This window comes from Ambystoma mexicanum, chromosome 4p (genome assembly GCF_040938575.1).
Source record: "Ambystoma mexicanum isolate Mex_15411 chromosome 4p, UKY_AmexF1_1, whole genome shotgun sequence".
Classification (NCBI taxonomy): Eukaryota; Metazoa; Chordata; class Amphibia; order Caudata; family Ambystomatidae; genus Ambystoma; species Ambystoma mexicanum.
In genome coordinates, this window is record NC_090927.1 from 1,053,035,149 (window position 1) to 1,054,039,627 (window position 1,004,479).

At 46.7% G+C, this 1,004,479-nt stretch overlaps 1 protein-coding gene and 1 non-coding gene across 3 annotated transcripts; both read left to right on the forward strand.

Moving 5' to 3' along the window:
* The first annotated feature begins 201,331 nt into the window (after positions 1–201,331).
* Positions 201,332–201,403, forward strand: TRNAC-GCA (transfer RNA cysteine (anticodon GCA)). The gene has a single exon. It is a non-coding gene; the product is annotated as a tRNA-Cys (tRNA).
* A 139,760-nt stretch (positions 201,404–341,163) lies between these two features.
* On the forward strand, positions 341,164–935,836 carry GOPC (golgi associated PDZ and coiled-coil motif containing). Of its 2 annotated transcripts, XM_069606625.1 has the most exons (9): positions 341,164–341,557; positions 526,331–526,495; positions 587,335–587,358; positions 645,284–645,459; positions 752,554–752,719; positions 761,152–761,247; positions 795,520–795,684; positions 850,538–850,718; positions 931,747–935,836. In XM_069606625.1, exons 1-9 carry the CDS (start codon positions 341,291–341,293, stop codon positions 931,854–931,856), a joined length of 1,350 nt encoding a protein of 449 aa, XP_069462726.1. In that variant the 5' UTR covers positions 341,164–341,290; the 3' UTR covers positions 931,857–935,836. The 2 variants fall into 2 exon arrangements, with proteins under 2 accessions (XP_069462726.1, XP_069462727.1); XM_069606626.1 differs by lacking the exon at positions 587,335–587,358 and having other exon boundaries at positions 341,165–341,557.
* The last annotated feature ends 68,643 nt before the right edge of the window (positions 935,837–1,004,479 follow it).

Consider the following 1,004,479-nt stretch of genomic DNA (forward strand, 5'->3'; position numbering starts at 1 on the left):
GTGCACGGCACTTTTGAATGTCATGTAACTGATATCACTGAAAAATGCCAAGAAACAAATTTAAAAATAAAATTAACAAAGTAATTCAAGGGCCAGGAGAACATGCTTCTAATAATTTGTGTAAGGATGATAATTGCATCAGAATAACTGCACCTTGGAATATGATGATCCAAAATTCCTGTGCCTCTGGTTGCTATCCACATTACATTCTCCTGTGGGTAGTGATAACACCAGCCTTAGAGCTAAGAGACATATGCACCATGCATTTTTACTCCCTAAAAAAGGAAAATGTGCCCAACAAAAATGAAAAACAATGAACATATCATTGCTTCAACCCACAAAGCTCCACTGATATTTTCTCGAATTAATGACCAGTAAAGCAGTAGCATAGGAAGGAAGTAACTCTAATAATATGAATGCCTGATCTCAAAAGGAGTTTTAAGGGGAAAGAACATCTTTTAATAAGCAGAAAGTATCCCTATTGGCAAAGCAATTACATTTTTAATCCCTGAAAAATCATTTGACTCCAAGTAGGGAGCAAAATCTGATTAGAGCCCTGCTTGTACCCCTGACATAGGGAGTGAAATGACAGGGCACATAATAAAGTGTATAGTTCTGCCCACCCTTGCGCACCACAGCCTAGATAAAATTAAACAAGAGCCTTACTGAGGTTTATTATGGAGCCCTGTTGAAGAAAATCACACATATATGCCTTTTAAGTTAATTGCATCAATTCATCAGAGATCCAACTGATTTAGTGCCTTCTTCTGTAACTATGGATCCCTTGTCTGTAAGATGCAGGGAGGTGCTAGTGCACACACAGAACACATCGTTATATTGAAAAGCCCTCAGCAGTTGAGCATAGAAAGAAAAGGTGATGTTGTCTAGATTGGTACTAGAATATCTGATCCTTTAGCAAACACGCTAAACATTTCCTTCAGTGTACAGCCGAAACGTCTGACTTGGTCTATGAAATTTGCTGCTTCGTTAATCACCCACAAAGAGTGATGCTACCACACATATCCTTCCCTGGCCCCTGTGCTTGCCTCCAATACTAGTTGACGGAGCACTGTAAAAAGTGAGGGATTGTATTAGTAAACACTCACTGTATATTTGCAGACCCACAATACTTTTCTCACATCTTTGGGTAACTGGCGGCTTTGGAACCGATGGAAACGACATCCTCCATTGCTGTTTCCATCACGTTCTGTGCAACGCAGGGTGCCGGTCTAGTCTTTTCATTGCAGCACGTCCAACGCCGGTTGTTTTCTTTCGGCACTTCCGGCATTCGGGCGCGTGGCAACGTCCTGAGTTCCAGTTCGTCTGCGTTAGCCTGCGTTTTTCTTGCTATTCCATAGCACCCTCATTTCCCCTCCTTTGCTTACTTTTCGGTCTTTTTTCTCGACCACTCTCTCTGTTTTCTCTGCTGCCCCATCCCGGCTTGACTCATTCCTCCTCGCTTTGTTCTTTCCTTTCCGCCCGTCTACCGTTTATTCTGTCTGCTCCCTCTCTTTTGCCATTCTTATTCTTCCTTTCCCCCGTTCTTCTGATTGACTTCCCGTGTACCGACCTTGCCTGCCTTTGGATTGCTCGCCCTCACCCTTTGTCTTGGTATTGCTCCCAGTATACCTGACCTACGCCTGTCCCTGGACTACTTCTTCTTGTCCCTGTGTTGCTCGCTGAGGCTCCTTTTACTACTTACCTTCCTGAGGAGTTCGCACGGGGCCTCCACACTACATCCCGTTCTGCTGCCGGACCAGGCCACAGAATATACATCCCGGATCTACTTCAAGAACTCCTGGATATCGTTCTCGCCTAACCGCTCTGTGTGGACTTCCTTGGGGTTTTTTGTGCCACCGGCTTTTTCCCCACATTCAGGCGGCCGCGGAGGACAGCCACAGGTTACCTTTAACGTGACACTGTGGCATCCTTCCACGGTCGCCCCTATCTACATAAAAAAAAAGGAGAAGACCAGACCCAAAGGAAGACAAAACCCAGTACTCCGGTGGAAAGACAGAGGTGCTGTGGAAGGGGAGGTGGGAGAGACGGAATCTTCGGCGGAGGAAGAAGACATTACCGACCATTCTGACAACTTTGCAAGCAGGGCATTTTTAAATGCCTCAACATATGATGTGCATTTTAAGAATGTCATTACTCTGCACATACACAATTCTTTTGCAGTGCATACAAGATTGATTGCAATATACCCTACCCTTATATCATTGCGTAGGATTACACAAGTGCTCAGTGAAACTGTTTTGTATAGAAGCGAGTTATCATACAATGTGTGAAGGTCTATGCCCACAGGAACTCTGAACACTTGGAAACGATGCAGATTGTGTGAAAAGCATTCTCCTGTCTGAATATCCGGTGCCCTGATACTATGGACACGTAATCGCAGGCATAGTCTATACCCATTATCCCTTGTAGGTTAAGTAAATGATATTGCAATGTTGCTCTCCACTTATATGGTAATGTTAGTAATGCTAAAGTAGGAGACGCTGAGCATCACATTTGTCTTTTCAAAATCTTTAGAGGGCAAATTAATATTTGCGATTTATAATGCGTTAACTTACAATGGGGCCGCTTCAAAGCACTTGCGTGACATATGTACAAAGAAGAGGAAGTGTGGGATTTGGTTACACATCCCAGTAGCCTGCTTATCTACAGTCAGTATCCGATATTTGAGCTTGTAGTTAGATTATATAGTGTGGGTGACGCTTTTGGTAAGGCACAATGAGCAACAGAAATTCTGGCTTGTGAACGTTATTCATGTTACAACAAATATAAAAACAAGTGGAGTATGTACACGTTTGCTAACCTTTCGCAGAGACAAGAGAGGAAGAGTCAAGGTTGTCCGGTAGCATCTTCATGTACTCATAAGGTAAAAGTGTGGTAGAGTGAGGTTTAGGAGTTATGGGTGGGGAGGGAACATTTTTTATTGTGTGCAGGCATATCTTGGTTAGATTCTTCTGTTCATGGAGGCAGTTTTTCATATTCGTTTTTAACCTCTTGTGTTGTATTTTGCTGTTAGGGATTTTAGGTGCATAGTAGTGCAATACAAATTAGCAGAATATCAAGACAAGGTGCTTATTTTAAGAGAAGGAAAATGTCAGGTATTTGCTGTGGCTTGTGCCTTATTGAATAATTTTTAATAGGTGAGTATTGTCTGTGTGCGCTGCTAAAGATCTTCTGAGCGGCACCCAGAAGGAAGCTGGGCAAGCGCACATGCACATAGCTTAGAGAGAACATTGGCCCTAACAATCAATGGACCCCGGTCAACAAAGCTCTCTAGTGCTTGTCCCTTGGTTGCACCCTATCTAAGGCCCCATGAGCATTGCCCCTGCCTTTAAGCACCCCCTGTAGCTTTGGACATCTTTGCTTGACCTCTACTTATAGAATGCGTTTACCTCTCTGTCCTCTGACTCCTCTTCCTTTCTGAAGCGTCTTCATCTCCATGCTCTCCTAGCTTACAATGTTCTCTTCCTTCTTCCCTCCACCTATATGTAATGTAATGGATCTATGTCCACAAGTCATGCACAAATAGTCACACCCGTGGATTTAGCACAAAGGCTTTTCTGCGGGGCCCTCTCCCAGTCCCTGCCGGGGGTCCCCCCTGAATCCCCAGCCACTACGCAGCACCCTCAGCCCCACTCCACCTACTCCCACCTTCTCCCCCACGTAACTGCTACAGGCTCCGGCCTCCGGCTGCCTGCTTCTTTTGTCCCCTGCATTTTGCGGCACAGGAATGGGCCACAGGACAGTGCTTTTGTGCGCAACCTTTTGTGCCTCAGTCTTCCGCGTTTCGGTATGTAGACTACATACCAATGTAATGCAAAGTGGTCTCATACAGCGCCCTGCTGCCAATAATATTGGTCTTGCTGCTCATGGCTCTGTAAAAAAGGAGGACAGGGTGTATTAGTCAGATAGCGGCAAGGCAAATGCAACTTGTGGTGTTGATGGATGCAGGCCTGAAGTACCCGTCACCTGTGCGCTGATATGAAAATCTCTGTGTTGTTTATTGTTAGTACTGCGACGATCCATCAGATGGCGTCACTTCTAACCGGGAAGGCCCTTTCTATAAGGCTATCGAGGTGCGGCCACTAAACAATAGTCTCCCTAGGGGTGATAATATGTGGCAGGACCTCATGCAGAGGACTTCCCCTCCCGGGGACAAGGATGTGAGTCAGGGACACGGCCCCTTTAACTCCCAACCCCATAGGGTAACACCAAAACCTTCTCTACCTATGATACAGTCTTAAACAATGTTTTATGGTAAAATTTCAGACAATCTTGCTGTAATGAATACAGGGACAAAGACGAGCCCAAGCACATTGAAATCAAGTACGAAGAGTGCTCGACCAGCTGTTGTCAATGGAACTGACATTACGGTGGGAATGTCCCTGCTCTTTAAACTCAACAGTAAAGAAGGACTTTGGTCTGTTCTGAATCCAGAAGGAGAGAGAACCAGAGACAGATGATGTCTCAAGAAAGAAATAGAAGAAAATTACGAGAAAGCCCTTAGAAGGAGACCTGTGTGCAGAGTGTGGTTTGTCTGAACACACGAGCACTGGTGAAGATTGACAGGGTGTCGGCAGTAGCAATAACAGGAGTAGAAAGTGGAAAGGTCATCTTGCAAGTTGGCAGGATGTCTACATTAGTAGTAATAGTAGTAGAAGAAGAAGGTGGAAACTGGAGGGCGAGCTAGGGACCAGGGAAAGGCGAGACCGGTCCAGCACCCCATCAGCCTGAAAGAAGGAGACCGGGCGATGCAAAGGTGAACCTATCGAGAAGAGTTTGAGTGAAGCGGAAAAGACTGAGCGTGGGACGTCCACAGAGAGTGTCTTGATAGTCGAACTAGGGCCAACTTAGTGAAAGCCAAGAGAAAGTTTGTTGGTGGCGTGACCTGTGGTGGGTGGACTGTGCGGTCCGAGAATGGTCCAAAACCTCCAGCAATGGCCTACCGCAGAGTGGCATAGTCAACTGTACGAGAAACATCCAAAAGTGCAAACAATACACTACCTGTAAAGGCTGGGAGGGGGGGTCCACAACGAATATCCAAATCGCCTATAGCCAAGGGCTGTGAAACCAAATGTGCCGCAACAAAAGAAAAACAAAGAAATGTAACATCACGGAACAGCCCCAGGCAGAACCAGTGAAACTTTCCCCATCCAGAACAGGTAACAGGAATGGGAAAAAGTTTGTGAGGGAGTCATGGAATCTGTACGTGAAAATGGAAACATCTATGGAGTGAAGTTAGAAGAAAAGGCAAGCAGAGTCATAATGCAGTACAGTGGGACAAGTTAAAGAAATGATAAAGAGACTTACTTTGAACCTGGGGCTGGCACTTAAAAACGTGTCCCTCACCCCCAAAGGTCAAAGCCACAAAGCTGTTCAACGCCTTGACCAAGGGGTCTTCATGGGCATTATTGGCAGGAACCGTATCCTCCTGGCGTACAGCCCCGAAACTGTAAGCCTTCTAGGCATGTGCCTGTGAAACAGGGGATACCTTTTGCGACACTCGACAGTGACGCAAGAGATTTACTTTTGTTTTATTTTACTGTTACGTCAACACCGGATCCCGCAAGAGTCAGTGCCCCTTTAAAACCAACAGGACACACGTCTTCTCTAAAAACCAAAGAAGAGAATTCTTTGTTCCAACCCGCTACCAGAGACACTAGATTTGGAGCACTAAAGAGCTTTCGACAAACCTCTTCCTCGTCCCAGTTGGGTGGGTTAAAAGAAAGTAGAGGAAGTAGAAGGCAGAGCAAACCCTTGCAGGGAAATACAAGAACTGTTAGAATTAAGATAGTCTGGAAGAGGCTTACAAAGAACGGGGTATGAGCTAGGAGAAGGGAGTCCTTCTCCTAGCCCCACTGGAGTATTGTGAAACTTTGTCTTCTTTTGTGACGCTTGGAACATTGGCAGAAGTTGATAATGCTGCACCCGGAGGGGCCCATACCCAGGATAAGGGATTCATTCTCCTGGGCTGTAGAAAGAACATTTCTTAGGTTAGAATGTGGGTTTAAGTGGTAGGGATAGATTAGGAGTTTGGACTACGATGGTGAACTTTTAATTTGGAATACATGGACTTCCTGATTGCCGAAGGTTTCGTTTCTTTGAGGTAGTGAAACCACCTGCAGTTAGGGATACATAGGCTTTGTTGGTTGTTAATAAATTTGTATAGAAATCCCCATACTACCGTTTGGTCATACTCCTCATTCCATGCTGCCACAAACGGTGTCAGCAGTGTGATCCTGCCCAACCGATACAGTCACTGGGGATCCACCATAAAGTGAATTGTAAAGAAAAGCCTTCAGACATAGTGGTTTATGGATAGAGCCAAAACCAGAAAACCAATGGGAAATCTAGGGATTAAACCTGGTTTAAAACGTCCATCAGGAAAGTTACCACCATCACCTCTGTTAGATTCCTCCCTACCTGAAAGTGGGAGTAATGAAGAAGTATCTGGGGTGGTAGAAGAACAGCCAGTGTTAATAAAGGAACCCATGGAAGTTGTCACAATGAATTCCATGGAAATATTATTAGAACGCCTGTTTGAACATCAGATCTAGACAGACAAAAGATTCCAAAAGGGGTTAGATAACATCACAGCCACACAACATTGCCACGTTTTACCCCCTACCAGGATGGAGAAGATTTGAGATTTTATTTTCTCAATTTTGAAAGGTTGGCACAGCAGTTCGAGTGGACAGAGGGACTGTAAACATGCTATTGAGCACCCCTGCCACAAGGAGAACAGCAGCTGTCCTATCAGACATTAAATCCATTGGGCATGACATTGTTTGATGAAATAAAACAAGGGCTTCTCCACCAGGTAGGCCAGACTGAAAGTTTGTATTGCCAAATATTAAGTGAAATTCATCTGGGCCCAAACGAGACCTTGTTTGTTTGTTTGTTTATTTGTTGATTTATTTTTTGTGCGTGCCAGACCCAAAGGTATCAGGGCGCAGACGGCAAGAAGGCGTACAGCTTGGTTACAAAGGTTAAGGAACATAATTAAACAAGTTTATCTCATGGTTACAGTAGTTGAGGATAAGAGCAAGTGGACATGCAAAAAATGACATCAAATCATAGATAACATACATACCAGGTAAATATCGTGACTGTAGCACAGCATAGAAAATAGGATACATATATACAAACATGTATTTATACATGTGGAAGATAACTTGGTAAGGCATTTGGGGAGTTACTTATCCTTCTCTATGAGCCATTTGATCAGATTCTGCCTGAATTCGGTGAAAGTTTGCTCCATTCTTAGTGTGGGAGGTAGGGAGTTCCACAGTTGTGCCAATCTGACTGGGAAGCTAGAACCTCCAATAGTGGATAGTTTGAAGTGTGGCACTTGAAGGCAGTTGGAATTGGCTAATCTCGAAGGTCTGATTGAGGTCTTTCTGGAGAATCTTTCTATTAGGTAGCAAGGAGCTTTATTATTTAGGCATTTATGGATGAGGGAGGCAGTTTTTAGGCAGGTGTTTCCTGTATAGATAGCCATTTATGTTTCCTTCTTATTTCAGATATATGTTCTTTTCTTGGAATGCTTAGGGCCGCTCTGAGTACATTATTTTGGAGTATCTGTATTTTATTCATGATGTATAAGGCATTGCAATAATCGAGTTTTGATAAAATAAGGGCTCTAGCTAGGATCAGGCACCTGTTAGATGATAGGAATTGTTTTCCAGCTCTTATTAGTTTGCATGTGTATGCTGTAGATGAGGCCAGTGAGTTCACCTGTTTGGTAAATGTTAGGGTTGAGTCTAAGTAAAAACCTAGGGTTTTTACTTCTTTGGCGACTTTAATAGTGTTTCCGTCGATGATGAAAAAAGAGTAGTCAGGGCTGAGTTTGGTCAGGTGAGATTCAGTGCCCAGGATGATGAGCTCTGTTTTATCATCGTTCAGGCAAAGGCAGTGATTGTCTATCCATGCCTGAACGATGCTGTAGACTCTGTTCACCAATGCCAGATCCCTTTCATAATCCCCAGTGAGTGGTAAGAGGATCTGGGTATCATCTGCGTAATTTCTGTAGTTGATACCAAGATGATCAGGATCATCAAAAAGGGGCTTGGTGAAAATGTTATACAGAGTTGGAGAGACACATGATCCCTGGGGTACCCCGCAAGTAATAGTCATGGGGTCTTCTGCTGCCGATGGTGAGAAGACCCTCATGGTGCTATCGCTGAGGAATGACTGTATCCATACCATAGCTTCTTTAGAGAAGTGGACTGCTGGGTCCAGGTGGCTGCATAAAACTTTATGGTCCACCAAGTCAAAAGCAGCGAGAGGTCGAGTAGGAGGAGAAGTGCTAATTTTCCCTTATCTCTTAGTGTGTCTATTTGGGCCTTGAGATCAATAAGTGCTGTTTCTGTGCCATGTTGTGGCCAGAAACCAGATTGGCGCGAACCTAGGAGTTGGTTAAGCTCTAGGAAGTTTTGAATTTGGGTGTATGCTACCTTCTCTAAGATTTTCAGTAGGAATGGCACTTTGGTGACAGGGCTGTAATTGGTGGGTATATTGGGATCTAATGTTTGTTTTTTCAGAAGTGGGAGTACCCATGATTCTTTTAGATTGCAGGGGATGGTGCCAGAAGTGAAGAAGGCATTGATGAGTTTAGCGATGAATGAAGCTATATCTCTGGCAGCATCCTTGATTAGTTGAGCTGGGCATTGGTCACCCTTGCAATTTGACGGTTTGAGATCAAGAATAACTTTCTCAACCTCAATAATGGAGACTCTAGAGAAGTTTAATTGGGTATAGTCTTTAGTCTTGGGCAGAGGTATTTTATTCGGGGGTGTCTGAGAAGTTAGTAAGGCTTTATTATGAGCTATTTTATTCTGAAGTTTGGTGACTTTGTTAATGAATGCATGCTGGATGTCCGAACACCATGTTTTATCTTTGACAGAATCATCTTGTGCTAGGATAGGGGTTTCTAATTCTCTTAGAATGGTAAAGAGCTCCTTCGTGCAGAGTTGGCTTGAGTGATTCTATTGTTGTAGGTTTCTTGTTTGGCCATGAGGATATCCTTCTTATATTGAGTTGAGATGTTGATTAAGTTTATTTTTTTTTCTACGGTACGATGTAGTTTCCAAGCAGTTTCACATCTTCCTTTCTCTAATCTTAGGTTTTTCAGGTGGGGAGTGAACCAGGAGTTAAGGTGATTTTTTGGTTTGCTATTCCTGAGTTTTAGAGTGGCAATACTATCAAGAGCAGTAGGGAAGGGAGTTTTTCTTGTTTCTAGTTAGTGTGGGGGGGGCAGGTGGAGGTGAATGTCAAGTGGGTCTTTTAGTATCTAGTGTGAAGGATATAAGATGGTGGTCAGTCCTGATTTAGGATAGGATTAGGGGCTTGCATACAAAACACCCTTTCATAATGGCTAGGGAAGAAGACTTTGCGGGAGGTAATGGGGGCGCTGGCATTTGAACAGCTAGCAAGGGGCCTACCCACCTTCTTCCAAAGGGCTGTGCTGCAGATTAGTAAACCAACTCTAAATATAGCCATTGAGATAGCCCAAGCACACGCCGATGCCTCAGATAAGGGTCCCACATAAAATAGATGATCCTAGAAGAGGGCCAAAACCTCCCCCAAAAATCCCTATAGTTAAGAAGTCTGGAAAATCTAGTCAACCCATAGGGAAAGAAGGCAAAAAAGAGGAGAGGAAGTATCCTCCCTTTAAACCCTTGGCCAAACCAGATGTGAGTAAGACCATTTCCACCCCAGTAATAACATGCTTTTCATGCAAGGAAAAAGGGCACTTCGCCTGACACTGCTCTTGCAACATTAAGGAAGAGCCAGTGGAAGTTGGGTGGATGGCAGGGGAAACCTGGGAAGAGAATAACCAGCAGGATGACTTTGATTTAAAGTCAACCACAAGTTGTGTCTGCATGGATACCCCATTTAAAACAAACAAGAGGGTAGAGGTCAACAGAGTACCGGTTTCCACCCTTGTAGATTCTGGGAGCAAACAAACCACTATTAGATCCAATTAAATTTATCCGCAGAACATCGGTAGTGTCACAGCAATATGAAAAATGTGTGTACATGGTGACCAGGAGGTGTATCCCAGAACGCCTATCACCTTAAAAGTACAGGTTAAAGGGGGCGCTCTTGAACAACCAAGCCAGATGGCCGCCTAAACGAGGAGCTCCAGCCCGGTAAGATCTGTATGTTAAATTATTCATTCTCTGCCCAACGCTAAGAGAAACTGATACTTGCTGTGACCTGGTGAATGATCTGAGCGCAAGTGGGCTCAGTGCAGTGAAGATTCGGAGCGTATTGAGGGAGAGGCACCTGATTGAAGATGCCGCGCAGCGTCCTCAGAGCCTTGCCGGCGACTCGAGGGCTGCCGCACGCATCAAAGTGGGAGCAGATCAGTGACCTGCAGTCGGGAAGACATCTGGTGCCTTACTATTAAGAGTGCGCCTGGGGGTGCGGGCAACTGCTGAGCCAGGATAGACGTTTGGGTCCCTGGCCCCCTACGACGATCGACAGTCTCCCGTGGGGCCTGGTCATCTTGAGCCCCCCACTATCCTGCTGCAGGATCCGGAAGAGACCCGGAGACATCCGTGACCAGGGACTGTGCAACGGATCAGACGAAACACCAAGTGGACGCCAGCGGCCACCCGTGTGGAGGTGGAGGCTGCAGCGACACAAGGACATGCGCACTGCTGAACACTGGGGGTGTTGGGCGTGAGGACGACACACCTGCATCCACAGCCCAGAGCCAATCCTCGTTCAGTGTTGGAGACTGAAATATATTGCCAACACAGTGGCTGGTGCACGGGACTGCGGACACCACTCAGGGAGCTTTGCAGATGACTACGGCCCCCGGCCCGGTAGGTGCAGCGTGGTCGCAGTGGTGGCCAACTCCAGGCCCAACCGCAGATAACCCCACATAAAGTGGGTCCTTGCTGACTGCCAGCTATCACGCGGCTGACCTGCCCTGGAGCAGCAACGCTAAAGGAAGCATTGCCCTGTTGGGGGTACCCTGTCTCCCAATTCCAGGAACGCGATGACACGATGAAGCAGCTGGGAGCTTGGAAGACATCACAGGAAGGTTAGTGAAACCGGAGGCGCTGCTCCCAGCTCGGCCATGTTCATGGACCAGACATAGACGGGGTGCTGGGCTTGGGGTGATCCCTTTGGCATCCTAGGCTGTCCCCCACTCCAGAAGAGTGGCTACCCTGGAGCAATACTTGCGTTCAACGGGTCACAGCCACAGGAGAAATCAGAGAGATAGGAAAACATCCCCACCTGAGTGAATCCCGCTGCAGTGTACTAGACGGGCGTACACGGACACGCCCCTGATACAAGGGGTCTGTTGACCGTGACCATATTAGCCCATCAGGGATACAGCAGGGCACCACCATCAGGACGCAGTCATCCTTGTACATACTCATCTCTGGGTGGCATGTTAGGCCTGCGTGGCAAGGGCACACAACTTTGGAATCTTGCATGAGACAAACACGCTGCTGAGAAATAACGTGGCCATACGGGCACAACACTATAGGTGATCCAAAGCCAAAGATAACACTTCTGCTTCCCGTAATTTGCCCTGGCCTGGTGACCGCTTGCAAGGTGGAGAGTATCCCTCAAGCTCCCCGGAATACTACACCTGACCGACATCATGGCAGTGATCCGCTGCGGGCGCACATAGGACCCCGCTATCGCTGAGGCAACATCACATGCCCAATAAGCTTGACCCGTCACTGGTGATAAGCTGTTTGCGCCAAGCTAGAAAGAACAATCCAAACAAGACTGCAGCAGCTGAGATAACCCTGCTACGGAGTAAATAGTGGCTAACTGCCCAATCCTGCTGGCGCATAGGGCCCTGGCTCCTGTTCCTAAACCGGAGGCTCCCCCGCACTACCTTGGCTAAACTCCTCAACTACCGCGACAGGAACTTAATTATACGCATGGCCAGGGAAAAAAGGGGCACTACAATACGAATCATCCGTTATACACATATACCCGGACTTTTCCGCAAATGTGCTGGCAAAACTTAAGTCATACGATGCAGTTAAAAAACTTCTACGCCTTCGGCAAGTCCAATATGCATTACTGTATCCAGCAAAGCTGAGGATACAACTGGAGGAAGGGCACAATTCTTTGAGAATCCGACTGCAGCAACTGCATACATTGAGTCCACAATCTCCATACCGCTCATGAGGAGGGACCGGGACAGGGGGGAGCTCCCCTGCAGGCAACAATGAGCTGGACAACATGGAAAACGACTGACAACCCTGTGTGGTGGAGCCTTTCATTTCACATTTGGTCATGGGCACAGATAACTCATGGTTTGGGGCTGGTGGTAAGAGGGCAGCCATCTAAGTAACACTGCCGACTGCACGCACTGCACCCCAAGGTATATCTAGTTGCGCTCCACTTTATTTGGGGTTTCATCGTCAAGTTGGGGGTGATGATGAGGGAGGGAGGTAGGGACAACGTTAGTGTGAACTATGGATGCTGGTTTGCCATAGGCTTTGTTCTTAAGGTTGTTATGTTTAATAAAATAAAACAGTGCAAGACACTCCTCGACTACACGACAAAAACACATTTCAGGCTCCGCTCGGCATATACCGGGCTTCGGTTAACTATGATCCACTCTGCTAGTTAGGCCACCAGAACTTTAAGATTTGTTTTTAAAAAAGTGTATTTTAGGTCGCTGCTTGTTTTAGTAATTAGTTGTGTGTTTAATTGACTCTAATTCCTTTTCTCAGAGGGGGTCACAGAATTGTTTTTAAATTGTCCTCTTGCTTGCAAGGGCCTGCTAAATTCAATTGTTGTACTCTAGTAGGGAAACGAGCATTTCAAAAAGCTACGTTCCGTCTTTTCCTGCAACTGGGCTGTTGCTAGGCAGACTAGCTTGCAGCAAACTAGAACTCCCAGAGTTATTGTAGTTCACATGCATACTTATTGACACATCAGGCGCGTAAGCGCCGGAGCGCAGGGGCCGGTTAACTCCGGTTATAAATACGAGTAGAATCCTTTGAGGTTAGTTACTCTGCTAGTTAGGCCACCAGAATTTTAAGATTTGTTTTAAAAAAAGTGTATTGTAGGTCGCTGCTTGTTTTGGTAATTAGTTGTGTGTTTAATTGACTCTAATTCCTTTTCTCAGAGGGGGTAACAGAATTGTTTTTAAATTGTCATCTTACTTGTAAAGGCCTGCTAAATTCAATTGTTGTACTCTAGTAGGGAAACAAGCATTTCAAAAAGCTATTTTTCGTCTTTTCCTGCAACTGGGCTGTTGCTAGGCAGACTAGCTTGCAGCAAACTACACCTCCCAGAGTTATTGTAGTTCGCGTGCATATTTATTGAGACGTCAGGCGCGTAAGCGCGGCGCGTAGGGGCTGGGTAACTCCGGTTATAAATACGAGTAGAATCCTTTGAGGTTAGTTACTCTGCTAGTTAGGCCACCAGAACTTTAAGATTTGTTTTAAAAAAAAGTGTATTGTAGGTCGCTGCTTGTTTTAGTAATTAGTTGTGTGTTTAATTGACTCTAATTCCATTTCTCAGAGGGGGTCACAGAATTGTTTTTAAATTGTCATCTTACTTGCAGGGGCCTGTTAAATTCAATTGTTGTATTCTGGTAGGGAAACGAGCATTTCAAAAAGCTACGTTTCGTCTTTTCCTGAAACTGGGCTGTTGCTAGGCAGACTAGCTTGCAGCGAACTACAACTCCCAGAGTTATTGTAGTTCGCGTGCATATTTATTGACACGTCAGGGATGTAAGCGCCGGCACGTAGGGGCCGGTTAACTCCGGTTTGCTTCGGGTGGGCTCTGCTCTGCCATTCCTCTTTTCATCGTCTCCTACTCCCCTCAGGTAACGGCCACCTTTATTGTGATTTGCAGCATTGGGTGAGTTAGCAAGCTGCCTGTGCCTACTGGAGAGATGGAAGGGTTGTTGAAGGGGGTGGAGGCATTGGGAATCACACAATAAACAATATAGAACCAGAATTGCCGCCTACGCCTTCTGAATCCTGTATCCTGTAAATACACGCTCTATCGTTAAACACGCGATCAATATTAACAAACTAATTCTTGAGAAAAGATTTGATCTTTTTTGTGTGACAGAAACATGGCTTAAAGACCCTATGGGGCCTATATGTGATTTGGCAGTACCCGAGAGTTCCATTATCTATAATGTCAGAGAGGAAAGTTTTGGCGGTGGGTTGGCAATTATTGCCAAGGAAAACCTTAAACTCTTTAAGGTTAATTTCAGTTGCAATGGTTGTGAATCCATCCAAATGAAGTTGGTATTCTCTCCTAATAACTGCTTTAATCTTATTGTACTATACAGACCCCGGTCACTGGTCTCAGATTTCCCAAATGAACTTTGTTCACAACTGGCTAGCTTGCGATCCACTAATGGGTCCACCCTGGTGGTTGGGGATTTCAACTACTGCCGTGGGAACAAGAAAGATAAGGAAGCAATCTTGCTAGAAAAAGCATTAAATAACCTTGACGTCCATGTTTTAAACAAGGAGCCTACAACCCCATAAGGAAATCAATTGGATTGGCTGCTCTCTTATAATCTATTGACCCAGGACTGCAATACTGCAGCTTGCATCTGGAGCAATCACCACTTAGTTTCTCTGGACTTAGAACTGCAATCACCTCCCTCACAACACAACCCCCATGTGAAGATGGACTGCAGAAACATTAAAAATTTGAACAACGCCCAACTTCAGCCATGTCTTGATAAAATTCTACTCTCCTTTCAGGAGCAAGACAGCTGTGTAACTTTAAATATACCACGTGTATTCAAGAGCTAGTGGAGAAAGTGGCGCCACTTAAAACCAAACTAGTTAGGAAAGATAACAACCACCAGAAATGGTTTACTGCTGAGCTACGGACTATCAAAATTGAAAAAAGGGCCCTTGAAAGAAAGTGGAGACAAGAAAAGTCAGCTGAAAACAAGGCAAAATGGAAGATCGAGAATAAGAAGTATAAAGAAATGATAAAAACAGCTAAGGCCAACTTTTTTAATGCTGAAATGGAAAGTGCTGCCAATAGGACTAGTAAACTCTTTCACATCTTAAAGAGTATAGAGAAACCTAAGAAACTCACTCCACCGTTTCTTCCTACTAAGGCAGACTGTGATATTGTACAAAATGCTTTCATAGCTAAAATCGATAAAGCCAGACAAAATATTATCAAAGCCAGACTAACATCGAATCAGATAATAGTGCCCGAAGCGAACAATCTTCGTCCTGGACATGAGAATTTCAGGTATGACCCCATTACTGAAGCAGAACTGTTAGAGGTGATGGTGCTCATGAAACCAACATCATGTGCAGAAAATGTGCTACCCTCTAACATTATTCTCCAACATAAGGAACTCTTTGCTCCCATATTACTGAAAATAGTCAAGGCCTCCTTTAAGGAGTGCTTGGTTCCTAAGGAGCTCAAGAAGGTCACTATTACTCCGCTGGTCAAAAAAGCAGGATTAGACCCTAAGGACCCGACCAATCTCCGCCCCATCGCTAATTCCAACTTTGTCCTTAAAATTTTGGATAGAATAGCCACACAGCAACTGCAGAATTATGTGGAAAAACATTCGACCCTACATCAACAACAGTCTGGTTTCAGAGCCTCACACAGCACGGAGACGGCTATGTTGGACATCCAGAATCACATGTTCAGTCTGGTGGATAAGGGTAAAGTAGGGATTTTAATGCTGCTAGATTTAAGTGCGGCTTTCGACTTGGTTGATAACCAACTCTTAATCAAAGCATTGAGAAATAACGTGGGCTGCTCCGATATGGCAATTAAGTGGCTGGTCTCATTTCTATCTGACCGCCAAGCCAGAGTACACTAGGGTAACAGCTTTTCCGACACTTTGTCAAAGGTTTCCCCCCGGCTCACCTGAGTTCTCTTCTTGTGGCGTTCCACGGAGGACTCCTTCTCCCGGCCGGACCGGGACTTGTATAAGTGCGCGCGAGTCGAGTCTGACTCCAGCGCGAGCGTTCAAAGTTCCAGAAAGTCGCGTATTCCAGGACATCCAGGAAGAGGATCGAAGAAAGGTAAGAGATACTGTAACAGGGGAAAAGGGAAGAAGAATAAGGGAGTTGGCATGGAACTTGGAAGGGTAACGCCGAGCAGCACACACACGTCGAGACACTACCTAGAGATAGCATTGAGACGCGCGGAGGCGCGGGGGCGTGGCCCATTTATAGAACGTGCCGTGTCCGACGTACAGGCTAGTACGGAACACGGCACTGGGCACGGCCATGTTGGAAGTATCAAGGAGCACACTCTCCGTCTGGACCAGGACCAGGAAGACCAGAAGGGGCTATGTCCATGGTTCATGACAGCATGCCTCCTCCGAAACCTCGTCCCACCAGGCTTGCCAGGGTATATGAGATGGAATCTTCTCAGCAATCGAGGGGTGTTTAGGTTGGATAGTGGTTCCCATGTTCTCTCGCTAGGAGGATAGCCTTTCCACTCGACCAGGTATTGAAGCCGACCCCGCTTGTACCTGGAGTCACATATTTTGGATACTTCATATTCCAGCTGATTGTCCACAATCACAGGACTGGGTCTGTCGGTTTTCCGGGTGGAGTGGATGTAGGGTTTGAGTAGAGAAGTGTGAAAAACTGGATGTATTCTCTTCCAGGAGTCTGGTAGCTTGAGCCGATAAGAAACAGGATTGATGATTTCTTTTATGGAAAATGGACCATAATATCGGGGGGCTAACTTGTTAGGGCATAGATGTCGTGGTAATAGTTTCGAGGACAACCAGACCTGGTCACCAATAGAATAGGAGGGTGCTGGTCTTCTTTTGGAATTAGCATATCGCTTAGTGCGAATCTGGGCCTTTCCCAATTGTTCCTTGGCTTCCTTGTGGATGTTGAGGAGAGTTTCAATCCAGGAATCAAGTGAAGGTACTGGAGTTGGATGTGGTAGAACTGAAGGTAACACGGAGGGATGAAAACCTTGACTGCAATAGAAGGGGCTAACGTTGATCGCTGAGTGATCTGAATTGTTATAGGCAAATTCGGCCAAGGGTATAAGGAGGGACCAATCATCCTGTACCTTGGTTGCGAAACAACGAATATATTGCTCCAGGGTTTGATTAACACGTTCTGTGGCCCCGTTGGTCTGTGGGTGATATCCAGATGAAAGAGCGCGTTGAATCCCTAGAACACGACAGAGATGTTTCCAGAATTGTGAAATATATTGCGGTCCTCGGTCCGATATTATCTTTGAAGGGAGTCCATGAAGATGGAAAATGTGTTCTAGGAAAATTCCTGCGAGCTCTGAAGAGGAAGGACGTTTATAGAGAGGCGTGAAATGTGCCATATGAGTAAACAAGTCTATGGTTACCATGATGGTTGTGTAACCCCGGGAAGGTAGTAATTCCACGATGAAGTCTGTAGCTATACATTCCCATGGTCTTGTTGGCAGTGTAGGTTGCAATAGAAGGCCCGCCGGTCTCTTATTGTCGTGCTTATTCTGACTGCAGACAGTACAGGTCTTGATGTACTCTTGTACCTTGCATTTCATTTCCGGCCACCAAAACTGTCTTTGTATAAGATGGAGCGTGTTGGTTACACCACGATGTCCAGAATGAAAAGTATCATGGTAGAGAGTTATTATTTTATGTTGAAGTTTCGGTGTGGGAATGACCAAGGCATTGACCTTGAATAAGTATCCTTCCTTGATTCTTAAGTTCCAGGGATTCTTCCTAGAGACGTCCTTCCAGAGGTCAGAGGACTGGGTTTTGGCTTGAATCTCTTCCAAGAGGTTGATCGCTTGAGCTATAAAGATTGTGTTGGGAAACATTGTAGGATAGGTCCTATCTTCAGTGGTTAAATAGTCAGGACGCCGGGACAAGGCGTCCGCAATCACGTTTTGTGATCCAGGAACATGAGTGATTTGGAATTGGTACTGGGGGAAGAAGTAGGCCCAACGTGCCTGACGACTGTTCCTGCACTCCATAGATTGGAGAATTTGTAGATTTCGGTGGTCCGTACGGATCTGGACTGGATATCTAGCACCCAGGAGTAAATGTCGCCATTCTGTGAAGGCTTGGCGGATTGCCAACAGCTCCTTTTCCAGGACGGAGTAATGGGTTTCGCTGGTTGTTAGGGTTCTAGAGAGGTAAGCCACTGGGTGGTCCATCTTGTCCTCAAGCACCTGTTTCAAGACTGCTCCTATGGCATGGTTGGAGGGATCCGTTTCCACTATGAAAGGGCGATCTAAGTCAGGCTGAGCCAGGACGGGGGCTTGCGTGAATCTTGTCTTCAAGCGTTGAAAAGCCTTCTCTTGCGAGGAAGACCAGATGAAGGGAACATCCTTCTTCAGCAGAGCAACGATCGGTTGGACGAGCTCAGAAAAGGTAGGAATGAACTTTCGATAAAAGTTAGCAGGTCCCAAGAAAGACTGAACCTGTTTCACCAATGTAGGAGCAGGCCAGGCCAGTATGGCCTTTACCTTTGAAGGGTCCATTCCAACTCCTTCTGGGCTGAGGATGAATCCAAGGTAATGAACTGAAGTCACGTGAAAAAGATATTTCTCAGGTTTGACCAAGAGCTTGTTTTCACAGAGCCGTTGTAGTACCGCCATGACATGTTCTTCATGTTTCAAGGGATCCTTGGAATAAATCAAAATGTCGTCTAGATAGACAATGACAAAGAGAAAAAGCATGTCAGAAAACACCCTATCCATGAAACGTTGAAAAACTGCAGGGGCATTAGCTAATCCAAAGGGCATGACTAGATATTCAAAGTGACCAAAGGGCGTTCTAAAGGCGGTCTACCATTCGTCCCCTTCCCGGATACGGATTAAGTGATAGGCACCCCGGAGGTCCAACTTCTTGAATATTACGGCGCCTCTGACAGCTTCCAGGATATCTGAAATCAGAGGCAGAGGGTACCGATCTTTGAGGGTGCATTGATTTAGACCACGGTAGTCGAGGCAGGGTCTGAGTTCCTTGGAATCCTTCTTAGGAACGAAGAACAATGAGGCACCCGATGGAGATTTTGAGGGTCTTATGGTGCCATTTTCCAAATTGATGTCCAGGTATTCTCGGAGGGCCTTTTTTGCTCAGGTTCTGAAAGGATAACCATTCTGCCAAAGGGAATTACTGCGGAGGGATCTGTCTCAATGGCACAATCTTCGGGTCTGTGAGGGGGTAAAGCCTGGACTATGACAGTCAAAAAGACATCAGTATATCCTTGGTAGACCTCTGGGACTTGTACAATGTTGGAAACCATGAGTGAGGTTTTTTGCTCTCCTGAATGTTCAATAGCTGGTGTTAATGAGAGATACAGAGATAAACAGTGGGACATACAAAACTCAGAGCCCAGAAACAATGACCCTGCTGTCCAATTAATGTACGGATTATGTCTTTGAAGCCAGGGCATACCCAGAACCATAGGGTAATGGGCTGATTTGATGATGTCGAATGTAATCTGCTCTTGGTGGTGGTTTATGGAGAGACGGACCTCTTTTGTCTGTAGGGTTATGGTTCCTGAAGAGAGAGGTCTCCCATCAATTGCTTCTACCGGCTGTTTAATGTTCCGTGACTCATATGGTATTTTATGTCTGATAACCCAGTCTTGATCAATGAAAATTCCCATAGCTCCACAGTCCACCAGGGCCAGTATGGGATAGGTTGTCAGATATCCTGAAGCACGGTTCCGTGTTGACCCGTCGTGAAGAATATATTTCTTCCTACCAATGTGATTCTCAGGAGTACGAAAGGACAGGCTGAGAAACTAATTGATCGGAAGATGGTGTAGAGTCGTTGGGATCGGTAGAGTTGAGCGGACCGCAAACTTCACGATAGATGGAGAATCCAGGTTCCTTTCAACGACTGCAGAATATTACACTGATTAACAATCAAATACACCCCTTTCTGGATAAACGTTTAACAAATAATTAACCGACTAACCTGCAGAAAACGGGTTTTAACCAGAAGTGTTTCATGCAAGAATGTCCTCAATACTGGGGAAATCTGGAGACCATAAGAAGAGAAAATACAATCAGTACCAGATAGTGAGTTGTAGAGAATGGTAAGGAAAGTTAAGTTTCTTACCCTGGTTTCCCTGGAAGTGGTCGTCTCTGGCAAATCTCCTTCTCCTTTTCTGTACGAACTGTGTGATGGTATCTGCCCCCTGTCCGACGAACCAAATAATCCAATGGTGCAAGGAAGTCACTAGTCCAGCAACAACCTATTCCCGCCGGCACGAGGACGCCTAAAAGGTGCTCAGGAAGTCTCTAGTCCAGCACCTAGCCTATTCCCGCCGGCACGAGGACGCCTACAGCACCCTGGAGGAAAGGACAGGGAAGGAATAGGAGGGGAAGAGGAAGGAAGGAAAGAAAGAAGGTAAGAGGTCTCCCAACCTTCAAGGTCCGAAATCAACTTAACCAAACCACTAGGCAAGAATAACCAAAAAACAATCCGTGGTCTAAATACTAGAACAGGTAAGGGCAATCCGTGAGCATATCCAATAAACGTAATCCGAGATAAAAAAAAACCCAAAAATTTCCAAGCGAGAAGAGCCACTGTCAATATGGGATCAGAAGCAGCGAGAAGTGGGCGCCGGATCATTAAGTACCTGAACTACCGGCAACAAGATGGTCACGTGACCCAGTACGTTTTCTATCACGTGGAAGACGCCGCGCCCACTGACGTAACCTCCATGGTAACTTCCACGTGAGGCGTCGGGAACGTAGTTCCCGACGAAAATGTCTACCGCGAGTAGAGCGTGGATAATGCAAGCCCGCCTCCTGTCTGATATTCGAACGCGACAGGCGCTTTTGGCTACGAGAAGACAAGAGAACCGAAGGGGTATCACAAGACCTGAAGCGTTTTCTGACAGTATCCTCCCCCAAAGGACCCCCATTCCCCCGTGAGGCCAGAAACTGGGACACCAACAACGGGGCATGCACATTCTGCTCTGGTTCCCATGTCCGATCTTCCGGACCGTAACCTTTCCAATCCACTAAGAAATACCTGGTACCACGAGAAACCTTAGAATCAAGAATGGAATTGACTTCATACTCCTCTACCCCTTGAACCAATATCGGAGATGGAGAAGCCACTACCCTGGTACTGTCCACACAAGGCTTAACCATGGACACATGAAAGACCGGATGTATCTTCCAAGAGCACGGCAAATCTAACTTGACTACCAATGGACTCAAGACATCCTTTACAACATAAGGACCGACAAAACGTGGCAACAAGCATCGTCGTCCTGGAATGCGTAAATTCTTTGTGGACAACCATACCCGCGAACCTGGAACATAATTGGGTGCCGGACGGCGATTCCGATCAGCGTACTTCTTTGCCTGCTCTTGAGCTTGTTTCAGATGTTCCAGCACCCTATCACGGACCAGAGACAGATCCTTGATACAAGATTGAACTGCCGGGCAATCCGCAGGTAGTTTCCAATCAAGAGGTAGGGTGCGTGGGTGTTGCCCATATAAGGCATAAAATGGTGATGTTCCCGTAGATGAATGGCTGGAATTATTATAAGCGAATTCCGCTAATGGAAGAACGGCTAACCAGGATTCCTGATGTTGAAGGATGAGACACCTGAGATACTGCTCCATAGTAGCGTTCACCCGCTCTGTTTGACCATCCGTCTGAGGATGGAATGCTGTGGAACACCGTTCATCCACCCCTAATGAGAACATAAGATGCCTCCAGAAACGTGACGTGAACTGGGACCCTCTGTCAGAAACCACAATCTCAGGTAACCCAAAAAACCTGAAGACATGTCGCAAGAACAGCTCCGCCAGCTTAGCAGCTGATGGCAAACCTTGGCAAGGAACAAATAGAGACATTTTAGAAAAGCTGTCAACCACCACCCATATAGTATCAAAACCGTCGATCAAAGGCAACTCCACCACAAAATCCATGGTAATCATCGCCCATGGTCTGGCCGGCACTGGTAATGGCTGTAGTAACCCCATAGGTTTCGCCGAATGGGATTTACATTGGGCACAAATGGCGCAGGTCGAGATATATTGCGAGACGTCTCTTCGCATAGAGGGCCACCAACACCAGCGTTTGAGGAGTTCGAGGGTTTTCTGTGAACCAGGGTGCGCTGCGATAGCAGCGTCATGACATAAGGAAATAGCTGCACACCGGGTATCCTGATCAGGCATAAAGACACGACCCTGGACATAAGGAAGACCATGCAAAATATCCATGTTATATTCTGCCAATTCTGCGGGCTCTTTATCAACCCAGGTCTGGAGCGTTGACTTCAAAGTGGGTTGTAGAACACAACTACAAACCACTTGTGTTGGTAATAACAATGACCCATCCTGTGGACGTGAAACATCATTCCCCAAGCTTCTGGATAGAGCGTCAGCCTTGGAATTTAGAACACCTGGGCGATAAGTCAACGTAAAGTTGTACATAGAAAAGAATTCATGCCAGCGGGCATGTCTCGCAGTGGTGCACGTCAAGGACTGCAAGGCCAACAGGTTTCTGTGGTCAGTAAAGACCTGGACCGGTACTTCCGTACCAAGAAGATGATGTCGCCAGACCATAAATGCGTCCCTAACAGCCAACAATTCCCGTTCAGTTACGGTATAATTGCGCTCATAGGGCGTTAACTTGCGTGAATGATAGGCGACTGGATGTAATTCCCCGGTATCAGCGCATGTCTGGGACAGGATAGCTCCTACCGCAACATCCGAAGCATCAGCTTCGACGACGAAAGGACGTTTGACATTTGGATGCAGCAAAACAGGAGCTGTAGTGAATGCGGCCTTTAAAGACTCAAACGCTATTTGGGCGTTATCGTTCCATAAATAAGGTTTCTTGTTACTGGTCAATTCGGTGAGGGGTGCAGCAATAGAAGAGAACTGTCTAATGAACCGCCTGTAAAAGTTAGAAAACCCCAGAAACGACTGCAACTCTTTCCTTGAAGTTGGTACAGGCCAGTTTAAGACCGCTTTTACCTTACTACTACTCATCTGCACTCCTTTGTTGGTGATGTCATATCCAAGGAACTCGACCTGATTTGCATGGAATACACATTTTTCTAACTTGACAAAAAGGTGATGCTCCCGCAAGCGTTGTAAGACTTCTGAAACATGACGTACATGATCTTCCATAGATGGAGAATAGATGAGTATATCATCTAGATAGACGATAACGAACCCGTCGATCATGTCACGCAGAACGTCGTTGATGAAATTCTGGAATGTGGCCGGGGCATTGCAAAGCCCGAATGGCATCACCAAATACTCGAATAGGCCATATCGGGTCTTGAAGGCGGTTTTCCATTCATCCCCTCGACGAATCCGGACCAAGTTGTAAGCACCCCTTAGATCCAATTTGGTGAAGAATTCTGAAGACCCTAACTGATCCAGTAAGACAGAAATCAGCGGAATCGGGTACTGATTTCGGATAGTACCTGCATTGAGCTCCCGATAATCAATACAAGGTCTTAAGTCACCCTCCTTCTTGGGTACAAAGAATAGCGGTGAAGCAAATGGAGAGTGAGAAGGCCGAATAAAACCTAACTCAAGGGCTTTATCCAAATATTCCTTAAGGACGACTTCTTCCTTTTGGGTAAGGGAATAAATACGTCCCGATGGTGTCTTAACATCTGGTTTGAGAACAATTGGGCAATCGTAGGGCCGATGAGGCGGCAGAATCTCCGCTTTCCCTTTGTCAAAAACATCCTTATAACTTGTGTATTCGACAGGCAATACGGTGTTAACAACTGCTCCAATGGTAACCACAGAGTTCAACAAAGCCCGACTAGGAGCTTCAGGTGCTTCATACATAGACTCTACTGAATTGCATGATCGAAGACATTGCTGAGAACTGAAAGCGATAGCCCCGGTCTCCCAGTTAATTACCGGATTATGAAGCTTGAGCCATGGTAAACCCAGGATTAGTTTATATTGCGGTGCCATAATGACGTCAAATGTGATGGTTTCCGAATGCTCAACACCAATGGTTAACAGTAACGGAATGGTATGTTCAGTAACAAGCCCAGAAAGAAGGGTTGATCCGTCAACGGCATTGACTACCTCAGGAACACTCTTTGACAATAAGGGAATACCCCATTTCCGAACATATTGGGCATCAATGTAGTTACCAGTTGCCCCAGAGTCAAGAACAGCTGCAGAACTCCAAGGCGTGACCTGGTTATAACTCAACGTAACGTCAATATAGAAGGGTGTGGACAACAAAGAACCCTGCATGGAAGAGCTCGGCGTAGGGGTTCCTTCTACGACCGGGCCTTGGCGTTTCCCGACTTGCGGGGTCTCTTTGGGCATGCACTGAGTAGATGATTAGCGGAACCGCAATAAAAGCACAAATTGTTCCGTCTGCGATGTTCTCTTTCTTCCGATGTTAACGGGCCCCTTACTGCCCCGATTTGCATAGGTTCGTCACCGCCAGAAACAGGAATTGGGGAAACGGTAGTATTGACCGGAATTACTCTCTTCTCCCCTTTTCTTTCGGCGCGTCGGGCATCAATCTGAAGTACTAGGTCCAAGAAATCAGGAAAGGACGTAGGAACCACCGGAACCGTGGCTATAGTATCTTTCAATGAGTCCGACAATCCTTTATAAAATAGGGCTGCCTTTTTATCTTCCGGCCAACCAGTTTCAGCAACCAACTGATTAAACTTAGCCAAATATGACAACAAAGGAGTATCCCCCTGACGGAGATTTAACAATTCCAGATCCGTGGCTTGAGTCTTGTAGCGAGTATCAAACACCCTAGTCATAGCACTGATCAATGCATCGCAGTCGAACAATAGCGGACTGCCTTGTTCTAACAAAGGATTAGCCCAAACAGCGGCCATACCACCGAGGTTTGATAAGACAAAGGCAGCTTTTGTAGTCGCATCAGGAAACGAGGTAGGCCGACACAAGAAATGCAACCTGCATTGGTTAATGAAAGTCCGAAAGGATTTAGGATCCCCAGTAAACCTTTCTGGGGGAGCAAGCGGGAACTGAGCGGCCATGTACACATGCGTAGAATCAGATCTGACCGAAGGCCCTGCCTGACCTGAAGTGGAAGCGGAGGCCAAAGATGGTGATCCTGTAACCACTTCCCTGATACCAGCTTGCATTTCGTCAATGCGCCGGTGGGTGTCAGCCTGGGCCGCCGTCATATCGGCACGTAGGTCGGCCACCAACTGAACCAAAACGGCCAACGGGTCATTCGCGGCATCCATGATAAGGCTTCTGATTCTGTCAGATATCCTGAAGCACGGTTCCGTGTTGACCCGTCGTGAAGAATATATTTCTTCCTACCAATGTGATTCTCAGGAGTACGAAAGGACAGGCTGAGAAACTAATTGATCGGAAGATGGTGTAGAGTCGTTGGGATCGGTAGAGTTGAGCGGACCGCAAACTTCACGATAGATGGAGAATCCAGGTTCCTTTCAACGACTGCATAATATTACACTGATTAACAATCAAATACACCCCTTTCTGGATAAACGTTTAACAAATAATTAACCGACTAACCTGCAGAAAACGGGTTTTAACCAGAAGTGTTTCATGCAAGAATGTCCTCAATACTGGGGAAATCTGGAGACCATAAGAAGAGAAAATACAATCAGTACCAGATAGTGAGTTGTAGAGAATGGTAAGGAAAGTTAAGTTTCTTACCCTGGTTTCCCTGGAAGTGGTTGTCTCTGGCAAATCTCCTTCTCCTTTTCTGTACGAACTGTGTGATGGTATCTGCCCCCTGTCCGACGAACCAAATAATCCAATGGTGCAAGGAAGTCACTAGTCCAGCAACAACCTATTCCCGCCGGCACGAGGACGCCTAAAAGGTGCTCAGGAAGTCTCTAGTCCAGCACCTAGCCTATTCCCGCCGGCACGAGGACGCCTACAGCACCCTGGAGGAAAGGACAGGGAAGGAATAGGAGGGGAAGAGGAAGGAAGGAAAGAAAGAAGGTAAGAGGTCTCCCAACCTTCAAGGTCCGAAATCAACTTAACCAAACCACTAGGCAAGAATAACCAAAAAACAATCCGTGGTCTAAATACTAGAACAGGTAAGGGCAATCCGTGAGCATATCCAATAAACGTAATCCGAGATCAAAAAAAAACCAAAAATTTCCAAGCGAGAAGAGCCACTGTCAATATGGGATCAGAAGCAGCGAGAAGTGGGCGCCGGATCATTAAGTACCTGAACTACCGGCAACAAGATGGTCACGTGACCCAGTACGTTTTCTATCACGTGGAAGACGCCGCGCCCACTGACGTAACCTCCATGGTAACTTCCACGTGAGGCGTCGGGAACTACGTTCCCGACGAAAATGTCTACCGCGAGTAGAGCGTGGATAATGCAAGCCCGCCTCCTGTCTGATATTCGAACGCGACAGGCGCTTTTGGCTACGAGAAGACAAGAGAACCGAAGGGGTATCACAAGACCTGAAGCGTTTTCTGACATAGGTCTTGTGCTTGGAGGGCGATAGAAAGGCCTCTAGCACCACCAGGTTATTCTGTCCAGGAGAGTTCAAGGATGTGATTGATGTGGAGCAGACATCTTTCTCCCGAAACCTCGCTCCATCTAGGACCGGCAGCTGGCGTTTCCCGAACGCTGTGGAGGGGCTAAAGGACATTCTCTAACAAGATGCTTGTCTGAGGCACAATACATACACAGGCTGGTGTGAATTCTTCTCATCCTTTCTTGTGGAGTAATTGGCCCACGAAAGGTGCCTATTTGCATTGGTTCGGAGTCGTTATCAGGGGTTGAGACAGGATCAAATTTCACAGTCGACTCCGGAGGGATTCGTTGAAAGGCAGTCTTAGCCTTTTTCCTTTCAGCCCTTCTTTCCTGGATACGAAAGTCTATTTGTAAGGCTAGATCTACCAAAGCCTGAAACGAACTGGGCCAAGCCACTCTGGCTAATTCCTCCTTGATATCGTCATTTAGACCCCTGCGAAATAAGGTGAAACTCGCATCAGGGCCCCAACCAGCCTCCTTTACCAGCTGTTTGAATCTGGTAACGAACATTAGCATATCCTGGGATCCTTGCCGAAAATCAAGTAGGCGTTCCTGGGCGCTGAACACTTGTTCGGGGCGGTCAAACATAGACTTGAGCGCCTTAATAAATGCATCATAATCGTCCAGGAGGAGGTCTCCAGAGTTCACTAGGGGAGTGGCCCAAGATAACGCATTCCCTGTAAGGTGGGAGATTATGAAGCCCACCTTAGCCCTGGAAGTTGAAAAATAATAGGGCTTGAATGTAAAATGCACCAAGCAGGAATCCAGAAATCCATGTAAGGATTTTGGCGAGCCATCGCATTTGTCTACCACTCCACCCAGTATCACGCTTTCCTTATTGGCAGAGTCACGTGACAGCACTAATTGTTTCAAGGCTGCGTTTTCTGCCTTTAAGTTCTGTACCTCGGTTGTTAGCTCCTGCATGCCGCGCATGAGGTCCTGGACCGCTTTCTCCATAGCGGTATCAGTGTTGATCGTTTGGCGTCTCAATCTGTGAAAGGTTTCCACCCGGCTCACCTAAGTTCTCTTCTTGTGGCGTTCCGCGGAGGACTCCTTCTCCCGGCCGGACCGGGACTTGTATAAGTGCGCGCGAGTCGAGTCTGACTCCAGCGCGAGCGTTCAAAGTTCCAGGAAGTCGCGTATTCCAGGACGTCCAGGAAGAGGATCAAAGAAAGGTAAGAGATACTGGAACAGGGGAAAAGGGAAGAAGAATAAGGGAGTTGGCCAGGAACTTGGAAGGGTAACGCCGAGCAGCACACACACGTCGAGACACTACCTAGAGATAGCGTTGAGACGCGCGGAGGCGTGGCCCATTTATAGAACGTGCCGTGTCCGACGTAGAGGCTAGTACGGAACACGGCACTGGGCACGGACATGTTGGAAGTATCAAGGAGCACACTCTCCGTCTGGACCAGGACCAGGAAGACCAGAAGGGGCTATGTCCATGGTTCATGACACACTTCATGTTCGGCGTACCTCAGGGTGCTAGTCTGTCGCCCATGCTCTTCAACATCTACATGCGTACTTTATGCAATATTTTGGTAGAAACTGGAGTATTTTTTACAAACTACGCAGATGATACGCAGTCACAGTGCAGACAGTATCAAGATCGGTAAAGTTTATAGTGTGATCAATGAATGGATGAAGTCTAACTGGATGTGTCTTAATGACACCAAAACCGAACTGATGCTGTTCGGTTCCAGTCGCCTGCTAGCTAAGCTTGGGGCGGATTATGAATCCTTTCAGATCAAGGAAGCCATAATCCAAGTATCTTCTCAGGTTAAAACTCTTGGTATGATGGTGAACTCTGCTGTCAATTCTGAAGCTCAGACCAACTACCTGCAACAAAAACACAGCTTATTATCTACAGCTCATGAAGGCCATCAGACCTTTTCTGAACGACTGTAATATGGCCACCATTGCTAGAGCCGTTGTGCTATCGAGGCTCGATTATGGTAACGCCCTTCTGATTGGGGCTTCTGTTAAGGACTTGGCTAGATGCCAAGTCTTACAGAATTACGCAGTCAGGCTTGTAAAAAGTCTCAGGAGAAGGGACCACGTAACCAAGGATAGAATATCTCTTCACTGGCTCAGAGTGGAGGAGAGAATTAAGTTTAAATCTCTGTCATTAGTGCATAAATGCCTTCATGATAAAGCCCCCAGCTACCTGAAGAATAGGCTGGTTCTTTATACTCCGCAAAGACAGCTTCGCTCTGAAGGTAAGAGCCTTCTGACTATCCCCAAATATAAACTCAAGTCCGGCATGGGAAGATCGTTTGTAGTGTTGGCAGCCCAGTTGTGGAACACTTTACCAGCGACTTTGAGAATGGAAAATAGCCACTCTGTGTTTAGAAAACTTCTGAAGACCCATCTATTTAGATAATCAAGGAGCCTTCAGTCACCCCTTTCAGCTTATTTAGTGATGATTTTTGATGCCCACTCTGTTCAGTTAATAAGTGTTTGTCTTGTCCGAGCGCCCTGATGCCTGCGGGCTACCGGCGCTATATAAGATGAAATACATACATACATACATGCTAGGGACTAATATCTCAGTTCTGTCAAGTAGTATCCGTGGACTTAACCACCCTATTAAGGCGTGGAAGGTTGTCGCACACATGAATCACAGGGCTCCAAAAGTGACAATGTCAATGGGTACACTTTCAAAAGTTGGTATGCTTGATTTAGAAAACCAGTACAGACTATTCATTCACCACACGATACAGTCACATCCTGGGACTGGGCCGGCCAGGACTGGGATTCACTTGAACATACCCCAATCGTGATAGGATTTGACATTACATTAGTGTCATGGAATATCTGTGGTCTCAACCACCCTATTAAGGCACGGAAGGTTGTTGCGTAGATGAACCGCCAGGCACCTAAAGTGGCGATGCTGAAGGAGACGCACGCTACGGGGACCCATAATGACACATTTGCTAGGACATGGGGCACGCAGCGGGGCTACACCAACTACTCGTCACAGTCCAGGGGGGTTAGAACACTAATACATCGACCTGTACCATTTCAGGAAGCCACGCGCATTATAGACCCAGAGGGCAGGTATGTCATTCTGTGGGTAGAGCTAGCAGGTTTGACAACAACTTTAATAAACACATATGGGCCAAATGTCGACCACACGAGTTCTATGACCAGATCTTAGATATTATAATGGGGAAACCCCAAACACGCATTATTTGGGGAGTGGACTTTAATTTGATATTAGACTGTGTCATGGATAGATCCACAACTACCCAACGGGACCCAACAAATGCAGGCTGAAAGCTGCTAAACATGACAAAACATCTGGAATTAGCAGATGCATGGAGGGAGCGAAACCCAAATACACGTGAATACACATACTAATCATCAGTACACGACGCTCACTCGAGAATAGACTATTGGCTGATTCCTGTCTAGTGTATGGCACAAGTAGAAGAGTGCAGGATTCTACCCCACACAATCTCAGATCACTCCCCAATCATTATGACACTGGTATGGAGCGGACAAGCCGCCCCACGCTCACCCTGATGTATGCCCCCTGCATGCCTAGCAGACCCTTGTTTCCTCGAGACGTTACACAGTGGTGCGGTAGCATTTTTCCAAAGGAATTTAGGGACTGTGCAGCACCATGGCACTGTCTGGGAGGCCTTTATGGTATGAGTCCACAGTGAGATCATTTCCATGGCTTCGGGAGCACTGAAGGAAACTAAACATGCTCTGGACAGGGTCGAAATTGATCTTAAGAAACTAAAAGACAAATATGGCAACACGCAGGATCGTGCCCTACTTGGTTGCATAAAGGGGAATCTTTTGAAGTTTAGGGAACTGGCAAGACAGGGAGGTCCAAATCCTAGCGTGCATCATGCGCCTTAGACACATACATCGGGCCTTGCATATGACAGGAATACCACAAATGATATCATCATATGCCGATGATTCATTACTATACATAAGAAACCCAGCTACAAACCTCAACCCAATTTTGGAAGAAGTACATACAATTGCTATCTATTCGGGATATCGCATAAATGAAGCCAAATCGGTGCTATTTCCTCTGAACGAAGCCACTACAGCCCCACCTGACATAGCAGGACTTCACTGGACCCAGGACAAACTCAAGTACCTTGGCATAGTGGTTACACGCCAACACTGCTCCCTACTATTCGAAAACCATGTAAAAATATATGCAAACACTGAGAGACAAATGAACAGGGTGGGTTACAAGCCCCAGACTTCGAGTTGTATTATGGAGTGGCACAGGCACAGTTTGCTGGATATTGGTACTTCCCACATGATCGGCCACTGCATAGGACCTTGGAGGAATACAGCGCATCCCAATCAAGCCTTTTCATTATAGCCCTTGCCAACCGACATGCTAACACCCGCACTTTTGATCCGGTCCGCACAACAGTAAACGCTTGGGCCGAAATATTCAAGAGGCTGGACGACACCGCGCCCTATGTCGGGGCAGTCCCGCTCTGGTCCTGCCCAGGACTCCCCCAACATATGATAAGGCCATTCAGAGAGGCTGGGACCCCGAGGCCACACTGACACTGCATGACCTCTTCCCAGAGGGCTCTTTTGCTACACACACAAGACTTCTCCGAAAAATTGGGCACTGGCTCTATTGAATCACTACAATACTATAGAATAAGAGCGGTGGTCAGGAGGCTCTGGCCAATGTTCTCGATCGAACCCAAAGAAAATGAAGTGGTGGGCATGGTGGTCACAAGTGGGAACCCTGGAGGGCTAGTGTCCAGATTATATAAAAAATGCCAAGAAGCGCAGAATCAACCCCATACCGCTAGGGAGAGGTGGGAGGCGGACCTGGGCATGCCACTGGATGACACTCAGTGGCTCCGATGGTGTTGCTTGACTAGAGAGGTATCCCTCAACACCAGACAAAGACTCATACAATTTAAGGTACTTAATAGATTGCACTACACCCCTGCAAAAATTGCTAGGTTTGCCCCCACAGTGTATGGCGGCTGCATCAAATGCATCGCTGACGTGGCGAATGCACACCATGTACTGGAGCTGCCCTCGGATAGCCCAGTTTTGGCAGGAGGTTGCAGACTGCCTGTATGAATGCACGGATGTCCCCCCCTTTGCTGTCACTACCAAAATACTTGTTTGGAGACATAGGAAATCTAACTGTTAAGATGCAAGGCCTCTTCAACCTGGTGTGTCTGATGGCTATAAAAAATGTAAACCCCTACTATGGAAGTCGAAGACTGCTCCGGACATTAAAATGTGGATTAGAGAAATTACTTATGCAAATGAGTGGAAGGAGTCATATATCTCACTTGTAACGCCAAGCTTCATGCCTAAAGACATTTGGGAGCCTTTTCAAGAATACTTAAGGAAATTAAGAACTGTGCAGTAAACACCATGCAAAAGAAAATAGATACATGGCACGAACAATACTTGCTTGTAAGGGCACTACAATCCCTAAATTGTTGTAAATGTTTTAATGATGTTGTGGACTGTACTTGAGGAAATATATGTCTTGCACTGCACTAAAATACAGGGTAACAAAAATAACAATGAACATGTTAATAGTCTCAGTTCTACCATAGGAGGCCATTATTGGCACTGATTTCCCTAATTTTAAACAACTAATGACCAATATAAATAGAACCCCACAAAACTCTCCATTACACACCTGGGCAGAAGAAGGTTTTCTAAATAAACCAACCCTTTGGAGCTGGGCGGAAGTCCCCAGGGAAAGGCTAAAACTAGAAACCCCACGACAAATCGAGATGTGGAAGCTGGACGCTTAAGAGGAAGGGTATGTGATGATCCTTCCGATGGTGTCACTTCTCCCTAGAGGGGAGCCCCTTTCTAGGAGGCTAGGGAGGTGCGGCCGCTAAACAATAGTCCCCCTAGAGGTGGTAATATGCGGGAGGACCTCATGGAGAGGACTTCCCCTCCTTTGAACAAGGAATTTGTACTAGAGCAGTGAACATTTGATTTGGACTGCATAGACTTCCTGACTGCCCAAGTTTTAGTTTGTTTGAAGTACGGAAACAACATCTAGTTTGGGATAGATAGGTTTTGTTGTTTGTTAATAAAGGTTTATAGCAATCACCATACTATCGTTTGGTCAGACTCCTCATTCCATGCCGCCACAGTATGGAACAAGCTGGTTAGCCATAATGGCATTCCTCCGACTGTGAAGGGATAGAAAATGGATAGGGTCTGAGTCTGTTAAGTGCACTAGACCTGGTCAGTCATCTGCAGGAGTGTGGGTGGTGTAAGGATGCAAAATATTAGTAGTGAGGAGTTAGTTGAGGCATGAGAAGTGATGGAGGGTGAGGGTGAGAGTTAGGTTGTTACTTCCTGGATCTTGGTTGTAGTTTCACTGAAATTTGGCTGCAGACCACTGTCAGGCAGCAGAGTATCCATCAATCAAATAGGTTTCCCACAGAAGGTAGTGAGAAGAGTTTTGCAAATGCTTGTCTTAAAGTAGTCCACATTTCTGGTGTACAGTCTTTAGTTGGTTGCTAATATCTTTCATTTCTTTCAGATTGGTTGGTTGAAAAGGTGTTTCCTGGGGGCGTGGCTTGGAGCGCCATCGATGTGGTCGCTCCTCTGAGGCCGCCCGTGGGATGCCCACCGCCGCCGTCGAATTCCGGCGGTTCTAAGCAGGGTTCCGCGTCGCCAATGCCATCTAAAGCGACCGGAACCGACATGGCACAACCTGGCTAAACATAGCCTTCGACCGAGGAGGCGTTCTACCAGAATTTAGCGGCTGAACTTCTCCCCCGTCTTTGACCGAAGAAACCAAGATGGCCGCCAATCCGGAACCCAGCAGCACACGCCGCACTCGGCGGTAGCGGGACCCTAGAACACCGAGGAGCTGGAGAGGGGGAGCGGTACTTAAAACAGAATCATCCGATTCGTACCAAGGCGGCCTGGAACACTCCGGGTTGCTGCCTCAGCGGCTACGGCTTACATACACCCAGAGGGACCAAGAGAGCAGGCTTCCACCCCTCCCCCCGCTACGCAGAACGAGTCGGGACCCCCGCGGCCATCTTGCATCATCCCCGACGGAGACCCTCTCCCCATACCAACGTTTCCTGGGGCGCCCCTGCCCACTCACCCTTATCTAGTCCAGAGCGGTGGCCGAGGGGGCGAATCTCTCCAACTGCAGTCTCCCGCCGTCCTGGGCCTTGCTGCTACTCTCTTAATTAAGACCGCCTGACACGAGCAGCATGTCGAGGCAGACGAAGGTGAGCAAGGGCACAGATATCTCCGCCATGTTCACGGCTCCAGAGAAACCCAAGAAACAGGATCCTCCTAAACTGACCCCACAGAAGCCACAAGAGGATAGGGGCGCTCTCGCCACCAAAGGAGCCCTGATAGCCTTCATGGCGGACATGAAATCTGAGTTCCGCGCCTGCCTCTCGGAACTCACCGCTAAAGTTGACCAAACGGATCAGAGGGTCACAGAACTCGAACAGAGGTTCGGAGAGATCGAGGACCATTCCCAGGATCACGCTACCACACTGGGGGAAATGCAAAAATGTATCGATTCCCTGCATCACAAATACGAGATCCTGGAGTTCAAACATGAAGACCTTGACAATAGGGCTTGTTGCAATAACCTCCGCATTCGGGGCATCCCGTCCTCTATCCCCGACAACAAGCTAGTGGACTACGTGGGAAGCTTCTTTGAGGCTTTACTCCCGGATCTGGACAAATCACAGCTCCTACTGGACCGGACCCACAGACTCCGCCCTCGCCGTGGGACAGATTCGGACCCCCCTCCAGATGTGATTACCAGGGTCCACTTCTTTACGACGAAAGAGGCAATATCAGTGATCAGTCGCCAAGGAGAAGAGATCACTTTTCAGAGCACTCCACTTCAAATCTACCAGGACTTCTCACCACTCACTCTCCAGAAAAGAAGAGCATTTCGGCCTCTGACATTGTTCCTCCAGGAGCAACAGATCCGTTACAGATGGCTGTTTCCGACAGCTCTCCAGTTCACATATAATGGCACCCTACGCCGAATCAGCCACTTGGAAGACGCTGAGAAAATCTTGCACCCGACCTCACCCCGAGATCCTTCCACGCCAATCCCAGAGGGGACCGAAGACTCTGGACCGCTTCCCTCTCCAAAACCCAAACGCACGCCTTGGTCGTCGACCCAGCGGAATAACAGAAAGAGATGAACGGGGACGCTTCCACGGTCCCAGGCTCCGTCAGCAAGTAAGCCGGGACACAGATACCCCTGCTTGAAGCAGGACCCGCCACCTAGATTGCAACTTTAAACACGGTGGCGGCGGGCCACACCCATGGTTCATACCCACCCCAAGGATACTTTCCATCTCTTGTTCCTTGGGAACCCACAGTACTCGATACGTGATGGACAGTTGGCCCTGTTGGCCTTAGGAATGACCGTACTGACAATGTCGGTCTACCACCTTGTTAAAGTTGCGGTCCCCCGTTGGGGCTCCGCGTTAAAACCTCAAGTGCAGAATGATACCAAGAGTTCCCCTAACAGACATGGCAGTTGAACCTCCACCCCAGGACCCCCCCCTAACCGAAGGAACGGAGAGTGAGCCTTCAGAGGACCTTCAGTCGCTTCCGATCCTCTCCCTGAATGTCAATGGCCTGAACTCCCCCAACAAGTGAAAGGCAATTCTACTAAAACTTCGCGACAAAGAGGCAGCGATAGCTATGCTTCAAGAGACCCACCTGCTGCCGGCAGATGTATCCCGCCTTCGATCCCGGCTATTCCCGCTCCAATTCTTCGCCTCTGGCACAAGTAAAAAAGGAGGTACGGCGATTCTCTTCAGGAAAGACTTGAACCCACAGATTCTGGAAACGAAAATATGCCCAGAAGGCCAATTTACAGCGATTAAATGCCTCCTGATGGGAGACTTGTATACCCTTATCTCAGTATACGCTCCCAACACTGGACAGTCACACTTCTATGACGCCTTGGGCACATCTCTCGCTAGCTTTGTGGAGGGCCAAACAATTGTCGGTGGGGATTTCAACGGGGTTCCCGACCCCACCAAAGACCGATCACACCCCCTGACTCCAGGCGACTTCGCCCAAGCACTCAGCCTCCTTGGATTCTTCAGGACTCTGGAGATAATAGATTCATGGCGGGTGTTTCACCCTGACGAAAAAGATTTCTCCTTTTACTCTTTTGTCCATCGCACCTTCTCAAGGATCGACCTGTTCCTGATCTCCCCGCATACGTTCCCCTCAGTCAAAAAGGTCACCATCGGCACAAGAGTGATTTCCGACCATGCCCCAGTGCTCCTGGAACTCCGGGTTCATAACCCTAACTCCAACATCCCGCGTAAATGGATGCTGTACGACCCGATCCTCAACGACATGGCCACCAGAGACAAGATCGCAACAGGAATAAGTAACTTCTTTAAGGAAAACCCAGCCTCAGACACCTCATTAGCGAACAACTGGGATGCCAGGAAGGCAGTAATCAGGGGCTCCCTGATAGCCCAAGGTGCGACCTACCATCGAGATAGACGACAGACCCAGATGGCCCTAGAGAACGAATTAAGAGAGGCCGAGGCACTCCATAAGGAGAAAGGCTGGTACCCCAAAACACAACGGATCATCCGTACGGCACGGAACTGGAAGCCCACTATGCGGAACAAACCGCCCAACTAATGGCGAAGGCCAAACAGTCATATTATGCGAAGGGCAACAAGGCGAACAAGTTCCTGGTGGCCAAACTAGCCAAGCAGAGACGCATCAACGCGATCATGGGCCTGCGTGACGCCAACAGGGTCACACTATACTCAGAGCCCGAGAAGCAACGCCTCGCAATAGATTACTTGGCCCAAATCATGAAGGCAACCCCACGAAACCTATCACAACAGAAGGAATACCTGCAGCAGGCAGAAGTGCCCCGGCTCTCCGACGCAACGAGAGACAAACTGGAGGAGCCCATCACGGGGGAGGAAATTGAGGAGGCCATCAAATCACTCAAAACACGGGCCCCAGGCCCGGATGGCTTCTCAACCAGGTTCTATAAGCTATTCAGAGCACAACTGACCCCCCATCTAACTACCCTATTCAACTCCTTCAGGGAAACGGGGGCGGTGACCCCATCGATGCAGGAATCAACCACCATCCTCCTACCCAAACCTGGAAAAGACCCAAGAAGCATAACTTCTTACAGACCAATCGCACTCTTAAATATCGATGCAAACATATACACAAAAATGCTGGCAACCCGTTTGAATCGCATCTTGCCGAAGATCATCCACCCCGACCATGCTGGTTTTATCCTGCACCGGACAGCAGGTGATAATATCCGGAGAACCCTGAACCTGGTGGACCTCGCCTCCCGGAACTCCCAAAAACTAGTCTTGGTGGCTCTCGACGCAGCTAAGGCGTTTGATAGGGTGGATTGGACGTTTATGAGACACACCGTAGGGGCCTTCGGCTTCGGACCGGCTTTCCAAACGATGGTTCTAGCTAACTATGATTGCCCTAAAACAAGCCTGAGGATCAACGGCCACAACTCGGCCCCAATCCCTTTATCATGCGGAACCCGGCAAGGCTGTCCACTGTTGCCCTTGCTCTTTGCACTTACCATGGAGCCCTTCGCACAAACAATTAGGCGGAATGACCAAATCAAGGGCATACAAAGTGGCCCCACACACCATAAACTCGCCCTATACGCGGATGACATTTTGCTTACGATTTCGGAGGCCCATTCATCCCTCGAATATGTGATACACGAAATCACCAGCTATGGCGAAGTCTCAGGCCTCACCATAAACTTTGATAAATCATCCGCCTTGGGTATTGGCCTCACCCCAGCAGAACGAGAACCGCTGACTAAGATGTGCCCGATAACATGGGAAAGGAGCGCCATCCCCTATTTGGGGGTCTACATCCCGGCTGACCCAAGGGAGACATACAAAGCCAACTTTCCCCGACTCTTCAAAGAACTGGAAGGCGACTTGAAGCAATGGGAGACCCAAGAGATCTCACTGCTCGGGCGCATCACTGCATGCAAGATGAACCTCCTTCCGATATTCCTATACACATGCGCCTCATTACCAGTGGCAATCCCCACGCCAACTCTCAGAGGGATCCAGAGGAAAATGCTGAACTTTATCTGGAGAGGTAAGAAAGCGAGAATCCCTCTCAGAACTATGTTGGGGAGTCCCAAATTGGGAGGGCTGGGGGTCCCAGACCTACAGGCCTACAGAGTGGCAGCCCAACTGGCCCAGGTCCAGGCCTGGCAAAATACGACAAACCGCCCCAGATGGGTGGAGCTGGAACAATCACGGGCACCCCTACCCCTGCGATTTCTACCACACATCCCGCCCCCCCTCAGGACCCATTGGGGAGAGCTCCTGCTATCAACTAAACACACCCTTAGCACTTGGGACTGGGCGCTAAAACGAAAGGGAGTGCCAAGAGGACTGAGTCCATGTTCCCCAGTCTTTCATAACCCAATGTTCACACCGGGTACGAATCCTCGCAATTTTTGTAATTGGATCAAAGGTGGGCTGGAGACCATAGACCAGCTGTATATGGGGGAGAGACCTCTCACATTCGCCCAATGCAAGGAGAAGTTCCAACTCCAGGAAAGGAATAGATTCACATATATACAACTACGCCACTGGTGCTCGCATCCCCAAACCTTGCAAGCAGCAACACGCCCTCCCACCGCCCTAGAACTCACCCTGGGAGACCTCCCAACCCGTGGCAGTGTATCCACCCTGTACAGACGCTTTCTAAGCGACTTCCTGACCACAAGAACCCGATGCATGGCCCAATGGGAAGCGGACCTGGGTCACCCGATAGAGGATCAAACCTGGGTTGACATATGGACTAGAACACATACCTCGTCCACCTGCATCACCAACAGGGAATGTGTGTATAAGATCATGCTGCGGTGGTACTATTCGCCCCTCAGACTTCACCATATGAACCCCCAGGTGGACCATTCTTGCTGGAGAGGATGCGGCCATCCAGGCTCTTTCTTCCACATGTGGTGGGACTGCCCGAAGATCCAACCATTCTGGAAAGCTTGCCTAGGGTCCATCTCACAAATTACCGGAACAATGATTCCCTTGAAACCAGAACCGATCTTGCTGGGAGCTCCAATCCCCGGGACCTACCCGCGCTCCGGACCCAGAGCGAAACTACTAACTCACTGCCTACTAGCAGGGAAAACGGTGGTGGCCCGAACCTGGAAAACCCCGGAAGGCCCCCACATAGCCCAATGGTGGACCAAACTATGGGACATTCTGATAGCAGAGAAGGTGACGGCAGCACAAGCGGGAACTCTACATCGCTTCCAGAACATCTGGGCCCCAGTGCTGGAATTCGACCAGCGCTTCCCTGCCCTGACCTACAAACCCACCAGGGCCCACTGGATCTTAAAAAACCAGGAGAGCCCGGAGGAAGACACATAGTCGCTGAGGCTCAATCCGGATTGCCCGGGAGGGAGGAGCCCGCTCACAGAGCCTATGGGACGGATGGACCAGGGGGAGGGTGGAGGGAGAGGACGCAGGGGGGATAAAGGACTGGGGGTCAACATGCCCATATATCCACTGCATATAATGTCTGTACTTATCATTCTGCCTTGATTTATAATAAACAAAGTTAAAAAAAAGGTGTTTCCTGAAAGTTAGGCGATTCATGTCCATGCAGAGAGATTGTGATAGGGTGTTCCATAGTTTTGAGGCCAGAATAGAAAAAGAGGATCCTCCTTGTTGTTTCTTGTTGAAGCTGGGGCTAGTACTAGAGTATCCTCCAACATTCACAGGTGTCTCCTTTTATTCTCTTTCCTCCTCCTCTGTTCCTCCTGCAATACCAATCTTTCCCTCACAAGTCCTGCTTCCTCCTCCCTAACCATTCTCTTTCTTACTCTATTTCATATTTATCCCTTCTCCACTATCAACCTCACACTTGCAACCTCTCCTGGGTCCTCTTCCTTGTACATACACTTGCACTTGCACAACTCTTTTTCCCCCTTCTTCTTCTGTCATAGCTCTTCAATGCAGGACTGCATTCCAACTTCCTTTAGGCCAGACTGAGGAAACAGAGCCTCTTTTATACTGTGGGTAGCAGGGTATTAGGAGCAAAAAGTGCTCTAGTTGGCCAGCTGGTTTCTTCCAGGATTTCCCCGGTCCTTAGGTTGCTATTTGTATGAGCTATGCTCCCCTCCTAAGGTCTCAGTGTGGCAAAGTTGGGGCTTAATTATAACAGAGGGGCGAGGGAGAGAGAGGCTCTGGGGGATCCCCTGTGTTCATACCTGCACCGACACCAGTATCTTTAACATACAGCATCTAAAAATGACACAAGAGCCTATCGGCAACCTGCTGCGCATCGTATGTTGTTTTGGAGACATTTGCTGCCATTCAAAATTCCAGCTGCTGTAGCATCTTCATTGACCCTAAGATGCCCTCTAGTGGTCTGGCAGAGGCTGCGTCAGTACACTGCTCATGCTAGGGCGCTTACTTAACAGAAGTGGTTTTTGTTTTCTGTCAAACTGGCTTCCATGGTGAGATGTTGATTTGGATATGCAGATACCTGTGTTTTCTGCTGTCTGTAATTATGATGCTCAACTTGAGAAACATATTTGCAAAACACATGACCATAATAATACAAAATCATGATCAGACTAATTCAAAGCTGCACCACTTTTGGGAAGATGGTAACCGACCCTTCAATACCACTTAAATTGCCCCCGACGGGGATTTTAAACAACGCACAAACTTGCACAAATAAGATTAGAAACTTTTCATAATATTTTATAACCCAAATGCTTCCTGAACCTGTTTGAAAATATGAGTTGCATATACATGCTAGCTCCTTGCCTTCCTACTAAATTATCTTTTGAAGGATTGGTTTGCCTCTTAACCATCAAGAGGTTTAACTAGTGTCTTCATTGTACAACCTTTTGTTGTTAACATGACATCTTGACCCTGCCTAACTCTCAGGCAAGCATTGATGGTTTAACCACAGTCATTAGCAACAGTTAGCAGCACCAGTAGAAATCCATGCCTTTGCCACTAAAGCATCTTAAAAGGAAATATTATGCTAAGTCTTTAATAGCTCTGGGCACAAAACCTAGAGAAAAACAGATTTTTCTTTTGAAGCTCAATTATTTCAACCGGCCCTAGCCCATCCTTTATTTAAGAACAAAAAGCCCCAGAAAAGAATTATGGGAGAAATTAGCACATACACTGTGTAAGGGTGCAGACGTACGAAACTGACACAGAGGGGGTGTGGTGGTTGGCATAAACTTTTATTCAAGTGAAAAAAGGAAAAGAAACCCCTATCTTGCCCTAACTCTAAAAGGGGTTTTCCTGCCTCAAACAAAATAACTAGAGTCACAGTCAGGGTGTATGTCAAAAGCAGATGTCCCAATGTCCAATGTCAGAATCCTAGCTCTGTCCCTCACACTCTAAGTTAAACAAAAAGGTTGGTCCTGGAATGTTCAATTCCTCAAGGGTTGGTGGAATGTCTCCCTTCCCGAGGATTCGTCAGACTTCTCGTACAGGTCATCAACTGCTGGGGGATGCCTCCTTTCCTCAGCCTTCTTCAGGCTTGTAATACAGTTCAACAATTGGTGGGGATATATCTACATTCCAAAATTGGTCCATCTCAGGCTTCTTCTCTGTCTCTGGATCCCTGACCCTGATCGGCAGACCTGGTTCCTTTCCAACAGGCACTGTGGCAAAGAAGAGGAGTTTGTATGCAGCTCCAAACTGACCCTGTTTGGCAGGCCTGGTTTCCTCCTACCAGGCACTGCGTTGAAGAAGAGTGGCTTGGATGCTCCTCCAAGCTCGGGGGGTACCTGACCCTGTTGGCAGACTTGGTTTCATCCTACCAGGATCTGCAATGAAGAAAACGAGTTTGGATGCTCCTCCAACCCATCCTTGACCATGGTTGGCAGACCTGGTTTCCTCCTGCCAGGCACAGCGACAAAGAAGAGGAGTTTGGATGCTTCTACAAACTCTGATGGGTCATTGACCCTGGTTGGCAGATCTGCTTTTCTTCTCTCTCAGGTCTCTTAGTCGCAAACACAGACTTGGTTTACTCGCCTGCCAAGCTCTGTGTTCTTCTGTATTATTCTCAGAGTTCTCTTGATGGCCTATGGATGTCACATGCAGACATGGTTTACTCCCCTGCCAAGTAGGGCCTTCATCTATATCACTATCACAGTTCTCCTTATGGTTTCTTGATTTCACATACAGACTTGATTTACTTCCCTGCCAAGTACTGTTTTCATATGTATCTCTCCCACAGCTTTCTACCTGGTAATCCTTTTCTTGTAAGGGTCCCAGACCGTATTATCCTCGTTAGTATAAGTTGATGGAGTTTCATTCACTATGCTTCTTAGGGTCTCCTGCACCCCCTGGGGACCTCCAACCATAGTCCCGGCCACCCAAGTACCTTTAGGGTCTTGGATGCAGCCCACTGGTCGGTTGCAGGCTTCCCAGTGTCCTTCTCTGCCCTACTGGTGCCCTGGGGCTTTCCTTGGCTTGCTGCAGTGGCTGTGCGGCTTCAGACCCACTTCAGCATCTTCCTTCTCTACAGACCGCATGTCCTGCAGTGCTGAGCTGTTGGAGCTCCCGCAGCCATCCTCCCGGTTTTCTCAGAACGTCCAGTGGAGACCATCTCTTCAGCATCTCTGGGCCTGGGTCTGCTCCTTCTGCCTACATCTGTGAGCCTCGGTCCCTCTCGCGGTTCCTCTCCGGAGCATTTGACATTCGGCTAAGTGCGCTGTCCGATTTAATGTCTGCTCCTATCAAGGTCTGCAGTTGAAAGCTAGACCGTTTAGGTAAGTTCCTTTGAGTGATCCCTGCGGATTCATGCCTCTTTCTCATCTCAGTCCTTTCTTGTTTTGGATCCTCATGATCGTTACCCCTATTCTTCCTCGTCTCAGTATGGGTGTCATGCACAACATACCAGTCTCGCCACGATGCACCTCTTTGATTGATACCCCAACACACACTGTTACTCGCCCCGGGTTGACATCCACCTCCCGAGACATATCTTCACTTAGGGTGCGAGGGAGTCGCTGTCACCAGCGAGTGCGGGTCATGCGTAGAAGCTGGCCCGGTTTGTTGCCTCGTTTCCATTGGCAACTCCCATGGAGACTGCGCTCGGGATGGAACACCCGATCGCGGTTACTTCCTGGTTCCGCGACGACTTCCCGATCACGTGTCCAGAGTACCGCTCACGTGATCGGGAGTCGACGCACATAAAAACCGGGAAATCTGAGTTTCTCACCGATTCACAGCTGTTTCACGACACTGTTCTGCGCTTGCAGATATCACGTTACTTGGATATTTTGGATTTGGACTTTGGCTTATGAATCACGGACTGGTCTGCCTACTCCTCGATCTTGTCGCTTGGAACTGTACGGATCTCGATACTCTGGACACTTTGCTTTGCTTAACGGATTGTTTACGGATTGCCCTTTTTGACTCTACGATCTTCGGCCATTGGCTCTACGTGTTTTGGTTTCCCTTGCCTTTCAAGTCACGGCAGAAACACAGGTACAGTCGGTACCGACCATCTGGGACACGACTGGCCGGATCCGCGGCACTCCCTCGCACCAGACCCAAGTTACCCCAGTATCATCCCTGCTGGGTTTAGGTAAGAGATTATTGCACACTTCTTTATACCAAAGTACTGTGTTTGCCTGTACTAATCTTAACTTCCTTTCAACAGCCTCTGGGGTCCTTGGCGTCATCAGATCCGGCGAACCATCAAACCACCTGTGGCCTCAAAGCTCGCACAGGGAGTATATTTACACTTCCCTGTGGGTGATTTGTGGACAGAGGCCCATTACTCTTCACTACGCGGCAAGTCACGACAATTGGGAGAAGAATGGTGACAATAATACATTGCGGTATTTGAATAGCGATTGATGTTAGGGATATAGGAAGGGGGCAAGGGTCAGGTGAGTGGCGGAGATACTGCATTCTCTCCAGGTCATCACTAATCCCACAGGGGGTTTCTCTCCCCATGAGATCCACCCGCTGAGTACCACTCACATGGGGACTCTTGGGTAGCAGCCTCACCTCCCTGGCCTCTGGAGATTCGTCACAACTGTAATCAGTCAAAATGTCAGGTGCTTCAACAAGGACCAGTACCACCAAAGATGAAGGGAAAATGGTATTCAATGGAAAGGAAGCAAAATAATCCTGCAGATATGAAAGTATAGGCTACAAGTATAGACTAGCAACAAAGACAGTGAACAGAAAAGGACAGGGAACATGCCTAAAACAAACATGTTTGGTTTCCACTTGGAGTGTACACAGATGGGCACAGAGCATTCCACAATGTCAAGGGAAACTCGAGCCCTTTGAGCAAGTTACTATTACTGTGCTTCATTCTGAATGCTCATAGAAAAGAGTGTTAGGAGTGGACGTCTGTGTCTGGACCCTAAGGATCAAACAGAGAAACAATAATCACAAGATAGTATCCTATACGGGCCCAGCAGGAACAGAGCAATGACTTCCCCCCCCTGAAAAAGGAAAAAGCATAGTCTTAATAAATATGGCACAATGGAAAAGACAGGGATATGACACAGGAATGGGACAGAGATGGCCTGCTGGAAAGCCCAGCAGCCTAACAAGAGACAAAGGACTTACATAAGCACAAGTGAGGACAAGAACAATAACACACAGGGAGTCTAAGTAAAGAAGACTCAAGACAGAAAACGAGGAGAATGAGAATAAGCAAGAGCAAAGCAGACTAACACCAAGGGTACTGATGACTAGAACGTTGGCATATATATCTAACAAGAGAGACCAAAGCTATCCACCACCTGTGCTAACAGATAAATATAAATATTAGAAATAAGGGGCAACAACAACAAGCCCTGTGGAACTCCACAGGGATTCGAGCAAATGGGTGATATGAAATTGCCCAGTTGGACCCTCTGACACCTATTCTTCAAACAGGAGTGGTCCACACCAATCGTGGACCTCTTATCCTCATTGTGTTTTAGGTTGGTGGACCATAAAGCTATGGTCCACTGTATCAAAAGCAGCAGAAGGAGGTCATAAAATCAGCGCCGACGGTCTCCCTGCATCACCCAGGTGTAGGAGTTTTTACTGAATCATTGAGGTGGCAGTCTTATTCCTCTTACCTAACCGGAAGCCTGACTATCTGCAAGTACTTTTTTTCTTTTGAGATATGCAGAAGGTTGAGTTGTCACCTCGCCTTCAAGAATTTTACCCAAAAATTGAATATTTGAGAAAATAAGCCTTCATTCAATTGGCTTTGAAATTTGCCTCTCTGCAATGAGGCATTAATAATAACTAAAAGATCTTCTGGCAAAGATTAAATATGGTATTTTATTAGTTTAGCGGGAAAGTGGTCCAAGGAGGACGAGATCACTTGAAGTCCTTGGACTCTTAATAATATTCTGTCCAGTAAAATTTCAAAGGAAGAGAGATCAACAAAAGGCTAAGATGAATCTAATAAGGGAGTATCATAAACCCTTACCTCTGCTGAAACTGAATCTCGCATTGAGCAGATCTTATTCGTGAAAAAAAGCAATATTACCACAAGGTGTTTGGGATGGTATTTATTACCTTATCCAATTTCTCTAGGAGGTTGCGAGTTCCAGTTAAATTTTAAAAAGTTCATAGTTAAAATGAGCAGACACAATTCTATTTAAAAAATACAGCTTTTCTGTGTGCAAAATTATTATTTTTGTAGGATAAAAGATAGTGCCCTTCTCTTTGTAATTTCTTAAAAGTCTGAAGTAAACCAATGATTCCATGAGTGTACAAGGGATTTCTACAACAATTTTGTACTGGAACTTACTGATCTAAAATAGTGATAATCTTAGACTTAAAATATAGAAGGAGGTTGTCAAGAGTTTGGATCCATTCGATACGGTTTGGAAGTGACCTAAATTATATATCTATTCTAACATTATATGTAACATTCACATGCTCTGAACTTAAAGAATGACGTTTATGATAAAAGAAATTATTAGAAGTAATGTGAGAAGAATAAGATTTCCTCTGCCTTCCCAGCTCACACAAAAAAAGCTAATTAAAACATGGTCAGACCAAGATATAGGTAGTAGAGTAGGAGCATCAGGTTTTCAATTAAAATGTAATACAGCGTCTAAGAGATGCCATGCAGTATGGGTTGAACCTGATGAACTTTGCTTAAATCCCAAGGAATCTTGAAACTGGCATATTCCTACACCATGGCTGAATCATTACAATACAAATGCAAATTAATATCACCTAGAATAACGTTTATAGCAGCAAGGGATTGTGACTACTCACAAATACTTGAACATTTGACAAACGTAAAACATTTTAGTTTTGAGGAGGACAATAAAGAACAGTCATTAAAGCAGAACCATTTGCACCAGCAGTCACCTTCAAGTTTAATTGTTCAAAGATGGTATAAAGCTGAATTTGAACCATTGAGCCATTTAATCCACTAGAATCCAAAGAATAAAATGTATTACTCCACCCCACTGACAAGAGTGATTTTTGCAACAGGCAGAAAATCCAGATGTGAAAATCTCATTTTGCAATCACTGGGCATTCTTTTAAAAACCAGGTTTCAGTGACGGCTAACAGATCATATTTTTCACCAATCAATAAATCATGAAGAGAAGAGTATTTTTATAGCAGATCTTGCATTTAAACGACCCACAGTGGCTTTTCCCTGATCATATTTGCTAATTGGTTCTATCATAGTAGCTGACAATTTACTAGATTTATTAATAGCTTGATCAGAACCAGCTCCTTTCTTTGCTCCACCCCTTTCACTTACCTGCCACTCCTCGCTCAATCCATGCCTCATCCTTCCATTTCAGGCTCACTCTGCTCTTTTCATGTTTCTTAAAACGACTCTTACCTTTTTCTTCTTCTCCCTCCCGCTGACAGCCACTATGGAACTCAAAAAAGTTCTCTTTTTTATTTTTTATTTTTAGTCACTTTTCCCATTTTACCTGGTGGGCATCTTTGTTTTAGCATTGCCTTTCATTTATGAAAGCACACTCATACTCAATCATTTTTTCAGAAACGAAACACATTTCGTAGGAAAAGAGCAGCAAGCACAGGGGAAGACCCCGGCATTGCACAAACAGGGCCACCCTGAAAAAAGAATCCACAACAATCCACGTACGGGAGGCAGGTCAACTATGAAGTCCATGGACAACATGCTCCATGGGCGTTGTGGAACAGGCCAGGGTTGCAGAAGACCGATAGGTTTAGCAGAGGACAACTTGCACTGGGCACATACCACGCACGAGAATATGTATGCCGCCACGTCCTTCTGCATCGAAGGCCAGCAGCACCAACGACACAGGAGATCGACTGTTTTCCGTCGACGGGGGTGAGCAGCGAGTACAGAGGCATAGCACAAGTGCATAGCTGTGTATTGAGTTTCTGTGTCTGGGACATATATACGTCCTTGCACATATGGTAGTGAGTGGACTATGTCCATATTGTACTCTGCCAGTTCAGGTGCTTTTCTAGCGGCCCACGTTTGGATGGACGACTTCAGATATGGCTGTAAGGTGCACCCACAGACCACCTCGTTAGGAAGTATTTAAGAGTCACCAGATGCTTTGGTCAACGTGGTACCATGCATGCGTGAAAGGGTATCAGCTTTGGAATGCAGGTGCACAGAGCAGTATGTGATAATAAAGTCAAACATTGGAAAGAACTCATGCCACCGAGCATGCCTGGCTGTTAAACACTTAACAGACTTTAATGCCAGCAGGTTTTGATGGTCTGTGTATAGCTGGACCTGATGCAAGGCGCCCAGAAGATGATGTCTCCATTCCATCAGTGCATCCCTAACTGCCAGCAGTTCATGCTCAGTGATCGTATAGTTCTTCTCATACTGTGACAGTTTACGGGGGAAAAAGGCAACCGGTGCAGCTCACCTGTATCAGGGCACTTCTGGGACAAAATGGCAGAACGGTAAAGTAGGGTCTGGGTGCTGTAGCATGGGCGCTGTGGTGAAAACGGTTTTGAGAGAATCAAACAATATCTGTGCCTCGGCAGACCAAGAAAAAGGGACTTTGCTGCTTCTTAGGGCAGTCAGGGGAGCAACCACAGTCGAGAAGGATCAAATAAATTGTCTGTAAAAATTGACGATGCCTAAGAAGGATTGTAAGGCTGTTACAGTGGTAGGGACGGGCCATTCAAGGATCGCCTTTACCTTACTGTGGTTCATCTTCCCCCTTCACTAGCCAGATCATAGCCCAGGAATTCCACCTCCGAGGCAAGGAACAGACATTTCCCGAGCTTGGTGAAGAGATGGTTCTCTCTTAGGTGCTGCGAAACTGAGGATACATGCAGAACGTGTTGTTCACGAGATGGAGAATGCACCAATATGTCGTCCAGATATGTCACGACATACTGATTGATCATGTTCCAGAAGACGTTGTTCATAAAGAACTGAAACGTGGCCGGGGCATTACAAAGCCAGAAGGCTATTGCACAGTACTCAAAAAATCCGTACCGCGTCTTGAAGATGGTTTCCCACTCGTCACCCTCACGTATCCTGACGAGATTTTAGGCTCCATGCAGATCCAACTTGGTGAATACGACTGACTTGCCCAGTTGATCCAATAGCACAGATATCAGGGCAAGGGGTACTGGTTGCAGATGGTATCGCATTAAGAGTCCTGTAATCGATACAAGGCTTCAGGTCCCCTTCCTTCTTTGGAACGAAGAACAAAGGACTTGCAGTCTGGGACCTTGACAGTCTTATGAACCCCATGCTCAGGGCCATATCAATATATTCCTTTAGGACCGTGTTTTCACTCTCGTCTCGGCTACCAGCTGGTTGAATCGCGCTAGGTATGACAATAACAAGGAATCGCCCTACTATAGAGTTCTTGATTGTATTTGGTGTCGAACACCCGACCCATGGCTGTGATTAGGGTGTCACAGTCATAGAGCATGTAGCTGCCTTCTTCTAGCAGAGGATTGGCCCAGGCAGCAGCCGTACCCCCCAGATACGACAAAACAAACGCCGTCTTGGTGGTGGAGTCTGGAAAGGAGGCAGGGCGACATAAAAAAATGAAGACTGCATTGATTAATGAATGTTCTGAATATCTTGGAGTCCCCGGTAAAGCGCTCCGGTGGAGCTAAGGGAAACTGGGCAGACATCAGAACCGGTACAGGCTCCTGACGAGGTAAGGTATAACCGGAGCCAGAAGGGACCGCTAGTGTGGGTACCTCGGCACTTAAGGTTCGGGACTGGAGGGCATTGATACGATGTTGGGTGGCCTCATTGGCCGCAGTCATATCCGCCCAGAAGTATGAGACCAATTGCACAAGAGTCGCTAGGGGGTCGGTGGTTTCCATTTCAGTAGGCTTCTGAATTTGTGAGGAATGTACCTCCCCTCAATGACGATGGTCGACCAGCAAAAACCCAACGGGGGACTGTAGAACTCATAGACGGCGAGTTCTTCCTATCAATGTACCCCTAGGTCGTTCAAATGTGATGCTCCAAGGTGTCAATTAATGGAAAGACAGGGGGGCTCAATCCGCGACTCCATCGGCTGCAAGGGAAAAACACACGATTAGCACTGTTGTAGCACACCCAAGTAAGAGTGTTAATGTAGTGAATAATGGCTAACCTTTAGGTCAGAGTCGGTTTTGCAAACTTGACAGAAGTACTTGTCGATGGAGCGAGGTGTTATGGCAGGGTGATACCTACAAGAACAGCATGGAAATTAGAATGACACCAGGCCCGAAAAGAAATAAGATCAAACTACACTGAAGGAGAATTCCTTACCCTCTATGAGTCCAATGGCAGTCCAGATGGAAGTCTTGAAGTGTGAAGCAACACTGAATGAAAATCCAATGAAGAATAATGGCCAAACTACCCCGACGGCACGAGGACGCCTAACAAGAAGCACCAAGCGTCTCTAGTCCGTGAAGGTGCTCACAAAAGTTCCAAAAGAAATCCGGGTGTAAACAGAGTTCAAATCCAAGGAGAACAAGATCCAAAAGCAGTCCATGTAGCAAAGTTTAGTCAGCTTTGATCGGGCAGAGACTAGGAATAAAGCATGGAGAACAGCAGTCCTTTGAAACAGGCAACAGGGCCTAGCAACGAGCGAGCGAAACAAAACCAAACGTAGATCAATGACCAGTCTGTGTGTCAGGCAATGGCCAGCGAGGAGCAGGAGCATGGTACAGGTAAGGGTACAGATAAGGGCAAGGCAAGGTGAGGTCTGAAAGCCAAAGTTAAGGTCGAAACAACAGGGACTTAAGCGCAGAACAAAGTAACAGGAACAAAGTCAACAACTTCATTCAGAAGCGCCGTGTTTTATGTCCAAGCCACCACACGATTCAGGTGCAGAACGTCTTCCTCTTCGAGTCACTTGGTGATACCTTGTACCTCGCTTCCCTAGTTTACAAGGCAACTTGTAGGGATTATGAAACGTAGTGGCGGAAACGAACGCTCAAGGATGCTTTCTGCATTACTGAACGCTTCCCTGTGCCAGTCAAAGTATGTGTGAACACGTTGTTGGCCAAATGCTGTATAGGCATGCAATGTTTCGACACACTGGGAGAGCGTGTCCTAACAACACGCTTTGCTTTTACAGGCCTTTCATCGGCAGGTCTTTTCATATGCAAAGCCAAGTCTTTTAATGAAAACCTGTTTCTGACTTCTACGATCCACAGTCTTTCCGGTCATGTGTATTCCTTTCAGGGTAGCATTATGATTTCTTTAGAGGAATTTTACCATGAGACAAGAGAATTCAATCTCTAGATATACTCGGGCCTACAGAGGGAGGCGTCTGAACACCTAAATCCTACAGTGCTGACAGGCACCACCATATCAATTCACGGGCCATTAAACATAGCTAAACAAAAATGTATTTAGGTACATCAGACACAGAGATCACAACCCTCAGGAAAGTTATGAAAACATGCAGCAATCACCATTGAACACTTTCTTGCATAACCTTACAACCCTTCTCTAGGGCATACCAGATCCACTCAGCACCCAATGCTTTACATCACTTTAAAGAAACGTTCTGTAGCTTCAAATGAAGGGAAACTAATCCCTCACGTATCGTTCATCAAAAACACTGCCCGCCAAACCACATTGTGGTTCTCTATGTTGGAGTAGTTCAGAGGCCCAGATAAAGCCCTCAAGGTAGTCAGGTCCTTCCTGATGGAAAAGAACGAGGAGGTCAAATTGGTAACTAATGTTTCAAGTATCAACACTCAACACACTGCAGTGCAGAGAACCACAAGTGTCCTCCATCTTCCCTGTCTTTTATTGTTTATATGGCATCACTATCTTAGGTCATCAGGTGGTATCTGCTACACCACCAAGGGGGAGTGGCTCCATGTCAGTAGGAACTAGAGCCAACTTAAAAACTATCTACAAAAAATGGCCACTCTTGGTTACACATTTTTGCAAAAAATGTGTTGAAAACAAGTTATTTGTTATCAATTATTGAAATTCCAGGCAGAGGGTTTTTGTGTTAAACCAAACCTATCACTTAAATAATTAAATCAGGCAAGCTACTTATAATAAGTAACCAAACAAAATTAAAAAACGAACTTTCATTGGTAGTTTAGACAAAAACAACACAGATATGTTCGGAATTATTAACGAAAACAGACTTGAATGGATATGTTAATGTTAAAGGACATTTGTACCGCGCACTATCACCACTGGAGTGGTCCCCTGGCGCTCTGGCAGCTCTGAAAGAGGAAGGGAGGGTGAGTTAGTGGGAGGAAGCTGGAAAAGTGCAACAATGCAGTGATGTGCTGTTGGCCGCCTCAGCCCGGTGGGTCTGTTGGCTGGTCCTGGGGTGTTTGCAGCCGGTAGTCGTTGTGTACTGTTATGCAAGTCTATGTGTGTTTTTTGTTTTGTTGTTGCAGTGTAGTGCGGTTTGTTGTGCTGTAGGTTTGTGGTTGTATTTGAGAGGTGTATGCAGAGGAGGAAATTGTTAGTGGAATTGGTTAGTTGGCATCTCTATCCTGAATTGACGAGTTGGGCTCGAGTAATCTCTCCAGATGGGGTTCAGGTGCACCCTGTGCCTCTGGTTAGGTCTGGGCCCGTCCTGCATTCAAGGGGCCTCATTCCAACTCAGGCGTTAAGGGGTTTACGGCGCCGTAAACGGCGCCGACCCTTAACGCCTGATTACAAGGTTCCCTTTGCGGGATGGCTGTTTAACGCCTGCTTTTTGCAGGCGTTAAAAGCCATGCCGCAAAGGGACCTTGGCGATAATTACGGCACTGTAATTTACGGTGCCGTAATTATCGCCTTTCCCCATTCCCATTATGCCCTATGGGGCAAAAATGGGAATGGGGAAGGGGCCATTGGTGAATGGGGAATTACCGCCCCACTCACCTTGGAATGGGGCGGTAATTCCGCCATCCACCATGGCGGAATTGCAACCTTAGCGGCATGGACCATGGTGCTAATAGCACCATGGTCCTCCGCCAAGGTTGTAATGAGGCCCAAGGTCTCTTTCACATCTCGCTCCCACTCCACCAGCCTCCCTAACAACCCTACCTGTCCTTCCTTCCCACTTATATGGCCAGTGCACCTGCCAGTATCCACAACTCAGTTAGTGTGGTGATTGGTAATATCTTGACAACCCCACAACACGGCAGTGCCTAGTTGGCAGCTAAGGGGCGGGTGAAGATGTTGGATGGGATTGGCTGGGGTTGTTGACTCCGTCTCCATGGGTGTCGCCTGTGTCCCACTCTGCCCGGCGTCACCCGTCCAGGTGCCGTGGGTGCTTCTCGGTCGGTTCTTGGAGCTTGTCAGTGTCCTTTCCGGTTTTTGGTGTGGTTTTGCTTGTTAGTTGTTCCTTGTTTTGGTTTGTGGTTGTTTGATTGAGGTGCATCGTTATTGGCGTTGATTGGGGGTGGATGAGGATCAGCGAAGGCTGCATCTTCATTGTAGGGTGGCGGATGAGGATCAGCGAAGGCTGCATCTTCAATGACACAGTGCTTCTGTATTTTGCCAGTTAGGTGAAGGTCAGTGAAGGCTGCTTCTACGTTGAATTGGTCAGTTAGGTTGATGTTTGGGTTGTTGGATGTTAGATCTTCGTCCTCGTCATCGTTTTGTCCGGTGTGGCGTGGGAGTTGAGGGTGTCCTTCTGTTCTTGTGATGTATGGGGTGATGGGGTCGGAGTTTATCCACACTCTTCTTGGGTGCTCCCGTCTTTTTCCTGGTTGTCTCTGGCTGTTCTTTGTGTGTCTTGATGTCTCTGTGTCGTTGGGGTATCCTGGTTCTGGGTTTGTTGCGAGGTAAGGTGTGAGATATAAGGATTTTTCCCATTGAAAGATTGTTCTGGTCGTTCCTGTTTTTGGCTTTGTGTTTCCTCTTTTTTTCGGTTGTTGCTTTGGTAGTAGGTTGGATTTGTGCGTCTGTGTCCTGTGTGGCCTTGTGTGGAGCCCTTTCGGGGCATTTTGGTGCTCTGTGCGGAGGTGCCGGTTGAGTGGCTGGCTACAGTGTCTTGTGATGGCAGTACTGGAGTTTCTTCTTGTGTTGGTAGAAGGGTGCTTTTTTGTGCTGTCTGTTCTTCAGGTGGGTTGGTTTGTGTATCCTCAGAGCGTTGTCCGGGGTTGGGGTGCTGGGCGTTCAAGGGTATAGTACAAAGTTCAGTGGCTGTCTATGTAGGTCTCTCGGAGAAGGTGAGGGCAGTTGGGACTATACTATCACGGTCTGGTCCCCACTATGAGTGTGTTAAGGTGGTTAAGGCTAAGTTTGTGCTTGAGACTAAGTCTAACTATGTTCTAGAGTCCCGTATGGTAGGGGGGACTCTAAGGAGTATTGTGATCCTTACAATGCAAATTTTGGGAGCAGAACCCCGGCTAAATTTGGGAGACCTGTATAGTGGGAGAGAGGCCTATCAATGCAATCTGAATATCATACAATGTAGTTTGGGAACAGAGTAGTATATGTATAACACCCAGGACATCAAAGATGACATCACAAAAAAAGGAACCCTGCATTTAAAGGTTTCAAGAGAAAAAGATCTTTACAATGACGGTTTTCCAATCAAAAGAAAATCGGTCAACGTAAATCGGACCTTTTCTCTCGAGACCTTTAAAAAGAGGTCTTTTCACATAGAACCGATATTTTTCATCTAATAGTTAGAGTCCAGAAAATAATATATAAATATAGTTAAAGCAAAAAACCACCAACGAATACATGCCAGGATCATAGTGATCCCTTAGACAGACAATGCCCCCGATCTAGTAACTATTACCCCATTTAATTTCCCTTGTAATCATGATTGCAAGATGAACAAATTCCCATGACTTGCATCACACCAATGTCAGGGGTATAGCTTTCTAAAAGATAGATCTTCATCTGCTAAAACTAGATTAGCATGTCATGCACTAATCAATAAACCCAATGTACCTATCCCAGAAGCCCTCATAAAGGTTGATGCAGATAACGCTTTTGATTCCTTGTCCTGACCTTTCTTGTGCAATCAACCTGGCAATTTTGGTGCCTCTTTTAGGAAGGTGATCACCAAAGTCCTAGAATTTCCCACTTCATTAATGATAGTGTCACACCGTACAACGAGCTCACTCAAGATAATAGAAAAGGTTGACCCCTCCCCTCCACTCCTTTTCATTCTGCCCCTTACTAGCGCACCTTTGCAAAAATATCATGTACCAGAGCCGAACATTCTGCCTATGCTGATGACATTCTTCTATTTGTCTCCTACTCAGAACTCTCTATCTGCAGATCCACAACACAATCCAACATTACAGCTTAATCTCAGCATGCTCTACAAATAAAAGCAAGTCTAAATTTCCCCCCTAAATTCATTATGCACCCCAGACATGCTATCCACATCGGGCCCCAAATAGAATGAAGTCAATATATTGCATTTTGGCATAGTTCTTGCAAACATCATACAAGATACTATTACACTTAACAGTAACAGCATCCGGGATTTGCTACATGAAGCAGTTACTTGATGATCACCATCATACTTGTCATGGTTGACAAGAATACAGGCCATCAAAATTATGATTGCCCCACAAATTTGCACACGCTAAAACTAATCCTGACAGAAAACCAAGCTTTGAAATCCTTGAAGCATGCCAGAAAAGAGGGGGGCTTTGGTTTCCAGCCTTTAAGACTTATCGCCTAGCCTTCCTAGTCAGTTGTGGAGCAGCATGGTCTGACTACACCAATACTGCCTCCATCTCAATGGCTCCTATACGAAAGCAGACCCCTACCCCCATTATACGATACAACTGCCATTACCGAACCCTTACCTAAACCACTATCCTCTCAACCCATTATTCAAACAAAAAAGCTTTCTGCTCACTCATTAATCCATCCACGTATCTATCAGACTATGCAATCTAGCCTTGCTATGGGCACACAAAAGTATTAATACTATTGGTTGCCCTCTGAGTAGGTCGGATTTGTCACATAAAGGCATTTTATCTATCCGGGACATGATCAAGGGTCACATCATTAACCCCTTTTCATTACTTATCAGAATGTACTCCCTTCCCATATCTTACGTACAAACTACATACAGATCTCCACGTCCCTCCGACTATATGGACCCAATATTTGAGTGCATGCTCCAGAAAATGTTAAGTTCAGGCCATTTTGCACCTTAACTCTATACAATCTATAGAGACGTAAACCTCCAACCCCCAAATTTAAAATACAACAAAGGATCGAATATCATACATATTATAGCTAATGAACATGAATGGGAGTCTGCCTGGGAAGAAAATCAAACTAACGTTGGCCGATCTGACTATTACAGACTTACATGTTTCTTCTTTGTTGGGTCTTTTGCACTCCTGCCAAACTTTATAAGTTGGGTCTTACATCCTTCCCAAAATTGAAGACTTGCGAAGAAGTGAAGCATATGCTCCCTAAATGCCCAAAACATCAATTCCGTCTAATTAGAACTATGGACAATGATGAGATGCATTGTTCCTCCTTCTACTTTATAGTCCTTCACTCTACTCCCCACTAAAATACCCTTACTCCAAACAACCAGTTTCACCAAAGGTAATGCTATCAATGGACAAAAAAACAATAATTTACAACTGTTAGGATGCCAAGTTAATTATTATAATAATAATAATAATAATAATTACTATTATTATTATTATTATTATAATTATGGTATTTACTGAGTGCGTATGTAGCTTTGGGAAACAAGTTCCTGTACGAACGGCTTGTATGGTTTCTGACTCTCTGTATTCACAGTTCTCGCCTGGGATGAGAGAACAATGGATAGTCCCACCCATAAAGCAGCGTGGGAGGTAAACAGCAATAGGAATGGAAACAAGAGTGTGGTGTGACCCGCTGAACCAGAGAAGGCCGGGTACCTCCTTCTCGGAGGTGTGGTAGGGCAGAGGGATCATATGACCCAGCCACAGCATAGCCCGTGTAGTGCTCGCCAGGGGCCGGAAGCCCCAGCCCAGAACGAATACAGAGGAGCAAAGGTCACTGAAAAGCAGCAACCGGTGTACTGAGAAGCAAATGCCAAAATACCAGCTGGAAGCCAGTGGGAAGAGAGGACAAGCTACCCCCAACCCAAAGTACTGTGGATAATCCAAAGAAGCAGCGTTGCATCACTCTAATGCATTGACTCTCCTGAGGATCACAGCCTGAAAACCAGAGGTATGCAGTGACTCTGGGGAACCAGAAGGAGGACGGCAAGGCACAATAAGATTCCAAGGCGGCGCGAGAGAAATTAAACCCCAAGGCAGGGTGAGAGAGACAAGATCCCAAGGCGGGGTGAGAGAGACGAGAGCCCAAGGCGCGGTGTCAAGAGCTGGTTTTACCGGTGGTTGTAGGAGACCGTTTTTGGTGTACTGTGGTCTTCCTTCTGAAGAAGCCACTGTGCCAGCAGGTAAACTGCCAATCCGGTCACCTCCAAAGAGAGGAGCCAAACCTCTATGGGAAAACCCAAGGGGGAAAAAAACTGTGAGCAAGGTTAGTGAAGCAGTCAGGAGTACCAGGACACAGAAGGATTAGAGTTTGAAACCCCTACAGATTCAGGAATTACCCCAACTCGAGAGCACAACGAGGAAGCCAGGGCTGCGGGAGGAGGAGAATTATGAAGCGACAGATGACAGAACAGGGGATCGGAGCAATGCAGTTAAGGTAAGGGAACAGAGAAGCAAAGGTGGGGCAAAGGTATAAGGACAAAAACAGACCGGAACATACAAGTGAGGACTTACACTATTCAGGCGTGGGCAACCACCACATGATCCTTCCTCAATCCTTCTCTGTGCCGTGAAGCACTGGAATGACAAGTGCTGGTCCTAGCGATGCGGACCAACGTCAGTGCCATCTTGGAATGGCCATGGTGGAATTTATTCAAGGCCGCCACGCTGCACCGCTTCCACAATCTCCAGGCACCCCTGTGATTTATAACATGGAGTGAGAAAAACAAGACCCCAGTGTGGGGTGAAAGAGGCAAGACCCCAAGATGGGGTAAGAAGAGCAAAATCCCAAGGTGGGGTGAGAGGTGCGAGACCCAAAAGAAGGGTGAGAGAAGCAAAACCCTAAGGCAGAGTGAGAGCGACGAGAACCCCAAGTCGGCTGAGAGAATTGATACCCAAAGAAGGGGTGAGAAAAGCAAGACCCCAAGGTGGAGTAAGAGACATGAGACCCCAAGGCGGGGTGAGAGAAACAAGACCCCAAGGTGGAGTGGGAGGAACAAAACCCCAATGTGGGGTAAAGGTCAGGAGTTCCCCGCTGGATTGGGCGTCAGTAGTTTCATTGGTGGGGAACATAAGAAGAACACCCAGAGTGGGGATACGAGCCAGGGGTCCCCAAGTGAAAATGAAGACAAGCGACTGAGATAAACCCTTATAGACCAGAGAAATAAACCACAGACTGGATACACATTTGAGGAGAGAAAGACTGAAGAGGCATTCAGTGCAGCGAGGATGCCCTTTTGATAAGGAGACACCAGGGTGGGAGTCAGAAACCAGCCACCATTCTTTTGTTTGGGCAAGGGTCCTAACTGTACCTTTGTGGGATTTATGTGTTTCCTTTTGTAGTGGCGGGGACAGAACTCAGGTAGACACAGAATTCTGGACAGAGGACTTTTGTAGTTTTTAAGACATCCTGACAAACACCCTTTTATGGTTTCCTTTATAGAATAGAGCAAAGAATTGTAAGGACAGCTTATGCTGTGTGTGTTTAATATAGGAACATTCAGTCAAAACGCCACCATGTCCGTCTCCTGATTCTGATCTACCACAGTTAACAAAGCATCATTATTTAAAAGGGAAAACAACTTCCTTTGCTACATGGTGAGCTACAGTGTGGTACCTTTGTAAGAAACAATACCTAGGCTTGTGAGGACTATAGCTTGGAATTATACTGAGCATTTCATAGAACTACAGAACTTGGTAAAGAGACTATGATGATTACTGTGCTGGAGCATATTTTCATTCAATTTATTTGATTGGTTATTTCTAAGGGAATAGAATATATAACAAGACAGTGTTTCAAAGTGCCACAAGGCAAAAGGGAAGGGAACAAAGAAGCAAGTGGTCCTACTAGGCCTTGTACATTCAGAATGTGCAAGTGCAGAGAAAACAAAGGGGTGTCGGGGGCATTGGGTAAGTGCTAAAGGGCCCCCCCAGGAGGCTGGTGGGGGTGCCAGAGGTGCCTGTTGGGGAGGCAACAGAGAAGCGCATGGGTGCAGGCGTCCCAGGCCAAAGAGGGAAGTCTTACGCCCATCAGGTAAGTGCAGGGCTGAAAGTGGTCCTTTCTTGGCAGGGTCCAAGATGTGAGGGGTGAAGGAGAGAGTGGAGTCGAAGCGGACCCCAAGGTTTCTGGCTATGGTGGAAGGAGAAGCCAAAGACGGCCGCCAGAGTGCAGGAGGGAGACAGGGAATAGTTGTCTCAATAGGAAGAATATCAGTCTTACTGGCATTAAGACAGAGATCATTGGAGGTGCACCAGGACTGGATAGGAGACAGGCAGTCCAGGATGATAGAAAACAGGAGCGGGAAGAGGAGGAGGAGGGGAGCTTGAAGAAGAGTTGTGTGTCATCTGCGTAACATTGAAAATGAGGATGGAAGGAAGAGTTCAGGTGAGCAAGAGGTGCAAGGTAGACATTGAAGAGCCAGGGCGAGAGGAGAGAGCCCTGGGGAACACCACATGTAGAGAGAGTGGCAGTGAAGGAGAAGGAGCCCAGTAGAGCCTGGGAGGAGCGTTCAGCGAGGAAAGAGGTCCACCTCTTGGTCAGAGATACCAAGGGTTTCTTTGAGCCGCTTTATGAGGATAGAGTTGTTGACCTTGTCAAAGGCGGAAGTGAGGTCAAGGAGAATGAGAACAGCAGGAGAGTTGAAGTCAATATTTGCAAGCAGTTCATCACGGGTGTTCAGGGGAGCAGTTTCCGTAACTCTGGATGCTCGGAATCCAGATTAAAGGTCATGTAAACAACCAACAAGCTCAGCTCAGTGTGTTGGTTCAGTTGGGGGAAGACCAACTTCTCCAGGAGTTTCCCAAGGAAGGGTGTAGAAGAGATAGGGCGGTAGTTGGCCAGACACAAGGGGTCGGCAGAAGGCTTTTTTTAGAAGGGGGTGCAGAAGGGAGTGCCTGACAGAGGGAGGAAAAGATCCAGAGGCCAAGGAATGGTTGCCGAAGTCAGCAAGAGCTGGTGCGAGGGAGGAGATGCTGTCCTTAATGGTTATGTAAGAACATGGAGACACCTGTTTGGAGGAGACCTTCATAGACCTAATACGTTGTGATGGGTGAGAAGGAGGAGAGAGTAGTAGGGCGAGCAGAGGAAACCAAGGGAGGCAGGGTGACAGGGGCAGGGGTAGAAGAACATTGTTCCTGGACATGCAAAGCTGTGCCTGCATAGGATGGCTGCACCCAGGGCATAAGATGATGTAACTAGAAAATTATGGCTTTAGCATGACGTGTGAGGCTGTACTTGCCATACAACAAACATTTGATGGCTGTGCCATGCACATACAATGCTGTCCTTGCAAATGACTGCAGTAACTGGACATTATTATAATTGGTTATTTATAATGCGCTTAATACCAAAAAGGTTTCTAAGCGCGGGCTTTGAACCTGTGTTGCTTTGTTTTGTCTTGCTTCCAAGACGAGCGCGTTACCCGGGCATGTGAGGCTAAACCTGATGTATGATGCTTAACATGTGAGGCTATACTTCAGCAGATAAGGCTGTAACTGAGCAAACGAGGGTATACCCAATATATGACCCACCACCTGGCAGCACCATGATTGCAATAGCCAGGACTGCAAGGCTGTACATGGGCATATTTTGGCTGTAACTTGGCAGGCATGTTAGAATGCATCTGATTTAAAGGACAGGAATAACTATTGGATTTGCCAATTTCAGATTAATTATCTAACAGATTTTGGCCTTACGAGAGTTTTTGTAAAATGGCATTATGCATTTCAAAGGTCAAGTTCTTTTGTCACTTTTATGCCCACATAATTTCTTATCTCATGATCCCTTCTTCTAAGGCCACAGATTTGGTGACATATCCTCACCCACATCCTGTACTATATTCTGGTGCTAAAGTATTAAAATGTAAAATGCCTCCCATCCTCTCCTTTTTTACGGTATAATATACAGGTTTAAGTTCTTCCATCTCTCATTATACAATTAGATTTATGGAGACCTTGCACAAAGTTCATATCTTGCCCGTAGACTTTCTTTATCTTTTGGGACATCTAACCTTTAAAACTAAATACAATCATGTAGGCAAATCTTCACCAATGATGTGTGCAGTGTCAGTAGAACGTTCGCATTGTTGCTGTTTTTATCTCTTCCTACTCCTCCCAGCATACCCCATAGCTTGTTAGACTGTATTTGCACACTGTTTGGAAACATTTAAGGTACTGCTTCGGATATCCTCAAAATCCTTCTCATGTGCCCTCTTCTTCCCCAAGAACAACTATTGACCTCCATATTTAACTACATTTAGTAGATCACTGCACATAACACATCCCTTCTGCAGGTGATGCAAGTTATTCACCAAATCATGTGTGCACCTATAGCCGTAGTTATCTCCTTTCAGGCTCATATTATGTCCATGATGCAGGTTGTGGGACGCAGAATACTTGCACCCACAAAACAATTCTCAAAATGGAAGCATGCATTGACAAGTCACACACGCCTCCACCCCCACACATTCCCACTAGCTTACCCACACGTAGTGCCCTGCCTGGCATTGGCTGCGGGCCACCATAAGCAGCCCATATATAGCCATAACTATAATATAGACCAAGGCCCAAAAAGGCCACAAATGGTGCCCACTTCCTGTGACGAATCAACTTCCGGGGCACCAGTGGTCCAGGGATGAATATCGGTTTCTAAACCATCAATCAGCACCACACCTCTAGTACACCAGAAGCGATCCAAACAGTTTGAAAACACAAGCAAATTATAAACCTCCTTGTCCAATTTTGGCAACGTGGACGGAACAGCAGACTTATTTCCGCAAGGTCATGTACTGTTGGTTAGTTGCAACACGGTGAAAATACAATTATTACCTAATGATAAAAGGGCCTGTCCCGTCAAGATTGTACAAAAATACCTACTTTATTATTATTCACCAGACAGTTCTAGAACCCTAATAAATACAACCCACCCTGTAAAGGAATGCAGGGGACAGACAGTTTCAAGAAGGAAAAGGGATGCACTCTGGATACAGACAGGAGGGTAGTCGGTAAAGTAATCAATCGCAATCGTTCAAGGATACTTGGTTTCAGCACAAAGGGAGCAATGGGTCCTAAAATTGCACTAGGTGCCTTTGGAGAAGGTCCAGCGGGACAGATCCATAATGTACCTTGTGCTTGTAGAAGTTCTTGGTGCTTGATGGGGTCGAGTCAGTTTCAGGGCATTTTGCAGCTTGTGCGACAGGGCTCAAGATGGGAGACAGCTGCGGGTATCAGGCTGCAGGCAGTCCGTAGATCGGGGCTGGATGGACGGCTGCAGACTGGCCTACACAGCAGCTCTCGGTCAGGAATCGTCTCAGTGCTGGTCGGCAGGTCTGAAGCACTGGTCGAGGCGTCTCGGACAGCGTGAGCGACTGAGGCGTAACAACAGTCAGAGTTGCAGTCGGTTGCAGCTCGAGGGGCTCGACTGGCTCAAAAATTTCCTTTCGGGCAGACCCTGGTTGATGCTTGTCTATGCACTCCTCCTAGCTTCATCATTGGGCTTTTGTTGCTTGTAAGGCGGACGGATCAAAGCTAAGAAGAGTGTTGCAGGCAACAACCTTGTCCTTGGATTGATTCATAGACTCTGTCATTTCCCACCTGGGAAACTTGCTTGCAGAGCCTAGCCTGGCATGCTGTGTGCTGGCTGGGTACCAGTTCTGGAGCTGCTAGAGGGTCCTCTGAATTCAGTATCTCCCTCTGTTCCCTGGGAGATATTTAAGGGAGGAAACTTGCTTCCCTCTTTGGAAATCCTGGCTTTCCTTCACTGGCGGAAGCTGTAAGGCAGACTGTACCTTCAGCCAGCGTCCAAATGAGTTCTTCTTGTTACTCCTTTGCAAGTCTTCAGATGATCTGCCCAAAAGAGGGGCTCGGCCGTCTTTTAAAGTCAAATGTGCCACAGTGATTGATGTAGGCTAACGATCTCCTGTATTCATGAGGTTATAACCAGAGTGCTTTGCAACAGACCAAGGTAAAGGGGTGAAAACATGTAATACTAAGTCCCACCCATCTTCCTGTCTGTTGTGAATGAAAGGGTCTCTCTGGTTAATTGAGATCTCTGTGGTTCCTGATTAAAGTGGCAGGTCTCCCTTTAAGCTGTGGCGAGAACAGACTTTCTTTCTCCATCAAATCACATACTCCTACCCTCTGAATGGGGTCCCCCTGCGGGGGTTGACTACTGTAAACACTGTGAGAAACCTCAGGGTGTTCACACTGGTAGACCCTGGGGGAATCAATGGTACCAAGCTTGAGAGTACGGAGTGGCATTTGTGTGAGTGAGTGTTAGACCGGGTGAGATATAGGGAGGAAAATACGAACGAGGAGAGTAGATGGAGAGATTGGTTCAGAGAGCGAGAGAGAAAGAAAGAGTGTGACAGGGAGAGAGAATGGAAGTGAAGGTGAAAGAGAGAGGACACAGGTGTAGGGGATGGAGGATGACGAATATAAGGGAAAAGTAGGAGGGAGAGATGGAGGAGGGAGTTTGAGAGACATCAGAGGAACAGAGAGAGAGAGAGAGAGAGAGAGTGTGTGTGTGTAAGAGAGATAGTGAGGAGAGAATGGTGAGGAAGACCCAGTGAAGAAGACAGTAGGGAAAACAGAGAGATGGAAAAGAGGTGAGAGAATAAGAGTAGAGGGGAAACAGGAGGAAGGATGAATGGGAGAAACTATGAAAGAGAGAGAAAGGAAGGAGCAGGTGGGATCAGTGGTGAGGAATGGAGAGAAACAATAGCGATAGAAGGGGGAGTAAGAGAGAGTGTGGGAGGTGAGGGACAGAAAGGCACACCTTGTCATCAGTATTTTGGGAAGAATATTGGTGTAGCTTGTCATTAGAAATTCCCAGAGGGAGTGAGATAGAGAATGTCACAGCGTTTAGGAACTCACTCAGGCTAATCTAGAGGAATGAATCTCCTTAGTCTGGCTCTCGTGCAATCCAGTATTGAGCAACATATCATCATAAAAAAATGTAAACTAACTAAGCGAATTGTGGAGTTTGGTTCAGAGAAAGCTCTGCTTGAAATGTGAGCCCCGGAGACACTTTCACCTTCCTTAGTAGGGTCGAATTGGGCCATAAAAATGTCTCGGACACCAATGAAAAAGTGTCCCACAGTTGCAAATGGCTATTCATTCCTTTTGTGATACTGTTTGAACAGTACCCAAGGGCGAGTATTTTGATAAAATGTGATGCAAATTATGCATTTTAAAGAATATTTATTCAGCAACTGTGGTCAAAAAGATTAGCCGCATAGTGAAGTTACTCATCAAACTGGCCCACATTAGCCAAAAAACTGGGCGACACCAGCTTTTTGCGTTTTTGGTTTGGCCGTGGGCATATTGCCCTGCAGGCCAGCATGAGCCTGTTCCTTAGTATAGTGTTGGGCAGGCTGAGACCGCACTCAGTAAAGAAAGAAAAATGCCCCAGCCCTGCAGTACTGCCTAGATATTGGCTAGCATTTTATTAAAACGGTTAGGGGCAAATCAGTGCAGAGTACGCCAGCCAAAGAGAGGTCTTCTTCACAGCATTCCCCTTCACACTGAATCCCCCGTGTACAGAATTTGGGCGACATAAAAGCAGTTTCTGATATTGTGAGTCTAAGGAACTTAATCTATTTTCTCCTCTGTCACAAGAACTGTGATCGCACAAGTGATCAGTCTGATCAGATAATAACTAATGCGAAAAAAATCAAGTTTGGGGCAGGATGCCCTCGCAGCACCTCTCGTTATGCTAAACGGCAGCGGAGGAAGGCAGAAGACCCCTCCACGCTTCCTGAGAACATAGAATAACAGCACCTCTTTCAGCCCAGTCCAGGCTTCATCTGCACAACCGTGTGGGGCCACTGCCAATGGTTGGGGAGTTAAAGCTTGCCCAAAAAAATATGGAAGCTGGCATAGCAAAGAAGGGTGTGAATGCACCCGCAAAACACGTTTGCCACCTAGCCGCTTGTGTAAAAATGTAAATACAAGGTGCTTTCTTTTTTACACTGTTGTAACAATTTAAATAAGCCTGGAACTTTTTGTTATTTTCAAACAAAATATTCTGGTGTGCGTTATGCATGCTTGAAGTACTACACATAGCTAAATGTTTGCTACCGCACCAGGGTGGACCAGTGCCAAGTGTATATTCCTTACAACTACAGAGGCGAGCGGTCATATTCGGTGCGCCATCCCGGGAAAGGGGGTCAAAGGTCTAGGACCATCAGAGACTAGGTATCTAGATGAAGGTGTAACCATGCCTGCATTCAGTCCACCTTCCTCTGGATCAGTGGAATAATTTCAATGCATGCAGAAATGTAAGGAGGAGGATGGCTTCTATTTAAAATTCGAATAGCTGGGCAAGTGTGTTCTTCAGAATAATGTGAGAAAACTGGGCATCTGATCTGCAAGTCAAATCCAGGTAATCATTTTTGCATCACACCCAGGTTTAGCCATGTGGCTGGTAACACCCGAGAAACGTGGTGTTGGAAAGGCACAGTGAGCACTGGGTCTGGCAGTATTAGCCCAAATTCCAACCGCAGGGCAGACTCCCAATGACAGTTTAGCATCCTATATGATCCCGAAAAAAGACCCATCAATTAACAGACTATTGTTGTCTATTTATCTGGGTTTGAGATACCAACACTGACAGAACCTGGAGAAGTTAGCTGTCCAAATAGAATTGGGGGTCCTCTCAGCTTCTGTATGCATAGTCTGCCTCAGCAGAAACATTTGGAAAAAGAAGGAAGAAAAGGGTCCCAATGTATACTGCAGTCTAAAGGAACTCTGAAAAAAACAGGGATGAGTTTTGAGGATAAATGTGTTCCCATGAAAAACAGAACATGGTTTATCCGAGCAAGAAGAAGGTGGGTATCCACGTATGCTTCTAGCACAACTCACAGCAAATGGATCTTCCACACAAACAGGCTACTTTGCTTTGCCAAAGCAAGGCCTTTAGATTATGTTGGATACTTCGGGGACGACTTTCTGGCCACCTGAAGCAGCCACTATTCCATTTATTTATTTTAATTTCACTGCCTAAAGTGTGGTCCTAGCTGCACAAAAGCAGAGCGGTGTACAGGGTCTGGGTGGCCAGCATTTGGGCTACGTCTTTTAACAGTAATGCAGTACTGTGCGTTTTGGTCTGTGCATCAGTCTGTGCGTCCATTGGGACTAATCCTTGGTCAGGTGTTGAAAAAGCCATGTTTTGATGGATCTGTGAAATTGGAGAATTGTGGGGGCATACCAAGCTGATACCGGGATCGGGTTCCAGAGGGCCGCTCAGTCACAAGAGAAGGATTGTGTGAGGGTTCTCTCTTTGCGGTCGAGTTCTGATTCGAGCTGGTTGGTCGATTTGCTGCGTAAGGAGTGTGTGCCACCAGATACGTGCAGTTTAGCCGCCAGGTACTGGTGTGCTACTCGTGGCTGCATTGTATATGATACAAGCAGCCTTTAACAGTCTCATGGCCTGAAGAGAAAGCCAATGTAGTTCCTGTAGGACATATTTCCACACACTCGTAACAAGGCATGCTGCAGCGTGGTGGACTGCTTTTAGGGGAGCCAAGTGAGTGACTTGGACCCTCTCAGCAGGGCGTTTCTCCCATCAATGTGCAGGACCACAAGTGCCTGCACTACGGTCTTGAAGTCCTGCTGTGTTAGGAAGGGTTTGATTTTGCTAATGGTGGAGATTTGTTGCCAGGCTTTTTGGCCTTTCTTACCTATGTGTTTCTGGAAGGACAATCTGCTGTCGATCATGAAGCCTAAGGATTTTGTGGAATCCAAGAGTATTGGATCAAATCCTTCTAGGTGCATATCATTAATCCATGTTAAAGGATACTGGGGGTCAGTTCCAATACAACAGGTTCATCTGGACAGCCTGGTGTCTGCCTGAGAAGTAGGAGGCAGTCCAATTCAAGACACGAATTCCATCCTGTTGGGGAGGAGGTAGAGGAGGATGCTTTGGTCGATGGTGTTGAGGAATAGGAGGCATGAGTCGCCTTCCTCCATGATTTAGAGGGCATCCTTCACCACCTGAATGGTGGCTGCACCGATGCTACACTTGAGGCGAAGCCCTGACAGATCAGTAGTTTAGCACCATGATCCCAGGATGTTCTGATTCAAGTATAACAAGCCGTCAGTTAGTTGGCGAGCAGTTTTCTGTATCTGCACTTAAACAACCATCAAGTGCACAACTCTTAATAAGGCACTTGTTGTATTGCACCTAAAAACGTGCAGATAATCAGCGACACACTTGACGTTTTTACAAGTCTGAAGAGGCCAAGTCGCAAACATAAGCACAACCCGTAAAAGAGGCAGGGAGCAGCATAGTGGTAGAAATCATTGGTATTGCCCCATGTTGACATACCGACCTGCTGACATAAACACAGCTTCTGATATATATATATATATATATATATATATATATATATATATATATATATATATCACGTGTGTCATGTTTTTTCCCAAAAAAGAGTAATTGACATTTAGCATATAGAAGGGGGAAGGGGCCAGTTCAGGTAACAAGTCACACATCCCACACAGTAGCCATCCCTGGAAGTTAATCTCCAGTTCTGAGCCAATGAGCAATGTATTAAATATGTCAGATAAGCAGACAATGCACATCTCCCTGAACCCAAGGACGCTTGACTGAATAGCTAAAGAGTTCAGGTGGTGGCATCATGACCCTATCTCACAAAATTGCACCTGTGCATACTGCGAGTGGCACAATCTATTTCCGTGCCTACAGACGCCCCCCACACAACTGTGCCATTATGAATAAACCAATCACAAATTGGGCTCGCCCTATATTATTTATCAGGCAAAATCTTTTTTGAGCCTTGGGGAGCGCATTTATTTTTCGCCCAGTGAGAAAGATGTTGCTTAATTTTAAATACTACTACTCCGTGCCTTCTGTTTTCTGTGCATATAGTTGACAAAGGTCACTGCCGTCACAGATTTCTCCAGCGAAGCATACGTTATATACGGTCAATTAGAAACGACTCTCGACCTCCAGCATGCAAGGTCGGACTGGCCTATAGGGCAATAGGCCCATGGCCGAACCAAAAAAGCAAAATGGTGTTGTCGGCATGTTTTTTTGGTCAGTGGGTCACTGTTTTGGCCAATATGGGGCAGTTTGATGAGTTACTTCACTGTGTGGCTAATAGTTTTTTGACCAGTGTTGCTGAATAAATATTCTTTCAAATGCACAACTTGCATCACATCGTATCAAAAAACTGCCCCTTGGGGACTACTCAGTGTCCCAAAAGGAATGAATAGCCATTCGCAATGGTGTGCCACTTTTTCAATGGTGCCGAGACAATTGTATGGCCCAGTCCGACCCTGCCAACATGGTGGGCCAGGGTGGACCTTTCATAACGGTGCGTGCAGGGACAGGGCCGACAACATAATGCGAAGGGAAAGAAAAGCACTGGCAGCACAACTCAAAGTGTATGTCCACTCGAAAATGAAGGCAGATGTGTGGGGTGTACAAAAGAGTAGACGAAAGAAAAACAGAAAATATAAACAAATGGAGAATGAAAGGGCGACACGACGCGTTAATGCAAGGTAACCTCCACTTGAGGTTCGGTATCGACGGAAATGCCCAATACCTCTGCTGTTGGATCTTCAGTCTGGCCTGGCATGGCATATACCAGAAAGGAAGGGAATTGGCATTGCTTCAGTACACGCTTGGTTGTAATATACTTCCTCACGCCGAGCGATACGAGCGGGTTCACGGCATACAACTTTGCAGTGCATGGGCCGCCTGGGTATGTGCACCTCCAACTTATGCGTGTGCCAGTTCTGACTGTAGAAAGATGAGATCAAGCGATGAATGCACATGTTTGCAGCTTAGCCACGTCAGAGGACTCTAAAAACCCACCTCAGGCATGAATATGGTCGAACGGTACCATATATCCCCACGGCCCAACCCACCGTCAGGGCTTTACACTCCTTGGGTGCTGGGCTGTTTGGGCGGCCATGGTGGCGGTGTAAGCACCACATAAGCACTTTCCGTTTCGCCACAAAGCACGCATTCATCTCGGCTTGCAAAAGACAGCAGCAATGATATGCGTCGGGAAATGTGAACTGGCTAGGCCCTGCTAGGACCACATGGGCTTTGGGACAGACGAGTTTAAATTAAGAAAAGGCTGTAAACAAACACTGCACAGGTGTGGGGGGGGGGGAGTTCGCCTACCTGCAGGTGTTTGATTTTGCTGTGGCTGAGGTAAAGCCTAGCGGTGTTGGCGGGAAGGTCTCGCGGCACCTCAGAGACTCTGTAGCACTGCACCGCCCGCGAGGCGTCGCAGCTGCACCGTCTGGGGCATCTCCCAAAGCAACTGTGCAGGTGGCATACAATGTACAGGAAATAAAGGATACGCATTTTCCAGGGCAGCCGCTGGAACATTCTACCGCTCAACACGAAAGAAATCCTAGCCCTTACAGATAGCAAAATGCCGAGGCTTGCGAGGACCCAGACTTTATATACAGCACTGACGGAACTAGGGTTACCATGACTGGGAGGCCTGTGGCTGATACAACACAGGGATGCGCCCTGATTAAATGTTGTGAAATGTTACACGGAGCAGGTGGGCCCAAGCAATGATTAATGGCCTTTGTATTCGTAGATATTGGAAGGAGTAATTTATTGCCAGCCGCTAATCTGCAAACACCCTTATTATCTACACTTTCCTTGTTTTCTTAAATGTGACACCAGATAAACGATCTCTTTTATAGGGGGGCAATAAAACCTCCGCGTCTTCCTTGACCCTATGCGAAAGCAATTTCTCCATTACCTATTGGTGTGTGTTTCATTAGTAACTGCTGAAGCTAAAACGGGACACCTTTATTTAATGCCATTGTATGCACATTACTAGGCTCGTGGCATCGTGCAATACTTTTGAGTATAAAATGTAAGGGTTGTGCATGTTGAGCCACAATTTCCGGGGTAGCAAGTTGCAAACTCTCCACTGCAGACGCCATGCAGAGAATACAAACGCATGGGAGGTGTACATAAAAACGTGTCTGGCTATTTATTTGCATTCATTTACGAAGTTGTGAATCTCCCTTGACACTACCGCCGTGTGTTACACTGATGATTAACACGTTTAATAATGAGTAAACATTCTGGATATTGTCTACTCTGATAGGCTGCGCCAATGAAACTGGCCACCTTGTCATGCGAAAACTATTTACCCCTGTGCGCCACGCTAGGCAACAATCTCTCCCTTTTAATTGGAAGCATGTGTACTACCCAAATACATAGTCCAGACAAAATAACGAATAGGTGTGTTTTAAAAAGTGTACCAGGCAGTGTCCGCTACAGCGTTAGCGCTCATGTGACCTTCTTCAGTGGTGAACATGGCATGTATACCATACCTACTAACAACGAGGACCTCTAACAACGAGAAGCCCCCTTTCGCCTCCAATTCACTTATTGGAGGAATACATGTGGAATGAGGGAGAACACAGAAGCTGCATACTCGTAGCAACAACACAAGGCACCTGCCCCAAAATAGGTAGCGGTGGCATATAGGGCTTCAGGTGCCATCTTTGGTCAGGAAGCACGCCACACAGACCTGCAGAGGAGAACCGACCATAACCACCAAGCATAGCACCCATGATATACATGTGCTACTGATGGATGGTTCACATGGGGTAGCTGATAATTATGATGCCAGGAGTAGAACATAGCACGCACTATGGTGTGGAGAAGAGGCGTGGCAGTGGGTGTCAGGCTGCGCAGCACTGCACAAGCAAGGCAGTCTTAGGGAGCAGAAAAACATCTTACCAAAGGCGCTTCTTTGGAGAGTTCAGCGAGGGACCCTCGTCCTTTCTTTGTCGATTGTTTGAGGACTGTCCATGAAGCGTCTGAGGCACAGCAAGTGGGTGACAGCCAGTTCATAGCTACTGCTGATGCCCTGTCTTTGCTTATACCTCGTGCCCACCTCACAGGGCCGGTGTATTGTCAAGTGACAGACCCATAGTTCAGTGAACAGGAGGAGAACATCCCGGGACGCCGTTATTTTGCCCAAGGAGTAGCAATGCCAACAGTCATCTTCTTGGCTCTTTAAGAGCAAATTAAACAACAGAGCCACCATTTCTAGCAGGTGCAGGAGTCACATGTGAAGCTAATGCAATGTACCAAGTCAGACTCTGCCTCCAAGTGAATCTAATGACTTGCCAGCCGGTGAAGTTCAATGACCTCTGTTAGCAGAAACCATTCATTGAAGAGTATGTGCTGGCTCCGGGGACCCAGAGTCAATTGATTTATTGTGAATGGCGCACAAGGAAAGCCACCAGCAACTATTTTGTTTTCTAAATGCAAAATCCTCCTACTCGAACTACATACACAGCAGAGGACTGTGGAATTCACAGTGAACTATGATGTCATCACCGCAGGGGGATACACCCTTTTCTCTGCCTTCGCAGGTTTCTTCTAAGAGAAAGCCCCGCGCTCTGGTCCAAAGAGTGGGGAAATGTGTGGTTCAGGCACTGTCAAAGGGCCGCTCTGCCTTTGAAAGAGTAGGAGTCACAGATCTGACAAACTGTTTGAATCAGGGCTCCGGCTTTTCCAGGGAGTCACGCCTTGAGAGAAAGAGTACAGAAAGGGTGGGGTGCATGTGGCATGACATGGGGTACACTTTTACTTCTTCTGCTGTGGAACGTTTTGTGTTCCCAGTCCCTAAATCCTGGGATTACCGAACGGTGCCTCCCAGGATTACCCAAAGGATCTTCAGGATGCTGAACACCTAAGTTTGTAAGCATTCACAGGGTTCATGGATCTGTGCGGATATGGAATTCACATTTTTTTCACACATTTTGTTATACTTTTTCAGGCCTGTTGACCTACGGGAAAAGTGCACAATCTTGTGGTAAAAGTCTAGAAACATGCAGGAATCCCTAGAAATGTCTAAAACACACGTTTTAAAGCACAAAACCCAATTTAAAACCAGTGCAAAAAAAGTACAGTTTGCAACAGGAGGCCTGCATTACTGGCAGGCAGGCAGGCAGACATCCTCAACCACTACAGAAGCCAAGGACTAATGGAAATTGCTGCCAGTCCACTCAAGACTTTAGGTCAACCCCCTCACCTATCACATGACCATGGGCGCATGGCTAGGGAAAGCTTAAGAAAAGGTTTATTGACGATTGAAGAGGTGGAACGTTTCGAGAAGAAACAGCATTAGATATAGAGTAAATAGTCTGAATTATAGATAGAGAGGGGGACCTGAGTTGTGTAAAAGAAGGAACAATGCTTAGAAGAAAATTGTATGAAGCAGATAGATGCCTATTACGAGGGCAAGATTTAATAAACTGCCTATGTGGGAAGTGACTGCTTCCTGGACCAGCGTGGAGGGCATGAGTAGCTGGAAATTATGTGTGGCTTAAGAGGAGGATTTGTTGCATTTCCTCTTTTTCTGCCCTGCATATTCTGTGAGCCTGGTTACTGCACACCTCCTCTTCCTTGATGTCACTATCTACCTTCTTTGTACTTTTTGTTCCTTTGTCTCCTCTTTTAAAGTTCTCTGCAACTCCTTCTGTTGGTCCATCTCCCACGCTCTCGGCTCACCTCTCTACTACACCCTGTTTCCACCTACTCTACTTCACGCCATCTCGCCCCCAACTCACTCCAAAGCTCCTCTTCCATTCTTCTATCAGCAAGCCTTCCAGTACTATAGTAGGCTGGGCCCCCAAATGGGAATGCCCTTGTTTAATCACATTCAGGTGTCTCTTTTTCAGGTTTAGGATTGGATTGGCTAAGCAGTAATGATTTGCGGCTTTTTATCTGCCACTGTGACCTTAACCCTACCTGTGCAGTGTTATGGACTGAGTCTTGAAGAAGGAGGCATTCTTTCCTGGTAGGTATGCCAGTTCGCAAACATCGGGAAAGGGGCCACTGCAACTGCACTTCGCATTCCACGCCCACGCGCAGCATTGCACAGATGAATATTGGAATTAGTACAACAAAAGTCTTATGGTGTGGAACAGCCCACTCATGCTGCCTGCATGTGGGGAGCAGCCTTGGCGGCCATATCTTGTGGTGCAGGACTTGAAAACCCATTCCTCCATGGCTGCATCAGTGCTTCCCTATCAGGACTTACAACTAGCATACAGGGCCACCACCTGGCTGGCGCTTGGGGTTCCACGCCTGCTATTGGTAACAACTTCTGGGAATGTTTTACAACTGGAGTGCTGTGGATTTAGATACACTATGGGCCTCATTACACGGAAGGCGGTATTGATTTAACGTTACCGGTAATGATTTACCGGTAATGTTAAATCCCTATGTGGATCACGACCCCGCACACCGCTATTAGCGGCACCGCTAATTACGGTGCCACTAATAGCGGACACGCCGTGTGCGCACGACCCTCCATTCCGTTAATTATGCCATGCCGCTATTAGCACAGCATCACAAGGCCAGTGCACATGCAAATAGCGGCATGGTAAATCCCCCCAAACCCCATACCGCCATGGTGCAAATACAGGCATCGCGGACCACCCGTTAAGGGAAATGGACAGTGTACCCACCTGCCACAGGTGGACCAAATCAGCACAGTTGAAGGCAATGGAGACTGTGGCAGCTCAAAAGGAGCACACCACACCCCTTCCCACACCCCTCCCCACACCAAGATGGTACCGATACTGGCAGCATTACATGGCCTGGAGGACCTCATTGCAGCGCAGCTGCCACAACAACAGGCAGCACAAAGGAGACGCAGGAGGAGGAGGAGGAGGAGGGCAAGACAGGCACAGCAGGCACCACAACGGCACCTAATCATACCACAGAGGCACCCACCAGTACCCAGGACCAGAGCCAGTCCATTCAACATGAACCCTGAGCAGATTCACACCCTGTACCATCTGGACAGGGCTCCCATCACCAGCATCGTGGACATGATCCACGACGACATTGCGAGCCTCATAGACATCAGAAATGCCACCCCCCCGCTACTGAAGGTGGTGAGTGTGCTCCACTTCCTGCCCACAGGCACCCATCAGCATACAGTGGGACAGATGCATGGCATCTCGCAACCAGTATCCTCACGCACGCTGAACCAGGTACTCGATGCACTCCTGAAGCATGCACCTGAACACATATCCATGCCACAGACTGGCCAGGAGATTGCAAACACAAAAGTTGGCTTCTATTCACTGGCAGGCATTCCAAGTTGCATGGGGGCCATCGACTCTACCCATGCGGAATTGGTAGTCCCACATCACAATGAAGCAGTGTACCGAAACAGGAAGCAATTCCACTCTATCAATGCCCAAATGGTATGTGACGCCAGCAAGATAATCACACATTGCTTTGCCAGATTCCCAGGATCAACACATGATTCCATGGTTCTGCGGGACTCAAGTATGCCACGCTACAAGGAGCCACACACCGGACAACATACGTGGCTACTTTGTGAGTAGCAGGGCAAGCACATGGCAGCATGATTTTGGGGGGGAGAGATACATACTCCAACTGGGTGTGAATGGGGGGGGGGGAAGATACATACTCCAACTGGGTGTGAATGGGGGGGAAGATACATACTCCAACTGGGTGTTGACTGGCGTCCGTAGGGAAAATGGACATACAGATGTACGCCAATGTCCTTCAGGGAAGGCCACGATGTACCTGAGAAGCATCCACATGCAATTTGATGGTGCACGACTATGAGAACAGTGCAGGCTGCAAAATATTACACATCCATCCCCATTGCACATCATGCCACGCCACACATTACACACATCATCAACAATGCGTCAAGATGGTAATACAGAATCAGCGCATCACAGCATCAACCCAGCAATGTACCCTTGAATGCATGCAAAGGGAACACCCCTAGACATGGCACTGAACCACACACCTATAGCACCACGGAAGTGATGCTTCACAGCATGGCAACATTGGTGTCAGAATGTCAGTACACAAGCAGTGTGCTACAAAATCTGCCTGGCCCAGGGACATCTAAGACCGGGCCACACCCAGGACATGTGAAAACTACTGTTGTAGGCATTATTGTGCCATTTCTACTTGCAGGGTCGGCCACACACTTGCACGTTGCTGTCACACAGACCATCTGCATGTATGCGCACATATCAGCACTTGCATCACAATGCTATGTCAATTTGTGTGATGTGAACAGGCCGCCCTTGAGGTGAACAGTAACAGGACCCCATTCATCCCCCCATACAGGTGATGCGGCCTATCCCCTGAAAACCTGGCTCCTCACACCTGTACGGAGACCACAGAACAGGCACGAGGAGGTAATCAATAATGCACATACCCGTACCCGCATCGTGACTGAGCAGACCTTTGGACTCTTGAAGTCACGTCCAATGTGCATTACCAGGTCTGGTGCTGCTCTCCTGTATGGACATGAGAAGGTGGGCAAGATCACCATGGCATGTGTCATGCTGCACAATATGTGTGACAGACGGAATAGCCCACTGCCCCCTGACGTTGGGATAGAAGCACATGATGAGGATGATGGTGTTGATGTGGACGGAGGTGAAGGGGATGCAGGCGTTGCAAGAGGGAATGGCCAGGAGGCACGTGCTGTGAGACAGCATCTGATCAGGCAATCAATCTGCGGAAAATGTTTTCGTACTGTCACATGGATATGGGGAGGAATGCACTGGTGTATGTCTCAGAGCACGCAATGGACCCTGTCGCCAATGAAGTACACACACACACAATGAAGATGTCCAAGGCTGTGTTTTCATCAGAAACCAGTGTATTGACTAACATAAAGGTGAAGAAGTGCAAGCCCCACAACATCCCACCACCCTTCCCCCCCAACAGACCCATAACAACAACATCCCACCACCCTTACCCCCCCAACAGACCCATAACACCCTTCCCACCCCCCCACAACAGACCCATAACACCCTTCCCACCCACCCCCCCACAACAGACCCATAACACCCTTCCCACCGCCCCCAACAGACCCATAACACCCTTCCCACCCCCCCCACAACAGACCCATAACACCCTTCCCACCCCCCCCACAACAGACCCATAACACCCTTCCCACCACCCCCCACAACAGTCCCTCATGTCTCTGCCATTTCTGCCATGGCCAATGCACACCGGGGTATCCCCATTAACCCCCTAATTGCAATTGTCCTTGGAAGGGTCTTGAGGGTTGCCAGACGTGCGCCTGGTGGTTCGCATCGAGCGCCTGAGGGGGCTTGCTTGAGTCGACCCGGAAGTCGAGGATGGGGCAGACTGGCCTTGTGGGTGAAAGTGGCGGTCCATTGTGTCTGCCATGCGGACAAGCACCTCCCTCAGACTTTCAATTTCAGTGCATATCCTGTCCGTGTTGGCGTCCATGCGCTCAGTGGAGTGCCTCGCCGTCTGGACTATCTTCTCGGTGAGATTTGCAGCCTCAGCGACATGCTGCCCAACCAGCACGGTCAGCTCCTGTTGGTGCTGCAGGATGGCGGTGAATTGGTGATCAGTGCCGGGTGACCGTGCATTGGATGCCGTGCCCTCAGATGGCTCCAATGCAACAGGTGATGGTAGCATGGGTGACATTATTGCAGGGTTGGTGTCCTCGTAAGTCCCATCAGAACCAGGGGTCTGGGATGCCACGGGCTCTGGGCTTCCTGGGGGGCTTGGGGTGTGCATCTCCATGTGCTGGAGTAGGGTGTCCTCTGGATCGGACTGGGGGCCGGCCAGTGGCGGCTGCCTCACCAGCAGAGCTTGCCGCAGCTGATGGTGGGCCCTGGGTGTCTGGCATTGTTGGCAGTGTGTTTGCCTCCGGTGGTGGGGCCACAGTTGGTGGTGCAGCTACTGCTGCCCTGGCAGTGGCACTGTGACGTAGGCTGCCACTCTTCAGGTGTGGCCTTCCACCCTTGCCCCTGGATGTTGCAGGGGTTTCCTCCGGCTCCTGTGCCCTTGGCCTCTTTGATGTAGGTGGTGCCTTTGATGCATCAGCAGCATCCTCCCCATCTGTATGTGAGCCTGTCAGGGACGAGAAGGGGGATGGCATTGGTTGCGTTTCAATATACTCAATGTAAATTACAGGAATGATGCAGTTGTGGACATTGGGACTTAGCAGTTGTGGATGTAGGTGATGTGCCAGTTCAGTGCCTCATCCATGCATGGTTGAGTTTGGGACTTGTCTCTGGTGATGTGTGCATGTGTGTGTGTTTGGGTCTGACACTGACATGGTGATGGATGGGTGCATGTGTGGATGTGTGTCCATGCATGAGTGGGGTCTGGGCTCACATATGGGGGTGACTGTGCATTCACACCGCATCCTGTCATGTGTACACTAACCTGCATCGGAAGTGGTAGCCACGCCGACCTCCATGCTGCCCACTCCCTCGATGCTCTCGGTGGCAATCATGTTGGCGCATGTCTCCTCCCATTCCTTCAGGCGTATTGGGGAGCCATCTCCGCCAGCAGTGGCAATGCGGTGGTTCTCCGCCAGGATGCCCCTCACCCGCAGCCTGAGGTCGTCCCACCTCTTCCTGCATTCGCACACAGGGCGCGTGCTGGTGCCCACGGCACTGACTTTGACTGCCACCTCCTCCCAGATGGCTTTCTTCTTGAGCAAGGTGGCGCAGCGCATATCATTTGCAAAGACTACCTCTGCATGCTCTGCAAGGGTCTGTGTCAACATGACCAGTTCCTCGTTGGTGTACTTTTCCTTCCGCTGCCTGTCACAGGTTTTCTTCAGGGCCTTGGGCATGATGCAGGTGTCACGGTTGATTTCACACAGCTCACTACTCCAATATGGTCCAGGGGGCAGAGGATGGCAATGGATTGTGTTTTTAAAGATGGCCACCATGCTCTTTCCCGTTCCGGTGCGATGACGCTATTTCCGCTTCCGCTATTTGACGGTCGATGCTAATAGCGGTCACCGCTAATAGCGGTGACCGCTAATAGCATGTACAGTGAGGGCGGAGGTGCTATCAGCACTTTGGGCGGGCCCGGTAAGGTGCTTTTGCGGCATGGCGGTAGGGTCATTTACCGGCATGTCCCTATGCGCGTGTCCGCTTACTCGTAATGGTGCGCTATTGGCGGTCTCCTGTGAGGGCGGACACGCTAATAGCGCCATGCCGGTAAATCCCATTTTTTAGCACCTACCGTGTAATGAGGCCCTATGTCAAGATCTACGTCCCTGGGACGTGGCGTACCTGAATATCCAGGAGATGTTCGTTGAGGCGATGCCAGGCTGTCGGTTGTTTGGTAGTCCGAAGAAAGATGACGCCAAAAGTCAGCCCCACTCCCGCCCTAATGGTACAGGGCTGAAGGGGAACCAACTCCTGACGCCACAAATGAGGCACTTCCCTGGGTCTTAATGTGGTGCCAGAACAGTGCAAGCACTGACAGGGAAGGCCGTTCCAACGGTGGTACTGGGCTGGTAGATGACAGGTCCAGCAGTAGGAACCAGGAAGAAGGACCATGATGCAGGCAACTTGCTAGACAGGGTCCCAGCCAAGGGCAAACAGCAGACAGGATCAGGCAGAGGAACTGGAGGGGGACCTCAAGGCAGGGAGGAGCAGACAGGAAGCAGGACCCAAGGCAAGGAGGGGGCACAAGGAGCAGAACAGGACCTAGGAAGGAAGGAATCGGGAGCGGGGCAGAACCAGGGCAGGAGCAACAGGAGCAGGGAACAACCCCTTACAAGACTGGAGGGGAAGGCAGAACAGGGGCCCTACCCAACAGGGCAGATGAAGGCAGAGTACTGAGCAGGTCAGGACCCACATGGAGCGATGCGGTGGGTCGGGAACCAAACCGCGTTGAGACGCGACTAGTTCCCGACCCAACCGCATAATAAGGAAGTCCCCGCCAGAACGAGGCCAGACACGCAATGCCTCCTTGCGCACGCCTACGGCGCGAAAGCGAGGCTTGCAACGCAAGCTCTGCGCCTCCGCCTGACTGCGCATGCGCAGAGTTCCGGCGTCGGCGAGATGCGCCCGCGCGAGGCGGCGCCCCATGCAGCCGTGAATCCCCCCAGCGGTAACGGGGGTATAATCTCCAGGGTCGTCCAAGACCAGGGGGACCCCTCAAGGACTGCCTGCAGGTAGGTGGCAGTGTCCTAACACTCTGCCCCCTTCCAGAAAGACCAGGAGCCCCAGGCTTCCAGGGATGGCGAAGAAAGAATTCGCGAACCAGACGGGGCGCATGCACATTACTCCGGGGTTCCCAGGTCCGATCAGAGGCAGGATAGCCCTTCCAATCCACCAAAAACTGGAGCACGCCCCGTCGGATACGTGAATCACAAATCTCCTGAACCTCAAACCCTGGAGTGCCCTCCACATCAATAGCGGAGGGACGAGAGCCAGAACGACCATAGGGATCAGGTAGGTAAGGCTTCAGCAAAGAAATATGGAAAACAGGATGGACCCGCCAGGAGGATGGCAACTGTAACCGAAACGCCACAGACGAGATCCGCTTCAAAATCCTGAAAGGCCCAAAGTAGCGGGGAGCAAGTTTAGTGGGCAAGTTACGGACCGGTAAGTTTTTGGAGGAAAGCCAAACCTGATCCCCCACCTGGAAAGCGGGTTCAAGGCTCCGCCGCCTGTCTGCCTGATCCTTCATGCGTTCGCGAGCCTCAGCAAGGACATTCGTAGCCAAGGCATGGAATTCCTGGATCTTGGTCACAAGCAAATCAGCCGAAGGCACGGCACTGGGCTGGACCGGACAAAGTGGCAAAAGCTTGGGATGTAATCCGAAAGTACATTGGTAGGGACTCAGTCCAGTAGCTGAATGTACCGCGTTGTTGTAAGCCACCTCGGCTAGATCCAGATGAGCCGACCAATTGGTTTGGGTGGCGTTGGCGTAACATCGCAGGTACTGCTCCAATGTTTGGTTTGTACGCTCAGTCTGGCCATTAGTCTGTGGGTGGTATCCAGAACAAAGGGCCCGCTGTACATCAAGGTGGCGGCATAGTTGACTCCAGAAAGATGAAATGTACTGTGATCCACGATCGGTAAGTATTTTCTCGGGAAGCCCATTCAAACAGTAGATTTCGTGAAAGAATGCTTGTGCCATCTGAACCACAGTAGGGATCCTGGAAAAGGGGATGAAATGGGCCATCTTGGTGAAACAGTCAATGACAACCATGATACAAGTGTTGTTTTTAGACAGAGGGAGATCTACAATGAAGTCAGTAGCAATGGTATGCCAAGGATAGGGTGGCGTTTCTATGGGTTTCAGAAGTCCCAAAGGTCTCCTTCGTGGTGTCTTCGCCTGAGCACAAACAGGACAGCTCTCCACATAATGCTTGGTCTGGCTAGCCCTCCCTGGCCACCAGAATTGTCTGGCTATCAGTTCTTGGGTGGATCTAATGCCTCGATGTCCTCCGATCTTGGAATCATGGAATCCCTGTAAGATAGCTGACCGTAGTGGAGCAGTGGGAATATACAATCTGTCATCGTAGTAAAGCATCCCATCCTTTTCTCTGATAAGAGGTAGTTCCATCAATGTTATCCGGTCAGGGCTGGCCAAGGTGTCTCGAGCAACAGAACGCAGAAAAGGTGAGAGGTACAACAGGAAATGCTTTGAGGCGAGAAGAGACTGGTCTAGATGGTCTTGTTCAATGTAATCTTCGAGAGAGCAGGAAAGTGCATCCGCTTTCAGATTCTGAGAGCTGGGAATGTAAGTAATGGTGAAATCGTATTGTGAAAATAAGAAGGCCCATCTTGCCTGGCGCGAGGTCCGACACTGCAAGGAACGGAGATACTGCAGGTTGCGGTGATCAGTACGAACCTCTATGGGATACCTTCCACCCAATAAATGATGTTGCCATTCTTCAAATGCTGTCTTTATGGCCAGGAGCTCTTTCTCGATGACTGCATAGTTGCGCTCGCTGGAATTCAATTTGCGGGAGTAGTATGCCAGGGGGAATTCCATCCCTGACCCTTGATCCCTTTGTAGTAGCACAGATCCTACGGCAAAGTTGGATGCGTCAGCCTCCACAATGAATGGTTTTTGTTCATCTGGGTGATGCAAGATAGGAGAAGTGCTGAAAGCTTCCTTAAGTCTCCTGAATGCCGCCGTGGCCTCAGACTCCCATACGAATGGCACCTTGCTGCTTGTTAAACGTGTCAAGGGGGCGGACAACTGGGAAAAGCGAGGAATGAATCGTCGATAAAAATTAACGAATCCCAAGAAACGTTGCAAGGACTTCACGTCGTGAGGCAGATTCCACTCAAGAATAGCTCGTACTTTTGTGGGATCCATCTGAATGCCGGAACAGTGATTACGTAACCAAGAAACTCCATACTGTCCTGATGAAAAAGGCATTTTTCGGCCTTGGCATAAAGATGGTTTGAGGACAGTCGGCTGAGAACTTCTTTCACATGGGAGACATGGTACTTCAGACAGGAAGAAAACACCAAAATGTCATCGAGGTAAACCCAGACGGAGATTACGATCAAGTTCGAGAATATCCCATCCATGAACCGCTGGAAGACGGCTGGGGCATTACACAGGCCAAATGGCATTACCCGATATTCGTAATGCCCTGATGGTGTTTTAAAGGCAGTTTTCCACTCGTCTCCAGGTTTAATCCGTACCAAATGATAGGCCCCACGGAGATCCAACTTGGAGAAGATACGTGCTGTACGCAGAGATTCCATGATGTCTCGGATCAAGGGAAGGGGGTACCTGTCCTTCCGTGTGATGTCGTTCAGCTGTCTGTAGTCCACACAGGGATGCAAAGAACCTTCTTTCTTTTTAACAAAAAACAGTGGGAATCCTGCTGGGGACTTGGAAGGAGTTTTGTATCCCTTGCGCAGACATTCCTCCAGGTATTCATGAAGTGTCACTCTCTCATTGGGAGTCAAAGAATACACCTTTCCGTGCGGGATGACCATGTCAGGTAACAACTCGATGGAACAATCACAAGACCTATGGGGAGGTAAGGGAATGTCCCCGGGTTCTGAAAACATATCTTGAAACGCAGCATATTCCAACAGAATGGATTCCAGCAAGCAGACCCTGGGTGTTCCATCTCTCTCAATGCTCATTGTAGCTATCAAGGGCTTTGGAACAGCCCTGGCTATATAGCAATTTCGAACACAATGAGGGGAATTGAAAGTCAGGGTTCGTGTTCCCCAATCAATCTTGGGATTATGCTGCAATAACCAGGGTAGCCCAAGGACGATGGGATACGCAGGGCACTTGATCACATCCAGAGATACAATTTCCTGATGTCCATCAATTTGGAGCTGCAAAGGCCCAGAGTGTTGTCGAATGGGTCCAAAAGCCAACGGGGTTCCGTCGATTACTTCCACCAATGAGACGTGTTCCTTGGTAAGAAGAGGTATGCTGTTCCTGACAGCAAAATCAAGATCCAAATAATTTCCAGAGGCTCCACAATCCAAGAGACCGAATGTCTCCACTGACTTGTTCTGCCAAGATACTTCAAGTTTCAATACCATCAAGACCACGGGCTGCATGGGTTGTAGGGTTGCCTCAGAGCCAGGAAGGACAGTTGCAGATGAAAGGCCCGTCGTAACCTTCCCAATACACGACAGGCCCTTCAGTTTTCCGACTTTCTCAAGGGTCGCAGGGGACAGGTCCCTAAAAAGTGACCTGCAACTCCACAATACAAACACAATCGTAGATCCCTCCGGCGCTTCTTCTCAGCTTCAGTCAATGGCCCTCTTACTGCACCCAACTGCATAGGTTCTGGACCGGTTTCAGTGGTACCTGGTACTCCTATGGGTATCGGCGGAGGTCTTGGGAAGGTTCTTTCATACCGTCGTCTTTCACCCTTACTTTCCGCCAATCGATGGTCAATCCGAAGCACCTGGTCTTGGAGGGCCTGTAAGGTGTCGGGTTCCGGTATATGTAGTAGTTCATCTTTATACTCTTCTCTCAGTCCTCGCCGGAACAGAGTTTTCTGGGTTATTTCTGGCCATAATGAATCAGTGGCTATCTGGCGAAAACGGCTAATATAGGATATTATGTCGCTTGAGCCTTGTCTTAGATCCACCAACTGGTTCTGTGCTGTGGCCGCTAGGTTAGGAGACTGGAAAACCTCCAAGAAGGCCTTCTCGAATGCACCAAAATCACTAAGAATGGGACTGTTAGCCGCAACCAAAGGTGTTACCCATGCCAGGGCGTTTCCGGTCAGGTTTCCCAGGATGTAACCAATCTTAGCCTTGTCTTGACTAAATTGTGAGGATCGGTACATGAAATGGATCTTACAATGATTGCAGAATTCAGCCACGCGTCTGGGATCACCATTAAACTTCAGTGGTACAGTATGGGCCATGGCAACCTCTGCCTGAGGAGTAGCACCGGCTCCGTGAACGACCATCTGTCGCAGGTTCACATTCTCTTGGCGTAGAGCAGTCATCTCCAATCTCAAGGTCCTCATTTCTTCTCGGAGTTCCTGAGCGTCGTCCATCTCGGTTTCAGAACAAGTGGTAAGGCGTCTCAATCTGTCAAGATGTACGTCTCTGGGACGTGGCGTAGCTGAATATCCAGGAGATGTTCGTTGAGGCGATGCCAGGCTGTCGGTTGGTTGGTAGTCCGAAGAAAGATGACGCCAAAAGTCAGCCCCACTCCCGCCCTAATGGTACAGGGCTGAAGGGGAACCAACTCCTGACGCCACAAATGAGGCACTTCCCTGGGTCTTAATGTGGCGCCAGAACAGTGCAAGCACTGACAGGGAAGGCCGTTCCAACGGTGGTACTGGGCTGGTAGATGACAGGTCCAGCAGTAGGAACCAGGAAGAAGGATGATGATGCAGGCAACTTGCTAGACAGGGTCCCAGCCAAGGGCAAACAGCAGACAGGATCAGGCAGAGGAACTGGAGGGGGACCCCAAGGTAGGGCCACAAGGAGGGAGGAGCAGACAGGAAGCAGGACCCAAGGCAAGGAGGGGGCACAAGGAGCAGAACAGGACCTGGGAAGGAAGGAATCGGGAGCGGGGCAGAACCAGGGCAGGAGCAAAAGGAGCAGGGAACAACCCCTTACAAGACAGGAGGGGAAGGCAGGACAGGGGCCCTACCCAACAGGGCAGGGGAAGACAGAGAACTGAGCAGGTCAGGACTCATACGGAGCGATGCGGCGGGTCGGGAACCAAACTGCGTTGAGACGCGACTAGTTCCCGACCCGACCGCATAATAAGGAAGTCCCCGCCAGAACGAGGCCAGACACACAACACCTCCTCGCGCGCGCCCACGGCGCAGAGTTCCGGAGTCGCGCGATGGGCCCGCGCGAGGCGGCGCCCCATGCGGCCGTGAACCCCCCCAGCGGTAATGCGGGTATAATCTCCAGGGTCGTCCAAGACCAGGGGGACCCCTCAAGGACTGCCTGCAGGTAGGTGGCGGTGTCCTAACACACTAGCCATGTTTAGAGCTCTTCTTAAAGGGACAGAGTTATTAAGTGGGCAAGCCCTTGTCGACAGACTGGGGCATTATGTGCTAGGCCATTGGATATTCCCCACATCCCACATGGACCCAGTATCATATAGCCAGTGATGGGCCTGGCCCCAATGGCCACCCTTAACCCCATGAATCAGGTAGGGGCCTTTGTCACAAGGTAAAAAGAAAACAAGGAGGAGAGAAGAGGAGGGGCATTAATGGCTGGTGGATAGATGACTTAAGTCTTAGAGACTTGATCAGAAGACACTGGAGCACATCCAGTAATGGATGGAGGAGAGGCAGTTGGAGAGCCTTTTGGAGAGGTCAGGCTTGAACAAGGGGCAGGAGAAGATGATTTGGGTATCAACTGCAAAGACGTGGTTGGAGGAAAACCTGAAGGAAGAGATTGGATCATGGAGGGATGAGTTTTAAAGTGTGTGGGCCAAGGACAGTGCCTTGGGAGATTCCAAATGGAAGAGGTGCTAGTGTGCTAGGACACAGAGAACTAACATCCAGTGAGGTAGGAAGCAATCCAGATGAGAGAGGATTCCTGGACTCCAAGGTTAGAGAGGGTTACTAGAAGAGAAAGTTGGTTAACTGAGTCAAAGGTGGTGGATAGATGCAAGAGGATAGGAATGGAGGGGTGATGAGCCGAGGATAAAATCAGACATGCAGGTTAGTGCTATTTCATTGGAGTAGCGGCTGGAGAATCTGGACTCGAGGGGGTTGCAGAGAACATTATTCTTGAGATAGCTAGTGAACCTGTTGAAGACCACATGCTCCAGTATTTTTAAATAGTGGGGGGAAGAGAGACAGGACGGTAGTTGGCAGGGCACTTAGGGTCTATAGATGTCACGGCTCGCTCCCTTCGCTCCCGTTCCTACCACTTGGGGGCATGATTTGGGGTTTATCCCCTACTGGAATTTCCTTCCGAACCTAATACTACAGTGCTGTGATGAATTGGGAGCGCTAAAACCTTATTTTCCAAGTTACTTCCCTTCCGGATCTATTCCAGGTTTTTGGCAGCCAGCATGCTACGTTAATCTAATGACTATGCTTCCCAGAATGCCTGGCTCTCTGCCTCACCTCCTCCCTTGCAGGACAAGGTTGGGTGGAGGATAGGCAACACCTGTGGCTGCAGGTTCAGCAGGCGGCACACCTGAGGGGTGTGCTCGTTAAGGAGCTTTAAAAGCCTCAGTTTACTTCAGTCCAGCGCTGGTCATCGTTGCAGTGTTCCTGTTATGACTAGTCCCTTGTTCCTAGCCTTTGTGCCTAGTTCCTAGTTCCTGTTTCTTGTTCCTCCGCCCCTGGATTTCAGATTCATGTGCTTAATTGATTTCTGTCAGTCAGTCAGTCAAACAAGTTTATTCGGTTGTATAAAGCAACCATTAAACGACAAATAAACACAATTATTACACTGATTCATATTACAAAATCTTAAAATTATACTTCCATAAAAATAGAATCATGGAACATTGCCAACAACAGCATACAAATACATTTAGCACCTGGACGGTAGCCTCATCATGAACTACGTTAAGAGATATTTTAGTGATGATTCATACATAAACAGTACATAATACTTTAACCCATTACGTGTGCTATAAAATTTTTCTTACAGACCCTCGCCACCTTGCAGTTTCGGAATACGGTTTCTAAAATACATTGCTCTTTTCAGGAACGTCAAAAGAGCCCATGCGGTGTGAACTGATTCGGCGCTCAAGAGGAACACAAGAGCAGCCCAGTGTGTGCGGATCATCGATTTCTTAAGGAGAGGAATAAGGGACACTTTACGTATGCCTGCATACCCAATACAGAAGAATAGTAAATGTGAGAGATCCTCTCTACCGTGTCCACAAACCGGGCAACCCGCTGAGTTGGGAAAACCCTTCCATTTATAAGTGTTGCCTTGCAGCCGAAGGCAATCGAACCGTGCCCTTGTAATCAGCCATCTGTCCTTTTTTAGCGTACTCCAAAGCAGGTAAGGTTGGATACCAGTTAGACAGCTAATGCTTAAGTGAAATTCACCATTACTATGGCCACGTTCTTGCAAAATTCTTTTACTTGCTATGAATTCACCCAGCATGGATTTGTAGACGGACCCCTCACTTTTGGACAAAATAATATCTGGCGGAAAAAGGGCGCCTAAATTTACTTCACCCAGAATTGAAAAGACATATGCTAGCCAGGGAATTTTTTTCCAGCCACATTTACCTAGCACAGTACGAATAATAGTATGGCACAAGGAAGCATGCTCATTAGCCCACAGCCTGACCCAAAATAAAAGAGGGGCCAACGCCCACTGGTCTTCCCAAAGCTCCACACCCAACTCCCTATGGACAGCTATTCCAGATACACTGGACGGGAGCCCAAGCAGATTTTTAAAGAAATTGCTCTCCTTACGCTGGATTTCCGCTGCATTCTGGAAACCCCAGATAGCTGCACCATACAAAGTGGAAGCCGCAGTTTGGGTGCTATAAATCTTAAGGATCACATCCAAAGGCCGGCCCCTACACTTCAACATAAATCTAAAGATTCCACCAATCTGTTGACTCATCTTAACAGATTGTTTGGCCACATGATCTTTACCATTTAAGGCCTCTGAGAAACAGATCCCAAGGTAATCAAACGTCTTAACTCTGGGGATGATTTCATCTGCGCATAGCATCAGTTTCATGGGCACAGAACGTTTTCTGCCAACGCACGCCATTACTGCAGATTTCTTAGAATTAATTTTTAACCCCAAATTATCCATGAACCTTGAGTAAGCATTAATCAATATCTGTAGGGCCCTAGGTGTTCTTGCAAGAAGGACAGTGTCATCAGCATAGGCCAATACTGGGAACCCCCTTCCTCCCAAAACTAGAAAATCCGCCAATACTCCAGACAAGTCCTGTGAAAGGCCATTAATGTAGAGGCAGAAGCAGATGGGGGCCAGTACACAACCCTGCCTCACACCACACCCCACCTGAAAGCAAGCCGTGCAGTGCCCCCCAGAGCCACTGCGAACACAGGCCTCATTATTCGAATGGATGTCAACCAAGGCCTGCCCAGAGCTTAGCTCTATCCACTTTATCAAAGGCGGTGCTTAGGTCCATGAAAGCTAGATAGACAGCCTCGCCCCGACGAAACACAGAATTAGCCACCAGCAAATACAAATTGAGACTCTGTTCTATGGTGCCCACTCCAGGGCGAAACCCAAATTGGATGTCAGAAAGAACTGACTGTTCCCCAAGCCAGGATTCTATTCGGGCCAGCAGAATTCTCCCAAAAATTTTAAACGATGAGTCTAGAAGGGATATTGGCCTGTATGCACCGGGACTAGACATGTCTCCCTTTTTAAAAATAGGGAATATTATTGCCCTCTTCCACGAGGAAGGGTATTTCCTCGATTTTAGACAAGCATTGAACGCCACAGTCAGAAGTGGGGCCCACAAATCAACTGGGTCCTGGAACAGATCTGAGGGTATCATATCCGGGCCGGGGGCGCGGTTATGTGCTTGAAGCCTGATTGCCTTAGCAATCTCCTCCACCTCAAACGTCAGGCAGGGGCCACTAAAGTCTAACTCGACCTCTGGATGTACAGATCCAAATAGGCTACCAAAATGCGCCAACCATACCTCTTCTTCCACATGGGTGCCGCTCCCCACGTTGGACCAACATCCCTCCGGACCACTTTTTACAAATGCCCAAAAGGCCTTCTGGTCCCTCTTCATGGCGGCATTCAAGAAACCTTCCCAGGCTGCCTGTTCTATCTCCATTTTCCTTCTCTTTATCTCCCGTTGGTAGATTTTCCTATCTTGTGCTATCTTCAATCTACAACTAGTTGGGTCCTTAAGGGTTCTCAGCAGCGATTTCTTTGCATTTTTGCAGGCCTCATCAAACCATCCTCTCTTAGATACATTACCATTGGGCTTAATAGTTTTAGAGAATTTGGATGTTAGTGCAGCCAATAATTCTACAAATTTCTCTACAATTACATGAGCGGATTGAAGATTGCCCAGTATGTCCAGCACAAGCGGGTTATTCTCCTTTAGTGAAGAATAGTGTAGCCCCTCCTCTAGGATGGTGCCCCATTTAATTCTTCTGGAACCCAAGGGTACTCCCTGCCGAGGGCTAGGGGCTATGGCCAGAGATTCCCGTTCCCCCAACAAACCCTTGATTTCTGCTTTCTGGATTTCATTTTCTGTCTTCCTCTGTCTGCAGGCAGCCTTTCTCTGTGCTTTACCCTTTGATGCAGCCCAATTTGCCTGCGTTTTCTGTTTCTTTGATGCTGTCCTTTGCTACTGAAAAAACTTGATGCATTAGTCTTTCCTTTTTTAGATTTAGTTTCCTGCCTTTTCTCCTTGGATGGGTGGGTAAGGTTTCCTTTTGTGATATCATTTTCCCTGCTCCTGATCCTTACTTCCTATTGGGATCCATGCCGTGTTTTCCATTTCACTTCTGCATTTATTTCCCATTTGATTATTTAGGTGTGGGGTGCTGTTGTAACTAGTCCCTGTGTGAATGCCTTTTGTTTTCCTCACTATTTCTTTTATCACAATTCCTACTTGCTCCATGACTTAGGTCTTAGGTATTTAGTTATCCTCCACCCATTGCTGTTATAGCCTTCTGGGTCCCTGTTTTATCAACTGGGTTCGTGGGTTTACTGACATTCAAGTGGTCTTTCCGGTTCTCGTGAGTACTGTTTCTAAGTTCCTTATTCAGTATCATCCAGAGTGTCAGCACACAGATCCTGTCCTTGCTTGCCCTCTACGTGGGCTTAGCGCTGTCAGTGTCTGTAATAGCATAGTGGGTAAGGAGTTTGCCGACTTTCCTTTCAGTCATAAGGAGGTTCTAAGTGCTTACCCCACATCCCTTTTCATATATAGGTATTTTTGTTTCACTCTATCTGCACTCCTGGGTGTTAGTATATATGAGTCGTGGTTCTTGTGTGCACGTTGTTTGATTCAAAGTTATTCACTGTGCGATTTTGTGCACATTTCCCTTGCCATATTCGCTGCCTTTGTACTCACCTGATTAATCTTGACAATAGAGGGCTTCTTGAGGATAGAGACTACTGTGTCTATCTTGAATAGTGAGAAAAAAATCAGTAGAGATGGAGATGTTAAAAAGATATGAAAAGTAGGAGCAGGCTATTTCTATCTCTCTAGTTTTTCTATTGCGCCACCAACCCGAAGGCCTCAGGGCGCGCACAGGAGATCACATACAAGACGGTAAGAAAGGAGGCCAGGAAAATGAGACGCTGAGAAGCAAACCACATATTAGAAATGGAAACATGTGAGAGAAGCTTATTGGGGAATGAAAGAAATCGGATAGGATCGATCAACCACATTCAGCATCAAACAGGAAGGTTTTTAGGTGCTTCTTAAAGAGAGCTGAGGAGTCACTGTTAGCAACATTTTTAGGAAGGACATTCCACAACGAGGGTGCCAAGAAATTGAAACTGGCACCGCCAATTTTCTTAAGGGTGGGACACGGTTGTATCAGTCGAGCGGCATCATTAGAGCGCAAGAGTCGTTCAGGGGTTTTCTTCGTGATCCTGGTAATCAGGTAAGAGGGAGCTTCGTCATGAAGACACTTGAAAACTATGGCTAATCCCTGATGCTGTAATCTGTGTTTAATGGCCAGCCACTGTAAGCTCCTTCTGGCTTCAGTTATATGTGCCTTGCGTTTGAGACCACAGGCAGCACGTACAGCCCCTTTCTGGATTGTTTGTAGTTTTTTTTATGTTTGTCTCAGAAGTGCCTATTAAAAGGCTATTGCAATAGCCTAATTTGCAATTAATGATAGCAGCTGCTATCATAGCAAGATTAGTTTTAGACGGAAAAGGGCGGATATGCCAAAGAAGTTGTATTTAACAGCAACAGGATGATTTTAGATGACTGACCTGCTGGTTGAAGGTTAATTGGTGGTAAAAAAAAACACCCAAGGTCTTAACTGTTTTGGACACAGAGATAGGGTGTCGGGCAATAACAAATTTATCATAACTAGAATCAAGATTTCTCAATTTTTGTAATGTGCCCAGAATGAGAAGCTCAGTTTTTGCATTGTTAAGATTTAGTGAGTTCATGGCCATCCATTTTTCATTCTCAGTAAAGATGTGATTAATGTACTTGGAGTCATCTGTGTACACACCCGAGAGTTTAAAGACAATCTGTGTGTCGTCGGCATATTTGCAAAATACATGCCCATTTTAGCCAAAAGAGCACACAGAAGTCTTGAGTAAATATTAAATAACAACAGGGAGAGACAAGACCCCTGGGGGACCCAACAGGTGAGAACAGAACTGACGGATTTGGTGTTATTCTTAGTAACATTCATACTTCTTTGACCCAAGAATGAACGAAACCACGCTGTAGCTGAGTGGGAACATTTGCCTACTGTAGATAGTCTATCTGCCAAAGGTTGATGATCAACAAGATCAAGGGTGGTGGATAAATCTAATAACAAAAGTAGTGCTGTATTGGCCCCATCAATAAGACCAGCAATATGTGATTTCAGGTCGAGTAGGGTTGACTCGGTCCCATAGTTCGGCCGAAAGCCGGATTGCTGGGCAGCTAAAATCTTGTGAATTTCTACAAATGCCTGATACTGTGTATAAGCTATTTCATCCAGTATTTTTAGCATGAAGGGGACATTTGTTATGGGCCTGTAATTCCCGGCCTCTGCAGGATCCAAGTTGTCTTTTATTAGTAAGGGCGTGACCCATGCCTCTTTGATATTTCCTGGTACATTAGACTCTAGGAAGGAACGATTTATGAATCTAGTTACCCAGGGAGCCAAGGTGGAAATATACTCTTTGAAGAGCGATGCAGGGAAGATATCACCTTTGCACGAGGTGGGTTTGAGATTAAGTACTACATTGGTGACTACCTCTATGGAGACTGTTTTCAAAGAGAAGAGTGAACCAGGGACCGATAAGTCAACCCTAATACTGGGAGAGACAGCAGGAACATGTAGTGAGTTTACTTGAGCACTTATGTTCTCCTGGTGTTTCCGAGTCTTGTCGACAAAACAGTCTTGGGTACTTTGAGACCAAGTCTCATCTGCAGGTGCACGGGAGGTAGTAGAGCAACCTTTAAGTTCATTTAGAATGGAAAATAGCTCCTTAGACCGCAATTTGGCTTCTAAAATGTGAAGTTTTTGTTGGGTTTCTTTGGGCTTGAAAATAAGAGTTTTAAAATTCTTAGCCGCAAGTTTGTAGGCCCTAAGAGTTGCTTCTGTCGGAGATTTTCGTACACGCACGTTCAAGCTTGAGCTTCTGTGCTCTAGCTTCAATAAGTAAATGGGCATTGAGATTGCAACACTTTTTTTTTAAGGGAGCAAGGGTCTCAAATGCCTGATCAACAGCTGATCTAATAGCAGAGGTAAAATCTTCGAGCAACATATTTTCCACGAAATCTTCGAGCAACATATGTTCCACAAGGGAAGGTAACAGGAGAAGAACTGTGGCATTAAAGGGTTCATGGGTAATCTTCCAAAGATTGGTGCAAGTGCTCAGATAGTTTTTAGGGTGAAGGGCTAGAGGTTGGATGAGGTGGATAGAGCAGGTTGCACAAGATAAAGGAATAGTTCAACCAGAGCTCATGATAAGATTTTGAAGTGGGAGTATTTTACTCCAGATTTTTTGAAGTTCGGAGTAAAATAATTTTTAGGGAGTAAAAACGTGATTCCCATACCCAGTGGAAATATTTTCAGTTGAGCAAAATATATTTTGACTCTAAACCAGATATCATTGTGTAAGCCATGCTTCTTTCACCTAGTAGCTCATGCAAATTAAAAATGCATTTTATGGGTGCATGGCTAGCAGCGCCGGATATGCGGACGCTTTGCCGATGGCCTCCGCATGAAGCCCAGGCTTTAAATAGATTTCAGCGCTTCCATCTCCTTTCCGCGGTCCATGATGGCAAGATTGCGGATGTAAAGCAATGAGGAAGAAGTTGATGGGGATTGACGTGAAATTCAGCACAGGAATGGGGCGGCAGCTTAATAGTTTTAAAGCCGCTGGCGAGGAGGAGTGAACCTAAAATGGCGCCTGAGGGAGTTGCCAGCCGCCACCCGCCTGATCTCACACTGTGCTTCCTAGGGAACCTGCCCCGAGGTTGGAGGGACGTTCCTTTCGGTTCGGTTTGACTTCGGGCATTAATCAGTAATCTGCCGAGGAGGGAGCAGAAGCGGAGGCTTGCTGGAGGAGGTAGAAGTAAGTGCTCTCTCCTCATGGTGACAATATCCTGGTGTAACACGCGTGAGGGATCATAGCTTTGCTTGGGGTTCTAGCTGGCCTGAGTCCCGGTTTGTCACTGAGAGCGGGCCGCGGTGGCACCTCAGGCATGATATACAAGCAAAAATAAGCAATTAGATCGCAGGATAAGAGAAAGTGGCTCTCGCGATTTCCATGTAATCTGGGGTGCATTGCATTTGAAGAAGCAGGTAACACGTTGCTGGTCAAGCGAAGAGTCAGGCTCTGGTTAATCTGAGACTTTCTAGAAGTGCTGGGTTGTCAAAGCATCGGTCTGAAATGCTGCCTTCTTGTAATTCTCCTTTTCCCCCTTCATGCAAGTTAAACTCATTCTTTTATCAGCACACGAAGCAACTACGTTTCCATCTGATCACATTAATAACATCCCAACATCAAGAGGATACCCTGTTTGGCAGTGTAACATGTCTAGACAGTCGGAAATACAAAAAAATTCTGACACATCTACAATGTTGTGACCTTCAGATAAGGGGAAAAAGGCAGAAATTATGAAATCTTTCCCTCGATCTCCAGACTGCCCTGCATGTCAGTTGGCCACTAAGGATGATATTCAGGCTTTTGCATTAGATATTAAGACTGCATTTGGTAATTGCATGTCTGAAATTGCAACTAAGCTGGATCACCTGGACCAAAGGGTCTTGGAAGTAGAACAAAGACTGGGAGAAACAGAGGATCAACTATTAGATCACTCAACCACACTGGCAGACCTGCAACACAGAATTCAATTTTTGGAAAGGAATAGCAAAAGGATGGAAAGCAAACAGGAAGATATGGAAAATAGGTCCCAGAGGAATTATTTACGAATTAGAGGTGTGTCTTCTTCAATATCGGACCAAGCTTTGAATGACTACATAGGAGATTTCTTTCAAGGACTTTTGTCTGAGATTGCTAAGCCCTTGCTTCTTCTAGACGGTACTCATAGGCTGCGCACTCAAAGAGGCCTATCACCAAACACTCCATCTGATGTTATTACTCGAGTCCATTTCTTTACCACCAAACAAGAGATCCTTGCAGCAGGGTGCATGCAGGGCGAGCTGACCTGTCAGGGAACAGCGTTACACATTTTTCAAGACCTGTCAACATTCACAATTAAAAAAACAAAGGGCACTCCGACCCTTAACATTACTTTTGCAAGATCAAAAAATGAAGTACTGCTGATAGTTCCCATCAACCCTGCAGTTTACATTTGAAGGGACAGTCCGTACTATTGATAAGTTGGAGAAAGCTGAAGAAATGATGGGCATCTCCCCTTCACATAAAAATTGTTGATTCCCTACCAAACTCTCAGGAACCTGGCGTTGGTGAAGCCCCAAAACCGAAACGCAATATTGTGGCGAAGGTCCCCAAAGGTGGTAGATCAGGGAAATTACCACTTGAATGAATGAAGATATTTTCGAACCTGTATCTCTCAGAAGATGGGAACCTAAATATACTTCATTGGAAGCACTATAAGAAGTCATTTTGATTATGGACTCCATGCGGCCCATGCGTAAGATGTTATTTCGAGGCCGACAGTGTAAATTGCCCTATATTTTTCTGTTTTTCTGTTTATTTTTTAATTGTTATTTTTAGGTTTGTTTGTTCAATTAAAACTATGGTTGTCGCATGGAATTATGAATACACAGCACCTCAAAGGCAATGGAAACTCATTTGGCTCCTCCCTCCTCCACAGAAGATGTTGATTCATGTATGACACCACTACCTCATCAGAAATTGGAATTTGTATCACTTAATTTACAGGGACTAAACTCTCCAGCAAAGCGGACCTGAATTGTACAGTGATTTTTGTACAGGAAACTCATTTACTCCCTTCGGATGTTTCTCGCTTGTAGAACAGAGACTTTCCAAGGCAATTTTTATCCTCGAGCGGCTCGAAGACTGCTGGGACGGCTATCCTGTTGGCGAGGGGGAAAAACCATTCAAGGAATTAGACATCATAAATTATCCAAAAGGGCGCTATGTCAGGGTTAAAGGTATGTTGTTTGGGCAACTGTACACCTTGGTTTTGATCTTTGCCCCCAATGAAGGACAAGAACAATTACTCAAACACCTGGAGGCTACGATTCTCCCCTTTCTTGAGGGTCAGGTTCTCATTGGGACTGACTTTAATGGGGCCCCCGATCCTATAATAGATAAAACACATGCAGCCACATCAAGAGATTTTAAGATTGCGTTGGGTATTCTCCACTTTTTTAAACCCAAGGGTTGATTGATTTCTGGAGAGTACTACATCCAGGGCAACAGGATTTTACTTTTTCGCATGTTCATCGCTCCTCCTCCCGTATAGATTTGTTCCTGGTGTCCCACCAGCTTATGTCATTTGTGGATGAGTTGTCCATTGGCCCCAAAGTGTTATCAGATCATGCGCCAGTCCTTTTAACTATCAGAGTTTGTGACACAGCCCCATCCGCTAGTCCTCAGTTGTGTTTATATGATCCAATTTTTAACGATATGGATCTTAGGGACGCAATAGTTAAAGCTATACAGAACTATTTTCAAGAGAGCGACATCGACAGAAACCATGTGGGATGCCATGAAGGCAGTGATTAGGGGGGATTTAATAGCCCACACAGCAGCTTATTACAAACGTAAGCGACAGGCCCAATCCAAACTAAAGCAGGAAATATCAGAACTAGAAGGGAAACATGAAAAAGGTTGGTCCCCAAAAATTCACCCATCTCTACATGTTGCTAGAAATAAATCAGAGGCCCTTTACGTTGAAGAAACAGCACATTCATTTTTAGTGATGAAGCACGGATACTACGCCAAGAGTAATAAGGCCAATCAGTTCTTGGCGAGGAAACTGGCCAAAGCTAAGAGACTTTATATGACTATATGCCTGCACGATCAGCAGTGGGTGATACAATCTGAGGAAAAGACTAAACTACCGTTAGCGGAAGCTCACTTAATGGAAACTATGTCAGCTTCCCCCCGCTCTTTGAAAGAGCAGACGCAATATATTAGAGAAGCTGCCCTATCACATCTTTCTCGAGAGGAAAATAAGGATTTAGAATCCCCAATTCAAATGGAAGAAGTGCATGCGGTTATTAAAACTTTGAAATCTAGGGCCCCAGTCCCTGATAGATTTTCGACTACATTTTACAAACTCTTTCGTGCCCAACTCTTAGCCCCAATGACAGCGCTTTTTAACTCTTTCAGGGAGATGGGATCTACGACTCCCTCTATGCAGACGTCTGCGACCATTTTGCTTTTAAAACCCAATAAGGACTCTAAGGATTGTGCCTCCTATAAACCAATCTCTCTTTTAAATATTGATGCGAACATCTATTCTAAGATTTTGGCCAATCGTTTGGCTACAGTACTCCCTGCAATAATAGATCCAGACCAAACAGGATTTGTCTTAGGGAGGTAAACAGGGGACAACATTCGGTGGGCACTAAACTGGATAGAAACTATAACATCTGAACATCGTAGATTAGCACTCTTGGAGCTGGATGCTACTAAAGCGTTTGAAAAAGTGTATGGGTCTTTCATGAAATTAACTTTAGAATCTTTTCAATTTGGTCCTCTTTTCTGTAAAATGATTTTGGCCAATTACATATCACCCAACACCATCTTGCGGGTGAACCGGAACAAACAACCCCAGTCCCCCTCACATGTGGGACACATCGGAGATGCCCTCTTTTCCCCCTACTATTTGCCTTAATCATGGAGCCTCCCGCACAATGGATATGACACAATGCTGTCATTGAAGGGGTCACAACACATAACTCTCAGCACAAGGTATCTATTCATGTTGATGATGTTTTGCTTACTTTGACTAGCATTCAATCCTCCCTTCACTGTGTCCTTCAGGAAATAAAATCCTTTGGACGGGTGGCAGGCTTTGAAATAAACTACGTCAAATCAGTGCCTCTGCGGGTGGACTGACCGCTGATGAAGTTTTCTCACTGCAATCATCCTGCCCTATTAAATAGGACAAAAAGTCAATAGAATATTTAGGGGTCCGCATTACTGCTTCTCTGCTAGAATTATTTGGAGCCAATTTTCTATCTCTTTTTAAAGTGCTGGAGGCAGACTTAGAGAGATGGGCAACTCAGGAAATCTCTTTGATGAGACGAATTACAGCTATTAAAATGAATCTACTCCCCCGTTTGTTATATTTTGGCGGGGTAGGAAGGACAGGATTCAAAGAAAGGTGATTATGGGAGGTGTCCGACTGGGAGGGTTTTGGGGTTCTAGACTTGCGTAAGTACTATGCAGCAGCACAGATTTCACATCTTCTGACATGGATGTCTTCTGATATACCGCCGAAACAGGTAGACATTGAACAATCCAGACTTCTCCTACCCCTTTGTTTTCTGCCATTTGTCCCATATCCTGCACGGAAGAAGGGGCAAAGTTTGCTTACTTCATCTAGGGCCTCATTAAGGGCTTGGGACTGGGCATTACAACAAAAAAAGGTTCCAAGAGGACAAGGCCCGTATTCCCCAATCTTTTATAACCCAGCCCCAGGCATGCAACCGTGTGCATTTAGCAATTGAAGGCGAGGGGGCCTGCAAACTTTATCTCGTCCGTTGTAAAACAAGCAACCACGCACTTTCGAAAGTTGTAAAGCAGTATTCCAACTCTCTGAATGGGACAGATTTTTGTATGCACAATTACGCCACTGGATAACACACCCATTGACTAGACAAAGGGCCACACGAGATCCAAGCCCAATTGAGCTTACTATTCAGGAGGGTCCACAAGCTGGAAAGTTTTCCTAAAATATTTAAGCTGCACCGAAACGATATGTTGGCGAATCGCCCTCCTACATGCACCGCTGGGAGGATGACCTGGGTCGATCATTGGAAGACTAATCCTGCTTGGACATCTGGGCTAGAAATCACTCTTCTCCAGATGTATAGCTTACAATGAATGTGCCCTGAAACTTTTATTCCGTTGGCATTATTCCCCAATACAGCTACACCATTTTCGAACAACGCTGCAGCCAACCTGCTGGTGGAAATGTGGCACACAAGGGACATATTTTCACAGGCGGTGGTACTATTCACTTATAAATTCGTTTGGGGGACAATTGTGATGATAATAGAAACCATTGTCCATACTAGACTCCTGATGAATCCTGAGGTCATTCTCCTGGGTGCTCCAATTATAGAAGTTTACCCTAAATCTGGGGATTCCGCTAAATTAATAACAAACCACCTGTTGGCTGCCCGGATTACAGATGCTCGAAGTTGGAAGTCCCCTAAAAGTCCATTGTTAACTTTTTGGTGGATTAAGGTATGGAACATCGTGGTGGCTGAAAAAGTTACCACAGCCAACGATGGTATGTTACACCAATTTACAAATATTTGGACCCCCTTTTTGGATTATGTGTCCAGCACTAACGCGCACACCCAAACTTTTCAGACAATTTCTGGGGATCCCCTGAGCCTTGGGTGGCTGAACTTTTCGGCGGGGGCGAGAATGAAAGAGTGAAGGTTATACAATGCCATGTATTATGTTCACAGCAATGCTTTGGATGTGAACATGTTATTTCTGTAAGGCCTTCCATGGGTACAACCTAACAATGTACACAATTATGATTAAAAAATGCATTTTATCTTAACGTTCCTCTTCAGATCAGGCCGTAATTATATTAGATCTCCTTCCTGTGACATCACTCTACTGATAAAGCTGATCAAAAAAAGGCAGCATCCAATCATCACCCTCCTGGTCTCGAGCCTACAACAGGCTCTCCTCGGATTCTCAATTGTGTAAGCCTCGTTTAAGCTGTGGTGGCTTTGCAGCTGCCACGAGGATCACATCAATGGGCTGCTGGGATCTCTAAACCTGACCTCCCAGCAAGCCACTCTTTTGTACCTTCTGTTCAGAATCATCTAGCTCTTGTCAACTTTCCGGGCCACAGCCGATAGAAGGTTCCCTACTCCATTCTCTCTGCAAGCCTCAACCTGCGCACAGTGTTCCCTATTTGGCTTAACTACCTCCTCCTTTTTAGATCTCTTACAGTGTGGTCAATTTGGATTACCAACGCCTGTTCTCTCACGCTCTGATTCGCCTGCTCCTCTTACTTCTAAAGCACCAACGCTCTGGAACACTGTTCTTACTCCTACACAAGTTAATGATTTGCACTTCTTGTTATCTTGATGGCTTGCACTTATTGTCTCAATAAGAGTTCGAATTGTTGGGTTGGTTTCCCCACCAGCCCATGGTTGTGTTACGGTTGTGAGTTAAGTGTTTCCACATCCTCCTAATGTGTGTTCCTTTCCCCATGTGCAACCAGGTGTTGTGTCTCTTTTAAAGATTACATTTGGCCCGGGCTCCTGCCCCCGTGGCCTGGGACCTCAAATAGGGTATCTGCCATTTTGAAGACAGGTTCAGGAATCATGGAAGCTGGGTGAAAACGCATTTCTTTAGTTTTGCCTTTTAGGTGGCTCTAAAGCACCACATATAAGCAAACACGAGTGCATTGCAGTACAGATAGAAATGAGAAAAAGGACACACAATTTAGGGGGATTGTTTGGCTACTAATCCCTAAATCCAGTTCCACCTACTATCTGTCCTTCCTCGCCTAAAACACATCCTCCTCGGACCTCTTTGTGCTAGCTCTATCAAACACTAACCTCAAACTTCGGCCTACCAGTGTTATTTCTAAGCAGCCGTTGAGAGTAGATGGCTTAATTGCAGCTGTAAATGTGCTACTGGTATACTATAAATGTCTTAATGAAGGGTGCATTCAGCAACTTGATTTATATCTGTTCCTTCCACTAAAATCTTGTATAAAACAACCATTGTCAAAGCCAACGGTTTTGGCTTATCTATAGTAATACTTAGGCATTGCCTGGGTATCATATGCCCAAGTTGCATTCTTATAGTCAGGTATTATCATTATGGAGGTGCCTGCGGAATGCCTATCCCATTCCTACACGAAAGCCACAAATGTTTTTTTTAAGATTTACAAAATGCTGCAGTGTTTGAAAATCATTGGAAACAATGGGTTAGCACTATGTACAACACAGAACTAAACAAAATGTTCACATTCAAGTGACCAAGTGTAGCCCATTGTAACTATAGTTGGCTTAGCTTCGCAGCATCTTATTGTATGATCCAGTGCAAATTAATCGACAACTCAAATTGAAGGAGAAATTAAGAAAATAGTTATTTAGATTTTTCTAGAAGACGCCTTTTTGTGCACCGTTCACTAGTAACGCTTTGCCTTCTACTGCTATGACACTGCTATAGTGGTAATAATGATTCTGCTACTGGCTGAATGTACAGCAGCTTTATTACCAGCATTTATATAGAAAATTGTGCAAGTCAGTAAACATATAATAAAAGCCTCAGTAATCGAATACCATTAGAAAGAAAATGTGAAAAAGATGCAGATATTTATTTATTTAATTTATTGTTTGCTTTTTAGGCGTTTATACAATAAGAAATACTGTTTCAAAGCGCCCATAGGGCAAGGGACGGAGTAGGAGTGGGAACACATTAAAATACATAAAACACAATACTTAAGAGCAATGGGGGGAAAAGAAGACAAACCTACTATGCCTTGCGAGTATTCAGAACGTGCAAGTGCAGCAAGGAAGAGGGCACGGGAGTAAGTGCTGCAGAGTCTGAGCTCATGGGTGAGTCACAGATGAAGTGCTGGGAATGTTGATTGCTACATGGCCTGGAGCCGCGAGGGGTGCAAGTGCGAATCTCCAGTGCGGAAAGTGTAAGTGCAAGTGCAGAGGATAGACAGGAGCTGGGCCGATTGGATGCAGGAGGGTCACAGAGTTGAAGATGGTAGATTCAGGAGGAGTCTATTGCAATAGTCAAGCCTAGAGAGAACCAGGGCTTGGGTCACATTAAGCCTCTGGGAGAAAGTGAGAAAAGGGAGAATTCCTTTGAAAAGGAAGAGCTGAAGGTGGGACTTCTTGGCAATGTCCTGAGTGTGAGAGAGGAAGAAGAGAGAGGAGTCAAAGATGACTCAAGGTTTCTGGCTCCAGAAGAGGGCACAAGGGAAGAGCCCAAAGAGGAAGGCCAGAGTGAAGAGAAGAGGGATGGAGCAGGGGTCCCGATGGGAAGGATCTCAGTTTTACAGGCGTTGAGGCAGAGATTGTTGGCGGTGCACCATGACTGGATGGCAGATAGGCAGTCAAGGATGACGGAGGGTGCAAGAGGGTCGGCAGGGAGTTTGAAAAAGAGCTGAGTGTCATCTGCACTGAAAGTTGGAAGAGAAGGAGGAGATGAGGAGTGAAAGCAGAGCAAGGTAGATGTTAAAGAGCCAGTGGGAGAGGATAGAACCCTGGGGGACCCCACAGGTGGAGAAGGTGCCCAGGATGACTTGGGACGAGCAGCCAGTTATGAAGGATGCCAGCCAGTCCAGTGCCCATTCTGAGATACCAAGGGTATCGTGGGGCCTTTGTATGAGGATGGAATGGTTGACTGTGCCAAAGGCAGAGGAAAGATCAAGAAGGATAAGGACAGCTGGGGAATTGGAGTACAGAGATGAGATGCAAGCAGTTCTTCACAGATGTTCAGAAGAGCAGTTTCCGTGCCTCTGGATGCTCAGAATTCAGATTGATGGTCATGGAGACCACAAACAAGTTCATTGTGTGAGTTAGGGCAATGCCAACTTCTCCAGCAGTTTCCCCAGGAAGGGGGTGATGGACATAGGGCATTAGTTGGCAGGGCAGGTAGGATCTGATGATGTTTCTTTCACAAGTGGGCGCACAAGAGAGTCCTTAAGGGAGGAGGGGAAAGATCCTGTGACAAAAGAGTGATTGCAGAAGTTAGCAAGAGCAGAGCCAAGAGAGCCAATGTTATCCAGGATGAGCAGGGGGAGGCCTGCTTGAAGGAGGTCTTCATGGAGCGGACAACTCTGGTAACTTCTTCAGGTATGACAGGGGTGAAGAAGGAGAGTGAGGAAGGAGGGAGGGCGGGGTGCAGGTGAGGGGGTGAGGAACGGGTTGTGAGGGTGTGTAAGGATGTCCTGCATTTTGGAGGCAAACTGTGAGGCCAGTGCATTCCAGAGGGCTTGGGAGGGAGAAGGGGAGGAGGACACTGAGGAGGGGCTGGCTGATAGATGACAATATGTCAGCATCATGTGTTTATGTGATTTATTCCTTTAGATTCTGACACCTGCAAGAAATTGGAACTTGTCCTTTTACATAAATTCGACTTTCGGGTCTTTAACACAGTTAAAACGCTAACAGAAAAAAAGAATGGTGCTACCCCCTGATTGAATATTTATTGCTGCAAAAAACACACACACACACAAACATACTTTTAAAATAAAATGTGGCACTCTATGCGATGCCTGAGATTACAGATTGTGTTAGTTGTGTCTGTGCTGAAAAGGATAACTGCCTGAATGGCTTACAGGAAATGTTAATATTTTACAAAAACCCTGCTATGTATTTTACTTTTAACAACTAAAAATGATATTTATGCAATGAGTAATGCCGTAGGGACCTGATATTGTTGCATTAACTCTTTGTAAACTATCTTGAAAACCAGCCTACTTCATGTTTTACAGTGTTTCAAGTTAATAAAGGCACTTTATATTCTAGCATGTTTTAAAATTTGCCATAATGAACTCATCGGGCGGGCAATATGCTTGGCAGGCCTTGCACGGCTCCATAAACAAACAGCCTTTATTGTCACAACCAGGGGTGGACTGGCCAATAGGGAACTCTGGAGATTCCCGTTAGGCCTCTCCAACCTGGGCCTTTTTGTGTGCTAACCCATTTTATTTCCAAATGTTCCCATCTGAAAAGGGTTGAGCTTGCTGAAAATGTGTAACATGGGGCCATATGGAAATTATTTCCAGGGCCTCTTTTGGTTCCCAGTCCATCCCTGGTCACAACAAGCAGCAGATCTAATCCTATGGCGAGGGGCTGCGGTAGAAAAATATCACTTTCCTAAGGCCAGGAACACCCCTTGCACGGGCCCTGTCCCTCGGCTCTTTATTTGTTTTTCTATTTATTTGATTCACACACGGCTAAGCCACATCTGTGCTTTACTGATGTGAGATCAGCCCTGTTCAATATTCAAGTACTACGTTCACAAACTATGCCAGGCTGTTGTGTATAAAGGATGTCATAAGCAAAATTGATTAATTTAGGTATTTTTATTTGCGAGAGCCCCCAGGTAGATGCATTCCGCGCACAACTCAAATCAACTGACTCCGGTGTCGTTCTTGAACACCATAGGCTCAACAACAACACCATAGTTGACATCACAACATCTCACCTCCAGGGGAGAACAGGGATGAGAATGGAGAGGGAATAAAGGAAAAGGATGGACATTAAATATATAGGTAAAAAGGACACAGTTAGTAATAAACATAGTCACTCTTGAAATTGGGAGCGATTCTACTGTGCCTTGCCAGCATCCTCTTGACAGGAAAAAAATCACCACTACTGCTCTCCGTCACATCATCCGTCGACAGTCCTTGGTTGTCAATCTGTCCTTGGACTTTAAAAGCATGCAACATCGCACTTGGTCTGTTTTGTTCTCTGGAATGTACGACATCATCACATTACCACCTTTTTCCATCCTCCAAAATCACAGACTTCTCCGATACTTTCACCACTCTCTGTGCCTCCCTTAATTTGAACAAACCTTTTAAAATGTTCCTAGGTTCTTTTACACACACCCAATCTCCTTCCTTAAATTTGCATGTCTGGAATGGTCATAATACGCTTTGTATTTCTTTTGTTTCTCTTTCACTCTCCTTATAATATCTTCAATATCTATTATTTTACAGTTTTTTTGTTGGTAACCATGGTGGTCTCAACCTGTTGGACGCTACTCGACCTCTCATCATAATAAATGGTTCTTCTTCTGTTGTAGAATAAGGAGTGATTATATATGCATTTAATGCCTCCTTGAGTGTATATCTCCATGGTAACAAATTGGCCACAGCAAGTTGTATTATAGTCTTTACAAATCCATTCATGCGCTCCACTAATCCATCGGCCATGGGATGGTAAAGTGAAGTAACTTTATGTTCAATGGCTCGATCTTTTAAAAATTTTTGCATCTCCTGTGACATGAATTGGGACCCATTGTCGGATTGTTATATCTTGGGGATCTCCTTCCATGCTGAACACCTCTTCTAAAAATCTCACGTTCTTCCCTGTCATAATCGTGCCCTCTATCACTCCCTATTTAACCCACTTTGAGGTATAATCCAACAATATATATTTTTTCTGCATCTAATGTCTCGAAAGGTCCTGTAACATCTATGGCCAGTTTTTTCCATACCATGTTTGGAATCTCCACAGGTTGTAATGGAGTAATATGCCTCGTCTTGCTTTCATCACTTGTTGCACACGCCTGGGAATTACCTACCAACGCTTCAATTTTGTTTCACATCCCTGGTCACCAATAACATTCTCTGTTTTCTTTTCCGTAAAATTCATCCCGAGATGGCCTTCATGTGCCAAATCCATGATTCTTTTCCTTAACGTTACAGGTGGAATTATTTGATCGCCCCTATATTTACACACTGCATCTTCTGCAATCTCACTCCCAATGTGTGTGTATTATTTCAGAGCATGATCAACCTTTTTCCATCCTTCCCGTACAGCCAGATGCAGTAATCATTGCTCGGGGTCCCCAGAGGATGCTCAAACCCACTCTTCTTTTGATATTCATGGTCCGATATGTGGAATAATGCATTTCATATCCTTGTTATCAACATGATCCTTGTTCTGTTCTCTGTTATCCCAAGGCAGTCTGGAGCAGCAATCTGCGATGGCATTCATTTTACCAGGCGTGTACACTATCTTTATGTTAAATTTGTCAGGAATAAGGGTAGGAGTGGCTGTCAAGGAACCAGGCGGCGCGAGAGACTGGATGGATAGGGAATCATACAAAAAGAACTACATTTCCCAGCAGTACCTGGGAGGATTGAGTAGTCATACACCATGCGCGCGTGTGGCCAGCTGATCGTGATGAGTAACGGCTTATTAAGGGCGCACGGCAGGTGTGGCTTATTTTGTGTGTGTACGGAGCTCTATGTCGGCGGAACAAAGGTGCTTGATGGTCTCGTGTTGAGAAGTGTCAGCGGTTGATGTGACTGAGAGTTACAGCGGGGAAGTGGCGAAAAGGCTGCAGCTGCTACAAGCTTCACCATACTGCATCTGGGAGGGCTTCAGAGACTCCCGGACTTAAGATAAGTGGAAATGTGTAAACTGTTCACGGCATTTGTTTGAGCACATGAGCGGGCGTCATTGGCACTGGGAGGGGCCATGTTCGGGGAAGGCAGCATGACACTCCGCTAGGTTCCACTTGTGCTGTGGGGTTTAAGAGCACAATCTAATATGGCGGACAGACTGATTCAGTTGTACTTAATGTGTAAACATTCATTCATATGGGCACGTGTGCACAAGGCCCCGCCTCCCAAGTTTTTGGCGGTCAATGCTGCAATTAAGAGTTTTTGGTTTAGAAAAGACCTTGGGCTTGAATGATGAATGGCCAAAATGCTTATGTTTCCATGTTTATCTTCCTGTCATGTTCATTGTTTATAAGTGTTGCTTATGCTAACCCCTGGGGCCATGTGTTATGTCTTTCACAGTGGGAGTATTCCCAATTGTACGTTCCATCCTGGTTGCTATGCATATTGTTCCTGTCAGAGGATGAATGAGGTACATGTATCAAGGTCTACTACAGAAGTATGTGGTAAAGGTATCAAGGAGTGCAAAGAGGGTATGTCAGAGACAAGGACAACCATTGAGGGTTACAAGGTATTAGGCAGTGTAGGGTTTTTTCCTGTTACGTCCCCAGTCCTATCCACACTAAGTTTTCCTCACCCTCTATCCGGTGTTCCATAAAATCCCCCACCTTGTCCACACCCTCTCCCTAAACCTCTTCCCCCTACTGGCTGCCACGTGGTGTCCTGTTCACTATACCAGGTACCTGTGTCAACCACGGTGGGAGGGTCGACTTCATTCGGCTTCTGTGGTGCGGGGGAGAGTGTTGACCTCTCTTCCACTTTTGGTGTATCTTGACAGAATTGCATTATTGCCAAGGATCCCCCTACGAATAATTCTAGGGAACACTAAATGTGGATTCTTAGAATTTAAGATGTGTATCAACAGCTTGTGATCAGTCTTAAGGGTTACTGGAAGACACCATATCAATCCACTATAATGTTCCAGAATCCATATCACTGCAAGGGCTTCCTTTTCTGTGGTTGAGTAATTTAGTTCTGCCGCCTTCGGTACACGCGAAGCAAAATCATTTGGTACAACGCCATTCTCCTGGACCTGCCCCAACACTCTACCCAGGCCGACATTACTAGCATCAAATGTGATTACATTAGCAGCTGTGCTGCTTAACATACTTAGTGTCGGTGCACTGTTTATGCTCTTTTTAATGTTTTCTAGTTCCTCTTGGCACTCCTTAAACCATACAAACCTTGTTGACTTTTTCATAAGGTCCCTCATGTGCTGCGTTCTGTCTGTAAAATGTGGTACAAATTTTGAATAATATTCTGCTAGCCCCAAGTAACTGCACAATTGGTCTTTATTTGAGGGAGCAAGCAAGCTTGATATTGTTTCCAACAGATTCTTCTTTGGACTGATGCGTTCAGAATTTATGATGTGACCCAAATATGTCACTTCTCTCACTTTGATCTTGCACTTATCAAACTTAAGTGTGAGTCATTTTTCTTGTATGACCTGCAGAACTCCTAACAGCTTAGCATTGTGTTCTTCTTCCATCATGGTTGCAATCAGAATGTCATGCTGGAAGTAATATACACTGTCAAGGCCCCCAAACAGTTGTTGCATCAGCCTCTGAAACATTGCTGCAGCCGAAGCTAGGCCGAAAGGCATGCGCCTATATCTGAATGCCCCCAAGGGAGTGACAAATGAGGTTAGATGCTTTGAGCTTTCATCCAGAACAACGTAAGGTATGCGGACAACAAGTCAAGTGTAGTAAAATATCTGGCAAGCTTCATGGTTGTTAGCATCTCATTTATATTTGGTAGAGGGTGCCTATCAATCCAAATGTTGGCATTAAGGTCTCGAGGGTCGACACACATCAATATGGAATTATCTGGTTTGCGTACAATTACAATTGGGGATAACCACTGAAAGGGCTCAATAGGCTCTATAATCTTCTATTCACACAATCTCGTTAATACTTTCTGAAGTGCATCTCTTGTTCCCAATGGAATGTTTCTCACTCTGTGTGGCGATGGGCTTGGCACTTCTCTTCAGAACAATTCTATGTTTGAAATCTTTGAGCATCCTGATGTTTTCATTGAATACTAGAGGAAACATCTTTGCTAGCCCTTCATTGGCATTATAATCTTCATTAGACACACATAATATCAGAATCACCTCTCCTGGTTTAGCTTTATTCAGAGGGCTACCTACTGCTCCCATCCTACCACTGACAATCCATTTTCCACTATGTACAACTTACTGGACATCTCGCTACATTCAGAATTGAGATGGACCCATTTGTAGCCTATGATGTTTATGGGACTCTTGCCGTATCCTTTGGCCCTGATATTGGCCATCCTCAACTCTTCAGATCGTCCGTTAAATTTTTTAGTGAATGTTAGCATGTCTACCATTGTATATGGCAAACCTGTGTCCACCATCACTTGCATGGGTACTTTATTGATATTCATACACACCCATGGACCTCTCTTTCCTCCTGCAGTGATTGTCAAAATGTGTACTTCCTGTCCTTCTCTGGAATTTGAAACAGATAATAGGCTGCTTGGGCCCCCTATTTCTTCCAAAGCTATAATATTGGCATTTGTGGGGTGGTTGCCTTCCTTGTATGTTCTACCACTTGATCCAAATCCTCCCCTGCCACTGCCATTTCTGCACATTTTTCCAAAATGTCCAATATTTCCACACCTGAAACACTCTTCTGCGTATGCCGGGCATTCTCTGTCACTATTGGGGTGTCTGCCCCGACCACATTTGTAGCATCTCCATTGTGGTCTATTAAAAGTATCTCTATCATTTCTAGGTTTCTCAGTAGGTCTCATTTTGGAAGCCACTATGAACATCATTTTTATCAATGCTACTATAGCATCTTCTCCGGCCTCAGATCCTTCAGTTTGCACCCTCTTAATTTCTGTTGTATCTTGGTTGCCTTGTACAGTGTTCATGCATCTATCTCCTAGTTCCATTGTCCTGCCGATCCCCACTGCCTGGTCCAGAGTGTGGTCCTTAGCCTGCCATAACCTTTGTTGAATGTGGGAATCAGCAGTGTGGAGCACTAATTGATCTTTTAAGTATACTTCTACAAAGCCTTTGAACTTGCACATTGCCAGTAACCCTCTTAGAGCTGCAATATAGGTATCCACTGATTCTCCTTTATTCTGTTTCCGGGAGAAGAAATTATATCTCTCTAGAACCACGTTTATCTTGTTCAAAAATGTTTGGAGAGTTTATATAGGGCAGGTTCATAGTGGCTGTTGCTGCTGGCAGTAGTGGAATCTCCTGCCCCCTCGTCGCTATTGCTCTGGTTGGGTAGTGTGCGGAAAATCCTGAGTGCTTCAGCTCCTATGCAATTTAACAGGGTGGCCTCTTTAAGATCATCATTGAATTTTGCTCCACCAACGGCTCCTAAGTACACTTGGAATGTTTCTAGCCACTGTTCCCATGGTGTGGTGGGGGCTGCCAGGATTTTCAAGGAAGGGGCAAGGAGCAGGAGTGTTCTGCATTGTTCTGGTTCTGTTTGCTGTTCTTTCCCTTTTTCTTTTTTTTCCCTTTGTTTATTTAGTATACCCGCTGTGCAAGAATTCATGGGACATTATTGAGTTCTCGATCACAGGATGTGTTGTGAGGCTTTGTTATTCATGAAACATCTATGAAGCTTTCTATAGTTTGATGTGCTATTGGATCCAGTTGTTCTGTTGTTGCCCTGGTAAGCGATGAGTAAAAGTGGGTGATTAAGTTGTCTTGCAGGTCTTTGCAATGGTACCGCTCTATGATAATGAAACAATCACTGTGCTCCGTGTTGTGTTGCCATTGTACTGTGTATCAACAATGGTATATGGGTAAAAAGGCTGCCACATTATGGAACATTTTTAGATCCTTTTCTCTAAAGTTTGCGTTATACGCGTACCGGGTTCTATACTTAAAAAATGCTCCTTAGCGCTGTGTGGTAAGTGACCTCAACTTGATTTTTTTTTTGTGGTCTGTAGCTGGCCCACTGGCACCTCTGTCGTGTCCCTCAGGATGTACCTGACTCTATTGAGCAGCTGATATGCCGACTGTTGTTCAGCTGGCTCCCGTTTCTTTGCTGTGCTGCCTCTCGGTTGGCAGCTTCTTCCTTCCCTTGCCTGGGTTCCTGGGGTACTGGGCAGCAGTCCACTCTCTGGAGGCTCTCGCTTCTCCTCGTCGCCAATTGTTGTGCATAAAGGATATCATAAGCGGAATTGATTCATTTAGGTATTTTTTTTTTATGTGAGAGCCCCCAGGTTGATGCGCTCCACACACAACTCAAATCAACTCACTCCGGCGTTGTTCTCGAACCCCACAGGCTCAAGAACGATGTCGGAGTCCACGTCACAACACTATGGGCTACGCAGCTGGTATGCATTAGCTTTTAACACCAATGTGGGTCATAGATCGGATTCTGATTATGGCAGGTTCCCAGCCCTGCGCCAATGGGGTCCTGAAAGGCAGGTTGCCCCTTCAATAGAAGGGAGAAAGGAAAATCTGTATAGTAATATGAATGGAGTACCTGGTCATTGATGTTTAGGCAATTGTTAGGCACACAAAAATGAAAAATATGCACTGGCAAAGGCAACAGTTTGTGCAAGTGTGGGTTAGGCATTTGCCAGGCACCGACATAACGGTACTACCTGGTCATAAGAAAGCAAAAGCATCAGAAAGTGTTGTGTATACCTGGAATCTGACATACAATGTCAGTGCTTGGAACATGCCTCAGACCTATAAAGAAGCCAAAACTGTTGGCTTTGTCAATGCTTATATTTCCGTTTTTTTATATGAAAGAGTATGTACAGAAGGCAACTTTTGATGTTCTTGGCAATATGTTGTCTGTGCAGTTCTTGGATTCTTCTTTTCTGTAAATTAAGGATTGTTTGGATTTTCCTTTGGCAGTGATCCAGTCTTCTTGCGCCTCTGATAAACGAAGAATTACTGACTCCGCCTATTTCACTAGATTCCATACCGATGGAAGTACCAGGAGTGGATGCCGACACTGCTACCATTCATACCAAGGCATATCTTCAACCCACTGTCCCAAGATCTTTTATTTGTTAAGAGGAAAAGCTATGCCCTCTTTAAACATGTTACCCTCTTATAATCCTCTGGCAGAAGACTTGTTTTTGCAACTAACTTGATCTACGCCAGTCAAACCCATTTTGGGGATAGTCCATTCCTGGTTAAAGCAGTCCTGATCTATCTGGAAAAAAAACTCAAACTTAGGCTCACATTTCAAAAGCATTGAACCTAAAATACAAAGGCAGAAAGGGTGAGCCGATGAGAATGTCAGAGTATCGTCCAACCTAATCAGTAGTGGACGTGGGAAGTGTAAGGAACCTGCTCATCCTTGCTCCTACGTAGTAAGCAAATGAGTTAAAGCTTTCTAGAATCTGGATAAAAAATAACTCACCAGAATGCTTCTCTTTCTACGCAGGACTGCCAGTGCATCAGCTTCAGGCAGCCTCAGTACAGTTGTACACTGTTATAGCCTTTTTGTAACAAACTGACTTCTCTCCGGGAAAAAGCTGGATGCTCTGGTAAGGTCCAGGTACGTTTTATTCCGCTTGCAGTACAGATACACATAAAAACTAGGGAAAGTTGGACATTGAGCAAGTAGTTACCACGGTCACCCTCTTCACTTTACTTGAATCCCAACATTGTGCCCGAAAATGATGACATTAGGCAGTGACATCGCTGCCAGAGACATTCCACGCTTTGGAAGGGAAAAGGAAAGAAAGGTAGATCACAACAAACCTGCAAAGCTGGGGCATCATAGACACATTTTCAGACTGCAGAAGAGATCTCCTTTTGCTTTCAGAGTGAAGAGAGGCTGCTTTAAAACTAATGAAAGTGATAGAAGACTTAACAGTCACCACTTCCCGTGTCATTAATGCTGCTGTTGATATGAGTAGATTTGCTTGGGTGGACATTGCAAACGTACAACCACAGTTTCGAAAAAAGGTGCTAGATTTACCTTTTCAGATACTTTTCTCACCGAAATCTAATGAGGTTTTTAAGGACTATAAAAAAGGGGAGATTTGTGGTATCCTCATATTGTACATTTCGGCCATTTTGAATCATATATTGTCTTTGCTCTTTTCTTTGAGTCATTGTTTTCCAGAAGACCTGTGGAAGCCTGTGATGTCATATAGAGCTCTTGTGCACTAGGTGCTTTCTATATAAAAGTCACAAAACAAATAAATGTACTAATAATTGGGGTTCTGTCCCTGTGTGGGGACGATATGTTGCATTTAACTTTAATAATTTGATTAATGAATGTACCTTCATATACTGACACCACTTAGTGATTTACAACAGTATGGCTGTGACTAAATCTCCCAGCACCATTATTTCTTCTTCCTCATCTTCGAGGACTCCTTACAAAGCTTCACAAGCTTTTCAATCTATTAAAGCTAGACAGACAGCTAAGGTCAATTCTCCCTTCACTAGCGGGACATCAGCGGGGCCCAGATAAAGTCCACAACCAAATGCTACTCCAGCTACTACTAACAACTCTTCCCAGAAGTAAGTTTGATTATTTACCTAGGACAGCATTTATGATTTCCATAGGTCAGTAGCAGAGTAGTGTCCTTTTATGACTAATCAAACAATACATGTAGGGGCCATGCACTGCTACAACAGCTAACATCTGTGGTGGAGTGTCTGGAACTATCCCTAAGTGGAGTGGTATAACCTGAGAAAACAAATTCGATGTGGAGAAGTATGTCTTCGCTGTCGATAATCACTTGACTGGAATTTCAGGAATGCAGATATGCATAAGAATTGAAAACAAAGGGCATGCTTAAGTGAGGGAGGCCTGCATACATAGGTGGTTGTGAGAGAGAAGGCAGGATGCTGAGGATCAGGGTGTACAGAGCAGAGTGGCAAAGCTGTAAGTTGGCGGTGGTAGGGAATGACACCAGTTTGCGAGACTGAGGACAAATGAACCAGCAGAGCTGCCGAATACTGGGCAGGATAGGAACCAGAAAAGGGGTCCATGAACAATGCACGTGTGCAAGAAAACAGGTGCTGTCAGCACAGGGAGTCAGTGTGGATACTTGACAGTGAGACACATATAGCAGGCATCAGAAGGCGAAACAATGGAACTGGTTAGAGGGTCTGTGAAAAGGAGGTATGTATGATGAACTAACGACCCATACCAGAAATCATTGATCTAATTTGTAACAAGTAGCAGTGGGCCTGTACATTGTCAGTGAACAGGCGAAAGAATGCTGCCTTTTGTGGCTACAATTGAGGTGCGGAACCAAACCCCTCCTACTAACCTGTTGTACTTTCAAGTGAGACTCAACTCTGGCCCTATGGAGCACATAATGACATGGTGGGGCTATTACTTTCTAGCTGATAGCTAGTGCCGGTTTGATCTCATAGTCTCAGATCACTGCAGTAACAAGCGCAATCCTGTAACATGTATCCTGTGACCTATAGACTCAACGCACACACTTCCCCCCTTGCACACTGTATTGCTGTGTGGAAGTATAATAACTCCCAAGACGAGTTTGCATGTTGTTCGCGCTGACTTTTAACCACCAGTGGAGCTGCTTTATTGGCTTTCTCCAATTGTGGTGTGTGGTGTGCCACGATTTAACAACTGTGCGCAGCTTCTGATATGTCGCCCGCCAAATCTAAGGGCAAGGGTACAATCATGGACTCATTTGGGAATCAAGGCAAGCATCAGAACCTGAGACCAGCAGCAGATCCACCAAGTTCAGAAGCCCAAACATTGCAACCCGATGTCCAGGAGGACAAGGTATTGGCAGCCATTGCAGCTTTAAGATTGTCCCTGAATAGAGGAAGTGAAGGTAGACATGCAATTATTCGGGCAAGGTGTGCGGTCACTGGCAGGAAGGGTGACGACGACTGACTCATTCTTGAACAACACGGCCACTACCACTAACAACTTAGCCTGAGGAAGCAAGGAACACCATGCTGGAAAGAAGGGCTGAGGACGCTGAGGGGAGGGCCTAAAGAAATAATGTACAGGTGCTGGTACTGCCGGAGACTATTGAAGGCCGAAACCCAACAACCTTCATTGAAAATATGCTCCTGCATGAGGTGGGGCCCGGGGAAACTGTCACAGGGCTTTGTATTTGAACAAGCTCATCGCTCCCTCCAGAAGCGACCCCTGCCCGGGTCATACCCCCGGCCAATATTTTCAAAAGAACAGCTCTGTGATCACCATCTACCCTGATTACACACCTCTGGTACAATGACAAAGGAAAACATTTGTACCCACTAAGGCGCAGCTCCGTCGATTGGGGCTTAAGTATATGCTGACATACCAAGACTAAAGGTACTGTACAATGGGAAGGCACTATTCTTCGAAAGCCTGGAAGCAGTTAATATGTGGATGGAACACAACAATTTACAGACAGGGTTCATGTAGAAAGCTGATGTGATGTGATGAGACTCTAGATTTAGTGGAAAAATTAAGGTCTGCAGGTGCCCTTAGTCCAATTTGGAGGGCTAACACAAAGGCACGTGTGTTACTCACCGGTGAGATGAGTCCGTGGAACCGGGGAGTATCCAAAACCCAGGAAGTTGCTTGAAGAGCTTTGGGTAGGGCCTCTACCCAAGCCTCCTCTCTGTGAGGGAATAAGACCTTCAAAATGATATGACCACTTGCTGTATTTAACCAGACAAGGGGACTGATCACCCAGAAGGGCGGGGAGAAAGCGCACCGCCACGAACCAGGCTGTAAAGGAAGAACAACAAGTAAGTAATACGAAGGTAACAGTTGTCCCCTGTAAGCCTTACTAACTGATGGAATACCTGGGCTTTTTCCCCCCGTAGGATAGAAGAACAGCACAACCCGGGAATCACCTAGGAATATAACAAGACTTAGTATCTAACTGGCTTAAACTATGACACAATTCAAGAGGTGGACAGGATCTTACCAGTGGAGAATGAATGGAGGATTTGAGTAGTTTAGAACACAACGACAGGGATAAAATAAGAAAAAGGTAATGTTAGTAGTAGGATGCTAATACCCGGGCGGCACGAGAGTCGCACTGGATTCGGGATGGTGCACAGCTGCAGAGCGTCCTTGAGTGCACGGAAAAAACAGGTGCATTCCAAATGTTCCGTTTGTGAAGCAAAAAGTCTTACCACTGATGAACGAAGAATGATGATGCAACCAGTCGGGATGGTAGTTCCAGGGAAGGTAAGTGGAAGGCAGGTAAGGTCTGGCGCGATGCAGAACAACCAGTCGGGATGGCTATTCCTGAGATAGGTAAGTCGAAGGCAGGCAAGGTCTGGTACACTAGCGGACAGGGACTATGGCAAAAGCGCGTAGAAAAGAAGTCCAGCAGAAAATCGGTTTTTCGGTACACAGGCAGGCAATAACAAAGACAAACTTTTTCTAGCGGGGTCCGTGAAGCAAAAACAGGTTCGGTACACGGGAAGGCAGTTCAATAAGGGTATTCCAAAAATAGAGGGTCCAGTAAACAGTCCGAGTCGAATCCGTAAGAACAAGGAGGTTTAGCAATTGAAGATGGAACTTCTAAATGCCGGGAGTAGCTGTAAACAGAAGCGGCGCCCTGGCTGCCTCCATGGACTACATCAGTGAGAGAGGCGGGGCAAGCCAATGCAAGGCTCTACCGGCAGACTACCGTACAGAGCCAGGTTTTCTGGGGAATGTAGTTTCCGATTTGCTAACTTCCACGGCAGCTGCCATCGTGCATGAAATGGGGCAGCATAATGCCGAATTCTTTTGGGGAGCGCTACAAATCTCCTATTCATTCTGGTAGTTGCACTAGGAAGTCGAAGTGCTAGAGGTGCAGGTGGCTGGGTTTTGCACACAGAGGGGGGTGAACGACGACCCATAACAGCATCTGCCCCCAAAGGCGGCGGCAACCCCTTGCGGGCATGGAAACGACGCAGGAGTACAGGTGAGTGGATATTACACAAGGGTTCCCAAGACCTATCCTCAGGACCGTACCCCTTCCAATCGACCAGATAAAAGGGCCGCCCCTGCGGAGTTGGAAGTCCAATATATCAGCAACCTCATATTCATCTTCGCCATCCACGCGAATAGCGCAAGGTCGCGTAGGTAGGCGCGTGGAAGGAAGCCAAGGCTTGAGGAGACTGACGTGGAAAACAGGATGCAGTTTCCATGAAGTTGGCAAAGAAAGACGCATTGCCACAGGATTCAAAACCTCCGTAATGGGAAAAGGACCCACAAACTTCGGTAGCAGCATACGTTTGCCAGGAATACGTAGATTACGTGTAGACAGCCAAACCTTCATGCCCACTTTGTATTCCGGAGCTGCAGTCCTATGCCGGTCAGCGTATCTTTTCGCTCTCTCCTGCGCAAGTAGAAGATGGGATCGAACTCCCCTACGGACTGAGTCCAATTCTCTTACACAAGCCTGAGCGGCCGGGTTGTCAATGGGGAGTGCCGGATCCAAGGGCAAAGAACGTGGATGGAATCCATACAAGGCAAAAAACGGTGATACACCCGAGGCACAGTGTACCGAATTATTGTAGGCGAATTCGGCAGGGGCGAGCGTCTCTAACCAGGTAGACTGAAATTGGAGACACAGGCATCGGAGGAACTGTTCCAGAGTGGCGTTAGCCCTCTCAGTGTGTCCATCGGTTTGTGGATGGTATGCAGAGCTGAAACGATCGTCAATGTGCAGTGAAGAAGTCAAAGCCCTCCAAAAGCGAGAAGTAAACTGAGGGCCGCGGTCCGAAACTATGATAGAGGGAAGTCCAAAGAAACGAAAGACATGCTTGAGAAACAAAGAAGCCAGGACGGGGGCCGAAGGTAACCCCGAGCAGGGAACAAACACAGCCATCTTGGAGAAGTAGTCTATGACAACCCAGACGGTATCATAACCGCTTAGAGGAGGCAGATCCACGATGAAATCCATGGAAACCATATACCATGGTTTATGTGGCACCGGAAGGGGTCGCAAAAGGCCCACAGACTTGGATCTCGAGACTTTGCATTGAGCACACACTGAGCAAGAGGCCACATAATCGATGATATCCCTGGACATCGACGGCCACCAAGCCCAACGGCGCAGTGCCTCCAACGTCTTTTGCTGCCCCGGATGGGCTGCCATCAAGGAATCGTGTGACCAGGCTAAAGCTCGAAGACGTGCTTCTCCAGGAGGTATAAAGAGACGACCCTGGATATAAGGCAAGCCTTGTACGATGTCGAGATTTAATGATTCACATTCCTCATCATTTGAGGTCACCCAAGATGATATAAGAGCACGGAGCGAAGGCTGAGGAGTGCAGGCACAAACCACCCTTTCAGGTAACAGCAGGGGACGATCAGCCTTAGAAACACAGGAACCGTGGGATAACCTTGAAAGAGCGTCAGCACAGGCATTGAGGCGAGCCGGTCGATATGTGATGACAAAGTTAAACTGGGAAAAGAAAAGATGCCAACGAGCTTGTCGGGCCGTAAGGCACTTCATAGATTTGAAGGCAAGGAGGCTACGATGATCCGAATAAACAGTAACCTGATGACGGGCCCCCAACAGATGATGACGCCATTCCGCAAAGGCATCTCTGATGGCTAATAACTCACGTTCTGTGATAGGATAATTGCGTTCATAAGGGGTCAATTTTCTGGAAAAATATGCCACTGGATGGATTTCTCCTGAATCGGGACATTCTTGTGACAACACTGCCCCAACAGCTGAACCGGAGGCGTCTGCCTCCACTAGGAAGGGAAGGAGAGGGTCCGGGTGTTGCAAGACCGGGGCTGTCGAAAAGGCGGTCTTCAGGATTTCAAAGGCCTGCTGTGCCTCCGGATTCCATGCATATGGTTTCTTGGAGCTTGTCATTGCTGTTAAAGGAGAAGAGATCGATGAGAATGAATGGATGAAACGTCGATAAAAATTGGAGAACCCCAAGAAGGACTGCAGTGCTTTAACTGAAGCAGGAACGGGCCATTCCAGAATCGCTCTAACCTTAGAGTGACTCATACGAATGCCACGACTGGTCAAGTCATAACCAAGAAATTCCACCTCGGCGGAATTAAATACACATTTCTCTGCCTTGACGTACAGGTGGTTCTCCCTCAACCTCTGTAACACAAGACGCACATGTACGCAGTGATCTTTCATAGAGGATGAGAAGATAAGGATATCATCTAGATAAATTACGACAAATTGATCCAGATAGTCATAGAAGATGTCATTCATGAAGGCCTGGAAGGTGGCCGGGGCATTACAAAGTCCAAACGGCATCACTAAGTATTCGAACAAGCCATAACGTGTCTTAAAGGCAGTCTTCCACTTGTCCCCTGCTCTAATACGAACAAGATTATAGGCCCCCCTGAGGTCAAGTTTAGTGAACACCACTGACGAACCAAGTTGATCCAGAAGCACTGATATCAACGGAAGAGGGTACTGATTTTTTACCGTAACATTATTCAATGCCCTGTAATCTATACAAGGGTGCAGGTCCCCCTCCTTCTTAGGGACAAAGAATAATGGAGATGCCGCTGGGGATTTGGAAGGCCTAATAAAGCCCGTGGCCAAGGCTTTATCTATGTATTCTTTCAGAACCTTGTCTTCTGGTAAGGTGAGGGAATAGACTCTTCCGGCTGGTATCTTGGCCCCTGGTAACAGGTCTATTGGACAATCATAGGGCCTATGAGGCGGCAATCGATCTGCCCTGCCCTTATCGAACACATCCCGAAAGGATTCGTATTCAGGAGGGATGTCTTTACTAGTGTCACGAACGATGGCACCTATGACAGACAAGGAAGCCACCAGAGCTTGACAGGAAGACTCCGGGCATACATACGTATCCTGAAAACAGTTTTCATTACACTCCAAAGAAGGGAAGCGAACACTTTTCTTTACCCAATCAATAGCAGGGTTGTGGTGTTGCAACCATGGAATACCCAATATGACCTGATATTGAGGAGCTTTGATTAGATCGAATGAAATCGATTCAACATGTCCGTCTTCGGTCTTCATGCTGACAAGGGAAGTATTCTGTGTAACCAAACCGGATACCAAAGTTGTACCGTCCACAGTATGGACCCTCTCGGGTTGAGCCTTTGGTAGAATGGACACTTTGTTTTTTGCAGCGTAGTCAAAGTCCATATAGTTCCTCGTAGCTCCGGAATCTATAATAGCCAAGGAGGAGAACGTAGCGTCTTCGACCGTGGTAAATAACACAGGAAGACTGACAGGAGCAGACAAAAAACCCTGTGAGTCCAAAGAAGACACTCCCGGCGTAGGGACTCTATCTATCGCCGGGATTTGGCGTTTCCCGCCTTTTTGACCGGTCTTTTGGGACAGTCTTTCAATTGGTGTTCTGAAGATCCACAATACATGCACAAATTATGTGAACGTCGATATTCACGTTGGGCCTGAGTCAAAGGACCCCTCACCGCCCCTATCTGCATGGGTTCTGGAGTCGGAGCAGGAGGAGTAACTACATCTGCTGGAATTGGGGTAAGGATTGATGTTTTACGTTCTCCTCTTCTTTCAGACCTTCGGGCATCTATTTGCAACACCAAGTCTAATAATTCACCGAAGGAGGTCAGAACGACCGGTACTGTGGCTAGGATGTCTTTTAATTCTTCGGACAACCCCTGGTAGAATACGGCTGATTTCTTCTCTTCGGGCCAGTCTGTCTCAGCAGCTAGCTGATTGAATCTGGTGAGATAAGAAAAAAGAGAAGAAGAGCCTTGTCGTAGACTGAACAACTCCAGGTCCGATGCTTGAGATTTGTAACGGTTATCAAAAACCTTATTCATGGCCAATATGAGTTCGTCACAGTCATAGAGGACGTAGCTGTTGGACTCGAGCAAAGGGTTGGCCCACGCAGCCGCTGTACCCCCGAGATGGGAAAGAATAAAGGCTGCCTTGGTGGTGGAGTTTGGAAAGGCGGTGGGCCGACACAAAAAATGCAATTTGCATTGATTCATGAAGGTCCGATATTGCTTTGGATCTCCCGCAAAGCGTTCCGGAGGGGCCAACGGGAATTGAGTGGCCATCAAAACCGGGGTCGCAGAAAACCCAGAGGCGGAAGCTGAAGGTAGACCAGAACCTGAAGCGGCCGCACCCGCCATGTCTACCCCGAGTGTCGGGGGGGGTTTGAATACTCCGTAAGCTGTCGATCCTTTGATGCATGGCGTCATGAGCTAATGTCATGTCAGATCGTAACTCAGACACCAAACGAAACAAAGCAGCCAAAGGATCAGCTTCATCCATGGCTTCTGTTTTTGTTACTCACCGGTGAGATGAGTGCGTGGAACGGGGGAGTATCCAAAACCCAGGAAGTTGCTTGAAGAGCTTTGGGTAGGGCCTCTACCCAAGCCTCCTCTCTGTGAGGGAATAAGACCTTCAAAATGATATGACCACTTGCTGTATTTAACCAGACAAGGGGACTGATCACCCAGAAGGGCGGGGAGAAAGCGCACCGCCACGAACCAGGCTGTAAAGGAAGAACAACAAGTAAGTAATACGAAGGTAACAGTTGTCCCCTGTAAGCCTTACTAACTGATGGAATACCTGGGCTTTTTCCCCCCGTAGGATAGAAGAACAGCACAACCCGGGAATCACCTAGGAATATAACAAGACTTAGTATCTAACTGGCTTAAACTATGACACAATTCAAGAGGTGGACAGGATCTTACCAGTGGAGAATGAATGGAGGATTTGAGTAGTTTAGAACACAACGACAGGGATAAAATAAGAAAAAGGTAATGTTAGTAGTAGGATGCTAATACCCGGGGGGCACGAGAGTCGCACTGGATTTGGGATGGTGCACAGCTGCAGAGCGTCCTTGAGTGCACGGAAAAAACAGGTGCATTCCAAATGTTCCGTTTGTGAAGCAAAAAGTCTTACCACTGATGAACGAAGAATGATGATACAACCAGTCGGGATGGTAGTTCCAGGGAAGGTAAGTAGAAGGCAGGTAAGGTCTGGCGCGATGCAGAACAACCAGTCTGGATGGCTATTCCTGAGATAGGTAAGTCGAAGGCAGGCAAGGTCTGGTACACTAGCGGACAGGGACTATGGCAAAAGCGCGTAGAAAAGAAGTCCAGCAGAAAATCGGTTTTTCGGTACACAGGCAGGCAATAACAAAGACAAACTTTTTCTAGCGGGGTCCGTGAAGCAAAAACAGGTTCGGTACACGGGAAGGCAGTTCAATAAGGGTATTCCAAAAATAGAGGGTCCAGTAAACAGTCCGAGTCGAATCCGTAAGAACAAGGAGGTTTAGCAATTGAAAATGGAACTTCTAAATGCTGGGAGTAGCTGTAAACAGAAGCGGCGCCCTGGCTGCCTCCATGGACTACATCAGTGAGAGAGGCGGGGCAAGCCAATGCGAGGCTCTACCGGCAGACTACCGTACGGAGCCAGGTTTTCTGGGGAATGTAGTTTCCGATTTGCTAACTTCCACGGCAGCTGCCATCGTGCATGAAATGGGGCAGCATAATGCCGAATTCTTTTGGGGAGCGCTACAAATCTCCTATTCATTCTGGTAGTTGCACTAGGAAGTCGAAGTGCTAGAGGTGCAGGTGGCTGGGTTTTGCACACAGAGGGGGGTGAACGACGACCCATAACAACGTGGTTCATGGATGGAGTAGAACAGCCAAGCTTGGAAGCCATGCAGAACACTTAGGTCCACTTATATAAGTCGCTGCGTGCTCTGTGTTCAGTTGTGCCTGTCATGGTAGACACTGAGATGTACTTATGACTGCTTTGTTTGCTGCTACAGATAAGTAATATCAGTGGGAACTGGTTTTGTCACCTTCTGGGTGTGGTTCGGCCTTCCCCAGTCCTATTGGTCAACTGGTACCAGCCTGTTGCTGGTACATTAACCTGGTACACTATGGCCTCGGCTTACATTGGGGGTACGCTTTTGTCTGAACTGAATACTTCTGTTGGGCGGTGTATATACCCCATGTTTTGGGGCATGTTTTACCTGTGTTGTTTTATACATTCAACTTGTTGTATGTCGCTTGCATTGCATTATCGTGAATCGAGGGTCTATGCATGGAGGAAGCTAATCTGTGCCCCTTGCTATTATAAGTTTATTAAATGTGCTGATTCTAAATGTGGGACTGAGACCTACGTGAAATGTGTGGGGTTCAATATGACCAGTGGGCTATTTGATGTAGCTCTTTACCTGGCACCGTGGTGGCGATGTTAACTAACAGTGGTCGTGCCACAAATTAGGCTATTGACTTGGAACGTGCAGGGTTTAGGATCCAATGTACGTAGAAACAGAATCAAGTCTTACTTGCATCGGAAGAGGGTATCTATCGCATGACTCCAGGAGACCCACCTGATGGCTGAGGACCAGGAGGCTGTTATATCCCGCTGTGGGGGGGGACTGGATAGGGTGCTACTTTCTCTAGGTTTGCCAGAGGGCTGTTGATATGGCTTGCTGTAACCGTATTGCTTTGAAACAAGCTGTTTTCTTTATATGGGGTGGGGACTTTAATTGTGTCAGGGACATCACTTTGGACAGGTCATTTCCACCTAGTGGCCCCTCTCCGGCCACCAGCGCCCTGAACACTGTAATATCAGAATTCGACTTGGTGAATGTTTGGAGGGAATTACACCTACGCGTCAGGGGATATTCATATTATTCACCCCCCATGGCCACCACACCAGAACAGACCACATGTTTATTGAATTGAGTCAACTAATAGCATGCTTTGGTGCGGAGTATATGGGCTACACAGTGCCTGACTATTCTCCCTTGATGGCTACGTGGAATGTCGGGAACACTGTGTCCCCTATTCCAATGTGGCAACTGTCCATAGAAGCCTTGAAGGATCACCTCTTTAGGGAACAACTATGTGAAACCCTAGTCACTTTTTTGGAAGAAAATATTGGTAGTGTGGATAACTGGAGCACGGTCTGCAAGGCTATGAAAGTGATTGTCATGCCTGTCAGTCCAGTCAAACCCAGCACGTCGGCTGCCACACAAAGAATATCCAGACAACTGATGTCACATGCCCACACGGCCCATAGAAATGCCAGGCCGTTTCATACTCACTGCAGACTATTTAGCAAACTTCCGGGGAGTCGCTTTTATTAAGGCACAGCGCATTGTAACATTTGATTCTCCCTGCATGCGCGTTGATAGATACGGCTCAACTTACCTTCATCATTACACTCGGGTCTTGTCACGTGATGTTCCGATAATGTAATACTGCGTACTATGCGAGTGGTCACGTGACATGTATTTAACCCGGAGTGTTCATGCTAATGCTGCTTCTGATCATATCCTGTTACCTGCGTTCCTGAGCTTGGAGTTCAGTTCCTCGCAACTCCAGCCTTACACCGCGTTCCCCTGCGGTGCATCTTTCCATTGTTCAGGTGCTCCAATTCCACTCGGAGCAGCCGGCTGGGCTTACAGTCGGCAACTTTCTTTTTGTTATTTTTGCATTTCCACTTGGAGCAGTCGGTTGGGCTAACAGTCGGCAACCTTGCTCTTTGTCAATTTTTGGCTTTCCGCCATTCCCATTCCTTGTACTGTGAGAGGTTCTGCCACCTCTCCCAGTCCGTAAATTCAGGTTGTCTGTGTTTAAAGGAAGTTCCACTGTTCCTTTTTTGCTGCAATCCCACTACTCCTCCTAGTTTAGGACTACCTTCAATTTCTGTGAGACCAATCTGGACTTTCCTTACCTCCCGGATCCCACAGGGGCATCATCCGTCATTCCGGACTCCTTACCTCACGGATACTACAAAGGCATATTCACTCATCATTTACATGGAACCTTAATCACCATTTTCCACTACATCTCTGGGGTTTTCCATGCAGGACTTAGTGCACTGGACTCTATGGACGCTACCCTGGGTGCACCAACCCAACTCTAATATGGCCCTCGTTCCGTTCGGGTTAGTTCCCTTACTAACTTCCTTCCCAGTTGTTGTTCCTTGGAATACCTACTGACTTATTGGATTCTAGAAGTGACTGTCCTAATCACAGGTTAGTGTATTTCAGAAAGACAAATAGCTGTTGCTTGATTGTGGCATAGGTTCTAAAGTCATTCTTTATTCTTTTCACAGTCCGGTGGTTTTTGTTCCTCACACGCCCTTTCCACTGATTACTCTCTTTGGCTGTCAAATTCAACCAGCCATAGAGTGACATTAGTTGGAAGGTCTCATATTGACGGATGTCGCTCTACCCCCAAGTCACTCAGGTAGGACTCCAAGTGTATCCTTTTTGAATACCTACCTGTATCCTTTGATTGGTGTACGAGTGGTATTTTCTGGCTTGTAACAGAATCAGAAGCCGTAAAATGGAGGGCTCCGACCCCTTGACTGTCTTCACTCAGCTAGTGGTGGATTTGAGACAGGAAATTATTACGGCCCAGGATATGTTGCGCCATCGCATGGACGTGTTACAAGATGCCATGCATGCATCCCCTCAAGGGATGGTGAACCCAGAAACTGTTGCCTCTGGTTCGGGTCTCGTTGCGCCTCAAAGGGACTCGGTGCAGGTGCTGATGCCAACTCAATTTCCTTTGGCTCCACCAGAGAGGTTCACGGGAGACCCCAAAACATATCGCACTTTTGTGAATCAGTGTCGCCTCCATTTCTTGTGCAGACCCAGTTCCCTTCCAGACTTGACTACAAAGGCAGCATTTGTACTGTTGCATCTGTGGGGCACTGCTGCAGCGTGGGCGAACCCATTCCTTGAGTCCAACAGCCCATTGTTATATGATTGTGATGAGCTGTTATCAGCAATGAGTAAAGTATTTGATATGCGATATGCAACCCAGGCAACAGATTTAGAACTGTTGAATTTACAGCAAGGTAATCAGTCCTTGCTGTCTTATCTCGCTCGATTCAACCAACTGACGGCAGAAAAACAATGGCCGGAAGACAAGAATACTGCTGTTTTTTACAAAGGCTTGTCAGAGGAAATAAAAGGCGCCTTGTCAACAGTTCCAGTAGTCCCTGCGGGGTTCACAGAACTAGTAGATCTTGTCCTTCAAATTGATGCATGGAAATCCGCTACAAGGGGGAAAAGAAACCCTTCTTGACAGCACCTGGTCGTCCCGAAGTACCCCAGTCCACTGCTAGCGAACCTGAACCAATGCAAATTGGAGCTATTCGTGGTCGCCTATCTGCTGCTGAGCGTGAAAACCGTCACAAAAATAATCTGTGCATGTATTGTGGTTCTGCTGAACATTTACTGGTTTCATACCCCAAGAAACCAGTTAAAAAGACGGGAAACGCCAAAGCTCGGCAATAGTGGGGGTCCCTCTGTCGAGTGCCAAAATGGACTCCACCTTGTATTTGACCTCTTCCATAGCAGTAGCAGTGTCTTTAAGTTTCAATGGCATCACCGTGCAAACCAAGGCTATGGTAGACTCTGGCACATCTAATAGTTACATTGATGTTACCTTTGCCAATCAATCTGCTATTCCCATGGTTGTCAAACCAGTTCCAGAATCACTCAATACTGTGGATGGTTCCGCTTTATCTTCCGGTTTGGTCATGGAAGAAAACATACCCATTAAGCTATCCCTACCTGATTGCCATACTGAAAATATGGTTTTTGACGTGATCGCTGCACCACAGTACCCGTTGATACTGGGTCTATCTTGGCTTAAGTTACACAATCCTGTCATAGATTGGGTCACCTGTCACATCCAATACCCCTCAGAATATTGTAATGAGAAATGTTTCCAGGAATCAGAGGTGGTTCACACACCTGTCCTGGCCTTTTTTGACGGGGTCCCACAAATATTATCACCACATAGACAATATGATTGTCCAATCAAACTGGTTGCTGGTGCTAAGACACCAACAGGTTGTGTGTATTCACTCACTCAACGGGAGGATGCAGTCCTAAAGGAGTATATTGACAAAGCCCTCCAGATCGGCTTCATGCATCCTTCACAATCTCCAGCGGCTCCTCCTTTATTTTCCGTCCCCAAAAAAGAAGGGGACTTGAGGCCCTGCATTGATTACAGGGCCCTCAATGCAATAACTGTAAAAAAACAGTATTCTCTGCCCTTAATCAATGTCCTATTGGATCAGTTGGGCACTTCAGTCATTTTCACAAAACTGGACCTGCGGGGAGCGTACAACCTTGTGCGTATTAGGGAAGGTGACGAATGGAAGACCGCTTTTAAGACCTGGTACGGTCTTTTCAAATACCTCGTCATGCCTTTTGGCTTGTGCAATGCCCCCGCGACCTTCTAGTATTTTATGAATGACATCTTTAGAGACTACATTGATCAGTTCGTAGTCATCTATCTAGACGACATACTGATTTATTCAGCATCTGTTGAAGATCATATTGCACGTCTCCAAAGTCCTTCAGAGGTTGAGAGGGAATCATCTTTTTTTTGAAGGCAGAAAAATGTGTATTCCACACCCAAGAAGTAGAATTTTTGGGTTATGACATTGCCAGTCTGGGAGTGAGAATAATCAGTTCCAAAGTTAAAGCCATATTCAACTGGCCTGTGCCTGATTCCATCAAATCCCTACAATCATTTCTTGGTTTTGCAACATTTTATAGAAGGTTTATTGACTCTTTCTCTAAAGTGGTAGCACTCCTTACGGCATTAACAAGTCCAAAGAAATTGTTTCACTGGACGCAAGAGGCACAGACGGCCTTTGATCTGCTTAAAGAGGCATTTACCATGGCCCCGGTCCTACAACATCCCGATCTGGCTATGCCATACATTGTAGAAGCGGACGCCTCTAGTCTGGCCATTGGTGCTATCCTTTCTCAGGAATGTATTAACACTGGGGTGGAATATCCTGTGGCGTTTTTCTCTCGTAAGCTGGCTCCCTACGAAAGGAACTACACAGTAACAGAGAAAGAGTTGTTGGCTATCAAGGACGTGTTCCTTACATGGTGACATCATCTTCTTGGGGCAAAGCATCCGGTGTCTGTCTATTCAGATCACCGTAATCTCCAAGCCATCAAAACTATGAAATGTCTTACTGCACGCCAAGCTCGATGGCATTCGTTTTTTGCCCAATTTGATTTCAGCATCTCGTACCGGCCTTCCAGAGACCATACCAAAGTGGATGCACTATCCCGTCTCCACACGGGTATTGAAGATGCAGACACAAAGAAATCTCTGTTATTGGCAGACAATGTTATTTGCAGTTATTCTGCACAACCCTCTCTGAAGCAGGATGTATTAGAATGGGTTTCACGGAACCCTCAGGAGGTGCACAATCTCAATCTGGAAACCAGAGGCGGTCTCCCTTATATCAATGGTGTTTTGTACTTACCCAGAGAGGAAACCCGTGCCAAAGCACTGAGTTGGGGTCATAACTCCCTGGTAGCGGCCTATCCAGGCCAGAAAAAGAGCTTGGACCTACTACAAAGATGGTGTTGGTGGCCAAAGATGGCAAGGGATGTGGTAGCCTATGTCTCTTCCTGTGCCATATGCACGCAATGCAAGGTTTCACACAGTTTGGGTTGTGGTTGATTACTTCACCAAAATGGCCTTATTCATACCTTGTCAGGGCATCCCCACTGCAAGCGTCTTGGCCGATTTGTTTTTGAAGCATGTTTTTCGATTCTTTGGATTGCCATCTGTGGTGATTACCGATAGGGGGTCGCAATTTGCGTCCCGTTTTGGAAGGCACTAGCCTCCGCCCTTCTGCTGGACGAGCGCATGTCCAGTTCCTACCATCCTCAGACCAATGGACAAACGGAACGGGTTAACCGAACTATGGAGCAATATTTACGCTGTTTGTGTGTACAGTACCAAACTACTTGGCATTCGGTGCTGCCCACGGCTGGGTTTGCATACAACAACTTGGTGCATTCCTCAACTGGCGCCACTCCATTCTATGCTCTATATGGACAACATCCCAGTGTCATGCCGTTTACAAGGAGATCTCCCTGGCGACTTCATAATCAATGGAAATTGCACCACCATTGAACTGTTCCGTCTTTTTTTCTCTTCCCCCTATCTCTGTCCGTCACGCTCTAGTCTTTTTCCACGCACACTTCCTGGTTTGCGTCTCTTAACCACGGCTTCCGGCGCTGTTCGGCGTGTTGCAACCTCTTGCATTGACGCTCCATACTACGCTCTGTGTTTACTCTTCCGCCGTTCCTCTACCTATCCCTACCGGCAATTCCCCCACCCCCGTTTTTTCTCTCTGTTCTTCCGCCTTCCCTTTTGTAGTATCTAATTTTCTTGTTCGGCGCTCCGCCGTTCGCGGGTGCCCTTTTCTGGTACTATATTCTTTGTCTATCCCCAGCCGGCTCTTCGGCTCCGCCATTCTGTCTTTCTTACCTGCAGTCTGTTCTATCTTCCGGGTTTCCGTTCTTTTTCCCTTGTTGATTACCTTCCCTCTTGTATTTTTTCCGCGTTCCACTGTTCCTTTCCTCTGAGTCTTTTCCACTTTCCGACGCTCTCTTCTTTGCTTTCCCCCGTTACTTTCCGTACCTACCCACGTGATCCTGCAGTCTCGAGTTTCGTCTCCTCCTTGAGCCTTTGGAAGCTGCATACCTTAGCGTACCTGGTCGCTGCTCTTGTCTGGAAGCCTGTTACACCGCTACAAGACTCCTTATTTAAGAGAGGTTTTTTTAAGCATCAGCTTTTTTCCTCTCTTCACGGCCTCTCCGGCAGGGGGTCCCTTGTACCCCTGTACCATCAGGGAGACAGAGTGGCTTCCAACCGTAGAAGGCCATACCTCTTCACAAAAAGAAAATCTACGAGAAGAAAGGGGCGAAACCAAGATCTTTCTACAGAAGAATCAGGTGAGGAGGAGTGGGTTCAGAGAAGAGACATCTCTGGGTCTGGGTCTGAGGAAGATCAAGATATAACTGATACAGCTGGCATCTCTAACACCCAGATCCATTCACGTGGACTTAGAGCTTACTAGGAATGTCCCTGGAGCAGCCGACAAATTGACGGCATTAACTGCGTTACATACCAGGGTAAAAAAAACATCTGGAAAAAGTACAAACCCGCTCCAAGTACTACGCGGACAGACATAGGACTGCTGCTCCGCTCTATAAAGCCGGCATGTCTGTCTGGTTATCTACCAAAAACCTTAAGATACCAGGGAAACGGAAACTCCTACCACGTTTCATTGGACCTTACAAAATCACCAAAGTGCTCAATCCCGCAGTAATTCGTTTGGAACTGCCCTCACGTTGGTGGGTACACCCTGTTTTCCACGTGTCTCTTGTAAAGTCTTATTTGTCCAGGACTCATTTGCCTGTTCGACCTTTGGTGGTTTCTGTGAAAGGCTCCGACGAGTATGAGGTACGAGCCATTTTGGATGTGAAAATGCGTGCTGGTGTTCCCCACTACCTCATAGATTGGAAGGGACAAGGCCCGGAAGATCGATCCTGGGAACCGTTGTCTAATATCCATGCACCATTGCTGTTGCACCGTTTCTATGCTGCCAGAGGGGTAGGGCACTCTTTGGGGGATGGTACTGTCATGCCTGTCAGTCCAGTCAAACCCAGCACGTTGGCTGCCCACAAAGAATACCCAGACAACTGATGTCACATGCCCACACGGCCCATAGAAATGCCAGGCCGTTTCATACTCACTGCAGACTATTTAGCAAACTTCCGGGGAGTCGCTTTTATTAAGGCACAGCGCATTGTAACGTTCGATTCACCCTGCATGCGCGTTGATAGATACGGCTCAAATTACCTTCATCATTACACTCGGGTCTTGTCAAGTGATGTTCCGATAATGTAATACTGCGTACTATGCGAGTGGTCACGTGACATGTATTTAACCCGGAGTGTTCATGGTAACGCTGCTTCTGATCGTATCCTGTTACCTGCGTTCCGGAGATAGTTCCTCACAACTCCAGCCTTACACCGTGTTCCCCTGCGGTGCATCTTTTTTCCATTGTTCAGGTGCTCCAATTCCACTCGGAGCAGCCGGCTGGGCTAACAGTTGGCAACTTTCTTTTTTGTTATTTTTGCATTTCCACTCGGAGCAGTCGGCTGGGCTAACAGTTGGCAACCTTGCTCTTTGTCAATTTTTGGCTTTCCGCCATTCCCATTCCTTGTACTGTGACCGGTTCCTCCTCCTCTCCCAGTCCGTTAATTCAGATTGTCTTTGTTTAAAGGAAGTTCCACTGTTCCTTTTTTGTTGCAATCCAACTACTCTTCCTAGTTTAGGAGTACCTTCAATTTCTGTGAGATCAATCTGGATTTTCCTTACCTCCCGGATCCCACAAGGGCATCATCCGTCATTCTGGACTCCTTACCTCACAGATCCTACAAGGGCATATTCAGTCATCATTTACTTGGAACCGTAATCACCATTTTCCACTACTTCTCTGAGGTTTTCCATGCAGGACTAAGTGCACTGGACTCTATGGACGCTACCCTGGGTGCACCAACCCGACTCTAGAGTGGCCCTCGTTCCGTTCGGGTTAGTTCCCTTACTAACTTCCTTCCCAGTCGTTGATCCTTGGAATACCTACTGACTTATTGGATTCTAGCGGTGACTGTCCTAATCACAGGTTAGTGTATTTCAGAAAGACTAATAGCTGTTGCTTGGTTGTGGCATAGGTTCTAAAGTCATTCTTTATTCTTTTCACAGTCCGTGGTTTTTGTTCCTTACACGCCCTTTCCACTGATTACTCTCTTTGGCTGTCAAATTCAACCAGCTACAATTCGTTGTAAGGTCTAATATTGACGGATGTCGCCCTACCCCAAGTCACTCAGGGACGACTCCAATTGTATCCTTTTTGAATACCTACCTGTATCCTTTGATTGGTGTACGAGTGGTATTTTCTGGTTTGGTTCAGCTAGTTCCCCCTCGTCGAGGGGGAACTAGCTGAATCCAGATCTTGCTGTCTGCAGGCCTGGGTGAGGCTCTCTAGGTTTGATTACGCCAATCGTACAGCCCAAATACACACCGAGGGGGATACATCTGGGAAATTATTAGCTTGGTTGTGCAGACATGAGCAGCCTAAAACATTGATCACGTTGCTGCATGATGAATGCAGTGAGCAATGAAGAGCCAAGAGCCGATTAATGACATTTATGTGACTTATTACACACAATTATACAGTCGCAACATTCAGATACCCTCTGAGGATATAACTGAGGCGTTCTCACAAATTCTACTTCCAAGGCTTACTGACGCTCAGCCAGATTCCTTAGATCAACCCATTACCACGGAAGAACTGGGGGCGGGGGGTGGGGTATAGCCTCCCTCTCTATGGGTAAAAAGCCAGGATGCTATGACCCCCCAGCAGAATTGTATAAAACATATTGTCCTAACTTGACCCCAACGCTGCTGTAAGTGTTTGAGGAGACATTTGCGAAGGAACTGCTTCTGGTCATTATGCGGGAGATGCTAGTAAGCCCATGGGAGGAAAGGGCATGGGTGTTTGCGCCCGCCTGAGGAGCCCTTGAGTCTTTCTTTTCTAGCCATACTGCAGGTGCCTAAGCCCCACCCCCAAAAGGACAAATACTGCAGGCTTCACCTGCGAGGGTGTAAGCCCGCGAGAGGAAAGGGTGCAGGTGTTTGCACCCGCCTGGGGAGCCCTGGAGTTTTTCTTTTCAAGTCATACTGCTGATGCCTAAGCCCCGCCTCCAACAGGACAAATATTGCAGGCTTCATCCACAATGGTCTAAGCCCGTGGGAGGAAAGGGCGTGGGTGTTTGCGCCCACCTGGCTAGCCTTGGAGTCTTTCTTTTCTGGCCATATTGCTGATGTCTAGCCCCACCCACAAAAGGACAAATACTGCGGAATTCACCCACGAGGGTGTAAGCCCGTAGGAGGAAAGAGCACAGGTGTTTGCGCCTGCATCATCAGCCCTGAAGTCTTTCTTTTCTGGCCATACTGCTGACACCTAAGCCCTGCCCCCAACAGGACAAATACTGCAGCCTTCACCCACAAACGTGTAAGCCCGTGGGAGGAAAGGCGGGAGGTGTTTGTGCCTCCTGGGTGATCGCGACTTGCCAGTGGAGCTCCAACAGGAAAATTGCAGCAAAACCAACAGTGCTCCACGGACTTGACCCATCAAGAGGTGAGCCAAACATCTGGCAGCTGAGCCCCCATTTTCACTTGATTTCACTTGATTTCCATTGTATGAGATGGTCAGCTTGGCCCGGGACACTGCTGTAGACACGGCTGGAGCCTTAGAAGGGGAGGATCTCCTTTCCCCTCCACCACCCCTCTTTCTCACAAAATCTGTCCTTCTGTCCCATCTGCAAAGCCCCTCAGACCTTAAGGCCTATCGCAAATTTATAGCGTGCCGAAGAAAGGGGGGGGGGGGGCACCAAGCAAAGTGCAGGGGAAATGCCAGGGAAGTGGAGTTCGCTTTGGGCGTTCTAACGTGGATGGAGTACTCACCAAACTGACTGCTGACATCATCTGTGACCTGGGGGGGGGGGCAAATGGGGCGCCAGCATTAGAGATCCTCACCAAACACAGCCTTCAAGGGGAACTTTTCCGATGACCACCTGGGACTACCCAAGGACCTGTTTAAAACCCCCTGCCTGATACCACCCAGCACAGCATATCCCTAGATGATCACGTGCCCAATGTTAATCTGCTAACCCCTGGAGGGGGTCTTGATCACATGGCAACCTTTGGTCTTCTTGACACCCTGGGGAATGGCTGTGAGAGGATTATTCTGGGCATTGCAAAACTCACTGGAAGATGTGATCCCTGGGCCTCTTTGGCGCCAGATTCACCTCATTCATCTTTTGATCCGCTACCAAGGCCCGGATCCGGTACTACCTTTTTGGTCTCAGACCCATGGATGGCACAGGCTGCTGAGGCAGCTCTTCTTCCATCTCCCTTCGTCCCCCCGACAGAGGATCCAATGGACCTGGGCTTGGATGAATCTTGTGAGGGAAAACAGTCCAGTCCTCCCTGTAGTACTTGGAGCGAGTCCATGTCAGCTGTACTCTAAGGGGCTAGCTCCTTCCTACGTTTAAACCCACTTTGGGTATTCAAGCCCACTACCCAAGGAATCAAGGCCTGCCAGCCTCATCACCTACAGTACCTAACCCTATGTCGGGCTGCTCCTGTTAACATGTGCTCTCTGAACTGGCTGACATTAAAAAAACTATTACTGGTTTTGATTAAGGGGGTGACAGGGGCTAAAGGGAGGGAAGGCAGGGAGGGCTGGAGGGAGCACACCAGGGGATGGTCCTTGGGGCCTGGTCCCAGCTATTGATATAGGGTCACATCCCCTCTATCCCTGTCCCCCCTTGCTTCTGGTGCCCCGATCGTTCCAACTACGAAGAGACAACCAGAAGTGACCCAACCCCAATTCCAAACGCACCAAGAGAGCCCATTAAGACCCCCACAATGGGGGTTGAGCCACCACCACTGGTGAACCTTGCCTGAGGGTCCCGGGAAACAAGTGCACAGCTGGGTGGGTAACCAATATACCAAAACCCTGCCCTGGGAGACCTCTCTGTAGGCATTATGCTCATGAAGGGCTTAGAAGTTCCACATTGTTCTGCCACGGGGTCCCAAAATTGCATATCGATAGAAGAGAACCAAGGGATGCCCTTCTGTACAAATGCCTTCATGGGTTGGACTCTGCAGCGGACTGTGTTTTTGTATCTAAGGTCTCTATGTGGGAGTGCAATAGATTGACCAAGGAAATGTCTGCTGATTTTGATTCTGTTAAACTGGTCTTTAGGGATGACCAAATGGCAAGGGATGGTCTGGAAAAATGTAATTGCTATGGGCGGACTTGAAGAAGTGGGATTATAGCCATCTCTTCCCCAACCCATACCATGATGCCCTCCTTACTCCATCAGTAATAGACCTCTTTCTGGGGCGAATCCCACTCTGTTGGGCCCGAGGTGTTTCAGGAGTTAAAAGGGGCTTGGGGTTGGTGGTATTGAATCTTTAACAGAGATCTGCCCGGTGGGATTCAAGGAGGGTGCTGCCTTTTTCTTTGTTTTCTTTTTTCTTTTTCTGAGAATTGATGTAATAACACCCTAGAAATGTATTGCCAGGATGTACCTTGATGGCCTAACAGGCCGAATAAAGTTTTTCACATAGTAATACCTAATCATTCAATGAAGGATTTACCCACCACCTTAACCTTCTGAAAGGTCAGAACTCGGCCACGCTGGTGGCTGGCGACCTTAACCGATGGCGTGGCAACCCTAAAGACAAGGACGCCATTAATCTAGAAAACCTACTAAAAAACATAGATTTTACAGTTACCAATCAAGAACCGACAATGGAAAATGGAAATCAACTAGACTAGGTTGTGACCAGCAACCTAGAATCACTCGATTATAGGACAGAGCCCTGCATATGGTCTGACCATTTTAGTGTAACCTTCTCAATCTCCCCCTCCACAACCCAGAGACAAATCCCCAAATCTCTCAATCAAAGTAACACAACAGAACTTCAAAAACATAAATAAAGTTTGCTTGAATCTTGCTTGAAAGATACTATGGAGAAAACCAAAGAAGAAGACTCATGTGACACCATAATGACCAATTTACTTGATCACCTCAAAGATCTGGTTGACTGGAACGCCCCTCTCCAATCCAAAACCCTTAGAACCAAGGTCATACAATATCTATGTTTCACTAGTGAGCTGTCACACCAGAAAAAGACCAAAAGAAAATTAGAAAACGATTGGAAAACAAATCCAACCACAGAGAATAAGGAGAAATGGAAGATTAATGAGATAAGCTATAAAAGAGCAATAGTAGAGGCAAAAAAAGGACTATTACAACAACCAAATAATCTCTGCAGATAATGCCACTAGCAAACTCTTCAACATCTTGAAATCCATTGAAAAACCTAGGGCAATCTCTCCCCCGTTCACACCTACCCAACAGGAATGTGACAACACAAAAAATGCTTTCTTCCTGAAAATTGCAAAAGCCAGAGACTTATTTACGAAAGCTCAAAAAAATAAGCCTAGAACTATAGCCCTCCCCACAGAAGAGGCAATTGATAACATAAAGGTTTTTAGGTTCGTAAACATTACGCCTGAGGGTATGATGAAAACACTTGCCTCCATGAAACCATCCACCTGCGCCGAAAATATCTTACCGCCAGAAATGATACTGGAACACCCAGACATCTTTGCCCCATTAGTGACAAAAATCATGAATGCATCTTTTAGGAATCAGACAGTCCCTCAGGACATAAAAAAGGTCACGGTTATCCCCCTGATTAAAAAACCAAGCCTGGATCCAAGGGACCCTAACAATCTTAGGCCAAACACAAATTGCAACTTTATACTGAAGATTATGGACAAGATTGCCAAATCACAACTTCAAGCCCATGTAGAAGCTTCCACATCACTTCACCCCGAACAGTCGGGATTTAGACCAGCACACAGCAATGATAGACTTCCAAACTAAAATGCTAAGTATCATGGACAAAGGCAAGGCCAGATTTCTCATCCTACTGGACCTTAGCGCAACATTTGATCTGCTGGATCACAATCTGCTCAAAACCGCGCTGCAAAAAACAGCCAACTGCCAAGCAGAGGCGACAGGTTGGATAATTTCTTTCCTAAAAAACAGAATTTCATGGGTACACTGGGGAGACAAATTTTCCATAGAAAAGGACATTCTTTGTGGTGTCCCACAAGGGGCCAATATGTCACCGTTACTCTTCAACTTGTATCTGAGATTTCTTTGTCACGTATTAGACCACCTATATATCTTTTTCACCAACTATGCTGATGAAACTAAGCTGGTGATAGAACTCAGTGGAGATCACAAGAAAGACAGTGACCAACTGCTTAAAGTCTACTCCATCCATAGAACTATGGATGGACTCAAACTGGATGTGCTTGAATGGTAAAATGACAGAGTGAATGGTATTTGGTTCCCATCAAGCCAGAGCCATTCTTTCCCCTGAATATCGCGCATTCCAGATAGAAAACACCGAAATTCTAGGACAGGACAAAGTTAAAACCGTAGGCATGATGCTAGAAGCATCACTGGGCGCCGAGGCGCAGGCCTTATACATTAAAAAAACCTGGTCATACTGCCTCAGACTCCTCAAAGCCATTAGGCCCTACCTCTCGGAGATCAATTGCGCGACCATGGCCAGAGCAACTATACTCTCACGCCTAGACTACGGCAACGCACTGTTGGCAGGATCCAATAAAAAATGCCTTCAAGTATACCAGATTATACAAAACAACGCTGTCAGAATCATTAAGAAAAAAACAAATTTGATCACCTTAATGATTCCAGGAAAGAGCTACACTGGGTAGAAATTGAAAACAGAATCCAGTTTAAGGCCCTGACCCTCGCACACACTCTGGCATCCACGGGAAAGCACCTGAATACCTGAAAACCAAAATTCACCCCTACACTCCTAATCGCACGCTTAGATCCTCGGACCAAAGAATGGTCTCAGTAGTCTCCCACAAATGCAAATTGGGCCTAGGGAAATCCTTCCCCTCCATCACGGCAGGGCTATGGAATAAACTACCAGCCAATATAAGAAAGGAAGTTAATTACTTGCGCTTCCGCAAATTGGTGAGACCCATATCTTCAACTAACCTCCGCACGAAAGGTTCTTGTTCAGCTCGCAGCTTGTTCGTCATGTACATTGTAACATTTGTTTGTACTTTGTGTACTTGTTTCTGCGCCCGAGACTCGCGAGTTACTGGCTCAATAGAAATAAATAAATAAAAAATAAAAATAATCCTAAACCCGGCAAGCCTACGGCATGGTGTGACTCCTATGGCCCCATGGCCATGCTGAATTATAATGTGTAAATTCTCACAGCCGTACTGGCCTTGCACCTATGTGAATATATTTAATCTCTTAAAGACATTGATCAAACAGGGCTTGTACCAGGTCGCAATACTGTGCTGAATTTCCCAGGTTACAGGATATGATGATGATGACGGTGGCTGCTCATGCGCCATGAGGACTGGGACCTCGGGGAAGTTCCTGCTCTGCCTTAGCCTCCTCGTTAGCTGTTGCCTATATTCTTCTGCTGCCCCCACTGACCAAATTGAAATTCATTTCACTTGTGCTGAGGTAACACCACCATCGGCAATAGTTGTCCGACCACTGGAATGATCACAGTTCTGTTTCTCGAGATTTCGAAACCCTGTTGAATTTCCTTGAGCCTGATTTAATGGGTTTGACCACTTAGAGCACATGACATTGGGAGTCAGTGGTAATATTGTATCAATTGTTTCTCCTGACGAAGACGTTCTTTCAATTATTTTTCAAAACGTCGAAACCGGTAGAGAAGAATATCCGGGGATGGGATTTATCATTCTCTGTTTGAACGTACCCACTCTGTGGAATAGAGCACATTTCTGGTTAATGGTTGTGCTGATACACATTTTATGTGGATAAAATGAAATGTTTAAGACTATGTGGTGCTAATTTATGAAATGTTACCACATATTGATTGTACTAAAAGTTTTAGTCCAAAAAAGTTTTACTGTGAGTGAATGAGGCTGATTGATTTAAGTTGCAAATGATGGTTTGATTGTTGATGAATGATGGTTGTGTTAGGTTTTTATTATCTGGTGTCTTATGCTCTCCTGCAATACTAATGTAATCTAATGTGTGTGCATTAATTAATGATCAATTCATTCTTGAAAAATAATGTTTCGAAGGGATTGTATTCTCCGACGTATTCCTCATCTTAGATATCTCCTTCCAGCTCTGTTGGCCTCGGAAAAATTTTTCTCTCTAGAGGGCGCTGCGCGTCGACGTCCTTCGAGTCGATGTCCCTCGACAGCCGCCGTATCGACGCCGACGTCATCCTGGCTATAAAGGTCGCGCGCAGCGCCCATTGCTCAGTTCTGTTTTTCCGCGCGTACTCAGTGCCTCGGAATACCGTTGCTCAGTTTTTGTCAGGTTAAACCTATTTACCTCGAGTTATTCGATCCGTACTCGATGGCTTCTTCGTCGGAACCGACAACTCCTCGATCCGGCTTCAAAAAATGCAGAGATTGTGGGGAAAAAGATGTCGCTGACTGACCCTCATAGAGTTTGTCTGTGGTGTTTGGGAGCTGAACACCATTGTTCGGAGTGCGAGGACTGTATGTCCATGACAGCTAAGGCCCTGAAGGAGCGTAGGGGGAAGCTGGAGAAAGGTAAGACTTTTAAAGCTTCTTCTTCGTCGACGAAGTCGAGACATTCGTCTCCTCGTCACCATTCGCGCTCCAGATCTCGGAGTGGGTCTCATCACTCCTCGAGATCGAAGCACTCGAAGAGGAGACATCGAAGATCCCCTTCTCCGTCTTCCTCTTCCTCTGTTTCGCCAAAGAGAATCCCGTGCCCCACGAAACATAGTTCCCGGGCTGAATGGGAGGAATTCCGCAAAAAAATGATGAGCGTCTTCGAGAAAGCGGCCTCGACCCCCTCGAAGACTGCCGAGAGCGATGCTCTGGTCGAAAGACCCGAAGGTCAAAAACGCCGCGAGTCGCAGTACCCGGCGAAGGAAACCTCTCGAGCGCGTCATGAACCCTCGAGCAGGACTATGACCTCCAAACCTTCCTCGAAGGTTCCATCGACGCCGTCGACGAAAGTTCCGTCGAGGTCGATGTCTTCGACGCCGTTGTCGAAGGGACCTTCGACACACGAGTCTGTAAACTCGACGCCAGCTTCGACACCGGTGTCGACGCCAAGAAAAGTCACGGTTACGACACACCCAGTGTCTATCCCCAGGTCCTCGACGTCGATGGCTTCGAGATTGTCGAGTAGAATCCCAATTCTGTCGAGGTCTTCGAGACCTCCGCCTTTGTTTTCGAGGCCACGCTCGAAGCCTTCGACGTCGGCGTCGACGACATCGACGTTTTCGAGGCCGATTATGACAAGTTTGGCACCCTCTGCCTTGGAAATGGGGTTTACACCCTTTATGAGTTCAGAACAATTGAGAACTATGTCCTCAATATTGGAAGAGGGTGAATTGTCTGAACAGGAAGACACATTTGAGTTGCAGGGACCTGTAACCCCAATTAGAGAGGAATTTTCCTCTGAAGAACGCAGGTTAAAGGATCTTCATGATTCCTTACATGAGGCAAGTGGGTTAGACACCTCCCCTGAGTGGAGTTTGCTAGGCCAGACCCGGGGGAGCATGCTGAAACCCCCTATATAGCCTTAATGGCCAGGATCACAGAGTTTATGGGGTGGTCTGCACCTTCACAATCTTTCCAACAAGATGACCTCACGGATATTCTTGACAAAGGCCCACAGGAGGATCCTGTGGTGCCTTTTCATAAAGCTCTTCAGAGGAAGATCATGACAAACTGGGAAACCCCAGAGGTCATACCACCAGTAAATAGAAAACTGTCTACAAAGTACAGGGTATCCTCTACAGACCCAGAGTTTTTGTCTAAACACCCATCCCCAGAAAGTCTGGTGCATCCACCAGACTTTCTGGGGATGGGTGTTTAGACAAAAACACCCATCCCCAGATGAGGCAGCATCCTCTACCGATGTCAAGACGGCTTATCCTACCGTCCCACAGGACAGGGACGATAAAAAATATGATGCTATGGCAAAGAAAGTCTTTTCGGCATGTAGCATGGCGTTAAAATCTGTTAATGCTGCTTGCACCCTTGCTAGATTCAGCCATACACTTTGGGAGTGTGCTTCTACAGCGGCTGACTGCATCCCGGAGGGAGAAGAAAGGGATGCGTTCCTGAATATTATACAGGACGGTAAAGACGCTATGTGCGAATCCCTCCAGACGGGCATTGATTCGGCTGACAGTATCAGCAGAGCAATGGCGGCAAGTACAACAACCAGGAGATTCGCTTGGGTGAGAAAGTCTGGTTTTGCCCCAGATGTGCAAACTAGGCTCTTGAACATGCCATTCGATGGCTCTTCTTTGTTCGGGAAAAAGGCGGATGACAGTTTAGAGAAACTGCAAACTTCAAAAGCAGCAGCAAAATCCCTAGGAGCTGCAATCCGTCAGACACCTTTTCGTCCCACAGGAACCTCTGCGAGGGGCAAGTCCTTTCGCTTCTACTCCGCATTCGGAAGAGGTAGAGGACGACCGGCTCAAAGGGGACAAAGAAGAACTACCCGAGGTGGACGAGGTAGATATTCAAAAGCCGCAGCAACAGCAGGTGCCTCTTTACCATCGGCATCTGCATCAGCCGCCCCAAACCCACTCTGAGTACTTCCCTCACAGGACACCTGTAGGAGGCAGGTTGACTCAACATCTGGCGGTATGGCAGGCTATCACGTCAGATGCTTGGGCATTGGAAACAGTTGCCCAAGGTTACTGCCTACCTTTCCTACGTATACCTCAGAGTCATCCACCGGGGATCAGCTCTCAGAAAGCTCCAGATCCGCTCCTCTTGCAGGAAGTTTTAGACCTGCTAGAGAAAGGTGCCATAGAACCGGTACCTGTAGCGGAGAGGAACAAGGGCTGGTACTCCCCTTACTTTCTCATTCCGAAGAAAGACAGAGGACTGGGACCCATCTTGGACTTGCGAGAATTGAACAAATTCCTCAGGAAAGACAAATTCAATATGGTCACTCTTTCTCAGATCCTCCAGGCCCTTCAGTTCCAGGTCTGGTTGGTATCTCTGGACCTTCAGGACGCTTATTTCCATGTGCCTATCCATCTCAAACACAGGAAATACCTGAGGTTCGCAATTGGCAACTCTCACTATCAATTTTGAGTGCTGCCATTTGGGCTGACCTCCGCCCAGAGGGTCTTCACCAAGTTAATGTCGGTAGTGGCGGCAAGTCTAAGGAGGGAAGGGATTCACGTCTACCCCTACCTGGACGATTGGTTGATCAGGGCTGTTTCTTCGGAACAAGCTCAGATCCAGCTAAATCACATGTGCCACTCCATTCACAGACTGGGCTTCTCCCTCAATTTAAAGAAGTCACAAATGATACCATCGCAGAGACTCCAGTTCATAGGAGCGATCCTGGATACTTCCCTGGGAAAAGCCTCGCCACCAGAGGTGAGGGCTCAAGATATTCTACAGATGGTTACCAAGTTCCAACATGCCCAACGTCTCCCAGCCTTCGACTTTTTGATGTTGCTAGGCCTCATGGCATCCTGCATTTCCCTAGTGCCAGAGGCTCGCCTGAGAATGAGATCCCTCCAGTGGGCACTGAGGACTCAGTGGTCACAATTCTCAGGGAGAATAACAGATCTTCTTCAGGTTCCCGACAGAGTAGCTCAAGACCTTCAGTGGTGGGCCTGTTAGGAGAACATTCTGAAAGGAGAACAGTTTTGGCAACCCTGGCCGGAGATAACAGTAGTCACGGATGCCTCACTCACGGGGTGGGGAGCCCACGCCAACGACTTGACCATCAGCGGTCGTTGGTCTCCATCGGAGTCCAGACTACATATCAACCTGTTAGAGCTGAGAGCCATCAGACTTGCGCTGAAGGCGTTCCTGCCAGCTGTACAAGGGAAAAACGTCTTGATAATGACGGACAACACGGTGGCCATGCATTACCTCAACAAAAGAGAAGGCGTAGGATCACTACCCCTGTGCAGAGAGGCGATGCAGCTCTGGTTTTGGGCAATCCAAGAAGGAATCTCTCTATCGGCAGTTCACCTAGCAGGAGAGAAGAACTTGACAGCGGACGCTCTGAGCAGGCAGAGCACAGTCTCCCACGAGTGGGAGCTAGCTCAGGAAGTCCTTCAAGAGATCTTTGCCCTTTGGGGAACCCCTCAGGTAGATCTGTTCGCCACCAGCCTCAACAGGAAATGCGATCTGTTCTGCTCAAGGGAATTTCCCCCGAGAGGAGCTCTGCGAGACGCGTTCATAGTGGACTGGGAGTTTCCGCTTCTGTACGCGTTCCCACCGGTCCCTGTCATTCCTCAAATGATCAGGAGGTTGAGAAGATTCCGGAGAACCATGATCCTAATTGCCCCGGATTGGGCCAGGAGAATGTGGTACCCGGACCTTCTAGACTTGTCCATCTGCCCTCCAATTCGACTTCCACTCAGAGAGAACCTACTCTCACAGAGGGGAGGTCAGGTTCTCCATCCAGACATCAAAACCCTCAACCTTCACGCTTGGCTTCTGAAAGGCTGAGGTACAAGGATTGGGACCTCCCTGATGATGTTATGGAGGTGTTGCTTTCGGCAAGGAGGCCAGCAACAAAGTCTTTATACCGCTGCCGTTGGAACAGATTTTGCAGCTGGTGTAGAGAACAGAATATCGACCCTTTTTCATGTGGTACACCAATGGTTTTGTCCTTCCTACTATATTTGGCAAATTCAGGCCTTCAAGTTGGCGCCATTAAGGGCTATCTCGCAGCGCTATCCATCTTTAAGCGCACTGCGGAAGAACCATCCTATTTCAAGTTACCCTTGGTAATACAATTTCTTAAGGGGTTAACCAATGTTTATCCCCCAAGACCATTCCAAGTTCCCCTATGGGATTTAAACTTAGTCCTAACTTTCCTGATGGGCACACCTTTCGAACCACTCCATTCTTGTTTGTTAAGATTCCTTACCCTTAAAACTGTTTTATTAATAGCACTTACATCTGCTAGAAGGGTGAGCGAATTACAAGCTCTTTCTTGTAAACCCCCTCACACTATCTTTCACAAAGACAAAGTTGTCCTGCAAGTGAAGCCTAATTTCCTCCCAAAGGTGGTTTCTGAATTCCATATCACTCAGAAGATTACCCTACCGTCTTTCTAACCTCCTCCTCAACACGGGGAAAGAGGAAGAGAGGTTACACAGGCTGGACCCTAGAAGGGCTTTAAGTTTTTACATCAGTAGACTAGCCAGGATAAGACAGGCAGACCAGCTGTTTGTAGGTTACACAGGTCACAAGCTGGGGTTACCAATAACTAAGCAGACCATTTCCAGATGGATCATTCTAGCCATTCTGGAATGTTATAAATTGGCAGGAAAAGAGCCCCCTCAAAACCTTAGGGCTCATTCGACCAGAGGTATTGCAGCTTCATCGGCCCTCAAAAGAGGTGTGCCGGCTAAAGACATCTGTGCGGCCGCTACATGGTCGTCTGTCCATACCTTTACACGATTTTACAATTTGGATTCCTCCTCCAGTCAAGAGACTAGGTTTGGAAGGGCTGACTGCATTCTATTCATCAATAGAAGACAGCATGAAGTCAGTACTCCCTCCTCCAATAATAGAATACTGCTATGGGAGCATATCTAAGATGAGGAATACGTCAGAGGACACAATCCCTTCGAAGAACAAGTTACTTCTTACCTTGTAATGTTCTTTCGACAGGATGTTCCTCCGACGTATTCCTCATCGACCCTCCCATCCATCCCCGCAGTTCTACTTCCCTTGTTGTTGCAGCTTACGCTCCTTCAGGGTGATTAGTTTAGTCCAGAAAGCATTATTGTGGGCAACAAAACGGAACTGAGCAACGGGCGCTGCACGCTGCCTTTATAGCCAGGATGACGTCGGCGTCGATACGGCGGCTGTCGAGGGACATCGACTCGAAGGACGTCGACGCGCAGCGCCCTCTAGAGAGAAAAAAATTTCCGAGGCCAGCAGAGCTGGAAGGAGATATCTAAGATGAGGAATACGTCGGAGGAACATCCCGTCGAAAGAGTGTTACAAGGTAAGAAGTAACTTGTTCATCTCAATAAATACATTTTTGATACCTTTAAAAATGAAAAACAACCTCTGGACAATTTTTTCAGTAGACTTTACAGGATATTATAGACCAGACCAATCTCCACACTGAGCACTGCGTGGAGGTGTCGCTCAACGCTGTTAAGGCCTTCGATTCAGTGTATTGGGAGTGGATGATTGCTGCACTGAAGAGTTTTGGGTTTGGTGAGAATTGTATACGTTGGGTGAAGCTGCTTTATACTCTCCCAACAGCTAGAGTGAAGTCTGGTAGACAAATGTCAAAAACATGGCACATACAAACGGAAACACGCCAGGGATTTCCACTTTCACCCATGCTCTATACATTGGCCTTGGAACTCCTGGCAGTATTCTTGAGACAGGAATATGAGGCGGTGGGCATCAAAGTAGATGGATCCACGCAACTCCTATCAATATATCAATATACCCATGCGAACCGCAACACAAGTTACCAATAATAGTAGATGTGATGGAAGATTTTGCAAGATTATCTGGGATTTCTTTCAACAGGCGGAAGTCCTGCCTCTTTCCTCTGGCGGGCTTACGCAGGGTAAATAAAGCATCCTTACCTGATCTGTGGTTACATTGGGGCACACATGTATTTAAGTACTTCGGGATCCAAATTACACATTCACCTAGTGACAAGCATACATGCAACACGCTTAGAGCGGTTGAAGGTGTTAAGAAATCTATTACCTTTTGGTCTCGGCTACCACTTTATCTTATAGGCAGAGTTGCTATCATTTAGGTGATTGTCCTCCCCAGGCTCCTGTATGGTTTCACAAATGGCCACTATTATATTGGGGCTGCTTTTTTCTGCTCTTTCAATGTCACCTTGCGAGACTTCCTATGGGACCCAAAGCGGCGCAGGCTGGCATCGAATGTTCTATCCTTGACCTGCGGGGTGCACCTGCCCAGTCTGGAGCTTTATTACTTGTCTGCCCAATTGGGTTTCATAATGAAATGGCTGTCAGACTGATATACATCTGAAAACTGCACTAGTACAGTCATTGGCTGGCTAAAGAAATGTTGGGGCACCCAGCAGATAATACATGCTCTCAGCCCCTGTTGGTGAAATTGGACAGGCGGATCTGGTCCAGAGTGCTTGGGATGCTTCGCTTACGATACCCTTATTCACCTAATATCCCGATCGCGGTGTCCACAAGTAAAAGTATAGGAGAATTTGCTGTCGCTAGAAAGTTGCAAGAGATGGGGTATATTCACCTGGGGTGACATGTATGAAGATGGGACGTTCACAGATCTGGATAGCTTGATACAGTGAGAGGGCCTTCCTAAGGGACAATGATTGTGGTACATGAGGGTGGCTAGGATAGCTAAGGGCAAACGGATGGAATTGCCAGAAGAACCTCGGGCAGGCAAGCTGCTCGAGTTAAGGTATGCACTGGAAGATGGCTGGAGACCTGTGTCTAGACTGTACAAACACCTATTAGACGAACTAGTGTGAAATGCATTAATTTGAAAACTAGATGGGAGTCTTATATCTGTTCGGACATATCGGAAAAGCATTGGGAAATGGCGCTAAGCTTTTTAAAAAATGTGTCACAGAACGCTAGATTTAGGCTGATTCAGATCAGTGTGCTCCATCGCACATATATGACCCCTAGCAGGGTGGCTAAGTTTAATTGCAATGTTTCTTCTGCCTGCCCCTAGTGTGGCCTTGAGGCCACATGATGTGGAATTGTGTAATGGTGCAAGGATATTTGGTCCTGAATTAGGCAGGCATGTGTTGCGGCTGGAATTACTAGATATCACTGATACCCACTGGAGTGCCTATTGGGCATGTATCCTAGACCAAGTAAACACATCCCTGCCGTCAGATTCATGGACATGGCATGCATATTAGCTAAAAGATGCATAGCTATGTCATGCAATATGAGAAGTGGCGTGTGGAATTTGGACTTTTGAGGCCTGGAGGGCATCAATTGCATCAATGTTCCATCCCTCTGATGACAAACCACCTTGAGTACACCCTTGCCCTCATCTACTTATACTATTGGTAGGCACTGAACTCTCTGATTTTGGAACCTGGCAAATGCAGTTATTGTAACTTAAATGGTTGGTTCTCGGCACGCCACTAGTATCCTAATTTATAATGAACAATATTATGTCTTTAGTGTATGCAGGCCTTGGTTGTATTGTGAAAGTATATGTTTTGATAACCTGGTTGTGTTATTTTTTGCTGAAGTTGTCAACAACAATACTGTGGGGTTACCTTTTTTGACTGCTGAGATGTAATCTGTACACTGCTTTTGCAACAACTCCCAATAAAAAGTTTTTTTTATATAAAACTCAGGATGGCTCTAAAATAAAGCTTCTTAGGAAATGTGGTCCTTGAACTCAGTATTATGAATGAAGGACAGCAAACAAAAATGATGCATTCAGAAAAGTTCCAGACAGGAAGTGCTCCTCTTTAGGTGGCTGTAGCATTCAGTCTTTATCATTTCTTGTGGGGCCCACAAGCCACCTCCGTCTCTTTCGGGAATTAGGTATTCTTCCCTTTGCCAAGTGTCGCAAAGGACTTCCCCTTCACTGGACATCTCCTTCTCTCTGTTACTTTTATTCAGGGATATGGTGCCCTGCTCACGCTTCCACACCCAGGGATCGAGTGCCCTGTGCACTATTTCACACACAGGGATATAGTGTCCTGCTCAGACTTCTAGGGATATAGTGCCAAGCTCTCTCTCTCTCTCCCTCTCTCTGTCTCTCTCGCTTTCTCCCTCTCTTTCTCTCTCTGTTCCTCTATCGCCCTCCCTTTTCACTTTAGCGCAACCCTCTTCTGGATTCCAGGGGCTCTCCTCCTCTGTTACACAACTTCTCGTCTGGGGTCAAAGCCACTTGCTCTCGCTTACTACTTCTCTTCTACTTCCTTCCCTTCACTGGAGCACATCATTAAAAGCAGTCCACCCCTATTCTGGAGTTCAGGGGGCCCTTCTCCCTCTCACAGGAGCACAACCCTTGTCTGGGTTCAGGAGGTTCTTACCTGCCACTCTGGAGCATCGGCAGCGTTAGTGCTGAACTCGTAATGAGGCCCACTGTCTGTGTTTCTTAGCCCCAGTTATAATGCCTGCACCATTCTCCCATTGTCTGAGGAAAACTTTTGAATTGATTGGTTAATAAACTTCTTATTCCAAGCCTAGGGAAGGAAGCCTTTGATAGTGTCACGCATTCCACACAACATGTCACCTCCAGAACACATCATGACACCTCCAGTGCAAGTCACAAACATGCTAACACATGGCTCACACATTGCATTAATGGATATCCCTCCAGGCATCCCTCCAGGCAGTGGCGTGGGGGCCAAGTTGCACAGTGCCACCATCGCCGTTCGACTATGAAGTCTGCTTCAAATACGACCACAGTATTCATGGCGGCTTCCGGGTTGGCAGTTGCCTTGGAAACTAGGCAATGTTCATGCTGTAAGACTACACGATCACGTGCGACGGATCAAGTCACATACTCATGCTGTACGACTACACGATCACGTGCGACGGACCATGGCACTTGATCGCGTTCCCTTGGTAATGGTATAAAGGAACGCCGGAAATCCTAACCAATGCTTCTCAGCTGCGTTCTTACCCAATTTACGGCGTTTCCCAAGTTACCTCAGAAATTTCTTTGGATATTGACCATGGCTTTGATTCACAGACTCCTTTTGACAGTTCCATGGCTACGACGAGCTTATCCAGATCAAATCCTTTGAACTGCTACGACCTCGGAACGGCGCTACGGACTGCCTCTTGCCCTCACATCCTCTGTATTGGCATACTGGACTAGCAAACTGAATCTTGGATCCTGTGCTGTGTTCTTTTGAACTGCATTTGGACGTTTCTTTATTTACACTACGCATGCTCATACTCAGAGCCACTATCTGAGTTTCTGCTTGTTTTGTGTCAAGTATCATCAAGCATCAGGTGTTTCATCTGCTGGACCTTCACTTACATACCATCTTGCACCGCCTAAGTGGGAAATATTCAGGTATCCTGTCTGCCTCCCTCCACTTACATATATTCCCCAGCATACCAACTGGTAGGTGTCAGCTTTCTGCTTTCGCGTTTTTTTTTTCGGGATTCATACTGTACACGTGATTGTTGCTCTGAACTCCTTGTTTCCATTGCAGCTACCTGGGGACGCGGTGTTTTGTTCCAGCAACATGTGGCCTCAATAACTGGTCAGTGAGTCATTGCTATCTCTCTGACTGGTTCTTGGGGACAGAGGTATACATAGTCTACGCAAGAATCAGTGCTGACAAAAAGGCTTGCCAGCATCTTAGATTTCTTTCAGTTGGTTTCCAAGTGCAGGAGCAGCTATTTGTTTGCTGCTCTGCTCCAGCCTTGCCTCCTGGTTCTCCCCTGCACAAAGATTAATTTTGTAGGTTTCTCGTGGTCAAAAGGCCATCCCAAGGGACAGGACTTCTCATATAAATTCCCACCTGTGTAAATTAGTTTTCCCTTTAGTAAAGGAGAAGGAAGTATTTATCTTCTTAAATGCTGCAACTAGAGGTCGGGAGAATACTGTACTTCTTCAGAAGCGCTGACGCAGAGGGTTTGGCATAAGTTAGATTTTCCCTTAAAGGATCCACGCCAGTTGACTAAGTGGTCTTTCGGAGTGTACTAGTGTTTCCATCTACAAACCATCTGAGCAACCTAGCTGTTCTCAATGTACATTTTTACTTCACCCAACATAACCTTAAGAAGGGACATATAATGGAACATGCTGGTATGCATAGCACTACTAAGAGATAAAGGAGGAGCAGAGAAGAGAATAACTGATAGGAGAAAACACTTACCTTCAGAAGGTCTCCGAAACAGAAAAGGACCTGTCCAGCTGATAGTAAAGAAAGATCCTGGGCAACTGGCCAGAGAAGAGAGTCTAGAAAATCTACCAGGTCTGGAATTTCCCCCCATGATTAGAGGAAGTCATCACAAGTCATCACCCATTGAGCCAGGCCAACAGTATCCAGGTTTCGAAGAGGATGTTGAATATCCCTGCACTTGGAGGTAGATGTACCAGAACTAATTTCCCAGAACAGATAAACCTTCTAACGGAAAATAAGGAAGAAAAACCACCTAACACAGAACATCCCACCACCCGCCGAAGAGACATCTGAGAGTGATTTGATAGTTACCAGTTCAGAGGATCAGCATCTAGTGTCCCTGGGAGAGATGCTGGACAGAATGCTGCCAAATGTGATGGGCAGATCACAGCACCTTATGACACTATGACACTAATCACCTACTCAATACATTCCCTTTTCTGATGATGCAGACCAGACAAAATTATATAGAATATGCAGAGAGGTGGTCTATCAACAAGGAAACTGATTCAGAGTATGAAAGGATCCAAGCACAGAGTAACTGAAGGAAATCCTTGAAAAAGCAGGGGAGTTTGCTCCACATCACATTCTGGGTATCCTATCCTTTTCTCCACTATCCTCTCTCTCAGAAGTAGATATGAATTCTCATGAGGGGGGGTAGAATATGAAGGCTTGCCTTCAATAGAGCAGTGGAAAATCTGTCAATACCATCAGAAATGTCAGGAAAGTGTGAGCCACAACCTGACAACATGATACCAGACCGTAGGAAAAGCCAACAGAAAAAGAAGGGTCCCAAAAAGAAAACCTCCAGTTTTTATATTGGCTGTAAAGCATACCCCATGTTTGGGTTCCAGTGGGGCCTCTTCTCCCTTCACTGGAGCAAATTCCTCTTCTGGTGTTCACAAGGCGCTTCTCTCCTTCAGCGCAGCACACCCCTCTACTGGGCTCGAGGGTCTCCCTGCTCTGGTGCTCTCCCGCTTCCTCAGCAAACTCCTCTTCTTAGCTCCCGGCCCAAAGTACTGCCTGTGTTCCCTAACCTCAATTAAAATGCTCTCACACTTCTCCCACTGACTCTGGAAAACATTTTAATTGACTGTTTAGTTAGCTTTCTATTCCAAGCCAGGGGAAGGAAGTATTTACAAGGCTTACTACATTTTTGGATTTAGTTCAGTTGGTTTCCAAGTACACAGGCTGGTGTCAGCTGCCCTGCCATGCCTACTGGCTGTCCATTCAGCACATAAGCTTGTTATGTGGGTTTCTGGTGGTTAAAAGGCCATCCCAACGGACAGGAAAACCACTAGAAAGTTCCCCTCTGTGTACATTTGTTTTCCTTTTGGGACAGGGGAAAGAAGTATTTCTGCTCCTAAATGCTGCAGCTGCAATTAAGGGAGAAAAATGTTCTCCCTCAGAAGCCCTCCTGAGGGGAAGGAGGTATTTCAAATAAGTTAGGCTTTTCCCTCAAAAGATTCACACCTCTTCACTAAGGGATCTCTCTGGAAGTGCTAGTGTTTCCCCATAGAATATGTTTCCCTGAATTTCTGAAAGACACCCTAGAATGCTCTTTGGGTTTTGGATCCCTAAGTCTGATGCATCGTCGGGGATGCAGTCCCCGACTACCATGTTTCTTTGGGTTCTGGTAGTTTCTAACTTGTTGCTCTCCCAGGGGGTTTGGGAATAGTTCAGGGCTGGTCCTGTCAGTCCTACTCAAGGGCAAACCAGGAGTCGGTGTAATGTTGGTACTGTGATTTTGTATCATATCGCCACAATTACGAGGCCACCGGTGTGCGCACCAACCATCAGTGGTAACAGTAATGTGCTTCAGCAGAATTAGCACCAAAAACCAAGGAGGAATTAGTGCTACCGCTGGAAAAGTGCACTCTGTAAGTGTTACCACATGCAATCATGAGAGCTAGTGCACCCCCCCTAGCCCATGTTCGTTCATCTCAATGCAATCATTGTCATCCAACAAGGCCCAAACAAGCAAAGTCAGAAGGGCATATGACCCAAAAGTATGTAACAATCATGCAGATGCCAGCAACATTTCCTGATTGCTGTCGTAAGTAACAGACCCCCAAATGGCGACAAAGGTCTCAACAGTCATGACGAGAATGCGAAATTCAGGCAACCTTCTAAACACTATCGTCATGATAGAAATCATATGTCCCTGTACCTTCATTCTGAATGACTAATGCATTGAAGAAGGGTATGTGCATCCTGTATCCAGCATAATGTTTGACGACAGACTACGAAGTAAGAGGAAACACTCTGAAGCAACTACATTATAACCCCAAACAAAGGCAAGTGCCTGTCGCAAAGCACAGTTAAGCCATCATGTATATTCTGTTCCCGATATGTGTGGTAGCCAGCCCGTAAAAGATACATACTGAGCAGCCTCGGGATGTAATGCGCCCCAAAAAATACTTAGCATGTCCACTGAGTGTAGCTCCTTTTGCCTACAACAGGCTCCCAAAGCATCCAGGCATTTTTAAGGTCCACCATGGAGGACGGAGGAGTGAGGAAAACGCTGCACTTAAAATATCAGCACACTCCAACACAAGCATTGCTGATTCAGCTGTCAGACAACTCCCAAAACAAAAACAGGGGGAGACCCTGTGTACATTTTAAATTATTGAATGTGGTACATAGTCTGACATTTGGCATCTAAAGAACAAATTAATACAAATGTGTGTGCTTGTAGCACATGGTGAAATGTAAAATCCGAAAAGGGTAACTTGTGTGAAAGTTACCTACATGTATTCGTACAACATCCAACCAAAAGTCACCCATCCATACTCACATTCATACACAAGAACAAAACAAGGAAAAAACAGTGATACTTAATATAACCAACACAATATCAAAGAGAAATTATTTCAGTTTAATAGGAGACTGTGCAAATCAAGCCGGCTCCTATTTATCTGGTTTATAATTCCAGTAGGCACTATTGATCAAAAGACATTCTGCACCATTCTTCTACAGTATGTGGCTGAAAGATGGATACAGAGCCTACGTCTCAAATTAGTTAGAGCAATGTTCATACACTACCCTAGTCAGGTAGTGGCAAAACCAATTGATTGTAGCCAACTAGAGTTTTGGCCTTCACGTTGGTGCCTGCGTGGGTCACAAGTGGCCTTCTTCAGGGCAAGGGGAAAGCAGGGATGGTGGAGATGCGGATGTACGGAGTTGTCTGCAAAAAACAACAGGGGGTGGATGTAACTTGAAAAAAGGGCTAAAAAAATTACAAGTAAGCAGAGCTAACAAGCAATTCTGGTGAGTTGGACAGGATAGTCAAGAACCCAGGTGTCAGTAGACAACACTCTCAGAACCCTACCACCAAGTGTCAACCACCACCGGTTGCCCCAGGAACATGGCCACTGGATAGTTAGTATACACAGCAAACACAAAATGGACCAATAGAACAAAGATGACAGGATTCAGTATAATTATTATCAAATCTTAGCAAAACATGATATTTATTTCAAATTCTGAACACAATTCTTTGACACAGTAAAAAGGCTCAACAAAACTTTCCCCCTCATTCACAACTCATTCATAACTCATACACACTATCTTCAAACCAACATATATTCCTAAACTGGGTATATTATTGTTCCCATGACACATGAGACAGAGTATAAAAAAGATTGCATACATGCTTGTTGTACTACGCGACAGATACTCTGCAACAGGGATTGACAGCACTATCAGGCTATCTTTCCTTGAAGGTCATGTGATTCCCACGGATGAACATCCATTTGGCCCAGACAAACCGCTAGCCTAAGGAATACGAATAGTGTGTACAGTTTTGACTACACTACGCTGCAGAACATATAATAGGGATTAATGCAACTACTAAATCACCTTCCTCTGAAATCCAGTAGAGATTTCGGGGCTCACCCCATCCACTCTAGAGGCAACGTACATTGGACAGTTGCACTCCGTCCTGATGAACCGCTATACCGTTCTCACTAGCACGTCAATTCAACTAATTCTTAGTTCAATTATATATGCATTTTATACAGCCAACTAATGTTGACACAATGCAATGCACAATGCTTTACTTCGTGAGGTCTCAAATGTTACACTTAGGCCTTTATTCCTGAACCATTTCAGTAATATGCACACACTTGTACAATCACGCTGCTACCTCTCACTCCACCACATTACAGTTTTCCTGATCTTGGCACATAAACACCCTGCCAGTTCTCCTTCATCTCACCAACACTCCGCAAAGCACCTTAACCAGACCATGGTAGACACTACCTGCCACCCCAGTCCCACACTGCTCTCACCGCAGCCCTCCCACTCCACAGGCTCGCAGCACAGCATTAACACCATAACCCCACACACCACACTGCCTACCAATCCCTACCTGAACGACCCCGCCCTCTGGCTTGAACACTATGGAGCCAAACCCACTCCCAATCCACCTTGCGCCTTATACATTTGCCAGTCTAACTTCCCAATTCACACAATCAAACTGCCACCTTGCACCTCATCCACAGGCCACCAGGGCCTATCACCACCTTTGCAGACAATATCACATCTTTAATAGCTGACAAAAACTAAGACCAACTCGCAAATTATTCTATTAGGCGACTTCAACTTGGGCCTACTGGACCCTAACGATTCTAATGCCCTAAAAATTGCCAACTCCCATACCAACCTAGGCTTCACTCACTGCATCCTCAAACCTACCCATGAAAAGGGAAGAACTCTTGATTGGTTAGCTGATCTAAACTGCACTCCCACCTCAGTAGTAAACTCTCCCTGTCTCTGGTCCAATCACCACACCATTACTTTCAACATCTCAGCCAGTTATCAACGGCCCAGTCCAAATGTGGCATCCCCTACCTGTACTAGAAACGAAAGAGACATAACCAGAGACAACCTTCTCCCTCACATCCTACCATCTCTTAACAACGCATTACTATCCTGTTCAGATCCTACTGTCCTAGTCGATACCTACAACAAACCATCCTCAAAACACTGGATGCAATAGCCCCAACCAAAATTAGGAAGGCCAAACCACGTGCGCACCTCAACTCGTGGTTCACACCACACCTGAGGACCTTGCGCAAAGAAAAGAGAAACTTGGAAGCCCGCTGGAAAAGTCACCCATCGGAAGCTAACAAGGACAGCCTTATCATAGCTTCACTTAACTATAAAGAGCTATTCACTCAGCCAAGAAGGAGACTTACAACAAACGTATCCTGCAAGCCAAATCTAATACAAAAGACCTCTTCAAGATTCTCAAAGAACTTGAAACCCCCGCTTCGCCACCTGATACCAGTAGTAAAGACAGCACATGGTGCTCAGATATACAGAAAGGGCTCCTTGACAAAATCTCAACACTCCAGACTAAAATCAATGTAAAAAAGTAGTCTCCAGTCTAATACCTTGTTCAACTCCTTCCTCAACAAAACTAATCTTATGCCACCCACCCACAAACTTTTCAGCTTTTCACCCATAACCATCCTAGAGCCCTCCAATTGCCAGGGCGACACTTGCCCAGCTCCCATCATAAAGGAGGCATCCCATATATTAGCTCCCTTCATCACAGCTCTAATGAACTCATCTTTTAGCTCGGCTACTGTGCCAGACAATCTGAAGGATGTGTGGGTCATCCCCCTCTTTAAAAAACCATCTCTTGACCCAAGCATACCCACTAACTACAGGCCTATCACAACTGTGCCGTTTCTGCTAAAAATTGTAGACCGTGCCGCTTACCTAAAGATCCAGGATTATCTGGAACGTAACAACCTCCTTGGCCTCAGACAATCGGGCTTCCGCCCTAAGCACGGAACGGAAACAGCCCTGTTAGACTTAAAAATGCAAATCAATGACCTGAAAGAAAACGGCAAGATCGCCCTCCTTCTGTTATTGGACCTCTCAGCCGCCTTCGACTTGGTTAACCACCAATTTCTGTGTCGACATCTCAGATTGGCAACTCACATCTCAGACAAAGCTACTACCTGGATCAGATGCTTCCTGGCCAATTGTTCCATGAGGGTCTTCTCCCCATCTGCATCTGCAGCACCCTCGCCAGTCTTGTGTGGTGTCCCCCAAGGATCTTGTGTTTCACCCACACTTTATAATGTGTTCACAAAACCACTCTTCGATATCCTTGACTATCTGGGTGTCACCTACACTAATTATGCGGATGACACCCAGATACTCACCCCCATCACAGGCGATCACGCAGCTGACACCAAAGCGCTAAACCAGGTGTATTTAGTAATCCAGGCTTGGATGGCCCAACATGATCTCTGTCTTAATAATGACAAGATAGAGCTCCTCATCCTGGGTTCCACTAACAGACTAAACAGACTAGATAGCTCATTCAAATCCTTTGTCATTGATGGTAACATCATTAAGGTTACGAATGTCAACAAAACCTTAGGTATTTACCTTGATTCCGCTCTCTCTCTCTCTCTCTCTCTCTCTCGACAAACCAATGCCGTTGTCTCAGCATCTGCATATACATGCAAACTTATCACTGCTTGTTGCCCGTTCATCAATACAGCAAACTGCATCATCCTTGCTAGAACCCTAATCTTGTCTAAGCTAGACTACTGTAACTCCCTCTATTTTGGGACTAGTTACCGTAACCTCAGTAAGCTTCAGGTTACCCAAAACAAGCCATCAGGGCCGCTTCGAACTTCCTGAGAAACCAACATAGATCGGACACCTAATGCAACTTGCGCTGGCTATCTGTTCCCCAAAGAGTCACCCTCAAATCCCTGGCCCTCATTCACAAATGTCTGTCTGACAATGCACCTCCTTACCTAGCCATCAGGTTTGCGAGACAAACTTCCAGCCGACCACAAAGAACAGCCCAAACTCATTGCCTCTCTATTCCCAGATTCAAATTACAGAAATCTGGCAGGGCTAGTTTCCCTGTACTGGCCTCGAAACTCGATGCCCACCTCACTCAGACTTAAACCTGCCTTTTTCACATTTAAGAGCAAAGCCAAAGCATGGCTTTTAGATCAAGATGTACACAACATATCACTGCTTCCTTACTAAACCTATACCTTCACACTATAGAATTGTTCTACCTGCCTGTAAACATTGTCAATTTGAAATGCTAAATTGTATTATAGATCTACTTGTAAATATCTGATGTTAATCTCACTGTGTCTGTTTATCTGATTAATGTATATATGACTTTCATGTGGAACCTAAGATATGTGCCCAGATGCATAAGGGCCAGGTGCGCTATATAAATAAAGAAATACAATACAATACAATGAAGGTTGTCTAGAATAACGGGACAAGGTGTTTCCTGCCCACAGTGAACTACAACCGAAACACATGTCGACAGACATACGACCCCTGTAAAATATACAGAGAGATACATCTAAAAAACATACGAGTTTTGAGTTTGAATTCATGGTTTCTTATTGTGTCATGGGAACAATAATATACCCAGTTTAGCAATGTATGTTGGTATGAAGATAGTGTGTATGAGTTATGAATGATGGGAAAGGTTTTGTAGAGACTTTTTACTGTGTCAAAGAATTGTGTTCAGAATTTGAAATAAATATCATGTTTTGCTAATATTTGATAATAATTATATTGAATCCTGTTGTTCTATTGGTCCATTTTTTGTTTGCTGTGTATACTCACCTGGAGGACCATAGATATACACCAGGTACCCTTTGTATATTATACACTGGATAGTTAGGCATATGAGTCATGCTTGTGAGCCAGTGACCTGAGTCACCACTGGCACAGGCAAGTGTGTGCATGGGGATGCATACAGGGTCTCACACCACCAGCCGAACCACGTGAAGAAAATAGGAGTAGGGGTGGGGTAGGTGGGAGTGGAACCGGCCGGTGAGTCTAGCTGGAGATGGCTTGTCATACGCACACTGACCTGCCAGTGGGTGCAGCCAGCGCAAATCTGATACTCACCTATGGGGTTCCAGTAAACGAGACAAACTAAATTATTTTGAGGTAAGCCCCACTGTTGGTGTGCAGAACAGCCTCATGTCAACAAATGCGGCAGGCACCTGGTTGCCAGTATGCAATGAAATGCCATAAAAATAATGCATGGGGGTGTAAATTAGAGATACTGGCGCAAGCTCAAATGGCATGCTGCGCTGCTGGTAGTGGAGGTGGGTTGATGTCAAATGTATGCACAGTCAACCACATAAACTCAAAGGGTAGGAAGGAATCAGTGCTTACCTTGGCCATGGGCTGCACGCAGTCCGTGTCTGTGATGCGCTCGCCTGTCCCCCATTTTGCCGGCTGTGCAAGCCTTACCACATCTGCAAAGCAAAACATGGGGGCAACAGTGAATAAACTCCAGGATAGCCGCTCTTAGAAAGTGAAACACCTGGTGCACAGAGCCCCAGCTGGATAGGGGTGCAACAGAAATTACCTATTGGTTTGACGCGGTGCAATAGTGTAGGCATGGTGGCTGGTGGGGGTGAACCAATCCTATCTCAAAATATGGCAGTTTGAGGTGGGTATCCACGCGGGCTGCCGATCTGCGTTGTGTGCTGCTTCTACAAGACTGGCACTCCTGTTCTCTAAGGCACTGCTGGACAAGCCGAGGGAGGATCAAGGGTTGTCATGGAGACCCAGCACCGCAGGCTGTTTATCACATGACTTACATCGAGGTGCTGCTGGAGGGGGCCAGAGAGGGCGGCCATCTTGCAGTGGTGCACAAATGATGGAGGTGAATGGCTTGTGCTGCTTCCACATCTCATGGATATAATCCACGGTAGTCAGTCTGGCATCAGAATAGAAGATAACGGGTTGGCAAGGTGGGGAGGGGGGAAGAGTAGTTAAGGGGTGCTGGGGAGTGGGAGGGAAAGGTTTGAAATTGAATGGAATGAACAATAAACTTAAAATGGGGTGTGCAAGTGAGCAGGTACAGAGCCAGCCTAGGAAGCACTGTGGTCAGTGGCTATTTATCAGAAGTGATGTGGCCTCATGGGGCAGCATCTCCTGTGGTGGTTAAAAGATTGTGTAGAAGGAGAGCTGGGACCATGTGTGGATATGACATGGTTAACCTGCTTCATATGTGATGCCCCCTCATTGAGCGATGAGAGCTGCCCAGACAATACTATCATTAAGACCGTTGGTGTGAGTCTTTAACCTGTGAATACAGGTTTGTTCCAATTTCATCAGTTTGGCTGGATTGGGGAAGCCAAAGAGTTCTGGTTTCAATTGGTCAATCACTAACCATCTGATGTCATCAGGTCCATGATTGTGATTGATCATGGAAATGTTGCACCAAATTTGCATTAGCGTTGTTGTTTCTAATCCCGCTTCTATGTTCCCCGATCCAAACCCCTACCTTTCTTGTTGTCATGCCCACATACACCAAGTCACATGGGCATAAGATCACATAGATGACGTTTTTGGAATTGCAGTTCGAGGACCGGTGTATTGTCGAATTGAACTGCTGATACACAAAGGTGGTGCTTGTCTGGGTGAATGCACAAACTGCACAGTTGCCACAGGGGCGGTGACCCACAACCCTTGTGTGGCACATCTGGCCACTCAGGGTAAGTGTGACTTGTGGAGGGCCATCGCCAGGTCGAAATCTGGAGTGGACCAGTTTGTCCCTAATATGGAAACCTCTTTTGAGAGCACATAAAGGCACCTGCGAGGTACATCCTGTTGACGTCACCATGCGCCAATATTTCTTTACCAACTTGCATATCTGGTTTGTCTGGGGCGAAAAAGTAATCACACAGATCAATCAGTTTGTGGCTTCAGTACGCCCTCTGGGTGTCAGAAGGGCCTCTCGATCAGAGAAGCGGGCCCTATTCACAGCACGTTTTATGATTTTTCTGGGATAACCATGCTGCCCTAATCGTGCTGCTAGAACCTGCGCCTGGTCCTTGAAATCACCCAGATAGGTGCAGTTTTGCCTTAATCTAAGAAATTGCCAGTAAGGGAGGCTTTCATGTAAATTCCTATGGTGCTGGCTCTCAGACAATAGAAGCGTTTTTCTGTCGGTGGGTTTCCGAAAAAGGTTGGCATAGATCATTCCCTCTTTATGACTTAACCTTAAGTCAGGAAATGGTATATGTTGCCTACTATGGTTACTTGTGAAAGACAAATCTGGATGGCATTGATTGAGCCAATCCACAAAAATAAATAACCCTCTTTCATCGCCTTCCCAGATGAAAATAATATCATCTATATAACGGTGCCATCGTGTGATGGAAACCGCATGGGGGCTATTGTTGAAGACAAATAATTCTGCCATGAAAATGTTTGCCAAGCTAGGAGCGAAGGCGGCACCCATCGCAGTGCCTTGTTTTTGAAGAAACAATGTCTTATCAAAGACAAAGAGGTTTTTGCACAGTGCAATCTCAAGAAGGGCAATGATGAAGGCAGTCGGGACCATTAGTGTCAGAGATCTGGCAGCTAGTATTTTCCTCATAACGCTGAGCAATTCATTCTGTGGTATGTTTGTGTATAATGCGGCAATGTCTGGCGTTACTAGGATATTAGTGTTGGGTTCAAATCGTATTCCTTCAAAGATATTGATTACCGACATGGAGTCTTGCAAGTATGACCTGGTGTTGGTCGCTGGTGGTTGCAGAAAAAAGTCAATATACTAACCAATAGGTTCCGAAATGGAGCCGCAGAGGGACACGATTGGTCTCCCTAGTGAGTTGCAGGTGGATTTGTGCTACTTTGGAAGAGCATATATTGTGGGAACAATAAGGAAGGCATGGTATCAAAGTAGGACAGACACAGGTCATCACAGTTCAAGGGTGTTTATTAAACTGTACAAATGGATGAGAAAAACGCCTAATCTAAACTTAAATCTAAGATGGGATCAGGCTACAACCATCAAACAATAACAATACAGTCCTAGTGGAGTCTGGTCAAATAAAAGGGTCTATACAAAAAAACCTATTGCCAATCTTTACCGCTATGTTACAAAATAGTGTGGGATAATGTTCACAAGAATAGAAAGATTGTTCATAAAATGATAAGTCAGGATGATATGGTCGGGTCTCCCCTCCCCACGTTTCTAGCACAGGACAAGGTGGGGATCTCAAGCACAGCACACTCTGGGCTTCTCCAGCACATGCTTACAGTTCCTTTTCCTCGATATCAGGGCCTTCTGTACCCAAGTCTCTTTCATGCAAATTCTTTTGCCTCAAAGGGCCTGATATATCAAAAACAAAAAAAACAAAAGTTCCTTCTGGTACTCTTCACGTCGGGTAATTACTCTTCACCTTTGGATCCCCCTCAGCCGTGCTCCGATCCTTCTCTCAACATTAGCCTCCCTTAATCGGACTCAGACCATCAACTCACTGTGGACATCCATCACTCGGGATCATGCTTGTCATCACAATGTTCACGGGTATCTCACTATTTACCCCAATTCGCAGGCATCCCTCAGTCAGGTTCATGTTTGCCAATTATCACAGTACACTTAGTTTTTCACAAAGTGTCAAAGACTTTCAACTGTACAAGGGATTTGGCTTGACCCTCGTATGACCACTTTGACACTTCACGTCGGCCTCCCCTAAGGCCTCTTGGTCCTTGTAGTTTTCGTAATCTTAATTCATTACTTTCTCTTTGTTGAGGAGAGGTGTACCAGCTAGAGTTCTTCGAAAGAGCACCCACGTGACGCCGGACAATTCTATTTCTGGTACCAATTTCACTCTCAAAATATTTCTGTATATTATCTTCTTTCCTCACATACAATGTTGCCACTGCAACCTTGAGCCTAACACAGCCCGGTCCACTATCAGTTTCATTTCGACTCACCGGCTATGCTGAACACGTTGGTGTTTCTTTTGCCTCTGGAGTCATGGATGGTACCACAATGGCAACCGCTTCTCCCCGGCCTGGCTATCAGTGTGGGAGAGTTCCATGTACCACTGACAACCATGACACCACTCACCAGCTGCGATTCCCGGTCTTAAGTTTCCTTTCTCAGATGCTTTGCGAGTCTGGGTTGAAAAGGGCAAGAGTAATTACCCTTGGTCGTCCTTTCAGATGTCTCAGCCTTTCTCCTCCGTTTGAACTGCCGTCCCAGAATGGCTGCTTCCTCGTGCGTTCGGCCTTGCTCAAAGTGTGCTCTCGTGCTCTGCCTTTTATCCCTGTGGGGAAGGGAAAGGGCAGTCAGGTGTGTGGAGTTATCAGCAATTGCCTGACTCTGCCTGACCCTTGTGTTGGGACATGTCAGGTAAACGGCTCTGGTGTTAGTCGGTTGTCTTTCACAGTGTGAGAAAGTGTCCGAGTTGGAAAAGGAGGTGGGGAGTACAGTTTCTATGTATCCTACAGGGTAGGATGGAGAAAAGGTGTCATAAGGAAGGGGATACCGCATCTCGCCCTTTGGTGCTCCACTTCTGCTCCCTGAAGACCCCCCAACCAGGTGATCCTACCGCACTGGTCCAACCCCATGAACTGCATCCAATAGCGAAGGCTGTGACCTGGCCTCCTGGATGACAGATCCTCGGGGACTAGTGGGTGAGACACCTTCAGGTTTCTCACAGTACTCTGCATCCTGTGGGGGACACACATTCTGCTTCTTTACTGGTGATAAACTCTGCTGTTGTTCCTTCATCGTAGAGTTCCATTATCTTCGACCTCAGTTGTTCTGTCAGATCTGATCTCATTTTAAAGTAGTGCCCCTCATCCTCCGCAAGGATTTTGACCATATTGCAGTACATGTTGTTACTCATTAGGACAATGAAGATTACTCCTGCCTACTGTGCAAGCAATCTTGATTCTATTAAGGACAAGGAGGCGAGCATTATGCTTCAAAATCTTTAATACCACTCTTCTTCACTTTCAACAAAATAACAGAAAAAACACTGAAAATGCTTCCAACTACTCCTTTTCTTTTTTCTTTCTTTTAAAACTACATTTCCCTCTGTCACTGTAGTCCTTGACAGTGCTTTTCCAGTCCATATGTCACTTCATGTCCCCTAACTTCTCCTCTTCTTTGAATGCTCTGTACTGATCCATCACTGTAACTTTAACTAAACGAAGCTCCCAACCAACTTCTGGCTTCCAACTGGCGTAGATTCGCTGCATGCCTGCTGCGCTTTATAACTCGCTCTGCCTTGCGTCAACACTTTCTTCCTGTCGCTCAGTTAGCCTTCTGATCATCTCCTGTGGGGCATACAAGGTAATCTTGTTAGAGTGGCGTCCATGTACTGCCTGCAACATCATAATTACCATCATAATTTCATGATTCATATAGTACATGCGCAGAGCGGGAAATTAGGAGGCAAGCATTATGCTTGTTCAAAGCTTCCCATTACTGTTGTCGCCAGCACGTGAATCGGCTTAAAGTAAAATGTCTTAAACACGCTATCACTAGCCCAGTCTGCTGATTGCATAATACCTCGCAGCATCACCCCTGCTACAAACGCTTTTGAGGCCACTCTCACTGAATGTACTCCCAATTTCTTCAAGTTCGTACCTGCTAATTGCATAACCTCTTGCACCCATCTGGCGATGGCGCTGTCGCAATTGCTTTGTAAGGCTTCCTACATTCTATTAAGAGCTGGGCGATGCTACTGGCCTTGCTTCCGCTGTCCTATCCTCGTACTCTCTGATACAAGCTGCTACGCACCATTTTGGGTGCCCTGGTAAGTAGGGATAAGATATCGACGTGGAGTTGGTTTTTGTCCTCTTGGCTAATGTAAAAGTTACTCCCTCCGGCCCGAAGGTTTTCCTGTTCATCTGCAGCTCGCCTGCACAACACTAGGCATAAAAGCATGACTAGTTTGCCTGATAGTTGCTTTAGCGATAGGTATTTGTTCCCTGGCCAGCTCGCTAGGAGAAACAACTCTATCGTCATGTCCCACAGTTGTAGATATTTCAGCTCTGGGGGTGCTCTGAAACGGGCTCCTTTTATGAGCCTCACTACCGCTGGGTTTTTGTAACGCTTACCTGGACTCCTCGGAGTGTAATATCCCTTCAACCCGTAGACCTGTTACCTTGAAGCCTTTAGGATTCTTGTTCTGTTAAAACAGACAGATAACAACAATGTAGATGCTATGAATACTATAAATGGGGATAACTGCTAGATGAAATGTGTATCAATACCTAGAAATGTACTCCGCTCTCTCTAGTACTAAATACCCTTCTCGCCTGTGTTTTGTAATTGTGGATCTCTCCATCCTGCTTTTACCAGGGGCGCGAGTAATTGCAACCTTCAAAAGTGAAGCAGGGTAACAACTGTGAGGTGATAACTTGGTGAAACTTCAGGTACGTAAGCGCATTAAGAAACATCTTCTCTTTTGACTCGGTTAAGTTTGTTTTTTAATAATTAAATACCTTTTGTGTTTTCTGCAGGTTTCTGAATGCTGAGGGGAAAATCCTTCGGAAGATGCTGCGGCTGTGAGTGAAAACTTCTGACTGAAGAGGTGCTGGGAACAAACAATTATTTTTCAACCAAAATTGACAGCTTTGAAGAAAAGCTTCTGTCAGTTAAGTCTTATCTGTGGTCTGTGATGTTCTGTAATCTACTGCAAGACTAATATTTCTCTTTCCTTTAGTTTCATTAGATTCTGTGAGGAGAAACACCAGTAGCGTTACACCGCTATCAGCAGAGCAGACACGAAGCACGCGTTCCAGCGGAGGCAGGCCTTAAGTAGCTCCCTATGACAAAAGATTAGTACTGTGCTGCTGCTTGTAAATGGACCCTATAGGCAGCCATTTTATGAGTATGGAATTACTATTGTAACCCATGGAAGTCTATGGAATTGGATGCTGTGAATGGTGTAAATGCCATATGTGCCAGGCTAACACCCACCTTTGACCTGCTGATTGATGTAATGTGTTCCGCCTAGCCTGAATGTCTGAGTCAAGACTATGTGTTCTGAATGGGATCATGACAGTTTTCACTTATCGGAACCCCTTCTACCGGTAGGTGTCCCGCTGATATTGCTCACCTATAGACCCCAATGGTTCTGAAGGCCCTGTAATCCTGTAATAGGAATGCTAGGAAATTCAGGACTGCTACTACAGGGGCAGAAACGGGATGAACTTTTCTCCCTCTGCACCAGGTCGACCACCTACTCCAAGCCGCGTTGTAGCACGTCCGTGTGGATGGTGCCTAAGACTCTGCGATGAGCTTTGCTACCTGCTCCAAAATGCCTGGCAAAGCCCAGCGTCTCCTGATATCCTACACACTATCAGCGGGAGAGTCCCTTTCACTCCCACAGAATGAAATGGCCCAGCTGGGTCTGTGAGCATGTGTTCTCTGGGTGGTAGGACACCAGGAGATCCGTGGCCAACTTCATAAGGGTCGGAAACCACACTTGAGACTTCCACATTAGAGCTACGAGTATCAGCTCTGCTTGTTCTCGCCACGTTTTTGATAGGATTCTGCTCAGCATCATGAAGGGGGGAAAGGAGTAGTGCAGCTCCCCCCTCGAGTCCTGGAGAAACTCATCAGCCCCTATGGCCATCGGGTCTAGACTCCAGTTGAAGTATCTGTCTTTCTGTGTGTTCACCGTGACACAAACAGATCTATGTGTACTGGCTCCCATAACTGTTGCAGCCGTTGGAATATTTCTGTGTTCAGTTTCCAGTAACTGGAGTCTGTCAGGTATTGGGAGTTCCAGTCCGCTACTACGTTGAGTGAACCTGGCAGGTACTCTGCTGTGACTGACGTCCCTGACTGTAGGAAAAAATGCCTGAAGTCCTTTGCCAGTTCTGCCAGGATCTTGGATCTCATTCCTCCTAGGTGATTGATGTACTTCACTGCTGAGATGTTGTCCATCTTCAGCAGGATGCACGAATGCCCTTTCCCTTTCCTAAATGCTTTGATCGCAAACAATCCAGCTAGAAGTTCAAATCAATTTATGTGAAGCTGCAGTTCTTCTGTGCTTCATTTCTCCCCTGCCGATAGTGAGCTGCATCGTGCTCCCCGCCCACTCTGCTGGCGTCTATCTCTATGAATAGATCGGGTCAGTCTCAACCACAACTCTAGTTTTGTGATGGACTAGCAATCTAGCGGGATTGATTGGTGATATCTCAACCCCTGTTGAAGGTGTCTTATTTTCAGACTCTGCAGGGCTCGATAATATAAGGGCGCTGGAAAAATGGCTTGTATAGATGACACTAGTAGTCCTACTATCCTCGCTAGTGCTCTCAGAGACATCACTTGCTTGCTCAGGCATACTCTGATCTCTTTTTCTTGATGCCTTGGATCTTCTTGGCTGGCAACTCTAGTGTTGCCGACTTGGTATCGAGCACGAAGCATAGGAAGACTAATCTTCTTGCTGGGTCATGTCTGACTTCTCTTGGTTCACTAGGAACCCTGCAAAGTGAGAAGCTCCATTACCCAAGCTGTCTGATACTTCAGAGCTTCTTTGTTGTCCGCCAGAAGCAGCAAGTCGTCCAGGTATATGATCATATGGATCCTTTTCTCCCTGTTCGCTGCTGCTACTGGTCTCATGAGTTTGGTGAACACCCATGGTGCTAATGCCAACCCGAATGGCATTGTTTTGAACTGCCAGAACTGCCCATCCCAGTTGAATGCCAGGAATGTCTGGAATTCTTCTTGGACTGCTACGGTGAGATAGGCGTCTTTTAAGTCTATTGTGGTTAGCCAGTCTCCTTCTCTTAAGGTGTCTTGCAGCTGATGTATAGCTTCCATCTTGAAGTGTTGGTATCGCACCCAGCCGTTCAACTCCTTTTAGTTTATGAATGGTCCCACCTTCTCTTTCCTGTGTACCAGGAACATGTTGATTATAAAAGGGGTGCTGCTGGGCATCGCTCGAAGGCCCTTTTCTGCTTGAGCTGGTTTAGCTCGTAGTTTAGGTTTTCCCTTTCTGCTTGCGCCATGTGTATCGCTTGCGTGGTGCACTCTTGCACTGACTCTTGCACAAAGTCTAACTGCAGCCCTCTATATGTCTTCAGCACCCATGCATCGCTTGAAAGTGTGTGCCAATTCTGTCAAAACTCTTGTGTCCTCCCCCTACGGGTGGGTATGCGTAGGCTCTCACCTGTAGCGGGGCCTTGGCCTCTTCCTTGACCTCGACCTCTTCAACGTTTGGGAAATTGACCTCTGGTGGGGAAGAAATAGTCTTGTTTTCTGTTCTCTCAGTATTGTGCTTTACTATTCTGAGGCCTCCTTGCACCCTGAAATCCACCGGCTGCACGACCTCTATAGCAGCTGGTCCTGGCAAAATCTCTGCTGGGAAAATCTTTCTTATTGAGGCTTGGGCTTTTTCTAGGGAGGTGTAAGTCCCCACAAACCTACCCATTTCTTTACTGGACTTTTCTCCGAATAGGAGGCCCTGAGCGACTTCTCCTGCCTCATATGTGGCTCTGTCTCCTAGCTTTGCGTCTATTTTCAGTAGGAGGCCCCTTCTCCTTTCTGATGATATTGCGCAGTTTGCATTCCCTAGTAGACAAACTGCTCTTTGGGGCCAGTTAGCTAGCGCGTTTGGGTCCACCTCTTCTCCGGTTTCTCTTGCATGCTCTGCTAGATCCATTATTTTTGCTAGTGGATCGGGGTGGTCTAGCACCTTCTCCTGGCAGCTTCTCCAGGATCTGTCCATCCCCTTGCGAGGGTGCTTAGCTGCCTTTGTGACAAAGGCTAGCATTTTAGGGTCCAACTCGGGCACCTCTGCCACTTTGCCTAGAAGGTCTGGACAAGGGACACTCGGCTCTCATGCATTGCCTCGTGTGTTTGTCTAGCGCCTTTCGGAGTCTTTGGGTAATGTATTTCGACACTCTGGGTGATGGCTGCCAGTCCGAAGACCTCGGGTTACTGATATTCTCCAGCTCAAACATGTCCAAAATCTCCTCACCCTCACTCTCTAGGTGTTTCTCTTTCTGGGCTCTCTTGCCCCCATTAGGCTTTAGCCAATCCTCCTCTGGTTTCTCTCCTTCCTTTTGTGAGGATATTGTGGCCTCAGGCGACTCCTCCTCTGAGTCCTCTTCTACATCTCCCATATTATCATCGACTGGGGAGGGGGTTGTAAGGCTTGGCACCGCTGATTTTTGCAGAAAAGCTTTTCTTATCTTCCCGAACGTGTCAGCAGCCTCTGGGGCCTCTTTATTCACCCCATAAGTACGACCCGGGGGGGTGGGGGAGGGGTGGCAGAGGATTTCCTCTTGCAGGTCTGGGTACACACCTTAGAGCCTCTTGCTGAGGTCTTAGTGGAAGTGCTTTCCTAGTGGAAGAGCCACTGCATTCACCAACGAGCTTCCTAGCACCTCCTTGAAGCTGTAGGCCAGGTCTTGAGCCTGCTCCTCCTCGCTCCACACATATTCAGACATTTTACAATACTTGGGTGCTCTGTGCCAGTGCCTGGACCTGCAGGCTGAATTGCACGCCCACTGCTGCATTGCGCTAGATGCTACTTTTATTTATTTATTTTCCTGTGGTTAGCACCTTTTATTGATGTCTCTATGCACTTGGGCGCTAGATGGCACCCCTGCAAGGCTTGCCCTCTTCCTGGCTTGCTGTGCCTCAGAATGCTGGATTGCGAGCGTAAGGTGCTTGTTCTGTGTGGTTGAGCTTGAATGCTTCGCTCGCTGCAATGGCTCCACGTTATGAGCGAACGTTTATTATCCACCGCTGCGACCGGGTTCTCCTTTCCCTTTCAGAGAGAGACGCCGTTTATTAAGCCCATCGCTCTTACGATGCACGCCATTCTCTGAGACCCGCCCCCGCGAAGGAGGAGAGTTTCTCGCCTTTTTGGCTCTTTGCTGCTGGGCCCCGCCTCCACGAAGGAGGGGGCCTTGCTCGCTCCTCTCTTCAGAAGGGAAAACGTGCCCCTCGTTGTGTCTAAAGTGCGACAGAGGTCCCGTTTTCCTTCCATTCTCGATTAATTTAGTTTGTGTCTGTGTGTGCCGCGTCCTGCTGACAACGCGCGAGGCGCTCCTATTATATTAACAATTACTTACCGAGCGCTGGCGTTCCCGTACAGAATGCTGCTTGCTCGAAGCTTAAAGTTACCATAATACCAAATCATCACGTCTACAAATTCCTTAACATTCCTGAAGGAACATTATGTATTGTGTGGTATCCACCTCCCAAACACTCTAAATATCACAATTCGTCCTGAAGTAAGAAATACAGCACTTATCTTGCTAAAGAGCAGGAAAAGAAGAGGAGTTAGGGAAAAGGAAGTGACATATGGACTGGGCAAGCGGTGTCAAGGGCTACAGTGACAGAGGAAAATGTAGTTTTAAAAGAAAGAAAAAAGAAAATGAGTATTTGGAAGCATTTTCAGTGTTTTTTCTGTTATTTGTTGAAACTGCTGTAGAGTGGTATTAAAGAAGTTGAAGCATAATGCTTGCCTCCTGTCTTGACATAGAATGCCACCTCCCTTGTCAGCAGGCTTGATAACCAGATCTTTGATTGCCACTAAAGTCTCGAGTGCTTCCCTTTCCGACCAAGATAAGTTTCTGTGTCATGCCAGGGGCCAATTTCCATAAATGGCTGGTAATTTTTTCAAAACCATCTTCTCGAAAGACAAAATTTCCGCTGGAATTTCAGCATCATTGGGGAATAAAATTAGGCTTGGATCTGAAGTTGGTATTGGCAATATCCGGCATAGTTTCTTTCCCCAGCAAAAAGGCCCTGAGGCATATGGACCTGTAAAATGTTCTGAGTTCTAGTTCAGTTTGGTTTAGGCTGAGTAAGGTAAGAAAGGGGAGAAGCAGAAGAGGGGCCGCAGAGATGCCGTGCTGAACCGAAAACTAGAAAGGGCGATACCGGAGGGTTGTCTGACAGGACTGTTCCAATTCAAAGTCCTCCCTTTTTGCCACTTTCCAAAGCCTCATGGATAGAACCCTGCAACCCTATTGCGATTTCTGTGGAGCATATATTGACAATATCGTCATTTATAGAAAAACTTGGGAGGACCATCTCGCCATCTTTATACCATCATGAAAGTCCTCAGAGGGGCTGTCCTAACTGCTAACCCAGCTAAGTGCAGATTAGCCCAGTCAGCCATAAAATACCTTAGCTTCTTTATAGGGAATGTACATCCTCAACATGAGAAGGTGAAAGCCGTCTTGGATACACCAAACCCCAAGATCAAAAGAGATCTTAGAGCTTTTCTTGGGTTAATAGGATATTACCATAGGTGTATCCCCAACTTTTCAGACAAAACAGCCAGGCTGACGGATAAACTCAAGAATGCCGAACCCCAGAAACTTCAATGGAATGACAAGGATAACATATGTTATAACACCTAAAAACAGACTTTGTTCCAGAACCCAATCCTGAAGGTAGTCGACTTCTCTAAAGAGTTTGTATTACAGACGAATGCCTCCCTTGCAAGTTTAGGAGCAGTCCTGTCCCAGGTTTGCGATGGATTGGAACACCCCATCTTATTTGCTAGTCACAAGCTGTTCCCACGTGAAAATAATTACCCTGTGTTGGAACTAGAGGCCGCGCCCATCAAGTGGGCCATTATCCATCTTAGATTCTACCTATTAGGACGAATGTTCACACTCGTTACAGATCACTTACCCCTAGTTTGGATTAGCCAACGCAAAGACTCGAACCCTCAAGTCATGCAATGGTTTCTAGACCTACAACCCTATTGTTTCATTGTGGAACACCAAAAAGGAAAAGGTCGTGGAAATATAGATTTCCTTTCCTGGTTTCCCTATGAAACAAATGCGGCAACATCACATTGAGAAAGGGCATGTGAGAAACCTGAAGGTGTCTCAAACGCTAGTCCCCAGGGATCTGTCATCCAGGTGGCGACTACATGGCCATCGCTATTAGATCCAGTTCCTGGGGGTGCACCAGTGCGGGAGGATCACCTGGATGGGGGTCTTCGGGGAGTGGAAGTGGGACACTGATGCGTGAGACGCGGTACTCCCTTCCTTATAATACCTTTTCCCCATCCTACCCTGTAGAATATTCAGAAGTTCTACCCCTCCTCCACTTTTCCGACACAAACACTTTCTTACACCACAAAAGACAATGGACTAACACCAGGGCCGTTTACCTGCCATGTCCCAACACAAGGATCAGGCAGAGTCAGGCAATTGAAATAACCATACACAACCACAACCTTTTCCCTTCCCCACAGGGATAAAAGGTGGAGCATGAGAGCACACTACAAGCAAGGCAGACCATACGACGAGGCAGCTGCTCCAGGACGCCGGTTCAAGAGGAGGTGAAAGGCGGTGAGAACTGAAAGGACGACAAGGAGGGAAGTGCCCTTGCCCTTTTTGATCCAGACCCACAAAGCCTCTGAGAAATGATTCACAAGGCAGGGAACAAAAGCCCGCGTGTGGTGTAGAAGGTGTCAACGATGCACGGAATGCTCCTATACTGATAACCAAGTCAGGGAGAGACGCTTGTTACCATGGTACCGGCCTTGACTCCAGAGACAAGAAATACAGAGCGGTTCATCGCAGCCGGTGAGTCAGAGGGAGAACCCATAGTAAACGGAACTGGGATTGAGCAAATGTTGCAAGTGGCAACATAATGTGAATCAAGGAACAAAGACTTTGTGTGTTACAGAACTGTTTAGAAATCCCAGGCAGAGACCAGGGGCAGAGTGGTCCGATACCACGTGGACGCTCATTCGGAAGACTCTGACCGGTCCCCTTTTTTTGAAACTACAGATACCAGAAGGCCCTAGGAGGGCCGCCATAAGAGGTCAAAGTGGTCATACAAGGGACGGGTGAAAAGCCCTTGTTGTCATGAACTTCACATCACGCCCCTTTTGGACCTCCTGGTCCTTGTCTCAACGGGGCTTACATTCCGTACTACTTCCAACATGGCCGTCCAGAGCTGAAGGTCTTGTTCGCTCCATGCGCTGAACGCGGCATGATCTATTTATAGACCACGCCTTCCGCGGATCAGCGCGTCTCAATGCTATTGCAGAGTAGCCTCAGACGTGTGTTCGTAGCTCGCGGTATTGTTTCCTTGTCCCAGTGCTATTACCCGCTCCTGACCCTTTCCCCCTTCCTGATCCCAAGCATTACTAGCTTTTCCCAGACTCCCGGATTCCTGGATTCCGCGCTCCCGGAACTAAACGCAACCGGGAACCAGACGAGACTCGAGCAGCGCTGTTCAAGACCAGGAGCATTCGCAAGAAGGCAGCGATCGAAGACACCGGCAAACACCGGACCCAGGTGAGAAGGGGGGAACTCCTTGACAGTTTGAGACACCACCCAATCGAACCTAAAAACAAGATGAAAGCCGCCGTGCAGGACTTAATGCGACGCATGCAAGAATTATCAACCGAGGTCCAAAATCTTAAGGCGGAAAAAAACGCAGCGCTCAAACAATTGGTCTTATCCTGGGATTCTGCTACAAAGGAGGATGCCCTGTTGGGCGGTATTGTTGACAAGTATGATGGTTCGGCAAAAACACTTCACGGATTCCTGGATTCATGCCTGGTCTACTTTACCTTTAAGCCCTATTATTTCTTGACTCCTAGGGCTAAGGTGGGTTTCATCATATCACACCTTTCCGGCAACGCCTTAACTTGGGCAACACCCCTTGTTAACTCCGGCGATGCCCTCCTAGACAACTATGATGGGTTCACACAGGCCCTTAAAGGCATGTTTGACCGTCCAGAGCAGGTCTATACTGCCCAAGAAAGCTTGCAGGACTTTCAACAGGGCTCCCAAGATATGCTCACTTATGTGACCAGATTTAAACAATTGGCTAAGGAAGCAGACTGGCCCTCTGAGGCTAGTTTTACCCTGTTCAGGAGAAGCCTGAACGATGAGATCAAGGATGAACTGGCCAGGGTGGCCCGACCAAATTCATTCCAAGCACTAATGGACCTGGCCTTGCAAATAGACTTTTGCATCCAGGAAAGGAAGGCTGAAAGGAAGAAATCCAAGGGAAACCCACACAAGACGTCCTTTGAGAGCACAGCCAGAAAGGACGCAAACTCAAGTCCAGCCCCAGAACCTGAACCCATGCAAATTGGTGCCTTTCGTGGACCCATATCACCTCAAGAAAGGTTGAGAAGGATACATACGGGTTTGTGTATGTATTATGCTTCAGACAAACATTTGGTCAGGGAATGTCCTCTGGCACCTCCTCAGCGTTCGGGAAACGCCAGCTCCCAATCTTAAATGGAGCAGAGATTCAGGAGAGAGATGTTTGCTCCACATCAATTCGATCCTTGAACTCTCCTGGACAAAACAGACTGGTCGTTCTCCAGGCATTTCTTTCACCCTCGAAGAGAAATATCTGCCCCATTCTGGCCTTGGTTGACTGTGGAGCTATGGGAACCTTCATAGATCAGGAATGGGTTGTCAGTCATCAAATCCCATATGAGGCACGAAGCACCATACAGCCTGTGGAAGCCATTGATGGAAGACCCCTCAGTTCAATGCCCATAAGCCTACAGACCAAGGAAATCCAGCTCTCAATAAACCACCATCAAGAGCTAATCAGATTCGATATCATTAAGTCCGCCCACTACCCCATGGTATTGGGTATGCCCTGGTTACCCTGGTTACAAAAACACAATCCGTATATAAACTGGACAGCAGGATCATTATTCCTAGGCTCGGAGTTTTGTATGTCTCATTGTCTATCCCTGGAACCTCCTTTAACACCCCCTGAGCAACCACCTAAGGAGCAAGAAACACCACTCATGGTTTCCAATATAGTACAGGTCCCGGAGGCCTACCAAGGATTTGCCGATGTCTTTTCCACTGCCATAGTCCGGGCTTTACCTCCACACAGACCCGAAGACTGCGCAATTGAAACGGAACCCTCGGCAGTGATCCCTTTCGGTAGGATGTTTATCCTTTCCGAACCTGAGAAAAAGGCCCTCAAAGAATATCTGGATACCTTCAAAGTCACCAGCAGGCGCATCTTTGTTCTTTGTTCCTAAGAAAGACACCCAGGAACTTAGACCTTGCCTCGATTATCGTGGCCTAAATCAATGCACTCTTAAGGACCGATACCCACTACCCTTGATATCGGATATCCTGGAGGCAGTGAGGGGTGCAGTAATATTCACCAAATTGGATCTCAGGGGTGCCTACCATTTGATCCGTATCCGGGAAGGAGACGAGTGGAAGACCGCCTTTAGAACACCCTTTGGCCACTACGAGTACCTGGTCATGCCCTTTGGACTAGCCAATGCCCCAACAGTATTCCAGCGTTTTATGGATAGGGTGTTCTCTGATATGTTGTTTCTCTTCGTCATTGTCTATCTGGACGACATATTGATTTTTTCCAAGGACCCTCTGTAGCATGATGGACATGTTAAGGCAGTTCTACAAAGACTCCGGGAACATCACCTCTTAGCCAAGCCTGAAAAATGTTTGTTTCATATTACCTCTGTGCACTATCTGGGATTTATCCTTAGTCCACAGGGGATTGGCATGGACCCTTCAAAAGGAAAGGCCATTCTCGCCTGGCCTACTCCCACGTCCGTGAAAAAAATCCAATCCTTCCTAGGACTAGCCAATTTCTACCGAAAGTTCATAGCCACCTTTTCCGAGATTGTAAAACCTATAGTGGCTCTGCTAAAGAAGGATACCCCATTTGTCTGGTCAACATTACAAGAAACTGCATTCCAGCGTTTGAAGACCAAGTTCACACAAGCTCCCATTTTGGCTCAACCCGATACAAGTCGACCCTTTTTAGTGGAAACGGATGCCTCTAATTACGCTACAGGAGCAGTGTTGAAGCAGAAAATGGAGGACGATTTGGAACACCCCTTTGCTTATCTTTCAAGAACCTTAACTCTGAGTGAAACACACTACTCCGTCCTGGAAAAGGAACTCTTAGCCATTCGCCAAGCCTTCACTGAATGGTGACACCTACTTCTGGGAGCCAGACATCCTGTCCAAGTCCGTACTGATCATCGAAACCTTCAGATTCTACAGTCACTGGAGTGCAGGAACAGTCGTCAGGCACGTTGGGCCTACTTTTTTGCCCAGTATCAGTTCCACATTACTTATGTCCCTGGATCACAGAACCTGATCGCTGACGCCTTGTCTCGCCGTCCTGACTACGTGACCACTGAAGATAAGGCATTTCCTAAAATGTTTTCTCCCACGATATTCGTAGCCCAAGCAGTTGATCTCCTGGAAGAAGTCCGATCGCAAACCCAATCCGCAGAAATATGGAAGGACATTTCAACAAGAAATCACTGGAAATTAAGAGCCAAGGAAGGCTACTTATTCAAGGACAATGCACTACTCATTCCTACACGGAAGTTACAGCAAAAAATAATAAACCTTTGTCATGACACACTCCATTCCGGGCACCGAGGTAGCACCAACACCCTCCGTCTTATACAGAGACAGTTCTGGTGGCCTAAAATGAAGTCTGACGTACAGCAATACACCCAGGCTTGTATAACCTGTGCCCAAAATAAACATGATAACAAAAGACCGGCGGGTCTTCTTCTGCAGCCCACTCTACCCTCTAAACCATGGGAAATCATCACTACAGACCTCATAGTGGAGTGACCACCTTCCCGAGGATATACTACCATCATGGTCACCATAGATTTGTTTACCCATATGGCCCATTTTACGCCACTGATGAAACTACCCTCCTCTTCAGAGCTAGCTGGAATATTTCTGGAACACATATTCCGACTACATGGGTTTCCTTCCAAGATCATAACTCACCAGGGTCCCCAATACATTTCACAATTCTGGAAACACCTCTGTCCAGTACTAGGAATCCAACATGCCCTCTCTTCAGGATATCACCCCCAAACCAACGGAGCCACAGAACGTGCAAATCAGACCCTGGAACAATATCTCCGATGTTTCGCCACCAAGGTCCAGGATGACTGGTCTCTCCTGATACCCGTTGCGGAATTCGCTTACAACAACTCCGAACACTCAGCGCTACAGACCAGCCCTTTTTATTGTAGTGAGGGGTTCCATCCATCGGTTTTACCCTCGGTTCTTCCTTACCCTACACCAGTACCTACTGTTGACTCCTGGATCAAAACTCTTATCAACATTCACCGGGAGGCTAAAGAACACTTAGAGAAAGCCAGATTTCAGGCCAAGAGGTATGCGGATTCCAAGAGAAGACCAGGTCCTTCCTATATGGTCGGTGACCGAGTGTGGTTGTCACAAAACTACTGCCCGACACTTGCGACCAAACAAGCTGGCTCCCCGCTACTATGGTCCATTTCCCATCAAGGAGATTATCAATCCTGTCTCATATCGAATCAAGCTACCTGACTCCTGGAAAAGAATTCATCCAGTTTTTCACACATCCCTATTGGAGCCCTACATCCAATCCTCTCGAAAATCCAGTAGACCTCCTCCTCTACTGGTTGACAACCAACTGGAATATGAGGTGTCCCGGATTTGTGACTCCAGGTTTAAGCGGGGCCATCTTCAATACCTAGTGGAGTGGAAAGGATATCATCCTAGCGAAAGGACCTGGGAACCTGTTTCAAATATCAAGGCTCCTCGGTTGCTCAGAAGATTTCACCTAATACACCCGGGCAAACCTGGAGGAAAAGGCCTTCGGAGGAGGCATGCTGTCATGAACTTCAGATCACGCCCCTTTTGGACCTCCTGGTCCTTGTCTCAACGGGGCTTACATTCCGTACTACTTCCAACATGGCCGTCCAGTGCTGAAGCCCTTGTTCGCTCCATGCGCTGAACGCGGCGTGATCTATTTATAGACCACGCCTTCCGCGGCTCTGCGAGTCTCAATGCTATTGCAGAGTAGCCTCAGACGTGTGTTCGTAGCTCGCTGTATTGTTTCCTTGTCCCAGTGCTATTACCCGCTCCTGACCCTTTCTCCCTTCCTGATCCCGAGCATTACTAGCTTTTCCCAGATTCCCGGATTCCTGGACTCTGCGCTCCCAGAACTAAACGCAACCTGGAACCAGACGAGACTCGAGCAGCGCTGCTCAAGACCAGGAGCATTCGCAAGAAGGCAGCGATCGAAGACACCGACAAACACCGGACCCAGGTGAGAAGGGGGGAACTCCTTGACACTTGTACAGTCGAAAGTCTTTGACCCATTGTGGATAACAAATGAACTGTGTTTATGGCAAATAAGAACCCAACTGAGGGATGCCTGCTGAACGGGATGAAGTACGATAACCCTGTTAACATTGTGTTCACAAGAGCGAACCTGGCTGAGGGATGTCCACAGTGAAACATTGTTTAAAAAGGCATTGAGACTCGTGAATACAACAAGTGAAATAGTATAAGTAAAAGGCCGTAGTCAACCCGGCAGAGGGAGGCTAACATTGGAGAAGGATTTGAGCCCGGAAGAGGGGGATCTCAGGTTGAAGAGTCATTAACCAACGTACATACGGAAACAAACTTTTGTTTTGTTATTTCGGACACATCAGGCCCTCGGAGGCAAGATACTTGGTAGAAAAGAGACTTAACCACCGAAGGTCCTAATGTCGCAGAAAGGAACTGTAGCCTTGTGCTGGAGAACTCCAGGAGTGTGCTGTGCTCAAGTGTCCCGCCTTGTCCCGTGCTAAAAACGTGGGGAAGGGAGACCCCGGCTATAACATCCTGACTTATCATTTGTGAGCACTTCTTTCTTTTCTTGTGAACACTACCCCACACTCTTTTGTAACTTAGCGATAAGGATTGGCAATCGTTTTCTTTAGTATTATCCCTTTTCTTTGACAAGATGCCACTAGGACTGCCTTATTATTATTTGATGGTCGTAGCTTTCTCCCATTTTAGATTTAGGTTTAGATTAGGCATTTTTCTCACCCATCTTTACAGTTTAATAAACACCCTTGAACTGTGATCACTTGTTTCTGTCTTTACTGTTTATTTTATTTTATTTTGACATTTGTATAGTGCACCTACCTCTGAGGCATCTAAGCGCTTATGCTTAAGAAGTCGTTTACATTACTTTCTTGATCAAGTTACAGGCATTGCTTACATGGGTTACATAATATGGTAACATTCATAGCATAATACATTAGAGTATCAGTTCTCTTAAGGAGGTGGTAGCCCGAGTGTCAAGTGTTAGTGTGTAGGGTCTTATTTGGTGTCTTGGCTAAAGAGCCAGGTTTTGAGTTTTCTTCAGAAACACCAGAGGAAGGGTTCAGATCTCAATTCTGGGGGGATGGCGAGAGTAATACAGTTATCAGTGGTTAAGAAGGGTCTACAGGAGGTAATCAGTTTGGCGGTGTAGGCTGATGCCGAGGTAATGGCGTTGACTTGTTTAGTTAGGGAGAGTGATCAGTCCAGGTATACTCCAAATGTTTTTACCTCTTTGGCTACCGTGATGTTGTTGCCGTCAATATCAAAGGATTTCTAGGATTGAGCTAGATTATTTAGCCTTGGTTGACTGCCAACAGTGAGGATCTCCGTTTTTTCGTCATTAAGACAAAGGCTCATGTTGCGCCATCCAAGCTTGATTTGTGAGGTAGATAGCGTTCAGTGACTTGGTATCAGTGTTGTGATTACCAGTGATCGGTAGCAGTATTTGGGTGTCATCCGCATAATGGCTATACGTTACTCCCAGTTTGTCTAAGAGGTCGAAGAGAGGTTTAGTAAACACATTTTACAGAGTTGGTGATACGCAAGAGCCTTGTGGGACTCCACAGGTGACAGGGGCAGGGGTGGGGGGCTGTCGCAATGGAGGAGAAGACTCTCATAGTGCGGTTGGAGAGGAAGGATTCAATCCAATTTATGGCATTGTTCAAGAAGTGGGCAGCCAGAGCGAGGTGTCAACAGAGGATGCTGTAGTTTACTAAGTCAAATGCCACCAAGAGATCCAGTAGGATGAATTTGGCCAGGTCGCCCTTGTCTCTAATTTGGTCCATTTGGATTTTGAGGTCCAGAAGGGCCGTTTCTGTTCTGTGACCAGGGCGGAATCCTGATTGACGGAGACCAAGAAGGTTGTGGGTTTCTAGGTAGTTTTGGATTTGCACGTATGCTACTCTTGTCGATTATTTTTAATAGAAATGTACTGTTGTGATGGGTCGGTAATTGGTAGGGAAATTAGGGTCCAGTGTAGGTTTCTTAAGCAGTGGGAGTACCCAGGCTTCTTTCAGGTTTTCAGGTACTTTACTAGAGTAGACAGAGTTGTTGATCAAGGTTGTGATGAACAGGGCCAGTTTGTCGGCGCAGTCTTTGATGAGGGTGGTAGGGCAGATACTTCCTTGGCAACTAGAGGGCTTCAATCCCTCGATGATTTTTGTGGTTTCGGCAGTGGTGACAGGTGTGAATTCAAACCTAGGGTAGGGGGTTGGTGGCGTGGCGTGGGCGGTATGTCTGGGGCCTGGGCAGTGGGGGCGAGTTTTAGTTTTTGTTGCTTTGATTTTGTTTTGAAGTAGGGTAATCTTGTCAGTGGGCATTTTGGATGTTCTCTCGCCAAGGTAAGTCTTTGGTGCAATGATCTGGTGATGGGGCTGGCGATTCCAGTTACTGTAGAATGGTGAAGAGCTCTCTTGTACCTGAGTTAGCGTTCTCAATTCTCGTGTTGTATAAATTGCCCTTTGCTAGAATGGTAGCTTCCTTGTATTCTGTGGCTGGTGTATTGAATTGCAGTTTGTTTTCGAGGGTGGGTGCTTTCTTCCAAGCACTCTGTGTGTTTCTTTTTTTGGTTCGTAAGTCTTTGAGGCTGGTGGTGTACCAGGAGTTTGTTTGGGTTGTAGGTTTGGCTTTGCGGTTGCTCAGGGGTGCAACTTTGTTGATGGCGACCTGGAAGGTTTGGTTGTAGAGTGCCACTAAGGATGTGGGGTTGATATGGGAGGTGAGTGGTAGTCGCATCGGAAGAATGTTGTTTGGGGTGATGTTACGATGATTGCGTGCAAGTGCCGCTGGTGTGAGTTGGGGGGATTGATGGGCTGGGATGAAGCGCTGATGGAGAATAATATAACATTAGGTCTGACCATGGGCATGGGTTGTTGGTTAATATGTTGGTGAGGCAGTTGATGTCAGCAAGCCAGTCCAGTGTGAGTCCTTTATCATGAGTGGGGTAGGAAATGCAAAGGCTGAAACCTTCTGCTTCGATGGTGTTGGTGAGGGTGAGGGTTTGGTTGTCAGTAGGGTCATTGAGGCCTAAATTGAAGTCCCCCAAGATGCCAATTTTAGACAGGGGCTTTGTATTAGTTGCAAGGAGTGAGGCTATGTCTTCCTCGAATTAAGACATAAGGCCTGGGGTCTATAGATGAGGTGGCGAGTGAGAGAGGATGTGGCAGAAAGGGATACCTTTCCTTTGGAGGAAATCAGTTCTCCGGATGGGAAGGCTTGAATGGTTGTTTCTCTCAGTCCAAGGTTATTTTTGGCAATGACTGCAACTCTGCCTCCTTTGGAGGTACTTCTGTCTTTCTTAAAGATGGAATACCCATCTGGTATGGCCATCGAGAGGTTTCAGTGATAGCGATGAGGTCTAGATCATTAGAGGTGATAAGGTCAGCAATGTCCAGGGCATGTGCCAGGAGGGATCTGGCATTGATAAGAGATCCCTTGATGTGAGTTAAGGTATCTCTTTCCCTGTTGTCCACAGTGGTAATTTTACAGGGTTTAGGTTTTAGTGGTTTTCTCTTTTCAACTTTTGGTTTAGCGGCAGGGGATGAGTTGGGATTTAAAGCTTCATGTGGGCCTGTTTGGCTGTTGTTGGTTGCATTGAGAGCGACCCGGCTAGGGGGAGAACTAATTTGCATACGCAGGCGTCGGTTTCTGGTGGAGGATGGGGCTTTCGTCCTGTCTTTGAGTCTTTCATTTCTCCGGAAGATGGGCGGGCTGGTCATTCTTGGGTATTGTGGGGATGCAGATTGGCGGGAGATTGGCGGGAGGTTAGTCGTCGTTTCTGTATTCTAGGGGGCAGGATTTTTTGGAAAGTAGGGTACCTTTGTAGTCTGAGGTAGGCTCAGTGGAGGAGGTGGATATCGCGTGGGTAGACTAGTGGGGAGCTGACACTGCTAGCTTGTTCCCGAGTTCCAGGGGCTCAGGATTGTTTAGATACGAGGTGGTCGTGTGTGTGGTGGTTGAGGATTTAAGGGGTAGATGGAAAGGGCGCATCTGAGGAAGTAGGAGGATCGGATGGTATGTGGGTTGGGGAGCACCTGTGCCATTTGCAGTGTGCCTGGGTATTTGGTCTGGGGGGGGGCGGTTAATGAGGCCTTCTGTGCAGGCAGATGTCTCAGTGGTTTGGTAGGGCCTGTTAGGAGTCAGACTAATAAATGGCATCATGCCTGGATTTGTGGGGATTTGTTGGGGTGTCCAGGGTGGGCAGGGGCCATAAGTCAGTGGCATAGCTAAATACAGTAGGTAGGCAGGGGCCTCTAACATTAGTGAACAGCATAGCTAAATACAATGGGTAGACAGGAGCCTCTAACATTAGTAAACAGCGTAGCTAAATACAATGGGTAGGTAGGGGCCTCTAACATTAGTAAACTGCGTAGCTAAATACGATGGGTAGGCAGGGGCCTCTAACATTAGTAAACAGTGTAGCTAAATACAATGGGTATGCAGGGGCCTGTAACATTAGTAAACAGTGTAGCTAAATATAATGGGTAGGCAGGGGCCTCTAACATTAGTAAACAGTGTAGCTAAATACAATGGGTAGGCAGGGGCCTCTAACATTAGTAAACAGCGAAGCTAAGTACAGTGAGTATGCTGGGGCTTCTAACATCAGTAAGCGGCTAAGCTAAATACAGTAGGTAGGCAAGGGCCTCTAACATCAGTAAACAGTCAGGCTTACTACAGTGGGTATGATGGGGCCTCTAACAAAAGTAAACAGTGAGGCTAAGTACAGTGGGTAGGCTGGGGCTTCTAACATCAGTAAGCGGTGAAGCTAAATACATTAGGTGGGCAGTGGCAGGCACTAGCAAGAGTAGGCAGCTAGGTTAAGTTTGAAGGTAGCTAGGTCTCTCAAATGTGCTCAGATAGCACCAGCTATGCGGGGTGTGTGTAGGGCCTCTGGCGAATGTGGCGTAGTCGGGGGATTTGAGCGTAGATGAAGCGCTTGCTGGGGTGTGGTAGGGGTCGGTGAGCTTTGGAGTCATGGGAGAGTACACCTCGTTGTGAGGAAGCTCAAGGGTTTGCAGAGTCAATTGGATTGAGCCCGAATTGGTGGGGAGTAGTTTCAAAGTTAAGGGAGTCACCGGACTGAGGTGAGTTGAAATCTCCCATCACGTTTTTAAAGCAGCTGGTGGCTCGTGGCGTGCGTGTAGTAGTGCACAATGCACTTAGGGAGATACCTCTTGATGGGCGGCATACTTGTGGATCAATTTCGGAGCTAGGAGAGACCGAAGTACATGCCGTTGCACAAGTAGTAGGTGTGGGTAGGGGCTGCCGTAACAGTTTCATAGTGGCTGGGTGCAGGTGTTGGGTACAAAATGTTCTGCATACAGGTGGGGATCGTGGGGTGGACTCACCTGTGGTGTTGGCGGGGCTCAGTCCTTTAGAAGGATCAGAAACAAGGTCACACACAAGGGTCATTAGCCACGCGAGCTGCGGATACCCAGAGTCACCTGCATGGGGTGGAATACCGACATCAGTCATTTGTCTTATGCATGGGTCTGCAGTCTAAATGTATCTTGCCATTGTTAGCCGTGAGCATTCTTGTGAGCATTGGGCCCATGCAATGCATATGTGTAATGGGTGTCCATCCTTTTTATATGATCCCATACATTCCTTGTCCTGTACATGCACCTTGTGTAATTGTGGCAGGTGTTCTATGGCATGTCCCGGTTGACTGCACAAGGGCAGACGGCTGTGGCATGGGTGGACATGCTGTTGGGTGCTGCTGTGTGGATCTGCGCTGTGCCATATTCAAGATGCATTGTGGTTCATGTGGTCTGATGTGTCATTGTGATGGCAGCAGTGTGTATCCATCACCATGTGTGTGTGCACCCTTGGATGCCCCCCAGTCGATGGTACAGGGGCTGCCAGTGCTCCCTCTTGACATGCAATGCTTTCTTTGGCTATCCCCTCCCCTTTTTGGTCTTGAGCTTCAACGTGCATATGTGGAACGGTTTGCACTCACCCGCTATCCAGGTCTGTTGTCTTCAGTGCCTCTCCATGTATCCCTGCAGTGTGCTGTTCCGTAGGACCACAGAGTCGTGGGTGGATCCTGGGTAGAGGGCACAGCAGTGGTTTATGATGGGGTTGGGGCCACAGGTCACCTGCACGTTCAGGGAGTGGTAGTGCTTCCGATTCCTGTACACAACCTCATGGGCCTGGGGCGCCACCAACGCAACATGGGTGCAATCGATCGTTGCTATCACATTGGGCAGTTGTGCACTAGCATAAAAGCATGCCTTCATGTCATTGACCTGGACCTGGTGGTGGGCAGTGCGATGTGTTGGTTGACATGGTGCAGGAGGGCATCCAGCACCTGGCTGTAACGCTTACCTGGACTCCTCGGGAGCGTAATGCCTTCTCACCCTGTGGACCTGGTGCTTGACACTTTTTTGGATTCTCTTTCTGTTTAAACAACAATAACAATAATAGAACACTATGAAATATATTGGCTAAAATACAACTGCATGAGATGTGTACTCTTTTAATCCCTCCCTTCTCACCTGTGTTTATTTTTTGTGTAGCTCTCCATCCTGCTTTTCTACAGGGGCGCGTTGAGATGAAGAAACAATGGTAACTTGGGCAGTTGAAGTATTCTATAGTCTCTTGTCACAAAATATCTTTACTTTTTCTTTAAAGAATGAGTCTTGGATTAAGTAGCTGGTGAAAATACTGTAATCTATCAGGAATTGGGTTAAATTTCTACATTGGAGAGATCTCTCTTTCTAATAACTTGCTCTTTATTGCCTTCTTTTGCAGGTTCTCTGAATTTAGGAAAAGGAATTATGGCTGCAGAGGGCTGCAGAGTTACTCAGGATGAGAAAATGTTTTTTAAACGTAAGTTTGCCTATACGGAGTAACTGCAGCCTCCAGGGAAGCGCGCGGAAACAACTGTGAGGTGAAATCCTGAAGAACCTTCAGTTATGTAAAATGTTTACTAAAGATCTTCTTTCTTTAACTATTATATTTGTTTATTGTTAATTTAAATACCTCTTGTCTTGTCTGCAGGTTTTCCGAAAGTTGAGTAAAAATACCTTTGGAAGATGCAGTGGTTGCATAAGAAACTTCTAACTGAAGATGCTTCGACTACGAACGAAAACTGTTGACTGAAGTTACTGCGGCGGTGAGTGAAACTTCTGACAGAAGATGCTGCGATTACAAGCAAAGACTGCTGATTGAAGATGCTGCTGCGGTGAGTGAAACTTCTGACGGAGGATAATTGCTTCGGAGATAACCTTAGACAGTTAAGTCTATTCTATTAACTATTGAACTCTGTAGTTTGCTGTAAAAATAATGTCTCTATTACCTCCTTTTACAGGTTCTGTGAAGAGAAACGCCGGTAGCGTTACCCGCTGTCAGCGGAGCAGGCGCGAAACGCGCATTCCTGCGCAGGTTGGGCTTAAATAGCTCCCTCTGCAATATGAATAGTACGTGCTGAAACTTATGAATGGACTTGCGGCGGCCATGTTGAGTGTATGGAATTACTGTAAATCATCACAAAAGTCTATGGAAGTGTATGCTGAGAATGATGTAAATGCCACATGTGCCAGGCTAACACCCACCTTTGACCTGCTGTTGTACATGCTGTTCTCTGCCTAGTCTGAAAGCCTGAATGAGGCTATGCCCACTGACTGGTATCATGACAGTTTCCCCCCCCCAAGACCCCTCGCAAGGATGGACCCTCCGGCCCTGGCTTAGCAGGGTGATTCTGATGAAATATCTGAAGCAATTTGGGAGCCTGAATATTTGAACTAGGTTCCCAAGTCCTGTCCTGTGGGCCAAACCCTTTCCAATCCACAAGGTAGAATAATTTTCTTTTGACAATCTTGGAATCTAAGATTTTTTTCACTAAGAATTCTGGTTCTCCTTCTATGATCAGGGTTTTTTGAGATGGTTGTAGTCTGGTCCCCGGATTCATTGGTTTTAACAAGGAAACATGGAATACAGGAGGAATTTGCATGCAAGAGGGTAGGTTCAATCTTACCGCTACAGGGTTAACAATGGTTTCCACAGAGAATGGGCCCAGAAATCTAGGCTGGCATTTACGTGGGCCCTTAAGTGCAATGTGTTTAAAAGACAACCATACCTTGTCTCCCACTTTATACTCTGGAGATTTTCTTCAAAGTTTATCTGCAAATTTCTTTCGGCTTTCCTTTTCTGTAGTCAAATGTCTCAGAACCTCTTTTTGTACCTGGGCAATGTTCTCATGAAGATTCTGTACTGCAGCATTTCTAAGGATTCTGTTGGATCGAAGGTAGAGGTTCGAGGATGCGAACCGTTAAGGACGTAAAAAGGGGTGTAACCTGTGGAAGTGTGTTCAGAGTTATTATAAGCATACTCTGCTACCCAAAGGACATCCGCCCAAGAACTATCTATCTGGTGAAGAAGACATCGAAGGTATTGTTTTAGAGTTTGATTGGGTCTCTCAGTTTGATTGTCAGTTTGTGGGTGGTGGCTATCAGATAAACGTACTTCAATTTAAGCCAACTCACAACATTTCCTCCAGAATTGAGAGACAAACTGACTCCCTCTGTCAGAGATCACCGCAGATGGAAATCCATGAAGACGCACAATTTGTTCTAGGAACACCTTTGCTAAAACTGATGACGTGGGAAGCCCTTTGAGGGCAATGAAATGAGCCATTTTGGAAAACACGTCCACCACTACAAGGTTTGTGTTATAACCAGAACAAAGGGGCAACTCAGTAATGAAATCCATAGAAATGGTATGCCATGGAGCTGGTGGGATAGGCAATGGTTGTATAAGTCCTGCTTGTCTCTGCTTTGAGCTTTTATTTTGGGCACAAATTCCACAAGTTTGAATGAAATCTATGATATCCTTGCACCATGTTGGCCACCAGAAATGTCTTTTGATCTTGGCTGTGGTCTTTGCGATTCCAGGGTGGCCTTCTAGTGGGGACCCATGGTAATCTGCCATGACCCTTCTCTGTAGCTCCTGATTTGGTAGGTGAAGACGACTATGGAAATAAGGTAAACCTTTGTGAATGCAAAACTTTGGTCCTTTTGACTTCCAGGCCTCTAATTCTGAAGTGGTCATGCTGAGTTGAATCTTTGACTTTAGGTCTTCTTCTGAAGATCCAGTGACTCCCAGCACCTTCTCTTCTGCAATTATATTTACTGGATCTGAAGTACCTCGGATCTCTTCTTTCTCTCCAATCCATGACAATGCATCTGCTTTACCATTCTTTACTCCTGGGCGGTACGTTATAACAAAATCGTATTCCAATCGTATAACAAAGTCCTGCTTGTCTCTGCTTTGAGCTTTTATTTTGGGCACAAATTCCACAAGTTTGAATGAAATCTATGATATCCTTGCACCATGTTGGCCACCAGAAATGTCTTTTGATCTTGGCTGTGGTCTTTGCGATTTCAGGGTGGCCTTCTAGTGGAGACCCATGGTAATCTGCCATGACCCTTCTCTGTAGCTCCTGATTTGGTAGGTGAAGACGACTATGGAAATAAGGTAAACATTTGTGAATGCAAAACTTTGGTCCTTTTGACTTCCAGGCCTCTAATTCTGAAGTGGTCATGCTGAGTTGAATCTTTGACTTTAGGTCTTCTTCTGAAGATCCAGTGACTCCCAGCACCTTCTCTTCTGGAATTATATTTACTGGATCTGAAGTACCTCGGATCTCTTCTTTCTCTCCAATCCATGACAATGCATCCGCTTTACCATTCTTTACTCCTGGGCGGTACGTTATAACAAAATCGTATTCCACAAAAAACAATGCCCAGCGGAATTGTCGGGATGATTGAGCCTTTGCATTGCGTAAATATTGCAGATTTCGGTGATCTGTGAAAACTGTAACGGTATGCCGGGCCCCCAATAAATGATGTCTCCATTCCTTAAAAGCATGTTTTATTGCCAGTGATTCCTTATCTGTGATACTGTAATTTAATTCTGTGGTTTAAAACCTTCTAGACCAGAAGGCCACTGGATGCAGTTGTCCCGTTTCGGTATCTTTCTGAGATAATACAGCTGGCACATTGATGCACTGGACGCATCAGCTTCTACTACAAACTGTAGCTCAGGTTGTGGGTGTTTCAAAACAGGAGCTGTGGAAAAATGTTTTTTCAAGTTTTGGAAAGCCTCTTCTGCTTCTTTGGTCCAGGAGAATGTCTTGTGCTTTCGCAATAATTAAGGTATTGGATGGACTAGTTGGGAAAATCCAGCAATAAAGCGTCTATAAAAATTTGCAAATCCTGAAAAATGTTGGACTCCTTTCACTGACGTTGGGGAAGGCCGATTCAAAACGGCTTGAACTTTTCGATTATCCATTTGAATTCCCATTGGTGACAGGAGGAATCCCAGAAATTCCACTGAGGTCGCATGAAAGGAGCATTTCTCCAGCTTGACAAATAACTTGTGTTGCCGTATTTTCATAAGTACTGCCCTTACATGAGTAATGTGCTCTTGGACCGAGTTTGAATAAATTATTATTATTTTTTTTTTTTATTTTTTTACATTTTTTTTAGAGTTTGAATAAATTAGAATGTCATCGAGGTACACTACGGCTCAGACATCCAGCAATTCACGTAACACATCATTCATAAAGTTCTGAAAAGCTGCTGGAGCATTGCATAAGCCGAAAGGCATAACTTGGTACTAATATAAGCCGTATTTCGTTCAGAAAGCAGTTTTCCATTCATCCCCTTCTTTGATTCTCACTAAGTTGTAAGCTCATTGAAGGTCTAGTTTGGTAAAAACTGTGGCATCCTTAACTTGGTCCATTAACACTGGGATGAGTGGAAGGGGGTACCTGTTCTTAACTGTGATCTGGTTTAGGGCAAGATAGTCTATGCAAGTACGAAGGTCCCCTTCCTTCTTAGGCACGAAGAACAGAGGAGAGGCCATGGGGGACTTAGAGGACCGAATAAAACCATTGGCAAGGTAGTTATCCAAATATGTCTTCAAATGAATATTTTCTTGTTCAGTTAAGGCATAGATTCTACTGCACAGGGTTTTTGAGCCAGGGATCAATTTGACAATCATATGGCCGATGTGTAGGCAACACGTTGGCCTGTTCTTCTTTGAATACTTCTTCAAAAACTTGATACTCTGGTGGAAGGGTTCCTTTTAATCCTAAAGTGGGTTCTTCTCTTGTGATCGCTTGAACTTCTTATGCCAGTCAATCTGAGGGTTATGTTTCTCTAGCCATGGAATTCCTAAAATTACTTTAAATTGTGGAGCACTAATTAGGTCAAATAAGATCTTTTCCCGATGTCCCTCCTGGAAAAGCAAAGTGCAAACTTCAGTACACTTCGTCACTGGTCCGGATATCAGTTGAGTACCATCCACTGCGGTGACATTTTCCACCACAGCCTTTGGGTGCATACCAATACCCATCTTGCCTGCTAGTTCGTAATCCATGTAGTTCCCAATCGCACCACTATCCACATGTGCTTCCAGAGCATATATCTTGGAAGGTTGAAGGTCACTATTTAAGATAGCGGGAACAACGAAATTAGAGATCTGAATTTCCTTCTTCTGGCTTGACAAGTCGACCTCTACACTTGTCGGGCGCTGGAATTTTCCGTCGGTTCATCTTTTATATTCCTGTCCGCCTTGTCTACGGCTTTCACTGGTTTCCACAGTGGTTTTACTGGACAAGTACGCAAATGATGACTGGCTGAACCACAATAGAGGCATACATTCTGTTGTCTTCTTTTGTTTCTTCTTTAGAAATGGGACCCCAAACACCTCCTATCTGCATTGGTTCAGAGTGAATTTCAGTCATTTGGCGAGTTCCACTGTCTTTTGAACGAACATAGATTGATCTAATCTCTGATCTGGCCCGATCAGAGCGCCGGTCCTGCAGTCGGTGATTCAATTGTATAGTTGGATCAATGAGTTCGGCACAACTTGTAGAAAGGTTCACTACTTGTGCCAATATGTCTATGGGTTCCCCTCGTAATCCTCAATAAAAGAGTGTTGTTCTCTTCTCCTCAGGCCAATTAGTCTCTGCTATTAGTCTATTAAAGGAAGCTATGTAAGCTAATAGTTCTTGGTTACCTTGCCGTAAAGAGAGCAGCTCATTATCTAGGGCATGATGGGTAAATAGTTTCTCCAACTCCTGCCTAAAACCAGGGAAGTTTCTCAATAATGGATCATCACGATTGACTAAGGGTATGGACCAGTCAGCAGCATGCCCACCCAGATATGATAACACAAATGCCCCCTTAGCCTGATCTGAAGGAAAAAACCCTGGTCTACACAGAAAGTGTAAATTACATTGGTTCATACAAACTGCAAAACGCCTTGGATCCCCTGTAAACCTTTCTGGGGCTGCTAGTGGAATGTTCCCGGGTAAAACTACCTGTAGAGGAGGACTGGGAGCGGAAACTTGACCCTGTGGAGCACCACCTGGAAGTGGTGCTTGTCCTGCTTGGGGCTGTAGTAATTGGCATCCCAATTCATCAGTGAGTTCTCTGTTAACCACCAACTCTCTCCTGAGAGAATTGGTTTCTGACCTAGCTGCATGGACTTCTGCCCTTAACTCTCCCAGAATCTGGGATAAATTGTCTACTTCTGTGTTTTCCATTACGCTCAGGTGGAGTATTTTAAGTACTGGCTTTGCGTTCTGTAACGCTTACCTGGACTCCTTGGGAGCGTAATGCCTTCTCACCCTCTGGACCTGTTGCTTGACACTTTTTTGGATTCTCTTTCTGTTTAAACAACAATAACAATAATAGAACACTGGAACATCTATTGGCTAAGATACAACTGCATGAGATGTGTTTTCTTTTAATCCATCCCTTCTCACCTGTGTTTATTTTGTGTGTAGCTCTCCATCCTGCTTTTCTACAGGGGCGCGTTGGGATGAAGAAACAATGTTAACTTGGGTAGCTGAAGTATTCTATAGTCTCTTGTCACAAAATGTCTTTACTTTTTCTTTAAAGAATGAGTCTTGGATTAAGTAGCTGGTGAAAATACTGTACTCTATTAGGACTTGGGTTAATTCCTACGTTGGAGAGATCTCTCTTTCGAATAACTTGCTCTTTTTTCCCTTCTTTTTTTTATTTACAAACAAAAGAATACATATATAAACATTATAACAAGACAAATAAAACCCAACAATATTGCGTTAAAATAACTCTTCATATATATACAGACACAGCATCCTAGTAAAAAAGAAAAACAAACACATTTGTCCAAATAAACAATCAGTTAATAATCCTCAAGCTTGTACAGATCCATCGGTCACGTTTACTAGTAAATTCATGTCAGTTAGAAAGCGAGTTACTTCATATGTAAGAAAAGTTTCTTGGCCTTGTGACAATCTTTCGCAAAACATAGAAGAGTTCAAAGTTTTCTGATTATGGACAGATCTTTGAAATCTTTCAAGTCTCAAGGGCCACGTAGCCTTAGTTTGCTTTATACCTTCACATTTATCACAAATGTTATAGGGGTAGGCTATAGGATCTCTAATATGCTGCAGTTCCGAAGTGAGAACCAAATTGAGCCTGAATCTTAAGAAATCTGATATTATTCTCTGATTAGACGATTTTTTAAGATATTTCGGGAGGGATCCGATAGGTTTATCAATTTTCCTCCAAGGGGCCGATAGTTTAGCCTATCTCATCTTGGAGATGGTTCTAATCCAATCCATTCTCCTTACATATTTTTTTACCGATAGAGGGTTCTGGATTAGAATTTCCGTGGTCGTATCTGCTGCTTCCAGTATGTTTTTGCAAATGGAAGTCAGTCTATTTAGGAAGATGTTGTCATTCTTTTTCAACCGATCTGCTGCTTCCACATAAAGAGATGTTTTCTGAGGACACAGGATTAGCCTATATAGACTTAACCATTTCCATTCCATTATAGATAACAGAGAACCAAGGCCCAACTCATATCGTAGATATGGGATTGGTATACAGTTTGGCAATGCTAAAACCTTTTTCCGCAGCTGGCCCTCTATTTTGTCCCAATTAACTTCAAAATAATGTGGGTAGCACTCCAGCCCATAGCTTATTGATGGAAGAACGTTCGCCCTGTAAATTTTCATCAATGGTATAAGGGAAAATGTACAATACTTACTGAGCACTCTTTTCATTTGCGCTCCCAATTTTCTTTGTTTGGGTTCAATTTTTGTCAAAAGGTGCGAAATGGATGGGTAAGAAAGAATCTGACACCCCAAATAGTTAACCTCTTTGTCTGTCGGTACCACTGTATTATTCAAATGCCATACATATGGTTTTGTTATTTTGTGAGGATGTTTAAAGATTACAATCTTTGACTTTGCTGAATTTATAGTCAAGTCATTAAGGCGTGCTAGAGCTATCAATAACCGCTGCAGTCCGACTTGGGTATGATCCATTACCACAAAATTGTCTGCATAGGCAAGCCAAGATGTTTTAACCCCGCCAATCCTTGGAGCCACCAACCCTTTCTCCAACAACCATTGAGAAAGATCTGCCATGAACAGAATAAACAGAAAAGGAGCCAGCAGACACCCTTGACAAACCCCCCTCTCTGTTTTGATGCTAGTGGATAATAGCCTAGATTTTGTAAGTCTCACTCTAAGAGCCGAGTCTTGATGAAGATGTATCAGAATATTTAGGAGGCCATCCAGTAGTCCCCAGTTTTTTTATTTGAGCCACAGCCTATTCCTATTTATAGTATCAAACGTCTGGGAGAGATCCACCCAGGCAGCAAAAAGCGGAAGTCCTGCTTCGACAAAAGATGAAGATGTGATACAGGTGAAGATTGATATGTTCAGAGTGGTTGATAAACCTCTCCGAAAGACTGTCTGTTCCCTATGGATTACACCATTGGATGTCGCCCAGTTCTCTAGATCCACTAGGACTAGACCACTGAAGATTTTACTATCGGCATCCATTAAGGATATTGGCCTATAAATGATTGCCAGAGATCGATGCCCCTTTTTGTAAACCGGAATGATGATTGTGTATTTCCATGAGACCGGAGTTGTTTTAGAGGCTATGATATTGTCAAACAAGATCTTCAGTATCCGGGCCCAGAGAGGAGAGTTATTTTTCAGAACTGAGTTTGATAGGCCGCTAGGCCCTGGAGCTCTTGAGTTAGAGGATTTCTTTATCAGGCGCTCAATGTCCTCTACATAAAATTGCAGAGTCCAGTTTGCGTCTTGCTGACAGTAATAAGATTCAGAGATAACCGGGGCATAAACCTTCAGAAAATGAGCCACCCATGCCTTTTCATCAATGAATGACTCTAGTGTTAGATTACTAGGGGGTTGTGCTGCGTTGAAAATTGACCAGAAGCTTCTCGAGTTGTGAAGGGATATTGCCTTCAGCATTTTTCCCCGTCGTTTTGAAGTATCATAAAGCTATGGTTTCTGGCCAAGTTCTTATAATGATTATTTTTTTGTTTGATTTGGTCTAAACATAACTTCTCATTTTTTACTGTTTTTATTTTATTTTTTTCTGCTCTTAATTGTTTCTTTTTTCATGAATCTTGTTATCAAAGCTATATTTATGTCTTTTGTTAGGTTTATCCTTTCCCATGATTGGTGGATTCAGGGACCACATGACCCCAATATAATTAGTGGCTTTACAATTGTTTCTCAGTTCTTCGGTCGATAACCTGCCAATAGCTTTCCCCAAATTATCATTCAGTATTAGGCCTCCCTTTTCAAATTTTACAACTCTATTACCCCCAGCATTCACCTCCAGGAGATGTGGATAGTAAAGGTCTAGTAATGTAGGATCAATTCTTATGACAAAATCTAACATTGCATGATCACTGTGCGCAGTATGGGTCAGCTTCAAAGTTACACATTTCTTAAAGATATTACCAGAGACGAAAACCTAGTCAATAGTTGAGAAGGAATCACCTCTCTCCCACGAAGGTGCACATGGGATATCCCCCTTCCGATTTCCATTTAACATAGTTAGGTTCCATTCCAGCATAAACTCCCCCCACGCATACCCATTTGATGATTTCTTTTTAGAAGGAAATGATATTACTTCTGTACTAACACACTGTGAATTGAAATCGCTCAATATTATCAGTTTATCCAAAGGAAATTGTGTTATAACTTTAACCAATAGATCGGACAGATGCTGCAGAAAAAGTCCAACGGCAACCACCGCCGGATTCCAATAAACTGTAATTATAACCCAATGAGCAGAAATCAGATTATCTTTAATCAGGACTTTAACCACCAAGAGTCCTTGGAATGTGTTTCATAACAAAGTACCTTCCTTAAAAAACTCTTTTTTGCACGCTAACATGAAACCTCCACTTGGATGACCTACCCCTCTGTATTCAGTGAGTTGTTGGAAAACATAGAAATCCTTGATGCCCACAGCATCAACTAACCAGGTTTCTTGAAGGGAAATCAAACCAAAGTTCTGAAAAATAAAGTCTCTCTGGTTATCTCCCGCGAAGAAGTTGTAACCTCTGGAATTGTCATGTCACGCGGGAGACTGGGGTCTGCCGCTCCCATTTCCTCCTGGCGAGTCTACCCGCGCGTTCGCGTCTGGGGACTCGCCGGGAGGGGAGCAACGGATTACAGGGCCGGCGGCCTTCGGCGCATGCGCGGAGGTCCTCTCTCTCGGTTCCGCGCATGCGCCGTGGGGGCTTGCCTTCCAAGCCTCGTTCTGGGTTCGCCGGCGCCCGGAAACGGAACGGTTTGCGTTCCAGGCCTCTCGGGCGCCGGCGGCCCATAAAAGAGGCCGCGAGTCAAAACGGGTCGCGTCTCAACGCGGTTCGCTTCGCTTTCCTCGTTGTTCCTGCCCAGCCTTACCTGTGGCCTGTCCTGGGCCTACCTGCCTCCAGCCTTACCTGTGGCCTGTCCTGGGCCTACCTGCCTCCAGCCTTACCTGTGGCCTGTCCTGGGCCTACCTGCCTCCAGCCTTACCTGTGGCCTGTCCTGGGCCTACCTGCCTCCAGCCTTACCTGTGGCCTGTCCTGGGCCTACCTGCCTCCAGCCTTACCTGTGGCCTGTCCTGGGCCTACCTGCCTCCAGCCTTACCTGTGGCCTGTCCTGGGCCTACCTGCCTCCAGCCTTACCTGTGGCCTGTCCTGGGCTTACCTGCTTGCCTCCAGCCTTACCTGTGGCCTGTCCTGGGCCTGCCTGCCTCCAGCCTTACCTGTGGCCTGTCCTGGGCCTGCCTGCCTCCAGTCCTTACCTGTGGCCTGCCCTGGGCCAGCCTGACTCCAGTTTTTATCCGGGTCCTGTCCTGGGCCTGCCTGCCTTCAATCCTCACCTGGGTTCGGCCCTGGGCCAGCCAGCCTCCAGCTACTACATAGGTTTTGCCCTGGGTCAGTCTTCCCTCAGCCCATTCCGGAGTTCTGTCCTGAGTCATCATTGTGTAGAGGGGACTTATCCCACACTAGCCTGCATTCCCCCTGTTCCATCTTGGGCACGTTCCTACAGTTCTCTAATTGGCCAGACAACTAGTTCCAACTGTCCTCACTCTTTCCTGTCTTGCCTGACTCCGAATCTCATCCTGTGTACCATTGGAACTATCTGCACCAGCCAAACTCCTTTGCCTACTACGAATACCTATCTGCTACACTGGTCTATCTATCAACTGTCGCTGCACTGAGGTTCTTGGAAGATTCACGGTCTGGACAACAAGCTCTACCTGGACTATGGTTCCCTCCATCTGAGCCTACATCCTCTTGTCACGCTTACCTGGGAGAGTGCCTTTGTGACATTGGGGGTTGGTCCATCCTTCACCCAGTTCCTCATTTGGGTGGTGGAGAGGCTGATTCCTCGTGCCGCTATCTCATCAGTTCCTGGACTCCAGACTGGCGACCTCTGCGAGACCAACCACCAAGACTACAGGTACGCGGTCCTCTCGGGCCAATCAGCTTGACAGATTGAGACGCCTTCCTCCTGATTCAGAGATGGATGAATCGCAGGACATGAGGAACGAGTTGCTAGCGCTCAGGGCCGAGATGACCGCCCTGCGTCAGGAGAATCAAACATTACGACAAATGATAACGCAAGGAGCACCTAGTACCTCTCAAGGAGAGGGATCATTGGCTCATACAACACCCATCAAATTCGACGGAGACCCTAGACGGGTGGCGGAGTTTTGTAACCACTGCAGAATACACTTTCTCTTCAGGTCTACCTACTTCAACACTGATAGGGCCAAGATTGGTTATATCTTGGGGAACCTAACTGGGAACGCATTAGCTTGGGCAACTCCGTTTGTGGTTACGAACAGTCCTATTTTGAATGACTTTGCTGCCTTTGAAAAGGCCTTTCTTGAGGTATTTCAGACGCCGAACCTGGCCTCCGTTGCACAGAATCAATTGATGGACTACAAACAGGGAAGCAATGACGTCATCACCTACATCAGCCGTTTCTGACTTTTGGCTACTGACTCCCAGTGGCCCGAAATTACACAGAAGACACTGTTTCGTCGAGGCCTGAGAGAGGAGTACAAGGATGAGTTACTTCACATCCCTGAACCAGAGAGCCTTCAACTCTTGATCGATCAAGTACTCCGTATTGACCAAAGGCTAGCCGAACGAAAGGCTGAGAGACGTCGGCTTGACAGAAGCGGTCCCCGGACAACCAACACACCTGCTGGTTCGTTTGGGTCGACCGAGTCCGGACCTGAGCCCATGCAAGTAGGAGCCATGAGGGGACCTTTGACGGAAGAAGAGAAGAAACGAAGGAGGTCTTTGCGTTTGTGTCTTTACTGTGGAGCAGCTGGACATTATTTGGGTACGTGTCCTTTGCGTCCGCAGAAGAAGAAGTCGGGAAACTAGGAGACCTGTCGTATACAGGAAGGGCAACGACAGGTCCCATTCCTTCCTCAGACCCTTCTGTTGTTTGTTCTATACGTCTGCCCATGCAACCAGCGGTACTACAGACCCTGAAGGTCCGAATTAAACTACCAGACAAGAACCTGGAAGTATCCGGTCTACTGGACTGTGGGGCTTCCGGCAATTACATCGACGAAACGTTCGTCACCAGACATAAGATACCACTCGTTTCCAGACACACGCCTCTGTCGGTGGAGCTTATCGATGGTACTCCCTTATCTTCTGGACCCGTTAGTCAGTTCACAGTTGGACTGGCCCTTCTGATTGCTGATCATTACGAGGAACTAGCCTTTGATGTTATCAAGTCACCGAACTACAAGATGGTTTTGGGATTACCTTGGTTGCGACACCACAATCCTTTGATAGACTGGAGAACCCAGACCTTGACCTTTTCATCCGAACGGTGTGCTCAAGAATGCAAGCTACCGGTTCCCACCAGGACCGTCTCGACTTCACTAACAACGGACAGCAATGGGGTTCATCTATGTTCCACGTCTCTGGTCCCACAGGAATATTCCGAATTCAAACAAGTGTTTTCTGAACCTGGCAACATACCCCTTCCTCCACACCGTTCTTTTGATTGCTCCATTGACCTGCTACCGGACCACGTTATTCCCCATGGGAAACTATATGCTTTGACACGTGACGAGAAGCTAGTTCTTCAGGAGTATTTGTCGGAGAGTCTAGAAAAGGGGTACATTGTGCCATCGAAATCGCCTGCAGGATTCCCCCTGTTTTTTGTAAAGAAAAAAGAAGGTACATTGAGACCCTGTGTCGACTACCGGCAGTTGAATGACATAACAGCCAAGGACCGGTATCCTTTACCCTTAATTCGCAATATCCTTGAAACCCTGCATACTGCGCGAATCTTCTCCAAATTGGACCTCCGCGGAGCTTATCATTTGGTGCGCATCAGGAGTGGGGACGAGTGGAAGACAGCTTTCAAGACATCTTTTGGGCATTTTGAATACAGGGTTATGCCTTTCGGCCTATGTAATGCTCCCGCTGTTTTTCAACGATTCATGGACTACATCTTTGGTGACCTGTTAGGATTATCCGTTTGGGTTTATCTGGACGATATATTGATATTCTCTAAATCCTTAGACGAGCATGTGGAACATGTTCGTGAGGTCCTTCATCGGCTGTCCGTCAATAACCTGTTCGCCAAAGCGGAGAAATGTAGCTTTCACCAACCCAGCATTGAATTCTTGGGATTTGTTATCAATCAAGAAGGCATTGGGATGGATCCCAAGAAGGTGCGAGCCATACAAGAATGGAGACATCCACACGATATCAAGGCTCTCCAACGCTTCCTGGGATTCGCAAACTTTTACAGGCGCTTTATCCCACAGTTCTCACAGATCTCGGCGCCCCTCACCAGGCTAACCAGCAGCAAGATCACGTTCGAATGGGATCTCGTGGCTTCCCGGGCTTTCGACGTATTGAAGTCGGCCTTTATGGCTGCCCCGATCCTGCGCCATCCCCAGGAAGAGTTGCCTTACATAGTGGAGGCCGATGCTTCCAGCTTTGCTGTAGGGGCAGTCCTTCTTCAGAAAGATCCTATCACGTTGGTAGAACATCCAGTAGCCTATTATTCTCGCAAGTTGAGTCCCAGCGAACGAAACTACGCGGTGATTGAAAGGGAACTGTTAGCCATCAAGACCGCGTTCGAGGAATGGAGACATTTTCTCCTCGGAGCACGCTTTTCTGTGGAGGTGCGGACAGACCATCGCAATCTGCAATATCTTCGCTCTCTGCAATGTCGGACTCCTCGTCAAGCCCGGTGGGCCTTCTTCTTCTCTCCGTTTGAGTTCCATGTTACTTATATCCCGGGAACCTCCAATACGAAAGCGGATGCGCTTTCCAGGTCCCTGGAAAACGTAGATGGGACGCCCTGTCCAGAACAGTCACTGATTTCTCCTCGCCATTTTCTGCTGGCCTTGTCCTCTCACCTTAAGTCCATCGCGGAAGCCACTCGGTCGGATCCAGAAAGAACGTCCCTTCTTAGTCGGCAACTAGTATCAGAACGAGACGGACTATTGTTTTTTCAAAGAAGACTCTACATACCCAGAGGAGCCATTAGAAGGGGCATTCTACACGGATTCCATGATTCACCCATAGGAGGACATCGCGGGGTCAGAGCCACTCGAGAGTTGATATCCCGACAGTTCTGGTGGCCTGGTTGGGCGACCGAGGTCCAGAAGTACATTGACAGCTGTCCAATATGTGCCCAGTGCAAGGTTCCCAGAAGACGACCATTGGGTTTGTTAATGCCCACCGAAGTGGCTCCCTATCCATGGCATACCATCGCCACCGATTTCATTGTGGATTTGCCTCCATCTGAAGGGTACACCTGTATAATGGTGGTTGTGGACAGCTTCACCAAACTGGCCCATTTCATCCCATTCCGGAAAATCCCTACAGCTACTCAAATGGCTTCAGCGTTTCTGCACGACATCTACCGGTTGCACGGCCTACCGGAGAAAATCATATCGGATAGAGGTACCCAGTTCCTTTCATCATTTTGGAGACAGGTGTGTGGTCATCTGGGAATACATAGAGCTCTAAGCTCAGGCTATCACCCACAGACAAATGGGCTAACCGAAAGGACCAATCAGACTTTGGAGGGGTACCTCCGCTGTTTTGCCAATGCCACACAGTCTAATTGGAAAGGTGGGCTAGATCTGGCCGAAGTATCCTACAACAACACTGTTCATGCCTCCATTGGAGTCAGCCCATTCTTCTGTTCCACTGGTCTACATCCTCGGTTAATGCCTTTTCAACCAGTTCCATCTAGTACTGTTCCCTCTGCTGATGGTCTGGTCTTACACATCCGGGAACAGCAAGAACTTGCACACAAGATCTTAAGTGAAGCCAAGGATCGGATGAAGAGACAGGCAGACAGGAAGAGGAGTGCAGAACCTAATTTCCAGGAGGGCGACAAGGTGTGGTTGTCCTCAAAGAACCTGCCTCTCCGCAATCTGCCCGTCAAACTGGCCCCTCGATATTTGGGACCCTTTGTTATCACCAAACGGTTGTCCTCTGTAGCCTTCCGTCTTCACCTACCCTCTTCCTGGCGTGTACATCCCGTTTTTCACGTGTCCCTGTTAAAACCCTATGTGGTCGATGATTATGGCCGCACCTCTCCTCGTCCGGCCTCTGTTTTGGTACAGGGGGTCCCTGAGTTTGAGGTACATGAGATCTGTGATGCCCGGTACCGTAGAGGGGTGCTCCACTATTTGGTTGACTGGAAGGGGTACCCGGCCTGTGATCGTACCTGGGAACCGCGCCAGCACGTGCATGCTCCCCGGCTGATACGTGAGTTCTACGTACGGTTTCCCTGGAAGCCTGGGGCCCCGGGTCTTCCTGGGAGGGGGCATAGTGTCATGTCACGCGGGAGACTGGGGTCTGCCGCTCCCATTTCCTCCTGGCGAGTCTACCCGCGCGTTCGCGTCTGGGGACTCGCCGGGAGGGGAGCAACGGATTACAGGGCCGGCGGCCTTCGGCGCATGCGCGGAGGTCCTCTCTCTCGGTTCCGCGCATGCGCCGTGGGGGCTTGCCTTCCAAGCCTCGTTCTGGGTTCGCCGGCGCCCGGAAACGGAACGGTTTGCGTTCCAGGCCTCTCGGGCGCCGGCGGCCCATAAAAGAGGCCGCGAGTCAAAACGGGTCGCGTCTCAACGCGGTTCGCTTCGCTTTCCTCGTTGTTCCTGCCCAGCCTTACCTGTGGCCTGTCCTGGGCCTACCTGCCTCCAGCCTTACCTGTGGCCTGTCCTGGGCCTACCTGCCTCCAGCCTTACCTGTGGCCTGTCCTGGGCCTACCTGCCTCCAGCCTTACCTGTGGCCTGTCCTGGGCCTACCTGCCTCCAGCCTTACCTGTGGCCTGTCCTGGGCCTACCTGCCTCCAGCCTTACCTGTGGCCTGTCCTGGGCCTACCTGCCTCCAGCCTTACCTGTGGCCTGTCCTGGGCTTACCTGCTTGCCTCCAGCCTTACCTGTGGCCTGTCCTGGGCCTGCCTGCCTCCAGCCTTACCTGTGGCCTGTCCTGGGCCTGCCTGCCTCCAGTCCTTACCTGTGGCCTGCCCTGGGCCAGCCTGACTCCAGTTTTTATCCGGGTCCTGTCCTGGGCCTGCCTGCCTTCAATCCTCACCTGGGTTCGGCCCTGGGCCAGCCAGCCTCCAGCTACTACATAGGTTTTGCCCTGGGTCAGTCTTCCCTCAGCCCATTCCGGAGTTCTGTCCTGAGTCATCATTGTGTAGAGGGGACTTATCCCACACTAGCCTGCATTCCCCCTGTTCCATCTTGGGCACGTTCCTACAGTTCTCTAATTGGCCAGACAACTAGTTCCAACTGTCCTCACTCTTTCCTGTCTTGCCTGACTCCGAATCTCATCCTGTGTACCATTGGAACTATCTGCACCAGCCAAACTCCTTTGCCTACTACGAATACCTATCTGCTACACTGGTCTATCTATCAACTGTCGCTGCACTGAGGTTCTTGGAAGATTCACGGTCTGGACAACAAGCTCTACCTGGACTATGGTTCCCTCCATCTGAGCCTACATCCTCTTGTCACGCTTACCTGGGAGAGTGCCTTTGTGACATTGGGGGTTGGTCCATCCTTCACCCAGTTCCTCATTTGGGTGGTGGAGAGGCTGATTCCTCGTGCCGCTATCTCATCAGTTCCTGGACTCCAGACTGGCGACCTCTGCGAGACCAACCACCAAGACTACAGGTACGCGGTCCTCTCGGGCCAATCAGCTTGACAGGAATTCCATGATAGGCAACTAAGATCTTGTTTGGCTAGAGCCTCAATTTTCAAAGCAGGTATAATCGGATTCAGTTTTTGTTTTGGAGGAAGGAAAATTGGGGCAATTTTCTTTGGGGGAGCCAGAAAATCTGTCTGACTGCTCACTGTCGCTTTAATAATCGCAGGGAGGCCTCGTCCAAATTCTTAGTTGATTCCGGCTCCGTCGCTTTCAATTTCCGATTTTTATTCGAACCCAGCCTTGGGCCTATCAAATTATTCTTCTCTCCACCCAGCAAAGAAAATTTTTTCGGGTTTTTAACAGACTACTTTGTATTTTGTTTATGGGGTTCGACCTCATTTTTCTTTTCTTTCAGCTTGATTTTCCTTTGTTCCATTTTTTTTTTGTTTTTCCATTCAACTTCTTTGTTGCTTTTTCCAGAGATTCCTGTTTGCCCGTCTGATCTTCAGGCAAGTGAGCTTGTTGTAACTTGTCTTTAATCTCATTTGGAGCAGCTTCGTCCTCTGCTAGTTGAGCAAGGTGCATACATTCTTCCATGGTAGAGGCAGATAGTGGCATATCTCCCCAGTCAGCTGTCACCTGACCTTCCTCCAAGTTTTTTGGAGCGACAGGTTGCCCTTGACTATTTTGGCCCATTTCTCACTTTTCTTTCAGGAGAACTAAATCTTGTTTTAGTTCAGCACCTTGTGAATATATAGATCCCATTTTACTTAATTGAGCTTCCTGAAAGGATTTCTATAAATGTGTTGCAGCAGTTCTCTCCTCATTTATGGATGATTTTAAAGCCACCATATTTGAAACCACTGACTCCATATCCTTTGTTAGTTCCAACAAAATTCCAGAGTGCATTTCCATTTTTGATTTGATGTTTTCAAAAACCTTCACCAGCGAGCTCAGTACAAAGTTCAGAGCTGCAATAGTGGGTGGGGAGCCAGGTCTTCCCCCCTCGCTGCTGCTAAATCTGGTTCATCCTTCAGCAAAGAGCCATTTTCCAAGGCAACTGGCCAGACTTCCAGTACTGGGTTCAGCTTCATAGAAAGATCCAGATTTTGTACACCTATAGGAGCAATCGAGGAGTGTGAGCTCTGGTCAATTAGGATGATGGAATTGTTTAAGGAATCTTGGTATTGGGATTTTTGTTCGGTTACCATAGATATGGAGTCTTTTCTTACAGCCTCAATGGGTCTTGGAAAATGGTCCTCAATGGTATTTTTCATCATGGCGGCCGTAACCGTATAGTTTAAATTGGACATTAGAGTGGTTTTATCAGTAGTGTTTGGGGGCAAGGCTTCGATTAAGTCCTTTTCTTTAACTGTCTTGATTATACTTAGACCAGAAGTTGTCAGAAATTCACGATCCTCTGGGAACGTGCTGTTTGGTGGTAGAAACCTGCTCCTCCCCGGGTTACAGTAAATAGACAGGGGTTTTACTGACAGAGTTCGTCGGTCCATTGGCATTGAGTTCGCTTGTGGATCCAATAGCATTAATTTATCCGCCATCGGGCCACTCCACAGATTGTACATGAAGATAACCCTCACCGGATCCAACCGAGTCAAAGGTCTTTGATCTGCAGTCCTTGGTCAGGTGTTCAAATAGGTGGGGCTCAAAAAACTCTCACGCTGATGATCGTGGCGTTTCAAAGAGTTTCAATTTTTACTTATCTAGAGTAAAAACTATTATAGCCGCATATATCCCAGCCAGATAGCCCAGGGACCACGAGATCAAAGGAGCAAGCTCCAACAGTCTCTCGCGGTTCCCGATCACATTAGAGTCTGTGTAGGGAAATGAAAACAAACCTTACTGTGCCTTTTTGGGGATTTTATGGAAAGGCGTTCCGCCCCTCAGTCTCTGCTGCTCCGGTACTTTAGGTCGAGTGATTTTGCAGGGGCACCCCCTCCTACATGCACTCCCAGCACAAACAGCAGAAACAGTGTAGCCAGACGCGTTACCCTTGTCCCCGCGTTCGGGCGTAGCCCTGCAAGGGTCACGTGGCCTTCCTTAAGACAGCTGGTTTCGTGTTGGCCGTGTCCAGCAGCTCCAGTCCCCTTAAAGCAACATGGGTAAACTTAACGGTTAAGCGTTATTATATTGCTTGCAGTCCGCTCTTTCTCCGTTATGAATAAGGCACAATCCTGCAATCCTAAAGGCTCTGTCAGACTCTCAGACTACCATTCAGGCAGAGCTGCGCTCTTCAGCTTTCACATGCACTGTAAACTTCAAAGATCTCCCAGCACAGCAGCAGAAACAGTGTAGCCAGACGCGTTGCCCTTGTCTCCGCGTTCTGGCTTTTCCCCTTCTTTTGCAGGTTCTCTGAATTTAGGAAAACAAATTATGGCTGCAGAGGGCTGCAGAGTTACTCAGGATGTGAAAACGTTTTTTAAACGTAAGTTTGCCTATAAGGAGTAACTGCAGCCTTCAGGGAAGCACGCAGAAACAACTGTGAGGTGAAATCTTGAAGAACCTTCAGGTACGTAAAATGCTAAGTAAAGGGATTCTTTCTTCAACTATTAAATTTGTTTATTGTTAATTTAAACACCTCGTGGCTTGTCTGCAGGTTTTCGGAAAGCTGAGAAAAAATACCTTCGGAAGATGCAGTGGCTGCGGAAGAAACCTCTGACTGAAGATGCTGCGACTACGAACGAAAACTGTTGAGTGAAGTTACTGCAGCGGTGAGTGAAACTTCAGACGGAAGATGCTGCAACTACGAGCAAAGACTGCTGACTGAAGATGCTGCGACTACGAGCAAAGCTTCTGGCGGAGGATAATTGCTTCAGAGATAACCTTAGACAGGTAAGTCTATTCTATTAACTATTGAACTCTGTAGTTTGCTGTAAAACTAATGTCTCTATTATCTCCTTTTACAGGTTCTGTGAGGAGAAACGCTGGTAGCGTTACCCGCTGTCAGTGGAGCAGACACGAAGCGCGCATTCCAGCGGAGGCGGGGCTTAAATAGCTCCCTCTGCAATATGAATAGTACGTGCTGAAACTTATGAATGGACCTTGCAGTGGCCATGTTGAGTGTATGGAATTACTGTAAATCGTCACAAAGGACTATGGAAGTGTATGCTGAGAATGATGTAAATGCCACGTGTACCAGGCTAACGCCCACCTTTGACCTGCTGTTGTACATAATGTTCTATGCCTAGCTTGAAAGCCTGAATGAGGGCTATGCCCACTGACTGGGATCATGACACTGGCCGGCCCAGGGCTGTGCTGAATGTTGACTGTGCCATGCATCATGTCCATGGAGTACTGGAAGGTGCACATCCCCAGGAACTGCAGGACTGCCACCAGCTTCACCAGTGAGGGCACGGCTGTACGGATGTTAATCCTGCTCCCAATGTCTTCATGTATTGTGGCCAGCAGCTCAGTGATGGTCTCCCTGTCCAGGCAGTACTAAGTTACCAATTGGGTGTCAACGAGGGCCCAGGGTGATGGCCTGATCCTGGGGATGGGTGCTCGCCTTGCTGGGGCTGCTCTCCTCCTCCTCCTCATTCCCCCCTGTACTCCCTGTGCCCTGGCCTGGTTGTCCTGCATCTCAAGGACCAGGTGCAGCCTGAGCAGCTGTCTGTCCAATCTTGCAGGAAATAATGGCATCATGGTGTTGGAAACAGTGTTTGGGGCATGGTTGGGTCTTATATAGTCCTCTTGTGTGCAGTGTGTTAACCTGTGACTTGATTCCTGGCACCTGCTGTTCATTTACCTCCGCTGGAGGCTGGGGGGTAATTCTCAGCGGTATTAGCGCTGGGTTTCGGCGCTGATACTGCCGTGCATGCACTTGTGATACGGCTGTAATTGCGCTTTGTGTTTTTTCGGCGCTATTACCGCCGGCTGTAATAGGGCTGGCTGTAATAGCACCACCTGAGATAGCGCTGGCTGTAAAAGCAGCAGTAGGTTTTGGTTCCGGAGGTATTTGCGCAGACTCGTGATCCGGCGGAGTGGTATTGGTGGCGCTAATACCGTTACCGCCGGATTTAAGGTCTACCGCCCAACTCGTGATGAGGCCCAATGGGCCTCATTACAAGTCTCGTGGTATCCTGCTGGTAATCCGGCGGGATACCACCAGACGGTAATACCGTTACCGGCGCATGATCTGCTGGAATTACCAGCAGATTACAGATGCAAGTAAGGGCATGTAAATCCAGTCCATGGGGGGATTGCTGGTATTACCGGCACCAGTAATACTGGTGCCGGTAATACTGACTTTTTTGCCAGTGCGGTACCTGAGATACCTCCAACTCTTAGCCAGATGAAATCAGGTATCCCACCGGCAAACTTGAAGTTAGGCGCTGAGGGAAAAGTGACGCTAACAGAATTACTGCTACTTTTTTCTCCGCACCTCCAACCTTGTAATGAGAAAGGCTGTTTTAAGACATTTAAATTGCACCACGCAACAGGCCTGTTTATTATACAGCACAAAATCACCAACTGCAACTTCTTAGCAACTCTATGTGCCGCCACCTATAAGAAAACATGCAAAAGAAAGACATTCACAAAAATAATACAGTCGATGACTAGGACAGACGTGGATTGAAAACTGATAGTGCGATTAGAATATCAATTCAATCTTCGCATCTTTTTCGAATCACGCATGTGCAGATTAGCTGAACGTCCGGCATATTCCGAACACCAACAAACAGGACCACGCATGTGTGGATCACGTCTAGAATCTCAACGGCGCCATCATCTACGTGGATGGGGGTATAGCTCAGTGGTAGAGCATTTGACTGCAGATCAAGAGGTCCCCGGTTCAAATCCGGGTGCCCCCTCATTTTTTTCTAGTCCTACTAATTGCCATATTTTTTTACTTGGCTGCTCATGCCACCAACGGAAAGCCGATAGTTTAATACTTTTTTAAAAAATTAAATGGATTACGAAAACAAAACAAAATAATTACATGAGCCGTATCCGTAAAATTGTTCATGCATTCGTTGGACCCTTCAGGTTGTGCGGTGTCGGTTGCCGTGTTTACTTCCTGCAGTAAAATCGCACAAACGTAGTGACGAACACTTAAAGTTTGTAAAAACTCGTTAAATTATTTATTTAAATCCCTCCTCTAAACCTGGGGTCTATCTGAGTAGGATGAAGTCATAGCTTGTTTGGAAAGCGATGCCATTAAAAACAATATCAATTAACACGTTTTTAAATGGACGAGGATGTACGTGTGTATCACATGCTGCTGAGACGCCACTGACCGACTACTATCTTTGACGACTGCCGGTGCCCCTACTTCCTCGCTCACATACACTGTTTGAGGCGTGCTGGCTGTGCACTCTGCTGCCACCTCGTGGCGAAAAGGTGCAATCAGCACACAATGCCCAGTTCACCACAAGAGACCCAAACAGGTTTTTATTGTGCCACCAAACAAGTGTTCCTAAATTCCACCTAGTGGCGTACCTAGCGGGCGTGCGGGGGCTTTTGAGGTCCAGACCGGGACATTTCTGTCAGTGGAACACCTCTCCCATTCGGCACCTCAAAGAGGGTGCCCAGATAAAAAATAAAAAATAAGGGGCAGGCATTGAAACAAAAGTGGGACTAAAGTAAATACAAATAAAACGTTAGTCCTAGTCGCTGGCCTGTTGGGAGGGGGGTGTGCTCACAGCCACACTCCTCTCATTGGAGGACAGCACCGGGAGGCGAAGGGGGTTGAAATGGGGGCGCGAAAAGCATTAAACCCCCCTTATCCCACCCCCCCATTCGCGCAGGAAGAGTTTCAGGATTTTGAAATCGAGTCCCGGCAAAAAGCGGGACCGTAGCCACCCACCCTTGTGAACCCCGGACAGGGTTTATAAAGTCAAAAAACTCCCGGGACCCCGGGACAGAGGGTGATTTTGAAAACCGGGACATCTCTTCACACTACCCACGGATATAAAACAGGTCAACTATATCCAAGGTGGGTTCTGTGATGTCGGTGAGCCGAGGTGGGTGCTGTTCCGACCTCCAGCAGTAGGCCTCGGCAAGCCAGGGTTAGCGCGCAGCGCGAGCTAAAGAAAAACCAGGGCCACTACGTTCACTGTATAAACCCGGACTGGCTGGCTGACGCCAGTTCCGGTGATTCCTTTATTTCCTTTTCCGAGTCACGTGACCCGGAGCTAACGGGCACGTGACACCACTTTCCTCCCCAAATTGGAGGTGTTTATATAACTGTTCAACGCAAACAATCTTAACTGAGTGATACTTATTCAAAATGCCTCAGAGTCTATCTTTGTGGGATTTCTTCTGATATATTCCATCTACTACATACCCCTGGAGACGGGATGACGGTCTTGGTCTCTCTCTCAAAAGGTATCGGGTGCTGCTCCTTTCGGGTGTTCCCGTTCTTGGTGTTGTAGCTGTGGCCGGGTCTTCTTGCTGGTGCGGTGCTTCGACAGTTGATGTGGTAGCTCGGGCTTTGGATGACGTCGGGTCCTGAGGTGTGCTTGTGGCTGTCCCTTCGCTCCTTGGGGACCCTGGTTGCTCCTCCCATAGTTCAGCTGGTACTCTCCTGAAGTGTGACATGTTTCTTGTCACGGTCTCGCTCCCTCGGGTGGCGGTGACCATGCTGGTTTGTCGCGCTGACTGTCCACGTTTGGAGTTCAAAGTTGAGGGACATTTTCTTGGGCGTTGCCCGGTTTCTAACGATCACGGTGTCCCCTGGCGTTAGCTCTCTGTGGCAGGTTCGCCTGGCAATGCTTTCTTGTTCGTTCCGCCTCCGTCACGTAGCATCTATGGCTGGGATGTCAGGTTCGGGAGCGACCCACTGAGGGTGTATGGGGAGCTCTGCCTGAATGGGTACTCCGAGCATGAGGGCCGCAGGGCTGATGCCAGTAGATGAGTGCGGGGTTTGCCTGTGCGTTCTTAGAAATTGATATACGGCTGCCAGCCAGGGATGTCCTTTTTCTTTGGCGATGCAAATCACTTTGTTGAGCGACCCCATGAATCTTTCAGCATTGCCATTCGCTTGGGGCCATCTGGGGGTGATACGCTGGTGTTTGACGTTTATGTCTCTGAAGAAGTCACGCAGTTCTTTGCTAGTGAATGATGGACCGTTGTCACTCCTCACTTTCCTCGGAATCCCGTGTGTCGCGAAGATCTTTTCCAGCGTGAGGATCGTGGTCTCTGCGTTCGTGGATGTTACGTGTTCTACTTCCGGATATCTGCTAAATTCGTCGATCACTACGAGGAGGTATCCTTCACCAGCAATTGTGCAGTGGTCCATGCTAACTGCATCCCATTGCGTGTTGCTTCTCGGAGCGCTACTGATGGGCTCTGGGTTCGCCGGTCTCCTGGAGGCTTGGCACGCAGCGCAGGACTCCACTAGGTGCACTACTCTTTGCTGTATGTTGGGCATCCACATTCTGGATTTGAGATATGCCGTGGTCTTGACGATGCCCTGGTGTCCGCTGTGTGCTAGCTGGAGGGTTCTCTTCTCCAAGGATTCGGGTAATATTATGCGGTGGCCTTTGAGGAGTACTCCTTCGGGGGCGACAGAGAGTTCGTGTCGTATGCCAAACAGTGCTCGGAGTTTGGTTTGAGCCGCAGAGGTGCGCTGGGCAATGGACGTGAGGTAGGACTTCCAGTTGTCACGACTCGCTCCCTTCGCTCCCGTTCCCGCCACTTGGGGGCATGTTTTGGGGTTTATTCCCTACTGGACATTTCCTCCGAACCTAATGCTACAGTGCTGTGATGAATTGGGAGCGCTAAAACCTTATTTTCCAAGTTACTTCCCTTCCGGATCCATTCCAGGTTTTTGGCAGCCAGCATGCTACTTTAATCAAATGACTGTGCTTCCCAGAATGCCTGGCTCACTGCTTCACCTCCTCCCTTGCAGGACAAGGTTGGGTGGAGGGTAGGCAACACCTGTGGCTGCAGGTGCAGCAGGCGGCACACCTGAGGGGTGTGCTTGTAAGCAGCTTTAAAAGCCTCAGTTTGCTTCAGTCCAGCGCTGGTCATTGTTGCAGTGTTCCTGTTGTGACTGGTCCCTTGTTCCTTGTTCCTAGCTTTTGTGCCTAGTTCCTAGTTCCTGTTTCTTGTTCCTCCGCCCTGGATTTCGGATTCATGTGCTTAATTGATTTCTGCTTTCTGGATTTCCCTTTCTGTCTTCCTCTGTCTGCAGGCAGCCATTCTCTGTGCTTTACCCTTTGATGCAGCCCAATTTGTCTGTGTTCTCTGTTTCTTTGATGCTGTCCTTTGCTACTTAAAAAACTGCATGCATTAGTCTTTCCCTTTTTAGATTTAGCTTCCTGCCTTTTCTCCTTGGATGGGTGGGAAAGGTTTCCTTTTTGATATCATTTTCCCTGCTCCTGATCCTTACTTTCTATTGGGATCCATTCCATGTTTTCCATTGCACTTCTGCATTTATTTCCCATTTGATTATTTAGGTGTGGGGTGCTGTTGTAACTAGTCCCTGTGTGAATGCCTTTTGTTTTCCTCACTATTCTATAATAACAATTCCTACTTACTCCTTGACTTAGGTCTAATGTATTTAGTTATCCTCCACCCATTGCTGTTATAGCCTTCTGGGTCCCTGTTTGATCAACTGGGTTCGTGGGTTTACTGACATTCAAGTGGTCTTTCCGGTTCTCGTGAGTACTGTTTCTAAGTTCCTCATTCAGTATCATCCAGAGTGTCAGCACATAGATCCTGTCCTTGCTTGCCCTCTACGTGGGCTTAGCGCTGTCAGTATCTGTAATAGCATAGTGGGTAAGGAGTTTGCCGACTTTCCTTTCAGTCATAAGGAGGTTCTAAGTGCTTACCCCACACCCCTTTTCATATATTGGTATTTTTGTTTCACTCTATCTGCACTCCTGGGTTTTAGTATACATGAGTCGTGGTTCTTGTGTGCACGTTGTTTGATTCAAGGTTATTCACTGTGCGATTTTGTGCACATTTCCCTTGCCATATTCGCTGCCTTTGTACTCACCTGATTAATCTTGACAGAACTCATCCAGCAGATTATCCTTCAGCCATGGAGCCTCCGGTAGTACATTCTAAGTGCATGTCTTCGGTCCCAGAGCCTACTGCTAGTTTGGCTTCAGTTCATGAGAGACCTGTATCCTGCTCAGCCTCGCTGCCAATATCGGAGGTGTACCTGTCTACACTGTCAGATCCTGCTGCATATTCTTCTGCTCCAGAGATTCCTCCTGAATCCCAACCATTTATTACCGATGAAGGTCCACCCTGCCCTTTGTATGCTTCAGGGGGATCACCAGATTGCCTGCCTTTTACACAAGACGATTCTCTCAACTGCTTGACTGTAGCATCAGAGCCTCCCGAAGATGCAACATCTGAGTCGGAAACTTCTGACAGCTCTCACTTCAGAAACATCAAGCTGGATCATGACTCGGGAGAGCCTTACATGCGAGTCCATTGGACTTGCCTGGAGTATTACGAGAGGGAGATGGATTCCATCCGCCACGGCCCAGTCACCGAAGAAGTAGCCGACCAGGATAGCGGGCTGGGTGGTTCGAATCTGGGGTCCGGTTCGGATCAGCCGCTTGACAGCTTTTTTGTTGCCGGATCACACATGAGCCCGAGGAAGGGAATGACTGCTGCAGTTCAAGATGTGCCTGTTATTGCTCCTGCTGAGAGTGTGCCTGATGTACTAAGTACTGCGTCTATCACTCCTATCAGTATGCCAAACGTCCCTGCGGTTGAATCCCACGTGCAACAAGGTGGCTACACGACTGTCACCGGGAGTGCCAGCCTCGAACAACCCATAGGACTTCCAGGCCTCCAAGGCATGGAACATATGCAGTCAAACCTTAGTCACTTTCAACCACAAGCCTTTTCCCAGATGGATGACAGAAAAAGATCCGAACCTCTACCTCGGCCGCCACCTTCTTTTGCTGAACATAAACATTTCCTGAAACCTGCAGTTTCCTCACCTCCTGCGTGTCCACTCTCGGCAGAAAGGCTAACAGGGCTTCTACCATTGTCTAAGGCATGTTGCACCAGCCTGCCTCCCTCCTCAAAGACTTATAAGTGTCCACTCCCAGTGACTGAGCTTCCTGGACCTTCCAACTCTGCTTCAGGTCCTGCAAGTCCTTCATGCCTTTCTTCGAACCATGAGTCTCTTCCTCACCAGAAGCCTGCCTATGACTCTTCTAGACTGCAGCCTGATTCTATTCATTCCAGTCCATCTGCTTTTGCCCACAGGCCACCGTTTCCATCAGTGCCACCTCCAAAGACAAAGCGCTCCTATCATGGAAGGAAGATGTTTTGTGCGGGTGACGGTCGCCTGGAGACGGCCGTGGGAGGGGGTATACTGTCACGACTCACTCCCTCCGCTCCCGTTCCCGCCACTTGGGGGCATGTTTTGGGGTTTATTCCCTACTGGACATTTCCTCCGAACCTAATGCTACAGTGCTGTGATGAATTGGGAGCGCTAAAACCTTATTTTCCAAGTTACTTCCCTTCCCGATCCATTCCAGGTTTTTGGCAGCCAGCATGCTACTTTAATCAAATGACTATGCTTCCCAGAATGCCTGGCTCACTGCTTCACCTCCTCCCTTGCAGGACAAGGTTGGGTGGAGGATAGGCAACACCTGTGGCTGCAGGTGCAGCAGGTGGCACACCTGAGGGGTGTGCTCGTTAAGCAGCTTTAAAAGCCTCAGTTTGCTTCAGTCCAGCGCTGGTCATTGTTGCAGTGTTCCTGTTGTGACTGGTCCCTTGTTCCTTGTTCCTAGCTTTTGTGCCTAGTTCCTAGTTCCTGTTTCTTGTTCCTCCGCCCTGGATTTCGGATTCATGTGCTTAATTGATTTCTGCTTTCTGGATTTCCCTTTCTGTCTTCCTCTGTCTGCAGGCAGCCTTTCTCTGTGCTTTACCCTTTGATGCAGCCCAATTTGCCTGTGTTCTCTGTTTCTTTGATGCTGTCCTTTGCTACTTAAAAAACTGCATGCATTAGACTTTCCCTTTTTAGATTTAGCTTCCTGCCTTTTCTCCTTGGATGGGTGGGAAAGGTTTCCTTTTTGATATCATTTTCCCTGCTCCTGATCCTTACTTTCTATTGGGATCCATTCCATGTTTTCCATTGCACTTCTGCATTTATTTCCCATTTGATTATTTAGGTGTGGGGCGCTGTTGTAACTAGTCCCTGTGTGAATGCCTTTTGTTTTCCTCACTATTCTATAATCACAATTCCTACTTGCTCCTTGACTTAGGTCTAATGTATTTAGTTATCCTCCACCCATTGCTGTTATAGCCTTCTGGGTCCCTGTTTGATCAACTGGGTTCGTGGGTTTACTGACATTCAAGTGGTCTTTCCGGTTCTCGTGAGTACTGTTTCTAAGTTCCTTATTCAGTATCATCCAGAGTGTCAGCACACAGATCCTGTCCTTGCTTGCCCTCTACGTGGGCTTAGTGCTGTCAGTATCTGTAATAGCATAGTGGGTAAGGAGTTTGCCGACTTTCCTTTCAGTCATAAGGAGGTTCTAAGTGCTTACCCCACATCCCTTTTCATATATTGGTATTTTTGTTTCACTCTATCTGCACTCCTGGGTTTTAGTATACATGAGTCGTGGTTCTTGTGTGCACGTTGTTTGATTCAAGGTTATTCACTGTGCGATTTTGTGCACATTTCCCTTGCCATATTCACTGCCTTTGTACTCACCTGATTAATCTTGACACCAGTTGCCTGACTGGATGGCAGCAGTGGTGAGCTGCAGGATGGTGTCTGCCTCTGTTTCGCAGGCTATCTCTTGCATGGTGAGAGCCCGTGGTCGGGCGCAGGCAACCACATGGCACACGTGTTCATCAGTTTCTTTTGAATGATGTTGTTCTTCCACGGAGGCAGGTCTCGGGTGACGGGACAAGTAGTCTGCTGGGTTGTCTGCTCCCGGATGATAGTCAACCTCTATGTTGTGGAGGTTGCAGCTGCAGCATCCATTTCTCTATGCGTGCTGGCGGATGGGGAGCAGAACCTCTGAATATCGGGATCAATGGCTTGTGATCTGTTAAAACCTTTGCTTTCTTGCCAAGCAGATATACCTTGAAGTGGCGGCACCCCCAAAGAATGGCGAGGGCTTCCTTTTCTATGTGGGCATAGTTTTGTTCTGGTTTGGTGAGCGCCCGGCTGGCGAATGCATTGGGGAGCACATTTCCTTCATTGTCTGTTTGCGTTAGTACTGCTCCTAGGCCTACTGGGCTGGCATCTGCTAGGAGTTCCGTGTGCCTTTCTATGTTGAAAAACGCCATGGTTGTAGACGTTGACAGGGTGTCCTTAATCTGCTGGAAGGCTTGTTGGTGGGTCGATGTCCATTCCCACTTTTGGTCTTTCTTGGTCAGTTCTCGGAATGGGCTTGCGATATTGGCGAGGTCGGGAATAAACCACGCACAATATGTCGCCATCCCCATGAAACTTCTCACCTCTGTGGCGGATTGGGTTGCTTTTGTGCTCTTAATGTCGTTTACTTTGGAAGGGTCTGGAGACACGCCTTTGGCACTGAATATATATCCGAAGAAACAGAGTTCTTCTTTTGCAAACTCACATTTCTCTGCATTCAGCGTTAAGCCTGCTGCTTCCAGTCTGGCCAGGACTGCTGCCAGGCGTTTGTGGTGCTCTCTCTCGTTTGCTGCGTACACAAGAATGTCGTCGCTGATGTTCGTAGTACCATCTAGGCCGGTGATAACTTTGCGGATTTCATGTTGGAACACCTCAGCCGCTGATGATATTCAGAAGTTGAGTCGTTTATATCTCATTAGCCCAAGGTGGGAGGAGAACGTGGTGATGTATCTTGAGCTTCTAGCTAGTCTGAGCTGGTGGTAGCCCGATCTTAGGTCAAGTTTGCTGAAGACTGTCGCTCCGGTGAGGTCTACAATGAGCTCGTCAATAGTTGGGGTTATGTGGCGTTCTCTAGCAATCGCTGCATTGGGAAGTCTCATGTCTATACAGATTCTTACCGCGTTGGGCTGTTTGGGTTTCTGGGCTACTACCATCGGCGATACCCACGGGGTTGGTCCTGATGTCTTTTCGATTATCCCTGCTTCCTCGAGCTTGGTCAGTTCTTTCTCCACAGCTTCTCTCAGGTGGAAGGGTATCCGTCGGTGTCGTACAGCTTTTGGTTCTATGGAAGGGTCTATGTGGAGTTTGATGGTTTGGCCCTTTAGGCACCCTATGCCCTGGAACAGTTTTTTGTGTTGTAGTAGTAGTTCGTCGAGCTCGTTGTGTTGGAGGTTGAATGCAAAGTGGATCAGCTCTAGTTTTTCTGCTGTCTTGCAGCTGAGCAGGGTTTCACAGCCAGCATCTACCACGTAGATGTGCGCCCGGCAGTTGGCGTTCTTGTGGGTGAAGTCTGACTTGAATGACCCTTGCACGGGTAGGGATTTCTTGGACCCATAGGCGTATAGACGGACTTTCTTCTTTTGAAGCATGGGTTTCGGGTGAAGTTTGCTGAATGCGGTCATAGGCATTACGTTCACTGTTGCGCCAGTGTCAATGACTACTTTCAGTGGCTCTCCGTTGGAGATGACAGTACACGATGGCCTCTTCCTTTGTTGTGATCTGTGTGGTTCGACACCGATATAAGGTGTACTCGGTGTGTCTGTTTGCTCCCTTTTTTCCGTCTCTCTGTCCTCTCGGGAGACACACTGTCATCGCTGTCACTTGTGTCCGGGGATCTTTGGATGTCGTCAATGGCTCTGGCTTTTCCCCTCCGATCTCGTTGGTGCGGAGATTCTCTCGGTGCAAACCTTTTCCGGCGTTCTGGTGTCGGTCTTGACGCCGTTTCTCTGTCACTCCGGTTTGGTGGGTTCAGGCAGACTGCCGCATAATGATTGAGGCGGTTGCATTTCCTGCACGTGGATCCCCATGCGGGGCAGGAGTCACCCTTGTGCCATGGGCCGCCACACCATTTGCAGGCTTTGTTTCGTTCTTGCTGCACGTGTGTTTTCTGGCCGTATTTCATGCGCGTGTTCTGGTGTTTTGATATGGCTGCGACATCTTCTGTCGGCTTAGGGTTGTCTAGCGGGAGTCTTTGGATCGCTGCTTCAATCACCGCTACCTGGTCCTCAGTCTGCACTCGAAGGCGGGCCATTTCTAGGATGCGGGACAGGCGTATGTTCTTTTCTGAGAGTATCGCTCTTCTTAGCTTTTCTGAGGATATGCCGTTGATTATTTGGAGGCGGATTGCGAATTCTTCGTCCGGGAACTCGCAGCCTACTGCCATTTCGCGAAGGCAAGCATGAAATTTATCTACAGTCTTTTTCTCTCATTGCCTAGCCATGCAGAAATGGAAGCGTTCGTAGTCAGGTCAGGTTTAAACATGTTTGTGAGTACTGTCTTGGCTGCATCGTAGTTGTTGTTGTCTCCGCGGTTTGGTGCAGCGTTGAAAAGGCGCAGGGTAGCAGCTCCGACGTTGAGTAGAAAAGTGCGTTTTTTCTTTGCTATTGTGATGTCTCTGGCTTCAAGGTGCATTTCAAACTGCTGCAGCCAAATTTCCCACCTGATGGCTGCTTCCGTGGCGAATGGGTCGAATGGCGGCATGAATGTGGTCATCGTTGGGTCAGGGTGGTCAGTGGTGAGGCTCATTCTGGAGGAAAGGCTTGTGCTGGTTCTCGGGGGGCTGGTTTCTGAGCTGGACATGTTTTGATGAGGTTGACTGCACCGGGTAATTTTGGGGTATCCCTGCCGGCGTTTTCTGTTCTCCGCGTTTTACAGTTAAGCAGGGCGTGACACATTGTGGGGTCTGGTGTTTTAAACTAGGTCCGGTTTCCGGATTGTTTCTTCTCTTTTTTTTATTTTTTCGGGGTCACAGTTGCAGTAGGCCGTGGGCTGCAGGGCTCCGTACAGCGGGCACGAGTGGGCTGGGGATGTGTGGGTGGAGCGCGTGTGATACGCGGCCTTGAAGGTTGCCTCTGTGACACGTGGGGAGCCGGAGACGTGCAGATGGATCGCGTATAACACGCGTCCTGGAGCGTGACTCATACGCGGATGATGTGCGGCAGATTCGGAACGTCTATATCCGAAAATGCTGGAGTTCATGCGGAAATACCTTCTGTTGGGTGGTATGCTGCCAACATGCGTGCGAAGTTCAGCACCTGGTGTCTGCAGCGGCTGATGCGTGTCCTCCAGAACGTTGGGGGGTCCGCGTGTGACTACACGGCTCCGCGAGTCAAGACTGCCGTTTGCTGAGGCAGGAATGCGGGCGCACGTGGATTCTTTGCTCCTTCGTCGCCAGTGTGATGTCGGTGAGCCGAGGTGGGGGCTGTTCCGACCTCCAGCAGTAGGCCTCGGCAAGCCAGGGTTAGCGCGCCGCGCGAGCTAAAGAAAAACCAGGACCACTACGTTCACTGCATAAACCCGGACTGGCTGGCTGACGCCACTGCAGGTTCTATACATACCTGCCTAACCTCTGGAATTTTTTCGGAGACTCCGGAATTTTAGGCATTTCTCCGGGTCTCCGAAAAAGACCCTGCAATCCCAGGAATTTTGTCAGCTTTCCGGTCCCGTCATATTCTCCACCCGATTGGCTGTAGCCACTTTTCCCTCAGCGCCTAACTTCAAGTTTGCCGGTGGGATGCCTGATTTCATCTGGCTAAGAGCTGGAGGTATCTCAGGCACCGCACTGGCAAAAAAGATGGCTGTAGCCAATCGGGTGGAGAATATGACGGGACCCGGAAACGGCACAAAATGTTCATGCCCACTTTGCCTCAATGCGACCACCGTAATAATGCTGCTTACAATCCATGTCATTGGATTGAAAGCAGCATTATTTCGGCTGCGGTGCCGCCTTCATTTTGCTTACCAGAGCATTGAATTAATGAATGATTATCAGTGCTATAGTAAGCAAAATGAAGGCGGAGAACATTTTTCTAATGTCAGCTACAACAACCGAGTTTACCTTTTTGACAGATGGTCGGGGTGTGTGGGCGGAGCCATGTGCAAATGGGCAGAGTCTCGTGTGCCCGTGGGCGAGGCATACATCTCAGGAATTTTTATTTTCAAATGTAGGCAGGTATGGTTCTATAAATTCACAATACTATGGGAACTATCCTAAGGGGGACGGGTTTATGCAAGGATTGCGAATCTCCCATCTGCAGAATAAATGCGTTTCAGCATTCTCTCCAGAGACTGGGAACTTTGCCTGCACTAAAGATGGGCATCTGAGTGTTACGTTGAGGGCGGCCACCCGTGCCTCGGGTGGCCCACACGCACTCACAGCAGGAATGCACACGCATACATCAACGGAGACACGGGACGCGCTGGTGATAGTTACGCGTCCCGGCGGCAACTGCCGTGGTACGCAGTTTATTTAACCTGCGCATGCGCGGGGCCCAAAACGAGGCTCGCGCATGCGCGCACAAACTAACTGGGACGTCACATCCCTTTTTTTCTTTAACGACAAACAGTATAACACTCAGGGTGCGCATGCTCCCCTGAACTAGTAAACATGAACACATTGTCTCACCAAACTGGAACGGCCTCTCTTGCAATATGCTCAGTCCCCTGAGTCCAGGACGTAGTCCTTCAGACGAACCGGTAGCTTGCGGTCCCGGCAGACGGGATACCGTGGCATGACCGTCGGCAGGGGGCGGTCACCGTCTCCAGCGGGAGTGCTTTCGCTCGATGGCACGTCATCTTGCGCTCTGGGGCTCATTTCCGGACTTAATATCTCACCCGGGGTCTGGGCTTCATCCGGCGTGTCCACTTTCTTGAAGAAGGACCGGTTGCGGGTGACGGTGCCATGCTCGCACGCTGCCGTCACCATTGTCCCTTTCACATGCGTTACCTTCCAGGGGCGAGGTTCAAAAGGTAGAGACAATTTGCCTTCCGGGTGCCGGTTCCGAACCAGCACCGAATCTCCAACTTGCATTTCCTTTTCTCGCAAACCCCTCCTCTCACTTTCCTTCTTGTTGCGCAACACCCGTTCTTCTTGAACCTTTCCGTCATCAATGACCCCGGGCCCTCGGCCCTCCACTTCCGGTAACATTCCCCTCGGGCACCGCCCAAACAGCGCCTCGGCGGGAGCAACCCCCGTGGACTGATGGGGCGTTGCTCGATATTCTCGCAGGAATTCCACGAGCTTCGTCAGCAGGTCTTCACCCCCACTGGCTGAAATCCTTAGTACCTTGTTGAGTGTCTGCATCATCCTCTCGGCCTCTCCATTAGCTCGTGGCCATAGTGGAGACACCCGGCGGTGTTGTATCCCTCTTTCTCGGAGGAATTGGGCAAACTGGCTGCCAGTGAATGGGGGTCCATTGTCTGAACACTGTATGTCCGGGAAGCCATGCGTTGCAAACATTTTGTCCAACGCTCTGGTGGTGAACTCTGTCGCAGTCGACTCCACCACTTCTACCTCAGGGTATCTCGACCACTGGTCGACGGCCACCAGGAAGTACATGCCTCGACCAGTCAAGCCAAAATCCACGTGAACAGTCCCCCATGGCTTCATGCTGCGCTCCATCGAGCATATTGGTGGGGCCTTGTCTCCTGGGGTTGCCGCTTGGCAGGACAGGCATCTTCTCACGAAATTTTCAACCTCACCCTCCAACTCTGGAAACCAGACCTTGGGCCTTAACCTCGCCTTGGTCTTGACGACCCCTTGATGACCAATGTGCGCCAGTTCCAACACCCGCTTTCTTAGCGCCTGTGGTATGACAATTTGTCGCCCTCTGAGGAGTAGTCCATCATCAGAGACGGATAGCTCATCTCTAACTCGCCAGAGCGCTTGCAGGTCCCTCTGTGCCTCCTCGTGGCGTTGTGAGTTATTGCGCAGCACTTCCCTCCAATCTCCGCTCTTCACTGCGGCTCTGATAATGCCAAAAACCTCATAGTTGGAGGACGCCGTCGCTATTGCCAGTCTCGAGAGAGCCATTGGCAGTGCTCCTCCCACTACTTGACAGAGCAAAACGTGGCAGTCCTCTTCACCGCTCTCCAACTCAGCATTCTCCTTGTTGGGATGGCGCGACAGATAGTCCGCTGGGTTGTTGGTTCCTGGTCTGTATATTAGCCGCACACCGTATTCCATGAGGGCCAAAATCCACCTCTCAATTCTTGGGGGCGGTTTTGACGAAACCCCCGCCAATATGGGCAATAGCGGTTTGTGGTCTGTCACCACTACGACAGGCTTTCCCAAGATGTAAAGGCGGAAATGGCAACAGCCCCACAGGATGGCCAGGGCCTCCCTCTCAATTTGCGAGTACCTCATTTCGGTACTGGAAAGGGCTTTACTCGCGTATGCAATTGGCTGCATGTCCCCCGTTTCATCAGGCTGTAGCAACACTGCCCCCATCCCTACAGGGCTGGCATCCACTACAATCTCAGACTCCACCGATGGATTGAAGTACGCCATCGTGTCTTCATCGGACAGGGCATTTTTGAGAGCTTGAAATGCCTCTTGTTCTCGGGCTTCCCACTTCCACACAGCATCATTTTGCATCAGTGCCCTGAGTGGTTCCGCCAGCGAAGCCAAACTCTTAATGAAGCGCCCGCAGTACATCACCATACCCAGGAAACCCCTTACCTCCGTGGGGGACTGTGGTGCGGCGGCTTCCCGAATGTCTCTGATCTTTGCCGGGTCAGGCGACACGCCGGCGGCGTGAAAGATGAATCCGAAAAATCCAATTCGGTCTTTAAAGAATTTGCACTTTTGACGGTGTAGAGTGAGGCCCAGATCGTGCAGTCTCTTTAGTGTATCCTCGAGCCTTTTCAATTGTTCAGCTTCAGAGTTGGCGAACACCAAAATATCGTCACTCATGTTCAACACACCTTTTAGGCCTGCCAAAGCTCCCCTGATGGTGTTTTGGAACACCTCGGCGGCCGACGAAATGCCAAAACTCAGGCGTTTGAATTGGTAGAGACCCTCATGCGTCGTAAATGTGGTGATGAATCTCGAGTCCGGGTGGAGCTCAAGCTGGTGATAGCCCGCCCCCACAGATCCAATTTAGAGAACACTTTTGCTCCTTGTAGCTCCCCTACGATGTCATCCAGGATTGGCGTCAAGTGTCTTTCCCTTTTGATTGCGGCATTAGGGAGGCGCATATCTAGGCAGATTCTCACCGCGCCAGGCTGTTTCGGCTTGGGCGCGACCACTAATGGTGACACCCAGGGCGTAGGCCCTTCCACCCTCTCAATGATGTCCATGTTGACAAGCGACCGCAGCTCCTCCTCCACCTTCTCCCTTAGATGGAATGGGATCCGCCTATGCTTCAGGGCTGTTGGCCTAATTGAATCGTCAATGTGCAGACGCACAGGGGGCGCCTTCAACTTTCCAACCCCTTCGAAAATGCCCCCAAACCTGACAAGCAGTGATTCAATGTCCGTCTGATAAACCTCAAATGCGAAATGAACCAGGTTCAGTGCTTCAGATGCTGCACAGCTGAGTAACGAATGGGGACTTACATCCGTGACAAAAAATCTTGCCTTAATCGTTTTTCCTCCCTTGGATACAGGAGTTATGAACACGCCCTTGATTGGCAGCGGAGTTTCCCTGCCGAACGTGAAGATTTTCGCCGCTGACCTGTCCAGTGTGGGAGGGCCTGGAATTTTCTGATAGTGTTCTTCTGCCAGTACACAGACCGAGGCCCCGTTGTCAATTAGCACTTGTGTCGGTACTCCTTGTATGTCCACTACACACTTGGGCTGTCTCTTTCTCTTGACTCCAGAGGCAATGTTTGAAATGAAGAACACTTCGTCCTCGTCTTCCTCTTCCTCCTCGGCCATCTGCAGTCTTTGCATTTCCTGCTCCAGGGCCGCAATACTCCGTTGTCCTCTTGACCCGCTACCCCGAACTCTAGCCGGGCCTCTCTGCACAGAGACGGGAGCAGGGGCACGACACATTCTCGCATAGTGTCCCGGTCCATTGCACCGGCCACACGACCTTGATTTTGCCGGACACTCCTCCGAATGCGGCAAGTCATATCCACAGTCTTGACAAATCAAATTAGACCCATGTGGTGACTGAGTCCCTTGCCTTCGCTGGCCCCACTTGTCTTTCGATCCGGCTCGCTTGCTGATGGCAAACGCATCCTCAGATGCGCCCGGTCGCACTGCTGCGTCCATCTTGGCACCTCTCCCTTCCGCCAGCTCATACGTTCTGCCACTGTCAAGTATTTGTTGTAGAGTCCACCCTGGCTCTCTCAGTATTTGTCTTTGTAGTTTCCCAGATCTACACCCTTGGATAACCTGATTACGTATCATCAACTCCTCATTGTCCCATCGACACGTGGTGGCCATCAGCCGCAGTCTAGCACAAAATTGATCCAGGGATTCCTCTTCCTTCTGTTTTTCCCCGCAGAACAGGAATCTTTCGTAATCAACATTGGAAAGTGGTATGAAGTGATTCTCCAATGCAGCCTTGACGGCAGCATAGGTGACTACTTGCAGGTTAAGATATTCATATATGCGAATGACGTCCAGACCTGCGGATAATAACAGGGTCGCCCTTTTTGCATCATCGTCAGTTATCCCCGTTGCTGTGAAATACATATCAAGTTTCTTTATCCATAGTAACCACTTTGGACCTAACTTCGACGGGGGACCTGATACATCAAATTCTTGCATTGGTAGCAACGACCCCTGCTGTGCTCTCGTCACTACTGCCGCAGTTCCTCCTTCGCCATCACTTTCTGCCATGTTCACAGGTCGCACAGGCACCTCTTAATGTCTCAGAGGCCGCAAACCTGACTGGGATGGGTTTCACATGTACCTCAGACTGCTGCTTGCTAATCCACCACCTTGTCGTGTCTTCCAGCACTGCTCAACAGGGTGTCTGTGTTGAAAAAAATCATCCTCAGGGCTCTGGGGCGACCAAAAGTTCCAAAAATTAATTGGTTGCACTTAAACAGCAGCGCACGAGCACTTTTTCAGGCCGCTACTGCTGTGTGCTTGCCTCTCGACATTACCGGAATGTTCGCGCCGGGTCCGTGCTTCCGTCCGACGTAGCGTCGCTGATTTTTTTTTTCTCTGCCGTGTATATGGGGCGAACGGTACGGCGGTATCCCGCCTCGTCACCAGTTGTTACGTTGAGGGCGGCCACCCGTGCCTCGGGTGGCCCACACGCACTCACAGCAGGCATGCACACGCATACATCAACGGAGACACGGGACGCGCTGGTGATAGTTACGCGTCCCGGCGGCAACTGCCGTGGTACGCAGTTTATTTAACCTGTGCATGCGCGGGGCCCAAAACGAGGCTCGCGCATGCGCGCACAAACTAACTGGGACGTCACAATGAGGATTCCTTAGATGAGAAAGAAGTGGCTACATACAGAACAAATGGTTTCTGGTTATTAAGCCTATATCGTCATTTGGCGCCTTAAGCGCTTGCCTGAGACGTTTGTATTTAGCCAGGAGTACACAGATCCGAATACTGGCCAAATCCATCAACATCACTGCATGCGCTTCCACAGTCCAATACTCTAGCTGAATGCGTAGAGACTGTGTACGGCAGCACTTTGTTATCCTAACAGTCTTGCTATATTAGCTGACCTCTCAGTGGGGCTTTGAGTATTTTATGGGCTCTGGGTGTAGGGAGACACTGAGGGAAACATGTGAAGTGCCACATGGTCACCCGAGAAGCCCCAAGCATTAATTTATGTTCCATCATTTCCATACGCACTTCCTGAGTTGGAGTGTTGCTCTGCTCAGACAATGCTTTGTAGGATTCCGAATTTGGGCCAATTTCCTTTCAACTTGAGGATGTGTTGATGATGAATAGGCTGTGACAGTGGATGACATGGCTCTCTTCTGCTTAAATATAGTATCTGACTGACAGTGTATTTCTCTCTCTGGTTTAGCGGCCTTGCATTGTGGTAGGCCAGCAGATTACACCTCCAATTAAGATTGAAGTCCTGTGTCCGGGAATGTGTCATAACACAAAATGAGTGGGGGGCTGTAAGACCTGCTGAGTGCACCCAAAACTCCTTCAAGAAGCCCCTTCTGCACTACAGACTCCCAGGACGACCTGGGCATTCACGCATGCGCAATGATCATGCTCCCTGGGGGAAAGCCATACACTGCACCAGGTGAATTATGTAAGTATGTTTTTGAATCAAACAATTCTTTCACCTAGCATAAAGGCAAGGATGGGGACGGTACCTGGCCCCGGCGTCTAAACATGCCAGCAACCACAGTACACAACCAGTAACATTATAAAGCATGTGCTAATGGCAGAGTCAGCTTTTGTTGCTGGGAGTGGGTTGCATCACTGACATTGTTAACAAACCAAGATCAGTGGCAACAGGTAAGGCCATTCACTTTCCCTAAAAATTAGCAAAAGTGAATGAGTGTAGTGAAGTAATGTATTGAGACTACCCCCAACCCCGAAAACATTTTTAAAATCATGTTTTTAAATGAGGCCTTGTACAGCACAATTTTTAAGACAAATACTGCAAAAGGCCAAACAGTTCAAAATTGGTTCTCTATGTTAACACATGAAAAAAAATCCAATGTAAGTTAAATTAAGGGGGGGTTCAAATAGAAAGAGTTGTCTAAAGAGTGCCTAAAAGAGGGCGTTGCATGCCCCAAACAATACATCTTTAGACGTTGCAAACAATATATTGTGGGTCACTCAGCATGGTCTCATGTGGTCAGGTTTGCATCCAGTCTGCATATTCTAAATACATATCTGGCACACTTTGTAAATAAATCACTGTTTGTAAACTTGCTTACCCACGGTATATTAACAATTCAATCAGTCAGGCTCACTTTGTTAAAAGTCGTCATTGCGAGAACTGTCACCTCCAGGGATGGCAGCTTGAAGGCTGTGCTCCTGTGCCTAGATTGAACCCTCCTTCCTACAATGGCTGACTGAAATACAACTGAAGCAACTCAACCAGCGAAAAGGCAGAAGGGGGAAGAGGATACCCTGAGAGAAGAGAAGACAAACCATTGGATCTTTTAACTAAAGTGACTTTGGACATAGCTCACATCAAGGCAAAAGTGTTCAAGGTGGAGGTGAGATATGTAGAGCTGACATCTAACATGGACAGAGTTGAGACACATCTCACTGGAGTGGATGAGAAGATTTTAAGGATGGCTGATCAAATAAGAGACTTAGAATCTAAGAATGACAAGTTATTCCTAAAGCTCTCTGAACAAGAACATGTTTAAAGGAGAAACAATGTCAGAATTGCTGGCTTCCCAGAAAATGCAGAGAAGGGCAAACCTACGGACTTCTTGGAAAAAAACTTTGATTACCTTACTGAAATTGGATCCAAAGATACATTTAGAGATGAAGAGGGTGCACAGGAGTTTGGGTCCGAAACTTGCAATTGGCCAGAGATCTAGACATTTTGTTGTGAAATTCTTGCGGTTTCCTGTCAAAGAGATGATTTTGAGGAAAGCGCGTGATTTTGGTGATCTCTCCTTGGGGGGGGGTCACACAATCATGATATTTGGAGACTTGAGCAGAGATGTATTGGAAAGGAGGGTTGGTTTTTTGCTGTTACAACCAATCCTAATTGTTTATTTCCACTCCGTGAGCTGGGAGCGTAGAGTTGAAGGTATTTGAATAAAGGACCCTGTAATGACGTCGGGTCGTCATGTGACCATGACTCAGGAAGTCCATTACATTTATTTCCTACATCGAGGTTCGGGGAATCCATTCTACTGTGCGGAGGTCTGCCGCGGCTCAAGCAGATACTAAATTCGGCATCTGAGGGAGAGCATGAGCAGACATACGCCGTTCTCCTGTGGGCTCGATTATACCTCATTTTGTTCCTTCTTGTGTTGTTCTCTCATGGGCCTTGCAAACATAACGCTGCGCACAAGGCAGCTGAAAGCGCACATGAGGACCGGGGGAAAAGCATGAGGTATTACGCAGAATGGATAGCTGCTAGCTGGACTGGACCGCAATGGAAGAAGGTATTGGGAATTAAACTGCTGAGGGGAACGTGGGAGGATGATTGGCTGATGAACTGTGGAGGCAGGATGGTGGGAGGATTCCAGCAATTACTAATGCACTGCCACAAAGCAAAGGAAATGACTCAGAGCAGTGTGTACTGAATGACTCAGACTGTCTTCTGCTGCAGTCATCCAATAGCATGGGATGGGAGGTCTTGAACTATGAAACAATGGGGAGGAGATGCAAGCTTGAAAAGGCAGCAACCTGTATTTGCTAGTGTTTCTTACTAATACTTGATGCATACAGTTGATATGTAAATGCTGGTGGTGCATCAGGGAGTTGTTGAGAATGAATGAATCGCTGCTACAAAGACTATAACATGGCATGAATCCCTTTCCTGCTCATGGTAACAGGGGTGGCTGGAAATTGAAATTAAAGTGGGGTTATTCAATACTTCAATGTGTGGGGGCTGTCTATACTATATTTTATAGTGCTAACAGATAATGGCACAGACCTCTGGGAGAATAGCTCTGAACTTCTATCATAGTGTAAATATTGGAACAAAGTATCATTCTGTGAAGACATGGAATGCTTTGCCAAAAATGTTCTTGCTTTGCTTTTTAATGTGGTCTTGTATGTGTTATTTGTTAGCATTGTATTGTGACTGTTGTATGTACAATAGACATGTATGCATCACGCCAAAGGTTAACAACCCATTATATTGAAAGGGCTGATAGAGAATAAAGAAGTATGCATTGTGAATACGTATGCCCCTAACCAAAACACAGCGGCATACTTCAGAACTCTGTGCACCAATCTTAGCGCGTGTGCGGGTAGTGCGGTGATTTGGGGCGGGGATTTCAATTGTGTAATGAACCCTAGGGTGGACAGGTCAGATGATAGGATTGATAAGCCCACCCCAGCGGCTAAAGCATTACAGATACTGCTAGATGTGAAAGTGATCACTTTCTCCTATCCTCCCACCTCACCCGCCCTACCCCACAGGCAAAGCCATCCTCATCACTGCCACCTTCCTTCTTGGTCATCCGACCTATGAAGCGCGTGTCAGTTGAGGCTTTTGCTGCCACCTTCTTGCCCCCTCCTCTCCCTTCGGCTGACTCCCACCCTGACACAGCCCTCTCCACTCTGCTATATCTGATACTCTTGATATCCTTGCCCCTGTCATGAGAATCCGCCTGAAGCCCAAAGCCAAATGTAACTCCTGGTATGACTCCGATCTCGTCACCCTTAATCGCAAGTGCAGGGTGGCAGAGAGGAAATGGCGCGCCTCATGTGCATCCTCTGACAAACTGGCCTGCCGCCTGCTCCAAAGGCAATACCGGCTCTCCGTTCTCTCCAAGAAGAGAGCCCTCATCCAAGCCCGCATCTCTGCGGCATCTAACAATTGAGCTGAACTCTTTAAAATCTGCAAGGAGCTGGCCAACCCTGCTGCAGTCTCTACCTCTCCTGTCCCCTCCCAGGCCCTCTGCACAGCACTGGCCTCTCACTTCATTTAAAAAACTCAGGACATCCTGTCCTCACTCTCCTCCTATCACCTCCCCCCCTCTATTCCCTGCTCTCCCTCTGGCCCTTCTGCAGCCACCCCTCCTCTCCCCTTCTCTTCCTTTCCCCTTTTTTCTGCTGACGAGGTTTCGAGACAAGTCCGATCTATGAATGTCTCATCAAAACAGGTCCACCCCTGCTCCTCCAAAACTATCAAGGACCACATCGACTCCTTGGCCCCTGCCCTTGCTGACTTATGCAATCACTCTTTCGCCTCTGGAGTCTTCCCATCCCCTCTCAAGCACTCCCTTTTGACCCCCTTCTTAAGAAGCCCTCTTCCGACCCCTCCTGCCCAGCTAACTACCGCCCAATCTCTATCACTCCCTTCCTGGGCAAGCTCCTGGAGAAACTGGCCATCTCCCAGCTTAATCTCCATGCTGAATCTGTTGGCAGTCTTCATGACCATCAGTCTGGCTTCAGAGCTGCCAGAAGCATGGAAACTGCTCTCCTGAACATCCGTGAGGACCTGCTCTGGAACCTTGATTCTAACATTCCTTGTGTTCTAATTTTGCTTGATCTCTCTTCTGCCTTGGATACTGTCAACCATACCATCCTGCTCAACCGTCTCCGTGATAACCTGGGTATCACTGGTCAGGCTCTGGCGTGGCTGACCTCTTTCCTCCCCAATCGACCCTCCCAGGTCCAACTGGGGTCTTTCCTTTCTGACATCTTTTTCTCTACCTGTGGTGTCCCCCCGGGTCCTAACCTCTCCCCCAGGCCCTTCAACCAGTATCTGGCACTTCTCGCCCACCGCATCGCCGCTCTCTGCCCCTACTTTCAGTGCTATGCGGATGATACAGAGCTCATTTTCATGCTACCCTCGGCCTCCTCTTCTCCTTCCCTCATCTCTGATTGTCTTTCTGCTATCCAGGACTGGTGTGCCGCCAATGACCTCTGCCTTAATGCCAGTAAGACTGAGATTCTACTCATCGGCACAACCACTCCCTCCTTCCCTGCAGCTCTCTGGCCGGCCTCTCTTGGCCCTCTTCCTGCTCCTACCTGCAAGGCAAAAAACCTCGGGGTCATCTTCGACTCCACACTCTCCTTCTCTCCTCACATATCTGACGTCTCTAAGAAGTCACACTACCAGCTACACCTCCTCAGAGGTATCCTTCCTTTCCTCACCTTCCCCCAGAAGCTCACTGTCTCTAGAGCCCTGGTTCTCTCGAAGCTGGACTACTGTAACAGCCTCTATCTAAATCTGCCTGCCTCTACTCTCTGCCCTTTGCAACTCATCCAGAACAGGACTGCAAGACTTGTCCTTGGCCTCAAGCCCAGGGACCATATCTCTCCAGGACTGAAATCACTTCACTGGCTCCCAGTGACTGCGAGGATCAAGTTCAAAACCCTCTGCATTGTCCACAAGGCCTTCTGGGGCCTTGGGCCAAAATACCTTCAACTCTCTCTTCCTAAATATCTTCCTTCGCGAGCTCTTCGCTCATCTGCCTCCAACTCCCTCAGGGTCAGCCGCTTCTCCAAACAACGAGTTGGTGGCAGATCTCTCTCCGTGTCACGCCACATTGGAGACCGGGGTCCGCCGCGCTCGCGCGTCCCTTCACCTCCTGGCGAGTCTACCCGCGCTTCCGCACTTGGGGGCTCGCCAGGGGGAGAGCGCTGGGTGTCGGAGCCGGAGGGTTACGGCGCATGCGCGGAAGACCTCTGTCTCGGTTCCGCGCATGCGCCGTGGACTGGGCACGAGCCCTAGGAAGGGCTTGCCTTCCAGGACTCGCTTTGGGTACGCCGGCGCCTGGAGGTGAAGCAGCTTGCGTTCCAAGCCTCACCGGCGCCGGCGACCCATAAAAGGAGGTCGCAGTTCGAGGCAAGCCGCGTCTCAACGCGGTTTGCTTCGTTCTGCGAGCTTCCTACCTGGGCCGCCTGTACTCACCTCAGCCCGCTCTGGGATGCCTGTTACCTTTCCAGAAGTTGTTCCCTGGGCCTGCCTGATTCCTTACCTGAGTCCCTTCCTGGGCCTGCCTGATTCCTTACCTGAGTTGTTCCCTAGGCCTCTTTGATACCTTACCTGAGTCCCTTCCTGGGCCTGCCTGATTCCTTACCTGAGTTGTTCCCTGGGCCTGTTAGATACCTTACCTGAGTCCCTTCCTGGGCCTGCCTGATTCCTTACCTGAGTTGTTCCCTGGGCCTGCAGCTTACTTTTCCAGTGTTCCTCCCTGGGCCATCCAGCTACCTTACCTGGGCTCTCCCTGGGTTTGCCAGCTTTCCATATCTGGGTTCCCCAGGCTCTGTCAGTATTTACCAGAATACTCAGGTTCTGCCGGCATACTTTTACCTGGACCATCCTAGGTCTGCCCGCATCCTCTAACCAGGGTCCCCAGCGTTTGCTGCCCTAGAGTTCCTTTCGGGCTCCTCCTGTTTGATATCCAGCCCCGTCTTGGTTCCTTCCTTTCCTGTCCAGCCTTACCTCTTCATTCATTCCTGTGGACCAAGAAGATACCTGCCTCACCGGAATCTAAGACCTACGGTTCAGTTCACATACTTTGGACTTTATTCCTACGGACTCCATCCCGGCCCATAATCTGTTACAAGACCGCTGCCTCTCCTGCCTGTGCTTGCACAGTCCCTTCGTCACGTTAATCAGGAGAGTGCCTTCCGTGACATTGGGAATCGGCCCATCCTCCACCCAGTATCAGTTTTTGGGTGGTGGAGAGGCTGGTCTCTCGTGCCACAAGCTCATCTTTCAACTGGATACAGACTGGCGACCCCGGCAAGATCAAAGACCAAGAAACCAGGTACGCAGCCCTCTCGTGCTTCCCAACTTGACACTCCGCTGCAGGGGCCTCCCTCTGGAACAGCCTTCCTGCCTCCCTGAAACTTGAGGAGAACCATCTCCGGTTCCGGAAGCACCTCAAAACCTTCCTCTTCGCCTCCGCTTTCTCTCCCCCTCTCCCCTGCTAAAGTTACTGAAACTGCACTGAATCTGCAACTGGGCCACTCTCCGTTCTCGGTCCTTGGCCCAGCCAATCTCCCCTGCACTGCCTCCCTGGCACTCTCTGCACTACGGGACTGTGTCTGTATCCCACAGCCCCCCTTCCCAGCACTTATCTGCACTTACTCGCACTGCCACTAGTTGGCTCTTGTTATTTCCTGTATGCTATTGACCCTGTAATGCACTTTCCCCTCTCCCTTTCCCTCTTGCACTTCTCCCTTTCCCCTCTACCCTTGCACTTGCGCGATCTGAATGACACCTGGCCTAGTAGGATCGTTGTCTGTCTCCCTTTGTCCCCCCCCCTGCCTCGTCGCGCCTTGAAACACTTGTGTATAGGCGCGTTACAAATGCCATATCATATCATATATCATGTGGTGAAAATGTCTGGATCCATTATGGAGCATCTTTGTGGTACAACTCAGGACTGGAAATTGGGAACAAGACCTTGTGCTGGCGGAGTTGGATAATGAAAGGTAAGTTGGATAATGAAAGGTATTCTAAGAGTGTGTGATTTATGGAATGATGGTTGAATGATTTCTTTTGATTCTCTTAGAAGAAACTTTGGTTTAGGAAAAGGGAGCAAAGACGTTATACAGAGTTAGAGTCTCTTCTCACGCAGAGACAGGGGATGCTAAATAGCCCAATGAAAGATAGGCCGACGGTCTGCAATATATTTAATTCGCCACCACGTATGATTTCGACCTTCCTGAAATTGATGACTATGGAGGGCTCATGTGCTTCATCGTGGGAAAAATTACGGCAAGCATGGATGAAAGAGCTGGGCAGAGACATAGCTGTAAAAGAGTGCGATAGTTTAATTCGAGTGGGTACGAGTTCAAAGATGGATCTGAATTTGCGATTCGTTCATCAGAGGATTTTGTGTCGTTTATATTGGACCCCAGTATGGATGGTTGACTTGGGTATGAGAAATGAGGAATCTTGCTAGGAATGTGGCCAGAGGGGAAGTACCTTATTGCACATGTTGTGGGAATGTCCAAGAGTGGTGGATTTTGGGGGGGAGGTTTTGGACAGGCTGGACATCATTTTGGGAGTAGTGTTTCCTAGATCATCTTACTCAGTAATTCTGCTCTCAAATGCTGGGCGATATAAGGTAGCTCGAGACCATGGTAGCTGGATAAATAGGGTATGGGTGGTGGCTGCTAAGCAAATCTTGAGGGTCTGCAAAACAAGGAAAAAGCCAAAAGTGGAGGGATGGTTGTCTGATCTACAAACTCTGTCCAGTTATGAGAAACTCATGCTACAAAAACAGAAGCGAGAGGGTGAATATTTGGAAATATGGGGACCATTCAATTAACTGTATAATTGAGGCTAAACTATTACCATAATAGTTGGATGAATTGGGGTGAGAGTGTGGTTTGGAAAGACGAGAATGAATAGGGAGATAATTGTGAATTGATTTGTGTTGTTTTGTCCGTATATGTTGTGTATATCTTGTTTAGTTTTGTTATGGTCTCTTTTTTATATATAGCAATATTGCAATGGGTTAGTTATTGTTGGATGATTCTATCATATGTCTTCATAGTAAAGAATTTAATGTATTTATATTTTTGCTTAGTAGGGAAAATAATTGATTGGTTCAAAATATAACCCGCAGATGTTAATTGATGACTGTGTTGTGCTTATTAATTTGAAATGACAAAGAGTTATTTTTTTTAAACCACGTAATTGCATGAAGGGGGCCACCAACATGAGCACTTATGTGATGTTGGGACCCCTCCATGAATTTCTACATTTTTACAAAATGGTGTGAAAAAAGAAAGTAAATACAGGCAAAATCACCTTTACTCCTTAATTTTACTCACGGTTTTGTAAAAAATGTAAAACTGCCTGCAAATTACACTTTGCAGATTACATTTACAATGGATTCATATGGGATGCCCCAGCTTGTATTAGGTGTTAGGCCCAGACAGATTTCATAGGAATCCTTTCTACAACTTCAAGAAAATCTCATGCAGGTGTGAAAATATGTGTTGTGCAGGCGTATGGGGCAGGAGCAGGAGGAAACATATGTCCCCCTCCTTTATCCCACTTTGCCTTGAAATGTGTTTTAAAATGCCCTAGAACGGTACAAGTGTAAAGGCTGGCACAAGCCTTATACACCTTATTTTACACTTATTTTAACGCACACAGATATTTAATTGTGCCCCAGTAAGTTAATCAACCTCATTGTGTAACTAAATAACCTATGAGAAAGGGGAGAGGACAAATAGAACCTCACCATCACTGTTTTGCAAAAAATCAGAGGGCATTTTGGGAACATCAGAATGACCACAGGTTTTTATGCTTGACAAACTGCGATTGTGATTAAAGCTGAAATTCTTTTGAGCACGTAATGTACACTGGGTTTGGTGCACATTTCATTCATCACAAAAATCAACAGTAAAATATCTGCAAACCGAGGAACATTTATACTCTTTTAACAAGCCTTTACTCTTGGTTGTGTAATTTGTGCTATACTGCCAAAGTTGCAAACATCCCTTTATGCATTCTTCCATACATGCAGTGGCATTTTAGTGGGGGACAGACAGATAAATGTGGGGTGTAATAATTGGGGGGAACAAACTTGGTGTTCCAAATTTTGAGGGAGTCAGGACACCCTTCACTCACCTGGTAGTTGTACCCTTGCAGCTACCTGTGATGAATCTAGCAATATGGCCACTGACTCTCTGGTGGGAAGCCTCTCTTATGTGGGCAGGGAAAGGCTGAAGCTACCTGACTCTAATCCTGGGAGTGGCTATCTGTGGGAAGACCACATAGGGGAATACCAACTCCAGAGAGGTAGGGCAACACTGAACCAAAATAACATTGCAGCCATAAGTCCACATGACATCCATGCACCTTAACAACATACCTGTATGGACTATTGTGACATAGATACTAATCTCCCAACTTTTCCCAACCAATCACAATATCCCCCCCCCCCATTTTAGTACTGAGACAAGTAAGACAGATGGAGCAATGAATATGACCAGAAGCGTTAAGCCAACAGCGCTTCCTAGTCTTTGGAAAATATAGACCAATGCTGGGAAGATTAAAACTCCCACCGCTGACAGAGATCTCAGAGAGAGGCAGAGTCAGAAGCTATTTGCAACTTGTTCTGATGACAGTCAGGATGCCAGAGATGAGCCGATTGTAAGAAGCAGCACAGAGGCTGACACAAACAGTGTTCAGGGAGACTGAGACAAAAGAAGCTTACTGCTTGATGACCGTGGACGGCGGGAGCTGCCCAGAGCAAAGGAAAGCAAGGCAGGAGCTGACGGGATGCAAACCTAGTCAGCAGACCAGGAGAGAAGCAGGAGAGATGTGAGAACCCCCAAAGTCGCCCGGTAAGCCCAGGGAGAATGAATGGGTTACTGGGGCGCAGGAAGGCAAATGGCGCAACACAGAGATAACGTGTGACAGCCCAAATAAACATATTAAAGAAACTGACACAGATGAGAATATTGTTAAGAAAGGGGCTGTGACCCAGTATTTCAAAACAGGATTTATGTATATACGAACAGTGTTATGGGTGGGTCAGAGACCCAATGCTTGAGAGGAGGATTTGATACACTTGTGAATAGTGTTGCGAGAGGGTTGGAGACCCACCACTTGAAAAGAGGAATTAAAACAGAAACAAACTTTGTCAAAAGAGGGTCAGTAACCCAATATTAGAAAAACATTGTCTACACCATGACCAAAGGAGCAGGCGCGGGAAAGAAACAGAGTCCCCTGAACATGTTCACGAAGACCCCACCTAAACCAACAGCTGAATCGCTGGATGAGACACTGGCAACATCGTCCACTCCGGCCCCTGATGACTCGCAGAAGATGCTAGAATATATCCGCAACGGGTTTACCACTCTACACTCAAAACATGATGATATGAATGGCACCATTTCATCTATAAAGGCACATATTTAGAAAACTGAAGGCCGGGTGGCGGAGATAGAAATCAGGGTGGGAGCCACTGAGAACGAGCTGGGTTCCCTATGGGCTACGGTCTCCTCACTCTCCACTCGGATGCCGGCGGTGGAGAAAAAGAACAATGATTTAGAATCCCGCTCGAAAGGCAATAATTTACGCATTGTTGGGCTACCCGAGGACAATATAAACGAGCCAATGGAAGACTTTGTGGAACACATGTTGATGTCACTCTTAGACTCTCCAAAACTATCCCTGCAGTTCGCAGTGGAAAGAGCCCACCGTTCCTTAACTGTGAAACCATGGCCTGGCGCACCTCCACACCCATTATAGCCAGAATTTTGAATTTCTGGGATCGAGATGCTCTCCTGAGAGCGGCTAGAGTCAAGGGGGAGCTGCGTCTGGGCGCTGCAAGGATCCATCTTTATCCTGAATTTTCTGTAGCGGTGCAACAGGAATGCAAAACCTTTGTGGCAGTAAAAAGAAGGCTTCGAGATCAAGGGGTCAAATACTCCATGCTATTCCCCGCCAAACTAAGAATCGAACACTTGAATCAGACATTCTTCTTTACGATCCCGGAGGAGGCCTCAAAATTCATGGACAAACATTTCCCAGGCTGATCCTCCACTGCCGCAATGGTACTAACGAAGCCCAATCATTGCACCCTAAATCCATGCCTGGAAGCAGCTCCATCTTTGCCCGCACTCAAAGTTGAGACTTTGTTCCACCAAAACCCATTAACAATTTGACTTCATTTTCCTTCTAAACTACTGATCCGCTCACGCTGTTTATGCTGATTACACTGGTTAATGGTACGGTATTTAAAATCTCTGAATACTCTCCCCAGTCCGGTGCGTCACCGTCAGGCCAGCTAACAGGCCCCCAGGCGTTGATGCCGATGAGTTTATTGTTGTTATGGTTGGGGGGGATTATCATTCCTCTGTTTGGGGGAGGGATGTAGGAGGGTGGGGGATCGGGAGTTAAGTTAAAAAAGGCTTGACAACCACAAGAGATGCCACACAAGCCACGATATTGTTTCACAGGCATACGGATGCGGCGAAATGCCCGACCCACTTGGGCTGCTTTTGGCTACTGCCGCTCTGCAGACTAGAAGACAACCAACACCTCCACGTAAATGGCAGATAGTAGCTTAGCATTCATGAGCTGGAATGTGAGGGGTCTGGGTAACCACAAAAAGATGCGGCAGATACAACTTTATGCTGAACGCCATGGCATTAAAATCCTGTGTCTGCAAGAGACCCATGCCCATTCTGAGCATTGGGAAAAATTTGCTAAACAATGGGGTCTCAGAGATATTACACCAATTACTCCACCCAAAGTCGAGGTGTCCTTACGTTGATACACAGAAGCCTTAAATTCTCATTCTCTCACTCACAGATAGATCCGCAGGGGAGATATATACTGATCCACGGCAGGCTTCAAAATCAAGAGGTAGTCATTCTGAAAATCTATGGACCGAACATTGAAGACCCAGATTTCTACCTGCACCTGGCCTCTGTGCTGGAGAGTTATCCCCTGGTTCCTATCTTATGGGGTGGTGACTTTAATACAATCCTAGACACCAACCTGGACGGATCAGGCTCTAGACCTCGCCAGCTCTCCAGGGCAGCCCATTCTGTTTTGACAACACTCTCTCGACTGGCGGTTGTGGACGCCTGGCGTCTCATGTACCCTGATTCCCGCTCATACTCTTATTATTCCTCAGTGCACGACTCACACTCCAGGATAGATAGGTGGCTTATTTCAGACAAATTGGTCAGGTGCCTATCCCACCTGGCGATCCTCCCTAGAACTCTATACGACCACTCGCCTGTGACCATCTCATTGAACTGGGGCCACACCTACAATAGAATGAGACAATGGAGGATGAGCCCCCATGCGCTACTTGATCAGGTCTTCGCCTCCGAGCTTGACTCCTCTATTGAGGAATTCTTTGAGGTCAACACTAACTCTGTGTCATCACAAGCTACCCTCTGGGAATCCTTTAAAGCATATATTAGAGGCATTGCCATCTCCAAAGGTAGTGTTATCCTGAAAGGAATCCGCTCAGACATCGCTAGCAGCGAATCGTCCCTAGCTACTCTAGAGTCCCAATATGCCCAGGATCATTCCCCTGAAACTCTGGCACGCCCGGGGTCGGAACGAGACACTTTCCGCAGCCTGGCCAAACGCGAGGTCAAACTCCTAGATAGCCCTCATTTGGTAAGGAAGTATGGCGAGGGAGAGCGACACAGCTGAATACTGGCCCAGGCTGATCCGCTGAGAATTTGGTGCCCCCAATATACCGGCGATAGAGAGACCCGATTGTACATTGGCCACGTCACCACAAGACATCAACTCAGAATTTATGTCATTCTACTCCTCCCTTGATGGCCCCCAGATATCAGAAACAACTCTTATTTAGACAACCTCCCTCTCTGTCCTTTCCCCGGACGCCAGTGTTTCCCTTGAGAGACCGTTCACTCCGAAGAACTTATGGAAGCTATTGGATCGTTGGCGTCGGGTAAGGCCCCAGGCCCTGACAGCCTCCCCATTGACTTTTATAAAAGATTTAAATCGCTCCTCGATCCACACCTACTGGCACTATGGGAGGAGGCATGCGAGATGGGCATGCTCCCCCCTCACTCCGGGAGGCGATGATAACAGTCCTCCTTAAACCTGGAAAACCCCCCACCCAGTGTGGCTCATACCGCCCCCTTTCGCTAATTAACTGCAATGTCAAGATATATGCCAAATTACTAGCCACCCGATTAGCCTCATTCATTCCCCATATCATTCACCCTGATCAAGCGGGCTTTGTCCCCGGCAGATCCACCTCCCTGAATCTGAGAAGACTCTTCAATGTGATCAATAGGATCGGTCCAGGGGTGCAGGCAGTAGCGGCTACCTTAGACATGCAGAAGGCATTTGACTCAGTGTCGTGGGAATATCTGTGGCGAGTCCTGGAGAAATGCAAATTTGGTCCCAACTTTCACACCTGGGTTAAACTGCTATACAGCAACCCATCAGCCAGGGTCCGCACGGAAGATAGGTGCTCCACCCCCTTCCAGATAGCCAGAGGAACACGACAGGGCTGTCCCTTTTCCCCACTAATATTCTCAATAGCCATGGAACCCTTTGCCGATATGATGCGACAGTCAACTCTCATAGAGGCTTGCGTACTGCAGGCCAATCCGATATTGTCTCCCTATATGCGGATGACGCCCCCCTCTATATTCGCTCCCCAGAAACCAATCTTTGCCCGGATCCTGCAGGGTGTGGTACATTTCGGACACATATCTGGACTGAAAGTAAATTGTTCTAAATCTGTCCTATTCTCTCTTACAGATTGCACTCAACCCCCCACTGATCTAGGCGGATTAACATGGTCCAAATCCAGCATTACTTACCTGGGGGTGCAGGTCTCCCGACACTCGGGGCAGCTGCGGGAGGACAACTACCAGAATTACCTCACGAACCTAGCTACCAAAACTGCTAGCTGGACTAGACTTCCCATCTCCTTACTGGGTCGGATAGGAATTCTTAAAATGGTGGTGTTACCCCAACTCCTTTACCGATTCACTAACCTCCCCTTGTGGCCAGGTGATGATTTCTTTCGTTCACTATGCCATATAACCAATGCCATTCTTTGGCATTCTGGCGCAGTCTGCCTCAAATTGACAACACTGACCGCTCCTATGGAATTAGGCGGATTTGGCACCCCTGACTTCATCAGGTATTGGCTGGTGGCCCTGTCCCAATTCGCCTCCTACTGGTTCAATACTACAGACCCCCCCCCATGTTCGGCTGGAGAAACTAACGGTCAGTGATCGAATAATTGGCTCCCTTATCCTTAAACCCATCCCAGCTGACCCGGATCCAGCGGACCCAGTTGCTAGCACTTCCCTGGCCCTCACTAAGATATGGAAACTGGCAGACACACCACACCCTTTCCACGGTGACCTTCCACTCTGAAACTTCTTCCCTGATGTCCCACAAATCCCACAATCCATTGTATCCCGATGGGCTGACGCAGGCTTTTTGACACTCAGCAATGTTTTTGAGCAGGGCATCTTTCTTGAATGGGCGGACCTCCCACCGTCCCTTCAGCGGAAACCATCAGCATGGCTACAATACTCGTCGCTCCGGAAAAATCTCAAAGCCAGATACCCCAACTTCCCCACAAGTCCACCTGACGAGCCCATACTTGCAGAGCTGTGCTCCTTCGATTCCTTTAGGGGGAAAATATCAAGGCTCTACACTCTACTTCAGCCCAGAGCTGCCCCCTCCTTTACTAAACTGAGACAAAAGTGGGAAGAGGACCTTGAAGTCGAGATCACTGATAAACGCTGGTCCCGAATGTGCGTGTGCACCCACAACGTGTCCTATAACTCTCATTTTAAATTAATACAATTTAAAGTGTTGCATGGATATCATCACACTCCAGATAGACTACACCACGGATTCCCACCAAGGAAAACAGGAAACCCCATGCATTTCCAAAAAGAGGACACCCGTGGGAATCCGCAGAGGTCTGACCTGCGCAAATCGGCCCAGAATGCATTACCCAGACACCCCCGCAAAGTGCGAAATGTGGGAAAAAATGCATTTTCTGCACATTTCACTCGGCTCACCCACCGAAACACGCCACCAACAACACATGGCCTACCTTCCCGCGTTCCCACAGATGTCCCGATGAAAACGGTACCTCACATGTGTGGGTGCACCTACCTGGCCACCAAGAGGAAAGCCTAAAACACTGGTAACCCCAACTCTTTTCGCACAGCAGGATTGCAGGATTTTGACTAATGTGCACATCATACAGAGTTGGGCCTAGGGTGTGCAAGCCACCAAGGAAAACTCGGAACACCATGCATTTCTGAAAAGTGGGCACCCGTGGGAATGCACTGAGGTCTGACTTGCGCGATGCAGCACAGAAATTTATTAGCCACAATCCCCGACAAAGTGTGATTGTTTGGTGTGGAAAAAGCAAAATTTTCACTTTGTCGGGGATTCTGGGTAATAAATTCCGGCACGCTTCGCGCAAGCCAGACCTCTGTGTATTCCCACGGGTGTCCTCTTTTCAGAAATGCATGGGGTTCCGAGTTTTCCTTGGTGGCTTGTACACCCTAGGCCCAAATCTGTATGGTGTGCACATTACTCAAAATCCTGCAATCCTGCTGTGCGAAAAGAGTTGGGGTTACCAGTGTTTTAGGCTTTCCCCTTGGTGCCCAGGTAGGTGCACCCACACATGTGAGGTACCGTTTTCATCGGGACACCTCTGGGAACGCGGGACGGTAGGTCATGTGTTGTTGGCGGCGTGTTTCGGTGGGTGAGCCGAGTGAAATGTGGGTTTTTTGCCACATTTTGGACTTTGCAGGGGTGTCTGGGTAATAAATTGTGGGCCGATTTGCACAAGTCAGACTTCTGCGGATTCCCACGGGTGTTCTCTTTTCGGAAATGCATGGGTTTCCCTGTTTTCCTTGGTGGCTGGACACCCTAGGCCCAAATCTGGAGGTTGTCTCCCCAAACCCTTTGGGGTTTACAAGTGGTGTAGCCTTTTTCCTTTTGTGCTGCGGTAGTTGCACCCTGTAATGTAGTGAGCTAGAGACACCGGGTAAGTATACCAACACAGACTTTATTGAACAGCTCACCGGTAGGTACGTTGTACCTGCAGATACAATAGGGCAGGTAAAACAAATAAGGATTGTCCTCTTTCTTTTTTTTTTTTTTTTTTTTTATTTTAACGTCAGCCTGATGTGCCACATTGGAATCAATGTAGCATCAGACTTTTGTTATAAGATGACAGCATTCATCAAAATGCAACCAGCCAAATCCGCATTACGGTGTTGCATAAGGTAGTCTAAGGAAAGAGCAATTCAATTGCGTGGAGTCATTCACGGGTCATCAAGATTTAAGGCGCCTATGTAGTCTATTACCGCGCAGCTTAGTTTTATACTGTGTCCGGCTGCAACGTTTGACCACCAATCTCGAGTATTACAGTCTATTGGGATATATTCTCCTAGATGTTGCATTCTCTTTGAGGTGGTCTTCGTGCATTTGGTGATAAGATGTTCTAAGGATTCTATTTCGCTATAACAAAAGCGACATAGATTGTCCTTAGCTTCTTTAAAATGACGACCCCACATCATTTATTTTGTTTTGATTGCATTTAGACGAAGTCTTAGAAACTGCTCGCGGTGATAACGGGATGGACAGTTTGTTAGGTATCTACTTGTAACATTTAGTTTGTGTTCTCCGATACCAGAGTCTAAGGTGGTCTTCATCTGCAGACGTCGCTCGTTGTTCTTTATCCAGCACCATTGTTCAAATTTTGTTTTTATGCATTGTGGTCTCGTCAGCAGATCATGCAAGGTCAGATCAGCATTTGATAGGGTTGATGTCATTATTTGTTTCCACTCATCTAACAGTTTTAAGTTTCCAGTAGTTTTTTCCCCCGCAAAAATTTCAAATGCCGGCGCTATGGGATTCAAATTCATTTTGCGTAGTGCTGTTAGTGATTTCCACATTACGTGGGTGTGTAGGGAATTTAAGGAGAGTTCATGTCTTATCTGGATCATGGAGATGTATGGAGGGAGCTTCAGGACGCGCCGCCAGTAGATCCCTTCTAGCTTTTGCCAAAACAGGGCATCAATGTTCCAACCAGCCTCTGAACCAAAGGTAATTGCAGGAATCACTTTTTGCATGTAAAAGGTCAGAACTGGAGCTAGAGTGAACTTTCCAAAGTTTCTATTCAACAGCTGGCCTTGAATGCTATATTGAGTCATTCTGCTTACCATATCAACCTTCCAATGGTGTTCGTGCACTGAATTATTAAATATTATTCCCAGATATCTGATCGAATTAACTACCTCTATTCGATTGTCATTAATTTTCCACACGAAGGCTTTCTGTTTGTTGGTATGTCGTTGACCAATGATGACGATCTTGGATTTTTCGATGTTTAGCTCCAAATCATTTTTTTTTAGGTAATCACGAAGATTTGTTAACTGGCGTTGCAGACCTATCTGTGTTTGGTCCAACAAAACCACATCATCGGCGTAGATTATGCATCCAATTTCATTATTGTTCAATTTCGGTGGAAAGCAGCGCACATCTTTACGATATGCTGGGAGGTCAGAAATGAACAATTTGAAAAGTTCGGATGCTAATGGGCATCCCTGTTTTACTCCTGCGTTTGTTGAGATCGGGTCAGATAGTAGGCCTTGATTGTTTAATCTTATTTTGATGGTAGTCTCTGTGTGTAGAGCTCTTATTGGTGCAACCAAGTCACTGGGACACTTCCAGTTCATTAGTTTTTGCCACAGTTTATTGCGGTTGACACTGTCGAAGGCACCTCTCAGATCGATGAATGCCAGGTATAATCTCGACTTTGCTTTTAGGCTTTCAAGTTTTAATATGTTTATTAACAGCAGGTTTACCTCCACACCTACGCCTTTTGTAAAGCCTGTTTGCCGGGTGTCAGTTATCTGCTCTTGTATAGACCATGCTGTTAGCCTTTGCCGTAAAAAAGAGGCGAAGATTTTTCCTATGGTGTCCAACAGGGCAATCGGGCGATAGTTGGTTGTATCGGCCCGGTTGCCCTTTTTGTAGATTGGTACTATGATCGCCTCTCGCCAGGAATCAGGTATTGTCATTGAATTGGACAGGCGTGCAAACAGTTGTTCAATGAAGTTCGCCCATTGTTGTTCGTTCTTCTTTAGCATCATGTTAGATATTAGATCTGGACCTGCTGCATGCGAACTTTTGAGGGCACGTATTGCAACTCTGATCTCTTCCGCAGTTATTTGAATATTCCAGGATGTTAGCTCATTTGGGGATGTACTTATATGTTCATAGGATGGTTTGTTGAAGATGTTAGTAAAGTGTTGTTCCCATGTATCGGCGTCAATCGTGTTGGATGGTGTATGATGATGTCTCGAGTTGCCAGTATTCAGGATTATCCAAATTTCCCGTGGATTCTTCTGAATTAGATGTTTCATCAGATGCTCGGCTTTTTCTTGCTCAATTATTTGTTTCTGAGATTTCAACCAGTTGCGGTATGCTTGGCGACGCACGCGTATTGCGTCTTTGATTGCAGTTATCGCACTGGCTGCCTTATCTGACTTCTTTAAGGCTCTAATATCACGTCGCATGGTCTGTTTGGCTTGAGTCAGGATTGAAGACGAGATATGTTTATGATTTGTACCCATTATGCGGTTTGCAGCTTTTCTTATAATGAAGTCCTGAAGCAGAGGAGCGTAGTTCACGGACAGATCGCTGTCCTGGCAAAATTGCTGTCGTAGTTTGTCAATCTTAGGACTGTCAATTCTGAGACGATTTCCGCCAGTATTTACAGAGATTGTTGGTTCATAGGTTCTTTCATCAGATAACCATTCTACTGTACAGGCCAGTCTGAGAAGCTTATGATCGCTACTTTGCATAGTTCTTATTGACAGTGACAGATCGTTGTCAAGAAGATGTTGAGAGATCCAGAAATAGTCAATTATTGACTGCGCGTTCCGAGAAGACCATGTTGGCTGAGGGGGTTGGTCTCCTGTAGCTTGACCATTTACCATGAAGCAGTTTCGATTCTGTAGTGCCTGCCTCCACTTGAACTCTCAACTTTTTTCTTCATCTCGAGTTAATTGTTTAAACGTCTTCGTGACGAGATCGTGTTTAAACCATGAGCAATTAAGATCACCTGCACAAATTATAGATAAATTCTTATAATCGGTTAGTGATTTGTCAATGCAAGATGTTATTGTATTTATGAAATTTTTGGTGCTGATTTTGTTTGGATTCCAGTATCCGTTTAAGACAAGCAAGTGTTTCTTTGTGTTTGAATTGGCATCTGTGGTCTGAAGCAATGCACTTTGCACAAAAGGATTTGGGTTGGAGGACTTGACAAGGCGCCACCTGGTGTTTATTTTAATCATCATTAGTAAGCCAGAAGATGGTCGCCCCTTTAGATTTTTGATTGCTGGGTTTAATAATGTCAGAAAGCCATCTCGTGACGGGGGGTCACATAACCAGGTCTCCTGCAAACAGATGACGAAGACTTTTTCTAAGTTGACGTCAAATTTATTAAATAGGTGAATGAATCCTCGAGTGTTCCATGAGATGAATTCGCGAGTGCACTTGTTTCCAATCCTTGATGGCTAGCGTCGTTCGACATCCTTATTATGATTAGTGGTTTTAGTAGAGTGATTGTTATTTGATCGTAGGTTTCCTTTGGGGGTCATTGCTCTGCGTAGCTCGGCACATCTTTGGTTTTGCGTTGCTTGGAGCATTGTCTGTCCGCTTGTGTTTGCCCTGTCGAGTCTTATGCTCGTAGGTTCTACAGAGATGTCGAACCCAAACGATAGCAATTCCTCTGAAGCTTTTACAATGGTGTTTCGTACCGAGGCCGCGGTAATATGTAATAGAACCTGGTCACAGCGTTTTTCTGTTGCATACTCAACAATTCGTATGTCATCAGACACTATTGTTCGTAGGGCTGGGATACAGGCAAATAGTTTCAATACGTTATTGCGATTCAAATTTAGATCACGATCTTCTCGATTTAGATTTTGTAATCTCAATTTGCAGTTCGTTGGGCTTGAGCCGTTTCTTAGAGATGAGGAGGCATGAGAAATATAACGATTTTTCTTCTTTTCTTGAGAGCGTGTGTATTTGGGATTCAACCGCGCTAGCCAATCGGACGATGGCCTCGAAGTCGTCGGCTCATTTTTATGGTTCATGACTACGTCCACCTCAGGGTTTGTTCTGTGTGGCAATTCGTAAATAGCGTCATCAGACGCCACAGTAGGGACAGTGATGGGGATTCTGGCTTCAGGATCGTCGGAGTAGGTTGAAAGATTGCAGAGATCGATTTCTTCAACCGATGACTTGCTCATTCGACTTTCACAGTCTGATTCCACTCTTTGTCGTTTGTTCACTGGGGCAGTGAGACGCCCATGGCTTCCAGGGTCGTTATCCACATGAGTGATGTTATTATTGTTGGATTTTGGCAATTCTGTTCTGCTAGATGAAGCTGGCTTGTTGTCTAGCATTGTGTTTCGGATGAATTTCTGTGACTTCGAGTTATTAGCGCGTTTTTTGATAGCATACGTTCTCTTCCCAGAGGCTGATTGTCGACCATGTGTTAGCAATGCTTTTTGATCAGAGGTCGTGGAGATCTTTATGGCTTTTGCCGCGCCTTCGAAGATTCCAAAAGAGGTCAGAGGCGGTTCAAGATGCGCACTTATTGCTGAGCAGAGTACTTGGTTGCTTAGCATTGGCACAAGAGCAGGTGCGGGCGGAGGCGCAGCTAAGTTTCTTTCTCCACCGTTGACAGTCGGAACGATGTTGGTTGTTTCTACGGCTGTTGACTTCAAGGATGGAACAGAATCATTTGTATTTTGTGGTTGTGGTTGCGATGGTGTTGAGGCTTTTCTCGATTGTGTGGATGCTTGAGGGTTTGTTGGAACGATGTTTAATCCCATCATGTTTGATGAATGTCTCATCCATTTCACGGCTTCAAGTAACCCATCGGATAGGGTGTCATTTTGGCAATGATGCCGTGCTGCAGGGTCGCTCAAACGTTCTTGCCATCGTATCGTGTGTTCAGCTTCCTGGGACAATTGTGATTGTAAAAAGTTTGTCACATTGTCAAATTTATCCATTTTTTCCTTAAGGGATAAGATCAGTGAAGTCTGATCTTTGTAGGCCTCTTGCAGTGACTCGTACATCTTCAAGAACGGGAGCAGGGCTGCAGAAGAAGCTGCTAGAACGTTGTTATAGATCTGCATCGCTGCAGCTGACGAAAGACTTGGTTTTGGGTCAGTAGTGGTTTTGTCCGCTGAAAATGATTGTGAGCTATTTGTATTTTCTATTTGATGCTCACTAGAGGACGACGTGTTCACTGCTGCAGTGACAAAGATGTTTTGTGAATGTTGTGAAGGTTTTGGCCGTAGGTTCACGTTTCTTGGCGTACTAGAGGAGGCCATATTGGAAGTGTGGAATCTCGTCTTAGTATAGATTGTGTTAATGGTGCTATCGTCTGCACCACCAGTATTTCTTTTATTGTATGATGTTGCACACATTTGGTTTCTTTTCCCTGTCAAATCATGGTCAGAAGATTCACGTGATCTGTGCAGGTGATCACTTGCAATGTCAAAATTACGACTGGGATGATAGGTTGCTTGACCTTGATTAGCATGACAAATCATAGGCTCATGTGAAGGCTGAGTGATGCCTGGTAACGCATGATCCTTTGCTCTTTTTATCGAAAAGCAATCTGGAGAACTGTGTGGCGTTGTTACTTTCGTCATCCTGGAATTGACAGTAAGAAAGTTCGTTTTCAGTAAGGCACTCGATTGAGTTTTGTGTGTGTAACGAGTTTCAGCTTCAGCGAGCACGGGAACGTTATCGACAGCCTCGGAGTCCTTAGTTAAAGGCATCACGGCTTGCATTTGCCCATCGAATGCGGTCAAGTTGTCGGTTCCTTCCACATCTTGCGAGGCTGCCATGATTTCTACATCAGTGATTTCGAAAGGCGTGAAGAATTCCTCAGTGTTTTCTATTGAATTTAACGTTGGCTGGAGTGTATGGTTGGGCTGAAATGATCGTGAGGAATCTAACGAGATTGGAAGTAAATTAGTTAGGGTTAATAGTGGTCATTGTGAGGAAACATCCGAAGGCTCGACATCATTCACAGTTGGAGCATTCGCTTCTGATTTGTCGTACACAAGCACACACGCGGCCATGACCTCCTCTGTAGTGGGTTTTGGTTTGGACGTGAATTGTGCCGCTACGAGAACTGTTTGATTAGTTTCACACTCAGGCAACAATGCGGATTGCCCACAGACATTAGGATTTTTATGGGGAGAGATGGATTGTGAGTCAGTGCTCATAAGCTCTACAGGGGTCGCGGCACAGACTTTCTTTGATCGTTCCGCGCTCTTTGGTCTAACGTTTGAGCACGATGTGTTTGTAACAGGAACTTCAGGGTCGGCGAGGAGAGAGGTGGTCACGTCTGTCGCTGCGATCTCAGACAAGGTCGCAATAGTAGACGTGGAAGGCACAGACGGCTCCAGTGCTGCTAGTTGGTGCATATCAGCCGTTAGGTCTACAGTTTCAGATGATGCTTTGGACATGGGTCTCTTTAAGACAGAGCTTACCTTTGAGGACGCAGGAACAGAATCTGCCTTCAAAGCTGTCCACGGATTCAGCATCCGCCGTTGTTGTATAGTTTTGTGCCTTGTTTGGGGGCCTCCATGGCCAGTTTGAGCAGTCATTTCACAAGGCTTTGTGTGTAGTGCTGCCAGTCGCGTAGTTTTGTAGTCGCCGCCCACAGCCTGCAGTCAGCAGGATTAAAGTGACAGTGCTTGATTTCAGGCACGTAGCAAAACACACAGCAAACACTGTGCTGGACGCGTAGCTGCAGCTCCTCACACCCAGAAAAAGGCAAGTGGACTGACGCAGACTGACTCTGCTCACGACTCCGCGCGCGCTCCGCGCTTAGCGTGTAGTTTTGTAGTCGCCGCCCACAGCCTGCAGTCAGCAGGATTAAAGTGACAGTGCTTGATTTCAGGCACGTAGCAAAACACACAGCAAACACTGTGCTGGACGCGTAGCTGCAGCTCCTCACACCCAGAAAAAGGCAAGTGGACTGACGCAGACTGACTCTGCTCACGACTCCGCGCGCGCTCCACGCTTAGCGTGTAGTTTTGTAGTCGCCGCCCACAGCCTGCAGTCAGCAGGATTAAAGTGACAGTGCTTGATTTCAGGCACGTAGCAAAACACACAGCAAACACTGTGCTGGACGCGTAGCTGCAGCTCCTCACACCCAGAAAAAGGCAAGTGGACTGACGCAGACTGACTCTGCTCACGACTCCGCGCGCGCTCCGCGCTTAGCGTGTAGTTTTGTAGTCGCCGCCCACAGCCTGCAGTCAGCAGGATTAAAGTGACAGTGCTTGATTTCAGGCACGTAGCAAAACACACAGCAAACACTGTGCTGGACGCGTAGCTGCAGCTCCTCACACCCAGAAAAAGGCAAGTGGACTGACGCAGACTGACTCTGCTCACGACTCCTCTTTCAGCAGTTGCAGCTAGTACTTAAATCAAAAATAAACCCCAAGAGTTCCGGGTTTTGCTGAAAATAAAAATAATAAAAAAAAGATTCGTAACAGTTTAACACAGGACTCCGGTTCTTGCCTCAAATAAATGAAATCAGAAAAGGCTGAGCGATTCCTTCCCCAACCGCTTGTTCAAATAATCAAGGTCCTGAGTCTCTGTTGCGGGCCCTCCGGAATGCAGCCCACTAGCCTCGCTGAGCCCGGTCTGTAGCACATAGATAAATCAACTCTTTCGGTGTCAGTTTCCACACATGCGTTAGGCACCTTTTCCTTCAGGCGCTTTCCTCCAGTCTGAAACCTCTGTTGTTTGCTGGACAGATACGGTGTGCTCCGTCGTTCCCTCCTCTTCTCCTTAATAGGCCCACCGGTATGAGCTACTGGCTTCGTTCCAGTCCAGAGCCTCCCCGGCAGCCTCCTTCCATTCCTGAAAAATGAGAGACAGCTGGATGGGTTTAGTCGTAGTTTGAACCCTTGAGCCCCTCCTCCCTGATCATTAACGCTGTGGGTTCCCGACCACTTTTCATTCACACCTGTGGCCAATTCCACTCCTCCCTGCTCCCTCCTCACTATGCTGGCTTGAGATTTAACCCCTGATGGTGAGGGTCGGTTACCAGTCATTTGGTCGAAAACCAAATGATCGAATGGCATTTGGTCGAATGCCAAATGGTCGAAAAAATGTTCGATTTTTTTTTTTTTTACCAACCGAAACGAAAAAAATATATATAAAAAAATTCGACCTTTTTTTTCCGACCAATTGGTATTCGACCAAATGGTCATTCGATCTTTTATTTTCGACCAAATGACTGGACACCGTGAGGGTCAGTTCAAATAGGGAAACGTAGTCTTTCGCCTCGCTTCTTTACTTTCATTTCCCATTCTCTGGCTTTTAAATGAATTCGGTAAGTGTAGGAGCCTTCTGGTATATGTAGTTCGTTTCTTTTGTGGATTTCCCCCTCTCTGGTTTTCAAATGAATTCGGTAAGTGGAGGAGCATTCTGGGATATGTAGTCCATGTATTTTGTGGTTCGTTTGGTTCACTCATATTGATCATTATATTGCCCTGCTGTATGGTTGCATTATATCCTTCCCTGTGGCTCTGTCCTATATTGTCCTTACTTATATCGGCAGCTACTAGTTCTTCATCACATACTCCCCCACCAGACCTATGCCGTTCGGGCAGGTCTATAGCTCGGGATAAATTGTCAGCCACCAACTGATACTTTCCCGGCTTGTGAACTGTTATGAAGTGGTATGGTGTCATGATCCGCCCCTGGAAGCTATGGCACGATTGGAAAGCACTGCCACGGAGAACCTGACAGTAACGGCCTAGCCCTCAACCAATATGGCCGCCATCGCTATTTAAACCAGCCCCGCCCACTTACCTGCGCGTTGTATCTGTGATTTCCATCGATACGCTCGCTCGGCTACTCCTCCGAGTAGCCTCCCCCCCAGCCTCCTTCCGTTTTCTACCTGCCCTGCACACCACTTGTCCAGCCTACGATTTACCTTGCTTCCTTCGTTCTCCGGCGTCTGCCGCTCTTCATTCCACTCTGTTTTCTTACCTTCGGCGCCTCGCCGTTCCGACTCGCGGTATCCTCCGCCACTCTCGCGCCTCCTTGCGTTCACCTCTATTAACTTCGGGGTACTGCCTATCCTTTGGGTTCGGGACTATCCATAGCTTCTAGTCTCTTCCTCTCTTTCTTATCGTTCTGCTTTCATCGCTCTCTTCTGAATCATTTACGGATCCTTCTGTGACATCTCACAGATGGTTTATTATTCCTGCCAGTTTGCTTCCTATGGGATCCTGAGAAGATAAGAGTCACCCCAGAACTTTACCGGTCTGCCTATTGCAACTATACTCGACTCGAGTATCCTTCCTGGAACTGCCTGCAGGGTTTTTTGTGCCATCCATCGGCTTTTTCCCTGTCTTTTTGGGGCTTGGCTCCTCGGGGCCCCCCTCAAGACAGGTCCCATTCCCTGTCGAGGTGGCCTTCGAGGGAGCCAGGCCTTACTTGCATGACAGGAAGTCAAAGGAGAAACCATCTAAGGAACGTTCCAAGGTACTACGCAAGAAGTCATCCAGTGTCCCAGGATCTTCAGGTGAGGAGCAGGGGGCGGAAGGTGATCAGCGTGACAGAATACAACGCCCGAACATAACCATGGCTTCTCTGGAACAGTACCAGGAGTTGGTTGCCGCCTTACAGAGTGTAACTCTAGAAGTACAAGCCCTGAAGACCGAGAACGCCGCTTTACGCCAACAAATGGTCTTCCGTAGAGATGACCAAGGGGATTTGCCGCCTATGCCTCTTACATTTGGAAAGTATGATGGTTATCCCGGCGGTCTAAAGGAATTCCTAGACGCCTGCCAAATTCACTTCACCTTTCGACCTTATGCCTTTGAAACTGCGAGAGCTAGGGTCGGTTTCCTTATCACCAACCTAACAGGGAATGCCTTGGCCTGGGCCACCCCTTTGGTGACCAGAAACGATCCCGCTCTGTCCAGCTATGACCAATTTGTGGATCTCTTCAAGGGGAGATTCGATCGTCCTGAGGTCCTATACACCACTCTTGAGGCAATACTCGATGTGAAACAGGGGAACGCAGACGTGCAGACCTACATATCCCGATTTCTAAGACTAGCGGCGAAGACAGACTGGCCTGATTTGGCTAAGCAAACAATATTTAGGAGAGGTCTCCAGGACGAACTAAAGGACGAGTTGGCTAGGGTAGCTCGCCCACCGTCGTTCCAAGATCTCATGACACTGACCCTACAATTGGAATACCGGCTATCTGAACGCCGACAGGAAAGGAGGAGACCTCGGCTCAATCTACCATCACCTAGCCCTGCTCCACATCCACCCAGAGACATGCCGACATCAGAAGAACCGATGCAGATAGGAACAGCCCGAGGTCCTTTGACGGCTACCGAACGCAAGAGAAGGAGAGACTCCGGCCTCTGTTTATACTGCGGCTCCTCAAAGCATTTACTCAGGGACTGCCCGGAAGTCCCTCCACGAAGAAAGGAAAACTCCAACCCTCGGTCCTTTGCAAGGGAGGTCTCGGGGGAACAAGAAGCAGCCCTTGCAACCTTACCCGACCCTCGGAACTAAGAGAAGACAACAGTCTAATGATCTTTCGAGTTCAACTATGGACTACAGAATCCTCCCCCATAGAAGTTCTAGCTATGCTGGACTGCGGAGCCGCAGGAAACTTTATGGATATCGAATGGGCTAAGGCACAACGAATCGCCATTAAACGCAAGGAGAAACCTATCCCTGTAGAAGGGGTAGACGGCGAGCCCTTGTCCTCAGGCCCCATAGATTCCGAGACTTTACCCTTGCATTTGGTCTTAGGAGAACACCATGAATCTATGATATTTGACCTGATTCGAGCAGCACATTTTCCTTTGGTGATAGGGATTCCATGGCTCAGACGGCACAACCCTCAGATTAATTGGACCACCAATGTTGTGCGTTTTGACTCTACTTATTGTAAGGACCACTGTACCATCAATCCCCCTACCCAGGGAGAGAACAGGGAGCACCAAGCACCCCAGTGTAAGGTGGTAGCTGCCATTCCCTTACGATACCAGGAATATGCTGAGGTTTTTCAGGACTCTGTACCCAAGCTCTTACCTCCCAATCGACCAGAAGACTGTGCCTTAGATCTCCTTCCAGGGTCCGTGGTTCCCTTTGGTAGAATGTATACTTTGTCTCCTTCCGAAAAACTAGCCTTACGGATCTACTTGGACGATAACCTTCAGAATGGACTCATTCAAGAATCCCGATCGTCCGGGGGAGCATCGTTATTCTTCATCCCCAAAAAAGACACCACCGAATTACGACCTTGTATTGATTACAGGGGTCTCAACCAAATCACTGTGCGTGACCGCTATCCTATGCCTTTAATCAGAGACATTCTGGAAGCGGTCAGAGGGGCCTCTTATTTCACGAAACTAGACCTCAGGGGAGCCTATCATCTTCTCCGGATAAGGACAGGCGACGAATGGAAGACCGCATTTCGGACCCCATTCGGGTTATACGAATATCGTGTCATGCCCTTTGGTCTCGTGAATGCCCCTGCTGTTTTCCAAAGATTTATAGATAAGATCTTTTCTGACATGTTGTTTGTGTCAGTTGTCATTTATTTGGATGACATCCTTATCTACTCAGAAAGCCTTCAAGAACACCAAGACCATGTGAGACAGGTGTTACACCGACTCCTGTCTAACTGTCTTCTGGTCAAACCCGAGAAATGCCAGTTCGAAGTAACATCTGTTTCTTATCTAGGTTATATCCTATCCAAGGAAGGAATCCAGATGGAACCCGAGAAGATTAGAGCCATCATCGAATGGAAAGAACCTAGAGGTATAAAGGAGGTTCAAATATTCTTGGGTTTAGCTAATTTCTATCGCCAGTTCATCCCTAATTTTTCCGACCTGATGTTACCTATTACCAGTCTTCTCAAGAAAGGTGTTAAGTACGTTTTTGGTCCAGAACAGAAAAGGTCGTTTTTTCGCCTTAAGAAGTTATTTACTTCGGCTCCCATACTTGTACAACCTGATCAAACAAGACCCTTTATCGTGGAAACAGACGCGTCTGGAGGAGCACTGGGAGCCGTACTTCTACAAAGAACGGATGATGGCCTCAAACACCCAGTCGCATACTACTCAAGGACTCTGACGAAAAGCGAACGTAATTACTCAGTTCTGGAAAGAGAATTGCTTGCCATAAAATCAGCCTGTCAAGAGTGGAGGCACCTACTCTTGGGAGCAGCTTACCCGTTCCAAATACTTACAGATCATCGCAACCTCCGGGTATTGCAGCAGATGGAGTGCACCAATGCTCGACATGCCAGATGGGCCTTTTACTTTTCCCAATTTGAGTTCACCATTTCATATGTACCGGGTACTGAAAACAAGATGGCAGACGCACTCTCCAGATGCCAAGGAGAGGAAGACAACCTCCCACAAGAGCATGACCTCTTGTTCCCAAATCTGAAGATTATGGCTAGGGTCGTGCCATTTCTACAAGATCTGGTAACCCACTACAGTCATCTACCGGCCATACCCACATCCATCACTCAGGCCAATGACGGTCTATTCTACCATGGTACTAAACTATTTCTCCCTTCCAAAGAGCTTCAGGAACAGATACTTTCGTGGTGCCACGATACCCCCCTAGCGGGACACCCAGGTATCAAGAAAACACAGGAACTCACAGGTCGCAGATTCTGGTGGCCAGAACTACCCAAGGATGTAAAAAGATATGTAACCACCTGTCCCGTATGCGCCGCCAACAAGTACCAAACAGGCAAACCTTTGGGCAAGTTGCAACAGCCTATCCTACCCACTAGACCCTGGGAACTGATTTCCATGGATTTTATTGTTGACCTACCGGAATCCGAAAATAAGACAGCAATTATGGTCACTGTAGACACCTGCAGCAAGATGGCTCATTTTTCTGCTCTTTCAGGTCTTCCGTCAGCTCCAGAGACGGCTTCGATCTTTCTCAGAGATGTTATTCGTCTCCATGGATTGCCTCGGACCATTATTTCGGACCGCGGAACCCAATTCACCTCCAAATTCTGGACATTACTATGTCACCAATTGGGTATCAGCCGAGCACTTTCCTCTGGTTTTCACCCCCAAACTAACGGACAAACCGAGAGACTCAATGCTGGGTTGGAACAATATTTAAGGTGTTTCTGTAGTCACAAACAAGAAAGATGGTCAGCCTTTCTCTCTCAGGCCGAATTCGCCTATAATAATAATTACCACACGTCCATTCTCATGAGTCCATTCTACTGCACTTACGGGTATCATCCACAACAAATACCCTGGACCGGAATGCAACCTACCCAATCTCCTGCCATAGACGACAGGTTGTCGGAACTCAAGGAGGTTCATAAGATGGCTAGAGAAGCACTGGAAGGCAGTCAGCTCACACAGAAAAAATGGGCGGATAGAAGTCGCCGATCCAACCCAGAATGGAAGCCAGGACAGAGAGTCTGGTTATCTACCAAACATCTTCCTAGATGGATACACACAGGCAAGTTGGCACCTCGATACCTGGGTCCTTATCCCATCATCAGACAGATCAACCCCGTAGCTTATGAACTACGCTTACCTAAGGGTCTTCAAAGAGTACATCCAGTCTTCCACACCTCATTACTCAAGGAATACAAGGAGGATCCTTTTCACCGCAAGACTCAGAAGACTAAAACACCGAAGGTAAAGGAATCCCAAGAATACGAGGTGGAGTACTTAGTGGATTCACGTTACCACCGAGGGAGACTCCAATATCTGGTCCATTGGAAGGGATATTCCGAAGATGAAAGGACGTGGGAACCCAGATACCATCTTCACGCACCCAGACTCGTAAAAGGGTTTCATCGGAGGTATCCAGGAAAACCAGGGGGTTTCCGGGGAGAGAGAGGCCATACTGTCATGATCCGCCCCTGGAAGCTATGGCACGATTGGAAAGCACTGCCACGGAGAACCTGACAGTAACGGCCTAGCCCTCAACCAATATGGCCGCCATCGCTATTTAAACCAGCCCCGCCCACTTACCTGCGCGTTGTATCTGTGATTTCCATCGATACGCTCGCTCGGCTACTCCTCCGAGTAGCCTCCCCCCCAGCCTCCTTCCGTTTTCTACTTGCCCTGCACACCACTTGTCCAGCCTACGATTTACCTTGCTTCCTTCGTTCTCCGGCGTCTGCCGCTCTTCATTCCACTCTGTTTTCTTACCTTCGGCGCCTCGCCGTTCCGACTCCCGGTATCCTCCGCCACTCTCGCGCCTCCTTGCGTTCACCTCTATTAACTTCGGGGTACTGCCTATCCTTTGGGTTCGGGACTATCCATAGCTTCTAGTCTCTTCCTCTCTTTCTTATCGTTCTGCTTTCATCGCTCTCTTCTGAATCATTTACGGATCCTTCTGTGACATCTCACAGATGGTTTATTATTCCTGCCAGTTTGCTTCCTATGGGATCCTGAGAAGATAAGAGTCACCCCAGAACTTTACCGGTCTGCCTATTGCAACTATACTCGACTCGAGTATCCTTCCTGGAACTGCCTGCAGGGTTTTTTGTGCCATCCATCGGCTTTTTCCCTGTCTTTTTGGGGCTTGGCTCCTCGGGGCCCCCCTCAAGACAGGTCCCATTCCCTGTCGAGGTGGCCTCCGAGGGAGCCAGGCCTTACTTGCATGACAGGAAGTCAAAGGAGAAACCATCTAAGGAACGTTCCAAGGTACTACGGAAGAAGTCATCCAGTGTCCCAGGATCTTCAGGTGAGGAGCAGGGGGCGGAAGGTGATCAGCGTGACATATGGTTGTAGAGTCAAAAACCACTGTAGGACTCTATGGTTGGAGTCCTTCTGGGTCGCTAACCATTTCAGTGGGGCATGATCAGTAAAGAGGGTAAATCGTCTTCCCAGCAGGTAATATCTTAGAGACTCAATTGCCCACTTGATTGCTAGGCATTCCTTTTCTAGGGTTGAGTATGGGATCTCGTGTGGGAGAAGCTTCCTACTGATGAAAGCAATAGGACACAAGTTTTGTTCGGTACCCTTTGACAATACCGCTCCCAGCCCACATCCCGCGGCGTCTGTTTGTAAATAGAACTCTTTGTCAAAGTTAGGACAATGGAGAACGGGCTGAGAAGAAATCAATTGTATCAATGTATGAAAGGCTTGCTTAGCTTCAGGGGTTATTAATAGGGGACGGTTTGTCTTCAGTGCGTCCGTAAGGGGGGCTGCGATGGTCGAGAAATGGGGCAGGAATCTCCTGTAGTACCCCATGAACCCCAGAAATGCCCGAATTTCTTTTCTCGTTTCAGGTATTCGTAACTTTTGTAGGGCTTGAATCTTGTCAAGTAATGGGGTTATGATACCACCCCCAACCTCATATCCCAGATATTTGGTGGTTTGGGTCGCTAGTTTGGATTTTTTTGGATTGATGTGCAACCCGGCCTCTTTTAATGCTTGTATCACTTGGGTTAAATGTGACATATGTTCTTTCCAGGATTTGCTGAATATTACAATGTCGTCCAGGTATGCAGCTGCATATTGTTCATGGGGCCTCAATATTTTATCCATTAGTGCTTGGAAGGTGGCTGGGGCCCCATGCAGCCAAAGGGCAAAACTGTGAATTGAAAGAAGCCCTGGGGAGTGGAAAATGCTGTTTTCTCTTGGTCAGCCGGTTCCAAGGGGATCTGCCAATAGCCTTTGGTTAAATCCAGGGTGCTCAAAAACACGACAGAACCCAATCTTTCTATGAGCTCATCTATTCTTGGCATTGGGTACGCTATGTACCGAGAAATAGCATTCAATTGTCTAAAGACCATACAGAACCTGGTGGTGCCGTCCGGCTTTGGCACTAACACCACTGGAGAACACCAGGCGCTTTCTGAAGGAACAATGGTTCCCAGTGCCAGCATGTTTTCTATTTCCTTGGCGATCTCCCCACGTTTTGACTCCGGAATTCGGTATGGCCTGAGGCGTACAATCTTTCCCTCTTCTGTGGGAATGGAATGAGTAGCCATATGAGTTCGTCCTGGTATGCCTGAAAACACTCCGGCTACCGGATTCAACGTAGAAAATAACTCAGTTTTTTTGGGTCTCAGATAATTGATTCCCTAGTTGCACATCCTGTAGGCTACAAGGGTGCTTTGGAACTGATTGTTCTGGAACTGACATATTCGATGGGGCTGAACATAGCACACTCAGAGTTCCTTCATTCCACAGCTTGAGTAGATTGACATGATAATTCTGGTATTTGTTTTTTCGCTCTGGTTGTTCCACCTCATAGTTCACTGGCCCTAAAATTTTGGTTATCTGGTACGGGCCATGCCATTGAGCCAGCATTTTGTTAGTGTGGGTGGGAAGCAGCACCAGTACTTTATCCCCTGTTTTAAAGGTTCTTAGTCTGCTCCCCTGATCATAGTATGTTCCCTGTTTTTCCTGGGTCCTACCTAGGTTTCTTGAGCATAGTTTTTCAGTTTTCCCAGTTGCTCCCTCAGGTCGTGAACATAGTCTGTGAGGGATGTTTCTTCTTGCTGTTCCCAATTGTCTTTTAGTAATCCCAATACCGACTTAGGTTGCCTACCAAACAACAATTCAAAAGGGGAGAATCCTGTTGAGGATTGGGGTGTATGCCTTAAAACCATTAACACCCATGGCAGCACCCGGTCCCACCCTAATCCTGTAGGGCTGGTGGCTCTCTTTATCATCTGTTTAATCATCTTATTGTATCTTTCCACCAACCCATCTGTTTGTGGGTGGTACACTGAGGTTTTTAAGTGCTGTATTCCTAAGGTTTTACACACCTCCTTCATCACCAGTGACATGAAGTTGCTCCCTTGGTCTAATACTATTTCCATGGGTATCCCTACTCGAGCAAAGAAGGGTAATAGAACATCGCATACCTGCCTAGCCGAGGTTCCCTTTAAAGGGAAGGCCTCGGGATATCTGGTGGTGCAGTCCACTATTACTAGTAGGAACCGGAATCCACGACTGGAGGGTTCTAATGGTCCCACTATATCCATCCCTATCCTATGAAAGGGCTCTTTAATCAAGGGCGTTCGTTGGAGGGGCGCTCGAGCCAGTATGTGGTGGCTCGTTTTCTGACAAGTGGCACACTCCTGGCAGTATCGGGCTATGTCCGCATATATGCCAGGCCAATAAAAGTTCTGTAACACCCTTTTCCCAGTCATGTTTTCGGCTAGGTGACCCCCTGTGGAATGATAATGTGCCAGTTGAATCAGGGTCTTCCGATATGTCTGGGGCACTAACAATTGCTCTTTCTCTTGGTTATCTGGACCACGGGTTACCCTATAGTACAAGCCCTGTTTTTCCTTGAAATAAGGAGTGGAAACTGGACTTTCTTTTATGGTTAAGGCTTGCTCGCGTGCCCTTTTTAATGTTTCATCTAGCCCCGATTCGGTCCGGAAAGATGGCAGATGATCTCCCACCCGCCAGTCTATGAGGGCAATTTCCACTTCTCTTTTCCCATTCCGTTTTTTCTCCATTCTTTGTCTCCTTGAGGTTTTTTCTTTTATGTCATTTCCCGTGATCTCAGTCTGTGCAAATGGAGCTTCCTTTAACTACTTATCAAACTCTGGAATGTCCGTCCCTATTAACACAGGAGCGGGTATGGTGGGGATAATGGCCACTTTAACTGGTATCTCCTTTCCATGCATCCCTAACACAACTCCTCTCGTAGGGTACCCTTTAATGTTCCCATGCACACACTTAATGTCAATAGTTCTCACCTGTCCTGGGCCTGGCTCGCTTACATGGGGTTGTATGGCCGTCTGCCGACTTCCGCTATCCATTATTGCTTGCTGAGGATGCCCATCCACTGTTACCTCTATCACATAGGGCAGTCTTTTGCGATTCCCTTGCGGTTGTAAAGTACCAATCTCCATGGGTTCTGTCTTGTTCCTCTTTGTACAGAACCGGGCGATGTGGCCCCATTCTCCACACTCAAAACATTGGGGTGCCTGCCTTTTCATTATGCTGGTTTCATTATTGGCCTTAGGTTCTGGTCTGGACCGTTGCTCCTGCATACCAACCCGGTTGTTAACACGCACGGAGTGCAGGTCATTGTTATCCCTCGCTGGTAGGGTCATAGGACTGCGCATTGTTCCAGCTTTTTGGTAGGCTGTGGCCACATCTATGGCTTCTGTCAGTGACAGGTGGTGATGTTGCCTAACCCACCTTTGTATGGGCCCCGGTAAGGCTTCTATGTATTGCTCCAGCATTATCTTCTCTTTGATTTGTCCAATTGTGGCAGTATTGGTTTGTAACCATTTATCAGCTAAGTCTTGTACCCGATAGAACAGTTGCCTTGGGCTTTCGCCAGGTTTTAGTCTGGTTTCACGGAACTGTAGTCTATATGATTCTTCGTCCATCCCTAGCCGTTCTTGGACTGACTTCTTGATCTCGGCATATGAGGTGTCTCCATTTGGATTGGCTGCCTGATATGCTCCTTGCATCACCCCCGTGAGCAGTGGCGCCAAAAAGAAAGACCATTGGTTCTGTGGCCATTGTGCCGCTCGTGCTATACGTTCAAAGTTCACAAAGAAAAAACTGGGATCATCCCCCGCCTGGTATTTTTGGAGCACTTTGGGGAGAATGGCCGGTTGCGCCCTGTGTGCCTCTACTGATTCCCCCAGAATTTGCAGGGCTTCCCTACCCTGCTCCTGGGCTGCGGTTTGCACTTGTAAAGCCTGTTGCAATGCTTGTCGGTCAGCTTGGGCCTGATGGCCTTGCACCTGCACCAGTTGTTGGAGTTGTTGTTGTCCTGCCAGTGGCTTTATGACTGCCTCCATTCTTTAGGTCAGACGTGTCTCTACACAATCCCACCGCTGCCACCACTGTAATGTAGTGAGCTAGAGACACTGTGTAAGTATACCAACACAGATTTTATTGAACAGCTCACCGGTAGGTACGTTGTACCTGCAGATACAATAGGGCAGGTAAAACAAATAAGGATTGTCCTCTTTCAGCAGTTGCAGCTAGTACTTAAATCAAAAATAAACCCCAAGAGTTCCGGGTTTGCTGAAAATAAAAAATAATAAAAAAAAGATTCGTAACAGTTTAACACAGGACTCCGGTTCTTGCCTCAAATAAATGAAATTCAGAAAAGTCCCAGCGATTCCTTCCCCAACCGCTTGTTCAAATAATCAAAGTCCTGAGTCTCTGTTGCGGGCCCTCCGGAATGCAGCCCACTAGCCTGGCTGAGCCCGGTCTGTAGCACATAGATAAATCAACTCTTTCGGTGTCAGTTTCCACACATGTGTTAAGCACCTTTTCCTTCAGGCGCTTTCCTCCACTCTGAAACCTCTGTTGTTTGCTGGACAGATACGGTGTGCTCCGTCGTTCCCTCCTCTTCTCCTTAATAGGCCCACCGGTATGAGCTACTGGCTTCGTTCCACTCCGGAGCCTCCCTGGCAGCCTCCTTCCATTCCTGAAAAATGAGAGACAGCTGGATGGGTTTGGTCATAGTTTTAACCCTTCAGCCCCTCCTCCCTGATCATTAACGCTGTGGGTTTCCGACCACTTTTCATTCACACCTGCGGCCAATTCCACTCATCCCTGCTCCCTCCTCGCTAGGCTGGCTTGAGATTTAACCCCTGATGGTGAGGGTCGGTTCAAATAGGGTAACATAGTCTTTTGCCTCGCTTCTTTACTTTCATTTCCCATTCTCTGGCTTTTAAATGAATTCGGTAAGTCTAGGAGCCTTCTGGTATATGTAGTCCGTTTCTTTTGTGGATTTCCCCCTCTCTGGTTTTCAAATGAATTCGGTAAGTGGAGGAGCATTCTGGGATATGCAGTCCGTGTATTTTGTGGTTTGTTTGGTTCACTCATATTGATCATTATATTGCCCTGCTGTATGGTTGCATTATATCCTTCCCTGTGGCTCTTTCCTATATTGTCCTTACTTATATTGGCAGCTACTAGTTCTTCATCACACACCCAAACATGTGAGGTACAGTTTTCATAAGAACACCTGTGGGAATGCGGGAAGGTATGACATCTGTTGTGGCGTGTTTCGGTGGGTGAGCAGAGTGAAATGTCTGAAATTTGTGTTTTTTACCCCCAAATTTGGACTTTGCCAGGGGTTCTGGGTATTAGATTCTGGGCCGATTTCCGCACGTAAGAACTCTGAGGATTCCCACGGGTGTCACCTTTTTAGAAATGCATGGGGTTCCCTGTTTTCCTTGCTGGCTTCGACACCCTAAACCCAGATCTGTAGGTTGCCCACATGAACAAAATGTGCTGTGCCGAAAGGCTTAGAGGTTACCAGTGGGTTACCCTTTTCCTTTTGCACCCCGGCAAGTGCACCCACACATGTGAAGTATCGTTTTCGTACAAACACCTGTGGGAACGCGGGAAGGTATGACATCTGTTGTTGTCGACGTGTTTCGGTGAGTGGACAGAGGGAAATATCTCTGAAATTTGCTGGAAATAAAGATAATTCTCACACATTTCGCTCTGGCCACCCACCGAAACACGTCGCCAACAACACATGGCCTATCTTCCCGCGTCCCCACACATGTCCCGATGAAAACGGTACCTCACATATGTGGGTGCACCAACCGGGGGCGCAAAAGAAAAAGGGTTACCCACTGGTAAGCCCAAGCCTTTCGGCACAGCACATTTTGTTCATGTGGGAAACCTACATTTTTGGGCCTAGGGCGTCGAAGCCAGCAAGGAAAACGGTGAACCCCATGCATTTCCGAAAAGAGGACACCCGTGGGAATCCACAAAGGCCTGCCTTGCGCAAATTGCCCCAGTTTTTATTAAGCACAATCCCTGACAAAGTGTGATATTTGGTGGGGGAAAAACACAATGTTCACTTTGTCTGGAGTTCTGGGTAATAAATTCTGGGCTGCTTCGCGCAAGTCAGACCTCTGTGCATTCCCACGGGTGTCCTCTTATGGGAAATGCATGGGGTTCCCTGTTTTCCTTGCTGGCTTCGACACCCTAGGCCCAAATCTGTAGGTTGCCCACATGAACAAAATGTGCTGTGCCGAAAGGCTTGGGGTTACCAGTGGGTTACCCACAGCCCCTCCTAAAATGCGTTCCACCATTTTCACTTTTTCCTTTGGTAACCCAACTCCCCTTGGCGCAGAGGGGCACATTGGTGTGCCAATCTGGCCCCGGGGTGCCCAAACCCTACCGCACCACCCACTGGGGGGCCTGTCCCACAATTCTTGGGGGGCCCTCTCCCCCCTCACCCCAAATGGGTGGCGGGGGCACCTAATGCAGGCCTCCTGGGCCTCCTACAAACGGCTGAGTGAGGTACACCCCCCCCCTCCATTTGGGGTGAGGGGCAGGGCCCCCAATAATTGTGGGATAGGCCCTCCAGTGGGTGGGGCAGTAAGGTTTGGGCACCCCGGGGCCAGATTGGCACACCAAGGTGCCCCTCTGCGCCAAGGCAAGTTTAATAAACAAAGAAAATAATTCAAAATGGCAGGCTGCCCTTTAGCGGGGGATGAGGGGCCACCTACACCGCTGGGGAATTTTCTAATGTGAAGGGGGGTGCACCTCTCCACCCCCCCCCCAATTGAAGGGGCGGCGCATCTCATGTAGCTCTCCCCGGGGGCAGATAAGGAGGGGGCTGTCCTGCACTCCTCCCTGGGCTCAGGCGTCCCTTCCTAGGAGCAGATATCTAGTCCCAGGGAGGGCTGCATGACATGGCACCCACTCCATTGCATATGGGGGGCTGATGGGGGGTCAACGCCCCAACCCATTACAAAATTCCCTGTCCCTTTGGGGCACCCCACAGCCCCCCCTAAAATGCGTTCCACCATTTTCCCTTTTTTCCTTTGGTAACCCAACTACCCTTGGCGCAGAGGGGCACATTGGTGTGCCAATCTGGCCTCGGGGTGCCCAAACCTTACTGCCCCACCCACTGGGGGGCCTGTCCCACCATTTTTGGGGACACTCTCCCCCCTGACCCCAAATGGGTGGCTGGGGCACCTCATGCAGGCCTCCCTGGGCCTCCTTCAAACGGCTGCGTGAGGTACACCCCCCTCCATTTGGGGTGGGGGGTGAGAGTGTCCCCAGAAATGGTGGGGCAGGCCCTCCAGTGGGTGGGGCAGTAAGTTTTTGGCACCCTGGGGCCATATTGCCACACCAATGTGCCCCTCTGTGCCAAGGCAAGTTTAGTAAACAAAGAAAGTAATTCAAAATGGCAGGCTGCCCTTTAGCGGGGGCTGAGGGGCCCCCTACACCGCTGGGGAATTTTCTAATGTGAAGTGGGTGCACCTCTCCACCCCCACCCCAATTGGAGGGGCGGCACATCTCATGTAGCCCTCCCTGGGGGCAGATAAGGCGGGGGCTATCCTGCACTCCTCCCTAGGCTCAAGCGTCCCTTCCTAGGAGCAGATATCTGGTCCCAGGGAGGGCTGCATGACATGGCACCCACTCCATTGCAGGTGAGGGGTCAATGCCCCATACCATTAGAAAATTCCCTGTCCCTTTGGGGTGCCCCACAGCCCGCCCTAAAATGCGTACCACCATTTTCCCTTTTTTCCTTCTGTAACCCAACTCCCCTTGGCGCAGAGGGGCACATTGGTGTGCCAATCTGGCCCCAGGGTGCCCAAACCTTAAAGCCCCACCCACTGGGGGCCTGTCCCACCATTCGTGGGGGCCCTCTCCCCCAATTGGAGGGGCAGCGCATTTCATGTAGCCCTCCCCGGGGGCAGATAATGGGGGGCTGTCCTGCACTCCTCCCTGGGATCAGGGGTCCCTTCCTAGGAGCAGATATCTGGTCCCAGGGAGGGCTGCATGACATGGCACCGACTCCATTGCGGGTGGGGGTAGGGTGGCCAACGCCCCATCCCATTAGAAAATTCCCTGTCCCTTTGGAGTGCCCCACAGCCCCCCCCTAAAATGCCTTCCACCATTTTCCCTTTTTTCCTTTGGTACCCCAACTCCCCTGGCACAGAGGGGCACATTGGTGTGCCAATCTGGCCCCGGGGTGCCCAAACCCTACCGCACCACCCACTGGGGGGCCTGTCCCACAATTTTTGGGGGGCCCTCTCCCCCCTAACCCCAAATGGATGGCAGAGGCATATCATGCAGGCCTCCCTGGGCCTCCTACAAACGGCTGCGTGAGGAACACCCCCCTCCAGAGGGCCCCCAAATATTGTGGGACAGGCCCCCCAGTGGGTGTGGCAGTAAGGTTTGGGAACCCCGGGGCCAGATTGGCATACAATCAGCAAAGTCATGTTCACCACCCCTCTGTATTAAGTTCCTTTGAACTCGGGATGACGATGGACATATCCGACGAGTATGACGATTATAATGCTTTCGATGTCTATTCTAGTAACAATGTGCAATTTAGAAAGTGCGGAGGCATCTTTTAGAACACGGTGGTTCTGTTCTTGGAAGCAATCTGTACACGGGGGAAGAGCCACATTCCAAGCTTTGCTATCTATGAGGTACTATTTGTGTCCTGGGAGCCGACACGTTCTAAAGGGTTTTGGGAGGGGGGGCCATAAGAGAAGCATAATTCAAGCCTTTAACGGTATTATTCTAACATATTCTACCATCGTACGAGACTGGCTGGCAGCTGTGAAGTGATTAAATGCCCTGCAGCTTCCTCCCAAGGCTACAGAGAGGGAGCGTGGGCATTCCTCTCTGGGCTACTCATGAGGAGTTTCAGCAAACTCTTCAGTCCCGTGACCTTGTCCTTTCATATTTAGACAACAATGTTAACAGTTGAGCAGAGTAAGCAGAATCCACAAGAATTGCAAGCTGCAAAGCAGTTTTTAGACAAAAAGCAATGAGCAATGGTTAACAAGCAAAATGGCGATTCTTACTACATTTAAAATGGCCGCTCGTCGGTCAAGCATAGCAGTTCATATTTCTCCAATTCGGTGCATAAGACGGTTGGCCCACGGCCATCAAGTTACGTCTATCATTCAAATGAAGGGTATTCATTTTTCCAGATTGACAAACCCTCCTTTTGGCCGTGTGTCAAACGTCTTATTTATTCATTGTATCCTCCTCTTCTGAGGAGGAGTCTGGGGTATCTGCATCTGAATCATCTCCATCATTAATGTCTATAGCCATGAATTGTTTTACTATTTTTGTTTCCTCAGTTTCTCTGTTATTCCGGCCATGCGTTTGTTTTCCTCTCAACACCATGTGCATACATCCCTTAGTACATCCATCAGTTATTTCAGTGCATATTATTGGTAAGCATTGTATGCAACAGCAGCATGTTATGAATATCCCGAGTATCATCATTAGTATCGAAATTAACTTCCATCCCCAAGACCGCAAAAATCCCCATAACCAGGATTCTATCCCCCAACCTCCTGCTTCACTAGAGAGTGTGGAACTTATGACATGTAATTTCCAGATCGCTTTAAATATCGTAAGGGAGTAGTCATCTATATACACACAGCATGCAGTTTTTACGAGCTTGCAAACTCCCCCACGATCAACTAATATTATATCGAGAGCCATCCTGTTTTGAAGTGCCATCAGTCTTATTCCTTTTTCTTCTAACGTCATATTCAATAAAATATCCGTTGTGGAATTTATTGTTTTTTATAATATTCCAGACAGTTTTCTTATATTGTAAGAGTTTTCTATTTGGGACAAGAACGGTATAAATGATTTGGCTATATCCATTGCTATCATTCCATCCTCACTACTCCTTTGAGTTCTACCTTTTGTTCGTCTGGCTACTTCTGCTGTCTCCAAGAGGAACACTCCTGGAAACAGTAGACCTAGGTAGCATGTACCTCCCCAGTTCCTAGGTAACCATGGATATGCTTTTTCTCCACATATACAATAAACAGGGTCTCCCACGTACACGGGTTCTATTTCATGTTTTAAAACCACTATGTTCAGGCAGTTGCTAAACGTTCCTACTTTATAGGAACCCTTTTTCTGTAGACATAGGGGAGCAGTTTTGGGGCTGTGATCCACTGCATAGGCAGGGGGCACAGCATCTTTGTTCCATTCATCCCTCATCCGAAATGTCATTACTGATGTTCTTTCTGCTGGCGGGGTTGGTCTATCCTGCCTATGTAATCTATCTAGTCTTGTTATTTTTCGTGTATTCTTTCTCACGGGTTCTAGTGCAAATACGCGAGCTTTTTGGAATATGGAACAACCCACAGGTCTCATTATTACTTCCTCAAATTCATTCATATTGGTCTCATCTAGCTGACCCGTATTACTCTTGTTCCATTACCCAAAGAACATTGCACTTAACGTTACTTCACAGGAATAAATCAATGGCAATGGTTGTGCATACCAGCCTATCCCTTTCCCACCGTGCTGTGGTAAATGGGCGCAAACCCAGCAATCTTTTTTCTTTAATACCGCATGGGTCATGTTTATGATGAGCAACAATGCATTGTTGCCGTAACCTTCTCTATGTCTTTCTTCCATTGGGGGCAAAGTACCAGTGATTACATGAACCGGGCTTTCAGTAGCTGTTTTTGGCAAAAGTGTTTCTAATGGGTGCACATACTCCAGGAACCATAGTGTAATAGCTGTTATTGTTGGTACTATCATACCTAAGAAACATAGGACCAATGTCCAAATCTGTACCTTATTCCTTTTACCATGCTTTTTCCCTAAATTTACAGTCTCTAAATCTATTATTTTTTTTAGCAGGGGTGCAGGAGGAGGCTGAAACCGGTCTTCACTTGTTCTTCATCGTCCTTCTTCTTGCTGGCGAAGTTCGTTGTGAATGTCTCTCGTTCTTGATGGCAGAAAAGTTCAACGAAAAATATCACAGTTCAATTCTCCCAGCCTTTTCACAGCCTGGATCATTTATCCACTCCCGAGCAAGATTAGTTGTTCTTTCTCCCACTGCTCAGACGATTTCTGAACAGTTCTTTATTGATAGAGTACCATGGGCATCCAGCTTGTCCCGCTCTGGCTTAGGACACATGTACTCTATCAGCCTTAGTACATATGTGCATCCAGCTTGTCCTGCTCTGGCTCCTGACACATGTACTTTATAAGCGCACCGAGGAGCCGTGAGTTTTGAATTGTCCGACTTGCACAATTCTCACACTTCTCTCCTCTACGCCCCTGGTTCCTACTCCATCTGTGAGTAGAACCAAAGGCCAAAAAGAAAAGCACCAAAGATCTGTGGATCACTTTGCCTGTTGAGGCCGCAGATTATATCGATTCACTCCTGCTATTGTATGATCCGTGAATAGTGCCCTTGCATTTCCAGTATCAGGCTCAGTGTCAGCCTGCGGCACAATGATGGGCAGCGATGGGCGTCGTGGCAATGATGTAGTTTCTTTCTCTGGCTTTGGTGCATTCGCGAGAGCTGGTGGGCGCCAAAGGGGTGCACGCGTTGTTTCTGCTCGTGTTTGCAATGCAGGGTTTATGTCATTCGGCAGTGATGATGTTTCCACTGAGCAACGTTGGGGCAATTTTCGCCCTCCCCCCTTACTGGCAGCCTCCTCAGGCTCTGTTTCGAGTTTCACTTCTCGTTTGCACTTTGTTTCAACTTTCACTTCTCGCTCAGGCTGATGCTGTGGCACTAGACTGGCAACAGTTTCTTTCGTTTCCGAGACCGTTGCCTTTTTCTCGTCGTCTGGATCAGGCAAAGTTTTCAGTGACGCTGGGAACCTTTTGGCATGGGTAGCATGGATCCATGCCTTGCGTCCGTCCACTCGGATGGGCGTCTGTGTTGCCAAAAGTACTTGATAGGGGCCTCGCCACCTGGGTGCTAATGCTGTCTTCCGTTCAAAGTTTCTGATTAGCACCCAGCTCCCAGGCTCCAGTGAATGCCCCGGTCCTGTATATCGCATCGGCAACGCCTCCTGCACCTGCTGATGAATCAAACGCAACTTTTGTATTAAAAGTCCACAGTAAGTGCTTAACATAGGATGCTCGACCTCACATAATTCTCTGGGCTGCGGTGCGCACCATACATTTGCTGGTCTCCCCATTATAATCTCATAAGGGGAGAGCCCAGTCTTAGCCTGCACAGACGTGCTCATACACAACAGCGCTAGGGGTAATGCAGCCACCCAACTCAACTTGCTCCCAGTGCAAATTTTCGCTATCTTTGACTTCAAGATTCCGTTGTGTCTCTCCACAAGCCCGGCAGAACTGGGATGCCTGGAACTGTGGAATCGCTTCTCTATTTGCAGACCTGCACAGATCTGTAGCACTACTGCGCCCACAAAGTGGGGACCGTTGTCTGACCACAGGACACGAGGCAACCCAAACCGGGAGAAATACTCCTTCAGCATTACTTTTGTTGTGGACATGGCAGTACAGTCTTTTAAAGGATATGCCTCCACCCACTTGCTGAATACATAGATTACCACTAACACGTACTTGTAGTTCTGGCACCTTTCCATTTCTATGAAATCAAAATGGACCACCTCAAACGGCATAGAGGGTGGGCCGAAACTACCTGCTGGAGTCACGGTTTCCTTTCCTACATTGTTTTGCAGACACGTGATACAATTCTGCACTAGCCTTTCTGCATTCTTTTTTATGTGCTCATTCTTCCATACTGTGGATAAATGCTGTCCCATTTTCTTTGCGCAAATGTGGGTAGGGCTATGCGCCATTATAACCATTGCAGTTACGTAACAATTTGGCAACATCCAGTTCTTTGTTTCCTTGTCCACCCAACATCCTTCCAAATCTAACTCAGCAGAGCCCTTAGCCCACCCCTGAATCTCTTCGGTCGTGGCCTCAGCCTGCATTTCTTTGACTGTGGCAATTTCATTCTCTAGAATACAAAGTACTTCCTCAGTCTGTACTGTCATCATTTTATTCCCCAGATCTGTGGCTGTTTGCTTCGCAATCCTGTCTGCAAACGCGTTTCCCTCTCCCACTCTGCATGTTACTTTCTTATGGGCCTCGCACTTTACTATAGCTAGGCGCTTTGGAAACATGAGCGCAGACAACAATCGCACAATCAAAGGGCCATGCTGAATCCTGGCTCCATGTGATGTCAAGAAACCCCTCTCAGCCCAAAGTCGGCCAAAATTGTGAACCACGCCAAAGGCGTACTGGCTGTCAGTATAAATATTTACATTCAGATTCTCAGAGAGTTCACAGGCTCGGGTCAGTGCTATTATTTCTGCGGCTTGTGCCGAATTGTAGGGGATCCTTCTGCTCTCTACAACTCTCTTTAGGGTAGTAATTGCATTTGCAGCCGTTGATGTGCCATCAGGTAATTTAAAACAAGAGCCATCGCAAAATAACTCCCCATCTGGCTCTTTTTGTGGGATATCGCTCAAATCAATCCTTCCCTTTGTTTCTTCTTTAGTGATCATTAAACAATCATGGGGTGGTGATTCGTTGTCACCAATTTCTGCTATGGGCAGTGGCATTAATTCTGCAGGATTCAATGCGCTACACCTCATAATGTGGATGTGGGGTGCAAACAAGATGAGCTCATATCTTGTCAGTCTAGCTGAGGTGAGGTGTTGCGTCTGCGTCCTATTTAATAGGACGTCTATAGCATGTGGCACCATCAGAATTAAAGTGTGCCCCAATACCATTCCTTCCATTTGTTTCACTGACGCAGCAGTCACTGCGACGGATCGCAAACATCGTGGTAGTGCGCACGCTACAGGGTCCAACGCACAAGAAAAATAGCCGCACGGCCTATTTCCTCCACCTTGGTCCTGTGTCAAAACCGCCAATGCAAATCCTTCACTCTCACTCACAAATAGTCTGAAGATCTTTTTATAGTTAGGAGTGCCTAAAACTGGCGCAGCACACAATGTAACTTTCAATTGCTCAAACGCTTTCTGACATTCCTCATCCCACTGCAAAGGCATCTCTGCATCCTTTTTAGTCAATTTTATCATCAGCTTCACAATCAACGCAAAATTACTGATCCACTGCCGACAATGAGAGGCCATGCCTATTACAGCTCTCACTCCTTTTTGAGTTTTTGGAATAGGCATACTAGAAATACTTTTTATGCGTTCTGGTGTTAATCTTCTCCCTTCTTTCGAAAGTAGGTATCCCAAATAAGACACCTCCTTTTGATTTTACTGGAATTTCTTCAAACTTGCCTTATGACCATGGGTCGCTAAATGTGTCAAGAGTAATACAGTACTTTCTTTGCAGATCTCTTTCGTGTCAGCAGCTAATAACAAGTCATCTATGTACTGCAAGAGTACGCAACCTTCGGGTAGTTCTAGCATGTCTAGCTGCTCTTTTAGCGCTCTGCTGTAAATGCTCGGGCTTTCTGTATATCCTTGTGGAATGCGTGCGAATGTGAATGATCGACCTCCTAGTGAACGCGAACAGATATCTACTGCTTTTATCCACTGGGATGCTAAAGAATGCGTTCTTCAAATCAACTACACTAAAGTATTCTGCAGTGGCCGGTATCATTGTCAGTATTGTTGTGACATCTGGGACCAAAGGGAATTGTGGGTCTACCACTTTGTTTAATGCGCGCAGATCAATTATGAAACAATAGGGTACTTCATTGCCTCCTTTCTTGTAAACTGGAAGAATTGGGCTGTTGCACGTGCTTCCTGCAATTTCCTCAACCACCCCCAATCTCACCAGGTCAGTAAAAATGCTTTTCAATCCCTTCTCACCTTCAACAGAAATTTTATACTGGGGTATTCGTGGTAGTGTTACACCTTCTTTCAAAGTTATTTTTGCTGGCTCTATTTTCAAGCATCCTACATCATTATCATGCATTGCCCACAGACAGGTTGGTACTCCACTTAACTCTTCTGGCAACTCTTTTGACATGAATTCCGTCACCGGTGCATCGTGAGGCCACATCGTGAGGAACACCCCGTCTGCCGTACAATGTATGCCTGCCCCCAATTTTCTCAACAAATTTAATCCTAGCAAGTTCTCTCCACAATTCTCTGTCAAAGGAAATGGACACTGCTCCATAAATGGTCCTATTGTAATTGGGACAGCTTCGGACATGGGGTTAATTACTGGTGTACCTGCGAACCCTACAGAAACATTCTTCTGCCCCGACAGTGGTATCTCCGGAACCAAGTGGTGGTCTATCGAACACCTCTGTGCCCCTGTATCTACAAGGAAACGTTGCTCCTTATTCCCGACTCTCATTTCTACGTAGGGTCCTCTCTGATTCACGGGAATAGACACTGGTTCCGACCCCTGTCGTGGGCTGTCCTATCGCGAAAATAACACATCGTCCGATGTGTAGTCACCGCTACTGCTATAATATGTGTTTGGTTGTGTATCAAAAATATTCACATTTCCCCCTCGATGTCCTCCACTCTGATCATTTCTGGATTGGGTTTGAGTACCTCCATTGGTATATCCCTGCTGGTGCTGCATGTTACTTCTGCTTGGGCCTTTCGACCCCTGATGTCCTCTATGAGGCCTTCTCTGACCAAACCCACCTCTATTCTGTAGGTGCGGGCATTGCGCTCGCCAGTGTCCTTCCTCCTTACAGTACGCACATTGATTTAATCCCAATGGCACCCCATGCATATTATTCAAATTTCCCCGGCCTTGTGCATTACCTCTACCTCTATTGTATCCAATGACCGGCTGCAGTAACACCCCTACTATCATTTGCATCGCTTCCTTTCTCATCTCCAATGGGTACCCATTACATATCTCACTTACTTCTTTTACTGACATTCTTTTGTTCGACATCCATCGCATTGTTTCCCCTACCCATACCTGCAATCTTTGTTTATCGCCTATCTGTCCCGGTACCAGCAAATGCTTTGTACCACCTGGAAAAACTCTCGGCCATGATTTTTTTATACTCAACCTTGACGCCTCCTTCCTACCTTTCTTAATAAACTCTCTACTATACTCAGGTGTAGCAAACATTTCAGCATATCTGTCTTCCATTTCCTTTTTTACTTCAGTCAGTTTGTGCACATGTTTTCTTACATCCTCATCTCTTTGCTCACTGCGTGCTAACTTATTCAAATCTAACAACCGCTGTGGCGGTAAATTCCCAAGTATCTTTTTCCATTCTCCCACCAGAATTTCCCCCATGCATTCCAGCACTACCTGTCTCTCGTCTCTTCTTCGGTACCCATACAATGAGGCCAATGCTGCCGTCTCATCATTTCCTTCTATGTACATTTCTGCCTCTTGTCGTAATTCAATCTTTCTCTCTATGCTGATTGCGCTGTGAGTTACCCGTCCAAATCCTGTACCTTCAGCCCCGCCTCTCGCCTCCCCAGTCTCAATCTCGACTTCGGGAGGGGGGGATGGTGCTGAATCTGTCTCTAGAGCGGGAGGTGTGGATGGGACAAGTGACACAGGTGGCATCTGTGAAGGGCCTTGCTGGGTGCTGGGAAATTGTGTGTCCGCGGTCTGCGCTTGTGGGAGTGCTCGTGCTGTGGGCAGGGCTTGGGTTAACGCTTGCGTGAGGGGAAGTGCTCGGGCTGCGGGAGGGGGTATGAGAGCTATTGGTCGGGCCCGCGCAGTCACTGCTGGCGTGTTTGGTTTTGATTCTGGTTTTGGGCCTCGACCCTGGTTTTGGGCCTCGACCCGTGTTAGTTAACAAATGTTCCATTAATTCATCTGCTATGTGTAGTTCCCGCTGCAGGTATATTCTGTCTATGTTCATCTGGTCCCGTCTCCCTTCCCATCTTAGACTCTCAGTCCACTCCTCCTCTTCCTTCTCTTCTGCTATCTCAAGCTTCGGTTTATGCCTACGCGCATGCTTCTCTCTACTCCTTAGTCGGAGCATCGCTTCCCTCCTCCAATCTTTGACGGTCTCAAAAGCTGCAGGTCGCGCTTTCTTTCTAATCAGCACCCTCTCTAGGTTATCTATCCTCCCCATCTCAAAACTACCATTAATCGGCCACTGATGGTCGGGTTGCTTTCTAGTTTGCCTATGCCAAATTTCACAAAATATTATCGCACCCACACCATATTTCGCATACATATCATAAGCCGGCGTTCCCCCAAGCGGTGCACTTTGGCCATATTCCAAGGACTGTCTACCGCATCTGAAAAGCCCAGCTAAAGTGGACAGTACTCCAGGCATGTTTCTTTAACCTTCCCCTTTGGCTAGCCACTTTTACCTGGACGTTTGAGTTTGCAAAATCAACACTCCACCAAAAATCTGGTTTCTCTTTGAATCGGGGAATGACTCACCTGATAAAACAAGTCGCCTGTTCTAACGCAACCTCTCCCCACGTCGTGTCTGCGCTTCTCTGGCTTCTGCCTCGTCTCGGGACCCTCGCCTCCTTTGCCATCTGGCCCGGTACGTCGATCAGGGATCAGATGTGTGCAGATCTGCGGAAGGAATCTCTCCTCACTTCTACAGGGCGCCCCGTACACTTCTTGATCCCGGCTCGACCGTCCCATCCTCGCCGTTCTTCTGCCTTTACTCCGTTACAACGTATACGATGGGGCAAGTGGGGGAGGGTCCCTATTCGGGCGCCATCTTGAAAGGGTCCCCTAGGGGTCCCTCGTGCTATGGAAACAAGGCAATGACCATACACGAAAAGATGCGCCAGACACGAGGTTTCAAATTCCCAATGCTAGGGTTTATTGCAAGCAAAAGATAGTATCAATTGGCCAATTCTGATCTCACGCCCCGCGACGTGAGTTTCCTAGACCTCGAGGGATGCAAGAGAGCGAATTACGTACATCGGTTACATATATACAAAATGCATATCATACAATCAGCAAAGTCATGTTCAACACCCCTCTGTATTAAGTTCCTTTGAACTCGGGATGACGATGGACATATCCGACGAGTATGACGATTATAATGCTTTCGATGTCTATTCTAGTAACAATGTGCAATTTAGAAAGTGCTGAGGCATCTTTTAGAACACAGTGGTTCTGTTCTTGGAAGCAATCTGTACACGGGGGAAGAGCCACATTCCAAGCTTTGCTATCTATGAGGTACTATTCGTGTCCTGGGAGCCGACACGTTCTAAAGGGTTTTGCGAGGGGGGGGCCGTAAGAGAAGCATAATTCAAGCCTTTAACTGTATTATTCTAACATATTCTACCATCGTACGAGACTGGCTGGTAGCTGTGAAGTGATTAAATGCCCTGCAGCTTCCTCCCAAGGCTACAGAGAGGGAGCGTGGGCATTCCTCTATGGGCTACTCATGAGGAGTTTCAGCAAACTCTTCAGTCCCGCGACCTTGTCCTTTCATATTCAGACAACAATGTTATCAGTTGAGCAGAGTAAGCAGAATCCGCAAGAATTGCAAGCTGCAAGGCAGTTTTTAGACAAAAAGCAATGAGCAATGGTTAACAAGCAAAATGGCGATTCTTACTACATTTAAAATGGCCGCTCGTCGGTCAAGCATAGCAGTTCATATTTCTCCAATTCGGTGCATAAGACGGTTGGCCCACGGCCATCAAGTTATGTCTATCATTCAAATGAAGGGTATTCATTTTTCCAGATTGACAATGCTTTGGGGGCTAGGGGGAGAGGGCTGCTTACTGTAAGCAGCACCCCTCCGCCCCCCACGTCACAAACGTATCCCTGGTAGTCCAGTGGGATGCTGGTCACGGATCGAGCACTCTGCGCCCGATCTGTGACCAGCAATGCCATCATAAATGGTGTCGTTGGAAAGGGGAGAATCTCCCCTTTCCAACGACACCACTTTTTCAAGAATCCCTGGTGGCTAGTGGGCCGCAGGGCCCCAAACCCCATTCCACCTCCCCCTTCCTTCAATTTCTTTTTTTCCTCCACACCCCTGGGGGCCGATGATCACTGCCCCCAGGGGTCTCCAGCACCGTGGCACCATGCTTGGGGGGCTTGGTTTAGAGGGGGCTGCTTACCTAGTAAGCAGCCCCCCTTGCCCCACTCCCAAAACAGATCCCTGGTGGTCTAGTGGGCATTGCTGGCCACGGATCGAGCTCTGCGCCCGATCCGTGACCAGGATGCGGTCACACAAGCTATCGCTGGAAAGGGGAGAATCCTTTACAACAATACCTGCCTCGATCTCCAGGTTGAAATACAGCTAGAGATCGAGGCAGAGGGAGAAGGGCTCTTACCTTCTCTCTTCACCGCGGCAGCCGAAAATGGCTGCCACAGTGAATTTACTTTCAATGTCACGTCGGCGTGCGTCACGCACGCTGACGTGAAATTCAAGGTAATCCAACCCCCGGCCACTGAAGGGGGACCTCCCCCTCACATAGCCCGGGGGTTGGATTACAGTTTTGTGCAGGGATTGAACAAAACAGAGTGCCGAAAAGGACAAAGTATCTCATCCTTGGCAACAGGGAGGGAATTCCAAGGACGAGATACCTCGTCCTTGGCACTAAAGATGTTAAAGTATTGAATGTGGAAAACAGAAGAGGTTAATGGAAAGAAGTATATACGAACTGGGGAACCTCAAAGGAGAAGCTGGCCTCCTTGAAACTGTGGAGTGAAATATTTGGAGAAGAGCGAAACATAGTGGAGGAACTACCACCATTTTGGTGAAGCAGTGGGACGTTATTGGCCCTCATTACGACCCTGGCGGAAAGTGACTGACCGGACCGCCACAGCGTAAATAGCGTTTCCGCCATTGCACGATGGAGCAAAGTGCGGCCCATTCCGACCCATCGGGCACGAGCACCACGCCACGGCGGAAGTGCAAAGTCCGCGATGGCGGAAATGACCCCAAAACGGCCCACACCGCCGCCGTACGGCGCCCTAGGTGCAATACCGCCACCCCTCTTAGCGGTCACCGCAGTGTGCGCCTACCGGAAAGTACGGTGACCGGAAATATACGGAAACGGAAGTTAAAACATGGGCCCGGAACGGGAAACATCCCGGCGTACACCTATAAAACCACTAAAACCACACAACCACTAAAATCACTACCCTGAAACACACCCCAACCCGTCATCCACCCTAGCGAAACCAAGAAAAATGGGAAAAGTAGCGAAGAAAGCGTGCGACCGCAAGCGCCAGGTCCACTTCTCCCGTGAGGAACTCACCGTGCTAACAGAGACCCTCCAGGAGAATGCTGCCGTCGTCTTCTCCACGCAAATGACCAGAATGGCACTTGCAAACAAGAAGACCATATGGGCTCTGGTGGCACAGCGGGTAAGTGCGGTGGGGACCGCACCCCGCACCCCACAGCAATGCCGCAAGCGATGGGACGACCTGCGGATACGCGTCCGCAGCATACTCTCTGCCAACCGCAACATTGCCACAGCCACCGGGGGAGGTCCTGAATCACCCATCAAGTTGACCCCCTGGGAAGAAATCTGTGCCTCCACCATCGGAATGGAGAGCATAGAGGGAGTCGGAGGGATGGAGAAAGGAGTGCAGACATCCGAAGATTCAGGTAGGTGGGCCAGATAAAACAATGCCAAATCCACACAGTCCATCCATGTGAAGTACCATGCGTCCACATAGTGCAACAGAAACACATGTCCAGGAGAACGTCCACACACATCGACCTGATAGCGCACGTTAAAACCCACAATAAATACATAAATAATTAAAAACCCCTAATACACGCACTACACGTGCAGCAGGCACACCCAAACTGCAGGCTGCCAAACAACTGCACCCTCACTCCACACACAAATGAAAGCACCTCCAAGGACCCTACCCAAATCACCCTCAGGTACCACCCCAATGCATGTGATACAATGCCATTCCAATTTCCACAGACCCATCAATAACCCTCGCCCTCCTTTACTCCACCACAGGGTCCGATCCAAACGACGAGCTACAGGACACCCCTACCAGCACACCTGCAAAGAGGGCCAAGACCAACGGCCAGAGACCCTCCACCTCAGCTGCACGCATCAAGACACGGCAGCAGCACAAATCAGGTGGCAGCACAGAGGAGGGAACATCAACAGGCACCCCAGCAGCCAGCATGCCCACAACACCACCACCACAGTTCCCCCAATGGATGCCACAGAAGGCACTGCCTCTGGTGGCAGCAGCACCATAGGTGACACCCCATTGATGGCAGCATGCTCGGACACAGAAAACGGGGATGTCGAAGTCAGATCCATCCATGACCTGTCCCAATCCCCCTGTCTGTCCCATCCCGTACAACATGAGGATACCACGCAGGGGCACCCACAAGACGACGACTGGCCATCCCCCACAAGCCCTGTGGCAAGGCAACATGAGGACAACAGCCCCTCTGTGACACCCCCGCAAATGGCCATGGCCCAGCAGAGGCAACAGTCCCTCGACCAGTTAATCGTGCAACAGCAGCAAATGGCCACGCTCCTCAAGGACCATGCCGATGAATGTGGGGGCACTAAGGCAGACATAGAAACATCAACTGAGACACTTAGGGCAGAAATGGAGAGAGGTACAGAGACGCTAAGGGCACAAATGGAGAGTAGCACCGAGAGCCTGAGAGTCCAAATGGAGAGTAGCACCGAGAGCCTGAGAGTCCAAATGGAGAGTAGCACCGAGAGCCTGAGAGTCCAAATGGAGAGAAGCACCGAGAGCCTGAGGGGGGAACTGCATGCGACGTCCAAAGACGTATGTGCCGAACTTGCCGCAGTGCGCCGTGTGCTCACTGAGCTCTCGCAAACCCTTAGGGACATGCATGGACGTGAGCAGGCAGACACATCATCCGTTGCAAGTTCCGTCCAGGGCAGCCCCCAACGTAGATCTGGAAGGAACCTGCGCTCCACAGGCAGGGGTGCCCCTGATACCCGCAGAGGGGGCTTGCAATAGCGACAGCCCACTGACAATGAGCATCTTTGGACACTGGTGTTCGGGGGGGAGGTAGGAGGGTGGAGGGGGTGTGTTGGGCTCACTTGGGTGGCGGGTCGATAGGGTGTTCAACATGACATCACATATGCCATATAAAGTGCACGATCAACCAATGAGATGTGTGGACATTGATCTTTGTGTACTAGGCCATCATAGGCGTACAGTCCATATTGTGCATGTCCCAGACACACACAGTGCCACGAGTCCCGTGTCCATGTATCAGCCACCAGGCGTGAGTGCTAGAAGCATACATCAATGAGATGCTGACGAATGTCACGGGCCTCCGGTGCCTCGCAGACTCCATGAGGTGCTGCCACATCCCCACCCTCATCATGACCATCATCAGGTGCTTGCAGTTCTGCGTCAGGGGGCATGGGCACATTTCTACGTACGCACATGTTGTGGAGCATGACACATGCCATGACCATCTTTGCAACCTTCTCATGGCGGTACAGGAGTGCCCCGCCAGACCTGCTGAGGCAGCGGAAACGAGTCTTCAGTAGGCCGAATGCCTGTTCAATGACTACACGGGTACGTGAGTGGGCATGGTTGTAGTCCTCCTCATGCTGGTCCCGTGGGTTCCGGACTGGTGTGAGGAGCCATCTCTTCAGTGGATATCCAGCATCACCTGTATGTGGACGAGAAACGTATGATGTGGAATGCCATTGCTACGTACGCACACCCCCGCCCCTTCCTGCCAGGTCATTGCCAAATCACATACCCCACATAATCATGCATGTAATGAGACTCACCGAGTAGCCAGGATCTGTTCCCTGCGTGTCGCTCCATGTAGCGTGGTATTGTAGAGTTCCTCAAGACCATAGAATCATGGGTTGATCCAGGGAATCGGGCACAACAATGTGTAATGATCCTGTTGGAGTCACACACCATTTGTACATTCAGGGAATGAAATTGTTTTCGGTTGCGGTACTGGGCCTCCATGGCATGTGGGACGACCAATTCCACATGGGTGCAGTCGATGGCACCAATGCAACCCGGTATGCCGGCAAGTGCATGGAATCCCACTTTTGTGTTGGTAATTTCCTGCTCCGAGCGTGGTAGAGAGATGTAGTCGTCTGCGTGCTGCAGGAGGGCATCGAGCACTTGAAATAGTGTCCGTGAGAACAGTGGCTGAGAAATGCCATGCAACTGTCCGACTGTGTGCTGGTAGGTGCCTGTGGCCAGGAAGTGGAGTACAGACACCACCTTCAGTAGGGGTGGGATGGCGGTTGGGCTATCTATCATGCTGACAAGGTCAGCCTGTGTCATGTCCACAATGGCGGCTATGGTGTCCCGGTCCAAACGGTAGAGGGTGTGGATCTGCTCAGCAGTGAGGTCGAACGGATGTGCTCGGAGGCGTGGGATTGCGGGCTGCCTGCGTGGTGGTAGTGGCTGTGCTGGCGCCCCTTGCTGGCCCTGCCTTGGCCTCCTCCTCCTCCTGCGTCTCCTTCGTGCGGCCGGTTGCAGTTGGTGTTCGTCTTCTTCTTGGAGTTGGAGTACTTGCAGTGCTATCAGGTCCCCCAGGGCCAACATCGCGAGTCCTGCCGGTAGCATTTCGGTGTGGTTGTGGGAGGAGACTGGCTGTGCAATTTATGTGTTTTCAGGCTGTATGGCCTCCACCTGTGGTGATTAATTCCACCTGTGCAAACTGCTCTCCCCTTTGGCCGAGCACGTCCCGCGCACAACGCTGCAAATCGGGGAATGGCATCTTGCTATTGCAATCATGTATTTGTACCCGATGGCCGTGTAACATTGGTTGACATGTTCATTCTGCTGTGGTCCCATTGTTGCACATACTATCTGTGCAGTCGCGAACAGACTTGTGAAGGGTCAGTGGAACGTAGTACTCGAGTAACGGTGGGCCCTCATGCATCACTGTACCGAGTTGCAACCACGGGCGGGGCGTCCCATTTGTGGGTGAAGGCAGTTGCCATTTTCACACACAGCCGCACTCGATGGAATAATTAGTGATTACAAACGGCCACAGATGCCTTTTCGGCGTGATGTTGCAAATGAGGAATTCGAAGGGCGGCGCTTTCGGTTTCCAGCTAGCGGCGAGGAGATGCCCACAGGTCTGACTGCAAATATAACGTTCTATTGTTCAATGTCCTTGAGACAGGGCCCATGGCGAGGAAGCAATGATTGATATGAATAGTTTGGGATGCGCAATTGCTACGTGGGCGATGAGGCCGGACGTTCCCAAATACATGTTACTTCACTACACTGGAATTACGGGCTGGGGCACTGTGGATTTTGCAGGCTGCATAACGCACGGACTCAATGGATGTTTCTAATGTTATGTGAGTAATTATTCAGGCGTTTTGATTCCGGGATGAGGGAATGATGAATGGATGCATGGGCAGGTGATTTGATACAGAGTTTGCCATGTACAGGGCTTCTTGGGATCTATCCGCCTCCCCTACGCTATGTGATGCAGGGCTGCCATAGTGGGACCATCGTCTATCTGGCCTTGTTGAGCCCTCCCTGTCTCGACGCGCCCTCAGACACTTGTGTCCATGCACGTTAACATTCCCATCTGATGGATTCTGTTTTGACAGACGCATGCACAGGTACACTCGTTTGTGATGGTGTTTGCACCTCGATATAGATGGTTATGAGTCGCAAGTGGTTTTGGGGTGGTGATGATCCTTTGGAGTGGGCTAGCATGCATATGGCTGTGGATTTAGTGTGAACATTGAAGTGAGTTGTTGGAATGTGGTTCTGATGGCCATTCTGTTCTTTTTCTTTTCTTTTGGTTGACAGGTATCTCCTCCCCTTTTGCCACTGCCATCTGTATGCCACTCCTGCAGATGGCTTTTACTCCCGACACCTGCTGCTTCGTGTTAATCAGTGGAGCAGCATTACGATCTTATGGGACGATCGCCAATGGCCCACATGCCCTTACGCAGTACTGGTGGCTCGGAGCAACATTTCGGCCTTTCAGCTGGACTAGTGCCTCCCCATTGGGACGGCCCTGCGGTTCTGTGCGCTTCCATGTTGCCTTTTCGTACGTGAATGTGGCTCTGTGTACCATGAGGGAACAGGGCGACACACAAGTAGTGGCTGGTCATTTCTTGCGGATGCAGCCCACAATGGCGATTAGTGTTTTGGAGTTCATGGCCTGATGGCTGTATGGGCTTGGTGACTTTGATGTGCATTAAATTTCTATTCTGATTTGGCCCGTGTAGCGTTTTTCTTTGCAAGTGATGTGGCATATGCCTATTTGGGGGGCGATGTATTGTGAGGAGATCTGCATTGGGTTCCGGCTTCGGAGTTTAGTTGCGTGGTACTGTACTGGGCGCGTTTGCCTACTAAGCCCGTGAGGTCAGGGATGGGGGCTGCCAATATGACAGTTTGAATGTTGTCATGCTCAGGGGCGGGGGATTGGGTTTTGTGTAACAGATGCCGGTCAGCCAGGTGGACTGGTGGAATGATGTGATTCTCGGAATATTGCTGGTCACAGGTGCCTGTGTTTGCGTGCGTTTCTTGGTGGGGGACTGTGGTCATGTCCATTGGATTGGCTTCTGTATTCGTGCCATCTGTGCCCTGCAGCTCCCATTGGCCCCTCTTGTGTTTCTTTTGTTCGTTGCCATGCATGGGTGACTTGTACATTTCACTGGTTGCATTGTGACTTCATTGCACCTACGGGGAGTTGTACTTTGTGGGCAGGGAGCGGTGTACAGGCACTCAGTGGGGCCGTTTACGGTTGATTCGCGATGCCGTACTTCTCACCATGGCGGAATGGTACATTACGCCATGCCTGATGGCGTTAGGTACATGTCCGCTAGGGTCGGAATTGGCGTACCCTTGCGCCATGGTGGTGTTTGCGGTTTCGCATGGCGCGCGCGCGCGTGCTTGGTGCAGTTAGCGTTGGCGTTCACTACGGTGTCGCTAATGGCTTCGTACTTTGCGGTGACGGGTCATAGTCGCACCGAGCGCTATTCGATGGCGGTATTGCATTTCCGCCATCGTTTTCCGATTTCCGCCAGGGTCGTAATGAGGGCCATTGACTTTTATCCATAAGTGCTGGCTAAACAGTGAAGGATCAGAGAAACCATAGGGGAAGGGAAGCCCCCTTTCTCTATTAGATCTTTTATTTCTTTTCTGCAGCTTAAAAGTTTTATTTTGATAACTTTGAAAGGATATTGTTATTGATATTTTATTTAAATCGTGCTCGTACACAAGTGTTTCAGAGCAAGACAAGGCAAGGGAGGAGAACAGACGAGAACAAAACAACGATCTTACTAGGCACAGTGACATTGAGAACGTGCAAGTGCATAGGAGAGGGAGAGGGGAAAAGTGCATGGGAAGGGGGAGAAGTGGAAAGTGCGAAGCAAAGGAGAAAACAGATAAATAATAATAAATAAATAAATATTAAAGGCAACAAACAGTGGTAGTGCAGCCAGCAAGTGGCAAGTGCTGGGTTTAAGGCAGCAGACAGGGTATTTCTGATAAGTGCAGGAAGGAAAAGGGGGAGTGACTGTATGGGTACAGATACAGACCCCAGTGTAAGGGAGGGCCGGGGGCAGTGCGGGACGGTGGCAGTGTGAGCAGGTACCTGGGCCCGGAAGACAGAGGGTAGGCCAGGTGCACGGTGCTGAGAGAGAGCAGATCAGCAGGGGTCAGGGAGGCAAAGTCAGAAGCAAAGAGGAAGGTATTGAGGAGCTTCCGGAACCGGAGATGGTTCTCCTCAAGTTACAGAGTGGCAGGGAGGCTGTTCCAAAGGGAGGCCACAGCCGAAGACAGAGATCTACCCCAGCTTGTTTCCTTGAAAAAACAACTGACCCTGAGGGAGTTAGAGGTAGAGGAGCGAAGAGCTTGAGAGGGTAGGTATTTGCAGAGGGATAGCTGAAGGTATTTTGGACCCAGACCGCAGAAAGCCTTGTGGACAATGCAGAGGGTTTTGAATTTAATCCTTGCATCCACTGGGAGCCAATGGAGAGATATCAGAGCTGGAGAGATACAATCCCAGGGCGCGAGGCAAAGGACACGTCTTTCAGTCCTGTTCTGGATTAGTTGCAGAGGGCAGAGAGTAGAAGCAGGTAGATTTAGAAAGAGGCTGTTACAATAGTCCAACCTAGAGAGAACCAGAGTGTCGGAGACAGTGAGCTTCTGGGGGAAGGAGAGGAAAGGCAGAGTGCCTCTGAGGAGGTGCAATGGGAAGTTTGACTTTTTAGGGACATCAGAGATGTGGGCGGAGAAGGAAAGTGTGGAGTCAAAGATGACCCAGAGGTTCTTAGGCTGGCAGGTGGGAGTAGGAGGAGGGCCAAGGGAGGCCGGGAAGAGAGTGAGGGTAAAGGAAGGTGAGGGTGTGCCGATGAGGAGGATCTCCATCTTGCTGGCATTCAGACAAAGATCGTTGGCGGCACACCAATCCTGAATGGCAGTTAGGCAATCAGAGATGAGAGGAGAAGAGCAGGTGACCGATGGCAGCCTGAAAATGAGTTGAGTGTTGTCAGCATAGCACTGGAAATTGGAGCAGAAAATGGCAATGCAGTGGGCAAGAGTTGCTAGGTATTGGTTGAAAAGCCATGGTGAGAGGTTAGACCTGTGGGGAACACCACAGGTAGAGAGGGAGAACGATGATAGGAAGGGCCCGAGTTGGACCTGGGAGGGTTGATCAGAGAGGAAAGAGGTTCAGCCAGACCAGAGCCTGATTGGTCATACCCAGGTTATCACAGAGATGGTTGAGCAGGATGGTATGGTTGACCGTGTCGAAGGCAGAAGAGAGATCGAGTAGGATGAGGACAGAGGGAATGTTAGAGTCAAGGTTGGAGAGCAGATCTTCACGGCTATTCAGGAGAGCAATTTCTGTGCTTCTGGCAGCTCTGAAGCCAGACTGGTGGTCATGGAGACAGCCAACATAATCGGAATGAAGGCTAAACTAAGAGATGGCCAGCTTTTCCAGGAGTTTGCCCAGAAAAGGAGTAATGGAAATTGGGCGATAGTTAGCCGGACAAGAACGATCAGTTGTGGGTTTCTTGAGAAGAGGATGCTCAAGGGAGTGCTTCAGAGGGGAGGGGAAGGATCCTGAAGCAAAGGCGTGGATGCAGATATCGGCAAGGGCTGGAGCGAGGGTATCGATGTGGTTCTTGATGGTTTTAGAGGAACAGGGATGAATCTGTTTTGACGAGGCTTTCATAGATCAGACTTGTCTAGCGACCTCATCAGGGGAGAAAAGAGGAAAGGATGAGAAAGAGGGTGGTGGGGTGGCTGAAGGAGGGTCAGCATGCACAGACAGAGAGGGGAGAGGTGGGGCAGTGGAGGAGAGTGTGTACAGGATGTCCTAGGTTTTTGAGATAAAGTGAGAGGCAAGGGCATTGCAAAGAACCTGGGAGGCAACAGGGGGGATAGAGACTGCAGCAGGGTTGGCCAGCTCCTTGCAGATTTTAAAGAGTTTGGCTGAATTGTTAGATGCTGCAGAGACACAGGTTTGAATGTAGACTCTCATCTTAGTGAGGACAGAGAGTTGGTATTGCCTTTGGAGTGTGTCAGATGCAAGTTGCCCACATCGTGTAGCCGAAGAGTTCTTCCTCCTGATGGAACCCTCTGGCTCCAGGAATAGACAGCCAGAGCGATCAATCAGAGGAAAGAAAGGATGCCAGATGAGACCCAGACAACCCAGATGAAGACACGTGCCACAGGAGTTGTTATCGGTGAAGTCAGGGTGGAACGAGTGGCCGAGGACAAGCGTTGAATCTGCAAGTGAGGGGTTAACACAACACAGAAAGTATAACCAACCACCCTTCTGACCAGACCCGAACACAACAGTTTAAGAATGCAATACGTGTTGATCAAATTCCAATAACAACCCCCTTCCCATGCGAGACAATGGCTTACCGTTTTTTTATCCTGATCAACGCCGGGGAGAGTCAGGTGGAAAAAAGGAAGGGAAGCAAATCCGAAGTCCACAATCCAGAATCCAAGAAAAGCCCAACACCTGTCCCGCCGGCACGAGGACGCCTAATACACACTTGTTAGTGTACGTAGCAAGGAAATCCAAGTATCAAGTGTGAACAATCCAAAAAGTTCGAGTTCCAAAGTTCAACAATCCAAAAGTTCGAAAAGTTCCAAAGTTCAACAATCCCAAAATTACCCAGACGCAATCCAGGTGAGTGAGGATCCAGAAGACAAACGGAGAGTAACCAAAACAAATGGGCGAAGGCAAAGATGTCCGTGAGCAGTCCGAGGTCGAAGCACGATGCAGGCAACAAACAATAACAAGGCAGTCCAGAATCAAAGCCAGGTAACGGTCCGGGTCAAGGAAACGGGGCAATCAGGAACACAGGAGGGAGGGGGGGAAGGGTACTGCAACAGGGGTTCAAGGGAACAGGATACAATGCACAAGGTACGAAGCGCCACCAATTCTCAATCAGAAGCACCGATACGAAGTGAAGGCGGTGCCTAAAAAGGAGAGGTCACATGACAGCGTTCCGCGGCTTCCAGCGTCGGCCGTAGGAAACGCTGAGAGGACGCCAGCGTTGCCATGCCAACTTCCAGGCACCTGGTTGCAGCATTCTTAAAGGGCTATGTAGCCATTTCTTAGCACTGCTTGTACGCCTGTACATGACAGTATCCTCCCTCAAAGGGGGTCTCACCCCCCGAGCAGACCAGAAACGAGACAAAAGGGCCAGAGCATGGACGTTCACCGCAGGTTCCCACGTACGGTCTTCGGGTCCATAGCCCTTCCAATCGACCAGATAGAGACGCCTGCCCCTTCGAACCTTGGTATCCAAGATCGCACCCACCTCGAATTCATCAAAACCGCGCACCTTAATCGGCGGAGGGCGAGCAGGTAGTCTGGTAGATGGGTGGCATGGTTTCACTAGAGAGACATGGAATACCGGATGTACCTTCCATTTAGTAGGAAGGGCCAATCGGAGGGCAGCAGGGTTAATAACCTGCAGAATGCTGTAGGGACCCACAAACCGAGGTAACAAGGCTCGTCGACCAGGCAAGCGTAGGTTCTTTGCGGACAGCCAGACCTTCATCCCCGGTTGGTAGCTAGGAGCCGGGGAGCGATGTGCATCTGCAGAAGACTTAGTACGTGACTGGGCCTGTAGTAGCTGATTCTTGACCATAGCGTGGGTATCTGATAGATTCCTAAGACAACCAGAGGCAGCCGGATTGTGTAACGGCCAATCAGCAATACTGGGCAAAGAACGGGGGTGTTGGCCATACAAGGCAAAGAATGGAGATACACCTGTCGCCGTGTGCAGAGAGTTGTTGTAGGCGAACTCCGCCAGTGGTAGAACGGAAACCCACGTATCTTGGCGTTGGATGGTAAGACATCGTAGATACTGCTCCATAGTGGCATTCAGCCTCTCAGTTTGCCCATCAGTTTGTGGATGGTATGCACTGGAGTACCTGCCGTCTATACCCAGGGTCGTAGTCAATGCTCTCCAAAAGCGAGAAGTGAACTGTGGTCCCCGGTCAGTAACGAGAATGGAGGGCAGACCAAATCTTCGGTAGACGTTCTTCAAGAACAGTTCTGCCAAAACAGGAGCAGAAGGAATCCCCTGGCAGGGTACAAACAAGGCTGATTTTGTGAAGTAGTCCACGACCACCCATATAGTGTCGTAGCCATCGACTACTGGAAGCTCTACTACGAAGTCCATAGAAACCATAAGCCAAGGTCTATCTGGTATATGCATGGGTTGTAGTAGGCCCACAGGTTTGCCCGGTTGATGTTTGCACTGCGCACAAGTGGCACAAGAGACAATGTATTCCCTAACGTCGTGTGACATGGAGGGCCACCAGCACCACCTTCTCAAAAGGTCGATAGTTTTCCCAGTACCTGGATGTGCAGCTACCACTGAATCGTGACACCATTGTATGGCTATGTGTCTTGTGTAGGAGTTAGGTACATATATTTTACCCTTTTTATAAGGCAATGAATGGATGATCTCCAATCCCAGGCTAGCAATCTCGGAGGGAGTGGTTCTCACCCACTCTTGGATCCTTGTTTTCAGAGAAGGGCGCAAGGTACACCCACACACCACTTGATTAGGTAATAGAAGGGCGCCCTTGAGCTCAGATGGTTCAGGGACTCCATGGATACGGGAGAAAGCATCCGCCTTCGAGTTCAGAGACCCAGGGCGATAGGTAATGGTGAAGTTGAACATGGCAAAAAATTCATGCCACCTGGCATGGCGTGCCGTGGTACACTTCACTGATTGCAGCGCCAAGAGATTTCAGTGATCAGTAAACACTTGAACCGGTTCGGAGGACCCCAAAAGATGATGTCTCCATACCATAAAGGCGTCCCTCACTGCTAACAATTCCCGTTCTGTGATCGTATAGTTCCTCTCTTAAGAGGTGAGTTTTCTAGAGTGATACGCAACAGGATGTAAACCAGTGGACTCTGGGCAAAGTTGGGACAGGATGGCTCCCAGTGCAACACCTGACGCATCTGCTTCTACAATGAAAGGCAAAGACAGATCCGGATGTTGAAGGACGGGAGCAGTGGTAAAAGCAGACTTTAAGGTCTCAAAAGCCCGTTGAGCGTCCTCGTTCCATTTAAACAAGCATTTGGTGCTGGTTAGTTTAGTAAGTGGAGAGGCAATGGCTGAGAAGTCTTGGATAAACCGCCGATAGAAATTTGCAAAACCTAGAAAGGATTGCAGGGCCTTCAAGGTACTAGGACAAGGCCACTCCAATATCGCGGTAACCTTAGACTGGCTCATCTGCACTCCCTGGCTAGTGATATCATAGCCTAGGAACTCCACCTCGGTTTCATGGAACCTGCATCTGTCCAACTTGGCATACAAGTGGTTCTCCCTTAAACGTTGCAAAACGTTAGAGACATGGACGACATGAGTGTCAACTGAAGGAGAGTAGATCAAGATGTCGTCTAGATAAACAACTACATATTGGTCTAGCATGTCATGAAATACGTCGTTGATAAAGTATTGGAAGGTCGCTGGAGCGTTACACAGGCCAAAGGGCATAACGCAGTATTCGAAGAGGCCATATTTGGTTTTGAAGGCAGTCTTCCACTCGTTGCCTTCGCGAATCCGTACGAGATTGTAGGCCCCCCTCAAATCCAGTTTAGTGAACACCTTAGCTGCACCCAATTGGTCCAATAAGACTGGAATCAGAGGTATCGGATATTGATTCCTGATCGTGACGGCATTCAAAGCACGGTAATCGATGCAGGGACGCAGGTCCCTCTCCTTTTTAGGGACAAAGAACATGGGGGAGGCAGCAGGTGAACGGGAAGGACGAATAAAGCAGCTGGTACTCAAGGATTTGTCAATATATTCCTTCAAAATCACGTCCTCCTTAGGGGTCAGGGAATATATCCGCCCAGACGGAATCTTGGCTCCAGGAATCAGTTCAATGGGGCAATCAAAGGGCCTGTGTGGCGGAAGTACCTCTGCCCCACGTGCGTCGAATACGTCCTGATATTCCCTGTACACCATAGGAAGGACAGTGTTGAATACTGCCCCCACAGTACGGGTAGTTCCAGCGAGAGCATGACTTGGACTGGTGGTCTCTGAACTGATAGTTAGGCACTTATTTTCACAGTATTCCGAGAGAAAACATACCTCCCCAGAATGCCAATCCACAGAGGGATTATGCAATTTTAACCATGGTAAGCCAAGAATGAATTTGAACTGCGGTGCCGCAATGAGGTCAAAATATATGCTCCCTTGATGACCGCAGTCTGTGATCATGGTGAGATCAGTGGTCCGCTCCGTCACTAACCCAGAGACCAAGGAAGAGCCATCCACCGAATTCACCACTTCAGGACATGTCTTATGCATAACCGGCAGACCCAAATCCCGGGCATAAGCGGCATCCACGTAGTTCCCCGTGGCTCCTGAGTCCAAGACCATCATCACGGCCCATTTCTCAGAACCGGGGAACGACAGGGAAACAGACAGACAATAAGGACTGTAAACTGTGGGATCTATAGAAGAACCACCCAGCATCTGGACCCCTTCAGTCACCAGGTTTTGGCGTTTCCCTGTTTCTTAGTGGGTTTTTTGGTACATTCTCAGAGTAAGTGGTCTGATCCTCCGCAGTAGAAACATAGGCCGTTCTTCTTCCAGTGTTCCCTAACTTCTGCCGACAAAGGAGTTCTAAGTGCCCCGATCTGCATGGGTTCCGTGGACCCAGCGGCAGGTAAAGGAACGGAGAGAGCAACAGGAGGAGCCGTTCTCTTTTAACCCCTCCGTGCTGCTTGTCGGGAATCGATTTGGAGAACCATATCGAATAATTCCGAAAAAGCTGTAGGGATTACCGGGACGGTGGCCAGTGTATCTTTTAGGGAGTCGGATAGCCCCTTATAGAAGAAAGAGGCCTTCTTTTCTTCGGGCCAACCGGTTTCCGCCACCAGCTGATTGAACTTGGCTAGATAAGACAAGAGAGGCGAACTGCCTTGTTGGAGACCGAGCAGTTCCAAATCAGTAGCTTGTGTGGCGTAACGTGTGTCGAACACACGACTCATAGCCTCAATTAGGGCATCACAATTGTAAAGTATATGGCTGCCATCTTCCAACAACGGATTGGCCCAAGCAGCTGCGGTACCTCCTAAATGGGATAACAGAAACGCCGCCTTGGTAGTGGAATCCGGAAAAGAGGCAGGACGGCACAGAAAATGCAGTCTACATTGGTTCAAAAAGGTCCTATAGGTCTTGGGGTCTCCATTGAACCGTTCCGGCGGAGCCAAAGGGAACTGGGCAGTCATATAAACTGGTCCAGCACCCTGTTGGGGAGGACCAGCACCTGCCCCAGAGACACTAGCCAAAGGAGGCGCAGCTGCCCCAAGGGGTTGAAACCCTGCTTGCAACTCATCAATGCGTCGCTGCGTGGCTGAATGAGCCGCAGTCATGTCATTGCGTAAGTCAGCCACCAATTGTAAAATATTGGTCAACGTCTCATTGGCATCCATATTAATGGCTTCTGATTATGTCAGATGCAAGTTGCCCACGTCGTGTAGCCAAAGAGTTCTTCCTCCTGATGGAACCCTCTGGCTCCAGGAATAGACAGCCAGAGCGATCAATCAGAGGAAAGAAAGGATGCCAGATGAGACCCAGATGACCCAGATGAAGACACGTGCCGCAGGAGTTGTTATCGGTGAAGTCAGGGTGGAACGAGTGGCCGAGGACAGGCATTGGATCTGCAAGTGAGGGGTTAACACAACACAGAAAGTATAACCAACCGCCCTTCTGACCAGACCCGAACACAACTGTTTAAGAATGCAATACGTGTTGATCAAATTCCAATAACAACCCCCTTCCCATGCAAGACTATGGCTTACCGTGTTTTTATCCTGATCAACGCCGGGGAGAGTCAGGTGGAAAAAAGGAAGGGAAGCAAATCCGAAGTCCACAATCCAGAATCCAAGAAAAGCCCAACACCTATCCCGCCGGCATGAGGACGCCTAATACACACTTGTTAGCGTACGTAGCAAGGAAATCCAAGTATCAAGTGAACTTCCAGGCACCTGGTTGCAGCGTTCTTAAAGGGCTATGCAGCCGTTTCTTAGCACTGCTTGCACGCCTGTACATGACAGAGTGGGCGACAGGTCAGTTTCTCAGAAGATGAACAAGAAGCCCTCCATTTCCTCTTAGTCACCCTACACTTACTTTTAAGTGTAGCTAGGTCAGAGTAATACCAGGAATTGAACTTGTCCTTTGACTTCAAACGGATCCTCATGACAGGAGCAAGAGCACCAAGAGAATCAGAAATAGAAGAGTAGAGCAGAGACAGGGCTGTTTCAGGATGTGAGTTAGCCAGAGGTGGAGTGGGGGAGAGAAGGTGGCGGCGAAAGCCTTAACTGACACACGCTTCATGGGTCGGGTGTCCGAGAAGGTAAGTGGCAATGTTGGGGTAGACTGGGCCTGGGGGGAAAAGAGGGAGAAATGAGAGGAGAGGAGGGAATGATCGCTCCAAGAGAGAGGAGTGGTCAGAGGGATGAAGAGGGGAGGTAAGAGGAGATCAAGACATTGAGTGTGTGCCCGGCAGAGTGAGTCAGGCCAGAGGGGAGGATGGACAGGGAGAGGAAGTCGCGGAGGTCAAAGAAGAGTAAAGAGGAGGAACAAGGAGAGTCTAGATGGATATTGAGGTCACAGAGGAGGAGAAGTTGAGTGGTAGAGGGCAGGAGGGAGGAGGAGAGGTCCGCCCACTCAGAGAGAAATGAGGTGATTTGACCAGGAGGCCGGAAGATAGTAGCCACGGTAAGAGAATGGCTAGGAGAGAGAGAGAGCCTACAGATAAGGCATTCAAAAGAGGAGTAGTTCTGAGTGGGAATGATAGAGGCAGGAATCCACTCAGGAAAGATCAGGGCTATCCCCTCACCGGACTGGGAGGATCTGGGTGCAGAGAGGATCTTGTAGCCATCAGGGAGGAGGGGGTCAAAGCTTGTGACAGAGCTGGCCCTCAACCATGTCTCAGTAAAACCAAGGACATCAAGGTCTAGTTCTTCAAGGAGGTGGCAGATGTCAAAGGAGTGTTTGACAGCAGAGCGAGAGTTGAGAGTGGCAAGATGAAGAAGGATGGTACAAGCACATAGCTTACCAGGACGCTCTTTTGTTTAACATCCTGACATGGATGTTCCTTAGTTTCATTGAGGCTGGGAAACCCCTCTTAGGATTAGGGACAGATAGGTTTCCCCCAGCCCTTCTTATTTTTATCTTATCAATAAAAAGCAAATCTGTATCGAAAGTGATTACTGTGTCAGTGTCTTACTCTTGATCCCTTAAATACACCAGAAATCAACCACGCAACCAGTTCTAAGGATCCATCTAGCACCGTCGGGTGAAGGCATGCTGAAGGATGTGGGGGATCAGAGGACTCACTGAGAGTTATAAGAAACCAAGACTGCTCTGACCAAAATGATTTGATCATCAACAGCCTAGTGTACGAAGGATCATTATGAAAAGGAGGAATGTGCAATCTTGTGGCGCGTCAGTCTGGTGCTGTTGGGCTTGCAGGGATCCATTCCATCTCTTAGTTGATAGCGCTCCTTTTTACGATTTTGATGCACTCATCACTGGCTGTGGCTTCCTTGATCTTGTCCATCTCTAGGGCTTTGGAGGTTTTTCCGATTTCTACCATGTTCACATGCTGCTCTAGGTGCAGGTTCGGTCTTGTCCCAATGGCTGCTGCCTCTCATGTGTGGCATGACAGAAAGTCTGCCCGGTTCCCCGTCCCAGACGATATTAAGGGGCAAATATGAATTCCTGCAGTTACAGTATCCACTTCTCCATCCACGGGAAAGGCCATAGGGATGACCCGTTGTAGATGGGGATGAGAGGTTTATGGTCTATCAGTACCTTGAATGGCTGGTCATACATAGGCGGAAGTGGCAGCATCTAGAGAAGCCCAGATTTCCTCAGTTTCTCAATCAGGCTTTGTTAAATTAAATGTTCTGAAGAAAGTTTTACCATTTCTCCCTCCTGAGTCTAGGGTTAAGGCGGTTACATCTTCTATTATGGGTTCTGTTTATTACTGCAACGGCATCTATCTTGGACAACCAGAGATGCTGTTGAAGCGCCTTCAGATCCCCAGAACTCAGCCACCCGGCTGGCTCTGGGAGCCCAAAGACTCTCACACTCAAGACTTGCTCTGTCAGCTTCACTTGCTCACTATTAGGAGCAGGGTACTCTGTATGCCTTGCGCAATGCACCATCCATATCTCTGGTGCTGAGTTTTTAAGGTCCAAGCTGACTTTTTACAAACCTGCAAGATTTGTTTGTTCTTTCTCTCAGTCTTTTCTATGTATTCCAAGGTTCCGAAGGGCTCGGTGGGGGGTAGATCTTTTTTTGGTGCTGGCCCCCATGCTCTGAAACTCTCTGCTGACATATCTCTGTAACATCCCTGAATATCTCCAGTTTCAGAAGACCTTGAAGAACCACTTGTTCTGACCCTGCTTTGCATAAGCTCTCACCTATCTTCTATCTAGTGCCTAGATGAATTCAGGCCTTAGTTCGCGCTCTACAAATGTTCATACAATACAATACAATACAATACATCCCATACCACCGCAATGGCTTCTTTTCAATTTGAGAGTATCTAGTCTTTGTCAGCATCAGGGCTCTGCTTGCAAATGCCACCGGAACAATATCCTCGGAGGATGTGTGTTGAGGTACAGTGGTGCCTTGGTCATGGGAACTGGCAGCAACAATCAGTTCTGTTTGCTGTTTAGGGTTAACATGGGCCATTATTGTGTCAGCCGCAAGGGCCTTTTAAGGGCCTGGAATGCCTTGTCCTGCAACACTTTAGCTAGGTAGTAATCCTTTCAGTGTTCAGCCACTTCCCAAAACTTGTCTGACAGGCATCTTGGAGTGTGGATGCCTACAGGGTGCGCCCGCCACCGAGGACCATATCGCTATTAGCAACCGTGTAGATCCCTACATGGATGCTAATGTTTTTTTTGTTTTTTTTACTAAAGAACGAAAACGTACCTTTCTCTCGCCGCACAGTGCTGTCAGCCATGAAGTCAGTTTTCAATGTTGATGACTGACATCATCAATATTGAAGAGGGACTGCCTGGCTGACAGCACTGTGTGGCATCGGGTAAGGAGAGAAATGTACGTTTTCTTTTTCATCTTGAAAAAAAACTAAAACCAACACCATTAGCACCCATGTAGGGAGCTACCCAGGTGCTAAGGTGAAGGGGGAGCTGGGAAGGGAAGCACCCGACACCAATGAGACTGCTCAGAACGCAGGCTTTCCTTAGTGAATACAGCCCACATTTCGAAACTTCTCATTGGTGGAAGGCACCTCCCGGGGTGCTAATGAGTGGTAATAGGCTGCAGCCGAGGTTAATAGGCCTGAATATAGCAAGTTTTGTTAACAAGGGCTCTGGGTCTTTACCACTTAGTACGGATGGTGCAGTAGGTTATCATTGCTACGAATCTCCCCGTCTCTTTTCCAAAAGTCTCGCTGAACAGTAGCCCTTGCGCTGCTTCGCCCGCTTTGTATGAGGACAGATCCCCTAACTTGGGGTTTATTTTCAGCAGTAGCCCTCTTCTGCGTTCAGAGGATATTGCGCAATTAGCGTTCCCCAATAAGCACACCGCTCTCTGTGCCCAGTTTGCTAGTACCTCTGGGTCCACTTCTTCCACGGTGTCTCTCGCCTGTTCCGCCAAGTCCATGATTTTGTCTAGGGGACCAGTCAGATCCAGGACTTTCTCCTGACAACTCCTCCATGAGCGGTTGATCCCTTTCCTGGGGTCCCTGTTGGATTTGGCGACAAAAGCCAGGATCTTGGGGTCCAGCTCTGGCACTTCTGCTACTTTGCCTGGAAGATCAGGTTTTGGACACTCTGCCCTCATCCTTTGCCTCACCTCTTTCTCCAGCGCCTTGTGCAGTCTTTGAGCCATATATCTTGCGACTCTTGGAGAGGGCATCCATTCTGAGGATTCCGGGTTTGAATCTCTTCTGGATGGAACATATCTGAGGTCTCCTCGTCCTCTAGATTGTTCAGCTTCCTCAGCCTCTTCTTTGGTGGAGGCAGGCTTCCTTCATCCCGTTCCTTATCAACTTCCTCTTGTGAGGAGGTGTCATGCCCACACGTTTGTTGACCCTTCCATGTGTCCCTTTCCGACCGTGTCCCAGACCGGGTACTAGTTCTCGCGTACAACCACCCCCCATTCTCTCTTACAAGATTAGATCTCCTGCTGGTGGGAGGAGTTGGGGAAGCCATCAGAGAATACGTCAGGTGAGGGGCCATCGCTTGTATCACAAATGGTATCTCCCCTGGCGTATATCCACACTGCAGAATCGGGCCACCTCTGGCAGACAACTTCTACAGGTGCCAAACCTGCACGATACCCGGAACGTCACCGGGCCACGAGATATGGCTCCCGCCGCCTGTACTTCAAAACAACAGACGGGCTCATCTGTTCATCACAGCACAGCATCACGGGTCGTCGTGACAACAGCCATGCCCCTTTTGACCACAGCGTCTCCATTGGACATTGGATCCAGCAACACTCAAGCCTCTACCAACCAACGTGATGATCACGTGACGCGTAACGTGTCCCCAGAAACCACATTATATGTCTCCCAGTATATAATGAGCTCCAGGTTGCTACACGGCGCTTCTCAGCTGTTCGCCTATGCCATTTGGGAGCTCACTCTTCGTTCTTCTTGCCTTGATCTACTGTTTTGACCTCGGATTTCGTATTAAGGATTCCTTTGCTATTCCCTTTTGATACTTTGCTTGGACTTTTGGTTTCTTGGAAATACTGACCACAGACTGCCTCTTGGATAAGCTTCAGTTACCTCCTTTGGCAAAGTTATTTTTTGCTTGGACTTTTGGTTTCTTGGAAATACTGACCACAGACTGCCTCTTGGATAAGCTTCAGTTACCTCCTTTGGCAAAGTTATAACCGGATCTGTTTTTGACATCCTTGTGCTCCAGTTTCTAATCTCCAGGAGCATCCTACTCAGGTGTTCCAGTGTGGCAATTCCTCTCTCCTCCCCTGGCTTCCCTGATCTCAGCCCACTGAGGGATCAGGTATTACCCCACCATATTACCCCTAGATCTCCTCCTTCCTCTCCTTCCCCCAGAAGCTCACTGTCTCCCGAGCCCTGGTTCTCTCTAGGCTGGACTACTGTAACAGCCTCTATCTTAATCTGCCTGCCTCCACTCTCCGCCCTCTGCAACTTATCCAGAACAGAACTGCGAGACTTGTCCTTGGCCTCAAGCCCAGGGACCGTATCTCTCCAGGACTGAAATCTCTTCACTGGCTCCCAGTGGCTGCGAGGATTAAGTTCAAAACCCTCTGCATTGTCCACAAGGCCTTCTGGGGCCTGGGGCCTAAATACCTTCAACTCTCTCTTCCTAAATATCTTCCTTCACGAGCCCTTCGCTCATCCGTCTCCAACTCCCTCATGGTCAGCCGCTTCTCGAAGCAACGAGCTGGGGGTAGATCTCTCTCCGCAGCAGGGGCCTCCCTCTGGAACAGCCTTCCTGCCTCCCTGAAACTTGAGGAGAACCATCTCCGGTTCCGGAAGTACCTCAAAACCTTCCTCTTCGCTTCTGCCTTCTCTCTCCCTCTCCCCTGCTAAACCTGCCTAACTCCCCACTGAATTCTGCACTAAACCTGCATCTGGGCCACTCTCAGCGACCTCGGTCCAGGGCCCAGCCACTCTCCACTTGCACTGCCTCCCTGGCTCCCCCTGCACTGTGGGACTGTCACTGTATCCCTACAGCCCCCCTTCCCAGCACTTGCTCTGCACTTGCCTCGCACTTGCCACCAGCGGGCCCTTTTTATTCATTATTTATTATTTATTATTTTATTACGCTACTTACCTTGTACTGCACCCCCCCCCACCTCCTCTCCTTGCACTTTCTCCTTTTCCCCTTACCTCTGCACTTGCGCGATCTGAATGACACCTGGCCTAGTAGGATCGTTTGTCTGTCTTCCCCTTGTTTCCCTCCCTCCCTGCCTCGTCGCGCCTTGAAACACTTGTGTATAGGCGCGTTACAAATACCATATCATATCATATCATATCATATGATTTTTTGGTCATCTCAGAGATGACCAAAGTATTTGATACCAGGCACAAAGCGCAGTCACGTGATCTGGAGTTACTAAACCTAACCCAGGGGAAAACATCACTCATTGATTGCATCACCCGATACAATCAATTGGCCGTGGAGACTTCCTGGCCCGAAAATAAGAAGGCGGTTGTATTCTACAAGGGTTTGAGTGATGCAATGAAGGATGCTTTGGCTGTGGTACCATCACTGACCTCCCAATATCAAGATTTTGTGGATTTGGCCCTCCAAGTTGACGCCAGACGTGCTGAAAGAAAACCAGAGGCGAGTTTTTCTTCAGGCAGACCGGTTGTACCGGAACCTCCAGCAGAACCAATGCAGATAGGGGGGGTTCGTAGTCCGATCACGTCTGCAGGAAGAGAGCGTAGAAAGACACAAAATGCCTGTTTCTACTGCAGCCTTAATGGCCACTATGTCAGGGAATGCCCAAGACGCCCCGACTCCAGCCTCCAGGTTTTCGGAAAGCTCGCCCTTAACCATGGGGGAATGGGCGAGCTATGACCAGACCCCCAACACAACCATGCCTACGAATATAACAAACAAACCAATTATGGTTCAGGCTGTCCTGTCCTATACCCCCGACATGGTTCACACGGTGCGTATTGTTATTGACTCAGGTGCCACAGGGAATTACATAGATAATGAACTAGCCGTTTCCTTACATCTCCCTTTACAAACCAAAACCCGACCAGAACCACTGCAAGCAGTGGATGGCACGGCCTTAATATCAGGACCTATTCACCAACAAGCAGCTCCCTTATGTTTGACACTTCAAGAGACCCACAAAGAACTAGTTACTTTTGACCTAATAGCCACACCACAATTCGGCATCATTCTAGGAATACCTTGGCTTCGGCTTCATAACCCTATGATTGATTGGGCTTCCGGCGATCTGTTTTTTGAATCAACATACTGTCAATCCACGTGTCTCACTCCCCTGAGGAGTGATGCTTCATCTTCTCAATTATTAGGTGCAGTAGCACAACTCACATTGGATGAGGTTCCTCCCATGGACATTGATACTCAACAACACATAGTGGGTTCCTTGGTTTCCGGGATTCCTGCAGAGTATACTGAATACCATGACATCTTTGATAAGGGTTGTGCAGCGACATTACCTCCTCATAGATCCTATGACTGCCCCATCGATCTGGTTATTAATGCAGAGATACCGAAGGGTAGAATATACTCCTTAACAACCTCAGAAGAACAGATATTGAAGGAGTATATACAAAACGCTTTGAAATTGGGCTTTATATGTCATTCTATCTCCCCAGCCTCCAGTCCTATCTTTTTTGTCCCAAATTGCGAAGGAGACCTACGTCCCTGCATCGATTATCGGTGCTTGAATGCCATCACCATAATAAATCGATACCCCATTCCCCTCATAGGCCCACTGTTAGATCGATTAACCCACGCATCGGTATACAACAAAACGCTTTGAAATTGGGCCATATATATCATTCTATCTTCCCAGCCTCCAGTCCTATCTTTTTTGTCCCGAATCGCGAAGGAGACCTACGTCCCTGCATTGATTATCGGTGCTGGAATGCCATCACCATAATAAATCGATACCTCATTGTATTGCTCTCCCCAAAGTGTACGAAACAAACACAAATCACCAATGCAATTACAGAGCAAATACTTTGAACGTAGACAGACGCAATAACTCACAGCCACACACTCTTAGAAGATAATCAGCTCTTATACGGCGATTTATTCAAAACGTAGAAGTACATAGAAATAACGCACAAAAATAATATGGACATAGATCACAGAAGAAGTAAAGAATTCAAAAGGAAATACATCACCGTGAGCGTAACAGGATTCCTCATCTCGTCCAGAAGTGGCTGGAAGACCCCGGGAACAGCCAGGCCGAGAGCCCCACAGCTCACAGGAGGGCCGGACGTAAGCGTCCTTCTCCGGCTGAAGTCTCACCTGACCACCTCCAGGCTTCCGCATATATACACACTCCACAAAGGGGAGTCAATTCTCGAACCTTCTGGAAATTGCACTTGCGCAGTTGAGGAACAGCCGTCGGTTGCCAGCTGGGTCAATCGAGAGCTCCCCCCAAGAAGCGCAGTGCCTCCCTTCTTTAAAAACACGCTCCACGGAGAACAGTAGCAAACCATAACAAAGTTAGCTTTAGTTTAGTTTAGTTTGTTTATTTATAAAGCGCGTCCGAACCCTCAGGTAGCTGGGCGCATAATCATGTGCACAGCAGAGTTACATATCGTTACACAAACACCTTAATACACCAGTCAGAGCATACATTAGACCAGGCTCTGAGTAGTTACATACAAGAATAAAGTATACAGAGAACAGTGTACAAGATAGTTACAGTGGAGAGTCAGGACCGGGTTACAGGGTGGTCCTGACTCGGATAAAGCCAGGGTGAACATTACTACATGGTAGCGAACGGCGGCTGGCCGAACGTGTCATTGAGAGATTGGATGTTTAGGCTAGTAACCATGATTTCACCATGGCTCTGAATGGCCAGATCGCGGCTTCCGATCTAATTGCAAGAGGGAGGGTATTCCAGCATTGTGCTGCGAGCACTGGGAAGCTTGAACCTCCTGCTGTTTTTAGGTTATAGTTGGGGACCTTTAGTTGGTGCAGGTAAGGGGTTCTGGTGGGTCTAGTGGAGCAATGTCTAGCGAATTTGTCTGAGAGGTAGCGAGGGGCGGTGCGTGACAGGCACTTATGGGTGATGACCAGGGTTCTTAGCTTGATTCTGTCGCGGATCGGGAGCCAGTGGACTTCTTTGCTGGCCGTGGATATGTGAGCCTTGCGCGGGAGGTTAAGGGCACATCTTAGTGCATTATTTTGCAGGATCTGGAGCCTGTTCAAGTTTCTTGTGGTAGTGCCTAGGTAGAGTGTGTTGCAATAGTCTAATTTAGACAATATCAACGCTCTTGATAAGGTGAGGCAGCTAGAGGTGGAGAGAAAAGGCCTACAGGCATTGATCAATTTATTGGTGTAGGTGGTGGCTGAGATGGTGGAGTTTATTTGTTTTTTTAGTGACAAGGTGGAGTCGAGGTACACACCTAGTGTTTTGACCTCTTTGGAGACTTTTATGATGTTGCCGTCAATGGTAAAGGATTGATACCTTTGGTTTAGTTTGTTGAGGCGAGCCTGGGAGCCTACGATAAGCAGTTCTGTCTTATCGTCATTGAGGCAAAGACTGTGTGTTGCCATCCAGGCTTGGATTTCTAAGTAGATTTCATTAAGCTTTGCAGCATCCTCTTCTTAGCTGCCAGTGAGAGTGATGAGGACCTGGGTGTCGTCTGCATAATTAGTGTAGCTGACACCCAGATCGTCAAGACGGTCAAAGAGGAGCTTTGTGAAGATATTGTAAAGTGTGGGGGAAATGCAGGAGCCTTGGGGCACTCCACATGTGATTGGGATAGGGTCCGCAGCCGCGGTGGGGCGAAGACCCTAGTCGACCTGTCAGACAAAAATGACTGGATCCACTTAGTGGCATTCTGAGAGAATGCAGCAGCCGAGGAGAGGTGTTAAGTGATGATCTGGTGGTCAACCAGATCGAAGGCAGCAGATAGATCCAACAAGAGCAACATGGCCAGTTTGCCCTTATCTTTGGCATCATCCATTTGGATTTTTAGATCCAAGAGGGCAGTTTCAGTCCCGTGCCTTGGTCTAAAGCCGGATTGTCGCAGGCCTAGGAGGTTGTTGTCTTCCAAATGTTGTTGTAATTGGAGATAGGCTACCCTGCCTAAGATTTTGAGGAGAAATGGGACTGTGGTGATGGGCCTGTAATTTGTGGGGACGTTGGGGTCTAGGTTGGGTTTTTTGAGCAGGGTTAGGACCCACGCTTCTTTAAGGTTATTGGGGACCACTGAGTTTTTGAAGGAAGCATTGATCAAGGAGGTGATGAGAGGGGCTAACTCATTAGCCCCGTCTTTGATGACGGAGGCGGGACAAATGTCACCTTTGCATTTGGATGGTTTGAGACTGGCGATTATCTTGATTACTTCCTCTTCTGTGACTGGTGAGAAGGGGAAGGAAGAGCAATTGGGGGTGATGTGGTTTTTTATGCAGATGGAATTCTGTTTGGAGGCAAGGTTGGCTTTTTTTGCTTCTATCTTAGTTTGTAGGAGGGCAATTTTATTAGCGAGGGCCAGCTGGATATTATTGCACCAGGCCTTGTCTTTAATGCAGTCCTATGAAGGAGGCAGTGGTGATTCGAGTTCCCTTAGTATAGAGAATAGTTCTTTAGTGCCAGATTTGGCGTTTTGTATTCTCATGTTATAGATCTCTTTTTTAGCATTTAAGATGGCGAATTTGTAGGTGGAGGCTGCTGAGGCGAACTTATCTTTAGTGGAAAGAGAAGGGCTTTTCTCCAGCTAGTTTTTTGCAGTTCTTTTGATATTGCGGCGAGCCTTTAATTCTGCTGAGAACCATTTGTTGGAGTGGGCAATGGGTTTGGCTTTTCGTTGTTTAAGAGGAACTATCTGGTTGAGAGCTAGTTCTAGGGTATTGTTGTATAGGTCTACAATGGCTGATGGGTTGTCATTTTGCGTAGATAGATTAGTTTTACTGATAGGCACGAGAAGAGGTCTAAGGTTCTCTATAGTGATGTTGCGGTTATTTCTGGAGATTATTTGAGGTAACGTAGTGAGTAGTTTGGTAGATGGTATGGATCTGGGTAGAGAGAAGGTAATAAGGTGGTGGTCAGTCCAAGCACAAGGAGTGATGTCGGTCAGTGAGAGGTTGCAGTTGGCGTCTGCAAGCCAGTCAAAGGATCTTCCTTTTGTATGTGTAGGTTTATTAATGTGTTGGGTGAGGCCTAGATGAGTAATGGTGTCATTAATGGAGGTGGCCTGATTGTCATTAGGGTCATTAAGTCCCAAGTTGAAGTCGCCCATAATGATGATTTGAGATTTAGGTTTCAGGTTGCTAGTGAGTAAGAGAGAGATATCTTCTTCAAAGGTGGAGGATGGTCCTGGAGGTCTGCATATAATGTGGAGAAGGATAGTTTGGGTGTCAGATATTCAGAGTTTGACGGATAGGAGTTCGGCTGAAGGTAGGGTTGTGCTAGTTACTTCTCTGATGTTTAGGGTGGATTTCGCAATAATTGCTATTCCTCCTCCTATTCCATTTTTTCGGTCTGCTTGGATGATGGTGTAGTTATCCGGGGTGGCTAGAGCTATTGTGGGACCGGCTGCTAGGTGGAGCCATGTCTCTGTGATATCGATAAAGTCTAGGTGGTTGGTCGAGATAATGTCGGAGACATCAGTAGCGTGGGCTACCAATGAGCGTGCGTTCATGAGAGCTCCTTTGATGGAGGTCAGTGGAAGGTTGACTTTCGTGTGTGGTGGTGGGTGAGGTGTTGCAGGCTTGTGACTCGGGGGAGGGTCAGTAAGTGAGGTGGGCTGCGTGAGATTCCTAGCCTGATTAGTGAGCATTCTGGTGAGTTTTACATCAGGATTAGTGCGATGGCTGAGTCTAGCGTTTCTAATCATGGTCGGTGGGGCTGCGTTCAAGAAGGTGGTAGAGGGTACAACAAGGCGAGAAGCTAATCTTGTATTTCTAAGAGATGTGGGACAGGGTATTAAGGGTGTAGGTGGGCTGGCAAATCTGTTTATCCAGTCCGCTGGAGATAGTAAGTCTGGGTAAAGTGGTGTGGTTGTGTAGACACAGTTCTGAAGTGAGATATTCTGGAACAGAGGGAGGAGAGTAGCCATAGTTAGAGTGGCACCTCTAAGTGAGGCCATCATGGGTAACTTGGCTCTGGAGATAGAGGCAGTGAGGTTCATAAATGATTAGCAAGAATAGTTTGCTAACGTGTGTGTGGACACTAGTTAGGCGTTTCAGTGGCAATAACATGGGCATCAACTCAAATTGCAGTCAACTCAAATTGCAGTGTGCAGAGGGCAGTGTGGAATGCAATTCAGGGCACAGGGCACCTCTAGGCTAGTCAATGCAATTTACAAATGGGCTAAATGCAATTCAGGGCGCAGGGCACCTCAAGGACATTTCCCAGCAGAAATGTCCTTAACCGCATACCAGGTTTGGAAAGCATGTTTTTCTCAGCACCGTGAATCTAACACTCAGCAAAATGTGTGCAACCTTTCACTGCGGCATGAAGTAAATATCCATCATGCCTCCGAGCGCTCCCAGAATGCATTGCGCACCAGCGCCATTTTAGATCAAGCATAACAATTCCGCCCTTGTATATTTACCTTCCATAGCCTGGTGGCACAGGAACCGGTCTCTGAAACCTACGAAATGTTAAAACTAAATTGGGAATACATTGAATGCAACAACAACAAGCAATTATAATAGATAATATAATAAAAATGCAAGCAAAAACGTAACGTAGTGTACCCCCAATATCAGGTATCCATGAAAATAACCAATCCCACCAATTTCTATTACGATCTTGAGACACTTGAGAAATGAGATCCCTCAAACCTCGAATATGACTTTCAATAGATCGTGAATGGTCACTTAAATTGAAACAACACATACCTTCAAATGCGTTACACCCTAAATTATGTTTTAGCAATAGATAATCAACAGCAGCTCTGTTCTGCAAAGTTGCTTTTCTAATAACTTGACTATCAAGGAGTACTTCTTCTAATGCCTGCGAAGTATGATTAAGGCTTTTGACTACTAAACATGCTAATTTCATCAAAGGTATGTAACCTCCAGCAGCTAAACCCCAAACTCCCACTAATGAAAGGGCTAATGCTAGAACCTCAGCTTCTGATAACAAATGTACATGTGAATCACAGTCAGGAGATAGGCCTACAGATTCAAAAGTTGACCTTTTACATCGAGTTATCGCTGGGTGTAAAGGAAACATCATTAGTCCTAATCGAGTTAAAGCACATGGACCTCCAGAAATATTAGCTGGAATATAAGTATATGTAATGTTACCACATGAAAAGGGCCATCCTGTTGGAAGTTTCACATGATTCAAATGACTAGCAGTTATCACTGTATGATTGCAGGACATAGTGTTATTTACACTGGTGCATTTGCGTGGCACTCGCGAACACAGTCGCCTCTCGAACATCGTATGATTGCGCTGATTGGTCAACTCTATTTGCCGGCATTTGCCAATTTCTTGTGCATTGCATGTCATAACATAACATACATCACCTTGGGTTATATTATAAGTAATAACACGTGTCAAATTTCTCCATTTATGGTCAGTCTCTTGGCAAAACCGACAGTATTCATAAACTAAAAAAGATTGTCTAATATCTGAGTCTTGAACTAAAGAATCATTGTGTGTGATGCCGAAGATATGCTTTAAAACCGGAACAGGCGTCGGCACCGCTACTAAACACGTAGTCAATAAAGCTTCAGCATTGGGCACATCAGTAAGACAAAAGTGTGATATGTTCAGTACTTGCTGTGCCAGATATATCCACATATTCTCCTCTTGCGTAATCATAGGAGAGTGTTTCCGCTTTCCTGCGAACATATCTTGCACGACTGGCATCAAAGTTGTTTTCACTGGCTCCTGATGTGTTTGCCGCATTTCACGAATCCATGTCTTCTGTCTGGTTGGCTTTTCGGCACTGGCATAAGGCTGCTTGTGGACAACATTATTCATCACTATCAGTATCCCCTTGATCATTAGCACAGATGTGACATTTTTCGTTGGTAGTAGCAGACTGTGTAACTCTCCCAAATGGAGTCCATTTAGTGCCACAGTTACACCAACCAGATACAGGATCTACAAAGCAAACCCAGAAAAGAGATATCAGTGTTGCACATCACTCTCTGAGGTAACATTTGTCTGCAGGTACATATTGCCATTTCTTCCTACCAGGCTCCATAACTAAAACTACTTGATCTTTGCCTGATGCAATGACATCTGCGGGCACTGGTGGGCCATTAGGCTTTTCCACCCACACCTTTGCACCCGGTACCATACTGTCTGAAGAGCCAAAACCGCGGTCCCCACGGGTAGTTAACACTGTAGGAGGCTCTCCCTTCTTAATCATGGATAACTTAATGGGAATGACTATCAATTGGGCCACTCGATCACCCTTGTGGATTGATAACAATTGATCCCCACTATTCATTAGGATGACTTTAATCTCACCCTGGTAATCAGCATCAATCACCCCTCCCAACACTTGAACTCCCTTCAATGCTTGGCCAGATCTTGGGGCAATCCATCCCATATGCTCTGGGGGAATCTGTACTCCAATTCCTGTTTCAATTATAACTATTCCTCTTGGATCTAATCTGATTTCTTCATGGGAATGAATGTCTACCCCTGCTGACTCTGGAGTTTCTCGATAGGGAGCTAAAGAACCTGGAGTAATTTCCCAGTACAATAGTGTTTCTCTAACTGAATTGGGTTGAACCTGTAAAGTAGGAGTCATTAATCGCATCAAAGGAGTTTCATGTTCCTACACAGGCCTATTGTTTAATACTTGCACCGCATCAAACACACGATCACGCCAGCCTGCCAAACTGCCGTCTCCAGACTTGCGCAACTGTTCTTTCAATAACCCATTCATTCGTTCAATCAACCCTGCAGCAGCTGAATGGTACGGAACGTGATACAGCCACTCAATGCTCTTTTCCTGACAAAACTCTTGGATTAATTTGCCTTTGAAATGTGACCCATTGTCACTTTGAATCTGCAAAGGCACTTCATAATGTAGTATGATCTGATCTAACAACCTGATAGTGTTCAGTTGGGTTGCACGTTTGCACGGCAAAACCATCAAATATCCCGAGTATGTATCCACAATAGTGCATGCATATTGACAACCTCTACTGATTGGCATGGGTCCGATATAATCAATCTGCCAAATTTTACCTGGTAATTTTCCTCTTCTCAATGTGCCTCGAACAATTTGAGGGATAGGTCTATGCAATTGGTGTTGGCACACGGGACATTGCAAAATGATCGTTTTCACTACTCCTAAAGGAAGACTGATTCCTCGAGCTTGTGCCCACCTGATAGTAGCCTTTTCTCCAAGGTGCCCACAGTTCTGATGGGCCCATTTGGCCAAACCCTCCAAATCGTCTTCCTGAGCCTCTGCATCCACAGATGAAATCTTGGTGTGTTCGTCTGCAACGGAATTAAACCAACGTTCTAATGAGTCTGTGGCACAATGTGCGTCCACATGATATACAGTGACTTCACTTTGTAATAACATTTCTGCAATATCTTGCCACAGTTCTTTTCCCCACAACTCTTTTGAATGAATCTTCCACCCATTCTTTTGCCAAGTTGGCAACCACACTGCCAATCCATTCGCCACTGACCATGAATCTGTGTACACATAACACTGACCAGGGGTCTCTTGTTTCAATGCTTGGTAAACTGCGTAAAGTTCTGAAAACTGACTGCTCTTCCCTTTCCCTGTCGTTGTCAACATCTTTTTTGTTTTGGAATTGTACGACACTGCTTTCTAGTACCGCTCAGTTCCCACATATCGAGCTGAACCATCCGTGAACCAAGCATGCTCTGTTTGCTCCACGGTCAGATCGCTGTAAGGTACTCCCCATTTCACAGGAGACTCACGTTTTCCAGGCACTTCTGGTGGTTTGTAATCTGAGGGCGGTACGTTGGCTACTTGCTCATGTAGTTTTGCCACTCCACCCTTTCCTGATTTGGCTCTGTCTTGAATATACCATTTCCACTTAATTATGCTGGCTTCTTGAGCATGTCCTATTCTATGCGTTTTAGGAGAGCTCAGTACCCATTGCATGATTGGTATTTCTGGTCTCATGAATACATCATGGCCCACTGTCATCTGCTCGGTATCAACAAGAGCCCAATAACACGCCAGCAATTGCTTCTCAAACGGAGTGTATGAGTTACCAGCGTCGGGCAACTTACGACTCCAAAACCGTAATGGCACACGTTTTTAGTCTTGTTTCTGCCACACACTCCAGTTAGCATAATTGTCTTGTACAGACACATTTAATTCCACCTCTCCTTCCTTCAAGGGCCATAAATCAAGCACTTGCTGCACAGTGTCTTTCGCCATTTCAAAGGCTTTCTGCTGCTCTTCCCCCCACTGAAACTAATATTTCTTTCGTGTCACCTTGTAGAGGGGGGGGCCAATATCTGCCCTAAATGAGGAATGTTCTGTCTCCAAAACCCAAACAGTCCTATAAACTGCTGAGCTTGCTTTTTGTTCATTGGAGTGGTGAATTCAAGTATTTTCTGTCTGGCTTTTGGCACTATTTCTCGATGCCCATGATGCCACTGAATTCCTAGGAATATCGCTGTTTCAACTGGACCTTGAATTTTACTCAGATTAATCTCCCGCCCTTCCTTTTTCAATCCTTCCATAAGGACATCTAACTGGCTTTGCACACTGTGCTCATCCTTGCCTTAGATCAAAATATCATCAATGTAATGAGAGATTTGTATGTCAGGTTTACACGGTATCTTGTCTAAGTGTTCTGCCACCAGCCAGTGACAGATAGTCGGGCTGTGTATGTGCCCCTCAGGTAGCCTCGTGAAAGTGTACTGACGTCCACTCCACGTAAATGCAAATTGTTCTTGACACTCTTCCAAAATTGGCACGGAGAAAAATGCATTAGCTAAATCGATCACTGCATACCAAGTACCCTCAAACTTTTGGACATTTTCAATCAAAGTAATCGCATCTGGGACTGCGGGCACTAAGGGAGGAGTATGTTTATTCAACTCCCTGTAATCCACCGTCATCCTCCACGACCCATCTCCCTTTTCAATAGGCCAGAGAGGATTGTTCCGTGAGGTGGTAATAGGGTGTAATACACCCGCCTCCACGTACTCTTTTATGGTGTTTGAAATTTCCTTGTGCCCCCCAGGAATGCGGTATTGTTCCATTGCTACCCGCTTGGTTGCCACTGGAACTTGCAATGGGGGCATCTTCAATTTGCCTACGGTAATGGGTGTACAGATTAATGCACTCACCCCAAACTAGTACGTTTTACCGCCAAGTCCCAAGGTTAACCCTTCCAAAATGTCAAAGCCAATTATATATTCAGGTATCGGGACAATCAACACTTGGTATTTCTGCCTATTCAAATTGCCTATTTTCATCTCCACTTTTGTTTGTACTGCGGGGTTCTCCTTTCCCCCTAGACCTGTAATAGTAAACTGTTTGCCTTTAAATCGTGTTGGATTACCATGAATCAAAGAGGCCTCCGCCCCGGTGTCTATCAATGCTCGCACCCCTTGTGTATTTCCTGGCCCCCAAAAAATCTTAACATCAACATGAGGCCGCCTATCCACTTTTATGCGGGCAGACGCTGCCAGAGCTTGGCCGAAGCCCTAGTCAAACTTTGAATGAGTGTGACTCGACTCCGCCTCTAGCATCGCACTCACCACCTTTCTCAAATCAGCGTATGTTGGCTGGTACGGGGAAGGTGTCCCCATAGACCCTTCATCTGGTTCTTCCACAGGGGGAGCAGAAGGTGATGTGTCCCCCTGTGGCGTGGTGACTACTTGTTTCTGAACCTGTTAATAGCGCTCTTTGGCTGCAAGTCCTCGTTTTTTGTATAATTCATACATTACTCTGGTTTCAATGCCATCAATTTCTTCGTGTAGCACGCCATCTTTTAATGAAGCCAAAAACATGTCTTTTCGGGACACTCGGGAGTCTCTTCTATCTTGCCGCCTGCCTTCGGTTCTTATCTCACTACGCCCCTCTCTCTCCCGTGGCTTGTTATCGCTCTTATCCCACTCTCCCAAATCTGCAAGTTGCTGAATGGCATCTGCTACCTCATCAGTAGCCTTGCCCATCATACCTACGAGCATGTATGCGGGTGGCGCAGTTCTAATCACCATGTTTCGAGTTGAAATTGAGAGCGGCACGGCTCCCATGTGATCAGGAGCATCTATGTGAATAGCCTCTTTCATAGCATAATCTCTGACTTTTTGGATTGCTTCTCTCAACGTATACCACTTTGTTTCTTCACTAGGCCAATCTGTGGTAATAGGGTATTTACGGTTACATGCTTGGGCAACAAAGACACCTGCGTATCTTGACCATTTGCATCAGGGGGCGGTCCTGCTCTTAAGACCTCCTGTACATTGGTGTCAATTGACAGGGGTAAAAAAACGTGGTGAGTCCGTAGAATCTACCAACAACCCTGCAGCACCCCCATCTAGTAATCTCACCATCCATGTCAGTAAAGCCTCCCCTGATTTTTGCCTCAAACGGGTAATAATTTCCCCAAACTCCTGTTGTGTGTAATCCTCCAGCGTGGTTAAATCCACCATTCTGCCAGCAGGATTCTGCAGGTGGGGTCCGGCTCGCCGTCTTCTAACAGGCTTAGCCGCCACTGTTTTCTGTTTCACCTCTGGTTTGGGGTCAGACTCATCTGCTGAACTGCTTTTTAGACTGGTCGAATCAAAAATATCGCCATCCCACTTATCCGGATCCCAGTCTACGCCAGCGGTAGCGATTACAGTTGCCACCTTTCTTTTGTGGACCCATCCCCATCTTTTCCTATACTTATACTAGGCTACTCTGACTGCTGCCCTCTCGGCCACCGCCTGATATGTGTCGGCCTTATCTTTAAACAGTTTCATTTGAATCTGCTGCATTAACGCAGTCTGCCATTCTGCAGCTAGCTCTCTTTCTAATCGCAAGACCTCATTTTTTATTTCCACCTTTATATGATGTATTTTCCTATAAGCATGCAAAAGAACCCAACCTCGCCTACCTAATGCCGCAAATTCTTTGCCCCGTTCTACTGAAACTTGTTGCAAGCATGCCATTACATCAGCCGGATCGGCATCTCCCAATCCTTGATCCCATGTTTCACTTAAACCTGCACCACATGCCCACGCCTGAGCCAATTTATCATATGGACCCTTAGTCCATCCTGTAATAACAACATCAGAACAGTCACCGCCAGCGGTAACGTTCTTCTTCCTAAACAAACTACTCATTATCGCAAACAAAACAAAACCTTGTTGAATCTATATATTTTCTTCTCCATGCTACAATCACTCCCACAGGCACTCACACACTGGCAAAAGGGAAAAAAAACTTCACTATTAAAAAACTTCACTTACAAGACAACCAAATCCTATCTACGTTTCAACAGATTCTTGAATACTCGGCACAACTCATCACAAGTATCCTGTTTGTGACGCCAAAAATGTATTGCTCTCCCCAAAGTGCACGGAACAAACATAAATCACCAATGCAATTACAGAGCAAATACTTTGAACGTAGACAGACGCAATAACTCACAGCCACGCACTCTTAGAAGATAATCAGCTCTTAAACGGCTATTTATTCAAAACTTAGAAGTACATAGAAATAACTCACAAAAATAATATGGACATAGATCACAGAAGAAGTAAAGAATTCAAAAGGAAATACATCACCGTGAGCGTAACAGGATTCCTCATCTCGTCCATAAGCAGATGGAAGACCATGGGAACAGGCAGGCCGAGAGCACCACAGCTCACAGGAGCGCCGGACGTAAGCGTCCTTCTCCGGCTGAAGTCTCACCTGACCACCTCCCGGCTTCCGCATATATACACACTCCACAAAGGGGAGTCAATTCTCGAACCTTCTGGAAATTGCACTTGCGCAGTTGAGGAACAGCCGTCGGTTGCCAGCTGGGTCAATCGAGAGCTCCCCCCAAGAAGCGCAGTGCCTCCCTTCTCTAAAAACAAGCTCCACGGAGAACAGTAGCAAACCATAACAAAGTTAGCTTTCCCAGCGGAAATGTCCTTGACCGCATACCAGGTTTGGAAAGCATGTTTTTCTCAGCACCCTGAATCTAACACTCAGAAAAATGTGTGCAGCTTTTCACTGCGGCATGAAGTAAATATCCATCATGGCTCCGAGCGCTCCCAGAATGCATTGCACACCAGCGTCATTTTAGATCAAGCATAACACCCATTCCCCTCATAGGCCCACTGTTAGATCGATTAACCCACGCATCGGTATACACCAAGTTGGACCTCAGGGGAGCATACAATCTGATTCGGGTACACCAGGGAGATGAGTGGAAGACGGATTTTTGTACATGTTATGGGTTGTACGAATACGCCGTCATGCCCTTCGCATTATGCAACGTCCCTGCCACGTTCCAATGATTTGTGGACGACATATTCAATTATATACTTGATACCTTCGTAGTCATCTACCTAGATGACATTCTGATATTCTCAGCCTCCATGCAAGAACATGTGGGACATGTAAGAGAGGTCTTCAAACCAGAGAAGTGCTTATTTCACGTTCAGGAAGTGGGTTTCTTGGGTTTAACATATCTCCAGGGAGGCTATCAATGAACGACTCCAAGATCCGTGAAGTATTGGACTGGCCGGTTCCCAAATCCATCAAGACCCTCCAGTCCTTTCTTGGCTTTGCCAATTTTTATAGGCGGTTTGTTTCTGGCTTTTCCGACATCACGGCTCCTCTTACTGCTCTTACCAGTCCACAAGTGTCCTTTTTATGGACCAATATACACCAAGAGGCCTTCGATAGGCTGAAAGCCGCTTTTACATCAGCCCCCATCCTTCAGCTTCCAAACTCAGATCAGCCATTCATAGTGGAGGCTGATGCCTCCTCCTTTGCTATATGGCCCGTTCTATCCCAGAGATGTCCTACCACGGGCTGTTTACATCCTATCGCCTTTCATTCACGCAAATTTACCTCTTCTGAGGTGCATTACACAGTTACTGAGAAAGAACTCCTGGCCATCAAAGAAGCTTTCACTGTCTGGAGGCATCATCTTCTTGGAGCCACTCATCAGGTCATTGTTTATACTGACCATAGGAACCTACAGGATCTTGCCTCCATGAAATGTGTGAACAGTAGACAGGTTCGGTGGCATTTGTTTTTTGCGGCATACAACTTTATCATCAAACATAGACCAGGCACCACACACCGGAAGGCAGATGCTCTATCCCGATCCCCTGGGGGCGTTTCACTTTCATGTTTCCCGGACACGGTGCTTGGGAAGAAACATGTAGTATGCATCTGTACCCCTACTCCCGATCTCTTGACCTCGATTCGTCAATGGGTGATTGTGACGGCTTGAAGTCGGAGGAAGGGGCCGTGAGGAAGGAGGAGGTGGACTCCGAGGTGGAGACGTGGTGGGGTGCCAACTGCGGCCGGCTCGCTCCCCAGTTCGAACCAAAGCTGGCTGCGGGTGACTGCATGATTGGTTGCGCACAGAGGGAGGTGATAGGAATCAAGAGCGCGGCTGTGGTCAGGACCCAGGCGAACAAGGAGGGAGACGGCCCGAGCCTGACCTGTGCTCCGCGACAAGAGAGAGACACGCGTTTCGTGATGTCGGCATGCAGCCCCTGTGAGGAATATGACCACCGACTCCGCACGCGGCAGAGAAAGGAAGGTCTGGGTGCTATCAAGATGGCACGCCGACACACAACCATGGCTCAGGAAAGGGCGGAGAACCCATATGAATTGCCACAAAGACAATTAAAAGTCAAGTTTAACACTCCCCAAAACAAGGAACAACGAAGCCCCAACACACACCAGAATCCTTACCTCATGGCACGCGGGTGGAGTGCATCATGGTGAACGGCCTCAAGGAAGGAAGGGGGCAGGGCTTGGGGGGGGTTTATCAAGACTTAGCTGGGTAAAGGACTCTGATTGGACCAGAAGTATCCAGCCCCTATATAAACCAGAGAGAGATGTAGGACTAATGGTGAATTCTCCACTTCTTTGCAGAACCAACTGGAAAGCGAAGCAGCAGGAGTCTCCTACCGTTGGTTTTACGAGGACTAAGCCCAGATATAGTCCATATTCCAGAAGGAAGCTTACAAGGACTGCCTCCCAGGCACTAAGAAGGAATACTTGGAAGCCTGACTGAAAAGAGTCAAATTTCTTTATTATTTTTTCTTCTTTGACCTGCTATAACTTGAAGCTGTTCAAAAGTCAATAAAGACTAGCATTTTGGTTGTAACAGCTGCCTTGTCGGAGTGATATCCAATTCTGACTAACTGAACGACTGGGGTTTGACCCTTCATGAAGGCCTTCCATATTATCAAGAGAAGCTGTTCTTGCCAACACCGGATACACGCAATCTGGCTCTGGAATGGTCCCACGACGCCCCCTTTAACGGCCATGTGGGCCAGAGGCGCACTCTCAGCCTATTGCAGAGATGGTGTTGGTGGCCCACTATTAGAAAGGATGTAGATGCTTATGTCAACACATGTTCTGTTTCCGCCCAGTGTAAAGCTAGAAAAGGACGCTAACTTGGGTTACTTCAACCACTTCCAGTGCCGCCTCGTCCGTGGCATACCCTTACCATGGACTTTGTTACGGACCTACCCAGGGCGAAGGGGTTGGATACGGTGTGGGTAGTGGTGGATTCGTTTACTAAAATGGCTCGTTTTGTTCCATGTTCTGGTCTTCCTACGGCCCCAAAATTGGCTGACATGTTCTTTAAGGAAGTGTTCTGTTTCTTTGGTCTACACACAGTCCTTGTATCAGACCGTGGCACAAAATTCACGTCTAAATTCTGGAAGGCCCTTACTAGTCTTATAGGTATTGACATCCGTTTCTCTTCATTTTACCATCCCGAAACAGACGGACAAACGGAGAGGGTGAATCAGGTCATGGAACAATACTTACGTTGTCTCACCCTCCAGAATCAGCAATCTTGGCACCAGTTAGTACACTTAGCTGAATTCGCCTACAATAATGCCCCACACTCTTCCCTGGGTACCTCCCCTTTCCTTACTATGTAGCGTCAACACCCCCGCACTCTACCAATCCCCGACCTCAAATCTCTTTCGATCCCTGCTGCTACTGCCTGCGCCTGTAACTTGACCCTGCTGCATTCCCAAACAATTACCCATTTCCTCAAAGCGCAGGAGTCCATGAGAGTAGCGGCCAACAAGAAACGCCCCCTCGGCCCCTTCATATGCCCTGGGCGACAGGGTGTGGCTCTCCACTAGGCACCTGCATCTTTCTGGCTCACGTAAACTGTTGCCTCGGTTTGTGGGTCCCTACATGGTATCGAGGGTGGTAAATCCTGTAGCCTTTAGATTGGCTGTGTTCCATACCTCGTTATTGAAACCTTGCCTCCCTGCTTCTAGACTGCTGTCCCCCCATTCTCCGGTTTTGGTGGGCGGGGTTGAGGAATATGAGGTTAGTGCTATCTTGGGTTCCAGTGTCCAGGGGTCGTTTGTATTACCTAGTGGACTGGTTGGGTTTTGGCCATGAGGAGAGGTCATGGGAGTTGGCCACAAATGTCCATGCCCCCTGTCTGGCGTGTCCCCTGGCGTATGTCCACACTGCAGAATCGGGCCACCTCTAGCAGACAACTTCTACAAGCGCCAAACCTGCACAATACCCAGAACGTCACCGGGCCACGAGGTATGGCTTCCACCGCCCATACTTCAAAACAACAGATGGGCTCATCTGTTCATCACAGCACAGCATCATGGGTCGCCATGACAACGGCCACGCCCCTTTTGACCACAGCATCTCCATTGGACATTGGATCCAGCAACACTCAAGCCTCTACCAACCAACGTGATGATCACGTGATGTGTAACGCGTCCCCAGAAACCATGTGATATGTCTCCCAGTATATAATGAGCTCCAGGTTGCTACACAGCGCTTCTCAGCTGTTCGCTTACACCGTTTGGGAGCTCACTCTTCGTTCTTGTTGCCTTGATCTTCTGTTTTGACCTCGGATTTCATATTAAGGATTCCTTTGTATTCCCTTTTGCTACTTTGCCTGGACTTTTGGTTTCTTGGAAATACTGACCACGGACTGCCTCTTGGATAAGTTTCAGTTACCTCCTTTGGCAAAGTTATACCCGGATCTGCTTTTGACATCCTTGTGCTCCAGTTTCTAATCTCCAGGAGCATCCCACTCAGGTGTTCCAGTGTGGCAATTCCTCTCTCCTCCCCTGGCTTCCCTGATCTCAGCCCACTGAGGGAACAGGTATTACCCCACCATCCCGTCTTTTCTATCTAGTGGTTCCTAATAGGTGACACTCCTGCTTCTTGAGATTCTGCATTGTTTTGACCTGTGTAATCATGACCTTACCTACCCTTTTCCCATTGTAGCAGTCATCTGGACCACGTGGGTATCCTGTCTCTCCACCTGTGGCCCTAATCCTCGAACAGCAAGTGACTATTTTCTTGCTGTTGGTTGCTTAGGGACAGAGGTATTCTTGTTCCTCGCGACTATCAAGTCTTGACAGGAGGTTGGGGATTCTGTGGGTTCCTCTTCAGGGAAAACATCTTCCTCTGTGTTGCCCATATTCTCTTCCCCTGGGTAGGGGGTCACGAGGCTCGGCACCACCGACTTGGTCATGAAGGCTTCTCTCAGCCTATTAAAAGCGTTGGCTTTTTGAAGGGGGCAAACCCTGCACCTTTGAGCGATGCAAAGAACTTTTTGGGATCCAGGAACGAGATAGGTTCACATATACTCAGCTACGCCACTGGTGCACTCATCCTCGGATGCGCCAGGCGGCTACTCGTCTCCCCACAGCCATCGAATTGACCCTTAAGGAGCTTCCGCCCCGAGGGAGAATCTCCACTTTGTACAAGCGCCTCCAAACGGACTTCCTAACCTCCAAGACCCGGTATATGGCCCTATGGGAGGCGGACTTGGGCCATCCGATTGAAGACCAACAATGGGTCGACATCTGGTCCCGGGCTCACACCTCCTCATCATGCATCACAAATAGAGAGTCCGCCTACAAGATCCTCCTCCGGTGGTACTACCCTCCCCTGAGACTCCACCACATGAACTCCACGATCAACCTGCAATGCTGGAGGCAGCGCGGCCGAATAGACTCCTTCTTCCACATGTGGTGGTCCTGCCCCAAGGCCCAAGCCTTTTGGAAACAATGCCTAGCGACGATAGCGGACATTACTCAAGTGTGACTGCCCTTGGCCCCCGAGCCTATCCTCCTTGGAGCACCGGTCCCCGGGATCTACCCCAGATCTGGCCCCAAGGCCAAACTATTGTCACAATGCGTACTTGCGGGTAGGAACGTGATAGCCCGCACCTGGAAAACGAAGGAAGGCCCTCTCATGCCTTTCTGGTGGATGAAGGTCTAGGACATCCTGATCGCCGAGAAGGTAACGGCTGCCGGAGCAGGCACCTTGCATCGCTTTTGCAACATCTGGGGTCCGGTATTGGAGTTTGGTCAAAGGTTCCCAGCCCTGACTTTCAAGCCCCATCTGGCCAGAAGAACTGTTCGGGATGGAGACCCACTACAGGGAGGTGAAGAAGAAACTTGAGCCCGAGGGGTGGGAGGAGCGTCAAATACGATTACTGTATGCTACATGTCGCGGGTGATTAAGCTTTGTATTGCCATAACCTGCCTGTTTAAAATAAACAGGTTTTAAAAAAAAAAGCGTTGGATGCCTCTGGGGCCTTTGGATTTTACCCTTCTGGTTGGCCCGGGGGGTCAGAAGAGCCCTTGCTCTTCCGGGCCTTATTACACCCCTGTGGGCCCTCTGGCACGGCCCTTGTGGACGTGCTTGCTTGTGGTGTGGAGCTTTTTTCTCTTTGGCTCAGAAATATTTTAATTGTTTCCAGTCTTTCTTGAAGGGGTCTCACCCCTTGAGCCACTGCCTCTATGAGCGAGTCTCCCAGCAATTCCTTGAAGCTGTGGGCCAGGTCCTCTGGATACATGGCCTCTTGCTCTTCCTCACTCCACTCAGACTCAGCCATAGTGTTTGCTGGTAGGTGCCTGGTGATACCCCTGGGATGTAGTGGCACGTCCACTTCTCACTCTGCTTAAATAAGGCTGCACCTAAACCGCTACAGCAGCTTCTTTATATCCAGTGCAGGGCACTGTGATTACTGTCTGCTCCTGTTCAGAGCTTATCTTCGCTCCGGTGTAATGACATATGTTTATTTTAGGCTCCGGAGTGTTTTGGGGCTTCTCCTGCGTCTCCTCGATCTGTCACATTATGGGAGACCGGAGCGCAATGCCTGCAAAGTGCTTGGCTCTGCACTCTGTTATTCAATTTGCCGGTTTCCATCAGTAAGTCCCGCCTCTGCGAGGGTGGGGGCTCTTCGTGCGGCTGTCTGCGAGCTGATTGCTCGCGCTCGTGAGTCTGCTCTGCCCACCCAAGGGTGGGGGCTCTTCGCTCGCAAATCCGCTCCGCCCCCACAAAGGTGGGGGCTCCTCACTCGCGGCAACGCGAGCGAAGGAAAACCGTTGCCAGCACAACTCCTGAGGTGCTGGAAATGCAGCACGGGGCCGCCGGATGAAATCTAATCACTAATACTGTATCTTGCTGCGTGTTCCCTGCGCTGCTGTGTACATTCAATCCTTATGTCAATTTAATAACTTCTCTCACTCTACAAAAACCCCAAACACGACTTTAGTGCTCACTGCATACACAGCTAAGTCAAAAGGGTACTTATCTTCTGGAGAGCAGGAAAAGAAGAGGAAGGTTACAGGAAGAGGAAGGGCTAGGTCACATGACCAGGACACTGGAGTACAGGGACCTAAGACTGGTGGGAAATGAAGTTTTGAAAAATAAAAAAATCAAAAAATGTTGTTTCAATTAAAGGATTGAAAAATGTTAATACTTTGTTGAAACTGCTGGAGAGTAATAAATAAGAAGATGAAGCATGATGCTCGCCTCTGTCTTGACATAGAATAAGTCCTGGCCGATGTTTAAACATTCTCTGAGCGGATACGCAAACAATTCCTGAGCTGATGCCCAAACCAGCATCGAGTGGATGCCCAAACAGACAAAGTATGGTGTCACAGTTATCAAGTTGCACCTAGGCCAAGTGCAAAGGTACAAGATATGTAATTCAGCTGCTAAAAGAACTGAGCTAGGCTGTACTAGCTATAGACTGTACTATATTCTCTTGCACACTAACCATAATTATGTATGTATTGTGTATAATCTTTAGAGATGCTATGTATAGCTACATTCTAGTAGCTTTCTGTCTTACTGTAAAAGATTTCTAAGCAAGAAATGCACTGCTAAGCGCTGAAGCCTAAATGACATCAAGTAGGGTCAACTAGCAGACATCGGACTGATGCATGCACACTCACACACAAACTTCATTACACAGAGGTTTTATACCCCAATATGCGTCATCTATGACTTCATCCTACGTGGCAAACTGTAAAACCTATCGACGGAGGGATTGGTTAGGGGAACATATCTACTTATAGAATACATATGGGTTAGTACTTAATTGGCTGTCTCTTATCTGTGAGGCACGTCTTGGACTACCTCTAAATACGTATAATACTGATTATAGCGGACAAAATGGCAGCAAATTAGTCTATGCAACATTGTATAGCAGGTTGCCTCATAGACCCACTGATCGGTTTGCATTCCCATCCAACCATGGACTTTCGGCTCGGCTAGCAGCACATGAGCAAAATGAGACCCAGGTGCTTGAGTCCTTTCAGATCACTCCCCACTTTCTCAATTAGTCCATCATCGCTCATCAGTCTGGCCATGAGCCAAAGTTTCCTGTTTGCCGTTGACCTTGTAGCTTGCTCTCTGTTCTGGGACATTCAAGGGCGTGTAATCACATCACTATCTTCATCCACAGCTTAAAGTTTTTGACTTCTGGATCATGTGTGAGAAGACCACAAATGTGTCTATTTCGACCTCCAATTTACTGCTATTTGATATGGCATTTATAACGCGCTTATGCATAAGTGTTTCAAGGCGCGACAAGGCCAGGGTGGGGGAACAGGGTGAAGACAGAGACAACGATCTTGCTAGGCCAGGTGACATTGAGATTGCACAAGTGCAGGGGAAGGGGGAAGGGGAAAAGTGCGGGGGAAAAGAGGAGGGGGCAGTGCATTACATGGTAATGACAGTAAAAATAAATAGAATAAATAAAAGCAATAAGTAAAAGTGCGGCCAGCTGGTGGCAAGTGCAAGGGTAAGTGCAGACATCAGGTGTCAAGTGCTGATAAGGGACTGTGGGGATACAAAAAACAGTCCCCAAGTGCGGGGGATGCCATTGAGGCAGTGCAGGGGTGTAATCAAATTAAATTTGATTTAATTATGCTGGGTGCCATTGCTCCTCCTGGCCTCTAGAGACCTGCTCTCTCCATCTTGTAGGAGCCTTATTCATTGTTAATTGTCCAATACTTTGGCTCTTGCAAATGTTTTCTTCTTCTTTAATCTAGGAAGTGATGTCATTTCACCCACCCCAAAGTGTCATCACGGGAAGTGATGACACATGACCTTTCACCCCTTGACAAAACAGGAAGTGGCATCACATAGCGTTGTTCCTCTGAACACTAAGAAATATATGGTTACAATATCACTGTAATATGATATACTTTTGATACAAGAATGGATCACCATATGTAGCGTTAATATCAGTGTGTATAGGCCCATATTACCAAATTACTGTGAATGTAAGCAGACGTCCAACACAACAACCTATCTATTGTACATCACTCGGGCTAAACTGTAAACAGACAGAGCCTTTTGAAGAGGCCTAAACCCCAAAGCGCAGACATCCAGTGCCTGCCAAGTGTATGGCCACAGACTGGAAACAGAAACTGACCAACACAAGTCCAACCAGAAAAATAATGGTCAGGAGGGTTGCCCAGAGCTGTGCCAGTGGTTATGAATGATTTGAAACCTCCCAGCCATGGTTCCATGTGTTAATATACCCGCACAAATATTGCGATACAAAAATATCGCCATATTTGTGCGCCGATATTGACCCATGGACCCTGTAGGGGACAACCCCGCAACCCCTGCATTATTTTAAAATGTGCGGATGACACCCCCGCAACCGCCGCTCCCACAAATTATCCCCCCTAAAAAATATCGCCTATGGCTAGACAAACGGCCATATGTACGGCGGCGATATTTTTGGTGGGGATATTTTGTAGGGATACCCCAGCTATCACCTTTCTGTTTTGCTTATTTGTTATGTCGCCTACTGTTTTTTTTGTTAGATGGGAGATAGAGGGGAATGATGTGTTGCAGGTCACAGTAATTGCAGAGGTTTCTATTTTAAAATGTAAACAGCAGCAGCTCCATGACATCACCCCTAGAAAAGGCCCTTTTTATTATTTTCTTTGGCCCTTTATATCTTACTTAATGCCAGCCTCCTCCAGCTTCTAAGCACTGGAACAGGAACTGAACAGCCATGTCGCACTGCATCCTCTTGTACCCAAAGCAAGTGTGTTGCCCCTGAGCTATCCTTCCAAATATATATATTTTTTGCTTGAGGGAGCAACAAATGGTTTACTTCAAAGGCAGAGGGCAACTTCATGTAAATGAATTATCTCACCTTGCATATATCTACAGTGTGCTTTTGATGCAGGTCTGGCAGATCTGGGTCAGGTCACTTGGGCACACCCATCTCATCACAGGCCCAGTGGCTCACTAGATGTGCAAAGCAGACAATGAAAAACGCTGATGAGATTTGCGTTCATGCTGTGCTGTCACTGAGTATTGCAGGCTGCTCTGACCAATTCCAAGCTAGCTAGACCTAGCCCCAAACCCTACCTGTTGCTACAGTACTGGGCCTGAGCTGCACAGAAAGCACTGCCTCTGAACCCAACCAATCAGGCATTCTTCACGAATGGACTGCCAACCTGTTAGTGATGGCGGCTCCATGGAGTCTCCTGCATCCCTGTTATTTCTCCAGTTAACGAGATCGAGGTTCCAGGTGAAAAAAGCTGCGGAACATTTAGTTGCATTTACAACTGCCTTTTTCAGGTGCAGCACAGATATCTGCTCTTGGTACTGCCTCTTTGTCCAGTAGCCCTGGGGTACCAAGGACAGGTCTAGGGGTAGCAGAGGAGGGCCAGGGGTAGCAACTGCTACCCCTGCCAACCTCCAAATGAAGTCCCAGAAGTGGCCTTGTCAGCCGGAAGAGTCCTGGAGTGATAAAAGGTGCGGGGCAGCTGCAATAAGACACGTCCACACCAGAGGCTTACTTGGCTCTCGGGATCACACACCTGTGTGCGGGAAGGTCTTATTTATTGGCGCAGTGACGCATCTAGGCATCAGTGCATGTGTGAATGCGTGTGTGTGTGTGTGTGTGTACATGCGAGTCAAGCACCTCTCGCCCTGGTCAAGATTTCCTGGTGGAGAAAAGCTTGATGTTAGCAAAGGGGACAACATCTCTCCCAGAAGCTTACCCAGGATTGTAGGTTTACTGGCCTCATCTATTCAGACAATGTTGATAGGAACTCTTCCTTATCATGCCCTCCAGAGCCTTAAGATTCTGCCTGGGGTACTACCAGTGGGTTCTAATGTGCAGCAATGCTATGATGCAGGTGTGCTGTTGGCTAGAAGACATGGAAGTCTGAAATGATAGAGCAATTTTCAGGAGCTCCCCAGATATAATAAAAGAGTCAGACGTCAACAGAGTAGCTCGAGGGGTCCGATGCGGTTCCATGACAACCAGAGGCAGATGGACAAATGAAGAGCTGAAACTGTGCATGAATTGTCTGGAGCTTCTAGCCAGATCCTTTGGTATCGAAACCTAACACTGCAAGCAGTGAAATGCTGTCTGTGCTCAGTTTGGACCAAGATATATCAATTTCATGGGAAGAACAAGTTACTAACTAACTAACTAACTAAGCACATTTTTATATAGTGCAACACTCACCCAAAAGGTCTCAGGGCACTCACAGAGACAAAAAAACAAACAGAAAAAATATAGTCTTGGAGATGGCAGGGTCGGATTGGCCCCAGGGAGTATACCTAGTGCATGCCGAGCAACAAGGAGTATGCAAACCGAAAATCTGCCTCTGAGAAAAGGTTATTGTTCTTGGGGCTAGAACAAGCAGTAGAAGCCATCATAAGAAGATGCACCCCATGCCAGATGACTGGTCTCACACCAACTCAAGCTGCTATCATGACCAGCCCCGAGGAGTAAGCCCTCAGAGAACGTTATTGCAGACTTTGGGTCTCTACCGAAAGGGCATCACACCCTTGTCGTTACAGACGAATTTTCACATTATCCAGAATTGGAGAACATATTCGAAACTCATGGAATACCAGAATCCCTGGAGACCGACAACATTCCCCCATTTCATAGTGGTGAAATAAGACCTTTTTGGTAAAATCTCAACATCCACCATAGGCAAATCACTCCATGCTAGCCACAAGCGAATGGAGATGAATGGAATGGAGAGCCACTTCATGCGCACCCTCAACAAGTCACTTAGAATATCAATTGAGCTGGACCAAGAGCCTGAAAGAGCGATATTCCAAGTCCTGAAAGAATATTGCATGATACCGTACATGCTGAGCAGAGTGACTCCCGCCAGCCTACTCCTCTGGGGAGCCCTTAGGACAAGATTTCAAACCTTTGGCTCTCCAGATGTTTTGGAATATAACGCCCACCAGCCCAAGCCAGCCTTGTTAATGGTCGGGAATCATGGGAGTTATAGTCCAAAACCTCTGGAGAGCCACAGGTGACACACCCCTGACCTACGACCACTATTTTCATGCCCCAGGATGGACGCTGGGAGAGCTTGAGGCCCAAAGGTATGAACGCTGAGAGTGGGTGAAAGTGAGGCAGAAAACCTGCCCTGGACATCAAAAACACTGTGTTGGTGAAGAATTAGGCACCTCAAGGGAAGTTCCACCTTGTGTTTGATCCACATGCACTCACCATAACAGCCATTATCAACATGCAAAGAGAAAATGAACATGGAAGCATGGTAAGATCAGAAGAAGAAGAATCTCTACCACCCACCCCCCAAGAAACCAGGTCAAGCTGGAGACCCAGCAAAACCTCAGAGCTCCAATATTCCCACTGGATGAAGGTACCCGACAAGAAATCCAAAAAACACCAGTTAAGCTTAAAGACTCTATTTTGGGATAACATTGAGAAAAGAATGACAGTCTCACAATGGCGGTCTCACTGTCTGTAATAAACTTTTTTTGACGAGGGCTTGGTATGTAATTGTGTCCGCTAGGCACCAGGAAGTCATGACTGACACAAGGTGTTACGCCTCGGCAGGCCCGGAGGAAGATCATTGCCCTCCGTAAGGGTATGCGTCATATTGCAAACCCATTCTACGCCCACTGGCAACTACCCTGGAAAATAGTGGCTTTGGCTCACTCCGCAGCACTCTGCGGCAAGTTGGACTACGATTCCCAGCCTTCCGCCTCCCGCTGTCAGCTGAGAGGCGATGATGCGTGAACCTCGGTTTCGTCCAGTTCCGCCTTCTCCTTCCCAATTTAAACCTCGGAACCGGGCAAAACGCTGCTTCTGATTAAAGTTGCATCCCGGTATTTAGAAGTCCCGTCTTCGATCCTACTTTACTTACCTGTGTACCAGACCTGTTTCCTCCTTCACGGACTGCTTTTGCCTGCCGCTCTTGGAAAACTACCTACCCGTGTACCAGACCTGTTTCCTCCTTCACGGACTGCTTTTGCCTGCCGCTTCTTGGAAAACTACCTACCCGTGTACCAGACCTGTTTCCTCCTTAACAGACTGCTTTTGCCTGCCGCTCTTGGAAAACTACCTACCCGTGTACCAGACCTGTTTCCTCCTTCACAGACTGCTTTTGCCTGCCGCTTTTTGGAAACTTGGGATCACGGCATCGGTAAGACTCTTCTTTTTCACCACTTGCTAACAAGCATATCTCCTGTACTCATTGTACCTTGCCGCCTGAACTATATCACCTGCAATACTCCAACTCAATTGTGCCCTTATTGTTGCTGATACCATCCTCTCCACAATCAGACTTTACCATCCTCTCCACAATCAGACTTCCATTGGACATTCTTCAGTAGTGCACAGGGACGCCTTGCGGATAGTGCACCTACCCGACTCTAGTGCGGCCCTCGTTCCGCCCGGGTTCAGTTCCCTAACTAACCTACCCGTTTGTTATTTTGCACTTCCGTTTTATGAACTCTTTGGGACAACACAGACTCAACAGCACAGTAAGGGTTTTCTATTATATGATTCCATATTCCTTAGCTAATCGACCACTATAGTCAGGATAGGTTACATTCTCCTCTCTTACTTGTAGGTGGTTCCGGTTGCCTTGAGACAAAGGGAGGGCATAGCTCAGGTACTACTAGAAAGAAGTATCGAGGGTAAGGGATCTTTCTTAAATTTCCAATTACTCACCTCTTGTTTTTCCTTTACAGCTGGGTTCTTGGCGGCGTGTCCTCCCCGCCCTTTTGAGCGATCAGTCCCTCTGCCTGGTCCTACCCAGCAGAGGGTCATATCGTTAAAAAGGTCTTGTGCCCTCACAGAGAGGAGGCTAGGTTGGAGGCCCCGACCTAGCTCTTCAATCAATAGTTCAGTCCTGTGTCTTCCGGCCACCGATTTGGTATACTTCCCGTCTGGTGAGTAACACAAGGGGTGCTTGGCTCGCGCATACATGCCCACACATGCATTCCCACATGCCGTGACTCTCAGATCCAGCACTATGCACATAAAGAAGACTTTCCCAAACACAGGAGGGAAATCCAGAGTTCTAAATAAGCCTCCGGTTGGTGTGTGTTTGTGTCTCTTATTGAGACCGCACACACCTCTTATCATTCCAAGCCTCCTCAGGCTGAAAAAGCCCCTCGTACCCCAGGCAAAATTCCAAATGTAGAATACAACAAAGGAGCACAAGTCGGGGGGCTACAATCTCATTGAGCTAAGGGCAGTTCATATAATTCAGAATTTATATTTTATTAGTCTGGTTGTTAGGCCAATCAAAAGGGTTTTTGCAGTCTTCTATAGTTACCACAAGTGACTCAAGCCCTATAATCACCTTAAAACTTCACACTACTAAAGTTGTATGTCCACTGCGCTCTACCCTTATCCTCAATATCTGTTATTCAAAATAGTGCAACAACAAAATTGCTACAATGATCATACAGCACTCATTATATACATGATAGCAATTTCATTTAAAGGAATGGTTCGGTCAAAATTTTTTATTGCCCCTACGGGTCGGCCATGTGTTTTTAAGCCTAAGTCGCTCGATTTTAGAAAAATTTCCTATGGACCTTACCCGAGTTGTCGTCCATTAAACGCACGTGAAAACAGGTACCAGGGAGCTGCCATTTTGTGATAATTCTATCATTTCCCCCATCGCCCTGGCTGACCTGCTTTTGCGGCACTAAATCATATCCCCCGCCCCTGAACCTGTCATCAGCAGAGGCGTACCGCCCATTTCACAACGCCAAAGCACGTCTCGTGTCAACATTCGCTGTGCTTCAGCTAATGACGTGTCGCCATGGAAATGGCAGGACGCCTCTTTCCTCAATAAGTATAAACAGACCGTTTCACAACACACAGCAGCAGATTTTCGATTCCATTCCTCTCTCTGCGTTACTTTGAGTATTCTGTGACTCGTTTCTGTGTTCTGGTCAGCTACCTTCGTTGCTTGTAGCCCGTGTGGACAGATACCAGTACCACCGCTATCAATTATTTTAGTTTGTGCAACACACAATGGATACAATAATGCCCTACATGTACAAGCCCGAGTATACCGAGGAGGAACTACTGGAAAGGGAAACACGCGAAAACGATGGGGCTTCGGACAGCAGTTGGCAGGACGAATCAACGGATGAAGACACTGGACCTAGTCGCATGGACGGTGTTTCCACCTGGTGCACATGCAATCGGTGCGAGCTAATGCTGACCGAGGAGGAGAAATGCTGCTGCTGTGAAAACTCGGGATGCGTGGCCTACATTTCGGAAGGCGAGCCACGACTGCAATGCATCACCGAGCTGCCAGACTTCAGGGCAGCCTGCCTCACACGGTCCGTGTTGAGGATAATGATGGTTCTTATGCACGAACTTCGCGCAACTGTTCGTCCTTGTAATCCGAGTAACGAGTAAGTATACTCTGCTTGTCGTGCCACTCCTATTTCATGGTCTTCTACTATATCCAAAATTACATCTACATATCATTTTAACGCATGAAACTCGTTCAATAGTGTGCAGTGTCTAGGTAGCATTTGTCCGAGCAGAATGCCATTAGTTACAAGAATTGTCATTGACAACAAACGTTTATTAAACTTATCTTGGTCATTTAAAAACAGTTTGTTTCATTCCTTTTCACAGGTGGTACAGGCTGGTGGCCTATCGTTCCTTTACATGGTGGCTTCACGGGAGGCTTGGACACCGCGTTCGAAGAGTGATACCCGCCTGTGCCGTTCGTGCCATAAGAGAAACGTTCCCGAGTGACAGCGGTCAGTACAGGGGATTTTCTCTCGCTGTGCTGCAACCTGAACTGTACAATGTGTAAAGTTTTGTATTTTTGTGTCATCAAAATAAGCTACAAAATAAAACACCACATATATTTTAACAACGGTTGTTTCGATTTTTTAAATCAATCAAGTGTGTCTCCATTCAAGGATGGACGTCAGACACCTGTGCTCAGAATGGGTGAAGTTCAGGTCGCTGTGAAGCGGGGTGGTCACTATCTAAGCTAACATAATATATTATCAATAATGCATGCACTAAATAACACTTGTTCAAAGTCTTTCAGTCGGTTATGTCTCTATAAAAGTCAAACATATATCAATACTATCAATTAACATTGGATTATACAGGCCTTAGGTCAAGGGTCTTGACCACTATAATACACTGTTTGAAGTGTGGGTCTGTGCTCACAAGAATCTCCGATATGTGGCATTTGTTATTGATAGGCAACGATATACTGCAGTAGGGGTCTAATGTTAGTTGGGGATCTGCTAGGTGGGCATCATGGCGTGGTCAGTGGTCTGGCACATGAAGAGAATACCTTGCATGGACACAGGGTCATAATGGCAGTAACTTTCCACTGGCGAGGGTGCGTGGGCAAGGACACGTTTGTGGAGATGAACGAGCCATGTGCTTGGTTCAGGCCGGTTCACATGCAGGACCGAGATCTCAGAGAGTGATATGTTACATTTATTAGCTGTTGCAAATACCTCTGGAGTTTTCCAGTCAGAGTGGGAATGAGGCTGTGGGCCATGTGCTCTGTGTGCTCTACTATCGCAGTGAGGCCTGGTCACCAAAATGGAGTGGAAAGGGGGTACAAAAATGAAGGCCCCGTGTCCTGCTCAGTGTTCCCATCTACGCGAATGTCATGCAAAGTTAACATCACATAAGGGCAAGGGACGGGCGCAAAGGGCCAAGGTGCCAAACAGCATGTACACTTCAAAAGGTATCCCACGCCCAGGGGCCATCGCTCACATGGCCTCCTCAGACCCGTGTCTCCAGGCAGGCCTCCCCTAAGGCAGGCTGCCCCCCTGCAATCCACATAAGTGTGTCTCCATTCAGCAGTCTTCCTGTGCCTTATCTGCACGCCCCAGGCCCATCCATCCCACCCCCTCTATCAAAGGCGGTTCGCACCCGGGGATGAGCGCTGGCATGGGGGGCTGTGACGGGCGCAAACGGCCAAGGTGCCAAACAGCATGTACACTTCAAAAGGTATCCCACGCCCAGGGGCCATCGCTCACATGGCCTCCTCAGACCCTGTGTCTCCAGGCAGGCCTCCCCTGAGGCAGGCCGCCCCCTGCAATAAACATAATACCATGTCATACACACGTCATTCATTCACAAACACACCCCTGTTTCTAATACTTTATAAACCACTTGATATGTCTCATGAGAACATCTTTGTGCTTTGCAAGTCAACTCCTGAACCTTCTACCTGAGAAGCACTGAGATCTATGCTAATCTGCTTGTCGCCGTGCTATCTGTGACCGCTTCGAGCAAACTCGTCAGTGTGCTACCTGTGGCCATCCACCTGTTCTCCTGCAACATACTGCTCGGCCTGCTGAATCCAACTGTTTGTTGGTCAAGGTAAGGCCATGTATCCTAGTCATATTTCGGTCATTTTTACATTTCAATCTATTTGCTATTACAGTACCCAATAGAGCTATGGTCATTGGTCTCATTGCTATTGACATGAGTTTCAATTGTTATGCTATCTATAGATCTATTTATTTTCATCTGTGTCAATTGTCATCGAATTACATCCTTCGGGGGTCCAATTTATAATGTAAGCATGGTTCCTTTTCGTGCAAGACAAAACAGAAATTTCTGTAACTTATGCAAATACTAAGCCGCACATGATGAACTGGTATAGTTCCGGCGACCAAAACAAACCTTGCATTGAGCATGGTATGGTTCATTTACTTTTTTATGAAATTTTTATTCATCAAGGTTTTATAATAATCTTGATATTTACTTTTCAGAATTTTCAACAATGCCTGCCTGTTCGATTAGCAGTTGCCCTTTGAAGACGCATGCTAAATCTGAAGGCACTACAATGCATGTATTCCCGAAAACTGTTGATAGAATAAGAGAATGGGTCAGACATTGCGGATATCCACTGGATGAGCTGGAAAGTAGAGTCCAACAAGTCTTTGAGGACAAGAGGGGTGATCGATACCGCATCTGCAGCCGGCACTTTCCCTCGAACATGTACACCACATCTTGGGTAACAAAGAAGAACAAACGGCGATCGACACGAAAATTGCTAGCAAATGCTATTCCCACTCTATTCATCCACAATCCGCCACTGGTGAGTCAAGTGTCCGTTTTTAGCTTTAGGCCTTGCGGTAGTGTGTAGGTAGCCAAATGGATTCATTGATATTTTAGGTGTTGTTTCCAATTTGTAATACTTTCGACATTGATATGAGTGTATAGCTTTTTGAATAATGACATTTATCAATATATTATTTTTAGATTTCATAACCCACAAACAAAATCTATATATGGGCACAGGGAACTGTGCTATATTGCGCATTACACAAGTATTCTGTCTCCTTACATGGCAATTTTAAATATTGGCATTTCATTATCAAACAATAATTTACCTTTACAACTTCTTGACTATCCCTTGAATCTGAAGCAAGAACATTCTACTTCCGTCACATGCTCGCAGTTATCAACCACTTCTAGCAAGTTATCAGGTAATCATACTTGGCTATTCCGCTACAGACTTGTTTTATGCATGTCAAGTAATAGTTTGTATGTATCGTGTGATTATCTTACCAATTGTTTGGTTAGTGCTTTCCAATTGATATACACCTTAGTTGTCGTCCCCTGGTGTTTGTTTTCAGTTATAATTATCCATACTAATGCAAGTACTGTCTTTCAGGGAGATGCTGAAGCGTCCTCCACATTGACAAGAGCCCTAGATGTTCTTCAGCAGCCCGATGTATGGATACTGACAGCTCAACTGACCGTGATCATCAGGACTGGAACACTTGTCGTTTGATTGTTCTACACCATGTTTCATTTGTGGTTAGCCGCTGATATGTACCTGTGCGGTCGACCCCAAGCGTGTGTTGTGTTTTCAATATTGTAATCCTAACTAATGCAAATACTATGTTTCAGGCAGTTGTTGAATCGTCAACCCACACACTTGATGCGGAGCCTGACATTCAAGTAATTCCGGTGGAAGCGGGACCCTGCGGATACGAATCGGAGCAACAGCTTTCGGAAGTGCGCACCACATTGACAACAGCCCTAGATATTCTGCAGCAGCATGAGGTATGGATACTGACAGCTCCATCGAGCGTGATCATATAACCTGATTCCATTTGCTATACTTTCTTCCCTAATAACGCAAGTACTGTGTTTCAGGGAGTTGCTGATGCCTCCTCTTCAATACAATCATTCGTGGCAGTCCATGTAGAGCCAGAGGTATGGATACTGGCATCTCCATCGAACTAGGTCATCAGAGCTCTAATACTTGTCGTTTGATTGTTCCACACAATGTTTAAATCGTGTTTGGCTATTGAGATGTACATGTGTGTTCGTCCTCACGTGCGTTTTACGCTAACAATATTTTGATACACAGTAATGAAAATACTATTTTTCAGGGAGTCGATGGAGCCTCATTCCGTGCTGTCTATGCGGATGCAGAAAATATAGTTGTTGCAGTGCAAGAGGAAGGGGAGACATGCGGATACGTATCGGAGCAACAGCGTGCAGATGTTGAAGGTCGAGTCAAAAAGGTTGCAAAGAAAAGCAACAAAAATAAGGTTAGTTACAAACAGTTCATAACTTTAGAAATGTTTTTGTGCTGGGGACTATTTTATGTTTTTTTCAGTCAATTGTACTACACTTTATCTTGTGTTTAAACTGAACATCCCTTTTCCAATCTGTCCTCTAGTTACCGGTGGGTCTACGAACTATACATACACAGACAGTGAAGCGAATGAGAGATGTTGCTTGCCAGACCATTTACACTATGGAGGAACTATTAATTCAGACGCGGCATGTTGAGACTCGGGATACTCATGTCCAATGGCCAGAACATGAAATGAATGTGTCCGGAGAATCCAGCAAAGATGTATTGGACCATTGCTACAGTACGACCGCACCGCCGCAACAATATGATACTGGATGTATTGAAGATAGCTCTGAAGCAGTCGCAGATCAATTCACACAAGCTACACCCGCCAAAAAATTGCCACCAAAAAAGCTGTCAACATTGTTGTGTTCTCCCATCAATGTTGAGGTAGCAGATGTTGAAATGACAGAGAATGAACCAGCAGCAGCATTCACCGACGCATCAAAACTTGATAGCAGCAATATTTCTTTCAAATGTGGTGATATGTCCTCAACGTCACAGGCCGAAACAACTTTGATGCAGGATGACAGTCTAATTAAAGAGGGCAAATACATAGAATTCGACAGTTGTTTGATGGATATTATAAGTATGCTGAAATGTGGGCATTCCGTCAGAGGGAAAGTATGTGAGAAGCGATTGATTCATGTGACTCGTCAAAAACAAGGCAGTAACGTCACAATACATGTCGCCTGTAGATTACATCATACGTTCTCATGGTCTGCACAACCGATGCTGGGGAAACTGCCAGCAGGCAATCTACTGTGTGCAGCTGCATCACTTTTTAGTGGCTCCAGTTTTAGAAAGTTAGAGTCTTTCTTTCAGTTTGTGAGACTCCATTTTATTTAAAAAACGCAGTACTACAAATACCAACATGATTATCTGTTTCCGGCCATTAGTGATGCTTGGAAAATTGAACAATTGTCTCTAGCAGGTACATTCGAAGGCAAACGATTCAGGCTAGCTGGCGATGGACAGTGCGACAGCCCTGGATTTTCTGCCAAGTACTGCACCTACCACTTTCAGGACATGGATAGTAAGAAAATTGTGAGTTTGGTGGTCGTGCAGGTAACACAATGTACATCCTCAGTGGCCATGGAGAAACTAGGATTTATAAAATCAGTGGAATATCTACAATCGAGGGGAATGCACATCGACCTCATAGCCACGGACAGACACGTTTCAATTGCCAAGACAATGAGAGAGCAGTTCCCACATATTAAACATCAATTTGACGTATGGCATCTTGCTAAATCAATCAATAAGAAAATCTTGGCTGCAGGGAAAAAAAAGGTTTGGAAAGTATTTCAGAGTCGTCCCAGTCTATCAGCAACCATCTTTGGTGGAGTTCCAAAACTTGTGATGGGTCAGTGGAAATACTACTTGAAAAATGGCGGTCACTGATGCACCACTGTACCAACGTGCACCGCTGGTCAGAAAACCTACATTTCCACCAATGTGAACATGGCCCTTTATCCCCAGTAGAGGCATGGAAGAAGAAGTGGTTGAATCCATCTTCACCGACACACAAAGCCATTGAGAAGATTGTTTTCGATAAAACTCTATCAAGAGATTTGAGGGGACTGACAGAATTCTGTCACACAGGAGGTTTGGAGGTGTTCCACAATATGTGCTTAAAGTACAGGCCAAAGCGCTTGCATTTCAGCATACAGGGCATGGGACATAGGACTCTACTTGCCGTCTTGGCCCATAACGAGAATCTCGGCCGTGAACAATCTAGGACTAAGGGTAATGTAAGGATGCCTCGCTACACTAAGGCCTTTTCAAAAAGAAGTAAGCAATGGGTGATCAAACCAGTCTATGAGGAAATGGAGTTCGACTTTGTCAAAAGCCTTATTGTTGCTGTATTAGAGAAGCACAGATATGAAATTTTGAACGTTTCTGTGCAGAGCACTGATCCATTGCCACCCAACATTGCCACTGTGCCAGGTCCACCCAAAGGAGAGCTGGTTGTGAAGTACAAATCCTGGTTTAAATAATTGTAATACAATTGTCTTTTTGTAAATAAATGTTATTGTACAGTGTGCATACAAAGTACGCTAACCCTAACCCCTACCTTCACCATCCTGGGTGCCGAACTACCTGGGTGTCATCTGGGTGTCATCTTTGAATTCTCTCTCTATTCACCTCATATTGCTGACCTTGTCTATATGTGTATGTATATATTTTTGTTGATGTAACTAATTTTTCGCAATCTCTTATAAATGCTGGGCACTGTTAACCGAGGGGAGGCTTGCGTATTGCAAATAATAAAACAAACAAACAATAAATCTCACTTTCAACTGAACTCCTCGGGTACTTTATACTTTCCCTGACCTTCCCCAAAAAATTAAAAGTCTCAATAGTTATGGTTCTTTGGGGCTTCAAAGCTCGCAGACAACGAGGACAAAATTGGGGCCTTAGAACGCGCCAAGCGAGCCGTTGCAGATGGGAGAGAAGCCAGTTCGCCTTTGCACATTGAGGCGCACTACATAGATGGATTCGAAACTTCAAGTTCTCACAGATGGCTTTACTACGGGATGTTGCAAAGAAAGAATGTATGCTCATTTCTAGTGAAGGTCAGAGGCCCACCACTCGCACTGGCAGTATAAGGTTCTATTGTTTTTTGACCTTGAGCGACAGGGACCATGCAGAAAGAACTTCATTTGAAGGGGGGTTGGGGGTGCAATAACGTTTGAGACGATAAGGCAGAAAATTCCTAAACTAGACCGAGTTTCATGTTAGTTCAGTATACGAAAAATCTTTGTCAAGAGCACAGTGGGATTTACGGACTGCATTACGCAGAGACACAATGGAAATTGCAAATATAATGTAAGTAACTCTTTAGACGCTTTTATACCGGAATGAAGAATTAATGAATGGATGCATGAATAAATGAATGAATGAAGAGCTTTGAAAAGGTTTGTGGGATCGTCTTTGTAGCGGGCACATGGGCATGCAGGTCCACATTCCACACGCATGTAGACAAAAAGTCTTTTCTCATTGTGTACTAACCTCGACTTATTTCGTTAGTTTTCGCATTGACTTTAGAGCCGAACATACTCCATTGCACTATCCTTGAAAGCAAATAGTTTCAGCTCGGCCATAATAAATAAAATGAATAATATTAATAAAGATCGGCTGGCGAGACTTATTATAAATGTTATGTTTTCAAAATAGGTACATCCTTCCCTTTTGCCCCTGCCACCAGTTTTAGACACCGGCAGATGGATTATTTAACCGCCAGCTGTAGCTTAATGTAAACAACTGCACCATTCTGATGATCTTATGGGACGATCGCCAAAGGCCCATATGCCCTTACGCGGTACTAGCGGCTAGAAGCAACATATCAACCTTTACGCTGGCCTAGTGCCTGCGTGTGACAAAAGTGCTTCTTTGAATGAAAACCAACACCCTGTGTACCATAAAGGAACAGCGCGTGACTCACGATAACATTTTACGGATTTGCAGATAGAGATAAAAGAAAATAAATGACTTTCAGAGTTCATATGGCAATTGCAGAATATTCTATAAACATTTAATGTCAAATAAATGTACTTTACCAAATTTACCGTGTTGCTGTTTGATTTTAAAGTACAGTTTCATATTCCGAATTGTGGCGCGCTGTGTTGTCAGCTGATCTGTGTTGGTTTCCGGGTTCCGTGTGAAGTCGCGTAGAAGACGACTGGGCGCGTTTGCCTACGCAGCACAGTAACGTCACGGAGAGAGGCGGGGAATATGAATGTTTTGATAATGTCAGGCTCAGGGGCGGGGGATATGATTTAGTGCCGCAAAAGCAGGTCAGCCAGGGCGATGGGGGAAATGATAGGATTATCACAAAATGGCAACTCCCTGATGACTGTTTTCGCATGCGTTTAATGGACGAAAGCTGGGGTAAGGTCCATAGGAGATTTTTCTAAAATCGAGCGACTTAGGCTTAAAAACACATAACAAATTTTGACCGAACCATTCCTTTAATATGTAGATTTTCATTTGATAGGTTGCCAATGCGTGTTTTTGACCTGAGACAACCGGGTCTTCTTCAGGGCTATTCAATAACAATCACATTCCAAACGTAAAAGACAATACAGATGAAGGTTTCACACAATGATTTCACATGCATATATTCAATTCCACATTGGTAGTAGCGTCCACATGTAGGCTCAATAGTAACTACATCGTGGAACCAAAGATGGTTTCAAAGTTTTAGGAAAAGAGTAAAATGTACACAATGGAACTAATATTCGTTTGTATGCTCCCTAAAATGCATTCTCAAAGTTCACAGCAGATCAAAATAGAGTGCTGTTCCAATCATTACAGTGCTAAATTAATTTCACCAATGAGGTATGTGCAATGCGTGTTCATGCATCCACCACCAACACAAATCCTTTGTCGCCTAGGGTGAATACCCCAAGTTCATCAGATCACAATTGGTTTAGGAAGAATAATAGAATAAAACACATTTTGATATCATATTATTACAGGTCCTTTGTGGTTAACGTCTCCCTGTGTTTTTCGTGTAACAACAAGGCTGTGGCTTTGAAAATATTGTGGTTGAAGAAATTAATTTCGGGACTTTGCCCTTTTAAATCAGGAAATAGGTAATGCCGAATCACTGAGTGTGTCACTTTTGGATGTTGACTTATTAGGGTTGGAGGGCCAAGTGAGGCTTTACATTTCACTTTGAGGTGCATGACTCACAGTTGATGCTGATCTGTGTGATCTGATGAACATGGGGGATTCACCCTAGGCGATGAAGGATTTGTGTTGGTGGTGGATCCATGAACACGCTTTGCACATACCTAATTGGTGAAAATAAAGGAATAGTGTGCTCAAAAATGTTATTGGCTAAAAAGATGGCCCATAATCAAAAATATATATAAAACATATTTTTAAACAAAGTCCCTATGTAAAATTTTGAGCAAATGAAGTTCAAACTCAAACATTTTGTGAAATGGATGAGCCTCCTGTGCTGCCCTTTCGGCACTAATGAAGCAAAAGCCAGCCAGCTGTAATAAACAAAAGCTACCACTGGGTGGCTTTTGCTTCATTGGTGCCGGAGACCAGAGAATGCATGCAGGAAAGCTGCATCTGTAACCCCTAGAGTAAATACTCCGTTAGGAAATGCCAGCCAGAAGCCTAGGAAATCTCAAATTGAATTCCGTAGTGGAAAAACACTAACCTGTTCGGGTGTCAATGGATCTGGAGCTGCAACGGACGTCGGAAGGATCCCCCCGAAACTCATGCTCCCCCCTGTACCAAATAATAAGAATTGGTAGGGGAGAACACGAATCCCAGGGAAACCCTCTGGGGAAAAAAACCCTGGATGACAGGAATCCTTCGTCTTGCTGAGGATGATTACTTGCTTCGGAAATGGTGGAACTTGGGGTCCCTCGTTCCTTTGGTAGCAGCGTGAACAGGAGATCTATATTATGAGAGGCACAGGTGAGTGGGAGAAAGGAGACTGAGGAGATAGTACATGAAATGCAGGTATCGAGTCTGATACTAACGTCGGGTCTGGAAACGTGACAACCTTGGGACTGTAACTTCTCCGGCCGTTTACGGGGGGAGAGTCCAACACAGAGGAATGTGACTGAAAAGGGAAGAATGGTAAGTCCGAATAGAAGGAAGAAGGAAGAACCTGTTCTAACCTAGGAATGCACTTACTTCCGCTAGGCGGACGGGTTGCCCCATACAGAGAGCAGAGCGATCGGCTCGGCTAGTCGGGACGAGGGAGTTCTCGAGGCTGCTGGAAGAAAGGGAAGGTAAAGGAGCGAAACAAGGGAACGTTAATACAGGACAGAAATTAGAGAAAGCAGTTGGACTTGGGTAGTTTCTATTCGCGAGCGAACTTACGGAGCACCACTAATAGTAGTTGCGACGCATCGGAACAGAGTTCCGGATTCCTTAATAGGGGTCAGATGATCAGTCAAGTGATCTTGATGACAACGTGCAACGACTAGACCGTTGACACAGGTTCTTCTTGTTTTCCCCGTTTCTCCTGGAAACAGAACCCCACACAGGGACCAATGACGCCGTAGTTGCCAACGGCGAAATGGTGTGACAGTATGCCCCCTCCTCAAGGGGGGAGAACCCAGTTTACCCGGGCGAAGTCGAAAGAATCGACGTACCAACAGAGGAGCATGTACTCCAGATGCAGGTTCCCAAGTCCGTTCAGAAGGGGAATACCCCTTCCAATCCACCAGAAACTGGAGATGACCTCGGCGATATCTAGAGTCACAAATATCTGCAACTTCATACTCAGGACCTGATGCAGTCAGGATAGGAGGAGGCAGATGACTGCTGGACCGGGAGAAATGGTCTGGTACATCCAGCCTGATCTGAGAGACGTGAAAAACAGGATGGATACGAGACCAAGAAGGGGGCAAGGATAACCGTACTGCTAAAGATCCTACCTGTTCCAAGACTTCAAAGGGACCAAAAAATCTCAGAGACAGTTTGGAAGGAATCAGGTGTCTAGGCAAAAAGCGAGAGGCCAACCAAACCTTAGTCCCGGGATTAAGAATCGGTGCAATTCTCTGATGTCTATCTGCATTCTTCTTGGCACGCTCCTGCGCTGCTTGCAAAGCCACGTGAGCCATCCGATGGCCTTCTTGGATATCGGCTATCAAGCTGTCCACCCCTGGGAATTGAGAAGAGGTTGCAGAAGGAGACTGAAGAAAGGAAGGGTGATAACCATATGAGCAGTAGAAGGGGCTAGTCTTCAGAGCTGCATGCTTGGCATTATTATAGGCGAACTCTGCAAAGGGTAAGAGTTCAACCCAGTTGTCTTGAGCTGCCGACCCAAAACAGCGGAGATAGCACTCTAAAGTCTGGTTCAAACGTTCCGTCTGCCCGTTGGTATGGGGGTGATATCCTGAACTCAGAGCTCTTTCAATGTTTAAAGCTTGACATATCCCTTTCCAGAAACCCGATATGTATTGGGGGCCTCTATCGGAAATGATCTTGTCTGGAAGACCATGTCTTGCAAATATTTCAGAGATGAAGATCTTAGCCATCTTAGCCGTTCCTGGAAGTTTAGGTAAAGGGGTGAAATGCGCCATCTTGGGGAAATAATCCACGGTGACCATAATAGTGGTACATTGCGACGAAGGAGGAAGGTCTACAATGAAATCAGTAGAGATGAATTGCCATGGTTTTTCTGGTATGTTATGTTATGTTATGTTATTTTGCATTTATATAGCGCCTTATATACCATTGGTATGGTCTGAAGGTGCTGGTAGGTTGAACGCCCTCGGGAACCGTTCGGGTCAGTAGAGAGAGGAGAGAGAGTCAAAAGTGCGTGTGTGCACCAGGTATGTGTGCAGCTGGTGCGGAATTCAGGTGGTAGCTGCTTTTTAGCAGTAGGTGTGGTGGTTGAGAGATCAGGAGTATGTGTTCGCTCTGGCTGGCTTTATCCAGGACGAGTGTGGCTGCGTTAGGCCTGAGGAGAACGCCTGGCTGGGGGGTGTGAAACCAGCAGTGTTTACTTAGAGTGTTGTGGAGTGAGCAGGAGATGTAGATATGAGAACAGTTATACCGAATGGTGTCATAGTATCTCTGTGTTCTAGTTGAGTGGTGATGTAAGGGAGAGAGTAGGCGTGAGGTGTGTTATGATAAGTACTCTTTCAAATGTTCACTGCATTCCAAACCATATTATGTATGTCACACAGTTCCGAGCGGGCAGGTCCGTTCTATTCATTTTGTTCATTTCAGGCATTCGGGATTGTACTACACATTCATGCTTGCTTGACCTATTCTTCTCCAGTGTGCCTCACGCATGCTCTCATGTGTTCCATAAGTGTGCACTCCTGTCTTTCTTGTGCATGCATTGCAGTCTACCCAGCGCATGAACTCCTGACTGCCTACGCACTCATCCGCTTTGTATACTCAAACGCTTTCTATACACTCATCCGCCCTCCACATTCATCCGCACTCCACACTCATCCGCTTCCCGCACTCATCGGTCCTCCAATTTCTCCGCTCCCACACTCATCCGCTCCCCACACTCATCCGCTCCCCAACACTCATCCGCTCTCCACACTCATCCGCTCTCCACACTCATCCGCTCTCCACACTTGCTCTGTGCTTTCCACATTCAGTCGCTCTCCACGCTCCTCCGTTCTCCATGCTCCTCCGCTCTCCACACTCATCCGCTCTCCACCCTCATCCGCTCTCCACCCTCATCCGCTCTCCACCCTCATCCGCTCTCCACACTCATCCGCTCTCCACACTCATCCGCTCCCCACACTCATCCGCTCTCCACGCTTATCTGCTTTCCACGCTTCCCACCCATCCGTTCTCCATACTCATCCGATTTCCACGCTCATCCGCTCTCCATGCTCATCCGTTCTCGGCGTTCATCCGCCCTCCTTGCTCGTCTTTTCAACATGCTCGTTCACTCTTACACTTTCGTCTGGTTAAACGTCGTCTGCTCCACACATTCGTCCGCTCTGCACATTCGTCCCATCTACGCACTCGACCCGTCTATACATTCCTCCCGTTTACACAGTCATCCCGTGTACACACTCGTCCCGTCTAGACACTCGTACAGTCTTGATACTCGATCACCCGGACCACCCACACATCGGCAAAACATACTACTCGTTGGCCTGATAATATTACTTGTCTGTTCTGCGTGACTATCCGTTCCAGACACTCATCCGCACTGTGTATTTGTTCCCTCTACACATTCATCTGTTTCACAACTTTCATCCGCGCCACACATTCATCCACTTCGTCCGCTCCACACACTCGTCCGCTCCACACGTTCGTCCGTTCTGCACACTCGTCCGCTCCACACTATTCGTCCGCACCACAACGCTCATCCATTCCACACACAACATCCGTTCCACACACTCACCCGACACCACACATTCATCTTTTCGCACAGTCGTCCGCTCTATCAGTTCATCTGCGCCGCTCCTACGTCCGCTCCACGTATTCGTTTGTTTCGGAACACTCATCCGCTCTCCGCACTCATCCGCTTTCCACACTCATCCGCTCTCCACACTCATCCGCTCTCCACACTCATCCGCTCTCCACACTCATCCGCTCTCCACACTCATCCGCTCTCTACACTCATCCACTCTCCACACTCATCCGCTCTCTACATTCATCCGCTCTCTCACTCATCCGCTCTCCACCGTCATCTGCTCTCCAGGCTCACTGCATCCTACGCTTCTGCGCTCTTCACTCAGTCGTTCTCCACACTCGCTCTGTGCTTTCCACACTCATCTGCTCTCTACACTCACCCGCTCTCACACTCATCCGCTCTCCACCGCCATCCACTCTCCAGGCTCAACTGCATCCTACGCTTCTGCGCTCTTCACTCAGTCGTTCTCCACACTCGCTCTGTGCTTTCTACATTCAGTCGTTCTCCACGCTACTGCGCTCCTCACACTCATCCGCTCTCCACACTCATCCGCTCTCCTCACTCATCCGCTTTCTACACTCATCCGCTCTCATACTCATCCGCTCTCACACTCATCCGCTCTCACACTCATCCGCTCTCGCGGCTCAACTGTATCTTACGCTTCTGCGCTCTCCACTCAGTCGTTTTCCACATTTGCTCTGTGCTTTTCCACATTCAGTCGTTCTCCACGCTCCTCCACTCTTCATGCTCCTCCGCTCTTCATATTCATCCACACTCATCCGCTCTCCACACTCATTTGTTCTCCACACTCATCCGCTCTCCACACTCATCCGCTCTCCACACTCATCTGCTCTCCACACTCATCTGCTCTCCACACTCATCCGCTCTCCACGCTCATCCGCTCTCCACGCTCATTCGCTCTCCACGCTCCACACTCATCTGCTCTCCATACTCATCCGATTTCCACGTTCGTCAGCTCTCCATGTTCGTCCGTTCTCGACGTTCATCCGCCCTCTTCGCTCGTCCCCTCTAGATCCTCATTCACTCTAACACTTTCGTCTGGTCAAAGCGTCCATCTAGATCTCCTAGTTTCCTGATGATTTATTCATATTATCCACTTCACTGTTTTGATCTACACTATTCGTTTGGTATTGTTTGTCTTATGGTTTACATTCGATTTTATTTATTTATTTATTTTTTTTATTTAGTTGTACATTTCTTGCTTCCGGTCAAATTGCTGGTTAGTATTAGGGGAAGACCCAGGTTTTCAGTAGTTTGCGGAAGGCCGTTAAGTCTTCATTTTGGCAGATGTGGGGTGGGAGCGAGTTCCATAGGGTTGGGGCTAGCATTGAGAATGATGATCCGCCTAACCTGGTTGAGTTTGTCTTAGGGATTACTAGGAGGCCGGTTGAGCTTGATCTTAGGGTGCGAGTGGGGTGATAAGGTATTAGCTTGTCTTGAAGATATTGCGGTCCGGTTTTATGTAGTGCTCGATGGGAGAGGCATAAGGTTTTGAAAGCTACCCTACGGGCTACTGGAAGCCAGTGCAGTGTCTTAAGGGCTGGGGATACGTGGTCTCTTGGACGGAGCGCGAATAGAATTTTGTTCCCGCGTTTTGTGCTTTTTGGAGTTTGTTTAGTTGGTAGGCATGAATTCCGAGGTATAGGGAGTTTCCGTAGTCCAGTCTTGATATGACAATTGATTGGACCGCGGAGACTCTGTTGGGAAATGAGAGATATGGAAGGATGCGCCTAAGATTTTTGAGGTGGTAGTGGCAGGATTTTGAGACATTGTTGACTTGGCGCGAGAGTGTTAGGTCGGAGTCTAGGGTGCATCCAAGATTTTTCACTGTGTTGGAGGGTGTCGGTGAGTTGCCCATGGCGGGTGGCCAGGGTAGTGGGTGCGGAAGAAGATCGAGCTTGCCGCAAATCATGATTTCTGTTTTGGAGGGGTTTAACAGGAGGTGGCTTTGGGTCATCCAGATTTCTATGTTAAGGAGGCAGGATGCCAGGTCGGGTCGGGAGTCGGGTTTCGAGTTCGGGATTTTTAGAATTAGTTGAGTGTCGTTGGCGTAGTTGTAACAAAGGATGTTGTGTGAACGAATTATTGGTGGGAGGGTGATCAGGTAAAGATTGAACAGGAGGGCGGATAGACATGCTCCTTGAGGGACTCCCGTGTCGACAGGTCGGGCATGCATGCCATTAAACCGAAAGGAGGGGACCGTACAGTGTTGGATTGAATGCAGATGCTGCAAGCATTGACATAATCTGTGACGTCCGATAACAACGTAGGCCACCAGAAGTGTCTTTGAATCAACTCGAGGGTAGTTTGAATACCTCGATGACCAGCTGCCCGGGTGTCATGACACATCCGAAGCACTTCTACTTGTAAGGGATACGTGGGAATGAGTACTTGACCATCATGAAAATATAAACCTTGGTTCCAGGTTAGGTGGTAGGATCTAGCCAGTTCTTCGCACAATTGTCGTTGATTTGTAGTTTCGGTTTTTAGGGCTTGGAGAAAATCCACAACACTGGATATGAATCGAGCATGTGGAAACATCTTTTCCGAACAGAATCTTGTAGAATGGGGATTCTTACGGGATAGAGCATCCGCTCGAAGATTCTGACTCCCTGGTATAAAGGTGAATTCAATCCTGTAGGGGAGAAAAAAGTGTGCCCATCTTGCTTGCCTACTGTTGGTGGTTTGGGCCTGTTGAAGCACCTTTAGGTTTTGATGGTCTGTACGAACCACAATGGGAGAAGGAGATCCCAAATACAGATGTCGCCATTCCTCAAAGGCCTTCTTGATGGCCAGAAGCTCCTTTTTCAAGCACCGAATAATTCTCTTCAGAGCTGGTGAAAGTCTTCGAGAGATAGGCCACAGGTCTTTCTTCGCCAGATCTTGAAGTTTGCAACAATACAGCCCCTAGGGCATGATGAGAAGCGTCTGTCTCAACAATAAACGGGCGATTCTGATCAGGAGTAACTAAAATAGATGCTGAAGTAAAAAGCTCTTTCAGGTTAAGGAAAGCCTGTTGTGCTGGTTCATCTCACTTGAAACGTACGCCTTTCTTAAGTAATCTAGTGATAGGTAGAACAGCCTCGGAGTAACGAGGAATAAACTTACGATAGAAGTTGGCAAAACCTAGAAAGCGTTGGACTTCTTTTACAGAATTGGGAGAGGGCCAGTTTAGAACAGCAGAAACTTTTCGATGATCCATGGAGATACCGTTGGCTGATAACACAAATCCCAGGTAAGTAATCTGAGTTTGATGAAATTCACATTTCTCGACCTTGCAATATAGGTGATTAGCTTGAAGACGTTCCAGGACGATATTGACGTGACGAATATGGTCTTTCTTGTTGGTAGAAAACACCAGTATGTCGTCCAAATAAATGATTACGAAGTGAAGAAGGATGTCCGAGAACAAATGATCCATAAATCTTTGGAACACAGCTGGTGCGTTTATTAGCTCAAAGGGCATCACTTGGTACTGATAGTGACCAAAGGGGGTGCGAAACGCTGTCTTCCATTCGTCTCCGGGGGCGATGCGAATAAGATGGTAAGCCCCCCGAAGATCCAGTTTGGTGTATATTTCTGCCCCTCGAACTGCTTCCAAGATGTCTTTAATCAGTGGCATCGGGTATTTATCGGGAATAGTAATTCTGTTTAGTCCTCGATAATCGATGCAAGGGCGCAATTCTTCTGAATCCTTCTTCGGGATAAAAAAAAGTGAAGCCCCTGCAGGGGATTTAGATTCAGTTATGAGTCCGTTCCGAAGATTTGCCTGGAGATATTCTCTAAGAGCCTTCTTTTCCTTTTGGGAAAGGACATACATTCGGCCGAATGGGAGAGGTTGTTCCGGGAGGAGAGTGATGTGACAATCCTCACGACGGTGCGGTGGTAAGGAGGGAAATAAGGGCTTCGAAAAGACTTTGTGGAAAGGCTGATGACACTCAGGCACAGTATTCAACTGATTAATAGAAGAAGTTATGGGGATCTGAGAGGTTTCTGGAGGGATCTGTATACCAACTGCTTCTTGGGAAATGCAATGGGCTAACCAATATCCTGAACCTAAGTAAATTGTTCCAGCCGTCCAATTGATATATGGATTGTGGGTACGAAGCCAAGGGAGTCCTAAAATAACCGGGAAGTGTGCCGCTTTAATCAGATCGAAAGTTAGACTCTCCTTATGTGAAGCAATTAGACACAACACAGGATGGGTATGTTCTCTAATCGGTCCGGAAACCAAGGGACTACCATCCACACTCTGGATTGGGGTGGAGCAAGTCTTAAGTGTCCTTGCGATGCCATGAGTGGCCGCTCACTGATCATCCAAAAAGTTACCCGCTGCCCCGCAGTCGAGCAGAGCAGGAATGTTTTGTATTATCTTCCCTGGGAGACTGAAGGTAATAGCTAATACAATCATTGAATGGTTGCATAGAGGTGAATCCGGAGACAGCCCAAAAATATGTGGGGAACTCTGATCTGATACCCCTACCGTGGTTCCCTGTACGGCAGGGTTTTGTCGTTTCCCTCCACCTGTGGCTTGGGTCTGCGTGGTGCAACTGTAGGACAATCACGCAATATATGCGATGAGGAGCCACAATACATACAGAGGCCCAATGTCTTCTGTCGTTCTCTTTCTGTGTTAGTTAACGGGCCCTTGATGGACCCAATCTGCATGGGGTCTTCTCCAGAAGGGGTCTTAACAAAACTGGGCAGTAGATCAGAATGAGTTTGACTTCCTTTAGACTTTTTTCTTTCATGTGCTCTTTCAAGAAGTCGGTACTCAATTTGCATGGACAAAGTAATCATGTCAGCCAGGTTGGCGGGACGTGGAACTTTGGAAACCTCATCCTTCAGTTCCTCAGAAAGACCTCGGCGGAACAATGTGAGAAGACCATCATCCGGCTATCCTAGTTCTGAGGACAACTGTTTAAACTGAGTGATGTACCAGAGAAGGTCCTTATTACCTTGTCGGAGATCAAGAAGTTTCTCTTGTATTGACACTGATATCTCCTGACGACTAAACATTGATCTCAGGCTATTCACGAAAGCGGGGTAGGAATCCAATACTGCATTCCCCGAGGTAACCAAAGGAGTCGCCCAGGCTAAGGCCGGACCCGAGAGATGAGAAATCCCACCTTGTCTCTTTCAGTTGGAAAGAATCGAGGTTTAAACGTAAATTGTACTGTGCAACTATCTAGAAATTCCTTAAGTTTATGAGGATCCCCGTCGAACTTGCCCATGTTTAATGAAACTGGGGGGGTCTCAGAAAAGGCACGTGTCACTTGTCTTAATTGGGCATTGTCTTGCTTAATAGCTTGCAATTCTAACGACATAGACTGCATAGCCGTCATTAACTGTTGCATTTGTTGCTCCATAGTACCGACTCCCGACCGGATTAGCTTTACCTGGCGTCGCTATCTGTAACCCCTAGAGTAAATACTCCGTTAGGAAATGCCAGCCAGAAGCCTAGGAAATCTCAAATTGAATTCCGTAGTGGAAAAACACTAACCTGTTCGGGTGTCAATGGATCTGGAGCTGCAACGGTCGTCGGAAGGATCCCCCCGAAACTCCTGCTCCCCCCTGTACCAAATAATAAGAATTGGTAGGGGAGAACACGAATCCCAGGGAAACCCTCTGGGGAAAAAAACCCTGGATGACAGGAATCCTTCGTCTTGCTGAGGATGATCAGTTGCTTTGGAAATGGTGGAACTTGGGGTCCCTCGTTCCTTAGGTAGCAGCGTGAACAGGAGATCTATATTATGAGAGGCACAGGTGAGTGGGAGAAAGGAGACTGAGGAGATAGTACATGAAATGCAGGTATCGAGTCTGATACTAACGTCGGGTCTGGAAACGTGACAACCTTGGGACTGTAACTTCTCCGGCCGTTTACGGGGGGAGAGTCCAACACAGAGGAATGTGACTGAAAAGGGAAGAATGGTAAGTTCGAATAGAAGGAAGAAGGGAGAACCTGTTCTAACCTAGGAATGCACTTACTTCCGCTAGGCGGACGGGTTGCCCTATACAGAGAGCAGAGCGATCGGCTCGGCTAGTCGGGGCGAGGGAGTTCTCGAGGCTGCTGGAAGAAAGGGAAGGTAAAGGAGTGAAACAACTGAACGTTAATACAGGACAGAAATTAGAGAAAGCAGTTGGACTTGGGTAGTTTCTGTTCGCGAGCGAATTTACGGAGCACCACTAATAGTAGTAGCGACGCATCGGAACAGAGTTCCGGATTCCTTAATAGGGGTCAGATGATCAGTCACGTGATCTTGATGGCAACGTGCAACGACTAGACCGTTGACACAGGTTCTTCTTGTTTTCCCCATTTCTCCTGGAAACAGAACCCCACACAGGGACCAATGACGCCGTAGTTGCCAACGGCGAAACGGTGTGACAGCATCTAGGTAAGTGCTTATTTCTTTTTTTTAAATAAGCACTGAACATATAAAAGCTGTGGTTTTCTTTCTAAGTTTTCCGGGCTGGAGGAGCCCGGAAAACTTAGAAAGAAAACCATAGCTTTTAAAACGTTGTATTTCTGTTTGCAGTGGCTTCAACTTGGAGTCTCCTGGGCTCCAAGCTGAAGCCACCACAAACATAAATACAACGTTGTTGTATTTAAAAAACGCTGCAGTTTTCTTTCTAAGTTGTCCAGGCTGGAGAAGCCCGGAAAACTTAGAAAGAAAACTGCAGCTTTTAAAACTTTGTATTTCTGTTTGGGGTGGCTTCAGCTTGGAGTCTCCTGGGCTCCAAGCTGAAGTCACCATAAACATAAATACAACTTTGTTGTATTTAAAAACGCTGCGGTTTTCTTTCTAAGATGTCCAGGCTGGAGAAGCCCGGAAAACTTAGAAAGAAAACCGCAGCTTTTGAAACTTTGTACTTCTGTTTGCAGTGGCTTCAGCTTGGAGTCTCCTGGGCTCCAAGCTGAAGCCACCACAAACATAAATACAACGATGTTGTATTTAAAAACGCTGCAGTTTTCTCTCTAAGTTTCTCGCGCTCCTCCGAGCTGGAGGAGCCCAAGAAACTTAGAAAGAAAACCGCAGCGTTTTTAAATACAACCACGTTGTATTTCTGCCTGCAGCGGCTTTCACTTTGAGTCTCGTGGGCTCCCTCGTGGGAGCACAGGAGAATGAAAGTAAAAGCTGCTGCAGACAGAAACACAATGCAGTTGTGTTTCCAAATGCCGCAGTGTTTCTGCCTGCAGCAGCTTTCACTTTGACTCTCCTGGGCTCCCTGGGGGAGCCCACGAGACTCAAAGTGAAAGCCGCTGCAGACAGAAACACAACACGGTTGTGTTTCGAAATGCCGCTGTGTTTCGCACTACGGTGGCTTTTGCTTGGAGTCTCCTCGGCTCCCCCAACCCTGAGGGAGCCCAGGAGACTCCAAGCAAAAGCTGGCGCAGTGAGAAATACAACATTGTTGTATTTGTAAATGCTGCTGTATTTACAAATAGAACAACGTTGTTATTCTGACTGCGCCGGCTTTCGCTTGGAGTCTCCTGTGCTTCCCCGGGTTGGGGGAGCCCAGGAGAATCCACGCGAAAGCCGCCGCCGTCAGAAATACAATGTTCTTGTATTTATGATTTACGTGGTTTTGCAACCACAGCAATCACAAATACAACATTGTTGTATTTGTAATTGCCACGCTTTTGCTTTTTACCTTCATTTTACATTTTCTGTGCTACCCTGGGCTTGGGGAGCACCTAAAACGTAAAATGAAAGTGAAGGCAGCCTCCTCAGCTCATGTTGAGCTCTGCTCTGGCTGCAGTAAGCAAAAGCTCCCAGTGGGGGGGTTTGCTGCTTGTTTAGTGCCGCCAGGGCAGAGTTTAACATGAGTTGAGTAGGCTGCCTGAAATGGCAAAATGGATGCTCCCATGTAAACGCTTTGAGCCTCGTTTGCTCAAAAGTTTACATAGGAACTTTAATAAAAAATATGTTTAATGTATGTTTTGGATTATTGCCCATCTTTTAAGGCAATAATATTTTTGAGCGCACTATTCCTTCAATTTAGCGCTGTAATGAGGGGAACAGCACACTATTTTGATGTGCTGTGAAGTTTGAGAATGCTTTTTAGGGAGCATACAAGCTAATATTAGCTCCATTGTGTACATTTTTCTCTTTTCCTCAAACTTTGAAACCATCTTTGGTTCCACGATGCGGTTCTATTGAACCTACATGTGGACACTATTACCAATGTGGAATTGATCAATTTGAAATCGTGGTTATGTATTGAATATTCTATATGCATGTGAAATCAATGTATGAAATTGTCCTCTGTATTGTCTTTTACTTTTGAAATGTGATTGGTATTGAATATTCCTGAAGAAGACCTGGTTTGCTCAGGTAGAAACGCGCGTTGGCTACCTATCAAATAAAAAGCTACCTATTAAATGAAATTGCTATCATCTATGTAGTGAGTGCTCTATGATTATTGTAGCAATGTTGTAGTTGCACTATTTTGAATAACAGATATTGGGGATAAGGGTGGAGGGCTATGGACATGCCACTTTCATAGCTCTCAACCATTTGTGTCGCAAAGGCGGGTGAAAACACCCGATTTTGTTTTTGGCAGGTGAGAGCCCATTGAAATGAATGGGTGTGTAGGAGGCTTGGCGGGTGACTCAGCTCTTTATAAGGTGGGTGACACCAGCCAAAAGCGTGTGAGTTGAGAGCTATGCACTTTAGTAGTGTACAATACAACAAACACCAGGAAGAAATAATGGGCCTCATTATGAGTCCGGTGGTAGCCGTGCCAGTTTTTTTTCTGGTGCCCGGCAATGGGGACTTACCGCCCCAGGGTCCCGGTAATTGCCCATTGCCGGGCACCGGAAAATATTACTCCCCCTTCCCATCCCATTCATAAATGGTGCTGGTGCATCCGCCAAGGTCTGCGAGCGGGTGCCATTCCGCCCGCCAGGTCAGACCTGGCAGGCTGAAAGGCACCCGCTCGTAGAACTCGTAGTTTGACGTCCGGAAACAACGGTACCGGCAAGTTTACAAGCACCATTGTTTCCGGACGGGCAACCTTGTAATGAGGCCCAATGTCTTATCTCAATTGCTATGCCTGTTTTAACACATTCTGCATATCCTTTAGTAATGTTAGTACTTTGCTCTAATAATTTCTACTGCACAGTCCAACTTAAGTCCAGCTGTAGTACTTTGTTGTTTTTTTTACTCATGGACACATCCTCATGCTTTTGTCACTTATTTTAAATTCAATACAAATATTGTGAACTAAAAAAGTGAGAGCTGAATTTTTTGAGCCTCTGATGTTGCCATAGAATTCAGGCTGGATGAGTGCAAGAAGGAAACAGAAACCAAAGTGTTACTTTAGTTCACAAACTCACCTATGGCAAAAAAGTATGCAACCAAGTTACCTGTTATATCTCTCCCTGCCAGTGCATGCGTACATAACAGTACCCTTTAGCCACAATAAAAATACAGTGAACTACATCCTTCCCTTTTAACCAAAAATCCCCCTCTTGTATGGTCACGAATATTAGCATCTCACGTGCCCACATCGCTAGTTTGCCTGTCTATTGTCGCTCTTGTGTGTGTCACTTGTTATTGCAGGCCAGTTCCGCTTCTACTTCACAACATCTAATTCCGTCCTCTTTCTTTGTCTCTGCTCACGGACCCATCGGCTGTGCGGTGTTCTGCTATGCGCCCCAAGTGCTCGCTGTCAGTTGTGGCAGGCAGTAGTAGCGGCTTGCAGATCGTGCGAATGCCCGAGGAAGATCTACTAGGAGGATAGACAGGTCTGACCGGAGCAGAGTCCTCGCCCACAGCTCACCTCCATACCAGCCATGTCGGGACCTCTGTGTTCGGCGGGCTCAGCCTGTACCTCCGGGGCCACTGCCGCCCCCGGCGTGTCCATGTTCCGCTGGCTTGAGGTGTTAGAGAAGGAGTTCGACAAGGCCTTCGTGGATGTGGATTTGCTGCTGGGCGAAATCGACCCAGACCAAGCGGACATCACGTACGAGGGACGGCAGAAGATGACCAGCCTTAGCTCCTGCTTCGCACAACTTTGTCACAAGGCACAGACGGTCTTCCAGATCAACCACAAGTTGGAGGTAAGAGGCACTGCACTGGGGAGAAGCCATAATCTTGGGAGTGAAACATGCTGGGACGCTTCTAAAGTGAGTGGGAGTGCAGAGATAAAACACGTTGTTTGGGGGCGGTATCAACTCGATGCCGGAGGTGAGGAGTATGGGGAGAAACTGTGATGCGCAGAGATGGAAGTGGGAAATTGACCAGAAGCTGCGGATTTAGAGAATATAAACTAAGTGTGGGGTGGGTGGGACTGATCAACCACAAACCAAACAAGAGCCATGGAAACTGGGTGGGAGGTAGCAAAGCTTGAGGTATATTGGGGGCTAAAACGACACTTGCTATAGTGACGCACTAACATACTCAATTCCTATGATCAAAGGCACTGTACGCAGACCGATTTTGCAACCCCACACACTGCATAAAGTTCCCTCCCATCAGACTTAATAACACAACAGAATACTACACTGCTATCCATGTTTTTTCACCCATGGCCAGTGCATCCAAAGGCAGAATGCCACTTTGCTTCTGACAAATAACACGTATGAAAACACCTGATTGCAGACCTCGGGGTACTTCTGGTCTACACGCATCAACAACAGCAGTGGTTTCTTGCGTTCCCTCTAAGCTAGCTTGTCGCCCTGTGTCTCAGATCTGCCACAGTGTGGAGCCCATACAAATTTCACTGGTAGTAAGATAACACGAATTGCAAACTGGATGTGAAATAAGGGAACCCCAATCTGAGAGGTAGTTTACCATCACCAGCTAGACATACAAGGGTGTAGATATTGTCAAATTCAAAAACTTGAAGTGAATGGGTAGGTCACAAGACAGAGGTGATTTGTTAGAGCCCAACATCCGAACGTGAAAGTTAATTAAGAGTCAATTTGAGAAGGAGGGGGCATGGCCACAAAGTGTGGTGAGCGGCCACAGACTAAAGGTGAAGGGCATAATGCACAGGCTGGAGTGGGGGATGTTGACATGAGATGAGAATGATTTGTAGAAGCAGGGCTGTGTATGTATCGAGAGTAGGGATCACTGGTTTGCGTAGATGGGTGAGTTGCCAGTTGTTTGGAGATGTGGTGTGCAAAGATTGGTTGTGAATAGCGAATGGATGGGTTTGAATTGATAATGTAATTCTAAGTGCTTCCGTGTGAATTAGAAGTGTGTTAGGAAATGCCATGGTGTGAGTGTATAGGATAGTCGTGAGTATAAAAAGGACAGATTGAGTGCAAGAGGGTTGCAGTGAGAGGGTGGTGATGGGGGGCCCAGAATACTTGTATTTACAGGAGTGCTTTGATCCGAAAAGGATGGCTGTGAGTTGAGGGTGATTAGCAGATGGGCTGGCACTAAAAGCTGAGTATGTAGGGGGCGTAGGTTGTGCCAGTTAGGGGTGCATCATCTGGAGTATCTTGGGATAGAGAGCAGATGGGATGTTACCTAGATTTACAAGCATTCGTTTAGAGGATTACATTCATGTTTCAAGAAAAATACAGTTTCTTGCCTATTTAATTCATGCCTTTTAGAAATCTGAGGCCCACTACGCTAAGAATGCTTATACTTGGGTTGTTTGCCAAACACAATTGTTCTTCAAACAGTCTGTGTTAATTTAAAGCTCTTAATACAACATGGCTGTGGTTTCAACGCTTACTGCCCCCCGCTGCCAAAACTAGACGTTGCCTGGCGAATGTTATCTTGTTTTCTCACACCAGTAATCAACTTATAGAATGTGTGCTTATTTCTTTTTTATTTTTGTCTTGAGGTGTTGCTTGCAACATCTATAAGCAGAAACTATTGCATTACAGTACAGATAGGGAGAAATGGCCTATAAGGAGGGACACACAGCTTGTAGGTGTTTGGTTATTTGCCCACCCATTGATTGCCAATAGCCATGCTAATCCCTATGACCGTTTCCACCCAGTTCCTGCCCCTGCCCACGCAAAACACCTTCTCATGGGAACTCTTTGAGCTCTTTTATCAAGTTCTACCATTCAACTTTCCACTCGGAGTGCATGCCAGTGTTTTTTGAAAGCAGTCTTCTGAGTGTTAATGACTTAATTGGAGTTGTAAACCTGCTACTGGTGTAATAAAAATTTCTTAACGAAGTCTGCCTTCATCCACTCGGATTTATAAGCATGATGCGTGTCCTTCACTGAAGTCCCGTTAAAACAAGTTTTGGCTTAGCCAACCGTTTTGGCTTGCGTATTAGGCATTTGCCAGGCACTGCTATTAGATGCCCAGGTACTCGCTCCATTGTGCACCTGCTACCATTAGTGGACAGTTAATACCACTACGGCAGTGCCTGGCAAGTGCCTTTTCCGTGCCTAAACAAAAGCCGAAACTCTTGGCATTGCCAGTGCTTGTTTCTGTTTGTAATGTTTATAAACCAGTTACTCTTTTTGTAACTTTTGAGGTTGTAGCTTTTGGGAGCAGATATTGATTTTCTACAAAAACTGCCCTATTATATCTTGATTTTGCGCTGTACTTTTACTGGAAAACAAAGCAACACATTTTGTCCTTTGTTGACCAAAGTACTTGGAAACACTAATCGCACGTGTAAGAAAGCATTTAAGGTACCTTGCTGAGGAGGAAGCTGATAGTTTAGTTTTTGTGACAATTCTTTGTGTGTTGTTTCAGATTCTCTGACCTATGAAGGATTTGCCAGTGTTGATATAGGGAGCATTTTCTTGTTTTCAGTTAATATGTATACATATTTGGACTCGCCTATAGGCAGTGCCCAAAGGGCTGGCCAAGTAGGAGGATCGGTGCTTTTTGCTGGCCTGTTTGATCATTTGGGGAAGTGTGCAGAACTATGTTTTCAGTGCTCTTGAAATTCTGATTTAGTTTATAAAAAAAGAAATGCTAATAAAAATGTATTTAGTTATCGTTATCAATCCCCTGCCCCTTACTTTAAGCAAAAAAGCTGAAAGGGAAGCTAGCAGGAAATGGGAGTTGATGAACGGTATGGTGAAGGGGTCCTCCTCATTAAACTAAGAGTTGGGGGGGGGAACTTGTTGTTCCGTGACATCTTTGAAAACAGAACACACTGTTCAGGTGATATTTTAGTCCAATGTTTCTTGCTCAGTGTTGTTAAAATGCACCATTTTCCATATATTGTCCAACAAAAGCTCCCTTTGTACCAAACAAACAGACAGAAGGTCTCAAGGAAGCTCAATGCGCAAAGTTAGAGATCATATATTGGAACACAGAAGAAGGAGGCCACACAAACCAAACATCAGCTATTGCCTTTGTGCTGTCATTAAAAAAATCATGAAACCAATCCAATGGACATTACATTCATGGGCCTTAAATCCATCCGAACCCCATTCTATGAACTACCCAACTCTTGCTTTTGCTGAAACACTAATAGAAAACAAATGGCTTATTTTTTAATCAATTGGTCCACTATATAATGTGTTGATCTTTGAATGTTACACATCTAAATCTCTTTTAACTCGTTAGAACTCTATGATTTGATTTGTCAATTGTTTAATTTCTCTTAATAGCAGCGACTAAAGTGGACTGCAAAATCAAGTGTTTTTTAAATGCAACTGAGCGCATCAAATTAATTGCAGGCTCTTCCCTTGTAGCATGTACTTTGGTATTGTCAAAATCAGAACCATCATTATCGCTGACAATTGTGTATATTTTTTCACTCTGAATAATGCAGTTTGTCAGATTATCTAAATCAGTTCCGTTTTATTTTTTTATCTTGCGGAGTAGTATACTCAGTAGTTGTTTTACTTTCTATATGTTCCTGGTCCAACTGGACCACATATTTCTTAGGAATTTTACATGGTCAAAACCAGGGGCAGTGATTGTCTTTGCTCTATACCACATGACAATTGTAGACTTTGAGAGGTCTGGAATTTACACCTGGTCAAATAAATAAGATTGTGTTTACTTTCATCACTTTGACTAGTTTGCCTTTCATTGTCAATTCAAAGAACCTTAAACAAGACAAACTTTGCTATCTGGGTACTCTACAAAAAGTTTTACTTAGAAGTTCACAAATTGCGATTCTCAGAGGCAGGCTGCTTTTTTTTTTATTCCCCTTCTTGTTCTCCCACTCTCACCCTGATGATTGTCAAATATTTATCATTCATAATCATCAATGCATGGCCCGCTTATGTTGCTGATGGCAGGTAGAAGGGTAGCAGCTTGGCTTATCTTATTCTCTCACCAATGAATTTTCTGCCACAATACCTACTGCTCAGCTGCCTCCGCCCTCCTTCGGCAATGCCACCTGGCTCCATTTCAAAAGGGATCTTTTGTGATTGATTTAATTTGTTTATTTGTAATGCGTCGAAAGCCCGCATGCATCAGGGCGCAGAGAGACAGATTCATGTTAGGCCATGGGTAGAAGAACAGCTAAGGGGTGGAACATTATTTAAAGAGATGCGTCTTCAGTTTTTTTCTGAAGATAAGCAGATTTGGCTCTGCTCTCAGCAAAGCTGGAAGGTTGTTCCACTGCTGGGCAGCGCGAATCGGAAAGGATTTCCCAGCACCGATTATGGCCTAACTTTGTTCCAGTAGTAGCACAGATGTGTTGCCATTGATGCAGTCGGAGGCTATGTAAACCAATAGGCATTTGATTCTTTGCCGAGCTATGATCTGGTGTCTGTTTTACAGGGTAGGAGGATTGACTAATCTTGTAGTGTTTTGAGCTTTTTGGGAGTTAGGGGAGTGGTATTTGAGAAGGCTGAACATTTTTGTAGCATGGCTCTTCCAAGTGTCCCGCAATTAGCGAAACAAATGAAGTTCTATTTGGTTAACAAGTAATTGTATCGTCCAACGAGCCGTTGCTCATTTGAGCCTCAGCATTCTCTTGTTTGTTGACAGGGTTACCCTTCACTCTGAAAAATTAGGGCAAGACGGCGTAATTTAATGTGCGCATGCTAGTGAGGATCGGAGGTATTAATGGATCATTTTGCCAACATCTTGAAATGTGAATGTGGGATAAGGTCGGCAACTCTTCGGCTAAACACTCTACTTAAAGGAACAGATGACAATACAATTTGGCAGATTTCCTTCCTGATGCTCGTTTGCCCTTGTAGCTCCCTTTTTAACAGCTTTATTTTTATTCTTTTAATTGTTTTTATATTAGCATTTGTTTTTATCATAACATAAAAATACCCCTCCCCCCACACCCCATACAGCTGTGCATCTTATAATTTTGTCAAATCACTGCTCCATAATATACCGAGACCAATCCTCAAAAACAAATTCTAATGAACGGATTCTTTGCGGACACCAGTTCACTCGATAATCCTTGTGGAGGAAATCCAATGCCAAGTCCCAGTCTTCCTTAAACTTCCTCTAATCTCCTTGAAACACATAAATCACCCACTCTAATGAAACATAGTGCCAAATCTTTGCTAGCCATTCATATTCTGTAGGGGCCAACATTTGTTTCCATTTCTGGGCGATAAGCAACAAAGCTGACACACTGAGAACCATATATGCCTTTCTTTGAGGCTTCGATAAGTGTCCAATACATGCCCAAGCCCAACATTGCCTCCCCAAAGTGTCTACGTATTTGAGGCCCAAATATAACGTTCATTGCCCTGTTAACGCTATTCCAAAATGGTTTCAAAATTGGACAGTCCCATCATATGTACCCGCATGTCCCACTATCTTTACAACCCCGCCAACTCCCAGACACTTTTGGGTAGAATGTATAACTTCTCAGGTGTTAGATGCCATTGCACCATTTCCTTGATCCACATCTCTTGGATCTGAAGTGCTCTCTTGAGGTTTGGAATCCCCTGCCACACCTCCTGCCATTGCTCCTCCGATATAGGGTTGCTTAAGAATTGTTCTCGTTGTTTCATATACCCTCAGTGCAAATGGGTTGGGGATTCCATAAACAGCCTATATCATGCTCCGACCATATGGCGGTCACCTGAATTTGTAGTCAGATACTTTTTCTCAATTGAGAATATCTAAAGCGTTCCTTTTCGGGTATAGCAAATACCTGTTTGCAGTGTTGGAATGTCTTAATCTCCTGGGCCTCCACCATATCGCCCATCTTCTGACAGCCATCCTCTTCCCATCACTTAAAGGGTCCCTGCTCTCCCCCTGGTGTAAACTGAGGATTACGAAATGGGGGCATAGGGAACGCAGCTGTACCCACCCGCCGTATCAAAGCTGTGACTTCGCTCCTATACATGTTAGCGGGTCTATCAACCTTCTGACACCATAGTACTTCTTCTAGATGCTTATTGACTACCGCTCTAACCATCCGTAGCCACATTTTCTCTTGATTTCCCACAAGCCACTCCTGTATTATCCACAACTGGGCTGCTTGATAATACGTTTTGAAATTTGGAGGCCGCATCCCACCACTCGTTATGTGCACCGTCAATGATTTCCAAACCACCCTTGTTTTTATTTTTCTTTCCATATGAAAAATCCTACCATCCTATTTAGATTCTTAAGAAATGTCAGAGGGACTACTAATGGTAAAGTTTGGAAGTTATATAATACCCTTAGGAGCACTGAAATTTTAACAACATTAATCTTACCTATCCATGAAATTGATAGAGGGTAACACTCCTCAAGCCACTTTTGATTGAGTCTAACAGTGGGGGATAATTAGCCTGATACATAAATTCCAATTAATTGTTTATCTTCACTCCCAAATATCTTGGCCCTTTATCTGTCTGACATCAGATACTGGCCCCTATCTAAAGACTGTTCCGTTGACACAGCTCCCTCCTGTAAAACCATAATTTCAGATTTATGGGTTTTAATTGTCAATCCTACCGCTTCACCAAATTATTTTAGTTCTTTAGTTAGCCCTGACAGTGAACTAGCTAATTCTGTTGCCGCAATAAGCAAATCATAGGCAAACACCATCACTTTATGTTCCATTCCTCCAAATTGTATACCTCTAATATTCTTGTCGCCCCGGATCTTGGATAAAAACAGCTCCAAATTTATCGCATGCAAAACCTGGGACAATGGGCATTGATGTTTTGTACCCCGAGGACACATTAATTCCATGTGAAACCTAACCAATGATGACCAACCGCAAAGCCAGTGACCGATAGTTTGCCATGACCATGCGTAAAAATCCTGGTCGAAACCCCATTGCCCCTATAGTACGAAACAAAAAGGACGATTCCACTCTGACAAATGCTTTTTCTGCGTCTAACGTTAATATCCCCTCGGCCAGCCCTAATTTGTTTACCTTCTCAATCAGGTGACACACCCTCCTTGTATTGTCAAAGTTTGCCTTCCCTTGACAAAACCTGACTGATCCAGGTGGATGAGCTTGGGTATTCGTTTTTCCATTCTTGCTGCTAATATTTTAGTAAATATTTTCACATTAATATTGATGAGAGCTATGGGTTGATATGACCCACAATGTGTTCCATCTTTATTAGGCTTGGGAAATAACACTACCTTTTTCCTCTTCCATGGTCTGAGTGATACATCGCAAGATAATAAGAGTTATAAAGAGAAGTCATTAACAGGGTTAATATGTTTGTGTATGTTTTATAAAACCGTGCCGTAAAACCAACCCGTCTAGGGGCTTTATTAATTGGTTAAGACTTGAAAGTTGCACGTACTTCCTCTGGAGTAATTTCCCCTTCCAGCCCCTCCCTTACCTTTTGAGTCTATTGTTTAGGTGGCAATGCTTCAGGTATGCCTTCTGAGCTCCTTCGTCTGGCGAATCAGTAGTATATAACGTGCAGCAATACTCCGTGAAAACCTGCATTATCTCTTCCGACGATGAACTGGTTCCCGGTCCCGTTTTTAATACGAAGAATGGCCCTTGCTTCCTCCTCCTTCCTAACTTGCCGCGCTAAGATTCATTCGCTTTATTTGACTTAATATAATACTGCTGTTTCAAAAATAAGGACTTCTCAGCCTGCCTAGTCTGTACTGTGCCAGTTGTCCCTTAATATGCTTGTATTCACTCGTCAGGGTCACCCCCCAACCCTATCTGTTTCCATTCTACTCATTACCCCCTTCAATTGCATTGCAGGTGAGTTGCTCTTCTGGTAGGACCTTCCTTGCAATTAGCTCACCCCTCATTGTCGCCTTAAAGCGTCCCACACAGCCTGTTCCTGCATTCCCAGAGTCTTATTTATTTAAAAGCACTCCTCAATTTTACCCTGTATCTCGCTACTTATGACCGGGTCGCCTTCTAAATGATTCGGAAATGTCCAACTCCAGAGCCCAGTCCGACCACGTTCCTGCTGTATGTCTATCAATATGGGACCGTGATCTGATAATTTAATAAGCCCTAGGTCCTGTTACATTCTTGCCCCAATAAAGTAGCTGACACCCATATATAATCGATCTGGGAACATGACCGATGAACATGAGAACAGAACATGTATCCTCTAGTTCCCTTTTGAATTTCTTTCGAAGAGTCTACCATGGCTAATCGGGTCATACATGCTCAGAGGTTTTGCAAAGGGCCCCTGTGAATGACATTTGCTGTCGTACTCCTGTCTAACAGCGGGTCCCATGCTACGTTTATTTATTTTAATTTAATTCTAATTTTATTTACAGCGCACAAAACCCACAGGCATCTAGGCACTAGTTACAGAAAAGTGCATTTATCAGTTCAGAAGTCCAGTAAAAACGAATGAGTTACAGTGTAGATACACAAACTGGTGAAGCCTCACCTCATGGTACAGGGGCTACATCAGATGTACAAACAAAACATAGGGACAAAATCAGGGGGTGGGTGTACACAGTCTGGTAGAGGCTCACCTCATGGTATGGGGGGCTAAATGAGATGTGCAAGGTAGCATAAAGACAAAATGAGTGGGTGTACAAAGTCTGGTAGAGCCTTGCCTCATTTCACGATCTGAATGACACCTGGCCTAGTAGGATCGTTGTCCGTCCTCCCTTTGTTCTCCTCCTTTGCCTCGTCACGCCTTGAAACACTTGTGTATAGGCGCGTTATGAATGCCATATCATATCATGGTATGGGGGCTACATCAGATGTGCAAGCTAGCATAAAGACAACATCAGTGGGTATACACACTCTGGTAGAGCCTTGCCTCATGGTACGGGGGCTAAGTCAGATGTGCTAGGTACCATAAAGACTAAGTCAGTGGGTTATGTTATGTTAAGACTTCTTATATAGTGCACGGTCGCCTGGAGGCATCATGGCGCTGGAGAGGAAGAGGAGAAGCCCAGCAGAAATGGCCATCAACCATCAGCCAATGAGGTTAAAAAATATGTGTTTTAAGAGGCTTCCTAAAGGCCAGATGGTTAGACATTTATTTCAGCACAGTAGGCAGCTTGTTCCATAACTGCTGCAGCAATAAAGAAAGCGCGTCCCCCAATCCGGGAACGGCGGAAGGGCGGTACACAAGGTAAACCAGCCTGGTACACCGTCTGGTAAAGCCTATCCTCATGGTACAGGGGACCACTTCAAAGTGCGTACACACACCTAAGAGACAAGATTGGTGTAAGTATGCCATCTGAAAAAGCCTTACTTCATAGGCATAGTCAGGTAGGTTGCTGTCAAAGTACAAGTGCAGCGCAGGGCTGATAAATCGTACAAGATGCAAATGCAGGGCGTGGCTGAAAGGCATAGCCAGGTAGGTTTCAGGTCTCGCATATGTAGAGCGATGCTGATGGATCATGCAAGATACAAAATGCAGAGAGAGGTTGGACAGGTATAGTCAGTTAAGTAACAGTTAAACTACAGAAGCAGCACGAGGATGCTAAAACATACAAAATGAAAGTGCTTGCAGTGCGAAGGCTGATAAGTCAGGCAGAGTACAAAGGTGGATTGAAAATGTATAGTGGAACGTTGAAATCCCCTGTTATTATAATTTGTCCCACTGCACATTTTTTCAAGTTTGCTGAACACCACCCGCAGGAATCCATCTTGGCCCATATTAGGTGCGTTTAGGGTAGCTATTGTATACCATGAGCTCCCCAACTGGATACGAACAAAAATGTATCTACCATCCTTCTCCACTTCTCTCGCAGTTATATGCAGTCCTGCCAATCCCTTAAAAGCTATAAGGACCCCTCCCGTCTTCACCTTATTGTTCGATTGGACTATATGGGGGTACCCCTTTATCGTAGTTTATTGCTGTCTTTCTTACATATGTGGGTCTCTTGCAAGGCCACAATGTCTGATTTTTTTCCCCCGCCTTTAAATATTCTTCTACCTTCTTTTAACTGGGGAGTTTAAACCCCTAACATCAGCGACAGGAGTTGGAACCCTCGTTTACCCCATGAATCTTTTGGCCTGTTCATTCTTTCATTAGCAGCTGCCCCCTCAACCTCAATTCCATTCCCCCCTCTACCACTCCCCAAAACACTGCAGTTGGACTCAACCCTCTTCTCTCTTCTCTCCCACCCATGCAACAAGCCATGGGGGCTGAGTGTCACTACATCCCCTGAGATAACTTGTGCGGGTCTACTAGAACCCATACCCTCCCCTAATTCCAAGCACCGGGATCACTTCACACCTACCATGGCACCACCACTCCTCCATTCTACCACCACATGGGTAATTACTCTGCCTTTGCCCAGGCTGTTACATAACCTGCCCCCTGCCCCCAGGACCTGGGCACAATGTACCTATTTGTCCTCACAAATGGGTTGGGTTTTCCATTGTTTACCAGGACCACTCGGAGCCGCCTTCTTCGACTGTAGCTTTCGTACTTTCCTCCATTCCCATTGTTTAATCTTTAGTGTCTCTCTTGGCGGCCTCAAATCTTGTTGCTTACTCCCATCTTCCTCAATTTTCATAATCCTAAATCCTTCTTCGCAGGAGGTAATAGTGTTGACATCCCTCCCAAGAAAACAGAAATCCAAATGGGAACGTCCATCTGTATCGTATTTGAGCCTGCAACAAAGCTTTGACCACCAGCCCCATCAATCTCTGCTTCACCAAGTAGAGTGCACTAGGCCTTGATACAATTGTATCTCGACGCCGTTCACTTTGTAAAACTGCCTCCTTTTCTCCATATCGTTGAAGAGCGGTTCTCCAATGCGGGGTCTGGCACCTGGTTCCGCTCTTCTAGGGCCCACTTGATGAATATGATCCAAGCGTACCTCTCCCCCCGCCTCCAGCAAATCGGAAAAAACCTGGTCCATCATGTCTTTTAGGTCTCGGTCCTCCACTCCCTCAGGAAGCCCTTTTACCATAATGTTAGTTATCCTCAAGTGATTTTCAAGATCTTCCTTCTGCATCTCCAGGTTTTGTGTAGCAAGTGCAAGTTGATCAGTTAAAGCATCTATCTTCCGTGTGTCCTCAGCCAGCTCTTGAATGCCATTTTCCGTGGTATCAAGTCTCTCTGCTAATTCAATAATATCCCCTTTGACCTCCTGCAGGGATTGAGCCAACTGTGTTCTGATCACACTCAACTGCGACTGTAGGATATCTGTCATTTGATCACTGAAGTCTTTAAAGCATTGTTGAAACACTTCTTTAGTATCTGCTTGTCCATTTTTCCAAATTGGCAACCCTATCGCGCTCTCCTGCTCCTGGGAAGTCTGTTCTTCAGCCAACATTATCTCCATTTCCTTACGTCATCTTGCTGTTTCTTTGCCACTTTGGGGGTAGGAGCCCCTTCCTTGGGTTCTTTAGATTTGTTCCTAGACATGTTGAAAGCGGCTTGATAATATCTTTCTTGTCCCAACTGCAGACCAGTCCACCCAGGGGGACCTTTCTCGTTATTCCTGTGATTAGCTGGTCCTGATGGGTACCGCAAAGTCCAGTCCAACACCCCTCTCTCTCTATCAGGACTCGCCAAAACCCTTCCTCGTGCACTGCAGCCACACCTTGTCCAATGTCACCATCCCTTTTCCTGTTGCCAGGTGTGGATCTCTCTTCTTTACTTTCGGATTTCTCCTTATTACAAGTTGCCACCAATTGTTGGGTGTGTTGCTACTGTCCCCTGGTCCCCACGCACTTCCCCACCTGCCACACCCACCTCAGAAAGAATCCTGCTCACAGCGTGTTCCAATCAGCTCCAGGTTTACTGATGGTGAACACCTTTAGTTGCCATATGAGACCAGCTGCACAATAAAGTCTGAACACTCTGCTGTTACCCGCAGGGGTTGGGAGGGGGGTCAGTCTGTTCCTCGGTGGCCTTTCCCAGGCCTAGGTTCCAAAATGGCGATCGGACAGAACATTGCTGAAATTTGCTGCTCGTCCCTTTAAATCCAAGAGAATCCATCTCAATCTTGTACCTCTTGGGTTCAGGAACAATCCTTGGGCCACTCCGCAAATTTACCCTCACCCCAGTGGGGCATGCAATTCCAGATCCTTATTGTTTTGGCGGCGCCGAGTGGGAGCCCTCTCCTCATGGTGCAAGCGTCCCGATGGCCATCATGGAATCTATCAGCTTTTTTTTTAAGCCATCTTGGCATTTGGCTGGTACGTTCTTTAATTTACTTGGGTACTTTACGAACATCTAGCACAATATATGTACTTGTTTGAAATGTCTGTAGTTTGTGTTTGCATTGTCCTTGCCTCCCCTCCTTGGTAGTGTCATTGTATGTGTAGGCACTGACTCTTTGCTGTACATTTGTGACCTCAGCTATAAGCCTCATCATTCTTCATCTTCTACTGACATGTTTCGCATCACACTCTCTGCTCTTGACTGTTGTTGCGTTCATAAATTTGCCTGTTGAACTCTAATCTGAAATGTCAAATGAGGAATAATACCCAAAAATTATTTTCAAAAGAGTGGGAGTCAGCCAAAGGCGGAGGAGAGAAGCTGGAGGCAAAAGCAGCAACTGACACTCGCTTCATAGGTCGAAAGACCGCGAAGGAAGATGGCAGGGCTGGGGTAGGTTTTGCCAGGGGGACAGGCAGTTTTAGGTGAGAGGAAAGCAGAAAGTGGTCAGTCCAAAATAGTGGAATAGTGAGAGGTTTAGAGAGGGGAATGTTTGAGGAGATGAGAACATCCAAAGTGTGTCCGGCTAAGTGTGTTGGACCAGAGGGAAGAATAGAGGGGGAGAGAGAGTTGCATAGGTTGCGGAAAAGCCAGAAGCAGGGTTGGAGGACTCCAAGTGGATGTTGAAATCCCTGAGGAAGAGAAACTGAGGAGTGGAGACAAGGAGAGAGGATGTGAGATCAGCCCATTCAGAGAGGAAGAGGGCGACCTGGCCAGGTGTCCTGTAGATGGTGGCCAAAGTCAGAGAGGGGACAGGGGAGATGGGAGTAGGCCTGAATGGGAATGATGGAGGCAGATACCAACACAGGAAAAATTAGGGCCACTCCACCAATGGGCCGATTGATCGTAGGCTCAGAGAGGATCTTGTAGCCCTCGGGGAGGAGAGTGTCAAAACTTGTGACAGAGCTGGCCGTGTTTTGATCCCTGCTGCTGGCCCCGTTGAACATGGACTTCAGGAGGGCAGGGTGGCCCTAGACCTGTTGATTATGAAGCATCCCTGGAGTAGTTTAGCTGAGCGGAGTGCAAGATGTGCCCAGGATTGTGGATGGCTGTATATGGCTCTATCTGGGCCTGCAAAAGGCAAGGCACTGGGATTAAGCAACATAAGTCAACTGCGCAGGGGGTCACAGGAGCCCATGCTTTGGCTATGATTTAAGGAAGGACATGGTTAGGTGTGCGTTCGAAGCACCCCTTCATGGAGCCTGGAGGCCACAGTAAGTAGGAGCGAATGGGACTGCGATGACAGTGTTATTCTCTCTATCATGTATGTTGCCAGTAGTCTGTGTATGGGATCTGGAGAGTTCCCCAGTCTGCGGTTTGCAACTGACATGACCTCTTGCAGGTTCTGCTGGGATTCCCAATCTCTTGGTGTGGGTACAGGTCTGGGTGCTGCCCCCTGCGTGGCGATGGCTGTTTGAGCGCTGACTATGACATAGGTGTGGGGACATTTCAGCTTTGAATCCTTCCACAGCACAGTGACAGGCTGCCGGTGGTGCTGGGAAAACCCTATCCCCCCCCTGCTGAGCATAACACTCCTCTGATGCATTGGTCCAAGCCATACCCTCTGCCTACCGTATTATTCATCATGACCGCCCACCCCCAAAGGGTGGGCGGGTGCTGTTATTTTTCTTGATAAGTATATTATTACCCAATTATCATGCCCGCATAATCTTAATATGGAAGCTTTATTCTTCAGGTGTGCTATTGCACCCTCCTGCGTCAGTCACTTTTTGCTTATATACCGCCCCCCCCCCCGACCCATAGGGCACTTTGGGAAAACTCTAGTGGATTTAGTGGCAGACCTGAGTTTACAATATACCAATTTAGTGGTATTAGGTGACCTCAATCTCCACTTTAATCTCCCTAGATCAATTGAGCTGAGTTCCTTTTTTGATAGTTTATCTGACCTGCATCTGCATCAACTGATCCAAGACCCCACTCGCATTCATGGGAATACTCTTGATCTGGTATTTTCAAAGGACTCACTGCTATGCCCTGGGTTCACTGAACCAGTGGTATGGTTTGACCACCACTTAGTATCCTGTACATTTATACTGGTGAGTCCACCTAGTAAGCTTCTTCCTTCAAAAACTCTGTTGCGCTCCTGGCGCTCGGTTGATACTAATGCACTCAGTGCTCAAATAGCTATCAACTGTGCCCCCTTGAGGCTACTCTCTCAATCTCTCTTGGACGCTGCAGACATCTGCGCCCCACTAAAACCTGTTCAGGGTCGTAGGATACCCTCTCAACCCTGGTTCTTGGAACAACTTAAAACCCTCCGCATGAAACTAAGGCAGACTGAACGCAAATGGCGCAAAAACTATGATTCTGTGCTTAGAGAATCTTACAAATTCTGCCTTTATACCTATTTAGCTAGTGTCAAAATAGCTAAAGTCTCCTTTGTCTCTCATAAGATCGAAACTGCGCTATGTCAACCTAAAACCCTCTTCTCTATCGTGAAGTCACTAGCCTTTTCTGAGACCCTTACTTCTAGGGATAAACCCTCTCAAAAGCTGTGCAGTGATCTTTCTTCTTTTTTATTAATAAAATTGAAGTTATCCACACAAATATTGCTAAATCCCCAGCTATATTGACTCCTGATGTAATCAAGCCATCACCTGCTCCTTCCACTGAACCCATTGCCAATTGATCGACCTTCCCTCTTTTTACTGAGACGGAGGTTCTAGCTGCTATTCAAAGAATCAAATTGTCCTCCCCCGAGGACGCCATTCCTGTCACTATTATGAAGATCGCCCCAGATCTACTGGTGGAAATCACATCAGCAATAAATAATTCTTGTCAATCAGGACTGGTCCCCTTGGAGTTGAAATCCGCAAGGGTTATTACTCTTCTTAAGAAGCCCTCACCCGACCCCACGGTTCCGGCTATACTCCTACATCCCGTCCCCTTTCCTCCATACTTATGGGACATGTCTCCGTCCTGTGGGACGGGAGCGGAGCACTTTGTAAAAAGCATCCAAAATTTTGCAAAAATGTGTCCTTCCTCTCTTTCTTGCGCGTGGCCCGGCACACGGCCGTAACCCCGCCCACCTTGGCTCCGCCCCGCGCATCACCCATCGGTCCTTTTCTCTGCTCGTTCGGGGCTGGACGTACTTGCATCCGCGGAAGATTTTCATCCTTTTTTCCTCTCTGGCTCTCGCTAGCGATCGTGTACTAGTCTGTCTGTTGTTCAAACTAGACTTTCCATATTGTTCATCGTGTCACCGACACTTCGTGAGGGCGGATCCCCATTCTCTTTGTTTAGAGTGTTTGGGTCCGGATCACCGCTGGGACTCCTGTTTTTACTGTGATTCCCTTTCAGTCCGGGCTCTTCAGCGTCTGTTGGAGCGGTGGGAGGAGGTTTTCCGACAAACTCCTCCTTCGTATTTTCAAGTGTTCATCGACGAAAAGAAGAAACGCCCAGTAAGTTCTTTACTTTTGAGAGCACCCCGGCCGGGGGACACCTTTCCGGGTTCCTCCCGGGCTGGTAGGGGCGTTGATCGCTCTGTCACCAGGGTTCGCCCTGAGGTGCCCGTTGGGCCTAATAATTATACCAGAGTTTTCTCTGAGGGTCTCCGTACGGGCCTGTGGATACCGGAGTACACTCCAAGGCCCTTCCTGTGGGGGCTGCTTGTAGACCCAGTTCTACTGAGTTGTGTGGTACCGGAGCTTGCTCTGAGGCCCCTCTGTCGGCTTCCCTCAAAAATGAGACCGGGGTTTTCCCGGAGGCCTCGGCGGGGCTTGGTGTTACCGAACGGATGTTCGAGGCCTGCGCTAGTAAGGCTGTTACCGGACCTGGGTCCGAGGTCCCTCGCACAGAGGCTAAAGTTACCAACATTTCTGAGAGGCCTGTCAAGGCCTTATCGGTGAAGGTTGTTTCTCACCGTTCCCGCTCTTGTGGCGGCGCCAGATCTGTTGAGGGGGCAAAGAAGGAAAATTCTTCTTTTACCGGCAGTGCCGAGGTCCTTCCTGGGAAGGCTAGTTTGGCGATTGGTATGTTGCAGAAACAATTCAGGCCACATAGTACCGGCTCAGCCGAGGTTCCTTATGTTAAGGCTAAAGTTAAGACCCCTGATCCATCAGCTGGGACCCCTGCCTCACTTCCTCATGTGCCGCAGTTCCCCTCAGGTGATGACAAAATGGTGCCCGTTCCCGCCACGACCGCGGCGGCCATTTTCGGTGCTACCCCTACAACTACGCCATCGGCCTCAGGTGTAGGGCTTGGTTCCGTGGGTGAACATAGGTTTCCTTGTGCGCATCCTTATCGGCCAGTTTACGATTGGAATGCTCGGATGCCCCTTCTGCACAATGTTTTGTTGCCTGCGGGGTTGGCACCTTTGATTTATGTGGATACGTCGGTGGAGGGGCCGGTGTGGCACCCTTCCCCGTTATGTTCCTGGAATTGTCCCCCTCATGAGAGGCCTCTTCTGGTTCCAAAACAGTCCCCGGAGGATGCCTTTTTCAGCAAATTTCAGACGCTCATGCATACCAACCCCATGAAGTAATATTTCAAAGGGCTGTGTAGGGAGATATGTCTGCCCACGCCTCCGGCTCCACCCGTTCCTCCGGTGGTTCCGCCGTTGCCTCCCTTGCCTACGGTGCCTTCCCTGACTCTTCTGCCTTTGTCCCCATTGTCCCCCGTGGACAAGACAGCGCCCGACGCTGTTCAGCAGGATCCTGACCTTTCGGATGACACGCAAGGCGATTAGGATAACGAGGACCTGCCCTGCTCTGTTAGAGCTTTTCATGACTGGGTACTGGACATGATGTGCTTCTTGGATGTTCCGGTGCCCGAGGCACCTGCTCTGCAGAAGGGCGTGCTTTCTGGGGCGTTCACCCTGTCTCCTTTGGAGCGTACCGGCCTGTTCTTGCAGAAGGATGTTCTGGGCCAAGGTCCGCAGGGTCTGGGAAAAGCCACACTCTGGACTTTTCGTCAATAAGAAAATTGACGCGCGATATAAGCTACATTCTTCGGAAGAGGTGGCCCTGTCGTCTTGTCCGCCCCCCATCCTCCACAGTGGTGGCTGCTGCCACTTTGCAGTCCAGGCCTGCAGCATCCTCTTCCATGACGGCTACTCAGGTTCTGGGAAAGGAGGATAAGCTCCTTGACTCCCTTGGGAGAAAGATTTTCGCCAACTCGGCCTTGCAGTTTAGGCAGGCCAATGCCGAACTGGTGTTAGCGGGGGCTAATATGCGGATGTGGAAAGGTCTGTCGGAGTTTGAGGAGTTCATCCCGGTCGAGAAGCTGGAAGATTTTAAAGCGGGATTATCTGACGATAGGGTCTTGGCCCAGGATCTCCTGGCGGCTGCGGCTCACCACATAGATACCTCGGCTCGGGGCATCATGCTGGGGGTTGATACCTCACGACAGGTGTGGCTGCATGCAACCAAATTCTCAAAAGAAGTTCAAGACAAGGTGTTGGACCTTCCGTTCGATGGTAAGGAGCTCTTTCATTCTACAATGGATGTAGAGCTGACCAAGACGAAGGATAGCACTCAGACAGCTAAGTCCTTGTCGGTTCTTGTTAAGACCCCTTTCAAAACCCAGAGTCCGTTGTCACAAAGTCGACCCTCCTCTGGCTTTAGGGGCTTCCTAGACCGGAAATCTCGCAGAGTGGATACCCCTTTGGGGAATAACCGCCGGAGGCAACAACGGACTCGGTTTTTCTCCCGCTCCTCAGCCTCCTCTTCAGGTTCAGGTGGCAACACCACCGAAAAAGCTACAAAATGAGGGTTCTCTGTGCTCGCACGATACCCCGGTGGGAGGACGCATTGCGTCTCATTGGGAGGCGTGGCAGACCATCACCGAAGACGGGTGGGTCTTGTCAGTCACTCGAGCGGGCTTCCGCTTACCCCTAACCCTTAGCCCTTACCCCACCCTTCAACCCTCCTTTTCAGCTGTCGGGCTTGCCCTACCTCAAAGCAGAGGTCCAGAAACCTCTGGACCACAGAGCTGTAGAACCCGTTCCCCTTGGGGAGCGAGGGGAGGGCTTCTACTCCCGGCTGTTTAAGGTGCCGAAACCCAACTAGGCTGGCCTGCGCACCATCCTAGACCTTTCCCAGTTCAATCTTTTCCTACCCCAAGAGAAATTCAAGATGATCACGCCCAGCCAGATACGGTCCTCCTTGCAGATGGGCGATTGGCTCAGCGTGGTGGATCTTAAGGATGTGTATATGCATATTCTGATTTGGAATCCATACAGGAGGTATCTCTGTTTCTCTTTGGGAGAGGAGTACTTCCAGTTTCAAGTGTTTCCTTTCGGTCTCAGCTCTGCGCCGCGTGTCTTCACGAAGATGATGTTGGTGATTGCGCCTATCTTCATCTGCAGGGTATCCATGTTTATCCGTATTTGGACGACTGGCTCTTACGCAGTAATTGCCCGTGGAAAGCAGCGGGCAATCTTCAGTCTCTCTTTCAGCTCCTGTTCCATCTTGGGCTGTCGGTGAACTGGCGGAAATCTTCCATGACGGTCTCGCAGGACTTGTTTTTCCTGGGTTTTCGCTGGAATAAGATCGACTGCAGAGTGTACCTGACCGGGGACAGAATGGCGGATCTGTTAGCCATGTGTCAGATGTTTGCGCAGTCAGAGAGCATGTCGGCCTGGTGGTTCCAGAGGCTTCTGGGCCTCATGGCCTCGTGTGTGTTGGCTCTTCCTCTTGCTTGCCTCAAGATGAGGCGGACTCAGATGGCTCTTCGGAGTTCTTGGCGTCAGGCTGGGGACCCGAATTCCAAGCTCATGATGATTCCGGCTTCCATGAGAGTGGACCTGGAATGGTGGTCATCTCTCTGCAACCTGTAGGTGGGTGCTGGGTTCCAGGACCCAGCCCCTACGGTAACGATCACAACGGACTCCTCCCTCCTGGGGTGGGGTGCGATGTTGGATCCTCTTCAGGTCTCGTATCTCTGGTCGCCTCAGGACAAGCTCCTCCACATAAACCATTTGGAGCTTCTGGCGATCTTGCTGGCGCTCAGGGCATTCAGACCGATCATAGCCAACAAGGTGGTCCGCATTCGCATGGACAATGTGGTGTCGATGTATTACATCAACAAGCAAGTCTCCCCCTCTCGTGGACCTGTCAATCTAGATTTGGGAGTGGGCTGTGCTTCATGGTGTTTGGCTTCTCGCAGTGCACATTCCGGGCCAGCTGATTGTCACAGCGGATGCCCTAAGTCGGCGGACAGTGGTCAGCTACGAGTGGGAGTTGAAGGCGGAGGTCCTCTCATGGATTTTCTTGCGTTGGGGCACACCGGAGGTGGACCTTTTCGTTACGGCAGTAAAGAAGAAGCTTCCTCAATATGCCTCCAGACGGGGGCTCGGAGCCTGCTCTCTGGGGGATGCTCTCGAGATTCCATGGCACAACATGAGAGCTTACGCCTTCCGGCCTCTGCCTCTAGTTCACCGCGCAATTTGGAAGCTGAAGAACTCGGTGAACTGTTCCCTTCTACTCATAGCTCCGTGGTGGCCAGCCAGTTTTGGTTCTCAGAACTTCAACACCTGCCAGTGTATCCGCCGATCAGGTTACCGGTGACCCTCGATCTTCTTCATCAGGGGGAACAGCAGATGTGGCACCCCTCCCCACTATCGCTCAGCTTGGCGGCATGGTGCCTGAGTTCAAGTCTTTAGAACATCTTAACTTTTCTGCGGATAACATGCGTATTATCCAGGCAGCCAGAAAACCCTCGATTAGGTCCCAGTACAGAAGCAAATGGCTCAGGTTCTGTCATTGGTGTTTAAGCAGGCAGTTGGACCCAAGGGGGGCTACAGTTGACATGCTTTTGTCCTTTGTATCCTTCTTAGCAGAGTCGGGTGTCCATGTTCTGTCATGCAGAATTTACCTTTCAGCGGTTTCCGCTTACCTTTCTACGGACCAATGCTCGTACTCCCTGAGTAACCCAGTGGTTAAGAGGCATTTTGCAGGCTTGAAACGCCTCTATCCTCCAATTCGTAGTCCGCACCCGTTGTGGGATCTAAATGTAGTCCTGATGGCGTTGTGTCATAAGCCTTTCGAGCCAATGGCCACAGTGGACCTCAAGTACCTGTCCTGGAAAGTGTCCTTTTTGGTCGCCGTTACGTCAGCAAGGCGGGCGAGTGAGCTCCAGGCCTTGTCGGTGGAGCATCCCTTTTTGGTCTTACAAGGATAAGGTAGTCCTAGGGCCGAATCCTGCTTTCCTGCCGAAGGTGGTATCTGAATTCCATCTGAATCAGTCGATCTCCCTGCCGGTCTTTTTTCCGAACCCTACCTCAGAGGCAGAAATGGTTCTGCATTGTCTCGATGTTAGAAGGGCTCTTAAATTCTATCTGGACAGAACTTCGCAGCTTATGAGTTCTTCTCAACTGTTTGTGACTTTTGGTAACCCTCAGGGTAAGCAGGCGTCTAAGGCGACTATTTCTCAGTGGATCGCCGCCTGCATTACGGAGTCTTTCACCGTCCAAGGGCTGAAACCTCCTAAGGGTATTCATGCACACCTGGTGCGGGGCAAGGCAGCCGCGGTTGCTTTTCAGAAATATGTCCCCTGGGAGTTCATCGCTAGGGCAGCTACTTGGGCCGCCCCATCTGCTTTTTGTAAGCATTATTGTCTTGACATGAGCTCAAGAGCTGATGATCAGTTTGGTCAGACTGCGCTGAAGAACCTGTTTCAGTAAGGGGTATTTCCATCCACCCGTAGGTCCTGTAAGGAGTGCTTGGGAATCTCCCATAAGTATGGAGGAAAGGGGATGTGACGTAGTAGTATAACAAGGTCACTGTCACAACCGTCACCCAAAACCCCCTCTGGCAAACCCATTGGCCAGGTGGAGTTAGGACTCGGCCTCGAGAGCCTGGCATCCCCTTCAAAAGCCCTCATAGGGCCAGTCCTGGCGCCTACGGCGCCAGGCTCATACACCATGAAAAACAATGTGCTTGGGAACTACTTTATTGTATTGTCAGCCAACATGGAGGCATCCACATAACCTGGTTCCTAAGAACCAAGCTATGCGGTGTAGTGTTTTGGGTGTGGTAGCCTAGGGACTACTTTACCTGGACTATTTTGTTGGGGCTATTTAAACCACCCCCGAGCAAGAGAACACGCTTCGCGTTACTTTGCAGCTTGCAACGTGACGCTCACCGTGTCCAGCTATTCCCTCGAATCTCGGAGAAGCAGAACCTGCAAGGAGACAAAAGGACCATCATTAGCAGCAGCATCTTACCTGCAGTCTTCATCTTTAAACCCTCGCAGCTACTGAGAACAGCTTCCTTGAATCTGCACGCCTCCCGGACAGAACAACCTGAAAGAGGAAGATAGAGGCAACATTAAAGAAAGCAGTAGAGACATTTACAAATTACGAACTGCTCAAAAGGCTTACCTGGCTGGTCGCCTCTCGGCTGGCACCACTCCGGACATTCCACTCGCGCTGAAGAACACCGCGACCTACAAGGAAGGAAAACACAGGTTAGCAAAGGCAAGACTTTGCAGCGCTGCGCATAGTGCTTACTTACCACATCGTAGCGCTCTTAATGCGCCATCATTTACCAGCGGGGCTCAACCAAGCCAGTTCGCCACGCTGAAGCTCTGCATACCTAAGGGAGAAAAAAAGAGACATTTTAAACAAAGAAAGGCATGCAGGATAGCAACAAAACTAAAGAACAGCAGTAAGACCTACCTGAACAATATCAAACAGGCCGGCGTCGGTGAAGTAACTGTACCGCACTCGCCCATGAAAGACCACGCACCCCTACAAAGAAGGCAGGACGGAGAGCATGCCTAATTCTACCACAAAGTGGGGAGAGGGCGCCAGAGAGGGACTGAAATCATACGGGGGTGGAGGGAGGATACTTACCCCAGTCTTGAACACAGTCCTCCTGTATTTTTAGGCAGAACCTTCCCCGCAGACCACATCAGGGCAAAGCTGAGAAGCATACCAGCGAGTAACCGGGCTGATGGCGTCCCTGTGGATATCAGGTGAGCGTAACAGTTACTCACCGTAGTGACCACCCTGCTCGTAGTCCATAGTCCCCTTTCCTCCATACGCCTGCCCGCCGTCCCCTCTAATAAGGTTCCTCTGTTATTGCTAATAGGTCTTAGACCTGGTGATAGAAAAGGACTGATGGGCGATGCGCGGGGCGGAGCCAAGGTGGATGGGGTTACGGTCGCGTGCCGGGCCCCGCGCAAGAAAGAGAGGAAGGACATATTTTTGCAAAATTTTGGATGCTTTTTACAAAGTGCTCCTGTCCCGTCCCACAGGACGGAGAGATGTCCCATAAGTATGGAGGAAAGGGGACTATGGACTAGGAGTAAAGTGGTCTCTACGGTGAGTAACCTGGTTAATATTCGCCCCAACTCTCTGCTCCCTTTTTTGTCCAAACTATTGGAATGTCTTATCACCCCTGTCCTATCCTCTTTCCTGGAATCCTCAAAGATCTTTAATCTGGCACAGGCAGGCTTTAGACCAGGGAGAGGCACTGAAAGTGTGCTGCTTTCCGTGCAGGACGAAATGTCCAGGCTAGTTTACTCGGGTGGGGTTGGTGCTCTGATCCCCTTAGATCTGTCGGCCGCATTTGACACGGTCTACCACCCCATCCTGCTGTCACGTCTGGCTCAGATCGGAATATCCGGACAAGTCCTTGCTTGGTTCACTTCTTTCCTATCAGACCGCACACAAACTCTCGCCATGCCCCCTTTCCTTTCTTCGTCCTGTCCTCTCACCCGTGGTGTCCCGCAGGGTTCCTCACTTTGCCCGATCCTATTTAACATCTGGGCGCTGGTCTGCCTCATCCGTGCCCACGGCCTCAACTGATACTCTTATGCCGACGACACTCAAATCTTGATCCGGTTAGATCAAGATCGAGTTGAGGTGTTGTTGTGTCTTCGTGACTGTTTGAGGGCTGTCGGCGATTGGATGGATCAGAACTGGCTCGAGCTCAACGGTGACAAGACTGAGGTACTGGTGGTGGGTTGTCCCCCTGATCCCGCACTTTGGACCACCGCTTTCTGGCCCACTTCCCTGAGTCCTCTTCCCAGCCTAGTAACAAAGTAAAAAACCTGGGTGTTATTCTCTCTGCTTCCCTTTCCATGTTTAACCAAGTGACGGCTGTGTGTCAAGCCGCTCACTATCAGATCAGGGTCCTGAAGAAGGTTCTACCCATGATACCTGAACCCATGCCCTCCTGTAGACGCAGCGTTAGTTCTCTCCCGCTTGGATTATTGTGACTCTCTGTACCTGTCGCAGCCGATTGGCCTAATACAGCGGCTTCAGCGGATACAGAATCTGGCGGCCAGGCTAGCCACAGGCACCCTGTATGGAGCTCACATCTACCCGGTGCTTCGCCAACTTCATTGGCTCCTGGTTGGCCAACGTGTTCATTTCAAGGCCCTGTGTATAGTCCATCGGGCTATTCATGGTCAAGGGGCCGAGTTCCTGCAGACTAAATTCTCCCACTATCTCCCCAAAGGGGATTTACGCTCTTCCACCACGAATCTTCTTGTTGTTCCAAGATTCAACCGTGTGAGGGTCAGTGGTAGGGCTTTTTCCATAGCAGCTGCTAAACTTTGGAACAACCTTCCTCCTGTAATGAGGAAAGTCCCCAATCCCTTGGGTTTAGAAGAGCACTCAAGACTGTTCTTTTCTAGCTCTCCACCTCATGGCTTCCTCCCCTACCTGTGCAGTCTTCCTCTTTAGCGCCATGATGCCCTTGGGTGACCGTGCGCGCTATAAGTGTAGGTAACATGCCTTGTCCATGCTAAACCTTTACATCTGTAAACCGTTTTTGTTATAGTGGAGATCCCGCAATATTTATCTTGCAGCTTAGCCGTTGAAATGTGTGGCAGCTGTTTGTCAGCAAGCAAATCAACTTCTCTCCTCTACACTTCCTCACACACATCCTATCACCTCAGGGTACCCTTCTCCCACACTGAGCTGTGGTGCGTATACCCTATTGGTACCGACGATCAATCGGTCATTAAGCAAAAAGCTAGAAAGCAGTGGCTTCGTGCCACCTTTTACTTCAAGAGTCTTCAATCTTAGAAAAATAATGACTAGAAAGAGTAGCTTGCTTTAGAAATTGTGCATCATAGACAGAGCTCTCATGTTGCATTGTGCATGCGTGACTATGATGTCCAGTTCTGATTGTATTATTTGTATTCTGGAACTTGTAGTTTTGCTTTTCCCTTTTAAATTCCGGACTCCGCGACCAGAAGAAAAAGAAGAAGAAAAACAGGACAGGATGATATACTCCCACATGGAATGTTGAAACTTGAGAGCTCTCCATAGTGTAAAATCGTTACATCAGTCTGCCACAATACCCTCCACCAGGGGTATACACTGCAAGCTACAAGAGAGGCATAACAAGCCACTTGTCCCCTAACTTTTTCCCATAAACACAGAATACCAGTTCTTATTCGTTGAGCGTTCATTATGCCTCCCAACGGCTAGTGGTGAGTGCATATTTTGAGGCCTGTCCACTACCATTAAAATAGAATGGCTATATGGCTCAGATAGGATCCTGAATTATAAAAGTATGAGCATGGCAACCATCCAGCAATTGAACAACCAAGACGTGATGGCTCAGAATCTTTGAACTAGTCATACTGCCTTTGTAAGGTGTGTAGTGAATATGAGATCTGCAGCAAGCCCAACAAAAGGGAGTTAATGCACAACAATATATCTACACATGTTGATCACCCAGGGCACCTATCCCTGCAGCAGATTAGCACACGATGCAACAAATTGCACACTTGCATTAATTCTGACGCCTCCCAATTTTCCACTTTTTCACTTTGCACCTTGTTTTGGGGCTGCTTCTTCCTTTTGTTCTATTCGTGCCTCCTACCCGAGCCCTCAAGCTATGAACCTAACTCAACCTTTAGCTTTTCAAGTTCAGAGAGGTGTGTCCAACAACTGATTCCTTTATTTATTTAGCTAAATATTCAGGGTTCACACTGCTGCCACCTTTTTAAGGTAAAGAGGTTGGTACAAGGAGAAAATTGATTGACTTCACAAGTGGAATCCTAAAAGGAAACTGTATGGAAAAGTAGGTCTGCCAACAGAGCAGGCACAGGGCATCAGAATTAGTTGACACAATTGACACTTCCTCTCACTTGAGTCCTCAGAGCTATGCACCAGTCCCAGCTATGGTACAGTTGGTTTGAAAGCTTTTCAACTGTGCAGCTTTACATTCCTTTCAGTTTTTAGTCTATCTGTGACATTACAGAAAGGAAAACGTACATATGCAAATCATGGTTGGTCTCAGCCCAAAATAGTAATTCAAAACCGTGCTAGATTACATCCCTTGAGCACAGGGCCATTAGCCACCCCAAACCTATTTTGGCCTCCTAGGCAAGCATCAGTGCAGTGCAGTGTAGCTTGGAACTTCATGGGCATAGAGGTTGAGACCCAAATTAGCCCCACGCTGAAACAGCCACAAAGTGATGGATTCTAACGTTGTCTTTTTCTAACTACTGGCAATTTCTTTGTGCTGCTTAACATTCTATCCGCTCTAAACGCATCTGTGCCAATACGGCAGGTGGAAAACCATATGCAAATCAATCTTGGCCGAACCACAAAAGCAGCAGTCCTGATTTAACAGCTAGATTGCGCTCCCCTTCTGCATAAGACGAGTAGCACAGATGGGTTAACATAATAAAACACATGTAACATCTGTCAGTTTAGTATTTAAGAGTGTAAACGAAGAGGTAGAATGTTATTTTTAAAAAATCAAAAACCCAGTTGAAAGTGGGGCCCACCCCAGACGTTGACATTTGCTTTTTGTGCTTCCGTGTTTTTTTTCCCCCCACTGCAAGTAAATCTTCTAAAAGCTACTGTGCCTCTTCTCTGGAAAAGGCACTACGTGTGAAGAATATGAATGGGTGGTGAAAAAACAGCACTAGATCTGGCTGCTTGCTTGTCTATTGAAAGCTCAACACTATTGTGTCAGTTCCCAAAGATCCGTTGACGCAAGGGTACTTGGACTCTTCGCCCATTGAACGACTCTTGTCCCCCAGATCTTGTCCTCACGGTCGCCGCCCTCCGAAAGACACTGCAGACATAATCGTTCAAGTGTAGAGCTAGTTCCTGATCATTTTAAATCACTCAGCAGGTCAAGCCAGGGCAGTCGGCAAAATTAGCTAGAAATACCTGACTGAACTGTGGGGAGTCTTTACACGCTGTCTTTTGGGGTTGCTCCTGCATTAATGCCCAGTGTTTTACGAGTCCCCTTTTGTTGTACTTCCACAATGAATCGTGCACCTGTTTTGAAGCTGACCTGAGTTATCGCACTTCTCGTAGGTAGATGAGTTCTACCCTTGTTAAAGCTAATGCATTGATGTTTGCCATTAAATCATAGTTTATCGCCCTAAAAACTTCATTTGGTGCCATTAAATCTAGAATAATCCTCCTCCAGTCTAAGGCAGATCGCGTCTGATGCTCTCAGGAAAAGGTTATTCTTTATCTTTCAATCATTGCGTTCCCTGGTCTGACAGTTGTTGTGGCAGATCTCTCTTGTCACTTTTGATTGTGGCACCCCATCGTTGTAGTATTATGTAATTTATACTTGCACTACTGCCGTGTGCACGAATTTGGTTCCGTTTTGCACGAAGTATGTCTGTGCGCAGTTGGCGTCAAGCTTTAACTGCAGTGAGTGGTTCGTCGCCAGGCACAAAACGTGTGATGTCAGTTTTTCTCTGCTTTCTGAAAGTACTTCCCCTTTCCTCAGGCGGCGCTTTAATGAGCGACCGCATTGTCAATAGCTTGTTCATGCGGCATCTGCGCACTCAATATTTGTTTTTTCATCTCTGGTTACATAATGCCACACTTTTAACCCACTGCGGGTTGTGGTTTTCTCGTTTAATTGGCAATGCAGACGTAGTCCTTTAGGGAGGGGTCCTTTAGGGAGGGATCGGGTCTTTTCTGAAGTGGAGGGAGTCTGGCGGAAACCGTAGATGCCGTCATTTCTGATTACCTAGGAACAGGATGCACTGGATTTCTCGTGTCATTCACATTTGACCTCGGGCACAGCACTTCACAGAGCAAGTTGCCTACCTGGAAAAATACTGCTTTCTGTATTCGTCTTGTAGTACTTTTTGCACCTAACATTTCACATTCCCCATCCCATAGTTGGCTATGTTTTTTTAACTTCTGTTCAGTGATGTGCACTTCTCGGTGCAAACGCTCACAACAGACACCTGTACAGTGACTCGAATTAATTTCTCAGTGCCCGTGTATTTGTTTTATTTGTAATCGAAGAACAGAAACGAAATCATCGAAAAGAAAACCCTGAAATATATTTTAGGTTAAAAAAAAAATAATTGAAAATGCGACTAATTAGAAGAAGAAGAAAGCATGTGGTTGTGGGTAATAACAGGACCCGGTGTTTTAGGGAGTTCGCCGCTTTTTCCATTATAAAAAAAATAGTTGACATGATGCATAACTTCCAGCTACTACAAAGTGTAGTCTTGTTTAATTTTAAGTAAAGTTCAAATTTGTATTGCTCATTACATTCCCGGAACAAATATCTCAAGCGTAGAAGAAGCTGACGTGTTTGCAGCGTGACTGCTGCTTTTTCAAAGCTTCAGACCAGTGGTTGATCTTGTACTGTTGTATAGCCTTTAGCATCAAAAAACAGAAAGGATATGTCCAGAGAAAAGTATATTTAGAAAAAATGTATCAAAATTTATTTAAGGTGATACAACAATTAAAGACTAGTGAATACATCACAGAAAATTATACACTGATCATTTTAACATAGCAAAACAGCAGCAACAATATGCCAAAAATCTGCTAAAACATCACACTCATACTTCACATACATGGTGCATTCATTCACACGCAACTCATCATACCGTGACATACATCCATAGTTCTAAAAGACACAAAAAACATGCTAAAAACAACTGGGGGAAAAGGAATTCATGACTAGTCCCCATAATGACACACATTATTGCAATGTTACAAACAATAGAAATAATTCATAGACAATCTATTGTCAGGGTGGATAGGAAAAACAGATGCAAAGATCAAATCCCTGTAGAATTTATCTCTCGACCGGTTTCGACGTGTAGTGGTGGTTAACTGAACATCTTCCTCAGGAGGTAGGTGTAACCATTCTGTAAAACAAATACACAAAAGTGACAATAAACTATTGCACGACAAGTCTATGCTGACTGCCTGCTACATACAATTAAAGATGAGACAAAAGACTGCAGCTAGCAGCCTAAATTATTAAAAACAATTGACGACCGTGTATACCATAGTGAAAGTAAGCATATACGGCCCCCACTACAACAGCTGTGTATACCAGAACAAGCGGGTAAGTGACTCCCAAAAGAGAACCGTGCATCATGAAAAAGAACCTTCAGGACCATGGTGAATCGACAAGAAGAATATATATATATTATATATATATATATATATATATATATATATATATATATATATATATATATAATTTATTCTTAAAAATAGTCTAACCAATGGCAATGTCTGTGTCTGAGAAAGGGACTTATGAACTAACCTGATGAAAATCTAGCTGCTGCAACAACCTATGCAGTGTAATATGGTCAGTCACGCCAAACAATTCAGGACTCAGACTTGACCAGAATGCTCTAGATCAGGTAAATCAAAATCTGGGTTCAAAGTGGAATGCCTATAACTAAGGCAAGACTAATAATAATAGCTCACCTGGAGGGCGCCCCATGCAATTTAAGGAGATCCAGAGCTGCATGTGTTTGAAAAATGAAGAGGCAGCACAACTTGAGCATTCAACGCTGACTGCGAATCACTAAAATAGTGTCAAAAGAACTCCATTACGATTTTAAATGGCAAGCGATGACCCACGGCCTACCAGAATACAAAGGCATCTAAAGATGAACTACAATGGGAGGAAGCCTGCAGACAACCGTGCCGCTCCGAGGAAGCCAAGAGGTGTTTAAATGTAAATACACACAAGGCTCAATAAATCAAATGGAGCTGCGAGCACAATTGGAATGTCTGGAAAGGGACTAGTCAGCCTAAATTTCCCAGGGTCATCCAGACATGGACCCCTTGCTCACTGTGCTCAGAGAGGCACAGCTCCATCTCACTGATGATGCCCAACAAGGCTGAAACACGTGTATGGGGTTGCTGTTGGTACTCTTGTTCAGAAGGGAATTGCCATAGCATTTCGGGGCTGGACTGCCCATGTGGGCGGGACAAAGACTGATATGCAAATACATATTTCCCATCTGTGAAAGGTATAGTGAGCTAAAGTGTGGATGCGGACTCCCGAGTGGGTACCTTCCCAAAGAACTATGACTACATTTTGATTATTTGCCATATACTCTAGTATTCTAATTCCAGTCTGATGGCTGGATAGCTTTCATGTTATCATGGCAAGAAGCACCATCATGAAAGCTCTGAACCCTAGCTATCAGAGTGGCATTGCAATACTATTTTTTTGTGCTATTGTGTTACATAGATGTGACGTTTGATGGATTTATTTATTTTATTTGTTTTTTATAACGCACCTAATGCTGTACCTGCGTTCGGTTTCTGAGCGCAGAGCCGGGATTCGAACCTCTGTTGCTCTGCGTGGTCTTGCTTCCAAGACCGGCACGATAGCCCTGTGCTGTCTTCCGTTCGCTAGGATATACACCAATGCGAGATTCACTATAATTTTGAAGCCTTGAAAAAGCACTGGTCACAACGCAAAACAGGTGTCTGTTATTGGCAAAGAAGTGTACCAGTAATGGTTTTAGCAATATCATTTTGAAACGAAAATACATGCAGACACACATAATCTTCGCTTTAAGTGGATTTTCCTGACTTGGTGTATTTATAAATATAAATATAAAGTAAGAGTCAGAAACAACTTGCTCCTTTTTTTAAACTTTATTTAACTTACAAGCTAGCAGGTTACAGCAGAGAACAGGTTCATACAATAATGGTAGTTTAGCGTCCTATTCATATGGTTTCCGCTTACATAGCAACAGCACATCAAGGTGTCCTCCCCTCTTACCTTGACCCCATTCACAAACGAAATTCAATACCTTGGAGCACAGCATCACAACCACCATTGTTTAACAATTCACCCAAAAATGTATGATTCGACATTTAAGATTGGAAAAAAAACTATTTTTTACATATTATTTTCTTTTTAGATTAACACATATATCCAGATTGTTTTGTGTTAAGACTAGCAATGCAAAACAGAGCTTGCAGTATGAAATGCTACAAAATAGATGTTCACAATTTTGCAGCAAAGTACCTGTTTACTGTTGAGTTGGATTGTATCACAAGATAAATTAATTGCCATGAAGTGAGGAGGATCGATCTCCTAGCGTTTTTCACCAGTGGCACTGAAAATAAGGGCCTTTGGCATTTAAAGGAAGCTTACGGTTTTAGTGGATGATCTTTGAGGATCATTTTAAAGGAACTTTTGGGTGGTGGAGGGAAACTTCCTGAGGGCTGGGGTAGAGGGGTTTCCGAGAAGCAGCGTCCCAAGAAAGATACATATATGTAGTCGTGGCCCCACGGGGCCCAGCTAATAGGGCCTACATGCTTGTCTCCTAAGGGAGCACCTAGAAATAAATGAACAGATTTCAAGATAATAAAAGCATTTTTATTAAATGTGTAGTGTGTGTTTTATTTATGTGTGTGTTCCCTGTGTTTGTTTTTGTTTCAAACCATCCAGCCTGCCATGGGGTTGGATTGAATGTTAAATAAGAAATGGCACTCCCCTGCCCAAGAATGGGCTGGGCATGGGGGAATAAAAATCCAGTAAGGGGACAGTTGAAAACAGACAGAAAGAAGGATTTAGAAAAAGAGCACAAGGGAAGAAGCAGAAAAAGAGACAAAGACTTACCTTGGTGGCGGGGGGTGGCGTGGGGGGATTCTGATGCCTCAAGTTGCCCCCCAGGGCCTAATTCCATCTATGGTGCGGGGCTAATCGTGGGGGAGCCCCCAGAGACTAAACCAGGAGGCTGAGCTGCTGATGTCAGGGTAGCGAATGTCAGCCAGTCTGGGGGCCGGACTGGATGGGCCTATCTCTATCAAGGGCCCAGTCAGCGTGCAAGATGCCTCCTGGGCCGGAAAAAGAACAGCAAAAAGAAACGAGGGGGCTAGGGGGGCACTACTAAATTTGTTCCTTTGTCCTAGAATGCAGCAATTATCGTTAAAAATTCACATACTGTAGTCCATTGAAATGTAAAAATGTAAAAATATTTCAGGTGCAAATGGGTCAGACAGTCTTAAGGCCACCCAAGACCGTAAAGAGAAGATAAGGCAAGCTAAACATGTTAATCGCTAACAGGAGACCCAATGATCCACTCCTATGGGGACGTAACCAATCCCAATGTAATTTAACAGGTGTTCGGGGGTGAGCCTCCGAAGAGGCGGTCGGCCCGGGACACCTGTTTGAGTTATTGTGGATATTAAATAAGAGACTGAAGGTCACTGGTACTGTTACTGACGTTACTTACTCAAAAAATCTACTGAAACATAACAAGCGTTCATTCATACACAACCTCAAAGGCATCAGTATGTCACAAAAAAAAACTGTCAAAACAGTAACGTGCTTTTCAGAGAATTGTAATTATGGAAAGTAAATTCATAAAAGGAAAATCCAAGTTCAATCAACAAACTGGTGTGTAATTCTGCTTATCGTATTTGTTCATATACAATGAATACAATAGGGTCAGTGGTTGTGTTTACACGTCACACACCACCATCTTTCGAAGACACAACAACACAATTAACAAGATTATTATGCATATCTTCATTTGCATTCAATAGGCTTCTTAGGAGGTAAAATGATTGCCAACGCGTTTTGGGTTTTTCCTACAATCCGTCTTCAGGGCTTGGGTGCCTATTATTTCTTAAACAATTAGTTCCTTGTGTCCTTAATGTGGCCCAGGAGGCGGACCTAATAATGATGTAGAATAGCTTAGTGTCGGGGAGAACCTCCAAATATGCTTATCTATTCAGGAACACAATGTCCAATGCAATGACTGACCTCAGGGCCTCATCAGCTGGTTGAAACTTTTATCAGGACTGTATTCTGTCTTCATATAGTAATGACAGTGGTATGGCTAGTGTCATCACAATCTTGATGCTGCTCGTAACGAGCGGGTATAAGTCACTGCTGGCAGCCGCTGTGTCTGTGGTTAAGCGATCATAGCGATCTATAGGAGACACAAAGCATAGGGTTTTTTGTCAGCGCTGTACGCGTTGGGGCACAGCACTGTGTCTCAGTGTAGTACGGCCAGTATAGATATATATAATCTGTGCTTGATATGCCTATTCTGTATTTAATAAGTTCAAGTGTGCGTATATGCCCAACTGATCTTCAGTCCAAACATGCAGCATGGCGAGCGTATATGTAACAAGGATCAGTGGAGTAGCGTGACTATATCTGGATATAACTGTATATAAAAAAGCTCAATAGAGCAACAGGAAGAGCTTACCTAGTGGCACAGCGTCCTCTGACCACTAACGATCGCTTCAAGGGCATAGTTAGCAGGATGCCGTGTTTAGTATAGTTGCTAAGTAACATTCGCGCATGCGCCAATGAGTCGTAGAGTAGCCATCTTGGTGTGGGAGTGTCGCTATATCGACACACCACACCTGAGGTTACACTGCATATTCATTCCAAAAAGAGGACAAGAACAATAGTCCTGTGTCTGCCTTGTATAAGCGCTACATTGACTGTAAGTCTCTAGTGTTACGCTTACTCGTTCATCAAACGATCCGTATAGTCTGTAATGACAGTGGGAGGAGCACCTCTACAAACTAAGCCGGTCGGGTGCTCCATCCCTGTTCTGTTACGGAAAAGATTCAATTGGCTGTGTGCTCAAGTGTCCCTCGTCCTCATTACGTAGACTTGGTAAGCACACGGGTCAGTGATCGTCGGTGTCTTTATGGCATGAATCCAAAACATTTAAATCAGACGGATGGTCAGTCCTACACAGACTTATGGGAACAAAACCTAAATATTCCAATCGGATAAATAGTCAGTACTAGGTAGATCCGATCCCAAAACTAAATGGGCTACAGATTTTGAGAGGTTCCTTTGAACAGTGAAAAAGTCTTCACAGTGGTTATGAAAATGGACAAGTCCTGTGCAAAGAATAGGCCTACCCGGGCCATTTGTGGGGTGCGGCCCAGACCAGGCTGCCCGGCCATGGCGGGCCCTTCATAAAAGTCCTCCTGTGCTGCGTATTCTAGGTGCAGCCCGGAAGGTTGAGAGCAGTGAAGTCTGCCCAGGGTGGAGCAGTGAAAAGAAGTCCTGGGGTGGTCTTGCCGGTCAGCCCGATGAAGCTGAGGAGGGTGGAAGTCCCAGGCTGCTTTGTTGGGAAGCCCAGCTGAAGGCATTACTGAGGGGGCTGGCCAGGAAGCCCCAACAAGGCTGCAGGTGCTCAGCGGTGAAAGCAGCAGCTTCCCCAATGCACTGGGGAAGTTGCCTGCAGTAAATATGGCGGCCAGAGGCTGCAGCAGTGACGCTGGTAGCCTCCATGCTAATGGGCTGCCCGGAGGCAGTGGATGCAGTGGTGAAATTGGGTGGGTGCCCAGCCAACGGGGCCCACTCAGAAGAATAAAAAGGTCAGCTGGCACAGTGGTGATTGCGGGTGGCCCCCATGCTAATGGTGCCACCAGAATAGTGCCACAGAGCTGTGGTGAACATGGGAGGACCCAGACACATTTTAAAGCGTGTGGGCCCCTAGCCAGCACAACAACCAGCCAGCTTTACCCCCAGCGCACAGCCAGCTCTGTAGTTATCGGCCCTGAAGCGAGCCTTACTGAGCCACCAAGGGCAGACCCATGAAGGTACTTAAAGGGGGTGACTGACTGCATCAGACACCCATTGTGACAGTGTTCTATATGTGTTATATGTATATGTGTATATATATATATATGTGTGTATGTATAGTTTATGTGTATATATTTAGTTACTGGTGCGTAGGGTAATTGTTAATTAGGGGGACATGTAGTGCTGGGGTAAGTATTAGGGGGTATGCTATGCAGGTTTAAAGGTTAAGTAGGGCTAGGACTAATATATATTAATTATGAAGGAAGTGGAGTGGGTCGAGCCCTGGCGTTAGGTAGCAGGATAGTGTTGACATGATCGCCTGTGGTCAAGCTTGACCCCTGACCCTTACCTCCACCTCAGTTGAGGCTGTGGAAAGTGGACACAGAGCCAGTAGTCATGTTTATGATAATACGCACCCCAGGTACTGACGTAGCGCTTTGGGACAGCATACCTGAGTGTTTGTGCCCATCAGCATAATTTAACCAATACAGCCAGGAAATCTGTGAAGTTCTTTGGCTTCAAAGAGACACCATTCTAATGCATTACTCAAAATTATGCAATTTGACAATGAGGGTATTAGTTTCATATATTTTTAATATCACACCTTATCTTCTACAAGCTCTAATTTGCATTGCACATGCCATAATAGAAGCATTAATAAAATAGCATATCATCATACTTATGAAGAGAACTGCTATGTGTGCGAAGAGGATGGTTACATTCATCGAGAAAAGAGCAAGTGATCATTTTAGTTTAGCAGCTTGAGTGACCTGGGCGTTATATTATGTTGAGCTATGCTATGTTGTGGAGTAAGATACCAAACGCCTTTTAGTCTCAAAATGCACACAGCAAGACCCCACATTTAACTCGCGCTTTAGAGCAAGATGTGCTGCACACAAACCGATCACGGCTTCCTGTCCAACTGGGCCTGCTCATCTCTTTCTCGGCTCTGTTCTGGGATCTGCGACAGATCTCTCCCTAGCCCCCACGACTTGAGTCTGCTGCTTGATGAGCAAACCTCCCTCCCTTAATCCAGCTTGCCTTTTATATGTACCAAATGGATCTGATCTGTGAGTCACATCCGCTGTTTGGGAGGTTAATGCATAAGCTTAGAATGTAACTCTCTGTGTTGAACATACAGTATTTGATATGTAAACTATAGACAGGTTGTGTCTGTTGATCAATGACTATTCCATTGCATTCAATGGCTTTTGGTTCAGCAAAGGGCTAAAGCCTGTCATCTGCTTCTTGGCGAGGACGGACGTGCGCGTGCTGTTAGTGTCTATTGGTGTTTGCTGTCCCTTGACTGCTTATCAGCTCTAAATGGTGTAAAAGGCATCTCTTGACTTTGCTACGTGCCATTTAAAACAGGAAGTTGCCACTTGCGGTTCGGTTTCCTGCTGGAAGGGGAAGCTACAATTTCCTGGCCTCTTGCAACGTATATTTTCTAAAGCAAATGTCTGCATGTGTTCCTTGTCAAAAGCACTTGCGTTATTTAGAAGCGTGTGCATTCTATTCAGTGAACATGAGCAGCAACTTGCTATTGCTATTGACTGTTTCATATGCAAAGTCGCCTGATGTGTGACCAATTGTCTTACCAGGCTCGTTGTCCATTATCCATAACAATGTGTTGGCCCACCTGAGGTCGCCTAGCGAGATTAGATCACACTCTGTCCTCTCACTGTGTAGGCAATGGGTCTGTTCTATCAGATTCACCCTTAGGGTCCCCACAACCCCTCCAAAGAAGGGTGAGCTGGCATAGCAGGTCCTTCGTCAGTTGGCTCACGCTAGTGGAATCCTAGGGAATATAAAATGTGAAAGGTTTAAAATAAAATGTGAAGGGTCAGGAATGACAGTCGGACACAATGTGGACATGGTTTTGGCTAAAGATTTTTATTGATAAAATAAAAGGGGTTGGGAAAAGGCCTTGCTGTCCCTGTACTAGAGGTGTTTCCCTACCTGAACTCAAAGCGAAGGATCTCCCTTTGTGTGTGGCCAAGTACTATTCTGACCCTCACATTCTAATGAAATGAATCTTAAGATGAAAAGGATAATGGCTTTGGCCTTCAGTGCTTCACAAGTGTTCAAAAAGGAATATATAACTCCAACAAAAAGTCTCTCAAGGATATTGCTCCTTAATCCAGAGGGTTTCTCCCTTTCTCTGAATTCTCTGTCACAGTTTCTTGACAATAATAGTTCTTGTCTTTCCTCTTGTTCAATATCAAAGTCGCATATATATTTATCTTTGTCCCCCCCCATGTGATCCTCCCTCATATAGCTGCCCCCAGGGTCAGGATCAGGTAGCGGCTGCCGTCCCCTGGTCACGTAGGGGGAGCTCACCACCGGAAAGGGAGTAATGATGCCCTTGGATTCATTACATAAGTGTGTAAATAAATAAAGAGGGTTCCCCGTTGGGATCCCTATACAATTTTTTAAAATTCATTTTGGTGTATGTGTCCATTAGTGATCTAAGAACTCTGGGTGTAGCCCGTCTCCTGTTAACATCGATTTTATTTGGCAAGTGCAGCGCCCTCCCTAACCAGCGGACCTGGGGGTCTGGGGCTGGTGGTATCCATGGGAACTGTCCCTGACCTAGGCCAGAAATGCATGCTCCCTGGCTTGGGTTAGAGCTGGGAAACATGGGCTTCATGTACTTTACACCTGTTGATTGAGGGTTGTTAAAATGTGAGTGAATGAGAGGGGTGTCTATAGCACAAGATGGCCAGGATAGGATAGGATAGGAAAGGATGAGTTTGGGTATAGCTTTGAATGGGAAAATAATTCATTTGTACAGGGTCTTGTTTTGTACTAAAACACATTCTTCTAGATTTCTGTTAAAAGTAGGCATGGTGAATCTCAAAAGGTTGAACAGGATGTGCAGCAAAGCCTGAGAAGTGTTTCTTAAGTGTAATCGGGTATCTTTCAGAGTACTGCTGCAGGAATCAACCTTTCTGAGGATGGCGACATTGTTTCTCTTGATCCAGAGATAATGGGAATGATGTTGGATCCTAGAGATGCCTAATAGGTGGTAGCAGCTGGATGTGACAGTTCACCTGATGCATGTTTTTTTGGGAAGTTGGTCCTCTAAGTTCTTGGGATGTGAGGTACAGAAGATTTGTAGGCACTGGTTCGAGAAATAGATGATTTCTATTTTGGCTGTATTTAGGATTAGGCAGTGTGTCACCAATAATTGATGATTTTCAGTGAAGCTGTTGTTTTTTTTTTTTTACTTTTCCTGGAGCGAATATAACATTAGGTTTTTATATAGTGGTTCGTGTTACTTTTCTTCTACTCCTTAGAGTTGTAATACGTGCTGTTACTGTTACCCAGTTTAATGGTATGCAGCTTAATGACCTCAAAAAGGTGAAGGATTGAGTTGTCTCTGTTGGGATTTTGACCTTTGAGTGCCAGGCGCACCAGATAGCCATGGTGAGTGCTTAATTTACTACGCTATTTCACTGGATGTGAGGGTGAACGTGAAAGCGAGCGTAAGGATAAGGTGGATTGTATCTCTGAAAATGTTGTCTCTCAAAATGTGAATTGGAGAAGCCAAATTAAAAATTTTTATTAAGGGAGGGCTGAGATTGGAATATCCATAATGGCAGGCATGTCAGTCTTCTTCGCAAAGAAACGTGGCATTAAATATTGCCCATTGGTTTGGCAATAGGGAAGCCCGCTGGTTTCTTCATCAAAAGACCTTTTAGTATGTTCACAAGTGGGATTTTATTGCAGTACATTCGTTGGAAGCTTGATTGCAGAATGTGTTGGCAGTAGAGTTATGAGTTATCAGGTTGAATATCCTCTTCTTTAGGCCCTTTCAGAATAAGTGCAGATGTGTCGTTGAGGGGATGGGAATGGGACAGTATTTCTCAAGTATGGGAATGCATACTGCACTTTTAAAACGGTATGTCAGATACTGGGACAGGTTGGAAATTCGTTATAGGTGGTGGAATTGATAGGATTTTGGTTAAAGAGAAAGTAGCATACAAGTTTTCCTAGGAGGCATAAGGGGGTTCCCTCCAATGCTGTTTAAGCAAAGATCACATTGTCAGCTTGCCAGAACTCTCTCATCCAAATCGTCGTTATGGGACTGTGATGGTGACCTTTTCTGTTAACAGTATCGAGCGATCTGGCCTCGCTTTCGGTGACTTCAACTGACAGATTTTTCTGCAGACCCGATTTCACCTTCCTGGAAGTAAAATGACTCGGCTGCGCTATTTATTCTTCTGTTTGGCCCCAGGCTGCCTAAGATTACGTTTAAAGCATATACTCGCTTGCTTTCTCAGTATGGTGACGGTTTGTGTTGCCGGTTTTACTAGGCTTACAGAGCTCTGCAGTCTTGCCTTTTACGGAGCGGGACGTTTCAGCGCGGCCAGTTCGGCGCAATTTTAATTAACATTGTACTTTTAACATTGCACTTTTAATAAAATAAAATAAAATAATGAATATACAATTAGGGCCGTCGCCAACCCTGGCCTGCAGGGCTGCGTGTCTGAACTGTTAACCGGAAGGCAATGGAGATATTATTAGTTTTAATCTGCACCAGCTACTCATATTAAGTGTTAAGAGCGTTCTTAATGATCCACGTTAATATAAGTAACTGGTGCATTGGAAAATTATAAGATCTCAATAGCCCAGTGGTTAGCTCTTCGGTCTCGCAGCCCTGCAGGCCAGGTTCCTTTATTTTTTAATTTTATTAGAAAAATTGTACTGCCGCGCCGAAACATGCCAGCGCCAAAAGATCCCAACCTAAAAGGCTGCGCCAAACTGCCCATGGCAAAATGAGCCATGCCTTTTACTCCGGAGGCTCAAGGAGCTTTATCTTTTAATGTGTATCGCTATAAACAGAAGTGTGCCTTCACACACGTTTGACCAGAATACGACCCCTTCTTTTCGTTTAGAACGGGATTGCTGTACATCTTTTTACCTATGTAGTTTGTCACATTATGACTATTGCCACTTATTTGCAGCGCACTCTACGGGAGGAGTATTGATTCCTTTAGATGGTGCCTTCTATTTTGCTTCCACATTTAAATCTATGTTTGTTAGCCTTTAGCAAAGCACCTCTTTCAAGTACACAAGTATCGTCTGTGATTTTGGTCCGGGAACTTCATTAAAGGGCACCTGCTATATCATTTTAAATCTCACTGAATGCAAACGGCACTGTGATTGGATGATGATTGCATGACAATTTGATTATCGCAAGTAGTGAAAGCATTCTGCCTTCATGATGGTCCTCAATCTACAGTATGTACACTTTGAGGCTCATTTTCTAAAAAGTGTAAATTGCATGGAAGGAACCGCCTTTTGTGCACCTATTTCCCCTCCATCCAATTTTCGTCCTTTGCATTATGAACTGCAATGAAAGTGTGACATCTGGAGCGAACAGGTTAACATGCTTTTTTTACATTTCGTAGTGAAATAAAGTGTACATTTCTCTTGCAATTTACGCGTTTAGAAGTGTAAATTGTGAGACATTTACAGTGGATTCCTATGGAATTCGCCTGCTTTAAAAACGGGCGGCATTACACATTAAACAAACACGGGACCTTACTAATATCAATTTCTCAAGTTATCGTTGAAAACGGAGCAAACTCCAAACAAAATTCATTTTTTCTTTTACATTAACATATTTTATTGTAACACATTTAAGTCACTTCTGTGTATAATTATGCCAAAAAATCGAAAAAGCAAGAGAATCAACCTTTTACATATTCTGTTGCTACTTATATCCTGTGTATATCTTAGTTAGAAACATAAATTACAATTACTTGTATACTGTCTTAATGCATTCCAAATTTGAGTCTCATCTAGGGTAGAATTGTTGTTTTAGGATGATTTTGCTATGTAATTAGGTTGCAGCTATTTTAGCAAGTAATGAATGTCTGATGCCGGCGGTGGTTCACACACCCACATATTTTCGACCCACGCACAGATACAATCACCTGCGGCAGTATTACCACCAACCACTTAATTGTATTTCTTTTAACTGTCTGTATCGGACTATTATTCGTACAAGTGCTGTGGTTTCCAGTCTCTTTCTGCCTGGCTGAATTCATAAGTTGATCGATAGCCAGCTTCTCCAGTTTTCCCAGGAAAGGGGTGATGTAGATTGACGATAGTTTGCTGGAATGGATGGGTCGACAAAGGCTTTTTTGAGTAGAGGGTGCACAAGAGAGCGCTTGAGAGGAGAGGGCAAAACTCAAGTGGTGAAAGAGAGGTTGCAGAGGTCGGCCAAGGCTGGAGCGGTAGTGTCAATATTGATGGTTTTGGAGGGGCAGAGGTCCACCTGTTTGAAGGAGGCTTTCATAGACCGGACTTGTCTAGAAACCTCATCAGGTGTGACAGGGGAGCGGGAGGAGAGAAGAAGGGGACGGGTGGGGGTGTCAAGGGGGGGGGGGCAGAAATGCTGGTGCAGAGGGGGCACAGAAGAGAGGAGGGCAGTATGTCCTGTGTTTTGGTGATGAAGTGTGTGGCCAGGGCAGAGCAAAGGGCCTGGGTAGGTGTAGTAGAGGATGTAGCTGCGGTAGGGTTGGCCAGTTCCTTGGAGACTTTGAAGAGTTCGGCCATATGATGCCGCAGAGATGCAGGCTTGAATATAGACTCTTTTCTTGGAGCGGATGCAGAGTCTACATTGCCTTTGAAGAAGGTGGCAGGCCAGTTTGTCAGAGGGTGCACCAGAAGATTCCCATTTCCGTTCTGCTGCTTTGCACTTATGTCTAAGGGCAGCCAGATTGGAGTCGTACCAAGAGTCACACTTTTTGGCAGGCTTCAGTCGAACCCTCATGACAGGGGGAAGAATGTCGAGAGTGTTGGAGATGGAACGATGAAATTTGGAGAGGGGTGTATCGGGGTGGGAGTCAGCCGCAGGAGTGGAAGGAGGAGGGTAGGTGGAGGCAAAGGCGGCCGCTGACACACTCCATCGGTTGTATGACCTTGAAAGTAGGAGGTGGTGTATGGTGTGCTATTGCCAAAGGAGAAGAGCGCTTCAAGTGAGAAGAGAATGATCAGTCCATGAGAGTGAAGTAGTGAGAGGGATAGAGAGTGGGATGTCTGTGGTGATGAGAGCATTCAAGGAGTGGCCAGCAGTGTGCATTGGACCAGAAGGTAGAATGGAAAGAGAAAGGGAGTCACATAGGTTTTGGAAAGGGTCTGGAGAGTCCAGATGGATGTTAGGATTCCCCAGAAGGAGGCGTTGGGAAGAGGAGGAGAGGAGAGAAAAGGCCAGGTCAGCCCATTCTGAGAGGAAGAGGGTGGACTGGCCTGGCGGCCCATAGAAGGTGGCCAGAGTAAGAGAGGTGACAGGTGAGCTAGAGAGCCTGCACACTAGGCATTCAAAGGAGGAGTAGACCTGAGTGGGAATAATGGAAACCGGGATCCACTCAGGAAAGATCAAGGCAACTCCACCTACTGGCCTTTTGGGCCTGAGCACAGAGAGGATCTTGTAACTTTCAGGGAGGAGTGTGTCAAAACTTGTGACAGAGCTGTCCTTAAACCATGTCTCAGTGAGAGCAAGAACATCAAGGTCCAGGATTTCCAGGAGGTGGCAGATGTCCGAGAAGTGCTTGACAGCAGAGCGAGAGATTAGTGTGGCGACGTGGAGCAGGTTGCCACTTTTGAAGGATTTAGTGGGGGGATGCAGGGGACAGTGGTCCCCCCGCAAGTGGCAAAAGTGCCCGAGAGATGGAGGGAGGAGGAGGCAGAGGAGGCAAGGGAGCTGCAGATCCAGTGGCAGTGGGTGGCCAGGGCAGCAGGGTGGAGGGGGCTGACAAGGTTGTCAGTGTAGTGCTGAGTGGGAAAGGGAGCCTGTACAGTTGAGTGACAATGGGGGAGTAGTGAGGTTGGTAGGAGGCAAGGTAGCCAGGGTGGGCATAGTTGGCAAAGGGGGCTGGGCGGCCGTAGAGGCAGGTGGCAAAGGAGCCTGTGAATAGGAAAGGGGAAAGTGGATAAGGCGAGGAAGGAGCCTATCACAAAGAGGTTGGGCTGAGGCCCTTGTACTAGGATGGTACTGTTTCAATAGACATTTATAATAGCCCTGGAGGTGGAAGAGGAGGCAAGAAAGGCCTCCCAGTGGGTGCCACCATTTATGTGTGATGAAGAGTAAGGAGAGAACAGAGTGGCCATATTGGGAGTCCATAGGTCGGGAAAAGAAACGACAAAGAGGATGTCGGTGAGAGTATGTGTGACGGAGGCACTGACGTAGATGTCAGCGATGGGAAGGCCTGGGTTGGGGGAAAGTATGTCCTTCTTGAGTTTCTTCCTGCCAGACTTAGTAAGAGGTGAAGGATAGGAGATGGAGAAACAGAGTAGATGGGGGAGATATAACGTGCCATAGTGAGGGGTACAGGGTGTGGCGCACTTAAACCAGACACAGCAATTGAGGTATGAGAGAGGAGGTAGGCAGGAACGGAGCAAGTGCACAGGAAGACAGACCGGATAGGGGAGAGATAGTGGGAGATGGCGAGGTTAAGGGAACAGATGGCAGACTAGACAGAACCAGGGTGGCGGGGGGAGGGGGTGGGCGTAAACCTGTCAACACCTTCTCATGAAAGCAGGATGTTACACTGCAAAATTTGATTTTAGACAGTAGCAAGACAATCAGGATGTGCACACAGTTAAATTCGATTTTGACCAGTAGCAAGACAATCGGGATGTACACACAGCTACATTTGATTGTCTTTTTTTTTTTCTTTTCTAGAGCACCGTCCTACCCATATGCTTTACCAGTTTCTTTACATATATGGGCTTACCTTGTTCTCATCTATTACTTTCGAAAATCCTCTGCTGGTGGAAAAATATAGAAAAGCTTACTGTTCTTTTTCTTTAATTTGATTAAATTGATGTTTTCCTATTAGTCTGCTTGATTCAATAGGGGTCCTATGTATTAATATTGGCATGAAAATAACATGCTTGCCTGCTGTCCTTAAATGCATGTTTTGTCTGGTAGACTGAGCCTATGACACAGACATAAACAGCAATTATGTTTCATGCCCCTGCTCTCCCTGCCAAAAATAATTAAAATGCCATGTCCGGTAAAAATTGGGTGCAAGGCCCGGTGCAACCCTTTTACCTCGGGTGTTTACACCAGGTTAACAGTCCAGTGACTTGCAATAAGCGCCCTTTACGATTATGTTTTTTTCCATAAAATACATCATGCTTGTGAAGATGTGTAGAAGATTGGGGCCTCGAATTTGGGACAAAAAGTAAGTGGCTGATAGCTTAGGCCTAAATTCAAGAAACATTCTGTAATTTCAAATGGCAGTATTACGTTTTAAAATGGACGTATCTAAAATTGAACAACGATAACTGTACTAACATAACGTTTATTTTCTTGCTCATTGCCTTTTCATTTTTGTTGCAATTATAATGGTACCAGCCAAGTCTCCACTGCAGTTTTACCACATTTGGTGAATGGCCTTTTAATGTATTTTTTGGTGCATTTCTTAGGGGGTGCGGGTAAGGGTATATTTTGTAATGGGGGGGTTTTGGGTAGTGGGGAGTAGAGAGGTGTCGGAGAAGGGTATATGGGTGGCTTGCCCCCCTTAAAAATGCAGTGAAATGGCCACAGTGGCGAGTCCGACTATATATAGATGTTAAAATGCGGTGGTATTGTCAGAAAGGGTGGGTCGCTCTTACCACAAAAAAGAGTGCCTTATTTTGATTAAATAGTATATTATGAAATTAGGGGTGTCGTGTTTGTGCCGCCTTGTTCTGTTGGTAAAAGGTATGCTCTGTTCTCTTGTGTTTAAAACAGAAAGAGGAAAGCAGTTCACGGTGGGATGAATTAAACGCAAACCGCATATATTGAGGTTTTTTGCTCCATTAGGGAAATTGGCAATTTCATATAACGCACAGCAGCCTCTTGAGCTGAGCATTGCATCCTATGCAGGCTTTATTCCCATTTCCCTCCATCACATTTATTTAGCAGCTAGCAGATGGGACTCAGCCCTCCTTAGCATCCACGGGCCCTGCACCATTTGTTTTTAAGAGGTACACCGGACTCTCTCCATAGCGCAACATGTGAACAATATATCCACATCACCACAATACTTAACAAAAAGTTTAGAAAACCTCCTTGAGCAAAATAAAAATTTGCTGGTAAATCGTATTGCTCGATTTACGTCTAACCACTCATATATGAGGCAGAGGGCACATGTCCTCTTTAGTAGCACCCTGATGTTTCAGTTGGTTAAGTTGGTAAAGCTGGTCAAGAAATCGCAGCCCTCTACATACCCTATCATATGCAATTAACATCAACTCCTTCTTTTACATTCCCATCAGCAAAGGGCTGATGAGGGAGCCATCGGGCAGATCATGCCTGCCATTGTCTGCCTCTGCCTGAATTTCGGCTTGAACCCTCTACTCAACATTTGTGAGGGACGGGCCCCCGGCCCAAGTATCCTGCCCTTGTCCACTGTCTCCCCAAAGTTCTGTTCACCATCCTACAACAAATCCAACAGGGTCTTGCTAACTCCAGAAAATATAGGTATCATCATTCCATGTCACCTTGGGCTTTGCAGGGTAAAGGACGCTCACTTCTAGGCCATGCTCCACAAATACTCTCAACGGATTCATGCCCGCTTTCATGAAGATTGGTTGCCTCACTCACATCAGGAAACATATGCAGAGTCTGAGTCCTTCCTTCTTAGCCATCATCCTCACAGAAATGTAATTTAGTTATTGCACTCCCCAGTTGTGTTATAATCGTTGAACCCCCACCTCTGCCCTGCTCCAGGACTAGCCTCCCAACTCCTCTTAGCAGGGAGATGGTAGCATGTGGCAACCAATATTTGTGAGGAGCCTTACAGCATGTCCAGTAGCTCATGTAAGCAGGCTGAGCAAAATCTCTTTAAGTCCGTGGCATCTACACCACTTGCGGCATCCCACCGCCCGAAGCATAGAAGATCTCAAGAAGTTCTTCAATCATTGGCTTGCATCTGCTTAGCTTTATCACCCGTGTTGCAGGGAGTCATTTCAGTCCCTTCAGCTTCTCAGATTGTTTCCGGAGGCCCTATTTGCGAAATTTGAATAATTTACTCTACTGTGTCTGTTTTATTCTCCACTTTCGTCACTGACTCTGTTGGTTTATCAAGTTTGGCATCATTATTGGATGCATTCTTTGCAATTCTGCAAAGCATTTCCATGATACTCTTATTGGAGGGGGAAAAAGAGCTGAAGAAAAAGCCTCATGTGAGAAGTCTTCTTATGTTTTATCCTTCCGGGCAAAGGAGTCGCACTGTTGTCTCTGTGTGAGTGTTTGTGTGTCATCCTTCAACTGTCTTTGCTGCCCAGGCAGATGAAAGGCCCTGGGGTCAGAACACCCGAAGCCCAAAGCCTGAGGAATCTTTCCTGTTTGGTCTGACATAAATGTCATTCTGACTTTCATTCTGGGTGGGAAATGCACTAGTGATCATCCCAGTGACTGTCAGTGAGAAGTCTAACGTTCCCTAGAAGCATTACCAACTGAAATCTTTGGGCAGCTATGTGGCCTCTAGGTTTCAGAAATGAGATGCACCTGTCTGCTCCCTTTCCAGTCTTTTCTTCATATTGTCCATCAAGCAGCCTGTATGTAGAAGGGGGTCCAACAGCTACTGTAACCATGGCGGGCCCAGGGCTGAACTCAAGACGTCTGCCACTGTGTACACTGGTATGCCCTTATGTACCGCCCCTTGGAGCTCCTTCTCTGTTTTTCAATTACTGCGGGTATCCTGGCCAGCCACGGATCCCTGTACATGCAGCTCCACTCTTTACTTGGACCCGGCACACTCATCCTGGAGCTGGCTCCATAGAACACACTGGATATTAAGAATGGACCTGCTAATGGGTGATAACTGCACAGCGGACAGTCTTAGTTGCAATGAGTGCATCTAATGAGCAAATAATTCATTTTTATTCTGAACCCACCATGAGCTCGTTATGGGCGTCGGAGGAAGCATTGGGTCTCAAACACAGATAATCCTCAATGTAGTGTTTGGTGGTGGACGGTGGAACATGCCGGTGAAACCTCCCAAGTTCTGATGAAGACTAAATAGTTGTCAAGTCAGCCACCTGGTAGTAAAGTCTCCATGTTACTACAGTTTATAGGGAAGTGGCCATTTTAGTTCATGGGCAGGCTATTACTACTCCTCCTCCTCCCGCCGTCCAATCTTTTTATTTGGATGGTAATTCACAATACAAATAATTACTATTCGCTCCCTAGGCAGGTGCGTCAGCAAATCGGGTTGCTCCAAACCCAGGCTGCATTTAACGATCCAAGCCTAGGTTCGGTGCAAGCCGATTGCTTCGGCGCACCAGTGCTGCACCCGGAACCTGCTGCCCCCTCCTGTACTGCCTCCTACCCCACCATAGGCCCCTCAACATCCGCAGCCCCCCCCCCCCCTGCCAGGCTCACACTGCTCTGCTTCCTTCTCTTTCAGTCATGGAAATGGAAGAGGAGCCCCACCTTCCATTTCCATGTATAAAGAACAGGGCTACTGTTATTTTAGGAGATTTTAACCTCTGGGCATATAACCAGCAAGATATTGAGGTACAGTCTCTTTTACGAACACTATCTTCCCTAGGTCTTTCACAAATAGTGGACAAACCAACCCATAAGGCAGGAAACACACTTGATTGGGTACTCGCTAAGGATATTAATTCCTCTTTGAAGAATGTAGAATTATGTCCGTGTTCGGATCACTTTCTGATACATTTTGACATATCATTAGAACTTGAAAAGGATTGTAACAAAACAAATGCCCCTAGTGAAATGCGCAATATAAAAACATGTCACAGGTAAGGCCTTCCAATCAACTATAAAACCTTTATTACCACCATTAGGTGGTAAGTTGTCATTGGAAGAATTTACTGTTGCCTACAGAAATGCTATGAATAATGCATTTGATATTCTTGCTCCCTCTCGCCCGGTCAAAAATAAAAAACGCAAAGGATATAAACATTGTTTTTCTCCTGAGCTAATTACTGCTAGGAAAAATAAAAGAAAATGTGAACGCCAGTGGCGTAACCGCCCCTCTCCTATTACCCTGGCAGCCTACAAAGCTGGTAAGAAATATAAGGATGCTACACCAGAAGCTAAACAACTATTTCTTAATGAAAGAATTGAGAATGCCTCCATTAAATCCAAATAATTTTTCTCAGTTCTAAAGGAGCTTAAAGGCCCAGTCATAGAATCTAGAATAAATATTAACAACGACTGGTGCCAGGATATACTTGATAGCTTTGGAAAAAAAACGCAGCTTCATCAAGCGCACATCAAGGAAAAAAATGGTATCACAAGTTGAAGTTACAATGACCCCAACTTTGAGGGGACCTGCTCAAGAGATAGAACCCTTTTCCTTCACTAAAATGTCAGAAAAGGAGATCATGGCGATTATAGAAGGGCTCAAACCAACATCGTGCAAGGGGGACATATTTCCCTCTACACTCTTTAAAGAATTTGCCAATATTCTCACACCATGGATTACAGAACTTGTTAACCGCTCCTTTGATGAGGCAGTTGTTCCTATTGCTATTAAGGAGGCTTGGATTACTCCACTTTTGAAGAAGGATAACTTGGATCCCATGGTCCCAGAAAATTATTCACCCATCACCAGCATTCCGTTTATTCTTAAGATTTTGGACTAAATTGCTTACATTCAGTTCCAGAAATTCGTTGAAACGAATATGATTCTGGCTAATGAGCAGGCTGGATTCAGGATTAATCATGGAACAGAAACAGTGCTCCTGGATCTGAAGGCCAGTATTATAGAGATCATAGAGGAAGGTAGTCCTGCTCTTTTGCTTTTGTTGCACTTATCCTCTGCATTTGATTTAGTTGACCATAATCTTTTGGCAGACAGACTTCTGAATATAGGCCACTGCTCTCCAGAAGCAGTACTATGGCTAAAGTCATTTCTTGGTCCTAGAAGCGCATGTGTAGCCAAGGGCTCCTGGGGTCTATAAATATGATCTTGCAACTATTAATAGAATCTACGAGGCAAACCAGAAATGGAAGGCCTTAAACTCTCTTGCTCTTAATGATAAGAAAACAGAGCTATTGAACATCAGCACACCTCATAGGCTGAAAAATCTAGATGACTCTTATAAGACCTTTGAGATAGATGGCAACAATATTGCAGTATCTGAATATGTAAAACCCTTGGAGTGTTCTTTGATGCACATCTGACCTTTCAAAAGCATATGGCCCATCTTAAGTCATATTGTGCCTTTCTTACACACCTTCTTTGGCAAATACGTTCTTATCTATCTGAAGCTAATAGAGCATCAATTGCAGCAGCGATTGTAAATACTAAACTAGACTACTGTAATAGTCTTTTTATTGGCACTACCAAATCCAACATCAAGAGCCGTCAAACAATCCAAAATGGAGCAGTTCGGGCTGTTTGTGGATTGAGTCGTCGATCACACATCACAGAACATTGCGAAAGACTACATTGGCTCTCCATAGAGCAACGACTGACCTTCAAGGGGCTAGTCACAGTGTTTAAAAGTTTATTAGGTAGTGCTCCAGAATATCTCAAAGCTAGACTAAAAATGGTCACACCTAAACATAGTTTACATTCTAATAATCAGATGTTGCTGACTCACATCCTGGGGCCCAAATAATTGGAATGTGATCCCAATTCATCTGAAACAATGTGCAACTTTGCAGCAGTTAAGAAAGCAGTTGAAGACGTTTCTGTTTGAAGGCTAAAAAAATTGATATCTGTTCCTAAACATCTGCCTCTCTTTATGACACTGCTTGTCATTTTGAATCAGAATGACTTCTGAATCCCCCTATTTGCATTTATGTGTTTCTTGTTGTCTTTGTCTATGTAAGCACCCTGAGACCTTTGGGTGAGGGTTGCGCTATATAAGAAACTACTTAGTTAGTAACCACACCCCAGCTGCAGCCAACCAGGCAACACTGGCATTTTTTAAAATCTTTATTATTGTTGCTATTAGCACCTCAAGGGTTTGATCGAGATGCTAATGGCAATAATCAAACGTTCTGTGGGCTTCACCAGCCGAGTAAAGGCACCGGGCCCGGTGTTAAGGCCCTCTCTTCGCTCGGGCCTACAACTTGGGCCCTGGGCTATTACAGTCTAGTGCAGCCCACAGAATTTGTGATTATTGCCATCGTAACAGGAGAGGGCATGAGACCACGCACCAACAATACAACTGGGCGTCTAGCCAAAATGGCCACCTTCTACAATGTTGATTTCCTGTTAATCACTTGATTCTTCAACTTTTCCCCAATTGAGCCTCTTTTTCAGTCTTCCATCTTCCTCCTCCGTTGCAAGACTGTGAAAAGGGATTCGAGGTGGCAAAATCTCCAGACAAGATTTTGAAGTGTGTACTTTACTTCCTATTTCTTAAAGTTGGGAGTAAGATTAATTTTTAGAGAGTAAACAAATTTAGTCCCATTCCCAATTGGAGTATTTATACCCGAGTAAAAAATGTTTTAACTATAATACAGAAATGTTTTGGTCATATTTCTTTGCACTTAGTTATTCGTGCACATTAAAAGTTACATTTAACCTCTTTAGAGCAGGCAGTACTAATAGAGTTTCTTGCTGTGGCTCTACGTATACTGCTGGACCAAACATATTCACTGAGCTGTTAGGGTAAAAGCAGGGGGGCAGGCTCCTATGTATGTGTCTGTTTATTTTTTTAGTTGGGAGTATTTTTACTGTTCGTTTTTGGGAGTATTTGCCTATTTTAGGAAGTACGTGTCTGATAGACCGTTATCTGTAGGCCTGGGGCAAAGGCACAGACATTGACCGAAAAGGCCCCACCTAATATCTTAATGTGTCCTCGTCTCCCTACAGCCCACGACACACCATAGCCTTATTAGAAGTCTAATTAAGACGTTCTTTCATTGTGCGCTACATGTGCAAACATGTTAATTTTAAAAACCCAAACCATGTTAAAGTGGCACATTTTTCGTTCACATTGTCCCAAGAAATGATCTTGTCCTCCAGAAACGTGCTGCTGTTCCCGTGTGCGTGAATGCAGAGTCACACAATTTTACCAGCGTGCTGCACTTTTCGTATCGTTGAGTGCAGCCCCAATTGAAGCATTTTTTTTCTTTTTCTCAGGACACAACGCAGACCGCCTTTTTGTTGTCATTCAAGGCTCTTGTCGGAAAAGATCATGTGCCTTATGTTATCATGTAGGAGTTGTTTTCTCATTTCTGCAGAAGCCAGCATAAGGTTTCTCTTTTTTCGGGAGTTTCAGCACTGCTACATACCAGAGATTAATGTAGTTTGAAACTCCATCGTCTCTGACGGGATTTTCAAAATGCCATTGTTCTAATAAATGGTAAAATCAGCAATAAGCGACCCATACTTCAAATTGGCTGTTAAAATGACACTACTCTGATTCCGCACAGAGGCACATATTTTACCCATTTGCTTTAGACAGTCAATGTGGCAAGAATCTGATGGGGGGAAATGGCACACAGGCAAGTATTATTTAACATACTGAAATGTTTAATTATTTTAATTTCTGGGACCACACCATATGAAATGTTGAAAGATTGGGCTAAAACCGTTAATCCCAAACGGTGAGAAATCAGTGGATGTATAGTTATTTTATTGTTCATGACGTACATATGTTCCTTTAAGCCGTCTACTGTAGTGTTGCTGATCCCAAAGAAGGGTTGGTGACCTGAGTTCTACACCAGTGCATGGAAAGTAAAAAAAGTTTTGGTGAATAGTGGATTTTCCCTCAAGTTTGATAAAATGTATGTTATGTTATGTGTACTTATAAAGTTGCAAGGAAACAATAACAAGGTTTTCAAGAAGCGACAGAATGAAAGATGGTCAGCCGTGGCTCGAAGAGCAAACAGCAGGTCATTCCAAGGCCTTGCAGCTGCCACACAAAAAGCACAGCCACCTATCCGTGACAGTCTGACACGGGGGACAGACGGCAAAAGAGCCGACCGGGAGCAAAGAGAACGAGTGGGAACATACTGTGGAAACCTTTCCTGAAGATATTCCGCTCCCAGTTTATAGAAAGCACGGTGGACAATACACATAGACTTAGAGAATCCGCTTCACAACCGGCAGCCAATGAAGCTGTCTGAGAAGCGAGGACATGTGTGCCCGTAGCGGAGGGTGCACGATTGCTATGGCAGCCGCATTCTGAAGCATTTGAAGTCGGTTTATGAGATAATGCGGCTGGCCAAGGTAGAGCGAGTTGCAATAATCAGCCGCGCTAAGAACAAGCGCAGCGACCACCGGGGCATGAAATTGACCAGGAATAAAAGGAAGAACTTTCCGCAGGATATGTAACTTAAAGTGGTCAGATTTACAGACCGCTACAACCTGCACTGCCATAGATGTGGAGGAAGAGTTCTTTACCCCCACATTTTTTACTGAAGAAGAAGGCAGGGGAAACGGCCCCAGAGAGGGAGGCCAAAAGTCCGGAGTCCAGAAGGAGAGAGGACTGGTTGTTCCCACAACAAGGACCTCCGTCTTATTACCGTACAGTTTTAGCGAGTTGACCGCCATCCACAAACCCAGGTCCTCCAGGCATCTCCTAAACCGAGCCGCAGTGTCAGCCCGGATGACATCCGGACGCATCAAATCTGCACATCATCGGCATCGGAATAATATCTAAAACCGTGGGATGAAATGAGGAGAATAAGAAATCTGATATATATTGAACAGTATAGGCGAATGTGCGGATCCCTGAGGGACCCTACATGTCAATAATACAGGTTTAGAGCAGAAAGGAGGAAGCAAGACCGATTGGGAGCAATCGTCCAGAAAGGCTGAGAACCAGTTCAGAACCAGTTCAGAACCAGTTCAGATCAAGATGGAATGATGGAACTGAAGTATACACAGTAAGCAATATCGAAGAAGGTCTGTCTTGGCAAAGCTGAACAGACGCACTTAACCATTGCAGGCTATACCACATTACCTATAAAAAACTGAAAAAGAGTGCTAAAAATAAACAGACATTTATTCCAAATTCCCCAAAATAAGAGGGTTAGGTAGAGTGTGGTACGTCTGTATGCATACCGGTATTTGGCCTTCACGCTATTAATAAAGGAGACAAATTAATTCTATTCAAAATAAGTGTGCAACTCAAAACAGTCTCTTTTAACATCCATGCTTACCTTAGTTTCTAAACCCTAAAAAGGAGTTAAATCACTTATTTACTAAGCTATTAGCCCGCACTGAAGAATTCAAGAATGTCTGCCATTGAGGTGGAGGTTTGATTTCCAGGACTCCTACTCTGTATTCTGGAAACTCTCAACTCGTGCAAAAAATAAGCAGACAACGTCATAGGGTTTATGTGTTAGAATAACATGGGCATGGTTCAAATATGTAGCCAACAATGCAGTCACGGACTGGATGTTGAAACTGTCTTCTACAAGCTCCAATTGAAGGGAAACAATAAAGATGGACATCTCTTTTCAATGGAAGGGAAATCCTATCCCTTTTGAATAGCCTTCAATTGATAGGTGCAGGTTGAAGGGCTGCATGAACTTTGGAGGAGCTCAGGAAGCCTGGCCCCTCCTTTCCCGCTCTATTTTCTAAGAACGGGTCCTTGCCCTGATTGTGCCAAAAGCTGCAATTGCAAGTCAGTGATGAGGGGGAGAGCAAGATTGAATCGATGACGCGCGCTCTCTCTCCGCAGAGAGCATAGCATGAGATAAGTAATCTGTCACTTACATGTTCTCAGAGTAGGGCGTCTGGCCGAATCCTGTCTAAACTCAGGTAGAAGCCTACCTACGGATGGTGCCATGTTTTTGCTCCTTATTTGGCAAATGAAACCCCTGCGAATAGATGGCTGTCTGTATCAGTTGGACTCCACTCAGTTGTGGCAATGCTTGAGGTAAGGGGATTATCCTCTCTGGTTTACATGGGGGATGGGAGTCACAACACCTCCCTGGGGTCTTCCCCACTCTTTAAAACCATGGTTGGGAGATATCATGCAGCGTTCAAGGCCCTGCTGGGCTCCCTTCAATTAACGGCAGTGGGAAACCTAGCTTGTGAACTATTGCGTAACTCCATGCTTGGCTCCACTGGGAGTGCAGTTGCCGTGCCACCTGGATCCCCCCACCCCACTGGGGACGGAGGGATGGAGCAGAGCAGCAGTTCTACCAGGCCCAGTGGTGGAATGGTGGCTGGGGCTATGGGAACGTGGCTGTCCCTCTGCACGCTAGGTCAGCTCTACTCTGTTCCAAGGTGTCCCTTTGTGAGAACAATGTGCACATTTATTTCCCCAGAGAACTTTCTTAAGTCACTCATTAATAAAGAACTACCTCTATTGCAATTGGACGCTGAATTGTAGTGCACGCAATGCATAGTCCTTAATGCATGAATGTATTTATACAATGCATTGTCCTTTATGCAGGAACGTATTTATACAAACATAAAAGTTAAATGTCAGCTCGTTCTTGTTAAACAACCGATCAAGTGAAAGCAACAGTGGAGAACCGAGATTGAAAAAAAAGATTTGATGAGCTAAAATCATCTTGCTAGGATCGATCACAGCCCAGTAATCGGGTGTCATTGTCAGGGAATGGCAGGCTGTGTGCTATTAATACAGAAAGTGCACATACCACCAGATACATTTTTATGCTTGTGGAAAACACCTAGAACTTCCTATTGTTGCATTCTGTGCTATGCACCAATGAAAATAATTACTAATAGGTGGAGACTGGCTTTATTTTATTTAACATTTGTAGAGCCCGCCAAACCCGTAGGTATCTGGGTGCTGCAGAGCAATTAATATGCATTACAGGAGTTACCACAGGCAACAATAGGAAACCATAGGTTTGGCATATATCATATTGAACATATTTACAGACATAAGATATTTACAGATACATTGATCAGTAATATTTACATGTACTTGAAAATCAGCTGTTTCTGTACATGCTCCAAAGGTATGACCAGGCCTTTCCCTTACCCTCGAAAGACAACTAATATGTCGAGCTGTTTTGTTTCCTTTAGGGCATAGATCATTTAAGTTCTTTCCAATCCCAACAAGTTTATTTTGATTACCTTAAAGCTGTTTGAAAACATTTCTTTATTTTTATTTGGGATATAAAATACTGTTGTAAAATAGTGAACTGTCTAAAGTGTGGACAAGTTTATTATTTTATTTTTGTCAGATTTTAGATGGTTAGTAGAAATAATCCACTGGTTTGAGCTCTAGATTGATGATTGGAAACCGTGCAAGACTGATTGTCACCATGTGGTTCCGATAGTATACACGGAAGCAAGGGGAGAGAGTCTGGGCGTAAGACCCACAATGGAAAAAGGAAAAGCCTGGAAAAATCCTCAGAGATGTTAACTCTTATTCTTTTATGGCTTTGAGTCCGGTGACGGTAGACCACTGTATTTAGGTTAATCTTATGGTTTGTGGATTTGTAGTACACCATCGGGGAAGAAAGACAAAGCCACGAAAGAGCAGCAACCAAGACGATGAATGGGAGAGAGCTGTCGGAGCTGACAAGGAAAATAGCAAGGAAACTAGCAAGGCGACAGAACAGAAAGAAGGAGGTTTGAGGAGGAAGAGCCGACAGGGAACAGCAGGTCGACAATCAGGGAAAAACAGGAGAGGCACACCGTAGCATGGTAACCAGGAGATAGCTTTGAGACGCAATGAAGTTGGCAAGTTGTTTTCTATTATCTGCAGGATGCAAATCTTAGCATAACGTCAGAGGCCGTACTGCTGGCCATGATGTTGGGCGCCAAGTAGAGTGCATACACAGAACCGGTCTCCCATGGAACATTGCGTTATGACGTGGAAGACGCCAATGGCTCCAGATGGACCAGGGTGTTCTTCTGACATTTTTACTGGTTCTTACATCGTTTTAAAAAAAACCTTTATGGGGTATAACTAATAAAGTATTACGCTTGTGGACTAAATAAAACTGGTCTGTCATAGCTTTGCATTACCCTTGACGTTTTGCAGCCTGAAGTTCTGTACCTCCAGCAGGCACATGGGATTCGAGAAGTTGAAGAGGAGAACACAAGGGTGAGGGAGAAGAGGAATGTGGGTCTTTTCATCCATCAGTAATTTAGGAAAAGGGGGTTGCAATGAATTCGATGAGAAGAGGTGGGTTGGGAAGATGTCCTACATATGGGGACAAATGTTAACCCCTCCCCTGGGTTATTAGTGTTTGTTTGTACAGCGAGTCGGCTAATCAGCAATTGGCCCACAGCTAAGCAAACTCGGAGCATGTACCAGAATGTTCATCACACCTTATTAACCCATCACCAAGAAGCCTCACGCACGCCGAGACAAAGTTCCTCCAAAAAGGCTTCAGTTTCGTTTCCACTAAAGTAAACAACACATTGGAAACGCACACAGAGTTGACACACCAACTGCGCTAAATTAGATTAGGACAATAGTTTGCAAACTCCAGTGGCACCAGACCCAACAGTACTTCATTGTCCCTCAACATTCTGTCCTCCACCAAATATGATGAACCCAGCACAGTTGCATTTTAGGGAGCTATTATGTATGTCCTGGAGGAAATGGAAATCCTTAAAAGTAAGGCATTTAGAAGCCTCTCAAATGGCGAATAGAAGGCTTTTAACAATCTGGCTCAGGACTTAACCATCATAATTAAATCTGCTGACAAAGGGGGAGAAACAGGGACTATGAATTCTAGAGAGTATGTAAAAAAGGTCACATCTCTTCTAGAAACAGAGCTATGCCCCCCTTGAGGGAGACCCCACCCACCGACATTCAAGCATTGATTGCCCGAATCATCAAAGAAAGTCTGGTGGAGGAGTATTTTTCTATTTCTTGCATGTGTGAGGGGCCAGAAATGAGAAGCAAGCACAGGGAACTCATGGTTTTGGCCATACACTTTTATTAAAACAAAAAGGGTTTTGAAACTGCCTCTCTGTCCCTACTCTAAGAGGTATTTCCCTACCTAAAACAAGACTAAGCTTCTGTCCGATGTCCAGATGTCTAAAGCAAAATGTCCTGTGTGCAAAGTACTATTCTGGCCCTCACATTCTGAAAATCAAGTCTAAGGTGAAAAGGGAATTTGGCCTTGAGTAGTGTACAAATGTTCAAAAAAGAAATGCCTAACTCCAACACAAAGGTTCCATAAGGATAAAGTCCACGGTTCCAGAGGATGGTTCCCTTCCCCTGGATCTCTTTTCACTCTGCTTAATCCTTTTAAGAATATCAGTTTCTTGAGTTTATTTTTATCAACAACACAACTGGTATGCAAAACAACTTGGCTGTTAGTTTGAATCTTGGAATCTTGGTAGGATACCTGCCAGGTTTCTCTTCCTCTTTAATATATGTATCGGCACAGTCTTTGGCTATTCCTGATGTATCCTTATCAGGACTTCCTCATGTGATGTACTTTACACACTGTCCAACTGGACCTTGCCTGGTATGTTCTCTTGCCAGGGCTTTCTTATATGAATACACTTGCAACTTGAATCTGCCTAGTATACCCTCCTGCCAGGGCTTTTCTCATGTGAACACACTTGCAACCTGCATGTGCCTGGAACACTCTCCTGCCAGGGCTTTTCCCATATGAGCACACTGTGCAGGCTTGCAAACTTGACAGTCTCTTATATTTGTTCCGTTCTGTCTCTTTACGAAATATTGAATCTCTTGTTCTTTCTCATATGCTTCATTTAATTTTATTTGCCTTGGTTAGGATTGCTGAAATGCCCCGGTGTCCCTGCTTCCCTTGGGTGGACTCACTGGCTCTCTGTGGCGTGAGTTGCTTCTCCTGTGGCAAGCCTGCAGCGGCTCTTCGACGTCCTGCTTCCTTTCTCCGGGTTCACCGCCTTTGCTCCGTGGTGTCTGTGCTCCTTGCAGCTCCGGCTCGACTGCTCTGGGTTTCTTTGTGCTCCAGCGGCATAGAGGCTGCCTGTCGGTACCTACTAACGGTCGGGAGCCTTTCTTCCTCTTCTGGCATCCTCGCAGCGTTACCATCTCCTGCAGTCTGCTCTCCTCTGCTTCTTCTGTCTGCTGGTTGGCTCCATTTACCTTGCACCAGCCCAGCGGACCTCGGTCGACACAGTGTGGACAAGACTTCTCCAGCCAGCATCTGTCTGTCAGCTGGTTCAGCGGTTTAAATGTCCCGCCATCAACTGTGCTCTTGCAACAGCTAGAGTGCAGCTTGTGCTCTTGGCTTTCATTGATCTTCATTACTCGCTTCAGCTTCCTGGTTACAGTACTTTTGTATTGAGGGCAAGAGAAGTCAATTCTGGATGACTTGTATATAGAGCCTTGGCAAGTTTTTTCATTAGCCTTGACAGGCAAGTCTTTTTTTGTTTGATGACTTGTATGCATAGCATGGAAAAGTATTCTCACTAACCCTCAAAGGTGCGTGAGGGGAGTTATGACAATATGCCATTAACGATGATGTGTCATTCTCCTGAGGGTTGCCTACCCCCATGTGATCCTCCCTCATATAGCTGCCCCCAGGATCGCGACCAGGTAGGGCTGCCATCCCCTGGCCACATGGGGAGAGGCCACCGCCGGGAAAGGAGTGATGACACCATCAGATTCATAACACATGGAAGCAGCCTTTATACAGGTTAAGTGGTATCAGACCCACGTATTATACACCTTACCCAAAGTAATTAAAGCCCTGACGCCACCATCGGGCCAGCCAATTGTATCGGTTATTGGATCCCGTTTGGAACCTCTATCCCAGTTTGTGGATTTTTCCCTGTGGGGCCCAGTGTCAAAAATTAGATCTTGTATAAAAGACACTACTGCGGTGCTCAATCTTCTGAATGCTCTAAGCTTTGACAGCTGTCAGTGTCTAATAACAGTGGATTTAGAAACTTTGTATACAAGTAATACCACAAAGAGAAACCTTACTCACAACGAGAAGTTCTTGTTACAAAGATCTACGTTCTCAGAGGTACCAACCTTTTTTTATTATGCATTTGTCTGAAATTGCTTTGACCAAATTATTTTTTCTCTGCAATTACCAATTCTACCTACAAATAGCTGGCTAACAATGAGTCTCACTTTTATTTTTATATGTGCATCAATGACTTTGAAACAACACACATTTTCTCACACCAGAACCCAAACACGAAACATATTTTGAATGGGCCCTCTACGTGGTCGACATTTTGTCTGTGCATAAAGGCCCAGAACCACAGTTGTGGGAGCTCCTTGAGTGGGTGTATAGCCGCAGTGGTTTCCTTAGGTTGACTGAACTGTACACTCCAATCCAAATTCACTTCCTAAAGCATAATATCATAGGGAACATACTGAAAAGAATGGTCTACAAGAAACCTAAAGAGCAAAATGTATTGCGGACACCCAGCAGCTACCACCTGAAAGTCCTCGGTGGGGATGGGAGGGAGGGGAGAGACACGCTTTTGTGCAATTTTTGTGGTTCTTCAGGAATGGCTTTTCTTTGCAAGAATGTGATATAGAAGCAGACGATCCAAGTAAATGATCAAAAGAAAGAGGCTTTCCCCTCAATTTGATTAAAAGGGCTATTAATATTTTGAGGTCTGCTACCCTAGCCTCACAGACTAAGATCCAACAATCGGATAACACAACCCCTGTCCTTGAAGTGGGGAAATCATGCTGCTGAACAGGAAACCAGAACACCTTTGTGTATTTACATTTCCAGGCCTATCAAGCTTAGGAAAGTTCAATAAAGACATATGGAGACAACACACAAAGGGCCTTGACAGTCCAGTTTGTGCTAGCTCCTAAGGTTGCATACACATACCCATTGCCAGATGTCTTTAAAGGGTCAAGGGTTTAGTGTCAAAGAGAACCTGTTGCATACTTCATTTTTATCTCATAAAACCTGCATTAGCCCAAGAGGTCATGGGAAAGGTTACCGAACTCTATATGCACAGAAAAGAGACATCAGTTCTGAATGAATTTAAAGGGATGTTTATGAAATTTCTGTCTCACACAAAAACACCTGCACTGGATGCACATAGATATGCATGCAAAAGGGAGTATTTGGACGATGCTCCGCCACTGACACCTGGTAGAAAATATCAGCAAATCCATACTAGAAAACCTGCTTCATTTACATGTTCGAGGATATTTATACCATGCACTATTACCACCGGAGTGGTGCGCTGGCACTCTGGCGGATCTGAAAGGGAAAGAGGCTGGGATGGGTTAGTAGGACTGAGCGGGGGAAGAGCAAGAGAGCTGTGATGTGCTGTTGGCAGCATCAGTTCGGTTAACACCGTTTGCTGAGCTTAAGTGTGCTTTTCGGTTGGTTGCCGTCATGTGCTGTAGTGCAAGACTGTGTGGTTTGTTTTGTTGTTGAGGTATAGTGAAGTTGTTAAATTTTAAATGTTAAAGGCATTTGTACCGCGCACCGTCACCAACGGAATTGGTCCCCAGGCGCTCTGGTGGATCTGCAAACGATAAGGTGGGATGGGTTAGTAAGGTGAAGAGGGAGTAGGATAGTGAGAGGAGTGGTGTTCTGTTGGCAGCTTCAACTCGGTATACAGCGGTTGCTGAGCATTGGTGCAGGTATTGGATCGGTGTCAGTCCACGTGTGCTGTTGCTCCGGCTTATGTGTTGTTGCAGTGTTGTGAAGTGCGTGCGGCTTGTGGTGCAAGAGATGTTTGTGTGAGTTTTTGGGTGAGATAGGTATGCAGAGTTTGAGGTTATATTGGTAAGTGGGTTACCTGACCTTTAGCATGTGTGGCGCTTGTTGGCCTTCACAATCCTGTCTAGATGCGGCGCCGGCTGGTGTTCACAGTTCTAAGTGTGGCACATGTTAACATTCAAGTTTCATCTAGGTGTGGGCATGCTTTCCTTCAATCAAAGTCCTATCTAGATGCGGCGCAGGCTAATGTTCCGAATTCTCTCCAAGTGTGGACATGCCAATATTCACAATTTCATCTACATGCGACGCAGGCTAAAATGTTCACAATTCCACCTATGTGCGACGCAGGCTAATGTTCAGGATTTTATCTAAGTGTGGACATGCTAATATTTACAATTCCATCTAAGTGTGGACATGCTAATATTATGGCACTCTATGTTATTGGGATGTAAGATTGGCAGTGGTTTTCTGGAGCCGAGTAATTGCTCTGCTCCCCACCCATGCCACACTCACAGTTTTTGTTGGTGTCTGTTAGCTGCTGGTTTCCTTGGCGTGGGTGCGGTTTGTTGTGCTTAGAGGCATGGTTGTGTTTGGTTTCAGTATGAGGGGTGTATGCAGAGGGGTGAGATTTTTAGTAGGGTTGGTTAATGGCATCACAATCTAGATGTGACGCATGCTCATCTCCACAATTCTATCTAGATGTGCCCCAGCCTAATCTTCACAATTTTATCTATATGTGACAGAAGATTATCTCCACAATTCTATGTGGATGTGGCACATGTTAATCAATTCACAATACTCCCATCCCTACATGCTCGAATGCAAACTGTGGGTGGCCAACACCATTGGCACGATGCAAAGTGTGGTTAACTTACACAATTAGGCTGGTTGCAGGATGGCTTCCTTGTACAAGTGTGGTAAATGCGGACTATGGCTGATAGACATGGGGAGGCAGAGTGCCTGCAGGTGGGTAGAGGGTTATCCAGAATGGCTAGCTAACATAATAGCTTCATGCAGGATATGTCCAACCCATTGCAGGCCCTGTGCATCATACTAAAGCCGCTAGGCACCAATAGCGGCGTGGCAGCCCAAAGGGGCAGTAATGTTTGTTCTCCCTGCCTGGACCAGATGCAAGATATTGCTAACTGGCACAGTTAGGACATAGCTCACCTAGATGAGAGAGGTGGCTAAACTACACTGTCTACCTAGTTGTGGGCTAACAGTGTGTCTGTATGCAAGCTTTAGGGTGAAATAGGAGTAATAAGAGAGAAGGGGCAGTTTTGTGGGGTGCAGTGATTGATGTACCCCCTGTCCGCACCACACTAACCTTGTCAGTCTCTGCTGGTTGATGGCTGCTGGCTTCTTGCTTCCCCAGCTGACACCGGTGGACACAATCTGGAGCTGCTTCTGTAGGAGCTGCCCTTCGCCGACTGGGCTGCAATGGGCAGGGGGTTGCCCTGGGGAGTGGGATAATAAAGGACTTTGGGCCATTCGGGGGTGGAGGGAGGGCTGGGGGGTGGGCTGGTGCAGTGGACACAAATCAGGAAAGGGTGCTGGAGGGAAGGCACCGTAAGCGCCTGGGCTATTTTGCTATTTCAAAGGGAATTTCAGGCAGAACATATTTTAAAGGCGAAATATAGGTGGATGCAGTCTGGGACGCCGCAGCAGGGAAAGCACTCGCTGCTGCGTCACAGGTGGAATAAGACACGGGATGTGAAAGAGCGTGCTAGCCTTGGTCGGGAGAGGTGCTTTGGTTTAACAGACAGTGCAGCCAATCACGGGCAGAGGGGGGTAAAGAGTACGAGAGAGTCATTAAAGTGTATGGAAAAGTCAAGGAAAAATGCAAGAAAACACGAGTAAAGCAGGAAACAGGCATCAGTGGAGGAGGGGGGCAAAGAAGGAAAGGGGGAAAGGAGCATGAGAGAAAAAGATAATGCCTTCAAAATGCACGGGAAAGGTGAGGTAAATGGCAAGACAGCTGGCCTTAGTGGAGGAGGGGGCATAGAGGGCGAAAGAGGGGGAAAAGAGCACGAGAGAGCAAGAGAAATGCATTAACAATGCATGGGAAGCAGGGGCTGTGCAGGGAAGGTGGATTAATGGCACATGTGGTGGACGTGCCCTAAGATGCAGGTCTTCTGGGATGAGGTCCTTGGCTGGATCAGAGACCTGGAGGGGATTCCTAGAGACAAAAATGGGATGGAGGGGGAGCAGGGGGAATACTCCAGGCTATCGGAAATGGCAGCAGCATTACTTCTGGCCACCAGAGCATGCATCACCATTAAATGGAAAAATGAATACGCACCTGGCAAGAGAGAATGGATCAATGTGGCCAAGAGCATTTACTTGATAGAAAGAATTACGGCAGGGTTCCATGGAAGGTCGGGGCCTACAGAGATGGAATGGTATCCCTTCACTGTCAGATATTTGACACTGGACATGCAGACGGGGTGAAGGGAGGTGGATCCCACAGGCATTGGACTTGAAATAGGGAATGCCTGGAATGAAGATGAGCAACTGAGAAGTCCCGGTACTGCTCAGAGGTTGAATGGGGAGTAATGGGGGGGATGCGAGCCGATGGTGCCTAAACGTATGCTATGCAACAGATTAGGGACTGTAACCTGAACAATGAAGGAGCACACAGTACCGGGGGGGGGTTAAGTGGGGGAATTGGTGGGGTTTGTTCTAGTGGTTGATGTCTCATGTTTTCTGTTTTCTGAAACAACAAAGTTGGAACACTGTAACATTATGTTCTCCTGCAAAACAAAATAAAAGTAAATGTGCAAAAATAAATGCATGGGAAAGGCGAGGAAAAGGGCAAGAAAACGGCAGTAAAGCAGTAAAGAGGCCTCAGTGGAGGAAGGGGGCACAGAGGGTGAGAAAGGAAGAAAAGAGCACGAGAGAGAGAGAAAATGAAATGCATTCAAAATGCATGGGAAAGGAAAGGAAAGGAAAAAGGCAAAAAAATGGCACAAAAGAAGGAAAGAAAGAAACAGGCCTAAGTGGAGGAGGGGGCACGGAGAGTGAAAAGGGTGGGCACTTCCCTTACCAAATGTGCAAACACTAAATTGCTCTCTGCATCCTAATGGAAGCCCAGAATAACTTGCGATTTGGACACTGCAGACCGGAGCAATATTCATCAGAATATGTAATACAAAATATATGGTACCACATTTTGAATTGCCCAAAAAGGACAAACTTGTAAAACTTGTAAAATTGGCAAACCTCATTGCACAATGTTCATTAAAGTATCTATATGTGTGTACTAACTTACAGAATCGTTTTATGTAAATGTTATCAATTTCACATGTTCACACTCGAACTTGGGTCAGAAAAACAAAACTACAGTTTTTCTAATGAGTGGTTTTAAATCCCACCTTGCTGGAAAACCACACCTCTGTGATAAGGCAGAGGTGAGGTAGAATTATGGGATATGGGGAGATAAAGATTAAGGAACCAATTGAACATTGTTGGGAAGAACTCCCAGGTATATCAGAGGGACACTGGAAGTCGGAGGCCTCTTGGAAGGCCCAACACCCTCCCCAGGATAATGGAGGACTCAGTCTTACAGCAAGTTCAAACTGTGTTTTATTACAGACAAAACCAACCGGGATCAGCACAGGAACAGGAGAATTCCATGCACATCATGCTGGTCCTCTGCTCGCAGGCCGGTTTTACTATACAATTGCGTCAAAGTGATGTCACAACCTGAGCCCTTCTCCAGAAAACTGGTTGGGTTCCATGTTTGGGTATTCAGTACTTTACCACATATAGTGGACACTATATATGTTATTCTACTTGCCCTCGCATGTCAGGTGGCTGGCATGGTCCATCCCAAGTCACTATCTTATAACAACATTGCAGTGTGGTGGACTTACCATTGGTTCTTGCCCGTTGCTACCCACCTCTAGGATACTAGACTGTGATTGGCTAGAGCTGACATCCCCAGGCCTTGGATCTACAAAGATTCTCAGCTCTCTGTGTACCTTTTTCAAGGTAATAAGAATGACTATGTGTCTGTATTGTAACTTGTGTGTAACACCTTAGTCTATGAGAGTGCTCTTCTGCTCGGTGCAACACTTGTCTCATATTGTAGCATATTTGTTGCAGTCTTGCGTCTGGTAGCCTGAGACTGGCTCTCTTTTCCACCACTGGTTGCTGTCCATTGTCTGCTTCGGCCACGTCACGTGTTCAGAGACCATGGATTTCAGCTGTGCAGCTCTGAATTATGAGTATTTTATACGTATTTACTGCAGCTTGTGCCTTTGTCGTCTAGGGATTGGAATGTCATCTGTATCTTGTGGCCTTGGCTGCAGGTCCTGTCTCGCACATCTTGCTCTCGGTCCAGCCTGAATCAACTCAGTTTGATCCTTGCCGAGTGGTTTCGAAAATGTCCATGCTATGCTGCATTCTCCATAGGTTAGTCACACTTGGTTCTGTTGGTCCCCATAGGTGCTCCTGCAGTTCCATAAGGTTATTTGCATGTAAGCATCTGCTAGCCTTGCTCAGGATCTCTTGCTTCTTGCGGTTTCTGCGTGGTTGCGTGTGGCTAATGGCAAAATAAAAAGCAATGACAGTATGTATATGTGTCTGTCCTCCAATTATAGAACTGTACGCTCATGTTCTTCATGTATTCAAGTGCATGTTTGTATCCAGACGTGCGGATGGCATGTGTGCTTAATGTCTACCGCTGCTATGTTGTGGTGTCTCTAACGACATCAGCAACATGGCTTCTTGGTGCTTTAATCAAGACTGTCGATGGAGGTGTCTTTGATCATGGCCTGTGGCTCTTCATCTACGCTGGGGTAAATTCGCACCACACCTGGTCTGTAGGGCTGGTTGAGGGGATATGGTTGGCTCAGGGGGTATTTCTCGACATACTTGTTAATCATCGGACCACTGGGAATCGGTCCGAAATAGAATGGGTGATTGCGGCGCTTCCTGGCCTTCTTCCGTGTCATGAATTTTGTAGGTGGGGGACAGGGTGGTAGACTTCCCCATTCGTCTTCAAAGTGGGCAGCTTTCATTGAAAAGCAAAATTTAAAACTGATTATGTTTTGGTGCCACTTTAATGTGTAATTGCCTTTTCTAAAAGTTAAGAACTATTTTAAGTGGTGGCTCCCACCGGTGTTGAATCCTTTGGGTCATGGTATATTTGCAACATACCATAGCCTGGTGCAAGAGCATGCGCTTAATGCAGCCGGGGAAAGCCATTGTTATAGACTGGATGTTTTCATGCTGAGAGAGTTAATTCTTTTGATTAAGAATTGTGCAAAACCTTTGCATTCCCTTCTCTTTCAATTCATATGAAGATCCAGGTGTAATGCAGAAGGAAAAGTAGTTTCTTAAATATTGTACATGTGACTGGAATAGTATATCTTCAGCACAATATACATGCAGGCTGGAATCAACACAGATGCATTAAAATTGTGCAGGCACACACAGATTGAAAGATGCACCTGCAAATAGATTGAAAACTGTGTAAGCACACAAGTGAGTTTAAAGCCCAATATACAGCTGCATTCAAAGTTACCTACCTACATACATATGTATACATTGCAAGCAACATTATCATGTTTAGTGAAAGTCGCACATGCTTGATTAGTGAAAACTGTACCCATGTCATTTGAGAACACAATATACATGTGGGTTCAGAACAGTACCTATAGATTCCCAAGAGCATTATTTTAAATTAGTACCCGGCGAGTGTAACAAACAATCTGATTGGCCCTCACCGGGGCTTTACCCGACCGGGAATCCCTCTGCCGGGATTCCTTGCCTTTGTTCCCAGAGGGGGACGTGGCAGCCCCTCAGCCAATGAGGAAGCTCGAAACAGGGCAATCCCCACGCGAGCCTCCACAGGGCTGGAGGCTGCCATCCTCCCCTGCCGGGGGTTCAGGTATGTTTTTTTTGTTCTTTCTAACCCCCTCCCCTGCAAACAATCCCCTTCCTGCCCTCCCAACCCCACCTACCTTCTTATTTCTCCTTTTTCGGGAGCGAACACGCTGGGAACACTTCTGTTCCCAGAACGTCCGCTGCTGATGGCTGCCATGGAAAGGGTAAACAGACTCCGTTTTCCCTTTCCCCGACGGTCATTTTTAAGACTTTTTTTTTTCTGTTCCGTTTCGGAACAGGAAAAAAAAAAAGTTAGTACCCCGGTCTTGCGGGCCAGGGTACTAATAGCAATAATCTCCTTGCATTCGGGGCTTTACCTGACTCGGTAAGGCCTCCGTGGCTCGGGGCTTATTGCTTAATTCAAACTTACAGGAGCCAATTCAAGCAAGCCATTGTTTACATGTGCACGGCTTACATATAGTCCCCACATTCACAACTTCACCGATGGATAGGGAAGTGAAGTTAAACACATAGAAATACATGTTTTTGATTCAAGTGACTTTTCTCTGACAACATACTTGTCTTTTTGCGGGAGAAGAATAAGTGTTTGGAAAAGTGATTGTTAAATGTCTTGAAGTGGGAGAATGGAACAAAAGGCTCCCACCAATCCCCTCACACCCCTGGCCTAGAGGATCGCGGCCCAGACAACCGCCACGAGAGGAGTTTGCCCATCTACCAGATGACCAGATACCCTGGTACAGGAACATATGGATGTGCCCACCAGCCTGCCCACCAGCCTGCCCTGCCCATGCCGACACCTGCGGCATGGATGAACTCGACTGAACCATTCAACAGTAAATGAACACATCGTTAGAGATGCCATGACGACCTAGCCAACGGTCAGCACACCCGTGCAAACATGCACACTGGACACCCCCACACCAATCCACACGAAGAACATATTCAGTACTATGACGTAGGTGACGGACACACCCACGGACGCGCTTCTTTATTGTTTTTCACATAGGTTTTTCAAAATGCAGAAACGCAAGACGCACAATGAACTCATCTAAAATGCTTGCTCACGCTTCTCCTAAACCCATGCATTGCAATGAGAAATATAACGACGACATGATACTGGGGATAAAGCAATATGATACCATAACCTAAAGCGCCGTGCATCAAACGTCTCTACCTATGCACCAGGCCCAAGTAGGCCGCAAGCAAGAGCCTCCATGAACATTGAACGAGCAAGAGTGCAGTTGCTGACCCTGCAGAATGAGCCCTGCGAGAGCAGACAGTCAAGGGCACAATGTTGCAAACTCGCATGCCGCAAGCCGACGCCAAGGTCACACCTGCAAATTAAGCCAGACACACAGTGGAAAATGCAATATTAAATGTGCAGAATTCTGCCCCAACCACGGTCTCTCCTCACGTGACCAAGCCGAACCTGACAGGGTGCCAGGCCCAGGAGGAGGGAGGCGCCTGGATCCCACGTTTTAAGACACAGGCAGATACAATTAAGCGACTCAATGGACATCTGCGGTGGTGGGAGTAGTCTGCCTTCCAGCATATGAATAAATCCTCACATTGTCTGCACATACCCATAGTGATACATTGTTGCAAATGATAGGTGCACCGCGAGCTGGGAACAGCGATGGTCCCAGACTGGGGGGCTCGCGAGTGGACCAATCAGAACATGGGGCTCTTATCACTGACGCCATTAACATTAGCCAATCCTCAGGGGTCTTCATGTAACAATTTTCATGTATCAAATTGAAGGGACAACCCAAGTATACCACCTGACTGACCCTCAACCACTAACAACGTTCTCTATACGTATGCTATACTAACCCTACCACTCAAGGAACCAATCCAGAGTGGCGATAGGTTTTTTGCTAACTTTCCCAGGTGACGCAAGTAGCGCTTCATACTAAGATAAAAAGGGCCTGCGAGCCCCACGATTGGAGAGAGAGTGTCAGGACGGACACGTACGATCCTTGACCCATCCCTGCCGTTTTGTTTAATAAACAGCAGAATCACCTTGCTTCTTGCGTGTGCCTCATACTCATTTTTTTGGGATACACGGGAGGAGTTGGGGCCTCCCTGCCTGGAGGTCCGCGGATGGCCCAGCCGACCCCGGGAGAATTTCCCCCCGACAGTCTGTTAGGCAGCTTCTCTCTGGTATAATACTGGTCTTGATACTGGAGAAAAGCAAGTGTCAGGAAATTGTGCGAATTAAGAAATTCATGAACTAGCATCTTGTTAGAATGCTGTCTGTGAAGTATTCAGTGGATTTAGACTGATGAAAAAGCAATAGAAATATATAAAATGTCTAGTATATTTTAGAACGCAATGTATTTAAATACAGAGTGAATGCTTGAATGACTATCAGTAGTGAGATTCATATAGGCTGGCAATTCAATTGGTGAAAAGTTTTTGAATTGGCTGTATATAGCTCTATATTCATCTTCATTGTGTAAAGCTGGAGACCAAGACCTTGATGTTAGTTCATTCTTTTAGATAAATGTCGATGTTTGACTACCTCTCTGTTCCTTACCCAGGATTGTGGGGTGGGATTGTATAAATGGGAATGTGAGACTGGCATGCCGCACGTGTGAGTCTATAAATAAATAAACACTCAAATAGTTCTACAGTTTGCACAGCTTGCAGTTTTCTGTTTGTCCGTGAGTTTTGCATAACATTTTTACAGGCACTATGCAGACAGAATGATCAGATAAGTGGTTGTCTATAGCGTCATTCTGCCACTAATGTTGGCCTTGGTTCATATGTGCACCCACCACTAGCCATTGGCTAATGATAATTGACGCTTGGCAAATAAGAAATGGTGTGCTCTGTGGAAGTGGAAAACTGAGGTTCAAGGGATATTTTAAGCCTGCAACTTTAAATGTGTACCCCTCAGTGGGATAGAGGGGTGTGAGAAACCTGACAGTATTCTCCCACCTACGCCCCCGGGATCTTCCATTGAGGTGCCAGGGATGGGCCATCCCTTTTGGATCCTGACCCTGGGAGTGGACAAACGAGGGAGGATCTCCTGAGTGGAGAGTCACTGGGTGTTGGGAGGAGAATACCCAGGGGTGAGACATGGTATTTCCCCCTTTCCCAATTATACACCAACCCACTGCCCTTCAGCCTTAATGGAGTATTTCCAATCGCACCCCATCTCCCCATCCCCATTTCCAATAAGTACTGCGACGAAGAAGAGGCAATCAGGAGCAATGAGGATTACCCATAGAAACAACATAGGAATACAAAGTGTGGCCTAACATGAAACACCTTTGAATTGTTCCACTAATAGAATCTGGCAGGGTCAGGAACTTTACTCCATCTGTGCACACCTGACTCCAATTGACTCTCACCTGCATTATAAAAAGGGTGGTTCTGCCAGAAGCATTGGGCGAGCTGGAGTTGCTGATGAGACCAGGAGAACAAAGGATCAGGTAGCTGCAGTATGAGAAGCCTGGAGAGTCCGGAGCGTAGCAGTGTGCCAAGACACTGGCCGAGTGTTTTTTAGGGGCTGCAGCGTGGCTAGATGGCTGTGTCTCCAGGGAGCCGGCATGAGGCAGATTGCGACCTGCTGGCTATGTCCAGAAAGATGATTGTTCCCTTGAGACATGTGCCGATCCTAAGGGTGTCTGAGGGGCAGGTGGTGAGACCTTGACCTCGATCCAGTGTATCCCAAGGAGACCGCTCGCTAGCGTCCGGTACCCTGTGAGTTTTGTGACAGTGAAGAAAGAAACTCGGGAGCGTGCGGGTGGCTTGAGCTGGAGTGGAAACAGACAAGATGTACAAGCGCCACGAAGGTAAAGAAAGCAGAAAGTAAAGAGAGCTGAAAGCAAGAGAGAAAGCATAAAGAATGATGCGCTAGTGGCGCACAAGTAAAGAGAGATAAGAGGAAAGTGAACTTTAAAGAATAGAAGGGAAATGGAAATGGAAAGGGTGCAAGCAACCCGAAAGCAATAAAGGGGTGCAAGCGAACAAAGTGAGAGGTATGCCAGAGGCACAACCAGAAGAAAGCAAAGCAGGAAGAAGGTGCAAGTGAGCACAATAAAAGAAATACAGATGAAGTAAAAGGGGATTCAAGAGGCACCTGCAAGGAGGGGCTAAGAGGAAGACCAGTACAGACGAGGAGAGGGGTTGCGAGATCAGAGTGGTCGCGCCTGGGAGGAGCAAAGAATCCGGTGTTCTTAAAAATCTCTGCTACTACCCCGATGAAAGAACTGTACATTGAAAAAGTACATACTGACAAGAGGAACCTTTTGTTTGTTGAACTTCGTAAAGAGGGGCCTAGGCTTGTGGTAGGGAACCCAAAGATGCCCACTAAAGACATTGTTGAACCTTGTGAAGAGAAGCCTAGACTTTGGGAAGGGAACCCTGAGAGGCCTAACAGGAACTGTGGCTTTGTGTTTGGAACTGGAAGGATCGTAGCTTGGGGAAGGGAACCCCAAGAGACCCAGATGCATTGAGAACTCTGGCAACCCTTTTGAGTTGAACCGGCTGAACTACACTTGTTGGTAAGACTAACTGAAACCAGCTTTGGTCTACATTTCCTTTTTTTTTTTAGTCACCATTTTTCCTTTAAGAAAATCCCCTATCACATTTGGTTTACGAGTGAGGGCAAGCATAGGTATGGACACAGAGTAACTTTGGTTTTGGACTTAAGGACATCAACAGCCCTTAGAAGTATTAGTTGAGGAAACAACCCCATTCGAGATGGGGCAAGTTGGGCATTACACCAACCCCACAAAGTGTGACAATAAAAGTTTTCAAACTGTTACTTTTGAGTCTGTGTCTCTCTTGATACCATGCTTGTTTCACAGGGGGCATGCAATGAGCGTAATGGATGTTAAGCTTGTGAGTGCAGGTGGGAAACAGCCATTACCTATGTGCTGAATATGGATTGTACTGTGTTCCTCTGGGGAAATGTGCCCTGAGGCATGTTGACTGTAGGGGCAGGCCCAGGATTAAGAGGATAGTCGTGGAGTGGAGTGGAGTGGAGTGGAGCGGAGCTTGCGGTAGGGTATAAATCTGCGTATCATGCACCGCTACATCTCGTGTTGTCTGGGGGTTGGATGTAGTGTAAAAAATTGGGAGATTTAGCAATGAGTAATTGGAAGGGGTGCATAGGAGGAATGTGATCCTTGTTTATTGATTTCGTCAGGAATATTTGTGGCAGGTTTGCTTTCTTTCAACAAACTCAACCCCTTTATTGAAGACTTCGGTTGAATTGGAAGCTTTGAGTTGAGATGTTTGGAAGCCGGCAAGTTTGTTGAATATTCAGTTCGCTTTAGCTGAAGTCATATTCTTTGTTGCTTTCTTAATGTTCGGTGGTTTGCTTCCATGCAGAGTTCTTTGGATAGGGAATTCAAAGCTTTTATAGCCAGTAAGGAGAAAGACAATCCTCCTTGTCGTTTTCCTTTTAAAGTTTGGAATAAGTGCTAGAGCAGTATTGCTTGATCTGAAAATCCTGATGGGGGCGTAATGCGCAAGGTGGGACTTTTCCACGTTTAAGCGAGGTGGGCAGTGCAAACAGTGCTGAAGTGAATTTGTTGACGGGGAGCCATGCAGCCTGCAAAGTGCAGAGGTGAGTTGTTCAAAACGTTTCATCCTAATGAGTCTGGCCACTTCGTTCTGGGCCTGTTTTAACTTACTGAGGTATTTCGGTAGTCCTTGAAAAAGCTGTTTGCATAATTTAGTCTTTTTAAGACAAGCAATATAAATGCTCTGATCCAACGGGTGAACGAAAAGTGTGGTATAATGTGTCATAGCAGGAAAGGTTGGTTGAAACAGCCTCTAACAATCACTCTTTCTTTTGGCTCTAGTGTGAGGCTAGTGCCATTGTTTCAACATTTCTTATTGTTGAGGATGTAGATGGACATGGACATGGGCCCAACTCAATAGGCCAAGGAACTGAAGAGGTTTTTGATTAGGTTGCACTGCGGAAAATGTGTTCAGTTTTGGTTGGGTTCAGTTTTAGTCTATTTTTCGTCAACTATGTGTCCACTTGAGCAAGACATCTTTTTATGTCTGGAGAGTTAGTTGGAGGGTTATTTGCTTGTGTGTAGATAATGAGTGTCATCTGCACAGTTGCAGCAGCTTAGACTCGATAGGTTAATGGGGTTCAGCAGTGGACGTATTTAGATGTTCAAAAGGAGAGGTAACAGTGGGGGACCTTGGGGTACTCCACATTCCAGAAGACTTGTCTTGGGTGTTTATGGAGGCATTGTAGTAGTTTGGGTACTGTTGGTGAGGAAGGGAGTTATCAAGTATATAATAGTATTCTAATATCTCTTATTCTTTTCTTTTTAAGGAGCTTGTGATTAAGGGTGTCAAAGGCTTCTGAGATGCCCAGAAGGGTAAGGGCATTCAGCATTGTCATCTGTGTTGTTTAGTGTATCCCATATTGAGCACAAAGTCGATTTTTGGGCCTCTCGCAGGTCTGAAGCCATGCTGTGCCTCATGAAGCAGGTTATTAGATTCAATGAAGTCTCGGAGTTGACCATATATGGATTTTTCTAGTATTTTCCCAGTGAAAGGCGTGCTTGAGATTGGGCATAGTTATCAGGGTCCTTTCAGCCCACTGGCTGATATTTGAGTGGCGGCATTACGTGGGCTTATTTTATTACTAGTGGGATGATCCCAATGTTGATTTAGTTACTGAGGAATGATAGAAAAGCAGGGGTAAGCTCTGAATGTTTTTCAGAATGATTTTAAATAGATTGGGCTGGGTAGAGGTCAAGGATCATCTAAGAAACCTGCAGGGTTGCAGGAGTCCATGCTACTGAAAAGGTACCGCAGAGAGAAAGGGCAGAAGATGGCGTGTTATGTCAGAATCAGGAGACTGAGAAGGTGGTATTTTTAGTTGAAAGGTTCTTTACTTGAACACCCAAAAGATATGACTAAAAGACTGCTTATCAGGATGTCCTACAAAGTTTACCATCCAGAAAACCTACTCTAAACTAGTTACTGTCCCTACCACTGTCAACAAAAATAACCTAACTTTAAAAAAGGCAGAATAAGGGCCTCCGCCCCAAAAAATAAAGAATGGTGGCTGATTTCTGACCCCATCCTGATGTTTCTTTATCAAAACAAAGGGGCTGCTTGCCACGTGGCAAAGTTCAAATCAGGAGATCAAATGTCTCTTCAATCTTCCCCTGCTTGGAGTGCGTGTCAGTCTTTGATTAGTCCCTTTCTCCTTGGTTTTGTCAGGCACTTTGTCTCAGTGTCCAGTTTTCTTCTATACTAGTCCACACCAGTTATTCTCTTTGTTCTTCCCACCAAGGAATTTTGCATTATTCTCTCCAGCGAGTTCTCGTCTGGGCTTTAGCCCACCTTGGGGTTCAGGGTTCTCTCGCCCCCCCCTCTTGGAATTTGAGTTTCACTCTTTCCCCCGCCTTGGAATTCGGGCCCCCCCAGCCTTGGAATTCGGGCCTCCCTCCCCCGCCTTGGAATTCGGGTTTCTCTCCCTCGCGTCTTGGAATTCGGGTTTCTCTCCCTCACGCCTTGGAATTCGGGTTTCTCTCCCTCACGCCTTGGAATTCGGGTTTCTCTCCCTCACGCCTTGGAATTCGGGGTTCTCTCCCTCACGCCTTGGAATTCGGGTTTCTCTCCCTCACGCCTTGGAATTCGGGTTTCTCTCCCTCACGCCTTGGAATTTGGGTTTCTCTCCCTCACGCCTTGGAATTTTGGTTTCTCTCCCCCCTGACTTGGAATTTGGGTTTCTCGCCCCACGCCTTGTGGTTGGGTTTCTCGCCCCACGCCTTGGGGTTGGGTTTCTCCCCTCCCACCCCCCGCCTTGGGGTCTGGTTTCTTACACCCCGCCTTGGGGGTCTGGTTGGGCCCTTCTGTCTCTGTGCGGCGCTCCGCCAGGCTAGCTTTCTAGATGCAGATTTTCCCTTCCGGCTTCTTCCCGACGTTCTGCAATTGCACAGAGCTAGAGCTCCCTTCCCTGCTATCTACTGGCAGCGCTTTGGCGTTGGTTCCTTGTCATGCCGTTCATTCGCCACTTAGGCGTTCTCCACTGCTTGTGACTCTCATGGGACGGTCTTCTTCGGCCAGTGTCTCAGTAAGGTTGACGAGCGTTTCCCAGGCTTGAGTGATTTGATCCGCCAAACCTGGCCTGTGCTTTCTTCTCCTTGGCACACCTCCCAGGATGAGGTCTCTCCGCCTTTGCAACTCCACGGGCTCCTTTCCGCCTGTGTAGCAATGTTGATTTGATTTGGTTCTTTATCCTCCCCACAATTAGCTGGTGGGTCTTTTCTCTGCTGTCTCTTTTGAGGTGTGGACGGTGCCTGAAAAGGGTCAGAAACCATACCAGCCATTTGTGGAGGAAGTTACAAGTTATTATACAGTTCTACCACATAACAAACAAAACTAATAGTTTTGTGAGACAAGGGAGGGTAACCTATATCCCTGTTTAGGGATTGCCTGTCTTTCAAGTAGGGGTCACCTCAAGTGGGATCCCGCTTGCCCTGTTCCCTAGGGGGTGTTAAGTTTAGCAGGCTCACCTCTCTACGAATCCCAGGGTATCGTCACTGCTTCTATAGGGAGAGTCTCTTCCCATGAGGCCAGGGAGGTGAGGCCGCTACCCGATAGTCCCCCTGGGGGTGGTACTCAGTGGGAGGATCTCATGGGGAGTGAAACTCTCTTTGGGAAAAGTGACGACTATTGTGGGAGAACGCAGTATCCCCGCCAATCACCTGACCCTAGAGGCCCTCCCTACAACAACCCCACCTCTCCTTCACCCCCTCCCTTTCCACCCCTACCCTCATAAACAATGTAATTTTGTAGTCCAATAAATGTAGAAAGTACTGAGATGAGGAAGATCTCTAGTGAGTTACAGTATCATACCTCACTCAGTACTGGGATGAGGAGGAAGCACGAAGCAGTACAGAATACTTACCTGAAGAAGCCATGTGAAAAGCAACGAAGGACTTGACAAAGTGTCAAGCCCTCTCTGGCGAAGCCACAAGAGCAAGCATGAACCCGGAGTAAAGGTGGAAGCTGACCGAGTCGCACAGAATGGAGGGAGAGAGCTTACAGGCGGTCCAGGATGTGAGAACCATATGGCCAGAAGGCGGGTTGAAACTCCGGGCATCCCTGAGACCCGGGGAGTGCGTAGGGAAGAAACCATGCTGCCAGGAATGTGAAAAAGACTGCAGAGCTGCCGTAGAGCGAGAGGCTCTGGAACGCCCAGCTGCCCCGGAGGAGCCATCTGCGCAGACCGCGCAGTAAGGAATGCGAGTGGCCAGAAAGGTGCTGGAGACCCAAAGAAATGGTGGCACGAGCTGAGAGGCTGGAAAAAAAGGGTCAGGGACCCACTGTAGCTTGGGTAGTGCATCCAGGTTGTTCTTCTTTGCAGGGCCTGGTGGGAGGAAACCAGGTCTACCAACCAGTGTCAAGGACCCACTCCTCTTTGGAAACACATCCATACTCCTTTTGTGTTTGCAACTGTGTCTGGTGAACAGGAACCAGGTCTGCCAATCGGGTTCAGCACAGAAAAGAAGCCTGAGAAGGGCCAACAAGGGGATGGAATTTCCCCCAACAGTTGTTGAACTTTACGAGAACCTTGAACAAGGCCGGGTAAGGGAGATGGTCCCCAATTCTTCCAAGGGCTGTAGATTCCAGAACTGCCTTTAGTCCAGAGGAAGGGTACCACTCCCTTTGGGCTGGAAAGACCAAACTTTCAATTTAGTTTGAACTTAGATGTGAGGGACAGAGTTGGGATTCTAACTTTGGACGTTGAGACTTTTGCTTTGGACATTCTGACACTAGTTATTTCAGTTGAGGCAGGGAAACCCCTCTTAGAGTTAGGGTGGGATAGGATTTTATTTTCCTTTTTTGCACCTGAATAAAAGTTTCTAATGATCGCCAATGCCAGTCTGTGTCAGTCGTACTTACTCTTAGACCCTCCTTGGCCCAAATGGGGTGGGTCCCCCTTGGGTAGAGTGGGTGAAATACCTGGATTTATCACAATGGTTAGCAATGAGTGGTTGGTTCTAGAGGTGGTGTCTCCTTGTAGAAGTAAGAGGGTGGTGGTCCTTTGTTGTCCAGAAATTCTTGGATGCGCAGTATCTTTTTGGTGAAGTCCATCGTGATTTGATTGCATAGTTCTTGGGTTGGGATAAGGTTTATGCAGTCTGCTGGGTTTTTTATTTATGTCATAGTCTTGAACATTTACTGTTGGCTGTGTTGTGCTGAATCAGTGCGGCTGGAGTAGAGTACTTTTGTGGCTTTAATGATTTGAATGGTCAGAATGTCTCTTCCTGGAGTTCGTACACTTGCAGTTCAGACAGTCCGAAATAGCCATTCATTGGTGGTTGTAGTCCATGGCCTTTGAATTTTTAATTAAATTTCACAAATTGGCGCAGTATATTAATTGTGTTAAAAAGCATGTGCACAATTTTTATTGATTGGATACAACTGGGAGTTCAAAACTCAATAATAACTCCTTTTGGGCCCACCTAACAACTCACTTTATTGTGAGATGTCTCTCATGAAAAGGTAGTTGTATTGAACTCAACAATTGGATTAACGTATGCCAGGCCATTTTAGACAGGATTGACGTTTGCTCTGAAATATTGAGGGACAATCCTACCATAGTTAAGAGATAACAGTGAACCTCTGATTGGTTACATACTAGAATGTTGGTTGGTCACTACAAACTTACCAAAAATCTAATTATAGAAGAGACAGCATACAATATCTTGCCGAAATATTGAATCAAATTCCTGAATCAAAAATGTATTCATGCATTTCTAAGGTTGAAATGAAAGTTGTTTCCAACTCATGAGATCATAGTCGCCAGACAAAAAGTTACAAGGTAGCTACGTTTTTGTAGATTTTGTCTTGACGCCGCCAAGATAGAAACGCTTTAACATATATTTGCACATTTTGTACACAATCTGGCTATGTTACTGACAGATGATTTTTGGAAAAGTTTTAATTTCAAATCGTACTGCTTTATCAATCGCTCCAATCAGATTTTTGGGAATTTTTTATAATTTTTTATAGTATTTCCACTAATGGATGAAATTTGGTAGTGTATTTTTTGATCTGGCTTATTAATTGCTATTTTGATTTATTCAAAATATTTGGGTATGTATTAAATTTGGCACATTATATTTAAGACATTTGTGAGAAGTTTTTATCTATGATGCAATTTTTGAATTTTCAGATATAAAATATGTGAAAGATTTAAATTAAACCAAACACAATAAAAACAAAATTCACTAATGCCTTTTATACCATTCGAATGTCAAACAGGCCCATTCTTACTTTGAGCATGAACACTACAAGTGTCATCATGAGGAATGAATAATGAGCACTGATGTCATGTTAATATGCTTTTATATTCTACCCAATCACCACTCTAGAAGTTCCATAGGGCTTAGACTTGTCCATGGAGTGGCGTTCTGTTTCCCTGCATGAAGCTATCCAGACCTTCATCTTCTGGAGGAAATAAAATGAGTGTGGGGAAGATAAGTGAAAGGGATAGCTACAAACGCAAGGGAGGGGGAGAATGTTTTGTGATAGCTTAGGGGGACTTATTTCTCCTGTTTGGTGGAACATAGTTCGGCAAAAGGGATGAGGAAGATAGGTCCTAAAGTGTTGCGTTAAAAATGGGTGTGTGTTTCTAAGCCAGACTTGGAGAATTGTGAGTTAGTAAGCCATGTACTTTTGTTTGCATGAGGGGCTTGTGTGTATGCTCACGCAATCCTGTAAGCTTGGTGGCTTGTTCACCTGCTGTGAGAAACCAGAAGGTGTCTCACCCACTAGTCCCCGGGTGTCTGTCTTCTACGTGGCCAGGACACGCCCATCGCTTTTAGATCCAGTTCCAGTGCGGGAGGTTTACCTGGGTGAGGGGTTGTCGTGGGAGTGGGACACTGGATGGCGAGACGCGGTATCCGCTTCCCTGTAACACCTTTACCCAATCCTAACATGTAGGATATTTAAGAACTCAACCCCCGACCCCTTCTACAACACCAACCCTTTCTCAAGGACATCCAGCTAACAGCCGACCCGTATACCTGATGTGTTCCAATACAATGGTCAGGCAAGGCCAGGCAATTACTGACTATCATACACACCTGACTACCATTACACATCCCCACACGGATAAAAGGCGGAGCACGAGAGCACACTCTGAGTGAGGCAAAGCACACAAGGAAACAGTTCCAAGATGGCAGTTTAACAAGAGGCGAAAGACGGAAAAACAGAAGGGGATTGCAAGGAGGGAAGTTCCCTTGACCCTTTTCGACAAGGAACCATTGCTTTCATGAAACCTTGAATAGAAAACGTAAGACCAGGAAATCCAGCTGAAGAATCCGGCATTGTATGGCAGAGATAACCGGGGCTCTCCTGCGTCGATAATCAAGGCAGGGAGAATCGCCAGCTGGCGTGGTAGTGTGCATGGCTCCAACAACAAAGCAGCATCTGTGAAATCAACACAGCCGGTGAGTTGGGGAGACCGATACAGGACCAGTCTGTGTTGAAGCTATGGCTGTAAGCGGCAACATTGTATGGCGAGCGCTGAAATGAACATTGTTTGAAACACGTGTGATAACCAAAGCGAGTGAAGTTGAACAGCAGATGAGTGATTGAACTTTGAAACCAAGATACGATACCTTTGACAGAGTGGTCCGGAACGGCGTGTGTGCTCAATCGAAGGTCTCTGTAAGGTATCCAGCTGAGAGTTAACAAAAGTGAAGAAGTGGCTAAGGATTGTCAATCGAAGTGGTCCTGCGATGGGTCAAGCAAAATTCTGCACATAATCGAAAGTCTTTAATGTTGATAAAGAAAGTTTGTGGCAAAGTAGATAAAGTTGGTCCGAGCCCGGCAGAGGGAGATCAATTGAAAGCTTTGGGTTAAAGCAAGTGTGTGTTATTGGTACGAGCCCGGTGGAGGTCCGAGACCGATTTGAAGATTTGATGTCAAAGTGGATCTGAGCTTGGTGGAGGGGGATTCGTGGTGGATAGTGTAAGGAACTCATGGTGACAACAGTATAGACAACACAAGTGATCACGATTTAAGGGTATTTATTAAAATTTAAATGCAGGATTGGCACAACGTCTAACCTAAACCTAAATCTCATATGGGAGCAAGCTTCGACCTTGTGTTGGTATGTTAAAGTAAAAGGCCTATAACAAAAAAAACTATTGCCAAATCCTAACAACTAATTTTTTTAAAGTGTGTGGGATAGAGACTTCAATAAAGAAAGAATTGTTCACAAATAATTAGTCGGGATGTGATTGCTAGAGGTCTCCTTTACCCACGTTTTCAGCACAGGACAAGGTGGGTCTCCTGAGCACAGCACTCACTTGAGCTTTCCCAGCATGAGCCGACAGTTCCGTTCCAACTACCAGGTTCTTCGATGGTTAAGTCTCACCCCTGGATCCCCCTCTTCCGGGCGCAGACCTCTCCCAGTCATACTCGACAACTCAATTTAACAGTTCCTTTCTCAACAAACTTTGGGTGGTGATTTTCCACCCCTGGATCTCCCTACCCCTAGATCTTGCGCTTTCGGGTTCGGACCCCTTTTCAATTTCCAGCCTACTTCCTCCGGGTTCACAATGGCTTTTCCTTCGGGTTCTCACTCTGTCGGGCTCGGATCCCAATGCCGAGGGGGCAATTCATTTCCCCTGGTCTTACAATACTTTTGTATTGAAAAAAGAAAAACAAAATGTCTCTTTAAACAGCTCTGTTAGGCTTTGCCCCTTTTTGTTGCCCTCCCTCTTCCGGGTTCACTCTTAACTTTTTGCAAAATAGTTCACTGCGGACGTCCCTCCGCTGGGTTCACTCCTGTCAGCACAATGTTCATGGGACTTCAGATTTCATCCCCTCTTGTTAGCATCCCTCCACTGGGTTCACTCTTGCCAAACTTTACAACGCATTGTTTGTGCATTACTTTTACCATGCAGGATTTGTTTCCCTTAGTTTCACAATCATCTCTTAGTCAAAGACTTTCGACTGTACAGAGAATTTGACAAGACCCCTGTATGACCACTTTGATCCCCTTCCGCCTTTTCCTAAGGCCTTCTGGTTACTGTAGTTCAATAGCAGGGAAATCACCTAGAGTTTCTTGAGAAAACACCCACGTGGTGGTTGATTCTGCTATGCTGGCTTTCCCCTTTTCTTATATCAACAGTTGTTCGTTTATTCAAAGTTCAATTAGCCACTTGCTACTTTCGTTCAACACAGTTCGGTTTCTTTATCGGCTCCCCCCTCGACTCACCTCTGTGATTAACTGCTTTGCTTTCTTGTGTGTAGAGTCATGGCCGGTACCATTGAGCCATGCTTCTCTCCTCAGCGTGGCTGTCTGCGGAGGAGGCGCCTGGGTGCCGTTGACATCTGCTGCAACACATGTTGGCTATGTCCTTCTCTTGAGGCTTCACGGGTCTCTGTCAATAAGGGCAAGATCACTTCTCCCCTTGGTATCCTCTTGACTGGATGACAGAGATAGGGAGACACCTTCAGATAGGGAGACACCTTCAGGTTTCACAATAGTAAAACACCTAAGAAGATTGTGTATATGCGAAATGCAAAAGGAAAGGAACTTTGTTTCAGGCCCTCTGAAAGAAGAGACTTTGGCACAGAAGGTCATGATGTTGAAGCTTTTAACTGCACCCTCGTGCTAGAGAAGCCAGAGACTCTGCTAAGCTAGAGTGTGCCGCCTTGTCCCTTTCTAGAAACTTGGAAAAGGGAAGCTTGCGGCTTGAATATCCTGACTTATGATTTCTTGAACACTTTTACATACAATTGTTTCCCACACTATTTGTATTGAGGGGTAAGGATTGGCAATAGGTTTATTAGTATAGGCCCTTTTATTTTGACAAGACACCACTAGGACTGTGTTATTATTATTTGATGGCCGTGGCTTGCTCCCATCTCGAGATTTAGGATTAGATAGGCGTTTTTCAAATCCAATGGAAGTTCAAAAAACACCCATCAACTGTGGGCACTTGTGTCTGTTTTACTGTTGATACCATGCTGTCCTTACATTGTCCACCTCTATACATTGTATTCCAGGTCAAACGCCAGAGTGTGAAAAATAAGTTTGTTCCTCGCCATGTTGTTGCACACCTAATTTAATTCACGGTGAGCCAGGGTGATGCCTTACTTTGGAATAGGCTACCTGTGCATAGCCACTGGTATGCAGTGGTTATATCAAGAGAAAAAAAATGAATGAAATAATACAGAGAAAATAACGAAAAATAAATATGTGGGGGTAAGGGGTCATAAAGTGTGGGTGGTGGTTCAGGTGGGGTTAAAAGTGTGGGGAAATGGGGGATTTGGTGGACGGCGCCCCCCCCAATAAAAAAAATAAGAATTAGATATTTATTTATTTTTTCGGTATTATTTCATTAATTATTTTTTGATTTGTTGTAATCACATCTAACCTAACCATCTGTAGTGAGGCATTCCTTATGCTCGCTATACTGAAACGTTTTTAGGACACGGCTGTGCACGTGTCATATTCAGTACCCTTAATCAGTGATGTTATTTGCAGACAGCGAATTGAAACAATCCTAATCGAACAGGCAAAAAAACTCATCTATTCTTCAACATATGCAGGCTTTTATCTAAGACTATAAAGCCACCCCTATACGATTGCCACTGTTCGTTTGTTCTCTTTTGTGTTAGGTGAAATTTAAATATTCTTTGTGAGATCGAAACATTTTTTTTAATGTTTGCTTGTTAGCAAAATGTGCCAACATCAGTTATAGTTGAGCGCATTAAGAATGTGTGTAAAAAGTCTCTAGATTGTCATCGGCGATAGGATCCATTCAGAGCCTGTTAACATGAACTTGCATATCTACATTCCTGTCCCTTAGTTTCGGAATGTGGACTAACCTCTGTCCAGCTTCCTCATAGTTAAGAGTTTGTGATGGGGTTATTACAGATTAAAGGTTACTTACATGTGAAAACTTCTCCCGAGAGTAGGAAACTTGCAAAAAACAGAATGTCTGGCTGTTCATAACCTAAGATTCCTCCCACGAAGGCTATCCCCTTTTCATCCCTCAGTATTCCACACCCTCTAAATCCTTTTGCTGCTAAGCATATGCCTACGAATGAGTTTCTTGAACATGACGCCAAGCTACCAAATTAGAGGTTGTGCTAGCGAGCAGATAAGAGTATGACACGCCCATTGAGTACAGTTGCAAACAAAGCATACAATTAAAAGAGCAGCTGCATTCCGTATCTGCAGAATTAGTTGTCGAACTACATTCCATAGTGAACACGAGCCGCATCTTCAGAAACTGTACTTTTGTTAATGTGAAGCAATCCGCAGATCAGAGCTCCAATCGAATTCGGCTCAAGCAAAGTAAACATAGGTAGGCCAGCAAGTAAGAGTGCTGAAATGGGCAAAGTCGAAACAATATAGGAAAGAGCGTTCCACACGGAGGGAGCTCACATGGGCGATATGGCACCAGTTCTGATACTTATACCATTTGGTCTTCCCCACCCCCACATACCCAGTTTGCTAGCAAGTATTCTTGTTTTGCGCCTTCTTATGATGATCTTTGCTATGCGGTTCCCTGTGGTACGTCTTTGGTATATTTTTGGAGTTTATGACTTTGAAAATAAGCTTGACAAATGCTGGTTCTATATATGAACTTTGTTGTTATTCATGAAGTTGGTGGATGACCCTTATTTGCATCCTCGGATAGCAGTGAACGTTGAAATGCCTGGTTCACTTCACAACTTGGGCCAGTGGTCTTCAAACTGTCTGGCTGGCTCCCCTGGGGGTGCGCAAAGGCTCTTCCAAAGGGAGTACGGTGATTGATTTTAATAGAAAATATAAGCAGAAATGCCATCTGGGGGGCTCGGCAACATTTGTACTCAAACAGGGTTAAACGTTTGAATACCACTGATAGTCTACCCTGCTATGTAATGCTGTAATGGAAATGCCCCTTCCACAATATTCCTTTTGTCTGAGAAGAAGATGAACCAGGACACCCTTCCACCAGACCTTCCATTATATAGCTCAAGTGGCAGTACGCTAAATTACTTCAGCTCATTGTGAGTCATAAGAGCATGCTTCCAACCTCATTTGCTGCCTACCCTAAATCCCCTTGCTCCACTGTAACAGGTTAATTCTACTGAAAACAATACATTTATAGTCTGGTGCCTCTTAACAAACATTGTCGAATGTTGTCAAATTATGTATGGTGCCCTGATGCCCCATGGACCTGATTTGCGCTCTAGAAACCCCCCATAAACAAATACATTGCGATGCTGTCGGAAAGCCCAGACCCACAGCATGTTTATAGCACTGACAATGAAAGGCTTAAAACAGAGGAGGAAACTTAAAATCCATGTTGCAGAATTGTGAGTATCTTGATCTCCTTTTTTCTGTCAAATTAATCGGCTCTTACAACCCGAGAATAGTCTTTAGAAATACCTGTGAGTTCCAGGCCTGGACAGACACAGCGAAAGGAAGTGAGGAGCTTTACACAAATGTAACAGTTAAGGAGTCAGGAGTACAGTGCCCTACGAAAATGGAAAGAGGGAGTCGATGCTCCTTGAATTGAGCAGGGTTTGAAATTGCTGAGAGCTATTTAGCTCCTGCTTTTAGTCGCGGAGAGCCTGGTTAGCTTGAAACCAACAGCTACAAGGAGCTCTTTTTTGCTCCCCAGCCCAAATGGTGACTTGCAAACATACATATGTGACATTAGCTTGGAGTATTTGAGAATGTTAATAAAGAAGACTTAGAACACCTCTAGTAAACATAATGGGCAAAAAGTTAGTTTGCCTTTCTTGTAGAAGATTTTCAGTGATCTATGCACTTACTTCTGGTACCCCAGTTTTGGCTCCTGCCTACTGGTTGATGCATCCAGGATCTAGTTTATGCTCCTGCTCATTGAATCTTCATTTCGAACCCTGAGTTTCTACAGATAGAGTGCCAAGGAGGAACATTTTCTGCCTTCTAAAATAGAGCATGCTGTGTAGATAGTTTGAACAAGATCCAAGTGGTCCGAAAGCCGTACATGGATCAAAATTGTTGGGAGCAGGCCGGGAGCCATCGGCTCCTGCTTCTACCCTAGAAGAGCCTGGATATCTTGACGGTAACAGCTACCAGGAGCAATTTATGACTCACCTTTACATCTAGTTACATACAAACAAAATCCATGTTGCCTTACCCCTGTGTGTTTGGGAAATTGGATAAAGGAGTATTAGGACCCATGCGTTTACAGCATATAAGGTATAATGGACGGTATACACGCATTTCGTCGAATGATTTTACATCGTGGGACTCATCGCCAAAAACATATATTTTTTTAAAAAACGTTTTTAGGGGGGGGGGTGTTTGGTGCGGTTTGGGGTACGATTATTTAAGTAAGGGTGTATTGTTGGGGGCGAAGCCTCCCATAAATAAAAACAAAAAAAAGGAGTTTTTGGCGATGAAAGAGTGGCGATGAAAAGTCCCACGATGTAAAATCATTCGGCGAAATAACGTAGAACCTAATGGACAACAGTTTATAGTTAAGTTAGAGTTGCAATGCACTATGTTCTAGCTCCCGTTGGTTGGGTAATGCCTGGTAGCAGGAGTTTCTTTTAGCTCCTGCTTCTCAAATATTTATTTTTATCTTTGCAGTGTTCTTCAAACTGTGGGTGAGTCCTCTTGGTGGGGCTTGGTGATATGCTTTAGAGAGAAGCGGCGCGTTGGGCGATACTACAGCCTGGAAACAGCCCCTCAACTTGGCCAGCCTGTCTGTGGTGTAAAGTGAAGCTTTTTTCACCATGGCAAGCCTTGTGTGATGGAAGTGAAGCGATGGAGGATGCGTCTAGTCTCGGGAATAGTTACTTTTTTAATGAAATAAACATAGCCTGAAACAGTATCTACCGTTTGTTTATTTTCTTTGTTTTTTGAGTCGCCAGTGTACTGCTGATCGGGAGGCAGAAATAGTGGCCTCTGCCCCCCACCCCAGGTCAGGGGGCAGTTATTAATCTTTTGATCTTTTGTTCCTATTGTGACTTGCACAAATTGTGTGTGCCGCTATCATAGTTGAGGTAATCAAGTCCAAACGACCCAACCAGTAAAACGAGAACTACAGATCATGTTGAACAGTACAGTGGTTAGTGCAAAGTTCAGTAGCACCTTTTTGAAGTTACATTAGCTACCAAAGGCAGGAGAGCATGCCCAGTCAACAGAACCTCAAAATTGGCTGCAGTAAAGCATTGTTACAGTCATCATTTGGGTTAGGTTAGCAGCAGATACGTGGTCAATTGAGATAACAGAAACTCAGTTGTGCAGTGATGCAAATCATGCTACCACTGGCCATAAAGACTATTCAGTCCCAAATGTTTACAAACAAAACGTGTATACAGGCCTTCTGATGGACTTTACAAAAAAGACATGCAGATTGAAGGCTACAGGTTTTTGTAAAGTTCTCTATTTTCTTATGGTGGAGATTATATTTCAGATCTCAGACCAGCAATCTCTGCCATAAGAATATTGAGAACTTTACAAAATCTGTAGCCTTCAAGCTGCAAGTCTTTGTAAAGTTCATCAGAAGGCCTGTATAAACATAAACAAAAGCATTCTTTTCATTTGTTATTTCTTCCTTCCAGAAGGACAAATCTCAGCAGTTGGCCAAGGCTTCCCTGTCTTCCCTGCTAGGATTCAGTCTTTCTGTGGGTGTTAAATAGGTTTGTTCGCCTCCTTGTGTGTGTGTGTGTGTGTGTGTGAGAGGGGGGGTGTTTGGGGTGGGGGTCACACAGGGATATGTCATCCAAGGTCATTGTCCGTTCCATTAATGAGAACACACATGCACATCTATCATCAGTGCACCTCTGTTGTTACTGAAGAGGAACTTGCCCATTGCTTCCCCAATTTGCTGTCCGTATTCAGAGAGGATTGAGTGACTCTTGGTATGAGAGATGGACACAGACCAGGCAGACAGACAGGATCACCACTGAGAGGATTCTAAAACAACCCAGATCATGGGGCTAGGAGACAGAGCAATCTGGTAAATATGTATAATTTGGATGGGGACACCACATTCCATATCTCAAGTTGGGCTATGATGACCTCTCAAGTGACAAGGATAACTTGTGAAGACTGCTCCGCTTCTACCTACGACTGGAAGAGAAGCCCAAAGTCCTGAATGGAAACCATGAATAACAAACTAGATAGACGTGAAGCAGATAAGTATCAGTAGTGGTCAAGAATCTCTAGAACCACAAGTGGGAATTAATGATCTTTTCCTCAAGTCTCTGTCCCCATGGAAAAGCAGACTTCGCCTGAGTCGGGGGGGATCTTTTCACACAGCAAGATGCAGCTAAGAAGGTTCCTTTAGACTATTTGTGAAAAATCCCTTCTGTCCGTATCCCCTCTCTTGAGTCTTGGTGCAGCTGTCAGGTCTTCTGACCTTTGGTGGAAGTCAAACAGAAATCTTGCATGTTAACAACAGACACACAGCTCTTTCTCTATGCAGTTGTAGGATCACTTCCCATTGAAGATTTCAGCTCTAATTCTTGTGTTGTGGCTCCACTCTTTGTGAATTCCCTCAACCACTCCACTGCAGTTTATTTGGAGTTTGTGGTAACAATCATGTACATCACAGAAAGAGGGATGTGTGGGACAGGCGGGCATTCCCTAAGAACAACATCCATAAGTCTCCAATATTTTTAATAACATTTCGATTTATAAACAAAGAACAAAGACGCACAATAGAAATAACGGGATGCATACCAATAATGTTTTAATGTATTGCACATACAAAGGAAATTGCATGCCTCCAAACCAACATACCTAGCTAGCATAGGCCTTATTTAGTACCACTTTACAACATTATAAAATCAAAGTACTGTAACTGTGGATGTGGAAACAAAAAGGTGGTGAAAATGGATAAACATTCCAAATACATTAGTCCATGTGACTCGGATTTCTTGTAAGCATTTCCTACATGGCTAGTCGTGCAATGATTTAACATTCGCTTTCATCAAAATCGGCAGTAGAGCAATTAAAGAATAGTATGATGGGACATCAGATATTTATTTTTTATCAGAATCTTCAACATAATGTACTATACAAGTGAGAAAGCTCTTAAATGAGTAAGCGTGAACATCCCTTAATTCATAGATTGATTTACAAAATCTATGAACGGTGCCCGTGTAGCCAAGTGAGTTGAAAACGTTTTGTGAATTACTGCACCTGTTTTTGTCTATCATTATTACTGACCACACACTGTGCCATCATATGTGTTTTTGGGATCTCTTCTGACTGAGTGGTTTAAGTCTTCATTATCAAGGGCCTAAGATACTACTTAGCATGTCGAATGTGTCTCAAAAATTGATTGTATATTGGCGGACTCTCTAAAAGCCCCTGTACTTATTTTGGGATTAGTAATTCAATGTTGCAATTGAGTATATTAATAATAACTTTCGTTCTCATTAGGTTTGAATTTGATTTTGCACACTTGAAAACCAGCAACGAGCCATTTGTTGCTTAAAGAGGGGCACCAGTTGGCCTAAGCCCCCTCTTGTCGTTTAATAAAGCAACTTGATTCTAACCCTGATGAAAAGTCTGGATTGTCGAACTTGAGTGTGAGCGAAGAGAGATAGTTGACATAGGTCCACGCTTGAGTAATGGTGTCCCATTGTTGGAGGGCCGTGAAACTGTCACTGGATTAGCGGAATGTGGTCAGAATGTTAGGAGGAAACTATACGATTTTTGTCCTAACGGGATGAACATACCCATTTGTTCAATATCTTTCCATTACTTTTTCTCAGTGTCCGTAAAATACCATTTGAGCAGACATCGCAGTTGAGATGCAAATACAGATCTATTATGTTCAACAGATGGTTCATCCTAGGACACATAGCGTATCATTACTTTTTTGGGAACCCTTGGTGTTTTCTGAGACCAAATATAATTGCAGTTTTTATTTTGGAAGTTTTAACTGAAATTGCAAGTTAGTTGTGTAGGTAGAGCTTGTAAAACACATAGTAAATATGGAAGATTTTTATTTTTTTAATTTATTCTTTGTGCATTTGTAAGGTGCTTATACAGCAAGTAAATTGTTTCAAAGCGCCCACAGGGCAACAGGGAGGGAGCATGGGAATGAAAAACAATGAAAACGCTCAAGGATAAAGACAGACCTCCTAAGCATTGTGAGCATTCAGACCATGCATGTGCAGAGAGGGGAAGGGGAGAGGGAGTGAGAGTAAGTGCTAGGTGAGCCTGTGCTCGTGAGTGAGCAGCAGATGTATGTGCCCAATGGAGGAAGTGCTAGGGAGAGGTCAGCTGCCAATAAATAGGTAAGTGCAGGCCTACAGTGGCATAGGGCAGTGGGTGCCAAGGCAAGTGCTGGGAGTGGGAGGATGCTGAAGGTGATTGGGTGTGGGAGGCCAGGGCCCAGAAGGACATATAAGGCCTCTGGTCACCAATCTCAGCAACTGTGGTATTAACAGAGGAGGGAGGAAGGAGGAGGTGAAAAGGATAGCCTTGAGGAGCTTCCGGAATTTAAGGAGATCCGGCTCAAGACGAAGAGGAAAGGGAGGCTGTTCTTCAGAGGGAGCCTGCTGAGGAAAGAGATCGGCCACCAGCCCTCTGTTTAGCGAAGCGCTTGACACACAGAGAGTTGGTACCAGAGTAATGTAGACATCTAGAGGGGGAGTATTTAGTAAGAGCAAGTTGTAGATAGGGTGGTCCCCAGCCCCAGACAGCCTTATGGATGATGCAAAATGATTTGAATTTGATCCTTGCAGCAACCGGCTTGAGGACAAGGATACGTCTTGCTTCCCCACTCTAGATTAGCTGGAGGGGTCATAGAGAGGAAGAGGATAGATTCAGGAAAAGGCTATTGCACTAGTGTAGCCTAGAGAGAACCAGTGCTCTGGAGACATTGGTTTCTGGGGGAAAGTGTGAAAAGGGAGAATTCCTTTGAGAAGGAAGAGTTGAAAGTGGGACTTCTTGGCAAGGTCCTGAATGTGAGGAAGGAAAGAGAGGAGTCGAAGATGACTCCAAGGTTTCTGGCTTCAGATGAAGGAGATGTGAGAGCGCCCATATAGGATGGTCATGGGAGGGGAAGAAAGAGGGAGCAGGAGTCCCAATAGGAAGGATCTCAGTCTTGCTGGCACTGAGTCAGGGATTGTTTGAAGTGCAATAGGACTGGATGGCAAAAAGGCAGTCCGGAATGGTGGAAGAAGTAGGGAGAGGGTCATAGGGAAGTTTGAAGAAGAGTTGTGTGTCATCTGCGTAACACTGGAAGTTAGGGGAAAAGGTGGAAATAAGGTGTGCCAGTGGAGCCAGGGAGAGAGGTTGGAGCCCTGGGGGACACTGCAGGTGGAGAGAGAGGTAGGGGAGGAGGAAGTGCCCAGAATAACCTGGGACGGATGGTCACTGAGGAAGGAGGTTAGCCAGTCCAGTGCCCACTCAGAGATACCTAGGGTATCATGGAGACGTTTTGAGGATGGAGTGGTTCACCGTGTCAAAAACGGAGGAGAGATCAAGTAGAATGAGGGCAGCTTGAGAGTTGGAATCCATAGATGCAAGCAGTTCTTTATGGGAGTTCAGAAGAAAAGTTTCTGGGCCTCTGGATGCTCGGAATCCAGATTGATGGTTGTGGAGGCAACCAACAAGTTCAGTTTGCGAGGTAAGTTGGGGGAAGGCCAGCTTCTCCAGGAGTTTCCCGAGGAAGGGGGTGATGGATATAGGGTGGAGGTTGGCTGGAAAAGTGGGGTCTGCTGAAGGTTTTTTCAGGAGGGGGGCACACTACTCATCTGGGCAGGAGCCCTGCAGCACCTTTCTCTGCGGCTGCCCTGCGCACCGGCGCTGGATCGAGCTGCTGGAGCAGCATCTACATCTGACCGCCCAGAGCACGATTGCACAGCTGATCGTGCGAGCCACGGCCTATCGTGGCACTAACCCCCACCCTGCCTGTGCATGCACCCTGCACCTTGGCCTCACTTCAGGAGTCCACCCGAGGAAATCCGACGATCCGAAGCCCTACAAAGTGGCTGCCGCACCAAACGCGCTGATAGCGTTCTCCCTGGTTGCCTAGCAACCGCATTAGCATTTCTCATTCATGCTAGGACCGGAGGTGGAAGCCGGCCCTAAACAACCGAAGGCCCGCTAACCAAAGGCCCCTCCTGTCTGCCCCTGTCCGCACCTGCGGCACAGCGCTGGACTCTGCTCCGCACATCTTTATCTCCTTTATCCTTGGTTCTCCCACAATACTCACTCCTTAACGCACATACCTGATGCTGAGTACGATCTGGCCTGAACATTTCTCCTCATTATCTGTCCGGTAAGACTTTGTTCAGACGTTGCCTTTTTAACGAAGTATGCTACGTGACTCTTATCATTGCAATGTTCATCTACTGCCTAAATGCGCCGCTAAGCTCACCAGTCATGTGTAAAGTATTTACTACTATCCACACTAGTAATTTATGACACCTAACGCTATTGCTACCTGTTGTATTCACGTATGCCCTACGATGGTCCCCACCTGCACATTGCACGTATGGCATATTATCTGTGCACTGTCGGCTTTTAGCCTCCGCTCCACTAGTAGTGTCCTATCCCCGGGGAGAGAAAGTATAAATGCTGCATACCCCTAAACCCCCAAAAAAAGAAAAAAACAAAAATAAAAATTGCGCCTCAGTCGCAGGCCACATTTGCCTTCCGATTGCACATTATAGCTGCTCTATGCCACATATGCCTGTTGATTGCCCCTTAGTGCGTCTCATAGCCATTAACAGACCACATTTGATTGTGTTGTGCCTTATGGCCATTAACAGACCACTTTGATCGTGTTGTACCTTATGGTCATTAACAGACCACTTTGATCGTGTTGTGCCTTATGGTCATTAACAGACCACTTTGATTGTGTTGTGCCTTATGGTCATTAACAGACTATGCATTTTAGTTCATATTGTGATTCTTGAATATCATGCTCCATATCACTAGGTGAACCCCCGTTACAACCAGGCACCCGCAATCTATATTGCGTCACCCTAGCCAGACATCCTAGCGAAGTAAGGGAAGTACATTGTACCAGTTAACTACTCTAACTACCATGTGCAGAAACCTGACCTCCCTGACCCTCTTAACCACAAACATGGCCTTTGCTACCTACAGCACTAGCCCCCCCACAGACAGAAACTTGAGACTTAGGGCAAGACTACCTTGCATATACGAACACAAAAGAAACAGCATAAATAATACTGTTAGATTTCCAACTATACAGACGCACTTGGATAAGCAAACTCAAGCCACGAAACCCTTAACTCCGACCCCAAATCCCACTCACTCTGATAAAAAGAAACACCCGAGTCAAAACAAGCACACAGATAAATCTGTTAGGGTATTCTTAGGAATAGGATAGCTATCACTTACTGGATCCCTTATCAATGCTAGATCCATGGTAGCCCATGCAACTGAAATTGCTGACATACTAAACAACAGCAGTATTGACCTCCTTGCCGTAACAGAAACCTGGCTCCACGAGGCAGCAGGACCCTCCTTGATGATATCCGTACCTGACAATTACCAGATCCATAGAGTAGATAGACCTAATGCTAAAGCCGGTGGCCTAGCCATCATCGCTAAAACCACTTTGCCCATCAGACTCACCACCTCACCTCCCTGTGCTTCCTGCAAAGTACTCTCAGCAAAATTGCTACTCTCCAGTAACCGCACGCTAACTATTCATTTGATCTATATGCCCGAGGTCCCTTGGGAACCTTCAAAGATGACCTTACCACCCTCATAGCGAACAATACCCAAAATCATTTGCAAACGCTGCTGATGGGTGACTTTAACATCGGCTTTAATGAGCCAGATAACAAAAATGCCCTCTATATAACAGCTATCCTAAATGACCACAGCCTTACCCAAAAAGTCCTCTCCCCCACACATGCCAAAGGCCGAACCCTTGACTGGGTATCTGAACTTAACTGCAACATAGTCATTACTGACATCACCCCTCAGCCATGGACCGACCACTATCTAATAAATTTCACTGCCACACTTGACCTCCTCAGCCCTAAAATGATCAAAATGATACCACCACTCCCCACCAGAAGTAAAAAAGACATTACTACAGAAAAACTCATCCCCCTCCTCCTGCCCACTATTAATGGCCTGAAGAACAATACTGACCCAGACACCCAAGTAGACACCTTTTTAATAAAGCTATGTCTCATGCACTAGATACTATTGCACCTCCAAAACTACGTAAAGCTAAACAAGAAGCCCACCTTAATGCTTGGTTCACACCCCAGCTTAAGGACCTTAGAAAGCAGAAGCGAAAGCTCCAAACTATCTGGCGTAATTCGCCTACCGACGACAACAAAGCGAATTTAACCCAATTCACCAAATATTACAAGACTGAAATTATTAATACAAAAAATAACGTATTCAATGACAGGATTACCAATGCCAAATCTAATACCAAGGAACTTTTTGCCATGCTCGGGGTAATGGAATCTCCCATTCAACCAACTGACACGGTCCCCAAGGACAAGATATGGTGCACTAATATACAGAACGCCCTATCGAATAAAATTTCCACCCTCCAACTTAAAATAACTAATAAAAAAGATGCCCTCACTCCTAATGATCAACAAGCACCTCTAGTGACTGAACCTAACACTATCCCCCCCTTTTAGCTTCAAACCTATCTCCATTATCGACACTGAAAAGGTGATCCTCTCACTGAAGCCCTCCAACTGTAAGGGCGACAGTTGCCCAGCTCAAATAATAAAGGACGCAGCCAGAGATTTAGCCCCATTCATCTCGAAGCTCGTTAACTCCTCCTTCAAATCCAACACAGTGCCAGCCAACCTAAAAGAATCCTGGGTCTTCCCCCTTCTTAAAAAACAAACCCTTGATCCATCCATCCCAACCAACTATAGGCCTATCACCACTGTACCTTTCCTACTAAAAATTATTGATAGAGTAGCCTATCTCCAAATTCAAGATTCTTAGAAGCTAACCATCTACTAGGTTCGCGCCAATCGGGCTTTCGCCCTCTCCACGGCACTGAAACAGCCCTGATAGATCTTAAAAGTAAAATGGAGGAATTCAAGGATAGTGGGAAAATAGCGTTGCTACTCCTATTGGACTTGTCAGCAGCTTTTGATCTGGTGGATCATGCAGTTCTATGCAACCACCTCAAGCTCGCTGCCAATTTCACAGGAGAAGCTATAGCATGGGTCCAATCCTTTCTAGCCAACCGGACCATGAGGGTGTTCTCCACCTCCACTTGTGCCGCTCCCATCCAAATTACATGTGGAGTCCCACAGGGCTCCTGTGTCTCACCCACCATGTATAACATTTTCACCAAGCCATTGTTCGACAAGTTGGACAGACTGGGTGTCACCTATACAAATTATGCAGATGACACCCAGATCCTCATACCCCTTTCGGGCAACTATGGAGCGGACCTGGCCTTGGTGAATAAAATCTACATCCCCATTCAGGCATGGATGGCCACCCATGGCCTCTGCCTGAACGACGATAAAATTGAAATCCTGCTCCTCGGATCAGACCATAACCTATCTAAACTCACCCCGGACTATGCCTCATTTAACATCAACAATAATACTATTAAGGTTATGCGAGAGGTTAAAACTCTAGGTTTTTACCTCGACTCAGCGCCCACCCTCAAAAAGCAAGTGAACTCCCTCGCCTCTACTACCACCTACACGTGTAAACTCATCCGTGCTGCCAGACCCTTCCTGTCCAGTGCCAGCTGCCTCACCTTGGCCAATGCCCTTGTCATGTCCAGACTGGACTATTGCAACACCTTATACTCGGGTGCAAATAAATCGGTCGTTGGCAAACTCCAGAGATTACAAAATAACGCTCTAAGAGCAGCTTTGAATATCCCACGTAGAGAGCATATCTCCAAACACTGGACCGAGGCCCACTGGCTAAAGATAAAGGACATAATCCTCCTTAAAACCATTTCTCTCACATCCAAATGCCTCAACAATCAAGAACCCCCATACCTAGCTGAAAGAATCAACTGGAGACCCTCTAACCGACTGACGAGATCTGCCAACACCTTCCTACTTGAAGTCCCGAGATTCAAACTTAGCTTCCCAGTTAGAGCTGCACAATCATGGAACATACTCCCACCTGACCTTAGGCAACCATTACCCTACACTAGATTTAGATCTAACACTCTCAAATGGCTGCATAACAATGATATGTAACGATATTCACCCTTATCTAACTGATCACGTTATAAATTTGTTAACACGGTATTCTTCTGCGCTTCCCCATCTTGATCCTATATGTACTGTATCACCTGTATCATTTGTTGTAAGTTACCACTGTTTTGTAATAGCCTGTGTCAGGCATTGTAACTAAGTTTCGAGTCTACTTGTAGTGTTGCGCCCAGCTGCCCAAGGGCTTGGAGCGCATTATCAAATTAAATAAATAAATAAACAAACAAACAAGGGCGTGCTTGAGGGAGGAGGGGAAAGACCCATTGGCAAAAAAGTGGTTGCAGAAATCAAGTGCAGGGGGAAGAGAGCCAATATTGTCCTTAATGATTCGGGAGGAGCAGGGGGAAACCTGTTAGGAGGAGGCCTTCATGGAGCAGACAACTCTGATGACCTCATTTGGTGTGATAGGGGAGAAGTAGGAGAGAAAAGGAGGAGGAAGGCGGGAGGCCATTGGAGGCAAGGGGGCGAAGGAGGGGTAGAGGGACGCAACGGTGCTCAGGATGTCCTGAGTTTCTGTAGAAAAGTGTGTGGCCAATGCGTTGCAAAGAGCTTGGGAGGTGAGGGGTGAGGAGGAGACTGCGGAAGGGGTGGCTAGTTCCCTGCAGATTTTAAAGAGTTTAGCCGTGTTGTTGGATGCACCAGAGATGCGCACCTGGATGTGGGCCATTTTCTTGGTGCGGATGGGAATTCTGTATTGTCTTTGGAGCAGGAGACGGGCAATTTTGTCACAGTGAGCCATTGGTCTGCCACTTCCATTCCACAGCTATTGGCTTCTATTGGCTTCCCTTCTGAACCATTGTAGGGCGAGTGATTGCCATCTCTTTTATAATATACCTGAATAAATCTAGAAGAGTGGGAAAGCTAGCTTTATATATCTTTTGGTAAGTTGTTGTAAGATTTATACTTTGCTATAGAATGGATGTATTTACCCAGGTGAAGGCTTACGATTCAGAGAGTTTAGCGAACATTGTAGAGGGCTCCGAAATATTGAAGGTATCTTATATTTATGAAGGTTTATTTTGAATCCAGATATTTTGCCAGAGTCAGTTATTCAAAAAGTTCAGAAAAAGATATAGATGGTTTTTGGATCATACATATGTCACCCACAAATAAAGATACTTTATGGTGTTATTGTTTTATCGGATAACCTATATTAAATTCTGTCCAATTATTTAAATAAGAAAGGAGAAAACTGACAATATTTTCTTGTTTCTCTGCTTTATGTTAAAACATACAGTTTAATCATGTAGAGGGGAATTGGACATTTTCTAAACACAATACTGATATTTAGGGCCGAGTCCTAATTTGAGTACGTTTTACAAATGTCCAAATAATATGATAAACATTTCTTTTTAGCATCGCCAGAAAACAAATACTAGTGTGCTGTTAGTTCTATGTGTGTGATTAATAATGCATATCATAGTATGTGTGTGTGTTATAAATTGGTCACAATGGATGAGTAGAGGTTCAAGACGGTTTACAATTATTTTAGAGAGGATCTTAGTGGCTGTGTTTAGCAAAGCAATCAGTCTATCCAACAAGCAAAGTGATAGAACTTTATCGGGTTTAGCTAACAATGTCAGAGAAGATTCCATCATGTATGGAGTAATTGACCCAGATAGAGGACAAACAGTTGAAGGGATGTTACCAGGCGTGGAGCCAGATGACTGCAGAATTTCTTATATAAAGCGTTAAGAATTCCATCTGACTCGGGGCCCGATTCTCAACTGGTAAGTACTGAAAAGGTAATTAAAAGCATGAACAACCTTTTTCGGTACTTGGGACCTATTCTGAAGGTGGCACATTCTTCCGAAGTCTGTAGGAATGCACCACTTTCGGAATACATGTGGCGATTGCTAGGATGGGGTTGGAAACCAACCTAGCAATCGCCACATTTATTACCTGCCTCTTTACACTGGTATTCCTGTGGCATTCCTGCAGTTTAATATGTGCGCTAAAGTGGCGCACATATACGGTTCCATTTTGGTGCCGTTATTCTGGAGGAGTGCCACAAGAAGCCTTGTTGCAGTGCAGGTAAGCAGCTGCTACGTTGCAGGATACAACGTTGAAGCTGATTACTTTGGTGTATTACCCATGTTCACGGCAGCAGCTTTTTAAAATAACAAATATGTTGTTATTTTACAAAAATGCTGCAGTGATTTCAGGATTGCGCCTGTTAAGACAAAAACAGGCGCAATGCGGTAGGTGCACTGTCATGCACTACGGGGACGCCCAGGACCATTTGAGAATAGTGGTGGAGCCTGGGCGTCCTGATTTGGCACAGTGAATTGTGCTCTTTAGCACGTTCACTGCGCCAAATTAAGAATCGGGCCCTCAGAGTGTTGCCATTATGTACCTCTTCTTCTGTTATATGACCCCTCCAATGACACTGATTTTGGAAGTGTGATATATTGCTGCCTTGAACAACCCATGTGCACATGTGAAATGGGGGAACATTTTGAACATTCTAGAACATAAAGTATATGTTCTGCAGTATGTCAAGAAATCAACCTTCGCCATAGTTGCAACAGGGAAGCGCTGTTGCTACTAGTATAATCTGCTGTGCGTCTCACTTTAATCTCGCTGTTGCTTCGGGAGTTTTTTCAGTTTACACCTTCCTCAAGTAGTGTATTGATCCATGGAGTGGTCAGTAATCCAATTTACATAATTGCATAAAGTGGTTCAGCATTGAAATACCGAATTTAAAATAACGAGCCTGAAAAGGGTGAGTTTTCTTTGGTCGAATTTTGAACATGCCTTTTCGTTTTTTTGAATTAAAAAAAAAAAAGAGAAATACAGGGTGCCGGGGGTAGAGTCCCTGCAGTCCCACCAACATCCCCCCTTCCTTTTATATTCCCTTACCCCACTCTCCATCTATTTTTTGCTTAACAAAATGCAAACAAATCGAAAAATATAATACAAATATTTAGGCGTTTTCAGCCTCTTTATTTTGTCATTCGTTTTTATGGTGGATTACCACATAAAGTAGCCACACCACATGAAACTGCCTATTTGCTTTGCGCCTGGTCCTCTGTTTCTCGGAGAGGGAGGACAAACATGCATCTGTACCCGTCCGCTTCAACCCTTGTTATGTCCATGTGGTGCTCTGCTGTGGCACATGGGTGTATGTTGGTGAGACAGGGGCTTCCTGTGGAGGATTGTAAACCGTCTCATTTAAAAGTCCTGCTAGCTGATTTTTTTATAACCTCTGGCACCCAAACGTCTCTGAATTTTTTGATAACACTTGAGTGTGTTTTGGGCTGTTTGATCAGGTAATTTATGGGGATTCAGGCAAGCGTCGGCAGTAGCTAGCAACTCTTGCAGCTGTTCCGCAGAGTGCATGGCCATGTCCCCTAGCAAGTTCTTTGTTCCAACATTGTTGATAAATGAAAATGTCCATACAGTGGTCTTTTGTGAGACCACCGAATGTAGACTAAGCTGATCCTGTAAGTGCTCTGCCAGTTCTTAGCTCATTCACACGGCTTGATAACATAGAGCACACAAACTTCCTTTAGCACGGGTGCCTAGTCAACATGAATGCACAGTTTGACTTTTACTTGTTCTTTGGACAGTTTATGCTTGTCGATTACAAGTTTCTTGGAACACCTGTCTGCACTATCAAAGGTCTAAACAAGAATACACAGAGAGCGAAAGACCCCTAGTTTATAGAAAAGGCTAGTGAACAATTAGGATTTTCACATATTTTATATATTGCTTATCTAAGTCCTCGTAACATATCATGGTAACTTGGTTGAACAAACCACACAACACGTGGTATTTTTTCATCATTTATTTATCCACAAATATTTTAACAGCCTCTATCCATGTGTGAAAAAGTATGCACCATCTTGAGCAGTAATGAGCTGAACTAAGCATTTATTTAACTGTTGATGAGTCTCTCACAATGTCTTTAAAGTGTTTTGCCCCATTTCACATACAAAACTGCTTCAACGTAGTGGAATTTCAGGGTTTCTTTACATGGACAGCTCTTCAGGTCCTGCGTCATGAAGTCAAGTGATGGCCACAAAGGAAGCCGAACAAGAAGTCTGATTGAGAAAGGTTTATTCATGATATATACACAAGATGGGGCAAAGTGAACACAAAAACTAGTCAGAATGGCACAGTTTTTCTTTGTCATGAAATGAAAAGGTCACCCAGGAAATATTCTTCGTAAAAAGTCTTTAAAGAAAGGTTCTTGGCTAAATGTCCTTTAATGAAATGCTCTCAGAAGCTTCCTGGGCCTATCTCTAGTGTCATTCACAATGGACAATGACCTGGATGGGCTCTTCATACATTATCATTTGGAACATGGTGAGAGGTCATGTGCCTCAGCGTTGACTGACTGATGTCTGATGCAGCTGGACTTGGCTTTGGTGAAAAGGGTCTGGGCAGATTGCTCAACAATGCCCAAAGCTTCTGCCAGAGCAGGGCCCACCAGTGAGGCTTTACAAGCTATTATTTAGCCTCTGCTCTGCAGCCCAACCCCAGTGTCCTGAGCTTATGACCCATCAGTCCATCCTGTCTCTTCTCCTCATCGCTGTGTCACATGTTTTTTCCCACGGTACTTCCACCTTTTCTCGTCTGACCCTTCCCACTATTCACTGACCTTTGTCGGTCCTCCTCGAGGTATCTAGACTTTTTACTGACTTTTATTTATCGCAACAAGTTAGATGGTGGGCTTGGGTGACACAATATTTGAATGGAAGAGGTGGGGGTTGGGAGGGGTGGAAAGCTGGTGCAGGGGGTGTCTCCCTGCATTTTACAGCAAAAAAAGTAACATATTCTATACACATTTGGTTGGTAAAAGCACGTGGAATCCTCCTCGATATTCTGCCTTTCATTTTTACATCCTCCCCGGCCCATCTGACTTTGCCTAGCTTTATGGTGCATGTGTCCCTTTCTTTCCTCGTTAACTACTGTGAGGAGCCAGGAATGAAACACTGACACGGAGGACTCCTGTTTGGAAAAAAACTTTAATCTAAAATAATAAAGAGGTTGGAAAATGCCTCACTATCCCTACCTCAACCAAACTAAGGGTCTGTCCTTTGTCAAGATGTCCAAAGCAAAATATATGTTCTGTGTCTGAAATCCTATTCTGGCCGTCACACTCGAAAACGAACTCTAAGTTGTGAAGGATATTCTCTCCGGTTCTCAAAGTGCACAAATGTTCAGATCCAGCACAGAAGGGTAAATTCAACCAAAAAGCCCCAAGTGGACAATGTCCACAGTTCCAGGCAATGGCTCCCTTCCCCAGATTCCTTTTAACAAAACGAAAAGTTCCAACAAAGAATAATCCAAGTTCCTTGTAACCCCAAGAGATTAACTCTCTCCTCTTGGTGGGTTCACAGTTCTCGGGCAAATGGCTCCCATGCCCAGGTTTCTCTTTACATTTGGATAGACTGCAGTGTTGGTTTACCGGTCTTATTCCTCGTCATTGCTCCGTCCCTCTTTCTCGTCTCAGTTGTTATCACGTTGTTCCTTGTATGATATTTAGGACGCTGATGTTGGACCCTATTGGGAGTAATCATCACTACTCCCTGCCTCTTCCTCGTCTCAGTTGTTAACATACTGTTGCTTGGGTGATATTGGGGAATATCTGGAGTAGACTTGGCAAGTGGTTGAGGAATAGTGTTACACTATGCCATCAGGGCATGAGGAAGGCATGGAACATCCCCAAAAGGGAATGGGGGCGTGGGGGTTTGTGACTTTCTAGAATGATGCTGTCATCCCCCTCATCCCTGCCTCTCCCATGTGGTCCGCCCTCATGTAGCTGCCCCCAGGGTCAGGATTAGGTAGCGGCTGTCATCCCCTGGCGACATGAGTAGAGGCATCCTCAGGGAAAGGAGTGATGACATCAGATTCATCACACTACTCTCACCACCTCCTCATGAATTCTTTGGTTCGCCTCCTTCAGTGTTCTCCTCCCTGTCTCCTCCATAATTCCCTTCGCCACCACCTCCTTGACTCCACTACCTCTCACCACACATCAGCTCTTCCTTCTACCTCAACTCCACACACTACTTTCTTCTCAGGACCTCTTCTGCCTTCTCAGCTCCTTTACTATTCACAACCACCTTCCCAGTTCTTCCCTCCATCCCCATAGTATTTCTCAACACCTCCTCTGCCCTTTTTTCTTCCACCTCTTCTGTACCTTTCCAACCACCTACCTCCTTATAACATCTCCAAGTTCCTGTCTCCATCTGTCTCCCAACACCTATCCCCTCCAGAAACCAACTGGGATTCATTCTTGTTTGAATCACTACATGTTAACGGTAAATTGTTTAACTATATTGAGTATTTTGTATTGAGGAGTGCTGGGGTGCACCGCCTACAGAAGGCTTCTGTGCTATTTCTGTTAACAGGCAACCTACTTCTGCAATCACACTGTGAAGGCCATCCATGTTCAGAGACAGCCTGTGATTCTAGTCTCCTACAGCTCCGAAACCCATGCATTTCTCCTGGCTGTGGTCTAAATTTGGAGTCAAATTGTATTGTACTATTATTGCCTACATCCCATTCTCCCATTTCTGCGCACTTCAGGGAATTTCTAGGTGCTTGTTCTAGTGACCTGCCACAGGCTTGCAGTCCTATATACCAGCCACATGTGTGGTCAAAATGGTATTTCCATTTTAACCACACATTTCCATAAAACCATTGAATACTGTAAGAAGCACAGTAATGTGTTTACATAATTCGAGTTCACTTAGATAGTAAAAGCACATACGTAAAGTGGTCCGAAAGGGTTCTTTCTTTCCCCACCTCAGTTCTTGTCTGTTTCCACTGCAACACCTCAGGATGCCACATATTCTGCATGACAGTCTCCAGACTTTGGGCCTCATTTCTAGTTTGGCGTGTGGTAAAAATGGTGGTAATGCAGCGGTTACCATTGCATTACCACTGCATTACCGCCACAGTACCACACCGCCAAACTACAGGTTTCGAGGTAAGGCAGAGGAATCGCCCCCAGCAGAACGCTGGAGTTAATTCATCGGCCTTACCACCCAAAAATACTCAAATTGGCAGTATTACCGCCAGTGGTAATACTGACAAAATCCCCATGGAGTCCTTTGGACTGTAAGAGTGCAGAAGAAGGAGACTGACGCACATGTGGCATGTTTGTTGGCATACACATTTATTAGTGATGAAAATAAAGAGAAAACCCACCTTTCCCTAACTCTAAGTGTGCTTTCCCCATCTCAACTAAAAAACTAAGATTTCGGTAAGGATGTCCATGTAAATCAATAGTCCACCATCTTGTGTCAAAAACCTACTTCTGTCCCTCACACTTGTAACTAAACTAAAGAGGTTGTGAATCTTCTTGGTCTAGAAAGAATGGCTCCCTTCTTTGGACAGCAGATCACAATTCCAGTTGTTAGGTGGGATCTTTACCTGAAGGAACGACTCCCTTCCCCATGTCTCAATCCCTTTTCAAGGCACAAAATAAAGTTCCAGGTTTTAATGCCACAAAGCAGTCTGGTTCTCAACTCATGCTCAAAGAGTAAAGTTCCATTTCAATTATCAACATTCCTAATTGCCCAGAGTTGTTTCTTCACTATTGGGTTCCTGGAAAATGCCTCCCTTCTCCAGGTGTCTGGCTCTGTGTTTTCCCCACTTCTCCAGGTGTCTGGCTCGCTGTGTATTCCCCACACAAAGCCAGGGGAATGGCTCCCTTGCCCTGGACTCTCTCTCCACTTGGTTTCACGATTTCACACTACCAGGGAATGACTCCCTTCCCTAGCTTTGTTCTTACACTCTCTTGGCTTTTACTCTCACAGTTCACAACAGCAGGGGTAATTACTCCCTTCTACAGGCCTTTCCTGGCTTTAGTCTCTCATTTGACAACACCAGGAGGAAAGTCTCCTTTCCCCTGGCCTTTCTCAGGATTTTTTGAATCATAGGTCACAATGCCAGGGGAATGTCTCCCTTCCCCTGGCCTTTCTCAATGTGGGTCCCAGACCTGTATCACAGTTCCTTTAGTGATTTGTTTTGGCAGAACTGGTTCACTACCCTGCCTGGTACTGCCACAAAGAAGATGACTAGTGATGTTCTCCTTCTCGGGTTGTGGGTCCCAGACCCTACTCTCGTCTCTGTATTTTACTCCTGCTAGACCAGGTTTGCTCTCCTACCAGGTGCGATTGTTTAGAGTAATCATCTGTGTTATGTATGGATCCAAGACCCTTGGTTTGAGGTTTGTCTTGTCCCCTTTTTTTACCTTGGCGGTCTCTGCACTTCCAACATCCTAGTTAGCTTCTCTCGCTCTCCCATTGCTTCCACGGCACCTGCAGTGGCTTTGCAGCGTTTTTTTCTGGGCGGGCTGTGCTTCTCTCCATGACAACACTGTCCAGCTGCTCCCTGCGTCAGGACTCCCGTTTCCCCAGCTCTCCAGTTGGCCCGTGTACGGTGGACCCTTCTCGCGTCCCGGACAGCAACCTCTCCTCCTTTGCATGCTGGATGTCCACCCAGCTCGCTGTTCCTCCTGGGAGGGTCTTACGATAAGTTAAATCCTTCCCCTGTCTTTATTTGTAATGGGCGATGGCGTCTAGACCACTCATTCATGTTCCAATAAGGATTCATTATGGCTCGCGCCTCCTCCTTGTCTTGGTACCTCTTACTGAAGTCATAGTCAAGTCATCCCTACTCTTCTTGGTTTCAGTGACTGCTGCCTCATCAACCTCGCAGACATAAATGGGACAGTGTAACATGGAGGTGTGTGGCATGGGATAAAGGGGTGTGAAGGAGTTGAATGGAGGGTGAGGTGTTGTGCCACATTCTCCCGAACTCCAGAGGGGGAAATCTCTCTCCATGAGTTCCTCCCGCTGAGTAGCACCCCCAGGGAGACAATCTGGAAGCGGCCTCACCTCTATGGCCTCATGGGAATGGGCTCCCGCTCGGGGAGAAGTGACGAAATCTCGGGATTTGTCACACCGCCTACCACCACTTGTAATCAATCCGGTGGGGATACGGCCGGACCAAGTGTTGCTCATCCTCATCTCTTGATAACACACAGACTATTTTTTTCTTAGCTTGAAATCCTCTCCCACATTTTATTTATAATCATTAATGTCATGTGAACTTTGCAAACTGCGAACTCTGGCAGTCAAACGGCTTGATTTACCACAAACTCTTTTTCATAACCCCCGTAATCATAGAACCAATAATTAGTAATGTATTACAAAGTCTCCGGTTTTGTTATTTGTGCCACTTACCCTAACCTGTTTTTAATATTTGTTTGATGTTGTGTGTCCATTAGATATTTTATTGCGACAGTCCCCATTCTTTTGAAATGGGATTGAGAACTCTTAATTTTCTATGTGTCCAAATATACAAGAGCAATGAAAAGGGTTTATTGGAGGGAGACTGAGAGGGTGAATGTCATCATAAATGTAATGGGACTGTGAAAAGTACAAATGGAAATTGGATGAACAAAAAACGTGTGGTAACCTGAATTTGTTGACACAACGTACATTCATGTATTTAAATGGTCAGAATTCCCTCTGGAATGCTGGATGCATTCATTAGTTAATGGACTCAGGACGTGAATGTTCACTTCTTTTATGCTCCGCTGATAAAATGAAGAATGAGGATATTATCCGCCTGGCCAGTAAAGTGGTTACATCATTTCTCATGTATGTTCTTTTCATTAACATGTTCAGATTGAGATCATTACTTGGGCTCTACCATCAGCTCATTATAGATGCTCACCATTATAGATTTCTAACACAGGTTAAATTGAACCCACACCGGTGTAATTTAACTCGTGGTAGAAATTATTTTACTCGTAATTCATTGGATTGGTGGGCTTAATCCGTCTCAATGTTGATTACAGCTGCAGTATGTTTTATGGGACAGCGAACTATCATTAATTGCAGTACATTTCTCAGTGTGCTTTAGCAGTAACACCCCCACATGTGGGCATGCCCTGGCAGTAACACCCTGAAGACCATATTGACCAGGTCTTGAGGAATATTACCGATTGGGGAAGCTGGCCTGTAAGCGTATTGTTGCTATTCACATTCCAATATGTTTCCCAGGGTGCCAATAACCTAGTTTTAAGTTGAGAAATGGTGCAGTGGCCATGCCACAAATTTAAAAATACTTGGAAATGGCAAAAGAACTACTTGTAGCACCTTCCGCATTTCCCTAGGTGACTGAGGAGAGCGAAGGGAGAGTTACGTGAGTGGGATGAAGGTGTCGGGAGGCAGTTAAGAGCGTTGCCAATTCGGGGAGTCAGGACGGGATGCAGACACAGAGCACTCCATCAGTAAGGGACAAGGGAAGGGTTGTGGGGAGGCGGGCAGAGGAAGCTCTTGGTTAGTAGGGGAGGCTGGCATGTGGCGAGCAGCTCCTGGGAGGGGCACCTGGCTCATACAAGAGCACAGATAGCGGGCCCACATTACGAAGTAAGGATTGCAGTCAAAACCCCTGATTGGCTAGAACCAATTGTAACCTTACATTCTTGGTGCCAATTAAGGAATAACACTCACATGTGTGTACTTTTACAGGCGGCAACACCTGGAGACCGAATTAGAGACCACGGGTAAACTTGGGTTTTCTACACATTTTCCCAGCATATACTGACCTGAAAGATCCACCTATGCACGGATTAAGCTAGGAGGACACTGGCATGTTGTCCGGTGTAATAATGGGCAAATCTTTGTAAGTTGAGAAACAGCAAGGTAGCAGTGCCTCAATTTATGAAAAACAAATGAAAAAAGTAGCAAAAAATGGCCATCATAGAAATGGGGAAGGGAACTACTGTTAGCCCCTATTCTGTTTCCATCAATGGTGTTGGCAGGTGGAGGCAATGCGGAGAGGCAAGCAGCTACAGCCCGAGAGTCGCCTAAATGTGGGTTGGTAGATGGGGGAGTTGGGAAGTAAGAGGGTTGGGTGGTGGTAGGCAGAGAGGGGAGGTTTCTGGGGAGTTGGAGGTTCCTGAGAGCAGGAGATGGGGGGGAAAATGGCGAAAGATAGTGTTTGTTGCACCTAGCCCTTGCAATGGCTCAGATTGCATGTCCATACTAAAAACGTTAGGACTTGGATGCCAAACAGTAGTTATCATAGCTTAGTTTATTTACTTATGGTTGCCTTGCAGAAAGGATGTCTTCCTGCTGACCTTGATTGCAATTGTGAGGCCAAGTGCATCACCTAGAAAGGTGCAATTTCGAAATAGGCTATACTCACCTACCACTATATAGGTAACATATTTCCCATCAACATTAACGTTAGACTAATTGTGCTGTAGTGGGTTATTTAAAAATGCCTCCTGCCTTTTCAAAGAAAGAGTCTAATTTGACGATAATAGTGTCAGAATATATCTCTTACTGTAATGTATTTATTGAAGGTCCTTTTGGTGGCAAATTTTTGTTTCGCCAATCGTTTTCGGAATATGAAAAGACTCACTAGGTTTACTAAACATCGTAAAGGAAATTATCCAATCAACAGTATAAATTGCCTCCCATATGCTTTCATTAGGCAGCCCGTATGATGTGAGTAACTGGTGTTTTGCACTCTATTTACTTACCATGGATCAAGTCTTAATCGAATGAAAAAGGTAGGAGAGTCTTATGTGTCTATTAACACATACTCGTACATTAGAAATACGTTTATAGAAATACTGTATTGGGCCTCTGGTAATCTGCACAAAACAATCCTGTTCTACTTCGTTTTATGCAGTCTTTTTTTAAATTTTTTTTTTAAAACTTTGGTTTTTATTAACATTTTGTAATACAAGGATCAGAGAAAAGAATTGTACAGTAACCCAACCCCCCCTTCAAAACCCCCCCCCAATGTCCAGTTCAAACAATAAAGCAGTAAAGAGACCAAACTATCTTGTCATTTCCCTGGTCTTTGAAGCAATGCAACGTGTGACCAACTCAATAGCTGGCTTGGGGCCGACGTTGCCCCGGGTCGTGGGGACCCCCACTAGGTGTTATCCTTCTCAGTGCCGATCACGCCCCGGCCATCCAGGGGTACGATCCTGGATCTAATGAACGTTCCATCCCCATGTCTGCTGGACCCTATACCAGTCAGCAAGGAATGAGCACGAGTCATTGTTCACCAAGGCAGTCAATTTGTCCATCAAGAACATGTTCTTGAGTTTTTTCATCCAATCTTCTTTAGAAGGTGTTTCCGGGCTCTTCCACTTCTGGGCCAGGGCCACTCTGCCCGCTCGCAACATAGTTTCCCACATCCTTGGGTACTGGTACAGATCCGCCTCCTCCGGGGGGAGGCCCAGCAGCATGGTCAGCGTGTTAAGGGGAAGAGGGACCTCTCTTACCTCCATAATCCAATCTCTCACTGCTTCCCAGTAGGACTGCACTTTCGGGCATAGCCATCACGTGTCCTCTGGTCCCTATCTGGCCACAGCCCCTCGGGCATTCTGGAGACACCCCTGTGAACATTTTCGAGAGTTTTGCCGGATCTCTGTGCCACCCCTGCAGGATTTTAAAGTTGTGTTCCATGCCCGAGGTGAAAAGATTGCCATGAAACGATATCCTGAAAATACGAGCCCAGGCATCCTCAGATATTTCTTCCCCCGCCAGACCATTCCAAAACCCAGGGAAGCCTCTCCTAGTCTGAAGATTATGGGTGTTTAGGACTGCGTACATACAGGAAACCGCGCCCTTTCTCGAGGTTGCTGAGTCCAGGAGTTTCTCGAAGGGAGTTAGTTGTCTCCGAGGTTTGGGCCCCATGAGGGGTCGTTGAGGATGCCCTTAAGACGGAGGTAGTCAAAAATAGAGAGAGTTTCGCCTCCCAGCCCATCCCTGAGGTCCTCATAACTCACAAATTCTCCCTCCCTGAACAGCTGGCCCGCCCATTCCAGGCCCGCATCAGACCAACGCTGGGATTGTCTAAACCCTCTGCTGCCCAGATTCAGGGGGGGACCCCACAAGGAGGTCATGGGGGCGGCCAAGAGGAAAGATGAGCTGTCCGGGGGCACTCCCTCCAGATATCCCAGAGAACCCCCAGGGTCGGGTGGGCCAGTACCTGTTTCGGAATTGACCTGCGAGGGGCCCACAGGAGGTCCCGGACTTTAAGGGGGTGGACGTCCATGTCCTCTTAAGTATGACCAATATGTCCGCAAGCCTTTCTTCATATGTTCCAGGAGCACCCGCAGTTGTGCTGCGTGGTAATACAGTTGGAAATCTGGGAGACCAAATCCTCCCTCCTCCCTCGGGAGCGTCAGGGTGGCCCTCGCGACCCTCGGGGCCCTCCCCTGCCAAATAAAATCTCGGACACCCTTGTGTAAGTCTATGAAGGTTTGGGCTGATACCCGGGTAGGGAGGGCTGTAAAGAGGTACAAAAGCCGGGGCAGAATATTCATTTTGATTGCCATCATCCGACCGTACCATGAGAGGATCATCCTACCCCATCTCCTCAAGTCATAATTGATCGCAGCCAATATGGGGTCGTAGTTGGAGGTTCCCAGTACTGATAAGTCCCTAGTGAGGAGGACGCCCAGGTATTTTATGGTGTTTTTGCCCACAGTTATCCCATGAAACCTGGTCAGGGGGTCCAGCATCGGGTCTGCCTGGCGCATAGGAAGGAGAAAGGATTTAGTTGTGTTTATTTTCAGGCCTGAGAAACGCCCAAAGGAGGTGACCAGGGACAGGCGGGGAGGGATCGATGAGCCCGGGTCCACCAGGTATGCCAGGATGTCGTCGGCAAACAGGGAGAGCTTGAATTCCACCTCTCCCCTTCTGATCTCTGGGTGAGATCTAACCGCTATGGCCAAAGCCTCCATCGTGAAGACATACAGCAGGGGGGAGAGAGGGCAGCCCTGTCTTGTCCCTCGGGTAAGAGGAAAGGGCTCTGACAGCAATCCGTTCACCTGAACCCTTGCGGTAGGAGCTCTATAGAGGGCGGCCAGCCAGCTCAGGATATGCGTCCCGAAGCCCATTCGCTGGAGGAGGAGGGTCGTGTATCTCCACTCGACTCTATCGAATGCTTTTTCTGAGTCCAGGGACAGGATGCACGCATCAAGATTTGAGGTTTGGGCAAAATGTACCAAGTCAATTGTTTTGCGGATATTGTCTGAGCCTTGTCTGCCCCTAATGAAACCCACCTGGTCCCCGTGGACTAGCTTCTGCATTATCCCCCCCCATCCGCCTGCCCACCACCTTGGCCAGGATCTTGATATCGATGTTGAGCAATGATATGGGCCGGTAGGACGAACATTCCCTCGGGTCCTTACCTTCCTTGGGAAGGACCACTATAATGGCTCCCATCATGGAGTCGGGGAGAGTACCCCCCTCCAAGACAGAGTTGAAGACTTTCGCCAGGTAGGGAGACAGGGAGGATCGAAATCGCTTATAGAAATAAACCGAAAAGCCGTCTTCCCCCGGGGAGGTCCCCACCTTCATCCCGCTGATCGCCTTCTCCACCTCCTCCTCGGTCACCCGGCCCTCCAGCCCCTCTGCCAGCTCCAGGGGAAGGGACGGTATCTGTATAGAGTCGAGAAACTCCACAATCTGGGCATCGCCACCGTCATATTCAGATGCGTATAATTTGTAGTATTGGCGAAAAGCTTCACTTATATGGGGGGACCATAGCCTAGTGTTCCCCTGTTGTCCCTCACCTCTCTCACCATCCTGCTTCTCTGGACCTCCCTCAATTTCCAGGCCAGGATCCTGTCCGCTTTGTCCCCCTTCTCGTAGTATTTCTGTTTGACCATTGGAGGCTCCTCTCCGTTTTGTGGAGGAGCAGGTCTTTTAATTGGAGCCTGTAGGCCCCCAGTGTGGCCACGCGGTCACGCTCCAGGGTCTGTACCGGGGAACCTCCTAGTTGGAGGCTCGCTATTTTTTCCCCTCATAGATCTCTCCTGTGTCTCCCTTTCCCTCTTCTGTCGAGAGCCTATTTTAATGAGTACTCCTCTTAGGGTCGCTTTGAAGGCATCCCAGAGGGTGTGCGTGCCCACCTCCCCGTTGTCGTTAAGCTCAAAGAACTCTGAGATGGCGTCCAGGACTGCCTGGGCATGTACCTCGTCTCTAAGTATGGCATCGTTACATCTCCAACGTCCTCTCCGTCCTCCACACCAGTCCCCTGCCAGGGTGACTCTGACCAAGTCGTGGTCCGACCAGGGAACGGGATCTATCCTGTAACCCGCTACGTGTGGGCAGAGGATCTCGTCCACGAGAATATAGTCTATCCTGGAGAAGGCTTTGTGAGTGGAGGAATAGCATGTAAAAGAGGGAGTTCCTGTTCGTGGGGTGGGCATTGTGGGGTGGGCATTGTCTACCAGGCCCAGGCCCTCATTCACCCTCTGAAAGCCACGTGACATGGCTTCTCCTGCGGGTCTGGGATTTAGAGCGCCCACCCGCTGTCTATTTCTGGATGGGTCGAGGACCATATTAAAATCACCTCCCACCACCAATGGACCCTGGACAAAAGTTTTCAGCCTTTCCCCCACTCCCTCCCAGAATTGGGCCTGACCCTCGTTTGGAGCGTATACTACTGCCAAGGTTATGGGCGAGCCCTGTAGGGAACCTCGTACAAAGAGGTAACGGCCTTCGGGGTCCCTGAGAATGGAGTCTTTCTCGAATCCCAACCCCCTAGCGATCAGGATTGCAACCCCTCTTTTCTTACCTTTGTGGGATGCATAGTAGATCTCCTCGATACCACCCCCCCCCCCCCCGCAGCCTGGGCTCCCTCCCCCTCGCCCAGTGCGTTTCCTGCACGAAGAGTAGGTCCAGCTGTGCCCTCCTAAACTCTCTGCTAATTAGGGATCTCTTCGTGGGGTTGTTCAGGCCCCGTACATTCAGAGTTCCCACCCCTAGGGTCGGCCGGTCATCAGCCATAGTCACTGTCGCCTTCCCCCTTGGTGACCGGTGTTGCATGGTCGCTCCCTCCCTGCTTTCTGAATTTCTTTGTTTGGACATTTTTGAAAACTTTCCCCAACCTACCCCCCCAACTCGTTCCCTACCCCTAAACCCCCAACATGTGTACAAACCCCCACCCCCCTCCCCGGCGTCCAGCCGTGTAGTTCCTCCATTCCTGGATTGTTGGCTGGACCACCAGCCTGTTTCCTACGACCAGGCGTCGGTAGCAAAGCAGGCTAACGTGAGCCTCCCCCTCATTTTGTCCCCCCCTCGAACACCCCAGCCCGATCACTGCTTGAGGGGGAACTGTAATTGTCTTCCCCTCCCAGTTGTCAGAGCCCGATATATAGATGGGCCGAGCTGACCCCTCTGTCCCGTGAGCGACCGTCCCCTGGGCCCCGGGTGATACTTCTCTCAACACTCATGGCTGTCCCCCCCCCCCGATGACCCTTTATACTTGCAAATCGATGTGGTGCAGCGAGCGAAGCGTCCTTAGAGTCCTCCTGTTGACTAGTCCCGACGATCCTCGTAGATTCGCTGTTGTCACCCCTCCGATTCGAAATGATCTTCCTCCATTGGTGTCGGTGGAGTGTTCAATTTCTTGAACTTTCTGGAGCCTGTTTTCCTTCTTCTGGAGTTAGGCTGGCTGGGGGTGCCCCTGCTGAGCGCTTCCGGGCCTACTGGCCCCCTCCGGGGGGCGGGATCGCCCAGAAAGTCCTGAATAGCCCCTTGATGTCCTCTTCCGTTACCAGCATTGTGCGTTGGCCTGAATATTCGAAAGACAGGGAGAAGGGGTATCCCCATCTATACCGAACGCCCTTCTCCTTCAGTTGTTGTGTCAGGGGGCGGCACATCCTTCGTTTAGCGAGGGTGTAAGCTGAGAGATCTTGAAAAATTGAGATTTGGGCGCAGTTGTAAGTTATCACCCCAGCCTTCCTCGCAGTCTCCTGAACTTTAGCTTTTTCGGTGTAATAGTGGAAACAGGCCAGAACCGATCTGGGGCTCCCCGTCCTCCCCCCGGCCCTGTGCACTTGGTAGAACGTGAGTTCTGTTGTCATTTCTTCCGCAAACAGGAGGGTGATGATGTCTCTCACCACTCGGGTCAACTCTCTCTCCGTCTCGCCTTCCGTTTCCGGGATCCCAAAGAACCTTAGATTGTTCCGTCTCTCCCTATTTTCATAGTCGTCCATTATCCTGGCTCTCTCCTCGTCCCTCTTTTCCAGAGCCGCAAGCCGTGTGCCGAATTGGACCTCCTGAAATGAAGAGTACGATTGATAGTTTTCCACTTGTAGGACTCTCCTCGATTTTTGTCCACTCTCTGGTCCAACTTCTCGCACTTCTGGGGGATATCGGATCTCATTTCTCTGATCTCCTGAAGAATGAAGCCTCTTTCCATTGTCATTGCGGGTTGGCCTGTGGGTTCAGGTTGGGCCATGGTTCCGGAGAGGGTAGGAACCTCAGTAGTGATCTGTTTCTTGAAAGCGGAATGTTTGTAGGGTCTTCCTCCAGCTCATGTGGTCCTGTTGATCCCCTGATGCAGGGTCCGCCGCGACTGGGGGGCCCTTGGATAAATACCGTACCGCCCCGGGGCCAAACAGTTATCCGTTTCGCCAGTGGAATTTGTAGACGGTGATTTATCCCCTGCGGGGGGGCGGAAACGGCCCACCAGGCGGGCACTCGCCCCGCCAGCCAAGGACGGGGGCCTCTCACCTGGGTCGCGGGCAGCCAGCGGGTTCAGGGCGGGCCGTGGGACTGATTAACTTGGGGACGCCGGAGGCCTTTTCCAGTCCGCAAGAGCGTTGTGGTCGTAGGGTCTTCCGCCAGTCTATGAGGGCGTGTGGTCCGTTGTGGCCTTGTGGCCCTTGAGGGTGTGCTGTACTATCCCGGGGTCATCCCGTTATGTGTTGCACAGGTGGGGCTTGCAGGCGTGGGCTTTAACCCCTGTGAGGGATGGGGTAGCCCCCCAGGCGGGCACAGGCCCCACCAACCGGGGACAGGGGCCTCTCACCCGGGTTGCCAAATCACGGTCTCCTCCCGGTGTAGTTCCCCCAGGGTTTTTTGTCGCCTGGCAGGTTCACGCCTCAGGCTGGGGCAGCTCTCCCCGTTCCACGCCGTTGGGTCCCTGGAACGAGCTTGGATATGGGGCCTCTCCGAGGGGGGCGGTGATGTCCGATGCCTCGGTCCCCGCAGGGGGGGCAGATCCGCCGCTCCCCCAGGCAGAGCGTAACCGGGGGCCTCCTCTCCTGGGCCCCCTCCGATGAGGCCTGGTCTCCGGCGTTGTCTCCTCGGGCCTGCGCCGCCGCACCATGGGGCCCGGCGCAGAGTCAAAAAATGTCTGTGTCCTCTGTCCGAGGGAGCTGCCGTTGGTCCCCGCCCCGGGAACGCAACCTCCTCGCCACACACCTTCCACCGCCGGGGTCGAGGGGGGCCTGGATCGTCTCCCCGACCTTCTTGCTGCGTAGGGCTCCTCCACTTCCTGCGCCGTCGAGAACGGCGTCGGCCCTGTCGCGCACCGCCGCTCCCAGAACTCTGGTTCCGCTCGGAGTTGGAGGTCCGTTCTTTCAAGCAGGCGTGTCACGGGGGGGGGTCACCAGCTCGTGCCACCCGAAGTGTTCGCTCGGGGGGGGGGTGGTCAATCCCCTGAATAGGCCCTGCCTCGGCGGGAACACCGCAATCGGGCATCCATCGCCTGTGCGCCCCCTGGTGGCCTCCATGTTTTATGCAGTCTTGATGATTTGGGTTAAAAGTGTTCATTAGCCCGTCCTCCTAGTATCGAAGTCTGGCTTAACATGCTCAGTTTGGGCTATTCAAATAAGTTCTTGTAGATGAAATTAGTGGATCTGTGCAGCACACTATATTGTTGGCAGAAAAGTATTCATTTTAAGTACCCCAGCACTATTTCTTCCTTTTAAAGATGATTATTTATTGATGGTGGACATAACAAACTATTAAACTGCCCTTTACAACAAATGAAAGTAATGCTGACCACTACAAGTCTAGCCCTCGGTGGGGTCCCTGTTGGCATGTGTCTTTATGAGGAAGATCCATTGTTTTTGCCGTTGTGGCCCACTGTTTCCAACTCCACCATCTACTGTTAATCTTGATTGCCTCAGTAGTGATCCTTCGGAGGTCCGTTTCCCACATTTTTGTTTGCATGTGGTGCTGTATTTGTAATTTTAGTTGCACCTTTTTTGTTTGCCTATTCATTTCTGGTCTTTCGTGGAGGTCATCACATACTGTAACTTTCAGGGAGAACCATTGTATAGACTTACTATAACCATGTTGATTGAAGGCCTAAACCCATATTGGCTTTGTGTGAAATGTGTGGGCAAGCTGTGCATTGGCTGCAAGTGATATGACTTGTTGGCAGAAGAAGCCTACAAATTATTGACTGTGTCAGATCTTGTGTGACTGAAGGTAGGTTGCTAACAATGCAGTTTCCGAGGATTGCCACCGGGTTGTTGGAGTCGTTTCTGTACATAGAACACAAGAGTGAGGGCTTTTAGCTGGATTCTGCACTGAGACTGGAGGGATTTTAATGAGAGTTTCATGTGATTTGAGATTCAGATTACTAATGCTTGGTCTGATGATTATATTATGCAGTTGTTGATTGTTGTCTGTGTTTTATTCAGAAGGCTTGTGTACATTGCATAATCGGTGGTAAAAGGTCCAAGCTATCAGCCAGGCACAAAAAGTCACTTGCCCCCCTCAATTCTCCACATGCACACAGCACACCATTTCTTACTCGCCAACAGTCAATTATCACCTGTTCTTGCTTGTGGCAAGTGCAAATTCTGAGCCCTCATTATAATAATAATGATAATAATAATATAACAGATGTGCTCTGGTTCTAATGAGTTCACATGTTTTGGTTTAACTAATAGCTTGTTGAGATTCCCAGCCCACCTTCAGCCTCTTTTTAAGAATGCCTTTGTCCACAATGTTATAGGCTACTGAGAGGCCAAGGGAAATTATTGCTGTGCTGAAACATTTACCAGGCATAAGTGTCTCGCCTCCTGGCATGAATGGCAGTTTTCACATAGCCACACCATTTCTTACTCGCCAAGAGTAAATTTAGTTCTAGCCTTTTAATGCTGCTTGGTTGCCCTTATCTTTTATTGGTCTGAAACAGGATTTGCTCAGGTGGATGAAGTTGTATTGTTCTGTTTATTCTTTTGAGTTGTCTGGGAACTTCTCTTTATAGAATTCTGAAGGAAATGGGATTTTAAATTAGTCATCAATTGGCTACTACCTTTGGACCAACAGCAGGGTTTTTTTCAGATAGGGGATTTATTGAGATGCAGGGGACTTGTGAGGTGTTTTGCATTCAAAATACTTGTGATCTTGGGGGCAAGAGCAGAGAAATAAGTAATTGGTTCCTGTTAATTTTGAAAAACTCAATTACTAAGTTGATTGCTTTCATCTATTTAGCAAGTTATACATTTCTTGTGAAATTGTGTGATGGGGAAGATAATGTTAACTGGAGAAGGGTGTTTGTACTGGCATGGATGTTCAGGGGATGTGCCTTGTGGTTGCTCGTATTTTTGCAACGTTTATGGTCCAAGAAAACTGTTACTCCTCACACTTTTGTTTCATGTGTTGTGATTTAATTGCACATCTGTATAATGTGTTCTCAGAAAATACTGAAGATTTCCCTTGAATTTTTGGAGTGCTCTTTAAAGTGATTTACAAGAAACATATTTTATCATTGTTCAGTAGCCTTCAATAGTCATTTTTTATTGGGTCTTGTGCCCTGGTGTTGTATAGGATCCATTAATGTTCAAGGTCCCTGCATAATCTTTTTCAGGTTGGTGAGCATCACATGGGACCATTTCAGGCAAAGCACTTGGAAAATATGTAAAAGGGGGATTGCCTAGCAGTTTAAAATCACTGACTGATGAATGTCTCATGTCGTCAGGGTTGGATGACAAAAAAGAGCAATTCAATCCGAGTGAGTCCTAAAACCCAGCAAAAGGAGCAAACCTTTTTAGATCAATGGGTGAGCCATTGCTTAACACACGTAAAGATGCAAGCAAGGTGATTTGATAGATGGTATTAAAATCTGCAGAGGGGTCCAGAGGGATCGGCTTCTTATTTAGCGATCTCTGGACAAAAGAGCATTCCACGCTTCTGCGAGTATGGTCTGTGCCGTTGGCAGTTTTCAAACCATATCAAATAGTTTGCAACGTGTATCGCTGTGCAGATGTTTTGGAATTACATCTGCATTATTTTGTCCATGAATGTGATCATCGGTTTTAACATGTAAATGTGAGGCATCAGTAATGAAAGTTGGACATAAGTTTGCCATGCTTTTGGTTAAAGACCTTTATTGAAAATAAAAAGGCGTTGGGAAAATTCCTCTCTGACCCCGTTTTAAGAGAAACTTCCCTACCTAAACCAAAACTATTTGTCTGTGTCAGGATGTCAAAATCGGAACTGTCCTTGTGTCCAAAAGTTCTGTTCGGACCCTCACGATATAAACTAAACTATAAGGTGAAAAAAGGATGGTGTCTTTTTAGTTGCTTTTTGAAAAAGTGTTTGTAAAGGAAGAATAAATAGTTCCAAGGATAAAGAGTCCTTGTTCCAGAGGGTAGTTTCCTTCCCCTGGATTCCTCGTCAATACAGATCATTCTTTATACAACAGGTCTTTGTGGCTTTCTTGGCCCACAATAATACTGTCACATACAAAGCTGTTTAGCCTTGCAATTCTGTTTTGCTCACAATTCTGGTTTTCCTTTCTGCCAGGATTTTGTTCCTTCTTATCTGGTCAACACAGTTCTAATATTCCTTCTTCTGATTTCTTGTATCCTGTCAAGCTTGGGAGGGAGGTCCGACAACTCCTCCCTAACCACGGAATCCAAATAAAGTACGACCTTCCAACAAAACAGTATCCCTGTTAGTTCCAAGAACTGTTCACATTAACTCTATGTGTTGCACTGCTGCCCGGCAACCCTGTTACTTCACAGGGTATATCGCCTCTTCAGATATTCATAATTTCCATAGCCAGAAAGTCTAAAGTAACACTTCTCTTGAGCTTCATAACGTGATGTCATAAACACTGAATACTTCTCTCATGCTCTGTGCCCATGGCCACCCCGAGTGGATGAATTCCGGCGAAATATGATTCAGGGTAGCAGTGTCGGTGGCGTCTCTCTGCCGTGTACCAAGTTGTTCTCGGAGACTCTGGGGACCCCAACCCAGCAAGAGTGCCACGCTGACCGCAAGTGTAGCTCGCTGAGCTGAACTTACCGCTGCAGCCCGGGATACCTTGCGTTGTTGCCGCCGTCACCGCCGCTGCCCAGGAGTTGTAAACTCCTCGCCTGTACACGCAGCTTGCCCGTGCCTCATCAAGAAGTATGATCAGCACCTGGCAGAGGCGAGCGGCTTCCTTAAGAAGTCCCAGGCGCACGTGTGCATCCGTCTGCATGTTACCTGCCCCAGGGCCTCATGGGGTTTGTAGTTTTAACAGTCTGGAGCCCCAGCGCAAAGCACCTGCAGGGCTTATTAGCCATGATTGGTATCTCCGGCCTCAACAGGCCTTACAAATGTGGGAAATGAGCCTCTGGCTGCACTTATTCCTAACATATCCACTTGCAATTGCCTGGTATAATCTCCCACCAGGTCTTCTTTTGTTCACTTAGTGTTCTATCCACTTCCACAAATATTCATTTACTTGATTGGATAATATATCCTCTTGATAATTCGATTCGATGTCCTAATGTATTTGCATTCCATGCATTCACATACTGATAAGGGCTTTGATTACATTTCACTTCCCCGTTTTACAATCACTCTGTTAGCTTTTTCTCTTTCTTCTGTTCTGTTATTTCGCATTTATCGTGGTTGCCGATACGCCACAGTGTCCCCATTATCCTTGAGTTGGCTCACCGGCTCTTGTTGGCATTCTCAGGCTTATTCGTGGTCAACCGGTGAAGGTATACCGCCTGCTTTCCACTTGTGACTGCTTTCCCTTTGTTCTTTAGTCTCCGCGGCTTCTCTTCAGCATGCCCTCTTCACTTCAGACTCTGGTAAGCAAGGTGCTGCTTTCTGCTGTCTGCGAACGCCCAGAAGTCTTTCACCGGCTCCTGGCATTTCTGCAGCTCGTTCTGTTCTTGCAGCGTCTCCCTTCTTCCATGTTGGTGAGCCACCCCACTCCACCACACGTGTCTGTACCTTTTCAGATCCTCGAGTCATGCAGAGAGGTGACACGTTCTCTCACCAACAGCAGCTATCCTTCGCTCTTCCGTTGCAGCCTCAGCCGACTGCTCTCTACACATCGAAGAACTCTTTCTTGCTCTCAGCTTTTGCACTTTTAAATATCCCATTCACAGGTATTTATGGGGAATCACTAGAGCGCTCATTGTGCTTGTGGCTTTCCTTGTTCTGCACTGCTCGATCCCTCTTCCTCGTCCCAGTATGGTGCTTATGGGAATGGTAGTCAGTGCTTGGTATAAGATTAAGTTCCTGTCCTTCCTTTCCATACCTGTGGACAGAAAAGCTGGTATTACTGAGAAGGTTTGGTTTTATTAGTTCAGTAGCTTTAAAGTCAAACAAGTTATATGCTCGACAGTCACAAAGGTTCATGTTGATGATACCAAGTCCGTTTAACGTGATACTGGGGAAGCGGATGTTGGACCTTATTGCGGTTAATCATTACTGCTCTCTGCCTCTTCCTTGCTCCAGCCGTGGATATATTGTTCCTTATGTCAAGTGGGGGAATATTGAAGGTGGAATAGGCAAAGGATTGAGGGAGAATATTACAATGGGCAATCAGGGCCTGTGGAAGGTAAGGTGGGGGGCATGTGTCTTCCTCCAACGATGCTGTGTCCTCTCCCAAAGGTTCACCCCTTCCCCCCCCATCCAATCCTCCTTCACATAGCTGACCCTAGTGTTTATATCAAAGTGTTTGCCTTACACTGGCCACATGAGGAAAGGTTTCCTCAGAGAAAGGAGTAATGAGGGAATAAATGGAAATAGTCTGTTGCTATACTATTCTGGCCTAGCAGCACACATAGCTGTCCACACTAAAACCCCTGGCGTACCTCAACACCTTTGTCATTAGTATACAGCGACAACCAACGAAATAGAATTCGGTTTAGCGGGCACACAGTGAATCTCCAGCACTACAAATCTATCCTAAACCACCAACAGCACCCACCCACGTGCCTGATAATCTGGGCTGCTTACGGGAGCCAACCCACTTAGTCCTAACCTGGAAAAAATGCACACAAGCATCTTTAATTCATGGACTGCGGTTCACCGTGGCATTCCAATCATAAAGCACATTGGGGCCATATAAATGGGGCCATATAAATGGGGAAAGGGCGCTATATAAATGACAAATACAGTACAATACAAAAAGCATGTGCTATTTTGCCAAAGGCGAGAAGTTGTTGGATGTTCTTGAATCAACCATGTTTGGCTAGATTGAGGAAGAAATCAGTGGTCTTGCATTTGACTATTCAAGCCAGTATTTAGTTTGTCGATGGGATTTGAGGGTAAGGAGTGCGGGTCTAGCCTTCTAAGCATTACAGAGTTATTCACCCATGCAGGAGCATAGCAATAACGTTAGATATGTTCAGTTTTTCCAGGTCGCAATGAGTCCATGCATTGGTTTATTAAAGTTAACCACAAACGTGTTCAATTTATTGCTCTGTTTTAAAAAGAAATAATTTTAAAAGTAGCAGAAAACAGATGTTAGAACGCATCCCCATCGACCCATCCCTAATCTTCAGTCAGAGTGGCACAGGAGAGATCTTTAGTTCGACATATGTTGTTGGCTTTAAAAAGGCGATCCTATAAAAGGTTGTGAAGGATTTTGTTGAGGTTGTTTTACGTTATTCCATTTTTGTTCACAATTCTTAGGCGAGCCGTGTGGTTTTAACAGTAAAATCGATGATCTGAGCCTTCTTTGAGACGTTGCCATCAATCCTGCTGTCTTAATATGCAACGACGCCTTACACAGCCGTCCTTTTTTGCTCTGAGTAGAACATGTTCAAAAAAAATCTTCAATCCTAAACGACAGGTTAATTGATGCAGCGTAAACCCACTGACAGCGATGGACTGCGAAACATCGATGCTATTTTGGTATTTATAGTGGTGAATATTTAATGATGTTGATGCTGTGCTGAGCATTTTATGTTGGGAGAAGAAAAACAAGAGTCCTGTGACTGAAAGCCAGATAACCATCAAGGTGCAGAGGACAGGTCTTGTATTCCCGTCTCTTCCAGTTAGACTGATCGACCTTTCTAGATTTGTACTGCAACCTTTTTAAAGCTTTGGTGCACGTTGGCCTGCATGACTCGTGGTGGTTTATTGCTGTTCCTTGCTCCTGTAAAACGGCTCCCTGCTTACTCCGGAGCACCCAGAGGAAGGTTCCGGTTCTTAAGGAAGCTTTATCTGTCCATAGGAGAAGTGGTGTGCTGTTTGAGGTTTCTGGAACTAAAACTAAAGCAAAATCGTTTTGTGTTCAGTATTCTCAGGAGTCCCCACTATTACTTTGAACACACGCAGTGCATACTATTGGTTAAGTAAACTCATGCGTTGCAACAACAATATCCAGTGGTTTAGAAACGTTTCTGACTGACAATGAATTTAAGTTGACTGGGCAGTAGTGTAATCTAATAGAAACACTTTATGCCCCGCACCCAGTGGCAGCTTGTTCATTAACGGGGTGGTGCTCCACCCTGCCAGTAGTATTTCTGTAGTGTGGCGGGAGAAAATCCCTTGATGAACATGCCGTTCCACAGAGCTGCAGATGTGCTATAGGGGAAAACTTTCGTTGCGCTACAGTAATCCATGACACTTGTAAAAATGTACCCGAAGAGTTGAGTGGCACAGTTTACATTCAAGGTTTTAAATACAGTTGAATTTAGCCAGAACTCTGTATTTAATGACAACCGACCACTGACGTAGGGAGTAAGAGGGGGATCATGACCTGCCTCCAGGCATGTCCCAGCTTCATTTTATGATTCACACTGGTCATGGCCCTGGGATGCAGTTCAGGCCCACCAATGGCTACCTGCGACGGTGTCCCAGCTACGTCAGCTCACCGTTCCTTGGAGGGGTCCCAGTAACCCTAAGGATGAGCTTGCCGCAAACCAATCCCCTTCCTAAAATCAGGTACCACTCACATGGAGAGTGAGGCCAGAGGAGGGCCTCTGTGGGTGGTCCAATCTTGCAAGGCGGCATTGGGCAGGCCGCCAACCTATGCCACCACCTCACACCTGGGTGCCTCCCCTATACTGCCAATTAATAACCCTGGCCCTTTACATATTATCCTATCTGTCCTTACTTAGCATTTACCCTACATACCATTAATCCCATATACACAACTACTCATACATATATGCATAGACTCACATCATTTACACAATATAAAACACTTATAACAATGGGGTGATTGCTGCAGTCAATCACTTCTACACAGTACCTTTGAGGTCTGCCCTGGGGCGCTTGCTCGACTCTGGGTGATTGCATGCAAGGCTGTGAGGTGTTGGTTGCAGGCTGGCGCCTGTTCCCTGATGACACTGGGTGGGAAGATGGTGCTTGGCTCCTCTGGTGTTTGACTCCTGTTGACATAATGTGGTCCTTCACTGCCCGCGCTCTGTGAACTGTCCTGGGCGGCCCCCTATGCACATGGGGACCGCCCACATTCACTGCTGCAACACGCAATCTGCATCATGCATCTTAACTTAGGTTGGGCCCCATTGGCTGGGGGGCCCACCCGACGACACCACCACGACCCGCACCATGAAGTTCAGTGGGTGGGCCCCATTACTTGTGGGGCCCACCCGATGTCACCGCTGCTCCTGAGCTCCATTTTGAGATCAGGCAGCATCCCCATAGCAACGGGGATGCTGTCACGCTCTGCGGTCTTCTCTTGGCCCGCTCTCTCAGTAATGCAATACAGGGAGTGGGCCGCTTCTTCACCCTGGCCGCTCCGATAGGCAGCCTGTGGCTTCCTTCACCCGGGCCGCTCCGCTAGGCAGCCTGTGGCTTCCTTCACCCGGGCTGCTCAATGGAGCGACCCAGGACTTCGCCATCACCTCATCTTCACCCGGGTACGGTGCAGAGGCCAACCTGGGGCTTCCGCGGCGCACTCTGCATTTTCCCATGGGCTGCTCCTGACATACACAGCCCAGGAGGATTTCATTAATGACCGCCTCGCTGGCCACGAGGCAGGACTTTGGCGGCGCGGCTGGGCAGCCCGGTCGGGGCCGCCCCCCACATGCGATCCTGGCTGGGCTGTTCTTAATGAGCCTGGGTGGCCCTTGCTACGACGCCCGCGCCAATATTGTCTCTGGGGCCACGGCCCAGGGGCGGCCGAGTTGCCCTGACATAGCTGCTCAGCCCCCCTGCTCATAGTCTCTGCAGAGCTGCCATGCGCCGCCTGGTGCTTTTTCAAGGGATTAAGGCCCCAGGGGGCCGCTTGAGGCAGCAAGCCCACCAGGTAAGTCTCTCTCTCCTTTTTTTTTTTTTCCCTTCTTCCCCAACTGTCCTTTATTCAAATCCCTCTGGATTCTTTTCTTTCCCCTGCACGGCCCATTCCTGGGGGACTTTTTTTCTATTGTTGTCTCTTTTTACTTCAACATTCTATCCAGCCCCATGATGGGTTGGATGGTTTCTTTCAACACTTACATAAATAAAACACACACTACACATTTAATAAAGCCTTTATTACCCTGGTGTCTGTGTCTTTCTTTTGTGTTCCATCAGAGGGCCAGCATGTAGCCCAAATAAGCCGAGCCCCGTGGGGCCACAGGCTACATTAGGCCCTCCTGCGTCAATAATCAAGGTGGGGAGAATCACCAGCTGCTGTGGTACCGCCCTTGGCTCCAAGAAAAAAGCAGCATCATTGAAATCAACACAGACGGTGAGTTGGGGAGACCGATACAAGAACGGTCTGTGTTGAAGCCAAGGTTGCAAGCAGCAACATTGTATAGTTAGCGCTTGAACGAACATTGTTAAAACGCATGTGATAAGAGACGCAAGTAAATCTGGACTGCTGATGAGTGACTGAACTTTAAAAGAAAAATACAATACTTTTGTCAGAGTTGTCCGGCACCGCGTGGGTGCTCAATCGAAGGTCTCTGTAAGGTATCCACCTGAGAAGTGGCAAAAGTGAGAAAAAGGTTATATCGAGAAGAGAACAAATAATTGTGAATCGAAGTGGTCCTGCGACAGGTCAAGCAAAATCCCACGCACAATCATAAGTTTAAGATTTTGATAAAGTAGAGAACGATTGGAAAGGTAGATGAATTTGGTCTGTGGCCGGGTTGAACAGCAAATAACCCGAGAAATTATATATGTGAAATCCTAAGAAGAAAGGAACTTTAATGTTTGTCATGTTGCATCAGGCCCTCTGAAATAAGAGTCTTTGAATGGCAAAGAGACTTTGGCACTGAAGGCCCTGATTTAGAGGTTTTGAACTGCATCCTCGTACTACAGAAGCCAGAGAGTGTGCTAAGCTCGAGTGTGCCACCTTGTCCCGTGCTGAACACGTGGGCAAGGGAAGGCAACGGTTTGAATATCCTAATATATCAATTCTTGAACACTCATCTTTTGCATAACACTGTTTCCCACACTATTTGTATTTAGAAGGATTGGCAATAGGTTTATTAGTATAGGCCGTTTTGTTTTGACAGACTCGACTAGGACTGCGTTATTATTATTTGATGGTCGTAGCTTGCTTCCATCTTTGGATTTAGGATTATATAGACTTTTTCCAAACCCAATTGAAGTTCAGTAAACACCCTTGAACTGTGATCACGTGTGTCCGTCTTGCTCTTTGATACCATGCCTTCCTTGCAGCTAGTAACTTGCAACTTTACATTGTTAGGCAGAATTGCATGCAGTCCCCTCTGAGACCACCACATACAGTTATGACTACAGGTGTAAGCAAAACCAAGCTTTGGTATAAGTCTGTACTACACAGTTTGTGGTAGCGAGCTGAGCACCAGGCTTTTCTCAAGAGGGAATGTGAGCAGTACAAGGAATGTTACAGAGGTCTTGCTTGCAATCACAGTGGTTCAAGTACACACTTGCACTCAAGGTTTCTTGGTAAAACGCATATTAATTTATTACACAGTCATTTAGAAAACATTCACTAGAAGGAGGCAACTTAATATTATACACAAATATACTTCAATACAAAACCAATACGAGTAAATTAGGCTCCCCTGAAATAGGAGTAACATGGTATTTCAGTTACTTTAAATGGGAGTAAAAAGACACAAGTAAAATGGAATAGATCAAATACTTTCTTAGGCAGTGCAAATAGTTTCAGTTCACTAGAGGACTCGATTCAGTTCAATAGGCCGAGGCCAAAGTCAATGGGCTAGTGTCTTGGATAGGAAAGAGCAGTTCTTGTAGTAAACAGTAAAATCTTTGCCAAAGTTCTCAGAAGAAGTTTGTACGAAAAAGAATCAGATGTTGGGTCACAAGCTGATTAGGCCTGCAAGTTGGGAAAGTTCCACAAACTTTCACTGCGAGAGATGTGTTCTCTCAATTGGGTTGGCCCAGTACCTTAATATGAAGCAAAAGATGCAGCTGAAGACGTTGGTTCCTGGCAGTTCCTGCAGATCTCACTGTTTCTGAGCCTCAGTCGTGGGGACAAGAGGGAGGACGTCGGGGGACTCCTGCACTGCACAGGATCATCGGAAAACCTGGACAAAATGGAGTTACTTCAGTTCGAGTAGCTGTAGTCAAGCACACAAGCTGGTGTCCTTCACCCTGGTTAAACCTAAACAGCTAAGAGAATGATATCCAGGTGGCTTACGAGTTGATTGGTCCCACCAACTCAACCTTGAAGGGGCTTCTCTTTCGAGATGAACTTGGCGATTCGGACCTGCAGCAGGGCTTCACTGGGTAAACCAACGGTCCAGGAGTTGCAGCAGCCGTCCTCTTCCAGCTCGTCTTTGGTTCTTTCGTTCCACTGGTTGACTCTGCTTTCCAGTCCAAGAGACTAGCCTTTTAAACAATTTTCTCCCTTTCATTCCAGCCTAGCTGCCACTCACCCAGCAGGGTGGCTGTCCTTGCCGGACAGTCAGCCAGCCAATCACGCCAGAGTGCATTTGGGTCTCCTAGGAGACTAAGCACAGCAAGTTTCGGGCACCTCCCTCACTTCCTGCCCACCCCAGACACTCAGGTGCCAGAGGGGGGCTTTAGTCCTGAAACCCGCCAAGACATAGAAACAAAGGGACCAAAACTAGCTCAGAGACCAACTCTAGAAGGACCTTTCCAAAAAGAAATGGGGGAAAAAAGAAGACTGGGACCCGTTTAAACAAAGGGGCTTAAGGTGCTATCTTGAAAAACATGGCTCCTGCGATGTTTAGCTACCGGTGTAGGCAGTCAGGAAAAATCATGGTAGTTCGTTGTAAAACCACTGCCACCAGCCATTTCGATAGGGAAGGGTAGCATTTGATGCTACATGAGTTTCTAGACAAAGGGGATACTAGGTACCCCCTCCAGCACTCTATAGGAAGATAATGTGTGCTGGATCTAGGAATTTTAAAAAGACTAGCAAAGTCAATTTAACCTTACATTCTCTGGGAAACAGTAGTTTATCCCAGAGAAGGTATTTAAACCTTTTGGAAGTCTAAAAAGACATCCCTGTGTCACTGCACTGAGGGTGCTGTGTAGCACACATGAAAAGATGCCTATGGAGTTATCTTAAAATTCCATAATCAAAGAACAGCAGAGTAAAACACGCATCAAAATTCATGAGTGGGGAAAAAAGGCTCACGCTCTTTCCAGGTAAAAAAATCAACTCCTCAAAATCCAGCACAGTAGCTGGAGGTCTCCAAGGTGAAGGGAATTAGCACATTTCTGAGAATTCTCCCTAACAGACATTTATACCCCTGATGCGCCAGTAAATATTGGAGCAATACTTTAACATTGAGAGCATTCGGAAGTCTGTGCTCCAGGTAAGATTTGGAAGTGGGAGTATTTTACTCCCTATTTTTTTTAAGTTGTGAGTAAAATGATTTCTTTTGGAGTAAAAATGTAGGTCCAATTCCCAATGAGAGTATTTTATAAGTGAGTAAAAATAGGTTTTAACTGAAAAACAAATGTTTTTGTAATATTACATTTTTTGCACCTAATTATTCATGGACATTAAAAGATACATGTTTACTTCTTACAATCAGGCAGTTAAAATAGTAGTTTCTTCCTGTGGTACTACGTGTACTACTGGTCCAAACATATCCATGGAGCTGAGAGGGTGAAAGCAGGGGCACAAGATTCTAGATGTCTTTTTCTTATTTTTTGTTGGGAGTAGTTTTGCTCCCCCTTTTTATATTTGCAGAGTATTTGTCAATTTTTAGGGAGTAAAAGTGGCTGATACTCCCCTTATCTTAAGTTACCCGGTGCAATGAATTTGCATGTTTCACTGTGGAAAGTCTGAAAGAAAATGTTTTCTCTTTGTATAGTCACATGACCCTGTGAGTGGAGCGGTGAGTAGATGAAAAAAACTGCTTAATGAGTGGTAGTTGAAGAGGCGCTAGCAGAAGAAAGCCCTGCAGGAAACAATTGTACCATTGTAGGAATGCAGTAGCATTACCTGAGATGCTGAGAGTTTTAATCGATCACTGGTATGGGATGGGATCAGTATTGATAAGTGAACACAGTGTCAACTTGTGCAGTTATGACATTTTTTTGTTGCAGTAGTAGAATTGATAATCCCACACACACACTATTAGTGATCTAGTGCAGGGCACAGGACGTAGAAGTATTAAGCCCAAATATGTTGCCCCTTTGCCTTCCTAATGTTTTTCATTGTCCTCCAAAAGTGGAGAAGGCCATACACTCTTAAAATCCTTGGTGAGAGAAAGTGTTCATCAAAAGTCTTGCTATTTGCTGGGAATAATAAGGATCTAAAAAGAACAATGAGGAATCTTCGGGCAGCAGCGAGAATTCAAAGTTATGAACAGATGGCAAAGGTTCCTTCATAATGTCCATACTGGAAAGGGGGGATTGGGATACATTTCTGGTAGGTGGTGTAAAGAAGTTCCTCTCTTTCTTTGTGCATGTTATGTAGAAGAGCCAGGACTCCCAAATCCATGTCAATGGTGTCTATAATGTAAAGTACTCATCCGCTGCCTCTCAAGGAACCGCTGGGATTATAGTTATTTGTTCCGCAAACTGTAAGCTAAGGTAGTGAAGAAGCAGATTCCGGGAAGGGTGGAGTATGAGAGCTGGAATCCTGTATACTTTATACAGCTCAGAAAAGACTGCTTGAAAACAGGATGTACGACGGCGAGAATAAAGAGACAACAACCCTTGAATGGCAAATGAGAAATCCTACGCAGAGTCGATCCTCTGACATGTCCTGGAGGGGGCAGAGCCATGCTGCACCACAGAGCTAGCAGTGGCGTGGAGAGACCAAGACATGGAAGAGACGCTGAGCGGCCGGCATCGAGAAGTACAATTTTGCAGAGGCAAAGATGGGAGAAACACAGTCTTACCTGGTGGCGTGAACACACTGCAGCTGTGGTGGGCCTGGGGCCGGCAAAGAAACGCAGAGACAAGGGAGCGATGGAGGAACAAACCCCCTGTTCTGAGTGCGAGAATTGAAGAAAGTGCAACAACAGTCAAAATCAGGAAACCGTAAGAAAGACTTGGGGAATTTTCTTTGAACTGTCAAGAATGAACATTGGAACTGTGACATAGACTTGGGGAGAAACCCTGAGAGGCCCTGAGTAAGACTGGTGTAAGGAAGCCTGAACAGATCGTATATTGCTCTGGCTTATTTTTGGTTTTTTTTCTTAAAGTAGTAGAACCAGATGTTTAAGGTTTTGGACTGAGGACTATTTTTGACTAAAGGAGAGCACCTTTAGTCTAGTTTGTAGGCAAGGGAAGGACTAAGCCTGATTTGCATATGGTTTTTCCCCTTCTGTAATGGCTTGGCAGGCTGAAAAACGATGGTCTGGAGGGTTGCCCAGAGCTTTGGCCGTGGTTATGATTAATTCAAAACCTTCCAGCCATCAAATTTCTGTTTTGGGAAATCCCTCTTAGCAATAGGGACGGATGGGTATTTTATTTAAAGTTAAACATCCTTGAAGTGATGTCTTCGAGCCTGACTCCTTCTGGTTCACCACACACCACAGACCTACATTGATGGACAAGACAGTCTTTCGACTTTTATGTGAACTATTGTGACGATTCCTAAGGTGTCCTCACTTTTCCCTAGAGGGGAGCCCTTTTCCATGAGGCTAGGGAGGTGCGGCTTCTACCCAATAGTCCCCCCAAGGCTGGTTTAATGCGGGAGGACTCATGGGAAGGGACTCACCCTCTGGGGATAAGTAAGAACACCTTGGTTACAGACCAGTGAATGTTGCCACGCCCCAACATTCCTTAGCCCTCCCGAATGGCCAGAGCCACTGCATTGAGAGCAAGCCTATGTATTGTTGTAACATAGGGCCTAAGACCAAAAGTACTAGGACAAGGAAGAACATAGGTGACCTAAAGATCATGAACTGTGCTAACACAGTTACGAGGTAGCCCCAAGGAGGCATGAGGATTAAACCAATAATAAAGGACTTGTGCAGTCCGTGGAACTGGATACAAAGTATAAAAATGAACGCAGTACTGTTAGATCAGAGAAACCCGGCAGCAAAGCTGAATGCAGCCGTAACGAGAAGCACAGTGGTGGCAGGAGCAGCGTTATCGGTAATGGCCCAAAATGTCGCCCTTACAATTACGACGGCCGAAAATGCCGACTTTTTTTTTTAGACTCCCCCTTACAATATATATATGTATTTTTGTTATGAACAGTGTTTAACATTTGAGGTAACGCCAGTCTAACTAATTATGCAATGGGGTAGACTTTGGGAAGTATTTTACGGTGATAGAGTGTATAAACATCATTATTATTGTCATTAGACACACGTTAATGTTACTAAAAAGAGGGTATGCGTTCAGAATGTAATATGCCCTAAACATAGTTGTCCCTGCAGAATGAATGCCATGCACTAAGCGCATTTTATTCTTGGAGTAATGTCACAGGTGGCAGGGGCATTTTGAAATTATTTTTATTTTCACTCTCAAGCATCCGTCAACAACAGCAGTAACATTGTTTTTGCTTTTGCTGTTCCTGGGAGTGCATTCCGCCGACCTTCTTTTCCCGGTTCCATTGTGGATCTGGGGACCTGGTTTTTTGTTTAATATATATATATATATATATTTTATGAGGGGGTGCGTGGGTGTCCCCCCACATATGTATGTGGTGTAAGGGGGTGTTTAAAAAAAGTCTGTGTTTTCAGCCGTAGTTATAGTAATAATGGTGGTCACAATAATCACATAGATCTGCGTTATCAAGTCCTGATGCCGTCTGCTTTCCCCAACAGAAGTCTCCAGTGTGGGAGATTCTAACGCTGACCGACAGCTGTGTGGAAGCGGAGTGCGGCAAGGGGATGCCAAGGAAGTTCTCCGCCCACTGAGTGAAGGCGGACCGAAGGCAGGAAGATGCCACGAAGCCAGAAGTGCGAAATAAAAGAATCCCACGGAGCCAGACATGTGTCCCAGGAAGTCCCAGCAATGTACCTAAGCCCCATAAGAGGTAAGGGGAGGTACATGAAAACCGGAGGGGACACAGGGTTTGATACAGAGGCTAAGGTGGCTTTTCCTGGGCCCAGAATTAGCAAGGATGTTAATGGGCATAATGAAAGAAGTGTCTGGGACCCCAGCAGTGAGCGGACTAGCATCAGAGCCAATCTTCCTTTGCGCAGTGGTAACGCGGAAACCACTGACCACCAAAGAAGGGTCATGGACCCCAACAATAAGGAGAAAAGCATCAGAGGATATCCCCCTCGGCGCAGTTGTAACGAGGAAGCCACTGGTCACCAAAGAAGGTTCTGGGACTCCAACAATGAAAACGAAAGCATCAGAGGACATCTTCCTCAGCACAGTGGTAGTGATGAAACCACTGAACTCAGGAGACAAGTTTGGAACCCCAACAATGAGAACTGTACCAAACAAAACCAGGAGAAGGGAGTCATTCTCCTGATATCAGACAAAGAGCTGTGATAAAGAAGCCAGGGGAAAGGGAGCCATGCCCCCTGTCGATTTTGTGAACTGAACCAAGCAAAGCCAGGAGAAGGGAGCCATTCTGCTGGCACATGCCCAGAACTCATGTTAAAGACACTAGAGAAAGGGAGTCATGCCCCCTGACTTTGTGGTGAACTGTACAAAGTAACACCAGGAAAAGGGAGTTATTATCTTGGCAATGGGCTGAGAGTGGTACAGGAGGCACCAGGGATTCCCCCTCGTTCTATTGGGAACTGCATAAGCTTATAACAGCAGAAGGGAGTAATTCTCTTGGACATTGGATAAAGACCCGGTGATGCCTGTAAGCCAGGGAAAGGGATTCATTCCCCCTGGTATTTTCTGTTGAAAGGGAACATTCGTTAAACATTGTTCAATAGGAAGAAGGGAGCATTCTCCTGAAGGAGAAACTTTCTGTTAGTTTATTCTTTAGTTATAGTGTAAGGGTTAGAGTAGGATTTGACACAGGACGGTGGAACTTTGATTTGACAGACATTCTGACAATTCCTTTAGTTTTAGTTTCAGGCAGGGGAAAACTCCTATCAGACACTGAGGCAAACCTTCAAACTATATTTGTCAGTCACTTGCTGGCTATGACCGCTAGCCTCTAATGGTTAACTTTGTGTTTTAGATCTTTTTAGGGAAAGATAATGTAGAAGTGTAAGGGCTGCGGAGGCAGGAGTGGCGCAAGGAAGAGTTTTATTGGCAGGGCTCCATTACCAGTCCTATCCAATCACAGCAAGAATTGAAGTAACATCTACAGAACACCTACCATCCTCAGGATCACCCCCCCTGCGTTCTTTTCTCTGCATCAGTCCGGGTGTAGTTCTTGGCACCACCGCATCTTCACACACTGTTTCTCTCATTTTTTTTGTTCCCCCAAATGTTTTTTTCCTTACAGTTCTCAGCATTTCTGCTGTTTCCATCACTTATATTTAGTAAAGCTTGTTTCGAATGGATTATGTCCTCCCACGTATTCCTCATCTTAAGATATTCGTATCCGCCAGCTTCGCTGCCTGCTTAGCTGCTTTGGAAAAAATTCTCGGCAGAGGGCGCTGTGAACGAGGTTGTGGTGTCGATGCCCCTCGACAGGCTCCGTACCGTTTCGACGTCACCATCAGTATAAGTAGCGTGTGCCACGCCCTTTGGCTTCAGTTCCATTTTTCCGATTGCTTCGGTCTCGTGAACGGCATTCTTCGTATTTTTATTCAAGAAAATGTCGTCTTGTTCCACCCCTTCTACTCCCAAGATGGGGTTCAAAAAATGTATCGACTGTGGATCGAAAAATATTGATTACAGACCCTCACCGCGCTTGTCTTTGGTGCCTAGGTTCAGGCCATCGAACCAGCGACTGTGGCTCCTGTTAGTCGATGACGGAGAAGGCCCTTCGTGAGAGAAAAGGGAAACTGGCGGTGGGGCAGGAAGCTTCCAAGCCCTCTTTGAAGGCCTTGTCAAAAAAATATAAAAAGTCGAGTGATTCGAAGGAATCTGATCGCCGTAAACATTCTAAGAGGTCTCGATCACGCAGTAGATCGAGACATTCTTCATCTTCATCAAAGAATGTTAAAAGGAGACAGATCTCCCTCCTCTTCCTTCTCAAAGATGAAGAAGGTCTTTGAGAATGCAGCCTCGACCCCATCAAAAAAACCTCAAAAGAGCCAGATGACACAGGGAAATCAAGAACTACTGTGGAAAGATCCAGTAGTAAAGGTGAACATCGAAAATCTCGAGTCGACGTCAATTCGGCGTAAACTCATCGAAAATAGTGTTTCCCCGACTCCGACAAAAAAAAAATCGTCGAAGCCCTTGATGACTTTGTCGACGCCATCGGCTTCGGCATCGAAGCCACAGGTGTTTTCGACACCTTTGGTTGAAGACGTTATCGGTGCCTTCGAAGATTCCTTCGACCCAAACTCGAGCACAGGAAAGGAGATTTACTCATTTACCGAAGTAAGATTTCTTTAAGTCTATGTCTTCTATATTTGAAGAGAGTGCCTCAGAAGAAGTTGTTTCTCCTTTTGGAGTGCAATATGGTACCAGAGAGGTTCCAGAAGAATTAATCGATCCAGAATTGAAAATGAGAGACCTGTGTGACACCCTTCACTCTGCTAGTGGCATTGATACATCACCAGAGCTAGCGTTTGCAAAACCTGACCCTACAGAACATGCAGATTCAGGGTACAGGAGTTTGATGAATAGGGTTGTGGAATACATGGGCTGGGGTAGATCCTCACCCACATTTGATCAGGATGATATGACTAATATACTTGACCAGAGCCCCCAGAAGGACCCAGTTCTCCCCTTCCATAGGGCACTTCAGAGGACAGTGGAAAAAAACTGGGAGGTTCCTGATACTGATTTTGCAGTCAACAGTAATTTTCCAACTGTGACTTCTGACACAGATTACTTAAGGAGGCATCCCACTCCAGAAAGTCTGGTTATTCAGGCAGCAACTTTGTCAAGACAAACAGCCTATCCATCTATTCCCCCCGGATAGAGCGGATAAGAAGGTGGATGCTTGGGCCCGTAAGGTCTTTACCTCGAGTAGTATGGCTCTGAAGTCTACAAATGTCACCTGTACCCTGGCTAGGTTCACCCATACCCTGTGGCACTGCATTTCCCGCGGCGGCTGATCATATTCTGGAAAGTGAGTAAAGGGAAGGCTTCCCAAATATTCTCAAAGACGGAAAGGAGGCAATGGGGGAATGTCTCCAGTCTGGACTGGATACTGCTGATAGTATCAGCAGATCCATGGCTGCAAGCACTGTGCTATTCAGATTTGCGTGGTTAAGGAAGTCTGGGTTTACACCAGACGTGCAGGCCAGACTACTCAACATGTCTTTTGATGGCTTGAGGCTGTTTGGCAGTAAAGCTGATGAAAGCTTAGAAAAACTGCAGACCTCAAAAGCGGCGGCTAAATCTCTTAGCGCCTGTGTGCGACAGCCTCAGAAACCTTATTCGGGCCCATCTTCCTGGAGAGGTCGTTTTTTTCGGTACTACTCCTCTTTTGGTAGAGGAAGAGGACCGGCCATACAAAGAGGTAAAAGAAATGTTGCTCGTGGTGGACGAGGAAAAATTGCAAAACCAGCCTCAGGAACGGCATCTTTGCCCTCAGCCGCTCCTGCAGCCGCCTCCAAGTCACTCTGAGGCCTTATCACACACAACCCTGGTGGGAGGCAGAATCTCGCAGCATCTGAAAGAATAGTGGGGCATTACTTGAGATGCTTGGGCAGTGGAGACAGTAACTCAAAGTTACTGCCTGCCCTTCCTACAAAGGCCTCGCGACCATCCACCGGGAACCAACTCGGACAAAATTCCAGATCCGCTCCGTGTGCAGGACATTTTAACCCTGCTAGAGAAAGGTGCAATAGAACATGTACCTGTAGCGGAGAGGAACAAGGGTTGGTATTCCCCCTACTTTCTCATCCCAAAGAAGGACGGAGGATCGAGACCCATCTTGAACTTAAGAAACTTGAACAAGTACCTCAGGAAGGACAAGTTGAAGATGGTAACTCTTTCTCAGATCCTTCAGGCTCTTCAACTCCAAGACTGGTTGAAATCATTGGACCTTCAGGATACTTACTTTCATGTGCCAATCCATCCCAAGCACACAAAGTACGTGAGGTTCGCGGTTGGCGGGTCTCACTATCAGTTTCGAGTTCTGCCATTCGGGCTGACCTCCGCCCCAAGGGTTTTCACCAAACTGATGGCGGTTGTGGCAGCCAGTCTCAGGAGAGGGGGGATTCACGTCTACCCTTAACTGGACGATTGGTTGATCAGAGCACGTTCTCTCGAACAAGCTCAGGAACATCTGTCGATCACCTGTCACTTCCTTCACAAACTGGGCTTCTCCCTCAATTTCAAGAAGTCCTGCATGATACCATCCCAAAAGCTCCAGTTTATCGCAGCAGTCTTGGATACTTCCTCGGGCAAAGCATCGCCTTCCGATTCTGCAGATGGTAACAAAGTTCCAGAAGGCCCAGCATCTGCCCGCCTTTGATTTTCTGAGGTTGCTCAGCCTCATGGCAACCTGCATTTTTCTGGTGCCAGAGGCTTGACTGAGGATGAGATCTCTTCAATGGGCCCTCAGAACTCAGTGGTCTCAATTCTCTGGAAGTATGTCAGATCTTCTGCAAGTGCTGAGCGCAGTCGCTCAGGATCTACTATGGTGGGCTTGCAATGACAACATCCTCAGGGGAGAATCTTTTTGGCAACCATGGCCGGAGATAACAATAGTGACGGACGCCTCACTCACAGGGTGGGGAGCCCACACCAACGATCTGACAATCAGCGGTCGTTGGTCTCCATCGCAGTCCAAACTACACATCAACCTATTGGAGCTGAGGGCAATCGGACTAGCACTGAAGGCCTTCCTGCCCTCTGTACAGGGAAAGAATGTCCTGATAATGACGGACAACACGGTGGTCATGTACTACCTCAACAAGAGAGGAGGCGTAGGATCACTACCACTGTGCAGAGAGGCAATGCAACTCTGGTTCTGGGCAATTCAAGACAGAATCTCCCTATTGGTCGTTCACCTAGCCGGAGAGGAGAACACTGTGGTGGATGCTCTGAGCAAGCAGAGCACAATCTTCCGTGAGTGGGAACTAGCCCAGGAAGTCATTCAAGACATCTTCACCCTTTGGGGAACCCCTCAAGTGGATCTGTTCCCGACCAGTGTCAACCGGAAGTAAGAACTGTACTCCTCCAGGGAATTTCCCCCAAGAGGAGCTCTAGGAGATGCGTTCGTAGTGCACTGCAAGTTTCCACTACTGTATAAGTTTCCTCCAGTCCCCGTCATTCCTGAAGTCATCAGGAAGTTGAGAAAGTTTGAGAAATCCATGATCCTGATTGCTCCGGATTGGGCCAGGACGACGACTACGTACCCAGACCTTCTGGACATGTACATCTGCCCTCAAATATGTCTTCTGCAAAGAGAGGACCTTGTGTTGTGAGAGGAGGGTTGGGTTCTCCATCCAGAGGTCAAGACACAGCCTTTCACGCATGTTCACGCATGGTTTCTGAGAGGATGAGATACAAGGATTGGGACCTACCAGATGACGTAATGTAGATTTTGCTTTCGTCCAGAAGGCCAGCAACAAAATCTTTATACTGCTGCCATTGGAACAAGTTCTGCAGCTGGTGTAAGAAGAAAGATGTGGACCATTTTCAGTGCGATAAACCTATGGCGTTATCGTTTCTGCTGTATTTGGCAAATATGGGGCTGCAGATTGAAACAATCAAGGGTTATCTAGTAGCACTTTCCATGTTCAAGTGCACCTCGGAAGAGGCATCCTACTTCAAAATACCTGTAATAAATCAATTTCTTGTAGGACTCACAAATGCGTTTCCTCCTACACCTTTCCAAATCCCACCGTAGGACCTTCATTTGGTTTTAAAGTTTTTGACGTGTGCTCCTTTTGAGTCACTCCATTCCTGCCCTTTAAGGTTGCTAACCTGACATACAAAACTACTTGGTGAGTAGCGATAACATTAGCTTGCAGGGTGCCCTTTAGAAGGATAAGGTTGTCCTTAAGGTCAAACAATCCTTTCTACTAAGATTGTATCGGATTAGCGTTTAGCACAGAAAATTGTGCTTCCAGCCTTCTTTTCTCCACCTCATCCTGGCGAGGAAGAGGAAAGTTTTCATAGACTCGATGCAAGGAGATGTGAGAAACCTGAAGGTGTCTCACCTGGTAGTCCCAGGGGAAACTGTCATCCAGGTGGCCAGGGATCAGCCATCACTTTTGAATCCAGCTCCTGGTGGTGCAGGAGGATCACCTGGGTGAGGGGTCCTCAGGGAGTGGAAGTGGGAACACCGGATGTCGAGGCTCGGTATTCCCTTCCCTGTAACACCTTTACCACATCCTATCAGGTAGGATACTTAGGAACTCAACCCCCCCCCCCTTTCCCGACAGAAACACTTTCTCACACAGACGGCCCACTGTGAGAGAAAACGGACTAACACCCGAGCCTTATACCTAACCTGTCCCAATACAATAGTCAGTCAGGGCCAGGCAATCCCTGATCATTACACACACCTGACTTCCATCACACGCACAAGAGCACATTCTGAGCAAGGCAAAGCACACGAGGAAACAGCGGTTCCAAGATGGCAGTTTAATCCAAGGCCGAAAGACTGCAAAACTGAAGAGGATTGCAAGGAGGGACGTGCCCTTGACCTTTTTAACAAAAGACCGTTATTTTCAGGACCCTTTGAGAATAGGAAAAGGAAGACCAGGAATTGAAGCCAAAGAACTCTGCATCGTGTGTCGTAGGTACCTGGTGCTCTCCGGCGTCTTTAGTTAAGGTGGGGAGAATCGTATGCCGCTGTGGTATTGTCCTCGGCTCCTACAACAAAGCAGCACCAGTGAATTCGCCACAGCCGGTGAGTTGGGGAGACGGATACTAGACTGGTCTGTGTTGAAGTCAAGGTTGCAAGCGGCAACATGGTATAATGAAAACTGAATAACACTATAGGAAGTGTATGTGGCAAGCGACGCAAATGCAATTAATCAGCGGATGTGTGATTGAACTTTGAAGCCAAGATAGGATACCGTAAATAGAGTGATCCGGCACCACGTGGGTGCTCATTCAAAAGTCTGTTAGGTATCCAGCTGAAAGGTGAAAAATGTCAGGTGCGATAAAGAATTGTGTAAATCAAAGTGGTCCTGAAACAGGTCAAGCAAAAACCCTGTGCATATTCCAAAGTCTTCGATAGTTAGTGAAATCATACAGAAAGGTGGTCCGAGCCTGGCAGAGGGAGATCAGCTAAAAGCTTTTGGTTCAAGCAAATTGTGTAAAGTTATGAACATTGTGTTGAAAGTGATCTGAGCCTGACCGAGAGGATGCATGATCTGAGCCTGACCGAGGGGGGATCTGTGATCTGAGCCCGACCAAGGGAGATCCGAGCCCGACTGAGGGGGATCCTGGGTGAACCGTGAGTCACCAGAGAAAGAATAGCCTTAGAGGAATTAATGTATGAACATTGTGGTGAAAGGATCTGAGCCCGCCTGAGGGGGGTCCGAGGTGAATAGCGAAACGCCTAAGAACTTGAGTACTTGGCATACTGTGAAAGGATGTTTGTCGCATCTGGCCCTCTGAATGAAGGGACCTGGACGCGGAAGGCCTTGATGCTAAAGATTGAACTGTATCCTTGTGCTAGAGAAGCCAGAGACTGTGCTAAGCTCGAGTGTACCGCCTTGTCCTGTGCTGTAAATGTGTGGAAGGGAGGCCAATGGCCTGAACATCCTGACATATCATTTTATGAATACTTCTTTCTTTTTCGTAACATTATTTTGCACAGTATTTGTATTTAGAGGTAGGGATTGGCGATATGTTTATTAGTATAGGCCCTTATATTTTGAAAAGACACCACGAGGACTGCGTTTTTACTATTTGATGGTCGTAGCTTGCTCCCATCCGTAGATGTAGGATTAGTAGGTGTTTACTATATCCTTTTTTAAGTTCAATAAACACCCTTGAACTGTGGTCACTTGTCTATGTTACTGTTTATACAATGCTGTCCTTACAGAGAGCTCTAAGATTTTATGTTTGAAGAATGGCAAAGATGCGACAGCACAACCAACTTTTCATTGGTTATACAGGACACAAACTAGGTCTGCCAGTTATCAAACAAACTCTATCCAGATGGATCATACTAGCTATTTCAGAGGCTTAAGGGCTCAATGCACTAGGGGCATGGCAACTTCCTCTGCCCTTCAGAGGGTAGTTCCGCTAAAGGATATCTGCGAGGCAAATACCTGGTCCACCATACACACGTTTACAAAACATTATTGTTTAGACATCTCTAACAATGATGGAAGATTGGGAAGGCCATTCCAAGCTCCATTCTTGACAAACATTAACTCTCAAATGAAACTCCCTCCTCCAAAATAACTTAATACTGCTTTGGGAGTCTATCATAAAATGAGGAATACGTGGGATGACACAATCCATTTGAAGAACAAGTTACTTAACCCTGATAATGTTCTTCCAACTGGAAGTTCCTCCCACATATTCCTTATCGCCCTCCCAACCTACCCCACTGTAGAATTTACAAGCTTTAGACTTTACGCTCTTTTAAGGTCTGATAAATTAAAGACACTTGTCAATGGCGGTAATTCTGCATATGGGTAGCGAAAAAAAAAAAGAACTGAAGCCAATGGGTGCTGTGTGGTATAGGTACTCGAAGACGACTCAACCGAGATGGAGGCCCGCTAGGGACATTAGGTCAACTGTCTCGACACACAGCACCCTCTGCCGAGAGGAACATTTTTTTCTAAAGCAGCTGAAGCTGGAAACGAAGATATCATAAGATGATGAATACGTGGGAGAAACATCCAGTTGAAAGAACGTTACAAGGGTAAGTAACTTGTTAATCTTTAGAAGTGAATGAAAGGGGAAAGGGGGGCCGTAAAGGAGAGCATAATTCAATCCATTAATTGTTAGTTTCTAACCTTTCTACTGCATTAACGAGACTAGCTGGCACCTGTGTAATGATTAAATGCCTTCTTGCTTACTTCCAAGGATTTGTGAGGGAGGAGACCGGGCATTTCTGTCTGGGTCGCTTGCGTTATGTTTCAACGCATCTCGCGGCCTTGCTCTTTGCATGGATAATAATGTAACAGTGGAACAGAATAAGCTTTCAGCAAGCAGATTTAATTATCTTGATCACATTAAAATGGCCGCAAGCCAAGTCAAGCTTTGGGTCTGTATTCCTGTAACCAAACGCATGAGCCGGTTGGTCTTCGGCCAACTAAATGCATTGCCTTCAACATTGAGGGGTATCTACTTTTTCTGGACTGACAAACCCTCCTTTTGCCCGTATGCCAATCGCCTCATCCATACATTGCATCCTCTTCCGACCAAGTGTCTGATTCCGAACTTTGTGTGCTACTATATTCATCATTATTATCATCGATATTTATTGACATGAATTCTTTAACTGTTTTCATTTCATGAGTATCTTTACTACCTAGGCCAAGAGTTTGTTTTTCAGTTATCATATGTACACACTCCTCACTTATCTCAGTACAAATTAATGGTAAGCAGTGTATGCAACAACAGCAAGTCATAAATATTCCAAACACTGCTACTATGATCGCAATTAATTTCCATCCCCATGAATATAATATCTCCCAGAACCAGGAGCCTATATCCCAACCACTTTCTTGGGTATGGAGTTCAGAGCTCAAGACGTACCAACTTTCTTATCGCTTCAAAAATCGTAGGAAAGGAGTCCTTTACAAATATGCAACACGCTGATCCCACGATTTTGCAAACTCCCCATGATCAACCAGAATTACATCAAGAGCCATTCTGTTTTGAAGTGTCATCAATCTAATCCCTTTTTCCTCCAACGTCATGTTGTATAATATATCTGTTGTTCCATTTATTGTTTTCTCTAATATTCTGGACAATTGCTGTATGTTATAGGAGTTTATTGCTTGGGCCATAAATGGTACAAATGATTTTGCTAGGTCTTCTGCTATCAATCCTCCTTCATTACTTCTCCGTGGCCTAGATCTAGATAGTTTGGCTATGTCTCTTGTTTTTAAAAGAAACACTCCTGGAAACAAAAGTCCTAAATAGCAAGCATCTCCCCAGTTTCTAGGCAATCAGGGATACGCTTTTTCTCCAAATATAAAATACACAGGATCACCTACATACACTGGTTCTACTTCCCTATCAAGAATCGCTGTATTCATACATCTAGTGAATGTCCCTACTGAATAGGAGCCCTTTTTCCTTAAGCAAAAAGGAACAGAACGTGGTCTGTAATTTACTGTATAGGAGGGGGGCACTGCATCTTTATTTCCTTCTAATCTCATATGAAACGTGATTACAGATGATTTATATGGCACAAACAACATATCTTGTGGCATAGCTTTAGGCATAGCTTTTGGCGCTATCATTCGTGCTGTATGAAATATGGAGCAACCTACAGGTCTCATAATTATCTCCTCAAATTCATTCATGTTTGTTCTATCTAATTGACCAGTTTCACTTTTGTTCCATTTCCCATAATATAATGCACTTAGAGATGCACTGCATGCAGAACACAATGCCAGTGGCTGCACATACCAGCCTATTCCTTTACCACCATGCTGTGGCAAATGGGCACACGCCCAACAATTATTCTTTCTCAAAATTGAATGTGTCATATTCATTATTTGCAGTAATGTATTATTACCATATCCTTCCCTGTGCCTCTCTTCCATTGGGGACAAGGTGTAAGTAATCGCATGAACCGGGCTTTCAGTAGCGGAGATGTTTCTTATTGGCAAGATCACTTCTAATGGTTGTATTTCTTCTACATACCATAATACCAATACTGTCATTAATGGTGCTTATATACTCATAACACACAACTATTGTTAGGGTCAGCATACAATTTTTCCGGCAATGTTTTTTCTGTAAACTTCCAGTCTCTATAGCTAACTCATTATCAGCAGCGGTGCAGGAGGGGTCAAAAGCTGGTTCCAGCATTTTTCTCTCGCGGTCCTTCTTCTTCAACAATGTTTGTCATGAATATCTCTCCTCGTTTCACTTGTTCGAATGTCAATAAGTTTGGGAATGTCAACAGTTTGTTCTGCCAGTTCTCAGCAGCCTGGGTTTGCTATACGTTGGGCAAGATTTCTGTGCATCTGCACATTGCACAAAGAACTCCAGAGCAGTTATCAATTGCCTTTGTACCATGTGAGCCCCTCTTGTCCGTAAGGGGTGATCTGCACATGGATTTTTTTTAGCACCGGGGAACCGCGTTCTTGAGCTGTCCGATTTGCACAACCCTCACGCCGCTCTCGCCTAGGCATCCAGTTCCGACTTCATCCATGATAGGAAACAGAGGCAACAAAGATCAAAAAGAAATGTAGATTTGATCACTCCTTCTTTCGAGGCCGTAAGTTCTACTGCCTTGCTCCTGGTATCGTGTGATCAATGAATAGTGCGGGTGCACTTCCAGATTCAAGCTCGGAGTCAGCCGCTTGCGCAAAGACAGATGGTGGGCGCCAGAGTGTTGATGCAGGCCTCGTGTCAGCCTGTGGCGCAATGGAAGGTGGTGGGCGCCAAAGTGGTACTCGTTATGTCTCAGCCAGCAATGATGCAGGTTCTGCTGGGCAATGTTGGGGCAGTCTTTAGCCCTTTCCCCTTTATAGCAATCTTTTCAGGCTTCGTTTCAGGCTTTATTTCAGAATCAGACAGATTTTGTGGCAAAGAACTGGCAACAATTTCTTTCGTTTCTGGGGCCGCTGTCTCTTTTTGGTCGTCTCGATCAGGCAGCTTTTCAGATGGCGATGGGACCTTTTTTGCATGTGTTGCATGTATCCACGCTTTCCTTCCGTCTACTTGGATTGCGGTTTTTGTTGCCAAAAGTATCTGGTAGGGTCCGCACCATCTCGGTGCGAGCAATGGTTTTCGTTCAAAATTCTTGATCAGAACCCAGTCTCCGGGTTCCAGTGAATGCCCCGGACCAGTGTACCTGATGGGTAAAGCCTCCTGCACCTGCTGATGAATCGAACGCAATTTTTGAATTAACAGATTACAGTAAATGCTGAGCACAGGATATTCAATCTCGTTTAGCCGCTTTGGCTGTGGCGCACACCAAACATTTGCCGGCCTCCCCATCACTACCTCGTATGGGGAGAGCCCAGTTCTTGCCTGCACAGATGTGCGCATGCACAGTAATACTAGCGGTAATGCGTCTACCCAGCTCAACTTGTTTCCTGCACAAATTCTTCTTATTTTGGCCTTTAAAATGCTGTTGTGACGTTCAGTAAGATCGGCACTCATGGGGTGCTACAACAATGGAATCTCTTGTCAATCTGGAGACCTGCGCAAATCTGTAATATCACTGCGCCCACAAAATGTGGGTCATTATCTGCCCATATGACACGGGGCAGACCAAAACGGGAAAAATACTCTTTTGCAGTGCTCATCGCGGTGCAGTCTTTTAATGGATATGCTTACACCCACTTAGTGAATGCACATATAACCACTTAAACGTACTTAAAGTTTTGGCACCTCTCCATCTCTATGAAATCAAAATGGATTACCTCAAATGGCATAGAGGGAGGGCCGAAACTGCCTGTTGGAGTTACCGTTCCCTTCCCCACATTGTGTTGTAGGCACGTGATACAATTCTGGACCAGCCTCTCGGCATTTTTCTTTGTGTGTGTTCTCCCATACTGTGGCTAGATGCTGAACTATCTTTTTGGCACAAATGGGAGTAGGGCTGTGGTCCATTGTGAACATTGCAGTTACATAGGAGTTGGGCAGCATCCAATTTTGACTCTTCTTGTCTACCCAGAAACCTTCTAGATCTAATTCTGCAGAGCCCTCAGCCCACCCTTGTATCTCGTCAGCAGTGGCTTCTGCCTGCATCTCTTTGACAGTAGCAATTCCATTCTCGATCATGCAGAGCACTTCCTCACACTGTACTGTTAACATTTTGGTGTTCAAATCAGTGACAGTTTGCTTCGCATCCTGTCTGCAAATACGTTTCCCTCTCCCACATGTTACTTTTTTATGCGCCTCGCATTTCACTATTGCTAGGTGCTTTGGACACTTAAGTGCAGACAGCAATCGTACAATCAAAGGGCCATGTTGAATTCTGGCCCCATGTGATGTCAAGAAACCCCTCCCAGCCCAGAGTCTGCCAAAGTTATGAACCACGCCAAAGGCGTATTGGCTGTCAGTATATATGTTTATACTCAGATTTTCAGAAATCTCACAGGCTCTGGTCAACGCCATTATCTCTGCGGCTTGTGCAGAGTTGTAGGGGATTCTGTTGCTTTCTACAATACTCATCAACGTAGTGATAGCATAGGCAGCAGGTGATGTGCCATCAGGCAATTTAAAACAGGAGCCGTCACAAAACAGTTCTCCATCTGGCTCTTTTTGTGGGGTATCTGTTAAATCAATTCTTCCTTTCGTTTCTTCCTCAGTAACCATTAAACAATCATGGGGAGGTGATTCATTCTCACCTAGTTCTTCCGTGGGCAGTGGCATTAATTCTGAAGGATTCAAAGCGCTACACCTCATAATTTGGATGTGTGGCGCAAAGAGGAAAATTTCATATCTAGTCAATCTGGCAGAGGTGAGTTGTTGCGTCTGCGTTCTATTTAATAGAATGTCTATGGCATGTGGCACCATCAAAATTAAGGTGTGTCCCAACACCATTCCATCGGTCTGTTTCACTGATGGAGCAGCCGCTGCAACAGCTCGCAAACAACGTGGTAGTGCGTGCGCTACAAGGTCCAGCGCAGAAGAAAAATAGCTGCATGGCCCATTTCTCCCACCTTGTTCCTGTGTCAAAACAGCCAACGCGCAGCCTTCATTCTCATGTACAAACAATCTGACATTTTTTTCATAGTTTGGTGTGCCCAAAACTGGAGCAGAACACAATGCAGTTTTGAGCAGATCAAATGCTCTCTGACATTCTTCATTCCACTGCAAAGGCATCACAGCATCCTTTTTTGTCAATGCCACCATTGGCTTCACAATCAATGTAAAGTTCACAATCTACTGCCGGCAATAAGAAGCCATGCCTATTATAGCTCTGACTCCTTTCTGTGTTTTTGGAATAGGCATACCAGAAATACTCTCTATTGACTCTGGTCTCAGTCTTCTCCACTCTCTCGAAAGTAGGTAGCCTAAATAAGCCACCTCCTTTCGACAATATTGGAATTTCTTTAAGCTTGCTTTATGGCCTTGCGCTGCTAAGTGTGTTAACAGTAAATCGGTACTCTTTTTACAAATCTCCTCTGTATCAGCAGCTATCAATAGGTCATCTATATACTGTAACAGTACACAACCTGCCGGTAATTCTAGCATATCTAGCTGTTCTTTCAATGCTCTGCTATAAATACTCGGACTCTCTGTGTAGCCCTGTGGAATACGCGTGAATGTAAATGATCACCTTCCTAGTGTGAAGGCAAACAGATATCTGCTTTCTTGTGTACTGGAATGCTGAAGAAGGCATTCTTCAAATCAATAACTCTAAAGTATTCTGCCGAGGCAGTTATCATTGTCAAAATTGTGGTAACGTCTGGAACCAATGGGAATTGAGGATCTACTACTTTGTTTAGTGTGCGCAGATCAATTATGAAACAATACTGTATCTCATTACCTCCTTTCTTATACATTGGAAGAATGGGGGTGTTACATGTGCTGCCCGTAATCTCTTCAATCACCCCTAATTTTACCAAATCAGAAACAATACTTTTCAATCCTTTCTCTCCCTCCATCGAAATGTTCTACTGTGGAATGCGTGGCAGCGTTACTCCCTCGTTTAAAATAATCTTTACTGGCTCTATTTTCAAGCATCCCACATCATTGTCATTCGTCGCCCGTATGCAAATTGGCACTTTACTCAATTCTCCTGGCAAAGGTTTGGACAAAAATTCAGACACTAGTACATTCTGTGGCGAAATTGTCAAGAACACTCCATCAGGAGTGCAATGGATAACTGCACTCAGTTTTTTCAATAAGTTTAATCCCAAAATAATTTCCCCACAATTTTCTGTTAAGAGAAATGGACAATATTCAGTGAATGGACCTAATGTTACTGTTACTGGTTGGGACACTGGATTGATTACTGGGGTACCTGCGAACCCTACTGAAATATTCCTTTGCCCTGACAGTGGTATTTCCAGAACCAAGTGATGATCTATCGAGCACTTTTGTGCCCCTGTATCCACGAGAAAGCTATACTCTCCATTCCCGACTTTCATTTCTACGTAGGGTCCTTTTTGATTCACGGGAATAGACACTGGTTCCGACCCCTGTCTTGGGCTGTCCTATTGAGGGAATAACACATCATCCGATGTGTAATCACTACTATTACTATAGTACGTATTTGATTGGGTATCAAAAATGTATCCGCCCCTAACTCTATTTCCATTTTGCATGTTCTGCTGGCCCTGATTTTGGCTAAAAGCAGTCTTGATTTTGAGCTTGGTTCTGATTCTGGGTAACATTTCCTTGATTATTTTGGTGATGCTGCATATTATTTCTATTTGGTCCATGTGTTCCTGGGTGCCCCCTGTGCTGTCTTCTCTGACCGTACCCATTTCTATTTTGTAAATGTGGACATTGTGCTCGCCAGTGACCTTCCTCTCTGCAGTACGCACACTGATTTAATCCCTGAGGCCCTCCATGCATGTTCGAATTACTTCTCCCCTGCGCGTTTCCTCTCCCTCTATGGTGTCCCGCCACTTGCTGAAGTAGCACTCTTGTTTTCAAATTCGCCCTATCATTCGCCTCTTTCTCTGTCTCTGTATTCACTCTGTTCTCATAATATTGGGCCATATGCAATACTTCGCTCAACGTTTTAATTGTCTGCTTTATATCATCCATTTCCTGTCTGGAGAAGGGACGTGCACATATTGTGCTGTATAGTGTGCTTCTGTTCTCATAGGAAATACCGCACTCACTGTTCCTCTCCCTTCTCTCATATGTAATAGTATTCCCAAATCAAGTGATAAAGCTGTCTCTCCTGTTCCCCGTTCTAATGCTCTCTCTTATACTTCCATAATTTCGGGGGGCTGGCTTTCTTATCTATATCTCTGTCTATCAAGTATTCAACCATTTTCTGCAGTGCTTTTCTTTTCATTGGCAGGGGGTATTCATCAAATATTTCATGTATTTACATTGCGGGAATATTAGTGTCTGAAATCCATTTTAGCGCCTCTCGTATACATACTTTTAGTTTATCACCCATTTGTCTCGACAACGGCAAAAATCGCCGCTGTATATATGGTTTCGTCGTTTCCTTCCTGTCTCTCTTAATATCTTTATTTTTATACCCCTGCGTGGAAAACATTTCAGCATATGCATCAAGTTCATTCTTAAATTCAAAAAGTCTGTCTACATGCTCCCTTATTTCTTCATCTCTCTCTCTACAACGTGCTAATGCATTCAAATCCAACAACTGTTGCGGCGGTAACCTTCCAATTAACTGTTTCCATTTCCTCGTTAAATATTCCCCCATGCATTCCAACAATACCTGTCTTTCATTGCCCCTCCTGAAATCATACATCAAAGCCAGCGTTGTCGTTTCATCATTCCTGTTTATGTACATCTCTGCTTGTTCCTGCAACTCCCGTTTTATCTCCTTGCTGATCGTACTACGGGTCACTCTAGCGCATTCACTTTGTCCCGTCCCCTCTCTCGTTTCAGTAATTTCAAGTTCAATTATTGGAGGGGCAGATGGGATAACAGGAACAGGAAGTAACTGTTGCAGCGCTGACTGGCTAATGGGAGGCACTGGTTGTATGGTTTGTGGCTGCGCTGGGGTCTGAACAATAGGGAGGGGCTGAGCAGCTGGAGGGGGCTGAGAAATAGTCACTGGCGCTGCCTTTTTACTCTCTCTTTGGGCCTCCCCTCGTCTCAGTTAATATTTTATTTATCAATTCATCTGATGAATGCAACTCGTGTTGTGGATATATCTTGTCTATGCTCAACTGACCACGTCTGTTTGATTTTCTCACACTATCATCCTATTCCTCCTCCTGATTTTCTTTCACTCTTTCTGCTTTCGACTTATGCCTGCGCGCGCTCTTCTCTCTACTTTTCGAACGAAGCATAGCTTCCTTTCTCCAGTCTCCAAGTATATCAAATGCCGCAGGACGTGTTTCCTTTTTCAACAACACCTTCTCCAAGTAATCTATTCTCAAAACTCCCGTGATTCGGCCATTGCAAGTCTTCCTCTTTTCTGGTTTGCCTATGCCAAATCTCACAAAACATTATCGCTCCCACACCATACTTCACATACATCTCATACGCCGGCGACCCCACAGGTGACGCGACCTGGCCAGTTTCCATAGATTGTCTACCGCAGCGGAAAAATCCTGCTACGATGGATAATACCCCAGGCATGTTTTAACCTTATCCTTGGCTAATCAACCTTACACTGGGCGTTTGATTTTGCAAAACCAACTCTCAACCAATATCGGGATTACTTTGAATCGGGGCACGACTCACCTGATCAATCAAGTCGTCTTCTGAAGACGCAATTCGTCCGTGTACTGACGCAACCAATGACGTTGTGTTTGCGTATCTTGGCTCTCTCCCTGCCTCATGTCGGAAACCTTGCCTCCTTGTTCTCTGGCCGGGCACGTCGATCAGGGATCAGTTGTGTGTGGATCTGCAAAAGAGTCTCATCACTTTTACAGAGGCGCCCCGAACACCTCTTGATCCCCACTCAATCGTCCCGTCCTCACCGCCTTCCTTATTTTACAACGTACACGATGGAACAAGTGGGGGAGGGTCCCTATTCGGACGCCATCTTGAAGGAATCCTAGGGGACCCTCGCTTATGGAAACCAGGCACAAACACCACACACAAACTGATACGCCAGACATGAGGTTGTATTCCCAAAAGCTAGGGTTTATTACAAAGCAAATAGTCTAAGTTGGCCAACTGGGTCTCACGCCCCGCGACGTGTGTTTCCAGACCCCGAGGGACGCAAGAGAGCGAGAATTTTACATCAGTTACATATATACAAAACAGGCATCTTACAATCAGCAGTGACATATTTAATACCGCCCATAATGTATCTCCTTTTAATTAGGTTTCATGATTGACAATTGTGACGAATATGACACCTTCAACATTCATTTAACAACAGTTTGCACTTCTGCGAGCCTACAGACACAAGTTTTTGTTTTAAAGAACACAATGCTGCAGTTTTTGCAAGCAAGCTGCGTGCAGGGGAGAGACACCTTCCAGGCCTTGCTATCTCCTAGTTTCTATTTGTGTACTAGGGGTCAGCCCGCTCTCCAGGGCTCTACTGGGCTCAGGGAAGGGGGGCCGTAAAGGAGAGCATAATTCAATCCATTAATTGTTTGTTTCTAACATTTCTACTGCATTAGCGAGACTAGCTGGCACCTGTGTAATGATTAAATGCCTTCTTGCTTACTTCCAAGGATTTGTGAGGGAGGAGACCGGGCATTTCTGTCTGTGTCGCTTGCGTTATGTTTCAACACATATCTCGCTGCCTTGCTCTTTGCATGGATAATAATGTAACAGTAGAGCAGAATAAGCATTCAGCAAGCAGTTTTAAACAGAAAGCAAGAGGCAAAGTTAGAAAACAAAATGGCGATCTTGATCACATTAAAATGGCCGCACATTAGTCCAGCTTTGGGTCTGTATTTCTGTAACCAAAAGCATGAGGCGGTTGGTCTTCGGCCAACTAAATGCATTGCCTTCACCATTGAGGGGTATCTACTTTTTCTGGACTGACAGAGGCCCACATCGCCTCCAATGCCATGGTGAGACCCACCACATGATCTTTGCCACATCTGAATCCTGAAGCCTGATTTACCTCTTTTGAAAGCCTACATGCATTAAACAGCTATTTCTTGTTTTTTCATACCTGGCTCCATGCTGAATCGAAGCCGCTGTCTGTTTTCCAAAATGTCGGGAGCATTGCAGTGCCACAAAGAGGCTGTTATTCAGTTTCTAGGCAACTGAAACCATTATCAGCCGTTAAACTTCCGCCGGCCAACGACAAAGGCCAGAAAAAAGCCCTGCTAGCCCCTCTTTGCTCCGGTTCGCGACGTTGAGGAGCCTGAAACTGCATTTTTTCGAGGTAAGCCTGTTACCGGACTCCGCACGGCCCTACACCCCCCAACTCGCCAGCAGTGGTTTCCTATGCTCTATCCTTACGTTGTTTACCCAACCCTGTTGCACGCAATTGACTACCGTACAAAGCATGGCGGTTACTGTTGATTAGAGACTCCTAGCCTCTACTGCAGTTTACACTTTCACATCCTCTACATACTGCACCTAAGACTACGGTCACGACTTCTGATTCCTACTTCCAAGTCTAATTTTCCACACCATACCAAGGATACCTAGACTCTTAAAATAGTACCGCATCCAGCTTAATTCCTAGCACTACTGCTAATTATCAATTGTGAGTAGATTATCAGCTGCATTTGGCCATCTACTGGGTGGTGTGCCATGGCTGCATTTAATCCAATTGTATCGTGCATAGCTCTGTTATTATATCTAACCTACCACTGGTAGCCACTTCCTGCCAGGAGTGAAACTATTTCATTATATTACTGTATTTAGCTCAATTGTTGCAACTAGCCAAAGTCTACTATGAGGAGCAATACTATTGCATGCTATTACTGTATCTAGCCTAACTACTACATTTAGCCTAATCCTACTGTGAATAGCCTTGTTACTGTATTAAGCCCACCTCTAACAGCCATTGTCCTCGAGGTGACATTACGGCATTCAGCCTACTAGTGCTAGCCATCCATTGCAGGAAGTGCTATTATTGTACCCTGTCCAATTGTCACACCTAGCCTCCACTCCCAGTACTTCTGTCAGTCATCCACTGTGAACAACCTTAGGGCTGCATTCAGCCTTCCACCATTCGTCGTTGCCAGACTCAACATAATCACGACATGCCAAATTGCTGCCCAAAGCTAGTACTCCCAACGCTCATTGGCACATACTTAGCTATGGCCTTAGTAATACCTACCCTTAAGACCTCCCAGCCATCCCTACCTTATACGACGAGCAGCTACACTGGCCTTATGAATAACAATTCAGCTACCCTTGTCCGCACTCGCAACAAAAGGAATAACAGACTTGGAGTTAGGACAAAAAACTGCCAACTAAACCAAAACTACAAGCCAGCGTCATACCTAACCAATAATTTAAACTTGACCAGTACCATTGCCACTAACCCAGTCTAACCAGCAATATCCATGAGACCCAAACAACAAGAAATAATTCATGTAGACCTAGTCCCATACGTGACTCAAATATAACAAAGACTAGCTCTATTGCCCCACAAATCAAAGGCGCCCTAATCAATGCTAGATCTATCCCGGCACATGCCTTAGACATTTCTGACCTCATCACAACGAATGACCTGGACTTTATTGCTGTTACTGAAACCTGGTTGCAGCCTGCAGCAGGCCCAGCATTCGCCCTAGCCTTGCCAGACGGTTATGCCATCATTAGAAAAGACAGGACTATTACTAAGCGAGGAGGCATCACCTTCATCTCCAAATCCAACCTAAACATAGAGAAATTCCCAACATCACCTTCCCCTCGGTTGAACTCCTGTCCACCAAAATCACCATCTCAGCCATGTCATCGTTCAACGTACACCTCATATACAGACCACCAGGCCCCATCGCCTCATTCGATGGAGACATTGCCACCTTGCTATCCACACATACAAAACCCACATCCAAAGTGATCGTCCTTGGAGACTTTAAACTAGGTCTTTACGACAACGCTGATGCTCAAGCTTCTACTCTAGCCAACACCATCGAATCACATGACTTCACTTTACGATCCTCTGGCCCTATCCATGCCAAAGGTCAAACGCTTGATTGGCTCACGGACCTTAACTGCACTACACAGATCTCCAATAATGATCCCTGCCCATGGTCAGATGGTTCTATGTCATTTCAACGTGAGGCATTTCAAACCCTGCAATTTAAACGTGTTTGATAGTTCATCAAATTTCTTTTTTTTTTGGGGGGGTGTCCCCCCCCCAATCTTCCCCTCCTGCACCTATTTTTACCCATACCCAACCCCCCCAACCACTTATCTGCCATTTCGACCCCTCCACCCCCCACAAAAAATAATTCCATGAACTGTCAAACACGTTTAAACTGTAGGCTTTGAAATGCCTCACGATGAAAGAACGTCGTACCGGTCAGATCATATTATACTATTCCAAATTAATGCCAACACATCCATTAACTTGTCTAATCCAATAGTACAGCCCACCCAAGCGCGAAACATGCGCAACATTACACCAGAAAATATTCTTCTGCACATTGCACAGCTCACTACACATGCTACAGAGCCATCAGACCCTGCCTCCGTGGTTTCTACCTATAGCCAAGTGATGGAATCAGCACTAGATGCAGTGGCCCCTCTGGGTAACTGCAAAGCGAAACCTAAAGCACACCTAAACCAATGGTGTTCACCCCTGAACTTAAAGACCTTTGTAGTAAAAAAAAGATGTGCAGAAAATAACTGGAGGAAAAACCCATCAGACACCAACAAGCATCAATTTACCTCTTTAGCTTCTGATTACAAAAAGGCCACTCATCAGGCTAAAAGCAACACATACAATACGCGCATAGAAAATGCTAACTCCAGCTCCAAAGAGCTCTACTCAGTCCTAAGAGAACTGGAAGCTCCATCGAAAACCCCTGATTTGTTCACCAAAGATCAAGCCTGGTGTGAAAATATTCAAAAGGCTCTTTTGGATAAAATCACAACACTCCATCTTAAAATTAATAACAAAAAGTTAAAACTTAACACTACAGCCCACCGTTGAACCTACTCCGCCTAAAATATTGCCTAAGTTCGAATTCTCCAGTACATTGACAGAAGAGACTATCAAAATAATAAAAGGCCTCAAACCCTCACGCTGCCAAGGCGACAAATGTCCTGCGACACTAATCAAAGATTGCGCACATAACTTGCCCCCCTTCATCACCTCACTTATAAATAACTAATTCGCTTCCAACAAAGTGCCGGACAACCTCAAGTAAGCTTGGGTGATGCCGCTATTAAAAAAAAAAAAAACCTTAACTAGACCCAAATGTTCCCACAAACTGACAACCTATCACGATGATACGGTTTCTGCTAAAAAAATACTGGACAGGGTGGCCTATGTGCAGATTAAAAAATACTTCGAATCACATCACCTGCTGGGCCTGCAGCAATCTAGTTTCCGTCCGTGCCATGGCATGGAAACAGCTCTAGTAGACCATAAAGCTCAAATGGACCAGATCAGGGATAAAGGTGACGCAGCCATCCTTCTCCTCCTGGACCTCTCAGCGGCATTTGAACTTGTTAATCATAACATCCTATGCCGCCACCTAGCCAGTGATGCCCACTTCTCCAATGATGCCGTACCATGGATCAAATCCTTCTTGTCAAACCGCACGATGAGTTTCTCTGCGACTGCAGCAGCTAGACCCACCGCAGTCACCTGTGGAATGCCTCAGGGCTCATGTGTGTCTCCTACCATGTACAACGCATTTACTAAACCTCTCTTTGACAAACTGGACAACTTGGGTGTCACATGTACGAACTATGCTGATGACACCCAAATACTAATCCCCATCACAGGGGACTACATAGTCAACTCAAATGTACTAAATGCCATATATCTTACGACCCAATCCTGGATGGCCAAGAATGAGCTCTGCTTCAATGATCAGACCGAGATCCTCGTCATGGGCATCCAAGCCAAACTCAATAATCTGTCCCCACTTTACCAAACTTTCAACATCGATGGAAATATCATAACAGCTAAAGAGGTAAAAACCTTAATCTCGACTCCTCACTTGCCATATCACGTCAAGTTAACGCTATCACATCGGCATCTTCGTACAAAGCTAAACTCATTACAGCCTGTAGACCATATCTTACAATAGAGAACCGCATCACTCTGGCCAGAGCTTTAATTCTATCCAGGATAGATTACTGCAATGCCATCTTGCCGGCTCTTCAACAAAAAACATCTCGAAACTCCAAATTGTGCAGAATAATGCCATAAGAGCAGCCCTTAATATTTCCAAATCAGACCATATCTCTACTGCCAGAAGAAATATTCACTGGCTACCAGTGAAGGACAGGATTAAATTCAATGTACTAACACTAGCTTATAAATGTCTATCTAACTCTACCCACGTTACCTCTCTTGTCTAATAACAAAAAAAAAAAAACTGCAAGACCTACACACACTGCTTATCTTGGCCAATTAACCAAGCCTAGATACAACAGACAAAAGCAGGGGAGCAAGCTTCCCCGTCATGGCAGACAACTATTGGAACTCTTTGCCACCAGCTATTATGCTGGAACCTGGCATATTATCCTACCGCAAAAAGCTAAAAACTTGGCTCTTTACACAGGACACCTAGTTGCACCCACTTCCCCCACAAATCACTTGGCTGACTCTACTCCAGCCCATGACTCCATAGCCAATGTAACGAGATTCAGAAGTATGCATTATATGTGATCAGCATAACCTGTAACCGAATTCTTAAGAATACTTATTATGTAACAATACCTTAAGATTGCTAAATATGTAACCATCATCTTAAGCTTGCATTATCCAGGATCTGCATTACTTGTAACCAAATTCGTAAGATCACTAGCATGTTACCTATCATGTACTACCTGTAACCATATTCCTAAGCTAATGCGCCCAGTTGCCTGTGGGTTAGGTGCGCAATACAAATGTAATAATAAACTACATTACAGTAACAGAAGAAGAGTCACCCAGCCTGCTCCCTGTAAAAGAATTGTATGTCTAAATTGCAGCTGAAAATTAAAACCTGCAGCTCCAAAACGTGACGCAAGAGGGAGGGAACATTAGCCTAAAAAAGCTAATAAATAAAGGGGGTGGGTCTGCTTTGCCAATTCACAACCAGATGTACAAATGACAATGATGTCCAGACATTGAAAGTTGATGGCAGAAGATTGATAGGCTAAAAGTGCCTCTCGTAGTGAGTGGTTTTCATTCTGGAGGCAGTGGCCAGTGCAAATATTGTTCCCTGATCATATGCTTTTTCTTTTGAAATCGTATGCTTTATTTTTTAAATGATCAGAGCTATCAAATCTGTAACATTCAACTGGAACAATTCTACATTAATTTCTGTGCATTTGTAGGTGTCCTTGATATTTTCTTTTATTAGAACTCACATGTTTGTTTGCAGAATTTTGGATTGCCATAAAAGATTATTTTAATCCATTTGCCACTATTGGCACATCTGGCATCACCCCTGTTGGCTTTAATGAAAAAGAGCCATTGCCAATTTTAGTACTTTGTATTTGCGATCCCTTTTTGGGATTAAAAATTGAACAATTTACTTCTAGTTAAAATGATGATGAATTATTGGTAACTTTTCCTTTTTTATATTTGTGTTTTGCTCCATATTTACACTAAGGGAGTCATTCTCCTGTGCCTTAGTTCATTTTTATAGTGATATGGTCAGGATAGATAAAAATATGGTCAGAGGACAGATTCTTATTTTTGGACATTCACCAATAACTGACGAGCACCCTAGTTAGTTTGGTTAGGGAAAACCAATAACATAGGGAAAGTTGGGCATTTTTCATTTTCGTTGAATAAATAATTAGTGAAATGGAAGTTCAGAGTCCGTCTTTCCTCTGACCCATCGGAAAATGTGCTGTCTAATGAGTGTAACTGCTGGAGCCCCCATCAATAAGCCCTCATAAATAAGGCTTCATTGGATAGCTTTAATTGTGCAACACGTTACTGTCAAATTATTGGTCTTCAAGCACCACGTGCAGGCATCGAAAATGAGGACCGAATAAGCAGCAGCTAAAAGCAGCTCCTTGGTATACATCATAAACCAGTGACCAGGAGTTACCAGTGAGGAAACAAGGAGCTAGTACATCACACGCCACAAATCTAAGTTCCACATAAGATACAAACTTAATTTGACCATTATTTGTGACCCCTTTTCTTTTAAATGGCATATAGATGTGTTATAATGATTTCATAGATTGTCCCAAAAGTGCATAGTAAAATCCACAAAGGTGTGTTTTTTCTGCATAAGTTGGCCTGCGGAGCCAAATGTAATGCCTGGTAGCTGTTGATGTCCACTTTCAATGCTATAACCGGGAGCTTAATCGCTTCCAGCTCTCCTTAATTACGAACCCTGGAGTGGGATATCAAAAGTGCCAATATATTTTTTTTAAAGAGCAGTGTCGCTGAAATGCTCCAATTTCTTATACATGCAGGATACTGTGTAATGCACAATTGCCACATATTCTGCAGATTCAAGCAATCTATTTTTACTTTAGCACAAATATTTTAAATTGGTGATCTAGAATTTCAACTATACTGCCATTAAAAAACAGACACATGTTGGTCTCTCCGATCACCAACAAATTGCACCAGCATTTCTATTGACCATGTAAAAGGATACAAGGTATAACTTGTTCTGGAAAAGTTTCGAACCTCGCAAGAACAATTAAATGTTGATAAAAGTATGATGTTTTGATGATGGTATATTAACACAATGTATTCTCGTGCTAATTTGCAAGTGTGCAAAGGCCATCCAAAATAGCAATTGTTTAAACATACCAAACTGAGTTGGTACTGAAAAGTTACGTTCCATAAAAACAGTGTACGTGGAATGACACTTGCTGAGGACAGTTTTAAAACTGTGATGCTCCTTTCGTTTAATGCAAAACATAATCATGTACTCTTTTTCTGGTAAAATGCCATTAATTAGCAGTGTATGTTTTTGATACTTTTTAATTAATACATCAATCTATTTTGTGAGATATGTTAAAACATTTCCTGCCAATAAAAGCCTGCAACAAGTATCGATAGTTTATTGAAACTGATGCCTCTTTTTGGTATTCATTAATATGAAAGGTTTAGTATAAGAGTCTCCACTCGGCCAAATTTTATTGTTTTCACTAGGAAGGTGTTTGGAGACACGCAGGGCTAATTGTGAATATAAAGGTAGACGTAGGTACCTCACAAACTGAGAAAATCCCTACCTCTCTACATTTTGAGCAGATTTGTATGTTGGTGGTTTTCGTTGTGGTTTTCTAAACTGACACACAGAGTGGATAGGGGCTAGAGTATGCCCTTGGTTGGGTTATGAGAAGGCAGTGGAGTGAGATCAGATGTTAGAGGTGTCCGTGTGCGATTCTGGGAATGTTTGTGTTTATAACTAAGCCAGGGTCCTGACCTAATTCTAGAGTCTGCCTTCCTGTGTTAGTTGGTCCACAGGGGTGGGCGAGAGAATCAACAGAATTTGCGACTCTTTATATTTCAAGGAGACCCACATTAAATTTGCCTGGGGACAAGAAAGACGTCCTCCCTTTCCAAGCTAGGTCATATAGGTATCGGGTATAACGGCCATAGTGGTAGTCCTCATCTCCTCTGCTTAAACCAAGTACCCAGCTTTGCACAGGATGGAACACAACCCATGGTATTAGAATACGAACGGTTGTTTAAGCCCTTGTGACACTGATAACCACAGAGTCTTTGGCCTCTATTCGACTGCAGATGCCAAATTCACCCACTATACACAGTGTCACTCCCCATGACAGAGTGCAGCATGCCAGCATGTACCCTTGCAGACGTTCACTCCTGGCCACCAAAACCCCCCCAAAACACGGTCAAGAATGCCCAAAATGTGGCAACCCTTGAGAACGTTTGCATGTACACCAAAACCTAAAGATGCTGGCCAGAAAAAACAGGTTTCCAAACCACACATCAAGATCACATATGCAAGATGGGATCCTCATGGTAACTTACCTGGACTTGGTCACAGAGCGAGTATTGCCAATGACTGGTTTAGCTTGCACGCCATCGCTGCAGGGTCCCGTACCTTAGTCGGGATGCGTGTGCAGGCATGCTGGCAAATTGGGACCGCTGCGGGGAGCAGACTGGCTGTAGCAGGAAGATCACAAGAAGCTTGCATAGAGCCCATAGAGGACGCATGTCTTCCACTTAATTCTAAGATTGTGGCCAAGGTCTTTAAAGCCTTGGCTGCAGATGAGGCGGAAGTGACTACAGAATGTACTTGACTCTACCAGAAAGCTTGAAACCCAGAAACAAAACATACCAAACCACTCTATGATGGGCCTCTTGAGAGGTAGGCCTGTAAAAGGCCCGCAATATTTAGTTTCTGCGAAAATGTCAACCGCTGCCGATGGGAAGAGCATGACAGTAAGTGGACATGCCAACTGGGTGAGCGTCTGCTAGCTACACTGTGTGGACAAACTGAAATAGATAATGATCTGGACAGCTACAATAAGATGCAGGAAAGCTGAGAGGATAGGCATCCTGACTTCCCAAACAACTACCAAGAAGCGAGGAAGGTACTATATCCCTGAAGGAGTGAGTTAGGCACAATATTCCAAAAGAAACGAGCCGGGCACTACATTGCTAGCATGGGGTTGACAGTGAATAAATAAACTGGCATTACAAATATCAAGCTGGGATCAATATTCCTCATACTGTGTTTTGGAATCAAGCATGTTTGGTGTTTTATCCTCGAAGATGTGCTTGGATTAGAGATCCAAACAAAAGGACCACTATACTTATTCCATAGTAGCAGGGGTGCCTGTGCTGAGCATGGTAATTCACACTCCAGTCCGAGTCAGAAGTACATTCAATGAATGAATATAGACGATGTTCCATGGTTGTTTGCGTTACCCGAACAACAACGCAATTGATTCGAGCTACTTTGAGTTGAAGCATTGAGATTGTGCAGCAACATTATTGGTGTCTCGATGTACAGCCGAGACAGCAGCGATATCAACTTAAGTGCTGCGCGTGTATGGCTGAAGCATATAAGCTTCGTACTGTTCACATGGCATACATTCATCAACTTCCATGGGAAATGAAGTTCCTGGAATTATCATGAGAGATTTGCCATGATGTGACGGACAACGTCATTGCGGACTTTATTTAAGAGACATGTACTGTTTCCTGTCACCCGCATTACTACAAAAACACTGTTTTGTGTCACCCGCATTACTTCAAAAGTGAGTGCCGCTAATGTCAGATAGTGTGGAATGTTTAACATGAAATGAAACATGTATATTTTATACTTTTTACATTGTCTACACCATGGAACCTACCCACATGTTAAATTTCAGGTGTGTAGCATCTTGAGAAGTATGCGGAATATTTTGAACAGTCACACACATCCACACATTTCACATATATATATATATAGGAAAGGCTTTCATAAATGCACACGCTGTAATATATGTAAATTTGCAATTGACGGCGACACCTTTAAACATCCAGTGACAGGACACAAAACAGAGATCAAACAACGGATCACCTGTGAAACAGACTATGTAGTCTATGCCCTCACCTGTGCATGCCATAAATACTACATTGGCAGCACAAAATGCAAGTTAAAGATTCGAATACAACAACATGTGCGAGCCATCACACATAACGATGTGAATTACCCCATGGCTAAACATTTCTATGAATGTCACAACAAAGAAATAGACAGTTTTAAATTCTTTGGGGTATACAAAATAGAATTGGGCCCCCGGGGAGGTGACAGGGAGAAGCAACTGAGACAAAAAGAAACAAGGTGTATACTAGATTTTGAAAGTAAACATCCCAACGGGCATAACATTGATGAAGAGTTATACACCTTTTTGGGCAGCTAAAGGAATATTCTTGTCCCTTTCTTTCCTCCTAGTGCTCTGTAACGATATAAGAGATCAAATAGTTGGTTTTAAAGTTTCTGTGTTTTAAACAATTTTTTATGATGTTGGTAATGGTGTGTTTGTTTCGGAGCACATTTGTTGCTCTGCACTATTCTTTCTATACATGTGGTAATGGGGGAGTAGAGAAGGGGAGAAGAAGAGCAAGGAGAGGCTAACTGGGAAGTAGATTTAACTAGAAAAACATAGTCTGCAAACTGGATACCGATTTATTAGTGCTGTTGTGCATCTGGGGATAATCTTCCATTTATGGTTGGATATATCTAGAATATTATCTCGTTTTTTGATTACTATGCTGGAATTGGGATTTCCCTTGCACTAAGTACTTCATTAAACAAATAGATAAACAAGTGACCTAGCAGAGATCTAATAATATAAACAATTATACCTGGGACACCAATATTACAGTGACTAAAAGACCTAACAGATTAAGGGTATGCTACAGAGATCCATATTTTGGGGTTTTAGATACTCATTTATATTCTATTAAGGCAGTTATAGATGTTTTTAATTATGCACTAGTCACTTTAAAATCGGAAGAAATAAAGTAAAAAACTTGGGTGGTGAATATTCCACAACCCCCCCCAGCTGCTAATGCACAATGCACTTTAAAATTACCTCTAAGAAAAAAATGATCATTCGTATGATTGTATGTCTGTTAGGCAAACTCACTAGGTAAAGATGTCTGCCATGGTTTTGTACCAAGTACAGATAAACAAGTGACCAAGCAGAGATCTAATATTATAAATGATTATACCTTGGACACTAATATTATAGTGACTAAAAGACCTAACAGATTAAGGGTGAGCTACAGAGATCCATGTTTTGGGGTTTTAGATACTTATTTATACCCCAGCAAGGTAGTTATAGACGTTTTTAATTATGCACTAGTCACTTCAAAATCGGAAGAAATAAAGTAAAATACTTGGGTGGTGAATATTTCATACCCCCCCCCAGCTGCTAATGCACAACGCACTTTAAATTTACCTCTAGAATCAAAATGCTCATTCGCATGAATGTATGTCTGTCAGGCAAACTTACTAGGCAAAGATGTCTGCCATGGTTTAGGCACGAAATGCAGATCACTAAATGAGGCCTTCTTTGATTTCCATGTTGCCTGCCGTTCCACCCCCTCCTTTCCCTCTCTACTCCTCCTAGCCTCATGTTTTAAAGTGGTGTATGGTGGAGAGGTTGTTTGTTGTGAAAAAGCGGCGAGTTGGCCGCGAAACGCGTCACGCCTCGAGTGCTGCACTTGGGAGGACCCACATTGGGGTCATACTTTCTACTTTTTGAAATGGATTTCCATGATTTTTAAATATTTTTTTCCCGTGTGGATTAATAAAAGAAGAAAATCAACAAAACGGAAAGCGGTTGGTGGGGAGTTTTACTTCCCCCCCCCCTCCTTTGTTTGCTGTTTGGTGGAAATTGGGCAAGCATGGCTTTATGGAGAGTGCAGCTCGACTTGGCTACCCTAAGGTAGAATTGACAATATATATATATATATATATATGAGAGAAATGATGCCCATAGGCACTATGGTTTATCCCTTGCCTTCACCTGGTTTTGCTTCGAGTGTTGAGAGACAGGAAAGTCCTGTTCAGTTTAAATAAACCCATAGCATCAATAGGCATTTGTCCCCTTTCTCTTCTTAATCGGTATTACATCTTGGAATGTATCAATACTCTGGCCCAATGATGTCCAAGGAGCCACGGAACCAAACCTTGACTCATTTTAGTTCAACCTATCTTTAGTTGTTTTGTGGATATTCCCCGACTTCAAAAATTAGGATAATAAAATTTGTAACTTTCAGGATGATAATGTCAACTAATGCCAGTTTCTAAATAAAACTAAGTTCTCCCTTGCTTCAAAGGGTTCCTCAAAATAATAGTGAGTCTCTTCCAACAGTTCCAACAAACAGTTCAGTTTAATCCAAAAGAAATTAAGGGTGCAAAAGAAAGTGCTCAAAAGTTCTGTAAAGTCTTAAAAGGCAGAGCCAAAGGTGTATTCCTCACAGACGGTGCCCCTGCTCCTCCCATGGTCGTATCAGTGGGAATCCTCAGTTTTCTGCCCCATAACGTGGGTTGTAACCTCTCTCCTGCTTCGGATTGTACGGTTCTTGAGCAGCCAGATATTTGCATGTTTCTTTTTTTTCTGCGTGATTTTGGTGGGTCACTCTTTGTAAGGATCAGTAAATACTTGCAGGCAATCTGGGTCTTAGGTTTAGAGAGGACCCTTGGCATGTCTACCCTAGGGCTGTCCTTCCTATGCCCCTTCACAGTGCTGCTTTCCCCCACCTGATCACTATCCCATGGTTCCACTTGGTCCTCGTCGACCTCCCGCTCTGTGTCTCAGTAACTGGTCTCTCGTTCCCAATCTTCTATTTGATGGTCTGATCCGCTCCATCTTTCTAGGCTTTGAAGCCATCAGTGCCTCTTTTGATGGTATCTTCCATTCAACTTTGAGCTCTCTTCCAACTACCTGATGTTTTTTCCCCATCTCCTCTCTGATGGTATCGACTTCTGACCCTCTCTAGGCGTTCAACCCTTCTGTAGCATTCTTCTTTCCAGATGGTATCCTTGTCTGTAATCTGTCCTCTACTTTCTCTCCTCTGTAGTAACTTCCTTTGCCTCCTTTTTAATACTGTCACCCTTCTCCTTGTGTGATCTTCCTTCGCTTCTCTAACAGTTTTGGCACTCGTTATAATATTCCTCCCTTTCTGTACTACCTTTCTTTCTTCCCTTCTTCTGGCGACAACCCTCATCTTCATTTCACAGGTGGTATCCCTCTGTTGCTGCTACAAACCAATCTTTCTTTTTCTCTTGGACTTCTGTTCCAACCCAGTGCCTCCCAGATCTACTTTTTTCTTTTTTTCTTACACCTTTCCCCTTCCTCAAAAGCCTGAAACCATTTCCTTACATATTCCGCCTCTGGGTCTTTCTACCATTTATCCTCTGTCTATAAACAGATTGCGCTCTCTTTCTCGTGCTTCAATTATCCTTTCTTTTTCAAACTCTCAACCTTCCCCCCAACCAAACCTTTCCTCACAACATCTTCCACCTCAAAGTGTATTTATTTTCTTTAAAAGGTTTCCACCTCTCCCCACACTTCTTGCACTTTATCACACACCAGTACCTTTTCCAATGGCGCCTACTCCTCATACAAACGCCCCTAGGCTTGGGGTCTCTCAGGATCAACAGCTTTCCTGGTGGCCACCCTCACACTGAGTGACAATTTCTGTTGTGCTGGCTGGTTCTTAATGGGCAGTTTCCCTGCCCCTTGGGGGCAGTCTGAGCATATTGTGTGAACCTCTGCTGCAAGTGTTTAACTATGCAACCAGGTTTAAGTGTTAAGCCAGTGGGTCTGCCAAAGGCCATAGAGAGCCTGGCAGGCATTGGGATTTTCCTTTGTCCCCCATGCTGATGCGAGCTGCTTTCTAGCTGGCTGCCTTGCCTGTGGTTTGCTTACAATATATTAAGGCCTTTGGAAGGGTTCTGTCATGTTTTTCTACGTTTTTTAAAATGTGGTCATAATTAGGTTTTCGTGTGTGCCTGCTGGTTCACAGACTTTTCCCACGAATTTGCAGACTTTTGCAGTGAGAATGCAGACCTGAACGCGAAATATATTGATCCGTCCCATCCACAAACCCCATGGATGCATAAAAAACCTGTGTGGCAGGTGGTCAGTGGCTTGGGGCCCCATAAGGGGTTCTTGGCAATCACCATTGGGCATTCCCAAACCTTTGGAACTGGGAACTAGTCACATACTGCAATTTGGTACGCTTGGGTGGTGTCACAAACACACCTCTGTGAATCTATTAAAGTGTATGTGGGAGGTAATAGACATGTAAAGAGAGTGGTTGCTTCCAGTGTGTTGGAGTCCATTTCCTCTGTATGTGTTGTGAAAAATGTCTAATTGGGCTATTAGATGCGAATGTCCTCCACAAAGTGGGCGAGCGTTAGTTCATCTCGTGTTGCTTGTGTGTTGTCATTTTGCGGGAAAGCTAAAGATCCAAGAGGAGGATTGAACAAGGAGAGGAAGTAGTGGGCAGCTGTTGTGTGTGATGAATGCAAGTAGGGGAGATTTGTGTTTCTTTCAGTGGGTACACTATTTTAGGGGGAAGCTGAATGTGTACAGAGTGCTTACTTTCAGGTAAAGTGTGAGGTATGGTTGCTCATGGCGTTTCAGTGAGGTGGGCAGAGGTGTTGAACGTTTGCCATGTGCTGGTCTGAAGGGTGAGAAAACGGGAGGTTTGGAGGGTGGCATGCTTGAGTTTTTGTGATGTATGTGAGGTTTAATTGGTGGAGAAATGTATGTTTGACATTAGCTCACGTTACGTGTCCTTGATCATCTGCAGTGTGTGCGTCGTGGACCCATCCGGGTGTTGTAGTAAAGAAAGAGGTTCTTGCTGTGAATTACTTGCATAGGGAGCCTAGAGTATGGATTCCCTGCTAAGTGTTACAAGGATTTAAAGGGTATAAATTATTCCTTTTGCTCAATGTGTGTGTAACCCGAACAGTGTAGTGACACTGGAAAAGAATGGGAGAGTGTCTGGTTTTAAAAGGGATGGGTTGTCTCACTGGGCAGAGGAGAGACTAGGGCGATAGCATCGTAAAGTGACTGATCTCGGACTGTGGAATGCCCATGGCTTAGGCAGGGCACAACATTAGCACTTACCACTAGCCATTGGCTAGTGATATTTGACTCTGGGCGAGTAAGAAATGGTGTGCTGTTTGTATATATAGCATTGAGGTGGCAAGTGACTTTTTATGGCTGGTCAATAGCTTGCAACTTGAAATGTTGTACCCTGGTTTAGGTCAGAGGGTGTTGCTTAAAAGAGTGGGCCATCAGAAGGAGCTAGGGTATGCGTGTCCACAGAATTTAGAGTTTTTTGGGAGTAACCTATTATCTTGTGAGGTTGTTTCAGATTGTACAGTTGGGGCCTATTGTGTTTTGAGGGAACATTTTGACACTATATATTCCTCGACCTGATCAATAGGCAGGGAATGCATCTCATTGTTGGGCCTTTATCCTCGAAGTAGCTTGTTTTGCTGGTCCTGTGCTGATTGATTGGTATTGTCTGCATGCTTTCATCCCAAAGGGCCATATATGATATATTTTATTTGTATCTAGGCAAGGGAGGGGAAACGAGGGAGAACACAAAAACAACAACAATCTTACTAAGCCCAGTGATATTGAGAATGCGCAAGTGCATGGGATGGGGAAAAGGGAAAAAGTGCATGGAAGGGGGAGAGTGGAAAGTGCAGAGCAGAGGAGAGTAGATAAATAATAAATTAAAAAAAAAATAGAAAGGACGCAATAAACAGTGATAGTGCAGCCAGCATGTGGCAAGTACTGTGTTTAGGGCGAAAGACTGGGTAAGTCCGATAAGTGCAGAAAAGAAGAAAATGGGGTCGGGGGTTGTATGGGTACAGATACAGGCCATCCAGAGCAAGGGGTGGCTGGGAGGCAGTGCAGGAGGACGGCAGGGTGAGCTGGTACCTGGACCCAGAGGAAAGAGGATGGCCAGGTGCACAGTGCTAAGAGAGAGCGGTGGGACAACTTCAGTGGTGTTCGCAGTGGCACTTGAGATAGCAACAAAGAAGGGAAAGGCATGTATCCACCAGGCTGGTATTCCGGGTTGATAGTTGTTGAAATCTGAGGGCCAACAGAGGTCAACATAATATCTTCTGTTTCCTGTATGTTCCTCTTCTAATACTTTGCAAAATAGAAATGTTTCAGTAAGGCTTTAGAAATAAACGTAAGCACACTAAATCGGATAGGTAATGTCAGACAGGTTGTGCTGCGATTGGGTAAAGTATTGTCCTTCTTGCGACTTGCTGTGTGTGTTTAAGTGTATTAGGTTAAGCCCAAAATCTAAACACTGACATAGTTAATTTAACACCGAACCCCACGCGCATGTCATAAAATAGTTAAGCAATAAGCCCCGAGCAGGTGGGGCATTACCGCCATCATCTGAAGTGGTAATATCCTCCCACCCCAGCGAGGGGCTTATTGCTATTAGTACCCTGGCCCGTTAGACCGGGGAACTAATAGTTTGGTCGGCGAGAGAAAAAAACTATACAGAAAAAAAAAATAGCCACCATTGTTTCGGGTGAGACGGGGTTATTTAGTCCCTTCTTTATTACCATGGTGGCATGTTTCAGATCTGGTGCGGATGCGCCGGGAACTCTACTGTTCCCGGCTCAAGACAAGGACCAGAAAGGAAAAGCTATGTGGGGTGGGTGGGAGTTTAATCTGTGGCAAAGGGGGGTGAGAGACGTAGGGGGAACTTAACTTGTTCCCTGGCGGGGGAGATGGTGGCCTCCAGCCCTGAGGAGGCTTGGAGAGGTGGGATTACTGTATGCTAATGCCCACCCCCCCCTTCTCCGAGCCTCCTTATTGACTGGGAGGACTTTGCCACACCCCTGCCAGGAACTAATGCTCTATAATGCATATATATTGAAAAGAATATTTTTATTTCTGAATTGTTTAAACAAAGCAATTCCATTCCTGGTTTACTAAACAATTAGTTTCCCTAAAATTTCTGGCATGTTAACTATACCAGATCCTTGTTCTAGGCAACACCTGTTTCGACTCAGTCAGGTCCTTATCAAGGCTTTGAATTGGCATTAGTACTCCATGTCATAACATTTATCAATCTTATGCACCATTGATCATACACATGCTTATTATCTTTATCAGTGTATATTCACAACAAAACATAGCATTGGCGAGTGAGAGGAGAGGAAAGACAAAAAAGAAAGTGACAGATTAGCTCTCTAATTGAAACCAATGTCAATCATAATATAAGCCATTTTAACAAAATACTAAATACAAACTCAACACATGGATTCTTCTCCCTTCCCACTGATTTACTTCATATTGGGGTTATCCCATCACAGTCGTCATTTATCTATCCAATAAGAATCTTATCATTCTCACTGTTTTATCCTCCTGAATAATAAATTTATAGAAAAGCCTAGATTTTATGTGAATTTACAGACAGGCGCTCAAGTAAGCCAGGAAAAGTACACAACCAACAATTCGCCTATTGTTAATCAATCTCATTTCTATACTTGGAGGTGAAGTTCTAGTAATTACTCATTGAGCTTCTCTTCCTTATACGTTAGCACAAACAGTTGCTTTCTACAATAAAATTAGAAAGACCCATTAATTCCTTCTCAATCTCTTATTAGTATTATATCCAACCTACCCACATTCACCTTCCATGCCATAGGGTGGTGCACTGATTACACCAAAATTTCAACAAGTTAGTCCCACCTGTCCCACTTAATGTGTGTCTGTATAGGTAATGAAGTGTTTCAAAATTCCCATTGAATATACCAGTATCCCAATCCTATTAGCTCAAATGATAGAAATTTGAATGACCTCTCACCTATGTGTATGGATAACGTTTCAACCCCACCGAGGTTGGCTATGGCGTCCCGCGGCCATTACCTACGTACACCATGTTGGTTTCTTTATTTATAGTAATGTGATGACATCAACCGTTGGAACGTTTGACATAATCTATTGGTCTCCTTCCATGTTTTCCGATTACCAAATTCCCATACTTGTATCACATTTTAAAGATAATCTTGAACACATCATCAATTTATTATGATTGTTGATGGTGTCTCCTCTTCCACCACTCACCTTACTGATTTAAAAAGTGATCTGCTGATTGTGCTGAACCTACACCATATCGGCTCCACATAATACGTATCTATAACCGAGAATTACATTCATTTCAAGGGATAGACTAATATCCTGCACGTTATCTAACGTGCAACGGCCACAGACGCCATGTTTTCTTTCTTTGTGGTGATATGATGCCGTCACTCATGGGCAATTGCATGCTGGAATTACATCGCTGACCTAATACTCTGCCTAACTCATGATCATTAAAAATGGTAGATATATCTCATCAAGCAACAATAAAACAGCTAATCCGTAATTGTACTGTAAGAAGTAATCCTGATGCTATCCGTATATTATTCTAGCGCCCAGTGTCATAGGAGTTGTTCCTTATCCTCACTGAAGCACGTCCGATCCCATTCTATGTTAGTGTACATTGATACAGTGTGTTGGTTTATGCATTCCCCAAGCTCACATGAACACCAGATCCTATACATTGGGTCCCAACACAAAACATTCTCGACATACTAATTCAGTCACTATGGACTCTCCATTACGAACATTCATTCACCTGCGAAACAACGATTTTAAATCACAAATATGGTCAATATATATCTAAAGACAAGTTGTCTATACTTAAACAGAAATGGTTACACAATTAATTAAATGGATAACTGCAAATACATTAACCATATCACATGCAGTAAACACAATCTAAAAAAATACATTCATTTTGTTCCCTGTTTAAGCCATTGGACACAGTACGTAGTTTGCATATTAGCTTTGATACTATTTGTCTTAACTTTTGATCTTGATCTCCACTCCTCTTGCAACATATCATTTCCTTGATAGTGTCTTTGCCAGTGATATGCAAGTGGTAGTTTCAGATCTTGGCTTCCCCTCATTGTCAAATGTTCACAGATTCTTGTTCGCAACTCTCAAATGGTGCTCCCAATATAGATTTTCTTTATAGACTCGTGCAATACCACATATTTGGTTTTTCAGTTAATGAAGTCGTTTATATGAGCCTCCATCCCTAGATTAGTCACAAATCTTGTCCTGAGCATATTTGCATACATTACAACTCCCACATTTGTAAAAGCCCTTATCCCTCTCACCGATCCATTCTAAGATTCCACCATTTTGTCCATCCATTCTACTCTAAAAAGAGGGACTTCATTTGTTCATTAAGGTAGGGACTCTGGAAAAGATAATGCCCATTTTAGGTCCCAGAATGCTTTGAAGGTTCTCATCCATAAGGAGCAAATGCCAATGCTTATGAAGGATTTTGTGAAGTATATGACTATCCTTACTGAACCTTGTAATAACTTTTGTTTCATGGTTAATGTTGCCTGTTATTTTGTTTTTCGGTACCAGTAAGTCATGCCTATCTCTGTGTCACTGCCTCCCGGTGGTCGTTATGGCACCGGTGGAGGAGGGGGCAGCCATTACACCTTGCCACCACGTTGTTTACTGACTGCGTTTAGCGGTGTAGTCTATTCCAAGATGGCGGCCACCAAAGCTCCTCTATTTTAGTGTTCCTGGTGTCCCGCTCAAAGCGCTTCAAATCTCGATTGCATGCCTCACGAGAGGCGTTATGCAACCTTCCCATGTCCTGCTTTGCCTTTCAAATTGATATTCTCCTGTGTCCCGCTTCGCTCTACCCATTTCTTTCCCCTTCTGTGCCTCTGTCATTGCCCTTTGGCTAGTCCTTTTCCCAGTTCCTTTTTTCTTGGCTCCTCATTTTATTTGTTCCTTTGTTCTACCATATTTTTTACCTGGATTTCTGGATTCCACCTGTCGTTTGCACCATTTGCCACCCTCACTGCCTACTGAGGGCCATCAGTCTTCCATCAAGAGGTTTTTGTGCCACTGGATATTCCCCTTATAATCTGGATTTCCCACTAGTTTCCACCTTTTGTTTTGCCTATGTATACTTCCAGGCTAACCAGGTGGTAGCTGGTCAGGATCGACCATTCCACTTCTCAGACCGTCTTCACTCATGAAGGAAGGGATCCAAGTCCAGCAGACAATCCGGTAAGAAGGAGTCTTTGTCTTCTGAGAGTGATATTGACGAAGATAGAGACGTATGTGAGAATATGGGCTGTTCTATCCCTAGCTTTTTCCAAATTACCCAGTTTATATCCTCTGTCCTCTGGCTTTAAATCTCTGTGTGAGTGAATTGTACTCCTGTGGGAAACAATCAGTCTCACTGCAGTTTTCTCATGCTCGGATAAATTCCTCTATGGGAATACTTTCTATTGTGCATTTTCGATGGGCACTAGTTACAGAGTCCATTTAACCTCTGTTTCTGTACGGTGTGTTCTGCTACATACTCTAGTGCCAACCACAACGATATGCACATCCAGAAAGCCTGTAGCAGCGTCACTGCTCGTGCAAGCTAACTGTATCACAAATGAATTGTCATTAGGTATTTACTGTGTAAGTTGTTCTTGAGTACCCTGCCATTTCATCAGGATATCATCTATGTATCTCTGCCAAAAGAAAATGTTAGGTACATATTCATTCCTATCCAGTTTGTTGGATTTTTCATAATGCCCCATAAAGAGGTTAGCCAGTGATGGGGCATATTTAGGACCCATTGCTACACTCTTGATCTGTTCATAATAGTCATTGTTGAATATAAACATTTCGTTGTCCAGGGTGAATCTAAGCATTTCTTTTGATCATTTGCACATGCTTCATGTATGATGCTGAACTGTCAGCAAATGTAAAAACCAAGGCCCTGAGAGCCAAGTCATGTTCAATGGAGTCTACAATGCTTTGACAGCTAAAATGACTAATAGATAATCAGTTCTCCATACTATATTTTCTATAATATGTGGTACATGCATGGAATCGCTCACATATGATGGTAACGTGGTTACCTGGGGTATGACAGCAGTATCAATGTATTCCGATAATTATTCTGTAGCCCAACCAATACCACTCAAGATTGGGCAGACTTTCAGTAACTGATCAAAATGCTTGTCAACCTTCAGTAGAATATAGATAGTTGGCATGATGGGATGTTCAACAATCAAAAATAATTTCTCATTATCTGTCAATAGCCCTTGATGTAAACTTCTATTGGCTTGGTAAATTTGTTGCGATAGTGTGAGGAGAACAAGGTTGTTGTTAAGAAAATCGGTATATATAACAGGGACCGTTTTGGGGTTGCCTACTGTGGGTTGCCCAATTCAATAGTCACACTTAGGAAACGCACAGTTCTTTGTTAAAAAAAGATGATTCGAGTGAGCACGTGTCTCTAGCTTGGCTTTCAAGCATATGTGAGTGTACTGTGTCGTGCTAAAAAACACATGTTGGTCCACATAAAGAGTGGGCCATGTGTCTGCTGCTTTCTAGATGAAAAGAACCTCTATCAGGCAGGTGCAGAAGTGTTAAAAAAGAAGAAACAAGGATATTCTTTGGTGAATCTTTCTCTCTCGATTCTTTCGTAAAGGTGGGACCCTCGGGGTTAATTGGTTTGGGGATCCATAGTCCGAATGCACTGACTCTGGGTGATCTTATTGTCCTCTAGGTCAGGTCATTTCATAGCCAACCGGTTTCTGTGGTAAGGGGTAGTTAAACCACATTCATCAGGGCTTGAATTGTGGGCATGTGGGTGGGTGCCCTCTTTGTTACTATTGCAGCATTGTCTGCATTAATACAGTTCCTCTACCTGTAAGGATGACAGGAGGGGAAGAGAAAACGGGGGAAATTCCTAATTTTCAACCTGAAGTGTGGATATAGTATAACACACTGCACATGTAGTATAAGCAAGGAAGGGGGAATCTTACCCTATCCATGTAGATAGTAGTTTTTGCAGGAGTGAGGCGGCCTGGTCAAATTGCAAGTGTGCAAGGCCACCATCACATGGTCTATTATTGAGAAAATAAAAGTACCTACAAGGGGTGGCAACATACATGACCTCCTCTTCAAAAGAGAACAGCTTTGGATCTTCTGCCTCAATACGGACAAGACTGGCCTTAACGAACCCACCAGTTGGCAAACCCTGGCCACACTATGAAGAAGGAGAGCACCTGGGAAACAAGACTTTTTGTACATGTTCCCCAGCACGAGATGCAATCAGAACAGTCCTGCATGATCCTGATCACCCTACCCGGTGGAATATGTCGAATTGATCATCACGAGTTCATGCCAGACGGTGTTACTAACGTACCATGATGAGACACGGCCTGCAAGTACTCTAACATCTGGTATAATAGACGGGCACTGGTTCTGTACATGGTGGCCTTGTACACTTGCAATTTGGCCTGACCCCAAAATGGAGGACCTTGGTCCCTTTCAGGTCGGCCATTTTAGGGAATGCACACGTGATGCCGAACAGCGCCATGACAACCATAAACACTAGGGACTGGCGAGCCGCAGTGTTGAGAGCTCCTCACGCGCGGCCCGCCAGACCCACCAGACACGAGCAGCAGGTAAGCCCCTGCAGCCAGCGCTGTCCCCGACTAGCGGGAGACAGCCCTCGCTTGACTTAGATGAGCATGCGGACGGGATCGCAAGATCGCAAGGTGTATTTGTAAACTGAAGCTGGTACGCCATTGCGCGGCCACTCCCGCAGTGATGTAACTGCAACTTCTGGTTATTTAGAATGTTATAACATTAGTGTTCGCTGTAGTTATTGTGACCATGCACAAGTACAACTGTATTAAATATTGTATTTGGCCCCTAGGTCTCAGGCCGTCTCACCCCTCCGTGCAAAAACTACTATCTACATGGATAGGGTAAGATTCCCCCTTCCTTGCTTATACTACATGTGCAGTGTGTTATACTATATCCACACTTCAGGTTGCAAATTGGGAATTTCCCATTTTCTCTTCCCCTCCTGTCATCCTTACAGGTAGAGGAACCGTATTAATGCAGACAACGCTGCAATGGTTAATAAAATCGGCCAATTATGGATAAATGCTATAGCAGCCACTTCCACTCCCTGAAAACAGGCAAATACTACCATAAAAAATGATAAGGAGTAGCAATATTCCTATAGTAAAAAGGTAAACCGACACATAGGTGTTTGCCACTTGCTTCCTCCAACATAGCTCTACAGATATGTTTGGATCAGTGGTACCAGCAGACCAAGGCCATGGGAAGGATCACTAATGATATTGGATTAAAAAAGTTACTTTTTATTAGCCATCAAATATACTTTGTACTCCCTTAGAAAAATACCCTCTTTGGGAATGCTAGTTACTTTTTTACTACCGAAAATCATTTTTACTGCCAACTTAAAAAGAAAAAATAGGGAGTAAAATATTCTCAGTTTAAAATCTTACCTGGATGTCTGGCTAAAATTGTAGTGCAAGTCAGATTGGAGAAGAAATCCTCTGGTGCGAATATACATTTAAGTAGTAAAAAATGTGAGGACACGTGCTTGTTCCTGGGTAAGATCTCCGGAGAGGGGCGATTGCTTCATACGGGATAGCATTTAGAGGTGTCTTCCTGGCCTGTGTGACCATAATCATGTGGAAGCAGGTAGTGCGTTGGTCGTGTGTGAAGTTCAATGTATGATATTTGGTGTGTTAAACCTAAAGTTTGGAGTAGTGTGAGTTTGAAGAATGGTTTTAATAATGAACGGTTCCTGCATGGTGCTAGCATAGAACAATGTGCCAGTCAAAAGAAGAACACATTTGAGAGGTGAGCTCGCCTCTTCCCACTGGTATCTGGCAACAACTCTTGTTTTCTCTATCTCTCCATCACTTGCTCCTCCACTATCTGGTTTGTGTCTCTCCCTTCTCTCCCTTTGTCTCCCCTTTTCGGCACCCCAAATACTTGGGCACTTTTTGCAGGATGGATTGAGGACCTCCAAGTAAGGGCAAGCACAGCTTAGAACTCCCCTAATTTCCCTTTGAGTTAGGAGTGCTGTGATGCGTGACTTTTGTATTTGATAGATGGCGCTCTCAGGATGTAAACCTTTCTGCAACCTTTCTCATTTCAGAGGATGTTGGGGTTTGGCTAGGAGCTGTCAAAGGCCTCCAGCTGTCCAGGCAAAGACCATCCGTTGCAACGTTGATCAGAGCAGTGTTTGTCAGGCGTTTTGAACTGGCACCTAATAACTGGCAGCATGACCCAGAAATCTGCATCAGTAATTCCACCACGAGGCAGCTGGATGCTCTGAGGCTGTTAGTGTTTGAATGGAAGGTTAACAGAGGGACAGAGACTTGGCAGAGCTTTGACAAAAGATGTTTTAGTGAGTTACCACTCCTCCTTCTGATAGGTCAGTCATCTGTGCAGTCTAGCTGTGATTGGGGATAAGGTGAAGGCTGGTAACTGGGTTTGCACTTCACCACCTCCTCCTGGTCCCAGTACAAGGGCCCAATGGCAGCCGCCTGATCTATGGCCAGTGGAGGCTCACGCCCTCAGATCCAGGCTCCATTTGGACAAGTCTGAGCAATGGTCCGTAGTGAAAGCAAGTTGAGTTACAGAAACCCCAAAGCGACACAGGTAGAGAAGGCATTTGGGGAGGATAGGGGGCGAGGAGTAAAGATGATTGTCATAAGTATACAACTATCTGCCGGCCTGGAAGCTTATGTGAGTGCCAGGCAAGGCCAACTTGCGGTTTGCCTCACAAGGCCACATTACAACCACAGGTGTAGAAGTTAAGTAAACAATACATAAAGTAAATCAAATATGGACATATGTCTGGCAAGTCTGGAGCACCCCATCTATTTCATTTTCTAGTTCATTTATGAAGCGCATGGTCACCCTGGGTTCAGCTAGCATTCATTGAACGTGAATGAATTTCAACTTAAACAAAATGACATTATTTGACATGTGACCACCAGGATCTTCAGCTTTTTACCTGCATAACCCCCAAGCCAGCTGCCAGTCAAGACATTAGGTTGGGATGTTTTGTTTTTGTACTGGCTGACTTTAAACAAACGAAACGACTGGTAATGATCAATTTTTCATTTATGAATCTCAAATTCCATGCAGACGTTGGTAGGATGTTCAGTATTTTAGGGTCCAAAGGGGAGAGGGGTGCTCTCTTTGCTTAGCATTCATTTTAAGGAGATTCTTGCCTATTCAATTGCTGTTACAATTCATGCTGTACAACCCAGGCCTCCATCAAGGCAAAGGAGGATGTAGGTTTCATCCGTGTAGGTGTATGTATTAAAGCTACACATATGGAAAAGATCGGCTTGTGGCCGAATTAAAATTTTCAAAACAAATTGGTTAAAGTTGTGGCCTTGTGTTACTTTGTGTGGTTGGAAGCTTTGGGACATGTAAGTAGTAGTAGAAAACTGCTTGCAACTGATCATGTAAAAATGAGTAAAGCCACGACCGTGCTTTCCCTCTGACTTCAGCCTCTATGGCATGATTTATTATAATTGTATGATCATCTCTGTTGAGTGGCTCACGTTCCAGGCATGTGAATTTTCTTTTTAAATCTACTTGTCCAACAGACAAAATGTTCGAGAAACCATTGTGTCCTGTAAAAATAAATCTTGTCCCACCCTGGGATGGATTTACCATCTGTTCTGGATTGTTTTCTTCTGGCAGTACAGAATTAAGATGTGCAATTCTGAAAGGGCCTATGCACATTTCACAATTAGCATGTGCTACACTTAACTACATGAATTTGTTGTGCTTCGTCTAATTGACCAACGGAAACAAATCCCTTGAACATGTTGTCCCTGACAAGAAACAACTTGTCTCTGGCACTGGTCTATGGCATTTTTACACTGCTATTTGAAACTGTGAAGGCTATGACATTGCTGAGGTCACTTCAGACACTCCCCCCCCCCCCCCCCCCAGTCACAGTTATGCAAAAACTTCATACTCCACATCATGCCCAGGGATTGCATACTAGCAAAATGCATCATGGAAAAATGACATGTATGATGTTCTATCACAGCATTACGTGTACGGTTCTGAAGACAGTTGATCAATGGGAAGCACTCTAAAGTCAGATAATAGATTTATCACATCTTAGTTATAAACTGCCCCACCGGATCCTAGCTTTGTTCCGTAGTCATAGGGAGGGTGTTCTGCAGCTCACCTGTATGTTTTCACTAGATTTTTCTCTGTGTTCAGCGTACCTTGCTGATTTTTGGATATTTGTAACTTGACTGCCTTTGTGATAGTCGACCTCTAATTAACGTATATGATATACCTTTTGTGGAAACGGTGCTTGTGTGACAGTGAAACATGTTTTGAGGATTTTGTGTGTTTGAATAATAACAGTGGCCTAAAAACTAATTTTAAAAAATGGGGTTTGTTTTTGACGGCTTCTAAGAGTGTCTTTTGAAAAAAGACAAAGAAACACCTATCACAAACGTGCTTAAGATTTTCTCATTACACGTATGAAGTACCATTTTATGATCGATCGCTATAATCTATATTTGTACTTCTCGGTCTTTCTAAAATACAATTGTGGAAGCAGCTAGCAATTTTTCTCAAGTATCCACCAACGCATGCTCCCTTCCTGACTAACATAGCTGTTAAAGTTGTCAGGAAGCCATTTATAACTCCAAAATCAAACACTTTTCTGACGGAAAAGGTTTCCAGTCCCTCACAAACCAGTCAACAAAAATACAGTTCTGTTTTCTCCTAGCATTTATCATGGTCCATTCCTGGATATTAAGGCATGTTTCCCTAGGTGATATAATCGTCTCAGAAATTGCTAAAAGGTTTTGCTGAAAGCTTGGCTATAAGGAGAGATCTGTCATTTCCCAACCAGTGCCTACTACCTCCTAATTTGCCTGGATTCCCGGTGTATCTGGAATCTGTTTCCATCCACAAAAATAAAATAAAATTACGACGTCAATTTTAGTAGTGATGCGTTCGAGAGCACTCTGTCAGTGAGTTGGTGATTGCTGCATGAGAAATTAATTTGGGTTGTGGGGCTCTGCTAAATATAAACGGAATGGAATACTGACCTGAAAAGTTAGAGCAAGCACATTGAGTTGGGATGCGATTATCTATCGCTAAACAACTGATTACATAATAAACGCAGGCAAAGACGAGAAATTAAATTGCAAGCAACAATTATTGCTTGATAACGGATCTATGTGATCAGTGCGCCCCCATATAATAGCAACGGCCGAAAATGCTGTTTTTTTTAATTAAAACCCCTTTACACCACATAGATATGTGGTGTAAAGGGGGTGCTTAAAAAAAACAAAAAAAAAAAAACTGCCATTTCGTCCGTCGCAATTGTGAGGGCAACATTTTGGCCCATTTCCCTTGATTACTAGCTCCCAACGTTACCTTTAACTGTACTCAACCCATTTTGGGCTGTGTTGCTGCACAGTTCACTAGGGTTTTTGATGCCAGACAGAAACAGATAATTATTTCTGTCAAAGGTGACCGGGGAAGGGGGTCGGGCATATTTCTCAAACTTTGTAGATTGTGGGACTGAATGAGGCAATGGGCCTCATTACACGGTAGGCGGAGGACCAAGGTGCTATTAGCACCTTGGTCCATGCCGGTAAAATACCGGCACCGCCTTGGTGGAAAGGGGAATTACCGCCCTATTCCAAGGTTGGCGGGGCGGTAATTCCCCCTTCCCCCATTGCCCTTCCCCATTCCCATTTTTGCCCCATAGGGCTCTATGGAAGTAGGGAAGGCGCTAATTACGGTGCTGCAAATTGCGGTATCGTAATTAGCTCCACTGGTCCCTTTGCGGGTTGGTTTTTAATGCCTGCTAAACAGCAGGCGTTAAATTACCTACCCGCAAAGGGACCTCGTAGTAAGGTGGTAAGGGTTAACGGTCACCGGTACCATTACCGGTGACCCTTAACCCTTACCGCCTTCCGTGTAATGAGGCCCAATATCTTTGAAATGTTGACCTAAGTCTGACCATTTCCTTCCCCTTGTCCTCTTTGACAGGAATGATTCAACCCATTTTATTTGGTTATGCCTGGCAGCAAAACCCCTGGAGAATCCCCCTGTTCTAATTTGCACGCACATTAAGGTTCTAATAAAGAAAGACACAATGGAGGTTTCGTACACTCATGCCTAACTTAATATAAAAAGGGTTATGACTTCAAAGATCCTAGCTCTCGATCATGTACTTTGTATTTGTTTTTTATTGTATAGGAGGGATGTCATTTTTCTAAGAAATAATGGCATATAGAAGGCGTTACAGATCACCTAGGTAAGGTACTTTTTGCAATGGGGTCAGTGGTATCCAGTGATTCCCTCGAATACATAGCATTGAATGCTAAAGCCTTGAAAAAAAAATGCTTTTTTTGTAGATAAAGTATTTTTAAATTAAAATGGGTTTTAAGGGGTAAAAAAAAGGGGGTTAGTGTGAACCCCACCATTTAAAAAAAGGAGAAAAAAAAAATCCATTTTTTGGATGCATTTTTTTCGAGGCTTTTGCCTTCAATGCTTTTGCATTCGAGGCTATCACTATAAACCGGAGTCAGTGTATAAGAGTCAGTCATTTTATGACAGGATAGCATGGAGGGATATAGACTGGGGACACGTCAAGGGACATACTTAAATAACCTAAATAAGGAGGCATAGTGGCATTACAGTTTAATAATATACATATATACATTCAATGCCTACATGTGGATGTTCTTGGTGGGAATGAGCTAGGGCCAGTTTGGGGCATGGTCAGTACACGGATGTGGGGCACCATTCTGTTTTTGTTGAGTAATTAGTAGAGTCCTCATTTTATTGTTCGTGAGGGGCTAGTTTTGATGATCAGTGACAATATTACATTGGAAGGGGACGAGAAGGAGCGGCATAGGTTGGAGACGCAGGGATTGAGAGGATTGCAGATAGCGACAGTAGAGTGAGATGCAGTATGCTTGATTGGGCAGGGAGAAGACCAAGGATATAATTATAAGACAATTTTAAAGAAAGCGAGTGTGAATGGTGAGCCAGCATTCTGACGGTGTGATGTGGCGGGGAGAGAGGGGGTGGAATCTTTGCAGGTTGTAGAGGGAATGTATATTGAAGTAGAGAATTTTGTTGAGGGGAGAGAAGACATAGTGGTGGAAGGCCCAGTAGTCCGCTGTGAACGTAGGCAAGTTTACTGAGGACGAAGGTTAAGATGAGGGTTTTTGTAGGGCAAATGGTGATGTGTGTGTGCAGATTTCTCTTAAGTTCAGGAGGTTACTTGTGGCTTCAGTAATCATTGCTATGTTGAATTTATGGCGCCTTAGGTCACTCACCGAGTGGGCACCATGTTTAAGAGCCATCTGGGAAGCGGGGAGGAGACAAGAAGGGAAAGAAATGAGAGACAGGAGAGTGGGGTTGACCTTTGTAACAGTTCACGGTCAGGCAGAAATAGACATCCAGGGACAGATGGTAATTAGACATTGTATGATATATTCAGAGAGGGCAGAAATGAAGGATGGAAAGGAGATGACGATCTGGGTGTCCTCGGTGAAGTGCTGATGGTTGAAGCCAAAGGATGAGAGGAGTTTGCCCATGGAGGAAGTACAGATGGTTAAGGGGAGTGGGCCATGGACAGAATCTTGGAGGACTACAACCGATAGGTGTGTAAGGATGGGGTTTGGCATTCCAGAGATGGAGAAGTTGTGGTAGCCATCCATTTGAGTGTGCTTTTATAAAGCCTAGGTAGGAGAGGGTCAGAAAGATGAAGATTGCAGCTTTTGAAATAGGTGAGCAAAGAAATTGAGTAGGATATGAATGGAGCAGAGAAGAGTGGTGATGAGCAGTGGTTAGGAGTGGGACATGTGTGCGAACAGTGTCTTTGGAGTATTTGCACCAGAAACCTGTTTGGGGGGGTCTTCGAGCGAGTGGTGCGTTATGTAGCAGATAATGTAATGGAAACCATTTGTTAGAGGATTTTCCAGTGATGGGGCAAGAGGGAGGTAGGTTGATGGAGGAATTATTAGGGTCAGAAGTTGATATCTTGATTAGGAGGATAGCCGTGGTTACTTTGTAGACGGTGGAGAAGACTCGCGTAAAGAGGGCGAGTTTGAAGAGGTAGGAAGAGGTAACAGTGCATGGTCTTTTATTGTATGCAATGGTGTCAGTGGAAATGGATGAATTGCTGAGCACATAATGAATAGGAGTTATTTGAGGGAAGTGGGGAGAAATAGTGGGATATACATGTAGACGATAAAGTACAGCTGGTTGGAGGTGAATCAAAGGAAGGACAGGGAAGCAAAGAGGGTATGGCATATTTCAGTGACCTTGGAGGTGTAGCAGTTGGAAATGTCATTAGTGGAGAGAAAGGTGATTTAGAGCCAAAGAGTAAGGAAGGGATACTTTTTCTATCAGCGAAGGTAGATATGCATGGCTGTCGGATGGCTGATGATCAATAGTTTAGGGAAGGGGGGTCAAAGGAGGGAAGGAACAACCAGGTTAGTTTCTGTCATAGTAGGTAGCAACTGCAGCATTGAATTCTGCAAAGGGAAGTTCGATGGTGTGACGAAGTGGGGATGAAAGGGGTTGCAGGTCGGGCTCCAATAGGTGCATGTGATTATATGGGAATATGGTTTGACTTTCCATTTGGTGATGGAGGAAGTATGGTGTGTGTGAGTGAATTGGGATCAAAGATAGTGAAGTGAATGAGTAGTCTGAGGGAAAAGGGGGTGATGGAGTGTCATGATGCCTACCCCCGGAGCACCAGGCCAGGCCCAGCACCCCCGGAAGCAGGAATCATGCCCTCGGGTAAAAGCCCAGCGGCCCCTTATAGGGGCTCTTTGGACTCAGTCCTCGCGCCTTTGGCACCAGGCTCATAAAGGGAGGTGTTTTGTGCACTTACCTGATGCAGACCATGCTGCACGCTTCAGGCCTCCCTGAGACCTGAAAGGGACTATTTTTTCATAGGGACTATTTTTTCACTCGGGCGTGGCCAGGGAAGGATACATACTTAGTTGGGGAAGGATACATACCTGGGACTTCTTTGGAGGCTATTTAAGCCACGCCCAGACAGCAGCTCATGCTTCGCGTTGTTCTGCTTCCTGCAGCTTAACGCTCACCGTGTCTGCTCCTGCTCCTGGACTCCAGCCACGCCCGCCTCGAACCTGGAAGACCTGCAAGGAAGGAAGAGAAGAGAAAGGTGAAAACCAAGGACTATTTCAAACTTCTTACCTGCATCTGGAATCTTCTCGCCAGATGTCTTGGCACAAGTTGTAAATCCGCCCCAAGAATGCACTGAATATATAGACTTAGTGGTCCAATTGGATCACAGGCTGCAAAACAGAAAAGCAGATCGGTCCAAGTTTGAAACCCGGGTGTTGGCCAAGTCCCACGCTAACCCCAAGGGGGCTGATGCCTCGGAGCCTATGCAAAGAGGTGTTAAAGGACCCCTAACTCAAAAAGAACGGGAAAGAAGACGACAGATGCAATTATGTCTTTATTGTGGGTCCTCTGGACACTTTCTACTAGATTGCCCGGTTAAGCCGCCCAAGAAGGTGGTAGGAGCCGCTGATAAAATCCATGGAAACTCTGTATCGGGAAACGACCACGCCCGGCAAGCGTAGGGGTCCGCTTGCCGAGCTTGAAAACTAACTCTCAGACCTCGCATTTCATTGTGCCAATGGTCCTCGTAGATCCGGAACAGCCTAAACGGTTGCATGCTATAAAGGCATACATCGATAGCGGGGCTATAGGAAACTATGTGGATCGAGAATTGGTCTCTAGGATAAACCTCCCTCTGCGTCCTAAAACCAACAAAGATGTCATCACCACAGTAGATGGAACCGAAATTGCCTCTGGACCGGTAACACATTCCACAGCTGAGGTGACACTTGTAGGTCCGGATGGCCATCGGGAGGCAGTTGTGTTTGATGTAATCAAGGCTCCACAGTTTCATCTTATTCTCGGAATCCCTTGGTTATAGACACATAATCCTCGAATTGATTGGCAAGCGAAGAGATTAACCTTCCCGGATTGTGCACAAACCTGCTACCCAGAAAATCCAAAGATTAATCTAGCATCAGTAACCTCTGTCCCTGTGCAACTACCTCCAGAGTACCAAGACTTTCAGGACGTCTTCCAAAAGGAACAGGCCAACACGTTACCTCCCCACAGATCGTACGATTGCCAAATCGATCTGGTGCCCGGTGCACAACCCCCTTGTAGCAGGATTTACGCCCTTACTGAACCAGAGAATCTGCATTTGAGACAATATTTAGATCAATACCTCGCCAATGGTTTCATTCGCCCGTCAAAGTCCCCGGCATCCTCAGCTTTGTTCTTCGTGCCTAAAAAAGAAGGCGACCTTAGAACTTGTATCGATTACCGCACATTGAACCAGATAACTGTTAAAAATCGTTACTCTCTGCCTCTGATCCCTGAACTCCTTGACCAGGTGAAGGACGCTTGCGTATACACCAAGTTAGATCTCCGGGGGGCTTATCATCTGGTACGAGTAAAAGAAGGCGACGAATGGAAAACGGCCTTCCGTACAAAATATGGACTATTCGAATACCAGGTGATGCCTTTCGGGTTGTGCAACGCGCCTGCAGCCTTCTAATTCTTCATGAACGATGTCCTTCGGGAGCTCATCGATGTCTGTGTTGTCGTGTATATCGATGACATTCTTGTGTACTCCTCTTCGGAATCTGATCACAGAAAGCATGCTAGGGCCGTCCTAGAGAAACTGCACCAGCACAAACTGTTTGCCAAGCTGGAAAAATGTGTTTTCCATAGCACCGAGGTTGAGTTTCTCGGATTCATCCTGACACCTAAAGGGGTCCGAATGGATTCACGGAAAGTGGATGCCATCCTCAAATGGCCATCGCCTAGTTCGGTGAAAGGTGTCCAAAGCATGCTTGGTTTTGCCAACTTTTATCGCAGGTTTATCCCGGAGTTTTCACATGTGGTGCAACCCATCACTGCACTCTTGCGAAAAAAATAAATGTTTTGAATGGTCCGAGGAAGCCAAACAGGCCTTTCAGGAGTTGAAAGCTAAGTTCACATCCGCACCTATTTTGAAGCACCCGCGTCCCGATCTCCCATATATAGTCGAAACCGACGCGTCCAGCTTAGCCATGGGAGCTGTCCTGTCTCAGAGAGACCCTGAAACCAACCAACTACACAGCTTAGCATTTTGGTCCAGAAAGTTCTCGCCGCCGGAGATAAATTATGCGATCACCGATAAGGAACTATTAGCCATTAAGTCCGCCTTCAAGGCTTGGCGGCATTATCTCCTCGGCGCCCGGCACACCATTACCGTGATCACTGATCACCGAAATTTACAATATTTAAAAACTGCCAAGGCTCAATCGTCTCGACAGCTCCGATGGGCTTTGTTCTTTGCTGAGTTCGATTTTGTAATCACCTACCGCCCCGGCTATAAGAATGGTAAGGCGGACGCTCTATCCCGAATTGGAATGGAAGAAATAGACACAAACTCAGAACCTGTGCCGATAATTCCCGAACAAAGAATTTTGAGGAGAACCACTTTACAAACCCTTGAAGACATTCAAGCACGAGTGAAACAATTCCTGGACTCTTCAGCCTTGCAGGATTGGATCAAAAGGGGGTCTAACTTTTCAGTCAAGGATGGCTTACCTTACTTCCAAGGACGCTTATTTTTGCCAGAAAAGGAATTGCAAGAACTGGTTATTTCCCGTCATCATGATACTCTGATGGAAGGACATCCTGGCATTGCCAAAACAGAGGAAAAGGTTAAACGACAATTCTGGTGGCCTTCCTTGCGAAAGGATATTAAATCTTTCGTGATGTCCTGTGGAGTTTGTGCCCAAAACAAAGGTCAAAAGACAAGACCCGCCGGTCTTCTTCAGCCCTTAGACATTCCACCAGCACCTTGGCACACCCTGTCACTAGATTTTATCACGGACCTGCCCTCTTGTAATGGTTACAATACTATTCTGGTCGTGGTGGATTTATTTTCCAAAATGGCCCACTTTATTCCATTGAAAGGATTACCTTCAGCCTTTGTTCTTGCCAAAGAATTCCTCGAAAATATCCGTTTGCATGGATTCCCGTCCATACTAGTCTCCGATCGGGGAAGCCAGTTTATTTCTCATTTTTGGAAGAAGTGTTGTGAACTGGCACACATCGACGTAAGACTCTCGACCAGCCACCACCCACAGACTGATGGTCAGACGGAGAGAACGAACCAGACCCTTGAACAATATCTACGATGTATGTTGCACCAATCGGAGGGTAATTGGAAGGACATTTTATGGGTGGCAGAATATGCATACAATAACTCGATACACTCTGGAACTGGTCAGAGCCCCTTTTATACCCTATATGGACATGCCCCTCGTACTTCAGACTTGGACTCACCTCTGAGCCTTGAAATGCCCGCAGTGGACCATTTGCATTCTACGATTACTCAAGCCTTCAAGGATGCAACTGCACATTTGCAACATGCGAAAGGGAAATACAAAAAGAATGCGGATCTGCATCGAAGAGAGGCGCCTCCATACCAAATAGGGGATCAAGTATGGTTGGCTACCAAACACCTATCACTCAAGGGGCCTCGAACTTTTAATCCAAGGTATTTAGGCCCTTACTCGATCAAAGCTATAATCAACCCAGTGGCAGTCAAGCTCGATCTACCAGCTAACATGCGGATTCACCCCGTTTTTCATGTGTCACTTTTGAAACCAGTGCACCCAGGAACCAGATTAACAAAGCCACCAGAACCGATTCAGATAGATGGGGAGCCTGAATTCGAGGTGAAGAACATTTTGGATTCTAAGATCTCAAAATCAAAACTTTTCTATCTAATTGATTGGAAAGGGTACGGGCCTCAGGAAAGGTCTTGGGAACCCAGTGATCACGTACATGCACCTCGGCTGGTAAAAAGGTTCCATCGGAATTTCCCAAACAAACCGAAACCTCCAGAAGGAACGACCTTGGGAGGGGCCTTGGGGGGGAGTGCTGTCATGATGCCTACCCCTGGAGCACCAGGCCAGGCCCAGCACTCCCGGAAGCAGGCATCATGCCCTCGGGTAAAAGTCCAGCGGCCCCTTATAGGGGCTCTTTGGACTCAGTCCTGGCGCCTTTGGCGCCAGGCTCATAAAGTGAGGTGTTTTGTGCACTTACCGGATGCAGACCATGCTGCACGCTTCAGGCCTCCCTGAGACCTGAAAGGGACTATTTTTTCATAGGGACTATTTTTTCACTCGGGCGTGGCCAGGGAAGGATACATACCTAGTTGGGGAAGTATACATACCTGGGACGACTTTGGAGGCTATTTAAGCCACGCCCAGACAGCAGCTCATGCTTCGCGTTGTTCTGCTTCCTGCAGCTTAACGCTCACCGTGTCTGCTCCTGGACTCCAGCCACGCCCGCCTCGAACCTGGAAGACCTACAAGGAAGGAAGAGAAGAGAAAGGTGAAAACCAAGGACTATTTCAAACTTCTTACCTGCATCTGGAATCTTCTCGCCAGCATCCCTGAAGAAAGACTTCCATTTAAAAGCATTGCGTTGCTCGCTGCAGCGCCACGCTTCACTCACCTGTCCTCGAGACAACTCCTGGCTCCATCGCGGCTGTCAGCATCGGACGCCACATCTCTGCACCTAGGGGAGAGAGGAAGAAACAAAAGGTGAGCAGAAGGAACACAGAAGGAAAGCCTGATTAACAGTCATAATACTTACCGGCTTTTCTTCCACATTTCGGGTCGGCGCCGCCCCGTTGGCAGGTACCGTACCCCGGCCCCTGTGGGGAAAGGACAAGAGACATTTCTGGGGAATGATAAGGACATTTAGAGGGATCACCCTCATCACTACTCACCTTGGCAGTTTAACCCCTCGACGCATCGCCTTCATTCTGCACCTGAAATAAAGGACAGATCACAGGTTAGAAAGACAACATAAAGGGGGCCTCACTTGAACTTTGAACTTTCATACTTTCGGCGCATCGCTCAGGAAAGTCAAGTGGATTTTGCCAGCGCCATTCTGAAAACCAGTGAGGTAACTGGACGAACACGCGCCCCTGCACCAGAAGCAGGATGGAGAGTTCATCCTTCCAAACCATAAGGTGAGCTTAAACCGGGGTTTGGAGGAAGTTAGAGAGGAACGAAGGGGGAAGGAGGAAAGGGGGGAGCTAGCACACTATTCTGCAGACTGTTAATCTCCTTTCTCATCTGCAGAAGGATATTCCTACGGGCCAGGCAAGCACGATTTGGAGGTCCTGTCCAATCGGTGTTCCGGGTCCTGTGCATCACGCTAGAAGAGGCCTCAGCAATCCAGACTAGACCAGCGCCCCCGTGGGAACCAGGTGAGCGTGACATGGAGAGAGCAGAGGAAATGAGGGTGGGGCATATTAAGAGGAGGTAGAGGGAGTTACCACAGGACTGGTTTTGTAGGTCTTGTATGCGGTCCAGGGAGTGGTCTGATAGTGAATCCAAGTTGTAATTGGTCGTCCATGATAATGTTACATAGGTTTAGGTCACTCATTATTATCTAGGGGATATACGCTTGGATTATTTGATTACTAGATGTAGTTCTGATGAAGATATTAAATGTATTGGTGGGTGATCAATTAGGATGATGAGAGGGCGGAGTCAAAAAGTTGGCACAGATATGCTCAAAGGAGGTGGAGGTAAACTCGGAGAGGTAGGGAATGGATTGATTTTCCTTGCTTATTAGGAGACCAACACTTTGTGCTGCCTTTTTTTGTTAGGTGGGAGAAGTTAAAGTGGCAGTCTCATAAGGGCAGAAATTGGTCTCGGGGGACGGCCTGGACTGAGTAATAGTTGTGCGAGTCACAGTGGTCAGTGAGGAAGGACGTTTTGATGGTTATCAATTGGGAATTTCAGAGGCCTAGGTCAGTAGATTTGGAAAAAGTCAGAAATAGGAGGGATGATAGGTGATGTCAGTCAGACAGTGTTTTTGAAGTCTGATGGTTGCAGAGCAAATGAGACAATGTAAAATAGTTTTAAGACAACTTTGCAGCCCAAAGCAGGTGTTGGATATTTTCACAGTCCCGTACTTTGTGAACCTTGGTTGGCGAATAAGACTTGGGTGTGAAATGAGCAGCACGGGATTGGCAGCAGCTCCTGTCCCTGAAAAGCATAGATAATGATCATTTGTCACTCTTCCTAAAGCAGGCCTCGAGTAACACATCCTCCCCAAAGCTGCACATCTACAGCCCAGGAAAAGAGCACCGTTTTTTGGGGCTCCCCTCCATCTTCTGCCTCGTGAGATGTAGACCTGTTACATGAATAATTGGGACATCGAAAGCACATATCGTGCATTTGCCACACATCACAAATGTTCTGTTCTCTTCCAAAGCAAGTGTTGAGACACTGTTTGTTTATTTAAAGCAGGGACATGAAATTAAACATTGAATTAAAGTAATGATTGTGATTCTGGCTGAAACACTGAGCTAGCTATAGAAGTCACCACGTTGTTTAAAGAATGTAAACAATCATGTCTCTGTTGAATTGGGGATTCCGATATGATTCAGAGTAGTGTTGGGGATTGAAGGCACAACATCTGTTACCCATTTCTGAGTTTCTCAGCTGAGTATGATCTCACGAGCGACATGAGGACAGTGTCTTATGTCTTCAAGGTTTGGATTGTACGTGCTTGTTTACTTGAAACTGGAAGATTTCATATTTTGTATTGTTCAATTTAAACTCGGCCCTCTTCAATGGGGATGGATATTTTCCAAATGGATGCTCATTCCACTACTTTTTTCATGTGTTTGGAACCGTCATAATTCTAATTATTAGAAACTAGCCATGTGTAAATATTTGTCCCAAGCTCACATTAACTCCCTTGACTCATTAAAGAAAACCCCAACTGCCTGTTAGTTGTTTGGCTCTGCACATAGAACACAAGGCAGCACCATTATCCCCAATCACTCCAATTGCATTTTTACCTCCTGGCATTCAGCAAAGTTATACAGTGATACGTTTTGAATCGCATTGTAAATGTCCAGTTGACCTGAGCTGGTTGGACAAGAGCCTGCGAAGGAAGCAGCCCCAGCCTCTGGGGCCATCATGTCCAGTAGACAGCTTTCGGAGGCATATAGCGAAACCAGCTGCCCAGTCGCGGCAGCACACAGTGGCCAATGTGTCTGAACATAGCAGTAACAAAAGGTCATTGTGTACCTTACTGCATACACAGCTTATGTTAGACTTGTTTTCTTCAGCCCGATGGCTGAGCCTACCTTTCGTGACATTACATCATATGGTAGGCATGCTTGGGCCAGTGTTTGCAAAACTGGGCGGGTGACTAGATTAGGAAGACATGTTGAACAAGATGAAGGCGGGAATTCCAGTATAATAAACATTGTTGACGGTTACTGGCTAAGAATATTTGGTCTTGTAGCTGCCAATATCTATATGACCATATAACACTAAAACTTGCCAGCAAGTACGTTTTGTGCATGTCATCTAATGGTTGTGTCTATCTTTCTGTTTTACAGGCACAGCTGGTTGATTTGAAGTCCGAGCTGACAGAGACTCAGGGTGAGAAAGTAGTACTGGATAAAGAGGTACATGACCAGCTTCTGCAGCTCCATGCCATTCAACTTCAGCTTCATGCAAAAACTGGCCAGAGCGTAGACTCTGGAGCAATCAAGGCAAAATTGGTGAGTGTGCTTTGAACGCCGACAATGTATTCCTTTTGTAACTCAACAAAAAATAGCTTTCTTTTTACACGCCTAAAGTTTCTCCCATGAACTGTGAACTACAGTTTCATAGTTTATAATACTGCTCTTCTGGAATGGCAGGATCCGAGAACCATGTTTTAAGGAATGAAAATAAAAAGCAGCAATGTACTTATCCATGCTAGCTAATGCATGAGCAGCCACAGCATGTGTACCACCACAAACTCACATATACCTTTTGTTCTGCCAACAGCTAGCCACTGCAGCCCTCAGTACTCCTGTTTTGCTCTTCTCTGGGCATTTTTTTCTGGTCTGTTGCTTTTCTTGGGAAATTGTGCACCCCCTCATGAGTACAGTTGCCATGTCTTTGAATATTCTTCTTTTAAAGGTAATGTGCCTGCTGAACAGTAAATAGAAAGGGCATGTTTGCACATAAGATTGAATACAGTGGTATTTACATACAGAGTGGTTAAAAACAATGCCTTCATTATTGTCCCCAGCACTGCAGTACCTCCTTGGGACAGTTCACCTGTACTAACCCCACCATCTACAGCCCTGTGCAGTATTTGATACTTCTCTCACAGTAAGGACCAAGAGCTCTGCTTTCTAGTCTAAAAGCAATTAACATTGGGATTTTTAACATTCTTCCTCTATTCCATTTGACCTGCTGTGATTGGGAGTCTTGAAGTCTTCTCTGGTTTCAGTGGATTTGTCTCCGAAGGCTTGTTGCCACCTAACAGTTCCCACCCTGGAAGGCGGGCACTAGGTACATCTTCACTTAAAACATTACTTACAAAGTAAGGCATTTTCTGAAATACAAGTGTCTGCATATTTTAACTGTGATCCCCTATCAGTAAAGTGTATTTTTGAGGAATAGTTCAATTTACAACCAATTCTATTGTTTCCTCTCCCACCTTGTTCCTTGACTTTTATTATTATTATTATTATTGGGTGCGGTCCTAGCTTCGGGAAGCAACAGAATGCTTTACAAATCATAGGGGGGAAACACAGAGAGAAGGAAGCAGAGATTCAAGGGAGCTAAAAATGGGGCAAGGGGAAGGTGGGCAATTTGTCATCAAGGGATCTACAAGCAACCAGGGGAGAAAACAATGGGGAGCAGATCACCCAGTCTTGGATAGGGTGGGGAGTGGAGAATGTGTTGAACTAGGTATTAAGGAGGAGTTATTCATTGAACAGGGGGGTCTTCTGCTCCTTCCTGAAATGTAGAAGTGAGTGGACAAGTCTGGTGTTGACTGGGGCAAGGTTCCTGAGTCTTGGAGGGGGAGGAGGGTAAACATAGAAGGCCTGTCTTCTGATTCTTCCCTTCCTGCACCAGCTGAATTGGTCTGATTTCCGGTGGATCATAGGCCCCCTGAGATGCCGAGTGTCTCACTGAGGTAGCTTGGGGGCTTCAGCGTGAGATCCTTGTAGATGATATAGCAGGATTTGATGATGATACATGCTTGCAGCAGGTACCAGTGCAGTTTGATGAGGGTTTATTTTATTTTTATTTATTTATTTATTTATTTATTTAGTGTGTTGTAGTCGAATTCGCAGACTTCTTTGATGGGGTGTGCTGCAGCATGCAGAACACATATTAGTGGTGCCAGGGTAGTTGGCAGGAGGACTTCCAAAAGGGCATTGCCACCATCCAGGGGGGGAGAGGACCAAGGCTTAAATAGCAGATCTGAAGAGTTTTTCTGGGATGATGGGCTTGATTTTTCTCTCTCAGGAGAGAAAGGTGGTACCAAGCTGTGTGCGTCTTCTTTTGCTATGTGCTATTTGAAGTAGAGGTCTCTGTTGATATCGAAGCCAAGGGACTTGGGTAGGTGGCATGCAGGAGTGTCAAGCCTTCGAGGTTGATAGCAGAGAGCCAGGTGTGGATGCCATGGTGTTCGGTGTTGTTGGTGAACAGAAGGAATTCAGTCTTGGAGAGTTTGAGCTTCAGGTAATCGCAGCACACCCAAGACTGGATGAATCTGAGGCAGCCCTTGAGTCTGTCCATGTCTTTGATAGAGGAGATCTTGAGGTAGAGCTTTTGCCTCATCTGCGTATTGGTGAATGTGGCTGTTGTGTGGAGGCAAGAGGGTTCAGCGAGGTCCCATGTAAAGATTGAAGATCACAGGGGAGAGGATGGACTGTTGTATGATTCCACAGGTCATGGGTAGAGTTGACAAACTGATGGTGATTAGCAAGGTAGGATTTGAACCAGTTGTGGATCTTGCTGATCCCCATGCGCTAATGTAGATGGTCTGAGTATCAGGTAGTCTACTGTGTCGAATTCCGCTGTGGTCAAGGAGAAGCAGGAGGCAAAGGCAGCCATCATCAAGGATTTCAATGGCATTTTCTCTTACCATGATGGTAGCAGTTTCTGTGTTGCATCTGGGTATGAAGCCAGATTGGCAGGACTGAAGGAGGCTGTTGGCTTCAACCTGTTGGAGGAGGTGCATGGATACTGGTATTTCAAGGATATTACTTAGGAAGGGAGGATGGGTGATGGGGCGGTAGTTGCTGAGGTTATAGGGGCCAGCATTGGTTTCTTGATAAGGGGGAGGATTTGTCCAGTTTTGAGGGTCTAGGTGAAGGTGCCTTTATTTGGGAGATATTCATGATTGTCAGGTAAGGGAGGAATGCCTTTACTATTCCATTCATCTCACAGACTATCTTTTTGTCCATTTATCTTTTGCTGTGGTAGTTCCTACAGCTCCTAAAAGAAGATAAGACTTACAGGAATTGCTCCCTACAGTCACAGGTAGTTCATGCCTTGCTTCCTGAAGTACCATGAAGTGAGGTCATGTAAGGATTACATTCCAAAAGAGAATCCAAGTAAAGATATTACTGTGAGGTCCAGTCCCCCTTCCTCCAGGGTAGGCCCCGCTTGTCGGAACAGGAGAAGAGACATTTTTTGGTGCCTAAAAACAATCCCTCCATTTTCATTGGTCTGCACGTTCATTTATTGTGCATTTGTAAGGCGCTCATACAATAAGTAAATTGTGTTTCAAAGCGCCCACAGGGCAATAGGGAGGGAACATGGGAATGAAAAGCAAATAAAACAATGAAAAATAGAGGCAGACCTACTAGGCCTTGTGAGCATAAGTGCATAGAGAGGGAAGGGATGAGGGAGTGGGTGGTAAGTGCTAGGAGTACCACAGAGGGAAGTGCTAGGGAGTAAGCAGCTGTTAAGTGACTTGGTGAGAGTGGTCAGCTGCCAATAAATAATAAGTGCAGGTCTGTAGCGGCATAGGCAAGTGGGTGCCAAGGCAAGTTCTGGGAGCCGGCGGAAGCTGAAAGAGATTGGGGGAGGGAAGGCAGGACCCTGGAGGACACCGAAGAGCCCTGGTCACCATTCTCAGCAACAGTGGGCTTTAGCAGAGGAGGGAGGAGGTGAAATAAAGTCTTGAGGAGCTTCCGAAATTTGAGGAGAACCGGCTCAAGATGAAGAGGAAGGGGGAGGCTGTTCTATAGGAGGGAGCCTGTCGAGAAAAGTGATCGCCACCAGCTCGCTGTTTAGTGAAGTGCTTGACACAGAGTTGGTTCCGGATTTGGAGGGAGAGTATTTAGTGAAAGCCAATTCTCGATAGCGTGGTCCCTGGCCCCAGACAGATTTATGGATGATAGAGGGATTTTAATTTTATCCTTGCAGCAATCACGAGCCAGTGGAGATATTTTAGGGCTGGAGAGATGCAATCCCTGGGCTTGAGGCCAAGGATCCGTCTTGCAGCCCTATTCTAAATTAGCTGGAGGGGTCGTAGAGAAGAAGAGGGTATATTAAGGAAGAGGCTATTGCAGTAGTCTAGCCTAGAGAGAACCAGAGCTCTAGAGACATTAAGCTTCTGGGGAAAGGTGAGGAAAGGAAGGATTCCTTTGAGGAGGTGGAGTTGAAAGTAGCCCATCTTGACCAGGACCTGAATGTGAGGGAGGGAGGAAGGAAAGAGAGGAGTCAAGGTTTCTGGCTTCAGATGAAGAAGGGGTAGAACTCATAGAGGATAGCCAGAGTGAGAGGAAGGAAGAGGGAGCAGGAGTCATAATAGGAAGGATCTCAGTCTTGCTGGCATTGAGGCAGAGATCATTGGAGGTACACCAGGACTGGGTGGCAGATAGGCAGTCAGAAATGATGGAGGGAGTAAGGAGAGGATCAGAGGGAAGTTTGAAGAAGAGATGTGTGCCATCCAGGCCTCCAGGTAAGGTGCGTACTAGGCCTTTTTACGCATGGAAATCTTGCAAATACGACAGCTTTTTTATTTTCCTGCGTACATTTACACACAGGTTTAGAGCAGAGGGCAGTGCAAATGTCAGGTTACTTGAAACCAGAAGGCTTCTTTTGATATTTATCTACATGGATGTAATTGCAAGCCACCTCAGAAACCGAATGAATTTCTCTGAAGCCGGCTAGGTTTTTGTGATTTCAACATTTAAATATATACAGGAGAGATCAAATGGCTAGACCTTAGAGAAATAATAAAAGGTGTATTCTGTCACAATGCAGAAAGCTGCGGTACGCTAAGGATTTCCATACAGTTTGTGCATGTGTCGCTGGATGTCACATATATTTTACTCTCTTGCAAAAGAGAAAAGTCATTTTTACTCTCTTAAAATCACATTTACTCTCAAGGTTTAAAAACAGGGAGTAAAATACTCCCACCTCAAAATCTTATCTGGAGCACTGGTGCCATCTGCATAACACTGGACGTTGGGGGAGATGGGTCTGTAGAAGATTTTTTCAGCAGGGGGCGCACAGGCGAGTGCTTGAGGGAGCGGGGGAGGGAAAGATCCAGTAGCAAAAGTGGTTGCAGAATTTACCAAGTGGAGGGGCAAGAGAGCCAATATTGTACTTAATGGTTCTGGAGGAACAGGGGGACGCATGTTTGGGGGAGGCCAGAACTCTGCTGACCTCATCAGGTGTAATGGGAGAGAAAGGCATAGTGGGATGGGAGGCCATATGAGGCAAGGGGCTGGGGGAAGGGGAGTGGGAGAGGGAAGTGAGGATGCTCAGGATGTCCTGTGTTTTTGCTGTGAAGTGTGTGACCAGTGCATTGCAGAGGGCATGGGATGGAAGAGGTGAGGAGGAGACTGCAGAAGAGTTGGCTAGTTCCTTGCAGATTTTAAAGCGTTCAATCGTGTTGTTGGAGGCACCAGAGACGCAAGCCTTGGTGTGGGCCCTTTTCTTGGAGCGAATGGAGAGTCGGTATTGCCTTTGGAGCAGGCGATGGGGCAGTTTGTCAGAGGGTGAGCCTGAGGTCTGCCACTTCTGTTCCACAGCTCTGCACTTGCGTTTCAGGGCTGCAAGTTTGGAGTCGTACCAGCTGTTACACTTGGAGGCATGATAAGGCATCTATAACGCGCCTGTACGCAAGTGTTTCTTGTGTACAGGCGGATCCTCATGACTGGGGCAAGAATGTCAAGAGCATTGGTGATGGCAAGATGGAGGTTGCCGAGGGCGGGGTCGGAGGTATTGTCTGTAGTGGGGCAAGAGGGGGATGATGGTAGATGTGAAGGCAGCAGCTGACACGCGATTCATCGGACGAATGTTCGTGTATGAGGTTGGCAGGGCTGGGGGAGGTGCTATCAGATGGCCAAGAGGACCCAGGTGAAAGGAGAGACTGGTCTGACCAGGAGAGAGGGGGTGTACAGTCATAATATCGAAAACAAAACATTGAAAGTCAAAATCTCAAACAATAATGTCAAAAAAAAAGTCGAATCATTTATTTTTTTTGTTTACATTTATTTTTTGGCTCTAGCATGTAAAAAAACGGTTAAAAAAAGGAGGGGTTGGGGGAACCGCCCACATTTCGAAAAAAAAGTAATAAAAAAAATGCAACTTTTTTTTTCGACGTTTCTTTTCGGGATTTTGACTTTCGAAGTTTTTGTTTTCGATGTTATCACTATAAACCGAGAGAGGGGTGATCAGTGGGGGCTGGGAGGAGCAAAAGATCAGTGTGGCTGAAGGTGTCAAGAGTGTGTCCAGCCGAGTACGTAGGACCAGAATGGAGAGGGAGAGCAAGGTGAAGAGGTCACAGAAGAGAGTGGATGCTGTGATTGAGAAGTCAAGGTGGATGTTGAAGTAACCCAGGAGAAGGAGTTTAGAGGTGGTTATGAGGAGAGAGGAGGAGAAATCAGCCCATTCAGAGAGAAACATGGCGATAGAGCCAGGTGGCCTGTAGATAGTTGCAATGGTCAGGGAGGAAGTGGGAGAGATGACCAGCTTGCAAACCAGGCTCTCAAATGAAGAGTGAGGCTGGGTGGGTATGAGTGAAGAAGGGACCTGCTCAGGGAAGATCAGAGCAACCCCACCACCAGCACGGTTGGGGCGAGGCTTGGAGATTATCTTATAGCCATCAGAGAGAAGGGAGTCAAAAGCAGTGACTGAGTTGGCATTAAACCATGTCTCGGTAAGAGCAAGGATATCGAGATCAAGGTCTTCAAGGAGGAGGCAGACGTCGGTAGAGTGAGCATTAAGTGTGGCTAGATGCAACTGGTCACTACCATTGAAGGTTTTCTGAGGAGGGGTCCAGGGCTGTGGTACACCCGTCAGAGGTAGTGGGGACAGAGAGTGGAGGAAGGAGTAGCGGGTGTAGGAAGGAAGTTGCTGAGGGACGACAAGCGCCAATCGAAGAAGAAGAAGAAGAGGAGGAGGAGGAGGAGGAGGAGGAGGAGGAGGTTGGGTTGGGGACCCTAAACCAAGATAGTGCCATTGTGATAGACATGAATGATACATCTGGATGATGTGAAGACCCCAAGAGTACTTCCCATTTAGTGTTATTATTAATGCATGAAGTTGGGAGAGGAGAGATAAGATGAGGAGTCCATAGATCTGGAGAGGGGACCGAAAGGATGATATCAGTGAAAATCTGTCTGGAAGTTGCGCTGACATAGATGTCTGCAACAAGAAGGGCAGGGTTAGTGGTCAGGATGTCTTTTTCGAGATTTTATCTTCCAGACTTCGTGAGAGTGGGAGGATAGGTGATAGTATAGCAATTGGAAAAGATAGGGGAGATGGTGAGTGCCTTGGGGCGGTAGAGGATAGGGGGAAGATAGGAGGGGCTGCACAGCACAGTGCGAGCACAAACTCAACAGGTGGCCTAGTAGCCAAGGTAAATGAGAACAGATGCAATGGGTACACTGTAGTACCGAAAAAGGTCGCAGAGATGTTACAAAACACACCAGGGTTCAAATTACACCAGAGACACAGAATCCAGTGCAAAATGGGGTGCAGAGATGTTACAAAACACACTAGGGTTCGAATTACACCAGAGACACAGAATGCAGCGCGAAATGCAGTGGGAGGACGGACGAATGGCATAGGCACACCTTGGATCAAAAGCTGTTTAGGTTAGTTGGGGCGGGGGGCAAACAATGTCCAGCCATGAAGCCATGATTGACCGGTGTTCTTTTTTAAAAAAAAAAAAACGTTTTCTTTATTATGTACTGGGGTTACAGTTTGTCAAAAAAGAAGAGAACTCAATAAATACAAGCACGTTGTACAGCATAAAGTAAACATTCCCAGTGAAAAGGTCTTTTTCTAAAGATCTTTTCATTGAAATGTCGTTTTAGAAAGAAAGCTCAGTGACCGCCCAGAGCGGTCTTTGTAAAGCGAGCTGTCACGCCCCTGCCAAACACGAGTGCGCACAGGGGGGCGACAGGCTGTGCGGGACCAGGAAGCGGAGGACCAGGAGAACAGGGGAGGAGGCGTGCGTGCGTGTGTGTTGGTGTGTGTGCTGTATGTATGTGCATTGTTTAGTGAGTGGGGTAATAGGGGGGCTGGGAATGAAATCCCACAGGAGAGGGTGGAGGTTGGGGTAGAGAACAATGGGGAACTCGGGATGGGGGGATGAAACCCTGCCCCCCAAATATTAAACAAAAAAGGGGGAAACCGCATTTTAAAGGTCTCAAGAGAAAAAGACATTTACAATGATGGTTTTCCAAGCCAAAGAAAATCGGTCAAATTAAATCAGTCTTACTCCTACGTCCTGTCCCCTTTCCTCCATACTTATGGGACATCTCTGCGTCCTGTGGGACGGGACCGGAGCACTTTGTAAATAGCATCCACATTTTTTTTTCCAAAAATGTGACCTTCCTCTCTTTCTTGCGCGGGGCCCGGCGCGCGGCCGTAACCCCACCCACCTTGGCTCCGCCCCGCGCATCGCCCATCAGTCCTTTTCTCCGCTCGTTTGGGACTGGACGCACTTGCATCCTCGAAGATTTTCTTCCCTTTTTTTCTCACTGGCTCTCGCTAGCGATCGTGTACTAGTTTGTCTATGTCATTCAAACTAGACTTTCCAGATTGTTCATGGTGTCACCGACGCTTCGTGAGGGCGGATCCCCATCCTCTTTGTTTAGAGTGCTTGGGTCCAGATCACCGTTGGGACACCTGTTTTTACTGCGACTCCCTTTCGGTCCGGACACTTCAACGTCAGTTGGAGCGGTGGGAGGAGGTGTTCCGACTAACTCCTCCTTCGCATATTCAGGCGTTCATCGATGAAAAGAAGAAACGCCCGGTAAATTCTTTACTTTTCAGAGCACCCCGGCCGGGGGATACCTTTCCAGGTGCCTCTCGGGTCGGGAGGAGCATTGATCGCTCTGTCACCGGGGATAGCCCTGAGGTGCCCGTTGGGCCTAATAATTGTACCAGAGTTTTCTCCAAGGGTCTCCATAAGGGGCCTGTGGATACCAGAGCACGCTCTGAGGCCCCTCCTGTGGGGGCTGTTTGTAGACCCAGTTCTATGGAGTCGTCGGGTACCGGAGCTCGCTCTGAGGCCTCTCTATCGGCTTCCCTCAAGAATAAGACTGGGGTGCGCCCCGAGGCCTTGGTTGGGCTTGGTGTCACCGAACGGATGTTCGAGGACCTCGCGGATAAGGCTGTTACCGGGCCTGGGTCCGAGGTCCCTCGTACAGAGGCTAAAGCTACCAACATTTCTGAGAGGCCTGACAAGGCCTTATCGGTGAAGGCTATTTCTCACTATTCCCGCTCTTGCGGCGACACCAGATCTTCTTTTACCGGCAGTGCCGAGGTCCTTCCTGGGAAGGCTAATTTGGCGGTTGGTATGTCGCAGAAACATTCTAGGCCTCATAGTACCGGCTCTGCCGAGGTTCCTTATGTTAAGGCTAAAGTTAAGACCTCTGATCCATCGACGGGGACCCCTGCCTCACTTCCTCACGTGCCGCAGTTCCCCTCAGGCAATGACAAAATGGCGCACGTTCCCGCCATGACCGCGGCAGCCATTTTGGGTGCTACCCCTACAACTAAGCCATTGGCCTCAGGTGTAGGGCTTGGTTCCGTGGGTGAACATAGAGTTCCTTGTGCACATCCTTGCCGGCCAGTTTATGATTGGAACGCCCAGATGCCCCTTTCGCACAATGTTTCGTTGCCTGCGGGGTCGGCACCTTTGGTTTATGTGGATACGTCGGTGGAGGGTCTGGTGTGGCACCCTTTCCCGTTACATCCCTGGAATTATCCTCCTCATGAGAGGCCTCCTTAGGTTCCAAAGCAGTCCCCGGAGGACGCCTTTTTCGGTAAATTTCAAACACTCAAGCGTACCGACCCCATGAGGGAATATTTCAAAGGGCTTTTTAGGGAGATATGTCCACCCGTTCTCCGGTGGTTCCGCCGGCGCCTCCCTTGCCTACGGTGCCTTCCCCGACTCTTCCGCCTTTGCCCCCATTGTTCCCCCTGGACAAGGCAGTGTCCGACACCGCTCAGGAAGATCCTGATCTGTCGGACGACGCGCAAGGCGATCAGGACAACAAGGACCTGCCCCGCTCTCTTAGTTTTTCATGACCGGGTACTGGACATGTGCTTCTTAGATGTTCCGGTGCCTGAGGCTCCCGCTCAGCAGGAGGGCGTGCTTTCTGAGGCGTTTACCCCGTCTCCTTTGGAGCGTACCGGCCTGTTCTTGCAGAAGGACGTTCTGGCCGAGGTCCGCAGGGTCTGGGAAAAGCCACAACCTGGACTTTTCCTCAATAAGAAAATTGATGCGCGATGCAGGCTGCATTCTTCGGAAGAGGTGGCCCTGTCGTCTTGTCCGCCCCCCTCCTCCACAGTGGTGGCTGCAGCCACTTTGCAGTCCAGGCCTGCAGCATACTCTTCCACGACGGCTACTCAGGTTCTGGGAAAGGAGGATAAGCTCCTTGACTCCCTTGGGAGAAAAATCTTCGCCAGCTCGGCCTTGAAGCTCAGGCAGGCCAATGCCAAACTGGTGTTAGCGGGGGCTAATATGCGGATGTGGAAAGGTCTGTCGGAGTTTGAGGAGTTCATCCCGGTCAAGAAGCTGGAAGACTTTAAGGCAGGATTATCCGACGCCAGGGTCTTGGCCCAGGATCTCCTGGAGGCTGCGGCTCATCACGTAGACACCTCGGCTCGGGGTTGATACCTCACGGCAGGTGTGGCTGCATGCCACTAAATTCTCAAAAGAAGTGCAGGACAAGGTGTTGGACCTTCTGTTCGATGGTAAGGAGCTCTTTCATTCTACAACAGATGTAGAGCTCACCAAGACAAAGGATAGCACTCAGACAGCTAAGTCCTTGTCGGTCCCTGTTAAGCCCCCTTTCAAAACCCAGAGATCGTTGTCGCAAAGCCGACCCTCCTCTGGCTTTAGGGGCTTCCTTGACCAGAAATCTCGCAGAGTGAATACCTCTTCGGGGAATAACCGTTGTAGGCAACAACGGACTCGGTTTTTCTTCCGCTCCTCAGCCTCCTCCTCAGGTTCAGGTGGCAACACCACTGAAAAAACTACAAAATGAGGGTTCTCTGCGCTCGCACGAGACCCCGGTGGGAGGACGCATTACATCTCATTGGGAGGCGTGGCAGACCATCACCAAAGACAGATGGGTCTTGTCAGTCGCTCGGGTGGGCTTCCGCTTACCCCTACACCTACCCCTACCCCACCCTTCAACCCTCCTTTTCAGCTTTCGGGCTCGCCCTCCCTTAAAGCCAAGGTTCAGAAACTTCTGGACCTCAGAGCTGTGGAACCCGTTCCCCTCAGGGAACGAGGGGAGGGCTTCTACTCCCGGCTGTTTACGGTGCCCAAACCCAAACCAGGCTGGCCTGCGCACCATCCTACACCTTTCCCAGTTCAATCTTTTCCTACCCCAAGAGAAATTCAAGATGATTCGCCCAGCCAGATACGGTCCTCCTTGCAGATGGGCGATTGGCTCAATGTGGTGGATCTTCAGGATGCATACATGCATATTCTGATTTGGAATCCACACAGGAGATATCTCCGTTTCTCTTTGGGAGAGGAGCACTTCCAGTTCAGCGCTGCGTGTCTTCACGAAGATTATGTCGGTGATTGCGGCCTATCTTCGTCTGCAGGGTATCCATGTGTATCCGTATTTGGATGACTGGCTCTTACGCAGCCCTTGTCCGTTGAAAGCAGTGGGCAATCTTCAGTCTCTCCTTCAGCTCCTGTTCCCTCTTGGGCTGTCGGTGAACTGGCGGAAATCTTCCATGACGGTCTTGCAGGACTTGATTTTCCTGGGTTTTCGCTGGAACATGATCGACTGCAGAGTGTACCCTACCGGGGACAGGATGGCGGATCTGTTAGCCACGTGTCAGATGTTTGCGCAGTCGGAGAGCATGTCGGCCTGGTGGTTCCAGAGGCTTCTGGGCCTCGTGCGTGTTGGCTCTTCCTCTTGCTCGTCTCAAGATGAGGTGGACCCAGATGGCTCTTCGGAGTGCTTGGCGTCAGGCTGTGGATCCGGATTCCAAGCTGATAATGATTCTGGCTTCCATGAGAGTGGACCTGGAATGGTGGTCATCTCTCAGCAACCTGTCGGTGGGTGCAGGGTTTCAGGACCCAGCCTCTACAGTGACAATCACGACGGACTCCTCCCTCCTGGGGTGGGGTGCGACGTTAGATTCACTTCAGGTCTTGGATCTCTGTTCGCCTCAGGACAAGCTCCTCCACATAAGTCATTTAGAGCTTCTGGCGATCTTCCTAGCGCTCAGAGTGTTCAGACCGATCATAGCCAACAAGGTGGTCTGCATACGCCCGGACAATGTAGTGTTGATGTATTACATCAACAAGCAAGGGGGAACCAAGTCTCCCCCTCTCGTGGACCTGTCCATCCAGATTTGGGAGTGGGCTGTGCTTCATGGTGTTTGGCTGCTTGCAGTGCACATCCCGGGCCAGCTGAATGTCAGAGCTGAGGCCCTCAGCCAGCAGACAGTGGTCAGCTACGAGTGGGAGTTGAAGGCGGAGTTCCTCTCATGGATTTTCTTGCCTTGGGGCACACTGGAGGTGGACCTCTTCGCTACTGCGGTAAACAAGAAGCTTCCTCAGTATGCCTCCAGAGCGGGGCTGGGAGCCTTCTCTCTAGGGGATGCTCTCGAGATTCCATGGCACAACATGAGAGCTTACGCCTTCCCGCCTCTGCCTCTAGTCCATCGAGCAATTTGGAAGCTGAAGAACTCGGTGAACTGTTCCCTTCTACTCATAGCCCCGTGGTGGCCGGCCAGGTTTTGGTTCTCAGAACTTCAACACCTGACGGTGTATCCGCCGATCAGGTTACCAGTGACCCCCGATCTTCTTCATCAGGGGGAACAGCAGATGTGGCACCCCTCCCCACAATCGCTCAGCTTGGCGGCATGGTGCCCGAGTTCAAGTCTTTAGAACATCTTAACTTGTCTGCGGATAACATGCGTATTATTCAGGCAGCCAGGAAACCCTCGACTAGATCCCAATACAGAAGTAAATGGCTCAGGTTCTGTCATTGGTGTTTGAAAAAACGGTTGGACCCAAGGGGGGCTACGATTGACACACTGCTGTCCTTCGTATCCTTCCTAGCAGAGTCAGGTGTTCACGTTCTGTCATGCAGAACTTACCTTTCAGCGGTCTCGGCTTATGTTTCTACAGACCAATGTTCTTACTCTCTTGTAATCCAGTGGTTAAGAGGCATTTTGCAGGCTTGACATGCCTCTACCCTCCAATTCGTAGTCCGCACCCGCCGTGGGATCTAAATGTAGTCCTGATGACGTTGTGCCATAAGCCTTTTGAACAGGGGCGTTGCTAGGGTGGGGCTAAGGGGGCTATAGCCCCTGATCTTTCGGTTGTAGCCCCCTATAGAATCTCAGGAGCTACAACCAAAAGACTAGCTAGCCCCCAGTCCCAACAGTTCCGACATCAGCTTAGCCCCGGGTCTTTTCCAGACCTAGCAACTCCCCTGCTTTTGAACCAATGGCCACGGTGGACCTCAAGTACCTATCCTGGAAAGTGTCCTTTTTGGTCGCCGTTACGTCAGCGAGGCGGGTGAGTGAGCTCCAGGCCTTGTCGGTGGAGCATCCCTTTTTGGTCTTTCACAAGGATAAGGTAGTCCTATGGACGAGTCGTGCTTTCCTGCCGAAGGTGGTAACTGAATTCCATCTGAATCAGTCGATCTCCCTGCCGGTCTATTTTCCGAACCCTACCTCAGAGGCAGAAAGGTTTCTGCATTGTCTCGATGTCAGAAGGGCTCTAAAGTTCTATCTGGACAGATCTTCCGAGCTTAGGAGTTCTTCTCAACTGTTTGTGACCTTTGGTAACCCTCAGGGTAAGCAGGCGTCTAAGGCGACTATTTCTCGGTGGATCGCCACCTGCATTACGGAGTCTTTCACCGTCCAAGGGCTGAAGCCCCCTAAGGCCATTCATGCACACTTGGTGCGGGGCAAGGCAGCCGCGGTTGCTTTTCAGAAATATGTCCCCTGGGAGTCCATCGCTAGGGCAGCTACTTGGGCCTCCCCATCTGCTTTTTGTAAGCATTATTGTCTTGCTTGACATGAGCTCAAGAGCTGATGCTCAGTTTGGTCAGGCTGTGCTGAAGAACCTTTTTCAGTAAGGGGTATTTCATCCACCCGTAGTTCCTGTTAGGAGTGCTTGGGAATCTCCCATAAGTATCGAGGAAAGGGGACGGGACATAGGAGTATAACGAAGTTACTCACCGTAGTGATACCTTACTACTAGTCCATAGTCCCCTTTCCTCCATACGCCCGGCGTCCCCTCTAATAAGGTTCCTCTGTTATTGCTAATAGGTCTCTGACCTGGCGATAGAAAAGGACTGATGGGCGATCCGCGGGGCGGAGCCAAGGTATGCGGGGCTACGGCTGCATGCCAGGCCCCGCGCAAGTAGGAGAGGAAGGACACATTTTTGAAAAACATTTTTGGATGCTTTTTACAAAGTGCTCACGTCCCGTCCCACAGGACGCAGAGATGTCCCATAAGTATGGAGGAAAGGAGACTATGGACTAGGAGTAAGGTGGTCACTACGGTGAGTAACCTGGTTTTCTCTTGAGTCCTTTAATAAAAGGTAATTTCACATAGAGCCTAAGTAAAGCAGTATGGAGATCCATTACTGACATGCAACGAAGAATCCCTTGAGGCACTAGATGCAGGAACCCGAATAAAGGCTCTACCAGCATTGAAGGGCTGCACATCATACCTACCAAACATCGTCTCCATCAGTCATGAGAAGCGTTGGCCAAATACAAGCGGATGTCATGCCATATATCTTTAGGGCAGTGAGTCTGTGGTATGAGTGACATATAGAGTTCTTCTATGTTGTTAGCCGAGATCATCTCATGAAGCCAATCCTACCATGTGGGGGGGACACTTTCTTGTCCAGCATTGTAAAATAGTTCTTTTAGCCATTAGTAAGCCTAGATTTAGCAGTTTACTCTGTACCGTCCCCATTTTCCCAGTATACATTGCACAAATGTGACGTGTAGTTCCTGTCCCATTATATCATCCAAAATAGCCCTGATCTCACTCCAGTGTTCTGCTATTTTGGGGCAGTCTCATAACCTACGTACTATGTTATCCTCTGGGCTGCAGCATCCGGAACACTTAACTTCAGATGAACCGAACTTCGAAAGAGTGGCTGGAGTGTAATGCAGTCTGTTAATCATTTTAAAATGGATGAGGCGATGTATAGAATTAATTGAAACGCCTGTTATCAATTGACATTGATGGTTCCACAAAGTCTCCAAGATCTCAACCCCCAGGTTAACTGAACATTTCTTCCTATTATCCGGCCCATTGTTACCCAACATTATTTGCGTGAGCTTGTATAAGGTCAAAATGCTTTTCTTGCCTCCCTCTTGTGACATTATGTAATTCAAGCATGCATGTGTGCTAGGTTCAGAGGGGAACTGTGGCCAATGTCCAGCAATAGCTGATCTGATAAGCAAGTATTGCAGTCTTTGGAGTGGCGTATCTCTGACCAAAAGGTTCACTTCATCCCATTCAATAAACTTCCCTGCAGTGAATAAGTCTGCCATTCCTGGAATCCCAGCCCCCCTCCATACCCTCTAAAGATTTGTCGGTGGTGGGTTTCACTGCCGTCAGGCCCCAGATCGCTAAATTGCCATCATATGGGTCCAGTGTCTTCGTCTTCCTGTTCAACCTAACCCAGGCATCCCTTGTTGCACCAATTGGGTCTAGTACATGTGTATTACAATATGCATTCTCGTCAAGCAGAAGTATCGTGGAGGAGGATCCCATCTGCAGTCGATCTAGCCGAACACGAAGCACATCTAACTCACCCTCCAGCCAATATGTAGCATAATGTAGTTGTGCCACTAGGTAATATGGTTCAAAGTCTGGAGCTATCAGGCTACCTTTCTCATATGGTTGAGTCAAACCTGCCCACCTTGTGTGCACTGCTCCCCCTGCCCAAACAAATGAAGAGCACAGCCCCAGTAGTTCAGAGAAGAATTTTTCTACCTGGCCACAGAAAAATATTATGGCAATATTGCAATCATTTGGGTAGAACAAAAATCTTTATCAGGGCCAATTTCCCAGCGAGTGACAGTGGGATATGGCCCCATCTTTCCAGTTTAGTCTTCAACTTTGTCAAATAGTCACCATAATTCAATTTACAAGTCAAAGCTTTAGTGCAAGCTACTCTGATTCCCAGATACCGAAAATACCATGCTGCCCATGAGAGGCCAGCGGCAGCTAACGGTCTTCGCGTGACCTCCGTCAATGTAAATAGCTCGTATTTGGAGGAGTTCAGACGCACGCCAGAGTGTTGGCCAAATTCCACCACTGCTGCTAATACCTTATATAAGTGTATGTCGGGGTCTCTGATGTACAAAAGAATATCATCCGCATGCAATGAAATTACTTGAGGCCTCCAGCTCAGGGGTAAACCGGCCCCTCTGAACTTATCCCGGATCAGGTTGGCCAATGGTTCGATCACCAGTGCAAACAGCAGCGGGAACAACGGGCATCCTTGTCTCGTACCGCCTTCCAACACTACAGTTGGGGAGCACCTACCATTGGTACGGACATGGGCAAATGGGTGTCAATACAATAGACATATACATGAGTTGAAGTAAGGACCCATAGTTAAATAACACTTGAAATAAAAAGGGCCAAGACAGTGTCGAAGGCCTTTTGCATGTCCAACGTCACAGCAACGGCTTGACTATCAGCAGGGATACACCTACATATCAAATGTACAACTGTCCGTCTGTCTGTTATTATGCAAACAATTGATATATTTTATGTATCATCACCAAAATTTAGAGATTAAGCTAAAATTATCCTGAATCTCAAAAGTGTGGGTCTCCCATCCTCATTTTTTGTTTGAATATACGTTCACCCGCCCGGGCATATCAGGACCTAGCCAGGCGCCCTGTATTATTACCTGTGTTAGAACATTGACCTTGAACAAGATTCTGGCTGAGACTGGCAGCCAGTGCAGGTCCCTTGTATGTGTAGAACAGCATTGTTCTGCAAAACCTGATTTTTTTTTTTTTTTATTTATTTTTTATACAGCCCTTACCTGCATCACTCAGCAATGCATTGCAAAATCAAGCCTCAGGATTATAGTTGCAGTTACCAGTGTTGTGCAGTTTTTTTTATAGAAACGTATGGCTTAACCAACCGCAGCAGCCGCAGATGATTTTGGGACTTCTTCACTACGTTATCTATATGTGCATCCACCCCCATGGAGGCTTCAAAAAAGACTCCTAAGGGTTTCATCTTCTGTACTACATCAATACTGTGGTTATCTTGCCTGATTAGAGCCAAAAATGAGGAGCTTGGTCTTAGCACCGTTAAGGCAGATCCAGTTTGTAGACCTCCATTTTTGAACTTTTTCAAAAAGATGGGAGATTTTCTTAGCATAAGTTCTACTCGGCTCAACAATGAGCTGAGGGTCATCAGCATAGTTGGTAAATTGTACATTCAAACTCTCCAATAGATCACATAGGGAGCGTATGTACACGTTAAAGAGTGCGGGGGAGAGGCAAGCACCCTGGGGCACACCACAGGTAATCAAAGATTGCTTCAACGTGGCATTTCCCCAGGACACTTTTGACCTATTTCTGAGAAGTTACTTGACCCATTCTGAGACCTTTTCAGAAAAGCCCCCTGTAGTGGCCAAAATGGTAACAAGTTTATCATGCTTTAAAAGATTGAAGGCTACTAATAGGTGTAATAAAATCAACAGCCCCGATTTCCTTTTGTCAACGACATTCAGCATCTGTGTCTGCAGATCTACCAGTGCAGACTCTGTGCCGTGGTGAGACATGAAGCCTGATTGTCGAGGATGAAAGACAGCTGCTTCTTCCAAATGTTCTTGTAGTTGAGCCATAGCAATTTTATTTACAATTTTTTAGTAAAGAAGGTACATTAGCTTGACATTATTAAGAATGATCTTTAACGGAACGACGTCCCTCGGACATGTTGTCGTGCGCATTTTCCCTAATATAGTCTCGATTTTATACTACGAAATAGGCTTAAATGTAAAAAACGATTTCGCAGATGAGAGAGATATATCTAGAACTTTATCTATATCAAAATTGATATCTATTGTCGTACTATTAAGTATTTTTGAGTGGGTTTTCTTAATTTAATCTGCAAAGGCTGATTGTACCTCTGTACAGTCCTCATTCGTGGGAGTAAAAACATCTGACTGAGTCTGGGGTTTCTCTAATTTCCTAAAGAATTTTGAAAACCTTTTTAGTGTCACTGCCCGACTCTTAAATCTGTGTGTTAAAGTAGTCTCTTTTAGCTTCACAAATCTCCTTCCTGTATATTTTTATGAGGGATTTCCACATGCCTTTATTTTTCTTTGTCATGTCTTTTGCTCAGCTGCGTTCTGCTTTTCTCTTCCCCGGTTTACGTGCAGTAATGGCAGAGGTAAACCAGTGATTATTAGGTCTTTCTCCGATGGTCTTATTTTTCTTAGGAACCACTCGGTTCAAAAAAGCAGTCAAAAAATGTTCATAGCCTGCTGCCAGTGCATAATGTGAGTCAACGTCTGATGTAGCCTCCATGAGTCTGAGCATACAGTCTCCTAATTCACCTATTGGCATATTGTTGAAACTTCTACTGGAGACATTTTTAATCACGTTCTTTCCCTGAATAGTCTTCGTAGGCAATGTAAGTTCAATTGAACAAACAAGTGATATGACCAGACACAAGGTCTGGTACATATAGGGCCAATTTGAAGATTTGTTGCTGCCACCCAATCCAGCACATTACCCTTAACATGGGTTGGGTCTTTATTTTTTACTGTGGATCACATAATTATGATCATTTAATATATGCTCTCAAGACATGGCTTCGATATCCAAATTATTACCAAGCCATCTGTTGAAGTCTTGCAGTAAAATAGTAAGACTGTTGGGCCTATCTAGAGAGGTTAATTTAGTAGATATATCTCCGTTAAAAGAGGGCATATCACTAGGGGATGGGATAGCAAAATGATGTTAATGCAGGGGGTGAATTTAAGCAATATCATTTCACATCCCTCACAAATAATAGGACATTGAAAGAGGCCAATCTCTTGTCTGGCTAAAATTGCAACTCCACCACCTTTACTGTACTCTATATTCTGGCAAAAACCCTGTAAGCTTCAGGCATGGTTAAGTCAATAGTAGGGCCACTGGAATCCTTCAACCATGTTTCCTTAACACACATTATGACAAAGAATGTCTACAGGATATTTATCCATTGACCGGGTACTCAGCAGGGATATATTAAGACTTTGTCCAATGGCCAGGTTCACATTATTAGATGTCATTTCAGCATTACGGCGTATCGAAGAATTATCAGATTGCAAAGAAATCTGCAACGCCGTATCTATAGTAACATTAGGAGACACACGGTTTGCCTGAATATCTAATGTGTTGGCATCATTTCTAATAATATCTATAGATTTGCTGCTCTATCCAAATGGTTCTATTATTTTTTTATTTATTTACTTGTATATAATCAAAATGAACAAGTTACTTCTTACCTTGTAACGTTCTTTCGACGGGATGTTCCTCCGACGTATTCCTCATCTTAGATACCTCCTTCCAGCTCTGCTGGCCTTGGACATTTTTTTCTCTAGAGGGCGCTGCGCGTCGACGTCCTCCGAGTCGATGTCCCCCGAGTCGATGTCCCTCGACAGCCGCCGTATCGACGCCGACGTCATCCTGGCTATAAAGGCCGGGCGCAGCGCCCGTTGCTCAGTTCCGTTTTGTAGCCCACAAGAATGCTTTCTGGACTAAACTTGTCAGGCTCCTGTTGTCTGGCGCAGAGGCAGCACAAACACCTGCCTCCCCGTTGGGTCTTAGCACCTGGAATGTAAGAACCACAGGCCACCTTGACCCGCCGGGGAAAGAGGGTTAGGGTCCGTTGGTTTGGATGGGTAGAGGGAGTTCAGGATAACCGGAAAGAGGGTTAGGAAGTTGTTATGGATAGGTGGGGGTTCTTTAGGGAAACATACTCCTCGGCTCCTGTGCGCCGCTCCGATGGACAAACTCCGCCCATGCACTCATGCACCTCACCCACACTGTGTGCCCTTCGAAGGGAGCCTTTGTACTGGGGCTCCTAAACCAGGACACTACGACATTAAAGTACTGACCAGTGCAGTAGGACACTTATGACATTAAAGTGCTGACCAGTGCAGTAGGACACTTATGACATTAAAGTGCTGACCAGTGCAGTAGGACACTTATGACATTAAAGTGCTGACCAGTGCAGCAGCAACATGAAGCACACCGGCATTAACTCATGCAGCATGCTTCCCAAATCATGTGCGTGAACACCAACCCCCCCTCACATTATTCTCATGCACCAAAACCTGCACTTAGCTCTGATTGCTGGCTGGTGCCTCCGGTCCTCCTGACTTGTTTGTGTGCTCAGCCAAAGTACGCTCAGCCGAAGTACGCTCAGCTTTCACTGCAAAATACCAAAACACATTGTCAGTGCGGGCGAAAACAACTCGTAGTTGACTTCACTCCGAGTTGCCTCAGGAATGTTTTCCCCGCATTCAGTGCGTGGGCAATTAGTCACGGCATTGCCCGAATCATGCAGGGTCTATGTATGGATTCCCAGTTTACAAGGGGACTCGTGCGCGATGCTTCTCGTGCCTCTGCCCCAGTTCGCGGTTCGGTATCTAAACCGACAATCCCAGCCGAAAGCACAGCCGACAACAAGTGCTTCAAAAAGAGAAACTTATCTTTGGTTGTGGGCGGGGCCTGGGGTGTTCAGGCGGAAGCTTATGCCCCGCGTAGGCGTGCCTGCCGGAGCTCAGATGAAACACGTCTTCTCTCCTCTGCGTCCGGAATTGCGAGCGTCGTCCCGATGGCGCGGCTCGCGCATGCGCATTAGCGCGGGCGTGGCATTTCCTGACAGCAGGCTCGTGCAAGGCACGGCCTGCTGGGAAATGTAGTTCCAAGGCGGTTCTCCATCCCAGGGACTTCTTTCTGCAAAAGGGATGGAGAACCCGCCTTGAGTACTGGGTAGGGCTTTTTAGGGGGGCTAACACCCCTTCTGCAGCCCCCACAGTGGCTGCAATCTGCTTTTTGGCCCCAACACGTGGCCCAGCCCTGACAAAACTAATCACCCTGAAGGAGCGTAAGCTGCAACAACAAGGGAAGTAGAACTGCGGGGATGGATGGGAGGGCCGATGAGGAATACGTCGGAGGAGCATCCCGTCGAAAGAACGTTACAAGGTAAGAAGTAACTTGTTCTTCGAAGGGATTGTGTCCTCCGACGTATTCCTCATCTTAGATAGGCTCCCATAGCAGTATTCTATCATTGGAGGAGGGAGTACTGACTTCATGCTGTCTTCTATTGATGAATAGAATGCAGTACAGCCCTTCCAAACCTAGTCTCTTGACTGGAGGAGGAATCCAAGTTGTAAAATCGTGTAAAGGTATGGACAGACGACCATGTAGCGGCCGCACAGATGTCTTTAACCGGCACACCTCTTTTGAGGGCCGATGAAGCTGCAATACTTCTGGTCGAATGAGCCCTAAGGTTTTGAGGGGGCTCTTTTCCTGCCAGTTTATAACATTCCAGAATGGCTAGAATGATCCATCTGGAAATGGTCTGCTTAGTTATTGGTAACCCTAGCTTGTGACCTGTGTATCCTACAAACAGCTGGTCTGCCTGTCTTATCCTGGCTAGTCTACTGATGTAAAAACTTAAAGCCCTTCTAGGGTCTAGCCTGTGTAACCTCTCTTCCTCTTTCCCCGGGTGAGGAGGAGGATAGAAAGATGGTAGGGTAATCTTCTGAGTGATATGGAATTCAGCACCTTTGGGAGGAAATTAGGCTTCACTTGCAGGACAACTTTGTCTTTGTGAAAGATAATGTGAGGGGGTTTACAAGAAAGAGCTTGTAATTCGCTCACCCTTCTAGCAGATGTAAGTGCTATTAATAAAACAGTTTTAAGGGTAAGGAATCTTAACGAACAAGAATGGAGTGGTTCGAAAGGTGTGCCCATCAGGAAAGTTAGGACTAAGTTTAAATCCCATAGGGGAACTTGGAATGGTCTTGGGGGATAAACATTGGTTAACCCCTTTAGAAATTGTTTTACCAAGGGTAACTTGAAATAGGATGGTTCTTCCGCAGTGCACTTAAATATGGATAGCGCTGCGAGATAGCCCTTAATGGTGCCAACTTGAAGGCCTGAATTTGCCAAATATAGTTGGAAGGACAAAACCATTGGTGTACCACATGAAAAAGGGTCGATATTCTGTTCTCTACACCAGCTGCAAAATCTGTTCCAACGGCAGCGGTATAAAGACTTTGTTGCTGGCCTCCTTGCCGAAAGCAACACCTCCATAACATCATCAGGGAGGTCCCAATCCTTGTACCTCAGCCTTTCAGAAGCCAAGCGTGAAGGTTGAGGGGTTTGATGTCTGGATGGAGAACCTGACCTCCGTTCTGTGAGAGTAGGTTCTCTCTGAGTGGAAGTCGAATTGGAGGGTAGATGGACAAGTCTAGAAGGTCCGGGTACCACGTTCTCCTGGCCCAATCCGGGGCAATTAGGATCATGGCTCTCCGGAATCTTCTCAACCTCCTGATCATTTGAGGAATGACAGGGACCGGTGGGAATGCGTACAGAAGCGGAAACTCCCAGTCCACTATGAACGCGTCTCCCAGAGCTCCTCTCGGGGGAAATTCCCTTGAGCAGAACAGATCGCATTTTCTGTTGAGGCTGGTGGCGAACAGATCTACCTGAGGGGTTCCCCAAAGGGCGAAGATCTCTTGAAGGACTTCCTGAGCTAGCTCCCACTCGTGGGAGACTGTGCTATGCCTGTTCAGAGCGTCCGCTGTCAAGTTCTTCTCTCTGCCTAGGTGAACTGCCGATAGAGAGATTCCTTCTTGAATTGCCCAAAACCAGAGCTGCATCGCCTCTCTGCACAGGGGTAGTGATCCTACGCCTCCTCTTTTGTTGAGGTAATGCATGGCCACCATGTTGTCCGTCATTATCAGGACGTTTTTCCCTTGTACAGCTGGCAGGAACGCCTTCAGCGCAAGTCTGATGGCTCTCAGCTCTAACAGGTTGATATGTAGTCTGGACTCCGATGGAGACCAACGACCGCTGATGGTCAAGTCGTTGGCGTGGGCTTCCCACCCCGTGAGTGAGGCATCCGTGACTACTGTTATCTCCGGCCAGGGTTGCCAAAACTGTTCTCCTTTCAGAATGTTCTCCTGACAGGCCCACCTCTGAAGGTCTCGAGCCACCCTGCCGGGAACCTGAAGATCTGTCATTCTCCCTGAGAATTGTGACCACTGAGTCCTCAGTGCCCACTGGAGGGATCTCATTCTCAGGCGAGCCTCTGGCACTAGGAAAATGCAGGATGCCATGAGGCCTAGCAACCTCAAAAAGTCGAAGGCTGGGAGACATTGGGCATGTTTCGCGCCTTGAAACACCTGTGTATAGGCGCGTTACAAATACCATATCATATCATATCATATCATGTTGGAACTTGGTAACCATCTGTAGAATATCTTGAGCCCTCACCTCTGGTGGCGAGGCTTTTCCCAGGGAAGTGTTCAGGATCGCTCCTATGAACTGGAGTCTCTGCGATGGTATCATTTGTGACTTCTTTAAATTGAGGGAGAATCCCAGTCTGTGAAGGGAGTGGCACACGTGATTTAGCTGGATCTGAGCTTGTTCCGAAGAAACAGCTCTGATCAACCAATCGTCTAGGTAGGGGTAGACGTGAATCCCTTCCCTCCTTAGACTTGCCGCCACTACCGACATTAACTTGGTGAAGACCCTCGGGGCGGAGGTCAGCCCAAATGGCAGCACTCGAAATTGATAGTTAGAGTTGCCAATTGCGAACCTCAGGTATTTCCTGTGTTTGAGATGGATAGGCACATGGAAATAAGCGTCCTGAAGGTCCAGAGATACCAACCAGTCCTGGAACTGGAGGGCCTGGAGGATCTGAGAAAGAGTGACCATCTTGAATTTGTCTTTCCTGAGGAATTTGTTCAATTCTCGCAAGTCCAAGATGGGTCTCAGTCCTCTGTCTTTCTTTGGAATGAGAAAGTAAGGGGAGTACCAGCCTTTGTTCCTCTCCGCTACAGGTACCGGTTCTATGGCACCTTTCTCTAGCAGGTCCAAAATTTCCTGCAAGAGGAGCGGATCTGGAGCTTTCTGAGAGCTGATCCCCGGTGGATGACTCTGAGGTATACGTAGGAAAGGTAGGCAGTAACCTTGGGCAACTGTCTCCAATGCCCAAGCATCTGATGTGATAGCCTGCCATACCGCCAGATGTTGAGTCAACCTGACACCTACAGGTGTCCTGTGAGGGAAGTCCTCAGAGTGGTTTTGGAGCGGCTGATGCAGATGCCGATGGTAAAGAGGCACCTGCTGTTGCTGCGGCTTTTGAATATCTACCCCGTCCACCTCGGGTAGTTCTTCTTTGTCCCCTTTGCCCCTCGCAGAGGTTCCTGTGGGACGAAAAGGTGTCTGACGGATTGCAGCGCCTAGGGATTTTGCAGCTGCTTTTGAAGTTTGCAGTTTCTCTAAACTGTCATCCGCCTTTTTCCCAAACAAAGAAGAGCCATCGAATGGCATGTTCAAGAGCCTGGCTTGCACATCTGGGGCAAAACCAGACTTTCTCAACCAAGCGAATCTCCTGGTTGTTGTACTTGCCGCCATTGCTCTGCTGATACTGTCAGCCGAATCAATGCCCGTCTGGAGGGATTCGCACATAGCGTCTTTACCGTCCTGTATAATATTCAGGAACGCATCCCTTTCTTCTCCCTCCGGGATGCAGTCAGCCGCTGTAGAAGCACACTCCCAAAGTGTATGGCTGAACCTAGCAAGGGTGCAAGTAGCATTAACAGATTTTAACGTCATGCTACATGCCGAAAAGACTTTCTTTGCCATAGCATCATATTTTTTATGGTCCCTGTCCTGTGGGACGGTAGGATAAGCCGTCTTGACATCGGTAGAGGATGCTGCCTGTACCACCAGACTTTCTGGGGATGGGTGTTTAGACAAAAACTCCGGGTCTGTAGAGGATACCCTGTACTTTGTAAACAGTTTTTTATTTACTGCTGGTACGACATCTGGGGTTTCACAGTTCGTCATGATCTTCCTCTGAAGAGCTTTATGAAAAGGCACCACAGGATCCTCCTGTGGGCCTTTGTCAAGAATATTTGTGAGGTCATCTTGTTGGAAAGATTGTGAAGGTGCAGACCACCCCATAAACTCTGTGATCCTGGCCATTAAGGCTCTATAGGGGGTTTCAGCATGTTCCCCCGGGTCTGGCCTAGCAAACTCCACCTCAGGGGAGGTGTCTAACCCACTTGCCTCATGTAAGGAATCATGAAGAGCCTTTAACCTGCGTTCTTCAGAGGAAAATTCCTCTCTAATTGGGGTTACAGGTCCCTGCAACTCAAATGTGTCTTCCTGTTCAGACAATTCACCCTCTTCCAATATTGAGGACATAGTTCTCAATTGTTCTGAACTTATAAAGGGTGTGAACCCCATTTCCAAGGCAGAGGGTGCCGAACTTGTCATAATCGGCCTCGAAAACGTCGATGTCGACGCCGACGTCGAAGGCTTCGAGCGTGGCGTCGAAAACAAAGGCGGAGGCCTCGAAGACCTCGACAGAATTGGGATTCTACTCAACAATCTCGAAGCCATCGATGCCGAGGACCTGGGGATAGTCACTGGGTGTGCCGTAACCGTGACTTTTCTTGGCGTCGACACCGGTGTCGAAGCTGGCGTCGAGTCGACAGACTCGTGTGTCGAAGGTCCCTTCGACAACGGCGTCGAAGACATCGACCTCGACGGAACCTTTGTCGACGGTGTCGACGGAACCTTCGAGGAAGGTTTGGAGGTCATAGTCCTACTCGAGGGTTCGTGACGCGCTCGAGAGGTTTCCTTCGCCGGGTACTGCGACTCGCGGCGTTTTTGACCTTCGGGTCTTTCGACCAGAGCATCTCTCTCAGTAGTCTTTGAGGGGGTCGAGGCCGCTTTCTCGAAGACACTCATCATATTTTTGCGGAATTCCTCCCATTCAGCCCGGGAACTATGTTTCGTGGGGCACGGGATTCTCTTTGGCGAAACAGAGGAAGAGGAAGACGGAGAAGGGGATCTTCGACGTCTCCTCTTCGAGTGCTTCGATCTCGAGGAGTGATGAGACCCACTCCGAGATCTGGAGCGCGAATGGTGACGAGGAGACGAATGTCTCGACTTCGTCGACGAAGAAGAAGCTTTAAAAGTCTTACCTTTCTCCAGCTTCCCCCTACGCTCCTTCAGGGCCTTAGCTGTCATGGACATACAGTCCTCGCACTCCGAACAATGGTGTTCAGCTCCCAAACACCACAGACAAACTCTGTGAGGGTCAGTCAGCGACATCTTTTTCCCACAATCTCGGCATTTTTTGAAGCCGGATTGAGGAGTTGTCGGTTCCGACGAAGAAGCCATCGAGTACGGATCGAATAACTCAAGGTAAATAGGTTTAACCTGACAAAAACTGAGCAACGGTATTCCGAGGCACTGAGTAAGCGCCGAAAAACGGAACTGAGCAACGGGCGCTGCGCGCGGCCTTTATAGCCAGGATGACGTCGGCCTCGATAGGGCGGCTGTCGAGGGACATCGACTCAGAGGACGTCGACGTGCAGCGCCATCTAGAGAAAACATTTTCCGAGGCCAGCAGAGCTGGAAGGAGATATCTAAGATGAGGTATACGTCGGAGGACACAATCCCTTCGAAATATGATTTTTACAAGGCTGAACAGCAAACAGCAAAATCAAGCAAACTAATCAAGTAAGCAGAATGCAGAATTCAAGTCTGATAACAGGTAGACTATGCTTGACCTGTGTGTTACAAAGCGAATTTCCGTGAGGCACCTTACATCGTGCGGAATCGGGTAGCGCGAAGCACCTTACTAAATTTCGCTAAATCCCACAGCGTTGATTTTCATAAACGCTGCTTCCAACAGTTTGGCTGAGGCTATCACCCAGTGGGTTTTCTCCCCTGAAATGAGACGACACCACCAAGTATTTTCTTCTATCAGACGGGGGTCGAGCCAGCAGGGTGATAGGAAAGCGGTGCGTTCATTCGTTAAGGAGGGACAATGCAAAGGAAGGTGACGAACTGTCTCAATAGAGTCTGAGACTTTGCATAGCCTACAGCTTTTTGTGGCTGTTTGTTGTCTTATTGTCAAGATTTCTCTTGTGTGGAGTAAATTCAAACGTGCTCTTAAAAAGGTAGATCTTAATTTTCTGTCTGGAAATTTCGAACAATAGGCTAGAGGAGTGTGCAGTCTATTGAACGTAGGAGGAAGATGGGTCAGCAGCTTACATGCTTGTACTTGGTCGTTGGTTGTTATCCAATCCAGATCCTTCAGTTTTTTGGCGACTCTAACTGGGTTGGTGATCAGATCGTCCACGGAGCACATAATCTCCTGCAGTTTATTTTTTTGGCGTTCAGCCCAGTTCACAAGAGTCTTGCACTCTGAGGAAGCCATCTCTTGGGCGATGATGTTGAAGATGGGGAGTCCGTCTGTTAAAAGAGTCTTTCTAAATGGTGCTAAAGACAAAGCATTCACCGTGGCACTTAGTGATAAAAGGCCCAGCTCTCTTCTTACGGCCGCAATAGGAACAGAGTTAGGAAGGCCGAGAACAGATTTCCAGATGAAACCTTCCAGTTTCTGCCAAAAAGAAGTAGGTATGGAAAGTGTGGCATCCATACCGTAAGTCAATGCCGGAACCATTTTTCCTTTGTAAAAATTAATGGCCGGAATCAAAGAGAATTTGCCATACTTGCGGTCCACCATTCTTAATTGCGAAGTTAAAGATTTTGCTTTTGCCCAAAGATGGTCCTGCATTTTGGCGTCATGAGTGCTGCCATCAAGAATTACTCCAAGATATTTGAATTGGGAAACCACTTCAATTTTTGTTTGGTGGACCGACCAGGGCCTGATAATTTTCGTCGACGGGCGGTTTTTTGAGAAGATCATGATTTTAGTTTTTAGCTTGTTTATGGACAAGTTGTTGGATACCATATATTGGGCTAAGTTTTCCAGCTGGCGTTGGAGGCCAATGGGCGTCTGATCAAGCAGAATCATGTCATCCGCATATAAAATGCGGGATATCTTGGAGCCACCGAAATTCGGGGGAAAGGAACGCACCATAGGTTCTGAGTCTTTGAAATCGCCTAAAAAGGCTAAAAACAGGGCCGGGGCCAAAGGACAGCCCTGCTTGACTCCTCTTTTGGCTGCGATTTCCTTTGACAGCGACCCTTGTTTGTTCAGACGAACCATAAGCGTGGTGTTCGAATGCAGCGCCATTATTGGATTCAGGATGGCCTCCGGGCAATTCCAATGCTTCAACTTATTCCACAGAAGCTTTCTATCTACTTTATCGGAAGCCTGCGATAGGTCGATGAAAGCTGCGTATACCGTAGGAGCCCCTTGTTTAATTTTTGCTTTCAGGATGTTTAGTATGAAGATGTTAACCGTCGTGCTTCCGTTCTTCTTGAAACCGACTTGAAAGGGATCTCTGCAGGGAGCCGAAAGCACCCAGCGGCGAAACCGGTACAGCAGTAGGGAGGCAAAGAGTTTTCCCAGAATATCCAGCAAAGCAATGGGCCGATAGTTGCCTGGTTCTTCTCGGCTTCCTTTTGTATAGATGGGTATTACTATGGCTTTGGCCCAGGATAGTGGGATTTTCTTGCTGTCAGCACAGTGTTTGAACAGAAGGCTAACGAAGGGAACCCATTCCTTGATGTGAGTTTTAAGGTCCAAGATGGAGAGGCCATCGGGGCCCAGGGCTCTAGAGGATTTCAACTTCTGAATGGCCCTAGATATGTCTGCTTTGTCGGATAGATCGGCCCAAGGTGACTGCGTCAGCTCTACTCGCAGGTTTCTTGTAGAATGAGGGGACGCAAACAGTGCTGTAAAGAATTGAACCCAGGCTGTTTCCGCCACTGCATTAATCATGTTGTTATCTGTGTTGCTCTGCGAGTGATTTATCAAATTCTAAAAGTCGGCAGTTTTTTTTTTAAATGATAACTCTTAGCATTTTGTCTGCGTCATTTTGATAAATGGCTGCTCTCCTTGATCTTATCCAAGCTTTATAGACTTTCTTGTGGTGTTCCCAGACGTCCCATGCTGCCTGTGTATTTTCAGAAGTTGCTCTGCGTTTTTGTTTTCTTAACTCCTTCTTTTTCTCTGCTATGAATTTATCATAGTTATGAGTGAAGGCTGGAGCGGTGGTCTTCCCTGGCCCAGACTTGGTTCTATGTTCAAACAGAAGAGGAAGGTAGTTCGGCCTCTGTATCTTTGCGGAAGTGATAGAAATATTTGCTGTCTCAGCATAGTGCTGCGTAAAAGACCGCACATTAGCCGCGGTGAGGCAAAGCCTGGTCTGTTGAAAATTCGTCTCGATTGATGGAGAATAATGGTTACACATCTTGACATCTGCTGACCATTCCAGAGTGAGCATATTATGATCACTTGCCTCGGTTTTCACCACCTGGTATTGGCGAGTTTCAGCGATTAAGGCCTGCGAGACGAAGATGTAGTCTAGAGTGGCCATCGACTGGCCTCTTTCCCAAGTTGGGATATGAATGTCTTTGCCCAGAATCCAAGACGCATTGTGGAGCCCTCTGGCAGCCATAAGGTTCATCCATGCTTTGCCTCTGTGTTCTGCTTGGGTCGTGGGAGCATCCGCAAGAGCTTGTTGGTTAGGGTGGATGCAGTTAGCATTAAGGTCTCCACAAATTATTGCAAAGGGGGAGTTCCATTCCAGCATGATTTCATCCATGGTTTCTGCCATGGTTTGGCAGAAGTCTGTTACTGTTGTTCTTTGCGGGTTCCAGTATGTAGTTATCAAGGCTAAAGGGTGGTTGGTACGGCTTTTAATGTTTTGACGTGCAGTGTCACCTTCATAGTTCCACTCTATAAGGACTGCCAGAACCCCATACAACCTTTTCATGGTCTTGATGATTCTCAGGTTCTGCCCTGAACGGACCGCAATTAAAAGACCGGCGGACGGGCGGCCTAGCATGCCCTTGATAGCTGGTGAGGTCGCAATTTCGTAGCCGTCCATCGATGGTTTTTCTTGGAGCCAGGTCTCTTGGAGACAGAAAATGTCAAATGATGATAGAACTACAGAACTGGGTTCCACTAAATGGGAGTGTCCTCTCATATTCCATGATGCCAGCGTCAGTCTTTTGGACACACAAATCGCTGGTCTCGGAAGATGGTTACTATCTTGGACGTTTAACACTCAGGGCGCCCTTGATCCAATTCCAAGGACCCCCTGATAGCGATGGTTTTTCCAAGCTCTCAGATGTATCTTTGCTGGGCCTGGTTGGTGTGACTTGCCGATGTTTTCTTTGGGTGTCGTTTCTTGTAGCCGGTGAATAGGCTCTGGTGGAGTGTCTCGAGCCGTATGGTCGCAATTTGTCCATACGTCGTTCGGGCAGGCTATTCCTGTTCTTCTCATAATGGTCTCTTCTATTGGAGAAGTCCGATGCTACTGCCGCATATGTTCGAGCGTGATGATCTGTTCGTCGAGATGGTTCCGGAGAGCAGGCATACTCATCTGTCCAGCGAGCTACTTCCGGTGAACGGCGTGCATGTTGATTTTGGCCCCTAGATGGTTTGGTTTTGACCGCTGAGTCGAAGAAATGCACTTTTAGGGCTTCTCTCCGTGCCGAAAGGTTATGGGCCGGACTTCGGGGTTTGTGACTACTAGCAGCGATCCTGTCTTCTGTCTTGTCAGTGGTGTTTTCCGGATCTATTATTTCTGTTAGCAAAAACCCCATGGATTTTAATTCGTCTCCTGCTTTTTGGGAGAGGTCCTGTACTGATGCAGCGTGTATGAACAGATAGGCCTTGGCCTTGTTGTGGGAATGGTAAGGCTGAATCCATTTGAAGTCAGCGGATTTCAATTTCTTTAGACAATCTGTCGAAGATATAATTTTCAAAATTGTTCTTCTATTTAGGATCATGTAATTGTCTTTACTCGAAACTTGTTCGATTTTGAACATGCGGATCTGAGTTTTCCTGTTCACATCTGCCTCTCGAGATTGCACATGATTGTGTGGGTTGTTCTGATGAACTTCCGGAGATCTGTTTTCACGCTTTGTCTTTGCTGATGTGTCCCTTGGGGCCGGTGGATGAGACACGATTTCCTGCGAGGATGCTCTCTCGGATGTTAAAATACTTCTAGAGTGAGCTTTCCGTGGCGGGGTAATTAAGACGCTAGGCCGTTTCTGAGCTTCTATAGACTTGAAGTCTGGGGCTGCTGGAGATTCGTCAGAATCAGCGTCGATATTTACTAAAAGGCTTGAGTCCAAGAAGTCATCTACTGATTTAGGCGACTGAGTTAGGTCAGTAATGGCGAGAGCCAGAATACCCCTGACAGACGGTGTGCTTCCTTCTGGAAGAACCTGGGAGGCTGTCCCGCTTGACTCAGGTTGTTTGGAAAGGGACTGAGCATTCGACCGTATCGTCTCTTCTTTCCTGTTTATTTTTAGTGGTTTTTATTCTAATGTTTTTTTCCCCTCAGGCGGAGGGAGCCTCTGACCCAAACCTGATTTCCCCCCCCCCCCTGTCAATACTTCTTTCGGCTCTTTTGCTTCTTTCGCCATGGCTCTATTTTACAGGGTTGTAGCTGAAGGTTTGCTACGGAACAGAGGTGCAAGGTCCTCCCTGTCTGTAAATACAGAGGTCTGTGTGGATTTGTGGCCCACCGCGTCCCACAAGGAACCGGGCCCGGGTGTCTGTTGCGATCCCCTTTTTTGGTATTGAATATCGTATTTTAAATCAATGGCGGTGATGAAGCCCTCCAGGAAGGTCAGCTTGGATTGAATAATAGCTAGGGCGGCAGTGTTGTCTTTTAATGTGTCCCCCAGGGCCTCCTAGAGTTTGCAGAACGGTGCCAATGCTATTGTGATGGCAGACATGATCGTTGTCATGTCCTTCCTCACGGTGGGTGATTCTTTGTGACTCGAGGATTCGACTTCAGTGGGTCTTCCGTTTCTGGCTGGTGTGGATTTCAGTTCTGTCGATGTTGAGTTGGCGATTGAGTGTCTGCGTCTCAAAGTAGGTTCCTGTGACGAAGAGGCCGATTTTGGTGTGTTCAAATGGACTGAGTCCCATGCTTGTGCAGACATCCCTCTTTGAGATGGGTAGACTTTGGGCTGTAGAAGATCCAAGATCTCTGAAACTCCATTCCGAAGAGGTCTATCCTCCGGTGAAGGGGAGTGCGGCCCTATAGACGGCGGGATGGTAAAGTTGGGAGCCACTAAACCCTGTTGCAGAGATGTGGTTTGAACTGAAATGGAGGTCGTTGAGGTTTGTGGCAGCGGTGTGCCCGTCAATTGGACCGCCATTGTGGGAAGCAGAGTGTCCGGCGCCTGGGCAGCATCTGGCTCAGCTATCAATGAGCTCGGTGCTGTCGCCCCTGCTGTTTTCATGCACTTAGTCGCTGGAGGGGTTTGTTCCAAGGCTTCGAGAATCTCAGCATCCGATGGTTCAGAGTCGATGAGTACTTTTCTTTTCCCCTGTGTCTTGAAGAAGTTCAAAAGGGCGTTTGACAACATAGGGGTAGAGAGGAAACTTTTCCCCGCAGGATTTTTATTCTGGGCTATGGGTGAACCCATTTGTTTCATCTGTTTAGCGTTCTTTCTTTTAGGAACCGCCTGATTTTGTTGTGGTTTGCTGGCCGGGAAGCTTTTGGTAATAAGGCCTTGAGACGGGACATTTCTCTGGATTGCCTTCCCTTTTTTTTGTATAGAGGTCTATTTATGTTAGACTGTAGGGGCAACTTAGGACTCCCCCTGGATGAAGCGGAGAGGTCCGAGATAGAATCTGAGGAGGCTTCTGCAGAGCCTCTCATTTGAGGGAGCGGGTGGACCACCCTGTCCTGCTCGTTGATCCTAGATGAAGGCGGGCCCATGGGTGTATCCACCGTAGGCAGATGTTAGTTCATCGAAAGGCAAGGGCAAAGTTGCCGGAACTGCAGAAGACAGCCGAGGTAGAGTTTTCCTTAAGTCATTGGCTTCTATGGACGAGGCCTCGACAGGAACGTGGATCATGGCCGTGATGGTTTGTGTGGGTGGAACTTCTACACGTGCTGTCGGTTGGGCGCACCTCCCAGGGGAGGTTACATCCTGTGACTGCGGCTGCATCTGGGGATGCGGTTCCAGAGGGTTTAGCGCATCCAGCTTGGCACAGGTCGAAGCCGACTGAGGTACTGGTCCAACAGAGCCGCCTGCCAGGGCCACTTCCCTCAGGTCTTCCCCCAGGGGTCCTCCGACCCTCACGGAGGTTGGACCACTCGCCAAGGCGGTGTCGAGGCATGTGGCGTTGGCTAACGGCAAAATGTGCTGACCACGGTTGACAGCTGAGCAGATTAAAGGGTCTCTGGGGCCTGTAGCCATGGCCTGTGACAAAGGCCCATTGAAGACACATTTGGTTGCTGTAGAATTTAATGTAGAGGAAACTCCTCCGGAAAGCGTCATCAAGTTTGCCGCATTTGTTCCACTGAGGCCAATTTGCCCCATGACCGGGTTAGTGATCAAGCTGTTCATCCCTTGGCCTGGGTTAGACAGAGAAGCAGTCAAAACGGCCACCAGCATATCTGTAGTAGGAAACGTGGATGGACCAGTCTGCGTTAGGATTCGATTTTCTTTTGCATCACTTCGGAGGAGGCGCTTTTCCGGGTCTTCTTCCATCTTCGGAGGGCGCCAAAGAAAAACGAGAGGTAAGGATGGGCGAGGGAAGGGGGGGTAGAGGGTCGGGGGAAGGAAGAGTGCCGAAGGGAGCGGAGGTGAATGAAGGTGAACGGAGGCAGGAGAAAGGGGAAGGGAGGGGAGGGGAGGGGGGTGGGGGAGCAGTTAGCAAGGGCCGCCTCAGACAAGGGGGACACTGTTTCCCCGTGCTGGAGACAGAACACTAGGACCGTGCAAATAGGACGAGGAGCAGTGGCATGCAGGCGGGCAGGCTCAAAAAGTCATGATAAGAGTCAAGGGGGAGAGGTGCGTGAAACTGCCTACCTCCTCGCTGGTGTTGACTGACGGCCTCCGCCTCCCTCTTCGCGACCTGCAGCGGACTGCTGCAGACTGGACTCTGCTCACGGACTCCGCGCTTTCCAAGGGTTTTTAAGGGAAATTGTGCTTATTTCCTTAAAGGCACACTGAAACAAAAAGCAAAGTTCGTGGGTCGTAGCTGCAGCTCCTCAATCCTTCTCTCACTGCTGCAGACTGGACTGCTCACGGACTCCGCGCTTTCCAAGGGTTTTTAAGGGAAATTGTGCTTATTTCCTTAAAGGCACACTGAAACAAAAAGCAAAGTTCGTGGGTCGTAGCTGCAGCACCTCACTCCTTCTCTCACTGCTGCAGACTGGACTCTGCTCACGGACTCCGTGTTTGAAGAGATAGTCACATCAATACTAGGATGTACACAAGACCTGTTAACAGATGCATTGAGACTCGGATCTAAAATACAATATTTCGGAACAATTGCCAGGCGTCTTAATTTCTGTTCGGCTATCAATATCAGGATTTTAGACTCCATATTACTAACAAATAGTCACACTAAATCTGTGGCTCTATAAAGAACTGCCTTACTAGCTTGCGTTTCTAGATCACCATGCCGGAATGGAGTTCAGTGCCTGTGCGTTCTGTGCGGACTCGTGCAGACTTCCTGCACCCTGATGCGCCGGTCTCTGATGCGCCTGGCAAGAAATGAGTATATGCCCCCTAACTACAAAACTGATGGGGATTTTAATTTTGTAGCAGACAGAGCGTTTAAACAAGCAGGCAGATTTTACAGTTACTGAAATGCGAGGACCCAACTGCGATAAAATATATTTCAGCAATCTAAGAAAAGTTTCGACACAATTTCCAAATAATTGCCCAGTCAATGTTAAAAATATGTCAAAGAGTGCTAGTGCAGAGAAATTCAAATCTAGCTAGGTCGTTTAATTAGTTCAGCCCATCGGTATATATGCAGCTTAGTTTTTGAGTGCTAGCACTGAATTTAAAGTTTTGTTTACCGGCGGGATTAAAAAGAGTTTAAGTACCAGCAGACTTGCTGGACCCTGATGTGCCGGCACAGACGCGGCTGGCAAGAAATTTGTATGTGCCCAGGAACTATAAAACTGATGGGGCTTCTATTTCCTTAGCACACAGAAAGTTTAAACAAGCAGGCAGATCTTACAGATACTGCAATATGAGGACCCAACTTCAATACAATATACTTTAGCAATCTAAAAACAGTTTCAACACAATTTCCTAAAAATGGCCCAATCAATTTTAAAAATACGGCGAAGAGGGCTAGTGCAGAGTGCTATAGCTGTTTTGATTTCTTCCAGTGTCATAGGGGATTCGAATAGCTCTCTGGTTTTCTCAGACAATAATGTTTTCTGGATCGTGCTTAAATGTTGTTCAATCTCCGCGTCAGAGGTCATACGTTTGGGTGAATATAGTGAGGAAAAATACAAGGGAAACACCACATTTATGTCGGCGTCCGTGTGTAATATGTGCCCATCAGCGTCTCTTATACACAGGAGGTATGTTGTACCCATCTCCTTGTTAGTGGTGCGAGCTAACAATCTACCAGGCGTTTCAGCTTCCCCATAGCGTCTCGTGCTAACGGTCTATCCATATATTTCAATTCCCTGTCATTAACCACCCTGAATGCATCCAACCCAATTTCTAATCGTATCTAAACTGGTGACTAGGGTTTATTCCATATTCATGTTGGAGTCACAGATAAGATCACTCCCCTTATATACGCCTTAAACGCTTGCCATAACGTAGCGGCAGAGTCAACCGTTACCACATTAGTTTCAAAGTGCAATGCTATCTGCTCCTGAACGTTATTAGTAAACACTGGTTTTTCAGCGCCAAGTGTGCCTCCTCCTGTCCCCTGTGTTCAAATGCAGTGACAACAAAATGGAGTGGTCTGAAAACAAGCAATGACGAATCTGGCAACTTGTTATCTCTGTCATTAATGATTCAGACACCAACCAAGCGTGAATCCGAGAGTGCATGTCGTGTACATATGAGAAGTATATATAGCCCCTCTCATTCATGTGTCGTTCTCCACACATCCAACTAATCTGGTTGCCTTGGTGAGATCCCTAGGTGCATCGGACGTGCGAGACATTCTTGTGCACAAAATTGAATTCTTGTCACCCCCCATATATTACCAAGGCCATAGTAAATTGTGAGCATAGGCTAAACACTCCCTCGTAAAATGTTGTGATCGTCAATACTGGGGCCATATATATTAACAAGGAGAACCTCCCTCCCACATAGTATACCATTTACCAGAACATATTGGCCCCCCTCATCTACTTCAGTGTCCAAGTGTGTAAATCGCAATGAGCGGTAAACTAGCATCATCACACCTCCAGCTCTTGTAGAGTACGATGTGTAGTATCTATGGCTCCACCAGCCTTGATCAAACCGCTCTGCCTCTTGCCCCATCAAGTGTGTTTCTTGTAGGAATAGCACTTTGGCCCTTCCTCTTTTGGCATAAGACATGATCTTGCCAGCTTTAATGTGGTTCCCTCAACGCCTGGACATTCCAGGATAATAAGATATCAGTATTCAGTCTGGTTGCATTTGCCATGTTTGCAACTGTATGTCCATTGTGCCTGCCCTGATACCTGTGCTTCCTATTAGCCTCATACAAACTTTCTCCCAGTGCTGGTTTTTAGTAATAACACATCCCCAATCACAAATTCCCCACTCCCCCTGCCCCCCAAGTCCCCCGAACTCTGGCCTTGCCACAACCCCCACCCATGTCAATGCACCTGCATGGGGTGCAGCCGTTGTCATGCAGACTGGCTGCCCCGTGAATCTTAGGTTCAACAGTGTATGAGCGTACTCTCTGCCCTTAGATAATTCCATCTACTCGGAATTCAACAGTGGCACAATTACAGAACGACTTTGCCTCAAACTCTACCACATTATCAGACTGGAGTCTCCACCCGCCCAGTTGGCAGTGGAATCCGGGATTCAATGAACGACACTGCCTTCTCTAGGATGGTGAAGAAATAAGACTTATTATGGGACAAGGGTAGTCGGCGGGCTTAGGTTACATTGTTAGCGCTCTGTGTGCCCGTTCAACTATGAAATGTGGTGACCATCCCGGATCCTCCTGAAAGTCTTGCAGCAACTCCTCCACTGCTTTCTCAACATTGCCCTTGAGTGCGTCCTCGGGGACACCGATGATGCGCACATTGTTGCTTCTGGAGCGGGATACTAAGTCTTTGCATTTAACTTGCTGCATGTCGTGCGTGAGAGTAGACACTGCTGACTGTAGCGACTCAACGGTATCCTCCACAGTGCTAATCCGCTCTTCAGCCTCAGTGATGTGCTGGGTTTCTTTCTCAAGCTGGGCCCATATAGTTGAAACATCTGCCGTGATGCCATCCAGTTTAGTGTTAACTGATGCAAAACCATGTTGCATCGTCTAGAGTATATACTGGAGGTCTGGTGGACCCGCCGACTGCGAGGCCACGGCACCCCCTGATGGAGGGATCCCCTCGCCCACGCTGTGATTTTCGGCGTTGGCTTGGTGAACTGGTCGATGGTTCCCCCCTTTTTAGCCCCAGCGCCTTTAGTTATTTGTGTAATAAATGGGGGAGGGGATGCGCAGCTTCAAATGTATCTCTCGGGGGGAGGGGAGAGAACAGCCCGGTTCACCCTTCAGTCTTGCACTGTGGGCCCCAGTACCAGTCCTTATATCAGTAGCCCATAAGCCACCCACAATCATCCAACACATAGAATGTGCAATGCAGCCCCACGATGCGTAGTTCACTTGCGAGCTCCAGCAATTTGTTATGCATTATGTTATCACCACTGCAGTGATCACAATTGCTCGACAAATTTCATCACTATGAGGCTCATGCTTTTTGCTTTTGACGCTAGCAGATTGCTTCAGCGCCGGGCCCTTACATGCTTGTGGTGTGTCTTGGGTACCTTCAAGCCACCGTCTGATCCAGGGCCTCCTCTATGGGTAATCACCCTCCTGCCTCGAACTATTGGATCGCCGATCTCTGGGTCTCTCTCCTGCTCCGCTGCATACAATCTGCTGCTGCTGCTATACCGCCAGGTCCCTATGAGCTTGGGGGGTTGGGAGAGTCTCCTCCTCCCCTAGCGCTTGGCAGTATTGTCCTTTCCCAAAGGATACTGCCATGGTGCCGCCCCTCTCACTGCACCACGGCAGTGCAGGACCAAGTCCTTCAGCGGTCGTACCCTGCGCTCTGCAGCCACTGTCGCATGTTCCGGGCTTCGGCGCTGCCGGTCGGTGTGGTAATCTTCACAGCAGTCTCTTCTGTGACTCACCCACTAAGAATCCCCAGGAATCTATCATCCAGGTGGCCAGGACACAGCCATTGCTTTTGTATCCAGTTCCTGGGGATGGACAAGTGCGGGAGGATTACCTGGGTGAGGGGTCTTGTGGGAGTGGGACAACGGATGGTGAGACGCGTTATCCCCTTCCCTATAACACCTTTACCCCATCCTATGGGGTAGTATATTTCGGAACTCTATCCCCCCGCCCCCTTTTGTACAACATGAACACTTTCTCACGGACAGCCCACTATGAGAGGAAACAAACGAACACCCGAGCAATATACCTGACGTGTCCCAATACAATGGTCAGGGGAGTTCAGGCAATTACTGACCATCACACACACCTCACTTCCATTAAGCTTCACCATACGGACAAAGGGTGAAGCACAAGAGCACACTCTGAGCGAGGCAAAGCACATGAGGGAACAGCAGTTTCGAGACGGCAGCTGAACGAGGGAAGAAAGACGGCAAAACCAAAGGGGGATCTCAAGGAGGGAAGTTCCCTTGACCTTTTCAACAAGGAACCGTTACTTTCAGAAAACGTTGAGAATAGAATGCGTAAGATCAGGAAACCAGGCTGAAGAATACTGCATTGTGTGTTAGATACCCAGGGCCCTCTGGCGTCAATAATGAAGGCAGGGAGAAGCACAAGCCGTTGCGATACTGACCTTGGCTCTGAGAACAAAGCAGCGTCAGTGAAATCAGCACAGACAGTGAGTTGGGGAGGCCGATACAAGACCGGTCTGCGTTGAAGCCAAGGTTGCAAGCAGCAACATTGTATGGCGAGCCCTGGAACGGACATTGTTGAAACGTGTGTGATAAAAGACGCAAGTAAAGTAGAACTGCTGATGAGTGATTGAACTTTCAAAGCAAGATACAATACCTTTTGACAGAGTGGTCTGCCACTGTGTGGGTGCTCAATTGAAGGTCTCTGTAAGGTATTCAGCTGAGAAGTGACAACAGTGAAAGTGAGAAAGAGGTTATATCGAGAAGAGAGCAAGCAATTGTGAATCAAAGGGATCCTGCGATAGGTTGAGCAAAATTCTGCACACAGTCGAAAGTCTTACATTTCTGGTGTAAAGAAAGCTTGACAAAGTAGACTAAGTTGGTCCGAGCCCGGCATAGGAAGATCACTTGAAAGCTTTGCGTTAAGTGGGTCTGAGCCCGGCAGAGCCGGACCCGGGGTGAACTGAAAATCACCCTGGAATTTGTACATGTGAAATCCTAAGAAGAAGGGAACTTTGATGTTTGCCATGTTGCATCAGGCCTTCTGAAATAAGAGACTTTGAATGGCAAAGAGACTTTTGCACAGAAGGCCCTGATATTGAATTTTTGAACTGCATCCTCGTGCAGACTGTGCTAAGCTAGAGTGTGCCGCTGTGTGCTGCCTTTTCCCGCGGTGAAAACGTGGGTAAGGGACTCCAACGGCTTGAATATCCTGATATATCATTTCTTGAACACATTTCTTCTGCATAACATTGTTTCCCACACTATTTGTATTTAGAAGTAATGATTGGCACTAGGTTTATTACTATAGGCCCTTTTATTTTGACAGACTCGACTAGGACTGCGTTATTATTTGAAAGTCATATCTTGCTCCCACCTTTAGATTTAGCATTAGATGGGCATTATTCAAACCCATTTGAAGTTCAATAAACACCCCTGAACTGTGATCACTTGTGTCTGTTTACTGTTTAATACCATGCCTTCCTTACAGTGGCCTCTCCCCTACACTCCCGACTCCACAGGGAGAGGAACCAGGACGAACAAGAGGGCTTTGAGGAACACGCCAATATCTATAGCGCGGAAGCGGGGTTCGAGATTCCAGTAGGACCGCAGATGCACAGCATCACTTTAGTCTCGAACATGATCTTATGTTGCCTTGAGTCAGCGTTCGAGCAGAGAGTTTTGTGTTCAGGGCCCCAGTCTGCACAGAGCTTAGGAGAGGTCTGCCATCTTGGCTCGCCACTCCACAGCACCCTGAGTCACAGATATTCTTGAGGGGTGCCCAAGGTTCCAGAGGGCCAAGTTTGTGGGGGTAACAGGCTGCATCCCTTGTGGCTGTTCCATGTGCTGCTGCAGGGGTGCAGGAAAGGGAGTGGCCCTCTGAGCCCTCCAAGGCCCTTACAGGCACAGACAGGAGCCTTTGTGAGGGGCCTTGGTGCTGGTGGCTGGCTTTCTCACTTGCTAGCTACCGGTAGGCCAGATGTGGAAAGGATGGCACAATCAGATTCAATGCGACTTGGATACTGCAGCAACCCTTGCCGAGAAATAGGGCGGCCATGTTGTAAAATATAGTTACATCAACCTTTATTTGCCACTGCACCGATGGCTGCTGGAGAGTGAGCGCTAGGAGGAGGCAGAGCATCAGTCTGTTGATTGAGGAAGAGCTGCAGTGAAATTAGCCAGGCACACACAGGTCACAATCGTTGTGCAGAACAGGATGAGCTACGACAGTGAAGTGGCAGCTTCGTTCCTAGCGGTGCTCATTGCCGGGGAAGTGTAAACATCCTGCAAGGAAGAGGCTTGCGGGGCACTTCGGTGTCGATAGTTCTGGACTGCAAAGGTTTGAAGAACTGTGGCCCAGCAAGGGCGTCGAGTCGTCGGCGTCTCTGTGGTCTTTGGGTGGCGGGAACCCCACCTGTGGATGCTCGTTGGCGCGTCAATGGTCAGGCCTTCTCCAGCAGGATGTGGCTGCAACTATGGGGACGACAGCGTCCTTGGATTCAAAAGTTCTTAGGCAAAACAGGAGCACGGCGGCTCCGGTCGGCGATGGCGGTCGTCGACAGTGGCGGACAACAGTCCGGGTGCTTCTCTTTGGGGTTCCACAGCAGTCCCCGTCTCGGGTCGGCAGCCTGTCAAAGGTCTCTCTACCAGGGAACTTTGGCATAGATCAGCTGGTGCACGATGGTCCCTCGTGGCTCTGGAAGAGGGCGCCTTACCAAGTCCTCTCTGGGTCAGTCCTTGGAGGCACAACAGCTTTCAGATTGTGAAGGAGAGCAACAGCAATTCTTCTAGTCCAGCAGGGCTTCAAGGTCAAGCTTCAGTTACTCCAGTTACTCGTCGTAGTGGACTTCGGCTTCTGAACACGATTCCTAGCAGTGAGAGGTCCCCAGATATACTGTTGATCTCCCATTAATTCCACTGGGTCACACTCAAGCATCCAATCATGACTAAGAGAATTCATGCAGGCAGGCAGCCAATCAGGCACACAGCGCATTCAGGCCATTCACTTCTCTCCAGACACTCACAACAAGTTATGTGTATTGGGACAAGTACCCGGCCATTCAACACTCCACACTGCATTCATTGTTTGTCTGGTTTCGGGCAGGGCTGTCTCAGTCATTGTGTCAAACACAGATACTAGACACCCACCACATAGAATGCGTATTCTTCACACACTCCATTCACCCAGGTCCCACCCACAGGCGCACCCATAACATACGGTCGTTGAGAAGGCTCCAGCCAGTCTGGTCAGCACTACCATATATGGAACTTCCACCCAACAGCCAGTCAGGGGGATGGGACAGAGGCAGGGCTTCCCGGGACTTCGGGAAGATCAAGGTAACAGGTGATGGAAGGCAAGAGGCCATGGGGACCATTTTGTCTCCATCCGTAATCTACTGATTCCAATGACAGGGCCTGGGCATCCCAAAATGGAGGACGCTCAGGGCACCAGCCCGTACCCTGCTCTGTGGGTCACACACAGTGCCCAGAAACATACACTGGGGCACAGGGTTGCACCCCCGCCCATTGGTGCCATAAGGGTATCCCATGGGTCTGTGCACCAAACCAAAAGAGAGAGCTGCACCGTCAGGAGTCCCACATGAACTCCTGCATGGAAAACACGACCGAACACACAATAAAAAGCAGTAAAGGACAAGGATGCGGAGGCCCTGTCCCTCCGATGCATTTCCAGCATCACAGTCCTGAAGCGGGTTATTTTGAATCCTGTGCAAAGTCGAAAGTCTTCGATTGTCTGTTAACTGAAGTTGGTCTGAACCCAGCTGAGGGGGACTAATTGTAGAAAAGTGGTCTGTCCCCGGAAGAGGGGGATCCTGGGTGAACGGTAACGCAACTGAGAAGATTGTTGTGGCAAATGTGAACCCGACTGAGGGATGCCTAAAAATGTAATTTGTTCTGAACCCGACTGAGGGAGGGTACTGATGAAAGAGGGATCAAAGCCCGGCTGAGGGGGATCCAGGGTGAAGAGTAAATCGCCCGACGTCAATATTGAGAAAGGAACTTTTCTTTGTTGTTTGTGGTACATCAGGCCCTCTGAGTCAAGAGTCTGCACAAAAGAGACTTGGTCACAGAAGGCCCTGATGTTGGTGAAAGAAACTGTGACCATGTGCCAAAGAAGCCCAGGAGTCTACTGTGCTTGGGTGACGCACCTTGTCCCGTACTAAAAATGTGGGGAAGGGAGGACCACGGCCTAATATCCTGACTTACCATTTTCTTTCTTTTTGTGAACATTATCCCACACTATTTTGTAGCATAGCGGTAAGGATTGGCAATATTTCTTTTTTTTTAGTATAGGCCATTTTTATTTGACTAGACTGTATTATTATTATTTGATGGTAGTAGTTTGCTGCCTTCTTAGATTTTGGTTTAGATAGGAGTTTTTCACACTCCTGATAAAGTTCAATAAACACCCTTGAAATGTGATCACTTGAGTCTGTCTTACTTCATACCATACCTTCCTTACAATTGTCAGTGCACTTCTGGCTCATCGGCTTTAGTGTTGGAGCGACATGGTCTCCAGACCTCTCAGGGTACATGAACATTGTCACAGCCATCTCCAACTGAGTCATATTCAGTCTGTACTTGAAGCCTATAGAGCAGCATCTGGATTGCCTGTTGTTGTTCCCCCTGAACATGGTCAGGCAGAGCATGCTGATATTGTCCCCAATTGCTTGCAAACATTTGAAACGCTGCATTATTCATGGGACCCTGGTTTGTGCTCGGTGGATGGATGTACAGACTCCCCATCTGGATCTATAGCTACACAAGCCCACACCCTAGGAAAGATGCAGAATAATTGAACAGTGATATGATGCCATCCCTCTGCTTCGGAGGAGGACCAAACAGAGATTACTCAGGACACTGCCTCTTTGTTACGAGGTCCTGGACAGGTTGGCATATGGCTTGAATATTCATATTTAAGAGTCCACTCTGCTTGTACTTCACTTTTCAGAGCACAAATCCTTCTGGAAAGGCTTGCTGCTATATGCTGTTGAAGCTTCTCACGCTTTACTGAAGCAACAAAAGAAATCGGTTTGCTAAAATGTATTGCTCAAGTAGCCAGCATAAAATAAACATTCTATTGGATTGCATCCTTCCACAATGCCTCATCTTAGATATTCATCTGCAACAGCATCTGTAAATCAGAAAACCTCCCAGAAGGGAGCACAGTGGAGCTACTCATTCATTTGCCTCAAAGCTCCAACCCCGTAGTTCTGAAGTGAACCCAGCAGAAGCACATGTAAAGCACACAGTGCCTCGTGACCTCAGTTCCTTTTTTTCGCACGCTGCCTGGAAACCTCTCCCTGAGAGAAATTTGTCATTGCGCAACATGACTTGAACACTGAAGGTCTTGTGTTTCAGTCACTTTTGGGACTGCAAAAAGCGATTAAAACCTCTAAAATGTTGGTTACAGAGTGAGGCCCATAGCATCTGCATCTGATGTCTGGATTTAGAACATGACTTGGGCGGGGAGAGGGGGGGTGGGGTGGTTACAGCTACTGTTAAGCTATGAACCCAGAGTCCATAAGGGAATGAGCAATGAAACTAGCTTCCGGCCAGCCAAGTCGAAATCACCACGGTACCCCTTCCAAGAGTAGATGGGGTTTCTAAACCTATAGAACTCAGGCCTGATAAATGCTCTTGATCTGAGAGGGAGCAGTTGAAAGCAAAAAGCTGAATAAACACCGTAAGAGATCCCGTTCATGGAGCAAGACCCATCATTCGTCATCCTCCTCTTCACATAAGAAAGAAAAAACGGTGCTATTCCAGGAGAGAGGATAAAGATCAAGACTCTTGCGTTTCACCCACCAGAGCACCAGGTCAAATCTCCTACAAGCTCTTCCTCTTTAGAGCAGTGTGGGACCTGTTTAAAAAGCATATGTTGTACATCTTTGCAAAAGCTGCAGTGCTTGTGGTATCTACCTTGGCGGCAAACCAGGGCCCACCACACTTTTGAAGGAAGGCAGAAGCACATCTGAAGTTATTAACCACACAATTGAGAGTTTAGTTCCGTACCTACTTTGATAAAGTAGACACATTTGGATCTCTGGGCCTCAACGGAAGATGTAGAGTTCTCGACACTAGCTTATTTGTTCTAGGTCTTGAAGGCAGATTTCATCATTTTACTTTTTTTTGGATATCCCTGCTAACAGAAGCCAGTTCATTGTGACATGGCAGAGCATTTTTGGTGAGGAAAGGCACACTGTTCCATATAGTCTTGAACCTGTGTCGGCAATACACTAACACTTCCATAGGGAGTTTGCTCTGAGAATGTGCATATTGCCCACTTGACACAGGACTTGAGAGACGTCGCTGGTTTGGATACATCTCCAGAGCTGAGCTTCTTCTTACAAGCTGCCCCATATACTGCCCAAAAGGCAGCCTACTGGAGGACTATATAAAAGGTAGTGGGAAAACTGGTAACCCAATAACCTGCGGAAAGGGTCATTGAGCAAGACTTTACTGGTGTTTAATGCAGCCGTTTTGGATTCAGTTATGAATAAGTGACAACCTCCTGATCGATTCCGGCTGTTGACAATTAACTGGTGAGATGATATAAACCTGCCCTTTCAAATCTGGGTTTCTCGTTCAAGCACCCTACCCCTGAGAGTTTGAAAGTGCAGGCAGCCACTGCAGGTCTGCAATCTTCCACTTTCTTCTTTTCTGCCAGACAGAGCGACCAAGAAGCTGGATGCGTAGCGAGGGAATGTGTTTGTATCTGAAATCCTGGCTCTAAAGTCAGTGAATACCTCTTGCGCTCTGGGGGGTGCGAGAGGGAATATACACACATACTATAGTCAGTGATGTCATAGGCAGCAGACTATTTGCCCGGGGACACTAGATACCTGCCAAAATTTGCATGCATGTCTTTATGCTGCAAACTGTGTAGCCCACAGGCTTGGTCAGCGGGAGGCATGCTTGGTTGGGACCTCAGGGTTTGTGCCTGATGTCTGGGCAAAATTACTGCACATGCTATTTATTTGGGCAATAGCAGTCTATCATAAGAAAATATTGAAGTGAACCCAAAATCCTTGCGTTTTAAGGATCACCAACTCACGGTGTGCCCTTCTTTCTCACCTTCCTTTTAAAAGGGATGTTGTTTTCGCTATTTAACACTATTTGCCCGTAAGGTTTGGGGCCGATATTACATTGCAAGAACGATGGATGCGCAAAACAATGACCAGTTGTTCATATTTTCTGCAGCCCAACGGGGAAGAGCTGTGCCTAAACAGACACTTTCCAAATGGATACTGTTATACATCCTGGAATGTTGTTCTCTTTTTGGGAAGGAGGCCCATTCTACAGGAGGGCATCTGCCATGCCCAGCACTGGAGATCTGTCAAGCAGCCACCTGGGTGTTTCCACATACGTTTGCAAAGCACTAAAGTTTATATTCTCAATCTGTCCAAAATGCCTACTTTGAGAAGGCAGTCTTGCACTGTTTCCTGCTGTGTGCACACAGTCTTTGCTTTACTCCCTCCTCCATGTAGACTGTACTGTTTTGGGAGTCTCTCTTCAGTGAGAAAGCTGTGGGAGGTGTGGCGATTCAGAAGGACGAGACAGACGAGGGTTCACCATGTTTTAATTGTGTTTTAATAAACTTAAATGAAAAAGGCCTAACTTTCCTAACCTAAGGGTTGCTCTACCTAACCCAACTAAAACTAGCGTGTTTGTCAGTATCAAAGTCCAAATAAATGTCTGTCCTCAGTCCAAAACTATCCTGCTCTGACCCTACCACTAATGCTAAACAACTAGGGGCCAGGATAAGGACTCCCTTCTTCTGGAGCGGAAATTCCATTCTTATTCTCTCTGAATCTTTGTAAAGTTCTCTTCTCAGGATTGTGGGACCCTCTTTTAATCTGTGATGCATCTGTATCGAAGGACAGTCTTTCTTGCCCCTCTGTAAGTAATTCTGTTTTCCCTAAGAGGCCAATTATTGAGCCTCTTTGCTTTGCTGTCTTCTCCTTGAGATCTGATTTACTGTACCCAGGGTTTATATTTATTCTTCTGGTAGTATTCTGTGCTACTGGGATGAGTAGGAAGAGTCCTGTGGTTATTCTCACTCTTCTCCTGATATTCGTTACCATAGGGACGAGTATGATGAGTCCCATACTTATTCTCATTCTTCTAGTAATGTTTGTTACTACTGGAACGAGTGTGATGAATTCCGTATTTATTCTCTATCTTCTTATTGCTCCGCCAAATAGGATTAAGCCACTTTAAACAATCGCCCCTCTCCCCGGGTCTCCCGCTCTGCCCGTTACCACTTTGCGTCACCGTGTTGGCATCTCTGTTCATACTTCACTTCAGGGTTTCAGGTTGGCTTCCTTGCTTTGCGCCGATCCACTCTCTGGTACGTCTTGGTGTACCTCGGGGACGATGGTGCCCGTTCTGGGAGGGTTACTCTTTCTTCTCCCCCTAATCATCATATGCCAGTTATGTTCCACTGCTCTGCTGTCTTGCGCTGTCAGGTACCACTCGGGGTACCAGCACCTCAGAGAGCTCAGCATGGAGGGGTTTTCTTCTCTCACCCTTCCTCCTGCTGCCACCGTTCCGGAGCAATTCGCTCCAGGGATATTGGTAGGCTCTCTGAATATCGTCATTCCTTGCACACCTGTATTTTTGCCCTCCTCAGCAGAAATGAGATTGGCGCTTCTGTTTCCGCATTGAAGCTCCCTTGGTCGCTCTCCAACTTTGGTTAACTCCTCCTTCTTTTATGTTGCCACACTGAGGGTTCCCCAGGTTCCAGCCATAGTTTTTCTTTTGTGTCGGTGTTAGACTCAGCGTGAATCCATTCAGCCTCCTTGTCTCAGTGCCAGGCAACTTGTTAATGTCTGCTACCCTTTGGTTCATACTTGTCACAGTACCAGATATATTTTTGTCTACAGCAGAGATACTAGTATAACTAATATACAAGGATTCTGTGTTTGTTACTACTTTATTATTTTCTTGTTTATAAGAAAAAGGGAGCGCCTTCTCCCCAAGAGGGGAGTCTCTCCCTGTGAAATCCTACTTTCCCCCACCTCTGGGGAGAATATTGTGTAGCAGGCTCACCTCGCTAGTCTCACAAGGAGAGGCTCCCCACTGGGGAGAAGTGACTGAATTTGCTGATTCGTCACAGAGGATGCAATCCATTAGAAGAACAAAGGACCACTTGTAATGTATCTTCTTTCTGGTGGGGAGGTGGACTGTGGTGGGGAGGTGGGGTGGGGGGTTAGTCATTTGCCAAAAACCCTTTCATGTGCCTTGAATGCTGATGTGGATACCACCCACTGTCACTCGATGCCTCCCAGTACGTGTGGCCAGTCTTCTCTTTTTTGTGTTTCAGAATCTCAAATTCCAAAAAGCAAAAATGGAATTGAGAAAATGATTGGAATGGATTAGGATTCTTGCTGCCAAGAGACACAGAGAGGAAACACTCGACACCTGACCTACCTACCCCAGATGGATTCCAGGGGAATGGTGTGGCAACAAAAAACAAAGTGAAGGCAGCAGGGGAGCAGGAAAAACACAAAAATCTTTGCTGAACCAAATTGGCAAGACAACTCTCCAGCACATGAAGAAGCTACAAGGAAAATGTGCAGTCTGAGCCCCTGTGTAACCCTGCCCCTGGGGAAAAGACTGGCATATATGGGCCCACTGAGTCAGATGAGCGCTGGAGCCAATGGAAGGGGAGTGGAGTTAGAATTGTGAAGAGGTCTGTTTATAAGGAGAGTGAATAAGAGAGACACAGAGTGTGGGTTGTTCGGATGAGGTTAGGTGGAGAGGAGGTGGACCAACAGACTAGCAAAGTGGGTTTACAAGGTGAAAGAGGCTGTTGGAATATAAAGACAGACTGGAGGTGACAAACTGGTTGTGAGAGTGGCACCCGTTACATGTAGTGTAATGCGAGTGTGAGGTGTATAAATGGTGAGTGAAAAAGAGAGAGAGAGCGAGAAGTGGATGGTGAATTATGGAGTGTGAAAGAGAGATAGTGTTATGTTGGGAGGGTGTGGAGAGAGTACAAAGCTGGAGTAGAGGTGGCAGGAGTGAAGTTAGTGTTAAGTTATAGGCGGAGAGAGACATTGTGCTAAGGTGTGGTGAGGTTTGCGGTGAGAGGTGAGATGAGGGGTGCAGTGAAGAAGGATGCCCATTACTTGGACGACCCCCTTAGAATTTCTTAAAAACCTTTGAACTGTTCCTAAGACTTTAAGACTTTGTGTTTGTTAGTTATTGTAGGGTGGAATTGGATTCCTGATCCTTTAAAATTGCCATCAATACTAGTAGAGGCGTGAAACAGGGATGTATACTGGCAGCCAACCTTTTTAACCTGTACTTAGTTGACTTAGACATTGCCTTTGAGAATACTGCCCACTATCTGGTTAAAGTAGGAACTGCCAGAATTGGTTGGCTGGACTGTGCAGATAATTTACTTTTGTTAGATCACATCCCTAAGGGCCTGCAGAATATGTTGGACATATTGGGCGATTACGCTAAAACCAATGGCCTACATGTCAACATTTCTAAAAGTAAGAATGTGGTATTCGAAGGGATTGTGTCCTCCGACGTATTCCTCATCTTAGATATCTCCTTCCAGCTCTGCTGTCCTCGGAAATTTTTTTCTCTAGAGGGCGCTGCGCGTCGACGTCCTCCGAGTCGATGTCCTTCGACAGCCGCCGTATCGACGTCGACGTCATCCTGCCTATAAAGGCCGCGCGCAGCGTCCGTTGCTCAGTTCTGTTTTTCCGCGCTTACTCGGTGCCTCGGAATACCGTTGCTCAGTCCTTAGTCAGATTAATCCTATTTACCTCGAGTTATTCGATCCGTACTCGATGGCTTCCTCGTCGGAACCGACAACTCCTCGATCCGGCTTCAAGAAATGTCGAGATTGTGGGAAAAAGATGTCGTTGACCGATCCTCACAGAATTTGTCTGTGGTGTTTGGGAGCTGAACACCATTGTTCGGAGTGCGAGGACTGTATGTCCATGACAGCTAAGGCCCTGAAGGAGCGTAGGGGGAAGTTGGAGAAAGGTGAGACTTTTAAAGCTTCTAATTCGTCGACGAAGTCGAGACATTCGTCTCCTCGTCACCATTCGCGCTCCAGGTCTCGGAGTGGGTCTCATCACTCCTCGAGATCGAAGCACTCGAAGAGGAGACGTCGAAGATCCCCTTCTCCGTCTTCCTCTTCCTCTGTTTCGCCAAAAAGAATCCCTTGCCCCACGAAACATAGTTCCCGGGCTGAATGGGAGGAATTCCGCAAAAATATGATGAGCGTCTTCGAGAAAGCGGCCTCGACCCCCTCGAAGACTGCCGAGAGCGATGCTCTGGTCGAAAGATCCGAAGGTCAAAAACGCCGCGAGTCGCAGTACCCGGCGAAAGAAACCTCTCGAGCGCGTCTCGAACCCTCCAGCAGGACTATGACCTCCAAACCTTCCTCGAAGGTTCCGTCGACGCCGTCGGCGAAGGTTCCGTCGACATCGAGGTCGATGTCTACGACGCCGTTGTCGAAGGGACCTTCGACACACGGGTCTGTCGACTCGACGCCGGCTTCGACACCGGCGTCGACGCCAAGAAAAGTCACGGTTACCACACATCCAGTGACTATCCCCAGGCCCTCGACATCGATGGCTTCGATATTGTAGAGTAGAATTCCAATTCTGTCGCGGTCTTCGAGGCCTCCGCCTCTCTTTTCGACGCCACTCTCGAAGCCTTCGACGTCGGCGTCGACGACATCGTTTTCGAGGCCAATAATGACAAGTTCGGCACCCTCTGCCTTGGAAATGGGATTTACTCCCTTTATGAGTTCAGAACAATTGAGAACTGTATCCTCAATTTTAGAAGAGGGTGATTTGTCTGAACAGGAAGACACATTTGAGTTACAGGGACCTGTAACCCCAGTTAGAGAGGAATTTTCCTCTGAAGAGCGCAGATTAAAGGATCTTCATGATTCTTTACATGAGGCAAGTGGGTTAGACACTTCCCCTGAGGTGGAGTTTGCTAAGCCAGACCCGGGGGAGCATGCTGAAACCCCCTACAGAGCCTTAATGGCCAGGATTACAGAGTTCATGGGGTGGTCTGCACCTTCACAATCTTTCCAACAAGATGACCTCACGGATATTCTTGACAAAGGCCCACAGGAGGATCCTGTGGTGCATTTTCATAAAGCTCTTCAGAGAAAGATCATGACAAACTGGGAAACCCCAGATGTAGTACCAGCAGTAAATAAAAAACTGTCTACAAAGTACAGGGTATCTTCTACAGACCCAGCGTTTTTGTCTAAACACCCATCCCCAGAAAGTCTGGTGGTACAGGCAGCATCCTCTACCGATGTCAAGACGGCTTATCCTACCGTCCCACAGGACAGGGACGATAAAAAATATGATGCTATGGCAAAGAAAGTCTTTTCAGCATGTAGCATGGCGCTAAAATCTGTTAATGCTACTTGCACCCTTGCTAGGTTCAGCCATACACTTTGGGAGTGTGCTTCTACAGCGGCTGACTGCATCCCGGAGGGAGAAGAAAGGGATGCGTTCCTGAATATTATACAGGACGGTAAAGACGCTATGTGCGAATCCCTCCAGACGGGCATTGATTCAGCTGACAGTATCACCAGAGCAATGGCGGCAAGTACATCAACCAGGAGATTCGCTTGGTTGAGAAAGTCGGGTTTTGCCCCAGATGTGCAAGCCAGGCTCTTGAACATGCCATTCAAAGGCTCTTCTTTGTTCGGGAAAAAGGCAGATGACAGTTTAGAGAAACTGCAAACTTCAAAAGCAGCAGCAAAATCCCTAGGAGCTGCAATCCGTCAGACTCCTTTTCGTCCCACAGGAACCTCTGCGAGGGGCAAGTCCTTTTGCTTCTACTCCGCATTCGGAAGAGGTAGAGGACGACCGGCTCAAAGGGGTCAAAGAAGAACTACCCGAGGTGGACGGGGTAGATATTCAAAAGCCGCAGCAACAGCAGGTGCCTCTTTACCATCGGCATCTGCATCAGCTGCCCCAAAACCACTCTGAGGACTTCCCTCACAGGACACCTGTAGGAGGCAGGTTGACTCAACATCTGACGGTATGGCAGGCTATCACGTCAGATGCTTGGGCATTGGAAACAGTTGCCCAAGGTTACTGCCTGCCTTTCCTACGTATACCTCAGAGTCATCCACCGGGGATCAGCTCTCAGAAAGCTCCAGATCCGCTCCTCTTGCAGGAAATTTGGGACCTGCTAGAGAAAGGTGCCATAGAACCGGTACCTGTAGCGGAGAGGAACAAGGGCTGGTACTCCCCTTACTTTCTCATTCCAAAGAAAGACGGAGGAATGAGACCCATCTTGGACTTGCGAGAATTGAACAAATTCCTCAGAAAAGACAAATTCAAGATGGTCACTCTTTTTCAGATCCTCCAGGCCCTTCAGTTCCAGGACTGGTTGGTATCTCTGGACCTTCAGGACGCTTATTTCCATGTGCCTATCCATCTCAAACACAGGAAATACCTGAGGCTCGCAATTGGCAACTCTCACTATCAATTTCGAGTGCTGCCATTTGGGCTGACCTCTGACCCGGGGGTCTTCACCAAGTTAATGTCGGTAGTGGCTGCAAGTCTTAAGGAGGGAAGGGATTCACGTCTACCCCTACCTGGACGATTGGTTGATCAGGGCTGTTTCTCCGGAACAAGCTCAGATCCAGCTAAATCACGTGTGCCACTTCCTTCACAGACTGGGCTTCTCCCTCAATTTAAAGAAGTCACAAATGATACCATCGCAGAGACTCCAGTTCATAGGAGCGATCCTGGATACTTCCCTGGGAAAAGCCTCGCCACCAGAGGTGAGGGCTCAAGATATTCTACAGATGGTTACCAAGTTCCAGCATGCCCAACGTCTCCCAGCCTTTGACTTTTTGAAGTTGCTAGGCCTCATGGCATCCTGCATTTTCCTAGTGCCAGAGGCTTGCCTGAGAATGAGATCCCTCCAGTGGGCACTGAGGACTCAGTGGTCACAATTCTCAGGGAGAATGACAGATCTTCTTCAGGTTCCCGGCAGGGTGGCTCGAGACCTTCAGTGGTGGGCCTGTCAGGAGAACATTCTGAAAGGAGAACAGTTTTGGCAACCCTGGCCGGAGATAACAGTAGTCACGGATGCCTCACTCACGGGGTGGGGAGCCCACGCCAACGACTTGACCATCAGCGGTCGTTGGTCTTCATCGGAGTCCAGAATACACATCAACCTGTTAGAGCTGAGAGCCATCAGACTTGCGCTGAAGGCGTTCCTGCCAGCTGTACAAGGGAAGAACGTCCTGATAATGACGGACAACACGGTGGCCACGCATTACCTCAACAAAAGAGGAGGCGTAGGATCACTACCCCTGTGCAGAGAGGCGATGCAGCTCTGGTTTTGGGCAATCCAAGAAGGAATCTCTCTATCGGCAGTTCACCTAGCCGGAGAGAAGAACTTGACAGCGGACGCTCTGAGCAGGCAGAACACAGTCTCCCACGAGTGGGAGCTAGCTCAGGAAGTCCTTCAAGAGATCTTCGCCCTTTGGGGAACCCCTCAGGTAGATCTGTTCGCCACCAGCCTAAACAGGAAATGCGACCTGTTCTGCTCAAGGGAATTTCCCCCGAGAGGAGCTCTGGGAGACGCGTTCATAGTGGACTGGGATTTTCCGCTTCTGTACGCGTTCCCACCGGTCCCTGTCATTCCTCAAATGATCAGGAGGTTGAGAAGATTCCGGCGAACCATGATCCTAATTGCCCCGGATTGGGCCAGGAGAACGTGGTACCCGGACCTTATAGACTTGTCCATCTGCCCTCCAATTCGACTTCCACTCAGAGAGAACCTACTCTCACAGAAGGGAGGTCAGGTTCTCCATCCAGACATCAAAACCCTCAACCTTCACGCTTGGCTTCTGAAAGGCTGAGGTACAAGGATTGGGACCTCCCTGATGATGTTATGGAGGTGTTGCTTTCGGCAAGGAGGCCAGCAACAAAGTCTTTATACCGCTGCCGTTGGAACAGATTTTGCAGCTGGTGTAGAGAACAGCATATCGACCCTTTTTCATGTGGTACACCAATGGTTTTGTCCTTCCTACTATATTTGGCAAATTCAGGCCTTCAAGTTGGCACCATTAAGGGCTATCTCGCAGCGCTATCCATCTTTAAGCGTACTGCGTAAGAACCATCCTATTTCAAATTACCCTTGGTAATACAGTTTCTAAAGGGGTTAACCAATGTTTACCCCCCAAGACCATTCCAAGTTCCCCTATGGGATTTAAACTTAGTACTAACTTTCCTGATGGGTACACCTTTCGAACCTCTCCATTCTTGTTCGTTAAGATTCCTTACCCTTAAAACTGTTTTATTAATAGCACTTACATCTGCTAGAAGTGTGAGCGAATTACAAGCTCTTTCTTGTAAACCCCCTCATACTATATTTCACAAAGACAAAGTTGTCCTGCAAGTGAAGCCTAATTTCCTCCCAAAGGTGGTTTCTGAATTCCATATCACTCAGAAGATTACCCTACCATCTTTCTATCCTCCTCCTCACCCGGGGAAAGAGGAAGAGAGGTTACACAGGCTAGACCCTAGGAGGGCTTTAAGTTTTTTTCATTAGTAGACTAGCCAGGATAAGACAGGCAGACCAGCTGTTTGTAGGTTACGCAGGTCACAAGCTGGGGTTACCAATAACTAAGCAGACCATTTCCAGATGGATCATTCTAGCCATTCTGTAATGTTATAAACTGGCAGGGAAGGAGCCCCCTCAAAACCTTAGGGCTCACTCGACCAGAGGTATTGCAGCTACATCGGCCCTCAAAAGAGGCGTGCCGGTTAAAGACATATGTGCGGCCGCTACATGGTCGTCTGTCCATACCTTTACACGTTTTTACAATCTGGATTCCTCCTCCAGTCAAGAGACTAGGTTTGGAAGGGCTGTACTGCATTCTATTCATCAATAGAAGACAGCGTGAAGTCAGTACTCCCTCCTCCGATAATAGAATGCTGCTATGGGAGCCTATCTAAGATGAGGAATACGTCGGAGGACACAATCCCTTCGAAGAACAAGTTACTTCTTACCTTGTAACGTTCTTTCGACGGGATGTTCCTCCGACGTATTCCTCATCGACCCTCCCATCCATCCCCGCAGTTCTACTTCCCTTGTTGTTGCAGCTTACGCTCCTTCAGGGTGATTAGTTAGTCCAGAAAGTATTATTGTGGGCTACAAAACGGAACTGAGCAACGGACGCTGCGCGCGGCCTTTATAGGCAGGATGACGTCGACGTCGATACGGCGGCTGTCGAAGGACATCAACTCGGAGGACGTCGACGCGCAGCGCCCTCTAGAGAAAAAATGTTCCGAGGCCAGCAGAGCTGGAAGGAGATATCTAAGATGAGGAATACGTCGGAGGAACATCCCGTCGAAAGAACGTTACAAGGTAAGAAGTAACTTGTTCTTCTCTAGTAAGAAGACAATAAGTAAGAAATTTGTATGGAAAATTGATGATGAGGCCATGGAACAGGTCAGGCAATATAGATTACCTAGGTGTAATTGTTGACTATTAGCTTAAATGGCAGGCACATTGGGAAGAAGCAAAAAGTAAATGCATAAGGACGTCTAACACCATTAGTGCCTTTATTGGCATATATGGAGGCTGCTCTCTTGAGACGATTGTACTTTTATACAACACTAAGATTATATCAGTCATGATGTATGGGATTGAGGTGTGGGGTCACAAGCTGTGTGATGAAATACGTAAACGTGATGCTAAACCAGTGTGGAAATTACTTAGATTGCCAAATACACCCCCAATTGAAAATATACACTTTGAGTTAGATATCAAGTGCAGCTTTACTAACTTTACATATAGAGTGGCAATGTGCTATGAAAAACTGCTACATTTAGAGAATGATACCATCATGGATAGCTATCTTAAGGCCTTCACTAGCTTAGACCAATGTGAAAATACAGGAACTCTAGGAAAGGTATTGAGCATTCATAAAAAAGTGGTTTGCTGGGTATAGACTGATAAATGATGGTTTACCCCTTACAGCGCTAAATATTGGCTTAAGCGGAAGCATATCACTTATTGCGAACGTTCTGATCCAGCTATCAACCAACGTAAATGGTGGTCTGTATGTCCAATACAGATTGCTCCAGGCCTCTAATCTGAAATACATTGCGGCCTACCCCAATAGTGGTGTTATCAGACAGTACTTGCTACTTAAATTTAATATCAGCAACGTATTAGAGTGTAGAGGTGCAAAATCTGGTATAGATGGATCTGTCCGTATGTGCCGCGTATATGGTAATAACACTGGAAACATTGAAACATATACTGGTAGATTCTTTAAGTCTAGACAAGATCAGATCGAACTACCAGAAAGCATACAATAATGCGTAAAACAGGCAGAAGAAAAGAGGAAAGGGCATCATTATGGTTTATTTGAATGATCTCAAATACCACAAAACAAATTATTACTTCCTGAAGTCCTTTGAGCACCTAGCACTGAATATTTTCCCCAACACTGCTAACTGCCTACTGCTCAGCATGGCTTACCATCCCTTATGTACTGACCTTAATTTCACCCTGAACGGAGAGACATGATGAACTTGTTGGTCAACCAGCTTAACAACATCCTGATAACTGGGGACCCCAACGCATGGATCAACTTAGTTTAAAAGCCCAGCTCGAGATCTACTTGAAACTAAGAATAAACAACTCATGCAAAGTCCCACACACTCCCACAGCCCTACGTTGAACGTCCAGGTTTCATGCAAAAGTGACATTTCCAGCACCAGTGTCACTTCAACGTTCAGGTCGGACCATTCCCTAGTTAAAGTCTGCCTCCATGCTGTGAGGGCAAGAATCACGCCACATGGGAGACCTCTTGCTAAAAAAATCCAACACCCAGATGACAGAAATACATCCAGCAGGCCAGAAACTATAGACTCGCCATAAATCTGAAAAAAGCCAGCATGACAGACCAGCACATTAGCAAAGCAACAAACCAATCAAATCGAAAGAACAATTCTCCACCTCTAAGGAACTGGTAAACCCTTCCCAGGCGATCTCTGCATTGGTCCCCACGCAAGATGAGTTTTTCATTTCTAAGTACTAGTCATTAAAGGCTCACTTCCTACCCTAAATAGCCAGGAGTGGAAGCCCATCTTAATCTAGATGCTAAATTTCTATTTTGATGAGTTCCGGTCTCTCTCCTTGGCTACCATTATAATATCAAACCTTTCAAATCCCAAGTTTACTTTTGCTCAGCACACCTAATAAAATTTGACTCATGACTTCCTTGGACATACTACTATTCACACTCTATAATTGATTACTAACCACTGAAACCTCCCGAACCCTATAAAAAGGAATTGTTAATTCCCCCTCCTCAAAAATGTTTAGGCCCATTAGACTAATGCCCAATCGCCATTCGATTACTTTTTTTAAGTAAGTGGTAGTAACATGTACCGCAAGACACAGGGGTATATCCAGCAGTGGGGATGAGTGGCAGGTTGGGGGGAGATTTGGGGTAAAATAGCACAGTTAAACTTACATGAGAGGCTAGGTGAGGGTCAATATTGAAGATAGTTTGTACCCCCCGCAGTGTTAGTCCCCAGTTTAAATTAAGAGGTATCCCAGAGGGTCAGTCGCACAGCTGGTAATCATTTTTTTGTAATCCAGGGGGTCAGAATGTTATAGGTACTGTATCAGAGGGGCATATTTGGGACCAAAGTTCTATAGTGCCCTTCTAATTTTACAACGGCCTTGAAGTCTACACTCTACTGTATGGGGTGGGCCTGTGAAAGCTCTCCAAAAACATGATCATGCCTTCTAGGCCGAAGGCCAGCTGCACAGGCCTGATCTGGATGTCTTCTAGACAGATTTCCTCCTTGGGGTGGTCCATCTGCTGATATACAATAGTAACATTTTGGCTTCTCGGGCAGGAGGTACCCAAATACTATAAAGGAAATCCCCAGCCCCTGCTACTCCACATACAATTCGACAGAGGCTGAATACATTCTAAGATAGTGTAAATGGAAAACCAAGCTTCTCGGATTCTAGTGACACAGTAGGCCATGCAGATGAACACTGATTATTTTTTTTATTTTTTTTTAGCTTTGTCTGTCAAGCTTGTGCTTGCAAGGATTAGAGCAGAAAGATGCCTCCCGGGAAACGACTGGCCAGTTGAGGGAACAACTAATAGTACTGTCCTCTCTGTAGATTTCACTCAAAAGGTAAAAGCATGTGAGGCCTTGATTGCTACAGTACATGCCAAATTAGAGGTTAATGCCACAATGATTGGAGGAAAGCAAGTTGCTGAAAATAGACTTGTTGACAGCTTCCCTTGAAACGGAAATGGAGCAAGTCACTCTTCATTTATATGAAATCAAGATTGAATAATTGCCGAAAAGCCCATATAGTCGCAGACGGACTACTGGAGCACTATATTATCATTGTGGAAAGCTGAAAATGAATGGGTCTGTGTGCACTAGTGTGATTCAGGAAGGCCCGGGCTCTCCTGTGTAGGTCTGAGATCCCTTTCACATGAAGGAGACAGGGAAACCAGGTGGTGCTTGCTCTGCATCACAAATGAGGAAAACTAGTATTTGAAGGGCACCGGAGATAAGAACTGTTGTATTTATGGGACGAGTGGTTTTCTTTTCAGATCTCATCTGAGCGACAAGAGAAGGAGGAAGGAACTGTAGACAATGCACTGCTGGCCTGAAGTGTGAAGGTGTTGTAATAGTACCCAATAAACCTAGCAGTGCAACTGGAATGGGGGCAGGAGGGGCAATATATTTTCTTACTTAGCTTGAAACTGCACATGTGATTTTGGAAATGTTAGCAAAGTAGAAACCTGCAGTACCCTTCAGAGATACATATCTTGAAAATCTAATGTTGTAGAGGGTGTTGGAAAGTTTAAAGAAGTTTCAGGTTGAACGACTTCCCATACCGCCCAGCTTATAAATGGAGCTGTTAAGCGGGGCTATGGTATGCTTATAATTACACTGAGGTTGAATAGTGTAGAGGTCTGTTTCTATTTTATGGCATGTAAGGGTGTATAGTCTATGAAATATTTGACTCCACCCTATGGTAACTGCATGGGCTGTGTGAGAAACCAAAGGGTGTCTCACCCGCTAGACCTCTGGGACTTGTCATCCAGGTGGCCAGGACACAGCCATCGCTTTTGGATCCAGTTCCTGGGGGTGGACCAGTGCGGGAGGATATGGTAGGTTATTTATAACGTGCTTAATACCCAGAGGTTTATAAGCGGGACCCGGGGATCGAACCTGTGTTGATCTGTGTCGTCTTGTTTCCAAGACAAGCACGTTGCTGCTGAGCTATCCCCCCGAGACCCACCTGGGTGAGGGGTCTTCGGGGAGTGGGGGTGAGATAGCTGATAGTGAGACACGGTATTATCCAACCCATCCTACGTTTTAGGATGCGCCGAATTCCCCCTCCCCACCCCTCCTGCCCTTTTGCACAAACACTGGGCCAAGGAGGAGGGTAACTCGCTCACATTGTACTAGACATGTCTGCTTAATCGGATCAAGCAAAGTCAGGCACTTTACACAAAGTGCATACACCTGATACCAGTTCACTCTCACACAAATAAAAGTCAGAACCCAACAACACTCTCTGAGCAAGGCAGAACATGAGAAAAAGCAGAACGTCTGGGACAAAGGCAAACCTACTGGAGCAGAGCGGCAGACCAAGGGGCGAGAGCAGCGTGGCAAAACCCCCAAAAGTTGCTGCCTCTGACAGGCTGCAGAAAACACGTGGAGAAGGCAGATCCCACCAGTGAAAACTGCATTGTGTCTCGAGGCCGCCAGCGACCCTGCCAGGGGGATCGGCAGAGTTGGTGAGGCAGGGCCAAGCCTGTGGTACTAACCTTGACTCGTGAATTGGGAATTGCGAAACCAAGAAAAGGACGCACACAGCCAGTGGGTTGGCAAGCGATCTGAAAGACCGGTGTGTGTTAAAGTTGGAAATAGCAGCATTTTATCGCAAGTGAAGGCTGCACGCCTGTTAGTGAGTGAGACGCGAGGAAAGGCAGACCTCTGAATGAACTTTGAAGTAAAACGTAGCTGCGAAATCAGCGATACCAAGTAACAGAGTGGTCCTGCAAAGGGAAGTATCCCACTAGAAAGGGTCAGTGAAAAGTAAATTGTTCTAAGCGAGAAAACAAAAGAACAGCAAAAGTGAAATAACGAGGTTTAACTCCTAGCAAAGGGGAGAGTGAAAGATGAACTGTAAACTTTGAGTCGGAGTGGTGCTGCAGTGGTCTAAAAGATAAACCAAGCACATTTGAAAGTCTTCGACATCTGAAGTGGTCCCAGCGACAGAGGGAGACCCGAAATGAAATAAGCTTGAAAAATGGACCACCCCTGACAAGTTTGTGTTGAACTTTATCGTGATAGTTCTGAGCCCAGCTGAAGGGGACCTACAAGAACTGTGTGGTGTAAGGTCTGAGCCCGACAGAGGAGGACCTTGGTGAACTTTTTGGTTGAAACATTATTTTGAAGTCGAGAAAAGAAACTTAAACGTTGAAGGCCAGACCGGCCTCGATCCACGTTCTGGAACGGTTTATTGTATTGGAAGCCGAGTCAGATGGTGTTATCCTGCCTGAAGGGACAGCCTTACTCTGTGAGGTCTAACATGGGGAGGAGAGCTGGTTCAATCAGCTTTATTCATTTGAACACTGACATTTTCTTTTTGGAATATATTTCTCCTTTTTACACTTTTTGTACAAGGTATAGGGCAGGCTTTAGGTTTTGTTAGCATAGGCCATTTTGATTTGACACTCCATTAGGACTGCATTATTTATTATTTGATGGTTTAGACTACTCACATCTTAGTTATAGGTCAGAATAGGAGTTTCTCCAACCAACAATTTCAATAAAGTTTTTTCAAACTGTACCCATTGTGTCAGTGCCTTACTGGTGATGCCATGCCTCCCCTACAGCTGGTAGCGGCAGCAGTACCGGAGGGCCCACTTTTAGAAAGTTGTGATGATACCGATGCATACCCGAAAGGGTAAATCTTCTGTTGCGTATATGTTCAGTTTGTCAACAACTAGCTTTAGTTTTCTGGTTTTACTTGTGATAATTGAGACTGATAAAAGAGCGGTCAACACTTTGGGGGATAGCATTTTCTTTTCTTAAAAAAAAATAAATAACTGATAGCATAAGATGATCTTTAACTGCCCATTGCATAGCTACTTTTTCCAGTGACTTCTTAAGAATACTTGTGTAAGTGTTTGGAACAACAAAACTTATTAAATACTGCTATAACATAAATATTTTTTTCTCAGATTGTCTGCTTTAAATCGAATAAATGGAAATTGTAAATTTAAAACTAAAGAAATATTTTAATCTCATGCAAACATATGTTTTATCACTAATGTTAAATGTGTGTGATTCTACCTTGAGAGCTGTGGATATTGAACCTAATTGAACCTTCTTTTGTCTTGTGTACCCTGGATAGTGCTCTGTCTTCTCATCTTTCTCCTCAGTTTAACTTTTCTAATTTTTCATCTTTTCTTTTCTATCTTAAGTCTGTGCCTTCTGTGGAGAAAATGGTGAGTATGGCATACAAACTAGTTATTTCTTTAAATGTATGTTTATATTCTGAAGCCTGGCTGGGCATGGCTTAATGCACACGTTGGAACACGCAGACCAATATTTGAACACGGGACATGTTTTTGTGTGACTCACTGGTCTGGCAGAACCACCTTTTCTCTTTGTCTTCTCTGACCTTCCAAAGTTTGCTGCACCCTCTGCATATTCTTGGCTCCTTCTGGGAGAATTTTTCTTAAGTAGAAATCCTTTATAAAGTCAAATGATTTGGTTGATTTGTATTGACGATCAAAGAGGGAACAAACAAAATGGAAAAGGTAAAGATGATTTGAAAGATTTCAACAACTTGACACAATAAAAAAAAAGCTAAGAATGATGGGTTATGGCATTTGAGGCACTGGGTATTGCCAACGGGTATTTCTGCTACTCAGCTTTGTGGACGTATAAGTAGGTTAATTCTGGGACTTCAAAGCAGAGAGTTTTTATCTGCTTGTAATAAAAAAATAAATGAAATGGGGAGCCTTTTCAGTCACATTTGCTTTCCAGAATTGAGAGCCATGGAATCCATTACAGGAGTGTAGAGTAGATTAATAGTCTAGCAAACATCATTTGAGCTTTTGCTAAAAGTTTATAGTTTATATAGTAAATGTCATTCAATTCATCTGATTGAAGCAGAATGTTATGTTCGTCACTAAGTCTTTGTAGCTGTTTCAAGACTTCTTTCCCAAAAACATTGATGTTTCTGCAATGAACCCGAATTGCTACAGTGTCCTCATTATCATGTATACACTGTGGATGTATTTTGTTCTTCACTAGTGTCCTTGAAGTACATTTTAGGTGGCTGCAGATATACATTCAAGTATTTCAACTTGTGTGAGCCCAGTTTGGCAGAAAATACATTTTGAGGTACAAGCTAATAACTGTTGTTTAAAAGAGAGTCTATGGGCCAGGACCAAAAACTAGCTTTTCTTTTGACATCAGAGAAAAGATATTAAGATCTTATAACGCATAGGCCAAGAAGGAATCTGCAATCAATGGAAGATGGTTGATGTAGGACTTTGGATTTGTAAAAACTTGAATAAGCTATTTGTGGGATTTTATATTTCACAAATAATTGGAGAAAAGGTATGAAGGCTGGTCTCATGCATGGAATCAGTGAGTTGCTTTTTGCCTGCCTCAAATTCTACATCTTGATAAATGGCAGGTAATTCCTCATTTGAACATAGTGGTAAGATTCGCAATTGCATGTGCTTTTGTGATGTTCGGACCTTGTTACTGTGTTATGTGCTGTTCGTTGTCTTTCAATGCAATATTCTACATTAAGAATTTTTTGGTCTCCTATGTAGTTAATGCCAGCAATAGATTGCTCATGGCCGCCTAGTAGTGTTGATAATACGACAGTGCCAAAACCACTTAGCATTTGCATAAACTTAGTGTTGTGCCGGACCTTCACGTTATTTAATATAAGACTGATAATTGCAGATTGAAGGCAGTTGAAAACGATGTTGTAATCGAGATGTGAAGTCTTCTGAATAGATATACAAATTGTGGTACTGTAGTTTTCGTAATAAAATTGACCCTGCCAATAATTGAAAAGAGGTAAGTTTTGCCAGATATGACCAAGTCAAATGATTTAAAGTAATCTCCAATCACCAACCAATAAACTTAAACCAATTTCTAAAGGCTTTTAAAAATAAATGTGCTCCCATTCTCTGTCCCATACTGCTACTTTGTATGATAAACCGGACGATGCACAGGTATCGGTGACTGACAAGATCAAAGGCACTTTTTTGCTTTACCTGTTGTCTTATTTTTCATTATTACACAGTAGTGGACATATGCCTCTGTAGTCTGCCTTCAAGCTATGCACATTCTGCAGCAAACTGTTTTAGGAGTAGATCTTCATGGAGCCTGTATGATCTACTCATAAAACTCCCTTCTGGTTATCATTTAGCAAGTTTGTGCTAGAGTCACATTATTTTACCTCTTTATTTGCCTTTAGCAGACGTAGAATAAGGCAAAAGGGGGTCTGGTAAGCAGCAGCCCATGGACTTTATCAAGAGCTACTCATGATAGACATCAGGCATAGTAGTGTTGGAGCATGCAAAGGCTCCTGCTAAGTAGGGTACAATTCCTGCTCTGGATCCCTATACCCCGCTGTTCAGGATGTGCTCCCCTTTGTGATCGTTATTGAGAATATTTTTAATGGAAAAAATGTCAAACCACCTCCGGTCCTACTTTTGAAGGAGAGACGATTATTATCTAGTTTCCCTGATACCAGGAGTTTTTGCTTGAGTTTTATACCTACACCTTAAATTTTATAAATACTGCCAGCCAAATTACTTCTAGTTCATTTATTTCTTTTATTAATTGGCCTTTTAAATTGCGATAGGTTGTGGGAAAGGCATTTCAGAGTCTCGGAAGAGCAGGAGGGGAAGCGACCGGAGAGGAAAAAGGTGGTGGACAGAGCCGATCATGGCTAACGGTTTGCGTTCATGGACACTGAGGCATGTTTGAATCTACACATTTTCTTGACAAATTTTGCATTTTTTGGTGAGAAGTGCCATTACGGGTGAGAGGAGCTTTGTCTGTGGGCAGACCCTTGTACGATTTTGCTGTTTGGATGAAAGCCAAAGTATTGAAGGTGATTCTTTGCTCCACCTGGAGCTAAGGGAAAGAGTTAAGTGCTGGTGTGTTGTGGTCATGGCTTTTGGACCAAGTTACTAGTCTCGGCACACTGTTCTGTTGTTGACCATCTAATGTTCCAAGTTGACCATCTGCCTATTTCACAATCATATTTACTTGCAGTGTAAAGGAGTGAACGAAATTGCATATGATACCCAAGTTTCTGGCCTGGTTACTAGACTTGCAGGGCCTAGTGTCTAGGACGACACAAAGCTGAGAGTGTTGGTGGGCTGGAGGCCAACAACCACCGCCTTTGTTCTGTCACCATTAAGGCATAGGCTACTCTCCAATATCTGTTCCTTTTACTGTTCATTGTGACACTGTAGATGTCTTTGTTAGGTTAGGCCCAACTGCACTGAAATCTAAACGTCTTCACAGTAGCATTGGAAGGGCATATCGAACGATTCCATTAGTAATGGCAGGGGTTGCAGGTAGGTGTTAAATAATCATGGGGGAAATGCCTGATCCTTGTGGCAATCCACAGGGGGTGAGAGATGTCCTCCTTTAACACGGGAAGTTCTCTTCTAGTCTGTACCTGTTTTCTTCTCTTTAGAGTCCTGTTGGTGTCAACATTTGATATCACTATTTGGGGAGCTGTAGCATTTAGAATTATTTAACCAGTATTGCAACACCAAATGACACAACTTGAAGGACAATTTTAGCAAAAATCTCTGCCTCTGTGCTACCAAGCCTTTGGCAAATATGCATTCCTCCATCTCAGGAGAACTAACTACCCCAAGCATAGGGGCAGTTTGCGACCCAAATCTATTTGAAAGGAGCATACCCTGTTTTGAAATGTGTACTCAAATGTATAAAACAAGACATTATGTTGGAAAATTAGTGAGCCATTATTTTCAGCAAATGTAAAGGAGCAGGTTTTTCAGATATACTATGATTGGATTGCATATTGGGGAGTGCATAGCTCTACACATTGGGTGTGTGTTTGTCTGAGGAGGAAGTACTGCTGCTACTCCTCCTGGGGATTACAATTGCCTTCATCCTTCCGACGTTGATTGTTGATCTTTAGTTGTTCTGAATGTCCAACCTCCTGGATGTGGAAATCCATGCCCTTTGCACCTGGGCAAAGGCACTGTTTCTAGAAGCATATGCCAACTAAGGGGTGTGAGAAACCAAAGGGTGTCTCACTTGATAGTCCCCAGGGATCTCTCTTAGGTGGCCAGGGCAGGGCCATCGCCTTTGGATCCTGACCCTGGGGGTGGACCAGTGCGGGAGGATCACCTGGGTGAGGGATCTTTGGGGAGGGTGGGTGACACAGCTGATGGTGAGACATGGTAATTCCCCCTTTCCCGTGCCCATACCCCATCCTATTTGATAGGATTCTCTAACGTCCCAACTACCCCCATGCTCCCCTTTCTACACAAACACTGGGCCAAGGAAGAGGACGACAGAGAGTAAAGAGGCTATCCCTTGCATACTCTTTAGACATGACCCGTTAATCAGGTCAGGCAAAGGCAGGCACTTTACCTTAATCACATACATCTGATACCCATAAGCTCCCCCTATACGGATAAAAGGCAGAACATAGAGACACACTCTGAGCAAGGTGAGAGACGAGAAGAAGATCTTCCGGGGCAAAGGCGAACCCACTGGAGCAGGATGACTGATCGAAGGACTAGAGCGGGGTAAGAGAGAGATCCTGAAGATCTCTGCAGGAGGTCGTTGCCTCCGGGAAACTGTGAAGGATACGCAGAGATAGCCAAATGCCAGACTAGAAGAAGCCTGCTTTGTATTTCAAGGACGCCAGCGACCCTCCTGGGTGAACGGCAAAGTTGGGGAGGCGAGGCCAAGCCTGTGGTATCAACCTTGACTTGTGAATCAAAGCCGCAGAGAAAAGAAAGGAATCCACACAACCGGTGAGTTAGTGAAATACATGAAAGGCAGTTTTGTGTCAAGGAAAGATTGAAGCTGCAACAGTGTATCTTACAATTGAAGGTTGCGCGTGTGCTGATGAGACGTGAAAGAAAGCAAATCAGTAGTGAACTTTGAGAATTCTGATAACTGTGAAGCCAATGACGGAGAGTAGCGGAGTGGTCCGGTGAAAGGAAGTAGCCCACTCGAAATTTTCCACGAAATGTGTGATGTCTTGTTGAAAAGCGACAAAGTGAACAAACCTTGAAGTGCGCAATGGTCAAGATTAAGCCTGTAAAGAGGGAAGTTAAAAGGATGATTGCTTTTAGAGAAAAGATCTCTTTGAACTTTGATGATTCTTATGGAACTACCAGGACCAAGAGACACTGGGGAAAATAACATAGGGAAAAGATAAAGCAAAAGTCGAAGTGGTCCTGCAGAGGTCGATGGAAAAAGCCTTGCACATTAGAAAGTCTTTGACAGCAGTAAAAGGTCCAAGCTCAACCGAGGGAGCCCTGGAATATAAAATAAGTTAGGGGAAGGGAACCCCTAACAAATGTGAATATAGCTTGGGGAAGGGACCCCTGCAAGTGCTGCGATTGCGAGGTCTGAGCCCGTCTGAGGGAGAGCTACATGACGTTGAATCATGTACTTTTTGTGTTGAGAGATCCGAGCCCGACATAGGGTGGCCTACATGAGCTTTTGTTGAACTGTGAAAGAAAGTTTGGAGAACTGAAGCAATGTGGAAGGCCAAGCGGGCCTTGCCCACGTTTTGAATTGTTTTTTTTTTTTTTATAACCTGAGCCAGAGTGTCACCTGTCTACGGGGGTCCGCCTTACTCCGTGCTGGCCAACGCGGGGAGGAGAGCTGACTCAGCCACCTTGATCCTTTGTTACGACACTGACTTTCCTTTGCATACACATTCCCCATTACACACATTTTGTATAAGAGATAGTGCAGCCATTAGGTTTTGTTAGTGTAGGCCATTTTGATTTGACATAGACTGACTAGAACTGTGTTTTCTTTATTATTTGATGGTAGAGACTACTCCCATCATAGCTATAAGGCAAAGTAGAAGTTTTTCCAAACCCCAAGAATTGAATAAAGGTTTTGAAACGTGTAGCTCTTGTGTCAGTGTCATACTTGTAATACCATGCCTCCCTTACGTGGGTCTTTGCAGGGCCATTTCATTGGCTACCATCAAACACGCAGATTGTCTGTTGAGTTTGATTCCTTAAAATCTGCCGTATTGCTCCTCTATTGTTATTACCTCTGCTGCCTGCTGCCTTCTCCATGCTAATTGCTCCCACTAGTTGTGAAAAATAGGGACTTAGTTGCATGTATGGAAAGGTCACTTACAGTACTTAAGATTTTGCTTTCTAACACCGCCTACCCTCAGTAGGCTACAGGTCCACCAACTGGTGATCAGATATTTGAGGCACTAAAACATGTTTTAGGTTATCCATGATAATGGTATTGACAAGAGGTAGCAAGTCTGGGGTAAGCTGCTTATGAGTGCGCTCAAGCTTAAAACTATGCATGAAATATACTATTCAGGTATGCTGCAGTTCTGGTAAGCTTGGGTTCTTACCGTAGTCCCAATAGAATTAACGCGCTTATGGGTTTATGCCAGCTTTCTGCGCTCACTAAATGTATTCGAAGCACATTTCACAAATGTAAGTTATTGTAATTAATGCAGTACAATTATGTAAACTTCAAATCAGGATATTGAATTGGCATAATCACAATCCAGCCAACCCGCTTTTCGACCTCTGGTCTTTCTCAAGGCTGGTATTAGTATCAAACATAATCACATGGCATTAATTACGTGTTATAATATAGATACCAATAGCAGGTAAGGCAGATTGGCAGAGAAAGAACAAACAAAGAACATTCAACTTGAGATACATTCTGGTAATTATATTACAGATATCGTGATTTGTCACCTCCTAGGCCCTGGTTAGGCATCATGCAAAGCAGGGATTTAGTGCAGCACCCAAAATGCTCTACTCAAATATGGTTAGGTTCCAAATTGTCCATTATGTGTGTGCATCTTTAGAGTAGCTTATCCAACCCATGCAGGTCTCTTATTTTGTATTTGTTTATTATTTGTATTGCGCACCAAATCCTGAGGTAACTGGGTGCTTGAGAAACTTGTTGGTTACATACAGAAAGTGCAGGCATATTACAAAACAATGTAATGATAACAATGAAGGACCCTGGTTACAGGTGAGTCCGTAAGAGGAAAAGAAGCATAGAGTCGGGTATGACGAACACAAGATGAGCCAAATCTTAAATAGACAGTGGCAAGTATGCATGGTATATGCCTATTAATGGAGCGACTTGCTTCTCAGCCAACTTTTTATGTTGGCTTTGAAGGTGAGGAAGGAGGGTTCCTGTCTGAAGGGGATGGGAATGGAGTTCCAACGTTTGGCAGCTTGTACTGGGAAGCTAGCTCCTCCAGCTGTTTTTAGATTGAATCTTGGTACTATCAGGTTGTGGGAGTGAGCTGATCTGGTGGTACGAGTAGGTTGGTGTTTGCAGATTTTGTCTGCCAGATATTTCGGGGCAGAGTTTGTTAGACATTTGTGCGTAATGGCCAGGGTGCGTAGTGTGATTCTGTCACGGATGGAAAGCCAGTTGGCGTTCTGTCTGTGAGAGGAAATGTGACAGGATCTGGGAAGGCTGAGGGCTGCTCTCAGGGAGTTATTCTGAAGTACCTGGTGTTTGTTTAGTTTATGTTCAGAGGAGCCCAGGATAAGAGTATTGTAATAATCGAGTTGGGATAGTGCAAGTGCTCTAGCCAGAGTTAGGCAGCTGCTTGTGGATAGGTAAGCTTTACAGCTGCAGATCAGCTTGTTGGTGTGGGCAGTGGAGGACGCTAAGCTGTTTACCTGTTTTTTGAGAAAGTTGAATCAAGGTAGGCCCCCAGTGTTTTTATTTGTCTGGAAACCTTGATAATGTTGCCATCAATGGTGAAGGAAGAGTAGCTGGTGTCGAGTTTGTTCAGGCGTGCCTGAGTACCCACGATCATCAGCTCAGTCTTGTCGTCATTGAGGCAGAGACTGTTGGCAGCCATCCAGGCCTGGATTTCGAGGTAGATACTGTTTAGTAGTTTGGAATCATGGTCGTAGCAACCAGTGAGGGGAATGAGGACTTGAGTGTCATCGGCATAGTTAGTGTAGATGACACCCAAGTTGTCCAAGCAGTTGAAGAGTAGCTTCATAAATATATTGTAAAGTGTGGGCGACGCACAGGATCCCTGAGGGGACGCTACAGAGTATCGATGTGTGGTCAGCTGAGGCTGTTTGGAAGAAGACTCTGGTGGTCCTGTTAGATATGAAGGATTGAATCCAATCGGCAGCATTCGTGGAGAAAGCTGCCGCTGCTATCAGGTTTTTGGTAAGGTTTTGGTGGTCGACGAGGTCGAAGGCGGCGGATAGGTCTAGGAGAAGGAGGATTGATAACCTGCCCTTGTCCTTCGCCTTGTCCATTTGGATCTTTAGATCTAGGAGGGCTGTCTCCGTTCCATGTCTGGGTCTGAAACCTGAGTGTCTAAGACCAAGGTGTTCATTGTCCTCTAGGTGCTTCTTTATTTGCAGATAAGCCACCCAGTCCAGAATGTTTAGAAGGAATGGGACAGTGGTGATGGGCCTGTAATTAGTGGGGACATTTGGGTCGAGATTGGGTTTCTTTAATAGAGGCATAACCCAAGCTTCCTTAAGGTTGTTGGGTACTTGATTAGAGGCGAATGAGGAGTTTATTAGCGCGGAAATGAAAGGGGCAAGGTCTTTGGTGCCTTCTTTAATCACAGTGACTGGGCAAATATCGCCTTGGCAGTGAGAGGGTTTCAGGCTTTTTATAATGTCTTCAACTTCCTTCGGGGTTACTTGAGAGAAGCTGAAGAGAGTGCATGGATGAGGTGTTTTCTTTGGATCAGGGGCATGCTGGGTACTGCAGGTGAGACTTGCCTTTTTAGCATTTATCTTATTTTGAAGCAGGGTGATTTTATCTGCGAGTGCTTGCTGGATTTTGTTGCACCACTCAGTGTCTTTGATGCAGGCTTATGTGGGCGGTGCAGGGGATTCGAGCTCTTTTAGGATACTGAAGAGTTCCTTAGTACTGGATTTAGCATTTTGGATTCTTGAATTATAGGTTTCTTTTTTGGCCGAGAGGATAGCTTCTTTAGAGATAGCAGAAGCTGACGTGAATGCAGTTTTGTTAATGTTGGAAGGGGATTTGCGCCAGGTGGATTCGGCTGCCCTTTTTGAGTTTCTAAGACTTTTTAGTTCAGGGGTGAACCATTTGTTAAGGTGAGCCAGAGGTTTGGCTTTTCTGAGTTTAAGAGGGGCCGTGATATCAAGAGCAGATTTGAGTGTTATTGTATAGGTCGACCAAGTTAGGCGGGCCAAGGTTGCTAAATTTGTTCTCGTTAAGGATGTCCCTATGGTTATGTTGTGACAATTTCTGGATAACGAAGCAGATGCTAAGATGGCTTTGATCGGAGAAAGCCCAGGGATGGAGAATAGGATGAGATGGTAGTCTGACCAGGCTACAGGTTCATTTTGGGTAATGGAGATGGAGCAGTTTAGGTCCGAGACCCAGTCCAGCGTTCTACCTTAGGAATGGGTGGGTGTTGTGATTCTGTGTATAAAGCCCAAGTTAGAGATGATGTTGTCCACAGCTAGAGCGTGAAGATCGTTAGGGTCTAGGAGGCCAAGGTTCATATCACCTAGGAGGATGGTTTGTGATCTGAGTTTAGTATGAATGGAGAGGAGGTTCAGGATGTCCTCCTCAAAGGAGGGAGAAGGGCCGGGGGGCCGGTAGATAAGATGCAAGAGCATAGTTTGGGTGGGTGCGAGGGTTAGTTTCACGGAAAGGAGTTCTGCAGACAGGAAGCTAGCAAGGGGGAAGGCTCTGAGGGCTGGTTGAATTTTGGCAATGAAGGCCACTCCTCCGCCTTTGCCTGTAGTTCTGTCTGCCCTGAAGATGATATAGCCTTCAGGTAGGGTAAGGGAGAGTGCGGGTCCTGCTGCCTGGTGTAGACCGGTTTCTGTAACAGCCAGGAAGTCTAGGCCGTTTGCAATAAGGAGGTCTGCGATCTCAGGGGCATGGGCCACAAGGGAGCCCGCATTAATAAGGGTTCCTTTAATACTAGAAGCTTGTGGAGCGGTGCTGGGAGATTTCATGCTTTTGATAGGGTAGTGGGGGTTGTTTTAAGCAGTGTAGAGGTCCAGATTTGCGATTTGAGTTGAGCATTGTTGAGCAGGCTGGTGGCATTGTTTGAGAATCGAGAGCCTAGTTTTTGCTTCCTGGAGTGGACTGAGAGTGGGATAATAGGAGTTGGTGGTGTGGCAAAGCGATGTAACCATTCGAGCAGGCTCAGTGGATCACTATAGGCAGTGTTTAAGGGCGCTATGCTAGTTGGTTTGAGGTGGGATGTAGGAGGGAGAGGTGATAGAGGGCAAGGTGGGGTGGCTGAATGAACTAGGGGGAGCAATGAAGCTAGGGCCAGTGTGGCTCTTTGGAAAGAGGACATGGTGAATTGTCGGTAGGCTGGGTGAGGTAGGTAAGATAACCCAGGCGGTATATCAGTGAGCTGTCTCAGGGTAATGAAGGCGAGCGTCCCCAGCTAGCACGATCCTCCCCACAATGAGAGACAATAATGGACTCTCCCAGGATGGGAATAAGGCCAAGACAAAGTGCGGGTGAGCGTAAATGGGAGTTTATCAATCAAAATAGGGCATGCAAAGGACTCTGCAAACTCCGAGAGCGCTCTGTCTGACAATAGCAAAGACAGGCGTATATATTTACAAAAAACGTCATAAGATCCTACACACTATAGGGGGCACAAGTTTGTGGGGATTGGGTGGCGACGACTAGCTATAGGTGCTGCTGCAATGTGGTTTGCCGTGGCTGGAGGACGTCACTGGTTACCCTCGTGGGGTGGGCTGGGCCTGGCAGGTCCGCTGGGTTCATCCGGGCGGTGTTGTTGTGCCAACTGTGGCCAGTGTCAGAGATGAATGTCTTTCCTGACTTTCTGCCTTAGGGCCACGCACACCGCAGTCATTCAACCATTGCAATATTATCTTCTCTGGTAAATCTTCCAATAGGTTATTCTACAGGTTAATGCAACACAGGAGGAATGCACCTAGAGTGGGGTCTGTTGGCGATTCATCAATACATGGTTACCATCGTCCTGTTGACCGGGTATCGTAGGTCGTGGGGTTGGGTCTCGGGGCATGGGACAGGCGGTCCATGTCATCATGTCTTGTTAGGAGCCATTATGGATGTGTTAGTGTAATGTTGCCATAATATTAGGTGTCCTAATTTTACAAGGGGCCATTAACCTAAGGTGAGCCAGTGGGTCATGGAGCCTAAGAAAGGGCGCCTCTGGATCTGTGTTTTCAGGCCGGGGTTTACTGCTGGGTAGTAAATAATTCAGGTGGCAGGCCGTGGCCTTGGGTGCTGCGGGGGGAGACTACAAATCTTTGAAGTGGCTCCAGCCGAATTGGGGGAGGTGGGGCAGCGCGGCACAGGCCTCTGCTTTTTCGTCTGGCAGGCTTCACTGGGAGGAAGGGGGAATGGCCTTGCATGTGCTCACAAAGGTATTTTCCTCGTGTGTTGCCGACTTTAGGTGGAAGAAGCATAAACATTCAAATAATATACAATACTCATTTGAGTTTTTCCAAAGCTCACGTTTTAACATTGCTAGTGCCATCCATATGGCCAATTCGAGCACATCACTTGTACACTATGTTTTTAACAACTACAACATTTTGTTATATGCTTATACATGCGCGGTAAGTGAGGTAGTAGTAAGGTTGGTGGAGCACGCAGAAACAACCCGCCAATGAGACTGACGGCAGCGGCACATAGTGGGCCTGGACACACACATATGGTGCATTTGTCTTTCTTTGCACTCTAGCAGCATTAGTTTGGTTATGGCGCGGGATCGTGGGGTGCAATCTTTTCAACGAAACACAACACGAAAACCCCCGGGACGCTTTTACTATTTGCGCATAACTGCGGGGATGTGGGTGCTTCATTCCTAATGTCAAATGAGCACACATTCTGCCATGTTTATACATTTTACAGGTTTTTTAGTCAGAGAGGTTGTGGAGAGAACGCTTTCATCACAAGTGGTCTTCTCATTAGTATTTGGGAACTTTGCTTTTGTCAGAGGACCATTTTACAGTTCTTTTTCCACCCAGGCCCTGCTGGCCGGGTCATGCTGGGAACAGCGATACACTGCGGAAGGTGAAATGTTACAGTGTTGGTATCTAACACTAGCTCAGGTCTGTCTTGTTCGTGGGAACGGGCTCTCAGCGGATCTGCCAGAGAGCTGTGGCCACAGGAATAATTGAAACTCTCCAAAGGTGGGGGCCGTGCTGCGGTGCACAGGGCTCAAACCATCTTTATTAGACAAAATGGTTTCAGAGGCCTAGCTAAATTCAGCAGGTTTGGTCAATGTCTTCGGCCAGTGACCCATCCACCACTTGGGCCCTGGTGGTAGGGAGGGGACCCCTGACGAGCCATGGGCCTCACCGGGGGAGAAGATGCAGGGGAGGAGGGTCTTTTGGACCAATCCTCCCCTACATTTACACAATGGACGGGGTGAATACCTCAGTCTGATTCCGGAGTTAACACAGTGGGAAAAATTGCATGTAGTGAGCTAATTAAGAAATTAGCGCAGAAGGTTGGATACTTATAGTAAGCTGGTTCTGACTAGGCAGATAGGTACAGTACCCACAATAGGCTAGTTCAAAATTAGCACAGAAGGTAAATTGCACACAATAGGCTGGTTTAAAATTAGCACAAAAGGTAAATTGCACACAGTGGGCTGGTTTAAAATTAGCAAGATAGGTCAGATCTTATACAAAGTGCTGTAACGATGTGCTGTTGGCTGATTTGCTAGAAGCCAGAAGCACTCGGTCGATGGCAGTGGGAAGTACTTCTCGGTTTCCACAAGCAGCTATATTGTAGTTTGTAGTGTGGTAGAGGTGAGTATTGAGATCAGCCAGGGGTGTTGCTAGGTCTGGAAAAGATCCAGGGCTATGATAATTTTGCGACTGTCGGGACTGGGGCTAGCTAGCCTTTTTGGTTGTAACCCATGAGCTTCTATCCAGGGCTACAATTGAAAGACCCGGGGCTATAGCCCCCTCAGCCCCCCTAGCAACGCCTCTGAGATCAGCTAAGCATCAAGTGCGTTGTCAATAATGCTGTCGTTTGGGATATGCTCGTGCAGTGGATAAAATGAACAAATGAAATGCAAATGAAGTTAATGTTTGATAATAAATCCAAACGATGATGTTATGAGGGAAAGTTTAGTGAGTTAGAAGGTATCTTTGATAAGAGACGGTGGGGTACTCTCCTTATAGAATGGACTTGGCGGTAAGCAGTGCTCACCGGTGAACAACGGTAAACCAGACCTTTTACTCCTGGCCTTCTGCACCTGGCCGGCTTCCTTCCGCCCGCCGGCGGATGTGTTCTCAAGATATGGGTTTCTTAGTAACGGAAAGGAGCCTAGATGTGAGGCTGCCTTGCGCCGGCCATATTGGGGTCAGGCGCGACTCCCTCAGGCAACGAACAGCTGATCATCAGCTACGGCGAGGACGGCGAAGCAGATTTACGGGAACGGCAAGGTGCTTACCGCATGGTAGGGGAGTAGGTCCACTGACCTAGGGGTGCAGACCCTGATCCTACGGGCAATGCGGATCGCGCTGCAGATGGGCCCACACATGGGTGGTGGAATGCAGCTGCCGTGAAGAAGGGGGAGTAGGGGTCCTGCCTTCTCGGACTCCTGAAGGCTGGTGAATCTTAGTATAGCTTCAAGCCTTTAAACCGTATTACAGTATTAGATCTCTAAGCTGGTGTTTGTTACTAGTATAGCTTCAGTTCTGAAAACTTAGCCCATCAACCGTTTGATAGTAAATTTGGTCAATAAAGCTCACCAATAGTTGGTACTGTATATGGTCTGGAATAGGAAGTAGAGACAGTTAACAAGTAATTAGTAGCTCCATGGGTTTATGGTCCCAACCCCATGAATTAGTGATTGGGTCCTCGGAAACTTACCCAATGTTAGCATTTCATTTGTGATCTTGAAAGTATAAATGTTCAAGCTGGTTTTCCAGTGGCTTCAAACTGTAACGATACATACATTGAATTTTACAGTGGATAAGCCTCCCACATAATAAGCCTTGTCTATCTGATGGTATTCTCCTTTTAAATATATTTACATTAATATAACACAGACTTAGCCTTGTTGTAGCCTGTTAGTATGCTGCTGATATTAGTTCCCTATTGGGTGATTTCTCCCTCCTGGTCAGTAGTGTAACTGTGGGGAAGCAGTGTTTCTTTAGTTGCATGCGCTCCCTCATAACTATGCCCATGTTAAGGCCAAGTGTTTGATGCCCCTCACCCAAAGTTCTGTACACTCGATCAGTGAAAAAAATAATTTCGAGGGGATTGGGTCCTCCGACGTATTCCATATCTATGACAGGTAATGTCCACAGTTGTGCTGCTTCGGAAAATCTTTGGCGTCTGTGTCCTGCGTCGATTTGCCGTCCCCGAGGACCTCCTCCGACGGCCGACGTCACCCGATGTGATAAGTAGGACGCACGACGCCCATAGCCTCAGTTCCGTTTTTTCCGCGAATGTGTTCGCTTTGTGAATCTCGGTACGCCTCGACTCGTTGGAGTTTGCTGTTTTCAATTTTCAGTTAGTTGAACCTGTTCGGTTTGTGTGAAGACCTGTTTGTGGCGATGTCTTTCTCATCTTCAACCCCGCGTCTGGGCTTCAAGAACTGCGGGGACTGTGGGTCCAAGATGTCGGTCCCGGACTCGCACGACGCTTGCCTCTGGTGCCTCGGGGAGGCCCACGATACGGACGACTGTGTCGACTGCCAGTCGCTCACGGCAAAGGCCTTGCGGGAACGCAAGAAGCAGCTGTCGGTAGGCCGGGTGTCTAAGCCCCGGAAGTTGAGGTCTGCGGGGCTTTCGACGGATGACTCGAGGGGTGACTTTCCACGTCATCGTCGGAAGTCCAGTGGGTCTCGCCACTCCTCTGCCTCTTCGAGGTATTCCCGGAAGCGCCGGCATAGGTCGCCTTCCCCGTCCTCTTCCGAGGACCCCGCCCGTCGGCAGGTCGATTATCCCTCCATGCAAGCGACACCGGTGGAATGGGCTTCCTTCGGGAAGCAGATGCTAGCGATTCTTGAATCGCAGGGCACCAGTCCATCCGCGCCTCCGAGTGGGGTCGGCCGGCACTGGTCGAGAGACACCGCCCGTACGCCTTCGGGCTCGGGTGGTCGGCACGGCTCGCGGGAGAGGTCCCGCTCAGACAAGGGTAGCCGTTCTCGCCATGCCAGTTCCAGGTCCCGGTCCTCGACACGCTCGAGACCGCGTGATCCTGTGTCGTCTTCAAAGAAGACGTCGACGCCTGTGGCGCCGAGGTCGTCGATGATTTCTCTCGAGGCTCCGCCTCTGAGGGGGTCGTCGACGCCGTCGGCGCCTAGGTCGTCGAGAGACACCCTGGGAGCTCCGGCTTCGAGGCCTGTGTCGACGCCGCCGATGCTGGCGGCGCTGCAGCTGACGTCGACGCCTTTTCTGTCGACGCCGGCGCCGACTCGTTCGGCGCCCTCGACACCTTTCGAGGCGGTGGTGTCGGAGGGGCTCCGTGGCACGAGGTTTGCCCCTAAAAAGGCTATGGCTAAGGTCAGGCAGTGCTTTGGTCAACAGAGGTCTTCCTCTCCCCGCCTGGAGTACATTTCAGGGGGTGATGAAGTCTCTGATGGGGGCTTGGTTCCGGTTACAGTTCCAGATGACCTTATCTCGGGACAAAGCCAGTTGGATGATCTGCGGCAGTCGCTGCATGATGCCAGTGGACTGGACACCTCTCCGGAGGTGGAGTTTTGTAGGCCAGAGCCTGGCTCTCATGCCGATTCTTCATATCGGCGTCTTATGCCTCGGGTCACCGAGTACTTGGGTTGGTCAGCTCCCCCAGGGGAGTTCGTTCAGGATGATCTCACGGACATCCTTGATCTCGGTCCCCCCACTGACCCGGTTTTGCCTTTTCATATGGCTTTGCAGAGAAGGGTGGCGGCGGCTTGGACTGCTCCGGAGAATCTCCCGGCAGTGGGTAAGTCTTTGTCGCGAAAATACTGTCCAGCCAGTAGCGACCCCTGCTACTTGTCTAGGCACCCCACTCCGGAGAGTTTGGTGGTGCAGGCGGCTACGGCCCCGGCAAAGCAGGCGTCGTATCCTACCATCCCTCCGGATAGGGACGACAAACGTTTTGACGGCTGGGAGAAGAAAGTGTTTTCTACTGGGGGTATGGCGCTTCAGGCGGCCAACTCCATATGTGCCTTGTCTCGTTTCACACACACTCTGTGGAACTGTGTTGCATTGGCGGCTGAACATATTCCCGAAGGGGACGAACGGGGTGGTTTCCTTGCTATGGTTCAGGATGGCAAGGATGCTATGTGTGAGGCCGTTCAGTCGGGTTTGGACTTGGCGGATTGTGTCAGCCGGTCCATGGTGGCGAGTACCGTAATGCGCAGGTTTGCGTGGTTGCGGAAGAATGGGTTCACTCCTGATGTGCAGTCCCGGCTCCGCAACATGCCCTTTGACGGCGAACACCTTTTTGGCAGCAAGGCTGACGAGAGCCTTGAGAGGTTGCAGACCTCCAAAGCTGCAGCAAAGTCATTGGGCGCTGCAGTTCGCCAACCTCCGCCTTTTCGTCCTAGGACACAGCATTGGAGGGGAGTTCCTTTCGCTATTACTCGTCCTTCAGTAAAGCGAGGGGAGCTAGCAGTCAAAGAGGCCATCGTAAGAGTGCCAGAGGTGGAAATAAAGGTACTCGAGGTGCCAAGGCCGCTCGGGCAGTTGCCTCTTTGCCCTCAGGCAACGCCGCAGCCGCTACCACTCAGTCATTAGGCCAGGTCCCATGGTTCGCTGGTTGGGGGAAAGCTGGCGCAGCATCTTGTAGAGTGGCAAGCCATTACTTTGGATGTGTGGGTTCTGGAGATCATAACCCACGGCTACTGTCTTCCTTTTCGGCAGAGGCCTCACGACAATCCACCAGGAAACCTCTCTTTGAAGTGTCCGGATCCGCTCCTTGCGCAGGAAATTCAAGCCCTGCTGGAGAAAGGCGCCATAGAACTGGTGCCTGTAGCGGAGAGGAACAAGGGATGGTATTCCCCTTATTTTTTGATTTCAAAGAAAGACGGGGGATTGAGACCCATCATGGACTTGCGCGGTTTGAACAAGCTCCTCAGGAAGGACAAGTTCAAGATGGTGACTCTTTCTCAAGTCCTCCGGGCCCTTCAACTTCAGGACTGGTTGGTGTCTCTCGACCTCAAGGATGCTTACTTCCATGTGCCGATCCATCCCAAGCACAAGAAGTACCTGAGGTTCGCGGTTGGCGACTCGCACTTTTATTTTCGGGTCCTGCCGTTCGGATTGACCTCCGCCCCGAGGGTTTTCACCAAGCTCATGGTGGTGGTGGCAGCACATCTCAGGAAAGGGGGGATTCACGTCTACCCCTACTTGGACGATTGATTGGAGCTCTCCCGAGCAAGTCCTGGATCATCTGTTCGTCACCTGCCACTCCCTTCACAGGCTGGGCTTCTCCCTCAATTTAAAGAAGTCCCATTTGACACCAACACAGCGGCTCCAGTACATCGGAGCAGTGCTCAACACGTCCCTGGTGCAGTGTTTTCCTCCTCAGGTGAGGGCTCTTCACATTCAGCAGATGGTGCACAAGTTTCAGTTTGCCCAGAATCTCCCAGCGTTCGTGTTCTTGAGACTGCTCGGCCTCATGGCATCCTGCATTCTTCTGGTGCCAGAGGCTCATCTGCGGATGAGATCTTTGCAGTGTGGTCTCAGTCCTCCGGCAGGCTGTCGGACCCTGTTCAGGTGCCGTCCTCGGTAGCCCGGGACCTTCTGTGGTGGGCCGTCGAAGGCAATCTGATGAAGGGGCCCTATTTTGGCTGCCCTGGCCGGAGGTGACGATTGTGACGGACGCATCCCTCACGGGATGGGGAGCTCATGCCAACGAGTTGACAGTCAGCAGTCGTTGGTCTCCGTCGGAGTCCAGACTCCATATCAATCTGTTGGAGCTGAGGGCCGTCAGGCTAGCCCTGAAGGCTTTTCTGCCGACTGTGCGCAGAAAGAGTGTCCTGATTCTAACGGACAACACGGTGGCCATGCACTACCTCAACAAAAAGGGGGGGGGTCAGGGTCACTTCCGCTGTGCAGGGAGGCGATGCAGTTAGAGTTCTGGGCCATCCAGCAGGAAGTTTCGATCTCGGCGGTTCATCTGGCCGGAGACAACAACGAGACGGCGGACGCTCTGAGCAGGCAGAGCACGATCTCTCACGAGTGGGAGCTGGCTCAGGAGATTCTCCTGGAGATCTTTGCCCCTTGGGGAACCCCTCAAGTGGATCTCTTCGCCTCCAGTGTCAACCGGAAGTGTGAAAGGTTTTGCTCGCGGGAATTTCCTCCAAAAGGAGCCTTAGGAGACGCGTTTGTGGTGGAGTGGTTGTTCCCACTGCTGTACGCACTTCCTCCAGTCCCCGTCATCCCGCAAGTGCTGCAGAGGTTACGGAGGTTTGATTCCCGGATGATCCTCATTGCTCCGGCGTGGGCCCGGAGGATGTGGTACCCGGACCTTCTAGACTTGTCCATCTGCCCTCCACGTCATCTTCCCTACCGAGACGATATGCTCTCACGGGAGGGTGGGGGGGTCAGGTTCTCCATCCAGAGGTCAGATCCCTCAATCTTTACTCTTGGCTTCTGAAAGGTTGAGGTATAAGGATTGGGACCTCCCTGAAGACGTGATGGAGGTGTTGCTCACGGCCAGGCGGCCGGCAACAAAGTCTCTGTACCGTTGCCGTCGGAGAAAGTTCTGCGACTGGTGCAGAGTTCAGAATGTGGATCCTTTTGAGTGTGACATTCCCATGGTTTGTCTTTTTTGCTTTCTTTGGCCCACAGGGGCTTGCAAGTGGGGGCCATTAAAGGTTACCTGGCGGCGCTGTCCATATTTAAGCGCTCGTCTGAAGAGTGTTCCTATTTTAAGATTCCTTTTAATTTCGCAGTTTTTGAAAGGGCTCACTAATGTGTTCCCTCCGTCACCTTTTTTGGTGCCAGGTTGGGATTTGAACCTTGTTCTTAAGTTTCTTATGGGTGCTCCGTTTGAGCCTTTACATTCTTGCCCTTTGAGGTTGTTGACTCTGAAAACTGTGTTTTTGGTTGCAGTTACTTCCGCTCGCAGAGTGAGTGAGTTACAGGCACTTTCAGTTAAGCCACCCTTCACTGTGTTTCATAAGGACAGGGTTGTCCTTAGAGTTCGTCCTTCTTTTCTTCCGAAGGTGGTTTCGGAATTTCATTTGAGCCAGAAGGTTGTTCTTCCGGCGTTCTATCCTCCTCCACATCCTGGTAAGGAAGAGGAGAGGCTCCATAGGATTGATCCTCAGAGAGCGTTGAGCTTTTATATTTCGAGCATGTCCCGGGTCAGAGTGGACGATCAACTTTTCATTGGTTACGCTGGAAAGCGTTTGGGACAAGCTGTGACGAAACAGGCTTTGTCTCGTTGGATTATTTTAGCTATCTCCGAGTGCTACTGCTTGGCGGGTAAGGACCCTCCGGCTGGCTTGCGGGCCCATTTTACCAGAGGAGTGGCTGCGTCTACTGCTCTGCAGAGGGGAGTTCATATTCGTCACATCTGTGATGCAGCCACCTGGGCTTCAGTACATACTTTTGTATGTCACTATTCCCTCGATTCCATCAGAGGGCAATATCTGGCCTTTGGCAAGGGAGTTATCTATTCCGCAATTTGATTGGGCATGCTAAATTTGCATTCTAAATTCTTTCCCACCTCCTTGCTTGGTACTGCTTTGGGAGTCTGTCATAGATATGGAATACGTCGGACGACCCAATCCCCTCGAAGAACAAGTTACTTTCTTACCTGGTAACGTTCTTTCGATGGGATAGTCCGACGACTTATTCCATATCGCTCCCTCCCTGCCTTCCCCGCTGCAGAATTTCTTTTGCGATTGCAGCTTGCGTTCCGCAAGGCCTTGTTTGTCTGACTGGCAGAAAACTGGTGGCACACGTTCTGGGAAAAAACTATAACTGAGGCTATGTGCGTCGTGCGTCCTACTTATCACATTGGGTGCCGTCGGAGGAGGTCCTCGGGGACGGCGGATCGACGTCATCGACGCAGACGGCAAAGATTTTCCGAAGCAGCACAGCCATCGGACCATCCCATTGAAAGAACGTTACCAGGTAAGAAAGTAACTTGTTCGTCTCTTACCTTTCTAGTGATCGACGGTCCTTCGTTGGGATCAGCAGAGCGTTCCGTGTGTTTCCATGCTCGCGGGCGCCATCTTGAATTAGATATATGTAAACGGTGCGTGTAACGTCATGCGTTCATTGGCGCTTGACGTTGCCCATTGTGAACAATTAATACACTTTCTGATTCCTCAATTATCGATGCATTACTCTAATAGGAAAATCTTGTGCCTTTTGTATACAATTAACTATATTAGTGCCACTGTGTGCTGATATTTGACAGTGAGTTCACATTCTGATTGCTCTACGATGATCGTAGCATTAGATAACCAAATGGGTGCCATTGTGTGTAGTTATTTAACTGGAGGCATTGTAGGTGCTCACTCATTCCATACTCTTCCAAATAACAAATTTGTCTCGCTACCTGATATACATTTGTTCTTACATGAGCTATTTGACATTTTTGCTCCTCATGATTTTGTGGTGTACATACTGTGGCATTATGTTGCCATGCTAGTCATTGCACAAAAAGCGTTTCCCCAAAATTACAATACAGTTGTGTAGGTTTAATGCTAGAGCAGCACTCTTTACTGGATTCCAGTTGAACAGCTGCTGAACTGCTGTCGAGCACCTTTAAAACTTGTATATCTTTTTCCGGCGTGAGATTGCTGTAAATCAACTGCTGTTTTGGGTGAGGTTAGACGAAGGGCCCTAGCTTCCTGGCGCTGTACGTCTCGCGCATGCGCGATGTAACCTGCTGTCCGCGGAGTAATTAAGACGCTTACTTCAGGAGTACTTGTATTCCTTTCCCGAAGTGCATCTGAAGCCCCGGGCGCGAGTGTGTGATGCTCTAGGGCTAGGCTGCGCTTCGGTCCTTGGTGTCCCTGATCGCTGCACGAGTGTGTGGCTTTGTGGCAACATCCGGTGAGAGGACAGCATGAGAAACAGCATGAGGGAAAGAAAATTAGTCTGAGAGGTTGCGCTAGGTTTCGTGGCATGCTCCGTGTCATTATAAATACATAAATACATAACGCCACAATGTGAAAGCGTACAATACAAGGCACAACATCTTCTTATAGGGAGACACACAAACAAGGCACTTAACTCTGTGAAGAGCAGAAAAAGAAGAGGAGGGGACTTAGGCAGGAAGTGACTCAGAGGTCTCAGTATGAACATAAGGACTACCAGAGACACTGCGATTGATGGGAAATGGATCAAGTTTACGTTTTTTCTCTGTTTTTCAAAACAAAAAAAAGTATGTTTTTACTAAAAGAAGATTTAAATCTGCTGAAGAGTAAAAATAAAGAAGAGAAAGCATAATTCTCGCCTATGGTCTTGACCTAGAATTTGGAGCCTAACTATATTTGAATAGAGCATTTTGGGTGCTGCACTAAATCCACGCTTTGCATGACATCTAACCAGGGTATAACAGGTGACAAATCACGAAATCTGAAATACAATTATCAGAATGTATCTCAAGTTGAACGTTCTTTGTTCTATTCTCTCTGCCAATCTGCTTTACCTGCTATTGGTATGTATATATTATAACCCGTAATTTATGACATGTAATTATGTTTGATACCAATACCAGCCTTGAGAAAGACCAGAGGTCGAAACACGTGTTGGGTGGATTGTGTTTATGCCAATTAAATATTTTGATTTGAATTTTAAATAATTGTACTGTATTAATTGTAATAACTTAAATTTGTGAAATGCACTTCTAATACATCTGGTGAGCGCAGAATGCTGGCAGAAAGCCATAAACATGGTATTGACAAGACTATATTTTCCCTGCAGAATAAATTGTCCCTGGGGCAAATTAAGGACTAGGCATTTTCATAATGTCATAAAATGCAAAATGCAAGCTTGTATGTGTATCCAGGGTATTACTGGGGTCCGGGGTGGGGCGGGGTGGGGGTGGTGAGCTATGGGAAATTCCAGTTCTGTAAGCTTGCCCTTTATTATACACGTTGTTTTTGTACTTCAGAAAGTCTAAGGCTAATTTGTTCAAGCATTGCTAAAGCACATATGGCCCCCGATATCCTTTACCATTTGTCGACTCGTGATTTAGCATCCTGGTAAGCAAGACCTGTTATCCTAGAAAGAAACGAAAAGAATTCAGCCAAAGCCTACGTTTGCGATCTGGCTTTTGGAGACATAATTTTTGCTTTTTCATGAATATCATAAGAAAAACTGTAGGTTTTGGAAAGAAAATGAGTTATTGCCGTGAAAGTATTACCAAACGTTATCGTCCATTGCTCTCTGATTTATAAGCCAGCTTTCCATATATCTAACACCTGAATAATGCTTTTCTTGGCATAGTTCTCGCAATGGATTATATTTTATCACTTTGGAGTGACTCAAAGATCCGTAAATGCTGTTATGCAGTCTTTCGGCAAGATGTGGCAATCTATAAAAACCCATCAATTCATACAAGATCTATACAATCGTTACTGCCGTTTTGTCATGATTTTCTAGAAATGAAGAAGTCCCTTGAAGTCCCTTCTATAAAACATCCTTTTCTTACACCAGAATGTAATCATTGAATACTGTGCTCATAAGAGCTCGTTTTGTGAGGGTGCACACATGTCATTTTATGTTTTTAGCATGCAAAGCAGTTTTCATTTAAGCTCTGACATCTGGTGCAAGAGTTAGTAAAAATATGCTTTCAATTGATGAACTGGTTTCAGGCTTTTCCTTTGGTAAATTGGTTATTAGCATTCACAGGGCCTTCATTCTGCCATAGTCTCCGCTTTTCATGTTGATCAATCTCTTTGTCTTCCCGGCTTACCAAACACACCACAGTGGTTCCGCTTGTAAAGAGAGATCGGAAGTACGGTTTGGCCTCGAGGCAGATGTTGTGATGTTCAAGTGATTTATGGTTCTATAGTAAGGCAAAACTGACTTCATGCAAGCCTCTTCATCAATGATTATTATCGGAAAACTACTATCCCCCCATCTAGGTGCTCAAAAGACTTTGTTTTAAGAAGTAAAGCTTTCACTGCAGTACTCTTATAGGGGCATTAGCCTGCTTCAGATGTCAGAATGAATGCCCCACATTGACAATAATATGTGCACTGCACACTTTCGGCATGAAGGCTCATTTCGTAGCAACAGTCTGTCTGCTGGTCCGCTGCTTGGTGCTCTATTTGAAAACATTTGACTCTATAGAGATTTCTGTCTCAGCCTGGTTGTGTTTCCTGTAAGGCGTTGTTTGTTTGCACTGGTGACCATCTCACCTTTTGAAAGGCCTTGGAAACGTTCTTATTCAATTAATCCTCCTAGTATTTCTTTGCACGTTACCACGCTACTGTGACTGTCTTTCTGTGAGGGGCGGATACCCTAGGGTCATAGCCGCGCTCTACAATTTCAGAAAAATAAATAGCATTGTATTGCCAAAATTAACATTCGAGGGGAATTGGGTCCTCCGATGTATTCCATATCTATGACAGTAATCACCACAGCTGTGCTGCTTTGGAAAATCTTTGGCGTCTGCGTCCTGCGTCGATGACGTTGATGCGCCGCCCTCGAGGACCTCCGCCGGCAGCCGACGTCACTGGATGTTATAAGTAGGATGCACGATGCCCGTAGCCTGAGTTCCGTTTTTTCCGCGAACGTGTTCGCTTCGGGAAACTCAGCGCGCCTCGACTCTTTGGAGTTTCTGTTGTTTCTCGGTTCTTCGAACCTGTTTGTGAAGTATTTATTCGTGAAGATGTCTACCTCGTCTTCCACACCGTGCCCGAGCTTTAAGAAGTGCGGGGACTGTGGGTCCAAGATGTTGGTTACGGACTCGCACGACGCCTGCCTCTGGTGCCTCGGGGAGGCCCATGACACGGATGACTGTGTCGACTGCCAGTCGCTCATGTCGAAAGCCTTGCGGGAGCGCAAGAAGTTGTTATCGGTAGGAAAGGTGTCCCAAGCCCCGGAAGGCGAGGTCTGCGGGGCTTTCGACGGACGACTCGAGGGGCGACTCTCCGCGTCGTCGTCAGAAGTCCAGTGGGTCTCGGTCCTGGAGTCGGTCTTGCCACTCCTCTGCCTCTTTGAGGCACTCCCGGAAGCGCCGTTATCGGTTGCCTTCCCAATCCTCATCTGGGGACTCTGCCTGTCGGCGGGTCGCTTACCCCACCAAGCATGCAACACCGGAGGAATGGGCTTCCTTCGGGAAGAAAATGTTGGCTATTCTCGAATCGCAGGGCACTGGTCCATCCGCGCCTCTGAGTGGGGTCGGTCTTGATCAGCCGAGAGACACCGCTCGCACGCCTTTGGGCTCGGGTGGTTGTCACGATTTGCGGGAAAGGTCCTGCTCAGACAAGGGGAATCGTTCTCGGCATGCCCGGTCCAGGTCCCGGTTCTCGACGCGCTCGAGACCGTGTGATCCTGTGGTGTCTTCACGGAAGACGTCGATGCTGGTGGCGCCGAGGTCGTCGATGGACTCTTTCGAGGGCTTGCCTTCGAAGAAGTCGTCGACGCCATCGGCGTCCCGGCCGTCGGGGGACACGCTCGGGGCCCCAACCTCGAGCACTGTGTCAATGCTGTCGACGCTGCGCTCGGCCATAGCCAGTTTGAGGACCTGAGGCAGACCCTGCATGATGCTAGTGGGCTGGACACCTCTCCGGAGGTGGAGTTTTGTAGCCCTGAGCCTGGCACTCATGCCGATCCTTCATACCGGCGCCTTATGTCAAGGGTCACCGAGTACTTAGGATGGTCTGCTCCCCCCGGGGGAGTTTGTTCAGGATGACCTTACGGATATCTTCGACATTGGTCTACCAACTGACCCGGTACTGCCGTTTCATATGGCTCTACCGAGGAGGGTGGCGGCGGCTTGGACTGCTCTGGAGAGTCTCCCGGCAGTGGGCAAGTCTTTGCCACGAAAATACCCCCCAGCCAGTAGTGACCCCTGCTACTTGTCCAAGCACCCTACTCCGGAGAGTTTGATGGTGCAGGCGGCTACGGCCCCAGCAAAGCAGGCGTCGTACCCTACCATCCCTCCTGATGGGGATGATAAGCGTTTTGACGGCTGGGCGAAGAAAGTGTTTTCTGCAGGGGGTATGGCGCTTCAGGTGGCCAACTCCATATGTGCCGTGTCTCGTTTCACACACACTCTGTGGAACTGTTTCCTTGACGGCTGCACATATTCCCGAAGGGGACGAACGGGATGGTTTCCTTGCCATGGTTCAGGATGGCAAGGATGCCATGTGTGAGGCCGTTCAGTCGGGTTTGGACATGGCAGATTGCGTCAGCCGGTCCATGGCAGCGAGTACCGTGATACGCAGGTTTGCGTGGTTGCGGAACGACTCATCAGGTTTGCTCCTGATGTGCAGGTCCGGCTCCTCAACATGCCCTTTGACGGGGAACATCTTTTTGGAAGCAAGGCTGACGAGAGCCTTCAGAGGTTGCAGACCTCAAAGGCTGCAGCGAAGTCGTTGGGCGCTGCAGTTCGACAACCTCTGCCTTTTCGTCCTAGGGGACAACAATGGAGGGGAGGTTCCCTTCGTTATTACTCGTCCTTTGGTAAAGCAAGAGGAGCTATCAGTCAAAGGGGCCACCGTAGGAGTGCCAGAGGTGGAAAACAAGGTACTCGCGGTGCCAAGGCCGCTCGGGTTGTTGCCTCTGTGTCCTCAGGCAACGCCGCAGCCGCTTCAGCTCAGTCATGAGCCCATGTCCCATGGTTCGCTGGTTGGGGGAAGGCTGGCGCAGCATCTTGCAGAGTGGTGCGCCAATACTTTAGATGTGTGGGTTCTCGAGATCATAACCCACGGCTACTGTCTTCCTTTCCGGCAGAGGCCTCAAGACAATCCACCGGGGAATCTCTCTTTGAAGAGTGCAGATCCGCTCCTTGCGCAGGAAATTCAATCCCTGCTGGAGAAAGGCGCCATAGAACGAGAAAGGCGCCATAGAACTAGAGAGGAACAAGGGATGGTATTCCCCTTATTTTTTGATTTCCAAGAAAGACGGGGGGATTGAGACCCATCATGGACTTGCATGGTTTGAACAAACTCCTCAGGAAGGACAAGTTCAAGATGGTTACTGTCATGATGCCTACCCCCGGAGCACCAGGCCAGGCCCAGCACCCACGGAAGCAGGCATCATGCCCTCGGGTAAAAGCCCAGCGGCCCCTTATAGGGGCTCTTTGGACTCAGTCCTGGCGCCTTTGGGGCCAGGCTCATAAAGGGAGGTGTTTTGTGCACTTACCTGATGCAGACCATGCTGCACGCTTCAGGCCTCCCTGAGACCTGAAAGGGACTATTTTTTCATAGGGACTATTTTTCACTCGGGCGTGGCCAGGGAAGGATACATACCTAGTTGGGGAAGGATACATACCTGGGACTTCTTTGGAGGCTATTTAAGCCACGCTCAGACAGCAGCTCATGCTTCGCGTTGTTCTGCTTCCTGCAGCTTAACGCTCACCGTGTCTGCTCCTGCTCCTGGACTCCAGCCACGCCCGCCTCGAACCTGGAAGAACTGCAAGGAAGGAAGAGAAGAGAAAGGTGAAAACCAAGGACTATTTCAAACTTCTTACCTGCAACCGGAATCTTCTCGCCAGCATCCCTGAAGAAAGACTTCCATTTAAATGCATTGCGTTGCTCGCTGCAGCGCCACGCTTCACTCACCTGTCCTCGAGACATCTCCCGGCTCCATCGCGGCTGTCAGCATCGGACGCCACATCTCTGCACCTAGGGGAGAGAGGAAGAAACAAAAGGTGAGCAGAAGGAACACAGAAGGAAAGCCTGATTAACAGCCATAATACCTACTGGCTTTTCTTCCACATTTCGGGTCGGCGCCGCCCCGTTGGCAGGTACCGTACCCCGGCCCCTATCGGGAAAGGACAAGAGACATTTCTGGGGAATAAGGACATTTAGAGAGATCGCCCTCATCACTACTCACCTCGGCAGTTTAACCCCTCGACGCATCGCCTTCATTCTGCACCTGAAATAAAGGACAGATCACAGGTTAGAAAGACAACATAAAGGGGGCCTCACTTGAACTTTGAACTTTCATACTTACGGCGCATCGCTCAGGAAAGTCAAGTGGATTTTGCCAGCGCCATTCTGAAAACCAGTGAAGTAACTGGACGAACACGCGCCCCTGCACCAGAAGCAGGATGGAGAGTTCATCCTTCCAAACCATAAGGTGAGCTTAAACCGGGGTTTGGAGGAAGTTAGAGAGGAACAAAGGGGGAAGGGGGAGCTAGCACACTATTCTGCAGACTGTTAATCCCCTTTCTCTTCTGCAGAAGGATATTCCTACAGGCCAGGCAAGCACGATTTGGAGGTCCTGTCCAATCGGTGTTCCGGGTCCTGCACATCACGCAAGAAGAGGCCACAGCAATCCAGACTAGACCAGCGCCCCCGTGGGAACCAGGTGAGCGTTAGTTACTCTCTCTCAAGTCCTCCAGGCCCTTCAACTTCAGGACTGGTTGGTGTCTCTCGACCTCAAGGACGCTTATTTTCATGTGCCGATCCATCTGAAGCACAAGAAGTACCTGAGGTTTGTGGTTGGCGACTCGCACTTTGTTTCGGGTCCTGCCGTTCGGATTGACATCCGCCCGAGGGTCTTCACCAAGCTCATGGTAGTGGTGGCAGCGTACCTCAGGAAAGGGGGGATTCACGTCTACCCCTACCTGGACAATTGGTTGATCAGGGCATGCTCTCCCGAGCAAGTCCTGGATCATCTGTCAGTCACCTGCCACTCCCTCCACAAGCTGGGCTTCTCCCTCAACTTAAATAAATCCCATTTGACACCAACTCAGAGGCTCCAGTACATCGGAGCAGTGCTCGCCACGTCCCTGGGGCAGTGTTTTCCTCCCCAGGTGAGTGCTCATCACATTCAGCAGATGGTGCACAAGTTTCAACTTGCCCACACTCTCCCAGCGTTCGAGTTCTATTGCTCGGCCTCATGGCATCCTACATTCTTCTGGTCCCAGAGGCCAGGTTGCGGATGAGATCTTTGCAATGGGCACTCAAGCTCCAGTGGTCTCAGTCCTCCGGCAGGATGTCGGACCCTGTTCAGGTACCGTCTTCGGTCGCCCAGGACCTTCTGTGGTGGGCCGACGAAGGCAATCTGATGAGGGGGGGCTCCATTTTGGCTGCCCTGGCCGGAGGTGACGATCGTGACGGATGCATCCCTCACGGGATGGGGAGCTCATGCCAACGAGTTGACAGTCAGCAGTCGTTGGTCTCTGTCGGAGTTCAGACTCCATATCAATCTGTTGGAGCTGAGGGTCGTCGGGCTAGCCCTGATGGCTTTTCTGCCAACTGTGCGGGGACAGAATGTCCTGATCCTGACAGACAGCATGGTGGCCATGCACTACCTCAACAAAAGGGGGGGAGCAGGGTCACTTCCTCTGTGCAGGGAGGCGATGCAGCTCTGGTTCTAGGCAATCCAGCAGGAAGTTTCGATCTCGGCAGTTCATCTGGCTGGAGACTAAAACGAGACGGCGGAAACTCGGAGCAAGCCGAGCACGATCTCTCACGAGTGGGAGTTGGCTCAGGAGATTCTCCCGAAGATCTTCGCCCTTTGGGGGACCCCTCAAGTGGATCTCTTCACCTCCAGTGTCAACTGGAAGTGCGAGAGGTTCTGCTCGCGGGAATTTCCTCCAAACGGAGCCGTAGGAGACGCGTTCGTGGTGGAATGGTCATTCCTACTGCTCTACGCGTTTCCTCCAGTCCTCGTCATCCCGCAAGTACTGCGGAGGTTACAGAGGTTCGGTTCCTGGATGATCCTCATTGCTCCGGCTTGGGCACGGAGGACGTGGTACCCGGACCTTCTCGACTTGTCCATCTGGCCTCCACGTCGTCTTCCCTACCAAGACGATCTGTTCTCGCGGGAGGGGGTTCAGGTTCTCCATCCAGAGGTCCGGTCCCTCAACCTTCACGCTTGGTTTCTGAAAGGTTGAGGTTAAGGATTGGGACGTCCCTGAAGACGTGATGGAGGTGTTGCTTTCGGCCAGAAGGCCCGCAACAAAGTCCCTGTACCGTTGCCGTTGGAGGAAGTTCTGCGACTGGTGCAGGGTTAAGAATGTGGATCCTTTTGCATGTGAAATTCCCATGGTTTTGTCTTTTTTGCTTTCTTTGGCCCACAGGGGCCTTCAAGTGGGTACCATTAAAGGTTACCTGGCGGCCCTGTCCATATTTAAGCGCTCATCTGAAGAGTGTTCCTATTTTAAAATTCCTTTAGTTTCCTAGTTTCTGAAAGGGCTCACTAATGTGTTCCCTCTGTCACCTTTCCAGGTGCCCGGTTGGGATTTGAACCTTGTTCTCAAGTTTCTGATGTGTGCTCCGTTTGAGCCTTTGCATTCATGTACTTTGAGACTGTTAACTCTGAAAACTGTATTATTAGTTGCGGTCACTTCCGCTCGCAGAGTGAGTGAGTTACAGGCACTTTCAGTTAAGCCACCCTTCACTGTGTTTCATAAAGACAGGGTTGTCCTTAGAGTTCGTCCTTCTTTTGTTCCGAAAGTGGTGTCGGAATTTCATTTAGGCCAGAAGGTTGTTCTTCCGGCATTTTATCCTCCTCCACATCCTGGTAAGGGAGAGGAGAGGCTCCATAGGATTGATCCTAGGAGAGCGTTCAGCTTTTATATTCCACTCATGTCCCGGGTCAGAGTGGACGATCAGCTCTTTATTGGTTACGCTGGAAAGCGTTTGGGACAGGCAGTGACGAAACAGACTTTGTCTCGCTTGATTATTTTGGCTATCTCTGAGTGTTACCGCTTGGCGGGTAAGGACCCACCGGTCGGCTTACAGGCCCATTCTACCAGGGGTATGGCTGCCTCTACTGCCCTGCAGAGAGGTGTTCCTATTCGCAACATCTGTTATGCAGCCACCTGGGCTTCGGTACATACTTTTGTACGTCACTATTCCCTCGATTCCATTCGGGGGCAGGATCTGGCCTTTGGCAAGGCGGTCCTTTACTCCGCAATTTGATTGGGCATGCAAAATTTCTGTTTTCTAAATTCTTTTCCCACCTCCTTGCATTGGTACTGCTTTGGGAGCCTGTCATAGATATGGAATACGTCGGAGGACCCAATCCCCTCGAAGAACAAGTTCCTCTCTTACCTGGTAACGTTCTTTCGATGGGATGGTCCGACGATGTATTCCATATCGCTCCCTCCCAACCTTCCCCGCTCCAGAATTTCTTATGCGATTGTAGCTTACGTTTCCGCAAGGCTTTGTGTGTCAGACTGGCAGAAGACTGGTGGCACACGTTCTGGAAAAAAACTACAACTGAGGCTATGGGCGTCGTGCGTCCTACTTATAACATCCAGTGACGTCGGCCGTCGGAGGAGGTCCTTGAGGACGGCGCATCGACGTCATCGACGCAGACGCCGAAAATATTCCGAAGCAGCACAGCTGTGGGGATTACTGACATAGATATGGAATACGTCGTCGGACCATCCCATCAAAAGAACGTTATCAGGTAAGAGAGTAACTTGTTCTTCTCTCAGTGCTTCAGTTACTTTGTCAGTTTAAAAAATATATATATTTACTGGCATTTCACTTTTCTCCCCATAATATTCCCCCTTGTCCCCCCATCCACCCCTCATCAGCAGCATAATATAGAGGCATTAAACAATGTCCAAAATCTAATTGTTTTGTGGGCACCGTTGAATACGATAATCATCCTTCAAGTAGTCCAGCAGCTTACCCCAGTCCTGCCTGAATTTTGTGTCTTCCCCCTGTATGTTATACGTTACCCATTCCATCGCCAAAACAAGCCAGAGTTTATAAAACCATTCATGGTGCGATGGGGCCATTTCTTTCTTCCAGTTCCTTGCAATCACCAAAAGGGCCGTCGGAAACAAAACCATAAGTCTTTTTATTTGCCCGATCTCGTGGAGCTGCCTCTTTTATCTAAAGACCCAGAAGACCTATCCTCTCATGCCCAGTAGTTTTCTCTGCGCATCCATAGTGTTATACCTGGCTGACTGCACTGTACCCTGTTTCCCATTACACCCACAATTGGCACCTCTTTGAACCTATTGAATCCCCTTCTAATCCTCCTGCTCCCTCTACATGGCCACCTTACGGAGAGTAACGCTCACCATGGCCACCCTCTTACCACTGTTTCATTCCATAGCACGCACTACATTTCTACCAGCCATGCAGTCTCACCCAGATCCTCTTGGCCTTCACACAGCCCCAATCGCTAGTGCAAACTGCCCCATATCCCCTGCTGAATGGATCATCCTTTTCCCCTCCCCACCCTCACCTCTGACCCCGTGCCCACTCAGATTGAGGAACGCAAGACTAGGTTCTCACCTCCCTTGTAACAAGTTAACATACAGATCCTCTGCTCCTCTTGACCACATCAGAACGCGTAATTGCCAAACCACTATCCCTCCTTCACGATCTACCCACTCTTGCAGTATCACTTGCTCTCCTGTGCACTCTACTCCATCCAGTGGAGCTCCAGACACTGACATCCCAACTATCGAGGGAGCTCTTATCAATGCACGTTCCCTGGTCGCCCACGCTCTTGACATTGCTGACCTCATTACTAACCATCTGGACTTCCTTGCCGTAACAGAAACCTGGTTACACCCTGTTGCAGGACCTGCCGTATCACTAGCCATCCCAGACAACTATACAATCATCTGATCAGACAGAGGCACTGGTAAAGGTGGTGGAGTTGCCTTCATTGCCAAATCTCACTTGAGCCTTAGAGAATTCCCAAATTCAGGCCTTCCATCAGCAGACCTTCTTTCTGTTAAACTCTCGCTTTCAGACACCCGTACCCTTTTTCTTCACCTTATCTATCGACCCCCGGGGGCCATCTCATCCTTCGAAGAAGATATCACCCACCTTTTGACCCAAAATACTAAACCAGGCTCGCAAATCATTTTGTTGGGCGATCTCAATCTAGGTCTCCATGACTCTAATGAACCGAACGCCACTATTCTAGACGACGCCATCACTCAACTCGGTTTCAAACAACATATTAACACACCTACCCACATCATGGGTAGAACTGGCTGGCGGACCTCAACAGCTCCACTACAATCCTGAACAACGAGCCTTGTGCCTGGTCAGGCCACCACTGCATCACCTTTGCCTTACCGAAAGACGCCCAAACTAACACCCTCACTGCCCTTGCCCCACAATGGCTGTCAAGGAATAAATACAATATAACATTAGACAACATATTACCTCTGCTACATCCCAGCACTGATTTTCCTCACCACTCAGACATGGACTCATCCTCTCTGATTGACCTGTACTACGACGCCATCGAACAAGCCTAAATAAAATCGCCCCACTGAAATTAAGAAAGGCTAAACCAGCTGCCCATTTAAATAAATGGTTCTCTGCCGATTTAAAAGCACTGCGCAACGTAAAGAGCTCTTCCGAAGCCAACTGGAGAAAATCCCCTTCAACTCCCAACAAGGAAAAGTTCTCCGCTGCCGTGGCTACTTACAAAGCTGCCATTACCAACACCAAAAGAGAGCTCTACAACGCCAGAATTCAGAATGCAAAATCTTGTACTAAAGAGCTCTTTTCTATTCTAAGAGAATTGGAGTCTCCTGCTCCGCCTACAGAAGATTGTATTAAGGACAAGACCTGGTGTGCTAATATCCAGAAAGCCTTATCAGACAAAATAGCCTTACTTCAAGCCAAAATCTAGACCGAAAGGATTAGCCTAGTCTGCAGTGCCCATTCACGCAAACTTCCTGTCCCTCAATCCCCATCGTGCCACCCATTCCACTTCTCCCCAGTCACTACTGAAGAAGTGGAAAAAATAATTTCAGGGCTCAAGCCCCCAAATTGCCAGGGAGACACATGCCCAGCTCCAATTATCAAGGATGGAGCAAAAGTGTTTGCACCCTTCAACACTGCCTTGATTAATTCATCCTTTTGTACACAAGGGCGGGAAATTCACTGACGGGCCCATAGATCAGTGCTCACCCTCTAGTACTTGTAAGACAGGATAGCTGCACCATTTGAGGGATGGGGTGCAGGATTCACTCACTCCAACACGACTCAATAATGAGGACTCAGTAGTTTGGCCAAGGGAAGTCTGTTTAATGACAAGTACATCAAACAGGGAAACAAATGGGAATCAGCATTGTTGCGATCACCTGTCTCGCTCCAACTTCCTCGAACTTCAGTTGAACAGCAATTCTTATAGGCAATATTCGTCATCTTTGACGTCTAATTCTACAAAACTCGTCATGCAATATCATTGGTTAGGAAAGGTAACTTAAGTATAGGTGTTATATCTGTATATGATAATAGAGTATGCGGATTGGATAATTCTTATCGGGTGGGCGTCTACGCCCCTCCCTCTACATCACACGTGATAGACGTCACTGTAAGTACAACGTCTCATTGGTTCTACGATATATAGGACCCCAGATAACTTGGTCCATTGTGATTGGGCAGGTTACACCCCTAGACATAAATGTCCACTTTTAATTAGCAGCATGCAGAATGGACACCCAGGTGCCTGGTGTCCCTAGTTTCACCCTGCCTTCCTTTCATCAATCAGTATCTTGGGATATGTGTCAATTAGTTGGCTGGGTATGGCCTCGAAACTGTAGCCTCTTATCAGGAAAAGTTATGTCATCCTTGGGTTCTGGGTGACATCAGGCAGTGGTACCGCTTCACGCCTGGCTGATCACTTGCTAGTTCACCATGAATCTGCTTCAGTTTCCAGCTTTTAGTGTATTTAATTCTGTTTCGGCCTCGCCACCTGCATGGGCCCCCCTTATCTTGACCTTCATGGATCAGGCTGGTATGCTCTGAAGTCTGAGTCTTGTTAGCTGACGCTCTCCTCCCCTTCTCTGGATGACCTCGACTTCCTAGGCATGAGCCGCTCTTTGTGGAGTTTCGATTCCGCTCCTTGTCTTGCCTCTGGCTGGGTTACGAAACCTGGCCTGTCAGGCCTCTGTCAGCCTGGGTACATTTCTGCTTTTACAAAATGGAGTCGCACTTGTATGATGTGTCTTATTGAGGTAGATATATGGTTGGCGCTTGCCACTCTAATCTTCTACTAAGGATTGCAAGCAGTATTGTTTTCTTTAGCTTCTGCGTTCCAAGCCTATTTACACATGTTTAACTGGTTGGTTGCTTCCATCTGGTCTCGTAGCAACGTTTCCTCACGTTTTAACATCGTCTCTTCTCTGTGTCCATCACATTTATTTTCGTAGCTATTCACACTGGCGTGCTATCTTCGATGGCTGTTTTCGTTCATTCCGGAATCGATTAAGGCTCTTTGGGTCTCTTTGTGGACCGTCCATAGGTATAGCGGCTGGTACGGCTGTCTGATAGGGTACCGTGCTGCCCAGGGTTGTCTGGTTATGGGCGCTTCAACAGGTATGGATCTTCTGATGTACACTGGGCAGAGCCCCAGTGCAGCTCTTTGTTGGTTCATTTGTTCCTCATACGTCACACACCTTGGTGAATACTCTCCTGGCATCTCAAAATGAGGGGCAGGGGTGCAGGCCATGTCTGGGACCTCCTCTACACTTTAAAAGCTGCTCAGTCCCCAACAACCTTAAAGAGGCATGGGTCATGCCTCTCCTAAAAAAAAAAAACTAAAAAAAAACTAGATCCAAACATACCCACCAACTACAGACCCAGAACAACAGTCCCATTCCTCCTAAAGATAAGAGATAGAGTAGCCTATCTCCAAATTCAAAAACATTTAGAGGATAACAACATTCTCTGCCTGCAACAGTTTGGCTTCAGACCCAGGCATGGTACAGAAACAGCCCTCTTGTATTTAAAAATCCAAAAGGACGAAGCCAAAGATGAGGGTAATCTGGCCATCCTTCTACTGCAGCCTCTTATCTCGTCGACCATCAGATCCTGACCAAACATTTGTCCACTGCTGCAGCATTTTCACTGAATGCCGCTAGTTGTATCCAGTCCTTTCTCGCTAATAGAACAACCAGGGTCTTTCCAGTACCTATCCATTGTGGAGTCCCTCAGGGGTCCTGTGTTTCACCCACGCTCTATAATATCTTTACTAAGCTTCTGTGTGAACGTCCTGACAACCTGGGTGTCACCTACACAAATTATGCGGATGACACTCAGGTCCTCATTACACTCACTGGTTGCTATCAAAAAGATTCAAAAAAGGTATACGAAATCTACCTTGAAATACAGACTGGATGACTACCCACAGCCTCTGCCTAAACGACAGCAAGACGGAACTTCTAATCGTTTGCTCCCAAGTCCGTCTGAGCAAACTTGACCCACGGTACAACACTTTTAACATTGATGGAACATCATCAAAGTCGCCAAAGAGGTTAAAGCTCTTGCAGTTTACTTAGACTCCACCCTCTCCCTCAAAAAACAAGTCAAACTACAGCATACACCACAGCATACACCAACAAACTAATAAACGCCTGCAAACCCTTTCTGTCCATGAATCACTGTCTTACATTAGCCAGGGACTTGATCTTGTCCAAAATGGACTATTGTAACACACTATTCCTAGGCTTCACTGATCGTAATCTGAATAGATTACAAATTCTCCAGAACAATGCCCATAGATGCGCCCTGAATATACCCCGCTCCAGTCATATCTCTATTAGACGGTACTCACTCTGGTTACCAGTACGTGACAGAATCATACTGCGAACTCTGGTCGTCACACATAAATGCCTGTCAAATACAGCCCCACAATATCTGTTGGTCATATTCTCGAGGAACCGATCATCCAGACCCACCAGATAGTCATACCTACACTCCCTCACTATCCCCAAGTACAAACTGAAAACAGCAAGGGGGGTCTAGGTTGCAGGTATTCGCAGCCAAGCGCTGGAACGCCCTCCCCACGGCCATCAGAGCTGAACCTTCCTTCTGGACTTTCAGATCCAAAGTGAAATAATAGCTCTTTACCCAGCAACATTAGTTTAATCCTCAGTCACTGTCAAACTGCTTCAACTACTGCTTCAACTACCATCAACGCTGGACTATCATACTTCCATGACGTTTGATCTCTGACCCTTATCTGAACTTTGTGATACTAGTACTCTTGTCCCGTGGATTAATCATTTACCATACCATCACCACTGTATTTATTACCATTGCTCGTCTGCCTAGTGAATATTGTTCCCCTGCTTCACCGTATTGTAGTGCCTTGTTGTTGCCATGCTGACCATCTGTAACCTGGTTACCTTTGTCATTTACAACTGTAACTATAACAAATCATTTATGTTTAAGCACCCATATACCTCAGGGTTAGGTGCGCTCTACAAATAATAAACTAAATTAACAGTCCCCTGCTTCCGTAGATATATTAGCCCCTACTACCTACTGTATTGGCTTGTTTACCTGGTTCCCGAAGGATTTCAGGACTGGACAAGACCACCAAATACGGAGCCAATCCCATTGCCTCTTACACTTCCGCCAACATTCCTGCGATATCCCCTTAAACATCACATTAAGTCTTGCCGGTGTATAGTGCCATTGAGTGAGAATGTTATACCACATTTCTCTTAGCTGGATTGAACGTGTTGGCTTCGGGATATTGTGCCAAAGCATCTCCCATTCTTCATCAGTTATCTGGCGATCTAATGTGCCCTCCCATTTGTCCAAGAACCCCCTTCAGAGAGTAAAAAGTACAATGTGGAGATTAGATGTGTGTCCCCTGTCTGTGACGTGATATATTTCTCAAACATAGTGAGTTGTCTGTCGGCCTGAATTTCATGAGGAGATGTAAGATTCAATGTCGAAGTTGGAGGTAACCAAGCCGATCGTTTTCCGTGACTGCGAAGGATTGTTTGCATTGTTCAAACGTTTTGACTTCTGGGCCTAGCATCAAATCTTTAAGTCGTATGCAGCCCGCTTCCCGCCATTTCCCAAAATCACGTTTTTCCATCCCGGTAGTAAACTGGGGATTGTCCCATATAGGTGTGAAGGTCCCCGGAATAGTTGATGTGTTTCTGTTCTAGCGCATCATCCCACACTTCGCCTACAAGTGCAGTTTTTTGCGATGCCTTCATGCTCGCCGGTTGATCTGCTCTTGATAACCAAAACACCTCCTCTAGTGGAATGCCCATTACTGCCCTGTCCATATATACCCAGAGTTTACTTTCATCACATGAAAACCATAGCTTCAGTACCCTCAACTGGGCCACCCAGTAGTAGATTCTGAAATCTGGAAAATCCATAGCTCCCCTATGTGTTGGGGCCATTAAGGTTCGTAACACCATCGACAGTCTTTTATTATGCCAGATAAAGGTTCATAGGATGCGGTGAAGTGTTTAAAAAAAAAAAGAAAAAAAGGAATCGATACTGGCAATGCATGGAAATAGTAAAGAAAGCGCAGTAAAAATACAATTTTTATCGATGCCATAAGCCCCAGCCATGATATATATATATATATATATATATATATATATATATATAGGGGTTCCATTTTTGCAGGTCTTCTCTGATAGTTTTGAGCAGTAGAGGGGAATTTGCCTCATACAATGTTGCCACAGACTTCATGATGTAAACCCCCAAATATTTAATTTTCTCTTCTGCCCACAAGAATTGGATAAAACCCTGTATTTCCGCTGTTGCGTCCTTTGGCAGTGTAAGGTCGAGTATTTCGGATTCATGGGGATTAACCTTCCGTCCCGAGACCTCCCTGAATATTGCCAATTCCGAAGAGATAGCCTTCAGAGATTCTATGGGATCCGATATAGCTAATAAGATGTCATCGGCAAATGCCATTATTTTATGTTCCGACCCTCCCCCCATTTCCTAAATGATTCCCCTTCACACCCAGTGCTTCCCGTATATGCTGCAAGAATGGTTCTAAGTAAATAACATAAAGCAAGGGGGATAATGGGCATCCCTGTTTTGTTACCCTTTCTAAGCAGATCCTACCCGACAATTGTCCATTGATAGATAAGCGGAGGGATGGAGTTTGATAGTTTGTCTGTATCTTCTGAAGGAATCACTTTCCAAATCCCATTTTCCTCATTGTTAGAAAGAAAAAAGGCCATTCTACGCGATCAAACTCTTTTTTTCGGCGTCTATTGCGAAATGTACCACAGGAATTCCACGCCTCTCCACTTTTTCAATAGGCTGACATAGCCTCCTTACATTATCAAAGGTTTGACAGTGTTTTCTAAATCCTGCTTGATCAGGTCTAATTAACATACAGAGTTTATCCTCCATTAGTGAGGCCATTATCTTGGTGCATATTTTGGCATCAATGTTAATTAACGCTATTGGGCGATATGATCCGCAGCGTGTTGGGTCCTTCCCCTGCTTCTGCAATATCCCTAATTTTGCTTTGTTCATAGATGCAGTGATGCATCCAGTCTTTTCGAACGAGTTATATAAACATGTTGGGTGCAGGGCTGACATTTCTTATAGAACCCAGCTGTAACGCTGTCTGGTCCCGGACCTTTTTTAGCTGACATATTTTAATTGCTGCAATAACTTCCTCCTCCGTAATGTCCGCCTCCAGTTCTTCACTGTCTGAATTCAATAATTTCAGAAGAGTTACTTCCGTCAAGTATGTATTTAGCGAATCCTCCTGTACTCTTTTGGAGGAATATAACATTGTATGGAACCTTTTCGAAACACTCTTTGATTCCCTCTGTGTCCGTGGCCTCGTTCCCTTCCCCTTCTTTAATTTTTTTAAATTGTTTGGGTTGTTCTCTGCCTTAATTGTCGTGCCAATAGCCTACTCACTCGATTTCCTTCTATATAATAGTATTGTTTGGATTTAATTAGGGAACTTACCGCCTTTTTTTGCCTTTTGATAGTTCTAATTGTTCTCTTATGGCTCTATACTTTTTCAGTGTTTCCCTCGTAGGGAGATTTCTCATTTTCGGCATTATTATCTTTAGTTGGGACTCTAAATCTTCCTCTAGCCCCTGACTCAACTTCTCCTTCATGGCATTTTGTGCTATTAACTCCCCTCTTCTTACTGCTTTAAAAGCATCCCACCAAGTCCCTGGGGCGGCATCTTCAATGGCATTTTCCCTAAAACAGGTCTGAATTCTATCCTCTTATCTCCACTGAATAAACTGTGTCCGCTAAAATCCAATCTGGTTATACCCAGTTCCTCAGCCCCGTATTCCTAGGTGTCGTGGTCAGATTGATCTGTAGGGGCACATAATCCGAAAGCGCAATTGATCCTAGAGCAATTTCCTGTATTCGTCCTACCATTTTAGCCGACACCCATATGTAATCTATTTGCAATTGGGTTTTATGGATATGTGATGTGAATAAAATGTAAATCCGGATTCCTTTCCCTTCTTGGCTCGCCACACGTCAACTAATCCCAATTGTATGAATTTGCCGTTGAGCTGTTGTGATAGTGTTATACGAGGTGTAAAACCCACATGACTTTGGTCTATTTGCGCATCCCAAATTGCGTTAAAATCCCCTGTCAGAATCAGATGGTCTTCGACTACCTTTTCAAGTATCGTTAATGTTTTCAGGAAACTTTCCGGTCCCACATTTGGTAAATATTCCCTTTCAATGCAAATTTTACAAATGGGTACCTTCCCTGTTTGTCACCTATCAAGTCCAATATGACCACCTATGGGTTCTTCCTGAAAGCTATCAGGACCCTTGCTTTCTTCTCATTCATATCAGCCTGAAATATTTGTGGGTAGCCTTGTAATGTAATAAGAAATGTGTCTTTTCTGCAGATATGTGTTTCTTGGAGCGTGACAAAGTCCAGTTTCTCACGCCGCATAAATGATCCTAGCTTACTTTGTTTTGCTGGCAAGTTTTGCCCTCGGATATTGTACGTAAGTACTTTAAAGCCCATAGTAAATGCTATGTCTGATCAATCTCATTCCTTTTCGTTGCATCTTAATCTCTATGCCCCACTTGGATCCGCCTGACTCAACGTGTCTCCCATCTTTCTTGCACTTAATAGAGAATGCGTGTCTCCCATTTCTTGAAGGTTGTAAACCTCTTTTTCCCCTATCCACCTCCCCAAACCATAACTTACGGTTTATCCTGCTGTTGTTGGTTCCCCTCCTAGCCCTTCTGACCCCCTATTCACACCCCCCCCTTGTATCTAACTCCCCCCCCCTCCCACCCACAACTTTGAACCAGGCCGTTAAATGCGTCTTAGTGACAACCATGGGAGTACCCCTCCTTGTGCCGGTAAATCTACCTGGGAACAACAAACTGCAGAGAGATAAGCTAACCCTCTCCAAGAGATTCCAATTTGGTCCCCTGTTTCATCCCCATTTCTCCTCTCGACCTTCCATCACAATTCTTTTTGCCCTCCCCCATTCATTTCCAATAGTCCCTCCCCCGAATTTCCAAGTAACTGATTAATCTCGTCCCCACCACCTTCACCCCTCAGGCTGTGGCGTGTCCTTACTTTATCGCAGCTGCTAGGAGGTTCCACTTCCCATACCTGTCGTCCCGGTTCGATCTCTACTTTCCGGTGCTACCACATTCAGCCCTTGTTCACATGTTGTGACGCAAAATTCTCTCCCCTTACAAGAAAATAGCAATCAAAAAGGAAAAGTCCAGCTGTATTGTACCTTCGCTCGGTTGAAAATGCTAGTGACCGGATTCATCTGCCTTCTTTTGAATAGGGTGGAGAGTGGCAGGTCCTGATAGAGCTGTACTTCCAAAGCATTGATAGTTAGAGACGATTCCATCTGTGCTCTCCTCGAGACTCCCTCCTTCTGCCCATACAATGTAAATGCGGCCAACATGTCCCGGGGTCGAGCCCCTGGTTCTTTCCTGGGTGGTCCCACCCTATGTATGTGATCCAAGAGAACATCGTCTGATGGGATTGGCAGGAGTCAATCCGCACAAAGGGTTTGTATGGAGTGCCTAATATCCTTGTCTGCAATTTCCTCTGGAACATTCTTAAGACGAATATTAACTCGCCTTGACCTGTTCTCTAGATCTTCACATTGAATTTCCAGAGTGTGTCATCTGTACGAGTTGTTCCAGGGTTTCATCATTTTTCTGTGAATCTTGTGGCAATTCTTGTAGAGCGTGCTCTGCAGTGTCCACTTGTTCACCTAATTTTGAGATTTCCCCTTTTTTTTCTGGACCGCTGTTTTTATGTCAGCTCTTACAGTGGTGATCTGTTCTTGAAAAGGCTCTTGGAGTGTTTCCCTTAGGTGCGGTTGATGGTCGGACAAACATTGCATTCATTTTTATTTTGCCATTGTTCCACCCTGTTCTCTGGTAACTATCTAGCGATTGTTGTCTTGGGGATTGTGTCTCACCAGGTGTACCTTTCACCTCCAATTGCCAGCACATCGGGATTGTCCCCTCTGCCCCTCGAGTGCTCACCTTGTGGGGTTCCGAGGTGCCTTTAGGACTTCCTTTCCCTTTAGCATTCAACATATGCACCTTTAGTCTTTCCCCCGTTAAGAGCCCACTGACCGTCAGGTGATTAAAGCCCTGGGTTTACCCATTTCTCATTACTTTATAGCTCTCAATGGCTTTTATTTCCATGTCCAGCGGCAGTGGTTGTCACTACCACTCTGTATCTATGCGGTAGTTGTTGCCTATTTCCTTCTGTTCTCAATCCGGAAGGGACCATGTATATCCTGGTAATGTCAGTCCCCCTAAAGTTCCCAGCAGCCGATGTCTCCTTTTCATCTGTCTGGGCCTTCTTTCCCACGGGTGCTGCCCCCGCCCTCCTATAGATTATTAGAAAGCTCAACCTTTAATTCTATGCATAGCGGTGGTAGGGGACGTATAATTCTCTGTGCCAACCTTCTATCCCCTGGGCCACTGTCCCCCGGGGATGGTCCTTGATTCACCAGCTTCTATTCCCGTGGACCTTGCTCCTCCTCACCTGTTCTACTCGCTGTGTTGCCGTTAATTCTGGGATTGCTTTGCGTTCCTTTATGTTGGCTGGATGAGGCTCCACCCACTTCCGTTATGTAATTATCACTGGTTTCAAATTTTAGGTTTCACTTAAGGGCCGCCTTCCTTAGCCACATTTAAATGTACAACGGGTCGTTTGTTGTTGTCGGGGGTATTGCTTCACCGCATGCGATCTCAGCTCTGTGTATGCAGCACTTTTCCTCCATCGTTGTGCACCCGCTGCGTCGCACCTCACCCTGGGCACACAGGGGGAAATGTCTCTTCCAGCAGTGCCCCTAGCTCTCCTTCTCTGCTTCCCCCGCCGGTGCCACCACAGCCACCGGTAGTCATCTGCTTTGCTGGTGGCTCCAAATGGGGTGGTGCCATGCCCCTTGCTGCCTGTGATGCAGCGTCCCGAGGGATCTGCTCGAAACTCGCCCAATGTCCTGAACTTAGTGCAAGACTTTGCTTCGTGAATGGAGGTGGGGGCACGCATACGCTCACTTACCCATTCCCAAGTGAGACGACGAAGAGGTGTACATTTCACCTTTCAAGTGGGGCCAGAGTCGAGCTATGTTTAGCATGTCCTCCCTGCAACGGCAGCCATCTTGGATTCTACTTTGTCCGTTTTAAGTACTTTCATATTGTTTCGGCATAGGTTCATACATCTTCTTTATGACATAATTCTGTCCTCTTCAGACTTTAGAGTTCATCCATGTTACTCTTAACTGCATTCTGTCATCTTGGTAGTGGCCACCCTTCCTGGTAGCATCTTTCCTCTGCTTCTACGTGAGGGTATAATCTGAATGGCTGCCTTAGTGCATATCATCTTTCATACACTTGACGCAGTCTAGGAATGTTAAATGGGTTCCCAATTGTAGCTCTTCGCCTGCTAATCCAATAGGATGGTGGTGAGTGGTTGGGACCAATGGAGAGGCATCCACCTACTCCTCTACAGTACAGTAGTGGTTCAGACAATTACAGCAAATTTTATGTAATGCGAAGTAAGGGTACATTGTGACCCAGTCTGGGGAGGATTGCTCGGGGGCAACACGCTCGATTTGGAAGCAAGACGACGCAGAGTAACACAGGTTCGATCCCCGATTCTGTGCTTAGAAACCTCTGGCTATTAAGCATGTTATAAATAACCAATTACAATTACTATTACAATTACCCTTTTATTGATTACATGGGAAAGGTGGTGGGCAGAAGGTGGGCATCAGCATTGCACACTTGTTCATCCCTGGTGAGTCCTGTGTTTTCCCGTTTTGAAGGCAATCGTACGCAAGTCCTTCACCTCAGCATAGGAAAACATTTTGAAAAGTTCTGGGGACATGACATTTTACATTTCTTAACACCAACTACAACCGTGGGGGGAGATAAAAATTGGCAGATTTTCAAGAGGTTTCAGCAATGCCACAGATGCCTTATTGAGGCCTATACTATTATTTGATCTGCTTGAACAATAAGGTACAAGGGTTTGCAGGCTTTCAGTGGATGAAAGAAGCCTTTCAGTGCCTTTTTTTGTTAACGTGAAAACCATTTGATCTAGTTACATTATTTTTCTTGATTGCTGTTTGATCTCATTAGGTCTCTGACGTTTATTTGTCCGTATTGTACTATGTCAGTGTGCAAAAATCCAAGTTGTACGCGCTAGCCAGCCATTAAAAAGTCACTCGCCAACTCAAGATATCACTAGCAAGTGCAAATTGTGCACCCTGACTGTATTGATTTTGATGTACATGCCATCAGCTCCTTGAAGCAGTGTAAATGGCATTGTAACACCTAATAATAAGCGTTGTCAGTGCCAACAGTTTGGGCTTTTTTGTAGGCATGGGAAAGGCGCTTGCCAGGCACAGCTGTGCTGGTATTAACTGCCCATTGATGTTAGTAAGTGCAAAATGGTATTAAATACCTGGGCATCTAATAGCAGTACCTGGCAAATTCTTATACACAAGCCAAAACTGTTGGCTTTTGCCAGTTCTTGTTTTAACAGGACTTCAATGAAGGGCTTGCAAAGTGCTTATAAATAGAGTGGCTGAAGGCAACCTTGTTAAGATATTTTTTATTACACCAGTAGTGGGTTTACAACTTCAAGTAAGTCCTTAACTCTCATGAGACTGCTTTGAAAAAAACTGGAAGGCAAAGTTGGATGGTAAAGCTTGATTGAAGTGAGCTCAGAGTTCCCATGATGATGTGTTTTGGGCAAGGAGGGGACAGGAACTGGGTCGGAATGGCCATATGGAATAGTCAATGGGATGGCAAATAACCAAACCGCACCTACAAGCTGTGCCTCCCTCCTTATATGACATTTTTCCCTATTTGTACTTTAATGCAATAGTTTAGGCTTCTTGCTGTCACAAGCAACATCTAATGGCCCAAACTAAAAATGAACAAACACTTGAAAGGGTGTACTGACACACATGCCTGGATATCTTAGAGCTATCTTATGTGATCATGTTTTTAACAAATAAACCACTTGCTGCAGCATATTTGTGACATTGATAGGACGTTCAAAGACCTTGTTTGAAAATTTGTTCAGGTGTGCAGTTGAGTCAATGTACTTGTGTTTTAATTTTTGGGGTGTCACTTGTTAGTTTAAAATAACAACAAAGAATAGGATGAATGTACAACTTCACGCTCCAGTCTGTTATGCACTTCTGAAATGGCTCTTATTGTCCATGCGCATACAGGCACAGACTTTGTATCTGGACAGTTATTTGCTCTTCCGATTTCATCTTTTTGTACTCCTGTGTCCGGTCCCCTTTCCTCCATATCTATGGGTGCCATTCCCATTGGGATGCAAAACACGTCTTCCAAATTTCAATTTGGGGGCATAGGCACGTGGATCATGGTCACGGCACAAGCAGACTCTGCTCACTTCCAACATCCACCAGTACCTTTTTGTACGTGGGCAGGGCCAGTCGGAGAGCAGCGCTCCTGTGCACTCTTTATTGTTCATTTATTTTTCCTTTGTTTTACAAGCTCATGCCTTTACTTCCCCGCCTTTACTTCCCCCACATTTTATATCTGCATTAAAAGCAGGATGGATTTTGGTTTGCAGGTTGTGCACGTGCCACTACTCGTTATGAGTCCCGCACACCCTCCGCTTAGATTGTCTAAATCACGGCCTTCGCTGAGATGCTTTGTGGAAACCTGAGGAGAGAAAGTAGGTGATAGTATTTTTTCCAAGGCACCCCAACGCAGTGACATTTTTTCCGGGAGACACTGAAGGCATCATGAAGTACGACACAGACAACAGATTCAAGATTCAAAACAATATAATTTATTAACTGAAATGTCAGTATGGTCGAAGGCCTAACTTGCCCTATATTAAGGAGGGAGTTCCCTACCTGAATAAAACTAAGGAAAGTTTGAGTCAAAGAGTTCAACTTGAAAGTATGTCTGTGTCCAAAACCTGTGCTTGATCTTGCAACTAAAGCTAAACACTGTGTAGGGATGCCAATAATACAACAAAAATAGTGATGAACACAAGTTCTGAACTTCTTTCAGCTTCCTTTTCAGTTCCCCTTCCCAAAGTTAAAAAAAAACTCAACAAAAGTCTCAATTACATTCACACACTCAAGGTAATACAGTTCCATACAATCTTTGGGGTTTTCTTCCCCAACCCCAACGTAATCACAGTTAAAAACACAGAGGTCTTGAGGCTCCGTTCCCAAGACAGAATTTCTTAGTTCATCAACTCTCAGGGTTCCCTTCCCCAAGACTAGCAACTTGTCTTACAGGTTCAGTCTTTCAAAGTTCACCACAAATCTAGGTCCACTTGTCCCTCCTCCTGATTTGCAGTACATTTCTTTAGTTTATTTCACAATGTCTTTGGGTTCTCATAGTTCTCATAGTTCAGGGTTCACTGGTCTAGGCGCAGTTATCAGACCGTACGGTCCACCCATCACAGGTCGCGCAACCATTATCCCCGGGCTCTTAAGCCCACACAGGTCTTTCTATACCTGCTCTGATGTGCAGAGTTACCTTCATTTAACTGCTCTTTTGTTGGCGTCTTGGCTTTACATGCAGGTCCACACTTTTCTGGCTTCTCCTGGTTAGCCTCTTGGCTCTGCCAAAATGGGTCAAACACCTATTGCCAGTCTTTGGCCTTCCTGCACTGCATTTACTCTTAAAGTTCACTTTGAAGTGGTTTTGCCCATCTTCAAACTTTTATGGCACTCTTTCACACTTGCACTCTTTCTTATATGTAGCTTTCATATGGACATTTCCTCTTTGGCTGTACCTTGCTTTGCCCATATAAATTGTACTCCATTCCATAGTATCTTAAGCTTAATTACAAGGTTTCATTCAGTTTCGTATTCACTGAGCATTCGTTATGCTTTATTTGAAGTTTTCCTTCGGTTCGGTATTCAATATGCACTTGGTTTATTTAATTCCAACTTTCTATTTGGTTTAGTATTCAAGATATATTAATTATGTTCAACTTTAGGTTTCCGTTCAGTAATTAATATGCATTCACTTTGCTCAAAGTCAGCCTTTCGCTCAGTTCGATAAATGTGGCATCACTCGCAGCCCGCTTACAACGCCTTGGTTATCCAGTGCCTTTCATTGACACTCCAGCGTTGCTAGTCAGCGGCTCCCGCTGCTTCTGTCTTCGGCGGTCGGTGAGCCAGCTTCTGCAAGTTCTGCTCGCATTTCGGGGCCTGCCTTGCACACGCTGATGGCTCTGGCACCTCTGGTCGGACGCGGTTGTCGTTCCGCTTCTTTCTATGATGGCACAGCTCCTGCTGCTTCCTCGCTATGGAGACTCCCTCTCTGGGGTATTGGCCAGTGTTCTGGCTCCTCCACAGGTCCCACCATGGCTGTCTCTTACTGAAACAGATCCCCTGCTGGTCTTCTCCCCAAAGGCCTCCCTGATTCTCCTCTCTACCGTGTTCTCTGGCTCTCTTTATACACCTGAAACTTCCTAAGAGCTTGCAGACGTGGAACCTTAATTAGGTTTGCCTGAGTACAATAAAGGGGGTATCCCGGACTCTCACAATACGTTGCAGGATTTTTCCTCGTCCCAGTACCAGAGTGGTAAAATGAAAGTGTAGTGTTCATTCCTCTTCTTCGCCCCAGTATTTTCAAAGGTTGAATGGAGAAAAATTAGGTGAGAGGTCTTGGAATAGGGGAGGGTTTGGTTGGTCATAATTAGGGAAAGGGGGATGCCATGTCTCTCCTGATGGTACCCCACTCCCAAACTCTGAGGACCCTCTTCCAAAAGTATCCTTCCTCGCTTCTCCACCCCCAGGTTCTGATCCAAAAGCGATGGCCTTTCCCTGGCCACCTGAGAACAGGATCCAGGGGGTTTAGGAGTGAAAATACCCTCAGGTTTCTCACAACACCCTGTCCAAAATAATTGGTAGCAGCTGGGAAGCTGAGTGTCCACTATGCTTTTCCCAGTTGTCCAACACCATACCTGTGAAAGGCAGACTATATTACAGTTAAGTGATGTTATCCTGTTCAATTTTGTAGGGCAGAGAATCTGTTCCCTATAGAGAAAAGAGAAAAAAAAGAAGTCTGCAGGGACCTGACCAGGGCGGCATGCAGAGGCACTATGACGAGAGACCAGAGGGTTCCTGAATCCCGGGAAAAGAAAAATCCCACTCAACTCGCGTCCGTAGTATGGCGGCTGCTCCCAAGGAAATATGGAAAGTCTTCCCCAGTTAGCTAGTCTGGGAAAGAGTAAGGCAAAGAACATGTTCCTTCAGGATCTAAGGAAAGCCCTGAGCCCAGCAAAGAAGGGTCGGAAGGGAAAACAAAGAGTCCAAAGCTAATCAAAGGTGGCCATCAGCAGGCCAACAAGCATGCCGGGTCAAAGAAACAAATAATCCAATCAAGAGACTCCACTCATGAAGTCATCAATATTGAGAAGCATCTTTTTTCTTGAATGCTGCAGCTTTAGTTACACAATGCCAAGTAAGTGGTCACGTGACTGGTAGGGTGTGACGTTGATGCCATGATGCAACTGCTCCTCAGCCTGCTGGGAAATGTAGTGCGATGGGTTAGTGTCGATCCCTAAGGTGCCAGGGAACACACCAGTCTTACAAAGAGCATCCCATTCTGTGTGCCACTAAAGGTGTAAGGCATGACATCTGCACTGTTCCACGGGGGTCCCCTGGAGGCAGTCAAGGCTCCTACCGACACTTGTAACAAGGGGTTGTTCATGGAATAACCTAATTAGAAATTGCTGAATTTGTTTTGGTCTAGAAACAATTTACTTTTGGGTTTTTGCCCCTTTTTTAAAATAATGCAGGGGGAGACCCCCACACTCCCTCCCACTTTTCCTACCTTAATGTATACCCTTAGCCTAACCCCCACCTATTTTATTATTAAAAAGTACAATAATCCCTCACACATTCGAGTAAATAAATGTGGTAATTTTATTCTTGGGTATTTCCATTTTCATTTGTTTCTACGGGTACCGTGCCATGGACCTCATAGTGTCTCGCATGCATGCATGCACGCACCATGAGCCCATCAGGGTCTTGCACCGGCCGAGGTCTCATCGGAGTCTTTATTAGGGACTTCTACCAAGTTTGCTTACCCTAGCGCCTTAGCACTTCCCACTGGGGCACACTCCATGGTTTCAAACCTTTCTTACAGATCTTGACCCAAGGGCTTGGCTAAGCCTAAAGCAACAGACCCAGGGAGGTCAAAACAGGCCTCAAAACCCTCTACTGCCTCAGAGACCATGACTGACAAAATGGTGGTGTGCAATGAAGTGAGACAGAGCGCCATCTTGATCAGTACAGATCTAGCTTGGACGTGTTGTCACCCCCATAAAATTCAGGGGATTTGCCTTTGATTTTGTTCATGAGCCTGAAACACCTAAAGCCTATTCAGGACCATTCAGACTCCCGTCCTCCCTCCTCCTCTGTTTCACAGGGGAGGGGACGTTCATTCCCCATGTGGAATGGTCTCCAATGTCCACAACAATGTGGTCCTCACAGTACCCTTTTGAAATTGCTACAATTTACAGAACTGTGCTCCTATCATCTGAGGCAGCTTTACTGGTACTCGACCTGGGCTCCCCCCAGCCTCTTTAGCTGCTTGACTCTCGGCCTTGATGACTGCCAAGACACAGTTGGCATGTTAAGTCCAATTCTTCAGTTCCAGAACTTGATGAGGTCATCAGCTGTGACCAACTATTTCAGGGAGTTAATTAAGGAGCTGCTCTCACATGAGCTCAATGGCTCTGGCTGACCCTCCCTCTGAGGCTGCTAATCTGGCATCTCCAGAAGAGGACTCAGATATGTCGGCTGAGAGCCTGTGACAGATAAACCTCCACAGTACCCTCTGGATGGGGCTGGGGCGGGGAAGAGAGGACATTTCATCCTCAGCTCGGTCATTTCCTGAAAGAGTGAGTGGGGTGGCTGTGTTTTTGCCTCTCCAACTCTCCTGAAACATCCAGCAGATACTTCTGTGTTGTTGTGAGTAGTAGGCCTCTGGGCTGCAGATATGTCGAGGGGGTTCTGCTGCATAAAGATGTTTAAGGGACACAAGGAAAATTTGGAGTGACCCTTACTCGGAGACTGCGTCTGACAGAAAGCTTGATATAAGTTCTAGGCAGCTGCCTTTGGGTACTGTCACTTGTTTGCTCCCACTATGCTTTTCTCTTCGGAGGGAGCAGCAGCATCCCAGTTTAATAAGGGAGCCTCGACCTCCTCTTCCAGTCCACCATGTAAAGAGGAAATACTTTTGGACTCTTTGGGCAAAAAGGTCTATACCAACTCCACACTCCGCTCAAATGGGACAACATGGATGTGTTGTTGACGGGTGCCAACCAATGCCTGTGGAAGGAACTGGGAGGGTTCCAAGCTTACCTCAGACACATCATAGACACAGCAGCAAAATGAATGTGCCACAGGGCAGATGTGCAGATTAGCATGGTTGGGCTCCTCAAACTTCGAACAGGAGAACATTTTTCATCTTCCATTTTAGAGTTTAGAAATTGTGCACCGCTCCGCCGTTGAGGCACTTACCATACAAAAGACAACCACCTTAACTGCCAAATCGCTGGCTGTGCTTACAATGCCACAGTAAAAATCTTTCCAGTCGGCCTCAACCTCTAGCAAGATTTCAGGTCCAGAATGCAATGTGGTTCAGAGAATTTCTAGAAAGCACACAAACGTAGCTAGATTGTTCCGCTAATCTGCCCAGAAACTAAGAACCTCCGCCAAGGGTCTCCTCCACAAAAGCCACCATCGTGTCCTCTGAGGGATGAGAAGCAGAAATGAGGCTTGCGATCGGGTCCACACCCCCTTTTATTCCCCTACCTTCTCAACAGGTCTGTTACCTGGCACTTCTACCGGAGACGCAGAATCTTCTGGACATGCAGGCACTGGAGTTCGGAAATAGGCCTGAGTTTCTAATCTAGGCTTATTACTTTTCCCAAGAAGAACCAGACAGGCCTAAAAAATGTTCCGGACCTGCCAACACAACTGTTTCCTTGTTCTACAAATATTCAAGATGACCACACCTCACATACTTTCCCCCCTTGACGCGAAGAGACTGGTTATGGGCATTGGACCTGAGGGATGCTTATTTACATGTCCCCACCTTGCCCCCTTACAGAATGTTTCGCTGCCTGTCTGAGATGCGCACGTCCCGTACAGAGTTCTAGCTTTTGGCCTGAACGTGGTGCCAAGGGTTTTTGTAAAGCTTGTTGGTGAGTCTCCAGAATGGAATGGAATGGATAATGTTGGCAATTATGGAGAATGACCACCAAAATTAAATAACGCACATTTAAAGGCATCACTCTAGAAAGAGAATGTAACTCTTACCCTTGTGATCAACTTTGTCAACCGGATATCCATGAGAAGCCTATGTAGCATTTTAGAACTGATATAGGCGAATAACAGAAAGCGAGTGGCGCTGAAAAGCACAGACTTACGTTTTAACTGCTACCTGTTGAATCAAATTGCTCATGTCAGCTGACACTAATGTAACCATGACAGTACACCTTGTCCTCATGTTATAGGCCTGTTTTCCTCTGCCAAATATCAGTGCACGGATGTCTATAGATCTTATTTTTTTCCCAACACACTGAATAGGAAGGCAATGCACATTTGGAACGCAAGAATTCACTAACACTCAGTTAGATTATAAAACTGCCACTTATATGGCCTTTTATTAACTCAAATAAACATTACAAAATAAAATGCAGAATTAGAAAAACGGTTACATTACCATTGTGCAATTCATCCCTGTCAAGAACTTCACTGGACAGCTTCCCAAACCAGGCTTGGCATTGAGAGACAGCACAACAGGACCGACTGGACTGGATAAGATGCATCCACCTTCTCTCAGCCCAGCAGAAGCTATGTGTCTCTGTCTCTGCCAGCCTCGTCTGATGCCCCCCAATCTAACTTGCACAACTACAGAACAGTACTTTTCCTGAAAGGTCACCTGCTGATAGCACTCCACAGACACTCGGCCGATGTACCCTGTGGAATGCCGTAACAAGTAAACACCCTGTTTCTCAGGGGAGCCAAAAGAACTGCTTTTGGCTCCTGTGAAATTCAAAACAAACCTTGAGTGGCCTTGGCAAAAACAAGATGTTTTTCTACTGATTCAGAAAATGCAGACCATATTCAGTAATTAGGGATTCGCTGAAGCTTGGATGCAAATGCCCAATGCTGCACACAGAAAGCATTTCACACAGACTCCATGTTTGAGTGCAAGATATTACAGTTTTTAAATGCAATACAAGCCACTAGTAGAGAGTCCATATATTGATGTACAATATGGCCTCCAGTTGCAGTTTGCAACTCCAGCATGTCCAACAATGAATCTACTTCTGGACCGAAAGCTTCTGCAGTGTCCTCGTTGTCCTGATTACTGAACCTACCAGCAACCTCCTCCAACATTTTCTCTCCTGAGGGGCCACCTTTCTCAATATTGCTATTCTTGCGGGTCAAATCTGCATGAAAGGTATTGCACGATTTCAATAATGCCTCCAACAGTTGTATATTCCACCTCCCAGGAAGATCCATCCATTAGCTGCTCTGCTTGCCCTTCTTAATGGCTCATCCCATAAACAAGAAAAGCTCCTCCTTATGCCAATGGTCTGCCATAATAGACGATCCTGCAGAATGTCTGCAATACTGCAGAACTAGAGCAAAGAGGCAGGTACGTGTGTGGATTCCAAGCCTGGTGACATCTCCAACTGCTGTTCAAGTGGAGGTGCCAGGAGACCTGCTCTTTGCTGCTTGAGGAGTATCAATTCAGCTCCTCTATCCTAGGCAGTCTATCATACAGCACTTCCAACAGAGTAGGTTCTCCATCTTTCTGGAATCCTCTCTCTCTGCCCCACTCCCCAAAAATTGTCTCCAGTTCCTTTATGCTCCAGGTCAACTCTCAAGCCCCCACCAGGACTCTGTCTCCTTGCGCTCCACTGCACTTGGTCTTGCCACAGTCCCTCAAACGGGAAGCACATATGAGTTTTGCAGTTTGGCAGGGTGACGTTCACGTGAGGCTTAGTTTGACTGCTGCTGGAAGGGTTCAGTTTGTGAGTGAGCTGTTGTTCTGCCCCTCATCTGTTCAAACATATATAGCACTGCATCACTAGCCTCTAGGTACTCTGAGGGCGCTGAGACAGTTGGAGACATTGAGTTGTGGCTATCTTGGGGCCCCAAGTAGTTCAGCCCACACTTCCCGAAACACCAAATGAAACAAACCACGGCTTATTTGGCCAGGGCTTGCCTTTAAAGGGGCAGTATGTTGTGCCCTACATATGAATCATAGGCAGATCACTGCCCATCTTCTCACCCAAAAAGGCATTCCCAACTCAACTGCCATCACCAAACACACTAGACCAACATGACAGTTGCCTTGCAAAAGTACCCCACCTGCATGTTTCTATTATACTTGCATTTGCACAAGCACTCCCCTGCAGATAACCTCATCTTTCTATAAAACATTCTAATCTGAATAGATCTTCATCAAAATATTACACTTCCTACACACAATGGGGGCAAATTAATGTATCTCATTTCTACTAAATCTTCTATTTCACAGTCCATACCCTCACCAATCCAGCTTGTCTGATCACTTTTCCATAATCCTCCTCTACCCAAACAAGCAACCATCAGCACAGACCCTTGCAAACCCCACCAAAACCATCTCACTCTTTCTGACCACTTAATTTCAAATTCTCAAATTGTTACTCTAATATCCTTGTCTCACAGTCTGCTCCCATATGGATGTATCACTGTCTGTCTTAATCAAACAATGCAGAATGACACCCTTGTTGCTCAAAACATGGCAAAAATACAAGTCTTTTCTATCCAAACATTCTCAAAAACATTACACTTGATAAATGATCACACCAACAAACGCACATTTGTATTATCAGTAACTATAACGAAGATATGTTTTGAGTTGTAAAGTGCTGTCTGAATGCAGTCCTGCCGCTGAGTTCTCCCACTACTATACCAAGGACTGAGTGAAAACTTGTGATATTCTCTGAATTAATTAAACTTGCCATTAAATGTCATCAATCCACTGAATCTTCTCCATACCTATTCCTCATTTTCACTCCATCCACAAACAGCCATCTTGCTTCAAACTCCTAACCATAGACTTGGAACCCAGTGCCTACGTTATTGACCCGATCCAGCCTTTATTGTTAAAGAGAAGTCTGTGAATCTGCATACAAACTTTGTCTCTTTCATGAGAGCAGCCATAGGCATGGAAAGTGCTCTCCTGAGCACCTATGAGGATCTGCTCTCTAACCTGACTCCAGCTGTCTCTCTGTCCTCATCTTCCTTGACCTTTTCTCTGCTTTCGACAGTCGATCACGCCACCCTGATCAACCGACTGTGTGAACCTGGGCATCACGGATGAGGCCCTGGCATGACTGACCTCCTTCTTCCTGGAGCCATCCCTCCTAGGTCCAACCTGGGTCCTTTCTCTCTACCACCTCTCTCTGTACATGTCACCCAGTGCTCCATCCTCTCACCCTGGCTCTTCAATGTCCATCTGGCCCCTTTGGCTGATTTTATTTCTACCTTCTCTTCAAACATTGTTATACGGATGATACTAGCTCTCTTTCAGGCTTCCCTCAGCCTCCTCTCCTCCCTCGCTCATTCCTGACACTGCATCTGCGATTCAGGGTTGGTGCACCTCCAACGATCTTTGCCTTAATGCCAGTTAGACAGAGATCCTTCTCACTGGGTCCCCTGCTTTGCCTCTCACTCTGGCTACCCTCCTTGGGCCCTCTACCCTCGCCTTCCTGTGAGGCAAAAACGTTGGTGCCATCTTCAACTCCACTCTCTCTTTCTCTCCTCACATCACAGACCTTGCCAAAAAAGGCCCACTTCCAGATGCACCTCCTAAGAGGTATTACACCTTTTCTCACTTTCCCCCAGAAGCTCACTGTCTCCAAAGCCCTGGTTCTCTCCAGGCTGGACTACTGCAACAGCCTCTTTCTCAATCTGCCTACCTCTACTCTCCTCCCCCTGCAACTAATCCAGAACAGGACTGCAAGAATTGTCCTTGGCCTCAAGCCCAGAGACCGTATCTCTCCAGCCCTGAAATCTCTCCACTGGCTCCCGCTGGCTGCAAGGATCAAGTTCAAGAACCTCTGCATCAACCACAAGGCTTTCTGGGGCTGGAGCCCGTACTACATCGAACTCTCTCTTCCGAAATACCTTCCTTCTTAGAGCCCTTTGCTCAGCTACCTCCAACTCTAAGGGTCAGACGCTTCTCCAGGCCGAGAGTGGGGGTAGATGTCTCTCCTCTGCAGGTTCTTCCCTCTGAAACGCCCTCCCTGCCCCTCTCAGACTTGAGCAAGACCACCCAAAGTTCCAGAAGCAACTCACGACCCTCCTTTTCTCCTCTGCCTTCTCTCTCTCTTTCCCTTACTAACTTAATCTGTCTGCTGCCCCGACTGGTTGCTTGGTTCTCTCAGGGTCTCACTGGGTACCAGGCCCCCTCCATGACCAGTCTTCCTTTACACTGCTTCCTGACCTGTCGCGCACTTGGGGGACTCTACTGTAACCCTACAGCCCCCTGCCTCCTTGCACTCAACCAGAGCCATGCTGCCCTGATCGCACTTCCCCCTTTCCTCTCCCTTGCACTTCCCCCTGCACTTCTATTGTCGCACTTGCACGATCTGAATGACACACAAGGCCTAGTAGGATTGTTTGTCTTGTCCTCCCTATGTCTTCCCTCTTTTGTCTTGTGGCGCCTCGAAACACTTGTGCAGGCACATTATAAATGCTGTATCATATCAATCAATCTCTACAACTTGAACTTTTCACTTCTGACCTCAAAGCCAGTCAAGCCCATGCCCTGCTGAAAAAGCCCTTACTCAATACAAAATAATCTGTGTATTGATTACCTGGTTGCATGCCTTCCTTTCATTTGGAAGCTCACCAAAGGATGTGTTGCAACCCGTCTACAGTCATACATGTCATCCACATCCAACAATCTCCTTTGGCACTACCAATCCATTTATTTTCTCTGGTGCTCATGACAGCTACTTTCAGATAATGCTCTTGGGATGTTTTAGGAGGATGTGCTCTAGGAGGTCTCGGAGGATAGCTCAGGGGCAACGTGCTCGCCTTGGAAGTAAAACGACACGGGGCACCACAGGTTTGATCCCCGGGTCCGCGCTTAGAAACCTCTGGGTATTAAGGGCGTTATAAATAACCCATCATATCATGTTGGATGATGGTCATATCCTGGTTGAAGAAGGATAAGATTGGTCATTTTGGACCTAAATTTGTAATTTTGACAGGATTGATCACCAAAGCCTAGTCTTCATAATGTTACGGTTGCTTGTGCCAGCGTCAAGATTCTTGATTAAGTTATGCCCCAAATGATGCACCTCGGACACCCCAGGCCCACTTCCTTAACTTTTCATTATGAAGTGCCTTCCATGCATTTTAACTTTTACGTGGAATCACAGTATCAGTGTCCAAGCTCAACAGATAAAATGAGACCACCACTGGAGAGGTTGATTAAAAGTTGGCGGGATCAAAGGTTGATCAGGCAAAACTTTTTTTTAGTCGTCAAACTGGTAAATCGGGCAGTGGGTTGGGAAAACCTTGTTCAGAAAGCTTCAATAAAGAGAAAAAACAACATTTGAAGGAGCAGTAAAGGAAGATAAAGATGAAGCTAGAAAGTCAGCTTGGGTACAATTTCTCTCAATGTGGGCAGTCTTTGTTTTTAAAGCTGACATTTGGCATGCAGCCAAAATCGCTGGAAAATCTGGAGGCTTGCACAGTACTGCCTTTACCCAGTATTGTAATGGCGCTCCGGTCGCTCTCCTAGTTTCTTTGATTTTAATAGGCAACTGATGAGTTCCTGTCTCAATTCTATCCAGCACTGGTTGTCTACCAGCGCCTTCAGAAATCAGGTTCATATGCACCTCCTTCCCACCTTTGCTAACCAAACCAGGACTAAGTGTGCTCCTTACAGTTCACTACAACTCTCCATCCCAAGCCAACGGTACCAAACCTCAGATTTATGAAATACCTATGCTCCCTAAACTTCAAAGTACATATAAACTGTGGTAGGCTCCAACCCTTGGCACCTCACTCAGATTACCAATGCCCTCTTCCTGTCAAACGTATTTGAACAGTCTCCTATTACCACTGTGCTTTAGTTGTCTACAGACAAATGGGGTGTTGGGGCGGATCTATGTGATTACTGCGCCCAAATTACTGCGACCCCTAAAATGTAGACTTTTTTTTATTTTTACCCTTTTTTCACTGCATATATGCGTGGTGGGGAGACTCCCTTGCATCCCACCCTACGTGTACTCAAATTAAATACCATCCCCATCCCCCCACATATATATGGGATTTAAAGGGGGACGACATTTTTAAAAAAGGCCAGCAATTTGGGCGTCGCAGTAGTTGTGGTCGCAGTAATTGTATAATCCCATTGGACCAAGAGCTGAGATGGCTACAGACAGAGGTGGTGCAGTATCTGCCCAACCACTGTATCTCTTGGGTCAGTAGAGACCAGAGGGAGGTGGGCATCAATGGCTCTTGCAATTTGAACTGCTTTGATCAGATCTGCAGACAGAGCCCTACTGTGTGTAGGGGCCCAGTGGACTTCTCCTTTCTTTCAGTAGGAATCTGTGTAAATATATTGTGCACTTTGGTGACTTTATAGCAGTGTACCACAACCCTAATTTCGGTCATTGCCTCCGCTTGAAAGACAGCAGGGCCAATCTACATTGCATGTCCCAAATCCTTTATTGAGGCAGTTGTTGAAAGAGACTAGTTGAAATGTAGCCCTTTTGATTATTGCTGCCCCCTTTCTTTTCATGTTGATTAGTTTTAAGCTTTTTAGCCTCTTGCACATTTTTGTTATGGAGAACCTATTGTTCGTAAATTACAGGTGCACATTCGTCCTTGGGTGTCTTATTTAAGCTTGAGTATTTGCTGAAGATCATTGATTGCATTATGACTGGGCACCATGCTATGGACTAACAGGAAATAATAGCTCCGTTAGTGTATTTCTAGTTTGGAAGGCTTGCTCTGGGTGTTTTTTCGACCCTAGTCACATTCTTTGCCAGTCGCTTTAGGAGAGTAAAATGTTGCAGAGTGCATTGAACAGTGATTTCAGTTGTACTTGGTTCCTTGTTGGGACATGTGCAGTGGTATCAGATGCCCTGGCTATGTAGCACATACTTTTCTTTGAGATTTTGGTGAGGTTTTCCCATTTCTCTGTTGTAGTCAGATCTGTGAACTTGTTGCCTATGATTTACTTCTAGGTCTCTACCCTTTTTGTTTACAGTTATGCTACCAAGACGTTTGTTAGTGGAGCATTCAATGGTGACTTTGGTGCCTTGTTTGAGTAACTCTTCCCTGTCAATTCAAGAAATAAGATATCTATGTAACAGGAGCATGTATGTGGCTTTTGTAGCTTAGGCAGGCCTCTAGGTTAGCTGTTATCTAGTGACAGACAGGCCTTTATTGAGACTTGCCTTCTGGATGTGTGCAATGCTTTTAACTATGCTTATGCAATTTACCAGTCCTTGCAATTTCTGCTTGGCTTATTTAAAAATGCCTCTTTGAACATAACTTCTATTACATCCGAAAATGGGACTTATGTAGTCCTGACAGCAGATGCTTTTTCAAAAATGTAAAATGAGGACAAGAAATATGGTGTTTCTTTTTGGACATGGATGTTAGGAGGCAAGTATATATTACCGGTAAAATAAAGTTCTTAAATTATGACATTTATAGTGATCATCTTTTCCTAACCCGACAGTCTTGGCCGAAGGTTATTACATTCCCTGATGCTAGTTTGTTATGTATCTTGATAATTTCTGTATACAAATTTAACAGGAAAAAGAACTTGAAGCAAACAAAAAAGAAAAAGTGAAGGAAGCCCAGTTAGAAGCAGAGGTGAAGTTACTAAGGAAGGAAAATCAAGCCCTCCGTCGGCACATTGCTGTTCTACAGGCTGAGGTGTATGGAGCCAGGCTTGCAGCCAAGTACTTGGACAAAGAGCTAGCAGGAAGGTAAGATAAATTGGTGTGGAGCGATGGGACAATTTTGGGTGTTGATTGCTGGTACTTAGTTTGTGCGAGAGAATATTCCGAATACAGATTGCAATTTGCAAAGTCTTTAAAGTGTTCCAATTAAACATTTAGCTTTGCCAGTATTATAAAAAGAGGAAATTGGACTTAGGGTTTGAAAAGTTTAGAAAGTTGAGCCACATATTTTGAAGGATGAGACACTTCTTATATCATTAAATGTTCAATGAGAAATGTAGTCTAGTATTTCATGTGATTTATTTGCACCACTTTGCGAAGGTATATGTTTCTGTTTTGGACTATTACCAAGTGGCTAAAAGGTATGCAATTGAATTGACTTCAATGACTACTGTGAGGTTAAAGCGCCCCTCTGGAGCACAAACCTTCAACCTTGTGGCCCCTCAACACACCAAGCTCTTTACTGACAATTTCCAATTGCTTTATATTTTTCTACCCAGCTCTTCATATGGAGCAGATCTCGAAGTTATTTCAAAATCTTTCTTTCTTCGACTTGCTTTGATACTTTCTCTACAGTTGGCAGCATCCCATAGCTTTTAACAGACTTTTTTTACAGTGAAGTCTTATGTTATGTGCGTCTTGTAATGGCTCCCAGTTGTAGAGTCGTGTCCTCACAGTGCTATGATATGATATGATAGTTTATTTATATAGCGCCTATACACAATGTGTTTCAAGGCGCTTCAAGGCAAGGGAGGGAACAAGGGAAAATACAATGACATTCTTACAGGCCATGAACAGTAAAGATGTGAAATTAACTATCATACTCGGCCTGACGACATTTCAGATAGCGCAAGAGCTAAGACTTAGATAAGGAAGGGAGAGGGAGAGTGGGGCGACTACTATACTAGGCCTGCCGACATTTCTGGTAAAGCCAGAGAAAACAAAAGGCGAGGGAGAGGGGTGCAGAAAGGGAGGGGAAGGAACAAAACAAGTGACTATCGTACTAGGCCTGACAACCTTTCAGATGGTGCTGGAGGGGGAGACGGACGACAAGTAAGGGGATGGGGGAGGAGACAAATGAGGTTGCTGTCATAATAGGTCCAGGGACACTTCTGCTAGAGTAAGTGCATAGAAGAAATTAAGGGGAGGAGATAGGAAAAGGGAGAGGAGGAGAGAACAGAGAGTAAGCAGTCAAAGAGTGAAGAAGCAAGAGGGGAGAGCGAATACAATTGCAGAAGTCAGTAGTAACACATAATGTTGACAGCCTGATTACAAGATGAAGATGGGAACAGCATGATTCAGTGCCACCATGAGAAAGGGTGACGCACCGTGAATCAATGAAGTCCATAAAAGTCAAATCTAGCATTGGCCACAAGACGGTGATGGTGAAACCAGAATGTATCCGGACAGACTACTTCAGAAGTAGGCCGGAAGAGGTGGAGGGAGGGGAGCAGCCTGGATGCCTGCGGGCTTTGGCGCCTTATAAATCTGAATAACATAACGTAACAGGGTAGAAGAATCAAGCAAAACAGGCAACACCTGTGTGCGGGAAGGGAGGTGCACAAGGGAACATCATGGGGGGACCAAAGGGAGTGGGGATGGCATGTGGGTACAGAGGTAGTAAACACATGTTGGTGCATGCTTACCTGCTGTCTGAGCAGGGGGTCAGGCCTTGGGTCCTCCTGGTTCGAACAGGTTCGAACAGGAATTGCCCTTTTCTTTGTCTGCCCTTTGCTTCGGACGCCCGGGCAAGAGACACCTTTGATCTAAGAGTTAAGAGCAGGAAGGAAGACGCAGGGCTAAGAAGGTGGGTGGTGCTTAGGCCAGGTGATCTAGATCCACTTGCACCTGCTCCCCGTCAGCAAAGGAAAAGAGGCTGGAGGGCTCCTTAAGTAGGGAAAAGAGCAGCAACCAGGAAGGCACCAGGTGGGCTGGGCTTGCTAAGTGGGGAAAAGAGCGGCAACCTGGAAGGCACCAAGTGGGTGGTGCTTAGACCAGATGACCTGGATCCACTTGCACCTGCTCCCCGTCAGCAAAGGAAAAGAGGCTGGAGGGCTCCTTAAGTAGGGAAAAGAGCAGCAACCAGGAAGGCCCCAGGTGGGCTGGGCTTGCTAAGTGGGGAAAAGAGTGGCAACCTGTAAGGCGCCAGGTGACCTAGATCCACTTGCACCTGCTCCCCTATCCTCTTTCTTTGATTTCTTTTTTCCATAGTTTTCTAAAATGCTCCCCCATCATTCACTGTGACATTTATTTTTTAAAATGATTAAGAGCTGGTATGCTCCTTTAACTCAGCCAAGCACGATGCTTGTAAGACTGGGTATAGCTCCTTTATTTAGCTTGGCAGTTTCCGAGCAAGTTATCAGCCTGTGCACTTCTTGTCTGCACCTGGTCTGCTCTTTCTATTCATAGCCTTTACTTGTTTGTTTGCCTTCATCGCTCACGCTCATCCTCTACTCAACCCAGCATGCAAAGACAGTAAATAGTTACTCCCTGATTCACAAGTCTAGCGTCACTTGATTCGTTGTCGCTCTCAAACGATCGGTGTTCCAGTATTCTCTTCGCCATAGTGTTTCTGGATGAAAAAGGGACATTCACCTTTCCGCAGCTCCTGCCTTTTTGTTTGGCATCACTTTTTAGTGACTCTTTGATAATGTCTCGCACTTGGGGAAACTGTCTCGCTGCATTTCGCAATGGATGACTCTCTGCTGCCTCAAGCTGAACTCTTCAAAAACAGTCATCTTTTTCCCAGATTAGAATGCAATCCCTCCCCTCCCATCTCTCCTTCCTGCCTGACTTGGTTTCTCCATCACCCAAGGCTTGCAATCTTGAGTCCTCTTAGATGGCAACCTACAACTGAAACAATTCATCACTACCATTGCTGCTCATATTAGCCTCCTTATCACGTGGAAAATGTATCCTTTTCTTACTAACAACTCTATAAAAACTCTAATCTCCACTCTTGTGCTCAGAAAAATGACGAAGCTAGCTGCTTGGCCTTCCCCTCTTCTCCTTTTAGACAAAGCCCTCAACTTTGCTACCTATATTCTCCTTACAATCTCTCCACACCCTCCCCTCTTCTACCTACCAACAACATGCTGGCTGGCTCTCTATGCACAACCGCCCCATTTTCAATTTCCTTACCTTCATCTACAAAGTGGTCTATGGTCTTGCTTCTCAGTACCTGTGATTGATTCTCAGTTTACTCACCATCTCGTTCCCTCCGATTCTCCTCTGCACTCAAGCTCACTGTCCCATACCCTCCCTGTGCCTCTTCTCACTTCCGCTGTTTCACGCTACTTGCACCACTGGAAACCACTGCCCATAAAATCAAAGCCAGCCCGACAGTGGACCTCTTTAAAGCTTGACTTAAACTTCACTTAATTGCTAAGAAAGGAGCGCCCCTTGCCCTCCCAAATCCTTAATACCTGACCCCAACACTGCTTCAAGTGACACTTAATAATGTAATTTTGGATATTTAAATAGTACACCTGTTCAGTTTGAAGCACTTAACCCCTTAGGGAGTAAAACCGAAAAACCCCAGAAATTCCCCAGTTATGGTAAGCTATGCAACCATAACTTGCGCCACCACCGTGCACTGCTAAGACTAACACCCAGGACATCAAAGATAACATCACAAATGTCATTGATGACATCACTGATTACATCACATGTGAAATTAATTTTGATGAAAAGTCCGTACAAGGGGTTGTGTTTATAATGTTGGTAACAAGATGTCAGGGGTGATTGTGTAATGTTAAACATGTAATAACTAGCTAACAATTCAAGACTTACTACACACTTGTGCTAGTACAAACAATACATATGAAGACCCACAATGCATACACATTAGAGGCACACACCGGGAAACTAAAGTAAGGAAGAAAGAAACCACATCATCAGAAAATGTTAATAGCATTAAAGTTTATCTTCATGTATACAAATGAATTCTGTGTTTGAGGCCTCCTTATTGCCCCATGTACGTGCACCATGAGCTGAGACCAAACCCTAAGGAAAGTACTTCAAGAACATATGATCAGGTTAATGTCTAGATATACAGCACCTTTAGAATTTTAATATTCTGACTGTCAGTGAACAAATCCACCTGGCCTAGATATGTCACTGAACAAAAACAAGTGGGCCAGAAATGTGATGTCATCAGTGATGTCATCAATGACCTTTGTTATGTCATCTTTGATGGCTTGGGTGTTAATCTTAGCAGTGCACAGTGGTGGCGCGGGTTATGGTTGCTTAGCTTACCATAACTTGTGAATTTCCTTTTTCTTTTTCAGTTTTACTTATAACGTCCCTTTAACAAAACCTTTTCATTGATTTTCATAGGTTTTTATTAGTGCAACTTAACCATAAGGTCCCTTTAACAAAATGTTTTTATTGAATTTTATAGGTTTGTATTGGTGTAACTTATCTATAAGGTCTCTTTAACAACTTTATTTTCAGAGAATTCCATGGGTTTTTACCAGTGCATGCTATTTTCCTACAACTTACTAATATCATACTTACTTCAATATAGCAACGTTTTTGTCCAATTTACAACGTTTCACCTTAAAATTCTGCCATTTGCCACCTTCTAGCATCATTTTTAACACTTCTATACTTTTTCCACTGTTTTTGCTTCCGTTGACGTCCATGAACGTCTGACGTCATTGTGGACCTTCCGGACAGTGCCAAGTGACCATGCGCTTGCGCACATGATGACGTGTCCATGGACGCGTTTGCACTTCCCGTTCGGGTCCTTGCTTCGAGGACAGGACGGAACTGCATTTTCTACGGATTTAGGAACTTTCAAATTCAAAATTTACCCTTGCACAGCTCCTACATCTATTCTTACTCATTATCCATTAACAATCTTGTACAAAGCACATACTTGGAAGAATGGTAGCAAAACTGCTATTTACCTTAAAAATGGCAACAGCTATTGCCATTCCTCATCCCTAAGAGCCACCACCAGCTGGAGGACCCAATCAACAATAAAAGCGCAGTATTTCCAAAGACATTGAAGGGGACCGAGCAGATGAGGTAAAGGAAGTGCCTACCTCTACCACCCAGAGAAAATCATGGGTGTGGCAGTTCTTTACCACTGTTGGGGAATGTACCAAAGGCTAAAGCTACAAAAGTGAAATGCACTGAGTACTCAACCACGGACATTACTCCTACGGGACCACCTCCATGCGCCGCCACACCAAATCCAACTACTGCAATGCTCTCAAAGATTGTTCCTTTCTTAGCAAGTAGTAGGCTGTCTTCCTCTGCATCATCTTCCTCAACCAATACTGTAACCACACAGCCTACTTCGAATGGATTGTGTCCTCCCACGTATTCCTCATCTTATGATAAATCGTTATCTCCAGCTTTGCTGCTTTGGAAAATAAATTTCTCGCCAGAGGGTGCTGTGCTCGAGGTCGTGGCGTCGATTTTCCCTCGACGGACTCCGTACTCTGTCGATGTCACCGATGGTATAAATAGCTCGAGCCGCGCCCGTTGCTTCAGTTCTGTTTTTTCGATCGCTTCGCTATTGAGAACAGCGCGCTTGAGATTTCTGTGAAGAAAATGTCATCTTCTTCGACTCCTTCGACACCCAAGACTGGGTTCAAGAAGTGCGTAGATTGTGGGTCAAAAATGTCGATCACGGATCCCCACCGAGTTTGTCTCTGGTGTCTCGGTTCCAGTCACCGGACCGGCGATTGTGGTTCCTGCCAATCCATGACCGAGAAAGCTCTTCGTGAGAGGAGAGGTAAACTGTCGGTGGGGGGGGGGAAGCCTCTAAGAAGGCTATGTCCAAAAAACATAAGAAAGCGACTGATTCGAAGGAATCCGATCGCCATAGACATTCAAAGAGATCTCGATCTAGGAGTAGATCGAGACACTCTTCTTCCTTGTCCAAAAGAATGAAGAGGAGACATAGATCTCCCTCATCATCATCTTCCGAGTCGACCAAAGAAATTCGATGCCCGACAAAATCGGATTCTCCCAGAAAATGGGATGAATTTCGTAAAAAGATGATGGAGGTATTCGAGAATGCGGCCCCGACCCCCTGGATTGAACCTCGGAAGAGCCATACCCCTAAGGTCGCTCCATTGGACGACAAAGGGAAGTCTAAGACTACCTTGGTAAAAACCGGTAGTGTCGAGGATACTCGTAAAACTCAAGTCGACAAGTCGTCGAGGACTCTTTGAGAGTCGAGCACCTCTCCGGTGCCATATAAAAAACATAAATCGTCGAAGGCTTCGACGATTTCATTGACACCATCGGCGTCGACCGTTTCGGCATCAAAACCAAAAATAACCTCGACGCCTGTATCGAAGTCATCTTCAAAGTCATTGAAGATTTCCATTCCTTCGGCACGTATGGTAGAGGAAGAAAGAAGATTTACTCCGTTGCCCAGGTCAGACTTTTTTAAGTCCATGCTCTCAATTTATGAGGAATCTGGCTCAGAGGAAGAGGAAGTCACTCCCTTTGGAGTTTCATATGGCACAAAACAAGTTCATGTTATGTTATGTTATTTTGCATTTATATAGCGCCTTATATACCATTGGTATGGTCTGAAGGCGCTGGTAGGTTGAACGCCCTTGGGAACCGAAGTTCAGGTCAGTAGAGAGAGTAGAGGGAGTCCAAAAGTGCGTGTGCGCACCAGGTATGTGTGCAGCTGGTGCGGAAATCGAGTGGTAGCTGCTTCTTAGCTGTAGGTGTGGTGGTTGAGCGGTCAGGAGTATGTGTTCGCTCTGGTCGGTTTTACCCAGAACGAGTGTGGCTGCGTTAGGCCTGAGGAGAACGCCTGGCTGGGGGGTGTGAAACCAGCAATGATTACTTAGAGTGATGTGGAGTAAGCGGGAGAATGTAGATATGAGAACAGTTATACCGATACTCATTGATCAAGAGTCCAAAATGAGGGACCTGAGTGACACTCTACATTCTGCCAGTGGAATTGACACCTCCCCAGAATTAGAGTTTGCCAGACCTGATCCTGCAGAACATGCAGACTGAGGGTACAGGAGTCTTATGACCAGAGTAATTGAGTATATGGGTTGGGGTAACACTTCACCCATTTTTGAACAAGATGTCATGATGGATATAATTGTCAGAGGTTCTCAAAAAGATCCAGTTCTCCCCTTTCACCCCCTCTTCAGAGGAGGGTGGAGAAAAACTGGGAAAAACCTGAGTATTGCTGCTGCAGATAGCAATTTCCCCAAGAAATACAGACCAGCTGGTACGGATCCTGAATACTTAAACAGGCATCCGACTCCAGAAAGTCTAGTTATTCAGGCAGCATCCACATCAAAGCAAACTGCATATCCCACTATCCCTCCAGATAGAGAGGATAAAAAAGTTGATGCCTGGGCACGTAAAGTTTTCACTTCAGGCAGTATGGCCCTTAAATCGGCAAATGTCACCTGTACCCTGGCCAGGTTTACCCATACCCTGTGGGACTGTATTTCGGCAGCGGCTGAGCATATTCCGGAAAGGCAAGGAAAGGGAAGGCTTCCCGAATATAGTCAGAGACGGAAAGGAGGCAATGGGGGAATGTCTCCAGTCTGGACTGGATACTGCTGATGCTATCAGCAGATCCATGGCTGCAAGCATTGTGCTACGCAGATTTGCGTGGTTGAGGAAGTCGGGGTTTGCACCAGACGTGCAAGCCAGACTCCTCAACATGCCCATGATGGCTCGAGGTTGTTTGGCAGTAGGGCTGATGAAAGCCTAGAAAAACTTCAGACCTCGAAAGCGGCAGCTAAATCGCTTAGTGCCTCCATGCACCAGCCTCTAAAACCCTATTCGGCTCATCTTCCTGGAGGGGTCGTTCTTTTCGTTACTACTCCTCATTTGGTAGAGGAAGAGGAGAGGCTTCTCAAACGGGCAAAAGAAACTTCCCTCGTGGAGCACGAGGAAGAGGTGCAAAATCAGCCTCAGGAGCGGCATCTGTACCCTCAGCCACTCCTGCAGCCGCCTCCAAATCTCTCTGAGACCTTGTTGTACAAAACACCAGTGGGAGGCAGGATCTCTCAGCATCTGAAGGAATGGCGGGGCATTACTTCAGATGCTTGGGCACTGGAAACAGTAGCTCAAGGTTACTGTCTCCCCTTCCAAAAAAGGCCTCAGAATCATCCACCGGGAGCCAACTCCGTAAAACCTCCAGACCCGCTCCTGTTGCAGGAAATTTTAACCCTGCTAGAGAAAGGTGCCATATAACAGGTACCTGTAGCGGAGAGGAACTGGAGTTGGTACTCCCCATATCTTCTCATCCCAAAAAAGGACGGAGGACTGAGACCCATCTTGGACTTAAGAAACTTGAATAAGTTCCTCAGGAAGGACAAGTTCAGGATGGTCACTCTTTCTCAGATCCTTCAGGCTCTCCAACTCCAAGATTGGTTGGTATCATTGGACCTTAAGGATACTTACATTCATGTGCCAATCCATCCAAAGCACAGAAAGTACCTGAGGTTCCCGATTGGCAACTCTCATTATCAGTTTCAGGTTCTGCCATTCGGGTTGACCTCCGCCCCGAGGGTTTTCACCAAACTGTTGGCAGTTGTGGCAGTGAGTGTCAGGAGAGGGGGTATTCACATCTACCCCTACTTGGACGACTGGTTGATCAGAGCAAGTTCTCCAAAACAAGCTCAGGAACATCTTTTAATCACTTGCCACTTCCTCCACAAATTGGGCTTCTCCCTCAATTTCAAGAAGTCCCTTATGATACCATCCCAAAAGCTCCAATTTATCGGAGCGGTCTTGGATACTTCCTCGGGAAAAGCCTCGCCTCCCGAAGTGAGAGCTCTCCACATCCAGCAGATGGTAACGAAGTTCCAGAATGCCCAACGTCTACCGTCCTAAGATTTTCTCAGGTTGCTCGGCCTCATGGCATCCTGCATTTTCCTAGTACCAGAGGCCAGGTTGAGGATGAGATCCCTTCAATGGGCACTCAGAACTCAGTGGTCCCAGTTCTCAGGGAATATGTCGGATCTTCTGCAAGTCCCGAGCGCAGTTGCTCAGCATCTTCTATGGTGGGCTTGCAACGACGGCATTCTCAAGGGAGAATCTTTTTGGCAACCATGGCCGGAGATAACAGTAGTGACGGACGCCTCACTCACGGGGTGGGGAGCACACACCAATGATCTGACAATCAGCGGTCGTTGGTCTCCATCGGAGTCCAAACTTCACATCAACCTTTTGGAGCTGAGGGCAATCGGACTAGCGCTGAAGGCCTTTCTGCCCTATGTACAGGGAAAGAATGTCCTGATAATGACGGACAACACGGTGGCCATGTACTACCTAAACAAAAGAGGACGAGTAGGGTCACTACCACTGTGCAGAGAGGCAATGCAGCTATGGTTCTGGGCAATACGAGAAGGAATCTCTCTATCGGCAATTCACCTAGCCGGAGAGAAGAACACGGCGGCAGACGCTCTGAGCAGGCAGAGCACGGTCTCTCACGAGTGGGAGCTGGCTCAGGAAGTCCTTCTGGAGATCTTCGCCCTTTGGGGAACCCCTCAAGTGGATCTGTTTGCCACCGCGATCAACGGGAAGTGCGACCAGTACTGCTCAAGGGAATTTCCTCAAAGAGTAGCTCTCGTAGTGGAGTGGACGTTTCCACTGCTGTACGCGTTTCCCCCAGTCCCCGTGATTCCTTAAGTAATCAGGAGGTTGAGAAAGTTCAGGAAAACCATGATCCTAATTGCTCCGGATTGGGCCAGGAGGACGTGGTACCCGGACTTTCTAGACATGTCCATCTGCTCTCCAATACGTCTTCCACAAAGAGAGGATCTTCTCTCGCAAGAGGAAGGTCGGGTTCTCCATCCAGAGGTCAAGACACTCGACCTTCATGCATGGTTTCTGAGAGGTTGAGATGCAAGTATTGGGATCTTCCGGATGACGTAATGGAAGTCTTGCTTTCGGCCAGAAGGCCAGCAACAAAATCTTTGTACCGATGTCGCTGGAACAGGTTTAGTAACTGGTGCAAAGATAAGGATGTGGACCCTTTTCAATGTGGCACTCCAGTAGTGCTCTCTTTTTTTTATATCATCTAGCCAATCTGGGGCTCCAGATAGGAACAATAAACAATAAAAGGATACCTTGCTGCTCTGTCCATTTTCAAGCGCACCTTGGAAGAGGTTTCATATTTCAAAATACCATTAATCATTCAATTCTTAAAAGGGCTTACTAACGTATACCCCCCAGTACCTTTTCATGTCTCAACTTGGGATTTAAATTTAGTACTAAACGTTTTGACTTGCATACCTTTTGAGCCTCTGCACTCCTGTCCATTGAGGCTTCTAACACTAAAAACTGTCCTTCTTGTGGCCCTATCGTCAGCCCGCAGGGTTAGTGAACTTCAGGCTCTCTCATGCAAACCACCATATACTGTTTTTTATAAGGATAAGGTCCTTAAGATTAAACCTTCCTTTTTACCAAAGGTAGTTTCGGACTTCCATTTGTCACAAAAAATAGTACTACCAACATTGTATCCTCCTCCTCATGTGGGCAAGGAAAAGGAGAGACTGCACAGACTGGATTCCAAGAGGGCTCTTAGTTTTTACAACTCAAGGATGTCTAAATTACGACAAGGTGACCAACTGTTTGTGGGTTATACTGGTCATAAACTGGGCTTATCAGTAACAAAACAGACCATATCTCGCTGGATCATTTTGGCCATAATTGAATGCTACAGGTTGGCGGGGAAAGACCCACCAGATGGGCTTCGAGCCCTTTCTACGAGGGGAATGGCTACTTCTGCGGCTCTAAAGAGGGGAGTTCCGGCAGCAGATATTTGTTCAGCTGCAACTTGGAAAACAATGCATACTTTTATCAAGCATTACTGCTTGGATGAGGGGTTATTTCTACTTATTTCTATTTATACTCCTCCAATGAGGGGTTATTTGCCAAGGCAGTTCTGCATTCTGTCCATGAAAACTGTAACTAGTACTCCCACCTCCAAAATTGCCACTGCTATGGGAGTCTATCATGAGATGAGGAATACGTGGGAGGACACAATCCATTCGAAGAACAAGTTACTTACCAACTGTAAAGTTCTTTCGACTGCATGTTCCTCCCACGTATTCCTCATAGACCCTCCCAGCCTACCCCGCAGTACAGTTTACGTTTTCTTACACTTTCATCTCACGAAGAATGTATCTGTCATGGGGCACGCCTGGGTGTTCCTCCTATATGTTCATCGAATACACAGAACTGAAGCAACAGGCGCGGCTCAAGCTATTTATACCATCGGTGACGTCGACAGAGTACAGAGTCCGTCAAGGGACAATCGACGCCACGACCTCAAGCACAGCGCCCTCTGCCGAGAATTTTTTTTTCCGAAGCAGCGAAGCTGGAGATAACGATTTATCATAAGATGAGGAATACGTGGGAGGAACATCCAGTCGAAAGAATGTTAAAGTTGGTAAGTAACTTGTTCTTCTGAGGGACTCAAAATCCCACCAGCTACCTTGCAAGCAACAAAAGAGGCTGTTGATCCATATCTTTGGAAGACAACAGTCCTCTGTATGTACTGCAACACACCACTCTGCAGGGGGAAGCAATTTCGATGTGTGTTAGAAGCTGTAATGAAGGTGCATGAGAAACACTGCCCACTACCTTAGAAGTAACACACATGCAACATCTTCCCCTGACCACCTGCCCTACATATTAGTGTTTGGTGCCTCTTCCCTCATTTCCCTCCTCGCCTTACGTTCTAACCTCGCCTGCAAACATTTATTTCTTAAACAAAAGAATGGTTCTTTTAAGAACCACCTTTCACAGTTAAAAAATAGAACTGAAAAAAATCTTATAGACTCCATCTACTTTACATTTCTCAGTAAAGTACATAGACTCAATATGTTTTTCCAACATTTCCATTAGCATTTTGTGTTATGCGAATGTGAATAATGTGATGTTCATCCCCCATTCAAGGGACCGGAACGGGCGATAACGGCCCGGCAGCTGAAGTTATCGACCCAAGCAAAGTGTCTCTGTGTGCGCCCTGATGCCTGCGGGCTTCGGAGCATTATGAATAAATAACGAGGGCTTCGGACCATTATCCTCCATTGCAGCACCTGGAATTGGGGATAAAGACGATTAGCACCCCATGTTCCCAAAGCTGGAACCTGGGGTGCTAAAAATTATTTTTCTTCCTACAGCGGGACGCCTGCTGCTTCCCGCTGTAGGAAGGAAAATCCTTTTCCAAGATGGCCACCATGGAAAGAGAAGGCGGGGCTCCGTACAGAGCCCCTCTTCCCTTTCCATGGCAGCCTGCAGAAGGCAAAGTTAGAACCCTATGACCATATTACCACTTTCCAAAACCATTCATAATCAAATCTGGAATAAAATTAAAAAATGTCATGCAGTTTCATTGAGTGGCGCCAACGTTATAAGCCATCCAAATAATGCAGAAATAGGCATAGATGTCCTCTAACATCTGAAGTGTTCGCGAACATCACAGGGCTGCCCCCGAACATCCGGACTGTTCGCGGACCTTTGGGGTGAAAAACACCATTTCTTTGGCTTCTCACGCCCATATCCCTTCCCATCCTCATCACCCCTTACCTCCCCAGAGATTGTTTGACAAGTTTGACAAGTGCAATGTTGTGTTTTTTAAAAATATTTTTCTGCTGCGTCGTCCGCGGACACCTCTGGAATGTCTGCGACTCCAATATGGCTGGCTTTTCCAAAAATCTGACACACTTCACATTTTTCACCATCCAATCATCGGGTGCGTCCGGACCAAACAGGGAAATGGGTCCGCGAAGCGGAGCCAGATATCACTAATTTTTTGCACCTACTTTTTGCTTGTTTTAAAAAAAAAAACGACTAGACGGATTTACACCAAATTTACAAAAGCACGCTTTCGGAACAAGCTGCCGCTCCTGGTGCAAATTTGGTGAAAAGCCATCTAGCAGTTTGGGCTGTAGGCGTGAGCACATTTTCTTCCATTATGTCTATTTTGGGACCCCGCCTATAACTCTGCCCCGCCTGACGAAACCCCACCAAATAAATTCTGAGTGGGCCATATGCAAAGTTTGGTGAGGATTCGTCCAGGGGGAGCCAAGTTATAAGCCACCCAAAAAGTGCTCTTCCTATGGGTTTAGCAACTTAAACATAACTACACGGCCGCTACCGCAGGCCGTGTAATATATATTTACTGTTCGCTTTGTTCCTGGTATATGACCCACTTTTTTTTTTTTCACCCTCAGAAACTAGTTAACCACTTGTTCTTATCTTTATGCTATTGTACAGGAACCCTTCATGGGAATGCCTCTGCCATCTGATGTGTTATTGTAAGTAATTTCTGATCGAAATTGACATCCCTGTTCTTCAAATAAATACAAATAATAGCGAAATACCAGCAGTTAAATACCCCTATCTCTGGAATGACAGCCATTCAAAGCTTAGACTTATTAGCTGTTTAACAACTGGTGTAGCCCGCAGCTGTAAGGCTTTACTATATTTTTTTAGAGTCTCAATTGATCTCTAGAATGTTTCTCTTTTTTCACTTGTTGTTGATTTCAGCATTTAATTGGTGGATATCTGCATCAAAAAATTGTTTTTCTCCACTTTGAACCTCTACTGTTTTAACAGGCGGGGGTGTTGGCTACAAGAGCATGTCTTATTGTATGTTGTTGCAGCACAATGGCCAACTTTGATATGTGTGTTCAAACCCCAGATTTCAGATTCATCTTAAGTCTGGGCAAATCACATTTTTCGCTCTATATCACACTTATTCACAATACGTTGTACAAAGTAAATATGCACAGCTTTACTGTGTGCCATCTAAGATTGGCTCAAATGAATGCTGCTATTCTTTCTCAACTTCCCCACTATTTTATCCTGGCTTTTGTAATCCAGCCCCGAATGCACCCCATACTGTACTGCGTGGAACACGTCCTTTTCAGGATGACTATTCTACAATAAATGTTCTGTGTAAAGGGAATCTTTGCATCTTTGTGCCGTGTCCCGAGTACAGCAAACAGATATAAAATCTACTGAGCTACGACTTCACAAAGAAGGGCTTGCTTACAGCTAGTTTTTTGTTACCAAGCTGGTTCGAGTGTCCTTTTGGCAGTAACATAATCTAGGTCACTCTAGCACTAATAATCTGTGTAAGTTTTGTGAAAATTAATACTAGTTTGATTTACTTACATTGTAATATTTGGAAACCAAATATATTATATTTTTGAACTCAAGTATTGGCACTGTTTCCTTCAAAATAAACCATTCATTATTGCTATAGAGAGAATTGCATTGCACAGAGCATGTTGCCCACCCTCCATTTGTTTTGAACATGCAAGCACATTGTGCATTTCCTGAATTTACATCTTTCTTAAGATCTGTGACAGTTGGGTCCCTGACTCTGTCAAAAGGAACCTGCCCTGCCAGGGCAGTATCGACAGAACTCTGAGCTTCCTGAAGTTGGTGAGGGAGGAAGCTACATAGCCTCCCTCTGAGATCCTGGAATAGTCCTTATCTGAGTGTTGTCTCTGTGTAATAGGACATTTAGTACCTTATCCTCAATTCCATTCCTACGTGTGTTTGTGCGAGGTGATCGCCAACTAAAGTATGACCAAGAGCATAGGCAGTCCTACTACTATAGCACTGAGAGCAACCCAATACCTAGGTGTTCATTCTGTGTAAGGCCCTATGAATTTTGGGAGAATTACACCAAGATTGCCTCGTGCTGAAGAATGAACTGAGTGAATGTCCTGCATCCAAGAAAAAAATCTTCAAGATCCTGTCTGCTAGTGGGTCTCCCTGCAGAGATTTGCAAGACCTGCAAACTGGTGAACTACCAGAACAAAACTTCAAGCAAGTGTAAGTGTGCCACGATGGGGTCCAACACAGTAACATGGTTCCCCTGTGGATGCATGTCTATACCAGCTGTGGGATTTCCAGAGTGTACAACTCTGCCACGATTGGGGATACCAAAGGAGATGAGACTGAGAGGAAACGAGCAGAACCTCTGCCTTATGTTAAGATATCAACGAGGCGTTGGGTACGCTGTGGGAGCCATGGGCTCATAAGAAGAGTCATCCATGAGCCAGAAGCACAGAGAAAGATAGGCAGACAGACTACAGACCTAAGAATTCAAATGTCCTGAAACACCTGGGCCTACTATGTAGGCTGGCCAAACTGATGATGCTGTGAAAAGTGAAAGGTCCTAGTAGCTGCACCTCCTGAAAAGCCTAAAGGGACTAAGATTGATTGCCAGTGGGAAAGGGTATGTACCCTATTGTACGTCCCTTAAGTGTGAAAAGGGCATAATAATTCCTTCAGTGTTCTGCACACAAGGGATTAACAGGCAACTCAGGACTCGGATAGCTTAGTTTAAGGTTATTTTTAACAACACAAATGTACAGATGAGCATTTGCAGCCAGTGTGAGGTGTGTAGTCAGTCAGTCTAACCCTCACTTCGCAATTGCTCTGCTGAATGGCGGTCAAATCAGTCTCTACATCTGTGTTTTCAAGTGTCCTCTGCACTTTTCTTGTCTTGATACCTTTTTGGCATTGCCAGGACATAAGTCTCTCAGGTGGTCTGTTCTACCTAGAGCTCGAGTGCCCTGGGTTTACTGATCTTGTTCCCACACATGGGGAATTTGTTGCCAGACTCAAGTGCCCAGGTAGGTGGTTTGCCCGGCCCTGAGGTACAGATGCCGGTACTTGGTGAAAAGATAGTTTTATTTTGCACGCTTTCAAAAAAATATCAATTTAGAAAGACCACTCTAAGACCGCACAGAGCCGTCTCTGTAAATCGAACTGTCATACCACTGCCACACATGAGGGCACGCAGGGGCTGACGGGCACGTCGGGACCCGGAAGACCAAAGACACGGTGAAAATGGGTAAGTGTGTTTGCTTAGGCGTGTCTGTGTGTTTGTTGAGGTGTGTGTGTGTCTGGGAGTGTGTGTGTGTGTGTGTCTGCCATGGGAGGGGAATTTGGGATGTAGTTTTTCAAAGGGAGTGGGGCTGGAGAAGAAACCCTCAGTTTTAAATAGAGGGTGGGGTATTGGATGAAGCAAGGTTAAGGTGGGAAAAGTGAAATATGTTTAATATTGCAGGCCGCACCAAATCGGCTGAAAAAATCTGTCTTTGTGGTGTGCGGCCTGCAATATTCGTAATTTTCACATGGAACCACAGCTGCCATACTCTGAGTCCAAGCCAGCAGTGGATGACCAGGTCAGCTATCCTTGGGGGAGCCTGTAGTTTTCCCCTTCTTTTGTGTTACGCTCACCTGGTCTCTGCGGGGACGTTGGGGCACGGTTGCAGCCCTCCCAGGAAGTAGATCCCCTCTGCCTATCTTCCTCCTCTGCAAATAGGTTTGTAGGCTGTGGTGTATTGTAGCACTGCTCCTGCGTAGATATGAAAGGACGCGAGTCTGCCAGTCTGTGACTGATTCCCCTCTCAAACCCTTGTTCCAATTGCGTGGTTGTGAGCATACATCGCCCCATTAAGGCTCACCTGTTGATTCTTAATGGCATGCTTTCCGTCCTGCTACTTCTGGCAGGGGCGCTTTTATGATGAGGACCAAGTTTCTTCACTTGCCCTTCGTACGTGGTTGTCCAGTCCAGCTGAGACTATTCCACGTCACACAGATAAGTGTCTTTCCGTTTTCTATTTGTCTTCCCTCTCGTTTTCTCGTGAAGTATTTGTATTGTTCTTTCCACGATCCGTTGTCTGCTCGTTATTAATGTCTTTCTCTGCTTTCTTCCAAATAGGTGTGATTGAGGCCCAGCAGAGCTTCCGAGCATGAGGCGGCGCCGGATGAGATGGGAATGCTCCCGCGGTGGTCCGGCGACAGTTCAGCACGAAGAATTGTGCAAGCGCGACCTTAAACTGATTTTTGTTGTGTCTAACCTTGTCTTTCGTTTTCCTTTCAGGGTCCGCCTTCCGGGATGAAGAATGCGTCGTGCGGCGGTGTCCAGAGCAGGCTTCCAGTGTTCTGTAGAATGAAGATGGAGGAACGTAGGTCCGGTTCAGCGAGTGAAGACTGCAGGGGAATGCTGGTTCCTGGATGCAAACGCATAGGCAGAAGACTGGATTCCAAAGGTGAGTATGCATTATCCCAGGCGGTGGTGAGTGTTATGCTGCATGCAAATGCAGATTAACGCGAAGCTCTGGCCTTTGGATGGGACCAGCTTATATAGCGAAGTTCGTGAGTCCACGCCCATCAGGCCTGGCTTGCCTGCCACACCTTGCCACTCCCTGAGTTAGCACGTGCACAGCAACTCAGGGAGGCCCCACCCAAACAATGTGCACATGGAGCTGCTTCAGCAAAATAAAGCATCTTCACACAAAATAAAGTGTTCCTGTTCACTGACTTTCATGAGCCTGGCGCCAAAGGCACCACAACTGTGTCCACCCGGGCTCCCTGTGCTTGTGACCCTTTGTCCTCTTCCCCTGATGGCACAATGTCAGTGTCCTTGGGCCCATTGGACCAGTGACCATGACATTCTGTTCTCACTTCTTCTTTCTTCCCTAAACTTCTGCCCATCCTGCTTCCTTATTGGTGCCTTGTAGTGATCAGTCCCTCTTCACCTCCCCTCTAACTTTCAGCCCTCCTCTTCCACCTTCTCCCTTCTCTTCTACTTCCCGTAGGCTTTCACTTTCGCTTTTACTCTTTGCTCATTCTCTCCCAAACTCCTCTTTTTCACATGTTCGTTGTCTTTCAGCTTCCTCCCTGTTTTTCCAGCCTACTTTGTTTTACTTTATTTTTAGGCATCCTCCCTTTTTTGTATCTCGTTCTCCAAGTCTTTCCACTTGCCAACTTCCTCTTACTTTTCCTCACTCCAGCTCTCTGCACCCTTCCTGCACATCTCTCACTTTTCCTCCACTTCCATTCTATAATTCTGCTTGTCCTCACCACCTTCTCTCTCCTCTTCTCCCTTCCCTTCTTGCTGCACACCACTACTCTCCTCCTTTAAACCTCTTTCATCATAAAACGCTGACCTCACTGCCTTCATCGTACTCCTTACCTACCCCCAGCGTCCTCGATTCTGCACCGAGCTCAGCTGTCAAGCCAAATGCACTGAGCGCAGGAATTGGTTACTAAAGTTCAAACTGGGCTCTGGTACTGCATCTATTTGGTCTGTGCCTCTCAGCGCGACTCCGTCGGTTGAACCCTTAGTAGCACTGAATCATAGAAAAAAGGCAGCTTCTGGCACAATAAATATCAAAATAAAATGGCAGAGTTTGGGTGGTAGATCACTCAGACGAAATAACAAATTCATAAAGGAAGAAATGTTATCATTATAAAGGAGGGACACATATTCGGATGTAGCTGAACAAATACGTGTGGGCAATATAGTCTATGGTCATGAGCTGAGTGGACAAGGATGATTTAAGTCACTGGGGATATTGTGGGGTTTAGGGAGTTGGTTCTATGTGAAAGGAAGGACGTGATGGCATTACATAATTTGCTAGTCATTATGGTACTTTGTTTTCCATTTGGTGCATGGATATTTGGGTTTTGCAGAATGTTTCTATTAAGTATGAACAGGAATGGTTCTGAATGCTTTTTGGATGCAAGAGGTTGAGAGGGAGTATATTTGTAGTAATTAACTATTGTTGCTAGGTATTCCTTAGGATAACAATTAAGTAGAGGGAGTAAGTGTTGGATTAAGCCTTAGCTTCAGGTTATGTAGGAAGAATGTGACATGTGAGGTAAGGAGTGAGCTAACTAGGCATTTTGGGGATTAGTTGCATGCTATGTATTACTAATGGATATACAATGGTGTGGTACTGGATATGCTCAAGAATGGAGATGTGGCTAGTGGGAGGGGTGTACCGGGATGGATCTAATTGAACAAAAATGGGTCATACTATTGGAGAGATTCTGGTAGGTGGTCCTAGATAGTTAAGTTGGTTAAATAGTAGGAGGATTAGTGGGAATCTGGGGAGTGATGCATTGGTATGGGTTAATTGCGTTAGGATAGGGAGATATTGATTGATGCCTCAGATATGTAAGACTTCTTGACTGCATTAACATGGAACATAGGTTATGGTTAGGATGGTTATTGATTGGAGATTTGTTAATTTTATAGGAAGGGGTAGTGCTGGAATGGAAGGGTCAGCAGGAGAATCTTATCCTTCTGTGAGTCAGATAGGCTGATTATAACTATAGAGGTATAGGAGGGGTGGAAGGGATGTGTTAATATATGGTAATTTGATAGGGCATATGTTTCTGGTTTTGCAGTTTAGATCTTATGAATTCTGTATATAATAGTTCTGATAAGGAGTCCACACTCGGGTGGATACTATTCAAGCAATCTGGGTTTTTGTGTTTATGTGGAATGTTTGTATTGTTTTTGTGGGGAGAGGAATGGGTCAATCTACACTGCTATTCTAAGAGAAGGAATCTTACGAAGGCCTCAGAGGTTTTGTAAGGGCTGGAGGATAATAGGACAGGTAGGGTGGATATTATTTCCTATTAGTGGCCCTCATTACGACCCAGGCGTTGGACCATGGTGCTGATAGCACCATGGTCCATGCCGGTAACTTACCGACTCCGCCATGATGGAATGGGGAATTACCGCTCCATTCCGAGGTTGGCGGGGCGGTAATTCCCCATGCCGCCATGGCCCTTCCCCATTCCCATTTTTGCCCCATAGGGCTCAATGGGAATAGGGAAGGCGCTAAGTACGGTGCCGCAAATTTGCGGCACCGTACTTAGCACCAAGGTCCCTTTGCGGGTTGGTTTTTAACGCCTGCTAAAAGCAGGCGTTAAATTCCCCAACCCGCAAAGGGACCTCGTAATCAGGCGTTAAGGGTTTAACGGCGCCGCCACCTTTTACGGCGCCGTTAACCCCTTAACGCCTGGGTTGTAAAGAGGGCCACTGTCTTATGATGGGTTCCTTGAAAGTGGTTACGTGGAATGTGAAAGGATTGAGTTGTCCGAAGAAGAGGAGTGAAGTTTGGCTAGATTATGGAGAGAAAAAGTGGACATTGTCTTTCTGCAAGAAACTCATTTGAACAAATATCCTGAAAATCTTTATAATGCCTCCAAATGTATGAGGTCTTATTGAATTGCTATTCTCGAAGGTCTAGGGGGGTAGGAATCTTAATTCGTAAGAGATTGGGTATGGCTATAGAAAATGTGCATATGGATGATGAAGGGCCGTATCATTTTGGCTGATGTGAGGCATGAGGGAAAGTTAATGACACTAGGTTCAGTATACGGTCCATGCTCAAATGGAGGGGGATTTTTATTGATCTGATTAAGAGCTTGAGAAGTATGAAAGAGGATTCCATTATGATCGGAGGTGACTTCAATTGTATATTAGACGCCAAGTTAGATAGATCTTCTGATTTTAGATTCACGGGGCAAAGAATTAGTAAATCATTTCAGGACTTTGTTGAAACTTTTGATCTAGTGGATGTTTGGAGGATATTACATTCCTCGGATAGAGAATTCTCATTTTATTCTGGGGTTCATGACTCTCGAGAATAGATTATCTCCTGCTTTCAGATAGATTAATGGATGATGTGCTTGAAGCCAATATGGGGGAGTGCTGTATTTCGGACCACTATTTAGTAATGCTAAAATTGAACAGAGATAGGAGTAGGTCACAGTTGATCAAATGGAGGCCTAAAACATTTATCTTAGAGGACGAGAAGGTATGTGAAGCTATACATATCTCTTGTAAATTTCTTCAAAGATAATAGGGCGTCCACAGACAGTTTGATAATATGGGATGCATTTAAAATGAATATACGGGGAGAGCTAATAAATAGGACTTCTAGGGCAAGAAAATTGGGAGATGATGAGGTTAAAGATCTGGAATTGGAGTTAAAAGTAATGCAGGGAAAGTATGCCCTATCTAAAAGTAAAAAGGATAAAATAAGGATGGATGGCACAAGAGAGAAGCTTAAGGTTGAGTCAGAAAGACAGGATGAAAAGGGTTTATATTTCATGAAGCAGAAATTCTGGGACGAAGGGGATGGAGGAGTACGTTTATTAGCTAACAAGTTGAAGAACTTAGCTGAAAAGTCTTTCATACAAAAGATTGAGATTGGGAATGGAGAAATCAAGTTTAGAAGGAAGGATATTTGTGAATGCGTTAGAGCTTTCTATGCCTCCCTTTTTTCTGAAAACATACTGGTTGAAGAAAGTCAATTAGCTTAATTCTTTGTCAAGATAGAATTACCCTGTTTGTCGGAAAAGAGGGAAAAGAGTCATTAGATACACCTATATCGGCTTTTGAGGTTGGGGCTGCCATAAATCAACTTAATCTGGGTACATCTCCGGGTATGGATGGATTGCCTGTAGAGTGTTACAGATCCTTCAGTACTGCTTTGATACCTGAGTTATACAATCAGTTTCTATATGGTGGGGTGTTGTGACTCTCTATGCGTGAAGCGGTTATTACCATAATCCCGAAACAAGGAAAGGATGTTACTAAGTGTAGTAACTATCTGCCTATTTCTTTGCTCAGTGTTGATGTAAAGATTTTTACCAAAATTTTAGTTAACAGATTACTTAAATATATAGGAGATCTAATAGATTATTCACAGGTGGGATTTATGGATGATCGATATGGTTATGATAATATCAGGACCCTATTGAATATAATGGGATTGTCTACTTGTAGAACTGAGGAAATGCATCTTATTTTTCAAGATGCTGAAAAAGCTTTTGATTGTGTTAATTGGTTGTTTTTGAATTGTACTTTAATTCGAATGGGTTTTGGTCCACAATTTTTTAATGCTATTGGGGCTTTACAATTGGATATTTCGGCCAAGCTATGGGTCAATGATGAATGTCTTCAGCAATTCGATTATTTCGGGGAACTAGACAGGGCTGCCCGCTTTCTCCTTTTTTGTTCAATTTGGCACTTTAGCCACTATTGGCCTTTATAACACAGGAGCAGAACCTTCGGGGTTGGAGGGTGGGAGACAGGGAAGTGAAAGTTCTAGCGTATGCAGATGATTTAACTATAGTACTGGCAAACTCGATTGAAGGGGGAATTTTCTTGAAAGGTATGTTGGAGGAAGTAGGGATACTGTCAGGATATAAAGTCAACTGGGGGAAAACGGTTGTTTTCCCACTAAATGTTAATCCCTTGAGTAGGGAGTTGTTGGATTGGAACTGCCAATGGACAGATTCTTTTGTGAAATATTTAGGTATTTGCCTTGTGAGGATTATGAAGAGGATGGTAGATTTTAATATCGATAAGCTGAAAGAGACTTTGTTACGAGACATCCATAAATGAGACAGATTAACTCTAAACATTTGGACTAAATTTAATGCTATAAAAATGGTATGCCTTCCGAAAATGTTATATATTTTATACTATCACTTCCAATGAGGTTTACCAAGAAAGGCCTTGAGCGGATTGACAAAATATTTATGGACTTCTTATGGGGGAGGGTAAAAGTTCAAAAATCCCTCGCTTTATTATGACTTGCCAGGTTAGGGAGGGTTTTTTTGGGTATCCGGTGTTGGAACACTACCATAGGGGATTTTTGCTTAAAAAGGCGTCATATTACCTTACGGAGGGTAAGAGCTCAAGCCATTTTGGTTTACAATGGAAAGAGAGAGACTTGAGCCTTTCCCCTTAGATTGCTTGTACTCTTATGGGAAGTTGCCTAACTATGGAGCAAAATTGGAAGCCTTAGCAGTGACAAAATCTGCATTTAGTTGAATGGATTCTAGGGAATTAACAAGACCTATTTGTGTATGGAGGAGCTTCAATCTGGTTTAACTCCGTATTACAGATTGGAAATAGAATGTTAAATTGGAGGAGTTGGGCTAATAGAGGTATTTTAAAAATTGAAGATATATGGAAAGATGGGAGAATGGTTCCCTTCGATAGTTTGGTTGAACAGTATAAATTGGCCAAGAGAGAATATGGGCGTTATAGATCCTTGGCAGAATTGATGTCTGAAAGGCAGCAAATGTTAAGTGGTCCGATGATTAATAGACCTAAATTATGTGCAGTGTTGGATAGTATATGGTTTATCGCATATATAAAGTTAATGCTGATGGAGAAAAGCTTGAAGGACTCATGGGAGAAGTTGTGATTGGTTTTGATTTCTGATTTGGGGAGAGACTTGTCAGTGGGCATGTGGGAAAAGGTTTGGAAGGTGACAGTAAAGTCTAAAACGGATTTGAATCTACAATATGTTCATCAAAGGGTGTTAGGTCGTATAAATTGGACCCCTGACTTGATGTATGCAAGGGGATTGTTGGATAATGATTTCTGTTGGGCCTGTTGTCATGTGAAGGGAACTTTGTTTCATATGCTTTTGGAATGTGGGACGTTGGTGAATTTCTGGAATTATATTTTGGATAGGATTGATTTAGTGATGAAAGTATCATTCCCTCGAACCTTTGTAGCAGTTGTTTGTATGTAAGTAAGCCTCTGATTCCTCGTATTGGATTGATGGGGCTTTATTGGTGGCAATGAAAGTAATTCTGAAAGTGTGGAAAAAGAGAAAAAAGCCAAATCTGGAGAACTGTTTGACAGATATGAGAACTTTATCTCATTTTGAGATATCTCAGTCCATTAGACTTAAACGGGAAGAGGAATATGTGGAGAGATGTGGCGCCTTCACTGAAATGTATTGATAAGGTGTAGGTTGGGGTATTGTAGTTACTGTAGTGATTGATTGTGGGGGATGGGGAGTAGGGGGATAAGTGTCTGTCTTTTACCTTGTGATGTTTTTTGTAGTGTTTATTGGAAGCTCAAGGGTGGGTTGGTCTATTCTAACTATTTTGAACTGGCAGAACTTCACCTATTGGTAAGACTACATGAAACCAGCTGTGGTTTACATTTCTTTCTTTTGAGCCGCTATTTTCTTTAAGAAGACTTCATATCACATTTTGTCAAAGTGTAAGGGCAAGCATAGGTTTAGACACAGACGGATTTTGGTTTTGGACTTTCAGAGATCGGTGGCCCTTATAAACATCAGTTGAGGGAACAATCCCTTTAGAGTTAGGACCAGTTAGGTATTACACGAACCCTGGAACTTTAATAAACGTGTTGAAACTGTTACCTTTGAGTTTGTGTCTCTCTTGATACCATGCCCGTATCCAATAGACATAATGTTGGGTTGTAATAGGCAGACTGTGGAGTCCTAACTGTGGTGTGTTCTAAAACTTGACTAAGTTCTCTTATCTCTAACCCTATATACCTACTGCATGATGCCATTCTTGTTGGGATTTAATCACCTCTGCCCCCACACCACTGCTCTAAATACTCACAGCCTCTCAAGATGGGAGAAGCTGCATTGCTCCATTTATAAAGTACCTTGGTCTTTAGATGTCCGATTAAAATCTTGCTTCTGCTAGTTCCTGTGCATTGCTGTTTACTCCATTCATCTATTTCTACACTTGTGGGTTTCTTGGTGTCTGGGATCCATGGTTATCCATAATGTAGTCATCCTTGATATTCATAAACATTGGAATTGCTCTGCATGTGCATGATCTTGGAATACTTTTTTACACTATAGTGTAACAACCACCTGTGACAACTCCCTTTCCTTTATTCCATTAGTGCCCCTTCCAATGAGGAAATGTTTGGAAATGCTCTATCTGAGAGACGATTGCTGAGGATCCAAGATCATGTAAGACATAACTTACAATTTGAAAATCCAAAACACCAGCATGCTTTTATCACCTTGGTTTCTGTGGTCCTGTGTTGACAAATATCCACAAGGCCTAACGGGAAGAAAAACAAGGCTGAAAGACCATAAACGAATAGGAAGGCTGGCAAGAGGTTAATTATCCTCCTTCCTATCAGACATCAGGAGAAGGCATTTAAAAATACGAAGTTTGAAAAGAGAATGGCAGTTTGGAGTTGGAGACAGGAGAGTTATTATGCCATCTGATGCTCCAGAGATATAATTAACTCTGAATTACTTTACCACTGCTGTGTTGTAATATTGAGGAGCTCTAACCTGAAAAGGTGGACTTTATGCATTCTGGACTTAATGGGAACCAGATGACCTCTGAACCATTGGAATACTCGAGAGGTCTGAAGATACCTGAAGCCAGTGCTACCATCTTGTTCACTGGGACATGGAAACAGTGGGTCCTTGAAGACAATATTTCTTGGAGGTGCTGTAGTCACGAGCATTGCAACCCTGTGTGCTAGGAACCTATGTGTGGGAGGTGTTGCCTCTGTGAAGTTGCTGTGACCTAGAGACGCTGCAACCAATCTCTTTGCGACCCTGTACGTGGTGCCCTTCTGTGCGTGAGGTGCTGGGTCCCGCTGTGCCCAAGTAGTGACCGACACTGGGAATTCCAGCATTGGAGACCTCAAAGATGCTGCCGTATGGGAAAACGATGATGGTGACAAATCTTGATCCCTCAGATTTGTGCTTCAGCAAATTATGCTGGGATTTTTACTGAAGAACAAGCCCTTGTGCACCTAAACACAGGAAGAAACCCCAAGAATGAAAGAGTTGCAAAACTGTGCTTATACAATTGCAAAACTGGTGAACTGGGGCATTGTGAGACATGTGAAATAAATGTATTTATTGTTCACTTGTTAGGCACTCATACAGCAAGTACATACTGTTTCAAAGCGCCCACAGGGCAAAGGGAGGGAACAAGGGAGTGATACATTGAATACACAACTGAGGCGGGGTAAAAGATTAAAGTCTTGAGGAGCTTCTGGAATTTAAGGAAGTACTGCTCAAGGCGCAGTGGGAGGGGGAGGCTGTTTCATAGTAAGGAACTAGCTGAAGAAAGCGATCAACCTCCTGCCCTCTGCTTAGCAAAGTGCTTTACACACACAGTTGGTGTCAGAGGAACGTAGAGATCTGGAGGGAGTGTATTTAGTGAGATAAAGTTGAGGATAGTGAGATCCCCGGGCCCAGACAGCCTTGTGGATGATGCAGAGGGATTTTTATTTAATCTGTGCAGCAGTTGGGAGCCAGTGAAGACTTTTTAGAGCAGGAGAGATGCGGTCCATGGGTTTATGGCCAAGGACAAGTCTTGCTGCTCTATTCTGGATTAGTTGGAGAGGTCGCAGAGTGGGGGAAGGTAGGCTATTTCAATAGCCACACCTAGAGAGAACCAGGGCTCGGGTAATGTTGAGCCTCTGCAGGAAAGTGATAAAAGGGCGAATCCCTTTGAGAAGGAATGGGTGAAAGTGGGACTTCTTGGCAATGTCCTGAGTGTGAGGCAGGAAGGAGAGAGCGAGGAGTTGAAGATGATTCCAAGGTTTCTGGGTTCAGAAGGAGGAGCAGGGCCAGAGCCCATGGAGGAAGGTCAGAGTGAAGGGAAGAAGGAGGGTGCAGGCGACCTGATGGGAAGGATCTCAGTTTTACAGGCTTTGAGGCAGAGATCGTTCAAAGTGCACCAGGACTGAATGACAGATGGGCAATCGGGGATGATGTAAGCTGCAAAACGGTCCTGGGGAAGTTTAATTAAGAGTTGAGTGTTGTCTGCATAACACTGGAAGTTGGGGCGGGGGGAAAGGAGGAGATGAGGCATGCCAGCAGAGCAAGGTAGATGTTAAAGAGGCAAGGGGAGAGGATAGAACCTTGGGGGACACCACAGATGGAGGAGGAGGTTTGAGAGGAGAAGGTGCCCAGGATGACTGAAGCGGTCAGTTAGGAAGGATGTCAGCCAGTCCAGTGCCCGATCCGAGATACCAAGGGTATCGTGGATTCTTTTTATGAGGATGGAATAGCTGTCTGTGTCAAATGCAGAGGAGAGATCAAGTAGGATGAGGACAGCTGGGGAGTTGGAGTCCAGAGATGTGAGCAGTTGTTCACTGGTGTTCAGTCGAGCAGTTTCGGTACCTCTTGCTGCTCGAGATCCAGATTGATGGTCGTGGAGACCACCAACAAGTTCAGTGTGTGAGTTGTGTTGGGGCAAGGCCAGCTTCTCCAGCAGTTTCCACAGGAAGGGGGTGATGGAAATAGGGCGGTAGTTGACAGGATAGGTAGGGTCTGCTGAAGGTTTTTTCAGGTGGGGGCGCACAAGGGAGTGCTTGAGGTGGAAGGGGAAACATCCAGTGGCAAATGTGTTGATTGCAGAAATCAGCGAGTGAGGGGGCAAGAGAGCCAATGTTGTCCTTGATGGTTCTCGATGAGCAAGGGAAATCCTGTTTAGAAGAGACCTTCATGGAGTGGACGACTATGGTAGCTGCTTCAGTTGTGATGGGGAAGAGGGAGGTAGGGAGGAAGGAGGAGAGTGAGGGAGCCATGGGAGGCAATGGGTTGTGGGAATGGTTTGGAGAGTGAGTGACGAGGGAGTTCAGGATGTCCTGAGTTTTGATGGCGAAGTGAGTGGCCAGTGCGTTGCAGAGGGCCTGGGTGGGAGACAGGGAGGTGGAGACTGCAGAAGGGTTGGTGAGGTCCCTGCAAATCTTGAAAAGTTCAGCCGTATAGTTGGGAGCATTAGAAACCTGTGCCTGTATGTTGGCTCTTTTCTTGGCACGGATGGAGAGTCTGTATTGCTTTAGAAGCAGACGGCAGGCCAGTTTGTCAGAGGACGAGCCTGAGGTTTGCCACTTCCGTTCCTCTGCTCTGCACTTTTGTTTAAGGGCTGCAAGGTCAGAGTCACACCAGGTGTTACACTTAGAGGCAGGTTTCAGGCGGATTGGTGATGGCCAGATGGGGGTTGCTGGGAGCAGAGTCAGTTGAAGAATTTGAGGCAGTGGGGAAAAGGGGGATGAAGGTGGATGCGAAGGTGGAGCAGCTGGCACTCGTTTCATCGGGCAGATGTTGGTGAACGAGGTTGGCAGAGGTTTGGGGGACACGGTCAGAGGGCCCCAGGGGCCCAGGTGGGAGGAAAGGAAAGAATGGTCTGAGGGGTGACCAGTGGGGAAGAGAGAGGGAGGTCAGAAAGGATGATGGCGTCCAGAGTGTGACCAGCCGAGTGGTTTGGACCGGGGGGGGAGGATGGAGAGTGATAAGAGAGGTGCAGAGGTCAATGAAGAGCGTAGAATCTGTGACAGGGGAGCCCAATTGGATGTTGAAATCATCCAAAAGGAGGTGATTAAAGGTGGATGAAAGTAAGGAAGAACAGAAATCTGCCCATTCGGAGAGGAACAGGGTGGCAAAGGTCAGGGTGGAGGAGGGAGAGATGACCAACTTACAGACCAGGCTCTCAAAGGAAGAGTAGGGCTGGATTGGTAAAAAGGAAGAAGGAACCCATCACCAGCACGGAGAGGTGGAGGCTTGGATATGACCTTGAATCAGTCAGGTAGGATGGAGTCAAAAGCATTGACTGAGCTGGCATTGAACCATGCCTCGCTAAGAGCGAGAATGTTGAGGTCAACGTCTTCAAGAAGATGGCAGATGTCGGCACAGTGTTGGTTGGCTGATCGGGCGTTAAGAGTCGCCAGGTGGAGGAGGTCTGTGCCTTTGAAAGTTTTTTGAGGTGTGGTACAGGGGCTTGGTACACCAGTCAGAGGAGGGAGGGAAGGAGGGAGGGAGAGAGAGAGAGAGAGAGCGAGCGAGCGAGCGAGAGAGAGAGAGAAAAAGAGCGAGAGAGATGGAGAGATAGAGCGAGAGAGATAGAGAGAGTAGTAGGGGAGATGCAGGAGAAGGGAGGAAGTTAATGAGAGATGGCAGGATCCGGTAAAAGAGAAGGAGGTTGGGTTTAGGATCCTGGTCCAGGATGGTGCCTGTGTGATAGACATTAACGAAGCAAGGTGAAGAAGAGAAGCCGGCCAAGAGGACTTCACAGTTGGTTTTACCGTTAATGGGAGAGGATATGGCAGGAGAGAGAGTAGAGATGAGATTGGGGGTCCATAGATCTGGAGAGGGTCTGTGTGAGTAAGTATCTTGTGGAAGTATCGCTTGGCCGCTCTGCTCAACCAACGTTGGATTCTCTATGACGGATTTGGACTCTGTTTGTAAGGACCTGCTGCTTTAACCAAGGTGGAGGCACGCCCATTTTTGTGCCACCTTCTGAACATCTTACAAATACGAGAGCGCCTGCGAACCCACGCGCGCGCACTCGTGAGTAAGTATCTTGTGGAAGTATCGCTTAGCCGCTTGGGAGCCCTGCTCAACCAACGTTGGATTCTCTATGACGGATTTGGACTCTGTTTATTGCGACCTGCTGCTTTAACCAAGGTGACTTTATCATGGACTAAATCCAGCGAGTCTATTTCCATTTAAGTTACTTATACTTACACTTATATGTGTGTTTTGTTGTTATAGGTGGAGGCACGCCCATTTTTTGTGCCCCCTTCTGTACGTCTTAAAAATAAGAGAGCACTCGTGCACCCGAGCGCGCGCAATCGTAAGTATCTGTGGAAGTGTCGCCAGCCGCTTAGCCGCGCAGTTGCGGTGTAGCGGGAATATTTACTTCTTATAACCATTTGTATTTAACTTGTTAGAACAAACAGAGGCAAACTTTTTGCTGGAAAAAAATGTGTTTTATAATTCCTACTCACTTAAATCCTGTATGCCGGACCATTTAGATAAACCAGTAATCATGGCAACAAACGGTACGATACGTACTGCACACATAACCATTGCATTAACTCCAATATACTCACAGAAGGATGCACGCAGCTAGCTTGTCGGTTCCGCGCAACACAGTACATCCTGTGGCATTTTCTCAGCAGCTTTAGAAAATCGACAAAATAACATAGCTGATTTGTTAAAATTAGGTGTGCCCCTGACTAAAAGACCTACACATATGCAATCCTGCTCGTCGGCTTTCTTGTCTGAGCGCAATGCTCTTTCAGATCAAACCATCTCACAATCAGCAGAGGGTGAGCTTAAACTCCCCCTGCCAGTATACAATGATCATACTGACTTAAACCAGTCAGTGCTCAGTCAAGATGTCTCAGAAATGTCCATATTCGCAAGTCAGTGCGAACCTCCCATATTGATATGCAGTGAACAAGCATCACAATGAGAAAGATGTTCACTGGATTCATCCATTCATTCAATTTCTCCATCGTACGCACAGCCAACTCGGCATCAAAGAACTGTTTCTCTGTAAAGCAAGGAGAAGCAAATTTGAGCTCTGGTATGTTAGAACTAACACTTACAGCAATCAACACCACCATGCTGAGTTTATTTAAACTCTGAATCCCTAGACGCGAAAGTTTCGACACAATTGGCCCAGATAGAACAGCTCTCTGAATGGATAGCTGCGTTATGTAAGAATATACCAATGACAACAAATCTCTGTCAAGATGGCCGAAACATCTATGCAACCCGTCTAGATGGCAGATTCTGTGGCGATGGTGTCGGCTACTACCCCTTCACCGCTACCAACATTCACCCAAATGATTTGTTCAGTAGTGGATCTGATTGTCTCCTTAACTGATCAAGCAGTAAACAACTCATGGGCCAGTGTGGATCAGGTCGAGGCATGCCTTCAGGACTTGCCAAAACATAGTGCATCGGAAAAAGAGTCGGTTAGAAATTTGCAACCGGCATGAAGTACTATTTCTAAAAGGAAATTAAAAGGCTCATTAGTACAATTGAAGAAACCTAAAAACATATCAGGTCTAACAACACTAAAAATACCCTAAGTACCTTTTTTCGATTGCTGACCGCTCCAAAAAGAACCATTGTGCTAAATAAAACACCAAAGTCAGTGGCCATGGCAAAGGTTAAACATGGCCAAGATAGATCAAAAACTAATAAATCTGTAAAAGATTTAGAGATGCCTCTGTCGAGCCATCCAACCGCAAACATCTCAGCCCAGTATCATAATACAAAAGTCCTCTTTAGACTACTCACCACTGAATGAATTACTAGAAGTGATTCAACAATCAGCTCAGAAAGTTGCAACAGATAATTGCAACAATGGTCAAAATTGCAGTGAACAATCTAACCCGACAAATGCGAAACCTGTGATACTGCAAGATCATGTGGTGGCTTTCTCAATTCAAAATATTAAAGCTGTGGGCGTATATTTAGAAAATCATCTGAGCCAACTAACATCCCACATAGTCCCGCAAGAGATAACCTTGACTTCTCAATCGCTCGCAGGTACTCGATCAAATCTGGCAAAAACCTATAGTTGATTTGTGTCGGGGCCGGTAACTACTGAATATTCATGTGGGCAGTCAAACATAGTGACAAGTGCATCCTCTGAACCCATCCAACACACTGCTTCTCCATTCGTTGACCAAACAGCTATGAATGAAAAAAAAAACTAAATTCCAGTGTAATGTCAATATATGTCATTCTTTTATCATGAAAGGTCGTTGAGGCCCCTTTCAAACTTATGACCTGAATCGAAGAAGCGTATTAAACATATTCAATGATGTGCTGGAGTTGGAAGATATTATTCTGATGCTTGTTAATCTGCTTACAATCACATGCTGTGCATATGGTCCGACATCCAGTGGTAACCGCAGAGTATTGCATCTTGTTTTTCGGGGACACCCGGCGACAGGGGGCGTCTACCGCTGACTCGTAAACTCACGCCGATTCGGCGGAGATTGAAGACAGTATTGCGAGGATTACTTTGGCGGTTGGGGCCTAAGACCCCGTCAAAACGTTTGGAGCATGCCGCGGACAAGTCTGAAGACACGCCATGGCGCCCCAGCACTCGCAAAACCTACGAAGACAGTCGGGAGCCTCTGTCCAACACCCTGGGGGATAGAATTTGATGCCAACGAGAAGAAGGTGACGTTTTTCCACCTTTTGCCCCTCCTGGTTCATCAAAGTGGACAAGGGAAAGGTTCGAAGGATGCATGGACCGTCTAGAAGAGATCTCGTGAAGACCCTCTTTTGATGTCGGCTTCACATTTCCATGAAAATCTTGACGCTCAAGACCCTTCAGCTTCTGTCCACATTGAAGATGTGGTCCAAATGGACACTTAACCAAGACATTTATGACGAGGAAGAAGAGCCTTCCTTCCTGCAAGACTATCATGATGTCCAAGCGGATGCCATGGACAACTGGGAGACCCAGCAAGTGGAGACGGAGCCATGGACGCTCCCTACACAAGATCAGGACACTGATGTTCTATGCCTGGATTCCCCTCCCACCACTCCAGCCCGGCAAGCTTCACCTGTGGACGATCAAATGGCTTTCAATGTCATTTTAAGAAAGGCAGCAGAGCACTTTAAGATCACCACCCAAGAGGCGGTACCCGAACAAGATTTTGTGGAGGACATTCTCAAGGAGAAATCCCCTTCAAGCCAAGCCATTCATCTCCTGAACTCTGTTAAAAGAAGGTTGGCCCCCTTCCCTGGTCACACCAGCACACACCCGGGCAGTGAATCAAAGAGTGGAGAAAATATTTCGGCCATCTCCTACTGACCCTCAATATATTAAAGGCCTTGGTAGTCACTACCACCCGGAAACGGGCAGGGGTACCCCTTGCTATGGGGGAGGCACCTCCAGATAAGGAATCTAAAAGGTTGTATGCCTTAGGTAAACGTGTTACCTCAGCAGCTGCATACACCACACACATAGCGAATAACAGTACACTGCTTGCCAGTTATGCAGACGCACAATGGAACCTTGTCCAAGAAGGTCTCCAAGAGGTTCCTGAACCCTCAAGGTCCAGACTAGTCACCATCGTGGCCGAAAGTAAATCAGAATATAATTAAACACACTCTGGACACTGCTGAGACGGAAGGCAGGTCCCTGGCCCAGGGCACACTACTCAAGCGGCACACTACTCAAGCAGCACGCTTGGCTCCGTAACTCGGGGTTCAACCCTGAAACACAGGCCGCTCTTATTAACAAACCCATAGAAGAGACCAATCTCTTTGGTAAAGCGGTCGACGATGCTCTGGAGACAGCCAAGAAAGAGCACAAGACTCTTAAGTCATTACAACAAATAACACAGAAGCCTTCCTCCCAGAGGTGAGGGGCGGTTCTCGTCAGTCCTTTAGAGGCCAATCCCGTTCAGGTCAAAATAACTACAATACGGGAAACTGGAACTCTGGACAAACATCCGGAGGCCATGCCAACTACCCACCTAGTGGTCAACGTCGCGGCAAAGGCAGAGGCCCCAACTCCAGAGGAGCCGCAGCCTCTGGTCAGAAAGGACCAACGGATCCATGTCCCCTCCCATGTCACCCTGGTTGGGGGGCACTTAACATCTTTCCTTGCAGCATGGAAGGGGATAACTTCAGACCAGTGGGTCATAAAGACGGTCGCCCACGGGTACTGTGTGGAATTCGCCCAACCAACACACAGTTCAGACCGCCACGTTCACAACACCTCACGCCAGACCATCTGCAGATCCTGATTCAAGAGGTGGAAGCACTTCTGGGAAAGGACGCCATAAAAGCCGTCCCTATTCTTCAGGTAAACAAGGGTATATATTCAGTGTACTTCCTTGTACCCAAAAGGACCTCACCATGCGCCCTGTTCTAGACCTGCGCCCAGCAAACACATTTATAAAACCTCAAAAGTTTTGTATGGTAACGCTGCAGGAAGTGATCCCACTGTTGAAACAGGGGGACCACATGGCAACACTGGACATGAAAGATGCATACTTTCATATTTCAATGTTGCCAGCGCACAGGAAATATCTAAGGTTCATGATAGAGGACAGACACTACCAATTCAAGGTTCTCCCCTTCGGCATTGCCTCGGCACCAAGGGTGTTTACAAAGGTCCTGGCAGTAGTGCCAGCATACCTACGCAGACTATCCGTCCCGGTTTACCCTTACCTCGACGACTGGCTCATAACCGGGGACTCTTACGACACATGCTTTTTGAACACCCAGAAGACCGTAGACCTTCTGTTCAGTCTGGGATTCTCTATCAACGAGAAGAAGTCCAGTCTAGTCCCCAGTCAAGTAAAAACAATTTCTGGGGGCTCTAATCCGGACCAAGGACAGCCTCGTCTTCCCCTCCAACGAGAGTTCAGAACATGCTTTTTCAGATCCCTCAATATGTAGCCAGTCGGGAGGTGACGGTACGCAAGGCCAGGCGGCTGCTAGGTATGATGGCATCATGCATATACTTGGTTCCCTACACGCGGCTGCGCATGCGTCCCATGCAAGAGTGGCTCAACATCTAGTGGTGTCAGGCCAGCGGACCATGGGAAGATCTGGTAGTTGTCTCGCCAGCCATCATTCTCTCTCTGCAGTGGTGGTCGAGGGAAAACCTCTTGAAGGGGAAGTCCTTCACCACCCCCGCAGTAGAAGCCACTCTCCCGACAGACGCGTCTCTCACGGGATGGGGGCTCACCTGCTTCAGCAGACAGCTCATGGAGTGTGGTCCCCACAAGTAGCATCCAACCATATAAATCTGCTATTAGCTGTGTGCAAAGCACTAAAAGCCTTTCAGACTCAGCTACAAGGGAAGACTGTTCTGGTTCTGACAGACAGCACCACATCCATGTATTACCTAAACAAACAAGGGGGCACACACTCTCCAGGGCTATCCAATCTGTCCCAAAACATTTGGATGTGGGCTCTCAGACACAAGATGTTTCTGTTGTCTCAACACGTTCCAGGGGAACTCAATCTTCTGGCAAACGTGCTCAGCAGAGATTTCCCACTGCTCGTAGAATACGAATGGCGTCTGCACAATCGTCTCCAATGTCTTCGCAGAATGGGCCTTCCCAGAGATCGACCTGTTCACAACTCAGGAGAACGCCCTATGCCAAGACTACACCTCCAGGTGCCCCCAGAACCGCTCCAAGGGGAACGGATTCTGGATAACATGGTCAGGGAAATGTGTCTACGCTTTTCCCCCCTGACTCCCCTACTCAACAGGATAGTGCACTAGATGCACCAGGAACCAGTTACCATGATTATGGTGGCCTCCATGTGGGCCCGCCAATGCTGGTTTGCTCATCTAATGGAAATGTCCCTCTCCCCGCCAGTAAAACTACCCTGCCCGTACAATCTGTTGTTTCAGGACAGGGGGGAGACCCTACACCCATGCCCACAAACTCTGAACTTAGCAGCATGGCTCCTGAGGTCATAGAGTTTGGACACCTACAGCTCCCTCAGAGATGCATGGACATACTCAGGGAAGCTAGGAAACCTAACACCCGCTATTGCTATTCCAGTAAATGGAAACACTTCGTCATCTGGTGTAATATCAAGGGTGTCAATCCCATCGATTGCTCACCCACACATTGTGCTGTACCTAACCCATTTGTTAGACGCAGGACCTGGATTCAATTCCCTAAAGGTTCATCTTGCTGCGCTCTCAGCCTACACCACGTCACAAAAAAAGTATTGTGGTGGAAAATACTGGTTATTAAGGCTTTTATGGAAGGGGTTAAGAGAATCCATCCACCCATTTCTCAACCAGCTCCTGGATGGGATCTAACTGTGGTTTTAACCAGACTCATGGGATCTCCCTTTGAGTCAATGCATAAAGCAAGTCTAAAAGACCTTATTTACAAGACAGCCTTTCTGGTGGCTATCACTTCTATTAGAAGGGTTAGTGAACTACAGGCTCTTTTAGTCCTAGACCCTTTTGTCAGAGTCCACAGGGATAAGGTGGTTCTGCTCACTCATCCCAGATTTGCGCCTAAATTCATCTCGAAGTTCCATGTGAACCAATCAATCGAACTACCCACTTTTTCCCAGAATCCCACAAGCATGGCCGAAAGAAGCCTACACACACTGGATGTGCGCAGGGCAGTCATGTTTTATCTGGAAAGAACGAAACCACTGAGGAAGACAAACCAGTTTTTCGTTTCATTGGCAGCTAAGGGGATCCTGTCTCTAAATCAGCTATCACTAGGTGCATTTTCAAATGCATCACACTCTTGCTAAGAGAGAACTGCCCTCCAAGCCTAGAGCACACTCTACTCGGGGCACTGGGTCTTCCATAGCATTCATTGCAAATGTTCCCCTTGAGTCCATTTGCAAAACGGCAACCTGGAGTTCTGTACACACCTTTGCAAAACACTATTGCTAGACACTCATTCTAGATCTGATTCTCAGGTGGGACTAGCAGTATTAAGACATCTTTTCTCTACTGTTCCTTCTCACAACCCACCTCCAACTCCGGGTATTGCTCGCAAGTCTATGCACAGCATGTGATTCTAAGCAGATTAACAAGCATCAGAAGACATGCATTACTCACCGTCATTGCATTTCTGATGATTGTATCTGCTTAGATTCACATGCGCCCTCCCTACCTCCCCGCTCGGGATGGAAGGAACATAGAACTACTTTCTCTCTTCATGTACTCGCTCACAATAGCCTTGAGCTCCCTCATGGCAGAAAAAATACAATTGGAGGGACCTCGGCACGTGAGGGACTTTGGGTACACTACACGTCACGATAGGGAAAGTGTTGCAGACACGCCTATGCCGACGTCCCCTTTCGGTCTCCGAAAGACCAGATGCAATATACCGCGGTTACCACTGGATGTCGGACCATATGCACAGGATGTGAATCTAAGCAGATTCAATAATCAGAAATGCTATTACGGTGAGTAATGCATGTCATACTGGAAATATAAACCAGGTGGAATTTCTTTCAGAGACCAACCTTTCAGTGGTCAGACTTTGGATTCCTTCCGGTGTGGTGTTAAATGCCATCTGGAAAGCCAAGATGGCATTGTTTAATATGGGTATTTTGGTTGCCCAATATCCCGAACGAGAAAAAGGTGAATATTCAAGTATCTTGTCAAACAAAGAACCAACTATCCAAATGAATACATCACATGCGGTAAGGGCATAACCATTAAAAAAGGATGCTTTAGCTCTCCTTTCATTAGTTAGTTGGAACACGCGAGGGAATTCTCACCTTAAAACTTCTGTAGCCAAGTTACCTAAGATATTTGACATATTTAGCGTTACAGGAAACGTGGCTTACCATTAAACCTATCTGAGACAACTATCTCTGCTTCCAGCACGTGCCGCTGATAAAGGAAGGCCTGCTTCTGGTTTATTGGTAGTGGTAAGAATAAGTGCTGGGTTTTCTTTTTCATCTTGGGCCTCATTCAGCCATTTTTACAACTTTTCAGAATCTCGTGGCAGCAATATAATATTGCACTTGTGAACATTTACCGCAATCCAACAGGTGTGGTAGATAAGGTATTTTATCAAGAACTAGCTAAACTTTTAGATATGATATACATGACAGCAAATATATCGGCCACCATATTAGTTGGTGACCTTCATTTGGATTGTATAAACAAGAAAAAAGGGCACAAACTACAGGAGGTTAAAAGATGGACCATATTCATCTTGGAAAGGAATTTTTATAGTCAGTGGTGCCGTATCAGACGATATACCCGCTCAAGCTACATGGCGTAGAAATACCTCCTCTAGCATCATTAACTATATATATGCTGATTATAATTTTTATTTTGGTATTGCATCGTTTTGAAATCATATACCAACAATTTAGCGATCATAACTCTCTAGTACTCCAATGGGGGGGTGGCCTGCAGGTGTGATGAAAAACCAAAAACAATGAACTAAACAGTTAATGATTAATTGTGCAAAGACACGTTTTCGATGGTCGGAACCTAAGTTGTTGGCATTTAATCATTCAATTGAGGCCAATTTAAACCTTCCTTTACCGGACCAATATACAAACATTCTAGCTGCATATAAAGACACTTTCACGATAATAGGACCCCAAGCCTTCAAAAATACTCATGTATATGATCAACGGGTCAGGATCAGAAAAATAGAATATCGTAGAGAAAATAAACGTGTTCGTAATCTTCCAAGTGCAGATCAAACAAAGGCATTTAAAACAGCTAAATGCAAATATCAGAACTGATTTGTAGTCGAAAAGCTTTTTTATATCAGCAGGACAGTGAGACCATTCTTAAAGCAATGAGCAATAAAAACTCATCTGAAACATGGGCCCTGCTCATTAACCACACTTATGATATGCAAGCTGGAACACAATCCAATGGAGTGCAAGAGCACCAATTGATTGTGCATTATACAGATCTACATGCAGATGACAAATTTAGTAAAGTAACCTATCCACAGCGATCTACTTCTTCTTGGTTAGTTGAGTGTACAGTTACTATAATTGAAGAATTAATCCAAAAAGCTAATTCATCGCGAGCCGCTGGCCCTGATGGGCTTCATAATGCTGTGTTAAAGGCTAACCCTCATTTGTGGACAACAATCTTGAATAACATTTTCCAATAAATATTGGTCAGTCGAGTAATACCTTTGTCTTGGGCATCATCGTTGATTGTACCAATTTCCAAAAAGGGAGATGGGTTGTTGCTACAAAACTATAGACCAATTGCATTCTTGAATGCCCCAGGCAAAATCTTTGCTAGATTGATCCTCTGAGAATTTAATGCCTGGACGCTTTCCCAACAATGCCGAAACCCGAATCCATCGGGATTTGTCGTCAGCAAGGGCACTGCCATAAATCTAATTTGTTTGAATGCGTTAAAGATCCAATGTCAGACCACAAAACAAGCTATTTATTTTGCGTTTGTGGATCTACATTGCTCATTTGATTCTATCTCTCGTGTTCTACTTATGTTAAAACTATGTAGAGACAAATGTCTAGCCACACTAAGTGACATCATTTGTGCCCTCCATTCAAATACATCAATCCAAATTAGTAGCCCTTCTAATGTTAATCTATCTGCTTCGATCCTGACATTTCACGGTCTTAAGCAAGGTTGCCTACTTGCTTCAGCTATTTTCAACTATCTTTTACATGATGTAAAATTAGCATTTGAAAAAGTGTGTTCTGACTCGCCAAAACTTAACCATCCAATCAAGGCACTACTGTACGCAGACGATCTCGTACTAATTTCTTAAACCCCAAATGGCCTTCAAAAGCTATTACTAGCCTTTGATACTTGTATAAAACAAAATTAACTAAAGGTTAATACTGATAAAACACAGATAGTTACCTATTCTCCAACTAATTCGCACAGAGCTCAGATGACGTGGACAATCAAAGTTAAATAAGCAATTGTTCTGAGTTATAAATACCTGAGGATGGTTTTTGAAGGTGCGATCTTAGCAAAAGGGCAAATGGAGAGTGTTGGGCGCAAATTAGACACAGCCATCTCGCAAACAAAGATCATTTTATACTGTTATGGTAAATTTTCATGAATCCCTGCACTATCATTTTGGGACATGAAGGTGGCACCATGTCTATTATATGGATTAGAAACAGGGCACATTTGGCGAGTCAGAATTTAGAAAAATTAGAAGCCAAATTTTGGAGACACATTTTATGTCTCCCACGGTCGACCCCTGGTCCTTGGCTGCGATATGAGCTGGGTCTCATCGCCCTCAACGCTCTCGATCAATGGCGAGTATGTAACCTTTTTAGGAAATGTTTGATCTCAACGGATTTAAATGTCTTGTTAAAAGTGTTGGCCACAAATTTGTTCTCATCTCAAAATCTCTTTGTACAGAACTGGACAATAGGTGTCTATCGCATTCTTGCAAATGCAGATGTGTCCATTGAAATGTTGCTCTCAAATCCGGACAAAGCAAAGATGAATATCTTTCAACATGATTGGATTAAAAATAGAGATCTTTGCTTAAAGTACAAACACTCGTTGTATCAAAGGTTTGGGGAGAAATGATTGCGCACAATAGAATGTTATCTTCGCAAGTCACTGCAATATTGATCTGCTATATTGCGCTTTCGCTTTCATTTGTGGCCTACAAGAGATATTTGGACAACACGAAGGAGGATATCGGTGGATCAGAACTTTTGCCGTTTTTGTTTGAACCCCACCTGTAAGGAAACCTTGGAACATTTGATCTCAATGTGCCCTGCTCTCTCTGGATTGCGCAGGATTCATTTTTCTAAACACTGCAACTATCTTGGTGCTCTGAGCGAGCAGGACCGGTGGTCTTTAATGCTATCAACACCCTCGGTTTCGATCAAAATTGCAATTGTGAGTTTTTTAAATGCTTTAAAATTGGAGGAGTGATTTTTGTTTACTATTTGAGCAGGCAAAACTTAAATCTGAATTTTTGTTTTATTAATGAAATTCTATATTAATTTTGTTATGTTGTGAACCTTTGGTCAAATTGATTGACTAATTGTATTTTATATTATTGAAAAATTGATTAATTTCAGCTGAATCAATACAAAAATAAAATTTAAAAAAGAGGATATTGGTGAAAGCCTCTTTGGAAGAGGCACTGACATAGGTGTCTGTGATAGGAGGGCCAAGGTTTGCACTAAGGATGTCTTTCTTGTGTTTTTTTCTTCCGGACTTCATAAGAGGGGGGGGGGTTAGGTGATAGTGTAGCAGTTAGAGAAGATGGGTGAAATGGTGAGCTCCATAGGGGCGGCAGAGGATAGTAGAGGAATCACCGAAGAGTGGCTGCACAGCACAGTTCTGGCTAATCTCACCAGGTGACCTAGTAGTCACAAAGGCACAAACGAATCCAAAAGGTAAATCGAATTTAAGAGACGAGAGGCATAATTGGAAAGCAAACAAAAAAGCAAAAAAAGTGCACAGATGTAAAAGGCACACACACCTAAATTCGATTTAAAAAATAGTGGTACTATGGAGAGTATAAAAATGTGCTCAGATGTAAAAGAGACACACCTAAATACGATATCAAAAATAGTGGTACAATCCAGAGTATAAAAAAGGGGCACAGATGTAAAAGGCGCACACACCTAAATTCTAAAGAAAAATTTAGGCTTATTGTGGGATGAATGAGAGCCAGAGCTACTAAGTGTTATACCGTGCAACCGTAGAAGGGCTGGAGAAGCCTTGAATCTTCTACTCCGGTATTATTAGTAAAGTCATTATGTATCCAATAGGGAATAGAAGAAATCTCTGCAGAATCTGTAGAGTTAATTAACTTTTGCCCAGAAGAGAGATAGTAGAGAAAACGGATATAAGTGTTTCTGCTAGTGGCATCAGGGAGGATGTACTTTATGCCGGCGACTCATGCTGTGCCCTCCCTCTTGCTCTCTTGCTCTCGCTCTTGCAGCAATACTGGCAGGTAGATGTGCGACCAATGTATTTTCCCTGCCTCTCTCCCTTTCGTGAAACCCCCCCAAACACTTTCTTCACCCTCTAGACATGGCATGTCATGTCTTGCTTTTGCCCACAGTCTCTTTTCTTCCGACCTCCATACACCAGAACACACGCCGAAAGCCGCCGGGATTTCTGACATGTTATACAATGGCGGAAATACTCTGTCCTACTATAAGGCCAACATCCCCCAATGGTATTTTCACCAGGTACATTTCAAACTGATGCACGTGCTGTTGAATAGAGGAGTGGCCTGTCACTGCACTCTGGGAAACATGAAAAAACAAAACAACCAGATGACATTGTGAGCTAGAGGGAGGTCTGGCAATGCATTCGGTGAAACTGCGTAAAAGTGTGAAATGTAGTCAAAGTACCGAAGTGTCGAAATGGAATTGAGAGAAAGAGAAGCATGACATGTTCTTGGAAATGTCATAAAAGTATCAAATATCTGCAAGATGTTTGTGTTTAAGAAAAGTAATGGACAGAAAGTGAGCCATTTACCTATACTCCTGCATGTTTTTGAAGTTCAGTGAAATCCCAGCTTAAAAGAACTTAGTGATATGATTGTTACATGTTTAGCACTATAGACCAGTCAGGAGATCGAAGAGAAGTTCCAAAAAGTGAATATTGCATATTATTAACACGCATTCAGAAAATTGTACTTTGTTGGTCTTTGTATAAATTCCTCGAGACAGTATTCCACAAAAGGGAAACCTCTCCCGTTTAATAAACCTTACATAACAGAACGAATATTGCTTGTGTGGCTTACTATTCTTGCATGTGTTTGGCACTTTTCCTCTAAAAAAGCACTTTGGCACTTCGATAGCAGTAGAAAGTTAAAAGGGCAGAATCAGATGAGCAAGCATGCAAAAGGGACTCTGACACTTAAGAGTGCAGATTGCTTTCTCCGTATTCATTGTACTGGCAGTTCAAATACATTATTTTTCCACTCTTTCAGCTGTGGCTCCTTGAACAATATTTCCCACTGTTCAGTATTTCCTCTGTTTTTCACAGAATTTGAAAAAGTTGTTTGCTTTATTCAACATGTTCCAATAGCCCCTTGCTAGTGAGTTTTTAATGAAGATGGACTTCTTTCTTGTGCTTCTATGTCTTTTACACTTTTCCTCTTACTTGTGGAATATCGGCCTGAACAGATCTGCTCTGCAGCCTTTTGTGCAACAAAAACCCTTAATGAATTTTAAATGAAGCTAGGGTTTTCGGTTTTGCCCACCACTCCTTGTCTCCCCTCTGGTGGAACTGGATGCCTAACATATGTGGCACACAGTTGTTCTTCCTTCTACCAACCTACCTGACTTTATTCACTTTTGTGTTGCAAGCCTGGCCAGCGGCTGTCCTCTACTTTGCTTGAGAAATGTGTTATTGTTGGAAACGCATTTTCCATCAGAAATTGGATATAATGTATCTCTTTTCCACAGCACCATGCCCCAGTAATACTAAATTGTCGCAATCTCCTGGTGAGGTCCAGGAGATTCTCTGGCTTTGCCTCTGCCGTACTGAAGACAAATTCAAGTATCCCCAGGAAGGGTCTAATACTGGTACCCATTGTGAGGGATTACCAGGGTTCACCCTGGGTTGTCTCATTCCTTGCCTAGGGCCAGCTAAAGGCAAATCCCTTTTGTATGCACACTCCAGAATAAAGACAACCCACTAGGGCAATAGGCGAGGAGATAGCGTTGCAAGGATAACAAGGTTTAATTGCACAGAATACAAATATCAGCAAAGGACTCCGCTGTTCGAGAGCGCTCTAACTCGTAGTCACAAACATGGGTTTAAAAACCGTAAACGCTTCATGCATATAGTCTCAAATGGGTGCCACTGATTGGAGCCACCCTACACATGAGCCTGCTCCATAGGGGATGCCAGGCGATAATTGGTTGGCTTTCCCTGTCGATCTGGATCCACATCTTCGCGGTGAAGGTCTGGGGCACACATTAATACATTGTTCCTATCTAAGCTAAACATGCTAAGTCTGAATATTAACTCATTTGTGTTAGGCACCTGGGGGGGCACGGGAAAATGGTGCCAGGGGGAAGGGAGGATAAAATACAGTCAAGGTGGCCCCCACATTCAAGACTTTGATACCGCAGTTCCCACACTCAAGGTCTCCACCCTGAGGTTTGATCTTTAATTAATCCCCTGGGTACCTCTTATTACAGGGGATATGTGTTGCTGCTAGGAAGAAATACAGCCACTCATGCTTAGATCTTCTGTGGACACTTGATGGGGATTCTGACCTGGGGGGGGGTCACCTGCTTATCGAGCAATGCAACCCGTGTGGAGGGTCCAGTCAGTGGTGTTGCTCTGGCTCCGGCCTGGCTGGGTGGGGTTTAGAGGCCTAATTTTAGTGGAAATGAATGGACGCAGCACGGAGCATGGTGTTGTCTCACGTTCTTGCAGGGTGCATTCTTTTGAAAGATACTAAATATTCTCAACACTAGAGGAGCAAGGGGAAATTGACTTCCCTGGGAACAGGGCTCGTGCAGAGTCAGGATGTTGTACAGAAATTAGGCCTTGTAAACCAGGAACGTGAGCAGCGCAAACCTGCAACTAATACAAAATGAAGTCCAGGGCAGTGTTTTTTTAGTGCTGTGTATCTACTTCTAGGCGCTATAGAGCCTCTGTGTTGCCTGATGCTGGGGATTACTCCTCCCTTGTACATTATATCATCTCATATGGTGTTCGCCTTACCTGGAAGCACTAGGGGGGGGGGGGGTGGGAAGGCTCATTTCCATCCCAGCATTCCCCCCTTTCATTACTTCTACAGTAACAAACTCCCCCCCATATTTGCGCTCATTTGCAAATCTTTCCGCTTCGTCCCATGCAGTCTGTTCCCTTTATGGGCATCCATGCCCTGCACACGTGCCTCAAGCTTTCCCCATGCTACGCGTACTGTTCAGGTGTGCAGGTCATGTATATACACCCCCCTTCATCCTGCCAAATCAACCCATACTTCCTTATAATTTTCGGGATCTGGGGGAGGTACAATGGTTGTGTGGTACAAATTGTCAACTACGTCTCAGAGGGGGAGGGGAATCATACAGTGTGCGGGCAGTCATGTTGCTCAGTTTGAATTTCTACTTCTTTTGTATTATGAGTTACTTTATTATTATTCCCAATAGTCACCTTCTTCATTGCACTCTGAGACACAGCTTTGGCACAACATAGACGACCCAATTGGCACGTGCTGAATATTACAAGCATAATCACGATGATAGGGACCAGCATTTTCACCAATATTTCAAGCCATGATGGGACCTAGCTAAACGCCAAGGTGAGCCAATCTTCTTCCTGAACCCCAGCTTCCTTTTTCATTTTCACCCCGAGTTCATGCACTGCTGCAGTGACGTGTGATAGTGTCCCATTTTCATTGTCTTCAGAAGGTACGAATGTGGAACATGATGAACTCCTGATCTTTTTGCAAACACCACCGTCCATGGCCGTCAGGACGTCCAACACGTACCTATTTTGCATCGGCACGAGTCTTATAGCCCTTAATTCACCTTGATAACGTTGAACTCTTGTTCAGTGTCGTTTACCAGCTGGATCAGTTCCCACTGAACTATCTGAGCCATTTTGCATTTGCTCATGTCTGGATGCTTGGTATTAAGGATGTAAAAAATGTCTCTGCTGAATTTTAGAGCTTGTATTCGTCTGGTATCTGTGCTAGCAGGTTGGATGATTCTTGAGATCTGTAGTTTGAAGACTGTTTCTTTCTCCTCAGCTGATCATGGCTTTCCATTTCGGGGAGGATGCGTACGTCTGGAGGTGCCATAGTGGGCATTACTTCTGTAGTCATGGGCACTGTCTTTTCTCCATCATCCCAGGATCCTCCCTTTAGGTGTTCCTCTGGTACTACTAGCAGGGCCGAGTGCAGCATTGCAAGCGAACAGTAGCACCTCCAAGATGGTGGGAGTTGCAAGTACGGCTTCTGGCCGCAGACCCAGCAGTAATCCATCAGTAATCCATCAGCGCTGCAGTGCCTTTTCCGAGGTCTGGAATTAGTATGGTTCCGTTACAACACTGTAAAAACATAGTTCGTAGCTTTCTTCTTGGTCCTTCACTGACTTCTCTATTGCGGTGATCCATGTCAGTTTAGCAACATGCTCTGTCCATATTTGAGCGCACGCTTGTTCTACAAGGGGTAGTGTTTTTTCCATATATCCGACAAGTCCTTCTGCCTTACATACGAGAGTTGTCTCTTGCCACTTATTGTCCGTATACTTTGCCCCTTGTTGTATGGCCAGGTGCGCTTCCTTGAAACAGTTGGTGGAACTCGTTTTGCATTTTCGGGTATCTGGCTCAACAAGTTGTAAGTGGACATTGCGTGCCTGAAAAGTGCTTTTGATCCTACTAAGTGCCAGAATTGTGGCATCTGATGCTCTTCGTACTGGCGACATGGGTGTTTGCATACGTACGCCAGTTACTATCTCATGGGGGGACAGGTGGTGGTGCTTACTGGGCTGTGTACGCAAATGAAACTGTGCCAGGGGCAGGCAGTACACCCAGTTCTTTTTTTAGGGTGTTGCATAGGAGTCTGTTTATTTTCTCCACCATTCTGTTTGCTTGTGGGTGGTAAATGGAACATGTTCATTGTTTAATCCCTAATAGAGTAGTCACCTCCTTGAACAGTTTGTTGAAATAATTTGTCACATTGTCTGATCGTAGGACAGTGCAGACTCCCCATCGGGGGTAGACTTCCCTGACAAGAAATTTTGCAGCGCACTTGCCGTCTAAGTGGGCACATGGGCCAGCCTCGACCCACCGGGAAAATGGACACACCACCACAATTCTATATCGTGCCCATTGCGTCTTTCTGCCATGTCTTCATAATGTGCAGCTCACGGAAAGGACCCACCGAGTGGGGGTAGTGTCCCCCTCAAGTTCTCAATGTCATTCCTGTACTGAGTCCTTGACGCGTTGTGCACTGGACCTCCATCGTTGCCAGGTGTTTCTGTAAATTTGGGGTAAACCAATCTTCCTGGAGGTCTGCTGCAATGTGTTGCTTAGAACTGTGAGATGAAAAATGTTACTGCTCAAATGCTGCATAGAGTAATTCCACAGGCATCACTACTCTTTCCTTGGATTGCTGTCTCCTTAAGAGATCTGTGGGCAATTTGACGCACCCATGCTTGAGCCATAGACCCTGTACTTCTGCGGGTGCCCTACGCTGTAGTTCAATAATTTGGGCTATAAGGAGGGCTGTGTATGCATCTGTGCGTTGTACTGCACTGGATGTGGCCATGACATATTCTGCCGATATAGGGACTGGAAGCTATGCTGCCTTCTTGGCTACCATGTTTCCCAATGATATTTCATCTGTGTTGTGGGTATGGGCTACACATTTAATGACCGCAACCACAGAAGGCTCTGCGAGGGCCGAAATTAGTGTGAGTAAGTCGGCATGTTGCACTAGTGAGCCATCTGCTCTTCTGAACCCCTTCCTTCTCCAGGGCGACAGACCTGCATGCACCGTTGTGGTGACAGTTTGAATAAATTGTCACATAACACCCCTTAGAAGTCTGCAGGGCTTCTATGAGTGCAACAAGTTCTTCTGCCTGTGCGGAATAATGCCTGGGTAATCTTTTAATGACCAGTGTTTCGTATTCTCCCTTTTCGAAGTGCACCACTGCCGCCCGGACATGTTTTTCACCTGTGTCCTGGTCAGTGGATGCTGACCCATCAACGAACAGTATTTCTCCTTCCTGTAAAGGGCTGTCCTTAGCTTTGGGGATATCATCACCCTTTCCTTCATATGACTGGCAATCGTCCTGTTGTATGACCTCAGTTGTACATGTTTCGGTGAAGAACATGGCGGATATGGGGGCTGGACAGTATTATTTAATATGCAGATGCTCTCTGTGCGGGGAGTGTGTATTCTCATTGATCCAATATAGCGAAGAGTGAGTGCTCCACATACTTTACTGAACATCCCATAATGATAGTGGAACTTTTTTCAATGGCGAAGGCTGCGGCGGCGAGGGCCTGTTCGCAAGAGAACTTTTCCTGCATGACAGAATCCAGTGTACAGCTATAGTACGCGAGTGGAACTTTGTGTGGGCACCGCTGTCATGAGGGTGCTGTTTGAGTGAGAGAAGATGTAGAATTCCTGTGTGTAATCAGGGGTGGCTAGGGCAGGAGCTGTTCAAATCACTTCTTTTAGATTGTTAAAGCTGGCTGTCATCTCTGTTGTCTACTGAATCCAGTTGCCCTCTTCCTGTGCCTCCTCGAGGCCTTGTAGGAGTGGCCTGGTGTACGGGTGTAGTCCAAAATCCATGCTCTGCAATAGTTACAGAGCCCTAAGAACTTTTGCATGTCTTTCACTGTTACTGTTTTGGGAGCAGCACGTACTGTAATTGCCCTATCTGGAATTATTCTCTTGCCATCTTTGGGGATAAGTTGCCTTAAGTAGAGCACTTCCAATAGACAGTACAGGAACTTTTTCTTGTCCACCTTGTAGCCGTTCTTTGCTAGTAACTGTAGTACTGTAATGGAATCTGTGACAGCTCTGTTCGCTGTCACTGCAGACCAGTAGGTCATCTATGTATTGAATGGATGTTATGGATGTTACCTAGATCTTCATGCAATATCCTGTTGAAAATAATGGGGCTTTCACAGTACCCCTGTGGCAAGTGACGGTGTTCGTAACGCCTCCACCTCAGGGTGAATGCTGTAAGGATGGGTACTGAGGAAAATGCATTCTTCAAGTCTACTACTGTAAAATAGGTGGCTTGTTGGGAATGCTGCACAAAATGCATGCCGGGTTAGGAACAAGTGGAAACTCTTTTTGTACAATGTCATTAAGGGGTCTTAAATCCTGAATCGTCCTCCAACTGCCTCCTGTTGCTTTTTTGATCGGATAGATAACCGTATTGCATGGTGAGGTAGAAGGCACTATAATTCCTTGCTGCAACAGGGCCTGCATTGTTTCTTGTATTCCCTCCTCTGCTTCTCTGGATAGGGGGTATTGTTTGACTCGTGGGAGTATAGCGCCTGGTTTGAGGGTAGTTTTTACAGGTGTTACTACTTTTAGCATCCCCACATCATGGGGGTTTGTGGTCCATAAATGTGGTTGGACATACTGCAAATCACTTTCACAGAAGGGGGGTGGCCTGCTAACAATAGCCAAGAAGGGACTCTGCACTTTTCTGTATTGCACCATTATGTCACAAGGTACACAAATCTCAAGGATTATTTCTACATCATTATTGTCATCTTCAAAAAGGTTCTCGTCTGTCACTTTTTGTAGGGTACATTGGGGTTAATACACAACATTGTGCGACATTGGCACCTGTGGGGGTCAGTTCCTATTACTACAATCCTTCTAGCAGACACAAGCAAACCTTCCAAATCTAATGCCAGGATTGTGGCAGCAACCACTTCAGGAAGCGCCGCAGGTCGGAAAATAAAATCTGCAGGTACTCTCCATTCTTTCCTGGTAATCTGGGGGACTGCTTGGGCAAGTACTCCGATACCATAAATAAACATGTCTGGGTTGACAGGGATGCCACTTACTACCATCTCACTTGCCACAGCATGTATCGCCAGCATCGCTTGGAGGGAGCACATGCCAGGGGTGGCACAGTCAATCCCCCCTGTCTGTGAATGATTTTGTCATGTTCAGTTGGCTAAATAGGTCCCTACCCAGTAGGTTTATGGGCAAACTTTCAGAGTACAGGATGGGTGCTTGTACAACCTTCCCTCCCACCTTGACATCTAAATCTTTTGTGTATGGAAGTGCTACTACAGCCCCAGAGAATCCCTGCGTGTTGAGTTTTTCCTGATACAAATGCATGACTTCTCCCCTCCCGAGTCCACAATTAAGATGAATTGCTTATTTCCTATCTCTGCTCCCACCAGTGATTCCTCTTCTGGATGTAAGGTCATTGACAGTACTGGACACGCAAGTGCTCTCTGTGGGCTGTCCTAGTCTGGGTAGGTGTCTGTCCCCGGGAATGATAAGGGGTGCCCCCCTACCACTGTGGCTCCCTGGTAGGGGGCTGCTGCTCCGCTTGGTGCAGTGGTGAAGGGATGTTTGTTTTCCGCGGCCTGTTGGTTGGGGCGAGGTTGGTGTGGCTGCATTGTCTGTTGCTGGTGTGATGAGTGGTAAGGGCTGGGGATTTGGGGAGTCAACTGCGCTTATGCCTCATGTACTTTGCGCGGGATTATGGACATACTCTGAATGGGCTACCTGGGTGGGGGTATCCATAGGGTTGTTGGTTGTAATTATACCTTCTTCCCTGTCTGCTGGGGCATTCTCTCGAAGTGCTCCCGCACGACCAGTACTGCCCTGGTCCGCCACCCCTGGGATCTTGTTCACTGAATCCCCCTCCTCTCTGCTCTCGGAACCCACCTCGTCCTCGTTGCAGCCCTCCTTGCCACTAGGGCCCCAATAGTGTTGGTTTTCTCCCCATTGTCTGCCCATACCGCTGCCATCCTTGCCTGTGTCGCGACAGAGGCACACTCTTCCTCCCCCTTCTGTTCTGGGGGCGGTACTGCAGACACTGCTGCTACTTTATTTTGAACTAGTTTTGCTTCCTCTGCCTGTCTCCTTTAAATAGTTTTCTCAAGCTCTTTGATCCTCCTACAATGGTGCACTATGATGTTTTGAATCTTGGGCCATCCCTTTGCTTCCACCCCAGCTATTGTATGGAGCACCTTTTGCACTTCTTTGGGCAGCCTTCTCTTTACAATGAAGTAAAACAAGGATATGAATTGGTCCCAGGAGCTGCCTGTTTCAGATCTCCACATCTCTTGGACCCTAAGAATGTACTGTGCAGAGTCCTCGTCATTCCCATTGTGCATTGCATTATGGATTGTAAATCAGTGGTGTCCGAGAACGTCCACTGCAGTGCATCTCATACCCGCGCTCTGATCTTATTGAACGAGGTCCCATCATGGGCATGGTTGCTTAGCGTTACTCCCGGGTGCCCCGCTTTATTCCGCACCAACTCTGCCTGATCTCCCACTGCCGCTACTAACAAGTTCTTAATGTCCCCTATGGCAAGGTGCACCCCTGCAGTGTATTTTTCAAAAGCATAAATCCATTTCCCCACTCCCGCAGTGACATGAATTACAGGCATTTGTAATTTCGTTCTTCCTTTTCCTCCCTTGACAAATGCTATCCTACCAAACCTTTCTCTTAACCTTCCACCCCATAGGCTTTCTACCCTTGGTGTGGTCGTGGGTGCCTGCTCAGCCCCTCCCTCTTTCTTCTCTGTCATCAAAGTCACTCCAATACTCCTCATCCCCTCGTCGGGGGTCCACATTCTCATACCCTAGGCTCTGTTTTTCTTGCTCTACATGAACATCCCTTATGGGGGCACTGCCAATTCTGAACAGGAAGTCACCTGACTTCCATTCATCCTCGGGCGGCTGTGGCGGTGTTCCTGGGGGCAACATTGGAACATCTACCACCCTTGCTGTTTCACAAGCTGCTCTTAACCTAGCTAATTCTGTATGTGTAGTGGCCAATGGCACGTCAAGATCTCTCGCGCTTAACCATGTATGGGTGGACACCTCAGGGGGTGCAACATACGGCACGGGCGGGTCCATGATTGGACCGGCCATCTTCGTTCCCCCAGACACTGTATCCTTCTTCTGGTCACGTGTCAAGTGGATAAATCCCTTTTCCTTCTCCCCTGTCTTCCCAGTCTCCTCTGTACATGTGTTCTTCCCATTGTCTGGTGTCGCCTCATTCCTTTCAGGGGCCTCTGTTTCCTCAAACATTCTCCAGAGGTCCAATATCACCCTTCTATTCTGTAACGGTATCCCCTTATATCTTGCAGTTAAGTATATAGACATATTGTCCAAGGAGCACTTATCAAATGACCCTCCCTCCCCCCCGCGCCCCGTCTGGCCAGGAGCTGGGCATTCCTTCTCCTTTAGTCTCGGTCACCCATTGGTGGTGGTACTTCTTGATTTTCTCACAGTACAGGGGCAGGGCTGTCCCCATAGCTATGCCCAGTCAGTGTTGCGTCAGGAATGTGCAGTTGTCTCCCAACTAATTTAAAACATTTTTTAAAAACAAAAAACCCCAATTTCACCTTTTCCCCCCATCGAGCATCTTCTTTCATTTGCTCCACACTCCCCTGATGCGCCCATACACGCGCCTCCTGGGCCCCCCCGTACATATAAAGAATACACTAACAAAATAAACTAAAACAACAAACTAAAACAACAACCACTACTTTTCCCGAGCTCTCTAATTATACGTAGCTCCTAAATTTCCTCTTGCATTAATCTCCTGCACTGGTCGAGACAGTGCACTGTGGCACCACCCTCTCCCTTCACTCAGGGAGGCTCCCATATTCCTCTTTCCTTATCCTTAATATATCTTTAAAAAATTGAAAATGAATAAAAATAGCCATAAAACTTCCACAATCACCAAATCAACAAATGCTTTCAATTTCATTCACTGCGTGTTCACTCGTTTCACACTGCTCTAATTCCCACCTGAGCATTATTATTCCTTGCAGGCTATACTCACGTGTTCACGTTCTTCCGAAACCCTCCATTCACAGGGAATCCTCAACAGGCCTGGGCCTCTCCCTGGGGCCATACCCCGCTTCAACGAGGAGGCGAGAATTCTGCAAAGACGGCACCCGCAAGGGCAACGTCTGCGTACGCGTTTAGGGGACTTGTCACCGTAGGTGGGCACGGCCCTTCCAGAGAGGCCGTCTGAATACCTCTGCAAGTACAGAAGCAATGGAATCATGTACGGGTCACCAAATGAGGACAAGTCCCTTTTGTACGCACACTCCAGAATAAAGACAACCCACTAGGGGAATAGGCCAGGAGATAGCTTTGCAAGGATAACATTGAGATAATATTTTGGAGGGTATTACACCTATTACCATGGTCACACCGGTCTACCAGGACCTGGTGGATTCACTGTTAGGTGTTGCACTCACATTTTAATGCCAGCATACGGGTTAACGCTGGAGATTCGCAGGACATTGCACCCTTTTCCAGAGTTTATCTTGTTCTGGTACTACTAGGGAACAACCTCAGAGCTCTGCACAAGAGAAACACCCAGACAGCGATTGACTGAGCACCATAGGAAAACAGGGTTCGAAATTAAGGTTGGATAAGCAGGAACAAAAAACAGCTCAAACAGTGACCAGGAGCTACCACTGGGGAACTAGGAGCAAGTACATTGCGTTTCGCAAATCTAACTTCAACATAAGATGCAAACTTATCATTTTGCCTATTTATTTATGACCCCTTATGCTATGCTTTAAATGTCTCATAGATGTGTCCTAATGTTATTTTTTAGTTTGTCCCACATGCACAGATTTAAATTCAAATAGATGTGTTTGTTCGGCATCGGTTGTCCTGTAGAGCTAAACTTAACTCCTGGTAACTGTTGGTGTCAAGCTGACCAGGCTCTTCTTGGCCACAAGCAGGAGCTAAATAGCTCCTAGCTCCCCTCCATTTCGAACCCTCTGGAAAGTGACAGCAAATGCAATTTCTTTATTCAGCTTGTTTGTTTGTTTTGTAAAAAAAGTTCATTCAACTTGCTTTCCAAAATATCTGGTATACTCCCCTACCAGATCTTAAAACGCAATGTCCCTTTTGGTTTCTCTCTTGTGGTTTTCTCCAAGTTTGGATTGTGGGTCCTAGACTAGGGCCTTCGCTCTCTTGTTCTCAGACATCAGAGACTCTCTGATGTCTCCAAAAAGTCTAACTTCTTACTGCACCTACTTAAAGGCACTCTTGCTTTCCTCTCCTTCCCTCAGAAGCTCCTTGTCTCCCAAGCTCTGATTCTCTCTAGGTTGGACTACTGTAACAGCCTCTTTCTAAATCTACATGCCTCCAGTCTCCGCCCTTTACCACTAATCCAGAACAGGACTGCGAGACTTGTCCTTGGCCTCAAGCCCTGGAATCGTATCTCTCCAGCTCTGAAATCCCTTAATTGGTTCGCTGTGGCTGCAAGGATCAAATGTAAAACCCTTTGCATTGTCCACAAGGCTTTCTGGGGCCTGGGTCCACATTACCTTGAACTATCCCTCTGTAAATACCTCCCCGCTAGAGCCCTTTGCTCCTCTACCTCCAACTCCCTCAGGTGTAGTCGTTTTTCTAAGAAACAAGCTGGTGGAAGTTCTTCTGCGGGGGCCTTCCTCTGGAACTGCCTACCTGCCACCTTGAAACTTGAGAACCATCTACGGTTCCGGAAGCTCCCCAAGACATTCCTTTTCGCCTCTGCCTTTGCCCCTCTTCTCCACTGTTGATCTGCTTTCTTTCTCAGCTATGCTGCACCTGGCCACCCTCTTCCCTTTGGACCCAGCTACCTGCTCACCCTGCCACCCTCCTGGCCACCCTATGCACTGGGGCCTGTATCTGTACCCATACAGCCCCCCGCCCACCACTCCTTGTCTGCACTGATCAGATACTCCCTATCTGACTAACCTTGAACTTGGCCCTCACAGGCTGCACTACCACTGTTTTGATCACCGTATTTATTTATCTACTTATTATTTATCTACTTATTATTTATCTTGTCCTCTCTTATGTTCTGCACTTTCCAATTTCTCCCCCCTCCCATGCACTTCCCCATGCACTTGTGTGTTCTCAATGTCACTGGGCCTAGTTAGATCGTTGTTTGTTCTCTCCACTGTTCCCCTCCCTTTGCCTGGTCATGTTCTGAAACACCTGTGTATGAGCGCGATATAAATAAAATATCATATCATTGCCCGACAGTGCTTCGGTGCCCCAAACCTTTCCCTGGGCTCACCGGTTGGCTTCCTGTGCTTCTGTGCCTTCCCCGATTCCATGTCTGGTGTTTTCCTGGTTCTCGCATCTATTGCTGCCACTGCAAATACCTCGGACTGGCATTCGGTCTTCGGATGACGTTCCAGCTCCCTCGGCACTCCTTGCGTCCTGCCACGGCCTCGGCAGAGCTGCTTTGAACCCTTTGCACACCGGGTTTCCTTCTCCCTCCGTTCTGCCATTCAGACTCCTGTGATGCTGCTGGTACCTAGCTCTGCCTTGCGCTGGCGAAATCCATGATTCCCTTCCCGGCATGCTTTTCAACCATGCTGGGCCAATGAAATTGTCCCAACAACTAGACCGCTGGTATTGGTTTTCTTTAGGAGTAATCAACTTGCCTCTTCCTCGTCTCAGTTTCTATCCAGCTGTTTTCCATGTGGTATTGAAGAATACTGGCTATAGGCTTAGCAAGTGGTTGAGTGAGTTCATCACAATATGAGGAATTAAGGGAACATCCCTAAAAGGAAATGGGGAATATGTGACTTTCTCTGACAATACCCCATTCCCCAGAGGGTCGCCTCTCCCATGAGGTCATACCTCATATAGCTACCCCGCAGGGTCAGGATAAGGTAGCAGTTGCCATCCCCTGGCCACATGAGGAGAAGCTACCTCCGGGAAAGAGTGATGATATGATCAGATTAATCGCACCACCCTGTCTCCATATATGGATGTTGGAAAGACTTTAGCATTCCCAGTTACAACCATAATTAGCAAAGATCCTCCTTTGAATCTATTGTCTTCAGGTAATGCTGACTGTTGCCTGAAGTTAAAGAACCAATGGGTGGGTGAGCCCCTAATGCCCAATTCCCAAGGCTAGTGCATGTAAGTTCAGAAAACAGTGGTGGAAACAAGGATATAATTTCAATCGAAAAATGTAATTTATTTCATCATATTCTATATTTTAAAAGCCTCCTCAGCTGGCTCATGATTTAATAGCAACACATTGTGGACACAATTATACAGATGAAGCATCATTGCTATATAGATATGAACAATTCTCATAATGTGCAAAAAGTGCCTGTAAATTTAACAGAGCCGCTCAGCAACAGAGGGAGGCTTGATATTTATTACAGCCTTCCTTTCTGACCTGTGCAAGTTACTTTTGCAGTAATCTTTTGACGACATCCAGTAGGAGGTACACAACAAATAAAGTGCAGTACTTCCAAAGACAATGAAGATGACCAAGATGAGGTAGAGGAAGTACCTACCTCTAGCACCCAGAGAGAATCATGGTTGTGGCAGTTCTTTACCACTGTTGGGAATGTACCAAAGGCTAAAGCTGCCAAGGTGAAATGCACTGTTGCACTCAGTCGCGGACTACCTGGACAGTACTCTTATGGGACCACATCCATGTGCCGCCACACCAAATCCAACCACTGCAATGCTCTCGGAAAGGTTGTTCTTTTCTTAGCAAGTAATAGGCTGTCTTCCTCCACCTCATCTTCCTTAACCAATACTGTAACCACACAGCCAACTTCTGTGGGACATAAAATCCCACCAGCTACCTTGCCAGCGGTAAAAGGGGCTGTTGATCTGTATATTTCGAAGATAACGGTACTCTGTATACACTGTAAGACACCACTCTGTAGGGGCGAACAATTTCTAAGTGCTTTTGAAACTTGAAGCTGTAATCAAGGAGCATGAGAAACGCTGCCCCCTACCATAGAAGTACTTTACTATCTGACTTCTGCAAAAAAGAAACCCCAAAAAATCATAAACAAGCAAAAAAATCCTTTTAGGAACCACCTTTCACAGTTAAAAAGCAGAACTAAAAAAAAAAAATCTTATAAAATGCATCTATAAGATCTACTTTACATTTCTCAGTAAATGCATCTATAAGATCTATAAGATCTACTTTACATTTCTAAAGTAGATGGACTCAATAAGATTTTCCGGCATTTCCTTTAGCATTTTGTGTTATGCTAATGGCAGTAATGATGGCGGTTATCCCCCATTCCAAGGGCTGAAAAAGGGGATAACGACCCGTCAGCCCAAGTTATCGGCCAAAGCGAAGCGAGGGCAGAGAACAAGGACTCAAGACCGGTATCCCCCGTTCCAGCCCCTGCAACAAGGGATAAAGGCCATTAGCACCCCGGGTTGCTAAAGCGGTAACTCGGGGTGCTAAAAAAATTTTTCCTTCCTACAGGGGGACACGCGCGGCGTCCTGCTGTAGAAAGGAAAATCATTTTCCAAAATGGCCAACATGGAAAGGGAAGGCGGGGCTCTGTATGGAGCCCCACTTCCCTTTGCATGGCGGCCTGCGGCAGGTGAAGAGAAGGAGCGACTGCGGCGGTGGCACACGCCGCTGCTGAAATAAGGTACGTGGGGATACGGGGTGAAAGAAATAATAAATGGGATGGTGGGTGGGCAGGAAGATGGCGCCAGGAAGAGCTGGCCGTCAGGCGGATTGGAACGTGGGCTTCTACCGGCGGTTCAAGCCTGTGTTCCTAGCCACCTCATTTGTTTATTTGTATTGCGCACCAGACCCGGAGGTATCAGGGCAAAGCAGTTACAAGAGGATGCACAGCTTAGGTTACAAATACATAAGGTTACATTAGCTGGCTCCCCCGCTCAGAGTGCTAATGTACTATTGTATATTAGAGAAAAATATAAAATTACAGAAACAATTTTCTTTCCCAAATACTTTCCCTAGAATACAATAAGGACCATAATCAGTAGACCTTTATAACTATCCAAAGTCCCCTTTCCACGCCATAGATCATTAAAATACCCGGATGGCACATGCACACCATCGCACAGGGCAGGCCTTCTACCCTTTTTAATTTTATATTTATAACACTCCCTCAATTCCTACTTTCAAACAGTCACACATCCATCCACCAATCACTTCCAAAAACTGTACATTTAACACTATGACCATATTAAGCTTCCACACACCAACTGCCACTTAACAATCTTTTACAAATGTTTTGCATCTTTATGTCCCTTACTTATACAAAAGAAGTGTACACAATGCTCCTTTAAATGCACACATGCATTGTGCAGTGTGAAGTGCATAACTAGAAGGGACAGTACATGGACAAGTGCTTATGAGAACCCAGGAGAAAATGCCAAGGTATGCCAAGGTGGGACGCCACTTGGCGCCAAGGTATGTCAAGGTGGGACGCCACTTTGTAACTACTGGAGCAGAGGAGTCCCAAGGGTGGCATGCATCTTTTTTTTTAAAAACTTTATTTTTGGGTATTTAAACCACCACTTTACAACTTCACACCCACATTAGGGTGGACTTTAACCATTGCGCCTTGTCCCGGGACCCACCCTCACACCCCCCCCCAACAACCACGTCTCCCTGATACAGTGTCCTCTTTAGCTGAGTATGTGCCTCTTCTAGCTCCTGCTCCGGGGATGTGACGACACCGAGTGCCAACCCTCACCGTGGGGTATCCTCCGAATCTGAGGAGTCAGATGTGCGTTCCTCTGCCTCGCCCATCGGGAAAAGTGTCAGGGGTCCCCAGATGTCTGGTGGTCGAGCGTGCAAAGGAAGGAGTTTAATGAAGTCCGATTCAACATCTTGGTAATATAGCAAGTCTCTGCGCCATGCGGCGACTGCTGGGGTGGGGACTCGGCCCCAGGCCATAGCAACCCTCCTACGAGCCAGAGTCAACAGAACCCCGGCCAGTTTCCTTTTCGGAGCTGAGAGCAGCCTAGTCATGCCCAGCAGGGCTGCTGTGTGGCTCGGCTGAATTGGTTCTCCCACAATTGCAGCTGTCGTCTCTAGAACTCCAGAAGGGGGTTAGCTCGGGGCACTCCCATGCTAGGTGAACAAAGCTTGCTGAGAATGTCCCGCACCTGTTGCATTTCGCTTCTGCGTCTGGGTGATGTTTGTTGGATTTCGCAGGTGTGTGATATGTCTGATGGAGAAAGTTGAAGTGGATGAGTTTAAGGCGAGAATTAAGCGCCACTTTTTGAGTTTGTTTTAGGCTATAGTTCCAGTCCTCATCAGATATGTTGATATGCAATGATTTTTCCCATCTAACTTTTGCACTAGTGATGGCGGGGGTTGTGGTGGGAGTGAGGGATTTATAGATCTGAGATACCAGCCTGCCTTCGCCTTGTGCTTGAATCACATCATGCAACAATAGCCAAGTTGGTGGTTGACGCGGGAAGTCCGGCAGCAGGGCCTGGAAGGTGTAGCGGGTCCTGAAGTAAAGGAATATGTCTAGAGCAGTGTTGCCCCCCTACCTCTGGCTTGTTCTGGAGTTAGAAAGCCCTCTTCTGTGAAGAGATCCCCAAGGGTTCGAATGTTCAGTTTGTCGACCCAGTGGTGGAACACCGTCTCTGAGGTCAGTGGGACTCCGGGAATAAATTTGACAGGTAGAAGTGGGGAGTACCGAGACTTCACTCCAAGTCTCTGGGCCAGGGTCTTCCAGACTTTGTACGTCGTGAGCATCACGTTCATCGCGGAATTGGGAACCGGCGTGTGGCTAAGGACGACCGCAGTTAGGACGTTAGGTGTTGCAAGTAGCTAGAGGACCAGGCTTTTCAATTTTTTAAAGAAGGTTTGTTGCAGCAGCAAAGGAATATTGTTGAATAAGTGTAATAGTTTTGGTAGGATCACCATCTTCACCAGGGAGACCCTTCCCCAGAGGGTTAGTGGCAGCGACTTCCATTGGGAAATCCTGTCTTGAATGGATTTCACCACTTCTTCGTAATTATCCCGAAACACTTCTTGACAATTTAGAGATAGTTGTATCCCCAGGTACCGGACCTTGGAGGCTTTCCAAGTAAGCTGGAAGTCGTCTGGAAACTGTTTGGTGGCTGGGGTCAGTGGGAATACAATGGATTTTGACTGGCTGATTTTTAATCCTGATGCTGCCCCAAACTTGATGACTTCTCTCATGACTGGATTTAGATTAACTTCTGGGTCACGGATAAACAGAGCAACGTCATCGGCGTAGAGAGAAATGATGAGCTTGTGAGGGCCTATAATGAGTCCCCTTTGCAGTCGCTGCTCCCGGAGTTTGGAGGCCAGTGGTTCCATCACCAAGGCGAAAATTAGGGCCGATAGTGGGCAGCCCTGCCTCGTGCCTCTTTGCAGATCTATTGGAGCTGACTTGGCTGTGCCAACAATAATACTCGCACGTGGTTTGGAGTATAGGAGTGAAACCAGGTTGACAAAACGGGCTCCCAGGCCCATCCTGGTGAGAACCATGAACAGAAACGGCCACTCCACCGAGTCGAAGGCCTTTTCAGCGTCGAGGAGAACCGCCACAGCCTGCAGCGTGGGGTCCAGTGCGGCGATGACACCGAACATTCTCCTGATTCCAAACGTTGTGTTGCGACCTGGTATGAAGCCGGCTTGGTCTGCCAGTACGAGGGATGGCATCAATGGCATTAACCTTCCCGCCAGCACCTTGGCGAGTATTTTATTGTCAAGATTGAGGAGAGATATTGATCTGTAGGATGAGCAATCTTCCGGAGATTTGCCTGGTTTGTGCAGCAGGATGACGTTGGCTTCACAGGTAGTGGGAGGGAGGTGACCCTTTTCCAGCGCTTCTTCATAAACGGCTGCCAAGAGGGGGGCCAGGGTGCCCGCAAATGACTTGTAAAATTCACCCGTCAGGCCATCCGGGTCCGGCGCCTTGGAGCTGGGGAGGGACTTTATGGCCTCTATTATCTCTTCTTGCGTAATCAGTTCATTTAAGGGTTCTCAGAGAGACTGATCGACCCAATACAGTTCTGTGTCCTCTAGGTACTCCAATGGGGCGGTCGAGGACTTGCTCATTTTTGCACTGTAGAGATCTTGATAGAAGATCCTGAATTCCTCCACTATTTTTTCATCAGTGTACGCATTGCCTAGTTTGGTCCGAATCTGTTCTATTTGGGCAAGTTTGTTATCCGCTCTGATTAAGTTTGCTAGAAGGGGGTCTGGCTTTTGGTCCTCCCCGTATTGACGAACTTGGCTATTGCGATTCAGGAATTTGACCTCTCGGTCAGCTGCGAGATTGAATTTTAGCAGTTCTTCCTTCAAATCTGCGGATGTTTTGGGATCCGCCCCATTTGAGGCTTGGAGATCTAGGAGCTTTAGCTTCTCCTCGCTGATTGTGAGCTTGTGTCTGATGAGCTTGAGGATGCCGTTTTCCTTGGCGTGACAGACTCCTCTGATGAAGCATTTTAGGGACTCCCAGATTGTGCCTGCGGAGGGGACAGATCCGACGTTGGCCTCGAGAAACATGTTGATCTCCTCCCTCAGTTCAGAGGCAAACACCTCATCTCTCAATGAGCCTGCCTTGAAACGCCACCATTGAAGTGGTGGAGTGGGAGCAGAGTGCGTAACGTTGAGGAAGAGAGGGGTGATCGGAGAGCGTTCTCGGATGTATGCAACATCGTCCATTTGACAATGGACCACCCGCTGAGACGGAGAAGTAGTCGATCCGGGAGCTCGTGTTGTGTGCCGGTGAGTGGAACGTGAATTCACGCGACTCACCGTTCGAGACCCTCCATACGTCTAGCAGATTGCAAGCATTGCAGATTTCTTTTATTTGAAGTCCCGCTTTGGTAGGAGGCTGATGAGAGGCTTTCGATCTGTCTCTTATTGGATCTAATACCGTGTTCATATCCCCGCCCCAGATTATGGTTGCTGGGTCTTGCTTGGAGAGCTGGGTAAGGACCCATCCAAAGTTGTCTGGACCATCTGTGTTTGGAGCATAGGAGTTAACAAAGGTCACTTTCTGGCCTGCTATGATATCGCTCACAAGGATCGCTCTCCCTTCAGTGTCATTCGCCGTTCGGATCAACCGGAAGCTCAACCTCCTGTGTATAAGAATAGCGACTCCTCTGGAGTAGGTTGAGTAAGAAGAGTAGTATCTGTGGCAACCCCAGCTCTTGGTCCACTGGTGGTCTTTCCCCGGGAGAAGATGCGTCTCCTGAATCATGGCCACGTCTACTTTGTGACGTCTAAGGTATTGTAGTATTTTCCTGGTTTTAGCTGAAATATTGCCGCCTCTTATGTTCCATGTCAGAACGTTGAATGGGTCGGGAAAAACTTTCTATTTGGCCGCAATTCATTAACCGAAGTTAGCCTTGGTGTGGCATCTGGACGAGGTCTGCTACATTTGTTGCTTAAAGAATGGACCGTTGCTTGACAAGACGACACTGATCTCTGATTGGGAGACGGAGAGCCGGGAGATGGTTGTGAACTGGTGGCGCAGAATTTTCTTGATGAACTCTGAGGGAACCGTCCACGGGCAGACCCCAACTGGCCCGTGGCATTTCTTTCTTTTGAATGGGCAACCCCCAACTGGCCCACAGAGAGATCCCTCGTTAACCAAATAGAACAGAAAGCGCACATGTGCATGCCATGTCGCTGCTCAAACTGTACCCCACAAGTACTCAGCATAAAAACCAACTGGTCGCCGAGATAACCTCGGAGAATTAACTGGTGCTGTGCTAGGGGCGCCTGGGGTTCTCCAAGCTTCCCTGCCCCGCGTTGTATTCCTAATGAATTGTACCTATACTTATTGCATCATATCGTAAGCTTGTAAAACGACTCTGGTCGCTCCAATTTATGGTGGATTCCTGAGGATTCTGTCTCTTTAGGGCCTGGGTCGGTTGGGATTCGGATCAGTGCAGCCTATCTGGTCAAGAAACATGCTTGCGTCGTCTGGTGATTGGAAGAAGTGGACCCTCTCCCCTTGCTGTACTCTGAGCCGTGCAGGAAAGAGCATCGAGTAGGGTAGTTGGTTGGCTCTGAGTCTTTGTTTGATGGCGGTAAAGGATTTCCTCTTGGTTTGTACTGTGGGAGAGAAGTCCGGATAGAAGTGAATTTTGTCTCCTTCATGAAGAAGTTCTCCTTTCTCTCTAGCCAGTCGTAGGATGGTGTCTCGATCCTTGTAGTTGAGCAACCTTGCGATGACTGGCCTCGGCGGAGCACCGGGGGCAGGTCTAGTAGATGGAATCCTGTGTGCTCTCTCTACTAAAAATACTGGGGACAATGATTCTCTGCTGAAGAGTGATGTGCAGAGGGACTCCACAAACTCCTCCATTTTACATTGCAGCTGCTGTTCCCTCACCCCGATGATTCTTATGTTGTTCCTCCTTGATCGACCTCCCAAGTCCTCGCATTTGGCAATTGTCGTTTTCATTTGGGCTTCCAGCTGCGAGACTTTCGTTGAGAGGGACGCTGTGCCATCATCTAGATTAGACACTCTTTGCTCGACCTCATTTAAACGTTCTGAGTGCGTGTCCATGCGGTGTTGAAGGAGGTCAACCTTGGAGGCGAGGCCATCCATTTTATTATTTAGATTTCCAATGCCAGCTTTAAATTCCAAAAGGAGTTCTTTGATTTCAGATGAGTTATCCTCTGGCTCCATCTGGGGTGAGTGGCTAGGGGTGGGCATCTGGTCCTCGCGCTGTTTGGGGGCTTTAGGAGTCGCACCACCCTCAAAGGTTAATTTCCTCTGGGATTTATCGTTTTTCCCCATTTCTAATGCGGAGCTGTTGGTGCCTGTTTGAGTCCAGCTGTTTGAGTCCAGCTGTACTTTGCTGTTTCAGGGGTGTTCCGTGAGCTCACCCAGGGGAGCTAGGATTTGTCCAGCTGGTCAGGTTTGGTGGGGTTTCAGCTACATTGAGGAGTAGTTCCACACTGTTGAGCTGCGCTTTTCGTGCTCCGCGGGGCTGTCTTGGTTGACGAGGGGGGAGAGGATTGTACTCCGCCGTGGTGTCCAATGCCTTGAAAAGTAGACTCCCCCGAGGGTAGTGCTGACACGGGGGGGGGGATGTCTTCAATGTGCTTTAACTGGATCACCTGTTACAGGTGTCTCTGTGACTGTTTGACAGACACCAGAGTGTTGGAGAGATTCCGGCTAGGCAGTTCAGTGTGCGCCGGGGCACCCGAGGGAAGCAGAAAAGCTACCCCCCAAGGGCGGCGTGTGACACTCCCAAAATGGTGCCAGAGGTAGCGGTAGCGGTGGAGGGGGAGAGCCCCTCTTGAAGCCCAGCGTGCGCTCCCTGCAGAAATGACTGGCAGCCCTAATCTTCCAGTGAGGAGCACCGGGGACCGCTCGCTCCAACGTCCCTCACTGGGCCCCAGGGGCGCGATTCCGGCCTCTTCTAACGATGGTGTTCTCTGAAGGAATGGGTGTCTCCCTGCACACCCCGCAGTGGAGCCGGGGCTCTCTGCGAGCAGGCGCCGCCGATGAAACTGCGGAGGTGAGGCTGAGAGGGAGGGGGGGGGGCGGGCCGGCCCGGGGGGGCCCAACACTATCACGGAGCCTGACCTCCCCCCTCCTCCGACCTTGCGGCTCACGGGCCAGCAGGGGGTCCACCCCGCAGCGTCAGCCGTCCCACCAGGCAGACTGGGCAGAGCTCTGACTCAAGGCCACACTGGGCCCGCGCAAGCAAGGAATGGCCGATTTTCTCCCAATTTTCAGTGGCAGGCAGCTGGGCATAACGGGAGACCAGGAGTTGGGGAAATGGGCCGGAGAAGTACAGGTAAAGGCAGGATTGTAAAGGATTAATACGGGGCTATGACGGGAGCTTAGACCAGTGCGGCCATCTTGGATGGCCCTCTAGCACCCTCTCAAGGGTGGCATGCATCTTAACCATGACATCCCTTTAACAAATTTAATAGTTTTCTTTAAATATTTCATGGTGTTACATCATTATATATGTTATTAAAAATTCCTCTTTTCAAATATATGAAAGAACTATAAACCTCCTTTTAAGAGACATATTATTTGCAATGCATACTTATGTCTGCCGTTATCAGCAGCGCATGCTGGGGATGGAAATTATCGTTCAATTGCCTACGGCATAAGGCTCCACCATGACCCCAGCCAAACCAAACCACCCCTATTATTCACTGCACCTACCCTGCATCCTAGCTCAGTGTCAACTATACCCTAATAATGCAACCAATGGCCAGTGCTCTGGCTTGCAACCTTGGCCAGTCTTCAAATCCATGGGGCAAGGGATCGGCCATGCCACATTCCCCAATGAGAAAATCGGAGTACATCATTGCGGTTGCAGAGGGCCAGGCCCACTACCCAGACACGAAATGTGTATCACTCGTTTTTCTACTTGCATTCTTACACTTTTGAAAAATAAGACACAAGACATATTTCCATTATACGAGTTTGATGCAAATCCATCCATGTTTTATTTTTTCAAAAGTGTCAAAATGTACATAGATTTAATAGTCATATAACTTGGCCCCCATGTGACAAAATCCATTCAGACTTTCCACAAACATTCCATGTTGTGTCTGTACTCTATCTGAAAACGTTTGTCCACATTAGTCAAACATCAACAAAGTTATAATCCATCTAAAAACGTTGAGACCCTCTCCTCTAATTTTGCCCCCGTCTTGACAAAATCCCACCAAACTTTGCAAAAACATTCATATCTACCTCAAATCTTTTTGCAAACCTTTGTGTGGATTCGTCAAATGCAACCAAATTTATAAGCCATTACAATATTTTGGGATCCCCCTCGAATTTTGTTCCTTCTTGACAAAACAGCACAGCACTTTGGATAACCATTCAGAATCAGGTCTACTATGTTTGTTTCTTTAGTTGTATGGCGCACCGAACCCAAAGGTAACTGGGCGCAAAGGTTATAAGTTTACTTTAAGCTTCAAGTTACAGATATTACACATATGGAAATACGTGGGTAGAAAATCGAAGTAAAAGCATACAGGTATTACAGCTGATGGATAAGTGAAATAAAGAATATGGTGTGGGAAATATAGGACATCAAGTACAGTAAATGACATAGAAATGCATACATCAGTCAAAGATAAAATCACATGTCAGTATGGGCGTAGGTAAGGAGAGAACTATATTTCATAATAGGTAATTGGTAGTAGAGTGCATCAGAAGTCACTTGTCATTGGCTCTCAACCGGTTTAAGGTGTTTCGTCTGAAGCTAAGGAAGGATTGATTTTCCCTTAAGGCAAGTGGGAGTGAATTCCAAGTCTGGGCAGCCTTGACAGGGAAACTACTTCCTCCAGATTTTTTAAATTTAAATCTGGGTATGACGAGCAGGAAAAGAGTTGGCCGTTCTGGTAGGGCGAATGGTAGGTTTCCTGTCTATTCTCTCAGCTAGGCATGACGGAACAGCATTATTGAGGCCTTTGGAAATGAGGGAGACGGTTTTAAATAAGATTCTGCCGTTAATGGATAGCCAGAGTTTTTGTCTCCTCAACTCTGAGATATGCTCTCTATTGGGTATACTTAATGCAGTCCTAAGAGCGTTGTTCTGTAAAGTTTGAATTTTATTCAAAATGTACTTGCTTGCACCTATGTATAGAGCATTGCAATAATCCAATTTCGAGAGTATGAGTGCGTTGGCTAGGATGATGCAACTTTTTTTTAGAAATAAAGGGTCTACAGGCCCTGATTAACTTGCAGGTGTAGGCTGTTGTTGATGCCATAGTATTGACTTGTTTGCTCGGGATTAATGCCGAGTCAAGGTAAAAACCTAAGGTCTTTACTTCTTTTACAACCTTAATTATGTTTCCATCCATATTAAAGGCAGTGTAGTTGGTGCTCAGTTTTTTCAGATTGGCGACAGTTCCAAGTATGAGCTTGGTTTTGTCATCATTTAGGCATAGGCCATGGGCTGCCATCCATGCCTGAATGATAAGGTAGATTTTATTCACAAGGGCTGTGTCCTTATTGTAATGGAATTCCAAAATGTCATGCAGTTTCATTGAGTGGCGCACCCTGTAATGCAGAAATAGGCATATATGTTCCCGAACATCCCAGGACTGCCCAGACTGTTTGCGGACATCGGAGAACAAAACAAACGCCAGTTTTTTGGTTTAAGGCCATATTCCATCCCATCCTCATCACCCCTCACCTCTCCAGAGATTGTTTCATTAGTTTGGCAAGTGCATTGGTGTGTTTTTTAATGTTTTTACTGCGATGTTCACGTTCATCGGCCGCTCACCCGCAAATTTAACACGTCGGGAGTTTCCGAAAATCTGGCGCCCCTCACGCTTTTCACCATTCAATCAGTGGGCACATCTGGTGTCTGTGGTTATCATGCTGTCCTCCGGCCCAATCGGAGTTCCGTCCATGGAGCGAACAGGGAAGTGAGTCCGCGGACCGAACCCAGATATCACAAATATTGTTTTACCTACCTTTTGCCCGTTTTCAAGAAAACGACTGGACGGATTTACACCAAATTTACAAAAGCAAGCTTTCGGGACCAAGCCACCGCTCCTGCCATGAATTTGGTGATAATCCGTCCAGCGGGTTGGGCTGTAGGCGTGAGCAAACATTTTTTTCCATTGTTTCTGTGGGGAAAAAAACACCCATTTGGGGAACCCCCTATAACGTTGCACCCTCCTCCCCCTGCACGATTTATCCAGAAGGGGCAAAGTTATAAGCCACCCAAAAAGTACTCTTTCTATGGGTTGAACAACTTAACCATTATACGGCATACATAAATATTGCAACAAGGCATTGTGCATGATTAATGAAAGAAGAGGGGGGAAAAAAAGAGAAACATTTTAATATTTTGTAGAAGAAGAGAAATAAATCCTAATGAATACATTAATTTTTTTGTAAACATATTTGTATCTTATATCGTCTGAATAAAATGGTGAAATGATTAATACATTCAATCTTTTTAAGTTGCTTTTCTGCCTCTTGTTAGAAATGTTTTCTCCTATTGTGTATCTTGCGTTTATTTAAGGATTCTTTAATTATGGTGAAGATCTTGTGAACAATGATTAGAACAGTGTAATTCTCTACTGTGCTATTTCGAGCAATACATTTTGAAAAGGGGCTATCTCATACTCGGCATTCAATTAATTGAGAACTTTGTATTGTGTAGTGTGCTTCATCGTGCTAAAGTACTCCTTATCCCGTGAGTTAAGTCTGGGGAGAAGATAAGTACAATTTTATTTGTCTAGTTATTGGTATGTCCCCACCCGTCTTTGTATAGTTTCTGTAGAAAAATAAGTCGGGATAAGTTCTTCCAGTAATACTTATTATATTATTCTGGAACTGTGGATTCCCCCATGTTCCGTAACGCAAGCCGTTTTTCCAGCATATCGCATGAATAATGGCAGCTATTCTAGGCATGCGAGGCACAGATCGAATAGATCATTCCATACAAGGAGGATCAAGAGAACTACCCCTAGTAAAACGATGCCTTAACTTCAATAAGAACAAGTGCATTACTTCATGTGATCGTACAGCCGTGGTTTATTAAAGGGCCCAAGTAAGGCTGAAACACATGTCACATAAAAGGGCATTCCTTTGTATTAGCCTTCATGATCACAATAAAAGGCCTTTTTCTAGGAAAACAGAAAGTCGAAAAAAAAAATCCTTTGCTTTTCATCGCACAAACTAGTCTATAAATCGGCCCGATATATGGGACTGCTTGGCACACTGCTCAGGGTGGATCATCAAACTGCTTTGCTATCTTTAAAGAATGGGTATCAATTAAAGCACCTGCAAAGAGCGACAGGCAACACGAAAGAAGAATCATACCAACTAGGTGGCACAGAGTGACAAGTTACATACCCAACCCTTTCTAATTATTGTTATATGTATATTGATATCAATGTGTGCTGTCATAACGCATGACATCCTGGTGTGTTTGAGTCATGGGGTGCGTACATCATTTTTGTTTAGTAAACAGATAACTGTGGATATTCTTGTTTGTTGTTACAAAATCTATTATTCGATATTGCTGCGTAAAATGATACAAATCGAATTTTCTGCCTTTGAATTCTGGAGGTAAATAATGTGGCAATAGTAATTCCACCTTTCTAAGCAATTCATATACAGCCACATATATACATATATATTTATTTCTTAGGCTTGTGGAATCTGCTTAGATCGCATGCTGTGCATAGGCCGACATCTAGTGGAAGCTGTGGAGTATTAGTTTGTTTTTCGAAACTCGAAATGGGGCGTCGAACTAGGGCGTGTCAGTAATACTATCCCTAGTGTGACGTCCACTGTACCCATGATCCCTCACGCGTGTAGGACCCTCAGATTGGTTTTTATCCACCATACCAGTCAGATGCATATTGCGGAGTTCCCTTGGCATTAGCCAATTGTACTAAAATTATTGTTGAAAATTCCCGTTCTTTCCACCCTACGCCAAAGATTGATGCCGCTGAAGATCGAGGAAACCAGCCGTCGAAACTCCACGACAGAATTTGGGCCTTGGAAGGCCTCTTGCCTCGGCCCTGTACAAGTAGGGAGAGTGGGGGTGGTCATAAAGGCTCCCACATTTATTTCCTACATATACCCGCCTGCTGCCAAATTGATACATATGGAGAGTACTCCGGGCAGAATTTTAAAGGAGTGTAACAGGAAGTTCCCCTTGGTAGATGAGCACAATACGGCAATTTGTGTCTCCCACGAGACCATCCCAAGGCTACCTGTCGAGCTTGTTAGCTCTTCAATCCGAAAACACTTAAGGACCGCTCCACTAAACGCTGAGCCCACTACGCCAGGCAACGAGAGGCCATGGACGCCGAAGGGGCTTTTAGCAATGGCAGCAATGCTGACGTATCAGACGTCGAGGGCAGAGGGGTGTCTTCAGACACCCACGTGCAAGCCCCCGACCCCTGAGGACTTGCCAGCGGCCCAGTTATGGGGACAACACCCGGCGGCATAAGCGTGACACACACCACTTCCACGAAGCACATCGGCTCCGGCCGCGTCTCGACACAAGTGTCGAGTGATCGGCAACGGAAGACTGAGAGAGCCGTCCAACGATTCTGTGTCCTCTGGGTGTTCTTGTTCACGATCGCCTCATGACAAAGACTAACTGTCCACGGTTGGAAAAGGTGTCGCACTCCCAATACTTCCAGAGTTCCGATCGTCTGAAGACGATTCCGACCTCTATCGCCAGTCAAGACGCGTAGCGTCTACTCCCGAGATTCGACGCCCTTCCTCCAAGACCACCTCCGAATCTCGACATAAGGCGTCAGATTCCTCAGAGACCCCTAAAAGCACTGGGAAACATTCCTCTAGTCATGGGAAGGGGGAGAAACAACACAAAAAACCTTCACAACACCATGTGCAGAGCGAGAAGCAAAAGGACCCTAAATCAGTAGGAGAATCAGAGGCCCCTGACCCTCCCACTAAGAGTAAAGGCATCCCTCCCACTGCTGTTGACGTGGGTGTGGATGAAGAGACAGAGGATGTTGTGGTTATCCCTAGCTCCAGCCAATGGAGCTCAGCTGATATCGACAGGGTTATGAGAAGAATGTCACTTATGGCAGACTTTCATTGAAAAATACCCTAATTATTTTCATAGTTATACCAACACACCAGCTACCTCGGGTCAAAGGATTCTCAACCCCCTAATAAAAGACCCCGCTCTGATGCCCAGATGCAGGATTTGGTCACAGACCCTTTGGTCTTTGAATCTTTCCATCCCGAGTCATATTGTGATGAAACTGAACCACAAATGATTGAAGACCAGACAGGGGTCTCTTATTATTTTATTTATTTATTTATTTTATATTTATAAAGCACTCACACAGCCCGCAGTCATCGAGGCGCTGTTACAGGAATTGTTTGTTTTTCTTAGTTGCGTAATTGCGTTTTTTTTTGTTTTTTTGTCTTAGTTGCGTATTTATAACGCGCTTAAACACCCAGAGGTTTCTAAGCGCGGAGCCGGGGATCGAACCTGTTGTTGCTTCGTGTCGTCTTGCTTCCAAGACGCGCACGCTGCCGCTGAGCTATCCTCCCGGGATGATGAGGACCAGGAGGAAGATGAGGCGGAAGCCTACAATCTTGATTCCCCAATTCCTAAAGAACCGCCGGTGCATAACTCACCGGTAGATAATCAGCCACTCCTCAACGAGGTACTGGCTAAGGCAGCAGCCCATTTTGAAATTGACACACGGTGTTTAAGAGGACAGGGATTTTGCGGAAGAGATCCTGGGTGACAAGAGAGCCATTGCTCAGGCCATCCCTATATTAAACTCTGTCCAGCGCAGAATTGACCCCTCGCTGGTAACTCTAAATCTTACTCGTGCGGTTAATCTACGAGTTGAAAAACTATTCCGTGCCGCACCTTCTGATTCCCTATACATTAGAGGACAATTTAAAACCGGACTCCCTGGTAGTAACAACCACCAGAAAGAGGGCAGGTACACCACTCGCTTCTTCAGAAGCACCTCCCGAAAAAGAGAGCAAGAAAATATGTACTCTCGCCAGGAAAGTTGCCTCCACTTCCGCCTATCAGGCACGAATTGCAAACGCCACAACTCTTTTGGCAAGCTACAATTGCCACCAGTGGGAACAAGTAGTGCTTTAGTGTCCTCCGCACCTGAACCACTGAAGAGCCAGTTGGCTCAGCTGGCATCTGATGGAAGATCGGTATCAGGATGCATTCTAAAAACCAACTTTGATGCAGCAGATAATGCTGTAAGACTAATCGCTGAAGGTACTGTGATAAAGCATCACGCATGGTTAAAAGACAGTCAGGGTTCAAACCCGAGACCCAAGCCACTCCTATAGACATGCTGGTAGAGCCGAACGTTCTATTCGGCAAGGCATTGGAGGAAGCCTTAAAGACAGCTAAAGACGAGTACGAGAGACTAAAATCTGTGACAACTTACAAATAAACCCTCAGGGCATAGGGGAAATTCTAATTTTCGTCGCTTTCGTGCCCAAAGCTCCCAGAGGGCTTCAAATTACTAGGAACCTCATGGGGCAACAACCAGTTCCAAGCATCACAAGCCTTCCCCAGAGGGCAGCGCAGAAGCCACACTAGGGGTAGAGGCAGCCCCGCCGAGGTGGTACGCCACCCAGCAAACAGTGACATTCCGCTTCGGGTCCCCTCCAATGCATCCCCAATAGGGGGGGGGTTGCGCATTTCCACCTTCACCCACGCATGGGAAGGGATTACTTTGGACAGATGGGTGCTGTCCACAGTGTCCGCAGGATACTGTATAGAACTACTAGAGCGCCCCCACGACCATCCTCCAAGACAGAAGGTACACTCGTTGGAGCACCAGAAAATCCTTCTAGAGGAGATCGCCATTATACTTGCAAAGGACGCCATAGAACTCGTCCTGGGCAACCAGGTAAACAGGGTTATTTATTCAACCTACTTCCTTGTGCCAAAAAAAGATCTTACAATGCGCCCAGTATTAGACTTGCGCCCTGCAAACAAGTATCTCACGCCACAAGAATTCTGCGTGACTACACTCCAAGAGGTTATCCCCCTTCCCAAAAAGGGGGATTGCATGGCAACATTGGATATGAAAGATGCCCATTTTCATATTTCAATGTTCCCAGCGCACAGAAGATTCTTGCGTTTCAAGATAGACAACCAGCACTAGCAGTTAAAGTTGCTGCCCTTCGGTATAGCCCCGGCTCCAAGGGTATTCACCAAGGTACTGACGGTGGTGGCGGCGCACCTACGCAGGGAGGCAATCCCAGTGTACCCTTACCTGGATGATTGGCTCATCACAGGGGAAACCCCCTTAATTTGCACACTAAACATCCAAAGAACAATCAACCTCCTATTCCAATTGGGCTTCTCAATCAACAGGAAAAAGTCAAGCCTGGTGCCAAGCACCTCAAAACAGTTCGTAGGAGCTGTACTAAACACCCAAGAGGGGTTGGCCTTTCCATCAGAGGAAAGAATTTGGAATCTGTTGCTGCAGGTTCCTCAATATCAGGCCAGTCGCCAGATAAGGGTGCGCAAAGCGATGCGTTTGCAAGGCATGATGGCATCTTGGATTTACCTGGTTCACCACGCGCGCCTGTACATGCGACCCATGCAGGAATGGTTGGCGAAACAGTGGTCTCAAGCAAGTGGTCAATGGGACAATCTAGTGGCCGTTTTGCCAACACTAGCACAGAGTCTTCACTGGTGGACAAGAGAGAATCTTATGAAGCGGAAACCCTTCTACGATCCAGAGATACAGGCCGTTGTCACAACAGACGCCTCCCTAGCAGGGTGGGGAGCCCACTACCTACACCATACAGCTCAGGGTCTCTGGTCTCACACATTGGCGGAGGACCACATCAATCTGCTAGAACTTCTGGCAGTCTTCAGAGCGCTTCAGGCATTCAGACCCCTCCTATCCAACCTGTCAGTGCAGATCCTAACAGACAGCACGACGGCAAATCTGTCCAAGCTTGCCCAGACAATTTGGAGATGGGCACTCAACCGGAGGATCCCAACATGTTCCAGGGGATCTCAACTCACTATCAGATGCTCTAAGCAGGGATCCCCTCCCAGAAGAACACGAGTGGACACTACACAAAGAAGTCGTAGAAGACCTCTTCTCTCGGTGGGGTTTTCCCACTATAGACCTATTCGGCACAAGCGAAATCAGGCAGTGCCCGAACTTCGCATCCAGGTTCCACCAGCCAGGCTCCAAGAGGAACGCCTTATGGATGACTTGGTCAGAGATGTTTGCCTACGCTTTTCCACCAACCCCTCGTGAACAAGATCCACAGGGAACCAATGACGCTCATCCTAGTTGCTCCTATGTGGGCGAGACAACCATGGTATCCACACTTATGCAAACTGGCGGTGTGCAACCCCATCAAACTCACATGCCGGTACAACCTACTCTCCCAGCACGAGGGGCTAACAGTGCATCCTCAGCCCAATTCTATGAAGTTGGCAGCATAGCTCCTGAAGTCATAGAGTTCAGACATCTCAATTTACCCCACAGATGTATGGATATCTTGAAAGAATCAAGAAAGCCTAATATAAGGCACTGTTACTATGACAAATGGAAACGATTCGTTATTTGGTGCCAGAATAAGCAAATCAACCCAGTTAATTGTACTCCTTCTAAGGTCGTCACCTATATGCTCCACCTATTGGATGCAGCTTTAGTGTTTAACTCACTTAGAGTGCACCTGGCAGCTTTATCAGCCTACACCACTTCCCAGAACAAGGTTTCATGGTGGAAAGTGCCACTTGTCAAAGCATTTATGGAAGGGGTAAAGAGACTCCACCCTCCAATTTCTAACCCACCACCAGGTTGGGACCTTAATGTGGCACTTGCTAAGCTCATGGGCCCCCCCCTTTGAGCCCATGCACAAATCTAGTCTCAAACATTTTACTTATAAAACGGCCTTCTTAGTAGCCATCACCTCCATAAGAATGGTCAGTGAAATTCAAGCTCCATCAGTGCAGGATCCTTTCTTTATTGTTCATAAGGATAAACTGGTTTTACGCACTCACCCTAGGTTCTCATCCAAGTTCATTTCCAAATTCCATGTTAACCAGTCTATTGAGCTACCAGCCTTCTTTCAGGTACCCAAAAGCTCTGCTGAGGTGAAACTCCACACACTAGATGTGAGGAGGGCGGTCCTCTACTATATAGACAAGACCAGACTGCTAAGAAAAACAGATCAACTGTTCGTCTCCATAGCTCCAGGCAGAGAGGGAGATCGCGTATCTAAAAATGCCATCTCTAAGTGGATAAAACACTGTCTTTTACGCCGAGGGCCCACTCTACAAGAGGTACTGGAGCCACTCTGGCTTTCATTGCAAATGTACCCCTTGACACCATTTGCAAAGCAGCTACATGGAGCTCTATTCACACCTTTACTTAGCACTACTGCATTGACACTCATTCCAAGACAGATACTCAAGTGGGACAAGTGGTTCTAAGACATTTGTTCACTCATGACCCTTCTCACATCCCACTGCATTCTTCTAACACTGCTCGCTAATCTATGCACAGCATGTGATCTAAGCAGATTCCACAAGCCTCAGAAGGGATACATTTCTCACCGTAATCGTATTTCTGATGCTTGTATCTGCTTAGATTCACATGCGCCCGCCCTTCCTCCCTTCTCAGAGAAGGCGCATGGATGCTTGTAGTCTCATCTATCTTATTTGCTTGGATACTCTGTACTCCTGCTACTCCTCATGCTACCTCATGTCAGAAAAAATACAATCTGAGGGTCCTACACGCGTGAGGGAATCATGAGTACAGTGGACGTCACACTAGGGATAGTATTACTGGCACGCCCTAGTTCGGCGCCCCTTTTCGAGTTTTCAAAAACAAACTGTAATACTCCGCAGCTTCCACCTAGATGTCGGCCTGTGCACAGCATGTGAATCTAAGCAGATACAAGCATCAGAAGTACGATTACGGTGAGTAATGTATCCCATATATATCTATCTAAATAAATCTACAGAACTAATGAGATATTAGAATAAAACATAACCAAATATATTGATTATAGCTCTAATCTTCTAACTTTCCACACCAATATATATATATATATGTGTGTGTGTGTATATATATATCGAATGGATTGTGTCCTCCCACGTATTCCTCATCTCAGATATATCCTTACCTTCAGCTTGCTGCTTCGGAATTTCTTTTTCTTCTCTCCACCAGAGGGCGCTCCTCTCGAGGCCGCGGTGTCGATGTCCCTCGGCGGCATCCGTCAAGCATCGACGTCATACACTGTATAAGAGCCTCGAGCGTGCCCATTCGCTTCTGTTCTGTTTTTCCGTTAGCTTCGCTTCGGATCGTTTTCAAACGGCGCTTCAATCTTTCGTGAAAAAGAAAACTGTCGTCTTCTTCGAACCCTTCCACACCGAAGACAGGATTTAAAAAATGTCTGAGACTCCAGGATTGGTTGGTATTATTGGACCTTCAGGATGCTTACTTTCATGTGCCAATCCATCTCAAGCACAGAAAGTACCTAAGGTTTGCGATTGGCAATTCTCACTATCAGTTTCGAGTTCTGCCATTCGGGTTAACCTCCACCCCAAGAGTTTTCACCAAGTTGATGGCGGTGGTGGCAGCGAGTCTCAGGAGAGGGGGAATTCATGTCTACCCCTATCTGGACGATTGGATGATCAGAGCATGTTCCCCAGAGCAAGCCCAGGATCATCTGTCCAAGACTTGTCACTTCCTTCACAAACTAGGGTTTTCTCTGATTTTAAAAAAGTCAAACATGATACCATCACAGAAACTCCAGTTTATCAGAGCAATCCTGGATACTTGCCCGGGCAAATTTTCGCCTCCCGAAGAGAGCTCACCACATTCTGCAGATGGTAACAAAATTCCAGAATGCCCAGTATCTTCTGCCCTTCGATTTTCTCAGGTTGCTCCGTCTGATGGCATCCTGCATTTTTCTGGTGCCAGAAGCCAGATTGAGAATGAGATCCCTTCAATGGGCTCTCAGAACTCAATGGTCCCAATTCTCAGGGGAAATGTCAGATCTGTTGCAGGTTCCAGCCAAAGTAGCACAGGTTCTACAATGGTGGGCTTGCAGGGTCACAGCTGCTGTGCAGAGAGGCGATGCAACTCTGGTTCTGGGCAATACAGGAAGGGATCTCCCTTTCGGCAATTCATCTAGCTGGAGAGCAAAACACAGCAGCGGACACACTGGGCAGGCAGAGCACAGTCTCCCACGAGTGGGAGATAGCTCAGGAATTCATTCAAGAGATCTTTGCCCTTTGGGGAACCCCTCAAGTGGATCTGTCCGCTACCAGTATCAACCGGAAGTGCGAGAGGTACTGCTCAAGGGAATTCCCCCCGAGAGGAGCTCTAGGGGACGCGTTTGTGGTGGACTGGGATTTTCCACTCCTGTATGCATTCCCTCCAGTCCTCGTGATCACTCAAGTAATCAGGAGGTTGAGAAAGTTCAGGAAAACCATGATCCTAATTGCCCCCGTTTGGGCCAGGAGAACGTGGTACCCGGACCTTCTGGATATGTCCATCTGCCCTCCAATACGTCTTCCAAGAAGAGAGGATCTTCTCTCGCGAGAGGAAGATCATGTTCTCCATCCGGAGGTCAACCCACTCAACCTTTACGCATGGCTTCTGAGAGGTTGAGATATAAGGATTGGGATCTTCTGGATGACGTGATGGAGATTTTGCTTTCGGCCAGAAGGCCAGCAACCAAATCTTTATCGGTGTCGTTGGAACAAGTTCAGTAACTGGTGCAGAGAAAAGAATGTGGATCCATTTCAATGTAATATCCCCACAATTTTATCATTTCTGTTACATTTAGCTAATCTGGGGCTCCAGGTTGGTACGATAAAGGGATACTTAGCAGCACTATCCATTTTTAAGCGCTCTTCAGAAGAAGAATCTTACTTCAAGATACCTTTTTAATAATTCAATTCTTAAAATGTTTAATGTATTTCCACCAATACCTTTCCAGGTTCCAGTGTGGGATTTGAACTTAGTTCTAAAATTTCTCACATGTATTCCATTTGAGCCTTTACACTCTTGTCCGCTAAGGCTCCTTACTTTGAAAACAATACTCCTTGTAGCATTGACATCAGCCCGCAGGGTAAGTGAGTTGCAGGTGCTTTCTAGCGGTCCTCCTCACACTATCTTTTATAAAGACAAAGTAGTTCTTAGAGTTAAACCATCTTTTTTGCCAAAAATTGTTTCGGATTTTCATCTGTCACAGAAAATAACTTTACCTAATTTTCACCTTTCTCCTCATGCAAGCAAAGAAGAGGACAGGCTACATAGACTAGATCCCAGAAGAGCTCTCAGTTTCTATATTTCAAGATTGGCAAACGTATGTCAGTGTGATCAACTTTTTGTGGGGTACACTGGATGCAAACTGGGACTTGCAGTAACTAACTAAACATTATCTAGATGGATAATTTTGGCTATAACAGAATGTTATAGATTGTCTTGGAAAGAACCACCTGATGGACTGAGAGCTCATTCAACTAGGGGCATGCCAACTTCAACAGCATTAAAGAGGGGTGTCCCTGTACAAGATATTTGTGCAGCAGCCACATGGTCATCCATGCATACCTTTATAAAACATTATGCTATGGACTCAACTTCTTCTCAAGGAAGTCTGTTTGCTAAATCTGTACTCCATTCTGTACATGATTAGAAAAAATTCTGTACTCCCACCTCCGAGACAAAGCTGCTTTGGCAGTCTATCTAAGATGAGGAATACGTGGGAGGACACAATCCATTCGAAGGACAAGTTACTTACCAACTGTAACGCTCTTTCGATTGGATGTTCCTCCCACTTACTCCTCATCGACCCTCCCAACCAACCCCACAGTACAGTTTACGTGAATTACACTCTAAATTCTTTTAAGGCTTGGGTCAAAAGAGGCACGCCGTTAATTTAAATCCATTGGCTATAATATATGAAAAAACAGAACTGAAGCCAACGGGCGCACTTGAGGCTCTTATACAGTGGATGACGTTGATGCTCGATGGATGCCGCCGAGGGACATCGACGCCGCAGCCTCGAGGGGAGCGCCCTCTGTTGGAGAGAAGAAAAAAAAATTCAGAAGCAGCAAGCTGAAGGTAAGGATATATCTAAGATGAGGAATACGTGGGAGGAACATCCAATCGAAAGAACGTTACAGTTGGTAAGTAACTTGTTCATTTGGGATCAAGTCCAAGGATTATAGCTCTAATCTTATAACTTTCTGTATATATGTATATATATGTCTGAGGCTTGTGGAATCTGCTTAGATCACATGCTGTGCATAGGCCGACATCTAGTGGAAGCTGCAGAGTATTACAGTTTGTTTTTCGAAACTCGAAAATGGGCGTCGACACAGGGCATGCCAGTAATACTACCCCTAGTGTGACGTCCGCTGTACCCAAGATCCCTCACGCGTCTAGGATCCTCAGATTGTTTTTTTCCGCCATACTGGTCGGAAGCATTTTGCGGAGTCCCCTGGCCTTAGCCATACTTTTGCTAAAATATTGATTAATTTACATCCTTTCCCCATCCCAACGTCGAACTTCGACACTCGACGCCGGCTTGGCGAAGACATCGACCGTCGGCTGCTGCACAACGGATTAGGGCCTCGGAAGGCCTCTGGCCTCGGCCCTGCAAGTAGGGAGAGTGGGGGGTTGGACATACTCTACACTCTTGGTATATAATTTATACATTTCCTACACTTACCAGCCCTCTGCCTCAAGGTGCGTATGGAGGGTACCCCTTTTCAATTCTGCCCCAAGTGCAATCGCAAATAACCTTGGGTCGACAGGCACGCCACGTGCAATCTCTGCTTGCTGAGGGACCACCCCGAAGCGAACTGCAGAGCGTGTAGTAGGTTTAAACCTAAGACACTTAAGGACCGTTCGAAGCGTTGGGCCCACCACGCCAGGCAGGCGGCCATGGCAGCGGAGGGCGCCTTCCACCCCCAGGCCGCTCTCCAGGAGTAGGAGCCCGCAGACAAGATCAGCGCGGCCCCACGTTCGAAGGACAGGGACTCTACCCCTGATCCTCGACGCCAGGCGTCGAAATCCTCCAGAGCCACAAAGGGACAGGCAAAACACTTTTCCACTCACGGGGAGGGGGGAAAACAGCAGAAGAAGCAGCCACTGCACTCTTCTGCACTTGTGAAACACTCCACTCCTCCTAAACAGACAGACCAGACCAGGTCTGCTGATATTTCTAAAACCAGCAAATCTATTCAGGATAAATCCCCTAGACTTTCTGAGCGAGTCATTCCCAGTTCCAAAGAATGGTCGAGTGATGACATAGATAGGGTCATGTCAAGGATGTCTTCTTTGGCAGACTTTTATGATAAATATCCAGACCATTTCCTTTCATATAATCCACAAGGGGCTACACCCTCAGGCTCTAATGATCCTATCCCCCTGAGTAAGAAGCCCCGGTTTGAGACACCTATGAGGTCTGCAGACCCCTTCGATGTACAACCATACTCACGGCCATACTCACTGTATCAAGGAGAGACTTCCTTTGGTGAGGACCAAGAATTTGGCATGGTAGAAGAGCAAACCGGGACAGGCTACTATGGGGATGATGAGGAAGAGGAAGACCCTGAAACCTACAGAGTAGATTCCCCGGTAGAGAAGGAAGCCCCGGTTACCGACTCCCCTGTCGATAACTAACCCCACCTGAACAAAGTTCTCGCACGAGCAGCAGAACATTTCCATATGACACCCATGGTGTCCAGGAAGAGAGGGACTTCGCCGAGGAGTTAGTGGGAGAAAGGAGGCCTGTTGCCCAGACCATCCCTATCCTTAAGTCTATTCAGCGAAGAATAGACCCGTCCCTGGTGAACCCGAACCTCACCAGAGCAGTCAATCCCAGAGTTGAAAAACTTTTCAGGGCAGCCCAGTCTGACCCTCTCTATATAAGAGGACATCTGAAGCCAGACTCCCTGATTGTCACTAACACTCGTAAGAGGGCTGGAACACCCTTGTCATCGTCCGAAGCTCCTCCAGACAAGGAGAGCAAAAAACGATATTGTTTCGGCAGGAAAGTAGCCTCAACGTCCGCCTATCAGGCAAGGATTGCAAACTCCACCACCCTGTTGGCCAGCTACAACTACCATCAGTGGGAAGAAGTCGCGGCACTCATAGCCTCTGCACCAGAACCCTTAAAGGGCCAGTTAGCATGAATTTCCGCAGAGGGTAGAACCATGTCTGGTTGCATTTTAAAAGCAACTTTTGACGCCGCGGACAACGCAGGCAGATTGATAGCAGACGGTACTGTTATCAAGAGACATGCATGGTTACGGCAGTCTGGTTTTAAGCCAGAAACCCAGGCATCATTGTTGGACAAACCGGTGGAAGCCGATCTGTTTGGTAAGGCGGTCGAGGACGCGCTGAAAAATGCCAAGGACGAATACGAGACACTCAAGTCCCTTGGCCAGTTAACCAATAAACCCCTAACCAGAGAGGGAATGGTAATTTTCGTCGCCCACGCGGCCAAAATTCCCAGAGAGGATCAAACTATTCCCAGGGGCAGGGTACATAGTGGAACAACAGCCAACAGTCTACCCAGGGTTACGGCAGGGGTAATGGAAGAGGACGTGATAAAGGCAGAGGCAGCCCCAGTAAAGGAGGCGGCACGCCTCCACCAAAGCAGTGACGCTCAGTTCAGGGTCCCTTCTCACGCAACCCCAGTAGGGGGACGCATTTCCAACTTCACCCAGGCTTGGGAAGGGATCACATCAGACAGATGGGTGCTGTCAACAGTATCCGCAGGGTACTGTATAGAACTACTGCAGCGTCCCCGGAACCATCCTCCACGACAAAGAGTACACTCTTTAGAACATCAGAAGGTTCTCCTCGAGGAGATTGCCAATCTGCTAGCAAAGGACGCGATAGAACTTGTCCCGGGACACCAGGTAAACAAGGGTATTTATTCAACTTACTTCCTTGTGCCAAATAAAGATTTGACAATGCGCCCAGTATGGATTTATGGCCTGCCAACAAGTATGTCAAGCCCCAAAAGTTTCGTATGACTACGCTACAAGAGGTAATCCCCCTCCTAAAAAATGGCAACCTTGGATATGATAGATGCCTATTTTCATATTTCCATGTTCCCAGCGCACAGAAGGTACTTGCGCTTCAAGGTGGACAGTCGGCACTACCAGTTCAAGGTACTGCCCTTCGGGATAGCTTCGGCACCAAGGGTATTCACCAAGGTACTGGCGGTGGCAGCTGCACACCTACGCAGGGAGGCAATCCCGGTGTACCCTTATCTGGACGACTGGCTCATAACTGGGGAAACCCCAGTAATTTGCAGAACAAACATTCAAAGGACTATCGACCTCCTCCACGAATTAGGCTTCTCAATCAACGAGAAAAAGTCAAGCTTGGTGCCAAGCACCTCCAAACAGTTCCTAGGAGCAATCCTAGATACTCAAGAGGGGTTGACATTTCCTTCAGAGGAAAGAAGTCGGAATACACTACTGCAAATTCCGCAATATCAGTCCGGTCACCAAATAACGGTACGCAAAGCAATGCGTTTGCTGGGCATGATGGCGTCATGTATTTACCTGGTCCCCCACGCGCGCCTGCGCATGCGTCCCATGCAGGAATGGTTGGCGAAACAGTGGTCTCAGGCAAGTGGTCAGTGGGACGATCTAGTGGTGGTTTCGCCAACACTAGTACAAAGCCTTCACTGGTGGACAAGAGAGAATCTTGCACAGGGGAAACCCTTTTACGATCCCGATGTACAGGCAGTAGTCACTACCGATGCATGTCTGACAAGGTGGGGAGCTCACCATCTCCACCACACAGCTCAGGGTCTCTGGTCTCCCTCAGTGGCCAAGAACCACATCAACCTGCTGCTAGAGCTTCTGGCAGTATTCAGAGTGCTTCAAGCGTTCGAGCCCAACCTGCTAAACCTGTCAGTGCAAATCCAGACGGACAGCACGGCATCCATGTTCTACCTGAACAAGCAAGGAGGGACTGGTTCGCCAAATCTGTCCAAGCTTGCCCAGAAAATCTGGATATGGGCACTCGGACTGAACATCTTCCTGTCATCACATGTTCCAGGGGAGCTCAATTCCCTAGCGGATGCTCTGAGCAGAGACTCCCTCCCAGAGGAACACGAATGGGTTCTACACAGCGAGGTCGTAGAAGATATCTTCTCTCAGTGGGGTTTCCCCACTATAGACTTATTCGCCACAAGCGAAAACAGACAATGCCCAGGATTTGCATCCAGGTTCCCCCAACCAGACTCCCAGGGGAACGCCCTGTGGATGAACTGGTCAGGGATGTTTGCGTACGCTTTTCCACCAACTCCTCTCATCAGGAAGGTGGTCAACAAGATGAACAGAGAGTCGATGACGCTCGTCCTAGTTGCTCCCATGTGGGCAAGACAACCGTGGTTCCCACACCTACGCAGGATGGCGGTGTGCGTGCCCATCAAACTTCCGGCATGGTACAACCTACTGTCCCAGCACCAAGGTCAAACAGTGCATCAGCAACCCAACTCAATGAACCTGGCAGCATGGCTCCTGAGGTCATAGAGTTTGGACCTCTCAATTTACCACAGAGGTGTATGGACATCCTAAAGGAATCTAGGACACCAAACACAAGGCACTGCTACTTTGACAAGTGGAAGAGATTCGTTATCTGGTGCCAGAGTAGACAAATCAACCCAGTTGATTGCACTCCTTCCACTATTGTTACATACATGCTCCACCTGCTAGATGCAGGATTGGTTTTTAACTCACTGAAAGTACACCTGGCAGCCCTGTCGGCATACTCCACTTCCCATATCAAGGTCTCGTGGTGGAAAGTACCAGTAGTTAAAGCCTTCATGGAAGGAGTAAATGGACTTCACCCCCCCTATTTCAAACCCACCACCAGGGTGGGACCTTAATGTGGTGCAATCTAAGCTCATGGGCCCCCCTTTCGAGCCCATGCATAAAAGCAGTCTCAAACACCTGACTTATAAAACGGCCTTCTTAGTAGCTATTACTTCTATAAGAAGGGTCAGTGAAATTCAGGCTCTGTCAGTGCAGGATCCCTTCTTTACTGTCCATAAAGACAAACTGGTTTTACGCACACACCCTCGGTTCTCACCTAAGTTTATATCTAAATTCCACGTAAACCAGTCCATCGAGCTTCCGGCTTTCTTCCAGGACCCTTAAAGCTCAGCTGAGGTGAAACTACACACCCGTAGGGCGGTCCTCTAAGTAAATAAAACCAGACCGCTAAGGAAAACAGATCAACTGTTTGTCTCCGTAGCTACAGGCAGAGATGGGGATCGCGTCTCTAAAGGTGCCATCTCGAAGTGGATTATTAACTGTATCCAGCTGTGTTACTCACTCTCTGAAATAACTCTGCCCTTCACGCCAAGAGCCCACTCTAATAGAGGCATTGGGGCCACTCTGGCTTTCATTGCAAATGTACCCCTTGACACCATTTGCAAAGCAGCTACTTGGAGCTCTATTCACACTTTTACTCAGCATTACTGCATTGACACCCATTCCAAGGCAGATACACAAGTGGGACAAGCGGTTCTAAGACACTTATTTGCTCATGACCCTTCTCACATCCCACCTCCTTCTTCAGGTACTGCTCGCTAATCTATGCACTGCATGTGATCTAAGCAGATTCCACAAGCCTCAGAAGGGATACATTACTCACCGTAATCGTATTTCTGATGCTTGTATCTGCTTAGATTCACGTACGACCCACCCTTCCTCCCCTCTGAGAGAAGGCGCATGGTTGCTTGTAGTCTTACCTTTCTATCTATCTGCTTGGATTATCTGTACTCACGCTACTCCTCATGCTACCTCATGTCAGAAAAAATACAATCTGAGTATCCTAGACGCGTGAGGGATCTTGGGTACAGTTGGCATCACACTAGGGATAGTATTACTGGCACGCCCTGTGTCGACGCCCATTTTCGAGTTTCGAAAAACAAACTGTAATACTCCGCAGCTTCCACTAGATGTCGGCCTATGCACAGCATGTGAATCTAAGCAGATACAAGCATCAGAAATATGATCACGGTGAGTAATGTATCATATATATATATATATATATATATATATATATATATATAGAGACATACATACATAGCGGCCACATGTTGATGCATGGAAAGTTTGGCATGCAGTATCACCCCAAGAGTTTTTACGTTTTGTTTCAGTACAATGGGCGTGTCCATAATTAGAAACTTTGCATACTCTCCTGAGCGAGAGCTCAACTTTTGGCTTGGGGCAACAATAAGAAGTTCAGTTTTTGTCACATTTAGGACCAGAGAATTTACGGCCATCCACACGTGGATGCTCCTGTAGATAACATTCCGAATTTCTGAGTCCTCAAGATATGAGCCTGAAAGTTTCATGATGACTTGAGTGTCATCAGCACAGTTCGCCACTAGGACACCCAAGCCAAGTAACAGGATCAAAAAGGGAATCATGTAGATATTAAACAGCATCGGAGCGATGCAAAACCCTTGTGGGACGCCGCAGGTGATAAAGGAAGGGGCGGAGGAGACATCACCTACGCTTACTTTTGCAGTCCTTGGACCCAAAAATGAAGAGATCCAAAGCGCAGCTTTATGCAAGCAGCCCGCGACTGACTGAAGTCTCTCGGCTAGTAGATCATGGTCTGCAAGATCAAATGGCAAAGATAAATCTCACAACATCAAAGCTGATAAAAGCCCCTGGTCTATATTCTGGAGCAAATTGGCCTTGAGATCCAGCATAGCTGTCTCAGTGCCAAAGCCCTTCCTAAATCCAGATTGGCAGGGAAGCAAGATGTTATAAGCCTCAACATAGTTCTGGAGTTGCAAATGTGCCCCCTTATCCAGAACCTTCAGTAAAAACATCACATTTGTAATAGGCTGATAATGATCTGGGATCAAGGGGTCCAAGGATTCCTTTTTTAAGAGGCAAGTTGCACAAGCCTTTTCTAAAAAGAACACTACCTTCAAGGATTGAGCAATTAATGAATTTGGTGACCCCTGGGCTTAAGTTTCTCTGCATCTTATAAACAAACTTGCCGGTCAGAAAATAGATTGTTATTCACATCGTTAAAAAATCAACAGGTTGACCAATTGAGGACTAAAGGTAATTGTAGTTTAGAAGCTATTGTGCCAACTATAATTTAGAGAAGTTTATATTATTGTTTTATGTCTTAGTGGATACAAGTAATGTATAAATAGCTTGGGTAGTATATGGTATGATCACATCCATCACACGTTAGCTTAATAGTAGAACGGAAATTGTAAGTGACCAGTAACAGGTTTGTTGTGCATTAGGTTCCTATTTCAAACAGTATTAATTATTACTAAATACCTGGGGATATACTAATGATGCTTGGCTGACCTGTGAAAATACCATGATTACAATGTAGCGTTATGTACCCGTTAGTTGGGCAACACTGGGGGGTAATTGCCCGCAGCCCCAGTTAACGGCCAGAGCGAAGCGTTGGCCATTAACGTAGGCCCAGGGCTGTTTCCCCAGGTGTTGACCGTGGAACGGGTACATAAGGCCATTAGCACCTCGGGTTACTAAAGTGGTAATCTGGAGTGCTAAAAAGAAAAGATTTTCCTTCCTACTTTTACCAACATGGCCGCCATGGAAATGGAAGTCAGGACTCTGGGTGGAGCCCCTCGTCCCTTTCCATGGCGGCCTTGGGAAGCTGAGAGGGAGAGGGAGAAAGAGCCCCAAGCCGGGCTGAGGGAGAAAGGGCCCCAAGCCGGGCTGAGGGAGAAAGGGCCCCAAGCCGGGCTGAGGGAGAAAGGGCCCCAAGCCGGGCTGAGGGAGAAAGAGCCCCAAGCCGGGCTGAGGGAGAAAGAGCCCCAAGCCGGGCTGAGGGAGAAAGAGCCCCAAGCTGGGCTGAGGGAGAAAGAGCCCCAAGCCGGGCTGAGGGAGAAAGAGCCTCAAGCCAGGGTGAGAGAGAATGAGAGACTCAGAGAGTGACGCACACAGAGCGAGAACGACACACACAGAGCGAGAACGACACACAGAGCGAGAACGACACACACACAGAGCGAGAGAGACGCAGAGAGCGACACACACAGAGCGAGAGAGATGCAGAGAGTGACAGAGATAGAGATTTAGAGACTGATAGAGGGAGCGTGAGAGACTGTGAGGGGGTGAGAAACTGAGGGGGAGAGGGACTGCGAGAGAGTGGGACTGCGAGAGAAGAGGCGCTGACTGACTGAGACTAGGACTTCCACGCTGTGGAGAAAGCACACCAAGTAAGCGTGAAACCCCAGAGAACCCAAGAGAGGGTGAGCGACACTACCAGGAGGAGAGAAGAAATATTTTACCCCAAGTGGGGTTGAGTGTCCCAATCATCTATGATGATGGTTTTGTTTTCATGAATGCACTATAAGCAAGCCGTATTTCCACGAAAGAATACATGCATTGGATTTGCCTATAATACTACTAATGGCCCTCTAAGAAAACATTTCCATGTTGATTATGAAAATATATGCCACTATTTCAAAATTGGAGCCGTACTCCTGTTGGATTTGCCTAGAATATCAGTGTAAGAAGATCAATCCATTTGATCTGTGCCTAAAACAAAGCCCCTCTACCCCTATGCCTCCAAGCAGCCTGCACTGGATCCACAGTGTTAAAATCCTGTGCCAGGCACTTGCTCATATTCACAAAGCAACGTCACCCACCACTCACAAATCACACACATCTTCACACAACACGCACAGTTGTTTTTTGCATTCACTTTTTATAATAGCCGTGTCCCTCAGCTCCACTCCTCCTTCCATGATCCCACGCAGACATGATCCCACGCAGAAACAGGAAGTAGAAACCAGTCAGGGATGTTGATTGATACTTTACTGAGCCCCTCATCCTGCACGGTCCATAGAAAGACATGAGAGGAGGGTCTAAATTAGACAACCGTTGGACATTCGATGGGTCATGCTGCTAGGTGCCTTACACTGTCTGCAGGGGGAGAGAGGCGTTCTTGGCCTCCATGAGGAACCGAAATGCGTGTTTGCAAGGTTTCTGTGCTCTACAGAATGTCGTTACTTGCTTTGAATAAGCACCGGATGGTGAGAAACAAGTAGCCAATCCCCATTTAAGAAAAATGCATGTATTAAACCCTAAACTTAAGGGATGACATGTATAACCATTGGAAGCTTACTTAAAGGTGTCTCTTTGACAAAGAAGTTGAACAAGTGTTTGAATATCTACCACGCAAGCACTTTTTTCCGTTCCGGACCACTTCGTTCCATTTAGACCCTGCCGCTTGAGTCTTAGGCTCATTCCTTTAACAACATGCAGAGTCTTTCCCTTATCTTCATCATTCATGTTGATCCATGGGACAGCTTGCTCGCGGTTGGGGTATGGCTTCTCATGCAGAAGAGTAACACTGGTAGATTGGCTGTTTCCCAGTTTGTTTTACCTTCAGTAGCAGTGTCCGGTCTCACCACAACCATGGTACTAGGTTTCTATGCTTTTATAATAGGAGGTGGCTTAAAAGGTAGATTTACCAGTTGGGTCTATGAAGGTAACTTAACTCTACATTGCCTCTTTATTTATTTATTGCTTGTTAGGTGCTTATACAATATGAACATACTGTTTCAAAGCTTCCACAGGGCAGGGAGGGAGGGAGAGGGGGAAATAAATTACAACAATAAATACAATATTTATGATCAGAGGGGGAGGTGGGAGGGAGGACGAACCTACTATGCCTTGTGAGTAGTCCGAATGTGCAAGTGTAGAAAGGACCAGGGGATAAATGCTAGGGCGTGAGAGGCCGTGGGTGAGCCATGGACGAAGTACTAGGAATGAAGAGTGCTGCACAGCGTGGGCTGCAGGTGTAATTGCGAGTCTCCAGAGCCGAGGGTGTGCAGATGCAAAGTGCTGTGGAAAGACAGGAGCTGGAAAGAATTGATGTGGGAGGTCAAGGCCCTGAAGAGTCCTAAGGGCCAAGGACACCGATTCAGCAACTGTGGGATTAGCATAGGAGAGAAGGAGGGAAGGCGAAGGAAAAGAGGGAAGTCTTAAGGAGCTTCCAGAATTTGAGACGATCCTGCTCAAGGCACAGGGGCAGGGGGAGGCGATTCCAAAGGAGGGAGCCCGCAGAGGAAAGTGAGCGACACCCTGCCCTCTGTTTAGCAAAATGCTTTACACACAAAGAGTTGGTGCCAGAGGAGCAAAGTGGTCTAGAGGGAGAGTATTTATTGAGATAAAGTTGAAGATTGTATGGTCCCAGGGCTCAGACAGCCTTGTGGATGATGCATAGGGATTTTAATTAAATCCGTGCAGCAACCGGGAGGCAGTAAAGACTTTTTAGTGCAGGAGAGATGCAGTACCTGGGCTTAAGGCCAAGGGTAAGTCTTGCTGCTCTATTCTGGATAGGATGCAGGGGTCGCATAGTGGAAGAAGGAAGATTCAGGAGAAGGCTGTTAAAGTAGTCCAGTCTAGAGCGAACCAGGACTTGAGGGAAAGTGATAAGAAAAGTAGAATTACTTTGAGAAGGAAGAGCTGATAGTTGGACTTCTTGGCAATGTCCTGAGTGTGAGGGATGAAGTAATGAGAGGAGTCGAAGATGACTCGAGGTTCCTGGCTTCCGTTGAAGGCGCAGGGGGAGAAGCCAAGGAGGAAGGCCAGTGTGAAGGAAAGAAGGTGGGAGCAGGGGTCCCAATGGGAAAGATCTCAGTTTTACAGGCGTTGAGGCAGAGACCATTGGATGTGCACTAGGACTGGATGGCAGATAGGCAATCAGGGATGATGTAGAGTGCAAGAGGGTCAGTCGGGAGTCTGAAGAAGAGCTGTGCGTCGTCTGCGTAACACTGGAAGTTGGAGGAGAAAGAGGAGATGAGGCATTCAAGGAGAGCAATGTAGATGTTAAAGAGCCAATGGGAAGTATACAGCTCTGGAGGAAACATCAGATGAAGATGGAAGTAGGAGAGGAGAAGGGGCCCAGGATGACTTGGGAAGAGCGATTAGTGAGGAAAGAGGACAGCCAATCCAGTGCCTGTTTCGAGATACCAAGTGTATTGTGAAGCCTTTAGGGAGCTTACATAGTCTCTTAATGGAGCTTGCATACTGTCCCATGCACTTGCGCATATTGCATATCCAGATGCGTTTTTTGATTGTGCGTGTTAATCAGACACAGTTAAGTAGGAAGTGCTGTCAAAAGTTCGAGTTGAATCGATGAACGACAGTCGGGCATATTTCTGATTTAACAAAAGAGGTTTTCTTATGGATGGACACTGAACTTGCACCGTGAAAAAGAACGATAAAACACAAGATTGCTTCCTGGTGTTTCCACTGTAGGAAACAATTTTTTGGCAAATTAAAATTACTCACTCCAGGCTTGTCTCCTGGGACACAATCACCCTTTCTTGCCTCTCGGTTTCTTTGCTGACTGCCTACTTCTTCTTGCCCTGGTTGTGTGGAGGCGTACTCTTCTCTTGGCGCCTACGTGTACTGGCACATTAGGCTTGTGCAGCAAACGTAAGAATGCTGGGGTTTTGCTAGGCTAAGCCCAAAGTTTTCTGCCAAAGGCCATGTCACTTATTATGGTCTGTTCCATGACCGGGGATGTGGAGCCTGCCTTTCTACCCTACCGCCCATATTGCTTCTACCACCTCAATGAGTTTAGATGATCTCGTTCCTAAGTTGTCTACTTACTCCCTACCTCGTTCTATTCTAGTCTACTCTCCCACCTCCCCATTACTTTGTTCATCTACCCATCCTCCTCTCACACCTGTGAACATTAGGGTGGGTCTGCTCCTCTTCTGTATTCCACAAGTCTCCATAAATGTATTTTTCCACTTCTCCTTGAATGCACTCACATTCTTCTCTAGTTACCTCCAACCTCCTCCTGGCACTTCCCACCTCCTTATCACTCCTTAAGTGTCTGCCCCACCACAACCTTACTCTTCCCCTCCTCCTGGCTCCTAATGCTGTTCCTCCTCAACACCTCCTTATTCTCCAACTCCTCCTGATACCCACTTCACCTCCTTGTGCTTCCTCTTATTTCCTGTCTTTTCTCCTGCTTTCCAACTTTACCTTCTTAAGTCTATCCTTCTCCCTTCAGCCTCCTACTCTACTCTCCAGCTCCTCCTTAATATCCTTCCTCATGCCTTCTTCACCTTGCTTCTACTGTCTCTGACCGCACAAAACGTTCTGCAAGACCATCTGCCTTAAATAGGGCCTAAACCCACCTCCAATCTTGACAAACAAGATTCAGGTATGCCTCTTTTTCTCTAAAGTAGGATTGTCGCACTGTTACTGACCCACCGCTGGCACGTGTCTCACAGGCTGAGCCTATAAATGGCCACTTCACCATGCTAGATTTGTCTCTCATGCAAGTGTGAACCCATTGGAGTGAACTGGAGCGATGTGCCCACACCCCTGCTTGCATTCTCCCTTTAGCTAGCCCGAGTCTACAGCATATACATTTCTCCAGTGCTACATATACGCTTAAGTTGTTATTTTGTTGTATGTTTGCAAAGCATTTCTGAATCCTGTTCTGCCTGTACGTTTGCACTAATGGTCATGCCCTAGCTTACTAGGGACAGAAAGTGCTTGTATCAACATGGGACTTGGACTTGGCTGGATTTTAGGGTTCCTCTGGATGGCAACAGTGGGAACTGGTGATTTCAATGGATCCTTTACTCCCACAGATTCCTCATCTTGGAAAAATTCTCTCCAGCGCCAGCTCTCTTTGGAAACTTTTTCATCCAGGGCAGAGTGCAGGTCTGCAGCAGCTCTGCTTGTCGGCCATGACATTGGTGTGAATTCAAGGGCATCATCTACGGAGCAAGCAGTGCCCCATGATCTCTTTTCCTTTTCCCCACACACTTAAAATGCTAATTTGAAACACTATAAGATTTTTGTGATTTTTGTTCATTGCAGCATGTCTAATATCCTGAAGGATTAAGGGAGGCAAATGTACGTATTATAGCCCCACAAGGTGAGTTTATACTGCCTTGGGGAGGAGTATAAGACGGAGGACTGTGGCTCTTGCCAGCCTGTACATTTGAATGCCCTCTTCGAGCATGCTACTGAAAACTACCCCATTGTCCACAAAGGCAGGAGAGAAGCCCATTTAAATAATCTGCATCTATGCTTTTGACCAAGAAGACCCATTTCCATGAGTAGCCGCTAGATGTCTTCTCATGCAGCATCCAAAGAAAAGTCAACAAGCAAGAGGTCCCACTCTCCCAGTGATACCTCGAACAGTACTCTTCATCTTCTTCGTATAAATAGCAGAGTCACTCCAGCTCCAGGGAAACTGATAACTCTTCAGGGGATTCACCTTTTCCAGTAAAGTTACCTTTCACCCACCAGCTCTTCCATCCCTGAGTAGTGGGAGGACTTCACGCACCCAATGCTAGACATCCTCGCCTTGGCCCTGGTGTTGAAGTTATAGCCCGCTGCACTACCCAACAGAGGCATTTCCAAACATATGCCTGTTAGCTGAGTTCTGACCCCACATGTGGAGACTGCTCTACCAGGAGCACCGTTAGTCTCCAACCTCAGGTGTCAAAGCCAGGGCGTCTGCTTCCTCTGCTAGAGGACTGTTTGGTGCCGACACTTGGCTAGACTGTGCTCCATTTTCCAGTAGTCAATTTATATTAAAGATGGGCCAAATCTTTAACAAGTTTGGTGATCCGCTCTCATATGGGTTTGAGCCCTCGGACTCAGGAGATTTCCCTAAGGAGTTCTTTGATCAGGTTGTGGCTCAGACTACATTGGTCTATGACTTGCTGGATGCAACAGGTGTGAATACCTTGCCAGAAATTGATGTAATGCAGCCCTCGCTCTATGGGAAATACCATATTTCGAGTGGATTGTGTCCTCCAACGTATTCCTCATCTTAGATGTATTCCATCCAGCTTTGCTGCTCTTCGGAATTTTTTTCGGCAGAGGGTGCCGTGCGTCAATGTGGTCGAGTCGATTGTCCCTCGAACGCTTCTGTCGAGGGTGACGTCATCGGCTGTATAAGTAGCACACGCGGCACCCGTTGGTCTCAGTTCCGTTTTACTGCAGTATACGTTGCTTCGGACATTCGGCGCGCCTCAAGTTCTGTGAGAAGATATATAATAACGAAATATGTCCTCGTCATCGACGCCGACCACGACCCCGAAATCGGGATTCAAAAAGTGCAAATCGTGCGGGTCAAAAATGTCGATCACGGACCCGCATCGAGAGTGTTTGTAGTGCCTCGGAGAAGGCCACGACATGGAGGCCTGTACGAAGTGTCAGGCGATGACGGGGAAGGCCTTGCGAGAGAGGAGAGGTAAGCTACAGGTAGGTCGAAAAACCGATTGAAAAACCTCTAGCGTCGAGTCAAGATCCCGTGAGGAGAATTCTCCTCGACGCAAAAGCCATCGATCAAGGTCTTGTAGCGATTCCCATCGCTCGTCGTCTTCGTCAAAAAGATCGAAGAAACAACGCCACAGGTCTCCCTCCACCTCGTCGTCAGACGAGTCTCCAAAAAAGATGAAATGCCCCACGAAACATTCGTCTACCGAAGAGTGGGAAGCATTCAGGGTCAAAATGAGGGAGGTGTTTGAAAAAGCAAAGCCTCGGTCCGCGCCTTCTCCGGAAGCCGGCCGGGAGCATCATCGCTCCGACACTTGCGCGCCCTCGAGCCCGGGTGATTGAAAAAGGAAGGATAGGGAACCTTCTAGGACGCCGAGTGAAAAACGCTCGAGTCGACTGCTCGAGGTCATCGACGCCGTCCGAGACCATCATACCTCGAAGGGAAAATCTTCGAAGGTCGCCTCGACGCCCTCGAAGGAGACCCTGTCGACAACCACAGTGTCGTCGATGCCGTTATCGACGTCAACGCCGAAACCCTCAGCGCCAAAGGCTCCAGCCAGGCCAGCGAAGCCAGGAAAAGATAAGGAAAAGATACCAAACCTGTATTGTCCTCAGAGCCAGGTACTAGACCTCTTCCTCCTCCTCTCCCAGAGAAGGTTTTCAAGCCTCTCCCCAGAAAGGAGTTTTTCAAATCCCTGACCTCAATTTTTGAGGAACAGGAGAGATATGATGAGGAGAATGTACCTTTTGGGCTGGAATATGGCACCCCAAATGTCCCAGAATGCTTGATTTCAGAAAAAAGCAGAATGAGGGACTTGGTGGAATCATTACACAATGCAAGTGGCATTGACACATCTCCTGAAAACGACTTTGGCAGACCAGAAACAGGAGAGCATGCCAGTCCATCATACCGTCAATTAATGACAAAGGTAGTAGATTACTTAGGATGGGCTAAACCATCAGCCCAATTCATCCAGGATGATTTACCAGATATATTGGACCATGGTCCCACTGAAGACCCAGTACTACCCTTTCATGTAGCCCTGCAAAATAGGGTGGCCAAAAATTGGGAAACTCCGGATTCTATTCCTCCGGTAAATAAATCCCTCACCTCAAAATACTGCCCGGCCAGTAGCGACCCCGGCTATCTGTCCAAACACCTAACTCCCGAGAGTCTGGTCGTACAGGCAGCCACAGATTCTAACAAACTTGCATACCCGTCTATCCCTCCAGACAGGGATGATAAGCGTGTGGATGGTTGGGCATGCAAGGTATTTTCAGCCGGGAGCATGGCATTAAAATCTGCCAACTCCACATGTGCCTTGGCAAAATTGTCGTACACTCTTTGGGAGTGCATTGCAATGGCGGCGGAGCACATACCAGAAGGGGAAGAAAGGGAAGGGGTTCCTAGCCATCGTTGGAGATGGAAAGGAAGCCATGCAGGAATCCCTTCAATCTGGATTGGACACTGCGGATAGTGTAAGCAGGTCCATGGGCACTAGCACGGTAATGCGCAGATGTGCGTGGTTACGGAAGTCGGGTTTTGCACCGGACGTACAGAACTGCTTTCTGAACATGCCTTTTGACGGGTCTCACCTTTTTGGCAACAAAGCTGACGAGAGCCTTGAGAGGTTGCAGACCTCAAAAGTAGCTGCCAAATCTTTAGGAGCTGCTATTAGTCAACCTCAGCCTTTTCGTGCGCAAGGACAGTCATGGAGGGGACAATCCTATCGTTACTACACCTCATATGGAAAGGCGAGAAGAATGGCCAGTCAGAGGGGCCAGAAAAAGGCCACTCGTGGTGGACGAGGAAAACGTGCTAAACCAGCTCCAGCTGCAGCCTCTCTGCCGACAGCGGCTGCAACATCTGCTATAAAACCTCTCTGAGGACTTGAATCACAAAACACCTGTAGGGGGCAGGCTGTCACAGCATCTGCAAGAATGGCAAGCCATTACTTCAGATGTTTGGGTTCTAGAAATAATAGCCCAAGGTTACTGCCTTCCTTTTCTAACGCAACCTCAAAGTAATCCACCAGGGAGACACCCGTTGAAGTCTTCAAACCCGCTCCTACAGCAGGAAGTTTTAACCCTGCTGGAGAAAGGTGCTATAGAACCAGTACCTGCAGGAGAGAGGAACAAGGGATGGTACTCCCCGTATTTTTTGATCCCCAAAAAGGACAGAGGACTGAGACCCATCTTGGACTTAAGAAACTTGAACAAGTTTCTCAGAAAGGACAAGTTCAAGATGGTTACCCTTTCTCAGATCCTTCAGGCCTTTCAACTTCAGGACTGGTTGGTGTCATTGGACCTCCAGGATGCTTATTTTCATGTGCCGATTCATCTCAAACACAGAAAATACCTGAGGTAAGTAGTTGGCGACTCACATTATCAGTTTCGAGTCCTGCCTTTCGGGTTGACCTCCGCCTCGAGGGTCTTCACCAAGTTAATGGTAGTGGTGGCAGCGCACCTCAGGAGAGGGGGGATTCATGTCTACCCCTACCCGGACGATTGGTTGATCAGAGTGCGTTCTGCCGAGCAAGCACTGGACCATCTGAAAGTCACCTGCCACCTCCTCCACAAACTGGGCTTCTCCCTCAATTTCAAGAAGTTACAGATGACACCTTCCCAACAGCTTCAGTACATAGGAGCTGTATTAGACACGTTCCTGGGAAAGAGCTCGCCTCCCAAGTCGAGGACTCGAGACATTCTTCAGATGGTTTCCAAATTCCAAAATGCCCAAAATCTCCAGGCTTACGACTTTTTAAGGTTGCTCGGCCTCATGGCATCCTGCATCTTTCTGGTGCCAGAGGCACGCTTGAGGATGAGATCCCTTCAATGGGCCCTAAAGACTCAGTGGTCCCAGTTCTCGGGTCAAATGACGGATCTTCTTCAGATTCCGAACAATGTCAGACAAGACCTTTTATGGTGGACCTGTACAGAGAACATCCTAAAAGGAGAACCTTTTTGGCAACCATGGCCGGAGATCACAGTAGTGACGGACGCCTCACTCCTGGGGTGTGGAACTCATGCCTACGATTTGATAATCAACGGTCGTTGGTCTCCATCGGAGTCCAAACTATATATCAACCTTTTAGAGCTGACGGCAATCAGACTAGCGCTGAAGGCCTTCCTGCCATCTGTCGGGGGAAAGAATGTCCTGATAATGACGGACAACACAGTGGCCATGCACTACCTAAACAAAAGAGTAGGTGTGGGGTCACTACCTCTGTGCAGAGAGGCAATGCAGCTCTGGTATTGGGCGATTCAGGAAGGAATCTCTTTAACGGCAATTCATCTAGCCGGGCAAGAGAATATGACGGCAGATGCTCTGAGCAGGCAGAGCACGGTATCCCACGAATGGGAACTGGCTCAGGAAGTCATTCAAGAGATCTTCGCCCTTTGGGGAACCCCTCAAGTAGACCTGTTTGCAACCGGAATCAACCGAAAATGCAAAAGGTATTGCTCAAGGGAATTGCCCCAGAGAGGAGCCCTGGGGCACGCGTTCATGGTGGAGTGGAATTTCCTCTATTGTACGCGTTCCCTCCGATTCCCGTCATTCCTCAGGTCATCAGGAGGCTGAGAAGGTTTCGGAGCCGCATGATCCTAATTGCCCCGGATTGGGCCAGGAGAACGAGGTACCCAGACCTTCTAGACATGTCCATCTGTCCTCCAGTACGTCTTCCTCAGAGAGAGAACCTTCTCTCTCAAATGGAGGGTCAGGTTCTCCATCCAGAGGTCAAAACGTTCAACCTTCATGCTTGGTATCTGAAAGGCTGAGGTACAGGGATTGGAACCTTCCAGATGACGTAATGGAGGTGTTGCTTTCGGCAAGAAGGCCAGCAACATAGTCTGTATACCGTTGCCGTTGGAAAAAGTTTTGCAACTGGTGCAGAGAAAAGAATGTTGATCCTTTCCTATGTTCTATTCTGGAAGTATTATCTTTCCTTCTGACCCTAGCACATAGAGGTCTGAATATCGGAACAATAAAAGGTTACCTTGCGGCTCTTTCCACTTTCAAGCGCTCATCGGAAGAATGCTCCTACTTCAAAATTCCTTTGATAATACAATTCTTAAAGGGACTCACTAATGTGTTTCCTACTCACCCATTTCAAGTACCGATCTGGGATCTAAATTTAGTCCTAAAATTCTTAATGTGTGCTCCTTTTGAGTCTGTGCACACGTGTCCATTAAGATTACTAACGTGGAAAACAGCCTTCTTGGTTGCTCTAACATCAGCAAGAAGAATGAGCGAAATTGCAGGCACTGTCTTCTGGGCCACCCTATACTGTGTTCCATAAGGACAGAGTTGTGTTGAGGGTAAAACCATAATTTTTACTGAAAGTAATATCTGATTTTCATTTAAGTCACAAAATTGTCTTACCCGCATTCTATCCTCCACCCCATCCTTCGAAGTAGGAGGAAAGATTACACAGGTTGGATCCGAAAAGAGCTCCAACTTATTCCTCATTGCCCTCCCATCCTACCCCTCTGTAGATTTTTCCGGGTTATTGCCATCTCAAATCTCGCAAGGCTCATACCTGTCTGCCGGCACAATCTACACAGTACAAGATCAAAGATAAAAAGGGGAAAAACAGAACTGAGGCCAATGGTCGCCACGCGTGCTACTTATACACCCGATGATGTCACCCTCGACGGAAGCCTTAGAGGGACCATCGACGCACGGCGCCCTCTGCTGAAAAAATTTCCGAAGAGCAGCAAAGCTGGATGGAATACATCTAAGATGAGGAATACGTTGGAGGAACATCCAATCGAAAGAACTTTACCAGTTGGTAAGTAACTTGTTCTTCGAGTGGATTGTGTCATCCAACATATTCCTCATCTTAGATAGACTCCCAAAGCAGTATGGACAATTCCTCTGGAGGAGGGGGTAGATTTTTCGATACTCTTAGATGGCTGAGTATAGTACTGCTTTTCCAAAAGTTAGCACCCTAGACTGGGAAGCATCCAGGTTATACAATTTTCCATAAAGACAAAGTTGTCCTACAAGTGAAGCCTAATTTCCTCCCAAAGGTGGTTTCTGAATTCCACATCACTCAGAAGATTACCTCACCTTCATTCTATCCCCCTCCCCATCCGGGGAAAGAGGAAGAAAGGCTACATAGGCTGGACCCAAGGCGGGCTTTGAGCTTTTACATCAGCAGACTTGCTAGGATTAGGCAAGCAGACGAACTGTTCGTAGATTACTCAGGGCACACATTGGGATGACGGATAACAAAACAGACCATTTCCAGATAGATTATTTTGGCCATTCTGTAATGTTACAAACTGGCAGGGAAAGAGCCTCCTCAAAATCTTAGGGCTCATTCAACCAGGGGTATCACAGCCTCTTCGGCCCTCCAAAGAGGGGTACCGATTCGAGACATATGTGCGGCTGCCACATGGTCGTCTGCACATACCTTCACTACATTTTACAACCTGGATTCCTCCTCTAGCCAAGAGATTAGATTTGGCAAAGCTGTGTTGCACTCTGTTCATTATTGAAGGGAAACATGGCAATTTTACTCCCACCTCCAGTTACACACCACTGCTATGGGAGTCTATCAAGATAAGGAATACGTAGGAGGACACAATCCCTTCGAAGAACAAGTTACTTAGTTCTTTCGATGGGGTGTTCCTCTGACGTATTCCTTATCACCCCTCCCATCCATCCCCTCAGTAAAACTTCCCTTGTGGTTACAGCTTACGCTCCTTCAGAGTCAATAACCAACTCATGTAAAGCAACTGTTAAACTTCAAAACGGAACTGAGCAACGGACACTGCGCGAGTCTATTTATACGCACGATGACATTGGCGCCGATACAGAGGCTGTCCAGGGAAATCGGACCGAGGGACGTCGACGCGCAGCGCCCTCTACTGAAAACAAATGTCTGAGGCCAGCAAGCTGCAGATGATAGCGTCCGTTGCTCAGTTCCTCTTTTTCTCTAAAGTAGAAGGATTGTCTCACTGTTACTGACCCACCGCTGGTACGTGTCTCACAGGCTGAGCCTATAAATGGCCACTTCACCATGTTGGATTTGTGTCTCATGTAAGTTTGAACGCATTGGAGTGCACTGGAGTGATGTGCCCCACACCCCTGCTTGCATTCTCCCTTTAGCTAGCCCGAGTCTGCAGCATATACATTTGTCCAGTGCTACATATACGCTTAAGTTGTTATTTTGTTGTATGTTTGCAAAGCATTTCTGAATCCTGTGCTGCCTGTACGTTTGCACCAATGATCTTGCCGTAGCTTACTAGGGACAGAAAGTGCTTGTATCAACATGGGACTTGGACTTGGCTGGATTTTAGGGTTCCTCGGGATGGTAACAGTGGGAACTGGGGAGTTCAATGGATCCTTTACTCCCACAGATTCCTCATCTTGGATAAATTCTCTCCAGCGCCAGCTCTCTTTGGAAACTTTTTCATCCAGGGCAGAGTGCAGGTCTGCGGCAGCTCTGCTTGTCGCCCATGACATTGGTGTGAATTCAAAGGAACCATCTACGGAGCAAGCAGTGCCCCATGATCTCTGTTCCTTTTCCCCACACACTTAATATGCTAATTTGAAACACTCTATAAGATTTTTGTGATTTTTGTTCATTGCACCATGTCTAATATCCTGAAGGATTGAGGGAGGCAGATGTACGTATTATAGCCCCACAAGGTGAGTTTATACTGCCTTGGGGAGGAGTATAAGACGGAGGACTGTGGCTCTTGCCAGCCTGTACATTTGAATGCCCTCTTCGAGCATGCTACTGACCACTACCCCATTGTCCACAAAGGCAGGAAGAGACGCCTATTTAAATAATCTGCATCTATGCTTTTGACCAAGAAGACCCATTTTCATGAGTAGCAGCTAGATGTCTTCTCAGGCAGCATCCAAAGAAAAGTCAACAAGCAAGAGGTCCCGCTCTCCCAGTGATACCTCGAACAGTACTCTTCATCTTCTTCGTATAAATAGCAGAGTCACTCCAGCTCCAGGGAAACTGATGACTCTTCAGGAGATTCACCTTCTCCAGTAAAGTTACCTTTCACCCACCAGCTCTTCCATCCCTGAGTAGTGGGAGGACTTCACGCACCCAATGCTAGACATCCTCGCCTTGGCCCTGGTGTTGAAGTTATAGCCCGCTGCACTACCCAACATAGGCATTTCCAAACATATGCCTGTTAGCTGAGTTCTGACCCCACATGTGGAGACTGCTCTACCAGGAGCACCGTTAGTCTCCAACCTCGGGTGTCAAAGCCAGGGCGTCTGCTTCCTCTGCTAGAGGACTGTTTGGTGCCGACACTTGGCTAGACTGTGCTCCATTTTCCAGTAGTCAATTAATATTAAAGGCGGGCCAAATCTTTAACAAGGTTGGTGATCCGCTCTCATATGGGTTCGAGCCCTCGGACTCAGGAGATTTCCCTAAGGAGTTCTTTGATCAGGTTGTGGCTCTGACTACATTGGTCTATGACTTGCTGGATGCAACAGGTGTGAATACCTTGCCAGAAATTGATGTAATGCAGCCCTCGCTCTATGGGAAATACCATATTTCGAGTGGATTATGTCCTCCAACGTATTCCTCATCTTAGATGTATTCCATCCAGCTTTGCTGCTCTTCGGAAATTTTTTCGGCAGAGGGTGCCGTGCGTCGATGTGGTCGAGTCGATGGTCCCTCGAATGCTTCCGTCGAGGGTGATGTCATCGGGTGTATAAGTAGCACGCATGGCGCCCATTGGCCTCAGTTCCATTTTTCCGCAGTATGAATACAGTGTGAATACCTTGCCAGAAATTGATGTCATGCAGCCCTCGCTCTATGGAAAATACCATATATCTTTCCAAAAACCCATTGCCAAAGCTGTGGAAACCCTTGGTTGCCCGTGCACATGAAGCTTTTGGTCCAGTTTCAACTTGCCATCATCCTTGAGCAATGTCCACCAAGTGAGACACATCTTCCCTTTACCCTGTAAGATGCTGCCCTAGTCCACGCTGCTTTGCAGAAATTTGCTTCTGCTCCAGTGGTGGACTGGGTCCTTTCCAAAAAGCATTGCCTGACTTCCTCTGATCCAGCGGTTTTTCCACTCATGCATTAGAGCCTTATGGTACATGGTTGAAGTTTGCTACTTCCCCCTTTTTGCCCCTGGACAGGACGTGCAACAAACCTGATGCAATTTGTTTGCTTCTGTTAACTTTGACTGGAAAGGCCACGTGTGCCCTGACCAAAAACAGTCTGTGGGTGTGCTCTCAGAAGCTACAGAGAACTTCCTCACGCACAAGATGAATTATGGGTTTTCCTCTATATTGAAGAGTGGCACAGTAGATGCTGCTTTTATGTCTGGGCACAGCAGAATATGTGGCTCATGCTATGGACACAGGAACTGTCGCTCACGGCCTTACTGTACGAGGGCTTCTTAGTTCTCCCTTTATGCCCAGACAAAACTCCTTGACATGCCATTTTATGATAACCTTTTTGGGGCTAAAACAGATGAGTCCCTATATATGTTATTCAGGGCTCCATGTCCACAGGAAGAACTTAAAAATTGCTATCCAACAGTCTACTGCCAAAACTACTACGAGCTGTTCCTACACCCCTTTCGTCACTGTGGTAGAAGGCAGGCGCTATGGCGAACAGTTTTAGAGGGGTTTGCCTCTGCAAGGTTAAGGCAGAGGTCCCACAGAGGCAGAGTTGCCGAGACCACTGCCTTTTTGACAATCCCCGGTACAAAATCCATTTAAATTGTACTTTGTCCACTTCACTCCAGTGGCAGGGTGGTTGACTCTGTCAGACAGGAGCTGCACCACACCTGCAATGCCGGGGCCTCAAAGGTTGTGTCACGTGGCTACTGCCTCCTTTTTATCCAACACCCATCCAACCAACCTCCTTCAGGTCCTTCCCTTCCCTTGGACTCCTTCCTACTGGAGCAGATTTGGCAACTTCTGGCGATGAACGTCGTAGAGCTGATACCTGCCTCAGAAGAATGAAGGGTTGATGCTCACTACGTTTTTTTTGTACTGAAGAAGAACAGGATCTATGTCCCATCATGGATCTGCAGTGTCTGAATTTGTATCTGTGCATGGACAAAATCACCAATGCCACCTTGACCCAGATTCTTCAGGCCCTCTGGCTACAGTACTAGCTGGCGTCACCAGACCTTCAAGATGCCTACTTCCATTTGCCACTCCACTCAACGCACAGGAAGTACCTGACATTCGTGGTTGGGAACACCCATTACCAGTTGAGGGTCCTGCCCTTTGGCCTCTCCACATACCCACGCATATTCACCAATATTTTGGATGTGGTTGCTTCATGTCTCGTGAGGGAGAAGATTCATGGCTTTCCCTACCTGGATGACTTTAACATTGAATTTGCACCCTAGATCCGGTGTTGGCCCACGTGTGCCACCCCTGCCATCTTGTGTTTTTGCCTGAACTTGAAGTTCCACGTCACAGCATCCAACTCTCTCCAATTCATTTGGCCATTTCTGGACAATGAGGGCACTGTCTTTTATCCAGAATAATGGGTGCCAGATATCATGCAGATGGTTTAAGTACTCCAAACCTAGAATTCTGTCCAAGCCTCTGCATTTCTGTGCCTTCTGGGCTTCAATGCATCCTGCATCTTGTTCGTGCCTGGGGCTGAGTTGTACTTAAGGTTTCTGCATTAAAGGCTTTGCTGTCAGTGGTCTTCGTTTCTGGCGAATTGACAAATGTGTTGCAGCGTAACACAGGACCTTCTGTAGTGGGCCCTGCGAGACAATGCGTGAGGGGAGAGCCTTGTCAACAACCTTGGCCTTACTTGACGTTTGATCTGATGGTGAATGGACTGTGGTCCTGGAACACCTTAGTCTGTTTGAACTGTGAGTCATCAATCTAGCTTTGGTTACCTTACTTCTATGACAGCACGTGCGTGCTGGTACTGATGTAAACCACAGTGAACATGCATTACCTCTTCAAGGGAGGTTGTGTGTGGTCGCAGGGAAGTTACGTGACTTTAGTTTTGGGCTCTGAAAAACGACCTCTCTCTACTCCTGCCCATCTTGCTGTGACAGAGAATGTGGTTGTGGTCGTCTTGAGCAGGCGAACATTGGTTTACCATGAATCTGGGCTCTACCAGGAAGTTCTGGATGCAAAATTTAGTCCTGGGGCGGGGGAGGGGGATGCCTCAGGTGCACCTCTTCGCCTCCAGTGCCAACAGGAAGTGCAAGGTATCTGTTGCAGGTACTTTCCCCTGCAGGAAGCTCAGAGAGACACATTGTTAAGTGATGCTTTGTTCTTTTCTATACATTCCCCGCCCCCCAATTCCTCTCATTGTGCTGATTTTCAGGAAGCTGTAGAAGTTCAGGTCCACAGTGATTTTGATTGCCCCGAAGTGGGCCCAGAGGAAGTGGTACCTGGAACATCTGGATATGTATATCTATCCACAATGGTATCTCCCAGCAAAGCTCTACCTGCTCTCCCAGTCAGAGGGCCGAGTCATCCACCCGAGCGACAACACCATCAAACCTTCATACTTGGCTGCTGAGAGGCTGAAATATAAAGCATGCAATGTCCTAGGTGCATTCTTCTGCCACCACCAAATCCATCTTTGCCTGTAGGAGGTTTAGGTTTTTCGGATTGATTTTGAGAAGGTTTGGCCTTTACTGTTAATTTTCTGCTACCCTTGGCCCACAAGGGAATTCATTTTGGCATTGTGCAGGAGTCCATGGCTGCTAATTCAGTCTTTAAGATGACCAAAGAGCAGGGCTAGCCCTTTTTCTATCCCCACTGCTTAGCAGATGGCTCTTGGAGGATCTGACTAGTGTCCACCGCTCAAATGTGTTGTTCCTGCATGGGATTGGAACCTTATTTTAACAGTTCTCGTGGTGGCTTTTGCTTGGTCCCTTGCATTCGTGTTCTTTCAGGTTGATCACCCTCTGTGATTTTCTGGGATGCTAGGCTGATGAGCAAACTCCAGGTTCCATTTGTGAAGTTTTCATACCTTGTTTTCTCTAAAATAAATTGACTATGGGTGAGACTGATCTTCCTTCCCATGGTCATGTTGGGTGTCCATCTCTCACCGAAGATTAATCGTCCTGTTTTTTACCCTCCACCTCACCCATCTAAAGTGGAGGAGAGGATTCACTGTCTGGATGCCTTGAACATACCCCAAGGGTATTGTGCTTTTGATTTCCACATTTTGTAGAATGAAAAAGGAAAATTGTACAGCACAAAAATGTAATGTTTGCAGCATGTATGCACAATTTCAAAAAGTTATAGGTAGCTACTTAATGTATAGTATTTCACTTCTAATGCTCCTTTTGTGTCCAGCGACTGAAAATAATCTAACCTAAAGGAATTTGCTTCATATAATTGATGAGCAGCGTTGGAGCCACTGGTTCTGTGGGTACAGGAAATGAAAGAATTGACATGTATTTATAGATCCGAGTAATTATAATAAGTAGCAGATGGATTAAATACTATATTGTCTTTTTTAGCTGCATTTGAGCAGCATTTCAGAAATTTGTATCCATATTTTAAAATGACAAATTGTGCACACTATTGTTGCTATACACTGGATGGTCTCCCTTCTGGGCTGTTTGCTACTATCTTTCTTGGAGTGAGGACACCAGAAGCGATGCCCAGCTCTTTATAGGTTATGCTGGGGCCCGAGGATGAAGGAATGTTATTAAGCGGACCGGGTCCAGTTGGATCGTTCTCTGCATTTCACAGTGATACTATTTGGCCGAGGAAGAAGTGCCAAGAGGGTTCAGGTGCCTGCCGGCTGACTGGTGTCCTTACTTTGGACAACTGTCGGATAGCTAGATGGGCTTCACAGCACATATGAGTCAAGTACTACTGCATGAGTTTGTTGTCTGGGCAAAACGTTCACTTTGGCTGTGTTGGTGTTCCTTTTCCCTGGTGTAGGTGGTGGTTTCTCACTCTTCTCTCTCGTTAGGGTGGTGTACTACTTTGGGAGTCCCATCTAAGATGAGCAAGGAATCCATTAGAATAATAAATAACTTGGCTCTCAGTGATGTTATTTCTGATAGACTTGTCCCTCCTCCCACATATTTATTTATACACAGGAGAACAATGCTCTTTTGATCATAAAAGAACGCAAAATCGATAGGAAATCCGATTTGACTGGAAGCAGTGAGCTTCTTACAATGGGTTGAGTTTGAGAGAGCAAGGGACAATACATAAGTAAACTTCCAAAAAAGGTAGCAGACGCCCCACTCTAGAAAGAACATGGTATGATAACCTGTTCTGTGTTTTTTTTCCAACTTTGAGAGTCCGCAGCCATCGCTTTTTGCTCACTGTACTTTTCACAAAGGAGGAATATCCATGTGCATATCAGTCTTTGTCCCGCCACAAGGGCAATCCAGCATCAAAATGCCAGGCAAACCTCCTTTGAACAAGAGTGCCAACAGCAACCCCAAACATGTGTTTCAGCCTTGTTGGGCCTCATCAGTTAACATTGCTAGATTAAGGACAAGGAACACTGGACATGTTTAAGTGCAGGTAGGCAGTACGACCATCTGTGCTCGGGATGTGACCATGATGGACGAAGTGCTAGAGTGGAGGCAGAGAAAGTGAGGGACATAGGCAGGTTAGAGGCGAGGGGGAAATGTTAGCTTGCAGGCAGATGAGAGGTAGGTTAAGAGGGTAACTCGGCAGTGAGGAGGTAGGCTTTTAGTTTGGGTTTGAACAAATCCATGTGGACTGTTTGCGGATGTCGGGTGGAACAGAATTCCATGCAATTGGAGCAAGAAGGGAGAAGGAGCAGAAGCAAGAGGAAGCACAGGGAGGGCGATGAACCGCAAGGGTAGTTGAGGCGGCAGAGCAGAGAAGGCTTGTAGAGTTGGGTAAAGGAGAATTGATACAGTGGTGCCTTACCATGGATAGATGTGTGAACCAGGAGAAGAACTTTAAATCTGGCCCTGTTTTGCATCGTCAGCCATCCTGCCTGTTGACGGTACGGGTAAGTAGGTGTGAAGGAGCGGGTTTCAAAGTGTAGCAAAGTTTTGTGTGTTTTTTTAATAATTTATTTTTGCATTTTGCCAACCGCAAACCAGAACATGCTCCGAGTCCAATTCCCTCTTGGCACCCCCCACCCACCACAAAAAGTTTTCATACAAGCAGTATATGACAGTCGCATAGCAGTAAGTATCAATGGAGTTATTAGAATCTTCAGTATTCTCTTTCTGTGATTGTAATCCGGTATTGTACATATGGGCCCCAGATCTCCGGCAGGCGAGCATGTAGGGGCACAGTACGGCTAAATGTGGTCTCAGTGTCATAGCAGTAAGCAACATCCTGTAGCCACTCCTGAGGACTGGGTGAGGGACCCCTCCCCACAAGACATGGCCACCCTCCTGCTTGCCAGCGCCAGCAACCGTCCGGCCAAACGTCTCATTGCAGGCTCCAGGGCCCTTGTGCATTCTAACAAGGCAACAATGGGATCTGGATCCAGGGGTTCCCCAATAATCTGTGATATTTTCGCAAGGACCTCTACCCAGAGCCCAGATATCCGTGGGCACTCCCATGCCAAATGGTGAAAGGTGGTGGGAAAGTGTGGATCCTGGCTGGTGCATGATATGTCTGGTGCAAAAAATTGAAATGGATAAGCTTATATTTGGAATTTCAAGACACTTTTGGATTTGCTTTAGTACATACGCCCATTCCTCGTCCCCAATAGGGCCTCCCAAAGCTGTCTCCCACCTCCTTCGCTGGGCCAGCCCCTCCCGTGCCGTGCCAACCATCACTACTTTATAGATTTGAGAAACCGGGGGGCCGTCCCCCTGTGACTGCATCACTCCGTGCAGCATAGGTCAAGTTGGTGGCTGCACCGGAAATGTGGGAAGGAAGTCCCTGAGCGCCAGCTGCAACCGGAAATAGAGAAAGACATCTAATGCCAAGCAACCCCACCTCACCTCCTCCCAAAACCCCCACCCCCGTTCTCTCGCCTGCTGAACTGTTAGGAAAATCCCCTCTATGAAGCGATGGCCAAGCGTCTCAATTCCCAGCTTACTTGCCCACTGCAGATCAGGGTAGCAAAGTTAATTATCTTGTCGAGAGGACAGAAAGCATAGATTGGGAGACCAAAGAGGATGCTGGCACAGTAGTCCAATTTACAGAAGTACAGAGTGGTTAAGAGATGCTTGTGGGTGTTGAAAGGAAGGAGCTGCATGATTTTCCTAATATTTAGGAGGTTGAGTCGAGCTGCGGTTCCAATTTTGGAGATGAAAGTAGAGAAGGTGTTAGAAGGGTCATGGATGACGCTGAGGTTTCTAGTTGAAGAAGAGTAGGGGAGAGTGTCAGGTGGGAACTGGAGAGGCAGAGTAAGAGATGAGAGAGAGCTGCTGGCATGGAAGAAGAGCACCTCTGTTTTAGTAGAGTTTAACATCAGAGAGTGGTAAGCCAGTGTAAAGAGGAGCAGACCCAAGGCAGAGCCTTGTAGAACACCAGCAGTTAGAGGAGTGAGTTGAGAGGTGCTATTGCTCGAGGAGACTGAAAATTAGTGAGGTGCAATGTAGGATTCAATCCAGGCAAGGGTTTGATTGCAAATTCCAAGAAGAGAATATTAAGGAGGTCAGAGTGATCGACGGTGTCCAAGGCAGCAGACCGGTCAAGAAGAATTAGGATAGAGGATAAGTCAGAGTGCTTAGCAGAGACGATGAAGTTGGGCACATTCATAAGAGATTTTTCCATGGAGTAACAGGAGTGGAAACCTGCTTGTAGACGGTCTCGAAGGTATTGGATGTCTAAGAAATTGGTAAGATGGTTGAACACAATAATTTCAAGCACTTTAGAGTAGTGCGGAAGGAGAGGCACAGGGCGAAAGTTAGCCAGTAGGTTCGGGTCAGCCCCTTTCATTTTTTTTAGGAGAGGGGTTACCATGGCTGTATTGAAAACAGAGGGAAAGCAAGCCGAGTCGAAGGACCGGTTGAAGAGTTCAGCTGGGTGAGAGGCCACTAAAGGGGCAATAGGCTTGACTAGCTGAGAAGCAAGAGGGTTTGATGGGGCACAGGAAGGGTTGGCCTTCATCAGTATAGATAGTACTTCACCAGTATTAGTGTGACTAAAATGGGAGATAGAGGCAGAGGATGATAGTAGAGTAGGCGGAGTGTTACATGTAGGAGGAAGGTCAGGAGAGTCTCTAATTTTGGAAATGTTTGCAACAGAGTATTCAGCCAGGTAATTCACAGTGAAAGTGGAGTTGATGGCTGTAGGCTTAGGAGGAGTGAATTTAGGATGCCCTGTAGTCTGCTAGAGGATCTTTCGCTCCATCTATTTTCGCAGCAGCTGACGCATGTCTATGCGGAGAGGTCGCATGAATGGGTTAACCCATGGGTGAGGATGCTGAGACTAAGCGGTGAAAATAAGCAGTGAGTGGCAAGTGAGAGGAGAATAAGTCATATAGTAGGAATTGGAAGCTGGAGAAGACAGTGTTGCTGGAAGAGGTATCGGATGTAACGGAGGAGAGTGAGAACTGTAGGTCTGATCGAAAGGGGGAATGGCAGAAGGTTTACATTTCCTTTTAGTAATAGGTGAAGCAATATTCCTCATCACCTTTCCAGTCGTCTCCTCTTGACAAATGGTGTGTTCACCTCTTGCAGTTGTAAGATCTCTCAACTGATGGAGTGGGAACTGAGGTAATGGGGTGCTGCTGACATCCCATCTGGCATCAGGGATGCCCTTTGGCACTGACGCACAGCCGCAATATAGACCTGGTGGCTGGAAAAGCTTCCAAACACAGCTGTGCTGGAGAACATGCATCTTAGATGATGAATCAGTGGGAGGAAGAAATAATCACACTGAAGCGACATTACTGAAAGGTAAGTAATATGTTCTTCCATGTCACCACGGCCCCTAAAAGGGACAGAAGCCCAAATAGGTTCCATGTGACAAGACCCAACCCCTCGGTAGAGTTAAGCCAGGGAGATCTTCCCCACATTGCCCTCGGGCCCATAATTTCTCAGTAGGTAGTAGCACCTGGCACCTGTGGCTCCACCACCATACACCACGAGTGCCTTTTTGCATGGGACGAGTAAGCAGTTAATCTTAACTGTGAAATGCATTGTGTTTTCACAGTGAATTTTTATTTACAATGTCTTTCCCGCCCCTCCCAGGGTACAACAGATCCAGTTACTGGGACGTGATATGAAGGGGCCTGCTCATGACAAACTTTGGAACCAGCTTGAAGCAGAAATACACCTACATCGTCACAAAACAGTTATTCGAGCCTGTCGAGGTCGCAATGACATGAAGCGACCCCTTCCGGTGCCACCAGGACACGTATGTTAATTCTGAATCTATTAAGGAAAACTTCTAATCTTTCTAATGACGCTAAATAAGTCAGTCTATTCATCATATTAAATTAATATGTTAGTTGTATTTATTTATGGCCTGTAATCTGTAAATCTATGCTGTTTTTTTATACCCTTAAATTATAAACTTGACAATGAGTCACCCTGATGGTGCGTTTGCAGATCACACGTGTATTTATATTGTGTTTGCAAATCACATGTGTATTTTTATTGGTTTTTCTTCGGTTTATTTTATGTTTGTTCGTACCTGTGGTTCTTGCTTTGATTCTGTCTGGTGGAACTTCCAGTACTGACAATGGGCGAGTAGCATGAACACTGCAATGAAATGAGTTGCCTGTGCATATGCCCAAACTTGCTCATAAAGTGACTCAACAACTAGTCACATTTCAACTTCTTAAACAGTCTATCCTTTATTAAGTATGTTTAACGACTTTTTCACAAATCATGTACTTGCTTCAGATGCATTAGGCCACTGATCCATCCTATCAGATGGAACTATGGTTATGTATTAAGTTGATAAATGGCAGTAGTACGCGGTATGTATCACGCTAACATAACATAAATGTTTACTTGAGGCTTGAACCAAATACATGTACTTCTACGGCCTGTCATCTTTCCTCCATACTTATGGGAGTTCCTGCGGAGCAGGGATGGGATTGGAGCCATAGCAAGCTCAAGCTCATTTCCCCTCCAAGTATTTAGAGAACGCAGGGGCAGGCTACATGCGCACAGCGCAACCATGCCCATACCCCACCTCTCACGCTACTTCCCCCTGTCCATTTCTCCAGGTCAGATGCTTGACACAGCCCTCTTATGTTTTTTTTCTTCTTTAACCACTTCCACCGGGTAAACTCTTTTTATTTATTTTTTGTATTGCTTCTTCTCCTGCTCCCTTGCGTTTTATACCAGTTAAAGGGGGGTTTCCGTATGCACCAGGTGACACAGGTTGTTCTCAGTGGTGGACCTACACACTCTTTGTTTAGAGTGTTTGAGCCTGCTCCTCGTTTGGACTTCTCTGCACTCTGTGACAACTTTTCTTTTACATCCCTCAGAAGTTGACTGACGCGGTGGGAGAACATCTTTCAAATGAAGGTACTCGATCACCTAAAGACCTGCGTAAAGTCCAATAGAGTGAGTACGACTATTTATTTTTTTACTTCTGTACCAGGCTGACCGCAGGGAACCTTGGTTTCTGATACAGCTTGTACCAGGGGTTCCGTTCTTGATGGCGTTTTGCTTCAAACTGGACTTTGGTCCTTGGCCTCCTCTGCTGCACTCACCGAACAAACACTCAATGCCCCAAAAAGGACCCCAGCATCAGTAGCCTCACTCTGCAGATTATCTCTGGGGGCAAAGTGGCATTTATGGTGTCCAAGACCATACATTATTCATGGCAGGCCATTGCTCATCGTGTCTCAGCTCTCAGTCTCCAGGGTTGGATTCTGGCCATTTGCTGGGTGATGCATCTCTGGCAATTACGTCAGAACACTGAGTTACACGGATTTCTTTCACCCCATCATCCTTGTGTGCTGGGGCTCCCACCCTTTTCTCCCCGGGTAGAATGGTCTCAGAGCGTGAGGGGGTATTCTTCCCCCTCTCTCTGTTCCTATTGCCTATCAGCAGTTGGGCCCGAGATCCTAACCAGAAACGTCCACTCAAGGACCCTCGAGTGAAGACAGGTTCTTCAACAGGTTCCACGAGCTAAAGCAGTCAGGTTCAAGAAGGTGATATTTTAAGTCCCTAATGAAAGAAGTGCTGTTTCTGCTCCTCAACCAATGGAACCCCGGATCAAAACCACAGTTCCTCAAATAGTAACAACAGAGACGCCACCCCTCCATCATTGGGCACTCAACCCACCTGTCCCACTCCTCCTACTACTGAAGGATCCACCTCCTCTCCCTCCTGACGATGATGCAATGGATGACCAGGATGACTCCTAGGTTGACAGCAAGGAAGTACCCATGAAAGTCAAAGCTTTCCACGACCGAGTACAAGACCTGATGGAGTACATGGGGATGTTAGTGCCAGAAGCTCTACAGACGGGCTAATGATATCCTCTCATCAGTCCTTTCGCAGAAGGCATCAGAGAGGTAAGGTATACACCTACAGCCGGACATGGTGGAATAGCCATTTAAAATGAGGGGAAAAAAACGGCCACTGCTCAGTCGTGGCAAAAATAATACATATGAAGTGCAGGTCTCTTCCAGCAACAAAAAGCTACGTGTGATGAACCACTCTCCTAATCACTCCATGATAGTGGCGGCAGCTACACTGTTTGATAAGAGTCCAGTATATGCTTCCTTGTCTTCCTCTTCACAGAATCTTCTAGTGCGAAATGACAATCTTTTAAACAATGCAGGGAAGAAAGTTTACCAGAACTCCACTCTGAGCTTTAGACACGCCTATGCTGAAGCAGTCATGGTACCAGCCAAGCTTAAGTTCTGGAAAGAGCTGGGCGACTACGATTCACTCCTCCGTCCCAATCTTCAAGCAGGGTTCAGCTGAGGCTTGACAGAAGCCCAATCGAGTAGCTCAGCACATCATGGAGACCGCCTTTTACCACTTGGACACAGCTGCTAAGGGTATGTCCCTAGGTGCGTCGTAGGCGACAAGAACTGCTCAAAGGCATCAAGTGTCAATCGTTCATACAGGAGCAAATAATGGACCTTCCCTTTGATGGGGTGGAGCTTTTCAATCCGGATACGGGCAAAGAGCTAAATAAAAAGAATTGTGCACAGACTTCAGTCTTTATCATCTCGAACCAAGCCCCCCACAAAACCGGGGGCTCTGGGCTGTTAGACGGTTTTCCACTACCAAGAGTTCAGGAGGTTTTAGAGACGTTCACAACTGCCTGCATAGAGAAGACAAATCTCTGAGCGCTCCTCATAGGAAGCAACCACGTCTGTCCCCCAGGGATTATTTTCCCAGCCCTCCCCATAATCAAAACCATCTTAAATGATGTAAGCACATATCAAGGCCACACATGGGATGTGTGTTCTCATCTTGCCCAATGAAAGTCAATGACCGGCAACAACTGGTTCCTGTCAGTATTGCACAGGGGCTATCCCCTCACTTTTCCTCCATTCCTCCAATGCCCCTCCAATCACCCTCAAAGCTGCTAAGACTGTCACTGGAGACATCTAAACTGCTCTCATAGAAGCAATAGAAAGGGTACCTACCTTGGAAGAGGGTTGAGGTTTTCAATTCATGGTTCTTCACAAGATTGAAGAAAAACAAGGCTGGCATGCAGACAATGATAGACCTTTCCCCCTTCAATCTTTTCTTATCCCAAGAAAAGTTTGAGATGATTACGTCTCCTACCATCATCCCTTCAGCCAGGTGACTGGCTAGAAGCGGTGGACCTGTAGGACACATATTTACATGTACCCATTTGGCCTCCCCACCACAGTGGCTCTCCATAGGACACAATCATTATCAGTACAAAGTCTTGCCTTTCGGCCTCAGCTCGACTCCATCCGTGTTTGCCAACTGTGTTTTCCAAGCTGATGGCAGTGGTGGCGGCATTCCTATGCCTGTAAGGCATTCACTTGTATCCTTACTTGTATGACTGACTGATCAGAGCCCAGTCCTCAGCCCAAGCATCAGAACATCTGCAATATTTCCTAGAACTGATGTATGCGCTGGGCCTATCAGATAATGTAAATAAATCATTGCTCATCTCGTCGCAGCAGCTAGAATTAATAGGTTTCATCTGGGATTCAACGCTGGTAAAGTCTTTCCTATAGAGACATGGATAAACGGCATACTGGAGACGGTCTCATTGTTCTGTTGGGACTGAGAGTGGCACATTGCTTGTACCTGTGGCCAGGCTGCAGATGCCGGCAACCTGGTTGTGAATGTTGGACCCTCTAACTGAGACAGTTCCCATCCCCTCGTGGCTGCAGTAAGATCTTCAGTGTGGTCATCAGGAACCTACGTCTATGCACTGCCTTTCAGGACCTTTCTTACCAGTTCACCATCACGACTGACTCCTCCCTGCCAGGTTGGGAAATGACGCTGGGGAGACTATCGGGAACACAAACTTCTTGGAGTTAAGAGGGTTTCCTATTCCTACAGGCTTTACTGCCAGGGATAGCGGGTTTCATGGTGTTGATACTGACACAGTGTAGTAACAAAGTTGTACATCAACAAGCAGGGATGTACCAAATCTGTGAAGTATTGTGCTCTAGCAGTGAATTTATGCGAATGGGCACTGAGTCGTATTTTCGTTAATGGCAGCCCACATGGCGGAAACAGGAAATGACCATGTGGACCAGCTGAGCAGAAGATCGGCCGCCAACCACGAGTGGGAACTGAGCGGAAATGTTCTCTTGTAAATGTTTGTGTGCAAATGCCATCCCCCGGTGGATCTATTTGTGACAGAATGGAACAACTGCTGCCATTGCGCATCTTGGAAGGGAAGAGGGAGAGGTTCATTGGGGCACGCTTTGTCAAATATCGTGGAACAATCTGTTCTCATATGTGTTTTCTCCTCTTCCTCTGATTCCGAGAGTCTTGCAGAAATTCATATCCTCCCGCCAAACTGAACTCCTGCTGCTAGTTCCTCTTTGGCCACAGATGCACTGGTTTGCAGACCTACTGCTTATGGTTAGCGGAACACCTCTCCCCCTCCTTCCAAAGTTTCTTCACCAACAGGGGGGCAAGGTGGTTCATCCCTGCCCAAAATCACTCTGGCACGAAAAGCATTTACCTATGGTCACTTGGGTTTATTGGATGACAATCTCAGAGTGATAGGGGCTTCACAGAAACCCTCCACCCACAATATACAGGAAAATAGCTTTGTTTCTGCCATTGGATGTTGCATAAGGAAAAACATCCCCTGCAGAAATCCATAGTGTACATCCTTTCCTTCTTGTCAAATCCTTGTCCAAACAGGGACCAAGTGTCTTCCTACCGCACATATCTTGCAACGATTGGGGTATTACCTCTGAAATGAAGACAGGCTAGTCTCTTTCACTATCCCAATAATCAAACAAATGTATGGTGTATTGGTCACCTGTTCCCGACCACCACTCGACATCTGATTGCGAATTGGAACTTAAACGTAGTGTTGACAGGTCTTGCAAACAAGCCATGCGAACCAATGGTGTCAGTTGATTTAAATCTGGTCACCTGGAAGACCTCCTTTTTGGTGGCATGCTCCAAGTCTCATCTTTTGGAGAACTGTATCTTTCGTTTCACCAGGACTAGTTAGCACTGCCTGCGCATCTGTCATTTTTATCCATGGTAGTCTCGGACTTTATAAATCAGGAAATCACATTGCCAGTGTTTTTTCAAGACTCCTAATCGGAGGCCGCCCGAATATTGCATACTGTAGATGTTTGCATTTTTTTGGGGTACTATCTCGCGAGGAAAAGGCTCACATATCTCAGAGAGATGATTTGTCACCCTTGTGGGAGGCATCCGGGCAAGCAATTGGCTAAAACAACTATTGCAAGATGGATAGTTTCTTGCTTTTCCTATGTCAATGAAATCCAAGGCAAGTCACCCGCTCTGGGTCTGCATGGCCCTATAAATAGAGCAAAAAGAGTATGGCAGTAGACTTCCAGTGTTGCGTGCCTTGAGTGGCCTTGTGCAAGGCAGCCATGTGGGTCTTTCTTCTTGCCTTTTGTACACATGCGCTGGACTCCAGCTCCAGGGCTGATGTCGAATGAGGCTAGGCAGTCCTCAAGAATATGTTTGCAACAATTTAATCCATTCTCCCTGTGACAGATTTATGCTTTATACTCTCCTGTAACTATGGAGGAAAGGGAACGGGAAGTAGGAGTAAGGAAAGGTTAATCACCTTAATGCCTACTGTACTACTAGTCCTGTGCCCCCCTTTCCTCCATACGCTTGCACTCCATTCCCCTAATCTAGTTAGAGAGGCCCTTTCATCAAGGAACTGAGGGGAAAGAGCGTGAGAGGCGCGGTTATGGGTGTAGTCATGCTGCACACACATGGTCCGACTCTGTGCTCTCCAAAAGCTTGAAGGGGACGCATGCTTGTGCTTGCTGTGATTTCGATCCCATCCCATCTCTGTTCTGTGGGAACCCCCATAAGTATGGCGGAAAGGGGACTTTGGACTTGGAGTACAGTGAGTAACTTTTCCTTTTTGTGCTCTGTGAGAAACCTGAAGGTGTCTCACCCGCAGGTCTCCAGAGGTCTGTCGTCCAGGTGGCCAGGGGATGGCATCGCTATTTGATCCAGTGCCTCGGGGTGGACCAGTGGGGGAGGATCACCTGGAGGAGGGGTCTTCAGAGAGTGGAAGTGGGACACCGAAGATTGAGACGTGGTATCCCCTTCCCTGTAACACCTTTCCCCCAACTTACCCTGTAGGAAATTTAGAATCTCTAGCCCCTGCCTCCTTTTCCCACACAAACACTTCCAGAGCCATTTACTTGACATGTCCCAACACTCGAGTCAGGCAATTGACAATAACCAGGTACACCTGACAGCCCTTTGCCTTCCCCACAGCGATAAAAGCACACTACGAGCAAGGCCGCGTGCACAAGAAGTCAGCTACACCAAACCAACAGTACAAAGGGAGAAGAAAAGCAGTGAAACCTAGAAGGACGACGAAGGAGGAATTTCCCTTGCCCTTTTCAACTAAAGCCTCCGAAAGGGAAATTGTAGGACCAGGAGTTACAGCTGACGTGCAGAGCCACAGATGTCAATGGTACACGGGGGCCCTCCCGCACTGATAACGCAGGCAGAGAGGCGAACTGGCTATCATGGTACAATCCTTGACTCCAGAGAGAACAAAGTAGCTAAGGGGTTCTGCACAGCCGGTGAGTCGGAGAAAGCTGATAGCAAACCGAACTGTGTTAAGCCCAAGGTTGCAAACAAGGAAAGGGTGGCGTGAGGCGTCAGCCGTCCTACAAGGTCACGTCAAATACCTTGTACAATCAAAAGTCTCTGACCCGTTGCGAGTGGAAACTAGGGGAAGGGGAACCACGCTTTCCACTAAGATTGTGAACTGTGATAATTGGCAAATGTGATCCGGACAGAGGAATGCCGAAAGAAAGCTTGGACAAAGAAACACGGCTTTCTGATTAAACTGAGCATTACATGAACTGTATTAGGAATACATGAACTGTGTTGAAGAAAGGCTGCAGTGAACCCGACGGAGGGAGGCCCATTTTTGTAAGGAGGATCTGACCCCGGTGGAGGGAGATCCTAGAGGCGAAGAGCAATCGGCCGACGTGCAAGATCACAGAGAGAACCTTTGTTTGTTTGTTTGTTTGTTACTTTGAATCAGCAAATCTTCTAAGGCAAGAGACCTTTGCAGGAAAGAGTTGAACTGAACTGTGAACCTTGTGCTGTTGAGGCCCAGGAGTGTGCTGTGCTCGGGTCCCGCCTTGTCCTGTGCCTCAAACGTGGGGAAGGGAGACCCAGCCAAACCATACTGACCTATCATTTTGTGAACACTTATTTCTTTTCTGGTGAGCATTTTCCTACGCTTTTTTTGTAACTAGTATTAAGGATTGGCAATAGGTTTGTTTTAGTATAGGCCCTTTTTATTTGACAAGATGCCACTAGGACTGCCTTATAATTATTTGATGGTTGTAGCCTGCTCCTATCTTAGATTTAGGTTTGGATTAGGCGTTAGAGTCTCAACCAGAGTGTTTAGCTCACCATCCTTTCACAGAAGAGAAATTTCCACTACAGATCAGTCTTTGTCCTGCCCAAGGGCAGTCCAGCACCGAAATGCCTGGCAATTCTCTTCTGAACAAGAGTACCAACAACATACCCAGACACGTGTTTCGGCCTGGTTGGGCCTCGTCAGTGAGGTGGAGCTAGCTGTGCCTCTCTAAGAACAGTGAGCAAGGGTTCGACGTCTGGATTACCCTAGTAACTTAGGGTGAAAACCCAAAGCTAATTAATATGCAAAAACAAGGGGGGGTACTAATGTCTGGCAGAGGGACTTCCCAGGACCCCCCATGTTTTTTACCATGAGGTCCGTACAGCTGTTAGAGGAAATTTACCTAAGTAAATTGTCCATGCTGCTGTAACCTGCACCCAAAGTAGTACATTGCAAAATTGTACCCATTGCATGAAATAACAGGAGTGCCTGCTACTTGAGGCATGTGGAGAGCACAGATATATACTGCCCATTAACAGCTGAATGTTGCCAGGGAGGAATAAAGCGTCTTGCTCCCCTAGGTTAAAGCATCAGGTGGGGTTTGAAAAGATGTCACTCAGACATGTTCAGAAAATGTGAAAATGTGCGAGGGCATGGCACCATTGTACGTCCTGGGGCGGTGTAGGACTGTCTGGAAATACTTATACTAAACTACATAAAAGCCACATGTATGCATTAAATGCTGTTTTCAGCATCATACAATCTGCAAACCATTGACTGTTTTACAGGGTATGTTTTTGTTTTTCTTGTACTAGGATCCTGACTGCTTAAAGAAGAGTCAAGGCGTGGGTCCAATAAGAAAAGTCCTTCTGGTGAAAGAAGACCACGAAGGATTGGGGATTTCAATCACAGTAAGAACCCTACTTAAAATGATCTTAAAAGTTTCATTCATGTGTACATGGAACAAGGAGTAATTTCTCTAAGCAATGTTCAGTGGTTCATTGCATGGCAGAGTTGTGCAGTGTGTTGCTCCCTGTACATAATTGTTGAAGGAATTTCTTCTCTTCTAGCACTACACACTTGCATAGCTCATCTTCAAATATGTTTTTGCAGAAGTTCAGATTGCTTGGTATTTGCTGAGTGCATGGCTGCAGCCCTTTTCCTCACAGCACTAACCCTAAGTGTTCAGGTCTCAGAGTATATGTTCTCGGTACTGTGTGAAAGGTATGTTTCTATATTTTTAATGCTGTGGCTGTGTACAAATGCAAGCCTGCAGACTGGACCCTAACAAATCAGCCTGGCTTAATCCCTTAATTAAATTGCTTGGGCCTGATATAATGTAAGGTAGGGAAGCCAGAACTGGTGATTAATTTGCCCCCAACGACTTTCACTGCAAATAAGTGCTTTAATGACTTTGCTCAAACTTTGCGGGTTTAACTCTTCCTAAAGGCAACTCGAGGGTATCTAACTGAATATTCATCCCCTTAATAAAGGGGTCCCAGCAGGGGGCGCACAAGCATCGGATGCCTGATCCGGGGTCTCCCTTCATCAGGCTGAATCAAACCTCCTGAGAGCAGAATTATCCACAATTTCTACTTCAACGCTGTATGATTATACTCTCCAAAAGCCTTGTGAATCTCTGGATTGCCTCCTTTCCTAAAAATTCAATCTTACTCTACTAGATCGCCTCTTACAAACTCCTCCCCTCCCGTCCCGTGGGCTGCAACATGGCAACCTCGTCTTGATTTCCATGATTCTGTCGTTGGATCACACCTCTCACCTGGAATTCCGAAGCCTGCTCCCTCCGATCGCCAGCCGGAATCCTGCTCCTGTGACTGTCCACCTGCTCTGAATTGCAAAGCCCACCATATCAGACCACCGGTGCCCTCGCCTGCTCCCTGCGACTGAGCGCTCAGGTTCCTGCTGTCCACAGCCTGCTCTTCAGTTTTGCCGCTGGCAACAGGGCCCGTTTCTGAAGGCCTGTCTTGTGTCCTCCCTCCCTCAGCCTGTTGCTGAAGCGACTGCTCCTGCTGTCACCGACTGGCCCTCCCCCATTGGCCCATCTAATACAGCTCCATGCAGCTGTCACCGGCTCTGCAGCTGTCACCTCTGCGGCTCTGCCTGGGAGCACCGCCTCCATCCTGAGTGCTCCAGATTGCGGAGCCTATTCCTTCAGACCACCTCTCACCTGGAATTCCGGAATCTTACTCCAGTGTCTGTCCACCTGCTCTGTATTGCAGAGCCCACCACATCAGACCACTGGTGCCCTCGCCTGCTCCCTGGGACTGAGCGGGCAGGTTCCTGCTGTCTTCGGCCTGCTCTTTGGTTTTGCTGCCGGCTACTGGGCCCTCCCTCCATCGGCCTGTTTCTGAAGCGACTGCTCCAGCTGTCACCGACTGGACCTCCCCCATCGGCCTGTCTCGTACACGGCTGCTCTATGCAGCTGTCACCGGCTCTGCAGCTGTCACCTCTGCGGCTCTATCCCGAAGCACTCCCTTCATCCTGAGTGCTCCAGATTGCGGAGCCCTATCCACCAGAGCCTCAGCGTCCTCTCCAGCTCCCCGCACCAGTGCTATGGATTTCTCCGCTCCTCGACCTTCTTCATCCAACTGCCAATGACTGGACCTGCCCTCCATCTGAGCTTCTTTCATCTGCCCGTTTCGGACACAAGCCCAATCGATCAGACCTTCGGCGTCCACTCCAACTCCCTGCGCCAGTGCTGTGGATTTCTTTGCTCCTCGACCTTCTTCATTCAACTGCCATCCTCTGGATCCCCCTCCATTTGAGCGTACTTCACGCGGCTGCTCCGTCAGCCCGCCACCTGCTCTGCTTGCTTCCATTGCTAGTGCTCTGACTGGGTTGCATTGCCTCTTGACCTGGGCACCCCCATGTTGTAAACCTCCACCGACCATGGACCCTCTACCAATTCCTGCTAACCGGCTGCCTCCTCCTCCTCCTCCCAGCCAGCCTGCCTCTACTCTGTTTGTGCTTGCTCTGGCTTCTGTAGCCTCCTGCTTAAGAGGCTGCTCCGCCTGGCCACCACCAGCTCCTCCTGCATTTCTGCTGCGACTCTCCAGGGACGATCTACCCTGTGCCCCACTCTGCCCTGCCCGCTTCCTCTCACCGGCTCCTCCTTCCCACCATGCTCGCAACCTCTGCCTGACTGCATCCTCCTCCCAGCCACCCATACCGGCTCTCTGGACCTGAGCGTACTGGGATTCTATTGATACTATCTCGGTGTGATGCTGGAAATGCATTGGAGGGACAGGGCCTCCCTGTCCTTGCCTGGTAGTCCTTTTTCATTTGTGTTCTATATTGTTTTTTACCCAGGAGTCCATGTGGGACTCCTGGCAGTGCAGCTCTTCCTGTTTTTGGTTTGGTGTACTGACCCATGGGATACCCTTATGGCACCCCTAGGCGGGGGTACAACCCTGTGCCCCTAGTATATGTTTTTGGGCACCTGTGGGGGGCCCACAGAGCAGGGTATGGGCTGGTGGCAGCTCCATGCTGAATTTGACGGGTGCTCTGAGTATCCTCCCTTTTGGGATACACAGGCCCTGCCATTGAAATCAGTTGATTCCTGATAGAAAACAGTATGGCCCCTGTGGCCTCTTGCTTTCTATTGCCTGTTACCCTGTTTTCCCAAAGTCCTGGGAACCCCTGACACTGTCCCTTCCCCCTGACTGGCTGTTGGGTGGAAGTTCCATATATGGTGTTGTGCCGGAGCCTTCTCAGTGACTGTATGTTGTGGGTACGCCCTGTGGGTGGGACCTGGGTGAATGGAGTGTGTGACCAATATGCACTTCTTGCTGTGGCTGTCTGGTTTCTGGTATGAGAGACGAAGACTGAGACAGCCCTGCCCGAAACTGGCCTGAATGCAGTGTGTAGTGTTGAATGGCTGGGTACTTGTCCCAATCCACATTACTTGTTGTGAGTGTCTGAGAGGGAGGAGGATGGCCCGAATGCACTGGGTGCCTGATTGGCTGGCTGACTGCATGAATGCCCTTCTGTATGATTGGCTGCTGAGTGTGACCCAGCAGTGTGGATGAGAGGCAGAATAGTATATCTGGGGACCTATCACCACTGGAAACCGTTCAGAAGCTGTGTCTACACTTGAAGAGTAACTGGAACTGTTGATCCTCGACGCCCAGATGGAAGAAGACTTGCTGTTGCATTTGCTTCGACCCGATCTGAAAGCTGCCGAATTAGTCGAAGACTGATCCGAGAGAGGACCTAGTAAGGCGCCCTCTTCCCGTGCTCCAAGGGACCGTCGAGCACTGCTAACCTTCGCCGAAGCTCCCTGGAAGTCCGACCCTCGAAAGGCTGCCGACCGGAGACTGGGACCGCTGAGGAGAACGAAGTGAAGCACCTGGAATTCACTGCTGTCGAAGTCCATTGCCGTCGACCAGGGTTCGCAGGTTTGTGTAACCGCTGGAGGCCCGTCGAAGTTGTGTTGCCCAGACGTAGGGGGCGTTTGACGCCGTGCCGCCGCCGACCGGAGCCGCCCGCTCCTCTACCTAAGAACATTTGAACCGAAGGACTCCCTTGTCCACACCGTCGACAGCTTTGTCCTGCCGGAGAAAGTCGAGGACGCCGACGCGCCGAGGAGAATCTGCCGGTGGGTTTCCTGCCACCTGAAGGCCCCAAAGATTTCGACGACTCGTAGTTCTTCGGCAACTCTTTGCAGTCCTGAACAATCAATCGCCGAGGTGCCCCGCACACCTCATCCTCGCAGGACGTCGCCGACGAGCCCTGCCTGGATCGACGCCGTGGTTTCGGCACCCTCGAACTTCTCATCGACGCCGTTGATGCCAAGTTCACCATCTTAGACGCCTCTCGACGATCCGTGACTCCTGCTTTAAAGGGAGTCACTCAAGAAGGATCCATCAATGCTTCTTCGAAGAACTCTGCTCCACCAGGTACATTGGGGGGGTAAAAACATTATAGGAGAGAATAAGACTATTGAGCAATATATGGATTGGGCTTGTGCTATATCTTTATTTTACAGGTTGCCCAGGTGGGGGTTCTCCACAAAGAACTGTGTCTATTGGTAGGGGCCAGAATTCTGCCTTTTGTTTCAACCATCTTGCTTTCCTTCCTATCTCTATTTCTGGTTTCCTTGTTATTGATCTGTGTGACATTCTGACAGTATAGTTGATGCACTTTAATGAGATCTGATAATATTGGTGGTACCACTTTAGAATTGTATATATTTACCATTGTTGATTTCTGAGTACAAAGTGGGTTATTATGATAAGTATACATAACCTTGAACATTAATTATATAAATACTGTGTTTTCAGTAATAAGTGTGTGGACATTCCTTTGTGGGGGTTTGGGGGCTACACTGTACTTAGGAACCAGCCTGCATCACCTCCTGAGAAGCTAGGCCTTGATTGCTCGACCATGTACCAATAATAGAGTATCTTGGCTGGGGTCTTCTGTGCCGCTCCTCTACCATATAGAGAGCAGAAGTACAGACACCCCCCTCCAGTCTTTACACTCGGCCCAGTTGTACCCACTGGCCGCCACCAAGTCCTCCAGCAACTACTGCTATGGAATTACCTCGAACACGCCGCCTTATCCCCTTACTCACTCACTACAGTTTCCCCTGCTGCATAGCCCTCCTTAGCTGCCCATTGCTCACTTCAACTACCACCCGCCCTAGCCTGTCTTACCCTGACCTCCCGACTTAACTTACTGGCCACCACCACATTGGCTTTTGCTCCTTGTTATGCTGTGTTCCTCCCATCAACCCTGCCCCAATTCCCTTCCCTTCCCTCTTCCCCATGGCCTTTCCCCCTTAGAATTCTCTGCCTTATCATCGTGGCCATCTCCTCTCTTGACCTCCCCTCCACCCCCCACCCCCACTCCCAAACACCTCATTCCAACGTCGTGACCTCATCTACCCACACATTTCTAATACTTCCAATTCCTTCGACATCGTGCTCTGGAACACCAGATCGATTTGCAACAAAACCGCTGTTCTTGACCTATTCTTACTCCTCAACCTCCACTTTCTTTGCATCACTGAAACCTGGATCCCTCCCCACAACACCTCGGTTCCTGCATCCCTCCCCTCATCCTCATCTTCTTTCCAACATATCCCTCGATCCACATGCTGGGGAGGTGGCCTAAGCCGCCTTTTTCGCCTTCACTTTACCTCCTCTGCCTGTTCTACCCCTCTACCTACTCTTCTTTCCTTTCAGTTCATGTATAAAATCTTGAATTCTCCTCATGCCATTTAATTCCTCATTATCTACCGCCCCCCTGGCCCCGTCGACTCCTTCTATGAGGACATTGACCATCTCCTCAGCCTCATTGCCCCCAGCCCCACCCCACTAATTGTACTTGGCGATTTCAATCTCCATCTCTCCTCTAACCCTCCCAACTCTCATCTCTTATCCATTCTTGACTCCTACCTTCTCACCCCTCTCGCCTCCCCTCCTACTCACCAATCTGGTTCCACCATCAACCTCATCTTTATCTCCTCTTTCACTGCTTCTCCAATATCTACCCTACCCAACTATCTATCTGACAACTCCTTTTCTCTCCTTTTCCCTTACCCACCTCCCCCTCTCCTCCCTCCCCTCCATCCTCCACCCTCTTTTTCCGACGAGACCTACGCTACTTCAACCCTTCTCTTTTCCTCGCCTCCTGCTCCTCTTCCCTCCACCCTCTCGCCCACCTATCGAGGCCTCTTTCACCTTAACTTCTTCCCTCACTTCTACTCTTGATCTTCTTTACCCTCTCTCCTCTTTCCGCTCTTCTCGACGACCTGCTCAAATTTGGTTCTCAGCTCATTTTTTCTCCATGCACCGCCTTCTCAGGCGCCTTGAACAACGCTGGCTCACAACCAATCCTCATACTTCTCGTATCATACCCTCTGACTCCTGCCTCAACTCCGCTAAACGCACCTACTTCTCTGACCTTCTCCATCCTCAGTCCTCTCGCCCTCGCTGTATCTTTCAAACCTTAACTCGACTTCTCTCTCCCTCTACTCCTGATCATTCCATCGCCTCTCCTCTATCTGCTTCTGATCTTGCTACCTTCTTCCCTAACAAAGTCCTCAATCTCTGCCAAACTATCCTCTCATCTCCTTCTTACTCTCCCCTTCCACCACCTCCTCCCCAACCCTCTTCCATGTCCTCATTCACTTCTGTTACTCAATCTGACGTTGCCCTCCTCCTATCTAAAACTCATCCTACTGCTTCTCCCTCTGACCCCATTCCTACCTCCCTTATTCCTAAAATCTACACCCTTCTCATTCCCTATATCACCTCCTTTTTCAACACCTGTCTGTTGACATCCACCTTTCCTCCCCCTTTTAAGCATGTGACTATCATCCCCCTCCTCAAAAAACCTTCTGCTAATCCCCACCTTGCATCCAACCATCGCCCCATCTCCCTCCTACCCTCCCTTTCTAAACTTCTTGAACGTATTGTCTATTCTCAACTCTCTACCTTCATCTCCAACCATTCTCTCCTCCACCATACTCAATCCGGTTTCCGCCCTCACCACTCCACTGAAACTGCTCTCATCTCTGTTCTCAACTCTCTCCTTACTGCACGCTACTCCAAGCACTCCTCTATTCTCATCCTCCTTGACCTCTCTGCTGCCTTTGATACTGTTGACCACCCTCTTCTCCTTAATTCTCTCTTCTTTTGGATTTAGAGACTCTGTCCTCAATTTGTTCTCCTATCTTTCCAACCGCACCTTTGCAATCTCCTGGGGTGGCTGAACCAAGAGTGTTACAGCTTTTTGATGGCCAACCCACGTCAATCTAACTGTAAACGTGCACCTTTTATTTTCCAAGTGATCGATGTCAGCTTTTTCTGGCACTCACCAACTTTCTATTCCCTGTTAAATGTGGTTTTATTCCCTCTTGAATTTAGTTACCAACTGACTTCCCTTTAGTCTGCCATAGATCATACCTTTTGTCTTTATCCACCTTTTCCATTAGCCCCTTCACTCTGTTTGCCCATTCTATATTTTCTTGCAAATTAACATCCATCTCTGACCGCCTATGAATGCTGTTAGCCTTGCCTTTTGTGATCCCTCATTGGTTTCCCTCTATTTCTCTCCAGATTGCTCTTATATTTCACTTGTCTCTTACCTCCACTTGCTTAGTTTACTTTCATCTTCTCTCATACTGTGGATCAGTTCCTGGAATATCTGCCTTCGCATCCATCAACCCACACCCTTTCTTCTCACTCTTCTTATGACCTGGTGAGATGATTTCATAGTTTTTCCATTTTTTGCTTTAAGTATACGGCTTAATTCAAACAATTTTTTCCTAAGGTTAAACAAACTAAGGTATTTGCACATGGCCTTTCACTACCAACATTTTTCTATCATATAGGTTGCATCGAAATCTGTTTTGAGACTGTATTTTGATTTCACTTTTTTCTTATTATTGTTTGTTTCTAAGTTTTATCAAATTATTTCATACAGAAATGTAAAAAAGCACAGTGATTATTTCATTCCATTCGTAATGTTACAGTAATTTTAATGTTCTTTAATCAACTGATACAAAAATGCAGTTATACCCAGTGCATACATAACCTCTCTCTTTTCCACATTCATTCACCTTTCTTTTCTCCCATTTCAGGGTGTGCATATTATAGCAGAATGTTCTGAACCCTTTGTTATTTCGAGTGATATTATTGTTATAATAAATTGTTGTGAAACAATCCTGCATTTTGTATTCATGATCTTACTTTCAGCACATATCTCTTGTACATTAAAAACCTTCCAATTTTCCACCTCAAGATCAACCTACTATTTCCTTTATTATGAAGAAGTCTTCATCAAGGGTGATGTTAATTCCTGTGACATCGGTATGCAATGTAGTGACCATACACTTCTCAGTGCAGTGATAATGCACATGTCTGTTCAATCATCCTATGTAAACATTCCATTGTGCGCATTCACATAGTGCCACAAAATAGCATGAGTGGCGGCAGGCACAAGGATATGGTTGAAGTTACCAGAGTTGTTTTCACACAACACAAAAGTCAGCATAATGCTTCAACAAAATGTGATCAAAACATCAAATTGAATGTTTGCAAAGTCTGGGCACACGCTGGCCTTCCTCCAGTGTCGAATAGTTTGCCCTTGTCTTGTGTTTGCAAATCCTCTTTCTTTTTGTTTTGGATGCTGACTGTCTGCGCACCCACCACTCCTGGCCTGGGTGTAGTCTGTAGGTCTCTACCAGCAGTTTGAGGTGTTTTTGAACCTTGCTCTGGATGTCATCACTCTCCCAAGACCTGGGTAATAGGCCGAGGGCTCAGTCCTTGCCAGTCCTGCTCTATGGTCACACTCCCCGGACACTTCTCTTCTGCTCGTCCCCATTGTAAGCTCCCTGCTCCTTGGCAACACTGCACTACCTTTTTCCCATCTGAGGAGCAGGTGAGTGTGCCACCCTTAGGCGACCCCATTTCTGTGGTTTTTGTTAAAAAAAAAAGTGCCCCAGGCCCCGTGTTGCGCCGGACTCCCCGGCCTCCCCTTCCTGGTCTTCCCTTGCCCTCCCGCCTCCCAGCCCGCCCCCCACCCCTGATTGGTTGTTCCAAACTGTGTGCCTGGGTCTAGCGACCCGTTCGTCACACCTGCTCCCCTTTGCCATCTGAGGAGCAGGTGAGTGTGCCACCCGTAGGCAACCCCATTTCTGTGTTTTTTGTTAATAAAAAGTGCCCCAGGCCCCGTGTTGCACCGGACTCCCCGGCCATCCCCTCCTGGTCTTCCCTCGCCCTCCCGCCTCCCAGCACTGATTGCTCCTGACAAGAAGATCTGCACTCATTGCCAGTCCTCCCAGGGCAGCCCTCTGCCCGGCAGCCCATCGGCTAAGGACCACTCGGCAAAGGACGGCTCCTACAGAGACGGCACCAGATTGTATCTGCAGGTATCAGCAGGAGAAGCAAGAAGCCAACAATAAGTAAGTGTGGGAAGGGCAGGGACTGAAGCAATTACTTCACGCCATACTACCCAACCAATCATCTAACAAAGCATCACCACTGTAAACTCGTTATATCTGTAATATATTTGCATTTGGAAACTCTGTTCTATACAGGTGAGAGTTGCATTTAGAAGTGTGCCCAATAGCCACTCTGTGGAAAGTCGAATTTAGAAGTATGCCCTATAGCCTCTCTGTGACAGTTGCATTTAGAAGTGTGCCCAATAACCTCTCTGTGAATTTAGAAGTGTGCCCAATAGCCTCTCTGTGACAGTTGCATTTAGAAGTGTGCCCAATAACCCCTCTGCGAATTTAGAAGTGTGCCCAATAGCCTCTCTGTGACAGGTTATTGGGCACACTTCTAAATGCAACTGTCACAGAGAGGCTATTGGGCACACTTCTAAATGCATCTTTGACAGAGAGGCTATTGGGAATACTTCTAAATTCACAGAGAGGTTATTGGGCACACTTCTAAATGCAACTCTCTGTGAATTTAGAAGTATTCCCAATAGCCACTCTGTGAAAAGTTGAATTTAGAAATGTTCCCAATAGCCAGTCTGTGAAAAGTTGAATTTAGAAATGTTCCCAATAGCCACTCTGTGAAAAGTTGAATTCAGTAACGCACCCAATAGCCGCTCATGTAAAATTGTATTTTGAAGTGTGCCCAATAGCCTCTCTGTGAAAAGCTGAATTTAGAGGTGTGCCCAATAGCCACGTTGTGAAAAGCTGAATTTAGAAGTACATTTAGAAGTTGTATTTAGAAACATGCCTAACAGCCTCCGTGTGAAAGTTTGATCTAGAAGTGTGCCCAATAGCCGCTCATAGAAACTCATATTTAGAAGAGTGCCCAATAGCCTCTCTGTGAAAGTTGAATTCAAAGTCTGCCCAATAGCCGCTCATAGAAAGTTGAATTTAGAAGTACATTCAGACGTCGAATTTAGAAGTGCACCCAATAACATCTCTGCGAAAGTTAAATCTAGAAGTGTGCCCAATAGCCTCTATGTGAAAGCTCAATTTAGAAATATGCTCAATAGCCTCTGTGTGAAAGTTGAATTTAAATGTGTGCCCAATAGACTCCCTGTGAAGGTTGAATTTAGAAGCGTGCTGAACAGCTTCTATGTGAAAGTTGAATGTAGAAATGTGCCCAATAGACTCTCTGTGAATGTTTAATTTAGAAGTGTGCCCAATATCCTAATCTAATACCGTGCTGGGCTCAACCTCTCTATGCAAAGTTGATTTAGACTCATGACTAATACCCTCCCTGTATAAAGTTGAATTTAGAGAAGTGTGCCTACTAGTGTGCCCTAATTGCGTGCCCTAATTGAACTGACTAGTGTCCAAATAGTCTCTTTGCGCTTAGTTCAATTTTGAAGTGTACACAACACCATTAGTATACCTAATAGTATATCTGTGTAATGTAGAATCTAGAACTGTGCCTAATAATCTAATATCCCCTCTATACAAAAACTGAATCTAGAGGTAGAACCTAATATCATCTCTGTGTACAGTTCAACTTAGAATTGTACCTAATAGTACTTAATAGCCTAATATCTCTGTGTATAATTGAATCTAGAAGCGCACCTAATAGTCTAGTATCATCTCTGTGCAAATTGAACCTGAAAGTATCCCTAAAAGGCTGCCCCCACTGAATTTAGAACTACAACTAGAAAGCCCTCCTAAATCCACCTAAAAGCTCGTACCAAGCATGAGTGCACCCACTCCACCAAAGTTTGTCGGAAATGACTGCCCCCTCTCCCCGATCAGCCTGACCCCCCATCCCGCCCTTCGCAAATCACCCCACCCTCCTTCGCACTCCCTGCCATTCCCCTCCCCAAACACCAAGCCAGAGGGGCACGATGGCGAGCCAACCACCCTAAGACCACTCCTCCCCTGAACCCCACCTCTGACCAGCCAACGTTAACCATGCTCGCTCCCCTCACTGTCATACCTGGCACACCCCGCCCTGCAATCATCCACCCCCCGCCTTGCCCTCAAACCCCCGCCACCATCCCCCCCGACCGCACCCTTTCCCCTCCCTAAAATCTGCACGCCTAGCCCTAGCAAGAACTGAAGCCGCATCCCTCTCCCCCCCTCTTACCCCCATACCCTCTCTCACACTCCAATCGCAACAAAGAAACTAAAGAGGAAACGTACCTGGTCTCCCTCAATCTCTCAGCACTCTTCGCCTCCCCTGTTTTCACCCACCACCTCATTCCCCCACTCACCTCCTTCCCCCTTCCTGAAACCCATCTCCCTCGATTTCTCATTAACTGGAACTGAAACTCCTAACCGCCCACACCCCATGTTCAAATCCCCTAAGCCAGACCGGATCAACCTAACTCACGCAGCCACCCAATCCCGCCAGAAGCCCGACCATACTTCTGCTTGCCCACTATTCCCATCGATCATCGCCCACCCTACCCCTCACCCTCTCCAGCCTCCAGTCTCTCCGGCACCACCCCCTTCCGTTCCAGCTCCGAGACCAACCTCGCCTGCCGATGCGATCTGCATCCTATTTAATGCCCGATCAGTAGCAAAAAACAGACACTGCATCTTTGACCTCCTCGCCTCCGACAAACCAGACCTAGTTTTCATCACCGAAACTTGGCTCTCTGACGACTTCGCCCCAATCGCTAATGAAGCCTCCCCCCCCCTGACTACTCCCTCATCCCACTGAACCGCCCCTCCAGAGGAGGTGGAGTAGCATTCGTCTTCAAGCTTCTCTTCCACGCCTCAATCATCGACAACCAACCTTCCATTCCTTTCTGCGAATCTCTCCCCGTTAAACTATCCCTCTCCCCGTCGCTCTCACACAGCTTCCTACGATAGACAATTCGCAAACAACCTCTGCGACTCTATTGCCACCCTTCAACTAAATCATCCCAACCTCACCCTTCTTGGAGACTTCAACATATGGCTCGACATCCCCACCAACCCTATGACACACTCTCTAGTTGACGGTTTAGACGCAATTAACCTCCAACCCCACATAAAGGGCCCGACTCACTATAAAGGACACACTCTTGATGCCATCTTTAGCTCCAACACCCGGATTCATTTAAACCCCCCCCACCCCTACCATCTGGTCTGATCACTTCATTCTCTCGTTCGCCATTCGCTCACCCGACCCCCTTCCCGTAATCGAATCTATGCAAAAGCTGGAAAAAACTAAATATCGTCCCGGACCTAGCCGACGCGCTCCTCCAGTCTCCACCACCAACCTGCCAACTCAATAAACAAATAACCGCTGACGCCTTTGACTCATGGCTCAATGCATCTCTGATGCGGCTTACACCCCCTTGCAAACTATCAACCTGCCGTGGCCTCTTCCCCAAATGGTTCACTCCTGAGTTGAAGTCCACTAAACAACTATATAAATACCTAGAACGCAAATGGCAGAAAGACAAAACCAAGGAGAGCAAGGCCACCTTGGCCCGACACCTCTATCAGTACAATGCCGAAATCCGGAAAGCAAAAAAAGCCCACTACAACTCCCGAATCCTAAACTGCAAAAACCCAAGCAAAGAACTCCACAAAATCATCTCTGAATTCACCAAACCGGCATGCACCACGACCTCCCCGACCCCCTCACAATCACTGTGCCACTCACTCTCCCTCCACTTTTACACCACAGCTCTCGAGAGAACAAATACTCTAGCCACCAAACTGGCTCTCTTACATCCACCAGGCAATACTCCCCCACCCCCATATCGGTCAGCCCACCAGCTGCGACCACCACGCAACCAACATTCAAATTTAGTCCAATATCACCAGAGCAATTTCTCAAACTCCTATCTGCCCGCAAACAATCTGGCTCTCCGCTGGACCCTTGCCCGGCCACAACCCTCAAAGAGATTTTCGCTTCCACCTGTGCAGGAGAAAAGAACCATTTGCCATTGGAAGACCTAAGTGAACTGTAATAGGATATCTTAACCAGGTTGTTCTGTAGAGATCATTGCATTTTGTGTTGCCACAACATTGGTGGCTGCTGTATTTTGAGTATGTTCCTTTGTACATTAAATAATAAATTAATAAATATCTTATTGGTACACACCAGGGAGGTGAGATGAGGCAGCAATACGGCCACTGCAGCAGACGCAGGCAACCTTCCACAGTTGGAGGTTCATTCTTTTCGTTATTATTCAGGGCTCGCAAAATCTCCTCACCCACTTGCATAGGCGAAGAGATTTTATGAAGAGCAAGGACAATTTGTATTGTACTCGCCTTTCATGGCGAGTACAGGGATGTTGGAATATTTAATTAGCTATTTTGTGCAAATAAACGTTCTTTGCAATATATAGCAAATTAACGTTTCCCTGTGCGCGGCTGACCAATGGGTGGCAGCATTGCACCAAATGTACCATTTATTAATGGTGATGTGCACCATTTAACCATAAAACGTGGATTTTCGTTTTAATACATTTTGGAGGGGCAAGGTGCATTTTTTGGGGCCAGTAGGTGAAGTAAATAACTAGCCCTCTAGGGCTAGTGAAATGTTTAAGAATTTGCAAGGCCTGCTGGAAGGATATGAGGCCAAAGCTCAAAAAGGGCAGTAGTGGGGGGCAGATTAACACAGCATGTGGAAGAATGACGAAACATTGCTTCCGATGCTTGGACACTACAAACTGTAGCCCAGGGTTACTGCCTCCCATTCTTAAAAAGGCATCCAGGTCACCCTCCAGGGAGTCCATCCTTTTGTAATCCTGATCCTCTCCTCTTAGAGGTGATGTTAGCCTCTTGGAGGAAGGTACAATAGAATGGGTACCTGTAGCAGAAAGGAACCAAGGAGGGTCGTCCCCTTACTTTCTAAAGCCCAAAAAGGACAGAGGACTACAACTCATCTTGGACTTTATTGAGCATTTGACTTGAGATGCTTGAACAAGTTCCTGAGGAAAGACCAGTTCAAGATGCTTACTCTTTCGCAGATCCTCCAGGCCCTTCAGCTCCAGGGTTAGAAGGTGTCACTTGATCTTCAGGAAGCTTACTTTCATGTGCCTATACATCCCAAGCACAGAAAGTACCTGAGGTTCGTCATCGGCAGTTCTCATTTTCAATTTCGGGTTCTGCCAATCGGACTCTTCTCTGCTCTGAGGGCCTCCATCAATTTGACGACTGTGGTGGCAGCAAGTCTGAAGAGGGGTGGGATTCACATCTACCCCAACCTGGAAGATATCGGAGCTCATTCTCCCAAACAGGTTCTGGAAAATCTCAGCGTCACTTGCCACTCCCTTGACAAGCTGGCCTTCTCCCTCAATTTCAAGGAGTACCACATGATACTTTCCCAGAAGCTTCAGTTTCTTGGAACGGCCTTGCTTGCAAAGGAGATGACTTTATTGACCTTGTCATGCTTTTGATATAATACTGATATAATACTGCTGTCAAGCATGTATTTCGAGAACCCTGTCTCCAAGAAGGACTCCTTGTTTTTAACAAGGTAAGCTAGACAAGGTGCTTGTGAGAGACTTCTTTTGAGTTGTTTTACTGCCTCGGATTGTTCTGGACCCCACTCCCATTTGACCCCACCACCCTTCAACAGATGGACCAGGGGCCTTGTGACCTCTGCATAATCCTCAATGAACTTCCTACTGTAATTGGTCACGCAGAGTTGTGGGGTCTTTCACTTTTAGTAGTGCTTCCACTTTCTTTGCCTTTGGGACAGAGACCCTCAGGGGTTATTTCATGACCCAAGAAGTTGACAGGGGTCCTGCACCACTGTGCCTTCTGGAAGTACAGTTTTGCTCCGGTGCAACCACAGTCGTACGAGTCCACAGCAAAGATATATTAAAAATCTAAGGACACATGTTTCAACTTTTGCTTTTGTTCCTCAGTCTCGCAGGCGTCAGCGAGGTTCACCCGCTCTTCAACCATTTGCCTGAAGCCTGGAAAGACTTTGCAGTTTAGCAATCTCAGTGGCTTCCTCTGGCTGGGCGGAGAGGTCTCTGGTTAAAGTGTTGACATGGCCAGAGGCTTTCAGGTAGGAGAGGCAGTCTTTGTGGACCTGGAATATCACCTCATCCTCTGTGATGTCACAGGTCAGCTCTTCCTCCCCGGAAGGGCAGGAAGAGTGCACCAGGAAATTCCCCATTGCCGGATGAAGATCCTGTTCAGTGGTATGTCATTGTCATAGCAGTCACAGGGGATCGGTCCTATCAGTTAATTTCCTCGATCCATGGGAAAATGTTGTTCATCAACCACCATTCAAATAATGGTGCCTGCGCCCAGAGTGATACTCCTGAGGTCGCTGTTATTCACTACTATTGGAACGGTTTTGTGTTCCACATTGACTAATGGTGTTGGGTTTAACCCCAACCCCTGCTGTTGAAGATGGGCATTGAGGTGTACATATGCATCTGGATTTTGTAGTTTCTGTCCTCGTTACATTTTTAAGTCAAGTGGGAATTGTCGGGTCCGTCCTGGAATGGTGACCTCCTCTCCAATTTGAACTTCAACCGCATACAGCAGCAATTGAGCTGACCAAAATGCCTTTTCAGAATCATCAAATTCCATGGGATTGCGTCCCAGTTGGGACCAGGACTTGTCATTTATAAGGTCCAAATTAATCGCAAACCTATTGAGAATGTCACTGCCTAAATAGAATGCAAGAGGGACATCTCGCACGACCCAACAATTATGCACCATACTTTTATCACCTATGGTAATTTTGAGCATACACCTGCTAGGCAGATGTTTGGAATTGGGAGTTTCCAGGCCCATTTCCCACTTATCAATCAATTTAAATGTGGGAATGGTTGGATCTTTTGGGAGTCTCCTGAACATGGCTTCGCTGATGAAGCTCTTTCCATTGTTCAAGCACACTCTGGCGAGAACAGGCTCCTTCCCCTCATTTAACTGAATAGGGAGGAACAACTGTTCTCTTATTTTCTGAATGTTAGCTATGTTTTGAGCTGGTTTTTCATCACTTTTGACTATAGGATTTGGATTTTCAGATTGGGAATTGGTATAACATTTCAAAGTATTTCCTTCCAGTGTGGAATGCCACTTGATACTGGAGGGGAAGGTTGACTTTCAGGAATGGAGAGGAGTTCCCATCACCAGTTTGTTGTCCTACAGCAATTACGGTAATGTCAGGTATTTGATTATTCTGGAAATTAAACTCAATTTGATCAGACTTTTGTTCAACCATGTAGCATGTGCCATTTAAACTAACATGGTTGACACTTTGTTTAAATTTTATTGGTCGGTTAGTAGGAGTCCAGAGGACCTTATTTACACATATCAGGGGGGGACAACCTCTGTCATTACCTAATGTATATGGAGTCCCCTCTGGAGTCATGACTATGCCCGGGTGCTTCACCTTATGTTGCCAGAGGGATCTGGTGTCTCTCCCCCCTTCATTAATGTAGCTGCTCAAAGGCCCTTTTTGGCAGAAGTAACTTGGGATCCAGTGTCCACCAATGCTGAAAATGCACGTTGCCCTTGCACTTGGACGGGGCGTAGAATCTACCTTCTTTCTTCTCCAAGTGGCAAAGGTAATGGGCATTTCGGGCAAGCTGGGCGATCAATTTCTTTATTTTGGACTCTGACACAGTGGAGTTTTGGACCGTTTTCTGTGCCAGAGTCTGAGAATCTAACAAAAATGTGGCATCCTGAAATAGGTGGGATTTCAAAATCCCCCTTTTCCCTTAGCACTGTGCTTGCCCCCATTTAACTGGTGGCAGTAACTAGAACCAGTTCGTGGGGAGGATCCCTCCATCAATATTTTGTTCTCTGGATGACAATTCTGGGGTTCATGGATGGCCGATTCTTCATCAGTCCCCACATCTAACCAGTCTTAATTCTGGTCTCTTGGGACCCAATTTTTTGGGAGGAATTCACCCGTCCCTGAAGAAGATTTTTGCCCCAGAATCCTCCAGGGATTCTTCCCCTTCAAACTGGAGGACACTGATTTCCTCCACAAATAGGGTATTTTTAATTTATTTATTTCTCCTACCCACCCTCTGTTCCCTGGGTTGCAGATTTTCAGGGGCAAGAGATTTAGTGCCGGTTCCGGGGTGTCCAGGGGCTTTTCACGGGTGAGGAAGGAAGCTGCTTATAGGGCTTTGCACCCCGTCTTCCTCCCGTGCCTCCAGCTTTGGAACAGGTGGGTTGTCTGGGGTCTCTCCCCATCATTGTTCCGGGGTGCCAGTCCCTTCGTTTGAGGGGTTCTGAGACTCCATGTTCATCTGAGGGTTCTGCTGAGCCCTTAACATGCGGCTCAGATCCTGAGTTAAGTTCTGGACCTGGCGCTCCAGTTGGGACACCCGCTCCGGCTGGTACGGGGGTCTTTGCTCATACCTAGGTTGTTCTCGGGAAAGGTAATTATCCCGTCTCCCAGACTGTGGAAACAGAGAAATTGATATGAGGCCGGGAAGCCCAAAAGGAAACACACCAACACAGGTTACAAAGGACATACAAAGCGCTTTATTTCAAAGTTACAAAGTTACCAAAGTCAATTGACATACGGATAGCTATTCGGCCCTCTGACTAACACGCGAACCTTCAACGTAAGGTTCGCACTGAAAGTGGGAGAGACCGATCATCGGGATGCTTGGGTTTTTATACGTTTTGTCCTGCATTGGCCAGCCCTCTCGCAAGTTAACCATTCTTGGAACCGTGGCTAGGGTTCGTAGCCAGGTCGAACACACAATTTACATAATTTGATCAGTTCCGCTGATACAGTTACATATTTACACACAGGTTAAAGAGAGGACAAGGTCTTAGTTCGTGACCCTAACAAGTGGCCTGCGGACATATTATTTATTCACGTGTGCGGAGGTCACCATGGCCGGAGTCTTACTCAAAATGTCATTCGGCCTCCATTTTGTGATTCAGGGTGACTTCCACACTGCAAGAGTACCTAAAATGGCGGCTAGATCCAAGATGGCGGCTTACACAATACATTAAGGTCAAGACCTTGCCGCGGAACCTATGTACATGGTATTCTTTAGACAGCTTGGCGTAGGCCAACATACATTTAAACAATGCGATTGGGGTCACAATATTATATCGATTTCCACAGACCCTCCTTTTTGGCCTATGCCAAGTGCTAATACATCGTTTCCTAATACTTTTGAAAATAACTGAAGGCATTATCATCCATAGGTTCCGCATCATTGTCCGAAATGTCAATAGCCATAAAGTTGTTCATAAGAACTTCTTGCAACATGAACTCTTTAGATGCTGTCTTCGGGGTGTATATCTTATGCCCTATTGCGCTCATTACCTGAGCACAACATCCCCCCCATCATTCCACATATACTCGGGAGGCATTGAAAACAACAGCAAAGAAATAACAGGATCCCTAAAATACCTAAAATGACAGAAAGCACCTTCCACCCCCAAGATCGTAAAGAATCCCAAAACCAAGTACTAAGGTTCCAGTCTCCCACAGGGATATGGACTTCAGAACTGAGAGTGTGTAAATTCTGAATTGCTTTAAAAATTGTTGGCGAAGAATCTGGTACGAAAACACAACAAGCGGACCCCACTAATTTACACACTCCACCTCGTTCGGCTAAGATGACATCTAATGCCATTCGATTTTGAAGTGCTACCAATCTTATCGCCTTTTGCTCTAAGGTCATATTGTAAAGTATGTCCGTGGTCCGGTTGATCGTTTTCTCCAACACCCTCGCTAATCCCCTAATGTTTTCTGAATTTGCTATTTGTCCCCAAAAGGGCACTACTGATTTGGCTATATCCCCGAACACTTGTCCAGGGGTGTCTCCATTACTATCCCGTCGCGGGCGAGCCTTAGATACCTCTAAGGTACTGGCTATAAATACACCTGGTAACAATATCCCTAAATAACAAGTCCCCTGCCAGTCCTTGGGCAACCAGGGAAAAGCTAAACTACCACAAACAAAATAAACGGGTCCCCCTACATACAAAGGCCTATTTTCCCCAGTCAAGTTTACAGTATTTACACAAGGCTCGAAGTCTCCCATTGGCCTAGTGCCATTTCTTTGTACACAGAAAGGAACTGAATCAGGACTATGATTCACAGAATAAGAAGGAGGCATGGCATCCTTATTGCCTATCGGAGCCATCTTAAAAGAAACTAGATTTTGAAAAGGAAAAGATAGTTTATCAGACGGCCTAATAGAAGCGACGTTAGGTTTACTTCTATTTGCGAAAAGCGAGCATCCCAGGGGAGTCAATTCACGTTTTTCAAATTCATTCAAATTAGTCCCATCGAAGTTCCCTGAGATGCTATCATTCCATCGGCCAAAGAAGAGTGCTCTAAGAGAGGCATAGCAAGAAGTTGTTAAAGGTAAGGGATGTATATACCATCCCAGTCCCTTGTTCCCATGTTGTGGTAAGTGAGTGCAGATCCAACAATTACTCTTATTAAAAATAGCATGCGTAGCATTCATCACCATCATCAAAGTGTTATTATGATATTTCTGTCTATGCCGAGAGTCCCTAGGGGACAGAGTGTGAAGGTGTACAGAGGGAGTCAAAACAGTTGGTACGATTTTGGTCGGTAACAGAGGCTTCAAAGGATAAATTTCTCCAAAATACCAAAGTCCCACGGCAGCAGTTGCAAAAATAACAATAATCAGAACGAGAACACAACAGTACGTTTTCGGGGCCCAGGCACATTGTTCATTGTTCGATTTGGTCACCTCCTTATCTAATAGTTCAATACAGGGAGCAGCGGTGAAGGCGGCAGGCATCATGGTCATCCCGATCGACGGCCCCAATGTTCGTTGCTGGCGGCACTTCGGCCGCGCGATTTCTGAGTCCTTCCCAACCCTAGCCAACAGAACCCTCCTTTTCTTTGTTCGAAAAGAGAAAGACAACAATACTTCAATCACTCTTTTCCTTCCAGATGCACGACACTCGTGCGGTAATTCTATTTCCGAGGTCGAAGGTTGTACCTGATGGTACCCAAGTTTGTTGAATCCAAAAGCAAAGTATCGTTGCTCCCTGAGGGGAGCGTCGTGTCGGTGGCGACGGAAGTCGCAGAGCTCGAAACAAGATTTTCCGGAAGTGATTGATCAAGGGAGTGCGGAGACAAAATGGACGGCTCCCCGAGCTCCTCAGGCTCAGAGAACTTCTCCGACGCACTCACAACGCTGCCTGCTACTCCGAGATCAGAGATTGTAGCACCAGCGAGGGGTTCTGTTTCTTCTGTAGCGTGTGGCGTCGGGTGAGGGATCTTCTTAACATGCGTTGCATGTATCCAGTTCTTCTTTCCTGCCACCCGCACTGCCGTCCTGGTGACCAATAATACCTGGTAGGGTCCGCGCCAGCGAGGCGCAAGACAGGAAGACCTCTCGTAGGCCTTCACCAGGATCCAGCTACCGGGTAGTATATCGTGTCCTGGGCCCGTAAACCGTACAGGTAAGGCAGCATTCACCTAGTGGTAAATGAAATACAGATTTTTAGTCAATTGATTACAGTAATCTATGAGCAATACATTATCCACATCCCTCAGGGCTTTAGGCTTAGGGAGACCCCAGATATTAGCAGGCCTTTCCATTACCACCTCGAACGGAGAGAGCCCAGTTCTAGTCTGGGGTGTGGTGCGCATAGCTAACAACACAATAGGTAAAGCGTCGGGCCATTTTAGTTTAGTGTCGGTACATGTTTTTGCAAGTTTGTTTTTTAAAATACCGTTGTGTCTCTCTACCAACCCCGCACTTTGAGGGTGCCTAGCTGAATGAAAAAGTTTCTCAATCCCTAGGGCAACACATATTTGCAACATTACGGCTGCGATGAAATGGGGGCTGTTGTCCGACCAAATTATCCTCGGGAGCCCAAATCGAGGGAAGTACTCTTTCACCAGGATCTTTGCGGTAGTCATGGCGGTAGCATCTTTGACAGGGAAAGCCTCGACCCATTTGCTAAAAGCACAAATGATGACAAGAACATATTTCAAGTTATTACATCGCTCCATTTCAAAAAAATCAAGGTGAATGGTTTCAAAGGGGACAGAGGGGGGCCCGAAACTTCCCCTTGGAGTCACTGTCCCTTTACCCACATTGTGCTGCAGGCAAATCATGCAATTCTGAACATGTCTCTTTGCAGTTTCCAAAATTTTATCATTCGCCCAAACCTGCTGTAATATCTTCGTAATTTGCTGGGCACACACATGCGTTGGACCGTGTGCCATTGTAACCATTGCTAACACATAAGAATCAGGAAGCAACCATTTCCCGTCGGATGCGTCCACCCAACACCCTTCATCATCCAATTTTCCCATGCCTTCAGCCCACTTCCTAGCCTCTTCAACTGAGGCATCAGTCTGCATATCTCGCACAGACCCAATGCCTTCATCTATTATACAAACATCTCTCACTTCCCTCGAGGTGTACATGTCTGTGCTAAGGTCTGTGGCTGTTTGTCTAGCTATCAAATCTGCAAAAGCATTTCCTCTGCCCACATTGTCTATGACCTTGCGATGTGCTGCACATTTCATGATCGCTAATTGTTCAGGGAGTGAGAGCGCTGAAAGCAGTTGTACTATTAAGGGACCATGCTGAATCTTGGTCCCATGTGAGTTCAGAAACCCTCTTTCCGACCACAGTTTTCCGAAGTTGTGAGCCACCCCAAAGGCGTACTGGCTATCCGTATAAATATTAACTCTATGCCCTTGGGGGAGAGCTCACAAGCGCGGGTCAACGCTATAATCTCCGCGGCCTGCGCGGAGTTATGCGGAATCCTTTTAGTTTCAACAATCTTGTTCAAAGTAGTAACTGCATAAGCAGCTGTAGATGTGCCATTCGGAAGTTTGAAGCAGGAGCCATCACAAAACAGCTCCCCTTCCGCATTCTCCAAAGGAGTATCTGAGAGGTCTATCCTGCCCTTTGTTTCTTGTTCGGTGGCATACAGGCAGTCATGTGATCCTTCATCACCGCAAACAATATTTTGCGGGAGAGGTAAGAGTTCAGCCGGATTGAGAACACAACACCTTTTAATTTGGATTTGAGGAGCAAATGAGACTCATTCGTACCTTGTCAACCGGGCAGAGGTAAGGTGTTGCGTTTGAGTTTTATTCAATAGAATATCAACAGAGTGAGGTACCATCAAGATTAAATCGTGGCCTAGGACCATCCCCTCACTCTGTTTTACAGACGCAGCGGCAGCAGCAACAGCGCGCAGACATCGCGGCAAAGCGCATGCAACAGGATCGAGGGCGGAGGAATAATAGCCGCACGGCCTATTCTTCCCTCCATGTTCCTGTGTTAACACAGACAAAGCACATCCATCACATTCATGCACAAACAACACAAAGGCCTTATCGTAATTTGGTGTACCCAGAACCGGTGCTGAACATAGCGCGGTTTTGAGAAGCTCAAATGATCGTTGATGTTCCGATTCCCATGGCAGTGGCAGAGAAATGCCCTTCTTCGTCAAAGCCAACATCGGTTTTACCACTAGTGCAAAGTTCGGGATCCACAGTCTACAGTAGGACGCCATCCCTATCAGGGCTCTGACTTCCTTCTGTGTTTTTGGGACAGACATGCCAGAAATGTGTTTTATTCGTTCAGGTGCCAATCTTCTCCCCTCCTTTGACAGGAGGTAGCCTAAATAGGCAACCTCCTGGCAACAATATTGAAATTTTTTAAGCGAAGCTTTGTGACCATTTTCAGCTAGATGAACAAGCAACAATATAGTGCCTTCTTTACAAGCTTTCTCAGAGTCTGCAGCCAGGAGCAAATCGTCTACATATTGAAGCAGCGTGCAAGTAGGTGGCAATTCAAGGGTGTCGAGCTGCTCCTTTAAGGCTCTACTATAGATACTAGGACTTTCAGTATACCCTTGAGGTGCCCTTGTGAATGTAAACGAGCGCCCCCCCAAGGTGAACGCGAACAAATACCTGCTCTCCTCATGTATCGGAATACTAAAGAAGGCGTTTTTCAAATCTACGACACTAAAGTGTGTAGCCGTAGCAGGGATCATTGTTACGATCGTAGTTACATCAGGCACTATTGGAAATTGTGGGGCTACCACTCGGTTAATAGCACGAAGATCTATTATAAACCGGTACGGAATTACATTGTCGCCTTTCTTATATACTGGCAAGATCGGGCTATTACATAAGCTACCTGTTATCTCTTCGATCACTCCACGATGTACAAAATCGGAGACAATGCATTTCAGAGCACGCTCACCTTCAATTGAAATTTTATATTGCGGAATGCGCGGTAGCTTAACCCCATGTTTCAAGACTATCTTAACAGGCTCGATGTGCAATATCCCGACATCATTGTCGTCTATTGCCCACAAACATTCCGGGACAATGTCAAACTCGGGAGGTAGAGGTCGGGTCAAGTACTGGGAGTTAGAGGGTTGCTGTGGTGAAACTGTTAGTCTTATTCCGTCAGGGGATCAATGAATCACTGCATTCAGTTTCTTTAACAAATTCAACCCTAGCAAATTTTCTCCGCAGTTTGAAGTAAGAAGAAAAGGGCACTGGTCTGTGAAAGGACCCAAAGAAACAGATACCGGCGCAGAAACCGGAAAACAGTTGGTATACCAGAGAACCCTATAGAAACGTTTGTTTGCCCTGACAGTGGGATGTTTGGAACCCTAGAATGGTCAATGGAGCACTTTTGTGCTCCAGTGTCGATCAAGAACTGATGTTTCCTATTCCCCACCAATAATTCAACGTAGGGGCCCTTCTGAATAACGGGAATAGGTAAAGGTTCCAAACGCTGCTTCGGGCAATCCTAGTAAGACAGAACTTCGTCAAAGGGAAGTTCTTCAGAAAGATAGGCAGCAGAAGGGTGATCAAATATATTTCTCGAGTCCATACTCGGAGTCTGATTTTCCCGTGAAAAAGGTTGCTGGGGATCTTGTAGAAGCTGACCCCTATCAGGGCCCCCTGCTCCGGGGCAGCCCCTTGGTCGCCTACCCATACCACCAAATGTGCCTCCTGACCTCTGACGAAGGGCAGGGCACTGTGCTCGCCAGTGACCTTCCTGGCGGCAATAAGCACACTGATTAATATTTATAGAATTTGGAGGAGTATTTCCTCTTGGAATGTACTGACCTCTAATCTGTGTCGTACCTCCTCTGGGGTTTCTGACAATTTGCTGCAACAATACCTTAGTCTTTAAGTCACCCCTTCTTTTTTCGATTTTCTCTTTTTCATTATTAACCCGATTCTCATAATACTGGGCCATATGCAAAACCTCTGACTGAGATTTTGCCTGCCAAGCGCTCTCTGAGGACATAATTTGTGACTGGATGTCGGGCAACAATCCACATACAAATTTGTCCACAAACAACCTCTTCCCCGACTCTGTGCCTAAATCCTGTCCACTGAAGTCAGAGAACACCTGTTCAAATCTATTAAAGAATTCAGTAGTACCTTCAGTTTTCCCTTGGACGCAGGCCGTAAGCTTGTCCCAAATAATCCTTTTTTCTGGGATTATAGTTTTTAGTTTAGCAACTATTCTATCGGGTAAGGTAAGTATTACCTGGGGTGGTTTCTCACCAGCTGGTCGTTCCCCATCTATTCTAATCAGATTTACCCATGTATCCCCTAGCCCCGGCACATCATCTACTGTCCGTACCTGTTTCCATACATCAACTGGCAAAAGCACTGGAAACAATAAGTCCATGTCACTTAAGGTGAACACAGAAGACTGTAAGACGGATTCTATTCCTTTATAAAACCCTGTCGGGTTTTTCCTAATATCAGGGACTGATTGTCTAATCGTGTTCACTTCCTGTCGAGAGAACGGGACGTGAACAAACTGCGATACGTAATGTGCAGGGATATCCGTCGCGGGAGTACCAGCCGCCGCGTCGGCGGGGATTTCTACTTTTGGGACAAGGGTCGGAGGGACCTCTCTCATAGACAACTGAGATATAGGGACCTCCGACCGCTTACTGAGCAATAGGGCCAAATCGAGCGCTAAAGCAGCTGTAGAAGTGTCGGGCGAAAAAGCTCTTTTACAAATACCCAATAACTCTATGGGGCAACCAACCTACTTCCTTATACATTCCTCCTGTAAGTGCTGTACCATCACTTGGATTACCTTTCTTTGCATCTCTACCGTGTATTGACTATATGTGTCATACACCTCATCTGGCGGTATCGATGAATCCGAGATCCATCGAATCGCGTCTTTGGTACAAATTCGTACTTCCTCAGGTGCTGATCTTCGGCACGAAAGGAACCGTTTCTGTACATATATCCTATCGTCCTCATCATCCTCGTTTTGTAACCTTTCAAAATCCCTCCTAAACTCAAACAACCTATCAACATGTCCATATACTTTCTGCTCTGTATCCCTCGAAAGTGCCAAAGCATTCAGATCTCTCACCCCTTGTGGGAGATCCGAAGTCTGCAATCTACCCCACATTACACCTAAGTGAATCCCCAGTCCTTCAATAAAAACATTTTTCTCGGGAAAATCGTGCAAATTAGATAATGTTGAAAATACATCAGTTTGATCACCTTTTTCCATGCAATGCTTAGCCCAAGCAAATAGTTCCTGTTTCCTGTCCGCAGGAACAGTACTACGAGTCACAATTGTTGACCCTGCACCGGGATCTGTTTTAACGAACACGGGACTCCCCGGAATCGAAAGTGTAGGTGGACTTGACAAGGGTGCAGGGGAGAGAGGCAGTGTAATAGACAGAGGAGCGACAACCAAAGAACTAGGAGTAGTAGGCTGCGCAGGGGGAGTAGGAATAGCAACGGGAACAATAGCAGGAACGGGCAAGGTGCCCACAACAGGAGCATACGGAGGTGGCGCTGAAGAATCAGGCCTCCGTTCGTTCAATATTTTCTCAATAAACTCCTCGGAAACATGGAAATCTTTAGAGGGGTAAATTTTCTGGACCCCGAGCGAGAAAGCTCTATCCATTTTCTGGGCTTCTTCTAATCATTTTTCCTTGTCATACAACAATGCCTTTTCGGCATTTGTTTTATGACGACGTGCATGTTTATCCCTACTTTTAAGCTGCTGCAATGCTTCCTTTTTCCAATTTTGTAACACATCAAAGGCTGCTGGCCTAGCCTTTTTCTTAAGCAAGATCGATTCTAAGTATTCAATACGGGGGATCTCAAAACTACCATTGATTGGCCACTGAAATTCGGAGGCATTTCTGGTCTGTCTGTGCCAAATGTCATTAAATACAATACTACCAATGCCATACTTACAGTACATAGTACACGCCGGCGACCCCTCCTGTGGTGCCGGACGGCTAAATTCCAAAGATTGTTGATCGCTGCGGAACAGAGCCCTAAAGCAGCTAGACAATTTCCCAGGCATTTCTCAAAGAATTGGTGTTACCTGGTCCAATAATTGTGTCTGCAGATACAATACGCCAAATTCAAATTGTCAGGGTTAAATTAAGAGCCGGGTCACGACTGCACCTGACCAAACCTAAGGAGGACCGTACGGTTTACAAAGGACTTCAACTAACGAATTTTTTACCTGCGTTCGGTGGTTTTGGCAAATCTGCCCGCCTCGGAATTGGACCCTCGTCAAGATGCCGTGTCAGACCGCACGACTATCGCCCAAGGATCGGATCGTGCAGCGCTGCCGAGGTATCGCGTCTCGATCGGTCGGGCCCGCAGAATCACACCGTCCGATCCCGATTCGATAGTCTGCGTCAACCTTCGATGATCCAGCATCAATCTTGAGGGTCCCTATTCGGGCGCCAACTGTGGAAACAGAGAAATTGATATGAGGCCGGGAAGCCCAAAAGGAAACACACCAACACAGGTTACAAAGGACATACAAAGCGCTTTATTTCAAAGTTACAAAGTTACCAAAGTCAATTGACATACGGATAGCTATTCGGCCCTCTGACTAACACGCGAACCTTCAACGTAAGGTTCACACTGAAAGTGGGAGAGACCGATCATCGGGATGCTTGGGTTTTTATACGTTTTGTCCTGCATTGGCCAGCCCTCTCGCAAGTTAACCATTCTTGGAACCGTGGGTAGGGTTCGTAGCCAGGTCGAACACACAATTTACATAATTTGATCAGTTCCGCTGATACAGTTACATATTTACACACAGGTTAAAGAGAGGACAAGGTCTTAGTTCGTGACCCTAACAAGTGGCCTGCGGACATATTATTTATTCACGTGTGCAGAGGTCACCATGGCCGGAGTCTTACTCAAAATGTCATTCGGCCTCCATTTTGTGATTCAGGGTGACTTCCACACTGCAAGAGTACCTAAAATGGCGGCTAGATCCAAGATGGCGGCTTACACAATACATTAAGGTCAAGACCTTGCCGCGGAACCTATGTACATGGTATTCTTAAGACAGCTTGGCGTAGGCCAACATACATTTAAACAATGCGATTGGGGTCACAATATTATATCGATTTCCACAAGAGTAGCCTGGGTACTGGGGATTCCCTTGGTAACCCTCCACCCTTGGCCTTCCCTCTCCCGGATTGGGCAGTCTGGACTCCTGAAAGCAGGGAGAGAAAGGAAGGTTGTCCTGTAGGTTGGGGTTTGGAAGGTACCAGTGGAAGAAACTTAACCCCGGATTTGGAGTATTACTGCCCTCCTGGGGAAAGTTGAGAGGGAAGTTTCCTGGGACAGTACTCACTTGGTTGGATCCCCCCTTCGGCCGTGGGAGTCCATACATACCCCAAGATAGGTCTATTGCCCTTATATCTAGGACTGATATAATTTGCAGAGTTAGAGATCAGATTGGTGGGGTTACCTACCCGACTACCACCTGCTGCTGATTGATCAGATGGCCTTCTTTGCCTCTGATTTGGAAGATGTGTTTTTAGGCCCCCCCATTTCTGGATCAAAAATGGGGGCAACTTTCACCTCCGCCACCTTAGCAGCAACGGGGGTGTTGGTTTGTTTGGGGATTTGTCTGGTTTTTGCTTTCTGCAGGTTTTTGCACCTCCTAGATCCGGGTAGTCTGCTCTATTACCCAGTCCAGGGTCCTGTTGTCGTGAAAATCCCTTAATAGCTGGTTCATTATATATTTTGGAAAATAGGTGGTTATAAATTCTCTATTATTTGTGTGCACGCGCCTGGTAGTTCAGTTTCTGGAGGTCTAAATCTTTTCTGTAGTTCTGTTTTTAGGTTGCACATTTCCTGACATAGAGCATCTTTTTCTTGATTCAGGGCGCCCCTCTGTTCAGCCAAGTCATCCCGCTGTTGTTTGATAGTACATAATGTCTGGCGTTCTTGGTCCAGTTCTGTTTGGAAGTAGAGTTCTTTAATGATTAATTTATTACACTCCTCTTCCAATTTGTCAACCTGTTTTAGTAAAGTGGTTATCTGCTCTGAACAGGCTCCGTTATATTTTATTTGTTGATTCAACTTCTGTTGACTCTCTTACAGAGTCAACCTTTTCCTGACACTCCACTTTTAATGCATCTAATTGGTCCTTTTACTCTGAATTATTTTGTTGTTGTAGATCCCAGTCCTCTTTTAGCTGTTTGATGTAGTTTTCTAATTCTACCTCAGTATCTTGGCTGTTTTTCAATTTCTCTTCCACTAATTTTAATTCAGCCTGGATTTGGGTAAAGAGCTCAGAGTGGTTTTGCGCAAGGGTTGTATTTTCTTCATATTTTTCCTCCATAATTCCCAGGTGGAGATATATGTGGAGGTATATGAAGGCTGTGATTCTGACCATTTTAATCTGCCCCTCTTTAATTTTTGGAGTATTATACAACTCGCTCAAGGCTTGATGTAATAGGCCACCGTCTTGCCACACATCCATGTTCATGGTGGGGACCTGTTGCATCATTTCTCCTAGCCAGGCCTCCTCATCTTGCTGTGCCCATTCCCCTCTGACAAATAATTTGTACAGAAGGTGCTGCCTAGCCATATTTATCTCCACTGTGGTCATTATGAAAAGTGTTCTTCCTTTATTAAATTATTTATATTAGGATAACCTGTATTCTGTTGCTTTTTGTCTATATCAGGGTCGATTTTACTTCATTTTTGCACACAGGCCTGAGCCTTGAGGTTTAAGTTTTGGGAAGGCGCTTTTACAGTGTAACACAGCTTTCTACACACAAAAAGTATCACTACCTTTACTGGGTTAGCCTGCTGTGTTAAGCTGTCACGGGTGGAAACACTTAAATCAATGCTGCCAATGAGCCCGCACTGTGTTAAGGATTTTAAAGAGGCTTCACACGCCAGACCAGGACTCTTTCTACTGGCCAGGGATGCAGTGAACAATTAAAATGCTTTTACATTTATGAATTTGGATTTAACTTTGAGAAGGCAGCCAACCCGTCTCACATCCCCCTTAATGTATACCCCGTGTCGCGATGGACCATGAACCAGGCCGGTGTGTAATCAGGAAATATTTATTTTAATTTTGAAGAAAAATCAAATGCATTCAATATAGGGCAGCAATCACCAGGGTGGTGATAATTACACAGTAAAATGATAGAATGCACTTAGTCTAATCTTCTAGTATAAGATATACAATGCACAATTGAAAGAAAGCAAGATTACTTTTTGAATAGTGCTTTTAATGTTAATGTTAAAGGATATTTGTACCGTGCACTATCACCACCGGAGTAGTCCCCTGGCGCTCTGGCGGCTCTAAAAGAGGCAGGGGGGTTGAGTTAGTGGGAATAAGCTGGAAAAGTGCAAGAGAGCAGTGATGTGCTGATGGCAGCCTCAGCCCGGTGTTCCTTCGGCTGGGCCTGGGGTGTTTTACGGTCGGTAGTCGTGTGCTGTTGTGCAAGTCTATGTGGGGTTTGTTTTGTTGTTGCAGTGTAGTGAAGTTAGTGCGGATTGCTGCGTTTTAGGCTTGTGGTTGTGTTTGGTTAGAGTTTGAGAAATGTATGCAGAATGATGAAATTGTTAGTGGATTGGTTAGTTGGCATTGCTGTCCTTGCAGCTATGTCTATGTCTGATGTTTGGTATCATTCACTATTCCAGCGTTGCTAATTTTCAATATTCTGTCTAGATGTGAAGCAGGCTAGTGATCACGATTCCAATCAAGTGTTCCACTTAGCATCATTCACAGTTTCATCCAAGTGTGGCGCATGCTAACATTCACATTTCTATCTAGATGCGACACAAGCTAAAGTTAAGAATTCCATCTAAGTGTGGCGCATGCTAACATTCACATTTCTATCTAGATGCGACACAAGTGTAACGCTCACCTGATTCCCGTAGAGGCGCCGGTCTTGACTGGGCGTATACCGTATCTGCAAAGGTGATGTGTAACACACGGCTGGCTCTTTGGGCTGGACCTCTGTGCACTGTATGTCTGACTTGAAGGGTAAGATGTCTGCAGATAGAAAATATGGGATTAAGGGACTGGGTTATTGAATGTCTCTCTCTTCTTCCCTTTCTCTTCTCCTGTAGAACCCCAAAGTTAACGCTCTCACCTTAGGTAAGTGAACGCCGTGCTCTCCATCTGCCTCGGGGCAGGGTGCTGTAACCAGTTTCTTCACTGGATAAGGGGAGCAGGCCTCTTGACTTCAGAGGACTGCTGTCCGTCGTTTACTGCACGAACGGTAAGTTTCGAGTAATTCTAATGTCTTTAAAGTCTTTAGTAATGATGTTTCTTGTTTTGCAGGGTTCCGGCGATGGCGGATGACGGGCTGAAGTGAGTTGAAGATGGAGCCCGTGTGATGAATAGAAGCGCCTGGAAGCACGTAAGTAAGCGCTTGTTGCCTGCTTCACGATGCGCTCTAACTGTCTTTTTATTTTGCAGGTACAAGTTCGGAGCGGCTGCAGGGTGCCGGAATACCCACTGGGTTAGATGTGGAAAGGAGTAATGGCACGTGAGTATTAAAGTTCCCCAATGTCTTTAAACGCACCTTGTTTTGTCTTCAGATGCGGGATGCAGCGCCGAAGGCCTCCGGAGCGTGCGAAGAGTTGGTAAGCTTTTGTCTTTCAGATGCCGGAATGCAGTGTGAAGACCTCCGGAGCGCACGAAGAGTAGGTAAGCCTTTGTCTTTCAGATGCCGGAATGCAGCGCGAGGCGTTGGTGACAGCTGATGGACCAGGTAAGTGAAGAGCTGTCACTGAAGACCGTAATGCTAACCTGTTCTTTCTTGTCTTTATAGGTGTTGCCGAAGACTGGATTCAGGATGGTAAGCCTTTTTCCTTAGGCCCAGGATCAGATGCAGAAGACACGATGAGCGTTCTGCTGCAGAGGATGCAGAATAACACAAAGCAAGATTCATCCATCGGGTGTGGTTTAAATAGCCTCCTGTAGTGCTTAGGTGTCTCCTTCCACAGCCACGCCTAGGTAAGAAAAGAGTTCCTGCTTTCCAGAAGAGTTCCAGTGTTCTGAATCTAGGGAGTGGCTCCTGCCCCACCCAACAGGAAAAGTAGTTCCAAACAGAAGAGGATCAGAGGCTCAACTGGCAGGCAAGTAAGCAGCATGGTCTGCTGCAGGTAAGTCCACCCAAGCATTATGAGCCCGGCGCTTCCAGCGCTGGGACTGGGCATATTTATGAGCCTGGTGCCACTGGCGCCAGGACTGGGTCCAAAAGGTCCCAATTGGGACTGGTTGGCACTCGGAACCTGGGTTATGGATCTGCTTCCAAGGGAGTTGGGAAAACCCTGACCTTTTGGAAGCAGAGATCATGACAACAAGCTAACGTTAAGAATTCCATTTAAGTGTGGTACATGCTAATATTCATAATCCCTTCTAGATGCAACACAATCTAAAGTTAAGAATTCCATCTAAGCATTCCCCCTGCAACACTCCCTCAAACCCCTGTTAACCAAATTATGTGTGGGTGGAGAGGAGTAGCAAGGAGTCGGGTATACTATGCAAAAATCGGATTGAAAATCCGACCTACCATCCATGAATTGGAGGAAAAATCGGATTAAGCTCCCTTGAAAAATTAGCAAAATGGCGCTCGGAATTACTGAATGGTGATTTAACATGTGCGGTTGAATTAATAAGGCAAGAATGTGTGTGGCTGTACTATTGAAAAAAGAAAACTTGCAAGCTACAAAGCAATGTACTAAACAACGGGCATACAGTATAGAAAATTGACTATGCAGCAAGAATCACACGTGGCAAAATTGCAATTGCTACGTTTCACAGGTTTAAAATAGCAAAACGGCTTGGAAAATGAGCTAAAAAGACAAAATCGGAATGTGGTTGTAATGCTAAGGTACAAAGGCACATAACAGGTATGATATGAAAGTGAAAGGGTGACTTTGGATGGATGACAGTATGGCATTCTTGGTGGGAACAATAACCAGATTTTATAATAAAAGCAGTTACACGTGGAAAATCCATTTTAAAAGGAAACGACAAGTTCTACTGAGACTACCTTTTAGTGGCTAGATTATCAAGGAGGAAGGCTGCCTGCACGAAATATTAATTTACAATTTTAACCCCTTCACGCTGTGTGCCTCGTTATATGGGAATTAATTTATTCCAAATAGTACTAAGGACTTATATAGTGGACTGAAATGATTTGGAAAGAATGGCGCTTACACATGGAAATGAACACAGATTTTCTTAAGGACAGGATACACAAAGGATTCTGACAATTTTAAGGATTTTGCTAGGGTATTTATAGGATTTCTAAGGGACTGGACATAATACCAGGTAACAAAGCAAGGGATGCAGTTTTTTGGTTAATGAGGACGGGAAATACTTACAACAAGCACTTGAATGGAATAGTTTGGATAGCCAGCCGGGCCTCGGGACAAAGATCTGGTCACTTGGGCAACAGCTGTGCTCTCCTCTAAGGACACAGCGGGCCAACCGGAGTCTGGACTCAATGGACAGTGGGGTGCAACAGCTGGGCAAAACCGGTCTGGTCGCTGGATAATCCCAAAAGGGTTCAGCCACCCCCCCCCCTTTTCCCTGAATTATTGGGATTTTTGTAGGGTTTATTCTGGATAAGAGGTTCAGCCGGGGCAAGAGGTTCTGCCTGGATCTGCTATCAGCTAACCCTGGCCTGGCACTGGAATCTTGCAGGGTGAATGTGGAATGTCTGGATCGCTGGATGTTGATTTATGAATGCCAGATTTTCCTGAATGCCTTTCTGTCAGTATATGTCCACCTTATATAGACCGGATGACATCAGAGGATTTTTACTATGTGGGCAGAACTAAGCTAGACATACCTCTAAATCGGATAGGTCAGCTTGTAACTGTCGCCGCCTCCCTGTAAGCAGATTGGACTCAAGGAAGTGACTCAGTTTTAGTGTGTATGTTTTTGAGGTGCATTATTATGCCATAGTTACTTTTACCAAAATCAGTTATGACACAAAACCTCTATATTTACAATTGTTATCCTCCTGAAAATTGGATGGGCAGACGCCATAGTTTACAAGGAATATGCTGCTCCAAATCCCACGTCCGTGTGATGCTGTTTAGTCATTCTTTGGCCATTTCCATGGAAAACATTTCACCTAAAATTCTACAATTGTCTACATGTATACATACTATCACTGGGCATATTTTCATTAGGTTTCAAAACTGTACCATGTACGCTTTCCCCAGAAATGACATTTTACTGGTGTTTGCGTCCATCACATGTCAGAAAAATCTACAATGTCTACAGTGTTCTCTAGAAACTCTTATAACACATGGCATTGCCAGTTAGGGAGAGCCTCAATTTGTTGACTATGCAATGGAATGCCATTCTACGAATTTTGTTGAACAAGATATTTGTTCCTCCCCAAAGTCTTTTGATAGCTGAGAAGCTTCTCCAAATTAAGTGAGATTTAAAAATGTTACTGGCCCAATATGTTACTGGGATGAACTGTGAAACTCCTTGTAAAGTAGTCCTTAAATACTATTAAGCTGTGCAGTTCACCACAGGTATAAGCCACAGAACACACTAGGAACAAGTCAACACACACAAGCTTTCATCAGAGATATACGAGTAAAACTATCTATGAAATAGTGACTGGAAATAGCCATGAGCTTCTGCTTAAGAAGTGTTTTTTTGTTTTTTTGTGGGCACACACATTCAATGGACCTATGGAAAGGAGATCCTACTGCTCAGATCATACTACTTCAAATGCTATAGTAATAAACTACCAGAGAACTTTCTGTTTAACTAAAATACATAAAGCTTTTCAGACACAGAGTAATGTCTCTGTCAATGTTTGTTTTAAGATGTACATATGATTTTCAACATCATAAGCTGTATGTTCTGTTCCTTCCCCACTGGAAATGTTGCTCAAGAAAGTACACCACATCCTCACGGAAGCTGTAAAGCCATGCCTTAATATTGATTGTTTTCCTTAAAGTGCACAATGGTTTTAACATTCAACCTGCAAGTTGCTTCTTTAAATGTAATCATCATTCTTCTTTATCCATCAGGGAGGAAAGGAGCACGGCGTTCCAATCTTGATCTCGGAAATTCATCCAGGTCAACCAGCTGATCGATGTGGCGGACTGCACGTTGGAGATGCCATTTTAGCTGTGAATGGAATTAACTTGCGGGATGCCAAACACAAAGAAGCAGTTACCATCCTTTCACAGCAGGTATGTTGTATATTGTATAAGTATTCATCCCTGCTCTGTTTTCTTTAGTCACATTTGTTATAAAAACCTTTAGTGAAAAGAAAACTGCTGTCTGACCTTCTCAAATATAGATTGCCTTGAACATTAAGCTCTAAAAAGTGGGTGTATAATGGAAATTGCGTGCTCACCTCAAATACTTTTATTGAGCTGTATTTTCTATTTTTTTTGGTTTGCTTTTCAAACTTTATCTTTTTATTACTCTACCCTGTCTGGTCAAAGGAACACCTTTAATGACTTATGTATAAGGGCAAACATGTAAACATTATTGAGCTCTTTTAGCTTTGTATTTTTGGATCAGTGATGTTACACCATTTGTACCTTTTACTTTCTTGCCTATGTCTTTCCAGCAGGAATCCGAGAACCTATATTTTTTATTTATTGTCAATGTTTTTTATTTTTAGTTTTTGGTCATTGCATACAATTACACATTAAGGGCCTCATCGCGAGCTGTGCGGTATCCCTGGCAGTATTACCGCAGGGGCTATTAGCGTTACCGCCAAACTGCCCAGGGCTATTAGCGCCGGGTCATGGGTTTGGCGGAACGGTAAGTCCCCATTCCCCGTTGAGCCCATTTGGGAATTCCCCATTGGGCCCAATGGGGAATTTTTGGCGCTACTACCGCTGGTGATATTAGCGTGCCGTAATGGCATCGAAAATCGGCAAAATTGCGGCAGATTTGCCCCCAGCTCAGAGCTGGGGGAAATCCTGCCAACCCTGTGATTTGGCAGACCCTTAAATGCGGCAGTAATAGCGTTATTGCCACATTTAAGGGTTACCGCCAAACACGTGATGACCCCCAAAAACGAATATTTGAAACAGTATTCTTTAACCAATATAACAATATATAATCCTAATTATAAGTAGACAAAAAAATCAAACAGTTAAAAAAGTCCACCCTTACCCTTCTAACAACATATATAAATCTGTAAAGAAGAAATTAACAAAACTACAAAAGTGAAAGAGATTAAATAAAATACATAAATAAATAAAAAAGGAAAAATAACTAATCTTTGGTTACTTTACTCTTCTGCTCTGCATATCATTCCAAATCGGTTTCAAGGAAAGCATTCCATATTTCATCATTTGTGCCCTTATTCTGTACTCTCATGGCCACTCGTTCAATGTTGCAAAGTGAATACATGTCCTGCAGCCACATGTCTTCAGTTGTAAACAATGTTGACTTCCAATTCTGCAATAAGATCCTCTTCTCTACCACGGAAGCCCTCAATATCCAAGTTACTTGATAATAAGACAAATCCTCCAGCTCTGTATCCTCTCCTAGAATCATGGTTCCAAAGTCATATTCTCTGTCCTCTCTCAGTAACAGAATTCATTATCCTGGTCACATCTGCCCAAAACGATCCAACTCTGTGACAATCCCATATCATGCGTTCAAGTGTTCACTTTAAATATCCACATCCCCAACAGGCATCTGTCTGACTCGAACCCTGCTTGTACAACCTCTCAGGAGCTCAGAAAACCTTGTTCAACTATTTCACTGGACAGGCTTTCTCCTATATCATTGCCAAGCAGGGAATGTTTTTACAAAGCACATCCCATCTTGTCACCGTCATTTCTTCTTGGAGGTGTTTTGACCATGTTTCTAAAAGCTTTGTGTTCCCCACTACACCACCAATCATAAACGTGTACATTGCTGAAGCCATGTGGTCTTGGCAATTCAATTGTATAATGTAATCCACTAGGTCAGGTTTCAAACAGCTCACCACAGGCACTGCTGATCGCTGGGACCTATATTCCCCAAATGTACAGCCTTCAAGTTCATACTTGGCATTCATATAGGTCCAAGATCCTCCTTACTCCTCCTAAATACCAATTTGGCCAGAATAAGAGTTTGCTACTGAATTTTATCAATGGATTCGAACCCATTCTATTTGGAATCATATTCATGGACTTTGCTATCGCCCACCAGCAGGACCGCAAGAATTCAGTCAAAATGGATTTATCACTCCAACTCTTACTTGTGCTAAATATGGCTGACGGTTCCAAAGGACCCACCATACTCTCCTCTGCAATAGACCATTTATCAAATGGTTCTCTTAAAAAAGACAATAAATGACGTGACGTAAAGGCCAGGTGATATCTACTAAAGTTCTGTACACTCAGACCACGCTTCTCACACTGTAGCTTCCAAAGTTTAAGTCTTGGTGGTTTGTTATCCCATGAAAAATTCTGAATCATGCTGTCAATTTTTTTCATTAGTGACTTGCGTGTCGGAAGTGGGGTCATACTCAATATGTAATTGACTGTGGGCACTGTAGTCATTTGCAATGCGTTTACCTTACCTCCCAATGATAATTTGAGAGCATCCCTGCATTGTATGTCTGCCAACAATGTTTCCGCTGCCAAATTCAGATTAACTTCCAGCATTTCATGGATGTCACTTGTCAGCCAGATACCTAGGTATTTAATTTTCTTGTCGCACCACCTGAAGCCCAGGCTAGTTAGGAATGTGCGGTTGTAAACATGCGTACATGGTAAAGCTTCAGATTTCAACCAGTTTATTTTATAGTTGGAAACCCTGCCAAATTCCTCAATCTTCTCCATCAGTACTGGAACGGACACTGTTAAATCTTGTAATATCAAGAGGAGATCGTCCGCATACAGCCAAAGTTTCTGCATCACCCTATAAAAATGGATTCCTGCAATCTTTACCTCTACCCTAATGGCAACAGCCAATGGCTCTAAAGACAAAACAAAGAGCATTGGCGACAGCGGGCATCCTTGACAAGTTCATCGATGTAAGACAAATCGTTTGTTCATGGTACCATTGGTTAAGACTTCCGCTGTTGGGTCAGCATATAACAATGTCGCCCAACTCATGTACGATTGCCCAAAGTTCATCTTTTCTAACGTTCGAAACAAAAATTCCCGACAAACTCTGTGGAAGGGCTTCTCTGTGTCCAACGAGAGTCTGCGGCTCTTAATATCAGTCTGTTGGATTCAGACAGGGTCAGTAGTAACCTTCTCATATTCGTTGCAGATAATCTCCCCTTCACAAACCCTTCCTCATCGGGCTGTACCAATTTTTGTAAGACATCCTCCAATCTTCTTGCTAATATTTTTGAAAGGATTTTACAGTCCACATTTATCAAACCTATTGGCCTGTAACTTCCAGGATCCAGCAGAGTTTCCATGGCTTCGGAATAACTGAGATTGTGGCAAGTATTGATGGGAGCGCTTACCCTTTTCCTCGCAGATTGCATATGTGGTTCTCAGCAAGCTAAAGACCCCCTCTGGCATAGCTCTATAGAATTCAACTGGCAACCCATCTGGACAAGGACAAGTCCCCAAGTTTAGAGAAAGCATTGCCCTTTTGATCTCACCTCCATCCAGCTCTCTTTCTAATACCGTTCTATCGGAAGATCTTTAAAACGAGATGGCTGTAGTTGCGGCAGCCAAACGAGTGGAGCTTGCTCATCTTCATACTCGAAAGTTCCCCTTGAGAGCCCCTTACATTTACAATAAGATGATTGTCTCTTTGTGTAACTTAAAAAAGAATAACCCCGAGGGTATCTACGTGTTACCGACTGCGCTTTACAGCCATCTCGTTTTAGAGCTCTTCCGGTTGGTTTAATACCAAACTCGCCATATAATAGGTTACTAAGTTGGACATACCTTTTGAACTCTACAGAACAGATAGGGACACCACCAGCACGTGCCACATAGGGAAGATCTCCATCATTGCTGGTAAATGGACTCTATAAAGACTTCTACGTCTCTAGCAACGAGGGCTTGTTTCAAAAGAACTCAAATTCTAGATAAATACCTACAGCTCAGACTATCCCCTGCTGTGGACATGAGAAAGCTTGATTCCTTAGAAGTTGGAGTGCCTACTCCACCAAGCGATCCCCCTACATAGTCTGATAGTCTATTAGACCAGATGGTTTCTGCCGCCCATCTCCTGACATCCTCTATATTCCTATCATCTATTACACCTATTATATCCCAAAGCTTGCTCGATGCCAACCTCTCCTAGCCCAACGCTTGGGACTTTCCATCCCACATCACTAGGGGTAAGGTATTAGTTACAACACATGTGAAGCCTTTACCCATGACCAGTAATCTAACTGGCACAGAAGAGAATGCCAATAACTTAGCTACACCAAAGACAACCATACTGTCACATACTGAAACTCTGTCACAGCAGCTCAATACCAGCGCTACTAATAGAAAATGCCACATCCCCCGACTACAGAGATCATCAGCAGTTCCTCAACCTCCCTGCATAGCGCTGGTCAGCCGGAACCGATCACAGGGCATCAGGAATCGGAAAGGAAGGCTTCAAAGTATCTTTTATTAAACACAAGATCTCTGCTCAAACAGTCAGCAGAGGTCGCCGACTTCCTAATAGAGCATGAAATTGACATATGTGCTATAACAAAATCATGGCTTCATGATGCAGCAGGCCCCATACTAATCCTAGCCATCCTTCAGGACTATATGATGCTGAGAGCAGATAGATCTGCAGGAAAGGGTGGCGCTCATTGCTCAAATGTTCGTCTTGTTAGTGCCATGGCCGCCATTGAGGACTGCGAGACCTTGCATGCAAATTTACTACTGGACCCTAACAACACATTAAACATCTTTCTGATCTATCGACCCCCCCACGGAGTATGTCGGAATTGTTAATCCAATTTAGCGATTGGATCTAAGCATTTTTCAATCTCCATCTAAGGTGCTGGTGCTGGGAGACATGAATATGGGCTTCAATGACCCTGATGATGCCTTAGCTAAAGCCATGCAAGCAACCCTAGAGGAGCTGAACTTTGAACAACATATTCAAAAGCCAACTCATAATGGTGGTAGAATCCTTGACTGAGTGGCTTCCCACTGCCTTGAAGTGAACAGTACTACTGTCATCCCATACCTGTCGTCCGATCACTGCTCCGTCCTTTTTCAACTCCCTAGATACCTCTCATTGCAAATAAAAGATGCACAACTCAAAATTCAATGTGCCCCAATCTGCACACATTGACACTGGCCACATTGCAGCCTTTCATACAAAACTTGCAGTCACATATGAAACAATGTCACATGCAGTGAATAGCCTGGCTCCATTAAAAAAAAGACTGGTAAAATCCCAGCCCTCAAAGCCCAGAGGATATTTGCAAATTGAAATTTGCATAACGCAAAGCACTTAAAACTGGCAAAAATCTTTGTCCTCAGAGGACAAGTTAAGATACTTAGGAGCTGTTAAATCACATAAATCAGCCATCTGTGAGGCCACGAAAATGTTCTATGAGAAAAGGATTAACAGTGCCTCGTCCAGTTCTAGGGTACTTTTTAAGATCTTGAATGAATTAAAAAATCCTTGCCCTCTCCCTAGCACCCTTAAGAAAGATGCGCAATGGTGTCTGAATATACAGAACTCTATGCGCAACAAAGTGGAAAATATCAAAGCTGATATTGCCGCTAACTCTACTTCCCTACTGAATACCTTCCCAGAGAAGAGCATAGAAAACCCCAATGCTTCCACATCTTGTTTTGTTCTCACCAAAGTTACAGAGGCAGTGGTCTCGGATAACTGAAAAGACTAAAGCCAACCAACTGCATGGGTGACATCTGTCCAGCATCGATTGTTAAATTTTGTGCCAGCCTCCTAGTTCCCATAATCACCAAATTCCTTAAGCTCTCATTCAGAGAGTGCCATGTTCCTAAAATTATTAAACAGGTGTGGATTGCGCCCCTGTTAAAAAAAAAAAACCTGTACTGAATCCCTCAGTGGCTGGCAACTACCAACCGATAACAAGTGCACCATTTCTGCTAATGAACCTGGACAAATTTGCTCACCAACAAATCCAGGCCTTTTTAAATATCAGGAACGTCCTATGCCCTAAACAGTCGGGTTTCAGAAGTCCCCATAGCACAGAATCCACCTTGCTGGACCTGAAGACAAACATCTTTAAACTTCTTGATGGGGGTCAGATCGCCCCGCTGATGCTTCTGGACCTGACGGCAGCAGTCCATCTGGTTGATCACGCCATGTTGGTAGATAGACTACAAGTATCTGCCGGTTTCTCTGTGGATGCTGCAAATTGGGTCATGTCATTCCTCTCAGATTGTGCAGCTAGAGTGTACAGTGAAGAAGCAGTGGCAGAAGGCTTCATCTGCCCTTTGGGGTTCCACAGGGTTCATGTGTGTCTCCTACACTCTTCGGGCGAGTATAAAAGAAACTCGAAGACAATCAATACCATCTACAACTATAAATATATGCCCTCAACAACGCTTAAACTGAACTAATGATTGTGGGCACGTCCCACAGGCTCCGCAAACTTGACTCCTTGTATAAAGCCTTTAAAGTACCAGATTGCTCACTTAAGACCCTACCCAAAGTAAAAATGCTAGGGGTTATTCTAGATCAGGAGTTAAACATGAAAGCTCATGTTCGTCATCTGGTCGCCTGTTCATCATATAAGCTAAAGCTGCTAGCCCTCATACGTCTGTTTCTCCTTCCTAATAGCTGCGCCACAGTTGCTTGGCCATCATTGGGTCACGCCTTGACTATTGCACGAGTCTCCTACAGGGCGTGGGACAAGGTGAACTGAATAGTCTTGAAGTGGTCCTGAACAATGTGGTTCGGGTTTTTTGTGGGCTGAAGAGACCTGATTGCATATCCTCAGCCAGGACATTTTTACATTTGCTTCTGATCAGGAAGTGTGTGGTGTTAAACACACTCTGTATCATGCATAACTCTCTTTGGAGAAAGTCCTACCTATTGCTGAACCCTGCTTGAATGGCTCCCAATTAGGCGCACGCTTAGATATAACAATGCCAGTCTGCTTGTGACTCCCAAAGCGAAATTATAACTTGTTCTGGAAGGTTGTTTTCCCACTACCGCTCCCTGTCTTTGGAATGCCCTGCCACCTGACCTCAGATCCTGTCACTTACTCGCCTCTTTCAAGCATAGACTCGACTGTTCTGTTTGAGTAAGCCTGAATCTTTTCTCTCCCACGTTATTTCAGGACCTGCTGTTTTCCTTTGTTTTATTCTGTCTGTCCGCACTTCTATGCCTGTGGGCCTCATTCCAGCACGTTATAAATTAAAAGGAATTGCTAGCAGTTATTAAACTGTTATTAAAATTATTTAGAACAATGAGGAAAACCCACAAGGATTGAAGTACACTACTGAATGTGTTGGAACTCTAGCACAAGCTGGAACATGAGATGGATAAGAATTGTGCGAAGACCCCTGAAGAAGAGTTTGTAACTCGAAACGTGTGGTCACATCATTAAATACCCATATTTTTGAAATAGCAATGCTACAGAGTATATATTGTTTGTTCATTTCGTTTGTTCATTTTGACTTGAAGCCTTTTATTGGGATTAACAAAATCTTTTGACAATATTAAGTTTTACATATTGATTATTTGGCTTTTCAAGCCATCAGATAGTGTGCAGGGGACGGGAGTCCTCTACTTGGGAACTTTACTTCTTGGAGCATTATTTACAGTCCATGTGTCAGGGCTCTTTTTTCTCCCACACACCTTAAGTTTGAAGACCATACTGTATAAGATCTTTTGAAGAAACTCAGCAAATTGTATTACTAGGTGATAATAAGGAGTGCATGGTAGGACATCTCCAGGCATCCTTCTGATGTTATCCAGCCTGGAAATTACCACAGTCTTTGTTCTGCTGATTTCATATGTGTCAGGTAGACCACAAGATGTTACACGTTTCTGGATTAGAGACATAACACTTGATTCCAGGACCTTGCTTGAGAATGTCAGTCAAGCTATGGGCCTGTAGCAGTTCTATGTCATTGAACAGTTAGACATGTAATAAATGCCCTTGAATAGACATAACAGACGTTACAAACTGCTTTTTACAGTGGAACATTTGTTAAGGTATAATCAGTCCAGGGTATGTTGACCGGCCCACTGTTAATAATTTTATGTTCAAGAGTACGTTGGAGGTTCAGTTTATGCATATCCGTGAATATAGATTGTTGAGGTTATACCTCTGAGAGGATCTCTGCTATGGCCACAGTGCGTTGCTCACACATGCACAACTCTAGACAACTCTAATATTCTGTCCATACGTGTGTAATCGCATACATGGTCGGTTATTTCATCGTTCATTTTATTGTTCATTACCCCTTTATTATTTCTTTTTGACACATTACTTGTGTGAACCAAATCATTTTTGTAGGCTGTTTTAGGCTCATCAATGAACACACTAGACATTCTAAGATGGCGCTCTCACGCGCACTATTTGGTTAGCCCTTTGTGTCATGGGAGTCCCCATAGTCCGCTTTTTATGTTTACCATACACATACTCATACTAAGATGGTCTGCCGTCTGTTTGGAGGGTTGTCAGGGAGACGAGCAAACCCACCACAGCACGTACGAGGACCGCATCCTTCTTATCGGAAGACGCTTGAACTCGGGAAGCGTCTAATTTGAAGAAGCAGCATTTTTTCTACACTGGAACGTGGATTCTTTGAATTCACATCTCGGAGGTAAACATAATCCTTTATTAACATCGGCACATTTAGTGCAGACACAGCCCTTTTGAATAGCTTTTCTTACATAGCTCACTTTGCTATCTCTCTTTGTGTAATTATATTTTTATACAGAATACTACAGATTGGTCTGCAATTGCACTGTTGGGCACGCCAGGACAATCCTGTTAGTCGAGCTACCATTTCTTTCACTCTCTCCCACTCTTTCATCTTAAGAGGTAAGCCATTTCATTGTACATGGCTTTTTACCCTTACCCACTATTTAACGCATGGTGTACTCATCCATACTTGTATACATATTTAGGGACACCCATTCTTTCAGTTTCTAACTGTTGCGCAGTTTTGAGAATGTTTGCTATTTCATTACGAACGTAGGGATTTAGCACTCGGATGTCAGAGCCACATTTCCAATTTTCTTCGCTAGGTGCTAGGCACTCAGGAGATGAGCATTCTCTTTCACCGGTTGGTGTCAAGGATTGGAACATACGAGCTCACCATTTTTTAATGAAGACACATATTTCACCCGCTTTATATTTAAGGTATGCCGACTTGAAATTGTTTGTTATCATTAAATGGAGTGCAGCATTGTTTAAAGGCAGCCTATATCTGTAATTGGTTTTTCTTGGTACATGTAGTGAGCATTCTCCTGCACACTGGCTACAGCCAGCAGAGGCCTCCATGCTCAGGGTGACTCGGATTAGCATTTGAAGATATTTTTGAACTCTACTTAGCATGGTATATCATTTCATGGAAGATTTATTATGATTGTTATGTCTAAATTTAACACGCCTATGCAAAGGCATCAGTTCTATTGAAACAGTCTCTATTTTTACTTATGTTTTTCAGTTTAACCTACTTGGCTCAAGAAGAAGGGATGTATATCCCGAAACGCGTCCGCCACTACTTAATTGTATACATGGATCATCATTACTTATTTACTTGACTTCATTTTGTTGACAGTTAATTTGGCTTTTTCACTTTAAGTTTTAATGGTGAACTAATTGTGACTACAATTAAAACCTCTTTTGGTTCTTTTACTAAACAATTGAATTATTAGCTTTATTACTTATTTAGCCTGTGTATTATTGTATAACCACAGCCAGCATACCAAACTTTGGTGAACCATCTGTTAATGGATTTATGATAGAGTGCGGGGGACGGGAGGGCTCCTATCTTTGGATCCTCGTCTTTGTTTCTACATATATGTTGCAGTGATCCGGTGCCAGGGTCACTTTTCCTCCCTCACACCTTAAAATAATATCTAGATTATCATACACTATTAAGGAAATTAACTTTTTATTGTAGAAAATTAGGGAGTGCTTCTACTTATCCCCCCTTTTTTCATGGACAGATTGGTTTTTTGATTTTTTTTAACTAATATTTTTCAATAATTATTTCTATTTTGGGAGGGGTTCCCCTAATCCCCCATCCCCTATTGTTTTTTCTCTATTCCCAACCCCCCTCCACCCCCAAAAAAAACACATCGAAAAAAAGTCTGTCGATGAAAGGACGCTGTGCCCCTTTAGCAAACAAGATCTTCACTGTACATCTTAGTTGTTTTCATTAGTGGAAAAAACGTTGTCTGCTTCCACATAGATAGTGCCACTCCCTGATTGCTTGATCAATAAAAAATATCTTAGCAGGACCAGTGTCCGTTGGTGAGCCCGATAGTTTGGCCTTAAACAAATTGAAATTAGATCACCAAGTTTCAGTGGTTTGAAAATTGTTTATGGAGTTGGATACGTTGATTTTTCAAATGCAGCCATCACATGATTGTGATATGTAACCAACGCCACAACTGAGAGATTTTCTCTGATTTTAATGAATTTTTATCTGAGGTGTGAAGCATTTTCATCACCCTTTTTGCGGAAATGAAAGATCAAAGGAGCAACATCAGGGGATTGCTTAAGAGCAAGCAGCCTGCTACTTCTCCCTTCTTGTTTGCCAACCTTTTGGAATACCATGACCGTATGGTCGATACTACAAATTCATATCCCCAGCATGGCCTCGACTTCCTCTGTGGGCCTCTTTCCAGAGTAATTATTTTTTTAACCGTTTCAGGCCCTAATGTCCACTTCCTTCGGGACATTTTCTCCTCTGTAGTTATTCTGCCTGCACATTTGGTGCATTTAGTATCCGATTGTGTTAGTTTGTTTCTTATTGTTTTGGTCTTGTTCAGATTAGACCTCAAACTGGTTTAATGTTTGTGGGTGTCCACCTAATATAGCTGACGCATACACGAACCATCTTCTTTTTAGGGTGTCTTCTTCTATTCAATCCTTGCCTGTTCTGCATGATGATGCTTGAATCTTTTCAGCCTTTTACTTGCAGCAGATGTGGATAAACGTATGACTTTTTCCTGAGCCGGTTCTCAACTGCTTTCGTGCCACTTATTTAGTTAGATGGTACTGTGCATGGTATGGAATTAGGCAATACCTATCTTTACAAATGACAAGAGTACCACCTTTGCTCTGGCCCATACTTCTTGAACTGTAGCAGAACTACCCTCTCTTACCATTGAAAGAGGGTTATTTTTGTGAGATGAGACCGCATGGTCTGATGACCTGTTTGAACAATAAACTGAGGTCTTGCTTATTAGCTATTGGTGTTCATTGTACTACCTAGCTCTCTTAACAGTTGTTGAGTAGACCTCAACTAGACAATATCTTTTGTACCTTTTTTGTACTCTAATAATGCCAGATGTGATTGTCCATTAAGTCCAAACCAAACCCTGAATCCCTCCGAGTGCATTTTGTTGAGATTGGTCGGGCAAAAGCCAAATAACTTAAGAGGTTCAATTACTAGTCTTGCTGAGCCTGAAGTTAAAGGACTCTGGCCAAATAATGGAAAAACTTTTTTTTTTCTACGTCTACATTTCTGGTAGAAGGGGAATTATCAAACTAAGACATTATTAATCCTCTTGTGCCAAGGCATTACAGAAAGGGGAAAGACGGAAAGACCATATGCGAATTAGGTTTTGCCCCACCCCCAAAGGGGCAGTGCAGCCTGAACTGCTTGGTCACATCCCATCCAGACAAGACCAAAAGAAATCCCAGACATGTTTCATTTGCATAGGGTGTCCTAAGTGAGGTGTAGCTTTGGTCTATTACATATGGTCTTTTCTGTTTCTGTAATGGCTTGGCAGGCTATAGACTAAGGTCTGGAGGGTTGCCCAGAGCAATGGCAAAGGTTAAGATCAATTCTTAACCTTCCAGCCTCACCTCTTTTATATTGCTTTGGCCACCCTGAGTGTTATGGCTATGGCCAGATGTGGGTCCTGAGCCTGCTGGGCCTAGAGACCTAAGCTACACCTCGCTGATGATGCCCAATGAGCAGACATGGCGTACATTAGGGGCCGATCCCTGAGTGCCCAGGTTCAAGAATCAGGTTGTTGCACCAGCGCAAGAGTTTGTGGCTTGAAGGCAAAGTTCTGTTCAGTTCATCAGGGCAGGTTATGTGCGTGGCACAATTATAAGCTCGCCAGGCCAGAGATTTCAGTTCAAAATGTTGTAGACTGACAGAAATCGGTGCTTTGCAAAGAATTCCTTAGTCCATAGTTCATGATCTGAAGTTCCAGCTAAAAGTTCCAACTAGAGATATCCAAAGTACTAGAGCCACGAACATATGAGAGTCATTAAAACGAAGACAATGACCAGCAGGTGGTTGTAGCAGGGACCGTAACGTGCAGGTATCCCTGAGTCAACAGAGGTGGCTTCCACTCTTTGCCAATGCACTGCCATCTCGGGGATTCATCGTCGTTGAGGGGACAAATCTGGGGGCGAATTACCTGGCCAATAGCCATTTTGTACATAGTTACTGGTACTTGGGAGCTCTTCCGCAGGACCTTTTGAGGGCTGCTTTGTGAGATCCAGCGGATTCAGGCACTAAAGATGGTACTCGAGGAGTGAGGCCTGAATCAGGGTAGTTTTCTGTGGGGTTTTGACCGACTGATGAAGGCTCCTTTGCAATAGCTACCACAGAGATCTCACCGTGTGGAAGAGGTTCAAAAGCTGTGGGTACTGGTTCAGCACGTGAGCATACTGGATGATCGAGGGCCGCAACCTCATCCTCTGCCATTGCCTGTTCCATTTCAGAAGTGCTAGAAGGGTCTGAAATCTGCAAACGACTGGTAGCGTCATTTTTGCAGGAGTCAGTGGTTGCAGTGGGAATGGAGCAAAGCCGAGAAAGATCGGTTGAAGTGGAGGTGTAGTCGGCTGGGGAGGTGATCTTGCAACAGTGTTCTGAATGGATTCACGCCGGGAACCCAGGCCATTTAACCTCTGTGTGTGTAGTAGGAGGACCTGCAAAAGGTCTCAACACCAGGGCCGGAGTGCAGATTTCCACTGATGGACCTTCACCAGAACTCAGTCTCCTGGCTGTAAAGTGTGGCAGGGCTCAGTTGCTGGTTCAGGCAGCACATTATGGACCTGAGCGTGGAGAAATCAAACAGCTTTAATCAACATGCAACAGTATTGGAGTAACGTGTCATCCTCTAAAGGCAAACTTTGGATGTGGGTTGCTGTCATGATGCCTACCTCCAAGGAGCCATGTCCGACCCAGCAACCCCAGAGGCAGGCATCATTCCCCCCCAGGGAAGTGCCAGCGGGCCCAAGCTGGGGCCCTTTGGACACAGACCTGGCGCCTTAGGCGCAAGGCTCATGTTGGACTCCTGACCTGGCGCCTTAGGCGCCAGGCTCATAAAGCTAGACATGTGTTCAAGTGTTTTAATATGCACTTACCTGATGCAGACCATGCTGCTACATCCAGGCCCTCTTGAGGCCTGAATGGAACTACTTTACCTGTGGGACTACTTTCCACCTGGGTGTGGTCGGGGAAGGATACATACCTGATCGGTGGAAGGATACATACCTGGAATTTCTTCCAAAGCTATTTAAACCACGCCCGATCAGCAACTCACGCTTCGTGTTGTTCTGCTCCTCGCAGCTGGACGCTCACCGTGTCAGCTCCTGCATCTGGACTTCAGCCACGCCTGTCAGCATCCTGGGTCACCTGCAAAGGGAGATAAGAGAGAATTGGGAGAGAAAGAAGACCTTACCTGCTAAAGCTGCATCACAGAGACATCACACCGACGATCCTGAAAGGGAAGACATCATTTTAAAAGCATTTTGCTTTGATCGCTGCAGCGCTGCATTTCGCTCACCTTTCCTGGGCGCCTCCATCTTCAGCAGCGATCATCCGGATCCGCACCCACTTCCCAGAGCCTAGAGAGAAAAAGACAAGAAAACAAGGTGAGAGAAGGAAGGGAATAGGAAAAGCTCAGTTTCCTTCTAAGACTTACCTGTTGGGTCATTCCCATTTCATTTCGAGTCCTGCCGCTTCCTGGCATTCCGGACCCCGGCCCCCATGGGGAAAAAAGACAGACATTGAATGAACGAATGCAAAGACATTACCTGAACGCTCATCCAGAACTTACCTGTCATTTACTGGAACTGCACGTTTCACTTCGGGTCGGCGCCATATCTCCGGCATTCCGAACCCCGCCCCTAAGGGGAAAAAGACCTAAGCATTAGCGCTTGCTGCAATAAGACAATGAACATTATTATTAAGCTTGAACTTTTGAACTTGCAACAGAACTCTTACAGCGCCTTACCTGAATAGTCAAGATTATTTTGAACTCCCATCAAACCTCAATCCAGTGAAGTAACTGGGTTTCAACGCGCCCCTGCATCAGAAGCAGGATGGAGAACTCATCCTTCCAGATCCTAAGGTGAGACTTCACGGAGAATCGTGGAAGGGTATCGTGGAGGGTTGGAAGGGAGTGGGAGGCTTGAGCATTATTCCGTCAGTAGGTAATACTCCCTTTTCACGCACAGGGGAATATTCCTGCGAGCCAGAGAAGCCAGAGTAGAGGGGCCCCTTCCTGTCCATCTTCAGAGTCCTGCGCTTCACCATTGAAGAAGCATCAGCACTCGAAGCCAGACCTGCGCCTCCGTGGGAATCAGGTGAGCGTGACAGTTGCTGGGGTTGCAGTTCCCATTCTCATGGGCAACCTATGAGGATTTTGTGTGCAGACAGTTTGTGTTTATGCTGGCAAACAGAGCCAGGGGCAAGGCTTGGGGCCATGGCAACCCTGCCTCTTTACACATTTTAGACCGCTTAAGCTGAGGTCCCTATTGCAGGATTCTGCTTGCGCGCTTAGATTGGGAGCGATACGCACAATGGAACTGTTGAACTATTCCTAGAGCTTTGCACACTTCTTTAATGTCCTCACCAGTGAAATGGATGCCTCGGTCACTGTCTATACTGAGGGGCAGTCAGAATCGGGGAATGAACTCTGCCAACAGTTTCTTTGCCACTGTATCAGTGCCTGACTTTCTACACAGGTAGGTCTCTACCCATCTGAAGAATACATCTTCCATAACTATGCAGTAAGTAAAGGTCATGCAGGTGGGGAGCTGTATGAAGTCTGTCTGCACATGTAGGAAGGGACCCTCCAGTACTGGATGTGCAGACAATCTTGTGGGTACCGCTCTCACAACATTGTGAGTTAAAGACGTACCACAGCTGTCACAATATCCTTGCGCCATAGAGGCCAGACCGGGGGCCATCCAATCGTGATTTAACAGGGTAATCCTAGCATTTTTACCTGAATGGGCTAACCCGTGAGCTTCATGGACCAACTAGGGGAAGGGAGTATCTTGGGTGCCACCAGGCAAGCCGTCTGGGGAATGCCACAGGGAGTCTCCTCCCAACTTACAATAATGTTTGGTCCAGGTCTAACCTTTCAGTTTTCAGGGGCTTGGTCTTGGAGGATGGCCAGGCTAGAAAGGGAGGTGATCAGTGACCATGGGAGTGCAACGTTAACAAGAATATCATTAGGAGCCAGGGATCTGTTTAAGGTCACTGAACGAGCTGATCCATCTGCTAGGGTATTCCCTTGGACTGTGGACCAATAAGAGGGATCATGTCCCTTATATTTAGCAATGGCTACAGGTGCGGGGAGTAACAATGCACTCAATAGTCTTGGGAGACTAGCTCAGGGGCAACGTACTTGCCTTGGAAGCAAGACGATGCAGAGCAACACTGGTTCGATCCCCCTGTCAGCACTTAGAAACCTATGGGTATTAAGCACCTTTATAAACAACCAATTACAATAAGGCTAACACATATTTTCCATTCAGTATTGGGGTGCCGGTAGATGTTAAATACCCACACTGCTTCCCGTGCCAGGCGTAGGCACGGGTGAGAGCGTGAAGTTTAGCGACCTGTACAGATCTGGCCATGGGAAACCAATATGCGTCTAGGAAGGCATGGTGGGGATACATAGAGAATAACCAGAGACCAATTCCCCAGTTTCTGGGACACAGCGGCATGAGCCATGCATGAAACAAATCCGTTTGGGGTTCAACGGGGGCACTACTGATAAATCAGCACAGGTGGACATAAGCGTCTCTACAACTGTCTGACAGTCATGCGGTTCTACGTCCTGCGGGATCAACTTTTGTTATCCGGTGAGATGGGAGTTGAACATATACTCCCTTTAAGCAGTAATGACAGCACGGCATGGGGAACTGCAATTGTGACAGACCTTGTACTAGTCAGTCAGTCTTTTCTATCAATAGAGCGGCAGTGGCGATGGCTTGCAGGCGAGCTGCGAGTCCTGCAGCAGCTGTATCTAAGGCTACGCTGTGGTAGGATATGGGCTGGTGATTGTCACCGTGTAACTGGATCAACATCTTGAGCCAAACATTTGCGTTTGTCGAAATACAGCACAAAGGGCTTACCATAATCTGTCAAACCTACTGCCACAACCATTGTGAGTGCTTGCTTAATGGTGACAAAGGCCTCTTCTGCTTCCTGAGGCCATGGCACGGGCTTGGGGGTTGAATCGTGTGTGCGGGTTTGGAAGGGATTAACTGTGGTCGCATATTCCGGGGCTCACTTTCTACAATAACTGACCACCCCGAGGAACCCTCATCTGCTTTCTAGTCTGGTATGGAGATAAATGCTAAACCGCAGGTCTACAACAGTGAATTACTTGGCTGAGTAGGGAATGTATGATGGGATAGTCCCCCGGTTAGGTACAACAGGAAAAGCCTGTAGCACAGCTGTATTAACTGCGCGCAGGTCCTGAATAAAACGATAATACTCCTACTTCCCGTCCCCTTTCCTCCATACTTGTGGGACATTCTGTCCTTCAGGATGGGACCAGAGCACTTTAAAGCATCCAAAAATTCACTTTTGTGTCCTTTTATTTTTACGCGGGCCACCACATCGCCTTTCAGTCCTTTTCTCCACGCATTCGGCTCGGACGCACTTGCATCACAGGGAATATTTGTCTTTTTGTTCCCTTGTCGGTCATTCCTTCTCCGGTTCCACGGCCATCTTTTTTTCTGTCTATGCCGGAGCGCCTGGGATTCGTGTCCTGTTCATCGTACGAACGGCATTTCGCGAGGGCGGATCCCCACTCTTTACCTGGAGTGCTTAGGCCCGGAACACTGTTGGGATGCATACTTCTACTGCGACTCCCTCTCCGTCCAAGCACTCTAGCGTCGGCTTGTCAGGTGGGAGGAGGTGTTTCAACATGTTCGTCCACCACATTTACAGCAGTTCATTGAAGAAAAAAGGAAACGTCCGGTATGTTAGTTTCTTTTTAGGGCACCCCGGCCAGGGGACTTCTTCCTGGGGTCTTTTGGGTATGGGAGGTGCTGAAGCGACTCTGTTACCAGGGATCTCCCTGAGGTGTCCTGAAAGGGATCTAACGGGCGCTCTGGAGTTTCCTCCGAGGACCCCTGCAAAGGGGATTCAAAACCATATCTTCTTCTGAGGTTCCGCTTTTGAGGGCTAAACCTAGGCTCAGTACTTCTGGGGCTGTTGTCACCGGGGTCAGCCCAGAGGTTTCCACCTCTGGAACTAAGTGTACCGAGTCTCGGCTCAAGGTCCCACTAAGTGTGACTTACCGTACCAGGGTTTTCCCCCAGGGTCCCCTTTCTGGGGCTATATATAAGACCAGCAAGATTGAGGGGGCCCCTTTGAGGGTTCTGACTTCAGGGGGTGACTCTAATCATTCCCACACTCAGATCTATGGTGGAACCGATCCTGCTGAGGGGGCAAAGAAGCCGGTTAAGCACCATAAGTCTTCGAGTACCGGCTCTGCCGAGGTTCCTTGTCGCAAGGCTAAAATGGAACATAAGACCTCTGACTCACATGTGGTGACCACAGCCTAACTTACACCTGTGACGCAGTACGCCTCCAGCGTTGACAAAATGGCGGTCATACCCCTGCGGCCCACAGTGGCCATTTTGACTACCTCTCTTACACCAACGTTCGCCACAGCTGGTGCAGAGGGGCCCATTTTTTTTGGGGCAGAGCAGCCTTTTCCACGTTTTGTGTATAATAAGAAACAGTTCTGCCCTCCAATGGATTGGCGTGCTCGTACTCTGCTGCTGCATACAGTCTCGCTCCCTCCTACGTCCGTGCCTTTGATCTACGTGGATCCAGTTGGTGGGGTACCATCCTGGCAACCATCCTCTTTGCGATCCTGGGGGTGTGCCCCTTCCGAGCGGCCTCTACCCACTCCAGCACCTAGACCTTCGTCTGAGGATGCCTTTTTTGACACGTTTCAGACGCTTATGCATTCTTACACGTTTTGTGTATTCTGATCCCATGAAGGTGTACTTTAAGGGTGTATTTAAGGAAATGTATCCTAAACCACCTGAACCGGCCCCAGCTCCGGCAATCCCTAGACAGGGCCCGGTAGTGCCGCCTCCTCCACCACTTGCTGTGGGGCCTACTCTTCCACTTCCTCCTCTTCCACCACTTACCCCAAGGAAAAAGATGCTGGTTGCTCAGTCATCTGTACCTTTGGGGCCTGAGGCGCCACGTGCAGTGGGTCAGACTTCTGCTCCCGCCTCAGTGGATGAGGACCAGGCGGACCAGGACAGCGATGACCCGCCCTGCTCTATTAGAGCCTTTCACGATCGGATTGTGTATATGATGGCATTGCTAGCCATCCCAATACCAAAGACCCCGGCTCCACAAGGAGTACTTTCTGGAACCTTCACTCTGTCGACACAGGAGCATACCGGCTGTTCCTTCAGAAGGATGTCCTGGCCGAGGGCCGCAAGGTCTGGGAAAAAACCTCATTCTAGGCAACACCTAAACAAGAAAATTGACGCTCGCTACAAGCTACACATGTCTGAGGACATATCCTTGTCTGCATGTCCACTCCACTCATCGACTGTGGCGGCAGCAGCTACGCTCCACTGGAAGCCGCCCTCTACATCCTCCACTGCAGTTTCTCAGATATTCTCCAAAGAGGACAAGCTGCTTGATGCCATTGGGGAAAAAGGGGTTTTCCAATGTGGCTCTTCAGCTGCATCGGGCTAATACGGAGCTTATCCTGGCCTCTGCTAATATCAAGCTGTGGAAGGAGCTCGCCGAGTTTCAGGAATGTATTCCTCCTGATAGGCTTGAAGACTTTAAGGGTGGCTTATCCAATGCCAGGTTTCTGCCGCAGGATCTAATTGAGGCTGAGGCACATCATGGAGATACTTCCGCTCGTGGCCTTATGGTCGAAGTAGACCTCGCCCGCCAAGTGTGGCTGAATGCTACAAAATTTTCGAAGGAAGTTTAGGACAATGTGCTTGATATCCCCTTCGAGAGTAAAGAACTAGTCCACTCCTCCACGGATGTGGAACTCACAAATACCAAGGCAAGCACTCAAACTGCCAAATCATTGTCGGTCTTTGCGAAGACCCCAGCAAAGGCATCTTATACTCAGAGATCGGGGTCTTAAACAAGGTCCTTCTCTGGTTTCAGAGGCTTTCAGGACCACCGTGCGCGCCGCGCAGAGGCTTTAGCTGGTGGCCCCGTCCTAAACAGTAATGGCAAGGTGGCCGGTTTTTCTCTTGGCCAAAAGCCTCCTCTTCAGCAATGGTTTGTCTCTCTGCCAATAAAACATCGAAATTATATTTTCCATCGGTCGCACGAGACTCCGGTGGGAGGACAAATTTCATCTCATCTGGAGTCGTGGCAGACCATCACAGAAGAGTGATTGGTTTTGTCTGTCGCCTGGGCTGGCTTCCACTTGCCCCTCCCCACTACCCATCCTCGCACCCTCCTCTCCAGCAGACTGAGTCGCCCTCCCTCATAGCCGAGGTACAGAAACTTCTAGAACTCGGAGCAGTGGACCCTGTTCCTTTGAGGGAGCATGGGGAGGGCTGTTACTCCCGTCTGTTTACAGTGCCCAAACCCAACCATGCTGGCCTTCGCACTATCCTTGGCCTCCAAGTTTTATCTCTTTCTATCCCAAGATGCCAGATAAAGTCCTCTCTCCGGAAGGGCGATTGGCTCAGCGTGGTAGACCTTCAGGATGCATACATGCATATTCTAATCTATTCTAACCTGGAGCACGCACCGAAACAATATCTGCGGTTCTCTGTGGTAACGGAACACTTCCAGTATTGTGTGCTTACGTTTGGTCTCAGCTCGGCACCACGTGTCTTTACGATGATGTTGGTTGTCTCAGCATTCGTCAGACTGCAGGGGGTTCATGTATATCCATACTTGGACAATTGGCTCTTGTGCAGTCCTTGCCCACAGGCCGCTACGGCCAATCTTCAGCCACTCCTTCAGCTCCTGTTCTATCTTGGGCTGTCAGTGAACTCGCAGAAATAGTCGATGACGGTCGCTCAGGACCTGCTCTTTCTGGGTTTCTGTTGGGATACCGTCAGTACCAGAGTGTTCCTGACGGAGGACAGGATTTCAGACCTTTTGACCACGTGCCAGCTCTTCCTGCAGTCCACATGTCGGCCTGGTGGTTCCAGAGACTCCTGGGCCTCATGGCCTCTTGCGTGTTCGCTCTACCTCTTGCACGTCTAAACATGAGGCGCACTCAGCTTGCTGTTCGGAGCTGCTGGTTCCAGGCTACGGAACCGGATTCCAAGAAGATTCCAGTCCCATCCTGCATGACAGCGTGGAGACCTCCTTCCAGGAGCCCTGCCCACAAGCAACGGTTACTACACACTCATCCCTTCTGTGGTGGGGAGCGACCCTATGTCACCTTGAGGTGTACGATTTGTGGACGCCTCAGGACAACCGGTTCCATTTCAATTACCTGGAGCTCCTGGAAGTTTTTCTGGCGCTCAAGACTTTTCAACCTTCCATCACTAACAGTGTGGTTCGAATTTGCAATGACAGTTCCGTAGCAATGTTCTACGTCAAAAAACAGGGGCGCACGATGTCTCCCCTCCTGGCGGACCTTGCTATCCATATTTGGAATTGGGTTATCTGACACAATGTCTGGCTCCAAGCTGTGCACATTCTGGGTCACATCAATCTGGCTGCAGGCTCCCCCAGCTGCCAAACTGCAGAGAATTACGATTGGTAGACGAACACTGATGTTCTCACCAAGATCTGCCAGCAGTTGGGTACTCCAGTGGTGGACCTCTTTGCGACATCGTCGAAAAGGAAACTTCTTTTTTTATGCTCCCAGGGACAGGCTCGGAGTGTCTTCCTTGGGAGACACCCTCAAGATCCCGTCGGACAACCGAAAGCTTACGCTTTTCCTCCTTTGCCACTGATTCATTGTCTCTGGAAACTCAGGAGTGCATCGAACTGCACTCTCCTCTTCATAGCTCCTTGGTGGCCAGCCAGGTTCTAGTTTTCAGAACTGCAGCACGTGTCAGTGTTCTCTGCTATCAGGCTGCTGCAGGTTCCCGACCTCCTTCATCAAGGCAATCACCAGTTGTGGTACCCCTCCCCACGATCGTTCAGCTTGGCGGCCTGGTGCCTGAATTCCGATCATTAGCACAGTTCAACCTCTCCAAGGACAACATGCGAATAGTTCAAGCGGCACGAAAGCCCTCTATGAGAGCTCAATACAGGAGCAAGTGGCTCAATTTTTTTTCATTGGTGTCTAGACACTGTACTGTCTTTTGTATCTGACCTTGCAGCCTCTGGCATCCATGTCTTATCATGCAGGACATATTTGTCCGCCATTGCGGCTTACCGGTCTACAGACAGTTTTTCTTTTTCACTGGTTAATCCAGTCATCAAAAGACACTTTGCAGGTCTTCTCCATATTTTCCTCCGGTTCGGGCCCCTCATCCCAGATGGGATCTGAATGTGGTCCTCACCGCTTTATCATAAGCGTTTTGAACCTATGGCCACTACCAAACTCAAGTACCTTTTGTGGAAGGTGGCCTTTTTGATTGCGGTAACATCAGCAAGACGAATAAGTGAGCTTCAAGCTCTCTCTGTGGAACATCCGTTCCTTACTTTCCACAAGGATAAGGTTGTGCTTCGCACTCAACCTTCCTTCCTCCCTAAAGTGGCTTCTGAATTCCAATTCAACCAATCAATGTCTTTACCGGTCTTCTTCCCAAACCCGGTCTCTGATGCCGAGAGGGTTCTACACAACCAAGACGTCAGACGAGCTCTGAAGTTTTACCTTGACAGTACAAGCGAACTCAGAAGCTCTTCACAACTCTGTTTGGTCACCCAAAAGGGAAACCAGCCTCAAAAGCATCCATCTCCCATTGGATAACTTCATTTATTTCAGAGGCCTACAAGATTCAAGGCCTTCAACCACCAAAGGGCATTCATGCACATCTAGTCCATGGCAAAGCAGCCGGTGTTGCCTTCCAAAAACACATCTCTTGGGAGTCCATTGCCAAAACGGCTACGTGGGCCTCCCCATTCGGCTTTTTGCAGCCATTACTTTCTTGACCTGAGCTCCCGAGTTGATGCCCAATTTGGCCAGGCAGTTCTTAAGAATTTGTTACAATAAGGGAAATTTCCATCCACCTGTGCTTGGGAATCTCCCACAAGTATGGAGGAAAGGGGACGAGACGTAGGAGTATGACAGTTACTCACCTTAGTGACTACCTTACCCCTAGTCCATAGTCCCCTTAACTCATTTGCCCGCTGGCCGTCCCCTCTAATAAGTATCCTCTATTGTTGCTAAATGGTGCTGGACCTGGCGATAGAAAAGGACTGAAGGGCGACGCGCGGGGCAGAGTTCAGAAAGGCGGGGCTGAGGTCACATGCGGTGGGCCCATGTAAAAATAAAAGGACGACAGAAAAAGTGTTTTGTTGATGCTTAAAGTGCTCCGGTCCCGTCCCACAAGTATGGAGGAAAGGGGACTATGGACGAAGAGTAAGATAGACACTACATTGATTAACTTTGTCATCCTCTTTACCTGGCTTTTTTGTGGACAAAATCGGGATTCTATTACAGGGCCGATGCCTTCTTCACCCTGTCGGGAAATGGAACACTGAGGTAGCCATGGCAGGGGTTTGGCAGGATTTAGAGTAATTTTGACTGGCTCTGGATTGACCATGTAACCAGCGTCATTTGCATTGGTTGACCATAACTTGTCTGGGACTCGGTCCAGCAGTCCCTGTAGCGAACATGGAGTGCCGGCCCTGTCTCCACGGTTCGAATGGGTAATAACCTCTAATACTGCCAGTACCTCATGCTGTCTGTGAGCTGGGATGTCAAGGCATATGGATCAGGAGACCAGTAAAGAGAGCAAGTTAGCTTGGACAATCTAATCCAAACAAATTCACGGGAGAACAGGCACTCAGCAAGAATTCATGTTTGTCAGAAATTTGACCTACCGTGATAATAAGCGCGGTAGACACAGGATGGGGTATTGGCATATCCTCTATACCCACAGCATTAACAATTTCATCAAAATGCATCATTCATGGAAACTCAGCGGCTTTTAGTGTGGACTGTAATGCTCCTGTATCAACCAAACATGAAATATTTTGACCAGCAATAACCCATTCAATATACTGGGCTGTAGAATCAATCTGTATGATTGGTGCAACAAGTTTGGAGACTCTTTGGGAATCCTAATCATCGTTCTGAAGTGGTGCTAGTGGAGGCTAGGACCTAGTCATTCTGCTTGACGCAACTGGCTGCCCACTTTGACCGTCATACTGAGGCCGATGTGGGCAGTCGGCTTGCCAGTGGCCAAACTCTGTGCAGTAATTACACTGATCACTGTATGTGTTTGTGTAATACCTGTGAGGGAGCAAGAGTAAGACTCACAGTGGCATTTTCTGTGATTATCAAAGACGTTTATTATCAAAAGGAGGGGTCGGGTTAATCCTACCTATCCCTGACTCTATGAGGGGTTTCTCTGCCCCAACAAAACTAAGGAACGTCATTGTTAGGATGTCTAAATCAAGAGTTCTCTGTCCTGTTTCCAAAAATCCGAAGGTGACCCACACAATAAACTCATTTCTGATGTTTGTTAATGTGCTTAGAATCACATGTGTGCATAGGTCCGACATCCAGTGGTCACTGTGGAGTATTGCATTTTGTTTTTTGTAGTCGAAAAGGGGACGTCGGCAAGGCGTGTCTGTAACACTATCCCTATAGTGACGTGCAGTGTACCCACAATCCCTCACGCGTCGAAGTCCCTCAGATTGTTTTTTTCCGCCCAGCTTTTGGTCGCCTTTACGCAGAGCTCTTCGAGAGACATTGCAAAACATATTTCCTGGACCTTGGTCCTGACTTATTACATTAACACATAGATCCCTCCCCTCGACGTAGCTACAAAGCTGTTTCTCCGCCGAACAAGATCTTCGACGGAGGAGATCCTTCGGCGCTGCCGAACACGTGGCCTGGCCTCGCCGGCCAACATACAGTAGGGAGAGTGGGGGTGGAACTATCTTATTTCTCTCCGAGAATGCCTTTCCTTTTCCCTTCCCTTTCCCTCGGGGTTGTTATCACCACAAATTATTGCCTCAGCTATGGAGAGGACACCTTTTAGGTTTTGCCCGCACTGCAAGGGCAAGTACACCTGGAAGGACAAGCATAAATGCTGTAATCGTTGCTTGCCCCTCGATCATAAAGAAGACGGCTGCGCGGCTTGTCAACTTTTAAAACCCAAAACTCTAAAAGAACGTAGAGTCAAGAGGTGGGCGGCCTAAGCCATGTCGAAGTCCGATTCCTCCCCCGCCGCCGCCGTTGCGGAAAGTGACGAGGAAGGTGGTAACACGACCTCCGTTGCGGAAGTCTTAAACCTCTCGAGGGAGCGCTCACGCTGCTCGACGTCCGTCCCCGGCCCCGACGGGCTCGGCTCACGCCCTACTTATGGGGATGAACACCCCGGCGACAAGGACGCACAAAAGACTCACTCCCATAAGCACACAACCCACGGCTCTTCGTCGTCAAAGATGAAGAAACCATCAGCGCCGAAGGAGACGCAGGGCACCCCGGCGTCTACCTCAGACCGTAAGAGTCTAAATCCCCACTCGCAAACGCAGCCGCGACCAGCGACTCGGCTTTCCACAGGTAAAGGAGCTACCCCAAAACCATCCGACGTAACGCTCCATGTAAGAGCGCCCGTAACGTCGAGACCAGAAACCCCCACAGACAATTTACTTGTCGAGAGCCTAGCGAGGATTGTTTCCGCCGATACCCATAAGCGGACGACGAAAGACACGTTGAATACCGCGCAAAAGGGTTAAAGACACGCCGAAAAAGCCAAAGGGCAGCCAGGAACTGCCCCCTTCATCTAGAGGAACTCCTGGCCTACCGGAAGGCTTTTCAGACGGCGACGGAAACCTTTCTTCGACGTTGTGGGAGAGGTCAAAGCGTTTCCAGGCAGAAAACACTAATTTCCCCCCCTAGACTACTCAGGGGTACCCCATGAAACTCTGGAGAGACTCCTTTTCTGTATGGAGAAAATGGAAAGGTTTATGGAAAACCAAAACCTACCAACACCCAAAAGACCAAGAGAAGGACCCCAGGAGGACCCCAGGGTCAAATTTCCTAGGCTGTTTAATCCTTCACATGAGGAATTAGATGTGTATGACCTCACTGTAGAGGAACAACATTTTCAGGAAGAGGATGAATTTTTGGGTATAGAGCAAGAACGAAACCTAGAGGAGGAGGGTTTTCAAGAAGATCCAGATACAGGTGCAGGGGGCTTCGGAGAAGAACTAGAGGTAGTTACCTCACACCCCTGGCAGTCCCCATCAGCGTACTCTGACCCTGATGCCATAACCCTATCTCCTCCCAAAGACTCGCCTATTAGGAACACATCTCCTATAGATGACCAGCCTATGTTTAATGCACTGTTGCGCAAAGCAGCAGCGCATTTCGAATTAGACACATGTGAGAGCTCTCCTGACATTGACTTTGTGGAAAAAGTAATTAAGGAGAAACCCCCTGTCAGTCAAACCATTCCACTCCTTGCTTCAGTAAAAAAGAAGAATCACCCCTTCTCTATCCACTCCTGCGTTGGTCAGAGGGGTCAACCCTCGAATAGAAAAACTCTTCAGTCCATCTCCTTCTGACCCTTTGTACGCCAGGGGCCACTCCGTACCAGACTCCCTGGTAGTAACTAATACAAGGAAGAGGGCAGGGGTGCCACTGTCCACCAGCGAGGCACCTCCAGACAAGGAGGGGAAAAAGCTGTATGCCCTGGGGAAAAGAATCACAGCTTCCGCCGCTTTCTCAGCAAGGATCGCTAATAACAACTCTTTACTAGCAGGCTACGCAGACGCACAGTGGAGCAAGCTACGTAGCGACGCTGAAGAGGCACCAGAACCCCTGTGTACACGCCTCCTGGCCACAATCACAGACGGGACACTAGTGAACCAATGCATCGTTAAAAACACTTTAGATGCTGCAGAGACTGCTGGGCGTTTCCTAGACCATGGGATACTCCTCAAACGCCATGTCTGGCTGCGCAATTCGGGGTTTAAACCTGAAACACAGGCTTCCCTGATCAACAAACCTATAGAGGATACCGATCTCTTTGGTAAGGCAGTTGATGAGGCCCTAGAAAATGCTAAAAAGGAGTTTGACACTATCAAGACCAATGACCAGATTTCTAGGCCCCGTAACAGACGCGGCTATGGCAATAAGCGCTTTTTCCGTGGCCAACGCCAGCAGCAGAATCAACAACAATACTCTGCCAACAACTGGTCCTCTAACAAGGGTAATAGTGGCCAGTACAATCAGAGAGGCCAACGCCGTGGCAAGGGGAGAGGTCGGGCCTCTACCCCTAGAGGCTCCCAGGCCAATAACAGCAAATGACCCGAAGATTCGGGTCCCCTCCCATGCATCGCCGGTCGGGGGCCGGTTAACATCGTTTCTTCCAGCATGGGAGGGAATAACATCAGAACGTTGGGTACTATCAACCATAGCCCGCGGCTACTGTATAGAATTCAACAGTTCCCCAACATACAAACCCCCACGGGGACGACGCATGACACCAGAACACCACGCCATCCTTCTACAGGAAGTGGAACAGCTACTGGAAAAAGGAGCTATAGAGGTCGTGCCTCTATCTCAGGTAACGGAAGGTATTTATTCAGTGTACTTCCTTGTACCCAAAAAGGACCTAACCATGCGCCCTGTATTAGATCTGCGCCAAGCGACCAAATTTGTCAAACCCCAAAAGTTTTGCATGGTAACCTTACAGGAAGTAATCCCCTTGCTATCACAAGGGGATTACATGACAACACTGGACATGAAAGATGCATACTTACATATTTTAATGTTGCCAGCGCACAGAAAATACCTCAGGTTCATGATAGAGAGCAAACGCTACCAGTTCAGAGTGCTACCCTTCGGGATAGCATCAGCACCAAGGGTATTCACGAAAGTACTGGCAGTGGCAGCGGCCCATCTGCGCAGGTTGTCCATCCCAGTAGACCCTTACCTCGACGATTGGCTCATAACAGGGGATTCTTACGAAACATGCTTTTCCAATACCCAAAAGACTGTAGACCTTTTGTTCCAACTGGGCTTCTCCATCAACGAGAAGAAGTCCAGCTTAGACCCCAGCCAGATCAAACAATTCCTAGGGGCTCTAATTTGTCTTCCCCTCCAACGCGAGGGTCCAAAACATGCTCTTTCAGATCCCCCAATATGTGGCAGGTCGAGAGGTGACGGTACGCAAAGCAATGCGCTTGCTAGGAATGATGGCGTCATGTATTTATTTGGTACCTCACGCGCGCCTGCGCATGCGCCCAATGCAAGAGTGGCACAACAGCCAGTGGTGTCAGGCCAGGGACGATCTAGTGGTGGTCTCGCAGGCCTTGGTTCTCTCGCTACGGTGGTGGACAAAGGAAAACCTGCTAATAGGGAAACCTTTTGCCACACCCGCAGTGGAAGCCACTCTAACCACAGACGCATCCCTCACAGGATGGGGGGCTCACCTATCCCATCAGACTGCTCACGGAGTGTGGACTCAGAGCGTAGCATCCAAGCACATAAATCTAGTGGAGTTACTGGCGGTGTTCAAGGCACTGAAAGCCTTCCAGGAACACCTACAAGGAAAGACGGTGATGGTCCTCACGGACAGCACCACAGCCATGTACTACCTCAACAAACAAGGGGGAACCCACTCTCCAGGACTGTCCAAGCTGTCCCAGAACTTCTGGAAGTGGGCTCTCCGACACAACATGTTCCTACTGTCACAACATGTACCATGGGAACTCAATCTGCTAGCAGACGAACTCAGCAGAGATTTCCCCCTGCCCGCAGAGTACGAATGGCGGTTACACGAAGACATCGTCTTCGACGTCTTCACACAGTGGGGTTTCCCAGAAATAGACCTGTTCGCAACTCTGGAGAACTCACAATGCCAAGATTACGCCTCCAGGTACCCTCAGAACTAGTCCAAGGGGAACGGTCTATCGATTCCATGGTCAGGGAAATTTGTTTACGCTTTTCCCCCGACTACCCTTCTCAACAAGATTGTGCACAAGATGCACGGGGAACAAGCCACCATGATACTAGTGACCCCTATGTGGGCCCGGCAACCATGGTTCGCTCATCTGATAGAGATGTCTCTTTCTCCACCAGTGAAACTGCCATGCCCGTACAACATGCAGTCACAGGACAAGGGCAGGACACTGCATCCATGCCCTCAAACCTTGAACTTAGCAGCCTAGCTCCTGAGGTCATAGAATTTGGACATTTACAACTTCCACAAAGGTGCATGGACATCCTCAGGGAAGCTAGAAAACCTAACACTCGTCACTGTTATTCTAGCAAATGGAAGAGATTTGTCATCTGGTGTGGAGGAAGAAGCATCAACCCCGTTGACTGCTCTCCCACACAAATTGTCCTGTACCTGACCCATTTGCTGGACTCGAGTCTAGTATTCAATTCTATTAAACTCCACCTAGCGGCACTTTCTGCATACACCACTTCCCAACTCAAAGTGTCATGGTGGAAAGTCCCAGTTATCAAAGCCTTCATGGAAGGTGTAAAAAGGATACACCCTCCAATAGCAAACCCAGCTCCCGGCTGGGACCTAAATGTGGTACTCACCAGGCTCATGAGTTCACCCTTTGAACCCATGCACAAGGCAACTCTTAAAGACCTCACTCATAAGACTGCTTTTCTAATAGCTATCACCTTCATTAGGAGATTAAGTGAACTACAGGCTCTTTCTTTTTTAGACCCCTTTGTAACGATTCATAGAGATAAGGGGGTTCTACGCACACACCCAAGGTTTGCACCTAAATTCATCTCGAAATTCCATGTCAACCAGTCAATGGAACTACCAACGTTCTTTCAAAATCCTTCAAATCTAGGAGAAAAGAGCCTGCATACACTTGATGTGCGCAGAGCTGTCATGTTTTATATGGAAAGAACTAGACCACTGAGAAAGACTAATCAGTTCTTTGTCTCGGTGGCAGCAGGAAGAGAAGGAGATGCAGTATCAAAGTCCACTATATCTAGATGGATTGTTCGATGCATCACTCTCTGTTATACTCTTGCTAAGAGAGAACTACCGTTCAAGCCAAGAGCGTACCCTACTCATGGCACTGGGGCATCCATAGCATTCATTGCAAATGTACCTCTTGAGTCCATCTGCAAAGCGGCAACCTGGAGTTCTGTACACACATTTACAAAACATTACTGTCTAGATGCCCACTCTAGAGCTGATTCCCAGGTGGGGCAAGCAGTATTAAGACACCTTTTCTCTACTGTTCCTTCTCACAACCCACCTCCAACTCCGGGTACTGCTTGCTAGTTATGCACAGCATGTGATTCTAAGCAGATTAACAAACATCAGAAGGCAATGCATTACTTACCGTAAAAGCATTTCTGATGGTTGTATCTGCTTAGATTCACATGCGCCCACCCTTCCTCCCCGCTCGGATGGAAGGAACATAGACATCCTTTTATATCTCTCTCTTTTCTGTACTCAGTCATGTCTAGAAGGCTCCCTCAGGGCAGAAAAAATACAAACAGAGGGACCTCGACGCATGAGGGATTGTGGGTACACCGCACGTCACTATAAGGATAGTGTTACAGACATGCCTTGTCGACGTCCCCTTTTCGACTATGAAAAACAAAATGCAATACTCCGCAGTGACCACTGGATGTCGGACCTATGCACAGCATGTGAATCTAAGCAGATACAACCATCAGAAATGCTTTTACGGTAAGTAATGCATTGTCATAAGGTGAAATGGGAATGTCTTTGATCTGAATACCAACAGCTGCCTTCTAATGTTCTAAACATAAAGTCTTGAAAGTGATGAAAAGAAAAGGTAAACAAGGTTCCATCAGAGAAGTGTCCTTCCCTTCCCCTAGAGTCTTTCTGGTTATTCACAATGTCTCTTGTGAACTGATATCTCTTGTATATTTCACAATCCCCACAGAGGATTGTTCTTCCGTTGGGTTTTCTCCGTTTACACAAATAGTTAACAGTTCTTTCGCTGTCTTTTACAGAAAAAGGGGCATGGCTCTGCCCTTTTATTATCCACAATGTAAAATGTCAGGGAATTCTTTCCTTGTTTTCCCAGCTTTCCATTATTTCTGCGAGGGAGTGTGGGGGTTCTGTACCCCAGTCTCCAATCCCTGGATTACTCTCCTTCCAGGAGTTTTGCTTTGCTACTTGGGGACGGGTCCTAGACTTGCTGTATGCCCGGTTTACTCGCCTGCCAGGGCTTTCTGCCTTAACATGCGTGTGAGTCCCAGACTCTCTGTATTCCTGGTTTCTCAAGCATTGGATCTTTCATAGATTCACATGCTTGAATATTCCCCATTGTCAGACTGGGAATCCTTGGTAATTTAAAAATAAAAATGTATGTATATATGTAAACTTTTTCCTTAGGGAAAAGCGATATTGTTTGCCCATTATGCCTGTATGAGGTGTAGTCCCTCCACCTCATGTTGGCACCTTTTGGCCCTAACTAATGAGGTGGTAGGGCTTAAGCTCCACCCCAAGCAGCCATATTCAGATTTTTCACTGCACTCTAGTGACTAAGGAATCCTAGACCGCTCTCATGAGCTTTCTTATTATTCAGTCTTCTTTTTCAAACCATTCCTTTACAAATGGATAGTTTCGTCTGCCCTACACACTGTGTCTTGCAGCCCAGAAAACATATCTGGAAATCATCGAGGGAAGATCCTGCCCCTGGCCCCTCTTGGCCATGGGGGACTCCGACTCCAACAAATACTGTCTTTACCCCCATGGCATTATAGGATGTCACATTTGTCAAACCTTCGCACAGAAGACCCTACTAGATGGGCACAGGAGAATCCTTCATCTGGCGAGTAAGTGCCATTCGTCTAGAGGATGAGTCTGTCAAAACAGCTCCTGTCATTTCCCTCAGGACCACTCAGAAGAATGCCTCAAAAAGATCTTCATCAGTGGAAAGGGGGGCAGCACCACCTGTAAAAACAAAGAAAGGTTTAAGAAGGAGTCACAGCTATCTGTACATGCGTGCTAACTGCGCGCATGTGCACAGAGATGTGCATGCTAACGACACGCCTTCTCTACGCACGTGCTAATTGGACATACCCTCTCTGAACATGCTAACTGTACATCCCTTCCCTGCACGTACTAACTGCACATCCTGTGCAGCAACGGGATGTGCAGTTAGCAAGTGCAAACTCCACATCCTGTCTCTGCACATGCTAATGGCACATCTCGGCTCTGCATGCTAATTGCACTTCTGTTCCATACTAATGGCACATCTCTTCTTGGTACGTGCAAATGGCACATCTTTACTAAGTATGTACTAGGGGACATTTCTTCTCTGCGTGTGCTAACGTAGCATCTCCTCTGCCCATGCTATAATGGCACATCTCCTCTCTGCCAGTCTTAACAGCAGGGCTCCCTTCTGCACAGGCTAATGTTGGCAAAGCACATGCTAACATTGCATCCAAAGAAAGGGTGGAAAGCTACCGGGCAGGAGGGCAGCCTGCACTTCGCAAGTTCCAATTACATGGAGGGCTGACGCAGCCTTGATGGGTGTGGTGCAGAGGGAACACCGCGGAGGAGTCGCTTTTTTCTTACAAGAAATGCAATAATGAAGAATGACCGTTCACACAAGTTACTATCAGTGCTGGAAATTGACAAAATGTACTGGGGCCAAATGTACCAGATGTTCCCCCTCCCCTTTCCTTATTCAGCCTAACTCTAACACGTCCTCGCCAGCCCCCACCACAATGCCCAACAGTGCTCCCCTGGCATTCTGCTCGGTTTTGCTGTGATAAATAAAGTGCCATTCGAAATGGGATAACTGTTGCCACAGTGCTTAAAAGCTGAAGGAATTTGGCTACGAGTGCTATGTAAGAACACATACTCCCTTTCAACATGTTATTGGCATAGCCTCCTTACACATGCAGCAGCACATCTCCTGTCTGCACATGCTAACTGAGCATCTCTTTTCTGCATGTGCCAATGGCACATGGCCTCCCTGCATGTGCTAATGGCAAATATATTCAGTTCCAGGGCTTGCCCCGCATCTCTCGAGCAGGGAAATGGAACCGTTCATCCCTGCATGGGGTAACGACTCATCCCTCGTGGTATAGCCCAACAACAAGCGCATGTCTTACTACAGCCAGCATAACTTTATAAATGATACATTACAGAGCAGGTTTGCAACGGCCCATGGTGCAGCAAGTAAAGGATTATTGCAGATGTGTTGGCTCCCGCCTCTTTATTTCAGCACTGTGAGGGGAGCAGTGGGAGTGCCTGGTGGCTTGTGAGAGTGAGACAACCTACCTGACCTCCCTCCTATGCAGGGGCGCAACAAAACCTACATTTCGGGGGGTGTGGATGATTAAGTTGTGATGGGAGGGTCCACTTCCGAAAATAGGCAGGGCAAACTTGGATGCTCTGCCCCCACTGTTCTACCCACCTACCCCCATGGTCTGGTGTGGGGACCAACTATCGATTAGTATATTTTAAAGTGCAATATGCAGAGAAGTGATGGAGGACTTTCTCAAAAGTAATAGCTATACAGTTTTACTGCATTTGTTCAAGTAGATTTTTCTGAACACAGTAAAACCTTTACACCGCCAGTTTCGGGGTAAGGCTTCCGTCATCTCTCTGCCTAATAAAATGCAAGTGCGCACATCCAGGGGTGCACCTAGGCTAAAATGTAGGTGTCGGCTAACCCTTCAAATGTTGGCAAAGGCACTAACTTCAGAAACTGTGGAGGAGTGGCAAACCTACTTGTGTAGGGGCATCTACCTTCATTAACCATTGTAATAAGACTAGTCTAGTGCAGCTTCAATGTCACAATCAGTTAACTGCTTTCTCCTTTGAGTCTGAAACACCCACTTGTTGCAGATCCTGAAGGTCATAGAAAGTGTGAAAATGGCAGATGGTGTGCAATGAAAGACTCAATATCATAGCTAAACAGGACATTACAGAGTGTGGGGCAGTACTCTGGATGGCCCAAGTAACTTCAGTGGCTGGAAGCAACAGGGGAGAAAATGTAATGTTGGTTCTACCACAGTCCGCTATAGTAGAATCTCTGGTGCACTGACTGGCTGGTGAGACCATGTCTGCCTGTCAAGTTCAGTGTTATAAGATTGGGGAGGGCCAGTGCAGCAATAATGTAATTCTATGCAGCAGTATTGGAGCCACTATCAGAGGAGCACCAGGATGCACCAATGTGTCCCTACACTTATCAAAACGGTCCTATTGTAAGGGTGTAAACTTTATCATTTATAAGCACTCCAATTTTTGCAATTGAAGTCAGGGTGAGATTACATTATTTGCCCAGGATCACACACTTACGCTAAGCAGCGAAGCTTTGATTTTAACCCACTCCTTCAATTTGGGCACAACCACCTTCTTCCGCGTTTTACTTTGAAGAAAATACATTTTGGATGTCAAGAACTACAATAATACTGTCCTATAGAGTTTACTTGCAAAATAAACAGGTTGCATTGTAAAGCATCATGACAACATGTAAATCCTTATAGCAGCATGTTGGGCCGTAATAATATCACTGTACTTTAGTTTTCCACATCCTGAATGGAAAACTATAAGATGCAAAAGGCAAAACATCCTGATTTACCCACTTTATTTTCAGCGATTTAAAAACACACAAAAAATACGTCTGCCAAAAACTCACCTAGGTTTGGAGATTTGTCACAAACCTCCACCGTGTTGTGTATGGTTAAAGAACATTCAACTAAAGACATCTAAGTAAACTTTACTTTTTAGCATATGAAGCTATCAGACTTTATGGGTATGAACACATTTTAAAAGGGTACATGCTTTATTGTGTTGCTCTTTAGCTGTCACATATTTGCAAGGGGACTTGTGGTGTTTCCGTTGGAAATTCACCATCATGCATAAGAAAGACTATGCTGCTGATGACAAAAGAAACGCTACAGTGCCATCTAGTGGTGGAAAGTATGTTTTTAAATGAATAAATACAGCGTACACGGTACGCAGTAGAAAATGAAATGATCCGTATTGGCTAAAATTACATACGTAAAATCATCTGGGCCTACTCACATAATGTATGAACTGATCAGAGAAGGTTTCTGGGTGATGGGTGGAAAGTAACATCAGTGAAACTACCAATATAATCCCCATGACATTCACGTAGATCCTACATGCATGGAAAGGAAAATAAGACAGTGTGTCCCTACTCAATTTGTACAAGTATTCCAGTCGCTACTTGGGATCGGGTGACCATGGGATGTCCGGGTCTCCCTAATTGGGTAAGGTCTGCACGCACTTGCACTTCATTGAGGTCCTGAATGTTGTCCCTGTCGGTCATGGAGACACTGTTGTCAGGTGAGGTCACTGCTTTGTAGGGCTTGATGTCCTGTAGGTGATTCAATACAGTTTTTCCTACTAACTTAACTGCGCGGTCTGCCACTAGCTCGACCACACAGAGTCCAGTGTATTTAGGTGCATTCCAGCACCTTATACAATGACGCAGGAGAACAAGATCACCCAGTTTCACAGGATATTTTAGTTCACAATCTTGTGGTGCATCATTGCAGTTGATCTCTTTGCTGTCTTCTGGGCCCCCCGGGGTTCGCTGTATCTGGCGAGAGAAAAAAGAAGCACTAGCAACCAAAGAAGTAATGTAGTCATACATCTCCTGTCCTAACACATCTGCACTATTCTCAGTCTTTCAGTGCTCTTGTGGGAGGAGCTAGGGGAAGATGCATGCACCTCCCTGTCACCACCTCATGGGGCGTTTAATGGTCGTCGGACCCTGGTTTATTGCGCAATTCAAAGAAGGCAAGAGGTAAACAATGCAACCAATTTTTCTGCGTCTTGGCCATGCACTCCTTTAGGAGTCCATTCAGGCGTTCACACACCCGTTTGTTGTGGGTGGTACGCACAGGCAGATTTATGGTTAATGTCTAGCAGGGATGTGATGTGTTGGAATAGTTCGTTGGCGAATTGAGGGCTGATGTCAGACCACAGGACCTCACACACGCCCCATCTCGGGAAAGCCTCTCTGACCAGAAACTCAGACGCTTCAAGGGCATGAGCATGTGAACAGGTCTCTGCCTCGATCCACCTAGAGAATGGGCAGACAACCACTATCATGTAGCAGCACCCCTGGCAGACTTGGATAGTATCCACGTGGAGATGCAGAAATGGGCCTACAGGTTTTGGTATGCCTCTTTTCACAACTCTCAAAGTATGCCCTGTGGTAAACCGCTGGCATGTCAAGCAGTTACTGACAAAATCAGCCACATGTTCATTCAAATTTGGACAAAACCACCTTACTCTTGTCATGATCGCTGCTTCCAAGGAGTCGGGACCAGCCCAACGTCCTTGGAAGCAGGTCCCTAACCTTAATCCTAGGCACCAGCCGGTCCCCACTGGGACCTTTTGGACCTTGTCCTGGCGCCGGTGGCGCCAGGCTCATCAATGCCATCGGCCCCGTCACTGGAAGCGCCGGGCTCATAATCTATATGAAGATGCTTGGGTGGACTTACCTGCAACAGACCATGCTGCTTACTTACCAGCTGCATAGGAATCCTCAGTAAGCCGGAACTACTTTCTTACCTGGGTGGGGCAAGCTCCACTCCCTGGATACAACACTGGAACTCTTCTGGAACAGGAACTCTTTTCTTACCTAGGCGGGGCCGTGGAGGAAGACGCCTCAGCACTCCAAGGCTATTTAAACCACACCCGATTGATGAAACGTGCTTCGCGTTATTCTGCATCTGCAGCAGAACGCTCACCGAGTCTGTTCCAGCTTTTCTTCTATCCGGGCCCGAACCTGCAAGAACAATACTTACCATTCCTGCATCCAGTCTTCAGCAGAACCTGCAAGAACAATACTTACCATTCCTGCATCCAGTCTTCAGCAGAACCTGCAAGAACAATACTTACCATCCCGCATCCAGTCTTCAACAGCACCTGCAAAATAAGAAACTACAGATTAGCACGGCAACCTTCATACGAAGCGCATTACTCACCTGATCCACCGGCAGCGACCATTTCATCACGCTGCATCTCCGCCTGTGAAAACAAAGGCATAGTTATTTCTTACCGGCACTCTGGGTCTCCAATGCTGCAATCCGGACCTGAAAGACAAAAGGAGAGACATTAGCCAGGTATTTACTTACGCCCATCGCGCTCGCCATAATAGGACGCCTGCAAATACTCCGGCGTTTTCCAGCATCTCTTCAGCACAAACCCGCAGCTGCAAGAGAAAAGAAACAGTTAGAGCGCTTGCATTTACTCATGCATTCCAAGCGCTTCATTCCCATTCCAAGGCTCTGGCTCCAGCTTCGGCTCCCTTCACACCATCTTCTGTCTCCAGAGCCCTGCAAAACAAATAGGAGAAAGCATTATACCAAACCCTGATCTACATAAAAGTGCCCTCGCACCTAAAGACTTTAAGGACAAAAGGTGTCCGGAAACTCACCGCTCGTGCAGTTAACGGCAGTAGCGATCCTCTGATGTTAAGAGGCCTACGTTTTACCCAGTGAAGGAACTGGCAACGGCACCCTGCACCAGACGCAGATGGAGAGCCCAGCATTCACCTATCTAAGGTGAGCACGTTGACCTGGGGTATTCTACGGGGAAGCTGGGAATGGAGAGAGAGAGAGACACTCAACTGCCCAGATCATTAACCCCCATATTCTCCCACGTGCAGAAATCTCACCCTTCGAGTTCGACACACAGTGCGAAGAGGCTCAGCCCCAGAAGCCAACCGAGTCCTGCACATCACCTTTCGAGTCACAGACACCTTCCTGCCTAGACCAGCGCCTCCCTGGGAATCAGGTGAGCGTTACAGAACGCGAAGCCCACCGCAAAAATCCTACCCAGGCGCAATGGAAACCTCGGACACTGATCATTTGGCCCAATTGCTTGGGGAATTAAGAGCAGAAGTACATGCAGCTCGTCAGGAAACAAACTCACTAAGAAGAGAGCTGATAATATCCAAGGAGCGAATAGAGGATCTCGCTAGGCAATTGCTACAAACGCAGGCAGGACAGACACCTTTGCCCTCTCCAGGAGGAAGTTATACTTCAGCATCCTCAAATCCTGTGCAAATCAATCTACCTGGTAATGTGCCCTTGGCTCCGCCCGAACGCTTTTCCGGTGACCCAAAGAAGTTTGCAGTGTTTATTAACCAGTGCCGCCTACACTTTTTATGTCGACCAGCTGCCTTCCCAACAGATCAGACCAAGGTGGCTTTCGTACTTTCTTATCTCAGTGGCAGTGCCGCAGATTGGTCGATCCCTTTAGTCACTCAGGATGATCCGGTTCTTCATGATTTCCAGGCCTTCCAGTCCAGCATGGAGAAACTGTTCGCAAGACATGCACAAGGGCAGGCCTTGGACAATGAACTCCTTTCATTACGGCAGGGTAATCAAGAACTCTTGACTTATATTGCTTCATTCAACAGACTTATAGTGGAAACCCAATGGCCTGAGGATAAAAGAATAACGCTTTTCTACAGAGGCCTGCGTGGAGAGCTCAAGGATGTGTTAGCTCAAGTTGTGAATCCTCCACAAGAATGCTCAGACTATATTGACTTAGTTGTTCAATTAGACCACAGATTACAGAACAGGAAGGCTGATCGTTCCAAATTTGACACCCGAGTGTTTTCTAAACCACAGACCTCTACTAGGGGAGCTGACACCGTGGAACCCATGCAAATAGGGGGCATGAAAAGACCTTTAACCCAAAAGGAGCGGGAAAGAAGAAGACGGCTGCAATTATGCCTCTATTGTGGAAACTCGGGGCACTTTCTTCGAGACTGTCCAGTGAAACCAGCTAAGAAGGCTGTAGGAGCCGCCGATACCAGTGCCACAAATTCTGAACAGGGAAACGACCTAGCCCGACAAGTGTAGAGGTCCTCTTGCCGAGCGTTAAAATCTGTCCCGTGACCTCGCATTTCGTGGTGCCTATGGTCCTCATTAGCCCTGAACGTCCGGATCGTTTGCATGTAATTGAAGCTTACATCGACAGCGGAGCAATCGGTAATTATGTGGATCGTGAAATAGCATCAAGGATGAATCTACCTCTTGTCCCTAAGGCAATAAAAGACGTCATTACTACAGTGGATGGCACGGAGATAGCCTCCGGACCAGTAACGCACGCCACCCAAGAAGTGACGTTAGTGAGCCAAGATGGACACCGGGAGACAATCGTGTTCGATGTGATCAAGGCCCCTCAGTTCCAGATCATTCTGGGAATTCCTTGGTTAGAGAAGCACAATCCTCGGATCGATTGGCGAGCAAAGACGGTTCAGTTTCCAGAATGTTTGACCACTTGTTATTCTCGGCCTGATGTCTCATTGGCGGCAATCTCTTCTGAGGTTCCCAAATTACCTCCCGAATACCAGGAATTCCAAGACGTCTTTCGGAAGGACCAAGCTAACACCCTGCCTCCTCATAGGTCTTACGACTGTCAAATAGATCTGATACCCGGAACAACAACTCCTTGCAGTAGGATTTATGCCCTCACCGAGCCAGAGAATCTTCACCTCAGACAATATCTGGACCAATACCTAGCTAACGGGTTTATTTGTCCTTCAAAATCTCCAGCTTCCTCGGCTTTGTTCTTCGTTCCGAAAAAGGTAGGAGACCTTAGGACTTGTATAGATTACAGCGCCCTGAATCAGATCACCGTTAAAAACAGATACCCGTTACCTTTGATCCCTGAACTCCTGGACCAAGTCAAAGACGCATGTATATATACAAAGTTGGATCTCAGAGGAGCCTACCATTTGGTACGAATAAAGGAGGGCGATGAATGGAAGACGGCCTTCCGCACCAAGTCTGGGCTTTTTGAGTATCAAGTTATGCCCTTTGGACTTTGTAACGCTCCGGCCGCCTTCCAGTATTTTATGAACGATGTCCTTAGAGAACTCATAGATGTGTGTGTTGTTGTGTACATTGATGACATCCTCGTCTATTCATCATCTGAAGAGGAACATCAGAAACATGTTAAAGAAGTCCTCGAGAGATTACGTCAACATAACCTTTTTGCTAAGCTTGAAAAATGTGTTTTCAACGTAACTGAAGTTGACTTCCTGGGATTCATATTGTCACCTAACGGAGTCCATATGGATTCGAAAAAAGTCGATGCGATCATCAAGTGGCCTTCACCAACCTCTGTAAAAGGAGTTCAAAGCATGTTAGGTTTCGCTAACTTTTACCGTAGATTCATACCTGAATTCTCTCGAATTGCCCAACCCATCACCGCTCTGTCAAAGAAGAACAAACGCTTTGAGTGGTCTACCGAGGCAGAACAAGCCTTTCGGGACTTAAAAGTTAAATTCATTTCTGCACCTGTTCTAAAACATCCTCGTCCAGAACTCCCCTACATCGTGGAAACGGATGCTTCTAGTCTAGCTATGGGGGCAGTTTTATCACAAAGAGATCCGGTCACACACCAATTACATCCTGTAGCCTTTTGGTCTCGCAAATTCTCGGCTCCCGAGATCAACTATTCAATTACAGACAAGGAACTTTTAGCTATCAGATCGGCCTTTAAAGCCTGGCGGCATTATCTTTTGGGAGCCAGACACACAGTCACCGTAATGACAGATCACCGCAACTTACAATATCTAAAGACGGCCAAGGCTCAGTCTTCCAGGCAACTTCGCTGGGCTCTGTTTTTGGCTGAGTTTGACTTTATAATTACTTATCGACCAGGCAGTAAAAACGGAAAAGCAGATGCCCTCTCCCGGATGGGAATAGATGAACACTTGACCAATCCAGAACCAATACCCATAATCCCAGAACAAAGGATTTTGGGCTTGGTCAGCGCTCAATCCTTTGAAGACATCAAGACTACAGTCAAATCAATCCTAACTCCGGCCGAATTACAGGACTGGCAATTAAAGGGAAAAGAATTCTCTGTGGATCAAGACCTTCCATATTTCCGAGGACGATTGTACTTGCCCAGTGAGAAAATACAAGAACAAGTGATCTCCTGTTATCACGACTCACTAATGGAGGGTCACCCTGGCATTACCAAAACCATGGAAAAGGTCAAAAGACATTTCTGGTGGCCATCATGGAAGAAGGATATTAGAGACTTAGTAATCTCCTGCGGTGTATGTGCCCAAAATAAAAGTCAGAAGGAGAAACCAGCCGGCCTCTTACATCCACTAGACATCCCCCCCTGTCCATGACATACCCTGTCCATGGATTTCATCACGGACTTACCTCCATGCTCAGGGTATAATACCATTTTAGTAGTCGTGGATCTATTCTCCAAGATGGCTCACTTCATTCCCCTGGAAGGGCCTACCTACAGCTTCAGTATTGGCCCGAGAATTCTTAGAAAACATCGTTCGGCTACACGGTTTTCCCTCGGTTTTGGTCTCCGATAGGGGAAGTCAATTCATCTCCCACTTTTGGCCAAGTTGCTGTCGTTTAGCCCAAATTGATGTGAGACTTTCAACCAGTCACCATCCCCAAACTGACGGACAAACCGAGAGGACAAATCAAACTCTAGAGCAATATCTACGTTGCATGCTCCAACAAACAGAAAACCCTTGGAAGGACATTCTTTGGATCGCGGAGTACGCTTATAACAATTCGACTCATTCGGGAACCGGGAAGACTCCCTTCTTCCTATTATATGGACGCCATCCTAGGACCTCGAACCTGGATCCTCCCCAAGAATTCGAAGCACCTGCTGTGGATCACTTGCACTCTGAGATCACCCGTGCTTTTAAGGAAGCCACTGCCCATCTTTAAAGAGCTAAAGCTCAATTCAAGAAAGGAGCAGATCAACACCGTAAAGAGGCCCCTCACTACGCAGTAGGAGATCAGGTCAGGTTATCCACTAAGCACCTGCCTCTAAAAGGACCCCGCACCTTCATTCCGAGATACCTTGGACCCTATCTCATCTCTACTATAATTAATCCGGTAGCTGTCAAATTGGAATTACCTTCGCATATGAAAATACATCCAGTATTCCATGTCTCCTTACTAAAACCAGTACAACCAGAAACCCGATTGACCGAACACCCAGAACCTGTTTTAGTAGATGGAGAACTCGAATTCGAAGTAAAGGACATCCTAGATTCCAAAATCTCCAAATCTAAATTATATTATCTGGTTGATTGGAAAGGATACGGCCCCCAGGAAAGGTCTTGGGAACCCTCAGAATATGTCCATGCACCTCGTCTGGTCAAGAAATTCCATCAGAATCACCCCGACAAACCAAAACCCCCGGAGAAGACACGCTTGGGAGGGGCCTTGAGGGGGGTACTGTCATGATCACTGCTTCCAAGGAGTCAGGACCAGCCCAACGTCCTTGGAAGCAGGTCCCTAACCTTAATCCTAGGCACCAGCCCGTCCCCACTGGGACCTTTTGGACCTTGTCCTGGCGCCGGTGGCGCCAGGCTCATCAATGCCATCGGCCCCGGCACTGGAAGCGCCGGGCTCATAATCTATATGAAGATGCTTGGGTGGACTTACCTGCAGCAGACCATGCTGCTTACTTACCAGCTGCATAGGAATCCTCAGTAAGCCGGAACTACTTTCTTACCTGGGTGGGGCAAGCTCCACTCCCTGGATACAACACTGGAACTCTTCTGGAACAGGAACTCTTTTCTTACCTAGGCGGGGCCGTGGAGGAAGACGCCTCAGCACTCCAAGGCTATTTAAACCACACCCGATTGATGAAACGTGCTTCGCGTTATTCTGCATCTGCAGCAGAACGCTCACCGAGTCTGTTCCAGCTTTTCTTCTATCCGGGCCCGAACCTGCAAGAACAATACTTACCATTCATGCATCCAGTCTTCAGCAGAACCTGCAAGAACAATACTTACCATTCCTGCATCCAGTCTTCAGCAGAACCTGCAAGAACAATACTTACCATCCCGCATCCAGTCTTCAGCAGCACCTGCAAAATAAGAAACTACAGGTTAGCACGGCAACCTTCATACGAAGCGCATTACTCACCTGATCCATCGGCAGCGACCATTTCATCACGCTGCATCTCCGCCTGTGAAAACAAAGGCATAGTTATTTCTTACCGGCACTCTGGGTCTCCAACGCTGCAATCCGGACCTGAAAGACAAAAGGAGAGACATTAGCCAGGTATTTACTTACGCCCATCGCGCTCGCCATAATAGGACGCCTGCAAATACTCCGGCGTTTTCCAGCATCTCTTCAGCACGAACCCGCAGCTGCAAGAGAAAAGAAACAGTTGGAGCGCTTGCATTTACTCACGCATTCCAAGCGCTTCATTCCCATTCCAAGGCTCTGGCTCCAGCTTCGGCTCCCTTCACACCATCTTCTGTCTCCAGAGCCCTGCAAAACAAATAGGAGAAAGCATTATACCAAACCCTGATCTACATAAAAGTGCCCTCGCACCTAAAGACTTTAAGGACAAAAGGTGTCCGGAAACTCACCGCTCGTGCAGTTAACGGCGGTAGCGATCCTCTGATGTTAAGAGGCCTACGTTTTACCCAGTGAAGGAACTGGCAACGGCACCCTGCACCAGACGCAGATGGAGAGCCCAGCATTCACCTATCTAAGGTGAGCACGTTGACCTGGGGGATTCTACGGGGAAGCTGGGAATAGAGCGAGAGAGAGAGAGAGAGAGAGAGAGAGAGAGACACTCAACTGCCCAGATCATTAACCCCCATATTCTCCCACCTGCAGAAATCTCACCCTTCGAGTTCGACACACAGTGCGAAGAGGCTCAGCCCCAGAAGCCATCCGAGTCCTGCACATCAACTTTCGAGTCAGACACCTTCCTGCCTAGATCAGCGCCTCCGTGGGAATCAGGTGAGCGTTACAACTCTACTGCGTGCAGCAATGACCTCCTTCCCTGTGTGTCTGGGATAGTACAATTGTGCTAATGCTGTCTTCAATAATGCTAGTGGCATGATCACTTTCCCTGTATTGTTTTGTCGCCATAAGGCATTTGTCGGAGACATGGAGCACCCTCTCTTTACCCATAGCTGCTTCTACGCCTGGGGCGCAGCTCCCTGCAGCTCCATAATCTGTGTCTCTGGTAGTACATTTTAACCTTCCTTCATTACCATGTTCCTCACTGCTCCCTGAGCCTTTTGTCTCTCTTTCAGTTCCCAGAATGGCCCAAAATATGCTGCACATTCTGCCTCATAATCTTCTGCTTCATTTCCTCTTGAAACTGGATCTTCTCCTTTGATGTGGGCCTGGCACTTCACTAGTGCTAACTTTTTGGGATATGCAATCACCTCGATCAATCTGCCCAATAATAGCACATGCTGCACTGGGGTCCCGTCTGCTCTCTTGAACCCTCTCCTGAGCCATCGCGCCAATCCTGAGTGTACTGTTGACTTCACATAGGCGGAGTCAGAATAAATAGTCACTTCTTTCTCTACGATGCATTCCAGCGCTAGTATGAGAGCCACTAGTTCAGCTGCTTGTGCTGAATAATGGGATTGTAGCATGCGCTTTTGCAGCTACCTCACTTGTCCTGTCCTCCTTCAGTCTTACCACTGCAGTCCCAGTACGTCTGACCACATCAGTTTGGTCAATTGCAGACGAACTGTCGATGTAAAGCACGTCTCCCTACTCAAGTGCATCCTCCTCTACCTTGCTTGTCTCACTGAACATCTGTTCTTTGTGCAGTCATGTGCATAGTCTCATGCCTTGAGAGCATCTGCCAAACATGTTACTGGGTTTACTGTCTTGCATCTTACTATCTTCACTCCTACATTCGATAGCATCAATTCGTACCCTGATGCTCTCTGTGTGATCAGTGTGCTCTTTGGCTTCTGCAGTATCGCGAAGAGGGGGTGCTCTACGTACAAAATGGTAGTGCACCCCATTGTGACTGCTGATGACTTCTCCACTGGGAAGGCTGCAGCTGCCAAAGCTTTTTTGCACGGATAATGTCCTCTCATCACTGGGTCAAGTTGTCCAATGTAAAAAGCCATTGGCTTATTATGGCCCACGCGCGTCTTCTGTGTCAGTACCACCTTCATCACTACACCGTCAGTTTGTGAGAATAAGAAAAAATCCTTTTTATAATCTGTGGTCCCCAACACTGGGGCCGTACTTATGGCTTCCTTCAAAAGCCTTTGCCATCTCTGTGGTTCATGTGAGTGTCTTTGTACCCCTCTGTCCCTCTTTCAGAGCGCCCAGTAGTGGCCTTGTGTATGTTCTGTTGTCAAAAACCAATGTTCTGCAGTAATTACACAACCCCAAGAACTGTTGCATCTCCCTCACTGTCATGGGCTGGGGTGTTTCTGCTCTCTGTGTGGCAATTTGTCAGCCGGCCTTGAATATCACCTGTCCAATGTACAGCACCTCTTTCTGATAATACTGTAATGTGGCCTTGTCCACCTTGTACCGTTTGTCAGCATGTGCACCAAGTCCCTCCTGCACTGATCTTCTGTCTTACTGCAAATCAAAATGTTATCTACATACTGTAAAACTGTGCTCTCTGTCTGTGTGATACTTGGATCCATCTGTATCACTCTATAAAAATAGATGGGGGCTCGCAGTAGCCTTGTGGTAAACGAGTATGGTCAGGTCTTGGGTCTGGGTGTAGTGGTACAGAGAAAAATGCATTCCTTAAATCAATGACTGTGAAACAGGCAGCTTCCGCTGGGATGCTGCAAGTCACTGGGTTAGCTGTTAGAGGATTCTCTGCTTCTACAATGTGGTTAAGAGGTCTTAAATCCTGAATAAAATGCTGCGATCCCCATTTGCCTTGTGCACAGGGTACATTGCTGTTACATGGGGACTCTGATGGTACCAGAATGCCTCTCTCAATCAGAGCTGTGATGGTCTCATAAATGCCCTCATCTGCCTCCTTGGTTAGGGGGTATTGTTTTACCCGTGGCGGCAAAATCGCTCCTAGTTTGAGTTCAATCTTCACCCCTCCTATGCTTTTTATGCATCCCACATCATAAGGACTTGTGGTCCATAAACTGCTGGGTACCTTAGCCATGTCCTCCTCCCAAAATGAGGGCAGCACCTACAGCGCCATACGCTGTGGCACCTCTCGTAGTGTAACTGTAACCAGTAGGTTACACTCATTTCGAACACCATCTCCTGCTCCTGTGTTTCTTCCTGGAATAGTTCTTCGTCTGTCACTGTAGTCAACCTGCACCCCTCTGCTACTGCAATTATTGCTCTCCATGCCCTTGCTGTGTCATCCATCCCGTGTACAGCAATCCAACCCTCCCTTGCCAACACTGCCTCTATTTCTATGGACACTATTGTTCCTTCTGGCTCATCCAATGGTGTTTCTGGCCTGAACAGGTATTCGTTTGGAACTCGCCACACCTTACCTGCAATGCCTGGCATCCATGCATTGGCAATGTCAGTCCCATATTGAAACATCTCTGGGTCCATTGGCATCCCCCTCTGTACCGTGCGTCCACAATATGCTTGAACAATCTGCCTTACATTTAGCACGTTTATGCCTGGTGTTGAGCACACTATGCCTTTGTCTGTGAATGAAATGGTCATGTGTAGTCTACTCATGTCCCAGTATGTTTACGTGTCTGTCCAGAGTAGAGCAGAGGTACTGATAAATCTTGATCTCCTTTAGATAGTGAGATATTATCAGTCAAAGGAACCACTTCACAAGCCCCAAAGAATCCTTGAGTGTGCATGGCATCGCCTGACAATGTAAATGTTCCTTCCCTAATGCATGACCTAGTCACCCCGGTGTCAACAAGAAAGGACAACATTTTGTCACCTATAGCCACCCCTATGTAAGGTTCCTCCGCAGGGTTGGGTGTGATCGACAGGATGGGACACATCAAGTTTGTCTCCAGGCTGTCCTATTGGCGGTACATGGACAATCCATTTCCTGTGAAGGAGTTGTTCCCTACCATGGTAACTCCACCCCAGTCATCGAACTGATACTATCGCCACTGTGTCCACTTGTGCTGGTGCATCGTCAGTCTGTATCAGTGTTATTTGTTGTGTGCTTCCTGTAATATGTGGTGCTTGTAAATACTGTGGTATTGGTGCTGACATCTGTGGTACCTGCACCTGTACTGGTGGTGCTTGTTCCATCTGTTGATATGTACCCTGCGTCTGTCCTTGTGGTTGCTGGTCCTGTGCATAATAATCTTCTTGTCCCCCTTGATATGGCTGCTGGCCCTGTTCTCCCCAATTCTGTTGCGTCCCCTTTAAATCGACATACCCTTTAGATGTGCCGTATCTGCCCAAAGGTCCAGCACCGTGGTGGCTCTCTCCCTTGTCCTGGAAACCCCCCCCCCTAACCCTGAAACCTCCCCTGGGTTCTGCTGCACCTGTTTTCCATATCCCCAAAATCCTCCTGGAAATCCCCTGTGATTGTGATGCATCTGTGGCCCGAAGCCTTGGCCCCTTTGTAGGCATCACCTTCCTTGAAACCCCTGATGTGGGCTGCCCCGCCCCATGTATCCGCCCCTCATGGGGGGTACAAACTGTTGTGGTTGCTGATGCTGCATTTGCTGTTGTCTGTGGGGTGGGGCTGGTTATAACCGCCCCTTCCATCACATACTTTGAAAGCTTTCTCTGTACTAATTTCACCTCATCTGCCTTCCTGTCTTCTGCTTTTTTCTTAACATTTTCCTGCCATAGTCTACAATGATGCCCTATCGTGAGCTGTATGTCTGGCCATCCCTTCACTTCCACCCCTAGTAGTTTCTTCAAACTCTTCTGAACTGGCTCTGGTGGTCCCTGCACTAATATGTGTTAAAATATAGCTACTGTTTTATCCCAAGGGTCTTGAGTTTCGAGACACCAAAGCGCAGTGTTCTGTGTCGTCACCCCTGTCAACCCCGCCCTCTTCCATACATCATTGGCGCGTCTCCTAATATCGCTACTAACTGTCCTTTTACATCACCCACTGCTAGCCTATTTCCAGCTGTCATTTTCTCCATCTCATAAATCCATTTCCCAGTTCACGTGCTCAACGATGGCAACCTACACTTCACATTCTTCTTGTCTGTGTGCTTCCATGGCACATACTGAGGTCTCAACCCTCCTCTCTCCAATAGAGGCATCTGTGTGTATGCTGTCTGTTCCTCCTGTGTCCTTCTGGTCAGTCTAATTTGTCGAGGCCCTCTCTCATCTTTAATATCTGCGCATATCTCTACTGGTTCCAGTGTAGGCACTCTCCTGTTCTCGTCATAAGCTCTAGTCAATCATCCTCTCGAACAAGCTATGGCTGTCTTCCCCCCTCTGTTGTCCCTCAGTCTATTAATATAAGTGCTTTGTGAGGTGCAAAAGTCATCCGTCTGTTGTTTCTGCTAGTCTAAGCCACCTCCCTCTTCTCCCTGTGTATGCGTCCTGAACTCCCATGACACCTGTTTGTCTGTCCCCGTGGACTGTGATCGGTACTGCTCCCCTTCTCGTCCCCGCTGTATTTATCCTTGTTTTCAGACCCTGTGTCCATGTTGCTACAGAAATCGTCTGCAAAACTAGTCTTCTCGATGTCAAGTCTGTGTTGGGTTTCATGCTGAGGTCGATGTATCTCAAGTCGCCCCTGCTTCCTTCTGCCCAGGCCCGTAGGCCTGCTCCACTTCCCTCATTTGTGCTCTTGCCCCAAGAGTTTGTGTTGTCTGGTTCTGTCAGTCTGTCCTCCTCAAATCTGTTCCTTTCCATATCCAGTACAACCTGTGTCTTCACTGCCCTTGTTGCTCACTCGCCCTCCTCCCTGCGTGCTTGTTCCCTTGCCAGTCTGTCAAACTTCCCAGCTGTTCCCCCTAAGCTAACTTGCGTTTTTACTGGTCTGCTATTTCTCTCCGTCCCTGTCTTTTCCATTTTCCTTTCCCTCTTCTCCCTCATCTCCCTTTCTGCCCTCTTCCTTTCCTTAAGATCTCTCTTGATTCTTTCTTCCTGCTTCCTTTCCAAGTGTTCCTTCTCTTCCTCCCTTTTTCGTTCCCTGTCTTCCCGTTCCAGTTTCTCCTCTCTCCTTCTCTCTCTCTATCCTCACGGTCTAATCTCACCTCTTTCTCCTTGTCCCTTCTTTCTTCCTCGTCTATTATCTCTGCCCAATCTGTCGTGCTGCTGTCCCTCTCCAATCTTTCTATTGCCTCGGTCGCCCCTTCTGCCTCTCCATTTGTCTTCCCTTGAAGCTTTAAAAGTACCTGCGCTGCTATCCATTCATTCGCGCTTATGCCCTCCAGCTTCTCCTTCGCACATTGCTGCGCCTCAATGCTCGCCTTTGAATCACTAATTGGATGCCCTGCACCTTTCGGCTTCCCCTTCGTGCATGGTGGTGGTTTATATGTCAGATTGAATATCCCTCTGCTGCCCTTAGTTCCCTCATTGGATACATTTCCTGTACATATTCTGTATCATTGGATACTACACTTGGAGGGGTGGGGGGAGGGTGCAGAGGATGGGTCCCTTGGACCTTCACCTCCTGCTGGCTTAGCGTCCATTGACGCCTCACGGCATCACCCTCACCCTCCTGGAACATGCGCCACTCCTCAAATATGGCCATGCGTTGCGTCAATTTCTTCCCCTTGTAGGTACCCTGTATGTGTGTCAATAGTGATTGCTGCACGTCTTTGGAGAAACCTCCACAGGGGGGCCATGGTTTGGTTAATTTACCCCCAGTACTTTTGGACTATTCTATGCTATATTTACATATCTTTCCTTATGAGATGGTAGTGTCTTGCACAAATGCTGTAGGGGCGTATCCCCACGACATGTGCCTTGATACATATCAATACCGTTTACCTGACCTCAAGTCGAGGATTTCGATAGTCCGCTGTTTATGGAAAAAGCACAATGCAATGATAATACTTTCCAGTTTGTACGAGCCTCTCTTGCACACTCACAATCTTGCGCATGCGCCTTCTGCGCACTGCCACTTGTTCACTTCGTCTAACAATTACAAGTTTCCAACACTAGCTCCTCGCCGTCTCAAGCTCTGTGTCCTACATGCAAACCTAAGGGTGACGTCACCAAGCTACTAGAACAGCATTGATAAATCGAATATAGCGCACGCACACTGTCATAGCATGTTACTCCCAACCCACACAAAACCCCACAGCTGTCTGCCTGCACTCCAGGCAGAGTATACGAATATTCTCTTGTGATCGAACTCCAGGAGACTTAACCAGTCGATTCACCTTCCGCAATCTAGGTACGCTCCCTTGCTAACTCTCACAGAGATACCATCATCTATGACCCGAGTTAAAACGCACAACCCACAGGAATACCTTATTTGCATAACTTTTGTCACCCACGCCCTTCAGCCAATAGTCTAGGTTATTCACCAGAACCTTTTACCTCCAAGACCGAACGTACCCTAAACATAGAAAAAAAGACTTCTAACTCTGCTCCTGTCCCTACTCACTATAACACTACTAAACAATACTATGCGATACTCGACGATACTAAACAATACTCCACAATACTCAGCACCCTCCCTCACACCAACAGTTGCAGTTAGACTGGGTCAATACTTACATTCCGTGGTGTGCTAGCGCTGCTCGGCTGCCGGCTCCCCGTCAAGGCGCTCGCCTCCCCGTTCTGGTCTGCCGGGACAACTCGCTGACTTCGTGCAGGATAATTTCTAAGGGGCTCGTGACGATGTGTAAATGGGCATGGGTTTTCCCATCTAATCGAAATATGCGAGGGTCCCGCAGCCTCTCAGGTTGGGCGGCGAAGGAGATGACCTTATGCCGGGCTGGCGCAGCCAACCATACTTCTGCTACCAACTTGTTAGGACAAACTCCCAGGTATGCCAGAGGGCCACTAGGAGTTTGCAGACTCTCAGAAGGACCAACACCTTCCACAGGACAAACGGAGGACTCCAGTCAAACGCCAAGTTCAAACTGTGGCTTATTACAGCAAAAATCAACAGGGGTCAGTACAGGGACAGCGGAAATTCATGGGCATCTCAACTTCTACTGGCTCGCAGGTTAGTTTTGTACCTGAATGATGTCGGAGTGATGCTACAACCTGGACGCTTCTCTAGAAATCGGAACACTAGATTAAGTACTGAGTAATAGACACCTATAGCGGACACTATACATGTTGGTCTACTGGCCCTCGCTTGTTGATGGCTGGCCTGGTCCATCCCCAAATCACTATCTATAACAATGTTGCAGTGTGACGGTTTTACCATTGGTTCTTACCCGTTGCTACCCACCTCCAGGGTACTAAAGTGTGATTGTCTAGAGCTGACGTCCCCAGGCCTGGGATCCGCAAAGTTTCTCGGCTCTTGGTGTACCTTTTCAAGGTAATAAGAATGACTATGTGTCTGCATTGTAACTTGTGTGTACCACCTTAGTCTATGAGAGTACTCTTTTGCTCAGCAAAAAACAATTGTCTGACATTGTACCGTCTTTGTTGCAAGCTTCTGTTTGGTAGCGTGAAATCGGCTCCCTTTCTCAGCACTGGTTGCTGTCCATTGTGTGCGTCGGCCGGGTCACGTATTCCGAGCCCATGATTTGGAGCTGTGCAGCTCTGAATTATGAGGAATTAGTTGCATTTTTATTGCAGCTGGTGCTGCGGTCGTTCAGGGGATGGAATGTCATCCATATCTTGTGCCCTTGGCAGCGTGTCCTGTCTCACACGTTTGCTCTTTGTTCAGTTTGAATTCAGCTCAGCTCAACTCTTGCTGAGAGGTCTGTGGCGTGCTGTAGTTTTCCTAAGCCATAACACGGCTTCTAAGGTGTTCATGCTATTCTATATTTTCCACAGGTTAGTCACACTTGGTGCTGTCAGGTCCCGTAGGTGCTCCTGCAGTTCCATAAGGTTATTTGCATGTAAGCATCTAAGCATCTGCAAGCCCGGTTCAGGATCTCTTGCTGTTGTGGTTCTGCGTTTAGCTAATGGCAAAATAATAAAAGCAATGACAGTTTGTATATGTATCTGTCCTCTAACTATAGAACTGTACGCTCGTGTTCTTCGTGTATTCGAGTGTGTTTGTGTCCTACAGTGCAGATGGCACGTGTGCTTCATATCTAACACTGCTAGGTCGTGGTCTCTATCGACATCAGCAACATGGATTCTTGACGCTTTTAATCAATAATCTATAGGGCTGGCTGAGGGGGGTACCTCTCGACATACTTGTCAATCATTGGAGCACTGGGAATTGGTCCGAAAAACTATGGGCAATCACAGTGTCTCCTGGCCTTCTTCTGTGTCATGTATTTTATTGGGTGGGGGGGATTGGTGGTAAACTTCCCCAGCCCTCTTCACAGTTACTTTGGTACTTTGGCAAATTGCAATTACTTTTCCATCTTTTACCCCCCATTCACTTCAGTGTACCTGTTAGTGATCTGTGTTCTGGACATGTGGGATTCCCAAGCTAATGAGTCATGGGAGTGAATAAGCATATCTGTGACTACTTGGATCAGATATTGATGTGGGAGTCTGTGATGGGGAGGCAGGGACTGCATTTCAAGTGCTGATTCTTAATTAAGCTTTTCTTGGCAGATTTTCTCAGTTTGAAGGAAAGGTGATGATTGATCAGTTTATTTTATTTATTTTATTGGATATTTGTAAGGCGCATGTACAACAAATGGTGTTTCAATGCACCACAATATAAAAAAAAAGGGGAATGGGGAGAAAGATAACAAAAACGGTCATACTAGGCAATGTGGCATCCAGATTGTGCAAGTACAGTAGCAAGAGGTGCAATGGGGTTGAGGGGAGGGATGTGCCAGTCTGTGTGAGCGCTAAGTGCTATGGTGGGAAGGGAAGTGCACGGTAAAGAGGAGAGAGTGCAAGTGAAGAGGAGGTGGAGCGGGGTTAAAGGGGGCTAGGCGAGTGCTAAGGAGAGGGCAAGTGTCAAGGAATTGCATGGGGTGCAGGCAGTGAGGGTCCACATGCTAAGTGCAAGGAGTTGGGTGGACTGGAAGGGGGTGGGCCTGGTGCCCTGTAGAAATCTGAGGGAACCAGGTTGCCAGTCACTGCGGCAGACAAGGGTGTTAGCGGGGGAGAGGGAAGGAAGAGAGGAGGGTCTTGAGGTCCTAAGGGGATCCAGCTCAAGCCTAAGAGGGTTAGGGAGACTGTTGCAGAGGAGAGAGATCTACACCCACTCTCTGCTTGGCGAAGCGTCTAACCTGCAGAGTTGGAGATAGAAGACCAAAGGTCTCTAGCAGGGAGGTATTTAGGGAGAGAGAGTTGGATGTGACGGGGTCCCAGGCCCAGAAAGCCTTGTGGATGATGTAGAGGGTCTTCAATTTGATCCTAGCAGCTACTGGGAGCCAGTGGAGAGATTTTAGGGCTGAGGAGATGCAGTCCCTAGGCTTCAGGCCAAGCATAAATCTTGCAGTCTTATTCGGGATTAGTTGAAGGGGCCGAAGGGAGGATAAAGGAAGATTGAGGAAGGGGCTGTTCCAGTAGTCCAGCCTAGAGAGTACCAGAGCTCTGGAGACATTGAGTTTCTGGTGGAAGGTGAGGAAAGGAAGAATGCCTCTGAGGAGGTGCAGCTGGTAGTGGACCTTCTTGGCAAGGTCCGTAATGTGAGGATAGAAGGAGAGAGAGGAGTCGAAGATGACATCAAGGTTTTTTGCCTCACAAGAGCGTGAGGGGGGGGACCCATAGAGGGTGGCCAGGGGGGGTAGGAGGGAAGGGAGGGAGCAGGGGTCCCAATGAGAAATATCTCAGTCTTACTGGCATTACGGCAGAGATCATTGGCATCACACCATGCCTGAATAGCAGCCAGTCAGGGATGATAGAGGAGGAATAGGGGGTAGTAGAGGGAGCTTGAAGATGAGCTGCGTGTCGTCTGCATAACAATGGAAGTGAGGCGAGAAGGAGATCATATGGGCTAGAGGGGCGAGTTAGATGTTGACGAGCCACTGTGAGAGGATAGAGCCTTGTGGGATGCCGCAGTTGGAGTGTGACGGGGGAGAGCAAAGGACCTAGTTGAACCTCAGATGCATGGTCAGAGAACAAAGAAGTCAACCAGTAAAGTGCCAGGCCCGTGATGCCAAGGGTTTCACAGAGCCGATCAGTTAGGGTGGTATGATTGACTGTGTCGAAGGCAGAGGAAAGATCCAGAAGGATAAGAAGGCATGGAGAGATGGAGTCGAAATTTGAGAGCAAGTCTTCACGGGTGTTCATTAGAGCAGTTTCCATGCCTCTGGCTGCTCTGAAGCCAGACTGGTGGTCGTGGAGGCAACCAACAGATTCTGTTGGTTGCCTCCACGACCACCAGTCTGGCTTCAGTTGTGGGTTGGATCAGTTGTGGGATGACCAACTTCTCCAGGAGTTTGCCTCGGAAGGGAGTAATGGAGATAGGGTGGTAGTTAGCAGGAAAGGAGGCGGTCAGCAGAGGGCTTTTTGAGGAGAGGATGCACAAGGGAGTGCTTGAGGAGTAGCGGGAAGGAGCCAGTTGCAAAGGAGTGATTACAGAAATCGTCCAAGGTAGGAGCAAAGGAGGCAATGCTGTCCTTGATTGTTCTGCAGAAGCAGCTGTTAGTAGGAGGCTTTCATAGAGAGGACTTGTCTAGAGACCTCATCCAGTGCTATGGGCGTGAAAGAGGAGAGTAGGAGAGAAGGGGGAGAGAGGTCAAGGGAGGCCTGCTAGCAGGGGAGGGAGGGAAGGGAGGAGTAGAGTAGAGGAGAGTGAGGACAGGATGTCCTGAGTTTTTGTGAAGTAAGTGGGAGGCCAATGAAGTGCATAAGGTAAGGGATGGCCAGGAGAGGTGGAGACTGCAGTAGGATTGGCGAGTTCCTTGCAGATTTTAAAGAATTCCTCCGTGTTCTAAGTGGCCCCAGCGATGCATGCTTGGATATGGGCCCTCTTCTTCAAGCGGATGGAGAGTCTGTATTGCCTTTGGAGCAGGTGGCAGGCAAATCTCTGAGGATGTGCCTGTTGCCTGCCATTTCCGCTCAGCAACTCTGCACTTGCTTTTCAGAGAGGCTAGGTCAGAGTCATTCCGGGTATTGCGCTTGGAGGCATGCTTAATGTGGATCCTCATGACAGGGGCTGGGATGTCCAGGGTGTATTTGATTGAGAGATGAAGATTATCCAGGGCAGAGTCTGTGGGAGGTGTAATGAAAGTGGCGGCAAAAGCAGCAGCTGATACTCGCCTCATCGGTCGAATGACAGAGAAAGTGACTGGCACTGCAGGAAGAGGCTTTTTGAAGGGACCTAAGAGATCCAGGTGGGAGGTCAGGAGAGCATGGTCAGACCAGGAGAGAGGTGTAGTGAGAGGGTTGGAGAAGAGGATATCTGCTGAGATGAGAACATCCAAGGTATGTCCGGCTGAGTGTGTCGGATCGGAGGGATGCATGGTGAGGGAAAGAAAGTCACAGAGGCTGCGGAAGAGTCCAGTGGCTGAATTACACCTCAAGGTGAATATTGAAGTCTCTGAGGAGGAGAAGTTTGGAGGTGGGGGCAAGAAAACAAGAGGAGAGGTCAGACCGCTCCGAGAGGAAGAGGGAGCCCGGACAGAGTTGTGAAAGACATCAGAGACTGGTATCATTAGAGCAGGTAAAGAATAAAGGCATGAAAGATAAACTGGCAGAGTTGAGGCAGCAGAAGGGGTAGCAAGGCAGAGAAGTCAAATGTGCCTATTGCACACTTATGGGGAATCATCACTTTGTTTTTGTGTGTGCACATGCAGCATAAGTAAAGTATGTTTCATTCACAAATCGATAATTAGATTGGGATTTGAAACATCAGGATAACTCATTATTGTGCACATAAAAAGGATCTAATTCTTACATTTTATTTCTCTTGGTTCCTCCTAGAGAGGAGAGATTGAGTTTGAAATAGTGTATGTTGCCCCAGAAGTGGACTCTGATGATGAAAATGTAGAATATGAAGACGAGAGTGGCCATCGTTATCGGTTGTATCTTGATGAATTGGAAGAAGGTGGAAGCACTGGTGTGAGTAGGAATGACGGAAGTGGGGATGCAAAACCATTACAAGGTAAGGTTAAGTTCTTTCGTGATAATAAATATTTAGAAAGCTGTTAGATATTCAACACCTACTATCAGTTTTTGTAAGACTATGTGTCTCTTATTTTCCATATTTATTATGATTATTATTGTTTGTTTACTTGGAAATTGTGGGTGAATTATGGCCATGAACAGACATTTCGAAGGGATTGGTACCTCCGACGTATTCCACATCTATGACGGGTAATCACCACAGCTGTGCTGCTTCGGAAAATGTCCTGCGTCGATGACGTCAATACGCTGTCCTCAAGGGCCTCTGTCGAGCCGACATCACTGGATGTTATAAGTAGGACACATGACGCCCATAGCCTCAGTTCCGTTTTTTCCGCGAACGTGTTCGCTTTGGAGATCTTGGCGCGCCTCGGTTCTTCTGAGTTATATTCTATCAGTTCTTCGACCTTGTTAGTTTGTGAATGAAGATATCATGTCTTTGTCTTCTTCTACCCCGCAGCCGGGTTTCAAGAAGTGTCGGGACTGTGGTTCCAAGATGTCGATTACGGACCCGCACGACGCCTGCCTCTGGTGCCTCGGTGAGGACCACGCCACGGATGAGTGTGACGATTGCCAGTCGTTAACATCGAAGGCCTTGCGGGAGTGGAATAAGAAGCTCTCTGTCGGTAGGGTTTCCAAGCCCTGAAAGTCGAAATCCGCTGGGCTTTCGACCGAAGATTTGAGAGGCGACTCTCTCTGTCGTTGGCGTAAGACTGGGGGGAGGTGTCTCGGTCCCCGGAGTGGTTCCCGCCATTCCTCTGCCTCTTCGAGTCACTCGCGGAAGCGCCCTCACAGGTTGCCTTCCTCGTCCGAGGACTCCGCCCATCGGCGGGTTGCTTGTCCTAACAAGCACTCGTCTCCTGCAGAATGTGATGCATTTCGTACGGAGATGATGGCAATTTTTCCATCACAGGGCTCTATTCTGTCCGCGCCTTCGAAAGAAGCCGGCAGGGAATGTGCTCGGGCCACTGCTCGCACGCCTTGGGGCTCGGGTGGTAGGCGCGATCATCGGGCGCCTTTGAGGTCCCGATTGGACAAGGTGGATCGCTCTAGTCATGCCCGCTCCAGGTCCCGGTCCTCGACGCCCTCGAGACCGTCAGAGCCTGTGAGGTCTTCGATGAAGACGTCGGAGCCATGTCTGTCGAGGGACTCTTTCGAGGCTCCGCCTCCGAGGAAGTCCTCGGCGCCGAGGCCGTCGAAGGACACGCTCGGGGCTCCGCCCTCGAGGCCTGTGACGAAGCCATCGGCACCACGCTCGACGTCGACGACGCCGATTCTGTCGACATCCTCGACTCCTTTCGAGGATGCTGTATCGGAGAAACCCTGTGCATCGGTGGAAACCCAGAGGAAGGCCCTGAAGAAGTTGGTGAGACCTGTCTTTGAGCCTTTTTCTGTGCCCTTCTCCAGGGATTTATTCCAGCCTCTGGATTATGTTTCTGAGGTGGAGGAAGGGTCTGAGGAAGGTTTGGTTCCGGATGAGGTTCCTGACGAAACAGTGTCTGGTCATAGCCAGATTGAAGACTTGCGTCAGTCTTTGCACAACGCCAGTGGTCTTGATACCACCCCGGAGGTTGAGTTTGGCAGACCTGAGCCTGGTACGCATGCTGACTCTTCGTACAGGCAGCTGATGTCGAGGGTGACGGAGTACTTGGGGTGGTCTGCGCCACCAGTAGATTTTCTGCAGGATGACCTGACAGATATCTTGAACCAAGGTTCACCAACTGACCCGGTACTGCCATTCCATATGGCCTTGCATAGAAGGGTGGCGGCGGCTTGGACTGCTCCGGGGAGTCTCCCGGCAGTGGGTAAGTCGTTGCCGAAAAAGTACCGCCCAGCCAGTGGCGACCCCAGCTACTTGTCCATGCACCCTACTCCAGAGAGTTTGGTGGTGCAGGCGGCTACGGCCCCAGCAAAACAGGCGTCGTACCCTACCATCCCTCCTGATAGGGACGACAAACGTTTTGACGGTTGGGTGAAGAAAGTCTTTTCTTCAGGGGGTATGGCTTTGAAAGCAGCCAACTCTGTGTGTGCCTTAGCACGTTTCACTCACACTCTGTGGAATTGTTTCACTGGCGGCTGAACATATTCCCAAAGGGGAGGAACGGGATGGCTTTCTTGCCCTTGTGCAGGATGGCAAGGATGCCACGTGTGAATCCGTTCAGTCGGGTCTGGACGTGGCTGACTGTGTCAGCCGGTCCATGGCGGCGAGCACCCTGATGCGCAGATTTGCGTGGTTGCGGAAGTCGGGTTTGCTTCGGATGTACAAGCCCGGCTTCTCAACATGCCCTTTGATGGTGACCATCTTTTTGGCAGCAAGGCTGACGAGAGCCTCGAGAGGTTGCAGCCTTCCAAAGCTGCAGCAAAGTCGTTGAGTGCTGCAGTTCGCCAACCTCTTCCTTTTCGTCCTAGGTGACAGCAATGGAGGGGAGGTTCCTTTCGATACTACTCTACCTTTGGTAGATCGAGGGGAGCTGCAAGTCAAAGGGGCTAACGTAGGAGTACCAGAGGTGGAAAACAAGGTACTCGAGGTGCCAAGGCCGCTCGGGCAGTTGCCTCTTTGTCCTCAGGCACTGCCGCAGCCGCTTCAGCTCAGTCATGAGGCCATGTCCCATGGTTCGCCGGTTGGGGGGGGAAGTCTGGCGCAGCATATTGTAGAATGGCGTGCCATTACCTTAGATGTGTGGGTTCTGGAGATCATAGCCCACGGCTACTGTCTTCCTTTCCGGCAGAGGCCTCACGACAATCCACCAGGGAATCTCTCTTTGAAGAGTCCGGATCTGCTCCTTGCGCAGGAAATCCAATCCCTGCTGGAGAAAGGCGCCATAGAACTGGTGCCTGTAGCGGAGAGGAACAAGGGATGGTATTCCCCTTATTTTTTGATTTCGAAAAAAGACGGTGGGGATTGAGACCCATCATGGACTTGCGTGGTTTGAACAAGCTCCTCAGGAAGGACAATTTCAAGATGGTTACTCTCCGTCAAGTCCTCCAGGCCCTTCAACTTCAGGACTGGTTGGAGCCTCTCGACCTCAAGGATGCTTAATTTCATGTGCCTATTCATCCCAAGCACAAGAAGTTCCTGAGGTTCGCGGTTGGCGATTTGCACTTTCAGTTTCGGGTCCTGCCGTTCGGATTGACCTCCGCCCGACAGACTTCACCAAGCTCATGGTGGTGGTGGCAGCGTATCTCAGGAAAGGGGGATTCACGTCTACCCCTACCTGGATGATTGGTTGATCAGGGCAAGCTCTCCCGAGCAAGTCCTGGATCATCTGTCAGTCACCTGCCACTCCCTTCACATGCTGGTCTTCTCCCTCAACTTAAAGAAGTCCCACTTGACGCCAACCCAGCAGCTCCAATACATCGGAGCAGTGCTCGACACATCCCTGGGGCAGTGTTTCCCTCCCCAGGTGAGGGCTCATCACGTTCTGCAGATGGTGCACAAGTTTCAACATGCCCAGAGTCTCCCTGTGTTCGAGTTCTTGAGGTTGCTAGGCCTCATGGCATCCTGCATTCTCATGCTGCCAGAGGCCAGGCTGCGGATGAGATCTCTGCAGTGGGCTCTCAAGATGCAGTGGTCGCAATCCTCTGGCAGGATGTCGGATCCCATTCAGGTGCCGCCCTCGGTCGCCCAGGATCTTCTGTGGTGGGCCGTCGAAGGCAATCTGATGAAGGGGGCTCCATTTTGGCTACCCTGGCCAGAGGTGACGATCGTGACGGACGAATCCCTCACGGGATGGGGAGCTCATGCCAACGAGTTGACAGTCGGCGGTCGTTGGTCTCCGTCGGAGTCTAGACTCCATATCAATCTGTTGGAGCTGAGGGCCATCAGGCTAGCTCTGAAGGCTTTTCTGCCGACCGTGCAAGGGAAGAATGTCCTGATTCTGACGGACAACACAGTGGACATGCACTACCTCAACAAAAAGGGGGGGCAGGGTCACTTCCTCTGTGCAGAGAGGCGATGCAGCTCTGGTTCTGGGCCATCCAGCAGGAAATTAAGATCTCGGCAGTTCATCTGTCCGGAGACAAAAACGAGGCAGCGGACGCTCTGAGCAGGCAGAGCACGGTCTCTCATGAGTGGGTGTTGGCTCAGTAGATTCTCCTGGAGTTCTTCACCCTTTGGGGGACCCCTCAAGTGGATCTCTTCGCCATCCGTGTCAACGGGAAGTGCGAAAGATTCTGCTTGCAGGAATTTCCTCCAAGAGTAGCCTTAGGGGATGCGTTCGTAGTGAAGTGGTCCTTCCCACTGTTGTACGCGTTTCCTCCAGTCCCAGTCATTCCGCAGGTGTTGCTGAGGTTACAGAGGTTCAGTTCCCGAATGATCCTCATTGCTCCGGCATGGGCCCAGAGAACGTGGTACCGGGACCTTCTCGACATGTCCATCTGCCCTCCACGCCGTCTTCCCTATTGAGACGATCTGCTCTCACGGGAGGGGGGTCAGGTTCTTCATCCAGAGGTCAAGTCCCTCAACCTTCATGCTTGGCTTCTGAAAGGTTGAGGTATAAGGATTGGGAACCCCCTGAAGACGTGATGTAGGTGTTGCTTTCAGCCAGAAGGCCTGCAACAAAGTCCCTGTACCATTGCCGTTGGAGAAAGTTCTGCGACTGGTGCAGGGTTAAGAATGTGGATCCTTTTTCATGTCATTCCTGTGGTTCTGTCTTTTTTGCTTTCGTTAGCCCACAAGAGTCTGCAAGTGGGTACCATTAAAGGTTACCTGGCGGCGCTGTCTATATTTAAGCGCTCGTCTGAGGAGTGTTCTTACTTTAAGATTCCTTTAATTTCACAGTTTCTGAAAGGGCTCACTAATGTGTTCCCACGGTCACCTTTCCAGGTGCCTGGTTGGGATTTGAACTTGGTTCTAAAATTCCTAATGGGTGCTCCATTTGAGCCTTTACATTCTTGTCCTTTGAGACTGTTGACCCTTAGAACTGTATTTTTAGTTGCGGTTACTTCTGCGCGCAGAGTGAGTGAGTTACAGGCACTATCTGCTAAGCCACCCTTCAGTGTTTCATAAGGACAGGGTTGTCCTTAGGGTTCGTCCTTCTTTTCTTTCGAAAGTTGTGTCGGAATTTCATTTAAGCCAGAAGGTCATTCTTCCGGCGTATCCTCCTTCACATCCTGGTCAGGAAGAGGGGGGGCTCCATAGGTTGGATCCTAGGAGAGCTTTAAGTTTCTACATCTCACGCATGTCCCGGGTCAGAGTGGACAATCAACTTTTTGTAGGATACGCTGGAAGGCGTTTGGGACAAGCTGTTACTAAGCAGACTTTGTCTAGATGGATTATCTTGACAATTTCTGAATGCTACCGATTGGCAGGTAAGGACCCTCCGTTAGGCTTACGAGCCCATTCTACTAGAGGTATGGCTGCCTCTACTGCTCTGCAGAGCGGTGTTCCCATTCGTAACATTTGTGAAGCAGCCACATGGGCCTCTGTCCATACTTTTGTCAAACATTACTCCTTGGATTCTATCCATGGGCAAGATCTGGCCTTTGTCAAGGCGGTCCTTTATTCTGCAATTTAATTGGGCATTCCGAAATTCTAAATTCTTTTCCCACTTCCATACGTTGGTACTGCTTTGGGAGTCTGTCATAGATGTGGAATACGTTAGAGGAACCAATCCCTTCGGAGAACAAGTTACTTTCTTACCTGGTAAAGTTCTTTCGATGGGATGTTCTGACGACGTATTCCACATCGCTCCCTCCCAGCCTGCCCTGCTACAGAATTTCTTATGCGATTGCAACTTACGTTTCCGCAAGGCTTTCTGTGGTTATTCTGGCAGAAGATTGGTGCCACACGTTCTGGGAAAAAACTACAACTGAGTCTATGGGCGTTGTGCGTCCTACTTATAACATCCGGTGACATCGGCTCAACGGAGGCCCTCGAGGACAGCGTATCAACGTCATCGAAGCAGGACGCAGATGCCAAAACTTTTCCGAAGCAGCACAGCTGTGGTGATTACCTGTCATAGATGTGGAGTTGGTGAGGAGAGTTGAGTCTGCAGGAGTTGCAGTCTCTCTCCCCTGTCTACTACTGATCCAGTGTGTGGGAGGACTCAAAAACCCCCACTCAGAGCGGAGCGGTGAGCCTAGTTGGTGAGGAGAGTTGAGTCTGCGGGAGTCAGCGGGAGAAATGGACTCGACTCAGAAATCCTCGAGGCTCTCAGGCCATCAAGATCGAAAAGGCGCCAGAAATGAGCGACTTGAAGAGGCAGTCGCAGAATCAGGCGAGGTCCAAAGCCGGCGCCGTCTAAGGAGCGACAAAACACCAGTTAAGAGGCTGAAGGCAAAGATTTTCGCCAATGAAGAAGCAGTTTATGAAACGTACGAAGAGTCCCAAGCTCTCATGTTGCAGCAAACCAACATGATGAGCACGGAGGACGTATTAAATGCTTCAGCCCTTTTAGACCAAACTCAAGGCAAAGATACACAAGACACGCAAATGGAACTAAGCGCCAAGGAAAACATCTTACCCAATCACGAGGAGTGTAGCGCTCTGCGTACCGCCGGTTTGTCGAGTGGGTCTCCAGCAGGGGCGGTCGAAGGGCGGCCACTGACGGACCCTCAGCGGGTGCGCGGCAGTGCTGAGGCGCAGGAGTCAAGAAGCGACATGAGTCGGCAAGGAAACTCCTCGCCGGCACTCCGGGCTCGTCAGAACTGGAGACAAATGGAGGAAGCCCGTTGCGGAAGGAGACGCGGAAGGAGAGTGAGGAGGGGCCCGACCGCGAGAGAAGCCGAAGTGTGTCGAGCAGCCCCAAAGGACGAGACGGAGCGGACTCGGCAACAAAAACATCAAAGAGCCCGAAAACGGGGCACGAAAGCGCAGCCGTGGACGGGGAGAAAGCAGCCCAAGAAAAAGACGGCAGAATCCGGATGAAAGGTGTCCGAGGGAAGGAATCTATAACGTCTGTTCAGGCGATGGTTCACAGGGAGACAGAGCCAATAGAGGAGTCGGGCAGAAAATCAAGCGCCGAACTGCATGAACTAAACCCAAAAGGCAGTAATCCGAACCAGTTCACGAATTAGACGGTTACCATACAGGACAGTGAGGAGAGCGGAAAAGAAAATGATATGAGGGAAAGTGAAAACTTAATATCAGATACTGATTCGGACTCGGGGAAAAGAGCGTCTTCGCCAAAAATGAAAAAAAGAAGACATCAGCAAAATAACGAACCAAAGGAAAAACCAAGAAAAGATTAGTCTACTGAAATCAGTAAAAAACAAACAAGAGAATGGTGCCTCAAAACCAGCAAAAGGAAAAGTGGCAGCGTGAATAGGAGTCTGAAATAACAGAAAAGAAACGAAAGACTACCGACAGGACCGCCACCTCCAACGCTGTCAGGAACATTAAAAGCATTCTTTTTAAACCATCAGAAACGAAAAGTAGACTCGGATAATGAATTATCGGATGCAGAAATCCTAGAAGCAGTTCAAGAGAGCACCCCTGTGAACAAAAATCGGATAACGGACACAGAAGGGGACCAAGAAGGTACCAAAGGCCCCCAGGAAGCGGGTCTTGCACAGATCCTATTGGAAAAAAGAAATGCGGCAAAAGCGATCCGACTGCAAAGAGAGGAAAGAGAAGAAAGTTGGAGGCTGAGCTCCTTGAAACAACAAGACGTGGCCACACAAGGGCTAAGGAGCCCACAGAGGAATGAAGTCATACAAAGGCAAGAGCAGGCAAGGGCAAAGTGTCTCCCAAAGCAGCAGAACGTGTTACTAATCCCACAAGAGAAAACATCATAAGAAGGAATTGGCCATCCAAAACAGATGATGCAATTACAAGACACCCGCCAAAACTCGAAGTACCCTGGTGAAAGCGAGAGAGCAGAACGATACGACCCAACAGAATGATGGCCACAAAGGACTTCCCATACGAACAATGACGGAAGGGGAACTACAAGGCACCCGGTCGAGCAACAGTTTGTTCATAGAGGCATTTTCAACGCCAGGCAAAGCAGGGAGCACGCCGAAATCACCAAAAAACAGACGGTTAAGCGATATAGCCACACTATCACAAAGAGTCACCAGGTAAAAAATCTGATCTGCTAACCATCATGTCTGCCATTACGATTGCACTAGCCCCATTCTGCAAATTGTACGAGGCATTAAAAGACGGCATACGAGATAATACATCGATCTTGGCAACTATGTCCTCAAAAATGACACACATAGAAGGTTACATTACAGCATTGGAAGAAAGGAACAATCGACACCAGAAAGGGTGGGAAAAAGAAGTATAGGAGCTGAAAAAGCAAGTTGTGCTTCTACAAACGGAGAAAGCGAAGGAGCCAGTGAGACAGAAAAGCAACCAGGCCGGAAGCCAGACAGGAGAAGGTCTGGAAAAATCAGAGGCAAGGCAAGACATAAAGGAAACGAGCGGTGAGCGAGTGAAACCCGCCCAACTATACCCAATTAAGTCGGGCTTGCTAAACCATCCAACGACTAAACCCTCAGTGGTACTAAAATTATCTAAGAAAGATTTGCTCCAGAAGTCTACACCAGAGGAGAAGGGGTGTCAGCAGGAACCAACTAGGTCAAAGGAAAAAAAATTAAAGAAAATTAAGGATATGCAAGAAAACCCACCGAGACCTACAAACGGGGAGGAGAGGAGGAGTTCTCCGAGATTGGTAGAAGACTTCATGAGTGACACAAACTTGATGAATCTCTCCCAACATTGGGAGACGGTCTCCATTAACTCAGAGAATGAGGAGTGCACGGAGCAACAAACAAAGGAAAAAAAATCACAAGACCCAGAATCAAGTTACATAAAAAATCAAAAATTGCAAAAAGGATCAGCAAATCAAGACTGAAATGAGATCCTAGAGATGGTATCGCCCAAGGATCATAAAAAGATGAGACTGAGGAGTGAGGCTGACACGAATCCAAGTGGGAAAGGAGCAAGTGGGCAGGTTACTCCTCAGCGAACAGACGTCCCCAAAATTGCAGATGAGCACCGAAGAAAAAAAACTACAAGCGCAGAAAATGTGGAACGTATATTCAAAGTGGAACAAATAAACTCAAAAGCAGCTTATATGATCCTTAATAGGAAGACAATTCTGAAGATAATGAGTAAAACGAATTCGTTGAAAAGCATAAAAACAGACATTAAGCTAGTGGAACCTTACCACAGAGGAAAGATTGCAAAGGCTTATGTTCACGTTAAGCCCCTAAGCCTGCAGCCTACGGACGACATAGCCGTGAGTAAAATGGAGAAAAAGGGGTTTTGGTTGACTGAAATAAAACGAGAAACTCTGAGGGAGAAGAAAGGATACTCCCACAACAAGCAGGTTGAAAGGCAATATCATTATACATCGAGAACAGAAGAACGATATCGAAACAACCGGATCGTTAAAGGGCAGGGTGAAAAAACAAATGGGCGAGAAAGGGAGTATGTTCGACCAGATGACAAAAACCCTCGCCAGAAATGGTCAAGCAACGAGAAGAAAAGTAACAATAGGCAAGTAAGGAGTGAACGACAGGAAACAGTCACGGAGAAACACAAGTCTCGTCCAGTAGGGGAAGACTATCATAAACATCGGCAGTACAGTCCAGACCGGATCTCAAGCAGGCACCAAAACGAGAGGTGTCCGAACCCAGCACCAACGCAAAAAATTAACATGCCAGCAGGCAGGGGCCCATGGGCATAGCTAAAATCAACCTCAATGCAGAAAAATAGCAATTAACAAAGACCCAGAAAACCACAAGCAGTGAACATACCAACTTAGGACACGAAGGATGCAAGCAAAGTTTTGTCATGGGATCATGGAACACAAGGGGTCACGTCCACCTTACCAGACCTGGCGATGTCGATTTAGGTTCACTGGACATCATATGCCTACAAGAGAACTGGCTTCAAGACAAATCGAGTATAGACATGTTTGTAGTAGAAACATCACCGGCATGCAAGGGCCTATTAGGCCATCCGTCGTCAGGTCTCTTGACAGCAATAAAAATGGGCGTAGCCTTGGCAACACCTACAAAGTTACATGAATCATATGAGATGCTGGTCACCCTGACGGCATGGACAGATCAACCGGACCTGACGATGAAGTTGGATAGCAAACAAGTCATCATAATAAATACTTACTGGAATCCGCAAAGAACGACAATCAAAGCATATTGCACAAAAATGGCGGATATATTAGACTCGATCGATGCGGAGTATGAGAATGCTGATGTCATTGTGTGTGGGAACTTGAATGCAGATTGCAACGAATGGAACGAGGAAACGAAGGGGAGTGGGCCACAAGGAGCAACACGGAAACAAGGAAAAGCATGGGACGCGATGACCAAACCAAGAAATTTGTACAATATCGCGACAGTATTCCCACAACAAAGGAACAATCCGTAATGGGAGTATTTGAATTCCAAGGCCACTTTGGATTACATCTATGTGTCAACCAGTCTTTTATCCAGGATCCAAGAGTATAAAGTGCAAAGAACTACGCACAGCGATCACAATCTCCTGACATGCTCATGGCAAGGAAGACAAATACAGAGACAGTTATATAAATACAATGTTGAGTCGAACAATCAAGGCTACGTCTGTCGGAAGAAGATGTATTAAGGATAACGGAAAAATACATACTTCCAGACGCAACCACGACCCAAGTGCCCGCAAAGCAACCAAATTACCTACCGCTACCTATCCCGTACAGAAAACCCGTGGGAGGCCAGCCGTCGAAAAACACGGGCCCTAAACATGTTTACGATAGCCTGGTTGTGGAAAAAAGAAAAGTTGTTAGGAGATGGAGGAAAATCGCAAAAAAAACAAATAACCAGGAAGCGTGGGAAAAATGACGCAGGGAGTCAAAGGCATATAATCAGTGGCTAAAACAACATAGGCTACAGTTGTACCAACAAGACGCTGAAAAAATGTTAAGAAGTCTTAGCTCAAAAAAATCTAGCGAATTCTGGGCAACAATAAAAACAGCAAACCCGCCTAGACCAACAGAAATGGTAAATGCGGTCTCTGAGACAAAATGGAAAGCATATTTAACGGCACAATTTGAGCTTCCAAAAACGCAAGCGACCAAAGAAAAACCTGAAACTACAACATCTTGGGTGGATGTTGCCAACGTGGAGGATATTGAAATAGCCATCAATAAACTGAAACGACCGAGGGCCCCAGGCCCAGAAGGCCTGACTAATGTCGATCTGAAGCAGTCATCGAAAGCATGGGCTAAAATTATCAGTAAAATCTTCCCCCATTGTGGCCAAACAAAAATGGTTCCCGAAACATGGTTAAATGCCATAATCGTGCCGGTGTACAAAAAAGGCGGAAGAGAAGATCCAGAAAGTTACAGGCCGATAGCCCTCTTGGACATTGTGGGAAAAATCTACGCAATGCATCTGTTGGACCACTTTAGAATTTGGGCAAAAAATGTGCCCTGTTTTGACATCTTTCAGACAGGTTTTCAGAAAAACTGAACCACGTCAATAAACATATTGATGATCCATATCCTCAAAGCGAAAGTAAGAGAAGGAGCACCCAGAGTCTATTTGGCGTTTGTAGATCTATTGAAAGCATTTGATAAAATAGACCGGGTGAATTTGTGGCACAAACTAAGCAATTGGAAATGCCCGACGTCAATCATGGGCCCGATAAAAGCCCTACACGCCCAAACGAAGATCAGGGTGAAATTGAGTAAACAAGGGGTACTGTCGGAGGAGATTCTAGTTAACCGGGGCGTCAAACAAGGGTGCCCTTTAGCCCCAGCCCTTTTTATCGCTTTTCTTGGGGACTACCAGAACTACGAGGAGTAAATAAGAGGTTTCCCACCAAAAATTGGGAAGTCTGCCATCTCGCGACTTCTCTACGCAGACAACGCCATCATTATTGATCAAACCCAAATCGGCTTGCAACAGAAACTGCCAAATTTGGCAAGGTATACAAAAAATAATAATTTGGAAATCAATATAGCAAAAATAAAAGTCCTTGTTTTAGACAAAACTACGAAGAGGTTGTCTAAGCAACATAAGTGTTATCTGGAGGAAACCAGGCTTGAAGTAGTCAACCAGTTTAGATATCTAGGGGTGACCATGGACGGATCTTCAGTGGACAAAGCAATGCAAGATCAGCTATGGGATAAAGCAAAAAGACTAACAGCACAAACAAGGCTGGTAGACAAAAAATGTGGGAAATTCTCCATCATGCCGGCAATAAATTTTTACAAGGCCAAGGTCGTACCGTCCATTATTTATGGTATGGAAGCATCGCTAAACATGCCGAGTGTGATATGGCAGAAACTTGAAGGCCATGTGTGGAAATCGGTTTTGGGCCTCCCAAAGTCGACATCAATGTCAGCAATTAGACTGGAGCTGGGCCTGGTCTCCCTTGCATCGCTGGTAGAACAGAGAAAGATGAGACTCTACAGAAAGATTGTAATGGCAGACTCCTTGCCAATCTAAGCTATTATTGCAGAAGAGCTAAAAAGTGGCACCTGTAAGGCTCTCAACAAGTGGGCGAGAACAGTACAAGACAGTCTTAGCGAAGTATCGTGCTCGGAAGAAGATCTAAAATCCAACCCAGACAGAGTGAAAAGAAAAATGGAACTTACGGACTGGATCAGGACGATTGATACTGCTAGTGCAAATAAGCTACTCTCGCACCTCCCACCGACCTTTAATAAAGTGAAAACGCCACTGAATTACTGCACAAAATTTCCGAATAAAAATATGCGAGGAACTTTTTTGAAAGCCAGATTAAATCTGCTGAGGACTCACATAATCTTGGCAATTAGAACACCGAAGATGGACAATAGATGCCGTCTGTGTAAAGACAAAGAGGAAGTGGAAACACTAAAACATCTAGTGCTAAGATGTCCAAAGACAAGAAAAAACAGAGATAAATACCTGCACTCCTGCCTGCAAGGGGCGGTCACTCTAGACAAAGAGGCTGTGTGGAATAGGCTAATCTCAGGAGAAACAACGAGATGGACAATTACAATGGTGAAGTTAATAGAACTAGCCTTGGAAACAATAACCAACTCATTGAGCGAACAGGCTGACCTAAGAATAACAGCATTGGAGGGGGTTGAGCCATCGATACCTCTTTAATCAGACTAGTAGTAGATGAACGTCCATGTGATCCAAACCCGAGACCAATGTTCGAGCTTCATCTTTTGTCCACATAGCTTAAGAAATATGGAATTAGCGTTGAATTGTCTGAAAAGAAAAAAGTCCTTTTAAAAATTGTTAAAATCTTTTCGATTAAAGTCAAGTAACAAAAAAAATATATATATAGATGTGGAATACATTGTCGGAACATCCCATCGAAAGAACATTACCAGGTAAGAAAGTAACTTGTTCAGCTATATCTCAGTGCTAGTGCTATAATGTCAGGGCTTCAAATCCGCTGAAGATTAAAGGATGGCAAGGACATCTTCCCTGAGTGATAACTGTGTCGTCCTGCACATTGTTCAACAGTGAATATAAGCTTGTGGCTTTAAGTGACAGTGTGATGGTAGTAAGACCCTCCTTATGTTGTAGCCTCTTTTGAGGAAAGGGGTTGTCTGTTATTGGTTGAGCAGCTGATGGCGGGTGATGTGATTTACCCAATGTATCCACCTTTTGTCTGAATTTCTCCAACCGGTTCTCATCTAATAATTTCCACACAAAGGACACAATATTCCTTATGGTGTACGATGCACTTGCACATCCCCACTCCCACACACAGACACACACACTTGCTCACTCCCACACCCATTTGCTCATACTCGCCCACACACCTTACTCCTACTTTCCGGCCCCTTTCCTCCATACTTGTGGGTTATTCCATCCTTCAGGACAACGACAGATCCTTTTTTAGCACCATACAAAAATGTTCTGTTCTATTTTTATATGGCGGGTCCGAGTGCATGCTTAGCCACAGGCTGCGCCTCCCCAAACCCTGCCTCCGGGCCTTGCACCTGAGTCCTTTTCTGTGCACGGTTGAGCTGGATGCTACGGCACCAACGGTTAATTTTTTTTCCAGGCCTTTTTTCCTTCTGCCACAATTTATTCCCCTCGTCTCCGGTTTTGCGGTCCTTTTTGGCCAGCTTATGCCGTGACAAAAGGGGTTCACATTCTGCGAGGAGGGGAAAGAAATTCTACTGTCAGCAACAACTTTTATGACAGGCTCATGGACCCGATGGGCTTTCCTGAAATCCTGCACCCAAACCCACCATCTTCGGAGGAGTAGGTGTTGTCAGGGGCACAATCAATCAAAAGGTCTGAGAGAATGGGCATTGTCCTGCACAAAGACGTGCTAGTAGAGGCAAAGGGATTCTGGAGTAACACATTGTCACTCCCACCAATAAAAGAAACGATCTCCGGTATAGACTATTGCAGACCGAGGAGGTTGTGCAGTTGGCCTGTCCGAAGCCGTCTTTCTTCTGTTGTTGCTGCAGCAGTGATATTTGCGAATCCAGCTTCCACGATACCCTCTACTGTGTCACAGGTGCTCAGCTAGGAGGATTGTGTCCTTGAAAGCCTGGGGAAGAAGGTATTTGCAAACTCGACCTTGCAGCTGAGGCAAGCCAACGTCGCAGCGCTGCTCGCAGCCACAAACCAATGGCTATGGAAAGATCTGGTGAAGTTTGAGATGTTCATCTCTCAAGATCACTTGGACGTGTTCAAGAGCAGTCTGGCGGGCTGGAATTGTCGCGCAAGACCTCCTCGAGGCGGCCGTGCACCATTTCGACACGTCAGCTAGGGGAGTGACATTAGGCGCATATGCATGCAGGAAGGCGTGGCTGCACGCTACAAAATTCAGAGGAGTTGCAGGCTAAAGTGCTGGGGTGTGGATCTTTTCCACAGATAACAGATGATGAGCTGGCTAAAAAGGCCAGTACCCTAACATCAAAGTTTCTGCCTGTGCTTACAAAGTCTTCCCCTCCCAAGCAAACATCTGTGTTGTGGTCTGAGGCGCGATACAGGTCTTTTTCTGGATTCCGAGATTTCCAAAAGTGAAAGACGAGACTGCAGGTCATATCCCTCAGTAAGCAGCGTAAGAAGCAACAGAAAACCTCTGCTAAGGTTATTTTCTCCTATCAAACGGCCTCAACCAGTTCTTCCAGCTCTTCCACTGATTGGCCAACCAAATGATGGCCTTGTTCCGTTCCACGGGACACTGGTGGGGGGAGAGGGGTTGGACCATAACGAAGGACTCATGGGTGCCGTCCGTGACCAGCAGGGCGTTCAGGCTTCCTCTGCCCCCTTTCCCCTCCTTACATCCTCCATTGAAGTTGGCTTAGTCTCCATCACTTTGGGCGGAGATTTCCATGCTCCTGGAGATGAGGGCAATAGAAACAATTCCAGCCTCAGAAATTGGACAGGGGCTCCATTCTTGTCTGTTCACAGTGCCAAAGTCCAACCATGCAAAACTGTGCACCATTCTGGACCTTGCAAACTTCAATGTTTTCTTTCCCTTTCAGAAATTCAAGACGATCACCCATGCACAGATCCGGTCGGCCTTGTAGCTGGGGGGACTGGATCTGTGCAGTGGATCTGAAAGATGCTTACCTGTGTATCCCCATTTGGGGCCCGCATCCGACATTTTTGAGGTTCTCGGTACAGGGTTGGGAGGTGGGGTGGGTCCCATTTTCAGATCCAAGTCACCCCCTTTTGGTCTCAACTCAGCACCCAGAGTGTTCACAAAAATGGTGGGTGCAGTGGCCTCCTTCCTCTGTCTCCAGGGTATTCAAGTATATCTGTACCTGTACCTGGACGACTGGCTGGTAAGGGGGTTATCCCTGTAGAAAGTGAACTCTCACCTTCATTACCTCCTAGACTTAATTTACGACCCAGGTCTTTGTCAACTCGAAGAAGTTGAACCTGACTGCATGCCAACACTTGGTCTTTATAGGCTTCCTTTGGGACACTCGGTAGGCTAAAATCTTCCTTACAGGAGAGTGGGTAGAGGACATATAGCAGACCTGAATAGAGGTACGGCAGCAAAGAACTCTGCTACCATAGAACGTTCTGCCGAAATCCAAACTACAAACACTTTATGAAGGCATACAGCGTCATCAGTGACATAAATTACATAATGTACAAATACATATGGCTGGCTGGTCGAGACCTTATACATAGCCTACCTGCTCCATAAGGGATGCCAAGCCATTGGTCCCAGCCCCGTCTGTCCATCTTCCATGTGGGCTCCTCCTTGCGCGTCATCCGGCATAAAGCTGCAACTAAATGTCAATTATGTGAAGAAAAACAATACTAACTCCATCTCTAATCTGATGTGCACCTGGTACTGCAGGCCATCGCTTCTAACAAACTACAGCTCGATTCCAAGCACGTTGGTGCCCAACCCAAGTTCTGCACCCTCTTTTTAGCTATGTTGTTTAATCCCTCCGGCACCTCGCAGCACACATCACGGAATCTATGATGAAGGCAACTGATTGCTGTTTTCAGATATTTTCTGATCGATTGGGGGTCTAACAGTTTTATAGTCTGTGGTCTGGGACTGACTGGTATCTTGGAATGCTGGTGATCTTGGGACTGGGGCTTTTAGGTGCTATTATATAGAGCTGGGACAGGAAAGGTTGGTGGCTTGTGCCTTCCTTCTCATGGGATCGCTTTTCACAGTGAGCTCTCAACCCTCTCGTGGCCTTGCATGGCGCATTCCTTCTGCGATACAAAATGTTGGCAACATGAGACAATGAAGGGTCTGAATCTCTGCAGCTCTTGCCTTCCTCACCGGTGCCCAAGCTACAACTTATTCCCACCTGCATACACTTTATTTCTATGTGTGTGGCTCGGGCCTGCGGTCCTGGCTTCAGAGCACAACTAGGCCTCGATTCCAATATAGCTGCTACTATATAATATGGTGTTTGATTCCCCATATACAACAGAGCAAAAACGTGCACCACCCTACCCGCCCGCAATATGGCCCCTAGCGACATCCCCCCCCCCCCCATAACCTCCCCTAGCAACTACTGGACATTCCCAGGCCTCTGTTTCACCTGAAAACGCTGGGGGGCCTGTGACGATCGTCCCTCCTTCCCAACACGACAGAGGACCGTTCACGTCACATCAATTATTTGGAACTGAAGGCCATCTTTCTGATGTTAAGAGCCTTTCTGCCTAGCATTCATGGCAAGAAGGTGTCCAAACGGACGGACAATACTTTCTCAAAGTTTTACATCAACAAACCGGGGGGCACAAGGTGCCCTCTCCTCATAAGTCTTGCCTTGAAGTGTGGGAGTGGGCTGTTGCTCAGTGTGTGGCTCCAGGCAGTCCACCTGTGGCGTGCATTCAATGTGGAAGGGGAGCAACAGAGCCGGCTCGCGGAGGACAGCTACACCCAGAGGTGGTGAGGAAATTATTCCACTGTGGGAGTGTCCCCAGGTGGATCTTTTCGCCTCGAGCTGCCCTGCCTTCCGTTCCAGGGGGGACAGAGAGTGTGCTCTCTGGGGATGCACTTTAGAGATCCAGTGGGATGGGATGATAGCTTATGCCTGTCCCCCGGTCCCACTAATGCATCAGACTCTGCAGATGTTTCAAGTAGCAAAGTACTGGTCTCTCATTCTAGTTGCACCATGGTGGCCAGCCAGGGTCTGGTTTTCAGACCTAGCGAACCTGACAGAGCAGTCTCCAGCATCTCTACCATTTCGCCAGGACTTGCTGTCCTTGGAGGCGGGAAGGATTCTCCACCCCTCCCCAAAGTCGCTGAACTTACCTTTGACTCTCGGATGACATGTGAATCTTACAGGCGGCCTGGAAAGATTCCACCAGTGCTTGGTACAAATGTAAGTGGCTAAGTTTCTGCCACTATTCGTTGGGGAAACACAACCATCCCTTATTTACTTCTTTGGATTACTATCTTTTGTTTATTACCCATCTGGCGGAGTCAAGTAATAAGCCTGACACCTGCCGAATTTACTTGTCAGCTCTGGGGGCCTACCTGAATTCAGACAGTAGGATCTTCTCTATCGAGAATCTGGTTAGAAGGAGATATTTTGAGGGACTGCGCAAGTTATTTACAGTGGTCAAGCCTCTGCATACCAAATGGGATTTAAATGTCGTGTTAATGACGTTGTGACATTGTGTCACAAACAGTTTGAACCAATGGCTTCTGCAGGTATCAGACTGATGTCTTGGAAGACCGCATTCCTGGTGGTAATAACATCAGCCAGGAGAATAAGTGAAATACAGGCCCTAGCGACAGACAGACCTTTTACAACCTTTAATTGAGATAAGGTGGTGCTACACACATATTCTTCATTCCTACCCAAGATAGTCTCTGAATTTCATGTTAGCCGGGAGATTTGCCTCCTGGTATATTTTCCAAATCCAAGAGAGTTCTTCACTCCTTGGATGTCAAGTGAGCCCTGAGGTTCTACCTCTACAGGAGCAGGGAGTTTAAGAAATCTCCTTAGCTGCTTCGAAAGTGACCACTTCCAGTTGGATTCTGGTGGCCATTTTGAAAAGCTATTAGCTACAGAAACGTCCACAACTAAAAGTTCTTCATGCCCACCTTGTTGGAGGCAGCGTCGATGGGAGTTTACAAACATGTCCTGTGGAACACTATTGAGAATGCAGGAACCTGGGTTCATCATCAGCCTTCTTTAAACACTATTTCCTGAGTTCAGGAGCTGATGCTCAGTTTTGGACAGGTGGTATTGAAAAATCTCTGGCTAAATGAAGGATGGGTACCTTCCACCCCTTGGTAGACATGCACTCGCAAATCTCCCTCGTATTTGGACGAAAGGGGATGGGACATAGGAATAAGGAAAAGATACTCACCTTAATGACTACTGTACTTCTAGTCCATAGTCCCCATTACTCCATATGCCAGTTAAGTCATACTGACCTACGCTGGTCAAAATGGACTGAGGGGAGAGACTCGGAGGCGGAGCCTGCGGCTAAGCATGCGCTGTGGCCCATGACGCAAATATAGGACAGAACATTTGTGAATGCTGCTACAAAAAGCTCTGACTCCATTCCGAAGGTCTGAATAACCCACAAGTATGTAGGAAAGGGGACTATAGACTAAGAATACAGTAGTCATTACGGTGCAAACTTTTCCAATTCTCTCTCTCTCTCTCTCTCTCTCTCTCTCTCTCTCTCTCTCTCTCTCTCTCTCTCTCTCTCTCTCTCTCTCTCTCTCTCTCTCTCAACACACATAGTCACACACACAGTCACACACAAACAGTTACACTCGTACAGTCACACTCCCATTCACACATCTCTCACAATCCCATTCACACACACTCTCAAGCGCCACCACTTAAATGTGATAGTCCATTAAAAAGCATAATTTCGCTCTACCCCTCTAAAGGAGCTAGCCATGCTGTTTACTATGATCTTTTGTTTACATGGCTTTGGCACCCCTTTACTAAAGGGATAGTCTGTTTTTTTGCAACGCTAGATTTTAGGTTCAGTGTTCCTTTCTTTGGAACACCATAAAAAGATCATGCCACTCATCACTGTTGGGACTTTCTGCCCTACCCGACCAAGCCAGCAGAATTTGTTACAATATCAACACAATGTTTTATACAGCATCAGGAGAAATAATGAAACTGAAAACTAAAGCACTCACGATTGGTATACACATTGAAAAAGATGCACTGTCTCTTTAAGAGGTTTATTATGATCTCTCTGTTTAGTTTATTTATAGAGCGCACCGAGCCCATAGGCAACTGGGCGCTTAACTTACATGTTGCGAATATGCAGACAATTATAGTGATGCACAATGTACAAAAACAAAATATAACATATACATACAATATACAAGAAAAGGTGAATGAGTGGAGCGCATTAGGATATATACAGACAGTTATAATGATACGCAATATACAAACAGACTATACCATATACATACAATATACAAGAAAAGGTCAGTGCATGGAGCGCACTAGGATATATACATCAGATTCATATAGAGGGAGGGAATTCAAGCAGTCGGTCGCCTATCTTGCTCGTAGAGCCAAGCTTTAGTCTTATTCCTGAATGTGTGGTAAAACGGTTCTTCCCTAATGGAAAGGGGGAGGGCATTGCATTTTCTGGCCGCTAGGAGAGGGAAGATGGCTCCCCCTGCACGTTTTTGCCTGTATCTGGGTATATTGACACAGTGCCTCATAGTGGATCTAATAGGACGTGATGATGTGTGGTGATGGGTAGTGTTGTACAGGTAGATAGGGGCTTGGTTAGACAGGCACTTGTGTTTGAGGTAAGGTTTTGCAGGCTATTCTTTGGTTGATGTCAAGCCATTTTAGCGAGAGTCTAGTTTCAGAGATATGATGATTCTTGGGAATATTTAGGTCTGCTCGAATGGCATTATTTTGCAGGACCTGCATTTTACTGAGGTTTTGTTGAGATGTACCTAGGTAGAGTGCATTACAATAATCTAACTTAGAGAGGACTAAGGTTCTAGATAGTGATGCAATTGGCTGGAGAGAGGTACAGTCGGCAAGCTGTGATTAGCTTACAGGTATAGGCGGATGAGGAAGCTAAGGCATTGGTTTGTCTGGTTAATGTTAATGCTGAGTCTGAGCTGATCCCTAGTGTTTTCACTACCTTGGCTACTTTAATTACGTTGCCATCAATGTTGAATGTGCCTTGTTCCTCTAAGTGGCGACTGCGCTCCAGCGCTTCTGTAATTAGGCAGGTGAGAAAAATCATCAGGGTGGTGTCCATTTTTTCAGGGAAGTTCTTTGGTCACGCCTTTTGTAGCAGTGTTTGTTTGTTTTACTTTTTTAATGGATATTCCAAATTTACATCTCCTTTAGCATCCCAATGTGGGATCTTTGCAATCTTAACCATTTCCTATGTTTGGAGACATTCCATAGGTGACATTATAACAGACTTTACAGGTATTGAATGTGTTCTGATCATACGATGCATACAAATCCACGTATTCCTATGGGATGTTTCGAGAACACAATCTTCTCAAAGTGTTTCCCATCTAACTTTTCCCCTTGACCAGATTGTGAATTTGACCAGTTGTGAGTTTCAGTCACAACTGATTCTTCTCTGTAAAGGCAAGGAGCCATTGAAAGGATATGGGCACTGTAGGACAGTCTCATGATACAACCACAGTGGAAAGGTTTCTAGCGCTCACATTTTTTCTTCCTGTACTCCAAAGGGAAAGTTGTTCAATTTTTGCCACTATGAATGCACGTTTCGATGTGAGTAAACAAGAGGGACCTCATTTCCATTATCTATCCAGCTTGGCAATTGAAATCTGGTATTTGGCTCTTAAAATCATCTGATGTTTGTAATTTCACCTGGAGGACAAAAGCAAACTCACCTGGATCCTATAGGCAAACCTGTGAGGTGCTAAGCACAAATTGACACTCAAACCCTTGGTAGAACAGCTCATTTTCAGTTGTTGCGGTCAACTTCAATTGGACCGGTTTCTCGCTTGCCAGTATGCTCCATGTCCTTTTATGTGCCCCTTTTGTGTTTATTCCTTAACTCTCTGGGAGTGATCTCTGCTATTGATCAAAACAAACCCTTTTCTACTTTTCTGCCATTTCCTCTAATTCTGACAGCTCTTGCAAAGTTCAGATCGCTGATTAATTTATCATTGAGTAGGTATGATATGATGTGATATGGCATTTATAAAACGTCTGTACACAAGTGTTTCTAGGCGCGGCAAGACAAGGAGGGGGACACATAGGGAGGACAAACAATGATCTTACTGGGCCCTGTGTCATTCAGATCGTGCAAGAGTAGGGAAGAAGAAAGGGAGAAGTGCCGAGAGGGTTAGGGGGAATCGCTTCCAATATACCCAATGTCATGCTTGTCCCTTATATAAATAACCAGTATGATAATTGAGGTCTATGGTCATATGGTACAGTATATAAAAGGAAAGCCAACTGGATACAGAGGATTTTCTAAGAATCTTGATAAAGCACAAGGCAATTAACACGTGCCCGCTGAACCAGTTCGTACAATAGATACATTATCAGTACATTCCGAAACTGCTGTATTCATAATGTACATGCCAATTGCAAAGACTAAAGTGCAGTGAAGTACACTCCCAATTTCATTTTTTAACACATGAATAACAGAAGCAAACAATTTGAGATATTGGAAGCTGTTTATCAACTAAGATTCCTAGATATCAGATGGGCAATCTTTTTCTCCCTCTCTGAATCCACGCAGCTGTGTTTAACGTCATAAACGAAAATCTCTCTCAATGATCTTCAAATCCTGTATGTGACATGTGCGTAACTGCTCAACTGTCCCTTTTTTAAATAAGTAATTACTGATCCTGTTAACAGTGGGTACATTTTCATGTGATGGCGTTGGGTACACGTTTGTCAGATTGGTTCAATACAACAGGATCAGACCTTATAGTCCTGGCGGGAGACTTACATTGTATTTGCCCTAATTCTCCTGATATAGGAAGGAGCAAGCTGATGAGCATCGCCTTAACAGATTCTAATGGCCAATAACCAAGCCTTTAGACCAAAACAGGTATACCCCCCCCCCGCCCCTCCGAGGGAAACTGTCACCCCCACGCTTGTGTACTTGGTTAAAACAGGGCTCCTTGGAAGCAGTATTGGATAACTCCCTCATATCTAGCTATAATAACATAATTGATTACCTAAATCCTTTCTCTTAGAGGATAGAAAAGAAAACAGATAAAAAGCCCTTCCTCAGAGCACATGACTATGATTGTGTTGTAGCACAGACAAAAAAGAGAGTATAGAAAAGAGATGAGGAGAATCAAGAAGGTTTTGCCTCAAAGTAACAAGCAGACATTTGTCACCATTAGAGGAATGAAACAAAGTGGCTTAAACAGCACAAAGCGGTCAGGAAATTAAAGGATGGTTCTGTCATGCTACAAGCGCTTCTCTCTAGTGGATTATTTTAGGAATTAATCAACCAGGTAAAGGATACATAGAATAATGTGCATACCAGTCCTATTGAGGAATCCAGTTGGCTTTTTATCAAAGGAAATGTGGATCTAATCCACATTGTAAAGTACAGTTTGACTTTGCCACTATGCCCAACTGCCATGGAGGCTTTCCCAAATTTGATATTACAAAATCTCAAAATTGAAAAATTCTCGAGGAATTGACACAGATGGTCTGTTCAACTTTATATGTAAAGATAATGCCACCCTGTGGGTGGAACTATTATATCCTTTAACCAGATATGGATTCAACAGTGAATCCTTAACTACTGGCGGAAGAGCCATCTAGTCGGATATTTAAAAATGGAAATCGCACTAATCCAGGGAATTATAGGCCAATAGCGTTATTAGATACAACAAGCAACATTTTTTCCTCACTCATCTTAGATGAAGTAAATGATTGGATAAGTAAAATCAACAAGTTATTTGCTGTCCAAACGGGATCCCGCAAAGGAATAGAGAATACCTTGAATGGGCGCTTGATAAAACTATTTAGGGACCAAACCCGGGCTGGTGAAAGGGAGTACACCATTCTCCAGCATGGGGTCTGGCATGGATTCACATGCTCATGAATATTCCCTGTCGTCAGGCTGGGAATCCTCGGTAAAGACAAAATCAGTAGTAGTTTTGTTTCTGATCTGTCTTTCTTAGTAGTAACCAATCACTGATCTGAGTCAACCTGCCCCCAGCCAATGACTGCCCTCTCCCTAAGCCCCTCCTCTGGCAGCCATCCTCAGATTTTACCGCACGTTCAAGTGTTGGGAGTCCTCGTGCTTTAGCTCTCGAGCTTTTACTGCGTTTTCGCGCTTTTTCAGATTTTCTAATTTTTTCGGTTTAATCGAGCCTCAAGCTCCACCGTTTCTACTTCCGATAATGGGGATCCGTTTCGGAATTCTTCTACGCCCCTCAAGGGTGAAGTTTTCGTCGAGTTACGCTTCTTGGAGGATTCCGGAAGATCTGAGGCCTACCTCAACGGACATGGCCCAGGACAAGGGAAGCTCGACTCCAGGATCCAAGCTGTTCAGGAGCTGCCCGGGATGCGGATTGCAAAATGTTTTCAAGGAGGACCAGCATTCGAGATGTCTCTACTGCCTTCATGAGGACAAGACGCACGTGGAGAAGGACTGTGCGTTCTGCAAGAACCTGTCGGAACGGACCAAGCAAGATCGTCGTTCCCGCCTCGTCGCCTGGCTGGAGAAGGGCACAGCAGGTGAGAAGGCGAAGAAAAAGTCTGAGCGGTCTTCTAAGTCCTGTGAGGGCACCCCGGCGACGGGGCCCCAACAGAAGGCCAATCACTGCGAGTCCGCGGCACCGGTTGCACCAAAAGGTTGGGCTCTTCGGCTGCCAAGCAGGGCGCGACTTCCCTGGCACGATCAACCACGAGCCAGCGCTCTGGTTCGGGGAAGAGGAAGTCCGAGAACCCGGGTAAGCTTCTGGAGCTTCTGGAGATCCGGTCGATCTCGAAGGGAGCCGAGGGGGAGCCAGGCAATGACCCTCCCACCCTAAGGTGGTGAGGGCCTTGATCCAGGCCTCTATCGAGTTTGTGGCAGCGGCCCTGGCAAAGCCGGCAGAGACTACGCCAGTGGACTACGCCAGTGGAGGCGGCCTCGGGGCCCAGAGTTTCCCTGCCACCGCGGAGGGAATCCTCTTTCCAGCCCATCGTGAAGACCCCGGTGGAAAAAGAGGGGGGGGGGGGGCGGTGGCCATTACGGAATCGGATTCAGACTCCGAGGAGGATCTGGTGCAAACCGGGAAATGCCTCAATGAGAGGTTCGAGAAGGTTTGATCCCAGGGGAAGGATCCGGCTGATGTGATCGAAGATAGCGATGACGAGGGCCCAGTGGAGCAGTCATCCCGCCCGTCTCAGCCATTGCCCGAGCCCCAGAATAGCTCAGCGGCCATTTTGTTGGCGATCCAATCCTTATGTACTGAGATAAGGACGAGGTTACCACGGACCCCGATGGAGGATCCAGAACCAGGACCGTCGGGAAGCCCTCCGAACAAGGTGGAGAGTCCACCCCGCACCGCCCTTCGTGCCCACAAGGCCTGTGGATCCCTCATCCCCCTCACCGGACCCTCGGGATGATACGGCGACTGATACAGCGACTGGGACGGACGACGACGGTGGTGATGATACAACGGACATTCCTTCATCACCCCCTCCTCGGGCCTCTCCGCCCGACGAAATTGGCTCTTTCCACGCCATGATAGCCAGGGCATCCGAGCTCTTCCAGCTCTGCCCTGAGGAACAGAAAAAGGAAGGCTTTCTTTACCAACGACGGCAGGCCAAGAGAAAGACGGTCTTCGCGGTACCGTTGCTCGACGACATCTGGGACGAAGGGCTGGCTATCCTGAAGAACCCTTCCACGACACCTGCCAAAAGGGACAGGTACGAGAAGAAGTCCCGGGTCCCCGACGCCGCCCCCTTGTGCCTCAGGGCCCAGCCTACGCCGGACTCGGTCGTCTCCGCAGCGGCCAAGAAGAAAGCGGCGGGTGCAGCTGCTTCAACTTCAACTTGCCCGCCGGACAGCGAGGGCAAGAAGTTGGACTCCATGGAACGACGAGTCATCTCGTCGGCGGCGACGACGATTAAGGCGACCAATGCCTTAGCGATTGTGGCCCGTTACGACAGGGAGCTTTGGTTCAAGATAGCTTCCCTGCTGGACTTCTTACCGGACGACAAGAGGGCGAAGGCCCTACAGATTCTGCAGGAAGGTGAGGTGGCATCGGATCACGCCATAACGGTGGCAACGGACATTGCCGATACCGGATTTCGCCAGCTGGGCAACGGGGTTTGCCTTCGACGACTAGAATGGCTCAAGGCGGCGGACTTTCGCCAGGACGTCCAGACCAGAGTGTTGGATATGCCGTTCGACAGCAACAACCTGTTTGAGAAGACGGTGGATGAGTCCCTCCAGGCCATCAAGACCGACGCAGAGACAGTCCGAGCCCTAGGAGTTCTTCAGCAACGGCGGCCATTTCGGACTCCGGAGGCAGACAGGGAGCCTCCAAGGGATCCAGCGGTGGCTCTTCTACGTACCGCCAGGCGGTCCGCTCCTAATCTCAGTAGGCCTACATAGGTCACGGCAAGCAAGGAGGGTCTTGCCGCCATCGTCAAGGAGGCCAAGGCGGAAAGGCCTCTTCCAAGCAGGACTGAACCGGCTGTAGTGTCGGGCACCCCGGTGGGAGGCCGGCTGACGAAGTTTGTCAGCGTGTGGGAGTCCATCTCCACCGACCGTTGGGTGCTGGACACCCTGGCCCGCGGACACTCGCTAGAATTTCAAAAGTAGTGTCCTTGCATTCCTCCCGTGGCCTGGAAGGAGAATCACGTCCCTCAATTGCTGTTGGAGGTAAGGGCGATGCTCAAGAAAGGTGCCATCGAGCTCGTCCCCAAGAGGCTCCGGGGCTTCAGAGTAAACTCAAGGTACTTCCTCGTCAGAAAGAAGACAGGCGGTTGGCGCCCCATCCTGGACCTGCGTCGGTTAAACAAGTACATCAAGGCACAGAAATTCGGGATGGTCACCCTCCAGCACGTGCTGGGACAGCTGGAGGAGGGCGACTTCCTATCGTCGTTGGACCTGGAGGATGCTTACTTCCACATCCCCATTCTAAAAGGACACAGAAAGTTCCTCAGATTCGTAGTCCAGGGGCGTCACTACCAATTCAGAGCCCTGGCGTTCGGATTAAAGTCGGCACCCAGGGTGTTCACCAAGTGCCTCGCACCAGTGGCGGCGCGACTGCGCCTGCTAGGGATCCACGTCTACCCCTACCTGGACGACTGGCTTATCCGTGCAAGGTCAAGAGAACTTGCTGTCGAACACACATCGAGGACCGTCCACCTGCTCACAGAACTAGGATTCGCCATCAACTACCCCAAATCCCACCTGGTTCCGTCGCAGGTGGCACTGTTTCTGGGAGCGAAGCTCGATACAGTGAAGCGATTGGCATCTCTGTCGGAAGAAAGGACGAAGACCATTTTGGGCAAGGTGCAGAGCCTGTTAGCCACGGATGTGGCCAGGGTGAGGTCCATCAAGTCCCTCCTCGGAATGATGTCCTCATGCATCTACCTTGTGCCCCTTTTCAGACTTCAGATGCGTCCGCTACAAGAGTTCCTCGACGCCCGCTGGATTCAAGCGGCAGGCAGCTCCGAATACAGGATCCTGCTCGACGAGGAGTTCCCTCGGGCGATTCTATGGTGGGGTACCCGTGGGCACCTCACGGCAGGCACGGACTTTCAGACCCCGGCATATCAGGAGACGGTGATGACGGACGCCTCCCTGGAGGGATGGGGGCCCACACTGGAGATCTCCACGCAAGAGGCCTCTGGCTCCTGGAGGAGAGGTCTCTCCACATCAACATCCTGGAGCTACGAGCCGTGTTCTGGGCGCTCAAATCATTCCTTCCGTCCCTCAAGGACAAAGTGGTGAGGATCTTCACTGACAACACCACCATGATGTTCTACATCCGGAAGCAGGGAGGCACCAGATCCCCAGCCCTATCCAAGGGGGCCAAGGATCTGTGGCACTGGGCCGTCGCCCAGGGGATGTTTCTGGTTCCCTTCCACCTGGCAGGAATAAAAAACACCATTGCCGACTCACTCAGCAGGGAGCTGCGCCCGTGCCACGAGTGGGAACTGCGCCAGGGCCAGGTGGATCGGCTCTTTCAACGATGGGGCAAACCCCAGATTGACCTGTTCGCAACGGCGACAAACTCCAAGTGCCAGAGGTTCGCCAGCAGGTTCACACAGCCGAGGAGCATGGGTGATGCTTTCTCGTTCCCTTGGGACGGCCTGTTCCTGTACGCGTTCCCTCCGTTGCCGTTGCTGCTCCGCCTCATCAACCAGCTCAAGAAGTCCAGGTGCAGGATGATCCTCGTCGCACCGGCGTGGCCAAGACAGATCTGGTTCCCGGACCTTCTGGACTTGTCAGCGTCCCCACCTATCAAGCTGGCGACAGACGCTGATCTTCTCTCCAGAGAAGGAGGTGCCATTCTTCATCACGACCCAGAGTCGCTGAACCTGCAGGCTTGGCTCATGCAGCACTAGAGTTTGGAGGATACGATATCCCGGCTGACTGCAGAGAGGTTCTTGCAAAAGCCAGGGCGTCCTCAACTCTCAAATGCTATGGACATAAGTGGAAGAGGTTTTCTGTCTGGTGCCGTGCACAGAAGATTAACCCTCTGCGGATTACGGCCCCTCAAGTACTGCTGTGCCTCCTGTCGCTGGCCAAAGCTGGACTGGCTCACGCCTCCATCAAGATACATCTGGCTGCCATCTCCCGATAGACCAGAACTACAGGACGGGCGTCCTTGTGGTCTCATCGCCTGGTGAAGGAATTTATGAAGGGACTATTCCGATCGTTCCCGCCGGCGAAGACCCCTGCCCCGGCGTGGGAGCTCAACGTGGTGCTGACCAGGCTCATGGGGGCCCCATTCGAGCCTATGAATTCGGCGCCGTTGAAGTTCCTGTCATGGAAGACAGCATTTCTCGTGGCCATCACCTCCGCACAACGAGTGGGAAAGATCCAGACTTGTAAGCCTCCATACTTGACTTTTCACGACACAAGGGTGGTGCTGAGGACGCAACCCTCCTTTATGCCCAGGGTGCAGTCGGACTTCCACCTCAATGAGCCCTTGGTGTTGCCAGTTTTCTTCCCGTCGCCTTCGTCGCAGGCCGAGAGGACTCTGCACTCGCTGGACATAGCTAGAGCGCTGAAGTTCTACGTGGACCGCACGAAGAGTTTTCGGAAGACATCACAGCCGTTTGTGAACGTTGGACCTGTGAATCAAGGGAAGGCTCTCTCGAAGGCTTCCATTTCCAGATGGCTCTCCGGCTGCATCATGCACTGTCACCGGTTGGCAAACCGACCGCTGCCCGGCCGTCCGAGAGCCCTTTCTACCACAGCGATAGCTGCTACCATGGCTTTCCTGTCTGGTGTGCCCCTGCTGGACATCTGCAGGGCTGCTACATGGAGGTCGACGCACACCTTTACAAGATTCTACTGCATCGATTGGGACTCCAGGGAGGAGTCCAGGGTCGGCCAAGCAGTGCTGCGCAACCTGTTCGCTTAAGTTGAGCCTGGTGAGGAGGTAAGAGATGCTTAATGTTGAGTTGTTGTATTGCTTAATGTTGAGCCTGTTGCCACCTCCCGTGGTTGTGCATGTGTTTACTGCTATGTATTCTTATATTCATGAGCATGTGAATCCATGCCAGACCCCATGCTGGAGAAGGAACAAGTTACTTACCTGTAACTGTTGTTCTCCAGCATGGGTCTGGCATGGATTCACATGCGAACCCTCCCTCCTTCCCCTCTGCGTCTCTTCACTTGGTCATACTGCCACTTTACGTGCTACCAAATCTGAGGATGGCTGCCAGGTGAGGGGCTTAGGGAGAGGGCAGTCATTGGCAGGGGGCAGTATGACCCAGAGATCAGTGATTGGTTACTACTAAGAAAGACAGATCAGAAACGAAACTGATTTTTACTTTACCGAAGATTCCCAGCCTGACGACGGGGAATATTCACGAGCATGTGAATCCATGCCAGACCCATGCTGAAGAAAAACAGTTACAGGTAAGTAACTTGGTCCTTATATGCTGCTGTTGTCGATCTAAGTTCTGCATTTGACTGTAAAGACAGACCTAGGTCATGGAACAATCTGTGGGTATGGAGTATCCCTCCTGGATTGTTAATAATCATATTGCTGCATACAGAAACTGAAATAAATATTCGACTAAACTGAAGAGGTGCCTATTCAGAAAAAATAACGATGACCGGTTTAAATCAAGGCTGTGTACTTGCCCCAGGCCTTTTTCATTGATATCTTTCTGATTTGATAGCGAGAATTGTTAATGCATGTGTTTTACCCCTTAATTAGAGAGTGTCCATCTTAATGCCTTGATATTTGCAGATGATATTGTTCTATTTGATCACACACAGATTAGGTTGCAACATGCACTTGTGGAATTGATGTAGTATGTACAAGAAAGCCATCAACAAATGAATGCTGACAAAACCGCAATCATAACATTAACTAATGTAAAAATAGCCCATAGTTTTAATTGGCACACCTTGATAACATGCCAATAGTGAATTATTGCTAGCCAATGGTTAGGATCCAGTGCACATTTTGAGCCCTGTTGCTAATTCTAACTTGGTGTATTCAGATTCAATGTTTAAATATCCTGTTTTGGGAAACAATCTCCTGACACCCTCCCAGATCTCCTTGATCAGTTTAGACTGCATTTTCCACCCCTCCGTACCATCTCTGAATGTTGAGCCTGCTGCCTAAAATTCGAGACATGTCATTTCTTATTTCTTTAGTTTGTACAGGAATTATAATGTAATTTTTCACTATAAAGTCAAACAATAAGGCATTATTGAATGTTTATTTTGCCATTTTAGATATACCACCTAAGTGGGGTACAAATCTGGTCCTAGAAGCCTTTCTGCACAAACTATTTCAGCCTTTGGCTGCTTCTAATTTGGATCTTCCGTTTGTAGAAAGCTCTTTCCTTAATAGTCCTCTCTTCCTCCAGAAGAACTAGGTAAACTACAAGCTTTGTTTTTTATTAGGCAAATGGTGAAACTTCTTACAGTACTTAATTGTATTCCTAAAGTTCTTTCTGACTTTCACCTTAATTTATTATCCAATTACAAACCTTCTGCTTCTGCGGAGTAGTAGTATAATGTGAATGTTTCTTGGGCCTTTCCATCACACCATTACACCTAGGAAGATCAAGGCTTTTCAAGTGTTCCGAATATTTATTTGCTTCTTGTCACCTTGCTCCTAGCATGAATTTGGCTAAACGACTCACGCTGGATGGATGGATTGTATTTTACATTTCCTGTTACAAACCCCAAGAGATTACATGGACATTTTATTTGAGGAAAGGAGCTTCAGTGGATTATTTGGTGACCTGTCCCTCCCCAGAAAATGCACAGTGCAGCCATGGGAGCCACTAAACATGGTGGTCGTAAATCTTTTTCGTAGAAAGCATCTTCATAATTATGTGGGGGCATTCTGTGCATCCTTTTTGCTTGACCTTTTTTTGGCATATGCTTTCACACCCTGACAGCACTTTTGGTCTTTGTTGTTTGGTTCTCAGAGTAAGGAAAAAGTACTTTTTGAATGGATTGTGTCCTCTCACATATTTCTCATCTTATGGTACTTCCATATCCAGCTTCAGCTGCTTCGGAATTTTTTTCCAGGGGAGGGCGCTGCTCGTCGATGTCAGACGACTCGATGTCCTTCGGAGGCCTCCGTCGTCTCGATGTCAACGTCATTGATGGTATTAAGTGTGCGCAGCGACCGTGGGCTTCAGTTCAGTTTTTCTGCGAAAGTTATCACTTTGGATATGGTACGCTTTGGTTCAAAATGGCATCATCGTTGGCGTCTTCGACTCAGGGTTTAAGAAGTGCCAAGATTGTGGGGCTAAGATGTCCTTTACGGAAGAGCGAAGAGGAAAATTAGCGGCAGGTAGTCTAAATTCCCTTCGAACGCTGACACAAAAAGTGTCTTCAGACGAGCCGAGAAAAGGTTCTCCTCGTAAAAAGACAGAGGTTGAGATCACGCAGTGGTTCTCACCACTCGTCATCTTCACGCCGATCGAGGAAAAGGCACCACAGGTTGGCGTCTTCGATGTCAAGTTCCTCCCCAGAACGGGTTATATGCCCGACTAAATCGGCCTCTCTGGCTGAGTGGGAGAAGTTTAGAGTAAAGATGATACAAGTTTTTGTGAATGTGGGCTTGACCCCCTTCAAACTCGTGAAAGCCATGCCCAGGTCGAAAACCTAAACAAGAAAAAAGATGAGGCAAACACTGTGCGCCTCCGGAAGGCAAAGAAAAATCTCCTTGAGAGCAGTCGAAGGATCCCTCGAGTCGAGACAAATCTTCCTCGAGGAAGAAGTCATCGACTCCATCAGCAACTAAAGACTCCTCATCGGACCGTGACAGGTCCTCGACACCAAAAGCGTCAGACAAGTCTTCAACATCAAAGCCCTCGACGTTGACTGTGTCAAAGCCCTCGACGTCGACTGTGTTGAACATTTCGGCGCCACCTTTGACACCATCGAGGATCACAGAAGAGATATAGACACCTTTTAGCAAGAAAGAACTTTTTTAGTCACTTTGTTCAATTTATGAGGAAGCAGAACATTCATCAGATGATTCACAACCTTTTGGTCTCCAATATCTCAGAAAATCGAGACAAAAAACATACAGGAGTCCCTGCAGAATGCAGGAGAGTTAGAGTTCATGAGACCAGACCCTACTGACCACGTTGAAGGGTCTTCTAGACAGTTAATGTCCAGGGTGGTAGAGTATATGGGGTGGAAAAGACCAACACCAAGATACAAACAGGATGATCATCCTAGATAAGAGATCCCAGGAGGGCCATATTCTTCCTTTTCATGTGGCATTGCAAAGGAGAGCGAGTTCAAATTGGGAAACGCCAGAATTGATTCCCACAGTGAATAAAAAATGTACATCTAAATACAGGGCGTCCAGTAGTGACCCCAGTTACTTGACAAAGCATCCCACTCCTGAAAGTTTAGTAGTACAAGCTGCCACATCAACCTCTAAACAGAACACATACCCGACTATTCTCCCAGACAGAGATCATAAGCGTTACAACGTTTTGGTCAAGAAAGTTTTCTCTGTGGGATGTATGGCCCTAAAGTCAGTAAATGCTACATGCACGTTGGCCAGATGCACTCACACTATTTGGGAATGTGTAGCAATGGCGGCTGATCAAACCCAAACCCAAATCAAAAGAGCAGGAAAGGGACAGATTTTTAAATCTAGTCAATGATGGGAAAGATGCAGTGTGTGAATCCCTCCATACTCGTCTCGACACTGCTAACCGCATCAAAAGGTCAATGGCGGCTAGTACAGTTATGCACAGGTTTGCCTGGTTAAGAAAGTCTGGTTTTGCTCCAGATGTGCAGTCCTGATTGCTTAAGATGCCCTTTGATGGTACACATTTATTTGGTAGCAAGGCTGACGAGAGCCTAGAGAAATTACAGACCTCTAAAGCAGCAGAAAAGTCGCTTGGTGCTGCTATTAGACAGCCACAGAACCGCCCCAGCAGCACACCTTCGAGGGGTAGGTCCTTTCGCTTTTACTCAGTTGGAAGGGGGAGGGGACTGTCCAATCAAAGAGGTCAGAAAAGATTTTGCTGTGGTGGACGGGAAAGAGGTACTAGAACCGCCCAGGCAGCGGCCGCTTTGCCATCAGCCACTGCTCCAGCCGCCACTCCTCTCTGAGGTCTTAGTTCACTAGACCCCAGTGGGAGGCAGACTGTCACTGCATCTGAAAGAGTGGCAGGCATTACTTCCAATGCTGCATGGGCATCTGAAACTGTTGCCCAGGGTTACTACCTTCCCTTTCTAAAAAAGCCTCAGTCATCCACCGGGGAACAGCTCTTTCAAAGTTCCAGATCTGCTCCTTATGCAGGAAATATTAACCCTGCTAGAGAAAGATGCTATAGAACCATTACCTGTAGCAGAGAGGAACAAGGGTTGGTACTCCCTGTACTTTCTAATTCCAAAAAAGGACAGAGGATTGAGACACATCGAGGATTTAAGAGACTTGAACAAGTTCCTCAGGAAGGACGAGTTCAAGATGGTTACCGTTTCTCAGATCCTTCAGGCCCTCCACCTTCAGGACTGGATGGTATCATTGGACCTTCAGGATGCTTACTTTCATGTGCCAATCCATCACAAGCACAGAAGGTACCTGAGGTTCGCCGTTGGTGGTTCTCATTATCAGTTTCGAGTTCTGCCATTTGGGCTGACCTTTGCCTCAGGGTTTTCACCAAGTTAATACTGGTGGGGGCAGCGAGTCTCCAGAGGGGGTGGGGGGGTTGCGTCTACCCCTACCTGGAAGATTGCCTGATCAGGACATGTTCCCCCGAACAGGCCCTGGAACATCTCAGCTCCACCTGTCACTCCCTTCACAGACTGGGTTTCTCCCTCAACTTCAAGAAGTCTCACATGATACCATCTCCAAAGCTCCTATTCATTGGAGCAGTCCTAGATGCATCCCTGGGCAAAGCCTTGCCATCAGCGGTGAGGGCTCAAGACATTCGGCAGATGATCTCCAAATTTCAAAGTGCCCAGCGTCTCCCAGCCTTCAACTTTCTGAGGTTGCTCGGCCTCATGGCATCCTTCATTTTTCTGCATTTTTCTGGTGCCAGAGACACGCCTGAGAATGAGATCTCCCCAGTGGGTTCTCAGGACTCAATGGTCTCAATTCTCAGACAGGATGTCATATATTTTTCAGGTCCCTAATAGTCGCTCAGGATCTCCTGTGGTGTGCATGCGAGGGCAAAATTTTGAGGGGAGTAAATGTTTGTTAACCATGGCCGGAGAGTAGTAGAAATGTAGTTAAGGACGCCTTACTCACAGGATAGGGAGCGCATACCAACAATCTAACAATCAGCGGTTGATGGTGTCCATTGGAGTCCAAAATACATATCAACCTGTTGGAGCTGAGGGCAATCCCACTAGCGCTGACGGCCTTTCTGCTTTCTGTGCAGGAAGAACGTCCTGATAATGACAGACAACACGGTGGCCATGTACTACCTCAACAAGAGAGGAGGTGTAGTGTCACTACTACTGTGCAGAGAGGCAATGCAGCCCTGGTTCTGGGCAATTCAAGAAGGAATCTCTCCATCAGCTCACCTAGCTGGAGAGGAGAACACGATGGCGGATGCTCTGAGCAGGCAGAGCACTGTCTCCCACGAGTGGGAAGTAGCTCAGGAGGTCCTTAAAGAGATCTTTACCCTTTGGGGAACCTCTCAAGTGGATGTGTTCGCGACCAGTGTCAACCGGAAATGGGAACGGTACTGCTCAAGGGAATTTCCCCTAAGAGGAGCTCTAGGAGATGCATTTGTAGTGGACTGGGAGATACCACTCCTGTACGCATTTCCTCCAATCCCTGTCATTCCTCAAGTCATCGGGAGGTTGAGAAAGTTTGGGGAATCCATGATCCTAATTGCTCCGGATTGGGCCAGGAGGATGTGGTACCCGGACCCTTCTAGTCATGTCCATCTACCCACCAATACGGCTGCCACAAAGGGAGGACCTTCTCTCACGAAAGAGGTGGGTCGGGTTCTCCATCCAGAGGTCAAGATTCTCAACCTTCACGCGTGTTTTCTGAGAGGTTGAGATACAAGGATTGGGACCTCCCGGAAGACATAATGGAGGTTTTTATTTTCGGCTAGAAGGCCAGCAACAAAGTCCTTGTACCGCTGCTGTTGGAGCCAATTTTGCAGCTGGTGTAGGGATAAGAATGAAGATCAGTTTACATGCAGTACACCTATGGTGTTATCATGCTTATTACACCTTTCCAACTTGTGGCTCCAGGTTGGTACAATCAAAGGGTATCTTGCAGCGCTCTCCATTTTAAAGCGCTCCTCTGAAGGGATATCTTTCTTCAACATTCCCCTTGTGATACAATTCTTAAAAGGACTGACGAATACATTTCCCCCAGTCCCATTCCAAATCCCAATTTGGGACCTCAATCTAGTATTGAGATTTCTAATGTGTGCTCCTTTTGGGGCTATGCATACCTGTCCTTTAAGGTTATTAACCTTAAAGACCATCCTTTTAGTGGCCATTACATCAGCCGAAGGGTGAGTGAACTTCAGGCCTTGTCCTGCAAGCCTCCTTATACAATCTTCTATAGTCGTTAAGGTGAAACCAACCTTCTTGCCTAAGATTGTGTCTGAGTTCCATTTAACTCAGAAGATAATTCTACCTTAATTTTATCCTCCTCATTCTGGAAAGGAAGAGGAGAGATTGCAGAGGCTTGATCCAAGGCGTGCACTAACATTTTACATCTCCGGGATGTGTAAGATAAGACACGATGAGCAGAATAAGAGGATCCAGATTGGGAACCCTCCCGTCCCCTCCAAACTATATTATATTGTCAAAAGACATTCAATTGTTCAAACAAGATTCAACACGCAAAACACGTTCAATTGTATTCAATAATAATCCCAGTTTAAGAAATTAGAAATATTTAATCAAACGGAGAGCTTTTCAATTGTAGGTATATTGACATTAAATGCAAAAGAAAACATCCATGATTTCAATCTACTTGGCTGACGCGTTTCGAGGTATTTTCCTCTTCTTCTTGAGCCTAATTGAACTGAGGAACACTGAAAACAATTGTAGAAAATGAAGAAAACAGGGAAAAAAGGGGGTGGGGGGGAAGAAAAGTAGAAATAGTTCCCCTAAGAATATTTTTCATAGTTATGTATAACAAAAATACAAAGCAGATGGTAAGATCTAGTGCATAGCGATGGGGGTAAATGCAGAGAATACAGGGTGCTTAGATCATCGTAGCATATCATACTATGCATTTTAGGCGGTCTTTCCATTGTCCAGTATCCTACTGGTTTTAGACATCAAATGTGTCTCAAGGGCACCCGGTGAGCACCAATTTACCAAACATTAGTTTGCTGGGTTGTAGATGTAGCGCAATGCAAACCCATTGTATGTAGGGTCGGCAAGTGACTTGTATCGTGATATTAATAAGGTCTGGGTGGTATTATGGCATGAAGAGGCAATGATATGTACATAAAGAGATAATTACTAATCAGACTAGAAGTAACAAAATAAATGGTAAGCATAATTACTCACATTCAGGGAAAAATTAAGGGAGGTGTCTTTCTCTTGGCGTGAAGTAAATGAATCCTTCAATTGTAGGAAATACAATGCAATTGTATTTTAATGGAATTAATAAAGCTAACCTCATCTTTGGGTTGAAAGAAAGGGGATCATATGACACCTGAAGAATAGAATCGGGTGAACTGTTTAGTTGGTCAAAGCACATTGTATTAACATAAAAGTGGCATAACTAGGAAGGTATAATAGTAATCGAGCTTACTTACTCGTGTGGTGCCTGAGAAGTCACATAAATACAGATAATCCGTGGCTAGAAATTCGTCGCACAGCGTGTACAGAAACTTCTTTTCTTTAATGCAGGTTTGTAGCTCTATTTATGCTCTAAGTGGGAGAGAGCAGATATGGGCTAGATAAAAAGACGCTCCTATAAATATACCATGGACATATCATTAGTGGCTTGTATCTCTAAATTAAAGTACCCGTTTTAAGCAAGTATGTAAACGGCATGCGAGTTGGCATAGCGCGTGGTAGTTGCTATGGTGATGGTCACTGGAGACGCCAGTCACCAGCTGTCGTACGGGTTGCTGCCGTTCAGAGGTACATAAAATGTGTTCAGTGTATATTAGCCAGAATCGGTAGCGATCGGAAGAAAAAGAATTATCACTGTCGGGTCCGCAAGCAAAATATCTTTAATCAGTCCGTGCTGAGAAAGGGTCTACCTGTCTGTACACAGCTTCTGCTGTGTTTCGCGAAGCTGCACTCCTGGATGCGTGGTGGTTGCCTCGGTAATGGTGGTCTGCAGACTACGTGTAAGTAACCGCCATATTGGATAGGTGAAATGGATTCATGAGTAGGTCATCAAAACTGAAAAAGGACTGTGTAAAAAAATGATAACATGAGTTCCATATTGCATTGTGTACTGTAGAGTAGGCTTCAATGCGGATCAGTAAACAAATAATGCTATGTATGTACAGTGACGGAGGGGATGCGGGGCAAAATAGTGTGGCTCATCTTAACCTTGCGAGCAGTGTTAATCAACTTGAATTCCCAAGCGTGTGTCATCTGCATTTAATCACCCCCCAAGGGGAAAACAAATTAAGTGATGCTGTAGAAGCAGATAAGACACGATGACCAACGTTTTGTAGGTTACACAGGCCACAAGTTGGGTATGGCAATTTCAAAACAAACCTTGTCAAGATGGATTATTTTGGGAATAACTGAATGCTACAGATCTGACTCCCTCCTCCAGAAATGCTTACACTGCTTTGGGAGTTTATCATAAGGTAAGGAATACGTGGGAGGACACAATCCATTCGAAGAACAAATTACTTACCCATGGTAACGTTCTTTCGACTGGATGTTCCTCTCACGTGTTCCTCATCGCCCCTCCCAACCTGCCCCGCAGTACAATTTTCCATGTGATTGCAGTCTTCCCTTTTTCAGGAGAAGTAACTGTCGGGTCTGGGTTATCCTGTACATGCTTTTAAAAACAGAACTGAAGCCAGCGGTTGCTGCGCATGCTTTATACCATCGATGACGTTGAAATCAAGACGGGGGCCTCTGAGGGACATCGAGTCGACTGACATCGACACGCAGCGCCCTCTGCTGGAAACAATTCCAAAGCAGCTGCAGCTGGATGTGGAAATACCATAAGTTGAGGAATACGTGGGAGGAACATCCAGTCGAAAGAATGTAACTTGTTCTTCTTTTGATTCTGGTACGTTAAGGCTTTGCTTTCCTCCCTTCAGAACACACACACTGCCAGCCCCTCTGAGAATATGATCTGCTCAACTTAAAATAAATTGGAGCAAAACCAAGCCAATAAGATCAGGTTATGCACTCTCTGCTTAGGTCTCTGTGCGATCTGCACCTTTGAATCCCTGCAAGAGCGCAATAGTCTTTTATCTTTCCGAGATCGTTAAATGAGTACCAATTTCGGGTGGGTAATAATAATAGTATAGAAGTAGGTGGTATGCGCAGTGCTTTGAAAAAAGGCTATATAAGTAACAAATTATTATCATTGTGCCCATCATCTTATGGCACAGGGTGTGGCGGTTTGTGATGCACACATTATAAAAGTGTGCTGGTGGGTCTCCTCCCCCAAGCGGGAATGAAGAGAGGCACTGATAGAAAAGGCTAGGCCACACAGCTGGTTAAACAGTTGAAAGTAGTCTTATGGGGTGAATATAACACTGCAGTAACTTTTTAAAAGATCTATGTGGAACAAGCAGTTAGAAATTATCGACCAAACATAAAGCCACGATGTTACATTGCAGAATGCAATCTGGATGAAAAAGATGCTAACTTTAAAAATTGGTGCAATGAAAACACACAGACCCAGTCAACAATGCAGGAGGCAGACACCTGCATATCTTTTACTGCTATGCCCATTATTTGGAGGACTAGCTGATTAACACATTTTTCCAAAATTTAAAATGCCATTTTGTTTGTGGCAAACCAAGGTCCATTTTGTTCCTTGGTAATCAAACGTTGCTTCTGACACATTGCCACCTGCCTGATGCCCAGTGTGCGAAACCTTCCCAACAAGTGCCTAACAAGGAAATATGTACTAAATACCTTAAAAGCGGCCCCTCCTGCCCCCCCCCCTGCTAAAAAAGCTTAGCTTGCATTCTTTGTCTCTGACCAACTATAGACATATCTTGATTCACTGATTTCAGTGTTACTGGAGAAACGGATTGTTAACGACGACATGTAGGTCCCATCCCTCTTCCTCCATACCCCTAGAATGTCTGATGGATCCAAGCTATTTAATGGTCAGCAGAAATCATTTGCCCGTCAAGAGATTTAGACTTATTCTATTGGCAAAAAGATGTTGCCCCGCTGTTCAGTTTTCTGGGACTGCCTATCTTGCCCTTTGCCATCAGTGCCAAGGGCGCAGGAAACCCTGCCATCACTGTGCACACTCAACACTTGTTTTGTTTCAGTGCTGTTACAACAGGTATTTGCTGTGTTCTTCCATGTTTGTTATACTTCCCGTAATCAAATCCATGAACCCGAAAAGGTCTCGGATTAGTACTGCTGCAGCTAAGGGATCAAAAGAAGACTAGAGAGCATGTACACGTTCATAGTGAGGTTTATTTGATTCAAGGCCAATGAAGTCGGGTCCAACTACTTCATGTTCTGGTTCACCCCAACTCCCCTCCAGCTGCTCCCACCACCCAGTCCTTGGCTCATGTCTGCCATTTGGCAGATAACCATTCACTCAGTGTCTGGAACTTATGTTCCACTCTTCTTCCCCTGCCTTTACTGGGTCTGTCTTGGTCATCGCTGGACTGTCGGGTTGGTATTTCAGAACTTGTAGTTTACCTAGCAACAATACCCCTGGTACCATGGTTCGTCTGCATGCTAATCGGGCCTCGAACATTTCCAAAGCCATTGGACCCCAGGGTACTGTTACTTTCCTTTCCCATTTGTACTCTGGGCCTGTGTCCCTAACCCACCTATGATGGGCTTTGGGGCTCCTTTTCCACCAAGTCTCTTCAGGGCAGCATGAGTCAAGGGGATCCCAATTTATATTCCTCCTTTCATCTTCCCTCCTTAACCAATCCTTCTGCCCTCCTTGTTCTCTCCACTCTCTCCTCTCTCTTCCTCGCCACACTGTCCTAACCTCCTTTCCCCATCCCATCTCCACGCTCTCCTTTCCTTAACGTCCCTGTCTCCCTGCCACGCTCTAACCTGCTTTCATGGGGAGACAAAGATTAGAAATGGCTAGGGAAATGTGCAATGTCACCCTTACTCAGACATTTGGTCAGTCCGACAGGAATATATCAGGGCTAAAAAGCATCATGCCCTGCAATACTTCTACCACAAACCTTCCTGATAAGTCTCTGTTGCAAGTGGTTGATAGACTTTACATCACGAATAATGAGAGAGAAAACACAAGATAGCTTTGCAGTTGTGTTGATGCGTGCAGACCAGACATGCACTGAGCTCTGTGCAGGTCTGTTTCTAGGTGTGTGCATTTAAATATGCAGCACATTTATTTCATACACCTATTTCCCTTCTGGTGAGTGGAAAGAATCTATGCCAACGTCAACATCATGAACCTTTCCACAGAAGAAACTTGTTTAATGACTAAAGGTCCAGAATGGCCCACAATCCCTATGTTTCCTTCTTCAGAAATGCAAAGAAGGAATATAAACCGTGTAATTGACAGGTTGACACTATCCACCATCATCTTTGGTATCTGCAAGTTATCAACTCAACCAGACTATCGTGGATCTTTGCATAGATTGCTATGTGCCTTAGGATCACCAAACAAAACCTTTTACCACAGACCTCAGATTGGAGGAAAGTCATCTCTGCTTGAAGAAGAAAGTAAAAATGATCCTTTGTAAAAAGAAATTGGGAAGGAAGTCTTTCAGCTACCGGAAGTGTGTCCCTTTGAGTTTGCATTCCATTTTCTACCCCTTGGCTCCCTTTCCATTCAAAGCCTTCTGGTACTTCACTCTGTCACTTCTTCTCTGTGAGTCCTCTCCCCTCACATATCCTACCTTCCTCCTCGATCTCTTTCACGCCCTTTCTTTTTAATTAATCAGTCTTTTATAACCTGGAGACCAGTCTCTATGCACGGGACCGTGATTCAAACCTGTGTTGTCTTGCCTCAAAGACAAACACCTTGCCCCTACCTCCCGGGCCCTTTTTGGTTTTCATTTATACTATTTTACTTTTGCACTTGTCACTCGTGCTCATTTATCGCTTACTTGGTGCTAACCCCTCCTTCTCACACTTCACGGAATGTTTGTAAGGCCTGAGAGAAGATCTGATGTCTGTACCCTGTGTCATACAGCAGACATTGATCAATCAACAGGTCAGAGCAGGAAATCGGGACAACAAAGGTTTTTATTACTAAATATGTACTGAATTCGGTCACAATAATCAAATGGTGTCTGAATTGATTGATTGGGTATTTATAATGCACCTATACACAGTGTGTTTTGAGGTGAAACAAGACAAGAGGGTGGGGGAAAAGGGGGATAAAACAAAAAACGATCCTACTAGGCCTTCTAACATTCGGAACGTGCAAGTGCAGTAAGAGAAGTGCAGGGGAGAGGGGGGTGGCAGGACAGTGCCGGTCAGGGCAGAGAGCCAGTGATATGGAGTGCCAGGGGAAGCCAGGTGGACAGAGCCAGGGGAAGCAGAGAGTGCAGGGAGAAGGAAGGTCCATGAGCTAAGGGCGATGTAAGGGGCTGGAAGGGCTACAAGGTGCAGGCCCAGCCGGGAAGTGCAGGGGGAGTGGCCCCGAAGGGCTAGTGCAGGCTGACGGGGGGTGAGGTGTCTGGGTAGACCAAGCGCAGGGGTAGACTGGAATGGGGGGGCCTGGTGCCCTGAAAAGAACCAGGCAGCCAGTCAAGAAGCAGAAAGGGATATTAGCAGGGGAGGGGGGAGAGGGAAGGAAGAGGAGAAAAGGAAGGTCTTGAGAAGCTTCTGGAACATAAGGAGATCAGGCTCAGGTTTTGAGAGGGGCAGGAGGGCAGTTCCAGGAGCCTACCTGCGGAAGAGAGAAATCTACCCCCCACTCTCTACTTGGAAAAATGTCTGATCTGCAGAGAGTTAGAGCAAGATGAACAAAGGGCTCTAAGCATGGTGGTATTTAGGAAGAGAGAGTTGGATGCAGAGGGGTTTCAGGCCCCAAGAAGCCTTGTGGATGATGCAGAGGGTCTTGAACTTGATGTTCCCAGCAATCAGGAGCCAGTGGAGAGATTGTACGGCTCGAGAGATACGGTCCCTGGCCTTGTGGCCAAGGATAAGTCTTGCAGTCCTATTCTGGATTAGTTGAAGAGGGCAAAGGGAGGAGTTGGGCAGTTTAAGGGAGAGGCTGTTGCAGTAGTCCAGCCTGGAGAGGACCAGAGCTCTGGAGCCATTGAGTTTCTGGAGGAAGGTGAGGAAAGGAGGAATGCCTCTGAGGAGGTGCAGCTTAAAGCGGGCATTCTTGGCAAGGTCTGTGGTGTAATGGGAGCAAGAGAGAGAGAGTAGTCGAAGATGACACAAAGGTTTTTTGCCTCACAGGAGGGTGAGGGGAAGGGGGTCCATGGAGGGAGACCAGAGTGTGGGAGGGAAAGAGGGAGCCGGGGTCCCAATGAGAAGGATCTCTCTTACTGGCATCAAGGCAGAGATAGTTAGCAGAGCACCATGCCTGAATAGAAGACATGCAGTTCGGTGTAGAGTGAGATGCTGGAGGGAAAAGGGCCCAGTTGAACCTGGGAAGATCAGTCCAAGAGGAAGGAGGTCAACCAGTCCAAGCAACGCCCGTGAGGACAAGGGTAACCCGGAGGCATGATTGACTGTATCAAAGGCAGAGGAAAGGTCAAGGGGGAGGTGAACGGACTCGAGATTAGATTAGGGAGGAGGTCTTCACGGGTGTTCAGGAGAGCTTTTTCCGTGCCTCTGACAGCTCTGAAGCCAGACTGGTGGTTGTGGAGACAGCCAACAGGTTAAACATTGTCAGGATAGGTCTTCCTCTCTGTAGGGTAGTGCTGTGGGAAAGATATCCAAAGAAAATATCTGTTAAAAAATAGAGTGTGCAAACAAAAGTTCTGCCTGTGCTCCAAGTCCAGGAGCTAGATACCCTCCATCTGGCAAATCCACACAATACATGTAAGCAAACAGTCCCAGATTTTAATCTATTAACCTATTTTCCACAGTTCTTTGGTTGTCTTCTCTTGAGTCCTCAGCCTCTTGTTAAGGGCTCCACCACCTGGTGCCCCGCAGCTTGCCAGGTATTTTTTCCTAGACTCTTATAGCTGTACTTTGAGCTGTTGGGGGGATTCTGTAAGTGGGGGACAGAGGTGGGCTTTCTAGGATGGATTTGAGCCAGTGGATAATCGGAGGCTACCTGAATGCTGGGACATGGTCCTCACTAAGTTCCCCACTACCCTTATCTTTATTAGCGTTCTGCACCTCCATCCACCCGCTCCAATCCCTGTTTCCTCTCCAGCATCTCGTCTTAGGTTTCACTCAAACAAAGCTTTATCCTACATTATCTACCTTTCTAGTGGTAGTCCTACTTGTCTGAGTCTACTACCTTCTCTTCACCAGAGTTTCTCTCTGAAACTGTACTACCTCCTCCCCTACTCCTCACCGGTCTTCGTTGTCACCACTTCACTTCCTTCCACTTCTTCCTGGAGTTTAACCAAGGTTCCCCCTCACTTCTTTCTGACAACTTCTCTTTCAGCTGCCAGAAGTTTTTCCACATGGCCACCTCCTTGAACACTTCCTCTACAAACTCTGCTTCACTTTCCTCTATTCCTGTTCTTTCCTTGCTCATGTCTCATCATTATATTCTATTGTATATATGGGCCCCTGGAAAAAACCCTATTCTGCCCAGGAGGTTTCAATTGAAAATAACAAAGTGAAAGGGTTAAGTGCTCAAGCCTCTCACTGCTTATTTACCATTTTCATTTCGCACCAGTAAAGAAAGCGCCACTCCTCATTGTTTGTAAGGTACTTCTATTGATATATGAGAATATTCAATTACTGGTGGTTTTTTAAGTTGAACATCATTTGTTTATAAAGTAAAGCAAATCTATTTGCACAAAAACATAAAATGAAACAAGTGCACATCTTTGCACATACGATTGTACATATTGCACAATACTATTACTGCTGTAGATAAATATCAAAAGAACGACAGGGGTTGATACATAAATACAAATTGAACAAACAGTCAATCGAGCCTCAAGCTCCATTGATTCTACATCCGATCAACGGGGGCCCGTTTTTGGAACTTTCTACGCCCCTCAAGGGCACCTTTTTGTCGAGTTTCCACTTCTCTGAGGATTCCAGAAGATCTTTGAGGCCTACCCCGTGTAGTCATGGCCCAGGACAAAGGAGGCTGACGCCTGTTGGACCCAAGCTGTTCAGGAGCTGCCCTGGATGCGGGCTACAGAATGTCTTTAAGGAGGATGAGCACTCTCAGTGCCTCTTCTGCCTTCACGATCACAAATTGCACATGGAGAAGGACTTTGTTTTTTGTAAGAACATGTCCGAACAGACAATGAGGGATCGTCGTACTCGACTCGTCAACTGGCTGGAGGGGAAGAGCCCAGCAGCAGGTGAGAAGAGGAAGTCCGAGCGGTCTTCTAAGACCTTTGAGGGCGCTCCGGCGACGGGGGCCCAACAAAAGGCAAAGCGCCGCGAGTCCGCAGGCACCGGGAGCGCTGATCGTTCGGGCTCCTCGGCTGCCAGGCAGGGTGCATTATCACCGATGCATTCAACACCGAGCCAATGCTCTGGCTCGGGGAAGAGTAAAGAGCAGAACCCGTATAAGCTTCCGGAGAAGTCCCGGTCGATCCCGACGGAGACAGCCGAGGGGGAGCGAGGCGGTGACCCTCCCCCCAAGGTGAAGGCCTCTGGCACGCCCCAATTCGCGAAGGCCCTGATTCACCCGGCTAAGGCCTCGATTGAGGGAGTCGTGGCGGCCCTGGCGAAGCCTGCAGAGGCTATCCCAGCGGAGATGACCTCTGGGCCTAGAGTTTCCCTGGCACCGCTGAGGGAATCCTCTTTTCAGCCTATCGATAAGACCCCAGTGAAACCCCGGGCGGAGAAACAGTGGGGAGCTTGGTGGCCATTACGGACACTGATACCACCTCTGACGATGAGCTGGCTGGCGTTGCAAAGATCCTGGACAAGAAGTTTGAGGAGGCCCGGTCCTACGGGAGGGATCCCGACAAAGCGGACGAAAAAGCGACGGTGCCAACAAGGAACCGTGGGCCGTGGAGGGGACGGAGTATCCTGTTACGCTCACCTGGCTCCCACAGAGGCGTCGATCTGGACTGGACTGGACTGCTCCGGTCTCCACCAATGTGACGCGTAGGGCCGAGATGACGGCTGGACTGGCCCACCTAGCTTCGTTTGCTTGGCCCGTAGGAATATTCTTCTGCAAGTGGAGAAAGGGAATTAACCACCCGTGGAGTTGAGCGTAAATCCCCCCACCCCGCTGGATGTTCCCTCTTATAGTCTCACCTGATGATTTCAAAAGATGAGCTCTCCATCCTGCATTGAGCGCAGGGGCGCGTAGATAACCAGTTGCTTCACCGGCTCGAAGGAATTGGTGAGTTCCGGGACAATATTGACTCTGACATTCCCGGCAAGACGCCGTAAGTATGTAGTTCGTAAGAGTTCAAATGCCTGACTTTCACTCTTGTTCGATTCCTTGCAGGTTGCAGCTTGACCCTACTGAAGAGTTCCTTGTGGCAGCCGGTAATGTTCTGGTAAGGATTTGTATTATCCAACACAGTTCGATAAAATAATGTCCATATGTAATCTGTTGCTTTCTCCCTTATTCAGGTGCTGAGAGAAAGTATGAAGTCTCGGGGAATAATGCCTCCGGCGGTAAAATCAGGTAAGTCTTTTGTGGTGAGGAGGGTTTTCCTTGTTAGTCCCTTGTTTCACCTTGCTGTCCTTTTGTTTCCCCTTAGGGGCCGGGTTTGGCTAGGATGCAGTGGAAGCTGCGCCGACCGGTGAAGAAGAATAGTACCCCCGGTGGTAAAATCAGGTAAGTCTATGGGGGGTATTCCTCTGTGTATTCCCTTGGCTCACCTTGCTGTTCTTGTCTTCTCCTTAGGTGCCGGAGTGCGGCGGTAACATGCCGTAGGATGCTGTGAAATGTGAAGATGCTGTGAAGGCCGGCGAGTTCAGCGCGGCGCCGCAGCAGGCGAGGCAACGCGCATTAAATAACTTCTTTCTTCCAGGTCGAAGGCGCGATGGATCGGGAATTGAGGTAAGGATCAAAGGTATTGCTCTTGTTCTAACCTTTTCTCCTTCTTTCTCCCTTTTTTCTAGGAGCTCCAAACTCGAAGCGGGCGTGGCAGAAGACTGGATGCAGACTTGCAGGCACGGTGATCGTTACGCTGCTGGATACAGAATAACGTGAAGCGTGTGCTGCTCTTCGGGCGTGTTTTAAATAGCCCCCAAAGTAGTCCCAGGTAAGTATTCCTCCCCAGCCCCACCCGAGTAAAAAAATAGTCCTTAGGTAAAATAGTCCCTTCCAAGCCTCGTTTGGCTTGGAGCTCTTGCAGCATGGTCTGCATCAGGTAAGTTTGCAGCATGGTCTGCATCAGGTAAGTTGTAATCCATGAGCCTGGCGCCTATGGCGCCAGGACTGCACCCAAATAGCCCCTAGCGGGGCTTGTTGGGCTTGCTTGGGGTAACTTGATGCCTGCTTCCAGGGTTGCTGAACTTGGTCTGGGTCCCCGGGGGTAGGAATCATGACAGATCCTACGCCCCAACCGTCGCATCCGGTGCCTATGCCACAAGACAACTCAGGAGCGATCTTGATGGCTATTCAGGCCTTGTGTACGGAGATGAGGACAAGGCTGCCCTTACCCCCAGCAGACGATGCAGCGGAGCCTGGACCGTCTGGAAGCCCGCCGAGCAAGCAGAGGAGAACTCATCCCCCTCCTCCTTTCCAGCCTTCACCTCCCTCCCCTCTTCAGAGGGATGAGACGGGAACAGAGACGGTGACGACGGGGACGGATGACGGTGGTGACGACGCAATGGACCTTCTATCACCACCTGCTCAGGCCTCCCCTCCCGACGAAATTGGCTCCTTCTATGCCGTGATCGCCAGGGCATCTGAGCTCATCCAGCTCTGCCCCGAAGAGCAGAAGAAGGAAGGTTTCCTCTACCAACGGCGGGAGGCCAAGAGGAAGACTGTCCTCTCAGTCCCGTTACTGGACGACATCTGGGACGAGGGGCTGGTGCTCCTGAAGAACCCGTCCATGGCGCCTGCTAAGAGGGACCGGTACGAGAAGAAGTATCGGGTCCTGGACTCAGCCCCCATGTGCCTCAGGGCACAGCCGTCCCCGGATTCAGTCATCTCTGCGGCGGCCAAGAAGAAAGCGGCGGGGGTGACGGCTTCAACTTCAATTTCCCCGCCGGACGGCCAGGGGAAGAAACTGGACGCCATGGGATGGCCGGTCATCTCGGTGGCGGCGACGACTATTAAAGCGGCCAACGCCCTCGCGATTGTGGCACGCTACGACAGCGAGCTGTGGTTTAAGATCGCTCCCCTGCTGGACTTCCTCCCGGACGACAAGAGGGCTGAGGCCCTGGAAATCCTACAGGAAGGCAAGGTGGCTTCGGACCATGCCATTACGGTGGCCACAGACATCGTTGACACCGGCTTTCGCCAGATGGGCAACAGCGTTTGCCTTCGTCGACGCGGCTGGCTCAAGGCCACCGACTTCCGCCCGGACATGCAGACCAGGGTTCTGGACATGCCCTTCGACGGGAACAACCTGTTCGGCAAGACAGTGGACGAGTCACTGCAGGCCAGTAAGGCGGACACTGAGACGGCTCGGGCCTTGGGTGTTCTTCAACAACGACGGCCGTCCTTTCAGAACTCTGGAGGCAAGCACCGCCAAGCGGCCCGCTCATCGTCGCAGGAAGCCTACAGAGGACGCGGCAAGACAGGAGGATCTCGTCATCATCACCAAGGAGGCCAAGGAGGCAAGGCCACGGCCAAGCAGGACTGAACCGGCCGTAGCGTCGTGCCCCACCCAAGCACCCTGGTGGGAGGCCGCCTGGCGAAATTCGTCAGCGTGTAGGAGTCCATCTCCACCGACGGTTGGGTGCTAGATGCCCTGGCCCACGGGCACACCGTGGAATTTCAGAGAAGGTGTCTCCATATACCGCCCGTGGCCAGTAAGGAAAACCATGTCCCACAACTATTTCTGGAGGTATGAGCGATGCTAAGGAAGGAAGCCATAAAACTCTTCCCAAAAAGGCTCCGGGGCTCCGGAGTGTACTTGCGGTACTTCCCCGTCCGGAAGAAGACTGGCGGTTGGTGACCCATCCTGGACCTTTGTCGTCTAAACAAGTACATCAAGTCTCAGAAATTCCGGATGGTTATGCTCCAGCACGTGCTGGAGCAGCTGGAGGGAGGCAATTTCCTATCGTTGCTGGACTTGGAGGATGCCTACTTCCACTTCCCCATTCTAAAGGGACATCGCAAATTCTTACGATTCGTGGTCCAGGGGCGGCACTACCAGTTCAAAGCCCTTCCCTTCAGATTGAAGTCGGCGCCCAGGGTATTCACCAAGTGCCTGGCACCAGTGGCGGAACGGCTGAGCCTGCAGGGGCTTCACGTCTACCCCTACCTGGACGACTGGCTCATCCGAGCAAAGTCAAGAGAACTCGCCGTCGATCACACAGCAAAGACCGTCCAACTGCTCACGGATCTGGGATTCTCGATCAACTTCGCAAAATCTCACTTGGTACCGTCGCAAGTCGCCCTGTTCCTGGGAGCCAGACTCAACACAGTGGCGCGATTGGCCTCCCTGTTGGAGGAAAGGGCGAAGGCCATGCTGGGCAAGGTACAACGGCTGTTGACCATGGAGGTGGCCGGGGTGAGGTCCATCAAGTCCCTACTCGGCATGATGTCATTGTGCATCTGCCTCGTGCGCCTATGCAGGCTGCGGATGCGACCACTGCAGGAGTTCCTCGACGCCCTTTGGATGCAAGTGGTGTGCATTTTCGAGGCCAGGATCTCACTCAGAGACTTTCCGCCAAGCGATCTGGTGGTGGGGCACCCGTGTGCATCTAGCGGCGGTCATGGACTTCCAGACCCCGCAACATCAGGAAACGGTGACGACGGACACCTCCCTTGAGGGGTGGGGAGCGCACACTGGAAATCTCCACGCAAGAGGCCTTTGGCTCCCGGAGGAGAGGTCTCTGCACATCAGTGTCCTGGAGCTCCGAGCCGTGTTCAGGGCCCTCAGGTCGTTCCTTCCGTCCCTCAAAGGCAAGGTGATAAGGATCTTCACGGACAACACCACCACAATGTTCTACATCCGGAAGCAGGGGGGCACCAGATCCCCAGCCCTGTCCAAGGAAACGCAGGATCTGTGTCACTGGGCCGTCGCCCAAGGGATGTTTTTGGTACCCTTCCATCTGGCAGGAATAAAGAACACCATCGCCGACTCACTCAGCAGGGAGCTGCGCTCGTGCCACCAGTGGGAGCTACGGCAGGATCAAGTGGATCTCCTATTCCGACGATGGGGCAATCCCCAGATTGACCTATTCGTGTCGGTGACATACGCCAGCAGGTTTCCCCAGCCGGGGAGCATGGCCGATGCGTTCTCATTCCCCTGGGACGGCCTATTCCTGTATGCGTTCCCACTGTTGCCGTTGCTGCTGCGACTCATCAGTCAACTCAGACGGTCCCAGTGCAGGATGAACCTCGTCGCACCGGAGTGGCCGAGGCAGATTTGGTTCCCGTACCTTCTAGACATGTCAGCGTCCCCCCCCAGTCAAACTGCCGACGGACGCGGATCTTCTCGCCAGAGAAGGAGGCGCCATCCTCCACCACGACCCGGGGTCGCTGAACCTGCAGGCCTGGCTCCTGCAGCACTAGAGTTCAGAGAGTACAATATCCTGGCGGACTGCAAGGAGGTGCTTGCAAAGGCTAGGGCGTCCTCGACTCTCAAGTGCACAGAAGATTAACCCTCTGTTTATTATGGCCCCTGAAGTGCTGCCATACTTGCCATCGCTGGCCAAGGTGGGACTGGTGCATGCCTCCATCAAGATCCATCTGGCAGCTATCTCCCGCTACACCAGAACTCCAGGGCGCTCGTCGCTATGATCCCATCGCCTTGTGAAGCAGTTCATGAGAAGACTGTTCCGATCGTTCCCGCCGGTGAAGGCCCCGGCGTGGGAGCTCAACGTGGTGCTGACCAGGCTCATGGGGCCGCCATTCGAGCCGCTGCATTCAGCACCATTGAAGTTCCTGTCGTGAAAGACAGTGTTTTTTGTGGCCATCATCTCCGCACAACGAGTGGGAGAGATCCAGGCCCTCTCCTTTAAACCTCCATACCTGACATTCCACGAGACAAGGGTGGTGCTGAGGACGCACCCCTCCTTCATGCCCAAGGTGCCGTCAGACTTCCATCTCAGCGAGCCCTTGGTGTTACCTGTTTTCTTCCCATCGCCTTCGTCGCCGGCTGAGAGGACTTTGCACTCGCTGGATGTAGCTAGAGCGCTGAAGTTCTACGTGAACCGCACGAAGAGCCTTCGGAAGACATCCGAACTGTTTGTGAACTTTGGACCTGTGAACCAAGGGAAGGCCCTCTCAAAGGCTTCCATTTCCAGATGGATCTCCGGCTGCATCATGCACTGTCACCGGTTGGCAAACCGACCTTTGCCCGGCTGTCCGAGAGCCCATTCGACCAGAGCGATCGCTGCTACCACAGCGTTCTTGTCTGGTGTGCCCCTGCTGGACATCTGCAGGGCTTCTACGTGGAGGTCGACGCACACCTTCACAAGATTCTACTGCGTCGACCGGGATTCCAGGGAGCAGTCCAGGGTTGGCCAGGCAGTGCTGTGCAACCTGTTCCCCTGAAGGGTGGGCCTGGTGAGGAGGTAAGAGTTGCTTAATGTTGAGTTGATGAAATGCTTAAGGTTGAGCCTTGCCACCTCCCGTGGTTGTGCATGTGTGTACTTCTATGTATTCTTGTATTCATGAGCATGTGAATCCATGCCAGACCCCATGCTGGAGAAGGAACAAGTTACTTACTTGTAATTGTTGTTCTCCAGCATGGGTCAGGCATGGATTCACATGCAAACCCTCTGCGGCTCCTCTCTTGGTCCTACTGCCACTTTACGTGCTACCAAATCTGAAGATGGCTGCCAGAGGAGGGGCTTAGGTAGAGGGCAGTCATTGGCTGGGGGCAGTATGACCCAGAGACCAGTGATTAGTTACTAGTAGAAAGACCGTTCAGAAACGAAACTGAAACTGATATTTCTTTACAGAGGATTCCCAGCCTGACTGGGAATATTCACGAGCATGTGAATCCATGCCAGACCCATTCTGGAGAACAACAGTTACAGGTAAGTAACTTGTTCCTTCACATTCGTTAGGGGTTCCCTTCACATATCTTATCACAGTTCCGGTCTCCCTCTTTCGGCTCGGACCTTTCACTGATGTCTTTTACCATAGACGTCCGCAGGACCACTTCGACTTTCACTTTAGCTCTTCCTTAATGTTATTTGCCGTAATGTCTCTTTGTATTGGTAGTTCTTACCATAATCAGAAAAGTTCAAATAAATCTTCCTCTTCAAGCACTTAATCTTGACCATTGTGCATTTCAGAGTTTGTTCACTTTGCCGCTTCATAACAAGACAACAAACATTTTGCAGAGACTTTAGAGTGGGCTACTTCCTTTCGCCGGACCACTCTGCTACTCTGCATCACTTTGAGAAACCTGAGGGTATTCTCCCAAGCCGAGCTCGGGAATCCCTTATTCAAGTGGCCAGGGGAGGGCTGGCACTCTCCGATTCCAACCCTGGAGGTAGGGGAGCCCGGGGTTGTGCTCGTGGAGAAACCCCAAGTGAGACGCAGTATGGCACCGGAGCAGAAGAGGGAGCGGAGGATGAAATCCCTAAAACCTTTATAGGTTATAATATATCTACCTCGCTTCCTCCCGTTAACCTCTCCTTCGCAGATCCAACAACCCCTCCGTACATAACCAATCCTCTAAGGCCCCAAACCCTGGTACACTCAGAAACCATCCCTCTCAGAATCTCTATCTTCCTGGTCCCTACCCGAATACTCCACGTTCCTCTGGTTATTCTTTTCTGAACACCCAGTCTAATCGCACAAAACCCTACCATTCCCTCAATCCCCCTTGTTCAGGTCACAGTAAAAACTCTGGCCATTTTCATTCATTTCACAACCCCTACCAATCTCACACATCTGAATTTACCCAAACCCTTAGCACGAAAACTATAATCCCATACAACACCTCTTCCTCTCTGTATCCCGTAGGACACTCAAACACTCTAACTTACCCCCTTTCCTACACGAACACCTTCACATAATGTGAAAGACAACCGACTAATTCTAGTGCTGTTCACCTGACATGTCCCAACCTAAGGGTCAGGCAAAGTCAGGCAATTGACCAAAATCATACACACCCGACAGCCCTCTCCTTTCTCCACAGGGATAAAAGGTGGAGCACAAGAGCACAGGAAGTGCAAGGCAGATGGCACAACGTAAGAGATAACTCAGCAAAGCAGTTCAAGAGGAGAATGACAGACCCTCCTCCACTGATTGTCAAGCCGAGGGGAGATGCTGTGATCGTACCAACCTTGACTCCAAGGAAAGCCAAGCAGCTCCTCATTTGAACATTCATTTGTCACTCTTTCCCAAGCATTTTACCTACCACTTCACTCCATTCCAATATGGATGTCGCGGACTACGGGAACCGAGCGGCCTAAGACCGCTTTCTCCTGCAGTCCGTCTATTGTTACTAACTACGAGGGCTCCGATGTACTGTAAGATAGTCGCGCGCCGTGGGCTTGGCGTCTTCCCCTTAGCAACTGTCTCCAGTAGCAACCTACACGGCAGGCTCCAGACGAAGCCCACCTCGCCGGAACGTCTGCCTCTTGTCATTCCTGACTGCACGAGCATCAGAGTGTGTTTTCATGACCACGCCGCTTTGACAACATAAAAATACCACTCTTAAGATTATTCACTTGCTCCTTAAACACATTCTCATTCTATTTTCAGTTCCAATATTCTATTATGAGATGATTTCTGATTCATCCAGTCTCTGCAGCCCTCCCACGGCTCCCACGCGCTCACCATAAAGATTAGGCATCCAGCCTTCGTATTTTCCACAAGGGTGAGTCTCCCATGTTTGTCATCCTATACTATTCTGCTATATCCTTTAGCCGAACATGAGCTAATCTCCGATACTTGTTCAGAGAGCTTTGATACAAATCATCCATACAAGAAACGCTGCAAGTGATTGCTATCACAAGGGTACTCCCATCCACCGACAGTTTGTGATTTGGCTACATACACCGCAGATGTTTTTTTTAAAGTTAGGAAACTTCGGTTAGTCCTATATACTCTTGTTTTTCCATTGGCCATGTTATCCCTTCATTATATGCTCTTTATACATCAGGAGGCCCGATTACCTATGGCACAGCGAGAGTCATGATTTTCCAGGATCTATCCTCTTTGACTTTGCCTAGCAGAAGGATGTGTATGCCCCTCGCAAAGTGGTTGAAGGAAAAAGGAGTTTGCTATAGATGGGGCTTCCCGTTCTCCCTCACATTCAAACTGGGAGGGGGCACAAAGAGAGCTTGACCACGGAGAGAGACATAAGAAAATGCATGGAGGAGCTGCTGGGTGTCCCTAAGAATGAGGGATGGAAGGGGGGAGGACGACAGACAGTGGCGCATCCAGGGGCCGAGACAGAGACGCATAGCAGGCTCCATGAAATATAGGAGAATGAACGCCTCCCCCGGGGTGGACTCCTGAAGTACACTCGGTACATTGTAGTTTTAACTTAAGGGAAGGAGGTGCCTGTTGGGAGATTTACTGTTGTTGTGGAGAGCCTCCTGGCTGTTCTGAGGCAATAGTTGTTGGTTGGGGAATTTATGAAGTTATGAAAAGGTTGGGGGGTGGGCTCAATGTTCAGGAGGTGGTTTAAAGAAGGGACTGGGAGGTACCGGTTCTAGCTGGTGGTCCGAATTTGGCCTGGTGATGTTAAGCGGGTGGTGTCGGGTGCCTATACAGGGGGGCGTAAGGGTAGGGATGGGGTCTTCTTCAAGCAGCATGTAGGTGGAGGTGTTGGGGCGGGGGATGGGCCGCCAGAAGAGGCCAAAGACAAGGTGAGCAAACCATTTCGACAATGGCAGATGGCCTAGGCTTTCATTGGGGTGGTCCCTCAGGGTGGGCACATTGAATGCGAAGGGGTTGAACTCGCCCACAAAAAGGTCACTCTTGACCAGAGAGTTCCAGAGGGGGGGCCTCGATGTGATGTTTCTACAGAAGACCAAATTTGCAAATGGGGAGGAACGTAGGATCCTGGGTTTTAGACCTGGAAATGAATACTGGGGCTCGGGTCCTTCGAGGAAGGCTGGGGTGGGCATCCTCATCAGGAAAGGCTTGAAGAGGGGGGGTGCCCAAAATATGGGTGTATTTGGAAGGTAGGGCCGTGATGGTTGTGGGCACGGTACAGAAAGTGTTCTTCACACTGGCGACAATATACTCCCCTAATACGGGTCAAGTGCGATTCCTGCGGATGACACTCCCAAAAATAATGTTGGATGCCTTGGTGCACCTAATTTTGGGAGCAGATTTAAATGTTTGGGCTGATGGTAATTTGGACAGGCAAGTGGGTAACCCCGGGACACAAGATCCACCAGACAGAGGGCGGGCTAGGGTCATGGAAATGTTGAGGACCTATGGGCTCAGGGATGCATGGCAGAATTTTCACCCAAATGAGAAGGGGCACCCCATGGCACCGTCACTAGAATCAATTATATATTGGTCACTGTGGGAGGTGGCGCTGGGCTCTGAAATTGCCTGATCACATGGTCGGACCACGATATGGTACGGGTTGACATAGAGCAGGCCTACCGCACAGGGGTCAAAGTGGAGATGCAATGAGTCACTGTGGAAAGGCTCCGTGTTTCGAACAGAAATGGAGGAGGAGATTGGAGAATATTTTAAAATGAACAATACGAGTGAGGTCTCGAGGAGGGTGGTGTGGGAAGCAGGCAACATGGCGTGGGTTCCTGATTAGGGAGGGGGCTAGGAAAAAGAGGCAGAGGGTTCTAATAGAGAATAGGCTGAAAGGGGAGATGGCCCACTTGATAAGGCAGCGAGAGATGCCACAGAGAAGAGGGAGATAAAGGTTCGGGAGGCCAGGCAGAAGAAGGAAGAGCTGTGACTTAGAGGAAGGCCAGATTTTTCGGAAATTACAGTTTCTCAAACAGAAATTGTATGAGAAGGGAGATAAGGCGGATGCACTGCTGCCCGCTAGGCTACGTGCACAGCGTGCCGAAAGGTGGTTGACGGCTGTAGAAAAAGAGGGAGGGGCACAGGAACCAGGGACGGGGGAAATCCCGGAAGCATTTGCGACATTTTATAAGGCCGTGTCCAAATCGGTTGACTGGACGGGGGGAGACGGGAATAGAACCGTATCCGTAACCGTACAGATGCCAAAACTCTCTTGTGAAGAGGTGGAGGTGCTGGATGCACCGATTACGGCGGAAGAAATTAAAAGGGCTATGAAGAGATTGCCGTTGGGGAAGGCCCCAGGGGAAGACGGTTACACTGGAAGCTTTTATAAGTCATTTATTTCCCCCCTCTTGCCTTTCATGGTGGAACCTTTTAACTAAATTTTAGAAACGGGGACGCCCCTGATACCTTCTCGCTGGCACTGATTACGGTGATCCCCATAGAAGGTAGGGACCTCAAAGGGTGTGGGCCCTACCGCCCCATATCGCTATTGAATATCGATGCCAAGAGTTATACGAGGGTACTGGCGGTGAGACTTGAAACACATATGCCTTGGCTGATACACCCTGATCACGTTGGATTTATAATGGGACGACAAGGTGCAGACACGATGCGGAAAACCCTACACCTAATTCACGAGTCGCGGCACATTGGGGGGTTGGGGGAGACCCGCCCTTCTTCTGGTAGATGCTGAGAAAGCATTCAACAGGGTAGAATGGAGCTTCCTCGAGGCGGTCCTGGGCAAAGTGGGACTGGGCGCTAGGTTCAAGATGGAGGCAGCAGCGGTTTACACCTCCCAAGGGCGTCTGTGGCTGTTAATGGAGACTACTCCTGATGGTTTGACTTGAGCAGGGGAACACGTCAGGGTTGCCCCCTCTTGCCGATACTATTTGCCCTCTACCTTGAGCCCCTGTCCCAGAGCATCAGGGGAGATCCCCAGGTGGAGGGTCTTAAGGTTGGAGGGGTGGAATACAAGGTGGCTCTCTATGTGGATGACCTATTGCTACGCATAAGGAATCCTCGGACCTCCGTCCCCAGGGCAATCCAATTGATTGAACAGTATGGGGCATTATCCAGCTTCAAGATCAACAGAGCCAAGTCGATCCTATTCCCATTGAAGGAACCGGGGGAAGTAGACGCTAGTAGATTTGCTTCGATGGGCCTAGCGGTGGGGGCGGGGGGCACTGCGATATTTGGGGATTAATCTCACAAGAGAAATAGGTGCCTTATTCGAGGCCAACTTTCCCCCCCTTGTTGCCGGCCTCCGAGCCGATCTAGAGAGATGGGAGAAGCTAACCATATCCTGGTTGGGGAGACTCAACGCCATTAAGATGGTTTGCTTACCCAGTTTCTTGTACCCGTTCCAAATGCTCCCAGAGTTCTTCTTCCGAGAAGTTAAGGGAATGATTCTGAGGTGTTTGTGGCAGGGGAGGAAGGCGAGAGTAGCATGTGAGGTCCTGACATTGCCCAAAGACAATGGGGGAGTGGGGCTTCTGAATCTACGAAAGTATTATGAAGCGGTACAGCTAAAGGTCCTTGTTCCCCACCTGAGAGGCCAGAGGGAACTCAAGTGGGTTGTCCTAGATAATCTTAGTTTTGCCCTGGCCACCTTGGCAGAATTGTTATGGGTACTGAGAAGTAAGCTCACGCGCAGAAACAGGGACCACCCGATTTTGTGTACCATATGGGAGATGGTGTGATGGGGTTGACATGCGGTGAATGACCTTGTGGCAGTCTCCCCTGAGCCATATCTGGGCTCCCATGGTCCAGGAGGTGATCCCTAACCTTGAACGATTTCAATCATGGTTTGAGGCGGGTTTAAGAGGGTGGGCCAACTTTGGATTACGGGTGACTTTGTGTTCACAGACTTGGAGGAGGCACTCGGCATAGACCCCCTCAATGTCTTTTCCTTCCTTCAGTTAAAAGGGGTGTTAATGGGGGAAAATGGATGGAGAAGATTCAGAGAGGTCTTACCCCATTTGAGGAACTCTTAGACAAACGGAGGGAGATGAGGGGTCTGGCCACTGCTATGTACCGGGCCTTGTTGGATGCTGGGAAGGGGTCAACAGAGAATCTGAGGGTAAGATGGGAGAAGGACTCTAGTACAGACATAGACCCTGCCTGAGCTCTGGGGGACGATATGTAAAGGAGCGTCGCAAACTTTGATTGCTAGCCATTATAAGCTGCACGCTATTAAGCTCTTACACAGATGGCAATATGACCCGCTTAGATTATCGAAGATGGTTGTCGGCCAGTTCCTTGTGCTGACGTCTGTGTGGTGAGAGGGCCGACTACTGCATTAGGAAGTAACATGGGGGGGAGGCAATGTTAAAGTTACTAGCACACTCCATGTTATGTTATTATTAATTTTGTTGATGCCTATTATACAAACTTAATAAAAAGACATTTAAAAAAAGAAAAAAAGGGAAGCAAAGAGATGGGAAATTTGAGGGAGGAGGGGGATACAGTGTGGATGTATTATGAAGAGGGATAATGACAGCATGTTTAAAGGAAGCTGGGAAAGTAGCCGATATAAGAGACAAGTTGATCACAGCAGTAAGATCAGGAATTAAAGGAGAATATATAGCGGAAATCAAAGCAGAGTGAATTGAATCCAAGGGGAATAGAATGGGGTGAGCCCTAGCCAAGAATAAAGAAATGTTGAAATCATATAGAAGAGAAAACAAAGAGAATGAAGGGGAAACACTAGAAGAAGAAGAAATGGCAGAAGAGGGAGCACATGGACGGCCAGAATGATGAAAAAATGAACGAAGTAAAGCAATCAGCAAAGTCAGTAGACCAAAGAGGAGGAGGATCAGGATGGCGAGGAGAAAGAATGGACTTAACAGTTGAAGGTTCTATGATCGCTATCATTTTTGTTATTGGATTATATCACCACCACTATGGTTGCCTGCCAAAATGCTGAATGAATGGGCTCTTTAATATGTTATGCTACCATTCTCCCAAGCTACCTTTCTTCCTCACCATGGATTAGCATTCATCTTTTCCTCGACTTGTGGGCCACAGTAGCTGCATACTTGTTTAATTTTATTTTACATAGGTATGGCAAAATGCCGTCTGTGTGGGTGTCCAAGCCTTGTTTTTCTTTTCATTTTTAATGCAAAATGATTCTAGTAACTCCATCTCGGAAAGTGAACACTGCTAATTTGACCTCGCTTTCATTCTATAAAGTATAGTGTGCATGTGTTCTCATTGTTGGGCCCGGCTTACTGGCATATCAGCAACTGTCAACTAGTTTAGCAATATGGCAGCAAGAAAGTAGCATGCACATTCCTGACAGTCTGCTGAAACGTAATCTTTAGCAGCACTGGTGTGTCACTTTCAGAAGTGGTCAAGCTGATTGGTTCACAAAAAAGTGTAAACCCAATTAATTTTGGTTGCAAAATCTGCTACAAACGAAGTAGCAGTCTACAAACTGGAATGAACCTCCATGGGTCTTCCACCAAGGGATTTCTTACTGCGATGTGAAGAACCAGGAGTTTTCCACTGTTCCCATTGGCCTTTTTTAATAGAATTTGGTCACCTTTTAAGCGTAAACAAACTGTGTTTATTAATATATATCTGTACCTCCCCTGTGCATGGTGGCAGTTTGATTAATACATATACGCCATATCGGAGTTGATACAGTGCCCTGTGGGAGTTTACAATTACATTTTCCAAAACCCTTTTGAAGGCATTTTATTGTCATCTTGGTTTCTAGTGACTCTTTTGACTGTCAGTTTTTGTGTACTTCTGTCTGCCACTGAGTTTTGCCAAAAGAAAACAATTTGGGTTCATCCCTAGATGCCCCCTTATTTTGTCAGGGAAGGCTGATTCCCTTCCCAAAAGGGCAGGATAAACTGCCAGTGGGTCAGCCAGCTGGGGAACCACTGCTTCAAAGACTAGTCATGCCAGGGAAATGGAGCGATCGTTACTGGAGTCTATGAAGCAAGAGGGATAGGGGAAAGGGGGGAGTTGGGTTAGCCCAAGAGAGAAGTTGTAGCCAAGAAAGTGTTGTCACCATGTCAGGATTTCTTAGGCCCCTCCCCACTTTCTGCAGACAAAGCACCCTGGCACTGTCATCACCAGGCAGATACTCTTGTCAGAGCTGCCTGGATGGAGCCGTTACAAAAGGCATGAAATTGATCAATCTGCTGTGGCAGAATGAAACCCCCCTTAATTGAATCAACTTGGGACATCACAAGAAAGTAGTTTTGTGTGTACCTGTATTGGGATACAGTCCTATTCCTTGAGGTGAAGATAAGAACTTCCAAGGAGGGAACAAGGCTCTCCCCTCACCCATCCCAGGGGACCTTTTGTGGGTGACCTTTTGTTTGGGCAAGGTCTGCCAGCTGTCTGAATACTGATAACAAGGACTTTGCCAATTAAACGTGGCATCCACTGAAAGTGTTCTCTGGCAATCTTCCAGGCTGGCAAGGGCAGAAAAAGGACTTGCCCAATCATTTGAGACCTGGAACTAAGTCTCACAGCAACCCAGGGACAAAGGATGCTCTCCTGGCTCTATTTCCTGCCTCAAACCACCTGTGAGCTATGCTGGCCGGTACATCACTGGCCTGTTCCAAGCTTCTTCATGCCACACTCTGTTGCTGCTTGTTAAACCACACTGCGTGTTGGACCCAGTCAATCAGCTCATCAACCCGATGCAGAATCACCATCTCTGAAAGCTCCCAGACTCCCGGATCAAAGCTCTCCAGAGGAAATGACAAGACTGAAAGGTATCTCATATGTCCCCAGGTCTGGTTTTATTGGCCCAGTGACGTTTAAGACCTCTACTATTTACCTTTTCAAAAGACATATGCTTAGAACTTGAAAGTTGCTGCAGAGAATATGGCCTGTCGACTACCTTCTTTAGTCCAAGAATGCCCTTTTTATCCAGAGGTCTGCGTGTCCTCCTTTACAGGGTTGAGTTATTAGTGCATTAGTAGTTTATATTTTTAGATCAGTCTTCTTTTTATAGATCCTTGGTTGGAAATTCTTTTATTTTGTTATCGTAGTTCTATTGTTGTTTAGTTGCTTCTATGCTTCCTCACCTACCTCCTGAAGAGTATAGCCTGCCCTCGCCCCATACTACCTTAAAGAGGCGAAGGAAGTGTACCATTTCATGTTGTGCCCGTTTCAACTTTCTTATTGAGATCACTGATGGTTTAGGAATAGAGTGGGCCTGAGTAGGAATTTAGAAAGCACTACTTACCCATGTACTCCTGGAGGGTTCTACGTTCACTTTTCGACATTCATTTTTGCAATGGGTTTTTGGGTGATTTTGTTTTTCTCAAACCCATTGAAAATTGGTTTTCTTCTTTTTGGGGGTGTTCCCCTTCACACCCACCTTCCCCTATTAATTTAACTCTAATCCCGACACCCCACCCTTTATATTCCCTTCCCCACACCACCTATGTTTTTGATGTTTTTTCTTTTTAGGAAATAAATCGGCATAAATCCATCGAAAAAATGAGCAGTAGTCATTTCATCACATTAGGTAGCACTTACTTGTCCTATCTTACTGTTGGCAATATGCAAGGATCGACTTGCAGAAATGAAAGTAGCCTGCAATAGTTATCATCTTTTCTTCCCCATTGGGCTATAATCTTTTTTTATTTGTAAACAGTATTGTTCTCTACATCCCAGAATTGAAGCACATCACTTGCCCCATGCCATTTTTGATATAGTATTATACAGTATCATTTATTTGTACCCATCATCAATGTGCTTTATATTTTAAGTTTTGCGTAAATGATGGCATGTTTGCTTTAATTCCACCTTGATTTGTTTTACTTATCTTATATTTTTTACCTTCAATTAACATTTCTCTTTCCCACACATTCTTGAGAAATGTGTGAATCACCCGACATTTGTTTGACTTCATCTTTAGTTCTGGGGACGGCTTAAACTCCTATTTCTCTGACAGTGATCTTTTGTTTCATTTCTCCTTTTTGGTCAAATTGTTTACTGTCCATTCTTCACTTTCTTTAATTTCACCCTTATTGCTTTAGCACACAGTAAGTTTTAGCATCGTCACTATAACTGTTGCCTGCGCTATTGTGAGTTTTCCACAGATCACTCTATTCCTTGTGACAGCTGCACTATTAGTGTGCTTAAATATGTGGTTTCTTAATAGCTGTTATGGACTGTCTTTAACAAAATCACATGATTAAGTAGGTCAATTGCTCAGAGGACTGATGCATCTGTTACAGGGATCTGTTCACACTAGTCGGAGGTTTGAATCCTGACGTGTTCACTAAGCCCCTCGTCCATCCAAGTACAAAATGATGAGTAGAACTAAGCTAGGTAACAATGAGCCGGGCGTTGTAGGGGGGCGAGCATGTGCTTTACAATTCCACCTGTTCCATTATTTAAGTTACACAATCTAGCAGATACATTTTTGTTGATTTATTTACCTGTTGTCTTCCCGAGTAAAGGTATTTCGAAGGGATTGTGTCCTCCGACGTATTCCTTATCTTTGATAATACGTTTCCAGCTTGCTGGCCTCGGAAATCTTTTCTGTAGAGGGCGCTGCGCGTCGACGTCCGCCGAGTCGATGTCCCTCGACAGCCACCGTATCGGCGCCGACGTCACCATGCCCATAAATAGCCACGCACTGCGTCCGTTGCTCAGTTCCGTTTTTCCACGCTTCGTGGGGCCTCGAAACGTCATTGCTCAGTTCAGTCAGGATAGTTATCTATTTCTACTCGAATATTCCTTATAGTTCTCAATGGCTTCTTCATCAGAACCGACGACGCTGCAATCCGGCTTCAAGAAATGTCGAGACTGCGGTTAAAAAAATGTCGATAACGGATCCACACAGGATCTGCTTATGGTGCTTGGGATCCGAGCACCATTGTTCGGAGTGTGAGGACTGCATGTCCATGACGGCGAAAGCCTTGAAGGAGCGCAAGGGGAAGCTCGAGAGAGGTAAGTCAGCCAAAACCTTCTCGAAAGTTTCGTCGGCTGAGTCGAGGCATTCGTCGCCTCACCGTCGAAAACATTCCCATTCTAGATCTCGAAGCAGCTCCCACCATTCGTCGAGATAAAGACACTCAAAAAAGAGACGTCGAAGGTCCCATTCCTCGTCGTCTTCTGTGTCCCCAGAAAGAGTCTCCTGTCCCACCAAACATAGTCCTCAAACTGAGTGGGAGGAATTCAGAAAGAAAATGTTAAGCGTCTTCGAGAACGCGGCCTCGACCCCCTCGAAGACAGCTGAGGGTGATACCCCGGGTGAAAAACCCAAAAAATCAAAACGCCGCGAGTCGCAGCACCCGGCGAAACATTCCACCCGAGAGCGCCATGAGCTATCGGGTAAGAAGGCACCGTCTTCGACGCCGTTGTCGAGGATTCCTTCGACGCCGTCGTCGAAGATTCCTTCGACGCACGGATCGGCGCCATCAACGCCGTTGTCGAAGGGTTCCTCGACGCATCGGTCGATCGACTCGACGCCATCTTCGACGCCGATGAAAGAGAGGACCAAGGCCACCCCACAGCCAACGGTGATTTCAAGGGCCTCCGGCACGACGCTGAAACCGTCGTCGATGCCCTCGAGTAGGATCCTGATCCTCTCGAGTTCTTCGAGACCCCTTCCAGTTTTTTCAACGCCGTTTTCGGCGCCTTCGAAGCCTGTTACATCTGCATCGACGTTTTCTCGTCCAAGAACGACGAGTTTGGCTCCTTCTGCCTTAGAAATGGGTTTTACTCCATTTCAGAGGTCAGAATACCCTGGACTTTCTTCAATTTATGAAGAAGGGGAAGATTCTGACCAGGAAACATTCGGGTTACAGAGGACCACACTGCCTATTACAGAGGATTTCACCTCTGAGGAAAGAAGACTGAAGGAACTACAGGAGTCACTACATGAGGCAAGTGGGCTGGACACTTCCCCAGAAGTGGAATTTGTTAAGCCAGACCCAGGGGAACATGCCGAAACACCATATAGAACCCTGATGGCAAGAATAATTGAGTTTATGGGTTGGTCTGCGCCTTCACCTGTTTTCCAACAGGATGACCTAACAGATATATTGGACAAAGGCCCACAGGAGGACCCGGTGGTCCCCTTCCATGCAGCCTTACAAAGAAAAATTGCATCTAATTGGGAAACTCCAGAAGTTATCCCTGCAGTCAATAAAAGTCAATAAAAGATTGTCAACCAAGTATAGGGTAGCGGCTGCTGACCCTGAATACCTGTCAAAACACCCGACCCCAGAGAGCCTGGTGGTTCAAGCGGCAACTTCATCTGGCAGTACCCTACCCAAAGTCTTTATACCGCTGCCGTTGGAACAAATTTTGCAGCTGGTGTAGGGAACAGAATATCGACCCTTTTTCACGTGGTACAGCAACGGTGTTATCGTTTCTTCTCTACTTGGCAAACTCAGGCCTTCAAGTGGGCACTGTAAAAGGCTATCTGGCAGCACTCTCTATCTTCACTCTCTATCTTCAAGCGCACTGCGGAGGAACCATCGTATTTCAAAATTCCTCTAGTGGTACAATTTCTTAAGGGATTAATTAATGTTTACCCTCCAAAACCATTCCAGGTTCCCTTATGGGACTTAAATTTAGTCTTAAACTTCTTAATGGGCACTCCATTCGAACCACTTCACTCTTGCGCGCTGAGATTTCTCACGCTTAAAACGGTCCTATTGGTAGCACTAACATCTGCTAGGAGGGTGAGTGAGCTACAAGCTCTCTCCTGTAAACCCCCACATGCAATCTTCCACAAGGACAAAGTTGTCCTACAGGTGAAGCTCTCCAAAGAGGGGTACCGGTCCGGGACATATGTGCGGCTGCCACATGGTCGTCCGCACATACATTCACAAAATTTTACAATCTGGATTCCTCCATTGCTCAAGAGACCAAATTTGGCAAGGCCGTATTACATTCGGTCCATCCCTAAAGGGATACATAGCACTATCACTCCCACCTCCAATTACATGCCACTGCTATGGGAGTCTATCAAAGATAAGGAATACATCGGAGGACACAATCCCTTCGAAGAACAAGTTACTTCTTACCTGGTAACGTTCTTTCGACGGGATGTTCCTCCGACGTATTCCTTATCGCCCCTCCCAACCATCCCTGCAGTGATAACTTCCCTTGTGGTTGCAGCTTACGCTCCTTCAAGGTCACTAACCAATTTAGGCATGACTTTTCTTATGCTACAAAACGGAACTGAGCAACGGACGCAGCGCGTGGCTATTTCTGGAAATGGTGACGTCGGCGCTGATACGGTGGCCGTCAAGGGACATCGACTCGGCGGACGTCGACGCGCAGCGCCCTCTACAGAAAGAATTTCCGAGGCCAGCAAGCTGGAAATGTATTATCAAAGATAAGGAATACGTCGGAGGAACATCCCGTCAAAAGAACGTTACCAGGTAAGAAGTAACTTGTTCTTCCCGTTTATTCATTTGAATTTAAATTCTGTGGAGAAGGCACTAGCCAATCTGGTACAGAGAACTGCAGTCATGATCCAAGCCCGCGTTCCATCCTGTGCTAGCACCTTCCTCCTCGAGTCCCTATTAATCCTCCCTGCCAAGGTGCCCCTGTACCCTACCACACCAACTCACCACATCTGCCCGGTTCACCACCTACTCCTTCCTTAACATCCACCGGCACTTCGCCGTCAGCCCCTTTCTCTGTTTCTTCCTTGGGCTCCCCCTTCTGCCATATCATCGAAATAAAAGAAAGGCTCCACACAGCCAGTCTTTCATTTCTGTTTCCGATTCCACTTTAATACCCAAGCCATGAGTAGCAATTGTAGTAATTGGGCAATGGCACCCCCAGCAATCATCTGGATCGGCCAGTAACTGCAATGGGAGCTTGCGTTCAGGCCCTTGCTTTGCGCTGCCCTATACCTTTGGCCCTGGCTAGTGGCCGGCTGATCCAGCCCGCTGTTGCAGTATATAATGCTCAGTTACTTTAATTGTGCTATTTTAAATTGTATCTGTGATTCCCAATCTGATAACTGGGAATATTCAAAGTATGCAAAGGGTATAGCGTCCTTTCATCGACACCCGTTTTTACGATGTTTTGCTGCAACATTTTTGGGGGGGTGGGCAAGGGCATATAAAGAGTTGGGGGGGTTCGGGAATAAAAATTAAATAGGTAACTGATGGGGTTTGGGAAGGGGATCACCCCAAAATAATTTTAAAACAATTCTAAACGTTTTTTTGACAAACATTACACGGCAAAACACCCGTCGTTAAAAAGGGTGTTGATGAAATTACATAGAAACATGCGAAGCTAGGAAAACTAGCAAGACTTGAGAACTGTAGTTGTACGTTTTTTTTTGCATAGACACGCATAGACACGTATCAATAATTACTGGTTAATATGGTTGCTCATAACCTATTACCTGCTTCAAGTGGGAGGAAATGTTTGCGAATGTAGATAAATGGGTCGGGGGGAGATTTTACAGTATTTAATGTATGATTTGTCTATAGTGACTCCTTTTATTCTGAATGGGAAGGATTGACAAGGGATCCTTGTTTGTTTTGGGGGGCTGGGGTCACATTGTGTCTGCCAACCTCCCTTCTTCCCTCTTCTCCCACCCCACACATAGTTTTTCTTAGTTGATGATGGAGGTTCTGCTTCGAATGTAGGTGGATGCTATATCTAACTCTATTCCTATTATAGGACATATCCATGTTTATGATCATTTCAATCAGGTTATGGTTGCTGACTGTTTCCCTAATCAGAATATGTACAAGTCCCTTTCATTGTTTTGATAGACCATGTGGTTAGAAATGGGACGATTTCACTTTTTACAGTTTGTCTGCTTTATTCTCCATTTATTAGACATCAAGGGGATTCTCCACTGGATGTAGTGTGTTCCTTCCACTCCATGATCGCCTGTGCGTTGGAACTCTGCCAACTCACCCCGGAAGAGAAGGAGGGCTTCCAGTACCAGCACCAGGAGGTGAAAAGGAAGACCATTCTGTCGGTACCGCTCCTGGACGACGTCTGGGAGGAGGGGCTGGCACTGCTGAAGAACCCCGCCTCAGCCCCGGCGAAGAGGGACCGGCTAGAAAAGAAATACTGGGTGCCGGAATCCGCACCCAAATGTCTGTGGTCACAACCATCGCCGGACTCGGTGGTCTCGGCTGCGGCTAGGAAGAAGTCGTTGTCAAACTCTGTCCCCCCCCCCCCCGGGGGAAGAAATTGGACACCGTGGGACAGAAGGTCATTTACGCAGTGGCGACCGAGGTCAAGGAGGCCAACACCATGGCGATCCTGGCCAGGTATGATCAGGAGCTATGGAACAAGATGGCTCCAATCCTGGATTTCCTCCCTGAGGACAATCGGGTAGAGGGAATAGATATCCTTCAGGAAGGCGAGGTGGCGTCGGACCACGCCATCACTGTGGACCTGGACATTGTGGACACAGGGTTCCGCCAGATGGGAAACAGGATTTGCCTCTGTTGTCGTGGCTGGCTGAAGGCCACCAACTTCAGACAGGAGGTCCAGACGAGGGTCCTGGACATGCCGTTCGACAGAGACAATCTTTTCGGCAAGACTGTCGATGAATCTCTTCAGGCCATGAAGACAGAGACGGCCCTTGCCTCATGGCATGCTGCAACAGCACCGTCCGTCCTTTCATCCCTTAGGAGGGAAGTCGGGTAGATCTTTGAAGAGTTTCGGTGGTGGATCGTTCTCTTACCACCAACCCTCCCATTCAACGACCTAGGAAGCTTATAGGGGTCGTACCAAGGCCTTTGGAGGTGGCCCGCTGTCATCGTCAAGGCTCCCACAGTGGACCGCCAACCTCCAAGCAGGACGTCAGGCCCCCATCCCTGCACCCCGGTGGGAGGCCGGCTGGCGAACTTCATCAGCATGTGGGAAAACATCTCCACCCATCGAGGGGTGCTGGACGCTCTCGCCCACGGACACACTTTGGTGTTTCAGCGAAAGTGTCGGTGAATACCACTGGTGGGCCGGCAGGAACAACACATCCCTCAGCTGCTGCTGGAGGTTCGGGCCATGTTAAGGAAAGGGGAGATAGAGCTGGTTCCAAAGCGACTCCGGGGCTCTGGAGTTTACTGAAGATACTTTCTAGTAAGAAAGAAGACCGGGGGCTGGAGGCCCATTCTCGACCTACCACGACTCAACAAGTAAATCAAGTCCCAGAAGTTTAGGATGGTCACGTTGCAGCACATGCTTGGCAACTGGAGGAGGGTGACTTTCTGTTGTCGTTGGATCTAGAGGACGCTGTGAACAAAATGGCCTTTTTTTCTTCCAAAATATATTATTGAGTCATACAAGACTTCTTTGGTAGTTGGAGGTGTAGTGCTTTCAATTTCCTTTATGAGTCCTAATATACGATTAACTTCCTCCTCATCAAATGCCAATGTTGTGGCGTGTTTCTCTGTTATGCTATTGATTTTAGAAAGACATCTCTTGATATTTTTATCTGGGTGGGTGCTCCTCTGGCTCTAGTGCCACACCCTACTAGTAGGGGATACAATCCAAAGCTGTGAACAAAATGGCCCTGTGCACACCGTTTTTAAAATCTAGTTTGTGGGTTTTTAAAGATAGTGGGGTGCCGGGGAGAAAACCAACCTTGGCACTAGGTTGTATTTAACCAATGTAACAACAGCAGTCGTCCACAGTTTTGTGGAACTCTCCCGTCCCCTGCACACCCAAATGTTATTGTATATAACAAACAAATGTTTTTTGCATGTAGTTGCTTTTAAAACTCACGTATTGTAAAGAAAACAACTCGATTTTTGTAAGAATATTGTGATTCTTTTTTTCTTCCAAAATATATTATTGAGTCATACAAGACTTAGTTGAATAAACAACAATTCCTAACAATGTTACAAATTCACATGTTAGTATACAATACCTTCTTAATTTAGCATTTTTCCATTCAACGAACCCAAAGTTCTGTTAAGGTGAACAATTAAACACACAGTTTCAATTCATCAATCAATTAACAAGTTCATGAAAACATTGCACATTAAATGATTCTTGTGTGTCTGAGTACTTTGCGCGTTTCGGGGATGAAATCCCCTCCCTCAGGAGTTGTTTACCCTTTCTTTTGTGTCTGCTCTGGCCACCTAGGAGATGTAGTTGATAATATAATATTTTAACGCAATACTCATTTTACATGATTATTAAATTATAAGTCTGTCATGTTTTAATCCATAATCACCTGGATGTGCAGTGTATAGGATGCCCTGTATCAGTCGATATTCAAATCCAGTGACCTTCTATTAGCTTGTTCTCCTATTTTGGAGTGTGATGTACCTAAAATCAAGGATATTTATTAAGCATAAGATGTTAAAAAAGGGAACCCCTGTATGTAAATAAGAAGCTAATCGCAATTAAAAACCATATCAGAATGATAACCTAAAAGAATATATTGTGGTAATTTAAATGAAGCAAGTAGTACAAGATGCCACATTTTCATATCATATGTGACTCTAGGTCATTAGTAACGATCAGTCATATTTTAATGCATGTGAAATTCAGAATTATGATCTTATGTAGATTCTGTGGTATAGCTTACCATCTGTGTGTTACTCCTATCTCGGAATGCCGAGTGGAGTCCCATGGTCCGGGTTGGTACCAAAAAAAGGGCAGCTTGTCAAGGTTGCTTGTAATTCTGCACCGGATTTCTCTGCAAATTAAGAGGAATTTATATGTGAATCTATTTAGGTTGCTATCTCTTGCTTCTCAATAGAAGCAGATCGAAGTATCCCATGCTATTCAATTGTCTAAACATACCTGGTTTGTAAAGTATCAGTCGAGTATCTGTATGCAAATACCGTTTCCCATCTGGCGGAACCCTGTGTCCGCAATGTCCAGGGCCACAGTGATGTTGTGGTCCGACTCCACCTCGCCTTCCTGAAGGATCTCTGTTGCCTCTACCCGCTTGTCCTCAGGGAGGAAATCCAGAATTGGAGCCATCTTGTACCATAGCTCCTGATAATACCTGGCCAGGATCGCCATGGTGTTGGCCGCCTTGACCTAGGTCGCCAGTGAGTAAATGACCTTCTGTCCTCTTCCTCAAGTGGGGCAGTTTGCGATACGACGAACACCAAGTGCCGGAGGTTCGCCAGCAGGTTCCCCCAGCCAGGGAGTATGGGGGACGCATTCTCCTTTGCTTGGTAAGGCCTGTTCCTGTACACGTTCTCTCCGTTGCTGCTGCTACTACGAGTCATCAGTCAACTCAAGACGGTGCTGGTTCAGGATGATCCTCGTTGTGCCAGCGTGGACGAGGCAAATCTGGTACCCGGACCTTCTCAGAATGTCAGTGTCCACTGCAGTCAAGCTACCAGTGGTCACGGATCTTCTCGTCAGGGAAGGAGGCGCAATCCTGCACCACGACCCAGGATCGCTGAACCTGAAGGCCTAGGTTCCTGCAGCATTAGAGTGCGGTGGTTGCGATCTGCCTGCACACTGCAGGGAGGTCCAGGTCCTCGCCAAGGCCAAGGCGTCGTCGACTCTGAAGTGTTACAGGCACAAATGGAAGTGTTTCGCGACTTGGTGCAGGTCGTAGAAGATTAACCGGCTGAAGGTCACGGCTCTCCAAGTCCTTCCGTACCTGTTGTCTTTGGCTAAGTCCAGTCTGGCGCACGCCTCCATCAAGGTGCTTCGAAGGGATTGTGTCCTCCGATGTATTCCTTATCTTAGATATCTCCTTCCAGCTCTGCTGGCCTCGGAAATGTTTTCTCTAGAGGGCGCTGCGCGTCGACGTCCGCCGAGTCGATGTCCCTCGACAGCCGCCGTATCGATGTCATCCTGCCTATAAAGGCCGCGCGCAGCGTCCGTTGCTCAGTTCCGTTTTTCCGCGCTTACTCAGTGCCTCGGAATACCGTTGCTCAGTTTTGTCAATTTAATCCTATTTACCTCGAGATATTCGATCCGTACTCGATGGCTTCCTCGTCGGAACCGACAACTCCTTGGTCCGGCTTCAAAAAATGCCGAGATTGTGGGAAAAAGATGTCGCTGACTGACCCTCACAGAGTTTGTCTGTGGTGTTTGGGAGCTGAACACCATTGTTCGGAGTGCGAGGACTGTATGTCCATGACAGCTAAGGCCCTGAAGTAGCGTAGGGGGAAGCTGGAGAAAGGTAAGACTTTAAAAGCTTCTTCTTCTTTGTCGAAGTCGAGACATTCGTCTCCTTGTCACCATTCGCGCTCCAGGTCTCGAGTGGGTCCCATCACTCCTCGAGATCGAAGCACTCGAAGAGGAGACGTCGAAGATCCCCTTCTCCGTCCTCCTCTTCCTCTGTTTCTCCAAAGAGAATCCCTTGCCCCACGAAACATAGTTCCCGGGCTGAATGGGAGGAATTCCGCAAAAATATGATGAGCGTCTTCGAGAAAGCGGCCTCGACCGCCTCGAAGACTGCCGAGAGCGATGCTCTGGTCGAAAGACCCGAAGGTCAAAAACGCTGCGAGTCGCAGTACCCGGCGAAGGAAGCTTCTCGAGCGCGTCTCGAACCCTCGAGTAAAGCTATGACCTCAAAACCTTCTTCGAAGGTTCCGTCGACGCCATCAACAAAGGTTCAGTCGACGCCGAGGTCGGTGTCTTCGACACCGTTGTCGAAGGGGTCTTCGACACCGTTGTCGAAGGGACCTTCGACACACGGGTCTGTCGACTCGACGCCATCTTCGACACCGGCGTCGACGCCAAGGAAAATCACGGTTACGACGCACCAAGTGGCTATCCCCAGGTCCTCGATGACGATGGCGTCGAGATTGTCGACTTCTTCGAGCAGAATCCCAATTCTGTCGTGGTCCTCGAGGCCTCCGCCTTTTGTTTTCGACGCCACGCCCGAAGCCTTCGGCGTCAACGACATCAACGTTTTCGAGGCCGATTATGACAAGTTTGGCACCCTCTGCCTTGGAGATGGGGTTTACACCCTATGTGAGTTCAGAACAATTGAGAACTATGTCCTCAATTATGGAAGAGGGTGAACTATCTGAACAGGAAGACACATTGAGTTGCAGGGACCTGCAACCCCAGTTAGAGAGGAGTTATCCTCAGAAGAACGCAGGTTAAAGGATCTTCATGATTCCTTACATGAGGCAAGTGGGTTAGACACTTCCCCTGAGGTGGAGTTTGCTAGGCCAGACCCGGGGGAGCATGCTGAAACACCCTATAGAGCCTTAATGGCCAGGATCACAGAATTTATGGGGTGGTCTACACCTTCACAGGCTTTCCAACAAGATGACCTCACGGATATTCTTGACAAAGGTCCACAGGAGGATCCTGTAGTGCCCTTTCATAAAGCTCTTCAGAGGAAGATTGACGAACTGGGAAACTCCAGATGTCGTCTCGGCAGTAAATAAAAAACGGTCTACAAAATACAGGGTATCTTCTGCAGACCCGGAGTTTTTGTCAAAACACCGATCCCCAGAAAGTCTGGTGGTACAGGCAGCATCTTCTACTGACATCAAGACTGCTTACCCTACCGTCCCACAGGACAGGGACGATAAGAAATATGATGCTATGGCAAAGAAGGTTTTTCGGCATGTAGCATGGCGTTAAAATCTGTTAATGCTACTTGCACCCTTGCTAGATTCAGTCATACACTTTGGGAGTGTGCTTCTACAGCGACTGACTGCATCCCGGAGGGAGAAGAAAGGGAGGCGTTCCTAAATATCATACAGGACGGTAAAGACACTATGTGCGAATCCCTCCAGACGGGCATTGATTCGGCTGACAGTATCAGCAGAGCAATGGCGGCAAGTACAACAACCAGGAGATTTGCTTGGTTGAGAAAGTCTGGTTTTGCCCCAGATGTGCAAGCCAGGCTCTTGAACATGCCATTCAATGGCTCTTCTTTGTTCGGGAAAAAGGCGGATGACAGTTTAGAGAAACTGCAAACATCAAAAGCAGCAGCAAAATCCCTAGGCGCTGCAATCCGTCAGACACCTTTTCGTCCCACAGGAACCTCTGCGAGGGGCAAGTCCTTTCGCTTCTACTCCGCATTCGGAAGAGGTAGAGGACGACCGGCTCAAAGGGGACAAAGAAGAACTACCCGAGGTGGACGGGGTAGATATTCAAAAGCCGCAGCAACAGCAGGTGCCTCTTTACCATCGGCATCTGCATCAGCCGCCCCAAAACCACTCTGAGGACTTCCCTCACAGGACACCTGTAGGAGGCAGGTTAACTCAACATCTGGCGGAAGGGCAGGCTATCACGTCAGATGCTTGGGCATTGGAAACAGTTGCCCAAGGTTACTGCCTGCCTCTCCTACGCATACCTCAGAGTCATACACCAGGGATCAGCTCTCAGAAAGCTCCAGATCCGCTCCTCTTGCAGGAAATTTTGGACCTGCTAGAGAAAGGTGCCATAGAACCGGCACCTGTAGCGGAGAGGAACAAGGGCTGGTACTCCCCTTACTTTCTCATTCTAAAGAAAGACGGAGGACTGAGACCCATCTTGGACTTGCGAGAATTGAACAAATTCCTCAGGAAAGACAAATTCAAGATGGTAACTCTTTCTCAGATCCTTCAGGCCCTTCAGTTCCAGGACTGGTTGGTATCTCTGGACCTTCAGGACGCTTATTTCCATGTGCCTATCCATCTCAAACACAGGAAATACCTGAGGTTCGCAATTGGCAACTCTCATTATCAATTTCGAGTGCTGCCATTTGGGCATACCTCCGCCCCGAGGGTCTTCACCAAGTTAATGTCGGTAGTGGCGGCAAGTCTAAGGAGGGAAGGGATTCACGTCTACCCCTACCTGGACGATTGGTTGATCTGGGCTGTATCTTCGGAACAAGCTCAGATCCAGCTAAATCACGTTTGCCACTCCCTTCACAGACTGGGCTTCTCCCTCAATTTAAAGAAGTCACAAATGATACCATTGCAGAGACTCCAGTTCATCGGAGTGATGCTGGACACTTCCCTGGGAAAAGCCTCGCCACCAGAGGTGAGGGCTCAAGATATTCTACAGATGGTTACCAAGTTCCAAGATGTCCAACGTCTCCCAGCCTTCGACTTTTTGAGGTTGCTAGGCCTCATGGCATCCTGCATTTTCCTAGCGCCAGAGGCTCGCCTGAGAATGAGATCCCTCCAGTGGGCACTGAGGACTCAGTGGTCACAATTCTCAGGAAGAATGACAGATCTTCTTCAGGTTCCCGACGGGGTGGCTCTAGACCTTCAGTGGTGGGCCTGTCAGGAGAACATTCTGAAAGGAGAACAGTTTTGGCAACCCTGGCCGGAGATAACAGTAGTCACGGATGCCTCACTCACTGGGTGGGGAGCCCACGCCAACGACTTGACCATCAGCGGTCGTTGGTCTCCATCGGAGTCCAGACTACATATCAACCTGTTAGAGCTGAGGGCCATCAGACTTGCGCTGAAGGCGTTCCTGCCAGCTGTACAAGGGAAAATGTCCTGATAATGACGGACAACACAGTGGCCATGCATTACCTCAACAAAAGAGGAGGCGTAGGATCACTACCCCGGTGCAGAGAGGCGATGCAGCTCTGGTTTTGGGCAATCCAAGAAGGAATCTCTCTATCGGCAGTTCACCTAGCCGGAGAGAAGAACTTTACAGCGGACGCTCTGAGCAGGCAGAGCACAGTCTCCCACGAGTGGGAACTAGCTCAGGAAGTCCTTCAAGAGATCTTCGCCCTTTGGGGAACCCCTCAGGTGGATCGGTTCGCCACCAGTGTCAACAGGAAGTGCGATCTGTTCTGCTCAAGGGAATTTCCCCCGAGAGGAGCTCTGGGAGACGCGTTCATAGTGGACTGGGAGTTTCCGCTTCTGTACGCGTTCCCACCGGTCCCTGTCATTCCTCAAATGATCAGGAGGTTGAGAAGATTCCGGAAAACCATGATCCTAATTGCCCCGGCTTGGGCCAGGAGAACGTGGTACCCGGACCTTCGAGACTTGTCCATCTGCCCTCCAATTCGACTTCCACTCAGAGAGAACCTACTCTCACAGAAGGGAGGTCAGGTTCTCCATCCAGACATCAAAACCCTCAACCTTCACCCTTGGCTTCTGAAAGGCTGAGGTACAAGGATTGGGACCTCCCTGATGATGTTATGGAGGTGTTGCTTTCGGCAAGGAGGCCTGCAACAAAGTCTTTATACCGCTGCCGTTGGAACAGATTTTGCAGCTGGTGTAGAGAAAACAATATCAACCCCTTTTCATGTGGTACACCAATGGTTTTGTCCTTCCTACTCTATTTGGCGAATTCAGGCCTTCAAGTTGGCACCATTAAGGGCTATCTCGCAGCGATATCCATCTTTAAGCGCACTGCGGAAGAACCATCCTATTTCAAGTTACCCTTGGTAATACAGTTTCTAAAGGGGTTAACCAACGTTTATCCCCTAAGACCATTCCAGGTTCCCCTATGGGATTTAAACTTAGTCCTAACTTTCCTGATGGGCACACCTTTCGAACCACTCCATTCTTGTTCGTTAAGATTTCTTATCCTTAAAACTGTTTTATTAATAGCACTTACATCTGCTAGAAGGATGAGCGAGTTACAAGCTCTTTCTTGTAAACCCCCTCATACAATCTTTCACAAAGACAAAGTTGTCCTGCAAGTGAAGCCTAATTTCCTCCCAAAGGTGGTTTCTGAATTCCATATCACTCAGAGGATTACCCTGCCATCTTTCTATCCTCCTCCTCAACCGAGGAAAGAGGAAGAGAGGTTACACAGGCTGGACCCTAGAAGGGCTTTAAGTTTTTACATCAGTAGAAAGGCCAGGATAAGACAAGCAGACCACCTGTTTGTAGGCTACACAGGTCACAAGCTAGGGTTACCAATAACTAAGCAGACCATTTCCAGATGGATCATTCTAGCCATTTTGGAATGTTATAAACTGGTAGGAAAAGAGCCCCCTCAAAACCTTAGGGCTCATTCGACCAGAGGTATTGCAGCTTCATCGGCCCTCAAAAGAGGAGTGCCAGTTAAAGACATTTGTGCGGCCGCCACATGGTCGTCCGTCCATACCTTTACACGATTTTACAACTTGGATTCCTCCTCCAGTAAAGAGACTAGGTTTGGAAGGGCTGTATTGCACTCTATTCATCAATAGAAGGCAGCGTGAAGTCAGTACTCCCACCTCCAATAATAGAATACTGCTATGGGAGCCTGTCTAAGATAAGGAATACGTCGGAGGACACAATCCCTTCGAAGAACAAGTTACTTCTTACCTTGTAACGTTCTTTCGATGGGATGTTCCTCCGACGTATTCCTCATCGACCCTCCCATCCATCCCCGCAGTTCTACTTCCCTTGTTGTTGCAGTTTACGCTCCTTCAGGGTGATTAGTCTAGTCCAGACAGAAATAATGTGGGCTACAAAACAGAACTGAGCAACGGACGCTGCGCGTGGCCTTTATAGGCAGGATGACGTCGACGTCGATATGGCGGCTGTCGAGGGACATCGACCCGAGGCCAGCAGAGCTGGAAGGAGATATCTAAAATAAGGAATACGTCGGAGGAACATCCCATCGAAAGAACGTTACAAGGTAAGAAGTAACTTGTTCATCTGGCGTCTATCTCCTGCTCACCGGGTCTCCGGGACGGTCTTCTCTTTGGTTGCACCGTCTACTCAAGGAGTTCATCAAAGGACTGCTCCATTTGTTCCCCACCGGTGAAGGTACCTGCCCCAGCGTGGGAACTCAACATGGTGCTGACTAGGCTCATGGGGGCTCCATTCGAGCCGATGCAACAAGCTCTGCTTAAGTTCCTGTCTTGGGAGACCACTTTCCTCATGGCCATCACCTATGCCAGGAGAGTAGGTGAGATCCAGGCTCTATCCTGCAAGCAGCTTTACTTGACTTTCCACGAGACGAGGGTGGTGCTGCGGATGCACCCCTCCATCATGCCCATTCATCTCAACAAGCTCTTGGTTTTACCTGTGTTTTTTTCCAACGCCTTTGTCGCCGGCTGAAAGTACTTTGCACTCGTTGGATGTGGCTTGAGCCCTGAAGTTTTATGTGGCCTGAACGAGTTGTTTTCGGACGACTTCTCGGCTTTCTGTGAACTTTGGTCATGTGAACCATGGAACGCTTTGTCCAAGGGTTCCATCTCCAGGTGGCTCTCCGGCTGCATCACTCATTGTCACCGGTTGACAAACCGACTGCTGCCTGGCCATCCGAGAGCCCATACTACAGCGGTCCTGTCTGGTGTGCCCCTGCTTGACATCTGCAGGACTGCTACGTGGAGGTCGACGCACACCTTCACGAAATTCTACTGCGTCGACGGGGATTCCAGGGAGGAGTCCAGAGTCAGCCAAGCAGTGCTACGCATCCTGTGAAGGTGAGCCTGGTGAGGAGGTAAGAGTAATTGCTTCTGTTGAGCCTTGCCACCTCCCGTGGTTGTGTATATATGTACTGCTGTGTATTCTTTATTCATGAGCATGTGAATCCATGCCAGACCCCATGCTGGAGAAGGAACATGTTACTTACCTGTAAATGTTGTTCTCCAGCATGGGTCTGGCATGGATTCACATGCAAACCCTCCCTCCTGCCCCTCTGCGGCTCTTCTTGGTCATACTGCCCCTTTACATGCTACCAAATCTGAAGATGGCTGCCAGAGGAGGGGCTTAGGGAGAGGGCAGTCATTGGCTGGGGGCAGTATGACCTAGAGCTCAGTGATTGGTTTATAAGAGAAAGACAGTTTATAAAGGAAAGTGAAACTGTTTTTTTCTTTTACCGAGGATTCCAGGCCCGACAACGGGGAATATTCATGAGCATGTGAATCCATGCCAAATCCATGCTGGAGAACAACAGTTAAGTGACCGCAAACATATCTCGCCGTCCATGCAGAAAATTCACTTGTTGCCAATTTCGAAAGCTTACTACAGGAAAGGTCATTGTTCATTAACAGCTGTTTCTTCCATTATACACCCTGCAGGCAATTAAGGTAAACTTCTGCTTGATTTCTAGCTGCCCTAGATTTAAATATCAAAAATGGGGCATCTGCTTTTTCATGGTTCAAACATCGAAATTGTGGACTCTGTTGTCGTGTTGAAGATCTGGAGTTGAGATGCAATTTGCAAACTCTCCAGTTGCCCAGATAACTGGATCCCTTGCCTGCTGGGTACGTTAATTAGGCGACTTATCAAGACCTTTGTGCCATGATGCCTCTGTCAAGGCAAGATATCGCACTTTACAAATGTCTGCCTACCTGTGGAAACAGTATTAGATCATTAAATCAGCTAGGGGTTTCTACCCATCATTAGAACCCTGGGAGGGGGCACTAACTAATCCGAATGCTCGGAACGTGGGCTGCACTGTATGATGGTACAAACCTGCGTACCAAGCAGCCTGGGTAGCCAGCACCCCCATCTCTTATGCCCCAAACCCCCTCAACTCTTAGCACCTGTATAGTTTCCTAGGCGGGTGCTGATTGAGAGATTTTTTTAAACTTACTTTTGCTGCCGGGCACTGTGCAGTGCTGTCGTCCACAAAGTCCATTTTCAATGTTGATGAAGTCCGTGATCAACATTGAAAACAGCCTTCAGGTAGGACATCACTACACGACGTTGGGCTGCACAGCAAAGATACGTTTCTTTTTTTATAAACACCATTAGCACCTGTGTAGAGAACTACACATGTGGTAATGGCAATATTAACCAAAGCGGCAGGCCGACTCTGTTGTTAACGGTACTGCTGCCCCTCTTGAGGCACCCTTGCTTCGCTCAGGCTCTTAACTTGGGTGGCAGCCTGTTACCGGCGTGGGTGGGCCCGCCACCTCAGTTAACATCACCTGAGTGTTCACTCAGGATAAAAAAAGAGCTTGATTTTAAACCTGGTTTGTTCAGAAACGATGGCCAGACAACTGTTTCAGTATGGCGTCAGTGTATCAAAACCTCACTTGTCTTCAGTAGGGTGTCATGGCAGTCAGCAATCGACCTCAAGTACCTATCCCACCACATCCTAGTTTGTCTTCCGACAGACAATTTCTACGGTCTTTGGCCAATGCTTTTCACCTCCACCTCCACAGTATTTTCCCTTAGCATCTGAATGGCTCTTAATTTTTTAACAAAGACTGTGTCTGGCATTCTGGCATATCTCCAAAGGCATGGGTTGCACTTTTACACCTAGCAGCTGAAAATGTCCTTTCAGGCAGTCAAGTACTTTATTCGCCAGTGCATGTCCCACCTCTTCACTCTGGTGCTTTCCATTACTGTGAGTATACCCACTCGGCTTCCAACTCCACAAATATCCTTTATTGGAGTCATTTTGGATACCATCCAAGCTTAGGCATTCCTTTCTAAATGAAAGGCTGGTCACCCCGCATCAAATCTTCCAATGTTTTAATTCTGGTCTTATGGTCCTGGCCTGGTGGTCCAAAATGTGGATGACCTCATGGTATCCACCATCTATGTTTTTCTAAATGCCATGCTAAGAATGTACCACTTGCACAAGCATTGTTTCTCTCTGCTATCTGCGCTATTACAGCATATATGATTCCAAATGCCTAAGAGATCCACTTGGATCCGCGCAGCTAGATACAGTAAGTAGTGATAACTGTCTGGTAGAAGGACACTTCATGTTCCCTGAACCAGGACTGCCACAAGTGATAGTTTAATTGGAGAATGAATGGGGTGCCAGCCTGTGGGATTATCAATTTGATGATGGTCCCCACCGTATAGGTATTGACACATTGAAGTCCTGAGTTGAAGGTCATATTCCCATAATTGAAAGCTTTTATGTAGCGGATGCTGGGCACAAACATGCTGGTCCCAACAGTCCGTATCGCTGCAATATTTTACATAAACAAGGAGGGACTAACTCTCCCTGGTTATGTTTGCTTGCGGTGGACCTTGCCAACAGCCACATTCCCATCTAGTCTTCCTTCTAGTGATTCATCCAACAGTGCTCTTAAGATGAGCATTGGGATGTAATTGTGGGAGGTCCGTTTACCCTGAAGAGCAATGACAAGTGTCGGGTGCTTTCCTTGCACATGGGGCAGGTTTCATTCTCACTCCATTCATTTCTGCTACCCTAGGAAGATCATTTCTGTTAAACTTTCCCCTCTCCTTCCGTGTTATTCAAGCTATTCTGCACACGTTCAGGGATACCCTGAATTGCACCAGCTGAGTCTCCCCTAATTACTCTACAGAACAAAGATGCTCTCTACACAGAAAGGGGATGGGTTTGAGATTAAGGTTGCGTTCTGCAAGTAGTATCACTCTGTGATTGACAGTTGCAGAAATTCGGTTAATGCTTTTCCTCGAAAATGTAAGATGTCAGGAAGCAGTTTGAGGGGCACTAATGTGTTTCCACACTTGGAGGGCCCGTCCCAGATGGGGGTACAATGTGGTTCTTTCTGTTTTGGCACAAATGTTGTTTGAGCCCATGGCAGTCTTTCACATTAAGCTTGTGCCATGTTCCTAATGACGGTCAGAACAATGGGCTGCATTCATGAACTTAAGGCTCTCTAATCTGGGGTGCTCAGAACTACATCCCACACTCAATGGTGGTGCTCAGGACGCACCTCTCCTTGTGCTAAAGATTTTATCTGTTTTTCACCTGGTGTAAGGCAGTTTGTTGATTTCTTTGAAACGCCACCAACTTGGTCTAGCCCAATGCCATGTGCCACTGGAGGTCATCTATGAGGCAGCAATATTGGCCACTCTGCACACCTTTTGTATAGTTCACAGAGGTGAGATGAAGAATTGATGCATATATGTTCACCGCGTGCCGAAGGGCGTACTTGCCATATTTGTCACCTGTGGACTGTCTTCTCTCTCTGGATTTTTGGATAATCTCTTCTATGAACCTAGACCAAGGAGTATTAGCTACAAGTCTATGGGGCTGTAATGATTCTTGTACTCTTTGACGTCCCAATTCCTCCAGATAAACCCTTCTGCCCGATGCAGCACTCTGATCAGGATCTAAATATTATGTATGACACTGACCACGAGCAAATGCGTGGTGTAAGGAATCCAGGCAGTACCGTTCCAAAGCCACGTTTTCACCTAAGCTTCTTTTACTTTTCATCATATTAAAGCGACAACAGAAAATGTTTCAAATCTCTTCATTCTTAAAGACATCCTGTAGATCTGGTGAAAGGGGGATGAGGAGTAGAAGCGTAATTACTGTATGCAACTTGTACTGTGTGTACGTACCGAAGTAGCCCTGTATTTGTTTGAACCACAAATGCAGAAAACTGTTTTCGACCATATGACAAAATCTTTTCTTGCTTTTCAGCTGAAGAGGTTTTTCAACACGGAAACCTAGAAATTGGAGCTACATTGCCATGAAAATAGGGAATGGGTGTAACCATGAGGAGCTTACGCAACACCTATGAGCAATTCTGGAAAAAACTCTTTGAATCCTCTCGTCCACTCCCCTATGTTCAGTGAACAGCTTCCACCCCCAAGGCTTTTCCTCATTTACATTTTGCTTCTAGTACACACAGCCTGAAGTGGTTCGTCTCCGGGAACTCCTAAAAGCCCATCTCCCTGATCCATTTTTCACCATCAATCTACTACATGAATTTCAAGGCATATATTGTTTATTGGAAAAGGGGGATCTGAGGGAGTACCAGAAATATTCCTTGGCGGGATATAATTGTTGACAATGAGACACGCGGGCTCCTAGGGAACTTGCTAAGTATGGATTTTCAAAGCCAGTTCCCAAACCCCAGCCCGAGACTCAATATTGTACATTGTACTTCTGGGCAGCACTCTTCTGTTTTGTATTATCTGAAGTTGTTGGTTTTTTCCTGCTGCTGAAATGTAATAGCAGGGTGAATATTGGTTTAAAGCACAGTATGTATTTGTAATTAATGGCAATATCTTTTCTCCCTTGACAGTGTTTGACAGAAAACCAGTTCTGGATAGTCACGAAAACGGAGACCTGGGGTCGTCGAGTGAGACTGCCTCTGAGGACACCACGTCTAAACATACAAACTCAGTGTCGTAGAAATCGCTTAAGAGGACTGGACACAAGAAACCCAAGACATGGATAATCAGACCGTTCCAAAGTTTCTATTCTAGGACAGAGTACAGAGGACTATGGGAAATCGAAGGGCGGCTGCAATACTGTTGTCGAAAAGACGTTACCCTCAGGGTTTCATTTTGAGCGACGCGAAATGAGTTCAACTATCTTTTTGTGTTTCTCTGATTCACAATAGTTAACATGTTGCATTTGTGATTACCACTTTTTTAATTAGAAGATGTAGTTTGTGGAAGGATAACTCGAGGTGTGTGGTCTTGACGGAAATTGGATATTTTCTTTGCTGTCCTTGCTTCCTGATGATAGGACAGTGTTGGAACTGTATATTGAAAGGGCGCATTGAATTCTGCTCTCCTCGCCCACTAAACATTTATTCCATTGTCACTTGAAAGAGACGATTCACCAGACAAGAACTGAGAAGTTGTTCATGTAGCAGCACAGAGAAATAGCAATGTGCAGTATTGATTTATCATACTACCATCTGTGCTTCTTTTTTGGTGGCTTTTTAAGGCTATTGTAGTTTCTCGCAGTTGTATTGGTTTTATAAATACCTCCACCCCACATTTCTCCACAGTGAGAATACGTTTCCCATCAGTGCCACAATCAGAATTTCAACTCTCCTCAACGCAGATGATTTTTAATGAAAAATGTGAGGGACCGTTTAGAATGATGTGTCCCTTTGTGTGTTCTGTCCCACTGCAACACGCAGTGAAGCGCCCTATTTGGAAAGGTACTACGCGATGTGAGATGGTTTTATGCATGTTGAGTTGTTCGGAGGCATTTGATTTAACAGGGCTAGTTCTGAAACACCTGTTTAAAATACCATATAATTATAAAGACATACACTAGCCTTTCAATCCTTATATGTATCTGAAAATAGTTGGCCTTGAGGTGCGTTCTAGAGGGCTAAGGCATGTTAACGCGCAGGTGAGCGCTCTTTCTCCCTCCCGTGCCTGTACTATGTAACTCTGAGGGGGCGTCGTCGTGTGGGGCATTACCACCAGAATGAAGCATGACCAACATGTCTGCTGTCCTGCTAGTGGCAAGGGCCCACTTTCTTCTCGAGAGACAATCGGTGGGGCATGGACCTTGGCGCGCACCACTGAGTACAAAGATAAAAAATTGCCAGATCTTTAGGGCCATACCAATTGATTCTGTATTTAATGTTCCAAAAAAATGGTTATGGAAGGCACAGTTATTGTCTCTCAAACGTGCACTATATATGGTTTATAGGAAGAATTTTAATACATGTATATATACCTTACTCGAAGATTTATCTATTTATGCATCTTTAGTTTACCCGCTGCTCATTATGTGGTATTTTTTTCTTCATGGTTCTGTTTACAAAAACCGCATCTATATTTGTCTTAGCGCCATTTTTTTCATTCTGTTATACGTCCAGTGATACTATTTATTATTATACTAAAATGCGTCATTGTCTCCTGACCAAAGCAAGCGTGCGGGTAGCTGCAGACATATTGTTACTGAGTAAAACGCTTCCTTTGTTCTCTTACGGGAAAAGGTCAATGTTCGGTTACGAATCTGTCGATGCATCTTGACACAGCACAGAACATATAGGCCGTGGCCTACACTTCTTCAGTGCAATTGTTCATCTGACCCAGAGAAAACAGAATCCAAGATACAGGGTGCTCCATTGTGGAGGGCAGGCCTTGCATGAACCATGTCACCTTTCAAGTGAAAAGATGGCGCCCGTTCCTATCCCGATATCAACGCTTTCAGTTCGTCATCTGGAAAGATCGTTTCTTTTCTGCGCAGGCTTTGTTCATGACGCAGAATAAACATGTTGAAATGCACAGACTTGTGATTTTAGCACTGTAAAGCCTGAGGGGGAACGTTAACTCGTTTAGAATCGGTAATGCACCCAGTGGGCGTTAGGGGAAGGGAAGAGATCAGCAGTTGGCCTTTGACCTTCATCCACTGAAATTATTTTGACATTAATTCAGGAATGCTATATTTCCTGCCAGCACCATGCGTTCGAAAGCCTCTCGATCTGTCTGGTCTCTAGCAAGAGATGTTCATATATATATATATATATATATATATCCCAGAAATCTCCGCATAAGAGATGTCCATGCATGTTATACGTGTTCACGTTGTGTTGTAAAATTACACACACTATTAATACTTTATAACATTTGTGAACATTTTTTTATAAAAATGTGATTAAGTACCTTTTGCACGTCATGAACTGTGCTGTTTAAATGCAGTGCAGTTGTTTATTTTGTAAAAGAGCAGTCTCCCGGGACGAGCCCAGACGTTCTTCAGTCGAAATAGGCCGAGCTCTCCTCTGTAATGCTAACCCGTTCTGATGTGGACAGATAAGCTTTGCCAAGAATTGTGATGCAAGTAAACATCGTTTATACTGCAGCGTTATTGCACTTCTTGCATTTGGGGCCCAACCATGTTACTGCGAGTTTGTCTGCAGATAATATATTATTGCCGTTTGACTAATGCTGCTCTGCCACTCGCATTTACATCATATGTTTGTGGCAGTTCTGAGTAATCACAAAACCACGAGAATGCATCCTTCCTGCAATGCTGTTGCCATGCCAAATTCCCATTATGGACCTCTATGGCAGAAAAGCCCAATTTCTTCTATACCTTTATTTTTATTGGTTGAACAAATTCCTACCCGAATCTCGTAAAACTGGGATTTATTAGTAAGCTGTAAAGCTACTATAGAAATGTCCCAGGTCACCGTTTTCGTTCGTTTTGTTTTTGTGTAAACACTCACCCATGCCTCTCTACACTCATTACACCGAATTTAATTTCCGCTCATAATGGGATTCATTGTTGGGTGCAAATAACAAGTAAATTGGTTGGTTTGTAGGGTAGGCAAATCAGGAACCATTTTCATCAGTGTCGTTTTCTGATGCCTATATTTTACGTGTTGTACATTCTTTGCCTCATTCAATGGAGAAAGAAAGCTTAGTGAGCAACACTGCTCGACACCTAACGCTTCTGCTCTTAAATGGCCACTAGGTGTCACTCCTGCATCGGCGTCCTTGTGAACCCGCCTGCCCCACTACTAGGTTATGCGCGTTCTTCTGGATATATTTTAGAGAAGACCATTTTGAAGGGCTTATCCCCAGTTTCTCCTTCACTGAGGCATCGAATTTGCAGTATTAGGTTTCGGCATATTTACTCCTGTTGGGATACAATTCGACTCCATGTGCTCATTTTATTTTTTACAGATTGTAGTTACCAACCTAGTATTTTATGCTCATTATTTTCTCCTGACGATTTAAAAATCATGACATGTTCCGCAGACTGTCAAACTATTGCAGAGTTTGCAACATGTTTTTGCGGAAATGTGCGTATTTGGGTTCATTCTTGTACAGAATTCTTACTGGAATATACTGTACACTTCATATTTCGTTTATATTTCTATTGCTTGTGTGATGGGTGTCTTCTCAAAAGTTCAGGAGGATGCAGTGTCAAAGAAAAGGAAGGGCAACACGTAAGTTAACAGAGCTCTCAAGGCTGAAGTAGCTTACCCGGACAGGTTTTTACTTTGCATTCTGGAACTTGTGGTACCGCATTTCCAATGGTAAAGCAAAAAGCAGGACCGGAGACGCCTTCAGAGCAGAGGGTGGGACCACCCTTGATCATCAAGACGTATTTCAATGGGAGACGCAGGAGTTCAAGAAATGAGTTTGTCTGAAATGCACATTGTGGAAAAGTGTCAGCCCCCCTTACACACCTGCCATCTGCTGGGCTGTCGGATCGAGCACTTCACATGTTCTCATTTTTACATTTGATCCATGCCTTTGAATGATATTTAAAAAGTGATTAAGTATTTGTGCGTCCATCAATCTTGCATCGTGACTTGGCTGGAAGGAGAGGTACCCAGTAGCATACATTACAGTTGGTTTTACTATTTTTTTATTAGTCTGTAAATAAAGATACCTTCTGGAAGAAATGGACACTTTTGTTTTGTCTTCATTTTGGCTCTTAAAAAAGTGGTGTTCGTGTGCATGGTGTTAAGAGAAGTTATTTGAAGACCGATTTAGCGGCAAGGAACCCCGGGTGCATTTAAACATGACATGGCACTAGGAACCCCATGCTTCTTTTGCAGAATGGTCAGAACTTTAGCACTCCTTAGAATATGTTTACCTGTTATTCTGCATGTACTAGTATTCCAGTAAACCTGCCGTAGTGCCAACATTCATGCCTTCATCCACCCCAAAGGGAAACGTTATTGATCCAAACGTGCATAAGGCACTAACACTATTTGAAAACGTAAACGAAGGCTACATTAGATACCTTGGCACTGTTAGTTTATTATGTATTTTACAAAAGACAATGGCGAACGCAAAATTATCCACGACGAGGAATGGTCTCAATGGCCCGCACATGCATCAGCGAAACCCAATGAAAGCAAGGGCAGCATGGCGGTGCGACCAGATCTAGCACACAGGAAGTAGCACATCGCTAACCACAATCAGTCCAACCATGCCACCAGCAACATATTTGCACCAGCTGTGGAGAGGCGCACACACTTTGCAGGTGGCTACATAGTCCCCGTGACCGGAATCGAGGTGCAGGTGTCGACAGTAGTATACACAAGGGACCCTAACATTTTCACAGCTCATGCATTAACAGACAAGCACTTTACAACATATCTCCGTCTCTTACTTCAGACACACACACACACATATAAACAAATATACTTCACAACATATCTTTTTCTCACGAAAACACAGTGCACATTCACACAACACTTTGCACCTTTTAAAGAGGGTGTGCTACTCTAAAAACATGGGATTGACCCCACTGCCAACTTAGAAACACTGATGGCTCAGGCGCGACCCAACCATCATCCAATGGAGGCGTGACCTCTCACTTCACCTCTGTGTAAATCACTATCCCACATAGGATACATGGCAGTAGGCACAACCTCCTTATGACAACTGTCAGGGAACCCTCCCTCTTCTAAATAAATTGTCCTTAGCGCAACCTAACCATTACCACCTTGTAGAGGCGTGACCTCTTACTAAATATATTGAGAAACTTACTACTCCCACATATATATCTGAGTGCATGCGTGACCTCACCCTCTTAACTATTGCTGAGCCATGACCTTGTATATCATTTTCTTTGGGCATGACCCCTACATCACATACCTACGTTAATCTGACACCCAGATTCTCAATGTGGGAGGCACAACCTCCCTTTATTTAAATATATTAGGCACTACCTCAACTTAAACATTCGAGGGTACACGACTCTTGTACATTTGCTGACATAATCACTCTGATCTCTGTCATCCTTGGTACATTACAGTTCACTTAATGCCATACTTCCATTCTTACCAAGAATGATCTACACGTTCGAATGATTACAATTTGGTTTGGTTTTGCTAGGACCAAACAAAACCTCCATGGTGAAAAGTCATGTTGTAGTGCTAAAAGTCTTTGTTGTATTGCAGAATATAAACCCTGCAATGCTTCAAAAAGAATGACCTCTAGGCCACTTACACTGGCTCAAACATCTTGCCGTACCAGGCATAAATCATGCGCATACAATTGTCTAGCAAGACAATAACTATTTCTATAAAGTCCATAAATGTCCATTAGTAATATACAGATACCTGCAAAGCCTCAAAATAATGATCACTAACTCACACACAAAGGCTCTTCCATTTCGTCACTCCTGGCATACTTCATGCTCTTCACTTAAACACACTTAACACAAAAACTGTATTTCTAAAAAGTCCATAAAAGTCCATAGATGCTTGCAAATCCTTAAAGTTATATCCTTCATTGCATTATACAGTAATAGTCAACTACTTCTCATGCCGCTCTAGCACACATACCTTGTCAAGGATTTCAATCAGGTAATACACCCGGGACTCAGCCTAGCAGGCAATGCACAAATGAAATACTTATTTATTGTGTCTATAGGTTCAGTATTCTGAGTGATATACAACTCATATCACACACCTTCTCAAAATACCCCCAGGTTACAATGGACCAGGAATCAGGCGGGTTGGTAAAGGTAATATTTATTTAAAATTCAAATCAAACACATGTTTTAATATATGGGGCAGCAATCACCAATGTGGTGACAATACAAATAAGAAAGTAAGTAAGGCAGTTGAATTCGCTTATAGCAACACAGAATATAAAACACAAGCAGAAAGAACAGTTTTGGCTTGTTGGAAAGCTAGCATTAAAGTTAAGATTTCCCCATGCAAATTTCTCAACTCACAAATAAGCAATTCTACACAGATGTAAGTAAGGCACAGGTATTCAGGAATAAATAATAGTGTACAGGGTTTGAATACTATCTTCCCTCCCCAAACGAGAGAGAGAAAAAACATTTTGGAAATCTTACACTTTTAAAATGACATTCAAAAATGGCTTAGAAAAACAATGAAAAAGTGTGCAAAAATCCTTACATTGATATAAATCTCTATGGGAGCAACACTGAAAAGATGCTAACAATCATAAGCTTTAGGATGATCAACAGTGAATACTTTGAAAATTTATGGAAGTTTGGAAATAGTAGGAATTGAAAATCAGACGTGTAAAACTTTGCAAACATGCGAATTCCCGCCTAATTTTAACTACAAGTTTTTTTTAAAAAAACGGGTGAAATACACTGTTTTTTGGATATAGCTACAGGTCTTAGGTTTAAGTCAGTTGAAATGAAGTCTCTAGCTATTAAATTGAGGAAGTTATGTAAGTTTGACTGAGAGGCGTTTTTGGAGAATAAAGGCGCGAAAAAGAAAACAGAAATCAATTTTTACCATGACTATTATGCTCTAAACTGGGGCATTCAGTCTGGTTACCAGTTTGAAACACAGTAAGCTCTAGAGTGATCCGTGGAACCAACCCCAGCACCTCTGTGTCCGCCCTGGAGGACTGAGTCCGATTACCAGAGGGAGGATTTAAGGGTTTGGGGATTTCACAAGACAGAAGGATTTAAAAGCACAAGGAATCAAAGGCAAGGTTTGAAGACAGGGGTGACAATATTACAAGTTCTTAAGGTAAGGATAGGAGGAATTAGAGGTTGGGATGGAACAAAACAATGAATACTATGATTCTCTATGCTTCCTATTAATACTTACAGTCAACTTTAATTTAGGATTTGGACCGTCAAAGGTTCTGGTCATCTGGATCAGTCTAACCATAGACAGCAGGGTGCCTCTGGCGGAACAGGATCAGGTGGGCTGTTCTGGTCACTGGACTGCACACTGGACTGGATTGGATTGGCCGTTCTGGTTACTGGACACTGTAGATCAGTGGGATGGCGAGTTTGGAGAAGGCAAGCCTTAATGGTAGCAAGCCAGACTGGATCAAAATTGCTTTCCTTAAGTTTTGGGATGGTTTCAGGATTTGGGCCTAGCTGAAAAAGAGTTCAGCAATGCTGAGGCCTTGGCTTTGCAAAGAAATCTGGAATGAGGAACAAAGATGGAGAATTCAGGAACAGGGCGCCACGCGGAAATCAGGATGGAGTCAGGAATCACTGTGTGTCTGTGTGTTGTGAGGTTCCATTATTTATCCTGACAAATGACATCACTCAGTTTATGGTAGGGGCAGACTTACTACCCACACCCACAAGGGTGCCACGGAGGTAAGGCCAGGAGACAAGGCCTCAACCCCTCCGCAGCTCCGCTGCCAGTTGGTGTTCAGCAGCGTCATCTGCATCAGGCAGATCCACCATCTCGAGCACCGTTGTGCCTCAGTGCATTTCTTGCACCCACGGACCACCACGAGGAGCTTACCGGCCCCAAGATGGCCGCCGCGCCTGTTGCCACGGATACTGGCAACAAAACAAACTCCCAACACCAGGATTGGCTCCCTCACCCACCTCAGCCCTCCCCTCCTACTTTAAATGGAGGGGAGTGGAGTCGGGAGGCGAAGCCGCAGAGGAAATGCCAGGAGACAAGGCCTCAACCCCTCTCTGCAGCTCTCCGCTGCTCGATGTCGCTGACGACCATAAGTTCTGCTCCATCAGGTAAGGGATATGCCAGCACCATGCTTCCCGGTGCTACCGTGCATTGCCCTATTAACATTAGAAACATGCGCCTCCAATCGCGCTTCCTGACCGTCCGTTTCTCTTTAGTCACTCCCTGCATTACCTACAGAAATGCTCGCCTGCAAGCAAGATGCTCCCCCAATCCACCCTTCACACACATGTTCATAAGATGTGAGTACACCCACAACCATGCTGCCAGGCCATGACCCAGCACCGCTCTCCGCACAGCTACGCTCAGACCTCACCCTACAGGGGTACCACTTGCCACATATCCTAACATGTACTCCCAGTTGGCCCCAGCGGCTCCCCGCCTCGCAGCTCTGCTACACAGGGCTATCAACAGTCTGACCACTCCTCTGCCTGCTCATACTCAACCCACCCATAGCGAACTGGCTCCCCGCAGTACTGCACATAGAAGAAGCTACATGAGCCCTGCCATCCCTTTGCTTGAGACTTTGCCATGCGCACAGTTCCCACTTCCAATATGTCCAACTCAACTCTGTATTGCCCACTTTTACTGTTGCTCTGGTGCATACTCCTGTTACATGCCCTACTGTATTGCCTGCCACTATTGTTGATCTGGTGCATACCCCCGCTACATGCCCTACTGTATTGTCTGCCACTAATGTTGATCTGGTGCATACCCCCGCTACATGCCCTACTGTATTGCCTGCCACTAATGTTGATCTGGTGCATACTTCTGCAACATGCCCTTTTGTATTGCCTGTTGACTTGCCCAGAATTCCGCCCCCACCTATTGTTCATCCCCTTTCAAGTCCCCCTACTAGCTTTGCTATGCCAATGAACTGTGCCCTCATCAACTCACGTTCCTTGCCAGCACATTCCCTGGATGTTCATGACCTCATTACCAAGGACGACCTAGACCTCCTCTTTATCTGTGAGATCTGGCTGACAGACACCTCTGGCCCTACACTTTCCCATGCCATCCCATCTGGATATACTATTTACAGGCAAGACCAGGTGGGTCAACAAGGTGGTGGCGTAGCTGTCATAGCTACAGACACTATCTCTATCAGGCAGCTCAATGGTTAACTAGGCCAAAACTCTGATTACTTCCCACTTAAACTGTATATTTCCCCCAACTGCACCATTGCCCTTCATCTCGTCTACCGCCCACCAGGTCATGTCACAGATTTCCATGAAACCTTAATTCATGCCCTCTCAGACAATCTTAAGGAATCTTCTAAAATCCTGCTTCTTGGTGACCTCAACTTAGGATTCAACGACCCAATTGACTTGAATCCCGCCACTCTCCAGAAAGCCCTTTCCACCCTAGGATTCTCCCAAGCTATCTCGCAGCCCACTCACGAGAAAGGTTGCACGCTCGATTGGGTGTCCTCTCATAACCGCTCGCTCCTGGTCTCGGAGATTGCTCCCATTCCTTGGTCTGATCACCACAGCATTAAATTCAGCATCACGATCGCTAAGGGGGCTCCGAAAGTAACTACTCCTCTTCCAGCTGCGCTCTCGAGAAGTTCTCGCAAACTCACTATGGAGAACATCCTGCCCCTTCTCGCAGTACCAGCCCTCCTGCCTCCCTTTTCCAATGACCCAGAACTCCTTGCTTCAGCTTTTAATGCAGCCATCACCCAAACTGTTGATAAGGTTGCACCTCTTACGTTAAAAAAAACCTAAAAAGAACTAAGCATGCCAACGCATAGTTCACCCAAGAACTAATGGAATTTCGTGCCAAAAAGAGGGCAGCACTCACTACCTGGAAAAAAATGCCCTACTGATGCTTCCAAAGCAGCCTTTAAAGCCATCTAAAAAAAACTACAAAACTTCAGCCTCCTTCAACACCAGAATTGCAAATGCAAAATCAGTGATGAAGGAAAACTTCTCCATCTTCAGGGAGTTTGAGTCTCCTGCACCCCCTCCACCTACCATGCTAAAAGATACAACATGGTACAACAAGATTCAAACAGTCATGCTGGACAAACTTGACACTTTGCACACCAATATCCTCAACCACCAAAAAGCCCTCTCTGACTTACTATCCAAATCCCTCACCACGGCGCCTCCAACTACCCCAGAGAACTCCACCCGAGTGTTTAACTTCAGGGATATGAGTGAATCTGAGGTCAATGCTCTACTCAAATCCATCAAAGCTTCTAACTGTAAAGGGGATGCCTGTCCAGCTCAGGTCATTTAAGATTGTGCCTCGTCCCTTACCCCATTCATCACTGCCTTTATCAACTCCTCCTTCCAGTCAGGTCTTGTCCCAACGACACTCAAGGAAGCATGGGTCCGCCCACTCTTGAAAAAAAGTCCCTCGACCCGCTTGTCCCAGGGAACTACAGGCCAATTACCACTGTGTCGTTTTTACTAACAATTCTGGACAAAGCAGCCTATCTGCAAGTCCAAGAATTCATTGAGGACAACCAACTCTGCGGTCTGCGGAAATCCGGCTTCCGACCTAGGCATGGCACGGAAACTGCCCTGCTCGACCTAAAAAAATCAAATGGACGATCTCAGAGACGTCCGCAAACCCGCGCTCCTTCTCCTACTGGACCGCTGCTTTCGGTCTGGTGGATCACCAGACCCTTTGTCACCACCTTTCCACCACAGCCAATTTCTCCCCGAGGTCCTCTACCTGGTTGACCTCCTTCCTACAGGACAGATGTCATGAACGTTTTCTCTGAATCCTCTTGTGCCAACCAGAGTCTCATCAAATGCGGGGTCTCAAAGGGCTCTTGCATTGCTCCCACACACTACAACCTTTTTACAAGGCCGCTATTCAAAATCTTGGACTCTTTGGGCATCTCATATACCAACTATGCAGATGATACCCAAGTGCTGATCCCCCTCTCGGGTGATTATCTGGCCGACCTCAACACCCTCAATTCCATCTACTCTACAATCCAATCCTGGATGGCAGAGAACTGGTTATGTCTCAATAGTGAGAAGACCGAAATTCTGTTAATTGGATCCTCATGTACCTTGGGTAAACTGAGCAAGCAATACTCATCCTTTACTGTTGACAGCATCCCTATTGCTGTCTCCCAAGTAATCAAGACTCTGGGTGTGTACATCAAACCTGACCTAACCATGAATAGGCAGGTTAATGCTGTAGCGTCTGCCTCAGCGTACCATTCCAAACTTCTTAATGCAGCCAGACCCTTCCTCACCCAAGAGAACTGCCTCACCATTGCAAGGGCAATCCTTGGCTCTAGGATTGACTACTGCAATGCGCTCTTTGTAGGGAAGAACTTGGCCAAACTCCAACTTGCTCAAAATAACACTCTGAAAGCTGCTATGAGCATATCATGAAAAGACCACATTTCGGAAGTCAGAAGGAAGGTCCACTGGCTTCCTATCAAGGAAAGGATTGTTTTCAAAACACTCGCCTTGATGCACAAATGCCTTCACAGGTTGCCCCCCCTACCCAGCCCACAGAATTGTCCCCCACTCCACATCCAGACCGTCGAGAATGGTGTACGCCAACCTAATAACGGCGCCCATCACACACAGAGTGCGGGCAGGTGGCACAAGCTTCCCAAATATGGCTGCTACCTTCTGGAACTCTCCCCCACCAGAACTCCGTCAGATTGACTCTCACGCAGCCTTCAGAAAAGCTAGCCAAACTAGGCTCTTTGTATAACATGTTTTCCCTTGCACAGTCGTAAGCTGCTGCACACACTGTCTGTTTCGTGTGATTTTAACTGTAACTGATCACTATGTAACTGATTGCTATGCAATAAGTACCTTTGTGGGGCACATTCTTGTAACCCTGAATCAAGCCTTCAATCATGTCCTTTCACAGCGCCTCGATGCCTGAGGGCTGTAGTGCGCTCTATAAATTTAAATTAATTAATTAATTAGAAAAGGCTATGATTGGTCAAAGGTACAGTTCCTGCCTTGCTCTTTGTTAGTTGGATGACAGAAAAGGGGTTGTCATGTTATCTGATCTGGAAACCTCCAATAGTTATTTGCACCAAAAACAAACTTTCCCACAAATACATATTTATGTACTTATGTCCTCTAAGAAAATTGAATACATAAATTACATATTTCGTTGGTCACATTTACATCCAACTCCCCAGTCGATGGGACCTGGTTCTGTCTTTCTATTGAAATTTGGCAATTTTAATCATAAAAATTTGGCCTAACCTTTCCTAATTCGGTACATATATGTGCAATCACCTCCATAACATGGGTACACAATATTAGATTTGCAGGAGTAATAGTTTGTGTCATTAGTCATTTTTCATAACTTCAGTTCCTTACGCTGTAAGAAATCCTACCAAGTTTTCAACTGGCTAGCATAAATTCAGATTTATATGTATGTACTTTTCACTTGTTTACTTATTTTTGCTGCCAAGTTAAATGTCTTGAAGTTCAGTGGCAAATAAGCATTTTAAATCGAAAAATCACATGTCAATTTGTTTTCTTTGTTCCCAAGTGCAAGCAAATGGCAAGTACTTTGAAGTTCAATGAGAAGCCCCTTCCTGGAGAGTGGAGCATCCTGCCCCTCCCCTGGAAGGATGAGTGTCCAAGCCTGCTATTGCCTTTGCCTGGGGCCCAGACAAATGTCTAATGAGGTCCTTTGTTATGATTATGCAAGGTCTCCCAGTAGCAATTAGCCTTTCCTGCCAGCAGTGAAATGTCAACCTTTTCCAGGGTAAGGACTGTCAAAGCAGAATAGTTTTTTTTAAAAATAGTTAATTAACTCAAGACTGGGTTTAACATTAAGTTTCACCTAAATCTTTCATTTAAACATATAAAACGAACACAGTTTATAGGTGGATTTTTACATTAGCAATCCTTCAACATTCTTAAAGAATTAATCCTTTAAACAAAAACATGCTTTCACAACAGGCAATTTTGCACTTCATTCATAAAAAGCACATTACTGATTTCTTTAACTCTGGTTTTCCTATGCAGTACATACACATTTGATTCAGCACCAGTTCTTCCCTTGAGTGCTGGGATTGTTTGCAGTCTGGATACATGTACCCAGCCTTTGTTTAGAGATTCTCTCTGCAGAGCTGGTTCTGTTACTTGTTGCAATTTTAGCTGCATTTTTCCTGTGGAAGATGAAAAAAAGAGTTCCTGGGCTGCTTTTTCATTAAATACATTTTATAGAGCTGTCAGTCAATGAGGCCCGGTTCCTCTGAGCCACACTGGATGATCCTGGGCATTGCAGTACCCTTTTGATCTCAATGATTCAATGGAAATGAGTGGATCTAGCACCAAAAATAGCACTTAAGGCTGCAAAGCTAACATTTTAAAAGGCATTTTTGGTTTTCAGCACAGTTCTGCTGCTTTGCTCCATGTTTTATGTGGCAGAGCCCACTGGCATGCTCCTGCAGTGAGAACTCTGTTTTTACCCCCCGACCCCCTCCCGAGTGTGTGCCCTTTTTCTGGTTGTGACCCAAACGCAGTTTCAAGATTTTGGCGCGCACTGGAGTCAGCACATCCATTTTGGGCTGTTTTCTTCACCATTTGTAAAGTGATGGAGTGGGGCACATTGGAATGGGTCAACATATCCCACAACCTTACATGCATGACAATTCTAACCAGAACACTGACATCTCATAAAGCATGTCATACATTGTTAAAACACATTTTTAAACAAAAGTATACTGCAGACGTAATGTCATCCGATAACTTCATTTTCTTCTTCAGAATTATGCTCCATTAATGTGCACAGCACTTCACTGCTTTATATGACCTCTCACAAAAAAATTGCTTCTGTTCCGAAACAATTTCTCTATGCTCCTGATGTTGTCCTGCTAGCCCCTTGTGGCTGCCATACAACTCTGAGCATACCCTGAAATGCCATTCCGGGATCTCTTTGCCAGGCGCAGCGCCATTAAATGCACCAGCTGGTATGGGTCTTTTGTATTCCTATATTCACCATACCAAGCTACTTGTCCCAGGGGACTTCAACCTAGGATTCAACGACCCTCTAGACAAGAATGCCACCACCATTGCCAACTCTCTCTTTAATCTGGGCATTACACAAAAAATTCTAGAACCCACTCACAACAAAGGGAGAACCCTCGACTGGCTAGCAGAATACAACTGCACTGCCCACATCAAATCTATTATCCCTCAACACTGGACAGACCACTTCTTTTTGTCCTTTGAATTATCTACCTCCAGACCACCTCCGCAAGTATCTACTTTGGCCCCACCATGCCTTACAAGAAATAAAAAGAGCATCGCCAGAGATAAAGTGATCCCAGCGATTCTACCCATCCTTAACCGACTAGAGGATCATCTAGACCCTGAAACATTAGTCAACGAATATAACAAGATCATGTTAACCACCCTTGACAACATCGCCCCTCTGAAACTCAGACCAAGTAAACCTAAATCCCACCTAAACAAATGGTTTACCCCAGAACTAAAGGACTTGCAACTTCTTAAGAGGAGTTGCGAAACAGCATGGAGGCTTACCCCTTCTGAAGATCACAAAATGAAACTAACAGAAATCTCCTCCCAATATAAAAAAGAAATTCACCTGGCCAAGCAGAACTCATTCAACAAGCGCATATCCAATGCTAATTCAATGATGAGGGAACTGTTCACCACCCTCAAGGAACTAGAATCACCCACCCCCATCCCGGACACATGCTCCAAAGATAAAACTTGATGTTCTGACATCCAACAAGCACTATCTAATAAAATTACCCTACTCCAAAAGAAAATAGCCAAGAAAAAAGCCTCCCTCGCTCAACCACCCCAGACCAACAAGCCGGTTATAGACCGTGCTTCAAAGGAACAGCACCCAGTGGTACGATTTATGTTCTCCAAAACATCTATCCTGGAGGTGGCGAAAGTCATCCCCTCTCTCAAGCCCTCCAACTGCCAGGGCGATACCTGCCCTGCCCAGCTCATAAAAGATGCCGCCAGGGACCTTTCCCCATTTATTTCTAAACTGGTCAATTCCTCATTCACATCCGGCATTGTGCCTACCCATTTAAAACAATCCTGGGTACTACCCCTGTTCAAAAAGCAAAGCCTAGACCCACTTATACCTACGAACTACCAGCCCATTACGACAGTTCCTTTTCTGCTCAAAATCCTGGACAAGATTGCCTATAACCAAGTCCAACATTTTTTGGAACAACATAGGCTCTTAGGAGCACGGCAATCAGGATTCTGCCCCCAACACGGTACAGACTGCCCTCATTGACTTGAAGGCACAAATAGATGACCTAAGAGATAAGGGAAAAATGGCTCTCCTTTTACTGTTGGACCTCTCTGCGGCATTTGACCTTGTGGACCATGGGGTACTCTGCAGCCACTTAGATTCAGCCGCACACTTCTCTAGCAAAGCGATATCCTGGATTGAATCCTTTCTCAGTGACAGGACCATGAGGGTGTTCTCCCCATCGCAGCGGCTGACCCGATTCCCATCTTGTGTGGAGTCCCTCAGGGCTCCTGTGTCTCCCCTACCCTATACAACATATTTACCAAGCCCCTTTTTCGACAATCTGGACCTTCTTGGTATCACCTACACTAACTATGCAGATGATACCCAGATTCTCCTCCCACTTTCTGGGGATTATCATAAGGATTTGGCCTTGGTGAATAGGGTGTATATCATAATCCAGGCATGGATGGCAACCCACGGTCTATGCCTGAATGATGATAAAACAGAGCTCATCATCCTAGGGACTCACTCCAACCTCAAGCATTTAAGCCAGGACTACACCTCATTTGAGATTGATGGCAACAGCATCAAGGTGTCCAACGAGGTGAAGACGCTTGGCTTCTATCTGGACGCTACCTTCTCTTTTGATAAACAGGTGAAGTCTCTGGCATCTGCCACCGCTTAGACATGTAAGCTCATCAGAGCAGGCAAAAACTTCCTGTCTGACAATAACTGCCTTTTCTTAGCGAGAGCCTTAATCCTCTCGAGGCTCGACTATTGTAACGCCCTCTACATTGGAGCCAATAAAGCTATTACCCATCGAATTCAGGTCCTACAAAATAACGCCTTGCGAGCTGCCCTTGTTGTGTCTAAAAGATCGCACATTTCAAAGATTAGGCGACAAAACAACTGGCTGTCTACTGAAAATAAAATCCACTTAAAAGTGGCATCCCTTGTTCACAAAGCCTTAAACAATGCCGCACCAAGCTATCTTGCAGACAAATTCAGAAAAAGAAGCTCTGCACGTTGTGCTAGAACCTCTAATGCCAATAGCCTCATTATACCAAGATTTAGGCTAACTAAGGTGGGGGGAGGCAGCTTCCAGGTTCGAGCGGCCCAATTATGGAACTCACGGCCTCGCCCTCTACATGAGGAGCAGCCCTTCCCTAAATTCAGATCCAACTACATTAATCTTCTGAAGTCTGCCTAGGACTAGTCCTCTAGTTTAGACTCCTCCTCACGAGACCCGTAATCTTGACACGCTTCTGACCGGCCTATTTGTTGCCTTTCGCGGACAATTTTACTCCACCCATCTAACCAATGAGTCAATGTCCACCTTACGCCAGTACATATACTAGGGGTGTCACGGTATTAGTTTTATGACGGTACGATAACCTTCTTGCCAAATGACGGTATATCATGCTTATCGTGGTATAGCAGGTGGAGTTAACTAATCTTAACACATATTTTCTAAAAGGTCATAAATTGACAGATTTATCATCTCAAACAAAACCATGCACCCAGGGCCAGAATTGGGCTTTTCAACATACTTTCCACTGAAATGACTTGCTTCCACCAAACACAAACACACATGTGGAGAGGGGGAGGGGGCCCTGCTACAACTGGCAAAGCAAACTAAATAGCTTTTCTTAAGTGGTCATTTAGACTTTTTGTTCCCCTACTGGCTACTGGTGAAGATGAACATGTTGCCATCTTGATAACCTGCATGCCACAGATCAATGGAGGCTGATGGTAGTATACGCTTGTACACACACACATTCTCTCTCTCTCCCTCTCTCCCTCTCCCTCTCTCCCTCTCCCTCCCTTTAGTTTACTTGCGGGCCAAAAGGTTTTCAGAAATCTGACATGTTACCCTTTGGTATGGCAGCAGGGAATACCGACAGATGTGACTTATTATATGTAAATTCAATGATAGAACGAGGGAAATCCCCCATTGCCATATGTTTAGAGAACATTATCCATTATAAATATATAAACCCCAAAGCCGCCACCCCAAAGTAAACCCTTTTCCTTCTTGGCACTGTATCTATTCTTCCTATTGCTAACATATTGATTTTGTGTCAGGCACGTTTGGTTTATGGAATGGCATTAAAAACTTCTCCAACTGAAACTATTTGGCAGACGGCAGATCCAACAGTGTAAGACCAAGTCTGCGCAGCACTTGCTTACTGCAGCCTTTACAAATCAGATTGAAAAGCACACTTAACGGTATGAACGGTATAACGGTTAAACAATGTGACGGTTATTATTGTTCAATTAAGTGGTTCATGGTATCTTTAACGGTATACCTTTATACCGTTACATCCCTAACATATACTGTCCTCTGTGCATTGTATTGTGTATCTACTATGTATGTATGTAATGTACAATTGCCTCTCTATTTGTAAATATATTGTATTTGTATGTAACCTATGACCCTACCCTGTAACTTAAGTTGCACATTTTCTGTACTGCTGCGCCTGGATACCCTCGGGTCTGGTGCGCATTATAAGTGAATAAACAAACAAACCAAGGTACTGCCCAGAAACACAACACCCAGTGCCTTTACAGGGCCATATGCAATGCCCTACCTTTACTCTTTCCTGCTGTGGGGCGATTACACTTGCATTTGCAGCTCTTGGGCCCCTTTTTAACCCTTGATTCAGCGCTGGGACTTTCTTATCTTCCTGCTTTAACACTTGATGCTGCATCTACCCTTGCACTGGGCTTTACTCCCCTTCATATTCATTATTGCTCTTTAGAATTTGTGCTGGGGAAACCTCTTTGTTCAGCAACCCATTTGATACTTCTCTGGAGTGCCTCTTCTTCTTCAATGGTGCCCTGGGCAAGCGCCAGGGCCTTCTTTCACTACACTACCCCCTGCATTTTGCCCCTGCTTATACTTCTCAACTTTGGGGCTTGCTTCCCTCTTGGGGTATCGATTCACCTTTGGGGCTTAACTTTACTCCCCCCCGCCCGAGTGTTGTGCTTACAGTTCCCCTGCAACATTCTTCTGAGCCTAGCTTTAACTTCTTTCTTCTTGGGCTCCTAACACTCAACTTCTTTCCTTTTAATGTATCTTGCCTGTTTCAAACACACATTTTTATGTTTTCTCAGTTAACATGTCGCGCAGGGGACATCTATTATCACCCCCCCCCATTTATTACTGTGCCTTTCTATGCTGGCATTTCTCTTGGGTTCTGCGCGGGACACTAACTAATGGGGTTCTGCATTTGTTAAGCTGGGTTTTTCTTCGCCTTGCATATCGCACTGGGTGATTACTACCCTTACTTTGAGCTTTTCTTTCTCATCTTTGTTCCCTGGGTGATGGGACTTAGCTAATTTCCTTGGGGGGCAGTGGTTCCTCTTCTCATCTTGCTGCTCCCTCCTTAGCAGGCTGTTTCTTCTTTACTTTCAGCACGCTTGCTCTTTGTTTCAGTTTTCCTCGTCGCCATTGATGTAAAGCAGCCTCGGTATGCTTTGCAGGTCAAACACTTACGTTTTTTTCTTAGTTACATCAATATCTTACATTAGAGGACACCACTGGGTCCCATCACCAAGGTAGGCCCAGCTCCAACTGACATGAGCTGGAACCTTCATACACACTCATGGGACAACATTCTGCAACAGGACTCAACATTCACACAGATCATGCATTCACAGATAAGCACTTTACAACACTAGGTTCAAAGGCAAATATTCATGGCAGAAGGCATGGGTGATGAGAGATGTTGGGCTAATTGGGTGGAAAGCAAAGTCATGTCCACCTCCCGGCACCTGGGAATGAGCGTAAGTGCTGCTAAGGCGCTGAATGTTCCAGACATGGCACAAGTGTGCCAACAAATTGTAGAGGGTGATATAATTAAGGGCCTTATAGTTTGAGCCAATAGTATTCTGTGTACCTAATAAGTGTTGAGGATGACTTTGCACTAGAGGCAGGCTTAAGTTGTCCACCTGACAATAGATGTCCTATCACAACCTGACCCTGTATAGAAAGTATGCTTAGATGTTCCCCTTGAGCCAACCACAACCCCTCCTAGGTATTTCTCATTTGCCACGTAGTATGATGCCATTTATGACAAATATTTAGTATACAAGTGTGTTTTTATGTCAAATGTATTGAGAGCTCGAGCGAACGTCCGTCGATGTCCGTTGTAACTCGCTGTTTTAGACAATTGATATTAAAACGGTCAACTTGCACTTTGCCAACTTCCTGAATCGGTCTGATTATTTGGTGTAAAAGTTACTCTGCATCTGTCATGATCTCTGCTTCCAAAAGATCAGGACTTGCCCGACTCCCTTGGAAGCAGACCCATAACCCCGGTTCCGAGTGCCAGCCAGTCCCAATTGGGGCCTTTTGGACCCTGTCCTGGCGCCAGTGGCACCAGGCTCATAAAGATGCCCAGTCCCAGCGCTGGAAGCGCCGGGCTCATAATGCTAGGGTGGACTTACCTGCAGCAGACCATGCTGCTTACTTACCTGCCAGTTGAACCCCTGATCCTCTTCTGTTCGGGACTACTTTTCCTGTTGGGTGGGGCAGGAGCCACTCCCTAGGTTCAGAACACTGGAACTCTTCTGGAAAGCAGGAACTCTTTTCTTACCTAGGCGTGGCTGTGGAAGGAGACACCTAAGCACTACAGGAGGCTATTTAAACCACACCCGATGGATGAATCTTGCTTTGTGTTATTCTGCATTCTCTGCAGCAGAACGCTCATCGTGTCTTCTGCTTCTGATCCTGGGCCTAAGGGAACAAAGGCTTACCATCCTGGAATCCAGTCTTCAGCAGCACCTGTAAAGACAAAGAAAGAACAGGTTAGCACTACGGTCTTCAGTGGCAGCGCATCTCTTACCTGGTCCATCGACTGTCACCAACGCCTCGCGCTGCATTCCGGCATCTGAAAGACAAAGGCTTACCTACTCTTCGCATGCTCCGGAGGTCTTCGCACTGCATTCCGGCATCTGAAAGACAAAAGCTTACCAGCTCTTCGCACGCTCCGGAGGCCTTCGGCGCTGCATCCCGCATCTGAAAGACAAAAGAAGGTGCGTTTAAAGACATTGGGCAACTTTATTACTCACGTGCCATTACTCCTTCCCACGCCGAATCCAGTGGGTATTCCAGCACCCTTCAGCTTCTCTTAAGCTCCGATCTTGTACCTGCAAGATAAAAGGGACAGTTAGTGCGCATCGTGAAGCAGGCTACAAGCGCTTACTTACGTGATTCCAGGCGCTTCTATTCCTCACGCGGGTTCGATCCTCAACTCTCATCAGCCCGCCATCGCCGGAACCCTGCAAAACAAGAGATATCATTACAAAAGACTTTTAAGACATTTGAAGTGCCCAGAACTTACCGTTCGTGCAGTTAACGACGGACAGCAGTCCTCTGAGGTCAAGAGGCCTGCACCCTTATCCAGTGAAGAAACTGGTTACGGCACCCTGCCCCGAGGCAGATGGAGAGCTCGGCGTTCACTTACCTAAGACATCTTACTCTTCGAGTCAGACATACAGTGCACAGAGGTCCAGCCCAAAGAGCCAACCGTGTGTTACACATCACCTTTGAAGATACGGCATTCACCCAGTCAAGACCGGCGCCTCTGCGGGAATCAGGTGAGCGTTACAGCATCCCATCCTTTGCATGACATGTTACTGATTAAGGACCCAAAGTTAATTACCTCAAGCAAAACAGGACCCCATGTCTCGAGAGACTGATGAAGGTCTATTTCAGACCATTTCGTCATTGATGACACAAGGGATTCTGATGCCATCTGAATTGTGTAATACTGCGGTGTATCCTGTAGAGGAGGAGTCGAGTGCCTCGGCAAGAAGTCCCGCCTCCCTGCTACCTGTGTGCTGGAAACCATAGGTTGTGCCAAGTGTGATACCAGTGACTGTGACAATTCCGAGGAGGGTCTTTGAAACAAGGTATCCATTAAGAAGACCTTATATGACGTATCCCCGACGGAATGATGATCTAATGGAAGCAGCTCCCGAAGGAATATGAGAATAAGGAAGGAAAAGGCTGATGATATCACAAGAGGCAAAAGTGATGCACTGAGAAGGATGGTTGAAGGAGTGTGTGTATGTATGTGTGTGTATATGTGTATATATACACATACTGATGGTGGAATAAACAATCGAGTAGCTTTTATGTGCAGACTGAAGATTGCATGAGAGGGAAGCACTACAGAAATCACAAGTCATTTTACAATTGTACAGACGCTGCAACGCAAGTAGATGAAGTATTCTTAAGGCTGGCTATACGTAGTATGTAGACTGCAGGCGGTGCCGCCAATATGTATATAAAGTTCTGGATATTTGATGACATAACTTAGTAAGCGAGCCTCCATGAAAGAAGACTGGTTAAGGCTATGTCTGTCGCAGCAAAGAAAAGATTCAACTCAAAGCAAGAACAAAGAGGTTGCCTGGCTTGTTGTCAAGGACTGAAAGCAGCCACAAACTGGTTATCAGCTATGAAGAACAGTAGATGTGAGAAGCCAAGGCATCCCTTGTTAAGTTGCAAAGAGAGAACACCATGAGTGCCAAGTTGTTTCATTAAAGACTATTAAATGCTAGAATATGAGCAAATTCACGGTCTCTGATCATGTGAGCTGAGGATGAAAATAGACGAAAAGCATGGTGAACCAGATTGGAGATAGCGAGTGCCTATTCTCCCTTTTATTACCAGAGGTGAGAAGCTACTACAAGGCCGAGTTCAAAGGCAAAATGAATGGCAGACAGCATGAGCGATGAGAGATACTGGGTTAATGTACCAGCCTACATGCTGCTAGAGCATCGAATATTCCAGAAGGGTTCAAGCGTGCCAACCAATTGTAGAAGTCTGTATAACGGAGAGCCTTGTAGTTTGAGAGCCAATGAAATGTGTTTGTGGTAGCCATCAAGGATGACTTGCACTTGGGGAGGGCAAGAGTGCCCAACTGACTATAGAGTCCCATTCACGATCCTATCCCATATAGAAAGTATACTTAGATTTTTCCTCCTAAGCCAACCACAGTCCTGCGTAGGATTTCTAGTTTGCCACGTAGTATGATGTCATGAATGACACATTTTTATTATATAACTGTGATTTTTACAAACTGGTTTGAGAATTGCTGTGTGACTATGGGATGTTATTCACCCACTCATCCAAGCCCTGCAACAGTACTGTGCATTGAAAACATCAGAATGGCCATTGGAAAGCATGCCGCTCGCTCAAAACCATCCAAAAATGAGCAGAAAAAAATCTGAAAGATAGGCTGCCATCCACTTTTGCCTATCTTAGGGAGCGCAGGAGGTCACTGCCTAAAACCACCATTGGGCTACACACACAGTAGCCTGAAACCACTTGGAAATAGCAATACTGATTGCCAAAAGCAACCCAGAGCTGTTTGGGAATTCATTTTCTTGATCATCAAAATTGCTAAAATCATGGCTCACAAAACCACCAAAAAGATCCAACCTTCTTGTCGGATGTTCCACGTTGATCTACTGCCAGAATCTACATCCATACAATGTCAGCAAGAATCATATGCGATCAAGCAAAATCCACTTTTAAGGATGCTTGCTGGAAGACAGCTGTCAGAAATGGGTGCAGTACCATTGCTCGCCTCCAACAGGTGCTGGCCATTCCTAAATCCTGACAGGAGAGCTGTATTTCAGAAACTAAATATGCCAAAGCAGAGAATTCTATCAAAATGCCATATAGGGTGCCACACAGTGATTTCATGTTGAAAGAGCTATTGCTTATTTAAACTTTATAAATATATGTGTTTCATTTACAAGGAACTATGTTACAATTGATCAGAAAGTAACTTGATGCAGTTAAAATTTCAAGAAGCCTTCTGTCTCTGGGAACCCTTCACACCTCATCCCTAGACAAAGGAGACATCCCCTGCCCCAAGCCAAGAGATTGACAAGTTGTTGTGAAAAGGAACTGGGGAGTGGCACCCTGGACTGGGGCTGTGCTGGCAGGAAACAAGACAATGGATTCTTTCAACTGAATAGAATATGCTGATTTGGGTGTAACTGGTCAAACAACTCCTGGCAGGAAACAGGCCATGTGACCTCTGAGTCAGAGCCAAGCTTCTGGGGGCGGAGATGAACCAATGGGTGAATTCAATTGAGAGCAAATATATGTTTTATGAAAATGCAATTTACAAAGTGTTTCAAGCTGACAGAAATGTACAACTTTGGGAGTCTTAAAATGAAAAATGCACTCACAGTTCAAGACTAAGTTGGACGCCGTGGGATGTTCTGAGGCCAAGCCCCGTAATTATTAATATTGTGGATGCAGTGTTTATGCTAGAAACCTAAGAACTTCCAGTAATATGCTCAGAGAGGGTGCGTAGGTCTGTTTAAAATTGGGGGCCGGACCAATATTGCGAAACCCACCAAAATCACGAATCAGTTGTCATTTTTTAACTAAAGCTCTTAGGAAAATCAGAGTTGGAACAGACTGTACCTTAAGTGATCTGTGAGGTGAAGTGTAAGCCTCTAGGAGTCTGAGAAGACAAAACCAGGTCATCAGCATAGAGTATCCACGGGATACGCTGGCCACCCAACTCCGGAGTATCAGCTGTGATTCCAAGGAATGATAGACCCATATCAAGAATGAAAAGGTTGAACAGTATGGAAGCCAGTGTGCATCCCTGCTTAAGTTCCACAAAAGTCGGAAAAGAGGCAGACAGAAGGCCTTCGAGTGTAAGCCTGACTCTCATAGTGGTGTCCGTGTGTAATTGAATGATTAAGGCCAAGAGTGAGGATGGACAACCAAGTGCTTTTAACTTAGAAAAAAGAAGATCACGATTTATGGAGTCGAAGGCTGACCGGAAATCAATAAACGCAAAATATAGAGATTGCTTCCTGGAGGCATATTGTGACTTGAGCATATTGATGGTAATTATGTTGGGGATCGTGCCGAGACCACTAACACAACCAGATTGGAGAGGGTCCCGTTTGAAATGCTTCTTTGTCCAGTCATTCAGTTCTCTCAGAATGAGACAACAAAAAATGGTGACCTGATGTTGCTCGATTTATAATATGCCAAGACTGGGAAGAATATTTAGATGCCAAAGATGCTAACATGTTACTTCCATCAGTTTGGAATAGTTTGGCCTTCATGCCTCTTGCCCAATTCCTGTAATTAGTTTGTATGCAAGATAGAGCAGCCCAACGTAGGTCTGGAGGGAGCTTTAAGGCTTTCCTTTTTTCAGCCCGAACCATTGATTTTTTGAGTCTGATTTCATGATCAGTGATGTGCAAATGCGGTGTTTGTCTTTGTTTGTGTATAGTAGAGCTAGGTTGGAAAAGCTGCATTAGATCATAATACACATCTGACGGGAAGTCACTCACAGCATTACTTTTTAGTTCAGCATGATAGCATAGCCTAAAGGCTTTCAAGGAGTTTTCCGACCACGTTAGGTGATTTCTAGCAGGATTTACCTCATAGGACCCCTTAAGATAGGACGGTTGAGAATTGGGTATAATCGTATTCGAGCAGCAGGTTGTGTGCAAAATGTTGTGATCACTCACTTATGATTCAATAATTTGAAAAGATGTAACCATGTTTAACACGTGCGCGTTGACATAGGTAAAATCATTGATCCCCTGGCTACATGCACGATGCCAGGTAGGTCTAGGTGGAATATCCTGTTGAAAGGCACCATTTAACATGTAGAGATTGCGTGATTCAGTGAAGGTTAACCACATGTCAAGGGGTTTTTGCTCAGATTTAGAGTGAGGACCCAAACAGTGTAAGTTTAAATCACCCGCTAAGTAGATCAAATCTATAAGCCCATCTAAGGTGATAATATCGAAAGCCTTGTTTATCGATTCCATAAAACAGTCATCAGAGATGCCCGTAGGGTTCCAATAAATGTTAATTACGGCACATGTAAAGCTTACCCCCACAATTCTGGACATTTGTACAAAATCATTTGGACAGACCCACGGGGTGATTTTTAGGCCAGAAGACTGCTTGACAGCTGTTAACAGACCAGAGGTCATAATTGTTCCAAGAAGGTGGACTGGACAACCAGGATTCTTGGAGCAAAATCACATCATGATCCGACAGATGGAAAGTATGATTGTTCAATAAGTGCCGATTCCCTCTGGAATTCCAGCTGACAAAGGAAAGATCTGATTTTAAGGGATTAGGATGCTAACATTGCTTGCTCTGACAGTGACAACTGCAGGGTTGTGCAGATCGAACTTGGGACTTGTTTGTGTGTTGGATCGGGTGCGCATCCTGATGACGCGTAGATGATCTATCTGATGCGTCGGGAGTGGGCAGTAGGGTAAAGCCAAGGTCAACAAATTGGGACTTCACAGCCCAAATAGCATTCACCACCACCCTCAAATTAATCCAGAGATTTACAGAGGACCGATTTGATGGATCTGCGAACTGAACAAGTTCTATATCTATAGTGCCAATATCATCGAGCTCAGGGATCTCATGAAAAATCGACAACACAGAGGCCCGATTAAGGTTATACTGTTTGGTAGGCAAAGGCTGACAACTAAGGGTCAAAGAGTGTACCGCTGGGCGCTTAAATCGCGCGGAGGTAGGTTTCTGTTTAACTGATGGTGGTAACTCATTAGGGATTGGGTGAAGTATATTACATATTAGGCTGTAGGGGAGATTGAGAGGCGGTGGACGCCTCCAAAAACTTGGTCAAAGTTGTCTGCAGCAGTCTTTCCATGTCACCAGAAGTGACAAAGTTAGAGACGTTAGCAGATTCTCCCTTCTGTGAAGGCGCCAGAGAGCCAGTAATCGCTGCATCAGTCGAGACAGGCACACTGGCTTTTTTCAATATCGGAACCACTGAGGGTGATGGTTTATGGGAAACAGCCGGTGCCGACTGTGCAAAAGTTAAATTTTTAGAGACAGATTTGAAGGACAGATATTCATCAACTGCCTTTCTTATCTCTTTACGAAGGTTTTCTCCGTTTAGTAAGTTCTGAGCCGTAGAGGTGTTAGAAATGAAACTATTTGCTGGTGGATTACAGGTAATGGACGCATTAAAAGTGAGGCTGCTTGTTTTTGATTTGATGGGAGTTTTTTGAGACATCTGATCAGCCACACTTATCAATTTACTTAAAGGGCTGTAAGCCATAACAGGATCAGTAGGAGCAGGGAATAGCTTAGCTTTTTTGCCTGCATTTGTTGAGAATATTTTCTTGTGATCGCTTTAGAGGCCGAGACAGTGGGAGTAACTGAAATTGAAAGCTTATTAATAAAAGCTTTAGTTTGAGAAGTGCGATTAGATACAGATTTGATATTTTTCGTTTTCTTTTTCTGATTTAACAAGGGGGTCTTTTTGGAGAAAATTCCCCCCTTGTCAGGAAGGGAGGTTTTTGCCCCAAAAAGAGAGTAAGTGGGTTTCTTCTGCAGATCAGTTGTTGTTTCATGAACATTATCCACGATGTCAATTATAGGATCAAGTATAAAGGGTATAGGCTGATAAGTTTGTACAGAAGGGACAGCCAAAAAGGATGTCTGAGAAATTACAGACTTTTTAATAATTGGTACTGCTTCCGAAGGACTCAGGCTCTCAAGTCTATTTGAAATTGTAAATTGGTTAGCAAGTAACTGGTCAAGCTGATTTGAGTGAACTTCAGCCTTTATAACTAAAACTTAGTTTAGCCAGCGCTAAAATGGCATTATTCATAGATGCGAGTGCAATGCTAGCGCTCACAGTCTGAGAATCAGTGCCACCAACATCAGTGGAGCATTTTTCAGCTACTTTTCTGGGGGTCGGAGCACTAAAGGACAAATGTACGACAGAATTAGCAGCACTAACATTTGTGAAAAGCGTGGGTGACTTAGACAGATTTTCAGAGATAGTATGAGGTGAAAAAACCTAGGCATTAGTGTCCAAATCAATTACAGGTATGTTCTGAAGAACAGGACTCAGAGGTGATTTAGCAGTAGATGTAACACTTACGGATGAGACAGAGGTATTGAGTGCATCTGAGGGCGGAACCACAACACCGGTTAAAACATTTGTTAAGATGATGCTATCAGTAAGGGAAACATTTTCTTTTGCAAACGTAACTGAAGGGCCAGGCATTGTCACAGGTTTTAAAGTTTCACCGTTTATGCCCTCTGCCACAGCATCCGAGGGCATATTTTGACCACTTAAACCTTTCCCAAAAGTGCTGGTTTTCGTGGCATGTCCATGCGAAGAGTCTTTTAGGTCCGTAGATGCCAAGACCGGATGTCCAAGGGTTGTTGCTGAAGGATTTCCAGTAGTTTGTGTGTTGTTTTTTGCACGACTAGAGTCCCTACAAAAGGAACAAATGTCCATTCCTAAGAGAAGCTCGGCTCTGCTCTTTGTAGAACTTATGGAGCTTGTGCGCGGAGTAGAGCTAAGACGGGGTTTTTTTGTAGCTGCAGAAGTAGTAGTCTGGGAACTGCTCGCACCATTGGTGTTGTGTAATGCAGTTACCGCCGGCATTCTGGCTTTCAAGGAGTTTATACCTCGTTTCATGATTGAAAGAGAGTGAGATTACAATCTAGGTGCTTAAAAGGACGGAATAGAACCAATATTGATAAGAGAACAAACATTCGCCGCTTTGCCGCGACGAGCACGGCGAAGCGGCAAAGCGGGACTTCTGGGACTTGCTGGGTGCGCGCGCAGCTACCCTTATATAGTCCCTCCTCTAAGTGAGGATGAAGCTTAAAGAAAGAGAAACACGTATCAGTAATGAGTCTGAATAGTACTATTAGTACTATAAGTAATGTCTGTATTATTGTTCAACTTATGGTATTTGAAGCCAGGATAATCCAGTGCAAGAGCAGCAATCCAGGAAATGAAGAAAAGTGCAGCAGCAGAGTCTCCCGCGGCAAAGCGGGACTTCTGGGACCTGCTGGGTGCGCGCGCAGCTACCCTTATATAGTCCCTCCTCTAAGTGAGGATGAAGCCTTATGGTATTTGAAGTGCAGGATAATCCAGTGCAAGAGCGGCAATCCAGGAAATGAAGAAAAGTGCAGCAGCAGAGTCTCCCGCTGCAAATGTTTTTTCTCATTTTTAGTTTACACTGGGGCTACTCGCTCATGTATAAGAGAGGACACGTATCCAATGTCAGGAAGTGCCATGAATGCTCAAGGATTCTATGGAGCTACACATAGAGTTCCTTTTACTAATGAATTACCAGTTTCTGTAGGAGAATGTGATATGTCTCTTTCGCTGTTGCTTTCAGGGCAGACACCAGTTAATATTCTGGGAAGAGATTTAATGACGAAACTAAATGACAATTCTCTTCACTGATGAAGGTATAGTGTGCTCCACTCCTGGAATGCATTATATTAATGTGGGCAAATTTATATTGGCATTTAGAGGGCAAATGGCTCTGCGAGGTGTGCTGATAGAACCAGAGCTTTTTCTTTATGGGGTGAGAATTCTATTAACATGGCTACCTGGTTTAGTGGGAAGGACTCTGAGAATACCTAATGAGTTTTTGTTCAGACCACAGATACCTATGGGTGAACACGGGGAGCAGACAATCCCTACAGATTTAGATGAAGCCGTAGTACGAGGGGACATGGCTATGCTTAAAGGCACAGATGATGAGGGTAGGCCATGGAGAACAACAATCATCATTTGGGGAAGAGTGCAGTTTAAGTGACATCACTAATGATGACATGTTTAGAGATGATCCAACAGATGATGAAGTAATATTTGAAATAAGTATTACGTATTGGATCAGAATAGAGGAAAGGGATATTCCACAGTGCATGGCCATAATGCGACAATGCCCAGCATTTTTTGAGGAAGACTTGGCAAAGGTGCCAAGTGTTTTATTCAATACAGGCCCTTATGATGTACGCCTCTTAAAGGGAGTGGGCGAGGTTAAGATAAAATTGAAGCCAGGAGCAATTTTACCTCAAGTAAGACAATACCAAATGTCTCGAGAGGCAGATGAGGGGATATTTAAGACTATATCAGCACTAATGGATCAAGGCATTCTGGTGCCATCAGAGTCATTGTGTAATACTGCAGAGTATCCTATCAAAAAAACAAAGGGAGGGTTGTGGAGATTCATACAAGATTATCAGACTTATTAACCAGATTGTAGAGGCTGAGTTTCCTTTAGTTCGAAATCCAGCGATGATACTATGTCGTATCCCGGTGGAAGCGCAATATTTCACAGTGAGTGTATGTTTAAACGACAGCATCTGATACATAACGAAGCGTGAGCAACACGCCGATTCATTTTACACAGCTCACTTATTTGGTTGACCTTATGGTTTTGTGAAATGATAATGCCCATAGGATCTTGCTTGCTGTTTTTGTATTTGTTCTCAGGGCTTATCCTGCTATCGTTGGGCGCAGTGTCAACTTACCTACTTTTTTTGTATGAACCTAAAAATGGCCCTGCGATAACGAGGCTGCTCACAGCGATAATTGAACAGATTCTGCAGCTACCTGATCATTTAACAGAGTTGCCTGATTATAAAGATTTTTTCCATCTTTAAAGTAGTACACAGGCATAATGAAGAATGTTGAGAATGCTACAGTTTCTGAAAATGAACAGGTTCAAAGGCATTCAGAGAATTACAAGTGGTGGGGATTAATGCATTGGTGTATAATATATGCATGTGTAGCATTTATTCTGATCTTACTGGTTCTGGTGATTAATACACTTTATCACAAGTCTGAAGAAGGCAGAGATTCCGTTGATTCTTACTGCTGATGTGCCAATTAATAAAGAGGCAAGACCTTTTGTTTTATCCTCCCAGAGTAAGGTTGCATTAGAATTGTTTCTATGGGCAGCAACCATGTTGTTAGGAAGGGGCAAAAGGCGTGCAGAGGAAGATAATAAGGGGATAAATAATTATTTGGACAGTGCAGCACATTTGGGTCATAACGTGGTATCAGAAGATGAAACAAGTAGGGGAAAGAACATCCAAGGAGGGTTGTTACGTTTGTGCTTTCATACCGAATGCCATGAGTGCTGCCCAAACTTTCATTGCCAGAGAAATTCCAGTTTATGATGCTGGATGCATTGTTCACCTTGCTGCATGTATGACTCGAGGACAGTTCCAAGGAAATTGGGGCACTTCGCGATGAAGATCAAAATGGTAATTTCCGTTTCAAGACGATTATATAATGACTACACATGCATGGAAAAGCAACATGCTTACATATCCTAGGGCAAGACAAGATGAAGTGTTCGTAAAAGAAAGGAGGAAGATGGACTGTCCTTTGGGCACCTGGATGTTGGGAACGGTCTCGGATGTTAGTCTATTCAACAAGTAAAAACCAAGAAAGGATGGGAAGAAGGGCTGATGCCCTGTGCAGCTCATCTACTGAAGTCAGACTACATATGAGAAGTACAAAAAGTGAATGATGAGTGTTTAAAGTCATGGGATGAACATGTCAAGCTGCTGGCATGGGTAGAAGATGAATCTGATCCACTGATTGTAATCCCATTAATAAATGTGACACTGTGCTTCCGAAGAGAGGGAAAGAGGCATGCAGGAACTAACATTGGTTGCAAAACTACAGTTGATGTCTCCAACATCGGAGCAGGAACTGCTGTTTTGGTGCATCGATACTGGGCCTGTGAACCCAGAGTTTACATGAAGCTGCCTAAGGATTGGGGAGGAACATGTTCTTTAGTGATTATTCATGTTCCAACCTTAGTGATTCACCAAAATGACTTGCACATTGGTAAATTTCCAAAAGAAGACGCCCATTTAAGAAAGAGAAGATCACTCAAGTTTCTTAATCGAACCAGAAGAGAGAACTACTTTTCAGCAAAGTCAATAGAAGCCTGTGATGCTATTCCGTATGAGCACAGACTATTCAGCAAAACTGCTTCAATCTTCATGGTTATCATCATGCCTGGAATCCAGATGATGGCTAATGCCAAATGGTTAGATTACCAGATGGGAGCTCCTGCAGTCAATCAACACTACCATAAAGGGATTCAATGCTATCGGAGAAGATTTGAAATTCATAAGACTGATGACTCTCCAGAACATCTATATCCTTTATATGATCACTGCGATGGAAGGAGGAGTTTGTGCCAAAATCGGGCCATCATGTTGCACGTTCATCCCTTCCCACGATGTCGAGAATGGAACCTTGACGGAGGCAATAACGTTGCTGACAAACCTGCACAATAAGATGGAAGATGAAGTAGAGGATGCAAACCAACTGTCATCTGCAATATCTATCTTCTCATGGATCCTACACTGGATGGCAAGCCTCTTTACATTTCTTGCAGCAATCTTGGTGATGATCATGTTTGGATTTTGTATGATAAAGATAATAATTACACAATGCAAAAAGGCAGTAGGAATGAAGGTAATGATCGACATTGAAGCAGGACTCGAACCTGCCAGCATCTTAGCACCAGAGGGAACAAAGTTCCTGCATCCAAGAAATCACAAGTAGTATGTGGGACAATGGATCTATTGCAATCCGAATGGCCAGTCCAACTACATGACCTGAAGTGTTGATGAACATGTACAATCAGCAGGATTCCTGAAAGGAGTAGTAAAGTTCTGGTCCCCAAAAGAAGCACTTTTTCAAGAGAGGATGCCTGGATGTGGAGACTGGTGAAGGTGTGGTTGATGAATCAACCAGAGCAGGGAGTGTAGAGGAGAATCCAAGTGCCTCTACAGGAAGTCCTGCCCCCCTGCTACTTGTATGCTGGACACCAGAGGTTGTGCCATGTTTGATACCAGTGACAATTCCGAGAAGGGTCTTTGAAACAAGGTATCCATTAAGAAGACCTTAAATGACGTATCCCCGAAGAAATGATGATCTAATGGAAGCAGCTCCCAAAGGAATATGAGAATAAGGAAGGAAAAGGCTTATTACGTCACAAGAGGCAAAAGTGACGCATTGAGAAGGATGGTCGAAGGAGAAGCTGTATAGAATATATACATACTGATGGTGGAATAAAGAATTTAGTAGCTTTTATGTGCGGACTGAAGATTGCACGAGAGGGAAGCACTACAGAAAACACAAGTCATTTAACAATTGTACAGACTCTGCAACGCAAGTAGATGAAGTATTGTTCAGGCTGGCTGTACGTAGCTGTCATGATGCCTACCCCCGGGCATCCGGATCAAGCCCATCAGCCCCGGGAGCAGACATCCAGGTATTTAACAAAACCCCAGCAGCCCCGGCTGGGGGCTGTCTGGGTTCAGTCCAGGCTCATAGACTTTACTTACCTCATGCAGACCATGCTGCAAATGAATCCAAGCCAACGTGAGGCCTGGATGGGACTATTTTTCTACAGGGACTATTTTTTACTCGAGTGTGGTTCTAGGGACTTCTTACCTGGAACTACTTTGGAGGCTTTGGAGGCTATTTAAACCACGCCCGAACAGCAGCACGTGCTTTGTGTTATTTTGCATCCAGCAGCGTAACACTCACCGTGCCTGCAGTCAGCATCCAGTCTTCAGCCACGCCCGTCTCGAATCCAGAGCTCCTAGTAATAGAAGAAATAAGAAGGAAAGGTTAGAAAACAGATATTATTTAAATCCTTACCTGCATTCTGGATCCATCACGTCTTTGAACTTGAAAAGGACATTATTCTACATGCGTCGCATCGCCAGCTGCAGCGCCGCGCCATACTCACCAGTCCTCATTTTTCGATCCGGCGCAGCCTCCATCATTTTCTCAGCCGAATTCCACCATCTAGGGGACAAAAGAAACATAAGGTGAGCTGAGAGAGCCAACAAATACAACCTCTCCACCATAGACTTACCTGATTAACAACCCGAGGCATTGTTCTGTAACAAACCGCAACTTCTTACGCCGCACCTGTAAGGAGAGAGAAACCAGCAATTTAAACACACACATCTCTTGCCGGACAGTGTTGGGTAATGCAGACTCTTACCTCAACACCATCAGCTGCCACAAGACAATCTTCCCTTGGACCCAGCTGCATCACAAGAAAGGAATGTACAAGAGTGAACACGGACATATTGAACTCTTTGAACTTTATACTTATGGGTTCTCGCTGGAACCTCAGAGTCAATATTCATCCGGAACTCTTCCAACGCCCTCAGACCAGTGAAGTAACTGGTATCTACGTGCCCCTGCATTCCACGCAGGATGGAGAGCTCATCATTTACAAACATAAGGTGAGCTTACAGAAAGTGAATATCGGTGGTGATTAGTGGGGAGAACAGTGGGGTGACATTACTAAAATCCACAGGTGGCTGAATCCCTTTCTCCACTTGCAGGAGAATAATCAAGCAGACGAGATTAGGCGGTCCAGTCCAGTCTATCATCTCTGCACTACGCTTCACGTTGGAGGAGGTCGCAGCTGTCCGGGTCCGATCGACGCCCTTGTGGGACCCAGGTGAGCGTAACAGTAGCATGTAGACTGCAGGCGGTGCCACCAATATGTATATAAAGTTCTGGATATTTGATGACCTAATTTGGTAAGCGAGCCTCCATGTAAGAAGACGGGTTAAGGCTATGTGTGTTGCAGCAAAGAAAAGGTTCACCTCAAAGCAAGAACTAAGAGGTTGCCTGGCTTGGTGTCAAGGAATGAAAGCAGCCAAGAACTGGTTATCAGCTACGAAGAACAGTAGACGTGAGAAGCCAATGCATCCCTTGTTAAGTTGCAAAGAGAGAACACCACGAGTGCCAAGTTTTATCATTAAAGACTATTAAATGCTAGAATATGAGCAAATTCACTGTATCTGATCACGTGAGCTAAGTGTAAAAATAGACGAAGAGCATGATGAACCAGATTGGAGATAGCGAGTGCTGATACTCCCTTTTATTTCCAGATGCGAGAAGCTACTACAAGGCAGAGTTTAAAGGCAAAATGAATGGCAGACGGCATGAGCGATCAGAGATACTGGGTTAATTGGGTGGGGAGACATGGTGAGGCTCATCCACCAGCACCTGGGGTACCAGATTACATGCTGCTAGAGCATCGAATATTCCAGAAGGGTACAAGCGTGCCAACCAATTGTAGAAGTCTGTATAACAGAAAGCCTTATAGTTAGGATTCGCGCAAGCCATCTCCCATCCTACGCACTCTAAAGGACGTTCATTGGATTGGATTAGCCACCACAACTGCCCAGCACTTATTACTGAGAACTCACCCATCCTGTGGTCCGACCATCACTACATCCAATTCAACCTCGATACCTCCAAAGAGCCCCCCCCTGCCCACTATCCCCCTCCCTCCAGGTCTCTCCAGAAGTTCACGTCAACTCACTGCGGAAAAGATCACCCCACTCCTTAAAGTGCCCGCACTCCAAGCTCCCTTCTCACAGGACCCAGAAACCCCTGCCAGCGCTTCTTCTGCTCCTTGATCTGTTGGCCGCGTTTGACCTCGTGGACCACAATACTCTCTGCCACCACCTCTCCATCGCAGCCAACTTCTCCCCTAACGCTTGTGCATGGATCACCTCGTTTCTACAGGATAGGGCCATGAAAGTCTTCTCCGACTCAGCATGCTCCTCCCCTAGTCAAATGTGGGGTGCCTCAGGGCTCCTTCACTGCGCCCACCCTCTATAACCTATTTACTAGGCCCCTCTTCAACCTTCTTGATGCCCTGGGTATCTCATATACCAACTACGCTGATGACACCCAGGTGCTTATCCCCCTCACAGGTGACTATGAGGCAGATAGGATTACCCTCAACTCCATCTACTGCACCATCCAAGCCTGGATGGCTGAAAATTGGCTGAGCCTAAACAGTGACAAAAACTTCTGTTCATTGGGTCACCAACCATCTTGGGCAACCTCGACAAGAACTATCGCTCCTTCACCATCGACAATATACCCATCGCTGTGTCCCATACAGTTAAAACTCTGGGAGTCTACCTATACTCTAATCTCACCATGAATAGACAGGTTAACGCCATTGCCTCCTCTTCGGCATACTACTTAAAACTGCTTAACGCAGTAAGACCCTTCTTAACCACACAGAACTGCCTTACCATCGCTAGAGCCACCATCGGCTCAAGACTGGACTACTGTAATGCTCTCCTCGGAGGCATGTCCAACAAAAACATTGCCAAACTCCAACTTGTCCAGAACAACGCCCTTAGGGCTGCCACTGGGTTCCCTAAAACGGACCACATATCGGACCTAAGGAGACAGGTTCACTGGCTTCCCGTTAAACAGAGAATCATCTTTAAAATCCTTTCCATCACCCATAAATGCCTCCATGATCTGGCACCCCCCTACCTCGCCCAGCGCATCACCTTGCCCACCTCTACAAGGCCTTCTAGGCTAGCCTACACCAAAATGATCATCAAGCCCAAAACCTGCAGAGTGCGTGCAGGGGGCTCCACCTTCCCAGCTACCGCTGTCACCCACTGGAACGCACTACCCTCACACACATTAGGGTAATCGACTCCCACCTTGCCTTCCACAAAGACATCAAAACCAGCCTATTTGTATGAAATGTCAGTCGTTGTTTTTACTTTGTACTTTCTTAAACCATCTCATATGCCCAGCTGTACTCGTACTCTGTAACCTAGCACCTATGTTGTAACCAAGTAACCGCATGTCCTAAATGTACTCATGTCTACTTACACTTTCATGAAAACAGCGCCTCAATGCCTTTGGGCTGTAGTGCGCTTTACAAATGTTAAAAATAATAAAATAATAAAATGACTGTGCTAATTATGTTCAAGTTTATGATGATATTCCCAGAGTAAAGGAGAATGCTTTAGTGGGAAGGGAAATTCTCTTTGATGGTTCTTCGAAAATTCATCAGACTAGTGGGGAAAGGCATTCGGGCGCATCAGTAGTAAGACATAGATTACATGGAAAATTCAAAGTTGTAGCAAGTGTAAGACTACTGTCTCACTTTTCAGCGCAAGCAGCAGAATTAGTAGTGCTTATTGTCGTGCTCGGGAAATACAAAGGGCAGGCAGTGACACCGCCTATTTGACGTCAAACGTACATGCAGGATTAGCACATTGGCAAAGGAGGGGCTACCTCTGTGTGGGCGGCACTCCAGTGTAGCATGCATCCTTATTGGACAGGTTTATTAAGGCACTACAACTTCCGGTGACCATATCGGTCGTTAAATGTGCAGCGCATACTAAGCGAACAGATTGTATCTCTTGCGGGAACGAAGCCACAGACGAAGAAGCCATAAGGGTTGTCTATTCCCCAGATACTTGGAGTTTTGATTAGGATATTAAAGAAAAAATAGCTACAACCATGTTAGTGCAAGAAGGGTTTAATAAAGTGTTGATAACCCAACTAATGGAGATTCAAGGAAGTGCACCGCAGGAAGAGCAGGAATTGTGGAAACAAAGGGGGTGTTCTTTAACCCCCACAGAAGCATTATGGCGAAAAGACAGCACTGGAAAGCTGGTGGTGCCAGTAGCATTATAAAAGGTTGTGCTTGAACAGCTGCATTATCCCGCATGTGTAACTAGGGAGAGTCTTGCTGCTACAATTGTGGAAGACTGGTTAATTCCAAACGTATTGGAGCATGTTGCACTATTTATGGTAAACTGAATTGTGTGTCAAAGTTTACTGCGGGGCATACACTGCGAACAATTAGAAGGGTAATACCTCGACTGAATGGTCAGTTTCAGCATTTATATATCAACTATGTTGATATTCTGCAAGTATGTAATGGATTATAGGTATCTCTTAGTGGTGGTGTGTCCCTTCTCTGGGTGGATCAAGGCAGGAACGTGTATAAACCCTGATGCCACTGCCGCAGCAAAGTTTTTAGTGTGCAAAGTCTTCCCGAGATGGGGTGTGTGTGAAGTGCGGAGATCCGACAATGGGCCACATTTTGTTAATGAGCTATTTGAACAAATAGGGCTTCTATTGAATATTAAGCACGCATTTTCTTCTGCTTATCACCTGCAAGGAATGGAATATGTGAGAGACTCAACGGCGTCCTTAAAGAAAGGATTGCCAAGATTAATTTGACTTTGAAGAAGGGATGGTTATATTGCCTACCCCTAGCTTTATATGCCCTTTGGAATCAGCCAGGATGAGACCATTACCTCACCCCTCATGAACTAGTGACAGAACGCCATATGAGAATGCCCCTTACACCTCCATCTATGAGCAGAAGTGATGCCCAGAGTGTAGCTAAAACTTTAGGTGATGAATTGCATGACTATTTGACATGTATGACCTCTAGCATCTCTCTCATTTCCGATCAAGTCAAGCACCAGAGGGGTTGGTCTCAGAACACAGAAAAAGACAATTCAACAACCAACCCAATTCAACTACTATCTGCACCTAAGTTATATGTTAGAGATCTAGTTCTCATTAAAAACTTTACTAGAAAGTGGCATGAGCCACAATTCAATGGTCCCTTTTGCGTCAAGACTATAATCCCTTCAGCTGTAAAGGTCCAAGAAAGACCAGCTTGGCTTCATCTAGGGGACGTAAAAGCATTTAAAAAGTGAGACCTGCCCTCCCACTTTTGCTGATCCAGAAGCAAGGCAAAAGAAGAGTGGCAGCATGTGTAGACTCAATTGATGACAAAGAAGGATGATAAAGCAACTACCAGTGGATGATACAGATTTATCCTGAACTGAAATTCAAACGGTCACTCCTTTATAGATATTTTAGCAGGAGTGCAATGACTTGCAGAGAATTTCAGGAATTTTGAAAAATGAACTTTTAGAAACAAATTGAAGCATTAAAGGTATGCCTAAACATCAGTTTCTGATCAGAAATTGGGAACGAGATCAGTATCCGGATTCATTTTGTGGTGAATACCTGTTTTAAGCAGTTAAACATATGGTACATACTGACAGTGATGTTCATAGGCTTGTGATTGCTGTTTTTGTATTTATACTTCAAGCTTATCCTGCTCTTGTCAGAAGAGACGTTGATATTTGCACTTTTTACAGGAGCCTCAAAATGGCCCAGTGATAAGAAGGCTTCTCATCGCAATAATTGCACAGGTTTTACAGTTGCAAGCATAAAGAAATTTGATGATTGTATTAAAGATGAGAAATGTAGAAGCTGGCACGGTTCTAGAGAATGAACAAGTGCAACAAGTACAAGGATGGGGCAAAAAATTGATGCCTATGTTTTTGTGCATAATATGATTGTACGATTACTCCCTTTGTCTCTCTGTTGCTCATTTTTCACAGTCTCTATCATGTTAGTATTTCCGCTGAGGTAGAGGTCCCTATGGTTCTTCATACTTTGGGAACTTCCTTTGGTATACTTTATGAATGGTACAAGGCTTCTAAAGATAGTGAGGGGATACATACCTATCAAGATAATGCAGCACACTTGCTTAATAACATGAGGTACCAGCACATGCGGGGAAAACAACATCTAAGGAGAGTTGCTACTTCTGCGCTCTCATTCCCTATGCCATGAATACAGTGCAAACTTTCATCTCCAGAGAAATCCCAGAACATGATGCCAGATGCCGCATTCATCTTGCAGCATGTGTGACCAGAGGACAATTTCAGGGAAGTTGGGCCACTTTAAGATGGATATCGAAATGGTCATTTCCCTTCCAGGATGATTATATCAAGACTACACAGATGGAAAGGCACCTGGATGGGAGAGCAAGATGTTTCTTTATCCTGCAGCAGGGCAGGAAGAGGTAGTCATTGAAGACATGAAGAGAATGGATTGCCGTGATATAAAAGAAATAGATGGATCACCTGGATGTTGGGAACGAACTCAAGTCTTAGTCTATTGACGAGTGAAGTCCAAGAAGCGATGTGAAGGAGGTCTGATGTCCTGTACAGCTTATCTAGTAAAGCTAGAATATGTGCAAGAGGTGCAGAGAGTGAATAATGGATGTTTGAAGTCATGGGCTAAAAATGCCGAACTATTGCCATGGGTAGATGATGAATCTGGTCCAATGGTTGTGATCCCACTGGCGAATGCGACATTGTGCTCCAGAAGAGAGGGAAAGAAGCATGTGGGAGATAACAAAGGCTGAAAAACTACAGTTGATGTTTCTAGGATGGAAGCAGGGACAGCTGTCCTCATAAATTGATATTGGGCTTGTGGGCCTAGGGCCTACATGAAGCTGCCCAATGATTGGGGAGGGATGTGCTCCTTGGTGGTCATCCATGTTAGAGCATTAGTGATTCCTCAGAGTGACCTGAAAATTGGAGAATTTCCAAAAGTAGATTCCCATTTGAGGAAAAGAAAATCACTTGAATGTTTCAATCGAACCAGAAGAGAGAATTACTTCTCAGCTAAGTCAATAAAAGCATACGACTCCATTCTGTATGAACACAGGTTGTTCAGCAAGACATCTTCAATATTTGGTTGCAGATCACGAGACGGAAGCTTTGGCAGACAATCAACACCACCAAAAAGGGATTCAGTGCTATCAAGGAAGAGCTGAGGGCCATTCGACTAGAGACCCTACAGAAGAGATATGTCCTTGACATGATCGCAGCGATGGAAGGAGGAGTATGTGAAAAAATTGGGCCATCATGTTCCACATTCACACCTTCTCACGATGATGAGAATTTGACCTTGACAGAGAGCATAACGTTGCGAACGAACTTAAATACCAAGATGGAAGACTAGACTGAGGACATTACAGATGACAGGTGGTTTGCTTCCATATTCTCATGGATTCTGCAGTAGATAGCAAACATCTTGAGCAATATTGGTGATGGTTGGATTCTGTGTAATCAGGATAGTGATCGCCCAATGCAAGAAGATGACAAAGAAAGCAGGAGGAATGAAGATTATCATCGATGTCGAATACAGGTTTGGACCCAAGGAACTGACTGATGAAGATGTCAGAAAATACATAAAGGCCAGCATCGTAGCACCTGAAGGAACAAAGGCATACGTGGGACGATGGGTCTATTGTAATCCGAATACACAGTGCAACTACATGACCTGGAGTGTAGATGAGCATGTCAAATCAGCTGGTACCCTGAGGGGGATGATGATGATCTGGACTCCAAAGAAGCACTTTGTCAAAAGAAAATATCAAGATGTGGAGGTCATTGAACAGGTGGTTGATGACCCCACCAGAGGGGTGGGGGAATGTAGAGGAGCAGTTACACGCCTCTGCAGGAAATCCAGCCCCCAACTATGTTGGAAGCCTGAGATTGTGCTATGCTTGACACCAGCAGTTGCAACCATACCATGGTGTGTATTTGAAAAAAGTTACCAACTGAGAAAACCCTATCAGATGTATCCCAGAAGAGATGACAATCTGAGGGAGGAGCTCCCTGAAGGAATATGAAAAGGAGCAAAAAGAGGAGCTGGTGACGTCACGGAAGACGAGCACGACGACCTGAGGATACTGGCTGAAGAGAATGCATGAATCTTACAGAAACTGGTGACAATGTTAAGAATTGAGTAAACTTTCATATGCAAAAAGATGATTGCACCCATGCAAAGTGCTGCAGAAAATGCAAGCCATTCAATAACCGTACACATGCTGTAACTCAAGTAGACTAAGTGATCATAGAAGCTGGCTATATGTAGTGAGTAGACTGCAGCAAATAACACACGAAAGTCTCTGGGGAATTCAAATGGCCCCGAGATTCATCCCCTAAGCAAGTCTTACGACTGTTTTCCAAACTAGAGAATCTCATGGCTCCCATGTGGGCCCTCCTTTAACATGAAATTCACCAGATTTTTGATCACCTTGGCAAACAAACCAATTACGCCTTTGGGTAATACATATACTTTTAATATTTTATTAAATTGACATTCATATGAACATATTCATATAGTTCTAAAATACAGTGAAAGACACTGAACTGCTAAAATACATTTAATTTCATTTCAATTATATAAATTGAAAAGTGCAATTAAACCATAAATCATAAACCCTATATCACAAACTGTTATAAATGATCGGTTGTTTGTACAAAATAAGAAGACCTTATAAAGTGATAAACACTCTCAATAGATACCAAAGACAGTCCCTACTCTAGAGGGTACTCTCTTTCTACACCTTATGTCCTTATTCAGTGAATCCGCATCAGTACTGGTATGCGGTTCTAAACAGTTCAATACTTCATTAATAAATGTTGGCTAATATACAACACACAAATGAACCCGACATGTTTCGTTCTCTTACGATAGTTGGTACAATGTGAGAACATCTTCAGGGGTAGGAAATGATGATTTATCAAACAAAAACAGGTCTTAGCTCCTTAAAACACCATACATCAACAAGATTTTGTTTTCTTCGTGGTGAACTTCATGCAACCTAAGGAGGGACAACATGGAAAGACAGCTATGAGTTTAAGCTGTGCACTCTTTACATCAAGCACAAAATCAAGCAGGAGTTAAACTGTCCTGCTGAAGGCTTACCGTATTCACATTCACTATTAATGTATATGGACGAATGGGTAAACTGGTCTTCATAGTAGACTAACAAATCTGAAAACAAAACAGCAAATACACCAGTTGAGGAAAACTGTGCCAAGCAATTCCACCTGTGTTGAGATACCAGAGTAGATTTAATTAGACAGAACTGGTTCCTAAAAACTATCCACTAGCTACAGAGGCTGGTGGCAAATATAATAATTTCCCTTTTAACTAACAGTCCCTTTCTCTTTAAAGGGGGTGGTGGTCCGCTACCTTCACGAATTCGTAAATAATACTTTACACTAGGTATAAACATGCGCAAGGCTCGTGAATTCCCTGGCCCTACAGCTCTCTAAAACAGCAGTACACCTTTGTCAGTTCTAACCAGAGCCTAAAACGCTGTTGAGGCATACATATACTAGAGTGCCAGCCAGAATAATTGTCCACATCCCTAATATCGTGAAAATAGGCGGCTTACCCTTGGTGAAGCCGAGAACATCCGTCTACTAAAAATTAACCGGACACGCTGTTCAATTAGAGTGTCTCAGTCCAGGGCGGTCACGCTGTGGTTTTAATGAGGAAACCATTGGCGCCGTACGCGCCTCACATGGAGGTCACTGTCTGTTTTAAAACTCCACAGATTACCGAGTGTTCCCCTCAGAGCCACAATAAAAAAATCAGCATGGCTTACTACAATGCCACGCTGGGTTAACAAAAATTAGATCCAGACATGCATTCACATCAAGCCACCGCATCGCGCACTAAGAACTCAAACTGCCACTTACTTCTTCTGAATGAAAATGCCGTCTTGTTTGCGTCTGCCTGAACCACGTGACTGGTCACTGGATCAACACGGCTTCGGGCTTGACGGCTTTTAAAGCTGCCAGCAAGTGATAAATAACACCTGTTAATGGGTGTTACTCAGTCAATCGCCTGCATCGGACTGCTTTAGGCTGTAAACGATCTGCCGCACTTCCAGCTTGTACCCATGCAATGAGGCACCCTGAAAATAAACCCACCGACACTGCTGTAATTACAGGGAACGGGACAGTAATTATTTGCGTATAATACCGACCTAGTATAGCATACCTCAGTGTCTATGTGGCGCTCAAACACTACTCTTATGTGCCACAGACCGGCTCTAGAATTTCAGCCTATGCTATTCCAATCAATGGCCTAATTAAGCCCTAGCTCTGTAGTTTTGCACAAAAAAATAAGCAAAGTTTCTTTTGTTTGTGATCTTTTGGTAACAGATTCTCCATCTGCGCCTGGATCAACGCAGAGAAGTACAGTCAACTCAAGATTATTTTCTTTGTGGTCCATCATTAGGAAATGGTTGACCATAGGGGCTGTGGTCACTATTTTTTATGCAGCTTTTGTGTTCCGAGATTCTCACCTTTACCTTACGACTAGTCATACCTATGTACATTTTCATACAAGGGCACCAAATTGCATAAATTACATTATCATTATTGCAATTGGTAAATTTCTTTTTGGACCATAGAACTTTCAAACCTATATCCACTTGCACCGATCTGCTGGTCAGGTGGCAATTTGTGCATTTACCGCAGGGTGCATGCCCTACCATTTTCGGTAAGCCCCATAGCTCTGGAATGCCCCTCTGTTGTGAGTGACCTCTTGTGATATCATTCTTAGTAAGAAGACCTTTCAAATTGGGTCCTCTTTTAAACGAGCACATTGGCTGCTCCAAAGGACATTCTCCTCCTGAGAGGATATGCCAGTTCTTCCTGATAATTCTAACCACTTGATTGGCTAAAGGGTTGAAAGTGCTGACAAACACTAGATTTTTTTTCTCTGTGGTCCTGTCACGATATTCAAGGAGCACCGCACGGTTGTTGTTCATGGATATTTTATATGCACATTTAATTATTTTCTTAGTGTACTGTCTGGCTTCTAATTTTGAGCCTAGTACTTGGGCCTCATAGCGGAAGATCTCTCGTGTGGGGCTATTCCTTTTTAGGTGCAATAATTGGCCGAATGGTAAGTTTTTCATTGTATGACGAGGATGACAACTGTCAAAAACAAGGAGAGAGTTCCGATAAGTGGGTTTATGGCATGGTTTCACTTTAAGGGTATTGGAGCCAGTATCCACCCAGATTGTGACATCTAGAAAGTTAATTTCCGTGTCGCTCTGCATTGAGGTGAACTTTAAAAAACGATTTTGCTTGTTAATCCACTCAACGAAATCGCCAAAAAGAGCCTGGGACCCATTCCATACGCTCAGGATGTCGTCAATATAGCATCGCCACAAACCCAAATTGGTGAAAAAAGGTTTTGTAGAGCTATAAATGATACTTCTTTCAAACCTTTCGACATATAAGTTAGCTGCTGACAGAGCCACAGATGACCCATTGCTGTCCCGTGTACTTGATGGTATAGCTGGCCGTTGAACCCAAAATAATTTTCTGTCAACGCCATTTCGGCACACCATAGGATAAAGCCGTTAGGTGTAATACCTTCAGTTCTTTTGGTCAGCAGGGTTACTTCTAACACTTGTAATGTTTCCTGTTGGGGAATACATGTGTAGAGGGACACAATATCCAAACTAACTAGAAGTTGGTGCTTTGGGTTAAACTGCATATCTTCCACCATGTTGATAACTTGTGGTGTCTTGTATGAAAGAGTACATCGCTGACACGTAGGTTTCAGGTACCTGTCTGCAAACCGCAAAAGCGGTTCGAGAAGTGCTCCTGTGCCTGAAACAATTGTATGTCCCGGAAGATTCACCAATGTTTTATGGATTTTCGGGAGAATGTAAAATTTAGGTATTGTAGGGTTCCTCACTTGTAGGTAATCACTCTCCTGTTGACATATCCAAGCTCTCATTAAAGCCTTTTCTACTTTAGTGGTGACTAATAGAGCCAGTCTTTTTGTAGGATCTTCATTAATCAGTTGGTAGAAACCTCTATCGTCAAGTTGGCGAAGGCATTCAGTGATGTAATCTTGCCTATTTAGCATCACAATTGCTCCTCCTTTATCCGCATTACGTAAGATAATTTCGGAGTTATTAGCTAAACTTTTAATAGCCAACCTCTCATACTTGCTTGTATTTTGAAACAACGTTTATGTTGTTGCGTTTCAAGAAGTTTAAGATCATGCCAGGCTCGTTTGGTAAATACTACCGCTTCCGGAGTGTGGCTGGCAACTGAGGGATTAAACGTAGATTTATTCCTAAACCCACTTTCGTTACTCTGATCGTCATAAGTATTATGAGAAAAATATTGCTGAAGGTGTATTTTCCGTATTAGTTGTTCCACTTCCACCTGGGTATGGAACTTGTCATACTGAACCGTAGGAACAAAACCAAAACCTTTATTAATCAAGGAAGCCTCATCGACTGTAGGGGTATAAGAGGACAAATTGACTAATAGGGTCTGTTGCTGGAAATCACTCTCGGTGCTTCGTCCCAATTGTCTAAGTCCTGGCGTTGATCTAAATAATCTTGCTGCTGCAATTGTTGTGGCGGCGCCCCAATGGGATTTCCTTGATTTGCTGAATAAAAGTTTCTCCTATTACGGTTATTGCGCCCTGATCTTCTCTGATTCCTGCCACGATTGCAAGACCCTTTGTAGCCTCTCTGCTGGGAAAAGCTATTGTTACTCAAGCTACCTAAGCTGAAAGAAGTGTTGCCAAAGCTTACTTGTTTCTGCCCCCCCTTGTCTTTGGCCACCTTGTTGTTGTCCTGCAAAGGGGTCGTACCCTTCTTTTGTGTTTCCCGGAACGCATTCTCATGCGAGAAATGCAAAAGATCTTTCTTCATTCGTGCAATGCGATCCTGTGTACAAAATTCTTTAAATTCTGAAATTTCTTTCAAGATTTCATCCAGACGTTTTTTTTTAGGTCTCTAATGGTACTAGTTTCTTGATCTCTTCCTCCATTTTTTTTTAGATCTCCTGAAATTGTAATCGTCATAGCTCGGGCCGTATCTATGATAAAGATTGATTTGCTGTATAACTAGAATAAAATAGACTGCAGGCCAAGCCGCCATTGTATAGAAATTGGACATCAGTGCAATGAATTAAATAAGCCAGGACCCAAGGAGAGAAAAAGGCAAGCACTGTGTCGCAGCCAGAATAAGCTGAAATTGTGGAAATTATGGGTGAGGCTGTCTGGCCTGGTGTCAAAGCTGAAGCAGCCAAGGTTGGTTATCTATTCTTGAAGGTAGTGATCATGGTAAGCTGAATCATCCCTTGTTAAGGTGCAAAGAAAGAACACAAAACATGCCAAGTTTTATTCATTTAAGACATTTAAATGTTGCAAAATGGACCAAATCATGGTCTCCTGTCAAGGTGAGCCAAGGATGGAAATAGAGTTGAGCGTGGAGTCCTAGAACAACGATAGAGAAAGCCTGTACTCCCATATATTCTCAGAGACAAGAATACTTTGCAAGGCCAAGTTCAAAGACCATCTTCATGGCAGAAGGCATGGGTGATGAGATGTTGGGGTAATTGGGTGCAGAGGTAAAATAAGTCCACCTCCTTGCACCTGGGTCTGAGCTTACATGCTGCTAAGTGAACCGAATGTTCCAGACATGGCACGAGCATGTCAATCAATTATAGAGGGCCATATAACGAAGGGACTTTCAATTTGAAGACCATTGATATACTGTGTACTTAGTGTTGAAGATGACTTGCACTTGAGGTGGGCATAAGTTGTCCACCTGACAGTAGATAGCCAATCACAATCCCACCCCTTTTAGAAACAATACTTCAGTACGACCGCCAACATTTATAAAGCTGCAATATCAAAGACAAAAACTGAGACATTCAATAACAGAATCACTAATGCCAAATCCAGTACTTCCAATTGTTCACCATACTTAAAGAGTTGGAATCGCCTATCACCCCGCCATATTTGTGCATTAAAGACTCCCTCTGGTGTGCCAACATCCAAAAGGCCCTACTGAACAAAATTGATTCTCTACAAGAGAACATTGAGGTTAAAAGAACCTGGTTGGCCTACTCTGCAAAATCCAGTGTCTCTGATGCAACATCGGTAAATCATAGCACATACAGCAATAGGTCTGTTAAACCAGACAGTCTCTTTGAATTTACCCCAGTCACGCATAAAGAAGTAGAAACTATTATTGTGAGCCTTAAGCCTTCCAGATGCCACGGCGACCTCTGCCCTGCTACAATTATAAAGGAAGGAGCTAAAGAACGCGCTGTCAGGAATAAGGGCAGGAGCAGACGTGGAATGTTAAAATTCATTCATTCAGGCATAGAAAGCTGTGGGAGGACAAAGACTACGTTTGTCAGCAGGCTCAGGGTGCTGGGTAGTTTTCTTGTTACGCGCGTGCGTTGCCAGCTGACACTGATTGGAGGTAGCATATCAGCCGGCAACGGCACAGGACAGGTGCGGCTTATTCTGAACTACGGAGCGGTTGGCGTCAGAGGAAGCAGGAGTTTGCAGCTCGCGTGATGGCAGAAGGGGCTGCTGTCATTCCTGATTGTATCCGCGGGTTGGAGGCACAAAGATGCTGCTGACTGACTACGGGCACTGCACTCTTCATCTGTGAAGTCTCGCTGGGCTTCTGGACTGCAGATAAGTACAGGGAGGGGCTGGGCTTACATGTGCGGGCATAGCTTTCCTAGCGACACCGACACTTCCCTGGGGAGTTTATGTATTGGGCCGAGGATCGGTCCCCACTTTTTTCTGTGCCTTAAATGACTGATGGAAAGTTCTTGCAAAAAAAGGGAAATTACGAACTGTAAAGTGTGGAGACTTTTGGTTTAAACATGCAGAGAGACAAGATATCCGCACCACAGGAGAGGATGTGGTTTAAGAGAAGCATGAGGGCACGGAGTCTAGCTCAACTAGTGCTGTAAACTAGAAGGGGCTTATGAATGCATTTGTTTTGTGTTCAATGTATGTTGCTTATGCCTGCCCAAGGGGCCATGTGTCTTCATGTCCTATCATGTTGGGAAGTTTCCCATTGTCTGTTTCATTATGCTTATGGCAATGTGTTCAGTAGATGTGTTGTAATAGTCTAGTCCACGTATTAAGGTGTGCTTAGACGGGTACAGTCAGGAAACAGGCGTTGTGTGAAGTCTATCTTATGTTACATGCATTCCAGTATTTGAGGTATGAATATACTCAGATAGGCATGGTGTTTTTCTGTGCTTCCCTTTCCCTAACCAACTTAGGTATTTCCCTACCCTCTTTTCGGTGTTCCTAATCTCCCCTACCCCATCCACAAACTCTTTCTAATCCCTCTTGCCCCAATTGGCTGCCACGTGTTTACCTGTACTATATCTATCAGGTGCCTGTGCCAACCACGGTGGGAGGGTCGAATTCATTCAGCTTTTGTGGTTCGGGAGAGAGTATCGATCTCTCTTTCCTTACAAAGTTTGATTGTGACACGTGCCCCTTTTATCGCCAACTGTATTAATACCTCATTTGCTTCATGCACTGTTCCCAAAAATCTAAAAGACGCCCGAGTCATGTCCCTCCTCAAAAAGCCTAATCTCGACCCTAGCATCCCCTCTGACTACAGACCGATACTACAGTGCCCTTTCTCCTGAAAATATTGGACAAGGCTGCATACATCCAGATACAAAACCACCTTGAATCTAATAATCTTCTAGGCCTCCAGCAATCCTGGTTCAGACCCAAACATGGGACGGGGACAGCCCTGTTGGGTTTAAAAATCCAAATGGATGAGGTGAGGGGTAATGGAAAGCCTGCCCTACTCCTCTTACTCGACCTATTGGCAGCGTTCAATTTAGTCGACCACAATATATTAACCACACATCTCACCAAGCAGCTGCCTTTTTCACCAAAGCGGCAGCTTGGGTCAATTCCTTTCTTGCTGACAGATCTATGAGGGTGTTTTCTCCAACTGCATCTGCATAACCCTCTCCAATCACCTGCGGAGTACCACAGGGCTCATGCGTCTCCCCCACCCTCTCTATAACATTTTCACAAAGCTTCCGTTTAACCATCTAGACAACTTGGTGTATCATATACCAACTATGGGGACGATACGCACATACTCACACTTTCAGGCTCCTACCACTCGGGCTCATTACTCCTAAATTAAATCTACAGCAAAATCCAAGCCTGGATGGCCAAGCATGGCCTTTGTCTAAATGATGATGAGACTGAGCTCCTGCTCATCGGCTCTAAATAGAGACTTAATAAGTTAGGTTCTCAATACTCTTCTTTCAACATTAATGAAGGATGCAAAAACTCTAGGATTTTACCTGGACTCCTCCCTCTCGCTACACAGACAAGTAAACGCCTCTGCATCTTCAACCGCCTACGCCTCCAAACTAATAAACGTGTGTAGAGCCTTCCTGGCCACCAATAGTTGCATCACCTTAACAAGAGCTCTGATACTTTCCAAACTGGACTTTTGCAATAATCTATACTTAGGTACTAGTCAAAGAAAACTTCACAAGTTACAAGTATTGCAAAACAACACCCTCAGAGCTGCCTTAAACATTCCCTGGACCCACCACATCGCACACACCTGACAGAACTCTAACTGGCTCCCAATACAAGACAGGATTACTTTCAGAACCTAGATAATCACACACAAGTGTCTGAACAACGCAGCACCTAAGTACCTGGCCGACAAATTCTCCAGAAAGAAATCCACCAGACCTACCAGAACCAACTACGTCCACTGCCTCAATATCCCCAAATGTAAGCTATTCAAAGCTGGAGGATCTAGCTTCCCAATGCTGGTAGCCAAGACTTGGAATGCCATGCCTTCTGTCCTAAGGTCAGTACCTTTGTTCCCAGCCTTCAGGAACAAGGTAAAACAATGGCTTTCCTCCCAACCTAATCAAGGCTACACTCGATCCTCCTAAACTGCTAGACCAGAATGACCACAGCCTTCACTCCTTCCTCTGTCTCTTTACACTTACCCTGGCATCCACCCTAGCTCGTGTGTCACCTGCACTGGCAAGAATACTCCACGTACCCTAGTTAGAATGTCGTATGTCTCTTGTATTTCTGTGAATAGATCTGTAACACAAGCCTCTTGTAATGACTAACATTGCACTTCTCTTACCACTTCTGTCTTCTTCTATTCTGATAATTGTGATGCATGTGTTTCTTGTAACATTTGTTGTACAATCAAGCAAAAGCGCCCAGATACCTCAGGGTTTGGCGTGCTAGACAAGCAAATAAACTAAACTAAACTTCCCCGAGCTACAATTACCGATTTAGGTTAACGGGTGGGAGTAGGGTAAAGCAAAACTGCATTGTGGGAAAACATCTGTTTACTGGACAACCTGCTCTTTGTACACTTTGTATTTGCTGCCTCCTTCCGATTTCTCCCCCTCCTAATCACTTCCTAGTGCCAAGAGAACTGGCTGGTGAGCAACAGCTGAACAATTGACGTTTACATATACATATGCCTTTCGATTTTTGTTGGATTTCTTTTATCTAGCAACCCCCCTCCCCCCACCTGGAAAAATTACAAGCCCCTGTGCTAATACTTTGCTTCTTCCTGTTCAAAGGATCAGCAGTCGATATTTGCATCATACTTTGAGCTTTAAATGTTTTTTAAGCATGCATCTGATGGAAGCAAGCATTGTAAGATTTTTTTATCACATTATTTCGTGAGTATCAAAAGTATTTATTTTAATAGTGGTTTTACACATCATGTATTTGTAATATGACCATTTTTTTTACTCTGTATTATTAAGTGAACTTGGGATCCTCCAGGGAGTCTAAGAGGTGTAGCCGTGATGTTTATGCAGCATGCCATTGGCCTTCTTAACTCAAGGTAATTTTGCAAACGGCTCCTAGTGCCAATAAACCTGGCACTGGGTGTTTCTGATTGGCAGTGGGCAAGGTGTATTTACGAGCAGTTGTGTTCACATGGTAGGGGGCTTTTGAATGTTTAATTTTATTATTTTATCCCAAGCGAGCCACTGTGGTCTGTAGCACTTTGAAGCGTCCTCTAGATGGAATTACCAATAAACATGTCGGACCAAATAATAGGCAGATCGAAGAAAGATGGTAAAATACTGCTTTAATCTCAATGAAAGAGAGCAGGGAGTTGTACAGCTATCAGAATAGATGCTTGCATAATCACACTTCCTCTTGTGTATGCAGAGTTTATATATCTTTTTGTACATCTATGGTGTCATCCTACATGGTATTTTACAAAACCTATTAATAGGAGAGATTGGTTAAAGGGGACATACATACTTATAGAATGCATACGGGGTAGTACTTCATTGGCTGTCCCTGATCTGTAGGACATGCCCTGAGCTACTTCTACATATGTTTTCCCAATTAGTCCATCATAGGTCATTGTCCTGATCCTTAGCCAAGGCTTTCCATTTGTAGTTGACCCCATAGTCTGCTCTCTGTTTTGGAACATTGAGGGGGTATGAGCAGACCACTATCTCCATCTGGGTTTTAATTAATAGCCCTTGTTTTAGACTTCGTGTTAGGCAATGATTTATTGAATTTCTGCATCTTATTTAGGACCATTTGGTATCATTAAACACAGTGCCATTACCCTTTCTGGCCTTTAGAGACTTGCTCACTCCACATCACATTAGGCTTGTGCCCTCGTGATTGTTCAGTACTTGGCCCTTGCAAATGTCCTTGGGTCTCCTAATATTAGCAGAAACATGTTTTATGCACATGGTCCGTTCCTTTGTGCCTTGCACCCATCTCTCGAAATAGCCTTATTGATCCTCGGCCAAGGTATTGACTTATTCTGCACGCAAAACAGCTTTTTCTGCAGTTCTCCAATTTGCAATTCTAGGCTTGTCTTTCTGAGAGCACAGGGTTGATTCTTAACACAGACCTTCATCCATTTTCTTCTAATGACCGTCCTAAACGTTTTATGCATACCTCTTTTCAGCATGCTTCTACATATCTTTTCTACCTTGCGTTACAACATATTTACAGTTATCGGTCAGTATGTTCTTACATTCACAATGACTTTGTCTTTAGATACAGGTCTTTCTTGATGTTTCAGTTAATTGTCAATTTTAAGTATTTTCATATCATCTCAGCATAGGTTCATACATCTCCTTCATGACATTCTGTCATAGCCACTTAATAGCCACTACACAACCTGGCCAAAGAACTAGAAATAATTTTGTGTTCAATTTCTGAAACTAAACTAAATCTTATTTTAAAAAAATGTCAAACTGTCTCGTGTAAATCCAGCCGAGGCTACCTGTCCAGAAGTCGTCTAAAATGTTCCAACGCCTCATCAAACTGTATAATCAGTGTTACAACCTGAAATGTGCTAACCTAAAAAAGATTAAGAAATATCAAAATTAAATGATATGAATCTGAATAAAATGAGGGCAAACTTAACTGGAAAATCCTTAACAGTGTTTATCACCAAACAATTGAAAGTATCAAAGTTTAGAAAGGTTGCATCGCCTCAGGCCAAAATAAATTTGAAGAAACGTTAAAAATCTTCACTGAGCTTAGCAACCAAAAATAAATCTGTAACAATGCCTCCCCCTCCACCCTCATTTCATGTTTGCAGGGACTTGGATGATAATGCTTCCCTTGGCCCTAGAACCACCATGTGGGAAACACACTCCAGAATTTCATTGTCCAGGAGAAGATGGGGGACACAAAACAAGGAAAGGTAATGAGTCGGTTCTTCACAGATTTCAATAACAGATTTGATCTGTAGAGAAGCAAAATAATTTGTCTTTAGTGGAGGCAATTGTAAAGCTCATAAAGTCACAGTGCCTTACCAACACCCACCAACCCCTCCCTGTTTCAATTGTGATATTGTAGTTTAGAAAATAATGCTGGAATACCTGAGTAAAAACTCTGTTTGAATCAATGCACCGTTAGAGAGAAGGCCGCAGGACCCCACCTGGGAAAATGCAGAGGGCTGGCGGACAGACTCTCCTAGGAAAGCAGGATGTGCGGAAAGACTCAAGAACAGATAGCAAATCATTGATGCACAGCCTCCTAAACATCTCATGCACTTTGTCGAGGCATGCAGCAACAAGTTATCCTGGCACGGCATATACTTCCAGTAGGTTTACTTGTTTGTGAGGGTCTGTTCAGGGCCTTCAGTTGGACTTCTACCGTTGCGCATGCAGAGGAGCTCAAGGCATCTTGCACTGGTGTCTCTACCGAAGGCCCATTGGGTTCATACCAACCTACCCACTGAGGGTACATCTAAGATCTCAGACTCGCACTCACGCAGTTTGCCTTAAGCCCCCTACTAGAGCTTGCTCTGAGATTCGCACCACTTCTACCGGACTCCAGTCTGAGGGGTTGGGCTGATACTTCAGCGAGGTACAAGATAAACCCCCCAAAAAACAAAGTTCTCTTCTGTGCCACAAGCATTTACTCACAAAACAGCATTGTGTTATGAGAAGGAAAGCTGGTTCCGTTTTGACCAGCATGGATTCCGTTTCAGCCATGTCCTGGCTAGAGACTCAGTTCTCCCCAGTAGTCCATTATTTAGGGGGTCAGAGATTAGACCTGCCCCCAATTCATTAACCACAGGGGTTCTTCCAGTCCTTGAGTGGAATGGTGCACCATGATGACTGCAGTCAGGTCCACTTAATATCTGGCATCCTCTTTAGTGATGCACTATTCCGACACTTGGGGAAACACCTGAAGCCAGCCGTATTGGTACCCTAGTCATCCTTCACCTTGGATCCCAGCCACTGCCTCAACTCTGTCCTAGGCAGCCTGTGAAGATTGTTTTAAAACCCTGATGAGGTCCCAGGCCATGGCATCCAACTTCAAGGGCCAGATTTAAGAACTGTTGCACCGCCATGTTCCGCTGCCTCCAGCACCTCCTCAGACAACACATGTCCAATTTCTCTAGCTAGCAAGCCAACAATGCTTTTTGCTCCTGTGGCATCCGTGCCTCAAACATTGCCAGACCCTCAATATCCATGTTGCCAGTTTCCAGCTCTAATTCCCATCATTGTTCCTCCCAATGTGAACTGCCACCGTTGCACGATTCTTTCGGGGCAAAGCTGGATCTTCTACCGGACGCAAGCGAGGAGTTTTCATCCCCAGCAAGGTCTTTTCATGAAAGAATCTGTTACGCTCACCTGACTCCCACGGAGGCGCTGGCCTGGTTCGCGCTGCTGTGACCTCTTCTAAGGTGATGGGCAGGGTTCGGAAGACGGAATGGACCGGGCCCCCAAATCTGGCTTGCCTGGCTCGCAGAAGTATCCTTCTGTAGGCGAAAATAGGGGATTAACTGTCTGCGGGGTAATGCAATCGGCCTCCCACTTTCCCCTCTCACCCTCTTCGAAACCCTTCTGTGATTTCTCGTAGCGTCTCACCTTAGGGTCTGGAAGGACGAACTCTCCATCCTGCTTCTGATGCAGGGGCGGGTTGGTATCCAGTTACTTCACTGGATTTTCGGATTGGTGAGAACCAAACTTGCTTGGCTTCCAGGTAAGTTTTTTGATAAGAGGTTCCCCTTGTGTCCATGCATTAATGTACTAATGCTAGTGTCTTTTTCCCCATAGGGGGCGGGGTACGGAATGCCGGGGAACAGGCACCGACCCGAGATGAGAGGTGAAATCCTTGTAGAAATCAGGTAAGACTTTAATGAGCTTTTTTTGGTAATGTCTTTTCATTCGCTCATTAACGCTGATGTCTTTTTCCCCTTAGGGGCCGGGGTCCGGAAATGCCAGGATGCGGCGCGGACCCGAAATGAAGAGGGAATGAATCAACAGGTAAGTCTTAACATGGAGATTTAGCTTTCCTTATTCCCTTCTCTCTCTCACCTTTTGTTCTGGTCTGTTTCTCCCTAGGCGCTGGGGCGTGACTGCGAATCCGGATGATCGCTGCTGAACATGGAGGTGCCCTGTAAACGTGAGTGGAATGCGGCGCTGCAGCGATCGACGCAATGAGCTTTTAAATTAAAGTCTTCCTTTTCAGGATTGTCGGCAAGATGTCTCCGGGATGTGGATTTAGCAAGTAAGGACTTTTCCTTCTTCTCTTCCCTTTTTCTCTTCCTTTGCAGGTGATCCAGGATGCAGGAGCAGACACGGTGAGCGTCCAGCTGCTAGATGCAGAACAACGCGAAGCACGTGTGGCTGTTCGGGTGGGGTTTAAATAGCCTTGGAAGAAGTTCCAGGTATGTATCCTTCCTCCAATCAGGTATGTATCCTTCCCCGACCACGCCCGGATGGTAAATTAGTCCCACAGGTAAAGTAGTTCCTTTCAGGCCTCAAGGAGGCCGGGATCCTGCAGCATGGTCTGCATCAGGTAAGTGCACCCAAGTACTCCCATAATGAGCCTGGCGCCTATGGCGCCAGGACTGATGTCTTTTATGAGCCTGGTGCCAGGACACTGTCCAAAGGGCCCCTATATGGGGTTGCTGGGTCCTTCCTTGGGGACTGGATGTCCGCTTTCGGGGACGCAGGGCTTGAACCGGCTCCCCGGGAGCGGGCATCATGACAGGATCAGAGGCATGTCTGAATTTTTAAGCCTCATGGCCCCAGTTGATCCCCTTTGCGAACCCAAGCTGTTGTCTGCTGCGTTGGGATTCCAATTCAGGAGGAGGGTCTGGCAGAGACGGCTAAGATATGGAGTAAAGTTCACTCAGAAACTGCTGCCAGTAAACAAATGGATCGGCGGTATAGGCAGATTAGCTTAGATGTTGATCAATTTTATGATGCATCACTGCCCTCCTCTGTTGTAGCAGCAGGGTCTCTCATAAAGGACCCGCTAGTGCGTCTTCATAATCTGTCTTCTTCTAATCCTCCAGCTAAGGCGGGAAAATGGGGGCCTTACCCCGCTCAAGGGCAAGAAAACAGTAGGTGGCCTGTCAAGCAGTAACCTCTTGGTTTTTAAATATGGCAATGTCTTTTTGTCTTGTTTGTAAAAAAGAGGCAGGTAGTCTATGGTACACCATCAGTCCTTCTATGCGAGCGAGACCCTTGACAAGGATTCTTTTGTCAGTTGCTTGTTTCTTCAACTGTGACCTTGTATGCCTCTCTGCTGGGATGAAAAACACACTTGAAGGGACAAAATTATAAGTTACTCACCATAGTGACTAACATACTCCTAGACCACTTTCCTCCATACTGTAGGGGCGTCACTGACTAGGGACAGGAAACTAAACCTTTTTCACCAGAAAAAAAATCATCTTTCCCTTTAAATTTAGATGCTCGACCCTGGGAGCATGCGCTCCCCTGACTCCACTCCTCTCTCCCCTTTGATGTGTTGACAATGTTAAGATTGCCTAATGACAGGTTTTCTTAAGGGAGAGGACAGTGGGACGTATGGCGGAAACGGGACTATGGACTAGGAGTACATTAGTCACTACGATGAGTAACTTCTAATTACTCCTACGTCCAGTCCCCTTTCCTCCATACTGCATACTGTATGGGCAACTATAACTGAATACAGCCCCAGGAAAGAGAGTTGTCCCTCATTAAGAAAACTAATTCTTCAAAACTGCCTGGCCAAATGCTGTGTCTGACTTGGCACTGGCATCCAAGCGCTTGCAAAAGCCCACGTAGCTGCCTTGCTGATAGTCTGCCATGGTACGTGTCTTTGGAAAGCCACCAATGTGGCCTTGGCTCAAATGGTGTGGGCATGCAGATTTCCTGGCAAAGGCTTGTTCTGCCCCTTGTACGTCTCCTCGATGGCCATAACCATCCACCTTGTTATAGAAGCCTTGGATGCTTGACAAGCCCGTTTTGATGCTCCGAATGTGATGAATAAGGCACCTGATTTACGGAAGCGCTTAGTCCTGTCCAGATAAAATGTTAGGGCACCCCTGACATCTATACAGTGCAATACCCTCTGGGCCTCATCGTTTGGGTCAGCAAAGAACATTGGGAGTACCATCTCCTTGTTTAGGTGAAAGGGGGAGACGACCTTACGAAGAAAGGCACGATGCGTTCTGAGCACCCCCTTGCCCCGGTGAAATGTTGTGAAGGACTCTTAAGCCACCAGGGCCTGATTTTCACAAATACAGTGGGCCTCATTACGACTGAGGCGGAACGGGTTAACTGGCTCCGCTAAAGGAGGCGGACCCGTTAAACCCGTTCCGCCTCATTACAAGCTCCCCTTGCGGGACCCGGTAAGTAAAGCCTGGTCAAACCAGGCGTCCTTACCGGGTCCCGCAAGGGGAAGAGAGAGCAAACAATGGGCCGCTCATAATTGGCCCGTTGTTTGCACCCTCTCCCATTCCCATTGAGCCCTATGGGGGCTCAGATGGGAATGGGGAAGGTCCGGGCCCGGGTTCCTGGAGGGAGGAATTACCGGGCCCTCCGAACTCGGAATGGACCGGTAATTCCCCATTCTGGACCCGATTTCGGCAGCAGCCATGCCGCCAATAGCGGCATGGCTACCGCCAAAGTCATAATGAGGCCCAGTGTGCCGAAGTAAGGCCCACCAGCAGGGCAATGTTAATGGTAACCAGTTTGATGTCCACAGATGCCATGGGCTCAAATTTTTTGTTCACCAGGATGCCAACCACTACATTAAGGTCCCAGATTGGATGTGGCTGTTTGATAATCGGATAGAACCTGGTTAAACCCGCCAGGTGTCTCTTAACCATCGGATTGGAGGATGAGAAAATATAATCACTGGAGTTCTTGTAGGCCCCCATGGCCGCTAGATACATCCAGCATGTGTCCACCTGCACTCCTAAATGAGCCAGATGCGCCGAGAAGGATAGAACATCGTCCAACGAGCAGGTTGATGGATCATTCTTCTTTGACGCTGCCCATTGACAAAATCGAGTCCACTTGCTCTTGTATTGACTCCTGGTGAAGTCACTTCTAGCCCCCTGTGTGATAGCCAGGTTATCCCACGGCAGGTGCAGATGCTTCAAGGCAACTTGTTCAGGAACCAAGCTGCGAGAGCCAACTTCTGCAGAGCAGGGTGACCCACAGGCCACAATGGCACTACCAGGATGAGCCAGAGGTTCTGAGATTACCCAGTCCTGTGGATAACCTTGTGGACCAAAGGAGTGGGGAAGGGAAAATCATACGCATTCGTGTTGTTCCTCAGGATCCACAATGCGTCTCCCAACAAGCCCATGCCCTGCCCCAGCCATGAGGCAAACTGAGGGCATTTCCTCTTGGAACTGGTGGCGAAGAGGTCCACCTGAGGGTGGCCCCCACCTGCCAGAGAGGCCCTGGAGGACTTGTTTGTTCAACTGCCACTCATAATTGTCCATCCCCAGTCTGCTCGCCTCCAAATTGGCTGCCCCAGGAAGGAGGACCACTGACAAGTGAATGTTTTTCAACAGTACCCACTCCCAGATGTCTATCGAAAGCTTGCCGAGAGGTAGGGACCTGGTCCTGCCCTGCTTGTTTATGTAGTACATGCAGGTGGAGCTGTCTGTTTATATGAAGACCGATTTGCTGTTGATCATTGGGAGAAAGCCCTTGAGAGCAAGCCAGGTGGCCATCATCTCGTGCCAGTTGATGTGCTCCAGCTGCTCCTGATGAGACCAGATTCCATGGATGCTGTGGTTGTCCAGCATAGCCACCCATCCCTCTAGGGACGAGTCTGTGGTCATAGTGACCTGCTGCCAGAATGGCATGCGTACCAGCAAGTTGGTGTCTGTACCCCCACCAGACTAGGTCCTGGTGGAGATGCTGTGGTATGCTGACTGGCCCCCCTTATTCTGATTCCAGGAAGCTGATAAGATGAGGAGGCTGCAGCTTCATTTGCGTCTCATATGTGGTACAGCAAGGAGACATGCCATCATTATTCCCAGCAGGTGTTGGTACCACCAGGCTGAGGTTACTGTTCTGCTGAGGAAATGCCTTGTCGCCCTTTTGATGCTGCAATCTTGTCTGTTGAAAGAAAGATCCTCTCAGTCCTTGTATCCCATATAAATGTCCCAGAAATGTCTGAGTAGGCAGTAGCTGTGATTTTCTGAGACTGATAGAAAATCCCAATCATATAGGGTATGCATCAGAGCGGTAGCCGTGTGACATATATCCTACAGAGACTGTGCCCTGACTAGCCAGTCGTCAAGGTATGGATAAATGTGGTGGTCTTGTGCCCTGAGTAGAGCTGCCCCCACATGCATTAGTCTTGTAAAGACCCTCGGGCTGAGTTGATTCCAAAGGGCAGAACTCTGTATTGAAAGTGAAAACCCATGATCCTGAACCACAGGAAGGACCAATGGGGTTCTGAAAGCGGGACGTGCAGGTAAGCCTCCTTCAGATCCAGGGAGCACATCCAGTCTTCCCCCACACAAAGTCTCTGCAATGAAGGCTGAGATAACCATCTTGAACTTTTGGAAGTGAAGGGAAAGGTTCCAGGAAGAAAGGTCCACCACAACTCTCAGGCCAGCCTGGTTATTTTTGTGTATGGCCAATATCCAGGAGTAGAAGCCCCTGTCTCGCTGAGAAGCTGGGACTTCCTCCACCACCTGGCTCGCTACAAGCGAGCGGATTTCCGCCAACGATATTGCTGTCCCAATCTGCAGGAGCAGAGGGGAGGAAGGAGGAATCAGTAGCCGGAAGCCCGTGGACACTACTGAGAGGATCCATGGGTCTGTGAACCTTATCTGCCAGGAGTGTACGTAAAGGGCAAGCCTGCTCCCCACCAAAGACGCATGGATCCGGATTGAGCCGTCACGTCTTTCCGTCCGAGGCTGGTGCTGAGGCAGGGCAATGGAAAAAACCCTTGTTAGTCGCCTTGTGCTGGTTGCGCCTGTGTTGGCTCAGGGACCTGTCAGGTTGTCTAGCATCTCTAATGGAAGCCCCTGAAGCCTCTGAAGAACCGTCCCCTGTCTGAGCACTGGTGAGCCTGGCTGTAGGTCTTGGGTGTGGACTTGATTTAGCTGTCTGGGAGCTATTTTTCTAGTCTAGTTCATCTGTTGAAGGGTGGAACAGGTCTAAGCCCCCCCCCCTCCCAAAGGGTAGGTAAAGGATGCATTCCTGCACATCTGGGTTGAATTTCCTTGCCCTGAGCCAGGCTGTCCTCTCGTCAGTGGCAAAGCATATGGCTCTACATGGGGTGTCAATGTGGGCCACTGTATATTCCAATATCCTGGGCCACAATCTTGGCCTCTGCCAACCCTGCCTTAAACCTTGCCTGGCTGTGTGCCGGGAGCTCTGGAAGGAAGCCTGCAATTTCCCACCACAATTTCTGATTAACAGCCACCATCATGGCATGAGCATTGGCCTGACGCAGGTGGAGCGTGGCATTTGAATAGATATTTTTACCAAATGCCTCCAAAAGCTTTTCCTCCTTACCCAGGAGTGCCAAAGTGGATGCAGTGGAGGAAGACTGGGGTTTGGAGGACAGCAATGCCGCTGTTATAACAGAGGAGTGTGGCAGGGGTTGCACCGACAATAAGAGAGTCCCCTTCCATCTGTCTGTATTTAGCACCAAGGCGCTTATTGGTGGGCTGGGTGGAATGTGCTTCCCCCAGCCCTTTTTGACTGGGGATGCTACATCCTTCTGGAGAGGTAGGCCAGTTCTTGTGGCCAGGCGAACTGTAAGTACTTTGGCCAGGACCCCCACCTCTGGTTGCTCAGTCTGGGGCTGAGGTATGCCTAGATACTCAGCCAGACCCACCAGCCTCTCATGGAATGCTTTAGCCGACAATGGGGTGTCTGGATCTTCCTCCTCGTCTGTGCCCGCAGTTGTGTCCTGCAGATCTGGTGCAGGGGGAGTGCTGGGCACGGGCATCTGTGATGTGCTGACTAGCACTGCCAGGGGCTGTGCCACAATGATTGGCATAGGAGCTTGGGGCTGCACCAGAGGGAGTATGTCCCTGATTACATCCCTGAGGATGGTACCCATCTATGGTGATCTGATAGGGGTGAGGAACTTCTCAAAGAACCTATCGTCGCAGGCAGGAGCTGCACCTAATGGTGTAGGGGGTCCAGAGGGCATAGACCCTGAGGTTGCAGTGTCATGGGCGGGCCCTGTCTCACCAAACCGGGGGATGTTTACCTTCCCTGTGACGTGGAGGGATAGGACGTGGACCAGGTAACAGGCATCGTCCAATCCCATCAGGATGCACGCTCCCTTGTCTGATCTCCATGTGGGAAAGGCATGGGGTTACCCTCCTTTTTGTCTGGCCCAGCAGCTATTTTATTTTTCTCTGCGCCACATGCCCGAGGCGTGGCGATTGGTGAGCTGGGTCCGGTTTGCTGAAGAGCAAAGGTTGGGACCTTCCCTGCACCTCAGGTCGAGAACTGGTAGGCGGAGTGCCCTCAGCCCTGGTGCCGGTAGTGCTGCATACAGGCACCCACTCAGAAATGGACTGGAGTCCGGTACTAGGGCGCAAATCCTCTCAGGACTGGGCCAGGTAATATAGCCTTGCGGCCCCTCAGCGGTAGTGGGCCCACAGGCCGGTAGCTGGAATAGCATTGGTATTCCTGCTGGTTTTAGGACCTGGTTGATCCCTCCCACTTGGGGACTTCCCGGGGAAGGAGTCACCCATACATGGTGCAGAGGAGAGCAGAGCACCTACACCTTGGGCCTGGTCTTCCTTTTCACGTATGCTTTGATTTGAAGAGCTCTCTCCACCTGACCAACCGGTTCTTCAAAGCACGTGGGGTCAGGGGCATCGCACGCGGTACATCCGTCCAGCCGTTGTCTGGGCCAAGGCACCAGAGTGTGAGTGTGAGTGTGAGTGTGAGTGTGTGTGTGTGTGTGTGTGTGTGTGTGTGTGTGTGTGTGTGTGTGTGTGTGTGTGTGTGAGAAACTCGCCGTCATCCACTTGAACCGGGGAGGAGCACGGCACCAGAGGACAGAGCAGTACCTGCCAATTAGAAGAGGAAAAAGAGAATAGCTTCTTCCCGGGAAGAAACATGGAATTACAAGGTAGCAGGCCTAACCCAGGAGCACTGGTGAAAGCAGTCAGTTCCCATCAATGTGGAAAAGAGGACTGAGGAGTGGCACCAGTGTGCAGAGTCAGGCGAGTACATGCTCCCCAGGCTATGCCCCCGCACTCATCTAAATTTAAAGGAAATTTTTTTTTTTTTTTGTTCCTGGTGAAAAAAGTTCAATTTCCCGTCCCTAGCAAGGGACACCCATACAGTATGGAGGCAAGGGGAGGATGTGTGGTATTAAATCACTCTGGGTTTTTCCCCCCCCAACAGGCCCTCCAGCGTATAGGGTAATGTGTTTTCATTGTACAACTATAATTCAATACGTATTTTTATTGTATATTCAGATCATAGAGTAGTGGGCCTGAAAGGGTTAACATATCAGAAAAGCACTGCATAATGCAAAAACGAAAAGAAAAGTGAAATAATGTATGTGTTTGGCTGCTGCTACTACAATAATAAGGAATAGGAGATTCACAGCCATAGAAACCTTTTAGGGAACCTGTTAAGCTATCCTGTGCTGCTCAGTGCAATGGAGATTCAATGTGTAGTCTTTGTCAGGCTTTCGTTTACATGCCACTTACCGTGCACAGCTAGAGAAAATGTGCTCGACTGTCAGAACTGATGACAGCAGCATGTTCTGTTTATAGAGAGGTTTCTAATGCATTGAACGACAACAGTTGAGAGGCAAAATGATATACAAGTGAGGAAAATCTAAAATTAGCTGGAAGCCCCAGCTCGAATAAAGTTATGTCAACTGCAGGGGGCGCTAGAGAGCCCAACCAAGATGGCCATGGGCCGGTGAGCTCCAACACCTTCACATATCTGGAACAAAATCCGGTGGTTTCCCCTGATAAACCTCTTTTGTGCACAGCGGAATCGCGTCTGGTGAAGCTGTGGCGCCCAGCGGCTGCAACCCCAGAGAAAATGGGTGAAGGAGAGCCTCCACATGCAACAAACACGCAAAGGCCGCGGGCGAGCTGGGCATGAAGCAGAGGAGGGGAGGAGCACCAGCGGCATGCGTCTTGACAGCCTCGCCCTGACGAGGGAGCCGCTGATCCCACTGGGGGGACCGGTAGTAGAGGCGACTCATCCAAGCCCCTTAGTCTCATGTAACCTAGACAAAAGGAGATCCGTCACCCAAGACAGGACGCGGACGAAATCGGGACTCGGCCACCATGAGGGCCAGGACACTCACGCCTGGGGGAATGCACAGTGTCAATGGTGCCCCCCCCACCCCCTTCCAAGCCCCAGATATTGCAGCGGATACAAATCCCAGGAAGTGGAGGGACGGAAGACAGGCGAGACTAGGCTATGAGGCGGCTACTGGCGGGACCGCGACCCAGCAACAATCTAGGTGCAGGGTGTAGGCGAGTGGAGGAGCGAGAAGGCAGCAGCTTGCAATGGGGAGCGCTGTTTCAGCTCTATCAGCCTCGGGAGACTCTGCCAGCTTCAGAGGCAACAATGCAATCCACGCAACTGTGACTGGTGCCCTTGCCACTACATCACCAATGGAGCACCTCAACAGAGACCGGATCCGGTCGCAGAAGTACGACCAACGCTACATGTGTGAACATCCTCCATAGACAGACACGCTTGAAGAACCGAGCATGCCCACTGCAGGTACTGAACTCCTAGCCCTTAGACCCTGGCAGTATGTAAGGGAAGCATGCAGAGAAAACTGTGACCTTGGTGTGCCTACTGCTTGATCGGGAGGAAAAGAAAAGCCTGCAGAGACTTCATCCTGTGCAAACTGAGCGAGTACTGCGAAGCTACCACCTGGGAGAGGCTACCCACCAAGGAAGGGGCATACCACTCCCAATTAAAGTTTGAAGTGGCACACCAGCCTATAGCCAGCCAACAACTTTCAGGAGCGCGTGGGGGAACGGGCCCATAATAAACTGGGACGCAATACTTGGATGATGATGACCATCGGCTGGGAACTCATAACTGAACTGAGTACACGTGCTAGTAGCCCTAACGATGTGCAGGAAGCCCCGGGGACACAAGAAAGGTACCAAAGCACGCACGCTGAGTGCCCAGAGTCCTGCACAAAGCATCCTGAGACCCAGGTAACACAGAGTGTTTTGATACTAGAGGTCGGAGCACTGTGGCTGCAGCAGGGAACACGAGGATAGCCATAATAGGGCCTAGGAAGGAAACTAACACACCAGGACCCAATTTGAGAAACAATCAATAGCACTACCAGTGCTGGTAACTGCCCCACGGAACAGACAACAGCATGCACGAACCAGCAGACACTACTGCACACTAAACCCCCTCTGCACGGCTGAGCTTCAACTAAGGAGGGCAGCCCATGTGCAACCTGATATGCAGAGACATTAAGCGACAAATACCACCCGGGGAGGGATTCCAGCTGTCACGCCCCCTAGGATCCAAAGCGGCCAAGACCACCATGCTTGAGGCTACCTACCCCCCACAACTGACGCCTTTGGCGTCCCCACAGCAGAGCCAGTATTTTGGAGCGAAATAAGCGAGACCCAGTCCAGGGGTCTGCACGTGGACCACTGTCATGCAGCGATTGCTGGTGGAGGAGAATAGCTGCTGACAGACTGACCTACACCATCAGGACCTCTACCCTGCCCACAATTGGCACAGCTAAATATTATTAGCCTGGACAAAGACAGCAGGGCCCTTACAATCATCTCCCCTGGGTGTAGCCCCAGACCACACGACAGGGCCTCCTGGGGATAAAGGCCGACAGATATTGTAGACCCAATCCACCTAGAACACAGTCTATCAGCAATGTCCAAGTCAGGCAAAGGAGCAAGTACCAGGTCAAACTACATGTTAACTCAGTACAAAGTATTTCGCTACACTTCAAAAACTGTGCCACTATAGTATCCCTGAATAAGGATTATTATTTATTATATTGCCCTTTGGATAACACGTGTTTCGACACACAAGTGTCCTCTTCAAATCAGGGCTAATGATAACACTGTTTCACAATTCACAATTAATTTCCAAATCAAGTATGTATATATATCAAAAGAAATAAAAAAAGAAAATAATACGTGGACACATGAAAACAAACATTACATTAGTGATATTGGTGTTGATCAATCACAGAAAGTACAGGAGGGGCGGAAGGGTGGGAGGTTTGAGGTAAATGAACAAAAGAAAATACAATTCAAAGAGAAAAAAAATGCAAAGAGGAAGAGTATTAATTAAGTCAAATAAGATATTATCAATCCTTAAAATAAGTGATAAGGTTTGATTTGTACCCAGGGTTGCCTTACCTATGTTCCCATAACATACAGTTCCAATTAGTTGACGCACAATATCCCGGGTTGAATCCCCCTATACAAAATCAGGTAAAAAAATCTCAGATTAGGTACTACATTCATGCAGTGATACATATATGTATCACTACTTAAGATGCATTGATTTAGCAAACTGCAACATTATTGGTGTGATCAAATTAAGTTGAGCAATGATAGACAAGGGCACGAGTGAGTCTCAACAGAAAGACGGATATCCTATACGAGCGTACGTGAGTAATGCTACTGGTACACAGAAATAATAACAATAATACTTCTGGGCAAACATTGGTGCCGTGGTGCTAATATCACAACTTATAGCGTCATTGTTGGAACGACAAGTATCCGTGACTGATGTTTGTTTTAAAATTAGATGAGCTACGTGTCAGTTAAACTCCACGTGTTGACTGAATCAGTATGCAAAAATGTATGCAGGGCGTTCTGATACACTAATATAGTGTTAGTGACGATCGAGCGATAATGCCGTGGTATTGATCAGTGGCTGAGAATCTACTCAGTCAACTGTACCAAGGCTTACCTGCAGAGCGCATAAAAATGTCCTGCCGTCTGTTGCAAGAAAGCAGGCTCACTTCCTGAGTTTACATGGGTTGTCGTAGCAACCAAGTCCTATTACTATTTCGATGGATGTCCCATTCTGTGTGTATGTGCAAGAAAGATGGACGCCATGTTTGAAGTACAAAACTCGTATCAATATTCATTACAGTCCGGAAACAGACTGCAGGTTTCCATGGGTTTAAGAATTATAATTTGATTTAAAGTTTTAAGGGATAACGAGACAACATAACTCAAATCTGGCCATTACATTATTATTTACAATTGGTACGCAATAAATTACCCTGCATAGTGAAGTAGAGGTGCTAACCACGAGTACATTTTACAAAGTGGGGCAAAAACCACGGTGTGAGACATAAATGGTTGCAATTGTAATACAAGGACAAAATAGCCTATGACAAATATAGTCCAGCGTATACAAGCAATCAATGAGTTCATGGTACATGTACAAACAGGCATGGAGTGACATTGGGATTCCTCTTATTCATTGGACATCATATTCAGAGAAAGGACGCCATCTCATGATCTTGATTCAAGCCAAATTCCGTTGCTCTAAATTTGCAAATGAGACGGGCTTCCATCTGGCGAAGGAGAATTTCTCTATTCTGGTTGCTGTGTTAGTAGTTTAGGGAGTAGCGATGGGCTATGGCTTGTTCTCAAAGTTCTGGCTTTAGTGAAAATTAAATTTGGTTTGTCGGGGAACAACAATTGACAATGCACTCAAATAACATATCCTTTCAAATGTTGGAACGCTGTTGATAGTTGTATTACATCCCTGCAGCATCTAGGGGGAACCATGCATCTATGCAGGTCTGTTTGGAGGACGAGCTCACAGATGCCCACCTAGCGGAAGCTCGAATGTGTATATGGTTGGGATCATGGGGACGCTGAGATGTTGGGGTGATCAGCAGGGGGGAGGGTTCATATCTTGAAGGTTCGGAGGTAGGGGGGTGGGTTAAACATCACTGATGAATTGGGGTTGTTAGTGGGAGGAACAGAGTACACTCAAGTCAAAAAGCCTCACTACACAACGCCTACAGAAGGCCGGCACTCTAAGGAAAGCTATACGCATAGGCGAAGGTGATGGCTACGCTTAAGCTCTGCACCTGGAATGTTAGGGGGCTAAAATGTCCCATTAAATGCCGGAAAATCCTGCTCTATATGCAAAGTCACCAGATCAGAATAGCATTCCTGCAAGAGACTCACTTAACATACGGGTCCAGATTTGGGAAACCCTGGGGATGTCCCCACAGATATTTTTCTTCGTATTCATCAAACGCGAGGGGGGTGAGTCTCCTGATACACAGCACGATTGGCTTCCAACAGACAAGGGTGGTAAGGGATGGGGAAGGAAGAGGCCTTATAGTTCAGGGCACCATTCAAGGCAAGCTCTACACAATAATCAACTACTACGGCCCTAACCAGGATGCAACAGAGACACACGAGTGGGTGAATCGTCAACTAGGGGAACTGCCACCTGGAGAAATAATCTAGGCCGGTGACTTCAATGCAGTGATGCAACCCAAACTTGACCAGACGGGTGGAGGAGGGAGAATAAGAGAATCAACCGGCTACAGGGCAGGACTATTTCATGGGATGCTGCAGACGTATGGCGGGTGAGAAACTGAATAGAGCAACAGTACATCCGACACTCAGCACCACATAATTCGGCATCAAGGCTGGATTTCTTTTTGATATCCCCATTCGCTGCTGGGGCAGGCGCAGGAAGTGGAGATTCTGGCCCGCACCTTGTCAGACCACACTCAGTGACGCTGGTACTTGGGCTACAGGGCCGGGAGAGAGGGAGACCTTCATGGCGTTTCAAAAGTGAAGGCCTGACGGATGCCGTTTTTCCGAGAGGGTCTAACATCAACAATAGACACTTTCTTCGAGATAAATACGGGATTGGTGAAGTCTGGAGGGGTACTGTGGAAAAGCTTCAAATGTGTGATAATGTGAGAATGTGTATCCATAGAAGCGGGGATACTCCGGCAGATTAGGAGGAAGCTAGCAAACAAGGAGAGCAGCATACACATTCTGCAGACGGCAACCCCGGCAAATCGGCAACAAGCTGAAATTATGAAGCAACTACAAGAATACCAAACCCTAGCACTCAGGGAGGTCAAATACATGGGAAACCTAATCAGCATCCGCCAGTATGGGGAGGGAAATGCACCTGGTCGGACATTAGCAAGGGAAACCTGGATCGGCAATATGGGTGGCAGGGGCCAGGCCATAGCGGCTGAGCAAGGACAAGATTGGTTCAAGGACACAGATGGTGCGTACATTTTTCAAATTCTATAATCATTTATATTCCTCTCAATTCTGCGCCACTCAGGCGCACATCGAGGAATAGCTAGAGCAAGTAGCCCTATATTGGTGCACTGATGGCCAAAGAGAATACTTAAGTCAGCCCCCGTCACCAACTGAGGTACTGCACGCTATAAACTCCCTGCCAAATGGGAAGTCGCCGGTACCCGACAGGTTCACGGCAGAATTTTACAAGCACTATACTGATAAACTGGGCCCCCATTTGTTGGAAATGTTCCAATGTAGCCTAGAGGCAGGACACTGATCCAAAACACTGAGGGGAGCGGTAGTCATAGTATTACTAAAGCAGGATAAACCCAGTAATGATTGCTCCTCTTAACACCCAATCTCGCTAATCAACATAGATAATAATAGTAATGGTAAATGCTAATCAGGCTGGCTTCTTCCCAGGCCGTACCACATCATATGGACTCCAGAGAATGTTTGGGCTCATTGCGGTGGTGGCGCCTGGAGATTCCGCTGTGGCCGCTCTACTGGACGCCACAAAGGCATTCGACTTGGTTGAATGGCCATTCTTGTTCGCCGTGATGTGGCGAATGGGGCTGGGTGAACACTACATTGCAATGGTCAAGCTGCTGTACACAGCCGGTGGGCCGGGTGAGGGTGAATGATCAACTGACACCGATCATGGCACTGGAAAGAGGAACACGACGGGGGTGCCCCCTTTCACTGCTACTTTTTGTATTGGCGATTGAACCAGTCGCTGAAAGAGTCAGAGAACTACCTCTGCATCGCGGGATCAGACTACATACCCATCGGGTGGTAATATCGCTATAAGCAGATGACATGGTAATATTTATCAAGGACCCCAAGGGCAACTTGAACCCAATCATGGAGGATGTCCAATGCTTCGGGGAAATATTTAGGCTAAAAGGTCAACACCTCTAAATCAGTAATCTTCCCATTAACAGAAAAGTTAGAACAATACCAGGACGGGTGGGGATTTCAATGTCACATGACCCAAACTCGCTACCTGGGTATCAATATAGCCAGGGACGACAAAGTAGTATAGCACAGCAACTATTTGAGAACCCTAGATCTAGCCTGTGATGCAAAGTCGAGATGGAAAAACCTTTCCCTTAATCTTTATGGCCGGATATCTGTTAACAAAATGACACTGCTCCCCAGGATCCTTTTCATCTTCTTGAATGCCCAGATAAGAGTCCCAGGGGAATTTTTCTGCAGACTGAAATCAGTAGTTTTACAATTTCTATGGGCAGACAAACCAGCTAGGGTGTCCTGGGACAAACTAACAGCACCAATACATGCGGGAGGACTTGCACTACCCCAATTTGAGACCTATTACAATTCAGCGCAAGCAGGGTTCCTTAGTTTTTGGTATGACGCACAAGGGGAGAGGAGGCATGTGGAAGTAGAAGGGGTGCTAACAGCACCAGATTTGCTTAGATCAATCATTCTAACAGCACCGGGTAGGACACAACATACTCGTAACCTGGAAGTGACCTGTAGAGCCTGGACACGAATGGAACACAAAAAGAGGGGGTGGGGAGCTTGAAGTCCTCTACTCGCCCCTACTCCCGGCAATGCATGTACCAGGGATCCCCATCACGAGTGAGACAAGATTTGTGACCATGGTAAAGAGACTGGGGGTGTCGCACCTCGAAGAGCTATTCCCAGAAGGGAAGTTTTATAACATTGGAGGGTCAAAGAGAGGGGCGATGTCGGCTTTGGACATAGCGAGGGCACCAGAAAAGGGGCAATTAATGCGTGATTTAAACTCATTCATTCTAAATACATACATCAGTATTATTACAAAACAAACTGAAGGAATATTTGCCGGATAGCTCAGGGAGGTGCATTAGATGCAACGCGGAACAGGCAGACTTCCTCCATGTGGCGATCATATATCAGTACTGGGAACAGGTGTTCGACACGATTAGTGGAGTTACAGGACAAACTATAGAACCAGAACAGTGGATAGGCCTGCTAGGCTACACCAACGAGATCCCCAAATTCACCAGGAAACTAGCTGGCCTGCTACTCATATTAGCCAAAAGGTGGATGGCAATGCAATGGGGTGGGGAAATAGAGCCTCAAAATATCACAGTGGCGGGCTCATATACTGTGTTATATAGACATGGAAAACAGGTGGGGGTCACTAACCCGAGGCCGGTGCAACATTAGCAGCATGTGGGATGCGTACATGCACTTTTTGATTCGACAGCCAGGTGTCACAGAGGCGGCTTTGCCCGCAACCGAGAACGAGTCATGACTGGCTGGAAAGTATGCATACCAACATAAGTGTATATACACCAGGAGGCAAGAGACCGGGTCACTGACAGCCATTCAACAATGTACAAGAATCAGCTTCACTGTATGGCATGCATGTAATCAAGGACATAATGTATATGACAATTTATAAATGCTGGAGTGTATCAAGAGGGTGGTGGGGGGGAGGTGGATTGTTGGCACATGGTGCAGTGTATTTGTTTAATCTAAAATGCCAATTAAAAAAAGTAAAAAAAAAAAGGTTATGCCGAGTGCCGGGAAAACCCGGTTTTCGAGCAACTACATTTGTGCCGAAAGAGTAAAGAGTGTGGTCTCTGATGAGACCTCAGTTGGAGAGATTGCAGAAGGGTTTCCTTGGTACCAAATGAATGCGGGATAGAGTTGGCCCATCCAAGGGAGACACCAGAGCCAAAGACCAAGTTAGAGACTGCACAGACAAGGGGCCGCAAAGGAACATTTGAATGTCCTGCATTTAATTTAGCGACCGCTACTCATTTCCCTACATCATCGCCATCATTGCAGATTACACATTTTATGTCTTATCAAAGGGCAAAATCAAATGTTGATGCTCTCTAGCAATGATTTCCAGCAGTTGTATGGCTTTGTTTCACTGTCTACACCAAAATAACTCACATTAGACGTGGCCTGTTTCATGCCCTTCAGGCCGCATGTCAGCTGTTGGAGGGGATACAGTCTCAGCCCAAGACAAGTTGGCATCTGGGGTGAAGGCATGCCACTGTTTGGTAAGATGATTGAGGGTCTTAACAGTAAATGGCTACTTCTGCTATGGGAGGGGTCTGAAAGGTGAGGCGGACAACTTAGTAAAGGTTTTTTACAAGAATACATTTTATTAAATAAATCAGGGTTTGATAAACGCCTCACTATTCCTAACCTGAAGAGGATTTCCCTGCCTATCAAAATAAACTAAGGAAACACTCAAAAGGATTCTGTCCCTCACACTTGTATATACATCAAACTCATAAAGGTAATTAATATAATAGGTGGCCACCGGGCGACCAGACAACGGAAATATCACTAATATGCCTTCGATGTTCCTACGCTCATATAACATTCAACAGATGTGTGCTAAACCAAGGGAGGTGGGTGGGAGTGGATAAAGTTTTCCTGTTAAGGTAAATACACCCTGAAATATGCAACGGAACATATGCTGTACACGTCTTTTGATACAATGTGCTCCTTCTTCGTCACGCAACCAAATGTCGACTACGATGTACCATGCGATGTGTATTTTATCTTTCTGTTTCTTTGTTAAAACTAATAAAAGCCAATTTAAAAAAATAAATAAAGGTAATTAATGGCAATTCATATGTAACACAAATAACATTTCTATTCACCATAGACCTAATAACGGTAGCTTTGTAATATGGGTTGGATCCCCTTCCCCAGATTAAAAACAGGAATTTCAACGTTCATATAAGTTCCTTTTTTGTAGTTAAGTCCTGATCATAAAGTTCTTCTTGCTCCAAAGGTCTTCCACTTGGATTTTAAGCATCAGTTCAACTAGACGAAAAGTCTTAATCTCCCCAGTAGCACAGAGTTCAACACAACAACAACTTCTTGAAAAACAAAACACTAACAATTATTCTGTATCAACAACAATGTTTTGTCAGGATGATTCCACAACAATTCATGAAAAACATTATTGGCTTAGCCACTACTACTTTCGTCCTTCTACCACAATACAGTACTTCAATGATTTCTTTCTGGTTGCACTACCCTGCCAAGTCTACCACTAGAAAGTCCCTATCCTGGTATACTCACCTGCCGGAGCAAAAGGCTCCTACCCCTACTACAAGTACCTTGTGGTGAGGTCTACTTCAAACCTTTATATAAGTCTTAAACTTTATCAAAATTCACCACTTCTTTTGGGGAAACAGGTTACATATTTGTTCCACTCTTGGTTTTGCCACAAGCAATGCAGGTTATACTCTTCTTCTAGATAAACTGCATCAGGAGGGCCTCTCTCCTCCCACTTCTGTTTTCCAACTTTTACATCAATTAACTGCTGACAATGGTTTCTCTATTCTGGCAACAATGGTTACACACTTCCTGCAACAATGTCCTCTTGTTATTTAGTCAACATGGATTCTATTGCGCCGAAGTATTTCCCCCTCTATACTTTGGCAATGATGGTTATGGTCAACTTGATTCAGCATTGCCCCTTTGTTATTTTGGGTCTGGTGTTTTTTATGACAATGCTTGTAATCTTCCTTTTCTTGCCTCATTACAAAGTTATTATTTTGCCAATATGACTTACTGACATCAGCTCGGTATTCAAAATAACTATTAGTGTTCATCAGTCACATACAGAGCATACCGGGATTACATGCCAATGGTTAATTCATTGGCTTTGTCACACGTGTCCGTATGATCCGCTGTCCCTCCTTGTTCTGCTTCTGCTGCCCCAGTCTGTACAGCAGGCTACTTCTGGGTTCCCACAGCCCACACCGAACAGGAAAGGAGATTTCCTCGCTCCTAGTGTCAGCCAGTGCTCGCCAACCACCGGGACACTGCACGCCAACAGGATGGTCTCTATCTCCAGGGGGAAAGCCTACCACAATGCCACTGCGCAAACTTTGCAATTCAGGTTAACCTTGGAGACCCTCTCTGGACCGACACTGCTTCCCAAGTAGCTGTGGCTCTGGCGTCTCCCTTCTGCTTCCACTGCAACTGGTGGTTTCTGCAACTCCACCCTGCTGTTCTAATGGCCTGCACCTGAGGGGGCCTTATAGTACACAGCGTGCGGTTGTGGCCATGTAGTTATGGATAAGTTGCTCAACTCATAAGAAGACCACTTTTTGGGCGGCTTATAACTTTGCTCCCCGTTGACGAATTCTCACCAAACTTTGCAAAACAAGTATATGGCCCACTCAGATTTATTTGTTGCTAAGTTTGGTGAGGTTTTGCCAAGGAGGTTGAGGGGGTAGGGGGGGGGGGGGAGTTATAGGAGGGTCCCAAATTATTTATTTTTTCTCCATAGGCTGAATGGGGA

Coding starts and splice junctions, on each gene's coding strand:
- GOPC (XM_069606625.1), top strand. CDS start 341,291: ATGTCGGGACCTCTGTGTTCGGCGGGCTCAGCCTGTACCTCCGGGGCC. Junction 341,558..526,330: donor AGATCAACCACAAGTTGGAG/GTAAGAGGCACT, acceptor TCTGTTTTACAG/GCACAGCTGGTTGATTTGAA. Junction 761,248..795,519: donor GATTGGGGATTTCAATCACA/GTAAGAACCCTA, acceptor TTTATCCATCAG/GGAGGAAAGGAGCACGGCGT.